Source organism: Nylanderia fulva, unplaced genomic scaffold (assembly GCF_048542155.1).
Source record: "Nylanderia fulva isolate GAGA-0341 unplaced genomic scaffold, ASM4854215v1 Scaffold20, whole genome shotgun sequence".
NCBI classification, from domain to species: Eukaryota; Metazoa; Arthropoda; class Insecta; order Hymenoptera; family Formicidae; genus Nylanderia; species Nylanderia fulva.
The window spans coordinates 1-917,226 of record NW_028190264.1 but is presented as its reverse complement, the minus strand read 5'-3'; the positions used below and the strand labels follow the sequence as shown (position 1 = coordinate 917,226).

The window sequence follows — 917,226 nt, the reverse complement described above, 5'->3', positions numbered from 1 at the left end:
TTAATGCAATAGCTATATTTGTTCCTAAACATTTATCTTGTCTTTACGTAGAAATTTATCGTGTATGTGAAGCTAGCATCTCATTTCGTAGAAACTTATAAATGATTAAGAGCTCTAGCTCTATCTTCAATAGTTTCAGAGTTCTTGATAGTTTAAACAAATAGTTTTAGCCATTAAAACAACGAAAATGCTTGAAGACAAATTGAGACGTCAAATTCACGCAACGTCTCACTTTGTCTTAAAACACATTCCTTGCCTTAATGGCCAAAACTATTTGCTTAAACTATTAAGAACTATTGAAAATAAATAAGCCAGAATTATTTAATTATTTTTTTTCTTAATTTGAATTTCCACGAAATAAAACGCTAGTTTCACACACCCCTATTCCCTCTATAGAAATGTTTTATAAAATAAACATTTTCTTCTTCACTCACCAATATGTGCATAGTAGCAGAGTTGTAATACGCAGCACATTGATCTGAAAATAAAATATGCAAATTAGGTATATACCATACATGTATACGTGTTGAGTGTATATATATATATATATATTATATTATATTATATTAGAAAAATGTTTTTATTTTGCATACCTCACAGTTGCCTTGCTGTCGCTCGATGCCTCCCCGGGCCTCCTCCTCCTCTCTTGGTAGCACTCACGACACTCGCGAAAACATGAATAATTACGATCGCCCGACACTTTACACGGCACTCCCGACGCGCGGAACTTTATATGGCACTCCCGACACGACGCGTGAATCGCACTATGTATCGCAATGTTATATCTGTAACAAATAAAATACACACATATATTAGAATAATTCAAGAACCATAGAACTATTAAAAATAAAGCCAGAACTCTTAATTATTTATAAATTTCTACGAAATCAGACGCCAATTTCATACATAAAATTTATCTTGTTTTTGTTTATATTTTAATTAAGAAAATAAAATGTGTAGATGAAACTTTTATTTTCTTAATTAAAATATAAACAAAAACAAGATAAATTTATATGTATGAAATTGGCGTCTGATTTCGTAGAAATTTATAAATAATTAAGAGTTCTGGCTTTATTTTTAATAGTTCTATGGTTCTTGAATTATTCTAATACATATAATTATTCTATAACAATTCTTCTATATACATATAATTATTCTATAACAATCAATTTAAAAAAAGTGTGATAAACTCGTCTCTTGAATGTGCATACAATTAAAATGCATTAAATATTCAAACCTGCAATGCACTAATAATAGTTCAAATCTAAAGAATTGATAAAAATATTCCTGAATTGTTTTCTTACATATCTTTTATAAAATTGCATTATAAAATTGTTTGATCAGTTTTTACATTGTTATATTATGTATCTTAAATACAGTTTATACTATGCATATCTCAAATACAGTGAAAGAAGATATAAAATAGGCAATAATTAAATCTTCAAAGTTCAAACTCGAAACAATATTTGAATCAACGAAATCTTTAATCATCATTTGTAATGGAAATATTTGCAAAGTAATAATCGCGACAAAATATTCATTAATTCTCGATATCGAGCTCACTTTCGTCCTTTTGCCGGCAAAGATCGCAAGATAAGGAAACAGTCTTCCAACGAACAATGATTCATAATTCATGATCCGTCTATCTACAGAGGCTTCGGGTTTTATTAATATATACCTACACATTGATACTTTCGCGTAGAGAGAGCTAACCCTTTTTCTCAAATATTTAGACATGTCGATGCTACAAGACAGATGTTTGCGCATAATTCTACTCAACGTGTATTTAGATATCCGGAAATGTTTGCGTGCCCCCGAGAAATGTTTGCACTATCCTGCAATATTTCCCTCCTCTTTCTTCGCCAATAAATACTTTATACTTTGTGTGACTTCACCTCGGTGCTTTCTCTCGATGATTTAACAGCGATGATGGAGCAGGAACTGACTTGCGATGCCACTTAAAGGCGCCAGAAACTCGCCGAGCCATTTTATTTCCGATGATTATTTCCGGAAGTCGCTTCTTGTCGATGATGCTCCGAATTGTTGCACTTTGTCGCAACAATCCAATATCATTTCCTCGGCATTCGGATCGCGATTTCACTCGTATATTGCCGCATTTGCGGTCATAATTCACTGAAATAATTAACAATTATTACAATCAGATATATATTTTTGACATATATTTATATGCGCTGAATTCGGCTCGAAATTCGAGCACTGACACTTGCAACAATTTTATATATATATATATATATATATATATATATATATATAAATAATTATTAATAAATAATTCGAATTATATATATTCGAATTATACATATATATATATATGTATACCTGACACTCGGACGGATTGATCGACCATCGCGATTTTTCAGACACTCCCGGCTACTTTGTTTGCACGCGAGACATTTTTTGGCGAGCGCGCTTTATTTCCCGCCATTACGAGACTCGGCAAAAAACGCGGGAGTTGTATTCCGATGACGTGACGTCACGATTCCCGAGCAACTTCACGCGCTTCGATGCTCCTCGCGTTCCGACGCTTTTCTTCTTACGCGAATGTCGCGCGAATATTCGCTCGGGCGAGCGAACAATTGATTATGATCGGAGCCCGATACGTATAATTCGACACTTGATATTGTCCGATGTCGGCTGTGTGATTTATATTCGCACGAAAGATCGACAAAACGCGGGACGCGATGAGACACCGACTCGCCAAATTCGTACAAGTACGTACATAGAATGAATTACTGACTATGAAAGGCGACTCGCTTATTGCATAAACTTTGCTCCGATTTCTAATAATGGCGACAAAAAATTACTAAACAAATATGGAGAAATTTTTTAAACATGGCGGACCAATCACAAATCTCTCTCTCAATAATTGTTTTAACATTGCGTTATTTAACTGACACATTTTTAATAAAAAAATTTCTTTAATAAAAAATGAATTATTTATTTAATAAACTATATGCAATGCGAAAGATAATCAGACAATTTTTCCGGTGTTTACCGGTGATGATTATAGGCTATGTGTGATCTACATATGTCAATATTTAGTCTAATAAAGAAAATATAGTACGTGTAACACTTTGAATAGGAAGAGTTGTAGAAAACGTCAAATACGTAAATAATGTCGCACTTATCACATTTTCATTGAGGTATAATTTATGTGCGACCTTAACCTCGTAATGTGTCTCGTATCTGTCAAAACACAGCTCCTCTACATATAAACATCGGAATTATATTACTATTATACATTTAGATTTAGTCAACAGTTAATTATTTACTTTAGTATCGTACTGGATTATTCTCATCGTATCATTATCAAAGTCATTCTCATCCTCTTCGATCCTCACGTCTCGCTTGATTTTAACCTGTCACAACGAATCACTCCACGTTAAATACAAAAATACAAATACACATATATATACTCACAGAGCAGAATTTTTTTATCATACTACATATATATTATTTATAAATTTTTTTACAAAATACAAAACGTTGAGATAAGAGATGTTGAAGAAAATTCTATAGAATCAGAGTATGTTATAAAATATATCGATAACATGTAATTGACTAGGGAGAAAAAATTACTTTGTCCTTATTGGTCGAAAAAAATCCTTCATTATAGCGTCAAACAAAGAACACATAAAAAAAGACGGCGCATTTCTCCTTATATTAAGGTATTTTTTCATACGCAGCATGCTGCAGCAGCAAATCAATCACGTGATCAAACATTATTAGAGCATATTTCTTTGTTCTCTTATTATGTCAAAGTTAAAATTATGATTTTTGCTTTTATATTCTCATATCCAAAACATATGCACATATATACAACGCACACACACATACGTGTACGAATAGTATTTCTAATTACAAATTTTTATTAGACTTCTAATCAAGGTTTAGAGGATAACAGTGCTTTCCCAGCAAACACAAAGTAATAATTACATATAATATCAATGTTATAATTTTCCTTACAATAATATAACCGTAATATAATATATGGCTTGTACGTAACAGTTATATTATTGAGTGGGAAATTATAACATTCATATGTTATGTAATTGTTACTTTGTGTTTGCTGGGTTCTTTAATCTCAGAGAATGTACATTTTTATTCGTACAAAGTGCATATATGTTTTATATAAAATGATAAAGTTGACAGTTCGTCTGCAATTCGAGAACTGTCATATCGAGATGAAAATAGATAAGAAAAACTGTTATTTCTCATTTTGTGACATGCATGTATTGCAATCGTAGAGAAGCATTTTTAATTCTATCAAATTATATATAAGAAAAAGATATACTAGAAGTACGAAAATATATACGACTTGTCAATAAAACAGACAGTCGCGAAGAATCGCCTTAATCTATTTTATTCTTAAAATCTATTATTTAATTAATATAATAATAATAATAATAATTAGAATCAACTAGTTGCGTATTCTACTTTGCTGCCTTTGCTGTTCGTTCAATTGAACTTTATCAATAGCAATATAGACAGTATGCTGCACATGAAATGGTACCTTAAAGGTATCATTTCATGTGCAGCATGCTGCCGCAGCAGTTTGTTGCTATTGGCTATTGGTGAAGTTCAATTGAACGAACAGCAAAGGCAGCAAAGTAAAAAAACACACAATTAGTTGATTCTAATTATTATTATTATTATATTAGTTAAATAATTAAATTTTAAGAATAAAATACATTATTATAAAAATATAAAAGCAAACATCGTAATTTTAATTTTGAAATAATAAGAGAACAAAGAAATATACTCTAATAAATTTTGATCACGTGACTGATTTACTGTTGCAGCATGCTGCGTATGAAAAGGCACCTTAAAGGTATTATTTCATGTGCAGCATGCTGCCGCAGCAGTTTGTTGCTATTGGTTATTGATGAAGTTCAATTGAACGAACAGCAAAGACAGCAAAGCAAAAGAACACACAATTAGTTGATTCTAATTATTATTATTATTATATTAGTTAAATAATGAATTTTAAGAATAAAATACATTATTATAAGAATATAAAAGCAAACATCGTAATTTTAACCTTGAAATAACAAGAGAACAAAGAAATATATCCTCTAATAAATTTTAATCAAGTGACTGATTTGCTGCTGCGTATGAAAAGGCGCCTTTATGTTAGTAATCCTGCGTCCAATAGAAGCGCGCGAATCTGCATGACACATGACACTACATAAGTACATACTTTATGGTACATCGAAGTCGACGATTACCGCCAATTTGCGTCGCCGGACAGGACTAGGTAAGCGTTCGTTCTTCACTGTTCGCGTTACGTTACGGAATGACGCGGTAAGCTCGTCCGACAAATACGCATCGCCTCTCGCGCGTCTTACAAAACATCTCGCGGATGTAAACAAACACCGGGAGCGTCTAATCGCGCGTCGGGCGATAGGCGGTTCAGTCGTTCAAGTGTCGCGTTCATTGTCAGCCGTGTCGTCGCTCATATCTCGTCGTCGGCGTCTCTTTCGCGTTTTATTTCCTTCTTAAAAGTCAAAACAAAATACAAATTAATATAATATATGTTTTATATACATGTATGTATATATATATATATATATACAAATATTTATATATATACATTATATATGTATATATATTTTTTTACATATATATATATGTGTGTATATATTTGCTATCGAAATATATATTGATATCGATCCGATATATCGATTGCGATTCTCGAACGGTATCGAGTCGCGGTCGCCATGACAGATTTTTATTGGCAAGAAGCGGAAACGAGTGTCGAAGTGGAGCTCCGGGTTTTTCGTATTTTTTGCATATTAAAATCGTACATTCGCGTAAATCTATATCGAAAATACCGAATTATGTATCGCGCGAGTACGAGTGATTCGTTGTTTCCTCGCGTCGCGTCGTATAATCGTGTAAGTCAACGGGATACGATAGATTTTTGGCGGGATCGATCGATGGCGCGAGTAGAAGTAAAGTGCTCCGTGTATTTTTTGCGTTAAAATCGTATCAATTTCAAATCTATAACCGGGAATGCCGAATTATGTATCGCGCGAGTGTGAACGGTTCGTTGTCTTTTCGCTTTGTATAGTATAAAATCGTCGGGAGTGCCGAATGAATGATGGACTTTGTTTATTGTGTTTGTAAACATTGGACTCTTGGACTCCCTGTATTATGTGTCACGGCGTCTCGCAGATGCAGCCTCAGCGATAATTTTGACTACAGTAGCTGCTTGGGTAAATATGCACGATTATTTTTCTAATTATGACACTTGAATTGAATTTTATAATATATATTACATGTATATATCAATTTTATTTCATAAAATTGTGTTGTAATTATGCATTTTGATTATCTCCTTTATTTGTAATTAATTGAGTATTTTTTTGCAGGTGTTGTATAAAAATTTATATGGAGGTATAGAAAATGTAAAAGAAGTTTTGATAACTTCAAGCAAAAATGATGATGAATATATAAAATATGCGTAAAAGAACTAACCCAGTAAGCAAGAAATATATAAACAAGAAAAATGTTGACACATTGTAATATTGTAATATTACTTTTATTTCAACATTATCTCCAGATGTGAAAAGTTTATTTACTACTATGGATTTATATATGATGTTAAAACTTAAATATGTGTAAATATTATGCGTTGTATATTATTATATTTTATTGATATAATTTCTTGCTTATTGATAATTAACATTTTGGTTTGTATTTATAAAAATTATTGATTATATAATAAAAAATTAATAAATAATTTGTTTTTGTTGCAGAGAAAGGAAAAAGAACAGCATCGGTGAGTGAATTGTTGAAGCAACAATGGATAAGTGAACTTTTTATATTATACTTGCGCAACTATTTATTTGCAATAACATAGAATTATTTTACGATGGTTAGTTTTACATATTTATATAAGAATTATTACATGCATAGACAATCATATTACATTACATAACATATACTAAATTCTTTGATATTATAAAATTAAATTCAATATTTACATTGAAAGATTTGCATGAACAAAATTTATGTACATATAATTTTGAAAATAGAAGATAAAATAAAGAAGGGTATTTATATAAGATATTTATATATTTATATAAGAATTGCTACATGTTTGATAAAGATATGTTTGGAATATATATATATTACTAAATTTTTAGAAAAGAATTTTTGACAAAATTGCAAATAAAGGAAGGAATATTTATTATAGGAAAAGAATTAATAATATAATCTAGTCAGAACGCAAATTTATATACTGTATATATAATGGAAAATTTTTAAAGATATCTATTAAAATTTTCTAAAAAGATATTCATTTATTTTTTACATCCATCGTGAAATATTGCAAGTTTTAATAAAAATAAAATGCAAAGTTGATATTTAAACAGTACTTGTTCGATAAATTAATATAAAATTATTGCAAATCAATAGAAAGTTAATCGCGCAAGTTCTCTGTATATTCGGCATCTTATAGTGAAATATTTTGAGAAATGTTGCAATTTTTCGCGCAAACCGGGCGTTTTACATTGCTGGTTTTGCCAGGAGGCAGCCACCATTTCCGATGGTTGAGCCTTGCCAAAGCTCAGCAGTCAACTACGATGATATATAGATATATGCATACGAGATGATATCGCGAGCGGAATATTTCGAAGTTTTATTTGATTCTCGCAACGCGGAAACACGAATACGTCACTCGAAAATATAACAAAGACATTTGCTTTTGAATTTCATATATCGTTGTAACGCGTAATAATTGTACAACTAAATGATATTAGTTTAATATAAATATAAAATTATTTATTTATTTTAATTCTTTTATGTTTATATTTTAATTATACTATTATTATAAATATTTTGAGATTTTATACATATTACAATAAAATTTTTTATTTTTAATATTATTTATTTAATTTATTTTACTGAAAGTTTTGCAATATTATTGCAATCACTTAATGTAAAAAATGATCTAAAATACAAATTATACTAGCTTATAAGTAATAAATTGTAATTGTTGAGCTTTGACAGGCAAATTTAACCCTTTATTGCGCGGCTTAATTTTACAAATATTGACATGAAAAGACTAATAATATAATGCAAACTTATTTCATTCATCTATATTTTCGTAAAGATTTGTCTCAGAATCTTGTTTTTATTTCAATAACAATAAAATTGACAATAATTAATTATTATTTTTTAAATATGAAATTACAATTTATATTTTTACCAAGGAAAATTCTAAATAAAATTTAAATTTATCAAAGAACATATCTTGTCTACTTTTTCAATAAGCGCTCTTTCATATTTATTCGACTGTCTGAAAACAACGCGCGGCAATACAGGGTTAAGCAAATTTCTGGCGTAAAACTGGCGGAACGAACAACATTTCGTAGAAACGAGACGGCGCCGGCTCTAAATAAAGCAAGAAGGGAAAAAGGAATAGAGAGATCGAGATATATATCCCCAGAACCAACGCCTATGGTCGCGAGCTTAATTATTTTGCGTTGCTCGCGCGACGGTTGCGGCAGATTAGAATAAAGCTCACTTTGCGGCGAGAAGACTTTGCCTCGAGAGGACCAAACGTAATCTGAAGTTGCCAAGTGCTGCTGGTGGTAAGGGGTGGAGAAAAGGATGGAGGGAGAATTGGCTTGCCGGTCTCTCTGCTTGACTCGCGCAGGACCCACACGGATGAAAAAACTCCGATAGAGTTTCAACGCGGCCTCTCCTCGGTCAGGTCTGCCCCGAGGAAGCAGCGAGAATTTAATTAAGAATTTCCGCGGGACTGTGGGGGTGCCATATTGCCGTGACACACACGGGTCACCCGGCCGCGAATCACGCGACTCTTTCTCTCTCTGTCCCTATCTCTCTCTTTCTCTTGCTCTTCTCTAGCCACCCCTAATTAAATCGAAAGAAATCTCGACCGTTCTCTTCTTTCTTCATTCGATGTACCTTTTCTCTCTATTTATTCTGTCTCGTTTCATCCCTCGTTTAGTTCTGGTTCTCGATCTCTCTCGTCCTATAGCTCTTACGAAGAGCACCGATATTCCTTCGGTGCCAATTCGATGATTTCGTTCGCGAAGAAGTTTGCAGGAAAAGAGGAATTTATATTTTAACCTTTGTGGTTTTGAGGATTTATTTTATTATGTTATTTTTGTGAAGCATTTTCTATTAATACGGATAAATGATACAATTGTGCTCAAAAAGTTAAGAATTTTTCACTTTTAATTCTTTACTTATGAATGTTTTTTTATTACTCATATATAATATTTAGAAGAGCAATTTTTTTGTTACATTATTGATATATAAAACATTAAGTTTTTATCATAGGAATATATTATTTCATTAATTCGTTATTATACACAAATATTTTTTGCAATTATTATATGTATCCTCGAAACTGACCGTTATAACATCTATTGCAGCGTTTTTCAATCTCTTCTGAGTGATGAAATATTTAATAAATATTTAATAAAAAAAATAACAAAACAATATTAAATATATATAATTTATGTTACTTTTATTAATCATGTTTATTAATCGAGGAATGTAATAAAAACTTTTATAAAAAAATTTGCTTCCTGGTAAAAATCTCGGTAAAAACATCTCAAATATGTTTCGCGTTCCACCGATTGAAAAACGCTTGATGGATATATAGAATAAAATATAGTTAATATACTATGATTTATTCTATATTATTAACTTCGTCGTTGGAATTTCAATGGTCATTGAAATATGAAGATTTCTCAACGGTGAGTGCACTTATCGATTATTATTGACGACGGCGTTGCAATCGTTGACGTCTGCATTAATCTTATTGCATAACAGAAAGTTATATTTACGTATTTAAATGCGATTATATTACGATGATTATATATATATATGTAAAATGCGATTAGCGCGATTATTTTCATTCACGTTCGCGTCAATTGTGCAATATCAAGAATAACTTCCGTGATAAAGTGACATTCTTTGACTCTACTCAATAATAGATTTCAGAAGAGAATCCGTAATGCCTTTATTGCAATATTTGAAATTCCGCCGAGATTCAATAATGGCTCAATCCGCTATATTGGGTGCCGTAAGTAAATTTTAATAGAGAGGTATTGGAGTTTCGAATCATAGTTAACTAAACAACAATTATATTGTTAACCGATGACAAGATCAGCGGCGACATGAACACGCCGAATATAATTTCCGTTTATTTGCAATGTGATAATACCATTTTTATCGTTTTACACAGAATATTATTCGTGTTTTTTTTTTCTTACTCTCAGAATTTAATTTTACATTGCGCAAGTCAACGATTGCAACAAATTACGTAATTAATTATATTTATTGATATCTTTGCTGTTTAATATTCTTTGTGTCACGCTTTTAATACTCAAAAAACGCTGCGTAAATTTTTCGCATTTTTTGCTTTTATATTCCCATTTTAATATATGCGAACAATTAATACAGGTATTTTATCAAACTTGCTTAGATGGAAATTATTTGGGGTGGGAAAGTATGCTGGCATTTAGAAGTTCCATTTTAATGTTCTTCTTCCTGTCTTTCCTTCTGTCGCTATCGTACCTCTTACCTTTCTTCTCAGGACGATACTACAATGCCGCCATTCTTCTCTTTGACGTTGATTAACGATTCTTTGGTAAAATATATATACCCATGCGTAAAAAATGGTATCTATTTCCTTCCTCGCATAATACCTTCGTGCTCGATTCTTGAACCCGGTTTTTCAAGAAAAAAGGCCCATTCGAAGCTTTACAACATTATTATAACAAGTATATCGTTATGCTGAATTGACATTTGTCTCCGAAAAATGATGATGAAATCTCTCGCGACACAATTTTCTGCATTTTGTGAGAGAAAAATATCAAACAAATAAATTAAAATTTTTCTCGATATTTATTGCTACGTTCTATATAAAACTAATAAAATCTAGATTTATTTTTGCTTAAAGTATTAAATAAAAATATCTGATGTTTAAATATAAATTGATATATAAAACCGATTCTATCATATTAAAAAGTATTTATATTAGAAGTTTTATATTTATCATTAAAATTAATTTTTTTTTGTAAGATATATAAAATTTTCGACAGTAACATTTATTAAATATATTATTAAAATGTAAACTCGTTTATGAGTTTTCTTTTATAGCAGAGTTTTGAGGGAATTTTGGGGAAACAATAAGACAGTCTTCTATACAACCCGTTTTTATTATAAGCTTGAATTATATATTAAATAGTATTTATGTTAAATATATATAACTCAAGTTTCAAATATATCTCTACACATCTTATACATATCATCAAACATATGTGCTTACATACGCGTATATCTGGAAAGAAAAATAATAATATGCTATAATAGAGCTACAAGAAGAATTAATGATTAAATCGCGTCAATGTATCGTCGCTCTTTGCCGCTTCGCGACGAAGTGTAGTTCGTGTGTAAAATTTACTAAAAAAAAATAAAAAATAAAAAAAAAAAAAGGAAAACGAAAGAAAAACATAGCGAGAGACATTCCTTGCGCGAGAAAACGAATATCCGGCGTCCGCAAAACACGCTTCGTACATATTTTTCTGGACTGCAATTGGATCGCTCGATGCGATTGATTGCTTCAGGATCGCCGATCGATACCGAATCGTCATCTTTCGATCCGAAAAGCGGCGATCATAAACGCGATGCTCGCTTCCTCCATTTCCCGTTCTCTCACTTTTTCTTGTGCTATTAATATTGACTATATAATTATCAGCCGAGATGCATTCTTGCGAAGGAATATCGTTTCCATAAACATTACTTCATGTATTCATCGCTAAGTTATTTAAATTTGCATCGCGCAAGAGAGGACAAGTTGGAAACAGATTTCTTTTGAAAGTTCCAATTCTTCTCGATCGAGGAGCCCGTTTGAATTTTTTTCCTTTCATTTTGGAAACAAACGATTTTTGAACTATTAATCTTTTTCGCACTTGACCGCTCTTTTTTTATATAGTTGATCGATTTGTCTAAAATATTTCATTAAGAAACGCGATGTAAATCAGACGACTCGATTTCTTAAGAAGCTCGTCGTTATAATTATCGTGCTAAGTCGCGATCTTCATCTTGGTCTCAGACGCGTTTTTTTTTTACGCGTGACGTTTGTCCGATGAAAAAAATCGCGCCAATGTTCGAGGCGGAAGTCGCCGACAGCAGCATGTAATTTACACGTCGCGAATATACGAGAGATTATGTTGTCTCGAAAGAAATCACCGAACGGCTCCCTTCGCAATCTTGAACGTCATGAAGGAACTCAGGTATCGAAGATACATAACAAGCACCAGTTTCACAATTATCTCGCGGCAAGAATTATCGCAAAAAGAGCGAATCTCAAACAGAAAAATATTTTTTTTAATTTCCAAATCTCATATTAAAAAAAAAAATTGATCAGACTATTTTATGCACTCTTTTTTCAACAAATTTATATATAAATTAAAAAATATATATAACAATAATTGTGAAGCTAGGCTTGCTGGCTAGGTAAAACGTTGCGGATTACGTTGAAAAGATTGACTCTTTTCAGGATTGTATTATCGACACTATCACACCCTAAATTGTCGCTTAAAGCCACGTTGTATATGTGTAACAATGTCGCAAACTTCTTTTTACGCACTATATTCAGTGGACGGATACACGAGCTATAATAATTTTGCCTAAAAAGTTCGTTCCTCGTGCGTGATTTTCGAAGTATATGTGAGACGCGAGTGTAATTTTTTCTAAAAAAAAAAAAAAAAAAAGTGTTCCACTTGCGCGTTTTCGTCTTCGGTGACAAAATCATGCTGGATACATATATGGGAACTAATGCATTTTAATGACGTTTCAAAATCCATTTCGATCGAAAATCAAGCACGCTCGTGTGACAGAGAGTGACGTTTTTTTTTAAACGTCGATTCAGTGATCGCAACGTGGCGCATTTCCCTTTTCAATAATTGAGTCGATTTCGGAAGAAAAAATCATTTATTTGATTCCAGCGCGCATACATGGATTTTTTGGACTTCATTATATTTCGCGCTTTTTACAGAAATTCATTGGTTTGTAAGCACAGAAATATTTGTATATACATGCATGCACAGAGCATAATCATTTCACTTAACTTAACAAGAAAATAATAAAAATACGATTTTTCTTATACAAAATTTCGAAAGGATCGAAAAGAATATTTCGAAATTATTAGGAAATGGAAAGAAAAATTCAAAACATATCCTTCTTTAAAGAAAAAATTTTAAACTTATTAGTGATGCCTATACAATAAAATGCCAATCCTATGCAACAATTGTGCATTTTTCGCCATTCGAAATCTTTTACCACCTCATGTTTCACGTAGTGGAAAAAAAGACCACTTGTCCCCAGTGTCACACGTGTGTTTTGTATATAAATCAGCTCCGTCCCTAAGTGCTAATTACAGTAATTATGTTATGAACACTTACGAATAACTTCGTACACTTGCGCCAAAACGGAAAGCTCGTATTTCATGTTTCTGTTCGCCTTAATAAAACGCTGGTAAATCTTTAAGGATAGCCGAAGCGTCTGAATTCGACTAACATTGATATGAAATAATAATATTTTTGAATATTATCAATTATAATAAATAAATTACACAGTATATATATTTATATAATATAGTTATTTTTTTTAAATTAAAAGAGGATCTAAAATTATATCACGCAACACTTTCTACTCTATTATTATTATTTGAAAAATTATCGAATTATCATATTATTGGAATAAATAGAAAAATCTGCAAGAATTAAATGTTTTTTTTTTTTTATCAAGATTGCAATTAAACGAAATCCCACAATTCTCCTTAAACATTTCGTATATTGTTGGCCATTGTTAGTCGTTCAGGTTGATCGGCATGCAATGCTTATCACATAGGCGATAAGTCTCAGTCGAACGGGATTCGCTATCGGTATCGACGTACGCACATATAGGTACTCTAAAAACTTAATCGTATTTATGTCGATAGAATTGACCTTATTTCGCGCTTGTTGCGGTTACTTATGATACTCCGATTCTGTCTTGTTCGCACGTAACAGAGAATTTATCGTGATGTCAAATATATCTGGGCATCTACAAAAGATGGATAATCTATCGAATGTTTCTTTTGACATCATCTGCGAATCCACTATGCTTTACGTTAATCACAACTTTAACGACACTATTCTGTCAGTGCATTTGAGGGAGTTCGAACGAAGAAATTCTTGAAGAGATCTGCTTGTTAATTATATTTTTATATTAATATCTTCATTAATTATGAATTGATCGTTTTAATGTGTCATAATTTCAGAACGGATGAATTCGTCTAACGAAGCATAGTGGATTTAGACAGACGGATTTAGCTCTTAAATGCGCGTTCTTCCGCGGAAAACTACAACAATCTATTGTTTTCGGGGGAATAATTTTTATTCTTCTAAATAATTTATATCATTGCATCGTGGTGTGTTGCGAATCGAATGAAAAACGAGCGAAAAACGCGGTTAAGAGTTAAAATCCCGATCGAATTATCTCGCAGAAACTATTTCCGTAACTATATAGGACACCAACTAATTCGTCAATATGCGCAACGCGATTTTATCTCTAAAATTCGTAAAAACTTCACCGCGCTATATCAACTAGAGTCACCTGTAAGCTCGAATTTGCCGTTGCTGGGTCGACGAGAGTCGACCTTCTCCGTCTTAAGCACCTAGAGCATACGCCCCGCAGAATTACACGATCTCGGGCGAAATCCGCTAGGAAAACCCGGGAAGAATCTAAGAATATCCAGATATAACAGTGCTATACAGAAATATCGTTTCCGCGTGGGCTGTCGCTTCATTACGTTTGGGACAATAGCCAGTTATGAATATTAATATTTAACAAATTCGTCTAAGCTCTCTCACCCTCTTTCTTCGATCTCTCAAGCTGGGTCTACAATGAGTCGGTAGTCGGTAGTCGGAAGCTTCAATCGGTGAGTTCCCAGCAAACACATTATATAAATGTTATATACTTAAGCATGTTACATGTAACGTATATGTTAGTTGTAATTTCCCACTCATAGATGTAACATTTGTAATATTACATATATTACATTGTAGTTATATTGTCATTATATCCCAATATAGCACTGACTTATCAATACATCAATGTGCTATTTGGTATATAATGACAATATAACTACAATGTAATATATATGTTATATTAAAATGTTACATCTATGAGTGGGAAATTACAACTAGCATGGATGTTACATGTAACGTATACGTTATATTACCTGTTATATTCCGTTTTATTATAGCAATGTAACAATTATATATCGGCGTTTGCTGGGTTGGAAGCGAGTCGGAAGGTCCTAACCGGTGAGTCGATGGAGTTGGTCAACAGCCAACTTTTACGACACCGACTACCGATTTGCTGACGACTGACCAATCAAATGCTTCACACGTTTGATTAGGTTACGTCACGATTAGCGACTCTATAGTTGCTTTTCATTTACGTCAAAACTCAGATATATCTCACTTCTGTGGATGTTGAAGAAAGAGAGAAGTGAGATTTATCTGAGTTTTGATGTAAATGGAAAGCGCAACTATTGTAGATGAGAAAAATGGTAGAGTCACCCATTTAGGTTAAGACTTACGTCTTACGACTTCAGACTAGCGACTAACCGACTCACGATTAGCGACTCTATAGTTGCTTTTCATTTACGTCAAAACTCAGATATATCTGACTTCTGTGGATGTTGAAGAAAGAGAGAAGTGAGATTTATCTGAGTTTTGATGTAAATGGAAAGCAACTATTGTAGATGAGAAAAATGGTAGAGTCACCGATTTAGGACTTACGTCTTACGACTTCTGACTAGCGACTACCGACTCATTGTAGACCCGGCTTTACTAATTTCTCTCGTAACACTGATCAGACTTGAGAACATTCGCTGTCGATCTCTATCGACCGCGAGATACCGACAGTGTCAGAAAAAGTTTCGCGATTCGATTCAAAATTTCCTTCATCCAAAATTCGCGGGATGACTCCAAAAAGTTCCAGGCGCCTCCCTCCGTTTCGCGCGATTCATTAATTAAATAATCGACGATGCGTCGCGCGAATCGACGAATATATCACGCAGTATATACTAATCTTTTTTTCGATTCATCACAAACATTTGTATACGAGCTCTAGAGTCCTCGATCGCTCTAAGATAGCAAAAATAAGCATTTGTACATCCAGGTCTAGAACTTTTCGGATGTACTTCGCGATTTCATCTATAATCGCGGTTTTTTCCCCTTGATTCCTTGATCAATATTCGGAAATATATGAGCTCTTAACTAATTTTCTTCTCACAATATTTATCTGAAATTTTATTAATTATCTGAATTAAAATTAGACGTTATTAATCATTCGAATAGGGATTTAAAGGAAAAAAAGGATCTTTTCGATAGCTATTTTATATTTAATTGAATGCTGAAAGCATCAGCTGGAAATTTTCTCCACAGCGAGAGGGAAATCTCGAGAAACGTTTGCGGCGACTCGCGATTTTTATCTCGACGACGAATTCCGACACTCTCGGCCCATTTACTTAGCAGCGACATCGATTAACGATTATTATTCCGCCGACGAGAAAGATACGAAGTAATATATATTTACCTAGGGAAAAGCACCAATGAGTCGTGAACGTACAGCTCTCAGCTGAATGTACTTTTCTCTCCTTCTTTCACCCCTTTCTCTCTTTTTTCTCTTTGCTTCTCCTCTTCGTTTTTCCTAAAATCGATATAGCAGATTTGAAGTACCGCGACGTTAGAATCGCGAATTCGTCCATTGATCGATGACTAAACTTACACTTTTACATCATCTACTGGTAATAGCGATTTACTTATATTATAATTGTACCTAATGCTTATCTTATATAAACGTAACCTAAATGTAACCTAAATATATTATATAATATATATTGTACGTACTATAATATATATGTATAACGTGTAACACTAGCGAACGTACAATATTTACTGTATAGAGTATATTCAATATTTTTTCTATTTAATATCATATATATATGTATATATATTTATATATATATATATGTGTATATATTATATATACTTATATATATAACGCTGCTAGCGACTGTTTTTTTTTTTTTCGTTCACCTCCGCACTTTGCATTTTACTTTAATAATTACATGTACAATAATAATGTATATATCTTTCTTTTATATTTATCTATATATATCTATATATATATGTAATATATTTTTATATTTCTTTGCACACACAATGCGTCCTTTCGGAAGTGCTTGCACAATTAATGCTTGACACTTCTTTTTGAAGCGTAGCTTCGAAATTTTTAATTCTTGAAATTAATGAAACACCGAGTTTATTCATTTTTCTTCATTAAACTCGCTTCGCTCTTTCGCAACACAAAAAAATATAAAATTCGACCCATTTGGCTTAAACGTGATTGTCCCGTTTCTATACGATGACATGAATAAATTAGCGGATCTCACGTTTGAGATAAAACAAACTGTCTCGGAGACAGACAGCTATATTTAGAGATCTGTCAAATAGATCTCTCTAAAAAGCAAAATAAAAAGGAAAGAACAAAAAGAGACACAATTTTCAATCTGAAAGAAAATCACGTTTAAAAGGGGACGAGAGGTAAATGTACTAAATAGCGCATTGGTGCCGGGTTTAAAAAGGGCGCATTGTGCGGCGATAGCGTGCACCTTAGAACGTTATGAGGTTATTTTTACAGACGACAGAGAGATCGTTGTACGTACGGCCTTGTACGTCGGCGAGCTTTAATTCTTCATCGTCCCTTTTCTAGCTCTCCACCCGCCGTGTTCTTACAAATAATATATATGTGTACGTGTACGCATTATACGTAATTTTTCGATTATAGCAATTGCGCGAGACGATTATAGCAAATCGCCGCGTTAAAATCTAACTTTAATCCAGACCGACGCGTCTTATACTTTAAAAATTGACTTGGATGCCGCCCGATCGCGGGATCGAAAAGACTCTGAAGGTCCTTGAGGAAAATTGCGTGAAAAAAATTCACGCGCGGAGAACTTATAGAACCGGCGCCTATATTTTCAGCAAAGTTCATATCTACCGAAGCACTAAGCGCGCGCTTTTAAATTATTCATTTTTGGCGGTTTAATGTCTTGGCGATGTATATTCGAGCCCTCGATTTTATAAAGGTCGGAGACGCTTCGTGAATCGGGATGCACGCGCGAGGTTACGGCTCTGAAAAATTCTTCTTCGATGGTCTGATGATGATACGCTTTTGCATTCGCAATATTGTTGACAGCAAATCGCAACTGTAATTTCATCGAAATGGATCGGCAGAATTTCTTTGAGCAACACGTTATCTGGACGTCTTGTTAAACAAAACAATCTCATTACGGAACAGTTAAGGGGATCCTTTAGAAGTCTGTTGTTTCTTTTTTTATCGACAAAATGTGAGGTCAGATAAACTATAAATCTGTTTATTGGCTATACGGATTGTTTTTTACCTGAAATTAGAAATTAATTTCTAAAAAAAAAAAATCCGTATAGTCAATAAATAGATTTATATTTTATCTAACTTCACATTTTGTCGATTAAACAGGAAAGAAACAACAGACTTCTTAAGGACGTTTAGGATCCTCTTAATGATCATATAATATTTGAATATAAATTAACTCTTAAAATCCGGATTGTGTGAAAAAAATTTATAAATATTTTATATATTAAAATCAAAATGTTTCCCATAACATATATTAATATTAAAATAAATTGTTAGAAAAAAAATGGCATTGTGAATCCATATCCCATAGTTCATCAATTGAAAATGAAGATATTTTTTTAATAACGTTTGATAACGATGATTATATAAAAAGCATGCTCCGGAAATGTAAAAGTTAATTATCAAAATAATTTTTGACGCAAAGTAAACACAAGTAAATTTTTAGTATCAGATCTAATCGAATAATCTATTACGAAAGTGTTCGCAAACTCGCGAGAGCTCATAATCTCATAGTCGTCGCCGGCAAAATAAATCGTCCCCGACTTATTTTGAGCAGCCGCTCGCTGTGGAAGAAATCGAAGAGACTGTTGATAAAGTGATGATGAAGCCCTCTCGCCGACGTTTGATCGCGCACGCAGCGTTTTAGTTTCTTGCACCACAATTGCACTAGCGTAAATTGGCATTTTTGAAGTACGTATTTCGTCGTGATCTGGCATCATTATGTCTATATCTTATCACAAGTTGTCGGTTCACCCTTTCGTCCTCGGCGTGCCGAATATCTGCAACAGAGAAAACGAAGCACTTCGTTATCGAATTATTTTGACTAAAGCACAATTTTGCAATTTTTTTCGCGAAATACACATGATTACGCATGATTGACTGTTTGTTTTCTGACGTTATCTGTATGTTTTAAGTGAAAGTGAAAGTTGTATATAAAAATACTTTATTCCATTCAAAACAATATTTACTGTTCAAAATTCTTTGCAACAATAATATTTAAAAATACTTATCATTTTATTATTTATTTGTTAAATAATATAGAAAATACTTAAATGTAAAAACTTTTTTGTCAACAAATTTACCTGTATATACTCATATTTCTTATTTTTTGCATTTTAAAATGAGTTGCAATTTATAATTAGATATGATATCTTTGGTCAGAAATAAGAGCGTAATGAATAAATCAATATTTTTCAAGTTAGTGCCAAATTATTTCAAGAAAATTAAATTTTTAAACAATGTTCATTTTTAAAGTGTTGATGCATAAAATACATATTGGATTAATAATAATTGTATTTATCGTTGTCATTATATCATTATGTATAACTCAATGGAATTACAAAATTATATTTAATTAATTCTGCACTAATACTGATCTGCATATGTTCTAATTAACTAAGGATACATTATAATAGAATGAATTAGATTTCAACAAAATTAAGACTAATTATAGAGGAGAGAAAATGATACAATTGACGTTTGGAATAATTAATATATTTTCATGTTAAGAAATATGCTTTAAACATACATATATCTCAGAGAACTTCAATATTTCGACTTTAATTTAATACTCTTTTATCAATCTAGATTCTTAAATATAGTTACACTGAAAAAAATGACTAAATTAATACATATTTAGTTCAATACTGCCAAATAAATCATTTATTTGGTAGTATTGAAATAAATACTTATTTGAATTAAATTTTTTTTCAGTGTAGATTTCAACAAAATTAAGACTAATTATAGAGGAGAGAAGATGATACAATTGACGTTTGGAATAATTAATATATTTTTATATTAAAAAATATGCTTCAAACATACATACGTCTCAGAGAACTTCAATATTTCGACTTTAATGATTTATTATTTTGACACTGTTTTATCAATTTAGATTCTTAAATATAGTTTAACATAATATAATTAGGATTTATTAGATATAATTGCCGTTTAGTAAAAAAGATATTCAATAATGTACACTCGATTGATGAACTCAGTCTGCGGAGGCTGTTTCAACGCGATCTCCCGAAAGACGGAAACTTTTGAGACTGTTCGACTGCTAAAGGGTCGCTTCTGCTATTTTCTACGCGCTTGATCCATTGCCCTAAATTGGTCCAGCTTCGCGACGAGCATTCGACCCCGAAGAAGTCGACCGTGGCAGCCAACTTTTTCATTCCTGATATTGAGAAGTTTTCCTTCGGCCGCGGCAGCCAGCGAGATCAAAATCCTTCTCTCCCGACGCGATCTCTCGACGTTTGTCGGGATGGTCGACGACGGGGGCGACCGGAAGCGACAGTTTTGCAGATTGGTTAAAGGGCGAGGAGAGAAAGGAATCGTGAATCGCGATTGGAAGAACGAAGAAGGGGAATACGAGCGAGACAAGGAGCGATCGCTCGGAAAGAAAGGAAGTTAGGTGGAGATGACGTAACGTCGCATCGTTATATTAGGTTGTTACAAAAATCACGTCGATTTCTGCAAGAGTAACTCTTCTTACAAAAGCGCGAGAGAAACTTTGGTAACACAGTTTCCAGAAAGATTCCGACAAGAAATTGCAGATGATGAGCAATGAAGCGCGAGTCGCGTAGTGGAATAGTTGATAACTAATCCATGATACGTATAAGTCACTCAAATAATATTGTATAGTATACATGTATATTTAAAATTGCCATGAAAATATTTTATAAAATATTATTACATATAATAAAATATTAGTATAATATTTTATAAAAAATATGAGAAATAGAAAAATAGCAAAATAAAATAGCGAAATTGCAGATGATGAGCAATGAAGCGCGAGTCGCGTAGTGGAATAGGAACGAATAGTTGATAACTAATCCATGATACGTATAAGTCACTCAAATAATATTGTATAGTATACATGTATATTTAAAATTGCCATGAAAATATTTTATAAAATATTATTACATATAATAAAATATTAGTATAATATTTTATAAAAAATATGAGAAATAGAAAAATGGCAAAATAATTAGTAGATATTATTCAACTGGAATCGAGAAAAAAGTATACTATACAATAATTTTGTACAGTATACCTTCAAAATTGTGAAAAAAAAAATTTTATAAAATATTATATATAATAGAATATAATATTTTATAAAAAATATGAGACATGGAAAATTAGTATGAAGTCCACTCAAATAATACTTGTATAGTATACATGTATATTAAAATTGCCATGAAAAGATTTTATAAAATATTATTACATATAATAAAATATTAGTATAATATTTTATAAAAAATATGAGAAATAGAAAAATGGCAAAATAATTAGTAGATATTATTCAACTGGAATCGAGAAAAAAGTATACTATACAATAATTTTGTACAGTATACCTTCAAAATTGTGAAAAAAAATATTTTATAAAATATTATATATAATAGAATATAATATTTTATAAAAAATATGAGACATGGAAAATTAGCAAAATAAATAGTAGGTATTATTTAATTAAAGTCAAGAAAAAAAAGATAAAAGGACAGTGAAGAAAGAAAAATAACTAATCCATGATACGTATGAGTCACTCAAATAATATTGTATAGTATACATGTATATTTAAAATTGCCATGAAAATATTTTATAAAATATTATTACATATAATAAAATATTAGTATAATATTTTATAAACAATATGAGAAATAGAAAAATAGCAAAATAATTAGTAGATATTATTTAACTGAAATCGAGAAAAAAGTATACTATACAATAATTTTGTATAATATACATTCAAAATTGTTAAAAAAATATTTTATAAAATCTTATATATAATCTTATAAAATATAATATTTTATAAAAAATATAAGACATGGAAAATTAGCAAAATAAATAGTAGGTATTATTTAATTAAAGTCAAGAAAAAATAAAGATAAAAGGACAGTGAAGAAAGAATGAGCATCGTGAGAGACAAAACTTGAAGTACAGTAAGGATACGGACAGATAAAGGAATGACAGGTGAGAAACAAAGGCGAGAAGTCGAGAAGTCGTTTCCTTCAAAGGAAGAGGAGAACAAAGTGAAGTATTAAGATAGAGAGTGAATGAAGAAGAATAATACACGGAAGGATATACAACATTGTGCGTGTGTATGCGAGAAGGAGCAAAGTGGTAAGGACGATATGATGAGACAATAAATATCGAGAAGGATTGGGAAGGTAAAAGCAGCGAGGATTGTACAAAAAAGGACCGCGGTAAAGAGAGTAAGAACGACGTGGCGTTGATAATAAATATTGAGAAACACAGAAAAACACGCGGTGAGGAACTTCTCTCGGTTCGAAGGACGCAAAGGACCGAGGATAGCAGGATCAAGATCGAAGCCGAAGTAAGAATAATGCATAAACGAGCGGCACTAACAAGGTCGACGAAGCAGGATCAAGATAGGGATTTAAAAAAAGAAGAACACGAGACGAAGTTAGGGGACAAGGACAACAACTCGGGGTAATAGATATCAGAATACTCTCCAATCAGGCTACAAAGAAAGAAAGAAGAAGACAAAGAAGAAGAATCGAAGGGACGAAAGGATGAACCAGGTAACGGATATCAAGTTGGAAGTCCGAAGACCAAAAAAAAAAAAAAAGAAATATGAAGAAACTACACGCAGGATGAAGTTGCGAGAGTGCGAGAGAGAAAGAGCTTACGATCGAGACATTGTTTAGCAAGAAGTCGATAGCTGATACTGGCGGATAGATGCACGCAAACCTGCTCGACAGGGAGAGAGGAAGAGTGGATTTAGAGGGACGAGCAGAGTAGTGTCCTCGTCGTCGCCATCGTCGTCGTCGTCGTCGACGTCGTCGACGTGATTTACATGCCGAGGTGGCTTTTACCACGCGGCTCGCGCGAATGTATTAGTAACAGTTCGATCGCGGATATGTGTGTTGGGACATCTGTATGCGTGTCTGTCGATATATGTACGTGTGTGCATACAAGGTTGCGACCACTGTCGGCTAGCTAGCTAACGCCGAAATCCGGGAATTGGGTTTCGCGTCGGCGGGGCGGCGTCATTACTTTGTTTATGAGAACGGGAACGCGCTGAGACAGCGAAGAAAAAGTGTCCCGTACGGGTAGATCCGGACGGGCTAATATTTACCGGACGGATGGTCCAGAGCGAGCGCGTAGCGTTTCATCTCGATTTTTTCCACCCAGCTTTATGCATGCGGCTGATCCACTTTGTGTTGAGCGACGACCAATCGCCACCCTCTTTCTGCCTGCCTGCGCATTGGCAGCATACCAATACCAAACCGATTTCCGTTTTGTTCGCTCGGCCGATGTATGTACTTCGTTCGCTGCTGTATTTTTTCCCTTTAGTCACTTCCGCCTCGCCCTGTCTTTCTATCAGAGAGAAAGATTCGCGAGAGAGAGAGAGAGGATAATGCAAAGATAGTTTCAAAGCGGAATATAGAAGAAAGATTGAGATACGCGAGGGATTAAGGTAAAAGGAATGGAGGAATAAGGTATATTGAGACCATTTTGTTTTTTATTTAATTAGGAAAAAGGAATTTTAAAAAAATTCTGAGATTTAAATAATTAAATTAGCACACGGTAGATTTAATTTATTACATTTTATTCTAAAATTGTTTTATGCAATATTCTGCTAAATAAATGAAACACAAAGAATAAAATGGAGAAAATCATATGACTGATGTGAAAATTAAATCCGTCACTAATATTTTTCTTGTATATATTTTTTTTGTATTCTTCTTATTTTATTGCGATCTTAAGCAAAATGTTGTCGAGAAGACAGGGAATGTACTGAGTACGTAATTTAAATAAAAGAAAAAGGGCTAACGGAAGAAGAGAAAGTGAAAAGAAAGAAGTATACACTTTGCTCAGACTTTTGCACTAGGTAAATCCAGAAGCGAATTTAATTGCGCTTTAACGATCGTAATTTATAATACTATTATGAACTTTATTACGAGATGGAACACATGTTGAAACGTATAATTGCGCACTTAGAATAATTCAATAATATTGACTCAGAATTAAAGGGATAACTAAGCTAACCTAAGTTTTCTTCCTGTTTTATCGACAAAATGTGAGGTCAGATAAACTATAAATCTATTCATACGGATTGTTTCTTACCTGAAATGTTAATATCAATACTTTAATTTGTACAAGAAAAAGCCTTATCAATCTGTATAGTTTCATATATCTTGGTCACAGAATTACGAATGCGTAGCCAATAAATAAATTTATAGTTTATCTAACCTCACATTTTGTCGATAAAACAGGACGGAAATTACAGACTTCTCAAGGACGTTTAGAATCACCTTAACTCATACAAGCGATAACTAGATCTCACGATATGCTAAAGATATAAATTATATATATAAATAAATAAATTAAATATACTATATATATATATATATATGTATATGTATAGTTTCATATATCTTGGTCACAGAATTATGAATGCGTAGCCAATAAATAGATTTATAGTTTATCTAACCTCACATTTTGTCGATAAAACAGGACGGAAATCACAGACTTCTCAAGGACGTTTAAGATCACCTTAACTCACACAAGCGATAACTAGATCTCACGACATGCTAAAGATATAAATTATATATATAAATAAATAAATTAAATATAATATATATATATGTAGAAAGAAAGAGGAGGGAGAGTACTCGAAGCTATATAGTTTCATTAAATCTCAGAATTAGGGAACTAAGGAAAAATTGCAGTAAGCTAGAAATGAAGCAGCTCTAGCAGCATTCTCCTGACACGTGTCTCGCGTGGAAATCCGGTAGATTTAGACAGGGATGTAGGATGGAGGGAAAAATGGTAGCCGGTCGCTCATTCATTCGCGCACGTACAAAAGCTCTCGTAGCGGGATGAAAGATCGGGCGTCGATGCTAAAGCGCGGCTCCCTTCTCGTCCGGACCTGCTAATGGATTCTGCACTCTCCGATGTCATCTTTCTTTTTTTCACCAACTCTCTCGCGCTCTCGAACCCATATACTTTCCGTTTCCTGCGCGTCTCGGCCCCAGGTGCTTGCGAGCCTCACGTTTTCGCAAGAGGATGTAATGTATAATTGGGCACATCAATTCGCCCGCGTGTGCAATGGAAGGAGAAATTCGAACATTTTACGATCGCATTCATTATTATACTGGAAAAGATACCGGAAACGCCGGCGTTCAAGGGCTCGCTAAGTATTTAATGGATGGCGCTTAAATATTTAACCGAGAGAGAGAGGGAAAGAACCGAGTGCAGATATAACCGACATAGATCTTCGAAGAAGAAAGAGAGAAATTTATGTTTTTTTATCGCGCAATTCGTGATAGAGTTGGAATCAACGACAGTTTCGAGGAAAGCTTTATTTCTTATTTCTCGCGATTTTATTTTCGATTCCCAAGGGAGTTTATTGAGCGTTTATCCTTCCTCGATTACATAATCGCGGTAATCCAACGGGCATCGTCGATTGCGTCGGGTGCAAAAAGAGTACAATTAACCGAATCTATATCAATGGCGCGGAAGTAGCGGCATTTCCGTCCCGATGAAAACCGGTAGTGGACTTTTCTTCGCCAGGCGATAATTAACCGTTGCGCTTGCAAACATCCGATTGCGAATGTCCGGGTTTTATCTCGCGCAGCGAGATTTTATTCCGCGCGATTTGGCGGATTACCATTTACCGGCGCGAATCGTTTTTCATATACAGCGCAACTCGTAACAAATGTTCCGATGTCGGTTCGCGTAAAAAGATTTTTCACCATAAAAAGTATTTTGACGCGAAAATTATTTTGTGACAGTAAAGAACTTTCGTGATTTGTTAATTATAATGTTTATGTATTTTTAGCTCTCTGCACACAGTGTGAGTTAAACGTTGCTAAATAATAGTTATTATTAATAACTGAAATTCTACGATTCGCGCGCAAAAGAGGAAGGACGTTTTTTCGCACTTTTTTTTTTATTTATTTTTTTTTTTTTTTACAAAATATTATATGTCTATATATTTGTGAGCGAAGTAAATATTTACGCAAATATAATACAACATGCATATATGTGTATACATGCACGCTACATTCACGTTTCATTCAAACGTCATTAATTATGAATTATGAATTAAGCATACATATAGACTCCGTATAATTACACTAATAGCGACATTAATTATAATGATACTGATATTTCAAAGCAAACAGTATCGCTCGAATATTCTCCTTTATAATTCAATTTTTGAAATAAGAAATTCACTATTGTATCGATTTCCTTTCGTTTAGACAGGCGATAATAAATATTCAATTTTGTGTTCGAGGAAAGACATTTCTAAGATACAAAGTTCCAGAATAATCAGCGATTTGTTCAAATATATACATCTTAACTTCTTGTTGTATCAAACAACAAATATTATAAAAACAGCATGAAACAGATATTGTTGTATTTTATATTTTTATTATTCAGTATGACAGTTTACGGAGCATAAAAATCGAACAATACCGCGTGCAATAATTTTGATTTTAGCGTTTACTAAAAAAAAAAATAACGCCGCGGGTAAATAAAAACTTGGAAAACACGGACGCTATTCTTCCTCAGTATTTAAAAGAGTGAGCATTAGCAATACTTACAGCTCTTGTATCAATTACACGGCTACATATCGAATCAAGCTTCCATTTCGGCCATCCATTACCACGACTCGGAAACGCGTTCAATATACGAAGAGAGCGGTTGGGCGGATTCAATTTGAAAAAATAGGTTGCGTTAGCTTTGCATAGAGCACAGTTTTTTATATTTTTAATTTCCATCCCGGGACAGCGCCATTTCTATCTGTCACTGACACCGCGAGAGAGAGAGGCAGGAGAGAAGAGGATAGTGGTGGCGTACCATGCCGATGTATGATGTGCCTGCTGATATATGGCAGTAACGTGAGCAAAAATGCGGGGCCGATTGAATTACATTGAGTTACGTGTCGTTACGCAATGTATCTAGGAACGGGGTGAGGAGAATCGCGCGACGGGGGATGAAGGGGTCGAAGAGAACGGGGAGGGTGTATGTAGAGGGATGGAATTTATAGTACGACCTTTTGGTTACGTTTGATTTTGAAAAATCGTCACCGCCAAAAATTACGAGCCCACCCACGCGCGTACGTTTTGGCACGTGCGCGTTGACCATATTTATTTGTCCCACGTGTTCTCCGTTTCGTTTTGTCACTCTTTCTCTTTTGTTCCCTCTATTTCTCTCTTTCTCTCTCTCTCTCTCTTTTGCGATTTTGAACCCGTTGCCGCCGCTTTTCTAAAGAAATATACGGTCAGAGGAAATGACGTCGTATAATATTCGCGCGACATTTATCGTTATGCATCCTGAAATTGCGAATTAAGCACGGCAGCGCTAAATACTGAAGATATCGGTCGAGAAACGGTGCACTTTTCGTCGCAGATTCAGCGGTAAATGTGGCCAGTCGACCTGCTTTTTTTTTTACCGTACCATTTATTAATTAAAATTCATTACATTTTTATTATATGAATTTGTCGAATGACGTCGATGTCTCATCGTTAGGATTATTTTGCAGTACAAGAGGTTAATCATGATTAATCAGCGTGTTATTATGAAACAGTAATTTGTGTATCCCTATTAATTCAAATTTGTTTACAATAATTTACTCATTTTTTTCAATTAAATCAAATTAAAGTGTAAATATTATCCGATCTATGCCTAATGATTTTTTACGTCGCGTCGGTTTGAAGAGCGAATTTCGTAAATTTCGCAAAGAAGAAAAAAAAAGCGGCGAGAGATATCACGGTAACATACAACTATATCTCGGAGCGGATTCGGCCATTATCGAAGGGTTATATTCAGCCACCCCTACGAGCTCTCGGGGTATCGTACTTGTAATTCAATTTTTTTTATAATAATTTACTGATTTTTTTTAATTAAATCAAATTACAAGTGTACATATTATCTGATTTGTGTATCCCTATTAATTCAACTTTTTTTACAATAATTTACTCATTTTTTCAATTAAATCAAATTACAAGAGTATACATATTATCCGATTCGTGTATCCCTATTAATTCAAATTTGTTTACAATAATTCACTCATTTTTTTCAATTAAATCAAATTAAAGTGTAAATATTATCCGATCTATGCCTAATGATTTTTTACGTCGCGTCGGTTTGAAGAGCGAATTTCGTAAATTTCGTAAAGAAGAAAAAAAAGCGGCGAGAAATAATCACTTATCGATAGTTGTATGTTACCGTGAATTCAATTTCTTTTATCAAAGAAATTTTCTACATAGAAGAGCGATTTAAATCCTCCTAAAAAAGAATATTGGGATAAATAATGGCCCACCCACATTCTCAACTAAAAGGTTAAAAAATCGATGAAGAATCGCTGCAAATTAATTTTTTTCTACTAAAATCGATAAAAAGATTGTAGTGTATTTTTGTATTCAATTTTTTTTTACCAAAAAAATTTTCTAAACAGAGGAACGATTTAGATCCTAAAAAAAAATATTGGAGTAAATAATGGCCCACCCACATTCTCGACGAAAAGATTAAAAAATCGATGAAGAATCGCTGCAAATTAATTTTTCTCTACTAAAATCGATAAAAAGGTTGTAGTGTATTTTCGTATTCAATTTTTTTACCAAAAAAGTTTTCTAAACAGAGGAACAATTTAAATCCTAAAAAAGAATATTGGAGTAAATAATGGCCTACCCACATTCTCGACCAAAAGATTAAAAAATCGATGAAGAATCGCTGCAAATTAATTTTTCTCTACTAAAATCGATAAAAAGGTTGTAGTGTATTTTCGTATTCAATTTTTTTACCAAAAAAATTTTCTAAACAGAGGAACAATTTAAATCCTCCTAAAAAAATATTGGAGTAAATAATGTCCCACCCACATTCTCGACTAAAAGATTAAAAAATCGATGAAGAATCGCTGCAAATTAATTTTTCTCTACTAAAATCGATAAAAAGGTTGTAGTGTATTTTCGTATTCAATTTTTTTACCAAAAAAGTTTTCTAAACAGAGGAACAATTTAAATCCTAAAAAAAATATTGGAGTAAATAATGGCCCACCCACATTCTCGACTAAAAGATTAAAAAATCGATGAAGAATCGCTGCAAATTAATTTTTCTCTTCTAAAATCGATAAAAAGATTGTAGTATATTTTCGTATTCAATTTTTTTACCAAAAAAATTTTCTAAACAGAGGAACAATTTAAATCCTCCTAAAAAAAATATTGGAGTAAATAATGGCCCACCCACATTCTCGACTAAAAGATTAAAAAATCGATGAAGAATCGCTGCAAATTAATTTTTTTCTTCTAAAATCGATAAAAAGATTGTAGTATATTTTCGTATTCAATTTTTTTACCAAAAAAATTTTCTAAACAGAGGAACAATTTAAATCCTCCTAAAAAAAATATTGGAGTAAATAATGGCCCACCCACATTCTCGACTAAAAGATTAAAAAATCGATGAAGAATCGCTGCAAATTAATTTTTCTCTACTAAAATCGATAAAAAGATTGTAGTGTATTTTCGTATTCAATTTTTTTACCAAAAAAATTTTCTAAACAGAGGAACAATTTAAATCCTAAAAAAGAATATTGGAGTAAATAATGTCCCACCCACATTCTCGACCAAAAGATTAAAAAATCGATAAAGAATCGCTACAAATGACTTGTCCTCTACCAAAAATCGATGAAAAGATTGTAGTGTATTTTCGGAACACCCGGCATATAGGCGACTCGAGCTGCACTCCCCGATAACGACGCGATCGAGTAGTCCCGTTCGTCTCTTCGGAGAAGAGAGAAGAGAGCTAGCCAGCCAGCCAGCCAGCCAACCGGTTGGGCCGTTGCGCCGGGGGTTGAAGTGGAACTGAGCCGCACACGGGGTGTGCGGGACGACGGCGCCGGAACGGCGCGCCGCGGCGCCACGTGGCCAACCCCTCCTACCCTTCGCTATCTCTTGCCGCGTACCCTCCTTCGGCGCACCGACACGCGTCTTTCGCCCCCTTGCACCGACGAGCCCGTCGCCGTTTCTCCTCCGCCGCTACTCGACAGGCTAACCCTCCTCGTTCTTCTTTTCCCCCTTCCCACCCTTCGTTTCATCCCCCAACCCTCTAACTCTCTCTCTCTCTCTCTCTCACTACCTCATCCCCTTTCTTCGGTAGTCGACCGGCACCGTCTCTATCTGGATTCGAATTGCCGCGTATCTCTACGAGTAAGTACGATACCCCGAGAGCTCGTAGGGGTGGTTGAATATAACCCTTCGATAATGGCCGAATCCGCTCCGAGATATGGTTGTATGTTACCGTGATATCTCTCGCCGCTTTTTTTTTCTTCTTCGCGAAATTTACGAAATTCGCTCTTCAAACCGACGCGACGTAAAAGATCATCAGGCACAGATCGGATAATATTTATACTTTAATTTGATTTAATTGAAAAAAATGAGTAAATTATTGTAAACAAATTTGAATTAATAGGGATACACGAATCGGATAATATGTATACTCTTGTAATTTGATTTAATTGAAAAAATGAGTAAATTATTGTAAAAAAATTTGAATTAATAGGGATTCACAAATCGGATAATATGTACACTTGTAATTTGATTTAATTAAAAAAAATCAGTAAATTATTATAAAAAAAAATTGAATTACAAGTACGATACACCGAGAGCTCGTAGGGGTGGCTGAATATAACCCTTCGATAATGGTCGAATCCGCTCCGAGATATGGTTGTATGTTACCGTGATATCTCTCGCCGCTTTTTTTTTTCTTTGCGAAATTTACTATAATTTTTTCATCTAAGATCGAGATACCAAGTGTATCCATTTCTAGCAATTTTAGAGAATAGCTATCTCTCAATAATTTTTAATCAAAATTTTTTGAACACATTTTTTAATAAAGATAAATTTGTAGCAATCCTTGATCGATTTCCATCATTTATCCTAATATTTTTTTTCAATAGAATTTAAATCGAACCTCTAGATAAGAAAATTCCTTTGACCAACAGAAATTGAATAAAACTTAGAAATTAAACAAGAGACAAAAAGTCTACTTAAGTAGAACCTTAAAACCTAATTCGATAAATATTTTTTATTTCTGTCAACTATCCTTAATTTTACTCTCGGTTATTCGAATGAGAGAAAAAATGCACAATTCGGAAAACACACTGTATATTGACCTTGCCGAGATGAAATAACGACGGCGTTTGACTCGTTTCGTGTGACCTTCGACCTATGCCCACAATTCGGGTATAGTTAAGGTTTATGTCCACTGGCGTCGCATCGCCTTTATATCGTAAAATTAAATTAGACGCTCCGAAAGTATCGTTGTGCGACCTCAGCGCGCTTGTTCGCGATGAACGGCGCCGTTTCGCGCCGATTATCGATCTTAGCGTGGCCGGAGAGGAATTTCGGCTGCTTGCTTCTTAGTGAGTACGTGTCTCGAAGATGTATAGAAGAAACACACAGAAGAAGTGACATAAATATACGAAAGATCGTATCATGTTGAGATTTCTAAATTTAAAATCGAGTTTTCTCTTATTAAAAGAGAATCTTATTATTATATACGCGATTATCTTCATTTTCACTCTATTTAGTTATAATTGAAATTATTCTTACAGAATTGAAACGAATAAATTTTCCAGATTTTACATTAAGTATATTAATAAGAATATTTTTCAGTCGATTTCATAAGGAGTTCTAAGTAAATATTAGAAATTTAGCTACTATATTAGTTATTTAATATTATAAAATATTATGAATATTAATAATTTTTAATTTTATCTTCTTTATACGTAGGGAAAAGAAATCGATGCTAGAGTCTTGTTGGAAAAGAACGTAGAAAATTCAGATTTTTTCGCATCACTGGACACTGAAAATACCGTCCGATTAATATGCAATTTTTCCACGTCGTTAGCGTTTTAATCGTGCACTCTTAACTTGAGATTCGCGTGCTATGCGATACGAATGTTATGCACACGCTAAATAGCATACTACGAAGTATAATTTTCCCTCGTTTCTATATAATCGTATGAGATGCTTATCGCGAGTTGTACTTGCTGTTAATCTGTGACTATGTTTATATGTGCTTAATGCTGAATCTGTTAATTAGAAAAAAAATTCAATAAACATATCGAATATTTTGCGTGATAAAGCTACGAAATATTCTGTATAATAAGGTACGTGAAAGTATATTTTAGTTTACTTAATCAATTTATCAACTTAATTACTTTTCGTCATATTTCGTCTTGGTGTTTAATTATCCTTATTACGGTAACTGCATAATTCGCGATGTAATTTGCTTGTATCAAAACGGAGCATTCGCCATATATTTAAACGTTTGATTCGCCGGCCTATTATTGTCGACATGTACGGGAACAGTTACTCTTAATTAACCCATGAATATTTCATTCGAGACAGTCTAAATCGGTTTTGTAGTAAATTGGTTCGTTATAACGTCGTTAGCGCGCGACATGATCTTTCATACTCCATTTGATTACTGCAAAAAATGTGCAGCCACTACCTGAAATTTTGCATTGTACATATATATCTCTCATAGAACTTAAGGGGATGCTGACTGTGCCTCTTTTGTTTTATCGACAAATATTATTTTCATTTAACTATTTCTTGGCTATACAAAACGAAAAGTCTTTTACTAGAATTAAAATATTCATAATAACAAATCTGGGCTACTATACAAAAAAATTGTATAAAGAAAGAAAACTAAATAATTAATTTTCTTGGTTTTTTTTATAGTAGCTCAGATTTGTTATTACGAATACTTTAATTCTAGTAAAGGATTTGCATTCTGTGTAGCCAATAAATAATCATAAATGAAAATAAAATATTTGTCGATGAAACAGATATCCCCTTAACAACGAGTAATCGAATAAAGGTAGAATCGATTGAATTTTTCATCACAAGAGTGGTATACAAAATATGATAAAAACGTGCACATTTCGCCATTTGATCGCTCCAACATTTACGGAGAACCGACTGTCAGCTTCCGTGTTCCGTAAACTGGCTCCTCCAGGTCGGCCATCTAACTTTCGTCCACGCGATGAAACACAGAGATCCACGGCACGACCGCAAGGATGACGCGGCATCCTGCATCCGCGAAGTAGAACGAGTCAGTCGCGAGTCAGGCAGGTCGCGGCGCTTCTCGATTCGACTCGACGGCTTCGAGTTCTCGCGAGTTCTCGCGAGTTCCCCTCTGTTCCACCGATTTTATATATATATATATGTGTGTGTGTGTGTGTATATATATATGTATGTATATATATATATAAAATCGGTGAAACAGGGGGGAACTCGCGAGAACTCGAAGCCGTCGAGTTCTCGCGAGTTCTCGCGAGTTCTATATATATATATATATATATACACACGTTTGCGTCAGCATGTTTCAGCGGCTGCCGGTGCCCGAAAGTTTTCGCCCGGCGACAAGATATTTCAAGTGGTCGCTCAGTCGCGCGATCGTCCCGCGCTGAAATATTGGACGGCTCTTTCTTGCAGCCGCATATTCTTCCTCCACCTCCGGGCGCACCCCCGGTGCCGCCGCCACTTTCCACCGCCAATCCTCCCCCATTCCCCCGTCCCTGTCATCTACCATCTCCCGCGACCTTCTTTTTCTCCCCCGGTTTTCTCCTTCTTTTTCGCTCTCCCGACCTCTTTCTCCGCTGTCTAACCTCCTTCCCTCCTATTCTGACGTCTTCTTTTCGGTAGCCGGGCGCCTGCCTTCGCGCAAGAACTTCACGACTTATGACTCGCGTATTAAGTCCGGCGAAACCCCGACTATCCGCCGTTAACTACCCATGAATGAGTTACGCTCGGCCGACGCTAATTTCCCAGATTGTACAAAAGGGACGTAAAGTGTCTATTAATCCGCGTAACGAGGACGAGGCCGCTCCCGGTCCCGCCGGTGCCCCAAAGGGAGATTCTCCGGGCTCCCTTTCCGGTTCAACGCGAGAGATGACGAGGCAAAAGACGGGAATAACGAGGAATCCTGGAGGAGCCAAGTCGCGAACGCATCTCCCCGGGTGGTTCAACCGAGAATACATATTTTTCGCGAATTTTAGAGAATTGAGTGGCGTAATTGACGCGACGAAACGTGAATAATGAGCGTGAAATGTGAACGATGCGAGAGGCTAGACTTGGCGAAAACATATGTTTTATTATAGCTGATTGACGAGATTTTTAAGTGAATCCATCTTCTCGCATGAAATTTTTCGCGCTTTCACATCTTTGTGCACGGAATAAAAAGTGACGTACTAAATATATTAGGATAGAAGAGGATATTTGAGCACTCTGGTACACACGTGAACAATTTAAAGATTCGTTCTTGATAAAATGATAAAAACTTTTTATCATAATTCGCGATCATTAGTCAAGTTCTTTTCTCCTGATATTTAAATCTATTGCATAGCAATTTATTTAAATTATTTTTCAATTTTTTATTATAATATACGTGTAATTAATATAATTTTAATTGCGTTTGTCTTTGACAAAATAATTTTTTATTATATTGACAACTGATAACAAGAAAAGAATTTTTTTGGAAAATTCTATAAAGAAAAGGCGTTAATTGAGAAATGTGATTTATATAAAGTAAAAGATGTAAGAAATAAATTTACATACATATATATATATATTTTTTTTTAACGTAGGTTATTTAATTCGCTTATTCTGAGTTACAATATATTCAAGGAGTTGCAGGTAAATTAATGCTATGTAATTATTTCAGTAAGATCTCTAAAATTTGATACGCGTCACTTTTCGAGCTGCCCAATTAATGTCATTTCATGGTTTGGAAGGAAAATAGTGAATTTTCTATATTTGAATATATATGTCTTACTTCTCCTTAATGTCCGAGGTATAAAGTAACGTTAATTATTCTGTTTTCCCGAAATCAACGAATCAAAGAAATTCACATTTTCTCATGTTATTATATATTAAAGCAGTAGATATAGGTTACATCGTTCAAATAATTTCTTAAATTTTTTATTTGCGTAAAAAGAAAGAGAGCAAAAATAATATTTATTATGTAAAACTACAATATATTATATATACATTTTATATTTTTATATTTACCAGGAAATTATTTTTGTTGTACATTTATACTATAATAATACAAAATGTATTTATTCAAAAAATTTTGGAAAATTGAGATGTAGAGTAAACACAAAAAAATTTGATTTGATTAACATAGAAAATTTCACGTTGCAAGCAAACAGTTTTTAATAGCTCGAAAGAAAGATATCTCTCGGATTTTAGGACTACTAAGAATTCTTGGATTCAGAAGTACAATGATTCAAGTTGTTAACACGTCATCTTCCGAAATTCCGGCTCACGCGATTTATTGTACATTTATATTATAATAATATAAAAAATTTTAGGAACTCGAGATGTAGAGTAAACACAAAAAAAATGTTCATTTGATTAACATAGAAAATTGCACGTAAGTTGCGTTCACTTTTTATTGAATATACAAATTGAAAAAGATAACTAATAGATAATCAAGTACGAATCTTTTGATCTTTTTATTACTTCTGTATTATTCTTTCATGCCATCTCTATTGGGAGCGCCATATTTTGTGCACAAATAAAGTGCAGAACTTTTGTATTAAATAAGTATTGTTATGAGCTGTGATGCAAGAGGCCGATAAAAAACTGTAATTTTTACTTATTGTTTTTCGTACGAAATTACAGCGCTCATTATTATCGGTGCCTTAATTATGGAGAAGGCTTTTTCAATCTATATGGCCAATAAAAAGAAAAGCCCTTGAACTCAATATATTCAAGGAATTGCAGGTAAATTAATATTATGTCATTATTTCAGTAAGATCTCTAAAATTTGATACGCGTCACTTGTCGAGCTGCCCAATTAATGTCATTTCATGGTTTGGAAGCAAAATAGTGAATTTTCTATATTTGTCAGTCGGTAAAACAGACATGGTCAGCATTCCCTTAAGAAGTACAATGATTCAAGTCGTTAACACGTCATCTCCCGAAATTCCGTCTTACGCGAGAACGAAGGAGGGTAGTGATTCGATACGCGTCACTTGTCGAGCTGCCCAATTAATGTCATTTCATGGTTTGGACGCAAAATAGTGAATTTTCTATATTTGTCAGTCGGTAAAACAGACATGGTCAGCATTTCCTTAAGAAGTACAATGGATTCAAGTCGTTAACACGTCATCTCCCGAAATTCCGTCTCACGCGAGAACGAAGGAGGGTAGTGATTCGATACTACATGTCGTTACGAGAGTCAGCCCGAGTCGGGCCTCGGGTGGCAGAACGGAAGTGAGGGAAATAGGGAAGGAGAGACGGCTTCTTCCTACGGTAGCACCTCGGCGCGTCCTTCTTAAAGGACGACGACGTAAAACGCCGGGCGGAACAAAGTAGTTGGCGCCGATTAAACAAATCGCATTATAAGTTAGCCTCTTGCTGGCTGGTAGTACCAAACTTACCAACTCGCTTTATATTAAGACGAACCGCCCTCCAGAACATCCCCCGGGCCGCGCGCCACGCTTGATCTGAGACCGGCTATAAACTTCAGAAATGGCTCTCTTCCCTTCGACCTCGCTCGGGCGCGCGAGGCTAGGTGTGGGGATATAATTGTTTAATTGAATTTATCAGGGCGTCGCTCGTAGATTTGTCAAGGCTGACAGTTTTAGTCCTCGCGCCGTCGTCGCGCCGCCATCGTCCTCAACCTCCCTTGATCCAGTCGCGAGCCTATCTACGTGTTACAGGACGACATTAGGACGATCCTTTATTTCTCCCGAATCCGACTCGATCCCTCGTGTCCGACACCCTCCCGATTCTCCGACTAGCGAATCTATTACTCATAATTAGCTCGTCCCGGCACAGGAGCGTCTGCGCCTTCGGAAGGATTTCTCTGAACTTTAACCTCGTGACCTGCTGGGAAGCGTTTCTCTTCGGAAGCCTTTCTCTTTGTCTCGACGGATTAATGTTTCACGCAGGCTCGAGACTAGGAATTTTACCTTCGCGCGAAGGATGGAGTGTAACGATTCCCAGCAAACACCGATATATAATTGTTACATTTTTGTAATAAAACGGAATATAACGTGTATGTTACATGTAACGTATATGTTAATTGTAATTTCCCACTCATAGATGTAACATTTTAATATAGCATATATTACATTGTAGTTATATTGTAATTATATACCAAATAGCACATTGATGTGTTGATAAGTCAGTGCTATCTTGGGATATAATGACAATGCAATATATGTAATATTAAAAATGTTACATCTATGAGTGGGAAATTACAACTAACATATACGTTTTATGTAACATCCCAGCAAACACCGATATATAATTGTTACATTGTTGTAATAAAACGGAATATAACTGGTAATATAACGTGTACGTTACATGTAACATCCAGGTTAGTTGTAATTTCCCACTCATAGATGTGACATTTTAATATAGCATATATTACATTGTAATTATATTGTAATTATATACCAAATAGCATATTGATGTGTTGATAAGTCAGTGCTATCTTGGGATATAATGACAATGTAATATATGTAATATTAAAAATGTTACATCTATGAGTGGGAAATTACAACTAACATATACGTTACATTTAACATCCCAGCAAACATCGATATATAATTGTTACATTGTTGTAATAAAACGTAATATAACAGGTAATATAACGTGTACGTTACATGTAACATCCAGGTTAGTTGTAATTTCCCACTCATAGATGTGACATTTTAATATAGCATATATTACATTGTAATTATATTGTAATTATATACCAAATAGCATATTGATGTGTGGATAAGTCAGTGCTATCTTGGGATATAATGACAATGTAATTATGTAATATTAAAAATGTTACATCTATGAGTGGGAAATTACAACTAACATATACGTTACATGTAACATCCCAGTAAACACCGATATATAATTGTTACATTGCTGTAATAAAACGGAATATAACAGGTAATATAACGTGTACGTTACATGTAACATCCAGGTTAGTTGTAATTTCCCACTCATAGATGTAACATTTTAATATAACATATATTACATTGTAATTATATTGTAATTATATACCAAATAGCATATTGATGTGTTGATAAGTCAGTGCTATCTTGGGATATAATGATAATGTAATATATGTAATATTAAAAATGTTACATCTATGAGTGGGAAATTACAACTAACATATACGTTACATGTAACATGCTTAAGTATATAACATTTATATACTGTGTTTGCTGAATTAATAGTTTCTGTATCAGTCAAATCTGACGCGCGGAAAATATTAGAAAAGCCATTGGCCCGATGTCATCGTGCGGATAATTAAGCGATTGATTAAGATTTCATAAATGCCGGCTACTTCTCCAAGACGAGAAAACGTACATTTTTACCATGCAGCGAGATAGAGATGGATAGATAGATAGAGAGAGAGAGAAACTATCTTTCCAGATTACTTTAACGAGATGGCAAACAATTACTCTTCAAGAATATTCTGAGTGCAAAATTGAATTTTGTTAAGGAGTTATAAAATTTAACTTTGCTTTACTTCTCACGCAGAGAGATCCATCTCAATAGCATGAAATAGAAATGTGTTTTCCTCGAATATTTAATTTGGAGTATTTGGAGTATATCCTCGAATATTTAATTTGAAACGACTTCATTTTTCTATTATATAATAATGACATAATTTAATATCGATCAATTTTGCGTAGCCTAAAGGTACAACGGATGATTTTCAAATAGGATTAGTGAAATGTATATTGCACGAAGAGAGAAAGATAAAGAAGGGAGGAGTTGTGGGAAATTAAAATCCGTTCTAAAATTTAAACACATCAATATTAGAGACTGTCGTGTAAAAGTTGCTTTACGACGGCAAAACCATCAAAACTATCGAGCGGCCTGATTGTATTTTCGTCCCGTTTTACAATTCTCATGACGCCGGCGAAGTGTACGAACATTATCGTTTTCAACTCGATTATCGCGATGCCGCGATGACCGACTGCAGAATCGGACGCATACTGCGCAATGACATTTATCTGGAAACTTTTTCCAAACACGGCGTGCTCTATCTGCGACATAAATCCAGCAGAAACGAATGAATCGATAGATCTAACGTATACTTCAGTTTAATAAATGCTCCCAAGTCCTTATAAAATAACGCACAAAGTGAAACGAAAAATATAAATGGATGGGAATTTTGGTGCACAAAAGTTCGAGATATTATAATCGAAAGTTCGGAAAGTATGTTTTAATTTTATTTAATTGTCATATTTTTTTTTTATCTTTTCGAGAAAAAGATTATCTGTATGAAAATATAGTATTAAAATATAGATAATAATCACTTTTTCGATAAAGCTCAATTTTGATATACAAAAGTAATTTAGAGCATTACGCATTGAAAATATTTTATTAAAACAACATTATATACATATGGCTGCGTTCATTTGCATTTTATTCATGGCGAAGTCATGCGGTTTGAGCCTTATACATAAATCGAACGAGTCGTTTATTCACTTTTCAAACAGATTTATCGGCCGTGTCATCCTTAGTCACTCTTGCACCATCGCTCATCGTCGAGCGAAGAAACGTGAGTTTTACGAATAAAAAGAGGAATTTCAGTCGGTGCATCGTTCGCGAATTCTTTTGTAAGAATGCTCCACGGCAGTATTAATACAACGTACGTGATTTCTCGCAATCGCGGTGTAACTCAATATCGGGCTCGTAAATTTACATTACGTCGGGAGAGGGAGAGAAAGAGAGAGATGCGATTGCACCCTCAGAACGCATTTCAACGATGTTAACAATGACAGTGCATCTGAAATCGTATACCGCTAATGGACAGTGGAAAATTACTCAATTGAAAGGTCTTTTTGCGAAAATTACCCTCGTCCGAAAAAAAAGGTAATTGGACATTTCATTGGGTAATTCAATCAAGAGAGCCGTCCTGCTGTGCTGAACCTAAATATCAGGTCAGTCGATATAAGTTGACGCGTATTTAAGTTGATATATGTATATTATCCTTCATATGTTATCAACAATTTTTCTTGATGCTAATCTTATTATTTTCTATTTACGTCGAATCAAACATTCGACAAATATATATCTTAGTGTTGAATCTTTGCTACAAGTCAAATAATACTAAGATTATCAACAAGGAATAAATAAATAATACGTCTATAATTACTTGATTACATTGAGGAGCAAAATTGAATTGTGATGTTATATATATATATATATATATCTTTCAAAATTCGTCAACGGTATATCAATCTTACGATTTGATTAGACAGGAAATTTTTACTCCGAATTTTAAACACACTATATTAATTAATATTGAAAATGAAAAATAAACGAGTAAGGGGAATTGAAATTTTAAAAGTCGCCCGTTGCAAGGTTTCACGTTTACGGAATTAAAGGTAATTCGACATTCTCTCTCTCTCTCTCTCTCTCTTGTCATACTTGTATTATTTCTGAAACACGCACTTTCGCGTAACAAACGATACCAATCTGGAGTACTCTCAGAAATCGGACGAAGCACTTTAATTTTCTGGCAGGTGGGTGGACAGGCGGGAACGGAAAGGGAGGGCGAGAAAAGAGGGAGAAACGAATGGAAACGAGACAGAGTGGACGGAAAATGTGCGAGAGAGTCCGGGATTGTATGAGAGGAGGCGCGGATAGGCAGGCGGATGGATCGTTGTTGCCATGACAGTCCTCTCTCGGACGAGGGTGAGCGGATATATCATTCCTCCCGTGGTTCTCTTAAGATCCTACATATTCTCATCGCCGAGTAAGAAAGATCGTATCAAGACCCAATAATGTAACAGCGAATTTCATTCTAAAGACAGAAGGGACGAAATCGATGTGTCAAAATTCATTGAAGAAATATTATTAAGCGAAAACACTCTTGAATTTTATTATTATTTCCAGGGTTGGGTAACAACTAATTAGTTAAAAATTTTTTTAAAATTTTATGTATTCATTTTTAATTTCAACTAATTATTTTTGACCTTAAACTTAAGTTAAATTTTTTATGTCTGAATACTATTATATTGTTTTTTTTTTTATAACTTATAAGAAAGATCGTATCAAGACCCAATAATGTAACTGCGAATTTCATTCTAAAGACAGAAGGGACGAAATCGATGTGTCAAAATTCATTGAAGAAATATTATTAAGCGAAAACACTCTTGAATTTTATTATTATTTCCAGGGTTGGGTAACAACTAATTAGTTAAAATTTTTTAAAAAATTTTATGTATTCATTTTTTATTTCAACTAGTAATTTTTGACCTTAAATTTAAGTGAAATTTTTTATGTCTGAATACTATTATATTGTTTTTTTTTTTTATAACTTATAAGAAAGATCGTATTAAGACCCAATAATGTAACTGCGAATTTCATTCTAAAGACAGAAGGGATGAAATCGATGTGTCAAAATTCATTGAAGAAATATTATTAAGCGAAAACACTCTTGAATTTTATTATTATTTCCAGGGTTGGGTAATAACTAGTTAATTAGTTAAAAATTTTATGTATTCATTTTTAATTTCAACTAGTTATTTTTGACCTTAAACTTAAGTGAAATTTTTTATGTCTGAATACTATTATATTGTTTTTTTTTTTTATAACTTATAAGAAAGATCGTATCAAGACCCAATAATGTAACTGCGAATTTCATTCTAAAGACAGAAGAAACGAAATCGATGTGTCAAAATTCATTGAAGAAATATTATTAAGCGAAAACACTCTTGAATTTTATTATTATTTCCAGGGTTGGGTAACAACTAATTAGTTAAAAATTTTTTTAAAATTTTATGTATTCATTTTTAATTTCAACTAATTATTTTTGACCTTAAACTTAAGTGAAATTTTTTATGTCTGAATACTATTATATTGTTTTTTTTTTTATAACTTATAAGAAAGATCGTATCAAGACCCAATAATGTAACAGCGAATTTCATTCTAAAGACAGAAGAAACGAAATCGATGTGTCAAAATTCATTGAAGAAATATTATTAAGCGAAAACACTCTTGAATTTTATTATTATTTCCAGGGTTGGGTAACAACTAATTAGTTAAAAATTTTTTTAAATTTTATGTATTCATTTTTAATTTCAACTAATTATTTTTGACCTTAAACTTAAGTGAAATTTTTTATGTCTGAATACTATTATATTGTTTTTTTTTTTTATAACTTATAAGAAAGATCGTATCAAGACCCAATAATGTAACTGCGAATTTCATTCTAAAGACAGAAGGGACGAAATCGATGTGTCAAAATTCATTGAAGAAATATTATTAAGCGAAAAACACTCTTGAATTTTATTATTATTTCCAGGGTTGGGTAACAACTAATTAGTTAAAAATTTTAAAAAATTTTATGTATTTATTTTTTATTTCAACTAGTTATTTTTGACCTTAAACTTAAGTTAAATTTTTTATGTCTGAATACTATTATATTGTTTTTTTTTTTATAACTTATAAGAAAGATCGTATCAAGACCCAATAATGTAACAGCGAATTTCATTCTAAAGACAGAAGGGATGAAATCGATGTGTCAAAATTCATTGAAGAAATATTATTAAGCGAAAACACTCTTGAATTTTATTATTATTTCCAGGGTTGGGTAACAACTAATTAGTTAAAAATTTAAAAAAAGTTTTATGTATTTATTTTTTATTTCAACTAGTTATTTTTGACCTGAAACTTAAGTTAAATTTTTTTATGTCTGAATACTATTATATTGTTTTTTTTTATATAACTTATAAGAAAGATCGTATCAAGATCCAATAATGTAACTGCGAATTTCATTCTAAAGACAGAAGGGACGAAATCGATGTGTCAAAATTCATTTAAAAAATATTATTAAGCGAGAACACTCTTGAATTTTATTATTATTTCCAAGGTTGGGTAATAACTAATTAGTTAAAAATTTTTAAAGTTTTAATGTATTCATTTTTAACTTCAACTAGTTATTTTTGACCTTAAACTTATCAACATTTTTTCCTAATAGTAAGTTAAATTTTTTTATGTCTGAATATCATTATTGTTTTTTTTTAACGTATTATCTTTAAATTAAAGTATTAATTTTTATGTTTATTCGCCATCAATTGTAATTACCGAAAAAGATATTTTTGTATAAAAATCAAAATGATTAATTTTATAAGCAACTAACTTTAACTTAGTTTAAAAAAATCATTAACTTACCCAACCCTAATTATATCTAATATTGTTATTGTTATTTTCTTCTTTATATTATTTATCAAGAAATATTATATTCTTATATTTAAAATAATTTTATTCGTATATATTGTACATATTTTTTAAAAATTAACTGAAGTTCATTTTTCCGACAAAGAATTTTTCAGAAATAACTAGATTTATTTCTCGAATGTAATATCACCAAATTAATAATATGATCCACTATAAAGCACAAAAAATGTCCTGCAAATTAAAGAATAAAATCAAAATTATGTATATGAAAAACATTGAGACGATGCCTTTCATACTTTATTATAACGAAAGAAGTGTGTAATGTATGAAGTTGGATCAGTGACAAATATAATAATTAATGATGTATGCGATTTCTTGCGTAGTAATGTAGGCACTTTAAGGAGCTATGAGCTTGAATACCGTTTGAAAAGCTTTAAAAGTGAGCGAGCGTGCGAGTGAGTGAGTAAACAAACGGTGGGGTTGTTTACCCTTCTGAGAATGTAGACTAGAGCAGGTTGCTCCGGAAACCGGAGGCATCCGTTGCATACTTTCCTTCGCCATGACCTATCCTATTTCATTATGCCTCCGTGTTACTGCAATCTCTCTCCGGACTGTTCTTCTCGAAATATTCCTCTCTATCCCTTTGCCTCTCGGGATACATCAAAGTATCTGATTAGCTGTTCATCGACGATCCAAATGAAACATTTTCCAATATTCCTTATTTTCTGATTATATTACAAGGGGTATATTATATAAAATTTTTTTTGATTAATAATATATAAAGATTAAGTAATAATGAAGACATTTTTTAAGTAGAAAAATCTAGCAGAGTGAAAATATTTTTTAAAAGATATTAGCAGTTTATTAGAGTCATCTTTATCATAAATAAGTTTATATAAGGCATATATGATTCTCAATTTTTTTTAAATGAAATTTTCTGACATTCTTCAAATTTTTCCAAAAATATGATACTTTTCTTACGCCAGATTTTATCATGAAAATTCGAATTTGAAGAAGTTTTTTTAAGTAGAAAAATCTAGCAGAGTGAAAATATTTTTTAAAAGATATTAGCAATTTATTAGTCATCTTTATCATAAATAAGTTTATATAAGGCATATTAAATTTTCAATTTTTAAAAATTATATTTTCTGACATTCTTCAAATTTTTCCAAAAATATACTTTTCTTACGCCAGATTTTATCATGAAAATTCGAATTTGAAGAAATTTTTTTTAAGTAGAAAAATCTAGCAGAGTGAAAATATTTTTTAAAAGATATTAGCAATTTATTAGTCATCTTTATCATAAATAAGTTTGTATAAGGCATGTATGTTTCTCAATTTTTAAAAATGAAATTTTCTGACATTCTTCAAATTTTTCCAAAAATATGATACTTTTCTTACGCCAGATTTTATCATGAAAATTCGAATTTGAAGAAATTTTTTAAGTAGAAAAATCTTAGCAGAGTAAAAATATTTTTTAAAAGATATTAGCAATTTATTAGTCATCTTTATCATAAATAAGTTTGTATAAGGCATGTATGTTTCTCAATTTTTTTAAAATAAAATTTTCTGACATTCTCCAAATTTTTCCAAAAATATACTTTTCTTACGCCAGATTTTATCATAAAAATTCGAATTTGAAGAAATTTTTTTAAGTAGATAAATCTAGCAGAATGAAAATATTTTTTAAAAGATATTAGCAATTTATTAGTCATCTTTATCATAAATAAATTTGTATAAGGCATATATATGTTTCTCAATTTTTTTAAAATAAAATTTTCTGACATTCTCCAAATTTTTCCAAAAATATACTTTTCTTACGCCAGATTTTATCATAAAAATTCGAATTTGAAGAAATTCTTTTAAGTAGATAAATCTAGCAGAATGAAAATATTTTTTAAAAGATATTAGCAATTTATTAGTCATCTTTATCATAAATAAATTTGTATAAGGCATATATATGTTTCTCAATTTTTTTAAAATAAAATTTTCTGACATTCTCCAAATTTTTCCAAAAATATACTTTTCTTACGCCAGATTTTATCATGAAAATTCGAATTTGAAGAAATTTTTTAAGTAGAAAAATCTTAGCAGAGTAAAAATATTTTTTAAAAGATATTAGCAATTTATTAGTCATCTTTATCATAAATAAGTTTGTATAAGGCATATATGATTCTCAATTTTTTTTAAATGAAATTTTCTGACATTCTTCAAATTTTTCCAAAAATATGATACTTTTCTTACGCCAGATTTTATCATGAAAATTCGAATTTGAAGAAATTTTTTAAGTAGAAAAATCTAGCAGAGTAAAAATATTTTTTAAAAGATATTAGCAATTTATTAGTCATCTTTATCATAAATAAGTTTGTATAAGGCATATATGTTTCTCAATTTTTAAAAATGAAATTTTCTGACATTCTCCAAATTTTTCCAAAAATATACTTTTCTTATGCCAGATTTTATCATAAAAATTCGAATTTGAAGAAATTCTTTTAAGTAGATAAATCTAGCAGAATGAAAATATTTTTTAAAAGATATTAGCAATTTATTAGTCATCTTTATCATAAATAAATTTGTATAAGGCATATATATGTTTCTCAATTTTTTTAAAATAAAATTTTCTGACATTCTCCAAATTTTTCCAAAAATATACTTTTCTTACGCCAGATTTTATCATAAAAATTCGAATTTGAAGAAATTCTTTTAAGTAGATAAATCTAGCAGAATGAAAATATTTTTTAAAAGATATTAGCAATTTATTAGTCATCTTTATCATAAATAAATTTGTATAAGGCATATATATGTTTCTCAATTTTTTTAAAATAAAATTTTCTGACATTCTCCAAATTTTTCCAAAAATATACTTTTCTTACGCCAGATTTTATCATTAAAATTCGAATTTGAAGAAATTCTTTTAAGTAGAAAAATCTAGCAGAGTGAAAATATTTTTTAAAAGATATTAGCAATTTATTAGTCATCTTTATCATAAATAAGTTTATATAAGGCATATATGATTCTCAATTTTTAAAAATGAAATTTTCTGACATTCTTCAAATTTTTCCAAAAATATACTTTTCTTACGCCAGATTTTATCATGAAAATTCGAATTTGAAGAAATTTTTTAAGTAGATAAATCTAGCAGAATGAAAATATTTTTTAAAAGATATTAGCAATTTATTAGTCATCTTTAACATAAATAAGTTTGTATAAGGCATATATGTTTCTCAATTTTTAAAAATGAAATTTTCTGACATTCTCCAAATTTTTCCAAAAATATACTTTTCTTACGCCAGATTTTATCATGAAAATTCGAATTTGAAGAAATTCTTTTAAGTAGATAAATCTAGCAGAATGAAAATATTTTTTAAAAGATATTAGCAATTTATTAGTCATCTTTATCATAAATAAGTTTGTATAAGGCATGTATGTTTCTCAATTTTTTTAAAATAAAATTTTCTGACATTCTCCAAATTTTTCCAAAAATATACTTTTCTTACGCCAGATTTGATAATAAAAATTCGAATTGAAAGACCGCGCGAGCGATCGCACTTTGCTCTTTCCTGCGATATCAAAGCGAGATCTCGCCTTCGAACGGGAAGGCATTCCAGATGACGTCGCAAAACGCGTCATTAAGGGAACGAGAGCAAGTGTCGCTTAGGAGGAGGCGGCGATGGCGGCGACGGGGAGCCGATGTAATTATTTCAAGGCCACTGAACGCGCGATCGAGCGAGGCGCCTCGCATCGGATCATGCTGCTCCAGTGATCCTGAGGCGTCGCTAATCTCCAATCCTTCCCGCGAGGACACACGTCCTCTCTCTTCGGGGTCCTCTCTTCCTTCCTTCCTTCCTTCCTACCTACATGCTGCCTCCGATAATCGTCGCAGGCGTTATCCGTCGCCGATTTACCTAGGCAACGCCGAGAGAAAGCCGCGGCGCGGAAGTTCACTCGGCGCGACAGTCAGGGGAATTAACGCCCGGGGAGATTTGTCGCCGCCGTGACTTTATCGCCGCGCGATAAATCGCATAATCGATACCTGCTGGAGCGGGCGAGAGAGCGCGAGGGCGCGATAAGGCCGCCGTGGCGTGTCGTACACTTTATCGGGATTAACGATTTCACGGGTTGCTCCCGAAGTTCCGGAGGTGTGTCAAGTCGCCTAACTGATTAAACGAGGCGTTGAGCGCGATACAGATCCGAGAGTGACGCAGATGTGCAAGGTGCATCTAAACGAGTGCGGCAAATCTTTCATGAGCCTTTGTCGATAATTAAGAGGGGTTTCTTATATACATTTTTTTTTTTTTTTTTATTCAAATCTTAGATAAATTAGGAAAATTATATGGAAAATATCCATCAAGTTTCAATTTTTAACGTCATTCTAGAGAAAAGTGTAATTTCTCAGGTAGAGATATGCGAGAAATGAGTGCGACAAATTTTAGATGATTCTTTGTCGAAAATTAAGGGAACTTTCTTATATAAAATATTAAGTTTTTATTTTTTTTATTTTTGAGGAAAAAATAACAATTTAATTTTTACGTCACTCTTTAGAAAAGTGTGGCTCCTCAGGGAGGAATATTAGAATATGCGAAAAATGAGTGCGACAAATTTTAGATGATTCTTTGTCGAAAATTAAAGGAACTTTCTTATATAAAAAATTAAGTTTTTATTGTTTTTATTTTTGAGAAAAGGAATAACAATTTAATTTTTACGTCACTCTTTAGAAAAGTGTGACTCCTCAGGGAGGAATATTAGAATATGCGAAAAATGAGTGCGACAAATTTTAGATGATTCTTTGTCGAAAATTAAGGGAACTTTCTTATATAAAAAATTAAGTTTTTATTGTTTTTATTTTTGAGAAAAGGAATAAAAATTTAATTTTTACGTCACTCTTTAGAAAAGTGTGACTCCTCAGGGAGGAATATAAGAATATGCGAAAAATGAGTGCGACAAATTTTAGATGATTCTTTGTCGAAAATTAAGGGAACTTTCTTATATAAAAAATTAAGTTTTTATTTTTTTCTCTTTCAGATAAATTAGAAAAATAAAACGGAAAGTATCCACCAAGTTTCATTTTTTTTATAAACGTCATCCTTTAGAAAAGTGTAATTTCTCAGGGATGGAATATGCGAAAAATGAATGCGACAAATTTTAGATGATTTTTTGTCGAAAATTAAGGGAACTTTCTTATATAAAAAATCAAGTTTTTATTTTTTTTATTTTTGAGAAAAGGAATAAAAATTTAATTTTTACGTCACTCTTTAGAAAAGTGTGACTCCTCAGGGAGGAATATAAGAGTATATATTTGTATAAGAAGCCCTTCTTTTTTAATTTTCGACAAAGAATCATCTAAAATTTGTCGCACTTATTCAGATACATCCTGCATAATAGAGTGATAAAAGATACACACATTCCCGCTCTCTTTTATCTTTCTCTTTAAATTCTTTTGAGAAATTGTTCAAAAAATTTCAATATTTAAAAAATTTTTCCAAGTTCTAAACTTTCGAATCTGCAATTTCTTTGCAGGTTCTTAAACTTCGTACGACTAATCGTGAAATAATTCGCTAGAGCGGCAAAACTCTTCGTATAACTCTTCGTATTTCTTGGATGAACTTGCAAGCTTACAAAAATGAATGATGATATTTCGAATTTCTAGTCGTTGCACGATAATCCCGTTGAGAAGATTGAAAGATGAACGACGGTTTCTATTTAAGACGCATCTTGCAGTCTGCAAATGACACTATTGTAATTTTTATCGATATAGACAATGCTTTTAATTATCAGCTGATCAGTTTTTACGCGCTGTCATCTTGTAGAAGAATATTAATTATACTATATCGCGGCAGTATTTCTCAGTGGGGATTTGACAAATAAAATAAAACAATGAAATTATAGAGAAATAATTCGAATTATTATTATCGTATTTATACTCTATAATTGACGCGTAAAATTAATGAGGATTGAAAGAAAAATAGCGTTGAAAAAGCGGTATAAAAATACTATAATGTGTGAAAATAAAATTACACGAGTTCGATTCGCGTCCATCTGCCATTAATTCATAGGCGTGTTTAGGGGACATCATTAGATGAGCTGAGGTATAGTAAGGTAAAGGTGTGTTCTCGAAGTTCGCTATTAAACGCGCGAGCGCGATAAATTTCCCGAAGACATCGAGCGTACTTAAGTTATAAGTTATAAATTACAAGTCTTCACACGCTCGGTTAAGTTTCCAGGCGACCGTAATTAAAGGGTAAGATTTCTGTGAGGCTGCGTTTCGTCGCGAGAGATAATTATACGTCTGACCTACTTCCGATGCTGCTTTACGTCAACATCCCCTTTCAAGATCGGAATAATTTATAATCTTATCTGCACGTGACGTCCAATTTTTAACGCAAAGCAATACCATATTGCTTTGCGATATCTCTCTACGCAGACATTTTCAACGCAGATACTATGTTTTCTATCGCAATATGTTTGCTATCTTTGACTTCACTGGCAAATAACTTTTTTTTTTTTAACAATAGTAAATAAATCAGTATGTGAGTGATTTAGAATAGGCAAATTAGTTGAGGAGAATTTACGGGATTATTTCATATTTTTACAGATTAAAAATATTTCGTAACACATGTAGCTCTTAAATTTTCAATTGACTTTGTTTTATCAGTTATTCAAAACTAATGACGAAAAGGAAATATTATAAATTAATACGATCGCCAGATCACTATTAATTTTAGGAAATTTAACACGCTTTATTTATAGCTGTATAATTAAAATCGGATAATATATGTCCTCTCGTGGCAAACATATATTTTCGTTATATAATAAATTTTTTTTCAATCTTTGATGCATCTACAAATATAACCTTCTCATTAAATTGATTAAGAATATTAATTATTCTTGCTTATCAATTTTGAATTATTCCATCTCTATTTTTTTATTTCTTTTTAAGAAATTTAAAATTTTAATTAATTTATTTTATATGACAAAAATAGAAAAAGATGGTCAAATCAATTTTTTCCCACTTCTGAATATTTTAGTATAATAAATAACTGTCAACATTAAAAAAAAAAAAATATATATATATATATACATATAAAAGGCAATAAGAGCTAATTAAGTTCTGTTATTAATATTTATTTGTGGAAAAAAAATTTTTCAACATAAAATATTAGACAAAAAAGTTCGAACGTTTCGGTTGCCTTTTTCAACCTTCTTCAGCGCATCATTTAAAAATAAAAGATTAATAGAAATTAACAATAAATTATTCATTTTATTTTTATAAAAAAACGAAATCAACGCATTTTTTAAAAGCATGAGCAATTTTATATATTCTATTCCTCGAATCGTCATTTAATCTAATTGTCGCGAAACACACATTTTAAAAAATGTTAAGATCTCACGGAAATTGTACATTAAAGGCATTTAAATTGTACTATTTGGTATAAGAATGATGTATGCGAGGTCCTGTCAATTCCTGTGTTTCGGAGTATCATTGTGCCACCGATCATCTCTCGGATTGAGGGCTGCGGAGAAGGAAGGGGAGGCGTCATTGATGCCTGCCAATCACTGGGAACGGCGCGCTCCGATTGTTCGTGGTGCAATTACGAGGGTAGACGAAAAAAAAAGAGAGAGAGATTACATAGAAGAGAGAGAAGCAGAGAGAAAGAGCTGTCACGCGTCGCGGTTGCGACGGGGCGTCAAACAAATGACTCCCCTCAATTTGGCACATTCAGCGTGTAGCTTGTTGCGTGCCCATTCATCCCGCGATACCTCATCTCGCGACGTCAGGTCGTATACACCCCCTACCCTCGCCCTTCCGCGTATTCCACCGTATCGCGTCTTTGTGCGCGTGTGACTCGCGCGAGCGTCGGAATGATAGCGGTATCTAGACGCAATTTTTTTCGTACACCGGATATACAGGATAGGGTGTCCCAGACTTGTTAGTGGGAGATTCTTCGATTTTTCCTCGGCGGAAATGTCCAGGCACCAATCATTTTCGAGTTATAAATGATCGAAGATTTTTCAAGCTTTTTTGTTGGAATAATGAGTTATTGACAAAATAAATTTTTTAGTTAATTTTAGGTGAAGTTTACGTTAATAGAATTTACGAAAAAGTTTGTAAAAATAAATTATTGACAAAACTATTGTACATTTTTTAGTTAATTTTAGGGAAAATAAAAGCTTAAATTCAGGTTAAATTAAGCCTTGTAAAAATAAATTATTAACAAAATATTTTGTAGTTAATTTCAGGTAAAGTTTACTTTAATAGAATTTTAATTTAAGGCTTACAAAGATACATGATTTTAAAAATAAATTATTAACAAAACTATTGTACATTTTTTAGTTAATTTCAGGTAAAATGAAAGGTTAAATTAAGCCTTGTAAAAATAAATTATTAACAAAATACTTTGTAGTTAATTTCAGGTAAAGTTTACTTTAATAGAATTTTAATTTAAGGCTTACAAAGATACATGATTTTAAAAATAAATTATTAACAAAACTATTGTACATTTTTTAGTTAATTTCAGGTAAAATGAAAGGTTAAATTAAGCCTTGTAAAAATAAATTATTAACAAAATATTTTGTAGTTAATTTCAGGTAAAGTTTACTTTAATAGAATTTTAATTTAAGGCTTACAAAGATACATGATTTTAAAAATAAATTATTAACAAAACTATTGTACATTTTTTAGTTAATTTCAGGTAAAATAAAAGGTTAAATTAAGCCTTGTAAAAATAAATTATTAACAAAATATTTTGTAGTTAATTTTAGGTAAAGTTTACTTTAATAGAATTTTAATTTAAGGCTTACAAAGATACATGATTTTAAAAATAAATTATTAACAAAACTATTGTACATTTTTTAGTTAATTTTAGGTAAAATGAAAGGTTGAATTAAGCCTTGTAAAAATAAATTATTAACAAAATATTTTGTAGTTAATTTCAGGTAAAGTTTACTTTAATAGAATTTTAATTTAAGGCTTACAAAGATACATGATTTTAAAAATTGGGAGCATTAAAAAAATGATGACCTTCCTCGGAATTTTTTACTTAAAGGAATTGTCTCCAAATAACCTTAGAAGTCTCCCATAAACGAATGGTAGGGAAAATGGTTGGGACACCCTGTATATTTCTCTGAGAATCTAAAAGTATAGGGATACGCTATTCTCATGCATTTATTTTCGTGCATTTGATCATAAAGCTATTGTCCTTTAGCGGATTATTCATTCCAATTTATTGCTTCGTACTTTTAATTTGTTCGTTAATATCATAAAAGTACTATCTATCCGTTTAACACACGAGGAGATGTGGAATTTCCAATATGTGTGAATCGCACGGGAAAAATACAAAGGGCATAATATCATGTATTTCACAGGTAATCAGTATCATGTGCTTCAATAAAATGCATTCATTTAAGTTTCAGTTGCATGAATCAAATTACAAAAGTAAATTACATATTAGGTCAATTTCATCCCTTCCCTCTCTTGTATTAATTGCAGAAAATCGATATAATTTTTGCGCTGCATGTGTATCCTTCAATAGTACGTATGCAATATCATATAGAATAAAACGTGAGTCCATACGTGAGGTTTGATAACACAATACGTAGCTCTATTTTGAAAATTATATCTCGCTTTTAATGACGGAAAAATCATACGGCTTGATAAGAAGAGCTTTTCTGATTGATAAAAAAATATTAATATTTAAGTCAATTTTCTATCTAATTGTGGTAGACATTAATATTTTTTATTCAGATAAATATTATCAGAGAAATTTTTGTACAACTTTTTTACCATAATTTTCGGGGTAAATTCTAAGAGAAAATTCTCTGTAGTGTATCGATGAAATTTCGTGAATCTCGCGTAAATAAATTGGCGCGAAAATCGATCGAGAAAATATTAATATATAAGTCAATTTTCTATCTAATTGTGGTAGACATTAATATTTTTTATTCAGATAAATATTATCAGAGAAATTTTTGTACAATTTTTTTACCATAATTTTCGGGGTAAATTCTAAGAGAAAAAATTCTCTGTAGTGTATCAATGAAATTTCGTGAATCTCGCGTAAATAAATTGACGCGAAAATCGATCGAGAAAATATTAATATATAAGTCAATTTTCTATCTAATTGTGATAGACATTAATATTTTTTATTCGGATAAATATTATCAGAGAAACTTTTGTACAATTCTTTTACCATGATTTTCGGGGTAAATTCTAAGAGAAAAAATTCTCTATAGTGTATTGATGAAATTTCGCGAATCTCGCGTAAATAAATTGACGCGAAAATCGATCGAGAAAATATTAATATATAAGTCAATTTTCTATCTAATTGTGGTAGACATTAATATTTTTTATTCAGATAAATATTATCAGAGAAACTTTTGTACAATTCTTTTACCATGATTTTCGGGGTAAATTCTATGAGAAAAAATTCTCTGTAGTGTATCGATGAAATTTCGTGAATTTCGCGTAAATAAATTGGCGCGAAAATCGATCGAGAAAATATTAATATATAAGTCAATTTTCTATCTAATTGTGATAGACATTAATATTTTTTATTCAGATAAATATTATCAGAGAAATTTTTGTACAATTTTTTTACCATAATTTTCGGGGTAAATTCTAAGAGAAAAAATTCTCTGTAGTGTTTTGATGAAATTTCGCGAATCTCGCGTGAATAAATTGGCGCGAAAATCGATCGAGAAGTCCCTCGAGCGAGAAGAAACGCGATAATCGCTGGTGGGACACCGCGTTTACACGAACAAAAGGGCACATCACACAGACTCAGCCGAATATATTGGGCATACACCAAAAACCGTTTGCCGGGACGAAGCGTGGCGTGGTCGTCGTCGTAACGGTGTTGTGTACACTTATTTAGCGTGTAAACACTCACGGGGTTTGCCAGAGGAGCAACAAGTGCCCACTGATACCACCACCGAGAAAGTAGCTTGGCTTTACACCTCCGCCCCGTACACAGGATACACACCAGGAAAGTCGGAGGCGCATCCGAATATCTCGAGTATTTTGCGACGAAATAAGAAACCGCCATGACCGGAATTCTCACCCCGCGGTTTAACGCTTTAGATCCTTAACACGTGGCTCTAAATAAAAAATCGCGCTTCACGTTCATTCAAAGAAGCTAAACATTTTTTAACGCATTGTGCAAAATATATATTTATTATTTTTGCGTCTTGAAATATGTATGGAATTTTTCTAACTTTATCTGAAATAAAAATATATATTTTTTTTCAGATAAAATTAGAAAAATTTTATATGTACATATTTTAAGACGCAAAAATAATATATAATTTTTTCTGAAATTAAAAACATTTTTTTATTTCAGATAAAATTGGAAAAATTTCATACATATTTTAAGACGCAAAAATATATATTTGTGCACCGTGTTAAAAAATGTTTAGCGTTCTTATTAAATAAAAAAAATATTTTTTTATTTCAGATAAAATTAGAAAAATTCCATACATATTTTAAGACGCAAAAATAATATATAATTTTTTCTGAAATTAAAAACATTTTTTTATTTCAGATAAAATTAGAAAAATTCCATAAATATTTTAAGATGCAAAAATAATATATATTTGTGCGCGGTGTATTAAAATACTTTTAGCATTCTTATTTAATAAAAAAATTTGAAAAATTTGAAAAAAAAAAATTACTTTTTTATTTTACAAAAATTGAAAAAAAAAATCAAATTTAGTGCACTGGACGAGTCAATCGATTTTCGACATTATATGTTATAATGGGGCTGTGTAAGGATCGGCCGGTCGAGATTATCACGCGAAGAAAGAGAATCTCTTGTCTCCCTTAACCCCCGATTTTGGCAAGAAGCCGTCGTCGGTTTCGCGGGCCGAGAACAGGAGTGGACGATGGTCCAATCGTGCGTCGACGACGCTGCCAACAGGCTACTTTCCCACACCGGAAATACGTCGGACGGTCCCGACGATGGACACCCGGCGATTCGAGCTTCCTATTGCTGTCGCGATCATTCCGTGGAGCGTTATAAATCGGCGCTTGTGTATATACGGCTTGTAAAGTTGGGGATTCATGGCACGAGATATCGGAAGGATGCGATTCCTTCTTATTCGAGCCGTCCGTGAAAATGTATACGTGGCGGCCAACATTTTCTGACGTTATATAGACTCAAAGTAATATAAATCTTGTGAATTTATCTGTAATAGAAATATCAGGAAAATTATAGAAAGACATTAGACACCCAGTTTCTTCTTTCAGAAAATAATTTAAACGACGCAAGAAACATTTCTCGAGTTATGCCAAAGAAAACTGTTTTAAGAGAAATTGAAAAAAATTTCGTTAACATTAGTAAAAATAAAATTGACTGGATAATAACAATTCACATATATATAAGTATCGTCCTAATATATTCTTATTCGATAAAAAAATATACGCAGTTAATCTTGCCAAATATATTAATATAAGAATTTAAACAAAATTAGCGTTAAAAAAATTACAAAAAAAAATTCGATTGCTAAATAACTTTTAATAATGTGATCGTGATTATAGGTAAGAAATGATCAATTAAAATATAATTCGTGAGAAACTCTGCTCTGAGAAATAATATGAAGCACTGTTCTATCCGCTCGTCAATGTTACTACATTTTAGATATTATTTTCCACGGTGGGGCTCTTCCACATAAATGTAATGTTAATTAGCACGTACGTCGAGTGCGATGTCATGACTCGGTGTGGATTTCATATCGGATTATAATTTGCGAGCAGCCGGCGAAATACTGGGCTTAACTCGTGAATTTTGTTCGCGAGTAGTGCATTTAATGCGATGCCAATTTAAATTGTGCGTATTAAATCAAAACGAAAAATGCCGAGCAAATTACAACGATCGCTCGCGAATAAGAGAATAAGAATACATTGCTTTGAGAAATTTGGTAGTAAATTAACAGCGCACAGACGGAGATGTAATTATAATTTGGTTGTACATTTTGCATCGCGAAAATCGAAAAGTACAGGAATTTTGCTCCATAAAACGCAAAGTAGTACGCGACTTTTATTTTCGGAGATAAACGACATAGAGCTTAAATTATCTCTTTCCTGCATTTTATGCTCGCAATCGCTATCTTCACACTAATTGACTTAATTTCTGCACTGATTATTTGTAGCTCGGCTTCGAACGCCGTGAAAACCGAGATCTTTACCCTTCTCCAATGACTCGATTACGTATCCATTACGGAAGGTGCTAAATATCCTCGAGTAATATTGGCTGTTCATCCAATTTTCATTTCTTTGCCACGACAGAAAGAAGCAATCAGAACATCCATCGCGATTTAAAATAAATATTTGACAACAATTGTATCGGAAACCAATTTTATAAAAAATAGAAAATCAATTACATATTTAACACACTTTCTCTTTTCATAGGTCTACATATTTAGTCCTACAATAATTAAGAATGAGGATAAAATATTGTAACAGATTAGTATTATATGGTAATAAAATGATATTAAATGTCTTTAATTAAAAGGTGAAAATTTGTAATTAGGAAATTTAATACTTAACATAACTGATATTATTTATAATTATTATAGATTGTTAAGGAGATGCTGCCGTTGTTTTGTTTTACCGATACTTTAAGTTAGGTTAGGCACTTTTTTAAATTCAAGTACAAATCTTTTGATGGGCTTTTAATCTCATTTTTATTACTTGTGTATTATTCTTTCATGTCATCTCTATTGGGAGCGCCATATTTTGTGCATAAATAAACCGCAGAACTTTTGTATTAAATAATTATTGTTACGAGCTGATGCAAGAGGTCGAGAAAACTATAATTTTTTAACTTTCATTGTTTTTTGTATACAAAATTATAGCGCTCCCCATTCATTATTATCAGTACTTTAATTGTGGAGAAGAATTTTGTTTTACCGACTTTAAGTTAGGTTAGGCACTTTTTTAAATTTAAGTACAAATCTTTTGATGGGCTTTTAATCTCATTTTTATTACTTGTGTATTATTCTTTCATGTCATCTCTATTGGAAGCGCCATATTTTGTGCATAAATAAACCGCAGAATTTTTGTATTAAATAAGTATTGTTACGAGCTGATGCAAGAGGTCGAGAAAACTATAATTTTTTAACTTTCATTGTTTTTTGTATACAAAATTATAGCGCTCCCCATTCATTATTATCAGTACTTTAATTGTGGAGAAGAATTTTGCTTTACCGACTTTAAGTTAGGTTAGGCACTTTTTTAAATTCAAGTACAAATCTTTTGATGGGCTTTTAATCTCATTTTTATTACTTGTGTATTATTCTTTCATGTCATCTCTATTGGAAGCGCCATATTTTGTGCATAAATAAACCGCAGAACTTTTGTATTAAATAAGTATTGTTACGAGCTGATGCAAGAGGTCGAGAAAACTGTAATTTTTTAACTTTCATCGTTTTTTGTATACAAAATTATAGCGCTCCCCATTCATTATTATCAGTACTTAAATTGTGGAGAAGAATTTTTCAATCTGTATAGCCAATAAAAAGAAAAGCCCTTGCACTCAAAGTCGGTAAAACAGTCATGGTCAGAATTATTAAATATTGCAAAAGGATTTGTAAAATTTGTATTAATTAATCATTTTCACCGGAAACGTCTGAACGATGTGAAATGAAATCCTTGATACATCGGAAAATGAAATAAATCCGTCGTATTGTCTAAGATAGAGTCCAGGCTGCTTCTGCCTCGCCGACGCTTTGAGAGAAGGTCATTTTTGCCCTTCGCGCCGCGCGAAGGATTCTCTAACCTGACAAACTTTAAATTACATTCGAAGGACCCGTCCTCCGGCTGTCGCTGTTCCGCGAGGAAGGAACGAGCTCGTCCTCGCGCGCGGCAGCCCCGTCATCGGTTTCCCTTAATTTATATAGACGGGAACACTTATTCGCGCCACCCCACTTTTCTCCGGGCCTCTTCCTCCTTCCTTTAAAGAAGACGAAGAGGCAGAGGCAGCGGCAGCAGCAGCCATATCCTCGGAAGTTAACTTTCTCCTTGATTGACGTTCGGTTATTGTTGGCATTTGCATAACTCGTCCTGGCTCTCGCTACTGCTGCGCTCCTTTCGCGAGGCGAACCTCGAGGTAACCGAGAGACAAGGCCGTCGCGTCGGGGAGAAAGAGAGATGGAGAGGAGAAAAGAAAGGTGACGATGAGAGAGGGAGGATAGGTCGTGGAGGAACAGAAGAAGAATGCGGGAACGGCCCGCGTGTCAAATCGAATTTGCCTCATTTGCTTTGCGCGGCGACTCCGCCAGCCAGCTAGCAAGAGAGAGAATCTATTAGAATAATTTTTATGAATCTAATTTTAAATTCCGGCGAACGAAGTTACTTTACTGTCACGCTGTCAGCGGCTCTTTATTAAGTGGTCCTCCTTGGCGGTGGCGGCGGCGCCGTTCATCCTCTCTCGCTCCCGTCACTTCCACGAGAGAGCCCCGCCACCACCGACGACCTGTCACCCATTGGAAAGGAATAATTTAAATAATTTCCCACCTAATTCCTTTCCGTCCGACCAGAGAGAGGGAGAGAAGGCCCTTCCCCCAAGTTAGATTTTGCAACGACAATTGTCGGAAGCTCCGTTCTCTCTCTCTCTCTCTGTAGCTATCTTCCTCTATGTTATTTAAATTCCGCATTATAAACGATTACGCGCGCTCATCTATAAGGGAAGTAAATACAGCGTCAGCTCGTCAATAGTATTCTTCAATTTTTTTTCTTGCTAGGAATTTATAATTATAAATCTAAATAATGTATATATAAATTTATTTGACGTTTTTTTATGTTCGCAATTCTGACTCTTGTATTAAAAAATTCGTGTGAATTGATCGAAACTATATACTTTAGCTTACTTGCTTATACTGATTATAAATTTCATAAAATGATATATTTGACGGTTTTTATATTAAATATTCTGACTCTTTTAAAAAATTCTTGTAAATTAATTAAAGCTATAAGCTTATACTGATTATAAATTTAATAAAATAATCGTCCAAGCATCAATAGCATTCTTGAATTTTTTAACATTTTTTCCTAGGAATTTATAATTATAAATCTAAGTATTATATATAAATCTATTTGAAATTTTTTTATGTTAAAAATTCTAACTGTTGTAAAAAATTCTTGTGGATTAATTAAAGCTAAAGCAGCTCATACGGATTATAAAAATAAAATAATCATCCAAGGGGAATAAATACAGCGTCAATCATCAATAGCATTCTTGAATTTTTTTTTACTTTTTTTCTAGGAATGTATAATTATAAATCTAAAGATTATAAATAAATCTATCTGATGTTTTTTCATATTAAAAATTCTGACCCTTGTAAAAGAGTCTTGTGAATTAATTAAAGCTAAAGTAGCTCATACTGATTATAAAAATCAAATCATCCAAGGGGAATAGATACAGCGTTAATCATCAATAACATTCTTGAATTTTTTCTACTTTTTTTCTAGGAATGTTTAATTATAAATCTAAATATTATATATAAATCTATTTGACTTTGTTTTTATATAAAAAAAATTGTGACTGTTGTAAGAAATTCTTGTGAATTAATCGAAGCTAAAGTAGCTTTAAAGACAGTTCCGACTTTTTAGCGAGATTAGCTCCAATATAAAAGAATGATAACTGCGTCACGTTTTTATTTACTCGAGAATGCAAATTCTAATTCTCGAAACGCTAGTTGCGTAGGTTGTATGTTTGTCGGATTGTCGAGATTATCGCTTAATTAGAGCTACATCGTGCACGAGCTACTTGCGCAAATATTCTATTGATAACCCGCGAAGAAAGAATGGAGGTCTTGCCTCCCACGAAGAGGGGCTCGATTCAGCGTATCTTCCCGACCAATTAGCTACGAGATTAGCTTAATTCGTGATAGACGTCATTCGGACTCACACATATGCACCGGAATATATTCGGTGTGTCTAATCTATATTCACACGTATGTTCTAATGTGAAATTCAAAGCGGCCTTGAGAGATATATATCGCACGCGTCTTACAACTCTTGCATCGCGATACATGATCGATATACTTTCGATCGACACGCACTTGTCATATATAATCATTTTATCGTATAAAGTGATAAATCGGTCGTTGAACGCAATAGTGGTGTATAAGCAGTAATAATCAATCATATCTAAGATATATTAACCTTCGTTTTATTTTGACATGACACACACACACACACACACATGGCATATAAGATTACTATCTAAAAAAAGTATTATCTGAAAGTTTGTATCGCATATATATTAGAAAATAAAAATGTGAACACTTTTAATCCAAGTTATTTAGTTTTACTGTCTTTACTTTTTTATAGGTGTAATAAGTCAAGAAATTTAAAACATTTTTAATTTTCCTAACATTATAACTTGAAACAGAATCAAGAAGCTAGATGAGAGGTATTGAAAAAATATAACTAAGGAGATTTTCAAGATAATAAAATATATCATAAAAACTGAAAAATTAATAGAGAATAGTTCAAAAGAAGAAGCTTGAGAAAATGTCTAATTTAAAATCTGATACAATCTACACTGAAAAAAAAAAAATGACTAAATTAATACATATTTAGTTCAATACTGCCAAATGAATTATTTATTTAATTGAAAAAAATTTATTTAATTTAAATAAGTATCTATTTCAATACTGCTAAATGAATCATTTACATGAAACTAATAATATTAATTCGATATGAAAAATCTCCTGATTTTTTCATCATCGAATTTTCCTCTCGAGAGGAAAAAAGCGATGAACATATTTTCATACTTACAAGATGGTATCTAACTCCTTATGTGATTTTCTATTTCACAAATGATTTTCTCGTCGTGCGTAAGACTATGAGGAAGAGAGAGCCGTCCCTTCCTTCCTTCCTTGATAAGGCGAGAGCGGGCAATTATAAACGGTGCGTAGAGTTCCCACCGGGCAGATGGAGCGTCTCGACGGCCTATATTCGCGGCTTATTTTAGAAGCCTTACCGAGTGGAGCCAAGCGTGCGTGCACGCACGCATAGGTACGCGTGAGAAGGTGTGGACGCACATGCACCGATTGCGACTCGCTGAACATCGCGCGTGCGTGCATGCGTACGTGCGTACGTGCGTGCTCGCTCACCGTGTTCTATAAGTAGAGTGCGTGTATGATCCATTCTGCGGTCGCCGATATATCCATAAGAAAGCGACGAGTTCAATCCGAAGGTGCAATATATATCGCTTCGAACGACTTCGATTCTCGAGATAATTATTTCTCCCGCGAAAAATTATTTCGTAATTTTTTTTTTTTTTTTTTTTTAGGAAGGGAATTATGGCTTTTAATAAAATCACTGTACTGGAAAAAGAATGAGTAAATTAATATATATTTGGTTTAATATTGCCAAATGAATCATTTATTTGAAACGAATAAATATTTATTTGTTTTGAAAGCGAGAAATTCTCAAGTACAATCCGAAGGTGCGATATATATCGCTTCGAACGACTGTGATTCTCGAGATAATTATTTCTCTCGCGAAGAATTATTTAGTCATTTTTTAGTAACTTTTTTTCAGGAAGGAAATTATGGCTTTTAATAAAATCACTGCACTGAAAAAAATGAGTAAATTAATATATATTTGGTTCAATACTGCCAAATAAATCATTTATATCAAGAAGAAAATATTTTTTGTTAAAACTAATTGTTACTTAAAATAGGGAAAGTAAAATGAATAATTATTTTTCTTAGCAATAGAATGATATTCTTCTGTGTGCGCTTCGAACGACTTTGATTCTCGAGATAATTATTTCTGTTGCGAAAAATCATTTAGTAATTTTGGGATTTTTGTTAGGAAGGTAATTATGGCTTTTAATAAAATTACTGCATTGATAAAAAAGATAAATTAATACATATTTAGTTCAATACTGCCAAATGAATCATTTATTTGAAACAAATAAATATTTATTTGTTTTGGAAAGGATTTTCTTATATCAAATATTTTTCATATCAAATAAATATTATTAGTTTCAAATAAATGATTCATTTGGCAGTATTGAAATAAATACTTATTCGAATTAAATAAAATTTTTTTTCAGTGTGCGCGAGAAATAATTCTTTATTGCAGATAAATTGGAAAAAATTGTAGATTGTATCAGATTTTAAATTAGATATTTTCTCAAGCTTCTCTTTTCGTTCGGATTTGAACTATCCTCTGCTATTAATTTTTTAAATTTTTATAATATATTTTATAATCTTAAAAATTTTTTAAAAACTGTAAATTTTGTGTATTGCATAAGAGGGCCTGAATTATCGAGAACTTTTTGTCCTTTTTCTTCAGGAAGGCATTTATGGTTTTTAATAATCGAATTAGACATTTTCTCAAGCTTCTCTTTTCATTCGGGTTTGAACTACATTCTCTATTAATTTTTCAATTTTTATAATACATTTTATTACCTTAAAAATTAAAAAAAAAAGTGTAAATTTCGTGTATTGCGTAAGAGGGCCTGAATTATCGAGAACTTTTTGTCCTTTTTCTTCAGGAAGGCATTTATGGCTTTTAATAATCGAATTAGACATTTTCTCAAGCTTCTCTTTTCATTCGGATTTGAACTACATTCTCTATTAATTTGTCAATTTTTATAATACATCTTATTACCTTAAAAATGAACAAAAAATGTATAAATTTCGTGTATTGCGTAAGAGGGCCTGAATTATCGAGAACTTTTTGTCCTTTTTCTTCAGGAAGGCATTTATGGCTTTTAATAATCGAATTAGACATTTTCTCAAGCTTCTCTTTTCATTCGGATTTGAACTACATTCTCTATTAATTTTTCAATTTTTATAATACATTTTATTACCTTAAAAATTAAAAAAAAAAGTGTAAATTTCGTGTATTGCATAAGAGAGCCTGAATTATCGAGAACTTTTTGTCCTTTTTCTTCAGGAAGGCATTTATGGCTTTTAATAATTGAATTAGACATTTTCTCAAGCTTCTCTTTTTGTTCGGATTTGAATCATTCTCTATTAATTTTTCAATTTTTATAATACATCTTATTATCTTAAAAATGAACAAAAAATGTATAAATTTCGTGTATTGCGTAAGAGGGCCTGAATTATCGAGAACTTTTTGTCCTTTTTCTTCAGGAAGGCATTTATGGCTTTTAATAATCGAATTAGACATTTTCTCAAGCTTCTCTTTTCATTCGGGTTTGAACTACATTCTCTATTAATTTTTCAATTTTTATAATACATTTTATTACCTTAAAAATTAAAAAAAAAGTGTAAATTTCGTGTATTGCGTAAGAGGGCCTGAATTATCGAGAACTTTTTGTCCTTTTTCTTCAGGAAGGCATTTATGGCTTTTAATAATCGAATTAGACATTTTCTCAAGCTTCTCTTTTCATTCGGATTTGAACTACATTCTCTATTAATTTGTCAATTTTTATAATACATCTTATTACCTTAAAAATGAACAAAAAATGTATAAATTTCGTGTATTGCGTAAGAGGGCCTGAATTATCGAGAACTTTTCGTCCAGGTATCATAAAGTGTGCCACGTGAGGCAAAATAACAGGGTCCCGTTGTTGGCGGGAAAGTTCTCGCCTCTCGTGCAGAGATATACCCGATGGTTGACCGAATATATACGAGAAGGGTGACGCGAAAAATATCGTTGGTCACGCGTATCGCGTGTTGTACGTGCGCACGCGCGTACAGATTGGCCTACTTTTTCATCGTCGAGAGAACTCGAGAGATCTCGAGAGGATCGAGAGAGATTCCGCGGCGCATCATCATCCGCAGAGATGCGCGAGTCGGCCTTTAAAGCGCCAGCTGGCCAGCGAATAGCATTAAAATCACCTGTCTCGGTTACAGAAATAGCGAAAATGACAAATAATCGGCTCTGTAAACCCAGAATTTTCAAAATTCAAATCCCGTTCGTTTATTATTGCAAGCATTAATATCACTTTTGGTTATAAAATCACGGAATATTCATTATTTAAGGAGGAAACTCAACCGACAACGTGATATTACGTGATTCCCGCGTGATCGATACGTGATTAATTAGTATATATTGACATTAAAATAGAATTGACAATAAAAAATGCACCTTTGTCGGAAATAAATTGTAAAGCCTCTCAATGCTCTTGCGCTAATGATGATGATTGAATCATGCGTCAAAATTGATTCGAGACTCGTGATATTTTATTATCCGTAAAGAGTGAGGTATAAAAATGTTTCGGTGCGACAGTGTTTAGAATTTGCAAAATATGATCCTAAAGTTACGAAGAAAAACAAGTCCGATCAAAATTCTCTGTGAAACATTTCTTTCAGTTGTATTTCATTTTTGACAGATTTATTTATTTATTTATTTTTTCACGAGACGTAACAAGTTTAATGCAGTTTGATTGAAATTTTAAACAAGCCAGTCGATTATTACAAATAATACAGAAATTGTATATATATCTTTCTTAGCACCGTCGCATAAAAATTTGACTTGTGCCATTTCCAAAATAAAACGGCCCATGAAATCGTGAATACTTTCCCCGCGTTTTGTAAAGGTAAGCGCCGAAGGCGAATCGCAAAAGTACCGTCGTGTGTCACGATATGGCACAGTTACAACGAGTACGTTATCGTTGCCGCGAAAAAAGGTTTCCGGCTCATAGATTTCGGAGTTTCGCGGCGCGAGTAGTAGGCGTATCCTCCATTGCGAAACCTCAATTTTATAAATAGAGTTATGATCTATAAAATGTAAAATTGTGTCTAATGTTGCGCGCAGTATCAATCTCTCGGCGTAGAGCAATAAAACTCATTCGATATCTTGCCAATGTTTTAAAAATACTCCAGTGAATAGCAGGCCGAAATATCTCGAGTATAGTCTCTCGATGTCGAACATAATTTTGTATAATTTTATAGAGGCATCTCGCAGTCTTGTCATAAAGCTACTTATAATATATTAATAAAATAAGGTTTTATTGATATAGCTCATAATATATTTTATTAGTGAAATATATTTTTATATTAGTAGGAATATTCAATTATTATCGATTAATTTGTGAATAATTACAAAAAATTATCAAATATTTGAATGTTAGTTAAGGGGATCCTGTTTTACCGACAAAATGTGAGGTTAGAATTCTAAGCATTCATATTCTGTAATCAAGATATATGACACTATACAGATTGACAAATCTTCTCTATACAAATTAAAATATGAATATTAACAAAGGGCGGAGCGCTCTAATTTCTAATCAGGTAAGAAACAATCCATATAGCCAATAAATAGATTTATACTTTAACTAACCTCACATTTTGTCGATAAAACAGTTAAAAACACTTTGAAATTTTTTTTAAGAGAGAAATCTAAACTTTTTGTAAATAAATTAATGATCAATTTATGAATGGACAAATAGATAATTATATAATTAAATTTGTGAATTACAAAAATATATTTACATATGCAAATGTATTAAAATACGACGAAAAAATAAATCTTTACAATAGTAACATTACGAAACACAGTGGCAAGGTTGACGATGACATGCGAGAATCAGAGCTTTTTGCCCCTTTTGAAACGCGACTATTGAGAAAGAGACTTGCACTCTCAGTGACACAGTCATCTATGACCGGCTAATGAAATGACTTGTGCATTTTGCCCGCGCGCATCGCCGCATGCATAACAAGTGCAAGCGTACCGAGCAGCCATCAAATGTCAGATTCTAACCTTCGTTGCGCATTCGGGCCACATGCGCACAAATACGACGGTACTTATTCTGACGGTCGTTCGTCGGAATGAAACGATGGCCGGGACAGCGAGCCATTGGGACGTATCATGCACACTTATCTCTTACAAGCTTGACTTGCCAGTAGTATAGTCAGTAGTAATAATCGGTAGTAGTAGTCAGCAATTACCTCGTCAGTCGGCGATTTAAACTATAAACTTTTCCATTTCGCTAACAATGTTAAAACCCGCGCGCACACACACACATATATGTTCTATAAAATCCTTATATATTTTATCCCAGAGAGTGATGTAAAATTTCCAAAAATAATATACAGAATTTAATATAAAAACGAGTGGAATTCAACATTGAAGTAATATTGGAGGAGTTTTTATAGGTACAATATATAAATTTATCATGACGTATATATATATATATATATATATATATATATATATATATATATATGTATTATATTAAACGTAAATTATTATAAGATAGTAAGCAATGTTGCTGCATTTTTTACTCTTGTATTTTACTGTAATTTAAAATTAATTACGTAGCAATATCGGTATAAAGGTGAATGAGGATAATTATAAAGAAATGACAAGACTTGTTGAATTTTTTTGAAGATCTGATTTTTTTGTAAATCAATTGTTACGTGGAGAGAATATTAGATACTTTGATTCTTTGATGTGTGCATTACGATGGATTACAAGGCAGATGTAAAAGCGCAAGCTAAATATTATGAAGGTATATTATAACGGTGAAACGCGAACGCGGAAACGGACGCGTAAAAATACCGCCAGCGGATATATTTACCCTAAAATTTTAATCAACCGTTCAGCCCGACAATAGCGAGAGCGCACCAGTCACAAATATTTACGCACGTCAAGTGTAGACACATTCAGAACGCACGCGGCCGGCTGGATATCAAAAATAAATAAAATATCGGGGAACATTTTTATTAAAACGCCGCGGCGCTTTATCGCACAAAATTATCGTCGCCGACATCTCTCTATTTCCCGGGATTGGAGAACCAACCGATCAGCCCGAGCCGAAAAAGCGCCGATAACGAAGGTGAAATTTAAGTTCCCCCAACGCGCTTATGAAATCGATTATTCAACAGAATTTCTTGCACGATACAAATTTATTTTAGTACCGAAAAAAATGGTATTCCCATCTTAAGTATATGTCGCTTATCTTCCATTAAAATAGGCGTCAAAAAGGATCCTCTTAATTTAAGAGAAAAATATTTCTTTTAAGATATTCTTATATTACTCATATTTTTAACATGCAAGAATATATACTTTATGGAATGTGTATTATTTATTTGAATTTATTAATCGTGAAAATAAAAAGCAATCTTACAAATGAACATTTATTATTTGTTACATATACGTATTTAAGTTTTTTACTTATATAATTGAATATTTTTTATGTACGACATAGTTAAATACACATGTTTGCTTATTATATTATTATTTTTAATATCAATTGGCAAACTTAAAATTTAAATAATCCAAATAATTTTATTTTAAATTTATTATTAATTTATTATGTGAAACTAAAGTTGCAAAAAAAGAAAAATAAATTAAGAATATATTCCAAAAAGCATCATATAAAGACGGAAATTACCCTTATTCAAAAATACCTATTAAGAGGACTTATAAAGAGTATGTATTTTAAGAAAATAATTTTTTCGGTGTATATTATTATTTTTAATATCAGTTGGCAAACTCAAAATTTAAATAATCCAAATAATTTTATTTTAAATTTATTATTAATTTATTGACAAACTAAAGATTAAGAATATATTCCAAAAAGCCTAATATAAAGAAATATCCTTATATGTATAAAGTATGTGCTTTAAGAAAACAATTTTTTCGATGTATGAAATTTGAAGTCGAATACATAACAAAAGTGCATTACGCATGCAAAGTGCGTAGACCAAGGCGCCACGCGTGATATATCTAGCTCGCGAGAGATCGATCGATCAGCGAAACATTTTGTCTCGATTCGGAGAAGAAAGAGAGAGAGAGAGAGATTCGCATTATCATACTAATCGCGTAAGATTTTCGAATTCCGCTCACGCGTTCGATACTTTCACGGAACCCGTCATTAACGAGTCACGGGATGAAGTCCCGCGCAATTTGTCGGGCAAATGGAAGCACGTGAAGCGAGACGCCCTATGAAACGTATATAGTAAACCGAAGCGCCACTTATGCAAGAGTCTCCCGATGACGTTTGACCGTCGAAGCGAGCGATTTACGTAACGTAGATTCCTCGAGTTGTCCGAGACTTTTGAACGAAGCGGGAATTAAAAAGCACTGAAAGGCGCGATTAAATTGCACTAGACCAAGAGAATACGTCCTCCTGAGACTGCCGTAATATCGAGGAGTGGAGAGGTTCCCATGAAAAGGACTCTCTCGTGGGCATCCTCGACAATTGGAGGCTTGAATTTCGAGATCCTGACTAATCCCGAAATCGTAGCTTTTTCGCGTAAAAGGAGAAACATCTCCAGCTCATTTCTTATTTCTCTGTTCCTTCGAAATAGAATATTTCTGTTCTTTAATTAGTCGTGTTTTTTTTTATTTTTTTTTAATGACAGATTCCTGTGGTATATCATTCGGAGACGATTTTTCCTCGGCGAAAATGTCGAGACGTCAATAATTTTCGAATTATAAGCAGTTGAAAATAGAGACTTTTTTGGAAACTAAGCCTTGTGGAAATAAAATATTAACAGAACTACATTCTTCAGTTAATTTTAGGTAAAATTTACTTTAATAGAATTTTAATGTAAGGCTTAATTATGAAGATATATATAATAACAAAAATTGGAAATACGCGAAAAATGATGGCCTCCCTCAATATTTTTGCTGAGGAAAAATTGTCTCCAAATGATAGGAATCTTCCATTAAAAACTTTCCCGCCAGTTCTGGCACATCCTGTATATTTGTAATAAATGTATGAAGGGATTTAAAATTCGTATTTGAATTTTGTTAATTTGGTTTATAAAATCGAAATTAAATATTTATCATGAAGATATATCTCTGGATATATTTAAATCGATATTTATCGATCTAATTTGATTTTTTTTCGCAGTTTAGCGTTGCTTAGAATTCAAGTCTACAACTATGGATGCTTTAAATTCCCAAAAAATGGAAGTAGCTTGATAGAGCGGATTAATTCCGGCACAGTTTTCACAATATCGATTTAATTCCTGCTCGCGACCCATATGCGCGAAATTATGTAATGAAAAGCGTAAAAGAGCTGAGTGTATTAAAAAGCAGCCGGACGGTTATCGATGCGTGACACCGAGAACCTATCACGGTCTACTTAACGACGTCGATCGTTGTAAAATCAATTAAACCACTCTTATAACCGTGATTTTTCCTTATTTCCTCCCGTTTTACTCGTCGCGTCATCATCGGGCAGTCGCGTTCAGTTGCTCTCGCTGCATTACAAAATCAATTTTTCATCAAGTTAGGTCACACCATAAATATATCCGTCGGCTTTGAAACTTTTCCGCGCGTCTAAGGAGACGGAAAGAACAGGCGAGCGGAGTATAGTCATTTATTTCATATCCTGGAGACATAAATGCTCTCGATATGCTTAAGACAAAAATCCAGAAGAAGAATCCAGATTAAGAATTTATCAAAAGAAAATAAATATTTCCAGATCTTTTTTAGATCTATCGCGTCTTCTTTCAATTATCGAGGAAAAACGCAGTTTTTATTCGTCACTAGAAATTTTAACGATAAGACAGGAAGAGAGAAAGAGAGAAAAAAAGAGATTTAAAAAATCTGTATCACATGATTTATAGATGCTGCACGCGATTACGAAATACGGATAGATTTACAATAAACGACTAATGCAAGTGCACGTACGAGAGGCGTGCATGAACATCGTGGTTTGATTAGAATTTCTAATGGGGTGAATGTAACTTACAACGTAACGTCAACGTATTTACAACGCGTGGCTACCTTGTTACGTCAGACATAAATATTGTTCACGAATTCCTCGCTTTAGAATTATTTTACAAACTTACATATTACAGTTATTTCCGATTTAAATATTTCTAACATATTTTATCTTTGATTAAATAAACAGTCTAATATTTATAATTTACAATCATAAGTAGCGAAAAATGCCATTTTATCCTAGAATCTTATAGCTGTTCAAACTTTTCAAGTATATGTTTAAAATTATGTGTTAGGAGAGTTAGGAACTCACATTAAAAATATACTTTTCAGTCTATACTTTATTTGAAGGAAACAATTTTGAGAGAGCATCTGTAACTTAAAACCATTTTACTAATTTTTTTTCCAGATAATTTTCTTTCACTATCTGACAAAATAAATTTTCTCCGTAACACTATACAGGGTGTCCGACATATAGAGTTATACCGAAAATGTATAAGTAGATCTCATTATTTGGTGACGATTTTTCTTCAGCAAAAGTGTCGAGGGAGGCCATCATTTCTTGCATGTTCCCAATTTTTGGTATCATGTATCTTTATAACTAAACTTTAAATTAAAATTTTATTAAAGTAAACTGTACTTGAAATTAATTGGAGAATGCTTTGTTAATATTTTATTTCCACAAGGCTTGGTTTGCGAAAAACCCTTTACTTTCAGTAGCTTATAACTCGAAAATTATTGATGCCTCAATATTTGTGCCGAGGAAATATCGTCTCTAAATAACACGATCTACTTGTATATTTATTTTCGGTGTGTGACACCATGTATAACTTATCAATGTCGGGCCATTGTAAATTTCACAATTCTTGTTGAAGATTTCGTGAGGGGAACGAATTTCCCAAGGGAACACACGTTAACCGTATTATTCCGGAATCTTTCGAAAGACAGGGTTAAGAGCTCTCTCGTGAGCCGAAAGGGTGCAGAGAACGAAGGGCGTCTTATCGGCGCGTTCATACGAAACATGGGAGAGGCAAGCCGCGTAATGAGAATAAACGCTTAACGGCTAAGGACGGCTAAGTCCGAAGACTGGCGTTCGATCCTGAATAATTCATCGGAAACGCACACTCGATTAGGCAAGTCCGCAAGCCCAGTCGCCCCTTCCTTTTCCACCTAAAAGACTCGGTTGGCGCCCTTCGTTCTCTCCAACCTCCGCAGATCGACTGACGTTATCGCGACGCTATAGTTACATCGTTAAATTTACAAAAGGCTGAAGATTCGAATCACTGTTCTAAGAGCGCTTCTTTAAGGGGATCCTAAGCTAACCTAAGTTTCCGTCCTGTTTTATCGGCAAAATGTGAGGTTAATAAACTATAAATCTAGTTATTGGCCATAAGGATTGTTTTTTATCTGAAATTAGAACGCTTCGCCCTTTGTTCATATTAATACTTTAATTTGTACAAGAAAAATTTACAAAAGGCTGAAGATTCGAATCACTGTTCTAAGAGCGCTTCTTTAAGGGGATCCTAAGCTAACCTAAGTTTCCGTCCTGTTTTATCGACAAAATGTGAGGTTAATAAACTATAAATCTATTTATTAGCTATATGGATTGTTTTTTACCTGAAATCAGAACGCTTCGCTCTTTGTTCATATTAATACTTTAATTTGTACAAGAAAAAGATTGATCAATCTTGTACAAATTAAAGTATTAATATTAACAAAAGGCGAAGTGCTCTAATTTCAGGTAAAAAATAATTCGTATAGCCAATAAATATTTATAATTTATGTAACACATTTTGTCAATAAAACAGAAAAAAAGCAACAGCTTCTCAAGGATGTTTAGGATACCCTTAACGCAAGAGATCTGATACAAAAAAGGATTACAAGCATTTAGATTAAATAAAATCCATCACTTTTATATAGAAAATCAGGCCGTGAATGAGAAAATTTTGCGAAAAATATCAGATATTAATTAGTTTCTGGAAATTTATAATCTCTCTCATTTTTTTATTGTTCTTCGATCGTCGACTATTAATTTAAACGTTTAATTTATTCTTTTCTAATTGATTTTCCGGAAAGTAAAAACTCAGTCCTTAATCATGACTTTTTTTCATTCCTCTTGTTTCCTTTATAAACATTTCTGTACGATTAGTATTTTTTTTATAGTATTTATAGTTCCTTTTGGAATAAAATTATGCGGTGAAATAAAAAATATGGAGAGTCGCAGAAAACGGAATTCTAATTGCCGGAGGCGTGCAACGTAAATTGCATGCCAGCTATAATTAGGGCGCTCCTTACCTATATTATTTTTTCTAAGACAAAATAGAGCGGATAATGATGATAATTGGTTGCAGAAAGAGAACTCCGATTTTATTGGAGACATGCGATATAGTTAATTTTGTGTCGATGGTCAAAGAAAAAAGTCGGTACTTTATAGCACGGCGTTGGAAATTTATGTAAAAATATATGACAAAATAATGCAATATATTTTGTAACCAAAACGTGTCTGTCAAACAATAATTAGAATTGCATATTGACAACGTATTCTGCGATATAAATGGTCAAAATATGCCGCGTGGATATTTTTTTATGAATTTTTTCGTTGCATGTTTCCATAATCTTTCTGTTAAATATTAAAAATTACATTTTATACAGTCTCCCCAACAAACCTACGCAGATGCTTGCATTTATCACTTATAGATAGATATAAAAAATCCCATTTATTTTGATTTAATTATCTTCACATTATTAATCAGTTTTCAATTGTTTCATATAGACATTTTTAAAAAAATTATACAGTTTTATGTAAAAGATGACATTTTCTGTTAGAAAATAAATTTCGAATTTAATTCTTTCGCGTAAGAAAGAACAGAGTACGCTTGTCGCGTCGCAACTCAGCGAGGAACAGTTAAGATTTCGCATCATTAGCATTCCAATAGTCATCGCGGATTAAGGTTAATACAGATAATAGTAGGGGAAGACAGGTGAAGAAAGACCCTACGAATTTCTCTGAGAGGCGAAACCAAGACTCCTTCGCGTTATACTATACATATATTCTTGATTAAGGGCAAAAGAGTTAAACGCTCGTTCCTAATTTTCTGCGGATTGCCGTTATCGATCGGCGTCGTATGCCGTTACGAGAATATCGCGTACGGGTGTGCAAAGGAAGCCGCGATTCTCTTTTTTATGCACTCTCTTTTGATGTCTCAGCCGTCCTCCCTTTTCCTCCGTCCGCGACATTTCTGCTCCGAGGAATGCACACCCGGCGGCATTCCTTATTGGCATTAACGGAGGAAACGTCGAGGCCGCCTGGTTCGAGTACCACTCCCACAAGCAGGTACGGAAGAGGCCGCGAAGTGACCAGAACGCGAAGAGAGTGTGGCCTGACTTCACGTCGGTCAACGCCGAATGCTCGATCGGACATGTATTATTTCGTATTATATAAATGTTCGAGAAAAAACTATTGTTTTCCAACACCAGAACGATGCTGAATGTGAATCCAAATTGATGCTCCATCATCTCGCAATTTTGAGAAATCTTTCATTAATTTTTAATATTAATTTTTCGATGAACTTTTTATTGTTAAAAACTGATTATCACTGTGTATAAAGACTTGTAACTTGAAGGGGATTCAATTTAGGGTCAAAACGTTGTCGTCAAAATCAATCGTGTCAGGTTGCTCCACAGACTTCTATATATAGAAGTCTGTGGTTTGGTTATTCATACGTTAACCTGATTAATTTTTAAGTTGTAAAAATAATGCAAAAATTAAGTACGTTGTGATCGAATGAAAAATTCCATTTGAGGGTTGAAAGTTCTAACAATATGCTTTATTTTGATTGTAATGAAACTTCTCTAGCATGTCACATTGTGGCTACAATATAACAAAGTTGAAAAAGGCCCTTTTAATTAAAAATTTCTCAAAATTGTGACGTGATGAAATAATTCTAGGCTGTTAATGACAGATTTAATGCGTTTTAAATATTCGATATACAGGGTGACCCAAAACTCGCGAATGACCTGTTAATGGCAAATGTCTGGGATCATTTGGAGACGATTTTTCCTCAACGAAAATGTCGAGAGAAGCCATCATTTTTCGCATGTTCCCAATTTATGCCATCACGTATCTTCGTAATTAAGCCTTAAATTAAAATTCTATTAAAGTAAACTCTACATAAAATTAATAAAAGAATGTGATTTTGTTAATATTTTATTTCCACAAGGCTTACAATTAGTTTGCGAGAAACCCCTTATTTTCAAACTCTCATAACTCGAAAATGATTGATGTCTCGACTTTTTCGTCAAGGAAAAATCGTTTTGAATCACCCTGTATATGTCTCGCGGTAAATGGAGCTTCTCTAAAATCAAGAAAACAATGACGTAATTTTTGTAGACGAAAATTTTGTTGCGATTTCGCGGTAACCGCGGCGACGAGCTCGTATATACATCGCAGTTTTGTAGAATATATATGACGGGTCGAAATCAATCGTTTGATCGATGGATCGAGAACGATGCTCGCGTCGAGCGAAAAGTAGGTTAAGAAAGTCTCGAGAAGAGCGTTAGGCCTCTTTTATGCATACGTTTTTTGCGACGTTGTCGCTGCAGTCGTCGTCGCGCGATTCGAAGCGTGAATCGATCTATACACATATGTAGGTACACGAAATGTCGTCGTTGATATTTTAACTTTTAATTTCGTAATAGGCGCAGATTTCGGACACACGATAAAAACGCGAGTGCAAATCGCGAGGGAAAAATCACGAGAGTATATTTTATTGGAAAAACCAAACCCAATAAGACACGTGTTTGCTATTATTAAAATTATCAATCATCTGTTGATAATCTAATCTATATTGATATAAACGAAGAAGAGACGTAATCTCTGCCACTCGAAAACAAATTTTTTTGTCTATTATACAGGGTGTCTGACATAAGGTGTCACATCGAAAATATACAAGTGGATCTTGTTATTTGTAGACATTTTTTCCTCGACAAAAATATTCGAGTTATAAGCTACTGAAAATAAAGGGTTTATCGCAAACCAAGCCTTGTGGAAATAAAATATTAACAAAGCATTCTCCAATTAATTTCAAGTACAGTTTACTTTAATAAAATTTTAATTTAAAGTTTAGTTATAAAGATACATGATACCAAAAATTGGGAACATGCAAGAAATGATGGCCTCCCTCGACACTTTTGCTGAGGAAAAATCGTCACCAAATAATGAGATCTACTTATACATTTTCGGTATAACACTATATGTCGGACACCCTGTATAGTGTTACGGAGAAAATTTATTTTGTCAGATAGTGAAAGGAAATTATCTGGAAAAAAATTAGTAAAATGGTTTTAAGTTACAGATGCTCTCTCGAAATTGTTTCCTTCAAATAAAGTATAGACTGAAAAGTATATTTTTAATGTGAGTTCCTAACTCTCCTAACATAATTTTAAACATATACTTGAAAAGTTTGAACAGCTATAGGATTCTAGGATAAAATGGCATTTTTCGCTACTTACGATTGTAAATTATAAATATTAGACTGTTTATTTAATCAAAGATAAAATATGTTAGAAATATTTAAATCAGAAATAACTGTAATATGTAAGTTTGTAAAATAATTCTAAAGCGAGGAATTCGTGAACAATATTTATGTCTGACGTAACAAGGTAGCCACGCGTTGTAAATACGTTGACGTTACGTTGTAAGTTACATTCACCCCATTAGAAATTCTAATCAAACCACGATGTTCATGCACGCCTCTCGTACGTGCACTTGCATTAGTCGTTTATTGTAAATCTATCCGTATTTCGGAAAGGGAAATAATTTATATCTAATTCTCCTTCCCCGGCGCGTTGAATTTTCTTCCAAACTGGTCAACTTGTTCACAATCCCGACTGCAATCCAACCTAAATACTCGAGAGCGCTATCCAGTTGCATTCAAAACGACATTTGTCCTTCCGAAAGAGAACGAATAAACGAAACTTTCCGAAAGTGGAACGCCGGCCAAGAACATACCGATTCATCTTAAATTTCGCAGTCGGCCAGACGTATCGTCGCTACTTTTATATTCATCCCGGTGACACTAACGGCGATCTTGCGCGCGGCCTACAACCCACCTCGGCGATTTTTCCCGGGATGTAACATTGGCCATTCTAAACGTATAGTTCAAATCCTTTCTGGGTCAGGGGAGATTAATTGGCCGTAACCGAGAGCAATGTCGTACCACGGCGATAATGTTATCCGTCCGCGCGAGCTTATAATAACAATCATTAACGACGTCTCGTTGCTAAAGAATTATACTTATCTAAGAAAACTGCGGTCCAAGGTCAACGACGCCGCTTATTTCTTTTACGCACGTCGTGTGTCGAGATGTGATTTTATTATCTGAGGAAAAAACCAGGCTGAAAAAGACGACGTGTCAATTGAAGCAAAAACAGCATAATTTTATATATCGTTGAATTATTTGCAGACTTTTTTTACTCCAATATTTTATCTCGAATAAGTTTATGCGATGATCTTTCTCTCTAAGCTCTCTGATGGAAAATGAGCGCTCAATATGATACGCCTCTTCAATTAACCATTTTTTAAGACACGTGTTCCGAGACTGCAGGATAGCACAAAAGGGTTGAGCCTTGACCCAGAAAAAAAAAACTCGAGCCCTTCTCATCGAGAGTGACGTCGACTCATACGTTCCACCGGGGAATACACGTGGATGCATTTAACTTTATCCAGCATAAAGTACCGAGGTCAAACGGGTTTTAAAAATGTTTAGAAATCCTTTGATTCTCGTAAGTTTCACAAGTAATAACTTGAAAGTTTAAAAAAAATTTTAAGTGCGTTTATTATTATTACGATCAAAAATGATTATTTGTTTTGATGAACATTTTCCTAGTCGAATATTCTAATTTTTTGGAAATATAATTATATTTTCTAAATTATCTAGTTTTATAGAAAATCATACAATAGTTTGTTTCGATTAATTATATAATAAAATGGCCTTGAATATGAGACTTGAACGAGCTAAGTCGAGGATTAAATGACTGGAATTCTTTTGCTTACTAATGTAAGATTGGCGATGATCCAGCAGTACTCGAAACTTTAATAAACCAACCGTTCGGAGGTCCAATTACGTCAGTCATCATCTGCAAAATGTAATTAATTTTGACACGTGTGGCACGTCTCTCTTGTCGCTATCGATTCATCAAGATTGCAGTGGTGTCGCTAACCATTAAATGAAGATTAAGCATTTTGTTCGCTGCTAATCATATCTCATACATATTTTACCCAACACGTTAAAAGTTATCTGTATCAAATAATTTTTAATGTAACTCGTCATTATTAATCATCGATCAAACAATTTCGCAGATTAAAAGTAAATTATAGCTCTTCTTTCCTTTTTCATAATTTTGCATATTATTGGATAATATATCAAATGTCGGAATCAAAAATTGATTTCGATAGTATCTTCTTAATTATTACAGGGTGCTTCAGAACGGGCGGAGAAATTTTTAATGGCAGATTTTTGGTATCATTTGGAGATGATTTTTCCTTAGTGAAAATGTTAAGGGAGGCATCATTTTTAGCATGTTCTCAATTTTTGTCATTATGTATCTTTATAACTAACAATAAGCCTTATATTGAAATTTTATTAAAGCAAACTCTATCTAAAATTGTACACTGTAAAAAAATTTGTTAACTTGGCTAAACCTTTCAATTAAATCACTATTTTGTTAATTGAACATATATTAGTATTTAAGTAAAATATACGTTTTGTTAGATTTAATATAAATATTTTTATGTGTTCAATTAACAAAGTAAATATTTAGTTGAAAGGTTTAGTCAAGTTAACACATTTTTTACAGTGCAGTTTTGTTAATATATTATTTTCCACAAGACTTATTGTTAGTTTCCAAAAAATCGTCTCCGAATGATATACCAGGAATCCGCCATTAAAAACTTGTCCGCCAGTTCTGGGACACCCTGTATATATGAAATAGTTAAAAAATTACAGAATAGAAAAATGTTTCAGAAATTTTTCGTTATACTTACAAAATAGGAAATTTCTCTCGTTGGTCAAATAATTCATAGAATTTATAGTTCGTAATTTTCGAAATCCTAAATAGTAAATAGTTAAAGAAATACTTGAAATAGTTGAAAATTTGTGCGAAGGGGAGGAAAAATCCGCCATTAAAAATTCGTCCGCCAGTTCTGGGACACTCTGTATATATGAAATAGTTAAAAAATTACAGAATAGAAAAATTTTTTGTTATACTTACAAAATAGGAAATTTTTCTCGTTGGTCAAATAATTCATAGAATTTATAGTTGGTAATTTTCGAAATCCTAAATAGTAAATAGTTGAAGAAATACTTGAAATAGTTGAAAATTTGTGCGAAGGGGAGGAAAAATCCGCCATTAAAAATTCGTCCGCCAGTTCTGGGACACCCTGTATATATGAAATAGTTAAAAAATTACAGAATAGAAAAATTTTTCGTTATACTTACAAAATAGGAAATTTTTCTCGTTGGTCAAATAATTCATAGAATTTATAGTTGGTAATTTTCGAAATCCTAAATAGTAAATAGTTGAAGAAATCCTTGAAATAGTTGAAAATTGGTGCAAAGGGTATAGGAAAAATCCCTCGTGGCGTGCGAATGTCTAAACCTTGACCTACGAGGAGAAAAAGTTTTTGCTAGAAAATATAGCCGCGCTGTTTTTCCGCGATCGATGAAAAATCGACTCGACTCTTGTTATCAATAGACGAGGAGGATGAAGGTGTGCGCTCCCAGACGCTCAAGTGGGGCAAAAGGGAACCACTTAACCGAAACTGCAGGAGTCTGGGAGTCAGCAGCTATTCGGCAGACGTCACTGGCGCCAGCGGACTACCTTAAAGCCCAGTCACCCCCTTAGTTCGCCCTCGCTGCCGACAATCTCATTCCCCAAAAGCGTCGCAAGAATTATAAAGTTGGTGGAGGAAAGAAGAGAAAGAAGGGAGATTTCTAGCCCCACCCAACCTTGTCAGGAGAGAACGAAGATCCAACCTCCCTCTCTTTCACCCCACAACCTACATGTTCTCTCGATCTTAGTCTTGCCCTCTTTGTTTCTATTCTTCTCCCTCTCTCGATACTTTTTATTTCAACTTGGAAGTTTTGCGCGAGAAAGGGAACCGATCGGGGACAAGCGGATTTCGACCGCGAGTTACTGCGGACGGGCACGGAAAATCTGAAAATCTGTTCTCCATTAGCGCGACGCCGACCGGAAGTCGTTCAATTAGAGTCATGTACCGTGTGATCTCGAAATAATCTGGCGCTCGAGAGACTCCATTGTTATTTCGGACGACGAAAGTTTCGCCGAGCGTGCTCCCATTTAATGAGGGACGCTCTTCTCATAGTTTCGACTACTCTCTCTCTCGCGAGTAGTTTTACAGAAGCGACGGCGGGATAAAGCCGGACTTCGATGCTCGTTCCTTTATCGTCGTGCTCGATAAAACGGAGCAATCCTCCAGGATTATCAGCCTTCCCGTGTCTCTTTCTCCCTCTCGTTATCTCTCGTTGCTCGGAGGGAGAAAGAATGGCGTTTCGTCATTGCGCCGGATAGTGGAAAATAGAATGGAAAATTATTCCGCTTTTATTCTGCATTTTGCGAAGCGCGATCAGCTGATTTTTCCGGATAAAATCGTATATCAATTGTATCGCACATTTCGGGCTTCGATAAATCAATTTTGGTTACTCCGCCTAACTTTGGGCGCGGAGAAAATTCTCGCCCGGTTGAAAATGATTGAAAATATTTTTCCACCGATTCCACCGAAGAATTACCGCGGAATTTTTCCCGTCACCGTCACGACGTTTCGCGTTGAAACGTTCGTGCCTCGGAGCGCGTTTCTTACGCGTCGCGTTTCTCCGGTTCCGCTTCGCTTCGAGTATCGGTTTTATCCAGACGCTCGAATTTATGCCCTTTTCGCGAGACGGTAAATGGATATGCAGTCTGACGAAGAAAAAAAAAAAAAAGAATCAAGCGAAAGAGGGAACGGGGAAAGAAGGGGACAGGAAACAAAAAGACATCGATTTTTCTATCCCCTTCCGCGAACTAACGGAGATCAACGTGCACACACCAGTTTTCATACGCACAACAAACTACTGGAACGGCCGCCGGAAGCGTTAATATACCGGGGCGTAAGCCCGGGGGCGGTATTTTTTCGTCGCTCGTGCGCGTTCGCCACTCTGAAAAATATTTTTCTAGAAGCTAATATCTCTCTCGGGCCGATATTCCGCCGTGTAAATAATATCCGCGCCCGTAGGGACAACAAAGTAGGCTGCCATGTGAGTGCAATCGCCAAAAGAGGCTCCCCCGGAAGGAAAAAAAATGAGTCGCCCGCCGTCATTTTTTTCGCCCCTCTTTCCCTGTCTGCCGCTTTGCGCTTTGCTTTCGCTCGATGATGAGGGCGAGATCAAGGGGACTCGCGAAAAAATCGGGATCAGCGTCATTCGAGACATTTAATTTAAAAACATAATTTTTCCACCCAATTTTTCTCAACTTAATTTTCTCTTGATTAATTTTTAATTGGACTTTTACTCTTTATCAGTATCGAAACTCTCTTAATTATTCGATCTCCCATTTTTTTTCTGCTGTCAAAAAGAGATGAGCGTAATATCGCGGCAATTAGTTTGCGAATCATTGCACCGGCTGGCGAATGAATCGGTGGACGATTACACTTCATTCTCGACATTTCTTTTTGCAACACTCGAGAGGGAGAGAGAGAGAGAAAAAAACATTATTGCGGCGATCACGCAACCGCGGCGGATGAAGAGTGAGAATGAGAGAGAGAAAGGAAGTCGGCAACATCCAGTTGCGACTCGACGCCGGAAAATACACGCTAGAACGCGATTACTAGCAGATGATTAATATCGTCGAACGTTTATCCGTGCATTCGTATATGCATTTTTATTTCCATTAGTGCGACGACGACGAGATGGTAGGATAAAGCTGTAATTACACGCCGCACTTGTGCGTGCGCTAAAGATTAAAAGGCGCTGGCAGCTCTCGGGGTGGGAGGTTATTTTAGTCGTGTTGCGGCAAAGTATTAACAGCAAAAAGCGATTTTTCGCGAGAAATCACGTTACATTTTTACACCGCTTCCTCTATCGAGAAAGAGAGAGAGAGAGAGAGAGAGAGAGACTAAAGTGTGAAAAAAAGGAACTTTGACGTAGAGGGAGGACAACGTGAAAACGTTTAAATTTTTAACATAAGCTTTAAGCGTAGAGAGATCGCTGGCCAACAGAAGCAAAGAGACAGATCGCATTATCTGGACGCGATTATCAACGTAATTTCGTGTATAAATCATCCAAGGTCGCCGCAAAGCGACGCGAAATTTAAGCACCCCCGTATAAATGAATACTCTGTATATATATCGACTAAAATAGTCGACCAGTCTCCTGTGTAAATTGCGCTTTTCGCTTGGCTTTTAAAAATAATTTTCGCTCGTCGAAACGTGAAATATATACATTGAAGACACAGGTGTGCAACTCTTTTCAATACCTTCCATCTGTCAATTTTATTTCCAAAACAGTTTCCAGATTGTTTTTTACACTACTGTACATTCTTCGCTCTTTTGGTGCTCTATAGGAGCTCGAGCTTCGAGCTTCTATACATAAATCTACTCTTTCTATTTCATACCTTATCCAAATTATATATTATATTAAATCCAATTTTTATTAAATCAATAAACAAATCAATAAACAACTATAACATCCGCTCTGCTTGGACAGACATCGCAGCTAGATTCTTTCTTATCTATAATGAAAATTACATCGAATGAGCGCAATTATATATAATATATGTATATACGTATATATACGATGAAAAAAAATGGGCTAGTCGTTAAGGGGATCCTAAGCTAACCTAAATTTCCTTCCTGTTTTATCGACAAAATGAGGTTAGATAAGCTATAAATCTATTTATTGGCTATATGGATTGTTTTTTACCCGAAATTAGAACGCTTTGCTCTTTGTTCACATTAATACTTTAATTTGTATAGAAAAAAGATCGATCGATCTTGTACAAATTAAAGTATTAATATTAACAAAAAGCGAAGTGTTCTAATTTCCGGTAAAAAACCAATCTAACCTCACATTTTGTCGATAAAACAGAACGAAAATGACAGATTCCTCAAGGACGTTTAGGATCACCTTAAACGAACGGTTAAACGCAAAACCTTACCTCGGGTAGCGAGAAAAAACCGAGACCTGCCGCAAGTGTGTTTTTCCGCAAACTCGCGTAATTGTCCGCTTCGCTTCTTCGTGAAACAAAATGCAACTGTTTTCCCGCGATCGCGATCAGCAATATTGTGTTAAGGCTTTCCATAAAATTCGCGGCCCGCGGCGATGTAATTGTTATCGCGTCCAAGTCAATAGCGATTTCGCACAAAACACCGTCGGATACACGGATTGCCGCTATATGAATGTGTCGGCACGTACGAAATAGCGGAGCCGAGGGTGGGAGAGAGGGTGGCCGAGGGGGGACGGAGGCACAAAACGTCGAAGCGATTTATTAAATACCATACGGCTGAGCACTGTTATGACACGAGTATGCAAATATTATTTTGCGTGCACGAGGGGGCAATCAATGACCTGCCCTCTCCTCCGCCCTCTGTCGGTCCCTCTTTGCATCCGCCCGAATATCTTTCTCTCTTCGTAGTTTCGCGATCGAGCCGCGAGAGAGCGCGAGAGAGAGATCCTCTCTATCTTCGTTTCCCGAACGGACCTTCGGAACCGATTAATCAGGATGGATGCGTCATCGATTTTGCAAACCATCACATGTGTATATTTTATATAGACGCTAGACAATTGCGTGATTCCCAGCACGTGACACATTATTCGAATGAAATTATTGCGCGCGGGTATTAATCGGGATTATTATTCCGTTTATTAAAGTCCGAAAAAGAAATGGAATAAACTAATCGATTTTCGATTCGATCACTCTCTCTGTCTCGTGGAATATTCGGTCTCGACTGTGTGAAATAATTATTAAATATATATATGTAATGATGAGTTCTCATTACTAACCCTAATATAAAGCAAAAGTATAACAACGGATGACATTTAGAAACTCTTCAATATCATCATCTCGTGTGTGGAATCTTCTTTGTGTAAATTAAACTACTTAAATCTATGTATGTATATATGACTTTTCTAACAAGTGTAAGCACAAGTAATTTTTCCGATTTCCATGCCGAAGAAATCCGAATGCAGTCGCAACAACTGCCGCCGTACGATCGATATCGATACACAGGTCAGGACCCTTATTAAACCAATATAGCGGCCAACTCTCAGGCCTGTCATATTATAATATATTTATTATAATATATTTCACTATTTTAAAAATAATTTAATACAAACTATTCTTAATATTCAATATTTATTCCGACGCTTTATTTTTAACATTTTTTTTCAATTGTGCACAAGATCCAACACAAAACTGTCAAAAAAATTTAAAAATCTGCGCTGGCGCACATTGAATAAATCGGCCTGAGTTGGCTGCCATATTAGTTACGCTTGACATTATGTAGTCGATATAGAAGCGTCCTGATCTGCATACATATAAGACCGCGTTCGCCACATCTAATAATAATTACCGGATCTCATCGGCGGTCTAAACACACGAAAGTCTAAAGAAATCTCGAGGAACTCACCGATGAGCTGCCCTTCGGTCGTCCCGCGGAAGTTATCCAGCGATCCGTCGGACAACGGCGGCATCGGCAAGGACGACGGGGGTGTCGAGGGCAGGGGGGTTAACTGCTAGTGAACCCACGAGGGGGTTGCGGCGGGGGTGGCCGCGTTCGTGCTGACGTAGACGCCCGCGGGCGCGTTTCCGGTCGTCGTGCCGACGACGACGCCCGCGTTCTGGGAGACGACGCCGCCGTTCTGGCCGACGACGTTGCCGTCGCTCACCTGCACCGTGCCCATCACACCCTGCTGGAAATTGAAGTCCAGCGTGCCGCCCATTGACAGCTCGTGCTTGATTACCTGCAATTCACGTGTCGAGTCGCCGCTCTTGTATTTATATATTTTTTTATTTTTTATTTTTGTATTTTATAGGTATATATATATATATATATTTTTTTTTTTTAATTCGCTTCCTCTCTTCTCTATCTTAACGTAAATTAGAATTTTTTTTTTTAATCGCAGAGTTCAAATTATTTATTTAATTTTTGCCTTTATTTTTTATATAGCATAATATTTCTAGGAAAATTATAATGTCTTTAGGAAAATAATTTTCCGTATAAGAGATTAATGATGTGATCGAAGTATGGATTTTGTATCATAGGAAAAATTAATTGGCGTTCTATATTTTATGATTCGCGAAAATTGTTTCATATATTTTTACACGCAGCAATATTTTTCTGGGAAAATTATAATACTTACTACATTAATTAGGAAAACAATTTTCTGATTTAGAAAATAATAATGATCAAAGTATGGATTTTAAATCATAAGAATCAAGGAAAATTAATTGGTTTTCTATATTTGTATTTATATTTTATGACTCGCGAAAATTGTTTTACTTGGCATATTTTTACACAATATAATATTTTTAGGAAAATTATATTTACTGCATAGATTAAAAAATCAATTTTCTAAATAAGAAAATTAATAATGATTGAAGTATAAAAATAAGTTCTTTCGATTAAACATTTATCACAATTAATCGAACATATTTTATATCTTATAAATATCAATATTTTGTATTTGCATTTCTAATATCATAATTTTCAAAGTAAATTCCAATAATTAATTCTCTCTGTGCGGGAATCAAGAAAAACTAATTAGCTCTTCATATTTATATTTTATGGCTCACAAAAATTCTTTTACCCAGTGAAAATAGGGAAAATGGTTCAGGGTGTCTATAGCGGTCAGGAAAATCTGAAAAACCAGGTATTGTCAGGGAATTTTATAAATCTCGAATTGTCAGGGCAAAAAGTTAGGAAATTTTACTATTTATCTGAATTTTTTCACATTATTCTACATTTGTCGCAATAATGTAAAATTTTTCATTAAATAAATATAAACTTTTCCTTGACTCCCAGTACGTTAATTTTGTGTTAAAAATCGATTCGTACAGCGTGTTTATCAATTTATATTCTCATCTTGTTATATCATGTAGATTATACATTTGGAAAAAAATCGTACTAAAAAGTCAGTACTAAAAAATTAAAATTCTATCTTGAAAAATCTGAAAAAGTCAGGGAATTTTTTTCATCGAATCCGCCGGACACCCTGTGATTTCAATATAAACAAATTCCGAAAATATGTAAAAAAAAAAAAAAAAAAAAAAAAAAAAATAGCGGCGTCAGTAGTAAGAGACTCGACATGATCAGACTCACCTCCTCGACGTTGCAGTCGAAGCCGCCGTGCATCGCCTCGATGTTGATGTTAAGATCGTCGAGGAGGGCGGAATGATTGAGCGCGCCCATCAGCTGGCCCATCATGGTGCTGGGTGTCGCTGGACAGGGTGTCGGCGTGTTGGGCGGACTGGGACCAGCTGGTCCAGTTTGCGCCGGCTGATGCTGCGGCTGGTGCTGCGGCTGGTGCTGCGACTGTTGCTGCTGCTGCTGCTGCTGCTGGCGCTGCTGCGTTTGAATCATATACTGGAGCGTCTGCTGCTGATTGCTGTTGAGCGTCGTAGGGCTAGGCTCGCTCTGCTGGTACGAGGGCGACATGCCGGATGGTGACATTCCGGGGCTCAGGTTCTAATTTTCGAATTAGACGTGAAAAAGCAAATACATAATAGTATGTTAAAAGTTGAATATATGTATAATTAATATAATTCACAAACGAGATATGAAACGTATTTTCGCGCCGCAAAATATACTATTCTAATAGTGTTTTTTGCTTCGTAAATATATATTAAAAAAACTGTAATTTATTGCAAAATAAATCTCGAAAAATTAAACATTTTCGTTATTCGGTCTGCTGCGTAAATTTTTAAACTCTTGGAGAAATAAAATACAAAGAGTATTTTATATTTGTTAATAAAATAACTAACTCATGTAAATAAGAAATAAGTAATATAAAAATCTCTCGAAAATTGCTCAATTACAAGAGATGGATTGTCCCCGAGCTTGGCTCGAGTATGTTTGCGTTTGCATCGTTATCGAAAATACGTTTCGATACAATTTCATAAGCATATGATGCTTTTTTAAGCCAGTTTCAATAATGAAATGTAAATAAGCTTCCATCGAATGCTTGCAGATCTTTTCACACGAGACAACAAAAATATTCCTGCGAAAATACGTGCGGCGTCGTGAAAAATAACGTATTAAATGTCCGTAAAAAAGAAAAAAAAAGATTTCTCGATTCTTTCGCGACAATGCCTCTCTATTACGTATATATCACACATTTAATTAAAGTCCACAAAACGACGAATATTTGTATCAATCGCTTTCGTTCGCTGTCTCTCGCACGAGTAATATTAGATATAGAATACTGTACCACTAAACAGGCACTCCTACATATGTATGTGTTATAAAACGTACGTATATCCACGATCCTTATTGATTTTGCAACACTGCCAGGCCGAACGTGCGCAATATAAAAACCCGCCGAAACGTCCTCCTTTGTGGCGTTTTCGCGCGCGAAAAATCCGCCAAAAACGTACGGACTCACCATCTGACAGGCGCACGGCTGTAGATTGTGAAGCGGGCATCTCTGCTGATTGGCTGATTGCGGGGTAGGTGGCAGACTGTAGGATGCCGACGATGGGGTACGTAGGCCGTTGTTCCTCTGATATTGCGCTTCGTAGTAAGGCGGCGGTGGCCCGGTTTGCTGCTGATGGCTGGCCGGCGGTGACGTCTGATAGATTTGGTAGGGTTCCAGTTTCATCGTCTCTGCCAGGTTGCCCGCTAGGATCGTGTCTGCTATCGAGCACGATTTGCCACGTATCAATCACGTATCGCACTTTTTTTATCTTCTAATTCGTTTTAATATTACACAGAATTTTCTCTTAGAATTTACCCTGAAAATCGTGGTAATCTAAGACATTGTAATATTGAAAGAATTTTATAAGAGTTTTCCCAATTAATATTTATCACAATAAAAATAGATATTATGTATCACAATAATAAGATATAAAATATGTTCGATTAATTTTACTATGGACATATTAATATTTTTTATTGTGGCAAATATTAATCAGAGAAACTCTTATAGGATTCTTCCAATACCATATTCAGGGTGTCTAGCGGTCTGGAAAACCATTGTTAGGGAATTTTATAAATCTGGAATTGTCAGGCAAAAGTGAGGAAATTTTACTATTTATCTGGATTTTTGGTCAGGGAATTTTTTTCATAGAGTCTGCTGGACACTCTGTCCGAAAATCATGGTAATCTAACAATAAGACAACATAATATTGAAAGAATCTTATAAGAGTTTCTATAATTAATATTCATCGCAATAAAAATATATATTAGTGTCTATCACAATGAGATATAAAATATGTTCGATTAATTTTACTATGGACATATTAATATTTTTTATTGTACTAAATATTAATCGGAGAAACTCGTATAAGATTCTTCCAATACCATATATTGTCGCACGATTACCATGATCTTCAGGGTAAATTTTAAGAGAAAATTCTCCTCGTGTAGAGTCGTGATCGAGCTTTACTCGTCATGTGGTGTAATTTGCGAAAGAAAAGGGAGATTGGTGTTAAATATATATGTACCTAGTTGCTGTTCCGGACTGTAGGAAGGCGCGTAGGTCGGCGTCCAGTCTGGTTCCCCGAGAACCGCCGGGATAGGACTCAATCGGCCGCAGGAAGAGGCGTTGCTTGAAGCACGAGGACTTGAATAAAAGAATTTCGTTTCGTTTTATATTGTTTCCGCTACCGAAATTCATTCTCCATATACAAGTTCTCTTGTAACATGTGTATATGATATATGAATGTATATGTATATATACATATGATATATATGTGATATTTAACCCCTACATTCATCGTATTTATATCTCCAAATAATTAAAATCACTATTCTGAATTTTCCTTTGACTGATATTCGCATACTTGACATTTTTTTTGAAATAAAAAAAAATTTATTCGATTAATTCGGATTTTGCTCGATTCATTGAGGCTCCCGTGGTTAAAAAAAAAATATATATCAAAGTAGTATGTATATACCTATATATTTTTTTTAATATAAATTTTTGTATATATATTCAAAAAATTTATAATTGATATTTAACTCTCGCTCGAGCGAAAATTAAAGTCCGACCGTGACAAAACGTACCGGAAGTCAGAGGAGAGCTGGAATCCGCTGGCAGGTGGCAGGGGACTGTCCGGGAACAAATCTAGACCCTCGCCGACGCTACTGCTGGGACTAGACGTGGGTTCCAAGAGTCCGCCGCCGTTTCTCAGCGCGTCGGCGATCTTCTTCGAGCGGCCGCGTCGCTTCTCCAGACTTCCGGTGCTCTCCATAGTGGTGGCTCTGCAAAATGAACACGACGCGCGATATTGTAGACTTCGTGATCGAGATGAAACACGAAAGGACGAACAAATTCAGGGTGTCTAGCAGTCAGGGAAATCCGGACAATATCAGGGAATTTTATCAATCTGGAATTGTCAGGGAAAAGCGAGGAAATTTTACTATTTTTTTTATTGAGTCTGCTGGACACCTTGAAATTGTTATCAACCGTCCTGACTTATATACCTGCGACGAGCGGATTTGCCCGGTTTGGCATCTCGGTTGATCATCCACCAGGAACTCTTGCCGGTGCCCTCGTTTTGCACTCGCATAAACCTGCTGTGCAGCGACAGGTTGTGACGTATAGAATTCTGCAGACAGAATAAAAGCATAATTTATATAAGGAAGCTGCGATAGACGAAGAAAAAAATATTCTTAAATCATACATCAGAGAGTAGATATATAGGAATAATTAATTTTGTGTGCGATAAGAAGGTAAAAATATGAAAAATAATATGTTATTGAGGATTTTTGTGTCCAATATTTTGAGAAATCTTTTACGTTTAAAGAAGTTGAAAAATTATACGTCGAATAAATCAGCTTTAAGTAACCCTCCACCTCTATAAATTATACGAAGGATTTAAATTATGTTCGATGTTATATCCCGTAGTCTTTATCTAAATCCGCAGCGAAAAAGCAATTCGTATCGTCGCATGACATTCGTGTAAGGGAATACGAGAGTACATCGTATACGAAAAAATCAATTCGAAGAGTGAATCATAGAAAGCCCGCGTTTTATAGTTCCCCGTCGTCTCTCCTGTCTTCTTCATTAGGCAAATTGAATCGGTTACAAGAGGTCGGGTCTCTCCTTCTCTCTCTCTCTCTCTTCCGAAAAATTTCGGAAAGCTTCTACCTTAATACGAAAGTATCCGTTGTCGCGGAGGCGATAACAATTTCCGTCTTCGTCTCCCGGTTCTTCGCGCAAGATGGAAGATACTTTCAGACGAAAGACACACACGGTAGAAGACGGCGCGATAAATAAAACTGGCTTCTTCAAAACGGCCGTTATACCGCGGACGAGACAGGCGGAAGTTGACGCGAAGTACCGCGAAGAACTTTCGCAAACTCGTGCCGTGGCGTTTTATCGTTTCGTTAAGTCGCCGTCCTAAAACAGTCGCGGATTGTTAGCCTTTAAATAGACAGGGATTATCGTAAAAATCTAGTTTCTCCGACAGTTTCTTATCATTATACTATTATTATTATATCATGCGTATATAAGAAGATATCTTTCACCAGATTGCAAATATATTTATTATTTATTATATTGTATAATATATATTCTATATGTATTGTATTTAGAAAAATTCTTTGATAGAAAAATTAATATCTATATAAAAACTTATCTATCTCCATATCTGTATTTATATACGCGAGTATTAATTTTTATATTCTAAAATTTTTTATGATAGATTTTGGTAAAAATCACAAGCATCGGGTACTTTGACATATAAGAAGATATCTTTCCGCAAATTGCAAATATATTTATTATTTATTAGAATATATTTATTATATTGTATAATATATTTTTTATATGTATTGTATTTAGAAAAATTCTTTTATAGAAAAATTAATATCTATATAAAAACTTATCTATCTCCGTATCTGTATTTATATACGCGAGTATTAATTTTTATCTTCTAAAATTTTTTATGATAGATTTTGGTAAAAATCACAAGCATCGGGTACTTTGACATATAAGAAGATATCTTTCCGCAAATTGCAAATATATTTATTATTTATTAGAATATATTTATTATATTGTATAATATATATTCTATATGTGTTGTATTTAGAAAAATTCTTTTATAGAAAAATTAATATCTATATGAAAACTTATCTATCTCCGTATCTGTATTTATATACGCGAGTATTAATTTTTATCTTCTAAAATTTTTTATGATAGATTTTGGTAAAAATCATAAGCATCGGGTACTTTGACATCCAAAAATTTATAACGTGGAAATGTACACGATGCATTCTTTACTGCCAGAAAGAAATAGCTCGCCTTTATGATGCACATAGCATTTGCTGCTTCCACCCACGCAACACGTATCTCTTTCAATATCAATCCGCAAAAAAAAAAAAAAAGGAACCGACATATCTACCGAACGGCATCCATCCAGCGTGTAAATTCCGCTTGTGTAGTTTTAGACCGAATATCGCGGAGTCCGCGAACGCGACTGTATAACAAATAGAGGAATATAGTTTCGCGAACTGTTTCCTTCTGTTTCGCTGGTGTTTCCGGTCTCGATAAGCTCGCTAAATTAGCCGATGACAAATGAGTGCTCGCGATATAAATCCGAGCTCGACATTGCGCTTTTATCTCCAACTTGACCGATTTTTGAATATTCACGATAAGGATGGAAATATTTTTTTGCCGACAAATTCGAGAAGCTGCTGGCAGGAATGATTTCTTTTATGATCGTCAGCGTCGGGCTTCCTATGCCTTTAACCCTCCGCAACGAACTCTCGCTCAGGGCTATCAGCCATTCCAGTCGTGCAGTCGCGAGCTATACGGCGGGACTTTATAACCCTATCATCTACCCGCCTTTATCGGCACTACGCTCCAAAGATGAAGACGTTTTTGGCGCCAACGTTCTGATTTTTTTTTCGAATCGCCAAGTTTTCGCGAAGAATTAGATCGGAATATTCGCAGTATTTTATTTATAACTGCAACTCGAAAGAAATCGTATTTGGATCCTTAAGGGAATGCTGCCGTTGTCTGTTTGACCGATCTTAAGTTAGGGTAGGTTCATTTTTATATTATTATTATTATTTTTTCATTTTTATTATTTTTTCATGTCATCTCTATTGGGAGCTGATGCAAGAGGCCGATAAAATAATTAGGAATATGTGATTTTTTTTTACGTTTCTCGCTATATTTTTCCATGTATCTGTGAAATAATGGTATATAATTAATTACGGTTATTTGATTTAAGTAACTCAAACCTAACAAAAGTACTTAGATATGTTTGCGAAGAAATGTAAAATAATTGAATAATTCTAATTTCAATAGAATTGAGAAAAAAAATGTCCAAACTGATAAAAATTACAAAAGCGACAAATCAGATAAGAAACTGCTGTACCCGACATGCTACTGCCATTCTCTTGATGTTAATTAGAATTATGCAAAGTACAAACTATAGCTAAGAAGTCCCTTCAATGTCGATCAACCCCGACAATATTTAATTAAATTTCCCATCTCTATTCATAACGTAACTAGAAAGATATCGTTTAGAAAGAGAGACGCTCTGCCGAGATTAGTCGACTTGAGTCTCAAGATAGAGATCACTTTTCGTTGATCTCGCGACGCAAGGAACGAACTTCATATTCTCTCTCCCTCTCTCTTTCTTTCTCTTTGGGTTCCGACTGTGATACTCGGCTGTCGATAAAGCTCGGCACTTTCGTCCAAAATCTCTATAAACCGCGAAGAAACAGTCCTCGTCTTCGGAGAAGGAACGCGACAAAGATGGCCGGCGATGCTCGATTAGATGAGGGCAAGAGAGAAAAACGATTTTTATCTCACGTCCGAATGGACTGTATAACGCGTAATTTATAGGATCTATATACTCGTCCTCTTCGTATTCATACGTCGGCAATTTCACTAACGCGTGATAAGAAATGCCGAAATTTAATCGCATCCTTCAAATTCATGGTCGATGGGGGGATGTGTGCGAAGCTGGCGTCTAATTTCGTAGAAACTGGCTTTATTTTCAATTGTTCTAGACACGTTGAATTTAAACAAATAGTTCTGATTAAAGCAACGAAAATGCCTTGGGACGCCAACTTTGTCCTACGGCATTTTCCTTACCAATAATTATTTATCACGAGAAAAATATTTTTGCATACAAATATGTTGCGATTATAGATACATCCATCTTTATAATTAATTGTAGCTTATATATTTATATCATGTATGTTATAATGCAAAAAATAATAAGGTCGCTCTAATATATGTATGTATTTTATTTGTTACAGGTAGTCGTACTGATAAACTACGCGCGAGTTCGCGAGTTTGCTAGATTCTCGAGTGCCAAATCCATCGTTGCTTTGTATTTTCGATTATAGTTTTCTCATATAATGTACGCGAAATACGCGTGCGATTCACGCGTCGTGTCGGGAGTGCCGTGTAAAGTGCCGCGCGTCGGGAGTGCCGTGTAAAGTTCCGGACGATCGTAATTATTCGTCTTTTGCGAGTGTCGCGAGTGCTACGAAGGACCAAGAGGAGGCTCAGGGAGGCATCAGGCGACAGCAGGACAACTGTGAGGTATGCAAAATATATATCTATATAGGAAAATATCTATACTAATGTACAATAATAATTATTTCAAAGTAATTAATATAGACACATTTTTAAAAAAATGATGTACAGATTTTTTCTCGACTTTTAAAAAGATATTTAAACAAATATAACAAAAATTATGTTTTTTTGAAAAAAATGTTATTGAGAAAATATATAAATTTTTAGAAAATATAATAACTATAGAAAAGTCTCTTATATAATTCAACTCGTGGATATATCTATTGCATTAATTCTAACTTACATATTTATATCGTGTATGTTATAATGATGCGAAATAATAGGATTATTCTAATTTTGTATATAATTTATTTGTTCACAGACATTATACAATCTACGCGTGCGATTCGCGCATCGGGAGTGCCGTGCAAAATTTCGCGCGTCGGGAGTGTCGTGTAAAGTTCAGCGCGTCGGGAGTGCCGTGTAAAGTTCGGACGATCGTAATTATTCGTGTTTTGCGAGTGTCGCGAGTGCTACTAAGGAGCAATGACAGTCGACCAAAAAAGGAAAAGGAGAAGGAGGAGGCCTAAGGAAGCATCGGGGCAACTTTAAGGTATGCAAAATAAAAGTATTTTCTAAACTGCACTGTTTATGAGATATTCCACAGTTTTTCCAGATTTCAAAACATCCTATATGTATATATATTTTTAAAATAAAACATATGTATATACATAATTTGAATATTTTCTTTTCAGATCAATATGCTATGCAACTCCGCTATTGCAGGTGTCGGTGAGTGAGAAATTATTTATTCTTTAACATTTCCATAGTTGGAATGCATGAAGCTTCTTATTTCGTGCGTCTTATTGTATAGAAATTGACAGAAAAGCGACACATGTTGACGCAATCACATAGAAATTTTCTATTTATCCCCTCTGTATTTTTTATTGCAAAAAAAATAATTCTGCAAAATCATGAGATACAAATATTAATTATGTCATACTAATAATTATCGCGCTTATCTTATATTAATTCTCAAAGATCCTTTAATTTATTATAAAATTTTTGTTATAAATTAATTATGAAATTTAAATTATAAAATTCCTAAAGAGTCCTAATTTTTCTCGTTGCGTTTTAATGTGTGCTCGAAATAATAATTGTCATACTGATAATTACGTTTATCACGCTTATCTTGCTTATGTTAACACTCTATCAAGGTTCACTTAATTTATAAAATTTCTTATATATATATAAAATTAATTATAAAATTTAAATCACATAAAATTCTTAAAGAGCTCTAATTTTCCCGTCGATGAAAGATATTCTCGTTGCGATTTAATGTGTGCTCGATGTCGCGACGCGCGTACAACGTGCTCGCGGAACGAGGACAGCATTCTTGCCGGCGATCAATTACATCTCGGTTTCGACAGATTGCAAATGGCCTTTCCGATACGGGGAATGCGGAAATGTACGAACGGACGCTCGCTCGTCACAGGGAATTTGCGATGATGATTGGCGGCGGTGGCCCCAAGGAAAGGGACGGGCTTGAATAATGAATCGCGATCGTTAGGTAACTACAAGCACGGAAGCTTTAATTCTTAATCCGCCGCGGAGACAGAAAAAGGCCCGGCCTGAACAAACGATTTGTCTCGATCGCCTCGAGCTTCGAGGATGCATGATTCGACATGCACTCTCGCCGATATACGTCATTTTCTACCGTCGTGCACGGAAAGAAATCTGCGAAACGGAAATCGTATGAAAATCATGTGGATTGGAGAACTGTGGAAATAGGATTTTTTTCATCACACATATTCCAGTTCGATAATTTCTCTCTTTTAAAGATAAAAACGTCAAAGGGAAGAGATTATTGGTGTAATAATGCAAAAAGCAGTGTTGATAATATGAGATTGCATTATATATACATTTTGCATCAATAATATATGTAATACAAAAATTATATAATATATAATATTATGTAATATCAATATATAATATTGTGCAATATTAATATAATATTACATATAATATTAAACATGTATTAATGAATAAATTTCCGAAATATGCGAGGGGATATATAAAGACCCAAATATTAATAAATATAACAGTTCGTCCAAGAAATACAAAGAGCTATCGTACGCAACGATTTCAGAAATACATCTATCGTTTCGCGTACTTCATTTTTCGGCTGTCTTAATATATTACGTCTAAATAATCTCGTCATGCCGCAATATGTGTTTGGAAGCCATGCGTGAGACGGGAAACGATTATAAATAGCCGTATAAATATCGCGGAAGGAAACAGGGTTCTACATCAATTTTTACGGACGTGGTTTTTATCTTGTCATGGCGTATCTCTCACGCTTCTGTAAGTCTTTCTTATCAGAAGGACGCGCGGTTGCTAAAGTTGCGGTTTGCGGACAGGTCGAAACCGCGCTCGTGTCTTAACTTGGATGATTTTCATCACGCCATAAAGAGACCTCATAACCAAGCTTGAGATAACGATAACACGTTTCAGCGTCAACAGAGGATGTACATTAAGTAATTGCTGTTTGACACACAGCTCTGATTATAATTTTAAAACCAGAGTGTGAGTCTACAGCTTTCGTCAATCAATATATTGTATAATCTGAGAAAGTGTTTTAATGAATAAGTAAAGCCAGACCACGTTATAGTTGCGCATTCTTAATGCATCGTGCATATTTAATCGCGTGGAATATTGATTAATTAATTTATTTTGTTTTATTGATTAATTAATTAAATTATACGCTTTTAACCACTTCTCCTTTGCAAATAGACTGAGTGAACTTTGTTGAATGAGTACTTTCTAAAGTTAGACAAAAGCATTTCTTTAGTAAGGCAATAGAGATTTTCCCCTTTGACCTCGGTTTTTAGTCTACAGTAAACTCGAGTTCCCTTTGAACTTGTGCCTCGATATAATTTAACAGAGGTATCGCGTTGTGAAGATTTAAACCTCTCTACCGCTTTCTTATTAGAAAATTTGCGACGGTCCATGTTTAATTTGAATTCAATCTCACTTGAAAGTTATATTATATAGGTACATTTAAATAAATTTCTGGTTTTTTTTTTTTTTTTTTTTTTTTCCGGATATTCGATTTTTAATTTTTTCACACAATTGTCGATCGACTATAGCGGCCGAATTAAAAAATTTGACATGATTAATTGACACGAAATTAAATTTGAAAACTAATTTAAGCCTCTGTTGTTCGTAGGAAGCTTTTTAATTTTGGCTCTCAATTTATTTGTTCGATTTATTCGAAGAAATCCTCGTTCTTTTCCGAAATAATCGCGTCCACGTTACGTAACAACAGTTGTCAACGTCAGTCGAAAGTTTGGCAGCGATTGCGAGCGTAAAAGCTCGCAATAGAGAAGCGGGTATCGTTTTACATCGGCGACGACGTTTGTGCTCTCAGGTGATTAGATGATGACCGAGAACCGATCACATCCACGAAGAAGACTGCCAACAAGACCATCCCACCAATCCGCGTATATAACTCTCCCTCTCTCTTTCTCTCTCGGTATACATTAATTCAATTCCATTGACGAGCCCAATTTCGTAAAAAGCATTTGCCGAACGATCGAAGAAGGATCGAGTGTGCAGTTGCTTATGGCCGGAGACATGTGTATATATATATATATATATATATATATATATATATATGTGTGTGTATATATATATATATATATATATACATATACACGTGCACACACACTCGCTCACGTGTACACCCACGCACCGCCTACCTGTATGCACTTTAGCCAGGCCACTCGTTTCGTGCTGACGTAAAAGTGATCCGTTACAAGTGGCGCGGCAAGACTTCGCTTTTACATCAAACAGACTTTTTTTCATTTTTTCCCCTCCACTTTATAATTATTTTTCAGAAATTATTTTTCGAAAAAAATAATCTTTTTCTCGATTTTTGTTTTTACACGCGCACTCTCAAAGGACCCGTTGTATTAATTAAACAAAAGGATTACCTACTTGTATTCCGCGTACTCTGGTTTCTTTCCACGCGAATACCGATAATTTGTATCGCGCGAAATTTTTATTCGCGTTCTCATTAAAGGGATGTTGTTTTACCGACTTTAAGTTAGGTTAGGTTCACTTTTTTAAATTCAAGTGCGAATCTTTTGATACAAGCTTTTAATCCCATTTTTATTATTTCTGTATTATTCTTTCATATCGTTTCTATTGAGAGCACCATATTTTGTGCATAAATAAACAGCAGAATGTTTGTATTAAATAGGTATTGTTCTGAGCTGATGCAAGGAGTCGATAAAAAAACTGTAAGTTTTTAACTTTTATTGTTTTTTAATACGAAATTACAGCGCTCCCCGTTCATTATTATCAATACTTTAATTGTGGAGAAGGATTTTTCAATCTGTATAGCCCATAAAAAGAAAATCCCTTAAACTCAAAGTCGGTAAAACAGACTTGGTCAGCATCCTCTTAACATACAAATTAACTCGCGAGTGAGACTAAAGGAATAGCTTCGGTTAATTCGCGCTCGAGATCGGAAGTCTCACGAGCGAGAAGTAAAGCGGATTCTACTGCTCGAAAATTGCGAGCACTCAAATCAGAAATCTAGATTGTCGGCCAAATGTAAGATCGAACGAGCGCTCAATTCGCTCGGTGATGAACCGGAAGAGAATCCAAAGAGAAGGAGAGAGAGATATCGGAGAAAGCGAAAAGACAGTTCCCGGGTAGAGAAGGAAGGAAAGGAGGAGCACTCTTTCTCTCTTTTTCCGCCGGAGAAAAAGTATAAGGGAGAAACAGTGAGCCAATTCACTAATCCCGATTTCCGATCGCGTACATCCATTCGCGTATTTACGTTAACAGCTTCGATCAGTTTCCTCTCCATTTCCTTGCTGTGTTGAAGATAGAAGGGAGAAAAGGCCATCTCGTCTCGGCCGATTCGCGGCTCTCGAGATCTTCCTTTGGAAAGCTATATTTGCACGAGTTTCGCGGACGCGAGATCGTAACAGATATATCGCTTTCCCCGAGTGCGTTTCCCTCGAAACTGAATGTTAACAGCGTTTTTCGAAGGAAAATTGCGAAGAGAAGGAGATGGTCCGATGGACAAAATCGAGAGAAGTAATTTTTCTTAAGTGAAGCGAGTCATCTCTCCTTTCTCGATCAGTACTTTCGAGTAAAGTTTCAATATTTGATCAGAATTGGGAATGTATAAAAATTCATATTTATAAATTTAAGATTTTAAAAAATTGGATATATAATTGAAATATATTTGAAAAAATTAATTTTTAAATATTAATGGACATTACATGGAAAAGGAGCTTTTAAATCTTGTGAAATGAAGTTTACGCGATACAATAACTTTTTGGAATAAAGTAGGAAAAAATAAAAAATGGAATAAAATTGCAATATTTGCAAAATCTCTGGAAATGTACAATATCTTTCTTTTTCGCTGCTATATATATAACTTCTCGAAAAGCGAAAGAGATGGCTCGTCTCGCGACGAAGCTCTCGCAGAATTTAATCCGAGATACTCGCGATCGTTCGTCTCTTCCGTAACTGTATATCATAAATACAGCTCCGCGATTCCGCAATGGGCACTATCGGAAAGTGGCGGTCAATATTAACCGAATATAACCGCGCTGTGTGTCCTGGCGAGATGCGCTGCCAATAAAATCGGAGAAAAACTACCGATCTTCCCGGCGGAAACGAAAGGGCTCCCTCTTCTTCGACATTCGCGGTATCATCGCGCAGATAAAGAAACGCTATATTGTAATAGCCGAGAGAGGGCTGAAAAATTCCGAGATATTCTGAATCTTCCCTCGTTCTCTCTATTTTCGGCGGTAATAGATTTCTTTATCGACTCGGCCCCGGGTCCTCTTTATCGCGATTGAGATATCGGCAAATAGAAAAACGCGCGGCAGATATCCCGATTTCCGGAAAGTTCGGAAGTTCGTCCCGCGACATAGGTGCGGATAATTGATCGCGCAGCTTCTTCTCCAAAGTTTCTCCCTTAGGCCGGCGCTTCCCGAAAATCTCGATTCACCTAAAGTATCATCTTCAGCGGCGAGATTTTTTAATTAATTTTTTTTACTTTAATTTTTATCATAAACTTTTTTAAAATTTTGTTAATGCTTTGAAATGAATTTTTATTATTAAAAAATTTTTTATAAAATTTGTGTATGATAAAAATTAAAATAAAAGATTAATGATAAAATTTTATAAAAATGTTTTTAATCTCAACTATAATGATCCTCAAAATGAATCTTATTCAATTACAATTTGATAAATGATGAAGATTATTATGATGACAATTATTTGAGCTTGGATAAAAATTCACGCGAGAAAATAGAAAAGACAGAGATAAAATTCAAAAAGATTTCTTCTCCAAAGTTTCTCCCTTAGGCCGGCACTTCCCGAAAATCTCGATTCACCTAAAGTATCATCTTCGGCGAGATTTTTTAATTAATTTTTTTTATTTTAATTTTTATCATAAACTTTTTTAAAATTTTGTTAATGCTTTGAAATGAATTTTTATTTTTATAAAATTTGTGTATGATAAAAATTAAAATAAAAGATTAATGATAAAATTTTATAAAAATGTTTTTAATCTCAACTATAATGATCCTCAAAATGAATCTTATTCAATTTCAATTTGATAAATGATGAAGATTATTATGATGACAATTATTTGAGCTTGGATAAAATTTCACGCGAGAAAATAGAAAAGACAGAGATAAAATTCAAAAAGATTTCTTCTTCAAAGTTTCTCCCTTAGGCCGGCGCTTCCCGAAAATCTCGATTCACCTAAAGTATCATCTTCAGCGGCGAGATATTTTAATTAATTTTTTTTATTTAATTTTTATCATAAACTTTTTTAAATTTTGTTAATGCTTTGAAATGAATTTTTATTATTAAAAAATTTTTTATAAAATTTGTGTATGATAAAAATTAAAATAAAAGATTAATAATAAAATTTTATAAAAATGTTTTTAATCTCAACTATAATGATCCTCAAAATGAATCTTATTCAATTACAATTTGATAAATGATGAAGATTATTATGATGACAATTATTTGAGCTTGGATAAAAATTCACGCGAGAAAATAGAAAAGACAGAGATAAAATTCAAAAAGATTTCTTCTCCAAAGTTTCTCTCTTAGACCGACACTTCCCGAAAATCTCGATTTACCTAAAGTATCATCTTCAGCGGCGAGATTTTTTAATTAATTTTTTTTATTTTAATTTTTATCATAAACTTTTTTAAAATTTTGTTAATGCTTTGAAATGAATTTTTATTATTAAAAAATTTTTTATAAAATTTGTGTATGATAAAAATTAAAATAAAAGATTAATGATAAAATTTTATAAAAATGTTTTTAATCTCAACTATAATGATCCTCAAAATGAATCTTATTCAATTACAATTTGATAAATGATGAAGATTATTATGATGACAATTATTTGAGCTTGGATAAAAATTCACGCGAGAAAATAGAAAAGACAGAGATAAAATAGATAAGTTCTGTTGGAATTATACATAGTTGAGAAAATAGAGCGAGCAGAGAGACCGGGGTAATTTCGTAATTTTTTTTCCGGGAAGGGTTAAAAATGTACCCGGAGATGTACTCGTCCGAAGGACGAGTATACGATACGTAAGGAAAGGGACGGGAAAGGCTTTCGCTCAAATTAGATACGGGAGAGTCCTGGACTTGTCGGCGCGCGCATACGCCGATTTCGCCGCAATTTATACGTGGCAGTATTTTTGTGCAATTTGTGCCGGTTATGAGGACGTAGAAGCACGAGATGGTTCCACCGTGAAAAATATAGCGCGAATTTATCGCGAGGAGAGACCTGCGTCTTTCATCGCTCCCTCTCTTTTTTCTCTCTTCTCTCTCCCTCGTTGACAGAATATCCATTATTCGTCACTGTCGGCACGAGAGTGACCTGGAGCTAAAGTTACAAGTCATTCCTTCGGAAATTATCCGTCTTATACGCAGAGTCGGACACAACAAGTTTTCCCTTCACACATTAACATTTAAATATTAATATAAATCAAATAAATTATTTCATTTGTTCGAGCAGTTCGCGGATCAGAAGTCATCGATTTTCCTCAAATTCTCTTAATTCGATACAAGAGAGGGAAAAAAGAAAGGTGGGATGGCTTTTTTCCTCTTTGCGAGGCGACTTTTGACAGTCATCCTTCTTCCTTCGGATTCTCCGCGTTCCTTTAGTCTTGTCCCGTCGTTCGCCGACTGCCACTCGCTTCCTTTAAGTTGGCTTAGGTCGAAAGAACCGGTGGTAATTCACGCTTAGGGAGCTTGATGGATATCCCCGATGCCAACACGACGTTGCGACGCCCGGCTCGTCGACGACGAATTCCCCTAACTGTTACAAACGAGTAGCGCTTTCAAGAGTGCGGACGATTTTTGCTTGGTTTTTTTTCTTCTAAGAAAAGAACGCGCAAAGTTAATTGAAATCTGGAAAAATTAATCGACGACGAGTCGATCGATTAATTCCGTATCTCAGCCTTTCGTACTGAGCTCGCGATAAGGGTGATTGAGATAATTAAATATGCGTTTGAGGAATGTCGAAGTTTTTTAATGAAAGAAAAATTAGTGTGCTCGGAAAAAAAGGAAAAGTAAATATAAAATAATTTCTATATTATAATAATATCTTTTGAAGTAAACTTATGTATATATAATTTTTTATTTGAATTTTTAAATCTTTTATTTGAATTTTATACATATATTATATTTAATGTGCACGTGTATTTTTCAGATGAGCAAAATCGTTTATGTGTTACATGCAATTTACACTTTGCTTAATCTATTTTCACGTAAAATTTAAAAATTTCTAGAATCGTCGTGAATTTTCAGGATTTAATATTCCGTTGAAAGTAGCACTAATGTAATCTAATTGACTAATCTCATTCCGTTTCCAATCGATCGGACCTATTTTCTAGCCAGCGACGTACTCACTCAATAACCGGTTACGTAAGAGAAACACGCATCTCTCGAACTCGCATTATCATTAGATAAATTTAGGCATCGGTCGAGATAATCGATTGAAGTGAGCAGGTGTACTTTCACGTGCTATGCTATAAAAAATAAATAGAAATAAATTTTTGCCGAAATTACCACAAGTATGTCAAATGTCAAAGAGATAAAAGAAGGTTATAGAATATTTTGAGATTGTCAGATATAGAAACAGCACCTGCAGTAATAATATTTGTGATATAAATTAATTTAACCAATTTCTTTTTATGTTTATATACGATAAATAAATTCCTCTCGATTTTATGTGTAGTATAAATAATTAATTCTTCTGAAAATATAATGACAAACATTTAATTCAAAAAACTGTCAATCTTCTCAAATGAAAAGAGATTTAAAATATACTTTAGATTCCAGATTAATTCCTAAATCGCATTTTAAAGCGAGAATTAATAGTAAATAAAAAATAAGAAAATTGAAAGATTATGGAAATATATAAAAGTACACATCTCGCGCGATTAATTGTATATTAAAATAATGTAGCGACAACTTGAGAACTGCATTCATATCGAGATTTAAAACATACTTTAGATTCCAAATTAATTCTTAATTAATTTGTGCGTGTTAAGGGGATGCTGCTGTTGTTCTGTTTTACCAACTTTAAGTTAGGTTCACTTTTTATTGAATATTGCATTATTCTTTTTATTGTATTATTCTTTTATGTTATCTCTATTGGAAGTGCCATATTTTGTGCACAAATAAACTGCAGAACTTTTGTATTAAATAAGTATTGTTATGAGCTGATGCAAGAAGCCGATAAAAAACCGTAATTTTTTAACTTCTATTGTTTTTTTTATACAAAACTACAGCGCTCCCCGTTCATTATTATCAGCACTTTAATTGTGGGGAAGGATTTTTCAATCTGTATAGCTCAAAAAAAGAAATCCCCTTGAACTGAAAGTCGGTAAAACAGTCATGGTCAGCATCCTCTGAAAGCGAGAAGAAATAATAGCAGCTAAAAAATAAGAAAATTGAAAAATTCTACAAATATATAAGAGCACACATCTCGCGCGATTAATTGTATATTAAAATAATGTAGCGACAACTTGAGAACTGCATTCATATCGCGGATGAGCCATCTTATCTGTGACGTCGAGATGTAATCGGCTGCAGTAGCGAGACGAGCCGGGCTTATCAGCCTCGTTTTCCGATCGAATGTAATTTTTATTGCGCCGAGCAACAGCGATAACAATTAACGGCCACTGAAACAATGGATTATAAGAGGGTGGGGACCGTCTTAACCACCCCAACCACAATCGCGCGGCCGACTTTAATCCGAGTAAGCACGATCGAATGGCTCTGCGTGTACATGTGCGCGATTGTGTGTGGGTCTCGATCGGATATCCGGATAGCTATGCGGTAAAACGAGCCACGGGACCCTGACACCATTGATAACGATTCCTCTGCTTGCCTTAATCTTTTCCCCACCCTTTCTTCCGACGTCGTGATGGTCGTCGTCAACGAGATCTCGTTCTCTTTTCTCACTTTCTTCCGTCGTTAGTCGTCGCGGAAAATTTCGTTGCAGAAAAATGACAGGTCAAAATAATAATAATAAAAAAAAAAAAAAAAGAAATACAATATTCCCGATCGCGAATGAGGGAGACTCCAATTCGATATATAATTCTTACGCGTATTTTCGTAAACCGTTCGCGCACCTGTTATCGGTCGCAAATGCAATTTCATTGTTACGTTATAGACCTCTGCAAAATATAAGTGCAATCTCCACGTTGTGAGGCGGTTATCGCGATATTTATTCCAAGCTTCGTTTATATTGTATCGTCGTGAGTGCAATTGCATTTTTTTTATCCTTTTTTATATTTTTTATATAATAGATGAACGCCCTATCGCCTGCATACAAACATTACTTCCCAGAATTAATATCTAAAAACATTCTACGGTCTGTCTCTCTCTCTCTCCCTCTATCTCTCTCTCTCTCTCTCCCTCTATCTCTCTCTTTGTTACTTTGCTTATATTTTTATGTTGAATAAAAATACACATTTTTCCCCTTTATAGAAAGTTTTACGCTTCGCCGAAAAGATTTTAAAGAAAATAACACGATCGCCGGTTTTATTGAATTGAAATCTAGGACAACGTCAGACTAATTCTAAGAAATGTCGCACGACCGCGATTCCACGCAAAAGATTCGATGCCATTGAATTTGTATCAAGTAACGCGTTCCATGCTTATCGGAGTGTCTGATGACTTCCTGATTGCGTTGCAGTTTCGTCGCATAACGACACAACGAGTGCGACTATCAATGTACAGAGTTCGAAAAAATCATTGTCGTTCATATCAAACTGCGAGCAGCAGCTTCAAAGTGTGTACGCGAGAAAATTTTTAAATAGCTTTTAATAGCTTTTCAGTCGGATTCCGAACATGACCTGAATAGCTTTATTTCATCTTGTGTAAAATAAATTGTGTGTGCTAACAACAAAATTTAAAATTATCTTAATGTATAACGCTTTATTTAAATTATCCATATATAAAATATTATTATTTCTGTATATCTAGCTGCATGTCTATTTAGAGCTGATAAATCTGTGTTAGGAATAAATTAGCGCTTGTTTTATCTAATCAAAGTGCATAAATTAAGCATCAATGTCGCATCACGCTACTATTATTAAGTATTTAGAAAATTACAAGGTTTTTTTACGCTCTCATACGGAAAACACGCAATTAATTAATAATTTTACAGATGCTGCAGAATTTATGTTGACATTTAAAGTATCTCCACATTGTATTCCCGAGATTCTTTCTTCTTATTATCGAGTAAATGCGTCTCGCGTGCAATAGGTAATTAGGACGTGACATTCCTCGCTTGCGGAATCGCTGGCAGAGTTCTCTCGGTATCTCTCCCAGTAAGGCGATATTAATTCTCTTAAACAGTAATATTCCATTAATCCGATGATAAACGCCGCACGGTTATCTCCGAGCTGATAGGTTATCACGAGTCATACGGCGCCCAACGCGATTTGATTGAAGGAAAAACTGCTTTTCTTCATCAACACTTGAGATCGATTTGAGAAAACAAGGCGAGAACATGCGTGGTCAGTCAGTTATATTTAAAAAAAGCCTCGAATTCAATTGATCCAGATGTAACAACCGTCGCGGAAAAACTGTGTATTTGCGTGCAACTTCAAAAGATCAAAAGATTAATTAAAGTTTTATATTTAGATTTTTTTATTTCTAATATTATTCAAGTCATTTTTCAATTATTTTCAATTATTTATTTTTTACAGTAAGCCTGAGAACTAAAGTATAATATATAGTCATCGCACAAATCTTATTTAAAGCATTTAAGTTATTTTTCAATTATTCTCAATTATTTATTCAATTATTTTCAATTATTTATTTTTTACAGTAAGCCTAAGAACTAACTAAAGTATAATATATAGTCATCGCACAAATCTTATTTAAGTCATTTTTCAATTATTTTCAATTATTTGTTGAATTATTTGCAATTATTTTTTTACAGTGAGCCTAAGGCTGAAGTATAATATAGTTTTTGCACAAATCCTTTTGTGAATCTCATTTTCGATATTTGACCATAGCTCATTTTATTTTGAAATTTATATGTGCAGTGATGAATTTGCCAATCTCTGCAGCATTAGTTTATATCGTTTTCCCTGCAAATTCTTTCCGAATACGGTCCTGTCGAGAGTCCGCAAGACGACTGCAACGTCGGTTACATCACCGGTTAGGAGCCGGCAAGTGGGTTAGCCGGCGAATTCCGTGTCGTAACCTTCTTTTCCGCCGGCTAGCTCCAAAACAGCCGAAAAACTGCGAACGTATCCGTCTTCGGGGACGCGACGATCGGCTTTTCGGCGAAATCGGAGCTTTTCACATATCGCATATGTATGTGTACGTGCGCGACATACGCGGACTTGAATCTCGCCAATCTCGCAATTATTATGCTAATACTCCGGGAATAAAAGCTCTCGGGTATCGTCTCGTCCAGCAGACTTTCGCTTTTTCGGACTTTTTGCCCTCCATTGTCCCTCATCTTACGAAACTTTGATCACAATTGCATTATGTTCGCGAATTCTGCACATGCCATCGTAAAATAAAATCGTACAGACAAATTCTACTGGCATTTCACCTCTCTTTCTCTTTCTTTTATCCTATTTTAAAGTTTTATTAATTTTATTAATTGAATTTTACTAATGTTTTAGTAAGATTTTTTTACACGGAGAAAAAATAATTAACTTGAGTACATTAATTTAGTTCATTACCATTTTTTTCTCAATATAAAAATTCTCAGAATTTTTTAAATCTTTGACACTTAAAATGATAGTTTCCGACTTTGCGTCTTTGAATATTTAAATCCGTCACATCCGAATATAAGAACTGCAATAAATAATAAATTAATTCTAAATAGAAAAACGATTATTTTTATTCATTTTATTTATCAAGATATAATATATAGAGATATTTCGACATTTTTTTCTAAATAAAAATTTTTTCGACCTTTCGAGTATTTCATTTCCTGTCGAGGTGGAACTTTTTGACATAAGTTTCACGTTTCCCGACCGTTGTGCGTCGGCGAGTCTCGCTCTCGTACGACCACCCGTTATTGAATGGAATCTCAAGGCTGGAAACGCGCGCGCGAGCGTTCGATATTTATGTGATTGAATTGTGGGTGGTGGCGGTGTGTGCTAGTGTGGTTGGTGACCTATCGGGAAACCGAGCGATGCGAATCTGTGATTTGCGACCGCGGCTTTCGCTCGCCCTAACTCTGGGGTTTAGGGTCGCCGGGGATTCTTAATCGTCGGCGACGCTCTGGCGTTTCTTGCACCGATAAAAGCGGTTGCGCAACTTGACCGCATGCACAATAGGAAGCGTGGATTATTTGGTGGTTGTCACGATTGCTTTTTTATTTTCCGAAAAAAAAATTATATATATGTGTCGCGCGATAAGCTTTTTTTTCTTCTCTCTGCCTCGGAAACGTATGGCTTTCCGAATCCCATGCAATATTCATGGATAAACGCGCGTCTAGCGAGATTTGCCACGTGCCCGTCCTTCTGCCGAATTATTCTCAAGGCGACCATATTTACCATAGATTCGTTTCTATAAACATTGAACGCGGTGTCTTAGGAGTTTGAAATTATTTCCCAAATTCGAGCGCTAAAATAAACGAATTTAACTTTGGCTTTTCCCGGTCTCTCTCGACTCTCTCTCTCTCTCTTACAGATATTAACTTGATTAATTCACCTGATATTTATATGGAAAACACAGAATACATAAACAATCGCGACGCGTGTTATAACGATGTGTCTTCCGCGTGTAATAATTTTAATTATACGAGCCAGTGGAAATAAACGTCCGAGTATTAGATGGTATCTAATCTCGTTCGCTTGGCCCTCAGCATCTCGTATGAACGAGGCTTTTTTCGGGATTAAAGGAGAAAGCGGGTCATCCAGGAGAAGAGGTCGTATGTCCTTGCCACGCGGTCGTATGTTCCTTCGGAGCCTCTCTAGAAAGAAGAAGGACCTCTTGTCGATTTCTCGTCTTTCTCGGACAGGTTTTGTTTGATTGATAGTAACCTGTCCTCTCAGTTCCTCTCGCACTTTTATCTTATCCGAGTTATCTCTTTTTTTATTAACAAAATCCTTATCCCCTGCCATGTCACTGCGCTTTTTTGTCCTTTTCGCGAATCAAACACGCCTTATATCGAACTTTTTGCAGCATGTTCTCCGTGACACCACCAGATTCGATACGCCGGAGATTGCGCTGATCGATTCCGCAAATTGTACCATCAAGTGGCCGCGATTAGCTCTAATCGAATCTAAACGAATAACTATTATATTTGAAATACAAATCTTTCGGTATTTAACACATATCCTTAATAATCGTTCATTTGTGTTGTATTCGTGAAAAATTGTCAAGCAAAAATATATTAATAAATAGCGATCCTATAGACTTCCCTTATAGTTTACACACTCAAGCACAATGAAATAAAAAATATAACACATTAAGAATTACGTTATAAATATAATATAATTTGCAAAAATTCTCATTTGTCAAAATCAGCTGATCATCCCACGGCAATGACAAATAACATCCAGCACGTGACAAAGTGCATGCACAGCCTTATTAAGAGTTCTTATAGCTTACACACTCAAATACAATGAAATAAAAAATATAACACATTAAGGATTACATTATAAATGGAATATAATTAGCAAAAATTGTCATCTGTCAAAATCAGCTGATCGCCCCGCGGCGATCACAAAAAACATCCAGCACGTGACAAACGTGCATGCACAGCCTCATTAAGAGTTCTTATAGTTCACACACTCAAACATAATGAAATAAAAAATATAATACATAAAAAATTACGTTACAAATAAAATATAATTAGCAAAAATTGTCATCTGTCAAAATCAGCTGATCGCCCCGCGGCGATCACAAATAACATGGAGCACGTGACAAACGTGCATGCACAGCCTCATTAAGAGTTCTTATAGTTCACACACTCAAACATAATGAAATAAAAAATATAATAAATAAAAAATTACGTTACAAATAAAATATAATTAGCAAAAATTGTCATCTGTCAAAATCAGCTGATCGCTCCGCGGCGATCACAAATAACACGGAGCACGTGACAAACGTGCATGCACAGCCTTATTGAGAATTCTAATATATCCCTAACATCTTCAGAGAGCTTCTGGAGTGTATAACATCTCGATTTGCAAAAAAAGAAGAAAATGAAACGCTAGCGTGCGCTATCGATTCCAGAAGACAGCGCGCAAAATGGCGGTGCGCGCGCGGTGTAGGCCTCTATTATATCCCGACCGCATTTCCGGCTCCTCGTCCGGATCAGTAGGCAGGAGAGACGCTCGCTCGCGTCTCTCCTCTCGTCCTCGTCTCTCACTGCACCCTTTATGCGCCGCGGCTGAAATCCCGGCCGGGATTTTACTTTTTCATCGTTTTTCGCGACGCGCGCGCTCTCGCGCTCCTCCTCCTCCAGCTCGCCACGCGAAACCCTATTCCCTTTATTGCACACAACTAGTCCGTAAACTCGTCCCTATCGCCAGGCCACGATAAAGGTCTCCCCTTTGTCGACGACGATCTATTTTTACCGGCTGGCCGATCTTAGCTCGTCGCGAAAAAGCGCTAAATCACCTCTCCGCGCCTCTCGTGTTCTATCTTTCTTTCTCTCTCCCTTCGTTCGAGCGATCAATTAGTTCTTCGCCCACAAGTCAGTCATTTCACCCTTCGCCAATTAACGAACTTGTCGTTCGAATCGGAGATCAAACGGTAGAGCATCGAGAGAACGACGACCGAGATTTCCTCCTTGCTTTACCCCATCGCCGTCGCTAAATAAACTCTTTCAAAAGGTATTACCACTCTCGGATGTAGTCTGGGGCAATAAAGATAGAGCGACTGCGCTTATCATTCATCTGTAGCCTCTCCTTTTCTATTTCTCTCTAATGCTCTTTTCCCTATTTATACTTTTCCTCTCTTATTTTTATATCAACATTTTTCGCTGCTAAAAATTGCGCGCTCTTTAATTTGGGGAGAGATTTACAAGTTTAAAATAAATTAAATAATAAGATTCGATTTTCGGCGAGTTAATTCCAAGGCGAAGAGAAGTCTCACAAATGTCATATATCCTCGGATTCGTCGACACTCGTAGCTCTCCTATGCATTTTCCTAGTCGCGCGCTTGTTTGATGGCCCCAGTTTCTCTCATAGCTGTTCTAGCCGGCTGCAGTTCTTTTTGCGTTTCTCCGCGACGGCTGTTCCGCTCGCTTCGCGAACGGCCGGATAGCTGAAGGAAATGTCCCCGGCATTGTTATATATAACGTTGTATATACGCGCGTGCGTCCGTTAGGAATATCTCTCCGCATTTAAAAGCACCGACGACAGTCGACTGCGGCGGCAGATTAATTCCATCAATGTGCGCGATTTTTCAGGCCGAGGGACGTACTCCAACGACGACGGAAAAATAGCGCGAAACTTCTTTGTCTCTCGAGATTGCGTGTGGAAAAGTGTCAAATTTGTTAAATTGTAAGTCGCGCGCTTCTTATATACCGGCGAGTCTAAATATGGCACAATGCTCATTTAGCAATTTACTATTTTATTTTTAAATTATTTATGCACAGAGAAAAATATTAATTACCATAAGTGAATTTTAAGTGTATCTTTGTATTGCATCTAGAAGTGAAATATTATGCCTACATTTTAAACTACAGTTTAATAGGAAATTCTAGTTAAAAATATTAGTTATCTAAGCTAAAATTTTTAGACTTGGTAACTAAATTTTAGATGTAATATAGAGACATAAATTTGATGGTAATATAAAAGTTGGATCCAAATGACAACCAGTTCAAACGAGTTCAAGAGATAAAATATCGCTTTAAAAAATTTTGACAATTTTGAAATACATATATTATTTGATTAATATTTACTCGCGAGAGATGTAAAAATATTGCGAATCGCGCATCGCGAGTTTGAAGGATATTAAAGTATCATATACATGTCCAAGTTTTCACGTCTACTTTAAATGTGAAACTCTATTTAAAACTGGCTCAACAAATTATAGATCCGATCCATCCATAGCTTTCCCTATTTCACTTCTCACTCTAGTTCTGAGAGTTTCATTAATTAGTCTGCACCATACACACATACTTGCTTGTAACATTGTTTGAGAGAGCGTACCTAAAGTTCATTTAATTACATTTCTGAAGTTTAATTTTGAAAATGCTTTAATTACCCTCCAACAAGAGTCGACAACTATCGATACGTCGTAGATCGACATTTTTTTTTTCCCAAGCCTTCATCGTCCTCTATTCGTATTCGAGGATGAAGACCATATAGGAAAGGCAAAAAGGGAGGAGAATTCCTCGAGTCTGCCTCTCTTTCTCTGTCTCCAGATACGCATTCTTATCCACGGAAAACGCGGAAATGCTGCCGGCGCGACGGAAATTCGCGATTTGTAAGCCACTTGGACTTTCGAGCATCCGAAACGATACCTCATCCGCTCACGGTCCTCTCGCTTTCTCTCTCTCTGCCATTCCCTTTCTCATCCTTTGCCTCATCGCCGCGGTCCGTTCGTTCTTACGAGCCGGCCAAACAACCCCGGCATGGATTTACTAGGGAAATTTCGCCGGCGGCGACAAGATGTAGTAATAAGAGCCACTTTGACTGCGCTTTCCAAGACGCACTAACGCGAATTAAGTTACTCAGAGCGGAAGGATATGGGTTGCTACATCGAACACGACTTTCTTTCACGTTTCTCCTCCTTTTTTTGCTTTCCTCTCTCTCTCTCTTTCTCTCACAATTCGTTGATATTCGTGAAAAATTTTAGCCCCCGCGTACAATGAGAATTTTTATTTTTACTTTAACACTAATGATGTTTCAAAAAATAACCTGTTGTTTTTGACTAGCCCTTCAGACGTATGTAATAATTTCCTTAGATGTATTTCAAATTATTATTAAGGGGATGCAGACCATGACTGTTTTATCGACTTTGAGTTCATGAGCTTTTCTTTTTTTTTTTGGCTATACAGATTGAAAAATCCTTCTCCACAATTAAAGTACTGATAATAATGAATGGGGAGCGCTGTAATTTTGTATAAAAAAACAATAGAAGTTAAAAAATTACGGTTTTCTATCGGCTTCTTGCATCAGCTCATAACAATACTTATTTAATACAAAAGTTCTGCAGTTTACTTGTGCACAAAATATGGCGCTTCTAATAGAGATGACATGAAAGAATAATACAAAAGTAATAAAAATGAGATTAAAAGCCTGTATCGAAAGATTCTTCAATCTGTATATTCAATCAAAAGTGAACCTAACCTAACTTAAAGTCGGTAAAACAAAACAACGGCAGCATCCCCTTAACGAAATTCTGAAGTATGTTAATATTTACAGTGTAATATTGCTAAAGATGGCCTAATTCAGGCCGGAACGTCTCTTTATTTATTCTTTAATATTTTATTTTTATATAATAATACATCGCATTGTTGACCTATCTCGATGATAGCTTAGATCGATCGAAACTGCAAGCTGTTCACTTTAATGACATTACGGTCGACTCGTTTCTCAAAACGTTTTGCTGAGTTGATTTTAAAAACCTGCTAACCGATTAATCGAAGGTAGACACACATTTCGAGCTAGATTCGGCGATTCTTTCCAAAGACGGCGTTAATGGAAAAAGCTTACCGTGCAAAACGAGACTCGCGACATACGAGCTGTTTGTTTTGAAAGTAAGTAACATTTGTTTGTTTTGAAAGAGTCCAATTTCGAAACACCTTGAACTTAAATACGATACTGCATCTATATACGGATGCAAAGTCTATTCCGGTGGCACGTGCCATTTAAAAATTGTCAAGATTTCATCGGTGTGTCATATCATTCCCAAGAGTTAATTTGTCACGTCGTTTGTCTAGTTTGATGATTAATAATACTACATGCGAATACTACACTAATCAACATTTTTATTCCAACTTATTCCTGAAATAATATCTAATTATCTCTCTCTCTCTCTCTCTCTCAGCAGATATATTTCGTTAAACTCTTGCCATGGGAAATTTTTTAAAATTAAAAAATAATATACCATGTAGGTAATAATTTATTATTCATATCAATTTTACTATTTTCTTATGCGTACTATTTTAACTATACCAGCGATGTTTTCCATGCCTCGAGAGGTCGAAAAAAATCTGCTGAAGATTTAATATATGAACTTGCGAGAAAATGCTACAAACGGCGAGGAAAGCTAGTCCACCGTCCCTCAAAGAATCTTATCAGATACTATGTTCTGCTCTCTAATCGGGTTCGACAAAGAGAGGATCCCGGCTCGTCCCGGCGACGGCGAAGCTCGACTGACGCGACGGGTTCAAAGATATCGATCGCACGCAGGATACCAGACAACGCGATCAACACGGGACAGAGGGTGAAAGGAAGAGAGAGACGACCTCGCTGCGAATGGCTCAATTGCATAACGATGCACAAGTTGCATCGAGGATGCAGCGCGTGTGGAAGGAAAGGGAGAGAAGACAGACCGAAGAGAAATCACCTTCGACCGAGAGGCGAGAAAAATCGAGCGGCGCGCCGCGATGGAGAAAGAGAGACCGAAGCAGGGGTAGAGAAGGGAGGGATCTAATTGAGATCAATTGCAAGCGAGCCAGGGTCAACTCACTCCGACTACTGCGACGGTACCGAGGCCACCTCTCTCTTTCTCTATCTGCTCCTCTCGCTCGGACGAAGTATATATTCGCGCGAATACGCGCACGGAATGCCATTGCGTAGGTTGCATAGCAAGTGGCAGGGAAATTGGGGATCAATTGGCAGCGCCGGCCACCTCCCGGCACCGTGAGAATCAGCCGATTCGTACCTGATAGCGTATACGAACGCACTATCGTGCATGCACTGGATGGACTCTGATCGATCGCTCCTCGTCGTCGGATCCGAAATCGCGACGCCCGCGTGATCGATCGCACCTACCGGGCAATATGCCGTATGTTTCGTTACTTTGGAATTTCGGGACTTTTCCGAAAAGAAAATTAACGAGCGTTATCAGGAGAATTTTTCAATAGTATATTGTGTAGTCAAGTGCGGAAAGTTGGCAATTGTCAATCCGCACGTGATACACATATTATTTTGTATTACAAGTGCAGGCAAAGTGGCTTTGTGCGCGTTTTCTGTGCGCGAGGTGGCCGATCGCACGCCGCCATCTTGCGGCGGCACGGTGCGGGAATAGCCGTGTTCAAAGTCATTGTCCACGGCTGAAGCCGTGGGCAATGACTTTGAACGCGGCTCAGCCGTAGGCAATGGCTTTGAATGCGGCTTATTCACTCACCGCGTCGCCGCTAAATGGCGGCGTGGGCAATCGGCCGCTTTCCGCACAGAAAACACGCACACAAAGTGCCACTTTGCCTGCACGACGTGTAATACAAAGAAATGAGAGATTGGCAGGGTGTCTAGCGGTCAGGGAAATCTGGAAAATCGGGTATTGTTAGAGAATTTTATCGATCTGGAATTGTCGGAGAAAAGTGAGGAAATTTTACTATTTATCTGGATTTTTTCACATTATTCTATACATTTGTCTCAATAATTTGAAATTTTTTATTAAATAAATATTTTCCAGATTTCCCTGACCGCTATAGACACCCTGTAACTATAGAAATCTCATTTTTTAAATTAATATTTTACTGATAAATTTATATACTACTCTTCTATCAAAATATATTTTATAGTTTCCTTCGAAATATTAATATTTATCTAAAATTTATCTGAATTTTTTATTTAATAAATATTTAAATAAATTTACTTCTTATATATAATTACTATATATGTATATGTCAGAAGTAATTACAAAGTTTTAAATGCATTATCTGTAGAAAAAAATAAAAATGTCAAATACAAAAACATACATTATTTAAAATTGTAATGCAATGCATTAATAAGATTTCATATAATATACTGCTATTTTTTAATTTAGGATATATAAATATATCCTAACAATAAATTCCTAAAAAAAGAAAAGAGAGAGGAGGATTATAACGAGACAGAAAGTGTTTCGACCATTCTGACGCAAACTGTATATGTGGCTGTTATCTATATAAATGTTAAATAAAGTTAATTGAACTTTAACTGACTTTCCGCCCGTTTTCCGTTCTAAAAAGGGGGACGTGGAATCCATTAGCCTTAACTAATATTTATAGAAACTGTTCAGTGAAAGTTCACGGTCTTTACCATTACGTGTAAAGATACGACGGTACACTCTCTAATTATTGAGATTACAATAACGCGATATAAGCGAAACGTGAGCACGTAAAATCTCTTCTTACTGTTTTCGAAATACCCTTTACGCTCAATCTGCGGCGAACCGCATTCAAGGATTTGCAAAATTTATGATTTGGCGCGGTATCGGCCACGGAGGAAACGGAAGGCAGTGAGTGATGAATAGAGTCGTGCGATTTAACAGCGCCTTGAAGTTTAAGATCGCAGAACGGGCGAGGAAATAAGAAGACGCGAACACAATGAAAAGTCGTGCTCCTCGGCGAAATGTTGAATCGCGTCTGAACAATATGACATTGAAAATCAAACAAAATGCCGTTTTCCGCAATTTTATATATAAAAGAATACAGCAAAAGCGTGTAACTATAAGGAAGGGAATATATTAATTTCGTATTATTTGTCCTCTTTTTCGTGGTCCCCTATATTTTACTGGAATTCAAATGATTTTAATGCAGCCCGGAATATATAGAAATTTTCCGAGTTATAAATTCTTCGGTTCAAGATCAATCTTTTTATCTCGCTTCGAAAACGTTTCTGGGACAATTCTCCGAGACGTTCAGCAGAAATTCGAAAAATTAAGGTTTAAGCTGGCCGAGTTAATCCATATTTCTCGTGATCATGAGGCGAGTAGCAGTTGACCCAGTTCCCTTTGTCCCTACGCTTCAAGGCCGCTTGTTGTACTTTGTCCGGGCGAAGTCTCTTAATTAACGAGTCGCTGCGCTCCCATTAAACTGTTCCAAAATGGTTGCTGCAGTTATAACTAGCCCCTCGATGTAACGCGAATAGTTGTGCCACTTAGACAGTCAGCGCACAAAATGTTACTCCAATATTTTCATGTTTAATGTCTTAATATTTTAATATTATAATTGCTTGAAACAGAAAGATTTCTCGTCGAGAGGATGCACGATTTTCTAAAAATAATTTCTAGTATTATTTCTTTTCAAGTATACGCGATATATCGTATCTGTCATTTTTACTTATCACAAATTAAAATTTCGATAAGAAGATAATAACAATTTTTGATGCGTTTTATTTTTAAAGAAATTATTCTGTTTTCTATTTATGCAAAAATATGTCAGCAAAGTTGCTAAAAAAATATTCGGGGATAAAAAACATGTATACAGACACATCGATGTGAAAATTGACGATCCACCTAGACACAGTGTTGTGATTGGATGATTTAAAAATTAGCTAGATAAAAATATGTGTCTTAGATAAGATGAAGATGATTTTATTTTAAATATATCTTATATATTATAGTTATAAAAAAATATAAATTATAAATTATAAAAATATATGTATTCATATTTTTATTTACAAATTCGTATCGTTTACTGCTAAAGTTCTCCTATTTAAGTATTTTTATGTGCTAAGATTCTAAATCAAAATTATCTGAAAATTATTCTAGATATTAGTCAAGATAATCCTTTTCTTTATCTAACAATAAGACGCAGATATAGATAACACATATTTTTATTATCTATATATAAAGATAAGAGGACGCCAAAGTTTCATCTAGATGAAACAGCAAACACTGCCTGGACAGTTATAATGTCGCGTGCTCTTATTCTTCCTCCCTCGATTTCTCTCTTTTCGTCGGGGGCTAAATGCTTGTCCATCGACGCGTCGCAACAGTTTCGAGCTTCTCTCGCGCGAGCTTTATTTCATTTCCTTTAGCAGGCCGACAAGCCGTCCATCTCCCTTTCTCGCGAGTTCGAGGAGTCTCGTAGTCGCGAAATTGAGGGAGAGAAACGCTCTGCGGCGTGGTGGCTGTTATGAATGCATCGTGGGGTAATGGCGTGCCACTAATAGTTCAACGAGTCGTTCCTCCTCTCCCTTTTTCTCGTTTCTTTCTTCTCCCTTTTGCTTCTCTTTCTCTCTCTCTCTCGCTTCAGCGCCGCCGGCGAGTCCGTAGCGAGTTTAAGATGCACGGTTATGCTTCCTTTATTTTAAATTACGAGCTAGAGCCGTTTATGGCCGGGCGAGAGCAGCGTCACCGAAAGAGAATGAGATGGAGAAGGGTGGGCAGAAAAGAAAAAGCGACGATTCGCCGCCCTCTCGTCGAACTCGTCCGGGGAACTCGGAAAAAGTCGATGAGAGTGAAACTTTTGATATCTCTGACACTGATTGCATGCTCGGCTGGTTGAACATCGGCGTTTCTTCTCTCTCTCTCTTTCCCTTTCTGAAAGTCTTTCTCACCGATCTTCGACATTAACGCTTTGCGGCTCGATCGGAGCCTTCTGTCAAACGATCCATCCGAAATTATACCGACTATCATCGAGATGTCATTTGGCAGTCGCGCAAAATTGAATTATTATTTTATGAACGCTGAAAGAATTTTAGTTTATATATTTGAATTTGAATGGAAGAATTATTAAGACTCGAAAAATTAAGGGAACTCCTAAAAGCATTTTTTTATTTTTAGAAGTTTAATTTCAAAATTCCTATATTTATTAGAATGTATATCTAAGGGTGTATTTAAATAAATGCAAAAAAATTTTAAATTTACTATGTATATATTAATATTTTTTTGTGTAAATATTAATCAGAGAAACTCTTGTAAGATTCTTCAAATACCATATTGTCGTACAATTACCATGATTTTCAGGGTAAATTTTAAGAGAAAATTCTTCAAGGAAGGATATAAAAAAGTATATGTTTATATAAGAACCGGCGTTTAATTTTCGACAAAGAATCATCTCCTAAAATTGTCCGCCCTCATTTAGAAACGCCCTGTATTTATAATTCTGTATAAAAAAAAAATAACAAATATACACAAGTATCGAAATGAAATGTTGTTTCGGAGGAAAAAGTCCGAGATCACTGAACCCCCGGAGTCGATCTTCCGGTTCGCAATTACCACAATAATCGATACGATCGTCTCGAGTCTCGCGAATCCACCAGCATCCACTATTAACCCTCGGGGTAAGTAAGAAACGCACGAGTCTGACATCCGACGCTAGCAATCGACATCGACTCCCAACTCTTTAATCACCGACGCGATGTAGCCGCGTCAAATTTGGAATTCAGATGCGGCCACCGCTCCCGACACCTCGACATGGCCGCGTTTCTCTCTCCGTTTCTTAAGTCTGCCCTTCGCCGTCCTCTTCCACTCGCTCGACTTGGTGAGAGGAGATCACCACTTCTTGGATGGTCGTTCGTTCGTCCGCGTGTGGGAACTCGCGCGCACTCGCGAAGAGAGTGCGCGCGAGAGAGAGAGAGATGCGCGCCGCCCGAAACCGCCATCGCACACGGCCGACGCCGCCGACGCCGTCGACGCCGCCGCCACTGCCGCCGCCGCGACGCCCGGCGCCGCCAGACTTTGGGTTTCAGATTAATGGATCATTTTTCTTCCCTCGACTCGACGCTCACCTACCCCTGCTAGTCGGCGAGATACGACCCCTACGACGACGACCACCTTCCTGCACCTTCGAAACTTCCATCTTCCGCTCGCGCGTCGTCGTCTTTCTCCTCCTTCGGGATTTCTCTCCTTCCCGGATTTTGAATGCATCCATCCCGGGTGCATCCGAGATGCGGCCCCCGATGCGACGGAGAGCTGCGTGTGCGAGATTTCCGCGAACCAGTTCCGCGAACTTTGCTCGGGGATTATAGGGAAAGGGTGGAACTTGGAGAGACGCGATGGACGGACGCTGGATCTTGATATATCTTCTGGAACGACGATCGTGTGCAAAGTGGCGGAGGATCGAAAGCCTGAGTGCGAAAGCCAGGCAAATCCACTTTTATGGGAGGACGAAGGAAAGCTATTCCGCGCAGTGTTTTAAAGTTCTCGGAAAAAGTATTTTATCAAATTCGATTTTATACATTCCGCGTGAGATGGAACGTATATGTGTTTCTTTCTATTATTGGACAAGAAATGGACGTTTAAGGTATCTTCATATTTATTGCATATCATCTTAAAAGGATCCTAAGCTAACCCAAGTTTCATTCCTGTTTTATCAACAAAATGTGAGATTAGATTCAGCTTTAAATCTATTTATTGGCTATTTATTGGATTATTTTTTACCCGAAATTAGAACGCCTCGTTCTTTGTTAATATTAATACTTTAGTTGTACAGGAAAAAGATTTGTCAATCTGTACAGTCTCATATATCTAGGTTGAGAATTCTTGAACTTTGAATTCATAATTCTGTAATTTACAATTAGATATATGAGATTATACAGATTGATAAATCTTTTTCTGTACAAATTTAAATATTAATATTAACAAAGGGGGAAGCCCTCTAATTTCAGGTAAAAAACAATCCGTATAGCCAATAACTAAATTTCTGGTTTATCTAACCTCACATTTTGTCAGTAAAACAGTAAAGAAACAACAGACTTCTCAAGGAAGTTTAGGATCCCCTTAATCGCGAGAAATTAATCTTTTTAGCGCCTTCTGTTAAAGATTATATATAACTTTTGACGAATCTAATCAATTTATTATTGACACTGTACGTTTAGTTTCGCGCGATTCAAGTTATATTTTTAACATCATTTGTTAACATCAACATCGCGCGGAATTAATGCTTCTTTGATTCCGTAAAATGATTTCCGCGTCGCGTGTTTTAAATGTCAAGGATATATAATTCTCTCTTCACATCTTCTCTACACACTGTATGTCTCGAATAGATCACTATAAATTACATTCAGCGAATTTGTGAAATCAAGCAAAAGTTCGACATTTTTCCAACTTTCAGATTTCTCGCATTATCCGTCCCATAAATTTCGGGAACGTAATGTCAATTTTGGATATAAAATGCTGCCTAGAGAAGAGACACATAAACGTGGAGAAATATGTTTCCCAGTAGAAGTTCGAGAGAGAGAGAGAGAGCGGAGCAAGAAGCGACATTTCCGATAAAACTAGTTTTGTAACAGCTCCCGATTTTGTTGGCTCCTCTGAAATTGCTTATAATGATGTAGTATTGTGGAACACTGCCGTATGCTGTATTGTCCTGCGCGTGGAAACAGTAGTTTGTCATTCTGTCGGTTACGCTCTAAATCGTTAAATTTACAAGAAACGCGCATAAAGAGATCATCCTTTAGCGCGACTGGACAAAAAAACCCAAGTGCGAGGAAAATAATTATACTTCTCCTCTCGACAAGCTTTAATTTACGACGAACCACTATAACAATCTGTCGTCAATGTATAATATGTGAAAATTTATGTATTTTATTAATCAAATCTATATTTAGATATCGGTTTCTTAACAAGCAATTATCTTAATATTTTTTTAATTTTATATTATCTTAATATTGTTTTAAAATTGAAAAGTTTGAAACATGATTATTTCTTAGCTAACACGATTTAAATTTTAATGAACCACTAAGAAATTATAAGGATTTAACAGATTAGTTTATTCTAAAATTCTGTCATTATATATATTTCATTGTCTTGAGTGATTTATCGAATCAATTGAGAATTAATGATTGTATGAAAAATGAAATATCCTGCTTGATCACTAACTTGGACAAAATCAATTTCTTATATATTAATCAATTTTCTCTGAATATTGTCCTTGCCCAATTTAATTTTTTTCTTCCCTTCTCTCCCTCAGCTTTATGTTCCATAAGATTTCTTGAGATATCTAATATTATACGAAATATTAAAGTATATATTATACGAAATATATTAAAGTATAATATTATACGGAATATTAAAGCGACAATTTTGTCTTGCGGAACAAAATTCAGAAAAATGTGAATTCACATTCTACTCTGATTAAAAAGAATGATTTATTTCTCTAACACATAAATTTTTGCGAATAAAGAAATGATTATGTTGAGTAAGTCTTGACAACCGCGATACAACGAAGCGCGATCGCGCTAATCGATAGAAACGCGATTTCGCGCGTTAAAACTAAAGCGTCCCATTTCGCGGCATCGATGCGGAAACCGTCGCAAGAGAAGTAATAAAGGTTTATCGTTCCCCTCGCACACCCCGATATCCTTCCGCCCTTTCGCCATTGGCTGCCCGACGCTGCGGGACCGAAAGTTTGCCGATTTAATTTTTATAGTCGTCAGTGTAATATCCGTTACGTAGGAGCGATAGCACTCCCAACGTTCGCTTCTACTGCTCGTCCGAAAAGCGTTATTTGAGGATTCCCATATCCTATACGGGTGTTTGTTCCTCGCATACTCTTTCTTCCTCTCGTTTGCGCTTATTAATTTACGGAAATGTCACGGATCGTTTCTCGTTCGCGTCTAATAGAACACTTTTCTTTATTTATCAAGAATTTTCCTTTTTTTTTTTTAAGAGAGTGCTTTCGAAAATTTTAGAAAATTAAATACAAGATCGATAAGAATCTCGAATGAAGAAAAAAGAATCGGAGGTGGATGCATAAAAAAGTGCACTTCGGTCCGCGTCTAATAGAGCGCCTTCCTTTATTTATCAAGAATTTTTTTCTAAAGAAAGAATGTGCTTTTGAAAATTTTTTATTATGGTATAAATAAATTATTAAATTAAAAAATTAGATACAAGATCGAATGAAGAAAAAAGAAGAATCGCAGGTGGACGCATAAAAAAGTGCACTTCGCTCCGTCTAGTAGAGTGCCTTCCTTTATTTATCAAGAATATTTTTTAAAGAGAAAATGTGTTTTCGAAAATTTTTAGTTATGGTATAAATCAATTATTAAATTAAAAAATTAGATACAAGATCGAATGAAGAAAAAAGAAGAATCGCAGGTGGACGCATAAAAAAGTGCACTTCGCTCCGTCTAGTAGAGTGCCTTTCTTTATTTATCAAGAATATTTTTTTTAAAGAGAAAATGTGCTTTCGAAAATTTTTAATTACGGTATAAATCAATTATTAAATTAAAAAATTAGATACAAGATCGAATGAAGAAAAACGAAGAATCGCAGGTGGACGCATAAAAAAGTGCACTTCGGTCCGTCTAGTAGAGTGCCTTCCTTTATTTATCAAGAATATTTTTTAAAGAGAAAATGTTTAAATACGGTATAAATAATTTATTACATAAACAATTAAATCTATTATTTAATTAAAAAATAGAATACAAGCTCGATAAGAATGAAGAAAAAAGAAGAATCGGAAATGGACGCAAAAGTGCACTTCGGTCTGTCTAGTAGAGTGCCTTCCTTTATTTATCAAGAATATTTTTTAAAGAGAAAATGTGTTTTCGCAAATTTTTAGTTATGGTATAAATCAATTATTAAATTAAAAAATTAGATACAAGATCGAATGAAGAAAAAAGAAGAATCGCAGGTGGACGCATAAAAAAGTGCACTTTGCTCCATCTAGTAGAGTGTCTTCCTTTATTTATCAAGAATATTTTTTAAAGAGAAAATGTTTAAATACGGTATAAATAATTTATTACATAAACAATTAAATATATTATTGAATTAAAAAATAGAATACAAGCTCGATAAGAATGAAGAAAAAAGAAGAATCGCAGGTGGACGCATAAAAAAGTGCACTTCGGTCCGTCTAGTAGAGTGCCTTCCTTTATTTATCAAGAATATTTTTTAAAGAGAAAATGTTTAAATACGGTATAAATAATTTATTACATAAACAATTAAATCTATTATCGAATTAAAAAATAGAATACAAGCTCGATAAGAATGAAGAAAAAAGAAGAATCGGAAGTGGACGCATAAAAGAGTGCACTTCGGTCCGCGAGCGAAAGCGTGAATGAGGCTCGAATTCTCTCGGGTTCGTGGCGCGGTGGGGGTTGGAGAGAGAGAGAGAGAGACAGGGTGCAGACCGAGACGAGGGTAGATAGGTAGGTAGGTAATTCAATCGGGGGTTGAGGAGAAGCTGAAGTGACGCGCGCTGGAGGACCCTCGTAAGCCTACCTCGCAACAACCCACCTGTTGAATTATGTGCAGCGAGCCTTGGGTTGACCGCGGAATAGAGAGGGTGGGAGAGAGATAGTCGCGGCTCACCTGCGTGCAACCCGTCCCTAAATCACGATTAACGTCATCGCTAATTGGCCGATTAACGTTAACCTCGTTAACTCGTTCTCCGGTTAACTCGTCGTCGGGTTTAGGCGACCGCCTGAATAAAACATGTCGCCTCGCGCTGCCGATTTCATCGTCATCATTAATTATGCGAAATCTCATGGTTTTATAACAAAGCTCGCCGATTAGCGGCCGATTCGACACCGCGCTGCGGAATAATTCACCGGAACGTTATCGATATGCGTCCGACATCGATTAGTTTCTTGCTTTCTTTCCTGATGGCCGGTCGATTATGTAGGCGACGAATATATTAACGCGCCCGCAATTCATTCTCGAACCACAATGTGCGCGCTCGTATTCTTCCTCCTCTTTGATTTTTTTCGAACGCTATTTATTTTTATAGTCGATTTTTTTTTTTTTTATCAATTACCCAGTTTTGTTTTCACAAAGGGAGGGTGTGGTTTGTTTTTTACATATGTTTCTCGATTGTTGGGATTATGATTTTCGGTAGATTAATGGCGCAAATTAACAGACTCGGTACATATTCACGAGTCTAAATTTTGCTAACGGACAACGTAATGTCGAAGATATATTAATCTATTCCGCGGCTTAATATTTCTTTTCTAAATAAATCCTCTCTTTGGAAAAATAATTTAACGTTAGCAAAATACCGGTTGATTTATTTGGAGTACCTCGATACGAGCGTCGAGCACTGGAAGCATTTTCAAGAAAAATTAACATTGTTTCGTGCTGGATTGTGTGGAACTTCACGAGAGGGAAAAGGAACGAAAGGACAAAAAAAAGGAGCAGAGAGAGAGAGAAACATCGCCGCTGGTAATAATACGATTCGCGGTGCAAATTTCTCGCGGGGTGGAAGACGATTTGTTTTCATTAAGCGAATATATACGCGCTGCGCAATCCGTAACCTCCCGTTATCGGCGATATCACGTTCGGGAGTCAGCTCGGCGTATTCAATTACAGACGGGCGAAAAAGGAACCGACGTGCTGCGCTTGTGCACGCGTGTTTTAAGGCGCGATCGCACGTTGGTAGCTAATGCTTACTCTCATACCGCACGGATAAATACTTAAGGGACCTCTCTCTCTTTCTCTTTCTCGGCGTACCGTTTCATTCGGCGAAGCAAGGGGACTATCGGATTCCCCGGAATGACATTATAAAGTAGGAGCTCGGAAAAAAATATTATGCATTCGCATATCGCCGTCGTCGTCGTCGTCGCTGGCTGGCTATGGCTGCTTGCGGCTGAGCTGAGCTGAATCCCGACAAAACAACGCGCCTTTTTATCGCGGAGACATGCGTTTTGGTGTCACTGACCCCCTCGGATGCACCTCTTCAAGTCGATGCAAATTATCTTCAAGTTTCGTATTTTGCGAGAGAATAACACTTATCCCAATATAAACTTATATAAAATAAATTAGGAAATATGTATACGATTTCGAATTTTTTTCTAATATTTTATATTACTTTAATTAAATATTTATTCGCACTACAAAAAATTATATTTTATTATAATATTGTATTAAATAAATTAGAAAAAAAATTTGATATACCTCGGATGCACTTCTTCAAGTCGATGCAAATTATCTTCAAGTTTCGTATTTTGCGAGAGAATAACACTTATCCCAATATAAACTTATATAAAATAAATTAGGAAATATGTATACGATTTCGAATTTTTTTCTAATATTTTATATTACTTTAATTAAATATTTATTCGCACTACAAAAAATATTATTTTATTATAATATTGCATTAAATAAATTAGAAAAAAATTTATTATACAACTTTGAATTTTTTCTATTTTATTTTGTATGCATATTATTTTAATGAAATATTGCTTTAACTATAAAAAAAAATATTATACTTTAATAGAAAGAATTATAAAATAAGAGACTTGTTAAATAAATAACAATTTGAATATATGAAAGAAAGATCTATATTTTATAGCTTTTTTATAGTCGCGTACAATTTTATAGCCGCAATATCAGCGACGTGATTAAACGATCGTTAATCGAGCACGGTCGAAAACAAGCGTAGTAAGAATGTCGACGGGCAATGCCATGACATTATACACGAGTATGGGAGGGGAAGAGGAAGGGGAGAGGCAAAGATTAAATTCGTGAAAAATTATCTCGGGCGGAAGTTCGTCGGGCGGAAAAGGAGAAGGGTGAAACAAGACGGCGCGATACAATCCGATGAAGCGGAGCCTGATTAATTGCCGTTTTCGGCCGTCGGGAAATTAAGGGCTCCTTGGGCTCGTTACGTCCTTTCGGGATTTTTCAAGAATAAAGGGATAAAGTCACGGCTTTCGGAACAAGACGGGTTCCTTCGGCAGGTGAAGTGCTCAACAACACAGTCATTATTCAAATTTTGCGGCCATTAAGACGGCCGCTCTGGCTTTGAAGGCGCGGAAATTAATTTTCCCGCGCCGAGAGAAAAGGAAATTCATCCTCGCGAATTAGCCGGATTCCAACTCGATAGTCAATAATTGCGTAATTTTTGGTAACGATTAATAATTGGAGGGAGGAATCGACTTTATTTTTCGCATTTGTTAGTTATTCATTTTTTGTGCATCTCGTATACAGGGTGCGCTGAAAAAAATTTATTTTATTCGAATAAGTATTTATTTCAATACTGCCATGAAAAATATTTATTTGATATAAGAAAATCCTTTTTAAACCAAATATATATTTATTTGTTTCAAATAAATGATTTATTTGGCAGTATTGAACTAAATATTTAGTCATTTTTTTCAGTGTGTAAATCTAAAAAATAAGTGTGAAAAATTTTAGATGATTCTTTGTCGAAAATTGAAAGGGCTTTCTTATATAAACATATATATATATATTTTTTATTTTTTATTTTTAGAGTGTATATGTTTATATAAGAAATTCTCTTAATTTTCGACAAAGAATCATCTAAAATTTTAGCTACACCTCGTACAATATTATGATTTATCGAATAATATATTATATTCCACATAATAATACAGTATATGCATTTTGAAGGAAATTTGAAATGAAAGGTCGATAAAATGCGAATCAATAATGTACATGCATCCCGTCGTTAATAATGTACACATTTCAACAATTTACTGTCATTTTATCGACAATATCTTTACTCCGTATACGTCATAACTTTCTTTGTAACGATCGTATCTCCGTACTAAACAGATACACACACACACACACACAGCCACACTCATAATAGTATATTGTGTATCAAGTGCGGAAAGTTGACACCACGGAAAGTCGACCACCCCACACGAGTGAACAATTGTCAATCCGCACGTGATACACATACTATTTTGTATTACAAGTGCAGGCAAAGTGGCTTTGTGCGCGTTTTCTGTGCGCGAGGTGGCCGATCGCACGCCGCCATCTTGCAGCGGCACGGTGCGGGAATAGCCGTGTTCAAAGTCATTGCCCACGGCTGAAGCCGTGGGCAATGACTTTGAACGCGGCTCAGCCGTAGACAATGGCTTTGAACGCGGCTTCTTCACTCACCGCGTCGCCGCTAGATGGCGGCGTGGGAAATCGGCCGCTTTCCGCACAGGAAACACGCACACAAAGTGCCACTTTGCCTGCACGTGTAATACAAATTCATATACGATCGCAGAGACTCGCGACCTTGTCCAAAATTTAATTTTCCTATCAGTCGTCTTCGCGCACACTTTCTCGAGCTTATCGCGCTTGATTTATCGGGGCCCCTCTCTTATCGCGCTAATATAATATATACCTACGTTGAGAGCGCGACACGTTATTCCTAAACGAATCCATATAATTATCGGCCAACACGATCTCGCGCGTTTCTAGAGTCTAGATTGACAAGTGCAATTCCAGCGATAGAAAATCGAGGAGGGCTGATCAATTTAGCGGATAGCAGCTGCAGCGCGTGCACTTCGCGTGACACGCCGCAGTTAGAGAGACGCATCGGCGCAAGTACTGTCACCGATAGAATAAATAGCTACCTGCAACACGAGCCTCTCTCCCTCCGTCTCTTTCGGCTTGCGATTAATTTAATATGCACCGATCACGAGGGAGAGACAGACGGAGAGAGCTGCATAAAATGCATATCAGTGCATATCTCTCTCTTGCTCTCTCCCTCGGCATCGAATTGACCGATTCGACATGTTTTAGTCGATTATCGACGGCGCTGCGGAAGAGCCCAGGCAGTAATTAAGCCCGATTAAATTTCCTGCGCGCCTTGCACCCGTAGTAATTTGCGCCCCGCTTTCTCTCTGTCGCATCGCGCGCGCAACGAGCCAAATGAAATTCATTAGCCGCCGATACCGGAGCTCTCTCTCTCGTCTGCGCGAATATGCCGCGTCCGCTTACGACGACACGTTCACGCGCGCGTAGTAATGCATTAAATGCTGGAAAGCGAGAGGAAAGCGGGGAGAGTCGCCGGAAACCGGTGAATTACAGCTGCGCGCACCCGTTGAAGGATTGCGTAACTTCTCTCTGGATGTGCCTCGAATACTGTCAGTAACTGTTCCGGGACTATAAAAGAGCCTACCGATACTCACGCGCGGATTCGAGAAAGCGAAATTAATCATGCATCGCGAACGAGGATGTGTGCTTTCGCGTGGTAGATTTTTTTTTTTTTTTTTAATCGATACAGAATGCGATCCATGTCGAGAAAAATCTTGGTAAATGAAGAAAAAATATTTTACAAATTATTTAAACTTAGATTAGAGTATAGTTTATCCGTAACGCAAAATGCTGGATTGCATTCTGAAATCACCCTTCATAAGTAGTAGAATGGTTTTTAGCTTTTGTCGTTTCATCTTGAAAATTATTCGAGATATTAAGAAATGTGTTAGACAAAAGTTCGATGGTAAAAAGACCTCTATCTAACCACGTTAATAAAATTTTGAAAAAATAATTTTTCAAAATTATTGATCATCAAAAATTATTTTTTTTTTTTATTATAAAGATACATGATGGCAAAAATTGGAAACCCAAAAAATGATGGTTCAAAAAATATTTGGAGACAATTTTTGCTAGGCAAAAATATTGAGGCATCAATAATTTTCGAGTTGTAAGCGATTAAAAATAAAGGGTTTTTTGCAAACTAAGCCTCGTGAAAATAAAATATAAACAAAATAAAATTTTAATTTAAGGTTTAGTTTTATAAAAATACATGAAAAATTGGGAAACATCTAAAAAATGATGGCCTTCTTCGACATTTTTGCTGAAGAAAAATCGTCTCCAAATAACGAGATCTGCTTGTATATTTTCGGTGTGACTGTATATTATTTTCAATTATTGGAAATTATCTTTCAATATATGGAGTAAAAAGTCAAAGTATAAGGCCAGCAGATGATATCGTCAGATATCAGGAAAACCAAAGGTAAGATCAGATAGCGAGATCAGAAGTGATTTATTTTTCATAATCACAGCCAATCATAAAATTATTAAATATCTGTATAGGTCATGTTGTTCTTACTATCTTGTCGCATCCGTAATACGATCTTTAGACTTATTGTTAGAGATAATCAAAGATAAGTAAAAAAATATCGCAAATCTCGAAATGTAGACTCCACTTCGCGAAAGCCAGCGTAATTAAAATTTCGTAACAAATCAACGACTCCACAATTAGATATACTTTTGAAGGTTGTTAAGCAAAAACCCAATTTTATTCACATTATTCTACATGAGTCTCAATAACGTGACATTTTTTATTAACTAAATTTAAATTATATATATATTTGGAAAAAAAATAATAAGTGCAGGAAAAAACGAATTTCTGGTCTTGAAAAATCTGAAAAAGTCAGGGAATTTTTGTCAGTCTTTTTCGAGTCCCCAGTTTGATGAAGCGCGCACCTTCGGAGCGCAATCGAATTTAGCGAATTCATTAGGGGACGCGCGGTTCTTTTCGAGGAATTGCGGTTGCATAAATCGCGACCGCGCACACAAACACACACACACACACAAACGCCGTCGAGGAGGGCGAGCGTGTTTTCGCCTGTAAAGACTGGTGTACTAACACAACGCGAGGGGTTTCAGGAAGGAGCAACAAGTGTGACATCCCTTACCCTCTACCTTTTACCTTCCCCCTACACCCGTCACAGTGGCACTCTTCGGGTTCGACCTACCTACCCTCGAGGGGCGACCTTTCTTCACCTACATCACACAAATCCACCCTTCCGCGCGCTATAGGCGGGAAAATAATACTCGTGTGGCGCAAGGGATTTCACTCGGAATCACAAAAACTTTATATACTGGGTGGCAAAATTTACAAAAATTCGCGCGAATTATTGTGCGTACACAGAAGGACAATTTATTTATTTATTTTTTTTTTTTTTGTTAAAAACCCGGTTTTTCTGTTAAAGATTTAACATATTTGTGGATTAATTTCATATATTGCTGTCGCGTTAATTGAACTTAAATGTTAAATTATTGAAACGACTGAAAAAAAATGTAAACGTAATGCAATGTGCATTTATTTTTAATTTTACACGATCAATATGTTGTTTTATTAGCGACAAGATTTATCTGTTAAAATTGACAGGAAAAAATGTTGAGTTTCTATTTTATAATGCAAGTGAGGAATTATTTAAGGTTTTGCATTTACTTTGTGTTAAAATATTCAAAAACGTCTCTAGATGTTTTATCACAATTAGTGTATACTCGAAAAAATATAAAATTACTTATCAATGTCGAGTTGAACATTTCCTTTAAATACGTTTACTATTAATAGAATCAAAAACGTACTTATTTACGAAATAAATTCTGATGATAGTTACCTCTTCATTATTTAATTATCCTTTCGCTTCTAAAAATATAAAACTTCATGCCCGAAGTAAAATATATTTCACAATATTTGAAAATAAAACTTAAAATGTATATTAAAAAAAAAAGTGAAAAAATTAAATTAGCGATTTACGATAAATTAAAATGAATATACCAGGAAAATATATAAAATGCAGAAATAATTCTTAATAACGTTTTTAATAGCGGCCGTTAACTAAAGTCTCTCAATACTGCATACTCCCATTATAATTTCACGGATGTTATCCTGTACGACAATATTAATGTTATTAAAAATATCTGAGAATACTCTGATTCCTCTCTCTCTCTCGCTGATATATCATTGGCGATTTTGATCGCGCTTTCTGAATATTTTATTCCCGCATCTCGGAATTTTGACGAGTTTCGACGGTAATGCGCATTAATCGGAAGAATTATGAATTCGGATTCCCATTGTATGAGAGAAACATACAATTTTCGTGCGCGCGAGAGCTCGTATAGCCCGCTCCAATCAGCGAAGCACGTAAAATCCATCAAATATGTTCCAATCAACTTTGCCATCTCCATTACACAAAACGTTATTGCATTCCTGCGGCGGATATGATTCATCCATACTTAATTATGATTACAAGTGTAGCATCAATCGTTATTAATCTCTGTCGAATGCGCGGCCATGTTCGCCGGGATCCATTTTAATTACTTTTAATTCGCGCGTTTTATCTAATTATTAAAATGATCATATATATGTAACGCGGCGCAAAACATGCGCGCGCATCGAAAAATACTGAATCGAATACGCGGAGAAAAATGCGGGGGTGGAAAGGTAAACAACGATGGAAAAAAAAATCCCTCCACGTTGGATAATGTAATAGAGCCTGCTTATTTCAAACGCTTTGAAATTTTCGAATGTGTGTGTGTGTTGACAGTAACGCGAAAAACATATTATTCCAAATAAACGAAGGAAGGGGATGATGCTTAAACGGCACTAATTATTCCCAGCTTGATTAACAAATCACAATTAATTTATGATATTTTTTTTTAATAGAGTATTTAAAATGTAACAAGTACCGCGACTTGAGTTTTTGAGAAAATACCCTCCCTTTTTTTATATATTATTCTCGTTATAGAGAATATTAGTAGCATTCGAAATACATGTATCGAAAATAAGAATATGTTGAGATTTTATATTCGCGGCACTAATTATTCCCGGCTTAACAAATTACAAATTAAATTTGATATTTGTGTCGTAATAAGTATGGCGTCTTGAGTTTTTGAAAAAAAAAATGTCTCTCCTCACTTTTCAATATATTATCTCGTTATAGAAAATATTAATAATATTCGAATTTGAAACACACGCGTTGAAAATAAGAATATATTGAGATTTTATATTCGCGGCACTAATTATTTCAAGCTTAACAAATTACAAATTAAATTTGATATTTGTGTCGTAATAAGTATGGCGTCTTGAGTTTTTGAAAAAAAAAAAAAATGTCTCTCCTCACTTTTTAATATATTATCTCGTTATAGAAAATATTAATAATATTCGAATTTGAAACACACGCGTTGAAAATAAGAATATATTGAGATTTTACATATTCGCGTTATCATAATAACGTAAAAGCATCCGCGCGTATTAATGCACATATTATTTCTAATGGACCATCGATCATTTCTCGCCATAGGTATCGTTTAAATCGTCACAGTAAGGGTGTCGTTTATCCTATTCGAGAGTTTGTATTGCTCGCGCGTGAAGAGGAAAGGTGCATCGTGAATCGCGGATGCTCCTCGTTCGCTTTCACGGTGGTGGAAACGGCGCGCATCATCGTGGGGACTGCGAAGCCGTCAAGGGGATAAGCGGGAAGCTCGAAGGGGGTTGCAACGGGACGGAAAGAGAGGGAGGAGGGAGAAAGGGAAAAAGGTTGCGAGGACACCAGTTGCTAGGCAGCGCCTCTCAATCAGCGTTTCGCCTCACGTTCTCGAAGCTCTCGCTACAACCGGCTGCACCTCGTAATGCCGCGTCCTTTATCACGACGATTTATGTACTCGTACAATCGCATGCGAGCGCGTTATGCGCCAAGTGTCGTTGAAATAATCGAGAGGAATTTTGAAAATTTTATTTTTCCCCAATTCGATTCTTTTTTTAGATATGCTATCATTAATCTCTTATTAAGGGGAGCCTAAGCTGACCTAAGTTTCATTCCTTATATGTATTTGTGACTATATACAGATTAATAAGTCCTTTTACCTGTAGGAATTAAAGTATTGATATTAACAAAGGGCGAAGCGGTCTAATTTTGGTAAAAAATAATCCGTATAGCCAATAAATGGATTTATAGTTTTATCTAATCTCACATTTTGTCGATAAAACAGGACGGAAATCACAGACTTCTTATAAGGACGTTTAGGATCACCTTAATAATTGTTTTATTCGAAATGCGACTCTATAATTCTTTCAATTATTGATTAATATTTTTATGCGAAAATTACGCGTTAGATATATATTTATGACACAAATTTTAATTATCTTATATAATTAATTTCGTTCATGTTGTGTATCGATTGCGACAACTTTAATATTTAAAAAATATCATACACCATGCACCAATTCGATTCTTTTTTAGATATGCTATTATTAATTTCTTATTAAGGGGAGCCTAAGCTGTCCTAAGTTTCATTCCTGTTTTATCGACAAAATGTGAGGTTAGATTCAGCTATAAATCTATTTATTGGCTATATGTATTTGTGACTATATACAAATTGATAAGTTCTTTTTCCTGTACGAATTAAAGTATTGATATTAACAAAGGGCGAAGCGGTCTAATTTTGGTAAAAAATAATCCGTATAGCCAATAAATAGATTTATAGTTTTATCTAATCTCACATTTTGTCGATAAAACAGGACGGAAATCACAGACTTCTTAAGGACGTTTAGGATCACCTCAATAATTGAGTTTTTTTTATTCGAAATGCGACTCTATAATTCTTTCAATTATTGATTAATATTTTTATGCGAAAATTACGCGTTAGATATATATTTATGACACAAATTTTAATTATCCTATATAATTAATTTCGTTCATGTTGTGTATCGATTGCGACAACTTTAATATTTAAAAAATATCATACACCATGCACCAATTCGATTCTTTTTTAGATATGCTATGATTAATCTCTTATTAAGGGGAGCCTAAGCTGTCCTAAGTTTCATTCCTGTTTTATCGACAAAATGTGAGGTTAGATTCAGCTATAAATCTATTTATTGGCTATATGTATTTGTGACTATATACAAATTGATAAGTTCTTTTTCCTGTACGAATTAAAGTATTGATATTAACAAAGGGCGAAGCGGTCTAATTTCGGTAAAAAAACAATCCGTATAGCCAATAAATAGATTTATAGTTTTATCTAATCTCACATTTTGTCGATAAAACAGGACGGAAATCACAGACTTCTTATAAGGACGTTTAGGATTACCTTAATAATTTTTTTATTCGAAATGCGACTCTATAATTCTTTCAATTATTGATTAATATTTTTATGCGAAAATTACGCGTTGGATATATATTTATGACACAAATTTTAATTATCCTATATAATTAATTTCGTTCATGTTGTGTATCGATTGCGACAACTTTAATATTTAAAAAATATCATGCACCATGCATATACACATTTATTAAAAATCATATTGCATTCGCGTTTGACTTCCTCGATGTTAAAAGACATCGCGTCGCGGTTCGACGACGTCAGAAGCGGCAGAAAAGAAATCTTAGAGTCGTCGTCGTCGTCGTCGAAAAGGAAGAAGCTCCTTTGCCTTTTTGCGCAGACAGAAATGAAGACAGGTGGTTGGTTGGTGGGGATGAAAACGATAAAGGTCCGCAAGGGAAAAACGAGGAATGCCAGAGGGCTGGGAGGCGTAAACCTCGCGTAATACGTAGCAAATTAGCATCGGTCTCTCGTGATGAGTCTCTTTCTCACCCCCTCGTGCGACAAGCCTCTTCATCTTCTCTTTCCTAGCCCTCCTGTTTGGCCCTTCCTCCCTTAAGTGCGCATCCCCCTTGGCGTCGCGATATCTCACCTGCTTTCTCATCTAGACGAGGGAGAGAAACGAGAAAAAGGTTGCAAGGAAGAGAGTAGTGGCACGGTGGAAAGTATTAGACGAGAACGCGAAAATTAACAGCGTTGACGCTCCCTTTTGCCATCTCTTTCTCTCGCCGAGGCAGATATACACCAATTAAAATGTTCCCACTTGCGCGAACACGCGTATAGAACACGGATTTTGCGTTAGTGTTAATATAATTAGTGGCCCCGAGGGAAATATGTATTAAAGGGAATCTATCCATCATTCTCCTCGCGACGCTTCATTATTCGGTTCAAGGATTGATTCGAAGATCGCGGACACGGTCTTATATACAGATCAGGACACTCATTAAAATGAAATGTATAAAAAATGTAATCAATATGGCGGCCAAGTCATATAATAATATATTTATGACAATATATTTCACTACTTTTAAATAATTTAATAAAAACGATTCTTAAGGAGATTCTAAGCTAATCTAAGTTTCCTTCCTGTTTTATCGACAAAATGTGATTTAGATAAACTATAAATCTATTTATTGGCTATACGGATTGTTTTTTACCTGAAAATATTTATCAATCTGTAAAGTTTTATGTATCTTGGTTACAGAATTATCAATGCTTAGAATTCATAATTCTAAAAATAAACACGGTTAAATAACGTCGGTGTGATTTCCGTCCTGTTTTATCGACAAAATGTGAGGTTAGAATTATGAATTCTAAGCATTCATAATTCTAACCTCACATTTTGTCGATAAAACAGGACTGAAATCACACCGACGTTATTTAACCGTGTTTATTTTTAACATTTTTTTAATTGCGCACAAGATCTTAAAACTGTCAGAATAAAACAAATCTGCGCTGGCGCACATTGAATAAATCGGCCTGAGTTGGCAGCCATATTAGTTACATTTGACGGCACGTATGTAGTCGATATATAAGTGTCGTGACCTGTATATAAGACCGTGATTTCGGATGTACGTACATGTAATCGCAGTTTACTCTCGCATACGATATTTCAATTAGAAAGTCAGCTTGAATATTTTAACTTTATAATTTAAATTTTTGTGAAATTTACTCTTTAAATTTCATGATGAATAATGTGATATTTACTTTACTCAATTTCGATATAAAAAATTGATATCATACCGTATCTGTTTCACGTCAAGTTCTAGAATATTAATTACATGTAATAATATTACACGCAAAAAGCTCGCTAGGAAATATTATATTAATATCGCAACGCGCGCGCCGAATGTGCATATATCCGAGGATGTAACGAATGCGCGGGAAAAAACGGGCCGGCAGAGATGGTCGTCGAAAAAGGAAGAAGGGAATAACGTAGGAAGGGGCGGTGAGAGAAGGAAATAGGGTGCTCTTCGACGTGGGTTAATTGCATAATAGACTCTCATCCCCGATGTTTAACGAACTACCACTCGATATGGTAGCTCTGTAGCGCGGTCAACGGCCATAATCGGTCAGCTCGTACATAATGAAGCATTCTTAATCGTAATGGCGTTAGCTGAAGCTTCGCTGACCACTCTCCTAATCTTCTTAACTCTACTCTGCCGTGCCGAACTCGCCTATACCTGTGAGCAGATTCCCGTCTACGCTTTTGCTGCAACGTGATAGTCTAACGAGTCTGCTGTGCATAACCAAAATAGACGTCTTCTGGATTATCGGTGTAAAAAAATGTAAAGCGACTGACATTACAGTATTTTGCAAAACAATTAAACTAACATTTTATATATAAATATAATTATTTTATATACATATATATATATATATATATATTATAGAGAGAGGTACACGTTTTTTAATATAATTTTCATATATTTTTATTATATTATATTCATTATATTTTATTATGTATTTTTTATATATAATTATATACATATATTATGTTGCTAATTAACGAGACAGTGTTATTAAATTCAATATTAAAATGAAAAGTATTCGCGCTTATAGCGCACATTTTTCTGATGAAATATTTATTACGAGTTTTTAAGAGTTTTAAAGCTTCGGGATCGAAATTGGGTAGAAAAAAAATTATCTATTCTTCCTGTTTAACTTGAAACAAACTTAATACTCAGGGAAGATTTAAGCTCTAAGAGTTGCGAAAGAAGGCACCGAATTTTTTTTTTTTTTCAGATCTGCGTGCATTATATATTTATAACAGACGGTACAAGCGACAACCACCGAGTCATTTGGCATGCATTGCGTTGCGTATAGGAGCACATTGCGCCGAAATTCGCCGCGGATTAGCATATTGTCTACAATGCGCGTCGGTTGCCAAGTGACGATATCCCGAATGCAACCCGAAATTGCATCCGACTCGTATTAGCCATTAGCATTCGAAAAGTGCGCGCTTTGTCCTTGTGTTTACAACGCGCAGCTTTGTGGCGGCAACTCGGTGCGTGTATATATAGATTTATATGCGTGTGAAGGATAGGGCCGTAAAATTTTGATTATGACGCAAGAAAAGGAGCTCAAAATTGAGAATCGCATTTGCATAAAGACTCCCCGCGTTCCTCGACAAAGCGCGCCAAAGAGAGAAGTGGAGGAATATAAAAGGGCGAGGTATATACGGTGGGAACCCACATTGCGTGGGAAGTGTGCGTTTTGGCGAGATGCTAATAAAGCGCTCGAATCTTCGGCGTGGAAGAAGGGCTTCGCTCTTTCTCTTTCTCTCTCTCCCGACACTTTATAGAGAGCTTAATAATTGTCAAGATTGGATAAATTAATTCCGTTTTGATGCCTTGCGCGAATTAACCCAATTTTGTCCCTTGGCTGCGTTTTCTTTTCTCGAGCGGAAGTATACATATGGATTCTTCTTTTACGCTTAATGAAAATAGAAGTAAAAAAAGAAAAGAAACCGCGCGGATTGCTTTTCGAAAGACAATGTACAAGTGCGGTGACTTTAATTTCTCCTTAATTGAAAAGAATCGCGAGAGCTTCCGCGAGAAAAAAAAAGAACCCGCCGGAAGGTAAAAATTCACCACATTTCCCGTATATCGTCGAACGGATAATTTCACGTTCTTCAAGTTTTAGGGGAGATTACAAGGTATACCTATAGGGAAATTATTCCTCCTCTTTCGATTTACTATTTCGATACGGCTTTATTTCGACCGGTGCGCGGTTTCGCACGCTTCGCCCCCGTATAATAGGTACATACATATTGTATATACACATCGAAGATGGAAAAATCCCGAGCACGATATTTATCGCGATAACATAATGCACGCTCTCGGCGTGCATGCCGTGATATTACCGATCGGTTGGAATTATATCCGTTCGCGCACAAAGCCGGAAAGCGGCGAGAATGAGACTTTGAAAGGGTGCGAAGAAGGGTGCGTCTCGAGGATCGATTGCCAGACCGCGATTACCATAAGCCCTCTTAATCCCGAAAGTGATAAGAATGGCCTCTCTATTGACAGCCTTCATCGTATTTTTCCCAAATATTTAAAAGGCCACAACTCTCATTTCACTCGAATTCAACAAAAAGTGCTCCAATATTATTTTTTGCCCACAAAATTATTTTTTGCCCACAAAATTATTTTTTGCGAGGGGATGAAACCACCCCTTTCGAGATTAATAATTTTGAAAAATTATTTTTTTCAAAATTTTAACCCGGGTAAATAGAGGCCTTTTCGGCATGAAACTTTTGTAAATATTTTTTTATATTTAGTTTTGTGTCACTCTACTTGTACACAAAGTTTCAGAAATTTTTGAATTTCCCAAATATTTAAAAGGCCACAACTCTACACATATTCCTCTCATTTCACTCGAATAACAAAAAATGCTTCAATATTATTTTTTGCCCACAAAATTATTTTTTGCTCGTCCGAGGGGATGAAACCACCCCTTTCGAGATTAATAATTTTGAAAAATTATTTTTTTCAAAATTTTAACCCGGGTAAATAGAGGCCTTTTCAGCATGAAACTTTTATAAGTATTTTTTTATATTTAGTTTTGTGTTACTCTACTTGTACACAAAGTTTCAGAAATTTTTGAATTTCCCAAATATTTAAAAAGCCACAACTCTACACATATTCCTCTCATTTCACTCGAATAACAAAAAATGCTCAAATATTATTTTTTGCCCACAAAATTATTTTTTGCTCGTCCGAGGAGATAAAACCACCCCTTTCGAGATTAATAATTTTGAAAAATTATTTTTTTCAAAATTTTAACCTGGGTAAATAGAGGCCTTTTCAGCATGAAACTTTTGTAAGTATTTTTTTATATTTAGTTTTGTGTTACTCTACTTGTACACAAAGTTTCAGAAATTTTCAAAATTTTAACCTGGGTAAATAGAGGCCTTTTCAGCATGAAACTTTTATAAGTATTTTTTTATATTTAGTTTTGTGTTACTCTACTTGTACACAAAGTTTCAGAAATTTTTGAATTTGCCCAACTTCCCTTATAACACGGCAAAAAATTAGCTACCATAGCTAAATTTTAGCTATGACAGCTAAAATTGTTTAGCTATAACATTCTCCGATAAACTACGGCTAAAAAATATTAGTTACCAAATTTAGGCACGATAGTAGCAAATTCTTTTTTTCCGTGAAGGAAGCTTAAATAAGAACATTTGATATATTTATAATAAATATGTATGTAAACGTGTATGTACGTATGTATATGTATATGGAGGCTGATCCTAGCAATAATTCATTCGAAAATGATTTGGATATAAAGCGAATGAATTTTGCGCCGTTAAATATTTTATTTCTAGATTTTCGCGATGTATCATATGGGGCTCGTATCGTTGCAACATCACAGAAATATCCGCCGCAGCCGCGCAATATGCATAAAATATGAATATTACAATATTAACCTTCGAATCGTCGCTGCACAACACAACGGCACGGCGCTTCGTCGCTCTCTGTACAACATCCGTCGCTCGCGTGCATACAACTAAAACGCGATATTAATATCCCGAAAATTCGTGCGCGCGATACACGATTCTATATTCTCTCATTTACAACGAATTAATTGGTGTCTTTGCGGTTCGCGCTCGCGATCGAGTCCTCTCTGCTCGACGCTGCAAATGTCATTAACCCTTTCGCCGCTCCCATTATATAATACGTCATATTTTTCCGTTTATAATTTTATATATAGTCATTCGACATTTCGCTCTTATCAGCTCCGTATGAAATATACTAGTTTTCATTCCATATATATATATATAATATAATATTACAAACTGTTTCTTGTGTAAACAATTCCCGTATAATTTTTATCATTCTTATCTTCGTTTCATTTCTCTCTCTTTTGCCATTTTTAATTTTCTTCGTATTACATATAGCCTGTAAAAAAATATAAAAACGCGCATAATTGTTTTTTTTACTGCGCAACAATTTTATTATACTGTTTTTATATATATATATATATATATTTTTCTGTCGTATACTCGGACAATTATTCTCCTCGCGTAATTTGATCGTGACTCGTTTAAACATATTTAGACATAAATTTCTAATAAAAAAAATTGGATTTTTTTCCACGAGTAAAAATCCTTTGACACTGAAAGGGTTAACGCGCACTATGTCGCACAATATATGTATATCGCGCGTCATAAATACGGCGAGTCAATTATCTCATCAATAATGCAACCGCGCACGAGCGCGTGTCGCAGTAAAAATTACCAAGAGCTCTGGGACGAGAGATCGGGACGGCCGATGCGATGCGCGAGAGATCGGCCACGGATCTCTCGCGATCTAAAACGTTAACCACCGCTGTATACACGGGGCTCTTTCTCGAGAGAGAGAGAGAGAGAGAGAAAGAGAGAGAAATGGCCGTTTAATGACAAACGGCGCGGAATCGCTTCGCGCTCACGCCGTGTTTTCTCTTTCTCTCCTATCTCCTACTGATTTCGCCTGAAAGCGGAATAAACTATGCAAACTCGCGCTTTGCACTTCGCCGATAAGGCCGCCGCCGTCGCGGCAAATTGCACTGCGCGGTTTCGCAGTAGGTCATAAGGTCTCGGAACGCGCGATGCAACGCGACAGCGCCGCGTCTTCTTCAAATCGCTCGCCAGCTGCGATAACATAATTTTTCACGCGTTAACCTCGAAACTGAACGATTATTTTTTTTTTTTTTTAAATAAAGCAGATTTGTAACATCCTACACAAAGAAGTATATATAGTATTTTTCACGATGTTAAAAAATTTTTTTAATAATATAATAAAAATAAAAATAATTTCAGATGGAAAAGATGTCTATTTTTCGCTGAAAAAATTTTATTATAAATCAATTATTATTTAATCGTTCGAAGAAATGCCTGTTTTCAAGATATACCGATTAATACGAATTTTATAAACGTGATGAGAGCGAAAGAAATTATTTAATAATATAAAAATAATCAAAATCATTTCAGATAGAAAAGATGTCTTTTCTCGCTGATGTGAGAAAAATTCAATTATTATTTAATCGTTCGAAGAAATGCCTGTTTTAAAGATATACCGATTAATACGAATATGATAAACGCGATAAGAGCAAACTCTTACGACGCCTTTTATTATTTTCGCCGTTTGTACCTTCGCGATACGTTTATTGTTTGTCCGAAGATGCGGGAGAAACTTTGGATAGCCTGGTAAATTCTCCTCTCTCATAATTACACGGATAAATGCAGCGGGTAAATACAGATTTAGCAGGACCATTATCGCGTGATACGATCAGGCCAGGCATAAACGTCGATATTAACCGTCCCGTGTGAGGTGTGGACAAAAAGTGCGATGATGATGATCGAGCACTTATGGCAGGGAATATTATATATACGCGCGCGCGCTCGCGCATGCGCGATTATTATGGTTGATGCAATTTTATCATTTGTATACTATCATGTGCGGGTTTGCGCAAACCATTCTCGCGTATCACTCGCTCGCCCATTGTATCGCCCATTGTATTTGCATATAAACGAACTATTTCGAGGTTATACGGCGCGAGCTATGCCTGTTAGTCGGCCGCTAAATTTTAATAGGGACATACGCCGGGGCAACCTTGGTAAAGTAAAACCGAACCGGTTCAATTTGCGCGGATATTATTGTACATATGTTTCGCCGCTCGACTAGACGATAGCGATATCGTGGAAAAAAGATGCGCGCGAAAAGCACCGGGTTTAACATCATAATTAGTATAAATTCCGAAACAGAATAATCATGTAACAATTAACTTTCCACGACATACGGTGTAGTCAAAGTGATACGAACGAGTATAAAGTTCCTCGAAGCCCTCGCTTCGATGATCCGCTCGAGATCCTACATAGTTTCTATCAGTCCTTCGGATCTTTCCTCTAACTCGCCGCAAAATTCGAGGGAGATCGGTGATTGTCATCGTCGAAAGATGATCGCTCCGATTTCTCCCACGCTCGACCGAACGTGAGAGCGGCTGGTCGGATTAATTCCGAAACTGGTGCACACACTCTCGGATGTGCTGCACGCACCACCGGGCCGGGCCGCGCTCGCAAAAGTCCTTTATGCAAAAATCCCGGCCATTCATCAGCCGGGGAAGCCCCCAAGTGTGCGTCGTCGCGGTCACACGAGGAAAGGGTTGGCCGTCGCATAAAAGCGGGTGTCTGCGAGAGAAACTCGGGATGTGTATGTATAAGGTGATCCGTATGAAACCGCTCATCACGGTGAAATGCATTTCCGACGTGCTTCGTTATCACGGAGAATATTTTTTAAGAATATTCTAAAAATTCCCAAGACCATGTTTTTTGAACACTTAAGGGGATGCTGACCATGACTGTTTTACCGACTTTGAGTTCAAGGGCTTTTCTTTTTATTGGATGTACAGATTGAAAAATTCTTCTCCACAATTAAGGTACTGATAATAATAAATGGGGAGCGCTGTAATTTTGTATGAAAAAAAAAAAAAAAACAATAAAAAGTTAAAAAATTACAGTTTTTTGTCGGCCTCTTGCATCAGCTCGTAACAACACTTATTTAATACAAAAGTTCTGTAGTTTATTTATGCACAAAGTATGGCGCTCTCGATAGAGATGACATGAAAGAATAATACACAAGTAATCAAAATGAGATTAAAAACCTGTATCGAAAGATTTTTCAATCTGTATATTCAATAAAAAGTGAACCTAACCTAACTTAAAGTCGGTAAAACGGAACAACGGTAGCACCCTCTTAAATAAATATACGGAGAGAATTTGCTCATAGAACTTACCCTGAAAATCGTGGTAATTGTAGGACAATATGGTATTTATTGAAGGAATTTTATAAAAGTTTCTCTGATGAAATATATTTAATAAAAAACCATTAATATGCACATACAGTAAAATTAATTGAACATCTAATATCTTATTGCAGTAGATATTAATATTTCTTATTGTGGTAAAAGTATTTAAAATTGACTCATTTTTTTTCATATGCTACAATTTTATGACTTACTGAACAAAAGCTGTAATAGCTTCAAAGCAGAATAATGGACGGTTTTTGAGCTTTTCACAGTTTAGTCAAACAACTCGTAGAGTCTGAGTTTTTCGCGTTTGACTGGTAACTGTCTATTATTTAGCTTTGAATTTATTTCTTTTTTTGTTCATCAGATCATCCGTTACAACATATGAGAAAACCAACCAATTCCATCGAAAGTCAAAATCTTATGTATTCGAATCCTTAAAAAAGTCTAAAATTGAATACATACGTATTCCTAATTAATTTAATAAAGAACTTAATAAAGAAATATTTTTTTAAAAATTTAAAACAATAATAAAAAGTCTTGGAACAATAATAAAAAGAAAAATTCGATCACCCGGTACATGTGAACCACTCCAGCCTCCGCGTTTAATCGATGCGTCTCGACTTCGACATCTGTCGACTTTGCGCTTCTTCTTCCCGACATTGCGCGCGTTAAACCCTTTTCAGGGTGGCGCATTTTCCGAAATTCGCATAAAACCGCTTTCAGGGGTGGCCAGCTGCCTGCTGGGGATTTGCCTGTTGTACGCACCCCCATTCCGGTGAAACCAGAAGAGAGACGGCGAAAGAGGAAGAGAATTGGCCGTTAAATAAAGGCGTGGAGAACCGGTGTGTGCGTGGGAGAGATGCATGCCGGATGCAGGATTGCGCTTTTGATAAGACACGCAACGGGCAGATGCAATTCGAGGACAATGTATCATCGCCAATCGTCGGCTGCGTCATAACGACGACGACGATTATCGAATGACGCGGTTTCGTGTCGGGATACCAGGGTTCGTTCAGGGTTCACCCCGCATACTCGCGCGCGCGTGATGATTGAAAGAATATCCATACGTCAATGTCTTCCGCATAACCGCACGTATGCACGTCGGCGAGATAAATACGTAGTATTAAATGGCCCTGCTCTTCGGGTCCACATATATATATATATATATATATGTATATAAATATATATATACATCCGTGAGGAATGCGCTACGCAGAAGGCGAGCTGATAGTGACTATAAAATAACAGCGGCGGTGCCTTGGATAGGTAATGCGTGATGCTAGAGTCGCTGTCGTGAAACCGAGCTGAGTAAGACATTCTACGACGCTTGAGACTTCCTGTTGTCGGAAGCGACTTGGTACCTACTGTTTGCCAAATGTGTGATTATAAGGAAGAACGTCTTAGGGTGCTGTCACATAGCAGTCGATTTTCGGAATTTCGGAAAACTACACTATTAAATTCACTGTGTTAAATTTCATCTAATTTGAGTTATTTTTAACCATCCCTATAGGTCGCCACTGCTCCTACTCAATATGTTGTAAATTTAACTAAAACAATGGAGTTAAATAATTTAATTTAAAAAATGTGTTAAATTTGACTAAAATTTAGTTTATTATTTACTAGGTGTATAAGTTAATGTAACCCTTTGACTTAATAGAAAATGATTTTAACTATGTACTTTTTGTTAAAATAATAAATTTGATACATATGGTAGTTAAACAAATTTAACTCAAGAAATTGGTTTAAATTTAATCCTTTTATATTTAGAAGCCTCGCTCCCCATGGAGTGATTTTTACGGAAAACGGAATGCTATTTTAACTTCGAATTGTTTTTCAGATTAGAAAATTTCTTTATTATTTTCTGTTATAACAATAAATACAAACTTCACTTCTTTATATATTTTTCTATTGTATTAATTATTTTTTGTCGGAAAATTACACGGAAAATTTTCTCTTAGAATTTACCTTGAAATTCATGGTAATCGTGGGACAATATGGTATTGGAGGAATTTTATAAGAGTTTTTCTGATTAATATTTGCCACAATAAAAATAATAAAATATAAAATATACTTGATTAATTTTACTATGTACATAGTAAAATTTATCATGTACATATTAATATTTTTAATGTGGTAAATATTAATCAGAGAAACTCTTATAAAATTCTTTCAACACCAAATTATCCCATGATTTTCAGGGTAAATTCTAAGAGAAAATTCTCTCCTTACGTAACAAAAAATGCTAATAAAATTGTGTATGATAATATCTGCAGAAACAAAAAAAAACTTTTGTTGAGAGAGAAAGAAAAGAAACTTATTGAGAAACTATCATAATTCACTTTATCAAGCGAACGTGTGATTCTACCGGACAGTGCTTCTAAGAAACGGAATTCTGTCCGAAGGGATTATAATATGATAGAATGCAACGGGACAGTAAAACGATAACACTTTGGATATGACGGAGCGAAACGCGCATCAAATTATGCGCGTAGCGTAGAAATTTATCGAAGCAAATCGATTCAGCGAAACGCATCGCTGATGCCTCGCCTACAAAGTGCATCGCATATTTGATTTCTGATAATCGGCCGGTTTTTTTCTTCATATTTTCCGCAAAAAAAAAAAAATAATAAAAAATAAAAACGCACAAAATTCAAATAAAATTGCGGCGATATTACTTTATTTATTTATTAATAACACATATGCATTCTACATTCTTATTCCGTGGAACGCTGGTGTTTTTTTTTTATTTTACATTATGAAATAAACACACGCGGATGTTCGATATCGGGTGTGTAAAATACCGCGAAAATTCCGTCCGAAAAAAAAGAGAATTAACAGATATATGTATAATGGAACATCGAAAGGAATGTGAGAAACACGCGTGCAAACTCGAGACAGGTCATGCAATATATGTCGGAGAACATATTTTCAAACAGTCCTGCATCAAAGATATACCATCGCATTTTTTAAATACATTAAAATGAAAGATCGTTAAGAGAAATTTTATTCTAGAAATAATCATACAAAATTATTATATACCATTATTCCGATCTAATTTATTTTAAATGGAAAAATTGTTCGTACAACAAATTTATATCATATATAAATTCAATACGTCTAATTTTAAAACGAATATATAAATTAATTAAGTCAACAGAGCGCTTTTATTACAACAAATAAAGATACAAATATAGCAATATATATTTTCTCACATTATTATATTTTTTAATTACACATTTGTAATTAAATATAAAATATAGAATAATTCCAAGATAATTCTCTCGCGGTAGGATATAACTATATTTTTCGATATAAAAAATTATAATGAAAATTTTTATCACTCCGACACGCGCGTCTCTATTTAATTGGCTATTTTTACTTTCCTCCGGATCTTCTTCGATCCTTTCGTCTCTCGAGAGAGGAGAAAAGACCCGACCGAAAGAGATCGCGCGCGATAGAGAGAGATACCGAGGAATTTTTTCCCGGCGTCGCGCCCGGTAAACGACGCACTTCCGCGTCCATGGAAACTGAGCACCTGTTGTGGAGATGCTCATCTTTACATATATACCTTCGCGCTCCGCTTTTATGGCACGCGGGCACATACCTGGCGTACAAGAGGCGTAGGTAGGTAGGTAACGGTAGATATTTCCACCTATACTAAAAGGAGATTCGAAGTGAAAGGAGCCGAGAACGCACCGTGATCCAGTGCCTCTCAATTCGAGATATAGAAAGCGCGCATATATTTTTTATATTCGCGATTTGCGCCCCTCTCTCTTCCTTTTAAACCTATTTAGAAATATTGTTATAAACTTCAACCGCGAACGGAACGAAAGGAGCAGCTGTCAATTACGAATTTTATATCTACTTATAATTATGTAAAAAATATTATATATATATTTTTAATATTATAAAATTGTAAAAGTAAATGCAAAAATATAGAAATTCAGATATTGTATATATTTTGCTCGCGTTTCCTGAAAATATCCGGTAATATTTTTAATCGCAAAAATAATAATTATCATGAATATCGTAAATTATAAATTCTCTAATTTATCTAATTTTTAGAAAACTGGTTATATTTTTCAAAAATCATGTTTTCTCACTAAATTTCGAGAATTTTTTTTGTGTGTCACTCACGACATTATTCATTGTGACTTAATAATCTTTTTCCTTGAGAATCTCTCTCGCGAAGGACTTTTTGAGAGACGCTGTTCTAAGTGTAGCAGCCATATCGATAGTAACGAGCAAGCATGAAACGCAGAAATTGTTGGGTATTACGTTACGCATTTATAATCATGCACGGTTACATAAAAGGTGTTTCAAACTTCACGCATTTACACAGCGAATTCTTGCGGAGATTTGGCATCTCTGTTTTTCCTTCTTATTTAATTTCCAACATAATAATTAAACCTCAAAATTCAGATTAAGACTAGAATTTCAATTATCCGCTTCAAATTTTTACTTAATTTTGTATATTCAATTTTTAACATAATATTAAGCCCCAAAGAATTCAGAGATTCTCAAGTAAAATAAGGTCGACACTTTTGGACAAAATGGAATAGATTTTCAGTTCATCGTATTCCTCTAAATTTTTATGCAGTCACACTTTGAAATTATTGATGGTCTAAAATTTGAGACACCTTAACGTAGTATGGACACCTATGCATTTATAATCATACACGGTTACATAAAACATGTTTCAAACTTCACGCATTTAACCTTTATTTAACAGCGAATTCTTGCAGAGATTTGGGATCTCTGTGTTTTTCCTTCTTATTTAATTTCCAACATAATAATTAAGCCTCAAAATTCAGATTAAGACTAGAATTTCAATTATCCCCTTCAAATTTGTATTTAATTTTTTTTATATTCAATTTTCAACATAATATTAAGCCCCAAAGATTTCAGAAATTCTCAAGTAAAATAAGGTCGACACTTTTGGACAAAATGGAATAGATTTTCAGTTCTTCGTATTCCTCTAAATTTTTATGCAGTCACACTTTGAAATTATTGATGGCCTAAAATTTGAGACGCCTTAACGTGGTTTGGACATCTATGCATTTATAATTATACACAGTTACATAAAAGGTGTTTCAAACTTCCCGCATTTACACAGCGAATTCTTGCGCAGATTTGGCATCTCTGTGTTTTTCCTCTTTATTTAATTTCCAACATAATAATTAAGCTTCAAAATTCAGATTAAGACTAGAATTTTAATTATCCGCTTCAAATTTTTACTTAATTTTGTATATTCAATTTTCAACATAATATTAAGCCTCAAAGAATTCAGAGATTCTCAAGTAAAATAAGGTCGACACTTTTGGACAAAATGGAATAGATTTTCAGTTATTCGTATTCCTCTAAATTTTTATTCAGTCACACTTCGAAATTATTGATGGCCTAAAATTTAAGACACCTTAATGTGGAGATCAGTATCTGTGATCCAAGAGAAAACACGTCACACACGCCTGGGACACTTTGTACATATATATATTTTATATACATATATATGTATGTATGTGTATCATGAGGCACATCTACATATAGGCGCCACCTTCCACGTCATGTATATGCATGTACACGCATTACGTAAACGCACTTGAGCGATGTGACTACGCATAAGGGTGGCTTTATAAAAAATTCCATAAAGATCGATGGCGCCGTTACCATGGATATTGCGATCGCCATACGTTTAAATGCGTCTGCAAGTACATTTATTATGGCGGCTGTGCTCGCATAACGATCAATTCGGACCGAAGCGTGATGCATCTTGCCGATCCTCGAAGCTGTCATCATTCTCGAGTCCCTTAACGTTATTAAATAAAGGTTAAATTTTACGGAATAATTGGAAAATGGAGATGTGACATTTGTAATAATTATTAACAGTGTTGTGCTTAGATGATTTTTAAATTCGCTAGATAAAGATGAGATAAAAATTTGTAAATTTATCGTAGATAAGATGAAGATAATTTTTTTTTAATATATCTAGATAAAAGATAAAATTATATGGCGATTTATCTAGATAACTTTCAGATAATATTATTTTTAAAAGTACTTATATAAACATAGTTATCAAAAAAATGTAAATTATGAAAAGGATATAAAAAATATATTTATATTTTTATTTGTAAGTTTTTATCGCTTACTGCTCAAGTTCTGCTATTTAAGTATTTTTATGTCTTATGACTCTAAACCAAATTATCCGAATATTATTCTTAACTTTTTTTTTTATCTAAGATGCAGATATAGATAATACATATTTTTATTATCTATATAAAAAGAAGACAAAATTTTATCTAGATGATCATCTATATAATTTTATTTAGATAACAGCAAACGTTGATTATTAATATCCACATATTAAATAAATGTTTTTTATCTAAGTGACTGTATAAAAGCGCATCTTGCGCCGATCGACTGTCATTATTCGAATCCCTTAATATTATTAAATAAAAGTTAAATTAAACGGAATAATTAGATTGGGAAATGGATAACATTTGTAATCATTATTAATACATCGAATAATAAATGCTTATGAGTTGCGATTATAATATCCATTTATCAAATATATTTTTTATTATTTAAGTGACTGTATATATGACGTAACAGCGAACAATCTTCGTATCTCGCTGCTCGTTAATTTACACAAGTATATTTTATTTTTCTCTCTCTCGTTCTTTTCTTTTTAAATAGCGGTAATGAATTGCTGCTCTTTCGTTTAAACGCAATACCATGTCTTTACCGCTGATGCTACTTCCGTTTCGAACCTTCCTCAAATAATTGGTTGGAGAACTCACGCGAGGTTCATTAAGCAACGACGTAATCGGTAGTTCATGCCGAAGATGAGCCGGCCTCGTCATTGAGTATTCCTTCTCACAGAGAAGGGATCTACTTGACTATTACTTGAATGACACGCAATGCGCTTGGCGCCTTATCTGGAATCTGCGACTGTAATTTTGACGGAGACGGCGAGTTTCCGCGCGAATTCTCGCGAGAAAAATTTTCAAGGGACCCGCGTCATTTTCAAAGACTCGCGGAATTACGCAATATATTTTATTTCATCTCCATTATTCAAATTTCTCGCTCAGCCTTGCGGATTTTATGATACATAAAACACTTTGGATATATATATATATATATATATGTAAATATACATAATGTGTGTAAAAACAGATATACCAAAAAAAAAAAAATAGAAAAAAATTTTGACAGCTATTATGTTTATTTTATTCATATAAATCGTATTTAAATTATACAGCTTTTGTAAACGAGATAAGGAAATTTCCATAAAATCGTAAATTGATAGAGATTAGAAACGACATAAAATTTTGCAAAAAAAAAAAAGAAAAAAATTCGCACAATCATCCGCCGCTGAGGTAATATTAGAGCCTCGACGATTGATTATATAACGATCCAAGGCAAGGGCACGATCGCGCAAGAAGACGACTGGTCAATGCAAACTGTTAACCTTCCGGCATGTCTCTTTTTTTTTGTACCTCGACGTCAACGCGTATCATTAAGAAATGTAATTTAATTTTTCACGTAATGATAAAATGACTCGACTTGAATAAAGATACATCATACCTCCGAATAAAAATGCGTGTAAAAAATGCTTACATATTTATTAATTTAATCATAAACGCATAGATCACGCAGATATTTGAGAAATAAAATGCGGTCCACGTGAACTCCTGGTGATATTTCAATTTTAAATGAAGATTTCCAAAATGTTCCATAATTTATATATCGAAGATTCATTTTATATCATAATAAATGGTACTTGACATTTAATTTCGTAATTTACGAAGTATGAAATATTCATTTTTTAGATGCTACTTAATATTTAAATTTACAAGATTCGCTCCATTTCACTCGATATTCACAATACATGGAAAGTCTTACAAATGACATACCTACATATGGACTTTTTATTTTTTCATCCCATAATCGTTCGATTCTTCGAGAGTACTCGGTTCTCCATTTTTTTCCCTCCCTTTTTTTTGCACCGGCAGTGCACCTCGCGCGCGTATAGGCGATCGCCGGAAGATTAAAAATCGTTTTTTCCCGCAGCTTTTTATCGCGCGACGGACAGCGAGTTGGATCGCAGCGATCAATCGATCGTGCGATCGAACGAGCGAGCGAGCGAGCGATTGCGTAACTTACACTTGCGTTATACAAAAGCCGCAATCTCGATAACGACCTTTGCGCGACAGCGACGACGGCCTCACACACACATGTATGCCTTCCCAAGGAATCCGAGCAGCCTGGCGTGAAAACCCACGCGTGCACGCACCTAGGCGTATATCTATCGCACGCGATACGTACCTATATCTGCGTACGCAGGTACGCGCGATCGGAAAATTATGCGTGAACAGAGCTCGTGCGAGTGAAAGAGCGAGTGTCCAGGACCGGTTACCAGCGACGTCAATCAGCCGCCGTTAACCTTTCGATTCCCACAAGTGCAGACTCTTATTCTAGTACATTTATATATTCTTTCCTTTTCTCTCTCTTTCTCTTTAGCTGTATTTCATATTTTTAGATAAATATTGTTTTTCTTCAACTTGCGCGAAACTTTGAATTTTGAGTAGGGCTTGTGATTTTAACCGATTAATCGATTATTTAAAAATCGAAAAAAACGATTAACACTCGATTAAAACTGATTAATCGTTAATCAATTAAACATTTTTTTCAATTGTTTTTTATTAGAATTTTATAATATGTAACTTGTAGTGTCTATAAAGAAAAAAAAGAAGTGTCAAATTGAAACTTACATATACATAATAAAGTATGAAAACATTAGTTTAATTAGGTTAAAACATAATAAACATGATAATTAATCATTTTAGAAGAAAAAATCTTTAAAAACAAATATATTAATTAATCAGAAAAATCGTGATTATATGATTGATCGATTTAAAGATTAATCGATTAATTGCGCTCACTATAAGTGATTAATCAATCGATTTTAATCAGTACGTTTGATTCTAATCGATTCCTCGATTAATTGAATTAATCAATTATCACGAGCGCGAATTTTGAGTCATTATAATTGCATTAAAATTGCACATAAGAAGAGAGAAAACAATTATTGAAATTTCTGTTTAAAAAGCTGTTTGCAAGATGAAAAATTGAGTCGTGAAAATTATAAGACTCGTCAAAGAATATATATAAAATTATTTGTATGCTAATATGTTTTATTAATTTTTAACATATAATTTCCTCCTTTTTTAAATATTTTTATATGCAACTGAGACTTTAGTACAGATTTCCTGTCTGGTTTTTTGTAGTCTGTTGAAATTTAAATATGTATTTTTATGCATTTCGCAACTTATTATAAACGAAAAGAAAAAATTATATAAAAAAATCGCATCTATAGACTCTCCTTTCTTATTTAATTACATATTCATAAAACAAAATTAACATTTATATAATCAGTTTTGATGCAGTCAATATTCAAGTAATCTTAGTATAGTTTTTGAAATTCAAATATTATCTTTTTGTGACTGGACTATTTAGCGATTTTCGCGGTTTCATTGTAAAACGATGAATTAAACTTGAAAATAAAAATTAAAATATTTAATACCAAAATTTGTAGTAAGTAAACAATATGCGTCTTGGAAGGCTGAGACAATCAGTAGCATTTTACAACTGTAATAATAATAATGTTCTTTCGACTTTAACACAGTTAACCTGTGACTTTGAGCTCTAAAGAGCGATTCTGCTACATGAATCTAAAAATACATAGATATGCATCTCTAAAGTATTATATGCCGGAACTTGTTTAATTGATTACAACTAGAAGCTATCATCTCGGCATAATTGTAAAGAAAAAAAAATGATTTAATATTATTACAAGCATCAGAAATGTCTCTTATAGAATTATTTTTTATTATTCCCTCTTTGCATTTTTTTCAAAAGTACACTAAAAAATATTTTTTCAACTGTGTGTAGTTTCATATAAAATATATTCTTATATATCTCCAAGATTAAAAATATTGCACTGAACATCGGATTACACATACGAAATGCTATAAAATAATAATAATAAAAATAAAATGGATAAACATTTATAAATTAAAGTTCTACTAAAGCAAAAATACTAAATTTAAAGTTACAAGTAATTTTACCTATATTTTACATTAATATGTATTTTTGTTTAAAAAAATTGAATAAAATAGAGTGATAATGAAGTAATTTCTCCAGCTTTGAACAAGTAATTTCCATGTGAAAAGTACATTGAATTTTTTTCAGTGTATAATAGAATTATCCATAATACCTCGCTCCGTGGAGCTAAGCAAAAGAGCCTCCTCCTTCGAGCGCTCTTCTCTTCCTAATTACTCTTTACCGATTGTGCGAGAGTGAAATCTCGCGTGCACCTACCATCTAAGGCTGACGCGGCAAAAGAGCAGCAGCGCTGCAGCTTCAATTTCGCGCTCGCCGTTGATGCACGCGCGAAAACGCACCTAGCTTAACCCGGCGCTTAATTAACTAGTAACCAGCCGCGGCGCCGACTCTCTTCCCGCGAGCCAGAGCGAGCTTTCGCATTCCCTCAACATCGCTCAAGGCCGCGTCATTCTCGCGACGTAGAACGAATAATGTCGGGAGAGTCTCCGCCTCTCCTCTCTGCATATACGCGCGGCTATCTGCAATTTTATCGGCCGAGGCCCGCTAAGGCCTGGTCCACAATAAGTCGTATGTCGGAACGTAAGCGATGGTCCAATGAGAAAATTTATTTTTCTAAAATAAATTCTATTATTCCATTTATTATTTATTTATTCTATTTCTATTTATTATTATTCTATTTATTATTTAATATTCTATTTATTATTTATTTTATTATTCTAAAATACGTCGGATGTCGAAACGTAAGCGATTGTCCAATGAGAAAATTTATTTTTCTAAAATAAAATTTATTATAATACGTCAGTAAAGAAAAAAAAATAAATGATAGTTAATTCCCAAGAGTTTGACAGTTAACAGCTGATCGATCAAAATCGTTATTATAATTAATATTTAAAAAACGTAAACGATTGTCCAATGAGAAAATTTATTTTTCTAAAATAAAATTTATTTTAGAAAAATAAATTTTCTCATTGGACAATCGTTTACGTTTTTTAAATATTAATTATAATAACGATTTTGATCGATCAGCTGTTAACTGTCAAACTCTTGGGAATTAACTATCATTTATTTTTTTTTCTTTACTGACGTATTATAATAAATTTTATTTTAGAAAAATAAATTTTCTCATTGGACAATCGCTTACGTTTCGACATCTGACTGCGACGTACGACATATTTTAGAACCGACATAAGGTCTGATCTACAAGTCGTATGTCGCAGTCGGAAAATAAGCGATGGTCCAATGAGGAAATTTTGTTATCGAAAAAGAAATTTGCTCACTGGATCATCGGTTACATTCCGACATACGACTTATTGTAGACCAGGCTTAACTAAACAGACACCAGCCGGCCGGAGTGAATCGAGAAAGGAAGAGGAGAGACGGGATATTTTATCGCGTGCAAGGTCTTGATCCTTAGCGAGCTCCGCCACTATGTTTACGTACGTAAGAGGTCACGGGAAAAAGCTGATTCCGAATCGCCGAAAGATGAGAGGAAGCCTGGAGCGAAGCTCTCGATCACGTGAATTTTCGATTGCGAGATTGGATTAGCGGGAATTAGCAGGTACCACTTAGATGAAATTTAGATCAATTAGGTGAATTAATTTTCACGTTAAGCTCGTTCAAGCTCGATTTAAGAGAGAGTTAGACTTTTAAATCCGCTCTTCGTATTTGGAAGGGTTTGTAAAGACCGAGAATACATATTGTAAAAATTATTTTAAATTATCAGAAGTATCATGCAAATCATTTGAAAGTGTATTTATATGTATATTTAGAATTCAAAGCTAAGTTAAAATTTTATACTCGGAATTAGTAATTTTTCTTCGTATTTTCGAGTGCTACATTAATTATATTTTTTACCAATTAAATTCACATTTTGTAAAATTATTATACTTTTAAAGAGGTATAATAAATCTCATTTTCTTGTGCATGCACTGGAACTATATTGGGATCTTGTTAAAAATCTTATGCATAATGCATTTTAAAGAACGTTTTAGCAGACGTATTCAAAGCTATATAATCCATTTATCTCGATTTTGGAAACCGAATGCTTTTTCCTCGTACGCCTACAATATATATATCTACGTGATTGCGATTACGAGTCCGTTTTGTACTTCTGGACGTCCAAATCCGACGATGACGATCGAAAATGACCCGAAATAAACTGAATCTCGGACTTGGCGTCTGATGGCGTCTCTCTTCATGGATACTATTTTTATATTCTTTCCTGGTATCTCAAAAATTTATTTCATGACTTTTATTAACATATTACGACGTCACAATAGGATGAGTCACGTTTAAAAAAAAAATGATTTAAACAGCACCGATTCGAATTTCTTCTCTTTTATTTTCAGCATATAATTGTATCGATAATTTAACATAATCGAATGCGTGTGTATATCTAAATAAAATTTCCAACGTTTCTAAATTAATGAAGATTACGAAACATTATCGAACATCGACTTAATCAAAGAATGCGCAGAAGGCTGTCATTAAAAATTGCCGCGATAAATATATGCAAATTACGATGGGCTATATGAATCCTCCACTCACTAATCTGGGAATTATAGAAGAAAGGGAAGACATTTCTCTTCAACCCTAGAGCAGGTGCTACTATTCACCACCTTGTGTCCTCGTACAAAAAAAAAAAAAAAAAAGAACGACCGAATCGCCGACTGACATTATAGACCAAGCGAGATTTACTTCACGCGCGCGACACGTGTGCTGCGCAGTCGCGCGAGTTATAAAACGGGAAGAGACGAAGAAGAGGAGAACGGGACGGAGCAGGTCAGACGGACGGTAGGTGGCTGGGTTAGATGTCTGCCTCGTGTCGCGAATGTAAACGCCAAGTCGTCGTCATATTAGAAGGTGTCGGCGAAGCCGCCGCGCATATAGCGAGAGAAGATGCGTTGCCGGCTTAAGGGGGTGGGAGGGGAGTGGCCGGAGGGTGCTCGAGGAAGAGGTCCAGTGACGTCACCGGCAACCTTGAGCACCGACCTCGGACAACGAGTCGTCCGGTTTATCTATATGCACGCGGTAGAGCGAGGAAGCGCCTTTCCTTCTCCTCGCGCGAGCGAGCGAGCGAGCGAGCATGCACACGTTGAAAATTCTGTGATGATAAATTCACAACAATCCTCCTCCTTCGGATTCACTCGAACTGATCGTGCGGAGTTTTTCGATCCCTTTATATTAGCTGCCGAGATCAAATCGATTGAATTATAATGACGATTACGATCGATCAGCTGTTAACTGTCAAACTCTTGGGAATTAACTATCATTTAGCGAGCATGCACACGCTGAAAATTCGGTGATAAATTCACAACAATCCTCCTCCTTCGGATTCACTCGGGCTAATCGTGCGGATTTTTTTCGATCCCTTTATATTAGCTGCCGAGATCAAATCGATTGAATTATAATGACGATTACGATCGATCAGCTGTTAACTGTCAAACTATTGGGAATTAACTATTATTTAGCGAGCGAGCAAGCGAGCGAGCATGCACACGCTGAAAATTCGGTGATGATAAATTCACAACAATCCTCCTCCTTCGGATTCACTCGAGCTGATCGTGCGGATTTTTTCGATCCCTTTATATTAACTGCCGAGATCAAATCGATTGAATTATAATGACGATTACGATCGATCAGCTGTTAACTGTCAAACTCTTGGGAATTAACTATCATTTAGCGAGCATGCACACGCTGAAAATTCGGTGATAAATTCACAACAATCCTCCTCCTTCGGATTCACTCGGGCTGATCATGCGGATTTTTTTCGATCCCTTTATATTAGCTGCCGAGATCAAATCGATTGAATTATAATAACGATTATGATCGATCAGCTGTTAACTGTCAAACTCTTGGGAATTAACTATTATTTATTTTTTTTCTTTACTGACGTATTATAATTAATCGTAAGCGTTAAGTGTCCGTGGATAGGGGCAAGAGGAATCATTAAAAAAATTCAGAATGAACACTGGAATTTATTTTCATATTTAAGGGGATCCTAAGCTAACTTAAGTTTCCTTCCTGTTTTATCGACAAAATGTGAGAGGAATTCTAAGCATTCTAAGAATTATGAATTCTCTCTAACCAAGATATAATATATATTGATAAATCTTATTCCTGTATTAATTAAAGTGTTATTATTAAGAAAGGGCGAAGCGTTCTAATTTCAGGTAAAAAACAATCCGTATAGCCAAAAAATAGATTTATAGTTTATCTAACCTCACATTTTATCGATAAAACAGGATGAAAATCACAGACTTCTCAAGGATGTCTGTTTAGGTAGGATCATCTTAATGATATATTTAATATAAAAAATAAAAATAATTTTTTTTTAATTAAGAAAGAACAAAAAATAAAAACGGTTTAATGTGGAAAAAAAATTCTACGGACGTATAAAGTTGATCAATTTCGTTTTTAAAGCAACTGTGAATCAATTAACTTTGACTGTAGAAATTTATGCACATTTAATGATTATCTGGTAAAATCATAAAGATTGCGGGCTAAATTGTTGAACGTGCCTCGATCCGATAAGACGGTTAGCTCGGCACATTTTTGATAATGCAAAGCGACTAAAGTCACGCTTTAACTGTTAGCCTTGTCATCCCAAATTAATGCCCGATCAATCTCATTACGGAATGGCTCGCGATATTATCGAGTATTCTTCTCTCAAAAGACACGCTCTATATACGCTAATTATATCCTTCGAATATAATTATAGCGCGAGGCTCTCGAAATAGTACGATTAGTGACGATATAATCTTCGCCGAATTCAATTAATTAATTAAATAAAAAAAGAACATAGAGGTAATAGACAGATGATAGAATTTAAAGGAAAAGTGTACTTGAGATTGTTTTCTTGGTGAGCATATGATATTTGTCTTGAGGGAAGGAAATTTTCGCGTTTTAAGTCCGATGAATCGATGACATGTGTTTCATTTGCGTGAAATTAACTCTGGACGGAAATAAAGTCGGTCGTATAATGAATTATATGGATTCCCGACGTCTGCATTACTGTTACTCACCGGCAAACGCGATGGCATTTGGGGAATATAATTTTGGAGCCCTGACGGTCTGACGTGTCACAAATATAGTTCGAGCGATCAAAATTTTAATAATTCCATTAGTGTCTCTGGATAAATTAAGAAATCTAACCATAATGATGGAAAATGAGCCGAAATAAACTGGAACTCCATTCGCCATTATATGTGATGCCATATCTTGACGGATACTATTTTTATATCGCTAATTTCAGAAATTAACGCATAAAACTTCAATGTTTCGGGATAAAATTAAATGTAAGAGGTCCGAGAAAAGCAAGAGACTTCGATAATTTAAAAAAATTCATTTTAGAATATTATAAAATAACTTATCTAGAAATAAATTTCCCTTGGAAAAATGTCGAGACAAAATAAGCTACAAATATTCATAATTTCGTACTGAATAGGTAATATTATTCATATATATTATATATTATATATAGAATATTTATACATATTTTATTTTATTGAAATTTCGGTAATATATTTTCAAAGTATGGATGCAGCATTTATTATCTTACGATGAGGCTAATAACGATAAGATGAGATTAAGAACATATCGCTTTAATGACTGCAATATTATTGCCTGATTACACGCATGTTTAATTACCATTTAAAGAGAGAAAGATAAAAAAATTAAATCAAATATAAATTAAATATAAAATTAAATAAATTATAAAATAATTTAATAGTTCATAGCTCGTACAAATTAATATATAATAATAATAATAATAAATTGGAGCTTTTTTCGCACGAGCGAATATAGGATGTAAAAAATGTTTTAGTCACATTGGACGAATAAATAAATGATAAATAAAATCCAAAATGTCAAATTTCAAGAAGAATCGAGGCGATAGTAGGAGATAATTGCGGAATGGCGAAAATCACAGGACGCTTCATTTCATCGTACACCGACAAAAGCGAGCTATTCTCGCCGACGCGTGCGTGTCCGCGCACAAAACGCCTTTGTAAAAAGAGCTTATTTACCGAGGAGCCTGTCTCTTTCTCTCGCGACGGTGAATACCGTCTGGCGCGGCTTTGCCATCTCGGGACCCCTTACCTTCGTAAATTCGAAGGTTGACGTAGGTCATGAGCTCACAGACATAATCGCGATTATACGGCGACGTGATACTCGACTGAAATCCCGCACTTTCGGTTTTCACGCGACTCGACTCTATAATTACGAAAGGAATTCTGATATTCCTTGAAATATTGATTTCCAGCGCTTTTTTTCTCTTTAAAATGAGTGCAAATGAATGTAAATCGGATTTTCAATGAACTCCACACTTGTAACTGAAGTTGGATAAAAAATGTTTTTATAAACGTTACACAACTGTGTTCCGAAGCCTCGAGAAATTTTAATTATATGTATAATCTTGGATAATCTCTTTATATAAAAACCGATTAGAAAATTAAAATAGAAATCATTTGAATACATGGATTATTAATAGATATGTTATTGCATATCTTAATAATTATTTGTGTTCACATTTTGCTATTTTTGTCGCATTTCCAGAAAAAGTAATATCTATTGGTATATTTCTTTTGCGCGGGAAATCACGAAGTTGAATACTTATTAAGCGGAAAATAACTCGCACATGTGCAGTGTTGTGTTTAGGTGATTTTACAATTAGATAAAGATGAGATAAAAATATGTAAATTCATCTTAGATAAGATGATTTTGTTTTAAATATATCTAGATAAAAGATAGAATTATACATGGCGATTTATCTAGATAATAATTTTTAAGACTGCTTATGTAAGCACAATTATTTAAAAAAATGTAAATTATAAAAAGGATATAAAAATTATATGTATTCATGTTTTTATTTATAAATTTTTACCGCTTAAGTTCTACTATCTCAGTATTTTTATGCTATAATTATTCTAAACCAAAATTATCTGAAAATTATTCTAGATAATTTAGTAAAGATAATATTTTTATTATCTATATAAAGATAAGATGACGCAAAAATTTCATCTAGATGATCATGTATATAATTTTGATTAGATAACAGCAAACACTGTATATTATCAATTTATTTGGACGGAGAGAATTCCGTCTTAGAAAGTTTCTCTTATTAAAATATTTACCACAATAAAAAATATTAATACGTACATAGTAAAATTACGCAAACATATTTTATATCTTATTGTAGTAGGTGCATTGAAAAAAAATTTATTGAATTCGAGTAAAGATTTAATTCAATACTGCCTAATAAATCATTTATTTGAAATTAATAACATTGATTTGATGTGAAAAATATTTATTTGATATAAAAAAATCCTTTTCAAAACAGATAAATATTTATTTATTTCAAATAACTGATTTATTAAACATTATTGCGAGAGAGAGAAATAAATATTTATTAATTTAATAATTTTTTCAGTGTATTAATATTTTTCATTCTGGTAAATATTTAATCAAAAAAAATTCTTATAAAATTCTGCCAAATATATTGTTCCACGATTACTATAATTTTCAAGATAAATTCTAAGAGAAAATTTTCTCTGTGTAGGACTCGCATCATTTTTATGTATAATTACTCAATCAAAATTTGATCATTTAAATGATCTCGGACAAATAAATGTATAAATTATCATTGCTCCTGAATCTTATTAAATCGACTTAACTTCGATTCTACTCTAATATCGCATATTTTAAGAAAACTTATTAATTTATAATTTTGCATGATTTCTAATCCATAAAATTTCTTCAATTTTCTAATCTTCACATTTAATAATAATAAAATATTATAAATGCTATTTAAAAATCCGAAAAAAAGAAAAAGAGACGGAGGGATAAAACAGTATCAAACTCTTATACAATTATGAATGAATAAACCAATAAAGATCGTAATTTTGTAGAGAAAGAAAGAGAGAGCGATTGTAATTAAATAACGTTGGCGAAGTTTCTCGTCCAAAAATTAACCGTTTCATTGAGCACAAAACATCGGATAATCGCCGGATCGATCCCTCTAGATGCATAGATTATAGACGAAAGATTCCAAATATATAGTAGTAGTAGTAGTAGTAGTAGTAGTATCGAACTCCCGGGGGCTTTGATATAAAACTAATTCGGCCGACGCGAACAGCAGCACCCGGGCTTTAATTACGCGGCATGAATATGCAAGAAAGAGAGACCGTAAATTCGTACATTGTGCGAAAATATTGGCGCGGATAATTACGGTCGGTTTGAAAAGCCTCCTTCCCTCTGGACACGACGAAGAAAAAGTCAATCACCGGCGCGAATATTGATATAAAAAAAAAAAATAAAAAAAAAAAAAAAGAAAGAAAGAAAGAAACAAAAAAAACGTCCTAGTTTTTTTTAAACGAGTCGCCATACACGCGCCGATATAACACGCGGACGCGAGTTTCTGGGCGATGGGATCTCCGGGGAAATTAACGCATCTAGAAATCAAGGTACCCATTTTGCGCGTGCATATAATGACCTTTCTTTTTTATCCGGCCGCGCGCTCGCGGAAAATAGACTCGATAAATATCGCAACAATGATCGCGAAAAATACGCCGTTAATCGCTCGGATCTGTGAAATATTATAATTAAAGCCATCGAAGGTATTCTCTCTCTCTCTGCGCGCGTTTCCAATATATATTTTTCATAAATTCATATATATCGCGCAAACAACATGTCCGAAATATCCACATTTTCCGTGAAAGAACCTTAGCTCGGTCAATTAATTATTATTTGATTCTATGCAATTAACTGATAATAGATCATCTTATGTTAAAAATACACGCGTGTTTCTTCTGTTTTATTTCTGCATAGATTTTCGATAAAAGTGTTGCTCGAATAAATACTCCGCATTGTGAAATAAATAAATGAAAGGGGGATAAAAGTAGTGCATCTCGGTCAAAATTTGGTCGAATATTTATGAATTGCATTTTATTAAGTAATGAAGCATTTAAATATAATGAGTTTCGAAGATGATTAAGATGGAAATGTATGAGAGAAAAGGATCTCTTATCAGTGCTACATTAAAATATTTTATAAATAATATAAAAAGGATAAATTAGATTTATATCTAACGCGAGAGAAAATTCAGAGAAAATGACGTGAAATACAATATTAATATAAAAATATTGATAATTAGAAACTTCGTTTGTTGACAGTAGATAAATTTAGGATTTTCCAAGTCAAACTTCATTTCGGTTCACTTTCTGATTCTGATCCTACACGGAGACTATATTCGTTTCTTCGTTTTTTTACACGTATTAACATATCCTTTTTCTTTATCACCCTCGTGTAGCGACAGTGTAAAATGCATCATCGAAGATAACGTTGATGCAACTCAAGTGAATCAAAGTGCAAGTTTATTCACGCAAGCTGCAACCCTTGGAAGTGAAGGTACACGTTACAGCACATTACATCAAGCTTTGTCAGTACACGTTACAAAGAAGAACAAGACAATAGTGTCTTTTAAGACGTTCCGACGATAATCGAGAGTTGTACATGGTTGATATATAGCAAGAATTTTGTACACGCGTCATTAATATTTATATTTTATTTTTATATTTAACTCGGAGATAATATTCTTACGTCTATGACGTAATAATATAAGAAGCGATCGTTCTTATTATTATATTTATTTATTATTCCTCCCTTATCTTTTTTTTCTCTCTTCTTCAGCACATAGGTTTTTTTTAAACATTCATCTTCAGAATAGTTCCGAAAATATTATCGTAGATCTCTTACAATCATTTTGAATATATTAAGTTTTTTCAGCGATATATTAAAAAAATATTTCGTTAATAATATATAAAGCATAAAGTAGATTTATTATTCCTCCCTTATCTGTTATATTTTTTTCTCTCTTCTTCAGGACAAATTTTTTTAAACATTTATCTTCAGAATAGTTTCGAAAATATTATCGTAGATCTCTTACAATCATTTTGAATATATTAAGTTTTTTCAGCGATATATTAAAATATTTCGTTAATAATATATAAAGCATAAATTAGATTTATTATTTCTCTCTTATCTTTTATATTTTTTCTCTCTTCTTCAGCACATATTTTTTTTAAACATTTATCTTCAGAATAGTTCCGAAAATATTTTCGTAGATCTCTTACAATCATTTTGAATATATTAAGTTTTTTCAGCGATATATTAAAATATTTCGTAAATAATATATAAAGCATAAATTAGATTCATTATTTCTCTCTTATCTTTTATATTTTTTTCTCTCTTCTTCAGCACATATTTTTTTTAAACATTTATCTTCAGAATAGTTCCGAAAATATTATCGTAGAAGATCTCTTACAATCATTTTGAATATATTACATTTTTATCAGCGATATATTAAAATATTTCGTAAATAATATATAAAGCATAAATTAGATTCATTATTTCTCTCTTATCTTTTATATTTTTTTCTCTCTTCTTCAGCACATATTTTTTTTAAACATTTATCTTCAGAATAGTTCCGAAAATATTTTCGTAGATCTCTTACAATCATTTTGAATATATTACATTTTTATCAGCGATATATTAAAATATTTCGTAAATAATATATATAAAGCATAAATTAGATTTTTATCTAACGCGAGAGAAAAACATTATTTTAGAATTTCCTTTTCACATATAATGATACTGACGTGAAGTATTATACAATATTAATATAAAAATTTGACGATACATGAATTTAAGATACTGTAAGTATCATCCAATATAACACAATTTAAAATATGTTTTGTATATACATAAATTCAGATTTCATTCGTTACTTTCAACTCGTCATCCGCAACTCATCTCCAATTTTTTTATCTCTCTCTCTCTTTCTTTCTCTCCCTCGATTCTCAACTCCCAACTCTCAGTTCTCATTGGATTAGATTGGGCTTCCGTCACTCTCAGCTACCATCGAAAATATGAAATGACGGTTCCATCCGGGCGACATTTGAAAAAAAAAAAAAAAAAAAAAAAATTCTTAGTCTTCCAGACCTTCGTGGTGAAAAACGCTGAGAGGGAAAAAGCGCGCGCTAAACCTCCGCGTTTACGATTTATGCAACATTTATATCCTTTAACAATACATCGGAGGACACGAGCATCAAAAAAGAGCATGCAGTCGTGTTTCCGAGCCAGACGGAATATTAACAAGTCGCAGTCTCGCTGGCTGGCCGACACTTCATTCACATTCCGTCTTTGAGAATTCGAGGATAACGGGTGGACATTAAAAAAGACGCGGGATCAAAGACGTCGGACGGGTTTTTTCTCTCTCTTTTTTTTCGGGAAAACGAGCGCGAATTTTAAAGCTGATACCTCAAATGACCCGGGCATTTAAACGAGTTTAGCATAAAATGATGCGATCGAGATTTCACGCGAATCGAGCATTAAATTTCAATTTTTACGACCTCTCTCTCTCGCTCTCTCTTTTGTATTTAATTACAAAACGCACTCGTCGCCGCTGCCAAAGAGCGCGTTTGCTCTAAGCACATTTTAATTCGGAATGCAACTCGGGATGCGAATGTTCGTTGTTCCGATTGAAACGTGACCTCGTGCAAAATTGGCCTTAACTGCACTCGTCAGCTCGAGCGATCCAGATCGTGTGAATTTAAAATGCTGTTAGATCAAGGGCATCGGGAATTTCACGGGGTTATAATAATTCGAAAACTCGCCGCGAATAAATGCCTTTTTTATTTTCATTCAATCTATGAAGCTAAGAATCTCAGAATTCAAACTGAAAAAAATTGGTTAACTTGACTAACCTCTCAACTAAATTACTATTTTATTAAATCAACATACATATTAGTATTTAAGTCAAATATACGTTTTGTTAAATTTAATATGTTATATTTAATTTAAATATTTTTATACGTTCAATTAACAAAATAATATTTAGTTGAAAGGTTTACTTAAGTTACCAATTTTTTTTCACACTGAAAAAATTTGTTAACTTGACTAACCTCTCAACTAAATTACTATTTTATAATATTAAATCAATATACATTAGTATTTAAGTCAAATATACGTTTTGTTAAATTTAATATGTTTAATTTAAATATTTTTATACGTTCAATTAACAAAACAATATTTAGTTGAAAGGTTTACTCAAGTTATCACTTTTTTTTCACACTGAAAAAAATTTGTTAACTTGACTAAACCTCTCAACTAAATTACTATTTTGTTAAATCAACATATATTAGTATTTAAATTAAATATACGTTTAGTTAGATTTAATATGTTATATTTAATTTAAATATTTTTATAGCTAGGTTCAATTAACAAAATAATATTTAAAAATAATATTGAAAGGTTTAATCAAGTTAACACATTTTTTTAGTACAAGAATCTAAAATACTTAAGCGCGTTCAAAAAATTTATTTATTTCCGAGAAAATGAGAAATTAATGTTTAAAGCGTTCGGGAATGTGAAAATTTCCGACTTGCGGAAATTGAAAAAATGTAATAACAATCTTTGAAAATTTTCCAATTTTTTTCAATTTTTTTTCAATTTTTTTTAAAATTAATTTCAAGGATTCGAGCGACGTAAAAATACGATCTCGAGAGACTACGACGTGTCGTCGGTGAGGCCACAAGTGCGGTATTGAATAACTAATAAGTCGCTACTAACCTGCATTTGCAACTCGCATAATGCGCAAGAATGCCGATACAATCGCGATCGCGACGAGATTCGAGATTTATTGAAATATATGCGACTCTCGGGCGACTCGGCCGATTATCCGCGGAAGAATAAATAATATCTTGTCATAGGATGTATTAATTATCACGCGCCATTAACATAAGATCCTCGTGTACGTCGACATTTAAATAACGAATGCCGAGGTTGCTCCTTTAAAAAACTCTACCGAGTTTCTCAGACCGAGCGAATGCGTAAAAATATTTTTAAATATTTTTTTTCGAATTTTTGCGATTAAAAAGAATTTTAAAATCTAAGTTTCCCTTGATTTAAAAAAAAAAATTGAGTGTCTAAAAATTTCAAAATCTGAGAATTTAAGGCTCAAAACATCTGAAAATTAAGTCACGTTAAGTTGTAAAGATAAAATCTTTTTATCTAGAAAATCTATAAAGAATCTATTAAGAATTTGAATTAAAAATTACGAATTTCTGAATAATTTCAGAGAATCTGATAAAACTTTGAAAACCGCAAAAAATTAATATCTCTCGTTAGTTAGCTCCGAAGATTCGCGCGTGAAATATATATGTGTTTAACATTTAAATAGTCGGTCTCGTCAGATGTGTCTCTTAAGCTACGCCTTACGATAAGCGAATGCGTAAAAGCGTCCTCGAAATTCTGCAGATGCAACGTTATAAAAGTACGCAAGCATGCAAATGAGCCGCGCGGGAAAATTCCCATGAGTTGTGACGCTGCAAATGAGTCGCAGTTCTTTTCGAGATTATTTTCCAGCTTTTTCTCGCGAACACCGGGGTTCATTAAGATTAATTTATCGAATACGCAAATATATACTTTTCCATATTGCGAAATAAACTCCTTGTCAATCCGCTCTTCTAATTTAAAAAAAAAAAAAAAAAAAAAAAAAAAGAAAAACACTCGGAGCAATTTCCCGATACACATACATACACGGCTTAATAAAATAATTTGTCAAAATATTTACAGCTTGACATGTAAAAAATTGCATTTCGCGAAAAATCGCGATAAACAATCATTTCCCACGGCATTTTTACCGGGGAAGATATTTCGTTCCGAATATATATATATATATATCGCACCAAGAATATAATAAAAAATAGACCGTGTACGTTCAATTACCGCGGCAAATTGAACCAATGACGTAAACAATGTGGCACTTGCGTAACACCGCGTGTTTACTCGATTAAAACACGTGTAATGTTGGCGTCGTTCGTCTCCTGCGATTCGCATAAATCCGCACACGGCGGGAATATCAACAAAGCGGAGAACCACTGCGGCGCAGCCTCCGCGATTGCACCCGCGGTGGTGACGTCACCCTCCTGCGTTGCATCCGCGCGCGCGAGAGAGCATCGTATCGTTGCACTTGCAGCTCGCGGAAGCGAGCGAGTGCGCACTTTGTCATCAGTCGTCGCGGAAAAGAAATCCCGATCTTGATATGCGCGTCTAACGCGATCGTCGATGATTAAGTGAAAATACTATGCTATTAAATAAATATTAGACGGAGAAACAGAGAGAGAGAGTAGAAACATTATTTTTCTTCTTTCAGATCTAAGAACAATTTTTACGAGCTGATTTATAAATTTTTTTTTAAATAAAAACAATTTTTTTAATTTTCAAAAAATTTTTATGAATCAATTTATAATAATTTTTCTAAAATTTTACGGATTTAAGATTTATATAAGACATTTCTTGATATTGTATGTGTGATAGTTCATTATGATTATGAAAATAAATATCGTGACTTAGATTAATGAAGCGTGTATCGTTACAAACAGTTCAACATCTTAGTTTTTTCCTTAAAAAAAAAAGAAAGAAAAAAGAAAATGTTTCTTCATTAAATCGTTATTAAATTGCGTAAAAAAAAATCTGTTGTTTTCCTGCAAATATGATAAAATGTCTAGTAACGATATCATGCAAGCAAAATATGTACAATATTTTCTATCAATTTGTGTGTGCTGCGTGAATGTTATTTATGTGCTGCGACATAGTTTTTTCTTTTTATATAAGAAAATGTGAGCAAAACAAATTAAGTTTACCAGTGCAAGATAGTGGCTCTCGATAAACGTTGCAAAATCGCGAACAGCGTAAATCATTGATGACGCATATTGTGTGCATCTTATCAAGAAATAACATCTTATGATTGACGATATTCACTTATCACATTAAGTAACAACTATCATGTCATAATAATAAATCGACATTTAGCAATGATTGAAGCGCCATTAGTGACCACTTCGTCGTTTTAATTGACTGACTTTAATTGCCATATTGAAACATAATTAGGGTCCAAATATCATTCTCTTCTCTCTTACGAATCATTATTATTATACAAAAGAGGCTATGCTTGCAACACTTGTAAAATTATTTCTTTATGGACTCGTTTCTAATATTTGATATGTAATATTATCACATATTTCCATTCAATGCAATAATTTAGATATTATTTAAGGGATGCTAACCATGACTGTTTTACCAACTTTGAGTTCAAGGGCTTCAAGGAAAAATCCTTCTCCTGAATTAAAGTACTGATAATAATGAACGGAGAGTGCTGTAATTTCGTGTAAAAAACAATAAAAGTTAAAAAATTACAGTTTTTTATCGGCCTCTTGCTCATCAGCTCATAACAATACTTATTTAATACAAAAGTTCTGCAGTTTATTTGTGCACAAAATATAGCGCTCTCAATAGAGATGACATGAAAGAATAATACAGAAGTAATAAAAATGAGATTAAAAGCCTGTATCAAAAAATTCGTACTTGAATTTAAAAAAAGTGAACTTAACCTAACTTAAAGTCGGTAAAACAGAACAACGTCAGCATTCCTTAATATTACGTTTTATCCACAAAACAATTCCCATAACGCAATGCACATATCTAAAATATATTTAGAATATAAGTGCATTTCTCACATAAACAACCATCGAAAAATCCTCGTTTACCTTTTTTCGAAGAAAAAACTCGAGAAAACTTCAATCTAAAATTAATTTCCTTGACTTTCAGATAAATTTTTTTTTTTAAAGTTGATTAAAACACTGATTGCACCTCCTCTTCTCTCCCTCTGAAATTACTCGAACGATATATAACGTCGGCTATTTTCGACGCGATTCTCAGAGTAGCTTGATGTTAAATCTCGAAATTGACGTATGGAATTTACGATCGTGCTAATCCAAAATGCCGAAACGAAACGAGACACCCCGTGGATTCGTGCACGCGATTCTGGTTGACGGTTCGTGTGCGTGTCCACCATACACGCTACCGGCTATTAATACGTAGTAAGATAATATATTTAGACGTTTCCTCGGCGACGTCTCTCGCGGGGCACAACCTTCTTCAAGGCGAAAGACAGACCGGCGACCTAACCGGAGTCGCGCGCCAGGTGGGGACTAAGTATTTTACGCAGTTAACCTGCACTCTCTTCTGCAGGCAACGTCGTTACGAGACTCTTCTTCGTCGAAGAACGAGTAATTACACTCGCGAGAAAGCCGCGTTCGACAAAGTATTAATTCGCTCCGCGAACATTAACGGATTGACGCAATTAGCCGAAAATTTTCTCGTCGTTGCGCGAGAGAATCCCCAGAAGAATTATTGCGAGATATTTATATATTTTTTTTTATTTCAGTTTCTTTTTATTAGAAATGACGAAAGTAAGATGGCTTTCGGAGCATTAAGCCATTTAAATTGAAGGGTCCTTGACACATTAACTTTCAGAGGCACGAATAAATTATTCGTCGTCGTTTTCAATTTCTAATGGATTTCATTATATCGACGACGGAATTTTAATTTCCTCGAGGCTTCCAATTATATTAAGATGTCGAATATTGAAACACTGTGTGAGACGAGAATAAAATTTATTAGGCCTCTCTACGCGACATTTTTGCGGTGTATCCACTTGACACTTTATCGAGGCTATTCCGTATAATCCGGTGTAAATATATGCATACATTGTAAACATATTCCTGCGAAGAAAGCGAATTTTCATACAATTAATTACGAATTGCGAAACAGTTCTGTCTTCATCGGAATGCAAATTACATTAGACTCGCGTGAGTCTCCGTTCGCATCGAAGTTACTTTTACCGAAAAAAATCCGCCGAGTATATAAATCAATAATACTCGCCGAACGACGCGAATGTCGTTAATCGAAAAATTGCGAGAAGGCAGTCTGACCGGAATGCAAATCGCATTACAGTGCCGTAAGTAACGTCCATTAAGTCGCGATCGCCGTCATTTTCGGGCGAGAAACGTTCGACGCGTCGTAGGATAGTAAAATATGGAAAACGATCGAACACCTTTCCTCGAGAACGCAAAGATGATTAATCCGGCGTGTTACTTCTTTCCGATCGAGCAGTGTAATTTTTAGTTTCGAGCATTTGACTAAAAATTACGTCATCATGGGCGTCTGTCATCTTTTCCAAGGAAGGATGGATATCATTAAAATTTCTTCTATCTTTTTATTTTGTTTCTCAATTTTTTTTTAATTTAATTTTTTATTTTCCTTTTTTATATTAAATTATATTAAATTTTTATTTTAAATTAATTTATACATGATTTGATAATTAATACTAATGTATGTATAGATTTTGTTGCTTCCCTGGGTTTGATAAAATTAATCATTAGCGCGATAACCGGTAGGCGAGTTTCTTTTTTATTGCATGTAAGAACGCAAAGGCGAATCCAAAACTCCTCCGCCTGTCTTTTTTTTTTTTCTCTTTCTCTTTTTTTTTCCGAACCGCGGATTACCTGCTGCGAGATGTTGCACGAAGTAGAATATCGAATGAATCTCGCGAAGCAGCGAAGACTCGCTGCGGTAGATTATTCGATGCATTTAACGCGATGAAAATCTCCGTTCGAGAAATTTCTCGACTTTCTCAACAAGTCTTTTTTAGCACTAAAAATTTAGTCGCGTCCCGACCCTCTTTCTCTCGATTCTCCACCGCGATATATAATAATGACACACATTTACCAATCTTAAGAAATTAAATAACATATTTTTATATTTTTATGCAAGAATTTTATATGCAATTTCTATAGAGAAACTTTTGAAGAAAATGAATCCTTTTTTTTTAATGTATAAATTAATCATACATTATCTTCTTGAAAGTTTTCAATGATGCGACAAGTAAAAATATAAATTTTTTTAAATTAGGGATCCCGTTTTTAATTAGGGACCGCATGTTGCATCTTGCATTTTTGCGAGCGGAAGATGCAGCTGCATCTCGTTCAGATTCGGCTCTCATTTATCAATCTTGAAAAAATATATATTCAAATATCATTTAAAACATTATTTTAAATATATATCAAACATTATATTTAAATATACTTCGTTTAAGAATATTGCATCTTGTACTTTTGCGGAAGATGCAACTGCATCTCATTCAGATTCGGCTCTCATTTATCAATCTTAAAAAAATGTGTATTTAAATATTAAAAAAATTATTTCAAATATATATAAAAAATGATATTTTATTTAAGAATATCTGTACAATTTTTCCAAGAAAATAAGCCATCTTTTTTAAATGTATAAATAAATATCACACATTATCTTCTCAAAAATTTCTAATGATGCAACAAGTATAAAAATATAAAGCATTTTTAATTAGAGATTTGGCTCTGATTCACCAATCTTAAAAAATTATTTCAAATATATATCAAAAATGATATTTAAATATATTTCACTTAAGAATATCTGTACAATTTTTCCAAGAAAATGAGCCATCTTGTATAAATAAATATCACACATTATCTTCTCAAAAATTTCTAATGATGCAACAAGTATAAAAATATAAATCATTTTTAATTGGAGATTCGACTCTGATTTATCAATCTTAAAAAAATATGTATTTAAATTTAAAAAAAATTATATCAAATATATATCAAAAATAATATTTCACTTAAGAATATCTGTACAATTTTTCCAAAAAGATGCGCCGTTTGAATACCTGAATAAATCACACACGCGCATTACATTATACCTTCTCGAAACTTTCTGAGACGGAAATGCAAAGCGGTTCTTAATTAGGGACAGGCCGCGAGCGGAAGATGCGCGCGTCTTCTTATTCAGGAAAAGCTTGCGTAATCCAGAAAGCGCGCGCGATTAATGACTCGCCGATGTTAATCGATGTATCGGGATGACGTTCGCGTAATCGTTTGTCACGGGATCGGGGGTCTTTAATATCGATGCTAATTTGTTTCTCGTATAGAATTGCCGACCATCGTCGTCGTCGTCGTCGAATTGTCGCCGCGAACATTAGCCCGAGCTTGCGTTCACGTCGGATATAGCCGGATCGACCGCGCTCGCAATTTTTCTTCATTTGACATTGTCCGGGCGGACTCGCCAATTCAATTAAAGGAAGCGAAATACGGAGGAAGAAAAGGCGCTTTCCCCTCCGTTGTCTACAAAACGTCTTCCGAATGTCTTCTTCTGCGAAGGAGAATTCCTTTAAGCGAGGAATTCAATAAAAAGATATTCCTCGTTGCGCGCGAAATTTTCTCCAATTTTTAACATCGAGTTTATTCGGCTAATTATTATTTATTTATTTTATTTTTTTTTTCATTTCGAATATTCGGCAAATTATAAAAAATGTAAATTTGCTTCTCTTTTGTTTACATGTACTATAGATGTTGCTTCGCTCTTTATACTCTGTTCTTTTGTATAGGTATACATTCTTGAAATTAAGACGATTACTGATAATAAAGCTCTACCTACCGATATAAAATAGCCATCTTATCGCACACTGTGATTATATATAATAATCGATAACAATGATCTTTTTCCTCGTTTCGATATTGACAAGTTCCATCAATATCATCGGGAGATAAGGCGAGCTTACCTGAAACAAAAAAAGAGAAAATGATAATTATAAACATCTGTCAAATGAATAGCGCGATTAATGAAGGACGATTTTGATTGTATGAATGTTTTCGACGGAAAATATTTGTGAAGAGGCACGAAAACGCGCGATATCCTTATCGCGCAACGACAAATTTCATTAGCTAATTATAAAAATTTCACAAATATAGAGAGAGTCAAGAGAGCGCGTTTTTATTGACGACCTGAACTGAAGAGAGATACGGAATTTGGTGGCAAGCTATTAAATTTATCGGTTAAAAAAGTGCACGCATATATGCATATATAAAAAAACATATCGATAATTTATCTTTATTACAAGTATTTATCCAATATTATTTATTCAATGTCCATCGCACGTACGTAGTGTATTATTTACATAAATAACAACCTGCACACTTGGCTCGTAATGTGCGTAAATATTCCAGTATTACGTTTATATTAAATGGACAATATTTTTATATTGAATGAGATATTTCGCGGTTATATGTATTTTTATTCGATCTCAAAAAGGAGTCAATAATTATGTACAGGGTGTGTCCCAAAATTAATAGCAAACTTTTTAATGACAGATTCCTGGGATCGTTTGGAGACGATTTTTTCTCAGCGAAAATGTCAAGAGAGGCCATCAGTTTTTGCATGATCCTAATTTTTGCCATTATGTATCTTCGTAATTAAAGTAAACTCTGCATGAAATTAATAAAAGAATGTGATTTTGTTAATACTTTCCTTCCACAAGGCTTAGTTTGCGAAAAACCCCTTATTTCCAATCGTTTATAACTCGACAATGTCTCGACATTTTCGTTGAGACGAGTTGAAATCGTCTCCAAATAATTCCAGGAATCTGTCATTGAAAGGTTTGCTATTAATTTTAGGACACTCTGTATACGTGATTTTATATTCAATGATTATTGATTCTTCTTTTAGGATCAAATAAAAATATATATAATCGCAAAAGAAGAAAAAAATATATATATTTAATATAATATATTTATATATTATATATTTATATAATATATAATGTAAATAATATATATAATATATAATATATAATATATTTATATAATATATTAATATATATAATAGATCATCTATTATATAATTCTATATAATATATTATATAATCTAATATACTATCATCATATAATCTCTATTATATTTTAAACCAAATATCTATCTAACTACATTATATATTAAGAAATATTATTATATGTATATATATATTGGAAGGTTCTGAAGTTTAAAAGTCAATTTTTGAAAAGATTAATTCCTCGTTGGCGCGTTAAAATTTCGTCGTGTCGCAACGTAAAAGTTTGCAGCGTTTCAAAGGGGTTTATAAGCGTCTTTGCGCGGCCATTTCTCTTTCCGCGTGAAATCCGGTTTTCAAATTCAATTGAATCTCACGCGACGCGAAAGATACGACACCCTCTGCTCCGCTGACCATGTTTCGCGATGAATCACGTTTTACTGCTTATTATACGACCAGGAGGCGAGAAGTAACAGGAGGAGCAAACTCGATCGAGTTCGGGATTCTTGCCAGTGTTCCGCGGGAGAGAAATTTCTCTCTCTTCGCGAGCTTAAAAGAGAAAAGAAGAGGCTAAAGAAGAAAAAAAAAAAATAGAGGAAGGAAGAAAAGGAAAAAAGATTGAAGAGAAACCTCGTCTCTCTCTCTCTCTCGCAAGCTTTCTGCTGCCGGTCGAGGGAATGTAATCGCGTAGTAATTTCCTCATGAGCTTCCTTATACCCTCCTTCGCGTCATCCCTTACACGGAAGCGGAACGCACTTGGATCCGGGCCCAGTTGGCCCGGACTCGTCGATTCTCGCTTTTGCCAACAAATGGCATAAGGCGCGACGAAGGCGACGCTCGCACTTTCTTCTAATAAAAGCGTAAGGAACTTAGTAGATCCCGATCCGGTTACTCCGGGCGTCCTGTAGCGAGGGACCGAGAAAGGGATGGAGAGATCGTTCTAACTCAATAACGCTCCATCGCGACTTCTGCTCCTTATCTCGAGTCCGGACGCGAAAAAGGAAACGAGCTAATTTCGACCGGTTCGAGTTGGAACGATCCTAACTAATATCTTCTCGGACTATTTATATAGAAAGAACTTGGAACTATATTTATCTTCCATCATACCGATATATATATATATATATATATATATATATATATATTCCTTATTTTATCGGCTCGATTTCAACATCGATTCTATATGCACGTTTTATAAAATATTTATCTTATTATATAGATTGTAGACATATATTATATCGATTCTGCACAGAGAGAATTTTCTCTTAGAATTTACCCTGAAATAGTATTTAAAGAGTTTTATTATATTTTATGAAAGAGTTTCTTTAATTAATATTTATCACAATAAGATATAAAATATGTTCGATTAATTTTACTGTATACATATTCATATTTTTTATTGTGATAAATATTAATCAGAAGAAACTCACAAGATTCTTCCAATATCATATTGTCCCACGATTACCATGATTTTCAAGGTAAATTCTAAAAGAAAATTCTCTCCGTGTGCAAATAAAAAAATAATAATAATAAATGCAAAACTCGTCAATGAAAAAAAAAATGTAGTAAATTTTGCTATGTACATATTAATATTTTTTATTGTGGTAAATATTAATCAGAGAAATTCTTATAAGATTCTTCCAATACCACATTGTCCCACGATCACCATGATTTTCAAGGTAAAATTCTAAAAGAAAATTCTCTCCGTGTGCAAATAAAAAAATATATTATATTCAATATAATAATAATGAATGCAAAACTCGCGAATGGAAAAAAAATGCGAGCTTTATAATCGCTAATTGAAATTCCGAAGTTGCGTAGGCAACCATAAATGTATTATATAGATTCATTCATATCCCACTTTGCAACCCGCGTATATATTTTTCTTCTCTTTTACATTCGATTACAACCGCGTGATGGATCACGGTCGGAAGGTGTTGAGTGATGGATCTATTCTTAAATATATACACACAACCGTGTTCTCTCTCTCTCTCTCTCTTTCCTCGCGGGTTGCAACTCTCCGGATGCAACCGGTTCGAAAATGTTGAGCGAGTGGGTCTGAAATCAGGGCGACAAAGAGAAAGAGGAGAAGCCCATCAAGCGTCGGGCACGAAACGTAACACAGGTATCGTTATGCAACCTTACGCTTTTTTAATCTTGTTACGGCTACGTACTGTGCATATTTACACAAGGTAGCAAGGTTACGTGGGTATTTAAACTATTCACACTGTGTGGAAGCGTTTTAGAAGTCTTACGTCATGGTTCGCGTCGCGCCAAATATCGGTAGCACGCAGTGTGTTCAAATAAATTATATAGACGATCATCTAGATCAAATTTTTGGTGTCATCTTATCTTTATACGGGGTGTCCCAGAACTATTTGGGATAAAATATTAACGAAATCACATTCTTTTATTCATTTCATGTAGAGTTTACTTTAGTGGAATTTTTATTTAAGGTTTAATTACGAAGATACATGATGAACAAGTTTACTATTAATTTTGGGACACTCTGTATAAATAATAAAAATATGTATTATCTACATCTGCGTCTTACAATTGGATTAAAAAAAGTGTTATCTTCACTAAATTATCTAGAATAATGTTCAAATAATTTGATTCAGGGCTACATAAAAATCTGAATATATTTTTATATCCCTTTCATAATTTCCATTTTTCATCTAGATAAATCGTCATATATATTTAAAGCAAAATTATCTTTATTTTATCCAAGATGAATTTACATATTTTTATCTCATCGTTAACTGGCTAATTTTAAAATCATTTAAGCACAACATTGGTAGCGCGTATGAGATAAAAAAGAAAGAAATGCACTCCGATCATGGAAGAACGAAGATGTCGCGTCGCAATATACACACGGAAGCAATAAATATACTCTATAAATAGAAAACTCGATCGTTTGATTGTACACTATTATTATGTTTGTGCGGATCGACACGTGTCGCACTTTTGCGCCCACGTGTAGGATATACGAAATTCCATGCCAATCTCTCTCTTTTTTCCCCTACATTCTTATATTATTGTCTCTCGATGTATTTATGAAGTTTCATTGTGTTCGCGAGTATAGATCACGGTCTTATATACAAGTCAGGACACTCATTAAAACGAAGTATATAAAAAATGTAATCAATATGGCGGCCAACTCAAGCCTGTCAGATAATAATATATTTCTCCATTTGTGTTAATACTTTAATCAAAACTATTCTTAATATTTAATATTTAATATAAGTCAGGACACTCATTAAAACGAAGTATATAAAAAATGTAATCAATATGGCGGCCAACTCAAGCCTGTCAGATAATAATATATTTCTCCATTTGTTAATACTTTAATCAAAATTATTCTTAATATTTAATATTTATTCTAAAATAAAACTGTCAAAGAACTGTCAAAATAAAACAAATCTGCGCTGGCGCACATTGAATAAATCGGCTGGAGTTGGCGGCCATATTGGTTACATTTTGTTACACTTGACAGCGTAAAGTCGATATTATAAGACCGTGGCATAGATGATCGCATTAAATAGCTCGTAATTATTATTACCACGGTGGCAAAATTTCAGCGATATGGAAGAAAAACAAATAACACGATGATATACATATATATATATATGTATATCATATTGACCTAACCTATTGGAGAAATAAATAAATATGCAACCACGTTGACAGAAAAAAAGCGAAGTTAATTTAAAAAAAAAAAGGCGAAAGGGCTCGTATTTACGGAGTTTATAAATCCGGGAGGGCGTACAATCTCCTTACAACGTCACACAATCTTACAGAATACAATATAATCAGCTTACAGACGCGGCGGGATCAAATTAATACCTGAAACGTTTGAAATATACAGACGAGGTTGGGGGGAATGGATGGGGCGGGAACCGAGAACGGAAATTCCGTTAAATCCGAGTTTACGACGCCGGGACTTCCGAAATGAGAATCCGCCGTAAATCAGGGTCGTTTGCTTCTTCTTCATTGTATGAGAACGGGCCGACAATTAAGACGTATGCGCGCCGGCACGCGATTGCCGCTTTTACGGCCGCTTTTAACGACGGTCCCCTCGCTTCCCCCCTCCCCTTCACCCCCTCGTGTAACGCGGAAGGGGGTTGACCACGTGAGTAATTTGTGCGTACCCTCTGGTACGCGGCCTGGTTGACACGTGCGTGAGCATATTCGCGAAATATACCTGTTTGGGGATCCGCGAATCGGACGAGTTTGTAGAGCGAATCTTTTTCTTTTTTTTTTTTCTTTCTCCCTTTCTCTTTCTCTCTTTGCCATCGCGCGAATAAACTTTGCGGCGACGACGAGAAATCCCGTCGACGAGAAGAGTTTTACGAGCCATCGCGCTTAATCGGCTCTCGAGTCGGCTCTATCGCGGCGTTTTATCGAGCATGTATCGGGTGTCCGGTTTTGTCAGACGACCGTTCATTCAAGTGGAGTGGAGAACGAGGGATAATCAGAATCCAGACTTTGTAAGGTATTCCGATGTATTTCGCCGACCGATATCAAATATAAGTGTATTTCGTTACTTTTCAGCAAAGAAATATTTTTTTAATGATTTTTATCATTTTAATAATTTAATATAATTAATTGATTTAATTTATATATTTTAATATTTTAGTAAATAAATCACTTCTCTTTCCCGTAATCTTAAAATTTTAACGATTATTCGAAAAGTCTGTATTGTTAAGAAAATTGTAATTTAATTAAATTAAAATAAATTTATTAATACAAAAATAAAATATAAAAGCAATATAACACAAACATTATTAGCAGTGATGCAAAATATATTAATTTCCATGATCAAAGAAAGGATTTACGAGTGAATCAAAAAATTATAAAGAAATCTGTCAGTTTATACACGGAGAGAATTTTCTCTTTTTAGAATTTACTATGAAAATGGTAATCGTGGGACAATATGGAATTGGATATAAAAATATTAATATATACATAATAAAATTTACTATGTACATATAATAAAATTAATCGAACATATTTTGTATCTTATTGTGGATCTTAATATTTTTTATTGTGCAGTAAATATTAATCAGAGACATTCTTATAAAATTCTTCCAATACTCTGAAAAAAATTGTTGACTAAACCTTTCGACTAAATTATTATTTTGTTAAATCAACATATATTAGTATTTAAGTCAAATATACATTTAATATGTTATATTTAATTTATATATTTTTATACAATAGGTTCAATTGACAAAATAAGATTTAGTTGAAGGGTTTAGTCAAGTTAGCAAATTTTTTTCAGTGCATATTGCCCCATAATTACCATGCTTTTCAGGGTAAATTTTAAAAGAAAATTCTCTCTGTGTGCAAAATAAATTTTCAGTAAATGCGATTATTGAAAAACGCAAAGAACATGAACTGTAAATAATAACCACCCTAAAAATGTGTTCGAGTCTAATGATCTGTACTTTTTATTAATTTTTTTTTTTTATTCGAGTCTCCCCACCGAGACTATAATTTATATATTTCATGACTCGGTATATATGCGCTCGTATCTAATTAACAATTGCTATTTATTTGCAAATAAAATCGTCGAATTTTAATTTATTCGGCTGAATTATTTTAATTATCGGCGCACACACACCCTCCGCGGTTGCCGCGGGAGAAATGACAAACCGCTATAAGGTTCATCGGTGTGTAGCATAATTTGCCGAGGAGCAACGACGTGGCACGTGCGCGCTCGGATATAATGCAAGTAATTAAATAAATAATCAACTGTAATAGCAAAAAGTTTCGCCTCTCGACCGGCAAACAATTAAAACGATTCGGCCGCGCAAATTAAAATTCGATATTTCGTTTACATCGACTGGTGGCTCTCGCTCGCTGCTATATATACGTAGATACCTGGGCAAAATCATCCAAATTCGCGGAAAAATATACGCGATTGGGCCAATTCCGGTTGGTTTTTTACACGCGTTACACGATCCTTTATTCCGTTCTTATTTTTCCACGCGAATTAACACGCTGAAAATTGGTTTCCCCTCGTTAATAATTATCTTCTTATTTTCCTGTTGATTGAGCGCGGAAAAATAATCCTTCGCGCTCTTTTTTTTCTTCCCCACCCTTTCCTCTAGTGTTTGCAATTCTTTTTTAATAATCAAACGAGTTCCTCTCACAAATCGGGTTTATCCACGCGAAACACACGGACGGGTTCCGCAGCAGGGACGGGATAATTAGCGAGAATAAACCTCGTCCAGACCGCTTAAGTGGTTATAGTAATGTACTTAGCCACATTCAACTTGATCACGTTATTGCGTCGAAGGGCTTCGCCGGGGACGGGAGAAAAAAAGAGTTAATTTACAAGACGAACCGCAAGGCTTCAGCGTTATACGTTCCAAGAGCTTCCGCAATCTGCATGAAAATTCAACGTAGCAGCTCGTTAACCGCGAAGTTCAGTTTTAACGCCCGCTTCGCACCGCGAGATAATACCGCGAGCATTTCATTCTCTGCGTTGGGATAGGTATTTAAAAGAAAATATCGAGAACAAAAGTAAATAGATGAAAAAAGCATTGCGAAAACTTTTTTCAAGCTCCTTTTATTTTATATCATTATTTTTTATATTTTTTATATATATTTATATAATTATTTTATATATTTTTTATATATATTTACTCTATAATTGTTTTATATATTATATATATTTATATAATTATTTTGTGCAACAAGTGCGCGGAAAGTCGCCCTTTCCGCACATGATGGGATTTTAGAAAGGGCTCCCTTTCCACGCACCGGTCACACAAAATATCGTGATCAACATGTACGGGTCGCAAATCGGCCGATTTACGATTTTCCTGCACTTACTAGTCAATATACTATATATATATTTTATATTATGTTGTATAAATCAAATTATAAAATATAATATAAATATATTATTTTCCAAATATACAATTACATTTGATAATAACCAAATTTGACACGTAATAAATTTTTTAATTGAAAAACATACTTGAACTGGTTCCCTTTTGATTAAATTGAATTTTCACGGATTTGTCTCTCGACACAATTTATCTCGAGGACTATGAGATATTACGTATAGCCGCTGATCTCGTGCATGCGCTCGTGGTGTCGGAATTCTTTGTTGCGCGCGCGCGCGAAATTAATTTTTAAGACGATCCGCGCCGTCCGCCGAAATCACCCGACTCGTCTCTCTCTTCGCGAAGGAAGACACGCACAACCGGGAGCCTCTTGCAGTATATTATCGAGCCGTTCGCTCCGAGCCGAAATGCAACAAGTTGCCCATTCGGCGCCCTGCGTGACGGGCCTGCAAAGGTACCTCGTACGGATGCACTCACAAACACAGCCGCGGATATGTATGTACGCGAAGAGGACACGCGTTTCATATACCTGGCGTGTGTGCGTGAGCGACCATACATCCGAATCCTCCTCGACAAAAACGTGCGGAGAGAGAGAGCGCGCGCACTTTAACGCTAATTCACAGGAGTCCCTTTTTCACCGTGTCGATACTCCGCGATTCGTTACAACGAGATACCCCCGACGTGTTAAATTATACCGATCTTTTTATATTAACGCGCGCTCCGTATAAATACTCGGCGACGTATATAAGCCATAAAAATTGCACGTGGCGCTCAAATGCGCGCTTAATGTCGAATTAAAAATTCGCATGTAAATGAATTACTTCCATATTTTAAATAAGAAAGGGAGAAATATGGCGGTGCGCCAAAAGTATAATGGATATAATGCGTTTGAGGAAGCGGCGCGAGGAACGAAAGTAAGATCGGGAAGAAAAAAATTACACCCTTCCGGTATTTTATCGTATATTTATTATATATATATATATATATAATTGTTGTCGCGATAATTTCTAGATACTATTCCAACCTTTCGTCTGCAAGAAACAAAGTGAATTATTCATGCTTAGGCGAAAAAATGATTCTCAAAAATACTGTGTACCGATAACTCAAGTTATATAATTATTATTTTATGTATCGATCAAATTATTATAAAATATAATAATAAATTTATACAATATATATTCTTTTATATATTATAATATATATTATTTTAACTATTATAAAATATAATAATAAATTTAAAATATATTATTTTATATAATATATACTATTTTATAAATATATAATTATATTTTATTTGACACGTAATAAATTGAAAAGTATACTCTTCAACTTGTTTCCTTTTTATTATATATTTAATTTTTTACTTCGATAAAAAAATTACATCAACGACAAATATATATATATATATAAAGCGCAAATTATCGCGAATCTCGAAACATTATTATTATTATTATTATTATTATTGGATCCAAGTGGATTCGTGTAATTGGATTATCCTGGGTTCTCCCCGACGCGAACGGAAGAATGTTGCATCTATCGCAACATTCTTCTCTATTGCTCTTGCGTTTTTCAAACGCCGCACGGAATGACCGCAGACCGCAGCCCGGAAATCTGCCAAGATCCTCTTGCGGTGCGATAATAATATTTTTTTTTTCTCTTATCAACGTTCGCGCGCAGGTGAAGCACGGCGAGTCTTTTTCTTTGTTTTCCAGCCGCGTTTTCTCGCTCCCAAAAAATTGCCAAAAGAAAATTAAATCTAAACGAACAGGGTTCTTAATACTGCGAAAATCGCAAGAAAATGGAAAATGATGCACTTTGCAAAAACGAGCCGTTGAAAAATATAAAATTTAATTAGGCAATTCCTGAGAGGGACACAAAACGCATGTTATAATTGAAAATACTCGTGCGTGTTTATCGTTGCAATTTTTCGATGCGTTTGTACATACGGTTTTATGGTCCATTAGAACCGTCGTTAATAAAATTGGAAACAATAAACACAAAAGAATGTGTGTAAATAAATAACGAAACATCGTTTCCAAATTTCATACACGAGATAAAATCGCGAATTATCAGCTCTCTTGGAACGAAACGCGTGCGCAGTTGCAAATTAAGCTATTATTAAGCGGAGATAATCAAAGTAGGTAAATGTTGATCGCGCTACACCTCGTAAAAACGTAGACGATCTACGTCTCATGTACAAAACACTTAGAATACAAGGCGCCAGGCGTATCTACGCACTTGTCATTTTTCATTCCACGTTTCCTCATATCTGACGTTGCTTATGAATTATTAAAGGCGCACATATCGGTCAACTACTCGCGCAACAATCGCTCATTAAAAATCTGTGTAACGAATGTGTAACGAGAAACAGGCAAAATATCGCGAAACCGAAGCAAGCTTTTGCGCCTCTCTCGGTGCATTGTGTGTTAAAATTAATTTTGTCTCATTTTTTACAAATTAAATCATGGCCGCTTATGCACATACAATTACTTAATTACTCCGTTAATTTTAACGATAGATTAATTATATCGCTGAATATTATATATCTTTTATTTGATTATCGAAATAAGCATTACTATTTCATATTACTACTTCATGTTTGTATTAATTAATCTATTTATTTTAATATTTCATTTAATTATAACTAATAATATATTATAATAATAAAATAGAGTGATCCGTGGAACACTTACGCATATACACTGAAAAAATATTTCTGTAAAATTACGTGATTATACACTAGGTTTTTTTTGTCGACCATTCATATGGAAGATTACACATTATATGTAATTTCATGAAATGTATATATGTTTTCAAGATTCAACATATTGCACATAGAAAATGCGATAAAACAATATTAATTATAAACAAAATAGATAAATGCATATAAAATGAACTTCTTATAAAATAAAAATACTAAATTCAAAAGCAATTTTTATAGGTAAAATTATTATATTTTACATTAATATGCATTTTCACTAAAAAAAATTGCAGTTATAAATTTGGAAAAAAATTAATTTCTGGTATTGGAAAATCTAAAAAGTAAGGAAATTTTTTTCATTGAGTCTGCTGGACACTCTAAAATATTTATAACGAATGCGAAATCAATCGCGGTGAAATCACGTTATCGCGATGTCACGTGTCTCATAATCGACCTCAATCGTATTTCAAGTCGAGTGAGGTACTCGTAGAAGGGAATAAAATATGCAAACGCGCGCCTGGAGGAGAGAGAGAGAGAGAGAGAACGAGAGTTCGAGGGAGGGAGAGTGCGCGAGTTCTCTCTCGAAGTTATTGGACGTGGCAACGGCGGTCAGTGCGATAACCCCTATGAAGTCTCGGGCTCTGATAAAGAGCCGGTTATCTGCGCGCGAGCTGGTTATCGTCTTCTCTCTGTCTCTTCGTCTCTCTCTCTCGCACTCGCGCACTCTCTCGCACTCTCGCACTCTCTCGCGCTCTCTCTCTGTCTTTCCTTCTACGGGGTCGCTCTCTTCTCATCTCTCCCACCCCGATGACACATCCGCCATACCTCAGCCATAATCCGCCTGCCGATCGGATACCGCTCGTCAAATTCGCCGATGCGATGGAATACATTTCTGCACTTATCGGGGAAGCGTTAACTCGAGCGCTCTCGCTCTCGAATAAATTTCGTTCGCCGATAAATCTGCGTTGCACTCCGCGCAGCATGTGTAAAAATTTCGAATCGTTATCGGCCACATTATTGCTGCGGGTCATTCGAGTCCGTGACGCCGCATACTGGGTGTCCCGATATTTTTCAAGCGAATCGTCGCTTCGTTTTGCCTTCCTTCGACCGATGCATCAATATGGCTAAATGCGTTCAGCAGAGAAAGCTGCTTTACAAACTGTTGCAAAATTCGTGAATCTCTTTGTACGCTCTTAGTTCATCTAAGATCAAGAGTTGCATAAGCTGTTGTTTTTTTTTTGCTGAACGCAACTATTCGCTGTATTCGTGCGTGTAAAAAATTATAAATCTCAACGAGAAGAGCGATGAGATTTGATTTCGCAATTAGTCCAACGCAATTGATCTCTCTTTATTTTCGAAATAAATTTTTAGTACCGACCAGAGCTATCTCTCTTCTGCGTAACTACTGTAGAATTACGCGCTATTAATCGCGTAATTGATCAGAATGAATTGATGAACGAAAGTAGTTAAACTCTTCCCTCGGAGGAAACACTCAATATCATTGTTCAACATTGTGCCATGCAAATGTCGAGCGAGGCTGAAAAGGACGACGTTGGAAAGGAAAGAAGAAAAAAAATATTAGCGTTTGTGAGAAATTTTCCTTAATTTACGATCCAATTTCTCCTCTTTTCTCTCTTCTTCCTCCGGCGAACGACACGTTTCAGGTATATCTCGATATCTCTTGACGTTGATCCATCGCGACGTTTTATCGCGACATCAAAAACCTGCCTCGGAGGCAGGTGGCTATTATTCGTGATTAAATGACAATAATTATGCGCGCGTACAATATTCGCACCTTGTAGCACTCACGGATAGACGGCCGCCTCTCCTCTAGCTATATAGGTAGCCGCGCTGCGTCGCGTCGCGTTGAATGGAAAAGCCAGCACTTGACGTTTGTGCGCGTGCGCACGCGCGGTTCACTCTTACACGTGCCGGCGAAAATGCTAATCCGTCGTCAATGGTGCAAAGAGCGTCATTCCTGCGAAACCTGTTTTCCTATTTTCATCGACACGATTTTGCACGCGCGTCAACGCGACACGCTGCCGCGAAACGTCGCGTCGCTCGTAAAACCTCCGCGGAACAAAAATAATAGCCTCGCGTCGGAAAGAATGTAGGTAGAATTCCTGGTTTTTCCATATAAAGTTGGAATTAAAAGAACGAAAGAGAGGAGGAGAGCAGAAATTTGATGAATGGAAGATGTGTCAGAGGAAGAAACTCGTCCCTCTTTTGCATCAAAATATTAACAAAATTTTGAAATTTACTCGACTTGTCAAATCGGAGCAATTATGATGTTAGAAAGAATGTAGATAGAATTCCTGGTTTTTCCATATAAAGTTGGAATAAAAAGATAAAGAAAGAGAGGAAGAAATTTGATGAATGGAAGATGTGTCAGAGGAAGAAACTCGTCCCTCTTTTGCATCAAAATATTAACAAAATTTTGAAACTTACTCGACTTGTCAAATCGGAGCAATTATGATGTTAGAAAGAATGTAGATAGAATTCCTGGTTTTTCCATATAAAGTTGGAATAAAAAGATAAAGAAAGAGAAGAAGAAATTTGATGAATGGAAGATGTGTCAGAGGAAGAAACGCGTCTCTCTCTCTTGTGTCAAAATATTAACAAAATTTTGAAACTTACTCGACTTGTCAAATCGGAGCAATTATGATGTTAGAAAGAATGTAGATAGAATTTCTGGTTTTTCCATATAAAGTTGGAAGGAGAGCAGAAATTTGTTGAATGGAAGATGTGTCAGAGGAAGAATCGTGTCTTTATTCTTGTGTTCAGATTTTAACAAAATTTTGAAACTTACTCGACTTATGTCAAATCGGAGCAATTATGATGTCGGAAAAAATGTAGATAGAATTCATGGTTTTTCCATATAAAGTTGAAATAAAAAGGGATAAATAGAGGAGGAGAACAGAAATTTTATGAATGAAATGAAGATATGTTAGAGGAAGAAACGTGTCTTGTATTAAGATTATGCCAAATCGGAGCAAAAATAATAACATCAGAAAAATGTAAAATTTCTGACCTTTTCATATAAAGTTATAACAAAAAGCTAAATGGGAAAAAAGCAAAAAATTAATAATTGAAATAAATTTTACGATTTAACAAAATTTCGAAAATTATTCGAATAATGGAAATAAATTGCATATTAAAATTTTAGTCTAAATTCTAAATTCAAACATGTATCACATATTCATTTCTGCTTTCGATGTATATTAAAAGCGTACAGTAATCATTCAGAATGCATATTTCAAGCCCGAGTTTATCTCTCTATTTCCACTATGATGTTGCATTATTTCGCTAGAAAAATGATCATTCTAGACGATTAATTATTAATAGACACGTGTAATTTTTAAACAAAAACTGCACACACACACATACTCCCTCTCTTTCTTTCTGTCATCTCTGTCTGTCTTCTGACGGCCATTGTTATTATGCAGTGCAGCGTGGCGAGATTAAAATGTTTGCTCAAAAGGAGAATGTCTACTTGAGAGTTTCGCGATTGATACTTTCGTTATCAAAGTTAAAACAGAGAAAGAGAGAGCGAGCGAGAGAGAAGCAAAGGATGAAATTCTCTCGCACGGCCGATATTTCTCGTATATTTATTCCGCAACATTATTTCTTGCTACTGAAAATCACATCTCCACCTCTCTCTCTCTCTCTCTCTCTCGAAACAAAGTGCAACATGATTAATCGTTAAAGGGGGACAGGAGAGGGAGGAAATGAGCGATGACGGTACGAATGGGAGGATTAATATCTGCTTCGCGACTCCGCTCGTTGAAAATCGATTAAAAATTGCGTCACACTGTATGTATGCAAATCGGAAGTCAGGACCCACCGCGAGGCTCGAGTTTACATCACGCGTGCATCGTATAAATCTATATTGATCGAATTTATTAACAAGACCCGACTGCTCCCTCTCTCTCTCTTTTTTCTCTCCGAAAGGGGCTTAAATGACGACAAATTTTTTATTCGTATCGCGATGTTGCCACAAGTGTTTGGAAAAAAAAAAAAAAAAAAAAAAAAAAATTCTACAGGCTGATGCTCTGCACGTGAAGAGGAATTCAGCCGCGTAAATTCAGCTTCTCGACAAGAAAGAGAGAGAAAAAAAGGGGGCGATCGAATTCGCGAGCGCGTTATCGAGGTATCGTCATTATCACGTCGTTGGCGATTTTCGGCTCACGGCCGAAATGTCGCGACTCATTAAGTCTCGGCCCTGGGAAGATACGAGGGCAGGCAAATGAAGGGACGTTAAAGTTTAAGTGCGTACTCCGATACGCACAATGTGGGTCATTAATTCGCGCGCTTGCAGAAAATACTAAGTTTTCGATAAGGGGCATCGTTTTCTCTCTCTCACTCTCTCTTCGTTTCGAAAAGAAGAAGAAAAAAGAGCCAATTAGAGAGAGAGGAATATTGTCTCTCTAAAACCAGGGTGTATACTCCTTGAAAAAATGAACTGATGGGGAAATTTTTTAAAATATAATTTTAAGGAATATAATAGTATATTGCGTGTCAAGTGCGGAAAGTTGACAATTGTCAATCCGCACGTGATACACATACTATTTTTGTACGCTAGATGGCGGCGTGGGAAATCGGCCGCTTTCCGCACAGAAAACACGCACACAAAGTGCCACTTTGCCTGCACGTGTGATACAAAATTTATTAGTTTTATATAAAGTATACATTCAAATATATTTTAATATATATAATTTAAAAAATATATATAAATATATAATATGTATAATTAAATATATTATAATTATAATATATAATACTATATTACATTATTATATTTAAAAAATACTTCATTTATGTCAAAAAATTATGTACAACATATAAACTAATTCAAAATTGTATTCTAAATATTATTAAAAATACTTATCTGGAATTTTGAGCAAAATAAGTACCTGACAAATCATGGAAATTTCTTAGGAAATTTATTTCTAAGCTTTATTATACATCCTGAGAACCGACAAGATTTTCAAAAAATAATTTCTTGTTTTTTATTATTTTTATCTTCGGCATTGACAGCTATTTTTGCGCGCGTGCGTATCGAGAAATGCTGAAATTTGTTGACTCGAGATTCTCTGTTAACTTATACTTAGTCGGAGAGAAACGAGCCTCCTCCGCGCGAGAGATGTGGGCGCATTTCGGTGGCTCGTCGAGGGGGTCCGAGGGACGAAAGGGGGCACGCCTTATCACGGGGGCGTTATCAGTCCGTTATCGGCGCGCTCTGTTTGACGTGGCTTTGGTGCTCCCGCGACGTAGATACACAATGAGAGAGAGAGAGAGAGAAAGAGCATTAAAATACGATGGATTGGGAACGACGCTCTTCTTTATACAAATATATATATATATATATATATATGTAGGGAGCAGAGAGGTCGGACCCCCGAGCAAATATGTATTTACGTGAAAGTAAATACGTCACCTTACGTCTACGATGGAGCCGAAAAAAAAATCGCCCAGATTGGAAAAATCTTTTTTACACGTCAATATGGTTAGTTAGGGATCGACAATTTTTATCTTATTATTACTTGAATTTGATGTGCGCATGTATATATGTGAGACGACAACACAGAGTTATTATATAATTTAGAGGAGAGATAAAATACTCTCAACTTCAGATAACGTCGAACGAATGTATAGATAAATATAAATCGTTGAAACGCGCTCGTTCGTTCTAGAGCTATGTTAAATAAATAATGTATGTATAAAACAGCCATATTTAGCATAATATTCATAATGCCACAAATTAAAATTCCGTAATGATCTGCGCAAAATTTCAATCGCAATATTTGTTCACATATATTTAATTTTCACGTTTAATTTCCAGATGTAAATATATAAATATAATGCATATATCTATATATAAATTATACAAATTATTTCCATGATAACGCAAGTGAATGCGACATGCGTCAAGTCGGAGGAATTTTTAAAAATGCATAATTGAGGCTGAAAAAAACTTTATATAATCGAGAATTCCCGAGAGTTCGCCGAGGAAAAAAGAGTCGAGTTTCGTGATTCTGAATCAAGATTAAAATTTTTATTTTATCTTACAGTATATATACATATACATATATATTGGTACATGATCTCTCTCTCTCTCTCCCTCTCCATTAGTAATCAATAAAATCGCGATTCACAATTCACGTGAATATTCACGCGATATAAAAAAAATATAATATAAATTTTTAATAATGGCGTTTTTTCCCGAACTCTCGCACACACTCGTACGATTTTTTTTTCCACGATCACCACTCGAAAATACTCAAAAATCCCGACCAAACGCGAGAGACGTGCCTTACGATCGGGCGGCCGTAAAGCAGGAGGGCCCCGTTCGTCGTCTCTTTCGAGGCCTCGGGGCCCCGGTTCTCCACCTTTTTTTTCTCTCTCTCTCTCTCTCCCTCTCTTTCTCTCATCTCTGCCGGATATATTCCGTCCGTTCGGCCTTCGGTGGCTTCGGTTACGAGACGAATGTAAATTGCAAAGGGCCGGGAGAGAATCCAAGGACGCGCGCTCCCGGCCACGTGGTGCCCTCGGAGAGGCTCCCAAGTCCTCTTCTCACGATCGTGGACCCCGCAGCGGGCCCCGGGTCCCGCTCGAACGAGGTCGCTGGCCCTGTAGAGGCGCTTTCGGGGCCCCCGACAAGAGCCAAGAGACGAGAAGAGCGGAGACGCGCGCCTTCTTCTCTTGCACAACGCGTCAATACACGTATACATACATATATATATACATGGGCGTCCGCAGGATTTTTTCCAAGAGGGGGCATAATTAATTTTTTTTTCTGTTTTTTATTTCTTGTTCTTCCTTCATTTTTTCAATTTTATTTCGTTTATTTTCGGTTTTTTATATTACATACGCAAATAAATTCTTAATTTTTTACTGATTCTCCAAGAGGGGGGCAAATGCCCCCTGAAATTTTTTGGTTTTTTATGTCTTGTTTCTTCTTCATTTTTGCATTTAATTTAATTTGAGAAGAGGATTTTTTTATATTAAATATACAAATAAATTCTTAATTTTTTATTGATTCTAGGGGGAGAGGGCAGATGCCCCTCTGAATTAATTTTTTTGTTCTTGATTTCTTGTTCTTTCTTCATTTTTTTAATTTAATTTTTTTGACATTAAATATGCAAATAAATTCTTAATTTTTTACTGATTCCAAGAGAGAGCAGATGCCCCCTGAATTAATTTTTTTTTGTTCTTGATTTCTTGTTCTTTCTTCATTTTTTTAATTTAATTTTTTTTACATTAAATATACAAATAAATTTTAAATTTTTTACTGAATTCAGGGGGAGGAGGCAAATGCCCCCTGAATTAATTTTTTTGTTCTTTCTTCATTTTTTCAATTTAATTTTTTTTGACATTAAATATGCAAATAAATTCTTAATTTTTTACTGATTCCAAGAGGGGGGCAGATGCCCCCTGAATTAATTTTTTTTGTTCTTGATTTCTTGTTCTTTCTTCATTTTTTTAATTTAATTTTTTTTACATTAAATATACAAATAAATTTTAAATTTTTTACTGAATTCAGGGGGAGGAGGCAAATGCCCCCTGAATTAATTTTTTTGTTCTTTCTTCATTTTTTCAATTTAATTTTTTTTACATTAAATATGCAAATAAATTCTTAATTTTTTACTGATTCCAAGAGAGAGCAGATGCTCCCTGAATTAATTTTTTTTTGTTCTTGATTTCTTGTTCTTTCTTCATTTTTTCAATTTAATTTTTTTGACATTAAATATGCAAATAAATTTTAAATTTTTTACTGATTCCAAGAGGGGAGCAGATGCCCCCTGAATTAATTTTTTTGTTCTTTCTTCATTTTTTCAATTTAATTTTTTTTACATTAAATATGTAAATAAATTCTTAATTTTTTACTGATTCCAAGAGAGAGCAGATGCCCCCTGAATTAATTTTTTTTTGTTCTTTATTTCTTGTTCTTTCTTCATTTTTTCAATTTAATTTTTTTGACATTAAATATGCAAATAAATTTTAAATTTTTTACTGATTCCAAGAGGGGGCAGATGCCCCCTGAATTAATTTTTTTGTTCTTTCTTCATTTTTTCAATTTAATTTTTTTTACATTAAATATGCAAATAAATTCTTAATTTTTTACTGATTCCCCTGCGGACACCCATGCACATATATGTGCACAGCTGTTGCGAAAAGTGTTCTTTGTGGCGCCATTTGCATCTCACAAATGCTCAATGGTAGTCGTTTTGCATCGGCTTTTACATGCAGGAAAAACATACACATCGGTATGCGTCTTCACAGAACGCGCGTCACAGAATTACGTAAAGCAGAGCGCTCGCTTTAACCCGAAGACACAACGCAGTCGCATGCAATTACGGTGTTATTATATATCGTTACGTGAAAGAGAGAGAGAAAACTCCGGTTCCGAAATCGCGTTGAATTGTTCGCGCGCTTTTTAAGCGACGTAATTGTCGAGGTTTTACGCGAATTTCTTCTTTTCCGAATGTATTCTTCCCGAAACGACTGAATGACAAAAGCCTTGAGAGCTTCCACTTTGACTTTGAAGAACAAAAAGACACGTATGAAATGATTAAAACAATGCATTCGCGTCTTATTAGCGGAGAATGCTTCGTTAGAAAAAAGAGATTACCATACACGTGTTCGTGAAAATTTTTCCGTTCTTTGACGATTATTATAATTCTCCTGGAATATACAGGGTGTTCCAGAATGGAGAGATTCCTGAAATTATTTGGAGACGATTTTTCCTCAACGAAAATGTCGAGGAAGATCACTTTTCGCAAGCTCCCAATTTTTACTTTATCAGTAAGTCTTAAATTAAAAAATCTATTAAATTAAATTTGACCTGAAATTAACTGAAAAAAGCTAATTTTGTTTTAATATTTTATTTCTACAAGGCTTACAAGAGAAGTTACGCAACCCGAAAATTCGAAAAATTTTGTAACTTTATGGATAAGAATTAAGGGTGAAATCATCCCTCATAAGTAGAATGGCTTTTTGCTTTTTTCGAAAATTATTCAAGATATCAAAAAATATTTTAGACAAAAGTTTTACAATAAAAACATCTCCAACTACGTTAATAAAATTTTGCAAAAATAATTTTTGAAGATTAATAATTTTGGAAAATTTTTTTTTTCAAAATTTTATTAATGACAGATCTTCTTAGGATTATTTGGAAACGATTTTTCCTTAGCGAAAACGTCGAGGATTTTTCGCAAACTAAAGGCCTCTATTTAACGATCATAAAATTTTACAAAAATAATTTTGGAAAATTATTTTTTCCAAATTTTACGATCGTCAAATAGAGTCCTTTAGTTTGCGAAAAATCCTCGACGTTTTCCCTAAGGAAAAATCGTTTCCAAATAATCCCAAGAAGATCTGTCATTAACAGCTGATCCGACTAAGTCCAGGACACTCCGTTATACGGTATTAAGATTGATTTCAATTTAACGATCATAAAATTTTGCAAAAATAATTTTGGAAAATTATTTTTTCCAAATTTTACGATCGTCAAATAGAGTCCTTTAGTTTGCGAAAAATCCTCGACGTTTTCCCTAAGGAAAAATCGTTTCCAAATAATCCGAAGAAGATCTGTCATTAACAGCTGATCCGACTAAGTCCAGGACACTCCGTTATACGGTATTGAGATCGATTTCAATTCTTTTATCGGCTGATTAACATTGATTTCAATTCTTTTCGACATTTTCATTGTTAATCTAATGCAGCGCCGATTTGATAAACTCATTTGTACCTTATAACAAATAATGTCGATACGCCGTACGTCAAAACGGACGGCGATGATTGGACGATAGCATGTCAGGAGCGCACACAAAATGTTTCGCAATAATTACACTAAAATGTTTCCGCGTATATATATATATATATATATGTGTGTGTGTGTGTGTATATATATATATATGTACGTACGTACGTACGTACACGGGGTAGAGCCGTTATGAAGTTCGCCGACGTGCAATTTCTCATGCATGCACGCGAAACATCGGATTACGCGAAAAAATGCGGGCGGATATTTTCTGTTTATAATAACGAAGCCAATGCTCTCCCTCTCCCTCGTATATGCGTGTGTATATATATATATATATATATATGCACGCGCGCTTGGCTATGGTTCGAAATAATTAAAGGGCTCGTATTTTTCGAAGCATTTGCCAATTAAACGTAGCGCGCAAGCATTTGCTTTCGTGACGTGCGTGCGAACGTGAAAGAATAATTCTTCGGAAAAATAATATTCGGCGTCGGTTCGTTACCCGGCGGCAGCGTTACTCTCTTTCTCTCTTTCTCTTTCTCTTTTATTATTATTATTATTATTTTTTTTTTTTTTCAATCTCTTCGTACGCGCTGCTTCCGATCAAAAAGACGCCTACATCGCGGAAATTTAGCACTGCCGGAGGAGTAATTATTTCGTTATGGTTAGAAGCTGCTATTGATACAAAGAGAGTGTACGGACGCTTCCAATTAACCGATGAAGGAAATAATGACGAGTTGTGTGTGGGCTCGTTCTCATCTCTCTCTCTCTCTTTCGTCTCGTCTATCGTTTATATAAAATTGTAATAACGAATTTTTTTCATTAGCACAATAATATCAATGTGAGTAACACCGATTATCGTATTAAAAATAATTATTATAGTTTGTTGTATTAATTCAAAGAGGCACGAGATGATAAATGTTTCGAAATTTTTATTTTTGTCTCACTTTCTTCAAGTCTCGCGTATAACTTTATTCTGGGTTTCTTGACCTGGTTCTTCTCATCTCGTCTCTCGTTTAGACATATAAAATTGTAATAACGAATTTTTTTATTAGCACAATAATATTTATGTGATTATCGTATTAAAAAAATTATTATGGGTATTTGTTGTATTAATTGAAAGAGGCAACATATAACGAGATGATGATAAATATGTTTCGGAATTTTTATTCTCATCTCACTTTCTTCTATATCTGCATCTTAGTTAAAAAAAAAAAATCTTTACTAAATATCTTTACTAATTATCTAGAATAATTTTCAGATAATTTTGATCTAGAATCATAGCACATAAAAATACTTAAATAATAAAACTTAAGCAGTAATAAATTTTTATATCCTTTTTATAATTTACATTTTTTTTATAACTCTATTTATATAAGTATTCTTATTATATAGAAAATTATCTAGATGAATCGCCGTTTAATTTTATCTTTTATCTGGATATATTTAAAACAAAATCATCTTCATCTTGTCTAAAATAAATTTACATATTTTTATTATCTAAAAAATTATCTAGATGAATTGCCATATAATTTTATCTTTTATCTAGATATGTTAAAAACAAAATCATCTTCTCTAATACGAATTCACATATTTTGATCTCATCTTTATCTAGCTAATTTTAAAACCATCTAATTGTAAGCAGAACACTCTCGGAATCTTCTGGGTTTTTCGACCTGCATTTCACAGAAAAATCGACGTAACCTTTTGACTTTTGGGCGCAGCAACCAAGAACGGATGTCGGCGGTCTAGCCCAAGTGTCAGATCGGTATACAGTAGTCTCTCTGCACGCGAGAGAGGAGGACGTTGAATGAGAGACGAATCTGGGCGCGCAACAGAAACGTAGAAGAGGAACCGGGCGAGAAAATGGAGGTGCGAAAGAGGCGAACGAGAGGGAGAAAGAGAGACGTAAGCGGAATAAAACGAGGCGAGATACGCTGTACGGAGGGTGACGAAGGGTCAGATCACGGGATGATAATACGACGGTGGCTGTGTCACTGAACGTGCACGCCCGAACGATAAATAAGCGCTATTGCGTACACTCTGCTACGGGACATCCACGACGATTTCTTCGTCGTGATGAACATTGACTGTATGCTGCATCTGTGTGTGTGTGTGTGCTGACGTGTTGCGCGACGTAACGTTATATACTGGGTGTCTCGAGGTTTCGTCAAAGTCCCGCGCTTTTCCTCCAGCTGTCAAAAAATTCGCCTTTGTATTTTTTTTCAAATTGATGCTATTAATTCGGAAATTTTATTTAACGCGTCGAAACGCGAGATTCTCCAATTAGTTCGCAATTTTATATTAATGGGAAATTTAATTCCCCTATATACAATTTCTCTGTATACAGGGTGTAGGTATCTAATGAAGTGCGAAAAGATGATTTTAGGAGATGATTCTTTGTCGAAAATTAAGTTTTTATTTTAAAAAAAATATTAATAGATATCCTTTTCGTTAGTGGAAAAAATATCCACCAAGTTTCATTTTTTTTTCTGGGTGTCTCGAGGTTTCGTCAAAGTCCCGCGCTTTTTCTCCAGCTGTCAAAAAATTCGCCTTGCGAGCCATCCTTCGTATTTTTCTTCAAATTAATGTTATAATTCTCAAATTTTATGTAACGCGTCGAAACGCGAGATTCTCCAATTAGTTCTCTATTTTATATTGATGGGAAATTTAATTTTCCTATATATAATTTCCTTGTACACAGGGTGTATCTAAAGAAGTGCGAAAAATTTTGGGAGATGATTCTTTGTCGATAATTAAGTTTTTATTTTTTTTTAAATATTAATAAGTATCCTTTTTGTTAGCGGAAAATATCCACCAAGTTTCATTTTTTAAAATTCGTCTACAATTTGAGAAAAAAATTAATACTTAATTTTTATCTCCCTCTTTAGAAAAGTGTAACTTTCCCAATTCATAATTTTCGACAAAGAATGATCTAAAATTGTTTGCACTTATTTAGATAACTCTATCTGTAATTAACTATTATTAAATATAATTATTATTTTAAATCCCCGAGATTTGACACTCTGGAGTAAATAATTTAATAATAACTTCCTACAAATTCCTATACATGTAATCATATTTCAAATCTCTGAAACTCAACATTCTGGAGTAAATAATTTAATAATAACTTCAGATACAAAAAAAAATTAACATACTTATTTTACAAAGATGCGACAAAATTTGTTTTATTTCTCCATACTTATTTTAGAAATATTTTCAATACCTATCCTCATATACTTATTTAAAAAAAATCTTATCTTTTACAATTTTAATTTAACGATAAGAAACGCGTTAGAGATTCTGCGCGCAGTGAAATTTTTCTCGTCGCTCTGAAAGTTTAATTCTATTTTCGGGATGCGATAATTTACACGAGACATCGATGATAACATATAATCGATAATAACGCTCTGCGCACGAAACTTTGAGCCGGATGGAAACTGATGTCTCTAGACAGCAGCAGCAGTCGAGGAACGAGATACGATCGGACTTTTAACAAAACATTTATTGCGTATCGTTTGAAAGCCTCGTCGGTCACGCGTGTCAACTATACTATACGACACTGGGAAAGCACCCAAATGAGTCAGAAGATATATCGCAACTTCGGTTAATTTTAGCAGCAGGGAAGTTTTATTGCAGCTTTCGCGCTTCAAATGGGACGCGCAACTTGGATTTTTATATATAGATTATCAGATCGTTTTCGACGCACGCGATTGTGTTTTTTGTACAAAACGTCTCGTTAAAAGGATATCGTAATAATCATTCCCCTACCAGTCCTCTCTAATTCAATATCCATCCGAAAAATCTAATACTCATTTAATTGCAGATTGTCGTTTTATTATTTCCACGAGTTCCACGTGCAAATAGGTATATATATATGTGTGTGTGTGTATATATATGTATATACATATATATATTTTTACGTTTTAGCTTTTTATTATTTTGCGTCACGCTTCCGCTGCTTTATTCGTTTCGCTGAGTTTTATAACACGCTTCAAAATCGGTATCATCCACTAAAAACCGGGCGCACGACAAACCCGCTCTTGCATATCTATTAGAATGCATTTATTTCGAACGCGCGAAAATGCGCAGGTTGCATAGAGTTACACGTTACACAAGTACGTGGCTTTGTAATAAAAATGTAAATGTACAATTTGTCCCGTGCGCGTCGAAATATGTAAAAAGAATGCGATCCGTGATTAATGCAACATGTTAATGCAGTCGATCAAAAGGATGACGTAAATCACCCGATAATCAAAATTCAGTGAAGAAAATATAATGACTCGCGTTCGCCATTATAGTATCAGTCGAATCATTTTACAATCTCTGATCGCGAACCGTATTTGTAATAAAAAAGTGCGTGCGAGAGAGAGGGATTTTGTTTTCGTATATATCTTCATTTTTAACAGCTTAACAAAATATTTTTTTAAATATTTACCGTATTGCGTATTACAAAACCTTTTTCCGGCGTAATAAAATGAAATTGAGCGTCTCGCATATGCGGAACGATATGAAACAAAGTACATACACACATAGGGATTTAATTTCCCTATTTTCTCGTATTTTTTTTCTTTTTTTTTTTTTTTTTTTTTGTACCCGAACCGCTTTTTATAATTGCCGATGCGTTTGAAGGAGGAATCTGGTGGGCATAATATATATATATGTATATGTATATAGATATAACTGGCAAACCGGTAGCTGCAAGCTGATTGCAGCGCATATAATCTCGACGCGCCGCCATAGCTGAAAATGCGGAGGATATTTTAGGAAGTGAGAAATAGCAACTCTCTGCAACTCGCAACTATACGACACACGATGGTGCGGACTTACTTCGAATGAAGAATTCCGAACGAATTTGCGCCTTTCTTTTCGCGAGGAAGAACGTTGTTTACGACGATTTATTTTCGGCGGCCAGCAACGCGTTAGATATGCGTATTCTTCCGTAATTAGAGATTTGTTCAAGCGAAAGGAATCTCTATACGTACACAAGAGACGTGTAAATAAACTTCGTGTCGCGAGACACTTCGGGGAGATTCTCTCTTTTCTTCAGCAACGAATTCCTTGACCTCGCCTTTCTTTTAGCAACCCCGTTCGCTTCATTCCTCTCTCTTCAGCAACGTCTCTCCACCCTTTTCCAAATAACAACATTTTTCCAAGCTGCAACGCATGCGTTTGTTTGACAATCGAGAATTATCGCGTTCTACACGTGTCGACGTATGAATCGAGGAATCGCGTATCCGTGAATGGCATATCTTCAGGTGTAATAACACATAAATTAAAAGCCGCGGCATACACAAGCGCGTGTCCCTGAAGCTCTCCCGGAGTATCCTCACGTGTAATGTCATGTGTAATGAATTTCGAGAAAGGAAAAAATGTACATTATATTACGCGCGGAGTGTACACTATTGCGTGCGATCCCATTTCTATTCTCGTCTCGCATCATAAAAATTAGAATTCCTTTTTTTTATCTTCGAACACGCGAGAAATCTCCCTATCTCTCCACGTCACGCTACAATTAATTTCCTTTCACATTATAATTCGATTCGCAAAAAAAAAAGAAAATAAATTCAACAAATTGATAAAAGAAAGGCCAACTAAAACGAGCTAACCTAACCTAACTTCAATTCAGGATCTCGAACGAAATTTGCAATTGAATAAACATTAAATTTTACAATTGATACAATTTTACAATTAATTTTCTTTTATTATAATTCGCAAAAAAAAAGAAAAGAAGTTTAACAAATTGATAAAGGAGAGATCAACTAAAACGAGTTAACCTAACCTAACTTCAATTCAGGATCTCGAACGAAATTTGCAATTGAATAAACATTAAATTTTACAATTGATACAATTTTACAATTAATTTTCTTTTATTATAATTCGCAAAAAAAAAGAAAAGAAGTTTAACAAATTGATAAAGGAGAGATCAACTAAAACGAGCTAACCTAACCTAACTTCAATTCAGGATATCAAACAAAATTTGCAATTAAATAAACATTAAATTTTACAATTGATACAATTTTACAATTAATTTTCTTTCGCTATAATTCGCAAAAAAAAAGAAATTTAACAAATTGATAAAGAAAGGCCACTAAAACGAGCTAACCTGACCTAACTTCAATTCAGGATATCAAACAAAATTTGCAATCGAATAAACATTAAATTTTACAATTGATACAATTTTACAATTAATTTTTTTTCATTATAATTCGCAAAAAAAAAAGAAATTTAACAAATTGATAAAGGAGAGGTCAACTAAAACGAGCTAACCTAATCTAACTTCAATTCAGGATGTCAAACGAAATTTGCAATTGAATAAACATTAAATTTTACAATTGATGCATAATAAATCCAATAAACAATAAACATTTGAAAACGAAAGATTGAAAAACCAAAGATTAAAACCTCTATGTCTAAAAGTATATGTTAACTCACATATTGATAATTAGTCTATGTTGTCTAAAATGTTTTTCATGTTCCAAAGAAAAAAATTTGTCAGCTCAAATTTGTCGTTAGTAAGCAAAAAGTGAGACAGTTCAATTTCTTTAGGAATCAATCTTTTAAAATCTTAGCTCGTGGTTGAAATATTTTACTATTGATGTGCTGTGAATGTTAATACTAAAATACCTCTTTCGAATTTCCAAAAGAATAATTACAATGAATTTACATAAAAAAAAAATTTTTTAAATATGTATTAATTACACGTGTGTGTGTTTATTCGAATCGATTGCAAAATTGCCAAGCATATTGTTATTATGACAAATTAAGAACGATCTCTCGAGTGAATAATCGCGCGCACTCGGACACTGGCGCGCGCGCGAAGAGAAGCGGGTCCAGAAGTGAATCAAATTGAAGTCAAGAACTGTCGTCCCGGAGAAAATATAGCGACTGAGAATAAGAGTAACTGCTTCCTGGCGACCGGGTTGAGTTAGTAGAAGCGAGCAAGTGAAGCGAGTGGAAGTGAGTCAGCGAGATTTCTACTTAAAACCGATTCACTCTAGCTCCAACCCCCCATTCATCCGTCACGGAGCATCCATCGGCTACTAATTACCGATATAATTTCTCTCCCTTCGCGTGAAGGATTATAGTCAGGAAAAAATTTTAAGTGTCGAGGATAATAAAATAACAGTGTCAAAAAAACCTTTTTTTTTTTTTTCGAACACCGAAACGAGACTAATCGTTTAGTTTTCTGGATGCTGACTATGAATCCGGTTTCCAAATTGCTTTATCATAATTTTGAGAAATTTTTAATTAAAGTTGCAAAAAGGGCTACATTTATGAACTTCGTCATATTATAACTGCACTATGTGACGTGCTGGAGGAGTTTTGTTGCAATCAAAATAAAGTATGTTGTGTTAGGACATTTAACCCACAAAAGGAATTTTTAGAATTTTATTTTTTTGAATTTTTGGCGATTTACTAATAAATAGCTTTTAAGGATTTTTTAGGTTTACGAATTCAATGTCAAAAATTGTCAAATTTAATATGGTACTCGATGTGGGAGATGTCAAAATTTTAAAAATGCTTTTTTTATATAAATCAGTCATATTGAGTGAGTTCATCGTTTTGAACTTGACAATTTTGGCACTGGATCTGTATTAGTGATCTAAAAAGCATTTAAGATAAATAAATCGTCAATGAACTAAATCATAGCAATACATCCATCCTATTAAACCATGAACATGAAAAATTCCTTTTGAGGGTTGAAAGTCCTAACAATACACTTTATTTTTATTGCAATAAAACTTCTCTAACATGTCACACATTGTAGCTATAATATAACAAGTTTGTGAAAGAAGTCCTTTTTCGCAACTTTAAGGGGATGCTGACCAAATATGTTTTATCGATCGAAAAAGTGAAGTTAGATTCGACTATAAATCTATTTATTGGCGGACTGTTTATTCCTGAAATTATGATGCCATTTGTTAATATATTAATACTTTAATTGTGCAAAAGGATTTATCAATCTGTACAGTCAATCAAAATATAAGCTTGAACTTATAAAATCTCATAAAATTATGAGTTCCAAGTGCCTATATTTTGATTGACTGTACAGATTGATAAATCCTTTTGCACAATTAAATTATTAATATTAACAAATGGGGGGCATGATAAATTTCAAGAGTAAACAATCCGCGTAGTCAATAAATAGATTTATCGAATCTAATATAATCGATAAAACATATTTGTTCCTTAATTAAAAATTTCTCAAAATTGTGACGTGATGGAATATAATAAAAAAAAAACTATAAGAAACGACTAGTCGTTTTCCGGTTAATTTTTCTTGTTGAGCAGTGTAATAATTTTTTAATATATATATATATGAAATAAATTTCCCTCATACTTCGACCTGTGATCGGGAGGAGCCTCTGAGCGACGACGAGAAATGGAATAAATCACGACGAGTGTCGAGAGCTAGGAGAGGACGTATTGCTTCGATTTCGAAACAGCGAGACATGCCGTACATACGTTACACGTGTCGCGCAAGAAAACAGAGTCATTGCCGTGACATATGAGACGATATCGAATGCGGGAATGCCTAATAGAAATATAGTGCCGCTTCTTGTGCGCCGCCTCGCGAAGAATGCGGTTCCGCTGTATATTTCAATATAGTGTATATATATATATATATATATATATATATATATCGCACATATTCGCCAGTTGTACGTGCGTGCACATTATACATATCTGGCAGCGATAAAAATGCGCCGCGGCCTTTATTTGCATAGCTACTATTACGCCACGCTCGTAATAATAACGGTTATCACATGGGTAAAAATTGGGCGGCATAGGAGGCGTCGATCTATCCCAGGACACATTCGCAGTGACGATCGGGAAATTGTATATAGGGGAGAGACAATTGATTTTCGAAACGGATAAAAAATGCGTAAAAATACCTGCGTCTCTGTCGACGAATATTAAAATAATTTTTTTCATCGAAAAATAATTTATCCGTATTATCTCTAATAAATTAGAAGAGATATATATTTTTCGTATAATACATTTTTATTTCATTTTCTCAGATTTTTCCTCCTACACACTCGAGATTTATATTATAAAAAAAATATATTTTTGTTTTATTAAATTTTGATAATTTTTTTAAATTGCAATAAATATATACGTTTCTCACGAACTAATTATTTTTCATATTTATCCATGTTATTATTAATTTGTTTTATGAATAATTTATTTTATAAATTTCTGTTTTATTATATTTTAATAATTAAATAAATGTTTATTCTGAAAATCATGGCTCTTACAAAAAGGAAGAAGATGAAGTCTGCATTGGAGCGATGACGATGCATTGTCTCTGACTTGGCGTTAATGCTACGACCTTATGCATTCCGTTCGACGTCATCCACGCCTCCGGTTAATCGGAGGCGGCCGACGAGACGCATCTGTGTATATATGTGTGTGTATATATATATATATATATGTACGTGTGTATTAATGATCGTGAACGACGTGAGCCACGTGTGAATTCACCTCGATTCGCCTCTGCTCGCGAGAAAGGAAACGGAACGTCGCGGATACGAGAGAAAGCTGCAGTTGCAGTTGCACTCGTTCTGATCAGGTATTAGTCGATTACAAATCTGTAAAATCCAGCCGGGGAGCAGAGATAAATCTATCGCGACTTAATCGGCCGCCTTATCAGTTTATTTCAACGGTATATCTGTTTTCTCCGTCGAAGAAACTTCAGTGCTTTGACATTACAAGATCGGGAATTTAGAAAGAAACTTTAAAAAATTAAAGGAAAATATTACTATATATAAAGTAATTTCGCAGAAAGAAATTCTTTCCTCCGATCGCTTCTGCTATCTACGATGGGAGATTTTGATGGGCGATAGGAAATTAACGTTGTCAATTAAATGTCACACTTCAATATGAAGGCTCCCCTTTGTTCATTTAGGACTAAGGCTGTTTATTAGATGGTTTTCCTATTTTTAGTGCAGAAGCCTTCTCATAAACGTTAATCGAAGTTAACTTATTACGGAAACCTTTCTAGTTCTTTAGACAGAGACAGAATTAAACTTTAATTAACTTCCACCAACACATTATCTAACCTAACCTAACATTAACCTAACCTAACCTAACATTAATGAAAACGTGAAATTGCGCTGAATTCATTTAGAACTTGGGCTGTTTATTAGATGGTTTTCCTATTTTTAGTACAGAAACCTTCTCATAAACGTTAATCGAAGTTAACTTATTACGTAAACCTTTCTAGTTCTTTAGACTTTAATTAACTTCCACTAACACATTTTCTAACCTAACCTAACCTAACATTAATGAAAACGTAAAATTGCGCTGAATTCATTTAGAACTTGGGCTGTTTATTAGATGGTTTTCCTATTTTTAGTGCAGAAGCCTTCTCATAAACGTTAATCGAAGTTAACTTATTACGTAAACCTTTCTAGTTCTTTAGACTTTAATTAACTTCCACTAACACATTATCCAACCTAACCTCACATTAACCTAACCTAACCTAACATTAATGAAAACGTAGAATTGCGCTGAATTTCGAAATAATTACTTATACAATCGTAAAACGTAAAATTCATTTATTTGAGTGTAAAGTTTGTTATTGAAATTCACTCTTCATGTTTGTTTCATTTTTTATTTTGGTTAAATGTATCGAATAAATAATGTTAAAGAAACGATAAGAAATGTTATCGCCCCGTAATTTAATTTTTTGTTTGTCGATCTTTTATTGACAGAACAAAGTTGAGAGAGGAATTTTTCTTGCGCGAATAATTATCTAAAGTGACACAATAACAAATTATACATGTAGCAAACGAGAATAAGTACAAACGTGTAATCTAGTTTCGACTCTAATAAATGCTTTCGACATATCTGTCGCTAAGCGAGATATTACTTCTTAAATCACAATTTTATCAATCGCGCTCATAAGTTCCGATAATATCGATAATAACTGTTTCTCCAAAACTGTCGTTCCGAAATGAGAAAAGTGGGATACAGAATGAGATATTCGTTCCTAACAAAGAGACACACGCAATTGTGATATATATCATCGCTCGTTGTTTCGAGTACTCGACGAAATATTTATAAAACGAGGATCCGAAATTAGAAAGGAGAGACAATGCACCGACAGTTTGCTCTGCCAAATGGTCGGAAATGCAGTAAATTACACTCGTTTACTTGATGAAGAACGTTCGAAAAAAATCTTAAGATAGGCAGAAAGTTATGCGAGATATGTTTCTCGTAACTCGATTGCATTTAAACTGTATTATCGGAAAATATAGACACGAGTCATAAAAATTGTGATTTAAAGAAGTAATACCTCAGTGACAGATGTCGAAAACATTTACTAGCGTTGAAACTAGTTTGCAAATACACTTAGTTTCCACTTACTCTCATTTGTTGCTAATTTGTTATTGCGCCATTTCGGATAAATATCCGCGCAAGCAAAATTCTCACGATAAAAAATAAATAAAACTAATTTGACTAATGAAGGACTGAATTAGGGAGGCGATAACATCTTTAAACGAAAAAACAATTACAATACTAGAAAGGAAGATCTGTTTCGCACGAAAATATGGTACATCAGCTTCCAAGTTAACATCGTTTACGGAATGGTGTTTTTTTTTTATAATAGGAAAATATAGGAAAATTTTCTCAAATTTTTTGTTTCCTACATATAGAGAATTTCCTCTTAGAATTTAAAACCTGAAAATCATGATAATCATGAGACAATATTAGAAGAATTAGACTTTTATAAGAGTTTCTTTGATTAATATTTACCACAACAAAAATATTAATATCTACCACAATAAGAAATAAAATATGTACATATTAATAATTTTTATTGTGGTAAATCTTTTGATGATCAAAGACACTTATTGCAAAGCGACGCGTCTTTTTTCCGCCGAATTTTGGCGCCGAGGTCCGAACGAAGCTCGCACTTTTGACTTCGCCTCGTGGCCCACCTTGCGGTACCGGGGCTATTTTCGACAGTGCGAGTGTACGAAAGTAAGGGGACCCAGTCCGAGAGAGGTCGAACGCAATTCCCGAAATAAACGACGAGCCCATCGGCCGACATCTTCTACGGGGGCGGCCACGGATGGCTAAGGTCGTTACGTGGCGCGAGATCTGCGTTACGCAGTTGAATCTCTCGCCTACCTGAACATCTCCAAGATGAGCGATCATTCTCGTTTCGAACGTTATCGACTTTCTATTTTTTTTTTTTTTTTTTTTTACACGGAGAGAATTTTTTCTTGAATTTGTGTGGAATAGGAAGAATTTTCTAAGTGTCTTTGATCAAAAGATTTATCACAATAAAAATTATTAATATGTACATATTTTATATCTTATTGTGGTAGATTTTTTTTTTACACGGAGAGAATTTTTTCTTGAATTTGTGTGGAATAGGTATGGAAGAATTTTTTAAGTGTCTTTGATCAAAAGATTTACCACAATAAAAATGATTAATATGTACATATTTTATTGTGGTAGATATTAATATTTTTGTTGTGGTAAATATTAATCAAAGAAACTCTTATAAAATTCTAAGAGGAAATTCTCTATGTGTAGGAAACAAAAATTTGAGAAAATTATCTCAAATATGTGGCACGATAACTAATAAATTATACACGGAGAAAATTTTATAGAATTTACTCTGAAAATTGCAGAACAATGTGGAAGAATTTTATAAGTATCTTTGATTAAAATATTTACCACAATGAAAAATATATTAATCATAGTAAAATTAATCAAACATATTTTGTATCTTATTGTGGTAAAATATTTACCATGATTTTCAGGATAAATTTGAAGAAAAAAAAATGATAAAAATTTAATAAATATATTATTTATAAAATAAATCTCTCCGTGTATAGGAGAAAAAAATCTGAAATATGGCACGATAAGTGTAATAAATTCCCGACAAACGAGAATATAATGGAAACGGTTTTTCTACGTAATAATCTCGGTTTCCACGCTGCTAAATACTTTTTCGACATCTGTCACCGTGCGGGACATTATTGCTTCTTTAAATCGCAATTCCATCGAGAGAGAGAGAGAGCGCGTCTACGAGATCCGATAATACCGTTTAAACGTAATTCGCCGTTCGTTACATATGCGGAACGAATATGGCTCGATTCGCCGGGTTCCTCATCGATACGCGGAGGCGCGATAATCCCTCGCAATTCGCGATGTGGACGGGCATGCGAAACGTTGCGCAAGTCGATGAGGCGATAATTCGCAATTACGCATGCACGATCGACAGCCAGCAACAGCAGCGGAGGAGAAACGCCACACCGCGTTCACGGATCATAGGTTATCCTTATAATTCCGTTGTAAGGCGCAGTATACGGACAGACGTATATATCGTGGATTCACTCAATCGTGCTCCATCGCGAATTTACGTCAGATGCGTTTAATATCGTTCGATCTCCTCCGAAGGATCTTCTCTGAAAAGATGCGCGCGATAAGATCGAGAATATACGAGATAAATTCTCTCATTAAATTTAATTGGAATAAAATTTTTTTTTTTTTTTTTTTTTTCATTATTATTCATTTAAGAGAATAATTAATTATTCTTGGAAAGAGTATTATCTTAATGTATAGCCTACAGGGAGCTTTATTAAGATAAATAAGCTTATTAATCAATCTCTTGCCCGCGAGATATGAAAATGATGTTACATGAGTGCAAATTTGTACAAAAGCATTTTGCGGTTTCCATCAATGTTGCGGGGATCGTTAACCGGCTCTGAAGAGGTGTTTGTCCGGTTTCGCCGACCGAGAATGAAGTAGATGAAGAATTCACCGACTTGACAATGCGTGACAAGCAATCAGCAGTGGTTGGCGCATTCTTCTTAACTCTTTGGGAGGCGCACTTTCTCACTTCGCATTTAGCGCATAAATTGTTAACCGTCCACTGTCTAAGCTAATCTATTTTACGAGCGAAAAAACCGAGATTTAGGATCAGACTGGCCTGAATAAACATCCAACCCTAAATATGCGGCGAAAGTGTCAAGAGAGAGAAACACTTTCGAGCTGCGGTCTGCGGTATTCCGCATCTAGAACCAACTAAGGATTGTCACTTAAATCTTTGCTCGCGCCAATATAAATTACTATTTCTCATAAAATATCATTTATATTTCCCGTCGGGGCTGAAATCTCGTTACACCGCCAAGTTTCCCCGTAACCATCCTCCAAATTCGAGATAAAAGACATTTTCAGAATGAGAGATCAAGGGAGACCTAAACACCGTCCTATTTTGGAATAAATACTTTTCCACGGTTAAAGTAGCGATTTATGTTAACAATGTTTTAATTTAAAAATGTTTTGTCTTTTTTAAAAAGTGCAAAAGCATATATTATTCTATTCGACCAATAAAAAGAAAAGGGTACGCAAAAATAATGTTTTATCGACAAGACACTGGATGGTGTTTAGGATCCCCTTAAAGGAATGCTGACCAAAGATGTTTTATCGATCGAAAAAGTGAAGTTAGATTCGACTATGAATCTATTCATCGACTATACAGATTGTTTATTCTTTCGAAATTATGATGCCCCCTCCCATTTGTTAATATTAATACTTTAATTGTGCAAAAGGATTTATAGTCAAGGATTTATCAATCTGTATAGTCAAAATTAAAGTCTGTATAGTCAAATTACGAGTTCAAGTGCTTATATTTTGATGGACTGTACAGATTGATAAATCTTTTTGCGCAATTAAAATATTAATATTAACAAATGGCATCACAATTTCAAAAATAAACAATCCGTATGGTCAATGAATAGATTTATAGTCGAATCCAACTCTCACTTTGTCGATCGATCGATAAAACATATTTGGTCAGCATCCCCTTAAGTTCGGCAATAAACCTTTCCATTTAGCATATATTTCTGACAAGATATATGTCGTATTATCAATGTGGGAACTAGACATAAACAGCGGATGAACACGAGACATACAGTCTGACCGACACATTATTGTTAGATGTTTCGACTTGACTTTTTATTAATATTAAGTGACGACGCTATTCAATGCAGATGCGATTTAAAATACGCGATAAGAATAGGAGTAGGAGGAGAAAAGAAGCTAAAAACGCAGAAAATGCAAGCCACGTGTCACACCGCCATTGAGCAGTTATCAAGTAATTCATTAAAGTATCACGCCTGTCACGTGATGGACAATTTTACACTGTTGTTGTGTCTTTTTTTTTTGCGCGATTCGTTGCGCGTGACAAATAACGAATAGATGCAAGCAGCTCCTCAATGTCGCATATGTGTGTGTGTGTGTACGTGTAAAATCGCGACGTCCGATCAACTGAAATATTCATAACACATGTGCGAGTTATTTTTCCGTTTAATAAGTGTTCAACTTGGTGATCTCCTGCACGAAAGAAATATATCAGTACACCCGGTATTACTTCTTCTGGGAAACAAAAATAGCAAAATGTGAACACAAATAGTTATTAAGATATGCAATAATTATGCACTAATTATTAACATATCTATTAATAATCCGTATATTCAATGATTTTAGTTTCTAGTCCGTTTTTTATGTAGGGAGATTATTATCCGAGATTAACATCACACATGATAATTTAACACTTCTCGAGACTTCGGAACATAGTTGTGTTAACGTTTATAGATATGAAAACATTTTTTATCTAACTCTAGTTATATGCGTGGAGTTCATTGAAATCTGATTTACATTCATTTGCACTCATTCTAAAGAGAAAAAAAAATATTTGAAATAAATATCTCAAGGAATATCGGAGCAATGTAGAAAAAGAAAGATTTCAGAAAAATATGAATGAAAAACTCTTCATAAAGTTTGCAGAATAATTACTCCAATAATTTTGTATCCATCATCGAAATTAAGAAACTTTTTCTTTTTATAGCGCAGTTTCTTAATTGCATTTATAAGAGAAAGAAGATAAGATTACACAGATCATTAATCTAATGGCACAAATAAATAAAATCGACAATGATTCCGTAACAATTTGAAATATTTCCGAACGAAATTGTTACAATTCCATCAACTTGTCAGAAATAAGAAAATATCGTCCGTTTTTCTCCGTCGCGTTTTGATCAATCGATCCAGTCCATCAATCAACCCAGTCGATCAATCATCGTGCGGACTCCGATGATGACGAAATGTCTTTACGTAACCCGATCGAATTCGATAACGATAGCGCGGTTATCAAACGCGCGATAGAGAGAATCTCTCGATCTCTCTGCATCTCCCTCGCGCTCCACAACGCGTTGCGTTAAAAAGTACAGAACGATTATGCAAGCCATAAGACGACATGGCGCGAGGCTCTTATGAGCGGAGGCTAAGTTTAGAGTGTCGCGATACGCCCTCTCCTTCCTCCCTTCATCTCCCGCGCGAGCCCGCGACACTTGTTGGATAACGAAATCACGAGCGCAGAGCTGCTTCGAGGACGCGGGGACCAAGTCGAGAGAGAGAGAGAGAGAGAGAGAGAGAGAGAGAGAGCCGACTATCGTGCGCATAATCGGCATCGGAATGCTCGCAGAGACACTTTCCGTTTACCAAGACGCGTCTATGTCTCTTTCGTTCCCAGCTCGAGAAATGTCAAAATTTGACAGTTCGCGCGCCTTGACAGAAACGTCACATTCAAATTTTTCAATCATTATTTTATATTTTATATATTTATATATTTTTATATTATATATATATTTTATATTATTATATATTTATATATTATATATTTATTATATATTATATATTTTATTATTATATATTATATATTTATATATTTATATATTATATATTTATATATTTTATATATTATTGTATATATTATATATTATATATTTTCTTATATATTATATATTTATATATTTTATATATTATATATTGTATATATTATATATTATATATTTTCTTATATATTTTATATTTATATATTTTATATATTATTGTATATATTATATATTTTCTTATATATTATATATTTTCTATTATATTAATAATTTTGTTATGTTTATTAATAAATAATCGAAAAACCTTGACAAAATGTATATATTAAAATCTGACTAGGCACTGTGCGAAGAATATTTTAGTAAATAGACCCCGGGCGTCGGATGGGCATGAAAGAATAGAATCCTTGACTGGGAGGCGCAAAATACGAGTCAGCCGTGAACGGATGTGCGGTTCGGGAGCCTTTCGCGCCTGTTCTCGCCGACGAGAGGCAGGCGAGGACCGTCTTCGCAAACCTCTGCGCGCGGTATATGTCTGCGGTTGACTTTGACCCCGGGGACTTTGACGGCCGGGCATGAACGTCACGAAAACGCGATTGGTGATGCCAAAGAAAAAGAGGGAGACCGAGACCGCAAGGTTTTGAGAAAGAGAGGCGAAGAAACGTGCGTAGATTACGACCGTGTCCGACGCGAATTGCGACGCCAAAGAGAGAGAGAGAGATAGAACCCGGTCGTGCCTCTCGCGTCGCAAGCGACGATTGGTCCACCGCTTGGTTGGCGTTGTATCCCAACGACGCTGTTGCTCGCTGCCGTGTGCCGGACGGTCGTGGAATAGCATTCAGCATACTGCGCACCAACTGCGCCGACACGAGTTGCGTACAGTCTTGGCAAGTAGTCTACTACTGCTTCGCGGTTGGCACGAGGTGTCTGCCAGGTCCCGTGACTACTACTAATTAAGGAAAACGATCGAGCGCCTTCGCCTCAACGACGGAGAACAGGCCGGATACTCGCTTCGCGCGAAACATCGAAAAAATGAATAAATAGATAAATAAAAGGGAAAATGGAGAAAAAAGTTTCGAATAAAAGATGCTTTGTATCGTAGAATATTAGCGTATTTTTAGCCTCCGAAGCCAGTGACGTGGAAGAGATGACTCGCGCTTTTCGCCGCTCTTCAATAAAAGACATGCAAAACAGCTGATTCTGTCACACGCAGATAATCGGAGTTGCAATTTTAGTACGAGATGGAAAAAATTTTTTTAAATTTACATATGTATATTCGTGTTTGCGGACTGCACATCTGTTGCATTTAGGCGCTAGCACGTGCAATGCGGGAAGAAAATATGCCACAAGGAAATATGTTACGTCGTTCCCTCTCTCATCGCGCCCGAATGAATTCATTTATTATTCGCATGTGGATAACAAATCGCCCGGTATTGACATGTGCGTAGATCCGGGACGTGTGTCGAGGATAACATCGATTTGCGTAGCCTAGATAAGTGTTTACTGTCTCATTATATGTGCATACATCTTTTCTCTTCTCGCCGCGATTAATCCTCTCGAACAAATTCGCACTTGTCGACGAGGCGTAACGTGGTAGTTCTTACATATTCCTTCGTATTGAATGTATTAAAAAATGTGAGCTCCGAAATGCACCTCTTATCGAGATATACCATATATTATCATTTTTGTTAATGAGAACACTTTTTTTTTTTTTGGAGAAAATTGATTTTATAAAGTAACTGTCACAGCTGCGAATGAGGAAAACGAAAGCAGACACTTCATATTGATAAATTACTCTCTACAATATGAATCAAGATAAACGCGATTCGGTCGATTGTATTCGCGATTTCTCGTTGATTTGATATTGCTCTCATAAACGTGGATCGAGAAATCTAAAAAGACTCGATATCTCTCGTTCTGCCTTGTTTTCAAAAGAGAGATGTTACAGCGCAATAAATTTATATTATTATTATTTCTATTTTACGGTATGATGTAGCTCTTGACTAATTATTTCCAATTCATAGCTTTATATTTGTCTGTAAAAAATAGCAATGAAAAATATATTGTAATATATGTAAAAAAATAATATTTCGCAGTCTTTTTTTAAGAAATAATATTCGTAATAATTATTGACATAAATATCAAACGATTTAAAATATCGAAATTATCTTTCTGTGAAACATGCACATTTTTCTATTTATCTCGATAAAATATATTCATCCTGACGTTAAAATGTTATATACCTATACAATCGCTCGGACTTTCAGAAAATCGCGGATAACACTCGGTTAAAGAAACTTACACGAGTGACATCTTCCAAAATGTGGAATCGCGTGATGATTACGTGTCGCAGACATTCTAAAATCAACATTTAATGATATTTGTACAGTTGTTCCTTAACGCTGCGAAAGCGTTTTTCCGTTTGTGTGCATAAAGTTTTTTTCCCCATTCAAAAAGTTGCTACATCGTGACACAAGGTTGCACCGAAGTCGAAACCTGTCGTTGTGCTTGCATATATTTTAATCACGAAAAAATTCGAAGAGACAGACAATAATTTGTTTACTTTGAAATTACGTTACACATCTGTGGAAAGCTCGCAAGGCTTTTGGAGTTTCCAAATTTTTTTAACACTGATTAATGAACCCCCCATCCATCGATTTGACATGTCATGACATTCAATGAAACGATAAAATTATTATTATAATATACAAATTAAACATTTTCCAATAATTCTCATTTTCTACAACGTATTATACTTGTTAAATATCACTGTCAAAAAATAAAAAATAATTCGCATAATCAGTAAACTTTGTGGGATTATTTTTCTTGTATGTTTTTCTCTTAATAAATTTACTTTGCAGTGTTGAATAGAGAGAACAACTTTATTCAGTCATTGCTATCATATAAATTGTATTAATGACATCATTTCTTTCCTTCTTTTCTCCCTATTATTAGAATTTACCGCACTTGTACTAACATTCACAGAGACAAGAATAACGTAATATTAACTAGTTTCGCATTAGCCACACAATAAAAATTATTGTAAAGGCAAATAATCGAAATTTGCGTCAGAAGCACGCGAGCACCGAAAATATTTTGATATTTTATATATAATATTTGAGCAAATAAAATGATATTTAAGTGAAATCTCTACTAAAGTTCAAGTTTGCTCTTCGAGATGATATCTCGATGCGTTCAGGATGAATTTCAAGTAATCCTTTCGTCAAAAATCGTCAAAATTCACGCAAAAATCTTGATCAAAATCTTTTCCGAAATTTTCCCTTTAATTGCAGTGATATCGAGTTCTAATATAATCGAGAGAGATAAACGGATCTTACCGCCCATATCCATATTTTCTGCGGAAACGAAGACGAGTCGACACGACATGCGGCCAAAAATGGAAAAATTTTATTATACAATGCACTTTGACGAAATATTAAATTACGAAAAATTTTATTATATGATGCATCTTGATAAAATGTTTAACCACTATGCAAACATACAAAGGAATAATTAATTTCGCTCTTTATTTATTCTTCAGCTTTAAATACAAATTAATTTAGCTTCTTCCAAACCTTGTTTCTTTTTCGCGATTAACGAGATATTTTATAATTATTTTATAATTATTAATTACCATTTTTATTATTGCGTAATTTGTAATAATAATTCCATTATATTCTCATATTTTTTTCTAATAAGATGATCACTCATTTAAAGTATTTTAGTTATTTAGTTAGTTAATTATCTTTAAATGCAAAAACGTTCTGTTAATTTTATTAATGCGAAACACAAATCGTACACCGTAATTAGTTAAAATACGAAGAAATAATTACAAAGTTTCGCTATTCGAAAAAGAAACATCAAGAGCTCAAAGAACTAAATTATTTAATATTTAAAGCTAAAGAGCTAAATTAATGAATCCCCCTTTGTACTTTTTTAAACACTCTACCTTTACATAAATCTATAATAGCTTTGCCCGTATTAACGTTACTGTCGTTCTTTCGAAAAATCAGACGGGATATACCACCGCCTGTGTTTAGTATATATACAAGGGACGAAAAAGAAAAAGAAGAGCAGCCATATACATATACCTATCTGGATCTGTACATTTTTTGAAACTGAAGATTCAACAGCGCGGTAACATCGTTTTCTGCATGAAAAAAAGAGAGATAGAAATGAAAGGAGAGCTCTCGGCTTTAGCATTCGGCTCTTTTCACGTCCATCACGCTCGTTCGTTATCAAGGCCTACGCCGCAAGTAACCATTTTTCGTAATTATCCACAATTTGTGACTATATCCTTTCTATTTTATACATGCTATTTTAGAGACATTTTTTTACATTAGAACAGATTTTACCATATAATGCGCGTATGTTTGCGAGCAACGATACGTGTATTTACTAATTCCGAAGGAAAATGTTACGTTCAAAATCGCAAATATCTTATCAAAATATGCGTGTATCATGTTATTATTTTTTTTTTTTTTTTTTTTCCGCAATATTTACAATTACTTGAGAAATTTCGATATTAATTAATTTTTTTTTCTTTCATTTTGAAAAATATTTTCGTTTACCCAGTGCAATTTGAAAGATAAAAGTGTCCCGCGCGCGAAGCACAAAGAAGAGAGCATCTTCCCTTTACGTCAGAGACGGGAAACGCGAGGAAAGACTTAATTAGAATGACGCGGAAAGTGCATGCGAGCCCTGCGGCAGTAATATATTTCTCGCGGAAATATACAGCGCGCGGAGAGCAAAGGTGATTTTTGCACACGTACATCGTTATGTAAACTGCATTTATTTAAAATGTCCCGGACTTCCTCCATTTCACCTCTTTGGTTTTCGTTTCTTCGGCTTCTTTCCGATTTTAAATATATACGGTGCGTTCAAAAAAAAAAAAAAAAAAAAAAAAACAAATAAACGACGCGTTTCTGTAACATTATTATACAGGGTGTAAAAAAAAAAAAAATGCCCTTTTTTTACATGTTCCCAATTTTGCCATCGTGTATCTTTGTAACTATAATTGTAAGTCTGATTATACAGATTGATAAATCCTTTTGCGCAATTAAAGTATTAATAAAAGTATTAACAAATGGCATCATAATTTCAAGAATAAACAATCCGTATAACCAATAAGTAGATTTATAGTCGAATCCAACTTCACTTTTTCGATCGATAAAACATATTTGGTCAGCATGTCAGCATCTCCTTTTATTAAAGTAAACTCTGAAATTAATTGTAGAATGAAGTTTGAACTCCGAAAAATTTCCCTTTACTTTCAATCATTTATATCTTGAAAATTATTGGCGCCTCGACATTTTCACCGAGGAAAAATCGTCTCCAAATTGGTCCGAGAATTTGATGCGCTGTTTCGTTTTTCAGCTACACCCTGTACGATTTTGATGGGAAATGTGTCGGAAAGTGAATTAGGATGCGACGCGTTCGTATTCTCGCAGTCTCGAAAAATAAATCATAGAAATGAACAGATCAGACTATCGGGTATCGATTCCACGACATGTAATTCGAGCAGACGACACGTTTGTCTAGCTCCTATCTGACCACACGTGTCCGTATAACGGAGCAGACGACCCTTTATTAGTACAGTGGAATAAGACACGCCCATATCTTAGTGAAATGAGCGACAACTTTGAAAATAGATGTGTGTCGCGTCGATATATATATATATATATATAGAGGACGGTGTTGCAATCGAAAAGACTCTGTCCTTTTAATTTTCTAATTGCTTCCGAGATATATCACATTCTTGAGCGATCCATTTATCATCCATTATTACTATTAATGCATTTAAAACAACTTCAACATATTATGCATCTTTAATTATTATAAGTCTCTCCTCTTTATGTAGACTAATAAGATGATAAATTATTCCCGACATTGAATTTATACACGCTAATCGGACGATCATTAATTCAACATTTCATAATTTATAATGCAATGGTTTTTTTTTCCTATATACATTTGAATAAATTTTAAAAGATTACTACGTATATGCAAATCACACTCCAATCGCCATTGCGCGATAATACTCGATATCGTCATCATTTAAAAAAAAAAAAGAATTCTTATTCCTACAAATGTGATAACAAACATACACACACACAACACTCATATTATATTACAAACGCAGAATGTGCAGTAGAAATATTAACTAAATATTTCGCAGGAATCGAAATAACTCTATTTTTCTTTTACATTCCCGTGAAAATGATTAAAGCCTTTTATAACGAAAAAAATTCGTATCGGAAAATTTATATTTCCTCTGACGTATCACACACACACACATACGCGCGTGTAACGAGCGTTACCTACATAGAAAAGACCGCGGATATGTATAACGTTATGTACATGTATATCGGGCTCCTATCGCGCTTATAGAGGGAACAGATAAGAGAGCTGACGACACGCATAGAGGCATAGATCGTCGGGTCGGATTAAAAAAATTAGGGACGCGGTCGTGTGTCGCATATAGGAACGACGAAGACGGTGATGATGATGCTGGACAACGTCGTCGTCGTCGTCGTCGGAGAGAAAGAGGGTGGGAAGGGGAGGAGATCGGTTTGGTGGAGAAGGGCGGTTAAATGGCACGAGAGGTCAGTGCCTCGGGAATCGGAGGGGGCCGGACACCAATTGGTACAGATGCATCGTAGAAGTATGAAACACACCGCTCTGGGACACGCGGCCCTCTCCTCGTTCCTCCTCTCGTCGCATATCTTCGTTTCAAAAGTGATGAACGAAGTTTCCATATTTGATAGAGATAGAAGTTTCCACTACGATGAAAATCCTTTTCGACGATATTATGGCGTCACGTAATCGCTAGCGACATGATTTGGGATTTTTCTAACTACGAGCGATATTAACAGGCGCGAAAGACAACTTTGAAATTGATCCATCGAATGGATAATCGAAGTGTAATTTTGTATTACACGTGCAGGCAAAGTGGCACTTTGTGTGCGTGTTTTCTGTGCGGAAAGCGGCCGATTTCCCACGCCGCCATCTAGCGGCGACGCGGTGAGTGAATATCAACACGTCATGTGACTTTTTTATCGCAGAAAACGAACGATGAGCGATACATACCTTAAGAGGTGGATTTTTAGCGAGAATTTGAATTAAATATCCCCTTTTAGGTTGTAATGAATAGAGACCTTCTAATCAGAGTCTGGACATAAGATAGCAACCTAACCTAACCTCTGATTGGTCCGCCATTTTTCTTCAATTCGCGCCAGTTTTATGAAATTCCTATTGCTGTTAAATATAATGAATTATTGAATATTTAATGAAATACATGGAAATTTATATTTTCATAATATATCCCTTTGACGAGGAATTATTACAAAATTCTTTGCCGCACATCCAACCATTATTTATTACTTTACACTCATACGCGCAGTATAAATAAGAGGTTATGAGACATTAACTAAGAGAGAGAGAGAAGTAGCACATATTTCTCTCTCTCAGGATTTTGAAGAAAAATATCGAACAATCTAATCTAACTTACTTATGTCCAGACTCTGATTAGAGGGTCTCTAGTAATGAGGTTTATGAAGCGGAATCTGGTTCTTCGGTTTTATATAAAATATATAAATAGACGGTTCTACTTTTTCTCGCAAATTTTTTATAAATTTTTTAAAAATGTGCTAGGAAGGATAGAAAAAAGAGAAGATATTTTTTCCTCTTTTGTATACGTGACATAGGTATGTACGAGATACAATTATCCAATTATTACATAATTAACGGTTTTTGTTTCGTGTATACATATTTAAACGAATTACGTTGTTTCTTAAAATTACACATCTAACTATGTCAAATTGAAAAGAAAATATGAGATAAGGAAAGTCTCTGCGCTTTTTAATAAACTTTATAAGATAATAAACTTTGCGAGAAATATCATCATTAAAACTTTAACTGTTATTGCGTAACTCACTGTTCATTTGCTTGGCTCGCCGATTACTTGGCCGGGGGAATATTAATTTATTTTGTGCATATCAAATCCCTTTTTCTTTTTCAAATATAGACATTCATATTATCAATAAAATCTTTGATTGAAAATAACTTTGCGCATAATAAAGAATAAAATCTACACAATTAAATATCCTTCTACGAATCGCATTATTCCGCATAATTGCAATCTTGATCGGCACATAATCTCCCATATTGTCGATTGTAGAACCGCTAATAAAAAGATTATCATCGTCTTTTTTCGTGACAGCTGACAAGAGAATGCGAGATATACCTTCGCCTTATGTAATTTTTTTATATCGCCGCTCATTCTCGTTCGAAAGTGACATGTATGTTTTTGAATGCGAACGAAATATATACACTTAATAATTATCGAAATAAAGATATATGAAGATATGCGAACAGACTGTTGCAGACTGATTTGATTCGATTCAATAGCCCGCGTTCGGACGTATATGTATATATCATTGACACACTTTATAAAACCGTCGCGTGTTTCTTCAGAGTTCTCGCATCGAGAATTTCATTGGTCAGGGGATCTTTATTCGTTACGATTATCTGAAGTTCGATGCCGTGACCCTTTCGGGATCAGCCATGATGAGCTGACCTATGCCTCCCGGGGATTCCTCACACTGGAGATTATAATTACGCTGGTGCTGCTGCTGCTATAGAACGATATAACCATGACTCGATGATGTACTAGAAACGTCTGTATATAAGCTCCGTCGCGTTTCAGAAATATGGATGGCAGCTACTTAGTATAATAATCAAGTCTCACCGGTGCACGTCTCACGTGAGAACGCTACCGGAAATAAGATGGGGAGATTAAATAAAACTGCGTATAATGAGATAGTTATAAAGCGATCAGTGCGTGATTTTTTTCTCCTTTTTTACGTACATGCACGTATGAGAGAACATGCTAATTATATTGCAAACGCCAACATCCTCATTTGTCTTCCTCACTCTTCAGCAATTATTCAGTCTATAGTTACACAGAAGAAGAATAAATCCTTCTACATCGTTCCCTAATTCGTGATCAGTTTGATCTCGGCTCCGAAAAACTAATAATGGGACAGCGCTATAATTTCATAATTGAAAATATTTCTACATTTTTCATAAAGCGATCAATCTGTGATTTTTTTACGTACATGCTAATTATGTCGCAAACGGCAACATCTCCATTTGTCTCCCTCACTCTTCTGCAATTATTAAAAGTCTGTACGCTATAGAAAAATTTGTTAACTTGACTAAACCTGTCGACTAAATATTATTTTGTTAATTGAACATATAAAAATATTTAAATTAAATGTGACATATTAAATCTAACAAAACGTATATTTGACTTGAATACTATATACTATATATTCATGTACTATACTAAATATATACTATATACTATACTATAATATACACTATAGTGTATAGTATATACTACAGTATATTATATACTATAAGTATATACTAGTATAGCATATACTATACTATATATTATACTATATACTATACTATATACTATACTATATATTATACTATATATTATACTATATATTATACTATATACTATACTATATACTATACTATATACTATACGCTATAGTGTATAGTATAGTATATACTATAATATATTATACTATAAGTATATACTAGTATAGTATATACTATACTATATACTAAATAATATATGTTCAATTAACAAAATAGTAATTTAGTTGAAAGGTTTAGTCAAGTAAACAAATTTTGTTTACAGTGTAGTTACACGGAAGAAGAAAGAATCTTTCTTTTCCTAATTTGTGATAACTCTTAGTTCCGAAGAAAAGTACTGAGACGCTCTAATTTTATAATCGAAAATATTGATATATTGCAAACGCCAACGCGAGGAAAATATTGACTCATCGCGACAGGACGATCTTCACCGTGGCATTGGATCGTCAGGAATCGCATATTACTCGCCGCGTTCGCGCTAATTCGCGACGGTGGCCGCAACTCGCTCGTCCGCTCGCGCGCGTATATCCGTTCCGTGAAGCGCAACATACGTAACGAATGTGCGATACTCATTAGAAGAGTCAAGGGTACGTTACGTGACGTGAGGAGCGCGGTTGTGCATTATATATCCGCGGCGGCGTTGTTACGTCACCGCGCGAGCGCATGCAACACGCGACTCTCTTCTCTTCGCAACGAGGAAAAAAGAGCGTGCGAGAGAAAGCTTCCGCGGAATATATATCCGCAGCGTGAGAAATATATATATATTCGCTTCGATCGCGCGGGACGCGATTTTTTCCCCGGGACAATCGGCGAATTCGTTTCATTTTCACGCGAAATTATCCTCGTTCGAGAACGCAGGACATCGTCGTTTTTTGCCGACCTCCTGGAATATTTGACATTTAAATATCGCCATCGACGACAAAAAATTAAATTATAATTTCGACAGACATTATTCATTGAAAACAAATTTACCTATAGTAACTAATATTTTTTAGCTATAGTTTAACAAAGAATTCTGCTAAAAAATATTATATAGCTAAAATTTAAGCATGATAACTAAATTTAACGTGTAATATAAGTCTAAAATTTAGTTATATTTTGGATTTATTTTTTTCTCGATAAAAATGTTAAGGTACCGATAGCTTTCAAAAGTGTCACAAAAAAAAAAAAAAATAAAATAATGACAGTTCTATATTTAATCTCACGAGTACTTGACTTTAAACAGAAATTGATTTGCAAGTAACATTTGATGTTGAAAGAGACAGAGAATCGACTAAAGTTTCCTCGTCTGAAATTCCAAAGATATAAAATTAGGCCGGGCAAAAATGTGGCGAGTAAAAAGTCTCTCGGCAAGATTCGCGCGAGATCCAGCGAGTATGAATCCGTCAGAATTTATTTATCGATCGATCAGTCTTTCACTCGGAAAATTCGGAGCTCTCGGTCTCTCGAGCCGAGACTCGATCGCCTGGCATTCAGATTCCACCGTACAGAAGAGCCGTCTTGCGCACGAACGAAACGCTCTCGGAGAGTTCTCGAGAAAATCGCTCCGGGCGAGAAATTTTACCGGGAGAAAGGCGGATTCTGTGCGATGTCGCGCGCCGAGAGTACAGAGAGGAGGAACGGAATCGAGAAGCGCGGTTGTAAAGCGCAGCCGGCATGATTCTGTCGCAATTTACCGGCGAGGGAATCGCAGCCTTGCTCGAGGCAAGGTGAATAGAGTGTTGACCATGGAATCCCGAGACTGACGGCTACATTTTCAAAGAGGAAGACGGATATACTTTCGATACGCCGAAGCCTGCGGGATATACGTCACGGATCGCGTTTTCTCTCAGTTACAAGTATGTCGATATATAAACTCGACATCAAAAAAATCCCCGAGACTTCTATAAATAATTTTTCTCCGCGGATTATCCCGAGTCTTGGATCTACAAAATATATATGTATGCTGCACAAATCCTATTCGTTGTCCAAATCTTGGCGGATTATAACAAAATTTTTAAAACACGATCAAATTGCATCTGTATATACGAGAGAAATATATATCTTTTTATTTTATTATGCACATTTCTTTATATCATCTCCCTAGCTACATTCCCGACATTTCACGAGAGAAAGAGAGAGAGAAAAATTTCCCGGAACTTTATATTATTCTACAATTATTTCAAAATAAATTATCATTTGATATTAAGTAATAATTTAATAATGTACGAATATAAAAAAAAATTTCTATATATTTTAATTTTATTAATCTTGTTTATATAATTAAATTAAATTATATTGAATAGTAAAAATCAAGATTAATATATTATAACATTTATTAAAAAAATAATTTCTTTTCGAAAAAAATCTTAAAATTTGGAATAGGGCAAGAGGGATTTAACCGAACACCGAAACGAGAAAAATTTCTATATATTCAGGCTACATTTTTATTATATTAATCTTGTTTATATAATTAAATTAAATTATATTGAATAGTAAAAATTAAAATTAATACATTATAACATTTATTTAAGAAAAAAAAATTTTCTCTTCGAAAAAAAATTCTTAAAATCCAGAATAGGGCAAGAGGGATTTGACTGATCACCGAAACGAGAAATTGACGAATGTAGGAATTTGGGTGGAAACTTTTACCGGACCCGAAAGTAGGCGGGGGAGCAGATGATCTCGAGATGACGATATTGGCAACATGGTAGCATCGCAAGATCGCACACGGAGGCTAAAACGGAAAAGAAAAAGACGGACAGAGAAAGAGAGAGAGAGAGAAAGGAGAAGGGACGAGAGAATCGGAGGAGAGAGTAACTGGAAGAGAGAATGATCGGCGAAAGAGAGATGCGGCAACGACGCCGGTCGTGCAAAAATAACGCGGAAAGCCTCCTTTAAACTCAACCGAGCGCGTCTACAACTCGAAATACACACCGCGTATAGAGGAAAGGAATTTTGGAGCAATGTATCGAGAGTGTGTTCGAGAATATAGGAAAATGGTCCTCACAAATGTGGATCCGAAAAAAGGTTTCGTTTCCGATTTTTTCTTGATTTTCTTTCCCGAGAAAAATGCGTGAATGACAGGAAAACATTTATTATTTTTAATAAATATAATTGAAAATAATTATATCTTGTTTTCGTAAAATGTCAAAATTCACGAGCTAAAAACGAAAATCGATGAGATCGATTTCGCGAAAAAATGTATTGGATAACATAATTTGTGTCCGCAAAATTTGGACTCTCGGTAAGATTAGAAACTCTATGCATATAACGCAGGTAATTTTCGAAACGCGTTGGGCGGTCTGCCGGCGATTCACGCTAATTGCGCCGTTAACCCTCGCTTAATGACTGCGTGATAAAACGCGCGCTTTTCCGTGGAAAAAACTCGGAGCTGCGAGTGAATTTTTCGCTCCGTCGATTATGGCACTTTGTGCGCGCTTGCGATTTTGCATGATTTACGCTTCCACTAATTTGTTCACGCGAGGATACGAAGCGATACACGCATCTCGAATCATGCCAAGTATTTTGCAATGCGGAATTTTGTTCAAAATTTATTTATCCGAGTTTCGCGCGTGTTGCGAATTCATTTAACAAATTCTTTAAAGCAAACTTCTCTCTAATGATAATTATTATTATTTTGAATATTTTTCATTTGACAAGCATAAGAAAGACGATTTTCTCTCTTATCTGTCGTATCGCGTTTTATTTCTATTTTTAAAATTATTATTCTTTTAATCTTATTTCTAATTTTAGCTCGATACTTTGGTTACTTTAATCACCTGGATAATTAAATAATTATCGCCATTTAATTTTTTATGAGCGCTATTTAATGCGAGAGTATGCTATATTTTATTCTATGCGAGTTCTTTTAATTATCATGTATCAGATAATATACAAAGTGCTTTTTCTAATATGTGCTCCGTTCCGTAGAATGATTCGCAATCAATCCTTCGAGCCGGGATCCGACGGAAATATTAGGAAGCGACGACTGCTTTTCATTAAATCGATGATGTCTCGTTAAAAGCTTATATGGTCGATTACTGTCTTCATATGCCTCTCGTTTTAATATCAATCAATCAGTTCTGTATTGGGAACGGTCAGTAATAATTATTATCAAATCAAATCGCAGGAGAGAACAAAAGTAGAAACTAGAAACCATAGCTCGACGCATCCTATCTATTATCCCGCTGTCAGTTTTCATTATCGCTCACGATTAATTACCCTCGATTTCGTCACATTTATCAGCTCCTTACGAAACCGTCTCGTTAATATAGCAACTACAGATATAACATATGTACAAATACACGCGTGTGTTTGCGAAGAATATTCGCGCGAGAACTCTCTAGCAAAGACTTTTCACTTACTGGCACAGAATCTTTCTTCCGTTCGGAAAGAGTAAATTTCCATCTGCTTTCTGTCAGGCAGATTCCTACTTTATTTGAAGATTGCAATCGCCTCTCTATTTTATATTCGCACAATATATCACTGTTTCATGTCGACAATGCTTATCGCGCTAATCGCGAAACAACGACGTCAGAGTTACAAGGTAACTTCGCGTGAGATACTGTCACGCAAGGCACTGTTCAAAGAAATCAGAACACCATGAAGTTATCCAGGTGCATTTATAATTTTTCCGGACTCGGCAGTTGCCACATAATTAGTCCTCTATTTAAAATATCAATCGGATCATCATTTTCTTGAAAATTTCTCATTATAACACGCGACGAAATTAAATAGTCTTACAATTAGTTAGCCTCTCTATACATATTTGTAAAAATGGTTATCATTTGTTCATTGGATTATTGAAAAAAAAAATCTGCATAATCTGGTGACGTCGTTGTTATCACGGAAAAAAAGAATTAGCTACCATAGTTAAATTTTAGCTGTCCATGTATGCAACCTGAAATTGAGTTATCATGTCTAGACTTTAGTTATGATAACTAATATTTTTTAGTCATAGTTTAACGGAAAATGTTATAGCTAAAAAATATTATTGTCATAGTTAAAATTTAGCTACGGTAGCTAATTTTTTTCCGTGTATCGAAACTACTCCTATTATAGTCCATATCCAAGAAAAATTACGACAATTTAAATTATCAGTAAATGTTGAATATTTTTTAGCCAGAGTTTAAGGAAAATGTTATAGCTAAAAAATATTATTGTCATAGTTAAAATTTAGCTACGGTAGCTAATTTTTTTCCGTGTATCGAAACTACTCCTATTATATTCCATATCCAAGAAAATTACGACAATTTAAATTATCAGTAAATGTTGAATATTTTTTAGCCAGAGTTTAAGGAAAATGTTATAGCTAAAAAATATTATTGTTACAGTTAAAATTTAGCTACGGTAGCTAATTTTTTTCCGTGTATCGAAACTACTCCTATTATATTCCATATCCAAGAAAATTACGACAATTTAAATTATCAGTAAATGTTGAATATTTTTTAGCCAGAGTTTAAGGAAAATGTTATAGCTAAAAAATATTATTGTCATAGTTAAAATTTAGCTACGGTAGCTAATTTTTTTCCGTGTATCAAAACTACTCCTATTATAGTCCATACCCAAGAAAATTACGACAATTTAAATTATCAGTGAATGTTGAATATTTTTTAGCCAGAGTTTAACGGAAAATGTTATAGCTAAAAAATATTATTGTCATAGTAAAATTTAGCTACGGTAGCTAATTTTTTTCCAGTGTATCGAAACTACTCCTATTATAGTCCATACCCAAGAAAATTACGACAATTTAAATTATCAGTAAATGTTGAATATTTTTTAGCCATAGTTTAACGGAGAATGTTATAGCTAAAAAATATTATTGTCATAGTTAAAATTTAGCTATGGTAGCTAATTTTTTTCCGTGTATCAAAACTACTCCTATTATATTCCATACCCAAGAAAATCACGACAATTTAAATTATCAGTGAATGTTGAATATTTTTTAGCCAGAGTTTAACGGAAAATGTTATAGCTAAAAAATATTATTGTCATAGTTAAAATTTAGCTACGGTAGCTAATTTTTTTCCATGTATCGAAACTACTCCTATTATATTCCATACCCAAGAAAATTACGACAATTTAAATTATCAGTAAATGTTGAATATTTTTTAGCCATAGTTTAACGGAGAATGTTATAGCTAAAAAATATTATTGTCATAGTTAAAATTTAGCTATGGTAGCTAATTTTTTTTCCGTGTATCAAAACTACTCCTATTATATTCCATACCCAAGAAAATCGTGACAATTTAAATTATCAGAATGTTGAAGGATAAAGTAGAAGGTTCAGCGACACGCCGGTTGATCTTTTATCTCTCTCTCTCTCTTCTTTCCCTAAGAAGCCGGAGATAATTCGGCGATAACGATCTAAGAGAGAATCCAGAATTCTCTGTTCCGATTTCACTGACCGATAATGCTCCAGTATCTACGTGCCGTAACAACGTGGAGATATCGCGGAGACGGAGCATTCTCAGACCAGCTCACTGTCGGTCGTTAGAGCAAGTCGCCTCTAATCGTGGAAGGATACCGAGAAACCGGCGATCAGTTTCAAGGGAAAGGGAGAGCGAGCGAGCGAGCGAGAGAGAGAGAGAGAGAGAAAGCTTTGTAATAACGGGCGCCAGAGTTGGTCTCAAAACCAGACGGATGCGTAACCTTTTTGGCTCCTCGACACCTCCCTTCCTCTCTAGTGCTAACATAGAATTCCAAAACCTTCGCTATATAAAAGGCAGGTGGGAAGTCAACGACAGATCAGGTTGCTCTATCTCGCAACGCGATGGTTTCTTCTCGCTCCCACTCTTATCTAGACATATATTTTTGTCGTAGGAAGTCTAGATGATATTTGTAAAGTGTCAAATCCCTCGCGGAAGCTTATTGAGGCCGAAAGAGAAGCAGCGTACATCCGCGTTCACGCCCTACATGTTAAGATGTCTCTCTTGACGTACGAAGGTCCGAGCGATTCACGGTTAAAGTTGAATTCACACCGCGTCGAGACGGAACGCATCGCTGCAAGAAAAATGCGCAGCACTTATCGCTCGGGCGGCCTAATAAAAAAAATTTCTCGACGAGGTAGAGAGAGAGAGAGAGAGAGAGAGAGAAAGAGAGAGAGAGAAGAAGGAGGAACGCGATTGCACGCCGGAGAGAGCACCAATTATTGTGCTCGCTACGCGTTACTCGAGTTGCAACAATATTGTACCATAGATAACTATATAACTTGTATAGCAACGTAATTAATAGCGCGCACGTGATAACTGCGCGTATATATATATATATGTACGTATATGGACAAGTGCGCAGAAGGACCTTGATGTGAAAGGGGGATAGGACGCGCTTCATGAATAAGTTTTACATATACTCATGACATTAATGTTGGTTAATGACGTCTCTTGCGCGCCCGTGTTCGTGATAAATTTTTTTCCCCGATTATATCAAGGCATACATATTCAGAGGACATCCAGGAGGATGTGCTCTGACTCCTCTCTCTCTTCTCCTGATTGCACACGTCGAGAAACATTCAGAGGATATACAGAGGATATATCCTCTTGGCACATTTAGAGGATATCCAATGACATCCAGAGAATATTCAGGGGATATCCTTTCGAAAGACATTTAAAAAATATTCTCTGGATATTCTCTCGATCCTCTGAGTATCCTCTGCTTCTTTGGATATTCTTTTGAAAGACAATCTCTGGATATCCTCTGGATGTTCTTTGGATATCCTTTTGAAAGACATTCAAAGGATATTCTCTCGATCCTCTGAGTATCCTCTGCTTCTTTGGATATTCTTTTGCACACGTCGAGAGACATTCAAAGGATGTCCAGAGGATATATTCTCTTGACACATTTAGAGAATATCCAATGACATCCAGAGAATATTCAGGGGATATTCTTTCGAAAAACATTTAAAGGATATTCTCTCGATTCTGTGAGTATCCCCTTCTTCTTTGGATATTCTTTTGAAAGACAATCTCTGGATATTCTCTGGATGTTCTTGGATATCCTTTTGAAAGACATTCAAAGGATATTCTTTCGATCCTCTGGGGATGTTCTTGGATATCCTTTTGAAAGACATTCAAAGGATATCCTCTGAATTCCTCTCGATCCTCTGGATGTTCTCTGAATATTTTCAGGATATCCTCTGGATGTCTTTCGACGTGTGCAATCAGGAGGAGAGAAAGGACTCGCGATCAGGCATGAAAAGGGGTATTCGTACGAAATAAGCGGCGTTTAAACGCGCTCTTTTGCAGAAGAGTATATCTCTTCCTTCTCCGTCCGATTCTCGGAACGCTGAACGTATCCCTGAACTTTCGTCGGGCATTTTCGCGGCACGCAAGCACCGTGCATAAATAATGCGCGTCGTAACGTCGTCTGTGACAGAGAGAGAGAGAGAGAGAGGGAAACGACGATTGTCCGTCCGATGGCATCGATTTATGCGTGTACTTCGACCCGGCGTGACGTCGATGATGATGATGATGGCCGCAACGGCGGCGACAATGGGCGACGAACGAACGAACGGTGCGAACGGGCCTTAAACTCCCCACGTTGCATTTTGCGTCGGTATGCATTCCCCGGTGCGCGCGCGGGAAACGCACAGAAGAAGAGATACGGATATCTCTTTCTCTCTCTCTCTCTTTTTATTCCGTCTCTCTTCCTCGAGTATCTCCTCTCTGCGCCACGTGACTGCATGCCGCCGCAGCTGCAGCCGTCGTCGCTCTCTGCGCGACTTGCATCCGCAAGTTTCGCAGATGCGACCCCCCTTTTCGCCTCCGTGGATTTTTAGCGCGGATTCTTGCCGCGAGTTTGACGCCTCTCGGTTCGACGCGCGATAATTGAACGACGACGGAGAAGCGCCTGTTCCTCCGTTCACCGGCGATATTTCTAATATTTCATTTAAATAACGGCGAGGCGAGGAAAACATGGAAAACACATTTGTCAATTGGTGCGTTTAGGTGCAAGAATTACGAGAGAGCGAAAGAGGTCCTTAAACTCGGAGCTATTTAGCTCTCTGGGAGAAGAATTGCAATAACTTCCCTCGCATATGTCAAAACAACTTCAATTCAAATACGTCGAATTTTAATCGTGCTGCACACAGTTGGAAAGTATAAATTTCTTGGAGAAGGAGAGAGAAAAATATTGGTTTTATTTCTTTGAAATATTCCTGTAGCATATCGATTCGCAAAAATGAGCGAGAAAAAGATTCATTACGGATTTCCACTATTTCATGACTAATAATGATTGAAACTTTTATTATTTTATTTAAACGGAAAAATATTAATTGGCAAATATGCGTGTGTATCTATCTCTTCGTGAATTGTGAAAGATATCTTTATAAAAATATGTATTATAATATATAAAATTGAATATAAAAATATTATAAAATTATAGGAAAAAAATATCATTTTGTGTGTAATTTCTATAATTTTTATATCCTTGTTTTAACTGTTTAATCAAGAAAAATGTAATTTTTTGATAATTGCTCTCTATTAAAATATGAAAAATTATGAAAAGCAATGAAGAAATTATATAAAAAAAAAAAAAAAGAAAGGAGCACGGAAAAAAAGAGAAGAAATATTCGTTTTAAACAAATTTTTCTTTCTATTCTGTTTGCTGCTTTTAAATTGTCATTACGATAAAGTAGGCTCGCACGTCGACATAATTTACGCAGAAGACTATTAACAATTGTGCACACGCGCGAAACTGCAAGTTTTCAAGATAGAATTACTTCGAAATGTTGATGGCTAATTAGTCGAACGAGTAGTCGTAACGAAATACGAACGAAAACGAGATACCTCGTCATATATCTACGGAAACGTGTAACGTCGAGCCCGCCGACCCAGAAACTCGTGCTTTATAATTGTAAACGCTATAATGCATTATTAACGTTTTAATTATGTGCGCCGCGCTAAATAGTTTAACATAAACACTCGCTTCACGCAGTTCTAACGTTTTGTTCGAACTCTCGCATCACATTTGTTTAATTTCATTAAAAGATCAACTGTCATTTGTTACGGCCTATTTTATTATTAATTATCAATTAATCATTTATGTATAAAGACTATATAACTTGATCGAAATTTCGCGTTTTAGTTCGCATATATATTTATATACATATATATGTACGTATATATAATAATCAGTTGTGCTTTTTCGTCGTGTGTTTCTGTTTGTACTGCGATAACTGCGTGACCTTTGTTTTGCTCGAAAGATTACATAATATGTCAATAATATATATAATGTCACGGTTTTAAAATTAACGAAGTGCGTATATGTAATTTACTTTAATATAATAAATAGATTCGATTCTTATTGAAAGAAACGTGTCGAATGCTCCGTCCTTTCTTTATCATTTCAGATAAGCTTCTACTTATCAATTATGAAGCGTAGTTTCAAGTTACTCGAGAGATATCCACTATTTCCATTAATTAAAAAAAATGTAAAATAAGAATTTATGAGTAATATTTTCATAATCGAAAGGCAATCTATAATTTTTTTCTTTTCTTTTTTTTTCAAAGACAACTTATCATCTTTTGTAACTGAGAATCATACTAAACTAAACTTTATAAATTAGATTAGAACTTTCAAATTAAAATAAATTAGATTGGAAATGAATCAAGAAATATATCGATCCCTCTCTCACAAAATGTGAATTTCTGTCGTATAAATTTCAATCGCTGATGAAGGAATAATTTTCGAAACAAAAAGATTTCGAGAAATTACATAAAAAAAAGATAATTGATCCGAATAATTAAACATGCGTGTAAAGTATTGAGTTTACGGAAGAATGCGTTAAATGTGCATATGAAATAGACTCGGGTTCTCTTCTCTAAAGTTTTTTTCGAAAAAGCGTCTATTTGTAATGCAATATCGCGACGTGAATCATCGAAAAATATCGTTACGTGCGCATAAATTCCTGCCGGATGAATTCTCGCGGTCTAACCTTCGCACTGTCGCGTGTCACAATTGTTTCCATACAACAGAGAACGGGAAGTCTTTATACCACTATAAACGCGTCTCCTCGAACGACTTCGGTACGCATTCGTGCCTGCGCATTTAGCTCGAACTCGGGTTACCCGAGAGTGATAAAAATCGCGCGGTTCTTGCATTAATTTTCAAATATACCCAAACAGTCGAGAGACACCTTCCGGGGAAAAAAGCGTGGACTCTTTTTTTTTTTTTTATTCCTATAGTTCTTTTATCGCGTTTCGTGGAATGAGTCATCGTTTTCAAGAAAAATTTTTATTACGCATTTACGTTTTGTAAAACGAAGAAGAAAAAACCGAGACAAGGACGAAATCGTTAACACACACACGCGCGCGCGCGAATTCGAACATCTTTACTGCCGGTCGTTTGCCTATCGCTCTATTAACGAATTATCTCGAAAGAGAAGACACTTCAATGTCACTCGACAAATTTCAATCTTCTCAAGAGTAAAATTTACCTTCCGCTAGAGAAGACTATCCCAATAGCACACATCTCCCAAAGACGTTCAGAGAACATCCTGAGGATGTCTTCTGGATATCCAGAGGACATCCTCTGAATGTCTTTTGGATATCCTCTGGGTATCTTTGGATATCCTCTGGATGTCTCGGATATCCTCTGGATATCTTAGGATATCCTCTGGGTATCTTTGGATATCCTCTGGATGTCTTTCGGATATCCTCTGGACATCCTCTGGATGTCTTTCGGATATCCTCGGGTATCTTTGGATATCCTCTGGGTGTCTTTCGGATATCCTCGGGTATCTTTGGATATCCTCTGGATGTCTTTTGGATATCCTCTGGATGTCTTTCGGATATCCTCTGGATATCCTCTGAATGTCTTTCGGACATGGTGCGCTATTAGGGTATAGAGAGAGAAGAGAGTCCCATAAGATTCGACTTACCTTCCAGCCGGCGCTGCTATTGTTGTCGCCCTTGTCCTTGAAGTAGGACACATTCTGGACCATCCATTCGTAGATCTGCGAGAGGGTGAGCCGCTGGTCCGGCGCGCTGGTGATCGCCTGGGTGATGAGGTCCGCGTAGCTCAGGTTGCCCCAGGCGTTCCTCCTCGACGAGTTCTTCTTCACCGGCAGCAGACCACCCTGGGCCAGCTGGGTCTGATGGGGCGGCGTGCCGCCCTCCGCGCCCTCCTTCGTCGCGGGCGCGTTGCCCTCGACGTAGCCCTCCGGTCGCGGGAGCGGCCAGGTGTTGGACCGGGCCCTGGTCTGCGGCTCGAAGCCGGTCTCCAGATCCGGCGAGGTCGAGAACTCGAAGGAGACTCCCTTCTTCTGTTGCTGTTGCTGCGACGGGTTCAACGTCCCCGTCGCCGAGACCGGCACCGAATCCATCATGTTGCGAGTCCACCTGGAGTCCGCGATGGTGATCCGAATAATCGAGGAAACTAGGGCCGATGATCCAGATTGCGTTTCGCACTATCACCAGATATATATATATATATATAGATGTATATCTATATAGAGTATATGTATAGATGCGAGAGTATATGTGTGTAGCTGCTGAGTGTCTTTTCTTGCCCGCTCACCTGGGGCTTCTCAACACACCATCATCATGATCATCATCTTCATCATTATTATCATCATCATCATCATGATCATCATCATTATCACCTAACCCGAATGGAGCCGAGCCACGATCGGCCACGATGAAAGGGCGCGGAAACTCTTTCGGAGCTCGCGATGACGTGCGGCTGTCGGCGGCGATGAACCAACTGAGGATTCCGCGGTGTGTTCTGCGTGCCGAAAGAGCGCGCGAGCGAGCGAGAGGCTCGTAGAAGGAGAAGAGCTGCGACGGCGACGATGACGGCGATAACGGCGGTTGAACGCGGGGAGGGAGGACAAGAACAGAGAGAGAGAGAGAGATAGATAGATAGACGGGGAAGGAGGGAGGAGCGGACCACGTGGTCAAACTCTGTGTTTACAAGCGGTGCCGTCCGGGGGTCACGTGGCCATGTTTTGATAGAAACTTGGCCCGCCGCGCGAGCTGCTGCTGTGGCGCGCCGATGACGAGTCCGCGGCTCTCCTCTGCGTCGTCACCGATCACGACGCCGATGATCGCTGCTCCTCGCGAGCGTGACGGCACCTCGTGGGTTCCTCGTGACCTCCGGCTGACCGGGGGACTTTGTTCTGGGCCCGCGACGACCTTCGACGATGCCCTCGTTGCTCCTGGGAGATGATCGCCCTCTTCTTGGTACCGGAGGGTATCATCGGACACCCTCGGGGTCGCGAGCTGGTGCTCCTCTTCGAGGAAGAGAGAGAGATAGAGGAGGGTTTTTCCTCTTCTTTGGTGAAAGAAGAAGCTTTTTCTCGGAGAGGAATTTCTGGATATCCGTATTGCGACGGAGAAATGAGGGAAGGAAAACCTACGTCACTACGTGATACAACTTGCCGGCAAGGCAGCGCGGCGCGTACTGGAGTACTGGCGAATTCCTCCGATCCACCTCCGGCCGGCGCACGAAACCATCCGAGTGTGGCCGAAGTGCGCGAGGAGTGAATTTGCGACGCCGATCGCCGGCAGCGTGTGACACGTGGGAGCGAGAGAGAGAGAGGGCGAGACCCGGAGGCTCGTGGGAGGGAGAGAGAAAGAATGATGCATCGAGGGTACCGGGGTACTCCAGAGTGGCGTGGAGAGGTTGGTGGGTGGCTCGGCGGCTTGGTAGGGACAAGAAAACCCGGGGTGGGGTGGACTGTCGCTGGTGGTGGAGAGAGACAGAAGGAGAGAGAGAGAGACGGCTCGCAGGTTGCATCTAACGGGTGGGCGGGAAAAGGGGTATATACGCTGCACCCTTTCGGGAGGGGGTTCAGGCGCTGCGCGCAGGAACCCACGAGGAGGGAATTCGCACGCGGTGCATCTCTTCTTTCCCTTCCATCCCCTTCTCCCGCTTAGGGTGTCTAGCGGTCATGGAAATCTGGAAAACCGGGCTTTGTTAGGGAATTTGATAAATCTGGAATTGCCAGGGAAGAGTCAAGAAATTTTACTATTTGTCTGGATTTTTTTATATCATTCTACATCCGTCTTAATGATTTGACATTTTTTATTAGATAAATAGAAACTTTTTCTTGACAGCGTGTTCGTTCATTTATATTTTCATCGTCGCGTTATTTTATTTCAATGTGTTTGATAGAGACAGAACTTAAAAATTTGATATAATATGTAAATAAAAAAGTAATTATTTAAATAGTTTATAGTGACATGCTTGTTTCGATTATCGTACATGCAGATGGTATAATATAATGGATTTCAATTTTTGTTTTAACTTCCGAAACTTTTCATTGTTGACAAAAATATCTCAAGGATTTCATTATTTACCATTTAATTGATTCATTATATAGATATATACAAATTATATATTTGGAAAAAATAATACTAAAAATGATACTAAAAGGGAAAAATTAATTTACTATTTATCTGGATTTTTTCACATTATTCTACATCTGTCTTAAAGATTTGACATTTTTTATTAGATAAATAGAAACTTTTTCTTGACAGCGTGTTCGTTCATTTATATTTTCATCGTCGCGTTATTTTATTTCAATGTGTTTGATAGAGACAGAACTTAAAAATTTGATATAATATGTAAATAAAAAAGGTGATTATTTAAATAGTTTATAGTGACATGCTTGTTTCGATTATCGTACATGCAGATGGTATAATATAATGGATTTCAATTTTTGTTTTAACTTCCGAACCTTTTCATTGTTGACAAAAATATCTCAAGGATTTCATTATTTAATATTTAATTGATTCATCATATAGATATATACAAATTATATATTTGGAAAAAATAATACTAAAAGGGAAAAATTAATTTACTATTTATCTGAATTTTTTCACATTATTCTACATCTGTCTTAAAGATTTGACATTTTTTATTAGATAAATAGAAACTTTTTCTTGACAGCGTGTTCGTTCATTTATATTTTCATCGTCGCGTTATTTTATTTCAATGTGTTTGATAGAGACAGAACTTAAAAATTTGATATAATATGTAAATAAAAAGGTGATTATTTAAATAGTTTATAGTGACATGCTTGTTTCGATTATCGTACATGCAGATGGTATAATATAATGGATTTCAATTTTTGTTTTAACTTCCGAACCTTTTCATTGTTGACAAAAATATCTCAAGGATTTCATTATTTAATATTTAATTGATTCATCATATAGATATATACAAATTATATATTTGGAAAAATAATACTAAAAATGATACTAAAGGGAAAAATTAATTTACTATTTATCTGGATTTTTTCACATTATACTACATCTGTCTCAATGATTTGACATTTTTTATTAGATAAATAGAAACTTTTTCTTGACAGCGTGTTCGTTCATTTATATTTTCTTCGTCGCGTTATTTTATTTCAATGTGTTTGATAGAGACAGAACTTAAAAATTTGATATAATATGTAAATAAAAAAGGTGATTATTTAAATAGTTTATAGTGACATGCTTGTTTCGATTATCGTACATGCAGATGGTATAATATAATGGATTTCAATTTTTGTTTTAACTTCCGAACCTTTTCATTGTTGACAATAATATCTCAAGGATTTTATTATTTAATATTTAATTGATTCATCATATAGATATATACAAATTATATATTTGGAAAAAATAATACTAAAAGGGAAAAATTAATTTACTATTTATCTGAATTTTTTCACATTATTCTACATCTGTCTTAAAGATTTGACATTTTTTATTAGATAAATAGAAACTTTTCTTGACAGCGTGTTCGTTCATTTATATTTTCATCGTCGCGTTATTTTATTTCAATGTGTTTGATAGAGACAGAACTTAAAAATTTGATATAATATGTAAATAAAAAAGGTGATTATTTAAATAGTTTATAGTGACATGCTTGTTTCGATTATCGTACATTCAGATGGTATAATATAATGGATTTCAATTTTTGTTTTAACTTCCGAACCTTTTTATTGTTGACAAAAATATCTCAAGGATTTCATTATTTAACATTTAATTGATTCATCATATAGATATATACAAATTATATATTTGGAAAAAATAATACTAAAAATGATACTAAAGGGAAAAATTAATTTACTATTTATCTGGATTTTTTCACATTATTCTACATCTGTCTCAATGATTTGACATTTTTTATTAGATAAATAGAAACTTTTTCTTGACAGCGTGTTCGTTCATTTATATTTTCATCGTCGCGTTATTTTATTTCAATGTGTTTGATAGAGACAGAACTTAAAAATTTGATATAATATGTAAATAAAAAAGGTGATTATTTAAATAGTTTATAGTGACATGCTTGTTTCGATTATCGTACATTCAGATGGTATAATATAATGGATTTCAATTTTTGTTTTAACTTCCGAACCTTTTTATTGTTGACAAAAATATCTCAAGGATTTCATTATTTAACATTTAATTGATTCATCATATAGATATATACAAATTATATATTTGGAAAAATAATACTAAAAATGATACTAAGAGGGAAAGAATTGATTTACTATTTATCTGGATTTTTTCACATTATTCTACATTTGTCTCAATGATTTGACATTTTTTATTAGATAAATAGAAACTTTTCCTTGACAGCGTGTTCGTTCATTTATATTTTCATCGTCGCGTTATTTTATTTCAATGTGTTTGATAGAGACAGAACTTAAAAATTTGATATAATATGTAAATAAAAAAGGTGATTATTTAAATAGTTTATAGTGACATGCTTGTTTCGATTATCGTACATTCAGATGGTATAATATAATGGATTTCAATTTTTGTTTTAACTTCCGAACCTTTTTATTGTTGACAAAAATATCTCAAGGATTTCATTATTTAACATTTAATTGATTCATCATATAGATATATACAAATTATATATTTGGAAAAAATAATACTAAAAATGATACTAAAGGGAAAAATTAATTTACTATTTATCTGGATTTTTTCACATTATTCTACATCTGTCTCAATGATTTGACATTTTTTATTAGATAAATCTAAACTTTTTCTTGATTCCCAGCACGTTAATTTTCTGTGTTGTTAAAAATCGATTCATCTACGACAGCGTGTTCGTTAATTTATTTCAGTGGTTCTTAACCGGTGTTCCGCGAAATTATGAAAGCACGGCATACCTACGTAGAAAAAACTACTATAATTTTTTTTAATTTTATGAATATTATATTTTAAATTTAAATTTAAATTTTTTTACTGTTACATAATTTGTACTGTATAATTTTTAATAAAAATATGTTCATGCATACTTTTGTGATTACCTTTTTGGTGTTCCGCAAATTTTTTTTATAATCAAAAGTGTTCCATAACTTCAAAAAGGTTAAAAACCACTGATTTATACTGTCGTGTTATTTTATTTCAATGTGTTTAATAGAGATAAAAGATTATATAATTAATTTAAATTTTTGTTTCAACTTCCGAATCTTTTCATTGTTGACAAAAATATCTCAACACAGAGAGAATAGAGTAAAATTTACTATGAACATATTAATATTTTTATTGTGATAAATATTAATCAGAGAAACTCTTATATAAAATTCTTCCGACACCGTATTATCCCACGATTACCATGATTTGGGTAAATTCTAAAAGAAAATTTTCCCCGTGAAGGATTTCCTGATTTAACATTTAATTGATTTACCATATAGACATATGCAAATTATATAATATTTGGAAAAAAATAATACTAAAAAGTCAGGGAAAAAAATGAATTTCTATCTTGAAAAATCTGAAAAAATCTGGGAATTTTTTTCATTCAACTCGCTGGACACCCTGCTTCACTCTTCCTCTCTTGCTTTCCTCGCCTCGATTTTGCGGCAACCCTTCCGGTATTTTTTTCGTACGTATAAATCGCGATGTGTCGCGACTTGTAGAATCCGAAGATTCCCCAACGAATGGGTCCGATCGAAATAACTCGGCCTGTTGTTTTCCAGTCTGCGTGCCAATCGAATGGTACAGCCGACCCCCCAAAAGCCCCCCCTGGTGAACCCCGATGAAACATTCCTGAATACAACATTGTTGCATCTCGCAACCGAACGCGGAGATATTTAGACGTTCGGATCCTCTTCTCGCAGAATCTCGAATATCGCCACAAAGATATTTCTTCGTCTCCTTTCTCGTTTAATATCGCGTGAAAAGAAAGAGAGAGAGAGAGAGTACAAAATATTATATTACACGCAAATTTCTTCAAGTCGTTGTCAATGATCGTAAAAATATTAAACAAGCTTCGAGTGACGAATGCGTGTTTCTCGGAATAAATTTATTAAGTCTCGAAAAACTTCCGGGTATTTTTAGCTGCGCGTAAATGCGTGTTTTAATACTTTCTAATTTATTAACTTTTTTTTTCGAAAGAAGAGGAATCTCCTTGTCGACGACGGATACAAAGGAGCGGAATATCAAGCAACAACTTTTTCTGAAAATTCATATACTTGTGACGCAATTTATCGACGTCGTGCTCCAAGTTGCAACGTTCGATCGTCCGGAAAAAAAGTAACAAAAAAAAATAAAATAAAATAAAATAAAATAAAAAAATACCATCTCAATTAAACGCACCTTCCGTCACAACAGATTCCTCGAGCGTTTTGCGCGCCCTTAATTATTCCGCGAATACACAATGTTGCCGAGCTCCGAATAGCTCCGGAAACCCTTGGACTCCTTCGCGTAGTTCAGCCTGTCCTTCAATTCGGCCATTGTCCGAGGTCTGTTGACAATAAACCCCGTGCGCGCGGAAGATATATTTCTCTCTCTTCGTTTCCATTGGTAAAAAAGGAGTCGGCGGAAGGAAAGGGCAGCAGGTAAATCCATTGCAACCCGGTTGAAACAAGAAACGCGGCCGGCTTTAAGGACCAAACAACGTTGCGCTACGTATTCGGGTTCGTCCTGTGTGGGCAGTCGGGGATCCCCAGCTAACTTAAGGAGCTGTCAACGCGTGTAATTATGCACTCTGAACCTTCGATTGTCCGCTCGGATATCCCGACCGAGAGCACCCATTGCTCAATGTTGTTTGCGCATGAGCTAAAAACAGCATATGTATGGTAGAACGTGCTAAGAATAGAAGATGAATGGATCCTTAAAGATCCTTACATGATCGAATAATCGTACAAACAATGTTCGATTCGTGCAACTTTGTGTCGTTGCGTTTTCGATGCGATTTAGCACGATTATAAATTACTTCCAGTTAAGAGCTCGTGATAATAAACGGAAAATTTAATGGGCGAAATTTCCCTAGTGGAATTAACTCAAATTCGGAGAGCGATCGCCGTTGAAAAATTCTAGGAAAATTTTAATATATTATATTAATTAATATATCAATATATGTTAATGTATTCATGATTTTATCAGCTGATTCTGCGTCAATTCGCTTTAATGGAATTTTTTTAATTAGTTTCTGCTCTTTCTTTGATAACTATATTTAAAAATTATATGTTCTATATATAGTTCTATTACATTTCTATAACATTTCGGACAAATGTTTAAATAAGAACTTGGAGAAGAAATGGCAGCATTAAAAAAATTGAAGTATATATTTTCTTATAAAGGAAAATGATAATAGATTCAAGGAAAATTTTAATATAAATATATAATAAATATTTTTTTTTCTTATAAATTGCACATGTAATTCATGCTTAATAAAATCTCAACGTCGAATAGTAAATTTATATCGGCGTTAAACAGTAGGGTAAAAATTTATTTGAAAGAAAATAAAATGAGAGAAAAATTTCTATAAGGTCTCCAGTTTTTATTTCGACTGTACTTTTTCGTGGAATCCGTTTGATTCATGCCGATCACTAAGCATGCATCTCTTTCACGAAGAACTGAGATACGCGCTGGATAATAAAGAACTAAGGAACACGATTTTAGCATCCTTAAGTAGTCCGCGGTCTAATCATTTTCAAGTACCATTCTGATAAAGTCCGGCCAAAAAAGCATATACAAGCTGTTTGCTTGGAGATCAACATAACGTTCGGTCCTTAAAATCTTTTTCAATCGCTACATTGTGGCAGACATAATATATGTATAATCTTATCCTATATAAGTAAGTAGGTACTCTTTCAGATTCAATGGTCATCCCAATGAACACCAAACATAGCCGATTAATTTCGAGTCTCGTACAGTGTTTCAAGTTTCAACTAATTTCCGGTGACGTAAAAATGTCACAGAGAGATTCCTGCATTTTTAAATTCATTTTCAAAATCATTCGAATTATTCGCTTTTGTTTAGTATCATTAAATTCTACGTCGCATTAAAAAAATGTGAAAATGTTAACAAAAATAAAATTGAAAAATCTGTGGCTTTAAATGCGAAGAAGTTTGCGTTGCAAAATTCACTTGAATTTCGTAAATTAAAGACACGCGGACGTTCTTTAAGAATTTATATGGCATCTATCTATATTATTTCGCTCGTTTAATATCATTAAATTATATATCGCATTGAACAAATGTGAAAATGTCAACAAAAATAAAATTGAAAATTAAATAATTGTGGCTTCGAATGCGAAGAAGTTTGCGTTGCAAAATTTACTTGGATTCTGTAAATTAAAGACACACGGACGTTCTTTAAGAATTTATATGGCATCTATCTATTATTTCGCTCATTAAATTATATATTGCATTGAACAAATGTGAAAATATTAACAAAAATAGAATTGAAAATTAAGAATCCGTGGCTTTAAACGTAAAGAACTTTGCGTTGCAAAATTTACTTGGATTCTGCAAATTAACACCAAAAAACTGCAAAGACACACGGACGTTCTTTGAGAATTTGTGCGGCATCTATCTGTTATCTCGCTCGTTTGACACTTTTCACATTCCGCCAAAATTAGGTAGATCGACGCGTTTTACGGGGAAAAATAGATCTCCGGAGAGAGTCATCCCCTTAGAACTCGCGCTAAGTAAGTGAGTTCCATTTTATCGTGTGAAATTGCGCACATGCGGCGCGCAAATTAAGGCGAGGCGAAAAGAAGAGCGCCGCTAATCCTCGCCCATTTACGCCGAACCTGCCCAAGGAGATAATATAAGTTTGGACTATCAATTACATCGAGCCCAATTCCGAGTGGCGCTTACTTTACCGCCGAATCGAAGTCGCCCGCGTCTCTATATGGTTCCCCGGTATTGTCCGTTAAATTTGTTACGCTAACGAGCGTTGTGCGCACTCGTCGAGTTGTTACCGCCGCTGTAACTTTTTGTTTAGTTGGCTATGAAAATAAACGCGAATTACGACGTTCGTTAACTCGATCGGCGGCGGCTATCACGGATCGATAGTTTCCGCGTATGCAGGACACGTCTCTTCCTAAGTTAGAATAGCAGGACGCTGAAGTTTCTCTATACGGGAGAGATGGATGTGTAATTGGGGATGTATCTTGTTACTCTTTGCGATTAATATGAAATATAAAGAAGCTTGTACAGAAAAAAAGTACTCTTTTTAAATATTTTTAGCCCTGTGGGCGTGTTACGGGTGCCGCATATTGTAGTCATTGATCGGGATATCCGGTTCATTCTAAAAGCGAAGAATGTCACTCGGACGTTCTAGTTTTTATTGGCTTCGGTGATTTGATATCATCAACTTCCGCTGCGATTACATGTCACAAATATTCCGTCGCTGATGCACTATTATGTATAGGGTTCAACAATTTCTCGCTCATACATCGTCGGTTTTTTTTATCAATTGACATCTATCGAAGATCTCGCGTTAATCGAGAAAATAAAAAATTAATAAATAAAATAACTTTAATGCACGCGATAAAATGTTTTTTAATTTTTCTGCTCAATTTCGAGTGAAATATTAATCTTGCTTGCATATAGAAAATAATTAATGCATATGTTATATCATTCTTTTTTTAATTTCTTCTTTTCATGAGAAACGCGATAATCTTCTGGCATCTATTGCTGAAATTTGAATCAACACTTACGGTTAGTGTGTAAAATATCGACAAAACCTGCCGAAGGATAAGATGCTTCTTCAACAACTCAGTTTCAAGTTACAGAATACGCAACACTTAGAATGTGTAGCTTCCGAAGATGCTTCAGTCTCTACATTATTCATTGTTGGTTAAGTCAACACAATGCAGAAACTTTGTGTTTTATATTCATATTTTCTCATGTGCATATATTTCATGAATCTACATTAATGCGTTTAAATATATTCTATATTTTTATTATATATTTTAAACGTAAAATGACCATGACTGTTTTACCGACTTTGAGTTCAAGGGCTTTTCTTTTTTGGCTATACAGATTGAAAAATCCTTCTCCACAATTAAAGTACTGATAATAATGAACGGGGAGCGCTGTAACTTTGTATAAAAAGAACAATAAAAATTAAAAAATTACAGTTTTTCTATTGGCCTCTTGCATCAACTCATAACAATAGTTATTTAATATAAAAGTTCTGCAGTTTATTTGTGCACAAAATATGGCGCTCCCAATAGAGATGACATGAAAGAATAATACAGAAGTAATAAAAATGAGATTAAAAGCCTGTATCAAAAGATTCAGCATTTTCATTGTGGAGGATTATTCAATCTGTATATTCAATAAAAAGTGAACCTAACCTAACTTACAGTCGGTGAAACAGAACAGCGGCAGAATCCCCTTAAATATATAAAGTGAGAGAGCAATGTAGCGGCAGTAGATACCTCTCTGGCGCAGGTAGAGTCGGCAGATGGCGATGGCGGCACATCTTGGGAAGAAAGGCGGTTTTCGCACGAAGGCTTGAATGGGAGAACCAGCCGGCTAGTCGGCGACTGTTCACAAAACCGGCCGGCACTTCGCGTAGCGTCGTCGCGACGCGCGGAACGTTCGAACCGACCTTCTCGCCTCGTCGTATTTTATTATTTTTCTTTTAATTCACATTCACCTCTCGCGAACCTACCCGCAGAGAATCCCCTTTCGCGCGCGAAAAAATCCCGCGGTTCAAAATGGTGTTGCACCCGAGCTCCTGATCCGCATCGAATTTCTTGCGGTTCGGTCGAGAGTGCGCGGAGTGAAAGTGCCGAGAGGATAAGGAGAAAAAAGAGAAACAAGAGAGAGAGGGATACAAAAGTGAAGGCGGTTGAAGAGTGCGGTCCGATGGAGTCGGCTAGTCGGCGCCGCGTCGGAACCGCGGCGGGATTCGGCCGCACTCGCGAAACCGCGCGCGGCGACCGCGACGCGGTGCCCCGGTGATGGATGCGGGAGACCCCGACGTTGATGTAAAGTGTGTTATGCGCGAGTGTGCAGGTTCGTTGTTGTCCTCCTCGTTGTCGTCGTCCTCGTCGTCGTGATGCCGTTTGTGATGCGAAAAGTGGAACCGCGGCACCTGTGCCGCGGTCACGTGCCCGCGGGTTCACACCCCGGGTGGCCGGTGGGCGCCGAGCTCGAGGCGGTGGCGAACGGGGCCCTAACCAGCTCCCTCAGGCAGCTCGCCTCATTGCTGACCGTCGCGGAGGACATCTTCGCGAGTCTCACCGCCGAGCTGAGCCAGGTCGCCGAGAGGAGCACTCACTTGCGTCGCAAGATCGACGCGATCGAGGAGCGACTCGGCACCGTCGATCCCAAGAAGATACCAGTCCGTGAGTGTCCTTTCCATTTTTAGCCTTCTCTAATCTACCGAGGATTTAAGGACTCTCGGACTGAAAGATTTTTAGGTGGAGATTATTCGCTCGCCGAAAAATTATATTTTTATCTTCCATGAAAATTGGCGCCAAAAGGATCCTTTTAATTTAAAAGGAAAATTGTCTCTAAGGAGATATTCTTATTAAATATTCTTAATATGCATTGATATATACTTAATGGGGTGTTTTTTATCAGTGTATTATTTTTAATATCAATTGAAACTTATAATTTTATTTGATTAATTTATTATATTCTAAAAAGTATCACGTAAAAAGGGAAATATCCTTATTCATTAGGAATATCTATTAAGAGGGTTTATACAGTATGCATTTCAAGAAAACAACTTTCTCGGTACTCTACTTTAAGTGACGAAATCGCGATTATTGTTTCCTCGGATTGCAATAGCGATTGCCAACATAATAAGATAATAAGATTAAGAAGATTGGAAATGGGTATAATTATGTCATTAGTGCGACATGGAAAATCTGCTTCGGGTTATTGAATAAAATTAAAATCCCGGTACATTACTGGGGGGGATATGCAATGTAATGCTCTCACGCTCGAGTTGCTGCAATTGCAAAAGCATACTGTCGATGATTACGATATTTTTTCGCGTCGTACGCTGAAAACAAAATTTATTGAATTCGAATAAATATTTATTTCAATACCGCTTAATAAATCATTTACACGAAACAAATAAATAAATGATTTATTAGGCGGTATTGAAATAAATATTCATTGATTAAATAATTTTTTTTCAATGTACGTAAGATCCGCAATTTATCATATTTCCATTTTAATACATTGCTGCCATTAAATTTGATCGACGGGCAAGCAAGAGTTAAGAGATTTCCTTCTACTTTCTTCCAGATTTTTTTTAACAAAAAATTTAATAAAATAATTATTTCTTCGAGAAAGTATGTAAATCGATTTCTCTCTCTCTCTCTCTCTCTCTCTCGATATCGAATGTAATAAACGTGTTAACATTATCACGGCGTTATTATCTCTGACAACTCTCTCTCTCTCTCTCTCTACCTATCGAAAGGACGCTAATTGTAAAAGACAACATTCCATCTCGATTTCCCGGAGTATAGCGGAGACGAAACTTGAAGAGAGCGGTAGAAAAGATCGAGTTGATGAAGAGACGAACGCGTTGAGAAGGTTTTCACTTTGTGGGGAAAACATTCCCGGGGGTTGCCTGGCCTGATGCACCGTGGGAAACGAATCGTAGGAAGGTGCCGAAAGCGAGTTGCATCCAAGAAGAGAGATTAAGTTCCGGGTGGCGTTGCAACACAAAGACCCTCTTATTCTCGGCGTCTTCTTTCGGTTCTTAAACGTTTTTCACGGAGGCAACAAACAAGGTAACATCCAAAGACGAAGGTGCAAGAGCCGGAGTTAATGAGTCGCTCGAAGCTATCCACTTTGGTCCACCTCCTTCAGGCTGTAATGAAGGATAGATAGTGTGCACGAGCTGAGTGTAAATGCTCTTCAAAGAGTACCTGTGGAATGTGTATGGAACGTGGCATTTTTCATCGCGCGTTTTTTAACGCTACGTTTATAATTATCGATTCACAGTAGACAAATTTGTGTTTTCTTGGTAAAAACGGTCCTTGTGAAAATTTTTGTGTTAAATATTTAATTTAATTAAATGTTAAATTATTAAAAGAACTGAAAAAATGTTAAAATAACACAATGTGTTATTGCAAATTAATATTTATTAGTTTCAAAGAAATTGTGTCAATGGTGCTGTTTAAATAAATTTATTCGAAATCATGAAATGATTAAGAAATAGTGCACAGTGCATGAAAAAAAATAAATAAATGTAGCTGCCATAAATAAACTACTTTATCTCCTCTAATAGAAAGAAAGAATTTACATTTTTCCACACTGAGCAAATTCAAAGTGACAAATCAGTCTCATGAAAGCTAAGAATTCTTGTGCAACAAAATACTTTTTTCTACACTAGATCAATGTTCTTTCTATCCAGATAATTTAACAATATATTTGGTAAAAAAAAGAATAAAATGAAAGAACAACTAACAAAATTGTCACGTAAATAAAATTTAACTCGCTTTTTCCGAGCTCCGTTATACAATCGTAAAATAAAGAAAACCACGATTTTATCACCGCGCGTAACAATGGTTTTCTTTCAGGTGTCGACTTCTCAGAGGCGTGTCGACACATTTTAATTTAAATTTTTATTCCTCGGACGCAATTGCATTATCATAGCTAATTTCAACCGGAAACTAAAAAAAAAAACATTTTGCATTCTTGTATTAAATTTTAAAATATTCATACCTCCAATATTATATCTCATAAAAAAATTAAAATCCATTGTTAATATGCAGTAATTCACGTTCAAGCCACATGTCGATGATTACAGGTGAGAATGCTCTGATTTATTCCGATATCGTAATTAATGAAATCCCTGTCAAATCATCTGTCAAAAATCACGAGTATTTTGCGAAATTGGTTTATGATGAAATATTCGAGATGGATATCCATCCACAGCTTCCAAAAGTTGAGGCGTCTTTCTTCTCTTTCCCTGGGGAATCGGTAGTTCGAAAATGCCCGTAGGAAAGAACCCACGCTTTTTTCCCGCCTCTTATATGCCATCAGGTTCTGCAAAGACGCTGCTAGCTAAGACAGCTGACTCAGGTAATCGCCTGCACAAACGGCACATCGGGCTTCGGAGTCTCTTCTCCGTGGGGCGGCGAGAATTTTAATTCCCAAGGGTGAACAGGGAAGAAGCAGATAAAATAACGTCTGCCACATGTAATGTAATACCGGTGCGTTTCGAATATATTCGATTTGGACGACGAGAACAGCCCTTTCTCTTTCTCTTATCGGTTAGCAAAGTAGAGCGAGATATTCAAATTTAGTTGTTTAATTTTTTAAACATATTTATACTTATTTTTTAAATTTTTAAATAATTTTTTTTAATATTTACTTATTTTTTAAATTTTAAATAAATTTTTTAAAAATATTTATTTATTTTTTAAAGTTTATTGTGTATATATATATATATATATTTTTTTTTTTAGAGAATTTTGATCTTTGCCTATTAACGATCTACGTGTTATTTAACGATTTTGATATATGTACTCGCGATAATAAAATCAACGCAACATACATTTTCAATTACGTTATTAATTATTTTTATATGTAGGATTCTATATGCGCTCTGCAGGATTATTAAGACATCATTGCGGCGCGATTAATAAATTATTACATCCGCTAGATAATATTCCCATACGCCGACATCCAGCATAACTTCTCCCGAAGCTACACGAGAGAAAGAGAGCCGCGAGCAGCGGTTGAAAGTATAGTTAGCCTTGAACCTTCAGGCTCTCAAGTATCTCGCCAGGGATATCGCAAATCCCAGTGAAATCAGAATTTACATTCCCGGGGGCGCATCGAGGTCGAAAGAGAGAGAAAAGCAAAATATTGACATGTCATATACGTCACTAGTTTGCAAACAATACAATATAAACAGAGTTTCATGAGCTAATACTCTTTTATAGTCATAAATTCACAAAATTAAAAACTGCATTATTTATAAATATAGAGCGTATCTAAACAATTTTTGGAGATGATTCTTCGTCGAAAATTAAGGAGCGCTTATTATATAAACATATATTTTTATATCTCTCCCTGAGGAGTCATACTTTTCTTTTTTCTCTCAAATTTCAGACAAATTAAAAACATGAAACTTGATGGTTATTTTTCACTAATAAAAAGGATATTTATTAATATTAAAAAAAAATAAATATCTCCCTCTTTAGAAAAGTATAATAAGAAACCCCCCTTGATTTCTGAAAAAGAATCATGTAAAATTTTTATATTCGTAAGATTACTTGGCAAAGAAACAAAAATTAAAATTGACTGTTTTAAAACATGCAAGCTCAGAATAAATAAATATTTATAAAAATCTGTAATAAATTTGTTTATAAATAATTAAATAAAACATTTAATAAATAAATCTTTTGAATACATGTGAGTTGGACAAATGTTTATAAAAATCTGGAATAAATTTTTTAAATTTATGTGAGTGGAACAAATGTTTATAAAAATCTGGAATAAATTATTTTGATAAATAACTTAATAAATAAATTTTTGTAACCACTTTAACGGAAATATGATATTATTAATATACAATATATATTGCGAGGAGCGTCGAGAGGACAGCAGCAGTCGGCTGGCTTCTGCGGAAATGACGACGCGCAGGATGTGGCTCGACCTGGTCGAGCAGGTTCACGAGTATTACAAACTATAAGAGGGAGCAGTTAGTTTGATGGGGCTTCCCATATCGACTCCGCGAAAATGCTCTTTTATTCCTTCTTACCCTCTTGCACTGACAGTAAAGCTGCTCTTTATATCTTGGAGACTTTTTCACGCGAAAAGAGACGCCGCAGTATATAAATTTCTTCTCCCTGGACTTTTATTCAAAATGTCTTTTCACTTATTTTCAACACTGTATTTAAAAATATTGCGATGAGATTTATTTTCATTACAATGTTAACGATTTTCTCTTCCGCGGATGAAATACTTACTCCAGAAGTGAGGTTTATTTTCACGCTTAAGTAGTTAGTTTATCGCACAAGAACACGAAACTCTAAAAGCCTCGTCCTTTTGTCTTGAATAAATATACTGACATTTCGGATTTACTGCTGTCCCTTTAAGACAAATATACGAAATCCTTGTAATCGAATCCTCGCTACCTACATAAATCATGTTTAAATGCATTTATAAGGACATTGTGGCGTTTCTGTTTCCATGGAAAATTCATGATAAAGGAAAATTTATAGCTGCGATTTGTGAAAAAAATATGTAGCTCAAAATGTCATTTATAAAAATAAAAAATCAGATCGAATACAATACCAGGGTGTCCAGCAGACTCGATGAAAAAAATTCCCTGATTTTTTCAGATTTTCCAAGACCAGAAATTAATTTTTTCCCTTTTAGTATTATTTTTTTAGTATTATTTAGACTTTTTAGTATTATTTTTCCAAATATATAATTTGCATATATCTATATGATAAATCAATTAAATGTTAAATCATGAAATTCTTGAGGTATTTTTGTCAACAATGAAAAAGTTCGGAATTATATCAAATTTTTTCAAATTATATCAAATTTAAAAAATGAAAAAATTTTTATCCAGAAATTAATTTTTTCCCTTTTAGTATTATTTTTAATATTATTTAGACTTATTTAGACTTTTTAGTATTATTTTTCCAAATATATACTTTGCATATATCTATATGATAAATCAATTAAATGTTAAATCATGAAATTCTTGAGGTATTTTTGTCAACAATGAAAAAGTTCGGAATTATATCAAATTTTTTCAAATTATATCAAATTTAAAAAATGAAAAAATTTTCATCAACCAGATAAATAGTAAAATTCCCGACTTTTCCCTGACCGTTAGAAACCCTATGGATATGTAATAAATAATAATTTAAAGTTGTAATATTTCTTCTAATTTATTCTAATTAATTATTAGAATCTTAATTTATTCTAAATTAATTATTATTTAATATTTCTTATTTCCCTAAAAATCATAATTTTTAATCCAATTAACTTACCATAATTTTTCCAAAACTGTTATCAGTGAATCTCAAAAAATATCACGACTTTTATATAAATTCACTTTAATGTATCACATTAAATTTTTCATATACTTTATATGCTAAAAAATGTTCCGCGTCAGCTGTTTGACTCGTCCGGAATTTTTCCGCACTTTTTCCCTCTTCACCCCATGAACCCTCTAGGACCCCCGTGCACGAATAATAACGACGCAGACGGAAATAAAAGTGGGCCGCAACCGTCTCCGGGGTTTTTCAGCAGCCCTCGTCGCGTTGCTTCCTTTATTTCCTCGGCCGGCTTCTTACGCTTACTTCCGGTTGCCAGCTGGCATCGAAGAGCAGGAGGGGGATCATTGAACGATAGGACGGAGGGTAAAAAGAGAGGGGCAGGAACACTTTCCCGCTTAATTTTAGCTTGGCTTAACACCCAGGCACGTGCTTCGAATAAAACTGCTCTTTACCGCGTTTAAAGTATATATCGCTATAAAACAAGTTCGTTCCTGGCTAGATGAGATAGGCTCTCCCTGCAGACATCGGTAAAATATATTCAACTATATGAATATAAAAAAAAACGAGATATTTAGAAGGATATAAATAATAGGATAATAGAGATATAGGAAAGATATAATAATATAAATAAAATAGGGAGAATTATAAATATATAAATATCTAAGAATTAGAGAGATATGAGAATCTATAATATATTAGTAAATATATAATATAAGTATTATGATATAATTAATATTATAATATATATTCTATAATTATATATTAATATAAATATTATATTATAATATATTAAATATATTAAAATAATATTTGATATATTATAATATATTAAATATATTAAAATATATTTAAAAATATGTTATAAAGTAAATATATTAAAAACCTACAGTAAAGTTTGATCGAAAAGTCATTTTTGATTTGGTAATACCCAAATAAAATCACATAGAAAAATTTGGGAATATTATTATGAGTCTCCATATAAGTATTTTATTCGTGTTATCAAGATAAATAATAAATAAATAATAATTTAAATAAATTCGTGATAATAATCGAGATAAATAATAATATAAATAAATGTATAATATATTTAAATTATTATCTTTTACAAATGTTTATATATTAGTTGCTCACATATTAATGAAAATGTTATTTGGTTGAGAATAAATAAAGAATATTCATCGATGAAATATATTAAAAACATACAGTAAAATTTTGTTTGAAAAGTAATCCAAATTTAATTTGGTAATATCCGGATAGAAATTGGTGAATATTGTTATGAGTCTGCATAAATATTTTGTTCGTGTTATCGAAATAAATGTATAATATATTTAAATCATCATCCTTTGCAAGTGTTTATGTATTGGTTGCTCACGCGTGATTAATGCAAAGTTTGTTTATTGATTAGACTAAATAAGGAAGATTCCAAATGAATGATTGAAATGATTAAATTAATGTTTCCGTCGTAAACACACGAAGTGATAATAAATTTTTATCGCACACGTGTAATCCAAATGCATGCGTTGTCGCGATCAATGACACTTAATCCTGGTTACCTTTCTTTCTCACAGTGGTAACTAAAAAAGGCAAGGAGAAAATAATGAGTACATCTCACAGACGCGAGGAATTTCTCCTTCGGGTTCGTGTTATATCCTTTTCCCTTTTTTTTTTTTTCGTTCTTATTCCTCTTTCGGAGATAGCAAGTATATTTCCTCGAGCAGCCACTTTAACAACCCTCCTCATCTTACACCACGTGCTTGTAAGAAGGGAACAGATGCCTCTTGATGATCGCAGGATATTTTCGGTGGTCACGATTTCTGTCTTGGGAACGAACGAGAACTAAATGCGAGTCTCGCGATTCTAGGAATGTTAATAAAAATTGTACATCAAATTTAGAGAGGGCTCGAGACGAATCTTTAACATTTCATTCAATAAAATTAGAATTGAAAAGGGCAAAACTTCAAAAAAATTATAATCAAGCTGAATTTTTGTGGAGACCTTTATTTCGATGTTCTAATAAATTAATCTAATTAATTAAAATCTAATCTAATAAATTAAATTTTAGTTTTTGGCCATTATCTCGAAAACTATCAATTTTTCGAGTAAAATAGTCATTATCAAAATTGTAGTTTATAAAATTCTCTACAAAAAAGTTATTATACTTTTTTTCGTACAACTAATCGTTTTTGATTAAAACGTGCGGTAAAGTTACAATAGTTAGTCACATATAATACTATAGTAAATGTGCACATTTTCCTTCAAACTTAATTCGCTCTATATCTTCGAAACGATTAGTTCCACGAAAAAAAGACTTTTTTTATAATGACCTTTTTGTAGGAAATTTTATGAGCTACAATTTTGATAATAACTATTTTTCTTTAAAAATTTATAATTTTCGAGATAATAACAAAAAACTAAAATTTACCCCCTTTTATCTCCCATAAAAAAAACGCTCTAGCTAAAATTAAGGGCTTTTCAGGATTTCATTAAAACGAAATAAAGGTCTCCACAAAAATTCAGTTTGATTATAATTTTCTTGAAGTCAAAGTCTAATTTTACTGAACTAATTAGCGGCGACACTCGGTTGCTCGCTCTTTCGAAAAACGAAAAAGTTCCTGTATTCTAATTTATTTCGCAATTTTATTTGGAATTTTTTCCTCCGGTTCTCTCTTATTCGTCCCATTCTGTCCCGGGTTTCGTAACTCGAATACCGGTTTCGGACGACCTTTCTCGCGCGTCCAGGTAGTAAGTACCGCGTCGAACGACCTATAATCGTCGAGATCTTCGAAGAATTCGTAGAATTCACGGAATGCGATTACATCGACGATAACGCGATTTCCCCGATGTTTCCGCCATTTTACGCGACGCAGCATCCGCGAAACCGTTCGATCCGTTCATCAATCAATCGGATAAGGAGCCGGAGATCTGGTGGAAGAAGAGCCGCGAGGAAGCGAGTTAAACCTATCATTGTTTAATTAATCATCCAGACTCGCACACCTGCCCTCGCGCGTTACGAACCTATTATTAAGCACCATTACTCGCCTACATCTACCTGCCAAAGCCCTTTCGCGACCTTTGACTTCTCTCCTAGAGATAGACAGAGCAGCAAGAATTCCGATGTGCAGTTTACGAATTCCTTTCGATCGACGCTTTACGTTCTGACGTTAATCTTGGAAGCGATTCAGCATTGCTTATTTATATTGTAATGTCCATTAAATATATATATATATATTTAACAATTTTATAATTATATTTATAATAATTCTCTATAAACTATATTTTTTATCATAATTTTGTGTAAAAATAATTTATGCAAATTTATTGAAATTTAAATGCTAAATATTTATTTCAATACTGTCTAATAAATCATTTATTTACAATAATATAAGAAAATTCTTTTCCAAACTGATCAATATTTATTTGTTTTAAATAAATGATTGATTGGGCAGTATTGAAATAAATATTTATTAATTTAATAAATTTTTTCCTTGTATAAATATAAAACAATTTCGCGAATCGATGTAAAAATCACGAGAAAAATATTTTTATAAGTGTCTTTATTGGAAGGAATTTTTATTTTATGCCTTGCTCTTGACTAAAAAAATGGGCTGCATTTTAGTGACAAGTAGAACAAAAAAATTTTTAATCATTTGAATTATTTATGAAATTAATTTAATAAATTTTTTCATTGTATAAATATAAAACAACTTCGAATCGACGTAAAAATCACGAGAAAAATATTTTTATAAGTGTCTTTATTGGAAGGAATTTTTATTTATGCCTTGCTCTTGACTAAAAAAATGGGCTGCATTTTAGTGACAAGTAGAACAAAAAAATTTTTAATCATTTGAATTATTTATGAAATTAATTTAATAAATTTTTTCATTGTATAAATATAAAACAACTTCGAATCGACGTAAAAATCACGAGAAAAATATTTTTATAAGTGTCTTTATTGGAAGGAATTTTTATTTTATGCCTTGCTCTTGACTAAAAAAAAATGGGCTGCATTTTAGCGACGAATAGAACAAGTTAGAATATAGTTTTTAAAATTTGATATCTGTAAAAAAAATTGAAAATTATTTGAATTATTGATGAAAACTGTACACAAGTCACTTGATGAGTTAGTTACGGTTTTCTCAAGCATGTCCGATAAAGGCTCGACAGAAAAAGCAATTTCTAGTACCTATCGTCCACGACTGGCGTGAAACGTTAGTCTGTTAGACGTTCTACGTTATCGCACGATTATCCTCTGAAAGAGTAACGACCCCGTTACTCAAACGTTTCTGTTTACAATTCACGTGCGCGCCGATGATAACTCGCATAAGTTGCGTTTCACTAACTAAAAGGCCTGCAAGCTTTGCGTGACGAAACGCACCGACATTCTCTAAGACATGATTTCTATACAAATGGCCGCGTAATTCCAACGGAACGGGATTTTTTATCCTATTAAATATTTTATGAGCATTTCTCTGTGTGTCCTCAATTTTTCTCCAAGAAAACATTTCTATTCTTGCGCAGTAATCGTTTTATGATCCTTTTATAGAAAGAAAATGGCCTGAATTTTATGAAAGAAATATATCTTCTCTTTAATGAGGGACAGAACTCTCTCAATTATTCTTGTTTTTTCTAAACATACAGGGTGTTATAAAAGTACCGGAACAGCAGAATAACTCGAAAAATATGAGTCCTAGACAAAATGCTAAGTACTGGGTTTTTATTATTTTTTCCTAGCTATCTGACGTTTAGATAGCCAGGAAAAAATCATAAAAATCCAGCACTTAACATTTTTTCTAGGACTCATATTTTTCGAGTTACTCTGCTGTTCCGGTACTTTTATAACACCCTGTATATTGTTTGCTATATATTATTCAAATTTCGGTGCAATATTTTTTTTTCCGAGAAATAATTAATTTCCTTAACTTTGAGAAAATAAAATTTAATAGATAGAACGTTTTTCATCGTAACGTTTTATTTTGCCACGAAAAAAGTACAAAGCGACAAAGTGATTATAAACTATTTAAACGAGCAGGGAAGAACCTTTAGACGTCATACATGACTGAATAGCGTGAAGAAGTCGATGTTAAGAACGTCAAAGTCAAGTGAACTTACTGTGGCCCGCTCTTCATATAGATTGTCAATTACACTTAAATGGTTTTATCCTTTCAATCTATCATTTATATAAGCACACATTATTAATTCCGTTATCTTGATGCATGCAATTTAAATATCTTCCCGTCATATGCGCAAGCTAGGATCAAAAGGCACCAATCATTTTTATACGCTTAATCGAGCTCTTAAACGCAGATAAATAATGCAATAAATATTGAGCTATATTGGAAATTCAGGGTGTCTAGCGGTCAGGAAAATCTGAGCATTGTCAGGGAATTTTATCAATCTGGAAATGTCAGGGAAAAGTCAGGAAATTTTACTATTTATCTGGATTTTTTCATATTATTCTACATTTGTGTCTCAATCATTTGAAATTTTTTATTAAATAAATATAAACTTTTCCTTGATTCTTATTAGGCTAATTTTCTGTGTTGTTAAAGATCGATTCATCTACAACGTGTTTGTTCATTTATATTTTCATTGTCGTGTTATTTTATGTCAACGTATTATATATTTTAAAATATATTATAACATAATTGCTTAAGAATTATAGTATTGTTCAAGAACTTCATTTTAATTCATTTTTTTGTTAAAAACTAAGACATTGATTTTATTAAAAATGTTTTATTTAAAAATTTTGTTGTGATATTAGATACCATTAAATATATTATTAAATATATGTATTATAATTTAATAAAAATAAAATTTGATAAATAAAAAAAGTGATCATTTCTGGTCTTGGAAAATCTGAAAAAGTCAGGGAATTTTTTTCATCGAGTCTGCTGGACACCCTGAAAATATTTATGTCAATTGGATATAAATATGACATTTATTTGTCAAAAAAGTTCTTAAGGATTGAAATTTAAAAATTAATCTAGAAAATGTTTTAAAATTAATTTTTTCCCGCAATTGAGGGGTAATTTAATAGTTTCTAATTTTTGGAGATTTTTAAAAATTATTTCTCGCATGACTCACGAAATGACAGATGCGGTGCAGTTTAGCGCATCAAGTCGATCTGCGAGTGCAGTCAAGTGATCGTTAGCGAGAAACGCGGGATTGTTGAGACGCGTCGCGTGATACGATGCAATTATTGCTTACATAACACGGATGTAGGACACGCAGACATTCTACTGGAAAATCCGTCAATGATTGCACTAGTTTTGTCCTTCGGAAACTGCAACCTCACGTGAAGAAAAGTGATGATTAGGTATATTCACAGCATTATCATTCAAATGACGCATTTATATGATCATATAATAATATATAGGTATATATGTATATAATTACGACTGCTCTATTCGATAATTGCTATCTGCGCAATAATTCTTCCAGGATATTACTTGGGAGGAAACTTCGCGACGCGACATTTCCATCGAGAAAAAGTCAGATTACGTAGATATCTCGGCCTCTTTATGCAACTGCGCTCTGTTGTTGCATCGCGAAATACGTTGTATTTAAAAAAAATAATAAAAAAGATTGATAACCTTGCGTTATCTTACATCGTGTTCGACGTGAATGCAAATATCATGGTGCACTATATAACATTGTTATTCATCGTTATCCTATCAGCCGTTGTTATGTCGGCTGCAGCTTTTAATGGTGCACATATATTTCAATTTTATCACCCCATAATGATATTTGTGCTATTATTGGCTATTTCGATTTAAAAACAAGTCTAAGAATACGTATTGTGGAAATTATATTAATTTATATGTTTATAAAAAATATATATATTTAATTATAAAAATTATAAAATATAAATTATATAAAAAATATATATATTTAACTATAAAAATTATAAAAATTTTATATAAAAATTAAAATAAATTATAAAATATTAATTGAAATAAAATATAAAAATTATTAATTACAAAATATATTAAATGGAACTTATGATTATATGAATTAAAGAAGGTAGAATAGGAAGGATCTACAGCTCGTTACTAGAAAGATTGATTCGAGGGAAGATTCTAGCTCATAAAGGGCACATTATCTGTCCAGAGAAACACTACTGTGATATTTCTCGCGATTCGACATTGTCGTAATGTTAGATTCTTCGCATTTATCTCTCCTCCGCGCCATTTCTCTTCCCACCGTCGTCCAATTACATCGTTCATTGATCGATTTATTGCGCATTTCGTTCGTTTTACGATTTACAGTTTCGTCCGCGATATCGCGATCCTACCAATAATTGGTCGGTTTCTCACCTCGTCACGATAAACGCTGACTTTTCGCTATCATAATCGTAGTTAGCGACTCGGGTTCTCATAGACAATCCGATTAATGTTGTAAGTTATTCTCACCTCCGATCGAAAAAATATATAGAGAAATAAATGATGCCGGACACTTGCTTGCTCAAAAAGAATATTCCAATTTTTCTTTATGATATATAATTTTACAATATTTAATCGAACTTATCTAATAAAATATATCGCTTCGTATTTTCAATAAAAATGAAGGAGCGAACATTTTTAATATAAATTGTTGAATTATATTTTTCATTTTAATATCTACTTTCTTAATTTCTTTTTTCATTTTTATTTTCTCGAAGAGGAAGGAAGATGTTTTCTATTTTTTGTTTCCCTCAAAAGGAAAAAACTCTACAATGCACCCTTGTCTAATAAAATTTATCGCGTCGTCTTTTCAATAAAAATAAAGGAGCGAAAATTTATAATATAATTCGTTTAATTATATTTTTCACTTCAATGTATTCTTCTTTAATTTCTTTCATTTTTATTTTCTCGAGGAGGAAATAAGATTGATCGATTCCAGCTTAGCTACAAACGGATGTAAGGAAGATGTTTTCTATTTTTTGTTTCCCTCAAAAGAAAAAAAGACACTACAATGCGCCCTTCGCTACTTTCTCGACAGGTCGGTTTTTGTTCAGACTCGAACGTTTAAGAGAGAGGGAAAGAGTCGGTCGATGAGTCGAGGCCACATGTGAGAGAACAATACGGAATCTGGCTGGGACACGTCTCGGCGCCGTTGATGACTGATGTTTTAAAGTCTTCATGTGTGTCTCGCCGTGTCTCCCCAAAAACGAAACTGTACGGTGCCGTTAAAATGCCTCGCCTTTGTCCTCGTGGCTTTGTGTTTCAAGGGAGAAAAAGAGAGAGAGAGAGACAGAGAGGAAAGGATGAAAGTTCGCAAACGTTTAACGCGGCTACGCTAACCGACTTAACTTCGAAACTATAACCAACACCCGCATTGCGGAACGGCGAACTTGGTTACGGTATATCGTTTAACGCCGCTTTGCCCCGTAATTAGGTGCACGTTAATTAGAACGAGATTTTTCTTGCATTTATTTCCGCCAATCTTTGCTCCAAAGTTGAACGACTCCTGATTTTATTGCTTCTCCTCGCTTTAATCGTCTCCCTCACGGAAACAAAATATTAGCCCGCTATAACTAATAATTCTTAATTAAGTTTCACGGAGAGTTCTCCATTAAACTGTAGTTAAAAATATATTAGCTACTATAGCTAAAATTTCGGCACGGGATTTAAATTTCAGATAATATGGGAACAGTTAAAATTTAGATATATAGATAATGCTTTTTTTCTGTGAGCTATTATTTAATTGAGAACTCTTTTAGATTTTATTATATTAATTTTGTCCACACAAAAAATTTATCGATTGTACTAATTTTATTTTTTTCTATATTTTATATTTAAAAAGAAATATAAAGATTATGATTAAATTCAAATCATTTAAAACAAATAAATATTTTTCACATTAAATCAATATTACTAGTTTCAAATAAATGATTTATAACGCAATATATTGAAACAGATATTTATTTGAATTCAATAAATTTCTTTTCAGCGTAACAAATTATTTGTGCATCGTTAAGAAAATAGATTAAAAATTATTAAACATATGCTCTTTGCAAATATCTCCCTATATTGTAATCATTACAGAAAAGTACCATTGTAACACTATAATATTCATCAACAGTTGCATTAATTCAAAGCTTTAAGGATCCTAAATGTTCTCGAAAAATCTGTTGTTTTTTTCCTATTATATCGACAAAATGTGATCGCTTCGCTCTTTGTTAATATTAATACTTTAATTTGTAGAGGAAAAATATTGATCAATCTGTACAGTCTCATATATCTAGGTTGCAGAATTATGAATTCTTAGAATTTTCAGGTAAAAAACAATCCGTATAGCCAATAAATAGATTTATAGTTGATCTAACCTCACATTTTGTCGATAAAACAGGAAGGAAACTTAGGTTAGCTTAGGATCTCCTTAGCGATAAATTTAATATATACGTGTGTGTTGTGTGTGTGTATGTAATTCGTCGTATAAATTCCAACCATGACCGTGGCTCTATCGCATTATTATGATCCATTACACCCGGTTACATCAAACGCACGCGGTGCCTATTGATGCCATCCCACGCTCGCCCACGCGGAAATGTGCGTCGCGTCGACTTAATTACTAAGCAATTACGTAATCATCTCGTCGATCCTTCCGCGATCGCCTCGTAACTCGCGCATATTCATATATAAATGGTGTGAATGGGGACTCGCGTCTGTATTCAGCGCCACCACAGTTTCAACCTTTATCTCATTGTTTCTTCTCCTTCGCGCGACGATACTTTCCGTTTTCGTATCGTCGAAGCGTAACGGAGTTCTCCGTGTAATACATTTATAGAATAGTATATCTCTATTCTTATCGGATATTTCCTTCTCGTCGCTCAAAGCGACTTCTCATCGCGCGGATAATTAAGCGCGATGAGAATGGTGACGGGATGAGATTTTCGATCGCAAGAGAGAGGAATGTTCTGAATAGACATTGTGTTTAAAAGGATACGATTTTTTTTTTAACTCCAAGAAGAGATAACAATCCCCCACCCCGATACCATTTCACAAACGTTGTGATAAATGAGCTGTTGCTTTCTCGAATGTAACAATGGACGCATCTAGTGGAGGTATACGATTGTGATCGCGGATATGGGGTGGAGCAATCGATGGTGATGAGTAATCTTAATTTAACGCTCTCTTCTCTCCAGGTGCGACACGCGATATAGGATTTTGTGCTGACATCAGAATACGCGGAGATTTGACTTCCACATCTGGACGTTCGTATCCAGTTATAAGCTGCTTGTACATTTAACTGTTTCGCCAAGATATACCTTTTATTCGGGGAGAATATTAGTATTAAATTCTAAGAAGAGTACGCGGTTGGAAAATTGGTGTCTTTTTTGTTAAAATTTTTATGTTTACTATTTTATTAACACATTCATGTGAGACAATTGGAAGAAAGTGTAAAAATAACACACTGTGCACTTATTTTTAATTTTGCACAATAAATGTTTTGTATTATTAGTGGCAAGATTTATCTGTTAAAATTTACAAAAAATGTTTTATTTTATAATATAAGTAAGGATGATAAAATGTAAAATTAACATTTTTTTTACTTGAAGTTTGCATTTATTTTAAGTTAAAATATTAGCACAGTATTTGTATTATCATTTAACATATCCGTATTCTGTTAAATTGACATATTTGGGACATGTGATATTTATTAAACTTATTTAACACACATTTTTCAATTGTGTAACAAGAACGAATAAAATAAATAATAATTTATTTTTCATCTTTTTCCGTCTTTCTCTCTATATTTTTATAAATTAGTGCGATTTATTAGTTTTTATTTAAAGATTTAATCTACTATATTTTCTCCTCGTTATATTTAATTAAGCCAAGTTCGAAAAGACATAGTCCGAGCAGAGAAATTGAATCTCGCGAGTTGAAGTATCTGTGTTAATAGATGGTATTCCACATTTTTTTATATTTGCCTTTTGTTTTCTACATCCTTAAAGAAAGCCGCAGCGCCAGGTGCATCCGCAGGAATAGCGTGATGTCCAGATTTCCTGTCATTTGTAGCTTCCGTTTATTAACAAAAATTAGACACTTTGATATATTATTAGCACAATTACATATATGTATACATAGGTATAGCTATCGCATTTATCATCCATCCGCGAGTTGCAAAAATCAATTTGCGACAGAAAACCTACACTCGTGCGAACGAGTTGCAGGTGATTTTGGTAGAGCCGGACGAGGAACCGCACACGCGCAGATGTACCTACACGCGTATATGCACGAGTTATCAGGTGTTTCCCACAAGCAACGGACTAAATGCACCTGCTGCCCAGGTAAGCGCGGGATGAAGTCAACGTACGCCGAGCGTTCGCTCTCGCACTCGGACTTCGTTACGACGGCGTTATATAGGAAGCTGTTATGCAAAGTGGAACTAAATGACGTTTACCACAAACGGCAAGCGTAAAAACGTTAAGCGCACGTGGCGGTTTATTTTAGACTCGTCTATAGATTTTTCTAAAATCAAACATTATTTTAGATATTCTCTCTTTGTCCTTAATAAATGCCCCGTCGTCATTTTTATATTTATTATACATTAAATTAAAAGTTTATTATATATAATATTAAGTTTTATTATGTATAAAATTAAAAGTTTCATATTTCTTTTCTCATAGATTTATTTTAGAAATATATTTTCAGAGAAATTAAATTCTAGAAAAATTTTTAATAATAAAAGAATTAAAAAATACAGATCTTCCTATAAAAATGACGTTTGATATGCGTGAATGAAAATTCTGTGTCAAATGAATTTTTATAAAAGAAGTGGCGAATAAAAAAATAATTTTATATATTCTCTCTGTTGTTAATATCTCAAATGTCCCGTCGTCATTTTTATATTTATTATATATAAAATTAAAAGTTTCATTAAATTAAATTAAAATCTTTTCTCATAGATTTATTTCAGAAATACATGTATATATTTTCAGAGAAATTAAATTCTAGAAAAATTTTAAATAATAAAAGGATTTTAAAAATACAGACCTTTCTGTAAAAATGACGTTTTATGCGTGAATAAAAATTCTATGTCAAATAAATTTTGATAAAAGAAGTGACGATATATTTTTAAGAAAAAGTGATGATATATATATTTCTAAAATTGATAAAGAAAGAAAAAAGGAGATTTAGAATTCCAGAAAAATTAAATAATAAAAGGACAAAAAATGCAGATCTTTCTATGAAAATGACGTTTGATGAATAAATAAAAATTCGATGTCAAATGAATTTTTATAAAAAAAGTGATATATTTTTAAGAAAGTGATTATATATATATTTCTAGAGAAATTAAAATCGATAAAGAAAGAAAAAAGAAGATATAGATCTTTTTCTTAATAATAAATTTCCTATAAAAAGAGAGATATTAATTTAATAATAATATATTCCTGTGACTAATAATTGACGAACTTAGTCTAGCTCCATACAAAATTCGAGTTCGCAATTAATGAGGCTATTTACGTCAATTGTGACGGTTTGAATAGACTTGTGCGCGACATTCATAATTCACACAACAAATAGCTTTTACTTCGAAGTACATTTCATCGATAATGCATACAACGCATTATCGACGAATATACGGGTCTGCGTTCATTTCGAAATTGCGGCAGTGGTATAACAATTCTATACATATACAGGATGTCTCAAAATTATCGGACACTTTGTTAATAGAAAGATTCCCAAGATTATTTGGAGACGATTTTTTGCTCAGCAAAAATGTCGAGAGAGATCATCATTTTTTGCATGTTCTCAATTTTTGCCATCATGTATCTTTGTAACTAAGTTTAAATTAAAATTCTTCTAGAGTAAACTCTACCTGAACTTAATTGAAGAATGTAATTTTGTTAATATTTTATTTTCACAAGCGGTCAGGAAAATCTAAATAAATTTTCTAAGCAACTAACTTTAACTCGGTTGAAAAAAATCATTAGCAACCCTGATTAACAGGGTGTCCGAGAATTTTGGAGCAGCCTGTATATCTCATGTCGCGATTCGCCGATAATGAGTAGAAAGCACGCGGATGTGTTGCTTCGAGATGTGATTTTCATAATTTAGATCCGAAGTGAATGTCCTCGCTAACGATATCACGGGGACCATACGTGCGGAAGAGAAGAGAGCAACAAAGACAATCGAGAGACGTGCAATGCCGGAGCGGCGCGTATGCAGACTACCCGGCAAGATGTCAATAACCTTAGCCACGTCGCCGTCGCCGTCGTATAGTCGTCGCGTGATCAAACCTGCCCCTCCTGGTCCCCGCCGGTCCCCCTTTCGGCCCGTCCAACTACCCTTCGGCCACCCTCGGTTCACGGCAACGTTCGTTTAAACATGTACGGCAGAAGCTCGCCTGACTGCTCGGCCGATCGAACCGCAGGAAGCCGGTCTCGACGGAAACAGCGGGCCGTCACAAAAATTCGAGCGAGCAAAATTGCCGCAGATATATATTGCTAATCGTATATATATATATATATTTTCTCTCTAATATATAATGTTTAATGTATATAAAACTTGTATAATAATATATAATATAATTTTATTATATTATATATATTATATTTCTCAAGACTAAAATTTCTTAGGATATCAAGCATGAATTAAAAAATCGATTTTATATATTGTCAAACTATCTGTCAGTATAACAAATATTTTTGTATTACATGTGCAGGCAAAGTGGCACTTTGTGTACGTGTTTTCTGTGCGGAAAGCGGTCGTTTTCCCATGCCCACGCTTTGCCCACGGCTTCAGCCGTGGACAATGACTTTGAACACGGCTATTCCCGCACCGTACCGCCGCAAGATGGCGGCGTGCGATCGGTCACCTCGCGCACAGAAAACGCGCACAAAGCCACTTTGCCTGCACTTGTAATACAAAATATCGTGTGTATCAAGTGCGAATTGACAATTGTTCACTTTCCGCACTTGTTACACAATATACTATTATTATATATATTATATAACATATATCATAATAATTATATATATAATTGTATATATACATATAATAAAATAATAATAAAATAATAAAAATAAAATAATAAAAAATAAAATAAAAATAAATGTGAATGAAGGACTGGAAGCGAAAATTGGCATCCGGTGATTTCTCCATCGGAAATAAGAGATTATTTTGGAGCAAACGCACCGAATCGGCGGAACGAGTTGATGTACGAGCGAAAGTGAATCAGGAAGCCGGCTCTTAACGTGAGAGAGCCGCGGCGAGTTCAAAGGGGGTCGGAAGGAGCACAAGGTGTCACGAGGGAGCAACGGGGCGCATTGTTCGCGAAGGGCCGATCCAACGTCGATCGCATTCCCTGCTCTCCCATGGGATCGAGGCTCTAATTCGCCGTAAATGAAGTGTTTTTAACCGCGACAATGCGAGCCGTTCCCGAATGCATTTGCCGGAGACGGTTCTCAGTCTCTCCCCCGATCGAGGGTGCGCGTAATGTTTAGATGGACATAATTAGCGCACGTGCCGACCCACATTCGCGACGTTCCACTCCACTTTCGGGGAGTGGTCGGTGAATTATGCGCGCACGTGTCGCGAAAAAATTCTGCGCAGGTGAATATGTAAATGAGTCATACGAGGTCAGGTTGTTAACGGTACATTAAACATGTAAATGTGAAAAATGAAATAAACGGAATAATTAAGATCGTAATTTATAATATTAAAGCCGCGAGTACCCCAACAAGGATAATGTTTAAAAATTTCGCCATCTTCAGGGTGTATACTCCCGGGAAAAACCTGGAATTCTCAGGGAATTTTTTTCCACCTCTTGGAATACTCGTGGAATTTATTTCGAACTCGAGGAATTTTTTATAAAAATTGCCGTTTTGATTTTATTTTCAAATATACCTTTAAAGAATAGAAAATTTATTAGGTTTATATAAAGTATATTAAAATATATTATATTTTATTACAAAATATAATATTATATTATTATATTAAAAAATATTTTATTTATGATATAAAATTATGTATAACAAAGATAAATTTAATTAAAAATTTTTTTAATACTTTAATTTTACTTGGAATTTTGAACAAAAGTACCTGGAATTTATTTATAAAATCTGAGTATGCATCCTACATCTTTTCTATGGGAAAAGATTAAATTTACGTCGAGGGAAAATTTATATCGCTCTTCGAACGTCGTAAACGCGCTTATTGATGCAACCGCGGCGGATCAAAATCATTTTTGGCACTGGTTGCGTAATTTCGGTCGCATAGCACAGCCAGCTCGTAAATCTCGATCGACGACTATGGAATACCGTATTATATTCCGCGAATATCGTTCGGGGTTCTATAGCGAGTATACCCAAGACATTCCTACGTGCTCGAAATTTCATATCGCGAACCGGTCGACCTCTCACCCTCGAGAACGTTCCCCATGTCGCAAAGTTCATCGAAGCATAACTCTTTGCTTTTCGGAGCACACAGCGTCGTGTCTGCTGTTGACAAAAGCCTCGTGATTATCGGCAATTGTCATGTGTGTCCGTTCGCACAGCTCGCAGAACCGCACCTGGTCCCCCGGAACAATTAACGAATCCGGATTTGGCGGATTTCGCACGGATGGCCATTGCCATCCTCGATTTAAAAGCGATCGATTGGGCTCATCGGTTCGGTAAATATACCAAGTGTTTTTGAACGAGAAAATAATTTTTATTTTAAAAACTGAGGTTCTTTTTGCCTATTTTTATCTTTAAACTTCTTTACTTTTAAGGGGCGCCCCTGTTTTAAAAAGAAAAATAAGGAAAGCAAATAAAAGAAAAAATACTTTTGGAACATTTTTTTAAATAAAAATTGCATAGCGAATTATTCTAAAATTTTTGGCATTTATTATTAAATATTTATAAACATGAACAAATTTTTTAGTTAAAAATATGGTCTGTAGAGGTTGCTCTATAAAAATCTTCTTGCAGGCTTCACCGCCGAAATTGTAAATTTGCGAGCAGTCTCATATCAATCTCGTCTGAAATTAAAAAATCAAATTTTTTTTTATTATTACGGCAAGAAGATTCTTCAAAGCCGACCTTTACATATCCATATTTTTGACTAAAAGAAAAATGTTTCTACCTGTAAATATTTAATAATAGACGCCTAAAAATTTCAGAATAAATTTGCTCTGTAAAGTTTTTTCAAAAACAATCTTATTTTTTGATTCTGTAAAGCTGGCCCTGAACTAAATATATTTGTCATTAAATAATTTCTAATATACACACAATTCGCCAAGTTAAAATTGTTCTTGTTTAAATAAAATATTGAAAGTGTGATATCTTTTTGTAGAAATTTAATTTTTGACGCAAGACATTTCTTGCTTGAAAAAAAGTCAACTTCTCATTTTATGGTTTCCTGCGAACCTTGCGAAATTTTTTAAGAGCGAACAACAAGTTGTTCCATTACAACTGTGCACCATGCGGCATCCCACATGTTAGAGATTCATTTCAAGTGCAGCTTTATTGAAATCACCAACATATACATGAATGGTTACCCCGTATTTTGATATCAATGCAATCACGTGGGATGCCACCGGCTGCATTATATTACTGCGCCTGTAATTTTGGAGTTAGGGTTGCTCTCGCTCGCATCCTTTTCAAGGAGTAAAATACGTTTTGTCCTGACCCTCGGGGTAGGCATGGCATGTAGATAGGACGCAATATTCGATCGAAAACAGAACGTGCATGAGCACACTCTTTCTAGTTGTGCTCTCAGTGAGGGGTGAAATATAGTTTTTATTATTTCGCATATGCTTAAAATTAACAACTGTCCCATCACACATGGTCAACTACAAAAACACGACATCACATTTATCGCGATAGCATCTTTTTATCCTTATTTCTGTATATTTAATTAGGCTGAGGACTCTACCATCTCTAGCTCAATTAAATACATGAACTTCAATCTTAATATTGCTTCATTAATTTCTAGCAAAATTTTTTACAAGAATTTAACACATTTTTTTCAATATTTTGATTATCTATCGATTTTATTTCTCCTTAAGGGGATCCTAAACGTCTTTCAGAAGTCTTGTCTTGTGAGGTTGAAATGTGAGGTTAGATAAACTATAATTGTTTTTTACCTGAAATTAGATCGCTTCGCTCTTTGTTAATATTAATACTTCAATTTTTACAGGAAAAAGATTGATCAATCTATATAGTCTCATATATCTAGCTTGCAGAATTATGAATTCTTGGAATTTTCAGGTAAAAAACAATCCGTATAGCCAATAAATAGATTTATAATTTATCTAACCTCACATTTTGTCGATAAAACAGGAAAAAACCAACAGACTTCTCAAGGATGTTTAGGATTCCCTTAAAAAAATTTAATCCTTCATAATATAATTATAATATAGTATTTATACATGTAGTTCCATAAAATAACGACAGTTTAATGACGAAATAATTTCACTTGCGCAACAATGGCGAAAATCTGCGAAAATCACGCGCGCATAATGGAGCGTGAAAGGCCGGTCATCCAGTCGACGGATGTTATTGTTCGTATAAAAAGGAAGAGGAGGAACTGCATTATCCAGACCTGCACCCCGCGATGGATACATTATGCCGGGTCGCCCTCGATACATATATATATATATATATATATATAATGTATATGTCGCGCTTATGCGCGGTTATTCAGGTAGCAAAACACGAACAGATGTTGGATATAGTTCGTCTTTGTAACATCGATGGCAGTCGTCTGACTGGGAGCCGAAATCGCGCAGTTGCGGTTTTTAGGGGAGTAAACACGCGCGCTCGCGCATGAAAGGGCGCCAAATTGCCGGTGAATGTACGTCAAATTATGCCCGTCGTTTTTGTTTTCCTCTCTCTGTAATCGCGCCCGAATGTATATGCTGGAAGAATTTAATTCGTTGTTCGCGCGTAAAGCACCGGGAATTTCTCGATTCTTGTCGCCAAACATTTTCGCGCAATTTCCTCGATATATAATCACAATTACGCGCGTCCATTTGACATTTTCGCGTGATTGAATCGAAATAATAACTATATAAATCTCTGCATCTATTATTGAGATCGAGATACCGTATCATGTTTTTAATAATGACAGTCATTATGTATACGCGATTATTATTAGGTAGTAATTATATTTGCTTTATTATAAATAATTTCTATGACGTCTAGATATATTTTAATTAACGATGACAATTTCTAATAATTGCGATTTAAAATATTTCAATGAATTAAATGAAGGAGAGAAAATAATAAAACGGTAGTTAAATTATTCAGAGACTATTGAATGTGTCTCTCACATCATCTGCGTGATATACAAAACGGTAGACAGAGTATAGCTTGTTTCAGATGCGTGTTCCAAGAAACGACTTCTCAGATTACGACCCATCTCATGATTATAAGCACCGACCGTTCGAAAACGAATAAGTAGAGTCTTGAAGCTGTCTATCTACCATAACGAATTTTTATCCATCTAGAAGCTGCAACGCTGTTGTTTCGAAACCGCGAGATTGGAAAAACGAACGTCGCGAAGTCAAGTTAGGAGGCAAAACCGCGAGAAAATAGCGCGAGCGTAGAGTAAATCGTCTTTTTTAGCGCAAACCGCAAGTTGATGTTGTTACACACACGATGGAGAGAGAATAAATTCTTCGCCGCGGAGCAGCAACAGCAGAATGCAAATCAGATCGCGCATGAAACAAACAAAAAAAAATAATAGCATGCAAAACTCAATTCAGTATAAAACTGATAAAATATATATCGCGTGTCATCTATCAGTCGCCATCGAAGCAGGGTTGCTACCCCCAGCAGAAATTTTAATATTTTATCTCGCGTGTTACACTAGCGATGTAGACTTTTATTTTAAATTTTTTCAGTTTCAATCGCATCAATTTTAAAACTCTTTAAATAATTATCACGTATTATATATTAAAAAATATTTCTGAAATTTGTTATCGAAATAATAATAATAATAAAATTCATATGACTTTTGATTACTTATTGGGGTGATAAATTATTCTACAGACTTCTACTTTCATTCAGAATAAATAATAAAAAATATATATATATTTATAATATTCCGGGAAATATTTATTTATGATTGTTGGTTCTAATATCGAAGCAGGGTTGCTACCCCCAGCAGAAATTTTAATATTTTATCTCGCGTGTCACACTAGCGATGTAAACTTTTATTTTAAATTTCTTCAGTTTCAATCGCATCAATTTTAAAACTCTTTAAATAATTATCACGTATTATATATTAAAAAATATTTCTGAAATTTGTTATCGAAATAATAATAATAATAAAATTCATATGACTTTTGATTAATTATTGGGGTGATAAATTATTCTACAGACTTCTACTTTCATTCAGAATAAATAATAAAAAATATATATATTTATAATATTCCGGGAAATATTTATTTATGATTGTTGGTTCTAATATCGAAGCAGGGTTGCTACCCCCAGCAGAAATTTTAATATTTTATATCGCATCACACTAGCGATGTAGACTTTTATTTTAAATTTCTTCAGTTTCAATTGCATCAATTTTAAAACTCTTTAAATAATTATCACGCATTATATATGAAAAAATATCTCTGGAATTAATTATAGAAATAATAATAATAATAATAATAAAATTTATATAACTTTTGATTAATTATTGGGGTGATAAATTATTCTACAGGTTTCTACTTTCATTCAGAATAAATAATAAAAAAAATATATATATTTATAATATTCCAGGAAATATTTATTTATGATTGTTGGTTCTAATATCGAAGCAGGGTTGCTACCCCCAGCAGAAATTTTAATATTTTATATCGCGTCACACTAGCGATGTAGACTTTTATTTTAAATTTCTTCAGTTTCAATCGCATCAATTTTAAAACTCTTTAAATAATTATCACGTATTATATATTAAAAAATATTTCTGAAATTTGTTATCGAAATAATAATAATAATAAAATTCATATGACTTTTGATTAATTATTGGGGTGATAAATTATTCTATAGATTTCTACTTTTATTCAGAATAAATAATAAAAAAAATATATATATTTATAATATTCCGGGAAATATTTATTTATGATTGTTGGTTCTAATACCGATTTTAATTAATGCCGATTAATTATAGAAGTGAAAACTGACTTTATAATGTATCAATGTAATGATGAGAAACTTCCGTAACAGCGTGGAATATTAAAAGGTACCCATTTGGTCTCATGCGACCCCCATTTCACGACAAACACGCACGACTGTAGATAAATCAGGATTGTCGTGAGAGCGTATAGATTAGGGAGTCTTAAGAGGATTAAGAAAGGCCATCCTAATCGGACTATCGCGTTCGTGTTCGTGCGGGAAATACACCCTGCCTTCTTCGACCCAAATGGGATCTTATTCGTTCTTTCTAACATGTGTGCTAAAAATGTGTGTGTATGTGTGAAAGTGATAATAGAATTAACACCAATGTGGGACCGCAAGAAAAAAGTGTGCATCTCCTGGGAAAGATGAGCGATTTTCCATGCTTAACGCCAGCTTTGATTAAAAGATCTTTTTCTCTTCAAAAATCTTTATCTGTATTGCAATAATTAATAGCATAATGAAAGATATTGATTCCTACACAGTTGAAACATTTATAAATGGAGACACAAATACTGTGTTCATATTTTAACACAAAATAAATGCAAAACTTTAAATAATTTAAAATAAATTTTGTGTAAAATTAACATAGATTTATGTAAAAATTAACTAAAAATATGTTAATTTTTTAGATTTTATCACTCATATTATAAAATAAAAAATCAACATTTTTTTTCTGTAAATTTTAACAGATAAATCTTGTCAATAATAAAACAGAACATATCTATTATGTAAAACGAAAAATAGACGCACATTGTGTTATTTTTACATCTCTTATCAATTGTTTGAATAATTAACACATTCATGTGTTAAATATTTAACACAAAAATTTTAATGGGGGCCGTTTTTAACAAGAAAACACAAATTTTTTTTCAATATCGAGCAATATATAAAATTCGTATCATATATCAATTAGCCTAAGTTTGTACACGCCATGAAGATATTTCGGATATGTAGCAACGCTAATGTTAGATTATCGCCGGACTATGAATAGGGCAATAGGGAAATAGTGTTCGCGTAGTAGGCCACTCGGTTTCGTGCCTTCACCGAAATACCACCTGGACGACATCCAGACGAGAATCGAGAAAATAGAAAGTCGCCTTTAATAATATCCCTATTTATGTCCAAAAATATGATTAAAAAACAATGAGAGAAAAGTAAGGAAATTTTACTATTTATCCGGATTTTTTCACATTATTCTACAATAATTGAAATTTTTTATTAATTCATCTATAGTGTTTGTTAATTTATATTTTCATCATCATGTTATTTTATTTCAATGTGTTTGATAGAGACCAAAATTTATTATAATATAAATAAAAAAGGTGATTAATTGATATTTATCATATAGATATAAGAAAATTATATATTTGGAAAAAATAATACTAAAAGTCAGGGAAAAAATGAATTTCTGGTCTTGGATAATCTGAAAAAGTCAGGGAATTTTTTTATTGAGTCTGCAGGACACCCTGTCATTCCAGTTATAATATAATTACGTGTGCGATAAATAAAAATCTCAAAATTTATTTTCAACATGTATGAAGAGAAATAATATTTCTAGTCTAAATCTAAAGTCTCTAAATAATACTAAAAAATAATACTAAAGAATACTAAAAATAATCCTAAAAGGGAAAAAATGAATTTCTGGTCTTGGAAGATCCGAAAAAGTCAGGGAATTTTTTTCATTGAGTCTGCCGGACACCCTGATAATTTTTTATTATGTAAATTATCTTTCAAGCAACCAGCGACGCGAACGACGCGCATTTATTCACCGGCACCGCTTAATCTCGCGGATAAATGCCGAGGTTATATTAGTCAGAAGTATTATACGACATACATATATAATATCCATCGTGTTTACCGGCGGTCTTCGCGAACGGTAGCGCTTCCGTAACGTCGTCCCTAACTCGTCGACGCGACGTGACTCGTAATACACCCTGTAATAAGCGCACGTTTACGGTGTACAGGGGCCGACGTTTCTGCATGCAAATGTCAGTAAACATGGAAATTATTCTAGGACGCGTACTAGATTAATTTCGTAGATATCGCGCTAATGGCGAGCTTCACTCCGCAATCTCTGACCGTCCATTATACGTTGTACAGGACCTACCGGCGGTGTCGCGGATCATTAGGGTCGTTCGCGATGTGGAACTATCCGGAGAAAGTTGCGTCTTCTTTCGACTCTCCCCTTCGATTAAGAGGGAAATGTTCCGCGAGTATTAATCTGTACCATAAGCGCAAAGATTTTTCACAACTCAGAGAATATCCGATCTTTAAGATGGATGCACGGAAAAAAATTAATCATCATAGCTAAATTTTAGGGTTGGGTAATTTAATGATTTTTTTTTTAACTAAGTTGAGTTAAAGTTAGTTGCTTATAAAATTAATTTAGTTAAGTTAAAAAAGGTTTATGAACAAAAAATTAACTCGGTTAAAGTTGAGATTAAATTAACTGAAGTTAAATCAAAAGTTAATTTTTAAAAATATTATTTTTGTTAAATTATAATTTTGTTTGTTCATTCTTTTAAAATATATATATAATAACAAATAACAAAGAAATTTTGATTTTTAGATAGAAATATATTTTTTGGTAATTACAAATAATGACAAATGAACATAAAAATTAATAATACTTTAAATTTCCAATTTTTAAGATATTTGACACAGGGAAAAAATTAGTCACTATAGCTAAATTTTAGCTGTCCCTATATTACGCGAGTATTAATCTGTACCAAGCGCAAAGATTTTTCACAACTCAGAGACTATCCGATCTTTAAGATGGATGCACGGAAAAAATCAATCATCATAGCTAAATTTTAGGGTTGGGTAGATTAATGATTTTTTTAAACTAAGTTGAGTTAAAGTTAGTTGCTTATAAAATTAATTTAGTTAAGTTAAAAAAGGTTTATGAACAAAAAATTAACTCGGTTAAAGTTGAGATTAAATTAAGTGAAATTAAATCAAAAGTTAATTTTTAAAAATATTATTTTTGTTAAATTATAATTTTGTTTGTTCATTCTTTTAAAATATATATATAATAACAAATAACAAAGAAATTTTGATTTTTAGATAGAAATATATTTTTTGGTAATTACAAATAATGACAAATGAACATAAAAATTAATAATACTTTAAATTTCCAATTTTTAAGATATTTGACACAGGGAAAAAATTAGTCACTATAGCTAAATTTTAGCTGTCCCTATATTACGCGAGTATTAATCTGTACCAAGCGCAAAGATTTTTCACAACTCAGAGAATATCCGATCTTTAAGATGGATGCACGGAAAAAAATCAATCATCATAGCTAAATTTTAGGGTTGGGTAAATTAATGATTTTTTTTTAACTAAGTTGAGTTAAAGTTAGTTGCTTATAAAATTAATTTAGTTAAGTTAAAAAAGGTTTATGAACAACAAATTAACTCGGTTAAAGTTGAGATTAAATTAACTGAAGTTAAATCAAAAGTTAATTTTTAAAAATATTATTTTTGTTAAATTATAAGTGTGTTTGTTCATTCTTTTAAAATATATATATAATAACTAATAACAAAGAAATTTTGATTTTTAGATAGAAATATATTTCTTGGTAATTACAAATAATGACAAATGAACATAAAAATTAATAATACTTTAAATTTCCAATTTTTAAGATATTTGACACAGGGAAAAAATTAGTCACTATAGCTAAATTTTAGCTGTCCCTATATTACACATGAAATTTTATTATTATGCCCAATTTTAGCTATGGAATTTTTCGTCAAACACTACAGCTAAAAATATTAGGTCACCTAAATTAGTCTGTGTAGATAATTAAACTATGCAGAGAGAAGAACCATAGAAAATATATTATATAAATTTAATTAAATAAAAGAATAACGAAATAAATATATTCTTTTATTATTTTAATGTTTTTTTTTTTCATCTAACTTAAGTATTAATTATTCTATGTTTTAGAGCGAGTTATTCGATGTTCATGTACGATAATTGTATGACATTGTCGAATTATTCGCATTATACGTTGTAATTGAAACTGCTGCCTTTTGTCAATGATCAACGGGCTCGTATTTCTGTCTGGGAGATTGCAAGCTCTACGATGGCTTCCCTTTCCGGGATCGAAGTGCATGTATACCCACCTCTTCACTCTATTCTATAATGTCACTGTTCATTCGATCAGCGATTGAAAAACTTAAGAATTAGATTGTGTATTAAATAAATGATTATCCCTTTTTTTATTTCGACATGTGAAATAATATATTTTCTTCATAAAATAATTTACAATATTTCAACATTCATTTCGTTCAATTTTCATCATATATTTCCAATTTATCATAAAGCAGCATTTGCAATGTAACACATTAAATGTCTTTTATATAAAATAAAAAAACTGTTATTTAACATAAAATCTACATACAGAAATATTGAAATGTCAAAATTCATTGTGCGCTATCACCGAAATATTAAAATCCAAATTTTCTGTTCAAATATTCTATTTGCTCGAGCAATAATGACGGAAATAAATCATTGATTTAAGCTCGACGGTCCTCCGCTTTCTCAATTTCCTCATCGCGCATTTAACTGTGCATGTACTGCTGCGAGTTTACGTCACTCTCGACGGCGGCGAATGAAAATAAATCATTCGTAGCTAACGCGCTTTCTAACCATCCACTTCTTTCGTTATTTCGGCTCCATGCATCATCATCGACTCGAGAGGCTGCCTCGCTCGATGCTGTTCACAAGAGAGGCTAAACGCGCCGAGTATCTCGGTTACAAAGCACGTACAGAGGATCGTGAGCTCCCACAGTGTTCTCTCTCTTTCTCGTCTCCCTTTATACACGTATATACATTCATCTATCGCTGCAGACTCGAGAGACTAGACGAGCTCTAGGGTTCGGCGACGGAGACGCGACAGTTCGCCAAGTCGACTCCGGTTAAATTGGATCAGTTCACGTTCGATTAACGGTCGGATGGGAATTAATTCACGATACAGCCGCAATGCGATTCTCATCCCGGCGCACCCCCGGGGATACAATTCCATTTTCGATTCACATCGATTATTGCGATAGATAGATTATTTCTTTCTATGCCGCATCATCGAGCAAATATAGCCTGCTTCAAATTACCTTAATTTATGTGAGCCTCAAAAATGTATCTCTACTTATTCTGACAGCAATTTTACTTCTCCAATTTAAAATATTTCTATACTTAATATTATATTTTTTACATATAATAACATCTATTCTATTAATATTAAATATCATTAAAAATATTTAAGAATATTTATTTTAAGAATATATATTATATATTTTTTAAATATATACATATTTTAATATATATTATATATATATATATATATATTAATTTTTAAAAATATATATTTTAATATATTTATATATATATATATATATATTAATTTTTAAAAATATATATTTTAATATATATATATATATATATATTATATATTATTCTTTTAATTAATGCATTAATTTTTTCGATATAAGAGAAACGTCGGAGGCTGTTGAATGTCTCCCAAGATTTCCAGCAGCGAGATTAGACGCATTAGTAGTCGAGAGACGCGCGTTTCTCGAGAGAGCTATTTAATCATTGATAGAATGTATCTTTTTCTGCGCGTGTTCTCAACGTTTCGAAGAATGTCGGGAACCAGCATCGCGGTTTTTCCCGTGAAATTTCTCGGCGACCGGTCGCGCCGATGCCTTATAAACCGGATACGCGTCACGTCACAACGAGCATCCTCGAGCGAGAAGTTCAGTAGCCCTTGTTCGAGGACCGTGCACAGCCGTGCGCTTGCTCGCTCGCAAATGGCGTGCAAATCTGGAATAACGGACGACGTAATGCATGTTGGTAACGGTACTTGACAGGAAAGGCAGTCGGACATATAAAAGACGCGATATAATTTCATTGTCAGGCATGAAAAGGACTAATAAACACGCAAAATTGTGTTTAAATTCCTCCAAATAATTAATTATTTCTAAATTATTTATTACAAAATAATTAAAAAGGAATTTAATTAAAAATAATTTTGTAGCACCTGATTCTTACTCTTTTATATGATTTTGTCCCTGATTTTATATTTATATATCGGAGTCTTTTCAATTTATTTAATTTAATTATCGTCAAATCACAGAGTATTAGTTTGTCAGAGAGTAAATTTTTTTAATATTTTATGAAATGTCGAAAAAAAAGAATAACGGACGACGTAATGTAACATTAATGGTATTTGACAGGAAAGGCAATCAGATATATAGAGGATGCAATATAATTTAATTATCAGGTATGAAAAGACTAATAAGAGCCAGACGCAGATATTAGATGCCATACGAAATTAATTTTAAATTCGTCTTTAATTATTTCAAAATAATTAAATCATGGTTTTTTAATTAAATACTTTTGTAACATCTGGTTCTTATTAGCTCTTTTTATGATTTTATATTTATATATCTTTTCAATTTATTGTCAAATTAGAGCATCAGTATGCCAAAGAGCAAATGTTTTAAATATTTCATAAAATGTTGAAACACACTGTAAAACTGAAAATAATAAAATAAAAATAAATAAATAATGTATATTAGAAAAAAAAATATAATATCGATATGCAAGTCGTTCGAGGATTTTCTAGGAATCATCGATAATCCTCTCTTTGGAGAACCTTATCGCGGCAAAATATTCGCGTGTAAAGCACTTTGCTACTACTATAAAATTGAAACGCGATGACCTTCGACAACCATGAAAAATGCACAGTCGCAAAAAGCGCGCAGTTTGCAAAGAAGATTGCGCCGCGTTTGCGCGCTGATCCTTCTAACAAGGATTAAATTACGACGAGAGAGAATCAACCACTTCCGTTGGTCTTGATTTTAATCGGATTACTCACGAATTCCCCGATAAGGCTGCCCACGCTTGCGAATCGAGACTGTGCAATCTGAATCCGAAGATTGAATGTTAGTGTAAACGGTAGTTTATCTCGACTTGTGACACACGATTGTGTCGCAAGTTCGCCACTGCTCTGACAACCTACATGTATGATACACGTAATAATTTTCAACTCGTTTTCGCGGACAACTATGACAACGGTGCAAAATTTATTATTTATCGTCCACATACAAAATATTTTAACTAGTCGGAGAGGATTTAAGGGGATGCTGATCACGTCTGCTTTACCGACTTTGAGTTCAAGGGCTTTCCTTTTTATTGGCTATACAGATTGAAAATCCTTCTCCACAATTAAAGTACTGATAATAATGAACGGAAAGCGCTGTAATTTCGTATAAAAAAACAATAAAAGTAAAAAAATTACAGTTTTTTCATCGGCCTCTTGTGCATCAGCTCATAACAATACTTACTTAATACAAAAGTTCTGCAATTTATTTGTGCACAAAATATGGCGCTCCCAATAGAGATGACATGAAAGAATTTCATGTCATCAGTACTTTCATTGGAGAGGATTTTTCAATCTGTATATTCAATCAAAAGTGAACCTAACCTAACCTAACTTAAAGTCGGTAAAACAAAACTACGGCAGCATTCCCTTAACGTTAATCAGATAAAGTTGTAACTATTAAAATGAAGCTATATATGTATATGTCCTTAATTAGCCGGCGTAATTATGTTAATTACTTTGTAAAAGCGCATTGTGACATCACGATGCAGAAATATTATAAATTACATTAAATAACGTGTGTATGTATACCAAAATAGAATCACAAAAGAAAAAAAATATAGTAAAATAAGGAAACAATTTTAGTAAATTTTCAGACACGAATAAAATAGAAAATTCGGAAATAATATAACATAAATTACTAGAGATAAGAGTGAGAAAATTAAGGACCACTTTATGTTTCCTGTGACTCGAATTTATTCACTGGGGATGGTCTAGTAAATTCATTAGATACTCTAGTCGTCCTCTTATTTGCAAGTTTATCGATCTTCCGGCTCTTTTTCTCTCGTCTCCTACTACGAATTATATAGCTATTTGTAATTTCTTCGCTTTTATCGTATCAATTCTGAAATAAACTGGCGAACACGAAACACCAGCGTGTGTAGACAAGAGAAAAGACAGCGATACATAATTTACACGCCACTTCGTTAAACGGTGCCGTAGCGTTTATTTTGAGAAAGGGTGAATGTGTGTGTGTGTGTATGTGTTTGTTGCCGCGAGCCAGCCGTTAGAGCAATCACGTGTGTCGCGAACATTGTATATGTATACGTGTGTCTTTTAAACTTTACGCTCTTCCCTTTCGACCGTAGGCTGTATGTTCGCGGCTTGTTCTCGCGGAGAGGTCGCGTCAAAGGTTTCACCGGCCGATGCGTTTTACGGCCCGCTCCGAAGCCGAGGCGCAAAGAGAAGAACATGCGTGATGTGCTTCGATCGTCTATATTTCGGAAATGTATATGCAAATACAACGCGAATCCGTTTAGGGGCAGACAGGACTCGCGCGCTTATCTTAACGTCGACTTTTCGAACTGTCATCCGATATTTATTTAAAAACGATAATTATGTTAAAATAATTTGATAAAGTAATAGGAAATTTCAAGAAAAATATTTGAGGTGAAAATAATAAAAATATATATATTTAAAATTAAAATTAAAAATAAATTCAGATTAATGTTAAATACATGTAAGAAGAAATTAAATTATTAAAGAGTCATGATACTACTTTAATTTCACGATACTCGGATATTCGTGTTGAACTGTCACTCTTTATATTTGTTATTTAATTTCCTTTTGGTTCTCAGCATTTTTTTTATTAAAGTAAATAAAATCATTTAGACTCTCACAGAGCAGCGTGACGAGTCGTCGCTCGCTCGTAAAAAAAGTCACCTCGCAACTGGACACGGTAGCTTCTCTTAACGAGATCCGTCCCGCAGGAACAGTTTAATAGCGTAGCTGATACGGACATGTTCGCGCAAATATCGCTGCAAAAATGTTACGCAATTCGTTGATATAGCTTCAAAAGCCGTGCGGTGTCTGAAAAAAAAAACCCGCAACGCCAACTCGCATAAATGCCAACCGTATATGGTGACCCGTTCTCGGCGCAGAATACCACGGGCGACCATCTAGACGATGTCGAAGGAAAAGTTCTAACCGAGCCAATCAGGGGCGGAGAACCTTTCTCGAGCAGTTCTCGAGATAGTTAGGTGGACATTTATTACCAATCTCAAATGAGAATCCGCGAAATATATATGTTTATGTGTATATGTATATAAAAGAAAAAAATTTGAATGGCAGAAAGATGTGAGAGTTCAAAATTCAGTTGTAAAAGTTAATCAGATGTGTAACATGGATATTTATTGAAATACTTTTTACTTTTAAAAAAATATTTAAGAGAAAATGTTATAATTTTATTTAAATAGGCTTTCTGATTTTCTTGCAATTTTATTTAATTTAAAAAATATTTAAGAGAACGTATAAAATGTTATAATTTTATTTGAATAGACTCCGATTTTCTTACAATTTTTTTCTAATAATTATATATTTAAAAATTGTAATCTGATTTAATTTATATGTCTAATACATTATTATTTCTCTCGTCATCTATTTCTTTCAAATCTAATTGAAGTACATAGATTATATTTTGGAATTTAGTAAGCCTGATTTCATATATATTTTTATATTTTTTATATTTTATAATTTGCGAAGAAGATAATAAAAATGATTTAAAGAGCAAAAATCTGAGAACGAAGGTCGATTTCTCTGAATCCATTCCTGGATGCGAGTTTTGCGCAACGTGCCGGTAAATTTCAAGGGATCTCTCTGAATTCGCAAGTAACGGCTCGTATGATTAAAAGTCCTTGGGAAAGTAGCTCGCCATTAACTTCGACACGATAATTATTCTTCGGCATGTCGCAACGCGCGCGGCAACTTGAAAGATTAAATTATAACCGCGCAAGAAATTGTATTCACATATATTAGTCTTAGACAGGTTCTAGTAGCCGTTAATTACTTATGTGTGCAAATTGAATTGCACTATGATAGACATAAATCTAAAGACGGGCGACAATCTTTAATATCATTTTATACGTTGATCTCATTTCATGAAATGCTTGTAAACCTCAAAAATTTGTTATTTATATTGTCAAAAATAATCAGAATAAATTATGGAAGAAATGTCATAAGAAAATAAAATTACGATTATCAAAATTACTTTCTTACAATTTGAAACGAATTATGTATAATTATTATCCATAGAGCTGTATTAATTTCATAACTTGTTTTAATTATATATAGCTTTATGCATTCATGAATTATGTATATACTGAAACAAAAATTAACTTGACTAAACCTTTCACAGCTAAATATTATTTTATTAACTGAACATATAAAATTATTTAAATTAAATATAACATTAAAATTAAGAAAACGTATATATTTGACTTAAAAACTAATATATGTTCAATTAAATAGTAATTTAGTTAACAATTTTTTTTAGTGTATAAAATTTTTTATTACAATTATCAGGATTGGGTAATAACTAATTAGTTAGTTAAAAATTAAAAAAGATTAATAATTTTAACTTAGCTTAGTTGATTTAAAATGTATTAATTTTTAACTTCAACTAGTTATTCTTTACCTTAAATTTATTAACTTTTTCCTAAGTTAAATTTTTTTGTCTTTGAATACCATTATTGTTTTTTTATAAGTTATATACGTATTATTTTTAAATTAAAGTATTATTAATTTTTATGTTCATTTGTCATCAATTGTAATTACCAAAAAATATATTTCTATATAAAAATCAAAATTTCTTTCTTATTTGTTATTATATATTTTAAAAGAATGAACAAACAAAATTCTAATTTAATATAAATAACATTTTAAAAAATTAACTTTTGATTTAACTTCAGTTAATTTAATCTCAGCTTAACTTTAATCGAGTTAATTTTTTGTTCATAAAACTTAAGCAAATAACTTTAACTTAACTTAGTTTAGAGAAATCGTTAACTTAACCAACCCTGACAATTATACATGTATTATATATATGTATATAATTCCCTGTTCCTGGCTCGCGTTAGATCAGTCTGCAAGTTCGCGTCGAGGAGATCGGACAGACTCGTTCTGCGTCGCGATAACAATGAATCTCGCTCGTCCTGCACGGCCGTAAACATCCCATCTGCCGTCCGGTTTTATCTTTCTACGTTCTTTTTAATCCGATCCCCTTCCCAAGGGCGGCCAGAAACAGCGCCGACCAACCCCCGGCGCATTAATGGTCAGCTGCCCTCATCCGGTCCATCCGCTTCATCCGCGAAATCATTGCGCACGTTACAGTCCTCCGGGTTGAAAGGGTTGAAGTAGCTCTCGGCCAACCCCTCCAGCACGTTAATTACATTTGCCCCGGCGACCCTAACCCTCGACTCTTTAGACGGACCTTCCGATAAACTCAAATAACGATACATTTTTGCCGATACGTCAAAATGTTTCTACATCGATTCTTCAAATGAACTCGAAATTATGTAAATTAATTCATCGATAACGCGAAATTTCAAAAATTAATTTGCATTGCTTAATATGACGAAGAAAATGCTTTTGATTAAAAAATATATAACATATATAAAATATTTTTTCGGAAGAAGAAATGTAAAAAAATGAAAGGCAAGAATACTTTTGAAAAAACGAAAATTGGTATGTGAAAGATGAATGAAGAAATATAAATTTATAAAATAATTATTATACTTATATTTTATTAATGAAAAATTTACGAAATGTAATATATTATTGTTATTGAACATAGATTGCATAATATTTTTCGTTGAATAAATAAAATAAGAATTTCGAATCGATTTCTAAAAAAAGCTTCTCTTGCTTACGAAAAATTCTGACGCGGTGTATTTTTACGAGCGGCCTCGAACAATTCCACCGAAAATTATGACGCATCGGCGAGATTCGCGTCTGTAAGAGCAATGCGATGCGTATATACGTGCGCACGCAGTTTGCAATAAATTCCGCACACAGCCGTTGCACGTGCAAATGCAACGGCAGGTCCGGCCGCACGTCGCATGTGTTTTCTCTCTTTCTCTTTTTCTCTTCCTCTTTTCCTGTGTGTTGTCTCATGCCGCCGCTGAGACTTCTTTTCCTCGAGCGAGAGCAAGTTTCCTATCGTGACTATCTCGAATCGGAAATACGAGAGATGCGAGCGTAACGTAAAACATTGATCAGCTGATCGATCGTAATTTTATTGCATAATTCGAATTATTTCATACCATAAATATACATGTGACTATTATAAATTATATTAATTAGATACATTTTTTTAATTTGAATTGTTTAAACGTTTATATACACGAAAAAATAGCTACATCTTAGCTTCCTCTATATTACACATTTTATATAGGGTGCAACTAAACAAAAGTATACGAAGCACATCGGATGCAGGACGACAAATTAAATCGAAAAGTCCTAAGCCATTTTTTAATCTGAGCTTTATTTTTGACGCTATAAATTGTTAAAGATTGACCAATTAGCGCGGGGCCTACGCTCTTTTCCGTTGTAGCCACGCGCTAATTGGCACACTTCAACAATTTGTAGCGTGAAAAATAAAGATCAGATTAAAAAATGGCTCAGGACTTTTCGATTTAATTTGTCGTCCTGCATCCGATGTGCTTCGTATACTTTTGTTTAATTGCAAAATGTGTAATATAGGGGGAGCTAAGATGTAGCTATGTTTTCGTGTATAAACGTTCAAACAATTCAAATTAAAAAAATGTATTTAATTAATATAATTTATAATAGTCACATGCATATTTATGAAATAATTCGAATTATGCAATAAAATTACGATCGCATATTTCCGATCCGATCGACCCTCTTAATTCTCGAGGAATCGATAATACGTATCTGGAAGCTGTGCAAGATCTCGGTGCAGTCGCGAGACACCTCGGTGCTTCTTCTGCGACCTGATCCAATGGATCCGAATAAGGGAATCGGACAAGTGCGCGAACCGGAGAGCGCCCGGGGGATGACCGATGAACCCAGGTTCGTCGACCGCCCGCGGGACGGAGGGGGAGGGAGAGGGAAATCGCGGGAAGAGTCGCGTCCCTAATTGCTCTTCGCGAGAGCAAACGTCGCGTTTTCCGCGCGAGCGACACCCTTTTTCTTTGTCTTCGTGGTGCAGCGAGACATGGCATAATTGCCACGCACGGTTGAAATATTTGTGTTAAATTTAACAGATGTCACGTATTCCAAACGTAGAAATTTTGCGTCAGTTTAACGTAACGCGAATGTGTTAAATGATGACACGAATACTTAAAATTTTAACAAAATATGAATGCAAACTTGAAATAAATTTTATGCAAAATTAACATAGTTTGAATATAAAAATTAACTAAAAAAATCTTTGAAATTAACATTTTTTCTGCAAATTTTAACAGATTAATCTTGTCACTAATACGAAACATGCATATTATGTAAAATAAAAAATAGATGCACATTGTGTTATTTTTTCAATTTTAATAATGCGACACTTGATTCAATTAAGACACAAATTTTCCAACTGTGCGCCATTCGCCGTAATTCCAGCAAAGCAAGATTTGCAATGTTTTTCTCTCTCTTTGACTTTACATGATTTATATCTCGGCAAATGTAAATCCCACCTTCTCCTCTTCCCGTTTGAATTATGGAAACGAAATGGACATACAAGTACTACTTATCGATAAAGTCATCTTGTCGCGCGACAGTATTTCTCTCGTACAGAAGAGATAGATTGAATTTGTGAAGATTAAAAGTTCGAGATTAAGGATTACACGTGGCGAGATGAAATTTCTTTGGAAAAAAAGCGGCTGGAAAAATAATTAAGTGAGAAAACAAACAAGTTCGTTTTATGACGTGCTAGTAGAATTAAAGAAACGAGGGTCGCGTTGAAGAAAGATATCTAATTAAAGCGACGAAAGTAGATTTAACGGTATTTCGTAATATTACCGCGTGCACGCGATGCTAATCAGAATGTACGAGCACATTGTTAAAATGAGAACAGTCCTGTAACAGTAGCACGAGGACGGAAGAAATAAAACACAAGGAGATTGCAATGTTAAGTGCACCTATGAATTTCTCTCCGCGGTTTGCATTTCAAGTACATATTTCTTTATTAAGAAAACAATGCGCATTTTCTTAATTTAAAAAATAATAGTACACTGAAAAAAAATTTATTGAATTCGAAAGATATGTATTTTAATACTACCTAATAAATCATTTATTTGAAATTAATAATATTGATTCCATGTGAAAAAATATTTCTTTGATGTAAGAAAATCTTTCTCAAAACAGATAAATATTTATTAATTTAATTATAAATTTATTAATTTAATTATAAATTTTTTTTAATGTATTAAATTCAATTTAAAGAGACATATATATATATTTTACAATATATATCATTTAGTAAAACCGAAAAATAATATTTAGCGCGATAAAAAGATCTCGCTAAAACTTTTGTTTTTACAATTTATTTCAATTATTATTAAAATTGCTATGAAGATATTAAATACATTTCATGGTAGTAAATATATTTTATATCATAATAATTTTTTAAAATATAATAATGATTAGTAATTATAATATAAAATATATCTAATACTAAGCCATTTAATTATTCATGTTAATATTAATTTTAATCCTGTATATATTAACATATTAGAGCAGGCATCATAATTATGCATATATTAATTAAAGCGCTACGCGGAAATATAATCCTATGGAGAATCAGAGTTTCAGTAAATTCGAGTGTCCTAAAATCCACACGACAACACGAGGCACCACCAACACATATAGACGCATAATCAGTATTTGCTGTTATCTAAATCAAATTATATAGATGATCATATATAGATAATAAAAATATGTATTAACTATATCTGCATCTTAGATGAAAAAGTCTTTACTAAATTATCTAGAATAATTTTCAGATAATTTTGATTTAGAATCATAGCACACAAAAATACTTAAAATAGTAGAACTTAAGCGATAAAAATTTATAAATAAAAATATGAATACATATATTTTTATATTCTTTTCATAATTTACATTTTTTTTATAACTGTGTTTATGTTTTTAAGCAGCCTTAAAAATTATTTTAAATATAAATCATCTTCATCTTATCTAAAGTGAATTTACATATTTTTATCTCATCTTTATCTAACTAATTTCAAAATCATCTAAGCACAACACTGCGCATAATTTGCGGGCTCATAACTCAATTCACGACTCTCCCTCGAGAAATAATCGAGTCTTCGGTAATTCCGCTGATTTCTAGACGAAGCGGCGCGTAACTATTTTTCCGAATGAGCGGGCGGCCGCCTTCCAATTTCGAAAATCGATTCATTTCGCGAAGTTCGCCCGGAGCGCGTGCAGGATTCTTGCGCTCTCACACACGACCCGGTTAGATTGGGTGGGCGAACCAGTTTTATACCCTGCGCGCGTGTACGCGCATCACGCGCGTAAAATTGCATGCACGCGCGTGCAACGGTAGGTAGGTGCATACATAGGCGCTGCATCGATTGTGCGCGACGTGTAGAGGGATGATTCTCCGATTTGTAAATCGTCCCCGCGAGGCCGCACGAGGATGCGCGATAATTCGCGTAGATCGAGCAGATATATATCGCGAACACGATACCGGAGAACGCAGAGCAAAAAATTCTGCACAGAAATAAATCTCTCTCCTTCTTCCGTTACAACTATCGCTACAATTTATGACGTTATCGCGCAATGGAATATTTCTCTAATTTTTTGAGAAGTTCCAGATTTATATTTTTGCTGTATTCTTAATTTTTTTCGGAAATGTCTGATTTCCGATTTAATGCATGAAAAAAATATTAACCATCATAATTAAATTTTACAATTATTGGTAGAATTTATATTATCGAGCAATGGAATATTTCTCTAATTTTTTGACCGTTCCAGATTTATATTTTTGCTTCATTCTTAATTTTTTTCGGAAATATCTGATTTCCGATTTAATGCATGAAAAAAATATTAGCCATCATAATTAAATTTTACAATTATTGGTAGAATTTAAATTATCGAGCAATGGAATATTTCTCTAATTTTTCTAACTGTTCTAGATAGTTGCATTTTCGCTTCCTTCTTTTTTGGAAATATCTGATTTCCGATTTAAAGCATGAAAAAAAAGTATTAACCATCATGATCAAATCTTACAACTAGCGGTCAAATTTACGACATTATCGCGCAATGGAATATTTCTCTAATTTTTTGACCGTTCCAGATTTATATTTTTGCTGTATTCTTAATTTTTTTTCGGAAATATTTGATTTCCGATTTAATGCATGAAAAAAATATTAGCCATCATAATTAAATTTTACAATTATTGGTAGAATTTACATTATCGAGCAATGGAATATTTCTCTAATTTTTCTAACTGTTCTAGATAGTTGCATTTTCGCTTCCTTCTTTTTTTGGAAATATCTGATTTCCGATTTAAAGTATGAAAAAAAATATTAGCCATTATAATTAAATTTGAGTCATCCCTATATTACATCTGAAAAGTTACCAGATATGGTAGCTAATATTTAAAAAAATTCTTCGCTTTAGAGGATGCTGACCAAATATATTTTATTTGTATAGTAATCTATATAGTCAATCAAAATATAGGCACTTGAACTTATAAAATCTCATAAAATTACGAGTTCAAATGTAACTATATTTTGATTAACTATACAGATTGATAAATGCTTTTGCACAATTAATAGTAAGTAATTAAAGTATTAATAATAACAAATGGGGGGCATCATAATTTCAAGAATAACAATCCGTATAGCCAATAAATAGATTTATAGTCGAATCTACCTCACTTTTTCGATCGATAAAATATATTTGGCCCGCATCCTTTTAAGCTAAAAGTTAGGCATGGTAACTAAATTTCAGGTCTAATATAGGGACAGCTAAAATCTAACTATGGTGGTTAATTTTTGTTGGTGAGAGTAATTCGAGATTAAAAGTTCTGAAAAAATTACACGGCAAATCTGCGCGCGTGAGAAATGCTCAAAGTCGCACGAAAGAGTTTATGGATTCCGGAACGAGCCGGAATGGAAATTGTGATTGAAATTCGAGCTTTACGATCGACACGATACGATGAAGAAACAACCCGAGCGCGTTTCTGTTCGGACGAAATAACCACGGTGATACGCGTCGAACCGTGTTTTATTATGATGAAAACGTCATAAAAGAATATTATACTTTCCCTTCGCGCAGTTTTTTACCGATTTTTTTTTTTATTTATTTATTTTTTTTTTAATTGAAAGCGAACGACAGTCGTAGTAGCGACAAACAGTTTACGCTGTCACGACTATGATGATAACAAATTGCAAATCTCTTGAGAACGAGAGAATATGAAACGCAGTATCATGTTCTCGTTCGCGAGAATCTTGCAGTCATCGTGCATCTTAGAAATTTTAATTACTTTGTTGCTGCATCGTCATTCCTGATAAGAACGTCATTAAAATTGTATATAGAAATTGATTTCTTTGCATTGAAACGAATATTTAAATTATCCAATTATATTTAGGAATAATTATTTCGGCCGAGAAAAAAAGATAATCATGGAAGTATGAATATAATAACAATTCTTCAACGTCTAATTAAAATTGAGATGTCGTTTCATTTGGTTTGATTTATTTTTATTTCTTCCCAGTTATCGCGAGGCGTTCGAATGTGAATGCGACGAGACAGAGGATCATTTTTTTAAGGGAATTGCATCTGTCAGCGAGACGGGAAAAACTGCGCGATTCATCTTAGTCTCGAACGTATTCATCTCACGAGAAAGGAAATGCAGATCTGGCGTGCATCCAGTGACCTTTGCGCACAATCATTCACGTACATTCCAATAACGCTTCTTCATCCTTCCCGGTACATTTATTAGGTGAAACACGTGGGAGGTCCGCAACGAATATATTCACAGGAATGTGTGGAATTTTTCTCCCCTATATTTAAAGCTCCAAATTTTTCGTGCGTTGCAAAAAATACGCCAGGAAAAGAAATAAATGTATAAAATGTGAGAAATCTCACAGTCGTAAAAAAAAATCAATCGCGAAAATATGTAGGTAAAAAATTAGTAACTATTAATTACTTTATATTTATATATAATAAAAATAAAAAATAAAAATATAGAAATATATATATATATATATATATATATATAAAATTAAATAAATTAAATTTATAAATTAAACAAATTAAAATAAAATAAAATAAATAAAAAATTAAAATAATAAATCTCACAGCCGTAAAAAAAATCAATCACGTAAATATGTAGGTAAAAAATTAGTAACTATTAATTACTTTATATTTATATATAATAAAAATAAAAAATAAAAATACAGAAATATATATATATATATATTTAAAATTAAATAAATTAAATTTTTAAATTAAACAAATTAAAATAAAATTAAACAAATTAAAATAAAATAAAATAAATAAAAAATTAAAATAATAAGCCCTTTCTCGCGTCGAAAGAGCTTATTATTTCAATTCGAAACTCGCATTGAGCCATGAGATGCTAATGAAACGCCCACGTTTGATATGTCAAATGTAATCTATCGCGAGGCGTGTTCTTTATTGGCCTCTCCATCTTATCAGTAAAATTTCCTCGATAACACGAATCGTGGGAACGATCGCAAGATTCGACATCGTCCAAGAATGCAAATAAAAGCCGCGGTAGATGCCGGGGAATTGGCAATTTAAGAATCGTATAAAAGTACGCGGGAGTATTCCCTGCAACAAGGAAGAAAGCGTGAGAGTAAGGTACTCTTTTTAACGACCTCGCCGCCAAAGAGGGGCAGTTTATTGTGCCACGATATCCTTCTCTCGCGAGCGATCGCGGTGTCGCGTCCAAACTGCTGTCGCGGAATAAAAGGGAAGAGATACTCTGGCAAAATCGCGTGCGGAGACGGTGTTAGTTTCTTTACGGCATCCAATCGAGAGAGATTCACCCGTCGCTCTCAAGTTTTCCACTCACTTATCGCGTCGATGACCGTTAAGATAAGCCAGAGCTATTTTATCGCCGTTTAAGATGGACGACATATAAACGTGCGGGACAGAGAAGACCAGTATTTTGCTTTCGAAATAAACAATTTATATTTAGAATACAAATTCAAATGTAAAAAGAGCTAGTAAGACAGGATGTCCAGCAGACTCAACGACAAAAATTCCCTGACTTTTTCAGATTTTCCAAAACCAGAAATTCATTTTTTCCCTTTTAGGATATTATTTTTAGTATTATTTTAGTATTATTTAGACTTTTTATTATTTTTTCCAAATATATAATTTGCATATATCTATAGGTATGATAAATCAGTTAAATGTTAAATCATGAAATCCTTGAGATATTTTTGTCAACAATGAAAAGATTCGGAAGTTAAAACAAAATATTAAATTATATAATTATATCATTTTTTTTAGTTTTATCTCTATTAAACATTGAAATAAAATAACACGACGATGAAAATATAAATGAACGAACACGCTGTAGATGAATCGATGTTTTAACAACACAGAAAATTAGCGTGCTGGGAATCAAAAAAAATTTGTTTTCAAATTATTGAGACAAATGTAGAATAATAGAAAAAAATCCAGATAAATAGTAAAATTTCCTGACTTTTCCCCGACAATTCCAGATTTATAAAATTCCAATTCCAGAATTTACTTTAAATTATTTTTAATTATTTTTAAAATAATTTACATATATAATATTTGTGCCTTATAATCCTTAATATATATATAATATTTTCGATTTATTTTACATTGAGAAATTGTCTGACTTGAGATTATTTTTATCATGAGATTATTATATATATGTCGCAAATAATTTCTATCATTTAATCTGCATAAACTCCGAAAAATTTTTATCATTCATCAAAGCGCCGAAATGACATTTCGGCGCTTTTAGATGTTAATTATTATCTCTTACACGAATATTCGGATTGTAAATCCCTAACGACTTTCAACAATTCGCATATATATGTATACATCTCTGCATTTACGATCGCGCGCATCCCTCGAGATAATACGCTTTATTATCCCTTTAATAACCGACGCGAGATGCGTTTTGCGATGCGGCGCATAAATATGCAACGTGCATCGCGCGAAAACGCCTTTCGTTGCAACAATGACTCCCTGGTCGGGACTTTTATGGCAACGTGAAATCACTTTTGGAACTTTTGCCGGTACACGATGCGTCCGTAAACCTGTACAGGAGGCAATAGATTAAAGCCGCGACATTTCCTGTTATCTAATCGCGTCACGTCGGTTTAGAATTACGCAACCAGTTTGCAGCAAGACGCGAATAAATTATCGGAAATCGGTGGATATCCATTTCGCATTGATATTGAATTTTGTTACTATCGCAGGACATAATTTCAATCTCAGATAATAATAGAATTTCCATAATTTATAGATGGATGTTAGAGTTTTTTTTTGCAAACTGCGACGACTAGCGGAAGAACTTTCTATCTAACAATAAGTTTGAACTTTGAACTTTTGATTTGAACTGAATAATAAGCGCAGGGATGTCTGTTTTAATATTATTCAGAGAACAGGTTCTGTATCAAAAGAGAGAACCAATAAAAAATTTTGTTATTCTCACGGATAGATACTTGAAAAGTAATTTCAATCTTATCGTTAGATAATAATAAAATATTCAGAAAATAATTTATAGATACATTGAAAAAAGTTGTTAACTTGACTAAACCCTTTAATTTATTGTTAATTGAACATATAAAAATATTTGAATTAAATATAACATTAAATCTAACAAAATGTATATTAATTTATAGATAACTTTTTTTTTTTACAAACTGACGACCAAACTAATAGAAGAATTTTCTACCTAAGAACTTTGAGCTTTTAAATTAAACTTAATAATAAATGCAGGGATGTGTACGTGTTCTAATATTATTATGAGAACACGCTCTGTGTAAAGTCGAAAAATTAATACAAAATTTTATTATTATCGTGGATAGAGATATAATTTCAATTTTGCATAATAATAAAATATTAATTTATAGATAATTTTTCTTTTTTTTTTACAAACTGACGACCAAACTAATAGAAGAATTTTCTACCTAAGAACTTTGAACTTTTGAATTAAACTTAATAATAAATGCAGGGATGTGTACGTGTTCTAATATTATTATGAGAACACGCTCTGTGTAAAGTCGAAAAATTAATACAAAATTTTATTATTATCGTGGATAGAGATATAATTTCAATTTTGGATAATAATAAAATATTAATTTATAGATAATTTTTCTTTTTTTTTACAAACTGACGACCAAACTAATAGAAGAATTTTCTACCTTCTAAGAACTTTGAACTTTTAAATTAAACTTAATAATAAATGCAGAGATGTGTATGTGTTCTAATATTATTATGAGAACACACTCTGTATAAAAGGAGAGAGGCGATACAAAAGAGAGACACTGGCTTCGATCCAACAACTAAAAGGCTACCGCCAATTTGGGCAAGTAAGGGCGGAATGTAACTCTCTATACGTACTACTGTGCAATGAGTTTATCGTTGGATAAAATCCAAGCGATCCTGAATTTTCTGCAGAAACGAGTTTTACATCGCACTTTCGTTAACGGATAGTAATTTTTTTCTGTAAACTTTTTGCACCACAGGAAAGCCCTATATATCAATGTCAAAATGTTCGAAAATATATCTGGGAAAAAAATATATCTAATTGTAAATTTCACAATGTTAAACTCTTTTGTATTTACAACTTGTAAAAATTCGTTTTTTGCTCTTTTTGTTTCAGGTACGTATCCCGTGTTTAAATCCATCCCTTTGGTATTATAAGGTAATACGCATATCGTTAAATCCGCATTAACGTCGAAAGCACTTTGGTGAATTGCAGATTTCTCGTGCAAATCTCGTTGCATAAAATATGAAACGACGCAATATTAAATTTCCCATTCGTGCCATTCTACACCGACTTTGGAGCAGATTTTTTTTCTCAGTATATGTAATTCAGAGAATTTATTCGCGATATCTTCTCTTCCTTTTAATTAATTTATAGCATAAAATTTCTTAATAAAAAAATCAAGTATTGTCGCAATACTTGGAATTGAGAAATTAAGAACTTTATTGTAAATCAAACTTGATACGCTTTCGATATGACACTTCATTGTTGAACAATATTTTATATATACTCCTGTCAATCGACGAAACCTTCGAATTCCCACGGGAACGCGATTCGTGATATAAAATATATGTCGCACTGAAAAAAAATTGATTAAATTTGAATATTTATTTCGATACTGTCCAATAAATAATTTATTTGAAACTAATAATATTTATTTGATATAAAAACCTTTTCAAAACAAGTAGCCTTATATCAATAAATAAATAAATATTTATCTCAAATAAATGATTGATTATAGGCAATATTGAAATAAATATTTTTTAATTTATTAATATCAATTAAATTAATTAATTAAATAAATTAAATATTTTTAAAGAAATTTTTTCAGTGCGATATTATAAATTCTCTCGCTCGTTGGCCACCGGTTTTACGCGATGCACTCGCGTCTGCTGCAACGCGATGCGTGCGTGAATGCAACCGAGAGCCCACCAACGAAGTTCGCTAACGCAAAAACCTGATGGGAACCGAGAGAAGGTGGGAGACGAAGTGGGAGAGGAGTCGCGAATTATGCGAATCGTGCGAGAATTATGCTTTTTCTCCTCTCGCTCGCAAAAGTGCGACGATCAATCCTGAAGAAATTTGAATAGAATCGGGGGTGTTCGATCGCGACGATGTAAGCCGATTTGAATACAGTCGATATATAAACACTGTCGAGCAAAGATGTCGAGGTATTGTAAGAATGGCGAGGCAACAACGAGAACTGAGGGTGTAAAAGTGTTTCGAGACCTTTAGTATTCGCAATTGATGGAATTGTGTGGTAGAACGATTTTTCATAGCAAGTATTGTATATCCCACAAACTAATTATTAAAAGAGAAATTAATTTGATCATTGTTATTTTTTAATCAAGCATTAATTTACAATTAATCTCTAATTTTGCAATTAGATCGATAATATCTTCAGAAGTCAAAATAATTTTTTGAAGAAATTATAAAACTTATACTTAAGGTAATTCTAAACGTTCTTGAGAAGTTTGTGATTTCCGTCCTGTTTTATCGACAAAATGTGAGGTTAGATTTCCTAAGCATTCATAATTCTGTAACCAAGATATATGAAACTATATAGATTGATAAATCTATTTTCTGTACAAATTATTAATATTAACAAAGGGCGAAGCCCTTCTAATTTTAGATGAGAAACAATCCGTATAACCAATAAACAGTTTTATAATTTATCTAACCTCACATTTTGTCGATAAAACAGGAAGGAAACTTAGATTAGCTTAGGATCCCCTTAATTAAATTCTTTAATTTAACTCTATAATTAATCCCTCATTTTACGATCACATCAATGACATCTTTAGAAGGCAAAATAAATTTTCGAGGAATTATAAAAACTTGCACTTAAAAAATTAAATTCTTTAATTCAACTCCATCATTAATCCCTCATTTTACGATTACATCGATGACACCTTTAGAAGGCAAAATAAATATTTGAGGAATTAAAAAACTGATACCTAATTAAATTCCAAGAATCTCTCGATGATTTCATTTAATTAGGATGACAGTTAAAAAACACGCGCGAAGAGGGACGAGTGAATACAAGGAAACTGGAAATCGATAGAGTCGAATTAGTTGAAATTTGAATATACGGATATACTCGAGACTACATTCAAAGTTAGTTCTATTCTTGCGCATTCGAACTATGTTTGTACTATGCATCTTCGACATTCGCACGATCCGCGACTCGGCTATGGGTGACGTGCCGAGCACTCTCATTAGCATTTCATTAGCGGAGTACCTCGAACGGCGCGAACATTGGAATCCTTTAAACGCGCGCGAGGCACACTTCGGGTTAAACATACTCACCTCTCGAGCATCGACGTGTCGAGATCCACTTGTGAGATTGCGAGTATTTTATGTAACGGCGGGGCGCGATGTATCGAGCTATATAATCCTACATCAACGTTTTTCTATCGCCGTAATATACGGCATTTATATTGTTTAAAACGAGTCTGTCAATCTGGACGTGAAGCGACGTTAGGTATATTTCGTTAAATTGCATACTCGGAATTTAATTTATTTTTTAAACAAAAAAATATGGTATATAAAATTATGTATTAAATTATACGTTAAATATTATAATTATATGTATATAAAAAAATTTAAATATTTTTTCTGTGCACATAAATTCTTTGAAAAGAGAGAAAAATTAATGTTTTAATAAATTATACTTAAAAAAATATAATTTTAGGGCTAATTATGAATTGGAATATAAAATATATATATAATTATATATTAAATAATATATTAAATATTATATTTATATATAATTTATAAATAATATATTAAATATTTCATTTATATATAAAAAAATATACATATTTTTTCTGTGCACATAAATTCTTTGAAAACGGAAAAAGAGAGAAAAATGAATGTTCTAATAAATTATACTTAAAAAAATATAATTTTGGGGTTAATTATGAATTGGAATATAAGTTTTGACGATGTAAGGTTCGCGTTCGATGTAATTCCGAAAATATATATATTACCAAAGTGATAACGCGAAGACGAGAGGCGGAAAGATTTTGTAGCGGCGGAGAAATGGAAAGTAGTTATTTCTGCAAGCTAATTGCCTGTCCCGACCGTCGGCGCGCTTTACCCTTTTACTTTTCCGAGACACGCAATGGAATGGCCGCGAGACGCTGCTTGGTTGTGAATCCGTCTTCGGTCAGCCAACATCCGGCCATTCGCGATTTTACATTCGCGCGCGTCGTAAAGGATTCCGCGTCTCACGTAATAAATTAGCGTTAACAAAGTCTGATGTTACAAAACTGGTATGTCTTGTGCAATTTGAGAGGCGTCGATGCAAAAAAAATCGACGCGAATAAATGCTAATATATATAGTAAAATTAATTTCTGGTCTTTTCACTAATATTTTTGTAGCTATAAAATTTTTCGTTAAACTGTATAGCTAAATAATGTCAGTTATCATAGCTAAAATTTATAAATTTGTAAAATAGGGACAGATAAAATTTAGCTACAATATGGCTAATTTTTTCCCGTGATATTCTGTGATAAAATTTTTCTGCGACTCATGTCGCGTGTTGAAGCAAAAATATTTCTGACGCGATTTTAACGCATCTCTAAAATACAACTAAAAAGTCAGGGAAAAAATTAATTTCTGGTCTTGGAAAATCTGAAAAGGTCCGGGAATTTTTTCATTGAGTCTGCTGGACACCTGATTAATATTTCGATTATTCCGAAAATATTCCTAGTCACGATGAATATATTGTGATTTTTATATATTGAAATTTTATTAATTATTAAATAATTAATAATATATCAAACTATAATGTTTTATAAAATTTTTATTAAATTTCAAAAAATTTATATAAATTTTTTAATGGTTATTATTTTCTTCTTTTTATTAAAATTTATCTATATCCTAATTTAATAAATAAAAAATCTTAATTTTTTTATTATCAATATATTATTCATATTATCTAAAAAAATAAATTTTTAGAGTAATTTGGATAAATATTGTATTAACATACAACACGCGTACTTTCTCGAGGAAAGGGCTAGACGTAGCTTCGGGGTTAGCCAGCGGGATTTTCTAATCTGTTATTCGGAGGGCTATAAACGCGGTAATATGTCTACACATCTTCCAAAGAGAGAGAGAGACAGAGAGGGATAGAAGGTAAAAGTCCACGAGACGGGCGAGAGAGCTATTTCAGGGTTTAGTGGTTGGCGAGAGCGTATATCGCGGAGAGTGCCACCCCTGTAAGCTATATTTAAGTCAGACTCTCCCTTAAACACACATACACATATATATCCATACATACGTGCTCGCAAACATACATTTTCCCGCGCAGTCTTGCGAACGGATCACTGGATGAGAGATGCTGGTCTCTCGGTCGCTTTGTCTCTGAGAAAGCTCGTCGGCCTCGTCTAAAAGCGTCTAAGCAAGCCGAGCTTGCACTTGCAAGCGACAGTGTCAAGGGCCGCTTAATATAGGTGCGCGCCTGAACGAAGAGAGTTCGTCGCACCTTTCTCTCTTTCGGACCGAATTAGCGAATTTCGCAATACAATGCATGTATAGCATCGATAATCGCGTTAGCATGCAGAAATTGCGGTCTCTTCCGAGTCCGCGAGCTGGAACGTCATTTACGAACTATCGAGACGAAAGTGCATCATTATGCACCGAAAAAACTTATTTCATTCGGATAAATATTTATTTCAATATTATGCCTAATATATATTATTTATCTGAAACTAATAATATTGATTTGATATGAAAAATATTTGTTTGTTTATTAGGCAGTATTGAAATAAATATTTATTAATTTAATCTTTTTTTTTTTGCTAGCTACAAAATTACTCCATTTATTTTTTTGGAATTTTTTGATAATAATTTAATGAAACATACATCAAAGAGTACCCTCTTATCAATATTTATTATATAATATAATCTCGTTTTTTTCTCCTTTTTTTCGATTATCTTATCGTGCATTAGAGGTGTGAAAGGAAAACATAGAGATACGATACGATCGATCTAATAATAATGAGATAAGTTTATAATCTGTTTGCCGAAAATATTGAGAGGTAATTGAACGATAATATATTACGTTTTGAAAAAAATCTTCTAATCTTTTAGGGGGTGTTATCAAAAATTTTAAATAATATACCTACCCTCTACTCTCTTCTTTCTCAAATAAAATATTACATTTAATTACTCTCTTCAACATATATCCACTTTTTCAAAACTGAACAATATTTATTATTTAATATTTAAATTAATATTTATATTAATTAAAATTATTTAAAAATATTTTATCATTATTTAATATAATATTTTTAAATAATTTTATAGTTAAGATTTTAATAATATTAAATAATAAATATTGTTCAGTTTCGAAAAAGTTTTAATTATTCATGTCGTCTTTTAATTAAGAAAAAATATATCCTCTATATGTATATCTTATTTTATTTTTTATTTTTTTTTATTTTCTTGTTTTTTTTAATAAGTTTATTTATTATCACCATTAAAAAAGAATAATATAAAATCTTAGTAGAAAGATATATAAATCCTTCGAATAATAAACCTCAAAAATATCTTGGAAAAAAGTGAGTTTCCAGTTACGAGAATCTTCTGAACATACATACGATGCAAGGCATTTTTGTGTGTCCTGTTCAGGGACACTCCTCTCACGACACAGCCGAAACCTTACGTGACCCTACGACGTAGTCCCTGCGATGCTATCACTCTATAATTCATGACAGTCTCGCTAGTAGGGAGGAATTTCGTCCTGTGTGTTTACGATGTACATATGATTGCGCGCGCAGAGAAATTGCGAAGCATTACCGTATACACACGACATATGTATATAAATTCGTGTATACATACTTGAACAAGTCGAGGCGCAAACGTAAACAACAACGTGTCACGCGCTATTTTCTCCACGTTTAATCTATCGCTTATCGCTATCGCGAGTCGCGACGTAATTCATAATTGCGAACCTTAATAATCGTTTCTCACGTGAACAGTATAATTATATATTAATAAGTAAATGCTGAGGTATGTGTCATGTGTCTCATTTTTGCAGTGTATAAGAAATATGTAAAGATAAATTTCAATATATAAATATATAAATTTAAATATATATAAATAAATATATGTATATACAATTAATTTATATTTAATATATCTATTATACATATATGTATATTATAAATATAAATTTTTTTATTTATACTCTACATTTCTTACTATAATATATAAATATTTTATATTATTCTTTTTAATGGTAATAATAGATAAATTTATTAAAAAATTAAAAATAATAATTAAAAATATATATATATGTATATATATATAAATAATGAAAAAAAATAATAATGTATATTAAATATAAATTTTTTTATTTATACTCTACATTTCTTACTACAATATATAAATATTAATTATTCTTGTTTAATGGTAATAATAGATAAATTTATTAAAAAATTAAAAATAATAATTAAAAAAATATATATATATAAATAATGAAAAAAAAATAATGGGAAATAAATATTTCTTTTAAATAATATTGAAAAATAAAACAAAAGTTGTAATAATTTAAAAGAATGAAAAAGTAGGAAATATTGGTTTTCTTAAATATATATACTAGCTCTATTTGATATTTATAAATTTGCATTGCCGAAAGATTTTAGTTTGCACTGATACTTTCTTATCGGTCAATGTTTGCCAGGGTTTATTTCATGGCGTGGCTCTGAAACTTGAGTTGACTTAGGCCGAATTGACATTATCTTCGCGCGACAGAAGAAAACCCGTTATTATCGTACACGACTACAGCGTGTGGAATTAGAGAACTGCTTCGAAGGGAGTCTGAAAGCGATACGTCGTATGGAAACTGAGACGTCGCTCTCTCTTCTTCTTTTTCTCGAGAGAGAGAGAGAGAGCGTCGAGGCTGAGAGTGAACCTCGAAGAGAAGATCGAAAGCCCTCTTCTCTCATTTCTCACCCTCGTTTCCCTGCTCTTTCTTTCCAACATCTTTCCCGACATCTCGACCGACAAGGAGCTTCGTGCTTCTAACAAGATACTACGAATTTTGCTTTTCGCTTGCATGAGGCAAACAAAAGTCATCAAGACGTGATAATTACTTTGATCATCCTTCTAGAATTTCAAGGCGCATGAAATCAAAGTAAACGTGTACCAAGGCTTAGGCAGATATGTATCTTAAAATATCTGAGATACGTATTTAAATATGTATATTATTTAAATACAGTATTTAAATATGTATCTTATTTAAATACCGAATAATCAAGTATTTTGATTTATGTCATTAATTATTTTATTTAAATGTATTTATGCAATTACACACATATAAAGTTTAAAATTCAAATAAATAAACTTATCTTTCAAAGTGTTGAAATTAACTTTCTTTTGATATTATTTTTACATAATTCTACTCGGACTATATTATACTTAATATTAAAGTAATTAGAATAAAATCATCTACTATTACTACTATTTAAAAAATTGATGATTTATTAAAAAAATAAAAAATAATAATTAAAAATAAATAATAAAAAAAATAAAATATAATAAAAATAAGAAAAAAAATCATAATTAAAAATAAATAATGAAAAAAAAATAAATAAAAATAAATATTTAAAAAATTTCATTTTTTATATAATAGTGGATAATCTTTTTGTAATTACTTTAATATTAAGTATATAGTATATAATCAGAAAATTGAAAAAAAATTGTATTTAAAAGCATTTATAAATATATTTAAATGCAATTAGTATTTAAATATACTTTAAAACCAAAGTATTTGAATAATATTTAAATATATATCAAACATCTTGTATCTTGTATTTAAACATTTTATTTCCAAGTATCTGCCCAACCCTGGCATGAATTAATTCCTTCCAGTATAAAGAAATCAATGTAGAGAAATATGTTTTTACCAAATTACAAAATAATCTAACAATTAATGTTGTTTAAAAAAATCATTTATATAATTTTCATATTTTAGGTGCAAAATTAAATATATTCTGGCTCTCTCTCTTTAAGTAAAATTAAAACAAAAATAATATGAATATCCGTGCAAACGTGTGCACGTATCGGAATTCTAACTTTACATATTATATTAAAAAGGAAAATAATAAATTGCTTTAATTATAACCGGCAAAAATTCGCAATTTAGCAACGTGTGATTTAAAAATTATTTTAAATATTAGCCTGAAAAATATCTCGCAACTTACACACGCGATACAAATTACTTAAATTGCCCTCCTTCGGTATCACGGTAGTTAAGTGAAACTGTCTGTTTCACAACAGACATTCTCTTTCTTCAGCTCTTGTCTAGCGGACAATTATCCATTTAAATGGTTATCTGCGCGTGTGCTTTTTCATAGCGTGCTCGATAGGACCTAAATTCCTCATCTTTCTGCTTTCTCTTTCCATATTTTATTTTTCATCTCGAATTTGCGACGTGAAGATGCGAGGGAGAGAAGTTAATTGGGTGAAAGCGATGCGGACGACCGGACCGGGAGAATTAATTAAACGATTAACTTAGGTAGCACTTAGCACGAGGCCTCGTCGAAAGGTTAAGTTTCGAAATTGGGGACAACCGAGCCGGGGTCGAAGTTCGCGTTGCACGGAATTCTTAAACGCCCACGCGACCCTCTTTTCGAGATATCGAAGCGACCATTAGAGCGACACAATCGCTAAAAAGTGGCTTCCCGATACGACTTCAATGGCAACCGTGAGAGACTCGCAGAAGTGCACGTTAAGTGCAACGTGCAGCAAAGTGACATTCAAGACTCGATTTCTCCGATATTAGTCGAGTGCAATTGTGACTTTAATATCACTCCTTTTCCCAACTTTTTCTTCGAAAAAGACGCAGTTTTTAGTTATTTTATTTAAAGGGCAACTTTTTTAAATTCCCTGAGTTCAAATCAAATTCCAGGATTTTTCAAGGTAGAACAAAATTCCCTAAGAGAATTCCAGGTTTTTAGTTATTTTATTTAAAATAACTAAAAACCTGGAATTCTTCATGATTTTTCAGGTACTTTTGTTCAAAATTCCAGGTAAAATTAAAATATTTTAAATAATATTTAAATTTTTAGGGAATTTTGTTCTACCTTGAAAAATCCTGGAATTTGATTTGAACTCAGGGAATTTAAAAAAGTTGCCCCGCTTTTGATTTTAAAATATAAGTTTAAAGAATATAAAATTTATTATTTTTATATTGAGTATATTATAATGTAATACTATATTGCATTATTAAGTTAAAAAATTATGTATAACAAATAAACTTATTTGAAAATTGTGTTCTAAATATTATTTAAAATACTTTAATTCTACCTAAAATTTTGAACAAAAGTATCTGAAAAATCATGAAATCCTCAGGGAATTTAATTGGTATTGAAGAAATAATATTAAATTTAAATAGTTGAAAAATTATCCTTGCAAATAAATTTGCGTATCATAGCTCTTCTAGTATACATTTTTTGCTGGTTTAATCTTCTGCCCCGCGACGATAAATTAAGATTCGCTGTTGTTTGGATAAGCGACATGATGGACGCTTTCGGAAAGGAAGTTGGGCGTGAATAAGTCGACGTGAATTTATATACAAGGTCGGCATAGCATTGCCGCGCCCGGTCATTAATCGGTCGACACTTCAATAAGAGCATACGGCAATTGGAGCGAGTAAAAGCATCCGACTGCTCTTCGGCGGACGTAGATCGACCCGTTACGGAGATAGGAGGAAACGACTATTTTGACAGATGGTTGAAATGCGTGAGCGAAAATCAAGCCGCAATTCGCGACGATGAGATAAAAGCACCGCAATACACGGAAAAAAATATTAGCTAAATTTTAAGTATTTAATATTAAGTATTAAGTATTTTAAATATTAAGAATTGACTGATAAGTATAAAGAGTTTTAAGTATTAAGTATTAACTAATATTTTTAAGTTATATTTAAGGAGATGCTGACCATAACTGTTTTACCGACTTTGAGTTCAAGGGCTTTTCTTTTTATTGGCTATACAAATTGAAAAAGCCTTCTCCACAATTAAAGTACTGATAATAATGAAGAGAATAATTTCGTATAAAAAAATACAATAAAAAGTTAAATAATTTTTTATTGGCCTCTTGCGTCAGCTCATAACAACACTTATTTAATAGAAAAGTTCTGTAGTTTATTTATGCACAAAGTATGGCGCTCTCAAGAGATGACACGAAAGAATAATACAGAAGTAATAAAAATGAGATTAAAAGCCTGTATCAAAAGATTCTTCAATTTGTATATTCAATAAAAAGTGAACCTAATCTAACTTTAAACTCGGTAAAGCAGAACAACAGCAGCATTATTCCCTTAACTAATATTTTTAAGCTATAGTTTAACGGAGAATTATAGTTAAAATTGAGATATTAATTAAATTAATTAAATAATTTAATTAATTAATTAAATTTTAGATGAAATGTAGGGGGATACCTAAAATTTAGTTATGATAATTTTTCCGGTGTATGCTTCGATAAAGTTGCGGAGAATTAATAAATTGATAATGATAAATTAATTTAAAAATTCATGAAAAAAATACCATCGCTGACAAGAGTCTTAATATTAAATATACCAAATAAATTTTTAGAGAGAATTAGGAGGTGAAGTGCAAGTTTATCTCGGCTCATGAATTTCTCCGTAACGGATTTTCGTTACAAAAGAAGCCTCTTTTCGCTTACAGCGGAATATCCCCTTCGGTGTTAGATATTTTCTTTCCAGCTACTCTCTTCGTACGGTTTCCTGCAGGATGCGCAACCGAACCCTTACCCTGAAGGGTGTGTCGTTCACCCTTGTAATAGGCGTTTCGGTTTCGCTTCGCGTGATACGGTTTTCTGCACGAAAAGCATGGCGCTTGCAATATTATTCGAACAACGTGTATCGCAAATGAAATATATCAAGGTTTAGATTTATTCAATTTTTTATACATATTATATATATTTTTTTTTGCTATATATAATTCGATTAAATCAAGCATACATGTATGCATTTCTACAATTTTTACAATTAAACAATTAATATAATTTTAATAAAAAATTAAATATAACTAAATATAATTAAATATAATTAAAATAATTTTAATAAAAAATTAAATATAACTAAATATAATTAAATATAATTAAAATAATTTTAATAAAAAATTAAATATAACTAAATATAATTAAATATAATTAAAATAATTTTGATAAAAAATTAAATATAACTAAATATAATTAAAATAATTTTAATAAAAAATTCTATTATCTGTAAATACGTTATTACTTTATGGAATTTTGCGTGGAAATTTTTACCTTAGCGATGGACTCATTTATTATTATTCGTAGACATTTTGTACCCAAAAACTGCATCCACACCTCTGATCGTATCCGAACGTATGCGAATGAAAAACGAAAATAGATAATGGCGCAACGGCTGCCGTTTCCGGTGGAAGCACCGGTGGAACTTTTATTCCGCCGACGAGTTTTCGTCTATCCTGTTCCAAACGGAAACATCAGTCGTCACGGTGCAGCAACTTCCTTCCTCGTTTCGTTTTTCCTCTGTATCAAAACGAACGCGTTGCATCTAACGCTCTCCCATGCGTGAATATTTAATTGTAACTTTAAAACTGTATCATTATATATATATTTTTTTAGGGAGACGAAACACAATTCTTAGTATCGTAGAGAAAATACAATCATTAATTTTTATATACATGTATAATGTATAAATAATATAATTATAATCGTTTCTTTGAAGAAAAATGCTGCTTCATCTCACAAAATATTTTTATTCAAAATTAATATTAAATTAATATTTAAGAAATTAAATTAAATTAATATAAAATTTTTATTAAAATTTAGTTATATAATCACTTTTTAAATTATGAAATATATTTATACTATATTAAAATCCTCGTATCGATTTTCATTCTTCGCGATTCCTATTCTTCCGCATACGTGTACATACGCACTGTTGACGAGAGGACAGAGGAGTGAGAAGGAAATGTAAATTACGAGTTTAGGCTCTTGTTATGTAAATCGACATTTCGACCGGCATCCGCCCAAAATAACTAGACCGAACGACTACGAAATATAATGGCGCGTGCAGACTGAACTTATAGAAAATCTATCGAATTCTTGATCTTTTTTAAAGCGTTATCTTCTGTGAGATTATATTTATTAAAGAAAAAAAATTCTGAAAATTTCTCTGCACATATTTCTTTTTCTTTAATCCGAAAATAATATAACAGCTATAATTTTTCTAGAATAATTATACAGATATGGAGAAAAATTCCTTAGTATTTTTCAGGGTTGAGGAAGTTAATGATTTTTTGAAACTAAGTTAAGTCAAAGTTAATTGCTTATAAAATTAATTTAGTTAAGTTAAAAGTTGCATGAACAAAAAATTAACTCAGTTAAAGTTAAGTTAAGATTAATTTAACTGAAGTTAAATCAAAAGTCAATTTTTAAAAATATTATTTATATTAAATTGGAATTTGGTTTGTTCATTCTTTTAAAATATATAATAACGAATAACAAAAAAATTTTGATTTTTATATAGAAGTATATTTTTTGATCATTATAATTGATAACAAATGAACATAAAATTAATAATATTTTAATTTTAAAATAATAGGTTTGTAATTTATAAAAAAAACAATAATATTCAGTATTCAGATATTCAGAGATAAAAAAATTTAACTTAGGAAAAAAGTTAATAAATTTAAGGTCAAAAATAATTAGTTGAAGTTAAAAATTAATACATTTTAAATTAACTAAGCTAAGTTACAAGTTATAAACTTTTAACTAATTAACTAGTTATTACCCAACCCTGGTATTTTTTAAATGTTCTCTCTTTTTTTACATTAAAATTATTTCGACTTTACACAATTTTTATTCATAAAAAATATATTTTCTAGCTTTTTATTAAAATAAAAAAAAACGAAATCCCCATACACAATTTTTTATATAAAAAATATTTTTTCTAGCTTTTTTATTAAAATAAAAGAAAAACGAGATCCCCGTACACAATTTTTGATTTATAAAAAATATCTTTTCTAGCCTTTTAAAAAAAACAACGAGAAATGAAACAAGCCGAATTGTCGCCCGTAGAATTTCCATAAAAATTCCGCGGCAGCAATCTCGCAGTCTGACGATCCGCCGCTATATGAGCGATCGGCGATCCAAAACCATCTCTTCCATCCGCGAGAAATTCACCGCGCCGGCCGAGTTGTGTGGGCAAACAGGCCCGGGGCCACTATCTGCCCACGTGTGTATACACGTACACGTGCGATGTAACGCGGGATGACCCGCGAACGCGATATACATACCGTGTCTCTCACGGTATGTTGCTTCATGCGCGCACCCGGACAGATCTCATCGGGTTAGATCGTCACCCATCTAGAGAGAGAGAGCCGGACCCAAACGCGTTTAGAAAGCGTTGCCTCCGGTGTGATCCCCCGGAATTGGGTAATAACCAAAATCCCTCTCGGGAACCGTGACGACATAACCGGAGACCTGAGTCTCTCGTCCTCATCATATGTTACCCGTAAATTCTTCTCTCGTCGTTTTCTCGTGCTTTTACATTAGCACCATCTATATTATATTATTTTTTTTTTAGAAGAGAATAAATGGTCTCGTTTGTTTCTCTAGGAAAAAAGTTAGGAGAAGATGTTCTGTATAATGCGAATAAAAAATTGTCATGTGTCAAAATATAATTTTAATATTGAACAAGGGAGAACAATTTTTCTCTATATTTGTGTTAATGTTTTAGAGAAGTTACAGATATTATATTTATTATTTATTGGAATTTTTTTCCATATTAATAATAAATATAATATATAATTAAATCTATAATGTATATAAATATTGTATTATATTTTTCCAAGGAGAAGTAAAAATATATAATAAAAATAATAAATGTTATAATAATATAATAATATAAATAAATCTATAATATATATATATATATATATATACCTATATATAATTGAAAGAAAGAAATTTTATGACTTTTCTAAAAATGAGTATATAATCTTTCATTCTATTTATTTCATTATTATCGGAATTTATCGAACATTTTACATGATATCAAATAACCAGTTTCCGAGCTTATTATCAAAACCAGGATAGCGGCCACGTGATATGAAAAGCAACATATCACGGTAGCATTAAGTCACTCGACGACATTCGCTTTCTGGCAGACGGGACTTTGAGAAACTCGCTCGGCCACATCCAGGAAAGATTGAACCGTGGAAAGACGAAAACGATTACACGCGCGCGAGTGTTTCTACCCGTAAAGAAAACGTCTATTCGACTCGACACATGTGCCACTTTTTCTTGCCACCGACCATGCGGCTGTGAATGCGGTCTAATCCGTGAAAGACGAGGGTTGTGGAAATCTTTATCGACCAAACCAAGTAAGACGGTTCGCCCGAAAGAAAAATAATCCACCGCTTATCGCCGCAAAAGTGCGATATTCTATCTCTTCTATGATAGCCATTGAGTGAAACGAGTTTATTGAAAAGCAAACTTTGATAAAGAGACACTCGATCGGGAAAAAGTTCAGTAAAATTATAGACTTTGACTTCATAAAAATTAGGATCAAGCTGAATTTTTGTGGAGACCTTTATTTCGATGTTCTAATGAAATCCTGAAAAGTACCCTTAATTTTATCTAAGACGTTTTTTTATAAGGGGTAAATTTTAGTTTTTTGCCATTATCTCGAAAACTATCAATTTTTCGAGAAAAATAGTTATTATCAAAATTGTAGCTCATAAAATTCTCTATAAAAAAGGTCATTATACTTTTTTTCGTCGAATTAACCGTTTCAAAGATATAGAGCGAAAAAAACGCGCTCTTTTTCCCTCGCGGTGATATGAAAAGGAGTGCGTATTTTTTACGAACTACAGACATTGCAACTAGTTTTCGAGATAATGGTAACAAACTAAAATTCACCCCCCATAAAAGAACGCCCTAAATGAAATTAAGGGTACTTTTTTCAGGATTTTATTAGAACATCGAAATAAAGGTCTCCCTAAAAATTCAGCTTGATCGTAATTTTTATGAAGTTAAAGTCTAATTTTACTGGACTTTAAAATTAGAAAAAAACAATTCTTTAAATATTAACAATTGGATCGCACGATAAAAATATTGAATTAATAATTTCTGATGAAATGCGAAATGATGAACATTCCGAATACGGAAGTGCGAAGGTGCCTCGCTAATGTAGTCGTTGCACGTGTCACTCGTTTTCTTACCTCCTCGTGTGGAACGTATGAAAAACGTAGGGAGTGCACACGCACTCGAGTTTCTCGAGTTCTCCCTCTTATTGTGATCCGCGTAACGTGACCGGTTTATGCAAATACAATACAGTAACTACGAGTAACCACGTGCCAGTGACCTTGCGCGCTAAAGTCTATCATTTATTCGCAGCTATGACGTGATTTACAAGAGCCGGAGATGATTTACAAGACGAATGGTCGCGGATGCGTGCGTAAAGAGAGGAGACGAATGAAGGGAATTGCACAGGAACTCGAGAACATGAAAAATCAACGACAAAGACGTATAGCCAATTATGGTCCCATTATAACCATCATTCCCGGCTATATTTAAATTCTGACAACATACTAAGTGTGTTTAATATACATAAATAATATGAAATAATATATAATTAATGATTCCGATATATATATAAATATATATTATTATTGTGATTAATATGTTATTAAGATATTATTTATGTATATATATATATGTATATATAAGTATGAAGAAGTATCTAGTTAGTCAAATTCCAAGAGTTGCATATTATGCAATATTACTTAATCAACACGTGTAAAATATTCAATAAATACTTCAAAGTAATAATTCTTTTCAAATAATAATAACACATTGCTCAATCACTTCATATAAAAAAAAATATTAATCACTATTTTAACTAAATTTTAACTGTCCCTATATTACATCCAAAGTTTTTTTTAGCCATAATTAATAAACTGAGAATTTTCCATAACTAAAAGATGTCAGCTGTCATAGCTAAAATTTAGACATGATAATTAAATTTCGGGTGTAATATATTTTTTGTGTATCATATCCGAATATTTATGTGTTCGAGGTGCGTTAAAATCGCGTCAGGAACATTTTTGCTTCAACACGCGACATGAGCCGCAGAAAAATTTTATCACAGAATATCACGGGAAAAAAATTAGCCGTTGTAGCTAAATTTTAACTGTCCCTATTTACAAATACCTGAAATTTATCACACCGAAATTTTAGCTATGATAACTAACATTATTTAGCTACAGTTTAACGGAGTTTTATAGCTATAAAAATATTAGTGAAAAGACCAGAAATTAATTTTTTTCCTAACTTTTTAGTATTATTTTGTCCAAATATATAATTTGTATATATCTATATGATAAATCAATTCAATGTTAAATCATGAAATCCTCGAGATATTTTTGTCAACAATGAAAAAGTTCGCAAGTTAAAAAAACAAAAATTTAAATCAATTATACAATTTGGAAAATTTTATTTAATGAAATTTATTTAATAAACAATTTTAAATTATTGAGACAAATGTAGAATAAACTGAAAAAATCCAGATAAATAGTAAAATTTCCTGACTTTTCCCTGACAATTCCAGATTTATAAAATTCCCTGACAATGCCCGGTTTTCTAGATTTCCCTGACCGCTAGACACTCTGTATCCCTTACAGTACAAAATATTTTTAAAATCTTTTAAAAATATGTCCGCTCTTTCATGTTTAAAAAATATTTTCAGAAATATTTTTGAATATAGATTTATACTAATATTTCAAAAATATTTACAAATATTTAAGAAAATATTATTAGAGCGATGAAGAAGAACATTAAAAAAAATAAAGTTTTTAAAAATATTCGAAAAAATTATCACAAAAACTTTTTAAATCATTTGCAAATATTCCAAAAACCATTTTAAAATCTATTCTCATGCAATATATTTTATAGAAATATTTAGCAAAATATTTGTTGAAAGCATTTATAAAATAGGAACGATATATTTAATTCGACCCAAACTAGCCAAGAAATTTTTATTTTATTTCCACAACGTTTCGACCATCTGTTTTTGATCCTTTTCAAGTGAAAAACTATAATGGTACAATTAAACATTTTTGATGTTAAACGCAAGCACAACGCAACAACGTCAAAAATGTTTATTAATTTTAATTAATTGTACCATTATAGTTTTTCACTTCGGAAAAGGATCAAAAACAGATGGTCGAAACGTGGAAATAAAATAAAAATTTCTTGGCTAGTTTGGGTCGAATTAAATATATCGTTCTTATTTTAAATACCACTAGCGACGTTTTAAGTATTCAATTTCATTTTTAAAATATTTGGCGCCATATGGGATATCATTAATTACAAATTACATGTACCCGCACGATGTTTCGCGGCTATAGCAACAACAATATGCTTACATCACCGCATGAATCCGCGTGAATTGAGGACGACGTACCGCGCGATTCGCGTAGTCGCGCGATGTAAGCAGCGCGAACACAAGTCGCCGCTGGAAGACGATATGTAGAAGGGATGACGTAGGGATATGTGTTCTAGCATGCATGACCGGTCCGGTCTGACGTATCGTGTATGATTCATTGTAATTGTCAACGACCGCGTCTATCCATCCATCCATCCATCCATCCATGGCGCGGCCATTTGTCCAGCGACTTGTCTAACAACACAATGCAACGTCCGATGCACTCTCTCTCTGTTCTCTCGCTCTTCTGCTTCCGTCGCTCCCTGATGATGAGCGCAGCTCACCCACGCGGAGAAAAAAGCGCGACAGCTATCGATCGGACTCGGACCTTCCTTCTCTCCAATTACGACGACGAATAAACAAGACGGTCAATTTTCGGACCCTAACGAGCTGCGTTTATCTGCCTCTATATTGATTGATGGAGAACCTAGATTACGAATGTAATTATCGTAATTGCTCGCGCCGACAATAGGATCATTGTGATAGATCGTTAATTAAAGTAGAGTGGAGGAAAAAGCGATTTAATAATTTAGACGCCAGTTAGCTGGAGAGATGATAATTACAACTTTATCCTATGCTAGACGTTTTGCCGGAGAATTCTGTAACAACTTCTCTCCCTCTACGAACGAGGCACAAACGTGCCTCCGATAAATGAATGTAATGTTACAAACGAAGCTTTTTATCTCCTGTCTCGCGTTTCGCCAGGGAGCGTTTGTCAAGCGCACTGAATGTCTTCTGTCAGAGCAATTGCTGCTAATCTCATTTGAGTTTAACTAGTAAGTGTCCTCGGCTTTTATCCCTTTGTCTGCCACGGAGATAAGTGCCATTTACGGCGCCAGTTTCATTCGCGAGATGATCGATAGACGAGACCCGGTTCAATGTGCATATACAAAACCACTATCATTGTTGGGACTATGATACCACTTCGTGGGTAGAATATAAAGAATCGTGACGTGACTAATCCTTGAGTCAATACGAGGATGAGAGGCCTCTTAATAGCCCATATTAAAAACTGCTTGTAAAAACCTCAGCTGTTCAATTTATTGGCTCGATCAAGCAAGAAAAATCTACGTAGATATAAAAGAACTTTATAATATTTTGGATCCCATAATTTTCAAATTGCTCCAAAATTTATTTTTTCCAGATTCCTCACAGTGCTATTTTAAATTCGGAAGTACGTGGAATTTAATTTATTTTAGAAATTTCGATATTTTGATTATCACGGAAAAAAATAGATCAAAACTAAATTTTAGCCCATATTAAAAACTGCTTGTAAAAATCTTAGTTGTTCAATTTATTGGTTCGATCAAGCAAGAAAAATCTACATAGATATAAAAGAACTTTATAATATTTTGGATCCCATAATTTTCAAATTACTCCAAAATTTATTTTTTCCAGATTCCTCGCAGTGCTATTTTAAGTTCGGAAGTACGTGGAATTTAATTTATTTTAGAAATTTCGATATTTTGATTATCACGGAAAAAAATTTGATCAAAACTAAATTTTAGCCCATATTAAAAACTGCTTGTAAAAATCTTAGTTGTTCAATTTATTGGTTCGATCAAGCAAGAAAAATCTACATAGATATAAAAGAACTTTATAATATTTTGGATCCCATAATTTTCAAATTGCTCCAAAATTTATTTTTTCCAGATTTCTCACAGTGCTGTTTTAAATTCGGAAGTACGTGGAATTTAATTTATTTTAGAAATTCCGATATTTCGATTATCAGAAAAAAAATTAATATTTTTTACTAAAAAGAATTAATATTTAAAATTAATTAATAATAATTATTTATAATTATTAATTATTATTAATTATTTTAAAATTAATATTTAAAGTTAATTGCAGTTTAACGAAGAATTCTGTAGCTATAAGAAATATTAAATATCATAGCTAAAATTTAGCTAATAGTAGTTAATTTTTTTGTGTAATTTTGATTAAAGCTTAATTTCAAGTAACTCTCTTATATAATTATCTCATTTTTTCGTGAGAAACGAGGGCTTTTTCGCGAAATTGATGAAGCTGTAGCGTGTAACACGCGTACAGATAAAACGCTCGCGAAACGGATGGTTTCGCGTGATCTCGTTGCTCGTTGCTCTCTAATTGTCATTTGGCGTGAAAGAGAGGATCGATCCGGAGTCAGGCGATGCGGAAACATTTCGACATGCGAGTCAAACTACACGTTGGCGTGCCGTATCTTTCTCGGATCTTGCCAAACATCGTCCGATTGATCAGAGTTGGCCGGCGAACGATCAAATCGTGACGGCGAGTCGTTTACAAGTTTTATGGGACGTCTCGTGGTACACGTGTGTATATAAATGTAGAACAATCGTTACTCTAATCTCGTTTACCGATCGATCGCCAGTCCCTAAATTGCTCTCATTTTTTTCTTAGAGTCACTAACTGGGTCACTAGTAGTTATCACTAGTTATCACTAGTAGTTATCACTAGTAGTTCAGTTATCATTATTGGAGTCTTGCGATACATATGTGATTTATTGTCTTTAGAATAATTATGCTTGGAGTTGAAATTGTCTGAGAGAGATTTAATAAAATATATATAAATTTAATTTAATCACTACACGAAAAAAAAAATTAGCCATTATATCTAAATGATAGTTAATATTTTTAGCTATAGAATTCTCTGTTAAATTATAGTTACAAATATTAGTTGTCGTACTTCAATTTTAGCTATGGTAGCTAATATTTTAGCTAAAATAATGATTAAATTTTATGTGCTTATCAATTAAAATTAAGCTATAGTAATTAATTTTTCCGTGTATACAAAATAATAAAATTCTTAAAAATTTGTAATACGTTTCAAAAAATTAAAAAATATTAAAATTCACATAACATATATTGTCGATTTGGCATAAATGTATTTCATTGCAATTTATTATAATAAATAAAAATAATAATAAATAAAAACAAAAATAAATAAAAATAAAAAATAAAAAAAATTAAATATAAAAATACAAAAAATACATATATTTTTTCAAATATAAAAATAATAATTTTTCCACTCAACTCTTGGATTACTGCATGTTAACTCTCGCGTACAGAATAACTACTGCTCTTTCCCTCTTCTCTCTGTGCAGAAGATTGAAGAAAGAGAGCTCGGCTCTTATCGTCAATTAGCCGAAGTTTAAATAGAGCTAATGACACAATGCACTTCCTGGCGGCGGTGCAGCTTCAGCTTCAGCACCGGTGCAATCCGCGCGACTTCAAAGGGTCTCCCGCGCGAGTCCGTTGTCTTCCTTTTGGTACCGCCCTCGGAATCGCGATCGCCGCCGGCATTAATTACCATCCGTATCGAACGTGCCTCCCATCGCTCATCGTCCTCGGAGTTGTTAATCTTCTCTTCGATCTCGCGCGCACTCGACCCGATTTCCCGCGGGGGAAAGAATGACGCGTCGTTACCAAAGCGAAATTGCCGCTCGGCTACCGAATTTTACGCATCCGCATGTCGAAAATTAACCGTCTCACCTTGAGTCCCCCACAAGTGTAACGACGATGAGACCTTCGAACGGAAATCGAACGGTATCATCAAGCGGACGGGATCGATAAAATCGCTAGAAATATATCGCATGTCGTAAAAAAATATCTCTCATCGGAATAAAGAAATAAAAACACTTTACCCCTTATCAGAACCGCATTATTGTATCTAATGTGCGTTCCCATGGGCGTCTGCAGAATTTGTTCTAGGGACGGCCATGATTAGAATTTTTCTTGTTTCTCATTATTATTCATTCTTTCCTTTTTTTAAGTCCAATTTTTTTATTAGTTTGTTATTTTTTAATATTTTTATATTAAATGAAATTGCAAATCAAATTTCAGTGTCTCATGGATTTTGCAGAATTGTTTCCAGGGAAAGATATGATTAAAATTTTTCTTGTTTCTCATTATTATTCTTTCTTATATATTTGGAAAAAAATTATATATTTGCAAAAAATAATACTAAAGAGTCAGGGAAAAAATGACTTTCTGATCTTGGAAAATCTAAAAAAGTCAGGGAATTTTTTTCATTGAGTCTGTTGACATCCTGATATTATTTTCTTTTAAGAAATTTCTTCAAAAATATCTCAAGAATTTCATGATTTACATTTAATTGATTTAATTATCACATAGATATATGCAAATTATATATTTGAAAAAAATAATACTAAAGAGTCAGGGAAAAAATAAATTTCTGGTCTTGGAAAATCTAAAAAAGTCAGGGAATTTTTTTCATTGAGTCTGCTGACATCCTGATATTATTTTCTTTAAGAAATTTCTTCAAAAATATCTCAAGAATTTCATGATTTACATTTAATTGATTTATCACATAGATATATGCAAATTATATATTTGGAAAAAATAATACTAAAGAGTCAGGGAAAAAATAAATTTCTGGTCTTGGAAAATCTAAAAAAGTCAGGGAATTTTTTTCATTGAGTCTGCTGGACACCCTGAAATTGAGCTTGGAAACGCGAAAAGGAGGAGAGAGCCTCTTTCGGCGCATCAGATCGGCTCGCTTGCAAGAGAGTGCACTTTCTCTCTTTTTCGAATAAAATGCAGTCGTCCAAAAGCGTGATGGCAGCGCGCACCTATAAGTACGTCGCGATGCGACTTTTAAACGCCGCGGCCTACACAGTGCAGTGACCCTTGGCTGCACCGCGCTGCGCTCGGTTGCACCGAGCGCAGCGCGGTGCATCGCGTTGTGTATTCAGTACGGAGGAGATTGCATTCGAGAAAGAGAGGGATCCTCTCTGTGTGTTTCGTACCTCGGGACCGCGAAGATTAACGAGCGGTTCGCGGAAAATGGCGGCTTCGAAACGCCGTTTAAGCGACTCTCTTTGTCCGTCGCTGGTTTACACTTTGAGCGAACGTCCGCTGATGATGGTGCTCGGTTAAGCGCGAAGATTTCATATTCAGCGGCGCAGATAAAAAGTGACATCTCGTAGGTGTCTCACACGTGGCGACGCGATCAGTTCTCTCGCAGCCGCGCGAAATCTAATATGAGATATGTCGTCATTTTATTTCAATAAAATTATATTTAAAAACGCAGAGAATTTTCTCTTACAATTTACTGGAAATTATGGTCTATTTAAATATATTTTTATATAAATTTATTTTTATTCAATTTATTTATCTAATATATTTATAGACCCATTCATTGAAATATATTCAAATTTACACGGAGTTTTCTCTTATTGTTAGAATTTACCCTGAAAATCATAGTAATTGTAGAACAATATAAATATTAATGGAATAGATAATAAAAATATTAATTTAAATATAAATATTAAGGACATCTACATATATATGTCTTATGTATGTCGTGATTTTATTTCAATAAAATTATATTTAAAAACACAGAAAATTTTCTCTTAAAATTTACTGAAAATCATGGTCTATTTAAATATATTTTTATAAATCTATTTTTATTCAATTTGTTTATCTAATATATTTATATACCTATTCATTGAAATATATATTATCAAATATATACACGGAGAGAATTTTCTCTTAGAATTTATCTTGAAAATCATGGTAATCTTAAGACAATATAAATATAAATATTAATGGAATAGGATAATAAAAATATTAATATCTACTACAATAAGATATAAAATATGTTCGATTAATTTTTCTATGTATATTAATATTTTTTATTGTGGTAAATATTTAATCAGAGAAACTTTTATAAAATCCTTCAAACATGATTTTTAGGGTAAATTCTAAGAGAAAATTCTCTCTGTGCAAATTTAATATTTAATAATATATTTCAACGAATGAGTATAAATATATTTATTAAATTGAATAAAGATAGATTCAATTCATTTCACACAAAGATATTTATTCATAAAATTGATAAATATTTGTCAGAATTTAATCGTGAATGGAAGGTATTTAAACTGTAAGAAACGCGATGCATCGCGAAAAAAAGTGAAAGAAAGACTCTGTTGTCTTGTCTGCAGAAATATTCTGTTCGGGAAATGAAAAATTAGGTCACTCGTCCGCTCCGACGAAGTGCATCTCGTGTACCGGAAATTACGAAATAATTCTTGCGTCACGCGAAGAACGAAGAAGTTTCTCGTATTTGCTCCGTCAATAAGAGTTAAGAGTATTTATCTTTCCGCGAAACAGGGAAAAAATGATCGTGTAATATATACACAACGTGTATTTTTATTACAAGTACTTTAGGACAAAGTAGAAATTACAGTGTGAAGTAGAATTTTGTTGGTAAAACGAGTTGCACACAGTTGAAAAATTTCTGTTAAAAACAGATATCACATGTCTCAAACGGTAGACATTTTTATGTTATTTAACATAACATGGATATGTTAAATGGAGGCACAAATATTAATATTTTAACATAAAATAAATGCAAAACTTCAAATAATTTAAAATAAATTTAGTGCAAAATTAACATAGTTTTAATGTAAAAATTAATTTAGATTTTATCATCCCCACTTATATTATAAAATAGAAAATCAACATTTTTTCTGTAAATTTTAACAGATAAATCTTGTCACTAATAATTATGTCATTTTTACATATTTTTTAGTTTTAATAATTTAACATGTAAGTTCAATTAACAGTCCAGTAATATGTTAAATTAACACATGAATGTGTGAAATATAACACAAAAATTTTCACGGGGATCGTTTTTAACAAGAAAACGCAAATATTTCTACTGTGCCAGTTTTAAGCGAACGTTAAACCCTACATTTACACACCGTTAAAATATCGTTTAAGCGAAGGACGGAGAAAAAAAAAATATATATATATTATTTATATAATTAAAAAAGCCATCGTCACCGAATGAACCCGCGCTAATTAATTTCATTAGCTCGCAATATGCGGGAAAACGACATGTCGGATATTCCAATTAACGTTAAGTTGGTGTCTGGCGAGATAGGCTGTAATAAGTCCGACTTAGCGATTTAATTATACGCTGTTAATTAAACGAAACTAAAAGCAATCTCACTTATCGACGATACCGAACCCGAGATTGTTCCAGTTTTCCGCGCGCGAGAAGAGATAGCAAAGGAAGAGAAAGGAACATGCATTAGCATTTTACAGCCGATCGCAAAACAAGTTTAAAACGGTGGCCTAGTCGTTTGTGTACTAATAATTATAGAGCAAGCAAAATGCGAGCCTCCAACTCGTAATGACAGTCTCGAGGCCGGACGTCACTTTTACGGTTTCTCTTTTACTCCCTCTATATTTGCGATGTAATAAACGCGATACGTGAAGGAAGAAATTAACTAAACCCGGCATCGATTACCCGACGACCGCACAAGTCGGAAAAATAATTGCTTGATCGACAGAATTAGATGAGCATCTATAATTTAATCCGATGTTTGCTGATCCGATTCCTTTAACGTCGTGTTATCAGTTGCCCATTAATGTAAGAATTCATTTATACATGTTGTAGTGTATATGTAATTGTGTGCTATCATCTGACATGCTCACTATTATACGTTTTCTCTTTGACATATATTATATTGTACATATGTATTTATAATACTAGATATGTATATGAAAAAATTTGAAGAATATAAATTTTATATCACTGAATGATTAGACGCAACTGTTTATTTTTTTTTTTTATTAAATAAAAGAGTAAAATAAAAATGATTTTTATTTCGAATTATTTTTAATAATTATTTTTAAAAATAAAAAATAATTTTATTTCGTATTATTATATTTAATAATAATTTAAAAAAATAAAAAATAATTTTTATTTCGAATTAGTATTTTCAATAATAATTTAAAAAAATAAAAAATTTGTTATACAGACTGAAGCTCTATATTTGTTTTCGTGTGATATCGTGTCACAATAATTCCTGTCATACGACACGTGGAAGCCAGTGTATAAAAAGTGAAACGACGCTGCTGTGTCCCGACGTCGAAAACGAATGGCACGACTGTATCAGGGGCCACAATTTGCCAGAACATTTAATGTCAAACGAGCCTTTTAAGTCCGCCTGTCATTCACGCGTCGCGTCAACAGCTCCATCGATTCACGATCCGCCATCTTTGAGCCATGAATCATTGAATAATTCATAATTTACGGAGAGTTGGAGGAGGGAGAAAGCTCGTTAAAACCACGAGTATCTTTTCCCTGTTGATTCATTCTAGCGAGCGAGCGAGAGAGAAAAGGTCAAGGGAGAGAGAGAGAGAGAGAGAGAAACGTAGAGGGAAAAAAGAAATCCACGCTTTCGATGCGACACACAAAGGTACACCCGCTCCGAAGTAAGAATCTCGAAGTTGTCGGACGGGTTTGCGCCGGTGCCGGATGCCTCTATCTCACGTTTTCGTTCTCTTAGACGATTCGAGGACACACGTGAATCGCATTACGGTCATCTGTCTTTCGCGTCGCGACGACCGTCCTTTGCATATGGATATCCCGACAGGATAATTCGCGCAGACAGTCTCATTTTTTCCCGGAGTCGTGATGTCATTCCCTCGTTCGTGCCAATCAATCATCTTTTGCGACAAGTGAATTAAAACGATAATATCTTTATAGGCCATTCTCGTAGAGATTATTTTCTACTGTTATCATATTGCTGTATATCGTATCATTTGTTATAGGCATATATATAATTCCTCCTTGAGGTGGCAGAAAATATTTTTTCAACATTTATTTTACTTTCCTTCCCGAATATAATTAAAGTTCGTGTATGTAAAGTTTCACACACATTTTCATTATAAAAAACACTCGCTATAAAAATGTTAAAAAATAAATAATTTCTCACTCACCGATACCTGCAATAACGTTGAAGTGCGCAGCATTGATCTGAAAATTAAATATTCAAATTATGTATATATAGGGAAATATTTTAAGTGCATAAAAATAATGCAAAATAAATTCCATAAATAAATCAAAAGATAAAAAATCAAATAATTTTACCAGAATTCATTAAATTAAGGATATTATAAATTATATTTATTTTGCATACCTTACAGTTGATCCGCTGTCGCCTGATGCGTCCTCGAGCCTCCTCCTCCTCTCTTGGTTCTCGTAGCACTCGCGGCACTCGCAAAAACAGGAATAATTACGATCGCCCGACACTTTACGCGGCACTCCCGACATTCGCGAAAAAGAGGAATTAATTATGATCACCCGAAACTTTACACGGCACTCCCGACACTCGCGAAAACACGAATTAATTACGATTGTCCGACATTTTACACGGCTACTCCCGACGCCCGAAACTTTACACGGCACTCCCGACACGCGGCACTTTACATGGCACTTTCGACGCGACGCGTGAATCGCACGCGTATTTCGCGTACATTGCAGAATAAGAAAAGACGATGCAAAAATTATAATCACACGAAGCGACGATGGATTCGGCACTCGAGAATCTTGCAAATTCGCGCGCAGCTTATCAGTAAGACTACCTGTAACAAACAAAATACATACATATATTAGAGCAATCTTTTATGATTTTTTTGCATTATAACATACACGATATAAATATGTAAACTAGAATTAAAGATGGATATTTATTCATGTCAGTTTCACACACATTCGTGCCTTAATCTATAATGAGGATCTCTTATTTTGATCGAGGTTTGTGATGCTGAAAAATTTTGGCTCACCGAATTTATTTGCACTGCGATATTAATTTAAATATTCGGATTTGCGACGAATACGAATGGAGACGATTATTATTGGAGCTTTTGGTTTTTCTCTTGGACCAAGAATCGACACGTAGCTTGAGTCAAGATTCTGTTAGGAAGTTATCGACTCTCGATCTCAGTTTTCTAGTCGAGTCAGAGTCCTCGACTCCGATCGGATAATCTGATAGAATTTTACTGTCTCTGCCGTCCCCGTTCCACACGATTACACGATCTGATTCCCTTTGAATTGTAGCAGAATCGCAACGAAGACCAATTCAGAATTTATGTAGGCAAGTGATACCAAGAAGGTGATAATATGTTGCATTATATAGAATGATTCTAAAATAACTAAGTTTTGCAGGCGTATTACTCTTGGAACATTTTGACATTTTTTTCTTTAAAATATTAACAGAGCTTTTAAGAACATTTTACTAAAGAAAAATTACATTTTAAATATCAACCAAGAAACATTCACAATATATATTAAAATTAATAATTAAAACATAAAACTATTTTAAAATTGATAGATAATAATGCAATTACTGTTCGAAGCAGCAATATGCATGCAATTGTTATATGTTTGAGATTAATTGTGATCCGTCATTTTAAACCGATGAATGATGATCGAAACTTTGATATTAACGCGCTTTTTTTGCTGTGTTAGAACTTAAACCTTCTCGTCACCGCGCTCCATCAAATTCTACATAATGTCTCTGCCTGCCATAAACTCCGGTTTCAGTTTGGCATTAACGAGATCCCTCCTTTACGTCATAATGCACGCATTCAATAAACTCCCGCACTCTTCGTCTTGTATTCACGACTGCATTCTGCGCGCTTGTTCGCTGCAGAAAATGTACGCGATGAAATAACGGAGTAATAATTTCGTAATATTTTTTTCGATTTTAAAAATAAAAATATTATACAAAACCATGTATGAAAGGAGTTAATAAAAGCCAGATGCAGATAATAAAATCACAACAAAATTGTTTTTAAACTCCCATTTAATTATTTTGAACGTTTTACATGTTCATTGGTTTATAATGATGGTTCAAAATAATTAAAGAGGAATTAAAAAATAATTGTGTAGCGCAATACCTGGCTCTTTTATTAATATTCTTTTCATATTTATATATCAAAGCTTTTTTAATTTATTATTTTAAAATATTATACTTATGGAAATATAAAAATTCAATAAAAAAATTATAGACAATTAAAAAAATATATATAAGAATAAACAAGTTTTTATATAAAATTTTCTATCTAAAATTGAAGAAATAATTGACGAAATGAATGATAATTATAGTGTCAGGAATATTCGTCGCAAATGAAAGAGCAACGGTTGGCTGGTTCTAATCCTATTTCACAGTGTGCTGCAATATTGAATAAAGATTGATGAAATCGGGTTCCGCGAAATATTGTTCGCACTCTCGCTGCGCCAAGCAATTTAGGAAAGTTAATGGGATCGGGGATGGTGTGCCAGGATTTGGGGGGGATACGTCACTCTTTTGCTCGCAGAAGCTATATGTCCTGGCAGAGCAACCGGGGGAAACACACCCACCACATTCTGACGAGAACTCGCAATCTCGAGAAACGAGTGCGCGCGAGTTCTGAGAGAAAGACGTCCTCTCTCGCGAGCGACTTCGTTGAAACATTATTCGTGCTCTCTCCGCCGAAAGCCGAATTTATTTCCCGGCGAAAATAAATCGTAGCGCGGCTGCGGTTACGTCGAAATATTATCTCCGACCGCCGTTATTTGCGCGCGTGTATGGCTGCTCGTAAAAAGTCACGTATAAAAAGATGCATGTTGCATCCGACCTCCATAATATACGCGCGATAAGATTTTATTTTTCTCTCTCTCTCTCCTTTTCCGCCTTAATACACTCGAGGTATTCTTTCGAGGTGACTTTACTTTACGGCAATTTGCTTCGAGAGAAAATGAGTGTTTTGAAAATTTATAGCATATAGCTTAATGCATTTACTACCGTACATATATACAGATTTTTTGTTCTTTTCTGTATTTTTATATTACACAATTTCTTAATTTACATGATTGCGAAATTAATGAAATAATTATAAATATAAATTCAGAATTTGTGTTGAATGGCTAACTTCATTTATGAATTTACTCACGGGAAAAAGAATTAATTATATACTATAGCTAAATTTTAGTTGTCCTTATATTATACATGAAATTTAGTTATCATGCCTAAATTTTAGCGATGATAACTAATATTGTTTAGCTATAGAATTTTTTGTTAAACCATAGCTAAAATTTAGGTATGAAAACTAATATATTTTAGCTATAATAGCTAATTTTTTTCCATGTATCTTATATATTTTTTTCTTTGCTATATTTTTATTACGATTCTTAATTCATATAATCGCGAAAATATAAATTTTATATAAATATAAAATAGAAAAATATAATAAATATAAATTCAGAATTTGTTTGTTTTGAAAAAAATCTCATATACAGGGTGTCCAGCAGACTCAATGAAAAAAATTCCTTGATTTTTTCAGATTTTCCAAGACCAGAAATGATCACTTTTTTTATTTATATTATATTAAATTTTATTTTTATTAAATTATAATACATATATTTAATAATATATTTAATGGTATCTAATATCACAACAAAATTTTTAAATAAAACATTTCTAATAAAATTAATGTATTAATTAAAAAAAAAAAAAATGAATTAAAACGAAGTTCTTGAACAATATTGTAATTCTTGAGCAATGTTATAATATATTTTGAAATATATAATACATTGAAAGTTTTTATATTTATTTCATATTTATTTAATAAAAAAAATTTCAAATTATTAAGACAAATGTAGAATAATGTAAAAAAAAATCCAGGTAATTAGTAAAAATTTCCTCACTTTTCCCTAACAATTCCAGATTTCCCTGACCCTGATATATCAACAAAACGATTCCGCTATCGGAATTCTATCGCTCTTCGGAACAATCGGGCCTCTGTTTTCTACGGCATAGGAGGAATCAGGTGCGAATAATCTCGGTAGTCGTAGATAGGCCGCAGGTCGACGTTATAAAACGACGGAAATTTATTGGGCCAGCAACATATACACACGCAGGGCCCCTGGTAGTGAATGGCGACGTCGGCGACGATCTTTGGGACTTGGCGGGGCACTTCTCGTTGTTCTCTTCGATTTTTTTTTTTTTTTTTTTTTTTTTTTCTTTTTGTGGGAGCCTCGTCTCTCTCGGGTCTTGCAGGACCTGTACGAGGACTGGTCCGCGATCTACCGTAACCGCATTCCACTCTTACCTCACCTGGCCCCTCTTTTCCCTTGTTCCTCACCGACTGCTTCCCTCTTCTTCCTCATCCCTTTCTCTCGTTTCCCTTGTCCCTTTTTCCCTCTCGTTCCTTCGCGCTTCTCCTCGTCGCTTTTATTCAGTCTTTTGCCGCGCAAACTCTTGCCTTCTTCGTCGCTTGTTTTCTCTCCCACTCTCTGTCTCCTTCTTTTTGCTCCTTCTTCAAGCAGACTTTTCAATTCCTTATTCAGCGATAATTATTTAAATTAATTATTCTGACCTCCGGTCTGAACTTTAATTACTTTAGATATGAGAAAAAATTTTATTAAGGAGTTCACTTTTTTTTTTTTTTTTTTATTATATCAGTATATCTCTATGGTTTTGGAACTTGTATTGATTAATAGAATTGAAAATTTCGTAGCACGTGGAAAATAAGAATGTACATATAAAGAGACACATTTCTTCATTAACCAAATTTCTACATATCAGAACCGGTAGCACCGGGAATTTTTATGTGAACACATGTGACACGTGAGTATTTTTTCCGTAACGCATTCTCGAACACATAAATATTCAGATATAATACGGGAAAAAAATATATTACGCCCGAAATTTAGTTTTAATAAAATTATGTATTTGGAAAAAATAATACTAAAAAGTCAGGGAAAAAATGAATTTCTGGTCTTGGAAAATCTGAAAAAGTCAGGGAATTGAGTCTGCTGGACACCTGTCATTCCAACTATAATATATAATTACATGTGCGATGAATAAAAATCTATAAATTTATTTTCGACATTTTTGAAGAGAAATAATATTTGTATATAACTTGCAACAAAGACAAATTAATATTTTTCTTTAGCCCACACATCACTTCTTTCATTTCATTATTATACATCGTCTAAATAAGTCTAACAATAAATAATACTAAAGAATACTAAAAATAATCCTAAAAGGGAAAAAAGAACTTCATTTTAATTCATTTTTTTTTTTTATTAAAGATTAATACATTAATTTTACTAGAAATGTTTTATTTAAAAATTTTGTTGTGATATTAGACACCATTAAATATATTATTAAATATATGTATTATAATTTAATAAAAACAAAATTTGATATAATATAAATAAAAAAAGTGATCATTTCTGGTCTTGGAAAATCTGAAAAAGTCAGGTCAAATCTTTTTCATTGAGTCTGCTGGACACCCTGAAAAGGGGTGCTCGAAATGCATATCCGGCGGGTCCAGAGCGCGCGAACTTGTTTTGCTCGCGATTACACGGAGACCCGAATTTGCCGCGGGTCTGTGTTTACCCGGCCACGAAACCCCGAGTCTGGGGTGCGTGATGTTTGATGCGTGCTTACGCCATCCGTCAGAGGCCCCGTGGGCACTTCACGGTTCTCCGAAGATAGAGTGGAAAGGGAGAGAAGAGACAGAGAGAGAGAGGAATAAACAGGCCCGGTTGGTATTCGAATACAAGCGTTACGTGACGACCGGCTGCGTGTGTTTGCCCTCTTTTCATCCGCGCGGGTTCGCGTTCTCCGGGAGATTCCGGGTTTTTGTCGAGAAGATCGATCGGTCGATCTCTCTTACGCCGAGAGCCTTAAGACAGCCTGGGACGTGTCGTAATTAGAGACCTCTGATAGAATCGCGTCTGCCGATTGTCGGACTCGTTTGCATTGCACCATACACGCGTGTCGACGTGTACAATTAGCGTAACATGACGACAAGAGGAGAGATATGTTCGGGTTAACGTAATTACGAGTAATCGCTTACAGCAATTGTTATTTTCGATTTTCTTATTTCCTTATTATTATCGTATCATTATGCAGTTTTTATTATATATTATTATATAATTAAATTTATATATATATGTACTATATATATATATGTGTGTATATATGAGCTATATGTATCTATGTATATATTATCTATATAGATATATATATGTATATAGTTATATGTATATCTGTATCTGGATATCTGTTCTATCTGTTTCTTATCATGTTATGCTTCTGTCTGTTGTGTGTGGTGTGTGTGTTGTGTGTTGTGTGTCTTCTGTCCTATCTCTTCTGTCTCTCTATGTCTCTCTGTTCTCTGTTCTTCTGTCTCTATTGTCTCTATCTCTCTGTGTGTGTGGTTCTCTTTATTCTATTATCTCTCTATCTCTATATCTGTATATTGACCGGCGAAAATTAATTACCCATAGCTAAATTTTAGCTGTCCCTATATATTACACATGAAATTTAGTTATCATGCACTGAAATTTTGTTATCATGCAAAGAAATTTATTGAATTCGAATAATGAAAAAAAAAATTTGTTGAAATCGAATTTTTTCAGTACGCCTAAAATTTAGCTATGATAGCTAATATTTTTAGTTACTGAATTCTCCGTTAAACTGTAGCTAAAAATATTAATCACCATAGCTTAAAATTTAGCTAATTTTGTGTGTATATATTATACATTATTTATATTATTTTACATATTATTATATAATTATTTTTTTCTGTCTCTCTATGTAACAATTATGTTGTTCTGGTTAAGATCATCGCGTAATACATCATTGCGTACGTCACGGCATTCCACCTTATACCCACCTTCGATTCGAGATACCATCTTTGTCGATTTATCATCGACACAGATCAACGCTCACACTCGCATTCGCATTCTCCGTGATCCGAATTTGCAAAAGAATGACTCGTACGTATGCAGAGTCTTTAATCAAATCATAGAAAGCTGCAATCTAAATTGATCAAGAGTCGCAATATTATTGCAAGAGTCTCGCTGCGCCGGATTTGCAAAGAGATCGCATGCAGGAAATAAATTAATGATGTGAGATATATGCATATGCAATCCTATCTTATTTTCTCGAAAATAAAACAACTTGTCGCGATTCAATAATTATTAAAAAAAAAAACTCAAGTTGTTCCCATTTATACTCAAAACAAACTCCTTATCCTTATAACTTTATCATATAAGATCAGCTGATTTGCTGTCAAACGCGACTCGCGTACACGGAAGAAAGTTTAGAATTAATCCCAAACAAGGCTTACCTAATTAATTTTTATATTTTCTCTAGAAAACAGATTTTATATCAACTACATAACATATGTCTTTATAATAATATTTTATTATATTATTTATTATATATTATATTATATTAATATTTCAATAATATTTTTAACTATATTTAATGGGGAATTCTTTAAATTATAGCTTATAAATATTAGTTACTATAGCTCAAATTTAGGCATGGTAACTACATTTCAGACATAATATAGGAACATCTAAAGCTATGGTACGTAATTAACATTTTTCCCATCGGTTCTTCGCAAAAAAGCATAATGCAGAGGTATCCATGTAAGATCAGCTGATCTGCTGTGATGAGAAACGCGGTTCGCGTACACGGAAGAAAGATTTAGAATGAATCCCATACAGACATTCGAGAAAAATAATCGCAATTTTCTCGCTCTACATGAAGAAAGGAAGAGAGAAGGAGACAAAATGGCGCGTAAAGAGAAAGAGCCAGACTGGAGCGTGAGGAGCAGGAGAGAGAGAGAGAGAGAGAGGCCTAAGCATGAATTACGCGTTCCTTGATATCTTGGTTTGAGTCGTGGTCTGCGAGGAGGCCGGAGCAACCGGTGAGTTGTCTGTCGGTCCCTCTGAAGGGCCGCGCGAGCGGCCCTTCGGGCCACTTTGCACAGCCGAGGCACATCGGCTACAGCGGACCTCCCACGGGCCGACCGGCTCTTCAGCATCGGGAATCTGCCTACTCCTTTGCCTCTCGTCTCGTCCTTCTTCTCTTAGCCACCTTCCTCTCCTGATTCTCCTTCGTCGTCTTCTTGTCTATCTTGGCGTGCACCGAAAAAAAATATTTTTTTTTCCGACCCAGCATAATCGTGCAATGTTGACTTACGTGGAAGATTAAAGATTATATGTAATTTCATATGAAATATATTCTTAAATAAATATGTCACTGAACATGGAATTACACATAGGAAATGTTAGGAATATATAAATGTTATAAAATAATGTTATAAATAAAATAGATAAATATACTTATAAAATAAAATTCTAATAAAAATAGTAAATTTAAAATTACATATGATTTTTGCATAAAAATATTCATGTAAAATTATATGATTAAGCTAGGTTTTTTTCCGACCCAGCATAATCATGCAATACTGATATACTTACATGGAAGATTACAGATTATATGTAATTTTATATGAAATATATTCTTAAATATTTTTAAAATTAAAAATATTTCATTGAACATGGAATTGCACATAGGAAATGTTAGGAATATATAAGTGTTATAAAATAATGTTATAAATAAAATAGATAAATATACTTATAAAATAAAATTCTAATAAAAATAGTAAATTTAAAATTACATATGATTTTTGCATAAAAATATTCATGTAAAATTACATGATTAAGTTAGGTTTTTTTCCGACCCAGCATAATCATGTAATACTGATATACTTACATGGAAGATTATAGATTATATGTAATTTCATATGAAATATATTCTTAAATATTTTCAAAATTAAAAATATTCACTGAACATGGAATTACACATAGGAAATGTATAAATGCTATAAAATAATGTTATAAATAAAATGGATAAATACTTATAAAATAAAATCCTAATAAAGTAAATTTAAAATTACATATGATTTTTGCATAAAAATAAAAAATATAGGTAAAATTATTTTACTTATATTTTACATGTATTTTCACTTTAAAACAAATGGAAAAAAAATTATAGTGATAAGCAAGTGATTTTTCCAGTTCTGAACTAGCAATTTCCATGTAAAAGTACATGGATTTTTTTCAGTGTGTATATGTTTCTGTTCTCTCTCTCGCTCTCTGTTTTCTTTCGACTCTTGACTTGTCCCTCGAGTCGTCGAACTTACACTTCGTGCCTCGTCCGATCGACGATTCCACCCTTTCGCTGGCGGTGAACCAAGAGTCGAAGGAGATCCACCGGATATTGCGAAAACGCGCCATGAAACTCGTCGTCCCGCTGAGACGAGCCAGATAGTCGAAAGTATACGGAAAATTCGGAAGGATGTTGTAGTGTAGAATATATATATGGAGAAATAAGATACAAGAGAATGTGTAATGAGGAGTAGGATGAAAAAGTAAATAGAATCACTGTTTCTGTTTCTCTTATAGCTCCCAGATATATTACGTGATCTAAACTTGCGAGAGTTCATCTTTCATTCATTATTCTTGACTCAATATAAGCTTTTCCCTCAAGAAACAAACTTTGCAATTTTCAATGTTAAATATTAAATTATGAGTATAATAAAAAATTAAAAATTACATTATATAAATATAAAATTTTTAATTAAATTATAAATTTAAATTTGAATAAACACTGGAATTTATTTGCATATTTAGTATACAAAAAAAAATAAAAATAACAAAAGAAATAAACTTTTTAAAATTAAGAAAAAAAATTTAATCGTACTCCGTGGAAAAATCCCATGATAATATAATATAATAAGTATTAATAAAATATAAAATATCAAAAAATAAATTATAGTGAAATAGATCCGAAATTAAAAATTACATTATAAATATAAAATTTTTAATTAAATTATAAATTTAAATTTGAATAAACACTGGAATTTATTTGCATATTTAGTATACAAAAAAAAATAAAAATAACAAAAGAAATAAACTTTTTAAAATTAAGAAAAAAAATTTAATCGTACTCCGTGGAAAAATCCCATGATAATATAATATAATAAGTATTAATAAAACATAAAATATCAAAAAATAAATTATAGTGAAATAGATCCGAAATTAAAAATTACATTATAAATATAAAATTTTTAATTAAATTATAAATTTAAATTTGAATAAACACTGGAATTTATTTGCATATTTAGTATACAAAAAAAAATAAAAATAACAAAAGAAATAAACTTTTTAAAATTAAGAAAAAAAATTTAATCGTACTCCGTGGAAAAATCCCATGATAATATAATATAATAAGTATTAATAAAATATAAAAAAATAAATTATAGTGAAATAGATCCGAAATTAAAAATTACATTATAAATATAAAATTTTTAATTAAATTATAAATTTAAATTTGAATAAACACTGGAATTTATTTGCATATTTAGTATACAAAAAAAAATAAAAATAACAAAAGAAATAAACTTTTTAAAATTAAGAAAAAAAATTTAATCATACTCCGTGGAAAAATCCCATGATAATATAATATAATAAGTATTAATAAAATATAAAAAAATAAATTATAGTGAAATAGATCCGATGGTCAGCGAATAAGAAATCGTTCGGCGAGTTTCGCGAATAAATAATTGCGCGCGGTAATTTAAAATGGTACATGCTTTCCAGAACGGAGTAATTCCGTGTTTCCTTACAAACAAATTCTACCTCGCGTTCTCGAAGCGGTTCCATCATTATTTCCCGGACCCCATACGTCGTTGCCACAGTATACTATTGTAATTAGCCGATGCCGGCCGCGGTTACGGTGGATCGTGCTGATTTGTGAGAAATGACTACGACTAGTTCGAGGCCTGTTATTGCCGAGATCAGGGCAGTGCTTACTCAGGTGTACGACTGTTGCCTCCTCCCTTTCTATGCTCGTATTTCTATTCTCATGACCGAGCAACCTGCGCAGCCGGCCTTGACTCGTAACTCGCTCTCTTCTGGCTCTCGTCTGTAAAAAATCCTCCCGAGTCCGGCCCTCTTTTACTAACAACCGTGACGCCGCTTAATGCCGCGATCCAGGCGAGATCCCGCGCTCGAAAACGCATCCAAGCGCATTCTCCTCCAAGGAGCGACCTAGGACCGCTACGTTTTTTCAGCCGAAACACAGGGTTTTCAGCAGACTCGATGAAAAAAGTTCCCTGACTTTTTCGGATTTTCCAAGAGCAGAATTTCATTTTTTCTCTTTTAGTATTATTTAGACTTTTTATTTTGTATATAGAATTTTGTTGTGATCTCGCCAGTAAGAAATAAAAATTAGAAACATTAAGTGACACTGTCTGCTTTTTTATATTTTATTGTGTAAGTTGCAACGTTTCAACCATCGAATAGAGAATAAATTTATTACAGTTTTTAGTATTATTTTTTTCAAATATATATCATTTGCATACCTATATCTATATGATAAATCAATTAAATGTTAAATCATGAAATCCTTGAGATATTTTTGTGAACAATGAAAAGGTTCGGAAGTTAAGAAAACAAAAATTTAAATCAGTTATACAATCTGCATTATGTACAATAATTGAAACAAACATGTCACTATAAACTATTTAAATAATCACCTTTTTTATTTATATTATATCAAATTTTTTAGTTTTATCTCTATTAAATACATTGAAATAAAATAACACGACCTATAAGCTCTATGTAGTTTAAATAAAATCTGTTTTCAAGTCACGTTTCTTATGACATCGGATCAGCTGATCTTATGAATAAATATTTATAAAAAATTTGTGTTGAGTATAAATTGGAGCAACTTGAGATTTTTAATAATTATCGATCGTGGCAAGTTGTTTTGTTTTTGAGAAAATTTTATGATAGCTAATATTTAGTTATAGAATTATTTGTTAAATTATAGACGTCTTAACTAAATTTCAAGGGACAGCTAAGATTTAGCTTTGGTGGCTAATTTTTTCCGTGTGTTTAGCGCTTGAAAATAATTGATTTTATTCAAAAAAATTGATATTTTTATCAATAACTGCGGTTGATAAAAACTCAAGAAAGTAACGTTCGAATAGGAGGCTAATAATTTTTTAAATATTAGTTATGATAGCTAATATTTAGTTATAGAATTATTTGTTAAATTATAGACGTCTTAACTAAATTTCAAGGGACAGCTAAGATTTAGCTTTGGTGGCTAATTTTTTCCGTGTGTTTAGCGCTTGAAAATAATTGATTTTATTCAAAAAAATTGATATTTTTATCAATAACTGCGGTTGATAAAAAACTCAAGAAAGTAACGTTCGAATAGGAGGATAATAATTTTTAAAATTTTTAGTTTTATCTCTATTAAACACATTGAAATAAAATAACACGACCTGTAAGCTCTATTACGAGTCATTCTATTATTGTGTAGTTTAAATAAAATCTGTTTTCAAGTCACGTTTTTTATGACATTGGATCAGCTGATCTTATGAATAAATATTTATAAGGGATTTGTGTTGAGTATAAATTGGAGCAACTTGAGATTTTTAATAATTATCGATCGCGACAAGTTGTTTTGTTTTCGAGAAAATTTTATGATAGCTAATATTTAGTTATAGAATTATTTATTAAATTATAAGCGTGTTAACTAAATTTCAAGGGGCAGCTAAGATTTAACTTTGGTGACTAATTTTTTTTCATTTAGCGATTAAAAATAATTGATTTTATTCAATGAAAAAATTAATATTTTTATCAATGACTGCGGTTGAATAAAAACTCGAGAAAGTAACGTTCGAATAGGAGGCTATCAATTTTTTCTGGGAATCCGAAATGTGGTGGAACGGAGAGAGAGAGAGCTTCGGTTTCAGCCTCGATTATTCGCGCTCGCGATGAGATTGCAAGAACATCAGGATGGAAGGTCGATCCTCCGCTCTCGTCCGCTCGGAAGATTGTACCAGGCCGTGTAGTTATGTGTATCGGCTTCCGAGGTTACAGACGGTTAGTAAGAAATACTCCACGGACGATTGTATCGAATCGGATTGCGCGGCGAAGTACAGGCGGGTCTTTCTCTCTCGCGCATCACTCTGTTTATACACTGTGGCATAAATGTGCCCGGAGCACTCGTGCGATATTACTACCTTGCCTCGTAATGAACCGTTAGCTTTAACTCGCGAATGCCGAAGTATTCCAGAAGCCATTTGGAGCGTGCACGCCGATATGAGGGACTGATTACGTGGAGTATCGACATTTTTAGCTAAACCTACATTGTCAATCTTATTCATCCTCAGGGTGTCCAGCAGACTCAAGGACTAAAATTCTCCGACTTTTTCAGATTTTCCAAGACCAGAAATTCATCTTTTCTCTCGGACTGTTTTGGATTATTTTTTCCAAATATATAATTTCAAATAATCATATCAAATTTTATTTTTAATATATTTTCAGCATGATTACAATTTTTCTTGTATTTTATTTTAAATTTTATTTATTTTTTTTATATATTAAATATGCAAATAAATTCCAGTGTCAAAAAGGGAGTAAATTCTTAATTTTTTTACTGATTCCAAGGGGTGCAAATGCCTTCTCGCAAACGCCCATGATTGCGCGTACAATTTTTTTATTTCTCTATAAAAATATAAAATTTTACTAACTTGTAAAATAAATATATAATATATTAATTTTTTTTCTAAATTCGCCGACTTTCAGATTTTCCAAGACCAGAAATTCATTTTTTCTCTCGGACTGTTTTGGATTATTTTTTCCAAATATATAATTTCAAATGATCACCTTTCTTATTTATATATCAAATTTTATTTTTAATATATTTTCAGCATGATTACAATTTTTCTTGTATTTTATTTTAAATTTTATTTATTTTTTTTATATATTAAATATGCAAATAAATTCCAGTGTCAAAAAGGGAGTAAATTCTTAATTTTTTTACTGATTCCAAGGGGTGCAAATGCTTTCTCGCAGACGCCCATGATTGCGCGTACAATTTTTTTATTTCTCTATAAAAATATAAAATTTTACTAACTTGTAAAATAAATATATAATATATTAATTTTTTTTCTAAATTCGCCGACTTTCAGATTTTCCAAGACCAGAAATTCATCTTTTCTCTCGGACTGTTTTGGATTATTTTTTCCAAATATATAATTTCAAATAATCACCTTTCTTATTTATATATCAAATTTTATTTTTAATATATTTTCAGCGTGATTACAATTTTTCTTGTATTTTATTTTAAATTTTATTTATTTTTTTTATATATTAAATATGCAAATAAATTCCAGTGTCAAAAAGGGAGCACAAATTCTTAATTTTTTTTACTGATTCCAAGGGGTGCAAATGCCTTCTCGCAGACGCCCATGATTGCGCGTACAATTTTTTTATTTCTCTATAAAAATATAAAATTTTACTAACTTGTAAAATAAATATATAATATATGAATTTTTTAAAACCACGGAAAGGTTATAAAATTTTATAATTCTCAAGAAGTTCTCCAGTTAATTTTTAGTCCGCCCTGTGATAAAAGGCGAAGCTTCACTCGAGGTAGATCGCCATTCTGCGAAATAGCTTTTCACAGCATCGGAGCGCAAATCGAGCATGCGAATCGAGCGTTATTAGATGCCGGCGAATTCGCAGGAGAATCGAGACGGAATTCTAAAGGGGTGTACGAACCCTATCGCGTGTCGGGTCGATGATGATTAACCCCCCTCGCGGTATTGTGCGAAACAAAAGCCGAACAACGAAAACAATAAAACACAAGAAGCACGCGATAATGGAAGCACTACACTCGGTACGGCGAGAGAAACGTGTATTGTCAAATCGCCGTATACACGTTGCCGGGCGAGAAAAATTGGCCAAAAAAAGTCAGCAATTAAGGATCTCTCTGAATAACGAAACTGATTGTTGGGGAATATAAAAGGTGTTTACGGCATTTCATTGTTCTTTCACGATCGACGACTACGTCGGCGAAAAAAACGCAAGTCAGACTTTACTATATGGACTCATCCATCATTTAATTCACATATATATTTCAGATATACATATAAGTGAGTGTATAAAGAATCTTGGATAAAAGGATCAATATATTTCTAAATATTTCTAATATTATCTGAAATATAAATTATAGAAAAAATTTCAATTAAAAAGAACACTGCACGGAAAAATTAGCTATTATATTATAGCTAAATTTTAGCTGTCCCTATATTAAACATAAAATTTAGTTATGTGCAAATTTTAGCTATGATTTTAGCTAATATTTTTTATTAAATTATAATAAATTTGATAAAAGGCTGTTAAGAGCAGTAAATATAAAAATTTAAATTATGTTAAAAAGTGAAGTCATATATAAAAATAATATTCTTTAATCTAATGTGTAATAATGAATTACAATAAAAGGTGACAAAAAAGAATTAAACATAAGTGCTCTTAACAACCTTTTATCAAATTTATTAATATTTTTTAGTTATAAAATTCTCCGTTAAATTATAGCTAAAAAATATTAATTACCAAAGCTAAAATTTAGCTATAAATTTTTTTCCGTGAAAAAAATTCAAAATATTTCTAATATTATCTGAAATATAAATTATAGAAAAAAATTTCAATTAAAAAAAATACTGCAAGGAAAAAATTAGCAATTATAGCTATATTAAACATACAATTTAGTTGTGTCCAAATTTTATCTATGATAGCTAATATTTTTAGCTATAAAATTTTTCATTAAATTATAGCTAAAAAGTATGAATTACCAAAGCTAAAATTTAGCTAATTTTTTTTTCCTGTGAAAAAAATTCAAAATATTTCTAACATTATCTGAAATATAAATTATAGAAAAATATTCCAATTAAAAGGAACACTGCACGGAACAAATTAGCTATTATATCTAAATTTTAGCTGTCCCTATATTAAACATAAAATTTAGTTATGTCCAAATTTTAGCTATGATAGCTAATATTTTTTAGTTATAAAATTCTCCGTTAAATTATAGCTAAAAAGTATGAATTACCATAGCTAAAATTGAGCTATATTATAATTCATTTGGCAGTATTGAAATAAATACTTGTTCACGGAAAAAAAGAATTAGCTACCATAAGTTAAATTTTAGCTATGGTAACTAATATTTTTTAGCCATAGCTTAACGGAGAATGTTATAGCTAAAAAATATTAGTTGTCATAGCTAAAATTTAAGCATGATAACTAAATTTCATGTGTAATATATGGACAGCTAAAATTTAGCTAATTTTTTTTTCCGTGTTCGAATGAAATAAATTTTTGTTCAGAGTGCGAGTTGTTTTTCAAATAAATAGTTATTTCATAATTCGTACGCGTGAGATCATTGTCCCGAGGCGTGTAATTGAAAACATTAGGAAGGGCCTCATTGTCGGAAATTAAGGCCCCGGCGTCACGGAAGAAACCGTTTCTGAAAACAACCGGAAACGTCGAATCAAGCGTGCCCCTCGAAGCGCGGGTGGCATGAGTTGAGCTTTTTTACTGATTCCTGTGCGCCTGCATGCGATGCGGTGCAAGAAACCGTGAATGGAACATGTTTACAGTTAAGATATGTCAGCGGCGTGATATCACCCGCCACACATGACCGGCAAAAAGTATATTACGGACTTTAAAATGCCGCATTATGGGACGGCCATGGGAGAAAAAAGACGCGTCTCGTGAACGCCTCTTAAATTTCAAACGAGGCGCGCGAGACATTCTTTTTCCCGCTCGTCACTGGACCGTTTTTTTTTTTTATTTATCACGATAAATCTTCTTCCTGGTTTTTTTTTTCTAGAAAATAACGCACGCAAATATTTACTCCACGGGAATGCAATCGCGAATTGTCCTCATAATATAACATTTTTTTTTTTTAATTTATATTTCTCAAAATTTTGACAGAAGCACATATCTATATTCGTGTATTTAATCATAAAATTAAGGAAACATTCACACTCATAATTTGTAATTAGCTTATATATTATAATTCTATTTTTAGATCATTTTTAATATACAATATATACAATATATACAATATAATATAATATAATTGTTAAAAAATAATTATAATATAAGTATTAAAAAATGATCTAAAAATAGGGATAATTAATTAAATATATAGAGACGAAATAATCTCAAAAAGGATTGATTACTTGCGATGTCTTGGAGATAAGATATGGAAATTACACAAACGCAAGAGATTGATACTCTCATTACGCGCGATGTCTCGGGGGTAAGATATGGAAATTATATAAACACGTGGCTACACACACACACACACACACACACACATACCCGTAACGATCTATGAAATCGATATTTTGCTCCTTTGGCGACAAGCCGATAGTTAAACCTCGTTCTCTTGGTGTTACAGCGGAATCGGATATCTGCACTTTCGCGGCGAGGACGGAACATTTTCACGTCACGAATAAACCATCGACGAGGTTGTTCACGGCGGACACGAGGCCGAGAGCCCTGAGGGAGCTCTACGAGCTCGCTGCTATAGTTGCCGTCCGAAGTTTGGATTCCTTGAGGAGGGACGGCAGCTCGATGGATATGTTCCTCTGTACTCCCGTTCTTGGGAAGAGACGACGGGATCACAGTCTCGACATCGAGTCCAGAATCGTAAGTTACCCTCTTCTATCTAACTTTCTATGACAACGCGTTACGGTACATTCCACCAGTTGATACTCGTCTCAACTTCTGCGCTCCATTTCAGACCAAATAAATTAAGGGGATGCTGACCATGACTGTTTTATCGACTTTGAATTCAAGGGATTTTCTTTATATTGACTATACAGATTGAGCAATTCTTCTCCACAATTAAAGTACTCGTAATAATGAACGAGGAGTGCTGTAATTTCGTATTAAAAAAAAAACAAAAGTTAAAAAATTACAGTTTTTTTTATCGGCCTCTTACATCAGCTCATAACTATACTTATTTAATACAAAAGTTCTGCAGTTTATTTATGCACAAAATATGGCGTTCCCAATAGAGATGATATGAAAGAATTTCATGTCATCAGTACTTTCATTGGGGAGGATTTTTCAATCTGTATATTCAATAAAAAATGAACCTAACCTAACTTAAAGTGAAAAAACGTACACAGGCATTTATACGAATATTTTTTCTAATGAATTACATAACTTGTTTTTATCGCTGAGATTACACTGTTCTCATTAACTTTGCGAAATGCGGAAGAAATTTAACATCGTTAAAACTTTGGTTGGTAACGAGTGACTGAACACAAAGAAAGAGAGAGAAAGATCCTAGTCAGTTTTAATAACACTCGACCTAAGATATTAGCTTTGAAATGTCAGGTAGAATCAAATCTGACCCCCTTGCCTACTTAATTCGACGTAATTAACTTTCACCGTGTAATTGAAGAATTTTTACGGTCGAACTGCGTTTCTTTGAAACAGTTTACTAATTTCCCGAGAAACGCTTTTTCCCCATTTGTTAATCGCAAGTGATGGTTAATTTTTTTTCCCTGAACTTGAACTGACATTTAAACCGGTTCACATCAAACACGAAGATTGTCATTTACGATATAATTACAACATGACAGTAATTAAGTACTCTTAATAAGCTGAAGAATGTAGAAGAGTTAAAAATGATCTTATCTCTTTGAAGATAAGATGACTTTCGAGATAAATTGATTGATACATTAATAAATTTAATTAGGTACATATTTTTTTTTGTTTATTAAAACAGCTATTATCTTATAAACAACCCAAATTATACGTTTCACGGAAAAAATAATTAGCTACTATAGCTGTCCCTACATTACACATAAATTATCGTGTCTAAATTTTAGCTAATATTTTTTAGCTACAGAATTCTCCGTTAAACTGTAGCTAAAAAATATTAGCTAAAATTCAGATATGATTTTTTTTATTAGTTCACACACTTTAAATTTATATTTCGCGCCTCGATTCTATAAGACTTACAGTTCAGTTGAAATAATGTAAATAGTTTTATAATTTTTTTTCTTCTTTTTGGCCTTACTTTCTCTCTCTTCTACTTCTCGGAGACACGCGAAATTAAGATCCTAACAATAGCGATACGGTCGTTTTCACGGACCGGTCGTGAACAAGGGTGAGTGCATCGTGTGGAAAAGTTAGCAGACGCTTGGAACTCGATCCGTTCCGTATTTCGCGCATGAAACTCGCCGACGAGGTGACATCACGACAATAGTTAACACCCACGCGCGTAAAATATCTCGCTCGCTCTTCTTCTTCCTCCGGCGTCGAGTTTCCCGCGAGGTGAATCACAAGAGGTGACCCACGGAAGGAAGAAAGGAAAGAATCATTTGTTACACGCCAAGTCGTGTAACAACATCAGGCAAACACGTACAAATTGGCATATTTTTTTTACGGTGGCATAAAAAAACATACTGCATTTTTTCAAGCACTAGATAATTATTATAACTATATTTAGCTATTTAATTAATTAATTATTTATTTAATTCAGCTCAATTTTGAAATAATATAACGAAAGTTATATTTATAATATTTCATACATATAAAATAAATTTATATGTATTTAATAACATATTTATAAATCATGAAAAATGAATAATTAATATTTAAAGAGTATATTTCTTGATGGAAAAAAAGAAATGTTCCATTATTTATTTTTTTCTTCACAATATTTTTTTTTACATAAAGTATTATCAATAGTGAGGAAAAAAAAATATTAAACTTTAAATATTAGTTATTGATTTTTTATGATTATATTAAAAATGTTGTTATAATAAATATATATTTTATGAGACTTATTGAAATCTCTGTGATATGCATTTCCTTTCTTCAAAGAGATAAGTTGGGCGATATTTACGGGTAATTATACAGAATAGCGTAACAGACCGTGCAAAAGAAGGTATACCTTTATAGAGAGAGGGCGGCGACTTTATTGCGCGTGTTATTTTACGCTGTTGCAGCCGGCTGCTATCGAGGATCTACGAAGATGGACATCCGCCGAGGCGCTCGGCGACGTCACCGTACCTCCGGACTGTTCGTCCAGGATTCTGGGCGACATGACCAGCGATGCCGTCGATCACAAGCTACCCAGCCCCGAGGAACAGGTTCAGGCTATCGCGCTCAAGTAAGCGGTTTATCTCAATACATTATTGGATGCATTAGATCGTCGAGAGAAACGTGAAAATAAAGAAAGGTCCATCTAGTTACGTCGATCGAAATTATGCTCAATGATTGATCATTTGAAAGGATATTAAAAAATGTTTGCGTGTTAATTATATAATTATTAAAATTATTATTATATTATTATTAATTATTATTATTATTTATATAATTTAGGGAGAAAATTAAACATATATTACAAATTATTAAAATATAACGCAACATCGACTGTATAAAACAAGGAAATTATATCACCTTCGAAATATCTCACATTGATTTTACTTAAAAAAAATTAAAGAATCGAAATGCTGTTTTCTTAAATTATTCATAAGAAATTTAAAATTAGGATGCAAAATCTTACAGATATGTTTCTATACACTGTAAAAAATATGTAAAATTACATAAATAATAAATGTAAAATTACATGATAAATAATGAAAAGGTAAACATTTTTATTATTTATCGTGTAATTTTACACTTATTATTTATGTAATTTTACATATTTTTGTGTAATATATTACATATTTTTTTACAGTGTAATTCACGCCATTCGCGGATATAATAAGTCTGTAGAAGCCAAAAGTCTGTCTCCTTTATGTAGTTTGATATGTCCTTTGCCCGATCCACATTCAGTTTTTGTACCCCATGACAGATTGATGATCCTGCTTCATTGTGATTTCGAAATGTACGATCCTTTCATCGTAGATTCCCGGCGGAAATCGTGGCGGTGGATGTGAGCGGACGAGGTTTCGCAAGAATGTCGATGAGAAGGAAGTCCTTGCTGTCAGGGCCAGAAACTCAGGAAACGGCGGTGAAAAGGAGATCGCGACCTCGCAGACCAAGAGGAAAGAGACGAAACACGATTGCTGGCACCGATCAGAAAGAGATTCGACAAGCTATTGGAGGGTTAGTACTTATCATATCCTGCAATTCTTAATCAAAATATTCTGAAAGAGCTTTTTTCTATGTTTAATATACAGAGAGAATTTTCTCTTAGAATTTACCCTGAAAATCGTGATAATTGTAAAACAGTGGTAATGGAAGAATTGAGAGGATTAATAATATTAATAATAATATTATATAATAAATATTATAATATTATTAATAATTTTTATTAAGAATGTTTTCTTAGAATTTACCCTAAAAATCATGATAATCGTGGGATAAAGTATTGGAAGAAGTTTACAAAAGTTTCTCTGATTGATATTTACCACAATAAAAAAATATTGATATGTATTTTTTATTGTGGTAAATATTAATCAAAGAAACTCTTATAAAATTGGAGGGTTAGTATTTATCATATTCTGCGATTCTTAATCAAAATATTTTTAAGAGCTTTTTTTCTATGTTTAATACACAGAGAGTGGTTTTTCTCTTAAGATTTATCCTGAAAATTATGGTATCGTGGGACAATATAATATTGGAAAAATTTTATAAGAATTTCTCTGATTAATATTTATTACATTAAAAAATATTAATCGAAGTGAAATTAATCGAACATATTTTATATCTTATTGTAATAGATATTAATATTTTTTATTGTAGTAAAGATATTAATTAGAGAAACTTATAAAATTCTTCCAATTCCATATTGTCCCATGATTTTCAGAATAAATTTTAAGAAATAAATTCTCTTCGTGTATCTATAATTATTTATTAATTAAAATATTGCTTTAAAAAGCACCATTATGTATCATTTAGTGAACATGAGGCGATTCAAGCACTGAAAAAAATTATTAAATTGATAAATATTTATTTCAATACTGTCTTATAAATAATTTATTTAAAAAATATATATTGATCTGTTTTGAAAAGGATTTTCTTCTATCAAATAAGTATTTTTCACGCATAAATTATATATCTTCCAAATAAATTTTAATGCACTATTGAAATAAATACCTACTTATTTGCATTCAATAATCTTTTTGCAGTGAGAAATATATGCAAAATATACAATATACAAGATAAATATAATAGACAAAAAATCTGTCTAAAAAAAGCAATAAAAACATGTTAAGTATATAGAATAAAAAGTGTCCATAATATACGCAGATATTTAATGGAATAAATCGTCCCCACCGGGTGTTTCGTCCTTCCAACTTTTACGACATAATAAATATGATATAAGAGAGAGGAGAGAGAATATACATATATTTTGCCCTCGTCTTATCGCGTATAGCAATTTTGTTAACTAGTAGAGATGGACGCGCGGTTCCGGAGATCTATGGGTACCTCGAAAAGAGACGGCGATTTGTCACGCTCGATAAAGCTCACTCATATTTTCGCAGTCGTCCAAGCACGAAGAATCTCCGGTAACTCTAGCTTCGTACCTTCCATCGCCGCGATAATACTCGCGGATCATCTCGGTATCGTTGTCGCGCGAAATCGCAATCTCGATCGAGGACCTCCCACAACTCGAGTGGAAACATTTCTGTAAAAAACTGGCCAATACCTAAAATCTATCTGGTTTTTCCAATCAAGATTTTTCTATCATTTACTAGCCAATAATTAAATAATATTTTTTTCGAAATATTATACCCAGTTATCAACTGTAACGTGATATTTGTTTTTCATTCACCAGATAGCGCTTTAAAATATAATATTCGAATAAAAAATAGACAAATTCTAGAATATAATAATTGATTAATATATACTATGTTTATTACCACAACTCGAGTAGAAACATTTCTGTAAAAAACTGGCCAATACCTAAAATCTATCTGGTTTTTCCAATCAAGATTTTTCTATCATTTACTAGCCAATAATTAAATAATATTTTTTTCGAAATATTATACCCAGTTATCAACTGTAACGTGATATTTGTTTTTCATTCACCAGATAGCGCTTTAAAATATAATATTTGAATAAAAAATAAAATTCTAGAATATAATATAATTGATTAATATATACTATGTTTATTACCCACTTATAATATCAACAATAAGATCCCTGCCAACTCGACTATCAAATTGAAATCCACGCGGACGATAAATCCGTCGCGAAAGCCCGCACCGCGAATCATCCAATTAATCACGCCGCGATCTCTCGCGCAATAATCTCCCCTTTAGCTTCTATACATTATAAAAATGCGAAAATCGCTACAGCACTCCTACATCATGTACGCGTCGTTGAGAGAGGGATTATTTATCGCCGACAGGGAGACGATTGGCGACGAGCCCGAGGAAACGATGCCAAGCGCCGCGTCGAGAGCTCATCGCTCAGCCAGCACGGACCTCCTGGGCGCCACGAAGAAGGACTCCCCAACGGAAAAGAAGTCGCACTTCAACACGCTGAAAGCTTGGGGCAGGTCCAGATTGAAGCTGATCAGTCCGAAGTCGAATCAGCAGCAAGAGACGCCGACGCCGATCGGCGGGACCAGCGAGAGATCAGGCGAGCAAGCCGCTCAAGGTCAAACGAGATCGCCCGAGGAGATCAACATCTACGAGACGGTGACCGCGCGACGTAGGAGAGATAAATCGCACGAGAGGAAGCCCAGCTCGTCCAGCTCCTCCGGCAAGAGCACGGCGAGCATACCGGTGTCGGTGCCGAGCACGGAGAACAGACAGCCGAGCGTGAAATTGCGCGAGAGCGCGGCTCAGAGGAGAGAACGGCGGAAGGGCAGCAACCGGGACGACGCTCCGCACTCGAGCTCCGGGAACTGGAGCGCCTCGTCCGAGAGCGGAAGGGCCAGCATTGCCAGCGAGACCACCACTACGACGCATCAGCCCAGGTAAGACCCGAGGAGGATCTAACGAACTTTTCATTATCAAGACGAAGCTCCGTGTTTCAATTTCGACACCCTTGTCATTTATTAGGAAAATTATCTAAAAGATCAGATACTTAAAAAAGAATTAGCTGCTATAGTTAAATTTTAGCTCTAGCCATAGTTTAACGGAGAATGTTACAGCTAAAAAATATTAGCTGTCATAGCTAACATTTAGGCATGATAAGTAAATTTCATGTGTAATATATGGATAGCTAAAATTTAGCTATGGTATAGCTAATTCTTTTTTTTTCCATGAACTTTTGATTATTTTCAAGACGAAACTCCGTGTTTGAATTTCGACACCCTTATAATGTATTAAGAAAATTATCTAAAGTACCAAATATACATAGGATTTTTACTTTTTTTTGTATGTTGCCACGGGAAAAAAAGAATTTCAGTTATCATGCCTTTTAACTATGACAGCTAATATTTTTTAGCTATAACATTCTCCGTTAAACTATGGCTAAAAAATATTAGTTACCAAATTTAGGCATGATAACTAAATTTCAAGTTGTAATATATGGACATAACTAAAATTTAGCTATGGTAACTAATTCTTTTACTGTAACTGTCTATTATTTAGCCTATTACATTTTTGTTCGGCAATTCATAAACTATAATATATGAGAAAAACAGCTGATCTTGCCAAGATTTAATTTTATATGATTAGTACGTTTTTGAACCTATATATAAAATCCTAGATTGAATTCCGGTAAAATCAGCTGATTTTCTCACATGTTGTGACTAAAGCATTTTTTTTAAATTTATAATACATTATTTCAGATCCACGACGACAGCTTCGATTGGCACGTCCTCGACTTCCCTAAATCACATGAGGCGACTCAAGGGAAGAGACATGTCGGCCTCATCCTCGGTAACCTCCGAAGGTACCTTAACCCCGGATATTATACAGGATATCACGGTGGTGCCTTTCTCCGACGACGGTGAGACGTCGTCGGTGTATTCCTGCGACACGGAGGGATATTATACCTCGTTTCACATGGATTCAGGTCTGAAAACGCTCAGGGAGGAGGAACCGTTACCGCAGAGTCCTTTAACCAAATCTAATGACATCGGTTCAGACCCTACCTCGCCAATTGTCGAGAACGAATACGAACTATTCGGCAGAGGATCAACTTCTACTACGACTAGTTCAGCCGGAACGGTTTGCACCGCGCTTATGGCACCACCGCCTCCAGAACGCAAATCTAGCCTCACGGTTGTCGCTATGGTAAGTTTAAACTTTCATATTCTAGCTCTGACAAAATATTCAATTGAGCGAATCAAATTGAATATTTTCCCAATGAAAAAGTAATTAATATCAAATGGAAAATTAATATTAAAATAATTTAAATAATTATATATATATATATGTATATATAATATTATATAAATAATTATTATAATTATTTAAATAATTGTTTATATAATTATGAAAATAAGATATTAATAATTTAAAGAATTAAATAACAATTTCTATATTTTCGTAGACAAAATAATATTCATATATGTATAAAAATTCTATTAAATAATTTTAATAATCAATTCCAATATTCTTCTAATATTTCTCAGTTCTAACATTTATTAATCTATTTGAATTTAATTTGACAGGTTCACGGACAAAATCAAAACGGCGGCGAGTCGCCCGACAGCGGTCACAATACATCTTCGTCTCCCGTGGAGTCTGCCTCGAGTCCTGCCTGCACCGGTCGATCCTGCTCCGAGTTCGAATACTCGGAGTCCAGCGATCTAGAGGGTTGCGAGCGAATCGAGAGAATCCGCTCGAAGACGGCGATCACGACCAGCCGAATTCCCTCGATGTGCGTAATCACGCCGCCCGTGTCCGACGACGAGCACGCGAGAGAGACGGAGCAGTGCGAGAAAAAGACGAGCGAGTCGGCCAGGAGAATCAGTCTACAAAGTGGCGGATCGGTGCTGATGTCCGCCACCGTTGGCACCTCCAAGATGGAGGTGATCAACGGCCAGGACAAGAACCTCTACGCCACCGTGCAGGTGTTGCCAGCGATCGCCAGCAACGACAGACCGACGATGAGCCAGTCGTCGTCGATCAAGATCAGTCCGCTGAGCGGTGTCCTGGGCAAGCTTCGCGGCGTGCTTCCGGGTAAGAAGCACGCCACGAAGAACAGTGCCGTGCAGGAGCTTTCGAACGCAGACTCCGGCGACTATGTGACCATAGCCGACGTGAGGAACAACAACGACAAGCGTCCCGCGGGTCCACCCCCATCTTCGTCATCGTCATCGTCATCGTCGTCGTCAGGCATGACCGCTCTCCGACCTACCGTTACCTACGCCAATTCCGACATCTTCAAGAAAGACGCGGAGTATGTGAGTCTAAGCGAACTGCCAAAGAAACCGGACTCGTCCTTGGAGAGGAAGAGACAGGGCGCCCGAGTCACCTTGGATTCCGAAGGCAAAGTCGTCTACTCGTCCGATAGCTTGAAGAGGAGGAAAGGAGCGCACACCACCTTCAATCCAGGCATGTTATTTTAATCATTCAGTGCAATTCATTGCCTAATCAAAATCTTCGAGCTCACAGATTTTTCTAAATCTTCATAAATACCTATATCTTCATAATCTCTTCTATATCTTCACATATCTTCATAAATATATCTTCATAATCTCTTCTATATCTTCCTATATCTTCATAATTATACCTTCATATAATATCTTCTATATCTTCATATATCTTCATAAATATACCTTCATAATTTCTTCTATATTTTCATATATCTTCATAAATATATCTTCATAATCTCTTGTATATTTTCCTATATCTTCATAATTATACCTTCATATAATCTTTTCTATATCTTCATAAATATACCTTCATAATCTCATTTTCATATATCTTCATAAATATATCTTCATATAAATATATCTTCATAAATATATCTTCATAAATAATAATAATAATAGATATAATAGACATAATAATAGAAAAAATAGAAAAAATGGATAATATAATAATAAAAAATGTGGTCGTTTCGCTTTCCAGGTCCTTTCGTGAGGGAAGAAGCGTCACCCAGCCCTTCGCCGTTGCTGCGTCGCGCGATGCCGAATGTCCGCGCCGTGACGAAGAGCTGCGACGTCGCGGACGGCCCGAACGCTCGGGCGTCCACGCCGCCGACGTCGCCCCAGCTGGGCAAGCTGATCATTCGAGCGGCGCGGAGTCCGGATCGCGCGGCCAGTCCGGATTACGTGCGCACGCCGGCGACCGTGGTCGGTCCCACGAACCCCACCAGTCCCCACAGACAGTTCCGCGGGGCTTACGTCAACGTGCAAGGCGACGAAGGTAAGACGTCCAGCACTGACGAGCACCGCGATTGCACTGGCCGCACCGATAGATTAGAAGCACCACGCACTGCGATCACTCCCGCATCGTCGCGCATTAACGACGAGAACAGACAGTCCGCCAGTCTGATTCCCGCTCTTGCGTCGAGCAACAAATCGGACGGTCTGGTAGATAAAGGGGTTAATTACGGCGAGTCGCAGGTAGACAGGCAAACGAAGCGCAAATCCGATCAGGATGAAAACTATTCACCGGCGCACAATGGCGATGCTCGCGCGATCGCTCCGTCCAAGGTCAACCAAGGTCCTATTGCCCTGAATTCTGCGAATTCGCGAGTAGACTTGGAGAAATCGGGTCTCTACGCGAAGACTACGAAAGTGACCGGCAACACGCCTAAGTTAGGTAAAAAATTATTGGTCTCGGATCTCGATACTCCGAACTTCTGTAGAAAGAGATCCGATCATGACAGTTCAAATAAAATCGAAGAGAGTACGGTGAATAATTCGGAAACCAGCGATAAAAACGTGACGACTGATTCCGCGGAATTAGATGATCAGAGTGCGAAAAAAAAGTCCGATCAGACGCGATCTGGGGATCGCAAGGTGAAACGTAGCGAGAGCTATCGCATGGCTAACAGTCCGATCATGTTCATTAAGAAATTCTCCGCGAGTAGCCAAGCGGAAAAGTCGTCCAAGATCTGCAGGACGCCCTCCGAGGAGCTCCAGGAAGAGCTGCTGAGAGAGAGGATCAACTATCCCGAAACGGTCTCTAGTCCGGAACCTCAAGTCAATAGCAATGTGACCTTCGAAACGAAGTTAACGACTTCTCCCATATCCATCAAATCACTGCCGGCTAGTCCTAGACCGAGGGCTTTGGACTTAGAACCAGCTAGAGTGCTCAAGTATTCTGGTAACGATACGGAAATCTGGTAGAAAACGCTAACGCGTTATCAATTCAGCAATTTTTTTTTTGCAATATAGCGATATAAAGATAGAATAAGGAAATGAACAACTTGATTCTATCTTATCAAGGTTGACGAAATCAAGGACTTTAGATTTTAAAGCTTAAGCTCAATTAAATTTTGAAATGATTAAAGTATTTTAATAATTTGTTAACGGATGTAGAAATCTGAAGAATGTTGCGATAACATATGAAGTGCCAGTTTTAAAATGCGAATGATACGAAGCGAGATGATAGACTGCGAGCTCTGGCATAAATCAAGTCGCGCTTAGAAAAACAAATGGATGCGAACGTCGGGTTTAATCGGAAATGATTATTAAACACTCTTGGAGAGTGTGATAATGTCATGTATTCCTCTCGACACTGATGAGTTCATATGTACTAGAATGTAGTTCTACAGTCCATTTTTCTATCAGAACAATGACTCACAATTATTTTTTTTTTTTTTTTAGCTAAATATATTTTTAAAATTAGTTAAATATATATCTTGAAAATTTTATGTTATATATCTTAAAAAATTAATTTAACTTGCTCTTTCATATATATTATTTTCGAAGAAAATAAAAGTTTATACATAAATCATGACGGGATATAAATTGTTTTTATATAACAAACGTTTTATTTGGAAAATTAATATTTTTATTCGCAAAAAGTTTTTTGTATCATGAAAAAAAAATTAACACAATTTTAGCTGTCCCTATATTATACACATTAAAATTTAGTTATCATGCCTAAATATTAATTATCATTGTTAAAATTTAGGCATGATGATTAAATTTCATGTATAATATAGGAACAGCTAAAACTGAACTATGGTAGCTAATTTTTTTCGTGATTCCACATTTTAATTTAGTTTTAATATTGGTAAATATATCGACATTTTCAAAAAAAAAAAAAAAAAGAATGCTTTGAGTAGAAATATTATAATTGTTAGATAATTGGAATATTGTTTGTCTCTCGAGACCAGAATATATAACGTGCAAGTCTTTGTAATACAACAAGCTTGACACGATATCTCGAAAATCGGCGTTTTTGCCATCAGAGGTCCGCTTCGGCGCGATAACTCTTCGAAGAACGATTTCCACGCGTCGAGATGTTGATACTTCGTTTTGTTAAATAACAGCACGATCATCGCGTAAAATAGATCGGAGGATGCGAGGGAATCATCAAGGTCTAATCAGATAGAATTGGAGCGAGAAGTCGCAGGGGAGATATCGAGAGGCGCAGCGCCGATATTGCACGCGCATTATTATGCAAAAGAGGAATCGGCAGATCGGAGCACTTTAGTGTGTCACTCCCGCGAATCGTCTCGAAGACGAACGCGCCGGCTGGCCACGATAGCAAGATCGGCTATATTTTTGTACGCAAACAAAGATACGGATAGGGAAACACGCATTACCGGTCACGTTTTCTCTTATCTCTGACACTTGCGTTCGTTCTTCACAATCGGGAGACGCGATCCCCAGGGTGTATTTCATTTATTCTGACGAGATAAAACGCCGACTTCTCTGTCGTCAAACGACACTCTTTGTGTATGGAATATTTTAGAGTTCAACAGTTTCATCGAGGAATTTTTATCGCAGAACGCGCTCGACAAGATCGAACGACTCTGACAATCTATGATGATCGACTTTTGGAGAAACATCAAAAATTTTCTTCGTTCAATTTTCTTTTCAAATTCATTTCAACAAATTATTTTATTTAAAAAATGCAATAATTATTATTTCTTGAAATCAGTCTATATTGCACACGGAAAAAAGAATTAGCTACCAAACAAATATCTGCTGTCATAGCTAAAATTTAGCTAATTCTTTTTTTTCTGTGGCAGATTAAAATTAATGGTGCATTGCTCTGGAGCTCCAATGAATTGAACTCTTTTATTTATTTTGTTCGAATTAAATCGCGAGACGTTTAAAATCTTTGTCACGATGCAGAAGGGAAATTATCACAATGGGGTGGGTGGCGAGTAGGAAATCTTTAGCGGGCCGCTGGAAAACTCCCACGAAGCTCTCCCAGTTAAAGACTTTACTTTGTTTAGCCCTTATCAGCGTCGTTAACTGCTGGCTCAACAAGCAACGCGAATTGCATCAGACGTGATATTTATCCCGACACGATAATAGCCGGGGTGTCGATAAACAAAAATCCCCACCGCGAGGATTGAAATACTTTCATGCGCATCCCGGGGTCTTCAGTGCGCGTCTTCGATCCGGTCGATCGAATCGCGAAGTCGAGAAGCTCGTCCTTCGTCCGCGAAATTGTGAATCCTCTCGGATCGAGACTCGCGGCTGGCAAAATGCGGAAAGTCGACTGAAAATTGATCGGAACATCCGATCGCGTCTTCTCTTGGGAGAGATCAGGAAAAATATTCTTCCCGTAAAAAGAAAAGATTTGACAGATCCATCTCTTCGGGACGTCGTCGCGTGTCGGATGACGCGATCGGATGACTCGCCGCGGAACGAAATCGTGGTTTTTTTTTTTTGGAGGGGCGCGATGACGATAAGACGTTATCGGGGCAAAAACGGGGAGGAAATCTTGTCGCTAGACAGAGAGTCGCCGGAGCTGTTGATAGACGGAGCAGCGCGGTTGTAAATCGATTCACGATCCCCGGCTGGTTCAGTCGCGACGACACTTCGACATGCTGGCGAGACATCTTCTCTTCATCGCGACCAGGCGGCCTCGTAAGTGTTGCAAAAAATTATCGCTCGATTCATTATCAAACCTGTTGCCTCGCTGTCACCCCGACATTTTTTTGCAACTACTCGTTGTAACGCGTACTTGAAATTATTTAGGACTTGTTTCACAATTATATGACTTGGATTTGAAAAATGTGTTTTCTCAAATTCGACAGTCTCGCTAAAAATGCAATATTTCAAAAAATTCAAATAAAATTGTATTTTATTTTAATAATATTTTAATAATATTAAAAATATTAAAAAATATAAAATATTATTATTATAATATATTTTTTACAATATTTCAATTTGTTCATATTTTGTATGTACACAGAGAGGATTTTCTCATAAAATTTACCCTAAAATAAATCATGGTAATCGTGGGACAATATATGGTATTGGAAGAATTTTATGAGTTTTGAAAAATATTAATATCTACCGCAATAAGATATAAAACATTCGTTTAATTTTATTATGTGCATATTAATATTTTTTATTGTGATAAATATTAATCAGAAAAACTCTGATAAAATTCTTCCAGGGTAAATTTTAAGAGAAAATTCTCTCCACTATTTTAATTGATGCATTACTCGAATAGTGCTCGAAAAACATTTACATGTTCTAATGAACACATTTAAAATTTTATTTCTGACTTTTAAATATATTTATTATTATTTTTAAAGCTTTATAAATAATTATTATGAAGAAACGATAAAAGTATTTGCCGTAAAGAGAAAAATTCAATTTATGAATATTAAGAGTGCATGTATGTAACGTTGCATTTTATCATCGCTTCAATATCAACTCTATCATCTCAATCATATTCTATATCTTTTGACAAATTGTTCCAAATTGATAACTAAAAAGTTCCTTGACAACAGCTTTAATTAATTGTTCTTAAATAAAGAAAGAAAACCGTTATCGTACATACGTGTATTTATATGTATATATTTGCTCAGAACTTGACTTATTTGTTTGTATTACGTTGATCTTTGAGCCATAATATTGTATATCAGTGATATACTAATGAGAAAAAAGTTTATTTATATCTGTTTACGTAAGCTGATACGTTTATTTTCTGATTTTTAAGAGATTCTATTTATTTTGTTAAACAATTACATTTTAAAATTTTTGCAGCATATTTTTCATACGAGAAATTAAAAAATTTTTATGAATTTTTGCTATAACATCAGATTAAAAATTTGTTAATTTTTAGATTATTTTTTTCACGTATGTCGACAAATAGATCTCGTTGTATTATTCTCTCTAAAAAATATTCTAAAAATAAATAATCTGAACAATAATATTAAAAATTTGTATGCAAAAAGAAATAACAATATTTTCTTCTTCTTTACACTATTGATATATCTATGATCTATATTCAACGTTCCGTAAGTGGGCAAATAAGGTGTTAATTTATCTGTCAAGTCCATAATTATATCAGTGACATCATCAAAGGCTTAAATGTTAGGGATCGCATGAGTGACCGCGTGTCGTTATCGGTATTGCAAAACCAGCGGACGATTATAAAGAAGCGAAGAAAAGAGATGAAGAAATTGAGTGGAAAGTACCGCTCTGACATTAAGTGACAAGCGGAGACACGAGAAATAAAGGAGAGAAAGAGAACGGAAAGGTCGATCCCCATTGGAATTTCGCCATCCCTGGTTCTATCGCGGAGCTCCTGATTGACGGATGAATCAACATTACTTTTATCGCGAAAACAAACGTTTACCAACATGTAACGTGCATCGGCCCGATCTCCCGCGAAGTGTATACACAATGTTATCTCATCGACTATATATATTTATTTATATTTATTTTTATATTTATTTACTATACTTACACAGAGAGAATTTTCTCTTAGAATTTACCCTGAAAATCATGATGATGATCCTGGAAACAATATCGTATTAGAAGAATATTATATAAAATTTTCTCTGATTAATATTTACCACAATGAAAAATATTACCCATATAGCACAAAATATTTTTTAAATCTTTTAAAAATATTTCTTAAAAGATAAAATTATTCTCGAAAATATATATTTTTAAAATGTTTCCATGTCCGCTTTTTCATGTTTAAACAATATTTTTGAATATAGATTTAAAATATTTTTAAAAGTTTTTTTAAAATATTCTAAAAAATGTTATTACAAATAATTTTTGTCGTTTTAAAATATTCCTAAAACCATTTTAAATTGTTCTATGCAATATTTTATAGAAATATTTAGAAATATTTTTTGAAAACATACATAATATTTTGTATAGCATGGGTTATTAATATTTTTTATTATGGTAAATACTAATCACACATAGACAAAGTCATAAAATTCTTCCAATACCATATATTGTTCCACGATTACCATGATTTTCAGGATAAATTTTAAGAGAAATTCTCTCCGTTTATATTCATCAATATAGAAACTTATCATTTACTTTTATATGTTTCTAAATATAAAAAATAAATATAAAAAAAATATATATATATATATATATATATATATATATACGAAGTGAAAGAGACGTATAAGATAATTAAAATCTCGAATGTGATCTGTAAATGTCACACGATAAAGACCTTGGAGGGAGCGATATCCTGTTACGTAAAATCGCGGTCGAAATTAACAGACTGCGTCGAAGAGTAATTAATTACGTAGATAATAATTTAAAATAATTGGTTTTTTTCAAAATAATAATATTAAAGGAAAGACTGAAAAACAAAGCACGTAAATTTAGCCGTCGAAGTGTGATTCCAGATAATCTTTATCTTTGCCAATATTTATACGATTATTTTCAGACGCTGGATGCATAATTTTTGCGAGACGCATCAGCGGAAAAAAATTAACTAGCATAGCTAAATTTTAGTTGTTCCTATTTTGCAACCAAAATTTTAGTTATCATGCCTAAATTTTATGGTAATTAATATTTATCCTAAAAAATATTAGCTAAAATTTAGGAATGATAATTGAATTTCATGTTTAATATAGGGACAGCTAAAATTTACATATAATAGCTAATTTTTTTCCGTGTAAGAAAAACGTATAAAGTCCGTCCACTTGATAGATGTACAAGAAATCGCGCCGATAAATATAAATCGTTGCGAAATCGGCTGTACGCGATACCGTAATTGCGGTTCTTCGTTTAATCTAAGAACAATTGTGTAATAAGACACGCAAAGTATTAATTTTGAATATATATAATTTATGTTAGTTATTTACGTTAATCTCTATATTCTTCGTACAATTATATACGTATGGCCAGTGAAAAAAGGACAAATAAGTAATTTACCTTACTATCGATTTTTTTTGGATTTTGCACAGAAGCACTAAGTCATTTTATCGAAAAATGCATAACATATTTTATGTTTATGTGTTTAGATCATTTAGAAAAAACATGGTCAATCTGTTGTGTCATATATTTATAATAATTATATTTATTAGTAAACACATACATATCACAAAATTAGCTATCGTAGCTAAATTTGAATTGTCCTAAATTATAATTATCATGTCTAAATTTTAGCTATGTAAACTAATATTTTTAGCTGTAGTTTAACGGAGAATGGTACAGCTAAAAAAAGTATTAGCTCAAATTTAAGCATAATAATTAAATTTCATGTTTAATATAGGGCGCTAAAATTTAGCTACAATAGCTAATTTATATATATATATATATATATATATATATATATATATATATCCATGTGGAATTATACCAAATTGTGTTTGCTACCCGCATTTTATTATTGCAGCATATCTTATCGTATAAGATTGAGAATACTTTGTCGCATCGCTAGATACGATCACAATTTTGACACGTTACGAAATTAATGAGTTTGTTATTGCGATTGATAACTTTGTGGTCATATTTTTAGATGTAATACAAATATCGTAAATCCGTAAAAAAACAGAAGAGGAGCAGTCAGAGCCTATAAAATCGTTATCTAGTTAATGATAAATGTTGCAGTTCACACTCTGTCTGTGAGCGATAAGTCAAGGGTAAAGAAAATATTTATTCCGATGACTTATAAACGATGAGAATGATCGTTTTTCTCGTCGACAGCAATAAGAGAAAAAAATGTTTCGATGCGCATGCAGTTAAATGCAATTGCGCGGCCGCGATTGATCGTTAAATAATAGTAGCACATTCTACAAAGTCGAATTATTGATCTACACATCTGTCGATGCGACGATCGTATATCTAAGTTACCTTAGAACCACATTCTGTTGTTCATTTTCGTCCATTACTGAGTCGACAATTTTCGTAAAATTCAAAAATTCTTTTGTTAAAAAATTATATCTCTAAACTTTAGATAGATATATTACATTTGCTATATTGTTATAATTAATTTAAGTTATAGTTATTACATTTTACTCCGAATACTAGAATTGTGTAAATAATGATTTATGATATATAAATAGTTATGATGACTTTAATGATTTTATACAACTGCGCTTCTCGTGATCTCGGAAAACTGTTGAGATCATTGTTTGATCATCGACTGACTATCATTATAAATTGTTCTACGCGAACAAACAGCCGTCGCTTCCCTAATAATTAACGAAGTAATGGCAGTAATGAGTAATGACGTTCCGGCATGCTTGTGAAGCTCTCGTATTAAATATGCCCTAACTTGCCGTGTCGCATGTTTGCTCGATATTGCGTGCTCGCCCTCTCGTTGTAAGTAGTCTATCACTGACTAACAAGGACTAACTAATAATAGGTACATTACATAGAATCCCGTAGCTGCAACAATAAATCTCAATCAGAGTGACGTCGTGATATATCATTTTTATATATATAAATATAAAATATATGACTTGATATTTTTGCCAAATATAATCTATTGATATAACGAAAAAAAGACTGATAAAAATATATAATGAAACGTCGGTTGTAGTCCAGGAAAAAATTAGACTTTGATATCATAAAAATTACAATCAAGCTGAATTTTTGTGGAGACCGTTATTTCGATGTTCTAATGAAATCCTGAAAAGTACTCTTAATTTCATCCAAGGCATTTTTTAAAAAGGGGTAAATTTTTGTTTTTTGCCACTATCTTGAAAACTATCAATTTTTCGAGAAAAATAGTTATTATCAAAATTGTAGCTCATAAAATTCCCTACAAAAAAGGTTATTATACTTTTTTTCGTGAAATTAACCGTTTCGAAGATATAGAGCAGAAAGGAGTACGTATTTTTTATGAACTACAGACATCACAACTCTATCGTTTCACTCAAAAACGATTAGTTGTACGAAAAAAAGTATAGTGACCTTTTTTGTAGAGAATTTTATGAGCTATAATTTTGATAACAACTATTTTTCTCGAAAAATTGATAATTTTCGAGATAATGGCAAAAAACGAAAATTTACCCCCCATAAAAAACGCTCTGGATAAAATTAAGAAGACTTTTCAGGATTTCATTAGAACATCGAAATAAAGGTCTCCAGAAAAATTCAGTTTGATTGTAATTTTTATAAAATTGTCCTTTTCAAGTCTAATTTTACTGGACTATTGTTCTATTGCAATATAATAAAATACACCGAGCGTTAATTCTATTCTGGATGATTAGTCTTCCTTTACAAAAGACACAATGTTGCTCTTATAATGTAGGTAGAGATATGTCATCTGCAATCTAGTTACTGTGTCATAATCTCGCTGACACTTTGTCAGCGTAATAGCATTACGTATATCGCAACTTCTATATATACATGTAAGGTAACGCGTTAATGACATACGGCTACATGTCATGTTAATGAAAATTGTCGGGATACCGGAAGTCGAGAGACGCTTTCCTCACGGTGTTACTCTGAGCTACGTGTGTTGTTAATTAATCAGCTTGCAACTAATATCGCGAAGACGTACTTACAAGCTGGGCGAGGAGGAGCATGCATTATCCGCGTGTATTGTATGTACATGTAAATATGTGTTGTAGCTTTAAGATCTACCCGCCGTTCGTATGCACATTTATTATTAAAAAAAAAAAATATATATATATATGTAATTTTTTTCTTTTATATCCGGTGCATCTTGCGGCGGTACATCTCATGCCTGTACATAGAACTATATTACTGTCGCCGATACGATGTGTCATTAACGAATTACGAGGAATGTATGTTGAATAGACGTCATTCTTTTTGGAAAGCACTTGCATTTTGTCATTTTTTTATCTCTTACTCTCTCTTTCTGTCATCTATATATATATACATATACAATCATCAATGTACATCGAGTCTGTACCTCTAAGATTGTAAATATTGCACCAAGTCCTGCAATCCAAAGCCTGTTTTTTTATTGTTTCTCTTTTTATCTCCTGATATATGTGGCCATATAGTTTTAGAAAAAATGCACCTCGCGCGCGTGTGGCACTTCCCCTCATTAGTAACCCACATATCATAGTTCCATGTACCTGGTGAGTACGTTTTTTTTCACTTTGTGGATATTGAAAGACACACAAGAGTTTCATCTCGATCGTGAAGAGGAGAGAACATTTTTGCATAATTATTTATATATTATAATTTTTTTAATTTCTAAAATTTTATTTAATCTATTTAAAGTGTAAACGCTGAAAAAATACTTGTGTAAAATTATGTTGGATTTTTTCGACCCAGCGTAATCACGCAATTTTGCATTTTTCATGCAATTACCTATATGGAAGATTGCAGATTATATGTAATTTCGTATGAAACTAGACATACGAAATGTACAAATGCTATAAAATAATGTTATAAATAAAATTAATAAATGCTTATAAAATATATTTTATATTAATATGTATTTTCACTTTAAAAAATATGGAAAATTACAATGATAATTAAGTAATTTTTCCATTTTCGAACAAGTAATTTTCATGTAAAAGTACATGGATTTTATACAACTCAATTAGATAATTTATGCAAAAATCGATATCAAACTCATGTGCTATATCATAATTTGCTCGCGTTTTGTTTATGCATGCTTGTGTTCGTGACGCTTTTGCAATATGTTTGCTTTATGCTTGGAGATTAATTACTCACAATTTCGACAATGATCTTTATATAAATACTTCTAATGTTACATTTATGTATTTGCATGCGCGAACGCACACATAATTTTGGATTAAGTTTAATAAGATAATTAACATTGAATTGAAATGTTTATAGAGCCGATAAAAATAAATAATGGATTAATAATTGTATTACTAAAATTTATTTTTATCATACTATATTTAATACGTGTAGCTTTTTAATAGAAGAAAAATCGTACCTAATAAAATGCACTATAATTAAAACATAGATAAGCATGATTAAAGATCTAACATGTTTCCAAAAGTATCTCTTTCTTCTCTCTTGAACTTAAGAAGAATTTTAAGAAACTATAATATTGAGACATCCTCTTATCAATCATCTTTAAAAAACGCTCATAAAAGAGAACGCTTGTAGCTGACAATTTACGAGGAATGTAACTATCTTCTCTTAACTGTTGCAGACAATACTTTACTGGCGATACCTTCGGAATCGGTACCGCCGCAAGCTATCGTTCAACCGCCGCCCTACATCGCTCCACCTAAACCCGAGGATCGGCAAAAGTCGCAGAAAAGGTACCAAGATATCCTGAAGGAGTCGCAGCCGCCGAATCTGCGAGCTTATCCCGAAAATGAGAAAAACAAGCAATCCTACGCGCAGGAGATCTACGATCCCCATCAAAATGTCCAGCTTTATGACAATCGTAATTTGTACGATCAGCAACAGCGGATGTCCAACTATGAATACCAGCAGCGAGTCCGCAACTGTCAAACGGTGCACATGCACAACGCGAGGAACCAGCAGCTATGCGCACCACCGGTCCGAGAAATCGAGCAGCAGCAGTTTTACACCCTGCCGACGAGGAGGCCTCAGCGAGAGATCGAGCCGCCTCGCAGCGTCACGCCGGATATCACCAGGGGTCTGGGTCGCGGGTCTCTCAGCAGCATGCACATGCTGGCGAAACAGAGCCAACAAAGGGTTACAAATGTGGAGAACGAGCAGAGCCAGAGAAGTCACAATTTGGAGCAAGCGGAAACGAGAGGCAAATCTGTGCAGAGTCAGTTGCAATCGGTTGTGGATGTCAGAAATAGGTGAGGACACCGAGAAGACTCCATTTTTTTCATTGCACTCTTAAATAAATCGATAAATTGAGGGGGTTAATAATATTAGTAATATATATATATATATATATATATATATATATAATATAATAGATAGATATAAATATTATATTATTAATAATTTTTATTAAGATTTTTTTCTTACCCTAAAAATCATGATAATTGTGGAATAAGGTATTGGAGGAATTTTACAAGAGTTTCTCTGATTAATATTTACCATAATAAAAAAATATTAATATGTATTTTTTATTGTGGTAAATATTAATCAGAGAAACTCTTATAAAATTGGAGGGTTAGTATTTATCATATCCTGCGATTCTTAATCAAAATATTTTTAAGAGCTTTTTTCTATGTTTAATACACAGAGAGTGGTTTTTCTCTTAGAATTTACCCTGAAAATCATGGTAGTATGGTGGGATTTGATATTGGAAGAATTTTATAAGAATTTCTCTGATTAATATAAATAATATAAAACAATAAAAAATATGAATATCTACTACAAGAATTTTATAAGAGTTTCTTTGATTAATATTTACCACAATAAAAAATATTAATACGAGTAGAAAATTTTACCATGTACAATTAATCGAACATATTTAATATCTTATTGTGATAGATATTAATATGTTTTATTGTGGTAAATATTAATCAGAGAAACTCATAAAATTCTTCCAGTACCATATTATTTCACCATTTATTACGATGATTTTCAGGGTAAATTCTAAGAGAAAGTGCAATTAATGCAATTATTTACAAATTGCCTCTTCTACCTTTATATTATATATTGCATAATGGAAAAGTGAAGAGATCACACGCTAATCATCAACCCTAAAAGTAAACGACTTTGCTCTAAATGCGTCTCGTTGTTACTATAGGTTCGCAACGCCTTTAAATTTAGCTGCACTTGGCTTCCGATTCTTCGCATCTTCGCCCGCTAACGATCCTCTTACGAAGTCTCCTAACGCGGACGTTCTACGGAATAATCCAATTTCCCCGATCGGCCACGGCTGTTACAATAACGGCTTCAAATCGTCCACTCCCACCGAACATCACGGGCGATCGGCGCCAACCGTGGCGGAACGTCTAGCTTTAACCACCACCGCCGGCAATAATTGCTCGTCGCCGATACCGATGAGTGGTTCCTCAGGTAGAAGCACTCCCGTCCAGACGTCTTCCGGCAGGACGACGCCGACCAATCTGATCCTGTCGCCTACCAAGAGCACCATGTCCAACGAGGAGTTATTCGCCGCGATCCACAAGTCGAAGAAGCGACTCAACATCAGGCTCAACGAGAACGAGAATGATAATCTGTCGCTTTGCGGATCGATGGACTCTTTGGTGAAGACACCGGCTGGTACCAGGCACAGCTGGAGCCCGGAATCTCAGAAAACTGCAGAGGTAATTGCACCGATATTAAAAAATTCAAGGATAAACCATTGTTAAATGTCTAATTCGAGAGAGAAGGTGTGCTAATTTATTTAAACAAATATTTTCCAAGTATGAATGTTAATTTCAATGTTCGATTTCAGATACCAACCACTGTGCAATCGCCTACGTCGCGGATGGACTTCAAACGTTTGCTTCTTCAGCAAAGCGTAAAGACGAATCCCATGCGGCTGTCGGCGGCGGAGCAATTAAAATTGTCGCGCCAGCAATGTCAGCAACAACTACAATCATCGCCGAACGCTCATCAGAGTCCTCTGGCCAAGGTTCTGAGTCCACGCTCGGTCTGGAGGTTTCAAACACCGAGGACCGACGTCCTCTCGTCCACCATAATCGAGGACACCGCGGCGGAAGAGAAAGCTATGAAGCCATCGCCGGAGAACACGTCTCCCATCTCAAGACTGAGTCTTAGAAGACAGTTGGATCTTTGCAATGACCTGACGAGTCATCTGCGTATCGTCGACCACGAGGACAAGACCGCGAATTTCAAGGATAAACTAATGGCGAGCAAGATATCCAACGAACTCAATCTTGATCCCGCAAAACTGCTGAATCAAACTAAGACAGCTCAAGAACCAGTCATTAATGATCCCGCACGAATCGCGAAAGCTCCAATAACCGGTCAAGACACTTCGTCCTTGACTTTTCGAAATAATATCACCGGTAAGAGTTCGCTCGAATCGATGAGTCAGGATCCCATTAGCGCTCTCGAGTCGCGGAGGATCAGTAATCAATTGGCGAAAGCACAGTTCCTAGCTAGCACACCCACCAGCACGAATCCGTCGCAGAGTCTTTATTTTAGCAAGAGATTCAGAGCGCGATCAGAATCTCCGCAGCACGCTGTGACGCAAAACGTTGCAACACGTAGCCCGAGTGCTCCTACTCTCGAAACCGCTTTATGATCCAAAATTACGTCCGTAATCAGGACAACGCGCGACAACAGATTTGCGCGAGAATAAGAATATAGCTCTTCATTATTGTGACATATAATATATATATATATATATATATATATATATATATATATTTCCTCTCTTTTTTAAATTTTTTAATAAGTCAATTTTTTTGGATATTGATATGTATATAAAATATTTATATACATATAATATTATTAATTAAAATTATAATTAAAAATTAATTAAAATTATATATATCAATAAAATTAAAATATATTGTATATTTATTATAATCATAACATTTATAAAATCTGACTCTAATTGTGCTCTAATTTTAGCTATAATATTATTTTTAAATCTTTTATAATATAATTTTTCTTCAAAACAAATTATGTCAAAATTACTAACATTTTATTTATTACTTACAATATGACAATTACTTCTTATTCAGCACATTAATGAAGAGTTACTAATAAGAATAAATATGTTAAACATCTAAATCTGTTTAAAAGAGATGAAAAAGAGCGCGGTTTAAATCAAACTTTCCTAATAATGACTTGCATTTATTAAGAGACAATAATTTATAACCATTATATGTAATAATAAAGCGGGAATTAGTATTACCCAGTATTGCAAGAAGTCACTTACAAAAGTAAAACATTTAGAGAGCGCGAAAATGTCACAATTCACACTCTGCCAATCAAATATAAAGTGTATTTTACAATATATAATGTTACATTACACAATGTAAATAATTTTACTAAATTTCATATACGTAATTATATCAAATTATAAGCAATATCAACGCTAATCTCAATCGCGTGCCTATTTGATATAATGATTTTATAAAAAAAATATTTACAACACACTGTATAAAATGATACTCTAAATCTAATCTCACAAATTGTGAGACGATATGCCGTAATTAATACATCGGTATATTTATGCACCGTGTATTCGATATTTTCTCATTCTTTATACTAAACAAGCTTTCTTCGATTTTTTAATGAAGAAAGCAGTTTGATCTTTGCACGATCTCAAGCTCACGATCAGAGACTTTTAAAACAGTAGAGAGAATTAAATGAATATATAATCTATCTTGATATATATATATACATATATATATATATATTCTTAAGTACCAGAAACAAATATATTATACTCTGCGCTATACTAGTGATGCACAAGATCTCGCGTTCACAGAATTCTATCTGCGATACGAAGAGAGAACAAAATTTCTTTTATAGTTCTGTATAGAAACTTATAGAAGAAATAAGAAACAAGAAACTTATATAAAACTTATCGTTACCTTTATATTCTCTCAAATTAAAATATTATATACAGTATTTTTATGTTTGGATTAATTGATATTATCATATTAATATATATATTTAATTTTAATAATATAATAATTATATTAATATATAATATTAATTTATTTATGGGAATTCAGAGAGAAACATGATGATGAGACCAAAAGCAGTGGAAATTTAACTCGGTGAACTACGAGTCGTTCATTATAAGCAGATAAGTTAAGTACAGAATAATTATATTTAAAAAATTCGAGATAATACTCGAAACAATCGCTGCCAATATATTTTTAAACTATTAAACAGATAAAAAAAAGATCAAATCATTTTTGACCCAATTATGGATAATGTTTTCAATAATTCTATTCTATATTTTTTTTCTCTAATTTTGTTAGAAAAAATAGAAGCAAGCTAAATATCAAAAATATGCGATTTACCATATATTATTTCATATCCTATTACGCTCACAATTATGAGTCGACAGTCTTTCGGTTAATTATTTTGTCGGCGATATTAAATTATCATATTTAAGTATTAATTTATTTATCGACTTGTCGATGATGATAGCCTATAACTCCCGCCCAGTGATTCGACGAAATTTGTATAGAATGAGCAATGTAATCGCAACCGGTTTTAAGTCTCGATCGCTTACTAGTCTAGTCGGGGTAGAATTTAGTACATATATCGCGTTTTTGGGAGAAAAAGTGCCGTTAATCACGCGAGACGAATGTAATTGTATTACGACAGATCGAGATAATTAACGAGTGATGAAAGGACAAAGAGATATATATGTGTATGTATGCGAGAAAGATTAATAATGTAACAACAGTTGCCTTAATTAAATTATTTCAAAGTACACGTCGAGCTGTATCGACGACGCATTTATGGATTATTTGCGATCGCGCAAAATACAAAAATAACATTGCAAATGTAACTTGCTAGATCTTAAGCTAGAAAAGTGTTTTGTACTTTGCTCAGAATAAACGAAAATATTTCGTCAACATTTCGTGTGCATTTCTTTTTCCAATTTTCCAATATATTTTTATATACATATTTCTAATATATTTTTCATGTATATATTTACTCACGTGTATTATCATAAATATATATATACGTATATTGTTATATATATGTACTTACGTGTATTGTTTACTATATTACTTTTTTTATTGAGATTATATTACAATAATTTAAAACGAACGCAGAAAAGCGTGTGTCAAAAACGTAATAAAATTAATGTCAGTAAATAAAAAAGCATTTTAATATTGCGATAATTCAAGTAGTAAAAAATGTATAAAAAATATTTAAAACTCATTTTCAAAGATTTTAAAAACGTTAAAATAATTGGTTAAATTTTTTATTTATTAAAAAGATATGTATTTTAATGTTAATGTGATATAATATTTATTTAACGTTTATTAAATATTTATTCTCTATTAATATTTCATTAATATTTTATTAATAAAATAAATATTTAATAAAAATTAAATAAATATTTATATTACATTAACGTTAAAATAAACATTTTTTTATAAATAAAAAGGGATTTAAATAATTATTTTAACATTTTTAAAATCTTTGAAAAAGAGTTTTAAACATTTTTTCGCTACTTGGAAAATTTCACATATAGAGCAAAAATGTTTTTTCCGAACACAAATTCAACTTTCAGATGTTATTCTAAAATAAATATGAATAATATATTTAATAATTCACTCACTCTATCACCGCTGTTGAAGAGGCTATGCATGCTTTCTTTGAAACACACACATTTCTTCATCTTGATGCTTCACACTGTCAAAATCAAATAAAAAACCTTTAATCAAACTCCGAATATTATCCACTTTCATATGTTACCACGCAACGAATACAATTCGCGAAAGTAACGTAAATTATCGGACTAAACAAACGAGTGATCCTTCGTCTAGGCGTCTAATAAATGACCGTGTAAAATGCGCGGGAATTACTTTGCCGCTTCTTCAACCGTGGCCTCTGATTGGTCAGCTGTCAAACTCTAGCGGTAACTGTGTGTACTAACGGGGTAAAAAAATTCGGACTTTTATTACTCTGATTTTTCGACGATTCGAGCAATTAATGAAGCTAAAATTCGGAAAAAATAATCTCGGGACATGAATTTCACAGAATTAATGATTATCTTCCTAAAGAAATATAATGAATTTATTCGCTCACCGAGCTCTGCGTCTCGCGCGATCGCTGCATAAACGTTTGAGGGGTTGCCTTCTCTGAAACACACATTTCATCACGTCAATATGCACATTTCCTACTCAAAAACAATCAAGGAGTATTATCAAAGTAATCAGAAGATTATCAACTTACGTTATGATACTGTATGACGAATGTGATTTGCGAAATATCGCGAATTATTGGACTAAACGGAGGAGCGATCTTTCGTCTGGCGTGAAATCGTGAATTATTTCTACCCGCGTGAAGTGAGCGATAAAATGCGCAAGTCACGTGATCTGGTGGTCACGTGATGGCTGTCGCGACTTGTAATTGGTCGGCTCTGCCGAGTTTGAAAAACTATACCCGAGATGAAAAAAATGCACTTTTATTACTTAATTTTTAGATGTCTCAAGCAATTAATTATGCCTAATTCTAAAGAGAAACATCTCAGGATATGAATTTTCAGATTTAATTATTATTCCTGAATAAATATAATGAATATATATATATATATATATATATTAATTCACTCAACTCACTAATTCACAGACAGGCAATCGCGGTTATTTTAAAACTCTACATTTTACTTGAGACAAAGAATTTTATCATTGAAATTTTATAAATAATTTCTATTTCTTATATAAAAGAATATTCTAAGAGATAAAGACAAAAATTATTATATATATATATATATATATATATATATATATAAATTATATATATATTTTATTATAAAATTATATAAAATTATATATATATTTTAGAATTATATATACATATATACATATATATATATATATATATATATAATTCTAAAGATTATAAAGAATTATTATATACATATTCTTAAATTCAATATCTTACATTATAATAGGTAATCTTTTCTTTAAAAGGGAACAAAGAGATAGCATAATAAAATAATATTCATTAACAAGTGTATTAATCATCAGAATCCACCACATCGAATGATACATATGCTTTGTATAATCATTGAGAAAATATGTACTATCGAAGAGTTTTGACACTATTATGCTTTTTTTATTTTCAAGCTATAATACAAAAAAATTACCTTCTTATTCATTTTTATATTACATTTGTAAAATACATGTACTTGCAAATTTTTTTATAAGATATATAAAGAAATCTGCAGATTAATAAACGAAGTTGTGCTTTATATCTGATACTCTGCATTTTCAAAAGCTTAGCAAGAACTTTTTATAATTATTATGTGCACATACACCAATTATTTAAAAATTATTAAGTAATTAAAATATATATCACATTATAGATTTAAGATATGACATATTTATATACAAAATTATATATGCACATAATAAAAGAAAATCTTAAATCTTACAATTTTATATTTTTATATTGAGGTCCTATTCTATTCAAAAAAAAAAATTTGACTACCTATATAAAAACATACCGCATATCACCTGCTCTTTTGGACATATCCTAATAACATCACTAAATATTTGTAACACAAAAGTAAATTCGTTTTCTAATATATTAATATATATATATATATATATATATATATATATATATATATATATATATATGCACATTGTTCAAAATAATTAAATATCTGCTAATAGGCCAAAAAATCCTAGTTTTATGCCTCTATATTCACAAACATACTAGATTTTTCTTTCTTTCATTTACACTAATAAAATCTAACTACTTATAACAAACGAAACTAAATTCTTTCTGCATGACATTAATATGCTACTCAAAACAGTAAGGAGTCACATTATTTGGAGAATTCTGCAAATTGATCAAATAGTATAAATAATAAAAAAAATGATAAGATTAAATTTACATAAACGTATTTATTTGAAAATTAAAATATTTTATAAATATTAATAAAAATTTTGAAAGCTTTGTATCTATTACATAAATCAATATTGATATCGATACTTTAAGAAAGATTCTCTGTTTGGAGAAGCATATAATGAAAAAACAATTAATTAATTATTTTTTATACCAATAAATATGACTCTACTTTAAAATAAAAATTTATGTACTTTTCCTTCTTTCTTTTATAAGTTATATAAATACTAGAAAATTGTATATCGGTTATTATTTTACATTGTCATATAATTTTTTTCACTTTATCGAGTTCTGTGATCCAATCAAAGGAAAGATCTGTGTAATTGTACCAATTCCCTTAGTTCGTCCCTCTCTGAACAAGAGTTGCATTCCGACATGAAGATATTCTGGATGGCTAACGAATCTAAATAATACAGAAGCAGTGTCGTTTGTCTGCAGTCCCCTATCTTTCACATCCATTATCCCTTCAATGACGCAAGTCTGTCTCACATTACCCACGTGTACTGTCGTTTGAAAACCGGGGAATATCGCAGTGGCGTGATATAATATCAGTACTGTTGCCTAAAACAACATTTATAATATTTAAATTTCATATTTAAATCTACAAATTGGATGGAACATAAGTTGACCATTCTTAAATATTCCTATTCTTGGCAAATCAATTCATGTTTTTAAAAACAATATTAGCAATATTAACACAAACAAGTTCTTTATAATTAATTCATAAAATATTTTAATATTTTATAGAAAATTAATGAAAACAAGAATTTAGATTGATATACTACCAGCATAGCTTATAGAATTCACACCACATGCATCAAAGCTTCTCCACACACCTGAAAGAAAAGTGTCGCGTGTGGGCGATCACGTAGAGAGACTAAAACCATTCCTGGGCGAAGATGTGGTAGAGGAGGACTACGGTTCGTCGGTGGCGCTAAAGTTAAACTGGCGCTTTGCGACGCTCGAACTAAACAACACGGAGCTTTATTACGATGTAAACTAACTACTCTTACTGGACTAAATTCTCCATCTGGTAAAGGTCCTACTAATAAACGAGTTCCTGGTGCAATCGCTCCTTTAACGAGTAATCCTCCTAAAACTGGTTGCGTCAAACCTGCTACCCTATACACAGTAAAATAAAAAAGTTACATCGTATAATACTTATAAAAAAGATTTTTTTTTATAAAGCAAATTACTTTTGAAACACTAAAGATATATGTAAAAATTATTTATTATTCATATATTAATTATTCTTAAAATATCGAAGATTCATAAAACTGATTATTCGTGAAATATAAATTTGAGACTATTATCTACCTAAATGTTTCGTCAATTTGAAATAGACAGGATTCTGGATCAGAGTCAATTGAATTCATCTCATAAGGTGTCAAATTTTTGATAAACATGGTCAATTCTTCAAGGCCTTCACCGGTAACACAACTGACACTAAATACTGGTATCACATCTGACGTACAGTCCCATGACGGTATATCATTATTGCTAAACAATACTAATTGCTTGGGATATCCTTGTGTCATCATAGCATTCTCAAGTTGAACTAGAGTCTCAGATATGTCGCAGAATCCTAAATCGATTTTATTCACGACAATGAAGAATGGAAGTTTTAATGCTAAACAGAGAGCCATATGTTCCTGCGATACTTCATTTAGAGGCGGCGCTATGACTAGCATAACATGATGCGGTGAATATCCTAAGGAAATATGACTTTTCAAATATATGTATATATTTCTTAATAATAACTTTTTTATTAAACAGCAAAAACATATATAAATTATTTGTTAAATGTTATAATATATAAGTTATATATAATATATTCATTATTATATATAAGATATATAAGTTATTCATTATAACATATCGTGTAATTATAAGCTCATAATTAGAAATTTTAGAATTACATACCTGTGAGCCCGAGTACCGTCGTCCTCAAGTACTTGCGGTGTCCAGCTAAATCAATAAATGTAACGACTTTCGAGGCGTGTTCGCATATCTCTTCGGCTGTGGCCATTTCAGCATAGTTCAAGATGTGACCCGTGCTATCGAATCCGATGATCTCGTGCGATATCGACGATGTACGACCCGTTTTTATCTCGTGCAGATGACGCAACATATTAAGCCTCGCTCTTCCTCTACCATTGTCCAACTCACCTTGCGTCAGTACTCCTATATACACATTGACAGTTTATATTTATATTATTATTATTTATATAATCTTGGTAATTATACTCTCGAAGAATTCGTACATAAGATAAACAGCAGACAACTAAGTAGCAGAGTGTAGTGTAGACTGTCAGTGTCTCTACCTTAAATATCCTCTGCTAATTCTCTCACCTAAGAGAGTCGACTTTCCAGCATCTTGCGCACCAATGACCGCCAGTCTCAGATCCATGATGCTATCCTGGTCCTCTCTGTCGTCCTTTCGTAACTTTTTTACTAATACTTCAGCGACCTTCTTTTCCTCCTTATTATTATTCCTATTTTGAGATGCCAAAGTTTTATTTTTATTATTAGTAGTAGAACTCGTAACTATACGCTCGCGTAATATTCTTATAGTAGCACCCAGTCTGGAAGCCATGTCTTTCAGAGTTTTTAAGGACGCCTTCATTTCCTCTTTTGTTAGACCAGTCAATTTTCCATTGTCTTCCACTCCTACATATTGAATATGTTAAAAGATAAGCAAAGCAAAAAATATTGAGAGAAAAGTAATGCAAGACTAAATATTTTAATTATTTGTACCAATTTGATAAATTGCCTCTCCGTGTCCTTCTCTTAGTCTCCATTTCATCTGTGTAACAAGATGTTCAAAACGTTGACTAGATGGATTTATTAATTTTAATTTATATTCTACGTTTCCGTGTTCAGGCTCCGGTGGCAGACAGTCCTCTTGATCTTCATCGGTACTAGAAGTTTCACAATCCGATAATCCATTTCCATTATTTCCAAAATCATCCCACTGCCTTTTTCTTATGTCCTTATCATCTTGTGGATTAAAAAGTTGTAGAAACGATTCCATATCTGTAATTAATAATATATTAATTGTAAAATTATCATACATTTATTTTTTTTAAATTTAATTATGAAATTTAATTAACTATAAAAAAATTAATATTTTTGTTCATAATTTTTATAAATATTTAATAGAAATAAAAATATTTCTGTTTATACATGCACTTTTTATACTTTTTACCAAATTTTATCATAAAAATAAAATTTTTGTAAAGTATATATTAGAATAAGAATAATATTATTGTAAATAAAAATATAAAATGAGAAAATCTTATAATGTAACATTATACAGAGTAAAGATTACATCATATTCATATATGTTGCACAACTCGCAACTTTAATTTTAATATTTTAATATTTCCTTATTTGCAATTTTTTAAAATAAAAATCTCACATAAGATTAAAGAAACTACTATTAAAATCTAATTAAAATAAATGGAATAGAATTTTTACAAATTTTTATCAGAAATTTTTTTTTATAAAAGATGATGCAATTTCTGGAAATGAATCTATTATCGTATCTTTTATTTATATTCTTCATACAAACAAAATACAAATAATTATTCTTTTACATACCTATTATTAACTTATTAACAAGAAATGTATATTTTATTAAATGCGATTTATTGTTTACATTGAAACTTCTTCCTTCCAAGCAAAGTTATAATATATTTTTAGGATATTTTGGGGGTGAAATACTTTAATATATATAGATATCCCCTCTACATTAAAACAGATACGAGTGTTATGACACATTACGTTATAACAAATGTCAATGTCAGCGTTAATAAGGGACAAAAAAATAATATTTTAAAACGCATGCTTATCAATTTCGTGAAAGGAAATTAACATAACAGATGAAATTAATCAGCCGTATTGACAAACAGCTGTTTTGAAAGTAAAAGTGACAGCGAAGAGAAAAAGAACTCGCGCAAGAATATTTTTAGCACTTTAGCGAGATCAATATATACTCACTGCATCTTTTCAATTACGCCTTTTCTTCAAAAATCTAGATAGTCTTGTAAAACTAACTATATATTTATGTTAATGACTTCGTCAAACATACAACACATGATAAACGTAACCGTGGAACTTTCATCTTTCTCTCCTTGCGAACAATGAATTAGGTCACGAACTGTCTGTCATTTTTTCTGCCACGAATCAACGCAAGACATAGAAGAGAAACTCGTTTTGCGAACAGCACAAGTTACTAGATAAGGTTACTAGAAAAGGTGTGTTCCCTTTCACGACAATTAATAAGAATAAAAAAGAACAGACCTTTAGCTAGTAATTTCTTTAGAAACTTGCTTTTCGAGCTTTTCACATACATATATACAGGGTGTTTCCGGGCTAAACTTAAACAGCCAAACTTAAAATACGAATTTAGGACCTCAAAACAAAAAAGTATTTTATATGGAAGTTTGCTCGCAAACGCTTCCTTGAAGAGATATTGACTTTTAAAATTTTGAACTATAGGAATGAATAATATCGAAATAATTTAGATTTATCCTCTTTATTGCTTATTTACAGTAATCAATGTAATGTATAATTATTAAATATTTTGTTCTCTCAAAATAATATAACCTCCAACGCGAAGACAAGCATTTGCACCTATATCATGTCAGTCAGCTATTAATTGACAGATGCAATTATTAATATGCTTTATTGTCTCCACGCTGGAGATCATCATTTTGAACAAAATATTTAATAATTACATTAAATTGTTTACTGTAAACTAATAAAGAAAATAAATTTAAACATTATGAGCGTCGGCAGGATTTTTTCCAGGAGGGGACATAATTAGATTTTTTTAATTTTTTGTTCTTAATTTTTTTAAATTTTATTTGTTTATTATTTTTATTTTTTTTTATATTAAATATGCAAATAAATTCTAGTGTTTATTCAAAAGGAGAGCAAATGTTTAATTTATTTACTGATTCCAATAAGGATGAGGGCAGATGCCCCTATTTTGCCTCCCTCTGCGGACGTTCATGAATCTAAATTATTTCGATATTATTAATTAATTCCTATAGTTTAAAATTTCAAAAATCAATATCTTTGCAAGGAACCGTTTGCGAGCAAACTTCCAAATAAAATATTTGTTTGTTTTGCGGTCCTAAATTCGTATTTTAAGTTTGGCTATTTATATATTATATATTTATATATATATGCATATATATATATATATGTATTATAAAAATATTTTCATACACAAACACACACATACATGTAAATAATACACTGTGTACACTTGATAAAAAACGATTTTTCGAAAATCTTCAAAGAGAGAGAGAGAGAGAGGAGAGAGAAAGAAATGCGTCTCTCTCGCTTCGTCGTACTGCGCAGGAGGGGGAACTGACGCGCGCACAGCTGTTCCCCCACTCTGCGGCTGTCACATGTCAGGTGACACGTGACGCGCGATCACGTGATGCGCCGCATTCCAGCGCCGGCTGAAGGTCAAGTCGTACGTATCTCTCTCTCGTCCACGATTATTAGGTATTGTACGAAAAATTCTTTAATTAAAACAGTATTATGCGGTGACATTAAACGCATTAAAGCATGCGAAACGCAATTATAAAGCGCAAATGCGTAGAATACTTTGATCGAAGCGATATTACGACTCGTAAACAAGTGTATGGTGTTTCGTGCCTAGCCTCGCGACAACGAGATATTCCGTACTATATTTTAATTGTATTTATGACGATCCTAATGCTATATTAGATCTCTTTCCGAAGAATACGTCATCTGTTTATACATATGTGCACGTGTAATGCATTTTCGCGAAATTAATGATCAATATCGATGTCACAAATTTTGCACACATTTCTTTTCGCGAGTTTCTGTTTCCAGTACGGCTTCATCGAAATCTAAATGCGCGCGTGATTTAAATACGCATTGAAATATAGAAAGTAAAATTTACGCGATGACATTTATAAATGTGCGATTTGATTAAAAAATCAGATGTTATGCAACTTATTAGTTGAGATTTGTGTTTCCCTATCGATTATTATATTATTTAATTAATAGTTATTTCTCTTTTTTTAGGATTCAATAATATTAATCATAAACATGACAGGAAGATGCGACAAATGGAACCAATGTCCCAAGATATTTATGATTTCTGCTCAAAGTAAATAAATTATTCTCATGAATATCTTATCAGTTAAATTATGAAGCCAAAATCACATATAAGAGCTTATTAAATTTTATTAAAAATAGTGCATTGAATTTTCTATGCTTTTTATCAATTTTTCATTGAATTTAATTTTTGCGACTGATTATATGTATATGAAAGCTTCATATTGTATCTTTCTATAAAATTATCCATTAAAAAAAGAAATCTAGTTGTGATAATATATATTAACAATTCATTAGGTTTTAAAGTAGTACTCACTATGAGTTTATTTGTTTTATCTGCATATTATACAATAGGTTTGTTCTTTTCAGCTGAACGGGCTACACTAGTTCAGAGATTGTCTTTTTTTGCTCGACATTGAAAGGAAAAAGATAACCTCTGAACTAGTGTAGCCAGTTCAGCTGAAAAAAAACAGACCTAATATATCTAAAAAGACTAGAATCTGTATCAAATTTTATTTAAACTGATTCAGTTTAAATGTTTGCTAAAAAATATTAATAAATATTAATATAAAATTGTACATAATGTTTATTATTGCAGAAATTATATTGTACAGTTGTATTTTGTTTAAATGTTATTAGAATATTATATATTAAAATATTTAAAATAAGATTATGTACAAAATATACAACAGAGGGAATATGAGAAACTAATTTTGACATTGAATATTCTTGCAGGTATATGCTTTAAAAGAGCGCATTTTAAAAACAGAGATCATTACATTTGATCAGCTGGTATTATGCACTTTGACAGAAAAACAATCATTGGAGCAAAATCCGAGAGCATTAATATGAGACTTGTAAGAACATGAAACATTTTGGATTGAAATCTGTGTCTCATTCTCACACATGCATTCTAAAAGGTAAAAAATTTGAGAAGGTAAAAAACTGTAGCAGTTATGATTACAAAAAATAAATTCCATTGAATCACTTTAATGGATACTCTCAACTGCAATCTTATTTTTTTACATCAAATAAAGTAGCCGAAAAATAAACATTAATTTAATATCTTTATTCTTTATTTTCTTGTCATATTATACATAGCTAGAATATAATAGAATTTTATTAGTGATCTTTTTTCTTCGATATTATACATCATTATTTATTAAATTTGTCTATAATCTTATAATTAAAAATTATTATTTGTTACATTTAAATTTATTAAATTGTTTATTTTACTATCTTATAAATATATTATACCACAAAACAATTATGTTGCCATTGCATCATCTTGATTCTCTTCCAGTTCCTCGGGTTTTTCTTCGTCATCCGATTGCGTTTCATCTACGGCAGTAACATCTGGGAAATATAATTTGGACTCTTCGATAGCCTTCTCCGGATTTTCGCTCACATGAAAAGGTCCAATTCCAGCAAAGCCCAGAAATGCTTCGCAACCTACTTTCTTCACTGTGCAGACGAATATTTCGTAACTGTGAATATAACGAGGAGTAATTTAATATTCAGGTAAAATAAAGTTTTTTTGTTATAAAAGATATAAAAAATTCAATATATATATATATATATATTACATTGAATTATAATATATATATATATATATATAATTTTTTCAGAATTTGAAAGAAATGTTCAAAAATAAATTTATATAATTGAAGAATTGTTAAAGATATGAAAGTTAAAAAAAATTTTTTAATGTTATCTGTAAAATTATATCTATTTTAAAGATAGAAATAAGTAAAAGAGTAGTATAACATATTGTCTAAAGTTTTTGAAAAAGAAAATCATAAAAGTTTAATATTAATTTTTTTAATTCTGAAAAAATGGATTACGTTACCGAATTTTTTAATTTATATATATGATAGAAGAGAATATATACCCTGTTTTTTCCTCTGGGCTCATCTCGAATGCCTCTATACTTCTTGCGATTATCTTAGCTTCAGGTGGTTTATCATATTCGAATATACCAAAATTGATGACCTCATCACTGAACATCTCAAACACCATTTTTAAATCATTTTTACGTGTATAATCATATTTGAAAAAAGTTATTGGTACTTTTGTCAGTTTATCTTCATACTGTGGAAAAAATCAACATAGATCAGAACAATGATATAATCATTATTATTATTATTTAGAAAATATGTTTCTTTAATAAATTATAATTTTAAATAAATTAGATTAAAGCAATATAATATTGAAAAGTTATAATTATATTGAGATATATCAGAATTATAATTATATTGTTTAATTTCATATGGAATTAATATATATTTCTCGATTCAAGCTCTTTAAAGATTTTGAAGGAAACTATTAAATTTTATGAAATGTAATTTTCACACATACTTACCGGATATGTTGTGTTAGTATAAACACTGAATATCGTACGAAAAACGATTGCCTTGTTTCTGGGGTTTGGAGGTGTCCAAACAAATGGAAATTTTTTATTTTCCTTGTCAGGGACTTCAAAAGCTGGGCAGTGTTTTCCAGCAAAACTATATAAAGATTAAAATATAATGATTAATTTTAATAACATAAATTATCAGAATATTAATTGCAAGTATTTTTATTCATTGTCAAAACTTTTGTCATCAGTATTAGTATTTGTCAGAAAATATCATAATGTCAGTTTTCAATTAATTCTATACTTTGCAAATATATGAAATTATACACAAAAAATAAATCTTATACCACTCTTCGTTTAAAGAATCGTCTGTTTCTGGTAATGTTGGTTCATTGAACAGAATGCTGCACAGATAATTATGAACTTCGATATTCTTTCTCCCTTCGACAATCTTTAATTGCATAAACATACATTTACCATCAAAGAGCAATTGTTTGGCAGCTTCCGAAAAGCTATATGTAGACTACAGAATAGAAAATGATATATTTTTACCAACAACGTCTATATATAATGAGAGAATCTATTATATTATATAATTATATAGTATATATTGTAGGAAAATTAAAATACTTCATCGAGCATTTGCTGGAGCAAATCCTCATTCAATCGTTTGCGTATCTCTTGTTCCACAGTGTAATTTTCTGGTAATAATTCCTCAACTAATTCCACATATGGTGGGCTGGATCTCTTGTCTCTTCTACGTCCTTCTTCGTCTTTGAATATCCAAGGAAACAGCAGCAAACAAGTTTCATTGCACAATGAAGTGGTCAGATGCAGCATCTCTGCTTCATATCTCGCTTTAGCTTCAGCTTCTATAACGATATTTTTACTATATCAAGCGATAAATAACTTTCAATATATATATATATATATATATATAATTTTGTCTCTGGCAGAAGTTGTGATGTACTTATTATAGTTAATGATATATTTTACCTTTTCGAGATTTTCTCGCTATTTCCTTGGCTATTTTTGCCTCTTCCTGGATTTTTAGTCGTGTTACTTCTTCTGGACTCTTCTCAGAAACTTCTAATGAGAATCTACATTTTTTTTTAAATATAATAAAGAATATAAAAGTAATAACAAATTTATATTTTGCAATATCATATCGTATTAGGATGTCGTAGAATTTTTGCAATTGATCGATATTTAATAAATTAATTGTTTAATCAATATTAAATTAATTTTTTTATATAAGATTATATCAGATTTTTAATTATATAATTAATTAATAATGCACACGAATTTTTGAAGTCATTAATTTTCAGCTTACTCGTGTTCGCCGCCGTTTTGAACCCTTTCGAGCTCGGTCGTCAGCATTTTCACAAATTCCGGACAATGCGCTCCAAACATTAAATTAATCATTCGTCCTTCCTGTCACAAGAAAGAATTCAATCGTATAATAATTGTTTCTAACATAAATTACTTGCAAAATATTTACATGAATAAACATCCATATGGGTTCGCTCCTTCCTTGAAATCTCTCTAAATCGGTGACGCGATCGCAATTTGCCTGAAAGAAAGTAACATGCTATGAATATTTTATATATGTTGGAGATTAATTTGGATACAAAGTAATTTCTCTAATATAAATATATATTATTTCTAGCATATCTTGATTAAATAACATTCTTATTTATACTTATACAATATATCTTATATGATAATTCTTTTATATTATATTTTCTAACACTTACAGTAGCATAACTCAAAGCATCGCCTCCAATTTCCATCTTTATCTTTTTCAGGACGCTCACCATGCCTGTGCAAGGACCACTCCAATCCGAATATACGTCCACTACTAAATAAGGACATTATATGAAAAATATTTTTGACAAGATATTTAATAGAGAAGTTACTTTTATATACTTCTACGAGGTAAAAATTACTCGCCTACTAAACCTTTCCGTGCCAATACCTTCGCCCATTCTTCGTCATTAAGAACTTCTGTCTGCAATGCCGCCGGTTGCACCTTCTTCGCCATTCTTCTCGTCGTCTTTTTTCCACCCTAAAGTAACAAATTTATTATGTTAATACTTTTTTAAGGAATCTTCGCGTAATAGTTCCAATATTTAAAACTGAGAAACATTGAAAAGATCCAAAACTCATCTGAAAAACATTCAAGATATCTTATAGATATTTCTTCAATGTTTTTCGGATTTCCGCAACATTTATACATATCATAATTTTAATGCAATTTATATAATTATTATATATATATTTTTAAACACTCGATTCCTGCTGTACCCTTTTATTACGCAACATCTTCGAAATTGGAAGGATGTGATTAATCGGATCGTGATTATAAAATATTAATTATGTCTATCGAAGAAATAATGTGTGAACTTTAATATCAGATCGATTGATCTATCTTCAGGCAACGCAGAGAGAAGTACTGCATTAATCGCGGATTTTCTGTTCGTTTACGTAGACTCGGCTTTCGGGTTTCCTTTCGGCTGCACGGGGACATCGGCGACATGGTAGGCACGCGATATAATATTATGATTAACGAGCTCGTGATACAAATACACGCAGAGGTAATTACGGGGCAGAAAATCGAGGGTTCTGCGAAGTAAGTTCTCCGATATAATAGCCTGTCACAAGACATTTATTACCCCGAAAATATGTCTTAAGAAATTTCTTTTAACAAAGAAACTATCTTTGTCGATTAATGTCTAGAATTGAAAGCCATTTGAAATTAATATTTTTTTTTCTTATTTTTTATAGAAATAATAGCAGTTTTTTCTCTTTTATTTCAATGAATACATTGAAATTGTTTTAATATTTAAACATCACAGTATTCATACATTTATTTTTTTTTAATATTAACATAAATTATAGAAATATTGAATAGATATTAAATATTATTAAATATGCTAAATTATTATAAATAATTATATATTTTCTTTTATATACATAAAGAGAATATAATAATTAAAACATTTATATTTTTATGAACAAAAAGCAATATTTTATTTAGCATAATATTATTTCTATTTAATTTATAATTAACGGTATAATAATTATTTTTTGTATGCATATAGACATTTGTTTTTTCTATTTGTTATTCGAAAAAAATATCATTATAAATAATGACTTTTAAAATATTAATATTTATATACATACAATATTTAAAATTGCATATATATATCTAAAAAAAGTAATAATATATATGTAGAATTATTCTGACTTTTAAAATGTATAAGAGAGTTAATATTGACATGATAATATTGAATTCGATAATTCATAATTAGTTGCTAAGTAGTGCAAAAAACAAAATCATTATTGCCACTCTATCTTGTATAAAACTTCACAAATTCATTGAAAAAGAAAAAAACATTAACTTGTATAATATGAAAATTGTGACTTAATTTACCGATTAAGGAAGTAAATTGACAGTTCTGGTTCCTCGCGTTTTAAACGGTTTTACAAGAAATAGATTGCGTGGTCACGATCAATTTTTCCTTGGCAATTAGAATAATGCTCTCGTTCACTTTAATAATTAAAGTGGAACTCACGCATCAAGAAATAACCACTATCTTTGATGATTTTGTATCTACTTGGTTACTATGTAACTATATATATATTACTTAGGATTCAGTAGGATTTAATTTCTATATGTATCTCGAAATATTTAAAAAATGTATTTAAAAAAAAATTAAATGAATCGAAATATTTAAAAAATGTATTTAAAAAAAAAATTAAATGAAAAGTAGTGTGCTGCTATAATATATATATTTACCCAGATATATATATATATATAGCCACAGTAATTATTATGACATCATTTAGATGGCAAATGATGCATTTTGACATCAAAATGATGTCATAATAATTACTGTGACTATCTGGGTATATATAATATATAATATATATATATATATATATATATATATATATATACGAATAATAGAATAGAATTAAATAGAAATAATATTATGCTAAATAAAATATTGCTTTTTGTTCATAAAAATATAAATATTTTAATTATTATATTCTCTTTATGTATATAAAAGAAAATATATAATTATTTATAATAATTTAGCATATTTAATAATATTTAATATCTATTCAATATTTCTATAATTTATGTTAATATTAAAAAAAAATAAATGTATGAATACTATATATATATAAAATATAATATAATATTTTAATATATATACTTTTTTTAAGTCATTAATTATTAATGAAATTATTTTTTTCGAATAATAAGTATGAAAAACAAATGCCTATATATATGTAAAAAGAACAATTATGCAGTTAATTATGAAACAATAAATAAATTATTTATCTTAAAAAAATAATTAAATATTAAAAAAAATGATAATTCCGAAATATTCTTGAAGGTTCCATCTCTTTAATCGCTATATTTCGTGGCAAGGTGCCATCTACATATATGCATTTAAAATGTGTGTGTGATCTGACATTCGAATTCCGTAGTTTGGGATTTTTTTCTTAATTTTAAGTGAATTAAATGACAATATTGCAAATTGTTCTTCATAATAAAATCAGCTATTTAAAACATCACTGAGTTGTGATCATTATCAAGGTAATCATTTAAAGTCATTTGTCATCGAAATGATCAAAGTCGAAGGCGTGACGAATTAATCAATTCTAGTAAATAACGTGAAAATGTGTCGATTGAAGTTCATTTTCATCGAGAATAATATATTTTGACAGTTGTTTTCATCGAGAATAATATATTTTGACAGTTGTTATGAATTCGACAAGCGTCTCGCAGGTTAGATTATTTCGCGCGTTCACAGCTGATTACGTGATCACGTGATGTGACATGACGGATGACGGGATCAATGTTCAAATTTCAACGTACATTTGTAAACAAGTTTGCTAGAAATCCGACACGATTTATTCAATGTATGATTCGTTGTACGAATAGAAGATAAAGACTCAAGATAGTAGATAAGAGAAAAGGTATTTATAAATAAACTCAATTTTATAATGAGTCTCTTATATTACAGAGGTATATACTTATGTGACAAAAACTTGAATAAACTTTGAGGAACGGTTATACAGAGTTTTTTGCAAACATGTTTGGGAAAGAAGCTATCAAACTCATAACAGAGCTCGATATGTATGAAGATATCCGGCCGTTTAATGTAAGCATTAGAATGTCATTATTCTAATTGTAAATATAGTCTTAAAAGATATGTATCATCATAAAGCTGTTTCCAATTCTCAGGAACAGGTGATGCGACAAGTTTTTGAAGAGATGCAAAGTCTTTACGAGGCTAATCTGGTGGACAGGTACATCATTTGATCCAAACTATTTTACAACTAAAAAAAATAAATTCATATTGTTCTTGTGTGATGATTCTTATGATAATAACATAATAAATCTAATAAAGTGATATATTTTTGTCTCTAAATTCTGTAATATAGTAATTAAAATAGAATTCCAAAGAGTAAATGTCAATCTCTTGATAGGTTTTTTTGCTTTCTACAAATTTCTTAAATATTTTGTTTCAGTAACGCCATACAAAATGAAGGAAATAATGAGTTATTACCATCAGTGCATTTCCGCCATACAGCTCTGCTCAGGAACAAAAGGTGTATTTTGGCATATCTGTTTCATCGGATTAGGCGTTTACGGCAGATGCGTTGGGAATTGGGTAGCATCCTGCCGACTGAAATAACCGCCAATTTGCTAAATGCAGAGGTGCAATGGTTTCAGAATTACAACAAGTCTTTGGCCACCTACATGAGATCAATCGGAGATGATCAATCAGGGGAGATGATCGGATTGAATCTGACTGTGAACATGAGTCCTCCAAAGATGCTCTATGTCGAAGTTAGTATTTGTAATATAATATAAGTCATAATAGAAGGAACTGTGCAAGAAACTCATTTTACTCATTTCTATGTATATTTTTATATATATTTTAAATTATTTTTGTGGATTTTCTAATTATTATAAATATTCAAAGTTTATATTCGATTTTATCATTTAATTATTTTCACGTATCAGAACTTTAAGATTTTTTTTTCAGAAAAATATTAAGAACATACATTCATTATAGACTTGATGAATATTTTTAAAGAATATTTTAGTCTATGATTAGTCTAGACTATGTTGTGAAAATCATTAACATTTTCGAAATTTTAGAGAAAAGGGGAGAAATAGAAAGAGTATTATAATTAGTTTTGTGTCGATAGTAATTAAATATAATTTCTCTTTCAGGTAAAATGCTTAACCGATTTCGGTAAGCTGGAACTCGACAATGGCGAAATTATTACGTTGAAAAAGAACACATACCATCTGCTCCCAAGGGCTATATGCGAGCCGCTTATCAGACAAGGTATACTCGAACACTATAACGTATGATAATTGCATTGTAATTCATAAAAAAGAGTTGTCATTTTTTGACTACTTGTATTATATATTTATGTTATATCACTTTTGCATCAAAATTGCCATTACTAGATGCTTTATGCATCTTGATAATAAAGATTTTATTTTTATTTTATTTCATCGCAATTATTTATAATTACAGTATGTATCTTTTTTTGTATATTTGTATTTAGTGTTCAACGTGATTTATTTTTAGTTTCATTATGTATATTGGATTGTGTACTATAAAAGAAATATAATTAAGAAATAGACATATTGACATAAAATGGATTATAAATTCAAATCTTAGATTTCTCTTGCATTTTTATGTCCCTAAGTTTCTTCCAGTTTTTTTCCATTTGCACTTTAATCTCGAAAATAAATAATTTTTATTGTTATCGTATACATTGAACGTGATATATAAAGTAATACATCAAAGTAAATATGATTTTGTCTTTAAAGTATCAACTCTTGATTATAAATTTTATGTACCAATATATAATAATTCTTATCGTTTATTGCAGCTCTACAATCTTATATATACATTATTACATTTAAACTTTCGATTACAATTTTACTAAAGCAAAGTCTATCTGAATAATATAATTTTGTTAATTATTTATGTGTACTATTACAATTTCCAACATGATATTATAAAATTACTAATCACTATTAATAGCAGAATACATGGGGAAATCCACATGTACGTGACAAATGACAGTGAACCAATATTTATCTGAGATTAATAAGACATAATCTCAGTAGAGCTCAGTGATGTTAATAATGGTAACTCCTCCTCTCCATTCTATCAATGAATTCTTCAAACTTCTAGATTAAAATAAGAATGTTTTTAATCCCTTTTTTTATCTGTTTACCTTCTCCTTCTTTTTTTATCTATCGGGATATTTTAAAACGGAGTTCACAGACGTTGCATTAACAGGAGACGAGCAGTTTGTAAGTTGACATCATATAGTATCATAATATTATTTTACACGTAGTTTATATTTTCGTTTTGAAAATTTTACAGTTTCTCAGTGAGGACCGGTAGCAGTCGACATCTATCTCGCACAATCATCATTTTCGAGTTTTTCCTTCTTCTGGAGCTACAGACAAAGCAGCGTGAATTTCCTGCAGTGAACGAAGGAACACACATCGACCAAGAGCAGCAGAAAAAATTGGGCTTTCTATAAACTTGACTTGGAATGCCATTCGTCAATATTTGGCAATAACAGATGGCCAGTCAAGCATATGAAATTCGTTGGAAAAAATTGACAGAGAAGATGCTGTAAGTGTCAGATTTACAAATTTACATACTTCCTTGTTGGCAAACATACTCAGTAATATTTTTATACTGAGATTACAGAGTATTAAATGCAAAATTGAAAAATTTAGCACAATAAAGAAACCAAGCATCGATAATTTAAAATATTTATTTATTATTTATTTAAAATTGACTAATTACAAATTGTGTGGATTTTTCTTCATTCTTACATCTTCAATTACAAAATTTAAATTGTGTAATTGATTTGATAGCATAACAAAATTCTGAAAAACCTTTAGAAAAGAGAGCATATGTGTGATTATTATTTTAAATAAAAAGTAATCGAAAAGTAATCGAAATGATTTTAAATGAGGTATTTAATATCACTTACAAATAATGACATGATAGATTCAATGAATCTTCAATTTATGCATTTAATCTAGAAACATGATTGTGATACACGAATTTGCAAAAAAATATGAATGTGCGAAATAAACGTTAAATTAATGCGACATTCGTTATCATAAACATCCCGAGAATGTTATTCATCAAGTATTTATCAAACTAAAACTAGTTATCATTTTCATTTTTGCAAATCTTTATTTGCATAGTCGTGTCAATTAGCACTAAATAGATCACGCGAGTCATTGAATCGCGGCTAACAATAAGGAATATTCAGGACACGAGGAAACAATTAGTATATTAGAAGGAAGCACCACGAAACGACCGAGGTTTGAAATGTCAAAGCGATGCGGTCGTCCATTCTTGAGTCAGCGTACTTCCCCAACTCTGTGTTATATAGCTGAATATAATAGTAGTATTTGTCGCGGCACAAATTTAAAAGTGCTACCTTTCTTTTGTCTTATATAATCCCTTTAATCGCTTCTTTTTTATAAACAATATAAACCAGTAATCTTTTAAGTTTGAGATAACAGAAACGTGTAAATGCTTTAGCTTAATCCGATACTTCAGAAAATAGCTTACTTTGCGTATAATTCTAATAACTTTTCATAAGCTAAATTTATATTAATATATATTTTCTATTATGTTATACACACATAAATATAAAATAAATTGACATAGTAGAAAAATATTAATATGTATTGAGATAATACGTCATATTGATACAAACTTTATTAGTAAAAAAAATATTATAATTAATATATTAATTATTAATTTATGTATAATATTATAATATATTTAAAGCATGCGAGAAGGCTTATCTTTTCCTTAATAGAAAAAAATTGTGCATTTGATTAATATTGATTCATGGAATTACTTATTTCGCAAAAAAATTGATTAGTTATTAGAATCGTGAGAACCCCTCGCTGTCTCAGTTCAAAAGTATTTGTGCGGAATGCATTTTACAATGCAAAAATGTGTTTGTAATAATTTGTATTGCAAGTATTCTCAGTGTCCATTTAGCAACCGTATTTTATATCGAAAAATTATTGCTGAGACCTCGATGACCCGCTTGTCGCGAGTACTTGTGCAAGTATCGTATCGTTTTAAGAAAGTCATATCTCGTCATGGCACTTATCAATGAATATTGGAGCGGTGTAAATATGCATGTGCACGCAATTATGCGATATTATGTGTGTGACTGATAAGTAGTGTCGCGTGCAAATCGCGAATGCAATTGCACGCAATTGCAATCGAAATAACATCATATCACGTATGGACGTCTAATAGTATAATAGAAAATAATTTCCATCGATTACTTTTCTTTTGCTTTTTCAATCATATTTTTTTCAAAGCATTTTATATTGTAATACAAATGACGTTATTCATAATTTATGTTGATATTCATAAGATTGTGTTGTTCCATAAATGTATATATATATAAATTTATGCATACAGGCAAACTTGAAGTGCCTCCGCATAATGCATATTTATGAATCAACCAATCATGTGTTGTTTAATATAATGCAACTATGTGGCATTCTTACACATTAGGCACGTGATCGATCGAATCTTTTGCGCATATATATGCAGCTATGCAAGTTTACCTGAATAAGCCTTAATTATGCTGCTATATATTAATATCATTTTGTTAAATTTTTATCTTTGATAAATTAAAATATATGCTTTGATTTAAGTATTTATTTTATCACTAAACATGTTTCTAGAGCTTTAATCAGAAATTATCCTAATTGTTCTTCTTTTCTTTACGTAGGTGTGCAAAAATTTTAAGAACATAATGAATTGAAATAAATTAAATATATTTTATATTTATTTTTTTATATATTATATATATATTAAATGTAAAATTAAATTAAATATATTTAAAATAGTTTTAATTTAATTTTTAATTTAGTTCAAAATGCATTCAATGTTACTCGTAGGAATAAATTTTAAAACGTTAGAAAAAAGAGAAAATTGTATTCTTAATAATTAAAACAATAGTTTAATTGTTGAAATATGACGTCGGAGATATGCGTATATCGAGCAAATACAATGTTTAAGATTATTTACACATTTTCTATCGTTATCGTAGGTTTTCCCCCAGATAATCCGGACATTGACGTCGGCGATATTCACCTGTATCAATAAACACGTACGCCAAAAAATTTCCATCGTAAAATAATCGATCGATGTAGTAACATTAAACGATAGTACGTCCTAAATAGATACTTTATTATTTATTTCGGTTTATTTATCAGAAAACTTTGTTATTGGTTACACGTGTACGCACAGTTCGACCTCGCGATTATATATATTATATTTTAGTAGATTAGTAGATTATAGTATTAGTAGTAATTACAAGTAATTGAGGCCAAATGGTTTTCTGCGAATAAGTGTATAAATAGATCTTATTGAATTTAAATATCAATTACGAGAATAGAAGTAATGTTGATACATCAAATATTGCGAAAAAGTATATTTTGATTTTGATAAAATCCGTTTTATTTTAATTAAGCAATCTAGAAATATGTTATATTTAAAAAATATATATTACACATTATATACTTTTAATTTACTATAAATTTAAACAAAAATGATTATTTTAACGATTTTTAAAAAATAAAATTATTTATTTAATAAATTATTTTAAAAATAGTTTTAATCATTTTTATTTTAATAATCTGTTAATATTATTTTAATAATTTGTTCTGTTTCTTATAATTTTAGCTCCCGTGCAACACACAGCGAAATTTGAAAAATTTCAACGGGGCGTTATCTTTCGAAGAAAGAAGATCACATGTTTGAACTGTTCTGACGAAAAAAGATAACGGGTAATAAATGAAGCTAATTGCCCGAACGGTTCATTATACGACCTCAATATAATGATGGGAAAACCCATGTGGAATTTCTCTCCTTTGTACGCATCGAGGTCGCATATTCGGCGAATCGATTTCCCGGTACACGAACAGTGAACGACCATGGGACATTTGCTGCGATGCATCGTCGCGAGGCCTTCAGATAAGAAATGCTGGTGGAATTTCCGGTGAGTTCGTCGCGCCGCTTTTACCGAGAGGTGTCACGAAGAAAGTAGCCCGACTATCACATGCGGCAGCAAATGCGAAAGTTACATCGATCAACGTGTAACTCACGTGTAGCAACGGTCTGCCGATCCATGGGAGAAAGACAACATCTTCGAAATATATGCTAAAGGTATGCGGGTACAGAAGATCGTAGAAAGTCGATTTACCTTTAAGAATTTTTGTATTTTATTATTTTTTATTCGAGTCCTGATTATAATCACAAAATTCAATTTTGTACATTTAACGCGAATAATTTATTGATTTATGACTATAATTATAAAATTCACTATTACATCCTTATGCATATTTTGCAAATTGCTGTTTATAATTGCCACTTTTGTTTACATCAAGCGTATCGCGCGTCAGCGAATAATTTTTTTTTTTTTTTAATTCCACCTTTGCGTCATTTTCAACGGAATCTTTGTCGAAGAAATAGATGAATGTTTTAAATCTCTCTGGACTTCACAAGATCCGAAAAATCCGATGATTCATTTCTTCACAAAAAAGAAAGGAAGAAAAAGAAGATGGTGCAACTTGAATAAGCGGTGTCAATGTCTTTAGAATAAAAAATGTGCTAGACGCGAAAGATTTATAGAATGAATGAAAGATATGATCTTGTTGAAAGATCTGCGTGTATGTGTGTCAGTCCCGAAAACGAAGAGTGAAACTTTATCGATACGAAATTGCGACATTTTTTGCATCTGATAATTTAGAATCCAACTTACGAGATAAAAGCGCGCCTTATCTCGCAATGTTACACGATTTTAATACAAACCGACCTGCTATGTAGAGATTTGGAGAAACACTCCTTCTGTCTCTCTCTAGATAATTTTCTGAAAGAGCTGCTATTATTGAGATATTTACGATACATATCGATAAAAATTCGCGATCGCGCTTGCACGCAAATTATTACGAAAGAAAGCAATGTCATGCTGATAAGAAAAAGAACAATGATACGCGCAACTTTAATAGAACATTCTATTAAAGACGTTTAAAAGACGAATCTTTGAGAAAAAAAGACGTTTTGCCTTTAGAAAAAATTATTCAGGTATATTATTTATAAAACTTCAAATTATAAAGAGTATTTATAAACTCGAAATTATTTTTGAGACTATTTAATAAACTTCAAATTTTATTCTCTTCTGTTTAATAATCTATCTAATATACTTTCTTACGTCCAGATCTGATTATTGAAAATATAACATTTATAGTTGGAAGAGAAAATCGAAAACGATTAATTTTATACGCCTCTTTTTCAAGATTGATCCAGATCTTTATTGAGATAAGACACACTTTTTCAATAGTATTGAATATATTGAATATTTAAAATTATTTCTTTTCTAATCGGATTTTCCAGCGTGCTTTCAAATGAGCTTTCTACTCTAACAGAGTAAAGCGCAAATTATATTTAATTCAAAGTTATCAATTAACCAGAGAATTCTCGTGTTTCCCGCGAATTTGTACAAGCAAACGTAATTTCTATCGTGGAATTTTCCTTTACAGTTCATTCATCCGTGGTAAAAACCTATTCGTACAACCAGATGGATATTTCCAATAGATGATTCCTTTATAGTATTGTAATATTCGCGATTGCAAAAGGTTTTTATAAACAGCAATTAAAATTGATTACGGAAATTAACCGTGCTCTTTTTTTTCTATTATCAAGCAGATATTTATTACGATAGACAAATATCAGTATTAATATAATTTGCAATTATTAATTTAATATTATTTCTTATTAATTTAATATTATTAATATCATATAATAAAACAATTATATCAAATATTTTATTTAAAAACTCTTCCATAAAACAAAAATTTCTGAAGCAAACTCGATATAAAATATTTGATATAAAATAACGTAACGTGTTTTATTAAGATCGTTTTTTTCGCGGTTTTGAAATCGACTTCATCTGTAAAATAAAAGTCGCATCGGTGTCTCGGTTACACGCCATACAGCTGGCCCGAGGTTGATGGGTTTTCCCGCCCCTACTCCGCTCTCTCTTTCTCTCTTCCTCGGGAATTATATCGCCGGAGAGATGTTAAATGTCCATCTTTTTCGCGCGTGCGCATCGAACGTGATCCCAGGTCTGTAGCTAGCACGAGATTATTCATAAAGAATTTTCATTTTTTTAAATTTGTTTTTTTCATTTTTATTCATTATTTATTCATTGTTATTCATTTTTTATTTATCATTTATTCATTTTTTATTTATCATTTATTCATTTTTTATTCATTTTTATTTATTTTTTATTTATTATTTATTCATTTTTTGTTCATTTTTATTTGTTTATTATTTATTTATTCATTGTTATTTATTTTTTATTTATCATTTATTCATTTTTTATTCATTTTTATTTATTTTTTATTTATTATTTATTCATTTTTTGTTCATTTTTATTTGTTTATTATTTATTTATTCATTTTTATTTATTTTTTATTTATAGAAATAAAGATTATTTTCAATAATAGAAATAAAGATTATAGTGATGTGAGCGCAAAATAATTATTTAATAATTATTATTATTAATAAATAATTATTATTATTAATAATAATAATTAATAATATAATTAATAATAATTATTAATAATTATTTTTCAAAAAACGATATTTCTTGAAAAAACTATAAACGATTCTGTCCTGTCATATTTCCTCATCGGGAGTCGCAGATATTTACGTCACTGCGCGTCGTTCGCCGCGCATGCGCGAGAAGCGTCGTCCGGCAACAGCAACGCCGCTTCTGCCTGTCGTCGCTCAGTTCGTTCTGAGATACGAAACGGGTGGGGGCGTTGACGTCCGACCACGAAGTTAGTAAACGAAGCAACCACTTTCTCCCGTCTGTTTGCGAGCGGGAATCAACGCAGTTTCATCGGTTCAGTGAAACGGCGATCGGACGGCGAAGAGTGTCAGAAAATACGCGAACGACGATGATCGAAGGTAGCAGATAGATAGATAGACGACGGGACGAGACCAAAGTGCGGGCACAGCTGTTTCGCGGAGAAGGGGATCTCTCTCGAGCGAACATAACGTCAGGACGATTTGCGTCGATCGAGAGACTTCAAGGGTTCGCGAAAAAAAAGCAGGGTGAAAAAAGAGGAGGAAAGGTTTTTAAAAAAAACTGTACGAGTGTTTTCTCCTGAAAAAAAAAAAAAAAAAAAATGTGGCATCCTGGCCGCGAGAGCAGAAGCAGCACCCAGATGGAGGGACATGTTACAGAGGACGGGAAGAAGCGCTTCGAGGAGGACGACGAGGCGGGCAACGTCGATTCCGGGTTCCTGTCGAGCGGCAACCTGCAGTTCAGCGGCGAGATCCGCGACTCGGGCTTACTTCTGCAGCAGGAGGAGCAACCTGGAAGGGAGGTGAAGAAGGAGGGAGCGACGATTCCCGCGTCAGCGCCGGTGACGACGACCGCATCATCATCGTCATCATCATCGGCAGCGGCGGTCGCGGAGGAGCTAATGAGGACGACCGACAGCGGTGTGGTCCTCGACCTCACCGACACCCTGAGCCAGCTCAGCTTGAAGCAGGTCAGCCTGAACCCGCTCGCTTCCAAGAGCGGAAAGCTGATACAAGCCGCGGAGTCGACCAGTCCCGAGCTGTCACCTGTCACAGCGAACCTTGCCTTGTCAGACAGCGACACTTATAAGCCGCAGCACCACGATGAGGCACCCCTGTACGAGCAACTTGAACGGGAAACCAGCTACGAGGAACCTTGGCAGCTCTATTATACCCAGGACGACGACGGTGACACGTTAGTGTTTTTTTTTATATTTTTTTTTTATTTTTTATCGACCACTTTTTGTTAACCCTTTGACTCTCTGGAGTAGACACGTGGGTGACATATGTCAGTTGCTGTCGTTTCTTTTTGACACATCGCAGTAAAATTAAATTGTTGCCTGCTGTATCAATGTTAGAATCACTTGGATCCTTTTATGTCAAAATACACATATGATTGATTTTATATTAATAATAATAGTGCGATGTATTTTTGGGGAATTGCTTGATGCGAGCTCTTGAAATGTTTTGACTATTATGACTTTTGTACATTGAAGATACACAAATCTTCATCTTGTGTTTATCATCTATCTTATAAGTCGGTGATCCGTTAGATCCTGACCGTGTTAACGGCTTATTGCAGTCGGAACACATTCGCGATCACGTGTCACGATGCTAACGCGGTCAACAGGTCCAGGGTCGAATGTGTATTATTCATACTATACAGATGCTAATTCGCAACTTAACAAATACTTAACAAATACAAGAAGTGATTAAAAGCAAATAGTAGTAATAAAGTAAACAGCAAGTATTTTTCAAGTAGCAATTAATTTCTGCTTACTTGATCGAGCTCGCGAATAAGTTACTAATAATCATATGCCTAAATTCTTGAAGAGTGTTTACAAATCTCAAGTACATTTTTATAAAGTTGCTAGAGACATTTTTTAATTTTTTCTTGTAATTGTAATAATCAATTTGTCGCAAATTGTATAAAAGAAAATAAGAAAATAGTATTAATTTAATTTCAGCATAAAACTTGAGAAGTAGTGAAAGAGAAAGGGATCAAGTTTTATTTCTTGACATTAACTGCATAAACCGATTTATACGCTCTGAATCTAATCTGGCAAATAGTCATTTCTAATCTTGGCTTATTGCAGGGTTTTTTTTAATGAACACGAGTGCATTGCTTTAAACACGAACGTCATTATGCATAACGTCAATGTAGCATTCGCGTAGAGAGCGGCCTATATATACCTTTGACGTGTCTTCTCAGTGCTTGACTTGAGCTCGTTGACCGATTCAATGAAACGAGTTTCATTCTTCGATACGCATCATCTTTTGGAAATTCAAATGAATAACAACAACGATAAATTATTGAGTGACGCACATAGAAATTCCACAAGGAACACGTCTCTCTTACACAATAAAAAAAAGACAATATTTTAAATTAAATCAATTACGTTCTCTTTAACTACTAATTTTATATATAATTTTAAAAAATACTGATTTTATCACTGTACAATAAATTTAAAATATTGTTTTATTTCCTTATATGCATATATATATATATATTTATATATGCATATAAGAAAATAAGACAATATTTTAAATTTATTGTACATAGTGATAAAATCAGTATTTTTTTTAATTATATATAAAATTAGTAGTTAAAGAGAATGTAGTTGATTTAATTTAAAATATTGTCTTGTGTGTGTGCGTTTTTTTGTGTGTAAGAGATTGTATTATATCCTTGTATTATATTCTTTATATATATATATATATATATATATATATATATATATATATATATATATATATAAAGAATATAATACAAGGATCAAACAATTAATTAATAATATGCTCCAGTGTGAAGAGTTAATAAATAAGAATGCTAATATAGATAAGAACAAAAGCTAATGATACCTCAAGATTCCTGCCAAGACTGAATTGTTTATACTTATATAACATATTTAATTGCAGGCAATTGCATATCGCGATCGTCCAAGGCTTTGTGGAAGCTGCGCTCTGTTTAATAAGAATGGCCCCTGATCCTTGCCTGTTGGACACCATGAACGACGACTGGCAATCGCCCTTACATCTGGCAGTGTTGACACACCAACCACTGATCGTCAGGCATTTAATCCTGGCAGGCGCGGATCCATCTCTGAGGAATTTCCGTGGAAACACAGCTCTCCACCTGGCTTGCGCTTGCGGAGATCTCGCTTGCGCGAAAGCTCTCACGGATCCACTGTACCCGATGGAGAGGAATAAGCTGACTTTCGGGCAGCAAGTACCCGCCTTACCTCAAAATTTGGAGCAACGAAACTATAACGGTAAATAGTACTCTAATAATTAGTGGCTAATTTTTTTTTATTTTACGACAAAATAAAAATGCAGAAAATATTCGGGAAAATGAGGAAAAATTATTAGGAAAACAACATAACGAGCACTTATATTTTAAATCTTGTAATAACGTTGCAATTTTTTTCTGCAATTACGATAATTATTTGGAAGCGTGCAATATAATGACCGTTAATCGCCGTTATAATGCAAAAAGAAGATGATCCACGTCCGTGACGGTGGAGACAAAGAACGCAGCCGAGATGGCAGCGGAAAATCCTAACTGCTTTTACCGCGCAGAATAAGTCATATATAAGGCTCGCAAACGATGATATTACGACCATGAATACACGTGGAACTGCATGCAGGTTGCTTGTGATTTCATCGAATGTCAGCTTCGCGTTCGCGTTTGAAAGTTCCATCATCTCATGTTAAAACATCGAGAATTATATTTCTTTAATCAAAGAATATGTTAATTTGAACTTGAAAAGTTTCTCATTATATGGAGAATATATTTTATTAACTATATTTTGATATATATATATATATATATATATATATATATATATATATATATATATATGTTTATACTTTAAAATGTGAATCGCTTTTTTATAAATTATTCACGAAATAAGTTTCGAGAAGCATTATTTTTTAATACATTTTTTTAATTAACTTTAATAAAAAGAGACAGAGAGAAAGAAAATGTTATATAAAGAAAAATGTTTAATCTTGTGATAATTAAAACATTACAAAAATAATGCGTTGTGTTTGGAGTAAAAGATAATCAATCGCATATTAATTTATCATTAAAAATTGATTTAGTTCGAAATATATTCGATATACGGCCGAATAATAAGTATACTTAATGCTTTCGTATATTTGACGACACATTGTTTTTTGGAGCATCACAAATTTTCGACATAATAAATTTGTTAAATGTTCTTTCGATGTTTTTCTAATATACACATATACTCCGATTTATGGCGATAATAATACGCATTGTCATTTTTACGATCGCGACTCGATAACGGTATGAGAAATATGTACGCGTACTCATATTTCGCCCGGGGAATTCCTGCTTTTATGACGAAAATTTGCGTTCAGATAAAGCGTGACAATCGAAGAAAGGCTTCGTGATAACATCGCGGGATTCGCCAGAATGACTAATGTCGTTGTGCTCGTATCACAAAACACAAGTACAAAAATAATCGAAAGTGTAAAAACGAAAGCTATGAATATATCAGTATGAAGGCACAAGTTATCTCTAGAACTTTATATTTGTCTTTTGTTTTTTTACAAGTATAATCTTTGTTTTGTACGCGAGTCTATTAAATTCTATACAATTAATTGCTTCTTAAGTAAGAAAACGTATATATTTTTTTTATTTATAGTTTTGATATTATTTATAAATCTGTATTTGTTATTATTAATAAGTGTTAGTATTAATTATTATTAATGATTTATAATATATACGATACTAATTTATAATATTTATAATTAATTGTAATATACAATGTTTTCTAAAAAAATTAATTAAGGGGATTTAGAAGCACTACACTGAGAAAAAAAAAGTTGTTAATTGAACATATATAGAAATATTTAAATTAAATACAACATATTAAATTTAATATAATGTGTTTTGACTTAAATACTTGTTGACAAAATAATACTTAGTTGAACGATTTCAAGTAACAACTTTTTTCTCAGTGTATAAATTTCTCTTTTATGTGTACAACTCTCCTTCTAAATTCTAAAGCAAAGAGAAAGAAGGAAGTTAAAAGAAAAGACAGAAAGAGAAAAAATGGTTTTAGCTATATAGCGATAATCGTTCGTCACGAAATATTTAGGTAGACTTTTTAGAAATCTTGGAAATCCCATTTACATATATATATATAGCGTCATCGGCATTTTGCTTCACCGCAAGCTCGTAACGCACTTAATATATTCACGCACGTGCGAAGCGCAACGTAACCGATCATTCTGGATCGTGAGCGATGGATCGAATGTAAAAGAGAAATTGCAAACAAACACGTCGGAAAGTCTCTCTAGATTTAGTTAGATTTAATTCGCACATAATTCATCCAGATTAATAATCGATGAGTAATAAAATAAATTCTCGGTACCATTTCCGCAATCGAGAAATGACTGATTCATTCGAAATGATCGCAGATTCTTACTTAACACACTTACTTCTGCGGAAAACAGATTTTTAGATTTTTTAGATTAAATAATCACTTGTACAAAACAAGCGATAATGTGGCAAAGCGGGAAGATAAATGACGATGAATTATTATATTCCGCGATAACAATTTACAACTGAAATTAGATAAAGTAAAGTCGTTATTTCCACGCAGCAGAGAGAGAGAGCGCGCGATTTCGTGATTTATGCGAATTTAATCAATCAAAATGCGACGTGCAAAATTACTTTTTATCGAAAGATGAAGATACGATCTTTATAAAAAAAATTATGTAAAAAAAAGTATGCGGATCGAAGAGGAATGTTTCGTGTATACTATGGAATTCACTACTTACTACTTTATATTTGTGTATATGCGTTATATGATGCGTCGCGACGCCAAGGAGAGAGCGCGGCCAGATGTTTTTGACACTTAAAAATACCTGCGGGAATACTATTTGTGCTTTGCTGCGCGATATTTTCGGCCGGTCGGTCGGGAAACCCCACAGCGGCGTCGACGTCAGTGACTTCCGCCGGACTTTCACCCTTGAAAAAAATCGATTCTATTTCGTGTCCGGCCCTAATCAACCTACCGGCGACCTCGAGTCATTTCTTTGTATTTTTAACATGTACGACGATTTCTTTTACGTCGTCCAAGCTCGCTCAAACTCTAATTGGGTCGCATGACTCTGTCGATGACACATGTACGATTCTTATGCGATGAAATGTAAGCGAATGTTATAATACCTATCGTATGCGAGACACTTAATTTATGACTGTGTGCTTGGTACGGAAGGCAGAGACTATTTCTGCCTTCTTTATCCATGCGATATCGACATCATTCATGATGTATATGTAACTACGTAACTACTGATGAGAGGACGCTATATGTATCGTTATAAATTCCGCCAATGCGACCTGCAAAGCGGCCCGCTTAATTTTAGCATTTACTTTGATCGGACGCAAGCCTAGTTTGGACCGCGGGACTCCGGCCAAACCTCCGATACGACATAATGATTCATCTCACGCCTTCCTAGTTCTATCTATATCCTCGCTACACATGTCTCGAGAGACACGTGACTCGGTCATTCCGATGTGTCTCTTCTGGTTCGCCTGAAAAGAGCTGAAAAATTCGGTGCAAAATTAGATTCAAGTCGATCGCTCACTTATCAGTGCGATATATCTCAGCCAGGTAGATATTTTCCATCCATGTTGGACGTCAGATCCCTTTATCGGTTCGATTAGATTGCAGGGATTTTCCAATCTCGAATATCACAATATAGAATTACGTTGGCTCATCCGGTTCTGCTGATCGATAACATCTTTTTCCATTGATTTCAGGCGAGATGTGCTTGCACGTGGCGGCCGCGAACGGACACGCGGATCTGGTGCGACTTCTGCTGCGCCTAGGCGCCGACATCAAGGCGAAGGAGGGTCTGGCGGGTTACACGGCCCTTCATCTAGCGGTGGAGCGCGAATGTCGACCGGTGTTCGAGCTTCTGCTGCCGGAGTGTCAGCGAACCTCGTGTCTGGACGAGCGAACGTACCGCGGCACGACGGCCTATCAGTTGACCTTGGACGCGCACAGCGGGTTCGCCAAGGAGGCCCGCAGGAAGCTGATGCGTCACGGCGCGACCCCGGAACCGCTGCCGGAATCGGATTCCGAGAGCAGCGAGGACGAAGATACGGAGAGGTCCTTGTGGACGGCGGATTACCTGCCCGCGATTGTCAAGGCGCAAACCACGGTCGGAGTGACTGTCTAAAATCTATTTCACCTCGGTCAGTAATCTATTCATTAATTCATTCGGCGTCTTTGGGCGCCAGATAGTCGGTTGGAGAGAAGATAGAAAGAGTGCGCGCTGCGAAGATCTCTCTCAAATCGCGTCTCTGCGGAATCATTTTAATTTATTAGTCGAATTAAGGCGATAACTTTTATACAGTGAATAAAAAAAACTCTTGTCAGGTAAGAAAAAAATTATGAAAGTACGTCTCGCGGCTCTCTTATCTTTCGTATAAAGTTATCTTGAGTTTGTGAAATTATCTTAATTAATGGGACGAAGTTGTTAAGCGAATGATAATTACTGTTTGGACAGAAAAATTGGATTTGTTAAATTATTAAAATTGCAGCTCGAATTTTGACGCGCTGGACGACGTCATATTGATATATTGAAAAGACATCGGGATAAATAATTGGAATGAAAAATGGTAGATAAAAAATGCATTTGGCGTATGATAATGGTTTTGTGCATCTAATGCACAAGTAAATTCAGTGTCTTCGAAACTTTGTAACGTCACCTTAATCTGCTGGATGGATTAAGATTCATAATGAAAAGTGAAAGGATTCGCCAGCTAAACAAATAGGAAATAAAACGAGATTGTTACATAACATACATATAATGCGCGAGCATAGAAACGAGGCACAAGTATTACTACTATATAGTAGACTGTATACGGTTTTTTAAATCGATATCGGCAGCAATATGTGCAAGTTGAGGGATGAATGAATGAACGAACGAGTATCTCAGCTCGAAATCGAGGATCTCAGAAACGAACTTACAACGAACTATATCCGATTACGAACGAAGCGACAATACGTAGGCGCGAGCTGTCCCAGCTCCGGTCGTTCGCTTTTCCCCTTTGTAAGTAATCCTTAGCGAGCCGTGCTAGACAAGCAGCAGTGTTCCGAGTGTTGTACAGAGTGTTCCAAGAAAGGCTGTACAAATAATACAAAGGACAGCGTATATTTTAACGAGAATGTTTGAACGTAGCATCTGATGAACAATAGGTGTATCAGTTCTGAGAGACGTGTGTTAGTTGTGACGAAGCGAGAATGGAATATTTGTGCTTAGCCAATAGCGATACTTTACGGTTGTAAATAGAGGAGTACGTTTTCGCGAATCCGCGAATATTCTTGAAGAAAAATCTCGTTACAGAGATCATAGAATAGACATGAAACATACATAGAACATATACATTTTAAGTCGGAGGGAATCAATGAAATCCACATTCTCTTCGTGCGACTTGTATAATATATATTTATAATCAGCGTATCAAAAAAAGGTCCAGAACAATATGATGAACGTTAATTGGATCAGTGTTCATTGTAGTGGTATGTAATTACTTCCATCTAGTTAATTCCTTTCACCTCTTGTACTTAGACACCTTCCGTTAGAATCATGAATATATGTCATTGTCATGGTATATTAATAACAGGAATGATGACGATATCATTATTGTTATATTAGTATATATATATATATAGTCTATATAATTATTTTTAATAAAAAAACATGTTATACAATTTCTCTTTCTTTCTCTCTCTCTGTCGTATTCTTTGTCTGTTTCCTTTAATCTGAGTATCTCTTCCTTAGAATTTATTCTTTATTCTATCATCTTTCTTTTGTAGTCTTGAGAACTTATTTTTCTGTAGAAAATCTGTAGAAAATTTAGAAATATAAAAAAAGTATTTTTTGTATTACAATTTATCTATTCGAAATTAGATCTTTTTTTTTCATTATATAATCTTCGTGTTTACAGGCACGGAATATAGTGACGTGGGAAATAACGCAAAGATGTCTGTCTGAAATAATTTCAAAAACGGAAATGTCAATTCCTTGTCTTGTGCTGCTCTTCAATTGCAGTCACTTTAATTAGTCATTTGACAATACATGCATAGAATAAAAGTATACACAATATCCCGATGATTTTAGGAAGATCGATTACGTAAGTTTTTACAAGAAAGAAAAAATTTATCTTCTCCTTTATTTAACAAGATTATAAAATGATTATTTTATTTAACAGGCTCTTAAAAATGCAGGTAATAAACTTAACGGGATTTTTGGAAATGTAAAACGCGAATGTAGAGCAAGAATTGATCGCCATGTGTTATTTTGAACGTCGTATAATGGCATTCCAAGAAGTTGGCGAACTTATTTCTTCTTTAAGTAGCTTCATCTGCGGATGAAGAGACAGTTTTCCAGCGTAATTAAATATTGAAGAACCGTGTAGGCTTTCATTTGAATATGTTTTCCAACATGTAATTATATGAACTCACGCTCGAGTGTCGATGATATATGGTATCTTGTAAGAAAGAGAGATCTTCACTCTAGAAAAATCTTGGTATGTTATATCTATGCATACCTTACATTTTCAATACAAATATTAATATAAAATAACAAAAATAAATGCCTAATTTTTGTAATTTAATTGTATATATATCGTCTCTCATTTTTAATTTTATTTCAAACATTGTGTAAGATTTCAGTGAGAACATTTCATAGACTTTTATCAAAGTAGCGGTACTTCTAAAATAATGCAAAATATTTTGCTCTCGAAATTACGGAAATGGAAGGCATCGAAGCGATATACCTTCCGGCCAGCCCTGCCCGAGACCGATGGGTTTTTCCCATCCCTACTTTGCGGCTGTATAGCTTGGAACTTATTGCTGGAGGCTCCATCGTACTGTTTGAGAGAGCGAAGCAGCGCATGTGCATTAGAGGACGCGCCAGCAGACGCTATTCAGACCTCAGTCCTGTATAGATTTCATTTATAAGAGGCTTCGTCAGACCCTTCGCGAGGAGAGACGGTACACAATGTTGAAATAAGTAGGTAACATCTATATAGAATTCTCTCCATTAAATAAGAAATGGTAAATCAAATCTGTATTCATTTATCGTAATCCAAGTCGCTGCATAAATATATATATTATGCTTTCTTTCATGATATCAATTCTACAGGAGTCTCAGGAAGAGGTGCGTACGGGTCTGTCGAGGTCGGTCACGTGATGGACGACGTATTTTACGCGTCTACGATATGCACGTCGTTATTTACACGCTTGCTACCGATCAGTTTGTTTCGAGACGCGGGACGATGAGGTTCGTCAACCTTCCCACGTCCACGATCCAACGTCACGACGACGAATCAATCGACCAGGCCGTCTTCCGTTCACGCGACCAGGATCAGCTGACGCTGACAGGCGAATATCTTCCGTGATGCGGTGAAGAGCGTCGTGCGAAACAGAGCTGGAGGATAGAAGAGTCTAGGAAGGTACATAGAACGGATATCCATCTCGGGAAAATGAACAATGCTAACACGGAGCGAAGGAGCAGGAAGAAAGGGACCTCATAAGTAATGTCAAATATATGCATCGACGAACGACAATAGCCATCATCCTGGAAACTGAACGACAACAAAGGCGAAGATCCTGAAGAGTATCACGTCGAATTACGCGCGTGATAAGAGCTCTATTAAATTTCAGCGGTGCTTTTCAGAGACGCTACCCTTCCTTTGGAATCTTGGGATCGAACAGAAAATCTTTTTATCGAAAAATGTGGTACTCTCCGAGCAAGATCGCTCGGATAGAGGAACGAGAGGATGATGGCAGGAAGCAGCGAGATGACAGCGGATTGGCAACGACGAGTAACGACGACTCCGGATTCCTGTCGGTCGGCAATGTACAATTCAGCGGGGAGATTCCAGGACAGACGAGGGGTTGTTTGCAGCAGGAAGTCGCTCCGATGATGCCGGAAGCGGCGACGACCTCCTCGTCCTCGATGGCAACGAAGGAATCAATCAGGACATCCGACAGCGGCGTCGTGGACGTCGAACTCAGCGACGATCTGGACCGGCTCACCCTGAGTGGGAGATTAATTCAGTCCGAGTCGAAGACCCTCGAGCTGTCACACGTGGATGCTCGTGTGATAGATGGAGAGCAGCGTCGACAAGGTGACGTTGATGACGATCAGTGCTTGACGATCAACAAGGATCTCTGGCAGTTCTATTCCAAGGATGGCGATGGTGACACGTGAGTGTCCTATTGCGATATTTATCGACTAATGTAATTTATTATCTCGTTGATCTTGGAGTCATTTTACTTATCGATCAATTGATTCTTTTTTAATGCGCGTGCCGTGTTAAAATTAAAATAATTCATGACATAGTTGTGTGACATCGGCAAAAATAGACACACGATTATATTTATAGTATAAATTAGTATATTTAGAGTATAAATCGTTGAATAATTTTGATTTTTATTACAGGAAGCAATTTTTGCTAGTCAGAATAATAATTCAAAGATTAGCTTGTTAAATAATATGACGTAAGATATATGAACTTATGTAATTATATTTTTATCTCGTTAAAATTAATTCGCAGAAAGATTTTAATTTAATCTTGTTTTTCTTTCTAATTTCCCCCGTTAACATTTTTAAAGTTTAATCTCTTCTGGATTTATTAAAGTCGAAAAAAATTATTTTATCTCTGTTTTAATTAGACTTATTCAAAATATATTTACAATTATTAAACAGAGTATAACAAAATTTTAATATTTTGAAATCTTGGAGAAAAATATATATACAGTAATTACATCATTTAGGATTTTTAATTCAATTTTCAAAATAAAAGAATCTCAAAAATGTATATGTTTAAATGTGTTTATATGTAAGATATTTTTCAGCTTTATGTTATATTTTGGAAAATGCGTGAGAGAAAAAAACAGAATATAAGTTTTGTTTCTGAATCGTGTGAACTGATCGAATTATCAAGCAAATTATCTATAACATCATATCATTATGGTGAGCTGTTCTTTTTTGTTTACGAGCATTTACGAGTACATTGATTCAGGCGTGAATATCATTATGCGTAACACGTCAACGTTTACGTAAATCCAGTGCTTTATACGCATATTTAACTTGCGAGGGAGCGCTCAATGACCGGCTCAATGAAACAAACTTCTTCCGTTTAAAGATCTTCAAAGAAATTGAACAACCAAGTTATACAATAATGCAAATAGAAGGAACTGTATATACTGTTTTTTTATTTACACTGAAAAGAAGTTTGACACTATATATAATTACGCAGAAACGAGATGTAATCATTTTTTAATTATTTTTCAATTATTTAAATAATTATTGCATATAAAAAAATAATACTAATGAACTGAAAATAAAAAAATATAGAAAAATAATAATAGCACTAAAGATTGATAAATAAAAATATTACAAGATAATGCTTTAAAAATCTCTCGCTGAGACTTTAAACATCCAGTTTTATGTAATTTAGTCTAATGTATATTTATTCTGTACACAGGCAATTGCACATCGCAATCATGCAGGGCTACGTGCAGGCTGCGCTAATTTTGATAAGTCTAGCGCCTCATCCACGTCTATTGAACATCATGAACGACCACCTACAATCGCCCTTACATTTGGCGGTGTTGACGCAGCAACCAGTAATTGTTAGACGTCTGGTCCTGGCGGGAGCGGATCTATCCTTGAGAAATTTCCGTGGAAACACGGCTCTGCACCTGGCTTGCGCGAGCGGAGATCTCGCTTGCGCTAAAGCTCTCACGGATCCACTGTACCCGATGGAGAGGAATAAACTGATACCCGAGCAGAAAGTGCCCGCTTTGCCTCAGAACTTGGAGCAAATCAATTATAACGGTAAGCATTCGACAAAGCTGCAAAACAATAGGTTTTAATAGAGAAGAAGACCTAAGAACAGAAGGCAAAAAGGTTTATCAGGGTGCTCGCGTGCAAAGACTTGTGTTTTGAGGTTCCTCATCGATCACGTTGGAATTGTGACGTCAGAGGCGAGAAAACACGCTAAAAATTCTTAGATGCCATTTCGAAATGAAAAGACATTTCGATGAAACAGTACTTCAGAGAGATAGCTTTAACACACTCTTAAAATATCTCTTGAAAACTATCCTTTTCCCTTTATAATTAATCAACTGTTGTCGATTGATTGTCAAGGGAAAAGAATAGTTTTTGTGGTATTTTAAAAGTGTGCTAAAGCCATCTGAAATAGTGTTTCGTCGAAATATCTTTTTATTTGAAAATAACATTTAAGAATTGTCAACGTGTGCTTTCGCGCCTCTGACGTCACAATCTGATGTGACCGCAGTGAGGATCCAGGAACTTTAAGTACGTGTTATATTGCTTAATGGTGTCTATGATTATGGACAGTTATTTGTAACTTAATGACTGTCAGTCACAGTAACGTTATTGCGAGGAAATTAATCCATGTCCGCGAAACGAAGGACATCGACGTAGAATTTTTTAATGTAAAGCTCGCGCAATAAACGACGATATTACATGTGCGTATATTTTCCATAATTTCATTGTAAATGTTTTTCGCCTTCACGTTTGAGAGTTCCGTCGTCTCAATAACGTCAGAGGATATTCCTTTTGAAAAAGAAATATTAATCGAGAGGTCATTTGAATTTTAAAAACTGTATAGTGCCATTATACAGCGAGCGACATTTATATACATATATTCCAACGCTGAATCATTTCATTAATTCGAAATAAACTTTTTTTCAACATCGAGATGCGAACGATTTATGTATAAATTAAAGGTGATTAAAAGTAGAAGCAAATTTTTTGCAAAATTTACTTCAGAATGAGATGGAGATAGAAGTAATAGTCTCTGTTGCATTTTTCATTTAATTTAGCGTGGAGCGAAATAGGAAGAGAGATTTAAAAGACATTTGTAACTTTAAAAAAATAGAAAATAATATACAGCATATTATTCTCCAGAACTTTATCGTATATTTGTAAAACTTTGAATCGAGGTCGCGCACCATTATGCTGTTCGCCTTATCTAAAGATGAATTTTCGTCACAGTGGCACAAGGGGATTTCCCAGGTGAATACGAATATGTGCATATTTCTCGCATACATCCGTTATCGAGTCGTGATCTTGACCGCGTAGGTAGACGATCGTGACTTATTATCATCATAAATCCGATAAATGTGATCGAAGCAGATTGAATCCTCGAATTAATGAGCCAATACATTTTTCTCTTTTATTTAAAATTTTGACGCTTGAGACACAAGAGTCACCGAGTAGATCTCTCTTTCATCAGATGTAACAACCTTATCTGTATGTATTGATTTCTTTAATTTTTACTGATAGATTTTTCGATATTAATAAGCTAGTAATGAAAATTCCTACAATTATCGTCATTCGAACTTCTTGATTATAAGATTTAATCCTTCTGGGAAATTGTAAATAGGAAGTATACTTGTGCTAATTTAATTGATCATTATTGCCCGATGACGAACGATTACGTGCGAGCTTCTTACGAAATTTTAGTTTAGTGTCCGATATTACAGAGGCAATGCGGAAATATTTATCGGCAAAGATTTCAAGGAAATTTAGAAAAAATTCCTCTGAAAACAGCACTTACATAAATCACAAGACTTTGTTGTCAGAGACTCTCTTTTTCCTCCTTCTTCTTTTGCTCTAGTAAAAGAAAGAAAGGCTCTATTTTTAATAAAAATACGATTTAAAAAATTGCAAAAACTTTTTTATTTTTAAAAATGTACACAAAATATATATTCATATATATATATATATATATTTTTTTTTTTTTCTAAATAACTAAATCTTTAGGAAGAAGCAGGAATAGAGGGAAGAAGCCCGAAGGCGTGTTGGACCTCGTTTCGCGTGCTCTCTTCTGAAACTAGAATCTTCAATGGAATTTAGAGAGAGAAAGAGAAAATGACTCTAGTCGGCGGTCGTTCGTCGTGAAATGTTCACAGACTTTTTAAGTCTTGGAAATCCCGTATAACGTCATCGGCACATATTCCGTTGCAAGCTCAGGCCGCACGAGTGTAACGCAGATGTATGCACGTAAAACGCAACCGATCTTTCTGAAATGACGACTGATTAATCGAATCCGAGGGCAATTACTAGCGACGTTCATAAAATTCCAGCGAATTTATTTTATCTTCTCATTAATCTTCTCAATACACGAGCTTTCAGTTCCGATATTAAATGATCGCTTTCAAAACAATTAGGTATTTGTGACATCACAATCTAAATTAGATGAAGCTTATGTTTTTGTAGAAGCAAGTTTGTAATTTTATTTCTTCAAACATACAATTATTTTATTTTTATTATTATTATTTTATTTTTAGTTTTGATTTACATAAATTAATTTTTGCCAATATATAATATTAATAATAATTATAATATATAAATTATATATATATATATATATATATATAATAATTTAGATAATAATTATATAGTTATTATTAATATGATAATGCAAAACTGGTTTATTTATTTCTCAATGATTTTCGTCTCTAATTCTAGCGTGCACAGACGCGTTGATTTACATCCGAAGCTTATCGTAACCGATGATTGAAAGCGCAGGGAAATCTCTTGGTGAAGAATAACTCGTAGCATTGAGAATGTTTTGCATGCACGATGGAATTTTGGCAGCATTTCTTACGCTTGCGTTACATCACGCGGCGCGTCGCGACGCCGCAAGAACCGGAGAGGAGACACAGAAAGAGAGAGAGAGGGCAAATGTTTTTGATATTTAAAAATACACGCGCGCGAGACGTATTTGCATGCTGCTCGATATTCTCGCCTCGGCTCAGCTCGGTCGGGAAACCCCACAGCGGCGTCGACGCCAGTGGTTTCCGGCAGACTTTCACCCTTAAACAAATCGATTCTCCCTCGTAACCGACTCTAATCACATCCACGAACTTCGTGCACGGTATTTTCGACGCGAATTTCTCCGGAATTTCGTGGAGACTTTTTTACGTAATGTCATGCAGTAGCGCAAGATGTCACTCTGAACTTGAACCAACGCCCGATGATCTAATTTAAATTGAATTAACGATCTTTCGTTGGCAGCTGGCACTGACAACCGTAATTGGAAATGAGTGGGTACCATTATTAATTCCTTCAATGTCAGCATCAGCATTTCCGCAATCGAGATTCTATCTCTTACGCGAAATGAAAACAAGAAGCGACTAGACTATCAAGTTTACCTGAATGATTGATGATTGTGATTCTACGGGAATACTTTTGCCAGCGGAAGTGAAATGTACGTGCAATGTGAAATTTCCGCCAATGAGACTATGGTAACGCGGCGCGGTTAATTTTAGAAGTCGCTTTGATCGGCGCGGGCCTAGTTTGGACCGCGGGACGCCAGCGAAAGCCTCTCCGACGATAATGATTCACCGTGTCTTCCTTGTTCTATCTATATCTCGCGACATGCCGAGGTATGCGACTCCCCATCGCACCCCCGAGTCCCGGTCTTCATCGGGGAAGATGATGGGAAAGTCGGAAGATACAGATACAAGTCGATTATTCAATTATGGAACTGAACACATATATAGGGTATAGAGAGATATACATAAATGTAGAAAGTGTTAATAATTTCTACTTTTAGAATTTTACAATTTACAAAGTCAGGGTGAATATTCCTGGGAAAGTCCTTGAAAATCTAGTATTCTCGTGGAATTTGATTAAAAATTTAAAAAATAATTATCCCCTTGTTAATTTTATTCTTATTTAGCACTAAATATATGTCTAACATATCTAGGTAATATTTAAATTTCTTTTAAAATTGTTGTGATTTTTTTGATTGACAATCTATTTCTAGTATATTAAGATTTTATATAAATTATAAATTTCGTAGAAGATTGTTCAATTTTTTAATATTTAAATAAATTAATGTTCTTTGAGACGTTTATAATAAATTATTTTTTGTTTCATGTTTTATGGGGGAACTTTTTCTATCAAATTTAAACATCCTGAAAGTGCTTTTTGTAAAATTTCTTTAAAATTATTTCAAAAAACTACTTTTTTATTTACTACATTATTAAGCTAAAAAAAACAAATAATTTTATTTAAAAAATTAGTCTAAAAAAATCTAAAATAATTATATGGAAATTAATTCATAAAATAGCGAAATATCGGCGTATCATTTGATTTCATATACTTGATTTTGATTTCAGGCGAAATGTGCTTGCACGTGGCCGTGATCAATGGACACGTGAACCTGGTGCGTCTTCTGCTGCGTCTCGGCGCCGATCTCGAGGCGAAGGAGTGCTTGGCAGGCAGAACAGCACTTCATCTCGCGATAGAACGCAAATGCTGGGCAATAATCACCTTCCTGCTGAAGGAGTGCGAGCCCTGTCTGGATACGAAGACGTACAGCGGTCTGACGGCTTATCAGTTGGCTCTTTACACCGATAGACAGCTCGCCAGGGAGCTGCTGCGACACGGCGCGAAAGCGGAACCGTTGCCCGATTCGGACTCCGAGAGCAGCGACGACGAGCCGAATTACGTATCTACGACAAATATTCTCCAACTGAAAAACGTGCAGATATTGAAAGTTTGAAGGGGAGAGAAATGTCCAAATAAATAACGTAAGTCGATCAAATACCGGATCAATTACCGAGAGAAAGAGTGCACGCTATATAATATGTATAAAAAAATGTCCTGGAGTTGCATAAACGCGCTTATAAAATCATCTTTATCAGACAAATTGAGACGGACAATTAGAACGGATGCTAAAGTTTGTCAGTCCGAAAAAAAAAAGATATAAAAATTGCATTCTTATTTACTCAGTCGCTTAATTGATTTTGCGCGTCGTTTTTTCGAATTGATAGCGATACGTGCGAGATAAGCTAAAGAATGAAAGTTAAGATCTCAGAATATTAACGAATATTCTATTACTCTCTTTTTATTAATTTTCTGCGGATATGCAGAACATCCTGTATGTGGTACATAGGATGTTTCGAGAGAATGTTGCAAAAATAATGCAAAGGACATGCATATTTCAATAAGAATATTGATTTTACAAAAATATATATCAAAAAATCTATGAATGTCAGAGAAAAGAATAATTATAGAATGCGAGAATGGAATATCTGATATTTAGCTAATATGCGTAATTTTACAGAGAATTTTATAGAGATTCGAAGTTCCCCATTCGGAACGGATGTGTGACTGTATGTACAAAATAAACTTTAAATCGAGAAGGAATAATTAAATTCGTGTTTTCACGTGCGATTTTGTAGCTGTACGATTATACGTTATTAGTTCTAATCATAATTAATGTGCAAATAATACTATATATATATATATACGATATATTTATATTAGAAAAAAGAGATCCAGAACGGTACGATGTTTATCAAACAACAAACATTAACCGGATCGGTGTTCATTTAATAGTATAAGATCGCTTCCATCGACACTCATAAATTCATTCTAATTATTTTCTGTACATATAGCTATCTTTTGATATAGAGTCGTCTAAGTGTATCACTGTCATGAAATATATTAATAACAACTACAACGCGCGCGATGACGATGATATCATTATTGTTACATTTGTATGTAAAAGCTATACAATTATTTTTAATAAAAAAATGTATCGCAAAAACTTCAACGCTTTATATACGTATATATATAATAGTTATGTTATTTATTTTTCCTCGGTCTGACATTATTATTAACGACACAAAAAATTATACGAAATCGATATCGGTTGGAGATGGGTCAACCTATTCCCACGAGGAAATCTGGAAATTCCCACATCGTAATAGGAGATATAGGTTTAAAGGAAAAAAAAACATAATAAGAAAAAGAAAGAGAGAGAGAGAGATATTGCGTGTTCAGAATATTTGTTTCCTGCGTAATGAATAATATATTATCGAGGTTGATATTATTTCCGACCAAAAACCGGCATGTAATTTGAATGTTCCTTTATTAATTAAAACACAACGTTTCGACCATTAAATTTTTTGGTCCTTATCGAGTGTTTAATAATAAGTCATTTGCTTGTCTAAAGCAGAGCCTCATCTTATTAGTAGAAATAGATTTAAACATGTCATAAGGACACACAGTCAAGTAAGTTATTATTAAATAATGTCATAAGGACACACAGTCAAGTGAATTATTATTAAAAACACTTGACAAAGACTAAAAAAATTTAATGGTCGAAACGTTGTTTTAATTAATAAAGGAACATTCAAATTACATGCCAGGTTTTGGTCGAAGAAAATATCAATCTCAATTTTGAATTCTCTAGTAGTTACTATTAAATATTATTTCTATTAATAATATCTAATATTTTATAAAATAAAAAATATATATAAGGGAGAAATGAATATACGAAATATTTTATATACAATATTCAATATATTTTGTTAACTTTTCGCGTCCAAAATATTTTTCCCCGTTATACAAAAAACATATGTTAATATAGATATTATTAGAATTATTGTATTTATTAATATAGAAAAATATATATTATACAACTTGTGCGACAACACACAGACGTAATGATGTATTTTTTAGAAGCGTTAGACGCAAATGAAACAACGCGGTTAAATCAGAAATAGCGACGTAAAAATGTAGAGCAAAGACCGGTCGCGCTGTGTTATTTCGAGTTTCGTGTAATAGTCTAGGCATTCCAAGAAGCTCGCGTGAACTTATTCCTTTTTGAGGGAGTTTGAGCTACAGAGAAAGAGAGAGAGAAGAGGATAGAGAGGAGAATCCCTGTGCAGGTTTTGGGGTATATTTGGATGTCGGGAGAAATGAAATCTCTTTCGTCTGAGCCTCCATAAGCACAGAGTAATTATAGTTCGCGTTCTTGAAAAAGAAAGTATCTGGCTCTCGAAAAATTATATGTGAATCGACTTGAGAGTGAAGTGTTTGTGTCGCTATAAAAAGTGCGAGAAACACATCTGTTATATTTTTTCCGATTAGATATATTGTACTTTAATTTATTATAATATATTGTATTTTAATTTATTTATAGACAAATAATAATATTTGTATATAATGATAGCACGTGATGATTAGCGCGAAAAATTTCTGAGAAATATGTTTTGTCATTTAAAAAATGAAAGACATATGAAACTATTGAAACTATATATTATTTTTGGAATAGAGTGCGATTAACGTTAATTAACGCGAACGTAATTGAACGTAAATACAGAGATTATATAAGTATAATGTTATCCGAGAATCATCTTTATTAATATTAAGAGAATGAAATGCATTTTATATTTTACATAACATAATATATTTTACGTAATTATACATATTTTATGTAATGTGCAAAAAATTTCTGACATGATATTATTCAGATTTTCTCGCAGTTTTGTGTCTTAACACAAATTCTCATTAACAATTACAAAGAAATGTATTGTACGCAACGGTTTATTGATGACTGATATCATTTTTGATAGTCACATTTTTGATATCACGTTTATTGTTAAAGTTTAATCTCTCTTTATTTTTAACTTGAGACAAAAAGCGTTGAATTTTTTAAATGTTTTTGTGTTATAAGAAAACATTAATATACATGCTAATTTTCAATGTCAAGCATGCTAGAACGTTCGTTTGCATAATTATCTACATACATATACACATGATACAAATACACATACACATATATATATATACACATTTTTTTCTATATTTATAGTATATATATATATATATATATATTTTATATTTCTTATATTCTATATATATATCTTTTCTTGTTTTCTATAGAAACTCTTTTCTTAATTGCTTTCTATAGCAGAATAGTAATTCTATAAATATTTATTCTTTTATAAATATTTATTTTATTTTATAAATAATTATTCTAATAATATATTTATATTAATAACACATATATATATATATATATATATATATATATATATATATATATTGTATAACAAGGAGAAATATTTCGGACGAGAAGAATTATCAAAAAAATATGTAATAAATTATATATAAAATTTTGTATTCATTTTTTTATTTTATTTGACAAGATATAATTCTTTATCATGTAAGAAAAAAAAATATAATCTCTTTTTAATTATCGAAGGGAGCAACGTGTCGCGTTCTAGTTGCGATAAATCGCAGAGAGGTCGCTACTCGTTCATTTCTGTTTCCAGAGCCTTCCGAGATCAGCGCCGGCACACGCGAGTGAATATAATATAATACACCACGAGAGAAGATTCGCGAAGGCGAAGATTCGCACGAGTCATCGTATCCTAAGAATCGTGTCTTTCTAGCACGAGGAGCCGAAGATAACGGAATATCGTTTGCATTCGTGGACACAACAATGGCTGATAAGGTAAATGCGAACAGCTGTGAATTTTTCGAACGAGAATAACGAGGGAGAAAGAAAAAAATGTGTAAGCATCGTGTTTCCTCGAGGACGCTTCTCCTGACAAATAAATTCATTTCCTTGACCTTCGATAATCTTCCTGAATCTTAAACTTCTCCTCGGAACACGTCTTACTTTGTTTACTCCTTTTTATCGTTGAAATCGTAACAGAAAAATAATGGGGCGAAATTAAAAATGAATAACAACTATAAACTAACCCCTTGATATTATCCATAGATTGGTGATCAAAGAGATTCTTCATTTTTTAGATGACATTTACAATATATATTATACATAATTTATATTCCTTAAAAACTGGAGTATTGAACCTCCAAGACACTAATAAATTTATTCTCTTGATCTTCGATAATCCTCTTGAACCCTAAACTTCCCCTTGGAAGACACATCTTACTTTGTTTACTTCTTTCTTTCATAGGAATCATAATAGAAAAATAATGGAGCTAAATTAAAAGTAAATAACAACTATAAACTAAACTTGATATCCATAGATTGGTGATCAAAGGCATTCTACAATTTTTAGATAATATTTGCAATATAATGTATATTCTTCAAAAACTTAAGTACTTAAACCTATCGCTTTGCAGGTGGCTTCGCTGAAGGAGAGCGGCAATGTTGCTTTGCAAGAAGGTAAATTTGATGAAGCCATCAAGCATTACACAGAAGCGATCGGCCTGGACAGCAGTAATCACGTCCTCTACAGCAATCGCTCGGCGGCTTACGCGAAAGCCGCCAAGTATCAGGAGGCGTTGGAGGATGCGGAGAAGACCATCAGTTTGAAGCCGGATTGGGGAAAGGGCTACTCGCGCAAGGGTAGCGCTCTGGCGTACCTAGGCATGTACAACCAATCCATCAAGGCTTACCAGAAGGGTCTACAGTTGGATCCCAACAACGAGCAACTCAAGAACTCCATCGCCGAAGTAAGAGCTCAGAGAACAGCCGCTGCAGCGAATCCCTTCAACTCGCCGCATATATATGAGAAGCTAGCGGCTGATCCCACAACGAGAAAATACCTGGCCGACCCTGACTATCTGAAGCTATTGCAGGAGCTGCGAGCCAATCCACAGGTTATCAGTACCAAGCTCCAGGACCCTAGAGTGTTCAATACTATTGGGGTGCTCATGAGGAATGAATTTATGGACGAGCCTATGGAGACTGAACCGATGAATCCACCGGAACCGCCGAAACCCAAACCAGAACCGAAGCCAGAGAAGAAGGAGGAGGACAATCTTCCACCCGAGAAGAGAAAAGCTTTAGAGGAAAAGAAACTGGGTAACGAAGCTTATAAGAAGAAATGTTTCGAGGAGGCTCTGCAACATTACAACAAGGCCGTAGAATTAGACTCGACAGAGATCGTTTATCTGCTAAATATAGCGGCGGTGTACTTCGAGCAGAAGGAGTATCAGAAATGTATCGCACAGTGCGAGAAAGCAATCGAGGTCGGTAGAGAAAACAGAGCGGATTTCAAATTAATAGCTAAAGCGTTCACGAGAATCGGCCACGCTTACAAGAAGATGGAGAATTGGAAGCAGGCCAAAGTGTATTATGAAAAGTCCATGTCCGAGCACAGAACGCCGGAAATTAAGACTTTATTGTCAGATATAGATAAAAGAATCAAGGAAGAGGAGAGAAAAGCCTATGTTGACCCAGTGAAAGCGGAAGAGGAGAAGGAACTCGGTAATCAAAAGTACAAAGACGGTGACTATCCCGCGGCTATAAAGCATTATTCCGAGGCGATTCTAAGGAACCCGGACGATCCTAAATATTATAGTAATAGAGCGGCTTGTTACACCAAATTGGCGGCGTTCGATCTCGGCCTGAAGGACTGCGAGAAGGTCGTTGAGCTGGATCCAAGGTTCATCAAGGGTTGGATTAGAAAAGGAAAGATTCTGCAAGCCATGCAGCAGCAGGGGAAAGCTTTGACGGCGTATCAGAAGGCTCTGGAGTTGGATCCACAAAACAGCGAAGCGTTGGAGGGCTATCGTTCTTGCGCGGTATCAGCTAGTTCCAATCCAGAAGAGGTCAGAAAAAGAGCGATGGCGGATCCTGAAGTCCAAAGTATATTGCGAGATCCGGCCATGAGGATGATCTTAGAACAAATGCAACAAGATCCAAGAGCTTTACAAGAGTAAGTATATCTATTGATTTAGATATTACTTAATTTATCATTTAATCATTCGTTTTGGAAAAAATTTTGTATTTATTTTGTGTGTATTTTTTTTTTTATTAAAATAATTTAATATTAATTCTTAAAAATACACAAATTATTGAAAAATAATACATATATTCTAATATCTTCCTATCAGAGAAAATTAGGAAGTAATATATTCTTTCCAAAATAATTTATCTCCTTTCTCTTATTAATGTGGATATTAATAATGTTTTTTTCTTTTTGTAGTCACTTGAAAAATCCTGATATAGCTGCAAAGTTACAAAAACTTTTGGAATCTGGTCTCATAGCTATCCATTGAAGACGTAAGGAACTGAAAACATATACATATAGCTGTAATAAAAGAAATGAAATTTTGCTATCAAGTTCCTTTGATATTAAGGACATTCGCATTCATGTATTGCAGATACATTAGCTATTGGGATACTTATCAACTTGCTCTTAAAATCTGTGTTCAAAGCGCCATTCGCAATAGAAGTTACGTTGTACACATCCTTTCGTGCAAATACAGTGGCCTTTAGTGTCATCGATGACTTTTGCACTACGAGACTTGTCATAGTGATCATATGTATACTAATATATACATATATACGTGAAACTCTTTGTGCAAACAAAAAAAAGTGTAATTGTGGGAAGCTGTGTGAATTCTTAAAATATGTAATATTTACTTATAAAAAAATTCGCATAATCCAATGGCTGAGCCATGAATATCAGTACCAAAATAGTGTAATTATTATATTTTAGGAACAAAAGTCATCTAAAAAAACATTAATCCTTTAAAATAGTAAAATGGAATTATTTCTGTATATGAGCACCAGCTAACATTTATTTTAATAAGGTTGCTTAGTTTTTAATCTAAAATTAATTATATCATATATGATGAATGCGAAGCATGATTAAAGCAACAAATAATACGACAAGAGTGCTTCAAATAAATAAATCTCTTTTTAAACCAAATTTCTCTCTTTTACTTTGGAACATTTTCTTCTTATCATCTTTTCTACATATTTATTTTAAAAACTATCTTAGACAATAATATAGTTATTTCCACGACTTTTCGTCGTGCAAACCAATTATAATACTTATTAGTTAGTCTTTATATCCTATAAAGTTTATAATATAAAAAATAACTACATATATAAAAATTTTAAATCAAATATATATATATATTTGTGATATCCTTATAATCTTTTGAAAAATCAAATATCAAATGCAGTCATTTATGCTATACATTTTATATTATTTATAAACTTTGTGATATAATATGTAATTCATAATATATTATACTACACCGACATATACAGTCTTTCTTTCATTATTAATTCATACAATTTGCATATTGCATACATAATACAAATTCAAAAATGTTGAACGTAAAAATAAATTCTGTTTCTTTTTCTTTATATATTATCTCAAATGTCAAATTTATAAAAATCACTAATATGAAAAAAAATTAAAATAAAAAATTAATCATTGATATTCATTACTGAAAAATAATTTCATACATGAGATAATTTCTGAATAAGATATTTCTATGTTTTAACCATGTGTTGTGTCGTCCTCGACAAAATCGGCGGCTTCTTCCTGCGTCACGCATTCAACATGCGAAACTTTATTTCTGAACTTTACCCCGTAGAATTTATTCGCATGATGCAATAATTCCGGTCTGTGAAACAAATACATTTTTCATATTACCTCACGTTTAACAATTCAATCATTTTGAAAGCAGCAAAAGATAATTTTAAAATTTCTTAATTTCTAAATGTCTTTTTTCTTTAAAATCAAAATTAATTAAATTAAATATTACCTGAAAGTCGTAGTAATGAACTGCGCATCCGAACTGAGCTCGTGGATCATATCTGCTACTGCCTTTCTATGTTGTGCATCCAATGCCTGATCGATTTCATCAAATAAATAAAATGGTGCTGGATCGCATTTTTGAATTGCAAATATCAGGGCCAATGCTACAAGCGACTTTTGTCCACCAGACAATTGATTCATCTCTCGCATTTCACCTCTGTGTGCCGTGAATGACACTCTTATACCTAGAATAACAAATTAGTATATCATAAAAGTTGTTAGTTGCATTCACAAGCTAATATTTACATAAATAATTTATATTATATATATGTATATATAATTATTGCATACATGAAATATTGCTAGACTAATTTAAAAAAATTGTTTCATCATGCTACAGAGAGAGAAAAAATATTTAAATTATTTATATATTTATTTATTTTCTTACCGACGCCAATAAATCTATCAGAATCAGATGGTTCCGCTGTTCCATCATCTCCTTCGTCGCCATCCGCAGTTCTCATGACTAATTGTGCATGTCCCGAAGGTACAAGTTTCTTGAATACTTCACTGAAGTATTTGCTCACCTTAAAAAAAATGTTATATAAAAAACTGTACTTGAAACTATATAGATTATTATGAAAAATTAAATATATTACTATTAATTCTTCATGCAAAAAAACCAAGCTTTAAATAGATGTTCTACAGTTGTTTAAACAGTTATATATAAACAGCTGTACCTGCTTAAACGTAAATTGTATCGCCTCGCACTTGCGTTGTTCGAGAACTGACATGAGTTCTTTTATTTTCTCATCACCTCGATCTAATTCTTCCTTTCGTTTCACTAATCTTTCTTTCTGGTCACTGAAGGACATGAATTGATCCAAGGCTTTTTTATTTACATGGCTAGAAAAAAATCAATATAAAAAATATATAAAAATTTAAAACATAAAAACAAGAAATATAAACACATTGAGACAATTCTTAATTTAACTAAATAAATTTTCTAATAATAATGTTTCAATAATTTGTTACAGCAAATTTATTATAAAAAAACGCACCTATATTTTTTTAAATGGTTATTTGCTTTTTCCATTTCTTTAAAAAGTAGTTTTGTGGACATATTATTAAACTTATTATAAATTTCTTGACTCGGCAGTGCACCTAGTTCAGTAATTTTTTGTGTACATTCCGCTATTTTTTGCTGCAAGATATTTAATTTACTCGCTAATTTTTCAAAGTCCTTTGCATCAGCTTCGATCTTCTCCTGTGCTTCTTTTTCTTTCAATTTCCATTTTTCGACTTCATTAGACTCTGATTTTTGCTAAACACACAACAGTATGAAAATTGTGGATAGTTTTTACTTAAATATATAACAATTAAACATTTTATTTATACATAACAAGCGATTATTGTACGATATTTGTAAATGCTTACCTTCTTCGTAGCAGTAGTCACTTTTTCATTCTGTCCTTTAATGTCTTCGTTTACTTTCATTAATCTCTTTTCAATATCCGCCAACTGAGTCTTGGACGAGTCGAGTTGTCGTTGTCGATCTTCAACAGATATCTCTTGTAAAGCTTGAACCAGCTCATCGTTTCTTCTCACTAAATTGTTTGTTAATAAATTTTCCAATTTATTCTTTTCTGCTTCCAATTGCATTCGCCTCGCAAATGCTTCCTTGTTCTCCTTTGTTAAACGCCTTATCTCGTCATTTAAAGTATCCACCTATAAATAATCATATCGTAATAAAATTAAAATCTTAATCAAAAATAGGAAAAAGTACATTTGAAATATGATCTTTTCGAAAAGATCAATTATGTTTAATTCTTTTTTTTATGCGCACCTGACGCTGATCAGTGACGGATAAATGCGCCATAAGTTCCTGATGTAATTCACTCTCCAAGCCGTCTTTAGTCGCACGCATCGCTTCTAAACTTGATTGACACTGCGCGAGGCTCCTTTCTTTCGGTGTCCGACATCTTTCAATCCCGCTCAACTCTTCCTTCATAATGCGAATTTCCGCTTTCATTTTGTCATATATATCTCTGTTATGTAAATAATAAATTGTTTAATTGATTGTAATAAGAAAAATGTATGATAAAAATCTAACATTTATTTCAATAACTAAATATAAAAATATGAAATAGAATTTAAATATCGATATTTAAATAAAACTTTTAATCTTGAAAATTCCAAATTCTTACTAATTTTATATATGTAATAGAATATCTTTTAAATCACTTACTTGGCTTTACTATTTCTAGTTTCGGTCTTTTGCATTTCACTAACATAAGAACTGATATTTTGATCCGCTTTTCTAATTTCATCCTTAAGCGTCGTTAATTGAGTCTCGAGGGTAGAAATTTGAGACATTAATTCAGATCTGGTTTTCTGTATTTCAAGTCTTGATCTGAGCGTGTTGAAATAACCACCAGTTAAGGAGCCTTTGGATGATACTTGATCTCCTTCTAATGTAACACAATCTAAACCAGAATCTCGTGCCAAAGTAGTAGCTGCTTCCAGATTACGACAGATTAAAGTTTTCCCAAATATATATCTGTACACAAAAATAAAATTAATAATGTATCAAATCAAATCAATACCTATATATATCACAAAAACAAAAAAGAAATAGAGAAAGTTTTGATTTAATGATTTTTATCTTGTATGTACTTTTACCTTAATGCCTTATCAAATTTAGGATCATAATTCAATTTGGAAATCATGGGTATAGCATCAGAAGTTTGTGGATAATCGATATCCTTCACATGAAGTCTATTTAGAGGCATGAAAGTAACTTCTCCTGGCAACCGCTGATTGTTCATTTCTTTTAAGATCTTTGTGCCAAATTTGTCAGTTTCCACAATATGATGAAACAATCGGTTTCCAGCAGTCACTTCAACAGCCATATAAACGCTCTTCTCGCAATTAAAATTCTCAATTACAGGCCCGTAATAACTGCTTACTTCATGAGCCATATCTGCCCGTTCTCTATAAAATCAAAGATATTAAGTATATGTACATGTAATATGATATGTATGTTGATATATAAGATCTTAAAAGAACTGTTCAAGAATGTTCTTTTTAAAAGTTTCATATCGTATGTATCATAAAAGATAAATCATACCGGAAAGTATCTAGTACTTTGCGAACACTATCCCTGCCATTCAAAATAGGTTTACCAGCCATGGATCTTAAGCTTTGATCCGCTTTCGCTAAATCTTCCTTTAGACCAGATAAATTCAATTGCAATACACTCTCTTGCCGATATCTGTAAATAAATGCATTTATCTTGTAAATTTAAGAAATTTATTTAAAATTAAAGATTGTCTTTTTATAACTACACTATTTTTAAAACAATCTTATAATCAAGTAAAAACGTACTGTTCTTTTCGAGTCGCTTGACACTGATCCTTCGATTTAGTGAGTTCGTAATACTGCTTGTTATGATCATCTATTGATGTACGTTGTCGTTCCATCTCGCGTGTGTGATCTCCTATCTTCTTTTCCAGAGCAATCTGTTTCTCGCCATCGCGTTTTAAATCCTCGCTAATTTTTTTCTGATGGTCCTCTTTATCCTTTATCTGTTTGGTGAGCTGTTTAAGTTCATTTTGAATCCATTTATCTCTTTCATCCTGTAATAGATTAAAACAATTTACTAAAATGTCTTTATATAAGATATTTTTCTCTAATTATTTTTTTTTGTAATTTTTGTACCTTAGTAGTGAATTGACTGCCACGACCTTGTTTAGCATACAATTCTTTACGTTTCTGCTCTTTTAATTGTAATTCTCGTAAACACTCTTCCTCTCTTCGTTTCATTTGATCATACTGAAATAAACATATTTTTAATTAATATACACATCTGTTGTCTTAATTAATGTTTAATATTTGAATTTTCTTACTTGTGGTTTAAGATCGCTTAGTTCTTTTTCCTTTTCATTAATATTAGATTTTAACTTTTCCAATTCTTGTTGAGCGCGTTTTCTGCTGTCATTATCACCTTTTACTTCTTCCAGTAAATCATTGATAGTAAAAGTCAATTTGTTCTTTTCTTTTAATAACTGCTGTTGCTCTGCACTGTATTATATAAATATATTCGTAAATTATTCTCCATTATATTCTTATTGATAGTATATGCAATAATATTTGTGTGGAATTTTACCTAAGAGTATCTCTCTCTTCTTTAGCAGTCTGTACTTCCTTTTTTGCTTCCTTTAGTCTTTTTGTAGCTGCACGTACCATCTCTTGCGCAGTTTTTGCTTCTGCTCCCAATCTCGCCTGTTCGGCTCCGCTATTCGCCCTAGACTTCTCGAGGTCGTCTAGTTTCTTTTTATTTTCCTTGAGTTCGCGTTCGTGGATAGTATATTCCAAACAACGACGTTGTTTGTCCCAGAATTGATACTCTTTCAATTCCTCTTTCTCTTCTTCGAGTGTCTTTAAACGCTCCTCTGTAATAACAATTTTTTAAATTATTTTTTTAATTCGTTGTCCTATATTGTAATTTTTAATTTTAATTTTTACCTATAGTTCGTAAAAAATCTTCAATTTTCTCTAGTTTTCCTTCTGTTTCTTTCAAAATGGACTTTGATTCTTCCCTTTTATCATCATATACTCTAGTACCTGCTACTTCTCTTAATAATTTTAATCTTTGTGAATCTGGTGCTGTTGCCATTTGATTTATCTAAAAACAATTGTTGTGAGATGTTATAATTATGTAACTGCAGATAAATATAAATATACACTACATCAACAAACCTTTCCCTGCTTCACAATGTAATAAGGATTAGATCTAGAAAATCCTGCTGACTCTAATAAATTCATTACATCGTTCCTCGTTACTATCTTTTTGTTAAGAAAATATTGATCCTTCTTCGAACCAATCACTCGTCTCAAATAAACTTCATCTTTATCAATCTGTGAAGAAAGAAACAAAGAGTCATATATAATATTTGTGCTTTAATAATATTTAAAGTACTTTAATAAAACTTTACCGGTAATCTCCCATCAGCATTGTCAAATATGATCTCTACGTGAGCAGATATAACACGAGGCCCAGTTCCTTCATGCAGCAGCGCTTGCCTCTGTTCAGGTCTAAGATGGGAGAATTCATCGCTCAGGACAAATTGAATCGCATAAATGAAGTTACTCTTGCCAGAGCCGTTTCTGCCAACTTGCGCAAAAAATATTAAGTGTTACAATATATAATCAATATATATATATGTATATTGATTTTGTATAATTACATGAAATTTCCAGATATTTACCTACTACATTGTGCCTTGGATCGAAAGGTTCGACAATTGTCTGTTCACGATAAGACTTAAATCCTTGAATAATCACCTGTTTTAACATAAATCAACAATGTATGAGCGTGACATCAGACTATTCTAAACTAATGTCGCTAATCTCATCACAGGGTTGTAATAACAAAGTATCGATATTTTAAATGAAACACTCTCCAAGAGTCAACAATAATTTATAATTCAAAGTAATCTATAATTATATCAAATCTCTCGACGATAATATCCATGTAATTCAACGATTTCACATGTCTGAATGAAAAAACACAGAAAGCATCAAGTGAAGCGCAGTTCATGAAAAGAACCGCGGAAAATTGGAATATCATGATTTTATCCGCATTACCTGTTTAATATACATGATGCAAAGAGAAATAAAACGTGTCTATCGTTTACGTCTCATTTACAGATAAAAGAAAATAGGGAAGGCGGTTTTTCACTCATCAAACACGACAAATATTTAGCCAACAAACCGACTCTGCTTCATCGATACATAGGTTGACAGTCGCAAAGAATCCCTAAATTGGGCGGGAGACAGACAGTAATTTCTTGTTACTTTCTAGTAATTTTTTAAATAACCACAGAACTGTGATTGGTTGCTCAGAAATTCTCCATATCGACAAAATATGGTCGCCTAAATGTGAACACGGCATAAAATTGTGCGTATTTTTTTTTTAAAAGCGCGTCAAAGCGAGACACAATCAGCTGATACGTTTTCAGACACGCTTGTATTTAGAACGTATACATAATCAGCGTTTCATTAAAAGGGTACGTGCAAAAGTATTGATGTATTATTGCAATGTTGTTTATATATTGACAATTAAAAGTGGTCATTTTAGATAATTTGTTGAATAAGTCGTGATGGCATCGAGCAGAAGCACGAGAGAAGTTCTATTGTCATTAGTGGATGATATTGAGCTGATAGCAAAGTAAGTTGTATTCACTATGAAAGTCCAACAGTTTCTCTTGTAGAGTAGAATTTATTGGACTCAAATAATGTTTGTATCGACAGCTTTTATGATTTATAGAACTTCACTATGAAAATCCAACAGTTTACCTTGTAGAATTTATCGGACTCCAACAATGTTGAATTGACAGCTTCTATAGGTTTACAGAACTTCACTATGAAAATCCAACAGTTTAGCTTGTAGAATTTATCAGACTCGAACAATGTTGAATTGACAGCTTCTATAGGTTTATAGAATTTCACTGTGAAAATCCAACAGTTTATCTTGTAAAATTTGTCAGACTCAAACAATGTTGAATCAACAACTTCTACAGATTTATAGAATTTATGTAATCTGTGATTTAAATATATTCTGATATTTTTCCAGAGAAATTATAGAAAACACAATTGCTCAAAAACCTTCAAAGCTCTCTAGTACAGAGCACGCTCAGCTAACTGAATTGTTGGTTGCCAAGGACAATGAATTAAAGGCGACATTGAAACGGGCTGCAGAGCAAGCTAAAATCAATCTAAAGATGGAGGCTCTGAAAGCTGAAGTAGAGAGACAGGATCAGGACATTCAGCAACTGCAGCGGCAATTAAAGGAGGCAGAACAAATCTTGGCTACTGCAATTTATCAAGCAAAGCAAAAATTACAGTCTATTGCACGTGCTAATAAGAGACCTGTTCCTTCGGAAGAGCTTATTAAATATGCACATAGGATAAGCGCAACCAATGCAATTTGTGCACCATTAACATGGCAGCAGGGAGATCCCAGAAGACCATATCCAACAGGTACAAATTTTTATATTTAAATAAGTTTGCATTACATTTCTATCTCTTGCTTATAATAATATTACTACAATATTTTGAAATAATTATAAACTCTATCTTTTTGTATTACAGATATTGAAATGAGATTAGGATACCTTGGACGATTAAGTGATTTACCTTTAAATGGACAATTACTTGGATCTCATCCAGGTATCCCATCTGATTTGCATAGAGCAGGACATCCTGCTGGAGGTAAGAATAAAAATTAAATTTTTATATTATTTAAAAAATAATAAAAATGTACATATCTTTTAAAATTTTTAATTGCTATTTCAGAACCACCTGTTTCACAATCGAATCAATTTGCTTGGCATCCGTCAGGAGAGATTCATATGTCTGTTGGTGGACAAGGCAGTGTAGCTGTGAATACACATAAACAGGAAACCGAAGATGTTGAAGTTATGTCTACAGATTCCTCGAGTAGTTCGTCCAGTGATTCTCAATAAATGTAAATATTGCAATAGAAGAGTACATTTATTAATTAGAAGTACATTCCAACATAATTTTTGGTATAAATTTATGTAATGCGACAGAAGTGTAATACATCTCAGGATTGGCCTGTAACATAAAAAAGAACGATAAGATAAAAAAATCGCATAATTATAGAATATTACATAATTTTTGAATTTGGTACTAACTTGCAAAGCTTGATTATTAAACTGTGATTTTTGAAATAAAATATTTTCATTAATAAATGTCAAGCCAAATAAATTGCAATCTGCCTGGACTTTATTTATATCTTTGTAGAATAAAAGTTCTTGTATTTTTAATCCTGGGAATGTCAATACTTTACTGTTATAGCCAAAACTCATGATTTGTAGAGCACTTCTGAAATATACATATATTTATGAAATTTATTAATTTATAAATAATTATTTAATGGAATTTTAAATATTATTGAATATATATAATTCTTTTTTCATATATATATATATATATATATATATATATATATATATATATATAATGAAAATAAGATATACCTTCTGAAACTTTGTAAATTACAGAAAAATGCACAAGCTAATATTGGAGGTAATTGTTGAACCAGATAATGAACACGAGCATAATTTTTTAGATACCAAGCAAGTGATATTTTTGTAGCTAATCGAATTACCGGTGAATTTCTGCTCAAACATATATAAGGAAAAATATTATAAATTAATAATAACTATCACACAAATGCTTCATGATACATATAAACACTAAATGCTTGTATTAAATAATTTTTAATTTTATTACATTTTTTATTCATATAATTTTATCAACAACTTACTTCAGATCTGAAGGAAGCATAAGAGCTCTTTTTAAAGCCTCTTGATCCCCGATATGAAGAAGAATATATAAAGCTTCCATTTCCAATCGACTATCGTTTAACGCCAATTTTTCGAGCTCTTCGTGTACTTCTACATTATTTGTATTTTTATAATCTCGTTTATCATATAATACGAGTAACTGTTTGATACATTCTAATAAATGTTTATTATTTATTTTTGCATCAAATTCCGAAATATTTTTCTCACAGAGCCTAGAAAGAATTTGTGCATATCTTATCAAATGTGTAAATGTAATATATGCTTATTAATTTCTACCTCTGTGCAGCATAAGTATGAAATCGGACGATTGGTTCTAGAAGAGAAATGTTCGTAGTAATATCAATTCTTTGGATTACAGCATCTTGTCGCACTGATCTCAGTCGATCGAACACAAAATCGTATATTAACGTCCAGTCTAAATCCGTTCGCGTGATTATTCTAGAATATTTATATGTTATGCATCATGTTACATAAATAATATCTCATTATAATGTAAATAATATCTCATATTATAATATTATTAATATTATTATATTATAATCAATGTTTCATAACAGATATAAGAGGAACAGCACTTCTTAATAATACTAATAATAGCAATAAAATTATTAATAATAAAATTGTGATTGATAAAGCATATTTAAAGAAATATCTGAAATTACTCAGTGAATAGGTATCGCACAGTGGATAATAATACATGTGGTGGACGTAACGAGTAGGGATCTGTCATAACTTGACCAGCAGCGGAACGACTAAAACACTTTATCGTTCTGGCAGTATCAGCTCTAGGCTTTTTCATATGTTTCGTTTCTTCATCGATCTCGTATTTGTGCAACAAACCTTCTCTCTCCCTCCTGAATGAAAAATTAGAGTTACACATCAGCTTATTGTTGTTCCCATAACATTTTACAATTATACATATGAAAACACAAATAGAATAGTATCATTAATTACAAATTAATAATAATATATATATATATATATATATAATTAATTAATATTTTAGATTAATTATATACATATATATATATTTTTTTTAATATTAAATTAATATTTTAATACTGCATATTCTTTTAATTTCTGAATTTCCTACATTGCAAGGAAACTTACATCCTTCGTTCTTTCTCTGGACACATTAAAAGGCATCTTCCTGTTACAGATTCGACGGACGTCGTCATCTGCATCCCTTGAACGCACAAAAAGGTTTGACAAATCTGTCCACAAACAAACACACGAGAGTTTGAAGTCAACCCAACCCAACCCAAGCGCGCGTTTCGTTTTGTTCCGTTTGACGTTTCGAAGCTTCCGTATGACAGCTGTTACGTCACGCATGCGCGAGAGACGTCAGTCACGCTTCAGCTGCTCTTGTATAACAAATAACAACACCGGTGAGCGCGGATGCGTATTTTGACAGACGTCTCTCCCGTTGAATCTCGTGACCGAAACTCTTCGCGGAGGGTGTTCGAGTGCCTGGGAATATTATCGCGATGACCACATCTGTCAGACAGCTTCGAGAGGAGCCGTCCCCACGTACGAGACATGCGGAGGATCCGACGACGGTTCCCGCCAATTCCTTGCCAGGTATGTTTTGCATCCTAAGTGTCGTTATTTCGTGTCGTTTTTCCCTTTCAGGACACAATCGTTGCGTCCGAATGTAAATAATGCGTTTTTAATATAATATATTCGATTCGCAAACGCAATATTTATATTTCGAGAATTAACCTCAAATGTTGATTCCCTGAGAAATTGCGAGTCGAAAATACTCTTTGTTGTCTTTTTAAAATAAATCTCTTTATTTATAGATAGTTAGATTTTTATCCGTAGCAAGAATATGCCTTTATGTAAATAGAAAATTGTTGACTTGTGATAATTTGTTGAAAAAATTGTTTTGACATCTCTGTATTTTTCAGCCACGTCTCACAACATGGATGTAAGAACAGTGCAGAATTGGTTGAACAGACTTCCTGATGATTGGAGCTCGCCGCAGAGTCCTGATGAACTTGTCATTCAAAACAGAGGTCGACGCAAGTCCATAGTGTGGTCTCCTGATATGAACACATATAAGCGACATAGTTTGCTCAGGTACCATATATTGTGTAAATGCTAATTTGTTGGGAAGATCGCAGTAGCTAGTCTTTGAATAAATCTAACAATCTTCTTCTTTCCGATCAGTTTGAGCTCCAAAGACCATACTCCAATTAAAAGACCATCGACATCAAGCATGACGTTGAGAGACGCAGCCAGAAAAAGACTTTCTCTTGGCGATACCAGTCAATCTGAGTTTTCTACACCAAAAAGCAAGAAAAACAAAACATCGTTGTCTTCTCGAGTGTCACTAGATGCTGCGAGTAAACAGCGATCTGATGATAATTTTGTCAACGTTTTACGAGATCTTAGTCACGAGCAACTTGTACAGTTGATTATGGAATTGGTATGCGCACAGGAGGACGGTACGCTGCATGAGGATGAAAAACTTCGTTATTTTCTTTCAAAGAAAATATCAGACGCGGATGTTCAACCATTCTTAGAGAAATTGATTGTCTTGAGGCAGAATATTTACGCTAGCCTCGTATTTTCTCCGAATTTGAATGATGAATCTGCATACAACAGCGCTTACATACATCTTGATGCATTTCAGGTTTATATTTGTTTCAACATATTTATTTTTCGAGCATGTATTTTGTTTTTATGTTCTATTTTGATTATAAAAAGTTAATTAATTACATTTTCTAAGTGTTCTATTTGTTAAACATAATTAGCTTATATCAAAAGTGATGAGCAACTTTTAATTCTTATAATTTTATTTCTTTAGAAAGCTCTAATCGATCAGGCAAGAATTCTGCAAGAATCCCAACACTGGGCCTCATTGATGCACTATGTATTGGAAGCCTGGAAAATCGCCAGAGAATTACCCGAGTGGGAAAATCAGGGTCTTTGTAATACCACACGTAAATGTTTCAGAAGTTTGTCACAGTTTTGTGCTGAATCTATAAGAAGAGGGAAATTTGAAATCTCAAGTCTGGATATTTATATTGAAAGGTATGTAAAATAGAGCAATTTTTAAGCTTTCTCTACCTTCCTATTCCTTTCTGTTGCAAGATTGTGCAATAAGTTTTATATCAAACTTACTTTTTAAAAATTGTTAGTTTGGAGTGTTAATCATTTTCAGTCTTAAAACCATAGTGGGAGAATGCGAAGAGTTTCAAATATGTCTGCAGATTGCAAAGGAAGCAAAACAGGTTTAGGTTTTTTTCTGTTTGATATCACAGGCACATATGCTTGATTGTTTTATTTAATTATTTATCAGATGGGCTCGGTAATAGTTAAAATAATAATATTGACATGTCAACTCTGTACGTCAGTGTGCAAGGTGATAGATAAAGTAGAATTAACCAGTATAAAAGTTGAAGACGATTTCATTTTTGAAATGGAAAAGATTTCTTTTCATCATTATAACATTAATTTGTATCTTGAACTATACATGTGTTATACATGTGTACATTGACGTAAACATACGTTTTATATTTATATATTTGTTCAGTCTCTCAAAAGCTACATAAACACACACGGATAATATATATGAAATGTAATGAATATATATCATCCAACAATAATGTGATTAGACATAGTGGCTGATATAAAACAAATTACATTTATACCTTGATACTCTCTTTAAGTCTTGTAAACTACAGATAGATGTGCCTTTTTGTATATTACTTTAATTAAGTTGTTTATTTTATTAATAAGTATTTAAAAATACAAGAAATAAGTATAATTTTAATTTCCCGGTGAAAAGAATTGTTAGCACTTGTGAAAGTGAATAATATTGTAGCTAAAAAATTAATTGACACAATAAGATATTGAGATCGATCTTTTTAAATTCGATCTTTTGGAACTTCGATAATTGTTATATTTGTCCAGAGTATATAAATGAGAAGAATGTAACTTTTGACTCTCAAAAGTACATTTTTGTGTTTCGATAACACTTGTACAAGACTATATCATAAGTTTGTTGTAAAATTATTTTTATACGCGTTTTTACATTTTAAATCTATTTTATATAAATTATATATTACTCTCGTATATAAAAAAAAGAGATATGCACACATCCAAGTTTAACAGTACAAACAAGATACATACTTCAGTGTACATAGAATTAAAAAGGCACGTTTTGATATCAAGAAGCCAGACACTGTTTTATGTTATGTTGTATAGCAGTTATTTCATCGTAACTCGACGCATTTTAAAGTTCTCGCCCTTCTACAAATCATTACATCGAATATTTTTTTTGTATGTTGCGAGAATATTTTTTTCCATAATCAATAGTAATAGGTGGTAATTAGCATTATTACATATTTATATCGTAATTATAATATATTTATTGTAAACGATGCCTGAGAGGGAATGGACTAACTGGTGAAAGAATGTATTTTTTTATTAAAAACAATTTATTTGTCATAATATATCGTGTGTGTGTTTTTCTTATATATTTCTTATTACTTTCGAAAGGCACATATTTCACTTGACAAAGCAATCAGAAATCCTCTAAGCGGTTCGTATTCGCATATATATCACACACCTGTACATATCTATTATGAGAACACAACGTAATAAAGATGCTTAGAGAATTTCTGACAGCGCTATACTCGGTCGAGAAATTATCTTGTAGATGCTCTAGATATTACATGACATTTTAGACATCGTCGAATCAAAATAGTATAATTGGGCGTAATTAAAATGTATCATCTATTTTATATATATATATATATATATATACATATATATATATATATATACATATACATATATATATATATATATATATTATATATATATATTTCTTTAGTATATCCTATCGTTTTCTCATATAATTGCACATTGTCATTCGAAAAGCTATCGTATCGTTCATCATGCGTATTGGCAAGATTACACGTCATTTAGGAACAGCTCCAAAAAAATATTTAAAAAAAATAAATGAACGAAATCCGAAGTATTTCGATAATATCTCTTGGGTGAATAACGCAATATAATCTGACCTCATCTAAACTCGAGCATTTAGTTGAAGCAAATTAAAGTGATATAAAACTCTTACAGTCGATGTTCGCGCATGACAAAGTAATCGTAAACATCTGAAATCGAAGAAAAGTGGACATATATAGCGCTTGTGAAATTTCGAGTCAATCGTTCTTTAGCGAAGACGTAAATTGCGAGGTAAATCATTATCTGATCTGCTTTTTACAACGCTTCACGATTTCCAACATTTACAATTCTAATAATAACTATATCCTAAATTACAATTTTGTACAAATACAAAAGTAATGTGTATGTATAATATAGACTTTACATTAAACAACGAAGTGTTTAAAATAAAACAATAAAAAAAATTTCACTATTTTTGCAGCTATAAGGCTTAAGTAGGTAAATGGGGAACAACATCCTCCATTAACAAAAATCGATTCTAAATTTCACAAGGTTCAATGCTATGCATGCACTTTCGCTAATTACAGGAGCCTTTCCTGTATATGATAAAAAGATAAAATTCTTTCGTTTGAAACACGTAATGCTATATATAATAAGTGATTTAATGGCTTGCAATTGTGTATACACACGAAATGTCTCACTAATTCTTAACTAATTTTAAGTAACTTTTGAACGAAAGAGTGAAATGTGCGCATGCGACTAATCGTGGCAAATGCGACAAAAAATAACACGATCTGTTATTAAAATCTGTTTCTATTATATCGAAATGATGTGGAAAGGAAAAGAGAGTCAATACACATTCAAACAAATATTCTATATACATCGTCAATCATAATAATACGAGTTTGCGCGATCGTTCAATTCATAGATTATAGCAAATCCACGATCGACCGCTGATCGAGAAGGAGATCCTTGACTGATCTCCCTTTGCAAAAAAAAGTCATACAAAAATTACTCTGTAAAGTGAAGAGATTATTAACGCTGTTAAAAAGTTTGGTAGAATCCCACTACGCGATATCCGTATCCGCTTCGGATAGCAATGAGATGCTATTAAATAACACTACTAATGTGCCTATGTGTTGTGTAATAACAATTAACAAGATAAAGCTGCAAATCGAATACTGTAATAATCGTCGGATATTCTGCGAGCACGAAACTCTTTAGTCAACCGCTTTCGCTGGTTGCACTCTGGGATATAACTGAAACATACAATATACAAGATAATTTGTCTTGTGCATTTTAAAATTGATTGAAATACATATTTTAAATACAAAACTATATAGCATTTTATATTGTAAATTTTTCCGATATATTTATATATATCTTATAAAAGTTATATTTTATAATATTTTAGTTATCTTATTATATATATTTTAAAAGCATTTATACATGAATTATAAGTACATTTATATAAAATGTTTTCGATAATTTAAAATTTTATTTCGTAAAGGATAAATTTAAGCGACCAAATCTAGCACACATTTTTTATTCATTAAAACGACGTTTCGACCATCTTGTGGTCCAGTACAGTCTTCAGTGGTCAATATACCAGTTGACATTCCAAACAACGTAAATCGAACATATTATCAGTATGAAACTTCGTTACGAAATGAATGTTTCGTAACAAAGTTTCACACTGATGCTTATAATTTAGTTGAATTTAATATGAATTTAATACTAGCGATCTAAAAATTTAATTATTTATTTCGTAAGTTTATACTTTTGAAATTTGTTGATTCTTCGAAAAATTTTGTACTTGAAATTTATATTCTTTCTATTTAATAAATTAATATATAAAAGTATAATTTTTTATATTTAAAAAATTTATTCTTCAGCAATTTAATACATTTAAGTAATCATAAAATATGCTTTTTAAATAATTTTATTTTTTATAATAATAATTAATTACCCCCAATAGATTCCGAGGTACATAGCCTTCCTTATGTCCGAGTTTACTCCACCACCATTCCCGTTCGTTATCATCGCCCTTCCGGAGTATGACTACGGAGTCGCCGTTCTTCAACGAGAGCTCGTCGGTGTGTTGCGCTTCGTAATCAAAAACCGCGTAGACTTGACCGTTGTTCATGATTCCTAATTTTTCTTGAACACCTGTGTACCAAGAAAAGATTAAATTTTTATTCTAAAGACATTATTATTATTATTATTATTATGCCGATTTTGAAATCGATGATACTAACTGTACAAGTACTCTGAGCACCCGTCGAAGCCTTCTTCGTCCTCCTCGCATTTCTCCGCAGCGGTTTCGTGATCCGAAAGAGTAGTCGCGAAAATACAGGCCCCGTGTTCGACCAAGAATCTCACCATGGACAGATTGTTACAACTCGCGGCACAGTGTAATGGTGTCCTACAGGAAAAATATTAGATGTTTATTTAAGTTTCGAGATCTCGCGAATTATTTATCAAAGGTAAAATATTCTTTTATCATATTTAATATTATTTATATAATATAAAATATTAAATATGATATATAATATTATTTAATGTATATCATGTTTTATAATATATAATATAATATTTAATATTACATACAGGGGGTAGACAAAATAATGTGAACACTTTTGAAAGAGGGATATTTATACCTGTTCATTAATTAAATGTTGGGTCACCACTTGTCCCCTTTCCTGTATATTCCTCTATCTATCAATTGCTTTGGAGATGTTGAAGGAGGAAATTTGCTTCTCACTCTTTTTCAAAATTGTCTACAGATGTTTAAATATTTTCCCTGGCCAGCACAATTACGAAATTTGAATATCATTGAGCCACTATGGGCGATTTTGGAGAAGAGAGTAAAAAGTTTTGTCTGATGATATTCAAATTTGATAATTGTGCTGGCCAGAGAGAATATTTGGGCATCTTAATGGCTTAATATTATCGGACTGTGGACAGTTTTGAGGAAGAGTGAGAAGCGGATTTCCTCCTTCAACATCTCTAGGATAATTAACGGATGGAAGAATGAGACAGCATTGCACTGGAAAGGGGACAAGTGGTGACCCAACATTTAATTAATGAACAGGTATAAATATGCCTCTTTCAAAAGTGTTCACATTATTTTGTCTACCCCCTGTATATCATATTCGATATTTTATATTATATATTATATATGATATAATATAATAAAATATTCAATTTACCATACGAAAAATATTAATGTTTATGTAAGTTTTGAGATCTTGCGAATAATTTATTAAAGGCAAAATATTTTTTTTATCACATTTAATATTATTTATATAATATAAAATATTAAATATGATATGTAATATTATGTATATCATATTTTATAATATATAATATTTAATATTACATATATCATATATTCAATATTTTATATTATATATGATAAAATATTCAATTTACCATCCATCGCTGTCCTGGGCGTTGACATCGCAGCCGAATTCGACGAGAAACTTGACGATCTCGAGGTGACCGGCGCATATAGCGTTGTGAAGAGCCGTGATACCCTCGTCGTTGGCGGAGCTTGGATTGGCAACCTCCTTCGCGGTCTTCTTCACAAGCTCGAGCTCTCCCTCGAGACTAGCGTCGAGTAAAAGCGCCAATGGATCGAACGACACCCTCCTGGATAGATTGACCTTGCCACTTCCGCTTCCTGTCGTGCTCGACGACTTGAGATTTCCCTTCTTCCTCCTCATTACCTCCGATATCTTGCCTCCGTCAATTTCCACCTCGCCGCCCAGTTCCGAATCTGTCTTCATCTTCGTCGGCTTATCCTCGATGTTGATGACATTCAAGGCATCGATGATATCCGCCTCTTCCAATCTCTCGCCCTCGCCGATGTCGTCGGCTATAACGCTCTTGCAATTGTCCGTAGTGTCTATAGTTTGTTGTTGATGTTGCTGCTGTTGTTCGGTCTGCATAAGATCCGCCGGGATTTCCGTTTCCGGGAACAGGAAGGCCGGGGGCATTTCAATTCGTCGATTTATCGACACGTGAACATTGGATTTGTATCTCAGCCTGGGCTGCTCCGAGATCGGTGCCTTCTTCAGAGTCAGCGGCCGAGCCTTGATGATTTGATGACTTGCCAGCTGCGTCTCCGTGGGAGATTCCGGCGGTTCCGACGTGGGAATCGGCGGTATATCCTCGTCCTTATCCGACCTGTACACGAGATTTGCCAAATTAAAAATTATCATTACACAGATTTTGACAGCGATAGTTCTAATCAAAGAAATTGACGAATAATCATCTTATTTTCATCCTATTAAGTAGTATCGATTCAAAGAATTCATTGAAATCATTTGAAATAATTATACATAACGAATCTATAATAATTTCTGATCTGTCAGAAGCGACCGAGGATAGAATCGATGTGAGATAATAAAATATAAGTGATCGAATTGCACGCGATTAATCATATCCGAGACTTACAATTTTGGAGTCACCGTAATGAAAGGGAAACCGAGTACAATTTGCAATGCTGAAATCCCATTCAAGAGTTTTCGAATCCGAAGCGAGCGTGTCGAATCGTCGGTCAGCGGCATGCGAAACCGCAAAGGGCATAAATAAAGGTCGCGATCCGAACCAGTTGTCGCTCAATCTGTCTATCAGAGGAGCTCGACCATCCAATAGACGGATATTACAGTTACTAATGGCCGCGTAATTGAGGATCGTTCCGCAATTGATCGAAATCGTTGACTCTGAATGTTGATCCAGCCTAGTGTATCACTGTGTGCTGTGCATCGACTTCGGAGAACTCATGAACACTGAAGAGAGAAGGATGGCCTATCCGCGCCGTCGTCTCCGCGGACACAGAGAGCGATTCTATTTCGGTGTCTATTATTCGAGAGAGTGAGAGAGGTTTCGATTCACTCGCCAAATCGATCGCGAACTAATTAACATTTATAATTAACCCGGTAATCGTTTTGTCATTCCGCAGTTTGAGTCCGCGCGAATCGCTCGCTGATGAATTTCTCGACGACCTCGTAACTCTCTTGAGGAGGAGTGTGAAGGGCAGGATTTATCAAACTTGTCACGCGCCTGCCTAAACTATAACATGAATGAGAAGTTTCTTTCGCACAGATACATATAGTACAAAATGTTTCACCGGATGATAAAAGAAAAATAACGAAAGTTGTTAAAATGTTTTAATTAAAAGTGAATAATGTATAAACACGCGAAACTTTTGTATTATGAAATATCTAAAATTCTACAGCACTTTGTTTAATTAATCGGATGTTAAAAAGGTGGAATCAACGTTTTTCATTAAATTTTTCAAGAAGCCTCTTTCGAATGTATCTCATTATTATATCATATAATTATTATACAACAAGCAATCGATACGTTTTAATTGAAGAGAGAAATTTAATATAGAAATAATGAAAGTTTCATAATTTTTCAAGTCTATTATATATCCTTCTAATCCTTTAATTCTTTGCCGATCAAATTAACATCGAATGAATTCTTAGTCTTCTTAAAAATACAAATTTAAGGCAGCTTGGAAAAGTGTTTCAATCATAAAAAAAAAAAAAAAAAAAATTCCCATTCTTTAATTGAAAATCAAGCGTACAAACCTCGAATTGAGATTCGCGTTGGTCATCTTGCACTCGTTGATGCCTTCGGATGACGGCACATCGATCTTCTCATGATGAGTCAGTCTCGGCGGTGGATTCGGCTTGCTCGGTTTTGGCGGCAGTGCCGGCTTTGTCTTATCCTCCATTCGCGGCTCATTGAAATTCTTCCTCTCGCCGCCGTCGCTGCTCTTGTTCGTCGGCCTATTGTCAAACTCGTACGGCGTTTTCGCGGGAACCTCGAACTTGGCGATTACGTGATCGACCACATGCTTCGTCGTGGAATTCTGCTCGTACTTGCTCCGCTCCACCGCCTCGAATTTGCTCTGACCGCCGCCGCTCTCGTACTTGCTCGGCTCCGTTTTATACTGATTGGTGTTCGAGGGCTCGTGCTTAAACGTCGGATTATGATCGTACTTGATCGGCAATCTCCCTTCGTGCTGCTGTTGCTGTTCGTGTTTGCTATACTGTTGCGAATTCTGGCAACCGGACTCGTACTTAACGCTGTGCAGATGCTGCTCGTGCTTCGCCTGATCATGCTTACCGCTCTGTTGCTGAGACTCGTATTTGCTCGTGAGATTCTGGTCGTACCTATTCTGTTGTTGCTGCTGTTCGTGCTTATTGTTAGATGGTAATGCGTGTTCGAACTTATCCTGACCCTTGCCCGGCTCGAACTTGACCTTCTGACTGTTCAAGACCTGGTTCTGATCCTGATTCTGTACGAGATCGTTAGAATTCGATACCTGCGAGGATTGGTTGTACTTTTGGGAGGAGTTGCCGAAGGTGCCGTGAAAACCGGCGAGATTCGAATTCTGAACCTGATAGACGGCTGCTGGCTGATTGGGATACTGTTGTTGTTGTTGCTGCTGTTGCTGGACAGCAGAGTAACCGTGTCTATAATTCGCTTCTTGATTCCCGACGCCAGATTGTAGCTGCGTGGTCGCTGCTGCTTGCTGCTGATTGTTGCTGATGTAGTTCTGCGCCGAGTTGTTGTTGTTGTTGTTGTTGTGTCCGCGACCTAGTAGACTCAAAGTTTGCGGCATCACCGGATGAATCTTGGTCGAGGAAGTCTGATAGATCTGCGACTTGACGGAAAAACTCGGCGCCACGCTCGACACCGGTTTCTGATGTCCGCCTACGGTCTGCTGTAGATTCCGATGCGAGTTCTGCGCGGCTTGCGCGATCGACGGGACGGTCACACCGACGACATTCGACGTCGTCGATGCGCCGCCGATGCTGGTCACATTGTGTTGCTTCTGCTGGGCATTGTTGTTTTGGTGTTGCTGTGTCTGCTGTTGCTGCTGGTGGCTCTGATGAAGACGAAGACCTTGCGACAGATTGTCCGGACTGAAGTTATGCGCGTTACTGATGAGATTGTTGCTATTGTTGTTGTTGTTGTTGTTGTTATTGTTATTATTGTAGGCGCAACTCGATTGAATCGCGGGTTGATTGCCGAGATTTTGATTGTGCTGCTGCTGCTGTTGCTGCTGATTGCTTCCTAGTAATTGAGATTGCCCTAAACATTTTAGGCAAAAATTAATTCACAAGCACTTATAAAGAAAATAATCTTTGCAATAAATAATTTATTTATGTATATCTCAATCAATTTTAATATTATAAATAATTGTTCAATATGTACGCGCGTGCTCTGTGTTAATGTATATATTCTGAAATTTACATAATTAAGTAGATCCTGCATTATCATGGAAAATGCGATGTAAAACAATTAGATCCAATTAATCTAAACTATTCCAAAATTATGCGCTTTCTTTAGATAAAAATCGCTTAGAAGGTTACAGCTCGACTCGTTTCCACTCCACAACATCTTTGCTGAAATGTAAAAAGCGCTCACCCTGAATGTGCGACTGCGACTGACTGTGAACGATTTGGTGTCCGTATTGCTGAAAGGTCGGCCGCTGTCCCAACTGGGAGGCGCTCGCCGAGTGTTGTATCTTGTTTTTGTTCACGTCGTCCTCTATGGTCTTGAAGTTCACCGTGAACTTGGTGTTGTACGGCAGTGTCTGGTACTTGGGATCGTTTTTGTTCAGATTGAAATCATTGTCGTTCGGTATATGCGAGTACGGCTCGATCGCGGCAATGTTGCCGGTCGGTCTCAGCTTGCCGCCGCTGTTGAAGCCGTCGAGCTTCGTGTCCGGGAAGCCTGCGTTGTTGGCGCCGCCGACGACGCCGCGTCCTCCACCTCCACCTCCACTTCCGTTAGGACCCAGCTGATGCGCCAACCGCTGGTTTAACGCTCTCTTGCGCTGAAGACGACTCTGCAGCTGAGCTATTCGCGCGTCTATCGATGCCATCTCGGCCTGCCGTTGTGCCAGAGCCTGACGTTGCTGGGACACCACCTGGTTTTGCTGCTCGTTCATCTTGTTGCGATACTGCGCGAACATTATTTTCAATCAATATGCATTCATCGACATAAGATCAACAGTTGTTGTAATTATAAATTACAGGAGGAAAATAATGAGTTTGTTAAACAAAACAAACCATCCTTTTGTATCGGAAAGGATGACAGGATTATACACGGAAAATAAATGCGTCAAGCAGATTACATATTTTATTCATGGAACGTATAGCGGAAAAGTAAAAGATCTCTTTTTAACGAGCCCTCGACATTTATGTTTTACCAATTAAACTTTCTACATCCATTTCTCCGAGAGCTCCGCTCGTTCATAACTGGAACGCGTATTTTATGGTTGATTAGGGTCGAAATTGGGGCAGATACGATGATATTCCCGTAGCGAGAGCGGCTCTCCAGAGACGGGGAATCGATGGCGGGAGCTTACCATAAGCTCTCTCCTGAGTTTCTCCAGTTCGGCGCTGGCCGGGGTGGCCAGGTGTCCGTTGCCGGTGGCACCCGCGAGACCGCCTCCGACGTTCCCGGCGCTTCCACCACCGGCGGGGGCATTCTGACGACCCCGGAGTTCCTCCAGCTGCCGCGTCAGCTCCTCGACCTTCGCCACCGCCAGCGAGAGTTCCTTCTCCTTCTCATTGAACAGGGCCCGGATGCAGTCCAGATCGGAGGCTGCGGAAAAACAAAGTAAATTAAAAATAATAGATATTAATTAAGAATGAAGGATGTATATTTTGTGAAGAATAACACATTTTTATTTCTTGTTTTTTTCTTTTTAATTGCAAGAAATATTACCCAGCGATTTCACCCATCTGATTTTATATACTGAATAATATAGCGTCTATTTTTTTAATTAAATACACGATTAATCAGATAATAAAATTAATTCATTATTTAAAATTAATAATAATAATAATTCATAATTATTTTAAAACACTAATAAACAATGATTAATAAAATAAATTATAATTCATTATTAATTTACATATACTATCAAAATAAAATTTATAATCGATAATTAAATAAATAAATTTAATGAAAAATAAATAATTAAAATAAAAATTACAGCTGACAAAAACGCGTAAAATAAATAAATAAATAAAATACACGAGGCAATTATATAAAAAAATTTTTTTTTCCAATTTTAAAAATATTAGTTTTGTCGTGGAATCATAATACGGCTAGACATATAGAATGTATCGAATATTGTGCAGAAATGTTGGAACGAACGAGTACCCCTTTTACGCGCGTTCAGCCTTTGACATTCAATATCATAAATTGATGTCCTCGGGGTATACACCCTGTCTGCGCCCAACGTTTACGTGCCAGGAGGATGACGTCGTATTAACAGGCGCATTAATCATCGTCGGGTGACCTCCCCGAGAGCGACGTATATATATGTATATACTTTCCTGAATTCCGTCGACGTATCTTAAGCGTCTCGTTCTCGTATCAGATGATTCGCCGTATCAGATTAGAAAGTTATTATACGCGCGCGATGGACCGCTAAACCGACCACATATTGCTACACGGAACTCCGTATTGGCCGGTGCAGAGCGATCTGCTCTGACCTAGAATTCCATTATCGAATTCTGGATTGGTACCCGCTCTCGTATCGCCGAGTCCTGGTCTAATCTGTCCAAGAACAACACTCTTTATTACGGTCCTTCATTATGTCGCAACCGCGCGAAACTGTCCATTAATATACGAGACTCTCCGAGGACACGTTCTCACTCTCGCCGAATCGAAAACGATCGGTATATTTAGAATTGCCATGTATTGCAATTAATTATAGTTGAATTTATGATCAATTTAACAGACGTCCCAAACGGGCCATAGACATTTTTGTGTTAATTTATATAATATAGATATGTTAAATGGGGAGAGACACAAATATTGTGTTAATATTTTAACACAAAATACATGCAAAACTTCAAATAATTTAAAATAAATTTTGTTTTAAAACATTAATAAAAAAATTAATAAAAAAATTATTAAAAATAATTAACAAAATAAATTATAATTTATTCTTAATTTATATATCTCACTCTCACCGAATCGAAAACGATCGGAGAATTGCCATGCATTGAAATTAATTATAGTTGAATTTATGATCAATTTAACAGACGTCCCAAACGGGCCATAGACATTTTTGTGTTAATTTATATAATATAGATATGTTAAATGGGGAGAGACACAAATATTGTGTTAATATTTTAACACAAAATACATGCAAAACTTCAAATAATTTAAAATAAATTTTGTTTTTAACATTAACAAAAAAATTATTAAAAATAATTAAAATAAATTATAATTTATTCTTAATTTATATATCTCACTCTCGCCGAATCGAAAACGATCGGTATATTTAGAATTGCCATGTATTGCAATTAATTATAGTTGAATTTATGATCAATTTAACAGATGTCCCAAACAGACATTTTTGTGTTAATTTATATAATATAGATATGTTAAATGGGAAGAGACACAAATATTGTGTTAATATTTTAACACAAAATACATGGAAAACTTCAAATAATTTAAAATAAATTTTGTTTTTAACATTAACAAAAAAATTATTAAAAATGATTAACAAAATAAATTATAATTTATTCTTAATTTATATATCCCACTCTCACCGAATCGAAAACGATCGGAGAATTGCCATGCATTGAAATTAATTATAGTTGAATTTATGATCAATTTAACAGACGTCCCAAACGGGCCACAGACATTTTTGTGTTAATTTATATAATATAGATATGTTAAATGGGGAGAGACACAAATATTGTGTTAATATTTTAACACAAAATACATGCAAAACTTCAAATAATTTAAAATAAATTTTGTTTTAAAACATTAATAAAAAAATTATTAAAAATGATTAACAAAATAAATTATAATTTATTCTTAATTTATATACTATCAAAATAAAATTAATTAATAATTAAATAAATAGATTTAATAAATAATAAGTAATTAAATAATTAAAATAAAAATTATAGATAACAAACACGTAAAATAAAATACACAAGGCAATTATATAAAAATTTTAAATATAGTGAAAAATTAACATAGTTTTAAAATGTAAAAATTAATTTAGATTTTATTATTCCCACTTATATTATAAAATAAAAAATCAACATTTTTTCCTGTAAATTTTAACAGATTAATCTTGCAACTAATAAAGAACATATTTATTGTGTAAAATTAAAAATAGATGCACATTGTGTTATTTTTAGATCTTTTAATAATTTTTAGTTGTTTTAATAATTTTATATTATATAGATGTGTTAAATATTTAACAAAAAATTTTAACGGAGATCGTTTTTAACAAGAAAACAAATTTTTCTACAGTGATTCTTTAAGAATGCAAAAAATAGTTAAAATAAAAAAAAAATTAAGTGATTGATGAAATGTGGCTCCCATTGATTAATTATAGAAGTAATTAATAATCTTAGTTAAGACGAGTAATTAATTAGGAAAGATATTTAGAGAAAAAAATTCGCCTTGCAATTTTTTATTTCCTATCGAAATATAGTTGATGAATTTTCATGATCCCAAAGATAAATTATCTTTGCTAAAATTTAAACTATTTTTTCGAATTAAAATTGTTCGCAAAAATTAGAAAAAGAATCGATCGAAGAATATATATTAAAATTTCTTCGCCAATACTGCGTTGAAAACGATACCGCAATTTCAGACTGTGAATTAAAAAGTCAGTCGGTTTTCACGCGTCGCGAATAAATGATTTGGCTTAGCTTTTTTCCCTCGTGTTGTTTATCGCAGTGCGTTAAAATCATCGGTATGCAGATCGGCACTTTTGCCAATTGGCATGCATCGATCCGCACGTGTTCATTTATATGGCAATAAATTTGTGAATCGATTAAAAGCAACACGTAAACGTGGCGTTAAAAAAAAGAGGAAAAGACGAAAAAACTCTTGGCATATTCATAAAATCTGTGTAGAGAAAATTATGACATACATATAAAAAATATATACCTATATACAGGGTGTCCCATTTTAATGTCCCACCCCAAATAAGTTTTTTATTTTTGATTGTAGAAAAAATGTTTCAGACAAAAATTGTATGGTTTCGAGAAGGACATAAGGTGGTGCCATTAGTTTGACCTTGAATAATTACTTAAAGATCACCTTGAGGTGAGGAAACCTTGTCTTATAACTCAAAAAGTACTTGAGATAAAAATGTTTCATTATAGTGTTTTGGAAAACTCTCGATGTCAGCTACAAGAATATGTAATGAAAAGTAGGTGGTTCCATTTAAGAAATTAAAGGTGACCTTTACATGACCCTCAAGCAACTATTCAAGGTCAAACTAATGGCACCATCTTATGTCCTTCTCGAAACTATACAACTTTTGTCTAAAACATTTTTTTCTACAATCAAAAATAAAAAATTTATTTGGATATATATATATATAAGTTTACCAATTAATTTATTAAATTAAATATTTAATTTAATAAAATAATAGAATAAATAAAATTTCAAAACATTTTTGAAAAATGTGGCTTTAACTTTTGAATAATATTATGATATGTAGTCAGAGTTTTATTTATGTTAAAAAAAAAAATATATATATATATATAAATGCGGTTTCACTTAGAATGTCTATTATGACTGCTAAGCGATTTTGTAGGTATTTTGCGTATAAAAGGAATAAAGGATAAAAGGGTCAAGGGTTGATTCCTTCCGCGTAGTTTAACTTTGACCGTAGTTGAATTAAATTTAGAACCAATTTCACCAACGCCGATTAACTTTAACAGTCTATCTCGTGTCTGTCTTTCTACCTGCAGGGAGAATTCGAAAAAAAGTATTGAAAACAATAGAGAAGTGCAGTTGAAAACTTAATGAATTTTAGCGAAAATTTTGATGTTAAACGAACCGATTAATCATCATCCGAAAAAATCTCATCAGTTACACTTAATTGACATTTATTATTCTCCTGTTCTATCTCGATTTTAGGGAAAAAAGCGGAGAACTCTTCGCTTCCTCGACCAAATATTGATCGCGCTTGTCATATATATTTCCACATGAAAATATAACAAAAAAAGTGCATATGAATACAAGTGTATTTCCACAAAGATGTATTTCATTACTGAAAGCAGAACAAATTAAACAATACAAAACGAATCAGTCAACCGTTCAGTTTCCAGCAAAAACACTCCAAGTAATTGAACTATATACATATATGTGTTAGTTTTAATATGCATTTGAGAGGGAGAAGGAGAGAAAATCGATGGAAAAATACGAGAGAAAGAGAGAGAGCTTTCGTATGAAAGCCAATCGTTTTGCCAGTCTTTCCAAACTCAAATATCTCTCATTATGCATGCCACTTGAGCATATATACACATAAAGTCTGCGAAGCGAATATATTTTCGCAGAAAGTATCGAGGAGCCTTCAACTTTTTGGTTGAACGTTCCTTGAATTTCGTTTCCCAAGAATGTCAGTCTATTCAGAGGCAATTTTGCAACCACAAATGCCTTCTGAGCAGTGCTTGCTGTTATTTAAATCAAATTATCTAGATAAAATTTTGCCGTCATCTTATCTTTATATACACAGTAGAAAAATTGGTGTTTTCTTGTTAAAAACGGTCCCCGTTTAAATTTTAAAAATTTAACACAAAAATTGTGTTAAATTAACATATTACTGTTTTGTTAATTGAACTTAAATGTTAAATTATTAAAACAACAACAAAAAATGTAAAAATGATACAATGTGCATCTATTTTTAGTTCTACACAATAAATATGTTCTGCTTTATTAATGACAATATTTATCTGTTATATTTATAGAAAAAATGTTGATTTTCTATTTTATAGTATAAGTGAGGATGATAAAATCTAAATTAATTTTTACATTAAAACTATGTTAATTTTGCACAAAATTTATTTTACATTATTTAAAGTTTTGCATTTATTTTGTGTGAAAACATTAACACAATATTTGTGTCTCCATTTAATATATCCATATTATGTTAAATTAGTGTGTAGATAATAAATATACAGGTATGTATTATCTGTATATCTGCATCCTAGATGAAAAAGAGTTTTCTAGAATAATATTCAGATATAATTTCGTTTAGAGTCACAGCACACAAAAATACTTAAGTAGCAGAACTTTCAGAAGTAAACGATAAAAACTTATATATAAATAAAAATATATTCAAATTTTTTATATCCCTTTCTTATAATTTATATTTTTTTATAACTATGTTTATATAAGCGGTCTTGAAAATAATATTATCTTAAAGTTATCTAGATGAATCGTCATGTATAATTTTATCTTCCATCTAAATATATTTAAAATAAAATAATCTTCATTTTATCTAATTATAAGATTAATTCTCTCACATATTTTCATATCATCTTTTTTTAGCTAATCTGCCCTGAAAAAAATTAAATTAATAAATATTTATTTTAGTACTGTCTAATAAATCATTTATTTGAAACAAATATTTTATCTATTTCGAAAATATTTTTCTTATATCAAATAAATGATTTATCAGGCAGTATTGAAATAAATATTTATTCGAGTTCAATAATTTTTTTTAGTGTAGCTTTAAATAAAAGCTTTATCTGCCTAATTTTAAGATCATCTAAGAATTCTGAGAGTCCTTTTGTACCGGAAATGGAACTCATCTTTTTTTCCTTATGCCTGTGCATATGTCGTCCCCCTTTCACAATCTTCTTAATTTAAATAACAGATTCTTCACACCTAATTTGGGGAATCGACTCTTACTCTTGTCAGTGAAAATATCGGGAAAACATAAAAGCTGTTTTTTTTTCGCACACCTTCGCTGGATACTATCCTTTATTTTCGAATATCATTGCACGTTTTATCCGTTCTCATTAAAGTTTCATTAGATGAATATACATAATGAAGTGCAAATTGTATACCTTGTCCTCTCTTTCTTTCTTATCTTATTTGCGATGCAAATGCGCGAATAAATAACTGTAATATATAAGGACGAAAATAGCAATGTAAATCAAAACAAAATATCTCGAAAATGCACCTTAGTTTTGCATTTCACAAAAAATTATGATCATTATTTCACAATTGAACGTACTCGATTAAAAACCTATTTTGTTTCCTACATACAATATAAATACAAATATACACATTGATTAAAGAGTACAAAAATGTCGATGCAAAAAATATGCTACGAACGTAGTAATTGCTTTATTTGCGACTGCTAATTAAGAAACGATAACAAAGAGAGCGAAATGAATTAACGTTTCGGCATAAACGGTCCGAATGACATTGTCGCAACAATAGCATGAAAATTTAAAAATTCGCGAAAGCTTTCCATTTTCCAAGAATGAATTTCACGATTCGTTTCATTTTTTTTTTACCTTTATATACTGAAAAAAATTAACTTGACCTTTCAATTAAATGACTATTTTGTTAATTAAACATCTATATATATATATATATATATATATATATATTTAAATTCAAATATACGGTTGTTAGATTTATTATATATATTATATGTAATATATAATATATTATATAATATAATATATATTTAAAAAATATGTACTATATAATATGTTCTATAATATATGTAATATATTATAGAATATATTATATAGTATATTATATTTTTTAAATATATATTATATTATATATAATACATTATATATTATATTTAATATAATATACATTAAATGTAATATATTATATAATATATTATATTTAATTTATATTATATATTATATATAATATATATTTAATATATGTATATCTAATGTATGTTATATTATATATATTATATTAAATATTATATTACATTATATTAAATATAGTATATTATAATATATTTATATTATATATAATATATATTTAATATATGTATATCTAATGTATGTTATATTATATATATTATATTAAGTATTATATAATGTTATATTAAATATAATATATTATAATATTTAATATATTAAAAATCTAATCTAATACAATAAATTTAAATATTTTCAGATGTTCAATCAACAAAATATCTCGTTAAAAGATTTAGTCGAGTTAACAAATTTCTTTTTCAGAGAGTATAAAGGTTTAATAAAAGAACTCGCCAAAGTATCGACCCTTCTCTCTCGCCGAAGAGAGCAGAAATAAATGACACGTGTACATTTTCACCATCCCCGTGCGCGAGCGAACGAACCCGTGTCCCGTTTTGCACGCGCAAATATGTGTCGCGCACCTATATAGGAAAAGCGAGGCGGTGTCGTTAAACAATAGATGCATCCACGTCGTTGCTATAAATGCACCACGCGGCAAATGACATGTCGTCGCTTCAGAATTTCACCCGGCATTCACACGCCCGACATCGCGATAATATTTAATTTCTCCACGTCAATCCCTCTTTCCCACCCATATACGATGGAATTGTATATGGAAATGTTACGTTCCCTTCCAGAGAAAGAGAGAGAGAGAGAGAGTCCCTCAACTGAGCGAACAAACATCTCGAAAGATGACGGCGCATAACTTGAGATTTTAATGTATGTATGTATGCGACGCGTTAGTTCATTTGTATGATTTTAGAGTGAGTTACATTGAAAACTCTCTGCGCAATCAAAACGTGTAAGTTTGCGAGAGTTCATATTTGAGATTTTTTTTTAGTTTTTCTAGTTTTTTTTTTTTTTTTTTTTTTTTAATAGGATACAAGTTTTTCCGCAACGCTAAAAATCCCTCGTGGTCTAAACGTGGTCATATCGCAGTTTTTTTGTCCGTCTATATTTGTCGAGATCTACATTTGTTTCCATTTTAAATATATTTCTTTCCTTTCGAAAAATAGTTGTACACGTATTCAGAAATCTCTGAATATACATCGTGTATTTGTCTCTGGAAAATAAATTAACTTTTTGCCCTGAGAATACACAGTTCATAATTATCGACAAAATGCAAAATATCCAATATTTATTTATTGTGTAAAATGTGCAAAAGCTACAAGCGAAACGAGCTTGCAAAATCATTTTTATCGTTTATTCGAAATTATTAATCGTCATCGAAAAGCCTGAATTTTCCTTTCGAAACATTCGGATCACTTTTTTTTTTTATTTGAAAAACACATGTATATATTATTTTGCAAAATTGATCGAAAAATATGTCGAAAATCGTGTTTATTATCACCTTTATTTCGTCTTGGTGTAATATACATATATTTTATAATTCTAATCGTTTTCGAAGTGCTGACAGAGAGAGAAAGAGAGAGCTTGCAGCACTCGAGACGCGAGGTATGCAAAACTGATCAAATTTACCAACACCGATATGCATGCAAAACGCATCGTTAAACGACGAGAAAATCCGCTATGAAAATGCATATACGCGGGCTTGTCATACGTCCGGAACTGGTCCGGAACTGGTCCCTGAACTGTTCCGGGATTTCAATCTACCCGATGCCCGATATTCCATCTACGATTTGCAAAATGTTCGGCGCACGAAATTTTCTTTAAAAATGTACCAAATATTTACCGTGGCACGATATATTTATACTTCTGCATATTCATCCGAAATTTTGCGTATAACTCTCTTAGCTTTTAAGGTTGATTTTTAATTCCGTCGAACGTTTTCCCCGGAAAATTGTGATCGTAAAATACTCTCGTCTCACTTTATTTTATTTATAAAGAAAATGAGATAAGAATGCAGCTTTTACGGTCAGTTTTATATACTTGTGCAAATATTTACACACTTTTTATATTTTCTCTACTTTTTTATATATATATTTTTTTTATATTATACTAAAAATGTAAAACACTTGAGGAAAATTAGGAAAGCGATTGTACAAATTTTTGCTCGCTGTGAATATTAATACTGAAATATGGAATAGATGGTGAAAATATTTTGCGATAGTTTTTTATATTATATAATATTAAAGCGTATAAAGTACCATTTATTTTCTAGTTTTGTAAAAACACAAATCGCTACTCGTAATACTTGCGTATTAAATATTTATTTGACTATACATGTAAATGTATATGCAAATATTTACACACTCTTTTTCTATATTTTTCAACATTTTTAAATATTTTACACTAAAGATATAAAACACTCAAATGTATACTTCAGCAGAATTAGAAGAGTATAATCATAAAAATTTCTGCTCGCTGCGAAATATTGAGTGTAGGTTAAAACATTTTCGATTTTAATTTTTTATATTATATTAAAGCGTAAAGTTAGAAAATGGAAAAAAACCTCGGTTTATCTCGATAAGCGTTCCAGGATATATGTATATACATATATGCAAACATTTACACGTTTTTTTATATCTCTATTTTTTGATATCTTTTAATATTTTAGATTAAACATGTAAAATCAGTAGAATTTCAGTAAAAGATTTTGCGCACAATTAGAGAAAATATTAGGAATAAAAATTATTTTAAAATAATCAAATCAAAAACTCTGATATAAAAAATCGAGTATAAAAGACAATAAGAGCACTTGATACCTTTGTATTTGCGCATATCAGGTTTTCAATTTTATTTTAAAATAATTCCAAATATTTTATATTTATTCCTATAATATTTTGTCTATTATGCGGAGGACTTCAAAAATGATCGTAAAAATTTTTGCTCGCAAATATTATTATTGAAATATTGAGTAGATTGTAAAAACATTTTTGTTTTTACACAAAGAGAATTCTTTTAGAATTTACCCTAAAATCATGGCAATCGTGAGACAATATGGTATTGGAATAATAATATAAGAGTTTCTGATTAATATTTAACACAACAAAACATATTAATATGTGCACAATAAAATTAATCAAACATATTTTATATTTTATTGTGATAATATATAAATTGTCTCATGATTACCATAATTTTTCGGGTAAATTCTAAGAAAAAATTATCTATGTAGATTTTTATATTATATTAAAGAGTAATAAACTGAAAAAAATTTGTTAACTCGACTAAACCTTTCCGCAACTAAATTTATTATTTTGTTAATTGAACATATAAAATTATTTAAATTAAATTTAACATATTAAATCTAAAGAACATATATTTGACTTAAATATTAATATACCCGTTCAATTAATAAAATGGTAAAATTTAGTTAAAAAGATTAGTCACATTAACAAATTTTTTTCAGCGTAAAGTAACATTTATCTTTTAGCTCTGTAAAAACCTTAGAAAAAAAACCGATAAAAACACACTGAAAAAAATAACTAAATTAATACATATTTAGTTCAATACTGCCAAGATAATCACTTATTTGAAACAATAAATATTTATTCGTTTTGAAAAGGATTTTCTTATATCAAATAAATATTTTTCATATCAAATAAATATTATTAGTTTCAAATAAATGATTTATTTGGCAGTATTGAAATAAATTTTTTTTTAGTACACAAATCGCTACTGGTGATACTTGCGTATTAAGTGGATATATTTGACAATAGAAAAAAAAACTCGGCCTATCCCTCGACAAGCGTTCCAGGGGGATTGGGTCATAAAAATTACGGCAAGCCTACGTATATATATATATTGCATATATATGCCTGTTCCGCTGGGTGTGGCCACACACGTGTTGCGTGTCAGGGCCAATATCGCGCAACACATGTGTGCATATACATACAAAAGGTAAAAGGGAGCGTCCGCGTTTCGATCAGCGCGCGAATTCCGCGCTGACGAGCGACAAAAAAAAAGAAAAGAAAAAAGTTAGGAGAGCCGAACGAAGGAGAGATCGGCGCACGAAAACTCGTTCGAACAGATATCGAGCGATCAAACAAATCGACGCGACCAGCTGATTCATGCAGTTCGCGATTGTTGTTATTGCGACATATATAATTGATCGCCGCATCAACACGTAATTTGCTCAGCGAAATTGATATTTGTTCAAGCGAAAGGGCGACCACCGGCGCAGATTTTGTTCGCAGTGATTTCTCCTCTCTCGTCCCTCACTCCCTCCTCACTATTGTGAAATTGAACGATTTATTTTTTTTTTCTATTGACATTTACTCTTCTATATGTATATCAAGGTTGGGCAGATTTGTATCTTAATATATCTGAGATACGTATTTCAATATGTATTTTATTTAAATACAGTATTTAAATACCGAATAATCAAGTAATGCGAATTTTGTAATTAATTTTTAATTTATATATCTTGTATTTAAATGTATTTATGTAATTACACACATATATATATATATATATATATGCTATTATGTTTATTTTAATTATTATTATTTTATAAAATTTAAAGTTCAAATAAATAAACTTATCTTTCCAAGTGCTGAAATTAACATACTTTTGATATTATTATCATATAATTCTACCGTCAGACTATATATATTATACTTAATATTAAAGTAATTACAATAAAATCGTCTACTATTATTATTATTTAAAAAATTTCATTTTTAAAAGTATTTATAAATGTATTTAAATACAATTAGTATTTAAATATACATATTTCAAAACCAAAATATTTCTATAATATTCAATAGTATTTCAATAGTATTCGAACAGTATTTAAATAGTATTCAACAGTATTTAAATAGTATTCAACAGTATTTAAATAGTATTCAACACTATCTAAATAGTATTCAACAGTATTTAAATAGTATTCAACAGTACTTAAATAGTATTCAACAGTATTTAAATAGTATTCAACAGTATTTAAATAGTATTCAACAGTATTTAAATAGTATTCAGCAGTATTTAAATAGTATTCAACAATATTTAAATAGTATTCAACAATATTTAAATAGTATTCAATAGTATTTAAATAGTATTCAATAGTATTTAAATAGTATTCAATAGTATTTAAATAGTATTCAATAGTATTTAAATAGTATTCAATAGTATTTAAATAGTATTCAATAGTATTTAAATAGTATTCAATAGTATTTAAATAGTATTCAATAGTATTTAAATATTTAAATAGTATTCAATAGTATTTCAATATATGTCAAACAGTATCTTGTATTTAATTATTTTATTTCGAAGTATCTGGCCAACCCTGATGTATATACAGACGTATGTATAAGTAGTTGTGCCGACACACAATTTTCGCTCCTTGCCTCTCTTACAATACGAATCACTTCATTTCGATGACAAATAAAGTGTGATGATGGAAGGCTCGGGGATCGATTTCGAGCGCAGCTCGATAAATAATAAAGTGACGTTAACGAATTAAGGAGAGACGAATCGATCGAGAGATTCCCTTCCTCTCTCGGTTTATCTTCCCGGACCGCGGAATATTTCGGGAGAATATGATTTATCGGCGATGTGCGACCGCGGATGAGTTCTATGCGCGATTGCATTCCTGTAAAAGTATGAAGTCTCGGATCTTTCCAATTTATTTTCCCTCGTCGAGGGGATGATTTTCTCCGGCCTCATCGAACAGCGGAGGAGCACGCGAGAATTTCGACTCGTTTTCAAACCTTCTCTCACTAGCTCTCTCCATTTGTGTGTATTTGGATTTCATTTTATGTACCCCGGTAAAGAGTATCCTCCCCCGGATAACTTGTGTCGAGTGTGCTCTCGATGTCGTCGGGGGCTCCCGATGCCGAAGATTAATCGTACCTTCCAATGCGAAGACAAGATAAATCTCTCTTATCGCCAGTTTCAACCGAAACCAGATGGATTGCCGTCGAAATATCGCTCCGATCTACGAAAATGGGTCGAGAAAACGGGGAAAATTATCGTTTTTATCTTCGAGCGCCTCTGCGATTTAACATTCGCCATAGCTTAACGTGGCTGAAGAACACGATTTAATATTCCGAAAAAAAATCCATTCTTTCCCCCGAGCATTATTATATTCAGATGTTCAGACTCTCGCGTTTATGTATATCGAACTTAATATTTTGTATATACAGGGTGTAACTCAGGGTGTCCAGCAGACTCAATGAAAAAAATTCCTTGACTTTTTAGTATTATTTTTTCCAAATATATCATTTACATATATCTATATGATAAATTAATTAAATCATGAAATTCTTCCTCGCACAGTTGAAAGATTTGTGTTTTTTATGTTATTTTTACGTTAAATGTTTAATACATTCATGTGTTAATTTAACACATTGCTGTTGTATTAATTGAACTCAAATGTGAAATTATTGAAATAATTAAATTGTGCAATTCTGCATTTATTTTTAATTTTACACAATATGTTTGGTGTTATTAGAGACAAGATTTATCTGTTAAAATTTACAGAAAATGTTCATTTCATTTTATAAGTGAGAATAAAATTAATATTTTTGTTTAGTCCATTTCTACGTTAAAACCATGTTAATTTTACACAAAATTTATTTTAAGTTTACTTGAAATTTGCATTTATGTTAAAACATTAACATAATGTTACCATTATCATTTATAAAATTTAACACAAATTAATAGATTAAAATTCTATTAAAATAAACTCTATTTAAAAACTGTAATTTTGTTAATATTTTAACTCTACAAAATTTAGTTTGTGAGAAACTCTTCTTTGTCAATCAATAATAACTTGAAAATTGTTGGTGCCTCGACACAGAATCCATATGATTTTTTCGTTCCACCTCGTGTAAAATTAATGGAGAATTTCGCAAGAATACAATCGAAAGAACGACCGAGTATACGGTTAACCCAGGTGTGCATCGCAGGATAAATTAGTTCAAGTCCATCGGGAAATCGTATATACGAAAGTGTATATACTACGTTCACGCGAGGAAATTCCTTATTTCAGCCGGAAGATTTCTTGCCCGTTTGAGCTTATGGCAAATTGCACAACGAGTTTAGCTATTTAAACTTTCAAAGGTCCCTGCAAAAGACAATATATAGTACAGGCGGCAGGTTTAGAGACGTCGTGATTACAAATTAAAAGGGTCGAAAGTTGAAAGTAAAGCGTTTCCTGTGACTTCGAGAAAAGAAGTGATAAATCTTGCGCGATTATTGAAGCAAGTTTTGCGGATCCTTGCCAAAAAAAATGAGATACACATCGCTGCTTCGACGGATGAGATTCAGGAGCAAGAAACCAGAAGGGAATTTATAGTGCAGATGCAAAAAAACTCGTATGCTCATTTTTCACTTGTAATAACATTGAAAAAATTCTTACGTATAAATTTAAATTGATTTGAACATAATTTTTCTCATTTTAAAATTTAAAAATGAAGATTTTGTTACGATTCTTAAAGGAAAAGTTTTTGTGTGCAGTAGAATAAAACTGAACAATCAATATCAAACACCAATCACAATAATTTTAAAATACCAAAAGTAATATAAATATTTTATTAATATATATTAATAAATATATAATATAAATAAATTGATAAATAATCAATTATAATAAAATAAGTAATTAATGAATAGAATTAATAAAATTAAGTGTAATAAATTATATTCATAAATAAAATATTGTATATAAAACTGAATTCATTCTCGTTATTTAATAAATTAAAAATATTGTGGAAAGAGAGTGAGAGAAAAATATTTTGTCGTATAACTACACTGGAAAAAAAATTTTTTTTAATTTGACTAAACCATTCAATTAAATACGTTTTGTGTGTTAGATTTAATATATTATATTTAATTTAAATTTTATGTTCAATTGAAAAATAATATTTAGTTCAAAGGTTTAGTCAAGTTAAGAATTTTTTCTTTTCCGTGCACGTTAAATAAAAAAATATTTCAAAATCTGCGTTCGCGGAAATTACATAAGTTTTACGTTTCAACGTCGAAACGTCAAAATATTTGATAATGAATATTTTGTTCTAGAAAATATTTCTGACGGAGCAATTTCCTCTATTTCCGTTATATAAGGCTCTCGCAAGTTTATTCGTTTATTAAAGCGACGATCGTATATACATATAGACTCGGCAGATCATTATAGTCTCTTTTTTTTTTTGCTCGGGTATTGTTGTGAAGTGTAGAATTTACGGTTCACTGGCGTGTCGACTCGTTAGAGAATTTCTGTAACGAAGCGTGCGTTTCGCCCTTTCCTTTCCGAAGCTATTATCGCGACGACGTGTCGCATTGCAAACCGCAGTTATCGTTTTTCAGTGCGCCGTATAGATGTAACGATCCGCACAATGCTCAATTAACAAGGTATGCGCACGTGAGTGTATGCCAAGCTCCGTGCGTAGCTTTTATTACGAATTGGAATACAGCGTGTGACAGCATATACATCAATTCGCGCCGCAAACGCGGGAATATATGTATAGATACGCGATAAATTTCGAGAGACTCGAAAAATCGATCAATTTGAGGAACATATGTGTCAAACATGTAGAAACAAAATGTTTTTTTTTCCCCACCATTAGAGTTAAATTCAGATGCGTTAACGCATCTTTAACGATAACGAATGCGAGAAGTGGTTCCCTAAATAATATTTTATCTAAATTAGTAAAATTAGACTTGAAAAGAGAGCAAACCTTCATAAAAATTAGGAGCAAGCTGAATTTTTGTGCGGAGACCTTTATTTCGATGTTCTAATGAAATCCTGAAAAGTATCCTTAATTTCATTCAAAGCGTTTTTTTTATGGGGAATAAATTTTAGTTTTTTGCCATTATCTCGAAAATTATAAACTTTCCGAGAAAAATTGTTATTATAAAAATTGTACCTCATAAAATTCTGTACAAAAAAAGTCATTATACTAATCGTTTTCCAGTAAAACGGTAAAGTTGCAGTCTGTAGTTCGTAAAAAATACGTACTTCTTTCTATACCACCGCGTTTTTCTCGCTCTATATCTTCGAAAGGATTAATTCCACGAAAAAAAGTATAATGACCTTTTTTGTAGGGAATTTTATGAGCTACAATTTTGATAAGAATTATTTTTCTCGAAAAATTGATAGTTTTCGAAATAGTGGCAAAAAACTAAAATTTATTCCCTTTCTTCCCATTAAAAAACGCCCTGGATGAAATTAAGAGTACTTTTCAGGATTTCATTAGAACATCAAAATAAAGGCCTCCACAAAAATTCAGCTTGCTTCTAATTTTTATGAAGTCAAAGTTTAATTTTACTGGACTAAATATTTTTTCCACTTTATATTTTATTCTATATGAAAGAAAGTAATAACTTTCCAGCAGGAAAGAGCTTTTCCCTCGTAATTTCCGCAACATTGATTACATATTTGCGAAGAAATATAAATATCCGCCGAAAAATATCGTTGAGCTATCAATCCTTCATCAATTTTATGTCGTTTTTTGTCGATTTTGACAAAGTTCAAAAATCATTTTCGTTGATTAAAAAAAAATATAAAATAAAAGTAAATTCAAATGCATAAAAATATCTACTTTTATCTGTAGAGTATCAGATAATTCAAACGTTGAATAGAATTAGATACAAGAGAAATACTGATAAACTTACTCAATGTTGCATTGTTGACACGCGACTGATCCGTCTGCGATCTGAGTAATCGCAGTCGATTCAGCTTGCTCTGTTGCTGGTCCAGTTTGTGCCTCAATCTAGCGAGTCTGTCCTGCTGTGCTGGCTCCTGAAACAGTAAACAGTACGTTAATACGACTATTGTAGGCAGATGATGAATATCCGCCTAATAGGATGAATGATGGCTTCAGAGATAGAAAACGAAATAGACACGAAAATAACACTATCGCAAACAGTGTTTCAAAATTTGTCCATCACCGACGAGAGAATTTCCTATAAATAAAAATGTAAGCAATAAAATAGAGGAAATTTTAATGTGATATATTTATTAATTTTCTAGAGACTGGATTCTCTCAAAAAGAGCATATTATTCGGTCCAGCGCTCTTTTCTCGCGAAAGACTGCTCATATATTATCCTTTTCCTCCGTGCAAAGTGTCAGGGAAATCTTCAGGACTTGACAAAGAAGTAAATATTACACTTCTCAAAATAGTTAAAGGATCAAAAAAATTGTCCAAAAAATAAGCAATTTTAAATAGCTGTAACTTTGTTTAAAAAAAATGATAATTTAAATTTTAAAAAAGGGTTTCAAAGCTTGAAATCTCTACTTTCGAAAAGTCATAGTTTTTTTCATTTTCTCCAATTCTGATATTTTTTATATACAGAAAACAATGAACGAAATAACGAAATGGAAAAATTTCTTCTCACTTTGTAAGACGTATCGCATACACAAGAAGATTTGAAAAATTTTTTGACATTTTTACGTTAAAGCCTGAAGTTTTCCCTGCAAAATCGTTTTTTATAATTTAAATTTCGATCTTTCCTTGTCAAGTTATCGGAAATTGAAGAGAAAATGTCATTTTTGCTTTGATCGTTTGTAACTCTGTTAAAAATCATCGTACAGCAATTTTAAGAATGGATTCTTAAAGTTGAATCTTTGCTCTATAGTATGATAGAGGCTGAATTTTTTTCTCATCAGCTTCACCTAGAAAACAAATCCAATCGTACAACTTCCATGTGGCGCGCTTTGGGTGAAGCTGACGTCGACGGTAATTTTGAAAATTATATGCAACTTTACATAAATTTTTTAAATTTTATATTGAAAATTAAAAAATTATGTTAGAAAGTGGAGAAAAGATTGTTCTGCCGTGGATTTTATTTTTTTAATATTTTTTATCAAAGAGAATTAAGATTTTTTAACTATATTATACACACATCGATTATTTTAAACATACAGATCACTATAAAGAAATTATCACAGCAAGTCTGTGATTTTTTTCCAAGTTTGGGGTACTAGAAAGCACAAAACTTTCAATCGATAAAAAATTTTAATTACTTTAGATAACTTTTTTTCAAAATTTAAACAAAAAGGAGAAAACTTGCGATTTTCTTCGTTATTTTCACCTATTTGTAAAAAGTTCACGAGTTAAAAAAAATTCAGTCTCTATATCATACTATAAAGCAAAGATTCAGCTTTAAGAATCCATTCTTAAAATTGCTGTACGATGATTTTTAACGGAGTTATGAACAATTAAAGTAAAAATGACATTTTCTCTTCAATTTGCGATAACTTGATAAGGAAAGATGGAAATTTAAAGTTTAGAAAACGATTTTGCAGGGAAAACTGCAGGCTTTAACGAGAAAATGTCTAAAAATTTGTCAAATCTTCTTGTGCATGCGACATGTCTATAAAATGAGAAGAAAATTTTCCATTTCGTTATGTTCGTTGTTTTCTCTATGTAAGAAATATCATAGAATTGAAGAAAATAAAAAAAGCTATGACCTTTCGAAAGTAGAGATTCTAAGCTTTAAAACCCTTGTTTAAAATTTAAGTTATCACTTTTCGAAACAAAGTTACAGTTATTTAAAATTTGCTTATTATTTGGACAATTTGTTTTATCCCTTAATTATTTTAAAAAATGTATATTCCTAAACTAATTAAGTGGAAAATGCTTAATCAATGAAAAATCGACTTTTTTCGAGTCAAAAATGATTTCCAATTTTAATAATGCAAGTAACTTAATATTTTATGTCGGATACAATAAACGAAATTATTTTATCTCGCATCGATATATATGAGGTATTATTTATAGACAATATTAAAGTTAGAATTTCGATGAAAGATGAGAGTTCGCTATTTATTTGATTCTCAGATCTTTCGACTGAAAAATTCTTTCCATTATTTCTTTGTACGTAATATAAAAGATTCTTCTCGTCAATAGAATATTTCGATGCAATTGACAAATTATATATACTACGTGTCTCTAAATTTTATTCTCAAAGTAAATGCTCGAGAGCGCGATTTTCAATAATGACATATTTCATCATATCATGGCTAAATTTAGATGTTCCTATATTACGTAGAATTTAATCTAAATTTTAGCTATATGATAACTAATATTTTTAACTATAATTTACTGGGGAATTCTCTATTAAATTATTAGCTTGAAAATATTAATTAGCTATAATTAGCTAAAATTCTGACACGATAATTAAATTCCAGATATAATATAGAGAGATAGCTAAAATTTAGCTATGCTAATTTTTTTTTTTCACGGAAGAAAAATATTAGCCTCATCACAACTAAATTTCAGCTGTCCCTATATATCATCTCTAAATTTTAGCAATTTTGGTAACTAGTATTTTTTAATTATAGTTAAACAAAGAATTCTTCGTTAAACTACAATTAAAAAATATTAACTGTCATAACTAGACATAATAATTAAATTTCAAGTGCACTGAAAAAAATTATCAACGTGACTGAACCTTTCAACTATATATATTATTTTGTTAATTAAACATATAAAATATTTAAATTAAGTATAATATATTAAATCTAACAAAACGTAAGTATATTTGGAATTAAATACTAATTAATATATACGTTCAATTAACAAAATAGTAATTTCATTGAAAGATTTAGTCAAGTTAACAATTTTTTTTCAACCTGCAATACATTTAACAATTTTTTTCTGCTTACAATAGTTTAAACAAAGAATTTTCTGTTTAATTATAGTTAAAAAATATTAATTACCATAGTTAAAATTTATAAATGACAAAAAGGAATGTGATAATTAAATTTCAGATGTAATATAGAGAAAGCTAAAATTTAAATATATGGTAGCTAATAGGGTTGAACAGATACTTCGAAACAAAATATTTAAATACGAGATACAAGATACTGTTTGACATATATTTAAATAGTATTGAAATATTTTGGTTTTGGAAATATATTTAAATACTAATTATATTTAAATACATTTATAAATACTTTCAAATACAATTATTTTTAAAATTTTCTGATTATATACTATATAGTTAATATTAAAGTAATTACAAAAAGATTATCTACTATTAGTAAGAAATAAAATAATAGTAGATGATTTTATTGTAATTACTTTAATATTAAATATAATATAGTCTGACGGTAGAATTATATGAAAATAATATCAAAAGTGAGTTAATTTCAACACTTTGAAAGATAAATTTATTTAATTAAACTTTATAAAATAATAATAATTAAAATAAATATATAATAGTATATATTATATTATACATAGATATATATGTAATTACATAAATAGATTTAAATACAAGATACATTTAAATAAAACAATTAATTGCAAAATTCGAAATACTCGAGTATTCGGTATTTAAATACTGTATTTAAATAAAATACACATTTAAATACGTATCTCTACTTGAAGATACATAGATATATATGTAATTACATAAATAGATTTAAATACAAGATACATTTAAATAAAACAATTAATTGCAAAATTCAAAATACTCGAGTATTCGGTATTTAAATACTGTATTTAAATAAAATACACATTTAAATACGTATCTCTACTTGAAGATACATAGATATATATGTAATTACATAAATAGATTTAAATACAAGATACATTTAAATAAAACAATTAATTGCAAAATTCAAAATACTCGAGTATTCGGTATTTAAATACTGTATTTAAATAAAATACACATTTAAATACGTATCTCTACTTGAAGATACATAGATATATATGTAATTACATAAATAGATTTAAATACAAGATACATTTAAATAAAACAATTAATTGCAAAATTTAAAATACTCGAGTATTCGGTATTTAAATACTGTATTTAAATAAAATACACATTTAAATACGTATCTCTACTTGAAGATACATAGATATATATGTAATTACATAAATAGATTTAAATACAAGATACATTTAAATAAAACAATTAATTGCAAAATTCAAAATACTCGAGTATTCGGTATTTAAATACTGTATTTAAATAAAATACACATTTAAATACGTATCTCTACTTGAAGATACAGATCTGCCCAACCCTGGTAGCTGATATTTTGTTGTTTTTCATGGACGATCGGAAATGGACTCACCTGTGCGCCTCGAAGCACGGCTAAGCGGGCCTCTTTCTGCTCCAGGAGGCGCCTTTGCTGAGCGATTTCCCGCTGCTGCCTGGCTGCCATGCTTTCAAGCTCGCTGAGCAGCAGCACAGCACCACCCCCGCCCACTGCTAACTGAAACAACAAGATAAATGCACATAAGCACATATACGAATGCATCGGTGTATGTCGAGGTAAAACAACGATGACGACGTAGAACGCCGCGCCGAATCGACCGATTAATTATCGCGCTTTAATTACGCCGGCTTTTCGATCAAAGCCCTTCATTATTGTTCCTTGACCTTTCGCAATATTTGAGTGCCTGCGCGCGAAACGCGCGCGTCACGTGACAGATGCGCGGGTCGAAGTTTGGAAGGATTATATTGCTATGTTCTCGGATAAAATATTATATTTTTTTTTCGATGGAAATAATATTGAAAAAAAAATATATATTTTATTTTTTATGAAAATATTTAAAAAAAACATGTATGACGAAATTCATATGTAAAATTTAAAGAATTTAAAAGCAAATAAAAATTTGAAAAAACATGCTCGCGTAATCTGTCGAATATATCGAAATATACTATATTGACGAGAAATAAGAATCTTTCGTATCTCTTACAAAGAGAGAAGAAATATAAAGAATTTCAATCGGGAGATCTGAGAAGCAAATAAATATCGCGCTCACTCTCATTCATCTTTCATCGAAATTCCAACTTAAATACTGCCTATATATAAATGATATCTCGTACATCGATGCAATATGAAATATGAAAATCACTTCCGACTCGAACGAGATCAAGTTTTTTCATAGCTTAAGCATCTTTCACTTACAATTAATTTTAATATTCGTTTCTCCTTCGAACTCTGGAAATTTTCTTAATACTTTGAGTAGAGAAAAGGGATCTACGAGATATCCCGAAATTCCCAAATCTGTTGATCCTGCACATTCCTAGAATTATTTGGAAACGATTTTTCCTCGAGGATCATTCTTTACATATATTCCCAATTTTTGCCATCGTGTATCTGTTTGTAAATATAAGTCTTAAATTAAAATTCGATTAAAATAAACTCTTGAAATTAATTGCAGAATGTGGTTTTGTTAATATTTTATTTCTACACGGACAGAATTTTTCGTTATATCTTACTGCAAAATTCACTACAAAATTTTACCATGTTTGGTTGTAAGCCGAAAATTACATACTGCACGTTAAAATTATCATGAGCGATTAAACTGGATTTAAAAAAATATTCTACGTTGTAAAATTTATATAAAAAAGTGTACATGTTTATCACTTTTTTGGCATTTATTCTACTTAAAACACTTAATAGATTTTAAAATATTTTAAAATTATTAAAATTTTACTATTATATATTTTAGTAAAATCAAACATATTTTATATCTTATTGTGGTAGATATTAATATTTTTATTGCGATATAAATATTAATCAGAGAGAAACTTTTATAAAATTTTCAATATTATTCTACAATCACCATGAATTTCAGAATAAAATCTAAGAGAAAATTCTCTCTAATTACAAAGCTTAGTTTGCGAAAAAAACCTTTTATTTTAAATTTTTTGCTTATAATTCAAAAATTATCGGTGTCTCAATTTCAGGATGTCTAGCAGACTCAATGAAAAAAATTCCCTGACTTTTTCAGATTTTCCAAGACCAGAAACTAATTTTTTCCCTGACTTTTTAGTATTATTTTTTCCAAATATATAATTTTCATATAAATTATAATACATATATTTTAATATATTTAATGGTATCTAATATCACAACAAAACTTTTAAATTAAACACTTTTAATAAAAAATTAATGTATTCATTTTTAATAAAAAAATGAATTAAAATAAAGTTCTTGAACAATATTATAATTCTTGAGCAATGTTATAACATATTTTGAAATATATAATACATTGAAATAAAATAACACGACGATGAAAATATAAATTGACAAACACGCTGTAGATGAATCGAATTTTAACAACACAGAAAATTAGCGTGCTGAGAGTCGAGGAAAAGTTTATATTTATTTAATAAAAGTTTTTATATTTATTTATTTCATATTTATTTAATAAAAAATTTCAAATTATTCAGACAAATGTAGAGTAATGTGAAAAAATCCAGATAAATAGTAAAATTTCCTAATTATTCCCTGACAATTCCAGATTTATAAAATTCCCTGACAATACCCGGTTTCCAGATTCTATGACCGCTATACAGAGAATTTTCTTTGAGAATTTACCCTGAAAATCATGGGACAATATGGTATTAGAAGAATTTTATAAGAGTTCCTCTGATTAATGTTTACCACAATAAAAAAATATTAATATTAATATTAATTTACCACAATAAAAATATATTAAATAAAAATATTAATACCACAATAATTAAATATTAATATAAATAATATTAATATCACAATAAAAATTTTTACTATGTACATAGCAAAATTAATCAAATATATTTTATATCTCATTGTGGTAGATATTAATCTATTTATTGTGGTAAATATAATCAGAAAAACTCTTATAAAATTCTTCCAATATCATACTGTTCCAAGATTTTTCGGGTAAATTCTAAGAGAAAATTTTCTCTGCGTGGACACTCTGCATTTTCACCGAGGAAAAATCATCTCCGAATGATCCTAAAAATTCGCTATGAATAGATGATCCGCGAATTTCGGGACACCCTGTGTATAAACAGCGAGAAACGCGTTTCGCGAGAGGAAAGATCGCCGGACCGAATGATGCGCGTTCACGGCTCTTTTTGTTTCATCTCTCCAGCAGCATCTGGAGGATACGGAGGAGGACCGGCCGATACCAGGTAGAATCCCAAGGCCGGCCCTTCGAATTCCACCGCCGACAAGGACTCCGCGTAACCTTCGTACGTCAATGAAAGTGCGGTCAACGGCGCAAAATAAACCGCGTGTCACAAACGAAGGCGCGGCAAAGATGAAAATATCGCGGAGGTATTTCACGATCGACTTGCTGCGGTCGCGCAAAACCGATCGACGACTAGTGTAAAGAGAGAATATCTCGGCGTGGATTTTCTCTTTCGTTTTATTTAACCTTTTTCTATTTTTTTTTTTTTTAACAACGATAATTCAAATAAAATTGCATTTTCTCGCGGAGATGAGATAAGCTCGTATATATGTGTATCTCTCTCATATATATTTTTTTTAAATTTTATTTTTGTATTTTTGCAAAGCGCAAAATAAATAGAAAAAACAAATTAAAAAAAATTTTTTGACGGGAATAATTTTTAAACGAATTATCCGTCTCTCTATTTTTCTCTCTCTCTCTCTCTCTCTCTCATTCAAAAATTAGATTAGCAGCGTCGAGAGTATATTCGCTTCATTGTTATGAAGCAACGTAATAAGATACAAAACAAGGTAGTTCCTATAATTTAATGGAGGAAATAAATAAAGGAATTACGAATTTTAATGAAATTATTTCGAAATAAAACCAGATTAATTTTTCGATTTATCACTTATTAATTTAGTCCGAGTAACATCTACCTTCTCAAAATTCTGAATTGTTTTCGCCATATTTCGTATATAAAAGAAAAGAATACGTGGTACGCGAGGAACGCGTGTTTTGCATACGAAAAATGCGGATATTATTCATATTATCTTATACCTTTTCAAGACAGACATACTCGAAATTATTCTGGACACGAGATCCAAAGTTCTGACGTCTCTTGTACGATTCAAGTAATACTCGTATTTATAATCACAATATTCGGAAAAAATGAATAAGAGATGTCCGACATATTCACACAGAGAGAATTTTAGAAGAGTTTTTCTGATTAATATATTTATTACTTATAATAAAAATATTAATGTTTACTGTAATAAAATATTTATTATATTCATTATTTTTTATATTTATATTTTTTTGCACTTATTTTAATATTTAATATTATATTTATTATATAATAAATATAATATTTAAATAAATATATAAAATATATTTAAATGTGTTTAATGAGGTTAATATTTAAAATTCTTCCAATATCATATACACTGAAAAAGATTCTGCATAGATAAACTTATGAGATGTATTTAGTAATACTTTTTTTTAAATATTTGATTATTATTAATTATAATAATAAGAATAAAATTTTTGTATAATTTGATATAAATTTGGAATAAAAGTTTGATAATAATTATAAATATTTTAAAAGAGCAAATTTTGCGTTTAATTGAACCAACTGAATTATGTAGTACTTATTATCAAATAGTTTGGTGATAATACTAAATAGTTTGATAATTAGTACTAAATTATCTTAAAAAGCCTTATTTGGTTGATGTGCTGTTAGTTACTAAATTATTTAGTAAGTAATCTGATTATAATTATTACTATAATTAGATTATAATATTATTATTATTATTATTACTGTTGTTACTGTTACTGTTGTTATTCTTATTCCTTTTATTATTATTGTTATTATTGTTGTTAATATTGTTATTGTTATTATTCGTATATATTGTACGACGATTACCATGATTTTGTGAGTAAATTCTACGTTGTTATTGTTGTTATTATTCTTTTTATTATTATTGTTATATTATTTATTGTTATTGTTATTATTATTGTTAATATTGTTGTTGTTGTTATTGTTGTGTTAATATTGTTGTTGTTATTGTTGTTAATATTGTTGTTGTTATTCGTATAATATATTATACGACGATTACCATGATTTTGAGGGTAAATTTTACGAGAAAATTCTCTCTGCGCACGTATAATCCCTATATATCGAGAAGAGAGAGATAACTGCGGACAATAACATGCGTTACCGTAAAAAATTAATCTTCATCCGGTAGAATTCTCCGGCGCAATCACGTTCTCCGGAGCGGAGGCGCGAATCAAGGCGGTGGTTTCGAAGGCAGCCGGCAGCTATACGCGAACGAAAGTATCATCGCGAGACACAATAACAATAGCGCCGTGAAACGAGGAAGATAATACGACCGCCTTCGGCGACTCCAGAGAGCGGAGCATCGCGTTCCGTTCCGGCTTCCGCGCCTCTTTTCATTCCGCACGTACATATGACAGAGTTAATTGTTTCGAAAGCGCGAGAGGAGAATGTTAAGCAAAAACGGCGAGAGACACACAGAAGTGTTAAATGTTAAATGTCGCGACGTATCGCGATCGCCAGGAGAAATGGAAAGAGAGTCTCTCTCTCTCGCTTTTCCCCGAGACAGCCGGAGACGCGGATCCCATTCAATTTCATTTATCCCGTTATGATGCAGCAGAATGCGGGACTACGTGAGATATATCCATTATATACGTTTCTCTTTAAATCGGAAAAATAAATAGTTTAGTTTTCTGGGTTACGTGTGTGTTTAGATACGCCCTTTATGCGAATCTTTCAATAATGCCTCATCTTCTCTTTTCAATAAATATTGTGTTTCATTAATCACGTTTTATACACGTTCAAATTTACATTTTTTTTTCTTCTTCTTTAAATACTCTTTGATTGAAATGTATTGATATACCTATCCGTTGTTTTATTTTTTAACCATAAAAATTAACATTTTGTTTTCTGGGTCACACCTGTGTCTAGATGCACTCTTTTTATGAATATATTTCAATAATATTTCAATAAAATATTTTTGTGCATTCAAGCTTTTTTCAAATATATTTTAGTTAAAATGGACTTATTGATATGATTACATCTTTAAAGTAAAAAAAAATCTTATTTATTTCTTAAGTATATTTTTCCCAATTTACAAGTACATATTTGCATTAGCAAATTTTGAAACATAATGTCATTTACACGAAAAAGATATTAGCTACCGTAGCTAAATTTTAGATGTTCCTAGTTCCTGTGTTACATCTAAAATTTAGTTGCCATGTCTAAATTTTACCTCTGTGATAATTAATATTTTTAACTATAATGTAACAGAAAATTTCCAGCTTAAAAATATTTATTTTCACGGCTAAAATTTAGGCATGAAAAGTTAAACCTTCTTTTTGTGTACAGTATTTAATGTATAGCAGAGTTGAGTAAGTTAATGATTTTTTTTAAACTAAGTTAATTAAGTTAAAATTAGTTGCTTATAAGTTTAGTTAAATTAAAAGTTGCATGAATAAAAAATTAACTCCGTTAAAGTTAAGTTAAGATTAAATTCACTGAAGTTAAATTAAAAGTTAATTAAAATTTAATTTAATTTTTCAAAACATTACTTATATTAAATTAGAATTTTGTTTGTTAAATCTTTTAAAATTTATAATAAAAAATAAATAATTTTGCTTTTTATACAGAAATATATTTTTTGCTAATTACAATTAATGACAAATAAACATAAAAATAATACGATTATAATTTATAAAAAAAACAATAATAATGATATTCAGACAAAAAAAATTAACTTATTGTTAGGTAAAAAGTTAATAAGTGTAAGATCAAAAATAACTAGTTGAAGTTAACAATTAATACATTTTAACTTAACTAAGCTAAGTTAAAAGTTATCAACTTATTAACTAGTTATTAGCCAACCTTAATTTAATGTGTAGTAATACCTTGAATAGGAGAAAAATTACAATAGGGAGCGCGAATATCCTTCAGAACGCGCCAAAATCTCGACTATTGATCAATAACCAGTTGCTCGTCACATTCGTAGGGAAGAGTAGTATTATATTATATAATCTCGGGCATAAAATATCGAATCGGTTTTCATGCGTGAATGGGCGGAAAAGTTGCGAAAAGATGTTCCCCCGTGGGAACACGTAGACGAAAAAGAAATTTCTCATAGAAACGGATTCTTGTAGGAGCGGATAATCCTCGAGGGATGATCCCGCCTGGACGATCCCCTTGCGAAATTAATTTCCAAGAGCCTGAGAACAGGTAGCGCGAAAGAAGCCGTAACGTAATCGACAGTTTGTTTCTTTTCTTTTCGGGCGCATTCATTCGCGAAATTGATGTAAGCGTAATTTCGATTTCTTCATTAGGTATAAAAAAAATTTCTGTACGCGCGTATTTCGCACCTCACCTCGTATTAAATATATATTATATGTCTCTCGAACCGAGGAAAATATTTTTCCGTCGTAATTGTTAGATAAAAAAATTAGCGTTTTTTTCGCTATAAATGCATAAGAAAATTAACGAAATGTGAGGAGTAACTACTGCTGTACGAACGTTTTTGTTTAAAATGTATCTTTTTGCTTGCATACTCTTCTTGCAATAAAAATAAAACGCGCTAACGTTTTATGAAGCGAAATAAGAAGATAAGTGTGGAAAATTAGACTTGAGCACATATAAAGGACGAGCTTGTTGTCTCATTATACAGGATTATACGTTTTATGCAATATGTAGTACACTGATGAAAGTTATAAGTATTACTAAAGTAAAGTACAAGAGGGAGATAATTACGGTATGAAATGTTTATACGATATCGTTCAAATAAAAACTGCAACATTTTAGGCATATACATGTACTACATTCATTTAACCTGGAATGGAATAAAAACTTTCAAACGTTTTCTCTTTTCCTCTCTCTACCGTAGCTAAATTTTCCCGAATATTTTCTCTAATTATATATTTTTAATTTAACGGAGAGTTTCCTGTTAAACTATTAAATATAAAAAATATTTTTGAACAATTTTTGATGCAGCGTTTATGAAAAAAATTTTTATAGCTATCACAGCTAAATTTTCTCCAACTAATATAATTGTAATTTAATAGACACTATTAAATATGTAGCTAAAAAATATTAATCAGCTATTATATTTAGCTAATAGTTAATACTATGTTTTCCTTTCTTAAATGATGCACAAATTGATAACTATGCATATAATTGTTTCAAATATAAAACAATTTTTGATGCAGCGTTTATGGAAAAAAATTTTTATAGCTATCACAGCTAAATTTTCTCCAACTAATATAATTATAATTTAATAGAGAATTAAACTATTAAACAAAGTTACATAGACTATTAAATAGCTTCAAAATATTAGTTAACATTAGCTATTTATTAGTAGCTAAATATAATTTTTTCGTATTATACCCATGAAATTTTCTTAATTGCAATAGCATCGTACGTAACGTATACAAAACGTTGAAAACTTGAACGTTTCTTGTCATATTAAATTATATACGTTTCTAGTAAGTTTTAATAATGCACTATCGTTGTCATAGAATATCGCCGACGCGTTTGCACAAACTTTTACGTATTTATTCATAATGTGTAAACCTCTTCCCTCTCTCTCTCACTCTTTCCGATGCAGGCATCAGAGCGAAAAGTGCATCGAGCAGAACCTTACCTCGTGTCCTACTCGCTCGTTGCTGCATTCCGCCTTCGTGGTGACCGAGGGAAGTTTTTCCTTTATATTGGATTTGGACTTCCTCTTGGACGATTTTCCATGATGAAGCCGTACAGCCACGGTTTTCACCTCGAAGTTTTCCCGCGGATAGACGCACGCCAGCATCCTCCCGATGACATGGACCAGCCCCACCGGTCCACCGACTTTCGCTTTTGCGCGATTAAATTGACGTTCGAACGCAAAAACCCTGCACGGTTTTTTTTGCCGGATTTTTTTCCACCCGTTTGTTTCTCTTCGCGCGTTAAAATGATATGACAGTTTATTTAAGTGGATGCTGCCATTGTTCTGTTTTACCGACTTTAAGTTAGGTTAGGTTCACTTTTTATTGAATATACAGATTGAAAAATCCTCCCCCATGAAAGTACTGATGACATGAAATTCTTTCATGTCATCTCTATTGGGAGCGCCATATTTTGTGCACAAATAAACTGCAGAACTTTTGTATTAAATAACTATTGTTATGAGATGATGCAAAAAGCCGATAAAAAACTGTAATTTTGTGACTTTTATTGTTTTTTTATACGAAATTACAGGACTCCTCGTATCATTAATATCAGTACTTTAATTGTGGAGAAGACTTTTTCAATCTGTATAGCCAATAAAAAGAACCCTTGACCTCAAAGTCGGTAAAACAGTCATGATCAGCATCCCCTTAAGAAGAAACGCCGATCGTTGACACACAGAAAAAAAGGAAGTGTCAAATCAACACTTATATGTACTCGTATATATACTGATTGTGAGAAAAAAATTGTTAACTTGACTAAATCGTTCAATTATATATTATTTTGTTAATTGAACATATAAGTATTTAAGTCAAAACACGTTTCATGTTAGATTTCATATGCTGTATTTAATTTAAATTTTACTTATATATGTTCAATTAACAAAATAGTAATTAATTGAACGGTTTAGTTAACAACTTTTTCCTCAGTGTACACAACAAAAGTGTCAAATCAAAATTTATATAATTCAACCAAGGAAAATATTAATCTTATTATTTAAGAATTTTCTTAAATGAAAAAGAAAAACAACTAATCTTCGCATAAAATAACATATTTTATTATATTCTTCAGATATATAATATTGAAATAAAACTGTACTGTTGTTAAAATTTTTAATTTAGCATATTCTTATAAGATTATATCAGTATATAAGTGTTGATTTAATACTTGTATTCTTTCTGTGCAAAATAAATCGTTTCGCCAGTGTAAAGGAATATTTTCTTAAACTTTCAAGACTCTTCTAAAAATAATACGAATGTATTAATTTGTAGTATTTGCAAAATCTCTTTTGAGGAAAAGTGTAGTAAAAGGGAAACCTCTTTCGCTTGAAAATATTTATATTAGAGATGTTTAGATATTCTAAGAGAATATAAATTACAAATCTTATCTTTCTCAAAGAAAATTTGTTTGAGTGATATTTGTATTTCAGAAGAGAGAGAAAATTTAGCGAGATAAAATGATTACTATTATTTCGACATTAATCATGTTATTTTGCATCATTTCTAGAAATCGTTTGCCAATTATTTTAAACCCAATAATTTAATTTTATAACCAAAAGTTTATTCTTTGTAGTTATCGATTGGCGAATGGGACACCAGTTAACCCAATATTCATTCAAAGCAAATGTGAACAATGCCGTGCAGAATATATAATACTATCATAATAATTTATCATAATATAATTAAACCGTTAATTGAGAAAGGAAAATTATTTAAGAGACGATATTCTGTGTTATATGATAATGTCTTTATGCAATGGCTCTTTGATGCGAAACCTCGTCAGATTAAATTCCATGTATATTGATATAATTTTGAAATTTGAGCCCGTGTGATTAATATGCGATATATTTCGATTATTTTTTCCAAATAATATGTATATAATTCCTTTCTTAAATTAAAATAAATCGAACATTAATGAAATCTCTCGCTGAATTCCATCGAGTATTGAATCAATTTTCTCTCTCAGCCAAAATGTCATCCTATGGAACAATTGTAAATTCACAGAATGATTTGTGAAAGCCCCTCGAGAGTTAAGGACCCTAAGCGACCGCCTATCGATAAATCTGCCATTGAGCGAGTGCGAGTGTATAGTACGCGCGTTACTTTCCATTTATAAGCCACTTGACACAAATCGACATGTAACGCTTTAAAGATTCAGGACGACAGCGTATCGAATCGCCTATAATGCAGAGAACGAGCGAAACTATATATGTATAGATATACGTAGAGAGATACGGAAATCTCGCTGCTGCTATTTGCGATAATATTTAACGGTATAGAGTTTTTCGGCCTCGGCAAATATATTTTTTTTCCAGGTCAAGTCTTATCGATTTATTTGTATCGTGACTTTTAGAATTTTATATATTCGACATTACACAGAGAGAATTTTCTCTTAGAATTTATCATGGGACAATGGATTAGTTTTCAGGCCTAAAAGTTTATCATTTTTTCGTTAAACTATAACTAAAAAATATTACTTATCATAGATAAAATTTAGTAATGTAGTCCATTTTTCTCGTGAAGAATTTTATACGAGTTTCTCTGATTAATATTTATCGCAATAAAAAATTATATTAATACCTACCACAATACAATAATTTACTACCCTGAAAAAGAAAAACTATTGAACTCAAATAAATATTTACTTAAATAGTTCCATTTACACATTTGTTTGAAACAAATAAATATTTATCTGTTTTGAAAAAGAATTTCTTATATCAAATAAATATTTTTCACAGCAGATCAATATTGTTTCAAATTAGTTTCAAAAAATGATGTATAAAATAGTATTGAAAGAAAATATTTATTTGAATAATTAAATAATTTTTTTCAGTATGTGTACATAATAAAATAAACTGAATATTTTATATCTTATTGTGATAAATATTAAATATTTTTAAATATTTTTATCGTGGTAAAATATTTAATCAGAGAAACTCATAAAATTTTTCCTATACCATATTGTCCTAAGAAAAAATTCTTTCTGCGCAGCTTCTAAGTAATCGTTACAGCTGTCTCGAAAATAAAGCGACAAAATAGATAGTATAAAGAAAACATGTCTAATTTTCAATGTCTTTTTGTCCTGTATCAACTTGAAGCCGGTGTGATATCTTTAATGAGAAAGGAAGCGGCAAACTTTTAACCGAAACAAATTTTAATAACATTGTCATCGAGACAAATTTGATATCGATTCTCCCTCGGCGAAACTATCGAAGCGAGTCTGTCGCAACGTGTCCTCTTTCAGAACTTTTCCAACTTTTCACATTTCAGAGTGTTACGTATTTCTTAGCAACGATTTCTTATCTCGAAATCTTTTGTCGAAGAACATACCTGAAGACCAGGGTGTCTAGCAAATCAGTCAAGGAAATCTAGAAAACCGGGCATTGTCAGGGAATTTTATAAATCTGGAATTGTCAGGGAAAAGTGAGAGAATTTTACTATTTATCTGGACTTTTTCACATTATTCTACATTTGACTCAATAATTTGACATTTTTTATTAAATAAATGCTAATTTTCTGTGTTGTCAAAAATCGATTCATCTAGCGTGTTCGTTAATTTATATTTTCCTCGTCGTGCTATTTTATTTCAATGTTTTATATATTTCAAAATATAATATTGCTCAAAAATTATAATATTGTTCAAGAACTTCATTTTAATTCATTTTTTAATTAAAAATTTAATACATTAATTTTATTAAAAATGTTTCGTTTAAAAGTTTTGTTGTAATATTAGATATCATTAAATATATTAAAATATATGTATTATAATTTGTGAAAATATATTAAAAATAAAATTTGATTATCGTACATAATGCAAATTGTAATTGATTTAAATTTTTGTATTTTTTTTTAAATTTTCTTTTCATTGTTAACAAAAATATCTCAAAATTTCATGATTTGACATTTAATTGATTTATATATTTGGAAAAAGTAATACTAAAAAATCAGGGAAAAAATTAATTTCTGGTTTTAGAAAATCTGTAAAAGTCAGGGAATTTTTTTCATTGAGTCTGCTGGACCTGAAGGACCCATAGTGAGAGAAACAACTTGGCAACGTCATCATTTGTGATTAAAAATTATTTTTTGACAACTCTAACTCTGCGGAGTCTGACTAAAAAAATCATTTCGTTAAGTCAAAAAATTGAACCCAAAATGCCGAAAGAGCACCTGTCACTCAATTGTCATCTGATAGAAAAGTGGAGCACTTACTGTAGCCCCACACATCTCCGAGAAAATTGCAGTTATTTCGGTCGCTTATCAGAGTCCGAGGTTGCTGTCTCGCTTTCATTCTCCTCGATATTCAACGTTCGAATAATCCATAACTTTCCCGATTTCTTAATGGAAGGAGCGAATAAACCGAAGAACGCGGCAAGGAAATCGATACGAGGCCGAATTTATACTTTCCCTAAGAATGATGATGCAAAAGCAGTGTTGTGCTTAAATGATTTTAAAATTAGCTAGATAAAAATGAGATAAAAATATGAAAATTCATCTTGGATAAGATGAAAATGATTTTGTTTTAAATATATCTAGATAAAATTATATGGCAATTCATCTAGATAATAATTTTCAAGACTGCTTATATAAATACAGTTATAAAAAAAAGTAAATTATAAAAAAGATATAAAAAATATGTGTTCCTATTTTTATTTATAAATTTTTAATCAGAATTATTTAAAAATTATTTTAGATAATTTAGTAAAGATAATACTTTTTTTTCATCTTTAAGATGCAGATATAGATGATACATATTTTTATTATCTATATAAAGATAAGATGATGCCAAAGTTTCATCTATATAATTTTATTTAAATAACAGCAAACTGTGCAAAAGATGCGGGAAATGAAAGATGAATCGCGCGAAAAAGGGCTTCGCTGTCAAAAAGTCCGAAATCATTCGGATATTACGATTCGGCATCTCATCAGGATCGACATTAAAGAAGGAAGAGGTATCTTTTTTATGCGACCCGATAATTCTCCATCCTCATCCATAAAGTCGGAATATAAGCTCGTGATAATGAGCTCCATCTTATAGGAGCCGAAGAATGAAGTTACGTTGACATCGCTTCGTTGAAAGTCGCGGGCAACATTTCGCGACAAATGCTGTTAGAATTTCATCAAAATCCTTGTTAAAATTTCACCTTCTAATTGTATTCCTCTCGAATATAAATTGGATGGATTTCTCTTGGCGATTTAATGCAAGCAAATTTATCATTTCATCAAAATGTAGATCTATATATATTTTTTATCTTTAGTTTTTAGAATTTTTTTTATTATTTATTTGATCTGGTTATTTTATATATTTTTCTTGCACTATATCGAAGTAATTTGGATGTACACTGAAAACAAAATTTATTGAATTCGAATAAATATTTATTTCAATGCTGCCTAATAAATCATTTATTTGGTAAAAGAAAATTTTTCTAAAAACAGATCAAATATTTGTTTCAAATAAATCATTGATTAGGCAGTATTGAAATAAATATTTATCAATTTAATTATTTTTTTCCAGTGTATGGGAATATTAAAGTCACAGAAATTTTCTAAAAATGTTGCTCGCGCAAGATTCGAATATAAGCGTGCAAACAAACAGATGAATAATTCTTATTAAAAAATATTGCATTTTTCATATATTCATGATTTCTGTGAATGCCAGAAAGTAGAAATGTTTTAGCAATACTTGAGAGAAACTCGAAAGCGCGGCTCTAGAATTAATAACACAACGATGCTAACAAGATAAACTGGGACATAAAATAATCGCGTTCTGTCTGAATCGCGAATGTACTATTATTATTCGATTTCACAACTAAGAATAATACACAAGACGAGAGAGTTACTCCTAATTACTGCTTCACATTCCACATACATGCCCGATTCGTGTTTCACAGTATTAAACTCGCAATTACGCGTCAATATAAAAGTTGTATATAAATTTTAAACTTAGAATATATATATATATCTCGACCTAAAAAAACCCCCGGAATAAATAAAAACTCTCCAAAACACGGTTTAGAAAATACATTCGCGGCGGAAAATATTTGAAAAAAATTGTTACCTCTATATAAAGCGCGTTTGAAGCCACACACGGTGTACCACGTGCAAAAAAGCATTTGATGCAAATTATTATTACAAAGCCGCCGCGTTGTCTCTATCTCCGGTCGAGGAAAAAATGTATTAAAGTGACAAAATATTCTTCGTATATATATAAACGGTACACAACGAGAGGATGGAGGAGTTAAACGAGTTGGCGCGTTTACGGGGCGACAACTCGTACGTACGTAACGTTATATACCTACGGGGCGGCCGCAGAAGTGCATATCAATTTATGGAGATGAGAGGAAACGCGCGCGCGTCGTCTCGACGACGGATTTCGCGCGACATCGGCACGCGTTGATGGCCATCCAATTTGGCATGCAAAGCTCGCGCGGGCAAATTAGATTTCGCCCGATTAATTCGCGAAAACCCAAGTCGCGCCTCGGCCAAGTCGGTTTTCCCGGGGACGGGAATAAGGCCAGATCTACAGTAAGTCGTATATCGGAACGTAAGCGATGGTTCAATGAAAAGATTTCTTTTTCGAAAACAAAATTTCCTTATTCGACAATCGCTTATATCGATGGTCCTACTATGAAGAAATTTTGTTTTCCAAAAAGAAATTTTGTATTACACGTGCAGGCAAAGTGGCACTTTGTGTGCGTGTTTTCTGTGCGGAAAGCGGCCGATTTCCCACGCCGCCATCTAGCGGACGACGCGGTGAGTGAATAAGCCGCATTCAAAGCCATTGCCTACGGCTGAGCCGCGTTCAAAATCATTGTCCATGGCTGAAGCCGTAGGCAATGTATTGAACACGGCTATTCCCGCACCGTGCCGCCGCAAGATGGCGGCGTGCGATCGACTATTTCGCGCACAAAAAACGCGCACAAAGCCACTTTGCCTGCACTTGTAATACAAAATAGTATGTGTATCACGTGCGGATTGACAATTGGTCACGAGTGCGGGGGATTTCCGCACTTGATACACAATATACTATTCTCATTGGACCATCGCTTACGTTCCGACATCCGACTGCGACATACGACTTAGAGTAGACCTAAGACCCATTCTACAATAAGTCGTATGTTGCAATCGGATGTCGGAACGTAAGATGGTTCAATGAGAAAATTTCCTTTTCGAAAACAAAATTTCTTTTTGGAAAACAAAATTTCCTCATTGAACCATCGCTTACGTTCCGACATCAGACTGCGACATACGACATATTGTAGAACGGGTCTTAGATGTAACAAGATTCGACGAACGCGAAATTTAGACGGACGTGTCTGGGGTTTCCTGAACCCTGAATCGTGTCTCTAATGAAAGAAAGGGAGCTGGATAAATTATTGTGCATGGAACTTTCTGCTTTCTTTTCCGAGGTCTCTCCTAAGCTACTTCTTCTCGTCCGTGTATTTTTCTTTGACCCACTTCGGATCGATTCTTTCTTGGTGAAAATTTGATGACACCAGGTCTCTTCTCTCTCTGTCTCTTCTTTATCTAGCTGTCTATTGCGCGAATTCTTTCTTCTATATAAGATATGCGCCGAGCAGTTTCTCGCCATGGGATCGGGGATGAATTCAACAGGTTTTTATCGAGAGCTCGATTATTATGCAGTACGGATGCAGCTTAGGACGTCGTAATCCGTCAATTTCCATGCTACGTTAACGGCATGGCGAAGAGGATTAAAGTTAAAGACACCCCGGGGAAAAGTGCAGGTAACGTATAATGCTTTGAGCGATGCAAAGTCGATAAAGTCAAGTTAAAAGTATTTATTTTTGTAATGTAACTTTGTGTTTATAAGAAATTCTTTCATTTATTTTCTTAAGTATTCCCGAAATTTACGCCCTATAAGAGCTTCTTAAACCTCCTATACGAAAAAAAAAAAAAAAAAAAATTAACAACTATAGCTAAATTTTAGCTGTCTCATATTGCAACCTAAAATTTAATTATCATACCTAAATTTTAGCCATACAATTCCTCGTCAAACTGTAGTTAAAAATATTAATTATCATCGCTAAAATTCAGGTACACTGAAAAAAAATTGTTAACTTGACTAAATCTTCAACTAAATATTATTTTGTTAATTGAACATATTTATAAAAATATTTAAATTAAATATATTAAATTATATAACAAAATAATAATTTATAGTTGATAGGTTTAATCAACTTGACAAATTTTAACTATGGTAACTAATATTTTGAACTGTTTAATAGTTTAAGAGAATTCTAAAGCTAATTTTTCGCGCATTCAATCAAAGCGACCTAGTTTGAAATATCAAAGACATGAAACTGGATCCTCGAGTCAAAGCCTGTATCCTTATCTTCATTCAGACTAATCATTGATACAAGACCGACACATACTTCGTGCTTAACACACGTCTTAATACCTGACAGCGAGTCCGAGGCTCGCGAAACGTTCGTCGAACGCGTTAGTAGAGCGAGTTAACGAGCGAGTGGAGTCGGGTAAACGAGTTTTTAAGTGAAAATGTGCAATTCGCGGTATTCGTCGACGCAAACGCGTGTCGGCCACGTCGACTTGGAATGAATTAGACCGGAGCGGCTCTTTCGAGCGGCTCGGCTGTCGAGCGTGGAATTTACGATTCGTCTGTTGCACGTGGAGAAGCCGCACGGAGAGAGAACGAACGGTAATTTCGCGGGCAGCGGGATGCTTCCAAGGACGTTCCCTGTGGCGACCAAGTGCGATAGACCAAACAGGAAAATCAGATTCAACGACCGCTATTCGCAGCGCGCCATCACCTCTACGATATTCTTTCCGCGTTGAAAACATACATTATGTAGGCATCAGCGCGTTCTACGTTCTACAATCTTCTAAATCGCCACAAAAATATGCATAGGTCATTATAACTAAATTTCAGCTGTTCCTGCACAAAGAGAATTTTCTCTTAGAATTTACTCTAAAAATCATGATAATTTAAATAAAAATATTAATATATCTATCACAATATGTTCAATTAATTTTATTATGTATATATTTAGCTGTTCCTACACAAAGAGAATTTTCTCTTAGAATTTATCCTGAAAATCATGGTAATTAAATAAATATTAATATCTACCACAATAAAATATAAAATTATGGTAATTAAATAAATATTAATATCTACTACAATAAAATATAAAATACGTTCGATTAATTTTATTATGTACATATTTAGTTGTCCCTACACAAAGAGAATTTTCTCCTAGAATTTATCCTAAAAATGATGATAATTAAATTTAAAAAATATTAACCACAATAAGATATAAAATATGTTCGATTCATTTTATTATGCACATATTAATGTATATTTTTTAATGTGGTGAATATTAATCAGAGAAATTCTTATAAAATTTTTGCAAAATACTATATTTTTCTACGATTACCATAATTTTCAGGGAAAATTCTAAGATAAAATTCTCTCCGTGTATATTTACAACTTGAAATTTTGTTATCGAGCCTAAATTTTAGCTATGATAATTAATATTTTTAGCTATAGTTTGATGGAAAAGTCTCTGTTTAATTGCAGCTAAAAAATATTCGCTATCATAACTAGAATTTGGCATAACTAAATTTCAGGTATAATATAAGGATAACTAAAGTTTAGTTATTGTGGCCAATTTTTTCCCGTAGAAATACATATACAAAATATAAGAATTTTAATAGAAACGTATAATACGAACAAAAATAAATTTTATTGTTAATTTATATTTTATATAACGTGTGATAGTTTTTCTCTGAGCGATATTTCCGGCGAATTCTAAACGTTTCTTTCTGAATCGCCTCAAGTTTAGGAAAATAGGTTCGAAAAAAGTGGGTCAAAGCGTTTAGAGTATACGTGATGCAGTTTTACAAAAATTTGTTTCCGTTTAAGTTTTAAAATATTAAAACGATAATACAAATATATGTATTATGTGAAAACATCGAATCGATCTTTTTTTCTATTTTTACTGCAATATTTATATAATTTAAAACTTTTCTACTCGACTAATATTATACTTTATCATATTTATATATAATTAATAACATTATATCGATTATTAATTTTATATTGCAAAATTTACTATTTTCTCTCTCTTAATTATTATTTTTAGTGCTATTTTTCCTTGTGTAAATATATCGTTTTTAATTAATATTTTTTTAATAAAATCACGAGCGAGGATAAAATAATTCAGAGATGAAATTTATTGAGAAATATCAAACACGCTTCGTCTTTTTGACCCACTCGAGGAATTTTCTCCTTTAGCGTGCGCGGGAAAATAAAATTAAATTTTCGCGTGTGAAACGCGATCAATTTTGTATCATGCAAAATTATCCGACACGATTTATCCGCAGAGGTAGCACGCTCCGCAGGGAGAGACTAACTTGTCTCTCGTCCTTACTTCCTGGCTCATCAAAGTTGCACATATCGCGATTCAAGCTGCATCTCTCGGACGTACAAACTACGGAAATATAATCTTGCAACGCGCGACTCTGTGCGCGTTTCAGTTTCGTTTCCCGTGAATGCCAAGTTTGCCTTCAAAGTTCAACAGAGTACGTAAACAATAAGGATATAATTTTGTGAGCTTATATATCAAGTAACAAAAAGAATAGTTTCATTTTCCATTAAAATTGTTTTCAGACAAATTCTAATTACTAATGAATTATTTAAGACTGTTTGATTACACTTTAAAAATATTTGTTGGCTTGACTAAACCTTTCAACTAAATATTATTTTGTTAATTGAACATAAAAATATTTCAATTAAATGTGACATTAAATCTAACAAAACGTATATTTGATTTAAATATTAATATATGTTCAATTAACAAAATAGTGATTTAGTTGAAAGGTTTTTAGTCGAGTTAACAATTTTTTACAGTGTATATGTATTTTTTAATTTTACATGTTTAGCGAAATTATTATCAAGATTCCAATTAAATTATTTAAAAAATTATAATCAAATAAATTTAAATATAAAAAATCACACACATTTTTTTTATTTATACACTGAAAAGAATTGTTAGCTTAACTAAAATTTTCAACTAAATATCATTTTGTTAATTGAACATAAAAATGTTTAAATGAAATACAATATATAAAATTTAACAAAACGTATATTTGTTAAGCCAAAAATATTAACAAAATAGTGATTTAGTTGAAAGGTTTTTAGTCAAGTTAACAATTTTTTACAGTGCATTTTTTAATTTCACATGTTTAGCGAAATTATTATCAAGATTCCAATTAAATTATTTAAAAAATTATAATCAAATAAATTTAAATATAAAAAATCACACACATTTTTTTTATTTATACACTGAAAATAATTGTTAGCTTAACTAAAATTTTCAACTAAATATCATTTTGTTAATTGAACATAAAAATGTTTAAATAAAATACCAAATATATTAACAAAATAGTGATTTAGTTGAAAGGTTTAGTCAAACTAACAAATCTTTTTTTCTGTGTAATATAAAATAAAATAGATTAATATTCGTGTAAAAAAAAAAAAAAATGATAAAATACACTCAGAATTTATTCAGTAGATGCGCGATGTTAAAAAAAAAATCTTGGCATTCTGTCTTACAAAGAGAAGAGACTTGATTTAAAATAAATAGATTTATGTAAACGCGCGGGTAAGTATACTTTTATCTCGCAATCGCTATAAGAGATTTGATTTTATCTAAAGAATATCGTTCAAAGGAACGCTTCCTTAATTGCCTCGAGTGGCGTAATAACGATCTATCCGCAATAGATACTCGTGCATATAATGATAAGTATCATTACACGGCATAGCGGGTAAGCGATACGAAGAGATACGCTTTATACAGAATCGTAGCTTCCATCGAGCTTGATAAAGCTATTTCGATGATATAATTCCAAGTCCTGCATCAAGCTCGAGAGAGCTGTCTACCGCATGATAACGTAATTTCAAGTAGTGTAAATCCAAGTTGAGCCTCCGCGCATATATGTATATACGTGATAGTAATTTACATCGACAGCAAGTTATACACATGTAAAACGCACTGATGAATAATTTATGTAAACAACATCTGCATCCGTTTCGTAACAGAGCGTAACAGTCATTACAAAATAATGTGGAAATGAAAATTGTTATTAAAAATCGATGCAACGTATATATAACGTGAAAGCTCAATCTTTAAAGTTCTTCAAAATAGAGAGTCCGATGTTGCACTCTGAATCCATGAATTGAAAAAAAAATATATATATATATCGTTCGCTTCCTCCCTTTTAAATTGAAGTTTGTATACCAAGGGATTAAATACAATTTAGAAAATAGAATATTGCATTTGAAATGCAATTCGCTGCAACGATGCTCTTTCATCGAAGCGATATCTCAAAAAGTAACAAGGTTACTTTCTTGACTAGTTGTGAGAATACTGTAGTTTGAAAGTTTTTCAGGTTCATTTCACGTACAAACGAAAAGTAAAAAGGTCAAATGACGTTAAAAGAATTCAATTATTTCTTAGTTAGACGCTCCAATTTATATATAAATATCAAATACCGTTTATATTTCATTTTTCGACATCCAAATCAAATCGAAAGATTGAAATAAATTTAAGCGGAGCGTACAAAAAAATATTATTTTTTTAGACCTTTCCAATACTAAAAAAATTGTTAACTTGGCTAAACCTTTTTTTATTAATTGAACATATAAAAATATTTAAGTCAAATATAACATATTAAATCTAACACAAAAAAATATTCAAGTATTTTTTTAGACCTTCCTATCACTAAAAAAATTATTAACTTGGCTAAACCTTTTATTAATTGAACATATAAAAATATTTAAATCAAATATAACATATTAAATCTAACACAAAAAAAATGTTAACTTGGCTAAACCTTTTATTAATTGAACATATAAAAATATTTAAATCAAATATAACATTAAATCTAACACAAAACGTACATTTGACTTAAATACTAATATATATGTTCAATTAAAAAATTGGTAATTTAATTGAAAGGTTTAGTCTCAAATTAACAAATTTTTTCTTATATCAAATATTATTAATTTGAAATAAATGATTCATTCGATAGTATTGAAATAAATACTTATTCGAATGAAATAAATATTTTTGCCAGTGTACGTTCAACGATTTAAAAATTATAATTCGTTTAAATGTCAAAAAGATCCGTCTCACAATTATATATCCTTGAAAACAAATCTCATATGACATTTCATTATCCGATATCAGTATATAGGAAGCGAATTACAAAGAGCTTTTTCCCTTTTTACCCTACCTATACACTCCACTCTCCCTCCTTTACCCTGGCTGAATTCTCTATTGCAAACGTTAAGAGCTATACTTCGTTACTCACTCAGTAATGCGCTTATACGAGGTCTGCGCGAAGTCGATGAACTTGAAATTCTAAAAATAAATTCATTTCTAAAAACAAACCGCGGGTACGTTAAGTCGCGAGGACGAAGGATCTCGCTCGATTCGCCGGAAAATCAGCCGGTGAACACGTAGGAAAAATCTTCTATTGATATGGAGATTTTTATCGACGCAAAAAAACCTCGCAAAAAAAAAAATCACGATCACCGATAAAAAATTTCCGGGACACAAGATCCTCCTGGCTCAGAATTGAGATAGCGGCGCGATATTAGAATCTAAAATCATATCAGAGAAAGAAGGGATGATCTCGAATATTAATTCGAGAGAGGCTCGGGATTTAAGGGCGCGATAAATCGCCGCGCGAAGATTGCGGCCGATATCAATCGGTGCGAAACGCGAACTGTCAACTGTTGCCCGAACAGTAAGTACGGAGGAGCGGAGACACCGCGAATGCACCGCGGCCGCGCTCGTCGACGAACTGCGTGGCCGAGATAGCCGCGCCGCGCCACGCCGCGCATCGCGCAGCGCGCAACCACCCCTGCTGCCGGCCCCAAATCCGGCTTCCATCCCTTACACCGCGGTTACAACACACGCTTTTGTGCCTGCGCGCGTATGGGTGCGACCAAAAAGCACTCTTTCAAACGTAATTAGTATTTTTTTTTAATTATTTATCGCCAATCTTGGGAATATCTCGTAAATATGTAAATTTCATTTAAAAAATTTGTAAAGATGTAAACATGTAAATTGTGCGATCAAAGAGCATTTTTCAAAAGAAATTTATATATTTTTTGAAATAATTTAATAATTTTTATTGAATCTTGGAAATATAGCTTGTAAAGAAAATTTTACAAGAATTTACAAAATATTGTAAATATTTTGTAAAATTCATGTATCAAAATGTGAAGATGTAAATATGTAAATTGTGCGATCCAAGAGCATTTTTTAATTAGCATTTTTGTAAAATAATTTTATTATTTATCGCCAATCTTGGGAATATCTTGTAAATATGTAAATTTAATATAAAAATTGTAAAGATGTAAACATGTAAATTGTGCGATCAAACAGCATTTTTCAAAAGAAATTTATATATTTTTTGAAATAATTTAATAATTTTTATTGAATCTTGGAAATATAGCTTGTAAAGAAAATTTTACAAGAATTTACAAAATATTGTAAATATTTTGTAAAATTCATGTATCAAAATGTGAAGATGTAAATATGTAAATTGTGCGATCCAAGAGCATTTTTTAATTAGCATTTTTGTAAAATAATTTTATTATTTATCGCCAATTTTGAGAATATCTTGTAAATATGTAAATTTCATATAAAAATTGTAAAGATGTAAACATGTAAATTGTGCGATCAAAGAGCATGTTTCAAAAGAAATTTATATATTTTTTAAAATAATTTAATAATTTTTATTGAATCTTGGAATTATAGCTTGTAAAGAAAATTTTACAAGAATTTACAAAATATTGTAAATATTTTGTAAAATTCATGTATCAAAATGTGAAGATGTAAATATGTAAATTGTGCGATCCAAGAGCATTTTTTAATTAGCATTTTTGTAAAATAATTTTATTATTTATCGCCAATTTTGAGAATATCTTGTAAATATGTAAATTTCATATAAAAATTGTAAAGATGTAAACATGTAAATTGTGCGATCAAAGAGCATTTTTGAAAAGAAATTTATATATTTTTTGAAATAATTTAATAATTTTTATTGAATCTTGGAAATATAGCTTGTAAAGAAAATTACAAGAATTTACAAAATATTGTAAGTATTTTGTAAAATTCATGTATCAAAATGTGAAGATGTAAATATGTAAATTGTGCGATCCAAGATGCATTTTTTAATAGCATTTTTTGTAAATAATTTATTATTATCGCAATCTTGGAAATATATCTTGTAAATATGTAAAATTCATATATCAAAATTTAAAAATGTAAATATGTAAATTGTGCGATCAAAGTGCATTTTTTAAAAGAATATTTTTTAATAATTTAATAATTTATATTGAATTTTGGAAACATATCTTGTATAAATATGTGAATTTCATATATCAAAATGTAAAAATGTATAAATATGTGAAATACACATATCAAGATACGTAATTAGTTTACGTAAAATTAGTTTAATTATATATTTTTTTAATCATTTAATAACTTATTTTGGATCTTGTAAATATCTTCTAAATATGTGAAATTCAACATATCCTTCAAGATGCAAAAATAATTATCCGTAAAATTAGCTCAATTATAATTTTTTCTAAAACTTTAATAATTTATCTTAATAATCTTGTGAATATTTTGTAATGTAAAACTCATGTATCAAAATAAAAATACGTGAAGATATAAAGATGTGAATTTGTGAAATGCACATATCATCAAGATATGTAATTATACTTTAGATGTAAAATTACTCGATTATCATTTTTTTCAGTAATTTAATTTAGATTCTGTAAAGAGAAATCTCGTAAATATGTGAAATTCAGAAATACTTTCATCAAGATAAGTAAATAGTTTGCATATAAAATCATAATAGTTTACTTATAACTTTAATAATTTAATAATTTCAAATTTTTTAAATATCTTGTAAATAAGTGAAATTTAGAAACACATGTAATCAAGATTTAATTAATTTACACGTAAAATTAAGTCCATTATAATTTTAATAATTTAATTTGAAACTTATAAGATCTTGTAAACATGTGAAATTCAGAAATACATCATAAAAATACGTAATTGCATAATTAATTCGGTTATAATTTTTTTAATAATTTAACTCGAACCTTGTAAATAATTTGGATAAACATGTGAAATTAAAAAATGCATATAATCAAAATGCTTAATAATTTTACATGAACTAGCTCGATTATCGTATCTGAAAGGTCTAGTTTCGAAAAAGTTTAATAGTTTGTACGATAAAGTACAAAATGAATGAAGTTACAAGAATGAGACAACTTTTTAAAAATCGAGATTTCTCTTTCGAGGCACATATTTATAAATATAATAAATATTTATATCGATAAAAGAAATTTCAATTTTTTATAAATGGACTTGTCTTTTAAACAACTCTCATTTACTCTCATTTATTCATTTAGTTGCAAATTTAAATAAGCATGACATTATTAAGTCTTTTTTTCTTACATTTGACGAATCTTATTGTCTTTTGAATTTTCATTTCTCGTAATCGTTATTATTATCATTAATCGTCGTCTTTATCATAGTATATTCATCATTACATTCTTCCTTTCACCCTCTTTTCCACTTACTGCTCCACTTTCCTTAAATATCTGAAGTTCCTTAAGTAAATATCGTACCTCTTGGGAAATAACTTCTTTTTTCTCTTTTGTGAGGAAAGATGCATACTTGATATTGCTAGGTCTGATCTTATGAGAAAAAAAGTTTTAAATCTTGCAGTCTTGCATTCTACACCCTCTTTCGTTTTATATTTCGGAATTTCAGAGATTATTACGAAGAAATATTACGAGATTAAAACATTTATCACTTTGAATGCGAAGTTCAAAAGACATTTTTATGATAATCATAATTTCTCATTATGTCATGATCATAAATACGTAAATATTCTCATCTTTTATTTTTCCATTTTAAGAATTATATTATATCGTCAAAGTGGAGGTTTGTTAAAATTGGTACGCAAAATATAAACAATAATATTTCTGTTTTTTCAGTGTATCTATCACAATAAGATATAAAATATGTGTTCAATTAATTTTACTACACATATTTTTTATTGTAATAAATATTAATCAAAGAAACTCTTATAGAATTATTTCTATGTATTTTTTAATAAGTATTTTTAATAAGTTTTTTAATTAATATTTTTAATAAATAATATATGTTTAATTTCATTCAAATAAGTATAGGGGAATTTAAAAATAATTTTATTGCAGCTGATATCAGAGAAATTCTTATAAAATATAATTTTACTATGCACATAGTAATACTTTTTATTGTGATAAATATATTAATCAGAAAAACTCTTATAAAATACATTTTTATGATAATCACAATTTCTCATTATATGTATTATAATCATAAATACGTAAATATTCTCATATTTTATTTTTCTATTTTAAGAATTATATAATCGTCAAAGTGGATGTTTGTTAAAATTGGTACGCAAAATACAAACAATAATATTTCGCCTCGTGAATTATATAATCTATCATTTTTTTATTGTAAATATCGCAATGCTTTCCTCCGGCGCAAATACAGAAATAAATTGAAATTTAAAAAAAACGAAATAAAAAAATTGAAATCAATAAATCCTTGAAAAAAAAAAGTTCAACGGATTTATCGCAGTTTTAACAGTGCAAATTATAAAAACGCATTTGCAGGAGCAAGTCGCGACAGGAAAAGAAATAAAAGAAAACATATATATATATATATATATATATATATATATATATATATATACATATATCGATATATATATATATATATATCGATATATATGAATATATATATATATATATGAAATCAAACAAAGGGATTAAACCGCTTTGAAAAGTGATAGAATCTGAGCGAATATATCGGGGAATTTCCTCTGGAGGAAAACGCCGGTGGCAAGCGTTTCTCGTGCACACGTTAATTGCACACCTTTATTGTTCTCCAATCGCGCATATACGACACGGCTGTTTTTACTCATGCGAAAGATGGGTAATATGCACGTTCTGTGCAAGACACACGAGTTATGTTCGAATAAGCGATTAATTATCTAACGCCGGAACGATCCTCCTCTTCTCTCGAAACGATACTCGATAATATAATATATATATATATATATATATATATATATATATTTATCGACTTGACTTTTAAATCGTATTTTGAACTAATTATAGATATAATATATATAATATAATATAAAATATATAATATAATGTAATATATATATATAATATAATATAATATATATATATATATATATATATATATATATATATATATTTATCGACTTGACTTTTTAATCGTATTTTGAGCTAATTGTAGATGAATCATCACTGCTATAAATATATTACATAGATTTTCGATAATTGACACAATGATTGATAATTACTGTCACATATGTGCATATGATGATTAATGTAAAATTATTCGCATTTTAAATATAAACGCTAATCTTCGTATCGCTTTTGCGAGCAACAGTGAATTTTTAGAGATTAAATAAAAACTGTCCAGGGATTTGTCGATTTCGCTATGCATTTTTATCTGAAAATGACGCACATACATATACATATAGGTATGCATATGGTACATAATTAGAATTTATCTTGAAAATTGTGGTAATCGTGAAATAATATATGATATTGGAAGAATTTTATAAGAGTTTCTCTAATTAATATTCACTACAATAAAAATATTAATATACTGGAAAAAAGAATTTATTAACTTGACTAAACCTCTTAACTAAATATTATTTTGTTAATTAAATATATAAAAATATTTAAATTAAATGTAACATTAAATATAACAAAAGATATATTTTGACTCCAATATTAATATATGTTCAATTTACAAAATAGTAATTTAGTTGAAAGTTTGGTCAATATATAACAATTTTTTTTCAGTGTATCTATCACAATAAGATATATAAAATATTTTCAATTAATTTTACTATGTACATATTAATATTTTTTATTGTGGTAGATTAATCAGAGAAACTCTTATAAAATTCTCTCTGTGTATTTTTAATAAGTATTTTTAATAAGTTTTCTTAATTAATATTTTTAATAAATAATATATATTTTATTTCATTAAAATAAGTATAGGGAAACTTAAAAATAATTTTGTTGCAGTTAACTCTTATAAAATTAATATAATTTTATATGTATATATTATTTTTTATTGTAGTAAATATTAATCAAAGAAACTCTTATAAAATTCTCTATATATTTTTTAACAAGTATTTTTAATAAGTTTCTTAATTAATATTTTTAATAAATAATATATTTTATTTTATTAAAATAAGTATAGGAGAATCTAAAGATAATTTTGTTGCAGTTGATATCTGAGATATCTAAAAAACTCATAAAATTAACATAATTTTACTATATACATATATTAATATTTTTTGTGTTAAATATTAAAAGAAAAATTCTTATAAAATCTGTTCAATACCATATATTGTCCCACGATTATCATGATTGTTCGGACAAATTCTAAAATAAAATTCTCTCCGTGTAAAATGCGGAATAGTATATCGACTAAATAAATATTTGGAAGTTTCGAGGAGCTATATTAAACCGGCGCAATTCAGACGTTGATTCGGAAGAAAGTTCGCTAAAAGCGCGTTTGCCGCGAGCCCGTTAATTATGCGCTCTTTACACCCGCGCGGTGGCAATTGGAGAGCCGGCTGCCGCCGACGAGTGTCGCGGAAAGTTCAAACGAAGAGTCAGGGGTATAGTGGAGCGCAGGACAGAACTGGAGAACTTCCGAGTCCTCTCCAATTACGTCGGCTCTGACCGGTGGCGAACCCGACGAATGCCCAAGCGTAAAAGATCGCGAAGATGGTTAAAACTTTGCGTTTTAAACTTCGATTAATATCTCGACGAAAAAAAAAAAGAAAAGGATATATAAATGCAAAATACAGATAGATAATGGACTAATTATAAAAGCCGCAAATTAGGAGCAATATATACTGGTTTTTAAATCTTTTTTTTCTTTTATTTCAACGTCTCGGTTTTTCTTCTGAACTTTCTTTTTAATAATAGTCCAGAAAATTAGAGTTGAAAAGGACAAAATTTTTGGAGACCTTTATTTCGATGTTCTAATAAAATCCTGAAAAGTATCCTAATTTCAGCCAGGACATTTTTCTTTATGGGGGTAAATTTTAATTTTTTGTCATTATCTCGAAAACTATCAATTTTTCGAGAAAAATCGTTATTATCAAAATTGTAGTTCATAAAATTCTCTACAAAAAAGGTCAGTATACTTTTTTTCATACAACTAATCGTTTTTGAGTAAAGTGCGGTAAAGTTGCAATAAGAGATGCAGAAAAATTATATTAGACATTGGATTTTGGTAATAACTCTTTTTTCGAAAAATTGATAGTTTTCGAAATAATGGCAAAAAAACTAAAATTTATCCTCCATAAAAAAACGTTCTGGATGAAATTAAGGCTACTTTTCAGGATTTCATTAGAATATCGAAATAAAAATCTTCATCAAAAATTCAGCTTGCTCCTAATTTTTATAAAGTCTAATTTTACTGGACAAATCGATTAATAAAAAAAAATTCGTGATCTACATCAAGGAACCAAAAAAACGTTCAAATTAAATAAAAAATTTTAATTCTGAATTTTATAATTGAAAAATAATGTTACATATATCATTTCTATAATTATTATACATATACTAAATAAATGTAGAGAATGTATTTAAACATAAAATGCATAATTATTACGCACTAATAAAACGAAAATATATAAAAATAAAATAAAGTTTATATTTTTATATAATACACACGTATGAATAAGGATGATATTTTGAACAGTTATTGTTTTGCGAATCTATATTCATGTCACATATTTTTGTAATAACTTTTTTATCTCGAATGTTTAAAATGCGCGTTTCGTGCTCATCACAAAATCAGCTATCTGTATCTGACTTCGATGTATTTGTTCGCATTTATTTCCCCGATATTCTGCTACGGTTTTAAGTCTACGAAATAAATGTATCGTGAAATCAATCACGATAAGCAGTAAATATTTCTTTATGATAGGTATGGAATAATATTTTCGCTGCTCGTTTTCTTACTACAGTTTAAAGATTATTTTGATATATATGCATAGTATAAACTAAACTCGAAAATCCTTTTTCGCCAGATATACAACAATATTATAATAACGTTATAATATTTTTCTAAATATACATATAATGTATAGAGAAATAAAAAATTATCCTTATTTCTTTAAAAAATATTTGACATCTTACTTTTAGTCCAGTAAAATTAGACTTTGACTTCATAAAAATTAGGATCAAGCTGAATTTTTGTGGCGATCTTTATTTCGATATTCTAATAAAATTCTGAAAAGTACTCTTAATTTAATTCAGGAAATTTTTTTTAATTTTAAAATAAATTTTAGTTTTTTGCCATTATCTCAAAAATTATCAATTTTTCAAGAAAAATAGTTATTATCAAAATTGTAGCTCATAAAATTCTCTACAAAAAAGGTTACTTTTTTTCATACGACTAATCGTTTCTGAGTAAAATGTGCGGTAAAGTTGCAATGTCTAATATAATTTTTCTGCACTTCTCATTGCTATTTTACCGCACGTTTTACTCAAAAACGACGAGTTGTACGAAAAAAAGTATAATGACTTTTTTTTGTAGAGAATTTTATGAGCTACAATTTTGATAATAACTATTTTTCTTGCAAAATTGATAGTTTTCGAGATAATGGCAAAAACCTAACATTTACCCACCATAAAAAAACGCTTTGAATGAAATTAGGGATACTTTTCAGAAAATCAAATAATACGAGTATCATATATATTTGATGCAGATCAAATCCGAAATAAAATGAAATTTTTTTCTTCACACGTGAAAAATCCGTAAAATATACCCAATCAGTTAGATAATAATATACCACAACACTATGAGAAAATCTTTTACTATTCTACGTGTATCGTTTAGGATTTTTCGTATCGGTCAAAATGTACAAGATCAACGTGCTGCCAATAAATCACAATTACGTGTAAAGAGCGAGGTCTATCTCATTAACGTCGAGATGATTTATCGATCTAGTATATCCTTTTCCCGGCGAAGTAATCCGCGTACAAAAAAAAAGGACACTACTCTTCCACTCGCACAGGCGGATATGTATGATCCCTGTTTCTCAAATTTATAATCCGACATTTGCATACGGCGCTCAATTCTTCCCTTACGTATATATAAATATATATGTATATGCACACACACATATATAGCATAACGAGTGCGCTTTTTGCACCTGCGTAAAACCGCAAGGATGCGGTAAAATCGAAATATCGTAGCTGGATTACGTTTTCACCCCTTCTGCGGTTCTCGTATTTCAAAACCGCTCGGGTCCCTATCGGAAAATGGTTCTCTCCTCTCTTCGTCGCCGAATATATATTATATATATCGTCCGAATTGAAAATGCGCTGCTTGATATCGCCTATGCATATATCCGGAAGATATTAATTCATCGCGACGATTAAAGCCTTACTTAGTTTTAGCCGCGGACCGACGTTTTATTTACGAGCGTTAATTTAAGAGGTTGGAAGGAGCTTACTTACTTTTTTCCTCTTTTTTGTTAGTGAAAAATTGCAGTCGAAAGATTTTTTATTTTTTTTATTACACATCTCGTGCAAAATAATTCGCGCGAATAATGCTTAACGAAAGAAAGACGCTGTGCACATTCATTAAAAAATAGTACGTAAGAGACAACGCGAGAGATATGTGTTTTTGTGTATTTAATACGACTTTTTCTAACTTAAAATATGTGTGTGTGCATATATAAAAATATACTTTAGTTTCTTTCAGAGAGAGAGAGAGAGAAATCTAATTTTAGGAGCAATCTCAAAGAAGGAATAAGAAAACGTGAAATCTGTTAGATACGTACATTACGTGCATTACATCTGTTACGTGTAACGTATCGACTTTTCTATTCGCGCAATAAGTTTTACCTACGTCGGTGACCTACACTGAAAAAAATCCATGTACTTTATTTGTTCAAAACTGGAAAAATTACTTAATTATCACTGCCATTTTTTTCAAAGTAAAAATACACATTAATATAAAAATATATGTGAAATTACTAATTTTATGCAAAAACTCACTATTTAACATTTTTACTTTATTTTACAAACATTTATCCATTATTTTCTTTTTTAACATTTTTTAATAGTATTTATACATTATAATGTACTAACATTTCCTGTAATTCCATGTTCAGTGGAATATTTTTAATCTTGAAAATATATAATATAAAAATATATATCTCATATGAAATTACATGTAATCTGTAATCTTCCATATGACAGGCAATATTGCATATCATGCAATAAAAAAAATTGTGTTAACTAGACTAAACCTTTCAACTAAATATTATCGTTATTATTAAATATTATTTTATTAATCAAACATATAAAAATATTTAAATTAAATGTAACATATTAAATCTAACAAAAACGTGTATTTGACTTATAAGTCAATCTATATTATGTTATATTATAACATAATGTTATGTTATATTATCTATATTATGTTAGTATCTATAGATCTTAACATATGTTCAATTAACAAATAGTAATTGAGTTGAAAGGTTTAATCAAGTTAACACATTTTTGTTCAGTGTGTGATTTTACAAAGATATTTTTTTCAGTGTAGTCTCGTTTTCGTTATTTATTTTTTTTCTGATCAGCGAAGGCGCTGTTCGAGTCTTGCCTTTAATTAATCGAAATCAGTGCGTAACAAGTGCGGCCATTCAGATTAGGACAGCTCATTCTCGTAGAGGGAGTGTCGGCAACGAGCGTTTTCCTGTTCACAAAACAGTCTGTGACACAAAACAGAGCCTATATCCGACCATATGCGACCGCTTCGACTCGAAAGTAAGTAGGTGAGCGAGTGCAGGGAATTTATCTTGACTCGGGTTAAGCTGCTTTTAAGCGCGAGGCAAAAAAAGAAATACGCACGAATATAAATGTACAAGAGTTCCCATGAAGCCATGAATATTTAACGAAAGACTCCGCGCTGTTGCGTGTGTACTTAGTTGATTAATTTCATATATATGTACATATACATATATGTACATATACATACATATATGTACATATATATGTACATATATATTTACTTTTTTCATAAATAATGATCAATCGCGAATTAAAATAGAAAAAGCATATATTTGATTCGGAATAAATTTTTCCCGATACACTTTAATTTAATTTCACTTGAGAATTTCTCGCGTATACCCATTTCATTTCATTTCTTTTGCCTCTTTAAATTTGCAATGTACGCGGGAACGTATAGAGCGTTCCGTCGCGGTATTCGTATTATTAAATAACAGCGCAAGAGCGAAACCCTATCGAAGTGTTCTCCATCGTACACCGCAATGAACCACTGACTTATTATTCAACGCTTATCGAACAGGTTTGCGGTCGTCATAGAAACGCGGCGGCGACAACAATAGCGACGCAAGGCCTATCCTGGACTATCCCGAGCATTTTCGGTTTCGATTGCATAAGCGAGGTATGAGCACGAACCAGGCTCCTCCTGGCCGCACGTTTCCCGAAAATTTCAGAGAAGGCGCACAGAATTCGAGAGCTCGGCTTCGAATATCGATGAGTGGCGTGCACCGTCGTGTGATAACGAACACGACATCAGCACCCTGTCGCAATTGATGAAGGCGCTATTGTTCATCGCAGCATTCGCTATGAAATATATATATTATATACATATGCAGGGTGTTCCAAAATTATCGGACAAACTCTTAATAAGGAAATTCCTCAAATTATTTGGAGACGATTTTTCCTCAGCAAATACGTCGAGGCACCAATAAAGGGTTTTCCGCAAGCTAAGCCTTGTGGAAATAAAATATTAACAGAATCACATTCTTCAATTAATTTCAAGTACACGGATATTTTCTCTTAGAATTTACTCTGAAAATCATGGTTATTATGGACAATGTATGGTATTGGAAGAATTCTATAAGAATTTCTCTCTGATTAATATTTATCACAATAGAGTTTACTTTGGTAGAATTTTAATTTAAGGCTTATTGTTTAATTCTTTAGGCCTTTATTTTATTTAAGGCTTATTGTTAATTACAAAGATGGCAAAAATTGAGAACATGCAAAAACTGATGATCTCCCTCGACATTTTTGCTAATTAATTATCTCTGAATAATATTAGGGATCTCCCTATTAAAGGAACACTGCCGTTGTTCGGTTTTAACGACTTTAAGTTAGGTTAGGTTCACTTTTTATTAAATATACAGATTGAAAAACCCTCCACAATGAAAGTACTGATAATAATGAATTTTTATCACTTTTATATTATTCTTTCATGTCATCTCTATTGGGAGCGCTATATTTTGTGCACAAACAAACTGCAGAACTTTTGTATTAAATAAGTATAGTTATGAGCTGATGCAAGAGGCCGATAAAAAACTGTAATTTTTTAACTTTTATTGTTTTTTTTATACAAAATTACAGCTTTCCCCGTTCATTATTATCAGTACTTTAATTGTGAAGAAGGATTTTTCAATCTGTATAGCTCATAAAAAGAAAATCCCTTGAACTCAAAGTCGATAAAACAGTCATGGTCAGCATCCCCTTAATAGAGTGACCGATCATTTTGGAACATCCTGTATACATATATATGTATATTGTATATATGCCATGAAATGTTTCGGACCTGCGAGCCACCTTTTAAACTTTTATGAACTCGTGGAATTATTGAAGAAATGGATAATGGAAGGTCGCGATGAAGAGAAGCTATGCTGAACGTGAAACAATTAAAACAAAATTTTTTTTTAAATTTAAAAATTGACCAGGGGTCATTGGTAACAAACGGCGGTCCTTTTTAAGCACCATGTATATATATATTCGACGCGATACGTAGCTAGGAGAAAACGTGCTCTTTTACTCGAAAACGCGGCAGATTGTTTTGTAGCCTTGTTAGCTTAACGACGCTGTTGCTTGCGAATTTTCGGTCATTATGCGAGGAACGACATTCTGGCCAAGTTCAATAACGACGAGGAGGTATAATCGGTAAACTGAAATCCAGTCAAAGAGAAAGGGAGAATATTGCAGCAATCGCCAAAGTCCTATTAATTGCCAAAGTTTCGGCAAAGCCGATTATAAAGAATGATACATTGTATGAGAATATACGTTATTATATAATCGCGACAGACACATTTTCTTGCGAAGAAGATTGAATCTTATATCGCATTAAACGGCTGATTTTATTTTAGGAATTGATTGCCAAAGCAATTGGAATTAAAATGCACGAAATGCATCCAAGAAACATTAATCAATTTTATTAAAAAGTCAACGGAGGGAGGAGACAAAGAAGTCAAAAGGCTGAAGCGAAACGAGGGAATGTACTGATAAATCCGGATTGCATTTCATATAACTTTAGACAAAACGCCTTTGACCCAGAAAAAAAGTTAGCTCTTGGCCATGCCGGCTTATAACGAGCCGGGGAGCTCGGCCGAGCAAAAGTCTGTTGTCAGAAAATTATTGCCCCTCGGGGCACAATTTTATTATCGGGAAAATCTAATTAAACTGAATACCGAACTTTTACACGCCTTTGTAATTTCCCGTCCTCCTCGCCCGATCGATATTAGGCGCGTTTTGTCCCTGGTTCATCGTTACTCTATTAAATCATCGGACGTATATTAATCTGTTGGGAGCCAATCTTTCTCCAAAATTCAGTATCTTTATTTATTTATTTATTTTTTTATTCATTTAAAGGACATACGTTTCTTCGTGGAGAGAGATGATAATTCAGGGTATCTAGTTTTCGTTACAAATATTCGCTACGATATTTTCTTATATTATATTTGAATGCTTGAAATTTATAAATTTATGCATGACATATTTTTGGATATAAAAAATATATTGTATATTATTTACGAAATAAGATGAAATATTTTTTACTCGAACAGTCTCAGTTGACTCTTGGGAAGCAACGAAAAATTCGAATACGTTTCCAGAATTTTTAAAGGACAAACAAAATTCCAGAACACTTCGAAGGATTTCAAGGACGACTATAGACACCCTGCAATTTCACACGAATATTAATTTCTCGCGCGAGCGTACAAAATTATTCACCGAGAATATATGTACGGTGATGTGCACGGAACGTAATACAGATCTGAAATTTGAAATCAGAAAATGGGTACCGTAACCTGATTCGTCGAGTATCGGTTTCGGATAAAAAAAAAAATGAAAGTAATTTCGCCCCCAGAATGACTGCCGTGAATGGCTGCGTGTGCCCGAAACCGGAATAAATCCGAAACTCGGCAGATTACTACTTCGCGAAGCGAAACGGAAATCTGATAGACACGCATCGTCACCGCGTGCGTACGTATCCGTCGTGTAACGCGATCTCTTCCACTAGACAGAGTTGTAACTCTTGTAATATTCGCCGAGAGAGGGCGCTTAGTCGTGCAAATATAATCGCGCTTAAAACTTACGAACATTAGTCGAAATTACACGGAAAAGATTTTTTTTTATTTCATTTAAATAAGAAATACATATCGAATATGTGCATAGTAAAATATATGGTCGATTAATTTAAAAAAAAAATATATATATGTATAAAAAATAAAAAATATTAATATTTTTCATTGTGAAATATTAATCACAGAGAAACTCTTATATTGATTACCATGATTTTCAGGATAAATTCTAAGAGAAAATTCTTTCTGTGTATTATTCTTGAATATAGTAAAGACAATTCTTGTATTTTTCTTAAAGACATCAAACTATAAAATTATATTTACATTATGGAATCTATTCATTTTCTATACTATATCGCGCTTCCTTTTTTTAATTTGCTTCTCTAGAATGTCTAATCAAATCTTGTAAAAAAATTTCCTAAGAATTTCCTTTCTTTCCAGGTATTTTCGTTCAAAATATTCCAGGTAAAATAAGAAAATTTGTACATGTAGCTTATTAAAATAAGTTTCTTTATTATATGTGTTTTCTAATTATTTCTATTTATATGATTATAAAGTTATCAAGTGTGCACTTTTTCTAGTATTTAATTTTCATTCATTAATTGTAAAATTAATTTTTTAAACTATAACAAAGTGTGATATATTTAACCGCTAAAAATATATGTAAAATATAAGGAGTACTAATTTATTTAAATATTACCTATTAAAAAATTGAACAATTTTCTATCAAGCTTAAATTGTCGATAAAAAAGTCACATTAAAATTTTAAAAACTTAAATATTGCAAAAATATATTAAACATATAAGATGAGAGTAAAATTATCTGATTTTCTCTGATTTTTCAAGGTAAAACAAAATTCTCTGAAAATAAGTTTTCAAGAAGTATACACCCTGTTTTCTGGTAAATTAACTTTTCTCCGATTTATTTCTTATTTAAAAAATAGTAATATGTTCGCGGTATTTAAATAGCGAAATCCCGACATACTAATGAAGATTTTTATTTATGAACAGCACGCTATTGCAGGTTTTAACGATCCTTGTAATAGAATTGAGAGTTCTGGTAGCGGTCAGACGTCGATAAGCACAATGAAAACGAGGTCTAATTAAAGTAAGATCGTATTAAAGAGGGGATACTCGCAGCAAAACGAAACTCCTCTAAGTAAGAGCATAAGGAAAGCGCAGCATCGATTCGTCTCGAAAACTCTCGATAGATATGCTAATGGATGAACGAGAGAGTGGAGAGATTCGCAGGAGTAAAAGTTCGGTGAGTTCTGGCTCACCTCGCTATAATCATCGAGAAAGAATGAAGTATACGGAGGACGCAATTACTTTACGGAAATGTTTGCCTTGAGCTACAAAATGACGTGATGTAGCCGCGAGATAACATCTCGTATGTAAATGGACAACATCGTAATATTGAGAAAACGGATGAATAAAGCTTACGGGAGCAAAATTCTAAACAAATATTTGTCATATTATATCGAATCAATCTCATATTTCAATCATATTTAAATACTCTATTTACAGAAGAGAACAGAAACGGAAAAGAGAGAGCACTTTTCTATATTTTAATATAAATTTGTCTAAAATATATCTCTCTGCAAATTTATATCATCGCGAAATTTAAATTCAATTTTACGTAAAATGTAATACGACCAAAAAAATTTGGAATTTATATCATTTTATTTTAATTGTAATTATTTTTAATTATATAGATAAAAATTTGTTATATATAATTTATAATAAATTTATATCATTTAAATTTCAAATTTGTGAAACGTGTATCTTATAAAAAAATTATATTATTTCTTAATATAGTTTAAACTACAATACATAATATATATCATATATACATATAATACATATAATTTAATATATACAATATAATATACACATAATATATGTATATAATATAATATATATATACTGTATATATATATATAAATATATTTAGAAAATTTTTTAAATATATTATTTCGCAATATATGTGAAAGAAATGATGGATTCTAAAATAACGCGACATTTATTACGATTACGTTTTACAAAATATTAGCTCTGTTAATCAGCTCTTTATTCATGCGTAACAACTTGAGTGTACTCTGTAGCCCTCTTTAATATCTTCTATCACAGTCGAGTGCTCTCTCTCTCTTTCGATCTCTCTTTTCCATTGCCTATCTCTTACATCTACTCTCCTCTGGTACTGCCCCCGTTCTGCTTTCGATTAAGTTCCAGGCTTTGAGCAGGGTCAGGGTTGAACGCACAGACGTACATGTCTGGAATAAATTTCAACTTCTACGTGAGAAAGTCCCCTTCTTCGCGATGCACTTATTTCCGAAATGGCTCGTTGAAGTCATTTCGACTTAAATGGACTCTCAAATGGAATTGAAGAATTCTCCGAGAATTCTCATTTGAAGAATGGAGATCGAATGACGACAAAATGCTAAATATATCATATTTTAAATTGCGAAGAAAAACGAAAATCAACCATATTTCTGCAATTATGATGCACCATTTTGTAATGTTTGACATTTGTCAAAAGAACGAAAAAGTTGGATATTTTATTCTTACACATACATTTACTATATTATGAAAAAAATAGGCAAAAAAGAGTACGTAACGAAATATAGACTGAAAATAATATTTATCTAGCATTTGATTCTCGCATTCGATCGTACGCAATTAATTTCCACGTACTGGAAAACCGATATATATCGAGACTTTTATCAGATTAAATTACAGAAGACTATATCAGATCAAATAATTCCAGTTCATTATTTTCTCGACATATATACATATACACATAAATTTTATTATACGTATACACCTATATTTACGTAAAAATGCCCTATATTTGAATAATTTAATTTTCACTCGTAACGCTATATTTTCGTTCCGGAATTTATTTGAATTTTTCCGTAATATCGCATATAATAATAACACAAAAAAAATCTTTCCAGATCCGCTTACAACAAATCAAACTTTCTCTCTCTCTCTCTCATCCTTTCTGGATACTTCAATACTTCGATACTCTCGTTAGTATACACAGTATTCTTTCACAAGCACACAGAGATTCGATTTCACTTGAAGCTTCTTCTATAGCTTCATCCCCGAGAACTGCGAGGTCGTTTCACTTACGCGGTCGAAGATATTATATTTCGCTGGTCAGCTTTTGTGCAAATTGGCACCATTCTAGCCGCGAGTCGAGTCGAGTCGAGTTCTCGAGAGGAATTTCGCTCCCATGCGAATCACGTTGTACGCACGTGCGTGCGTAGCAAATGCACGCGTGTACAAGCGAGCTCATTACTTGGGCATTTCGCAAATTGTTATTTCTGCGAGTACTGGCGAGATGAAAGGGCCGCGAAATTGACTGTCACCCGCAAGTAGAAGCTATTTATTTACAGCAAACAAGTAGAACGGCAACAAATAACAGGTGCGAAAGTTGGGTGCATAAGGGTCTCTCCGTGGACACGCTTTGATTCAAGGGAATGCATCAAATTCTAATACAATTTCGTAAATGTTTCGCAACGCGGAGATACAGGGCAATTTTCATCACATATATATTGAATAACCGACACGTGTATATAGGTTTTCCTTACGAAAACTTTCGGCTGATAAGTGAATGGTCAATATTTTCGAAGAGTATATAAAGATGTCCCATAGGAAATTGTTGAAACTAATCAGCTGTCACTTTTCAAGTCTGCAGTTTTTAATGGATATAAATAAAATGTTTGTAAAGTAATTTATTTTATTGATCAAAAGTAATGAAAAAAGTGCTAATATTATCACATACAATCACAACCTAATGATCTATATTCCCAACAGTATATCAGATTTAATAGCAACTATTAAGAAGATGCTGACCATGTCTGTTTTATCGACTTTGAGTTCAAGGGTTCTTCTTTTTATTCACTATACAGATTGAAAAATCCTTCTCCACAATTAAAGTACTAATAATAATGAACAGGAAGCGCTATAATTTCGTATAAAAAAACAATAAAAGTTAAAAAATTACAGTTTTTTATCGGCCTCTTGCATCAGCTCATAACTATACTTATTTAATACAAAAGTTCTGCAGTTTATTTGTGCACAAAATATGGCGCTCCCAATAGAGATGACATGAAAGAATAATGCAGAAGTAATGAAAATGAAATTAAAAGCCTGTATCAAAAGATTCGTATATACTTGAATTATCTTTTTCAATCTGTATATTCAATAAAAAATAAACCTAACCTAACTTAAAGTCGGTAAAATAGAACTACGGCAGCATCCCCTTAAAAGGATCGTCAATAACATTAAAAATGAACATGTTAGAAAAAGTTTTTACGAGTTTTCGTAAAACAACAGAATTTTGTACAAATTCAAATGGTGCGCACTTTTCGAAAATATTTATCATTAACTTACATATGTAATTATTAGCATTTTTTCATTACTTTTTCAATAAAATAAACTGATATACAAATATTTTATTTATATCAATTAAAAGCTGCAAACTTTCCTCTTTCAACACAATTTTTATTTTCGCAATATAACTGTGCATGCATTAAAAAATGACAGCTGATTAATTTTAGCAATTTCCTATGGGACACCCGGTTCACAGTTCAAGTAAATAGTCACGTTGCAAAGTGGAAGCTAAAAGAAGCTTTTGTCTCGTTTCGACTCCCATTTCGTTCTCTCATCTTTCTGCTTACAAAGCTTCGATTGTGCTCGACACGTGTGCGACTCGAACGAATATACATATATATATATGTATATGTATATCTCATTCTTTAATCTCACTTTCGCTAAAAATTCTTTTAAATTATTTTCTATACTATTTCTCTTTTAATTTCACATTAAAAAAATTTTTTTAATATATATATTACGTATACAAGATATCCAATAATCGCCCTACTTTTGAATCGAGCAGAAAAGTCCTCTACCGTTTCGCGATCTTCACGATAATTAATGAGAAATTAATTAAAAGGGATCAGCCAATCCACGCGCGAGCGCACAACGAGAAGAGACAAAAGTTATACATTCGAAAATGTTATATATGGTTACTAGATGTGCGACGAAGCGTTGGGATTAATAATCAAATTTAATTATATATATTGCACCCCTAGCAACCGTGTAACAGTGAGATGTCTCTTCTCATCCCGCGCTTGCGTTCGCGAGCTTTTTTAATTAATTTCTCCTAATTATCACGAAAATCCCAAAACGGACTTTTCTACTCGATTTAATTCGCTCTATCTCTGCACGCTAGAGGTGCGGCGATTTTTATCGGACACCCTATATATACGCGGAATATTAAATTATATACTTATACAATTATTTTTAAGTATATAGTATATATATATATATATATATACTATATACTTAAAAATAATATATAGTATACTATACAGTGTACTGTACTATATAGTATACTACATAATGTACTATGTAGTATATAGTATATATGGTATAGTATATACTATAGTATATACTATATACTATAGTATACAGTATACTATATACTATTGTACATAGTACACTATGTAGTATATTATATAGTATATATTGTACGATAATATATAAATAATATATTGTATAAATTAATTTTACTATATAGTATATAATGTACTATATACTATATTATATAGTGTGTGTAAATATATAATACATTAATTATTTATTAGACGATTAATGTATCATGGAATTCATCTATAAATTATGAATAAAAAAAGCGAAATATATTTGATTCTAAGCATTGCCGAAATATTTCATGTACCAATATACTACGTATAATACACTTACGCGATATATTAAATTATAGAAGCATTTTAAAATAATCGATCGCGAGGGCTGATAATTGTTAATTATAATAATTATACGAAATATAATGATCGCATTTCGCATGATATCGTGCATGATAATATGATAATATACGAAGCCCTTCACGCTCGAATCACACTATGCGAATGACAACGAGATTGTGTGGAATGCATCGCGCAGACTATATATATATCCCTAACAACGTGTAAAATATTTCGGCAATGAATTATCAATAACGAAGTAGTTCAGTCCTGGGGTATCGTCTAGCACGCTATTGTTGACATGTTGCGGTTGTTTATTATTCACGTGCCGACAGGAAAATAGTGATGCGAGAGACTCGTCGACTTTTCAATTATTTAAATACATGTAATTTAGATCAAGACAGTAAAACAATTAGATCGAGTATAAATAAAGATAAGTAAATAAATAATTAATCTCTATATTTTAAAATGTACTTTTAATTAAAATAATATATAACTTAATTTTACTTATTAATTTATATATTATTTATTAATTATATATAAATATATTTTTAATAATTGTATATTATTTAATATATATTCATTATTCATCTATATATAATATTTATTAAAATAATTTGATTAATTTGCTTTAATTTATGCACAGAGAGAATTTTCTCTTAAAATTTACCCTGAAAATCATTGTAATCGTAGGACAATATGGTATTGAAAAAAATTTTATAAGAGTTTTTCTGATTAATATTTACCGCGGTAAAAATGATTAATAAAATTAATCGAACATATTTTATCGAGAAAATTCTCCGTATGCATTGAATATATATATTTGTATATATTTATTTAAATTATATATTTATTAAAACGTCAAAAACTACAAAATATGTGGTATCCATTGTAGATGAACTCTTGACAAAGAGACTATTATTTAATTATTTAATCCTATATAAATATGCAGATCGCTCGACAAACGGACCTATTAATGAGCAATTTGTATAGATTACTATAAACCTCCGTATTCCTCACGGCGTATAAATCAGAGCCACGAACATCGCACACATGCCGAGGGTCGCAGCGAGATTTTACATTGTTAATTAAGTCCGGTGCCTATAGCGATGGTTACGCAGTGACCTGTGATTTATGTTCTACGAGCCCAAATGTATCGGAATCTCCGTATATTCTGTAAGCTCGGTCGGCGTAAAGCAGAGATATAGAAAGCGTGAATCTAAACCTAATCTTTGTAACAAAACTAAACAAAAACTTGCTTAGGACCATCAACTTCTTTTTTGCACGCATATAAAAAAGTAATAAAGATTCTGCGAAAAAAAAAACCATTACATCAAGCATGAAAATCCGCAGAGGAGGGCAAGAAAATGAATTTGCTCCCTTTCAGAATCGGTAAAATAATTAGAGGCATTTTTGCTCTCCTTCCGAATAAACCAGCTGGAATTTATTTACATATTTAATGTAAAAAATAAAAATAAAAAAATTAATTTAAAAATTAAGGATAAACAAAAAATTTTAAATTCAATATAAATCAAAAATCCTTATGGCTCTGCTAAATTAACAATATCAAAATAAATAGTGGCTATGGGAGAGCTCAAGCGCGTAATTTTTTCAAAATTAATTTATTAAGAACACTAATAATTCCATTAGTCAATTATATAAATCAAAAAATATAGATCAAAAAATTTAATCATACCCCATCAAAGTTGAGAGTTTCCATTCGATTTAATGTCGGATGAAATTAGATAATAATTCATCGTTGGAAATAATACGGCAATCTGCTTTAAATCGTTTCTTGATGGCTCGAGCGATCGCTTCTGCCTAAATTTTCCGAGAGTAAGACTACGTGGTCGTAGATAATAGATTAGCATAGAAATGGCGCGAAATCGGGCGATAACACGGGGAAGCCTGAATTTCGAACGTGCTATCTTAATGGACATGGAATTACGGGACGTGAAAATCAATGGCACCCATGGATTCTTGTTTTTTTTTTATTTTTTTTTATTTTTGCACAACGTATAGGTACACGACGTGTTCGTCAGGTTCTCGTTTCCCGCGTCAGACTGACCTGTCGGATTGATTACCGGCACGATATCGCATACGATTTATAGACACGTTCCCTTCCCGTCTCGTATATCCTATACCGATGATAATTTATTTGGCAATTGTGCAATTCTCTCTTATATCCTTGGAAATGTGCGGTTTTCGAGTGTTTGATTAATAGCGATGTTTCGAAAGGAAATTATGTTCACGCATTCAATATTCGCTTATATATGCACGTTTTGTCAAGAGAATTTCTGCTAGAAGTAATAGAGTTATCTGAATAATATATCTTATTTTTTGTCCTTAATTATGTTTTATACATTGAAACAAATTTATTGAATTTTTATTGAATAAGTATTTATTTCAATACTGCCAAATAAATCATTTATTTGAAATTAATTACATATTGATTTGACGTAAAAAATATTTGTTCCAACTAAATGTTTTATTAAGCAGTATTGAAATAAATTTTATTAATTTAGTCATTTTTTTTTCAGTGGAGAATATATCTGCAAAGTAATTTTGCGTAAGGAATAAAAGTGAAGTATGAATAATAAGAATAAAATACAAAAAAATTGGAAATTATCTATAATTGATTTGTTCCGTATTTTTCTCACACGTTCTTTTAGAAGAAGCTAATTACCGTTTCTTGTCTGTTTTTACTTTCGGTTAATTTTACTCTTCAACTGACCGCTTCTTTCTAAAAGTGGCACTAGAAAGAGACAGAGAATCAATTAAGGTAAGATTAACTGACTTGGTGAACCATAAATTTCCTATTTTTTATATTTTTTTTTTCAGCAATATCCTACAATTTAATCGCGATAAATTGATTGTAAACTCAAAGGAAAAAAAAGAATAAAAATTACTTTTATTTTAATAGTGATATTAATTAAAAGTCGAGAAAAATATATGATTTTTACGCCGATTTTTTTCAGTAAAAAAAGTTTCCAAGAATTTCTGAATTTTTAAAAGATAGAAGATTGCGTAATATATTTTTTTACATGAATTAACCTTTTCGTATATATTCACAGATAAATTATCTCGCATCCTGATTCCATCTTTTTGTGCATATCTCGTGTTTTTTTTCGCGAACATTATTTTACCAAGTAACGCACTCACTCATATTTTGAAGTATTTTATATACAAAAAAACATTGTAAAAGAAATATTTTATATACAAGAAAAACATGTCATATATACAAAAGACATCTGATATATCAGAAAATATTTTGAAACACTTTGTATGCAGAAAAACTGGTAAAATATCTCAAAAAGGGAAAAAGATGAATTACGCAATTAATTTCTCTCTCTCTCTCTCTCTTAAGAGGATGCTGCGGCTGTTCTGTTTTACCGACTTTAAGTTAGGTTAGGTTCATTTTTTCTTGAATATACAGATTGAAAAATTCTCCACAATGAAAGTACTGATAACATGAAATTCTTTCATGTCATCTCTATTGGATGTGCCATATTTTATGCTCAAATAAACTGCAGAACTTTTGTATTAAATACGTATTGTTATGAGCTGATGCAAGAGGCCGATAAAAAAAACTGTAATTTTTTAACTTTTGTTTTTTATACAAAACTACAGCGCTCCCCGTTCATTATTATCAGTACTTTAATTGTGGAGAAGGATTTTTCAATTTATATACACTGTAAAAAAATATGTAATATATTACATAAAAATATGTAAAATTACATAAATAATAAGTGTAAAATTACACGATAAATAATAAAAATGTTTACCTTTTCATTATTTATCGTGTAATTTTACATTTATTATTTATGTAATTTTACATATTTTTAATGTAATTTTACAAAATTTTTTTACAGTGTAGCCAATAAAAAGAAAAGCCCTTGAACTCAAAATCGGTGAAACAGACATGGTCAGCATTCCCTTAATATTACAATAAAGTTGTCGAAATATGGGCGTCCAAGTTTCTACGTCTTTATTTCTCGAAATATTCATCGGGCTAAAAATCAACTGTCATTTTCCCTCTTGTATATCGGATAGTAATTCATTTAGCAGCAGGATGATCGAACGGTTATCGGGGAACGCTAACTACTCTCTCTCTCTGTCCCTCTCTTTCCTCATCTTTCCTGAACATTATGGACAAATCAATCCTCCGTTGAATGTTCCGCGTTGCTGCCGGCGCGTACGAACCGGAGAGAGAGAGAAACGAGAGAATGAATATTGACGAGTCCGCGTGCTGCGGAAATTGTGCGCGCAGCGAAAAAGGAAGCCGACGAGCGACAGCGATGAGGCGTGTGCATCCGAAGACTATCCGCGAGCGATGACGAGAGAGCGAGATGAAATTTCTCGCGCGCGAGTTATTCGGACGCTACAATAGGCGTCGGAATTTTATCTTCCCAGCCTTGCGACTTTTTTGCAGCTTACATATGTATGTGACGACACATACATACACGCATACGTACGTTCGTACGTTTTTCCCGCGCGAAAGCGATCAAGGCGTGAGGGTGAAACGCGACATTTTTATTTTCGTACGTCTCTGTGTGGGTGTATATATGTATGTTACGTGTATTCGATCAAACGAGGTCTCCACATGCATTCGAACATTACACGTGAGGAAATATGTATGTCGGTCTATATAAAGAATTTAGTTCGTAGGAAGCATAACGTTTTAACGAATAAATCGAAGTACCTCGCGAAATTCTCACAAATTTCTAAACTAAAAGAAAAATTTGTTGACTTGACTAAGATCCTTCAACTAAATATTATTTTGTTAATTGAACAGATAAAAATATTTAAATTACATGTAACATATTAAATCTAACAAAACGTATATTTGACTTAAATACTAATATATGTTTAATTAACAAAATAGTAATTTAGTTGACTTAGTCAAGTTAAATTTTTGTTTCAGTGTACGAGTGAGTTTTTGTTGTTACTATTTTAGAGATGTAAGAGAATTTTTTATTTTCATAGCAGCGAAATAAGAAATATTATTAATAATAATTATTATTAATATAACTGCTAGTAGCAATAAATATTTACATTTATAATGAATTATAATTACTGTCATTATTATAATGTGATATTTACATATAGGTATATAATTAATAATTTATACTAATATATGTATAGAACCATCGCGATGCTTTTTCATTTGCATTGTTATATCGTGTGCATTTGTATATATATATATATATATATATATATATATATATATATTTATATGTTCGCATTAATTAAACAATTAGACAAATGAGCAACGTCACGTTATGTCTCCAGGTCAAATTCGTGGATTTCAAGGAAAAAGGTACGTTAATATTAAGGAACGTAATTAATATGAAATTACAAAAGACAAAAAATGTTTGATCGCCTAAAAATAAATCGCATAAAAAAGCAACGTAAATCGCAAAATATATTGTGCACACAATTACCTATGTGCATCCGACATCAAAACATCGTAATTACGTGAAATCCGATATACCCGAATGTTATTTTGTCCATTATTGTTACGCATTTGCATATGTCTGCATTAATTAAAGAGAACCGAAATATTATTCGCGAAAATAACGAGAGAATATAAAGCAAGCTCTTTCAAATAACGCGTATGAGAATTCTTCCGAGTGGAAAACGCACAAATTAATCGAGTTTTCTTTTTAAATCTAAATAATAATCGAAATAATCTTTATTAAAAAAACTCACTTGCCAGAATTTTAATCGCGTCAAATATAAAACGTGCATTAAAAAATAAATAAAAAAATGAAGTACTTATGCGAATCTGACTTTAAAAAACGTTATAATGTGAAATCCATAGAAAAGCACACATTCTTTTTTCCTCTGCCAGTCGTGTTTTACATTTGCATATGTCCGTATTAATTACAGCCGAATGCATACGAGAACATTTTGCGAGGGAATAAATTTAGTCCTCAATTCGTGGGGGAGAAAAATCGAATGGAAAAAGATTAGCAAAGTTTTTTCAAGAATTCGCACGCGATAATCCGTTTTATTAACAAAAGAATTTTGGATCGCAAAATTAAAATGTGCAGGCAAAAAAAAAGATTACTACTATATGTAACTCGAGAGATAAATGCGATTATTTTTTATTCAATTTTTTCCCACCCACCTTTCGTCTCCAAATCCTTTGATCTCTTTCAGAACTTTTAAAAAAAATTTACTTTCGTAAATCATTCGTAAAGTGTAATCCGTTAAAAATTCTTTTTCTTTTCAATTTTTCAGTATGTTGAAAGTATCTGTTGTAATTAAAAAAAAATATATACATATCAATCGTCACTTGTTTTATTTCTTAAATAAATATATCTGTAGTCCAGTAAAATTAGACTTAAAAAGAGCAAAACTTCATAAAAATTACGATCAAGCTGAATTTTTGTGGAGATCTTTATTTCGATGTTTTAGTGAACTCTTGAAAAGTCTCCTTAATTTCATCCAGGACGTTGTTTTTTTATGAAAGGTAAATTTAGTTTTTTGCCTTTATTTCGAAAACTATCAATTTTTCGAGAAAAATAGTTATTATCAAAATTGTAGCTTATAAAATTCTCTACAAAAAAGGTCATTATATTTTTTTTCGTACTACTAATCGTTTTTGAGTAAAACGGTAGAGTTGCAATGTCTGTAGTTCGTAAAAAATACGTACTCCTTTTCATACCACCGCGTTCTTTTTCGCTCTATATCTTCGAAACAATTAATTCCACGAAAAAAAGTATAATGACCTTTTATGTAGGGAATTTAATAAGCTACAATTTTGATAATAATTATTTTTCTCGAAAAATTGATAGTTTTCGAGATAGTGGCAAAAAACTAAAATTTTATCCCCATAAAAAAAACGTTCTGGATGAAACTAAGGAGACTTTTCAGGATTTCATTAAGAACATCGAAATAAAGGCCTCCACAAAAATTCAGCTTGCTCCTAATTTTGATGAAGTCAAAGTCTAATTTTCCTGGACTACTTACGAGCGGAAGGGAAGTTTACGTGTTCCTCCGAGACACCCTGTATAGACGAGAAATAGCTGTAAACGCAGCGAGCGAACTGCATTAATTCTCGCAAGCGCACTGAATACGCCAGTTGCGTGTTAGCCTGGTTACGTTTACCATCGGACCCACACATTCATTCGGATGCATCTGCAGCGCGAAGCAAGCGAATTGCGTGCACTCGATTTTACACACCCGTCTCTGAATTGTCGGTGTCCATACAACGACGTGAATCGATGCATCAACGCGACGTCGACACGTCTCACGAAATAAAAGCTCTCACTAAGCTCTCTCAGTCATTATCGCGTTGAGTGTTATGGATCTGAGTGCTAACCTTACGAGATAAATAGGCTTGTCGAGATATTTCGAGTCGAGTAAAGCTCCATCACGTCCTCTCTCCTTCAGAGATTTTCAGAATTTAGAAAATTGTAGAACAGAAAAATATATATTGCGTACACTGAACAAAAATTTAGTCAATTTTTATAAGTTTTTATTTCAATACTGTCAAATAAATTATTTATTTGAAACTAATAATATTTATTTGATATAAGAAAATCCTTTTCAAAACAATAAATATTTATTTGTTTCAAATAAATGATTCATTTGGCAGTATTGAACTTTTTTCAGTGTAGAAAAATTGTATATAATTCATTCCTTTGGTTGTAAAAAAATTACTGCAGAATTATTAAAATTCTTTTAATACACGAAGAGAATTTTCTCTTAGAATTTATTCTGAAAATCGTGGGACAATAATATGGTATTGAAAGAATTTTATAAGAATTTCTCTGATTAATATTTACCGCAATAAAAAATATTAATATGTACGTAGTAAAATTAATCAAAAATATTTTATATCTTATTGTGATAGATATTAATAGTTCTATAAGAACAGAATTTTATAAGAATAAAATACAAATGAAAAATATAGAACAGAAAAATAAATCGCGTAGACAAAATTGTATATTTAATTATAATTCATTCTTTTTGTTCTAAAAAAAAATGCTGTAGAATTATTAAAATTCTTTTAATACACGAATAGAATTTTCTCTTAGAATTTATTCTGAAAATCGTGAGACGATAATATGGTATTGAAAGAATTTTATAAGAGTTTCTGGGATTAAATATTTATCACGATAAAAAAATATTGATATGTACACAGTAAAATTAATCGAAAATATTTTATATCTCATTGTGATAGATAATAATATCTTTATAAGAAAAGAATTTTTTATAAAAATAAAGTACAAATAAAAAATACACATTAATATGTACATAATAAAATTGATCGAACATATTTGATATCTTATTGTGGCAAAGATATTAATATTTGTTTATTGTAATAAATATTTAATCAGAAAAACTCTTACAAAATTCTTACAATACCATATATTGTCGATTATCATAATTTTCAGAGTAAATTCTGAGAGAAAACTCTCTCTGTGTATCATTATACGTGTTTCGATCGAGCATTATTAATAATCATTTAAAATGTAACATTTTATTATTATTTATACGCGTTTATAGGGCAACGAATCAATGATTGCACTTCATAAAAATAGATAGAATAATGAATATAATAATAGAAATAAATATAAAATAATAAGCAATAAATGTAATAAAAATCTAATAAAATATAATAAATAATCAATAATAAATATAAATAAAATAATAAATAGTAAAAATAATCAATAACAAAATAAATTAGAAACAATAAAATAATAAGACATATAAATTGAATAAAATTAATTTAAAAATAACTAAAAATAGCTAATATAAATTGAATGAAAAATAAACCAGAAATGATACGTATATAGCTTCCATCGGTGCAGCGGAGCTCCTATTAGCTAAAAACAGCTTCAAGACTGCTCGCGGCGCAGGATGAAATAGGTCATTTTGCATCCAGTACTACTCTCGGACTACTAAAAAGCTTGCGGCGAAGAAGCCGTAAGAATTTTCTAGGTTGCTCGGAAAATCGCGATCCCTTTTCTTCGCGGCCTGCTGCGCCCGATTTTTCTCCCTTTCTCTCTCTCTCTCTTTTTGTATCCGCTGTATCCCTTCGATATCCCTCTCCCGTAGGAATACATCTCCGGCGGATTTTTATCTCTCGTCGCGGAAAAAGGCGATGGATAGGTGCAACCGTAAACGCGCACGCTATTGTGGGCATGTGGTTGGTATCTCCCGAATGTCAACGTGACAAGCGATATCGGACTGTTCGAGAAAAATATAGTTATAAAAAAAAAAAAGAACAGACGCAGTGGCAGGTGGCAGCGAAATTTTACGATACAAATGGAACAAATATGGTAAATACGCATGCACCAATAAAATTGGATTATTAATCGGAACGTGTCGTCGATATCTTTAATTCAATTGTATTACGCAGCGCAATATTTGTCACGCATTTTGTTGCGTATATATGTAGGTATACACGCGGAAATAAAATAAATGAATCAATTGGAATATGTGTGTTTGCAAGCAAATTGCATTGTAATTTTTTTCTCTATTAGAGTAATATGACGTATATCAGGGTGTCCAGCACTCAATGAAAAAAATTCCCTCACTTTTTCAGATTTTCCAAGACCAGAAATTCATTTTTTCCCTGACTCTTTAGTATTATTTTTTCCAAATATATAGTTTTTAAATGTTAAATCATGAAATCCTTGAGATATTTTTGTCATCAATGAAAAAGTTAGTTAAAACAAACATTTAAATGAATTATAGATACAATCTGCATTATTTACGATAATCGAAACAAATATGTCACTATAAACTATTTAAATCATCACCTTTTTTATTTATATTATATCAAATTTTATTTTTAATATATTTTAACAAATTATAATACATATATTTTAATATATTTAATGATATCTAATATTACAACAAAACTTTTTAATAAAACATTTTTAATAAAATTAAAGTATTAATTTTTAATAAAAAAAATGAATTAAAATGAAGTTCTTGAACAATATTATAATTCTTGAGCAATGTTTTAATATATAAATTAACGAACACGCTGTAGATAAAAAAAAGTTTATATTTATTTAAGAAAAAATTTCAAATTATTGAGACAAATGTAGAATAATGTGAAAAAATCCAGATAAATAGTAAAATTTCCTGACTTTATTCACTAACAAGTCCAGATTTATAAAATTCCCTGACAATGCCCGGGTTTTCAAAAAATTTTCCTGACCGCTAGACCCCTGTATATATGTGTACACTAAAAAAACCATGTATTTTTAGATGAAAATTACTTTAGAATTGGAAAATTACTTGCTTATCACTGTAATTTTTCAATTTCTTTTAAAGTAAAAATACATATAAAATATAGGCAAAATTACTATTTTTATGCAAAAATCATACATAATTTTATTATTTTTGCTTTGTTAGAATTTTATTTTATAAGTATTTATCCATTTTTTATTTATAACATTATTTTATAGCATATATTGTACATTATTAACATTTCCTATAACATGTATAATTCCATGTTCAGAGTGAAATATTATTAATCTTGAAAATATTCTAAATATATTCCATGCATATAAAATTACATATAATCTGTAATTTTCCATATAAGTATTAATAATGCTGGGGAAAAAACCTAGCAAAATCATGTATAATTTTAAATAAATATTTTTTCGGTGTACGTCTTATTGCAATTTTATTCCGATATTTCCTTTTTTTCTCTCTTTCCAGGATAGCAAAAAAAGGAAAGAAATAAGGAGAAAAAATAGATTAATTCGCGGGAACTTTGCGAACACATTGCGTTCCCAGAGATCGACAGCCGGACATATACATCGATCGATATATCGATATACGCCGATCACGAATTACAGGAGGAAAGCAGGAAGCGATACGCTTCCGGAAACAGGCATTTGCACTTAGGCCTCTCTTGCGGTTCTTCCGTCTCTTCAGGCTTGTTGCATTGTGTCGCGTCACGTTTGTGTGTTGTAAACGTCGTTCACGAAACACATCTCATCGCGAACAGATCGGATACGCGTACTCATCCGAATAACACACGTACAGATGGTTTCAAAGGATGACTAGTGGATAAGCAAACGAAGAGCGACGTATCAGGCAAAAGGGAAAGAGAGATGCAATTTTCGTCATCCGACAGAAAATTCTAATTTTCACTTTTAATTCATTAAGATGAGATCTTCCGAAAGATACAGAGAAAATTTTTTCTTAGAATTTTTATCCTGAAAATCATGATAATTAAATTTAAAAATATATTAATATCCACCGTAATAAGATATCAAATATGTTCAATTAATTTTACTATGTACATATTAATATTTTTTATTATGATAAATATTAATTAGAGAAACTCTTATAAAATTCCACGATTATCATGATTTTCTTCAGGATAAATTCTGAGAGAAAATTTTTTCCGTGTATATTTTGTATATTTTATTATAAGTATTATTTTAATATATTTTTTATACGCGAAAAAATTGTTAACTTGACTAAATCGTTCGACTAAATTATTATTTTATTAATTGAACATATATTAATATTTTCAAATACGCGGTTTGTTATATTTAATATGTTATATTTAATTTAAATATTTCTATATGTTCAATTAACAAAACAATATTTAATTGAACGCTTTAATCAAGCCAACAAATTTTTTTTCAGTGTATACTACATTGCAAGATATACTTATTAGATTTATTATTCAATGTTTTTTACATATATATGTTTCTGTGCAAACTCATCATAATTAATAATATTTTTATTAATTATACATGTATATATCTTTCTGTCTACAATCTGGATTTTTTAAAACAAGTAAATTTTGATTTTTTCCAAATTTTTTATTGTGGTAAATATTAATCAGAGAAACTATTGTCTCGTATAAAATTCTTCCAAAATACCATATTATCCTACGATTGCATAATTTTGAAAGGGTAAATTCTAAGAGAAAATTCTCTCCGTGTATTTTTTTATTAAAAATTAAATTAAAAATTAATTTATAAAATTAAGTAATCTTCACAGAACCCAAACGTTATTGACATATGGATAATTTATGTTGTAATAATATAGGTAAAAATTATTTCAGGTTGAAATGACGAAGGATATTAATTTTCCGATATTAATTTTCTCGACAAGAAGAAATCTTGCGTAAAAGGTAAATGTATTTCTTTCGTGCACCGTAAAAGAACTATGGAATTCAAATAAATATTTATTTAAATAGTTCCATTTACACATTTAAAATAAATAAATATTTATCTAAAAGAATTTCTTATATATCAAATTAATACTTTTTCACGGCAAATCAATATTATTAGTTTCAAATAAATAATGTGTAAAAGAATATTGAAATAAATATTTATTTGAACAAGAATTAAAAAATTATTACTCAAATAAATATTTAAATAATTCCATTTACACATTTATTTGAACCAAATAAATATTTGTTTTAAAAAAAAGATTTCTTATATCAAATAAATATACTTTTCCACAAATCAATATTATATTAGTTTCTAATAAATGCTATGTAAAAAGGTATTGAAATAAATATTTATTTGAACAATAATTAAAAAATTATTACTCAAATAAATATTTAAATAATTCCATTTACATATTTATTCGAACCAAATAAATATTTGTTTTGAAAAAAAGATTTCTTATATCAAATAAATATACTTTTCCACAAATCAATATTATATCAGTTTCTAATAAATGCTATGTAAAAAGTTATTGAAATAAATATATGAATTCGAGCAATAAAACGAAACAATTTCTTTTCAGTGTGCAAAACCACTTTCTCGGTTGCATTATATCTTGCACGCAGGAGCGAAAGAGACGTGTCACATCTATAACGCGGCAGCTAGTCAAAGTGTCAAAGAGTTAATGCCGTCGAATATTCCCGCGGACGTGTTCAGCCGTGAAATTAGCATATACGATCGAATCAAGCAGCACGCTGTCGTCGTCGTTGACCGATTGTGAGAGCGCAATAGGGGCGTATATATGCCTTTGATGTTTAGTGCTGACGTTTAGCGCATACCGAGGCGAATGCGAAAACGATACTCGCGTGACGCGCATCCGCCCATCAATAAGCTGTAGGTATTTGTATATGCATTATGGAATTTCCGTATCTGTGGAGAGAGAGAGATGATATATGTATATAGGTATCTATACTACATATAGAACAACGTCGAGATAATACCATGAGCTTAGCAGCGCGCAGCATTGCTGACAAAAGGAAGGAGATATCATTAAAGTTCCCAACTGTCGGAGTCCTTATACAATATGTACTGCACGTACGTGTTTGTCTGTCTCTTCATTCAAACTTTCTGTCAATTATTTCGAGCTCGTATAGTTTTACGAGACGCGCGATGGATTAATTGGAAAAGTTGCCGCGTCTGTTATTTATTTTAAAACGCACCCATCAATCGACTAATTAATTGATGGAAGTTAAATTGTCTTTCTGTGTCGCTCTCGAGAAATCAATGGAATCAAAATTGATGAGCGATATTGTAACGCATCATTATAATCTTTGAATTGACGCCGTAAATTCTTCTGCGCGTTTCATGCTGTCGATCCATTAAAAGGCCACGATTGATAATATAAAATATATACATTCTCGAATTAATATTAAATATTATAGTTAATAATCTGATATTTGATATTTCAATATAATTCCAACAAATCTTTAATGTAGAGGAAAAAATCGTTTATATATTATTGTTATGGAATAATATTTCATTCGCGTAAAAGCTTTCATTCTAAAAATAAGAGATCGGCCCGCGTTAATGGAATTAAAGGAGTATAATTTTAAACATAAATTTGCATATTTCGAATAGCGCAATTGCTATATAAAAGACAGTTTATATCTCTCCCAACTGCACCCGCAACGTCCATTTCCAACGTGCTAATGGATACATTCCATCGTGGTCGAACATGGATCAAAATTGCATCCACAGAACGTTCAAATAACTTGAGATACGCTGTTTGAGAGATAAACCGCTAGCAAATTCTGACGCGCGTTGTGAGGTATTAGTTAGAATTAGCGCAGGCTTCTAAGGCTATTATTTAACGAAACTAATAACATAATTTCCGTTCGAATAATTAATGATAATAATCTTTGGTCGAGAGTTAATCGCTGAATTTTCGCTTCAATTTCCAAATAAATCATAAATAAATCCAAATAAACCATGCACTGAAAAAAAAATTCGTAACTTGACTAAACCTTTTAACTAAATCACTATATTTTAATTGAATATATATTAATATTAAAGTCAAATATACGTTTTGTTAGATTCAATATGTTATATTTAATTTAAATATATTATTATACGTGTTTAATTAACAAAATAATATTTAGTTGAAAGATTTAGTCTAGAGGCCCTCTAATCAGTCTGAACATGAGTAAAATTAGGTTAGATTGTCCGGCATTTTTCTTCAGTTAATGTCTCATAACCTCTTATTTATGCCGCGCGTATATGAGTGTAAAGTAATAAATAATGATTAGCTGTGCAGCAGAATTTTGTAATAATTCCTCGTCAAAGGGATATATATTATGAAAATATAAATTTCCATGTATTTTTTAAAATATTTGATAATTTATTATATATTTGATAGCAATAGAAATTTCATCAAACTGGCGCGAATTGAAGACAAAATGGCGGATCGATCAAAAGTTGTTCCAGTTTAGTTAAGTGAACAATTCTTTTTCAGTGTACATCATAAAAATAATAAAAAATTACCAAACAATAAAAAAGTAATCAAATATAACAAATTCCTCGTCAAAGGGATATATATTATAAAAATATAAATTTCCATGTATTTTTTAAAATATTTGATAATTTATTATATATTTGATAGCAATAAAAATTTCATAAAACTGGCGCGAATTGAAGACAAAATGGCGGATCGATCAAAAGTTGTTCCAGTTTAGTTAAAGTTAAGTGAACGCAATTCTTTTTCAGTGTACATCATAAAAATAATGAAAAATTACCGAACAATAAAAAAGTAATCAAATATAACAAAAACGTTAAGTTTAAATGATGCATCTAAAACATATTCGCTCTATTAAAATTGCAGCAAAATGAAAAGACACTTTACACTAATCAACATTTTGTTAACGTTTCACAAAACATCTATTTGCACCAAATCAACTAATGCTATTTGATTTCCAACAATAATGTAATAACACATTATTGCTTTAGTACTGATTACATTAATATATAGATTATCTAATACGTACTAAATAAACGACAAACAGGGAATATTAATTACAGATTCTATTTATGTTCGATCTGATTCGTTTGTGTATAATTAATCAAAAAAAAAGAAAAGAAATATTTCGTGTAAATTTAATTTTGCATTTGCCGTTCGTTGCTTGTTTGTTTGCTCTTCTAGCGAACAGCCAGCTTAATACCTGTACATTATGGAATTAATCCACATATGTTTGGTCAGCGGTTTACCTCCCAACGTTCCCTATTCTCACGGGTAAGATCGATATACAAAAACGCACTCTATATGCAGATTCTAGAGAGAATACCTCCCTTAATCGAATAGCAATATCGAATATATAAGAGCGGTGTCAGCATTATTAAATAACTCCTAATATTCCATAGTTTCGTCGAGTGAGTTCAGTCATTTGGAAAAGGGGATCGAAAGAAACAGGTCGAGATTTCCCCCTTCAGATTCGCCAGACTATCGAGATAAAAGTGAGAGGATGAATGACGAATATCATTAAAAACGAATTTGCTTATCTTATAGATGCAGTAACGGCCGTTGGTTACCTCATGCGATCGTCGTGATTTTGCGATTTTTTTTTCCTTTATGATGGTAAAATATGAGAGTCCTAGATTGCTATCTGATATTTGCCTAATGTAAAAATCGCGTACTCCATGCAAAAACATGCGGCGAGCTTTTATTTCTCTTTTCTATAGCGCACCGGAGGAAATTTTAATATGTATAATTTATATTTGCAGGTTAATCAGGTTAAAAATACAATGAACGAATCGATAAAAAATCTAACAAAGGAAATATTAATCAAGTTTTTAATACTTATTCAATATAACAATTTTCAGTTACGTGCAAAATATATTATTGTAATATATTATTAAATTATAATATAACATATATATACACTGTAATATTAATAAATTATATTAATATTGATTAATAAATTGATATAATGTATGTAACGAACGTAAAATATTATTACACTGAAAAAAAATCCATGTATTTTTATATGGAAATTACTAGTTCAGAATTGGAAAAGTTACTTGTTTATCACTGTAATTTTTTTTCCATTTGTTTTAAGGTGAAAATATTAATGTAAAAATACATGTAAAATATAGGTAAAATTACTATTTTTATGCAAAAATCATATGTAATTTTAAATTTACTATTTTTACTTTATTAGAATTTTATTTTATAAGTATTTATCTATTTTATTTATAACATTATATTATTTTATATTACTAACATTTCCTATGTGTAATTACATGTTCACACACACAGTGAAATATTTTTAATCTTAAAAATATTTAAAAATATATTTCATATGAAATTACATATAATCTGTAATCTTCCATATGAGTATCAATGTTGCATGATTATACTGGGTCGGAAAAAAACCTAGCTTAATCATGTAATTTTACATAAATATTTTTTTCAGTGTAGTACTATTTGCGACGATTTAAAATTATTTTCATTCTGTATTCATAAGTATTATCTCGTAAAAATTTTATGTAAAACCATATTTATTTTATTTAAGAAAGCAAAAAAAGCATTAAAATATTACTTCAATATTATTTCAGCAATAACAACATATTTTTATTTTATACACGTGTTGTTTTCTATACTCTTTATTTTTTAATTGACGACTTGTAAAAAGAGAAGAGATATGTTACAGTATTTTTTTCCATTTTTATGACTGAATGACTGATTTTTCTTTCAATGTCAATGAAAATGTCTTCTTGGCAATTAAATAACCGAATAATATCCCATTTAAGGAATGTCCGCAAATTCTCGCTAATAAAGTCACTCTTGCCAAAATTCTCCAGCGGTTAACCAGTCGACTATTTAATCCCTAAAGGCAAAAGCCTCTGTGCTTCTGGTTATGTCAGGCGTATCCTTTGACTACGTAACTATAAAGATGTTAACTATATATATTCAGATCTGCATTCAACCTCGTGTCTCCGGTAACCTCGTGTCGCAACAGCTAAAGATAGAACGAGATAACGCATTCGCCTTTTATCTCGCTGAATGCATTTCATCGGAACACCATGCGAAATTTAAAAGTGTCAAGAATGTTAGATACGATGGATACAGATCTTATCGATAAAACGCGACTGCCGGCACTTCATAGATATATATATATATATATATATGATCAAAGGATGCATCGCGCGCACAAGCAGCCTCTCTCTTCGAGAATTTCTCACATACCTCAAATTCTACACTCTATATTCGATGTACGTAACTATAAAGTATCGTTTCGTGTTATTAAAAAGAAAAGAATTTTTTTATTTTTTATTTCTATGAAAAATTGATACCGTATGTATTTTCAGAATTTTAATTTGACTGATAAACTTCTGATTTTTCACTAAGAAAAATTTTAGTGTCTTTAATAAGAGTATGGCAATTAAAATATAAGATATACGAGATTCATTTTAAAGTTGTCGACATTTTTTAAAGAAATAAAGTTACGTTATTAAAAAAAAATATATATTTTTTTTTATTTTTGCGCCTCTGTGAAAAATTAGTACCGTATGTATTTTTAGAATTTTAATTTGATTAATTTGATTAATTTGAATTTTAATTTAAATGTTCTGATTTTTTCACTATAAAAATTTTAGTGTCTTTAATAGAAGATTAAAATATATTATAAGATATACACTAAAAAAATGACTAAATTAATACATATTTAGTTCAATACTGCCCAAAAAATTTATTTAAAACAAATAAATATTTATTTTGAAAAGAATTTTCTTATATCAAATAAATATTTTTATATCAAATAAATATTATTAATTTCAAATAAATTATTTATTTGACAATATTAAAATAAATACTTATTCGAATTAAATATATAAATTCTTTGTTCAGTGTACGAGATTCCTTTTAAAGTTACCAAATTTTTTAAAGAAATGAAGTTCGACAATTTTCCTCCCTAAAAAAGCGCGATACATTTTTGCAATTTTCGTAATAAAGCTGCGATACGGAATAATTTGGTACTCGCAGATGAAACGTATTCAAATCTCATTTAAGCGCGCACTAACGAAACAAATGGGACGCGAGATACATACAATTTATGGCGACGATGCATTATGCTTGTATGTACGTATGTAGTACACGCAGATATAAATCCGCTAATTAATACCACGCTGTTAATTGCAATCCGTCTGTCCGATGAGAAAGCATAGAACGACCCGTGCCGTGAAACGTGTCGATTAATATCGATTACATTCGTGTCGATTATACGACACGTGGCCGATTCGGTGCCGTATAAAATCGTACGAGGAGATAACGAGATCTGATTCGGTCGCGCATTGCATAATGAATAGCGAATAAATGAGCAACGACTGCTGTATCACCTGTCTGCTCTCTGAGAATGCCGTCTCCATATGCTGATATGGAAATGAACGCGATCGTATTTTATACAGAGTGCGCTTATTCATTATTTTTTATTTCAATAATTAATATGTATTAATGCAGTAATTGTCGTTAAAGTCATTATTCGGCAAGTTTTTTTTATCAAATTTACAACAAAAAATATTAATACACTGAAAAAATTTGTTAATTTCACTAAATCGTTTAATTAAATACTATTTTGTTCATTGAACATTATAGAAATATTTAAATTAAATATAACATATTAAACGTATATTATTGACTTAAATACTAATATATGTTCAATTAACAAAATAATAGTCAAATTAAATTTTTTTTTAATTTACAACAAAAATGTTGCTATACTGAAAAAAATGTGTTAACTTGACTAAATGGTTCAACTAAATACTATTTTGTTAATTGAATATTATAGAAATATTTAAATTAAATATAACATATTAAATCTGACAAAACGTATATTTGATTTGAATACTGATGTATGTTCAATTAACAAAATAATTTAATTGAAAAGTTTAGTCAAGAGGTAAATTTTTTTTAGTGCAATAATCGTCATTTAAGTTATTATTCGACAAGTTTTTTAATCAAATTTACAACAAAAAATACACTAAAAAAATTTATTAAATCGTTCAACTAAATACTATTTTGTTAATTGAACATTATAGAAATATTTAAATTAAATAAAACATATTAAATCTGACAAAACGTATATTTGATTTAAATACTAATATATGTTCAATTAACAAAATAATAATTTAATTGAAAGGTTTAGACAAGTTTTTTTTTCAGTGGAGTAATCGTCATTAAAGTCATTATTCATTAAATTTTTTTATCAAACCAACAAGAAATATTACTATGTTAATGCAGTGCTCGTCATTAAAGTCAGTATTCATCAAGTTTTTTTATCATATTTCCAATGAAAAATATTAATATGTTAATACAGTAATCATCATTAAAGTCATTATTCATCAAGTTTTTTATTGAATTTTTCAAATATATTGCCACGTAAAGCCAAATGCAATTATTATCAAATGTCCTCTTAGATATTTGTATATAATTAAAAATGAACAAGGAAGAATCTTAAATAATAAATATGACTAAGGTCGATAGTATTATATATTATGTATATTTAGCTAATGCGGATTGTTATCCAATATCTGGAAACTGCGTAATTAGTGTATAAATATTTCAACTGGTCCTATCTCGTAGCTGCATCGTTATTTATATTTCGTAAATCGTAATTATAAACATGCAAACGCAATATACAAAAGTAAATAAATCTGTGCGCAGCTGACACATTTGACAGGAGAGAAAGCGCTTTTTGCGATCTACTACTCTCTATTATTGTTTGCAAATAATGTACGAACTAATTGGAAAGCCTGGTAACAAGTGAGTAACTGCTCTAAAAATGTAAATCCAGGTTCTGGCTCTTAAATTTGTGTGCCAGCTGTGTCGTGAGAAAGAAATCTAATAATAAGATATTGCGCTTAGAGATTCCCCTTTTTTGTATTTAAAACGGTTTCGCTTTCATGAGACACGCGATTCAGAACATACGCGCCGGAGAGTTCGTACAAAACCATATAGAAAGTGACAGAGCGGAAAAGTTTAATAATAGAAACTTTTCACAATCCATTAAAATTAAAAAGCTCGTTAACTTTTAACGAAGGAGAACCACTGCGGAATTTTAATGTACAAGCTTGAGGAATTAATAGATTGGCGAGTATATTATATACTCCTCGAATTATCTGGTACCCCTACTATTCTTGTCATATGTTCATTGATCCCTCAATTGACTGCAAATTCAGTCTAATCTAAAAGTTCCTCGATTAAAAAAAATATTAGGAAAGTCACTCATTGGATTAATATAAAATGAAAATTGTCTAAAATCATTATCGTTTGCAATTTTTAGTAGAAAGTTTACGTGTAAATTTCGTAATATGTTTAATTGATCGAAAACTTAAATTGTTTGAAGTTTCTCAATTTGAAAAAATATTAGAAAAATCACTATTTACATAAATATAAGATGAAAATCACCTAAAATTATTATTTGCAATTTTTAGAAAAAAGTTGTTTAAATTATTTCAAGTAAAATTATGATGAAGTATTTTTCGTTTGTAATATGTTGAATTTTTAATTGACTGCAATCTATTTTAATTCCTCAATTTAAACAAAAAATAAGAAAGCTCTTAAATAGGAAAACTTTTTGTGGTAAGATAAAAATCGCATAAAATTTTTATCGTTTGCTATTTTTAGTAGAAAGTTTGTGTTTAAATTATTTCAAGTTAAAAAATGATAAAATATTTTCTATTTCTAGATTCATTGATCTTTTAATTAACTGCAATCTATTTTAATTCCTCGATTTGAACAAAAAAATGGAAAACTCTTAGAGAAAGAAAATAGGATCTTGGATAAATATAAGATGAAAATCGCGTAAAATTATTATCGTTCACAATTTTTAGTAAGAAGTTTGCTTTTAAATTATTTCAAGTAAAAAGATGATAAAATATTTTCGATATGTAATATGTTAATTAATCTTTTATATAATTAAATGTAATCTATTAATTCCTCGATTTAAATTGGGAAAACTCTTGGATAGGGAAAATAGGAAAACTTTTTGAATAAATATAAGATTAAAATCGAGTGAAATTATTATCGTTCATAATTTTTGGTAAAAGGTTTGCGTTTAAATTATTTCAAGTGAAAAGATGATGAAATATTTTCGATTTATGATATGTTTATTGACTGCAATCTATTAATTCCTCGATTTCAATTGGAAAAACTCTTAGATAGGGAAAATAGGAAAACTTTTTCAATAAATAAGATTAAAATCGCGTAAAAAATTATTATCGTTCACAAAATTGTTGGCAAGAAGCTTGCGTTAAAATTATTTCGAGTGAAAAGATGATAAAATATTTTCGATATATAATATGTTAATTAATCTTTTATATAATTGAATGCAATCTATTAATTCCTCGATTTAAATTGGGAAAACTATTAGATAGGGAAAATGGGAAAACTTTTCGGATAGAAATAAGATAAAAATCGCGCGAAATTTTTATCACTCGCAATTTCGGGTAGAAAGTTTGCGTTGAAACAATTTCAAGTGGTAGGCTGATGAAATATTTCCGGTTTCGCGAAGTTGCGCGATGAGAGCAGACATGCAGTCGCATTTCACCGGACGTACGGCACTACTATGTCTCTCTAAACGCGCGCATAGTATATTTATATCCGCGCTTCCGTCCGCGAGTTTAGCGAGTCGCAGAATTTATACGTATGCCGTGTATGTTCTACGTCCCGAATGTCGTCTCTCTCGCGGCGAGAATTACCGAGTTAAACGTGCATATACGTACGTAATAGACGCGCGAAATCGCAGATATGTCTAATTGACTGTGAGACATTCCTAGCGATATCTCGTTACGAGTCAATTGCCGCGAAATGTCAAATTTCCCCGTTCGCGCTTTTCCTCGTTTTTCCTCTCCCGAACTGTCATCCCTCCCTTTCTGTCTCTATCTCGCTCTCTCTGCTGGATATTAACCCGGTAGCCTACTTCTCTCGACGCCGACAGCCCGAAGGCTTTCGAAAATACTTGGCGCGGCTGCTCTCGACGCGGCTTTGACGTGCAGGCGCCAAAAGATAGCCAAGATAACCGTCTTAAAGGAATATTGTCTCCTATTATCAGATATTGTGGTGAGGAATATTGTATATAGAAAGGCAAAAGTATGCGCGGATTGATTATATTTTATCGATCGAAAAGTGAAATTAGGTTCGATTATAAATCTATTTATTGGCTATACGGATCGTTTATTATCTGAAATTATAAGCTTACGCGGTTTGTTAATATTAATACTTTGATTGTGGAAGAGAATTTATCAATCTGTATAGCCAATCGAAATATAAATTTGAAAAATCAAAATATTTTAGTTAGTTCTGTTTTATCGATCGAAAAGTAAGGTTAGATTCGACTATAAATCTATTTATTGGTTATATAGATTATTTATTACTCGAAATTATAAGCTTACCCGGCTTGTCAATATTAATACTTTAATTGTGGAAAAGGATTTATCAGTCTGTATAGCCAATCGAAATATAAATTTGAAAAATCAAAATATTTTAGTTAGTTCTGTGTTATCGATCGAAAAGTGAGATTATAAATATATTTATTATCTGAAATTATAAGCTTACGCGGTTTGTTAATATTAATACTTTGATTGTGGAAGAGGATTTATCAATCTGTATAGCCAATCGAAATATAAATTTGAAAAATCAAAATATTTTAGTTAGTTCTGTTTTATCGATCGAAAAGTAAGGTTAGATTTGACTATAAATCTATTTATTGGTTATACAGATTGTTTATTACCCGAAATTATAAGCTTACGCGGCTTGTCAATATTAATACTTTAATTGTGGAAAAGAATTTATCAGTCTGTATAGCCAATCAAAATATAAACAAGAAAAAATCAAAATATTTTATATTTTCTTGTTTATATTTTAATTGGCTATACAGATTGATAAATCCTTTTGTACAATTAAAGTATTAGTATTAACAAACCGCGCAAACTTATAATTTCAAATAATAAACAATCCGTATAACCAATAAATAGATTTATAGTCGAATCTAACCGTACTTTTCGATCGATAAAAAATAAAAATATTTTGTTTCTTTTCTTGTTTATATTTTGATTGGCTATACAGATTGATAAATCCTTTTGCACAATTAAAGTGTTAATATTAACAAACCGCGCAAGCTTATAATTTCAGATAATAAATATATTTATAATCTCACTTTTCGATCGATAACACAAAACTATTCCTCTCAAAGCGCGTATAAGTAAAAATATAAGAAGTGTATCTCTATGTTTATTTATCTCTATCTCTCGTCTACAAAGGAAAAAGTGTATTTTTCATTTACTCACCACGTCGGCAACGTTGCCGGAGCCCTCCCTCATGCCATCCCTGTCCGTGTGTCCTCCTGAAAGATGGAACATTTTTTTTATCTATAAAGTTACTTCGTACTGGACAAAATTAAATATTCATTTTCACGGAAATGCAGTCCTTTTTTAATTAGTTGAGATTTATATCTTATTTTAAAAGCATACTTGACAGCTATACACGCTTTGCAAAATAACTTAATTTTTTTTCCACTTTCAGAACCGACTTTGATGTAGGAAATGCGAACTGATAAGGCGGAGAGATCGCTCTGAATTCCGGGGAAAAAAATAGAGACAAAAGAAATTTGTGCAGAGAAAAGATTTGTCACTCAGTTCATGTGCGGCACAAATCGTCTGCGTTTTGTCAAATCGTCGGGACAGACAATGAGCGACAATTGCGAGGGATGCCGATTGGAATTGCGAAACAATCGTCGAAACTTTTCCATCAGATTTCTCGCTGTAAATCATCTTTCGGCGATCGTCGAGACGGAAAATTCCGCTCGTGCGTTTCTTTCGTACATCTTTCGAATGTAAATACAGCTAAGAGACAAATAAAATTCAGCAGACGGAGCACCGTCGAACAGGGAATAGTAAGTCTTGGTGGGCTCCTTAAGCTGCATGCTCTTATACTTTTTTGCATTTAAAATGAGGGGCAAAACTTGGATGGAGAAAGAGAAAAGAGAGAGAAATTAGATAAAATAAACAGAAAAATCAATAGCAAGAAAATATCGAGCGAAAAGGGCAAATAGTATATCTCACTATAAAAATTAATGTGTGCGTATTCGATATTATTAGCTTTATTTTATAAACGAAGACAATTTTAATTAATTGCCAAATTAACGTCAAATAAATAATCCGGAGACTCTTCATTTCGCGGATAATCTTTATTACCTATTATTCCATATCTCTTGCAATGTATATAATAATAAATTTAATTTATTCATATGTATATATATATATATAAATTTCATATCGATATGTCCTTCCACCAGTGATAATTTTTTTACTAACAGCAAACTGGATCTTTTTCGTTCACTCTATATTTTTATTACTTTTATGTTGTACAATTTCAAAAAATCCAGAAAAATTCTGGATTATTTCTTAAGATTTCTATTACAATAAGTATCCAATAGATTTTAAAGTCAAATAATTCAATTGTTAATACAAAAAAAAATTTGGATTGTAATTTTTAAAAAAATCAAAATTTACTTGTTTTAAAAAATTCAAACTGACAGAAATATATATATGTATATATGTATATTAATAAAAATATTATTATAAGTTTGCACAGAAAAATAAATCTTATAAATATATCTTGCAATGTATACACTGAAAAAAAATTTGTTGACTTCATTAAAGCGTTCAATTAAATATTATTTTGTTAATTGAAACATATAGAAATATTTAAATTAAATATAACATATTAAATCTAACAAACTGTGTATTTGAAAATATTAATATATGTTCAATTAATAAAATAATAATTTAGTTGAACGATTTAGTCAAGTTAACAATTTTTTAGTGTATAAAAAATATATTAAAATAATAATTATAATAAAATATACAAAATATGCACGGAAAGAATTTTCCCTTAGAATTTACCCTGAAGAAAATCATGGTAATCGTGGAATTTTATAAGAATTTCTCTGATTAATATTTACCACAATAAAAAAATATTAATATGTACAGAGTAAAATAATCGAACACATATTTATCTTGTTATAGAAGATATTAATATTTTTATTGTGGTAAATATTCATGAGAGAAACTTTTATAAAATTCTTCCAACACCATATATATTGTCCAACGATTACCATGATTTTCAGGCTAAATTCTGCCAAAGTTCTGTGTATAAAAATAAATAAAAAATAATTAGCTAATTTATAGTCCGCGCGAAGACAAATGCATTTCGTACAGTGTATCGCAGGAAGAGCATGAGATTGCAAATGCGATTATCGATCCACGTCCTGGAATCGAATAACTATATCCGTGCAAAAGAGGATGGCCTACGAGCACGCGATGACTTTTCCTCGATTTATTCGCGAAACGGGGACTCTCCGGGATCTCGCGTGCGTTCCCTTCCATACCACGTCGAGACTTTCTCGGGAAAGTACCGAGAGCTCTGGAGAGCGGGTACGCGATGGTGGTGCGGCCAAATCGTCCGACTCCTGCGATGCTTTTAAACTAGCTGGCAGCCGGCGAGCGCGAGCGTTTAATAGGATCAACATCTCCCCTGCTAACGATCGGTTAGAACTAAGTTCGTGACGAGTTACTTCTACGGACTTGGTTCGTTATCGAACGCGCCCCTCTTATCACGAACATTGACAAGACGTGAAATTCGCGCGCGTTCGATAAGGCCGGCGGTTCTACAATACGTCGCAGTCGGATGTCGGAAGCGATTGTCCAATGAGAACCTTTTTTTTCGAAAACAAAATTTATTGTAGAACGGGCCTAACACACTAAAAAAATTATTAACTTGACTAAACCTTTCAACTAAATATTATTTGGTTAACTAAACCTATATAAAAATATTTTAATTAAATTCAACAAAACATATATTTGACTTAATAATTTTTTTAATAGTGCACATTGATAACAAATGAATAATGTACATATACATTTTTTATATATAATTTTATATACAATTTTTTATATAAATATTTTATATGTACTGAAAAAACTTGTCAACTTGACTAAATTATTCAACTAAAAATATTATTTTGTTAAAATTGAACCTATAAAAATATTTAAATTAAATATAACAGTAAATTTAACAAAACGTATATTTGACTTAAATACTAATATATGTTGATTTAACAAAATAGTAATTTAGTCGAAAGTTTAATCAAGTTAACAAATTTTTTTCACTGCAGAGAAGAGAAAACTCGTGTAAATTCGTTAAAATTTTTTGAAATCTAGAGGTCGTATATGTTGTTTATTTGTCTCATTTATTTTTTACATTTCTTTTAAACGACGTGCACATTTAAAACATACCAGCGGAATTACAATCAATTTTAATCGTCGTTCAAAAATTCATGAAATTTATTCGAAACTAACGGTGCGATCTCGATTTTTACACGAGAGTATAATAAAAGATCACGGATTCCCCAAAGAAACGCGCTATCGAATTATTCGAACGGAACCGTTTGATCGATTAGCGTTGCTCGAATGTCAGAAATGAAAACAATTCGACCGTAAAATAAATCGTCCGGATATAAGAGTAACTTGAGAGAGTTTTTGTTTGTTTTCTTCTCTCACGTAACATTGTTTGCAACACGCGTTACTTTGTCACTTTAGCTACGGTTTGATTTCAGGTACGCGTATCTTCTTCCATAAAGGAGAGCGAGACGCGAGGAATTTTTTATCGGCGAGAGAATAATATCCTCTGTGTTTGCGCAGAGAAATGTGTCACTCACCTTTTTTACGAATTGGCAAAATCTTGGCGATCCTCGACACGCCCGCGTAATCCAGATCTCGATCGAGGACTGCCTCTCTTACCGTCGTTTCAATATTCCGTTTTCCGCGCTCTCCTTTTTCTCGCGACAGAGAGAGAGACGGAGAGAAATCGTCTTTTCTCTCCCACCTCGACACGAGATTCTAACCTCTATGCAGCAACTGCTAGAGCACAAACACAGGTGTGCACGCGCGACGCGAACGGAAATTCCGCTCGGTTTGCCCGAGTTCGCGACGTGGAGCTGTCAAAATCCCGAATGACGTTTCGGATCTGTCAAACTTCGCCGCGCGATCTTCGGCATTATTAATCCCGCGCTTACTTCTGCGCGCTTTTGTCACGCCACTGAAATAACAAACTCGATGAAGAAACACTGACTAAAGGACACTTCACTCGTGCTATTTTTTTTCCTCGCACGGGAAAAAGTATCACTTTCGGCGGGATCGAGAGGAAGAAAGAGAAGGGGAATAAATTTTGTCCCTCTCCCGTTTTACCTGTCACTCGAAATTCGAACTTTCGCGCATGAGCTCGCGCGAGAGAAACGAGATAGAGAGAGAGAGAGATGGAGAGACGCGCCCTCAGAAGTACGCGTATGTGGACGATCTCTCTCTCTCTTCATCCGATTGACGCGACCATGGGCGTCTGCAGGATTTTTTTCCAGAATGGGGCTCGATTAATTTCTTTTTCATTTTTCTTTCCCAATTTTTTCATTTTTTTTCTCTAAATATTAAATCCGTAAATAAAAACACAAGTGTTTAAATATAAAATTTTTTGACAGATTCCACGGGAGGACGCCCATGGAAGCGACTCCTCGGCCGGACGGCTTTCTCAAAATCGTCCATACGGCGGTCTCGCGAACGCGATTCTCTTGCGGTTATAACGGGAGAAAGAAGGAAGGACGGCGGCGAGAGAAAGACAGCGCACACATATACATAAATACACGACTTTTCAAAAATACTACGCCCGACCAATCGCGGTGGGATCCCAAAGAGAGAAGAGGAAGAAGAAGACGAGAGAAAAAGAGCGAGAGAGAGAGGAGGAGAACCGAGCCGTTAAGCGCGCACACGTACACACACACATATATACACGTATCCCACACTCGGGCACTACTCGTGCACTACACACTCACTCGTAATTACGAACGTATATATATGCGGGGCCAGGCGCCTGCGCGCGAGCGCGCAGGCGAGAGAGATCGTGTCACCGCGTCCTCGCGTACGCGCAGAGACGGTCCTCTTCAGGGAACCGGCGTTGTCCGAAAAATTCGCCAATTTTTCCCGCTAGACGACACCTCGATCCCGAGCGAATATGTATTTCGGAGCAAGTTTCCCGAGCGGCTTCGCGCAACGTTTTCACTTCACTTGACTTGAGACTTGCGAGCGAGCGAGCGGTCGACCGTCCGACCGGCCGAGGTGACTTAAACTGAACGCCAGCGCGCCTACGGTAAACGAGATTAAAGCCTGCGTGCCGGCGGAGCCGCGACGCCGGCCAATCAGCGCGCGGCTTTGAGCCGGCCGGCCAATCGGCGCGCGGCCTAACCTGGCGAACGCTTGTCCCAGGTGCAGTCAGTGAGGCGCCATTGCGCTGCGGCACGTTACCTGCTCTCGGTAGGGGAGTGAGGGAGAGAGAGACAAAGAATGTTTGGAGAAACGGCCGAATTACGCCGCCGAACTCTCGAGACCGAGTATCGCGCTCTCTTTCGCTCTCCATCTGTCTTGCTGGCCGATTTCGCGATGATGGAGAGCCTGAAAAATATATATGCGGCGCGGAAAAAATGCGGGACATTTTTTACGATCGTCCTAGACGTCGATATCCGATTGACGTGGGTGTTCCGCTTCCTTCGCGGACGTTTATATATATATATATATATATATATGTATGTATACACACGTGTGCAGGATATTGTATACATGGATCTGGTCTCTCTCGCTCTCTGTTAAACGTGCTCGGTATTTAATCTGACAATACGTCGGGGAAAATAGGGGATGAATGAGAGTAGATTGCGCAAAAGTAAATGTAACGATAAAATAAAAGGAAAAGAGGAAATCGAATATATATATCTTTTATATGTATGTGTACGTGAAATCAGGTCACCAACAATGCTAACGATAATCATACAATATATTTAATACATGTATGATTTATAATAATTTTGAAAAATATATATAATATATAAAATATATATAATATATAATATATATTATATACATATAATATATAATAATGTATAATATATAATATAAAAATATATAATAAATATATTAATTATTAAAAAAATATATAAGGCATGTATCACATGTTCAATACTAATATTTCTTTGAAATGTAAAAGTGTTTTGTTAACGTACGAATAGTATTTCCAAATGACGCGTAATACAAACGGTAAAATAATTGGAAATAGATATGCAAAGTAGGTCGAAAGTCTGGTCATTCGATATCTGAATATGTAATCGTTAGTAATTGAAAATGTACTGTTAATTATTAATTAAATTTGTGAACTGAAAGACTACTGTACGACGAAACGCGACGAATAAATATTACTTACTAAGTAAATATTAATTCGCCGGTATATATTGGTCGTTTGCCAATTATTCTGTCCACGCCATACTCACTCACCGCAATCATATTAATTTCACAAGCTTGATAGAAAGAAATAGAGTGAAAGAGAGAGAGAAAAGAAAGTGATAAAACTTACATTTATTATTTTGCAAATGATGAAAATTCATGGCGCGCGGAACAAGAGAAATACCGCAATCGATATATTTAAATCGATGAACGGAAACAAAGAAGAGTACAATTGTAACGAAGATCCCGCATAATAAAAGCGACATGAAAGAGGGAAAAAAGGCGAAAGGGAGATAGATTAAAAAATTACGGATATAATAAATCCTATACCGTCTACCGTTAGTGAATTACTCGCGAGAAAGGAAGTCGGGATGAAAAGCCTTCATTTGCATCCCCTCGCCATCTTGATATCCATTAAAGAGATAAGATTGAAACGATTTAGCGCCCGGTAGCAGGAAATTTATATTTGAGACAAGACACTCGCGCGCGCGTGAAATGTAAAATACAGACTGAAAGATACGCCGGGAGAAGCTCGTCTCGATTAATCGCCGGCTAAGAAACCGCTCTGTGTTGTACAAGATTGCGCGTGCGTTTCTTGCATTGCCATAGTGACCGAAAAATATTATTTTTAAATAAAAGAATTTCCGTGTACACAGTAAAAAAAAAAAATTGCAAGGTTTATAATGAACACGACCCACCCGCAACTGTCAAAAACTTTTGACAGTTGGGTCGTTCATTTTTTTTTATGAACCTTGCAATTATTATTTTTATTCGAATAATAAAAATCTTCAAAATATTATTTATGTTAAATTAGAATTTCGGTTGTTAATTCTTTTAAAATTTATAATAACAAATAACAAAGAAATTTTTATTATTCAAATATAAATAATAATTGCAAGGTTTATAATGAACGACACATCTGTCAAAAACTTTTGACAGTTGGGTCGTTCATTTTATGAACCTTGCAATTATTATTTTTATTCGAATAATAAAAATCTTCAAAATATTATTTATGTTAAATTAGAATTTCGGTTGTTAATTCTTTTAAAATTTATAATAATAAATAACAAAGAAATTTTTATTATTCAAATATAAATAATAATTGCAAGGTTTATAATGAACGACCCATCTGTAAAAAACTTTTGACAGTTGGGTCGTTCATTTTATGAACCTTGCAATTATTATTTTTATTCGAATAATAAAAATCTTCAAAATATTATTTATGTTAAATTAGAATTTCGGTTGTTACTTCTTTTAAAATTTATAATAACAAATAACAAAGAAATTTTTATTATTCGAATAAAAATAATAATTGCAAGGTTTATAATGAACGAATCAACTGTCAAAAACTTTTGACAGTTAAGTCGTTCATCATAAACGTTACAAATTTTACAAAATAAAATATAAATTATTTATTAAAACATATTAATTAATAAACTTGTTAAAAAATACACCGAGAAAATTTTATAAGAATTTTATAAGATTTCTCTGAATTATATTTGCCGTAATAAAAAATATTAATATGAACATATTTTTTTATATCTTATTGTAGTAAATATTAATATTTTTTATTGTGACAAATATTAATCAGAGAAACTTTTATGGAATGTTTCCAATATCATATTATTCCAATTACCATGATTTTCAGAGTAAATTCTAAGAGAAAATTATCTGTGCACTTAAAAAAAATACTTGTATTTATTTTCCAAAATTTTTAAGTATCTTACATATTAAAAAGTATTAATCATTCTTATACTTTTATATATATTTTCAAAAATAAGATATACTGTTTATTAAAAAATATTAAAACAAATATATAAAATAAAAACATATAAAATATAAATAATAAAATACTACTCTTATTACAAAAAATATTTATTATTCGAAAACTATTTATTAAAAATACTTATTATACTTATTATATAAAATAAGTACCTATAGAGAGAGGGATTTCAAAATAGTTTCATTGTCTAATCTGGAGCCATGCGCTTCCTAGCCAATGTTTTGTAAGTATATCTAAATTTGTATTATCTTTTACATACAAGCGACTTGGTGGCGTCAGAAGGAAACAGGGATTACTCATCGTTTAAGAAGTTGCGAGGTATATAATATACGCCGTTAGACGTTACGTATTTCCCGTAACACGATCGATCTTAAGTTTTATGGTTCGACGCGCCGTAATTCGTTTCTTCGTGGTGGTACTTTCGTAAATTCGATTCTGAAATCTGCTTTCCACGCTCTCGTCGCGATATATACAGATGAAAAATTTTTGTTAAATTTCACAGATATCACATGTTCCAAACGATCCACAGAAATTTTTGTGTTAATTTAACATAATACGGATATGTTAAATAGAGACACAAATATTGTGTTAATATTTTGACACAAAATAAATGCAAAATTTCAAATAATTTGAAATAAATTTTGTGTAAAATTAACATACTGTTAATATAAAAATTAACAAAAACATATGTTAAATTTTAGATTTTATCATCCCCACTTATATTATAAAATCAATACAAAAAATCAATATTTTTTTCTGTAAATTTTAACCGATAAATCCTGTCACTATTAAAAAGCAAAACATATTCATTGTGTAAAATTAAAAACAGATGCACATTGTGTTATTTTTACATTTTTTGTCAATTGTTTTAATAATTTAATATTTAAGTTTAATTATAACAGAACAGTAATATGTTAAATTAACACATGAATGTGTTAAATATTTAACACAAAAATTTTAGCGGGTTTTTAACAAGAAAAGCTAAAAAACAAGTTTGGATTTTTTTAAATAAAAAGATATTAAGTTATAGAGTTAAAATAAATTCGAAAATGAAGCTTAGATTTTTTCACAAATGACTTATACAAATATTTAAATTAAATAGAATGTATTAAATCTAACAAAACGTGCATTTGACTTAAATACTAATATATGTTTAATTAACAAAATGGTAATTTAGTTGAACGGTTTAGTCAAGTTACCACATTTTTTTCAGTTTAATCTTCTACATATATTACGAATTTTTAGGATTATATTAATCTTTCTAAATTGAAAAATTTTATTTGACAAGTCTTTATTTTAAATTAAATTTCGAACAAAGTTTTATTTCCTCACCTTATAATTAGTTTGCAATTTTTTTATTTTTTATTTTTAACACAACATTTTCACGGGGACCGTTTTTAACAAGAAAACACAAACTTTTCTACTGTAAATATATATTCTTTCGCAACCGTTCGATCAATTCTCTTTATCCGAGAGTGAATTCATTGAACTCCGGAAGCCGTTACTCATTCGAGATTGTGTAAAATTAACATACTGTTAATGTAAAAATTAACCAAAAAAAATATGTTAATTTTAGATTTTATCATCCCCATTTATATTATAAAATCAATACAGAAAATCACGACTTTTTCTGCAAATTTTAACCGATAAATCCTGTCACAAAACATATTTAGTGTAACATTAAAAATAGATGCACATTGTGTTAGAATCTAACATTAGAATCTAACAGGAGGAAAAGTGTGACATATAAAAAGTGTCAAGCTCTCTCGGACATTCAGAGACCTGTCGAATATTTGTACGTGCTATATATATTTAGTGAATGTGACAATTGAAACGCGTAACAAATATAATTAAAGATCCGTTCCATGATATCCGTATTTATAACGAGCCTGACAATTACTGTCATCCACGAATGTTCGCTCGCGAACGAACCGGGTGAGGATTTTGCGGCGCAACTCTGTTTTAAACCTATTGTAATCTCCCAACAATTGTCCGGGAATACGATGTGATATGCAAACTGCAGCGGAAGTGATCTCTCTCGGCGTTATTTCGAGGAGAAAACTCGAAACACAACGAAGTACAAGTAAATTTCAAGTTTCGGCGTCGCGCGAATTTAAGTATCGGACTGGCATAAATTAGGAGAACGGCTGCGGAGAGAAACTTTCTCAATTCCGAAATGAAAAGTCTACTCGAATTACTTCATTTAAAATATTTTCCTTCGCACGCACTGAAAAAAAAATTAGTTCATTCTTATATAAGTATATTTATTTCGATACTGCTAATAAATAAATCATTTATTTGACACTAATCATATTTATTTGATATAAGAAAATCCTTTCCCACGAAACGAATAAATATTTATTTGTTTCAAATAAATGATTCATTTATGGCAATATTGAACTAAATATGTATTAATTTAGTCATTTTTTTTCTTTTTTTTAACTTGACAATTTATTTGCTGTTATATATCCTTGTCATGTGTAAAAATGGCTTGTTTTCGAGATTTTTCTTATTATTAATAAATAACATAGTAAATGTGAGATTTTTTATGTTGTTTCTTACATATTTGAGTGTATAAAAAATTATTAAATTTTTTAAAAAAGTTATGACAAGTTACTTGATATGAAAAATGAAAAGCTTTTCTTGAGAAATGTTATAGTTACAAATTGTCGAATCTTTATTTATTTATTTTTTAACAAAACAAGTAGAAAAAGTTTTGAAGCAAAATTGTAACTTTTTTTCAATTATCTAATTTCGTGATTTTTTATAAATTAGAAAATCACCCTCGATACAGTTCGTGTCAATTAAACATATATTAATATTTAATATTTTTCCACTAATTACTATTTTGTTATATTAATATTATCGTCTTATATTAATATTTAAGTCAAATATGTGTTTTGTTAGATTTAATATATTATTTATAACTTACAATATTTTTATATGATCGATTAACAAAATAATATTTGGTTGAAAGGTTTAATCAAGTTGACTAATTTCTTTTCAGTGTACATAATTTCGTAATTTTTTATAAATTAGAAAATCACCCTCACAGTTCGTGTTAATTATACATATATTAATATTTAATATTTTTCAACTAAATTACTATTTTTTAAATCTTATATATTAATATTTAAGTCAAATATGTGTTTTGTTAGATTTAATATATTATTTATAATTTAAATATTTTTATATGATCGAAAATAATATTTGGTTGAAAGATTTAATCGAGTTAACAATTTTTTTTAGTGTACATAAGAATTTTTCCAAAATTCTCTGATTTATATTTACCGCAATAAAAGCTATGAATATGTACATAATAAAATTAATCGAACGTATTTTTGTAATATGTTAATTCGCGCTCTCGCATGGATTAAAAACTTTCTTGCGATTCTAAATGTATTTTAATAATGCATGAAAATCAAGCCGAACAATCGACCGGAAAAAAAAGAGGGGAATTTCTTGGTGTATATTCGGCATAGCTTAGCATAACTTGGCATCGCATATGGTATATAGTATTGCTATAAAAGGGAAAGTACCGCTCTCTTAATGAGACGCCCGTTATACATATGTCTGTGCCCTATTGCGGGAACTTCCTCGTTTCTGTGCGAAAATTTTAACGCTCGGCGAACACTGAAGACGACACGCGGCAATAGATCCTCGTGTCTCGTTATTTTAAATTAGAGAGCCCGGAATTCCGGAGAACAAGTGCATCAACGATACGTAGAGCGCGATATAGCTGTGTTATTCCTATCGATCTTTATCTCGACCTACGGTTTCTACCTATGCGCAGCTCACTCAGGAGAGCTCAAGGATTTACCATATATGCACTGAACCAAATTTTAATCTTTTCACTGAATATTACTTTGTTAGCTGAACATATTTAAGATATTTAAATATAATTAAAAATATTTGAATTAAATATAACATTAAATTTAATAAGCTGTATATATTTTGGTTTAAATATTAATATATGTTCAATTAACAAAGTAGTAATTATTTAAAAGATTTAGTCAAGTTTACCAATTTTTTTTCAGTGTAGAAAATATATTATGTACACTGGAAAAAAAATTTGTTAACTTGACTAAACCTTTTAACTGAATATTATTTTGTTAACTGAACATATTTAAGATATTTAAATATAATTAAAAATATTTGAATTAAATATAACATTAAATTTAACAAGCTGTATATATTTTGGTTTAAATATTAATATATGTTCAATTAACAAAGTAGTAATTATTTAAAAGATTTAGTCAAGTTTACCAATTTTTTTTCAGTGTAGAAAATATATTATGTACACTGGAAAAAAATTTGTTAACTTGACTAAACCTTTTAACTAAATATTATTTTGTTAACTGAACATATTTAAGATAATTAAATATAATCAAAAATATTTTAATTAAATATATACATAACATTAAATCTAACAATATATATATTTTGATTTAAATATTAATATATGTTCAATTAACAAAGTAGTAATTATTTAAAAGATTTAGTCAAGTTTACCAATTTTTTTTCAGTATAGAAAATATATTATGTACACTGGAAAAAAAAATTTGTTAACTTGACTAAACCTTTTAACTGACAAATATTGTGAATATTATTTTGTTAACTAAACATATTTAACATGTATATTTAAATATAACTAAAAATATTTAAATTAAATATAACTATAAATTAAATATATTCTCTAGTCTAGTATAATTTAGTCAAGTATACAAATTTTTTTTCAACGTAGAGAATATATTATGTACACTAGAAAAAAAATGTGTTAATTGATCATATTTTTTATATCTTATTGTGGTAGATATTAAAATTTGGTAGTCCATTATTACCCCTTAATTACATGATTTTCAAGGTAAATTCTAAGTGAAAATTCCGCATATCAATTTTATATTTTACTTGTGTTAATTTATTATTTTCATTTTGTGCGCATAAATATTATCCAGCGACATTTGAGTGAAACACGTCAAAGTGGGTCAGAAAAATGACAAATGATACTAAAGTTTGCTCAACACGATTGTAACAATGCGATACGCTTATCACCATAAAACATGTCATAAAAGAGAGGCTCTTTGTCGCTTATTTATTGCTCGACGACTCGCTAGCTGAAATATTCTATCGATATTATAAATTAATCATATAGTAACGCAGTTAGAAAACTAGTTGACTTTTTTGTATCATAATGAATAAATAAACCGAGAGAAAATAATTAATTGGTCATAAATTCGAGAGCAACGAAATACGTGTGGTTGCATAATTGATTAATTAATTAATTCGTAAATTTTGCGTGCAATTCCAATGAAATTTTTAATATTTTTGAATCGGAAAGAAGCAATTTCTGATTAATCAGTCCCTACACTGAAAAGAAAATGACTAAATTAATATATTTAATTCAATACTGCCAAATAAACAAATAAATATTTATTTTATTTATTTATTTATTTTTATTTATTTATTTTATTTATTTTATTTATTTATTTATTATATATTTATTTTTTAAAAAACCTTTTTTTAAATATTTATCTGTTTTGAAAAGGATTTTTTTATATCAAATAAATATTATTAGGCTTAAATAAATAATTTATTTGACAGTATCGAAATAAATACTTATAAGAACTAACTAAATTTTCTTTCAGTGTAGATAAATCGATTCTTAACAACACAGAAAATTAGCATACTGAGAGTGAAGGAAAAGTTATATTTATTTAATAAAAAATTTTAAATTATTAAAAACAGATGTAGAGTAATTTGAAAAAATCCAGATAAATAGTAAAATTTCCTGGCAATAAATTCCAGATTTCTAAAATTCCCTGACAATACCCGGTTTTCCAGATTTCCCTGACCGCTATAGACACCCTAAATAAAAAAGGACTCGGATCGTAAGTTTCCACTAAAAAGGATCTAAAAAATTTTTTTACTAAAATTTTACTACAAATTTTTTTCCACTAAAATAAATCCAAAAAATTTTTTTTTGCACATATACTTGCGAATAGGATTAAGACGTTCATTGATGCTTCTGGACGTGTTTTGCCGAGGATTAATCCCGCGCGCGGGAATTCGAATATTGTTTATTCGGCGGGTCGGAAGAAGCATCTTCCTGCTTCCGAATTCGAAACGATAATTGACATAGTGGCGTGTGGAATTTAATTGTAGAGACTAGTCGATTGCCCCTGCGAAGCCCCGTAACTCCTTGCTAATTGAATCTGACAGGGAGGGATAGACGCAAAGGAGGTTGGCCAGTAAATCGAATTAGCAGTTACCTCGGTTATTTACCAGCATCAGACGATTCTCCGCGCGAGACATCATGTTCCGCTCAAGTGATTTGAGGGAAAGAGAGAGAGAGAATTCTCCTGGTACAGTACAAACGTCCTACGGTGAAATGAGAAACGAAGCATGGAATTGAAGACATTGTGCATGTGACGGGACACACATTGTCTCTTACTCATACACGATAAATACATCCCTCGAGAATTCACGCGACTGAAAAAACAATGGGGAAGTATAAGAAAGGAAGAAAATCACATTGAAGAGAACAAAATTGCGACTCATTTCTTGTATGTATCTCAAAGCAAAAATAAAATTATTGTGTGGAATCAGGGTTGGGTAAGTTAATGATTCTTTTTATCTAAATTGAGTTAGTAATTTCAACCAAATATTATTTTCGATCGTATATAAAAATATTTAAATTATAAATAATATATTAAATCTAACAAAACGCATATTTGACTTAAATATTAATATATAAGATTAACAAAATGGTAATTTAGTTGAAAAATATTAAATATTAATATATGTATAATTAACACGAACTGTGAGGATGATTTTCTAATTTATAAAAAATTACGAAATTATGTACACTAAAAAAAATTAGTCAACTTGATTAAACCTTTCAACCAAATATTATTTTGTTAATCAATCATATAAAAATATTTAAGTTATAAATAATATATTATGAAAAATCAAATTTGTTAACTTGACTAAACCTTTCAATTAACTAAATAATATTTTCTTAATTGAACATATAAAAATATTTATACAGAGTGTTAAAAAAAGGGTAAAATATTTTAAGGGGATTTAGTATGCCTAAAAACAAGTCGAAAAGTCTTAATAAACACGAGTCTACAAATAAACTGTTTTTGAGGGTGTCCCATAGAAAATTGTTGAAACTAATCAGCTGTCATTTTTTAATGTATGAAGTTATTGAAGGAACAAAAATTGTGTTGAAAGCGGAAAGTCTACAGTTTCTAATGAATATAAATAAAATGTTTATGGAAAAAAAATAATGAAAAAAGTGCTAATAATCGCATACTTATGTAAGCTAATAATAAATATTTTCAAAGTGCGCACCATTTAAATTTGCACAAAATTCTGTTCTTTTACGAAAACTCGTAAAAACTTTTTCTGACATGTCATTTTTAATGTTGACGATCCTTTTAATAGCTGCTATTAAATCTGGCACTGTTGAAAATATTTATCATTAGTTTATGTGATTATTAACACTTTTCTCATTATTTTTTATTAATAAATTAAACTGGTATACAAACATTTTATTTATATCCATTAAAAATTTTTGTTTTCTCAATAACTGCATGCATTAAAAATGACAGCAATTTTCTATGGGACACGCTGTATATCTGTATCTATAACAAGATATACAAATAAAAGGTAAAGATACTCTTCGATGGTTTCTTTTGTTAAAAACGGTCCCAGTTATAATTTTTGTGTTGAATATTTAACACATTCATGCATTAATTTAACATATTGCTGTTGTGTTAATTGAACTGAAATATTAAATTGTTAAAACTGAAAAATAACACAACATGCATCTATTTTTAATTATACTCAATAAATGTTTTGTTTTACTACGTCAACAAGATTTATCTGTTAAAATTTACAGGAAAAAATGTTGACTTTTTAATTTTATAAGTAGGAATGATAAAATCTAAACTGACATACTTTCAGTTCATTTTTACACATTAAAACTCTGTTAATTTTACACAAAGTTTATTTTAAAATACTTGAAAGTTTGCATTTATTTTGTATTAAAATATTAACACAGTTCTCCATTTAACATATATCCATATTATATGTTAAATTGTTAAATTAACACAAAAATTCCTGTTTGGGACACGTGATATCTGTTTTTCCACAAATTTTTCAACTATGCTCGAAGGAAGATTTCCTAACAGAAGTCTCAATTTAAAATCTGTTTCCGAATTCAATTCTAGAGTTGTTTTGTATTCTGCAGTTACGAAAGTATTTCACTCGCGGTGCGAGCTTGTCGAATAGTTTCGCCGGAAATTGAGAGTCACAAAACGCGTTGCGTCGCTGAACTGACGTAAATGAGAAGAAAATTCCGCAAACTTGTTCGTCAGAAAGCCACCCTCGCGCGAAAGAGATTCGCGGTCGATCCAAGAATTCCGTATGCATATAGTTATATATATCCCCGGGCAAGTATAGGATTACTTATTATCAAGAATACTCGCGCAGTGCAAGCCATTTTTCAAAGAATTGTGCGCTATTTTATTAAAATCTTATTAATAAATTCTGAAAGCCAGAAGTAATCTCTCGCAAATTAAAGGTATATATTAAAGCGGATGGTTCAATGGATGGTTTTGTGCGCTCAATGTGACCATTCATTTGTATTATTTCGTTTCATTTTCTATTTTCCTGACGTAAATAAATATGAAATGCAAGTAATATTTTTATTTGGTTTTATGTACGTAATTTGCTTACGTAATTTTATGTATGTCATTTTTATAGATAAATGTATTTTATATATACATACACTGAAAAAAATTGTCAACTTGATACTAAATATTTTGTTAATTGAACATATTTCAAATATTTAATTATAATTAAAAATATTTAAATTAAATACAACATATTAAATCTAAAATGTATATTTTAACGTATAATTTTTATATTGTATATAGATGTATTTTATATACATACACTGAAAAAAAAAATTGTCGACTTGACTGAACTTTTTAACTAAATATATTATTTTGTTAATTGAACATATTTAAAATATTTAAATATTATTAAAAATATTTAAATTAAATACAACTTATTAAATCTATAAAACGTTATTTTGACTTATACTAATATATGTTCAATTAACAAAATAATAATTTAGTTGAAAGGTTTAGTCAAGTTAACAATTTCTTTTTCAGTGTAAATATAATAGAAGTAAGTATGTAATAATATTCTTTTCTTCGTTCTTTGTTCTTTTTCTTTACATCTTTATGTAAATCTTCTCGTGCTTTGTGCACTTAAAATGTGCACTTAATATGCTCACATTTTAAGAAACAAAAAAGAGATAACAGTACATAGAAAATGTAGCTAAAAAAAATAAAATTGTATTAAATGGTTATACAAAGCTTGAATTAAATCTTTACGTTTATAGACACAATCCATATAGTTTCTCAATTTTTTTAAGAAAATAAATATTCGATTATATATCTTTTCTTTAAATGTTATCCATAACTCAACTATATATCTTCATATCTGATTTGAAGAAACTTTCGATCTCGAGAAGCGAAATAAATTTGTAATTATATTTGAAAGTGAAACTTATATGTAAAATAAATTGTGGCTAATTTAAATGACAATTAATTACGCAATTTATGTGGCTCTCAGGTAACCGCGTGACCGCATTTTCGGTTAGATACTTAGAAGGAAGAAACTTTGGAGAATAGTCGGAAATGTTCTGGGATTCTTCCCAGGATGACGCGCAATTAAAATAACGAAACACAAACAGCTCTCACGTAATTTCCAAAGATCCATCTCTTCCCGCAGTTCGTACATTAACGAAGACATTATACCTGTGCTTGACCTCGTCTTTAAGAAGAAGGAAAAAATGAGACACTACCATGTAGTGTAATTACTTCAGAAAAATACACGAGACTTGTAAAATATTTTATACTTGAATTTTTCATGCGTTTTTAAGAAGTAAACTATCTGTCAAATAATCAAATCTAATTTTATAAAATGTATGATAAATTTTTTATAATCTTATACAGTTTTTATAAAATCTTGTACAGTTTTTATAAAAGTTAATTTTTTTCGCAATTTGATTTTTTTAAATCAAACATGAGATATGCGAAATATTTTATACTTAAATTTTTCATGCGCTTTTTAGAAGTAAACTATCTGTTAAAAAATCGAATCTAATTTTATAAGATGTATGATAATTTTTTTAATCTTACAGTTTTATAAAAATTAATTTTTTTCACAATTTGATTCTTTCAAATGAAACACGAGATGTGCGAAATATTTTATACTTGAATTTTTCATGCGTTTTTAAGAAGTAAACTATCTGTCAAATAATCAAATCTAATTTTATAAAATGTATGATAATTTTTTTATAATCTTATACAATTTTTATAAAATCTTGTACAGTTTTTATAAAAATTAATTTTTTTCGCAATTTGATTTTTTTAAATCAAACACGAGACTTGCAAAATATTTTATACTTGAATTTTTCATGCGCTTTTAAGAAATAAACTATCTATCAAATAATCGAATCTAATTTTATAAAATGTATATATATATGATAGATTTTTTATAATCTTAGTTTTTATAAAAATTAATATTTTTCGCAATTTGATTTTTTAAAATAATTATTTGACATAAATAATTTCAAGTAAAAACAGTCAAATATCTTGACAGATAGATCTCTTGGTATAATATATGTATATTTTACACAGATTGTATTATCCGTGCAAAACTATGAAAAGAACATCTAAATTATACAAAACGCGGCTGAAGCATTTATAAAGATATCTTAAAAAATAATCACAATGGGTTTACGGAATCTTAAATTAATCATGTTGTGTTTAAATAATACTCGTTTTCATTTTTATTCGATCTTTGACATTGTAAATATTCATAAAAAGAATTCTCTGTGCAAATTTATTACGAGAGGCAAAAGATTGCAAAATAATAATTGCAATCGTACTAGGGTGGGTTGACCTAATAATGTCAGAGTGCACCATGAAACTGATGTTCTTTGAAATTGTTTTGTAATGAAGATTGTTAAAGCGAAATTGCAATCTTCTAAATAATGCAGGAAAATCCGTTTCGCGAATTAAGTTCATAAAGCAAAAGTTGCATCATGTAAATATAAATAAGTACGACTATTTAACGATATTCGAAAGACTTTCCAAAAGACTAATAAAAAGAGGAAAAAATATATTCAACGGTTTTTCTCACAAGTTTTGCTATTTAATAAAATATAAAAGAGAGAACTTGTTTGAAAAATAATATTAAAAAATAATAAGTTTACCATAAATATTAAAAAATAATACTAAATTTATTCATGTTAGTTATAAATTATTTACTGAAAAGTAAATTATTGTAAATAATAAGTATCATGCTGTATACAAATTAATAAGCAAAATGTGCAAACAATATGTTTAATTGTAATTATAAATAAATATTAATATCATTATCGAAAAATTTATATATATATATATATATATATATATATATATATATATAATTAATTTTACGATATATGATTCTATTTATTTAAAATGAACAACGTATTAATTTTTTGAAATATTAAATGCAGCTCAAAAGAGCTTAAAAAAATTTTTATTTTTGCGTTGCTAAGTATTAGTAATTATAAAAAAATATATATTGTAATATTAAAGATAAAAATCTTAAATCAATAATTTGTTATCTTGTTATTAATTGAATATTATTATCATAATATTACAATATTTATTTTTTATAATTCCTAATTTTTCATGAATATCAATTTTTCACATTTTCTTAAAAATGATATTTTTCATATAATATAATATAACAAAGGTGTGTATTCTCAAATCTTATAAATAAATTCCATGATTTTTCAGGTGTACTTTTGTTCAAAATTCCAAGTAAAATTAAATTATTTAAAAAAAATTTAAATACAATTTTAAATTAAGTTTATTTTTGTCATACATAATTTTTTAACATAAATAAAATATTTTTTTAATATAATATAATATTTTATAATAAAATACATTCAATATATTTTATATACTTATATTATTTTATATACTATTTTATATAACTTAATAAATTTTATATTCTTTAAATTAAGGTTGAGTATTTAAAAATAAAATCAAAGGGGCAATTTTTTAAATAATTTCCCGAGTTCGAAATAAATTCCACGAGTATTCCAGGATTTTTCAAGGTAGAAAAAAATTCCCTGAGAATTTCAGGTTTTTCCCGAGAGTATACACACCCTGTATAATATAGCTGTATGCATTATATTTTTGTTTATTAATTAATTGATTATTAATTATTATTATTATTATTAATAATAATAATTTATTATTAATTATTATTATTATATTAATTTATTATATATTATTTATTATTTATTAATTGACTTATTTATTTATTGATGCCTTGCGAAGCAAATAGATTTTGGAACTCTGAAAATATTTGGTAAGTAAAATTTCAAGTTAACGACGGACCGTCATGCGGCGTATGTAAATCAACAAAAGATTGTAAGGTATGCTTTTTAAATTTAGCGACAGCCATTCGTCCGGAGGTATATAGAAGTGGAGATATGTGTGTAACATATGCCGCCAAGATAAGCCTGTCGACAGAATAAATGCGAGTACAGACTACGCCGTAGCATATCAGAGCTACACACAGTGCGTGATTTATGCACATAGTGTGCATTAGACAGTAAATGCTTTAATATTTACGAGATACATTTTTTTAGCGGCAAACAAACATTAAATATCAATGTAGCGGACAATGAGAAAGTGCGGAAGATTTCTTTCTCTCGCGCTTCTTTATTAAATCGGACGTAAGATGTGGCGAATCAAAAATATCATTTTTGTAGGGAAGGAGGGCAAAAACAAAGCGTAAAATTCGCCGAGACTAATTGGAATGCGTTCCGTGAAGCGATTCGAAATCTATCGAACCGCAATATTGCTCGAGGTGTCGAGACGATCGAAGCAACGAGTTAATCGCATATTTCACGCTGTAATTACGTCTATTTGTTTTAACTGCGCTCAATGCCAAATCAAGATAATATATATACTGAAGAAGAACTCCAGGCCTCTCCGATTTTGTCGAAATTACAATATCATGTATTTTTGTAGATTTTTTTCAACAAATTTTAGTACACAAATGGATGAACCATAACAAATCAGAATATGATCGATATAACAATTATTTATTATCATTATATATTATAATCAAAATACATGCAATTATTAAACATGTAATTATTAGACATGTAATTATTATAATTAAAATTAAAATAAGCGTATTCTTCAATAAATAAATGAAAATGAAACTTAATAAATACTGCTTTTATAATTCTCTTTTAATTTATGTTTCAATTTACTCTTGGATTGGATATTGAAAGATGCATATTGAAAGAATTTATTACTAAGTAAATTAAAATAAATTGTACTACCTGACAAAATATTGCTTTCTATAAAAATTCTCTTTTAATTTATGTTTTAATTTACTCTTGGAGCAGATGCATATTGAAAATATTCATGAAAAGTAATCTAATTTGTTCTAACTCATCCACTTTAAGGTAAACGGATCCATCTACAATATATTATACAATCTATTATAAATCCGTTACCTCAATATTAAAAGATTATCACCGACTCACCAACACTGATGCAATAATGAAATTGTTGATTTTGTAGCTACGTTGTCTGTAACACACAAATATAAAATTCAAATTATAACAATGCGCAATATATTTAATATTTTAAAAAATTACTACTTTACGCATCAAATATTCAATACGTATAATAAGCAGATATATAAATGTCAAATAATTTTGTATTCTAATTATTTAATATTACAATTCTCTCTAATTACATATATAATACTTTCAAATAACAATTTTTATATTATACAACTTATTATATAAGTCTTTCTTTCTGAATCTCTCTTATATTCAAATTGTTCAAATAAATAAATTGAATTAATAAGTCTACAATTTATACAAATTTACATATAAATCACAATACTCACCCTAGAGTTGCTTCGTTGATGCTACCTCGAGCTTCCTTTCTTCCTCTCTTTTTCCTCCATTCCTTCTTGAGATCCTTTATGTAAAAATAAAGAAACAAATATTATATAAATGCATATATAATATTCTATATTACTAAATAATGCACAAAAAATATGCAAATATATAAGCATACTTGAACTAAAATTTGATAAATAAAAAAAAAACAAAAAAAAATAAGAAAAATAAAGAAAAAATAAAGAAAAAGAAGAAATGAAGAAATAAATAAGTGTAATAAAAAAATGACAAATTATTTACCATGATGATTGCTCCGGCGTTGCACGATGCCACCCCGGGCCTCCTCCTCAGAGGCACTTACACTTGCAAACACTAGCACTCGCGTCACTTTTTTTCGTTCGCGACACCCGAATTTTCGACGACGAAGAAACGCGGAGAAAAACAGCGAAGGCAATATGGCGGCACGATTGTTGCCGGTATCGACCAACGATCTTTACACAAATCACGAGCCTATTCGCTGCGTAGCGATACTTTGACAGGACGACGCGGAAGTGTCACCGGAAACGCGCAATCGGCCACTTAGAATTTACTCGGCAACGTCAAAAAACCTGAAGAAATTTCGCGTCGAAGGCGCCCGAAAATTCTCGCAATCGTCCCCGCGGAAACTTCGTGCGCAATAACTTTGGGACTCGGGCGAGCTGTGACGTCACGCGGCCGCGTCGTCACGTGACCTTCGCGGCGGACTGAACGCTCCGAGCGAGCTCGCGACGAGACATCCGATCAATCTCTCGCCGCGATCGCGATTGCGATGTCGATATAGACGCGGCGCGATCTGATAATTCACGACATGCGGCTAATTAACGACGGTAATTAATATTTATATTCGTGCTTTCGCGGACCGACGACGAATACGCGACTGTTGACTGCGAACTATTCGAAAGTGCACCTTCGTGAGGGCAGCACCGTTCTAGTTAGTGTTCCAAAATGTATCCATCTGGGGTGACGCGCTGATCGACCAATCAGGACGAAAGGAGCCTCGGTCTCTGATTGGCCGAGCAGATTTTGCACTCTGACGGACAGATTTTTGAACGCATCTCTAGTTTCTTTTGATGACGTAATGGCGTCATTTATGAATCCACGCACATGTTTTTTTGCAAATATATATATTTAAAATTTTGATTATAAATATAATAAAAAAAAGCGACAATTTTAATTTTTAAATTCGTATTTTACACATAATTATTATTATGACATTTCAGCAAAATCGAAAAGAATAAAGCTCTTCTTCTCAATATTAATTATTATTATATCCAAATAAATATTTAGACTTTAAAGAGAATAAAGCAACAAAAGACAAATATATAATTAACATAAAAAGGATATTTTATTTATTGTAGATATAAATAAAACGCTTAAAATACCCTGATAAATATATGAAATCGTCAAAGTAGAGTATATTTTATTACATTACTCCAATTTTTATTTTTAATTTCGAAATGTTAAAAATAATATCAAAATAATAAAATATGTGCTAGAGATAAAAATTCGACTTTTTATTTAATTATCTTTTGCAACAATAATTCTGATATTCAATAATCAAGAATTTGCATAATATACTTTTTAATGTTTATGCATTTTTTCAGGGTATCGAAATAAGTAACAAGTTTAAATTTGTTACAATTAAACAGACATTTATATTATTTGAATAATTAATTAATTTTATTGATTAATAATTCGAAATTAGCGAATATCAGTGATAAAAACGTGTATACATATATATATTAAATTGTAAGCATGAATGCATCAGAGATGAATGTAAACATCATCTTTCCTTCCAACCTAAAAAAACATTTTCGCTTATTAGGGATTTAAACGATGCAAGAATTAAAAAATATGAACGAGGAGGAACTTTGTACTTTATTAAATGACTTGAGAATATTGAAACAAAAGGGCGAGTTGGACACTGATGAGAAATTAGCGCAGCAAGCTGTCAAATGGCGAAATACTTTGGAATACAGTGTTTTAGAAACATGCGTCAGGAATTACAGCGAAAAGGTAACAATTTATCTGGAACTGATACTTGCTTTAATAAAAAAAAAAAATAATTAATAAATAAAATAATTTTTTATTTTATTTAAAATTTTATTAAAATTCGAAAAGACAATCAAGTAATAAATTTTCTCACTTTGGTTTGTTATAGTGCAGATTGGAGACGTTGGCACTTTTAGTGGAATCAAAGAAAAGCACGTTATATTTTACCCGCATGGAACTTAATATAATCCTATTATTTCTAAAGTATAATATGTGCGAGAAGATGGAATATGTACCCTTAGTCAAGAAGGTACTAGATATATTTTGGCATTGTCTTTTATTTTTATCAGAATCTTGTGTAAATTAAATTTATAATTGTTTTCTAGGCTTTGAAGCGATTGAAAGACAGTTTGGCTGTCATGCAGAGACACCTGACTCAAGAAGAAAACATGAGAAATCGTCTTAAAGAACAAAATAATCTTACCGACACATATGAAAATACTTTGGCTTTATCTTACAAAATGTCTGAGCAAATTGAACAAAATATAGTAGGTTACACTATATTTGTTGTAAGCTTGTGTGAAGTTTGCGTGAAGAATTTGTATCCAGATGCAACATACAGTCGTAGACGATCCAGCTTGCAAATACTTTTACTTGCGCAACAGACACTTTGTAATGAATTCAAAGATATAAAATGGAGTAAGGAGCAAGCCAAAACGATATTTCAATGTTTATTGTTGGATACATATGAGCCAAATAAGGAAATGGCATATCAAATATTAAAACTTATGGATCCAGTGTTATTGTCCTTAGATTTGGAATCTGAGGTTCAATTAATAATTAAAGTTGCGCTTGAATTAGGTAGCAGCATACGACCCATAGACAGTGTTACAGCTGCATATATGTTAAAAGTGATCCAGTTATCTCCTGTCATCAAAAATATACTTTGCGATTATTGCAATGTAGAAGACAACATTACAGAGGCAATAACATTGCGATTGGTGCTGCTGTTGTATACAAAATTGCATGTATGTATATATAAAACATGACATTTCTTTTAACATGTTAAAAATTTATAATTAATAAATTTATTATTAATTTGTCATAAATTTATAGTATAAATAAATGCTTAATGCTTTTATTTTTTCAGGAAGCATTAACTGTAGCAAAACAGAACATGGGGATGGCAATTGTTAAATGCTCTTTGTATGGATATTTATTTTGTATGAGAAGTTTGCTTTCTGATTGTGATTTAAGGTAATTAAGAAAAAATGTGCTGTATTACGAATTTTTTCTTTTTTACAAATTTGATATTATATTTGTTTTTTTTTTTTATAGAGATGCAGGAACAGACAATTTATGGCGAAATACCATAGCTAATATCATATTATTGTGCTTTGAATTAAATCATACTGTTTCTGTAATAGTAAATAATTCTTCACCGGAAGGACATTTGCCTATGGACTTGAAACTATTAAACTTTAATGATGATACATCATTTCCTGAGAAAGAAACTATAACACCGCAAATGGTATTATTGTGTTCTTGGCGTACTGTTAAAGAAGTCAGTCAGTTGTTTGGGCTACTTGTTAGCAAGGCATCGATACAAACTGATGAATCTGTAAATGGATTATTAACGAAGCAACAAGTAAGATATACATATATTTATATGAATGCATATTTTTATAACTAAACAAGACTAATATAGTGTTATATTAATAGGTCGAGCATATAATGAAACATCTGGTTTCATTATTATGCGAAACAAAGCACAGAGGTGCATTTGAACAGGCGTATGTCGGTTTTTATCAAGTATGCACACGGCTATGGCGATTAACAAACACGACTTTAAATACACTTCCTATACATTGGTTGTACGATATCTTAATAGGTATTACAGGATTAATGCCAGGGTATTCAAAATTATGTGCAACAAGAAGAAGTGCTGGAGTACCATTTATGATACAGGTTTGGACAAAAATAAAAGATGAAATATTATACAAGATTTATAAGATGATGCTAAAACCAATTTATTTTAAAATAGGCAGTGTTATCATCAGAATCAAAAACTCATGATAATTCAAATGTGCCTACATTTGATTCAATTATGAAAATTTTATTACAATTTTCGACGCTCGAAAATACAATTAGTTGGCGAAAAGTAAAGTGCATAATGCATGAAAATACAATATTTTCTAAATATGAGCATTCTATAATAGAAAATAGAAATGAGGACAATTATAAGGAAGCTAATTTTAATGTAACTGAGATAAAAACTCATTCTATGAACATTCTTAGAGCTTTATTTAAACATTCTCAACTCGGAGATATGGTCAAGAATTATATTGCTGATGGTTTGATGGTGGCATTCAGAAATTATGATAGTAAAACATGGGCGGTAAGTAATGGCTAATTATTTTGAAAAATATTAATATAAATAATTGATTCACAATGAAAATAATTCTATTACAGGAACGTAATGCGGCTACATTACTGTTCAGCGCGCTTATAATTCGAATTTTTGGCGTTCAAAGGACCAAGGATCACATTAATTTGACGACAGATAACAAAATGACAGGGAGAATATTTTTCGAAAGATATCCTCAGCTCCTGCCTTTTATTCTGAGGGAACTAGATATTTTCGTATCGATTAAGGATATCATGATAAAATCGAACATACAAGCAATTTTATTGTTATTGTCACGGTTGTATATTAATTATCACTTTGATGGAAGGGATGTTGTTTGGAAGGTATTTATAAAAAAATCCAATTATTTTGCTATTTATTTGAGATGAATAAATATAATAGCAAATGTATTTCTAGATGGTTATAAATGAATTTGTTAATTTTATATCGCAATGCGCTAAAAGCCCTGTGCATAAAACACGTGAACTTGCAGCTAGAGCACTGGTGCCATTTTTAACGGAGAACACAGCTCACATTTTTGTGAAAAAATTGCTTTTAACTTTATGTACAGTGCGAGATACTCAGATTTCGGCAAATTTAATACATGGTTATTTATTACAGGCAAGCATATAATAATTGAATAATTAGATTTTAACTAATTATTAAAATATTAATTTCTGATATTCAATTTGTAGATATTAGAAATCTTAACAAGATTGCCATTTGTTGAGTTGTTGAAATCTGATGTTACAGATTTTTTAAACTCAACAGATTGGATATTAAAAGGATTGGAGAAAAAAACCAGTGGATTTGGTTGTTTTCCAATAGCTACTGTATACATCGATATTCTTCATGAATTATACAATTTAGATCAAAATGTGTAAGATAACTATTTCGTGATATCTATAATACTTGAAATGAACCTATTTAATACAATTGTTCATATATTTTTAGAATTGAAAGCTGCAAAATGGAGGCTATATTCCATAGATTGCGGCAACATTTAATTGAAAAGAATCTATTAATACAAAGACCTGGCGAACAAATGTATAAAATATCTGTAATCAAATTTATACTCTGCGTTGAAAAACATTCGAATTTCTTACAAACAATATGCAATGGACAAAGTGAAGCATTCAACATATATTCGCAGCTTTTGATCGTACCAGAGGCAGAGATACAAACCATCGCATGGACCACTGTTTTCAAAGTACTCAAGAAAGAATCTTGTCAGCAAAGAAACATACTGAATACTTATACTATTGACGCAGTTGCCAATTTTACTCAAGATTTATATAAATATAATCCTAAATTGCAAGATGCAGTCTTCGATTTCTTGTATAATTGCCTAAATGAGTGTGATATTGGCCATAAGCAAGAAATTTGTAATTTAGTATTGAGAAAAATGCATTCACATGATGCGAATAATATTTATTCTCAACGTATTTGTTACTTAAGATTGCTAGGCAAATGTATGGTGACATTAATTCACGAGTTGAAGGTTTGTTGATTTTTTATTGTTGCTCATTTTTATATCCCTTAATTTTTTTGCAGATTGTTTTATATTTTTTTATTTTTACTTTTATGTTTTTGTGGCATTTTTGCAATATATATATATATATATTTATTTATTTATTTATTTATTTATTTATATTTTTATTTTAAGAATGAAGAGCTTAGGATGGAATATGAAGAGGATATCTATAGAAAAGTCTGTGATAGTGATTGGATTGGTTCATTAAGTGAAGACCTTAGGTCATCGATTTTTGATATATTGTATGATCTTTTTAATAAGGACAATATCAATTCGGAACATTGTCGTAAGTTTGCACATCATTATAATTATAAATTTATGTAATATAAGAATGTAAATAAGAGATAATGAGTTTACAGATCCCACATTAAATTGGTGGACGATGCTGTTGCAATTATTAATCGACGATAATGCGGACATTCGACACGAGGCAATCATATTAATTAGCAAAATTGAGCCAGGCAACACATTGCAGTGCATGGAGAATACTTTGTCGATATTTTTCCAAAAGTTTAATGAAATAGTCGCTAATAAATGTCCCGAAATAGCGATTAGCGCTCTGTTCTGTTGGAGCATTTCGTTATTAGGGGATGCAGATTACGAAATGGACGAAACAGATGTGAGAGCAAATATATATTACTAATTATAATTGCTAGTTATAAATTCGATCGATAGAATATATATATATAAACAATTTGTATGTTTGAATTAGGTGTTCAACAAATGTAGGAATTACGACGTTTTCGAATCTGTGAAGATATCAGAATTATGCTTCGACTTGACGAAATTGATAATGCAACGATATTCCATTGATATTGCGTTACCACCTGATGCTGTGAAATGGATAAATTATCGCTTAGACACTGATTTCTCGGTATTATCATCGTTTGAAGATATTGTGCGTAATTACAGAAACAACGTGCCGACACTCGAAAGAAAGCTGGACGAAATTTTAGATCCAACGTACAAAGACAAATTATTGCAAGTATTAGCATACGAGAAATATATTTCGCTTTAATGCCACAAATTTTTGCACTTTCTTACATAACTCTGTATTTAATTATACATACATATTAAGAATAATTAAATTTGATAAAAAATTTATACATTTGCAAGATAAAAATATTATAACCAAGAAATATAAATTTTAAAAGAAATATATAAATATATTTTTTTAAAAGCATTTTTTCTTTAAATTATTAATACCGTAAATACATGTCGTTATTCCATAATTATAATTTCATGGATTATACTTTGTATAACAATAATGTTTTGTGTTAATTTTATTTATTCCTAATATGTATATAAAAATATTTTAAAGTTAATTTCTCTCCGCATTTAAATATTTATTCATTAAATATTCATTTATTTTTGTTTTTTATTTTCATTTCTTTCGCTTTTTTTCTCGCAAAAAGAAAAATTAATATTTATTTTTATTTATATCATTATTATTATTCATTTTAAATGTTCATTATATAAATTTTATTATTCTAAATTTTTATTATATAAATTTTATTATATAATATGTAATTTAAGAATTTTCAAATTGAATGAAATTGAAACTCGCGCGCAGTTGTGACGTGCTACTTCGATTGTATCGATACCTCGAGAGTCGCGATTCTTCGATATTGCGATTCTCGAAGCATCCTTTTCGAATCAGTCAGTTATACACGGAAAGACGTGGTGCGAGTCGTTCCGTATTTCTCGCGATCGTTATTCCTCGAAAAGTGAACCTCGCGAGTAAATAATTGTCAAAAATGTCTCGTAAAGTGTTTGCGTCGTAACATGAACATCGTGTGCAATCGTTATTACGCATTAACATAATAATTCGATATCTAGACCTGTCCTGGAGTCCTATGCATCGACGAACATCTCCCTCTCTCTCTCTCTCTCTCTCTCTCTTTGCCGGTCATCTAGCCAAAATGCAGCGAAGATGCAATTTTGGTGCACAATTAAAAACAGGTATGCGTAATATCGTCGATTTATAAATAGCGTTGATATTATTTTTACATTTTATGCACGTTTTTCACAATATTTCCATATTTGATTTAATAGGTAAATATATAGAAACATATTTTTTTTATAGAGGAAGAAAGAAATATTCTTCCATTTTGTGTCCTTTTTTATCTTCCGCGATTATATATATATATATATATATATATATATATATGCGATTATATATATATATTTTTTGCCATTTATTTGTTAACTATTCATAGTAATAATAATTAATAATAATAAAATAATTAATCATATTTATTATTAATAATATAATTATATTAATAATATTAATAATAATAATTAATATTATTATTAATATTTATTTATTATTAATTATTAATTATTATTATCGTATAAAATAAAAGTGTATTCGAGAGTATAATTAAGAAATAATATATAACATTGGAATACACTTTTATTTTATACGATAATAATAATAATTAATAATTAATAATATAAATAAATATTAATAATAATATTAATTATTATTATTAATATTATTAATAATAAATATGATTAATTATTTTACTATTATTATTATTATTAATCATTATTACTATAAATAGTTAATAAAATAAATGGCAAAAATATAATATAAAAATAGAAGAAAAAAGTCGAAATGAATAATATAAAAGGCTGTATCTCTCCCTATATAATATCTCATCGCAAATTACAATGCCGCGTTATTCATCTCTCTCGCATCGCAAACACGTACATACATATATATTATTTATACAAAATTCCGTTGGTCGAGATTTGAATTCTCGGAGGCGAGATTCGGGAAAGTTGGCGCATGCGCCGCGCGGCGGCGCCACCGGCGGCGCCGAGCCGCCGCGTCACGAAGCGGGCCGAGTCCGGCCGAGCTCGGCCGACTCGCACGCGTATTTCGCGACTCGCGACGCGACGTGCCGCCGTGCGAATATACTCCTCCGTCTTTCCCGTGCGCGTACCTTTTCTACAAATTTCCACGCGTCCACGCGCCGCGACCGTTCGCTTTTCGCGCGCGTCCACGCTCGCCGTCCGTGTCGAGTTGTTGACAGCGCGTCGAGGCACCGGCTCCGGGGCCCCCCGAAAAACGAGACGTATTAATACCCTCTCTCTCTCCACATCTCTATCTCTATCTCTCTCTCTCTCTCCAGGGGGACTATCTCGACACGACACGACACGGTGTTACGAGTGTCCCTCCGACGAGGAGGAGTGCGCGGCCGCTTGTTCTTCCGAGAAGAAGGAGGCATGGAGTGCGTTCGATGCGCCCGTTTCAAACTGTCAAGGCAACCCGTCACCCAGGTCGCAGCAAGGTGAGTGTCGCCTTTTTAATCTCGGAGGGAGAGAGAGAGAGAGACAGCAGGAAGGTATCTCTCTCTCTCTCTCTCTCTATCCGCCCCTCTCCACCTTCGGTACCTGACCTACTTGCGCGAGCTGTCACCCTGCGGGTCGGTACTTCAATACAATTCCGGCCCTTCGGAGGATGCGGCTCGTCCGCGCGAATTTTTTTTATAACGCGGAGAAAGGGCTGAGTAAGCTACTGTGGAGGAGTGAGAGAGAGAGAAGAGGAGACTGGACGAGAGGAAACAAGTTTGAAAAACTGGCACCGCCGGTCGATCACCAGGTGATTCCCAAAAACGCGTTATTTCTCAGGAAAATATGTGAAAAAAAAAAAAAAAAAAAAAATTGTCCTCTCGTGCGATCGACTAACGGCAGATCTTGCTCTCCTTCACCTTCCTCTCTTCCTCTTTCTCTATATCTTTCCCCTTTTCGTGTCTTCTCTCCCTTGGAGGGAGGGAAAGAGAGAGAGAAAGGTCATCGGTCTCGAATTCATCTTTTGTCCGCGCGAAGAGAGGAGACGCGTTTTCTCCCTTTCATCTCTCTTTTGCTCTCTGTCTTATAACGAACTTGTCGGGTTTCTTTTTAACCGAATGTGTCCGCGCGCGTGAGAAATTTACGAGCGGAATTCGCGGAATCGAACGCGCCGTCGCGCGTCGTATCGACGTCACGGTGTCGCGACGATTCTTTTTTTTTTTTTTTTTTTTTTTCTCCGTTTGCTCCGATTATTGTCCCGCGAAATTCTGCGCGTGAATCCGGCGATCCTTTTGCGACGCGCCGATTAACGCTTAAACGCCGAGAACGAGAAGAATTGCCGCGACAACTCGCCGTTGTTCGACGACGAACGTGGGCAGAAATTATCGTCGTCATCAATCATGTAATTGTAGTACTTTAGAATAAAATTTAAAAATGAATCATCTGTTGAGTTTTTTTTTTTTTTTTTATTTTTCTTTTTTAATTTCTAGTCTCTTCTGTTACACTGCACAAATTTTTTACCTGTCAACTAAATTACTATTTTGTTAATTGAAGATATGTTAGGATTGAAGTCACGTTTTGTTGGATTTACTATGTACACAGAGGGAATTTTCTCTTAGAATTTAATATTTAATATTTTTAATATTTTAAATATCTTTAATATTTGTAATATTAAATATTAAATATTTTAAAAAATAAAATAAATTATTATTTTGTTAATTGAAGATATGTTAGGATTGAAGTCACGTTTTGTTGGATTTACTATATACACAGAGAGAATTTTCTCTTAGAATTTAATATTTAATATTTTTAAGTTAATATTTAATATTGTTAATATTTTAAATATCTTTAATATTAAATATTAAATATTTTAAAAAATACAAGAATCATCTGTTGATGTTTTAAAGAAATTTTTAGTCTGTTATTACACTGCAAAAATTCTTACCTTGACACTAAACCTTTCAATTAAATTACTATTTTGTTAATTGAAGATATGTTAGTATTGAAGTCACGTTTTGTTGGATTTACTATGTACACAGAGGGAATTTTCTCTTAGAATTTAATATTTAATATTTTTAAGTTAATATTTAACCTATTTTTAATATTTTAAATATCTTTAATATTTGTAATATTAAATATTAAATATTAAATATTTTAAAAAATAAAAGAATCATCTGTTGATTTTTTTTAAGAAATTTCTAGTCTTCTATTACACTGAAAACATTCTTACCTTGACACTAAACCTATCAACTAAATTATTATTTTGTTAATTAAAGGTTTATTAGTATTGAAGTCACGTTTTGTTAGATTTACTATGTACACAGAGAGAATTTTCTCTTAGAATTTAATATTTAATATTTTTAAGTTAATATTTAATATTTTAAATTGAATATTCTTAATATTCTAAATATCTTTAATATTTTTAATATTTAATATTGAATTAAAAAATGAGAGAATCATCTGTTGATTTTTTTAAGAAATTTCTAGTCTTCTATTACAATGAAAAAATTCTTACCTTGACACTAAATTTTTCAACTAAATTACTATTTTGTTAATTGAAGATATGTTAATAGTGAAATCACGTTTTGTTAGATTTACTAGGTTACACAGAGAAAATTTTCTCTTAGAATTTACTCCGAAAATCATGGTAATCGTGGGACAATATATGTGGTATTGGAAGAATTTTATATTTCTCTGATTATTATTTACCACGATGAAAATATTAAATATCTACCACAGTAAAATATAAAATAGCTTCAATTAATTTTACTTTGTACATAGTATGTGTATATTAATATTTTTTATTGTAAATATTAATCAGAGAAACTCTAATAAAAATCTTTCAATTATTAAAGTCTCATTATTACTTACTATGATTTTCGCGGTAAATTCTAAGATAAAATTCTCTCCGTGAACAATTGTAATACTTTAAATCATGCGTAAAATTAATAAATGGGAGAATCTGTTGAATTTTTTTTTAAATGTTCTAGTCCACTAAAAGAAAATTTTTAACCTTTCTGTTAATTTACTATTTTATTAATTGAACATACAATAAGTATTAGTATTGTATTTAAGTCAAATACACATTTTGTTAGATTTAATATGTTATATTTACTTTAAATATTTTTATATGTTTAATTAATCAAATATAATTTAGTTGAAAAGTTTAGTCAACAATTATTTTTTCAATGTTCGATAAACAGAGAAAATGTCTTGTTATATTATACTGCAAAATTTACTACAAATTTTATCATGGTTGATAATAAACCGAAAATTACATAATTATTATAATTGATTAAGCTGGATTGAAAATATTGTAGGCTGCATTGTAAAATATTTTATGTTTATCACTTATATATTTTTTTAATATATTTTAAAATTATTGAAATTTTATTATACATTTTAGTAAAATTAATCAAACATATTTTATATCTTCTTGTGTATAAATATTAATATTTTTAATTGTGATAAATATATTAATCAGAAATTTATGAAATTTTTCTTATCATGAATTTTAGGATAAATTTCAAGAGAAAATTCTGTGCAATAATCATTTGATTGAGTATAATTATTATATTAATAAGAATTATATATTTTTTAATATAAAATCGTGAAGAAAATAATGAAAAGCTATTTTTAAAATATTTGTATCTGTGATTAGTATAATTATACCATATTAAATGTCGCATATTTTATATTAAATAATTTATTAATATATTTATATAATTTATCATATATTATTATATATAAATGTATATTTTTCATTCACATTAAGATATGATAAGACTTGATATCGTAATAAACTGCTCTCTTCTATACAAGCCTATCCTACTTGAAAATCATAGCCCGATGATACGAGTTTCTCAATTTTTCGCGTTTCCGCAAATTTATCGCATCTCCGAGAAATCTCGAGAATCGGAGCACATCTTTGCAAGAGGATCGTGTTACTTTGAAACGTGACTACATGTATATATAAATATGTATTAGTATACGATATAGATACTATGTATATACGATATCCACGTTCACTTTTTAAAGGCGCACATTTCGCGTGCAAGGACGCAATGAATCAATGAGAGAATCTCGAAGAAATATACGTGAAAATTATCGACGCCGTTCCGGCTTCTCTCTCTCTCTCAATCTCCTCCTATCTCTCGCGAAACGATATTTGTCCCGTGGAAAATCGCTCAACAACGTCTCCATATATGTAAGTACATACGTGTACAGGTATTATTACATACGTTTCACGTGTCGGTCGTCTATTTGTTTTGCCGCGCCTCGAGCGGCCAAACGTCATTTCGACAATAACGTCGCGCGATCACGCGACCACAAAAGCAAGCCGGGGCAGAAGAACGCGTAATTTATGCAAAATGCGAACCCACTGCTACCTGCCTTCGTGACCGCCGCTAGTTACGCAATGACAAAACATTCTAACAACGTCCAATTGACTGTGTCGTATTGAAGTTGTATAGCTGCGGAAAATTTTCCTCCCGCGATTTCTCTCGCGCTTGATAATCGTCATCATCAGTGTTTGCTATTATAGCTAAATAAAATTATATAGATGATCATTTATATGAAACTTTGGTGTCATTTTATATTTATATAAATAATAAGAATATGTATTTTATCTATATCTGCATCTTAGATGAAGAAAAGTATTATCTTTACTAAATTATCTAAAATAATTTTCAGATAATTTTGATTTAAAATCATATAACATATAAAAATGCTTAAATAGTGGAACTTAAACAGTGAGCGATAAAAATTTATAAATAAAAATACATATATTTTTATAATTTACTTTTTTTATAATTGTGTTTATATAAGCAGTCTTCAAAATTATTATCTAGATGAATTGCCATATAATTTTATCTTTTATCTAGATTCAAACGAAATCATTTTCATTTTATCTAAGATGAATTTATATATTGTTATCTTATCTTTATCTAGCTAATTTTTAAATCATCTAAGCACAACACTGGTTATCATTATGAGAACGCGATTATTATAATTAGAAGGATTATGTAAAGAATATTTAAATTATTCAAACTAATATACATCGCTTTGTGTATAATTTGATCGAATTTTCTATTAAATTATACAATTTAGATCGAGACTGCATGATTATAATATAATATGCATACACAGTTGACAAATTTTTGTTAAATTTAACAGATATCACATGTCTTAAACGGTCTACAGAAATTTTGGTGTTAATTAGACATAATATGGATATGTTAAATGGAGACACAATATTGTGTTAATATTTTCACACAAAATAAATGCAAAACTTTAAATAATTTGAAATAAATTTTGTGTAAAATTAACATAATTTTAATGTAAAAATTAACAAAAAATATGTTAATTGTAGATTTTATCATCCCCACTTATATTATAAAATATAAAATTACATTTTTTTTTTGTAAATTTTAACAGAAAAATCTTGTCACTAATAATGCAAAACATATATTTATTGTGTAAAATTGAAAATAGATGCACATTGTGTTATTTTTACATTTTTTTCAGTTTTTTAAATAATTTAACATTTAAGTTCAATGAACAGAACAGTTATATTTTAAATTAACACATGAATGTGTTAAATATTTAACACAAAAATTTTAACGAGAATCGTTTTTAATAAGATAACAAATTTTTCTATACTGTGTAATGATGATGTATATCTTTGCTTCGCGTTGCAATGATTATATCATTTTTCAATAATGGAAGTAACGGATTTTGTATTTTCCTCGCAATTTCTTCGCAGAAAAAGTTACGTTAAATATTAATTAAAATTTGACATAAAAATTATAAAAATGAAGCTTTACAGCTAATATGTCTTAATTATCAATTTTATTGTGGAGCACAAAGATTATTGAGAAAAATTTGTATTGCATTTTAAATAAGAATTATCCTTTATATTATTTCTCGTGTCTATATCTCCGCTTCACTCTGTAACGATTATATCGGTTTTCAATAATAGACGTAACGGATTATTGTATTTTTCTCGCAATTTCCGGCAGCTTTCTTTGTAAAAAAAGAAAAAAATTATGTTGTAGATATATTAAATTAAAATTTGACCAAAAAATTATAAAATTGAAACTTTACAACTTATATATGTCTTAATCATCAATTTTATTTTAAAGCACATTAGAAAAAATTGGTTAACTTGACTACACCTTTCAACTAAATATATTATTTCGTTAATTACACATATAAAATATTTACATTAAATATAACATATTTAATGTAACAAAACGTATATTTGACTTCAATACTAATATATGTTTAACTAATATGGTAACAGAATACACTGTAAAAAAAATATGTAATAATATTACATAAAAATATGTAAAATTATACTAATTATAAATAATAAGTGTAAAATTACACGATAAAAGATAAAAATGTATAACTTTTCATTATTTATCGTATATAATTTTACATTTATTATTTACGTATATAATTTTACATATTTTTATGTAACATTACATATTTTTTACAGTGTAGCAATTTAATCAAGTTAACACATTTTTTTAGTGCACAAAAATTATTGAAGAAAATTTGTATTGCGTTTCGTATAAGACTTTCTTTTTTTCTTTTTTTTCTTAAGGATTCTTTATATTTCTCGTGCCTCGAAAGTCGATACTCCATGCAAGTTTTCAGAATTTTTTAATGCCGCGATACTTTAACGATCAGCCGGAAAGTCTTACGTCAATGAAAGTCTTCCTCGCAGTCTCGGATGAGGCTTTACTTATAGAGAGTATGCGAGCGAGCCCTCGGTGATATAAAGGGTGCCTTCTCGTAAGAACCTCCGAGATTGCGGAGGGCTTCCGTCGCGCCTCGTATAACGCGGAAATCGTTCGAAAGTTAATTTGAAATTTATTCATGGACACCGCAGGGGACCTCTGAACAACGCCTGCATACAGGGTGTCCCAAACCTGGTAAGCCGTCCTCTGTGGCTATAAATTCTTTGATCGATCTGCCCTTTTCTTTGAAGATATCGATGCACATAATTATTTGTCACGCAAGTTTTTACACTGAAAAAGAAGTCAACTTAACTAAATCGCTCAACCAAATAAGATTTTATTAATTGAACGTATATATACAAATATTTAAATTAAATAGAATATATTAAATCTAACAAAACGTGCATTTGACTTAAATATTAATATATGTTTAATTAACAGAATAGTAATTTAGTTGAACGGTTAACAAATTTTTTTCAGTTTAATTTTCTATATTATGAATTTTTAGGATTATATTAATCTTTCTAAATTGAAGAATTTTATTTGACAAGTCTATTTTAAATTAAGTTTCCAACAAAGTTTTATTTCCTTACCTTATAATTAGTTTGCAATATTATTTTTAATACTATTTTAATGCAAAGATTTTTTTACTTGCATTGTAAATAAAAGTGTCTATTCTCTTAGAGAGAGAAACCTGATGAATATAAAAGTCACATAAAGAAGAGGTCATTTGTCAAATTAACGTCAAATTTGTGAGAAGAAATTAGGTGATCTCGCGATCGTTTAAAGCTGATTCACAGTGTCATATATATATGTCACGTGTCACGACTGACGTGTCACAATTTATGTTACGTCGTTCTATTATAATATTTTTCCAAGAAAAAAATTTCATACTTATCAATTTATCTTTTTCTCGTGCAACAAGAGAGGAAATATTAATCTTCTCTATGTATGTAAAATATAATCTTTTTAATAATGAAAATAAATGTAAACTCTTTAATTTTTAATTACCATAGTAATAGAAGCATTCTATGATCAAAGGACTGACTTTTTTCTCTTCAATTTTTAATATTCTTGTTTCCTAAAATTAGTGTACACTTTGCTTATAATTATAAAAGAAAGCACTCCTCGTTCGCTTTTGTAAATAGAGATTATTTCAAGATGTAGCGACTTTTATTTTTCGACGCTCACGGTTCTTTTTTTTTTTTTTTTACGTTAAGTTTTCAATTTATGCTCGTCATCTACTTCCTGCGGCGGCTCGCAAAGACTGGAATTTTTCATGGGCGGACTCGTCGTCCGTGTAGTAATTGCAGAACGAGACGGGTTGCACTCATCTACTCCCTCCATCCGGTTTTTCATTTGGCTCCTTTTAACGTCGACCTTAAAATAAACTTTGCAGCCCTGCGTGCCATCTTTTCGCGTCGCATTTTTCTCATCCTTTTGAATATATCTGTCGTCAGAACGTCGAAAACCGCGGATTACAAATGATTTTAGCGCCACACATCTTGACAATAAAATATTCCAGCCAATTGATGAATAATAAACTGTACAAATTCTTTCGCCTTTTTACTAATTCATTAATATTTAATAATTAATTTTATACGAATGTCACGATGTGTCGAATGCAATTATTAAATTTTATATAACGTATAACATAACGTATAATATAAAAAAAGTACTGCACATAGGGTCGTGATCCGTATAAGGTTCTACAAACTCCGAGTCACGCAGTTGACACGATATCCCTGGTAGCAAAATTCACATAAAAAAAGATGGGTGTTCCCATCCATCGGCGAAGCCATTTTTACGATATCGTCTCTCATCCCTCTTTGCTTAATATCACCGCAGGGTTCCACAATATTCTTCTAAAATGTGAAAAAATATTCCTTTATTTTCAGATCGCAACGCAAGCCCGATGTCGCGATCGACGATGACCGTACGAGCGTGTGAGGTACCAAAATGGCGAGGATGAGCAGCTTCTGCGTCGATGCCTCGACGATCTCTCGCAGGAAGAACGCCCTGATTCGAGAAGGGAAGAAGCACAAGCGCGACTTGCCCGATGCACCGAGGATCCTTCGAGGACCCCAGGAAGCAGAAGTAGGCGGCAGGCAGGAAGAGGCGTCATAATAAAGGCGTAATAAACGAGATGGACGAGATACGCGGCTCGTCGTCGACTCGCCGTCTCTCCCAGATCCTGGACCCGATCACCAGGCTGGCTGGCGACTTCGGCTCCAGCTCGGCGCCGTGCAGCCCGCGGCTGGGAACGCGCGTGCACGACGCGGGCAGCGGGCCCCCGGGTGGCCAGTCGGGCCCGGCCACCGCCGGCGGCAGTCCGTCGTCGTCTCGCGCTGCCGGACCGAGCGGTTCCGCGCAACAAACCGGTGGCTCGAATCCGGACAGTCCGCGACTCTGGCCCCGACAGCTTCGACAGGCGCCCACGCCGCCGCCACGGCCTAGGCACGTCGTTACCACCGCCGCCACCGCCGTCAGCGCCACCGCCACTAGCGCCTCTTCCGGGAATATTAATAACAACAACAACAACAACAATGCGGGAGGCGAGATCGACGCCAGTATCGTGCCATCGCCGGCGGTGGTGCACGCGAGGGACTCGCCCTACGTCAACGTGCCGAATTTGTTCTTCCACAAGGATAAGAGCTTCGCCGAGAGCGCCAGGAGCGCCGGCTACATCGAGCTGCGGGAGAAGCCCAAGTGCAGTCCGTACGATTTCACTTCCGAGCCGAGCGGTCACGTGGAGTACGCGGACAAGAGGACATTCATTACCTCGGATTTGGCTTACGACGTCGGGAAGGAAGCCGGCGGTCCTCTCTGCAGAGGGAGGTCGAACTACGAGCCTGGGCCTTCGAGCGGCAGGGCTCACTTCGACAGGGCCTTCTCGTTCTCCGGCAGGCAACCGGAGCAGCAACCCTCGGTTGCCCGGATGTACGAAACAGGGAGATTGTTCGTCGATCCGAGGACCACCGCTGGTGGCAGCGTCGACTTGAAGAGGGAGAAGCTGGACGTCCGGCCCAGCTACGTCACCTCCAAGAGCTTCGACGGGTACACGACGACGGTGGAGGAACTCAACTGGCAGGAGAGGTGTTTGGAATTGCAGCTGGAGCTGCACAGGAGCAGGAGCCAGGCGACCAGGGTGAGGGACATGCTTCGCGAGAAAGTAAGTCCCAACTTCAGTTTTTACTTTTTAGCTGCACAAAGCGAAGAAGCTTTTCAAATTATCGGCAAACGAGATGAGGGTGCACTGGAATTTTCAAGTACTTTGGCTTTATTATTTTTATACAGGGTGCCCCATAGGAAACTGCTGGAACTAATCAGTTGTCATTTTTTAATGCATGCAGTTATTGAGAAAACAAAAATTGTGTTGGAAAGAGGAAAGTCTGCAGTTTTTAATGGATATAAATAAAAGGTTTGTATATCAGTTTATTTTATTGATAAAAGTAATAAAAAAAGAACTAATAATCACATAAAATTACGTAAACTAATGATAAATATTTTTAACAATGCTAGATTTAATAACAGCTATTTAAAAAACCGTCAATAACAGTAAAAATGACATGTTAGAAAAAGTTCTTACGAGTTTTTGTATTAAAAGAACAGAATTTTGTACAAATTTAAATGGTGTGCACTTTGAAAGTATTTATCATTAGTTTACATATGTAATTATTAGCACTTTTTTATTACTTTTTTTCAATAAAATAAACTGACATACAAACATTTTATTTATTATATATCCATTAAAAATTGCAGATTCCCTCTTTTCAACACAATTTTTTTTGTCTCAATAACTACATGCATTAAAAATTGACAGCTGATTAGTTTCAACAATTTCCTATGGGACACCCTGTATCAACGTGAAATATATAAGCAAATATTATAAATTAATTGCGAAAAGCAATTTTTAAATAAATTATTCTTTCGAAATGTTTTGCAGTGCAAACGTTTGTTAGATGGATCCTTGGCGTTTGCAGCTAAAGAGTTCATTGTTATTCCATCGTTTCCGAGTCTGTGTCACAAGGAAAATGGTATTATATATCGAAATGATTAATGATAGCGCGCGAAAAGACGCGGAGATAAGAAACACATCATTTATCTTGTTTAATCGCGTTAGTATTAGCCATCCGCAGTCGAGGGTCGATAGTTAACGAATCTCTCCCGTCCACGTCTGGAATTTCTCTCATCTGATATGCGCGGCATACGTTAAACAAATTACGCGAGGGGAAGGGAAGAAGTCTAAGTACGTGTGGTGCAGGAAAACCGAAATATATATCTCGTAGTTTGAATTAGTATGCGCGATCACGCGCGCCGATTTAACGCCGTCACTCTAGATAAGGCACATGTAGAGGCAGCGAGTTGTTCAGCATCGCTCTGTTTCTGGCTCTTTAAAATCCGTTATGTTCGATCATTTAACGGATACAGGCCTCCCCGAGCAAGATTTATTCTTAGTATTTCAAAAGAAATGCAGTTTTTCAATCTGATTTACGTATATTCTTTCATTCATACGTCATTTTAGACAACAAATTTTTTTATATGTGTATAAATTATATGTATATATTTTATATATTATATATTTTACATATGTATATAATTTTTATATATGTATATAATTTTTTATATATGATATTTTATATATAATTATTTAAATATTAATGCACATTGATAACAAATGAATGTACATACATATTTGAAGAGAAATTTGCGTTTTATATATAATTTTATATACAATTTTTTTATATAAATATTTTATATATACTGAAAAAAATTTGTCAACTTGACTAAATTATTCAACTAAATATTATTTTGTTAATTGAACGTATAGAAATATTTAAATTAAATATAATACATTAAATCTAACAAAACGTGTATTTGACTTAAATACTAATATATGTTCAATTAACAAAATAATTTAGTGTATATAATATTTCGTATATAAAATAATTTTATACACAGGGAGAATTTTCTCTTAAAAGTTACACTGAAAATTATGATAATCTTGAGATAATATGATATTGGAAGAATTTCTCTGATTAATATTTATCACAATAAAAATATGTTCGATTAATTTTACTATTTTTTTTTTATTGCAGTAAATATTAATCACACAGAGAAACTTTTCTAAAATTCTTCCAATATTATCCTGATTTTCGGGATAAATTCTAAGAGAAAATTCCCTCCGTGTATATAAAATAATTTTTTAAATATTAATACACACATCGATAATAAATGAATACATTGTACATTGAAGAAAATAATGTACATACATTTTACATACAATTTTTTCAATATTAATACACGCATACAAGCAAGGAGACGATGTGTTTAGGGAAGATGGAGATGAAAAACAAATAGTTGTCCCGTCCTTTGCTCCGCGAAACCGAAGAAAAAACCGGTCCCTTTCAGCTCGTGACGGTTTGATCCCTCGATAGGATGTTGCAGGTTCGTTCATACGTTCGTTAGGTTTATACGCGGCTTAACGCAAACAAACTGCCTTGCGGAAGAGACAGCGCGTTTCGCGAATGTACGGAACACGTTGACGAGGATATCCAACGTCAGGCCGGAAATTATACGTCCGCTTCGCCGGACACGCCGTAATATCGTCGACAGTTTTTTTGTGTGTTTTTTTATGTTTTTTCGTTGTTGTTTTACTAACTTTTCCACACAATACGTGCCACCCTGTGTTCGTCCACCACCCACTCGTTTTTCTGACCGCTGGTCGCTTTTATTTTTCAACGGCAAAAAAAGGATCGGAAGCTAAATAACCAATCGGCAAGCCGCATCGCGGATAAATGGACGATATCCTCTTCCACCAGGTACTGTTTTTACAATTGCGTCACGCAGGACAGATTTTACGTGACAAAAACTTTTCGCGATTTTTCGTTATCTTTGAAATTTAACGGAGCGTAATATATCGACGAATGGTTTTTCAATCTCTGACTTGCTTGAGCTCTGTTTATTCTGCATTTATATACAATATATGAAATGTCTGAAATTGTGCGACACTGAAAAAAAATTATTAACTTGATGAATCTTTCAACTAAATTACTATTTTAATAATTGAACATATATTAGTATTTAAATACACGTTTTTTAGATTTAATACATTATATTTAATTTAATTTAAAAATTTCTATATGTTCAATTAATAAAATAGTATTTGGTTGAAAGATTTAGTCAAGTTAACAACTTTTTTCAATATATTTAACACACAAAATTTAAATAAATTATTCTGAAAATATATTTAATATTTTAGTGATTATTATGTAACGTTGCAATTATTTTGTTTTTCTAAGAATGTCAAAAAATTGGTTTATCTTATGCACTTCTATGACACTGCCGACATACCCTGAAAAAAATTGTTAACTTGACTAAACCTTTCAACTAAATTACTATTTTGTTAATTGGACATATATTAGTATTTAAATCTTGAAAGATTAAGTTGAAAGATTCATCAAGGTAATCTTATGTATTTCTATATTGCCGACATACCCTGAAAAAAATTGTTAACTTGACTAAACCTTTCAACTAAATTACTATTTTGTAATTTGACATATAATTAGTATTTAAATACATTTTGTTAGAATTAATGTTATATTTAATTTAAATATTTTATGTTTAAGTAACAAAATATTATTTAGTTGAAATTTAATTTAGTCAAATTAACAATGTTTTCAGTGTATTTAACACACGAAATTTAAATACACTACATATTTGATAATATATTTGATATTTTAGTGATTCTTATGTAACGTTGGAATTTTTATTTTTTTTTTTTTTTCTAAGAATGTCAAAAAATTACTATTTTATTAATTGAACATGTGTTATAGTATTTAAAATTTAAATTTCATTAGATTGAATATGATATGTATTTAATTTAAATATGTTTATATGTTCAACTATCCAAATATTATTTAGTCGAAATTTAGTTGAGCTAACAACTTTGTTTCACTGCGTACGCAAGTATACTCGGTCTCGGTACATTTTCTCCTGCGGTAGATCTTCTCGCTGAAAGCGAATGCTGTTTATATTATCGAAGTGGGGAGCCGCGTGCCCCCTGAGCGCGTGCAAAATTCAAGACGAAATCCTTGATGCATCTTGGGGCTACCTTCCGCACGAAAAGGATCCCAAACGGATTTACGAGCTGAGGCAAAAGGTTCTCCCACCTCTGCGCACGATAATCTAGTTTGGAATAGTAAACTATTCTTTATTAATGCAAACGCAGGATTTAAAGCAATAGTAATGTACGATTATTCTCTTATTAATTTATATAAATATTTAAAGAATTAATATGAGAATTTAAATAAAAACAATTTTAATTTTGTGAATTTTAATTTTATATTGCAATATTGACGTCCCTTGAAATCCATATCGTTATTTGGAGGCTCTGTTGACGCGATAACTTATATTACTATCACCCAAGAAATCAATATTAATATGAGCTAGATATATATGTATACACATACACAGTGTTCGAAATCTAAAGCGGATTTTCCATTCTAGAAATTCACCGCCAAAAATTCATCGACATTGTACTTTGGAAACAAAAAAAAAATCGAGGAGACCAATAATTTTTAACTTGTAAATTGAAATAATTAATACACTGAAAAAAATATTTATGTAAAATTACATGATTAAGCTAGGTTTTTCCGACCCAACATATCATGCAATATTGATACTTATATGGAAGATTACAGATTATATGTAATTTCATATGAAATATTTTCAAGATTAAAAATATTTCACTGAACATGTAATTACAAATAGGAAATGTTAGTAATGTATAAATGCTATAAAATAATGTTATAAAGAAAAAATAGATAAATACTTATAAAATAAAGTTCTAATAAATTTATAATTACATATGATTTTTTGCATAAAAATAGTAATTTTACATACATTTTACATGTATTTTTACATTAATATGCATTTTCACTTTAAAACGGAAAATGGAAAATTTAAAATGGAAAAAAAATTACAGTGATATAAGCAAGTAACTTTTCAGTTCTGAACCAGTAATTTCCATGTAAAAGTACATGGATTTTTTTCAGTGTACAGAATAAAAAGAAGACGGTGTCTAAAATTCATTCGACATTCGTTCTGTCACATCCAATCAAAAGGTGAAGCATTCTGGACGGTATCTGTATTTGCAACATTATTATATATTTAATTAAAAATCGTATATTTCAATAAAAAATGAAATTTGTGTTTGTTTAATATGCGAGGCTTATCTTGGTCACCGTTTGCAGCAGATCGCAGCTTATCGCTCGTCGTTTTTCGATGTGCACGTGGTTTAACGCGCACGAGGATGCACGCACACCACGTTATTGGCGGATTGAATGACGAAAGGAGAGCGAGCGGAATCAATTGTGGATTATAAATAACGACCGCGCCGAGAGAGCTGCCCGTGACGTCTCATTATCTAGGCAAATACACAATACACATAATGTGGTATACCGGCAGGAGGAAGGAGAGACGCCCGGGTATTGTGTTCGAGCGAGCACACGTTACTCTATTGAATTCCATATCCGAGCGACGTGTGCTAACAGCTATCGCAGCAATTCCGTTGTACAGAGTGTCCCAGATCTTGCGGACCATCTTTCATTCGTTTAAACTCTCCGTGGGCCAGCGTGAAATCGAGCTTTCCCGGCCGAACATATCGGCAGAAAGCGATTTTTTATTTTCCAATTTCACTTTTTCATCCATTATCGTTTTCATTAATTTTTATAAACTTCCTCAATTAAAGCTTTGTTTTTTGTTTGCGCTTGTTTGAAATTTTGTAAAGTTTTGTATTCTATATCAGTAATTTACAAGTTAACAATTGTAAATAAACGATAGGAATTTACAAACTCGGAAAAAAATACTCGGAAATAACTTGACGAAAATTTTCTCTTAGATTTTACCCTGAAAATTATGGTAATCGTTAAATTTTATAAGAGTTTTTCTGATTAATATTTATCACAATAAAAAGTATTGATATGTAACACAATAAAATTAATCGAATATATTTTATATCTTACATATTCATATTTTTATTGTGATAAATATTAATCAGAGAAACTTATAAAATTCTTTCAATATTATATTGTCTCTATTATCATGATTTTCAGGGTAAATTTTAAGAGAAAATTTTCTATATATTTAAATCAAATATATTAAATATTTTTATATATTTAATTAATATGATTTAATATTTAGTTAAACGATTTAGTCAAATTAACCAATTTTTCAGTGTGGTTTTCTCAATATTTTTATTTTCAAAAATTAATGTCGCTTTTGTCGATGAATTTCTAGACGGAAAGTCCGCTGCATTTTGAACACTGTGTATATATTGTATGTGCATATGTGTAGCTCATATTAATATTGATTCCTTGGGTGGTAGTAATGGAAGTCATCGCGTCAATAGAGCTTTTGAACGATATGGATTTCAAGGGACGTCAATATTGCAATATCTGAAACAGATACATATATATATATATATATATATATATATATTATTTTGCTATATATATTTTTTCTCGCTTATAAGAGTTTCTTCATAAAGAAACTTCTTTTTCGCGAGTAGAAACTCGCTTGTCATAAGTCGGAAAGAAACTAAATTAAAGTAGAAATATACGACACATTTTTTAATATAATCATACAATATAGAACAAACTCGGAGAATACCAGTTTTGTCGGCTGCGGTCTTGTCAGACTTTGCGTCGCAGAGAGAATTGTTTCTCCCGTATATTTTTTATTGTATATAACATATTATGAGAGAAAATAATGTTTTTCGAATATTTCTCTTATGAAATGTGCAAAACTTGGACGAGAGGGATTAAAATATGATTAAATTGTCTCGCGATAATTTTATTACTCTCCCCGATAATGGAAAGTCCAATATCGACAATCGGTTTACAATTAAGCCGATTAAAAACGTACATTACATAACATCGATTACCGATGTTTCTTCTTTCTCCGGACCATGCGTTTACCTGTTTTCGCGCCAATGAGTTTTCACGCTAATGAAGCTTACAATTCAGCTTTTCCCGGAACCCTGTATCGATTTTGCGCTATGCGTCGAGATTACAGAATTGAAGAAGAAGAGAATCTTCTCCTTCGTATGCTATTTTTTTCGACAAATGTTCCTTTACGAGTGCTCGAAAATTTTTCGAATTTTCCGCATCAATTTCCGCGCGGAAACTTTGAAGAATTGACGGAAAGGGCTGTCTAACGTGAACGAGAAATAGGGACAAGACAAATAAAGACGGATAGTCGTCTCTCTATCAATACGATAGATAGGCTGCATACGCACGAATCTCCCGGGATTCCCAATGCGAGTCGGAGAACACCGGTCACCGGTTTGTTGTATTCGTGAAATATCTACCATTATCTTGATTTGTGCGCCTACTTTAGTGCGTACGCAATATTTCGATCGGTCAATTCGTCGATTCACTCGCCTGTAGTCTTTAATTTTTCATTCTAATGGATTACTGTCGATGGTTTTCGCACGTGTCACTATACCATTACACGATCGATGTGGTGCCAAAAACAATTGGCTCCTCTACTATTCCCATGTTAATAATATCGCTATTATAGTCTCCCTTATATTTATTTACATGTATGATAAATGGATAAAATACGTAACAAAAAATCAAGAAATAATATAATATAATATTAGACTTCTCGAATTATTTTAGTAATATTTTGGTAATAAAATCTCAGCTTTTTTATTCTTAAATAATTTTTCAATGGTTCGATTAAATAATTTTTCTCAAAATGTTTATATATGTATATATGTATAAGTAACGAGCATTAATTATATCATGAAAATCTCATCGTGCGTCGGTCCATTTATCATCATTAAAAAATCATCGTGTTGGCAAGCTCAATTAACTCACTTGATTTTATAAAATTAACCAGTGACTAAAATTCATGGCCATTTTTCTTTTAGAACGAAAAGAAAAAAGTTATATTTTAGTATTAAATTTACGTTGACTGTGCGAAAAAAATATTTAAGATTTTTTATATTTATCAGAAGATATTGATAATACAAAAATATTCTCTTATAAAAATGAACATAAAACATATAATACGACTTGATATTTCTACGATTTCATATATCTTTTTAGACACGTCTTTAAAATTCTCAATACGAAGTTCAGTAGAAATATGAAATCAGTGCACAATCTGGAAAATCAGTACTATACTGTTCCAATCAGTACATTGTTGCCCATGATTCTCTCGATTTCGGGGTAGACCCTAATCAACGTGATTCTACGGAAAATATAATCTTTGGAGAAATTCAATGAAAATATTTTTTATACTGTGTCTATTCTTTTCCTTCATTTTTTATTGTCAATCTATGAAAATCCGTAAAAATTCGCAATTCAAAATTTTCTACAATCTTCAATTTTAATTAAAAAATTATTATTTTTTTTTTTTTTAGTTTTATATTTAATGTAATTCTACATTGGATACGTATATTGACTTTTTGTATTATTTAAAATATATGCCATAACTTTTATTATATAATATAATTATAGCTTTTCTTTTATAACAATAATTGATTATGTTAATTTATATTATATGTTTTAAATTAGTCACGCGAAAGCTTAAAGTGCGAGGAAGAATTTACAAAGGATTTTATTGCATAATATAAAATACATGAGATAGAAGAGAAGACATATTTATATATAATAAAATTAATTAATATAAATAAAATTATATACACTGAAAAAGAATTTATTAACTTGACTAAACCTTTTAATTAAATATTATTTTATTGATTGAACATATAAAAATATTTAAATTAAATATAATATATATTTCATCTAACAAAACATATTTGATACTAATATATTTAAAGAACAAACTAGTAATTTGGTGGATTTGAAGGTTTAGTCAAGTTAACAAATGTTTTCAATGTATGCGCACGTATTAGGGAAATAGTTGTAATCACATTACATTAGAGAATCCTTTACAGCTTCTATCAATAGGTATTCCGTCTGTATCGTAACACGGCAGAGGAGCAAAGAGTACAAATGTATATACGTATATATGTGTGTGTCTACGCGCGTTTTCGTGTGGGTTTGATAAAGTAGTTAGACAGAGCAAGACAGGGAATTACAATCTGCAAAGTTCTCGTAGTAACAGGCGTCCGTGTCGGATAGTACAGTGCCAAGAGCCGCGGACATTGTGTCCAATTAGTAGTTAAGCTTACACGAAACTTCGAGAATTGGCGCCGAGGATTAGGGATTCCATCCTTTACAGCGGGCGCTGGCGATTCGAGCGCCCTCTTTTCGCGCAAGTTGTAAAATCATTTATAGCCCTCGAGTTTCGGTTAAGTTAAAATAATTTCTATATTTATGCGCGCCGGTTAAGTAGTATCTCGCGTATCGCGTCGTACGCGATATGAATGCCATAAGTTCGCTAATTCTCTTAGTATATTAGCTTTAGCTCCGGATGAAACGGACGATTCAATTACGCGACAGCGGTCACACTTGAGAGCACGATCCGTTCTAGAGTCGGCCATGAATTTTAACTAATACGTTTAGTTATGTAAGGTCAAGTGAGCTAATTGAGATCGGCCGGCTAAATGGAACGTCACAATAAATTTGTTATTATATAAAATTAATCATTTATATATTAATCATTTATATATAAACATTTTGGAAAATTTATTTAATCGGAACGGTTGTCGGAAAATTATTTGAGAATAAAAATCGTTGAGATTTTATTACCGAAACATTAGGGGAAATTATTTAAGAAATCTTGATTATATTTTTCATTTCTGCACTGTAAAAAAATTTGTTAATTTGACTGAACCTTTCAACTAAATATTATTTTGTTAATTAAACATATAAAAATATTTAAATTAAATGTAACATTAAATCTAACAAAAACGTATATTTGACTTAAATACTAATATATGTTCAATTGACAAAATAGTGAAAAGTTTAATCAAGTTAACAAATTTTTTTACAGTGTGTTATATATTTATCATACACGTAAGTAAATATGAGAATATAAGGAAGATAATCCGTTTTCAATAATCAAGTTAATTGCTATTTATTCAGATGCACGTCAGCGTTGTTCAATTATTGAATTTATCATATATTCGTTAGTATTATACTTTGTAAATTATGTAAGAAGTTAAAGAAAAATCCCAAATTTTTTTAAAATAATATATTTTCTAAAAATGGCCACTAATATTAGTATTGTTTAATAACTAATTTATTTAAAAGAATTGACGTTCTACTTTCATTATTTTTTGTACACAGAGAATTTTCTCTTAAAATTTATCCTAAAAATTTTGACAATTGTGGGATAATACGGTACTGGAAGAATTTTATAAGTTTCTCAGATTATTATTCACACCACAATAAAAAATAAATAAAAACAGAAATTTTTTAATTGTGATGTAAATATTAATCAAAGAAACTCATAAAATTCTTTCCATATTGTCCCACGATTATCACGATTTTTAAGATAAATTCTAAGAGAAAATTATCTCTGCGTAAAATAATAAAAGTGAAAAGTCATTCTTTTAAATAATAAATTTGTTATTAAACAATAACAAAAATGATTTTCAGGATAAATTTTAAGAGAAAATTCTGTCTGTAAGAATATATGCATATATAACTCAAAAATTTAATTTGTGTATTTTGAACGAATGCATCAGAGGAGATGCATCAAGCGAAAGCGATATTTTTCCTCTTGTCTATCTCTATTTCGTTCCACTGTATTGCAAGAACGGCGCCGCGACGTCGGACTTCCTGTCTGGCTATACGAGAAAACTTGGATGCCGCGAAGAAATTGCGTCCGAAAAATAGGAAACCGTCGGTTAAACGGACCTTTCTTGACTTTTTCACGTCGGATCGCGGTCCGTTGCATTATCGTTTACGGCCGGAGAAGTGCAGCAAAACCTATGTAGCTAAACTCTGTGTTAGCAAACTTTTCCATTTCTTTTTTTTTTTTTTAAGATACATTTCTCTAAATAAGATTCTTCAATAATGAAACAAAAGCGAAGAGAGATCTTTCTCTCTGTCTTGTAATTTTTATTTAAACAGACAGTCCCTTTCTCTCTTCATTGTTTTAATTATAATTATTTCGCATTTCACATAGTTTATTCATTAAGTTTTAATGGAAATGTGTATATCTCAATTAATGAACATTTTTTTGATGATATTAAGAATTTGATGTAAAACGAGCTATTATATACTAGAAAAGAAGAATTTGTTAACTTGACTAATCCTTTCAACTAAATTACTATTTTGTTAAACATATTAATATATGTATATTGAAGTCAAATATACGTTTCATTAGATGTGATTATTAGATTAATGTCATATTTAATTCAAATATTTTTATATGTTCAATTAAGGGGATGCATAATTTTATAAGTTCAAGTGCCTATATTTTGATTGACTGTACATATTGATAAATCCTTTTGCACAATTAAAGTACGTTTTGTTAGATTTCATTTAATTGTTGTGTTATATTTAATTAAAATATTTTATATATGTTCAATTAACAAAAGAATATTTAGTTGAAAGGTTTAGTCAAGTTAGTAACAAATATTTTTTCAGCGCAGAAAAACCGTGATATATTCATTCTTTTATCTTTAGAACCACGAGAAAGGTTTATGGCAATCGCTATAGCACAACGTAATACGTCTTATTGTAGTAAACTTTTTATGGTTTTTTAAAGAGGCAAGATATTAAATTCTAGAATGTCATTTCAAGAATAATCAGGAATTAAAACCAGCCTGCGTCGCTCTTTTCATTTATTCGGATTTACACAATTTTTCCTGAAAATACGCGGAGCGTCTCGCATTTTTCCTGTCTTTTTCACCCGTTACTTTCCGTAATTTTTCTCGGACGTTGACTGACGGTAACCGACGGTTATCGCTATTCGTCTTATATTATTTGCCGTTTACTTGGTCGCCGGTTCTCGCACGGGTCATGGAATCCGGGTAAATCCGCCTCGTCAATGTCGAGGTATGCGAGAGACCTGGGCGCATTTCGGCAGGGAATTGATTAAACCCGGTTTAACCCTTCGTTTGAAACCCTCTCGTGCCTCGTAATCGTAAATTGGGGCGGTTCTCGTACTTGTAGCGCTATATCACCCGTCTGAAAAGCGTCGTCTCTCTTTCCGCGCGCGACCTTCTTGAACTTAACTCGTGAACCCACTCAAGGAACGGATTTATTTGCGCACCCACACACACACGTGAATATACAAAATACACGCGGGAGCTTTCCGTTTATTTTTACACCATAGCGGATCGCGATATCGCGCATCTAATCCGGAAATTTGCATAACGAGGATCGCGCGCGAAGTAAAATCTCGGGAAAGTCCCCAAAATCGACGATCGATATCGCGACCCTATATTTTGATTAGACTTATATTACGAAACAGCGTAAATCCCGAAGAAAGTGTCCCGCAAGAGAGTGCCAGGGGCTGGAAAAAGCGTTTTCGCAGTCGTGCTGAGGGACAACGATAGGAGGGATCCGAGGCACCGAGGGGTTGTTCGACCTGACGTACGATAAAGTTCGCGTGTAACGGGCCGAGACCCCGGTTCTATACGGATGGACTCTTTTTAACCCGGGGGGTCTCGCGAGCTAGACGGACTCCGTTAATATCATTTGTCCGCCATGTCGTTGCTCATTCGACCGCGCGATGTCCTCTCTCCGGTGTATATCTCGAAATGTAATAAGTAAAGGCTATAGCACACGGATTTCCATAAAACGTAGCCATAATACGTAACATAAGCTCAAGAACCAATATCAGATCGTTTTAGATTTAATATGCTAAGGAAATGGAAAATTACTAAAAACTTAAGCATAAGAATTTCAATCGGAATGAAATTTTTGCGTACACGTTAAATTAATACAAAGAAAAACCCTTGAACTCAAAGTCGGTAAAACAGACATGGTCAGCATCTCCTTAAAATTCTAAATTAGGGCTATAGCACACGGATTTCCATAAAACGTAGCCATAATACGTAACATAAGCTCAAGAACCAATATCAGATCGTTTTAGATTTAATATGCTAAGGAAATGGAAAATTACTAAAAACTTAAGCATAAGAATTTCAATCGGAATGAAATTTTTGCGTACACGTTAAATTAATACAAAGAAAAACCCTTGAACTCAAAGTCGGTAAAACAGACATGGTCAGCATCTCCTTAAAATTCTAAATTAGGGCTATAGCACACGGATTTCCATAAAACGTAGCCATAATACGTAACATAAGCTCAAGAACCAATATCAGATCGTTTTAGATTTAATATGCTAAGGAAATGGAAAATTACTAAAAACTTAAGCATAAGAATTTCAATCGGAATGAAATTTTTGCGTACACGTTAAATTAATACAAAGAAAAACCCTTGAACTCAAAGTCGGTAAAACAGACATGGTCAGCATCTCCTTAAAATTCTAAATTAGGGCTATAGCACATGGATTTCCATAAAACGTAGCCATAATACGTAACATAAGCTCAAGAACCAATATTAGATAGTCGTTTTAGATTTAGTATGCTAAGGAAACGGAAAATTACTAAAAACTTAAGCATAAGAATTTCAATCGGAATGAAATTTTTGCGTACACGTTAAATTAATACAAAGAAAAACCCTTGAACTCAAAGTCGGTAAAACAGACATGGTCAGCATCTCCTTAAAATTCTAAATTAGGGCTATAGCACACGAATTTCCATAAAACGTAGCCATAATACGTAACATAAGCTCAAGAACCAATATTAGATAGTCGTTTTAGATTTAATATGCTAAGGAAACGGAAAATTACTAAAAACTTAAGCATAAGAATTTCAATCAGTTGAAATTTTTGCGTAAATTTTTAGTAATTTTCCGTTTCCTTAGCATATTAAATCTAAAACTACTGTCTGATTGGTTCTTGAACTTATGTTATGTATTATGACTATGTTTTATTGAAATCCGTGTGCTATAGCCCTAATTTAGAATTTTAAGGTGATGCTGACCATGTCTGTTTTACCGACTTTGAGTTCAAGGGTTTTTCTTTGTATTAGCTATACAGATTGAAAAATCCTTCTCCACAATTAAAGTACTGATAATAATGAACGGGGAACGCTGTAATTTCGCATAAAAAAAACAATAAAAGTTAAAAAATTAGTTTTTTATCGGCCTCTTGCATCAGCTCATAACAATACTTATTTAATACAAAAGTTCTGCTGTTTATTTGTGCACAAAATATGGCGCTCTCAATAGAGATGACATGAAAGAATAATACAAAATAAAGATGAAATTAAAAGCCTGTATCAAAAGATTCGTACTTGAATTCATTATGTATGTATATTTGCATGCACAGAATCGATACCAAGGCATAAAACAACAAAAATTAGTTGCAGGACAGCGCTCCCCATTCATTATTATCAGTATTTTTATTATGGAGGATTTTTCAATCTATATATTCAATAAAAAGTGAACCTAATTTAACTTAAAGTTGGTAAAACAGAACTAGCAGCATCCCTTTAATAACGTTGTAATTTTTTCTTCCGCGCTTTATATCCGCGTCTCGCTGGAGGAGAAAACTTCGAACCTTTGTATTACATTTTATTTGGATTTTTTTTCTTACAGCGCGAAACGAAATGAATACCGTGCTTTGTTAACGAAATCTGTATTTTTACATTTTCTTTCCGTGATTCCTGGAACCAAAATGTGATCACGAAAAATAAAAATAAGCTACCATAACTGAATTTTATCTGTGGAAACTAATATTTTTGAGCTATAAAATTCTCCGTTAAACTAATATTTTTTAGCTATAGTTTAACGGAAAATTTTATAGCTAAAAATCTTAGTTATCATAGCTAAAATTTACACATGATAACTCAGTTTTATGTATACAAGATCACAGCTAAAATTTAATTACACGAAGAGAATTTTCACAATATGATATAGTAAGAAATTAATGAAAGATTCTCTGATTAATATATACATAGTAAAATTAATTGAACCTATTTTATATCTTATTATTGTGGTAGATATTAATATTTTTATCGTGATAAATATTAATCAGAGAAACTCTTATAAAATCCTTTCAATACCATATATTGTCCCATGATTATGACGAAAAGAAAATTCTCTCTGCGTAGTTTTTCCGTCATCTTACTACAAAAGACAATTATTTTTTTCTACTTCAAAAATTTACATTTTTTATTCATAAATTATATAGCATAAGAAAAATTAATAAAAATATTTTTAATTGTTTACTTTTTATGCTAACGATTTTTTATATTATTTGATATAAATACATCATACACATATACATATACTATATACATATATGTGTAGGTATATATAGATAATAATAATGTGTAGGTATATATAGATAATAAACTATTTTATATAGCGACAGCTTTTGACGTGGACGTCAAGTTATTAGTCGCAACTTTTGACATCTCATTGTTAAATCGATAATAAGATTTCGCAGCTATCCTTCGAAAGACTGTCCGTTTGCCAAAGTTTTATTGCACAAATGGTTATATCTTTCTCTCGAAATCCTTGCTTTCTGCTTGTTATCGAAGTTATTACTCCTTCAGCTCTCATTCGCTTTTAACTTCGCGATAATATAAAAATCTTACGTTCGATGAGAAAACTTTTAGACTGAAATGAAAAAAGAGGACAATATGCTTCGGCAGCAGAAAGATTAAATGATTCGCGTGTTATGCTTATTTTTTTCACGATTCATCTATAGTGACTTGAATTTTCGTATAGTGTTTGTCGAATGTATAACCATTTGCAAACTCGTCGCTGACATGAACGCATAGAAAATTGAAAAAAAATTGAGACTGTTTGATAGAGAAAAAGAGGGGTAGAAAGGGGTTGACACAATCCGCAAAAATGGAAGGACAGGCTCCGGTGATTAAAAGCCCTTGGGCGGCAATTGATTTTTCTCTCGCGTTCATTACATCCACAACCTGACGACGGGACATGGTTTATCTACAGGGTGTACGAATATCGACGAGACGGTTATGCAAATTTATCGCGCGACCGTCATTTATTAACTGAATTAACAATGATTTCGCCCAACTGGTGCATCCGCGTGAAATAACATTTTCAATTAAAGCCGGAAAGCGCAGTCTTGCCCGAAAGCATTTAATGAATTTTCGGCGTTCAATTTCCAAGAGTGTTAAGGGGATGCTGATCATGATTTTGAGTTCAAGGGTTTTTATTGGCTATATAAATTGAAAAATCCTTCTCCACAATTAAAGTACTGATAATAATAAACGGTGAGCGCTGTAATATAAAAAAAACAATAAAAGTTAAGAAATTACAGTTTTTTTTATCGGCTTTTTGCATCAGCTCGTGACAATACGTATTTAATACAAAAGTTCTGCAGTTTATTTGAGCATAAAATATGGCGCTTCCAATAGAGATGACATGAAAGAATAATACAGAAGTAATAAAGTACTTTCATTGTAGAGAATTTTTCATCTGTATATTCAATAAAAAGTGAATCTAACCTAACTTAAAGTCGGTAAAACAGAACAACGGCAGCATCCCCGTAATATAGTGCCCGGGAAAAAAAATGCTTGGGTTTTTTTTTGTCTCTCCGCCGCAATAATAATTTTTTTTTTGTCGAGTATTTTTAGAACACGAATTTAATATTTATTTGTGCGTATACGAATTCTTTCCGTTTTCCGCGCGACGCCAAGACTCTGTTTCGATTGGAATATCCGTCGAACCGCACGATCGACCTAAAGCTCACGTCCGGCCGATCCATTTATCCCTGCAGGGAAAAACAAAGAGGAAAAAGGCTCGTATTTATTGGCTTGAGTCGCGACAGTTACATATTGCAACGCGTATAAGCCGAGCCTTGCGTGCGCAGCTCGTGGATCACGAAGTGCGTTTCATTGCTGCTCTCCTCTCTCGGTACTCGACGCGTCAAATAAAAACAGCAAATTGCAAAGCGTGTTTGAAAACTTCACGTAAAACGGATAATTATTAGGTCCGTGCAAAACTTGAGGAAGCCAAATGTAGCTTGAAATAATTTATCAATTAAAATAGCGATTATTGCTTTTTAATATATTTTTTTTATATATGTATGCATACACACGGAGAGAATTTTTTCTTAGAATTTATCCTAAAAATCGTGGTAAACGTGGGAGAATATATAGAAGAATTTTATAAGAATTCTCCGATTTATATTTACCGCAATAAAAAATATTAATATGTATATATAATAAAATTAATCGAACATATTTTATATCTTATTGTGGTAGATATTAATATTTTTTATTGTGGTACTTAAATATATATATATATATATATATATATATATTAATCTCAAAAAACTCTTATAAACTTTTTCCATTATCATATTATCCCACGATTATTATGATTTTCAGAATAAATTCTAAAAGAAAATTCTCTCTGTGCAGAAAAAAATAAATGTCAAATCAATCCTTATATCAACAATATACATAATTTTCTTATAAGAATTTACTACAATAAAAAAAGAAATTATTTTGTTAATTGAACATATAAAAATATTTATATTAAATATAACATATTAAATCTAACAAAACGTATATATATTTGACTTAAATACTAATATGTGTTTTCAATTAACATAATTTAATTGAAAGGTTTAATCAAGTTAACAATTTTTTCAATAAAGCTTAAACAATAACATTGTCTTATTTCAAAATTTTGTCATCTAAAAAATATAATAAAATATGTTATTTATATAAAAATAAATTATTTTCTATCCAACATTTTTCTTTTCCATTTAAGAAAATTATTCTTAAATAAGATTAATATTTTTCTTGGTTAAACTAAATGTTTTCATTCAAAGCAAAAATTGTTGCGTATATACAACTATATAGTGTTGGTTTGACGCTTCTTTTTTTCTGTATATATTTCCAACTTCATTATGCGCTTTTGCTGCATATTTTCTGTATATAAAAAAATGACCCTTTTTGAAATTTTTATTTTAATAAACATTCTCTTTTTCTTTTTTCCTCTCTCTCTCTCTCTTTCTAATTTCTCGGTATCATAAAAAGTATTTATCAACCCTTGCACTACAAGACATATATTTCTTGCTGGAAAACAAGGGGGTCGATATTTTAAATTAAGAAAAAAGTGGGAAGAACGCGCTGGCAAAAGAATATCCTCCGTTGGATTTGCAAGTCCGAGAGAGGAAGCTCGTTCCATTGTATCTTCTGCGAAGCATATATCTTCCGTAGTTCGTCTCGACTTCTCTATTCATCTTCTTCTCTCTTCCACGACTGCTTCCTTTTTTTTGTCTACCTCTCTTTGCGTTTACATATCGTCTGTCGACGCCGTCGAGTGCGACAAAGTAGAATTTCAGCACATGCTACTTTTGCTCTCGCGCGCACGCGATAAAAGCACCTGCCTTTTCTCTTTTCTCGACGAAATTACAGAGAAGGAAAGTAAATCTATTGGCTTTATGTAATCGTTGAAAGTGAGTAATAGTGCAATTGCAACTATTTGCAATACTAGTTAAAATGTCTGTGTATTTGCAGTTATAATGAAAAGCACACATATTTTAAAGGTAAATATGACATTTCGTAACAGGGAATAAATACAGTAATTGAATTTAAAAAATGAACAAGAGATACTCTCCAATGAATTCAATTTATTATTAAAACGAATAAAGAATATATGACTTTATATTGAAAAATGCTAAAAATTTTAAATAATATTTTCATATCTCGTAATATATTTTATTTTATGTGTGAAAAATGTTAATATTCTAGAATAATGTTTTAAAAATATATTCTACAAAAATATGTCACAACATGAATAAATAATTAAGTTCTTTTTATGTTATGCGTATGAAATATTAATTATCATAGAATTATTTTTTTTTTTAAATAATGCAACGCCTCTCTGAAAATGTCATTATAATGTATATATAAAATAGTTGGAACCGTTATATAAACCACATAGGGAAGTTTCGAAGTGAAGCAGAAGCAACGGAATTCTCTTTGGCAGCACGAGAATTTATCACGGCCACGAATCTCTCGATTCGAATCCAATTTTCGAGATATACGAGGCCACGCGCAATTTCCTTCGTTTTTCGAATACGCCTATATATATATACGGACTACGTTTCCTCCACTTTCACTTCCGCCGCGCATTCTTTCCCTTGTTTACCGTTCGGTATTTGTCTGTCAAAAAATGATATAGCGATCCACCGTGGTTTAGGTGAATAGAAACACAAATCTTTCCCGGCCTTATATGTGAGGCACAGTGTGTTTACGAAATTTTTCCTGCGCTTGACAATTAAACAGCACGATTCTACATTATTTTTATTAATTCTATTTTTGTCAATTTTATTGCGAATATTTTTCCTAATATTTTGAAATATTCATATAATTTTTAATTAAGCAATTGTCCATAATTTTTTATCATACCAAAATTAATAAAAAAAGATGTAATATATGCTAATATAATTCAGAATTTTTATTCTAATTTTCTATGCATATATTTAAAATGCACGTCACTTCTTTATTCGGTAAAATTGCCTGGTCGCCGTAATATAAAATAGATACGCGCTATTATCGTGAATTCTCTTTGTCCGGTGTGTTGAGAGATTTTAAAAGCTTCCGTTCCAAGTTCGATTAACGCACCCCCTTTGTTTTTTGTCCAAAGTCCTGCGCGCACAGCCCGGCCGTTAGTCTCTCTTTTCCTTTATTTTGTGAAAAAAAAGGTTGATCGTACGAGCAGATCCCATTTAGCCCGGGAAGTTATCTCGAGGAACTTTATCGGTCGGCAGAGAGGAGAGAGAGCATGCTCTTTCGCGCTTTGTTTTCCACTTATCCTCTTCTTTCCTCCGGACAACTATTTCCCATTGACAGCCACTCTCAGTTTTCCAATCGATGCATCAATAAAAATATCTCGCGATATTCGATTATTTAATGTGAAATATAAATACACAACAAAATATACTAAAATTGTTAAAATAATATTAAATTTAAGGGAATTTTAGACGCCCTTGTTTGGTCTGTTGTTTTTTTCCTGTTTTATCGACAAAATGTGAGGTTAGAGTAACTATACATATATCTATTTATTGGCTATACGGATTATTTGTTACCTGAAAGTAGAACACTTCGCCCTTTGTTAATATTAATACTTTAATTTGTACAAGATTGATCAATCTTTTTTCTGTACAAATTAAAGTATTAATATGAACAAAGGGCGAAGTGTTCTAATTTCAGGTAAAAAACAATTTGTATAGCCAATAAATAGATTTATAGTTTATCTAACCTCACATTTTGTCGATAAAACATGACGGAAATCACAGACTTCTCAAGGACGTTTAGGATCCCCTTAATATCTCGTAATTTTCTCCATTTTTTATTTGCTGAAAATTTGCTTATAACGCATGTATCAAAAAATGTAAGAAAATGTTTGGTAAATTATAATATTTAATTTTATTACTTTGCTACAGAAGCACGAAAGTGATCGTACACAGAAAGAATTTTCTCTTATTTATCCTGAAAATTATAGTAATCATGAGACAACATGGACAATATTGGAAGAATTTTATAAGAGTTTCTTCTCTGATTAATATTTATCACGATAAAAATATTAATACATAATAAAATTAATCGAACATATTTTATATCTTATAATAGTAGATATTAATATTTCTATAAGGGAAGAATTTTATAAGAGTATCTCTGATTAATATTTACCACAATAAAATAAATTATTTTTATCGTAATAAATAATAAAAATTATATTTATCATAATAAATAATATTTATAATAATAATAAATAATATTTATTATAATAAATAAAAATATTAATGTCTACTACAATAAGATATAAAATATATTCAATTAATTTTATTACATAGTAAAATTTACTATGTAAATTATTAATATTTTTTATTGTGGTAAATATTTGATCAAAGAAACTCTTATAAAATTCTTTCAATATTGTCTCACGATTACCATGATTCTCAGGTTAAATTCGAAGAGAAAATTCTCTCCGTGTACATTGTAACTGCAATATATTCGAAACTGGAAAATCGCACGACCAAATTTATCCCAGAAAATACTACCCTCTGTTGCTGATAAACAGATATACGCATTCCAACGTAAACAAATAAATATTTAAATTAAAATTAAAGATAAATATCCATGCGTCGTGCAATATGTATAATATTAAAAAATATTATTAGATTTGTTGATACTCCACAATATCGATTTTGATCGAATAAATCCCTCGCGAAATCTGTCTTGATGAAATTACAACGATACCTATATACAAACGTCGAATTTGCGATATTAATATATAATATATAATAATTTATTTTTTCATATATAATAATTTATGCTAAAAATTCATATAAAACAGGCAAGGGATTAATACAAGAATTATACTTGTGAGGAAAGCTAGTTTTACGAGAAGGGTCGATGGAATCATTATTGAAGGTGGCAAGAGAGAACTTCATCGATGGAGGTAACAACATATAATACACTTTCCTTGCGAACGTTGATAGAATAATAATATACACTTTATCGGTCCGTGTCCTGTTTCCCTTCTCGATATCTGTCGTGTCATAGTGAGGCAAACTCAACTCATCCTTACATATCAGGATAAACAAGGATGCTCGCTATTTCTACATACATATGTATATTAACTAACCGTACGATTTCATCTGTCTCACGCGACGTTAATTATCGACAAATTCGAGAATAATTTGACATTAATTCCGCACGATGTGACGTGAATCTAGTAAATGGTATCTCTCGCCATTCTGTCATTCGGATCATTTTATATATGTGTAACGATTCGTTAATTGCTTTTTGTGCTCTCACAACAAAGACAGAGAAACAAAATTGCAATTTTAAATATGTAGCAAAATAGATTTGAATCAAAGCATTATTAAAGGAATAATGAAGTTTTTCAAAATTTTATATTAAAATGATAATTTATAATTCTTCCCGATTGCCTCGAATCCTATTTAAAAGTCTAAATAAATTATGCAAAATATTTGCCGTACTTACTAGTCGTTAATTATAATTAATTATTTTATTTAATTCTTCAATAATTTAATTGTGATTTTCTTTGTGCTTTTCGAATCGAGATATCGCGAAATGAATATGAATGGTCAAATCAAGTAATTAAAATATTACATCTCAAACATTTATTAACAATGCATAATTTTAAACTCAAGGAACAGGAATATTCTTGTGTTGTAATGGTTCAATTATTTCGCTATGTCGAGGACGCCATCATTGTGCTCGACTTTCACATACCACATGTTATTGTCATTCGCATGCATATGGCGAGACTCGAACGAGACAGGCGATGTCGCAAGACGTCATCGTATTATTATGCATTGAAACGCGATACGACGAGTCGACGGCAGCTAAACGCTGTCATTTGCTACGATTATTATAATCAATGATTGTACTAATTCGCGCGATTATTAATTCGCACTATTAACGACGGTGATTTATCAAAATAAATATTTCGCACAATTTATATTTATTTATTTAAATAAATTATTTAAATAACAAATTTACTTAAATGAAAATTCATTTAAGGAATGCCGTAGTTCTGTTTTACCGACTTTAAGTTAGGTTAGGTTCACTTTTTATTGAATATACGAATTTAAACACCCTCCCCAATGAAAGTACTGATGACATGAAAGAATTTCACGTCATCTCTATTGGGAGCGCCATATTTTGTGCACAAATAAACTGCAGAACTTTTGTATTAAATAAGTATTGTTGTGAGCTGATGCAAGAAGCCGATAAAAAATCTGTAATTTTTTAACTTTTATTGTTTTTTTATACGAAATTACAGCGCTCCCCGTTCATTATTATCAGTACTTTAATTGTGAGAAAGGATTTTTCAATCTGTATAGTCAATAAAAAGAAAAGCCCTTGAACTCAAAATCGGTAAAACAATTATGGTCAGCATCCCCTTAACTAAATAAATAATGTATGTATATTTTTCGTTGATTTATCATATCTTGAATAGTTATTAACTCGATTTGTGTCGCGCGATATCATCAAATTTCCCAATTTTTCGGTCATTAACGAAATGGTTGCGGGTATAAGGCGGATCGACTGCGATTTAATTGTTGTACAGTCATTAAAATTTTAATATTTGTCATAAATTTGACATTTGTACATCGTAATTTTAATCGAAATGCGTATTTCGTGAGATTTATTTATTCAATTGAAATCTGTCGTGAACAGTTAACAAATTCAGCTATTATATATTTTCGAATATCATAATCGTGGATTTTATCTCTATGTTTAACATGTATATTTATTTGTTTATTTGCATTTCTGTGGCAATAAATAGCACGTAAATTTGGCTGCCTGATAAATTTTGTTTTTTCCTTTTTTTAGTATCAAACATCACAGCTATATGCAATCGCAATTTTCACATTTGCGCTTCTGTAACATAATTAAATATGCGTCATGTGTGATTAACGCCGGGAGTGCTATACAAAGTACAGTGCGATCAATATATTCTATTAATTAATGCGCCATTGTAATTGACTGTGTGATTGTTTTCGCGGTGAATATATTGTGAAAAGCAACTGCAAATATATGAACAAGAGACCCATAGAAGCATATTAGATGACGGTACAAAAGTTATAGAGGGAGTGATTTATAACTTATTTACTCTTTATTGTAAAAAGAATTTATTATTTAATTAATTTATTTTATTTTATTTTATTATGTACTCTAAAAATAATTATTTAGTTGCCCCAAAATAATTGTATAATATGACGCATTGAAAGACGCAATTTACATAAAATGACAGACCAACTTCGTGTTATCATCGATTGAGAGAATTTTATAAGTTTCTCTGATTAAATATTTATTACAATAAAAAATATTAATATCAATTACACTGAAAAAGAAATTTGTTAACTTGACCTAAACCTTTCAACTAAATATTATTTTGTTAATTGAAAAATATTTAAATTAAATGTAACATTAAATTTAACAAGACGTAAATTTGACTTAAATACTAATATCAGGTACATATGTAGATTTAACAAAATAGTAATTTAGTTGAAAGAAGTAGCCAAGTTAACAAATTTTTTTCAGTGCACAATAGGATATAAAATATGTTTGATTAATTTTACTATGTACATATTAATATTTTTTATTGTGGTAAATATTAATATTTTAAAAATAAAAGAGGAAAACTCTTATAAAATTATTCCATATTATACCACGATTACATTCAAAGTGCCAAATTAATTGCAATCGAAAAATCATATCAGCATTGTTCTATTAAAAAATTTTTTTATTACCATATTAGTTTTCGAGCTATTTGAATAGAAAGTAGATTGATGAAAATTTTGAGGATAAATCATAAACGATCTAATCACGGCTAATATAGAATTACTTTTATGTACATACTTGGCGTCTATTGAGTTCACATTTTCTCGTGTCCGAAAATAAGAAGTAACCGACTTGGCTACAGTCGAAGATTCAATAAATCAAAGCTTTCTTTCAGCAGCGAAGAGAGAAATAAACCGCTGAAATTTCGCAATCGCGCGAGAATCGAGAGCGCAGAGGGTTGGAAGGGGGAAATAAAGAAGAAATTGGCTGACCAAATGGGACCCGCGGGTATATCGAGATGAGAGAGGGCAGTTTAAATCGAGATAAAGAGAGGAGAAAAAAATAAGGTGGTCGATGGGCTTTTTATCGAGTGATTTGGTCAAGCGGTTCCCTTCGGAGCGATAAGGGTCGTCGAGATAGTCGTCTCGTATAGGGTAGAGGACAGGGGTGGAAAAAGAATCGGGCTTTAGCTTCCTTCCTCCTTAATCATTATCTCATTTCGCCCTGTTACTCTCTCCGTCTGTCGGGAAACTTTGTGATTTAATTGAAAAGAGATTCATCGTAACTCCATTCGCGCGCTCTTAATCCGCGGTCGAGAGAAACGACGAGCTAATCTTCTCCGTCGGGTCTTTTGCGGATTGTTCGATACTCAACCCGCGACCTCCCTCTTCCTCCCCCTCGAGAGGATTCCCATTAACGGGGGAATTTTCGCCGTAGCTCATTCTGCTTTATGTATATCGTAAATGTGCGGAACTTTACGCGCGATGCCAGATAATGACGTCATCGCGGGAACTTTTATCATCTAGGGTATTTTTGCAGGGTGCGAAATAAAAGAATGATAAAAAGAAAAAATATATTAAATATTACATTTTTTTTTCTTAAAAGAATAATAAAAATAAAAACTTTTTTTTTTTTTTTTTTTTTTTTCTTATGTTGCATGACGAAAATTCGAGAACCTGGGAACTTTTATCATCTAGGGTATTTTCAAGGTGCGAAATAAAAGAATGATAAAAAGAAAAAATTTACATTAAACATTTATATTTTTTCTTAAAAGAATAATAAAAATAAAAACATTAAACATTACATTTTTTCTTTAAAAAATATATATATATTTTCATGTTGCATGACGAAAATTCGAGAACCTGGTAAACTTTATCATCTAGGGTATTTTTGCAGGGTGCGAAATAAAAGAATAATAAAAATAAAAAATACATTAAACATTATATTTTTTCTTAAGAAAAAAATATTTTTTATGTTGCATGACGAAAATCCAAGAACCTGGAAACTTTTATCATCTAGGGTATTTTCAAGGTGCGAAATAAAAGAATGATAAAAAGAAAAAATTTACATTAACATTATATTTTTTCTTTAAAAAATATATATATATTTTTCATGTTGCATGACGAAAATTCGAGAACCTGGTAACTTTATCATCTAGGGTATTTTTGCAGGGTGCGAAATAAAAGAATAATAAAAATAAAAAATACATTAAACATTATATTTTTTCTTAAGAAAAAAAATATTTTTCATGTTGCATGACGAAAATCCAAGAACCTGGAAACTTTTATCATCTAGGGTATTTTCAAGGTGCGAAATAAAAGAATGATAAAAAGAAAAAATTTACATTAAACATTTATATTTTTTCTTAAAAGAATAATAAAAATAAAAACATTAAACATTACATTTTTTCTTTAAAAAATATATATATATTTTTCATGTTGCATGACGAAAATTCGAGAACCTGGTAACTTTATCATCTAGGGTATTTTTGCAGGGTGCGAAATAAAAGAATAATAAAAATAAAAAATACATTAAACATTATATTTTTTCTTAAGAAAAAAAATATTTTTCATGTTGCATGACGAAAATCCAAGAACCTGGAAACTTTTATCATCTAGGGTATTTTCAAGGTGCGAAATAAAAGAATGATAAAAAGAAAAAATTTACATTAAACATTTATATTTTTTCTTAAAAGAATAATAAAAATAAAAATATTAAACATTATATTTTTTCTTAAGAAAAAAAATATTTTTCATGTTGCATGACGAAAATCCAAGAACCTGGTAACTTTTATCATCAAGGGTATTTTTGCAAGGTGCGAAATAAATGAATAATAAAAATAAAAAATACATTAAACATTATATTTTTTCTTAAGAAGAAAAATATTTTTCATGTTGCATGACGAAAATCCAAGAACCTGGAAACTTTTATCATCTAGGGTATTTTCAAGGTGCGAAATAAAAGAATGATAAAAAGAAAAAATTTACATTAAACATTATATTTTTTCTTTAAAAAATATATATATATTTTTCATGTTGCATGACGAAAATCCGAGAACCTGGTAACTTTTATCACCTAGGGTATTTTTGCAGGGTGCGAAATAAAAGAATAATAAAAATAAAAAATACATTAAACATTATATTTTTTCTTAAGAAAAAAAAATATTTTTCATGTTGCATGACGAAAATCCAAGAACCTGGAAACTTTTATCATCTAGGATATTTTTGCAGGGTGCGAAATAAAAGAATAATAAAAATAAAAAAACTTGAATATTATATTTTTTCTTAAAAAAAATTTTTGTCTCGAATGTCGAAAATCCGAGAACTAAATTGAATGGAGACGAGATGAAGGAGAGTCTCCCTCGAAATCTTACGGGGATGGTCGAAGACGGAGGTAGTTTTCTATTGTTTAACTTGATAAATGAAGTAGTCGGGCACGATGTTGCCTGCCCAGTACACAATGGAATGGCGGCGATATATTGTTCCGAGTTAATTCAATGCCGGAAACTCGCTCTGCCTCGCAGGTAACAGACGTATATAGACGCGCGGTGAATTAAATACACAATATATTTAGGCGAGACCCTCTCTCTGTACGCGATCGTTGCGCCCCTTTTTGTTCCCATTTTTTTTCAATTGCACGTCCATTCCATCGCAATCGTTCGACCGTATCACGTCAAATCGAGAAATAAACGCGGTTTTCCCTTAGTCGCTTTCCTGATTTATCTTTTTCGCTATTACAACATATGTTGCACGAACAGTCGTTATGGGCATCTTGTAATAAAGTTGAAAACAAATTATAAAACTGAGGTAATTGAAATAATATTATGAACTCTAGCTTTTTACGTCATTGCACTTTTATATACAAAAGATTTATAATTGCAAATTATTTTTTTTTCAATCTATTCCACGGAAAAAATATTATTAACTATCATATCAAAATTTTAGTTGTGTCAGCTGATATTTTTTAACTATAGAATTCTTCGTTTAATTATAGTTGAAAATATTAGTTATCATTGCTAAAATTTAGGCATGATAAGTAAATTTCAGTTGCATGTAATTTAGGAACAGGTAAAATTTAGCTATAATGGCTAATGTTTCTTTTTCTATATAAATATTTTTAAAGTGCGTTGATCGATGTTTATTCTTTATGGAAAAAATAAACGTCATTTATTAAGAATTTTTCTCTAAGAATTTATCCTGAAAATCATGGTAATCGTAGAATTTTATAAGAATTTCTCTAATTAATATTTTTACCACAATAAAAAATATTAATATCTATCACAATAAAATATAAAATATGTTCGATTAATTTTGCTACGTACATATTATTTTTTATTGTGATAAATATATTAATCAGAGAAACTTACAAAATTTTTCAAATACTATATTGTCCCACGATTATACCTCGATTTTCAGGATAAAGATATTAAGAGAAAATTCTCTCCGTGTATTAAAAGAAAATTAATATTTTTTACAAAGCGTTTATCGAGTATTTTTACCACAATAAAATATAAAAAAAGTTTGATTAATTTTACTACGTACATATTATTTTTTATTATGATAAATATAATTAATCAGAGAAACTTACAAAATTTTTCAAATATTATATTGTCCCACGATTATATTTCGATTTTCAGGATAAAGATTCTAAGAGAAAATTCTCTCCGTGTATTAAAAGAAAATAGAAAGTGTAATATTTTTTACGAAGCGTTTATCGAGTATATAGACTGTTGCAATTACGACGCGATAAAAAGACCCGAAGCGGCGGACGGGATACGCTATAAATCGGTGAAAAAAGAGAGGAAGTGAGGCTTGAGGGAGGATGTAGAGATATAGGAAGTGAACGCGAGTGTCCTATCATCGTACTCGTCACGATCGAGCCTTTCCTGCTTACGAGCGACCTTTATGTGGATTAGGTGAGAGACTCGTCAAGTGAAAATCCCACGCGAGAAGAAAAGGGGTGGAATTTCACTCTCTCCCGCGAGCCCGGAAACGATCGTAAGTTTTTAAAGCGCTCCCTGAAAAATTCAGTCGCGCGAGATTAGGGTCTCCCCTAACTCGCGGTATCTCAGGCCTTCCACTTCGCTTCCTTTTGTCTCTCGACCACCGTAAACACTTGAGCGAATTTCACCTTCGTTGAATTATTCGGTAAGAGAGAGGATTAATGACAGTAGGAAATCATTTCGATCGGTTCCATTTTTTCGACCATATATAAGGAAACATTTTTTCATTCATTTAATATACTTAGGTATTAAAATACAGAGAAAATTTACTCGGAAAATCATGGTAATTGTGGGACAATTATTATTCGACAAGAGCAAGGTTTGATGACAGTAGGAAATCATTTCCATCGGTTTAATTTTTTTTTTGACCATAAAAAATTTTTTTCATTTATTATTTAATATATTTAGATATTAAAATACACAGAGAATTTAATCGGAAAATCATGGTAATTGTGGGACAATTATTATTCGGCAAGAGCAAGGTTTGATGACAGGAAATCATTTCGATCGGTTCAATTTTTTTTTATCATAAAAATTTTTTTTATTTATTATTTAATATATTTAGGTATTAAAATACAGAGAAAATTTATTTTGGTTCAATTTTTTTCGACTATAAGGAAAAAATTTTTTAATTTATTATTTAATATATATTTAGGTATATTAAAAGGGACGATAATTGGAAGAATTTTACAAGAGTTTTTCTGATTAATTAACTATATTTATCGTAATAAAAAATATTAATATCTATCGCAATAAGATAAAATATATTTGATTAATTTCACTACGTACATATTAATATTTTTATTGTGGTAAATATATTTTTTAAATAATTATTTTAATAAATATTTTAATTTACTTTGAAAAAATATTATTTTAATATTTATATATTAAATATATAATATATATATATATATATATTATAAAATTCTGTCAATAGTGGGACAATCGTGCAAGAAAGAAATGTCTAATCTTATGAAAATTACTTTGACGTTTGAATTTCTTGTTCTTCTCTAGCGTTACTCGCGACTTTATTAACCAGCGAGCGAAAGGGTAACGCGTGAATTGAGATACGAACGTATATACGCTCTCGCCGGAATATCTTGTACGTAAATGACCGAGATGGAGTGCAGGGCAGCGAGATGGGGGAGCGAGAATTGGGCCGTGACGTGCGCGAGACTGCGAGTGTCTTAATATCGCGAGGTGGAGAGAAGCTGCGCGCAGCAACTTTGTCTTCTCTCATTTTCATCTTCATTTTCATCATCATTGCGCTAACTTTGAAGAGTTATTTTCCCCAGATGTATCCACTTCCGACGTTCATATTTATACTCGCGACATATTCAAATATATTTACATTTATTTTTTATTCTTCATGTGTCAAAGTGTTTCTTATATTATCAATCAACAGAATTTTAAACAGCCACATCTTTCAAAAAAAAAAAAAAAAAATATCGACTATAATAATTTTTGACTCATAGTTTTGTGTAAAAAAAGAACTGAGTAACTTAGATTTCGTCTCTCTTTTCTTATAACAAGCAACAGAGTTTTTTTTGCGACAATCTGCGTAAAAATTTTCTATATTAAAATATATTTACATATATTTTTTATTCTTTATGTGTCAAAATGTTTTACACAGAATTTTAACAGCCACATACACTGTAAAAAAATATGTAATATATTACACAAAAATATGTAAAATTACATAAATAATAAGTGTAAAATTACACGATAAATAATCGAAATTTTTACCTTTTCATTATTTATCATGTAATTTGACATTTATTATTTATGTAATTTTACATATTTTTTTACAGTGTATCTTTCAAAAAAAATATTGACTAAAAAATAATGAGTAACTTGGATTCCCTCCCTCTTTTCTTACAATAAGTAACAGTTTTTTTTTGTGACAATCTACGTAAAAATTTCCCAGCGAGCTTGTTCAAAATTTTGAAATTGTATGATTTTCTCTTTCATGAATATGTAACGTGTAATCTTGATTGCAATTTATACAGAGAAGGGAAGACTTCTATTCTGCTTTGCTTTCAATTTTAAGAAGGACCTCGCAAACTTGTAGATACATTGAAAAATTTCTGTTAAATTTAACAGATATCACATGTCCCAAATTGTCCACAGAAATTGTTAATTTAACATAATATGGATATGTTAACACAAATATTGTGTTAATATTTTAACACAAAATAAATGCAAAACTTTAAATAATTTCAAATTAATTTTGTATAAAATTAATATACTTTTAATGTAAAAATTAACAAAAAATATGTTAATTTTAGATTTTATTTTCCCCACTTATAAAATAGAAAATCAACATGTTTTTGTAAATTTTAACAGAAAAATCTTGTCATTAATATAAAGTAGAACATATATTTATTGTGTAAAATTAAAAATAGATGCACATTTTTTTCAGTTGTTTTAATAATTTAACATTTAAATTTAATTGACAGAACAGTAATATGTTAAATTAACACATGACTGTGTTAAATATTGAACACAAAAATTTCAACCCTAGACCGTTTTAACAAGAAAACACAAATTTTTCTCCTGTGTACAGGCTTCTTTTGGAGCAGCGATAAATTCATTCATCCCCTTCTTTTTCTACTCTCGTGCTTTCATTGTTTATTCCTTTTCGACCAGTCTCCAGTCTCTTACGTGTTACGTATTCTGTCAGAACTTGCACATTTTCGGATGTAAACTCGATATCTTTCGCTGTATACATATACTTTGCTCTAATCCACTTGTCCTTTATTAACGACGCGGAGCTTAAAAGGAGCTCGGCAGCGTTTTCCGCGCCGAAGTCTTATTAACTATAAGTGTCTGTTCTCGGTAGAGAGTGCTATTTATAAAATTAAGACTAACTTTCTGACATACGGCCCGTGTGTACGCGCTGCGCTTTTTCACTCGGTCGCGGTTAGAATAGTCGCTTCTTACCGGAAGAGCGTTAGGGCGAAAATAGCATTGAAATAACGAAGATCCAGCGACGGATTTACGGCGATATTGTCAACGATCGCTTTTTCGCGAGATGGACTTTTCTCGCGGAAAAAGATTTATTGCATTCGAATGAGTATTTATTTTGATACTGCCAAATAAAATAATATTGGTTTGATGGGAAAAATATTTATTTGGTATAAGAAAATTCTTTTAAAAGCGAATAAATATTTATTTGTTTCAAATAAATGGTTTATAAAGCAGTATTGAAATAAATATTTATTAATTTAATGATTTTTTTCAGTGTAGAACTCTCTGATAAAATTTTGCGAATAAAACTCCAATGTTTATAGCTCTCATTTTCTTTTTGCCTTCCCTCATATTGATATATCGAATAATAAATAATAATAATCAAATTTATTATGTACATATTAATATTTTTTATTGTGATAAATATTAATCAGAGAAACTCTTTTAAAATTTTTTCAATACCATATTGTTACTCAAATTTTCTCTGTGCATGTAATATAATTTACCAAAAAATCAAATTAGAACATTCCAAGTCACGTGTACATATATTGTCATTATTAAGCAAAGAATATAAAAAAATCGTATTCTCGACTTTTTGCACAATTCAGTCGGCGATAAGTGTTGTTGACGGAAGAGAGGCTCTTGACGGAACGGAAGTGGCGGCAACGAGAGAGCATTATTGGAAGGTACACCCTGGTAATTATCCAGCCGCAAACTGAGTGGCGCGATTCGAGCTTACGTTCCCCGTTACCGTTTATGACAATGACAAATGGCCCCTTCGACGATTCATCATCTCCCTTTGCCTCTTCCCTCGAGCTGTGCGTGCCGCATCTTTGATGACGGAACATAAGTACCCAAACAGCGCCTTCTACTGGTGCTAAGCATCATTAGATGCTCCGCGGATTTTTTCGCCCCATACTTTGAGCTCTCGCCTTCCCTCGCGCTGCATTTTTCGCCCTTAATAATTTGCAAAAAATTCCAGCGTGCGTATTATCTCGATTTCTGCTCTCATTAAAAGACCCATTTCGTCATTAATTTATTTTAGCAATTTATTTTATTAGATGTAAAATAATCGCAATGTGCATGTGTCAACAAAAAAGTGCAGTTCTTAAAAAAAATTATTAAATTGAAATAAAAATTATAATTTTTTACAAAATACGTATTTAATAATTTTTTTATATAAACAAACCAATATATACAAAATAAAAAGCCTGCATTGATTACTACATTTAGAAAAAAATTCTCAAAAATAGGGCATTTTTGCGCGCGACAAGGATATGCAATCCTTATAATGAAATAGATTTTTCAACATATCTGTTTCATGAAAAAGCTTCACTAGGTCAATTAGGAGATAGCGTGGGAAGATGCAGTCATGAAAGAAGCTCGGGAGAAAAGTGTATATACGTATATATCCGCGCACAGAATTAATAGCCGCACGGTCGTATATCTAATCCCCTTTACTCAGATTAGTATAGAGACGAATGATGTGTCATTGGCCGGGCTTGCTCGTACATTATTCGGCACGCGTCGCAGACGCGCCGGCAAATTCTCTCGGGATCGTAAAATTGAGTCCTGGATACGTCTAATCGCGGGTTTCTACTCCACTTGTAATACCCCACCGCTTTATATACGTGTGCGAATGACGTAATCGCACATCCACCCACATCCACCCACCGCGTTGCGGATCCCTTTCGAGTCTTTCGAATTCTATTTCGAAACTAGTACTGCGGTAAAATTGGACTTTGAGTTCATAAAAATTAGGAGCAAACTGCATTTTTGTGGAGATCTTTATTTCGATGTTCTAATAAAATCCTGAAAAGTGCCCTTAATTCATCCAGGGTTTTTTTATGGGTGTAAATTTTAGTTTTTTGCCGTTATCTCGAAAACCATCAATTTTTCGAGAAAAATAGTTATTGTTAAAATTGTAGCTCATAAAATTCTCTACAAAAAAGATCGTTATACTTTTTTTCGTACAACTAATCGTTTTTGAGTAAACCGTGCGGTAAAGTTTCTCTATAGATACTTGTAAAATCATAATTTTTCTGCACCTCTTATATTCAGACTTAATTTGCTCTATATCTTCGAAACGATTAATTTCATGAAAAAAAGTATAATGACCTTTTTTGTAGGCAATTTTATGAGCTACAATTTTGATATTAACTATTTTTCTTGCAAAATTGATAGTTTTCGAGATAATGACAAAAAACTAAAATTTACCCTTTTTTACTCCCCATAAAAAACACCCTGGCTAAAATTAAGGATATTTTTTAGGATTTCATTAGAACATCGAAATAAAGGTCTCCACAAAAATTCAGCTTGCTCCTAATTTTTATAAAGTTTTGCCCTTTTCAAGTCTAATTTTACTGTATAGGTGATCCGAGAGCATCGGCGCGACTTATTTTGCTTCGCAATTAAATTTAATTATACACTTATCGTTATGCACTCGCATATATGTTGGTTACAAAGTAATGTAAAATCTAAATAGCGAAGCCTAACGTAATTATGAAGCCTCTCGAGTGGAGCAGCAGAGCCACCCCGATAACAGAAAGCGCGCCGGAATCTTTTCTGCCTCATTAAATTTGCATTTGGAAGAACGAGCTAATGTTATGGAGTCATTCCGACGCTGTTCCTGCCCCGCGGCAAACATAATCAAGCATATCTCGGAAATGAATCAGCCTGCTTCGCCGGAGACCCTCTCTCAGAGCCTCTATTTTAATAGAAATTTAAAATATGATCCGCTCAAAGAACAAATAAACTATATCTAGATTAAAGAATTTTTTTTTTATTATTACACAGTTGAAAAATTTCTATTAAATTTAACACATATCACACGTCCCAAACGGTCCACAGAAATTTTTGTGTTAATTTAACATAATATGGATATGTTAAATGGAGACACAAATATTGTGTTAATATTTTCACACAAAACAATCAAGTTCACGTATCACTTTTAATTAAGTTTTGCCTATAATTCTAATTTAATTAATATTTAATTAATACTATGTAATATTTAATTAATTTGTCTTTTTTCACGTTTCTGTCGAATTTATATGATACATTAATTTATGTACAGCTATTTATTTAAAGAGCGATAATGGAAATAAGTATTTTAAAATTTGACTCATATAGTTAACAATATGCTGTCGGTACACTTGATGTGGCTATTAAAATGTTCTGTCTAAAATTGTCTCTCTCTCTATAATTATATATCATACCTCTTATTGAGCTTTTTAAAATAATTTATTGATGCAGATTACACGTAATCAAAATAATATTTGAAATATAAAATGTACAGCATTGTGATGCTATAAGAATATTTAAATTAGAAAATACTATTCGTTATTTTATAATCCGAATTAAATTTTCAGAATTATTTATACATTATGAAATAGAAAAATCATTTGTTCTATCTATTTAAAAATAGGAAATGAAAAAAATTAAAAAAATTTTCAGAGAAAATTTTATATTTAAAATATATTGTTGTAATACTCTGGAAAAAAGTAGAAGAGAGAGAGAGGCATCTATACAGTTTTTTTCACCTAATTATCTACGTAATGTAACATTTCTGCCATTCTCATTCGCAATATTTCATTCTTTTTTGTTCGAGACACCGTGTATTAAAAATTAAAATTTAATCTATATTTACAGAATAAATTATATATATGACAAATTCGAGAGAAATTGAAACAAGGCAAATTAAAGAAGTTTTGTATTTAATCCTATTTAAATTTTCTGCAATCGCGATTGTCTTGCAAACTAAACCTTTATTGTGAAATAGTTGATTTTAATACATTATTGTATAACACTTTTGAACAAATATAATTAATCTGAATATATATTATGTAAAAAATTTTTATAATTATTTAAATGCTTAAATGCAGAGCGCTAAAATTTTTTTTTTTATTTTCTAGGAGGGAATTACTACAGTGACTTCTCTTTTTTCAATTAACTAAAATATTAAGAAAAATAATACTAATATTAAGAAAAATATATTTATTCTAGTTTATATTAAATTATACAATAGATCTTCAAGACACAAATTTCTTGATATTACGTAAATATTTTATATAGTAATTTGAGTATTATCTAAATTTATGTGAGAAGTCAACAGATATGTTTATTATTTTTTAGCCCCCAAAAATAGAAATTCTTTTATCATTTTAATTTTACGGATTTAATTTTACCATTTTTGCTCGTCGAAGTAACTCGATTTTTTTCAAACATCTAAAGAGCTTTTATATATAAATATATTATTAATTTATATTTTTAATAAATATATTTTTAAATTTAAATTAATAAATATATTTTCAATATATTATTAATGTAATAAAAATGTAAAAGATCCATCCATTAAATTTCTTAACAATTTAAAATTCTTTATTCATGATTTCTTGTATTTTCCGAAATTATTTTAATTTAATTTTTTTCTGTTTATCTATACCTTCTATATATTTATTTTTCCACTCTATTATATCCGACGAATAAAATCGGGAGGGAATTCTGTTTGGAGAGTAAGGCAAGTCGTATATATATGTATGTAGGTATATGTATTTGTATGAATAGACTGCTTCCGATTCGGAAAGGAGTCCAACAATCTTGATTCTCTGGAACCTTATCGAGTTTGAGAGATTCCTCTGCGCTTTCTTCGCTCCTCTTCGTGCCTTCCTTCCTGGTCCTCAAGTTTCGACCGCGATAAAAGTCCGTAAAATTAAATATTGATTTTGTTTGTCGAGCAATGGCGGCGACGCCTCGCTTTCCCGTTTCGTCGGAGAAAACGGATCCTTTGACCTTCCGGGAGTCTATGTCGCGGCTTCCGTAGCAAAATTCACTTAGACCAACTTTAAAGGATCGAGAAAGACCGGAGAGAAAAACCCCTTTCTAACGGAGAATCCTTTGCCTGTAGAACGAAGCGATTTATGTGCGTCTATCACGAGAGTATAGTATATATATATATCTACTAGACATTTATTCGGAAAGGAACATCTCAGATATTTACCGAATTAATCTTCTATTCTCGGCAAATTCTTTCTCGCCCATTTTTGCTCGCCAAGTAACTCGATTTTTCGAACACCTAAAGAGCTTTTGAATATATTATTTATTTAGATTTTTAATAGATATATTTTTAAATTTAAATTTAATTTAAATTAATCAATATATTTTTAAATATATTTTAAATATATTAATAATTTAATAAAAATTTAAAAGCTCTATCCATTAAATTTCTTAACCATTTAAAATTATTTATTCATGTTTTCTTGTATTTTTAGAAATTATTTTAATTTTATTTTTTTATTTAAATAATTCTCTTTCATTTAAATTCAATATCTGAATCTTTACTTATTTATTTATATTTTTAATAAATATATTTTTAAATATATTTTAAATATTTTATTAATTTAATAAAAATTTAAAAGCTCTATCCATTAAATTTCTTAACCATTTAAAATTATTTATTCATGTTTTCTTGTATTTTCAGAAATTATTTTAATTTTATTTTTTTATTTAAATAATTCTCTTTAATTTAAATTAAAAAAAAATATCTGAATTTCTACTTATTTATTTATATTTTTAACAAATATATTTTTAAATATGTTTTAAATATATTATTAATTTAATAAAAATTTACAAGATCCATATCCATTAAATTTCTTAACCATTTAAAATTATTTATTCAAGTTTTCTTGTATTTTCAGAAATTATTTTAATTTTATTTTTTTATTTAAATAATTCTCTTTAATTTAAATTCAATATTTGAATCTCTACTTGCTTTGTCTAGAGTCGAAGAATAATTCTGCGGGTCTAGGATATATCACCTGTGTTATTGCTATTGAATTAAGCTCGAAGACGCATTGTATATGAAGAACTTTCTCAAACTTGCGGCTCTATCATCAATAACACGATAGAAGGATTCTGGAAATTATTACGGTCAGTAGGAATTTCACTAAAATTCCCGTCATAACTATCGCACACGAAAGGCAGCCATTAATGATGCTCTGCCGCTCGCGGATTAATTCATTCTGCTGGAATCGATTAATCAAACTAAGAGCGCACTTATTTTCGGTAGTCACGTTTTGACTACAGAGCCGATACTTGCCAAACAATTTATGCGAAAATCTCTCGAAATTATTGATAAAACTTTGTTTCATTTCGATCTTACTATATTAGTCTAGTAAAATTAGACTTGAAAAGGGTAAATTTTAGTTTTTTGCCATTATCTTGAAAACTATCAACTTTTCGAGAAAAATAGTTATTATCAAAATTGTCGCTCATAAAATTCTCTACCAAAAAGGTCGGTATACTTTTGTTCATACAACTAATCATTTTTGAGTAAAATGTGCGGTAAAGTTGCAATGTCTAATATAATTTTTCTGCACCTCTTATTGCAACTTTACCGCATGTTGTACTCAAAAATAATTAGTTGTACGAAAAAAAGTATACGGACCTTTTTTGTAGATAATTTTATGAGCTACAATTTTGATAATAACTATTTTTCTCGAAAAATTGATGGTTTTCAAGATAATGGCAAAAAACTAAAAATTTACCTCCTTATTCCCATCTAAAAACCGCCCTGGATGAAATAAAGGATATTTTTCAGGATTTCATTAAATCGAAATAAAAATCTACACAAAGATTCAGCTTGATTACGAAGCGATGGTAATTTCATCTTATCTCGAATGCATCGCAAAGTTGTAATGTCACGTAACCACAGTCACATCGATGTAAGTCCGTCATCGACACGATCGCAGACTGTTAAGTTTCTTCTTCCGCTTAATGGATACTTCCGGTGGCATGGACGCGTGTCTTGGACCGGCGAGATGGAACGATAGTAATAAAGATACACGGGTGCGGTGAAAGTCATATGTATTATCGAGGGGGGAAACAAATCTGCGTCGGAGATAAATCATATCAAGATAGAATTCGGTCATTTATGTTTATCTGATGTAATATCATTAGCATATTACACGCATAGTTATCGCAAACATGTGTACGGAGAGTTTTTTTTAATAGAGTATTACTGGACCATATAATTATTCAATCTCGAAATAATTTTATTCATCAAAATTATAATTGGTATCTAGGAAAATTAATTTTTTAATAATAAATTTTTTATTAATTTTTTTATTTTTGTTTTCTTAACAATTGGAATTAATTATTTTATTTTATGAAAAGTTTTTTGGATAAAATATTTCTGAACTCTATAATTATACAGTTTCGGAGCAATTTTATTGATCAAAAATATCAATTATCAATATATAAAAAATATTAATTATTAATTAATATAAGTTTCTTTATAAATTGGAATTAATTTTATTTAAAATAGAACTTAAAAAAAGAGAAATGAGAATAAATTTTTTGCACGAATTACTTAATATTTTTTCAAGTGTCTTATATAACTTTTTCGAGTATTTTTAAACTGTATAATTTTATACAGTTTAGAAGCAATTTTATATCAATCAAAAATAAAATTATCACTTGGGAAGACAAGTTTTTAAATTGTTTCTTTATAAATTGAAATCAATAATTTGGGTTAAAATACAACTTAATAAAAGAATAATAAAATTTTTCGCACAAATTACTTGATAATTTTTCAAGTGCCTTATATAGCTCTTTTTAGTTATAAAATTATTTAGATCTCTTGGATTTGACACTCCAAAGGTTTTTTTCTTTAATTGAGTATTTCTGAACTGTATAATTGTATACAGTTTCGAAGCAGTTTCATTAAAATAAAATTACCATCTAGGAAAACAAGTTTTTAAATTGTTTTCTTAGAAATTAAAGTCAATAAATTTGATGTAAAGTAGAACTTAATAGAAGAGGGAATGACAAAAACTTTTTGCACGAAGTATTGATAATTTTTCAAGTGTCTTATGCAGTTTTTGATACGAATGACTGAAAAACAAAATTTGTTAACTTGACTGAACGTTTTAACTAAATATTATTTTGCTAATTGAACATATAAAAATATTTAAATTAAATATAACACATTAAATCTAACAAAACGTATAATATTTGATTTAAATACTAATATATTTATTAATAAAATAGTAAATAATTTAGTTGAAAGATTTAGTCAACAAATTTAGTTAACAAATTTTTTTACAGTGTGCCCCTAAGCAGTATTTACTGTTATCTAATTAAAATTATATAGATGATCATCTAGATGAAACTTTGGCGTCATCTAATTTTTATATAGATAATAAAAAATGTATTATCTATATCTGCATTTTATAGAAGAAACAAAGTATTATCTTTACTAAATTATCTTCCGAATAATTTTCAGATAATTTTGATTTAGAAACATAGGACATAAAATATTTAAATAGTAGAACTTAAGCAGTAAGCAATACAAATTTATAAATAAAAATATGAATACATATATTTTTATATCCCTTTTATAATTTTTTTTTATAACTGTGTTTACATAAGCAGTTTTAAAATTATTATTTAGAAAATTATTTAGATAAATCACCATATAATTTATTTTTAATTTTTTATCTCTTTTAATTTTATCTTTTATCTTTGTAATTCTATATTTGAAACAAAATCATCTTTATCTTATCTAAGATAAATTTACATATTTTTATCCCATCTTTATTTACACTGAAAGAAAGACTAAATTAATAAATATTTATTTGAATACTCCCAAATGAATCTTATTTGAAATAAATAAATATTTTTCATATCAAATCAATATTATTAGTTTCAAATAAATAATTCCTTCGGCAATATTGAAATAAATATACTTATTCGAATTCAATAAATTTGTTTCAGTGTAAATATTTATTTGAATTAATACTCCCAAATAAATCACTTATTTGAAATAAATAAATATTTTAAAAAAGATGTTCTTATATCAAATAAATATTTTCCATATTAAATCAATATTATTAGTTTCAAATAAATAATTTCTTCGGCAGTATTGAAATAAATTTGTTTCAGTGTAAATATTTATTTGAATTAATACTCCCAAATGAATCACTTATTTGAAATAAATAAATATTTTAAAAAAGATGTTCTTATATCAAATAAATATTTTCCATATCAAATCAATATTAGTTTCAAATAAATAATTCCTTCTGCAGTATTGAAATAAATATACTTATTTAAATTCAATAAATTTGTTTTAGTATAATAACCATACTCGAATGCAATAAATTTATTTTTCGGTGTAGCTAATTGAAAAATCATCTAAGCACAACACTGGCCACCATATCATACTAGCCGCGTCGACGACGGCTCCGGCAGGATATGCTATGCTACGCGCAAGGCGCGCATGTGACGTATGCGCCCAACGCAACTCCCGGCATTGCCACTGCCACCGCGACGCGACACGGACGTGACTTCCCTCAGTGGTCCGTGAAACGCGACCGGAGTGCTACGTTCTCCTTCTCTCCCTCCTGTGGACATGCGATCTGTAATCCCACGATCCGCGCCACATCGATCCGACAGCGTCGCGCTTGACGACCGCGGAAAGATCTCGTCCCGTATACTGTGTAATGCAAATTAATATCGAGGGGGTTGATCTCTCGTATAGCTGGTATATACGGTCAATTATTTCGACGGAATTTAATTTTTTTCCGCGCACTTCATTTATATGGAGAGTGATGAAGCGTAAAGAGATAGAGAAAGTATAACATTGAAGGACGTCCGTAAATTTGCAGTATCGCGGTTTCCACGATGATCTTGTTGTGTGTGGTCTTATGAGGAAAAAGCCATAAATCTCTCAACGATATGTAAACCGCTGAAAAGAAAATTTATTGAATTCGAATGAGTATTTATTTCGATATACTGCCAAATGCATCGTTTATTTGAAACTAATAATATTGATTTGATGAGGAAAATATTTATTTGATATAAGGAAATTAATAAATATTTATTTGTTTCAAATAAATGATTGATGGCAGTATTGAAATAAATATTTATTTATTTAATAATTGTTTTTTAGTGTATCTGTCGTGTATAATAGGTATTTAAATTATAGTGCTCTAGTGGAGGGTTGAATTTACTTACTCTTGTCTGTCTTGCAAATTATTTGATTATATATTAAATTTTTTATTATATATTATATATTTTTATATATTTATATAATATATATTTTTTATAATATATTAAATTATATGTAATATAAATATATAATATAAATTATATATTAAATTTTTTATTTAAATTTGTTCTTCGTTTACTTAGTTTATTTCTTTTATTATCAAGGATTGAAACTATATCTACGTAAAACACTGCAGTATTTTTGTGTCGCAATTGAACGCAATAAAAATAATATATACTAAGTGAATATTGAAACAAGGACCGACAAACGTATCAGATCATACGATAAATACGTTTATCGCGTGAGTGATGTATATATGGTTTGAGAGTTAAATTACTCCATAAAACATGCACACTGTAATTAACATTAGTAATTTTAAAAACATACGTCAGTTGCATTTTATAAAAAGAATAGCTTTTAATTCCAAGAAAATAAGCGGGAAAAAACAGGTTAAAAATTATTAATGAGAATTTATTTTGTAAATTTGTAAGAATTTCGTACGTAAATTGATCTTCAAATCGTCGAAGAATTTTCTCTCTTGTGAGAAATAGCGTTTAATTAAATCAGCACAGAAATAATTAAAGACACTCGATAAAGATACTTTATTTTAAGATCGAATTAAAAATTAAAACAATTTGAGACTATTAATCGTTGTAATTGTAACATATATTTAATAAGACTTTTATTTTTATATTATTATTTTTATACCTAAATAGCGAGAAATAATCTTCTTTTCTTCAAATAAATTATCTTTTCTTGTCGTATTAAACAAACAAACATTTCCAACAATCGCATTTGAACGGCTGTGTTAAAGCAATTAGTGTTTCTTTCTACGAAAGCGATGTCAATTAGTGGATAAATCACACAGGGCGAGAAAGTAAAAGAAGCTTTCAATCACAATAACTTCGTTTAATTTCAAGCAACTACATACGGGCTATTCTCACGCGACGTTCAGCCAATTAATGTAATATTAATAATGCGATCCTTTCAGTAAGTGAATTTAATAATCGCGCCAAGAAAGTAAACGTATCTTTCATGATCGAAATGCAAATACGATAGCGATTTACGAGCAAGACGGAACACAAATACGGTGTTTCACTGCCTCGACATTTCTAACGTGATACCCTCGGGGAATATATTGCTGATCGTAAAAAATTTTCCAATATCCGCATTTGTGATATTTAATCAGATTTTTTTTATATTTCGTTGCTTTATTCTTATTTTTTAGTCCACTAAAATTAGACTTTGACTTCATAAAAATTAGGATCAAGCTGAATTTTTATGGAGATCTTTATTTCGATGTTCTAATGAAATTCTGAAAAATATCCTTAATTTTATACAGGACATTTTTTTTATGGGGGAGTAAAAGAGAGTAAATTTTAGTTTTTTGCCATTATCTCGAAAACCATCATTTTTTCGAGAAAAATAGTTATTATCAAAATTGTAGCTCATAAAATTCTCTACAAAAAAGGTCATTATACTATTTTTTTATACAACTAATCGTTTTTGAGTAAAACGTGCGGTAAAGTTGGAATAAGAAGTGCAGAAAAATTATATTAGACATTGCAACTTTACTGCACGTTTTATTCAAAAACGATTAGTTGTACGAAAAAAAGTACAATGACCTTTTTTGTAGGGATTTTTATGTGCTACAATTTTGATAACTATTTTTCTCGAAAAATTGATAATTTTCGAGATAATGACAAAAAATTAAAATTTATCTCCCATAAAAAAACGTTCTAAATGAACTTATAAGGATACTTTTCAGAATTTCATTAGAACATCGAAATAAAGGACTCCAGAAAAATTCAGTTTAATTCTAATTTTTATTAAGTTTTGCTCTTTTTTCAAGTCTAATTTCACTGGACTATGTATATTTATTTTTTATTTTATTTTGTATTTATTTATAATTAGTAATTAAGTCTTAAAACCAAGTCATTTGTGAATTATATATGAATATTTTAAAAATCTAAGAGTTTTATTTTCGAATTTACTTTAACACTCTATTTAACTTAATATCTTTTTACTTAAAAAAATCCAAACTTGTTTTTTAGTTTTTCAAAAAGCCGACATCTTGTCAAATCTTTCTTTTAAAGATTGTCCGACGGATTTGGGCCGTGATAAATGGTTCGTTAGAAACTGGAGCACACCGTATGTGCTCAGTTGAAAAGAATAAATCACCAAGTTTTTAGCCTCAGATCAGCCAAGATACGATCGAGATATACAGCTGAAATTTCGAAGAACAAATACAATTATGATAATAGATTATTTGATTTGCGCGTAGAGTTTATTTTTAATAAAAATAAGTATCGATTTAAAAAAGAGGAACTGACGGATTATGATGGATCGCATCTTATTTTTAAGTCAATTTAAAAGAAACTTTAACGAAGAACTTTTATTCGAGGGCATAATGGTTTAGCATAATTACACGTCGTACCGAAACTTGAAAGTTCGCGATAAATGGTGACTTTGTTCAACTTTTTTGTCAATCCGTCTTGTGAGAATTCAACCCGTTTATTTTGGAACTCGCTGTAGAAAGCCATTCCGCATTGTACTGCAATTTATCAAAAGTTTGTCCTAGTTGAGTTACTTTTAAAACTTGTTACAGGGTTAAGGTAGTCAGATTCCATTAATATCATTTTAATTTAAAGCGTCGCGAGAGATTACGATTCGTAATTCACAAAAATTTTGTCGCAATCTTTGTACACGTCATCCTATACACTTATATATTTTCTCTCTCCACTCCTGTAAAATTATTCTTGCTTTATTATATTTTGCGTGCTTCTCATTTTTGTTTCGTTCACATTTCTCTTACACTGCTCCTGGGAAAATTTAATTTTCCAGTCGAAATAAATATCTTTCCCCCTTTTTAAACGCCGGTTTGCAATAAATCTCGAGAGTAAGGGCAAACGAAAATTAAAGATTTCAGAATTAGAAGAGATTTTACAATAATAGAAAAGCTATTTTCTCCCCTCTGTGTTTTCTTTATTCGAATTCGAATTTATGTCGTGATTTTTCACAATAGATTCTTAAGTATAATTCTAGAATAAATATAAAAAAAGAATACATATATCGACATACACAGTATTTTTTTGAAAATAATTATAGAGAGTGCTTTGGATCTTCTTGTAATTCTGCACTGAAAAAATTTGTTGACTTGACTAAATATTATTGTTAATTGAACATATAAAAATATTTAAATTAAATATAATATATTGAATTTAAAAACGTATATATTTGACTTAAATATCAATATATGTTCAACTAACAAAATAGTAATTTTGTGAAAAGTTTAATCAAGTTTAAAATTTTTTAGTACCAAATATTTTTGAAAGTAAATATAACATAATTTATATAAAACTCCAAACTTAAATATTCGCTCAATAAAAGTGACAGAAATATACACTGAAAATAAAAAGTGGTCAACAAATATTTATTTCAAAACTGCCTAATAAATAATTTCTTTGAAAACAAATAAATATTTCTCACATCAAATCAATATTATTAGTTTCAAATAAATAATTTATTCGGCAGTATCGAAATAAATACATTTTTTTCCGTGTAAAATTCCTATTTAAAAAAGTTACGTTAAATTAATTCTTCCACGCCCGAGAGCAGCATTTTGGTCCCATATCGCACGTTTCGTGAGAAAATTCGCTCGCTAAAACTCGGAATCCATTTTGGAGCTTAAGTGCGGCTAATTGCCGGCTCCGTGTCGAACAATATGCTTCTTGATTTCTGTCGAAAAAGTTACGCGGCGCTTTTGTCCTTTGATCAAAGCGCTAACCCATATATCCGCTTACGTGGGGGCTAAAAGCCGACGTGCGATATCTATACCAGGTGGTATCAGTCGCCGGCATTCAGGCCGGCAGGCAGGTCCTCTTTTCCAATTAAGCTTTGATCACGGGGCATCAGGGTTATATAGAGCGCCGTTTCGTCGGTGTCGATAGCTACAGATTCAAACGAATGTTGCTCGATAAAGGAACAGACGAGACATGCACACACAGAGGGGGATGCTCGTGAATGACAAAAAAATCTCATTGAATCTCGAAATCATATGTGGACTCGCGTCGACGCGCCAGAAAGCACTTAAAAGACTCGTTAATAGCGTTTATCTCTTGTTCTTTCGTGCAATCTCGCATTTTAATGAAACGTGTGTTTTCTGAAACAAAGAATCAAGATTGAAAATCATTGTTTTATTTACTTGTTCCTTTTTTTGCATACAGAGAAGCAGAGATGTTACACAACGTTGCTCTTTTTTTGTTTATTTAGAATCTACTCCTTTTTTCAATTAAAATATGAAAACGTAAAAAATTAATATTAAGGGGATGCTGGATAGTTCTGTTTTACCGACTTTAAGTTAGGTTAGGTCCACTTTTTATTGAATATACAGATTGAAAAAAGTCCTCCACAATGAAACTACTGATAATAATAAACAGGGAGCGCTGTAATTTCGTATAAAAAGCAATAAAAGTTAAAAAATTACAGTTTTTTATCAGTCTCTTGCATCAGCTCATAAAAATACTTATTTAATACAAAAGTTCTGCACTTTATTTGCGCACAAAATATGGCGCTCCCGATAGAGATGACATGAAAGAATAATACAAAAATAATAAAGTACTTTTATTGTGGAGGGTTTTTCAATCTGTATATTCAATAAAAAGTGAACCTAATCTAACTTAAAGTCGGTAAAACAGAACTACGTCAGCATCCTCTTAAATGTTTTATAAATATATGAATTGTTAATTATATAAAAAGTAAAATAAAACAATGAATCATTACTTGATTGCACGATGGTTTACTTGTTTCGAAATTATTAATAGGCAATTATTGCCTATTATAAATTCAGTCGGCGACGAGGAAGCTTTCAAATGATAAAATATGCAAAAAATTATGGAAATTAACTTTTCATATATGAGCTACTCTTGATATTCCCTGATATTCTTTATGGCGCGATAGCATGGTAGCAACTTGCGTTGCTGTCGGCGATATATGTCCTCTATTTGCTTACCAAATATTGGAACGAATCGAACTTTTAACGAGGAGCGAGCGACGAAAGAGCGAACTCTGCTCTCGGTGATTGGTACTGTGGAAAGATAGAGAGAGAAAAATAAATATTGATCCTTCCGTCGACGTTGTGAAAATTAGAAATCGTCCAGGTGACGTCTGTAATCCCGATCGATATATCGAAGCACGTGTAAAAAAGTGACTGCAAAAATATTGACGCGTGTATCTATAATTATCTGGTAACATCGCGAATAGCAATTGCTTAATAATTCCATCGCTTTTAGACGGAAAAAGAATTTTATTTTTATCTCTCAGAGAATTTATCATCGAGACAACGGTATCTCGTATCTTTTTTCTGAAAAATGAACATTATATCTCAAAATTCCCTAAAACTTTTTATCATTTTTATTTTATTTTTATTATTATCTATTTATTTATTTTTTATTTGATTATATAACAGAGAGAATTTTCTCTTGGAATTTATTTTGAAAATTATATGGTAATCGTGAAACAACATGGTATTGGATGAATTTTATAAGAATTTCTCTAATTAATATTTACCACAATAAAAATATTGATATCTGTCACAAAAAGATATAAAATCTGTTCAATTAATTTTTCATTTTGAATATAAATATTAATCCGATAAATCTTTTATTAAAATTGTTCCAATATCATATTGTCCCACGATTGCCATTGATTTTCAGGATAATTTTTCTTACATATTTTTTTTATTATATATACGCGTATATATCTTTAGTGGAAAAAAAAATAAATCTTATTATTTCGCTTCGCTGAGTATTGCTGAAAATATCCTCTTATTCCCGAGACGCTTTGTCGGGATCGAAATAGATATTTCCTATTCGTCGCGTGGCTCAATTAGTCGAAAACGAACGTGTCTCTGTGTATACGTATACATTCCCGGAGAACGTACGACCCCCTCGTATTTTCTTTCTCGATTGTCCGTGAAGTGTGCTGCACCGACTAACTGCATCGTGAAAGGCGACAGGCGGCGGGCAGGAAACGGCGCGTTTCTTTCTTCTGGAAATCGCGTCTTTTGGGACTCCCAAAGCGAGACTTAAAAATACTCCCCGTCCGAAAATAGTGCACGGAGAGCGACGCTCTCGACAGTTTTCGATGACGACGCCGATGTGTGACGGTGGCAGGTCCCCCAAAAGATTAAACCCTCTTCTTTCGTCGCTCTTTGCAGCATCTCCCTTTCGGAGGATCTCTAATCCGTTTTTTCTTAAACCGCTGCGATCCACAGAAAGCACATTTCATACAACTTAATACGAAAATCAATAGAATAAGAATTTAATAACCATTTTATCAATCATAAATTTTATGTGTTTTATAAAATATTTGTCAAAAAATAGGCTTATCGGATTCAATATTAGGAAATAAAAATATAATTTTAAGAGAGAGAATTTTTTCTTAGAATTTATCCTGAATGATAATCGTAGGATAATATATGGATTGAAAGAATTTTAAGAATTTCTCTGATTAATATTTACCACAATAAAAAATATTAATATCTACCACAATAAAATATGTTTAATTAATTTTACTATCTGCATAGTACAATTAATCGAACATGTTTTATATCTTTATGTATATATATTTTTATATATAATTTTATAATTTTTATACCTTTTATGTACACAGTAAAATTAATCGAATATATTTTATATCTTGTTGTGGTAGATATTAATATTTTTATAAGAGAATAAGAATTTTAAGAATTTCTCTGATTAATATTTACCACAATAAAAAAATCTTAATATCTACCACAAAAATTTTATAAGGGATTCTTTGATTAATATTTGCCACGATAAAAAAATATCTATCACAACAAGATATAAAATATGTTTGATTAATTTTACTATGTACATATTAATATTTAGATATTAATATTTTTTATTGTGCGGTAAATATTAATCAGAGAAACTCATAAAATTCTTCTAATATTATATTGTTTCATAATTAAAACCATAATTTTCAGAGATAAATTCTAAGAGAAAATTCTCTCTGTATATGTTAGAAAAAAATCTCAGATTAGAAGGTTTAAATAAAATTGAATTAATTTTGCAATTTATTACTAGGCTCGCAATTTGAAAAATATTGGTTTACTCAACAATAACTTTCGAAATGACTTTTATTATAGACTTGTAAAATCTAAACTCGTACTCTCCAATATTTATTCGTCTATATACAATTGCTGTGTATACATTTTCGGTTATGATGTTTAATCTCACGAAGGGTGACAGTAATTACAAAGTGACAAATTTCGACGGTGACGGTATTTGTGTCGAAATGAACGATTTTGAATAGTGCTCGCGACCACAGCTCTTTCATCGAGACTAGCTATTCATCTAAAGTGGATTGATAAATTGTCAATGATGCAACCCGTACAGACCGAAAACAACAATTCTGCTTTGGACATGGAATCCCTCGAAGAGATGCTTCGCAAGGTAACAGTAATCTTCTTTGCTTTTTATACGAACAAATCCTTTTCTGACAGATCAACATACCTTTGAAACTTTACACTTCTTTGTATGTAACTTTTACAAAATGCAACTCCGATTATAGACGTTCCATAGATAATATTTAACATGAAATATTGGGAAAAATCCCTTAAAATATTGATGGAGGAGTAATGAGTTTGAGAAATTCGGAGATAAAAAACATTATACAAGTCCCTACAAAATCGCTCCATCTGCTTGTTGTGTCTATAAACACGACTAAATTTTCCCCCCAAAATTACGCGAGGCATCGCAAATAAAAGAGACTTGGCTGGAGGAGAGAAGCAAGTTTTTAACTACAACTTCCTGCGTAATGTATTCCGTCAGGCATCGTTGAATGGGCCACTTAGCGAGCGTCCACACGTGTGGATGTCCGTATATATGCGCCTCTGATAGGGTTAAAACGAGCTCTCTAGTAGCGTTTTAATGGCCGCCTAGGCGGAACCGTTTGGAAAAACGTGGAAAACCGTAAAGTAAACCGGTTTTTTCCTAGCGTTTCAATCAGTACATTTTACCTCTTCAGAAGAACGAATTGTTTACTAACATTTTTCTAAATACATTTAACTTATTTAAGATACATTTAACTTATTTTTCTAAAATAGGAGTCTGAATTATCTTCTTTTATTTTATATTAAGATGATCATGAACGTCCTTGAGAAGTCTGTGATTTCCGTCATGTTTTATCGACAAAATGTGAGGTTAGATAAACTATAAATCTATTTATTGACTATACGGATTGTTTTTTACCTGAAATTAGAACGCTTCGCCCTTTGTTCACATTAATACTTTAATTTGTACAGGAAAAAGATTGATCAATCTTGTACAAATTAAAGTATCAATATTAACAAAAGGCGAAGTGTTCTATTTTCAGGTAAAAAATAATCCGTATAGCCACACAATAAATGGATTTATAATTTATCTGATCTCACATTTTGTCGATAAAACAAGAAGGAAACTTAGGATCCACTTTATTCTTTATAAGTTTGTTCTGCTTCGAAAATAAGACGTGACATGTCTGTCTTTATTTTTGGAAACAATAGTAATATAATTTAAGCTATTTCGAGATTACTGGCCGAATCTTGATCGAATTAAATGTGTTTTAATAAGAAATCTCATTTAGTTTGTCACTCGGAATAAGTTTTATCTGACATTTATGACATTTCCATTAATTCTCCCTTGTTAGCATTTTCTCTTATTGTAACGCGATGTCTGAGAGAACGATATTCTTCATCGCTTATATTCCTGCTCTCTGCTGTCACACACAAGTGTCGTGAAACAAATGTCAAATGTAAACCTTGAGCATAAAGCTGAGTTTATATCGTATCGTCCATACCGCTGTCATGCACAAGCGTCACGAATAAATGTCAAACAAAAAGCTACCGGAAAAAGAAAGCTAGATTTAATACTTTTATGGCGTAACATTTTTATCTGACATTTTCTTGCTCATCATAATTACAATGCGACGGAAAATTGTCGTTTACCAATCATTTGCTGAACACTTTAAATGCTTAATAGCTGCTAAAATGAAAGAAAAAGAAAAATGCAAAGACTGCTAAAATGAAAGAAAAAATATGTAAAATTACATAAATAATAAGCACTTATTATGTAATTTTACATATTTTTATGTAATATATTACATATTGTTTTACAGTGATGTTATGTATGTGTCGCAAATATATATAGTGTCATCCTTTCCTTATATATTACATATATTACATAAAATTACATAAATAATTAACTATAAAATTGCACGATAAATAATGAAAATATATACACGAGAATTTTCTCTTACCCTGAAAATTATATGGTAATTATAGGACAATATTATAAGAATTTTTCTGATTAATATTTACCAAAATAGAAAATATTAATATGTACATAGTAAAATTAATCGAACATATTTTATATCTTATTATGATAGATATTAATATTTCTATTGTGATAAATATACATATACATATATTAATCAAAATAACTCTTATAAAATTTTTCCAATATTATATTATCTTACGATTATTATGATTTCCAGAATAAATTCTCTCTGTGTTTCTTATTATTTATCTTGTAATTTTACACTTACTTTTTACTTATTTTTATATATTATATATTACATACTTTCTTGCGGCGTATTGTGTATAAATATAGAGTCATCTCTTTCTTCTGCTCCCCTATAGCAGACGCGAATTTAAGCCGACGTGGCGTATCATCCGACGAAACCGCTAGCGTCCGCAACGATGCAACCTTTCGCGAATTATAATGCAAAATGAATCCGCGATATAGCCCTAGCGGAAGGGTTACGGAATAATAACACGGGGCGAGCGTTTTCCACTCGCGGGATGTATCTATAACTCGCGGACGGAATGCATAATCCAGCATGCATTTGCATAGGCAGGATGCGCTGGTAAGCGTCGCGCGATAACGAAATCTGAAGCTTAAATAATATTGGAGATACATATATTATTTTATTATTAATTAATAATATAATATATACACATATTTATATTATAATTTTAATATTAATATTATTTATTATTAATATAATATATATATAAATATATTTATATTATAATTTAAATTTACAATGATATTAATATAATTAATAATTATTATTATAATAATTATAATATGACGTATATACATCTTCGATTTTATTTAAGCTTCAGTTAATAATAAGAATAATAATATAATAATCAATTAATAAAAAAATATATAATTTATATATTATATAGAAATTTATTGCTCCATACATGGTTTCCGCGAAAAATGGGGTAGTTAATTGTCCTTCCGTTGTACCGTGCAATTATGTTTGTCACACGGGATAATGCCGTTTATCGTTACCGCTGTTACACCGCTGTAATTACTTCTGTAATTAGTATTTCTTCGGCGATGCGGTGGGAGAACACTCGAGCGACAAACACCGCACGCAGGGCGAAACTCAATTCTAATCTCATCCTAATTTTACGAGTGTAATCGATACGCTCGGCGGATTGGTACGGATAGGAAGGGAAGGGTTGGATATTCGGGAATAATACTACGAAGCTTTCTACGTTGCGGCTCTTTCGAAACGAGAATTCTCCAAATTAATTGCATTGGTCGAATTAATTAAATATCATACTTGTGATCAGGATTGGGTAACAACTACACTGAAGAAATGGGTTAAATTAACAAATATTTAGTTTAATACGTTCAAATGAATCATTTATTTGAAACAAAAATATATTTGTTTGTTTTAAAAAGGATTTTCTTAAATAATCGAATAAATATTTTCCATATCAAATAAATATTATTAGTTTTAAATAAATGATTTATTTGAACGTATAAGAATTAACTAAATTTTTTTCAGTGTAGTTAATTAGTTAAAAGTTAAAAAGTTAATAATTTTTAACTTAGCTTAGTTAATTTAAAATGTATTAATTTTTAACTTTAATTAGTTATTTTTGACTTTAAACTTATTATAACTTTTTTCCTAAGTTAAATTTTTTTATCTGTGAATACCATTATTGTTTTTTTGTCATTTGTTATCAAAAATATATTTCTATATAAAAATCAAAATTTCCTTGTTATTTGTTATTATATATTTTAAAAGAATTAACAAACAATTTTTTGTTTATATAGAACTTTTAACTTAACTAAATTAATTTTATAAGCAACTAACTTTAACGTAACTTAGTTTAAAAAAATCATTAACTTACCCTGCTTATGATTTATTTAACTGCAGATTCGAACGCGAATTCTCCATTTTTAATGATGCAAAGTGAGCTTAAACAATACATTTGAAGCTTAAATATTTAAGCTTGAATCAAGCTTAAATATTTACAATTTTATACATCTCGTGACAAAATAAATTCTTTTCTTCTTCTTCAACCTATTGTTGTCGAGCACTCTCGCGATTCAGTTACGGGAAAATAAAGGGATTTTCGTATTCTTCTCGGAGATCTCGGTGCGTGATCTTTGTGGTTTTTTCGATTCATAACATGCAGCCGGGCGTGAATTGGATTTTTTCTAGCGAGAAAAGAAAGCTCGCATATCGATGGCTAAGCGAGAAAATATACAAAAGCACCCTCAGTTTTATCCTCGAACAGACATTCGCGGAGTTTCTGGACGCGGGAACAATCGGAGGGAGAGAAGAAAAGCTCTTTGCAGAAAGAGCTTTTTCGGTTGCGGTTCCTGCTTTCTAAGCCGCTTTCCGCTTGCGGCAAGGAGATGCATATTATCGACCCTCTTACCGCCTACCGCAGCTGGCCGAAAAAATATTAATCCTCGCCGTCAAACGCACTCATAAAGGAATGGCGAGTCGACGGGGTGGAGTTCTCGCGATACACACGCTGTAAAACAATATATGTAATATATTATACATGTAATATATGTAATATATTATACATGTAATATATACGTAATATATTTACATGTAATATATGTAATATATTATACGTGTAATATATGTAATATATTATACATGTAATATATGTGATATATTATACATATGTAATATATGTAATATATGTTATTATACGTGTAATATATGTAATATATTATACATAAAAATACGTAAAATTACAAAAATAATATAGGTGTAAAATTGCACAAATAATGGAAATGGATACATTTTTACTATCGTGTAATTTCACTTATACATATATGTAATTTTACATATTTTTTTACAGTGCACGGGAGACTAAGAGAACATAAAAAAGTGTTGAATATATCTTTATAATTGATCGCTCTAAAAAATGTTTTGTCATGAGAGATAAGGAAATAAATTATATATTGTTTATCTTTATTACACTAAAAGAAATTGCTTACATATATATTAAACATTATTCTTCGGAAAACTGACGAAGAGAGGCGTAATAATTTTTTTATTTTTATTATTTTTAATTTAGCTTTTCGTACATAAAATAAACAATTATTGTAGTATTATGGCTAATTGCAAGAATACTTTATTTTCAATATATTGAAATATACTTGGTACCCGCCAGATACACTATTGTGTATCGCAGGCTATTATACATATATTATTATTACGCATAATGGTAATTAATAATCCATTTTATGCATTAAAAGCTATCACAAAATCATAATATATACTATTATTGTTATTATTATTTGAGATAGCTTTTAGTGCATAAAATGGATTATTAATCAGAACACAGAGAGAATTTTCTCTTAGAATGTAAAATCATGGTAATCGTAGAACAATGTGGTATTGGAAGAATTTTATCAAAATATTTCTTCGGTTAATATTTGCCACAATAAAAATATTAATTAAATATTATTTACCACAATAAAATAGGTTCGATTAATTTTTAGGGTAAATTCTATAAGAGAAAATTATCTCCGTGTATGGATAATATAAAGAATATACGGAGAGTATTTTCTCTTAAAATTTACCCTGAAAATCATGACAATCGTGCGACAATATGGTATTGGAAGAATCTTACAGTTTCTCTAATTAATATTTACCACAAAAAAATATTAATATGTACATAGTAAAATTTACTATATGTACATAGTAAAAATTACTATGTACATATTAATATTTTTTTGGTGATAAATATTAATCAGAGAAACTCTTATAAGATTCTTCCAATACCATATTGTCGCACGATTACTATAGTAAAAGTATTAATATGTACATTAGTAAAGTTTACTATAGTAAATTTATGAAACTTTTATAAAATTTACTATAGTAAATTTCACTATGTACATATTAACATTTTTACTATTTACTATAGTATTTACTATAGTTAATTTTACTATGTACATATTAATATTTTTACTATTTACTATAGTATTTACTATATACTATTTTTACTATTTACTAGTATTTACTATAGTGAATTTTACTATGTGCATATTAATATATTTGCTATAGTAAATTTTACTATGTACATATTAATATTTTTTTATGGTAAATATTAATCAGAGAAACTCTTATAAGATTCTTTCAATGCCATATATTGTCGCACGATTGCCATGATTTTCAGGGTAAAATTCCAAGAGAAAATTCTCTCAGTGTACCTGAAAGAAATTTTTATTATATATAAAAATACATACTCGCTATATAGATAGACCGCTGTGTGTCAGGAGCTATTATATATTATTAAGCGAATGGATGAATACTTAAATACTATCTACTAGGTCGGGCGAGAAGAGACGACTTTCTCGTCTCTCGATGTGGCGATTGTCGAAAGTTTCTGCACCTCTCGGCGCGAACTTTTCCGCACTTCTCGCCGGTGATGTACAGCTAAAACGTCGACGGTCGACGATCTCGCGCTTCCGTGCAAGATTTCATCCTATGTGTGTGTGTGCGCGCGCTCACGAGAAACGACCGCCCTACGGACCATGGAGCGTAAAAGGGCAATAAAACACACGGGACGCATCTGGGTTACGAGCTTTACAAGGCACTAGCTTCTTTCTTTATCTCGTGCCGGGGCCATCGCTTCGGCCCTAAGCGATTTCTCGAACGCGCGCCTCCGTTTCCCTGTAACCCTGTTCCCGTGTGTGTAGCTTGTCGCTACCACATTCAGGGTCGGATTTTCGGCACTCTTCGATTCCAAAATGTAAAATATACAATGACAGATATGGGGGACATAATTCTGATTATGAAAGAAAAATTATTGAATGTAGCTTCTCTTTTATTATTTAACATTGCAGGAACAAATATGCTCTGTCACAAGGATAAACTTTTATATTTTTTTATATTCATATATTTATTATACAGGGTTCGTCAAAAATTTGGAAAATATCAAATTAAAATTTCATTGTTACAAAAATTATTTAGGGATTTTCCACGCTTTTGACAAATCCTGTATATTTGTATATGTTATATATTTTACACATATTTATGTATTTTTTACGAAAAAAATTATATAAAACTTATACACAAAAAAACAAATATGATTTTGACATTTTGTTGCATTTTTGTTTCATACGATTTTTTTTATTTAAAAAAAATATTTTCTCTTTTTTTTTTTTGAATTCCGAAAATTAAATGTAGTAAAAATAATTTGAATTATATCGATATTTAATTATTTTTTTCCCTGCATAGAGAGAATTTTCTCTTAGAATTTACCTGAAAATCATATCGTAATCATAGGACAATATAAATATTAATAGAAGAGAACAATAAAAAATATGAATATCTACCACAATGAGATATAAAAAATATGTTCGATTAATTTTAATATATGCATATTAATATTTTTTATTGTGGTAAATATTAATCACAGAGAAACTCTTACATAATTGTAATATCATATTGTCCTACGATTATCATGATTTTCAGGGTGAATTCTAAGAGAAAATTCTCTCCATGTAGTCCTTAGCTTCTCGTTACTTTATAAAAATACTCCCAAAAAATTTCGTAAATCACTATATGTCCCCCACGGTGCACACAAAACAAAAAATCCGACCCTGGTCGTTCTTTCTGATCGTTTTGCGCCGTTTTGTCAGGACGCTTCTCGTTTATTCCCTCTCGATCCCCCAAACTCCTTTCTTTCTTCTTTCGTCATCAATCGCGAGAGAAAGCGGTCGTTGGACGATACGTTGGTACGATTTAGACGTCCGTTACAGTACACATCAAAACAAGTTTCGAACCATTCGCGTCTCCACCGAGTTGGTGGTTTCCGAGCTTTTTACTATCGTGTACTTTCTAACTTGTAAACCGCCTGTTTAAATATCATTAAACCTATATAAAAGTTTCGCGCTTCGAAAATGTTAGACCGATTTTAAAACCAGTGTTAAAATGGTGTTAACACGGTGTTAAAGCCATGTAACACATTGAAAAAATAATACCCTGTTCGAACAGTGAAACAACATGGTGTTAAAACGGTGTTAACACGATGTTAAAATCATGTAACATATTGAAAAAAATAATACCCTGTCCAAACAGTAAAACAACATGGTGTTAAAACGGTGTTAAGACCATGTAACACATTAAAAAAAATAATACCCTGTTCGAACAGTGAAACAACATGGTGTTAAAACGGTGTTAACACGATGTTAAAACCATGTAACACATTGAAAAAAATAATACCCTGTCCGAACAGTAAAACAACATGGTGTTAAAACGGTGTTAAGACCATGTAACACATTAAAAAAAATAATACCCTGTTCGAACAGTGAAACAACATGGTGTTAAAACGGTGTTAACACGATGTTAAAATCATGTAACACATTGAAAAAAATAATACCCTGTCCGAACAGTAAAACAACATGGTGTTAAAACGGTGTTAAGACCATGTAACACATTAAAAAAAATAATACCCTGTTCGAACAGTGAAACAACATGGTGTTAAAACGGTGTTAACACGATGTTAAAACCATGTAACACATTGAAAAAAATAATACCCTATTCGAACAGTAAAACAACATGTTGTTAAAACGGTGTTAAGACCATGTAACACATTAAAAAAAATAATATCCTATTCAAACGGTAAAACAAAGAGGTAAATAAACTCTTCTCAGTCTGCTAAACCGAGTTAAGCCGATATCATTGCGATATAGAGGTAACAAAAATCGCGTCGTGTAAACAGGCTAGAAAACACAGCACTTTCTTCCTAACGATGATTCAGGCGAGGACGCGCCCACCCTGTGTACAAGTCGACACTTCTATCAGTCGTCCCGCGAATAAATGTCGCAGTTACACGGATTGCACTGGGAATTGGGCACGTAGGCGTTGCTCTCGAAGCGAGATGCACCGGCGGGTGCAATAACGATAACGGCGATCGTGCTAACGTCCTAGACAGGGTTACGTGACGATGACGGGCACCGGCGACGTTACGACCGCGATAATAAAGAGATACGAGAATTAGTTTAGCCGAAACCGTCAAATGGGATATCTCGCCTCTCCTTTTCAACATTTCGGGAGTATTTCACGAATGGAGAACACGAACTCGTTTGCTGACATTAGATTGTTACGCTCGAGAAACCGCCAGTTCCGGAAAATTTGCTCTTTGTAGAACCCCTTTATACAGTAAAGGTATATATATATATAATATTGTATTTTTGATATTTTTCTTTACAAATATATTTCAACTATTTATTACTTCATAATTCTTCCAATTTCTATGACTGTTTATTAAATATTTTAAATATATTTAATAAATAATTTTGGACTATTTATTATATATTTTGACTTAAAAAATAGATTGAAATTTAGACTTAAATTTAAAAAATAAATTAGCTAAATTTTGATGCAATTTTTTTAATTTTATAAGCATATACTTTTACAGAGGAACAAAAATTCTACTCTCTTTACACTGTAAAATAATAACATTATCTTTTATTTTTTTAATTACATTTTCGGTGGTGATTATACACAGAGAAAATTTTCTCTTTTAGAATCTATCCTGAAAATCATATGATAATTATGAGAAAATATGGTATAAGAAGAATCTTAAGTTTCTCTGAAAAATATTTACCACAATAAAAAATATTAATATATCTACTCTATAAAATATATTTTATATCTTATTGTGATATAGATATTAATATTTTTTATTGCAGTAAAAATAATTAATTAATCAGAGAAACTTACAAAATTCTTCCAATACCATATATGGGACATGATTTTCAGAGCAAATTCTAATATAGAAAATTATGGAATGAAGAGCGAGAGAGAGATTATTATTAGCACGACATTATGACAATTTAGTTGTCTATTAATAATGCTAACGAAGAATATACGGCGAATCTCGGTTTTGCCGCGTATCGACGTAGCTCTTCTCCTTCGTTCGTGACCCTCGTCCGTACGGTTTCGTACCCCTTTTCTCGGGGTTGACATAGTTTAATATACAAGGCACGGGAGAGCGAGATCCGGCTTTTCGACCCTGGGATTTCGTTATAAATAAGGGTCGTGCATTCGGTCGGCGTGGAAGAGGTGCTAACGATCCTCGTCCTCGTCGAGCTAATTCCATTACGGCCATTACTCTTCCATCATGTCGAAAGCAAGTCGACTTGTTCGATACGGCGCGATCTTTCCGTAACGGGAGGATGAATTGGATCGTTGCAGAAAAGGCTTAATGATCGATCCTGTTCATTTGTCTAAACGACATTTTCGCTGATTATGATGCAAATGCGACTCTAATAATCCATTAACGTTTTATTACTCTTGAAACCTTCATTTCATTTATTTCAGAGTAATTTTACTCTACATTATCTTTTAGTTTTCTTATTAGTTAATTACAATTTTTCGCAATTTTTTAAGCAATATATAATATAGTAATATAGTAAGAAATAAAATTTAATAATTTAATATAATTCAGGACGTCCAGCAGTCAGGGAAATCTGGAAAACCGGGTATATATTGTCAGAAATTTTATAAATCTGGAATTGGCAGGGAAAAAGCCGGAAAATTTTACTATTTATCTGGATTTTTTTACATTATTTTACATCTGTCTCAATAATTTGAAATTTTCTATTAAATAAATATAACTTTTCCTTGACTCTTTGATTTATCATATATAGATATATGCAAATTATATATTTGAAAAAAATAAAAGTCAGGGAAAAAATTAATTTTTGGTCTTGGAAAATCTGAAAAAGTCAGGGAATTTTTTTCATTGAGTCTATGCTGGACACCCTGCATGTAATTATAAATGATAAATTAATTATACAATATAATGAAATTGGATTTACAATAACTACAATTTTTTTTCGTGTTGGAATGTTAAATATAGCAATTTATTCCTCGCAATTCTTCATATTGTTTCTCTTTCCGAGAATCTATATATGAAAAAGAGTTATAATAAAATTAGAATTTAATAATTTAATATAATTATAAATGACAAATAATTATATAATAAGATTGAAAATAATTAACATGTTTTCGTGTTGGAATGTTAAATATACACAGTTGATGAAAAATTTCTGTTAAATTTAACAGATATCACACGTCCCAAATGATCCACAGAAATTGCTGTGTTAATTTAATATAATATGAAAAACTTTAAATAATTTAAAATAAATTTATTTTTATATAAAAATATGTTAATTTTAGATTTTATCATCCCCACTTACATTATATAAAATAGAAAATCAACATTTGTTTCTGTAAATTTTAACAGATATCTTTTGTCACTAATAGCAGAACATATTTATTGTGTAAAATTAAAAATAGATGCACATTGTGTTATTTTTACATTTTTTGTCAGTTGTTTTAATAATCAATTAACAGAATAGTAATATATTAAATATTTAACACAAAATTTTAACAGGGATCGTTTTTAACAAGAAAGAAAACGCAAAATTTTTTACTGTGCACCAATTTATTCCACGCAATTTTTCATATTGTTTCTCTTTTCAAGAATCTATATGTAAAAAAAAATGAGAAAGCGATTATCAAGCGATCGCAAAGGTAATTTCCGGATTCGAAGCTTAGGCTTTCGTATACCTCGGCAAAATTGCTCGCGATCGTATTTAATAACGAAAGAGGAAAGAAAGCCCGGCAGCGTGTCGAGAAAGAAGACGCGACTCCGTGAATCACGCGAAACCGGAAGTAATTTCCGCGTTTGTGTTTTTCTTCCAACCTCTTGGAAAAAGAAACTACCCGGATTGCCGTTTCTTTCTCTCGCCCATCCCTCTTTTTTCTCCTCTGATATATTTTTTCGTGATTCCCTCCGTCGCACGCGACAGCATTCGGGAACCGGCTATAAATTTTCCTGCTCGCAAAGCGAACGAGAAATTCAAGAAAGTATCCCAGCCTCTATGTTTCGCGTCACGCGAGCCACCGATAACATTAACGAGCCAATCCTCGCTCGACGACGTCTCTCCTCCCTTTTCAGAGTCTTCAGAGTCAAAGGGCCGACACGTGAAAGGGTGTGTGTTATCGTCTCGCGACTTTCACCCTTCGTGCTTTATGCGCGGACCTCCGACAAATTATGAGAAACCCCACACGGAGAAATAAAAGTACTCAAAAAGCCCGCAACCGTTTCCTTTCTACCCTTTTTCGAGGGAACCCTCTTTTGGTCAGAACTTTGCGGGCATTTCCTCTTTGTGCGGTTAATGCAGTCTCTTTTTTTTTTTTTTTTGCAAAACAAATAGATTTTTCTTCTGAATAAGATGAAACTCACTGGACATTTATTATATGAATTTTTTAAAATTAAAATAATGAATTTGGAAAAGATTTTGATATATGTATATATGGTAAATAGAAATTCAGGTGTGAAAAAAAATTAGTGTAATAGTCGAGCACAGATTGATAATTATTTTTAAATTTAATTATACTTATTTTTTTTAATGTCTCGGCCGTTTTTTGGATCTTCTCAATTAATAAAAAATTCACGTACATAAAAAAATAAAATCAAAGGGACAAAATAAATTCCATGAGTATTCCAGAATTTTTCAAGACAAAAGAATTCCTTGAGAATTCCAGGTTTTTCCCGGGAGTATTTTTAAGAGCTAAGTGCAATTATTTTTATTATAATATAATTTTTTTTTATATATAGATTCTCAGAACGAAAAACGATATGAAGAATTGCGAGGAAATAAATTGCTACATTTAACATTTCAACGCGAAAAAAAATTGTAGTTATTGTCAATTTTATTATATTGTACAATTAATTTATCATTTATAATTACAGGGTGTCCAGTAGACTCAATGAAAAAAATTCCCTGACTTTTTCAGATTTTCCAAGACCAATTAAATAAATTAATTTTTTCCCTGACTTTTATTTTTTTCAAATATATAATTTGCATATATCTATATATGATAAATCAAGGAGTCAAGGAAAAGAAAGTTATATTTATTTAATGGAAAATTTCAAATTATTGAGACAGATGTAAAATAATGTGAAAAATTCCAGATAAATAGTAAAATTTTCGGACTTTTTCCCTGCCAATTCCAGATTTATAAAATTTCTGACAATATATACCCGGTTTTCCAGATTTCCCTGACCGCTGGATACCCTGAATTATATTAAATTATTAAATTTTATTTCTTACTATATTACTATATTAAATTATATATTGGTTAAAAAATTGCAAAAAATTGTAATTAACTAATGAGAAAATTAAAAGATAATGTAGAGTAAAATTACTCTGAAATAAATGAAATAAAGGTTTCAAGAGTAATAAAACATTAATGGATTATTTTTTTTTTTTTCAACTATTGCAGAGGGAATGCACGATACGTAAAATCCATATAGAATCCATCAGATACACACGTGTGTACCTACATAGACCGCACATGCCGTCTGAAATTTGGTGGATTGGATCCGGTGGACACCTTCCTGGTGTCATCTCGGCGGTGGCAAAAAGCGAAATTTACGCACTGACGACAGTTTGAGAGATCCCAGAGACGCGGCGCATTCCTCCCTAATGTGGCACCAGTCGCGTCCACCCTTCGGCGTCGCAGATTTCCCTTTCTGGCATCAGTGCGACACGTCGTGAGAGTAACGTGCCGAGAAACTGCGCGCGTTTTCTCTTCCTCCGCATATCAGCAAGAGGAACGTTTCTAGGTTTCTCATCTTTCTCTCTTCCACTCTGACGTTCACCCTTTCATCTCTCGCGCGGCCCTTTGCCTTTTTCTTTTCTCTCCGACGCCAGATGCTGCTAACTGCGCCCTCCTTGATGAGATCCTGCCTCCTCGCGACTTGCGCCTCCTCTGCTCTCGATCCATCTTCCTCGAAAAAGACGAGATCGCGCTACACGGTTTATTCGCCCGAGCGGGAAGAAACACGAATTCTTTATATTCGCTGGCTGCGCTCTTATTATTGCGCCGGAATCGAGTTGATGATTGCACGCCGCTTCACCGACGAAATATCGCGTAAAAAGCAGGGAAGATTGTATCTGAGACGGGAAAGTGTGCAAAAAATTGTACGAAACGTGTTAGAGGGCTCAATTCTCCCTAATAACGTGATAATTAGCGCTTCAGCATCCGCCTAAGAATATGAAAAAAAATCCATTCTTTATATAAGCATCGACAAGCTTTGTCGGAGAGAATTTACTCTTAAAATTTACTCTGAAAATCATGGTAATCGTGGGACAGTATAGTATTATTGGAACAATTTTATAAGTTTCTCTAATTAAATCTTTATCGCAATAAAAAATATTAATATCTACCATAATAAGATATAAAATATGTTCGATTAATTATACTATGTACGTTATTATGAATATTTTTTATTGTAGTAAATATTAATCAGAAATTCTTATAAAATTATTTGCTTATAAAAATATTAATATCTATCACAATAAGATATAAAATATGTTTGATTAATTTTACTATGTACATATTAATAGTTTTATTGTGGTAAATATTAATCAGAGAAACTCTTACAAAATTCTTCTCTTATAAAAATAATAATATCTACTGCAATAAGATGTACTATATGTTTGATTAATTTTACTATATGCATATTCTTTAATGTTTTTTATAGTAATAAAAATTAATTAGATAAATTTAGAAATTTTTTTTCTTATAAAAATATTAATATCTTCTATAACAAGATAAATATATTCGATTAATTTTTCTATGTACATATTAATATTTTTTATTGTGGTAAATATTAATCAGAGAAACTCTTATAAAATTCTTCTCTTATAAAAATATTAATATCTATTGCAATAAGATATACTACATGTTTTATTAATTTTACTATATGCATATTCTTTTATGTTTTTTATTGTAATAAAAATTAATTAGATAAATTTACAAAATTTTTCTCTTATAAAAATATTAATATCTACCACAATAAGATATCAAATATGTTCGATTAATTTTACTATATACGTTATTATTAATACTTTTTATTGTAATAAATATTAATCAGAGAAACTGTTATAAAATTCTTTACTTATAAAAATATTAATATCTACCACAATAAGATATAAAATATATTCGATTAATTTTACTATGTACATATTAATATTTTTTATTGTGGTAAATATTAATCAGAGAAACTTACAAAATTCTTCCAATTATATCGTTCCATTATTGATTACCATGATTTTCAGGGTAAATTATAAGAGGAAAGTTTCTCCGTGCATAAATTATAAACCAAATTAAATTAAATAATAAAATTTCTAATCGGGAAATTTATTAATCAAAAAATTAAAATTGAAAAGAAAACGCCAGATTGTACGTTTTAGATGAGATTTTTAATTTTCGAGAATTGTCATGTTGGTATACTTGCTATCAATCTCAACTGGATCTCAGTTGGTCTTCGAGTCCGTTCCATCATATCTATTAAACTGTCGTAGAGTTTCGTCCATGGACTTACCAAGTTTGATGAAACTTTCCCTCGCGAAATTAGAGAATATCGAACTACTTATGACTTGTTCGGCTACGTCTGTCGAACTTCCTTGAACCTCGGGACTATCTACTTCAAGAACATTATCAATTCACGTCGAAGATCGATTGTCAGTTGTCCTCGATAACGTTAGAAGCGTGAAGAGACATGCGAATAATTTTACCATATTTTTATTGTCCGATAAACTCTGTTATCGAAATTAGAAATATTATTAAGAAGACAAAGATCCATGTCTAAAAAGAGAAATCACTAACATGATATCTTTTTTTTTTGTTTCAGCTCTCCGAGCTCGAACAACGGGTTCTTGAAGCAGAGGGCAGAGCAGATGAAGCTGAAGACAAGGTAAGCAAAAATTGCACCGATAAGTCTCAATAAATTGAAAATAAAATATAATATTGACGCGTTAAATGAATAATCACAGACTTCCACATATAATAATCTATATTATATATAGAATTTATATAATAAATAAATATATATATATATATATATATTTATTTATTTATTGTATATAAAATTATTTATTTATTTATTATATATTTATATATAATATTATATATATATTATCTATAATATTATATATATATATATATATATTCTATATTATATATAGAAGTCTGTGGGAATAATATAAATTCAAAATTTACTTTGAATTTAGCATCTGGATTTTTTTCTATTTCTCATTTAAATTCTATATTAAAAATTAATGAACTATAGGGAAGTATACACCCTTTGCTATATATCCTTTCCTCGGGCAAGCTAATCTTCACTTCATTTAAGTGAAGTTCATTATACGTGACAGATCCTGCATAAATTCCATGTTACCCGGTGTTCTTTACTTAGGGGTTGTTTACCCCTGTTCTATACCGTATACAGGCACGGTGTTCTTTTACCGACGACAAGTCGATCTGTTTCTGCGACCCCGTACGTTTCTTACCCTCGTATCATCTAGCTTTACCGACGGAAAGCCACCAAAATAACCCCTATGTGCACCCTACAAATTCAGATTTATCAGCCTTGGGCAACGGCGAGTTGCTCAATTTTTTTAAACCTTCTGACGATATATGTCCGTCATCATAATGATGTGAAAATGAACTGTCAAATTCTAAAAAAAAAAACTATGCATTATCTCGTAGAATAATCAGAGATTAAAATAATTAGAAATAATTAAAATAAGCACACAAAAACGATAATAATCATTTTTCTTTTATATTCAGCATAGTTTTATCATAGAAAATATATATCAATGATTCACATATATTATTTTAAAAATCCTATTATAGCTAAAAAGCTGTAGAAACACTTGTAAAATTTTTGAGACTTTATTTAAATACTAAGAGAGATTAAAAAAATAAAAAAAATATCTTCAAATAATGTGTCATGTGTATGAAAAAACATAAGTAAAATCTATCATATTGATATCAGTATTGAAAATCAAGTACTATAATATTTTTATTCATTTTTGATTATTTTAATTCATAAATACTAATAATAATGGAGAACAATTAAATGTACGAAAAAATTTGATATACATACATATATTATATGATTTAAAATTAATCTTTTTAAAACATTGTATGTAGGTACATATTTCATCTCACATTTTTTAATTGATTTAAATTATTCATTCTCTTTTCTATTGCATTATCAACGGGCTATTTTATTATTATTAATAATAATAATTGGCATTGTTTCTTTTGAATCACTCTTATTGTCCGTATTTCACAATGCTTTTAACTTTTTGAATATTATTACGCCTTGTCACAATTTATTTTAAATCTATTTAATTTATATAGATAACAAATTTATATAGATAACAAAGTTTATATAGATAACAAATATGCATTATAATCATAAATTTCGAAATTACTTTTTTCTGCTTTTTTATTTTTATTATGACATACATTTATCTTTATTCAATTTTACCCAAGTATTACTTTTTAATATCAAATTTTTTTTATGTGCTTGGAATTAAAAAATTTAAAGTATCTACTCTCTAATTAATAATTACAATATTAGTAATTAAGGAGCACAAATCCCAGAGATGATTTATGGTCTATTAAATTTTATCGTGCGAAATAAAGCACAAAAAAATTTTAAATATAACGAAAGAAAAATTAAAACTGTTTTTGAATAAAATTATATATTTGATACGTGTTTTAAAAATGATATATTTTAAAATTACACGATAGTGATTACATTTCGATCGAGGAAAATTAATTCTCGAAGCTGAGCATCGTCGTAAAATGTCGCCGCTAACTTTAATTGGCAAACAGACCGGAAGCTACACAGCAACCCAATAAAATTGACCTTCTCCTCCTGTTTTGTTAGGTTAGGTTCACTTTTTATTGAATATACGGATTGAAAAATTCTTCACAATGAAAGTACTTTATTACTTCTGTATTATTCTTTCATGTCATCGCTATTGGAAGCGCCATATTTTGTGCACAAATAAACTGCAGAACTTTTGTATTAAGTAAGTATTGTTATGAGCTGATGCACACACAAGAGGCCGATAAAAAACCTGTAATTTTTTTAACTTTTATTGCTTTTTCTTTTATATGAAATTATTACAACGCTTCCCGTTCATTATTATCAGTATTTTAATTGTGGAGAAGGATTTTTTAATCTGTATAGCCAATAAAAAGAAAAGCCCTTGAACTCAAAGTCGGTAAAACAGTCATGATCAGCATTCTCTTAAAGGGATTCTAAACGTTCTTGAGAAGTCTTTGGTTTCAGTCCTGTTTTATCGACAAAATGTGAAGTTAGATCTAACTATAAATCTATTTATTGGATGGTTATACGAATTTTTACCTGAAATTAGAGCGCTTCCACATTTGTTAACATTAATACTTTAATTTGTACAAGATTGATCAATCTTTTTCCTGTACAAATTAAAGTATTAAAATGAACAAAGAGCGAAGCGTTCTAATTTCAGGTAAAAAACAATCCGTATAGCCAAAAAATAGATTTATAATTTATCTAACCTCACATTTTGTCGATAAAACAGGACTGAAATCACAGACTTCTCGAAGACGTTTAAGATCCCCTTAAAATTCCCCATAAAAACGGGCAGCTTTGTTACCGGTATCTCCTCGGAAAGGGCGAAGGTATCGATTAACTTTGAGACGCGTCGGTGTCCGTCGGTATCCGTCGGTATTTCAAAGAGAGAAAGGGTGAAAGCGCGAAAGGGAAAGAGAAAGAGGGTGGATGGGGTTGGAGGGGTAAAAAGAGAAGGCGAGAGAGATGGAGATAGAGCAAGATAGACTGATAGGAGAGTGGCAAGATGGCCGGACGCCCGGCCGGCGAGGTCGTCGTTTTGTTATGACCTCGAAATTGACACTCGCGAAACCACGTGCATCCGCGACGTGACGTCGCATCCGCATCGTATCGTCGTCTCGCGATCGACACCCTCGGACACCCTCGGAAACCGCCCCGGATCCTTCGTCATCGTCCACCACCGTCCGTCGAAGGTCGAGGTCGTCGTACCCGGTTCTTGTTCCTCGTATGCGAGGAACTATGGCTCGTAGCAGGTGACATCGATGAAAGGTAATTGATGATACGCTGTCGCGGGATTTCAATTTTCACGGCTCTCATTTCCGCGCAAAAATGCAGAATCACTCCTAGAGTGTTTATTCGGGAACAGTGCAATTTCGACGAAATGAGGAAGTCCCAGATTTTCTTGCTTCTTCGAGAACAAGGCCGACACACAATGAATTTCTTCTTACAATTATGTAAACCCTGAAAAGTCATAATCGTGGAACAATATGGTACACTGAAAAAAATGTGTTAACTTGACTGAACCTTTCAACTAAATATTATTTTCTCAATCTTGATTTAAATATTATTTCGTTAATTGAACATATAAAATATTTAAATTAAATGTAACATATTAAATCTAACAAAACGTATATTTGACTTAAATACTAATGTATGTTCAAGTAGCAAAATAGTAATTTAGTTGAAAGGTTTAGTTCAAGTTAACAAATTTTTTTTTTTTAGTGTACTGGAGGAATTTTATAAGAGTTCCTCGGATTAATATTTTTATCACAATAAAAATACATATTAATATGTACGTAGTAAAGATTACTAGAAAAAATCATGGTAATTATGGGATAACATTGGAAGAATTTTATAAGAATTTCTCTAATTAATATTTACCATGTAATAAAAAATACATATGAATATGTAGAGAACATATTTTATTTCTTTATTGTGATATTAATATATACTGAACAAAATTTTATTTAATTCAAATAAATATTTTTCAATACTGCCTTTATAAATCATTTATATGAAATTAATAATATTGATTAGACGTGAAAGAATATTTATTTGATATAAAAGAATCTTTTTCAAAATAGATAAATATTTATTTGTTTCAAATAAATGATTTATAAGGCAATATTGAAATAAAATATGTATTCATTTAATAATTTTTTTTCAATGTATTTTTTTATTGTGATATAAATATTAATCAGGGAGAAACTCTTATAAAACTCTTCCAATACGATATTGTCCTACAATTATTATGATTTTCAGGGTAAATTCTGAGAGAAAATTCTCTTCATATATGGATTAAAATTATTTTAATTACGACGAGATCTGGTTTCACGAAAATTAAACTGATTGAAATGATACTAGCAACACACAACCAATACAATTTCGTTGAAGCTAAATTTCCATGCTAATTACATGTAACGTAATTACGCGAAAATAATCCCCCTGTTTATGACAACAAAAACACGAGGCTTGACGTAACGCGTATACATTTTCCTGTCAATCGAAATTAATCAGCGTTAAGAGTTAAAATTGATATGATTTTAATTATTGATCGCATTTTTTAATTTCAATGATGCAGATGTGCGCGAAAATAATTGTCGCGTTTATTTATAAACTCGCGTGTCCTATATTTTCGAGATTAATTGTTCCGAGAAGAATGGAGACTTCGAAGAATCGCATCCTTTGAAATAAACATTAGTGTCCAGAAATATATAGTAAAATTACTGCGAAAAAGGAAGGACAAGTCTTATCATGCCGTATCGTGGGTTACAACGAGCGGCGCTTGAACGAGATATATTGGTTGTGGCTTAATGAGTCGCGTCTCGTGTAGAATTGGCTTACGGCCAGTGTATGAGTAATCCTCACTTCCCGCCGACGTGCATTAAATAAAACGAGGATGCGGTCTTCGTCTCTTCGCAAACCTGCGTGTCTTTCAGAGCCGGGGTTCTCTAGCTTGCAAAACCGCCGCGCCGGTTTGTCAGATTCGTCAAATAAGCTCGAGAAGGAGAGTCTGCACATTTTCCCATCTCGAAATAATACTTGTTATTCAAAGTGCTCATTTTTACGTACAATGTACCTCTTTTCTGCATCGTAAAAAAATACCAAGTTATAATGATATTCCAATACTAAAAAAATATACTAAATATTTATGTAAATTTATAATTTATGTAATATTAAGGGGATGCTGACCATGGCTGTTTTACCGACTTTAAGTTCAAGGGCTTTTCTTTTTATTGACTATACAGATTGAAAAATCCTTCCTCACAATTAAAGTACTGATAATAATGAACGGGGAGCGCTGTAATTTCGTATAAAAAAACAAAAATTAAAAAATTTCAGTTTTTTATCGGCTTCTTACATCAGCTCATAACTATACTTATTTAATACAAAAGTTCTGCAGTTTATTTGTGCATAAAATATGGCGCTTCCAATAGAGATGACATGAAAGAATAATACAAAAGTAATAAAGTACTTTTATTATGGAAGATTTTTCAATTTGTATATTCATTAAAAAATGAATCTAATCTAACTTAAAGTCGGTAAAACAGAACAACGGCATTCCCTTAATTTTTAACATATAAATTTAATGTTATATAATTTAATTTAAATATTTATAAATTTATATGGACATGAATATATAAAATAAATAAATAATATATGATATATTCATATATTAGAATAAAATGTTGTGAAAAATGCATATAAGAGAAGCTATATTTGAAAAATATGTATTATAAAAATTGTTTATTCAACATACAATGCCTTTATTGGTTATTATAGCAGCTGGTTTCCATGTGTGTATATGCATACATATTTAATAGGAAATTACGTGGCACGGTAAATCAATATTTGTCAAATAGGAGCGTATTGACTATTGTTCGTGCATAATGCATATTTCATAAACTTGCAACATGCAGTATGTGATTTTGGAGCGTATAAGTGATATGAATTTATAAGTAAGCGTTTCGTTATAAAATACACGACAGCTTTGTCGTGTCTCATGGGTATCTTTGCCGAGACGCTTATGTGTCACTCGTATGCGGTTTTATTGCAACCTTAGGCGTCGCGTCGTCGGGATGCACCGAAAAAAATCGGTATCTATTTTTTGTCCCAGCTTCTCGTTATAATCCTAATAATTTGGAAATAAAATAAATGAATATTTATTATTTACGTAAAAATTTTAATATATAATAATATCTTAAAATATCTTATTTAAATTGTTATTTGGATCCTTGGACAAATTTTTTAAACCATGTTTTTCATTATTATTATTATATTTATAATTCAAGGTTTATGCAATCGATATATGCATATATATATATATATATATATATATATATATATTTAGAATAATAATTACAATTTTTATTTCACGGTTTAAAACAATTTCTATTATGTATATATTATAAGAAACAGGAGTGTAAATGTGATTCTGAATCGGGAAATCAGATGACTCATACATCCTGTATATATACACATCGGATATTCAAACACGATTAACTCCAACTTCCGATTGAAGTCTATTGTTAAAGCGCGAATCGTTCTCGTCCTCCTTGCATTTTCTTCCTTATAAGCCTGCGCTAACGAGAAACAAGTGGAGCAGATCAATAAATTTCAAGATGTCCTCAAGAACAAAAAGAAGGGAACACTCGCGATTAAAGTCTGTCCCAAGTCGTCCCTTCTATAGTTTGGTTCTTCTTCCTAAAAACGTCAATGAGTGAAAGTTTAGGTGAAGTTAAAACCAAATAATTTTCTATTTCATTGAAAATTGTCTTTATATGCCTCTAAATTTTATTTTATTTTATTTATGAATTATTCGGAAAATTAAATTTTCTCTTTGACATTTGCGGTCTTTTTTCCAAGTTTTGTTCTCACGAGACGCTTTCAGGGAGCGAAATAATTTTCTATTTTATTGAAAATTGCACGTCTTTATATACCTTTATAAATTAAATTAATTTTATTTATTAATTATTCGGAAAATTAATCTTTCTCTTTGACATTTGCGGTCTTTTTTCTAAGTTTTGTTATCACGAGACTCTTTTAGGGAACGACATAATTTTCTAATTTATTGAAAATTGCACGTCTTTATATGTCTCTATAAATTTAATTAATTTTCTTATTTGTATTTATTAATTAATTTTATTTATTAATTATTCGGAAAATTATATAATTTTTCTCTTTGACATTTGCGGTCTTTTCACCAAGTTTGTCATCACAGGACGCTTTCAGGGATCGGAGTTCACTCTGCTCAGGGTCATCGGCTTGACCCACGGTGCGGTGGTTGTATATGCATACGAGTAGCATCCACAAATTCTCCCATTGGCCATGAGCCAGCGTGTGTGACTCACCGCCTCTAGAAAACCCCCGCAAGTTTATGTACCCTTCAATGTTTGTTCGTTTCGCGCGCTTCAGTTCGGCGCGATCTTCATCGGGGAATAGACAGAGGAAACTCTCCGCATGTGCGTTTATATCCGTGAAATCTGTCGTATCATTTTTGTTGCTGTTCGTTTTTTTTGTTTTAATTTGAAATTTTGCCTCGCGATTCTCGGTGGAAGAGTATTATCGCACTTCGTGGATAAATATCGTCCAAATTAGAGGCAAAATTAAAAAATCGTCCACCATGACAGCTAATAGGGGTAAGATTCTATATGAGAGAACTGATAATTTTTTAAAATTAAATTGTTAAAGTTTTTTATAATTTTTTAAATAAAAATAGCATAGCTCGAATACGAAAGTTTTCTAAACTTTTATAAATTCTACACTGAGAAAGAAAAATGTGTTAACTTTGATTAATAAAGCTTTCAACTAAATATTATTTTGTTAATTGAACATATAAAAGTATTTAAATTAAATGTAATTTATAGTCAAGTTAACGAATTTTTTTCAATATATTATTACGTTAATTTATATTATATGTTTTAAATTATTCTCGCGGAAGCTTAAAGTGCGAGGAAGAACTTACAAGTAAATTTATTGCATAATATAAAATTCTAATAATATAAAATAAAAATTCTATAATAATATAAAATTCATAAGATAGAAGAGAAGAATAATTTATATATTGTATAATAAAATTAATTAATATAATAAAATTATAAACACTGAAAAAATAATTTATTAACTTTTGACTAAACCTCTCAACTAAATATTATTTTATTAATTGAACATATAAAAATATTTAAATTAAATATAATATATTAAATCTAACAAAACATATATTTGACTTAAATACTAATATATTCAATTAACAAAATAATAATGTATTTGAAAGGTTTAGTCAAGTTAACAAATTTTTCTTTAGTGTATAATAAAATTACTTTTTGGGGGAGACATATTATATTAAAAAATATTTTTTTGAAATATATAAATTTTAAAAAATTTGCAAAATTAAAAATAAATAATTGTTCTGATTATTTTCAATCGACATCAACCCGACGACTCCGAACTCGTCGCATCCTCTTCGGGATGCGGAAAATGTAATTGGAAAGTGAACTATTATCTCGCTTCAAGAATATAAGTCGATTCCCTTTTACAGGTGAACCGGCAAAAAGACCGCAAAGAGAAAATCGAGGGGGGTTGCGCGAAAGAGAGACTTGGCAAGGGAGATCGATATAAGTCGAGTAGAGAGAGCACATGCACGACTCCGACGACGACGACGACGACAACGACGACGACGGAGGCACATGCCGGGAAAACATTCGGCAAGAGAGAGGATTTCCCCGTATTGATTTTCTCTCTCGAGTCCCTTTCTCTCTCGGCTGGTCGCCGCGGACGCTCGTTCTCGCTCGTTCGTTCGTTTATTTCTGCCTGCCGTTAAGGATATCGATTTTTGACAGCTGCTCTCTGCGAAACGCTCACCGCGCACATATATATATATACATATATACGTACATATATATCTATAGATATATGTACACCCCTGTGGCAAACGCCATACGTATACGTACGTACGGTACGTGCTGTAGGAAGGGTTGGTTCCTCCCCGAGTTGTCTCTTTCTCCATTCTATCTGTATCTACATATATACGTATATATAGATTTCTCTCTCCCTCTTTGCACGCAACGTGGCATCGTACGCACTCATGCGAATTTTGCTTTCCAGTAAAATCGGACTTCATACAGTGAACTTCCGATTATTTGCTACCGATGAGTTGTTTGGTGTCCCCCAGTTCGTCGAATTCTCTCAATAGTTGCTTAATAGTTGTTCGATAGTTGCTTAATACACTCACCGCAACAGATTCTTATAATTTAACTTGATTCACGACTTAGTTATTTTATTTTACTGATGAGAAGTTGTTTGGTGTCCCCCAGTTCGCCGAATTTTCGATAGTTGCTTAATAGTTGTTGCTTAACAGTTGTTTGATAGTTGCTTAATATACTCGCTGCAACAGATTTGTTATAATTTAACTTGGTTCACGACTAGTTATTTTATTTTACTGATGATGAGTTGTTTGGTGTTCCCCAGTTCGCCGAATTCTCGATAGTTGCTTAATAGTTGTTGATAGTTGTTTGATAGTTGCTTAATACACTCACCGCAACAGATTTCTTATAATTTAACTTGGTTCACGACTAGTTATTTTATTTTACTGATGATGAGTTGTTTAGTGTCCCCCAGTTCGCCGAATTCTCTCGATTGCTGAATAGTTGTTTGATAGTTGCTTAACAGTTGTTTGATAGTTGCTTAATATACTCGCCGCAACAAATTTCTTATAATTTAACTTGGTCCACGACTAGTTATTTTATTTTACTGATTTTGTATAATAATTATTTGGTGCCTCTGGTTCGCATTTATTCCTGTGACAATTATTCTCTGATTCTCTTCTCGGGAGAGCAAACAAGATTCTCCAATATACGATTATATAGTGTCTTTGATTCGCAATTATTCGCGAGCAAACAAGATTCTCCGGTTCGTTGGACTCTATTAGCGACGATGATACTCATTCTATTAGCAAGATCGGATGCTCTGGAAGATCATTGGACGGAAAACTAGCGAAAGTATATGATGAATCGTAGATAATTTGTTAGCAGATAAGTTGTTGCATAAATCGGTGAGAAATCGCAGCAATAAATATTTGAAAAACATGATTAAATGTATAGATGTCTATACATGTATGATACATACAAATTATCATCACTAATATAATCAAATAAAATCCAAATTGAATGATAAATTGAACATTTTCTTGTGAACTCTTAAGTGCAAGCAGTAAAAAAAACTTATCCTCTATATTAAATTTTAAATTAATTTTCCTAGATTTAAAGATTAGCTATGCAAGATACTTGATGTGGAAAAATTACCAATTGATGTCCTACGATATTTTCACTAGGGAAAGATGAAAGGTTCATGGAACATCCTCGTACAAAGTCGATAAGTCCTTCTGTACAAAGTCGATAAGATTATGCATATGTCCATAAACTGAATTCAATGTTCGTTGGGAAGCGATATAACGCGATAAAGCATTGAACTCTCGCTTTACTCTCTCTACTATTTGCTTTCAGGTACGGATGATGGAGGAGCGGCTGGTGAAGGGTGAATACTGCCTGAGCACATCCGGTGTTGGTTCTCCACCGCATTCGCTGCCGTCGACCTCCGGTACGCAGAATGACAAGATCGAGGATGCCCATTGCGCCTGCATCTCGAAGCTAGAGACCCAGGTCGAGGAGCAGGTATAAAGCTTTCTCTAGCAGTCTATCGCAGGAAGGACTCCGCGCCAAACATATATATAGGATTTTGGCTGTTCTTTTTTTTCGTATGTTGTAACTTATAACTTGCTGAACAAAAGATGTAATAGCTTCAAAGCTAAATATTCGATAGTTACTGAGTTACAATCACTCAAATGCCTAATTTTTCGTGTTTGATTAACTGCAAATCAGTAACCATCTATTAAGCTTCGAGCCTATTTATTCAGCAAGTCAAAGTTACAACAGGTGAGAAAATCAGCTAATTTTACAGGGATCAGCTGGTTTTCTCATATGTTGTAGCTTATAATCCGTTGAGCAAAAAAAATGTAATAGGCTCAAAACTATTACATCTTTTATTCAGCAGGGTATAAACTACAAAAAATGAAAAAAATAGCCAATTCCAACAAAATTCTATGTATTTGACGCGGGGTCTTTTACGCATTTTCGAATAATTTAAATATACGAAAAAATACTTCAAACTCATCTCATAATTTAAAACATTAAGTGTATTCCTCAGCAATTGCAATTTTATCATGGAATTTAATAGATTTGATCATTTTATTGCTGAAATAGGTGATTATCTGATGATCATATTTATCTAATAATATTTATTTCTAAACGTATCACTTCTAGTTAGTCAAAGATTATTATTTGATTCAGCCACTTCTTTCCTTGATTTTTCTAGATTATCTGTAATCTCTGACGATTGCTCGTATGATATCTCGAGTGATATCAGGCTGTGTGTCATTTTATCGTGTTGTCATCATTGTTCATTCACAGAGGCAGTTGCGGCTTCAGGACGCCAGGCAAGTGGAAGCAAAAGCAGCGAGGATAAAGGAATGGGTCACTAATAAGCTGAGAGAACTGGAACAGCAGAATCAACACCTGAGAGAGCAGAATAATAAATGCAACCAGCAGCTTGAACTATTGCGCAATCATATAACCAATATCGGACTCAAACCCCCCGTAAGTTTTGTGTCCAGAGTAATAATTTATTTAGAAAGAAAATAATTTAAGAAGATAATAATTTATTTAGAAAGAAAAAATATATATTATCTACTGGATTCTTATTGAGAAATTTCGTAAACGCAGGCACCAACGAGAGCGTCGCTGTCCCTGGAAGTGGACAACCCCTTACGCATTGATCGTCGACGATCGGAGAGCCTTGAGGGTACCCCGCAGACGGTGCCCGAGTGCGTGCAGACTATCGTGGTGGAGCCGCAAAGCACGAGCACGAAGCACCGAAGACACTTGTCTGCTTGCGGCACCATTCAACGAGGAGTCGTTGCCGCTAACATGGATTCGAGGTAAAGCTTCCTCTCCGTAGAATTAATTCCGATTTACGAAGCTGAAAATCCTTTTTGAATCTCACACTAAACGTACTCGGCTCTCAATTCTCCTTGGGAGGCCTCACGACGTAATAGCGGCGCCCGAGTTTTCGAAATGTGGTACCCTGTAACGTCCTGGGACTTCCTGAGGGGATCCGTCGACCCTCCTCTTATCATCTTTTTCGTTGTCACATGTATCTCTCTTGGTTCTCTCTCTCATAAATTTATTATACTTCTTTTTATTCTACATATACGACTCTTATTTTTCCTTTGAAGGTTGATTTCTTAAATTTCTCTATCCCTAATTTAAAAGAACGATCAAATGGATTTTAAAGAGCCGCACACACACAATCGCAATAACACCAAGTATACAAAGAGCAATTGAATTGATTCTGTGCTTTATACTTGCCGCTTCTCTCTATCCTTCCTTAGTCTGCTGTCCGAGGAGTTGGCCGCCGCGGTGGAGAATCTGGTGATGCTGCCGAATATGTCCGGCGTCTCGGAGGCGAGCAGAGACAGCGGAAGCTCGGAAGCGGTGCACGACTACGCGGAGATATACACGCCCAGTCGGGAGGGTATGAACTGGCTGCAGGGGAGCGGACAAGGTCCTCGTCCGCCGACCCCGCCGTTGCACAGGTTTCCCAGCTGGGAGGCCAAAATATATCAGGTAGCGACGACAAGTCGAAAATTGCGTGAAGTATTTATTTACATTAACTAGAATCTTGAGATAAAATTCTTAGGTACAGGGGGTGTCCTATAGGAAATTGTTGAAACTAATCAGCTGTCATTTTTTAATGCCTGCAGTTATTGAGAAAACAAAAATTGTGTTGAAAAGAGGAAAGTCTACAGTTTTTAATAGATATAAATAAAATGTTTGTATACCAGTTTATTTTATTGAAAAAAGAAAAAGTGCTAAAAAAAATGACAGCTGATTGGTTTCAGCAATTTCTTATGGGACACCATGTATACATATAAATTTGATTTTATTAATTGGATAAATTAATTTTATTTGTTTATAGGTGGCGGACGGTGGCCTTGGCATCGGTCCGCCGACGAACGAGGAGTCGGCACCTTCTACGATGAACACCAGCTCGTCGAAGCATTCCCAAGCCACGGGACACAACTTGACGGCACACAATTCTCAAGGCTACTGCGATATTTCCGTTCCAGTATACGCCACAGTCAAAGGTAAAGATACTACTTGCTCGACGTAAAAGGAAATATGCAGGAAATGTTGCAGGAAATGTTAGAGACGACCAAAATTGCACTTAATGATTTAATTAATGGTTGACTTTATAAATTGCGATTTGTACATAAATTTACCATCATATTGTTTGTTCAGGACGTGCCAGTCAGATCAGATCCATGCCTTTTGGCGACAGCTCCGACGATAGCTCGGACGGCGAGGAACATCCAAATCAAACCGAGACAAATACCAGAATCACCAACAGCTCGTCCGACAATACGGATTCCTCCCTCGGTAGTGGGAGCAGCCCCTCAAAAAGCATCAAAACCACCAGTAGTCTGAGTCCCGCGAAAAGAAGTTCCAGTGGGTCTCCTAGTAAAAGCGTAAAACGTGGTGAGTTTAATTAACATTGCTTCTATGCATTCATTTTATGATAAGATAAATAGCCCTTACATCTTATCGCCTATATATGATAACTTATATGTAATGAAGTTTATCGACATTTTTAAGGCTTATTCTATTTATTTTATACATTATGAGAGAAAAATATTCAAGGCGAGAAAAATTTTTTGTTTAAATAAATCATAATAAAATAATATTGTTTGCACTTTGTGATGTGTATCTATAATTAATATTTTGATCGAAAAGATAATTTTTAAAATCAAGCTTTCAGAAAAAGAGGAGAATATTTAGTTTCATTATATTTGACATCCGACAACTTTAAGTCTGTTCGATTTGCAGATACTTCTCTCGAGTCAGGATTATCTGAAGATTATGCGATACCTCCTGATGCGCTCAGTTCGACGTCTTTGGAATCCAGTATGCCTAGCTTGCTGATGCGCGTTTCCGGCGAAAGTCCAAAGAGACAGGAATCGCTGGAGAAGACGGGTCATTTGGCAAAGTTGGGTGGCAAATTAAAAACTTGGCGAAAACGATGGTTCGTGTTGAAAAATGGCGTGTTGACCTATTGGAAGAGCCAGAATGATGTCAATCGAAAACCGCAAGGCCAAATAATTTTGGATGAAGTGTGCAGGTATTTATATGTAATCTAAAATAGAATTTATTCATGTAAATTACTAGTTAAATTGCTATATATATAATCAAATACATATTTAATATTTAATTCTCACTAGAAACTAGAAGCAATTTCATATATTTTGTATATTTTCAGGATCAACAGAGCTGAAGGTGCCGCTACTTTTGAAATAGCCACTGGTAAGAAGACATATTACTTGACTGCGGATTGCATTGCCACGATGGAAGATTGGATAAGGGTACTACAGAACGTACAAAGGAGAAACGCAACGAAACTCTTGCTTAGCAAGGAGGACAACAAACCAACGATACAAGGCTGGTTAACCAAAGTAAAAAATGGCCATGCTAAAAAATGTTGGTGCGTTCTCATCGGCAAGATGTTCCTTTACTTTAAGTGTCCAAGTGATACGGTGAGTATATATTTTTCGTACAAACTATTACATCAATTTATATATTTAAATTCATCATTACTAAAATTATTATAGTTATTTATATAGTTTTCTGATCAATAAACTTGCTTATTCGATAATAATATGATTCATTATTAATGAATAATAAATTTTCTGAACTGATATTATATTATATATTATTATTATTATTATATATTATTATTATACTATTATATTATATTATATATCATGTCACACTCTCTTATATTGTCTTATATATTCAATCTATCTTTGGCGCGATTCTAGAATCCTATCGGCCAAATCAACATGAGGGATGCTCGAGTAGAGGAGGTGGAACATGTGTCGGATAGCGATAGCGAGGAGAGGGACGCCGAATGCCCGCACGAGAGAACGATCGGCATCTTTCCGACACATCAGGGTCCGACGTATCTATTGATGCCGCATAAGCAGGACAAGGACAACTGGCTCTACCATTTGACGGTGGTGTCTGGCGGCGGACCGAGTGCGGGTACGCAGTACGAGCAACTGGTGCAAAGACTAATGGAAACCGATGGTGATCCCAGTTGCGTTCTGTGGCGGCATCCTCTGCTGTTGCACACAAAAGAGAGCATTACTAGTCCGCTGACCAGCCTGACCTCCGAATCTCTGCAAACTGAAGCCATAAAGCTCTTCAAGGTTGACACGATCTCTTATTATCGATTCTTTCTCCATTTTTTCATTTGCAATTTATACGAAATTTTTTTGCATAATCGAATTGAATGTTTTAATTGCTTTAAATATTTTATTATATATTTACTTGTAAAGCTATAGTTCTTCTATATGTGTAATTTTTTTCTGTTTGTTCTCAAAATATAATTTCATTTGAAAAGTTTTATGAAGTTTATATAAATTTTTAAATTAAGTTTTCGGGTAACATAAATCTCATTACTTTCAATTATTAACAAGATTTTTTAATAAGATCTGTTCTTTTTTTAGCTATAATTTTATAATCTAAATATATATTGATTTGATTGTTTATTAATCTAGAAAGAGTGTAAAAGATGTAGCTAAAGAGAACAGATGTATCATTAAAATAATCTTACGCACTTTTAATCGTCACAGGCCTGTCAACTATTTATGTCGGTGGCAGTAGAGCAAGCAGGTATCGACTACCATGTGGTTCTAGCGCAAAACGCGTTACAGCAATGCCTAGATCAGCCTGAACTTCAATCTGAATTTATATGCGCACTGGTAAAGCAGACAAGTCGTCACACGCAACACCGTTTGGGCGTACAGGTAAAAAAGGCCGCCAGACTTGTGTCACTGGGTACTGCGCGCGTTGTAAGTCCTGCTTATTGTTTAACAAAAAAACACTCAACCATCCTGTACCATTTTTTCAAAGTTAGAGCGATACCCATCGATCATTCGTTTATCAAAACTCGGATGGATCTCATCTATACCATCTCATCACTTCACGTTCCGATGATGATATCATGTTCATTCGAGAATAATATTTTCAAAGCGGAAAATGGTACATTGAATATGCTTAGTCAAGTATTATGATTTATATTTTTATTCTCATAAAAATTATATTAGTATTAATTTATATTCTTATTATTTGTTTTTAATATTTCATTATTATTTATTCATTTATAATTATTAAATAATTTATAATTAGTTATATACTTATTAATTTAATTTTTAATTAAATGTTCTATAAGTTTTAATTTTTCTTTTGAAAGTTGATCGTACAACAATTGTTTAAGCCGATAATAATACTTAAACTGATAAAAATATACCGCTATAATAATACTTGACCAAGTTCAACGACTATTTTTAATTTTAACAATCAACACATTTAATTCTCATTTGCCGCTTTAAGTGTGCTGTCACTTTCTTAGGCTCTCACTTTACCATCGCATGCATTTATCGATTCTATTATATATATATATACATATATATATATATATATATATATATATATATATATATATATATCACGATGGTGTTAAGTTTTTCCGTTTACTTTTTATCATATACTTTAATATTTATACATCATATACCCAATCAAGTCACCCTAACGCCCATCATGTGAGCCGAACATATTTCGACGATTAATCATGATAATATTTATTACAATCAACATAGATGTTTATCGATCATCTCTGTTAATCCTTGCGTACAGAGAACAGAATATTACTCACTTCTACCGTCAAATATATATGAGATCCGTCAAAATACGTTTCGCGCCACACACACACTTGCAGAATGGTATGTTGGTGTACATGAGGACACACACAGAAAAACATTTTTTAAATTCCTTTTTTTCCAATTTTTCATGAGTTCCTTTTTGCAATAGTTGCAATAGTTATTTGGATATTCTCTGTTTGAATGCTGCTTAGAGATTTAGATTCTTATCAACGGAATAGATTATTCTAACAAGAATGAAATTTCTAAATCCTTTACCTTCCTACAATACGAATATCTAAGAAATATCGCAAAGATGTCTAGAAAGACGCTTCAGATCTTAAAGACTCGTCTTTTAAATATGTTAGAAATATCTTTTGGATTTTTGTATTGTATTTCGATCTTTCTCTTTTCCTTTCTCTCTCTCTTTCCTCTCTTCTTTTATACTTATCCCTTTGCCCAAAATTACTGGAAAAAAACATGGACATGGACATGTTGTCACGAATATTGCATCGCTGGACGCAAAATTATGGGAAAAAGTGCCTCACTCGTCTCACATAACGTCAATAAATGTAAACGCAACGCTTTACATTTGGTGCGGTTGATTCACGTGGCCTAAAAGCATAAGAGCTTTTTTTCATTCACATTCTTGCGATTTTGAAGGGTTTATATCGAGTTTATACGCGTTTTATTCAATTAACAGAGGTTGTGCGTTGAAATTTCGATTTCTCGTGCTTATCTACTAACCGAAACATGATTAAAAAATCTACTTCCTAGTTTGAGTTTATAATATAAAAGAAGAGAGATCTATATTTTTTTCCATATGAAAAAATCAGTTTAAATTCAGGGATATTAATAGAGATTCTCATTCTCCAAAATGATAGTTTTAATTTTTATATTAAGAGAATAATTTAGAATTTTTTTTCCTTCTGCTTATTTTAATTATTATTATTAGCGAGAATAATTTCTCAAGAAGAATCAAATATCACGAATCATTTTTTTTCTACTCCACATGCACGGCAAAAAATGAAAAATCCATCTTACAACAAAGAATTTGAGAAAATAAAATTTAAATAGATTTTTTCAAGTTCTTAAAGCCGCAAAGCCACTGTTGCACGCGAATCTTTTATTTAAAAAGATATTATTCGTTTAATGTGCTTGTGCTTGTTTAAATATATTACATTTAATTACTATATTTAAATTAAATTAATATTATAATTATAAAATTTAATAGTGACAAAAATATAATAAAATGTCAAACATTTTTGAATATATATATATATACATATGGAGAATGAACATCTATTTACAAAATATAAAACGGTAAAAAAAAGATATATCTGAAGTTGTTTCGCCAATCGTGATCAAGTAAAACGTTAACGCGTTTACCTTTTGGACGAGGATGAAAAAGTAGTGTAAAAGCTATAGGATTGGCTGAATATGTATAATATTCAGGGACGTAGTAGTATGCCAGCATACCATTACAGCAACTCCTCCTCTGCGCCACGCAATCGCTCTTCACCTGCGATACGCAAAGTCCCGCGGCAAATGGCAGCGGTGAAAATGCGGACGCGCAATCAACGGCCTCGACTTCTCACAGTCCTCCGCTCACGCAGGGCCACTCGACCTCCACTATCTTGGACTGCAAAACTAATCCCGCCCAGTACGTGCTTATCCAGGGATGGCAGCTCCTGGCCCTCGCCGTCTCTCTCTTCCTACCCAGGAACAATCGGCTACTCTGGTACCTGAAACTGCACCTGCAGAGAAACGCCGACAGCAAGTGAGTCGGGGAAAGCTGATCCTCAAGGATGCGATCATTGCGAACAGAGATGAAAGAGACCAATTTTATTTACTGCACACTTTCTGATTTATTATCTTATTTTAGATCTATTGTTTCTTAAGTTTATCGTATGTAAATGAAAATCATAATAATCGTGGGACACTATGGTAATATTGGAAGAATTTTATAAGAATTTCTCTGGTTAAATACTTGTTACAATAAAAAATATTAATATCTAACACAATAAAATATGTTCGATTAATTTTACTGTGTACATATTAATATTTTTTATTGTGGTAAATGTTAATCAGATAAACTTACAAAATTCTTCTCTTATAAAGATATTAATATTGTTTTTAAGTTTATTGTATGTAAATTTAATGAGGAAAGCAATCTTAAACTTCTCCATCATTCTAAAGGCCTGAGAGATAAGGCAGAGTTAGCCTTCGTTCATTTCTTTTCTGTGCAAATATATATATAATTACTTAGCTCAAAACTTTCAGAAAAATTCAATATTTGCTATGCTAATTTTGTTCACTAAATAGAATCCACTATGACAAATTCTGTATTAACAAGTTTTAGAAATTCATCTCTTCTGCAATGACCGATTATTACAATGACTCTACTTTAACACTATTTTATCCTATATTATTATCTTACATTATCTGACACATCCTATATATTGTGTTATGCTAGAACGGAATGCGGCAAATACGCGGCTTACTGCGAGCGAGCCTTGGAGAGAACGTTGCAGAACGGTGGTAGAGAGGTGAAACCCTCGAGGATGGAAGTGCTGTCGATACTAATGAAGAATCCGTACCATCATTCATTGCCGCATGCCATACCGGTTCACTTCCTCAACGGCACTTATCAAGTCGTGAGCTTCGACGGTAGTACGACAATAGAGGAATTTCTCACCACCCTTAATCAGGAAATCGGCTGCAGGGATGTTCATCAGTCTGGCTTCACCCTATTCAGCGATGATCCGATCGAAAAGGATCTCGAGCATTTCATTGACCTGCAAGCAAAGGTTCATAAAAAATATATATAAATCACTATTGGCTTTTCCCCCATATGTTATAGCTTATATTCAGCTGAAGATGTAATAGCCTCAAAGCTAAATATTAGTTACTGACAATGAGTTATAGTCTATTAAACAACTCGTAGAGCCCAAGCTTTTTGTATTTGACTGGCTATAAATTAGTAACTACCATTTATTATTTAGTTTTGAGCTTATTACATTTTTTGTTCAGCGGATCATAAGTTACAACATATGAGAAAACCAGCTGATCTTACCAAGATTTAATTTTATATATTTAGTACAGGATTTTTGAAGCTATTTAAAATTCTAGATGAAGTTGAATCTCGATAAAATCAGCTGATTTTCTCATATGTTGTAACTTATGACTTGCTGAACAAAAAATGTAATAGGCTCAAAGCAAAATAATAGATGAATTACTGATTTACAGCCAGTCAAACGTGAAAAATTAGGACTTTGCGGGTTGTTTGACTGACTGTAACTCGGTAACTATTGAATTGAAGCTATTACAACATTTGAAAAAACCAGCCACTTCCATTGGAATCCAAAATCTTATGTATTTGGTGCAGAGTCCTTTTGTATACTCTAGCTTTCTTTATTTAAACCTGTAAAATAATTCATAATTTTTTTAGCAGAATGTAAAAGCTTTGCTGTTTTATTGCATTGATTGCAGTGCAACTTTAAGATTCGAACTTATGTTTCAGCTGTGCGATATTATCTCAAAGTGGGAGACTGCGTTACGAGAAAAAGGCTCAGGAAAGTTCGAAAATACTCGAGTGATACAATTAACGTACAAATCGCGTTGCTACTGGCGGCAAGCTGCTAAAATGGAAACTGACAAGGAGAGGCTCTTGTTGTGTTATCAAGTGAATCAACAAGTTGTACAAGGAAAGTTTCCGCTAAATCGTGAACTCGCCTTCGAATTGGCATCGTTAATGGCACAGGTACATTTATATTAAATATATAATTATAAATTATATTATATTCTAAATTATGTATATATAATATATATAATATATATAATATAATTATATATATATTATAAATAATATTATTATATATTATAAATTAATTATAATCAATGTGAAAAATACACTTTATATAAAATTATATGAAATATATTTTATATAAAATTTTATCATAAATATACTTTATTGTACTGAGATAATTTAACCAAGTTCGTACGATTTCATTGAATCCATTAATTTTGTAGATCGACTTTGGAGAATACAACAACGACAAAGCACGTGGCAGCGGTCCCGGAAGCAATCCGCATCATCTCGTACTCCAAGCCTTGGATAAATTTTATCCGATACGCTATCGGTCCAACATCACCGCCGATCAATTGAGGTGAATAATCGGCAACTCGACTGACTATTGGATACATTCATTTAAATAGCGTATTGTGTAGTTTTCGTATTGTTAATCTTCGTTCGATTTTTCTTCCGTTAGGGAGTTGCAGGAGAAATTGCAGGATAAGTGGATCGGTTTGAAAGGACGTAGCGTATTGGACTGCGTTCGTATATATCTCACGTGTACCAGAAAGTGGCCTTTTTTCGGAGCTACCCTGTACCAAGCAAAGGTATAATAAGGCAGTTAGAGATCATTTTCTATACATAAGTATAGAAACAATTTTGTATACATATAATAATAATAGATTTTATATAATTATACACGGAGAGAATTTTCTCTTAGAATTTACCCTGAAAATCATGGTAATCGTAGGATAATATGGTGTTGGAAGAATTTTATAAGAGTTTCTCTGATTAATATTTATCACAATAAAAAATATTAATAGATACATAGTAAATTTTACTATGTACATAGTAAAATTAATCGAGTAGATTTTATATCTTATTGTGGTAGATATTAATATTTTTATTGTGTATAAATATTAATCAGTAAAACTTATAAAATTCTTCCAATACCATATTGTCCCACGATTATCATGATTTTCAGAGTAAATTCTAAGAGAAACTTTTTTCTGTGTATGTGTGATTTAATATTTTACTCTAAAATAATTTTTTCAGTTGAAACAAACCGAGCCCGTGACTGTTTGGATAGCGGTTTGCGAGGACAGTGTGACGTTACTCGAGTTGCAAACAATGGCGGTGGTGTGCCGTTATAATTATGCAAACATAGTGACGTTTGGTGGCTGTTTAGACGATTTTATGCTTGTTGCTTGTCCGGACGAGGGTGCGGCCGAACAGAAACTGCTGTTCGCGCTCTCTAAACCCAAGGTGAGTATATCATATAACAGTGCGGAGAGTTTAGTAGTTTAGAAAGATATTTTATCTTCTTCAATTTTATTCACGGCATCGTAATTGTTTCAGATTTTGGAGATAACGTTGCTGATTGCCGATTATATGAACGCACTAGGTCATGCATTACCTGGCACTCCACAAATGAATACTCTAACCCGCAATGGGTCACATCGATCCATTAAATCCACTATGAGACCTGCGACTGGTTGGTGAAAGAGAAACCTTTGTTTTTTCTTAATGTTTTACAAGACATGTTACAAATTAATTATATAACTTTAATATTTTATATTGAAAAGCTTCAAAAATAAAAAGAAAAATATTTGTACAACCTAACTTTATATGGAATGGCTATTTTTTTGAATTATAAATGATGAAGGTGGTCGATTTTTTTAAATTAATTTCTTTAGATGTAAATAAATCAAAATATATGAAGCTAACCGAGTTTTAACTTTTTTTTGTTTAATAAAAAAGTAGCATTTTATGAACTAATTGATTAATATTTTACGGGAACAGTGCTTAATGAACTTAATTTTTACAGGTTCAAGCTGTCTTCCAACTCAACCTGATATATTGAAATCGACGCCAGATCACCAAAGACCTTAATAAAAAGGCTGGTCGTGTTTTGAGAAGGACTATGGGAATATATATTTCTTGAATGTGTGCGGATGTGTCTGATGCATATTTTGTCGTTTGTATTATATAAAGGCAGCGTAAAAAGTGCAGTATTAGTATCATACATGCGTGAAGCGCATCGTTTTTTTTATTTTCTGCGAAGCGTAATCGCAGTCACGTTTGAATCATAATTACGTTTACGTCGAATAATGCATGTAAATTAGTATCGAGTATTTCAAATAAGATCGTATTTTAATGTAAATATTTAACGATTAGAACGGCGAAAGAGAGAGCTAACTATGAAGTACAGAATCGTACAGGTGGCTTAAGAAATGTGGTTGAAATAAAAATCGATCTGTAACACTGCCTATAATAATTCGTATGCGCGATATTACACATCGAATAGTTTCATCCCGCGACTAAGTATCACGCTGAGATTTTTACTACCGTATTTATATACCAAAAATTAAAAGCAAAAAAAAAGAGATGCGTAAAATATTACGTAACTAATGACGTACTCACGTATCACGTGTATATATATACATACATATATATATATTAATCAAAGTTACTAAATGTTTAGAGATATATCGAACGACACAGCGATATACGTTTTTTCCCAATTTTATCGAATGATGAAAATATGAAATCATCCTAAAATCGACCTAATTAAGCATACACGTGAGTTTCGTCGCTGTCATATAATTTCCGACAATTTTCTCTAATTTTATTAAATAGTTTTTTTATTTCGTTTTTATTTGTATAATTTCAATTTAATTAAATTTATTTTAATTTATTAAAATAAATTTGTTTTGTTTAATATGCATACAAATTTTAAGTTTGAATTGAGAGTTTAGATTTTTAATTGAGATTGTATATATAAGTTGTAATGAAAAATTTACATTTAATCTTAAAATTTTTAATTTGTATAATTTAATTCTGTCTAAATTCAATTTTGATATATTTAAGTAAATAATTGAAGCCATTGGCGGAAAAAGACACATACGCCAAAACGCTATTTCGATCAAATCAATTTCAAAGTTTTCATTAAACTATTACTTAATGAAAAATAATGCAATTAAAACCAATTTTTTAAAGGTGTGGTAATACATCCTTTAAACTTTCTGAAAACAGAGGTCATAGTTTGAAGATGTTTTTTATAAGTTTTAAAAAATTTATGTGACTTTTATCCATAAATAGGATAAAATCGTAAAAAGTGGTCTTTAATTTAATAAATTTAATTAAATAGAATTAAATTTATTAAATATAATTTAGTAAACAACTTTATATATTGTTTATATAAATATAAAATAATTATATAATATTGTTACATTAGAGAAATAATATGTCCTTTGTATATTATATACATATATATGAAACATACCTGAGTTGATTTAAACGGTTTACAAAAAAAAAGAGTACATAAACTTATGTCCTTTTTCCATTAATGGCCTCAATTTAAAACGAAAAGAGAAAAATGCAGCTTATGTTTTAACAGTTAAAACGTTAGTGCAACATGAATAGATCTAATCTAATAAACGGAACTATTTTACATTCCGTTTATTGACAGAAAAAGAGACTGATTATATACTTTCTCTTATTCTTATCTTTGCATGTCCGTTTCTTTGCTTCTTACATGTGTAAGATCACTCGCGAGAACGAGAGAGAGAGATTGTAATAGACAGAGAAACAAATTTATATATCGTTACATTTTAACATTTGATAACAGCTAGTCTTCGATATTTATTTAAGATATATTTCTCTTTTTCTTTTTTTTTACAAGGACACAAATAAATGTAACATTGGGAATGTAATTTACTATTTAATAATTAACAATTGCGCGTTCTTGCGCATAATACGTGTGCAACATTGTGTATTAAAATATATATGTAACAGTTATAGCATGTTTGTGTGTATATATAAATATAGAGGGAGGAGCAAAAGTTCCGGAATGGCAAAATCTTAGATAATATTTATTTAATAAAAAAATGTTTCAAACAAAAAGAATAGGGTTTAAAAAAACTATTTGGTGATTATATCTGTTTGACCTTGAGATGACCTTGAAAAGTCCGGTCAAAGTCAACATGAAAATGTTCAATAAAACCCCCCTATTTTTTATTCATTTATATTCTTGTAGCTGATGTCGAGACCTTTCCAAAACACTGTAATAAAATATAATAAATAATGAATATTTTCATTAAGCATTTTTTAAGTTGTAAGACTTCGAAATTTATAGTACCACTGATATTTACCACGGAACTTTTGACCCTCCCTGTGTACATATACACATAGAGAAAAAGAGAGAAATTTTGTACTTGCGTTCGACGTGTCCTACGTAACTAGCAAACGTCTTCCTTTTAGCGATTACAAATAAATTACAAGCGCGGCAGAAAAGTAGGGCTTTCGTGCAATACGTACAAGACTTCTACAAGATTTTGTATAATTACCGAGATTATATTACACGATCCTGTCTATTTCCCTGCGAGAAACAACAAAAATGAAGCTGAACAGCGGATCTCAATTCGAAGGACTTCCGTAAGACGTCGAAAGGACATTTCAAAGAAATCAGAATCTTTGCGATCTCCTTTAAAAACCCGATAGGAAAATATTGTCCAAATATTGTACAAGAATTGCATCGCGAAAAAAAAATAATTTCACAATGATTGCATTAAAATGCTTCGCAGTTTTATCAGAATGAAATTTCTAAATGATAATATAGTATTTGCCCAAAAATTGATTTATTCAATTTAGGGTGTAAATGAAGCACAATTATTGCGTTATATTTATTATAATAGATGTGTAATATATTTCATCAAAATATTATAATTTCAAATTGTGCATTTTTTTAAGCATACATATATTACTATTTATTTTATTTCATAAAACATTTTAAAAAAATAATGAAACTCAATATTAATCAATTATTAGATAATTTTTTTTCAAATTGTACTGAAATACTATTTAGAATTAAATTGTGCAAATATTTACATATATTTATATATACAACTTTCATCCAGATTTTGTCATACAACTTTTATGAATATTTTCCTATCGGGGAAGATTACTCATAATTGTCTGGGAATGTGGATTAAAATATATATATATATATACCGGCTTCATTTAGCACATTGCGACAACGTTTGTACGGATAATTCGAACCTCGAACCTAACTTGAGAGCAGTACAAAGATATGCAAGAAGAACGAGAGACATTTTGTCCTTAATTTTTTATATATATAATATATAATATATCGTGCGCGAGATATCAAATGTTGCGCGGGTGATTAGCACCCATGGTATCATGTGAAATGTAGTTGAAAGAAATCGTATTAGAGATATACGCTCATTCGTATGTAAATATATATCATAAAAAATGGACTTGCGTTTCGAAAAATTAGTAGAATCAAAATAGACAGCTAGTAATTTACACAATCGAGCTCTATCTGGATCGCATTCTACCGGAGCCTATCTCATCATACTTACGTCACACATTTATATTTATTATTTATTCATATGCGGAAAGAAGGTACGGAGCGAAACATGGAAAACATTGTGTACTATTGTACAAGAGAACAAATAAACTGCACATATTAATACAAGCGTATTTTTTCGTCTCACTTGGAAGAGAAATTAAACTGATGAAATAGAGGAATAGAATATCTTTATAAAGGAAATTTCGTTGATAATTTTAAAATGCGGAACTTGTTATCGTAAGAAATGAGAAAAGCCACCATAACAATTTTCAGCGGCATGTATTTCTCAAGATTTATGATAATTTGTGTACACGTTTTATGAGATTTACTTTTTGGTTTATTTTTCAGTCTGTTTCGCAAAATCGTGAGAGAAGTTTGAACGATATGATATTCATCCTGCGATAGAAATTGTGGACACTTCAGTCTACCTCTTCTGGTCTCACAGGATGTGTCAATGGAATCACAGATTTCTTCTTCACGTCTCTCGACAGCGCTTTTCTCATGTCTAAAAATATACCATCCCTATTAATATCATATATCAAATATATATTTATATACTTTCATATAAATAATATATATATATATATATCTTAGATTCCTCAAAATAAATTTACCATATGCGTCTTCATCTGGATCCCCATTATAGTATTCTAATACAGTCCTGTATACAATGTATCCCAATTGTTGATACATTGTAATTGCAACTTTATTGCTCACTCTAACAAAGAGGTCCACGAAATACGCCTGTTTCCTAATTTGCAGAAAAAAAACATTGACAAAAATTAAGGATAATGCTGAGTCTTCTTTTATCTAGAATTAAATTGTTGCTCACTTCTCCGATACTTCCTCAAGAAACTTCATCAGCATCGCAGCTAGACCTAATCTTCTGTAATCAGGAGAAACTGTGAGAGCTGTTACGTGACCGTGCCAGTTTTCTCCATGACCCTCCGCCTTCCCCATAACTGATGATTTTAAAATAATACACTAATTTTAGATTGCATTAGAGAATTACATATTGTTATAAGCAGCTTCGCAACTGTTTTGGTGTATGCTTTTGATTTTAGCTGAATCTAAATGCATGTACCAATCAGATTTACAAATTTTACAACAGTTGTAAAGCAGCTTTTTCTGCTGAATGTAGCCAATATGTTGGAACTGAATAGACTCACTGTAACCCATAATTTCACCGCTTGGGGATTCTGCTACCTGAATGTATTCTGGCCAATGTGCTAGGTAATGCATATAAAATGAGAGTCCATACTGAATAGAAATGTGAAAAAAATAACTTTGAAACATTACTTTGAAAATTATTTTAGTCAAATGTAATATGCAAATTATTTTAGTTTTTTTTTTTTCATCAATAATAGTCATTTTAATGATCAATATCTATTTTCAAGAGACAAAATGTTTAATAAATCTTGAAAAAAATAATGTCATAGTAATAAATAATCTTGCATAAGAGGATTTGCTTATTTTACATTCGCTAAATTCTTCAAAATTTATATGTAATGAATTAATGATAAAAAATATTCAAAAATATTCGATAGTACATAAAATAATAGCTTTTCAGTCAGAACAAAGGATACTGTTTCTGTGAGCGGATCCAAATTCCTAAAAAAAGGAGAATAATAAATATAATTATAACAAATATAATAAATTGTTTAATCGTTGAAATTGAATGATAGGTTAGAAGAGACAAATCTTTTCTCGGAAACTACTTACACGTTGTTGAATTTGAACAAATCGTTGCATGTAAAAGGCCTGAGCGTTGTCATTTTTAAACGTTGTACAAGAACGGGTTTGCTTTAGTCACTTTTCAAGAAAATACGATTCGAACCGATCAAAATGTGATGAGTGATGACAGTCTCAACCACAACAAACCAATATATGTATATATATATATATATATATATATATATATATATATATATATATACACAAGTCTATATATGTATACCTGAATAGGAGGAAGGATAATCTAAGAAAATATTTATTTTTATTAATTACGAATTTTTATTTAATTTATTTTTATTAATTATTCATTTTTATTTATATTTATTTTTATTAATTATATATGTATAACATAATTTATATTCATTATATAAATATATTAAATAATTATATATATATTCTTTTTTATTATATTTTTAAAATTTTACTTAATTTTCTTACATCATGGTTTACAGATATTTATATTTATGATATATGCAAATAATTTGACTAGTAATGCCATTTTACAAGATAAAAATAATGAATTCATTAAACTTGTTTGAAAAATATTCTTTTGAGAATGTTTTTAATGTTTGTTCTCTTACTGTCAGATGTTGAATATAATAATTGTAACTCGCACAGCGGAATAAATATTTGAATATTTCTCATTATGTGTTATTTTACATCATTACACCTGGATTGGAAACGTGAAAACACTGGACTGCATATTTCAGAAAGTGTATGCAAAACTGCAATACATATCGAATTTATTCACACATGTAGAACAAAAAGAAACTTCAGGAAATGTTCAAATATCAGAATACTGCTACTTTTCTTTGCGTTGTGATGTCAGGCTGTCATGCAGATTTGTGACAACAGTTTCTATCAATTCTGGAATCACTACACCATTAACATCGATGAAATTTGCAACAGACTTAGTTACTGTTGATTCATTAAGGTTGCCCGAAGCGCTTCTAACTGACAATATCAAGTTATATTTGTCATCATATTTCTTCAAATAGGAACTTGCCTCCCAGATCAAGTCGGGATTGAAGCCTGCTGGATCTCTAAAAGATCATAATACATTACACAATTTTATATAAATCTGTATTTTTATTATATATTTAATGTTAGTCTAATGTTTAATCTCATGTTAGTATTAAAAATAATTTTTATAAGGATGAACACAAAAGTAATAGACTTAAATAGAGATGAAAATAGGACGCAATAGATCAGAGATTAGAAAAGATTATAAATTCACCTTTGGACCGCAACTACAAATATGCCTTTCTCTTTGTACGTTGTATATAATGTCAAGAGTCCCATTAGAATGAAATACAGAGAGACGCAAGCTACTAAAACAGGCTTGGAAGCAGGGAATGGATACAGATAATCGCACAACAATGCTATGATAGCTATTGTAACAGCAACCCCACAGAGCCCCAGTCTTCCATCGAGAAGAGAAAAATTCTCTATGTAATTATATTTCTTTGTAAGTACATCCTTGACTGCATCATCTAAAGCATTCTTGACCGCTGTGCCGTCCCACTTATTGATCTTTATTACCTGTAGAATAAATATTTAATTCAAATTATAATATAAGTGTACGCAGATGTAGCTTATAAAAAATTCTATATATTGTACCAAAAAAATATAAAAATTTTTAATTTGAAACTATCCAGATGAAGAGAAGCAAAATTCTCTCATTTTAAATTTACATAATTCGTGAATACATTTGAAATATCGTAAAAAGAAAATATTTGTATACAGTTAGACTTGATGTTTTCACATTAAATTCGCAAAAATCTGTTTTTCGATATACCATACGCGACGAAATCATAACCATCATCGGTAACATAAAATGTCGTATGAATCAGTATAATGATTATTTATATTATAATAGATTATATCATATAATAGATTATATAAAATAATTTCAATTTCAATTATCAATGAGAATAAACTTACAGAATTCTCTGGCGTAGTCATTATCAAATATTTCCACAAAACACGTAAGTACTGTATATGTACACGTTGTGTTTGTACTCTCTGAGACTCTGCAGACGATAGAATTGTCTGACGTATGAATTAACCTTTATATGAAGAAGAGAGAAGATAGAATCCCCTCCTCTTCATATAAATCCAACAGTACACTTATATTTTTTAAATCTATTTTAATTAAATTAATTTTGACGTAAATTTATTGCAGGTGCTGTCAATTGATTGTTAAATTGATTGGATTTTCCACAACATATGGGACAATTGGAAACTTAACTTTACGTCACGTAAAACCCGCGAAATTCAAATACTTTTTAATAACTTTTACAAATACTTACTATCATATTACTATCATATTATAATATAATATAATATAATATATAATACAATATAATATAATAATATATATTTTTTCAATAGCATACACACATTTACACATGTATACAATATTTATTACACAAGTATGCAATAAAACATTTTGTATTGCAATATATAAAACTTTTCAATCAATATAAATAGAAATATATATAATATTACAATCTTGTCTAATAAACATATTGCTTTGCTAACGCCCTTAAAAATTTAGCTTTTCGAATATTAGCCGCTTCTCTTTGAATTTCTTCGTTGTTGTTAGAATTTAATTCCAATAAACCGATGACTTTGATCTGTAAAAAAAATATACCTTTTTATACACATGAACTATACAAAATATATATATATATATATATATATATATATATATATAAAATTAAATAGTATATTATTTTTTAATAACAAACAAAAATATAAAGGAAAAATTAACTAATCTATATAATATTATACTATTTAATGTAGTTATTTGTAATTATATATTTAATTATTTTAACATTATATAATACTCAAACTAACCGCGAGTTGCTTTCTGTGATGCTCTCCGCGTTTTGTGTGTAGATATATGAGATACTCGAGTATTGTCGTGTCCCAAATACAATGATAATATGCATCCATGGCATCAGCAGCAGCACAGCTCTTTTGATCACTACCTGCCATCTTAAACGCCAGAGTATAATCCACTTCTTCTAAAAATTGACATAGTACAACCGCTTGAGTATAGCACTGCAAATGAGCGCAGCATTTGATCATTCTTCTGTAAACAAGATCGTCTATCTGTGTGCGTGGTGTCGGCTGGCTGAATAAATCACTAGCTACCATGATAGCTTCCAAGTAATACTTCATTGCGCTTTCATAATATGATAAAACTGGAGAAGAGAAAACAATATTATTATGCATCATATTTGATATTATATATTCGCAACATAACGGAAACATACCAAAATTAAGATCACCCATTAATCTCAACCAAGGTACGTTGCAGGGATAATACTTGAGGGCCTGTGTCAATAGTTGAAATAATAGTTCTCCAATATATCTGATGTTGTATGAATTTGCACTACAAATATAAAATTATGTAAATATTATTAAATATTATTTAAATATAATTGATATTAAGATTTTAAATATAATATTGTCGACTAAATTTTGTATGACTTAATAGTATAATATAAAAGATATAAAAATGATAATATGATGAACGCACTTAGGTACTCCAGCAGGCCAAAGGGATAGATACTGTGTGTGTAATTCCAGACTAGATTCGTCGCGCAAGACATTGCGCAAACGTGCCAACAATGATATAACTACAGTAAGAACCATGGGTTCTCGTAGTCGGGTAAACGTAACAGCGATACTAGCAGCAATATCTCTTGACGTGCCACTGCCAGAACTTCCTGAACTGTTACTGCTACTGCGTTTCTGCTGTTGATCTCTGCTGGGACCGAATGCGACTAAAACTAAGAAATTACGCGACATATACAAGTTTTAAATAAATATACATTTTTTTATATTATACATTATGTTATATATTTTTATAGATTATATATAGATTATATATATTGGTTGATATATATATATATATATATATATATATATATATTAGTATTAAATATTAAGTCTACTATATATGTATATATATAAATGTTTTAAAAATAAAATAAAAATACGTACTCATATCCCAAGCGTCTCTCGCAAATTTGCGAGTTCCCTTGTATTTGACAACATCTTGGCAAACACCACTGATGGCAGCTGCAAATTCAGTATAACTCCAACGCTTCTCTAAATTGATGAGATAATCCCATTCAGCCATATTTAAAAGAAAGACCGTACAATATTCTATTATTTCTTGCCGCGGGATCAGCTGATCGGACGCTTCCAACGCACCAAGGCACTGTTTACTCCGTGTGACCATACTTTGCATATCACCTAAAATATATAGTAATATATTAAACTTATAATATATAAAATAATTATACATTTTTTGTAATTATAAACATTTTTAACTCTAAAATAATTTTAATATAATTTAATATATAATATTTTCATATTAATTAATTATACAATTTTTATATAATCTTTTTTCACATAGGTATCTTTTCTTTGTGTACGTACAGACATTTGTTGCCGGCCAAGCATGAAAACACTTCCATATTTCGACAAGCAGGAGTTCCCAGCTTACTAGCTTGCACAACTTGAAAACCAGGGGACCTCCGTTTTTCATATTTTCTTGTAACTCTTTATCCAGTACCTTCAGCAACTCGATGGCGCCATCAAAATCTTTGGATGTCACCAATTCTCGACTCTTTGCGAGCAGGACGTAGGAATAATCTTGAAGAAAACCTCTGGGAAGTGACATTACTACGCTTTGCAACGGTATGGGTAACTCCCAACAGTTGTTCACATGCCATAATGGTTTCATACGTTTCTTTCCATCTAGATGGATCAATGTTTCACGAATTATATGAGAATTGTAAGATTCTATCAGTCTCTGTTCTAATTCAAACACTTCGATTCTCGAACTTTCTGTAAAGGTAAAAATGAGATTCAAAGATATGTAGACAGTAAAATAAAGTGTCTATCAATAATCTTATATTATGTAATATTATATATTATATATATATATATATATATATATATATATATATATAATATATATATTATATTATATGTGTGTATATATTATAAAATAATATTTATAAATCTTAAAATTTCTTAATAAATATTCTTCTTTCTTACGGAATTTATACGTACGTATATATGGTACAGATGGGATACCCCAGTCATTTTGCAGCAATAAGTTTGGTATTTCAATTTCGTTGGAATTAACGGTTTGTTGAAAGACAGCGAGCTCCGTTTCATCAAATAATGACGAGAAGGAAGGATTGTTAAATATCTTAGAAGCAAGTCCTTCTACATCAGCAGTGTTTACAAGGTAGAGAAGATAACGAGAAATTTGTTTTTTATCTGTGACTGTTGCTTTCTCCAGCACGTTATCTAAAGCCTAAATATAATGATACAATAAATAATTAATTTCCTACTTTTTTAGGTAATAAAAAGAAATAATAAAAATCTGTTTTAATACATAGTAAAAAAATGAGAAAAACATTAAGGTACAAAAAGTATTTTACCCAAAATAAGACATCTAGACCTTTTGGACCAGCTGCCTTAATTTCCGTTACATAGTCACCCAGTATTATGCTGTTGTCAAGGATTTTCCTAACCAGATTTAAGCACTGTATTTGTAACAGAAGATCCCGGGCAACTACGAATTTCCTGTTTACCAATCCACCTTGCACATCCAATTCCAAATTGTCTCTATAAACTTGCGGTATCTCCCTGAAAATATTATCTGCTTGCAAAATCTGCAATATATTCTGCAGATTTTGCATGTGTGTGCATTGTAAGTATATATTATTTAAGAATTTAATGCATATCAATTTTATATTAATATACAAAGATATACCTACAGTATATTGATCTTTAATAGAAGACTGCAAACGCTGAGTAAGACTAGGTTTAATCTCTTCCAGCGGCACTTCGCATGCTAAACAACAACCATCTAGAAATTCTTTTTGCACTTTACAGTACACAAATTTTTCTGCTGAATTAAAATTATTGTACAACTCCTTGGCTTGCTTAATATGATGAGTTGCCTCTTGATATTCTTCCCTCAGTAAATGAAACATCGCAAGATCGTAATGTATCTAAGAAAAAAATGAATATTTTGTTATCCTATAAGATATAAAATAAATATCTAGTTTGTAGATTAACATACCTGACATTTAAATTCATCTATGTTTACCAGGCACATATTCTCCCAATTTTGTTTAATTTCTGTACTGTCTTCAGTCAACATTTGAAAGGTATCAAAAGAAAGGATCTTTGGCTTTATATCAGACATTTGTAAAATAGCATTTAGGGCACTTACGCTATTTGGTATGTGCGCTTCTAATTTCCTAATAATATCGTCCACTATACCTGGAGGTACATATGTTGATTCTTGAGTACCTGGTCTAGTATATAAATAAAATTTCTTTTAAACTTTTACAAGTAAAACAATATATAATTCATACTAAGAAAATAAAACTTACATATGAAGTAATTGTTGTTTTGGTTGTTTGTTACTGAGAGCCCTATAAATAATGGCTCTCAGATGCCATCTGTGATATAAAACCAATGTAAACAGAAATTGATCAGAAGCTGTTTCTATAAAGAATTCTGGAATTGTAGGTATTTCTACCGTAACATCACTGGTAATATAAAATAGATCTTGCAGCAATGTCAACTGTATAGGCAGAGGTAGTTTCTTCTCCAGTATATCCAAGTCCCATTTGAGATATGCTGCCACTTTCAAAGAAAGTATCTTTAATGCTAAATTTTTATGACACCATTTGGTTGTGCCATTAGATTTTATATCGATTAATTCTGCTTCAATGGCTTTTGCCTCAGTCTCTTTTTGATCAGAATTAATTGTCATAAATTTAATTATCAGATCTGTAGGCGATGGATCTAAAAATCACAATGTACATAAAAAGTATTATTTATGTAATACTATATTATGTGTTATATTAATTTATATATTGCAAAAATATATTCATATAATACAAATATATTTATTTATTTATTATTAATTAATATCTGATATAATATACATTTATTGAAACAATATGTTGTAATTTAATTAATGAATAACATTGTATATATTATGTTTATATACCTGGAAAGGGTTTTGACAGATGCTTCTGCAGCAAAGAGGGATTCAATAAAAATTCGAACCACAATATCGTATCCGGCGAAATCGGGACTGTTCCCGGTCTAAGCAAATCTACATCCATGATAATAATATCATTAATACATTCACAATTGTCAAATGTATTTTTGCGTTATAGGACGCTCATCAGACGGCTCCGACAAGCATAAGCATGGCCGCAATTTTTCAAATCCATAAATCATAAAAAGCTAAGATCGGAAACTGCAACACATTTCTGCCGAACGCGGCTATATTCATTACGAATCGAAGACACCCAGCCCGCTGATTGGCTGTTTCTAAAAAATTCCTAGAAATTCCCTAACCGACAACCAATCGGCGCGTTTTACCATTTTTTCGATTCTCAAATTGCTAGGGATTTTTTAATCAACTGTGCAGCAAAAAATAATAATAAATAATAATTAATTAAATAATAAAATAATTATTAAAATAAATAAAATAATTATTAAAATAAATAATAAAATAATTATTAAAACAAATAATAAAATAATTACTAAAATAAATAATAAAATAATTATTACAATAAATAATAAAATAATTATTAAAATCAGAGAGAAACAAGAAAGTAGCCACCGGGATTTTTTTTTGTTTTTTTTTTATTGGGCAAAAGGCAAGCTTCCCAGCAAACACCGATATATAATTGTTACATTGCTATAATAAAACGAAATATAACAGGTAATATAACGTGTACGTTACATGTAACATTCATGTTAGTTGTAATTTCCCACTCATAGATGTAACATTTTAATATATTACATTGTAATTATATTGTAATTATATTGTAATTATATACCAAATAGCACATTGATGTATTGATAAGTCAGTGCTATTTTGGGATATAATAGAAATAATTACTTTATTATTTATTAAAATAATTTATTATTTATTAAAGAAATAATTACTTTATTATTTATTTAATAAATAATAAAGTAATTATTTCTTTAATAAATAATAAATTATTTTAATAATAAAAAAAATAAATAATAAAGTAATTATTTCTAGGGACTCTAGAAAAATCTGGTGGCGACACTTGTATCTGAAGTTGCTCGCACGTTGATTTAAATCTCCTCGGTCAAATGTCAAAATACGCTGAAGGACTGGCGAGTAATAATGTTGTCTTTTGGAGATGATACGCTCTTTGCTGATATAAATATTGAAAAAAACAGCAGGGTTTTGCGAGAACGAGATGGAAATGAAGACTCGCGGAAGGAAAATAACTGCCATGTGGGTGAAATTGACAAGGACACGTCGAAATTGTCACATATAAAACTAAGTGAATCTTTCGTAAAATATTTCGAAGATAGCATCACATTTTCTAAAATTAACGGGAGCAAGAACGCATCCTCGGCATCGAGTATTTCGAAAGGAGATACGATTCTATCATCTCGAAGCCCGCGTGGAAACAAAGGGAGTTTTAAGATGACCAACTCCAGGGAGAAGCACCTATGTGGTGTTGTTAACAGTGGGAAGAAAAGCGATAAATCTGTACAAAATCTCTGTAAAAATGGATCTCATGATAACGTGTGCGATAATGTAGTAAGTGGTAGCAGTGTTGAAATGTCAGCAAGCATTGATACCACATGTGATAGAGAAATCTCGAATATTATTCTATCACGAGCTCTTTGCACCCAGGAAAGATGTAAACTGGCATCGTGGGGCTTACCGTCAAATATTCTTCAAGTATTATATTATACTGCAATGTGTGTTTGACAAATGTCTGCAATAGAATTATAGATAAAAAATGTATTAGAAGATGCGTGCATTTTTAATATAATTTTGTATCATAACTTTTGGAATTTTAAAAATTATAAAATATATCATAAAGTTTTTCTTGAAAGTTATAACATGATTTTAAATAATTAAAATTTAATATTTTTCATCCTGAAATTATCAATTCTTCAATTTTTATTATTGTTACATCACTTTATTAATTATTTAATATTGAAGGAACCAGACATTATTTTTTATTATTGCTAATTTTTTTATATTTAAAATGCACAATACTTCTAATATTTTGTATAAATGTGTGTAATGTAAGTGTATAATTTTTGTTTATCATGCATGCTATGTGTGCTATATATATATGTATGTTATATGGAATTTAATATTGATAATTATTATTATTTTTCAGAAATACATCGCTCGTGGAGTAGACCGCATGTTTGAATGGCAGATGGAATGTTTATCAAATCATCAAGTAATGCAAGAGAGGAAGAATCTTGTATATTCCGCGCCTACATCTGCTGGAAAGACCCTTGTTGCTGAAATCCTGTTGATTAAAACTATTTTAGAGAGAAAAAAGAAAGTGATTTTCATCTTGCCATTTGTTTCTGTTGTTAGAGAAAAAATGTATTACTTTCAAGTAAGAGATATGCTAAAGCCAAGTTACTTAACATGTCGTAGCTTTTATAAACAATGTTGATGAATTCACAGGATTTACTGTCTGATATTGGAATAAGAGTAGAAGGATTTATGGGAGGAAATGTACCACATGGTGGATTTGCTGCCACTCATGTTGCGATAGCCACTATAGAGAAAGCGAATTCGCTCGTGAATCATTTGATGGAGGAGAACGATTTAAGTAGTTTAGGAGCTGTGATAATAGACGAATTGCATCTCCTGGGTGATCCTAATCGTGGTTATCTTTTGGAATTACTTTTGACAAAGTTGAAATACATGACTGTTCGGTGAGCTTGTTGATATATTTTTTATTTTAAGTAAAGTAATTGACATTTTTTTAATATTACATAACATTTTAGTAACGACGACATCAACATACAACTGATAGGTATGTCGGCTACTTTACCAAATTTAGTTCTATTAGCCAAATGGCTAAATGCTGAATTGTACAATACTGAATTTCGTCCCATTCCTTTAAATGAATATTGCAAGGTAAAAATATATAAATTCTTTATTTTTTTAAATTTATTTAGATAAGAGATTTTTATTGTTATATTGTTTAGAACAATCATTATGTTTACGACTGTAATTTCTACTTTTAGATAGGAGACAGTATATATGACAACAAATTAAACCTTGTCAGAAAATTAACAGAATTACCGGAACTGGAACAAGATGTGGATAATATTCTGCAACTTTGCATTGAAACGATAAAGTCCAGTCATAGTGTGTTGATTTTCTGTCCTACAAAGAAATGGTGTGAGAAATTAGCAGAGCAAATTGCTGCAGCTTTCTACAAATTAGGTCTGCTTCAATTATTCGTAAATCGAATTTGAATAAATATAAATTTTTGTACTTTCTATATTTTTCTGTATAATTCTGTATAATTTCATCTCTTCGCGAAATATACCACTATATTCGTTATATTTAACGTACAGAAAGTGTAAGAAAATGTACAGCTAAAAAGAGAAAAGATGTTTGTCTCTTAAATTTACCTCAATCTCTGAATAGGTTGTAAAAATACAGTGCTCGGAGAGATGTTACGAAAAGAGATCAACAATGTATTAATTCAAGAAACTCTGGAGCAATTAAAGCGCAGCCCAAGTGGCCTGGATAACATTTTAAAGAACACGATTTCGTTCGGCATTGCATTTCATCATGCTGGACTCACGATGGATGAACGCGACATCATAGAAGGATCTTTTAGGTGATGAATTATTTTTATTTTTATATTTTTTATATTTTTTATATTATTTATATTTTTAAGTGCTGTATTATACTTGATATCGTAATTTTAGAACGGGGTCCTTGAGAGTCCTTATAGCAACGTCGACATTAAGCAGTGGAGTGAACTTACCTGCACGAAGAGTAATCATAAGATCACCTCTGTTTGGTAACACCCCATTGAATACTTTAACTTACAAACAAATGATAGGACGTGCTGGCCGTATGGGAAAAGATAGTGCAGGTAAAAAATATTGAAATTATTAGGGTAAATCGTACGATTTGATTATCATAATTATATATTAAAAGATGTCTGAAATAAAACTAGAAGTGCGATATTAACAAATAAAATTAACAAATAAAATATTAAATTAAAAAATTTTAAAGTTATGACATTTTAATTTAATATAATATTTTTATAATATAAAAAATTTTTAAATTAAAAATTAACTTTTGATTTAATTTAATTTAATCTTAACTCAATTTTAACTGAGTTACTTCTTTATTTATGCAATTTTTAACGTGACTAAATTGCTACTAAGCCAATGAACTTTAATTTAGTTTTTAAAAAATAATTAACTTGTTTAATAATAACATAAATTAATTGAAATTTTCCAGGAGAAAGTATACTAATATGCAAACCAACTGAACGTAATACAGCTTCATCCTTACTCTCTGCAACTCTGGATCCAATTGAATCTTGTCTTAACGATTTCACGTTATTAATAAGGGCGCTCTTGGAAGCAGTGGCTAGCGAAGTTTTATATACATTGGAAGATTTAAAACTGTATATCAATTGTACTTTGCTGAGCTTGAGCGAACCATCTGATATACAAACTTTTTCCGACGAAGCAATAAAGTTCTTATTGGATAATGAATTTTTATTGTAAGTATACTATAAATATATAAATTTAATTGTATGTTACAATTCTTTTTTGGAGAATGTTTTCATATGAATGTCACTTTATAATTTTCTAAAAATTAACATTAATTTATATAATAATACTTCCATATAGATTACAAACCACGGAACGAGAAACCAGGTGGGTAGCAACACCGCTTGGAAAAGCGTGTCTGGCCGCATCTATACCTCCCAGAGAAGGATTGTTCCTCTTCGAGGAATTACAGAAAGCAAGAAGGTGTTTCGTTTTGGATACAGAATTACATGTAATATATTTAGTGACTCCACTCTCTGCTGGATGTCAGATTGGAACAGTCGATTGGATGGTATTTCATGAATTATGGAACACCATGTCGGAAAGCGAGCGCAGAGTTGGAAAACTCATTGGAGTGGAAGAACGTTTCGTCATGTCAGCTATTAAAGGAGTCATTAAACCTGGAAAATCGGTAATTCACTATTTCTGTCTATATATATATATTTCACTATTTCTACTATAAAATACACCTGAACTATATATGTTTATAAAATCTTTATAAAATTATTCATATTAGTTCAAAAAATTTCTAATGCAAATGCTTTGTGTTACAGTTAAATATACATAGAAGATTCTACAGTGCATTGGCGTTGCATGATTTAGTTAAGGAAGTTCCACTTCATGTAGTTTGCAAAAAATATGGATGTTGTCGAGGAGTTTTGCAGACCTTACAACAGTCTGCTTCTACATATGCAGGTAAATTAATAAATTCAAAATAATAAATCTTTATTTAAAAAAAAATATATATATAATCTACTTTAATAAATCATATATAATACATAAAAGATAAATTATATAATTATTATATATAAATATATACATATATGTAATTAATTATTTGAGAATTTTCTATAGTAAATATAATTTTATTTTAGGTATGGTCACGCAATTTTGCAAGCAATTGGGCTGGGATTGCATGGAATTATTAGTGAGTCAATTTCAAACGAGATTGCAATTTGGCGTCTGTAGAGAATTGTTAGATTTATTGCGCCTGCCAATGTTAAACGGCTTGCGAGCAAGAAGTCTGTATAAACAAGGAATAACATGCGTAGCGGACTTGGCTGTTGCTAATGAACTTAATGTCGAACGCGCGCTTTACAAAGCTCTTCCTTTCGAAAGGTAGAATTAATTAAAGTCAGTGTTTTTTTTATATAAATTATTTAATTAAATTATTTTTTATATAAATTTTTATATAAATTATACTTCTTATATATACGCACATCTGTGTGCATTTATCACATTAAAAGTAAATAATATAATATAATATCAAATATATTTTCAAGCTGATAAATAGAAGCATAAAATATCAAATATAAATATGGGGGAATTTTATACGTTTATAATACATTTTGATGATTATGCATTTTAGTGAAAAAGAATATGAAGGAGAATATGCGTTTGATGCAGAAAAAAGAAATAAAATGAGGACAGTGTTTGTCACTGGAAGAGATGGTCTCACACCACAACAAGCTGCAGTTTTATTAGTTCAAGAAGCAAGGATATTAGTTCAGGTACGTAACTTATAATATTTTATAAATAGAATACATTTAAACGTTTGCTTCAATAAAATAATGATTACTTGTAGAAAGAATTGGGACTCGAGCAACTACCATGGGAGCAAAATGAGCAGCAATCTCTGCAGATAAATACGCATTTAGAAGTTAAAGCTACACCCGACACAACAGAAGAAATTACGAGAGAATTAGATGCAAAAAATTCAAAATCTATAGAAACGTTCATAGACTCCAAATACGAAAAACCTGCAAGTGACGAAAATCAAAGGGATGATAATTCAAAACTTAATATCTTCAAAGAAACTGATGAAAGTAATATGCCTGACAAAAGAAAAACGATTCAATCGAACAATCAGCATTTAAATGGAGCAATTTTATCACAAAAAATCTCGAAAGATGAAAAAGATTCTGTTTCTCTCGACATAAACATTTCCGATGTAGTACTTAACGATGAACGATTAAATATTTCTGATATAGTAACTAATCATGAAGGACCAAATACTTGTAAAGGAAAGAAAAATTCTCTCACAACCGATAGTAGCAGCAAGATCAAGAGAAGAAGCAATAATACAGAAGAATCCAAGCAGCATGTTGATGATATACCTAATAAGAAGTCAAAGACTTTTAACGTGGATGAAGTAAAAAGTAATGGCGAGAATTTGATAGAGAAAAACGCAACAGAATCCAGTATAAATAAAGACATTAAATCGCCGTATTCAAGGAGTCCGAGTTTGTTCGACGATAGTTTAAATCTCGACACCCAAACCTGCGATCTTCTCGAGCAAAACATCATGGATATCGCATACATATCGGAATTAGATTCTAAATTGTTCGCAAGCGATTTGGATTTGAAAAAATCCAGTTCAGAAGTCGGCGAGAAACAATTGCGAGCGAAAACTGACGAAAATAATGTAAACAAGCTCCTGCAAACTAGAGACAGCGTGTTATCCTGGGGCGACGATTCATGGAATAATTCCGAAAAAGTGTTCAAGCAAATAATCCAAGTGGCTAGAGATCAAAGTAGCAAGAAGGAAACATCTGCTGCGGCAAAAATTAAAAATATCACAGATACAAATGTATCCGTCACACCAAAAAGTACAAAAACTTGCGTGTCAAACGGTGATAAAGAAAGCCTGCGTAAAACAAACCTTATTAAAAAACGTACTGCTTTAATTGAAGAAAAGGTGGAACCGTGGAAACCCAAATTGCCTAAAGTGGCGAAAGTGGAGTCTCCCATAACAAGCATAATCATTAACGAGAGAAAGATGTCCGTGGAGTCGAACAAATCCGATTCGGATGACATCATCGTCGGCTCGCAACAAATCGAGTCCCCTCTCTGCGATAGTAAAAATCGAACAAGAACAAAATTGGAAAAAATACGTAAATTGCGCTCCCAGAAAATGACTGAGGATACGTTAACGGAGATAAATGATCGTTCGAACTCTACTGTAAACGGGGTGTCGAATGACAAACCGGATGATCAAACGAAGCCGAAATTGAAAGAAACTTTGGAACAAAATTTCTCTCCGAATTGCAGCGCAGATAGCATTGTGTATAATTCGGAAGATGAGACGACACTGAAATCTGTTTCGAGGACGAAGCAGGAGACGCAATCGAGGCTGAACAAAAACGTAAAATCCGAGATAGAAGCCGCGGAAGATTTGCCAAACGAAACGATAAATTGGAACGTATTGAATATCGTGAAAGTCGCGGACAATAGAGCGACTTTTAATCTGTTCAAACGAGTTGTGTTGAAAAAGCGAAACATCGCGTTAGCCCTGCATTGCGATACATTCGTGGACAATGCAAATAGTATAGGTTCGAAAATTTGCGTTTCGTCCTCCAACGCAGAGGGAAAACGAAAGTCTAGAAAATCTGCGAATTATGCTCACGGAAAGCTGGAAATTCGCGGTGCCGCGATATCCTGGGAAAGCAATATTGCATATTACCTCTCTTTTAGTAATTTATCAGGTAATAGAAATGTGCAAAGACTTTTCGTTAATACTTTCTAATCGCGAAGTATTTTTCTTTTTAGCATTTTTTAAATACTTCTTATATATATATATATATATATATAATATATAATTATATATATTATTATTAATATATTATAATAATATATAATTAAATATTACAATCATTCCAGAATCAAAAGTCTCCAGAAAAGAACAAATGACTCTATTGAAAGAGTTATTCGCCGATACAGATTTATATATGAAATGCTTTGCGACAAAAGATATATATAAAGCCTTATATCAGTGTTGTGGAATCTCTGCGAAATGTAGATTTCTGGACCCAATAATTGCACATTGGTTATGCACTAATGATTGCGAGAAATCTTTCAATGAAATGGTGAGATTTTTAATAATATTTCTTTATACAGGATAACTCAAAAGATAGATATTTAGATTAATAATGTAAATATTTTTTTAGATAAATATGTTAATATTTTTTTAAGTGTGTTAAAGCTCAAATTTCTAACTTTTATAAATATATAGGTATATTTATTTAAAAAAATTTTTTTATTTATTTAGAAATATATATTTATTTTTATTAGAATTATGAATTTTCGTTATATTTTTTTCGTTAAATTCTGAGCAGGTAACCCAATACTTTCCCCAAGGAAATTTCATAATGAACCGTACAAATTGTTGTTACTGGTCGGGTCCTGGGATGGATGTGCACAATTCTTTACCAGGCGAATATAGATCAGCAGCAGAAGCTGTGTTAACGTGGCACATGATGGACAACGTCATGAATAAATTAGAAGAACTTAATCCTGCTCTACTTTACACATTTAGAGGTAATAAAGACTTAAGACATGACCTCTTTGTCTATCTTATAGATACATTCATTCATCCTTTCATTCATTTCCAGAAGTAGAAATGAGAACTGTAACACTTTTAGCTTGTATGGAATTATCAGGCATTAACGTAAATATAAAATCGTTGGAAGAATTGTCATTGGTTACTTCAAACGAAATGCAATCTTTAGAAAAGAAAGCTTACCATTTAGCAGGCAAAAAATTCAATTTTTCATCATCTAAGGAAGTTGGCCAGGTTTGTCAAATTAAAATTATATATATATATATATTTTTTTGTTGAAAAAGTTTATTAAGTATATGTATATAACACTATCATAATTGTAGGTGTTGGGCTTATATAAAGATAAGAAAGTCAGTACAAGTAAGGCCGTTTTGGAAAAATGTGATAATCCAATATCGAATCTGGTGATTTCATGGCGAAAACTGAGTGCAACAAAAACAAAAGTACAGTTATAGGATAAATAAAAATTTATATTTTTACTTTATATGATATTTTGTTATATTACAAAACTAATAATATCTATTATATATTATTAATATATCTGCTTTGTTATATACAGAGTTTTTCTTATATTTTAATTCACATTTTTATTTATTTTTTTTTATTAAAAAATTTTTAAACTAAGAATATAAGAGAAGAAAGAACCAATGATTATACAATTAAAATCACTTTATCTGACAGAACATTTTTATCTCCACAGATTATCCAGCCATTATTACATTTGGCCCAAAAGGATCCTCGTATTCATGGTAATTGCATTACTTGTACAGTGACAGGAAGAGTTTCGATGCACGAACCAAATTTGCAGAATGTACCAAAGGATTTTGGTTTCTCAGATAATAATTTCGTGCTAAGCGTAAGAATGGCGTTCGTGCCGGCCTTGGGTAACATAATGCTGTCCGCTGATTATTGTCAACTCGAATTACGTCTCTTGACTCACTTTTCGCAAGATTCAATTTTGTGCGAAATTTTGAAACAACCGGGCGATATTTTTAAAAATATCGCTGCTAAATGGAATAATGTACCAGAAGAAGAGGTATTATATATAAAATTATAAAATACAGAATAATTAATTTTTATTATAAAATAATATAAAATAATTATATATATATAAATCCATATATATATATATATATATTATATTACTATTATTTATTACATATTTTTTTATTCTTGTCATTACTTATTATTTATATTTTCGTCATCTATTTAGGTGACAGTGGAGATGCGACAGCGCACCAAACAATTATGCTACGGCATGATTTATGGCATGGGGGTGAAATCCTTAGCTGAGAATCTTTGTGTGAGTGAACCAGAAGCTCAGGAATTTTTAGAATCTTTTATGAACACGTATCCCGGTATATATAAATGGTTGGATGATGTATTAGAAGAAGCGCATCGTGATGCATACGTGACAACGTTATTGGGAAGACGCAGACAGCTTCCCGATTTAAAAAATACAAAGTCATCCGTAAGAGGTGAGTGACATGTTATAAACATGTTATAAATATTTCAATAACTATTGAAATATAAATCGATCAAATTTTTAGCACAAGCGGAACGACAAGCTGTAAATACAAAGGTACAGGGTTCCGCAGCAGATATAGTAAAGAAAGCTATGATAAGTATAGAAGAGAGAATAAGATGCAAATTTCCGGATTCGGCTATTATATTTCCAGAGGTGCAGACTCGCAAACTACGAAGCAATAGTCGAGATATGCAACAAAGAGGTGCTTACTTAGTTTTACAGTTGCACGATGAATTGTTATACGAAGTAAGTATTTTCAATCAAATTAAATCTCTTTTATCTATCAGTTATCTCACTTGATTTTATTAAAATTATTTTAATGCTCTATCAGGTAAATTTAGCAGATCTGACAGAAGTCGCTGAAATAATCAAAGTATCAATGGAAAAAGTATGCCAACTTACTGTGCCATTGCCAGTAAAAATCAAAGTTGGACCTGCTTGGGGTGATTTAACCGATTATTAATTTTAGCAGAAGTTTCTAATCTAAAATAATTTTTTTAAATCGATATTTTTATATATAGATTTTTTTGTACAATTGATCATGATGCAGTATTTACGAATTATGTTAATATTTAGTAGATATATTTGACATATTTATCTTTTATATTTGTGAGAATTGTAAATATTCTAGATCGTTTATCTCAATTTATATTATTTACACGGTATATATTATTTTTACGGAATAAGTTTTTTTAAAAATGAACAATTTTTAGAATCTAATGAACTCGTAAATATTTTAGAAAAACGAGGTATCTATATTTTTTCTAATTATCCAAATATTGTTACTAATATCAGTATTTGGTTTTTTATCACATTATCTCCTCAATTGATTTGATTATGAAATTATTTCTGAGGAAGACATAGATAGATCAGTCAATTAAGTATTAGTATTAATATTATTATAATTAGTAGATTATTATATATGATTAGTAGTATTATTATAATTAGTAATTAGTATCAATCAATATTTAAAAGAAAAAAATATTTGTTATTTCCTCATCTTTCTTATATTTTTAAAAAATTGAATACGTTTTCAATTATCATTTTCATATACATATAAAAATCACATTACATATGAAAATTATTTATATATATATAAAATAGAAATTAGAATATAATAGAAATGTGACAAATAATTTTATACAAAGAATTTTAATATGTATATATTTTCTGTATGAAATAAATATATATATATTTTTAAAATATATATATATATATTAAATTTAAATATATATATTTGAATATATATATTTTAAAAATATATATATTTTTTAAAAATATATATATTTAAATATAAAGGATGTCACCAAAAAATAATATATATATATATTTAAATGTACAGGGTGTCACCAAAAAATAAAGTCCTAAACATTTTTTTTTCTATAATACTTAATAAAAGAGTAATTATTGAATAAAGTACGATGCTAAATAGCGCCGAGCTTTAGTTTGGACCTTTCGACTTATTTTTTGGTAAGGAAGAATGTATGTATTTAGTGGGCGCGAAATAAGTGATACCTTATATATTTATATATATATATATATATATATAAATTAATTTATATACATATATATATATATATATATATAATTTATATAATATATATATAATTCATATATTTCTTTCTCTCTCTCTCTCTCACATATGGAAAATAAATATGAAAGTTATAATCAGTTTTTAAAATTAGAGAAAAATAAAAATATTTTAAAATATATTTTTATACTTGGCATATATATTCAAATAAATATAAACCAGAAAGAAATGAAACAAGTAATGTAAAATAATATATGAATATAAAATTCAATTTATTAAACATAATGATGCATTGTATGAAACATTACAGCAATCTTATTAATGCAAAATAAAATTATTATCATTAATGCATGATAATTTTAAGATTTGTATTTTGTATGAGATGTGTGAAATATGAATTAAAATTATATGTGTTTTACGAAAGCAAAGTATCAATATTATTTATAAACAATAAATATGTATCTTTAATGATGTAAAATAATTTTGATATGAAAATGAATGTTACATCTTAATATCCATTTGTACACTAGATCACATCACAAGGCGGCGCTAACGACTGATGCAGTTTCGTTACCGCGGTTTGCACTATCTGCTGCAGAGTCTCATCCTCCTTGCTAGTCACCTCCAGGTTCAGCAGATCTATATGAGCCTTCTTCCCATCCACCGTGACATAGAGCTTCTCACCCTTGAATATCTTGGGCACGGAGTCCTCGCCGAACATCTCCTGCAGCATCTCTATGAGGCACTCTTTGAAGTGCATCCGGTCCATTTTCGTTGGTGCAGGCAGGATCTTCGGCGACTGGTCCATTATCTCAGCCTGCAGGATCGCAGTCAGAACGGAGTCCGCGTACATATCATTGACCGGAGTAGCCACCCACTCCATCATGACGAGCTTGCCGTCGATTGTGACGTCGACGTTCTTGAACACCCTCAGTTTCTTGTCGTCAACCACCTCCAGGCTGCCTGCTATCTGCGTCAGCAGATGCTTCAGGACAGGCAAAGATGCAGCAAAGTAGACACTCTGCCGCTGTACAACTTGGCTCATACTCATGTCCGTGTACTTGGACAAGTCACAAGGCGCGAGCATGTGATAATTGAAGTTCCTCTTCACTAGCACGCCCGACAGCTTCTGTCCAGGCCTGGGAGTCTCCATCGCCAGAGTTCCCATCACTTTGGCGGTCTTCTCACCTCTGAAATACAGCTCCACCGCCACCGTATTTCGAGGATTGTGTATCTCCATGCTGGTACTGGGATCGTCCTCGTACTCCCGTTGCAAGGCAGCCTTCAGTCGACCCATCTCGTTCTGTTCCCCGTGCACCAGCACCACGTGGGGCGGCTTCAGGGTGCGTATGAACTCAGACGTTTGCTGATAGTCTGTGTGCGCAGAGAAGGATATGTAGTCCACGGACATCTTCAGGGGCAGCTTCTGTCCGGACATGGTTGTGATCTCCTCAGGCTCCGACAGAATAGTCTTGGCCAGGGTACCCTCTACGCAGTAGCCCGCTATGATGACGCCGTTCTTCGCGTCCGTGCACCAGGACTCGAACAGCTCCCTGGACAGGCCGCTCTGCATCATACCAGGAGAAGCCATGACCACGCAGGGTCCAATATCCTCGAAGTGGTCTATCCCCTTCAAATTCGAGATGTGTTTGAAGACAAAAGGATTATTGATGGCGATTTGCCGCCTGATCTTGTCGTTCATGGCGTTGACGTAAGTCTGGTAGACTGCCATGCACTTCTTCGCCAAGGAGGAGGCATAGTAGATGGGTATCTCATGGAGTTCCGAATGCTGGCTCCAATACTCATCCAGAATGAGCAGAAGCTCCTGCGCTCTGCCCAGCGCAAACACTGGGATCAGACATCTGCCACCTCGGTTGACAATCTCATGCACCAGATTGGTGAATCTGCCCTCTCTGTCCTCCCTCTTCTCGTGGATGTGCGTGCCATAGGTGGACTCTGTAATAAGAACGTCAGGATGAATGTTTGGGATCTCCGCTGCCATCAAATGTCTATCCTCTTGACGACTGAAGTCTCCAGTGTAGAGGATCTTCACCCCAGCGATCTCTATCATGAACATAGCTGCACCCAGGACGTGTCCGGCGTTGTAGGCCCAGAACTTGATGCCGAAGACATCCTTCTCCTCGTGGAAGTTGATCGTCTCGATTTTGTCCATGCTGGTCTCCAGGTCAGACTCGGTGTACAACATCTGCTCCGTGGCGATGTTGCTCACCTTGATGTAATCCGAGAGCAGCCAGCGGTAGATGGCCTTGGTGGCGTGGGTCATGAAGCAGCGGCCCTTGAAGCTCGTCTTCTGGAGGAACCAGGGCAACGCTCCGCAGTGGTCCAGGTGAAAGTGGGAGATCAGCAGCAGGTCGATCTCGTCGGCTTCGACCAGGTCGACGAACGGCAGGGCGTCCATACCGGAGAGACCCGGGTGGATCCCGCAGTCCAGCATGATCTTCTTGCCCTTAAATTCCAGCATGATGCAGGACCTGCCGACCTCCTGGCCGGCACCCAGAGGACGAATCGATAGCAAGTCGCTCTCCTCGGCCGGCACCTGGGTGTCGCTCTTCCTTTTGCTTGACATTTTTTAACTGCTCGAGAAATGTTGGATTTTTACTCGGAATTGGAGGAAATCTCGCTAAATAACGCGCCAATTATTTTCAGATTACATACTGTATATGACGTATGTATGTATACACTTTCATTGCACGTGCTTTGAACCTCCCGAGTGACCAATCGGTCGAAAAAAAATCTTAGGGATTTTTGTCGTTCGATGTTCCCTTCGTTCTAGGAACCTTTTTTTTTTGACGTTTAAATTTGATAAAATGGAGGGAAATTCAAAAAATTATATATTCCGAAATTTTGGAATAACAGATTTAATCAATATTTATTTTATATTAATATTAATATTTAAAATTAATTTATATTAATAGTATTCTAATCTGTTAAATAATTTTTATACTGTGAAACTTTTCTTTTTAGCTGCGCTTCAATATGGGTAAAATTAATGAATTTATCTCTAAAATTAAATTTTTAATTTTCAACACCGTAAAAAATTTTATCTGTCAGAATTTATATTTTTTAGAAAACAACATTTAACTCAAACTAAACTAAGAATAAATGTAAATGTGTTATAAGTTCAGTTTTTGTTAAATTATTTTTAATTTTATAAAAATTATATGCAAGTTGAAACTTCCTTTTGCATAAAAACTTGATTAATTCGAGAAAAAATGTCAAGTTTCTTATTACATTTTTTATTGTTTTTTCCTTTTCTTCTTCGAGTTTTTATTTTTGGATATAATAAAATAATTTTTGAATGTATTTCTTGTACTTTTATATAAATTTAATTTATTAAATAATTTTTTATATGATCAGACTCCTTTTCAGATGCATATTTAGTTCTGATGAAATAGTTGAATCACAAAAAATATGCAGGTTTATCTCTAAAAAAAAAAAAAATTAAATTTTCAATTTTAAGAGTATTAAAAATACTTCATATCTTCCACAATTAATATTTTTTATTTTTTAGAAAAAAATTTAAATCATTAAACAAAGATCACATAATGAATGTAAATGTGTTTTATAATATAAATTCAGTTTGTTTAATTATTTTTCAGTTTTATAAATTATATGCAAGTCAAGTCTTTGCATATATATATATATACATATATTTAACATTACAAATATGGATTAATGGTGTATGAACAAAAATGAAAAAAGGGGGACTTATTTAAAAACGTACCTCAATACATAAATTTTATTAAGGTATACATATGTTGATTTATTGTTTTTTTTTCTTTTAATGATAATATTACCCTATCTTTTCTTTTATCTGCTTATAGCGTAGATTCGAGTTTCGTTATGATACTCAATTGCCAAATCTCAATTCATTGGCTCTATTATAAAATAGAACTGATGTACATATTTACATTATTTACAACGACATTCATTACGAATATACGTATAATATGAATCGTTCAACTAAAACAATTGCACATTTGGACGTCGATGTTGGTTACAGGTGGGCTCTTCTCAAGCTACCTCGAAATTCCATCACATATCAATTTTTTTTCATTATTTAAACGAATTTATTGATGTGAAATTGAGGAGATTGTGAACTTGCAATTGCTACTTATTATAATGATACATTAATTTTATAATAGCAAGTGTATATATGATGAATCATATATTTGATTAATATTACAAATAAATGAAAAATCATCTATCAGTGAAATTATATCAATACATTTCAATATATTGTTTATAGTTTATTACGGAAAATAATTTAACCCTTTGTGCTTGAATATTGCCTGTAATAGGAATACTATATATGTGCAAAGATTACAATATTATAAAAAGACACACACGTCACTGGGAGCTGCAAATGTGGTATTTTAGGGATAGATCTCTTTTTGCAGAATATGACGTAGATTTTCACTCGACTTTAGTTAAACTAATCGATATTAACTATTACAGTCTACTTTGTATCGAACAAATAATTAATTGCATCCATAAAAAATTTAAATTGTTCAGAAACTTTCTTGCCTTTTATTATTCAGTAAATTGTAAACGTCAATTATAACTTGAAAACAATTTTTTTGCAAAAAAAGCGATCAACGTCAAAGTCTCTCCCTAAAATATTCACGCTTACTAAAACACCCTATAGTAGTACATATTATTGCAAAGAATTTAATTTAGTCTTGGATATTCTAATAATTTTCTGTCATTTTATATCCCTATCAAATATGCAATTATATAATTGCAAAAAACGTCACATTTATATAAGTTATACAAACTTTTCCATATAAAGTTATACATATATACACAATATTAAATCTCCCGTTCTATATATTAAATATGAATTTCACAATTCCATTATGAAACCTCGAAAATTGAATTCGTTTATTATCAACCACACTTACTTTCATTTTTACTTCCACACTGCACTCGAATACATATTGTAACGATAATATATATTTTAATGATTTGCGAGTATTCACAACGTCCTTTCTTTCTTATTTTATTACCACATTCATATTCGCACTTGTTTTCAGTATGTGTAATTGTTTTTTTATCAGGGTGCTTGATAGTCTATATTTTCTAAAGCTAGCTAAATTACTTCTGTCAAAATTTAATATGCTTTACAACACTTTTTTGTATTTTTTCTTCGATTACCTTTCCTATATATTAATCGCCAACAAGTTGTAAGTTTAGCTGAGCAATGAATTTTATGAGTTTAATGGATTTTAGGAATAACACAAAACGAAAACATACTTGCACATTTTTGCTACACGAAATACCTGATAATGTTGGATGACAAGCACATCGAGTACAAAGGGTTAATATGTATAATTTAAGAGAAATTCCAATCATAGCATATATAATATGCTTTCATTTTTGCACACCATATTCAAATTTTCAGATTGTTATCGAAATATCTATAAAATCTGCATTTCTTAATCGCTTTATTAATCACTCCTCGCTTCATTTAAAATTAATTGGAACTCATTTTAACACATGTAATTTGATTAATATCAAATCAATCAATTTTATATATATATAAACTAACACATTATTTCAGACAATTCTATGTCCTTTTTTTAATATTGCTCTCTTACATCAAAATAACGAAAAAAAGAGAATGAATAAATGATTCGTTAAATATTTCTGTTTTCAGATTATGATTCAAATTATTCTTGAATTCATAAGTATCTGCTTAATTTTTAACAATGTCATATATCTATACTATAAGAGACATTAATCCGATTTTTTCACAAACAGCATGATTTTTGATACATGTGAATGAATATCAGAAGAAAGCAAATTCAAAATCCTCGGTTTTGATACTCTTTATATTATATGCAACAAACTTTCTCTAGAATTTACGTGTTTTAAAAGTAATAATAGCAGCACAATTAATAGATTAATATCAGTTTTATAGTATAAAGCTTAATATGATCTCATATTAATGCGGAATTTGTTTAATTAAGCAAAATTTATTATTTTATAGAGCTTTAATTTTGAACAAAACTTGGCAAAATGGTTCTTTAATATTCCTTAAAAGATTGAATCCATGATTCTTTTTTGAATTTACATCCTTCTATTTCTCAAGTTACAATATTGATAACACTGATATGCAACTAAAACTGAGAAGTGTAACTATTTTGATTTGTATTAGAGAGCAATATATATGACGAACCAACACCGATCAGTCTTGGAATTATAGTAATCGATAAAAAATACGGCCTTATACACATATTGCAAAATATATAAATATAGAAGAATAACAACTAAAAAAGATACGTAACTATTATGTGATAGTCGATAGTCATAATATTAATTCATAGGCCCTTACATAGAAAATTGAACGCAAGAACTCTCTCTCTCTCTCTCTCTCTTGCACACCTTTACATAAAACAGATATTGTAAAAAAAAAAAAAAAAAAAAAAAACATTCTTTACCATCGACATGTAAAAGTGCTGCGTATCTTTGTAAGTATTAATTGGATTAATTAGCTTTATATAATAATTATACTATTAGTTGGCAAACGTGTTCCTTCATTGCGCAGAGTTTTTCCTTCGCAAGAACTATTCAAGAATTTTTTGTGACATATATTATAATAGTTTATCTTTATTAAAAATTTGTTATTAGCTTAGGATAATGAAAGTCTCAAGTCACTGGACCTACACAGCATGCAAATGTTCAACATAGCACGTAACGTAATAAAATCCCAACCCTGTATAATCAAGATTGCTTGATAATACGAATATGTATCATAAACAACAATTTCTGTTTAATCCTTAGATACCTTTATGGGATTGTTTTTTAAGGAAAAAAAAAGAAATAAAAAAATCGATTTATAATAAACGTAAAATTTGTTTGAAATTTAATATGTAAATTTAAATATACAAATTTTATTTTAATATAAAATTTAAAGAACAAAACTTCAAATCATCCTATATAAATTGTTAATTCTGAAATCTATTATCATCTATTAATTTTCAATTAAAATAACAAATAAGTAAAACAATTGTGCAATATGTAACACACACATGGCCGATAACAGAAATAATGTACAAAATGCATACATGTTTTTCAGTTTCGAAAATGTATATAAAATAACGGAATTGTGTTGCTTCAAGAATATCTTGCATGATACATGTGTTATGTTCAATTACTTGGATATCTAAGGATTAAAGATGCTTTCCATCGCAAACTAAATCATATAATAAAGTAATTTAATCATCATACACATTATCATGCACATATCAAATAATATAGCGATGAATTTCTTAAAAATAAAGATATCTCGCAGTCAATAACAAAAAACTGATGATATATAACAGTATTTCAATAATAATAAAAAAAAGAAAAAGAAAACTTTAGATATAATAAAAATTACTTATCTAGAATCAAACTACACGGATGACAGTGTTAATAACGCCTCCGATTTTTATTCTATGCGTATGGCAATGCTTAAAGTGTGTTACTGTAAGACACTTTCGGATATATAAAAAAGACGACGGGCAAAATCAATACAACAAATAAAAATTAATAAAGATAGTCATTTTCCTTATTGAAAGAATGTTATATATACACGCTAAGATGGCAATGGTGAGATTATTGTTGAATCTGAAGCATCGAATTTTTCATATATAATATATGTCCATACATATTTTTAAACACATATTGTATTATTAAAAATATATAAAGAGCAATAAAAAAACTTTTGTCTAAAAAGTATAACGTAAATTATAATTATAAATTATTCGTGTATTTTAATTTTGTTTTTTATACCATTAAATATAATGGTAACATTTTCATCCATTTAAATATTGATTAACAATGCTAAAATTATCTTAAGAGTTAAAACAAGTATTAATATAATTAATACAATTAATAATAAATTTGTTCCAATTATTTAATTATTGTAATTTATTCTCATAACTTTCTTTCACTAAAAATTGAGAACACATCTCAAAATTAAATTCCTAAATAATATTAACTCTACATATAATATTCAATAAATTGCTATCTTTATATTCCTACTAATTTATTATCTTTTTTTTATTCATCCGAGTGTCTTATTTTCAATTTTTTTTAAATTTGGCATTTCAAATTTTCAACTTTTAAATTCTTATTTTCTTAGTGCTTTTCTTCGATAAAAAAATTAAATAGGCAAACCATAATACAAATAATTAAAGAATTGGAACAATATCTCTTTCGCGGATAAATCACTTTCTCAAAATTCTTATTACTCTTTAGGTAGATAAAAGTATTAACGTACTTGGCGATTCAAAAAACATAAAATATTATATATATATGATTTATATTACACTTTTTAGGCAGAAATCAGTTCATTCTTATCCATCATCCTTTACGCAGTTTTAATAATAATATTTAAAAATGTGTACCGAAAATATGTATACACAAACGCAAAAATGAAATCTAATAATGACGAGCTAATCAAAAGTAATATATTTAGAACAAATTTAATTAAATTACATTACAAAATCAAACGTTTCGAATATAACAAATAATATAATCACAAAGTCGATAATTATTAGGTCATCATAAAAACGCAAAAGCTACAAGAAATATAAAATACATAATTGCGAACGATAAGACGTTTGAGAGCGAATGTGAGCAACAAGAAGCCATGGATTTCAAATATATTCCGTAATATAATGAAGAACCCGCAGTAAATCCCGTTCATATCAAACTCCTTCTTCGTTGGTAAGCGAGAAATTGTACGTTTGAATAAGACAGAGTTAAATTGTGGCCAAGATGCTTTCCTGTCATACTATTATAAAAGGCATTATATTTTAGATGGAATAAAAGTGAAGAAGACCAAGTATGGTTCGAAACGTTTGATTTTGTAATGTAATTTAATTAAATTTTTGTTCTAAATATATTACTTTTAATTAGCTCGTCATTGTGGCCTTTTATTAGATTTGATTTTTGCGTTTGTGCAACATACGAGCATATTAAGAAATTAAATTTAACTATCTTTTATTTATTTTAATTCTTGTATTTAATGCATAGCATGTATACACTTATACACAAAATATAACTCGACGCTTCAGCTTCAATTCATTTAAAGCCCCTGGCTTTTCGCTGACCATGTTAGAATCGTGACGTCAGCAGCGCGAAAATACACTAAAAAATCTTCGAAATCTTTTTCCATTTAAAAATGAAAAAAGATTCTAAGAATTTTCAGCGTACGCTTCCTCCTCTCTGACGTCACAATCTGACATGGCAAGAAGCCGGAAGCTTGAATCTCTGATCCATTGCCGTCGGCGCGGTATGTAAACGCGGTACAATCGCACACATATCCGTTATACTATGTCCCTCCGTGTGTGTGTCACGCGAACACTATATAGTGCTCGTACCTCGAGCACGTGATAAAATTGATCGACGATCATACGACGGTCGTCCGTCGATCAGCGCTAAACAATCTTAACTAAAGTCTTTAGAGTCCCGCGTAATTGTAGCTAGTAATTTAGAAAAAGGATAGCGAGGGATCTCGCTGGCGAAGACTGTCCCCCGGTGTGTCGAATCACATCAGCCGAGCGCCGGGTCCGAGGGTGTCTCGAACCGGATTCGATGCTGAGCGTCACGCTGTGAAACCTCGATGAGCTTAAGAGTTAACATTACATACTTGTGGAGTGTCCGCAGCAGCGTCGAAGAAACCGAGACACTGAGAGATCTCCGATATATCCGGTTAAAGCGTAAAAATATAATCATCCCTTGGTCTGTGAACTTTCGCGCATAAGTACAGCACGAGACGAGAAAAAAAGAAGAAAAAAAAACAAAAAAAAGACGCGTCCATAGCATATAAGATCCTCCTTGCGCACTTAATTCTCGGTATTTACAGGCTCGCGCGCGTGATGGATTCGCACGTGCTTGTTGTGATTGGACTTGGTGCCGCTGGACTTGCCGCAGATGTGACACGTGTAGGGTCTCGCGCCCGAGTGCACCCGCAGATGCTCCTTGAGATAGTAGGAACGGTGGAAGGTCTTGTTGCAGACGTCGCACGTGTACGCCTTGTTCTCCTCGTGCTCCTTCACGTGCCGCAGACAGTTGTACTTGCGGATGAACTGGGCGCCGCAGTAGTTGCACGTGTAGGGCCGTACATTCCGATGGGAGTTCATGTGCGCGGTGTAGTCGCTGTGACGGTAGAAGGCCGCGCTGCACTGGTTGCACTTGAACGGCTTGGTGCTGCGCGCCGCGTGGGTCCACTTGTGCAGCTGCAGGTTCCACTTGGTGCTGAACGCCTTCGAGCAGACCTGGCACTCGTACGGTCGCTCGCCGTTGTGCACGCGCATGTGCACCGCCAGCGAGGATCGCAGGTAGATGCACTTGCAGATGGGACACTCGACGTTCTCGCTCTCCCGCTGAGCGTCCGGCACGAATCGGCGATTGTGAGCGCGACGCATGTGTCGGGTCAGACTGGCCATGTGGATGAACCGCTCGTTGCAGTAGGTGCACGCCTTCGGTTTCTCGTCGTGAGTCTCCTTGTGCCAGGCGAGCTTTTTCTTCGTGTGAAACACCTCGCCGCAGTGGCATATGTAGTCCTTCAGCTTCTTCTTGATGTTCAGGTGGTGCCGGTTCTTGTGCTGGGTCAGATTCGAGTACCTGCGAAACGTCTCGTTGCACAGGCTGCACTTGACCGGCGCGTTGCCGGTGTGGCCGTTCGTATGCTCGTCCAGCTTCTGCTTGGTGAGGAACGCCTTGTCGCAGACGGTGCACGGGAACGGCTTGATACCCAGGTGCCGCTTCATGTGCAGCTTGAAATTCTGCTTCCGATAAAAGTACTTACCGCACTGCCCGCACTCCAGGGGATGGATTTTGAGGTGGGCGTTGAACAGCAACACCGATGGAAACTCCTCGTTGCAGATCTGACACTTGGCGTTCTCGCGGATGCGCTTCACCTCGGCCAGATGCATACGCCGATGGTGTATCTGCAGGGACTTCTCGCTGCCGAAACGTTGGCTGCAGATCGCGCAGGTCACCTCGATGCTCGACGGTATCACCAGGTTCTCGCCAATCTTCTGATCGGCCTCGGCCTTGGTCAGACCCAGCTCCGAGCCGGGCTGCGTCGGCGGTGGCTGCAGCTGGTGCAGAAGCGGCTGCTGATGATGCTGCTGGTACATCTGCTGCATGTGCTGCAGCCCGGCCGGCACGAATATATCCTCGAACACGTTCACGCGATTGTCTAGCAGCTTGATATCCTTGATCTCCGGCAGCTCCAGCTGGTCTCTGCTGCCGCTGGCCACCGCATCCTTGTGCACCGTTGTACTGTGAACCCGACGCTCCTTCGGGCAGTCGAACACCTCGTTACAGTGGGAGCACTTAAACGTCCGTTTGGTCGGGGTCTTCCGGTCTCGATCCAGGAACAGACTCGAGGTGAAGTGGGTCGCCAGGGATCTGCTGTCCAACAAGGGTCCGCTGATCTCGTTGTCGGATCCCTCCGATTCCTCCCAACTTTCACGCGCCAGGAGATCATAAGAGGTGGACATGCGGGAAGATTCCTGGCCCATGTACATCTATGAAAGGAAAAATGTGTTATAAGAATTTTTATGATTTTTGTAATAAATTGTGTGATAACAAATTGTATCTTTATCTACATTATTATATTGGATTTATCACTCTAATTAGTATATTAATAATCTATTAAATTCTTTTACGATTAACTTAATAATATAATAAAAGATAATTTCATTTAAAAATTGATGAAATTATCTAGTTATATATCCATCGCGTATATATTACTTTTCTAAAAAATATAATTATACATTAATATTATTTTAAACAATAATTAAATATGTATAATAAAACATTAAAGTCTAAATTTTATAATAACTATGACAGAACGATAAACAACAACAATAATAATAATAATAACAATAATAATAATAATAATAATAATAATTTCGTAATATTTTCACGATAATTTTAAATTATAATGTAACAAGATCATTTTCATATAATTTTCTTAAAAATAATCTCATAGTTCTGCACATTTTAGTAACTATTTGTTTATTACGAGAGAGTCAAGACTCCTCCCTTTAGTATACTGAGAATATTTATATTTGTATTTTGTATTTCCATATTAGAGTCTCTTTTCAATCTATTATTTAAATAATATAATTTCCTTTTATACATTACGTTTCTTAATTGTATGTACATTTATTACATTAGAAAAATTTGCGAACTAATTATACACGCAAAATAATCAAACAAATTTATGTAATCTCTCTTTTCGCAGAAATGGTTGCAAGTGTACCGAATATTTTATCATATATTGTTCATTACATATAAATATAACAATTATATATAATTATAAATAATTTATCTAATTATATATAATAATAATATATATAATAATAAAATATAATAATTATATATATAATATTATATATATATTATATATATAATATATATATAATATTATATATATATTATATATATAATATTATATATATATATGTATAATATTATATATAATAAGTATACATAATAATAAATATATTAATCATATATACATATTAATTATAATATACAGGGTGTCCGGTAACTAACGGACCAATAATTAAGGGCGGATTCTCTGGCCAATTTGAAGACGATTTTTCCTTAGCAAAAATGTTGAGAAGTCAATAATTTTCGAGTTATAAGCGATTGAAAAAAATGGGTTTTTTGAAAACTAAACGTTTTGGAGTTAAAAGTCTAACATAATTACATTCTTCAGTTAATTTCAGGTAGAATTTACTATAATAAAATTTTAATTTGAGACTTAGTCATAAAAATACCTAATGACAAATATTGGAAAGTTGTAAAAAATGATGATCTTTTTCGACATTTTCGCTGAGGAAAAATCGTTCCCAAATTGACCAAAGAATCCATTTGTGATCATTAGTCCGTTAATTACCGGACACCCTGTATACATATAATAATTATATATAAATATATATAAATAACAATATAAATAACAATATAAATAATTAATAAAAATCATTATATAAATAATTACGTAAACATCATGCATTTAAAGAATCTGTAGCATATATGCAATGATTTGGGGAAAATAATAAAAGAAATGACAAACCTGCCACGCGGACGGCTCGGTGCATCCGTTGCTCTCCTGCTCGGACAATTCGCCCCTAGGCGGCATAGTCTCGTCGGCACGCATATTGATGCTCTTGACCTCCTCGTCGATGCCTATCGCGCCCTCGCTACTCGCCATGGATTGCTGGCTGGTCGCGCTCACCGCTTTCTGGGACGAATCGCTTATAAATGTACTAGGAACTAATATTTGTAGTCCGTCGAACTCAAAGACGTTCATCGGTCCGGCGTGAGCGTCCTCGTTTATGTTGAGCAGTTCCATCGGTTGCTTCGGCATCAACGTAGACTTGGCGGCGGAGGAGTGAAAGCCCTTCGATTCCTGGCCGATCGCGCTGGTCGTCGGGTCGATCGACTCGGACAGGTTCAGGAGATTCTGCGGCGTCTTCGCGGAGTACGACGAGCCTTCGTGCATCAAGACCGATGGCTGCGAGTGCATCACAGGGAATGAACTGACGTGCTCGGTTATCACCGATTGCTGATACGTGTAACTATTATTTATGCTATTACTACTACTGCTACTACTGCTGCTGCTGCTGATGCTGCTGCTGCTGCTACTGATGCTGCTGTTGCTGCTCGACGATTCCTGAACCTTGTCGACTTTGTCGTGCAGGTTCTCCTCCCGATGATCGTCAGTCTTAATTGTCTTCTCCTCGACTTGCGAGCAGTCGATCGGGTCCTTCTCTGCAATGTTATCTACAAGATTATTATCTACACCGTTGCTGTCCTCGTCGTGACTCACGCTGTCACTGTCCACGTGGTGAAACGAGTGCATGGACGTGGGCGAGCACGGCTTGCTGAGATCCGTCCGGACTCTTAACACGGATATACCGCTGATGGTGGAGAGCGGAGTGTGCGATCTCACGCCGCAGTCCGCGAAAGGCGTATGGGGACTCGGGATCTCCTCGATCTCCATGTCCGCCTCGTCGAAGTTGTCCTCCTCGTCCAACTTCTCGTCCTCGTCGAGCTCGTCGTCGTCATCATCCTCCTCCTCGTCCTCGTCCTGCATCGCCGGCCCGTCCTCGTAGCCGGGAGGACGGTTGTGATACTGGTTGAGATTTTCGCAGGATCCCAGCTCCGACCGCGCGCTGAAACGACGCCCCGTGCTCCTGCGGCACTTCCTCGCGGTCACCGGAGACGGGGGCGCTGAAAAACTATGCTTATACTTGTACATGTGCAAACTTCTCTCCAGTCTCTGCAATCCGTCGTCCAATTTCGGGCACTCGGACGCGTTGTACGAGAAATAACAGGGTTGCTCCAGCGTTCTCAGTTCGTTATTATCCGCGTAATCGTTCGGGCACCACGTGTTGTGATCCTCCTGCATGTCGGGCAATATGTGGTCCTTCTCGCGGGGGCCTAGAATCGTCACCACGGTGTCGTGAATCACGGTCTCCTGCCTGTCGGGTTTCTCCCTCGTGTCCACCAGTCTCTCCCGTTCGTCGGACAGAGCCTCGTCCTTCTCGAGCGAGGCCCTGTTCAGCTCCGTCTCCATTATGGTGATCAGATTCTCCAGCTTCTCCACCGAATTCAGTTCAGGCTGAATGGAATCCTTCAACGCGTCTATCGCCACCGGGTCCCGCGGTGATAAAACGTTACTGCTGACGATACTGTTGCGACTTCCCGGCCTCTCCTCGCTCAGCATTTCCGCCTCGACGTCGCACGCCATCGAATCCACGTCATTCGTTGCGTTGGTCTTCCTATTGGATAAACTCACGTAGCCATCGGGCACGATTCCCTGCTGCGCAAACTGCTGGGTCTCAGCTTGCTCGTACGTCACAGTCGAGATGTTTGTACTCGATGGCTCCTCCGTGTCCTCCATGTCCGGCAGCACGCTCTCCACTTTGTCGTCGTCGGTGCTGTTCATGGCGCAGGCGATCGTGATGGATCTAGGAATAGCGTTGTAGCCGTGCTGCACCGTAGTTTCACCAGACGACGAGGCACTCTGCAGCTGCTGTCCTCTGTGATCGATGGGCAGCGCGTTGTCGTCGTTGGTCTCCTCCTGTCTGACGGACGCCTCCTCGTTCTCCAACGCAGGCGAGGCGGCCGGTAGATTAACGTCCGACATGACTTGCCCGGATTCTCCCTCGGTGTCCGGCAAAATCTCAGGCAGGATCTGCTTCGGCTCGGGACTATTTACAGGAATTGCCAGCGCGGTCCTGACACTGCTCTCTCCGGCCATGGTGACCACTGGCCGGATCCTCGTCGCGCCCGGGATAGCTGCAACCGGTGAGATCATTTGGACGGTGGGTATCTGCTGCTGTTGGTACATACCGTAGGGATTGTACAGCATCTGCATCATCTGATTCGCCTGGGGCGGCGCCATCGCGTACTGCGGTATCATCATGGTCCCGTTGTTCACGAATTGCTGATAGCTGAACGAGGTAAACTGCGGCGGCATCATGGTACTTATGGGCGGACATTCGAAGATGGGTCCTATGGGATACGGCGAGTGTGCTGAGATGTGCGGGGAGTTCTGCGAGACATGGGGCGAAGTCTGCGGAGTCTGAATAGAGGTAGGAGCCTGCGGCGAGGCCTGCGGAGCCTGCAGCGACACCGGTAACGAGCCGGTTGACGCCTGGGGCGAAGCCGCAGCTTGTTGCTGCTGCTGTTGCTGCTGCGAATGATGCTGATACTGTTGCTGCGGATGTTGCTGATACTGTTGCTGCTGCTGATGCGACTGAATGTACGAGGTGCTGGCCTTGATGAGAGCTTCTATAACCTGCTCCTTGGGATGGGTGTCCAGATGCTTCTGCAGACTGATACCCTCGCGCAGATACAAGGTACACACCGGACAGGCCACGGCCCCGAGCGGGGCTCCCGCAGCGTTGTTCAGCTCCATGGTTAGCCTACAACAAGTGTCGTTGTTTTTCTTTCCACTCTTACTAGTAAATTATAAAAAGAACAGCGCCTTAGCGCGCCAGAAGAAAAGACGTTCTATGCAAGGTCGACGTGCCGACGCAAGGAACGGCTGTCCCGTGCGTTGGCATCCGCCTCTCGGACCGTAATCTCGTAACGTGTTCCGTTCCGCGCCTCCTCCTCCTCCTCCTCTTCCACCACCTCCACCTCCACCACCGCCTCCTCCTCCTGCTCCTCGTGCCTCGACTCGTCTCTTCGTGACGAAAAGCGAAGGCTCGTCTCGCGTCACATCTCGTCGCCCACCATCGGGCCACCGCGACACGGCTGCACGACAGCTGCACAACAACACCGCTGTGCCCCGAAAATATCGACGTCCATGTCTGCGCTGTGTCCCCCTTAAACTTAAGCTGCTGCTGCTGCTGCTGGTCGAACGATTGCGAGAGCCGCGATGAGCGGCGGCGGCACTGGCTCGCCAGACAAATCGATATCCTGTTAAATCGCCAGCCAGAGGCCACCCCAGCCTTAGCCTGCCTGGCGCTTATTAAATTACACCTGCCTGCACGCGGCGCGGCCGACGCGACGACGGATTCTGACGGTGACTGGCTGCGGCGGCGGCGTGTGTGTCGGGAGACGCGATGTCGTCGCACTCACTCTCTCTCTCTCTCTCTCTTTCTCTTTCTTCCTTTCTTTCTTTCTCGGGAGATTCCGAGAAACCGACGACGGAGAGCCTCCACGAGAGCGCGGCCGCCCCCTTTCTCGCTTTCTTCCTCTTCCTCGGCACGATTATCGCGACCGCATGATTTTTTTTTCTCACCCTTCTTCTCCTCCTCGCCCACGGCCCCCGAAAACACAACAGAAAACAGCGACGGGGCGATGATAATCCCGCCTGGGAATGGGAGCAACAAGAGCCACCGAGGGACACGGCCGAAAGCGCCGCCTGGTGCCCCCTGGCCGCTAGCGCGCCAGCGCCATCTGGCGGCGCCCGCCCGAAGCTAGAACTGTCAAATCTGACGTATCAGCGGAGCGCGCGTGCGCGCCGCCCAGTGCGCGTGCGCGCGCCATCGACCGATGACGCGTGACAGCTCGCGGCTCGGGTTAGGTCGGCGCGTCAGGGGGCATTGATGTTTTTACGTTTCTCTAATTATTTTCTAATCTATGACGCGCAAGCCTGATTGAGCGAGATTTTTGCAGTCGGTACTGCAGCGCTCCTTCTTCGGTTGTTTGTTTATTTTCTATCATTATATATATATAATTATTATTGTCTCGGAGAGACGAATAAAAATTAGAAATACATCCTGATTGAATCTGCGGGGTTGGATGAAAAAAAAGAACTGACAGGAAGAATTAGTTTATATAGTCGAAAGAAAGAAAAAAATGTAGATTATGAATTATTAAGTATGGCCCATATTAATCACGATCAAGGAATGGAGCATGTGGACTTTTTAACAAAATTTCACAATATTTCGAATAAATTGAAGAAGTGGGTTATTTGAAATATATTTAATTACAAGTTTTTATATGTGACAGTGATTTATTTATATTAATCTTTTAGACGTTTCCTGAGGAAGCCAAACGTTTCGGAGGCATGCGATCAATTTAGTGAGTATTTATTTGTTATAATATGCGCGCATTAATTTTTAATTATATTAGAAGAGCAACGTGTAGAAGGAAGTGTTTATTTTTTAGGTGCTTTAGCCACTGAATGCGAACAGAAAGAATTGTGGCAATATGCAGGTTTGTGTTGGTTGGCGGCTGCCAGATGTCAAGGTACATTAGAAAATGCCTCTTCTGAAATAAATCTTCTGATAAAAGCGGGACGGCAATTCCTTGTAGCTGAGAAAAAAGACAACGATATAGGGTGTCCCTCTATAGGACAAGAAAATATACAGGTTTTTATATGAATTTATATGAATATAAATTCAAAGACACAAAGTAAAAAATAAAGGGTATAAAATAAGCAAAAATATATATCTTTCATACATTCCAGGCAGCTGTGAGTTGTTTCGGTCACTCTATGGCAAGATGCAGCAACCAACCAGGATTCAATACAATTTCTGCAGGTCTATCAGTGGAACTAGCATTAGCATTGGGCCCAGGTCCTGCTGGTATTCAACAGTTGCGGAAAGCAATTGATATATTTCCCACATCAAAAGCTATCAATACTTTAGTGTCTTTTCATATAAACCAAGGTATCTATTTTGTCCTACTTTCTTATCATATTTTTTAGTAATTATAAGTATAAAGTAATTTATATTTTTCCTTATGTATAGAGTCTTTTAATTTTATCTTTATAGGAGATTATGTAGCTGCACTACAGATTCTTAACGAATATGTAGAATTTGCGGAAGCTTGCGTTGTGGCAGGTGCCAGAGGAAATTACAATGCTATTTTACATAGGTATTGTAATAATCATTTTGCAAAAATATATTTAACAATCAAATATATATATAATATAATAAAGTCGATGATTTATAGGTGCGAGGTGACGCGAGTACTTTTACTACTCATTCTTCAGCCATCGCCGCAAAGACTAACACCCTCCCTCGCCCAAGTTCTCGAAAAATATGCATGGGCCGAAGAGAATGTAAATAATAGTACGTAATAGACCTGAATTGTGGCTATTTCAAACTTTACAAAAATTATGTAATAAATACGTTTAATATTATTAAGTTAACTTTTTGTCTTTTCCAGATCTCAATATGAGCGAGGATGAACTATTGTTGCTGCAATCCCTGGTATTAGCCTGCCAGTCTCACGATCATCAAGCAGTATTGGAACTCGAGAGCGAATTGTATCCTTACTTTGACACGGAGCAAAAGGAATTGTTACATAAATTGATCCAAGTACTATCGACGCAGTAAATATATACTAAAAAATGAAACGAGGGAGTCGTGCTCGACTAATTTTTGCCCGGAATTTCATTCATCGCAGACCTCTTCGTGATTTCACATCGTAGTGTACAGTCTACCGAGATCAAAGATCAGGAGAGGAGCCGATGGAAGGAGGATTGCCAGTCTTTTTCTTTCATTTCTGCGCGATTACATTATTAGTCGCCTCGAAACAGGTTCCTAAGCTCTTAAGCTCTTGCGCAACCGAGACGAACCGCGCTTCGAATCCAGGAGTAGTGTCGAAATACGGAATCTGCGTTGAACGATGGCTCGCCTCTGGTGATCTCCTGATCGCGGAAAAGGCAGGAGAGGCGCGCGATGTGAAAGGAGGAGGAACTCTTTAGATGAGAATCGTAGAGCGAAGGACGAGGCTGGAAGGAAGGGCGTATATAAAAGTGTGCGTGCCGGTATGGCATCGCGAAGGAGGGGATGTCTCGGCGCGTCCCGTGATACAATAAGGTCCCCTGTTCCTTCTACGGCTTCTACTCTCAGTCATCGCGCAAGTGTCTCCAGAGTTCTTCAATCGCGTTCCATTCAATCGTTCGATCTTAAGTCCTGCACCGAGGTAACGATCTCTTCTTTTATTCCATATTCTCTAGAGCGAGTCCTTTTTTTGAATCCTATAAAGCGAAAGCAAATATAAATTGTGAGTATAAAAATGCGCCAAGATGCTCCTCGACTGTTTTTTTATTCAGACTCGCAACAAGGATCTTCGAGTCTTTCGTAATCAGCTTCAAGGACGCCAATTAATTTCTCAATTTAAAAGTCAAGGTTTATAGAAAGAGTTTATAGAAATAGAACCGCATTCCAAAAGAAATTATTTTATATTAATCAGAGCTAATACGAGCTGATTGAATCGCGTTTTATTTTGTTTGATAAAATATAAATATAAAATAAAATAAAAAATAAATAAAATAAAAATAAAAATATGTAAAATATAATGTAAAATATAAATATTTTTTTGTGCATTTACTAGTGGTTTATTATAAATGAAAATTTTTTTCGATGTGAAGATCGAATATATTTAGAAATATATTTTGAAGGCTGAATAAATGTCTATAATAATTGTATATTTTTATTATAAGAATTTAATTACAAATTTGAGTAATTTCTGGACATATCTATCTTATGATTGCATTCGAAAATATATGAGAGTTTATACACACTTTCGATTATTATTACATCTTTCATTGTCTGGATTATAGTCTTAAAATTTAAAAAAGAGATATTTAAAAAATTTAAATATAAAATTTCAAAATTATTTTTATTTTCAATTTTAAAATCTCTTAATTTTATGCAGATGCAATTTTTTTTACACCTTTGTCATATATATCTTTTATTGTCCAAATTATAATCTTGTACAATTCGCGAGATATTTAAAAAATTAAAATGTTAAAAAGTTTCCAATTTAAAAAAAATCAAATCCTAATTTTTTTTACATAGATGCAGATTTTTTTATGCGTTTGTTATAATACGCATCTTTTTCCATTCCTTTTTCTTTTATCCAAGACACTACTGAGATATACCGCTACAATGATTTATCACGTGTTTCGGTGACCTTGAACTCTCTTTGCTCACTTGCACGAAGGTGAATGCCCCAGGCACCTGCACTCTTCGGCTCGCAAGTGTGTGCATTTCCATAGGAATCAAAGTCTGACCTATGTATTTATCTTTCTCAAAGAGTCTAAGAATCATTTATCTACTCAAGAAATATATTTATAAAAGAAATTAATTATATTATAAATATTTAATTATATATACATCTTTGTATAAAGCGAAATACTTACGGAATCAATATTAAAAATTCAATTTTCTCGTCTAGCCAGAAGAGAGAAAAATGACCGGGGACTGGAGGACCATTTTCGTAACCGGAGGCGCCGGTTACATCGGCAGTCATTGCATCGTCGAGCTCTTGGAGTGCGGATACGACGTGGTGGCGATAGACAACTTCGCGAATAGCGTCACGGAAACCGATGGCGAATCCGCGGCTCTCAAGAGAGTCGAGAAAATAACTGGGAAAAAGGTCACATTTTACAACTGCGATCTGCTGGACAAAGAAAAGCTCGAGATCATCTTCAGCAAGGTATACAGACTTCATTAACATTACATTTTGTATTATATATTTTCCACATATATAATACATATTCTATTATATTCTATTTTATTTTTGTTATATATAATTTTTTATTATATAATTTTTATTTAATTATTATTTATTACTGTATAATTTTTATTAACATATATATTTATTATTTATTTAATATATAATTTTTTGTTATATAATATGTAATTACAATCGCGTAGTTTTCGAATAAATTAAAAAAGCAATATATTTTAGCCACACGTGTATAAAAAAGTAATTTGTCATTTTCAGCACAAAATAGACTGCGTCATACATTTTGCGGCCATCAAAGCTGTCGGCGAATCTATGCAAGTTCCGCTTCATTACTATCGAAACAACATAATAGGAGCTATTAATTTGTTGGAGGTAAAAAGAAAATACATTACACACTTTTTTTGGATAATCTCTTCAAGAAGTCTGACACGTCGTCCTTTTCATTTGCAGGTGATGAAAGCGGCTGGATGTTTTCAGCTGGTATTCAGCAGCTCTTGCACAGTTTACGGCGAGCCTACAGAATTGCCTATCACAGAGACACACGAAACCGGAAATATCACCAATGTTTACGGACGAACGAAGTATTTTATCGAGGAGATATTGAAGGACATATCCAGAGCTGAAAAAGTTCGTACGCCCAAAAAGATCTCGAATTTACTCTTTCATATTCGTACGAATTATAGATAAAAGTTTACTCGTACTTGTGTAAAATATTATTGCAATATATATATATATATATATATATATATATATATATATATATATATATGAGTGTTTGCTCTCTAGATGACAAATATGTAAATCAAACTTTGCCTCAGTTTTATTTTTCTAGAAGAAATTATGTATTACCATGTGTTCCCGTTTGTGCATTTTTAAATGATTTTTATTGAAGATTTTTTTTCTTTGACAGAGCTGGAATATTATATCTTTGAGATACTTCAATCCAGTGGGTGCTCATTGTAGCGGGTTAATCGGTGAAGATCCGACGAAACCGTTTACGAATCTGATGCCGTACATCGCTCAGGTTGCTTTGAGACACAAACCGGAACTGGTTATATTTGGTGGCGATTATCCTACAAATGACGGCACAGGTACTGATATTATCTTGACTCATCAAATATGAAATAAGTATCGATATACAATTTAGGAGTATATACAGAGTGTCCTATAGGAAATTGCTGAAACTAATCAACTGTCATTTTTTTATGCATGCAGTTACTGAGAAAATAAAAATTGTGTTGAAAAGAGGAAAGTCTACAATTTTTTAATGGATATAAATAAAATATTTGTATACCAGTTTATTTTATTGAAAAAAGTGCTAATAATCACATATATAAACTAATGATAAATATTTTAGAAGTGTGTACCATTTGAATTCATACAAATTTCTGTCATTTTTTATGTTATTGACAATCCTTTTAATAGCTGCTATTAAATCTGGCACTGTTGAAAATATTTATCATTAGTTTATGTGATTATTAGCATTTCTTTCATTACTTTTTATCAATAAAATAAACCGATATACAAACATTTTATTTATGTCCATTAAAAACTGTAGACTTTCCTCTTTTCAACACAATTTTTGTTTTCTCAATAACTGCATGCATAAAAAAATGAAGCTGATTAATTTCAATAATTTGTTATGGAACACCCTGTGCAATTTAGGAGTATATATTTGTGGACTATATAATCTGTGTATAACGTAATCTTACCAGGAGTTTCATGTTCCTTTTCCTTTCACAGGTGTTCGTGATTACATTCACGTTATGGATCTAGCAGCAGGTCATGTAGCGGCGTTAAACGCTTTGCATAAGCAGCATCTTAGGTTGAAAATTTACAACTTAGGAACTGGCAATGGCGTAACTGTACTGGAATTGATAAAAACGTTTGAGAAGGTCACCGGCACTACCGTGCCTTATGTTATGAAAGAGAGAAGAGAGGGAGACATCGTATCCATGTATGCTAATACAGATTTGGCGAAGAAAGAATTGGGATGGACAGCAAAATACAATGTTGAGCAAATGTGTAAGTAACAAAATTTTAAAAGGACCTCACACCAAATATATAGAATTTTGGCTATCCAATATTTAGCTTTGAAGGTATTACATCTTTTGTTCAGCAGGACATAAGCTACAATATGGGAAAAAAAATAACAGCCAATTCCACTAAAAGCCAAAATCCTATGTATTTGATGCAAGATCTTTTCAGCTTAGCAATGTGTCTAATGAATAACGAATAAATACAGGTCAAGATTTTTGGAGGTGGCAAATGATGAATCCGCATGGTTATCGAACTTCGATAAAAAACGGTATAAACGAACATCTGAATAATTCATCGTAATGATAATCGAATTGTATCAAAGAACATTTGTGCAAATAATTTATAATAAAGGCTCAATACAAATTATCTTATAACTTACATATTTATAATATCTACAGCTCTTTTTTTATGATTAATTTTTAATCTCTTTCGTTCTCGCTCCTTTTATATTCAGCATCACTTTCAGCTCTCTTGCTTTCATCCAGAATTTCATAGAGCGACAAATGTTGAAATTTTAAAATTTCCAAACCCCAACTCGTCCATCCTGGTAATAGATATCTTGCAAAAATTTCTAAACATTTTGGCTCATTTGGGAGATACTCCTTTATGATTTCTAAACATACAAGTAAATTTTTTTGATTGCAAAATATTATATTTTTAAATTTTTAGATTATATTTATACCTGTAAGAGGTGGTTTATGAGAATGCACTGCACTAGGTACACTGATCATCAGCTTGCCATCAGGAATGTTCACTTTGTTATCCTCTAATGCAGATCCTAATATCAATGTTTCAAAAGGTTGCTTTCCCGGCGCCGAATTAAAATTACAAATTGTATCACCTGCTTGTGTTACCTAAAATGACATTTTGTTAAATGTTTGCTGAATTTACATTTACATTGTGTTAGATAAAAACTGTATTATAAGAGACATCGCTTACTTTGATCCAATACCATTTAGCTCTATAAGTAATGCCCCAGGATGGAAATATTTCATTAAAGATACTATTCAAATTATTCGATGAATTAGTACACCATATAGCCACAATACCATTTGCATGTAATAATTTTCTTATTGGTATTTTGATCAATTCCTCATTGTACATCATTTTGTAACTACAAAAAAGAGCAAACATTTCTCATAAAATGCAATCAAAAGTTATATATATATGCTTATCTTTCTCATTTGAGATTAGACAAGTTAAATTCAAAATATAAATATAACATAAATATTAAATTTAAATTTAAATATAAAATATAAACATTAAATTTAAATATAAAATAAGTTATCTTTTCATAAATACACTAAAAATTTTTTTCTATTAATTTATACGTAATTACCTAGCTTCAGCAAATTTCATTTTCTTTCTTCTGATTGACTTATTCCACCAGGGTGGATCCAATAATATAAAATCATACTGATTGTTCAGTTCCATCTTCTTTTCTATATCTCTCACATCATAAGAATAAAATGTACATTTTTTCGGAAATACATATTTCTTATTATTAGCTTCAGATATGACAGCATTATTTGTATCATTGGATCCATACAGATTCTCATCCTTGAGACAATAAGTATCCTGATAAAATTTCTGTGATGCTAAGCGTGCAGCTTCATTGTTATCCAGAGAAATATTTCTATTAAAGAGTCCTCTCCTCTTCGCAGTAGACATCATTGCATTGAATGTTTGTTTAACATGATCAACCTGTAAAAATTAATTTTATAAGAGATCTGTACGACATGATAAGAGAAATGATTTATTTAAACCTACTTCCTCCAAATCTCTTTCTGGCAATAATTGTGAACGCTTCCTCTTTTTTTTACTATGCGACACAGCATCATCCTGAAGAATTTGTGCAATTTGATTTGGCCTCAAATACTGAGAATTAATCTCGAATATCATTTCATTGAAAATTAAAGAGCAGATTCTACTCTCATTCAAGACTACTCTTTCATAAATCTCATTGAGATATTGTAAGTGAGATAAAATCCAGCCCTCTTCGCTACTAAGAAGGACACTCATATTTGACACATACACTGTCATACACATGTGCACATAATATTTATCGTATCAGATTGCATTTTACAACACATCTTACGTTTATATGTTAAATCATTAGTTCTATTGTGCCTTACCGCACTGCATTTCATCAATCCAATATTTGACATAGGTATTTGACAGTTCGAGTAAGGACAGAGTGTATATAATTATTTACAGATTGCATCTTATGGCACATCTCACGTTTATATGTCAATTTAAATTACTTTATTGCACTGCATTTTATCAATCCAAAATTTGACAGGTATTTGACAGGTCGAATAAGGACAGAGTGTGTATATATATAATTATTTACATACAGATTGCATCTTATGACACATCTCACGTTTAATTCACGTTTATCTGTCAAATCATTACTTTATTGCACTGCATTATATCAATCCAATATTTGACAGGTATTTGACAGTTGGAGTAAAGAGAGTAAATTAATTATTTACATACACCAATGCGTACATATGTCATTTTCTATACGTACACGTGGATTCGTACGCGTGCATTTATTCGAAAAATCTATGCATAATGCGCAATTGCATGCAAATTCGATCCTTCGATATTATTGGTCGCCGTTTGCCGGCTCGTCCTTCTCCTCCTTCGCTCTCCTTTGATAAACACGCGCCGACGAGAGAAGAGTTTACAGAAAACGGATTTTTTTTTATCGTTGCAAAAAAGAAAATTGCACCTCCAAGGACGCACGATGGTCCTCCTAGGCGAAATATTTCCGGACTTCACCGCGGACACGCAATTAGGCACTATTAAATTTCACGAGTGGCTGGGCGATTCGTAAATATCTTTTTTGCAATATTATAACCTATTATGTTATAACCTAAACTCTCTCCATCTCTATTTGTAGAAAAGTATTGATTGAATATATATATATACACACATGTACAATAGATATATACTCGAGATATATACATATAAATATTTAAGCATTCACACATCTTACTTATCTGTCATTTGAAATTATATTTAGTGTGCGATTAATAAATTAATCTGTCAAAAAAGCTTGTATTTTATATATATTATTTTTATTTTATTTTATATATAATTAAATTATTTTATATGTATGTATATATATATATATTTTTTTTTTTTTTTTATTTGCAAGAAATCGTAATTTGTGATATGTGAATTATATAACTGATAAATATTATATGTTCGTATTTTATATATATTATTTTATTTTATTATTATTTTATATAATATATATTATTTTATATGTATGTATATGTAGTCTTTTTTCAGAAATTTTTTATTTTACATTTTTATTTGCAAGAAATCGTAATTTGTGATATGTGAATTATATAACTGATAAATATTATATGTTCGTATTTTATATATATTATTTTATTTTATTATTATTTTATATAATATATATTATTTTATATGTATGTATATGTAGTCTTTTTTCAGAAATTTTTTATTTTACATTTTTATTTGCAAGAAATTATCACTTGTGATATGTGAATTATGTAATGAGTAAAATTACATTAATCTGCTTTCTCCTGAAAATAGATGGGGCATTTTATTCTCTCATCCCAATGATTTCACACCAGTCTGCACAACTGAATTGGCACGGGTTGCAAAACTGATGCCTGAATTTAGGAGATTAGGTGTGAAGGTAATCGCATTGTCCTGTAACACAGTTGAGTCCCATCGTAAATGGATAAAGGTTTGTATAATTTGCAATTTTAAGTAATATTTAATATTAAATTTATATTTGTAAGAAATCAAAATATGTGTATATATTAATATTGAGGATAAAAAACATTATTACAGGATATAAAAAGTTACGGCGAGATAACAGATGAGGAATTTCCATATCCGATAATAGAGGATCAAACTAGGAAGCTCGCTACAGCATTGGGAATGTTGGATCCTGCAGAAATAGACAGTCAGACTGGATTACCCATGTCGGCGCGAGCTGTGTTTATAATTGATCCAGTGAAAAAGATGCGACTATCAATTTTATATCCAGCCACTACTGGTCGCAATTTTGAGTAAGAACCATCTCTACTTCATATATGATAAATAAAATATTTTTTGTGTAAAAAAAACTGTGCGATTAAAATTTCACATTCTTGATTTTCAGTGAAATAATAAGGGTGATCGAGTCTCTTCAGCTTACAGAAAAGTATAAAGTAGCAACTCCTGTAGATTGGAGGGTAGGTTTTAAGACAATTTAATCTTGTCCCTTTTATCAAAGATATTAATTTTTCATAATTAAATCCTTGAATACGACTTATTAACGGTGATTAAGTTTGTCCAATATTTCAGAAAGGAGACGACGTAATGATTGATCCAAGTGTATCGGACAGTGAGGCCAAAGCTTCTTACAATGATATTAAAACTGTGATGGTGCCTTCTGGCAAAACGTACCTGCGTATTGTGCCACAACCTATAGATGCGTAAAAGAAAACCTGTGCACTGTCGTTAATAATACTGCAATTCATTCTTGGCAGAGAAAAATTTTCATCAGAATATGGGAGTTCCATTTATTCACATGCACACACGCATGTGCATATATATAGATATATATATATGTTTATGTCATACCTGGAGAAGAACAGGCTAAAAACACATTAAGTCACAGTTCAGTGACGCTAAAAAAATAAAAATAAAGAAAATGTTCTATATATTTTCAAAGAAGCTATATTAAAATTCAAACTCTGCACGAGCCATTATTTGTATGATATAAATGTTCCATTTATGCTGTCTTAAGAGATAAGCCGTTCAATATTTTCTTATTATACATTAAATATAATATATAATATATAATATATATTAATGCAACATGTATTAATATAATATATATTATATATTATCGAACAATAATATTATAATATTATTGATATTATATATGCTCCATATATTTAGATTTTATCTAAGACTCTTCTAAGAAGCTATTATTAGAAAGACGTGACAATATTTCTTTTCTACATGCGAGAAAAATCAATATTTACATCACCAGCTTGGTTGACATAAATCAAAGATTTGTATTCTTAGTATTTGCAAACAACAAAAGAAGCTGTTTATTATTTCACCTAATGTAATTAAAAGTACACTGCGTTATATACATTTTCTTTTCCAAGTACATTGCTTACTGTCTCTAGGCATAATGTGTATAATATTTACATTCTTGTTATTTTATTAAGTTATTACTATAAATGTTTTTCTACATTACGATTATATTTCATTCTTGTGTTTCTTGCTTTATGCGCAATAGCGAGTACATAATTTTATATTTCATATATAAAACAGTCCCTGATCAAAATCAATAAGATTTATATATATATATATATTAGTATAAGATAAGAAATTTAACAAAATTATACCTTTATCATATCGTTTATTATTACGCAATTAAAAATTAATTACTACACAAAGTATCGAATCGTAAAATACTATCATATATGTAATTATACAGCCTTATTTGAGAGACCCTTCTCCCTCGCATACCTGTTCACTATCATACTGCCGTTAATAATACCGCAGTTCATCCTTGGCAGAGAGAAACCATCTCCATCCGAATACAGGAGTTCCATTTATTCACACGCACATACACACGCATGCGTACATACACACATTGGAGAAATTGAATTGAAAGCTACTGGCAGATACTGCCAAAATCCGTAGCCCCCTTTCGATGCACTTGTGCTTAATTAATCTGTTTCGAAGCAACCACTTTCTTTCCATGTTTCACAAAGAATCGCTGATCATCGTCGAACAGGGAATCATCTATATATATATATATATAGATATATATAAATATATATATACATATATATAGATATATATAAATATATATATATATATATATATATATATATATGTATGTATGTATGTATGTATGTATATATGTATATAAATATATATAGATAGATTTTCGTTGTGCGAACAATGTCGAGTCAGTGTGGAATAAAAAAATCTAGGCAGTGAGCGAGTGTCCATGATTTTTTCTATTTTCATCCTCCTCATCAGACCACCTGAAGCTTCTCCAAGTGATCCTTCCTTACTTCCAGCAACGCAGGATGATCCCTCTTGATTCATTCGCCAGTCACATGCCTCTTCCATATTTTGTTTCTATTTTCTTTCTCCTCGTCAGGTTACCTGAAACTTCTCCAAGTGATTTCAGCAACGCAGGACGATTATTCACCAGTCACATGACTATTATCTTGCTGGTGCATCTCCTCTTCCATTTTTTTTTCTATTTTCCTTCTCCTCTTCAGGCTACCTGAAGCTTCTCCAAGTGATTTCAGCAACGCAGAACGATCCTCTTTGACTATTCTTGCTGTTGCATCTCCTCTTCCATTTTTTCCTATTTTCTGCCTCCTCGATAGGCTACCTGAAGCTTCTCCAAGTGATTTCAGCAACGCAGAACGATCCTTCTTGACTTCTTCGCCAGTCACGTGACTACTATCTCGCTGTTGCATCTCCTCTTCCATTTTTTCCTATTTTCTGCCTCCTCGATAGACTACCTGAAGCTTCTCCAAGTGATTTCAGCAACGCAGGACGATCCTCCTTGACTTCTTCGCCAGTCACGTGACTACTATCTCGCTGTTGCATCTCCTCTTCCATTTTTTTCCATTTGCCATCTCCTCGTCAGGCTACCTGAAGCTTCTGCAAGTGATCCTTCATTGCTTCGGCAACTCAGGACGATTCCTCTTGACTCATTCACCAGTCACGTGACTATTATCTTGCTGTTGCGTCTCTTCCATTCTTTCCTGCCTCTTCGTCAGGCTACCTGAAGCTTCTCTAAGTGGTCGCCCGTTGCTTCGGCAACGCGCGACGATCCCTCTTGACTCATTCACCAGCCACGTGACTGCTGTCCTGTTGTTGCTGCTCCGAGTGCTGCTGCATCTCGCCTTCCATCCGCGCCTGCCGTTCCGCGGCCGCTCGCGCCTGTCTACCTGCGCTCGACCTTAGGTTCTTCCGCTCAGGCGGCGGTTCCACGCTCAGTCGTTTTCCGCTGCGAGCCTTCTTCGTCTTAGGGTTGCCCTTTGCGTCCTCCTCCACCTCCGAGGCCGCAGGCTTGTTGCTACCTGGTATCGCTCTTCTGCGGCGTCGTCGTCGTCGTCGTCGACGTCGGCGACGTCGACGTCGAGGTCGATGTTGCTGACGACGGCGTCGTCGTCGTCGTCGGTGTTGTTGCCGTCGTCGTCGTCGTCGTCGTCGTCATTGATGCTGCTGCTGTCGCTGTTGTCGTCGTCGTCGTCATCGTCGTCTCCCCCGTCGCCGTCGTCGCTGCCGCTGTCTCGCTCGTCTCCTTCTTCGCCGCGGTGCTCGTCTCCGCGGAAGACGAAGCGTCGCCCTCGTCCTGAGAAGCCGGCTGCGGGGCCGCCTTCGTCGGGGTGGTCGGCAGCGTTGCTGCTTGCTGCCTCGTCACGGGTTCAATCTCGATCGTCGCCACCTCGTTGTTCGAGGACGACTTCGAGGTGCCGGTAGTGCTGGAAGTGGTGTCTACCTCGAGACGCATCTTCTTGGCGACCGGCTCCAGGGTGACCTCTAGCGGCGCCGAAGGCGTCGATCGTTGTTGCTGGTCGGAATTTTGATTGCTGCCGTCAGTATTGCTATTATTGCTGCTGCGGTTCCTTGGCTTCTCGGGCTTCAACGCGTCCGAGTCCACCGTGTAAGTGACAAATTCGGCGCTGGTCCTGCTCAGGTGCTCCAGAGCCTCCTTCATCTCCTGTTCCTTACTCTTCCGCTCGCTCGTCTTCTTCTCGGAGGATAAATCCGCGGGGATCACGTCGACTTGTTCCGCCGTCGAGGTCTCCCTCTTATCGTGCTGCTGCTGCTCGACGCCGCGGCTGCGTCTGTCCTCGCCGCCGTGCAACGCCGCCAGATCGGTGTACTGTTGAAGAGCCACGGCCGGATCCACCGGAGGATACCTGGAGGACGCCTTCTTCTCGGCCTCCTTCCGCTTCGTCGTCGAGGACGATGACGACGACGAGGATTCCGGGACAGCGTCGCGCTGGTTCCTCGAGGAGCTGCCACCCGAAGACGCGGGCTTCCGCACCGAGGAGGCGCTGGACGTCGGTGGATTCAGCAGCCCGCACTGGGCGAGACTCTCGTAGGCCGAGGACACGCCGCCGGGTTGCATGGAGAACGGGTTCAGGCCACCCAGACCTAGCGGCGTGTAAAGGAGGCTGGGATTTGACAGGAAGAACGGGAACGAGGGTGTCGGGAGGCTCGTCGCCGAGGAAGCCGCGGACAAGGACGACGGACCACCGGCAGCCGACGATGACTTGGTCGTCGTCGGTTGATCGAGTTTGCTGCTGCGCGACTTGCTGCCACCGCCGCCGCCACCTCCGCCACTTCCGCTCAATCCGGATGAAGAGCCTCCGCCGCTCTTGCTGCCGCTCGTGGCTGAACTCACCACGGGATTGTTCACGGCGTCCACCACGGACGCGCTGCTGGTCGCCACCTGAGCGTTCAAGGCCGCCTCCATCCCGGCCAACGACGGCAGACTCAGTCCGGCCAGGTTGGCGAACAGCGAATTTGTTAGGCCCATGCTGCCCAGGTTGCCGAGGTTGCCGAGGCCGCTGAGCGCGCCCAGATTCGTCAGACCGCCGAACGGCATCAGGAGCGGATTGTTCTTCGGGTCGAAGTTGCCGAGGGACAGACCCGAGAGTAGAGAATTGTTGAGATTGCCCAGGGGGAAGTTGAGACCCGACGCCATCGATGTGGCCACTAAGTTGGCGGAATTCGCGGACTGCTGGCTCGTAGGGCTGGGCATCATCGGAGGCCTGCCCGGGCTCTTGCCCTTGTTCACGCCGCCGCGTTCGCTGCCCGGCAGTCTCTTTTGCAAGTCGTGCGGCAGATTGCCGCGTTCCTTCACGAGCTCCGCCCACTTTGGATCTACGTCGAACATCGGGTTCTCCAGGAGCCACTGGCCCAGTCGCTTCAGCTGAGGCGCTTTACTTCCAGTTACCTGGATTGAGAGAACCAAAAGAAAGACTTTAATGATGAAATTTAAATTCAATTAATCCATATGCGCAAGAGAAGTAAAAGAGAAGATAAGAGAAGAGAAGATAAAAGAGAAGATAAGAGTTGGGGTACGGAATGTCAATTACCTTCTTGCCGGTTATTCGATTGATGACGGCGACGTTCTCCTCGCCGGTGAGTTTCTTCCAGTCCAACAAGGACGGATCAACGCGGGGTCTACGTCGTCGAGGTGCGTTCAGATATTCCGCGCATTGTTCCGAGATGGCGCTCTGCTCGGCCAGCCACTTGTTCACCTTCGCCTCGTGCGAGTAGGAGCCGACCTTGGATGAATATTCCGCGACCTTGTTGATGTCCGCGATCATTGCCTCGTAGCTCTTTCGATGACTGCTACTCGAAGACGGATGCGCCGAGTTAAAGGCCTGTTGCTGCTGCTGCTGCTGCTGTTGTTGTTGCTGCTGCTGCTGCTGCTGCTGTTGATGCTGCTGCTGCTGATGCTTCTTCAATTCGCGGTTTTGATCGGCTTGGACCAACAGGGCGGAGAAGGCGTCCTTGTGGGAGTGCAAGGACGGCGGCGGCAAAACGGACGCGGAGGAGCTCGAGGCACGCGAAGATGGTATCGACGTGACGGTGATGGAGAACGGTTTCTGGGTCTGGGGATTCGGAAGCCCCATCGGCGCCGAGGTCGGGGTCACGGTCACGTTAGGCGTGATCGTGTTCTTCTTGCTGTGCTCCGGGTAATGACTGCTCTGCTGCTCCTTCGCGGCGCTCAGGCCTAATACTATCTCATCGAGTTTCCTGCGTTTCTTCTCCTTCCCGATTATCGGCTCCTCTGTCGGCTGGCAAAAATATTCAATGATGAATTTAACACTTCTAATCGTATAGGATTAGCGTCAAATAGGATCTTGCAAAAGACTACTCACGCAAGATTTCCTCTTCATCAGCTTGTCCAGCATGCTGTCCAGCTTCCCTTTGTTGCTGCTGACTTGCTTATTCTTGTTCGGCATGGAAAAGTCCTGCACTTCGTTCATAATGTCTTTGTTGTTGTCAGAGCTGGATTTTGGATACCTAAAAGATGGACATGAATATAAGATCATCATTGCAACATCGTGTTTTATTTCATTAAAACCAGCTCTCACCCAGCGGATAGGTCGATGGGCGTCAACGTGCTCGACGTCCCGGGTATGACAGTCGTTTTCCCCGGGACGGTGTACTTCAGGTCGAAGGGTATGTTCTGCCCTCGCGTTTGCTGATGCGCGGGAGGCGGCTGAACCGGGGTGGAGCGTCGTGACTCCTCGGACTGAGACTCGTCGTTGAGCTCCCAGTTGGAACTCGTGAGGACAACCGGTTTGCTGAGGGGCGCCGGCGACGGGGTGCTCAGATGACTGCTGTTCAGAAGCGCGTGAAGCTTGGCTGCACCAATAGAAATAATAATGAGATGCAAATGTCGCTTAAAATATATGTATATAATATATAATATAATAAATATATACATATATATAATATATTATATTATATATTATATACATATATTTTAATATATAATATATAATTATCATGATGATAATTAAATCAAATGTCGCAATTAATGAAAATTTACCCCGTTCGGTCTCCACGTCGATGGCGATGTGCCTCTTGCGTTTCTTCGAAGCAGACATGTTGTTTCCGCTCACCAACGACCTGGACACTCCGTGGTCCGTGGTGATGGTGATCACTTCCGAGCACTCCTTGTCGTTTTGAGAGATGTCCAGCTCTTCGCCGGCGCTGAAGTTCACCGATACCGGCCACTCTTTGTGCTCTATCGCGTGGACGATGTGCATTAAACGAGCCTCGATTGCGTGTTCCTGAAGAAGGTGGACGCAATAGATGAAAATGGAGCTTTAAATAAAATATTGAGTATTTTTCTTAAATAAAGAGATTAAATAGCGCTTACCTTCGGCCACTTTATCGACGTACTGGTACAACCATGCCCCAAGAGCTGCACCACCGTAGGCTCGTTGTTATAATCTGCCGGTTTGTCTCGCAGGACGAAGGTATCGATCTGCGTTAATCGCGACAAGGGTTGTATCACCTCCAGATCCGGAAACATCGCCTTCAACTCCGCAGCCTGAACGCTACACTTATCCTCGATCTGCGAAATCTTTCCTTTCTCTTTGGCCAGGTCGGAGCTCTTGGCTTCCTGCGTCTCGGTCTCGTCTTTAGCCGGCGCGTTATCCGGCATCGCACTGACCTTGCTATCATCCTCGACAGTGGACTCGACGTTCTCCGCACTCATCTTGTCGACAGTCTCCTTCTCTTTCGCGTCGGTCTCACTTTTCTCAGCCGTTTCCGTCTTCTCGGCATCTTGTGCTGGCGATTCGTCCGGTTTCTCCGTGGATTCGGTTTCCGGCGTAACATCTTTCTCTTGAACCTTGTCAACTTCCTTCTCAACTTCCACCACGGCTGGACTCTCGGCCGTCTCCGAAGCAGCTTCCTTCGCTGGTTTCTCGTCAGCCTGCTTGGCTCCGCCAGTCTGACTGGCTTTGCCGCTGTCGCATTTAACCGGCTCTATCTCCAGCTCGCTCTTCTCCTCGCTTTTAATAGTAACAGTCTCCACGTCCGGTCTCGCGACGGTGGTGATCATCAACGAGCTACCGACTGCTTTCTCCTCGGACTTGGTCTCCGCTTTTACAATAGTCAGCTCCACCTGACTCTTCTCCGGGTCCGCGATCTCGGGCTTCTTCTCGGCAACACTTGGATCCTTGTCCTTCTTCGCCATAACTTTTTCAATCTTTAGAGTTCCCTCGCCCTTCTCTAGTTTCACCAGGATCTCGTCCTTGTCAAACTTCAAGATGTCCTCTCTACTCTCTAGCTTGATCGCCTTCTCAGTCTTGTCCATTGCTTTGGGGGTTTGCGTGCCCGCGTACATCCCTCTCGTGAGAAGCTTGTGAAACGAGAAGTCCGGGTCGTTCAGTATAGTGATATCGGTACGTCCAAGACCGTGTTTCGCCGCTCCGAGTAATAATTCCTTGTCGTGTTTCCCAGGCTGCCACCATTCCGGCGTGTCCCCTGACGGCTGGCACAATGACAACCGTTCCTCGAGGTGCGGATGCGACAGAATCTCCTCGCGAATCTTGCTCAGGAGGTCGACGCGATCGAGGATCTGTCTTGCTTTGGCTGGACTCAACTGATCCACCTGAACATCTGTAAAATCTGCAACGGTGTAATATACTTGTCGTAAAACAAAAAAGCTTTTATTATATATACAATTATATTAGAGAAATATCATGCATATATATATAATGCATATACAATATATCACAAAATTATATATTATATATTTAAATTACATTATATATATCATATTATATTATGTATTACATATTTATTTTATGTTATATTATTTTACATATTATATTATACATTATGCTATATTTGTATAATATATATTTTAAAAATTACATATGATATATTAAAAAATAAAATTAGCAAAAAGATGCGCACCTTCTTCTTCGTTCAGTTTCGCGTTGCAGACCTTCTTGCACATTGCTCTGAACGACATGTAATAGTCTGTAAGATCGTTGTCTGTTTTCTTGTCGAATCTGGCGATACTCTTGAATTTAGTCCAATCGTACTGGGCTTTCTTTCTGTCGTAATTAACGCCGTACGTAGACACCACTCGCAGAAATTCGCTCTCTTCGCGGCGAGTCCACTTGGCTTTTTGTTCCTCGATGTGAGTGCGTTCTCGTTCCTTTACTATCGCCTCCATTTTTCCTCTTTTATCCATTTTCTGTAAACGACGTCAATAGTCAGTTTTCGTTCGGTATAAAATATAAAAAATTATATATGTTGTGTGTATATATCATTTTATTAATTATATTATAATACAGTATATTATATTATAATATAATATATTAATTTTATTAATAAAATTATATACATATTCTTATATATATAAATTTTTATTAATTTTATTAGAAATTATATATATATTATGTATGTATGTATAATTTTATTAATTAAATTAATTATAATGTATACAATGTGTATATATAATTCAGTATAAAATAATGTGTTGATAGATATAAACTGACTGAATATATATATATATATATATATATATATAATACTGACCAAAAGGTACATCGCCAACTGTTGCAAATCCCATCCTTGCATATTCAAGGGCAGCTCGTGCATCATTCCAGTATGGTTCATGGTAGGGCCGGCGCTCTCGCTGTCCATTCCCATTTTGCCAACTTTCGGGATAATCTTGACGTCTTCCTTCTTATTGACGGTCCGCTGATAAGAAGATATAACGCGACGTAGTCGCGTGTTAAGATCCACCACGGACGGCCAGGTCTTCTCGTCGTCTTGGAGGAGACCGTCGTTTCCGTCGTGACTGCCGCCGGCTTCCGGTATCGGGGTATCCGCTTTGCTCGAGATAGCGGGAGAATCCGCCGGCGTTTCCCTAAATTTGTCGGAGTCCTTCGAATCCTTTGTCATTCCGGGTGACTCGCTGTCGTCCACGTCGTTCTCCAGACTATTATCGTCTCTGCTGCTGCTGCTAAAATTTCAGAAATAACATGAAAATTGTATCTATGCAAATAAAAAGGGAAAAATAATATCAAAATCTCTTCTCCCAACAAATAAGATTTTTTTCATTATTATTATGTACACAATTTTTATCCTGCAACACGAAGAGAATAGAAATAAATGAGAAATCATATCTATTTATTTAATTCTTTATCCTTCCTTGGGATGTGTCATAATATTTATCCAGAAATAGAAAGACAGCAAAATTAGCGCGTTATCATCTTGAATTCAATTAGAAATTCCTCACTCTTGATTTTTTTTTGCTGCAACAGCACTTTTTCTCTACGTTAATAATGTCTCGCGGGAAGATATCGAAAGACGTTAAAGAGAGAGAGAGACAGAGCTAGGTTGAGTGAACATTATATATATGTATATATATACGCCACTTTTATTGCTGAAAATAAAAGCTATGACCGTCTAAGAGAGCGTATATGTATGTAATATCATATATGTATGTATAAATATATATATAGAAAGCGGTGCAAGCGACATATGTGTTAGGATAGTTAGGCAGCGCATCAGAAGACGAAAGAGAGAAAAAAGAGATAGATAGATAGAGAGATAAATGATAGAGAGATGAGAGATAAAGAAACGAATAACAAATATGTAAAGAAAAAAATACTAAGGTACTCACTCGGCGGTACTCTTGTTCTGAGAGTTCTGGAAAGGGGGAGGACAGCTTGTAATGAAAGAAAGCGCGGGATCAGTCCTCATCTGGTCGTAATTCTCATAGCCGTGTTTGTAGCAGCCGACTATTAAGGATTTGTCTGCTGTCGTGTCCCACCATTTCGCCGGTCGTTCCGTCAACTGTGGAGGGTCTATCGGCAACGCGCTGTAGGGGCGGTTTCGATTTACAAAATTTTATTGCCAATTTTATTTCTTTGCGTGCCGATATCATTATGTGCGTGTAATTTCATTATATAATTTAAATAAAGGAGAAATTTTTCAGCGTTATTCGTAGAAAGGACCCCGCTCAATCCTTAGGAAAACTTGGATTTCCGTGAAAATAGCTCTCAAGTAGCAAACTGACGTCATTAAACGTCAAAATGACGTCACTTGCTACTTGGGTTGACTTTTTCATTATGTTGTAGCTTGTGACCTGCTAAACAAAACATGTGCCAGCCTTGATTCACTTATTACACCTTTTGTTCAGCTGATCATTAGCTAAAATGTATGAGAAAACCAACTGGTTTTATCCGGATTCAATTTCATCCAAGGATTTCGTAAACAGGTTCAAGAACCCCGCTAACTAATCCTATGTAAGATTAAATCTTGGTAGAATCAGCTGATTTTCTCGTATGTTGTAGCTCATGATCTGCTGAACAAAAATTGTAATAGCTTTAAAGCTAAACAATAGTTATTAATTTACAGCTACAGCCTCAATTCACCTATTACACTTTTTGTTCAGCAGACCATAAGCTAAAATGTATGAGAAAACCAGCTGATTTTATCCGGATTCAATTTCATCCAAGAATTTCATAAACAGGTTCAAGAACCCCGGTAACTAATCCTATATAAAATTGAATCTTAGTAGGATCAGCTGGTTTTCTCGTATGTTGTATGTAGCTCATGATCTGCTGAACAAAAAATCTAAATAATAGATAGTTACTAATTTACAACTAGTCAAACACGACAAACTCGGGCTGTAAATTGTTTGACTGATCTGTAACTCAAAAATCGTCCATTATTTAGCTATTATACATCTTTTGTTCACAAGCTACAACATATGAAAAAATCAGCCAATTCCACTGAAATCCAGTTTCCATAAAAATGGTGCGGGGTCCTTTATATAAATCAGAGACATATTTAAAAAAAAATAGAGATCTCTCCTCAAAATTAAAAAAAAAACTTATATTACACAAATATCCGGATTCTAAGGATTTAAAAAAACCCACACGATTATCTAAACCTGTCCCTTCGATTACTTTGTGCACTCGCTTAGTCGCCTAACGCTCCTTCTTACCACTCTCTGTTGCAGATTCGATCATCCTCGTGATTGTTTTACCAAGAAGTGTGCAAGAGTTGTGTACATATGTCTCTCTGATCCGCGAGCGCGCGTGTAAACAGTATATTGTTTTGTACGTGCAAATATATAGGAAATGGGGGGAAAAAACATGATTTTCATATATTAGTAGCGTATAAAAGGGGGTAAAAAAACAAAATAGTCCTGGCTTCTGCTACGGTGATTCTGCTCTATGAGCATTCCTCATACAGATATATAGCTCCCAGGGTATCAACAAATACATCGCACATGCAGAAACTATGCTAAGCTCCTGTGATAAGCACATATGTGAGTATACACGAATCTGTGATAGATGGTAGTTACGCTTATGGTTTTTACGAAGAAGCGTCATGAGAGGAAGAGAACGACGCCGACGAACTCACCTCACGTGAACGCCATCGGAAATGTGCTGCACCAGGTCACCGATAATCTCGTGTTTGATGTAATACAGCATCCGCACGCGCAACAATACTCTGCAAAATAATAACAATAATAAAACAATCGATCGAATAAGAACTGATGCGGAAATTGGAGCCAATAATGACGCTAGTAGCTTCACAAGCCTTGAAAGAAGCTTAAAATTGAATATAATTAATTATATTTATAATATCGTATCCAATTCCCGCAATTAATATATAAATCCATCTATATATACAATACTCTTGATAATAAGAAAATAATGCAGAAATTGGATCCCATAATGATGTTAGTAGCTTCATAAGAAGCTTAAAATTGAATATAATTAATTATATTTATAATATCGCATCTAATTTCCGTAATTAATATATAAATCCATCTATATATACAATACTCTTTAAAAAAAATTAATAAAACAATCAATCGAATAAGAAATGATGCAGAAATTGGATCCAATAATGACGCGAGTAGCTTCACAAAAAACTTAAAATTGAAAATAATAAATTCTATTTCTAATATCGCATCCAATTCCCACAATAAATATATAAATCCATCCATATGTACTTGTTGGCGTGTCGACTGAGGTGCTTCCGGTAGTTGCTCTCGAGGAAGATGTCCCCGTCGAACTTCTCCGCGTTGCTCCAATGATTGGGATCGCTGGGCCCGCCGTTGATGACGGATCCCCTGGTCTCCCTGCCCTCTCGGACGCGGGAACCCTTCTTCTTCTGCCGACTGTTCCTGCTGCCGGTGTTCACCGACACGCACTTCACCTTCTCGCCGTTCTCCACCGGCGTGATAAGGTCCCAGATGAAGCTGCGGATCTTCTCGTCGCCGCGATAGTAGCGCAGACAGTAGAGCAGAATGACGCGCGCGCAGTCCTCCACGTCGATCTCGCGCCAGCCCCGGCGGAATTGGCTGTGCTGCAGGATCTCCTCCCAGCGACCCCAGCCAAAGGTCAGCAGGCCGCGCTCGACCTTGAAGCACTCGCTGCGCGCCCAGCTGCCGTACACCACCTCGCCCTCGCGAGGCACGTACTCGTCGTAGAACTTGCGGCTCTTCTTCCCGAACTTGTCGCGCCGCTTTTTACTTCTGCCGGAGAGGCCGATGCTCGTGTCGTCGTCGCTGTTCTCGTCCGAGCTGTCCAGCTCGGACATGTCGACCACCGACTCGTCGTGGCCGTAACGCTTGATTTGCGTCCTTCGCCGCGGCTCGGATATCACCAGTTCGTCCTCCTCCTTCTTCTCCGTCGTGTCGATCTCCGCTTTCTTCGCCCACTTCTTCCAGAAGTCGGGATCGTCTATGTTGATATCCGAGCGATTCGACGAGCAGGCGAAACTCGCCTTTGAGAACGTCGAACCCTTCTCGGCCTCTATCGTGATAATCTGGGTTCGCCGCTCGAGTATCTGTTCGATATCCTCTTCGCAGAATTTGTCGCCGGCGTTGTCGTCGTCCATGATGGCGCCGTAAGCACCTTTCTTCAACAAGTCCTCTATCTCCTTCTTCGTCAGCTGTTTGTTGCTGGGATCTTTGCCGCTCTGGCTGGTGTTCATGGACTGCAGGATCGCCTTGTCGAGACCCAGCTTCAGGGAAGCCTTGTCGAACATCTCCCGCTCGTAAGTGTTGCGGCAGAGCAGCCGGTACACCTTCACCATCTTCTGCTGGCCGATGCGGTGGCAACGCGCTTGAGCTTGCAGATCGTTCTGCGGATTCCAATCGCTGTCGTAAATAATGACGGTGTCGGCCGCGGTTAAGTTAATCCCGAGTCCACCCGCCTTTGTGCAGAGCAGGAAAACGAACCGATCCGAATCGGGTTTGCTGTAACGATCGATGGCGGCTTGCCGCAGATTTCCGCGGATCCGACCGTCGATTCTCTCGTAGGGGTACTTCTTGTACACCAGATAGTCCTCGAGCAAGTCCAGACACTTCACCATCTGGCTGAATATCAAGACGCGGTGACCGCTGGCCTTCAGCTTCGGTAACAGCTTGTCGATCAGCACCATCTTGCCGGAGCTGTTCACCAGCGCGTGATAGTACGCCTCAGAATCCTCCTTCTCGCCGGTCTTATAGTCCAACTGTATCTGATCCTCAGCTCCATTCAGTAGGAAAGGATGGATGCAGCACTTCCTCAGCTCCATCATCGTGTTCATGAGATTCGGTATGTTTGCCGACGTGGTGCCCTTCGCGAGGAACGAGAAGTTCCTCTCGAGAATGCCGCGGTAATACTTCTTCTGGATATTCGTGAGCTCCACCTCGACGACGGTCTCCTCCTTCGGCGCCAACGATTTCTCGACGTCCTCCTTCAAACGGCGCAGCATCATTGGCTTCAGGAGGAGCTGCAGCTTGTTTACTTCGCCCTCGCTGCTCAGATTCCCGAACTCCTTCAGGAACGCCTCGTTGCTCGCGAACTGCTGCGGCTCCAAGAAATTCAACAGGGAAAACAGCTCGTTGACGTTGTTTTGCAGCGGCGTGCCCGACAAAAGTACCCTGTGCTCCAAGTTTAATTGTCGCAGACCCTCGAGGAGTTTGCAATTGCGATTTTTTAATCGGTGAGCCTCGTCTATGACGCAGAGTCTCCAATTGTAGCCACGTAGCTCGTTAAAGTCAGTTATAATGATTTCAAATGTCGTAATTAGCACGTTAAATTTCACCAAATCCTTGATCTGCTGTCCCTTTTCGTTCTTGTAGTAGACCTCGTATTCTTGAAGCATCGTACGACTCGCTGCACTGTAATTTAAATACATATCGATGACAATCTAGTCATTTTTTGTGCATAGTATAAAATTACCTACAATCAGGGTTGACAGAAAACTTGTTTCTTTTTTATTTTAAACAAAAAAAACATTGATTCTTTTGTTTAATACAATGTTTCTTCTTTTTGTTTTATGCATGTTTTTAAGTAAAGTAAGAAAAAACACTTGATAGCTTTAATCTGTGTAAGCATTTAATATATAAAATTATATATTATTTTATTTTAAATTATTAATTTTAAAATTTATTTAATTTTAATTCAATTTATAAAAGTAGGTATTAAAAAAATACCTAATATGCAATGCAATTCCAATATGTTATTGATACCGTTCATTTTTTCTTACTTAAATGTGTATTATTTTTTTAATTAAAGGAATTACATTATTTTATTATTTGCAATAAATAAAATGTAAAATGCAATGTGTTATAATAATCTAGATTTTAATAGCTTGTGCTTTGTGCAAATAACTTTATATATGTATAATCTTTAATATATTTAATTATATTGTTACTTAATATTTAATATTCAAAAATAAATATTCTGTTAAAATAATATTTATCTTATTATTTTTATTTCATTATTTATATTTATATTTTTAATTTGATATCCATAGATTACATATAAATATAAATAAACTAAAAAAATTAAAACAAAAACTTTTTTGCAATATGAACGTATAGTTTAATTGCAACGTTTTAAACAAGTTTTAACCAAATTGTACAAAACATGTGAACCTTGTCTACAATAATACTTACGATCCGTGATAGACTACGACGTTCATGTCGGTCCAGCTTTCGAATTCTCGCTGCCAATTTGGAATGGTGGATAAAGGAGCTATGATCAAGAACGGTCCGCGAATTCCGTACTTGTAGACCGCGTCCACGAATGTCAGGGACTGAATGGTCTTTCCCAGACCCATCTCGTCGGCTAGGATGCAATTGTGGTTGTTATACCACGAAAACAGCAGCCAGTTCAATCCTTCTAATTGATACGGTCTCAAACTGTTATTGTTCTTGTAAATCGGCGATTCATCCAGCTTCACCCAAGCTGTAGCGTTGGGTTTTTTCTTCGGCTACAAAAATACGACGCAAAATGTGTACGTTTGATTTAATGCAGGGTCAAAACAGCAAGTAAATATCCATGTAAATTAATGAAAAGTACCTTCCACTGCTCCTTAGGTGGAACTTTATTAAATTTCCCAAATTGTACTATCTTTTCAGGATCAACGTCTTCTTCCAATTCCCAGGTAGAGTCTTCGTATTGCAGGGATCGCCATTTGACTAAAAAGTGTCGGACTGTATCGTTGGTGTGCGGGTCTGTGTGAGTTGCTTCATCCAAAACTCGATCAACTTCGACAAAGTCTGGATTAAAGGGATCATCCTCGGTCTAAAAAAGGGAAAAAAATGAAAAAAGTTGCATAGAATAAAGATACAATTTGAATTTCTATCAGTGCCAAACTTTCTAGTGTGAAATCGTTTCAAATATATTTTTTATTCATGATTTGAAATAAGAAATATCAAGTACATTTTCGAAAATATTGGTGTTTTGTTGCTGCTTCTGCTTGAATCTCTTGAGTTTAGCTTGAATACGTTTGTCTCCTTTATACATTTCCTCTTCCGTTCTCCATTCACAATGCAGATAAGAAAAATTTCGATATTTCACAAAGTACTCTTCGACTTCCACAAACTGCGGTTTCGCCTCGACGACGGCGGCGGTCTCGGCTGGTTTAGAATCCGCAGGCGATTCCTCCTGCTTCTTTGCATCTTCCTTCTTCACGCTATCGGTTTCACTCTTTTCCTCGTCCTTGCTCGTATCCTCAGTTTTCGTTTCTTTCTCAGTGTCTTCTGCATCTTCCTCTTTCGCAGGATCGTCAGATGTTTTGTCCTTGTCATCGGTAGTTTCTTCCTTATCAGCGTTTCCATTCTTTTCTGGTGGCGCTTCTACCTTCGGTACCACAGGTTTAACTTCCCTCCTTCCCATGCGAGAGCACAAAATGTGTTGCACAACCATAGAATCCTCATCGGTAGTGTTCTGCGGAAAAGTGTGAAAAACATCAAATCAGGAAATCATTTAACAATATATAATATTATATATAAAGAGAATGTTGGCGAGTCAACGATATGTACAATGTATACAAAGTTGGGTTTATTAGGTCCGACTTCGCCGCCTTCACCGCCCTCCTTCTTAGCAGCAGCTGGCTTGGAAGGGTTCGCGCCTTCCACCTTTTTCGATACTTGAGCGTCTTGCAGAGGAACATCGTCATCCGAGAAACGTAACATCACGTCGTCCACATACTTCTTGCGTTGAGTATTTCTCGCGGAGCGCCGCTTGTTCACGTCGTCGCCAGCTTCCGGCGACGGCGGAGGCGTTGCCGCGAGTTCCTCACCATCGGAATCGGGCGCGATACGACTCTTACGTTTCCTGCGAAAAGTAAGAGTACACAGAGTAATTTGTGATTTCTTATACTTAGGAAATTACGCGATTAGCCACGTATATGTATATACAAGTGATGTGCACTCACTTGGAACTTCTAGAAGATTTTCCTCCAGAAGACTTGCCGGCGCTCGAACGTTTTCTAGACGCGGATTTCTTCTTTCCACTCGTAGTCTCGGTAGTCGCGGTAGTCGCTTCTGCACTTTCCTCCTTCTTCTCCTCCTCCGGAGCATCATCCACAGTCTTATCTTTACCCTCTTCCTTTACCTCGGTTAGAGGCTCGTTAGTGGAAGAGTCTACCTGTTCCTGATCACCCTGTATGGACGACTCGCAAACCTTCGTCTCGGCATCCTTAACAGCACTGGAATCCGAAACGGTACTCTCCTCGTTCTCACGTGTAGCATCATCGTCCGCCGATTCAGATTGTACAATTTTTCTATAAAAAAGAAATATTGAATATAATATTTTTTATAGTATGCAAATTAAATATATATTAGATTGTATATTAAATAATATATTAAATATAATTAATTATATATAAATTATATATTAAAAATAATTATATTATATATTAAACAAATTATATAATATATATTAAATATAATTAAATATGTACTTTAGTACTTTAATATTAAATATATATTCTGTGCATAATTAATTACTTACTTCCTATTACGTTTTGTGGAATCTTTGTCCTTATCCTTATTTCTCTTCCGTGCCACCTTGGGGGATTTCGGTTCCTTTGGTGGTTTCGGCTCCTTCTTAGGCTTCGGTTCTTTGGGCTCTTTAGGTTCCTTCGGCTTGCGCGGTTTCCGAGGCGAGCGCGACTTTCTGCCTTTATTCCATTCCTCCTCCATGTCTCCAGAGGACGGCTTTATGTCTTCCGAGTCTGCGACACTATCTACGATATTGCTACTATCGCCCGGAGTGACCTTGTTGTCGGACAATGGCTGCTCGGGTTGTTGCTGAGTGGCAGTAGGAGTAGGAGCTGATGCCTCCTTGTCGGCCTTCTTCCGGCTTTTCTTCGCTCGCTGCGTACCTTTGCTACGACCGCGTCCAGTAGTACTGGAAACCTGTTTCGAGTAACGCAATTTTATTTAATAGACACGACTTTGAAGTACAAGAAACAATACACGCACGGGATTTATCAAGTATTGTAAAAAAAGTATTATAATAAATAAAAGCGAAAGAATGTCGTAGCTTTATGACTTTGAGATTTGTTTACAATGTTTCTCAAAGTTCTCTACACGTTATCGTTTCACATTATCGAGAAATATATATGTACATATGTATATACACTATACTATGCTATATTATATATACTATACTATATTTCTATGTTATTATATTTTATTCTTATTATATGTTTACATTATATATATATAGTCTGACAGAATAAATTCAAAACAACAAGAATTTGTCAGACAAGTATGAAATTGTGGTTTATTCAACTATTATTGAAAAAAAATGATTATATTAAGTACATACAGAGATATATAATTATTTTTAGATTTAATTGAAACATTTATCTTTTTTAAACTTCACATTTAATTATTTCTTTCAAGAACCCATATTCTTGTTGCATATGTTATTGTATTCTTTGAGAAATATTATATAATATGCAAAATATAAAAAATCATTATATTTCTCATTTTTCTTATTCATTTCTATTACTTCAAAAACTGCGAAAAAGAAACATTTAATTGATATTTTTTGAAGAAACTCAATCGGCAAAATATCTACTCAAATTTGATTTAAAAATTCCCTGATTTTTAAAATTCCAAGTAAATTAAAATTTGTTATGCAGATTTTTAATATAAGTTTCTTTGTGTTTTCTAATATTTTCTACAATTGCACAGTTATCAAGAGTGCAGTTTTCCAAATATTTAATATTGATTTATTAATGATAAAATTAATTTTTAGACAATAATAAAGTGCGATATATCACCATATATAAAATACATGCAAAAATATAAAATAAAAATCAATAATTTATTATAAACTTCTTAAGAATTACTAATTTATTTAAATTATTATTTATTTGTTTATTAAATTAATACTAATTATTTAAAAATTTATTTAAAAATTGAACAACTTTCTATGAAACTTATATAAAATCTTTGATACTAAAAATAGATTATCAATAAAAAAAATCACATAAAATTTTAATAAAAACTTAAAAATATTGCACAAATATGTTAGACACTTGTTTCTTAAGTGCTAAATGAGAATAAGATTATCAAGAGGGTAACTTTTAAAAAACTCCCCGAATGCTAATTAAATTGCCTGATTTTCTTTCCCAAGATATAACAAAATTCCCTGAGAATACTGGGCTTTCAAGGTTCTTCCCGATCAGTTTCGCCTACCTGCGGGCTATCGACCACAGCAGCTGTGAACATCGGTGTCTGTAGTATACATTGCGGGCCACCATTGCACTGATCGTTCGTCTCGTGCTGCTGCAACGCCTGCAGCTTCTCCTGCAGGGCGACGATCTTCTCCTGGTTCTCCGAAGCCGGCGGCATGCAGTACAGTTCCTGCAGCTGCTGCTGCAGAGCAGCTCGCTCCTGATGATGCGTGAGAGGAGCGCCGAAGGTACTCGGCGCCACTGGGGTTTGCGTAGGATTAGCCGGCATACTGTACATGTTCGGTATCGTGTTGCCGGTGATCATGTCGCCTCCAGGATGATACTGCCATACATGAAAACACACGTAACGTTAATACCCGTCGTGTTGTAATCGATTACGCATTATTATATTTGAACATTATACCACATTGTTATTTTATAAATATAATATCGGCAATATTACTGCAGTAAATATTATCAGAATATTATAATTGAACGCGGAGCACTTAAAATTCGAACAATACCTGATGCGGTGTTTGCGAATTTGGCACGGGAACCGCGGCCTGATGCGGCGGCAGAACCATAGCGGCGGTCTGACTGACCGCGGGGATCTGCTGCGCGTTCAGAAGCGGGGCGGGCACTTGCTGAGCGTTCGGAGCCTGCAACTGGACCGCCTGAGTCTGCATCGGCTGCGGAGTCTGCTGCAGCTGCGGAGGCATCTGCGACGGCATCAGCTGAGCGGTCGGCGGCATCGGCATACCGACCTGCTGGGGTTGCATGAGAGGCGCTGGCGCCTGCGGCGGCGTCGTCGTCGTCGACTGGGCCTGTTGCGTGACGCAGGTCGGGCCCGGCTGCGCCGGCGCAGGTTGCGCCAACTGCGGCGGCTGCGTCTGCGGCAGTGGCTGAGCCTGCGGCTGTACCAATTGAGGCTGCGGTTGCGCCTGTCCCAATTGCGCCTGCGATTGTCCCAGTTGCGACTGAGACGCCGGCGTGATTTGCTGCGGCTGCGCTTGATTCAAGACGGGTTGCTGGGTTTGTGGAATCTGCGATTGTTGAGCGGGTGCAAGCTGCGGCTGCAGCTGTTGTTGCGGCTGAGGTATCTGCTGCTGCGGCTGCTGCAGCTGCTGATTCATCTGGGCGGGTTGTGGCTGAATCATCTGCGACTGTTGCGGCGACTGTAGCTGCGGCTGAGGAGGAGATATCGTTGCCTGAGACGGAACTAGTTGCGGCTGAGCCATGTGAAGTTGTTGCACCGCCGGCGGCTGCTGCATCGGCTGCTGCGGAGGACAATTGATAGGTTGCTGCTGCTGCTGTTGCCCTACAGCTTGTTGTGGATGCGTCGTACTGCTCAACGACGACTGGTGTACCTCTACACCCTGTTCCGGTTTCGTTTCGCATGCACTCTGAGTCTCGATACTAGAAACGGGATTCTGAATCGGCGCGGCGACCGCTTGCTGTTGCTGCGGCTGCAACGATGTAGTCACGTTTGTGCATTCCATATTCCCGCTCGTACTCGACACTGGAAGAGACTGTACCGTTTCGAGCGAGGGTATATTCGCCGGCGCGGGTATACTTCCCGCCGTGGACGTGTGATCTAGGGTTAGCTGGTTCTGCGAGTTACTTTGCGCCGAGGTATCTACTTGCGGTGGACCGAGTTGCGCGGTCGTATCCAATTGCTGGGCCTGCTGAACGCTCTGGTGCAGCGAAGGCTCGGGTTCCGGTTGCTTCGGGGTTTCGATCGGATTCTGCACGACGTTCTCCGTCGTCGTCGCCGGTTCTCTCGTTGTCGTTGTACTCGTTGTCGTCGCCGTTTCCGCAGGATTGTGCATAGCAGCCTCCGGCCCGGGGAACATCGAAGCGCTCTGCTCAGACACTATCGGCATCTGTTGAGGCTCGACCACGCCGCCTCTGTCCTCGCTAACGCCGAGGCTCGACCTGATTTGCGGCTGTTGTTGCTGTTGTTGCTGCTGCTGCTGTTGTTGTTGTTGTTGCTGCTGCTGCTGCTGTTGCTGCTGCTGTGGATGCGATGGCCACTGAGAGGGCATCGGCATTCTAGGCCCCGCGACTTGAGCCGGCATCGGGCTCTGCGCCGTCGGCTGCTGCGGCAGAACACTCGGTGTCTGCGACATCGGCGGACGCGTCTGGAACTGATTGTACTGATCCGGGGCGGAGACGCTAGAGTTCGAAACGGCGACTCCCGGCATCACCATCTGCTCGAGAGCCTGCAGGGTAGTCTGTTGCTGCTGCGACGACGGGTTCATTTGCATAGACGTGGGCGGGCACGGAGACACCGACATCGCGTTAGGTTGACTGCCTTGCTGATGGGGAAGCTGTACGTGCGGATGCGGCGACAGGGTGGGTTTCGCCGGCGACATGATGGGTCGCGGCGACATCTGCTGCTGCACCGCGGGCGGACGCGGGGACATCTGCGGCCTCGGTGACATCTGCGGCGAGAGCTGGGGGAACGCGGCGCGATACTGAGGACTCGTCGAGTGCTTGGCCGTGGCCGCGGCGGCGAATTGCTGCGGAGGCGGCGCCGAGTGCTGCGGCTGATTGAACATCGAAGTGGCGTGATGGGGATACTGCGGATCCATCGGCTGTTGCTGCGGGTTCGGATGTTGCGGAGGATGCTGAGGATACTGTTGCGGATGAGACGGATGCGGTTGATGCGTCGAATGCGTCGGATGATGATGCGGCATTCTCGCCTGGGGAGGAGCCTGCTGCGCCTGTTGCTGCTGATGGATGGCCGAGGCGAAGCCGGGATAGCCCGGGGACGTCTGATACATCGCCGCGACCGAGTTGCCTTGCTGATAATGCTGCTGCTGACCGACTATGTGCTGATAGACCCCGCCGGTCGCGCCCGCCTGCATCGACTGATGCAGGACACCCATGTTGCCTATCATTCCTTGCTGGCTGCTAAAATGTTGCTGCTGCTGTTGCTGCTGCTGCTGCTGTTGCTGCTGCTGCATCTTTTGATTGATAACGCCAGCTTGGTCCTGCTGATGAGAATACTGCGGCGGCATACTGTGTTGCCTGTACGTGCCAGGCTGCGGAGCCATTTGATTGTAATGCCTCTGCATCTGCGGGTATCCGCTCCCGTTACCCGGCCAGCCTTGCTGGCTGGGATCCATACTCATGTTGGCCCGCGCCATCGAGTGTTGCTGCTCCATCGTGTACATATTGTCATTGTAGCTAGGATACTGGGCGGCGCTGCCCGGATGAGGCCCCCTGTGCTGTTGCGGTGCGATGCTGCGGGTCTGATTCTGAAAGGCGCCGGGCACCATCGCGCGCTGCGGCGCGGCGCTGTTATCGAACGTACCGAGATTTTGGTTGAACATGCTGCGCTGCGACGGACTCTGCAACTGATTCGCGCCGCCAAATTCAGATCCGCCGAATGTCGTTAATTTCTGTATCGGAGATTCTTGCGTAATGTTATAAGACTGATTAATGTAACTCCCTCCTCCATTAGGGCCAGAATTCAGACCGTCCCCTCTCGACACCGCTACGGGATTATTCGCAGGCGCAGGATCGAAATGATCGTTCCCTCCGAGATCAGGAAGAGCCTCGAGCATCGAGCCACTGACATCTTCACCAAACAGATCGTAGTCCATGTCTACGCTGAAGGACTCTTCGTCCCCATTTCAGGCTTACAAGAATACTGTGCGATCTCTTCTATAGCCAGTAACGTGCCCATGGTAAATACAAACTCTTGCTGCCTGAAATTATTACAAATTTTCCACGTTACTCTTCTCTGCCGGATCAATTTTAAATCATTTACAATTTTTAAACAAACATTCTTAGCCTAGATTCTCCTCGTTGAAGCGACACACGCCGAAGGGGAAAAGCTATACGCTTATGGCTCAATTTCTCATAATCGCTATAACTTTTCCCCCTCGGAATACATCTCTGCTTGCAACAACTCATTGTATATTTTGATATTAAAAATCTTACAATTATATATAAATATCAACACATGCTGCTACGATTCTAGAAAGAAATCAGAGAGAAGTGAGGAAAAAAATCTATGTGCAAAAGCATGTAGGTGGAAATTCCAAGACGTATTATTGTAATTGGTATAATACGTGATGATTGGCTCCACTAGCGGATCCTGCAGAATTATTTATGCAGGATCAACGACGAATTTTTTTAATTTGCAAGGACCCTCTCCAAGATCCGCTAGTGATTGGGTCTATATCCTCCAATTTCGGAGTCGAAATGACGAAAAATATCCAAGTTTCTCCCTCCTGATTAGATCGAAGATTTATCTTCCTGTTTCCCGAGCAAATTCTCGAGCCTTATCTGATCGCGAGAGAGCCAAAACAGCCGACTTTACAAAATGTCGTTCCACTTCTCTCATTCTTGTCTTCCTCTCTATCTATCTCTCTCTCTTTCTCTCTCTCTTGGGACGAATCATCCGGACAATTTTTTTTTCTGGAAGGTAAACAAGTCCGTGTCCCGGTTTACGAGGAAACCGGAAAAACGCTACACCAGTGTTTTCCCTTGAAGATGACGAACGAAAAGGAAGACGAAAGCGAGAGAGAAATGCTATATTGTACCATTCTTTTTCTCTCTCTCTCTCTCTCTGTCGGTGTAAAGTTCAATGAACAACGCGTGCTACGATATCGAGGAGATTAATAATACATATATTTACGGAAAAATTATGGAGGTCCGCGTCTCACGTGACTTAATGACGACGAGTTATTCTATCCCTCTACGTCATTCCACACAAATTTTGGGTAGTCTATATATATATATATTTAATTAAAAATTAATTATATATTAATTAATTAATTAATTATATATTATATTAATTATATATATGCTGTCAAAAATGAATTAAATTGAATGTATAATATATATATAATGAAAAATAATTTTCTCTTTGGGAAGAAAGTTCGAGAGAAATATTAGTGATGAATTCCGAAGCTACGATATATATATATAAACACACACAGATCATTATTGTGAGCACTGTCGTCGTGACTTGTGACGTACAACAATATGGCAATACATTGTTCGGCATCTCATAAATAAAGGTTCCGTTCGGGACATGACACTGACGAAAATCAGATCGATATACAAGGTGGGATAAAATTCTGGAAGAAGCCCAAAGGGGGATAGCGAACGAGGAGAGACGGAGAGAGGTGAAACAAAAAATTGGAGCATCGGTACAAACCAGATACACACTGACAAATCCAGCGCGAGCAACGCGCGATAGAGAAAGAAAAAGAGAGAGATAGAAAGAGGGAGAATGTTCTCGTGTCTCGGAAAACGAACAAAAATACACTCACTCGGTGCGAGAGCGAGACGGAAAGAGAGAGAGAGAGAGAGAGCGAACGGTCGAAATTGCACCGAAAAAAAGAAGCTCTCTCTCTCTCTCTCTACTCGGTTATATTTCATCGGCGTCTTTTACAGCCGTAAAAAGTGGGAAGAAGAAGCGGCTTCGTAGGGTTATGGCATAATGCTGAAATATATATATATATATATATATATTAGATATATATAAATCTATATATATATATATAGATATATATATATATAGATATAGATATATATATATATATATACGGCGTCGTCCACGAAATTCTCACGCGAGCGTCGACGAAATTAATGAATAAGCCACTCGATATCCGATGATAACGCCGATGACGACGACGACGAGGAAGAGGAACGCTAGAGAAAGAGAGGGAGAGAAGGCAGGAGAAGAGGAATAAAAAAAAAAGCGACGAACCCGACGACGACTACGGAAAGTACGCCATTATTGCGGGAAAGAGAGAAGAGAGGTGACGCGAGGAGAGAAGGAGAAAGATTTCCCGTTCGGGGCCACCGCGAGAGAGAGAATTCGTCGTTATCGCGCGACGCTCGATATTCCGACATCGAGCGGCAGCGCGTCACTCTCCGTCCGCGTCGCACTGTTTCTTTCCAGCGGTGGCCAGATGAGGGAGAGAGAGAGAGAGAGAGACAGAGCCGCTTCGCTAAAGGACGACGCGCCGAGTCTTATTCAAGTGTCCCGACCGAGGATTTTCACTCGGAATCATTCCACATATATATATATATATATATATGTATATATATATATATGTTTCGCTCACTCATTAAACGAATCACTCACACTCACTCACTCGTTCGTTCGCTTCGTCTCCCCCACCACGGAGTAGAGTCCGTCTTCGCCTACCCTGTCCTGTCCCGTTCCAACGCGGAAAAGGAGGAGAAGGAAGAGGAGTTGAAGGAGGCGGAGGAAGAGGAGGTCGGAGCACCACCACTGATACTATTATTATTATTATTATTGTTGCTACTACTACTACTACTATTCACTATTAGATATATGTGGAATAATATACCACTACTGCTCCTCTCGCGCACGTATAAACGTATACCGCACTCGTTTCCCGGAGCGTTGCCGCCGCCGGTGTGTCGCGGCCGAGAGAGCGAGCACCTCTATCGCGCAGCGGCGGCGGCGGAGCACCACCTGGCGGCGCGCGCATGCGCCGCAAGAGCGCCCGCCTGCGCATGCGCAAGCCGCTTGCCGCCGCTGTCAGGTGCGCATGCGCGCCAAGCGCGGACGTGTGCGTCAGTCGAGCCGGCTTGTTTCTCTCCCTGCGTGTGTTTATGCATGTGTGTGCATCGTATATATATGTATAATACTACTATTTGCTAACAGTGTGGAAGAAGGAGCGAAAACATTATGGTATGTGTGTAATATGCGCGCGCGCGCGCACTCGCTCGTAAATTGTTGGGTCTATCCGTTTTACCTGTATTTTCCGCGCACTCAAAACGAGATGAATATCCGGACTCCTCTTCCTCCGAGAAGGAGAGGATGGATTGATTTCTCTCTCTAACTGAGGCCCGTTAGAGGGAGAGAAAGATATATACCTGCTCCTTTTGACAGTTAACGCGGTGAATTTAAGAATGATTGTAGGTATTTGGGTGTACATTTGAATGGTTTTGGATTTGAAAAGAATGGGAGAAAGGTCGGGGCTTTTTGTTTCCTTCCATTGTGTCGAATTTTCTTTTGACCTTTCCGACTTCTCTCTCTTTGTTTTCTTGTCACTTCCTTAACAGCACACATATCCCGAAGACGTTCAGAAAACATCCGAGGATGTCCGAATGTCCTCTGGATATTCTCTGAATATCTTTCGGATATGTTGTGCTATTGGGATGTGCATATGTGCGCATGCCCGATTGTAATTCATTATTGTTCGTTTTTGAAGATACAAAAGGAGAAAAAGCACCGATAGAAAATAAATAACAATATTGTCCCTTGTTTCTTCTCTCATAAACATGTTAATCGCCTTCAAGTTTGACAATAGTGATTTATTAGCTTGCATGCGGAGAGGACGGACCGCAAAAAGATCCGGCCCTAATTTAGAGACATCGATACTCCGAAAGTACGAAAAGAAATACGAGAAAAGGAAAAAAAAACTCGTATTTTTTTTCTTTAGACTGCGAGAAGCTTGAAAACACAAGGCGACAATTATTTGTTCGAACGTGACAAATAAGCTTCGAACTTGGCCTATAATAATAAAAATTTCGTCATTATCGTCAATGTGTCAATGAGAAACTCTAATTATACCGCGTTGCTTGGCGGAAATGCGAATAAAAATAGAACGAGACTTGCAAACACTTGCGCGAACTCTCTTTATGACGGATAAATTTACGTGCCCGGATAATACGTGTATATGTAAGTAATAATGCACGTATATATATGTGTATCCTATACTATGTATCTGGTGTACGGAGAGTCGTGCGAATTTTAGTGAAAGGATAGGAAGCGGCGCGGGAGAAAGAGAGAGAGACAGAGAACGCGCGAGAGAGAGAGAGAGGAGAGAAAAAAAGGAGGAAGGCAGAGGAGAAAGACGGCGAGAAAAGAACGCGGACGAATCGCGCTGGCAAACGCATCGAGTATTCAATAATATCGCGGTGAAGGCGCACCGCGCAATTGGTAGCGGCAAGACAGGAGTCGAAATTACGCGAGAAAGAGGACCAATCAGATTTTAGCTTATATAAAGTCCCGCGATAGCCGCGCGTAGGATATTCGATTAACCAATCGTATTCCGCAGGTATCGATTCGAATACATCTCTCGATGTGCCACACTCAAATGGCAGCCGACGTAGACCACCAGGATGATGATGATGATGATGATGAATGATGATGACGATGATGATGACAAGGATGATGATGATGATGATAAGGATTATGATGACGATGATGATGATAAGGATGATGATGATGATGATGATGATTATAAAAATGATGATGACAAGGATGATGATGATATGGATGAATGCCAGAATAATCGTGTGTGCATTTTATGTATATGTATACGACGCGATTTTGAACCCCCTAAGGTCCTATAACGGTTTCTATAACCGACAATGCTTTTGACAATTGCTGCTTTCGATCAACACAAGGACGCTCGTATATCTTCAGGGTTATTAGAGAAAGCAGCGTTATTTTTCGGGAAGAAACGAGCAACAATTTTCCGCGCAACTTTTTCTTTTTCATTGATAAACTCTCTCTCTGTCTCTCTCTATCTATCTTCCTTTCGATATCTGTTTTCTTTTTTTTCAGCTTATACTTGCTTGAATCTATATGAATATTCTATGTAAAAAAAAGGAAGAAAATATCTGTCCTCGAGAATCTACGAGGAATCGTCGAACCGACTCGAAGAAATCTTTTTATTAAGAGTCATGTAATTAAAATTTTGTTGATTCATGCATAGAAATGATAGATTTGGTGAAGATTCTATTATGCAGATAGATATATACTTTGCATCAATATATCTCATTTAGAATAATCGTTGTTATTAAAAAGTAACTATGCGCAATCAATTTAAAAGAAAAAAATAATTAAACTCGCAAACACTCGGTAATCTGTCAAAATTCGCTACCAACAAACGAGATAGAATAATTCATAAAATTTTACTATTACAATTTTCTGTTGAAAGAAAAAAATAATGAAGAAACGTCGCGCAGGTGGATGACCTCTGTTGAACAAAATAAACAAATCGATTTCATGCCGATCCGTCTGTCAAGACTCGAAGAGTCTCGAAAGGTCTTTCTCTTCTCGATTTTATCGATATTTACTTTATCATAAACAACAACACAAATAAAATGATCCGGAAGAAATGAAATTACTCCGAAAATGCTGAAGTTCGGAGGCATCCCCAGATAGCCGCAGTAATCATTATGACGTCATTTCGACGTCAAAATAACGTAATGTGACGTCAAAATACGTCATTTTTACGTCAAATGCATCATTTTTGCGTCATATACATCATTTTTACGTCCAATACGTCATTTTGACGGAATGTGACGTCAAAATATATCGTTTTGACGTCAAAATGACGTGATTCGGCGTCAAAGCGACTACTCAAAAGTAGCAAACTACTACGGGATCGATCGAGATCGCGCGGATTTATTCCCGATGATGAGAAAGGAGAGACAGAGGGAGAGACTCACGATTGTGCGATCCCATCTCTCTATTCCGAGGTCCATCAGGGGGAAAAATAAAAATCCGCGAGGCGAGCGGGAGAGCTACCGCACGAATGTTCGCTCAATCGTTATCTCGGTGTCCATTTTGTTTGGTTTAATTACTGAAGAGGCGTCGGTGGTGGACTGATGATGATGGTGCTGCTGCCGTGGGTTACGTTGACACAACACGACGACGAAAGGCAGCTTCCCCTTCGATGGGTAGCCAGCCAGCCGCCTCTTGTGTTTTGCTTACTGTCTCCGTGTAGGATCGGGAGACATCGAGAAACGATTACACACATGCAAAGAGAAATCACATACAACGAGTCAGAGGGAGAGAGAGAGAGAGAGAGAAGGATGGAGACAGAGTGCGAAAGAGAGAGTGCGGAAAAGGTATCACACTAGGAAAAGTCGCGAAGTGACAAAAATATGAACACTCTTACTTTCCGCCGACATCTAAGATCCTCCCTGGGCTGTCACTCGGGCGTCCTGGACTGACGGTAACCTAGTTCCGTGTCGGGAAAGAGGAGAGACAAAACAGGCGGTTTATGCTCCGTACCTGTGCCACCGCGATCGTTTTCCCCATTCACTCGATGTCGGCGACGACGTCACTCTAGGAAGTTGTTTCTCTCGCGCACTCTTCACACACACATACACTCTCTTTCTAGTATTCTCACTTTACGTATATACGTACACGTCCGCCCGTCTCACGACGACGCACACACACACACACACACACGCGCGCGCGCGCGCGCGATGATGATGAATGATGAACGTCGGTCTCGTCCCGTCTCGTCCTCGTCGTCGTCGTCGCCGGGCGACACTAGTGCCGCTTGGGCCTCCGTCGTGAAAAATGGCGTGAAAATTATTACGACGCGCGGCCCCCTCGCTCCGCTTCAACCTCCTTCTTCGATGGATCTGTCGCGCCTCGCGATTGGCCGCGCGCCGGCTCGTCCAGCGCGCCGATTGGCCGCGCGCCCGCTTGTCCAGCGAGCCGATTGGTTCTCCCACTAATGGCGGAAAATTTCGATTCTGATTCGCGCGGCCGAATATTTTTTTTAAACGGATTACCCCCTCACAGATTGAGCAAAGAATAATTTATACATTGAAAGAGTTATTATATATATATATATATATATATATATATATATATATATATAATTTTAGAATCGTACTTGTATTGGAAAAAATACAATTTTAAAATAAAGTTATTCTTTCGCTTTTTTGAAACGTAAGTTTAAAAAGAAAATAAAAATAAGTTATTTTAATATGCCAATAAATTTATATTTCATATATAAAATATACTATATATTATTTACATTAGTAAATTTATAACTAATAAATGTACTAATAAATATAAGAAATAAAAATATGCAAAAAATTTATATCACTATAGTAAATATATAATTATAATATATTGATAAATTTCTCTATAAACTGAAATAAATAAATATATATATATATATATATATATATATATATAAATTGGTTAAGATGTACATATAAGAGTTTTTTATTATATAAAATTTGATATTTATTTTTCTTTCCTTTTTTGTACTTGGATTTCTTGTAGATTACCAATTAACTATTCATATAGTTAATTGAATCCACATCTAAATTTGAGTGTATTGTCATTTATATCATTACAAATTTATTTGTATTTAGATATTCGTGGCTTGATACTAATATCTATAATATAAATAGTAAGCTATTTGTATTAATAAACTTATATTAATTATTTGTATATTTTAATTTTATACTTTTAAACTTTAGCTTTTTTAAATCTGTTTTATATATTAAAATTCTCTAGAAAACCCTACTTTAAATCGTACCATCAATGATAGCCAATTATTCTTTTGATAGCTACATTTGGATACTCTTCCTGCCATTTCTCGATATAAAAATTGTTGATGTTATCGCAAAAGCTAAGGTCCATTAATTCCAATTTAGGACAACTTAATAAAAGTTCATAACATATATCCGATGTCAGAGATAGCGCGCCTAACAAATCCAATTGTTTCAAATGTTTGCACTGTGTCAATGCTTTCAAATCACGATCCGTGAGTCCTCGAAAAGCAGCCAAGAAGACCTTTTCCAAGAGCTGACAAGAAGACAATAATTTCACCAAAGTTTCACCATGACCAGATGTGCTACCGCTATACAAGAACAACAAAAACTATATTATTATAGTCTCTTGTAAAGAAACAATTAATACAGTTTCCAAGTGTAAACAGAAGAAACTGTAGTAGAGAATAATGTAAATAATTGTCAGAGAAAAATCATAATACGCACCACCAACTGAAATCCACCTCTCGTAGATTCTTACAAGCAGCCAGAGCATTAATACCTTGCGATGTAAGAGTCTGTGCCTTCCAAAAGTCTATACTTTCCAAATTTGGACATGATCTTCCCAATTCCATCGCAACTGCATCTATGTTTATATTGATTTGAAACGTTCCTGCTATATTTAAGTGACGTAACCATCGATTCTTCTGCAGTATTCCACATAAAGTTTTAGTTGTTATAGTTGTCCTATAAAGGTCTAAATGCTCGAGAAATTCGAGATTCATGAGATACTCGAATCCTTTATCTTGTATGCTTTGACAATTGCGTAAATATAATTCTAAAAAAATATATATATATATTATATATTTTTTCTTATATTATTTGGCTATATGCTTATAATAATTATATTTGTATACCTTTCAAATTTCTACATGTTATTGATATTTGAGAAATAGTTGAATTGTCAACATTTTCACAGCAATTTAATCGTAGATGCGTTAAAAGACTTCCACAATCAACCAGAAACTCTTTAATACTTGTAGGAGAAAACATGCCATGATTACCACACCATGAAAGATCCAACTTTCGTAAATATTTACATCTAAATGATAAGTTGTGCAATGTAGATGCATTGAAAGAATGCCAATATGGTTTTAAGTTTAAACACGTATAGAGCAAAGGATCTAGTACCAAGTTATAAAAATACTTATTTACTCTGGATATAAGATATAGCGATCTCAAATCTAAGTTCTTTAATATTTTTAATATCGTTTCGTCCTGCAAAAGAAAATTGTAAAATCTTATTAAATGATATAACATGAATATTATAAATAATAATATCACTATGCATAGGACTTAAAAAAAAAACTTTACAGAAAGCATAGAAAAATAGCCACAAGACTCCTCAGATTCATTTGAAGAAGCTTCAATATTGTTCATAAATTTTGTTGGTAAATCTTTTATTAAAAATTGTTGCATATTATTGAGTCCTTCTTGTATAGGTGGTATGCGGTGATAAAGTTGTTCTAGATGAGATATATGCATACTCTTAAGATTGTCAATTATATCACTGCAAATAGTATTATTAAATAAATATTTCAAATTTGTTTTCATTATTACATAAGTAAAAAATGTTTAAATATTACATATCAACAATTATAATACCTTTCATATGTAGTATAATGTTCATCCAATATTACTTTCAGATCTTTGCTCTGTTGTACATTTTCATAATCTGGTGTTAAGTTGATTAAAGTAGAATTTGAATCGTCAACATGACTATAATTCGTATCTTGTAATAAATCAGATAAGCTCTGTTTGCTTGATGGATTCTTGGGAAACATCATTTCCAATGTACCGATTAACAACACAGCATCCAACTCTGTGTAATAGTCCAATAGACTATGGTTGAATTCCAGCCTCAACATTTTGGTCTTGAAATTGCACAACTGTAAAGGCGGGGAGAATAATCTTGAGTTCTTGATTACAATCTGAGGCAGTCCGCTCCACAATCGATGCCACTGACCACAACCATCTTGCGCCCATATAGCAATCACACTCCCAGGATTATATAATTCATATATGGAAACTCTGATTGGATATACTGGCTCAACATATTGAATATCTTCAAATTTCATGTAACAGAACAAACAATAATTATAATTTTACCATTAAATTTATCTATTTTTCCTGCTACTATTGCAAATATTTTATATACCAATATAATCTTGACTCACAGCATCCAGATTATTCTGCGGCATGTAATCGATGGATCTTGAAGGTGCCTTATCCCACCATAATCCATAAGTTCTCTACAAAAAAAAAGTAAATTTATCAAATCTCAAATGCAATGCATCTTATTTTGATTAAAAGTAGCAGTTATTTTACCAATTTAACAAAAGATAAAGTCAGGGAATACATACCATGGCAAATGCCTGTGGAAAATCTCCATATTCTGGAAATTTACTGGGTGGTCCAATTATATTATGAGCGGTGTAGGATATGCTGATAGTATGGCTATTGCCATATTGAGAACTGAAGCTATAAACGTTACTCACAAACTGCTCTATAACATTGAACCCTGGTTTCTTTTTACTTTGATCCTCATGAGATGTCATGTCTCCAGATAAAAATATTAATTTTATATTAATATTAAATATATAATATTATTATATATATGTAGTTATATACATTATAATTATACAATTTAATTGATTGTATTATATAATTGCATATGATAAAATAAGGCTCAGACGTTATAAAAAAACATAATACCTTTTAACTAAATGCAAAAAATGATAAATTTACCTTAATAATAAAACTGTTTGACATCTCATATGCTAACTGAAACTGAAGACATCACGTTTCTAACCTACTGATCATTGGGAGAGGGGAAATAAAAAATAAACAATACATGCGATCTAAAGCGGGAAGCACACACTTTTGCATAGGCGCACAAGCGTAAGCATAATAATCTTGATTGGTCTATAAACGTATACATAAGAAATTTAACCAATCGAATTTCTTATGCATATGCTTATGCAAGAGTGTGTGCTTTTCCCTTAAATTAGATACAATGTAAATTGTATTTATTAAAAAATAAATATAAATAAAATATAAAATATTTAAATATTAATTGTATATCAAAATTGCCTTAAATTAGCATTAAACTGTGCATTGAGAATTGAGCTTAAGAATTTATAAATTATTTATTACAATAAATAAATTAAATTAGATATATAATTAATTAAATAATTAATTACATAATAAATTAAATAATTTAAATTCGACCAAAAAAATAAAGAAATAATTAAAACCAAAACATCTCTTCGCATCTATTTTTATAAATCTCATCCCGATTTTCTATATTCTATAGGATAAAATCATGCAGGAAGGAAAAAATATAAAATATAAGATAAAATATAAAATAAAAATATAAAAATATAATATAAAAATATAAAATATAAATCTGCATTAACTTGTGCATTGAGAATTGAGATTAAGGATTTAAATTGAACCAATCGGAAGAAGTCTCTGCGTCAGGGATTTGCTGATTGGTCGATGCTATTCCTATTATTATAGCCAAAAATATTGGCCTCACATGTTCACTTCATGAATCGAAGGAAAAATAAATAATTGACAACCATTTCCAATTTTAATTCAAATAAAAAAATAATAAAAAAATATATAAATAGTAATAAAATAATAAGTGCTAAAAAATAAAATAAAACACGAAACATCCCTTGGAAGAAATGTTTTTAGCTTGGGTAGACTTCATGCAAGAGAGAGAACCCACCAAAACTCTCTTCGTGCTCCGATTTTCTATAGGATAGTATAGAGAAGCTTCGCTCCGGTTTACTATAGGATTTTCGCCGAGTTTGCAAAAAGAGTCCAGCTTCAGGTGCGAAGATATACTGGGGGTATATCTTTGACCTGAAGGCCTGCTAGTAAACATAACAAATTTAAGGCAATATAGGCGAGACTCGCAACCTTAGAAGAATTATTATATTAATTAATCCGCCTGTGTTAATTAGGTGTATATAATTAGGCTCACAATGGTAAGTTCTTGACTTAATTAAAGACGTCTCATTTGATTGACGAATACTCCATGTCCCCGAGTCAACTAACCTCTGAAGGCACTTCAGTCGCTTCCGTTGCAGGATGTATTTTTAATGATCAGGCGAAAAAAAATGACAATATTTACCGACGCGAAAGACGACACCACAGTACTCGAGCTTAAGAAGATGATTGAAGGTAAAGTATCTCTAGGGAACGAACAAATTATCAAGAGTGTAAAATGACAAATCATATTTGTCGACATCTTGGACTTTCGATTGAATTATTGTTCCTTCATTAATGTGATTATTTTTTATATCATATATTTTATACATTATTTTTTATATAATATTTTTGATATAACATTGACATTAACTTAGTTTCTTCTTTTTCTTTTTTTTTTTTTTTTTTTTTTTTTTTGGTTTCTTTTGCTTTTACAGGCATACTGAAAGTACCACCAGCAAATCAACAGCTATTTAATAAGGAATATTTTCTCATGGTTGATAACAAGGCATTGCAAGAATATGGATTGACATCGTTAACCGCAAAAGCGCAAAATCCTGCATTAGTTGGTTTAGCTTTACGTCAATCGGATGGTCAATTTGAGCCCTTGGAGATGACGCCGTTTTCATTACCACCAGATCTCCCCGATGTTATGAAATCTCAAGAGAATAATGGACAAGAGCAATCTCCTTGAAATAATGCGGATGGTATATGCACCAATTGACGATGAAGTTTTGTGTTCTATACATTTTAGTAATCGTCAGTGCAATTCTGAATGGTAAAACGAGAGAAATTCTTATGTACCATGTACTATGTGAATATTAGAATGTGAATATCATGGTGTCGAGAGGGAGCACTATGTGAATATATTAGATACGTACAATTTTATACAGAGATGTTCGGAACAGCAACTTTTTTTCAATATTTAATCTAATGAGGACGCTATGTAGTCACAATCTTCAGTTTTTCTAATAACATCACAAGTAATAATTTGTATATTCAATTATTAGACTGAAGGTGATAATAAAACTGAAAAAGAAACATGCTCACACTTTACACCGTGCATTATAAACCAAATTTATATAGATAAAATTATACATTAGTATTTTGTTATGATCAGATTGCGAGAATAAATACCTCAGCTTATCATTAAGTTACAAATATAGCTTAAATATTTTTAAATAATTTTTAACATCTTAAAAACCGAATTTTTGTTTTATTTAACTGGCTATACATAAATATATATATATATTTATACCCTTGTATCACAAGGAAGACTAAAATAAATTCAGTTTCATAAGATGTGTACAGATAATTTCTTATTTAATATGCAAAAAATTATATTTCTAAATTATAATTCTTATAGTCACAAAGCATACCAACATATAAGGCTGATTGGGTCTGTGTTGATATAAGATATACAATTATTATAAATGTAAAATATAATGCTCCAATGAATGGTTTTTAACTCTATAATATTGTATATCCTATTACAATTATTATGCAACTTATATATAGTTTTATAATTACTAGCAACACAATTATATTACTATATGTACAATGCAAATAATATCACACTAAGCAACAATAAAAAGAAAATAAATATATTATGCATGTATGATTGCACAATATGTTTATTAAATATTCAAGTGTCCTGTGCATATTCACATTTATTCAACCAATCATATGTACTTACATTTGAAATTCATTCACACAACTCAATCGCATACTCTAAACAAAATTATAAATTTAATAATAAAATAAAACAATTTTTTATTAATTACTTATAGATCTTTATTTGCCAGCATTTCCATTATGAAATCCCTGTAGAAATCTTTTTTGCTTGGTACATAGTGGCCACCTTCATGTCGTATCACTTTCTTATTTGGATAAAGACAGCTAATTTGTTCTGCCATTACTGTAATAAAAATAAATAATGAATTTAATCTAGTATTTCAATATAATTTTTTATTCAACTATAAATCATAATAAATTATAATTCCATACCTGTTGGAATGACTTGATCATTCTCTCCGTAAATGTGCAACGAAGGTACATCTATCTTTTCATTGTAATATGTTGCATGAGGTGCGCACAATGATTTGAATCCAGATATCATAATAGCAAAGTTAAATTCGATCTGTAATACTATGAGAAGATAAATAATTATATATACATATATTTTTTTATTTTTCTTATGTATTATCTTCCAAGTTCTTTACTTTTCCTTTTTATCATAGCACATAATATGCTAACGTAAGCAGCTCCTTGTGAAAAACCTAATATACCGTCAAAGGGACCTTGTTCTGAAAATGTTTTTTCTATTAAGGCTATACTCTTCTCAAATCCTACACATAATTCACTAGGTACTGTTGCTTTAAATACATGATCCTCTGTGTTAAACCACCATCCGTATCCTGTAATTTAAATATATTTTTAATACACTAATTAAATAATAAGCAAATAACAATATGTAGAGTTTTCTTATAATTAATTCTATTAGACACTTTTCTTGTATAACACACACCATTTTCATCTGCAGTCTCTTCACTTTCATTATTTGATGGGACTTTATGTGGTGCCCTTATAAATGTGAAATCTATTTCTTTTTTAAATCCCTTCCTTAAAGATCCTAATTTGGCGCTAAATATTACATCCGATTGCCTATATCCATGTAACGCTAATATCTGAAATAAAAAAAATATATATATATACTAACATTATGTATCAAATTATATTACGTATTCTTATATCAATGCATTGAAATAATTACTCACTCGTAATTTTGATTTGGTTGAATTAATGGGTTGCATTTTACTTATTGTTAGCTCTAGAACAAATCGAAAATTGTCATGTATATACATTCAAGAATTAGACATCAATCAAGTACCTTTATTTTTTATCTCTCTCTATTCTTAACTAGTTGTCATTTTCTGTAAACTAAATATCTATATATATCTTTGTATTTTAGTTCTATATATATTATGCATTATTTAAAAAATAATAGAAATTATACACACGGCTTTGAACCATATAATAAATATATTTGTATATTTGTAAAGGAATTAATAAAAATATACATAAATATAAAATTATAATCCTTATAATTTATAGTATTGGGAATAATTTTTTATAGGGAAATAAAATCAATAAATTGATATATAACGTATTAAACATTAATCTATTTATTAATATCAGTTTTAAAAGAAAGATTAGACTGCAAAATTAAAAATATAAATATATATATATATATATATATATATAATTTACAACTTCGTATTTGACTTAAATTTGTCAAAAATAATAAATTTATTTTCTATTCTTTCAATTACCATAATTTTACTAAAAAATTATGTTGACAAGAATGGTCAACACAAAATTTTTTACATAAAAATTGTTTAGCTTAAATAGTATAATTGTAATAATTAACGTTTTTGATATAACTTGTGCAAGTTGAAAAAAAAAATTTGTTTAATATTCTTTCCTTAATTTCCACAAATCATATCAGAGAGAAAAGATAAATTATTATAATTGTACCATTTAACTGATAAATTCTTTAACAATTACAAATTACGTTGTTTAAAGGTCGCTAAGATCCACAGCTTCAATCTGTGTATTAAGATTGGCAACATTTTCCTTGGTTTTAGAAATTTCCGTCTGTACTTCTCTAGGAATATCCAATTTCGACCATGAACCAGGTTCAGCTTTCTTTAATTTGATTTCTACTTTGGTTGGCAGCATATTTACACTACTTTGCTCAATATCCACAATCTAAAAATAAAAGGTAAATAACTTTTATAAATATACATATTTCTTAATTTTATAGAATAATTTTAAAAAATAATAAAACATTAATATATACTCCTCTCAATTCTACATCAAGATTGTATCTTGAGTTTTCTTCTATAAAGAATAAATCTACAGTCAAATGAATAGGATTTAATTTTACAACAGACTGATTAGGCAGATATTTCTTCGCATATATAGAAACAACTACGTATGCTCCAGTTTGATGCCAGTCCATCCTACATTGAGCCTTTTTCCCAGTATTCTAAGAAAAAACAAATATTAAAAATATTAATTATTAAAAATATTGCTCAAGCTGCAATTTATTATTTTTTCTTTACAATTTACAATTTATCTCACCTTAGAAAACCATACATGTCTGCCTTGCGTACAACCTGGCTGGTCCAAAAATACAGAAAATTCTGTTGTCTTTTTTTTACAACAGGACCAATATTTCAACCCTTCATGAAATATAGGTACTCCCGAATGATAACGACAAGTTTCTTCATCAGAGGTAGTCCCTAGGTAAGACGCCTTACACGAATTATTTTTACAATTTTGTCCTATTTGTATTTCGCTCTCTGTTGACTTATCAGTCTCCGTAACTGTCAATCCTTTAATTTGTTCCAACAGAGCGGGAGATATTGTTGGCGATAGTGTGAGTTGAGGAACATCAAAGGGAGGTCTTTGTAAGGATATTCCATTGTTCACAGGCTTCGGAATGACTTCTATCACTTCATTAACCTTGGATTTGTCGACAAATGGTTTCTCTGGTTCTGGTGGTTTCTCATTCGAGTGCTTTGCTTTCGTGCAACCTTTAATGTTCAAGAACTCTGTAAAATCTGTACATTTTTTGTTACAGCAGGACCATCCTTTATAAGCATCGTGAAACACTGGATATCCAGGATGATGGACGCAATCATCTGTGAAAGAATTATAAGAATTATAATTAAATTATACAATTAAATTATTAATTTTTTAACTTTATAAAAGTGGCATAACTTACCATCCTTATTATCATTGGGGTCGAATTTCTTTCCGCAACCGCGATGATAACAATTCAACAAAGTCTCTTGTGACATCTCTATTTCACAATTAATTAATTTTTTTTTCTATTGAGTTTTTGAAAAAATATAAAATATTATATATGTACGAAAACTGTTTTCTCTCCACTTTCCGTAAAATTCGAGAAAATTCCAACACGTTTCATCAGCTTCAGAATTCGCAGAGAAATATCCAGATTTGTTCTCTGCAGCAGAATTAGAACGAGATGGATATATAATAACGAGTTGAAAGAAAGGGAAGAAAAACAGAAAGTGCAAGAAGTTCAGTTGCAAGGAACAAACCTCTTTCGAATCTGTCTTCGCCAGATGACGTCATAATCTGTCATGAACAAGATGACGTCAAGATTCGGGACAAATGGAAACTCTAGATCCGAAAGTAGAAACCAATCACGTTTGATTTTTACCTAGTGATTTTTTCCACTGAATTTTTTACTAAAAAGAATATTTAGGGATATATTTGATTTAAAGGGAAACCGACGAATCCTTTTAAATTTCAGACAGCCGTTGTGGAAGATTTTGTCATCGTTGCATGTGCTTTTTCGCTGTTTGAACTTTTAATTTTAATTATTTGACAAAAGTGTATATTGAATATTGAGGAAAAAATGAAGAGAGTGAAATCTAAAGCTAATCCATCGTCCAGGTAAATAAAAAAATGAATTGATCTTTGTTAAAGTGAGACTTATTCTAAAAAAAAAAGCACACCGATTTTTTCATCTTTATTATCATTTAATTTCGCTTTTCTAATAAATATGTAATAATAGAAATTTTGTAACAGTACAAGAAATATTGCTACGCAGACTACAGATTTTGATAGTTCTACTGAGATTGCCAAATTGCAAGATCAAATAAAACTCTTGCAGCTTCAGAACGATGTTCTGAAGCAACAGACGAAAACACCTGAAAAATCTTACACAATGACACGTACTAATAAACAGCTTTATGCATCAGAAACACCTAAAAGCAAGGATGTGAAACATTGTAAGTGTAAAAAAAATTGCTCCTCACAAGCCTGTGGGTGTGTTAAAAAAAACAACAAATGCAACTCTTTGTGCAAATGTAATTTTGAAATATGTCAAAACCAGGTAATATTTATTGTTATTTACAGATCTATAAAATGTTTTTATCGTGAGTAGCATTTTTAAGCAACTTTACATAGAAATTAATTTTATTTTACAGAAATCAAAACATGATGATAATAAGGAAAATATTAATAATATCACTGACGTTGAGATTTCTATGAATCAAAACACAAAGAGTGATCCTATAGAAGTAATGTTTGATCCCATGAAACCAAAACATCAATTATCACGAACACCACCAAAGAAAAATTTTGGAGAGATAAGTGATATAGCTGATGAATCACTGATGGATAACAATAAAACACTAGAGCCAATAATTAATAACAATAAATCACTAGAGATGGATAATGCAATTGAGACTCAATCACATTATAAGCTAAATAAAAATACAAAAATTTTATCTTCTGTTAAAGGTATGTTAAATAAAGTTAAATGAACAAATTGTTTGCATTGTTTATAGACATTTATTATATTTCATCATTGTCATTATTTACATCTGTGAATTTCTTTGCCAATTATGTTATTCATTATATTATTTATAATTCTTTGGTTTTTCTGATATACTGATAATTTTAACACATTAATTAGGATTTTAAAATAAAATTCAGTTTAAAGGAGAAATTAAATAGAAGACTAAATTTTTACTGTCTACTTATACTCTCTCATATGTTTAATTAAATTCTTTATATATATTATGCAATTAATATTTATATTTTAATTATATGTAATAAATTTCAGATGTGGAGGAAGAAAATGTTGATTGGCAAGAGCACACTGCACAACTTATTCCTTGTAAAAAATGCAAACGAACTTTTATGCCATCCCGGATCCAGAAACATGAGGCATGCTGTAAAAAGATTTAAAAAAAATTCTGGAAAATTTTTTTAAAATTTTACAAATTAAGATTACAAGATAAGATAAATAATTATTTTTTCATGTAAATAAGATATATTTTACTATGTATATTGATATTGTAACAATAATGTGATGTTATATATTTTTTAATAGAAGAATTAAACTTGTGAAATATTAAATATGGAGATTTTAATTTCAAAAGATTTGATAAAAGCAATGTCAGAGGAACTGATTTATATAAACATTATAGAACATTTTGAAAGGCTAGTAAATGAGTTTAAGAGTCTTCTTTTAAGTGAGTGATATTACGTTTTGTATTATATTTCAAATTCCAAATTATATTCTCATTCTCATGTATCATTCTAATGATATACATTTTTTTTGCAAATTTGTCGAATAATACAAATTCTACAAGATTAATAAAAATGCATAAATTTATCTGTTTTGCACTTTATTTTTAAAATATATTGGAACTTATTGTAAATATAGAATCCTGAGAAGCTTGAACAATATTATATTGCTTAAGGGGAGTGTGATTTATTGATTTACATAATAGAAATTAGTCAATATATCCTCTGGAATCTTCAATACAGAGAATTATAGATAATACATACAAACACACAGGAATATCTGTCAATTAAAAAGATTAGATTTATTTAACATTAACTGTGATTTTATTGCAGAAAAGTTTATTATATATTGGCACAGAGATTCATCTTTGTTTGAAATACATGCTACTTATTGAAGAGCATTTGGAATGTCCAATTAAAAGTCTGCAAAATCTAAAATTGGCTTACGCTTACAAAAAATTTGTTTCTGCGCAGTCTCCTCAACAAAATTACATTGAGCTTTGTAGCCGAATCTTTTTATTTCGATGATGCCTCCAAAATTAGTTTACGAATTAAACACAATATATAGGAGTTTAATGTTATAATTCATAATAGTATCATTGATATAAAAATGTTCAAAGAAATTTTATATTTGTGCAAGTGAAGTGAATATATAATTGTAGTACATAAACTATGTATATATATTAATTTTATTTCAGAATTTCTTCTGTGTGTAGAACCTTCTGTCTCAGTCTGCTGCAATGACTCTAACAACTACTATCTATTATAGCAAAACGTTTATTTTTTTCAACAGATATATATCCTATTAATAAAGCAAATTATAGTTTCAAGTATGAATCAAAAAATTTAATTTGCTGTGTAATACATGATTGAATTCTTTCCATTTAATTTTATTTATCTATTCTGTTTCTTTCTTTCAGATGATATGAATACACAGGAGGAAATATAGTTGTAATATATAAATACATCATCGTCGAAATATAAAAACTATGAAACACGTTTGGGAAACAAAATAAAATTTCAGAGCTGGTGCAATTTTGAATAAATGGAACATAATGTGAGAGAAGATAATTAAAACGTTTAATTAATAATTAATAAAATAAAAATTATAAAAGCATTCAAATACAATTACATGTATTAGGTATATAAATATAACTACATTTATGAGTGTTTGTACTCTCAGTCATTGACAATATACACTCGAGCATGCTATTAGTCATTCTCTGTGATTGACACAATTTAAATTTTATTTTATTATCATATTGCAAAGTGTTATTTTTTTCTTTCTTTTTTTCTTAAGGGTTACTCTCAATATACAAAAGTATATGCAATATTTAAAATTTTTGTCCAATAAGAGATAAATTTCGTAATCGATATTAAAAAGTGAGTCCATTATATGCATAATATAATCTTTTTACAGAATTCATAATTAATACTACAAATTGATCGTTATTATATTCCAATCTTGTTCAATGTACTTTGACGATTTTGTCAAACCGATGTCATTTTAAAAAGCGATAAAATTTCCCTTCCTCGCTAGCCACTAAATAAAGCATAGCTTTATATCTATATATATATATATATATATAATAAGTAAGTACACAAGTATTAACAACGTATATGTCATTATGGAAAATGCAGGCAGGGTGATTAAGGCATATTTTCTTTCCGAGCTTTAATACTGAGATGCATCCGCGTCGTCCATTCCGGAGACACTGGCTTGTTCCAATACCTCGAGGAGCTTCTGCATTTCCATAGAGTCGGATGAATTGTCGAGCGTTCTTTCCAAAGCTCGCACATACGACATGCACGTTCGTCCTTCGTGATCTAGATTCTGCGGATTCGCTTTATGCTGCAAAGTTTATGATGACATTAGAGCACAAATTCCACATTACTTCTTCGCAAAGTGTTTAGTAAAATTTGAAAATGAAATTTAAGGATATTTCCGGAACATTTCAAGGAAATTTGCACGATTTTCCAGTAATATGATAAAGATGTACAAGAAATCGAAAATTTTATATTTTTTATCAAATTGATATAAATTGCACGTTAATGAAAATTAATATATGCATTACATATATTCGATATATTTTTTATATTATATTTGAACTTTTAAAATCTACACAGAAAAAATTTTGTTTAGAATTTACCCTGCAAATTATGGTAATCATGAGACAATATGATATTGGAAGAATTTTATAATTTCTCTGATGAATATTTACTACAATAAAAATATTACCACAATAAAATATGAATACTTTTTATTGTGGTAAATATTGAATCAGAGAAACTCTTATAAAATTCCATCCTACAATTACATGATTTTCAAGGTAAATTCTAAATAAAAATTCTCTCCATGTATAAACAATTTATGCACATTTTTGGACTCCATAAATAAAAAAATATATTGCATTATTTATGAAATAAGATTAAATATTTTTTACTCAAATAGTCTCAACTGACTCTTAACTGAATATTTAGAAACAACGAAAAAAAAATCAAAAAGATCTATGAAAAATTCAAATACATTTTCAGGATTTTTAAAGAAGAAACAAATTCTAGAACATTTCAAGGATTTCAAAGACAGCTAGACACCCTGCAAATGCGTTTCAATTAGCTAGAAGCTAGAAGAAAAGCTAGAAGCTATCTAGAAGAAAACTAGAAGAAAAACATACCCATATTAAAAGTTGTGCCATTGCTAAATTTCCAGTTGCACAGGCCAAGTGTAAAGGGGTTCTTAGATCTTCCGTGCTGACCGAAATGTTGATATCTTCATAATTACATCGGGCCAAGCATAATGTGAACGCCCGCATGTCTCCTCTATATATTCAAAAATAGAAAAAAACGAATATAAGTATAAACTCTCAAACTTAACTGGTATCTCAGATTTGATTAAATAAAGTGCCTTACCGACAAACGGAATCTATGAGCAATTTTCCTAAAGAAATGTTCGGATTGATCGGCGGCAGAAAGAGTTTGTCCTCGTATTTCCATCTGATCCACTGTTCCTTTTCCTCCCTAGAACTATCTGAGGCCGGTTTTTGCTTCCCGTTTAAACAATATTCCCAGATACTGTTTGCTATATCATTACCGAGAGCTAGCATTACGCTTAGGTGACCTGCGCTAAAATAATCATTGAAGATTATATTTTCAAGTAAAAGACATAGAACGAATTTAATTAAACATGTGTACAAAATTTTGCCTTATACACTTACGACCAGTCGTCCAAATCTAATGACCGAACCTTAGATATGTGCGAACCTAAGTTTCTGTGGATGCCAGAACATTCGATGCACACCAGCACACCCAAATTAAGACTGGCCCAATCAGGATCTAAAATAAATAATTAATTATTATTATTAAAATAATATATATATATAATAAATAAAAATTATAATTAATTATTAAAATAAATAAATAATATTAGTAATAAAAATATAATTAGAATAAAATTGATTAGAATAATAATTAATAATCAAGATATATTTCGCGCGATAATAATCGATCCTACGATAAATAAAAAAAAAAAGAAAAATCTTACTCGGTGCACCGCAATCAACGCATGCATCGTTTCCCGAAACTTTGTTCTTGATGCAATGCATCTTGAAAGCATCGGTCTCATTCTTTTTGTCACCGTCGCTATTTTGCAAACTTGACAGTATTTGTTGCTCAATCGCAGCGATCCAGTTATCTCTATCTTCAGCATTGTTTGCCTCAAAATGCCAAGTTTTATTCTCTAAGGAAATAATGGAAAATTCGAAACTGTCTTCTGAAAAAAATAATCATGTTTTGTAATGAATTAAAAATGTTAAGTATACAAGCAAGAAACAGAAAGGAAACCTTGAGCATTGTAGGACTTGGAACCTTTTGGCGTCTTTCCAGGCACCTTCACAGTAACATACTGCAAAAGTATTTCTTTGCCATTAGTATCATTCATGTAATCCTGAAAATGCATTTTTCTTGTAAATAGATCATATAAACACGCGTAAAATATAAAAGTAATTTTTTATATAATAATGAATAACTACATGTAAACTTGAATGATACGTCAGGCGGCCGTCCTCTAATAATGTAACATATTTCTTCTTCCATTCCTTCAACGATTTGCTACTTCGTTTAAACAAATAGCCTTGTTTAACTGGTATTTCTCTGCCAACACCCATTTCACCCATGTATTTCTCTTTCTTAGAAGGTGTAAATATATTCGATTTTCTTCTAAATTTCCTAAAAAATAAAAAATTAAAAACATATATTAATTGTCAGGTATATCAGTGCAACCATTTAAGAAAAAAATAAAAAAAATAAAATTTATTGTATTTACCTGATAGTGGTTGGTGTTAAAATCGACGATCGTAATTCTCCATGCTGATTTTGTACATTATGAAAATTATCATTCAGTAATCCCGAATCATTGGGCACAGAATTGTTATGAATCGAACGACAATCTTCGTCTTTTTCCGTAATCTAAATCAATAGATAAAGAGTTGTATGTTAATAATTTTATTCAATTTTTTTCAGTGATTTGCTCAAGGATGCGATAGCGGATAAAATCACTCACATTTACTTTCAATGAATTTGTGGTCTCCATCTCTTTGTTTTGAAGTTGCACATTTTTAGTAGCAACAGGGACTGGAAACTTTACATCGTTCTCTGTACTGTGTTGGCATACATCACATGAATACTGTTTCGATATATTTTGTATAATTTTTTGACACACTAAAATTGATACATGTTATTACATTTTATAATTCATAATATATAATGTCTAATTATTTTCTTTTATAAAATTCTTACCATCTTGAAATACTCTTTCAACATTTAAACCATAAATAGCGCATGTCTCATAATAAGGGCATCGTAGATCACAAGCCAGTTTTCGGGGTCTAACGTCTTTTATGACGCGGGGATTACTGTCATTAATTGCATCTAGAAAATTAAGAATTTAGTGAATGACGCTAGTAATAAAAAAAAAAAATTCTACAAAGAAATGTACACATTACATACCTTGTACACCTACAAGTATTTTTGGTACCTCTGACATATTTCGAAAAGAACACATTCTATTATAGAAACTGCAAACTATAGAAAAGCTCTCTTCATTTTCTAGACTGAATACAAGTAATAAAGCATCTATCCAAGATGAAAACTGAAATCAATGTAAAGTTTCTATCATTCTTAAGTCTATCAATATAACAATCAATTGTTTATCACATTCCTATTATGATAAACAAAATAAGAGATTTTGTCGCACTTACTTGAGCCTCTGGCACGCCACCTTCATCTCTGATCAAGAGTAGATAACTCTGATCGTTGATAAAAATTTCCTTCTTAAAGCGACCACCTTCTGGCGATTCCTCGTGCATAAAAGAACCAGTGAGATACCTGTGAACGAGAGCGGATTTTCCAGAGTCCGAGGAACCAATGATTCCCAAGTGCAATTCCGGGACATCCCTCGCCAGGGTCCATTCATGACTGTTGACGAAGGAATCTAAGAACACACAAATTTACATTATAAACAATTCAGTAACTATCTTAATATTAGCATTAAATTTTTCTATTATTTTCATTACCCAAACTGCTTCATTAGCAAACTGATGTCATTAAATATCCAAAATGACGTCATTAAATATCAAATGAGGTCAGCAAATGTCAAAATGACATCATTTGCTGACATCATTAGCTGGGTACTATTACCAATCATATTATTATAAATTATTACTACCCTTAATTAATATTGGTATCAAATAATTTTATTATTTTCATTACCCAAGTAGCAAAATGACGTCATTAAACGTCAAATAATGTCAGCAACTGTCAAAATGACATCATTTGCTGGGTATTATTAGCAATCGTATTATTATAATTATTACTACCATTAATTAATATTGATATTAAATTGTTTTATTATTTTCATTACCCAAGTAGCAAAATGACGTCATTAAACGTCAAATGATGTCAGCAACTGTCAAAACGACATCAACTGTCAAAATGACATGATTTGTTGGATACTATTATCAAACGTGTTATTATAATGATTACTACCATAAATTAATCGTGCTCATTATTACTGTCAACGGGTACCTTCAATCGCCACGACGTGCTCGCGAATCTGCTTCGCGATGTGCGCGTCGGGCACCAGCTCTATTAGGTCGTAAATCGCATATATCGAGGGGTGAACGCTCTCGAAACGTTGTATTTCCTGCCTGATAGCGAGAGAGTGATCGTGCCCGCTCTGGCCAGTTGTCATTTTTGTCAGCTACGTCCGGACTTTTCCTCGGCGACGATCTATCACATCGACGGCATAACTTCCTGGCTCATCTCGTCGCACTCGTTGAAGAAGAAGCTCGCGCGAAAATCCGATAAGGCTGTCGCTGATGTCTCGCGTAACATATGTCAAATTCGAGTATTTATAAACATTATCCCGTCGCCCAAGATCGGCGAAGTTGGTTAGGTGCACGGTCCCCCGCGGTCGAGAAGGAAAGCGTAGTTTTCGTGAAAACTGACGTCGATGACGTCACGGCCCGATCTCGTTTGCGCGCCATTTCTGATCACACCGCAAGTTTGTGTTTCGTGCGCATTAGCCAATCAGCTGACGCTACCTGTCATTCTTGGAGGCTGATTGGTTCGGCGTTTCAGTGCAGGTTAAATTTAAAATATTTTATTAATTTTAATGATTTTGATGATTTTAATTTTAAAAATAATAATTATTTAATTATTTTTATTAATTTTAAATTGATTTTTTATTTTGGTATAGAGTAGCTTTTCATTTCTTTGTTCTGATTGGTCAATCAAAAGCTATTATCTACTTCAAAGAATAAATTTGACTGATCTGTTTATTTTAAAAAAATTTAAATAAAAAAGTTAATTAAAATTAATAAAAATAATAAAATTATTATTATTTTAAGAGTAAATGGCTCATAACGGCTCGTCATGTCATGATCAAGCGATTTTCCGGAAATAAAGGGTACAGAGTACAGACAGATGATTGGCTGTCAAAATAATTGCTTACGGGAGGCGTGGCTGCGAGATCGTAAATAATTTAAGGGAATTTTGTGAAAATATTCATAAAATCGGGGGAATTTCGCGTAATAATAAAAGACCGTAATCGAGAACATTCGAGCCATTAGAGGACGAGCTTTGGCGCGAGACATTTGGTGATTGTTAACAATTGTAAATTCGTTTTGCATTTGCGGCGCAATTGCAAGGTTACATCAGCAAGTAATTTGAGAAGGATCTGATTTCTTTCGGGGAGAAATTCGTACAGTACGAATTGAAACAGGATGCCGAGGAAGGGTACGTATTATTCGCAAATTTGTATTGTTTTTATTGAAGGATCGTAATTAGGGGAAGCAAGGTAGCATATGCCAGGATAAACAAGGATCTGATCTTATTGTAAGGTGACCTTATTATAAGGTGACCTTATTGTAAGGTGACTGGCTTCAACTTGCTTTGTCGATGTAAAAACCAACCAAGGAGCTCATATAATGATGATATAGCCTTCAAGTTATTTATTGGGATTAAAAATGAAACTTTAGCATTTATAGAAATAATTTATATAAAATAATATACTTTTGGAAATATATATACAAATTCTATACAATTTGATTTTTATATTTTGCTTTTGTAATGATATCTTCAAACGTTAGGTTACAGCATCAAATAATTTAGGAGAAAATTCATAAGACATTTATTTTAAACAAAAAACTTGTATCTTGTAATAATGAATTAAACTGGGATAGATACAAGAATATGTTACATAATGCTAATGCAAATTGTAAAACTTGATTATTATAGATGGTTCAAAGTGTATACACAAGAGATATATGTTACAGGGAAAAAGAAGCTGAGCGCTTTAGAAGCAGGCTCATCATCAACGTCAAAAGGTAAGCAATCATAAAAAGAATAAGTATTGTAACAGAAAGAACAACTTTGAGCTACTTGTTTCTATTATCTTTCTTAAAGTAGAAGAGAAGAGTTGTTCTTTCTTTTGAAACATTTTTGTAAAGTGTGTTCATCTTGTAATATATATAATAATAGATCACTTTTCTGTAGCTGAAGAGAAACCACAGAAGCAAGTAGCTCAAAGTATACCACAGCAGCAGCAAGTACCACCGCAACAACCTCAACAACAAGGAGTACAGGGCCAACCACAACAACAGACTGGAGCACAGCAGCCAAAAGCGTGGGGTCAGCCATCACAACAACCAGCACAAGGCCCACAACCACAACAGCCAGGAGCGAGGGGTCAACAACCACAAGGCTCACGACCACAACAGCCAGGAGCGTGGAGTCAACAACCACAAGGCCCACCACAGCAGCAAGGAGCATGGGGTCAACGACCACCTCAACAGACTGTAACACAAGGTCCACCACCTCAACAGCAAGGAACATGGGGTCAACGACCAGGAGGCCCACGACCACAACAGCCAGGAGTGAGGGGTCAACAACCACAAGGCCCACGACCACAAGGCCCACGACCACAACAGCCAGGAGCATGGAGTCAACAACCACAAGGCCCACCACAGCAGCAAGGAGCATGGGGTCAACGACCACCTCAACAGACTGTAACACAAGGTCCACCATTTCAACAACCACAAGGCCCACCACAGCAGCAAGGAGCATGGGGTCAACGACCACCTCAACAGACTGTAACACAAGGTCCACCATTTCAACAACCACAAGGCCCACCACAGCAGCAAGGAGCATGGGGTCAACGACCACCTCAACAGACTGTAACACAAGGTCCACCATTTCAACAGCAAGGAGCATGGGAGCAACAATCACCTCAACAGACTGTAACACAAGGTCCACCACCTCAACAGCAAGGAGCATGGGGTCAACGACCAGGAGGCCCACAACCACAACAGCCAGGAGCGTGGAGTCAACAACCACAAGGCCCACGACCACAACAGCCAGGAGCGAGGGGTCAACAACCACAAGGCCCACGACCACAACAGCCAGGAGCATGGAGTCAACAACCACAAGGCCCACCACAGCAGCAAGAAGCATGGGGTCAACGATCATCTCAACAAACTGGAACACAAGGTTTACCATCTCAACAGCAACAAGCATGGGCTCGACAACAAGCTCCAAGTAAAATATCTTTTCAATATACATCTAAATAATTGGAAAAGATACTATTGGAACATTCTTAAATAATTTATGAATTTATATATATATATATATATATATATATATATATATATATATATAATGTGTGTCTTATAAATTTATATTATTGAGTAAAATAGATATTATGGATTTTTGGAAAAAGTATTTAGTGACAATATTATCGATTTTTTTTTTTGTTTAGTTCAAGTTAAGACTTATTTATGCTTTTGCCAATGTATTTGTTGTTTGATTTACACGCGCACACACATACAGAGTATTCTATATAATAGATTCATTATCCAAATTCCAATAGATTCTCTTTTGGAGACGATTTTTCGTAATAAAAAATAAAAATCGGGAGAATCATCATTTTTTTCAAGCTTCAACTTTTGCTATTTATAATTTAGTTTTAAATTAAGAAACTATTTTAATCAATTTGTTTATTCTATGAAGTAGGTTTGAAATTAATTAAACATAGTGATCTTTCAAAATCTACATAGTTTAGTTTGCAAAAAACCTCCCCTTTTTTTTAATTGTTTATGATTCGAAAATTGATGCTCGACACTTTTGCTGTGAAAAAGTCCTTCTGAAAAATTAGTCGGAGAATCTATTAAAAATAATATACAGTAGTTTTGAGACATCTTATATAAACGTATATTTACATTATGTCCATGTAAATGTATAAATTGTACTTTTATTCTTTTGTAGTTGATATTGGTGCTGCTGGTGATTCTAAACTAGTAACTGGCAAAGGTAGCATGACGCATGGTGATACACAACAGCAGCAAGCAACAACAAGTGCACAATCCCAGGTATTACAATTATATATATAAATTATTCATACAGTTATTAAGCATATCTGTAGATTTTGATTTCATATCTCATTTCTGTCAATTTGTGAAAAATAATTTTTCCCCCCTTTAGTTATCTCAACTTACTTTGAGAGATACATTACATACGGCAAAAACTTCTGGAAAAGCAAAAATGTCATCTGAGGCAATGAAACAATATCAGCTTTCTATACCGAAAAGGCAGAATCCTTTGAAAGCCGGAACACTAGGAATACCGATTAAAGTTTATACGAATATGTTTGAAATTATATTTAATCAAGATTTTGTAACAAATGCTGTTCATTATGATGTAGACATTACACCTACTGCTTCAAAAGCTATATATAGAAAAATTTTTGAACAATGTAGGTTTCAAAATTTTAGTAACAGATATCCGGCATTTGATGGCAAGAAAAATGCATATAGTGCAAATGATCTTCCTTTTGACGATTCGGTACGTAATATATAGCATATATGCATATTTTTAGTAATACAATTATCTATAAAATAAGACTTCTGATTTTATTTCATGAATGTTTAATTTTGAAATAAATACGAGCTATAAATTTTTTATTAGTTTTTTTAATTGCACTAAATTTTTTTCATTCTATTCAGATGCAGAACGAACTTGAAGTTTGTGTTTATGAAGATGAATATGATAGAGTAATGAAGACATACAAGATTACTTTAAAGAAAGTGGGTAATATCGATCTTAAGTGGATAAAAAATTTAAAACCTGGTCTTGATGAGGCTAACAGAGATCAAACTGGTATACAAGTTCTGGATGTCATCATGCGTCATGCACCTGAGTCACAATTTTTGAGTGTAAGCAGTTAATAGTAATATGATTATAATTAATATACTAATTTTTATACTAATATGCAAGGTTGGGTAGTAACTAGTTCAAAGTTAATAAAAGAGTTAATAATTTTAATTCTTTTAAAAGAGTTAATAATTTTTAATTTAGCTTAGTTAATTTAAAATAAATTAATTTTTAATTTTAACTAGTTATTTTTAAATTTAAACTTATTAATCTTTTACTAAATTAAAAATTTTTGACATCTGAATATTTCATTACATTTTGTTATTTTAAATATTGGACAATTAAATTTTAACAAGAACATCATTCTATGATGTATATCATTCTTACAAATATTATAAAATAAATAAAGGTACTATTAGTTTTTACTTTTTTTATAATTAGTGTTACAGAAAAATATATTTTTATATCAAAAACTAAATTTTTTGTTATTTTGTTATTTATTTTATATAAATTAAAAAAAAATAAAGTATTAAATTAAAAAATTTTTAAATTATGACATTTATAAATAATATTTTCAAGAATGTTAGTTTTTTGTTCATGTAAATTTTAATTGAATTAATTATTTTATAAACCATTAACTTCAACTTTATTTAATTTTAAAAAATAATTAATTTAACCAACCCTGCTAATATGATATAATACAAGCACTGTGTGTGAAAAGTTAATCGCACATTTGTGTATAAAGAAATATATAATATAATATATATAATATAATATAATATTGTTTAAATTTTAAAAACATACTTTTTCTTTTACAAATTTATATTTTATATGTGTTGTATAGATATTTCTATATAACAAACACAATGCTTTTATTAATTTATATTGAATTGTTTGTTTTCATAACAAGCAACTAGGATATGTATATTGGAGAATCTCAAAGTCCATTTAAAACTTTGAGGTTGGAAAATATCTTATAAATTACGATTTAACAGAAAGAAGAGAAATATATGTGCATAATGCGTGATTTACAATATAAAATATTAAATATTATAAATTACGATTTAATAGAAAGAAGAGAAATATACGTGCATATAATGCGTGATTTACAATATAAAATATTAAATATTATAAATTACGATTTAATAGAAAGAAGAGAAATATATGTGCATAATGCATGATTTATAATATAAAATATGTATGATTTACAATATGAAATATTAAATATTATAAATTACGATTTAATATAAAGAAGAGAAAAATATGTGCATAATGCATGTGATTTACATATAAAATATATTATGTGTGATTTATGATATAAAATATTAAATATTATGCAATATTATATATAAAAATACTTTATATTTAAATATTTTAGATTGTAAATCGCACATATATATTTTTAAATATTTATCTTATTATAGGTTGGAAGATCACTATATTGGGATTTTGATAGTGGACAGTCATTAACCGGTGGTTTAAGTCTCTCACGCGGCGGATTTTCAACTGCTGTACTCGGCTGGAAACCATTAATAAATATAGATAGTAAAAAAATTATATTAATTGACACATCACGATACAAAGGCTTTACACAAACTTTTGTGTTTTATAAATTCTTTCTACATTAAATATTCTTTATTTATGCCTAATATTTATTGTATTTCTCTTTTTTTAGTTGCTCACAAAGGGTTTCCAACAGCTCAGAATGTTTTGTCTTTAATGGCCGAGTTTACGCAAGAAGAGGTTCCAAGTCCACAAGAAGTGAATAAGAGATGGAATCGAGAAAAAATCGAAAAATTTTTGAAGGGTTTAAAAATCATTTATCAAATGAAAATAAAGGGTAAAGGGCTCACAAAGCGAACGTATCGCGTCAACGGATTAGGTCCATCTGCCGTTGAACATCGATTCAGTCATGAAAATCAAATGATGTCAATACAGCAATATTTTATGAAATACAAGGAGTACAATTTGCAATATCCCCATTTGCCTTGTCTCTGGGTGGGCGCGACGAACAGACCTGAGAAGATTTTTTTGCCTGCCGAAGTGCGTGAGCCATTTTATTATATATTTTGCTGCAAATAATCGAGTAAGTCTAAAAAATTAAAATATTGCTTCAAACGTTTACAGTTATGTGCCGTCATGCCTAAGCAGGCTGTTAACAGAAAGTTAGATGAAGAGCAAACCACCAAGATGATTAAATATGCAGCGACGGATGCACCTACTCGTAAATACAGAATAGAACAGGCAGTAAGGCAGATATCATATTGTTACATTAAAAATATTTATGTCATAATTTATTATATAATATTGTATATTTGTAGTTTCGAAAGATTGATGTGAATAATAGTCCTGTTATGAGAAACGAGTTTCATCTGTCCGTCCGCCCGGAAATGAAACAAGTGGCTGCTAGGGTTTTACCTCCTCCAGATTTACATTATAACAACAAAAAAGGAATAGTGAGGCAAGGAATTTGGAAAATGCAAGCATTTCAGCAGGCCAGTAATTTGAATAAAGGCACATGGACTATACTTGATTTGAGTGACTCTAAAAGAGACACACATTACATACATGAATTTGCAATGTCATTGATGGATTATGGTTAGTATCTGAAAAATTAAATTTAAAAAAAAGATGGAATAGACATAGGATTTTGGCTTTCATAGAATTGTTTTTTTTTTTTTTTCATTTTTTTTCTATTTCCCATATGTTGTAGCTTATGTCCTGCTAAACAAAAAATGTAATAGCATCAAGGCTAAATATTAGATAGTTACTGGTCAAACAACTCGCAAAGTCCTAATTTTTCGTGTTTGGTTGTAAATCAATATGTATTTGGTGCAGGGTCCTTTTTTTTCCATATTGTTTCTACAACAAATATAATACATTTGTCTATTACTATAATTTATATTGAACCGTTTGTTTTCATAGCAAGTGAAGTTGGTATGAATATTGAAGAGCCCCAAAGTCCATTTAGACAGCTGAGGTCGAGTAATATATCAGAGATCCACAATTACTTTGGATCAAAGAAAGATTTGAAATTGATAATAGTGATTATATCAGATCGTATGGATACAACATACGGTGAGAACATAATTTTCCAAAATCTTTTCTCAGTTGAATGCCAACTTGAAATTACTTATATGTTTCAGGCAAAGTAAAACAGATTACCGAGTTGTCAGTAGGTATTCTAACGCAATGTATAAAGTTCCGAACTGCAACAAAGAACAATTACATAACAGTGAAAAACATTCTTCTAAAGATAAATTCGAAACTAAATGGAATTAACCATACACTCCATTCAGCGTCTATGTAAATACCTGTTTTTTTATTGTTTCATGAGAGAGAGGACATAATTTTCAATAGTTTCGAGAAATCATTTTTTTTCCTTCTTTTTTTAGGCCAAAAATTTTGAAGAATAATGATTGTATGATTGTTGGTGCTGATGTAACACATCCGTCTCCTGATGCTATTAATATACCTTCTATAGCAGCGGTGAGTATAACTGTTTGGTTTAACCAGAGTGTATACTCCCTGGAAAAATCTGAAAAATCTAGAATTCTCAGGGAATTTTTTTCTACCTTGAAAAATCCTGGAATACTGTCATGGAATTTATTTTGAACTCGGAGAATTTTAAAAAAAATTGCCTCTTTGATTTTATTTTCAAATATAGGTACCTTTAAAAAATATAAAATTTATTAGGTTCATATAAAGTATATTAAAATATATTTTATTATAAAATATTATATTAAAAAATATTTTATTTATGTTAAAAAATTATGTATAACAAAAATATACTTAATTTAAAATTGTATTTAAAAATTTTTTTAATACTTTAAAGTTACTTGGAATTTTGAACAAAAGTACCTGGAAAATCATGGAATTTATTTATAAGATTTGAGTATACACTCTGTAAACGATACTTTTCCTTTATATCCTCTTGAAACATGAAGTGTGATGACTTATCTACAAATATCTACGGATCCTTTAATAATAATGTAATTAATTTAGGTTGCCGCAAGCAGTAATCATTCCGCCTTCCAATACAACATTGCACTTAGACTTCAGCCACCCAAAGAAGAGATGATCTTGGATATTGAACAAATAATAATATCGCAGCTGCATATTTATAAGAGCAAAACAAAATGTCTACCAAATAAAATCATCTATTACCGGTATGTATTTCCCGTGATATTTCCTAATGATATTATTTGACGTTATGCGTAATATTTTTAAGATTATAAACTGTCGCATAATTTATAATCACACACGTATATTTCAATATATAGAGATGGGGTCAGCGAAGGTCAGCTCGCTCAAGTTATGTACCATGAAATTAATGCCATTAAACGTGCGTGCAATAGAGTGAAAGCCCCTAATATTCAAATTACTTGTCTTGTTGTTCAAAAGAGACATCATGTGCGTCTTTTTCCAACAAATGATAAAGAATCGGACGACAAAAATAAGAACGTGAGAGCAGGCACAATTGTAGATACTGAAATAACGCATCCAAATCATATTGATTTTTATCTCGTCTCGCATGCGAGTATTCAGGTAAAGTTGCCGTTTAGAAAAATAAAATTTGTTTATATAGCTAAATAAATTTCAACGATAAAAACAGTGAATATATCGATAGGAAAATCGATACAATAATAATTAAGGCTCCTGAGTTCTTAGCCATATTAGATTGTGACGTATTTCGATGAGACATTATTTTAGATGGCTTCAGTACACTTTTTATTTCGAAATGGCATCTAAGAATTTTTAGCGTGTGCTTTCTCGCCTCTGACGTCACAATTCCAACATGATCGATGAGGAGCCAGGAGTCTTAAAGTACTTCGATAATCAATTTTATACAAATGTCCTCATTAAATAACGTTTATACCACATAAATACAGGGTACAGCAAGGCCTACAAAATACAGATGCATATGCAACGACTCTCAATATACGGAGGATGATATCGAGCAACTAACGTATTATCTCTGTCACATGTATGCTCGATGTACAAGAGCAGTAAGCTATCCGGCACCAACTTACTATGCTCATTTAGGTGCTTACCGTGGAAGAGCATTGATACAAGGGTAAGTGATCGATCATGATGTACATCAATTATGCTTTTGATATATAATTTAAGCAGCAATGTTTCAACTTGCAGAGTTGACATTCGCATGGAGCAATTAGAACAGGAACAGAATAAATTGTACATGAAAATCTCGGAAAATTCGCCAATGTGTTTCGTTTAAAAGGGGACAACCTGTGTGTTTTCCGAAGATTTTCAACGATTTGCTGCATCCGACAGATTTGATGTCTCTAAGTATAAGTTCATATTAATACTTTAGATTTATTTGACTCGTTTTCTATTTCAATCGGTCGTAACCGTGGTTGCAGTGAAAATGTCGGTGAATATGGAATATCAATTCAATTGATATTTTATATTCCATATTCATTTGATGAAAAAGTGTTAATATACAATCAATCAGTTTTTCATTTTTGCTTGCCTACATTTTATATTGCTAATTATAATTTTCTTGAATAAGAAAATCTTGACAATGATTTATGATGATCATAAGTATTTTTTTGATATTATTATTACTGATGTCAAGATTTTTTTTTATTGCTAATTTTTAATTTTTAGATATCATTACTCTGAATTATTACTATTATTAAAAATATAATAATATTTTACATACACGCGCGTGCGTGTATTTGTGCAATTTAATTTTGCAAAAAGTTTGCCTTTTCTCTTTTTTTATTATCTATAATTTTATATTCCAAAAATAACAATTTTGTAATTGTTTATACTATTAATTATAGTACAAACGATATCACGTGATTGTTTCTGCATGCAATTGTACAATTACAGGTACAAATTATTGTCAATCAAACTTATTGTTTATACAATTGTAAAATTTTATTATTTTTTATAAATGTAATACAGCATTGATCGATACCTGTTTTGTGCATTTGCATGAATTTGTGCGAATTACGAAGAAACATTTCACAGGATTTTAATATAAAATCATACGAATGAGGTTTCCTAATTTTTGACTATTTCATTCTCACATTTTTGTAAACAGAGCTATAAAAGAAAGAGATAATTAAGGAATTATTTCTAAAATTATATAATTTTAACGCATATATATGCGAAAAATCAATAAGCTAAAAAAAGATGATCATATATATATATATAAAATAAAAGGAAATTATATCTCAAAAATGTAAAAATTTCAATGCATATATATGCGTTAGAGAAAAATCAATAAGCTAAAGAAAAAGATATTGTTTATCATATATATCAAATAAAAGGAAATTATATCAAAATTGTTTTAAATACTTGTAAAGATTTCAATGCATTTACTGGTGTATGTATCGCATTTTATAAAGATTATATTACAGGCTTCGATAGTCCTTTCTTTCAATTAGAGGATTACAGAGACAATCGGAGGATAGAAATGGAAGGATGCCGACTAGAAGAAGAAACGAGGAAAAAAAGGAAGTTCGAGAAGAAATAATTTACAACGCGACACCCACACGTGGTTTTCACGATGAGGCCATGTATGGACACGTGACGTCAACGTTACTTTTGCGTTTATCAACGTGTGCATGCTCGTGTAGGCGCTCGACGGGGCATAGAAGGTAAAGTCCGTGGGAGAAGAGGACTGAAGAATCGGGGCCTCGAACATATCCCGGAGATCGATCGATCAATCGATCGATGATCACATCCTTCGAATTTGACCCAATCCGTTCCATTGATCTCCGGACGATTTCTCGAACGGAAGATGGATTTGTGCGTAAACGATGTGGAACGGGATCTAAAAATAAAAACACGTTTTGCATTCTGGAATTCGTGCTTGTCTAAGTCGATCTAATTTCATCTGATAATTTTTTACTTCCTATTTACATTAATTTGTATAATAATTTTTATAATAATATATTGTATAATATATATTTTATAATATATATTTTATAATATATTTTTATAAGAATAGTAATATATAAAATTATATAATAATTGTTATGATAATATATTGTATAATATATATTTTATAATATATTTTTATAAGAAGAATAGTAATGTATAAAATTGTATAGTATAATTTTATACATTATCTTTCGCCAGATGCGTGTAATTAGATTTTATCTGTAGAAACGTTTGTTTATTCTTGTAACACAGGATGCAGAAGTGTGATTTTTATTTTTAGAGATCCGATTTTTGTTTCGCTGTGAAAGGGAAACAAAGGCACGATCATTTTAAAATAGCGTAATAGTGGGCAAGCGGAAACCCCGACGAGCTCTTTGGTGATTTTAACATAGATTCAACGGGTGTCTTCAAAATTTCACACAAAGATATTTGTTTTGGAAAACCTTGAAAATCTGCTGATTTTATTTGCATTTGAATGAATCGAGATCGGCTGCCACCTTCCGCTAATTATGATTCTAAGTTTTTAAATGTAAATAAGCGTCGATTGTCAACTGAATGTCGATTACGAACCGAGTCACGCTATCTCGTTTCTCTTTTCCGCGCGCTTAAATCGCGTGCGTGCTCTTTGCAGCGACTTGTAAGGACAAACTGGCGGAAAACACGCACCGTTGACAGCATTAATTGTACCTCGCAATCTCGGCACTTCCATCGGCGTTCTACCTGGGAAAAGGTTGCATTCAGTAGCATTTCCCGCGCAAAATTACTTTAATGCGAGTTCTATGTAATAAAAAAGATTGCTCCGATTAGAACGGAGGAACGAAATTTAGATTAAAAGAAAAGGCAATTATTCTTCAATTGTTCAGTTGGCAGAAGATCCTCTCGGAGGATCAGCTTCGTACACGACCTTGCAATGTCAACACAGTTATTTGGAGGGGTGTCTGTCGACTGAGATTGTCGATTCCTCTTGAAAAAAATGTATTGAAGTAAATGAAGACCGAGTGTCGCCGGTTTATTTGTATATCGTTAATGCATGAATCGCGGATAAATTTACCTTGTACGCTCGCGTCGTGATATATAGCGCGCATCGAAAAAAAGGCGGGTAGGTAGAGAATATTAATTATGCATTCTAAGGCACGCCGCTCCGAGATCGTAACCAAGTTGTTGATGTAATGCACCGATCTCTCTCGGCTTGGGAGAGGCCGATTGCGCCACTCAGGATATCTCATTGTGTGTGTGTTCGTGTGTACGGTCCATTTTTTTTCTTCCTCTTTTCTACTTCCACGAAGCTCTAGGAGCGGCTTCCCGCGGCTTTTCGCAAAGACAATTAAGCGCATTTTGTATTATTAATTATTCGTCATCAATCTTTCTCTTATTATTCATCCTCGAAAAATCTCGCGCGAAGGCAGGATCACATTTGTATGAGTAACTCGGTGCACAGCATCCCGAGCCAAGATTAAAAATTGTAATCGGAGAAGGTGCGCGAAAAATTCAAGCGGAAATTCTTTTTATAAACATAATTTAGAATTTATGCGTTGAAAAAAATGTATTGAATTCGAATATTTATTTCAATACTGCTTTATAAATCATTTATTTGAAATTATAAGAAAATCATTTTCAAAGCATCAATATTTATTTGTTTCAAATAAATAATATTTATAAGGCAGTATTGAAATATAAATCTTTATCAATTGTAATCGGAGAAAGTACACACGAAAAATTCAAGAGAACATTTTTTTTTATAAACATAACGTAGAATTCATGCACTGAAACAAATTTATTGAATTCGAATAAACATTTATTTCAATACCGCCTTATAAATCATTTATTCGAAACTAAATAATAAGAAAATCCATTTCGAAGCATACAAATATTTATAAGGCAGTGTTGAAAGAAATCTTTGTTAATTTAATAATTATTTTCCAGTGCTGTAAAAAAATTCGAATAAACATTTATTTCAATATACCTTATAAATCATTTATTCGAAACTAAATAATAAGAAAATTCATTTCGAAGCATACAAATATTTATAAGGCAGTGTTGAAAGAAATCTTTATTAATTTAATAATTATTTCCTAGTGCTGTAAAAAAATTCGAATAAACATTTATTTCAATATACCTTATAAATCATTTATTCGAAACTAAATAATAAGAAAATCCATTTCGAAGCATACAAATATTTATAAGGCAGTATTGGAATAAATCTTTATTAATTTAATAATTATTTCCTAGTGCTGTAAAAAATAATCTGTAGAAGGATTCATATCTAAAGAAAAAAAAAGTCCTCGCCCCCGCACACACAGAACATAAGGAAGGACAGATGCACATATGTATGAATATATAACGTGGGCCTGAATTATCCGACTCTGCATGTATATCTGCGCGTCTCTCTCTCTCTCGCTCCTAGACTAGAAGCGCGCATGCAGAGGCCGTATATGGTAGTGGGCGGTAGCGAGACGGCGGTGACAGCTAGGCCGCGCATGCGCGGCGCGTCACTCGCGCGCCCTCGGGCGGACTCGGCTCGCGTCGGCGCGCGCACGTAGCTGCGCGAGCGCGGGCGGCGGGCGCGCTCAGTAGATCCGAGAGTTCCGTGGCGCGCGCGTGTTTTCTCCTCGAATCCCCCGCGAGTTCCGCTCTCTCCCTCCTCTTCGCGATCTACTGCGCGCGCGCGTACGTGGAGACATACGTTTCCTAAGAACGTAATAGTGCGAGGAAGAGGAGTGCATCGGTCCAAGATTTTTTTCTTTCTCTCTCTCTCTCTCTCTCTCTCTCTCTCTCTCTGGAAAAATAAGAGAACTCGAGGAGCACTCGCGGACAACTTCACGACTCTCTCGGAGGAGTGTCGCCCTCGTGTGCTCTCTCTCTCTCCCCCCTCCTCCGCCGCGCCATACCGATCCCCCACCCACTCGCCGCGTTCTCCGGCTCTTCTCTTTGCGCGCTCCTTCGTCAGTTCGTCTCCGCCCGTCCGCGCCTGTCGTCGTGATTTACTCGGAGAGAGAACGATTCCGTCCCTTTCGACACCGCGCACCGTGGTGTGCTCTCTCTCTCTCTCTCATTTATTCACTTTCTCTCTCTCTCTTTCTCTCTCTCTCTCTCTCTCTCTCTCTCTCTCCCGTTGTGCATTATTAAGCGTGCCCGCGCGCGCCCAACACGCGCCAACATTCGCCATTGAAGCAACCGAGTACAATTTGCGATGTGTGATAATACTAACACCACGACGCAGAGTATAGCGGACTACCTGTCACAGTTGTTGAAGGACCGGAAGCAGCTAGCTGCCTTCCCGAATGTCTTCATACACGTGGAGCGTCTCCTGGACGAGGGTGAGTTTTGACAGCTCCTTTTTATTCTTTTGCTCCAGCGAAATCGCCGATCCAGAAGGTCGATCATAAAATTTCTCAGAAAAAAAAAAAAAATATATATATATATATATATATAAAAGTTTGAATAAATACTAGAATTTGTTTGCACACTTTATGATATAAAAAAATTAAATTAAATTAAAAAAAAATGCGAAATCGGGAAAAATGCGAGTTGATCGATATCGTTAAACTTTGACGCGCCATTTTGCGTTCCTCGCGATGAGAGAATGAATTCTTTTTTTTTTATGCTCTTTTATCGCGATCGAGTGATGTAACGCGAGTATCGCGTGCTGCCTCTCTCTCTCTCTCTCTCTCTTTCTCTCTCGTCGGCGATCTGTCGTCGGGGAGAGACTTGTTATTTCTTTTTCGCGCCGATTGTGTTTGCCCATCTGGATTTTGCGATTTTAGCTTAGTGCGTGAATTTCGCATCAAATTCGTCATCGGCTCGAAATATCACCGATCGGCCCCTAAATTCTATCAGCGAATTCCTGCGGCGCTGCGTTATGCGAATAAAGTTTATATAGGGTGTCCCGGAAAACTTTGGCCTCCTATCATTTTTAACAACGAAGATTTCTTTATGAGATCCTGAATGCGTATATATGGACCTATTTATATATTTTTTTTAAGTTAATTGAACATATACAAATATTTAAATTAAATTAATTATACGATTTTTTTTATAGAGAATTAAAGGTATAAAAAAATCGTATAATTAATTTAATTTAAATATTTTTATATGTTCAATTAACAAAATAATATTTAGTTGAACGATTTAGTCAAGTTAACAATTTTTTTTTCAGTGTTAGGTACCAAAACTTACTTACATTAATGTATCGTCATTAATTAATTACATCAACACAAGACACGTGTGCTAGAAAAAATAAAGACGCAGATACTTATTGTTAGATATTTTTAACATATCGCCCTGTGATAATTTTTTGATAACAGCTGCTAGGACATACCAAACATTCTTTTCTATTATATCTTCAAAGAAAAGTTTCGACATACATTTTTAACATTTAAAGAGTCGCCTCAAGGTACCCGGGTACTGCAAACAATAATAATTACACAACAATTTTGAAAAATTAAAGTTTGATATTGAAGACATTAAGAAAATAATTTACATTATTTCTAGATATAAAAAAAAAAATTATGAATATTTAAATAAAAATATTAAATTAATTATACATAATTATTGATAAATTTTTAAAAATTATATGTATATTTATATATGTACACCTAATCGGCTTCATTCCATTTCACGGTACGCATATTACGAAAGCGACACGAAGGTCTCCCCGTTTATTGCGTCGCTCGAGCGCGCGAAGGAATCTCCCTCCCTCTTCCTCTTCCCTCGTCATCTTTCTCTCTCTCGTTCTTTTTCTCTCCCACGAGGATGTGAAACACCCTGGGCGAGTGTCGCGATTTAGTAAAAAATTAAGCATATTTTGAATAAACACTGGAATTTATACAAAAAAAATAAAATTAATTAACTTACTAATTTTTTAATAATTTGTTAATATAAAAAAAATGAAAATAATAAAATAACAAAAAATTAAATTTACAAAAATTTTTAATTATGCATAATTTTAATTATGTGTGTGTGTGTGTGTGTCACGTGGCCGGCACGAGAAAAAAGAAATGTGAACGTGAAATGGAAACCGGAGCAGAGACAGGCTTTTCTGCATCGCGTCAGCAAACCCTGAAAATTAATCTGCAATCGAGCGCATTCATTTTCCGCGATATCAAATATCAGAATAAAAATAAAGACACAAAATAATTTAAAAAAAATTATTTTAAGTGTGTAAAAAATGAAAAAAAAAATAAAATAAAATAAAAGAAATAAAATGAGATCAGAAATTTCATGTTGTTTCAGAAAGAAAAATATCAAACCGAAAAATTTTACCGAAATCCCTCTCATTATAATATGCATAAAAAATTACTTTGATTAACAAAAATAAATATTGCACGAAAATTGATTCTGGCGCTCTTTTTTTTATTGGAAGCTGATGTTTATTTTTTAGAGCCGGTGTTTGAGACATCATTACTGCGTTACTCGTCGTGCAATATGGAAATTACGAAATAGATGAATGATAGGCAGGTAGTTTTGCATCTGACATTTATGACAGTCGCGTCTCTAATAGCAGATACGAAATAAGGTAATACACACACAAGGAGAACCTCTCCCACGTTATTCATACTTGCGATGTCATGCGCATACGATAAATAATCGCGGATTCGTTCGCGTGTTCAAAAATAGCCAAGGGGAGAATACATTATTTTCTATTATTTCTTCTCTTTTTAATTCTCATATTTTTTCAAGATTTTTGATTTATTTTTTTTTTCAAATAAAATATCTCGTTATTCCTTCCCTTCAGGAAAGTAAAAAAGTAAAAACCGCATTGTACATTATTTCGTATTATTTCTTCTCTTTTTCTCATTTTTTTCAATTTTTTTTTATTTAAAAAATTATTTTTTTATTTTTTATTTATTTATTTTATTTTTTTTTAATGAAATATCTCGTTATTCCTTCCCTTCAGGAAGGTAAAAAAGTAAAAACCGCATTGTACATTATTTCTTTTCTTTTCTCATATTTTTTGCAAGATTTTTTTATTTAAAAAATTTTTTAAAAATTTATTTTTAAGACAAAATATCTCGTTATTCTTTCCCTTTGGAAGGTATAAAAATGTAAAAACCGCATTGTCCGTGGATGCGGTCGACCGTCTGTTTAAACCCTCTTCTCGATCAATTGACAAATAAAGACAGGCGAGGATTTTGAGGTCCCGACGATGACGTAATATAATGCTGGTCGATGATGCGGGACACGAAATCGGAAGTGGGTCCGATTATAGAAAAAAAGGCCGGTAAATACCTCGAGGATTAACTTTCTCCGCCAGCTTGTCGCTCGGTTTCGTCATGGCAACAAATTAAGAGCTTATAGAACAGCTTCGTGTCTCGTGATGCTAGAAATTCCTACAGCCTTACAAAATAATCGTTCGATCGGTCGAACGAAATTCGATATTCTCTATTCCCTATGAGACAGATAAAAAGGATGTACACGGCTTATCGCCGCAAGATAAACTTCTTTTTTTTCTATGTAAAATCTTGCATTTTTTGGATTTTTTTGGTTTCGGAAAAAAATTAAAAAAGGACTTGGCACACCACATCGACGTTTTATACTTGAACTGCGTTATTTACTCGCATATCTGCGTGTTTTGGAATCGATTTCAATGATAAGGCAACACAGCGCAAGTGAAAGGAACGTAGTATGTATGCGTAAATATTTATTTGTCAGCTCGTTATATACATACAATATTATACACATAAATCTATGTATATATATATATGTATATTATTTATTTATACAGGGTGTTCTATTTTAAATAATTTATATATATTATATATATATTATTATTTTATATACATGTATATATATTTTATTATATTTTAATAATTATATATATATATATATATATATATATATATTTCGAAAATACAAAAATTGTAGAGTTTCGAGATTATCATTATTTTTTTACATGAAACCACTATAATTTTCTTGCATAAATCAATTTCTCGTAAAATATTTGGCGGAAAAAATTTGTTAGAGTTGAATAATCGAAAATTGAATGATTTACTTACGAGATATTTTATCTTTCATTCTGACACATTTTGAACAAAAACAATGAAATATCTCATAATATATTTATTTTTTAATAAACTTATCATAATTTTTTTTGCTTATTAGTAAAATTTGATAAATCAGTTGATGTAAGAAAAACATACTCTTCTGATTTAAAAAAATTTACAAAGTAATAATTGTACACTTTTTCAAATGACATTTTTTACATCAATTTGCTTTATCTCATTATTTTATCCAGAAAATTATTAAGACAAGATTATTGAAAAATGAGTACATTATGGGATATATATTTAATACTTTTTATCAAAAACATATATCAGAATAAAGCATAAAACATCTCGTAAATTATTCATTTTTCGACTATTTTATTCTAACAATTTTTTATGCCAAATATTACGATTTATAAAAAATAGTATAATCAAAATTATTATGGTGATTCCACTTAAAATAATAAAGGCTTTTTATTATTATTATTAATTTATTATTAATGGAATGTTAAAAATATATGTTTACTTGGAATGAAACTATGTTTATAACAAATAACCCCTTCAACAATCTACAACTTTTATATAAAACATTTTTTGATGAGAAGCCTCGATTTTGTGAAATAATATTACACTGTAAAAAATATGTAAAATTACATAAAAATTTGTTAAATTACATAAAAAAATATTTAAAATTACATAAAAATAAGTGTAAAATTACACTTGATAATTAATGTTTAAAAATGTATAAATTTTCATTATTTATGGTGTAATTTTACATGTAATTATTCGTGTAATTTTACATATACATATTTTTCTGTAATATATTACAGAAACATTTTTTTACAGCGATAGGGTACCCTGTATTCACCATTAAACGATCGCATAGTTGTTCCCAAAAAATATGCAAAATTACATAAAAATATGTAAAATTACATAAAATAAATGTAAAATTACACTTGATAATTAATATCTAAAAATGTATAGATTTTCATTATGTATGGTGTAATTTTACATGTAATTATTCATGTAATTTTACATGTACATATTTTTCTGTAATATATTACAGAAACATTTTTTTACAGCGATAGGATACCCTGTATCCTATCGGTCCACCATTAAACGATCGCGTAGTTGTTCCCCTTTCGATATTTCGTAGGCAAGGCCGATGTTTGTCGTCGACTTTCGTCGGCGGAAAACCGACAACGACAACAAGGATCGGCGAATCCCCGAGTACGCAGAAAAGACGCTGACCTCGCCGCGCCGTAAAACCGCTTCGCAGATTCCCTCTCCCTCTGAATTCTCGGTTGTACTCACCGTTCACCAGAGATCCCCGCCTGACCTGTTCTCTTCTGAAGAATAAAGCCGCGCGTAAACGCTCGATTCATAGATAGAGCCTCGCTTCGTCGCGTTTGAGAACATTTTTATTTATTTATTTTTTTTTATTATGCACCAAGTGCACGTGGAATTTGTGGCTCTTTCTCTCTCTCTCTCTCTCTCGAAGCACATTTATAGGATAAACCGGCGCTTCTGTCATTGAGTAAAACTGACATTCCATCGCGCGGCTACAGCTTTTGATGTCTCTCGTCTCTTTATAATCTACTCTAATGTCGGTCCCCTTTTATATGATAATGTGTAACGAGATTATCGAATATCCGTAGGGTTTCATATATTTAAGAAGACGTAGAGAAAGAATAAATTATATACGAATAATCTGCGTTCTATATAAAATTTATTCGATTTTTTTCATTATTTTTATCGTAATTATCCAATTACACTGTACAAAAATATGTAAAATGTAAATTACATAAAAATATGTAAAATTACATAAATAATAAGTGTAAAATTGCACGAAATATATAGACCTTTTCATTATTCATCGTATAATTTTACACTTATTATTTATGCATGTAATTTTACATATCTTTATGTAATACATTACAAATTTTTTTACAGTGTATATTTCCATTATAATTATAATTTTTATTATAGTTATATTTAATTATATATCTTAATTGAGAAGAAACTTGCGCGATTATCGTGCCGAATAAATTTGTCTCGTTTATTCTGACATTTACTGACTCGCGAGCGCTTTTTATTGACATTTACTTCGCGGCCCTTCGCGCGTTTTCTCTTCTTAAGCGGGTTCGATTAACGGTAACTTATCGAACGAATTATACATTATACATAGCGAAGGAGCAGATCGACTAAGGACGTGTTCAGCTTTGGAAAGTCGGAGAGAAAGCTGGATCCGCTCGTTTTGTTTTACGCGCTGGAAAGCAACGTTATCTCTGCATTGCATATACTCACACGGGAGAGACTTTTTAATCTCAAGTGTATATCGAATACTGCAAATCTACCTACATTACGATATTAAGAATTCTTTACAATAAGGAAAAAAGGACAGTTGTATAATAAAACGCTTTCTTTTTTAATGCTTGATTTTTCTGGTTTAAAAACAACAGCGTAGCATAATAATCGATATTTTATTATTTTTGCTTGAACGATGTATTTTATTATTCATAAAAAATATTGTCGTTTTCGAAAATCTTTTTAAAATTTTTATTCTGTTTAATTTTTTTTAATTTATTGCATTCTAATTTTTTTAAAATTTTTTCTTAATTTTAATCTCTCTTGCTTCCTCCTTTTTCGTTAACAATTACTTGTGTATTTTCTTAATGTTATAATTATAGCTTCCTATCTCTGAAAAAATGTTGCCATTATCGTTATAGTTTTTCTTTTATATATATCTTGTATACTCGAAATTTAAAAAAACTATTTTTAAACTATTTTCTAAAGTCTTTAAAATTTGTATTCTGTTTAATTTTTAAAAAATTTCTGGGAATTTTTCAAATATTACTTTCTAATGATCGGTAAAAATATCTTAATAATAAGATACGATAGCAGCAAACTTATATTATCTTAAACTTGATGATAACGCGATGGAATTTAAGGAATTTAAAATTAATTACAGGTAATTATTTATCGTAAAAATTTCTGGGAATTTTTCAAACATCAGTTTCTTAACGATACATAAATTTCAACAATAAGATACAATAGGAAACCTATTATCTGAAACTTGATGATAACGCAATGGAATACAAGGAATTTAAAGTATATTGTAGAGCATTATTTATTATCGTAAAAATTTCCAAATATTAGTTTCTATCAGAAATAATCTCAAAAATAGATGAATATATTACTCTTGTAAGATACAATAGCAAACTTAGTATCTTAAAACTTGATGAAAACGCGATAGAATTTAAAGTTAATTGCAAGCAATTATTTCCCGTAGAACTTTTCAAAAATCATTTTCTAAAAATATATAAAATTCCAATACAATAGCAAACTTAGTAGGTATCTTAAAACTTGATGAAAACGCGATGGAATTTAATTGCAAGCAATTATTTCCCGTAAAAATTTCTGGGAATTTTTCAAATATCACTTTCTAAAAATACATAAAATTCCAATACAATAGCAAACTTAGTACCTTAAAACTTGATGAAAACGCGATAGAATTTAAAGTTAATTGCAAGCAATTATTTCCCGTAAAAATATCTGGGAATTTTTCAAATATTATTTTCTAACGATACATAAAATTCCAATAAAACGCGTGGTCGGAGTCGATTGCTCCATCGCGATTTCTGTGACGAAATTCACCCTCGGGAAAGTTGAGAGACACTGATGACGTTTATACATCCGGGCATCTAACTCGATTCGGTCGGTTTTTACATTTGTACAACGTGACATGTGGAAAGACGCGGGAGCTCTCCCCTAATGATCCATCTGTATTACAAATAGCGATGCATTTGAGAGGGCGGCGTTCAAAACTCGCTCTATTTCCATTCTGTGTAACGGGGTTCCTCGTCTTTCGGTGACCTAGTGGCGCGAATAGAACACGTCGCCAAGTGCGCGCGTCCTTTCGAAATTGCCTGGTCAAAACTTGGATACCGCTGCGGTGCCCGAGATTTCGTCTCGGCTCTTAAGTGTAGGTCGACGTGACTAATCGTCTTCGGGGAGAGACGCTTCGGCGCGAAACGCCGGCTCGGATTAAAGAGGAGACGTCTCTTATCAACCTCTCTTAGGAGAAGAGGGAAAAAAAGACAGCAAAAAATTCTTTCGGCGCACTGTAAAAAAATATGTGATGTATTACATAAAAAATGTGAAATTACATAAATAATGAGTGTAATTTTACATATTTTTATGTAATGTTACATTTTAAATGCAATTTTACATATTTTTTAAAATATGTATAAGAGGAGCTCTTAGCTCATATTCCTTGAAAGAGTGTATAATAATAAATAAAATAATATAAAATGTATATAATAATATATAAAAAAAATATAAAATATATATAACAATATATAAAATATAATAATATAAAATAATATATATAATAATATATAAAATAATAGTATATTTTTCTGCAAAAGAAACCAAAGGCCTCTGGCTCGCCGACCATGTTGGAATTATGACGTCAGAGGCGAGAAAACAACATACGCCGAAAATTCTTAGGTGCTATTTCGAAATAAAAAGATATTTCGGTGAAACAGCACTTGAGATGACTTTGGTGCACTCTTAAAATACTTATAATCAATCAACAGCTGTAAAAAAATGCCCAGTTCGTCTGGTTTTCGCGCATGCGTAGTCATTACGCATGACAAAGTCTGTCACGATCATTTTATGATTGTTGATTGTCAAGGGAAAAATAATAGTTTTCATGTGCCGAAGTCATCCGAAGTAGTATTTCATCATTAAAAGTGGCATCTAAGAATGTTCAGCGTGTGAAAATTCTTTCTCGCCTCTGACGTCACAATCTGACATGGCCGCGGCGAGGACCCAATATATTTGTTTACGTTCGAGCTTATTAATTCGCGTTTAAAGGTCTAATTTGCGTCGGTGAACGGAACGAGAGGGAAGTAATTTCCAACTCGAAATTGAGCTTTTGTATGCGAGGAGGAAAATGGTGACGCACTCGGTTGAAAAATGGAGGGAACGTTCGCTCCTCGCAAATACACCCGTAAATACACGCAATCGCGACACACTGCCAGCTAGTTTCTAGTCGCTAATTGCCTGCAGTATAAAGTATATATACGGGCAGCGTGCGCACAATTCCTTATGGGAAAAGGCAACGAAGCTCGAGCCAGGGACAGCGCGACATTAATGACAGACATTACCGCGGCGGCAATAAAGTTTGCTTCAATTAGTCGTACAGTAAAAGTCCGCACCGCGAAAATCGTCATTAAAGAATTAGTAATAATATTCCTACGTGGCATTCTCTGAATCACCGATTGACTCATCCACATCAAAGGTTCTAGCCTTTTCTTCAGTTTTTAATAAAAAAAATTATTTTATTTATTTATTTATATTTCTATTTTTATATGTAAATATATAAGTTATGTAGGTTGGGTATATTTTAATTATGAATATTATAAATTTTTTTTAAATATTTATGATTAATTAATATATACATATATTATTAATGTATTTTTGATTAGAAAAAAATATAATTTTTTTAGTAAAAAAATTTTCTAATAAAACGAAAAATCTTGTGAAACCGACAATTCTTTAGCACGAAAATTCTTCATATAATTTTATTGTATACATACATATAAAAAACATTTTTAATATATATTACATTATATAATATTATATTATATAATATGATAATAATTGTCGCACTCCTGCGCGCGCGTGTGAATGACTGAAGAAAATCGGAGGCAATCCCGGGGAAAACAGCTGATCGATTATAATGTGTCAACGCGCGAGGGAAGGAAGGTCTTGTTTGCGTTTCACTCCGCGATTCGCGAGCGATCGCGTTCGGAGCCATCGCTAACCGGACTCGGTCTTCGACCCCCTTCTCTCTTCCATATTACTACCCCGTCCTTTCCCCCAACCTTCCTCTCGTCCTTGCTCGCCCCTTCCCGCATCTTCATCGCGCCGTGGCGGCCGCATTCCTTCTCTTGAACGGCGAAGCCGCTCCGCGACTCGGCTTCGCCTCGCCTCAAACTCTCGCTCGAGTCGGGTCCGAGACTCGACTCGACTCGACTGTACTCGATTTGACTCGCTTCGTTTCGTTTCGCCCGTCTCATCTTCTTGCCTCGCCTTGCTCTCGAGAACTCGCCGGATCTCCCGAGGATATATCATAACTCGCGCCTTTTAGCCTCCTCGATTTTCTCGAAAACCTGTTAATTGACCATAGAGATCAAGATGTTTTGGAAATATACTGTATGTGAAAATGTCGCGGAGGATCAACATTTATGTATTTATTAATATAAATAATTCGGTTTTTTATTTATTTATATGAATAATATTTAATTTAATTTAATTATATTTAATTAAAAAATATTTATATTTGTTAATATAAATAAGGTTGAAATTTTATAGAATCGAATGGAATTGTTTGTTACGGTCTTTTATCTTTTATCGTCGTTTCTAAAAGTGTAGACATTTGACAATTCTTGCGCCGAAGGCGAAATCGTTTCGGAATCGATCTAAGAATTTATATATAATGAATGCGACGATAATTAATTTCTACATTTATATCAATATTTTTCTATTTTCATCGATATTTTCTTAATATGCTTCACATTAAAATATTTGTTCTAATGTACACTGCGTGAAGAAATATGTAACATATTGCATAAAAATATTTAAAATTAAATAAATAATAAGTGTAAAATTGCACGATGAATAATGAAAATGTATATATTTTTATTATCGTACAATTTTACATCTATTATTTATGTAATTTTATATATATATCTTTTTTACAGTGCAACACGCGTCTTTTTCTCCAATTCACAGTTGGAGAATTTGTGTTTTTAACAGATATCACATGTCCTAAATGGTCTACAGAAATTTTTCTGTTAATTTAACGTAATACAAATATGTTAAATGGCGACACGAATAGATACGTGTTCAATTTTAACAAACAATAATATGTTAAATTAACAGATGAAGATGTTAAATACTTAACAAAAAATTTAAACAGGAAGCTTTTTTAAAAAAAGATATGTTAAATGGATGAGAAGAATATTTTACTATAAAAAATGGAAAGCTTCAAATAATTTGAAATAATTTTGTATAAAATTGACATAATTTTGATATAAAAATTAATCCATAAAATATTAATTTTACATTTTATATCCTATTTACTTATAAAATGAAATTTACTTCTTTTCCCTGTAAATTTTAATAGACAAATTTTGTCGCTAATAATACGGTACATATATTTATTATGTAAAACTAAAAATATATGCGTGTTCAATTAACAAACAACAACAATATGTTAAATTAACAGATGAATGTGTTAAATATTTAACAAAAAAAAAAACACAAATTTTTCCTACTATGTTCCTAACAACGTGAAGGTTCGAGATGTTTTTTTTTCTTTCGGTTATGGACATACACGAGACAGTTAGTTGTGTCAGGTACGAAGATTTATTTTTCGAGGAGCAACGGTGGCAATCGAGTTAATGAACGTCCGGCGAGAGAACCTCAGAGAGCGACCGCAAAACGACGGTATCGTCACGAAACAAGCCGCATTCGTGACTGCAATAAGGATTCACGTCGTGCTATCATTTACGAACGATCGAGGCAAAGGTTAAGCGCGACACGTCGCGCAAAAAAAACCTATTGTCGATAGATCGCGTACTTACTCAAGTATGTATACATTTATACGCGCCACACCTAACGCGACATGTCTAAGCGTTGTTAGCGACATAAGTTTTACATTGCGAGAGATTCACTGAAAAATTCCTGCTGCATTTAAGGATCCTAAGTTAAACCTAAGTTTTCTTCCTCTTTTATCGACAAAATGAGAGGCTAGATCAACTATAAATCTATTTATTAGCTATACGGATTGTTTTTTACCTGAAAGTACAACACTTCATCTTTTGTTAATGTTAATACTTTAAATTGTACAAGATTGATAAATCTTTTTCCGGTACAAATTGAAGTATTAATATGAACAAAGAGCGAAGCGTTATAATTTCAGGTAAAAAACAATCTGTATAGTCAATAAATAGATTTATAGTTTATCTAACTTTACATTTTGTTGATAAAACAAGACGGAATATACAGACTTCTCAAGAACGTTTAGGATTACCTTAAAGAAGTATTAATATATTTCAAGTATTTCAAAAGTTTTCGTAGTCACAAATCTGTCGTAAGTTAAATTCCTACGCGAATTTATTCAAAAATGCATTTTGAATTCTCTCTAGTAAATTTAATACTTTAATTGAAAATAAATTAAAACAAAAATCGAGAATAAATTAAATTAAAATAAAAATTTTATTTACTTATGATGGAAATCGAATTTTTCTTCAATACAATTTTATTATAATATACTTTAAATAGCCGCAAATTTTTTATAAGTTTATCGCAAGTAAATTTATTCAAGAATGTACTCTGAATTTCTAGTAAATTTAATACTTTAATCGAGAATGTTACCAAAAATTTTATGTACTTATGATGCACTGAAAAAAAATTTGTCAACTTGACTAAATTTTTCAACTAAATTACTATTTTGTGAACTGAACATATGTTAGTATTTAAGTTAAAAATATATACATTTTAGTTAGATTTAATGTTATATTTAACATAAATATTTTATGTTTAATTAACAAAATAATATTTAGTTGAAAGGTTTAGTCAAGTTTAACAATTTTGTTTTCCAGCGTAGAAATCTGATTTTTCCTCAATAAAATTTTATAATATACTTCAAATAATTTCTGCGAGTGTCTTGTTCAGAATTACAAAAATATAACAAAAACGATAATTAAAGAAACAAGTTTAATGGAATGAAAAGAAAAAAAAAGAAGAAAATCAATATCGTCATCGATTGTGCATTCGATTTCTCGACGATATCCCAAGAAGGCGCTAACCGATTCGCGATTGCGAAAGATTTTCTTCGCAAGCATAAATTATTATTTTTTTTTTATGATCATAAGAAGTTTTTTCGTTGTAACGCGAAAGATATCGTTCGGCTTTCAAATGTACGGTCCACAGACAAGACCACAGGTTTATGTATGTGCATTCGTTGGAAAGTTACCTCGCAAGTTGGGACATATCTTTTTCTAGTCACTCGCGATATTTCTTATCGGAGTATTATATTATAAAACGCTAAAAAAGAGTAAGTTATTCGGATGTGGATATTAAATCACGAGTGAAAATCCAGCCGATCGTTTTAATGTCTCGAACGATAGTTTAAAATTTAAATTTAAATTTTATTTTAATTTAAAAAATTTTTAATTTTAATTTAAAAAATTTTTTAATTTTTGAAATTTTTTAATTTTAATTCTATTTTAATTTTTTAAATTTAAATTTAAATTAAACGCAAAATTAGAACGTATGATACAGAGAGAAAGAGAGAGAGAGAGAGAAAGAGATTGGCAAACGATCAATCTTACTTTCCATATTACGAATGAGAAATCTGTAAAGGAGAGACGACCCGCTTTCATCGAATCACAGTAAATGTTTATAAGTTTATGTGTATAATAAAATCGTTTCAGCTTTGACTTGAACGAGAGACTTAATCCGCCTACATCCGATAAATGCGGTTTCGTTATGCAATTCGAGCTCGGACGCAGAACGAGTTTCCTAGGACGAATGAAAAATACGCGGTTACTAAACGATATCGCAGAATAGCGGCGCTATTATTAAATCAGAATTAATCCCTCTCGGATCCAGAGATGACTCGCGATATTCGTCGACAAAGATATTTTCTAGCTCCTAAGCACGTCTAAATTACATATGTAAAAATACACGCGGAAAAATAGAATTCTATATTGCTCAATTTACTCTTCTTCTTTAACAGTTAGCTTTAAGAAGGAATATTTCCTTGGTAATAATTTTAAAATAAATTCATCACAGATTTTAGGAAAATATTTACTTGTTTTTTTTATATATATATATGATAATGAGTATTTTTAAAATTTATCATCGATTTTTTCTTTTTTTTTTTTATCAGCCCATTAAACCTGCTCAATCATCGCTTTTGTTATATTTTTGTAATTCTGAACGTGACACTCGCAGAAATTCTTTTGTCGCAAAAAATCCCAAAATATTTGGAAATTATCTGATTGAGATAAAAATGTGCGCATATTTAAAATAATATATAATCGCGGTCGCACATTTATCCAAAGGGGGTGGAAGGGAGAAAATCGCGGTCGGCAACCTAATATTCGCGCAACCGAGATATCGTTTTGAATCCGATCCGTGAATATAGGTCTACGTTTCCGTGCCAACAACGTGTCTTCGTAATCCGGGCACCGTTGATGTCCGCGATCTCTCTTTCGCGAAACGGAAGTCGCGATATTTCTGAAATGTGGGGGCGTCTAGGGAAGGGCGAAGCGAACAAGATCTGTTTATTGCCTGACTATTATAAGCTGACAAATTATTTTGCAAAAAATCGTACTTGCGTTTTCACAGTGGCCCATTTTCGTATTTTTTAATTTTTTATTTTTATTTAAATAATAATTAAATATTACACATATAGGATATTTAATTTTAATATTTAATATTTTACAATTTTATTTTATTTTATAAATACATAATTTTATTTTAAAATTTTGATATTTAATTTTAAATATTATACATATATAATATTTAATTTTATATATATTATATACGTAATTTATATTAATATTATAAATATAAAAAATATATATATATATATATATATAATTTAGGATGATAATTGAAATGTAACAATGTGAGGGTATTTTAAAAACTCGTGCGATATATATATAAACTTGAAAGATAGATGGAATTTTGAGGGGTATCTAAAAAAAAAGAGGAAGCTTGGTCGAGAGAGAGTATCGAATTCCGGAGGGTCTCGTGTTGATCGCGATCGAGAATCTCTCTCGTCGAAAGAGAGGCGCGGCAACCGAGGCCAGAGAGTCATTCAGAACGACTCGTCTCGGGGCTTTTTTCGGCATCGACTTCTCTCTTTCCGTAAGTGTCTTCTCTCCTCTCCTCTCCGCCCATGGAAAAGAGCGGTTCCCTCTCGAACGCAACGGCGTCTCTCCGTTTCTAAATAAGGAAATGCCTACGCTTCTCCTCCGCCTCCGCCGTCGACGATTGTCGCACGTTTCTCGCATATATATATATACGCACACGCTCTCGCGCACGGTTCTTAACCCATTAAACCCCTGCAGCTCCATTTTTGGATCGATGGAACATGATTGACCGATGGAAGTGGGAAGAGTTGGAATGTGTTGTTTCGATTGTTGGAATTTTTCTCGAAGAGGTCATATTCGATATTATACATCGATATATGCATCGATATATAAATTAATATAAAAATCGATATATAAATTGATATATGCATCGATATATAAATCGATATATAAATCGATATAAAAGTCGATATATAAATCGATATATGCATCGATATATAAATCGATATATAAATCGATATAAAAATCGATATAAAAATCGACATATAAATCGATATAAAAATCAATATATAAATTGATATATAAATCGTTATATAAATCGGTATATATTGATATATATATCGATATATATTAATATAAATCGATTATTTCGCATTTTGATCCTTGCTTTACCTAAAAAAAATCTGCTTATTTCTGCATAATTATATATAATCGTGTTTCAATGTTGCGATATAAAAAAATACGAGCCGCGAATTTCGAAATGGCTCGTGGTTAGGAGCGCAAAACTTAATTCGGGATGCCTCTTTCTTCTTCTGAAGAGAGAAAACATCCTATGCAACAAGACGGCGCGGTCTTTAACTCGGGCCCTTAAGGGCTCGGCTATATTGCGGGGCTGATGACCGAACCGGACCGGAGCAGGAGCGGAGCGATACTCTTCTTCTGTATGCAACTGTGTGGTTGCATTCTCCCTGTTGCACTCGCGTTACGATAAGGCGGAACGTTGCAAGTGCCAGAGATGCGCGCGCGAAAATTCCATTCGGGATACATTTCATCTCTCAAAATAAATTCAGTAATCAGTTTTCTTTTTTAATTTGAAGGGGATTTACTTATCGGAGATCCTGTCGACAAAATCTGTAGTTTATTTTTAATTAATGAGTTAAAATTTAAACAAAATTTAAAAATATAGTTAATTTATAATTTGCATTTGCATTACGATAAACATATTGCAGGTGTAGAGATGCACGCGCGAAAATTCCGCGTTTGAGATATTTGTAAGATCTCGAAATAAATTCAATAAATATTTTTTTCAAATCTCAAGGTTTATTTATACGTATCTATATCAGAAATTCTGTTGATAAACTGTAGAAATATATTTTTTATTTTTATCATCTTTTTGATGTTCATCAATCATCTAAAATTTAAATCAAATTCAAAAATGGATAATTTGTAATTTGTGGTTGCACTCTCCGTTTTGACGAAATGTTGCAGAACTGAGGCATATGCGAAATTTTCTTTTAAGATATATTTCATTTATATATTCTTAAATTCAATAAACTTTTCTTAGTTTTAGAGGAATTTATGTATGAGAGATCTTGTCGATAATCTATAGAAATTTTATTTTTATCGCTCTATTTGATGTCTATACATTTGAATTAAAATGTGTTAATTATCTGCGGCTTAAGAAATAAATAATTTGCAATTCGTTGAATCTGATATTTTTTCCAAAATTTTTCACAATACATTTTTTCTCCTCTTCTTAATTCTTTTCCGATATTTTATTTCGTTTTTATTTCCACAGAAAAGAAATATTACAGTCGACAATATTTCATATCTATTTATCTGATTATTAATTATTATTACAGATATCATATCGTGATATTTGTTGCAATACTTTCGCGTGTTTCTCCGTCTCTCTTCCATCTCATCTCTGGATTTCACTTCGGTCTTCATAACTGTCTTCTCGCGTGCTGCATTTTCCTTTCGCCTCGTTAACCTTTCCAAGAGAATCCTTCCTCCTCGCTAAACCCAAGATTTGTAGAGAGCCGCGATTCTTCAATTAATGGCTTCGTGATATATCTATTACTCTATCAACTTGTTATTATGCATTTGTATACTTATATATATATATATATATATATATATATATATATATTCTTTGTCGGATGTTTTTATTCGTTAGGAAAAAGAAAATGTGCTCCGTCTTATCAAAATATTATAAAAAAAATATCTCTAATTGAACTGTCAGGAAAAAGATGTCATCCGTGTTTGACGTTTCCTATCTATCTCTCGAATTTTTTTTTAATATTTATAATGATTAATCATATCGCCGCGTTGAGCGAAATTGCAAGACGTTGTTGATTATCCCGAGTTTTTGCGAAACGAGTCATATATAACCGGTATCGTAATTTCCTGTCATCAACTATATATGCGATACCGATCGTTTTCAGCAAAAAGTGAGGGATATTTATGTTCGCAAAGTCAATACACCATTTCTGCATTAAGAATAATGTGATATCTGCACCAGCAAAATAAAAAAAAAAATTCCCAATAATGTTTCCTGCGTGTAGAGTCGCACTTCCGGTATTCTGGATGCGATTTGAAGACTCCCGGAGGCCAAAAATGTTCTTGTAAGAATGAAGTAGAGACGCGAGCATTTTTTTTTTTTTTACAATTTTTATACAATGATTCGAAGGTCGACTACTAATTTTAAAAGAGAAATACCAAGATGTTGATTGGACTGGTATAGAAATTTCAATGGGCAATCAGGTCTTAACGGTATCCCTCCTGCGTTGTACCATAAATTCGGTCGTTTGGAGCGATTAATTTTTTGCCATTGAAATCGTGGAGTCGTATATACATAATAATAATGCGCAGTAAATTTATAATATATTACACATATAGATATAAAATAATTATATATAATATAAATACAATATTTTATTTTTATTATATATAATAATACAATAATATAATATGTTAATATATATTATATTATTATATATGTATAATAAAAATAAATAATCTTATTCTATATAAATTATATAAATTTAAATATAAATATTATATAAATATATTAATATATGTTATATTATTATATACAATAATTATTTATTAAAATATAATAAATTATATAATTTTTATTGAATATAAAATCGAAAAACCGACGAAATAGTGAAACGTTGAGAAGATAATATACAAGTTAGATTGCCAGCTATTAGACAGACAGATAGATAGATGTTGCGTTAGATTGTCGGATAAAAGCCTCGAAATCCGATATGTTGTTATATACGCCTAAGTTTGTATACACGTCGTACGCAGACGACGGAAAACGTATGTCTACCGATAATCCGCATCTCATTTCCTCGTCCAGCGGATTACACGAGTCATTTCTTCCCCGTGCGTATAATTCGTATTTGTCGTAAAATTTCTGGAGCAACGGTTACATATAAATAGAAGCCGCGCTTGCCTCATCGCGCGAAAATAAATTGGCCATTGCTTAAGGGGTGGCCGCAAGATGGATGATGAACTAGTTATGAATTTTACGCCATTTATATTTGTACCAGATATTATAGACGCAGATTTTGCAAGAGTGCGCGTTGACTGGAATCGCAACATTGAAAGACGAAATTTTCAATTATACAGAAATAAGCAGATTTATATATTACATATCGATATATAAATATTGATATAAATATTTATACTTTTATTGTGATGTGGTGCATTTATTACACGCACATTTTCTTTTGTGAAAAATGCGTCTTTTATTAGGTAGATGAATGCGTGATCACCTTTATAGCGAACGAGCAATTATTCACGCGGCTGCGATAACGAGACAATTTATTTCTATGCGAAGTCGAGTTCCGAGGGGCTCTAAAAATGAGGATCACGTAATCTATCGGCGCGCGATGTCGCACATTCTTTATTGTAACGGCATTTCTGCATTCATGGGCCGTGCGAGAGGATCCAGCTGACGGCGCGGCAGTTTATCGTGTGCTGGCCTTTTGTCGCCGACGGCGAGCCACGTGTTCCCTCGATTCAGGCCAATTATCGCTGTCTCGTTTGACCGAAACCCGTCGTTCAATTCTCCTCGGACAAAGGAAACAATTTATTTCGGTCAGTCAAAGTAATTGACATTCGGAAAAAAAACATTCAAGATTTTTCTCCCGCGCGTCAGTGTTTGTTTTTTTATTTAAATTATATTGTATAGATGATCATCTAGATGAAATTTTAGTATCATCTTTTATTTTATCTCATTTATTTTTTATCTAATTAATTTAAAAATTATCTTCAACTTACCTAAGACAAATTTACATATTTTCATCTCATTTTTACCTAATTAATTTCAAAATCATCTCTGTCGCGTTTTAAACGCGAGATGCTAGATATACAAAAAAAAATTGATGAAGAAAGAGAGAAATAGAATAAAGTAGGAAGGCTTGTCATCTTGGAGGACGATCCCTCAGCTTCCGATTACGAAATCGGTGATCTCATGCCGCCGCGCCGATGCCGCGCCACGATTTGACAGCGCACACCCACGTGTGCGCGTCGCGCATGCGCACTCGCGGGCGAAACGTCACGCGACGCACTGTCGCGTTGACGCACGATCCGATCGATCGATACTCACATTTCAGAATCGTCGTTGTTCTCTATATCATTTCTAACGATGTCGAATGCGGCCGCGTTGACATTGAAACGGAGATACGGCTGTCTCTCCTTCTATTTTGCATGCGACGCACTCGTGCGACTATACATATACGCGTTACACGCATCGCATATTTTGGAAGAGATCTAGAGCGAGCGAGGAGGAGAAGGAAAGAACGATTGTGGGTTGAAAAAGGAGAGAGAGAAGCCAAGAGCGACGGTCAGCTGATGTCACGCAGATGGGTTGCCCGATGAGCTGTGCTAAAAGCGGCTATGATGCCCTCCTTTATTTCCCCTCTTCTTCTTCTCCCGCCATTCCTGTTTTTCTATCTGCGTCTATCTATCCGTGTAATCTATATACATATGTGTGTCTGTGTGTGTGTGTGTATCTGTGCGTTTCCCTCTCGCGTGAATTCCTCATACTTCTAACTAATCCGACGAAGAAGAAGAAGACGAAGAACGTGACGCGTGCATAATATCGTGACGCATTCTCCCACTCTCTTTTATTATCTTGAGAAAATCGCGGCGACATGACGAGTCCTCGTCCTGTCCGAGAGGAAGGAATAATCTGCCGATTTCTACTGGAAATAAGTATGACAATGCGCGGCGTGTTTATAACCGAGAAATTGCCTTTTCACGGAGTAGATTGACGAGGAGTCACTCTCGGAGATGTTAAAAGACCGATATAATGCGCATTATTTTATTTTATTTTATTTTTCACGATATATACATTCTATCTCCAAAATCGCGAATAAAATATCATTAAGAGAAATAAAAAACAATTTATCTGATTAATTGAAATTAATAAAATTTTATTTTATTAATTAAAATTTATTTTATTAATTATAATTATTAATCAAGCGAATTTTTCGATATCAATTTTCTCTCATTGTTAGCAAAAAAATTCTCAAACTATTTTACAAAATTTCTAATAAAGAAATTTATTATCGCAATAATTCACCTACTCTTTTAAATTCGTTTATTTGGATAAATATATTTTATTGTATGATAAATAGAAATTTATTTTATTAATTTATAAAATTTATTAAGCAAATTTTTTTATATCAAATTCGATATCGATTTTCTCTCTCTCAGCGAAAATTCTCAAATCAGTTTATATTTGTTAATAAAAAATTTTATTATTAAAATTGATTGCAATAATTCAAGTACTCTTTTTTATCGCGTTTATTGGATTTTATTTTATATGATAAACAGAAATTTATTTTATTTAATAATTTAATGAAATGTATTTTATTTAGTAATTTAATTTGTGAAACTTATTTTATTCAATCTGTGAAATTTATTTTATTAATATATTAAGCGAATGTTTTGACATCAAATTCGATATAGATATTCGTCGAAAATTATCTAAGTAATTTTATTTTTAAGAAATTTGTTAGAAGAAAAAATTTATATGCCGCGACTCATGTATCTAAGCTCACTGTTTATTGGATAAAAACAACGACATCCATTCAGTAGCTAATAATTGGCTTCTCTTCAAGATAATCGAGCGCTTCATTAAAGGAAACTCGTGTATGTATGTGTATGTGAGTCGTAAACTGTTATAAACTGCAATTTACTGCGTAGCTATTGAATCGAATCATCTACGATTTTAAAAACACGTCTAATCGCTCGTCTTGATATATTAATAATTTACAATTTAAATCTAATAAGGCAGTTTGCTCGACACAAATTGCGTCTCTTCGTTCAAATTTAAAATTTTTTTATATTCTTTGTAATTTATTCTTTCTTTATTTGTTTATCACAATATATTGTCAGTCATTCGTGTGAATTTTTGATTATTTAAAAAAGAAAAGGATGGATTTCTTTTATTGTATCATCGATAAAACATTTTACAAAGAAACAATTCAAAATCATGTTTAAAAATCTGACAGATTTTTTCGCCGAGAAAAGTTGTTGATATCGAATTTTATATTAAAAAAATCGCTCAATGAATTAATTAATAAAATAACACAGATCTTTCATTCTACAAATTCCATATATTTTTTATTATATACATTCTATCTCCAAAATCGCTAATAAAAAACTTGACGAAGAAATAGTTCAAAATCATGTGTTTAAAAATCTGACAGATTTTTTCGCCGAGAAAAGTAGTTGATATCGATATTTATATAAAAAAATTCGCTCGATAAATTAATTAATCAAATAAATTTCGCGCACAGATCTTTTATTCTAAAAATCCCAAATATTTATACATTCTATCTCCAAAGTCGCCAATAAAAAATTTGACGAAGAAACAGTTCAAAATCATGATATGTTTTACCCAGAAAACTTTGAATTTTAAAAAGAATTAAATAAGTAAAAAAAAAATAATTAATTAGTAAAAAGAATTCGTCGAGAAAGAGGGGTTCGCCTGAGGACCCTCGATTTTTCTTACGCAAAAAGGTTCTCGATGGAAAACGTCGTCGCGTGTGGACGCTTGGACACGATTACATCGGAGGAGATGAGGACGAGGTAGACGACGAAGAGCCGAAGAGGTCAGGCATGCGAGAAAGTGGGGCAGACGCGGAACGTTGACCTTTTACGTGCGGCGGATATACGCGCTGTAAGAACGTATTCGACGGGGCCCTCGCGCGATCTTTTGGGGTCGCGATGCTACATCGATGACCGGTGTCGGGAGAGAACGGGACGAACGTAAACGTCACTTTGCAACTTATACACGGCATTCTACTTACGCGAAATCGCGCACCTCGATGCATGCGAGCTTTTGTCTCTGCATTTTCTTTCTCACTTCAATTTATATCGCGAAAAATTTATCTTATCTCGTAGGAGAAGAAAAATCTCGAGCAAAGAAATTTACAAATATATTTCGAATTAAATATATTTAATATATATTAAACTATAATTCAATATTAATATATTGAATATAATTGAATAAATATACTAAATTATAATTCTCAATACTAATATATTGCATTATAATTCAATATTAATATATTGAATGTAATATTAATATATACATGAATTTAATATATTGAATTTTTTAATTCAATATTAAGATTATTTTTATAATTATATCATATTATAATTATATCTAGAATATTTATAACTGGAAAGATAAATAATTACAATTGTATATTATTCTTGAATGAGTAAACAGCTGTTCGAGTTATCGAATACGATTTAAATTTGTTTTATAATGTTTTCTAAATAACTTTAATTATTGTTTTGCGTACACTGAAAAAAATTTGTAAACTTAATTAAATCGTTCAACTATTAAATATTATTTTATTAATTGAACGTATGGAAATATTTAAAAAAAGAAATGTATATTTGACTTAAATACTAATATATGTTCAATTAACAAAATAGTAATTTAGTTGAACGGTTTCGAGCTAACAATTTTTTCCAGTGTATATATTTTGCTCACAAATTGCGACAATTACAAATTAAAGTTGATCTTTTATTTAATTGCGATTTTACCATGAAAGCAGAAGCTACTGAGTAATTGATATAATTGACATAAATTACGATTAATTGAGTTTTAAAGAATTTTTCGACATGTATCAGAGATTTAAAAATGTTAACATTTTTAAATCTCCGATACATGTCGAAAAATTCTTTAAAACTCAATTAATCGTAATTTAAGTCAATTATATCAATTACTCAGTACACTTATTATATACATACGTACATAATTATACATGTATTTAATCATTTATTTATAATTTATATATAAATATTATATATATATATATATATATATATATATATATAATATATTTATATAAATTATTGTTTATATATTATATATTAAAAATATATATTTATATAGGAGAGTTGTAATATATTTATATATTTTAATATTTAAAAAATTTTTTATATATTTTTAAATATCTTAAAAATATTTATAAAATATAATAAAATAAATATAATAAAATATAATAAAATAAAATATAAAATATAAATAAAATTATTTAAGCTAAAATTAAAAATATTAATTAAGATAAATATGAATGAATGAATGAATGGATTAAAAAAAAACTCCGGGAAATAAAAAGAATTGATCACTCGAGTCCCTTTCTGGTCGCAACTTAAGGAGAAGCTTGCCACGCCCAGATTCGCAGCGCCCCGTTATTAGCGCTGCATTTGACGCACGGGTAAGTTACGTACATACATAAATACGTTCGTGAGAATGCATGCCGTGCATATAGAGGTATGCAATGACACGAAACGCGCGCGCACACGCGCAGTTCGCTTATGCAGGCTCGCTTTTATCGCGCGTATAAGGACCGACCGCGTCACGTTATTTATCGAATGAAGGATGCACGCGGTTTCATTTCGCTTCGTTTCGTTTTCCTCGATGATATATGTATAACTGCCTGCTGCTCCCTTCCTTTTCCCGGGGCAGATTCATCGGAGAATGACTATTCGAAATCAACTTGAGATGTGCTTATTCTTTCACGAGATCTCTTAGGATCAATCAGCGATTTTAATTAAAATCCCGCTGCACATTTATCTGTGTTTCTATCTCCTTCTTATATATTTTATTCATACATATAGAATTATACGTGTAGTTCATCATTTATTTATAATTTATATAAATATTATAAATATTATATAATATAATATAAATATATTATAAATATTATATAATATATAATATAATATATTTATTTAAATTATTATTTATATACTATATATTAAAAAATATATATTTATATATTAAAAGTTTTTGGTGTCATTTATATATATACATAAATAATAAAAATATGTATATCTGCATCTTAATTGGAAAAATATTTAATGAATTATCTGGAATAATGTTCAGATAATTTGGTTTAGAGTTATAGCAGATAAAAATATTTAAACAATAAAAACGATAAAAGTTTACAAATAAAAGTATGAATATATTTCTATATTCCTTTTATATACAGTTGAAAAATTTGTGTTAAATTTAACAGAGTTTACATGTCCCAAACAATCCACAGAAATTTTTATGTTAATTGTTCATTTATAATATATGTGAAATGGAGACACGAATACTGTGTTAATATTTTAATACAAAATAAATACAAGATTTCAAGTAATTTAAAATAAATTTTGTATAAAATTAACATAGTTTTAATGTAAAAATTAACTAAAAATATAAAATAGAAATCAACATTTTATTCTATAAATGTTGACAGATAAATCTTGCCACTAATAAAACAGAACATATTTATTGTGTAAAATTAAAAATAGATGCACATTGTGTTATTTTTACATCTTTTTTTAGTTGTTTTAATAATTTAACATTCCATTAACACAACAGCAATATATTAAATCAACACACATGAATATATTAAATATTTGACATAAAATTCTTAACAGGGACCGTTTTTAATAAGAAAACACAATTTTTTATTGTGTATGTAATTTACATTTTTCACAACTGTGTTTACATAAATGGTCTTTATAAAAATAATAAAATTATCTAGATGAATCGTCATATGATTTTATCTTTTAGATATTTTTATCTCACTTTTCTCTAGCGATCTAGCTAATTTAAAAATCCTCCAACACTGGGACTATATTAATCTTTTCTCTCTCATTTCTTGTTACAGAGATCGCAAAGGTGCGGGCGAGTCTTTTTCAAATCAGCGGAGTGAAGAAGGAGCCGCTCGTCTTGCCGGAACCCGAAGGCGACATCACGACTCTCACAGAGAAGGTCTACGTACCCGTTAAAGAACATCCAGACGTGAGTATCATGACGTATCGTAGGTGCATATCATGTGCTGTTGCACCAGCGGTGCAACGTAAGCTTGGCGTGTTTCCCGGATTATTTTTTCACTTAAACAAGACTCAAGGACCTTAGATACCGAGTTAAATCTTTTCGAAATTCGGATCTTTTAAAATATTCTATATATATAACCACATATAATTGTTATAATATATAATAATAGTATATCGTTATAATAATTGGTATAAATTAATAATATAATATATATTAAACATTATTATATATATTAATATATCTTAATAGTATATCAATAGTATAGGAATAGTATATCAATAGTACATCCATAGTATATTAATAGTATATTATGATATGTACTATTATTAATATTAATAATAGTATATATATTATAATATATATTAATTATAATAATATATATTATATAGTAATAGTATAATATAGTATATACTATATAGTATTAATATATACTATATAGTAATAGTATAGTATATTATTAATATTATACTGTTACTATATACTATGTAGTAATACTATATAGTATATACTATATGGTAATACTATATGGTATATAGTATTACTATATACTATATAGTAATAGTATAATATATTAATAATATATTATTGATATACTATTGATATATTATTGTTAATATTAATATCAATAATATTATATCAATATACTAGTGTTCAATAATATTATTAATATACTAATGTTTAATTAATATAGTATATTAATAGTATTATTAATATTAATAATAGTAGAAATATATATATATATGCATATAGTGATCCTGTTGAATCTGAAGATTCTCTCCGCGTGTTTCTTCAAGAGAAACTTATTTCTTTAAAACAAAATTTTTTTACTCGACATCGCATATTTTTCTCGTGGAGGAAGAAGACTTCTCTTGCTCGTCGATCTCGAGACGAGAAGTCGAGCGATGCACCATCGAACCGCCCGAATGTTATTTCTGTAACGCCCGAAATAGGGTTCGCGCCAAAGAAACGACTCCCTTTCCTTCTCAGCCACGTTTCTTCGTCTCGCTTGCACGCGTCTCTCCCACTGCGGCTCATTGAGACGTAATAACGAGGTCGTGTAAGCTTATTAACCCTTCGAACGCGAGTGTGCTTAAATTTTTCCCCTCAAATATATACGCATTCATTTATTCTTTAATTAATTTATTCGAAGGGCGAGTTCTTTCTCTCATCTACGCATCATTTTTGTTTTCTGATTTTTCATGATTTTCTTTTATATTTAATTTATTCGAAGGACGAGTTCTTTCTGTCTTGCATATGTACAATTTTTCTTTATTTTTCTCCGATTTTTTCCGATTGCTTTTATTCGTTATTTAATTTATTTCAAGGGAAATTCTTTTTCTCCTTATACGTGTAATTTTTCTTTAGTTTTTTTCGATTTTTCACGATTTTTCTTTATTTAATTTATTTGAAGGACGAGTTATACGCACAATTTTCCTTTTCTCGATTTTTCACGATTTAAAAAATTTTTTATTTACTTTATTTGAAGGAAGATTCTTTCTCTCTTGTACATGCAATTTTTCTTTTTTACCTTTTCCGATTTTTCATGATTTCTTTAATTTATTTGAAGGGCGAATTTTTCTCTCTTATACGCAATTTTCCTTTTTTCCCGATTTTTCTTTGTTTTATTTTATTTGAAGAATGAATTTTTTTTACGCGCAATTTAAAAAAAAATTTTGCACATTTTTTTTTATTTAATTTATTTAAAGTGTGAAACGCGACAGAATGAAAATAATTAATTACATCCATCTTATCAGCGCGTAAGAATTATCTAAGACGGTGGCATCCGCGTTTATTAACTCATTACGGATGCAATCGATCGATCGATCGATCCGTTATCGCGACATGTATACACGATTGGCTTTACTCAAGAGCTTACACGCCCATCGACTCGATAACTCGCCGATTATCGAGCAGCTGATTTTACGAGATTGGTAATTTTTTTCGCTAATAAACCGCGCGTTATCGATAATTAAAGAAAATGCTTCTGTACGCATTCGCGATGGCTACCTTATCACTCTTATCACTTGAGGTGGTTGCATAAAATAAATAAATTTACCTTGTAATTATTATTTAAATTATTTTTTATTTATTATTTAATCATTACATTTTTATATTATTTAATTATTATATTTATTTTATTTTTATTTAATTCTATTCATTTTATTTTAAACATTTTTTTCTTTTTATTTATTTCTATTTATTTTATTTTAAATATTTTATTTTTATTTACTTCTATTTATTTTATTTTAAATATTTTATTTTATATTTATATTCTATTTTTATTTTATTATATTTAATTATTATTATTATTAAATAGATGAAAAACAATTTTTAGAACGTGTGAAGAATCTTTCAACTCTCTCGTCACATCTCTAAATTTGCATCTCGACAATGAAAGTCTTCTCTCTAAATACACGATTATTTTTATATCGAAACGATGAAGATATTTATGAGATATTTTTTCCGAATATTTTTGAAAAAAAATGTGCCAGCAGCGGGCTAAAGAGCCGGATGATTCACCGTCTAAATTTACTCTCGCCTTTATTTACCGGGATCCAACAATGAAACTGGATACCTCGCGAGGAACAAGTCTTTTTTTCTTCACGGTTTTACAAGCCAGGTTTCTGCGGATTCGGCACGTGAAACTCGAATGATACATATTTATTTTCGAGTGTGTTTATTATGTTGCGTGTTGCACAAACGCATGCACGAGTGCAAGCGCATACATGTATATGCACATGCACATATAATTCGTCCCAGACAGAAGATCATAATGATTGCATAAATTTAGGAAAGTGATCTTGAAGTGATCTTGAAGGCTCCCGCATTCTGCGTTTCCTATCATTATTATTATTATTATTATTATTATTATTATTATTATTATTATTATAATTAGCGAACGGATATAATCCGATGAGTTTAATTAGAGTCGAATTCTTTTCTCAGCGAAGGCACGGAGGGATTCAGCTCGTTATGTCGTATGATTACAGTTTAACTTCGTCGGGAGGATTTTGGGCCCACGAGGCATGACTGCGAAACAATTGGAGCAGGAGACAGGATGTAAAATCATGGTTCGCGGAAAAGGGTCGATGAGGGACAAAAAGAAGGTAAGAACGAAGGGGGAAAAATCGATCGTTCGAAGGCTAAAGTTTCACGTATCAAATTTCACATACTTTCGGCGACAAAAAGATTCCTCTAACATTCATTGCAGGGTTGGGTAATGACTAGTTAATTATTTAAAAGGTATTAATAGCTTTTAATTTAGCTTAGTTAATTTTAAATATATTAATTTTCAACTTCAACTACACTGTAAAAAAAAATATGTAATATATTACACAAACATTTGTAAAATTACATAAATAATAAATGTAAAATTACACGATAAATAATAGAAATGTTTACCTTTTCATTATTTATCATGTAATTTTTCATTTATTATTTATGTAATTTTACATATTTTTTTTACAGTATAGTTATTTTTGACTTTATAAATTTTTATTAACTTTTTTCCCAAGTTAAATTTTTTTATCTCTGAATACAGTTATTGTTTTTTTATAAGTTGTAATAAATGTATTATTTTTAAATTAAGTATTATTAATTTTTATATTTATTTGTCATCAATTGTAATTACCAAAAAATATATTTTGATATAAAAATTAAACATTTTTTATTATTTGTTAGTATCAATTTAAAAAAAATTACCAAACAAAATTCTAATTTAATATAATATAATATAAATCTTTTTAAAAATTAACTTTTGCTTAAACTGAGTTAATTTTTTGTTCATGCAATTTTAACTTAGTTTTAAAAAATCATTAATTTACCCAACCCTGATTAATTGTAACTCACACGTTAAACTTAAGCGCTGTATTTTTTCAAGCTGCATGTGGTAGACGAACGAAATGTTTTCTCGTAAGTATATAGATCAAACTCCGTTTAATTTGATGTGAATACGACGTATCTTTTATTTTCTCTGTCTATAAATATATATGTTTATTATTATTATTATCATCATGCATCTGTGTGTGGTTAATAAAAGTCCACGTTTGTTGATGGAAGTTTGTCAGAAATAAGGATATAAACAAAAAAATATACAATATATTTATTTTCGTAGATATTTTTGTAATGTAAATATATTAATATTAATATATATAAATATATATTGTATTATAATAATTGTACAATATTTTGTTTCTTTTAAAATATATCATATATTATTACATTAATATATTATATTAATATATTATATTATATATTAACATTATATATTATATATATATTATAATTATAATATTAATATAATATGATATAATATAATATATTCTCTTTTAAAACATTATATTATACATTATTATATTAATATATGATATAATATATAATATACAAATATTATATATTAATGATATAATAAAAAATTATAATTATATATTATTATGATTATATAATTATATATTATATTATTATTATATTAAAAATTATTATTTAAGTTATATTATATCTGTTCCTTATTTTTTTATTTTTGAAGAATGAAATCCTTTATTGATCGCAAATTGATGTATGCGTGTGTGTGTATTCACGGGCGAGATGAGCAGATTGACAGTCGGTCGCATGCTTGTATAAAAATTGCGGCGTGTTGATTACATAGGAGGAGCAAAATCGGGGCAAGCCGAATTGGGAACACCTGACGGACGAGTTGCACGTGTTGCTCACTGTCGAGGACACCGAGAATCGTGCCACCTTGAAGCTCGCTCGTGCCGTCGAGGAAGTCAAGAAGCTTCTCGTGCCCGTGGTGAGAAAGTTCCAATTGCATTATATATCTCTTTCCTCCTTCCTAGAATAGAGACAATAACAACCGCGAGCCAAGATGAATATAAAAAGAGAGAGCTCTCTCTCTGTCTTTCGCGTCGAGAAATCTTGTTAGAAAGTTTTTCTTTTTTTTCTCTTCGCTAGAATTTTGATGACACTTGAAATAAGTATGATTTACAGTCTATCGAATCTTCCTGTAATATTATATTTACCATAGGATTTTTTTCAGGAGGGAGCGTAATTAAATTGTTTTCAACTTTTTTCAATTTTATTTTATTTTATTTTATTTTTTTATATTAAATATATAGAAATATATTCCAGTGTTTATTAAAAAATTATTTACATTATTTGCATGAATTACAATTTATGTCAATTTTTATTTACAAAATTTACATGAATCACAATATTTGAAAGAACCACCCACGGTGGTTTTCCGCCAAAAATCAATACAATGTATTAATCAAATTACGAGGACACGCTTACGTGCTTCTAAACTAAAAGCGATCCCGTATGCGCCTTAATTATGTAACCTGCGCTTTCACATGTAAATGAACAAGATCTGTACAATAGAGATAGTGGCAAAAGTGCCTTTTTTTCCCCTTCGTAAGATGATAATCATCATTGTACCTCCGGTGGTGTGTTGTTCTGACGGTAATGTCGATTGTTAGCAGGCTGACGGCGAGGATGAGCTAAAGAAGAGGCAGCTAATGGAACTCGCCATTATCAATGGGACTTACCGGGATTCGAACACAAAGGTTGCCGCCGCAGCAGGTACCGTTCGTAGAACTTGTCTCATTATGCATATTTTTTATTATGCGCTTCTACAATAGAGAGAAAGCCAAGGATTTTGGATGAATTTCGTACATCCGAAGCCTCCATTCGAGAAAAAAATTTATTTATTATTTTATTTATGTTTCATTGTTCTATTTATATTTAATTAAAATGTATATATAATCTTATCGTATCGATTGCATTTATATTTAATTATATTAATTGTATTTATATTTAATTGTATTAATATTTTAATTGTATTTAATTTAAATGTATACAATCTTATCATATCTTATTGCATGCAAGAAACATAATGATTGCATTTAAAAAGAGAAATATTAAAATGGAATAATAGAATTATATAATTAATTATAATTTTATTATATTATATAATATAATTCTACATTATTTAATTATATATAATTATAATATTATATATTATATAATTATATAATAATGTACAATTATATATATTATATATTATATTATATTATATATATTATATCATATAATTATATAATATAGTATACAATTTATATATAAAATATATTATATAATAATATAAAATGTCTAATATATAATTATAATATTATATATTATATAATTATATAATAATGTACAATTATATATATATATATATATATATATATTATATATTATATATATTATATTAAATAATTATATAATATAGTACGCAATTTATATATAAAATATATTATATAATAACATAAAATTCGTAATATACTTAATTACACAATACAATTAATATAATTATCTTCAAACACGTGGTTACAACCCCATATTCACAGCTAGTTACGGATATATTTGCCACTCGATGCTGGAAGCAGCTTCCGCTGCTTCCGGGTGGAAGGTAGACCTCGGGGGAGTCATGGGAGACCAGAGACATCAGTATTCCTCGTCTGTTGCAGCCTGCGACGAGGAATGGCGGCGAGTGGCCGCCGCCGCGGCGGCGGAATCGCAGCGCCTGCTGCCTGGTCTGGCGACGCCGATGCGGACCCCAAGTGCGCCCCTGGGTGCGCCGCTGATCCTCTCGCCCCGGATATCGGTGCCGACGACCGCCGCCTCCCTGCTCAACGGCTCCGGGCCCCCTGGCTCGCTTCTGTCGGCCGGTGACCCTCACGGGCTCATCTACACCCCGTACGCGGATTACGCCAACTACGCAGCCCTGGCCTCGCCGTTGCTCACCGAGTACGCCACTGCTGATCATTCTGGTGGGTTGTTTGCTCGTTGAGTTTCTTCCGTCGCGAGAGGGAGAACCGCCTTCTCTCTCTGTCGCCTCTCTTTAATCAAATGGAGAACGTAAAAAACGCGAGAAGCGACTTTATCAGGAGAGGCAGAAGGAACGGAGCCGTGCGCCTTTATTCGTTATTATTATGATTATTATCTAGAATTATCTATTATTATTATTGATATTATTACGTCGCGTACGGCACGTCATTGTTGATGATGGTTGGTGACTCTCTCTGCTTCAGAGACGCGTTTACACAACGGTGGCTGTTTTTTCTTCTCTTTTTTTATCTTGTATTATAAGTGTCGTGTGATTAGACGAGCAACGAACTGTTAACAGCAGTGAGATTAAGAGAAAAAAATTGATTGTCGTATAATATAGCGATTCGAAGTCGATTGTTATAGTCCAACTGCTGATTTTACTGCTAATTATTATTGTCGTGAGAAACTGCTCGTCTAATCCAGTTTTTAACTCAGTGCCAATTTTTATACGTCACACGTAAATTGTAAATTCGGAAATTAAATTATTATTATTATTATTATTATTATTATTATTATATACAACGGAGAAAAAAACGGGATTGAATAATGTAACGTTATCGTGACACTCCGATAGCGATCGACGTTCAGCTTCGCGAAACGTGACAGCAACAAGATTTGATTAATACACGTCGGTTTGCCGGGAGCGTCACCAATAATATGTATAATAATACATATACAATCGCGTATATTTTAAGACGATATTTGTTAATTACGAGCTGGTTGCTCTTGTAGCTGTTAATTGTTATTATCTACATCACAAACATATCGTCATAGTTTTCATCATCATCATCATCATCACCGTATCATTTTCTCTGTCATCGTCATCATTGTCATCATCATCTCATCATCATCATCGTCATCGTTTTCGTCGTCATCATTTTCATCATCATCTTGTCATCATAGAAGTTAGCGAGTGAGGATAGCTTAGAGTATAGAGCACAACCGAAATCAGTCATTTACTAGTCGCGTCCAGTTCAGATATTAATAATTACGTAAAAGCCTTAGCGTGTAATGTATGCACCGCCTTCGTAATAATTGTGTCACGAAGATTCAGGGTTATCACATAGCGATATCAGAGCGGCAAGAACGCGAGACGGTCGTATTTGGCAAGATTTTATCAGGGACAGTATAGGAAAGGAGAGAATAAGGATGTATACTCGTGCAGGTGGATGATGTAGCTGTACTAGTCCGAAAGTTGTTTTTTTTTTTTTTCACATAGAATCGCACCGTTCGTCAGCAGCCACGTGTTTAGCCGTCTGAAATGTATCTTTTCTCCTCGTGTTGCTTTTAGAGGAATGCACGGTGTACAGGAAACGTAAAATATTCTATCTGGTCGAATGAAGACGTTTCCACTTTAAGATTTTATACATATACATACAAAGTTTTTCCTTGTTTTTCTTCTTCTTTATCTTCCACAATAAAGAAGACTATATTAATTTTTAATCATTTTTTTTATTAATCTTTTAATAGAAAATTACTTCAGATTACTGGATGGATTTTAAAATCCAAATTGATATCGCCGAGTTTTTTTCCTTCTTTTTTTTTTAATATTTCTACACATGTCAACCAGATAAAATATTTTTGTTCTCTTGTAGATAGTCATAGTGCCAGGGAGGTCGCGAGTGTAGACTCGGTCGTGCTCGGGAATTACAGCGTCGTTGTAGCTAAAAGAATTCGCAATAGGGATACGTAGAATTACGCGAGGAAGGTCCTTTCCAGTCCTCACCAGAGTATCCAAAAGACACATCCCCCAGCAGAGTGGTACGAGTTGATACGAAGTAGTCTCTGACGCACTTGATACTTAAACGAACGAGAGACTATCCGAAAATGCAATAAACAGTCTTCTTCATTTTTATATACATATATAATGTGAAGACTATTATTACATTATATATAATCGGAAGTCCTCTTCAGACCGTGTCTTTCTTTTTTTCCGACATACAAAGGCATCCAGTTACCCGGTAATGAGTGATCGCGTGAAAAAGGAAAGCTCGATGGATAAAGGATACAGTTTTTATATAAATGTATGCAGTTGAAAAATTTGTGGTAAATTTAACAGATATCACATGTCCCAAACGGTCCACAAAAATTTTGTGTTAATTTAACATAATACGGATATGTTAAATGGAGACACAAATACTGTGTTAATATTTTAACATAAAACTTCAAGTAGTTTAAAATAAATTTTGTGTACAATTAACATAGTTTTAATGTAAAAATGCATTTTAAAAAATATGTTAATTTTTAGATTTTATCATCCCTACTTATATTATAAAATAAAAAATTAACATTTTATTCTGTAAATTTTAACAGAAATCTTGTCATTAATAAAACAACATATTTATTGTGTAAAAATGAAAATAGATGCACATTGTGTTATTTTTACATCTTTTTTCAGTGGTTTTAATAATTCAACATTTAAATTCAATTAACACAACAGCAACATGTTAAATTAACACATGAATGCGTTAAATATTTAACACAAAAATTTATGGGACCGTTTTTAACAAGAAAACACAAATTTTTCTACTGTGTAAGATCTTTCGATGGATTTTCTTACGATTTTCTAGACGAGGGAGATCCGTAATTACTCAAAGCAGTAATCAAAGGCCATTCATTTTGTTGTAGCTATTTTATAAATGTGCGTATATATACATATATATATATATATATATATATATATATATATATATACATATACACGTACGTTCGTGTGTAAGTATTTCAGAGAATATATATATTTATTGAAGTATATATTTAGATTATATATACAATAATGTTGTATTTTGTGTAATATAGGTTTTTTTTAAAAGAAGCTTTCTCTCTTTAGAGTTCGAAGTTAGTATAGTTTTGTAGTTTCGATGAAGGGATGTTTGTCGTTTAGACTGTGTAACTTGTCGCAGCTTAGAGACACGTTTTTTCTCTCCTTACTAAAACAAATAAATCGATCGTTTTAGGGCGGTGATGGTACATTAACCGAACTTTAGTCCGGCGTTTCTTTTCCTTTTCTTTCTCTTCGCGACTCTTGTTTTATTTTCTCTTTTTCTCACGACAGCTTGACTCGAATTACGCTTACCGACGATCTTAACTACAAAGTACCACTAGAATCCCAAATCGAGAGATATATCCCTCGGGTTGATCTAACATACGACTAAACAACTAATAAACTCGATCCGTCCACCTCTCCTCCTACGAATTAAAAAAAACACTCACTCCGCATTGTTTCTCTCTTAAGCGCAACATTACTCGTTCCGTGCCTCTTTTAATTACGTAACTCTTTGCAGTGACGACTCTAGGCGATGTAGTGAATAATTACGCGAATCGCTTAGCGCGACGCTAGTTAATCTTGAAAAAAAAACGGGAAAAAAGAAGAGGAATATTCGAGATATAGTAGCTCTTTAATTTTTCTGTTTTATTCGGAGAAGACGATTAATTGCGAGTTTAAAGTCAATCTCGAGACGATCCGTCATTATTGATGACCAATTGACGGCAAATCGAATTAGCGAGGACTTTATCCTCGGACAGAAATTGAAATCTATCGCGCGACACGCCATATACAAAACAGTTGTTACAATGGCTGGTGATAGCTGATAGGTCTATACAAATAAATATACGTGTACGTAGGATTTTTTTTTAGGCGAGCAGACAGAGTATATAGGTGGAGGGAGAAATATACCCCAGGGACCAAACCAATATTTTGAGGACTGATGGTTCTAGTGTTTACTTGTAGCAAGTTCAGAGATACACAGATATAAGACTATGCGTTGAAAAGTATTCAACTTTCTTTATTCTTTTTGTTCTATTTTTCGGTTGTTTTTCTTATCGCCCCCGCAACAAAGGAGAATCGAATGACGATTAGTTAGCGCATATATATTTATACGGATGATTATTATTATTTTATAGACACGCAATACTCTTTTGATGGCATAGTCTTTAAGTAAATATTAAAATTCGACGCGCTTTGCAAATTATATATATATATATATATATATATATATATATATATATATATGTATATATAATATATACATATATATACACATACTATATATCACATTATATTATTTTATACGTTTATTTAATTTTATTTTTATAAAGTTTTAGCTATTATATAGATATATATTTATATATGAGGTTTAAGGGTCGAGGCAAAATAGATAGGATATAATCTCAATACTCATTGTTGTTAGGAACGAGTAGAATGGTTGCATACATTTTAGCTTACATGACAAAGATTTACCTGATTTTTCTCGACAAGAATCAAAAGTGGGGTCTTCTTGAAAGCGAGAAGGAACCCGGTGTCAAATAGGTTTTCTCAAGTATTTAATTTTATATACGTATATATATACACGCAACATATACATGTGTAAAAATCTCTCACGTACCTATATGAAACGTCGATAGTGAAGGCGAAATATATTTGTAGAGATATACATATATGGTAGGCTTTTAATGAAAAGAATATAAGTATGAATATAAGTAAGTAAGTAAGTGCGCGTCTCCGACAAAAAGCCGTATCTCGCTTCTCGTGAAAATTTATGTGAAAATATTTCTAACACAGAATTTTTCAGGGACGCACGACTTCTCTCATTGATATATAATACAGTATTCTTACAGAGTGTTAAAGAGCCTAAAGATTACGACCGAACGCTAAGCTGCGAGGAGACGAGCAATTATATGTCATCGAAACTCTAGGAAAATCAGCTGTCCTATCAATGTTGAGATATCTTTAAGTAACTCGAAGTATCTGTAAGAGATTGTCAACAAAGATTTTCACACTAAGTAAATACTATTGAAGCTGAAGCAATGTATACAGTCTCTGATTTAGCAACATTCTTATTATAAGGCTCCATGTTGGAATTGTGACGTCAGAGGCGAGAAAATATGTTGAAAATTCTTAGATGTTAGTGAAATAGCACTCCAGATGGCTTTAATGAATTTTCGAGATATTTTAAAAGTGTGCTAAAGCAATCTGAAGTGTAGTGTTTCATCGAAATGACATCTAAGAATTTTCAGCGTGCGTTTTCTCGTTTCTGACGTCACAATCCAACGTGGCAAGGATCAGTGTTTGTTGTTATCTAAATAAAATTACATATATAGATGATCATCTAGATGGAATTTTGGCGTCATCTTATCTTTATATAAATAATAAAAATATATATTATCTATATCTACATCTTAGATGAAAAGTGTTATCTTTACTAAAATGAATAATTATCTAGAATATAATATTCAGTTTAAGTTTAAAATTATAGCACAAAAATACTTAAATAATTTATCTTTATAATTTTATCTTTTATCTAGCTAGATTTAAAAGAAAATCATCTTCATCTTATTTAAGATGAATTTACATATTTTCATCTCAGCTTTATCTAGCTAATCTTAACATCATCTAAGCACAAACACTGGCGAGGATCTAGGAGCCTTAGAAAAAAAATTAAATTTGCAGTATCTCTGAAAAATCCGGCTTATTCAAGGATATCTCAATATTGAATTACAGTGTCTCTCTACCCAAGTAGCAAAGTGACGTCATTAGACGTTCAATGACGTCAGTTTGCTATCTAGGCACATATTCCATGTTGAAAGCCAAATGTCAAGCATTTAGTAGCTTCTCCGTGTTAGTTCACCCTCTTCTTCCTGAGGAAGACGGAGATGAAATCGTAACTTCGTGGCTCGGTCGTGGTCCGTAGGCGACAATCATAATCCGGCGGTGCTGTTACAAATTGGACGAAGAGAAAGAACCTTAATTCTGGTATAAGAAAAACCTGTCAAATTCGTAACAACACCGGAACCCGTTGCATACTAAGAAGAAGATTCGAGAGAAAGATTACGGTAATAAATATTCATTGAAATGTCTACATCTAGAAAACATCTCTTCTTCTTTATGAAACGGGTCCCTCGCCAGGGTGTGTCGTTTGCATTGATAATAAGCGGCAAGATTCTAGATTTTATAGGCGAACGGAAAGTGACTTTCGACGTTGGCTCTCGGTCGCATATACATGTGTATACTCATTTCTCTATGTATGTTGGCGACAGGCGCAGCGGCGGCCGCCGCCAAGCAGCGTAGACACCTGGGTCAGATCCGCGAGCACCCTTATCAAAGGGCCGGCGCTCTCTCGTGAACACACAGAGACAGCGCGAGTATACAAAGAGAGAGAAAGAGAGAGAGGTAGAGCGAGAAAGAGAGAGAAAGTGAGAGAGAGAGAGAAAAAAGCACTGTTCTCGCGCCAACGCGGAAAGGTTAGTGTTGTCTCTGCACAGACACTTCATTAAGTTCTCTCTTTTGTCCTCTTTTATACTTTTTTCCACCATCTTCATCTTTCTTGCAGTCTCGACGTCTTCAGTGATCGGAACGCTTCATGCACCTATGGATTTATTCCTGTCTTAAGGTCCAAAGGTGATGATTCATGTTGTCCTTGAAAGAATACACCTGATAGATGAATTATAGGTGTATATGCAAAAATAATTATATCGTAATAGCATGTTATTGATTATTATTGTATATATATCATTAATTCTTAAATAATATAACGCCTGTCAAAGTAATTTTTAAATATATATATATATATATATATAATAATAATTCAAGATTCCTGATGAAGCGTCCCGATCATTCTCCGATCAGCGATTATTTATTATATCGCTTGATACCATTTATATTATATGACGAGATCCGCGCAAACACAAACGCTCCGGCCCAGGTAGCAAATTGATGTCATTAAACGTCAAAATTGACGTCTAGTGACGTCATTCGACGTCGAAGTGACGTGCGCTTGCTACCTGGGGGCTACGTGTTTCTCGGCCGCGTGTTTTACTACACCCGGGACGAAAATACGTGCCTTTTATACGGACACACGTGTACGTGTGTCTCATCTCTCTCGGATGTCAGTTCTCGGGAGAGCTTTTTTCACTACGAAGTTGAAGAAGAAGATGATGCAGCAGCGGTGTTGTGCCTGCGCGCCCTCGTCCTGTGTACCTGACGCCGCACCGATCTACATCGGTTTTGTTTCTTTTATTATTATCATCGAATTGTTTTATTTTTTTCTCTTTTACACACTTGTATTCAGGTAGCAAACATACGCCATTTTGACGTCAATAACGTCATTTAATGTCAAATGACGTCATTAAACGTCAATTGATGTCATTAAATGTCAAAATAACGACATTAAACGTCAATTGATGTCAATAACTGTCAAAATGACGTTATTTTGACATTTAATGACGTCATTTGACATCGATGACGCCATTGAACGTCAAAATGACGTCATTGTGATGTCTGATGACGTCATTTTGCTACTTGGGTATATAGATACATACGCGGATATCTTGTACTTCCGGTATAAGAGTATATATACGGAAGAGTTGATTAATGTCGCAGTATATACATATGTCCCCCTACCTCCGAGAAATAGGTCGTACTTTCCTCAGAACAACCTGCAACAGAGTGGAAACTTTCATTAGCCATAATAGTCGAGGTAAAGAAAGGAAGAGAGCTGAGGAAAGAGAGATTACATATGGGTGGATCGAGATGCGTGGGACGAAAAGAGAGAGAAAGAGAAAGACTTCTTCTTTCTTAGGGGGATCGCGAGTCTTCAAGATGTCCGGGACGTCGAAATTCCGTGAAAAATTGAAATTGCTCTTTCGCCGAATAATTATTTACTTTTTTTTTTTTTTTTTTTTTTTTTTAACCAAAATTCTCACATAAACAGACTTGAAATCGTCGTTCAACACACACACATGTTTGTCCAAGACATGTAAATGATTATTTCAAGGGGCGGTAACGCGGTACGAAGCGAAGGTTTATGCAAGAAACGCGTCGATCTGTATTTTATATTCTAAATGTAAATTATTACAATTATTATTTTTTACAACAGATCAATTTTTCACGCGTTCAAACCATATTAAAAAAAAAAAAAATAAAGTAGCGACTCGCGAATACGAAAATGCTGCCAGAGATGGCATCCCACCCTTTACATATTTTTTATCTCACTAACAAGTATTTTTTTATTGTACAACATAATTGACATTCCTTATCATAGAGATGCAATTTCATTCATTATAGACTGCACAACTTGCACTATCTTTTATTTATATGTAAAATTAAGACTAACAATGATACTTTACACACATACACATTCAAGATTAACGCTGACATATACGAGAACCATTTTTTTCATACGAAAAAATAATTTTTTAATTGCTCACAATTGATTGTAATTTTTATAAAAACATTTGTCAACTATGTATTTTTTATGCGAGTTGTTTTTAAATAATATATACATACACATTTATATATTTTACATATATACAGCGTGTGCAAATTAAGTATGCTTATGCAAATAGTATTTATATTTTGTTTTGTTTGAATTACTCATCTTTATAAATGTATAGACTAGAATATTTTAGACTAGAAACATAATTTTTTTTCAAAATAATTTTTGATTTTATAACTATTATAATTATTTTTTAACATAATAACGAAAGCAATCGCGAATTCAGAGTAATTATATTCTCTTTATACTTCAATTTATATTATTCTGGCAGAAGAAAAGAATTTGCATTGTAATTACATATACATACACACAAATACGTATATAATACATAAAGAATATTTCAAAAATCGCGAATCAATTAATATTAGAAGGTTCTACGATAAAACTACATTTATTTAAATATTTAAATTATATAAATCACGAAAAAGATTGAAATTGTGATGAATTGGTTTAACTCGACAAGTCTTATTCCTAAACAAATTTCGGATTACAATACTTTTATGTGTAAAGATCCTTCAAAAAGATAGAAAAAATATATGATATTAATATCGGTAAAAATTAGAGTAAAATTAAAAATATTTTTTTTATTAAAAAAATTAAAAACTTAATTTTTTTCATACTTTCTTATGCAACTTTTGCGATCGTTTTTAGTTCTATTATTTAAAAAATTCACATACACACACAATTTAAATTAATATATAATATATATATATATATATATATTTACATATAAATAGAGAGATCTGTTTACAATAGCGTATATTAATAATAATAATAATATGCTTCTTAAAAAAAATGCCTGGAATTGTACTACAGATATATCTGTCCTGTATGGCACATGCAAAACACTCATGAGCCTCTGACACCTGCTTGCTGATGGGACATTAATCACTAAAGATCGATCAATGATTGGATACAATAATACTGTAACTTATATATATGTAATTTCGGAAATTTCGTATATATATATATACATATATATGTAATATCTTTCTCTCATTTAATCGGTGCTAATGTGGTGGCAGGTGCACATCAAAGGCTGCCTGTCTGAATAATTCATCACTGTAATAATAATATTCGGACATAACGTATACGTGTGTAATAATTATATTAACAACAAATAGCGATCTACTTTTTTTTCCACTTATTAAACGTTTCTTTTTTTGTTTCTCACTGACATCCGACGCGCACAGGCAGCTACATCTTAGCAAAGAGATATATAGCGTGGGGTAGATGCACCATATCAGTTTAAATAACCGGAAAATAATGTTTGTAGTCTCAGTGTCACTTTATCCTACTCGTTTCATCAATCAGAATTAATATTTTCGAGATCGAGTGCCTATTGAGAGAATAAAGTAATTTAGAGTTGCCGTTTAAAGTCGGGCGACAATATATATAGAAGTGGATGACTCCTTAACTTGAGTAAATCGCTCCGATGCGTGTAAGAATTGTTTCAAGAGACACCGATTCTATGTATCGTGTCCTCGTTCATTAGTGCATCTACCCTAATCTACGCGAATCATATCACTTTAATAAAATATGTGTGTCTATCGATTTACGAGCTCTGTAGCTGTCCTATGCGCGGGAAGAGACACACGATCTAATTGTCGGATCGATAGATGGACATGTATATTCATATATGAAAAAAAATAACAAAGTGCTTGATTTTACGAACTGACGACTTATTTTCGCGTGTCGTTGGATTATTATCTTGTCATGACGCGATACACAAGTCGAGAATGCTTTCACACTAATAATAATATTACAAGTAGTCGGTGCAAAGCAATGCTTCATCCCGGTCGAGCCTACAATTTCATACACGATGATATAATGACTACCCAAGTAGCAAACTGACGTCATTGTGACGTTTAATGATTCAGGTAGCAAGCTTACGTCATTTTGACGTCATGACATCATTAAATGTCAAAATGATGTCATTTTGCTACTTAGGGACGTTCAATGATGCCATTTGACGTCACTTTGACGTTTAATGACGTCATTTTGACGTTCAACGGCGTCATTTGACGTTTAATGACGTCGTTCGACGTCAGGATGACGTACGCTTGCTACCTGGGCAGCCAAGTAGCAAAGTGACGTCATTAAATGTCACAATGACGTTATTTCGACGTCTGATGACGTAAGTTTGCTACCTGGAAAGTTTAATGAAAGTCTTAATCATGAACGAAAATTCTAACAGAGACATAAGAAAACTATCATGCATATATAAATATAGAAATATCGAAGCGTTGCTTTTCACTAACTATGATTCTCTCAGCTAGCGAGCTAGATACACTTAATGTTAACTCGGTCAGAGTCATAATATCAGATTACTAACAAACTGTTTTTTCTTTTCTTTCTTGTTAACCCGTGGTTGCCCGTGGCCTGTAGGCTTGGAGTGCTAACAATGGATATCCACTCGCCCCGTGCTAACACCTGGACTCTGGAACAGCATCCCGCGATTCGATCGGTTCACCAACCAGCCGACCACCTTCGCCGTCCGTCCGCGTCACCAGCCCTGTTCGTTCGTCAAGCTTATCCATCATCCTGTATCCTCTTAATGTCTCAAAAAGACGATAATTATTTCTCTCTCGGCGACGAATCGTCGATTTGGATTCCGAGCCACCTCTTCGTCGTCGACGAATAATTAATATAATTAATTCATATATATATATATTAATTCATATACTATATATATAATTAATTCATATATTAAATCATTTTGCAGAACATTAGAGCGCTCGCATAATATATATATATATATATATATATATATATATATATATATATATATATATATATATTATTTGAACGCTAATAAATGTGAGATTCGACTCGATAATGGAATATATAAGATACATCTCTATATATAATATATATATTCCATATATATTCTTTTATTCTTTTGGGCGAGTAAACGCGGGATTCGAGTAAATTGAGTAGTTTTTAAAGACAATAGAGCTTGCCGGATATTTTTTATTTTGTCCCCCCTCGACGAGAGGGCAAATTATATCGCTTTGATATCCGAAGTATTTTATTTTCTCTCTCTTCTCGCGAAAATGAAAGAGTTGTTCGCGCTTTCTCCAGTACTTACGATTTTACGCTGACAGATCTTCGTCATCCTCGAAGGTCTGACAGCGCGAGAACATGTGACAATATATTAAATACAACTTAAACACGACGAGATTTTTTCTTTTTTTTTATAAAGAAGACGTCGAATGAAAAAAAGGAAAAAAAGACGCGCGTATTCGCTCTAAAGGCGAAAATCACAACCAGATATTATATGATATTTCCGTCTTCCTCTTTTCTCGTGTGTGCGACACATCACATTATAAAGAAGCTCGAAATTCTATATACAACTCTCTCGCATAAATGTGCCTTACATTTAATGTTAACATAGTGCGTTACTGTTTTTCTTCTATTTTTAATCTTGTTAAAATATATCGGTAGTCTATGTAATAGATTAGAACTGTGCAATCAAAATTCATCTTTTCAATTACATATACATACATATATTAAGCGAAAGAGAAGGGTAGAATAAAGCCACCAAATAGAGCAAAAGGTGACTTTTTTCTAGCAATCCATTTCGTTGCAAGCTATATATGTTAAGGAAACCTTGTAATCTATAGAATGTCCCGAAGAGAAGGCTTTAAACGGTCCGTCGTCGGACGCGGATATACGAGAGCTACATGTATATATATAATATTGTTTCAGCCAAAAGTATTAAAGAGAAATGCTAATCACAGAGAATATTTTAGATCATTGTCAATTGTGCAATACGTTGCTGAAGAAAGAAACAAGTTCTACGCGTTGCCAGGATGTTTGTTGAATAAAATTGCAAATTGTTGCAAGCATTTTCAATATTCGAGTTGCAAAAGCATTCAATACGATGTGAATATAATTTTTGTACGTATCGATACCATCAAAAACGACGGAACAAAAACAAATGAGATAGGTACCGATATTTGTTAGCGTTGCAAAATTATTAATTTACAAGGATCTTATAATTAGAAACAGTTATGTATGTATAATCTCTGTCCACACGTGCAAGAGTGTTTTGAGCGTGAGAGAGTGATTTACTTAAATATCGATTTACTTTTATCATATTGTATTAGAGTTGCACCACTTTTAGGTCTGCCATATTGTACATGTATAACGATTAAGAACGATTTCTCAACAACAGAAAGCTGCACGCGTTTATTAAATCCTATATATATATATAGTCATCCATGTGTCAAATGTTATACTCGTTCTTTCTCGACAGATATTTTTGAATTTTTATCCGAAGAGTCCCTCTTAGATACCAATAAATAGCTTGGTCCTTCGTGTATATATATATAATAAAAATGCTGGAAAAGCATACACACACATACAGCTACACATTAAGAGTGATCTGAAAATCTACTTAAGTCTTCACAACGTAAATATATATATATATCCGATATATATACATAAATATATATTTTATTATTGTACGTAAATAATTGATTTAATGAGAAATATTTTGAATATCATTGTCCTTTATTAGAAAGCGCGAATTACTTGCGCATTCGCGAGCGTGATCGATTATATTATATATAATATATTATTATTATATAATCTATATATTATATATATATATATATAATATATCTATTAATATATTATATATAATTCTAAATATTATATAATATATATAGAGATTATATAATATAATATATTATATATAAATCAGAGAGATATGTATACTCTTTATGTATATGCTGTTTAATACATGTATGCGCGTGAGAAACAAATTATTACACATGTATACATAATGTATTATACATATGCACTGAGACTCAGTTGAACATCCGAAAGATATACGAATAAATGCGCATGATTTACTTTTGCGAAATTGCAATTTATGTAATATATATAATTATGTGTGTGTATATATATATATATATATATATATATATATATATATAAAATTATATATATGTAATAAATATATTGTAATTATCTCTGTTACTTTTTTAAATATCTCTGTGACTTTTTTTAAATATTTGCATTTGTTGCAACGAAAGTTTATGTCCTTATACTGCAATAATTTCATAACAACTGTAAATTGTATATACTCTGTGTGTATATACATATATTTTTATTAAAAATTTTTCTACCGATTTATTTCTATTATCATCATCGCAAAAGTAAATTCCTGGCGTAATTTATTTATACCCTGTTATATTTATAAATATGTATACAGATAAGTTATATAAGGAATATATATATGTGCAAGCAATCTTGTTAGATCTTATATGGCATGCGAATTTACATTTATTATTCTATAGTTATATATATATAGTTTTTTTGCCGAAATTTATTATATGATAATTTTTTAGTTTCATATTTTATTTTAATGTTGAGATGTGCAGGATATATGTGGCAATATTAATGTATAAGTGACAATGAGATGCTAATCTATTTTCTGAAATCTCGGAAAGATCTGATTATTGATGTGAATCATAAAATATTACTGTACGCTACTTACGAAAGAAAACATTATGATTTGCAATAAAAGTGCAAATAAGAAAATAGTTTATACAACAGACATGTATAAATACTATGATAAACGGCAATAAAAATATTTTTTCAATACTCGACAAGCTTCTTTTGACTTTCAAAGGAATTGAATAGGATTTCTATTTTATAGTTGTGTACACGTGTGTTAATTACTTATTAAATTGACATTTTATGCGAAATATATTGGAATACATCATTTATACATAAGCTTTATTTTTCTGTCAAAAGAAAAATCCTTTTATATGATAAGAAATCGCTCTTAAATATAATATCACAAATTATATTTTTTTATCGTTACACAAACTGTACAAGTTCATTTAACGAAACGTTAAGAATAATGTAAAACAATAAAAAAACTTATGACTTCGGCAATCGATAGAAACTACCGGATAGCAATAATTGATGTTCCCTGACTTTCCTGTCCAGAAATTGCCTCAGTTCCGGTAAACCGCATTCGACGGCGCCCGGTCCTTGAGACGCAAACATCTTCAGCATCTGATGAATCCTTTCGATCGGCATCGAATCTAGATTCGTCAACATTCCGACGATGTACGACCAAAAAACTTGCAGTTCCTCCTCCCTCTGGTCGCTGGCCGAGGCCATGACGCTTTCGGTCTCCTCCTCCTCGACGAGGTCCGTTGACAAACGATTCTTGGACGTACTCTCCTCTTGCAAGATATAAACATCATTGGTAGTTTCCCTCAGAAGACCCTGCGACACCCAAAACGTCATCTTACGTCGTAAAACGGTCGCCGGAGCGTGCATCACTTCCGCCAAGTCTTGCAAAGCCCATTCATCTGCAATTCAACTTTAATTAGTGACAATAGTTCTTTGTTCAGCTGAAGAGTTTGGATTTGCTCTTTTCAGCCGAACTGGTTGCGCTAGTTCAGAGTTTATTTTTTATTCCACATTCAGCTGAAAAGAACGGACCTAAACTCACTGCTTGATCACGCCCGATGATAAATCGGCTACTATGTACTTACTTTTATCCTGAAAGTGCAGGATAATTGTCGCGTGTATCGGCGTAACGTTTATGTCCAGCTTTCTATCCTTCAATTCGATTTCCAGGCTCACATTTCCCAAGTGAGGTTTCCAGCAGAGCGTCCTGTTTCCCTTCAAGGCCTCGAACGCCTTCACATACTTGTTCAACTGATTCTGCACGACGCTCGGTAGCTTCAATTGCCAGTCCTCCTTGAACGGCGGCCAAAATTGCGCCGACAGGATAAGAGCGGAAGTAGGGAAGAGCTCCCTCTGCAAATTATAACTGGTGTCGGAGTGGATGTTGCCGTCTATCCTCTTCGAGTCGTAAACGTCCTTCAGCATGACCTCGCAGTAGTGCAACTGATTCTCCCCGAAGCGTCTCTTTAGCAATTCCAAGTGACGTATCTCCCGTTCAGTGTGATAGTTCAGTTGCGATAACAATCTGTCGGCCAGCAAGGTGCGGTACTCGTTCACGAATAGATCCTGACTGCCGTAGACGTTCACCAGGGTGGAGATTATGTCCGACACCTTGCGCTGCGTTGATTTAGCTGAAAGGACGAATCATTATATTTAAAACTGAAGCTACATATTTAAAACAAGCTATATATTAAAAACTGAAACTATATATTTAAAATTGAAGCTATATATTTAAGACTGAAGTTATATATGTAAAACTGAAGTTAATTTACAATAAAATTTCGCGGTTTACCGGGATCGGCGTCGACTGGATCTGGCATCCACTTATCCCAGTCTTCAGTCTCCTCATCTGCGGAGCCGTCGTCCAGCTGCAGACACTCGCCCTTCACCAATTCGTCGGCCAATTCACTCGGCGAATCGTCCAGCAGACTGTTCACGACAGAACGTACAGTGTCTTCTCTGCTTCTCAAGTAACTCCTGAAAAAATCAAGGTATTCGACAAATTGAATATAGATCAAAGACATGTAGGTAAGAATCTACAAGATGTCCCATAAGGAAATTGCTGAAACTAATCAGCTGTCATTTTTAATTCATGTAGTTATTGAGAAAACAAAAATTGTGTTGGAAAGAGGAAAGTCTGCAGTTTTTAATGGATATAAATAAAATATTTATATACCAGTTTATTTTATTGATAAAAAATAATAAAAAAGTGCTAATTATCACATCAAATCTTTCAGACTTTCCTCTTTCCAATACAATTTTTGTTTTCTCAATAACTGTATGCATTAAAAAATGACAGCTGATTAGTTTCAACAATTTTTTATGGGACCACCCTGTACCCTGTACATGCTGTAAGATGCAGAGATCTCACTTGATAGGTTCCGTTACAGCTTCCAAGAGAACTCCCGTTGAATCCAGATGCTTGAGTGCTTTGATCGCGGCGATGTAAGCCGTCACTATATCCGGGGTGTTCACGCCGGGATGCAGGAGTCGCGTTTTGATCGCTTCCTGCAGATTCTTAACCAGGACCTTCCGTTGATCGGTTCTTTCCAGGCAAATTCGGAGATCGTCTACTGCGGGTTGCGACTCTGGATATTCTGGAGAAAGATATCATATGCAAACATATGTTTTTATAAATAAAAAAAAATATATGAAATATTTATATTTCAAAAAAATATAAAACTATTTTAATATATTTAAAATAAAATATAAAATAAAAAAATATAAAATATTTATATTTTTTTATAAATATAAATAAAATAACTAAATATATAAATAAAAATATGTATATATATAAATATGTATCATTTTTTGTACCTATTATTATATTGAATAGATGATCGATCCTTATCTTGGTATATGTTTCATATAGAAAATGAAATAATTTTTGTTTAAATTGATATATAGCACTTTGAATTTCGTTACTAAGTGTAACCGCTTTCGAAAAGCCACCGGAATAGATTCTTGTAAGCCAGTTCATGACAACAGTTTCGAGCCACTAAAAAAATGAAATACATCATACATGCAGCTCTCATTATTGTAAATATTATCATAAATTATAAAATAAGATTAATGGAGAGAGATAAACATTCACATACATTTTGTAATGAACTTAATTGCGATACATCAAATGTTTTGTCGGATGTTTGAATCACATGATTCTCTATACGGATATGAATCAATGATGTGAGTACATTTCCTACGAGTCTCTCCAATAATTTCAGCTCGATCAGCTTTCTGTTTGTCTCGTGGAACATATAAACAATCATTTGGCACTGGCAGTTGTTAACTCCCTGGGCACATCCGCTGCACCGAACATCATTAATATCTGATATATCTATTTTAAAACATATATTTATAATTTATACAGCAAAACATATATATATTTCACTATATATCACAAGTTTTGGATAAATCACAAATGTGAATACATTTGAGATAAACGAGTTTACCTTGCGACGAGTTGTCCAAATTGCAGAATACATTGAAGGCGATTTTATAAAACTGCTCTATGATACGTTCGTGATACAGGGGTAATTGACTGAACAGTGTAGCTCTGATGATGAGCTTCAATCGTGTCTCCATATCACTTTTGGTGCCTGATGGATCCGCATCATTGTTCTGTCTTAAATATTCCAACTTTTTTAGAACAGGTAGAAACTTTGTGTAATTAATATACAGATCATCCACAGCAGACTTGAACAATTCAAAGCCCCGTTGGCTGTTCTCTGTATTCTGGAATTTTTCCCAGAACGCTGGTGCCACGTGCCAACAGATGTATTGCTCCACATGATCAAGAACAATGTCTTCGACAAACTGTGACAGCTTCAAGACTCTCACACTTTTCACAAGATTCGCAAACTCCTCCTCCGTGCATTCTTCTTCAGCCTGCAAAGGAGAAAGGAATAATTCATTTTCAAAATAAGAAAACAGTCATCAAATTAACAACTGTTGAGTGTTCAACATATCTGTGATTAAATTAAGAATATTATATATAAAAATTAAAAATATGAACAATATTAAGAAATTAACAATATAAAAGAAGAATATAAAGAAATTAACAATATAAAAGAAGAATATAAAGAAATTAACAATATAAAAGAAGAATATAAAGAAATTAACAATATAAAAGAAGAATATAAAGAAATTAACAATATAAAAGAAGAATATAAAGAAATTAACAATATTAAGAATTAAGAATATAAAAAAATTAATAATATATCAATTAATTACATGTAACAGCTTCCCATTAAGCAGTGGAAAAGCGCGTTCTATGCGAACAAATATATCTCCTTGGTCCACTTCTGTCATGTTTACATACTAAATAGCTAAAGACTACTCTTCTTGTGGTTTAATTGCACTGCGCTGACCAATAATGGTCTAGTTTTGTCGATCAAAAAAATTCTGAAGATGAGAGTTCTCCTTATGTTGAAATAATCTTGCTGTCAAATGTTGAAGACTTGATGAGGCTTCCCAAAAATAAGCTTCCAATGGAAGATTCGCGCTAGAACCTAAAATGCGTCCAACTCTAGATTAGGTTAAGATTGGGTCTTGTCGTGGCACGTGTGATAATTCTTCGAGGATTGTGTATACACTATATCTACGAAAGGAAAAATTATTTTTAGAATATTTAGATATCGTTGTTAATTTGTACGTCAAGTATTTGTCAACGTAAGTATCGCATCGAATAATAAACACAAGCTTTTTACATTTTTTGCAACTGATAGCGAGCAAATCTTGAAGCACAGCTGATTTAGATGGCAGATGTAATAAACAGACAGGGATACAATAATTAAAAAAAGTTTTGAATTAATTTTCCAAGATTTTCGACTTATGACATTTTTGCAAAAAATAGAGAAAAACAGCACATTTATACATAAAATAAATATATTGTAAATAAATATATTTATATATATTATGATAAAATATATGATAAAATGTATATATATTATATTATAATAAAAAAAAATATATAATAATAATATGTAATATATAATAATAAATATACATAAATATATAATAATATATATATTATATTATAAAGAAAAAATATATTATAATATATTAACAAGTACCAAATTGAGGAATAAACTGTATAATTTCATTTTCAGGGCTCCGTAACAAGATGAAGATATTTTCATTCCGACACAGAAACTTGGTTTTTGGTGTAACCGCAACTGTTGTCGGATGCTGCACAGTTCTCACACCGCATACTATTCTTCTAAATCAATACAGATATATAAGAGCCAGATACTATCAGTAAGGAGATATCAAAATATTCACTCCGAGTCTAAAATTTAATTAATGTATGAACTTTTCTCAAACCTACAGAATTGACAAGGAAGCACCACTGGGTTCTAAGATGCATCAGACGATTCAGGACGTGATGAACGATTTAAAACTACCTGACGATGTTAAAAGCCTCATAAAACCCTTCAACGCGTTTGGGTTTGATTTGTTTCACGCTGGGTCGCTCTACACCAAGTACGGAGCCATCCTAGGTATACCAGTCAACTTCACCAACGCGGCGGAGCAGCTCCGGGAGAACTTGCAGATCCTGGAGGAGCCGATAGACTGGACGCGACAGGACGCGAAGAGCTTCCTGAAGTCTACGACGCTGTCGGAGAACGCGCAAAAATTCGCGATAGCTAATGAGATTCTGCGAATCCAGACAGAGGAGCCGCTCTTCAGCTCGTTTCTTCTAGGTGTAATCATAGCAGGCTTCTGGACACTTTATAATTCTATAACATACAAGTACAGTTTACACAGAAATGTAATAATGTGTCGCACCCTCTATTCGAGCTTCACCCTATGTGGTATCCTCGCGTGGTTTGGTATCAAGGATTACAGAACTTATAATCTAGACAGCGAACACGATGAGGCCCTGTGTAAGCTAGGGCCTGAGTATGTTAAAGGAGGACAGGAATTTTATGAGAAACTGTTGAGCAGGAACAGAGCTCTGAGGTCTCTCTTGGGAAACGATGGAAAACGCACCTACACAGCTTATGGAAATGAGCACACCTTCTTAAGACAGAGATACGTGCCAATTTCTCACAGAAAAGCCTTCTTCGATTTGCGTTTGAATAATTTGAATAATAATAAGGTGTGAAATGTACTTATGAAAAAGTATCTTCTTGTTTAATTAATTGCAATTCAATTCCATTTTGTAAAGAATGTAATGATAGTTGCTTCCCATTTATATCAAAACTTAGATAAATCTCACTTTTGTCTTTCTTCAACATCCATGTTAAAGAAAAACAGAAATGAGATTTATCTGAGCTTTGGTGTAAATTGAAAGGAACGGATGAGTCGCTTAAGAGACCTATAAATCTACGTGATTACATATACAGGATATTTTCCATAGAAAATTGCTGAAACTAATCAACTGTCATTTTTTAATGCATACAGTTATTAAGAAAACAAAAATTGTGTTGGAAAGAGGAAAGGCTTTTACAAACATTTTATTTATATCCATTAAAAACTACAAATTTTCCTCTTTTTAACACAATTTTTGTTTACTCAATAACTGCATGCATTAAAAATTGACAGTTGATTAGTTTCAACAATTTCCTATGGGACACCTTGTATGTACATACATATATTGTCATCGATGTCGATGTAGATAATAAGCTGTCACTATTTAGAGCATATTGTATTTGTTATACGAATATATATTATCAATTATACACTATGTATATATACACATTGTTCCTTAGATTAGTTTAATTATATACAGGCTGTCTGACATAAGATGTTACACTGAAAATATATAAGTAGATTTTATTAGTTGGAGACAATTCTCCAATGAATTTCAAGTAGAGTTTACTTAAATAAAATTTTAATTTAAGGTTTAGTTACAAAGATACATGATAGCAAAAATTGGAAGCGTGCAAAAAATGAGTCTCTCGACATTTTTGCTGAGAAAAAATCTTCACATAACGAGATCTACTTGCATATTTTCGGTATAATTTTATGTCAAACACCCTGTATATACTTACGACGCCTTAAGTCCTTAATGTATAAAGTTAAAAGTACATATTTCGAACACGAGTGTCTATAGAGCAGATGATTATACTTTACGCACAATGAAAATCACAGATGAGGACATCTTTTATAAATCATCTATATTTGTATAATATCGTATAAGCCTTATCGCGCGCGCATATATTATATATATATTCTATTAAATTAATATTTATAAAAATCTATAAGAGCATTACATATTTTAACATATTTTGTACAATTCTCTTTCGCTTTCTTCCTTATGTATATATATATATATATATGTATATATATATATCTCAGACTGAAGATGCCCACGTTATATTATAACGACGCGTTATAAAATTCTACAGAAATATAGAAATCGCGTCAAATCGCCTATGGAACATTTGTGCACCTCTATATAGAAAAGTCGTACATTTCGTACTATGAAAGACCAAGCGAGCCAAACTGAAAGAAAAGAGATATGTAGTATCCGTCACATAATCTTGCTACGCTGTATGTGAAAGATGTTATTCTTGCATACATATTTTTGCTTACCAGAGTGAGTTTGTCCTCCTCCTTCTTAAGTATCTTTGTAGTTTGTTCCTGGTCGAACTTGACAACAGCAGCGATCACTCTGGCGAGCACCATAGTCTCCCTTCCCATCATGTATTCGAACAGAATATTTCTCAGGTACTCTATCTCCGTGGAGTCCTCTAGCGTGTCGTGTCGGAGTTTCACCAGTTTCCTGAGCTCCGCGATCTCCCGTCTTTGGGACGTCAAAGTCTGTTGCAGAGTGTGAATGGAACCAGTGCTGGTTTGTATCGCGGCCATCGCCACCCGAGAAGTGCTCTCCAATTCCTGTGTGAAATTTCAATTATGTATTCAATTATTCTATTCAATTATATAATTATAATTAGGTTTAGTTATTTAGATCTACTTAATTATATCTTCATTTACTCTGAGCACTCTAGATATATTATTCCGTAGCAATTGCAATGCACATGCAGGAGAAATAGCCAGAAGATCGGTTCTTTTCAGCTGAACTGGTTACGATAGTTCAGAGTTTATCTCTTTCTTTCCAATATGGAGTGAAAAAATAAATTCTGAACTAGAATAGCCAGTTCTGCTGAAAAGAACAGACCCAAGGTAAGTGCTAAAGAAAAAGAAACGAAAAGAAATAATAAGCTTTACCTCGGAAGCTGCTGCAGTTTGCACATCAAGCTGAAAATAATGCGAAAACAAAATGCAAATTAAAAAATTAAATTAAATTCAAAGAAATGCGTACGATTTCTCGCTTGAAAAATCTGTATATTCGAATTATCCACGTGCGCTAAATCAAATTATAACAGATCTGTCCCTTTCAGTTGGCTACACTAGTTCGGACTTTACCTCTCTCCTTCCAGTGTGAAGAAAAAAGATAAAAGGTCTGTTCTTTATAGCTGAATTGACTTCACCAGTTCAGAGTTTATCTCTTTCCTTCCAATATATGAAGTAAAAAGGATAAACTTTGAACTAGAGCAGGCAGTTCAGCTAAAAAGAGCAAACCCAAACTAGTGCAGTTAGTTCTGAAAAGAACAAACCCAAACTCTAAACTAGCCAGTTCATCTTCGACTAGTGAACTGACCTTCCTCTCGTTCTGCCATTCCTTCGTCAGCTCGTTCAATTCGTCCTCGTGCTTACTTTGCAGACTATCTATCTTCTGCTGCACTATAGCCTTCCACTTCTTCTCCAACTCCTTGATCTCGTTATTTTGCTCATCCTTAATCTGCGCAATCGTCTCCACCAGGCGATCGATATCTTTTCCCTTCTCCTCCACTGCGTCCTTGTTCTCCAGGACAAGGCTCTCAAGTTGTTCAGACTTTTCCGTCAATTCGATCTGACAATCCTTCAGCTGCTCCTTATACTGCTGCACAAGATTCGACTCGTAATTCTGTTGGCGGTCTACAAAGATCAAACGCTGGTCATTACACACTTCAAAATTGTTTCATTTTACGCACACACATCTTTAAAAAAAAGAAGAAAATATGTCCTACCAAAACGCTTCTCCAACGCGGCCTGGAGCTCCTCTTCTTTATCGTGCAACTGAGCTTGGAACTCCTTGACCAGCTGCTTCAGCCTCATCCCTTGCTCCTCCTCGTTAGTCTTCAGCTCCTCCTTCAGCTGATTAGCCTGCGCCTTCAGCTCGTTACTCATCAGCGTCATCTGCGTCTCCTTCGCTTGGAATGTGATCAACGCCTCGTCGAGCTGCGCCTCCAATCTCTTCTTCTCCTCGTGCAATTTCTCGTTCTCCAGCTGGCACTTGGCGTCATTACGAGCGACCTCCAATTCGTCTCGCAACGCGTCGTTCGTCCGGGTGAGGGAACCGATTTCCGACTGCAGAGCAGCAACTTTCTGCTCCAAGGGCGCAACCAAACTTCTCAGCGAGTCGACTTCCCTTCTTCTCTCGTCGACCTCCAGCGAGAACTGCCTCAGGCTCCCGATTTCTTGCAGCATGTTGGAAGTTTTGTCCTCCAGCAGCCTGATCTCCTCGTCCTTCTGCGTCAAGGAGTCCTTCAAGGCGTCCAATTCCGTCGACGAGTCTCTGCCAGATTGCAGGGCGTCCAGTTCCGAATGCAATCTGCTGTTCGCTTCGCGCAGAGCCTCCAAGCTGGATTTCTTGGACTGCAGATTCGTTAAAGTGGTCTGCAGCTCCGCGTTGTAGGAGTCTGCGTTCTCCAACTCGACGATTCTATTCTTCAAGGTCGCCTGCTCGGCGAGAAGCTGTTCCTTCGCCTCTTTCAAAACGTTGCCATTCGTCACGGCTGCATCTAACTCGGAGACCCTATCCCGCAGCTGGCTGCTCCGCTCTTCAAGTTTCTCCGCGACTTCTCGCAATTCCCTCTCGCTCGCCGCCAGTCTTTCATTCAGCGACCCCAATTCCGCCTCTTTAGATTCTAGTTGCGAATTGACAGCTGTCAAGCCACTCTTCAGCCGGTCCGTCTCTTCATTCCGACTGTCCAGTTGAGATTTGTACGATTCCACGTGCTCCTTCATCGTATTCCGCAGTTCTTCAAGGTCCTTCTCGTAATCCTTGATCCTCTGCTTCAGAGCCTCCTCGTTCTCGCAGAGCCTCTGATTGTGACTCAGAAGATCGTTGTGCTTGTCCTTCAGATCCTTGTTCTCCAGGGCGACCTTCGTCAGCTGAATGTTCTCCGACTTCAGCATCTCGATTTGCCTCTCCGAGGTCTCCAGCAACCTGGAGGACTCCGCGTGCTTCGTCTTCAGCTCGTCGAGCTCGGCGTTCGCCTCTTCGATAGTCTTACTCTGCCGTTCCTTGATCATCTTCAGCTTCTTCAGCTGCGCGAGCTTCGTGCTTATCGTCTCCTGCAGTTCCTTGTTGTTCTCCACCAATTCCGCGGTCTCTCTCGCGTGGATCTCCGTCGCAGTTTCATACTCCTCCTTCAAGGTTAGGTTGTCCTTCGAGGTTGACTCCAGCTGCTCGTCGAGCTTCCTCACCCGGTCCTCCCTCTCGGCCAGGTCGTCCCTCAGGCGAGCGAGCTCCGACCTGGAAGCGTGCAGCTCGCCTTGAAGAGCAGCCTTGTCGCCGCTCTCCGACTTCAGCGAGTCGATAACTTCGGTGGCTTCGCGCAGCCTCGCGTTTAACTCGTCCACCTCCTTGAAGACACGACCAGCTTGGCTGTGCTTCTCCCTCAAGTCGTCGATCTCGAGCGACAGAGTGTGATTTACGGCCTCGAGGTTCTCCAAGGCTCGCAGCCGCTCCTCCAAGACGCAGACCTCCTGTTGCGACTGCGTCAACTTCTGCGAGGCCTTCTCCAAATCGTGTACCTTAAAAGTAAGATTGTCAATTTCGGCTATCAATTTATTGTTCATCGCGTTCAGCTCGTCACAGCGGTCATTCTTCAAGGTCATCTCCCTCAGCTGCTCCTTAGCCTGTCTCAGTTCCGCCTCCAGCGTGACCTTGAGATTCGCTACTCGCGTCAGTTCCGACTCCAGTTCCATCTCTTTAGAACTGTTGACTTGTGCAAACTGTTCCAGGTTCTTCATTTTCGAGTGCAGGTTATTCACTTCGGACTTGAGCGTCGCGTTTTCTTCCTCGAGCTTCAGGAAGGACCCGGCGAGGAGCGCGTTCAGGTTGGACATTTCGGCTTGTCGACTTGAGAATTCTTCGCTCACTGTGCTTCTAACAATCGCACAGTCCTTCTTCAGACGTTGCATACAATCGTTGTAATAGACCAGACGGTTGATCAAGTCGCTCCTCTCCTTCTTCAGCAAACTCAAGGCCGAACTGTCCGCCTGGACCTTATTCTTAAGATCGTCGATCGAGGACCTGCAACATTCCAGCTCGCTCTGCACCCCACTCAATTCCGCCTTCTTGTTCTCCAGCTCCCTCTGCAGCTCGCAGACTTCCGTCCTGTCCTCCAACTTGTCCTTGAGAGACTTGATCTGCGTCTCCTGCTCCGCCAGTTTGTGCTTAGCCTTCTCCACCATGCCTGTATACTGCTGTATCTTCCTGTTGTAATTCTCGCATACCTGGTCCCGATCGATCAACGCGCTCCTCATGTTCTCCAGCTCCTTGTCGACGCTCTGCACCGTGGCCTGAAGTTTCTCGATCGTCGCCTCGGCGTCCTCCCTAATGATCTTCTGGGCGCTGTACTCCTCCTTCAGCTCCTCATATATCTCTTTGTAGACCATCAACTGGGCATTCAGTGCCTCCTTGTCGTGTTTATATTCGACGTTTTGCTTCTCCGACTCGTCCAGCTTACGCTGCACTTCTTGAACTTCCGTGTCCTTCTCCCTCAAACGTTGCGTTAACTCTTCCAAGGTATTTTCATCCTTCCCCGATCTGGTTTCCTCGCCATGATTGACCATTTCGACCTTCTCCTTCGCGTCCGTTGCATCCTTCTCGTGCGACTTGCCCAGTTTACTCAATTCGGTTTTATATCTTGTTATCGTGGAGTTCAATTTGTCACTCAAGCTGTCCCTATCCTCGACCGTGTGTTTCAGCTCGATCTGCAGCTGTTTGATCTGCTCCTCCTTCTCCTCGAGTTCCCGGTGCACCGAGAGTTTGTTCTCGGCCAAGGAGATCGCCGATTCCTCCTCGCGTTTGTGCAAAGTGGCCACCTGCTCCGTCAGCTTCTCGACCTCGACACGAGCTACATTTAATTCGCCCTCCGTCGCGCTTATCCTCTCGGCGGTGGAACTCTTCAGCGCCTCGTGATCGTTCTCCAAAGCGTTCTTCTCCTTCATCACCTCGGTGAACTTGTCCTTATTGCGCTTCAAGGACTCCTTATACTTCAAGACCAGATTTTCCAATTTCTTCAACTTGTCCTTCAGCTGTGCGTTCTCCGTCGACAGAGCGGAACTCTCGTTCTCGTTAGGCGACTCGTTACTCAGGTCGATCAGATTGTCCTTGGAGTTTTCCTTTTGCTCCTCTGACACCGAATTGTCCAGGGTTGGTCCGCTCGTTTGTAGTAATTTCACTTTTGTGTTTAAAGTACTGATAATGTGATCCTTCTCTTCGATATCGTTTCTTAGCGCTTCCTCCAGATGCGCCTTCGCTTGTTGCTCCAGTTGACATTGTTCCTTCAGGTCGGTTATCCTCCTCAGAACCTTGTCCTGTGTCTCCACTAACACAGACTCCAGTCTGCTCTTCACTCTGTCCAATTCGCGATAGTGAGCAGCCAGATCAGTGTATCTACCGCGATATTTGTGGTATTTCGCTTGCACCTTTCGATAAGCGGAGTATAACTGATCCTTCGTCACCCTGTCAAGGTGAGGACTGATATTGTCATCTACTTCGCTGGCTGACTGATCCATGTCCGACTGTAAAAGGTACAAATTGTTAGTTTCTGCGAAAGAATGACAAGCCACTTGTCGATGGATGTCGAAGTAACAAGACAAACCTGTAGATGATATAGATTCGAAGGACTCTCATACATTGGAAACAACGAGGACGCGTCACTGGTGACACTGCTCACCGAGGATCTTCTCGAGATCTCTGCGAGATTCGGAGATGGCGACATTAGGTCAACATTCTGGAAACTATGCTTCGCTGGAGTGTTCTTTGGTGTTTCTACAAGTAGAAATATCATCTTAATTTAAATCTATAAAATGCAATACCAAATATGTGATCACCAAGAGAACAGAACACTTATATAGCCCTAAAATATGATTTAATACTAGATGCCATTTTCAATGCTGATTTACAATCCTGTCTATCTGCGATGATAATGAAATATAAAAAATTAGATTTGCACTATGAACTACAAATGCATATATTATACTAAAATACTAATTAAAATAATTATGAAATATATAGAGTGTCTCATAGAAAATTGCTGAAACTAATCAGCTGTCATTTTTTAATGCATGCAGTTATTGAGAAAACAAACATTTTTAATGGATATAAATAAAATGTTTGTATACCAGTTTATTTTATTGATAAAAAGTAATGAAAAAAATGCTAATAATCACATAAACTAATGATAAATATTTCCAACAGTGCCAGATATAATAGCAACTATTAAAAGAATCGTCAATAACATTAAAAATGACATGTTAAAAAGTTTTTACGAGTTTTCTTAAAAGAACAGAATTTTGTATAAATTCAAATGGTGTATAATTTAAAAATATTTATCATTAGTTTACATATATGATATTAACACTTTTTTTATCACTTTTTATCAATAAAATAAACTGGTATACAAACATTTTATTCACATCCATTAAAAACTGCAGACTTTCCTCTTTCAAACACAATTTTTGTTTTCTTAATAACTGCATGCAAAAATAACTAACAGCTAATTAGTTTCAGCAATTTCCCATGGGACACCCTGTATATATTCTATAAATAATATAATTTTCTATATTTTCTTTCTCTCTCTCTCTGTTACATTATAAATTTCTAATTTATACTGCAAAATTCTTTCTGTTATATTATAATTTTTTCTTATAAAGATATCTTGATCGAGGAAGATCCAAGCAACATTTAGAGGCTTTCAAGGTGTTTGAAATATCTTATATTAGGGATTATTTAAATATTTTGTCTCCGGTGACTCATCCCAAATATCTGAAGCACTCCGAAGCTCTAAACCCTGAACAATTCTTGTCGAACATCAAGCTCATGCATGCTCACCGTCTCCATCTTCTGTCAAACTGAAATTGTCACTTGACGCTGACACTTCCTGAATGGAGCTGTTGGACAGCGCCGGCGACACTACAGCCTGGAAGAAAAGGGCAAGGACAACAATGAGGAACAAAAGACACGACGAAATCGACGACAGTCATTTAAAATGTCAAATGTCAAAGCGAACCTGCGCCAGCTGTTGCACGCTTGCCTGCAACCTGGCGGGTGACTGCTTCATCTCCTCCGCCAGCTTGTCCTTGAATTTCTTGAACATCCTGGCGTGTATCGCGAAACCGCAGCTAGCCTGATAAGCGCGATAAGCGTCCGGGATCAACGTGGATCGAGGTCGGTGACGGCAAGCGCAATCTGTTCTACGATGATGATGAGCATAATGCGACTGGAGTCCTGTGTCCGGGAGTTCCCACTCCTCGAGGACGCTCCTCGCGAGCGAAATCGGATCGGTCGATGCGAAGAATCGCGTCCAGCTCTACATTATTTGATTATGTATGTATGCCACATATGTATGTACATCGACCGCCATTGTGGTGTGAGTGGTGACGTCATTTGACACTAGACACCGTTTTCAATGCCGATTCAGGTCGAATGATGATTTACAATTCTATTTGTGATATAATGAAATTTAAACAATTAGATTTGGGCTACAAAATACAAATATTATAATAAAAATTATAATAAAAAATACTAATTAAAATAATTATGAAATATATATCTTCAATAAATAATATATGTTAATTTTTCTGTTATTTTATAAATTTCTAATTTATACTATAAAACTTTTTCTGTTATATTATAATGAAATGAAAAACGCATTTACTAAAATTACACATAGATATTATTTACAATGTAGATCTAAACTTCTGTCATCAAAATATATTAATTAGAAAACAAATGCATTATAATAGTATCATTAAAATAATCATGAAATAATACATCAAGTAATTTTTTTCTTTTGACGTTATAAAAGAAATTTTGTAATTAAAAAATGTGCCTACTAAAATTATTCATATTATTTAAAACAGACATAAGTTTAAATTTCTCTGACAAATAAAATATATTAATAAATTAAAAAATAAATGCATTATGCTAATAATTAAAATAATCATAGAATATATCTTCCATAAATAATCAAGTAATATTATTTTTAGCATTATATCATAAATTTCTTAATTAAATAAAAATTGCACTTTCCCCTAAAATTACATATATCATTTAAAACAGATAAATAAAAATCTAAGCTTTCCTCAACATATCGATAAATCAAAAACCGTCTAAATTTTGCATATATATACATATACTAACTTTCAAGGAATTGAAAGATGCGGAAGGAAAATAATGAGACTCGTTTTACAATGTTTTCAAAAGGCTCTCCTGGGCCTGGAGAACGTTTTATTTAGACAACCTCGGCCGCTCTAACGCCTCCCTTGTGTGTCTTCGACAGAAAGTCGGCGTATTCTTGATACGGCGCCTTAGCAAGAGCCTGCTCCTTCCACAAGTCGGGCGTAAGGTATGCGTACGTCTTGGCGATCGCGGCGTAAGTCGCCTTGGCGAAGTTGCCGAGCGTGCAGGTGGATCCCCTGGCCGAGGTGTAACAGTCCTCAATACCAGCCATTTGCAGCAGCTTCTTGGGAACCGGGGCGGACACGATGCCGGTACCACGAGGCGCCGGTATCAGGCGCACCTGCACGGAGCCGCATTTCCCTGTCACCTTGCACGGCACCGTGTGAGGCTTGCCGATCTTGTTGCCCCAGTAACCGCGTCGAACAGGAACGACGGAGAGCTTGGCGAGGATGATGGCACCGCGAATCGCAGTGGCCACCTCCTTCGAGCACTTGACTCCCAGTCCAATGTGACCGTTGCTGTCTCCGATGGCGACGAAAGCCTGTACAGAATTTCATTTTACTCAGTCTTGTCATATGAAGCATCTTAGCCTTGTTTAGTCCATATTAGAGATTCTTGTTGTATCTTTATCAATTTTAATTTATTAAAATAATTAATATAAGAAAATATAAAATATTAATATATAAAATATAATATATAAACATATTAATATATAAAATGATAATATATTATATAAAATATAATATAGGTAAAATATAATAGATAAATATAGAGATTAAATAGTAATATGATATTAATATATAAAATATAATATATAAACATATAATATATAAAATATAATATATAAAATATAATATATAAAATATAATATAAAATATTAATATATATAATATAAAACATATAATATATATAATATAATATATAATATATAAAATATAATATAAAATATATAATATATAAAATATAATATATATTAATATAAAATAATTGTCAAAGACAGGAAGAAGACTTTAGGTTTACCTTGAAACGTGTACGTTGACCTGCCCTGGTCTGCTTCTGTACAGGCATGATTTTCAAAACCTCGTCCTTCAGATCCGGTCCAAGGAACTTGTCGATAATCTCGTACTCCTTGATTGGTAAGGAGAATAGATAGATATGTTCGAGGGATTGGATCTTGCCGTCTCTGACCAGACGACCCAGCTTGGTGACGGGGATCCACTCTTTGCTGTCTTCCTTGCCGCGTCCACGGCCGCGTCCTCGACCTCTGCCTCGACCTCGACCTCTCAGGCCTCCACGATCGCCTCCAGCTCCGCGAGAACCGAAACCTCCACGAAAGCCTCCGCGAGCGGCTGGAGCAGCGTCCGCCATTCTGCAATTTAAAGGAAAATGTTATAAAAGGTGTTGCGTCACAGAACATTATTTTTACCTTGAAAAAGTTTTAACTTGTTGCAAATATTGTTAATAACTAAAATTACATCTGATATGTCGTTACAATAATTATACTTGTATAATGAAATAAGTTTCCAAGTATTATCAATTATTACTATCAACTACTGTCATATATATAATATGTAAAAAATTAATATATTGTATAACTAATATTATTATTAATTATACAATATATAATATATTAATATAATAACATTAATTACACAATATATTAATAATAATAATATTAAATATATGATATAATAATAATAATTATACAATATAATTAATATAATTATTAATTGTCTAAAGACGCAGAAATTGCATTAAGAATATTGCAAAATGCAATAATTCTTGATATTTGAATTAATAATTGAAATATATTTGAAGCATTATTATTCATTGAAATACAACTTAACCTAAAAATGCACGAAACTGATAAAATGTTTTGTAAAACGATATTTTGTTTTACAAGGACTTTTTAAACGTTTTACATAACTTAATAAAAATCATGCAAAAACTGTTTCGTCATCGTAACATTTATATGTAGGATAATATTGAAAAATTTCGTGAATTTACTCACATTAGTTCTTTCCTACGCGTGGAATCACGAAAGAAAGACCGACCGAGATTCGAGATTTCGAGTCTCGATCTCTCGAGATAACGCGTGACGTCACATCCGGTATTTCAAAAAATGGCGCGCTTTTTTATTACAGTATAAATTAGATACAAAGCAGTCCAAGTATAACAAACTGACGTCATTAAACGTCAAAATGACGTCTTTTAATATCTATGACGTCATTTTGATATCTAAGACGTAAATTCGACGTCAAAATGACGTCATTTTGATATCTATGACGTCATCGACGTCAAAATGACGTACGCTTGTTATCTGAGAGAGAATATGTTTGTAAAGATATAAATATCAATTTATATATATATATTTTTTATTGCTATTGTACACTTAAATAACGCTGTAACATTTGCCGCAGTATACAATATATATTGTCAATTAATATGTCCTCTCGGCTCATCAACTCGCGAAATCACGTCAATCTCGCACGAGAGAATAGAGGACAAATCGATGTCGGGTCTAAAGGGTGTATCTAATCCTACATTAACCGTTATTACAGAGATCGTCTTTCTGTATATATACAATCTTACAAGGTACATTAAAAAGGAACCAAAGAGTCACTGCATATCCGCACATCACACAATCTCCCTAGTAGTAATTAAAAAAGAAAAAACAGAATATTTATTAGCGCGTCGCGTAAACAGGATCTTCTTAAGCCGAAGCGCTTTATCGATCACATTAAACATTATTTATTCTATCCCCGTCGATTCTCAGGACATTCAGGACACTTGGCAATAACGATATCTCAGTATCGATTGCACATTCTGTGAAAGATTATCTCACATGTAATCAAAGTATCTTAATAGTTGATTAAACGCGTCGTTCTTTCTTCCTCTAAATTACCTGAATTATAAAAGTATTATATTGTACCGAGAGGGAGAGACACGAAGAAAAAGGATGTATATCTCGGTACAAACTGAGGAGATCTCGCGTTTTATTAGATGATACTTTGATCGTATGTTTAAATTCTTCAAAGCAATGTCCTGGATAGTAAGACTTCATCAAAAACATTCGAAGGCATTATTAAATGTAACTCTCTTACAAAGCTGTGTAAATGTGTGTGTGTGTGTGTGTGTGTGACTTCTCCTTCTAGCATTGGTTCGTCTAAAAAAAATCTAGTCGTGTCTCCCTATTGTGCATAGCAAAACTGCGGTCGCAAATTCATTTATCGTGCTTTTCATCGAAACAAAGAGCACACAAATTCAATTTTTTTTCAATTTTTATTTACGTTAAATTAATCTAGCATTTTAGATTGTATTTCATCTTGTTTATTTTTACTCTTTTTTTTTATTTTTTTTCTTTGTTAAAAGTTCTCTCGTTTTTTCTTTCTGATTGATAAGTCAGAAATGATATTAATCGAATAAAATTTTGGAATATGTAATATATAATATTTCATGTTATTCCTGTAATCATATTTGCCTTTCTCAATTAAGAAACTTAATTTAAGAATGACGTTTTTAATGTGTTGCGAATTTATGTGACACCTCGATGAAAACCCTATTTTTCGAATCAATGAAGAGTGAATTAATACCGTGATATATACTGCTTCAAAACATTCATTTCTCTTCTGATCAGATATTTCTCGACGCGCCTATCGCCAATCTAAATTACCAGATACGTCCGTAATCACATCGATGAATTGACAACGGAATTATCCGCGTTTAGGATCTCATGTACGGATAGTCAAACTCTCGTATAGGCGCAAAGTTCTCCTTGATGGACTGCGGAGACGCCCAACGAAGTGCATAATGAGGTCCGCCGGCTTTGTCGTTCGTCCCGGACATTCGACTTCCGCCAAAGGGTTGCTGGCCGACCACCGATCCGGTCGATTTGTCATTCACGTAGAAATTGCCAGCGGTATATTTCAAATCCTCCAGCGCCTTCCTCGCCCAGTTCCTCCAAACGAGAAGAATAATAATTTACATGTCTTCAAGTTTGGAGAATTCAGCAATTTAAAATACAATATTTAACATTTTTCATCTAAAAGACCCTGCATCAAATGTATAGGATATTAGCTTTCGCTGGAATTGGGCTGATTCTTTCATACGTTGTAATTTATGACTTGCTAAACAAAAGATATATAGTCTCCGAATTAAATATTGGATAATTACAGCCAATCAAACAACTCACAGAGCCCGATATCTATTATTTAGCTTTGAACCTATTACAATTTTTGTTCAGCAGATCATAAGCTACAACATACGAGAAAACCAGCTGATCCTACCAAGATTCAATTTTATATAGAATTAATTAACGGGGTTCTTGAATCTATTTATGAAATCCTTGTTAAAATTGAATCTGGATAACATCAGCAGGTTTTCTCATACATTTTAGCTTATGACTTGTTAAACACAAGATGTATAATATAGTTTCCAAGCTAAATATTGAATAGTTACAGTAAGTAAAACAACTCGCAGAGTCCGATGTCTATTATTTAGCTTTGAGCCTATTACATTTTTTACACAGCAGATCATAAGCTGCAACATATGAGAAAACCAGCTGATTTTATTAGGATTCAATTTCATCTAGAATTTTATATCTCAAAAAGCCTCCATAAAATCCTGTATAAAATAAAATCTTGGTAAGATCAGCTAATTTTCTTACATGTTGTAGCTTTAGTAGCTTACAACATGAAACGTCAAATGGAACAACTAGTAACTCTTACTTACTCGTCTTCCGCGAATATCGCGCCTGTTAGAGCGTAAGGTGTGGATGTTTCTACCAGTTTTATGGTTTCGTCCAGGTCGGAATCCTTATAAACGTATATCGTAAGCACCGGACCGAATATTTCTTCCGTCATGAGTTTCTCTTTTGGATCCTTGCTTTGCACTATTGTTGGTTCGATGAAATATCCGCATCTAGAAAGGAAAATTCGTATCTTAGAATGGATTGCAACATTAAGGTTGCATTAATAATCATCATCATCATAAATTGATAATAATAATAGTGTTCACAAAACGTACGAGTCATCGTAGCCTCCACCGCCGAGGATTTCCATCTTGGGTGATTTCTTCGCATAATCGATGTAACCGGAGATACGTTTAAACGCGGTGGCGTCTATAACGGCGCCGGTAAACACAGTAAAATCTCGAACATCGCCGATCGTGAGTTTCTGGCGAAGAGCTAAAAGACCGTCCTTTACCTAAAACCAAAAAAATGGTTGAAAAAAATTAAATTAAAAATTAATTACGTTCAAAGTTAATTTAATCCTTCTGTTAACGCATAACTTTTCATCTCTTCATTAATGTATCACGACAATATCTTTATAACACCTCCTCTCTTTCATATCTTTTACATTTAAGGCTTCTGACGTCACAATCTGACATAGCCGCAGGCGTCTTAAAATTGCCTTTGACAGAAAAATTAACAACACGGCATAATAATAATTCATAATAATTAATAGAAGAAAATATAATAATAATAATAATAATAATAAATAATAGAAGAGAAAAAACAATAATAGTAATAATAAATAATAGAAGAGAAAAAACAATAATAGTAATAATGTGTCTTCGCTAACCTTGGCCCAGAGAGACTCCGGCACGTACATCCTACTGCAGGCGGAACACTTCTGTCCGTTGAACTCGAAGGCGCTCCTGATGGTCCCGTAGACGACCGAGTCGACGTCCGCGCTGGCGTGCACGAAGTGATAATTCTTACCGCCGCACTCGCCGATCAACTTCGGGTAGTTCCTGTACCTGGAGAGATTCTGACCGACCTGCGCCCAGAGGCGATTGAACGTCGGCACCGAGCCGGTGAAGTTGAGCCCGGCTAGGTAGGGCGAGGACGTGATGGTGTCCCCGAAGACCGGGCCGTCGCACGGGACGAAGTTCACCACGCCGGGCGGCACCCCGGCCTCCCTGCATATCTTAAAGATCCACCAGTTGGACAGTAACGCGGTGTCAGACGGCTTCCATAGCACGGCGTTACCCTGCAATCGCACATGATTGACACGCGCTCGTGATACATTATTATGACGCGAGTGAGAGCCTCGACTAAAGCGCGCGCGTGTCCATTCAGGTTTGCAACCACGTTTTACAAACCATCAGAGCCGGCGTGTAGCTGAGGTTGCCGCCGATCGCGGTGAAGTTGAAGGGCGAGATCGCCGCGACGAAGCCATCCATGCCGCGGTACCTCATCGAGTTCAGGATCTGCCGATTCGGCGAGATCGGCCGATACTTGAGGCTCTCCCGCGCGAAGTACGCGTGCATCCGGAAGAAGTCGATCAGCTCGGCCGCGCTGTCGATCTCCGCCTGTATCACGGTCTTGCTCTGCCCGAGCATGGTCGCGGCGTTCAGCTGTTGCCTGTACTTGCTCGCCATCAGATCGGCTATCCTCAGCCACAGCTCCAGTCGCTTCTCGATCGGCTGCCTCTCCCATTCGCGTTGCGCCTTCACCGCAACGTCGATCGCCTTCTTCACCAGCTCCGGCGTCGCCCAGTAGTACTTGGCGATCTTCTCCCGGTGATTGTGCGGCTGGAGAGGGAAAATTGCGGTCAATGTAGGAGAGAAGTTTTAGACGAGTAAGTAAGAGTTACTAGTTGTCCCATTTGACATTTCGTGTTGTAAGTTACTAAAGTTACAACATGTATAAGACAATTACCTGATCTTATCAAGATTTTATTTTATACAAGATTTCATGGAGGCTTTTTGAGATATAAAATCCTGGATGAAATTGAATCCCAATAAAATCAGCTGGTTTTCTCATATGTTGCAACTTATGATCTGTTGTGTAAAAAATGTAATAGGCTCAAAGCTAAATAATAGACATCGGACTCTGCGAGTCGTTTTGCTGACTGTAACTATCCAATATTTAGCTTGGAAACTATTATACATCTTTTGTTATGCTTAATTGATATGATGCGACGTACCATGACCTGGTGCCTGCACAGGTCGGTCTTGATCTCCTCGTTGCCGATTACTAACGGCACCTCCTCGCATTCGGTAGCCATCTTCCCCAGGACCTTCTCCAGCTCCGCTCTCTCTGGGCTGCCCTTCTTGTAACTGAGAACCGGTTCATTCTCCAGAGGAAATTCCGGAGGATTTGGCACCGGCACTATTGACCCTAGACATCTGGCGCTGACCCTGCAAAATAATAAAATAATTAATAAAAGAGGAAAAAATTAATAATAGGTAATAATTAATAAAAGAAAAAATCAGTAATAGAAATAATAATTCATAATTAATAGAAAAGAAATAATAATAATAATAATAATAATTCATAATAATTAATAGAAGAAAATATAATAATAATAATAAATAATAGAAGAAAAAAAACAATAGTAGTAATAATAAATAATAATAGAAGAGAAATTCATAATAAAAAATAATAAGTAATAGAAGAGAAAAAACAATAATAGTAATAATAAATAATAGAAGAGAAATGTATAATAAAAACTAATAATAATAATAGAAGAGAAATTTATAATACTAATAATAATAGAAAAAAATGACAATTAATAGAAAAGAAAACAAATAATGATAATAATAATAATTGATAATTAAATTGTTTTTAATTTCTTCCGGAAGAAAGACGCACCAGCAGATAAAAAATTTATCTAAGTACTCTTAAGAGAGCCCCGATAAGATTTTCAAATATTTATTTAGGCATCTTTACGGTGGAATCTCGAGTTGACAATCTTATCGTCCTCGTCAAATATGCATTTGAGTTTCGAGACGAGCCTCTTGTTTACTTATGTCGTACTTGACCAAAAGTGATTTATTTAATATTGCAACCGTATATATGTAAGAACATCTTCGTCTCGTATGCTGATAAAAATTATCGCGATCTAATCGATAACTTAACTATTAAATTAATATATATTAGAAGAGACGAAGGAGAGAACATTCATATAAACACGCGGGAAGAAAATATATGTTATATAATATTCTCTTCGCTTGACCTTAATTAGCGGGATCATCGATAATTAATATAGATAATTATGACGGATTATAAACATAAATTTCATCTACCAAAAAGGGGATATATCGCTCCCATAATAACATTAAGATTATATTGTATTCGAGATGTTTTTTATAATTGTTTATATCCATTTTTAATTGTTTTCACGCATAAATGTTGATTATATTGTCAATTATAAAGTCTGACGGAAATTGAATTGTTAATTAAAAGTTAATTTAAATAAACATTTATCTCCCATTAATAATATTAAGATTACATAGTATTCAAGATATTTTTTACAATTGTTTATTTTCAATTTTAGTTATTTAGTTAGAAAATTAAAATTAATTAACAAAGAAAACATTTGTCGTGATTAAGAAAATTTTCTCTTCACAAATAAAAAAAAATAAAGACACTCACAAATTCTTATTTTTTTTTTGCAAATGACACACTGACACGTGTAATTTAATTTTAAAAAAATTGTAAAAAAAAGATGACTACTGAATCTTCAATAAATATTAAATCGCGAAAATTTATGTAAAAATATAAATTCTAAATTTATATAAAAATAAATGTTGTCTGTATGATCCATTAAGCTTCTTACACTTGTACGTTAATTACAATTAATTTTTGCAAATTTTCAGAAATAAATTACATCAAGTATTACTTTATTTTTCAAGAATTACTCCGTTCGACGATTTTTTTCTTCTCAAGAAAAATCTGACCTTAATGTAGAACGCAACACGATATAAAATATAGCCGAGTTTTGTGGTCAGAGCACATTCATTAATGACCAGCATCAACAATGATGATGTCAGTCAAAGATTACTTTTTTTCTTTACGCATCAAATACAATATTTGATGTTGCAAGAACATTCACATATGATTTCAGACGTGTTAAATCAACAACACATGACACACCATCATCATTCATTCTGATAGAGAACCTTCTTGATCCATACATCATCATCATCATCATCATCAAGGTGTCATTTCAGTATGACAATAAATTTCTTTTTTTTTCGCATTGATTCATACATCATCATCATCATCGTCATCATCATCATTATCATCATCATCGTCAAGGTGTCACTTCAGCATGTGACAATAATTTCTTTTTTTTCGCATTAATTCATACATCATCATCATCATCATCATCATCATCATCGTCAAGGTGTCACTTTAGCATGTGACAATAAATTCTTTTTTTTCGCAAGACCAGGTGGGAGAAAATCCAGGTTACCCTAGGACTATACGATGATCGATACATTATTCACAGTCATTGATTGATGAAAAAAGAGGAGAAAAAAGCTCTGGGAAGGTTGACGCAACTTCGCAGAAATGAAGAATATGCGATTGAAAGATTCAAATACTCACTTTTGGGTATTCGCCAGCAACGCCTGACGACACACCAGGCCCAACATGGTTCAGCGGTTACAAGGACAGTGGGATGACGTCGGCGCCCTTCGTCAAACGCGATGCTCGAGGGCAAAGGAGCCCTTCGACTGACAGTTCTCGACGGACGTTCTCGCGACACGATCGGCAGCTCTCTTTTTCTTCCTCTTCTCCGGCTCCTCCACCTCCTTCTCTTCCTCGGCACTCGTTGTGCCGAATCGCCAAAACTGAGTTGAAACACAGTTCGACGCCACCGCGCACCATCGGGCGAACGCTGCCTACTACGGGCTCCCCCACCTTCTTCTCGTGGAAACGATCAGGAACGTACCTAGGATATCACCTGGAGATCACCCTGGGGTTGCTGAAAATTATTATCAAATGTTGTCTCTGTCTCTGGTCTACTTTCACAGTCGATTTTATTACCCTTTCTGTGCTCGTCCCAACTCTAGTTATAATATAAAATTATAATATATATATATATATATATATATATATATATATATATATATATATATATTAAATTATATTATATTACCTTACATAATACATATTATAAATAAAATATAATACTTATATAAAATAAATATATTTTATAAATATATATTTATTATATAATATAATATATATATATTTATTATATTATAAAATATATAATTATATATATATGTATTATATATTTTATATATTTATTATTATAAAATATAATAAAAATATAATATATAAAATATATTATATCTTATAACAAAATATAATATTCGAAATAAAAGTTATATTCTACATATTATAATAAAAAATGTAATATATAAAAATATAATATTTTAGAGTTCTTATATGTGTATTAAAATAAAATATTTTTTTATTCAAAAGAGGAGTCAAAGTATTAGGCATCGTCGTTTTTTACAACTTAAATCCATATCACTTGTGACTACATTAGGCCTAATCAAAATCAATAATGGTCAATCATACATAATGTATGTCGCATGTATGTATATGTACCTCGTGCGATAATTTCGCACAAGATAAGTGAGAATCAATCAGAGTTGAATTTTTAAATGCAAATATTTTAACATATATCGATTCCTTATTTGATTAAAAATTTTACAAAACGGAGTCAATTTTTATATTCGCAATTATTTTCTATTTCTTTGTTTTCTATAAGAAATCCGCTTTCAGCATCAATTTGTTTCGCTCATAGAATTAATAATATTAATTATTGTTGCAATAAATAAAAGCATAATTAAATATCAAACATATTGGATCAAATACAGGATTGATTATATAGAAATGTTATGTAATTGAAATATCTTTTCTCAAGATACCCAGTAGTATACAAAATTGTTTTCTTTTAAAATAAAATTGAAGGAAATTATGCATTTCTATTTTGCCAACCTTCTAAGCTAAAAGTAGTAATAAAAAAGTAATGTAAAATAAAAATAGAAATATAGCAGTATTATTATTATTACTTGACAAAGAGAGTATAAATAAAAATAAACAATAAATTCTTAAATATATTAGGCTAATTACAAGTATTATTATTAAATATATTAGGCTAATTGCCTGACATCAAAGTGGATAATATATGGATTACATTATCTACGTGATGACAATTTTATTAGGCTTAGTGTAGCAAAGAGAAAAATACGTTTCAGAAAAGTTGATTTAGCCATCATATTTTGCACTTGTTGTGAAAAGAATACAATGTGATCGTTAAATCGCTAAAGAATAAAAGATGAGACAAGTCACATTCATCTTTAGAAAAGATCACTTGCCTGGTGGAAGATTGGAATACGTTATGTCATATAATCTATTTTTATGCAAACGTCCTCGTTAAATATGTGTAGATACGTATTTCAGATTTATGAGCTTTCTTAAAAGCAAACGTGACTCGACTCGTTCTTTCAAATTCGTTGAATTCTATAAATATATTGTCATTTTTTGAATAAAGTAGTAAGGAACATGATTTTTTTCAACGATACAGTCGGAAAAGACAGTTATACATCATTAGTTAACGAGAAAAAAAAAGCAATTTAGAAAGAGCATTATCTCGCTTTCTCGAGTCGCACAACACAAGGACTTGACATAGTTTTCAGTTCTCCTATTGTTGCATTTGAAGCTCGCGCAAAAGTTGCGCCCGTTGTTTCTCCAACTCGTCTTCGGAAAGTTCATGATGCTCGTTATTTTCCGTGACAGATCCCTCGCTGTGAACCGAGGGTCTCCGGTGCTTCTCCTCTTTCCGTTTTCTATCCGGAGAAGCCTCCTCGGAAGATGCAACCCTCGAGTGCGAGCGCTGGAAATATTGAGAAATGTGATGAAATTATATATAAAATCTACTTTGAAAATTATATTATATTAAATAGTATATTAAATATTACTTAAATATTATATTTATTCAATATTATATTAATTAAAAAAAAAATCTTTTTTTTAAATTCTGTCTGACGATTCTCAAATATCTACGTTTTTATTATATTAATTATTATATTAATGACATAATTATTTTATATGAAATCAAATATATTAAAAATATGATTAATATTATAATGCCAGAGAACTTGAATAATATAACATAAAAAATAATTTGTTTTACATTTCATTTCTATACTTCTTATATAATAAACAGTATAAAATTATTGATTTTTATGAGGAATTAAATCTCGAATAAAAAGAGAAATAATAAATAATACGACTAAAATATAAAATAAAATATAAAATAAAATAATATAAATAAATATAAAATAAAATATAAAATAAATATAAAATAAAATATAAAATACACGTCAAGACTCTTAGTCTGTGTTGTCAAACCGACACTATGTTCGTTCTTGATATCTTAAAATTATAATTTTATTTTTATTTTCACAAAACACTTGATAAGGACTCAAAGAAGGGTCGAAACGTTGTGATTTAATAAATAATATTTGCCAGTACGGTCGAGAGAAGAGTCACCTTTTTATATAATAAAATATTTAATACATACAGAATGACTGCGGCCCCTTTTCCGTTTGTTCTTCTTTCTCTTAGATTTCCTTGTTTCGGATTCGGAACTGTCGGACTTACTTGGAATGCTAGGTGAACGTGACTTATGTTGTCGTTTTCTCTTCAAACCTTTGTCACTACCTTCCGATTCCTATTCAGAGAAGAGATATAAATTTTGTATCATTTCAAATTTAAATTATATAGAAGTAATTAAAAACAGAAACAATTGAATGCTCACACTGTGTGATCGCGATCGCGATTTGCGTTTCAATTTCTTTGCCTTTTTCTTCTTGCTTCTAATATGATGATGACTGCAGCTCTCCTCCAGTTCGTGCTGATACTCCTTGAATATGCGTATTCTCTCGCTCTCCAAAGTGATGGCCTTGAAATCCTGCTCTTCCTCGATTTTTGCCCTCACGTCCTCCCACGTCATCTGATAATCGACATTCAGCGTCTTCAGCAAATTCTTGAAACCGGTCTCCAGTTTCTTGAACTTGCGCGTTTCCTCCTTGACGCGCTCCTTCTCGCGCGCCTCCGCCTTTTCCAGCAACAGATTGTACGTCAGTTTGACGTTACCCGCGTCCAGAGTCGCCGACTTCCGGTCCTCGCACACGACCGTGGCAAACTCCTCGAAAGTCGTGTTGACTTGCACCTCGAAATTCTTGTCCTTCAGTATCTCGCGAATAATCTTTTTCTCGTCGTGGAATCGAGACTTCAAGTCCTCAACGTAGAATTTGAAGAGGTCTAGAGGGGTCGAACCCGACTGGCCGAGCATAGCAGAAAATCGGAGATCAGCAGACAACATAGGATACAACTCCACCCATAACGACATTGATGTGAGTTTGCCTTGCTCGTGAAGTTCATCGAGTAGATACTGAAATCATAATTATCCCATTAAATATTAATTATATTATATTAAATTAAATGTGATATTAAATATTACTTAAATATTATATTCATTCAATATATTATATTAAATATTATATTACAAATTCAATTAATATTATAATGCCGGAGAACTTGAATAATATAACATAAAAATAATATGTTTGCATTTTATTTCTATACTTCTTATATAAAAACAGTATAAAATTATTGATTTTTATGAAGAATTAAATTAATAATAAATCTTGAGTAAAAAGAGAAATAATAGATAATATGATTAAAATATAAAATAAAATATAAAATACCAAATATAAAAAACTAAATATAAAAAATCAAATAATTCGATTATATTGTTCTTAATGAAAAAGAAAATTTGATCACTTAAGTACAACTAGATACTGAAAAAAATATAATTATAATCAATCAAAAACAGCTAATGACGCGTACTATGAAACCATCTCTGTTCTTCCTCTCCTGCCGTTTTCTGCGTTTTTTCTCGCACTCCTTCTCTTCTTCCTCGTCCTTCTCCAACTGGCGAATATGATTTTCGAACACAATCAAGGCATCCTCTTTATCCATCTCCAATAGGTCTGCATCTTCGGCAAATGCAGGGTGCTGCAGCAACAAGGCTTGAGCTTCTTGCCACGTGGTCCTGTACGTCACCTCGGTCATGGTATCTAGGACTTGGGCCAATCTTTTGGTATTCCTTTTCTTCAATTGTTTCGCCTCCTCTTTCTCGCGTTTAGCCAGATTGAAGATGACATCCTCGTAAATGTCTCTGCGATCCGAATCCCCGACTGCCCTCCAGAGTTCCAGGTTTCCAAACAGCTCTTCGCACTTGTAATACTTGGTTGTACTCAGCATTCTATCGCTTTCCAATAAGAATTGCTCCAGATCCTCCTTCGCCTTTTTCAATCTGTCAGAGAGAAACCATCTTATCATCTGATTTCAACTAATATAATTTTATAACTTGAGTAAACGTAAAAGATCTACCTGAGTCTCTCTTGCTCGCGCTCCTCCTTCAGCTTTTGCGTCTTGTACGAATTGAAGACCTGTTTACGTTCGTTCAGCTTCTTCATCTGTGGATACCTAGGATCGTTCTGAATTAATTTAACCGCCTGTTCCCACGTCGCATTCGACGGAACGTCCCTCTCCCTCAACAGTTCCTTAAACGCTTCGATCGCTTCCTTTTTATCCTTGAATTGCATCTTCGGCTCGGGTGTGCTAGTACGACTGTCGTTGGCCGAACCCATCGCGGAATTGCTATCCTCGTCCGGTTTTGTCGGCGGTGTCGGGATATTAATCGCCGCAAGAGTCGCGGCCATCGCTAGCTCGATGGCAGATTTTCCACCTGGTTCTGGTGTGCTGGTCTGCGATATAGTCGTGATATTCGGTGACAAGTGCTGCATCGCTACAGGAACCATATTACTGAAAATATATAAAATTATTAAAATAAATGTAATAATAAAATTAAAAAAAAAATATATATCTTTATATATTATAAATCATTTATATTTTTATATACCATATAATTAGTATGTGAAATAAATTTATAATATATATATAAATATATAAATAAATATATATATATATCATAAATTAATTTCACTTACGAATTTGTAGTATTTGCCACAGCAGCTGCGGCAGCTGCTGCAGCCTCCTCAGCCAAGATTCGAGTTTTCAGCTCTTCCAGTTCCAGTGGTATCGTCCACCTGGACTCTTTGGTAGTTACATTGTGATAGTATATCTTGCCGTTCTCCGATTTGTATTCCTTCCAAGGACACTGTGATAGCAACAACTCGCTGGGGGTTTTCAACTCATCTGGTTTCTCCCACAACGATTGTTTTGTAATGCTATTATAGTAATACGTTCTGCCATCCGGTGCCTTGTGCTCGCTCCAGTCGCTCTTCTTCTCCGACGTGGACGTCGAAGTGGCTACGTCGTTGGGGACAGGCGAGGGAGGAGGAATTCCTGGTGCTGTTATCTGTGGCGATGCAGCTACAAATGAAGGAAAAAATAGTTACGTCCAAGTTTACATCGTATTGATATGAATAATTAATAGCAACTGGATATTAACCTATGACTCCAGTCTCTGGAGAAGGCGCTGCCGTGATGGGGAAGGTAAATCCTGGAGGAGGAATAGAAAACTGAGGTGGCATTATACCCGGAGGACCTGGTGGTAGACTGGGAGGTGGAATGAAGGGTGCTGCAGGCATGATGGGTGGCACGAAGCTGGATGCGATGTTCGGAGTCGCCGGTGGAAATCCTGTTACAGCTGCAGGTGGAGGAATACCATCGTTGGAAGCCTGGTGATTTGACAGATATATATATATATATATATATATATGTCAGTCAGGATGGTTAGCACTTTTGACAAGTGTTTATTACATTAAATCTGGTATCATTTCAAATAAAAAGAATTAATAAATTTTGAAATTTAATATTGTGTCTATAGAAGAGAAAAGTTATAAATTGCAATGTTTGCTTATTGTAATTTAATCTACATACCATTTATGCTCGAAGATTGCTGAAGAGGATTCTGCGAAACAGAATTTGCAATCGTTCGCACAATCAGAGCATCGATAATAAATGTAGCGCACGTAAACAACACCTTACTCGTACTTCACAATTCATAACCTGAAGCTGAATGATAATATGATACATATGTACACATTTTTATGTGTATATGTTCACGCATGCGCGATTGTGATTTTCTGCCACCTAGGTACTACAATTGATACTATAATAAGGGAGCAGGGGAGAAGAAGAGGGGCGAAGGGAGCGACACGGAGAGAAAGGTGAGAAAGTAGTGAGGGAGAAGAGAAAAATGGAGAAGAAAAAGAGAATAAGACAGAGAACAGGAGAGACAGAAGAAAAAGAGAAGAAGAGAGAGACGAGAGCAGAGAGAGAAGAAGAGAGGAAGAGAGGGAAGGGAGAGAGGTGAGAACGAGAGAAAGGAGAGGAGGGAGAAGAGAAAAAGGAGAAGAAAAAGAGAAGAAGACAGGGAACAGGAGAGACAGAAGAAAAAGAGAAGAAGAGAGAGACGAGATGATAGATGAGAAGAAGAGAGCAAGAGAGGGGAAGGGAGAGAGGGGAGAAGATAGATAGAAATGTATATTATAAATAATGTATTCAAATGTCTATGGGATACACTAAAGTTTAGAAAGTATATTATTTATAATATAAAAAATAGCTAATAAAAATATAATAATACATATAACATTATATACATAATAAAAATATAATAATATATATACTATATTATATATATAATAATATATTAATATATTTTAATTTATATATTTTATAATATATATATAAATTATATTATAAATAATTATTCAAATTCTATTACGTACAATATTCAAAAATAAAATATTTGCATATATTATATATATCGAGAATAAATATGTGTTTGGAAAAAAGTAAACTCACTTGTAACTTCTAAATGTTATAATTCCTATTTATGTAACAAATCATTATCTTTCTAATGAATATTCACTGATAGAAGAACAATACAAAGGTATCCCTTGTAAAGTTTGAGAGTTGGCATTGTCGATTCGCACAACAACGTAATCACCAGGCTGTATCTTCCTTGTTGTAACTGAATATTGATTAATTCGAGTAACTGTAGATTGTAATATAACTCTTACGTTGCCATCGTTTCTAGCTTGTAGATTTTCATTACATCTCTTACTTGGCTATTTTATAAAAAATACATCAATGTAAAACATACATATATATATATATAGAAGAGCTTATGAAAAAAAGATATTATATTTCTTGAAATATAATATATAATAATCGAATTGATGAAATACTTACGCCTTCCACGAGAACAAGTTGATGTTGTCCTATCTGCGCTTTGTTTAATTTTTCTACTTCTTTTCTGTACAACATATTCATACGATTTACACGCTCCAGCTTCACATGCGATTCGACATCATCTTTATATCGTCGATGCGCCGTCGTTTTCTATAAAAAAATTATTATACATAAAATTATTATATAAAAAATTAATTATACGATAATTTTCGCTTATACTTTATTAAATTTATAACTTTAATTTTACCTCGCGCATGCTGTAGGCGAATAAATAAGCAGTGTTATATTTCACTTCGTCTATCAACGATAAGGTATCTTGAAACTCTTCTTCGGTCTCGCTGCAGAAACCGGCGATGAAATCGCTAGAGAGGTATACATCTGGAAGAATTTTACGTATATGATACACCAGGTCTAGATACGCCTCCCTGGTGTATCCCCTTCGCATTCTGTCCAATACAACGGAATTGCCGCTTTGAGCGGGCAGGTGAATCTGCTTACAGATATTTGGCCTCTCGGCTATCAAGTGCAACACCTCGTCGGGGAAATCCTTGGGATGGGGCGACGTAAATCTAAAATTCGTCATAATGTTACAAAGATGTATAGTGAAATAATTTGTTTTCTCTCTCTGTTTCTCTGATGTAAAGATACCTTATTCTTATTTCCGGATTAATCAAAGAGACTTTATCTAGAAGATCGCTGAACCGTAGACCTCCCTTTTTATTCTTATAGACTGTTTTGAAGCCTTTAGCGAGATGAGTCTCTGCATCAGGTACGACAAATTCCGACTGCGATAAATCTCTGTAACTGTTCACATTTTGTCCAAGGAGAGTTATTTCTTTTACACCTTGATCCGATAACTGTCGAACTTCGTCTAGGATACTCGCAACCGGTCGCGATCTCTCTCTTCCTCTTGTGAATGGCACAATGCAGTAGGTGCACATGTTATCGCAACCTCTCATTATAGAACTGCAAATCACAAATGTAATAGATATAATATATATAATATGTAAATATAGATATAATAAATATAATATAGTATATTGCTAATATAGCATAATAATAATAAAATAAAATTAATAAGGTAAAACCTATTAAAAATGATGAAAACACACACAGACATATACAGGGTGTCCCATAGGAAATTGCTGAAACTAATCAGTTGTCATTTTTTTAATGCAAGCAGTTATTGAGAAAACAAAAATTGTGTTGGAAAGAGGAAAGTCTACAGTTTTTAATGGATACAAACAAAATGTTTGTATACCAGTTTATTTTATTGAAAAAAAGTAATGAAAAAAGTGCTAATAATTACATAAAATCACATAACTAATGATAAATATTTTCAACGGTGCTAGATTTAATAGCAGCTTTTATACAAATTCAAATAATGCCTACTTCTAAAATATTTATTATAGTTTACATATGTGATTATTAGCACATTTTTCATTACTTTTTTTCAATAAAATAAAATGGTATACAAACATTTTATTTATATCCATTAAAAACTGCAGACTTTCCTCTTTCCGACACAATTGTTTTCTCAATAACTGCATGCATTAAAAAATGACAGCTGATTAGTTTCAGCAATTTCCTATGGAACACCCTGTACTATATTTTATTATAAAAATATTAACAAATGTATATATATACACGTTACACATATGCTCCAACAGAATCCTGATTAAGTCTAACTGGTGTAACGTCCGCATATGTCTCATCAAATGATAGTACAACATTAACAGCCGTTTCATTGTCGGTTACTGCCAGGAGTCTTGGTAGATCCTTGTAACTGTCAGGACCTGCTATCACATCTACCAGCTTGCCCCTCTCCAATATTTTAGTCTTCAAGCGTTCAGCCATGCATCCTAATATAAATAAAAATATAATATAATAATATAATAATAAAATATAATAATAATATAAATATAATGATAAATGTAAATATAATAAACTAATATAATAAAATAAAAATATATTTTCCTTTAACAACAGAGTATTTATCAGAGTTCTCCAACCTGATATCAATAAACTTTTATATAAAAAGCTTACCTAAGAGTCCAATCTTCATGGACTGTGTATGTGTAAACTTTCTCCTCTTGTTTCTTAGGCCATTCAACATCTCCAATTTGTTCCATACCTTTTGCTCAGCGTTGTCTCTGATAGAACATGTGACTAGCAACACAATGTCTGCATCATCTATGCTTTGTGTATGCTTGTAGCCATGAGCTTTCAATATTGACCATATTATATCAGCGTCGTTCACATTCATTTGGCAACCGTAAATTTCAAAGTACACTAAAAAAAAAAAGAAAACAGTAATATAAGTTTGAGTAATTGATAAAAATAAGTGATAAATTTTGTAAAAATGAGAGAAACCTTTTTGATTTTCCCCACGAATTTCCTGCAGGTATGGAACAGGTTCTTCCTTGGGAATATCGATAATGGACGATCCTAAAAAATCCCTCAAGGAAGGTCCATCTCTGACATTCCTCATCGGTCCTTGCTTTATGTAAGCTTCTTTGTTTGCATTTGCATCAATCGCAGATGCATTCAAGAGTGCAGAAGATCCATGGATGGAACGTTTCATCCGAGAGAAATGAGAATTTGCATATTTTTGTAACATGAAGTGCTTCCTGATGCTGCTTCCATAATATATCCCTTTCGACATGTCTAGGTCAAATGTTGAAATATGATTCTAAAACAAATCATAAATTTTATATAAAATAAAAAAAATATTGTGGAGCAAAAATATTTGATAAATACTAAAATATTAATGTATTCACTATAAATATTTGATATTAATCTGTCTTCAACTTTTGATATATCAGTATTTTTTTTATAAGGATATTCAATATGTCGATTAATTATTTTATGAATTTTTTTGACATTTCTGTAACTTTTTGTCTCAACTGACCTCGTAAAATATTAGGTGGATTTTATTTTCTTATATTATTATGCAAATTTCTCTGAGGAGGGTCCAGCCTTTTTGACACATGAGCACGAGACTCGACAGGTTAGGAAAATCACTGTATAAGGAATATATATATATATACTTATATTTCGTATATTATTCATAATTATGTATTTTGGATCAAACGAAATATCGTATACTTTTTGGCAAAAAAAATATACGACACATGTTTCTGTCAATTTGTTTATTCATTTCGAGAGACTTATTTTTATCTCGTTTTACCTAAAATATAAACGTAAAAACAGGACAGTCGTTTCAATATGAATTTCGTCTATAAATAATAATTACATTTATATACATATATATATATATATATATATATACTAATACACGCGCCTTATGAATAATTTCCTATATACAACAATGCAAATATCTCGCTATCACTATTATAGGTACTGTGAAAAAATAGTAATTAACATTTATCAACAGCCTAAGCAATACATAAAAAGAGACACATATAATATTAATTTTTCATACTAAAATTGTGTAAAATTTGAATGGCCCGATATCTGATTCATAAAAGAATGAATTTACAAGTTCTATTTTTTTTTCTGTGTCCCTTTTTCATTCTGTATTTTTGGGAAATCATGCAATTCAATTTAAATTTTATTTTTACATAATTAATAAAAATCCTAGATGATAAAATTAATTTCCAGTAATTTGGCAACAGATTCTTTAGATTGACACAATTTGATAAATTAGCAAATGAGTTGCGTTAAGCTCTGACATGATTGCATGAACTCCTGCATTTGTACAAAATTATACATTCGTGAAATGTATAATTTTGTGCTGACAAAGTTTACAGTAGATATTTTGCATAGACTGAACTTCTAACAAACTCAATTATTTGGAATCTTATTGCAGTTTGTTGAAATATTTGGAACGGCAAATCTTTCACATAAATGTTACAGTTTAATGTAATTGTAAAATTATGCAGAAACATTGGTAAAACATTTGTGCATATTATGTTATTTTTCACAATTCCTAAGAAAGTTCATAAACAAAATTATTCCATTCATCTAATTCACTTTTTTGTATAATACAATAATAAATAATCTTAATAAGGTAATAAAATACAGCTGCGCTGTAACAAAGGAGATTGTAAGGTACTTTGAACTCTTTCGCACATTTTCCTTAATTATCCATTAATCTCTTTTACATACAATTGCACTTAGTGTCATATCAATAATTGTGTTCAATAATTCCCTACTAATTTCTTTTTTTTTGGAGCAAATAAGCGTCTAGCATCATTGTCTTTGTGCGACTCAGCTAAGCTCCATGAGATATTCAACATATTTTCAACTAATAAATACAATCTTGTCTGCATCTCTCTCTAAAGAGAGATTAGACATTATCAAGTTCACAAGAAAACATATGGTTGATTATCTCACTTAAAATGTTAACAAAAGTTCAAAAAGTATGGAAAAAAAGCACAAAGTTGGAATCTCTACTCGTATATGATGATATGTCTTCAAATTTGTTCTAATTTTTACTTGTGTTTTTTTTAAATGAAAAAGTAAGATAATATAATATTAATGATTCTTGATAATATTCTATAACACAAGCTATAGTAAAAATCACAGATAGATGACAAGTAAGATAATCATCCTTGTTAATTACCCTATATGTAATATTTGGTCGAATTATTTTTGACAACTCATTAAGTAATTTTGACATTTATAACTAGTGGTGATACAAATGAGAAAGTTATCGCTATCAACATGCACTCCTTCAACCCACATGTGTATCAAAGAAGAAATTTTCCTTTTTTTTTTTTTTTTTTTTTTAAATAATATTGCTTCAAATTGCTACTGTGTGTTGCACATACACATAAGGATTTGAGGCTAAAACATAAAATTTATTTCGCTCTACGTGTATTATTTCAGACATATATTGCAGTTTTGATTTTATTATACATTTATTCGAATTTATAAACAATTAAGTTTCTCATTTTTGAATAATTATCAATAGTATCATAGCGTTGCAATAATATATGGATACTTTTCAATGTCTTTTATACAAATTTATCACATTTTTTATTTCTCATATACACACTCTTTCTTTTTAAAAAACACAATATATATTATATAAGAAATATTGAAGATTTATCATAATGTTACAACACTATGATACAATTTTATTATTTTCAATTAGAAATCCAAACGAAAAGTTTATATGCATGTATAAATTGTCTGTTATTTGTACAGAATCTATAGTATAAAATAATAGGCAACTTGCATAAAATAGTAAAGAAATTTATAATTTATAATTCTTAGTGTTTCTGATACACCATAATAATATGTAAATAATATATAAATATATATATATATATATATATATATATATATATATTTGATATATAAAATTAAAAATGCTCTTTTCATATAAGTTTATATAATATACATATACGTATATATATTATATGATAAAGAAAATAATATTATTAAAGGCATTGGAGACATAGTGGGTTGAATATAAATACATCCTGTCAATTTCAAATAGCAATCAGACACTGTCAACCCTTCGCACAAGATTTCTCAATAAATTCAAGTTTACATTTAAACGTTATTTGGTATGATTCTATTTACGACACGTCTTGCAATATAAAAAACCAATATCATAATTCAAAAAGAGAAAAATGCATTGCAACAAAAAATTGATATTTTTGTGATATTTTGATTCGATTAATTATATGAGATAAAATGCATAAAGAATATCTATAACTTCTTTCTTTGTGTATAACAAAAAGATATGTTTTCTCATCTTTTATATATATATAAAAAAAAGACCACAAACAAGTGCAATTCTTATGCATATATAATGCGTATATGTCATCAATAAAAAAAGTCAGATCTTAATTTTCTTTTATAATATTACCAAAGTATACACAACAAAATTTACAGACAATTTGGTACAGTGTTAAACTATGGCATTTTATTAAACTTAATAATATAAATCACAAATGTGTATGTACGATGTATAGATTAGATAGAGATTAAATATAATAGGAAATATATAATTGTAAGAGTATGAATACAATTATTTCGTCCTAAATTTGACATAGACGCTGAGGACTGGGCAGCTGGTAGAAATTATGCTCGTTTGATTGCACTTGTACTTCAAGGAAAACTTTATATGCAGATTCAAGCGTTTACAAAGAATCGATATTGTGTATCATTCTTATAATTTCGTCTCAACTCTATTGTCTCGTATGGCCAGCATACAGGACAATTTTTTTTCTAATACACTTGTTAAGTGAGATGTCGACAAAAAACTTGAAGAAAAAATACATCATCATAGACGGTGAAACAAAATGTGCAAACATATTTACATGTAACGATATAGAAACGCGTGCGAATATAATATATTCGTATAAAGGATAAAACTTCAACATATGTATGAATATATATATATATTTTTTTTTTAATCATGTTATCGTCGCGATTGTATGCTACGTACAATATTTTCAAGCATCCGAGATAGATAAAATTTTGGATTTTCTTTACAGAGATGTAAGATTTAAAACGGTCAAGTTTTAAAACGAGATCATTATATCAGTAATAGAGTTTTGGTGTACATGAGAGAGAAATATTGCTGCGTACCCTTGTCGCTACATTCTGTAAAATCGTTCTTGTCGCTACATTCTGTAAATAAATTATTGCTTCAATTTTTGTGACCTGCAGAGAGAACACTATACTCGAAATATCTACCAACTGATCACTCGCAAAGCTTAAAAGTAAAACGTAAAAGTGCCATGGCTTACTTAGTGGTTGACACCGAGAATGCTATTGAAATTTGCGCTAAGACTTGGAGATTGTGCAGGTCTTCCCAGTGAGTATCAAAAGTAGTCCTTATTATTTGTCTCAAGAGACTGCTATTAATAAAATTTCCGGCCCAAAATTTGCACAAGAGTTCCTTCGCAATCTATCTCCTCCTCCTCCGCTAATTATTAAGATAATGCCCTGGATTATGCATATATCTTAACAACTTATCTTCGTGGCACCGTTGTGATTCAGCTTGTGGTTCATAGCGCAACCGTCCTCTTGAATAGTCTTAAGATATTCCTCCAACAGCGACGCCAGATTACGTCGTTTAAAGCGTAACGATTCCTTCACTATGTCCTTCACAAATGCAAGCCGTATGTCTAGGGTTCCCTGAATCTGATGTAGATGTGAAAACAGCGTCGCGTAATCTGGAATTAAATCAAACAATCGGGTCAATTTTATTACCTCAGTCCCATCTTTCAATACGTCAAAGAAAAGACAGACGGATAGGAAAGATTACTCACTTGTCCCTCTTCTCCGCACCTCCTTGTAAACGAGTTCCCGAATATTCAAATTGTGCCGCCTGATGTCCTCCAGCTCCTTCTTCGTCGGCTTCCTCTCCCTCTCGGGCTTCGTCTCGCGCTTCTCCTCCACGTGATTCGACACCAGTCTCTCCTCGACACCACTATCGACAACTATTCGCGCACTACTATTATTCTCGACGCAATCGTTCATGGGTAACCGGCCGCACTCGTTCCTCGCGTTGTCTATCCGTTCACTTTTAACTTCACCACCCTTCGGCACCGAGGTCGCGTCGATATTGTTAACTATCGGCGTCAGGACCGGCGGAGTGTCCAGGTGATTGTTGATATGCTCCACCGGGATCGGCTCGAACACCGGGATGGCCGGCGGCATCTCCGCGAGTCCGTTCACCAGCTTCTCCGAGGCGCTCGAGCTCGGTACCGAGAACACGTGAGCCGGTGATACGCTGGGCAGGCAGGTCAGAATCGGCGGAGTACTCGTGTCAGTAGCTGGCAGCACCGCTGGCACCTGGTTCTTCGCATCCTCCATCACCCAGGGAATCGGCGAGCTTGGCGGAGTGTTGATGGGCGAAGAGTACGAAGGCCTACGTACTATCACGTCCTTCGGGATCGGTCCGGGCTTCCTCTTGTTAGGCGGCGGCCTCGGCGAGGACGAGCCTCCGCCGTCCGGCTGCGGCAGGGTACGCTTGAGACCGCTCTTCGACGTGGACGACGTCGCGCCGACTATGTCGATATCCGCCTCGTCTACCATCATTCTCTTGTCTATCTTGAACGGATTGCCTGTATGATTGAGATACACAAATATTGTATATGGCACCATAATACTTGCAATTTTTTCTTATACAGTGTACACATATGCACACACATATGTATATATACACATGTAGACACACACACACACGTACACAAATCATTTATGCACGACATATAAATCGTCTCCTCCGTGACTGCGCCCAGAAAGAGTATATACCTGCAAGATTTGATTGAATAATTACCGAACATGTGCTGTCTCACTGGCACACTCTCGATTTCCCGCAACGGTGGCGTCATGCGCTTCAAGTATTCTTGATAATTTCCCATTTGGGCTAAAGGCATCGAGTGAACGTAGTCGTCGTCGAGCAGTTTCGTGTGCAGTAAACCAGGCTGTAAAAAATTCGCCCGCATCCTCATCACTTGATCGAGGAGGGACTTTCTCGGGACGTCGAAGGCATTTCTGTAACTGTGCGCGCCACGCTGCTGCTGTTGGTTCTTCACCAATCCGACTACAAAACCTCCAAACTCGTTCAGCTGATCGCGAAGACCCGTGAACTTGTCTTGTAACAAAGGATGGGACACCTGCGCAAATGCATGCAATTTTTTGTACACAGTTAAACGATGATTTATGGGAGATATTCATGGGACATCTTTCTTAAGGCTCCTGGAGCTTCGTCGCAGCCATGTTAGATTGTGACGTCAAATGGCTTCAGCGCACTCTTAAATTAGCTCGAAAACTATCCTTTTCCCTTTATGATCAATTAACAGCTGCAAAATGACGAATATCTGATAGTCTATTATACATAGTATAATATATAATATAAATATATGATATAATATACAATTTATTACATATAGTATATAATATAATTATAATATAATATAATATATGAAATAGTCTATAGAATTTTTAGCGTGTTTTCTCGCCTCTGACGTCATAATCTGACATAGCCGTGGTGAGGAGCCAGACGTCTTTTAACGTAACTAAATCTTACCAGGTCTTTCTTCAGCGGTGTCCTTGATATTACTCTCACCCCTTCTGTCACCGTACTCGTGGTGCAGTTGGATAAATTTTTCGTAAGATTCGAAGCGGCAACCTGCTTAGAAATGACCTCGTTGCAGAGTCGATCAAATTCCAGCTTGGCCAAATTTTTCAGCCGCTTCAGATAAGTCAAAACGCTATACGACAGAGAAGTATCCATAGTATCTGGTAACAATGTTTGTGCTAGAGGCGCGGATGCACCCATTCTAGTTAAAGCTCTCCTCAACGACTGCAATAGAGAGAAACGTTTTTCGGTGTAAGAGTAAATTTCAGAAACAATTATATGTACTCAAAAAATATAGATAATAATGAAAGATATTTACTACGGCGTAATAAGTAGGCATGGTCCTTACGTAACCCTGAAACTGCGCCCTCCACTCGGGAGTCGGTTTTTGCCTGTGCACCTTGAAAAGCTCCTCCAACAATGGTAACAGCACGGGATAGTTGTAAGGCATGACGAAGAGGTTCACGCAAGTCAAGTTCGTGCTGGCTTTCAAGTATCCGAACGGATGGCCGACCTCGCTCGATTTATACGAATTGGCGACGAACACTTGCCAGCACGTCGTCGGCTGCTTCCTCGCGAGAATGTACTGGGTCAGGGGACTCGGTTCCAGTTCGTACTTGTCGAACGGCAAGTTCTCGATCACCATCGGTTCCTGGCTGGTGCACGTGAACTTGACGTTCGGGTGCGCCGACCTCGGCGGCAACGAGCTGGCGTTGAGATCCGGCCAGAAGCTCTCGGGAATCGGCCAGAATCCAACCGCGAAACCTTTCTGCGCCGATCGCGGGACGTAGATCAAACGTCTACAGGAATACCAGGCTGTGTTGCCTGGCGCCAAAGCGTTCGGGTACTGAGCTCGCGGTCCCGAGTTACCGTCATCCTCGTTCTCCTCCTCGTCCGGATGCTGCGGCGCGTCGTTGGTCAACGGCGGCGGATCCGGACCGATCTTTTCGAAATTTATCACCACACCAGACTGAACCTTCTGCACCAGCGAGTCGATGCACTGTATCATCATTCGGAACGATGTGATGCAATATGACCGACCTGTAATCGTCCATAAGTGTTAATAATACATGACAATTAAAGAAATTATAGGATTTTGGCTTTTGATAGAATTTGATGGTTTTTTCATATGTAACTTATGTTGTTATTGATGTTATTGAGTTAAACAACTCGTAGAGTCCAAATTTTTCATATTTAACTGGCTGTACATCAAAAACTATCTATTATTTTAGCTATTATTATTTAAGCCTATTACATTTTTGTTCAGATCATAAGCTACAAATCAGCTGATCTTGTCAAGATTCAATTTTATAAAATATTAATATAGGGGAACTAATATAAAATGCTAGATGAAATTGAATTTCGGTAAAATCAGCTGATTTTCTCACACATTGTAACTTATGACTCACTGAACAAAAAATATAATAGGCTCAAAGCTAAATAATAAATAATTAAACACGGTAACTATCCAATATTTTGCTTTGAGGCTATTATATCTTTTATTCAGTGAGTCATAAGCTACAACGTAGGAAAAAGAGAACAGTCAATTCCCCTGAAAGTTTTTATCTCAATCTTATCTTTACAGCATTATAAGTTGATGATAATTCCTCTAATACTTTTTTTATCCTATTATCTAAAGCAGAAATACTATTTAATTTTTTAAAACATTGTCCAGTCAATTTATCGCATCTCTTGGCATCAATTAAATTGGTCAAAATAGTATATGTTATATAAAAATAAGATCTCGAATTTTGTATCTTCTTTACCTCCAGTCACTTCACACATGGCATCAATCGGTGACGAATCACTTGCCACCAAGCCTATGTCACGTTCGACAGCTGGTGTTCCTGATAAACGCAGCACCAAAGAAAACAGTCTTTGGTCCCACCTAAATGGTTCCTTTGTTAATTCAGATCCGGGTATCGGGGAATGCATGGGTAATGTAAACTGTAAAGAGAAGATTTAATTTTTATACATTAAGAAATAATCTCATTTATATGACATAATTGTACGTACAAAGATTGATTGCAACAATTATACTTACGTCTTGATGCACAGGAGGTACACCGTTGGATGTGTACTTTCCTCCATCTGTTATAATAACTATGACAGACGGTTCCAAGTAAAATGGACATCTTCCTTGGCCATATGTATCTATGCCAGTCTGCATGCGATTTATATTCAACACATCCAAAGCGTGCTTCAAAGCAGCACCTAATGTTGTTAAGCCAATGCATTGTAAATTCTTCAGTTCATTCATAAAGGTTGCCAAGTTCTCCTTCCATCCTGCCTAAAAAAGCACAATTTTCTGATATTAATCTCTACAAATTTTTTCTATATATCATTGTTCTTAAAATTGAAGATGAATAAAATATAAAATCTGAGTTATTAAAACTATCTCTTGAATTTAAAAATGAGAAACATTTTAAACAAAGTTTAAAATTGATTCTAAATATTCTCATAAAAAAATTTACATAAAATATATCTTAAAAATGGATTAAATAAGAATTACTATATTTTTAGCTCGTAAAAAATGTATGAATAAACAAATAAAGATTAAATAAATTTGTATCTTGAAAAACCTTTACAAATAAGAAAATAAATAATTTTGACAGAAATCTATTCAATGCACAAGCTCTTTCAAAGAATAATATAAATTATATTTCATCTTTCTTTTCAAACTTCATATCCAAAGATAATCAATTCATTTTTAGCTTGTATATATTTTTATATAAAGGCTAATTTTGATAAAGACTTTTATACTAAAAAATGTAGCTAAAATAAATCTTAAAATTCTCTTAAATAAGAATTATTTATACACTGTACTTTAATTGGTAAAAAAAAAGTATGAAACAAAGTTTAATGAACAAATTTAGGTCAAATAAATCTGTATCTTGAAAAATCTTTACAAATAAGAAAATAAATACTTTAGAATAGAAATCTATTCAACGTACAAGCTTTTTCAGAGAATTGCATAAATTATATTCCATCTCCTTTTGAAATCTAAAAAATAGGACGAAAAGGAACATCAAAAATATATATAAAATTCAGAAAAGTGAAAATAGAGGGATTAGAACTTTTCCAAATTAGGTGCGAAATTCAAGATGGAGGAGGGGAAATTTTCGTTTCTTTTTCTCATCTTCCCCCGTCACCGATGATGCGCGTCTTCCGCAGCTCCGTATTAATTATTCGGCGCCATTAATCGGACCTAACCCAACTCGAGAGTGAGAGAGACGAGAAGAAGAGGCCAGAGGAAGGGGAGAAGCTTCCCGGGGAGGCATCCTCGCGCGATAGGTCGCGTTAACAACACATCGACGTAAAATGCGAGAGAGAGAGAGAGAGAGAGAGAAAAGAAATATGTAGATGAAAAAAAAGGCGAAAAAAAAAATTAAAAAAAAAAATGAAGAAAGGTAGACGATGAGGAAAATTTACCTTGATGTTCTGAGGTGGCTCCTCGGAAGTCAGGAGCATGTAGCGATCCCCTCGGCTCTCGGGCGATCTCTGTCGAACCTGGAAAACAGGATTTTCTTTGTTTTTTCACACTCTTCGCACTTCACCCAAAAACTTCCTACGCGCCTGAGACGGAGGAAGAGAGAGAGAGAGAGAGAGAGAGACGGAGACGCGCGACCTTTCCCTCTCTCTCTCTCTCTCTCTCCCGCCTCGCGGTGCGAAGCGGCTCTCGCGCGGAGTCTCTCCCCCAGGAGTCGGCGTACCTTGACGAAGGTCTCCACGGCGCTCTTGGCTACGTCCAAGAGCGTGGGCCGTCCGCCCAGGTATGCCCTCTGATTCATGGAGGCCGACGTGTCGATCAGAAAGACTATTATGGTCATCTTCGAGGATAACGACGACGACGACGGAGAGGTGCGCGCGCGTCGTTGCCAGTCTATCAACTGACGACCCCTCGTCTCGCGCGTCTCTGACCGGGTCGGAACTAGCTAGCGGTCGGACGGTGCCCTACGACGACGACGACGACGGCAGCGGCGAGGCGCATCGCTGCCGCGACCATTGAACGGCTCTCTCCGAATACGCTCTCTGAAAAACCTCTCTTTTATCGTAACGGCGCTCGCTCGCTGTGCTTGGTCCGCTTCTCTCTCTCTCTCTCTTTCTCGTTTCGCGTGTGGTCGTGCGCGCATGTGACGTATGTGCGGCGTGACGAGTACAGAGAGTGTAGCTGTGTGTAATAATACGCGCCCCCTCCTACGGAGCCATCTGTCATTCTCGCTCTCTCTCTCTCTCTATCCATTCGTCCCTCTTCCACGCTGGTATACCGGGTGTCCCGCTTCGATCGATCGCCCCCGAATAATTTTTGTTTTCGATTTTTCTTTCACGAATCGCGAGACTTTTTTCTTATTGATTTTCAAGGTCGTTTAAAGGTCATTTATATCCTTTTTCTAATTGGAACCATTATATTTTTTTGTGTAACTAGCAACTTAAGTTATATTATTGATATTTACATTTTAAAAATATTTGCGGTAACTATTTAAAAAAAATGAAATTAATGACCTTCAAATGAACCTAAAATGCAATCTTTTAAAAAGAAGTCTAATAATTCGTTGATATCATTTTTTTGCTACCTTACTCTTAATTATAACTTTTTATCGCGAGGAATCGATTTATATAAAAAAAATCTAGCGGTTCTATTTTTAAAAGAAAAGGACTTTTCAAGGGCATTTTTAAAAAATTGGAACCACTATATTTTTTTATGTAACTATAGCAACTTTTGGTATAGAAAGTTATTGCTATTTACATTTAAAAAATAAAATAAATGACCTTGAAGTGACCTTCAAAGGACCTTAAAATGCAATCTTTAAAAAGAAGTCGTTGAATTCACTTTTTGCCACCTTACTCTTACAACTTTTTATCGCAAGGAATCGATTTATATAAAAAAATCTAGGAATTCTAGTTAAAAAAAAAGCACTTTTCAAGGTCATTTAAAGGTCAATTATTTTTTTTTTGTTTTTCTTCGAATCCAGCAACTTTTGTTCGAAACATTTTGTTGTAGACACAATAAAAAAAAATGTTGGGGTGATCGATTTAAATGGAGCACCCTGTATAGTGTCAAATGTCCGTCTCGCTTGCGCACGCAGCGCCATCTGGCGCGATAGAGCGTGCCACGTGACCGCGTGAGACGCGACGCCATTGGTCCCCGCCTTCCCCCCCCCCCACTCCTCTCCGCCGAACGTCTAAATACCCGCGGCTCTTCGCGCTCTCTCCCTTTCTCTCCTCGACGATGCCACGCGCCACGTTCGTTGTCGCACGCCACATGTGGAAGGTGTACGAGGTGTAGAATGAAGCTTTTTTTTTTCTTAACGATCGACTCGTCATATTTTGGTGTCTCTTGAAAAAATACGACGTAGTCTGTTTCTTTTTTTTTCCTTTTTTTTTTATTTACGTCTGTAATTCGGATTTTTTTTTACTTTATGGAAAATAAATATGGTATTGTCAATAATCTCGATTATTCAAAGCAACGGTGATTAATGTAAAGACTTATTCAATGATGCGATGGCGACGTCAAAATTTCCATATTGATTTTAGACAAACATTGTATAAATTCAATATGCATCTAATTAATAAAACAACAGATTGATATGATTATAGCAGCAGTAGAATCTTGTACATATAACAAGTATAAAGTTCAAATTGTATAAAATGTAATTAACGAGTATAAAATATATAATTAAAATATTTAAAATCCTTACATGCTAAATTGTTGCAATAGTGCAATTAAAAAGTTTGTCAGAAAGAAATATTAATTAAAATTCTTTTTGCTATTAGAAAGCATTGTGAGTGTTCTTGGAACTGTGTCAAAAGATCTTAATGAAAGTGAAGCAGCTTTTAAAGCAATAGAAATGCAACTGGCTTCATCCAGATTCTTATGAATTCCATAAATTATTCCAGCTGTAAGGCAATCTCCACAGCCGCTTACACTGAGAATTTTACTGGATTTGTCCGCACCATCCACAGGAGGATACAATCTAGATGCAATTGAGGAATTGACAATAGGTTTTCCATTCTTGTCGTAGAAGGGCTCATCTTGCAAAGCCTTGCGTGTCACCTATAAAATGAATAATTGACTTAATAAATTAAATATATTAATATAATAAATGTGATAAATATAATATAAATTAAATTAAATTAAATATAAATATACTATAATTACTAAAATATAAAATATAATTAATATGATAAATTTGTTGAGATATTGACTTCGCATTAGATAGTTTGTTAATTCAAAAGATGAATTTTAAAAAATTAAACTAACCAAAACTCCTTGCGATCCTAAAGTAGTTATAATATTTGGAATGTATTTGAGCAATTGTTCAGCTGTATTTTTCACAGCCTCCAGATCCATGTTTTCAGGAACAGGAATATTGAAGTGTTTGCCTATGACTTTTAACTCGTTCCGATTAGGTGAGATAAAATGTAATACATTTCTCCATTGTGGTCCAGCTTGGAATATGTTTGCTGCTTTTTTAATATCTGTGGGCTCGTACCAAACTGTAACAAAAAAATTAATATTATCTTAATTAAAATTATTTAAATCTTTTGTGTTCTTGCAAATTAAAAAAAATATATATACATATATATTATAAAAATATATAATAATATATATATATAGTATAAAAAAAATATATATATAATAAATATATTTATATATTATAAAAATATAAATATCTAAATATTTAAAAAATTGAATAGTAGAAATGTATATTTAAAAAAAATATATATACTGATTTCACATAATGAGAAAGAAAATTGAAAAAAGAATTCAACTTTCCTTATTATTCTCGATTATATAATATGTTTTGTCAGTATAAAAATGAAAGTTCCCTCGCAATAACGTTTTCAAGTGTGACAGAGAAAATAAAGTCGAAATTTGAAAGGAAACGGGACATACAGCGCACTCTGGTGTTCGCGCACCGAACTAGGACTACAAAAAAATAGTGGATGATTCGGCGTCCTAGGTGCAACATCGCGTTCTAGGTGATCGCGCAAAAGGAGTTGTATTTTTTTCTGATTATCCACTTCTGATTACATACATATTATCGTGAGTGACGAGCGTAAGCGATGGGGAAGACGAGGACGGGGAAGGCCGCCGCCGTCTGCACGGCGGTGGCGTTTATTCTGGTGGTGATCGCGTTCACCACACCCAATTGGTTGGAGACCGATGGGAAGCTGGATAATCCGCAGTTCGTCAAGATTGGTAAAATTAGATGCAACATTTCAGATACATATAATAAATCTATATACACACACATATAATAAACAAAAAATATATATACATATATCTAATAATAAACATATATATATATATATTAATAAATATAAAAATATAAAGATATAAATATATATATTATATAAATAATATATATAACATATATCTACAGATAAAGCACTTATAATTAACAATACAAAGAAATTAGGAGCGATTTATTACAGAAAAACCAGCTGTAATATGTACTTCTTGAAATACAATTGCTAAATAAATCATTCATGATGTCAGTCTTCAAAGAGATGAACATGACAACAAACAGCTGATCAAGAAACTGTGCTGCTCTTTCCAGGTCTGTGGCAAGTGTGTTTCCAAGGCTTCCAGGACCCACGTCATCTGTACGACACCAGATTCTATGGGTGTTGGTGGGTCTTCGAGGAGGAGTATTATATCATACACGACATTCTCTTGCCGGACTTCTTCGTCGCCACTCAGTTCTTCTTCACGCTGTGCCTGACTTTATTGCTGATAGGCAGTTTCCTGACCAGCCTGTACGCCTGTTGCTCACGCCATCACGACAAGTATCAGCTTCTTCTGTGGGCAACCGGTGGCAATTTACTTCTAGGCGGAATATGCGGTATCATATCGGTGATTATATTCGGTGCCAGAGGTGACGGACGAGATTGGATGCCCAATTGGGAGCACAATGATGTAGGCTGGTCCTTTGCCCTGGCTGTTGTGGGCAGCGTCACTCTGGTAGCAGCTGGTATTCTATTTCTAATCGAAGGTCGTAGGCATAGAAAGAAGCAGGAGAAAATATTGAACGAGGAACAGAAAACGCACACAACCATTTAGCACATATTTACAGATTAATAATTTATTGATATATAAATTATTAATGTGAAAAGAAATTATGTTTTAATTTTACAGACTAATTAATTTAATACGTATATAACTATTTTTTTTTGCCATATGGATAATAAAAGGGCTGCAAAAGTGCAAATTTTATTCATCGAATATAAATTCAGATAAATTTTTAAAGACTTATATAATATTATACTGTTATATCTATACTTCATATGACATATTGAAGTTGCAGATATATATTACATAAGATATATATATTTTAAATAGACTAGATAGAGTATATTGAGATGATATTCTGATATTATCTCTTAAAGTTGTATATGAAAGTTCTTTATATATATATATAGAGAAAAGCAATATGCATTATTAATGCACTATTATGTGCGACGCACATATCTGAAATAATCCGTCCATTATATTCGTATTATTTTGCAAAATATTTGTAGGGATTAATTTTTTATATATGAATATGTAAGAGCTTAATAGAGATTATGAACGTTACGAGGAATAAATCTCTCTTATTTGTATACTGTGTATTTGTAGAAATTAATAATAAAATAATTTTTTCTAATCACCAACGTCTCAATATTTAGATTGCATTGTAAAAATTCTCGGATACGAATTTAATCAATTAAGCATATATATACACGTATGACCCACTTTATTCTCATGAATTCGTGTTCGTTGTTAATTATGAGATACCGATCTCTCTCGCGTGCACGCGAAGTATTATATGTATCTGTAAATTATTAGCCTAATTTAAATTTTACTTAATCGACCGCGTTGAACTTTCCGCAATTGCAAGTATTTTTTACAGGGTGTATACTCTTGGGAAAAATCTTAAAAATCTGGTATTCTCAAAGGAACTGTGAAAAATCAGGGAATTCTCATAGGATTTGATTTGAATTCAGGGATTTTCTTTTAATTATAGAAAATTGTTCAAATTAATAAATAATTAAATAAAAATTAGTATATTCCTTGAGACGCTTATAATAAATTAGTTTTTGTTTTATATTTTTATTTTTATCAGAGAATTCTTATGGAATTTGATTAATTTTTGATTGAGATTCAGGGAATTTTTTAACAAAATTATCCTTTTGTTAATTTTAACATATATCTAACATATCTTGACAATATTTAAGTTTTTATTAAAATTTTATGTGATTTTTTTTATTGACGCTCTATTTTTAGTATCAAGATTTTATATAAATTATAAATTTCATAGAAAATTGTTCAAATTTTTAATAGATAATATATATCTAAATAAATTAGTATTCCTTATTTATTTAATAAATAATTAAATAAATAATAAATTAATAAATAATTTAAATAAATTAGTATTCCCTGGGATGTTTATAATAAATAATTTTTGTTTTATATTTAAATTTTTATCAGAGAATTTTTAATATAAAAATTTGAATAGATACTCTGTTTCAGCAAATCGTTGCAATCCGCGAATGCGTCATCATAAATACAGCACATTGAGATCTCATTGTAAGTTAAGAATGACGCATCCGGTTCCTTCGAGGAATCTCATATTCAGCGATGATTCGTGTCGTGAATGATATTAAATAATTACAGGATGTAATCATCGAGTGAATATCGAGGAGAAAAAATATGTAACAAGCATTTAAAAAAATTCTAGATAAAAAATGCATTAAAAAATGTTTACATAATTTCCAGGTAATTTAGATAATTTTTTAATTATTTTGGGTATATTATATTTTTATCAAGGAATTCTCACGGAATTTTTTTACCTCTAATGACGCGACGATTTAGATTTAGATCGAAAAATACGTATTTATTCGCGGTTCACTGACGTCCTACACAGGATCAAGGTCGGAATGCGAGTGTAATAATAAGAATAAGAGAAACGCGCGTAAATAAGATGTGACACATGTTGACACACCTTGACAGATCAGGATCGTGATCGTATAAGAACGAGAGGGAGAGAGATGGGAATAAGATTACTACAGATGATGAATTTCAAAAAGGATCTCCGCGCAAGAACTCGTTTAATGTATTCCTTAAGAACAAACGCTTTCTTTTCCCATTCTCTACGTCTCATTGTACAAGCAACGAGGTTCTATCCGTCTAGAGGCGAGGAGAAGGACGGTGAGAATTGTTTTCTTTTCCCATCCGTCACCCGCATATATCTATAGACTTATAGACTATTCTGATATACATACACACACATGGGCGTCCGCAGGAAAAATTCTTTTTTCCTTCTTATAATCGTTTCAATTTTTCTTCATTCTATTATATGCTATTTTCTTATTTTTATTCAATTATTTTCATTTTTTTTCCTATTAAATATGCAAAAATAAATTCTAAATTAATTTTTTCCTGCCTCCAGCAGGACGTCCGATCGTTTGACTTTTCGTTAATTTTATTCTATGCTATTTTCTTATCTTTATTCAATTATTTCATTTTTTTTCCTATTAAATGCAAAAATAAATTCTGAATGAATTTTTCCTGACTCCAGGAGAACGCCCAATCGTTAGAATTTTCGTTAATTTTATTCTATGTTATTTTTTTATTTTTATTCAATTATTTCATTTTTTTCCTATTAAATGCAAAAATAAATTCTGAATAAATTTTTCCCGACTCCAGGAGGACGCCCATGCACACATACATACATAAACGCGATTCGTCACGTTTACGCTCTCTTGTACTCGTGGGATACTCGCGCGTGGCTCGAGGTGAGACCCGCCAGGTCAGGCTAGGTCCGCTCCGCCAATAACACAGGGCGCCTGGGTGTGGTTTATATTAGTGCCGTGGGATCGTCAGGTGGGATACGCTAGCGTTCCATCGACAGAGGAGGCAGAAGGAAGCTGCAGCATTCCTAGAGCGCGTCCAGGTCCGGTCGTCGAGCGGGAAGCGCAGGTGACAGGTGACAGGAAGAGGTGACGTAAGACGCGGGAGCAGCATGAAGAAGAGAAGCCTCTCCGGCAACGTCGGCGTCGGCGTGTTCCTGGTCGGCTTCGTCTGCGTGTGCGTTGCCTTCGGGACGCCCGCGTGGCTGGTGAGCGACCCCAGGATCATCGGCGCAGCAGCTGGACCGGCTCGGGCTCTGGAGGCACTGCTTCAGGTCACTGCCAAATCCCCAGGAGTCGGACGCGCCCCGGAGATTCTTCGTCGGCTGCAGATGGGTCTACGACCCCTTCACCGCGGGCTACTCCGAAATCCGCGGCTTTCTCTTGCCCCGTGAGTCGTCCTTGAGATTGTTGCAGAAATATACGTCATTCTTTTTCATTGCGAATTTCTTTCGAATTTTTAGCCGGCGATGAGATGCGACATTCAATTAGGAGGCGCTAATATTCACAAGTGAAATTGAGAGCGCGTTAATTAAGAGCCGAGAGTAGGCGAGTTTTTTCTTCTCTTGTCAGAAATTTATTAAATATAAATTATTTAATTTAATAATTTATATGTAATAAATTAAATATAAATATAATAGATAAACACAATAAATTAAATATAAATATAATTAGCTCGCTCCCACTTTATTTGCAAATATTTTTCTTCAATATTTAAAGAAGAATTAAAGAAACCAAATTTACAATGATAAGTTAGTGCGTACAAAATTATGGAGAAATTCAACGCTATTAGAAAGGATGACAGTGCACGTACGTTGAGCTGTCGTTGAATCGCAGCATGTTGACAATGCAAAAATCTTCTTGTTGCAGCATTTATGATAGCCACCCAGGTCTTCTTCACGGTATGCTTTCTGCTGGGTTTAATATCATTCGGTCTGATACTGCTCTTCACTCTGTGCTGCGATCCAGAGCGGAAGAGATACATTGAACTGATAAGCACCATTGGTTGCTTGTGTCTGGCCAGTGGTCTCTGCGGTGGCATAGCTGTCATCGTATTTGCCTGTCTTGGTAATGCAAATGGCTGGATGCCTGGACACGCTAACAACTACTTGGGATGGTCTTTCGCTCTGGGTGTCATAGGTAGCGTGCTGACGTTAATAGCAAGTGGATTATTCCTGGTAGAGGCAAACGTACAACGAAAAAAGCGAGATTATCTGAAGGAATCTCAAACGCGATTTCAACTAGAATCTCGCGCTTAATTAAATGACGATTGTTCGATAATGTGTTCATGAGAATTGCGTATATATCTGTATTAAAATTTTAATATTCATTCCGTCCAAGATGCAAAACTATAGTAGAAGAATCTCTTTCTGTAGAATGTACAAAAGCAAAACATTTATATTTTAAGTCTAGACTAAAGTATATAAGTTTAATATTTTTGTATGATATTTTATAACTTTCTCTTTATATTATATATATATATATAATATGAGATGATTATATAATGGCATTAGCAATAATATAAGTATATATTTAGGATGTTTTATAACTCGCATCTCTCACAAAATATTACGCAGAAAGAAAACTCTTGAAAAGCTGAGTAATAAAAGTTTCCGCGCAATTTTTTTATTCCAAGTGACAATTTTTTAGTAAGATATAGAAGTATTTAAAGTTTAAACGATTATAGGTTGTAATAAAAAAAATTGTCTATCCATTTTGTTAGTGATTGCGTAGTCATTTTTATTACTTAGTTTTTCATAAATTTTTCAGAAGAGCAAATTATAAAACATCTTGAATATTATCTTTATACATCATCGTTAATCTTTATGCACAAAATGTATATGCACAATGTAGTTTTACATTCTCTAATTGCGTATACACACTCAATGAAATTGATTTTTTCAATATAACAAACTCAGAAATTTAAATAAATTTTGTACTCCGTCCTTTGTCAAATAAAAGTTTTAATATACAAACGTTTTATTTTTATATACGTCCTACAGATTTCACTTTAACTTATATATCCTGAATTCAATTAAATTATCTCTTGATGTGAAACTGCAAATTTATGTGTACAAAAATTCTATAAAATTTACACATAATAATTAATTATAACAATTATTATAATTTCATGTGAGTTATAGAACTTTGATACATATAAATTGTAGTAATATTATAATAATGTATAATATATAAGAATATATATAAATAAAAATTTTATAAAATTTACACATAATAATTAATTATAACAATTATTATAATTTTATATAGAGTTTATAGAATTTTTATATACATAAATTTGTAGTAATATTATATAAATAAAAATTCTATAAAATTTACACAGTAATTATAATAATTATTCTACTTTATATATATATATATAATTTTTTCTTTTATTAACAGATGATAATACTGCCTTTATAATTTCAAAATGACTATATTATCATCTGTTGTAAGAAGTTTCAATAGCGTAGTGTGATAAAAATGGCAGCACTAGCGCGATGCAAGGTGTGGCGAGTGTTTCTATAGAAAAGAGGAGTAACGAAAGGAAAACACAATAATTGTCAAAGAACAAATAATTTGAGCCCATCGACTGTCGTCAGTCTCTGTCCACCGAGAGTTCCACCATGTCGGTGGATAAACATGATTATCACAGGGCGTCCAGTGAGTAATTGATCAAAATGATCTTAAATTAATGAAGTATTTAATTCTGAGTATTCTGTACTAATATTGCTTTTGATTTTATTGATAGACGCCGTGGTTTTCGGCGGAGGACTCACCTTCGTCGCTCTATTTTTCTTAATGATGGCCTTTATAAGGTAAGTGTACTTATTAAATAACAATTTTTCATCGTCTTTTAACTTATTCAAGTTATTTCTTCAAGTTATTTAAGATTGCGAAGCAGTGTTACTGATCCTTTCAATAATTTCCAGTTTGTACTGGATAGAATCATTATTAATAACAATTTTGCATTGTCTTTTAACTTGTTCAAGTTATTCCTTCTTGCGCAAGTAAGATTGTGAAACAGTGTTACTGATCCTTTCAATAATTTCTAGTTCAAACTGTATAGAATCATGATAACAATTTTGCATCGTCTTAAACTTATTCAAGTTATTTATTCTTGCGCAAGTAAGATTGTGAAACAGTGTTACTGATCCTTTCAATAATTTCCAGTTCAAACTGTATAGAATCATGATAACAATTTTGCATCGTTTTAAACTTGTTCAAGTTATTCCTTCTTGTGCAAGTAAGATTGTGAAGCAGTGTTATTTATTGATCCTTTCAATAATTTCCAGTCCGTACTGGATAGAATCGTACCAGGAGACCTTCAGCGACTTTAAGCACATGGGACTCTGGGAATACTGCTTCCAGCAATTCCGCTATCCCTATTACCAATTTGACAAGGAATTTGATGGCTGCCATCATATCTTCTCGCAAGAATATTATGTCATAAGAGAGTGGCTGCTGCCGGTATGGCTCATGATCGTGCAAGCATTCGTCACCCTGGCTCTGCTACTGTCCCTGTTCGCTTTCATCGTGATAAGCCTGATCTGGATACGCTGGCCATTGAGATTTGTTCTACATTACGAATGGATCCTGTCATCTGTCGCATTCGTATGCAACGCAGTTGCTGGTAAGTTGCCGAGGAGCTTTTATCTCAAAGCTGGAAGAGGTAGATCAGACTTTAATTGATGTTCTTTAATTTCTCAGGTGTGCTCCTCTTCTTAGCGGTATCCATATTCGGTGGACAGTGCTGGCGTCGAGATTGGCTGATGTATCCGAACTTCAATCACCTGTCGTGGTCCTACGCTCTCGCGGTTATATCATTCTTCCTGCACTCATTCGCCGCGTTCTTTTTGTATCTAGACGCGCGGACCGGTTACAGATTGCGCAAGGAATCTCGCAATCTGGTAATGCAGATGCAACCGAACCCTCAGTCTCATCACGGGCCGCCTTCACGAAGCGGATACGTGTAATAGAAAACTTTCATCGCTGCTGAACCAAGCAAGCGCGAGAGATTTAATTCTCTTAAGGCTCCTGGATTCTCGCCGTGGCTATATTAGATTGTGACGTCAGAGGCGAAAAAGCACATGCCACTTTTAAATGAAGAGATATTGCGATGAAACACTATTTCAAATGGCCCCAAGTAGCCACAGTAGTTATTATGACATCATTTTGATGGCAAAATGACTACTTTTGCTATATGGGGCTTTTCATCGAAATATTTTTTTATTTCGAAATAGTATCTAAAAATTTTCAGCTCGTCTGACGTCACAATTCCAACATCGTCGGCGAGGAGCCAGAAGAGCCTTAAATAAAATTTTACATATCTAAATATAACTTTAATCCGTCCAATTATATATTTAAACAATATATTTTTAGCTAGATTTGTTTAAAAATTCCATAAAAAATAAGCGCGTCGAGATCCTCAGCTAATCTCAATCTAATTATTAACTTGTGTTCAATTTCTTTTTAATTATTTCGCTTATACGTGAGCAAAATATCCGTCCATTGTTATACTCACGTACTCTGATAAGTTGTATTTATCTCACCATTTTTTTACGTATATATATTTTATATATATAAACAATACTTTTGTACAAAAGAGTTGGAATGATACATAACACTCTTACAAATACATGTAAGATAATAATAAAAAAAAATAAAAAAAAAGGAAATACCATTTTGCGTGAATGAAGTGACGGCAAATTGCACAAGTTTTCACTCACCCGGGATGTTGGCTTGCGACGCGATGTCCAGGACGCATCGCATGGTGTCCGGTCCTGGGTTTCCATCGAGAACGATAAAACTAGCTTCTTCGAGGTGCGAGCGACATTCTTCTATCAACTCCGGGTCGATCTCGTTGAAGGATTCCATTTCGCTGACGCAGAAATGGCATTCACCGTCGACGTCCACTATCACCGTGAACCTGATAACATATCAGCAGAATTGTTAAACACCTTTCCAGGCTGAATTCATCAACAACTAGCAAAAGAGATGTGGCGAGAGATTAGAATTCGTACCTGGCGGTGTTGATGTCCGACACTCGTTTCACAGTTTCCCCGCCGTTTCCCAGACTCTCGAGGATGACCTTTCCAAGGTCGTCCAGGCCGACGACGGATACCAGCCTCGTGTTCTCCAAACCGAGCTTGATCAAGGCATCGGCTACGTTTCGAGCAACCCCGCCGCAGCTTTGTCTGCTTTGTCCAGCATGCGTTCTGCCATCGTGCTGAAAATGATGATTCTCTCTTCAGGATCATTCTGAATTGACATAGCTTCGATTATAAACAATTATAATTTTTCATCTTAGAGTTGTCATATTTTTCACATAGAAGACAAGCTAAAAATAAGACTTTGAGAAAATCCCTGATTTGGAAGAGGTCCAGCATGTATTCTACTATTGTACTGAAAATAATGATTCTCTTCAGGATCATTTTGAATTGACATAGATCCGATTATAAACAATTATAATTTTTCATCTTAGAGTTGTCATATTTTTCACATAGAAGACAAGCTAAAAATAAGACTGAGAAAATCCCTAATTTGGAAGAGGTGCTTTTCTGATGCCATCATACTGAAAATGATGATTCTCTCTTCAGGATCATTCAGAACTGACATGGTTTCGATTATAAATAAATAATAATTTTTTCATCTTGGAGTTGCCGTATTTTTCACATAGAAGAGGAGCTAAAAATAAGACCTTGAAAAAATCTCTGATTTGGAAAAGATGCTTTGTCCAGCATGTGTTTTGAAAATGATGATTCTCTCTTCAGGATCATTCAAAATTGACACGACTTCGATTATAAATAATTATAATTTTTTCATCTTGGAGTTGCTATATTTTTCACACAGAAGCTTAAAAAAAAAAAAAAAAAAAAAAAAAGTAAGACCTTGAAAAAATCCCTGACTTGGAAGAGGCGCATCTCTTTATAGTTTGCAATGATTTAATTACACCTTCACTTTGGTGTAACTATGGCTGAGAGCAGGTACTTAAGACAGACATCGCGAGAACCTACCCCACCCCTGGTGTCTAAATTGTGTTTACTCTTCACCCCATTTTTCTACATCACAGTGTATATCTGATGCATACGTATACCCATTCTCTCTTTCTCTCTCTCTCTCCGGAGACATTCGCATCCCCCTCCACGTCTTCCATCCCAACTCTATTTCTATATACCCAACGTTGTAGTTGAAGGTCCGCGCACCCCTGGCAAACAACCCTCATCGATCAAACCCACTATATTCCACGGAGATGATCCAATTTCCATGTCTACAGCTAAGCGAGTCTCATGGACTCCCTTTTTATTGACAACGGTCTCTATCTGAAAGACCGAACCATTCCCTAAGGCGCGATCGTCCGCCCTTGCAAAAATAAAATCCTCTTTCCTCTATAACAACCCACTTCTCGAGCGACGGCGCCTCCCCCGAGTCTCGCTTCGTCGTTCGCCGCCAGTCCGGTTGCCTATCTCGGGCGCTGGCCATAACTACCCTCCTCCCGGTTGGCGTATCCTCGGCGCCGCGTCGTCGAGACGACGAGGAGAAGATAGAAAGAGGCGCACGATATAGATAGCCAGAGCCAGCCAGTTGAGTAGATAGACAGATAGCCAGCTGGACGGAGCTAGAGAGAGGGACAACGCATAATATTGTCTCATGCGCTGAAGCATCATCGTAGCCGCGGCGTCGCGACGCTCGCTCGCTCGCTCAGAGGCTCTCGACTCTACGTGATTCGTGGCAGTGAGTGATCAGCGCTCGAGGCAGCGTCGTACCAAGCGCGCTAAGGCTGGCCTTGGCGAGCAGTTGTCGATCAAGGTGGACGGTGGGTCGCGATCAGGTGACTGCGGCGGATCGACCGCTGTCAACCAGGTGACTGCCGCCGGAGGAGAGTCTAGGACGAAGGTCCACGTCGACGACGTGGTGAGAGAGCGGTCGTGGAGCCATGAAGACGTCGATAAGAGGGTGACTCCGGGCATGAGCGACGTGGACGACGTTGCCGGGGACTCTCGCGGCGATGCCCGTGGAAGTAGCGCTGCGGACGACACCTGGACGAAGACGACGCCGACGACGACGACGTTCGCGTTCCTCCTGCACGCCCAGACCGCCGTACGGTCGTCCCGACTGACGACGACGACGACGCTACTTCCCGGTTGTTGCTCGCCTACGTTGCGGCACGTAGGTGCCGATTCTACGTCGTAGAAGGCGCGCTCCCGGAGTCTGTGAAATTATACCAGAGAACTTGATGAGATTCGGGTCTTTTTTTCTCGTGTGTTTTACGTGAAAGTTATATTATACGAGAGAAGACCGTCGGAGCCATCGAACGGAACGGCTTCCTGGGGAGGAAGAGGACTCTCTCCGATGGCAGGACAATCTTCCCCGAGGACAGAAGGATCTTTCGGATCAGAGACACTCGGTGTCTTCTGAAAAGACACATCGCGCGTGCCTTTCACCGTCTCGACGAGGTTTCAGAGGTATCTTAATGGCTCGAATCAGCCGGAGGGTTGAAACGCGAAGAAGGCTGTCATGAAATAACCCGTCCCTCCTTCGTCCTTCCTTCGAGCAGGTTGTAGCAAAAAGAAAGAGAGAGACATTTCGCGGGGGAGAGCCTTGGAAGCCCTAGGATGCATCGCTCGTGGAGACGAGTGTCCTCGACTTCCACGTAACGGTGATTAGCGGATTATGCGAGGGACAGATAAATTCCTTCGGGAGAAAGATTGCATAACGCCGCGTTCCCTCCCTACATCCATTACCACCTTCTTCCAACCCTCGGTGGTGCCTATGTATGTGTACATGCGCGCGTTTCTCCTCGTCGTCCTTTTTCCCTCTGGCTTTTCGCGCCTCCTCCTCTTCTTCTTCTTCTTCGTCTTCTTCTCTCTCCAACCGCGGGAGAGACATGTCATCTCTCTCGTATATCGATATCTAATTAAAGGCCACCCGATAATCCTTTTTTATCCCACTCCGTCCACCCTCGCTCTCTCCGGCATCCGGCATCGGGGAAAGATCGCACGCGGCATCGCGTGCGACATCGATCCGCGCGTGACTCTCTTCTCTCTTTTTTTCTATTTTTTTTTCTCCTCCTTCGCGGAATTATGTAAAGCAGGCAAAGTAACTGGACGCCGGCCAGGACGTTGACTGCTCGCCCCGAGAGACGCCGAGGATCGTTTCCTCGTGGACGAGAAGAAGGTAACGCGCCTTCTCCGGTTCTCTCTCTTTCTAGCTTTCGCTTCTATATATACGTATATAGATATATAGATATATATATATATCCTCGTTGGTGGCCGTCCGCGTAGCGGTGTAGAGCGCGCGCAGGGTTTAAAACGATCGATGGGCCCTTACTCGCTCTTCCGTGTTTTCATTACAATGCGTCACCAGCATATACTCGTGGCAGAGCGGCCTACATGCAACCACAGCCGAGTGCCGATGCGTGGAAACGCTTTGGCGCATCGCCTCGGTCATGTCCAAGTTCCTCTTCTCCGTCGGTCGTCCTGCTGCGATCCTGACGAAGACACCTCTATCTCTGCTCGTACTGCGAGTCTCTACCGAGATCGTTCTCTCTTCTCATTCAAGAGATCTATTGGTTTTAAATATAATAGACTATTAATATATATACATTTCATAAATTAATATTTATAAACGTTAATATGTATAATTAATACTTATATTAATAATATATTTTTGTTATTAATTATATATTATATATATTTATTATATATTTTATATATATATATATATATATATATATTTGTTATATAATTATATATATAAATATTTATTATACAGGGTATTGAAAAATTAGACCGACAAATAAAGGAAAATAGAAGACATCAGAATAAAGATTTTTGTTGATATTATTTTTCTCTAGAACGTTTTTAGTTTTAATACCACATGGTATAAGAGTTTACGATTTAAACACCAAACAAACATATATGAACAGAGGAATTAAATTGTGTTTCAATCTTGCGCAAAACAAGGAACATATACATAAAAGTGATTCACTCTTTTACAGTATATATGTTCAAAAATTCCTCCATTACACAAGGATGATAAATTCAAAATTTACAAACTTCCATACCATATGTAGCGTTAAACTAAACATCGTAAAGAAAATTAGTATTTGCAACAAATGTTCATTTTGAATTACTTTTCTTCTCTTCAAAGATTGTTGGTCTAATTTTTCAACATAATATATATTACATATTAAATAAATAATAACATTAAATATTACATTCAAACAATAAATTTACATTTAATATATATTTAAAAAATATAATTAGTAATATAAATATATAATAATATAAATATAATTAATAAAAAATTATATTTATACTTAATATATATTTAAAAAAAAAATATATATATATATATTTCTTTTAATAGGCTATTATATTTACACACGTGTTCGGAAAAAGTAATTTCTTCATCTTCTGTTTCGTGTATTTTAATTATGTCTTTTTCATATATTTTTATCGTTTCCTTGTTAGAGTTTAGTAAAGTGGTCTCTCTCCGAATCTCTGTCTTTTTTTGTGTAATTGTACATCTCTTCTTTCGCAAACTACCAGACGTGTTACTCTTTCTGGCTTCTTTCTCGTTCGATTCCTCGAATACGATACACTCAGTCAGGCGCATATCCTCTCTCTATCTCGCACAATTTATCTCTGTCCCTCCTCGGAGGAGCTACATAGAGCTAGCTAGCTAGCGGAAAATCGATAAATAGAATCGCCTATCGCACGCTACAACTGTCAGAAAGAAATACAATCCACCGAGGCACACGCTAGCCTTCTCCCACCTCCTGGCTTTTCCACTTCGAACGTATACGCACGTTGAATTTCATGTGTCGTTGTCAGAGCGGATGGAGGCGGGAGAGCCTGAACTTTACGCAAATTAAAAATCTAAACATCTAAAAAAAAAAGAAAAAAAAATAGAATTCTAAATCTATTCCGTAGATAATCCTAGACATAGATTCTAAACTCTTCTTTCCGCAGGAGGATCATCCACTTCCGGAGTCTGCCGGAAGTCGTTCAGGACGGCGGGTGACGACACGAAGAGGAGGAGCCAAGAGAGCCATGAGAGCCACCGCGAACGACCTTCCGGTGCGGCGATGCAGCACAACGTCGTGCATCGCGTGATTCGCGCCGGTTTCGAGTAGAGGATCGGCCGCCTCCTCCTCCACCTTCTGCAGCAAGCTCCTTCTTCACCTTCTCCCCTCGCGTAGAGTCCTACCGCAACGGCGACGACGGCCACCCAGTAAAAACGGGGGTTGCAACGAGGTGCGCTGGCCCGTCTCTCCCACTCGATCATCCCCTCCGTGCATTCTCGCGGGGGTACACACAACAATCCTTACGACGAGGACACGCACACCAGGGTGGCACGATAGTATGACGGTGATGCTGCTGCAACGTTCAGTCACCCCGCAGTCGACGCACAGCCAAAAGACAGCGACGAAGGACTGCAGCGCGAAGCCGCCCTTTCTCTTTCTACTAGACGACCGCGAGGAGCATCGCCACTCGACGGACACCAACACCACGACCACTACAAACAACAATAACAATAATAATAATAACAATAACAATAACAACAATAACAATAACAATATCAACAATAATAACGTCTTCAAGAGGGGCGGCACCCGGAGGAGCAGCAGCGGCCGCGATTACGTCGCCGACGAGGCGCCGTCGTCGGTGACGTCTCCACGACTCGCCGGCGGTGGTCAGGACGTCGCGATGCGATATTACCGTCTCTGGATCTACGCCTGTAACCTGGTGTTGCTCGGTAGCGCGGTCGGCTTCGCCGCCGCGGTGTCGCAGACCCTCCTCTTCACCGGCGACCCGCGTCGCTACTTGGTCCCGGGCGTACCTCGCGTCTACGACCCTACCGCGCTCTACGGCTATCTGGCACTGGCCGCCCAGTTGGGCCTGGTTCAATTGCTCGGCTGCATCGCCGCCAGACGACTCAGCGCGCGATTACTGCACTTCTACTGGATATTACTCCTGGTGCTGCTGTTCGGCGACGCCGTCGTCGGCGTCGCCTGGATCTTCCGGTTCGAGAAGATGCGCAGCGATCTCAGGCCCACCCTCAGGCTGCGTTTGCAGGTGCGTATATAGTCTCGGTTTCTGTCCTCGATGTGACCAAGCTATATAGCAAACTGACGTCATTAAATGCCAAAATGACGTCAAAATGACACCATTTTGATGTGAATGGCGTCAGTTTGCTACTTGGAATATTGGATTATTGTAATATTACAATGATGATTTCTCGTCGACGGAACTGACGTCATTAAACGTCAAAAGGACGTCATTTGACGTCAAAATGATATAATTCGAGGTCAAAATAATGTGCGCTCGCTACCTGAGAAGACTCACAGCGCCAAGGCATATTGGATTATCATGATCTAATGATGATGATCTCTCGTCGATGAAACTGACGTCATTTGACGTGAAAATGACGTAGGCTTGCCATCTGGAAAGGCTCACAGCGCTATTGGATTATCATAATATTGTGATATAATGCTTTTTGGTCTGCCTGCAGGTAGACTACGGTAAGGAGCCACGATTCAGCGAACAGTGGGACCGACTTCAGCGTGAGTTCATGTGCTGCGGGGTGACCGGGCCCAAGGACTTTTCGAATCGCTGGCCGCAGACCTGTTGCGGACCGAGCGTGAACGCGAGCGAGTCCTGCCAGACTCCGTACGGGCGCGGCTGCGAGGAGACCCTCGTACGCTGGCTGAGAAAGACGGCGGATCTGTTGTTCGTTCTGGGTTTCTGCGTAATCGCCTTCGCCAAGCTCTGTTTCCTCGGGATCCTGCGCTACGAGATACGGGAGATGATACAGAAGATACGCCTGCTGAGGGAACCGCCGCCGCCAGCCACGCCGTTCGCGCAACCGCCCTTCTCCCAGGTGCTGCCGGAAACCGCCAATAACGGCAGCATCGTCAGACGCACAACATTACCAAATGCAGTCCCGCCTTCCGGTAAGTTTCGCTTTTCTACACTACTCATCTGCGAAAGCACACTTCTAAGGTCGCAGAGTCGCTCGATCTCGACGATTTCAGAAGTTATCGATGAAGCTAACGATGAAGTCGCTAATGACGATGAAGCTGTCCAAGCGGAATCCCAATGTCTGGTGCACCGATAGACGACCGCGTGTGACGCAAAATCCCGCAACTTTGACATACCTAAGCATTGCTATATCTATAACAGAACAGAGAGGCGGAGGAAGATTAATGGCGCTCTTAATCGGTATATATGTACTTGGCAGGGAGACTCTCGGTAGCGTCTCGCGCCAAGTACATATATCAAAAGGAGGAAGAAGACACGCGCGCGAGACGCTAGACAGGGTCCTCATTCTCCTCTTCTAATTCGGGGAATAAAACGTCGCCTACGCCTTTTCCAGGCAACGCGTCGCTGCTGCTGCAGTCGGCTGACGAGTGCAACGCGGGTCGGCACCCGTTGCTGGCGAACAATCTGCAGGACGGCGGGGCCGACAGCGACACCAACAGCCATTGCGCGCTGATACTCGAAGAGTCGACGCCCACCTCGGCCAACAACCACAACAACAGTTGCGCGACCGGGACAGGCGGCGGCGGAGGCGGCCGCGAGAAGAGCAACGGCAACAACAACTACGAGATGCGCGAGTTCAATCGCAGATTGCTGCTGTCGAACGGCGCCAGCCCGGGCACGGGCGTCACGGTGACCAGCAGTCAGAGCAGGCGTACCTGACTATGGAGATGGTGGCGAAACACCTCGAATCGGTTTTTGTACAGGAGCAGCAATCGGCGACACGCCGAGATACCGCTGTACAAATAAAAAACAAACAAACAAACAAACCAACGCAACGTATTCTCCCTCGGGCGTTTTAGTTTCTTTCTTCAAGAGAAAGTAAAACATATTCTCACAAACACATATGGAGAGCTACTGGCTGGCGCGAGTCCAACAGATGGAGGTAGATAGAGGAAACGCTATCGTCGTCGTCGTCGTCGTCGTTTGGATCGGCCGGGAGTGAATGGGTTGGCAACCACTGCAAAACTTATCTCCTATTATAGCTTGTCCCCTTTTACCTTCAAGTGTGCGCTTAACACAGTGTGACACTAGGAAAGAGACCATGATGACGACGTTGGCGTTGAACGCTGAGAACACACGAGAGACCAAGGAGAGCATTCACGAATATCGATATCACGGTGGCGAATTATTATATACATTAACGAAAGACCAAATCAAAACACAAGTGTATACACGTACAACAGTAGCGAGAGTATTATTGTAATCTCCGGTTTTTTGTAAGGCGAAACTCGCGAAGGGAAGTTTGTTCGTTTTAACCAAGATTGCCTCGAAAAATGAGATTCGGAAAACGTCATTGCCCTACGATTCCTTAAACGAGCGACTCACGAGAGCAAACCTCTTACACACCTATAGTTCCATTAGTGAAGGAACCGGTCGAAGAACAGTTCTATTTACGGTATTCTCTCTCTAGCAGTCGTATGCTAATTTTATTCATCGTCGACGTCGAGAGTTATAAAGGGTAGGTACGTATACTAATTTTAAATGACCGATGTTAGAGAGCTACTTTTCTTTTTCTTTACTCTTTCTCCTAACTTTTTATACACCCATTTTTTCCCCCACTAATCGTGAGCTTTAGCTTCGTGTAGTTTGTGTGCGTTCGGAATTATATTATTATATATATATATATATCTATATACATTCGCGGGTTTGCGCTCATCAACTGCTCTGAACTCTCTTCGCAAGTGTACACCTTATAATATGTATATGCATGTCCTTCCGTCCTCGCGGTCGGTGTGACTATACCACTTTTGCAGATTTATTTTTAGCCTCGTAAGACCCTTCTTAATACGCTTCCCATCCGAGTAAAGCGTCATCGATCGTGTATCGTCATCAATGTATACCGAATATCGTTCATCGTGTGTCGTTTCTCATGCGAAAAGTTTAAGGCTGCTGGAGGCCTTGTCGCGGCCATGTTAGATTGTGACGTCAGAGGCGAAAAAGTACACGCTAAAAATTCTTAGTGTCATTTTTAAATGAAACACTACTTCAGATGACTTTTAAAATATCTGGAAAACTATTTTTTTTCCCTTGATAGTCGATCAATAAAATGACCCAAGTAGCAAATGACGTCATTTTGATGTTTAATAACGTCATTTTGACGTATAATGACTATTGATTGATTATAAAGGGAAAAGAATTTTCAAGGTATTTTAGCGTGGTATTATAAGAGCATGCTAGAGCCATCTGAAGTACTGTTTCATCGAAATATCTTTTTATTTGTGTCTTCTCACCTCTGACGTCACAATTCCAACATGGTCGATGAGGAGCCAGGAATCTTAAGTCACACGAATCATGCTGGTGGTATATCACATAGTAACTATCGTCATTTAACAAATGGCACATCAAGATCACTCGTTGCCGCTTGGATTTCCATTTCGGGTCGACATTTCTGTGAATTAATTAAATTCCAAGTTAGTAATCGGATATCTTCTAAATTTCGATCCTATCTATAGGACATATAAACGCGTTATCTTAACAGTCTAACCAGATACAGTTCCATTCCCCTTTTCTCTATTTTATACACACAAAGTGAAAGATCTTTCAGATATTCTTGAGAAAAATACCCCACGTAGCAAGTGTATATGTTATTTGGATGTTGAATGACGTCATTAGATGTTAATTTGCTATACTTGAGATCTTTCGAATTCGCGATTGTTTTGCTGGGGCTAAATAATATATAAAAGAAAATAACACATGGAAGAAGAAAAAAACATTTGTAGAAAAAAATTCAGTTAATCGACGTCAATCGTCATCGTGGGAACTGCAAGAGAAAAACTTTCAATCCGAGAACTCCTCGGCAACTTTCGTTGCTCGAGAAGAAACTAGGGGCTGTACATTTTTTTTCCCCACGCATTCGTTTCTCTTTAATAATGCAGACAACCTGTGTGTATGTCTGCTCAGACAAGGTAACTGCGCTCTTCCCGGGAACGTTGCCCACCACTGATGAATTATTGAATCACGTTGCTAGATACGTGTATTTATATATATATATATATATATATATATAAATATATCTCCTCGTGAAGCTTCACGATTCTCAACAAACTTCTGGGGATAATTACGATAGTTACGAGAGAATATATTGTGAGATATACTGCCAAATTGATTCCCTCCTCCCCTATTCTCCGATGTAAAGTGGCTGTTCTTTATTCTACTTGAGTGAACCTTGAACAAGAAGAATTCGTTTCTTCGTTAATAAATATAAAACAGAGAAATATTTCCAATATATGTGACGATTAAACGATTTCTAATTGCTTTTACATACATATATATGTATATATAGGGTATCTGAAAATAAAATGTCACACCGAAAATATACAAGTAGATCTCCTTATTTGGAGACGATTTTTCTTCAGCCATCATTTTTTGCATGTTCCCAATGTTTGCCATAATGTATCTTTATAACTAAACCTTAAATTATAATTTTATCAAAGTAAAGTTTACTTGAAATTAATTGGAGAATGTGATTTTGTTAATATTTTATTTTCACAAGGCTAGATTGTGAAAAACCCTTTATTTTCGCTTATAACTCGAAAATTATTGATGCCTCAATATTTTTGCTGAGGAAAAATTGTCTCCAAATCAACAAGATCTGTATATTTTTGGTGTGACCTTATGTCAGACACCCTGTATGCATTTGAAAAAAAATACGCGTCACGCAAGTAGCTTGTACCGATTTGTTCCTTGTAACTGGACCATCATTATTGGGCTGAAATAAAACGTGGAACGCAAAAATATTACATCATTTCCAGCTTGTCAATTTCTTTTTGGCCTGTTTTGCCTCAATAATGGAGATCCATCTTATAAACAATAAAGACATATAGGGTAACACACTCGAAATAATTGGCTTCCTAGCTAGGCTTATAAAGGAATCTTAGGGTTATACACTTAATGAGGATGCAATGATAAGAAATATATATATGTATAGAGAGAGGAAAAGAGGGCGAGAACTAGAGAGTATATAGGTTGTATATATCGACATACAATAGAGATAATAACTACGTGTCGATTGTCTGCTTAAGGAAAAACCGAGACATCTTATATCTGTTGTTAACTGTTCCAAGCCATTCGCGTCTCTTCTGTCATCTTACGTTACTATAATCTGTCTGTCGCAGTTGGATTTATGTGTAAATCGCGAAAATCCTGATGTTTCACACACCCCCAAGTATATAATTACACTAGTCTGGACAACAGGGTAATTATATTAATCACGAAAGATCGCCTGAACTATTCTTAGGCCACTATTAGCGAAATGTGAAATATTTTATGCGGCAATGAGATGTAAAATCGATCCCTTTCCAGAGAGAGAAAGAGAGAGAGAGAATTCACTGACGATCATTCTTTCTTAATCAGACCATCGAATTATCGTTGAATGTAATAAAAACTAATAATAACGTCAAAAAAAAGCTTACACCTCGCAGACACGCAGCCTCTGCCACTAAGTGTATATAAAGGTGTTATATACAAAGAGAGATAGAGATTAATCGTTTTTTAATTAATTAGTCGAATTAAAAAAATACGTTCGAACAACAAAAATGTTATATTTTATTCGGATGTCATATTTTATTCGGACGATATATATATGTATATCCTCGTGTTATACAACCATACTGCAAGAACCCAAGTAGCAAACTGACGTCATTGGACGCCTAATGACGTCGAAACGACGTAAGCTTGTTACCTGGGTAAAACTTCAAAGTTCAAACGAGCGTAGTGATTTGTAAAACAGATTGGTATCTAAATGTAATATATAAATTGAAGAAGAGTGAACGTGACAGGGAGCTTTGAATAGTGCCTGCTTAAGACCCAATTTATTATTATATCTCAAACAACTAGGTATGGTCGAATAATTAGTCATTTGTGGCGTTGCACGTCGAAGGTTCCCGATCAATTAATGGAAAAATGTCATCTTCTATGAAAAAAAATTAATAAAAATTTACATGGTACATTTTGTGCATCACCTTTTCTAGTATCTAATAAATGCTGTTCTTTGACACATTATATAATAAATAATATATGTTTTGATTTGAAGATTGAAATTTGCGTCACTCGACCACATCTTGAGTTCTGGACCAATCGATCCGGTTTCCTCTGTGCGTTTAACGCCACAAATGAGAGATATTTCATAGAGTGATTGTAGCGCGATATTGGAAGTATGCACATTAAAAAAAAAAAAAAAATAAAAAAAGCTTTGATTACTTTAATATTGTATAAAGACGAAACAAAGTGTATCTGTGAAGACTGTTTTAGTGAAAAAAAAATGGACAAACACTAAGAATAATGAATACACGTAGTGTTACAAATCGAGCTCAATAGCGCGTTTACGTTGATGAACCTTTCGTAAAGTATCGTATCAACCAAGCTTGCGTCTGTATTTAATTAAGTCATAGAGATACGCCGCCAATTATTATTGCAACGGCCTTATCTCATAGGTTTGCTATTCTATAAAGCGTTTGTTAAACATACATACACCGTACTCTTCCCCCTATTCTATATATACATATATAAATATGCGAGAGTTCCCATTATTTGATATTATATTAAGTGTACATAAAAAGAAAAAAAAAGAATATGGTGGTAATTGTATATAAATACTGTTACTGTTCTACAACTATATTATGTAATACGAATATAAGAAAAAAATTGGTTATTTAGTATAATTTGGATTGTGACGTTATTGACTTACATTTATTTTCGGGTCCTGCACTTGCACGACAGTATCCAAAACAGCCCCACCAACTACTACCTGAATAAAAGACGTTTCGGTATAAGTATATTTTTAAGCACTGCTATCGGTAGAGATAGTGGAATGGTATACATATTATTATTGCGTTAGCCTTGAATACGATATGCCTTGATAAGACACGTCGGTAAATAATATTGCAACATCGAGCGTCGAGTTTCTTCTAGAAAACGCTTTTCTCTCCCTCACTTACCGGTTTTTGCTTTGATATAATCGATCGTTCTGGTGCAGGTCCTAGGTAGGATGTTGAAGATCCTTCGGAGAGATTCAAGGCTACTTCAGCTGCTACCGTAGCATTATTTTCTATAAGAGCCATATCTGTAAAAAAATGCAAGTGTTAAATGTGCATAAGAATATTTATCATATTTCTTTCACGTTGCCATCTGTTGGCTTCTGCTTACTCACTTGCTTCAAGGGATTGACCATGTGTGAGCTTGTTGAGTTCATCTAGAAGGTATGGTGTAACTTGCTTGCCTGTTATATGCATGGCACTGGCTCTTTCTAAAGCTTCAGATATAGCAGAATCTACAATATCAGGCTTCAATGTATATTTTTCGGGAATCGATACTGCAAATAATATCCCTGTATTAATGTCCAGTAGTCTTTGCATCTTCACAATATTAGCTGCTTCCTTGGCATTAGAAACTCTGCAAGGTGCTTTTATTTTATCCAACGTCTCGGAGCAATAAAAAGCTGGAAATTCTGGCGATTCGCCAATTTTTATCACTGGTATCCCTTGAGTTTCCTGCGAGCATAAAAGCCATTTCTATGTCAATTTCTGGAAAGAAAACAGCAAGCATATTAATAAGTATTGTACATAAAGATAAATATATTTTCGTGTATCTACCAAATATTCCAAGGTCTTGCCAATGTCTAAGATAGATTTAACACCTGAGCAGACAACTGCTACCGGTGTACGTCCAAGTTCAGTCAAATCTGTACTGATGTCAAAGGTCATCTCGGCTCCTCTGTGAACCCCGCCAATACCACCTGTTGCCATTATTGCAATATTTGCTGCGTGTGCAATCAACATTGTGGCACTGACTGTTGTGCCGCCATTTAATCCACACGATGCAAGGAAACAGATATCCCTGCGTGAACACTTAATAGTCTTTGCAGAGTCTGCTTTAGATAGGATTTCCAGTTGTTCCTTGTTTAAGCCAACGTGCACCTTCCCCTCTAAGATTCCTATGGTCGCAGGAACAACACCCTGAAATAAAAATTTGCCAATTTCATTATTTAAATTTATTTTAATCGCATTAGTTGTAATATATAAATAATATTAGATAATTCTATAAATAAGGCTCATCAATTTCTCTCTAAAGAGAATGGTTTTACATTTCTAAAAAAAAAATATATCGATAAATGTATTGATCTTTAAATAATACATTATATAATCATCTATATCATATATATGCATATTTTAGTACAAATGATAATCTCAGTGTGTGTAACAAAATGAAAACTATTAATTTAAATATTAAAAATATTAATTTAAATATTAAAATTTAATTTAAATAAAAATGTCATTGATAATATCTATCGAATACATAAAATAAAAATAAAATAATACGTATAATTATATTTATATTAAATTTTTATATTTTATTAGACATCTATGGCTGGATTAAATTAAAAAGAAATACAAAAATATTACAAAAATAAAATTAAAACATACGAACTTGCTTTCTGACGGCGTCTTCGACTTTGAGCGCGGTGTTCAAATTATGTGGGTACGGCATGCCGTGTGTAATTATCGTGGACTCCAGTGCCACGATCGGCGTGCCATTTTTTCGGGCTGTCGCGACCTCGGATCCGTAAATCAGCGAATTTCGACCGGCGATCAACCTTCGATGGACGACGATCGGCTGCAGATTCGACACCCTCCGTAATTTTATCGTGAGATCGTTCAAGCGAACGCGATGCATAATTTATTAGAAACTATTAGTGCCCTTTATCCTTTATTATTATTATTATTATGAACTTTATTCGAGTGGGGATAAACGACGATATGGATCACAGATAAATCTCGGATAATAACACTTGTCAAATAAACACGATATATGTGTGTTATTTTATCGTTTGACGTTTGACAGTTCGCGTCGCAAGCTTATTCATTCTATATATTTTTTAGACGCGACAATCTATAAAAATCTCGATATTCTCCCGAGATCGATATCAATTTTCCAGAATAACAAAAACCGGCGACACGTTGTTATGCTGAATTTAGCTGCGCAGATGTATGTGACGCAATTAAAACGTGTAAGCATTTAAAAGGTACTCGGGTTTGCTTGGGTGCATTCGTGTCTAGATATTCATACATCATGACTGTTAATTTAAAAAAGTATACAATAAATTATTATTTATTTTTATAATATTACATGTTTTATATATATATTTATAGATGTTAAATTATATGACAGATACTTAACAAAATTTTTTATAACTAGAAAGAAAAAACGAAACAAGAAAGGCGAATTTTTACACTAAAAATTTATTATTTTATTAATATGTTTAATAATTTCTTAAATTTGTTAAAATTATATACTGTCATATTTTTATTTTGTTATAATTTTCGATATTTCTTTATAATTTGTAAACCATATACAAAAATATATTATATTAATATAGGATTATTAAATTAATATTTATAATATTATAAATATTTAATAATATTTATTTTTTCAAAATTGTAACACACAGATGAGAATTAAGAATATTTCTTACGATTGAAGTATTTTAATAATTATGATAATATTAAAATAACAACAAAATCTATTAATTTGATATTAATATGTAACACTCTTGATTATAAATTTGAATTACAAATGTTATTATCAAATGCCATAAATTATTCATAGAACGCGATCATATTCATATGCCTTAATGTCGCATTTATAGAAACCGCGCCAAACGATGCGCTTCATTGATTGATCGATGCACTTTGGGACAGCCATATCTGATTTGCATAGTTCATGCTCGGACATATCCGGACACACAGCGCCCTAACAGTAATCGGAAGTTGACAAAAGTTTAGTAATTAGATTATTCTTGTGGTTATTTATAATGTGATTATTTTGAATGTGTTTGTGTAATCAAGATTTAATCGCGACTGAAATGTCAAATAAATGTCAAAGAAGCGGAATCGATCCATTGCATAATATTAGTTAAATATATATTATCGCGTGATCGATACAGTTTTATAATTGTATACTTTACGATTATGTCACTTGTCACAAATTTTTAACGATTTGAGGTTATAATTTGATGAATATTAGTTTGTAAATAATCGCATAATAATCGGAAATGCCGAGAAAAAAGTAACGGAGTCGTATTATGTGTATAAATGATATATATGTGACGGTCATCGATTTGACAGTTTCCTCAGATATACACTTCGTGCGACCATAGTTTAACAGTTTCCTCAGATACACTTTGCGCGAACAGTTCCACAGTTTCTTTAGATAAACTTCGTACGACCATAGTGTTCCAAGTGTATATTTTGTGTCACACGTATTAATAAACTTTTTCCAAATTAAATGTCATCTACAAGTAAGCAGTTTCGAAAGTGCAAAGAAAAATTTTGGAAGAAAAAATCCATCAAGTGAATTCCGAGCATTGTTGATAAAGGGTAAGTTTTATGGAATAATATCTATACAAAATTATTTTCTTTTGATTTTACTATCACAATTTGTTGCTCATGTATAATCATTATTAATATGTATGCAACAGCGATTTTATACATATAACAAATGACACAAATAGCGACAATTTCTTCGCTTTAGTTATTTTTACATTTTTTAATGAATTATTCAGACATTTCCATGTGTCAAAATATTTCTTTAATCAATAATTTTTTTACATGCATACTATTTTTCTAGATATAATATATAACATATAACAATCTAGAAAATTTGCATATTATTAATTTAAATGTATATTTTATGTATCGCGAAAATAAATGCAATTAATTTTGACAGGTAACAGATAAGAAAAATTAAATAAATTATAAATTATATTTATTCTTAATATGATTGCTCCGCTTTTCTCCGAAATGACATTCATTCTTGAAAATGAAATAATTATTTGGATGTACACATATAATAAAATATTTTAACATTATTATTTTATATATAATACACAATTATTTTAATATTATTATATATATCAAATATACATATATATATATATACAGGGTAGGCCATTTTAATCTTTCCACTAAAATTTCTCAAAATCCAAAAATTTAAGACAAAAATGTTTCAGATAAAAGTTGTATGGTTTCAAGGGGGACATGAGATGGTGTCATTGATTTGACCTTGAATAGCCATTTGAAGGTTACGTAAAGGTCAACTTCAATTTCTTAAATGGAACACTATATTTTTTCTTGCATACTTTTGTAGCTGACTTCGAGATCTTTCCAAAACACTACAATAAAATATTTTTTCATGAAGTATTTTTCGAGTTATTAAGGCTGCAAATTTGCAGTATTTTGACATAAAATACAAAATATCTTGGGAAATATTCATTTTTCGATTATCATACCTTAATACTTTTATGCACAGAATAATGAGACGAATCAATTGGTGTAAAGAAAACACATAGTTGTCTTAAAGAAAAATTATCTAACTGCTTATTGCAATTTTCATATTTTTTTTTAAAGGTAACTATGTGTTTTCTTTACATCAACTGATTTATCTCATTATTCTGTGCATAAAAGTATTAAGGTATGATAATCGAAAAATGAATATTTCCCAAGATATTTTGTATTTTATGTCAAAATACTGCAAATTTGCAGCCTTAATAACTCGAAAAATACTTCATGAAAAAATATTTTATTGTAGTGTTTTGGAAAGATCTCGAAGTCAGCTACAAAAGTATGCAAGAAAAAATATAGTGTTCCATTTAAGAAATTGAAGTTGACCTTCACGTAACCTTCAAATGGCTATTCAAGGTCAAATCAATGACACCATCTCATGTCCCCCTTGAAACCATACAACTTTTATCTGAAACATTTTTGTCTTAAATTTTTGGATTTTGAGAAATTTTAGTGGAAAGATTAAAATGGCCTACCCTGTATATATATATATATATATATATATAAAATTCACAATTATTTTAATATAAAATTTTTAATATACAGAAACGATGTATGTCACGTTTCGAAAAAAATGGGACGATAACACGTTTGCGATGCGTTTGTAAACGTAAACAAATGTATCGCATTTCATTGAGATCCAGTGTGTGCAAAATAATTCTTATGCGACCTTTCATTGATATGCGAAGCAATTTTTATTACTCCAACCATTAAATTCGACGATTTCATGTGTGTCATAATACATGATAATATAAGAGAAGATAAGTAAAGTATATATTTAAAATTCGCAAAGTTCGAAATTGTGACACAAATAATTATCGCAACGATATTATGTAATTTTTATCTCTTTTGCAATTTCACGTGAATTTTATCGCGAAAAAAATATTCGAGCACCTTTATTTATCCGATAATAAATGAGCATTTATTAAAATTTCGAATCGAAGCCTCTAATAGAGAAAAATATGACAATTATACGAATCATTATTGAAATTCAATATTTATTAATTATATATTATTTTATTTTATTAATTATTTTTTAATATAAAAATCAATAAGATAATCATTATTTTTCTGTTTTAATTCCGTACGCTACGCACGTTCACAGAGTAATAACTTCCGCGTCCTCTTTACCCTCTCCCCCCCCCCCCCCCCCATACGCAAGCACGCATTCCATTGCGCCACGTGACCTTCCCCCACTCTTCCGCTCCTCTGCCGGTGCGTCATTCATGGAGCTCCCCCCACTCCGCGCCGCATTCCGATCGTAGTGACGTAATAGGGCCCACGCCGCTGCGCAGCATTCCTTCGAGATTCATTGACGCGGAGAGATGTATACAAACTGCGAGCATTGTTTTATTTCTTGATATGAATAATTCGCTAATAAATATGTATATATATATATATATATATATATATTTTTATTTATTTATTAGCGAATTATAATATATAATATGTAATTAATATATTTATATATTAATTAATATAATATATAATTATAATATATATATATATTTAATAAATATTAATAAATAAAATTGAACAAAATTTAAATGATGATTTATAATTGTTTTTCTTTGTTTTAATTTTTATTTTAAATAAATGAATGAATAAATGAATGTGCGAATTATTATAGATAGATAATGCATAGATAAATAAAAACGAAGAAGGCAGAAGAAAAATTCGATCATTTTATTGCGATTTTATATTTAAATATAAATATTATTTGTTTATCAATGTTGCATAAATTGACAACAATGTTGCATAATGAGTTTGCTTTCAGTGACATGTGTCACGTGTTTACAAGCGCGTGATTTTGTTATTTTCTCTATGCGGGACTCAACTAGAGTGTCATATCATATTGTTTCTCGAAAAAACGCGATATACATCTTTTTTTGTATTCAAAAATACGTGTTGTTTTTGTGCTCGCAATAACAAGTTTCGTTTGTATAATTATTTCCGAGAGCAGCTTTCATCTCTCAATTAACCAATTTAACTCTCTCTTCTAAAATTTATCTCCTACATCTAATTTGTGTGAGATATATCGTAGATACTGAAATAATATCGTACTTTTTTCGCGTTTTTTTCATCGCGATGTCATAAAATCAGGCTTGGGTAATAATTAATTAATTAATTAATTAATTAATTAAGAGTTAAAAAGTTAATAACTTTTAACTTAGCTTAGTTAATTTAAAATGTATTAATTTTTAACTTCAACTCTTTTTCCTAAGTTTCCTAAATTCCTAAGTTCCTAAATTTTTTTATCTCTATGAATATCATTATTGGTTTTTTATAAGTTATAAACGTATTATTTTTAAATTAAAATATTATTAATTTTTATCTCCATTTGTCATCAATTGTAATTACCAAAAAATATATTTCTATATAAATTTCTTTGTTACTTATATTAATATAAATTTTAAAAGAATTAACAAACAAAATTCTAATTTAATATAAATAATGTTTTTAAAAATTAACTTTCTATTTCACTTCAGTTAATTTAATCTTAACTTTTTAACTGATTGTGAGTTAATTTTTTGTTCATGCAAACTTTTAACTTAACTAAATTAATTTTGTAAACAACTAACTTTAACTTAACTTACAATTAGTTTAAAAAACTTACTAATTTACCCAACCCTGCAAAAAATGCTCATTACATATGAATAATAAAGTAACAATGCTAATTATATTTTAGTGCGCGAAAATATGAATAATTACATATTCGCGAGCGAGAGTATATAAAGTATTATTAATTAGTATTAATTGGAGCGTATATTAATTATATTAAATACGTTTATTAGAGAGTATATTAAGTATATTAATTAAAGTTGAAGTGTCACGAAAAAAACAAGACAGGAAGAGATAATGACTTCGAAAGAGAGAGGGACAACTATATATAGAGATAAAGAGGACAATTTATAATTTATTATTTTTATACTTATTTAATTCTTACCTCGCGGCTTAGAATGGCTTCTGGTTTACATCTTTGCTTTTTTCCATTTTATATCTTATACATTTTACTTTTTCATTTTCATTACGTTATATTGTATCATTTTACATTACAATAAGTTCAAGATTCATTAAATTCAAACGAAAATAAAAATGACAATTAAAATTAGAATCAAAATAAAAAATGGAATAATTTATTGAAGTCACAATGAAAATTAGAATTAAACATGAAATAAATGATTTAAGTTCCTTAATTAATTGTTATTCTCGCAAAATTATAATTGTGTTTATTTCTGCGAATGGTGAAGTAAAAAATGTTGATTAATGAGAAAGAGAAGAATTGCAGCGATCCATTTTCTACTCCTAACAAATGATACATAAATCATCAAAAGAGGGTATTAATAAATTATCTTTCGAGAATCGTGCATGTTGATGATTTGCTATTTATATACTGTGATGTTCCTATCGATTTGACGTCAATTTCGGGGAGTCGTAAAGAGATTGCACATATCAATATAATTTCTCAACGAGATTTTTCACATAATTATAACGAAGACTATCGAGGTTTCTCGAAATAATGATATAACGCACAAAACGATCGAGTTATCTATACAAAAAATTCAGAAAATAATTCTTTTAAATACAAACAAAAATAAATAAATACAAAATTCAGACAAAAAACGAGTTCATAAGAACCAGGTATAAAAAATTTGTTTTTAAATTCTTTTTTTATTTAATTTTAACGTGTCGTCAGTGCCCTAAAAACACAATATTGAGTTACACTAATCGTCTTCTATATCTAAATTGTGTATATTTTGTATATAACAAATTTGTTGTTAAATTTTTGTATTTAATTTAATTGTCATAATTATAATTTTGATTTTAATTTTTTTTATTTGATTTATAATGAATCCTCAGTGTCTGAACTACACTGTAAAAAAATATGTAAAATTATATAAATAATAAATGTAAAATTACATGATAAATAATGAAAAGGTAAAAATTTCTATTATTTATCGTGTAATTTTACACTTATTATTTATGTAATTTTACATATTTTTGTGTAATATATTACATATTTTTTTACAGTGTATATACAAACAATATACATAATGTGTCTCTCTATCTTTTATATTACTATATAAATCTTATATTTAATATATTATTGTTTTCTACCTGAATTTGAATTTAAACATATTGTTTATTATCTCAGTATCCCGTCGAATTGCCGATAATAGTTTATTATTGACGATGATAAATATGTGTGCTAAGTTCACGTCGACTTTGCTTGAGGTTACAAGATTATCGGGTCAATTCTAATCTGTCAGTCGATGGAAAAAAAAATAATGCGCGTGATATATAAGATGGAATTTCGCCCAGCGTTTCGATTTCAAAAGTGAAATCGAAAGACGGAAAATCGGATTGTTCAGGGTTGTAATTTTTCCTTATTTTTCACTTATATACGGGAAGTAATTTACAACGTCTAGCACACGACAGAGTTTAAAAGTGTGCGATAACAATGTCTTCGCATAAAGGAACGCTCTCTTATATGCAAAACGATAAGTATTCATTTGACAGTTCGTTGAGTTTTGCGAGAGATGCTGAGCCGAATCTCACCGTTTCGCAGAGCAAAGATAAAAGGTATGTTTCTTTTTTTTTTGTATAATTAATACAGAAATCAATTTAAATATAAAGGTGAACACAAATAATGGATTTAATGTACGAAAATTAATTTGGGGAAAAATAGAAAATTTAAATTAACAAAAAAAATTAAATTTAAGTAAAATTAAAAAAAAATTATTATTAAATTATTATATAATAATATAATTATTATTTAAAAAATACTATTTTTTAAATATATAAATACAAATTAGATTATTATGACATGCTACATCGCATCGAGCGAAATTTAATATTAAGAAAAAAAATAAGTTTGCAAAAGGTGAAAAATTAAAATTATGTAATAAATAAATGAGGAGAAAATTAAATAGAATTTGCGTTTAGGGAGAAATATGAATTAGGCGCTTATGGTTACGGTAAGAATAACGTCAAGTTATTGTATGTGCGCCGGGAAGACGAGTTGCACCACGAAATTCGCGAATACGAGGTGGACACGCATTTGCGTCTGATCTCGCAGAAGGATTATCTGAACGGTGACAATCATGACATCATCGCGACGGACAGCCAGAAGAACACGGTTTACCTTATGGCGAAGAAACATGGTATTCAATCGCCCGAGGAGTTCGCTCTTCTGCTTTGTTCCCACTTCCTCTACACGTATCCGCACGTTGCGGAAGTCAGCATCAACGTCGAGGAGTATCCCTGGACCAGGCACTACGTTAACAACGTGCCTCACAATCATGCCTTCGTCATGAGTCCAACCGCGACACGATACTGTCAAGTCAGCCAGATCAGAAATGGTATAAATTATTTTAAAAAATTATTTTAATAAATATCAATAATTAATTGTAAAAAAATATATTGAACAAATTTGTGTGTCACATTTAATTTTATATTATATACCCAAATAGCCACAGTAATTATTATGACATCATTTTGATGTCAAAATGCATCATTTGCCATCAAAATTATGCATTTTGACATCAAAATGATGTCATAATAATTACTGTGGCTATCTGGGTATTATTGGTTAAAAATTTTATTATAGAATTATATTAATATTATATATTGATATTATATATATATTATATTAATATTATATATTATATTAATATAATATATTATGTTAATTATATTATATAATATATATTATATCGTATTATATAATTATACTATAAATTATATATACAGGGTAGTCAAAAAGTATCGGACCCCCCCCCCCAATATTTCCGTTCCCTTGCATTTTACAAGAAAATGTTTCAGACAAAAGTTGTAGGGTTTAAAAAGATTTATTTACTGATCTTATCAGTTTGACCTTGGATGGCGTCGCCAAGGTCAGATCGAAATTACATTAACTTTTTTAAACGGAACACCTAACTTTTTATTGCATATTCTTGTAGCTTATCTCGAGACCTTTCCAAAACACTACAAGAAAGTTTATTTTCGTTGAGTACTTTCCGAGTTGTGAGGCTTGAAAGCTACAGTGTACTGTAGTGTGGGTCCAGCCAGTTAAGGCAAGAGTGGCGTGTGGGTCCGGCCAGTTAAGGCAAGTGTGGCGTGTGTCCAGCCAGTTAAGGCAAGAGTGGCGTGTGGGTCCGGCCAGTTGAGGCAAGTGTGGCGTGTGTCCAGCCAGTTAAGGCAAGAGTGGCGTGTGGGTCCAGCTGGCCGGACCCACACGCCACTCTTGCCTTAACTGGCTGGACCCACACTACAGTACACTGTAGCTTTCAAGCCTCACAACTCGGAAAGTACTCAACAAAAATAAACTTTCTTGTAGTGTTTTGGAAAGGTCTCGAGATAAGCTACAAGAATATGCAATAAAAAGTTAGGTGTTCCGTTTAAAAAAGTTAATGTAATTTCGATCTGACCTTGGCGACGCCATCCAAGGTCAAACTGATAAGATCAGTAAATAGATCTTTTTAAACCCTACAACTTTTGTCTGAAACATTTTCTTGTAAAATGCAAGGGAACGGAAATATTAGGGGGGTCCGATACTTTTTGACTACCCTGTATATATATATATATATATATATATATATATATAATATAAGACTGAAAACAATACTCGCAAATAGGATGAATAAACATTGAAAATAATTAGAGAGGAATTTAAAAACCAGTTTGTTGCGCTTAAAACCTCTTTAATTAAAAAAAAATATCTGCCGATTTTTTTCCATTTTTATGACGATTAATTCAAATTCTAGAATCGCCACGAATTCGCGGTGGATTGAAGGGACTGCGATTGTTGAAGACCACCCAAAGTTCGTTCACGGATTTCATTCAGGACGAGTACCGCACGTTACCGGACATGAACGACCGTATTTTCAGTACTGTTGTAATGGCTAGCTGGGACTTCTCGACGGCGACCGAAGTGGATTTCGATAATGTGTGGTACACGGTGAAGGATTGTATTATGGAGAAATTTGCGGGCCCTCCGGACGTAGGAATTTACTCTCCCAGTGTGCAGAATACGCTTTACCTCACGGAAAAGTGTATACTCGATAAAGTCCAACAAGTAAATATGATCAGTTTTTTATTTCGTAATTTCTTTTCTTCCCAAATAGCAAAAATTCTCAAATTACAATAACTAATATATTTTGAATATACATTGAATTATCTTATACCTTATTTTATTTTATATCGTATGTATATTATATAGTAATACAAATATTTTTCAGATTTATAGCATCGAGATGCAAATGCCGAATAAGCATTACTTCGATGTGGATTTCAGCAAATTCTCCAATCTCGTAAAAGGACCGAACAAAGATGTTTATCTACCCGTAGATAAGCCGTCCGGTATTATTTACGCCCGATTAAACAGAAAAGATCTGTCTGCCAGATTATAGACTTTAAGTTTTTTAATGAACACCAGATTCGAATATAAATGAACAGATCAAACGAATTTTAAATGTAATAACGAATAATATTACATTTAAGGAGGCATTGCAGAACAATACATTAAAATTACATGAGGCTGGCTGCATTTTTTAAGCACCAGAACCACCTTAAAAGTTTGAAGAGGATTTAGAAAAAATCTCCAATAATTTTATATATCGATCGGCGGGCAACAAAAAACGCTCAAATTTGAGAAAATATTTTTATTTGGAACGAAATTATCAGGCTGCTAAATTTCGCGTTAAAAATTTTAATTTTTTAAAGTAAGAATTACCGTGCATAGATTAAGAAAAATGTTTCCGCCAATTGTTGATCTTTACGATGAACCTCCGACATGGTGGGAAACGGATTGCGTGAAATACGGGTAGGTTAATTAACCCTTCTGTCAATACATAATTATTCATCTTTCTGTCAATGTAGATCTGGATACTAATTTTTTTTATCATTTTTTTAACACATGAACAATGACACATTTTTAATTAAAAAAATATATATAAATTATTCAATATAAATATTTTTAATCTAATATAATTATTTATAATATACATATTTTTAACATAATATTTTTATATGAGGATATTTAATTGCGCCGGCAACTAATTAATTATTTTCCAATTTTACCGATATAATATGTAATTTTTGAAAATGGTTTCGGATTCTGATTCATTGACAAAAGGGTTCATCGATCTTAGGCTTAGCTACACCCCCGTAAGATTGCGATTGACGACGTTGATGGGGAGTAACGTGGCGCGATTAACGGATCGTAAATACATGATGCAACTGGCGTCGAGGTTGCAAGAGGATTACGAGGCGCGTCAGAAGATTCGCATCGAACGCAGGAAGTTGAATGCCGCTTCGATCGTGCCGAAACTGCGCGAAATCCCGCCTGAATTATTGCTGAAGAGACCAACCCGGCGACGTCGTCCATGCGCTCCGAAGTTTCACGCCGAGGCGGCTAAGAAGTGCAAGCAACTTCCGGGACTTTTACTCGCGACCTTCAATTCTAAGCGCGTACAGCAATAATTTACAAATTCGAACTCTCCAACTATGAGTACAAATAATATGTAAAAACTATTTTTACAAATACGCAGACGTTTCTGATTGTGAGACACGTCTGTATACACTCTTAATAATTAATATAGGCCTTTGTGAAATTTATACACGTCGCATAAAAGCGTTTAAAAGCTAGACTTTAATCGACTAATGAAAAATACCGATTTACATCACAATTCGTTAACGATATTACGTTAGCTATACATTCTAAGTCGCTGCTTTCGCCAGCTGTCGTTGTTGCGATCTCCTTAGCAAATGAAACACTAATTGTTGATTGAGAGGAACTTGCATGAGTAATCCCTGGCCGTTTCGATCAATGGCAGCTGGCGTGTCGTCTGGTACTAAGAAAAAAAATCAACGTTTTAAATCATGATCTACGCAATATTTCTCTCTCTCTTCTTTACTGTTTGAACGAACGAATGTGGCAATTAATTTTGTTCTCCGTGAAATATGACTTGAACTCACTTGGAAGCTCCGCATCCCATAGTTGTTGAAGATCCGACATGAATATGGATGGATGAGGTAAATAATTGTAGTAGTAATCTGGCCATCCGAACGACGCGAAAGTATCGCTGGAAAATGATAATAATACTCGATCAAATCATTACTTTAATATTAATATAATGTTCACAAGTAAATCTGAAAGATTAATAGCGAGAGATTGTAGAGATTCTCACGCTATTCATCTTGTAAAAGGCGGCGAAGTGAGGTAAAAACGAACTTGAAATATTACTTTCCCTAATATATGCTATACATTTATTTTATACATAAGTTTTCGTGTACTTCTGAATCGATTTCTCGTCACGGACGTAATCACGACGAGAAATGATTTTAACTCTTGTTTTCTAATTGGTAGTTAACGTGCAAAATGTGCGAACGTACTCGTAGAGTTTCTCGAGCTCCCGTTTAACTGGAACTTTCGGCCACGTTAACATTGAGTAAGGCATCGGGTAATAATGTACGTGATAGTGCTGTATATTAGGCTGCAGAGTAGGCTTTTTTGCCCTTAAAGACTGGAAGAAATCCTGCAAAGCTTTCTTCGAACTAAAATGTAAGAGAGAACATATATTACAAATATAAATAAACATTTAAAAGCAATCCCAGGTAGCAAGCGTACGTCATTTTGACGTTTAATGATGTTAGTTTGTTACTTGGGATAATTCTGAAAGAATCATCTATAGTTAAAATATTAATTCAAGCAAATATCAAATTCAGCGTAAAGAATCATAAAGTCATAAAGATTCTTTTACTTTATTCAATCAATCTATTTTATTTCAAAATATCAATTTCTTATTTTTTATTTCTGAAAATTAAACGTATTTTTTTAGTATAGAAATTCTTTGAGTCATTTTTAACTCCATCTTTAAGAATTGGGCGTCAAATTTTTTTCACAATTAAGAAAAATTTTTGGCTGAAGAATTCATTAGTTTGTAAGATGTATAATTATTTACACACATTTTCTCCTTCGAGCACTTTAATAATCTAGCGAGAAGAAAATACAAAAGTCACACTCACTATTCGAGAAAAAATTCCTCCGAAGGTCCAACCAGTAACATCACGAGTAATATCAACTGTAAATCACCACAATAATTAATTTGTATACTTTGTACATTCTATTTGATCACGCATGCATGGTAGCAACTGACAACTATTGTATAGTCAATAATTAATTCCATGTTACACATAATAACCCAGGTAGCAAGCTGACATCATATTAAACGTTAAAATGACGTCAGCTTGCTACTTGGGAAGACACGATTTAAATGTATACCTATGTCGAATTTCGAATTGCACTGAGAATTATATGCGTCTACATAAGCGAAAATCATCAATGTATCAATAACACGTCCGCTTTTCTCTGTTCACTTTCGTTGTAAAACTCGAAATACGAAATTATTCGCGTTTTTTGCGTTATTGAGAGATGTAATGTATCTGTACTCGCTGGACATTTACTTGCAATATTGGCCCCGCCTTCATATTTGCCGGGTATTATGTATACTCGGGCCGGGGATGTCGTTCGTCCGCTATGCGATATAAGTATACGACAAACTGAGAATTTCGATGAAACTGGATCGCTTTATAGCTCTCTGCGGCTCTTACCCTCTTTCTCTCCTCGCGCGCTTCTCGTGCTGTTCATTTTTTCCCCTCGGAAACGTTGCTTCATCGGGCGCAGATCGCCGAGACGACTTTGTCTCTTGTAAAGAGTCTCTTGTGTGTGTCGTGGTGTGTATTGTCAGAGATTATACTTGCAAGAGCGATTTTGATATCTGTGTGCGAAACACGTTGCGTGTGCGTTACACGTATTTGAGAAAAACAGTACAGTAAATATGAACGTGAGTTCGATAGAAAGTAGGAAGTGGAATATAAAAGAAATTTTATCTCGATACATATATTTGCATGCACATTTTTTTCTCCTCGTTTGCCTTATCGTTTATCTGGATCTCATCGAATTTTACCCTCTTCCTGGAGGATTATTCGGAGATTGATTTCACCTGCACAAAAATATCCTTTCCTTCATTCAATTTAATTTTTTTTTTGAATTATTGAACATTTTTTAATTGTATATTTTAATTATATATTTTACATATTAATTACATTATTTATTATATATAAATTTGTTTTTCATAAATTCTTTCTCTTCACGATAGAACAAAATTAAGAGATCTTAATGAAAGAATAAGCGAGAAAGGGGAAAAAATGTGCATGTATAATAGAGCGATAAATACACCAGTTTACTTCCACTTTCAAGCCAATTATCACCGAGAGAAAAGTATTTTGCGTCTATTTAACCTTTCTAATGAACTATACCGAGTCTTTTGTGTGTTATTGTTTAATACAATGCTTCATGAATGTGTATGTTTAAAGCGAATCTCCTAATGGCGCATTTGAAACCTGGCAAGAGCGAGATACGTTTCGAGGGCTCTCATGAATAATATATCCCTATAATAATCGGCGAAACGGCGATTTTGCTCTTGTTTAAGTGACAGTAAGAATAACACGTGAAACGAGATTCACTCTGATATCCAGACTAACTGGAAATCGACTCACTAACGCACAGGATGCTCCATATGCGCTTCTAATCGCGAGGATTACAATTATACCTCGCGGGCACCTTTCACATTTGTGCATAAAACGGAAGATGAAGAAAGGTGAAACTAACATTGTCGGATTGTCAGACTCGGCGCAACAGGTTGGCTGATCGACTTTTTTTTAAATTTCCTGTCTATTTCAAAGCGCCAAGAAATCAAAGGACCCAACACCGAAGATAGGATTTTGACTTTCGATAGAATTGGCTATTTCTTTTCATATGTTGTAATAGAAGATGATTCGATAGTTACTGGAGTTACAGCCAGTCAAACAACTCGCAAGTCCTAATTTTTCACTTGACTGGCTGTAAATTAGCAACCATCAGTGTTGTGCTTAGGTGATTTTAAAATTAGCTAGATAAAGATGAGATAACAATATGTAAATTCATCTTATTAGATAAAATAAAGATGATTTTGTTTTAAATATATATATCTAGATAAAAGATAAAATTATATGGCGATTCATCTAGATAATTTTTAAAACTGTTTATGTAAACACAGTTATAAAAAAATGTAAATATTATAAAAGGGATATCAAAATAGATTCATATTTTTATTTCTAAATTTTTTTCGCTTACTGCTCAAGTTTTCTCATTTAAGTATTTTTATATGCTATGATCCTAAACCAAAATTATCTGAAAATTATTCTAGATAATTTAGTAAAGATAATACTTTTTTTCATCTCAGATGCACTTATAGATAATACATATTTTTATTATCTATATAAGATGATGCCAAAGTTTCATCTAAATGATCATCTATATAATTTTATATAGATAACAGCAAACACTCCCAGCAAACACCGATATATAATTGTTACATTGTTATAATAAAACGGAATATAACAGGTAATATAACGTGTACGTTACATGTAACATCCATGTTAGTTGTAATTTCCCACTCATAGATGTAACATTTTAATATAACATATATTATATTGTAGTTATATTGTTATTATATACCAAATAGCACATTGATGTATTGATAAGTCGGTGCTATCTTGTGATATAATGACAATATAACTACAATGTAATATATGTAATATTAAAATGTTACATCTATGAGTGGGAAATTACAACTAACATATACGTTACATGTAACATGCTTGAGTATATAACATTTATATATTGTAAAAATATTCTTATTATTTATATATTGTGTTTGCTGGGTAAATAATAGACGATTACTGATTTACATCCAGTCAAATATGAAAAACTTGGGTTCTATGAGTTATTTCATCTTTTGTTTAGCAGGACATAAGTTACAATATATGAAAAAATAGCCAATATTCCGCCAAAAACCAAAATCTTATGTATTTGGTGCATTCTTTCATTTGAAAAAAAAATAAAATAAAATGCGACCATCGCATAAATAATAAAAAAATCCAGTTATTTTCTCCATCAAATCGAGCAATCCGACTTTGTTGCGTCTGGCTCTTACTTTCACATGTAATCTTCATTTCTTCTTCAGGAACTAAAGAAAATTGACGATACAATTAATTAATATATGATTTTGTTCATTTTTCTTTCACAGATATATTTTTTAGATCGCAATCCTTCGAAGGATTAATGAACCTGGCAACGAATAAACATGACAAATTGTGCTAATCAGTTTCGCCAAGACGTCAAAGACGTCAAGTCGGCCTACTAGCACGATAATCTCTGAACCGGACAAACGCGAAGAAAGACTTTCGCAGTCAGTCTTTCCTTCCTCTTTTACACATGCAACGACAATGATGATGACGACGATGATGACGATAACGGAAATCAGCGGTTTCTATTTCGTGCTCAACGTGAAAGGTGCACGAAGATGGATCAAATTAAATGACGTATCATTATGGGTGCAGGGAACGCGAAATAACGGTACGTTTTCTTCAACAAGGATATGAGGAACACTTGTTATCTACACTTGTCATGCATCAAGTAATTGTTTATTATTATTATTATTATATCATAATAATTATTTATTATAGGGTGTAGCAAAAATATGGACTATTGCTGCTTCAAGAACGTCTTCTACTCATCCAAATGAGGAAAAAAATTCATACCAAAAATGACTTTTTATTGATCCCTTCATCCTGATCTGATGTTTGACAGAACGTTTGACAGGTGAGACAATTCTGGATAATTTTTGCCCATTTTGCTCGAGAATGAATTATTTTCTACCGGTTTATATTATTGAAAATAAATTAATATACTTTATAATTATATCTTTAATTTTAACTCAAACATAATTGTAATGTAAAAACGATTTTTGCACACTCTATATAATTATAAACTCCTATATACATATATTTATTATATAATTATAAATATTATAAATTTATTATAATTATAAATACTATAATTACAATAATTATAATAAAATATATAATTAATTTATTTTTATCGTTATAGTATAGGCTTCTATATATCTGCTAAGGAGGGGAAGCAGAAGAAAATGAATGCTTAAAAGAACAAAAAATACTGATGATCCCAGATGAATTAATAAGAGGCTTTCTTAATCGAGCCATTTATTTATTCCTTTTTTTAAACTTTTTCATAGATCCTTTCTTCCCTTCTGGCGACTGATGGGAGCAACCCCTCCAGTACCTGGGGAGGATACTTTCCCTGAGTGAAAGCGCAGTGTCAAGGTCATCAGACGCAGTCGGAAAATTGTCGGAGTTAAACCGGTTTTCTCTCTCTCGCGAATAGAATATGGGCGATTCTTATTCGATCGACCCGGCGTCGACGTTCATCGTCATCGTCGTTCTCATCGATAAGTATACGACACACAGTGCTTTATGCCATGCTTCTTTTTGTTGGAAATAAAATGACCGCGAGATATATTTATGTACAACATGATTCCGCGATTTCTCTCGCACGCGATTGCCATCATAGAGAAATAAGTATGATTGGCAGATGAGAAAAAAACTGACATGGAGCAGCTATACATATATATAATATATATAATCTTAATGAATTATTTCTTTTATATATATATACACATCCCCAGGTAGAAAAATTAGTCATTTTGATGTCATTTTAATATCAAAAATTACAAGATATATATATATATATATAAAATATATATAAATTATATATATCTTGTATACAAGTTTGATTTGAATATAATTTTTTTTATATTCTTATTAATCATATTTGATGTAATTTGATATTAAAATGACTAATTTTGTTATCTGAGATATATATATAAATATAAAAGTTGTTATCTGAGATATGTATAAAAGAAATAATTAATTAAGATTATTTATTGCAATTGAAGAAAAGATTGATATTCGAATTGAACTTATATAAATATATAAATAAATAAAAAAATATTTTCATTCAACAAAGCTGTCAATTCAGATCAAGATAAATCTTTTTTTTTATCAATATTTAAATTATTTTTTTCTTTAATAGATTTTTTCTATAGATTTTTTATAGAAATTTTCTATAGAGTTTCCACTATTTAATAGATTTTTTGTTTTAGCAAGAAAATGCTAAACACTTATTTATATATGTAAAATAATTATATTTTTTCTGTATGATATTAACTTGATGTAAAAGAAATTTCTTTTGGGTTTGAAAAATAGACACATACACAGAAAATTAATATTTTTTATACATTATTAACTTTTTCTTTCTGACATTGAGTTAAATACAAATATTTTGAAAAAAATTGAGAAATTGCTTTGATGAATTAATTATATGTATTGTAAATGTAATTTTTTTTAATGCTAAATACTTCATATATGTAAAGTAATTATATATTTTCTGTAAATCAATTCAATGTAAAAGAAATTTCTTTTGTGTTTGAAAAATAGACACACAAAATTAATATCTTTTTATATTATTAACTTTTTCTTTCTGAGACAAGTACAGATATTTTGAAAAAATTGAAAAATTGCTTGGATGAATAAATTATATGTAAATGTAATTTTTAAAAAAATGCTAAACACTTCATATATGTAAAATAATTATATTTTTTCCTGTAAATTAACTCAACGTAAAAGAAATTTCTTTTGTGTTTGAAAAATAGACACAAAATTAATATCTTTTTATATTATTAATCTTTTCTTTCTGAGACAAGTATAAATATTTTGAAAAAATTGCTTTGATGAATAAATTATATATAAATGTAATTTTAAAAAAATGCTAGACACTTCATATATGTAAAATAATTACACATTTTTTATAAATCAATGTAAAAGACATTTCTTTTGTGTTTGAAAAACATAATTATTTAACATGATAATTTCTTTCTGAATCAACTATACAAACATTGAGAAATTTCTTAGAAAAATATCAATTTTATATAAATAAATTTTTTCTCTAGAAAATTATCTTCAATCAATAAAAAAGATTTCACAAACTTCTCATAGACAAATATTCATGTACCATCGGATGGTCACGGAAAAAAAAATGTTCGACATCGATTCAAAATAATCCATTATTATTTTATTTCCTACAAATAAATCAACATTTTTCCTATTTTGCATTTTGTTATATATACGTACACCTTTATTTACATTATATAATAATAACAATATATTAATTCCGACAATCTTGATAGAAACCTAAAGAAAACAGCTACCTTCGGCCGGGCGCGTTCGAATCTCCCTCTCTCGTTGCTAGGAGGCGGTGAGGCCCGAGGACGCCCGAGGGATGGCAAGATTGCAAGATGGCAAGCAGAAACGAAGGAGTCGCGTGCTAGGGGAACGTGACGCTCGACGATAAAAGCATTCCAAGGAATCCCAAGGAGGCCAGTGGTGAACTCTCAGTGCTTACCTCTCGACGCCGCGATCCTCCCCAGGACTCTCGCTCCTGGCGCCGCTCCCGCGTCCGTCACCGTCCTCCGGGGGATGTTGACGCGCGCCTCGCCGGTCGGGACGATGTGAGCGTACATACACGCGCGAGGCGAACCAGAGAGGGAGTCGAGGAAGGGGAACGGAATTCTTCTCGGCTCCTCGACGACGCTCGAAACGTCAAACATGCGGCGCCGAGTCCCACCCGCTCCTAGCTCGACGACGACGAGGACGTCAAAGAAGACGAACCGACGACGGCCCTGGCTCTGCCAGTGAAACCTTATTATATATATATATATATATATGTGTGTGTATGTATATATACATATATATATATATATACACATACACACGCGCCGTTGCCGATGAGCGCGGATATATGGCGGCGCGAGTACTCTTGCTGAGCGTCTTGATTACGGAAGTGCTGAAGCCAGCTTGTGCCGCAGGTGCGTCAGACCCGTCCGGGACGTCTCTCCCCGGGACCGACCCCCAGGTCGTCGCGACTTCCTCCACGGCGACCTGGTTTGCGAACGTCGAGCCGATGCGCAGCTCTCGGAGGGACGGTGTACTGATTGTAAATGCGAACCACGAGTCCAGACGTCGTCCTCGAGAGCTCGTCGCAGTTTTCATGCCAATTCGTTGGATTTTATGTGACGTTTGTTAGGAAAAGCGATTTCCAAGAGCAGTTTTTTGTGGCATCGCTTTCCGTATTGAATATTTTATGTTGGACTCGTCACATTAGTTATATATGTTCTTGTATATAATATATTCTTTAACATTGTTACTGTTGTAAAATTTGCTTTCAAAGTTTTTAATTAAATTGTCTCGATATCAAATTTTTGAAGAGAAATTGATAACTATAATTTAATATTGCGTATTTATTTATCTTAAACTAAGCAAATATATTCTAGCCAAGTTTATTAGACTTGTTATCAATTATTAATCTCTAATTGTGTTATTGTAAAATTTGCTCCTGAGACTTTAGGGTCTCGATAGTAAATTTTTGAAGAGGAAATATAACTGCAATGTAATATTGCATATTTCCAAGTAACAAAGTGACATTGTTAAACATAAAAATGTCGTTTTGGTATCTAAGGATATTTGCATTCTTCTAAAAATCTTGTTGCTTTAAAACTGCTTGTTTGACCAGGTGTTAGGGGTATTGGAGGGAACATCAGTGGTAGGAACGTGTCCAAGTCAGATGGTTTCGACGTTGGTCTGATTAAGGGGTCTGGATTAACACTGGAAATTCAACCTAGCGGCCATGTGATACTAGGAAAAAAGGGAATCACGCTTAATTGCATAGCTGGTTCGAACGAAACTGTATCTTGGCTGCACAATGGATTACCAGCACCTCCATGTGGTCTTACTCGCTGTGTTCTTCTCTCTAATGGCTCTCTTCACTTTTACAAGGTAGAAAATAGTATACATACATTGCTAGATTTATTATTATTAGACTGTAATGTGGATAAAAAATTAAATTATATATCTGTGACTCTATTTTTTGTAGAAACAAAATTTACAAATGCAAAAGTTCAAAGAAAAGGAAAGGAGTGGTATTGTTAATGCTAGAAACCATAATAAGGATGAATATCGTTGTGTAACACGTAGCAGTTCAGGAGGTTTGATACGGTCAGCTCCTACATTTATTCAAATAGCAGGTAAATATATATATATATATATATATATATATGTATTTTTAGAGTATATTAAATTGTTGTTGAGGTCTAGAATATCTTATAATTACTATAATAAATATCTTACATTACAGAGTTTGCACATGCATTTAAAGAATCTCCAGAAAATATTACGGTTCAAGAAGGTGAAGTTACAAGATTGTCTTGTTTGATAGACAGTGTTCCTTTCCCACCCAATATTACATGGCAGCATAACGAAACATTGTTATCTTATCATAATGAATCAAAGTATTTTATGGTACCACCAGGTGTTCTGTATATAAGTGCAACGAAACTATCAGATGCTGGCTCATACAGGTACGTAATATAATTTTCAATTTTCCTTTCTGTCTCTATTAATTTCTATATTTTAAAACTAAATAAACGTTGTGCGTTCCAGATGCATAGTCACAAATGAATTTTTAAAGAAGACCAAAAAGAGCAGAGAAGCAAAATTAATAGTTATTTCGAGAGCTGATGGTAACAAATCGCATACTCCGTCATCCTTGTTTCCACAGACTTTATACAGTCATCAGCTACTTAACAGATCAAATCTTAGTCTGGCATGTGCTGCATCTGGTTATCCATCACCACTCATAACATGGTCATTTATTCCTCGTATTTATATAGGTAAAGAATTAAATAATCAGACTTGCTAACACATAGTTTGAAGTATTGAGTAAAATTTAATACATTTGAATGTATATGTGTTCTCAGGTAATGTTACACAACCTCGCATCCTTCTTAATTCTACTATTGGCATCGCTATACTGTCATTGACAAATATAAATGTTTCTAATGCTGGTATTTACTTGTGTTCTTCGAAAAATGTTATCACCAATGATTTAGAAGTACAGGTGAGTATGATTAAATAGATGAATTATATAAATAAATATATACATGTGTAAAAGGGACAAATATATATGTCTTTCTTGTTTAAATTGTTACAGAAGGTAACTGTAGACATATTGATACCACCGTCATTTATTAAAACGCCGACGAACCAAATCTGTCCAAATGGAAGAACAGCGAGATTCGAGTGTCAGGCGCAAGGATCACCCGTACCTCAAATTTATTGGCTAAAAGACTCGTTGAATATTACTATCAATGGTAAGAATTAGGCTTAGCATGTTTTAAATAGCTTGTTTAAAACTGTTTAAAACATTGCAATTAAAATATATGATTATTTGAAAAAGAAACGACAAAGAAAAACAAAAACTAATAGACGTGCATGTTGCAAAAAGATTTTTGTTCCAATTTTTTTAGTTTATTTATATTTATATGTAATCTATAGATATAAAATTAAAAATATAAATATAAATAATGAAATAATAATTAGGTAAATATTATTTTAACAGAATATTTAATTTTGAATATTAAATATTAACAATTAATATAATTGAATATATTAAAGATTATACATATATAAAGTTAACTACACAAAGCACAAACTGTTAAAGATTTAATTATAACACATTGCATTTTACATTTTATTTATTGCAAATAATAAAATAATGTAATTCTCTTAACTAAAAAAATAATACACATTTAAGTAAGAAAAAATGAACGGTAACAATAATATATTGGAAATGCATTGCAGTCATATTGGGTATTTTTTTAATACCTATTTTTATAAATTGAATTAAACTAAATTAAATTTTAAAGTAATAACTCAAAATAAAATAAAGAATATATAATTTTATATATATTAAATGCTTACACAGATTAAAGCTATCAAGTGTTTTTTTTTTGTTTGTTTAAAATATGTTTTTTCTTAAAAATACTTATAAAACAAAAAATATTATTTTAAATAAAAAAATCAATGTTCCAGGTCGCAGAACGACTTACGTTAAGGAATACAATAAGGTAGAATTAGCAATATCAGCGACAGTACCGTCTGACTCTGGCATATACCAATGTGTAGCGGTAAATTCAGCGGGTGAAATTTGGGCCGCTGGCCGGCTTCAAGTGAATACGTCGCGCAATAGTCCTGCAGCACCCACTTCTCTAAAATGTCACGCTGTTTCGCCAGTTAGAATCTTAATCTCGTGGGAACCACCAAAGTCTCTACCGTATACCAGTATTACAGCTTATACCGTCCATTATAGTCCTGTAGGTGAGTTCGATTATGGTCCATAAGGATAAGTATGATGCAGAGAGACTGTAATTCTATATATTTGTACATTTGATGTCGTATTTTTGATAATAGAAGGTGGCAAGGAGGAAGTCTCTCCGCCAGAACCAGGGAATTCTACATCCGTAGAAGTAACAAAGCTTCTTGAACCGTTTACAAATTATTCATTTTACATACGAGTGTGGAATAATTATGGTGCCAGCGATCAATCGGCTACCATTCTGTGTTCCACAGCTCCAAGTGGTAGGTATTTATTATTTATCAATTTTAATTTTCAAATCTAATCTAACGATCCTGTTTCTTCCAGTTCCTAAAGGTGCACCAAAAATAAATGTGGATATAATCAGTAGTACAAAGCTAAATGTATCATGGGAGCCTTTGAGCAAAAAGGAATCTCGCGGCGTCGTGGAGGAATATAAATTACAATGGAGACTCCACCAGCATCCGTATTCTACAATAGTTTATCTACCTGCCACTGTTAAATACCACATACTTTCGGGTATCTATTATTTTTTATGAAAACAATTTTTATGCGCTATATAATTATATATATGTATATATATTATAATTACAGATATGATACCCGGAGCGCAATATGATATTCGAGTATTGGCGAAAACAAAGCAAGGCTGGCCAAATATTAGCGAGGTACAATTGAATTGGATTACTGTGACTATGCCATCTCCTGAATCTAATCAATTTACTATAAGGAATGTGGATATTCAAGTATTAATTGTAAACGCTTCGATAATTAAGGTTAATATTTAATGAAACTCATTGATTAAATTTTTAACAAATATTTATAATTATATTTGAATATTTCTCAATCAATTATTTTCTTCTAACAGATGAAATGGAAAATCAACTTCAAGCAAAATGATCAAATTGAACCAAAATTTGATTCCTGGCAAATTTATTGTGAAAATCAAGATGGTGAAAAAGTGACTACTATTCTTTTACCGCAAAACAGTACTGAATATCTGTTTACTGATCTTGGTAAATATTTTGCATTTCGTGGCACTTCTTGGATAATGTTACAGACAAAAAATATATATTATAACATTTTTATCTAGATACAAATGTTTCTTATACCATGGGTTTGTGTATGGTGAACTTGGGTGAAGCAACAGGTTGCTTGACGAAACATATAGAGACTGCACAATCCAATCCTAGTAAGTAGTTTTGGTCAGATTGTTGCATAATACATTTTCATCGAACAGAAAATAGACAAAGCGATAATCTCGTAATTTTAGATACCATACCAATGGCTTTGGAGGCTATTCCTGTCTCACCCACGTCCATAAACGTAACGTGGACATTGTCTGATGTGCATAGTATAGATTCATTTGAACTTTGTTATCAAGCAGTGCATGTGCTAGCTTCTAACAATTCTAAATGTTTCATCATGTAAGTACATAACTTGAACATAAACATAATTTTATAATACAAAAGCGCTTTCTGTAAATCTATGTGAAACATATTACAGAGACGATACAAAAGTGAACGTCGACAAATTGAAGCCTTTTACCTTGTATCAGTTTAAAGTAAGGGCCATTAGACACGATACGAATCAAACCAGTCTTTACAGTGAATCTATAGAATGTTACACAAACGAAGATGGTGAGAGACCAAATTTTTTATTATTCAGATCTATGGATATCTTTATATATCGGTTTTTTGTTATTTATCTATTTTATATTTATATTATTTATTATATTAAATTATTTTTATTATATTTGTTATATTATTTATTATATTATGTTATATATAAATAAATGTTACAGTTCCTGGTAAGGTCGAGGAGGTACAATGGTTCTTGGGTAACAATACCAAGGTACGAATCGCGTGGAAGGAGCCGAGCATCGTCAACGGAGTCATACAGAATTATTTCGTCGCGTACACCATGGACTTGACGATGACCTGGGGCAACGTCACCGTACCCGGTAATAAAACATCGACGACTCTACCGAGTTTAGCGCCGGGCAAACGGTACTTTGTCATGGTACGAGCAGCGACGAAAGCCGGCTATGGGAAACCGTCGGATCCTATCATTATTATTACTGGCGGTGCTGATAGCAATGGAGGTGGAGTATCGAAAGTACCCGACCCGTCCGGCAAGGAGGATAAGCCACCGCAAAACCCCAAGCCTGATCAGAGTCTAGGTGAGTGAAAGAGTAGAGGATGTCAAAACAGGGTATATTCCCAGGGAAAATCTTGAGAACCTGGTATTCTCAGGGAATGTTCTATCTTGAAAAGTTAGGGAAAGTTTTCATGGAATTTAATTAGCATTCAGGACATGTTTGAAAAATTGCTCCTTTGATCATTTTATTCTTATTTAACACTTAAGAAACATGTATCTAATGTATCTTTGCAATATTTAAGTTTTTATTAAAATTTTATGTGATTTTTTTTTATTGACAATTATTTTTAGTGTCGAGATCTTGTATAAGTTTCATAGAAAATTGTTCAATTTTTTCATAGATAATATATTTAAATATATTAGTACTTTATTTATTTAATAAATAATTAAGCAAATAATTAATAATAATTTAATAAATAATTAATATAAATAAATTAGTATTTCTTAAGAAGTTTATAATAAATCATTTTTGTTTTACATTTTTATATTTTATATTTTTAGTATTTAGATATACTTTATTATTGTTCAAATTAATAGATCGTACTTTATTATTGTTTAAATTAATTATATAATTATTATCCAAATAATAGTTATTGTTCAAATTAATTTTATAATTAATAAATCAATATCAATAATCTTGATAAATCAATATTAATAATAATAAATGCTAGGAAAATTGCACTCTTGACCATTTATGCAATTGTATGTATAGAAAATATTAGGAAACGCAAATAATCTAATAAATAATTAATTTAAATAAATTAGCATTTCTTAAGAAATATATAATAAATTATTTTTGTTTTATATTTTTATGTGTGATATTGTACATTATTATTGTAAATTTGAGTAGACACTCTGAAAAATAATCATTATATTGATAATATTATGTCAACCGTAATACTAATACGTGTTTTGGTGCACAAAACAGGTGTGATTCTCGGAGTCAGCATAAGCATCGGGTTCATCGCGATATGTCTATGCAGCATATACTGTCGGAGAAAGTTCGAGGATTCTCGCTCGTTGAGAAACGGCGCTCAGCCTACGAACGGACGAGTTCTGTCGCGAACCGGAAACGGATGTTGCACGGAGCAGTCCTCCACCTCTGTGAATCAACAGGCGAACGCTACCGGTGCCTCGAACGAGATCGAACTGGCTGTGCTATGTCCATCGTCTCCGCTCGAAACGAATCCGCATTCCGATGCGAAGGTAACGAGACAGAAAAATTTCTCCTACAGGGTGTGTGCTCTCTGGAAAATCCTGGAATTATCATGGAATTTGATTTGAACTCGGGGAGTTTTAAAAAAAATTGCTCTTTTGATTTTAAAATATAGTTTTAAAGAATATAACATTTATTAGTTTTATACAAAGTTCATATTAAAGTATATTTTATTATAATATAATACTATATTTATTAAAAAAGTACTTTGTTTATGTTAAAAATTATGTATAACATATAAACTTATTTCAAAATTGTATTCTAAATATTATTTAAAATACTTTAATTTTACCTGGAATTTTGAACAAAAGTACCTGGAAAATCATGGAATCCTCAGGGAATTTATTTCTCAGATTTGAGTATACACCTTGTCCTATGTCTAGGAATTTATATATATATATATATATATATATATATATATATATATATATATATATATACATATATATATCTTAATCGAGGGATATAATATATGATATATGTTGCGTAGGGTGCACAATCTAATGGAGTTTTTGAAATTTGTGCAAAGGAACCCTTATTATCGCCCTGGGAGATAAATGGAGGCTCGAAAGATGTTCATATTATGGAGAACCCTCAGGTATCTCTATGAGTTTCATCATGTTGTAGATGAATGAAGGCATCCTATAACACATCCATAATTTTCGTAAAAATTTTGCAGTACAAAAGGAGAGACAGCTCTGTCTCGAATAATCAACAGGAAGAAGAGGGGGAAGATGATGAGGAAGACGAGGAACAAGATTTGGAAGGCACGCAGCTCACAATGGTCAATTGTACTTTAGGCAGTAGTGCTAGCAGTTTAAATAACAACTCAGGGTGTCCGGACGGGGAGACTTCATCGTCGCCGAAAATCCAGTGCGTGTCTATTCCGACGCTCGGACCAAACGGCTGAGGACGTGTTAGGCGGTACACTAAAGTGTTCAATGCTTCGCACCGGTATCGAGGTATACAGTAAGTAGGAATACCTGTTTCCTCCTTCCTCTTCATGGTCGGCACATCAATATTACGAGAAAACAGAATGGAAAAAACGAATTCGAGTCCTCGCGAGAAGCGAAGGCGACGCGAAACGACCCGCAACAACCACCTGACGAAGTCGGACTCGCAAGGAGTATCGTCTGATCACGCGATCAATGTAAAGAATTCGCGTTTGTGTAAATAAGATACATTTATTGCGCGCAAAGAACAAGGCAAATGGCTGCGTGAGCAATACCATTTTTTTCAACAAATGGTGGCAACACATAATTCTCAAATTCATTCATCGCTTTGCATGATCACATTCCTGAGGTTGCAGTGGTGCATTGATTGTGTAGATGATACTTAAAAGGAGGACTCGTGTGTGCAGAATGATTCGAAATACTATTTGAGGATCGATAGAGGATGTAACAAGTTACGTGTTTTTGAAGCAAAATTGACAGGTTTGCGCAAAAGTGTTTGTAAAGTTAAATTAAAGCTAATTAGAGGCCAACACCGCGAGATTGACTGAGAATTACATTCTCTTGATACCTTTTCTTTTAAATAAATATTTGTATTTGAATAATAGGGAAACAGATATATATTTAAGCTAACAACAAAATACAAAATTTTCGCACAAGTCTTTTCAAAAAGTGCTTAATTTGTAATTTTCTATCAATTCTCGATACTATTTTGAATGATTCTGTACGTGTGTAAGATTAAAATTAAATAAGTTGTCAACGTTAAGAGATGCGCGAACAAAATAAATCTGGAATGAAATAGTAAGTTTCCAAATGCCTCTGTAAATAGGATAGATTAATTGTTAATTGTGAATATGTTCATAAAAAAAGAAAAAATATCACACTTTGAAACGCTGATATATAGTAGAAAGACGTGTACGAGCGTGCATTCCTTCGCGTTTGGGAACATAAAGAAAAAAATTGCTATAAATAATGCCGGGCAAAGCATGGCCTAAACTCAGTTGACGAAGTTTCGTTCTGACAACAAAGTTTCGGACTGATGATCGCTTAAGGATTCTGGCTCCTCGCCGATCACGTTAGAATTGACGTCAGAGGCTTCTCGCCTCTGACGTCACAATCTGACATGGACGCAGCTAGAACCCAGGAACCTTAAAATGAGAGAGAGAGCGCAAACATTGATCATTCCAAAATAAGTTTTCCATTGATAATATTTAATTATAAATAAGAAGGAAAAAAAACATTTAGTATTAAGAGAAGACAGGGAAAGGCTCTAACCAGATGCTACGCGTTTTAGAAATTAAGAAAATTTTTTTTATTTCGTGTTTTTCTTTCTTTTTCTTTCTTTCCTTCTTTCCTTCTTTTTTTATTTTAATATACCGTATGTGTGTCATTATGGTATCATTTCTATTTCATAAAAGAAAAAAAGAAAACATTGATTTCTTAAAGAAATCAAAGTTAAATTTCTTTCGAATTTCGAGTTAGCGTGCATATTTTAGCGATTGAGAAAAAAAATCATTTTTGTCGAATATATAGCTTCCTAAAAATATTTAAACGTAAGTTTGAATTAGTTTAAAACGACTATTGATATGTCATACTTTATATTAGAGATGGATCCTATGAATGGGAAGAATATTCGGAAAGATAATAATTGCGCTCAGAATTTTAATAAGTAATTCAAGTGAAATAAATAGAGCACGCGTAAAGGAAACACAGAGGTCATCTCATTTTTTTTTTCACGTTCATTTACTTTTACATAAGAGATCTTAAAGACTGTATGTATTAATAGACGCGATATTTTTATATAATTGACGGAGATTATTCCTCAGAATAATTTACGTAAGGATTTTTACATATGTATGTATTTCTTGGGCTTCTTTCCGTTCATAAGATTGATATCGTTTTTAAAAAACGATTAGGTATTCGATATACGATTAAACGTCAACGTTTTGTTGTACGATATTTAGCGTGTTAGCTGGTAAAAAGCAGTTCTGTGTATTACACAAAAAAGAAAAAGAAAAAAGCAAGAAGCAGCATTGAGACTAACATTACAAGACACATATTCCAGACTGGTGCATGTTACCATGACAGAAAAACCCAACACAGTACCTGATAGAGAATAAGCTATATCTTTTAGAGTGAGACGTAGAAATGTCAATGTTATTATTATTACCTCCACTAATTGTTATTTATTGCATTTTACATTCAGTATATACTTTAGATGAACACATTACACTCTCTGGAATCATGCAATAATATTAGTCACCACATGAGCACAGATTATGAAAACAAGTAACGCTAGAATTAATTTGATCTGCACGTATATTATATAAAAAAAAGGCTATATATCTTATCTTCATTCCATAGAATATTATATCGCATTTTCATAACAGAGTCTGTTAGAAGTCTAATATATTATATATATTATATAATAGAGTGTTCCGGAAAAAAAAAACAGTTTCATTTTTTTACACCGGAAAAAAGAAAAAGAATACCATTGTTACTGCAGACACTTCACACGTTTAAATGGATGTTTTATTTAGTTGACTGTGCACCATGATTTTTACTTATTTTCCGTTTATTGGATCCCGCAAATTATCCATTACAATAGCTCTATATAGTTTACAGATCGCATACATACAGTTTCTACAGAAATAGAAAGAATCGTTTATTTACAACACATTGAATACATGGAACTTGTTATATGTATTATAAATATAATTATAATTGAGAATCTCACAGATCGCATATATACATGAATATTGAATTTATATATTCTTAAATAGTTCTTGCGCAGCAATCTTTATTTGTTTGCGAATTTGCGTGCGTTTGCACATTTTCAATGTGTCTGGCTTACGATTTTTTTCAATCGACACGTTTTGCGTTTATTATCATATATATATATATATACACATATATACACAGGATGTTCCATTTTAATTGATCACCTGCGTAAACTTTTTTATTTTTCAAAATTGTACAACAAAATACTTCAAACAAAAGTTGTTTGATTTAAAGAGGGACAAAGGATAGCATTATTGATATTTTTAAAGAATGCTTTTCAAAGTCATTTACGTTTTTTTAAATTGCAACTAGTAATTAGATACTTTTTCTTACAAACAACTATATATTTCTTTTATTTACCAATTGATTCTTCTCGTTATTTTATGCATAAAAGTATTTAGGTAGGATATAAAAATGAAATATTTTACGAGATGTTTCATAGATTATGTAAAATTTATCGAATTAAAATATAAAATATCTCTTATTTATTGGGCTACCTTACCCTTACAATTTTTTATGCCGAAAATTGGTGATCGATTAAACTGGGACACCCTGTGTATGTAATATGCCTGTTACATTTTCTTATTATTTTCATATTTGTTGAAGGTATATACATTCATATGTGCTTTTTTTGTGTACTTTTTGTATTTGTTGATGGTATATTTTAGAAGATGAATCTTATAAAGCGTTGACGACAGCTGGTGTATAATGACGAGAAAAAAAATCAGGATGCTAAACCGATTGTTCCTTAGTTCATTACGTATTGTTAATATTATGCACCATACATACACATATATACATACATACACATACATACAGAGATATATTCTCATGGTACTACACTCCTAAGTTCCGAAAGTATACATCCGCAGCTTACATTAAGTTTACTTTAAGGAATCGTTTTTTGAGAGATCTATCAATATTATAAAAAAAAAATAAGAGAAAAAAATCGAATATTTGGACGTCAAAAAGAGATTTTAACTTTAAGAGAAGTATGAGAGGTTTGATTGAGTGAAAATACAAGCGGTAGAAAGTATGTAATAAATAAAATAATGCTTCTCGCGCTATTTTACTTCCTCTTGTGTGTTAGATATGCGATTGAACAGAGTATGTATTTCTCCGAGTTTACGTGAAGGCGAATGCGTTTTTTTCTGCTTGTCGAAACAACTGTCCTCATACATCTTTTTTACATTTATAAGTAGCGTAATATACTTTTTATACTTTTCTAGTTGTAGTAACATATATACGTTACTTCGGTCACATTTCTGCTGTACTCCGCTGATTTGATATCGCTATACCGTATATTATATATAGAAAAACACCGTGCAGAAAAGTAACCGAGCTAAACAGCCAGCAACACAATCAGCAATTTGAATCCAAACACTCCGTACATACCATAGTGCTCTTGAAATAATTTTATGGATGTGATAAGTTTTTTAGGTGTCGTGAACAATTGAGAGACTATAGAGTCGCCGTGCGGAGAGATAATAATAATAATCTATGTGTTTCGCAAAATCCAAGAGTATAAAGACAAGGTCATTATCTTAGTACACGTACGAAAGCAATAAGCATCTCTCATCGTATATAGAATTCTTTGTACTATTACAAATGTCGAAAATGACACGTATACATACACATACACAAACACACGTAATATCATAGATTTATAATCTACTTATCTCATTGTATCTCATTCATTGATCATTAATTACTATAATAATTAACTTGGAGATGTGACGCAAGGCTCTACATGTATTGTGTGGATCTCTTGACGGTCTCAATTTCACTATCTTAATTTAGGAATAATGTACAATATACAGGCAGCCAAAGAGAGAGAGAGAGAGAGAGAGAGAGAGAGAGAGAGAGAGAGAGAGAGGGAGAGAGAGAGAGAGAACATTTCTTTTTCATCTTCATTAGCTTTGAAATCAATGAGATCGGTGCAAGATTACTTTATATGTGCACACATTCCTTTCTAAATAATTGATATAATTTATCGCAGATAAACTGTAGCGTTGAATAACACAGTAGCAAGTATTGATTATATTGTACGGCGGCTCTAGTCGAACGAATATACCTCCGTAATTTTCACTCTTGCTCTCAGCACAGAGAGTGATTTACATTACTTAATTTTAACTTAACTTGGGTACCTATTAGACACTATTGTTTACATTTATGCACAGTTTACCTCAAAGAATATATTTTCTCGCCCGGTGGATGCATATATACAATATATATATTTATATTTAAATATATATATATATATATATATATATTGTATATCAGCTGTAGTATATATCATATATATATACATATACATATATATTATATATATATATATATATATATATGTGTATAATAGCCAAGATACACCTTACACACTTTATTTTACACATGGTTATATACAAAAAAGAGAAGAGAGAACTCGGCAAAATTTATTCATTTATAATTATTATTACAGTTAATTATATAATAATTATTATATATATTATAAGAAAGACTATTAACTTATTTTCCATAAATCCTCATCTCTCATACAGCCTCTTTTTTTTATTTAGATTTATTATTTTAATATATGCGCGATTATTTTTTAGGGTGCAGTTACTTTGTACATAAGTTTTATCTCTGCGATTTGTATATATATATTATATATGTATTACCTACAAAGAACAATATATAAAATATATATTTTAATATATTACGTATAAAAAGAATGATGAAAAAAAAACTACATAAAAACTATAATCTTATTGTTTGAAGTATTAAGACTAAATATACGAAAAATATTTAATAATATTGTTGACCCTTCTTGAACACGTCGTCTTGTTGTAACCACTGATTCAATAAAATTAAGACAGTGTACAAATAAATAAATGCATTTTATGTAGAAAAATGTGTCCCCTCTTCTGCTCACTTTGGAGAGTGTTAGTTTTAAGATACACAAGCGAGATCAATACATACAGTTTCATAAATGGAGCAACTTTATTATCAAAGAATCTACACAGCGTGTAACAATAGAATCAAAAAATGTAATACTAATATCATCGAGGCATTCAATGCCAATAATAGACGAATATAATAATTTCTTTCTTTTTTTTTATATTAAATGCATGCAAATACATGCTGCGCTCTTATATATAAATCTACCAATATGAACAATCATTCATACATCAATAAGTAATATTTTCTGCATGTATCTTTTATATAACGCGTCTTTAACAATGTTTGTACTTATGCGAGCCTTTAGTTTAGGTCGTACATTTGCTATCTAATATTTGACTGGAATAAAAAGATTTCTCAACTTAATTCACAGCTTAAATGGAAGATACATCTTGGAATGTAGCGAATATAAAAGAGAAAAAAATTCCTCCTATATATCCAATGATAAAAAAATATATGGATTCTCGACAACTTGATTAGGACAATCCACAGTCTGGAAAAAATGGCGTATAAAAAGCATCTTTCTTTTTTTTCCTTTTTGCGATGATGTGATCTAAAAAATGTATCCAAATCGATTTATAAACTACGAATATCATTAATTGTAAGTTAAGTTTAAGCGTCTTCATATATACATATGTATATGTATACCTATATTTGCGTGCAAGATCTTAACATTGTTTCGGATCATTCTTAAGAGTTTGACTAGCGCGACCTTTCAAAGAAGGTGCAAAAAAGTTCTGTACTTTGAAAATTAACTTGATAAAATTAAGTACATTAATTGCTACTTTATCACATTTGGCGATAGGCCCTTCTATGAAATCTTGGAATTCCAGATATATATATATATATATACGCGCTTTTCAAAGTCTAGCGTCGTGTAAAGATGTATAACGTGTAATAGAATGTATGTAACATGTATAGAACCCTTTTCTTTAGGCACACGGTGAAAACGCTTGGCGTCTGTATGTGGCTGATATTTATAAGAATTATCGTGAAAGCTTGTCGATATATTTGAATTCGGCAGTCGATATTGCTAGAGTTCATAGGACCAAGGAATGCGGAAAGATTCTCATGTTCACATAGTCATCGAGTACCTGCAAATTCGCGAAATTTTTAATTACGTACTTTTTTATGCGCGTCTCTTTTCAGACTTGATTATTGACAACTTACCTCTGCAAGGGCATCTTTTGTTAATTTAGGATACAGATATGCAAATCCTATGGTGTTTGAAAGTTTTCCCGGATGTAAATATAAATGTTTATTATATAAAAGCTCTTGATCTATGTAGGGCGACAGAGGGCTGTTTTCCACTCCATCTTTGCGACATGCTTCTGCCCAGGGACCCATGTGTTTGTCGTTCACTTCCTCAACGACACTGCTCATATCGGTCTACAGAGCAAAATATGAGTTAAATTACTATTTTCTTGACATTTCACTGTTTTAAACATCACAAATTTAATACATAAAAATATGATATACTTTGGCCAGTGTAGATAACGTCGTGCCCCAGTAATCATGGTTGATGTTGAACAGCTCTGAGACTATAGCACTGATGGAACCTTGAGTGGAATCTCCTTCGTCGACGAGATTATATGTCTGACCAATTGTTTCTGGTCTGTTGGCCACGTGCCAGATCGCTCTCGCGACGTCTCTTACATGAACCGTGTTCATATGAAGATCCGGTCCCCAGAGTAATTTCATCATCTCTCCTAAGTGCTTGTAAACTGCACCCACTACTAATCTCGGTGCTAAAAATTGCAAAATTTATTGAGCTTATTTTTTTTGTTTATTTAAATTAATGGAGAATTATATATCAATAATATAAAATAAATTATGAGAAGAATTATATATATTTATTTTTCCAGATTTTATGATATATATTTTTTCAGAATTACCTAAACCATTTCTATCACCGCAACCATATACAATAGCTGGTCGAAGTATAGTATATTTCAAATCTGGCACATTTTTCAGTTCATGTTCCACTTGCAACTTGTATTTCGCGACAAACGTCCATGGTTCTCCAGCGTCCTCTTCTTTATGAGGCGCCTATAGAAAAACGTTATATAAGTATTCAATTTTTATGAAAATTCTTGTTAAAATATATATCAATGAAGTATACCTTTTCAGAGGCATTAAGATTGCCAGAAGATATCTCCACATAACGCGAGGCTTTAATCTTGGCCGCCAGTTGAGCACAGTTCACACTTAATTTGTAAATGCCTTCTTTGTACACCGGATCTGTGAGGCTGCTCTTTGTCTCGCCAGCACAATTGAACACATAATCGATAGGCTCATCAGATGAAAATGCATTTTGGCAGGATGCTAGGTTGACAAAAATTATTCCTATACATATAACTATCCGCATCATATTTTATACTTAAAAAATGACAGACCAAGGCAAGAGTGAGTGAAGAAAGTAAGAGACTAAATAAAAAAATAACAGATATATCCAATATTACAATTATTAACAAATTATCAAGAAAATTTCTAACAAATTAATTATCAAAGACCTCCCACTCTTTCTCCGCTTGCATGATAATTAATTTAGAAACTCTATACTAAATATATTTAATATATATAACGAGAATACAGATTATACATATATGTATAATCGTACATGATTATATATATATATATATATATATATATATATATATATGTATATAGTTTTGATAATAAATTTAATTAGGCATCCCACTGCGGTCACCTATGTTAATCAAGTTGGCGCTTTTGAATTCCAGCAGAGGGTTCTCGAACAGCCGCTGGTGCCTCGCGTTGAGCCAGGCCGTCTGCGGGGGCACCTTGTCCACGACTCGGACGTACGACACCAGATGATTATCCAACAAATACTCCACGAGATTACGCCCGATGAAACCGCATCCTGCGCGATAAGAACCCCTCAGTCATCCGTTTATCACTCTTCCGCTCCTCCACACACATACGTATCAAATATATATATATATATATATATATATATATATATGGTTGACACGTTGATGTGTCAAATATATATATATATATATATATATATATATATATAAAATAAAGAAAAAAATATCTCACCTCCTAGGACGATCACCCTCGCTTTCTTATCACAAATGGGCGTTGCCATAATAATCGTCTGTCATTTAACCGCACGTGTTCCCACGTTTTCGGAGATGGGGAAAATTGTCGTCGACGGATTGTTTATAATGACACTTCGCTCAGGACAGCCCGCGCTCTCGCCCGGCCTCCTCGCTGTCCGGTTTAACCTTAAACTCGCCGACTGCCGACTGACATAAGCGCGCTGGACGCCTACTGTCGGCGTGTCGCGGAATCACGCTTATGTTGCCTCGTTTCGCCGCGTGGCGCTAGTAATGTCGCGGCAATTTTAAGAAAAATAATTAATATATTTGTTTGATTTATAATTTTTATTTCAAAATTAAAATGTTTTATATTTGTGACTCGACATCTGTTACTAATTGCGAAGTGTTAACATATTTTATTGCCGTCCGTTTTTATAATATTCATTCTATTATTTATATAGCACAACTTCTTGTCCCACATTTGATAAGAATAGGGATTTTACCGCTTTTGTTTGCGCAGTATTAACTGTTCTTTATTTTTATAGTGTAATCATTATTCATGTTATTATCATTGTACAGGGGGTCGATTGTGTATCTCAAAACCTAGTGAAAATGACAAAAGTGAGCATTCAGTTGATTGGCTAATTTTCACTATAGTGAAAACACGACATATTTCACGTGAGATTATTCGACAAGAATTATTGTGTCAAATAATGTCAAAATGTGTCGTATATCCTACTGCATTATATGTTATGTAGAGTAGAGCGCGATTAAAATACGTATTAAAATACGTATTAAAAGAGAGGACATTACATTATACACCAGAATTTGCTGGTATGTAAATAATTATAGTGCATAATTGAGATAAGAAAAGGTATTTTTTAAATCTATTCTTTACAGCTCTAATTGTAAATGCATGTTGTGTTTTACATAATATTGCTTATAAATGGAGAATTCCATTAAATGAAGTATATTTGGAGGAAAAAGGAGAAGTGCCGATACCATTTAATGATATAAATATAATGCAAGCAGAAGAAGTACGAATTAAGAAATATTGTGCGATGGTATTTTGAATAGGATATATATTTATATATATATATATATATATATATATATATATATATATATATTATATATATATTTATCACATAAATTGTATCGCATAAAATTAGTACATTTCATAATCTTATAATAAATTAATAATTAAGATTATCACAGTACATTTCTTAACTTTATAATAAAAGATTTTTAAACACTATTTTTTTATTAATGTATTATTTTATATCAATTCTCATAACACGTCGCGTCAATTTTATTCAAGCATGTTCAAAAATGTATCCGCCCCCGACCAAAATCCGAATGTTTATTCATAAAATTTAACATAATTTTTTTTTGTTTCTCTGTAACATTCATTCTTATTCACACCGTTCAAACTGCAGAGGTTATAAAGATAAAGGTATCACTGAAACATATATGCATGCATATACGCTTTACGGAATGTTCACTATGGTTTGTGCTCCCGTGAATCTAGAGATATCGTATTTTCATCTTGCTCATAGCCAATCGCGTGTATTTCTTCACGTGAAATGAATGTGCAAAAAGTGAGAAAAATCGACACAAATAGACAATCGATCCCCTGAAGAAGATTGTAGTACAGTCGAAAAGTTTGCGGTTTTTTAATGTTTATAAGTTTATAATAAATAAATAACACCTTAGATTTTATTTGCTCGTTTAGTTAGTATTTAAATTATTAAATATTTTAATATTTTTTATTTTAACATTAATCTTATTTGATATTTATTATTAAATATTTTAATTACTAAAATATTCAAGAATATAAAATAAATTATTTAATATCATTTTGTGTTTAAATAATTTGTTTAATTTATACGAGCTTTCCAATTTTGATAATGATAATTAAATATAATATAATAATAATTTAATTATAGTACTTGAAAAGAAATTAATATATTAAATTTATTACAAAGTCTGTGCGTTATACATATTATTAGAAATTTATTTATCACTTTATGTTTATCTCCGTGCAAACATTTTATTATTTTCTTAAACTACTGACTTGAACTAATTATAATACTGATAATTACATGAAAATCATTTTTACATTACACAATTTTCATGGAGGAGAAAAAAATAAATTTTTTCGAAGGAACGGAAATTTTTTAAATTCGATGTTTTCCCGCCTTTTTTTATTACCGAAAAAACTACTTAGTTGGCGTGGCCTTGCAACTAAATCCCTAAAAATTCTAGGGACTTTTTGGACTCTATTGTTTCCCCCACTGAGCGAGAGGCTGTCCGGCGTCTGCCTCCGTCATTTCCGCTTTTCACTCGCGTGCGTAGTTTCTTTTCCGGTTTGTCAACATGGTAAGACGATGTGCCGATCTTGGATTCGGATGAAATATCGGACGATATTATATCGCCGGCGCTCGATCGCGATGCTGAAAGTCGCTCGACGAAGTCTCAAATCGCTCAGGTTTAATTAATGACGCGTATTTCTTTTCGCAGGGTATCGATATTAATCATAAGCATGACAGGAAGGTTCGGCGAAAGGAGCCGAAATCGCAGGATGTGTATTTACGTCTCCTCGTCAAGGTAAATGATTTTTGCGTTAATTACTAGTTAATTTAATTGCTTTGCGCGTCTGCAAAGCAGTAATTAATGTTTTTTTTCCGTACAACCGCTTGATTTTATTATATGCGAAAATGCATCTGTTATTTTGTGTCTCTCTTTGAGGTTGGGTTTCAGATTTTTGTTGCATGTAAAACAATACGTTTGGAATCGCATCTTTCGTCTTTTGATTATCAGAACCTAAGGACTAAATGTATATTATTAATTAAATATATATTTTGATGTGATAAAAAATTATTAAATATTTTAATATTTTTTATTTTACATTAATCTTATTTGATATTTATTATTAAATATTTTAATTACTAAAATATTCAAGAATATAAAATAAATTATTTAATATTTTTTTTCTTGCGAGCTGCACTCTGTGTCAGATCTTACATAGGCTGATTCAATTTTGAAAGTTCGCTAGAGAAAACATCAACTATCCTATCTCGCTTGTTTGCATCATCGAAGGGCGATTATTATGGTTGATACATATATTAAATCATTTTTTGCTTCTTGTTATTCTCAAATTTCCTCCAGCGGAGCTTCTCACTCAACAAAATTTTGATATCTTAAAAAAAGTATGCATGTATTTACATTATTTTCATAATCTATTTGTGCTTTGTTCAGTAACAATTCTTATAAAGCTTCCAAAAGACACTGCAAAGTTCTGGGACTAAAGTTTGAGAACTTTAAGTTTATATTATAATGAAGACGATAACAGAAATTTATATTTTAGCTGTATCGGTTCCTGGCGAGAAGAACGAATTCCAAATTCAACAAAATTATCCTGCGGAGACTCTTCATGAGCAAAATTCACCGACCACCCATCTCACTTGCACGTGTTGTGCGATTCATGAAGAAACCTGGACGGGAGAACTGTCTCGCTGTGATTGTTGGTACCGTCACTGATGATGCTAGGATTTTTGAAATTCCAAAGTTGACGGTACATGTGACATTTATATACTAATATTTAGAAATCTTGGATTTTTCTTATCATTATGATTTATTATTAATACATATAACAGTATTACTAAATGTTATTTAGAATATATTTCAAGATTTATAAGATATTTTGCGTGAGGTATTTGCATATCTGATGTCAGCACATTTATTAATTATTTATCAATATATATATATATATATATATTGATAAATAATTAATAAATGTGCTGACATCAGATATGCAAATACCTTGAATTGAAAAATATATATATACAGAGTGTCCTATCAAAAGTGAATGAGGCCACCCTCTTTTATCTTTGAAACTAAAAGAGATAGACCATAAAAATTATATATGAAATTAAGTTGCTCAAACATAGATAGTTTTTGTAAGCAACTACTGTGCTCACAAAAAAGTTCAGTTTGAGCCATTTAATTTCATATATAATTTTTATGGTCTATCTTGCTTCTATGGTCTATCCTGTATATAATATATAATAATTATTTATTAATTGAATTGATTTTGGTGCCTCGAATCTTCCAGGTATGCGCTTTACGCGTGACCGAGAGAGCCCGGGCGCGCATCTTGAAAGCCGGTGGTGACATCATCACCTTCGATCAGTTGGCTCTACGCGCCCCGACCGGCAAGCGCACAGTTTTGATGCAAGGACCGCGCAAGGCTCGCGAGAGCGTGAAGCACTTCGGTAAGGCACCGGGTGTACCGCACTCTCACACGAAACCGTACGTGCGGTCCAAGGGCCGAAAGTTTGAGAGGGCGAGAGGCCGTAGGCGCAGCTGTGGTTATAAGAAATAAACTGGATGTATAACGAAAACGCAACTTCGAGTGGTCACTCTTTCATTCACAATCATTTTTCCACACGTTTGATT

General features: G+C 33.0%; 53 protein-coding genes and 5 long non-coding RNA genes across 103 annotated transcripts; 30 read left to right on the top strand and 28 right to left on the bottom strand.

Annotated features, from left to right (window-relative positions):
- Window positions 1-12,983: 12,983 nt before the first annotated feature.
- Window positions 12,984-84,071, bottom strand: LOC146723390 (uncharacterized). 2 transcript variants are annotated; one of them, XR_014924601.1, is made up of 4 exons: window positions 84,008-84,071; window positions 78,825-78,990; window positions 78,371-78,766; window positions 70,650-77,463 (listed from the first exon to the last, which is right to left on the bottom strand). It is a non-coding gene; the product is annotated as an uncharacterized LOC146723390 (long non-coding RNA). The 2 variants fall into 2 exon arrangements; XR_014924602.1 differs by lacking the exons at window positions 70,650-77,463; window positions 78,371-78,766; window positions 78,825-78,990 and adding an exon at window positions 12,984-19,301.
- Window positions 81,846-231,422, bottom strand: foxo (forkhead box, sub-group O). 2 transcript variants are annotated; one of them, XM_029319918.2, is made up of 8 exons: window positions 230,488-231,421; window positions 229,850-230,377; window positions 89,024-89,148; window positions 88,604-88,801; window positions 88,042-88,160; window positions 86,982-87,232; window positions 85,700-86,065; window positions 81,846-84,341 (listed from the first exon to the last, which is right to left on the bottom strand). In XM_029319918.2, exons 2-8 carry the CDS (start codon window positions 230,294-230,296, stop codon window positions 84,114-84,116), a joined length of 1,734 nt encoding a protein of 577 aa, XP_029175751.1. In that variant the 5' UTR covers window positions 230,297-230,377; window positions 230,488-231,421; the 3' UTR covers window positions 81,846-84,113. The 2 variants fall into 2 exon arrangements, with proteins under 2 accessions (XP_029175751.1, XP_029175752.1); XM_029319919.2 differs by having other exon boundaries at window positions 86,982-87,229; window positions 229,850-231,422.
- A 9,305-nt stretch (window positions 231,423-240,727) lies between these two features.
- Window positions 240,728-358,607, top strand: gukh (NHS actin remodeling regulator GUK-holder). The gene is made up of 11 exons (XM_029319915.2): window positions 240,728-241,509; window positions 332,356-332,606; window positions 334,925-335,088; window positions 335,829-336,029; window positions 338,281-338,853; window positions 339,673-340,120; window positions 340,501-341,386; window positions 341,906-342,202; window positions 353,300-353,927; window positions 354,833-355,355; window positions 355,487-358,607. The coding sequence occupies exons 1-11, from the start codon at window positions 241,221-241,223 to the stop codon at window positions 356,300-356,302; spliced, it is 5,076 nt and encodes a 1,691-aa protein (XP_029175748.1). The 5' UTR covers window positions 240,728-241,220; the 3' UTR covers window positions 356,303-358,607.
- Window positions 358,608-360,705: 2,098 nt separating this feature from the next.
- On the bottom strand, window positions 360,706-365,819 carry LOC114944045 (GTP-binding protein 2). 2 transcript variants are annotated; one of them, XM_029319766.2, is made up of 7 exons: window positions 365,626-365,817; window positions 364,381-364,659; window positions 363,976-364,293; window positions 363,547-363,807; window positions 362,941-363,334; window positions 362,460-362,745; window positions 360,706-362,184 (listed from the first exon to the last, which is right to left on the bottom strand). In XM_029319766.2, the coding sequence occupies exons 2-7, from the start codon at window positions 364,655-364,657 to the stop codon at window positions 361,900-361,902; spliced, it is 1,821 nt and encodes a 606-aa protein (XP_029175599.2). In that variant the 5' UTR covers window positions 364,658-364,659; window positions 365,626-365,817; the 3' UTR covers window positions 360,706-361,899. The 2 variants fall into 2 exon arrangements, with proteins under 2 accessions (XP_029175599.2, XP_085338503.1); XM_085482377.1 differs by having other exon boundaries at window positions 362,119-362,184; window positions 362,409-362,745; window positions 365,626-365,819.
- A 1,234-nt stretch (window positions 365,820-367,053) lies between these two features.
- On the top strand, window positions 367,054-377,644 carry LOC114944226 (DNA replication complex GINS protein PSF1). Of its 9 annotated transcripts, XM_085482287.1 has the most exons (12): window positions 367,081-367,146; window positions 367,696-367,780; window positions 368,464-368,648; window positions 369,032-369,249; window positions 371,893-372,022; window positions 372,576-372,716; window positions 375,127-375,264; window positions 375,348-375,412; window positions 375,635-375,956; window positions 376,347-376,464; window positions 377,422-377,450; window positions 377,524-377,644. In XM_085482287.1, exons 7-12 carry the CDS (start codon window positions 375,196-375,198, stop codon window positions 377,542-377,544), a joined length of 624 nt encoding a protein of 207 aa, XP_085338413.1. In that variant the 5' UTR covers window positions 367,081-367,146; window positions 367,696-367,780; window positions 368,464-368,648; window positions 369,032-369,249; window positions 371,893-372,022; window positions 372,576-372,716; window positions 375,127-375,195; the 3' UTR covers window positions 377,545-377,644. The 9 variants fall into 9 exon arrangements, with proteins under 9 accessions (XP_085338414.1, XP_085338413.1, XP_085338412.1 ...); XM_085482288.1 differs by lacking the exon at window positions 372,576-372,716 and having other exon boundaries at window positions 367,054-367,114; XM_085482286.1 differs by lacking the exon at window positions 372,576-372,716.
- On the bottom strand, window positions 368,865-372,534 carry LOC114944228 (uncharacterized). Its single transcript, XM_029320037.2, has 11 exons — window positions 372,392-372,534; window positions 372,038-372,152; window positions 371,842-371,945; window positions 371,586-371,657; window positions 371,418-371,518; window positions 371,081-371,184; window positions 370,715-370,956; window positions 370,432-370,607; window positions 370,091-370,235; window positions 369,620-369,819; window positions 368,865-369,215 (listed from the first exon to the last, which is right to left on the bottom strand). The coding sequence occupies exons 1-11, from the start codon at window positions 372,407-372,409 to the stop codon at window positions 368,996-368,998; spliced, it is 1,497 nt and encodes a 498-aa protein (XP_029175870.2). The 5' UTR covers window positions 372,410-372,534; the 3' UTR covers window positions 368,865-368,995.
- LOC146723389 (uncharacterized) lies at window positions 377,645-382,881 on the top strand. Its single transcript, XR_014924597.1, has 3 exons — window positions 377,645-377,781; window positions 380,890-381,372; window positions 381,679-382,881. It is a non-coding gene; the product is annotated as an uncharacterized LOC146723389 (long non-coding RNA).
- Window positions 382,882-383,858: 977 nt separating this feature from the next.
- LOC114944223 (NF-kappa-B inhibitor alpha-like) lies at window positions 383,859-392,558 on the top strand. Its single transcript, XM_029320029.2, has 3 exons — window positions 383,859-384,994; window positions 386,719-387,071; window positions 390,599-392,558. Exons 1-3 carry the CDS (start codon window positions 384,402-384,404, stop codon window positions 391,018-391,020), a joined length of 1,368 nt encoding a protein of 455 aa, XP_029175862.1. The 5' UTR covers window positions 383,859-384,401; the 3' UTR covers window positions 391,021-392,558.
- A 195-nt stretch (window positions 392,559-392,753) lies between these two features.
- Window positions 392,754-402,484, top strand: cact (NF-kappa-B inhibitor cactus). 3 transcript variants are annotated; one of them, XM_029320033.2, is made up of 6 exons: window positions 392,754-392,980; window positions 393,059-393,376; window positions 393,609-393,861; window positions 393,994-395,060; window positions 396,344-396,696; window positions 401,019-402,484. In XM_029320033.2, exons 4-6 carry the CDS (start codon window positions 394,585-394,587, stop codon window positions 401,402-401,404), a joined length of 1,215 nt encoding a protein of 404 aa, XP_029175866.1. In that variant the 5' UTR covers window positions 392,754-392,980; window positions 393,059-393,376; window positions 393,609-393,861; window positions 393,994-394,584; the 3' UTR covers window positions 401,405-402,484. The 3 variants fall into 3 exon arrangements, with proteins under 3 accessions (XP_029175866.1, XP_029175864.1, XP_029175863.1); XM_029320031.2 differs by having other exon boundaries at window positions 393,522-393,861; XM_029320030.2 differs by having other exon boundaries at window positions 393,515-393,861.
- Window positions 402,485-404,969: 2,485 nt separating this feature from the next.
- Stip1 (Stress-induced phosphoprotein 1) lies at window positions 404,970-408,329 on the top strand. Of its 2 annotated transcripts, XM_029319824.2 has the most exons (4): window positions 404,971-405,151; window positions 405,790-407,330; window positions 407,601-407,677; window positions 407,779-408,329. In XM_029319824.2, the coding sequence occupies exons 1-3, from the start codon at window positions 405,140-405,142 to the stop codon at window positions 407,671-407,673; spliced, it is 1,626 nt and encodes a 541-aa protein (XP_029175657.2). In that variant the 5' UTR covers window positions 404,971-405,139; the 3' UTR covers window positions 407,674-407,677; window positions 407,779-408,329. The 2 variants fall into 2 exon arrangements, with proteins under 2 accessions (XP_029175656.2, XP_029175657.2); XM_029319823.2 differs by having other exon boundaries at window positions 404,970-405,151; window positions 407,601-408,329.
- SMC3 (structural maintenance of chromosomes 3) lies at window positions 408,317-414,972 on the bottom strand. Its single transcript, XM_085482283.1, has 19 exons — window positions 414,822-414,972; window positions 414,443-414,518; window positions 414,170-414,348; window positions 413,934-414,092; window positions 413,700-413,859; window positions 413,341-413,626; window positions 413,081-413,255; window positions 412,893-413,006; window positions 412,560-412,810; window positions 412,303-412,446; window positions 411,855-412,166; window positions 411,421-411,732; window positions 411,019-411,220; window positions 410,610-410,900; window positions 410,234-410,496; window positions 409,913-410,078; window positions 409,621-409,759; window positions 409,180-409,417; window positions 408,317-409,038 (listed from the first exon to the last, which is right to left on the bottom strand). The coding sequence occupies exons 1-19, from the start codon at window positions 414,834-414,836 to the stop codon at window positions 408,912-408,914; spliced, it is 3,609 nt and encodes a 1,202-aa protein (XP_085338409.1). The 5' UTR covers window positions 414,837-414,972; the 3' UTR covers window positions 408,317-408,911.
- Window positions 414,973-415,130: 158 nt separating this feature from the next.
- Window positions 415,131-418,754, top strand: MED4 (mediator complex subunit 4). Of its 3 annotated transcripts, none has more exons than XM_085482285.1 (6): window positions 415,131-415,243; window positions 415,315-415,404; window positions 415,810-416,216; window positions 416,328-416,447; window positions 416,532-416,703; window positions 418,728-418,754. In XM_085482285.1, exons 2-5 carry the CDS (start codon window positions 415,337-415,339, stop codon window positions 416,699-416,701), a joined length of 765 nt encoding a protein of 254 aa, XP_085338411.1. In that variant the 5' UTR covers window positions 415,131-415,243; window positions 415,315-415,336; the 3' UTR covers window positions 416,702-416,703; window positions 418,728-418,754. The 3 variants fall into 3 exon arrangements, with proteins under 3 accessions (XP_085338411.1, XP_029175833.2, XP_085338410.1); XM_029320000.2 differs by lacking the exon at window positions 418,728-418,754 and adding an exon at window positions 417,263-417,742; XM_085482284.1 differs by lacking the exon at window positions 418,728-418,754 and having other exon boundaries at window positions 416,532-417,490.
- On the bottom strand, window positions 416,711-418,857 carry LOC114944083 (SAC3 domain-containing protein 1). Its single transcript, XM_029319827.2, has 7 exons — window positions 418,679-418,857; window positions 418,231-418,422; window positions 417,845-418,006; window positions 417,529-417,780; window positions 417,239-417,379; window positions 416,894-417,083; window positions 416,711-416,813 (listed from the first exon to the last, which is right to left on the bottom strand). Exons 1-7 carry the CDS (start codon window positions 418,750-418,752, stop codon window positions 416,733-416,735), a joined length of 1,092 nt encoding a protein of 363 aa, XP_029175660.1. The 5' UTR covers window positions 418,753-418,857; the 3' UTR covers window positions 416,711-416,732.
- On the top strand, window positions 418,735-424,353 carry LOC114944084 (uncharacterized). The gene is made up of 5 exons (XM_029319828.2): window positions 418,735-419,149; window positions 419,479-419,650; window positions 419,741-420,206; window positions 420,381-420,607; window positions 420,738-424,353. Exons 1-5 carry the CDS (start codon window positions 419,056-419,058, stop codon window positions 420,811-420,813), a joined length of 1,035 nt encoding a protein of 344 aa, XP_029175661.2. The 5' UTR covers window positions 418,735-419,055; the 3' UTR covers window positions 420,814-424,353.
- LOC114944082 (uncharacterized) lies at window positions 421,358-539,977 on the bottom strand. Of its 6 annotated transcripts, XM_085482281.1 has the most exons (13): window positions 539,475-539,977; window positions 539,180-539,253; window positions 538,809-538,854; window positions 517,348-517,403; window positions 452,184-452,324; window positions 447,772-447,898; window positions 430,887-431,125; window positions 429,941-430,478; window positions 428,092-429,604; window positions 425,924-426,679; window positions 424,747-424,913; window positions 424,458-424,657; window positions 421,358-423,747 (listed from the first exon to the last, which is right to left on the bottom strand). In XM_085482281.1, the coding sequence occupies exons 4-13, from the start codon at window positions 517,378-517,380 to the stop codon at window positions 423,709-423,711; spliced, it is 3,753 nt and encodes a 1,250-aa protein (XP_085338407.1). In that variant the 5' UTR covers window positions 517,381-517,403; window positions 538,809-538,854; window positions 539,180-539,253; window positions 539,475-539,977; the 3' UTR covers window positions 421,358-423,708. The 6 variants fall into 6 exon arrangements, with proteins under 6 accessions (XP_085338407.1, XP_085338406.1, XP_085338408.1 ...); XM_085482280.1 differs by lacking the exons at window positions 538,809-538,854; window positions 539,180-539,253; window positions 539,475-539,977 and adding exons at window positions 520,779-521,158; window positions 521,943-522,233; XM_085482282.1 differs by lacking the exons at window positions 538,809-538,854; window positions 539,180-539,253; window positions 539,475-539,977 and adding exons at window positions 520,779-521,158; window positions 521,884-521,901.
- LOC114944087 (uncharacterized) lies at window positions 537,550-538,436 on the top strand. The gene is made up of 3 exons (XR_003822112.2): window positions 537,550-537,613; window positions 537,700-537,859; window positions 538,020-538,436. It is a non-coding gene; the product is annotated as an uncharacterized LOC114944087 (long non-coding RNA).
- A 986-nt stretch (window positions 539,978-540,963) lies between the features above and the next one.
- THADA (Thyroid adenoma-associated protein homolog) lies at window positions 540,964-546,173 on the top strand. Of its 2 annotated transcripts, none has more exons than XM_029319952.2 (14): window positions 540,964-541,229; window positions 541,375-541,515; window positions 541,592-542,233; window positions 542,356-542,462; window positions 542,544-542,853; window positions 542,928-543,173; window positions 543,250-543,603; window positions 543,678-543,956; window positions 544,030-544,233; window positions 544,308-544,492; window positions 544,567-545,113; window positions 545,279-545,432; window positions 545,506-545,765; window positions 545,859-546,173. In XM_029319952.2, exons 1-14 carry the CDS (start codon window positions 541,050-541,052, stop codon window positions 546,162-546,164), a joined length of 3,915 nt encoding a protein of 1,304 aa, XP_029175785.2. In that variant the 5' UTR covers window positions 540,964-541,049; the 3' UTR covers window positions 546,165-546,173. The 2 variants fall into 2 exon arrangements, with proteins under 2 accessions (XP_029175785.2, XP_029175786.2); XM_029319953.2 differs by having other exon boundaries at window positions 541,170-541,229; window positions 541,380-541,515.
- Window positions 546,174-547,045: 872 nt separating this feature from the next.
- Window positions 547,046-648,477, top strand: LOC114944038 (uncharacterized protein CG43867). Of its 8 annotated transcripts, XM_029319747.2 has the most exons (22): window positions 547,046-547,108; window positions 548,287-548,445; window positions 556,590-557,863; window positions 622,370-622,432; window positions 632,872-633,039; window positions 633,835-634,020; window positions 634,147-634,361; window positions 634,815-635,049; window positions 635,402-635,570; window positions 635,725-635,961; window positions 636,310-636,601; window positions 636,740-637,013; window positions 637,299-637,688; window positions 638,115-638,288; window positions 640,667-640,959; window positions 641,656-641,989; window positions 642,703-642,942; window positions 643,212-643,348; window positions 643,451-643,580; window positions 644,029-644,238; window positions 644,332-644,467; window positions 644,801-648,477. In XM_029319747.2, exons 3-22 carry the CDS (start codon window positions 556,838-556,840, stop codon window positions 644,863-644,865), a joined length of 4,974 nt encoding a protein of 1,657 aa, XP_029175580.1. In that variant the 5' UTR covers window positions 547,046-547,108; window positions 548,287-548,445; window positions 556,590-556,837; the 3' UTR covers window positions 644,866-648,477. The 8 variants fall into 8 exon arrangements, with proteins under 8 accessions (XP_029175580.1, XP_029175584.1, XP_029175587.1 ...); XM_029319751.2 differs by lacking the exon at window positions 547,046-547,108 and having other exon boundaries at window positions 548,020-548,445; window positions 635,725-635,958; XM_029319754.2 differs by lacking the exon at window positions 547,046-547,108 and having other exon boundaries at window positions 548,020-548,445; window positions 640,796-640,959.
- A 129-nt stretch (window positions 648,478-648,606) lies between these two features.
- On the bottom strand, window positions 648,607-650,238 carry Naa20A (N-alpha-acetyltransferase 20 A). Of its 2 annotated transcripts, none has more exons than XM_085482397.1 (6): window positions 650,069-650,238; window positions 649,933-649,957; window positions 649,516-649,644; window positions 649,179-649,308; window positions 648,961-649,097; window positions 648,607-648,851 (listed from the first exon to the last, which is right to left on the bottom strand). In XM_085482397.1, exons 1-6 carry the CDS (start codon window positions 650,096-650,098, stop codon window positions 648,766-648,768), a joined length of 537 nt encoding a protein of 178 aa, XP_085338523.1. In that variant the 5' UTR covers window positions 650,099-650,238; the 3' UTR covers window positions 648,607-648,765. The 2 variants fall into 2 exon arrangements, with proteins under 2 accessions (XP_085338523.1, XP_029175641.1); XM_029319808.2 differs by having other exon boundaries at window positions 649,516-649,606.
- Window positions 650,239-650,784: 546 nt separating this feature from the next.
- Window positions 650,785-652,293, bottom strand: Spase25 (Signal peptidase complex subunit Spase25). The gene is made up of 3 exons (XM_029319904.2): window positions 652,025-652,293; window positions 651,318-651,622; window positions 650,785-651,123 (listed from the first exon to the last, which is right to left on the bottom strand). Exons 1-3 carry the CDS (start codon window positions 652,043-652,045, stop codon window positions 650,883-650,885), a joined length of 567 nt encoding a protein of 188 aa, XP_029175737.1. The 5' UTR covers window positions 652,046-652,293; the 3' UTR covers window positions 650,785-650,882.
- A 152-nt stretch (window positions 652,294-652,445) lies between these two features.
- Window positions 652,446-657,346, bottom strand: IntS8 (integrator complex subunit 8). Its single transcript, XM_029319775.2, has 12 exons — window positions 657,144-657,346; window positions 656,518-656,935; window positions 656,202-656,439; window positions 655,894-656,130; window positions 655,555-655,800; window positions 655,178-655,427; window positions 654,539-654,949; window positions 654,098-654,352; window positions 653,631-653,883; window positions 653,365-653,483; window positions 652,943-653,292; window positions 652,446-652,719 (listed from the first exon to the last, which is right to left on the bottom strand). Exons 1-12 carry the CDS (start codon window positions 657,259-657,261, stop codon window positions 652,600-652,602), a joined length of 3,015 nt encoding a protein of 1,004 aa, XP_029175608.2. The 5' UTR covers window positions 657,262-657,346; the 3' UTR covers window positions 652,446-652,599.
- Window positions 657,347-658,271: 925 nt separating this feature from the next.
- On the top strand, window positions 658,272-668,469 carry DNApol-theta (DNA polymerase theta). Its single transcript, XM_085482357.1, has 21 exons — window positions 658,272-658,874; window positions 659,326-659,556; window positions 659,628-659,881; window positions 659,954-660,086; window positions 660,197-660,398; window positions 660,606-660,801; window positions 660,893-661,062; window positions 661,437-661,704; window positions 661,835-662,165; window positions 662,308-662,449; window positions 662,629-662,872; window positions 663,123-663,264; window positions 663,339-665,238; window positions 665,414-665,619; window positions 665,869-666,070; window positions 666,145-666,326; window positions 666,416-666,535; window positions 666,793-667,128; window positions 667,306-667,570; window positions 667,643-667,866; window positions 667,952-668,469. The coding sequence occupies exons 1-21, from the start codon at window positions 658,305-658,307 to the stop codon at window positions 668,081-668,083; spliced, it is 6,450 nt and encodes a 2,149-aa protein (XP_085338483.1). The 5' UTR covers window positions 658,272-658,304; the 3' UTR covers window positions 668,084-668,469.
- A 925-nt stretch (window positions 668,470-669,394) lies between these two features.
- On the bottom strand, window positions 669,395-671,898 carry Cpsf73 (cleavage and polyadenylation specificity factor 73). The gene has a single exon (XM_085482358.1). The coding sequence runs from the start codon at window positions 671,736-671,738 to the stop codon at window positions 669,678-669,680; it is 2,061 nt and encodes a 686-aa protein (XP_085338484.1). The 5' UTR covers window positions 671,739-671,898; the 3' UTR covers window positions 669,395-669,677.
- Window positions 671,899-672,896: 998 nt separating this feature from the next.
- LOC114944216 (uncharacterized) lies at window positions 672,897-685,301 on the bottom strand. Its single transcript, XM_029320020.2, has 2 exons — window positions 682,263-685,301; window positions 672,897-680,703 (listed from the first exon to the last, which is right to left on the bottom strand). Exons 1-2 carry the CDS (start codon window positions 685,113-685,115, stop codon window positions 679,012-679,014), a joined length of 4,545 nt encoding a protein of 1,514 aa, XP_029175853.2. The 5' UTR covers window positions 685,116-685,301; the 3' UTR covers window positions 672,897-679,011.
- A 945-nt stretch (window positions 685,302-686,246) lies between these two features.
- Window positions 686,247-688,016, top strand: LOC114944212 (40-kDa huntingtin-associated protein). Its single transcript, XM_029320017.2, has 7 exons — window positions 686,247-686,612; window positions 686,685-686,731; window positions 686,819-687,021; window positions 687,120-687,321; window positions 687,427-687,529; window positions 687,608-687,726; window positions 687,824-688,016. The coding sequence occupies exons 1-7, from the start codon at window positions 686,530-686,532 to the stop codon at window positions 687,991-687,993; spliced, it is 927 nt and encodes a 308-aa protein (XP_029175850.1). The 5' UTR covers window positions 686,247-686,529; the 3' UTR covers window positions 687,994-688,016.
- Window positions 688,008-692,542, top strand: LOC114944210 (UDP-glucose 4-epimerase). Of its 2 annotated transcripts, none has more exons than XM_029320015.2 (7): window positions 688,008-688,585; window positions 689,843-690,103; window positions 690,395-690,508; window positions 690,587-690,763; window positions 691,047-691,227; window positions 691,880-692,161; window positions 692,382-692,542. In XM_029320015.2, the coding sequence occupies exons 1-7, from the start codon at window positions 688,430-688,432 to the stop codon at window positions 692,474-692,476; spliced, it is 1,266 nt and encodes a 421-aa protein (XP_029175848.2). In that variant the 5' UTR covers window positions 688,008-688,429; the 3' UTR covers window positions 692,477-692,542. The 2 variants fall into 2 exon arrangements, with proteins under 2 accessions (XP_029175848.2, XP_085338485.1); XM_085482359.1 differs by lacking the exon at window positions 688,008-688,585 and adding an exon at window positions 689,313-689,645.
- On the bottom strand, window positions 690,998-695,072 carry Mettl4 (Methyltransferase like 4). The gene is made up of 7 exons (XM_085482360.1): window positions 693,947-695,072; window positions 693,516-693,880; window positions 693,116-693,290; window positions 692,859-693,030; window positions 692,556-692,789; window positions 691,849-692,004; window positions 690,998-691,209 (listed from the first exon to the last, which is right to left on the bottom strand). The coding sequence occupies exons 1-5, from the start codon at window positions 694,223-694,225 to the stop codon at window positions 692,596-692,598; spliced, it is 1,185 nt and encodes a 394-aa protein (XP_085338486.1). The 5' UTR covers window positions 694,226-695,072; the 3' UTR covers window positions 690,998-691,209; window positions 691,849-692,004; window positions 692,556-692,595.
- Window positions 694,791-697,417, top strand: Prx6a (Peroxiredoxin 6a). The gene is made up of 5 exons (XM_029320018.2): window positions 694,791-695,014; window positions 695,750-695,906; window positions 696,014-696,234; window positions 696,327-696,399; window positions 696,512-697,417. The coding sequence occupies exons 1-5, from the start codon at window positions 694,929-694,931 to the stop codon at window positions 696,644-696,646; spliced, it is 672 nt and encodes a 223-aa protein (XP_029175851.1). The 5' UTR covers window positions 694,791-694,928; the 3' UTR covers window positions 696,647-697,417.
- kis (chromodomain helicase DNA binding protein kismet) lies at window positions 697,243-726,000 on the bottom strand. The gene is given in 21 exon segments (XM_029320007.2): window positions 697,243-699,277; window positions 699,279-701,165; window positions 701,308-702,015; window positions 702,100-702,244; window positions 702,316-702,589; window positions 702,777-703,020; window positions 703,110-704,368; window positions 704,660-704,945; window positions 705,290-705,719; window positions 706,383-706,580; window positions 708,134-708,223; window positions 708,732-710,891; window positions 711,672-711,988; window positions 712,078-712,302; window positions 712,441-712,947; window positions 713,043-713,337; window positions 713,438-713,785; window positions 714,016-714,422; window positions 715,716-716,036; window positions 716,218-719,409; window positions 725,724-726,000. Coding segments are annotated over 20 exon segments (13,428 nt in total). The 5' UTR covers window positions 719,305-719,409; window positions 725,724-726,000; the 3' UTR covers window positions 697,243-699,037.
- A 792-nt stretch (window positions 726,001-726,792) lies between these two features.
- Window positions 726,793-729,898, bottom strand: Fbxl4 (F box and leucine-rich-repeat gene 4). Its single transcript, XM_029319784.2, has 8 exons — window positions 729,758-729,898; window positions 729,373-729,569; window positions 729,168-729,261; window positions 728,615-729,074; window positions 728,324-728,519; window positions 727,867-728,227; window positions 727,457-727,787; window positions 726,793-727,320 (listed from the first exon to the last, which is right to left on the bottom strand). The coding sequence occupies exons 2-8, from the start codon at window positions 729,565-729,567 to the stop codon at window positions 726,999-727,001; spliced, it is 1,959 nt and encodes a 652-aa protein (XP_029175617.1). The 5' UTR covers window positions 729,568-729,569; window positions 729,758-729,898; the 3' UTR covers window positions 726,793-726,998.
- Window positions 729,899-730,725: 827 nt separating this feature from the next.
- On the top strand, window positions 730,726-732,791 carry EloB (transcription elongation factor elongin B). 3 transcript variants are annotated; one of them, XM_029319873.2, is made up of 3 exons: window positions 730,726-731,007; window positions 731,095-731,203; window positions 731,446-732,791. In XM_029319873.2, exons 1-3 carry the CDS (start codon window positions 731,005-731,007, stop codon window positions 731,700-731,702), a joined length of 369 nt encoding a protein of 122 aa, XP_029175706.1. In that variant the 5' UTR covers window positions 730,726-731,004; the 3' UTR covers window positions 731,703-732,791. The 3 variants fall into 3 exon arrangements, with proteins under 3 accessions (XP_029175706.1, XP_029175705.1, XP_029175707.1); XM_029319872.2 differs by having other exon boundaries at window positions 731,086-731,203; XM_029319874.2 differs by having other exon boundaries at window positions 730,727-731,007; window positions 731,110-731,203.
- LOC114944117 (esterase CG5412) lies at window positions 731,986-733,838 on the bottom strand. The gene is made up of 5 exons (XM_029319871.2): window positions 733,786-733,838; window positions 733,536-733,695; window positions 733,231-733,425; window positions 733,016-733,156; window positions 731,986-732,926 (listed from the first exon to the last, which is right to left on the bottom strand). Exons 1-5 carry the CDS (start codon window positions 733,819-733,821, stop codon window positions 732,793-732,795), a joined length of 666 nt encoding a protein of 221 aa, XP_029175704.1. The 5' UTR covers window positions 733,822-733,838; the 3' UTR covers window positions 731,986-732,792.
- A 435-nt stretch (window positions 733,839-734,273) lies between these two features.
- mora (cysteine and histidine rich domain containing protein) lies at window positions 734,274-736,109 on the bottom strand. Its single transcript, XM_029319868.2, has 4 exons — window positions 735,801-736,109; window positions 735,155-735,717; window positions 734,871-735,059; window positions 734,274-734,779 (listed from the first exon to the last, which is right to left on the bottom strand). The coding sequence occupies exons 1-4, from the start codon at window positions 735,874-735,876 to the stop codon at window positions 734,588-734,590; spliced, it is 1,020 nt and encodes a 339-aa protein (XP_029175701.1). The 5' UTR covers window positions 735,877-736,109; the 3' UTR covers window positions 734,274-734,587.
- A 207-nt stretch (window positions 736,110-736,316) lies between these two features.
- Window positions 736,317-737,971, top strand: LOC114944116 (uncharacterized). The gene is made up of 4 exons (XM_029319869.2): window positions 736,317-736,498; window positions 736,634-736,940; window positions 737,035-737,350; window positions 737,676-737,971. The coding sequence occupies exons 1-4, from the start codon at window positions 736,461-736,463 to the stop codon at window positions 737,798-737,800; spliced, it is 786 nt and encodes a 261-aa protein (XP_029175702.2). The 5' UTR covers window positions 736,317-736,460; the 3' UTR covers window positions 737,801-737,971.
- Window positions 737,972-739,200: 1,229 nt separating this feature from the next.
- CenG1A (Centaurin gamma 1A) lies at window positions 739,201-744,635 on the bottom strand. 2 transcript variants are annotated; one of them, XM_029319937.2, is made up of 13 exons: window positions 744,224-744,635; window positions 743,398-743,630; window positions 743,147-743,288; window positions 742,937-743,068; window positions 742,701-742,858; window positions 742,464-742,606; window positions 742,171-742,366; window positions 741,983-742,085; window positions 741,684-741,911; window positions 741,358-741,475; window positions 741,053-741,265; window positions 740,818-740,962; window positions 739,201-739,994 (listed from the first exon to the last, which is right to left on the bottom strand). In XM_029319937.2, exons 1-13 carry the CDS (start codon window positions 744,387-744,389, stop codon window positions 739,818-739,820), a joined length of 2,154 nt encoding a protein of 717 aa, XP_029175770.1. In that variant the 5' UTR covers window positions 744,390-744,635; the 3' UTR covers window positions 739,201-739,817. The 2 variants fall into 2 exon arrangements, with proteins under 2 accessions (XP_029175770.1, XP_029175771.1); XM_029319938.2 differs by having other exon boundaries at window positions 741,684-741,908.
- Window positions 744,636-745,107: 472 nt separating this feature from the next.
- On the top strand, window positions 745,108-757,036 carry LOC114944067 (protein argonaute-2). Its single transcript, XM_029319793.2, has 17 exons — window positions 745,108-745,435; window positions 745,975-746,025; window positions 746,195-747,235; window positions 747,962-748,065; window positions 748,178-748,537; window positions 748,699-748,908; window positions 750,271-750,391; window positions 750,522-750,889; window positions 750,974-751,093; window positions 751,168-751,444; window positions 751,772-751,924; window positions 751,993-752,152; window positions 752,242-752,335; window positions 752,852-753,015; window positions 753,130-753,394; window positions 753,739-753,923; window positions 753,998-757,036. The coding sequence occupies exons 1-17, from the start codon at window positions 745,423-745,425 to the stop codon at window positions 754,083-754,085; spliced, it is 3,774 nt and encodes a 1,257-aa protein (XP_029175626.2). The 5' UTR covers window positions 745,108-745,422; the 3' UTR covers window positions 754,086-757,036.
- A 1,291-nt stretch (window positions 757,037-758,327) lies between these two features.
- Window positions 758,328-804,782, top strand: how (protein held out wings). Of its 4 annotated transcripts, none has more exons than XM_029320040.2 (8): window positions 758,328-759,081; window positions 783,857-783,990; window positions 787,017-787,133; window positions 788,672-788,812; window positions 789,504-789,603; window positions 790,533-790,835; window positions 796,930-797,133; window positions 801,555-804,782. In XM_029320040.2, the coding sequence occupies exons 1-7, from the start codon at window positions 758,955-758,957 to the stop codon at window positions 797,013-797,015; spliced, it is 1,008 nt and encodes a 335-aa protein (XP_029175873.1). In that variant the 5' UTR covers window positions 758,328-758,954; the 3' UTR covers window positions 797,016-797,133; window positions 801,555-804,782. The 4 variants fall into 4 exon arrangements, with proteins under 4 accessions (XP_029175873.1, XP_029175872.1, XP_029175871.1 ...); XM_029320039.2 differs by having other exon boundaries at window positions 789,501-789,603; XM_029320038.2 differs by having other exon boundaries at window positions 788,672-788,815; window positions 789,501-789,603.
- On the bottom strand, window positions 804,504-809,394 carry morula (anaphase promoting complex subunit morula). 2 transcript variants are annotated; one of them, XM_029319865.2, is made up of 9 exons: window positions 809,315-809,394; window positions 808,839-809,205; window positions 808,058-808,493; window positions 807,704-807,942; window positions 807,423-807,603; window positions 806,977-807,202; window positions 806,398-806,582; window positions 805,691-806,236; window positions 804,504-805,504 (listed from the first exon to the last, which is right to left on the bottom strand). In XM_029319865.2, the coding sequence occupies exons 2-9, from the start codon at window positions 808,914-808,916 to the stop codon at window positions 805,065-805,067; spliced, it is 2,331 nt and encodes a 776-aa protein (XP_029175698.1). In that variant the 5' UTR covers window positions 808,917-809,205; window positions 809,315-809,394; the 3' UTR covers window positions 804,504-805,064. The 2 variants fall into 2 exon arrangements, with proteins under 2 accessions (XP_029175698.1, XP_029175699.1); XM_029319866.2 differs by having other exon boundaries at window positions 808,839-809,116; window positions 809,315-809,378.
- On the top strand, window positions 808,916-811,517 carry LOC114944114 (transmembrane protein 177). The gene is made up of 3 exons (XM_029319867.2): window positions 808,916-809,276; window positions 809,717-809,864; window positions 809,937-811,517. Exons 2-3 carry the CDS (start codon window positions 809,731-809,733, stop codon window positions 810,712-810,714), a joined length of 912 nt encoding a protein of 303 aa, XP_029175700.1. The 5' UTR covers window positions 808,916-809,276; window positions 809,717-809,730; the 3' UTR covers window positions 810,715-811,517.
- LOC114944042 (uncharacterized) lies at window positions 810,719-819,304 on the bottom strand. Of its 2 annotated transcripts, XM_029319762.2 has the most exons (8): window positions 818,906-819,304; window positions 818,728-818,815; window positions 817,496-817,665; window positions 813,626-817,415; window positions 813,217-813,533; window positions 812,784-812,813; window positions 812,148-812,450; window positions 810,719-812,057 (listed from the first exon to the last, which is right to left on the bottom strand). In XM_029319762.2, exons 1-8 carry the CDS (start codon window positions 818,990-818,992, stop codon window positions 812,034-812,036), a joined length of 4,809 nt encoding a protein of 1,602 aa, XP_029175595.1. In that variant the 5' UTR covers window positions 818,993-819,304; the 3' UTR covers window positions 810,719-812,033. The 2 variants fall into 2 exon arrangements, with proteins under 2 accessions (XP_029175595.1, XP_029175596.1); XM_029319763.2 differs by lacking the exon at window positions 812,784-812,813.
- A 777-nt stretch (window positions 819,305-820,081) lies between these two features.
- On the bottom strand, window positions 820,082-822,136 carry LOC114944043 (small ribosomal subunit protein uS5). The gene is made up of 3 exons (XM_029319764.2): window positions 822,089-822,136; window positions 821,098-821,446; window positions 820,082-820,618 (listed from the first exon to the last, which is right to left on the bottom strand). The coding sequence occupies exons 2-3, from the start codon at window positions 821,443-821,445 to the stop codon at window positions 820,130-820,132; spliced, it is 837 nt and encodes a 278-aa protein (XP_029175597.1). The 5' UTR covers window position 821,446; window positions 822,089-822,136; the 3' UTR covers window positions 820,082-820,129.
- Window positions 822,137-822,434: 298 nt separating this feature from the next.
- P5CDh1 (delta-1-Pyrroline-5-carboxylate dehydrogenase 1) lies at window positions 822,435-829,733 on the bottom strand. Its single transcript, XM_029319914.2, has 7 exons — window positions 829,418-829,733; window positions 827,010-827,223; window positions 826,183-826,614; window positions 825,660-826,070; window positions 825,103-825,281; window positions 824,809-824,997; window positions 822,435-824,035 (listed from the first exon to the last, which is right to left on the bottom strand). Exons 1-7 carry the CDS (start codon window positions 829,462-829,464, stop codon window positions 823,801-823,803), a joined length of 1,707 nt encoding a protein of 568 aa, XP_029175747.1. The 5' UTR covers window positions 829,465-829,733; the 3' UTR covers window positions 822,435-823,800.
- A 1,351-nt stretch (window positions 829,734-831,084) lies between these two features.
- Prp40 (pre-mRNA processing factor 40) lies at window positions 831,085-835,939 on the bottom strand. The gene is made up of 8 exons (XM_029319719.1): window positions 835,805-835,939; window positions 835,374-835,602; window positions 834,910-835,294; window positions 834,290-834,724; window positions 833,744-834,212; window positions 832,650-833,285; window positions 832,413-832,562; window positions 831,085-831,722 (listed from the first exon to the last, which is right to left on the bottom strand). Exons 1-8 carry the CDS (start codon window positions 835,805-835,807, stop codon window positions 831,531-831,533), a joined length of 2,499 nt encoding a protein of 832 aa, XP_029175552.1. The 5' UTR covers window positions 835,808-835,939; the 3' UTR covers window positions 831,085-831,530.
- Window positions 835,940-836,731: 792 nt separating this feature from the next.
- On the bottom strand, window positions 836,732-843,913 carry LOC114944023 (CDK5RAP1-like protein). Of its 3 annotated transcripts, XM_085482406.1 has the most exons (9): window positions 840,312-842,429; window positions 840,033-840,144; window positions 839,495-839,813; window positions 839,168-839,413; window positions 838,776-838,983; window positions 837,770-838,087; window positions 837,369-837,690; window positions 837,122-837,271; window positions 836,732-836,997 (listed from the first exon to the last, which is right to left on the bottom strand). In XM_085482406.1, exons 3-9 carry the CDS (start codon window positions 839,784-839,786, stop codon window positions 836,776-836,778), a joined length of 1,758 nt encoding a protein of 585 aa, XP_085338532.1. In that variant the 5' UTR covers window positions 839,787-839,813; window positions 840,033-840,144; window positions 840,312-842,429; the 3' UTR covers window positions 836,732-836,775. The 3 variants fall into 3 exon arrangements, with proteins under 3 accessions (XP_085338532.1, XP_085338533.1, XP_029175553.2); XM_085482407.1 differs by lacking the exons at window positions 840,033-840,144; window positions 840,312-842,429 and adding an exon at window positions 843,853-843,913; XM_029319720.2 differs by having other exon boundaries at window positions 840,033-842,429.
- IntS6 (integrator complex subunit 6) lies at window positions 842,937-850,358 on the bottom strand. Of its 3 annotated transcripts, XR_003822105.2 has the most exons (10): window positions 849,908-850,358; window positions 849,627-849,704; window positions 848,239-848,484; window positions 847,961-848,141; window positions 846,514-847,235; window positions 846,144-846,419; window positions 845,391-845,730; window positions 844,378-845,175; window positions 843,853-844,281; window positions 842,937-843,733 (listed from the first exon to the last, which is right to left on the bottom strand). XR_003822105.2 is itself a non-coding variant. In XM_029319717.2 (9 exons), exons 1-9 carry the CDS (start codon window positions 850,022-850,024, stop codon window positions 844,070-844,072), a joined length of 2,970 nt encoding a protein of 989 aa, XP_029175550.1. In that variant the 5' UTR covers window positions 850,025-850,358; the 3' UTR covers window positions 842,937-844,069. The 3 variants fall into 3 exon arrangements, 2 of the variants coding, with proteins under 2 accessions (XP_029175550.1, XP_029175551.1); XM_029319717.2 differs by having other exon boundaries at window positions 842,937-844,281; XM_029319718.2 differs by lacking the exons at window positions 849,627-849,704; window positions 849,908-850,358 and adding an exon at window positions 849,149-849,376 and having other exon boundaries at window positions 842,937-844,281.
- A 1,206-nt stretch (window positions 850,359-851,564) lies between these two features.
- Window positions 851,565-877,160, bottom strand: LOC114944149 (uncharacterized). Its single transcript, XM_029319930.2, has 9 exons — window positions 876,566-877,160; window positions 875,731-876,093; window positions 875,289-875,628; window positions 875,077-875,201; window positions 874,827-874,886; window positions 862,115-862,320; window positions 861,821-862,020; window positions 852,457-852,692; window positions 851,565-852,249 (listed from the first exon to the last, which is right to left on the bottom strand). The coding sequence occupies exons 1-9, from the start codon at window positions 876,809-876,811 to the stop codon at window positions 851,944-851,946; spliced, it is 2,082 nt and encodes a 693-aa protein (XP_029175763.1). The 5' UTR covers window positions 876,812-877,160; the 3' UTR covers window positions 851,565-851,943.
- Window positions 853,114-854,848, top strand: kune (claudin). Its single transcript, XM_029319936.2, has 2 exons — window positions 853,114-853,398; window positions 853,760-854,848. Exons 1-2 carry the CDS (start codon window positions 853,263-853,265, stop codon window positions 854,260-854,262), a joined length of 639 nt encoding a protein of 212 aa, XP_029175769.1. The 5' UTR covers window positions 853,114-853,262; the 3' UTR covers window positions 854,263-854,848.
- Window positions 856,193-859,066, top strand: sinu (claudin family member sinuous). Its single transcript, XM_085482376.1, is given in 4 exon segments — window positions 856,193-856,389; window positions 856,888-857,326; window positions 857,328-857,481; window positions 857,961-859,066. Coding segments are annotated over 3 exon segments (666 nt in total). The 5' UTR covers window positions 856,193-856,389; window positions 856,888-857,203; the 3' UTR covers window positions 858,350-859,066.
- Window positions 859,583-861,774, top strand: pck (Claudin superfamily protein pickel). Its single transcript, XM_029319934.2, has 4 exons — window positions 859,583-859,754; window positions 859,843-859,909; window positions 860,387-860,724; window positions 860,802-861,774. Exons 1-4 carry the CDS (start codon window positions 859,718-859,720, stop codon window positions 861,065-861,067), a joined length of 708 nt encoding a protein of 235 aa, XP_029175767.2. The 5' UTR covers window positions 859,583-859,717; the 3' UTR covers window positions 861,068-861,774.
- LOC114944150 (uncharacterized) lies at window positions 863,284-874,800 on the top strand. Of its 2 annotated transcripts, none has more exons than XM_029319931.2 (4): window positions 863,284-864,556; window positions 867,068-868,174; window positions 868,611-869,052; window positions 869,134-869,542. In XM_029319931.2, the coding sequence occupies exons 2-4, from the start codon at window positions 867,461-867,463 to the stop codon at window positions 869,214-869,216; spliced, it is 1,239 nt and encodes a 412-aa protein (XP_029175764.1). In that variant the 5' UTR covers window positions 863,284-864,556; window positions 867,068-867,460; the 3' UTR covers window positions 869,217-869,542. The 2 variants fall into 2 exon arrangements, with proteins under 2 accessions (XP_029175764.1, XP_029175766.1); XM_029319933.2 differs by having other exon boundaries at window positions 863,383-864,556; window positions 869,475-874,800.
- LOC114937881 (uncharacterized) lies at window positions 876,826-894,109 on the top strand. Its single transcript, XR_014924599.1, has 5 exons — window positions 876,826-877,145; window positions 877,785-878,514; window positions 892,611-892,939; window positions 893,050-893,185; window positions 893,622-894,109. It is a non-coding gene; the product is annotated as an uncharacterized LOC114937881 (long non-coding RNA).
- Window positions 883,705-887,016, top strand: LOC114937869 (uricase). Its single transcript, XM_029311544.2, has 4 exons — window positions 883,705-884,061; window positions 884,425-884,840; window positions 886,245-886,555; window positions 886,719-887,016. The coding sequence occupies exons 1-4, from the start codon at window positions 883,940-883,942 to the stop codon at window positions 886,887-886,889; spliced, it is 1,020 nt and encodes a 339-aa protein (XP_029167377.1). The 5' UTR covers window positions 883,705-883,939; the 3' UTR covers window positions 886,890-887,016.
- Window positions 887,040-889,968, bottom strand: LOC114937871 (uncharacterized). The gene is made up of 5 exons (XM_085482408.1): window positions 889,945-889,968; window positions 889,507-889,604; window positions 888,840-889,035; window positions 888,457-888,586; window positions 887,040-888,332 (listed from the first exon to the last, which is right to left on the bottom strand). The coding sequence occupies exons 1-5, from the start codon at window positions 889,966-889,968 to the stop codon at window positions 888,199-888,201; spliced, it is 582 nt and encodes a 193-aa protein (XP_085338534.1). The 3' UTR covers window positions 887,040-888,198.
- On the top strand, window positions 887,094-890,377 carry LOC114937870 (uncharacterized). Its single transcript, XM_029311545.2, has one exon. It carries the CDS (start codon window positions 887,584-887,586, stop codon window positions 887,959-887,961), a length of 378 nt encoding a protein of 125 aa, XP_029167378.1. The 5' UTR covers window positions 887,094-887,583; the 3' UTR covers window positions 887,962-890,377.
- A 1,038-nt stretch (window positions 894,110-895,147) lies between the features above and the next one.
- On the top strand, window positions 895,148-910,420 carry LOC114937867 (protogenin B). Of its 2 annotated transcripts, none has more exons than XM_029311541.2 (19): window positions 895,148-896,309; window positions 897,014-897,276; window positions 897,374-897,524; window positions 897,635-897,857; window positions 897,940-898,169; window positions 898,257-898,396; window positions 898,490-898,649; window positions 899,371-899,655; window positions 899,749-899,916; window positions 899,981-900,172; window positions 900,248-900,429; window positions 900,522-900,669; window positions 900,747-900,845; window positions 900,927-901,080; window positions 901,160-901,293; window positions 901,458-901,835; window positions 902,742-903,019; window positions 903,559-903,627; window positions 903,709-910,420. In XM_029311541.2, exons 1-19 carry the CDS (start codon window positions 896,177-896,179, stop codon window positions 903,937-903,939), a joined length of 3,618 nt encoding a protein of 1,205 aa, XP_029167374.2. In that variant the 5' UTR covers window positions 895,148-896,176; the 3' UTR covers window positions 903,940-910,420. The 2 variants fall into 2 exon arrangements, with proteins under 2 accessions (XP_029167374.2, XP_029167373.2); XM_029311540.2 differs by having other exon boundaries at window positions 903,520-903,627.
- Window positions 909,716-912,999, bottom strand: LOC114937866 (uncharacterized). Its single transcript, XM_029311539.1, has 7 exons — window positions 912,764-912,999; window positions 912,408-912,581; window positions 911,820-912,022; window positions 911,593-911,746; window positions 911,177-911,445; window positions 910,868-911,086; window positions 909,716-910,791 (listed from the first exon to the last, which is right to left on the bottom strand). Exons 1-7 carry the CDS (start codon window positions 912,810-912,812, stop codon window positions 910,738-910,740), a joined length of 1,122 nt encoding a protein of 373 aa, XP_029167372.1. The 5' UTR covers window positions 912,813-912,999; the 3' UTR covers window positions 909,716-910,737.
- A 481-nt stretch (window positions 913,000-913,480) lies between these two features.
- Window positions 913,481-913,736, top strand: LOC146723387 (uncharacterized). Its single transcript, XR_014924610.1, has 2 exons — window positions 913,481-913,599; window positions 913,666-913,736. It is a non-coding gene; the product is annotated as an uncharacterized LOC146723387 (long non-coding RNA).
- A 1,335-nt stretch (window positions 913,737-915,071) lies between these two features.
- LOC146723386 (large ribosomal subunit protein eL18) lies at window positions 915,072-917,171 on the top strand. Its single transcript, XM_085482356.1, has 4 exons — window positions 915,072-915,147; window positions 915,289-915,375; window positions 916,136-916,342; window positions 916,883-917,171. The coding sequence occupies exons 1-4, from the start codon at window positions 915,145-915,147 to the stop codon at window positions 917,150-917,152; spliced, it is 567 nt and encodes a 188-aa protein (XP_085338482.1). The 5' UTR covers window positions 915,072-915,144; the 3' UTR covers window positions 917,153-917,171.
- The last annotated feature ends 55 nt before the right edge of the window (window positions 917,172-917,226 follow it).

Excerpts from the sequence above, each read along its gene's own strand:
- foxo (XM_029319918.2), bottom strand. The coding sequence starts at position 230,296 with ATGATGGATTCGGTGCCGGTCTCGGCGACGGGGACGTTGAACCCGTCG. Across the intron at positions 88,802-89,023 it reads GGCAAATCCGCTCGTCGCAG|AGCCACCACTATGGAGAGCA; the intron begins GTATATAAGTCA and ends TTCATTTTGCAG. Across the intron at positions 87,233-88,041 it reads CAGTCCGGAACAGCAACTAG|CAGACACGATCCTAGCGGGC; the intron begins GTACATATATAT and ends CGTGCTCGATAG.
- gukh (XM_029319915.2), top strand. The coding sequence starts at position 241,221 with ATGCCGTTTGTGATGCGAAAAGTGGAACCGCGGCACCTGTGCCGCGGT. Across the intron at positions 341,387-341,905 it reads GCACACCACCTTCAATCCAG|GTCCTTTCGTGAGGGAAGAA; the intron begins GCATGTTATTTT and ends TTCGCTTTCCAG. Across the intron at positions 355,356-355,486 it reads AATCTCAGAAAACTGCAGAG|ATACCAACCACTGTGCAATC; the intron begins GTAATTGCACCG and ends GTTCGATTTCAG.
- LOC114944045 (XM_029319766.2), bottom strand. The coding sequence starts at position 364,657 with ATGGAATCGTTTCTACAACTTTTTAATCCACAAGATGATAAGGACATA. Across the intron at positions 363,335-363,546 it reads GACGGTACTCGGGCTCACAG|GATATTCACCGCATCATGTT; the intron begins GTATGTAATTCT and ends ATATTTCCTTAG. Across the intron at positions 362,746-362,940 it reads CAAATTGACGAAACATTTAG|GGTAGCAGGTTTGACGCAAC; the intron begins GTAGATAATAGT and ends TACTGTGTATAG.
- LOC114944228 (XM_029320037.2), bottom strand. Across the intron at positions 371,658-371,841 it reads ATGCTTTGAGTTATGCTACT|GCAAATTGCGATCGCGTCAC; the intron begins GTAAGTGTTAGA and ends ACTTTCTTTCAG. Across the intron at positions 370,608-370,714 it reads TCCAGCAAATGCTCGATGAA|TCTACATATAGCTTTTCGGA; the intron begins GTATTTTAATTT and ends TCTATTCTGTAG.
- LOC114944226 (XM_085482288.1), top strand. The coding sequence starts at position 375,196 with ATGTTTGGGAAAGAAGCTATCAAACTCATAACAGAGCTCGATATGTAT. Across the intron at positions 375,957-376,346 it reads CAAAGATGCTCTATGTCGAA|GTAAAATGCTTAACCGATTT; the intron begins GTTAGTATTTGT and ends TTTCTCTTTCAG. Across the intron at positions 377,451-377,523 it reads TAACAGGAGACGAGCAGTTT|TTTCTCAGTGAGGACCGGTA; the intron begins GTAAGTTGACAT and ends AAAATTTTACAG.
- LOC114944223 (XM_029320029.2), top strand. The coding sequence starts at position 384,402 with ATGTGGCATCCTGGCCGCGAGAGCAGAAGCAGCACCCAGATGGAGGGA. Across the intron at positions 384,995-386,718 it reads CAGGACGACGACGGTGACAC|GCAATTGCATATCGCGATCG; the intron begins GTTAGTGTTTTT and ends ATTTAATTGCAG. Across the intron at positions 387,072-390,598 it reads GGAGCAACGAAACTATAACG|GCGAGATGTGCTTGCACGTG; the intron begins GTAAATAGTACT and ends CATTGATTTCAG.
- cact (XM_029320033.2), top strand. The coding sequence starts at position 394,585 with ATGTGGTACTCTCCGAGCAAGATCGCTCGGATAGAGGAACGAGAGGAT. Across the intron at positions 395,061-396,343 it reads AAGGATGGCGATGGTGACAC|GCAATTGCACATCGCAATCA; the intron begins GTGAGTGTCCTA and ends TTCTGTACACAG. Across the intron at positions 396,697-401,018 it reads GGAGCAAATCAATTATAACG|GCGAAATGTGCTTGCACGTG; the intron begins GTAAGCATTCGA and ends TTTTGATTTCAG.
- Stip1 (XM_029319823.2), top strand. Across the intron at positions 407,331-407,600 it reads GATCCAAGAGCTTTACAAGA|TCACTTGAAAAATCCTGATA; the intron begins GTAAGTATATCT and ends TTCTTTTTGTAG.
- SMC3 (XM_085482283.1), bottom strand. Across the intron at positions 414,349-414,442 it reads TCCAAGGCACAATGTAGTAG|TTGGCAGAAACGGCTCTGGC; the intron begins GTAAATATCTGG and ends TTTTTGCGCAAG. Across the intron at positions 409,418-409,620 it reads TGATAGATTTATTGGCGTCG|GTATAAGAGTGTCATTCACG; the intron begins GTAAGAAAATAA and ends TTGTTATTCTAG.
- MED4 (XM_085482285.1), top strand. The coding sequence starts at position 415,337 with ATGGCATCGAGCAGAAGCACGAGAGAAGTTCTATTGTCATTAGTGGAT. Across the intron at positions 416,217-416,327 it reads CAGAAGACCATATCCAACAG|ATATTGAAATGAGATTAGGA; the intron begins GTACAAATTTTT and ends TTTGTATTACAG. Across the intron at positions 416,448-416,531 it reads AGCAGGACATCCTGCTGGAG|AACCACCTGTTTCACAATCG; the intron begins GTAAGAATAAAA and ends TTGCTATTTCAG.
- LOC114944083 (XM_029319827.2), bottom strand. The coding sequence starts at position 418,752 with ATGCAGATGACGACGTCCGTCGAATCTGTAACAGGAAGATGCCTTTTA. Across the intron at positions 418,423-418,678 it reads CCAGAGAAAGAACGAAGGAT|GAGGGAGAGAGAAGGTTTGT; the intron begins GTAAGTTTCCTT and ends TTTTTCATTCAG. Across the intron at positions 417,380-417,528 it reads ATGCTTCCTTCAGATCTGAA|AAATTCACCGGTAATTCGAT; the intron begins GTAAGTTGTTGA and ends ATGTTTGAGCAG.
- LOC114944084 (XM_029319828.2), top strand. The coding sequence starts at position 419,056 with ATGACCACATCTGTCAGACAGCTTCGAGAGGAGCCGTCCCCACGTACG. Across the intron at positions 419,150-419,478 it reads TCCCGCCAATTCCTTGCCAG|CCACGTCTCACAACATGGAT; the intron begins GTATGTTTTGCA and ends TGTATTTTTCAG. Across the intron at positions 420,207-420,380 it reads TACATCTTGATGCATTTCAG|AAAGCTCTAATCGATCAGGC; the intron begins GTTTATATTTGT and ends TTATTTCTTTAG.
- LOC114944082 (XM_085482278.1), bottom strand. The coding sequence starts at position 460,628 with ATGCTGGCGTGCGTCTATCCGCGGGAAAACTTCGAGGTGAAAACCGTG. Across the intron at positions 447,899-452,183 it reads CCGTGCTTCGAGGCGCACAG|GAGCCAGCACAGCAGGACAG; the intron begins GTGAGTCCATTT and ends TTACTGTTTCAG. Across the intron at positions 431,126-447,771 it reads TGTCAACAATGCAACATTGA|CCTCCGATCTGGACTGCATC; the intron begins GTAAGTTTATCA and ends GTTTTTCCGCAG.
- THADA (XM_029319952.2), top strand. The coding sequence starts at position 541,050 with ATGCAAGAATTAAAAAATATGAACGAGGAGGAACTTTGTACTTTATTA. Across the intron at positions 543,604-543,677 it reads ATGATAGTAAAACATGGGCG|GAACGTAATGCGGCTACATT; the intron begins GTAAGTAATGGC and ends ATTCTATTACAG. Across the intron at positions 545,766-545,858 it reads ACGAAATGGACGAAACAGAT|GTGTTCAACAAATGTAGGAA; the intron begins GTGAGAGCAAAT and ends TGTTTGAATTAG.
- LOC114944038 (XM_029319747.2), top strand. The coding sequence starts at position 556,838 with ATGGACGAGATACGCGGCTCGTCGTCGACTCGCCGTCTCTCCCAGATC. Across the intron at positions 642,943-643,211 it reads TGGCATCGTTAATGGCACAG|ATCGACTTTGGAGAATACAA; the intron begins GTACATTTATAT and ends TTAATTTTGTAG. Across the intron at positions 643,581-644,028 it reads CTACCCTGTACCAAGCAAAG|TTGAAACAAACCGAGCCCGT; the intron begins GTATAATAAGGC and ends TAATTTTTTCAG.
- Naa20A (XM_085482397.1), bottom strand. The coding sequence starts at position 650,098 with ATGCAACGATTTGTTCAAATTCAACAACGT. Across the intron at positions 649,645-649,932 it reads TGGATCCGCTCACAGAAACA|TAATGTTTCAAAGTTATTTT; the intron begins GTATCCTTTGTT and ends TAATTTTCAAAG. Across the intron at positions 649,309-649,515 it reads CGGTGAAATTATGGGTTACA|TTATGGGGAAGGCGGAGGGT; the intron begins GTGAGTCTATTC and ends TAAAATCATCAG.
- Spase25 (XM_029319904.2), bottom strand. The coding sequence starts at position 652,045 with ATGACTACGCCAGAGAATTCT. Across the intron at positions 651,623-652,024 it reads TGACTACGCCAGAGAATTCT|GTAATAAAGATCAATAAGTG; the intron begins GTAAGTTTATTC and ends TTTATTCTACAG. Across the intron at positions 651,124-651,317 it reads TTTGTAGTTGCGGTCCAAAG|AGATCCAGCAGGCTTCAATC; the intron begins GTGAATTTATAA and ends ATGATCTTTTAG.
- IntS8 (XM_029319775.2), bottom strand. The coding sequence starts at position 657,261 with ATGGATGTAGATTTGCTTAGACCGGGAACAGTCCCGATTTCGCCGGAT. Across the intron at positions 656,440-656,517 it reads AAACAACAATTACTTCATAT|ACCAGGTACTCAAGAATCAA; the intron begins GTAAGTTTTATT and ends TTTATATACTAG. Across the intron at positions 656,131-656,201 it reads TAGATGAATTTAAATGTCAG|ATACATTACGATCTTGCGAT; the intron begins GTATGTTAATCT and ends TTTTTTTCTTAG.
- DNApol-theta (XM_085482357.1), top strand. The coding sequence starts at position 658,305 with ATGTTGTCTTTTGGAGATGATACGCTCTTTGCTGATATAAATATTGAA. Across the intron at positions 658,875-659,325 it reads TACCGTCAAATATTCTTCAA|AAATACATCGCTCGTGGAGT; the intron begins GTATTATATTAT and ends ATTATTTTTCAG. Across the intron at positions 662,873-663,122 it reads AAAGCTCTTCCTTTCGAAAG|TGAAAAAGAATATGAAGGAG; the intron begins GTAGAATTAATT and ends TATGCATTTTAG.
- Cpsf73 (XM_085482358.1), bottom strand. The coding sequence starts at position 671,738 with ATGTCAAGCAAAAGGAAGAGCGACACCCAGGTGCCGGCCGAGGAGAGC.
- LOC114944216 (XM_029320020.2), bottom strand. The coding sequence starts at position 685,115 with ATGGAGCTGAACAACGCTGCGGGAGCCCCGCTCGGGGCCGTGGCCTGT. Across the intron at positions 680,704-682,262 it reads CCGAGCCGTCCGCGTGGCAG|ATGTACATGGGCCAGGAATC; the intron begins GTTTGTCATTTC and ends TTCCTTTCATAG.
- LOC114944212 (XM_029320017.2), top strand. The coding sequence starts at position 686,530 with ATGGCCCATATTAATCACGATCAAGGAATGGAGCATGTGGACTTTTTA. Across the intron at positions 687,022-687,119 it reads TAGGACAAGAAAATATACAG|GCAGCTGTGAGTTGTTTCGG; the intron begins GTTTTTATATGA and ends CATACATTCCAG. Across the intron at positions 687,727-687,823 it reads CGAAGAGAATGTAAATAATA|ATCTCAATATGAGCGAGGAT; the intron begins GTACGTAATAGA and ends TGTCTTTTCCAG.
- LOC114944210 (XM_029320015.2), top strand. The coding sequence starts at position 688,430 with ATGGCATCGCGAAGGAGGGGATGTCTCGGCGCGTCCCGTGATACAATA. Across the intron at positions 690,104-690,394 it reads TCGAGATCATCTTCAGCAAG|CACAAAATAGACTGCGTCAT; the intron begins GTATACAGACTT and ends TGTCATTTTCAG. Across the intron at positions 691,228-691,879 it reads TCCTACAAATGACGGCACAG|GTGTTCGTGATTACATTCAC; the intron begins GTACTGATATTA and ends TTCCTTTCACAG.
- Mettl4 (XM_085482360.1), bottom strand. The coding sequence starts at position 694,225 with ATGTGTATGACAGTGTATGTGTCAAATATGAGTGTCCTTCTTAGTAGC. Across the intron at positions 693,291-693,515 it reads ATGAAATTTGCTGAAGCTAG|TTACAAAATGATGTACAATG; the intron begins GTAATTACGTAT and ends TCTTTTTTGTAG. Across the intron at positions 692,790-692,858 it reads TCATAAACCACCTCTTACAG|AAATCATAAAGGAGTATCTC; the intron begins GTATAAATATAA and ends TTGTATGTTTAG.
- Prx6a (XM_029320018.2), top strand. The coding sequence starts at position 694,929 with ATGGTCCTCCTAGGCGAAATATTTCCGGACTTCACCGCGGACACGCAA. Across the intron at positions 695,015-695,749 it reads CACGAGTGGCTGGGCGATTC|ATGGGGCATTTTATTCTCTC; the intron begins GTAAATATCTTT and ends TCCTGAAAATAG. Across the intron at positions 696,400-696,511 it reads CAACTCCTGTAGATTGGAGG|AAAGGAGACGACGTAATGAT; the intron begins GTAGGTTTTAAG and ends CCAATATTTCAG.
- Fbxl4 (XM_029319784.2), bottom strand. The coding sequence starts at position 729,567 with ATGACATCTCATGAGGATCAAAGTAAAAAGAAACCAGGGTTCAATGTT. Across the intron at positions 729,075-729,167 it reads TGTGAGTCAAGATTATATTG|ATATTCAATATGTTGAGCCA; the intron begins GTATATAAAATA and ends TGAAATTTGAAG. Across the intron at positions 727,321-727,456 it reads GAGGTGGATTTCAGTTGGTG|CGGTAGCACATCTGGTCATG; the intron begins GTGCGTATTATG and ends GTTCTTGTATAG.
- EloB (XM_029319872.2), top strand. Across the intron at positions 731,204-731,445 it reads GCTTAAGAAGATGATTGAAG|GCATACTGAAAGTACCACCA; the intron begins GTAAAGTATCTC and ends TTGCTTTTACAG.
- LOC114944117 (XM_029319871.2), bottom strand. The coding sequence starts at position 733,821 with ATGCAACCCATTAATTCAACCAAATCAAAATTACGA. Across the intron at positions 733,157-733,230 it reads TGCTATGATAAAAAGGAAAA|TATTACAGATCGAATTTAAC; the intron begins GTAAAGAACTTG and ends ATCTTCTCATAG. Across the intron at positions 732,927-733,015 it reads TGATCAAGTCATTCCAACAG|TAATGGCAGAACAAATTAGC; the intron begins GTATGGAATTAT and ends TTTTTATTACAG.
- mora (XM_029319868.2), bottom strand. The coding sequence starts at position 735,876 with ATGTCACAAGAGACTTTGTTGAATTGTTATCATCGCGGTTGCGGAAAG. Across the intron at positions 735,060-735,154 it reads GACATGTATGGTTTTCTAAG|AATACTGGGAAAAAGGCTCA; the intron begins GTGAGATAAATT and ends GTTTTTTCTTAG. Across the intron at positions 734,780-734,870 it reads TTGATGTAGAATTGAGAGGA|ATTGTGGATATTGAGCAAAG; the intron begins GTATATATTAAT and ends TTTTATTTTTAG.
- LOC114944116 (XM_029319869.2), top strand. The coding sequence starts at position 736,461 with ATGAAGAGAGTGAAATCTAAAGCTAATCCATCGTCCAG. Across the intron at positions 736,941-737,034 it reads TTGAAATATGTCAAAACCAG|AAATCAAAACATGATGATAA; the intron begins GTAATATTTATT and ends TTTATTTTACAG. Across the intron at positions 737,351-737,675 it reads AATTTTATCTTCTGTTAAAG|ATGTGGAGGAAGAAAATGTT; the intron begins GTATGTTAAATA and ends AATAAATTTCAG.
- CenG1A (XM_029319937.2), bottom strand. The coding sequence starts at position 744,389 with ATGACAACTGGCCAGAGCGGGCACGATCACTCTCTCGCTATCAGGCAG. Across the intron at positions 743,289-743,397 it reads GTGGCGTGCCAGAGGCTCAA|TTTTCATCTTGGATAGATGC; the intron begins GTAAGTGCGACA and ends CATTGATTTCAG. Across the intron at positions 741,266-741,357 it reads TTAGATTTGGACGACTGGTC|CGCAGGTCACCTAAGCGTAA; the intron begins GTAAGTGTATAA and ends TGATTATTTTAG.
- LOC114944067 (XM_029319793.2), top strand. Across the intron at positions 746,026-746,194 it reads CTCATCATCAACGTCAAAAG|CTGAAGAGAAACCACAGAAG; the intron begins GTAAGCAATCAT and ends ACTTTTCTGTAG. Across the intron at positions 747,236-747,961 it reads GGCTCGACAACAAGCTCCAA|TTGATATTGGTGCTGCTGGT; the intron begins GTAAAATATCTT and ends ATTCTTTTGTAG.
- how (XM_029320038.2), top strand. The coding sequence starts at position 758,955 with ATGTGTGATAATACTAACACCACGACGCAGAGTATAGCGGACTACCTG. Across the intron at positions 759,082-783,856 it reads GGAGCGTCTCCTGGACGAGG|AGATCGCAAAGGTGCGGGCG; the intron begins GTGAGTTTTGAC and ends TTCTTGTTACAG. Across the intron at positions 789,604-790,532 it reads AAAGGTTGCCGCCGCAGCAG|CCTGCGACGAGGAATGGCGG; the intron begins GTACCGTTCGTA and ends CGTCTGTTGCAG.
- morula (XM_029319865.2), bottom strand. The coding sequence starts at position 808,916 with ATGACAGAAGTGGACCAAGGAGATATATTTGTTCGCATAGAACGCGCT. Across the intron at positions 808,494-808,838 it reads TTAATGGGAAGCTGTTACAT|GCTGAAGAAGAATGCACGGA; the intron begins GTAATTAATTGA and ends TCTCCTTTGCAG. Across the intron at positions 805,505-805,690 it reads CCTGCACTTTCAGGATAAAA|ATGAATGGGCTTTGCAAGAC; the intron begins GTAAGTACATAG and ends GTTGAATTGCAG.
- LOC114944114 (XM_029319867.2), top strand. The coding sequence starts at position 809,731 with ATGAAGATATTTTCATTCCGACACAGAAACTTGGTTTTTGGTGTAACC. Across the intron at positions 809,865-809,936 it reads ATAAGAGCCAGATACTATCA|AATTGACAAGGAAGCACCAC; the intron begins GTAAGGAGATAT and ends TCAAACCTACAG.
- LOC114944042 (XM_029319762.2), bottom strand. The coding sequence starts at position 818,992 with ATGTTCAAGAAATTCAAGGACAAGCTGGCGGAGGAGATGAAGCAGTCA. Across the intron at positions 813,534-813,625 it reads CGCGTTGGAGAAGCGTTTTG|ACCGCCAACAGAATTACGAG; the intron begins GTAGGACATATT and ends TGATCTTTGTAG. Across the intron at positions 812,814-813,216 it reads AATGGCAGAACGAGAGGAAG|CTTGATGTGCAAACTGCAGC; the intron begins GTCAGTTCACTA and ends CATTATTTTCAG.
- LOC114944043 (XM_029319764.2), bottom strand. The coding sequence starts at position 821,445 with ATGGCGGACGCTGCTCCAGCCGCTCGCGGAGGCTTTCGTGGAGGTTTC. Across the intron at positions 820,619-821,097 it reads GTCAACGTACACGTTTCAAG|GCTTTCGTCGCCATCGGAGA; the intron begins GTAAACCTAAAG and ends AATTCTGTACAG.
- P5CDh1 (XM_029319914.2), bottom strand. The coding sequence starts at position 829,464 with ATGTTGGGCCTGGTGTGTCGTCAGGCGTTGCTGGCGAATACCCAAAA. Across the intron at positions 827,224-829,417 it reads TTGCTGGCGAATACCCAAAA|GGTCAGCGCCAGATGTCTAG; the intron begins GTGAGTATTTGA and ends ATTATTTTGCAG. Across the intron at positions 826,071-826,182 it reads GCTACACGCCGGCTCTGATG|GGTAACGCCGTGCTATGGAA; the intron begins GTTTGTAAAACG and ends GTGCGATTGCAG.
- Prp40 (XM_029319719.1), bottom strand. Across the intron at positions 835,295-835,373 it reads TCCAGAGACTGGAGTCATAG|CTGCATCGCCACAGATAACA; the intron begins GTTAATATCCAG and ends CTTCATTTGTAG. Across the intron at positions 831,723-832,412 it reads AAAGGGGCCGCAGTCATTCT|CGCTCGCACTCGAGGGTTGC; the intron begins GTATGTATTAAA and ends CAATATTTCCAG.
- LOC114944023 (XM_085482407.1), bottom strand. The coding sequence starts at position 839,786 with ATGTCGAAAGGGATATATTATGGAAGCAGCATCAGGAAGCACTTCATG. Across the intron at positions 837,691-837,769 it reads AATCCGGAAATAAGAATAAG|ATTTACGTCGCCCCATCCCA; the intron begins GTATCTTTACAT and ends GACGAATTTTAG. Across the intron at positions 836,998-837,121 it reads AACTTGTTCTCGTGGAAGGC|CCAAGTAAGAGATGTAATGA; the intron begins GTAAGTATTTCA and ends TTTATAAAATAG.
- IntS6 (XM_029319717.2), bottom strand. The coding sequence starts at position 850,024 with ATGACCATAATAGTCTTTCTGATCGACACGTCGGCCTCCATGAATCAG. Across the intron at positions 848,485-849,626 it reads AGCCACCTCAGAACATCAAG|GCAGGATGGAAGGAGAACTT; the intron begins GTAAATTTTCCT and ends GTGCTTTTTTAG. Across the intron at positions 845,176-845,390 it reads AGTGAGACAGCACATGTTCG|GCAATCCGTTCAAGATAGAC; the intron begins GTAATTATTCAA and ends TCAATCATACAG.
- kune (XM_029319936.2), top strand. The coding sequence starts at position 853,263 with ATGGGGAAGACGAGGACGGGGAAGGCCGCCGCCGTCTGCACGGCGGTG. Across the intron at positions 853,399-853,759 it reads TCCGCAGTTCGTCAAGATTG|GTCTGTGGCAAGTGTGTTTC; the intron begins GTAAAATTAGAT and ends TGCTCTTTCCAG.
- pck (XM_029319934.2), top strand. The coding sequence starts at position 859,718 with ATGTCGGTGGATAAACATGATTATCACAGGGCGTCCA. Across the intron at positions 859,910-860,386 it reads TTAATGATGGCCTTTATAAG|TCCGTACTGGATAGAATCGT; the intron begins GTAAGTGTACTT and ends AATAATTTCCAG. Across the intron at positions 860,725-860,801 it reads CGTATGCAACGCAGTTGCTG|GTGTGCTCCTCTTCTTAGCG; the intron begins GTAAGTTGCCGA and ends TTAATTTCTCAG.
- LOC114944150 (XM_029319933.2), top strand. The coding sequence starts at position 867,461 with ATGACGGTGATGCTGCTGCAACGTTCAGTCACCCCGCAGTCGACGCAC. Across the intron at positions 868,175-868,610 it reads CCCTCAGGCTGCGTTTGCAG|GTAGACTACGGTAAGGAGCC; the intron begins GTGCGTATATAG and ends GTCTGCCTGCAG. Across the intron at positions 869,053-869,474 it reads AAATGCAGTCCCGCCTTCCG|GCAACGCGTCGCTGCTGCTG; the intron begins GTAAGTTTCGCT and ends CGCCTTTTCCAG.
- LOC114944149 (XM_029319930.2), bottom strand. The coding sequence starts at position 876,811 with ATGCATCGCGTTCGCTTGAACGATCTCACGATAAAATTACGGAGGGTG. Across the intron at positions 875,202-875,288 it reads TGGTCAATCCCTTGAAGCAA|ATATGGCTCTTATAGAAAAT; the intron begins GTGAGTAAGCAG and ends ATTTTTTTACAG. Across the intron at positions 852,693-861,820 it reads GTCGCAAGCCAACATCCCGG|TTTGGTACGAGCCCACAGAT; the intron begins GTGAGTGAAAAC and ends TTTTTGTTACAG.
- LOC114937869 (XM_029311544.2), top strand. The coding sequence starts at position 883,940 with ATGTCTTCGCATAAAGGAACGCTCTCTTATATGCAAAACGATAAGTAT. Across the intron at positions 884,062-884,424 it reads TCGCAGAGCAAAGATAAAAG|GGAGAAATATGAATTAGGCG; the intron begins GTATGTTTCTTT and ends ATTTGCGTTTAG. Across the intron at positions 886,556-886,718 it reads TACTCGATAAAGTCCAACAA|ATTTATAGCATCGAGATGCA; the intron begins GTAAATATGATC and ends AATATTTTTCAG.
- LOC114937870 (XM_029311545.2), top strand. The coding sequence starts at position 887,584 with ATGGTTTCGGATTCTGATTCATTGACAAAAGGGTTCATCGATCTTAGG.
- LOC114937871 (XM_085482408.1), bottom strand. The coding sequence starts at position 889,968 with ATGAAGGCGGGGCCAATATTGCAA. Across the intron at positions 889,605-889,944 it reads AGGCGGGGCCAATATTGCAA|AATGTACAAAGTATACAAAT; the intron begins GTAAATGTCCAG and ends GTGATCAAATAG. Across the intron at positions 888,587-888,839 it reads TTTGCACGTTAACTACCAAT|CGAGTATTATTATCATTTTC; the intron begins TAGAAAACAAGA and ends TAATGATTTGAT.
- LOC114937867 (XM_029311540.2), top strand. The coding sequence starts at position 896,177 with ATGTATATATACATATATATATATATATACACATACACACGCGCCGTT. Across the intron at positions 897,858-897,939 it reads TCAGATGCTGGCTCATACAG|ATGCATAGTCACAAATGAAT; the intron begins GTACGTAATATA and ends TGTGCGTTCCAG. Across the intron at positions 898,170-898,256 it reads TATTCCTCGTATTTATATAG|GTAATGTTACACAACCTCGC; the intron begins GTAAAGAATTAA and ends ATGTGTTCTCAG.
- LOC114937866 (XM_029311539.1), bottom strand. The coding sequence starts at position 912,812 with ATGGCAACGCCCATTTGTGATAAGAAAGCGAGGGTGATCGTCCTAGGA. Across the intron at positions 911,747-911,819 it reads ATCTTAATGCCTCTGAAAAG|GCGCCTCATAAAGAAGAGGA; the intron begins GTATACTTCATT and ends GTTTTTCTATAG. Across the intron at positions 911,446-911,592 it reads CGGTGATAGAAATGGTTTAG|CACCGAGATTAGTAGTGGGT; the intron begins GTAATTCTGAAA and ends TGCAATTTTTAG.
- LOC146723386 (XM_085482356.1), top strand. Across the intron at positions 915,376-916,135 it reads ATTTACGTCTCCTCGTCAAG|CTGTATCGGTTCCTGGCGAG; the intron begins GTAAATGATTTT and ends TTTATATTTTAG. Across the intron at positions 916,343-916,882 it reads TTGAAATTCCAAAGTTGACG|GTATGCGCTTTACGCGTGAC; the intron begins GTACATGTGACA and ends CGAATCTTCCAG.